Source organism: Harmonia axyridis, chromosome 6 (genome assembly GCF_914767665.1).
Source record: "Harmonia axyridis chromosome 6, icHarAxyr1.1, whole genome shotgun sequence".
Lineage (NCBI taxonomy): Eukaryota > Metazoa > Arthropoda > Insecta > Coleoptera > Coccinellidae > Harmonia > Harmonia axyridis.
Genome location: NC_059506.1, coordinates 33,272,262 through 34,425,694, shown reverse-complemented (window position 1 = coordinate 34,425,694; position 1,153,433 = coordinate 33,272,262). Strand labels below are relative to the sequence as shown.

The window sequence follows — 1,153,433 nt, the reverse complement described above, 5'->3', positions numbered from 1 at the left end:
CCACAATAGCGTGTACTATCAACGATCAATCCTTGATGAACGTAAGCAAATCAGAATGATACCAAACGTGTCACGAAATATATTAAATCAATATATCAATCACTTAAATTCGATTGCTTATCGATGTTCCATCCTATACATTCAAATTAGAATCGTTTCTTTTATCCAGAATGATATAACACATTATCACCTTGAATATAAGTTTCAGATTTCCCTCTTGTCGATAACCAAACTTCATACACGTGTATCATATCAGGAGATAATGGAAGCCATGGGTACTAGACGATCAAACAACGTCTGGTCGCGCTAGACAGCTTGACTGATCGCTGATAACGGGGATATTAATTCGATTCCCATCAAATAAAGTTGTTCAATTGGATCGGGGATCACTTTGGAAAGAGATAATCGTTGTTTAATAACCCTCCGTTGGAAAAGTTCCAAATTATCCTACTATTCACGTGGAGGTTTCGGTTTAACTCCAATAAATATATTCTTATATCCTGTATATTCTTTTTTTATGGCAATCACTTTAGAGCAATAAACATAGATAGAGGGAGCATATGTCGTTTTCATTAAGCAAATTTTGTCCCCAACATGAACTATCAAATTGGACATGAAGCGCGCGGAAAAGAAAACATATTAGTGATACTATATTTCATTCAATTCGCGAGTTTTTCCACAAAGAACGCACTTCTTATGGCCCATAGTGAATCCACGTTCATATTAACTCAAAATATTTTGAAATAAATACCTTAATATATCAGAAATTCAGAAATAATACTTCGGGCGCGCCAAACGACGTGAAACAACCGATGACACTAGGAGAGTAAAAGTTGCCAAACATTGCATATCTTTCATGTGGACGTCTGTATACAAGGGAACGTCGATCACAATGGTAGAGGCAGAATCTAGACTCATCTGTGAATAGAACTCTTTCCCAATCAGCCTCTTCCCAATGGATATGCGACACGAGGCCTCAAATCATATTCTCTGAGGCGATTTCTTATTGTCTGAGTGCTAATTTGCACCCCATGAGTTTGCTGAAGCTGATTTTGCAGGAGGCGAGCGGTTGCAAACCGTTGTGCCAACGAAGAAACTCTCAAGTAACGTTCTTGAATAGCAGTTGTTACCCGTAGTCTACCCTGTCCTGGTCTTCGGACATTCATATCTGTCTCCCTGAATCGCTGCAACATTCTGGACACACTTGTATGGGAAACTCCAAACCTTTCTGCAATTATTGTGTATGTCCACCCTTCATCTCGCAAAACTACTGCTTGGGCACATTCCTCTTGGGACAAATTGCGTGATTCGCGTTGCATAGCGATCGAGTGTAGAACATCAAACGAAAGAAAAACTATTGATCACTAGAATTGATCGAGAACAACTGATTTCAGAATGGAGCCAATACATTCAAAATCTGATAATCTCATCTTTTTTCATTCCTGCTGGGAAAAAACATCTGTATTGAAGAAAAACGTTGAAAGTGGATAACATATACATGCATAATTCTGATAAAAATAATTATCATTGAGAACACCTTCAGTTGTAGAATTAATTTGAGATTTCCATAATGTGCGTTAATTCTTTTGCGCAGTGTATATCATAATCCGACAACGTAATTTAACCATGTTGGGGACATATGTGTATACTCCCTCTATCTATATTTATTACTCTATGATCAATATCTATGTCAAATAGTGACGCCAAAGGTCTATGGTGTCTGATCGACGTTTCACCCAAGTTTGTGGTGAAAAACAATAAAGTGCGTTGATTTGTTGTGGTCCCAGCTATACCGCGATATCATTGGAGCATTTGATATCGTCCTATTCGATAAAACACAACACGTGCGTATCGCATTAAAACAAAATGAAAATAGAGTTGCTTGAATCGCAGTACCACGCGACGAACACTCTTAAAAAAAAGTCCAACTTCATTATACAATGTATTTTATTACACGCGGAACAAAACTATTGCCAGGTTCACACCACTCACTGTCGAAAAACAAAATCATGTTGCGGTAATGCGCTGATCGAAAAGGATTCGAAAATAATAGAGTCGTTAAAGCTCGAAAATACATTCTAGAAATAAAGTTCATTCCGTAAACTTTCACTTGCCCAGAATATTAACGACATGTGTCCCACACGTGGATTTGTGTAAACAACAAGGTTCCCTTTTCGAATCAAAAAATCTGTGGAACGTTGCCAACTGCTCCGCTGGCTTTATCAATATAATTTCGGTATGAAAACCAGTACGGGTATTTATAGATAAGGAGACTTCCTTGGTAGTGGGCAAGGAAATTGGAAAACTTCGATTTTTTTATGAAAAAACTTTTCATGACCATGTATAGTATGCTGTATTAATAATGAACTTGTCAAAATTTTCTTTAGAGGCAAAGAGTAATAGACATTGATAGAGAGTATACGCAATTTTTACATATCCCCAACATGATTAGATTACGTTGTCGGATTGTGATATATTTTCAAATTCACAATTTTACTATATTATTATGAATGTATATTATATTGAATGAAATATATTTATTTGAGTGATTCCCGATTGAATATGCAAATTTGAATATTTGGAATCCGATATTTTTCCTAATTGTCGAATTTATAATAAGCAGAATATTTATTATTTTCTGCATCTACCTGCTGAAATCCAAGGTTTGGCAACTTTTGCTCTCCTAGCGTTATCGGTTGTTTAACGTCGTTTTGCGCGCATGAAGATTGTTTTCTGAATTTCTGATATATTTAGGAACTTATTTCAATATATTTTGAGTTAATATGAAACGATGATTCACTATGGGACATAAGAAGTGCGTTCTTTGTGAAGAAACTCGCGAATTGAGTGAAATATCGTATCACTGATATGTTTTTCCGCGCGCTTCCTGTCAAATTTGATAGTTCATGTTGGGGACAAAATTTGCTTACTGAAAATGACATATGCGCCCTCTATCTATGTTTATTACTCTGAGTTAAGAGGGTATTATTTCAGTAGTTTTTCTTTTTATAACCTCCTTTTTGGGAACAACTTTTTGGAGGAAACGAAACAGCATGAAAAAGTAACGTCGAACCTATCGCCTAAAAAATCTAACATTACCGACATTTGAACGTGGTTATAAATTCGGAAAAACATTGTATGAATGAAGTTCGCAAAATATCTCAAAAACCTCTTCCAAAATATTTTCCTGACGGTGCGTTGGACTTCAGAAAATCACGAAAGCAATAAATGCAAGTTTTAGAATAGTTGGCACTGCGATACTATCAAAACGGTCTCAGTATCTTATAATAAACTTAAATGCATGTTATTATTCTATTTTCAACGCTTGTTATTACTGCAGTCCATGTCGTCCTTTTCAAAGTAAGGAATCTGGATAATACGCTTATAATAATACACATTTTTTGAATTTCATGGGGACAATTTTGTTCAGTGGAATTTTCATTCATGATTCAGGAGACTCGTTCAATCTCCTAGAATATCAGTTACACACCCCTCAAATAAAAACGTTTTTCGAATATCGAGTTATAATCTAAAACATGATGAGGTTTTCAGTTCGTATCTTGAGTCCAGAAGAAAAAGCAGCCGCGAGAAAATTATCTAATTTTTTTTCAAAATTTCAGTTGATAACCAATAATTTCTGAAATAATGTTTTAATCGCCCAAGAAAGGTTAAAGGTGTTTTTTCTAGAGCTATAGAACTTTAAATTGCAATAAAACAACGATGGATTATTCGATTGACATGAATTTTATTTATCCGCAAGATAATCTTGTGGCATTACATTTTAAATATGATTTCTGGCATATGGACGTCCAATTTTCGATGACTTTTTTCAACATTTGTAGCCGTATATCGGTAATAACACGGCGAATGTTGTCTTCCAAATGGTCCAGGGTTTGTGGCTTATCCGCATAGATCAATGACTCTACATTGCCCCACAGAAAGTAGTCTAGCGGTGTTGAATCACAAGATCTTGGAGGCCAATTCACAGGTCCAAAACGTGAAATTAGGCGGCCACCAAACGTGTCTTTCAATAAATCGATTGTGGCACGAGCTGTGTGACATGTTGCGTTCTGGCCGTCATCGTTTTTGAAGAAGTACGGACCAATGATTCCACCAGCCCTTAAAGCGCACCAAACAGTCAATTTTTCTGGATGAAACAATGTTTCGACATACACTTGAGGATTATCTTCACTCCAAATTCGGTAGTTTGGTTTGTTGACGTAGCCATTCAACCAGAAGTGCGCTTCATCGCTAAACAAAATAAAAAGGATGTAGTGCGCGATACGTATTTCGCACAGAACCATTATTTTCGAAATGAAATTGCACTATTTGCAAGCGTTGTTCAGGCGTGAGTCTATTCATGATGAATTGCCAAACCAAACAGAGAATAAATCACTTGACAGCTGTTAAATCGGTCACCATCTTGAACAGTAATGCCAACTTAAAGTTATATACTTCGAAAAAAAACACTCGTTATTTCTGAAATAATGTTTTGATCGCTCAACTTCAAGCATTTTCTTGATCTACGTAAAATTTACGATACCGAACAAACTTCATGTGAGGACATCTGTGTAAAATCATAAAAAATATCGAAATGAGAAATATCTTCGATATTACAATTCCCGGTACTCTCTCAACCAAATTTACCGAATAAAACGTTAAATTTTCGCTACCTTCATCTGTTTCGAATATTATACGACGCATTCCACGGAAATTCATAAATTTCCTCGTTTTATTTATCGAAATTGCTGATACGCTTTCAAATGGCATTCCAGAGACATTCTGGAGCTATATATGAGGCATAAATTTTTATGCGAAAAGCAAAACCATATTATAAATAAGCTGCTCAAATATTTCCCATTGTTTTAATTCATATCGAGCATTGGAAAAACAACCATAATTTTCGTTTGTCTTGATAGTACGAATATTGGATTCCAGTCCTGAATGACTATTTTGGGATGTAAACAATTTGACTGCTCAGTATAATAGGCTATTATTCCTTGGAATAGAAGGAATCTGTTGGGGCGTGAAAATACATTCAATTCTGTAATTGTAATTTGGAATAATCGGCTTTTATCGAGAAATATCGAGAGAAATTTAGGTATTGCGCGTTTGAACATTTTGAGAATTAGAATAGGAAATCCCTTCAGAGATGTTCAAATTGGGCTTCAGTGCTCTTTTGAATTTATCTCGGCACTACAGTTCATTTCATGTTGTTTTCGAAAAACTCAAGCTACCAAATCGTCAAATATGGTAGTTTATAGCACGAGTTTAATATTAACAATTACCTAGGCATAGTTAAGAACTGAACCTCGTGAAACAAAGGCAGGCAAAGCAATGAGTTGATAAGAGTTATTTAGAGTCTGTTAGATCAAAAACAATCGTTAAAAGTTTGCAGACTTTAAATTTCGCTTGCTGTGGTTGAAGCCTCATTTTTAAATGCAAAAGAAACACATTTTCTATCACCAAGACAATTCTACTTGTCACGAATTGATGGAAAACATGGTCAAATTGAACGAATGGAGTTTTCAACTGCTTAACCATGCATTTTTTTCTCCAGATCTGGTCTTCAGGGGAGCAGCTCATAGTAGATAATTCCCAGCCAATCTCACCAAACACACAGAAAAACCTTCCTGGCCGTCAATACTAGCTTGATCACCATTTCTGCCGTCTCACCGCGTTTCGACCATGGCCGTTTTCGCTTGACGTTGTCGTAAGTGATCCACTTTTCATCATCAGTGACCAAATAGTTCAAAAATGGGTCGATATTTTTGCTATTTAGCAGCGATTCGCGGATTGAAACTCGGTCCATGAGACTTTTTTGCGTTAGCTCGTGTGGTACCCATACATCGAGCTTCTTCTTGAGACCAGCCTTATGCAAATGGTTCCAAGCGGTTTTTTGTGCAATATTTAGCTCTTGGGCAATCGTAAGGTGCTTAAGATTTTATCGACATTTTCGACAATTGGCCTTCCAGTGCTTGGTGCATCTTTGACATCGAAATTACCGGAACGGAATCGATGAAACCAGAATTGCACATAATTGACTGTTGCAGTATCCGGACAATAAACACTAGTTAGATTTTCAGCCACTTGGCTTTCATTTTCGCCTTTATCGAAGAAAAACTGTAAAATATAGCGTATTTTCTCTGCTACTGTCCATCTTTGACAATCGCTCTTAGTAAACTGAGTAAACTAATCACAAAACTGTCAGAAAAGATTTTGTAGTACTTACTTTCTAACGCCGTCTAGTGTAACCTGATTGGACTAACAGGCCAATTGAAACGTCCCCGGTCCACCTCAGTAAAACACATTTATTTGGAAAAATTCGATTTTCTTATTCAACATAGTTGCCTTCGAGGGCGATATAGCGATCTTCCAAATTTCGGATACCATTTTTGTCTTTCGCTTCAAAATAGGCCTCAATCTCGGTTAATACTTCTTCATTGGCGCTAAATTTCTTTCCAGCAAGCATTCATTTGAGGTCTGAACAGGAAAAAGTCGCTGGGGGCCATATCTGGCGAATACGGTGGATGCAGAAGCAATTCGAAGCACAATTCATGCAATTGTTTTCATTGATTTGTGACACTGCTCATTGTCTTGATGAAACAGCACCTTTTTTTTCTTCAAATGGGGCAGTTTTTCAACGATTTCATACTTTAAACGATTCAATAACGCTTTATAATAATCGCTGTTGGTGGTCTGGCCTTTTTGGAAGTAATCAATGAATATTATACCTTGCGCATCCTAGAATACTGTTGCCATAACCTTGCCAGCTGATTGTTGTTGATTCATATGGATTTAATACTAGCACCGCCATCTGTACATCAGACCGTGGACTTCAATTGGCCTAATATGAACTGCCAGGCTCAGGAAAGTGCACGAAAACGGCCTAGTGTTAAAGTCAACATCTGACTAAGATTCTCTTTCATTCATAGCCCTCTTGTTTAATAGCTTGAAGCCTAGAAATTTCAAGCTCAACCAGGCACTTTCAAGCAAAGTTGTTCGAGGCGAAATACACCTCTAAGCGAATCTCCAAACGAATTTAATTCCTTCTCGTCGACATCAACGGCGGCGCTGACTTTATCACGAATTATTTCTTTTCTGATTAATGAATCCCCAAGATCCTCACGGCTGTTTTCATCCGAATTCAAACAATAGTTCCCATCCAACTTTGATTAATTCGGAAGTGAACCGAGTCGAGAGAATTTCAAAAGCTTCGAGACCTTAAGAAACCCCTCAAGTGTGATGTTGGATCTGGCGTCGAGGGAACAGACCCCCCTGGTTGGAATCCCTTGATGAGCAGACGTGGTTACAAATCGATTGGCATCACTGGCAGAGACGTATCTGAGTCATATGATGTAACGGACGTTCAATAAAGAACCCTATAAAATTTGCACTAGGCTGATAGCTGCACTGAGAGAAATCCATATTTTTTTATTAATAAAGCACTTATTTGGAGGTTATTTATTCACAACTATTACAGCAGATTTATATTTAATATATTCATTAATAGTTAAATTATGCATTCAAAAATGTTTATTAATAGAGAATAAAATATTTGTTTACAAGGTATTTGATAATATTTAATATATTATTTCGGTGATAAATGATTTATATGAACTTGAGTTATCTCCACAAATAACATAGATTCATTGTTAACAAATTTTCAATTGGTTGTTAACAAACATTTGCTACTTATAAATAAACTCTTACAAGACTTCAATAATTTATTCACTCAGAATATAGGATTTGTTAATAATTAACGAACTAACATAATTCTAGCGATCCAATCTGTGGAAAAGTTTAAAGACACATCCCTCAAAGAAAACCGCATCTCCTTGAAGGATCTGTCCTTGAACTTTTCCTTCGATTTGAATTTCTTTTTTGAACATAAAATCTGTGTTACTTTACTATGGGCTTATTCAACGCCGCTTAGCACATCTGTACTGAATTTTGGGTTTGGATCGTTTGTACTTGCTTAGTTATTAGTGATGTTAGCAGAACTGTGGTAAGAGTGAACAGATGCAATCAAGATGACTATGGTTCAAACCCGGATACCCTCAATATGAACTCTAAAGAATTACCAAGTTTGGCAAACGGTTCTTCTCAGACCCTAATAATCGGATAATAGAAACAACCAAAATAATTATCTAAGAAATACTTCAACCATTACTGAATTGAAATATTATTTTTATTCAGCATGGATACATATAACATGTAAATAAGGTTTATTAATTATTACTCAATGATATATTAACTTCAACTTTATTCATTTCCTTCAAATGGATATTTCTTCAGAATTATTAATAAAAGTTATGCGTGAATAAATGGAATGTAATTATAAATGATGATTATTGGTGGGATTTCAAATAAATAATTCATTTCCATGAAACTAATATTTCTTTGTCAATATATCCAATAAATGATTTATTAACTATAATGCATTTTCGATAATATCAAATAAACACTTCTCTCAGTGTGAGTTTTACTGCATTGACGAGCAATTTCATTACATAAACACATACTGCTTTGCAAAACTTATTGTTTCTTTGATCTTCTTTGGTCATTCATGATGTATAATTTTCCTTATATTCATTTACTTATATCAGGTATGGTAAGAAGAAATCCATAATTTTTTCAAAAAAATGGTTTTAGTTATCTATACATGTGACAATCGATAAAACATGGCTCCATCATTTCACTCCAGAGTCCAATCGTCAGTCAGCTGAGTGGACTGCACACGATGAACCGAATCCGAAGCGAGGAAAAACAACAGTCAGCTGGCCAGGTTATGGCAACAGTATTCTGGGATGCGCAAGGTATAATATTCATTGATAACCTCCAAAAGGACCAGACCATCAACAGCGATTATTATATAGCGTTATTGGATCGCCGCTTAGCACATCTGTACTGAATTTTGGGTTTGGAAAAACAACAGTCAGCTGGCCAGGTTATGGCAACAATATTCTGGGATGCGCAAGGTATAATATTCATTGATAACCTCCAAAAGGACCAGACCATCAACAGCGATTATTATATAGCGTTATTGGATCGTTTAAAGGATGAAATCTTCAAAAAACGGCCCCATTTGAAGAAAAAAAGGTGCTGTTTCATCAAGACAATGCGGCGTGTCACAAATCAATGAAAACAAATCGCATGAATTGGGCTTCGAATTGCTTCTGCATCTACCGTATACGCCAGATTTGGCCCCCAGCGACTTTTTCCTGATCTCAGACCTCAAAAGAATGCTCACTGGAAAGAAATTCAGCGTCAATGAAGAAGTTATCACTGAAACTGAGGCCTATTTTGAAGCGAAAGACAAATCGCACTACAAAAATGGTATCGAAAAGTTGGATGATCGCTATAATCGCTGTATCGCCCTCGAAGGCAACTATGTTGAATAATAAAATCGAATTTTGCGAAAAAAAAATGTGTTTCACTAAGGTAGACCGGGGACTTTTCAATTGGCCTGTTATTGCATGTTTTTCTACTCATAATTCGAATATCACAGATATAGTGACAGATCGATAAAACGATTTGTACGAAGACGAGAGCGCAAAAGTCATTTCTTGGATCGACGATGCATGTAACTTAATACTGCCATCTCGAAATTTGAATAGAGGTCGGAGTTCCCAAAGCGGAGAAAGCAGATTGAAACAACCTCATGAATCGATTAAAAAAGACGACACACTCACCTTCGGTATATTGTAGATGCAAATTCAAATAAATTATTAGAATATTCAAATCGCTGCTACTGGCTGTGTCTAGACGACATTGCGTTTGTTATTGCTACGTAGAATGCTCAGTGAAATTCTCGGAAAATCGCAGGAATTCTGCTTAGATACGAGCCAATATTTGCACGGTATTTGTTGTAGCAGATATCTCTTCATGGTCGACAATATTTGCTGATAATATTTGTTCTATCGGATGTCATTTTTATCTGAATAAACACGCGAGACTTCAGGTTGGGCGTTTGTGAAAATATGAGGAAATGCTAAATGAATAAAAGATAAGGGAGATTAAAATTGCCTGCAGATTAATATTTTTGTGGAGTTTGGTGTCTACAATGGGTGAAAATTAGTTTTGTTTCGATAGACGACCATATGTATGAGTGTAAGAGTAGCATAAGCTTAACTTTCGACCAATGAAGACGATTCTTATTATTACTATTATTATTATATCACCCTCAAATGAAATCGTTTTTATAGATCGAGCTTTGAACAAGAACATATGGAAGTTTTAAGTCCATATCTTGCCTCAAAGAAAGTTGGCAGAAAATTTCAATTCACAATATATAATTCCTGAAATGATGGACTTATCGCTCAACTGCAAGCAATAAACCATACAGAGAATATTGAGATTGTATAAAACGCTGCTCGACTTCTTCATAGATGAAGATGAGACAATATAATATTACATACTCTATGTCCGTAAAGTATGGAACATATTCATTTTTAGCTAAACAGACCATTTTAAGGAATAATCCTGAAACACGTCGATTTTTTATTTTAATTTACCGTATTTTAAAATAATAATCTAATATACAGGGTGAATTACTTTCGAGTAATGACGTCACCGTCATTTTTTCAAATGGAACACCTCATTTTGTCTCAATTTTCCGATTACTCTAGCTGAGCTGATTCCAAAAATGTATCACATGTTGATTCCAATTGGTACAGGGTGGACCAAAATACAATATTTTTGTGTGTGCTCATTAAGTGAAGCGTAACATTCTTCATCAGTTAAATTAACAATATTGTCAGAAATACATATTGTCTAGCGCAATTGGTTTGAATGTAACACTCTGTAGTTTGTTACATTCTTAGATTAATAAAAATTTATAAAAATAAGAAATGATTTCTTTCATATTATTTCTGCTAGACCACAAGTACCAAACATGTTTGGAAACAGCTTATTTTTATTAATCTAGAAATGTAACAAACTACAGGGTGTTATATTCGAATCAATTGCCGCTAGACAATAAGTATGTTCGATAATATTGTTAATTTAAATAATAAAGAATGTTACGCGTTACTTTTTGAGAACACACAAAACTATTGTATTTTTGTCCACCCTTTAACAATTGGAATCAACATGTGATACATTTTTGGAATCCGCTCAGCTAGAGTAATCGGAAAATTGAGACAAAATGGGGGTGTTCCATTTAAAAAAGAATGACGGTGACGTCATTATTCGAAAGTAATTCATCCTGTATATTCGATTATTATTTTAAAAAACGGTAAATTTAAATAAAAAATCGACGTGTTTCAGGATTATTTCTTAAAATGGTCGGTTCGGCTGAAAATGAATTTGTTCCATACTTTACGGACACAGTGTATAGAGTTGTAATAATAATTAATAACAACATTTTAATCCACAGAATCTTTATGAGCGTTAAGGTATCGTTTTATCTTCAGGAACTAAAAGTTACCAACTCGAATTTTCAGAAATATCTACCAAGGGGTCCCCAAACTAACCCCACTACTCAACTCATCAAATATCTAAATAACAATAAAAATTGAAAATTTTTCATTATAAAAATTCGTGTTTGTAGTTTAGTAGGACATAATATCTATCAGTTTCAAGAGCAGTTGGTCATGATATAGGCATTTTATCTTTTTATGCACACATTACAATCCAGAATCTTTAAGTGAGGCGAGCGCATAAGTTAATTCTGTATAATTTTCAACCTCACGATTTCGGGTATAATTTTGTACAATTTAAAAAATGAGGTACAAGCATTAAATGCAATCTCGTTTATTGATGCTGTAATTTACGAATCTTTCAGAAGCTGTCCCATCTCAGGGCAATCAAATCTAGGTAGGTACCTGTTTTCGGTATTATCATGGTAATTCCAGCAAATTAATGTTCAGAAAACACGCCATCTAGGTGAGAGTGATACGATTTTACTTTTATCACTTTTTATTCTTGTTAGCTCAGAGTAATAAACATATATAGAGGGAGCACATGTCGTTTTCACTAAGCAAATTTCGTCCCCACTATGAACTATCAAATTTGACATGAAGCGCGCGGAAACGAAAACATATCAGTGATACGATATTTCACTCAATTCGCGAGTTTCTCCTTGAAGAAAGCACTTCTAATGTCCCATAGTGAATCAAAGTCTCATATTAATAGGCGAGTAGATGCCAGGAACCTAGAAGCAGTAGGTTAGTTTTTGACTGTATATTAGCATCCAGTAAGAAACCCTAAAGAAAACAAAGAAAATATTTCATGAACAGTTGACGAAACTATGGACATAGGACTGCTTAAAAATTTTACAAACACATAATCAGGGAACAATGGAATTTATGAATCATTCTATAAAAAAAAATTAAGAATGCTAAGTATTCACGGGACTGCATTTTTGGGTTAATTCTCGGCTCAAACCAACAAAAGTCGTAAAAACAAGCACTCCAAACAAAAAACCAACCCAAGCACATTCAATAGATATCAATAATTCCTACGAATCCGAAGATATACCCACTCCAGAGTTTCAATCGACAAACCCTGTATATGGCGATAAACCAAAGTCGTAAAACTGAATTTCCCACTATATCAACGTCTCTCGGTAATAAAATCGAACATCAGAGATGACCGTCAAAACGGCCCAGATCCAGACAAAGGCGGGTCTGTTCCCTACCAACTTGAGAAAAAAAAAGATCGATTTGCTCGAAATGAAGCGAAAGCATAGAGCGAAACAACCACATGGTGTAAATCATACAAACCAGTTCAAAATTATATAATGCAGACCCACTATCTTGTTGATTCTCTGGTTTGGCCTTGGTGGAACAGCGTTGTGTTTGATCATCAGATGTTCTCAAGGGCAAACAAAAGACAATCAGGTTACTAAGCAAACTGCGAGGTCTCTAGCAGTTCTTCTTCGTTACAAGGGTCATCTAGGAAGGTTTTGGCTACCGGTACCTAATCTCGAAGTGAAGGTATTAGACAAACAGTTTTGGGGGAAAACTTCAAATAACGTAATTTCTTTGGTTACCTGGCTTTCGTTGAAGTGATGTTCAAGTTGTCTTTCTTTAATCGAAGTATTAAAGTTGATTTTTGAATTTTCAATAAAACGTTACTGCAGGAAGTAAGTAATAAAGTTCGATATATTATTCGTTCTAGGCAAAAAATCAAGATTTCCTCCAAAATAAGAACTATCATATCCAAAGTCGAATATCAAACGTCTGACAAATAAGGTACAATTTTTCAATTTGACTGATGATTTTGGTAATGAATCTTTAGAAATATTTAAGGTTCTTCAGTGGTTTATTTCGAATGTTGATTTCTGTTGATAAATTTCGAATGTCCATTTATCTTCTTCTGTTTCACTAGGTAACAGGCCAATTGAAAATTCCCTGGTCTACCATAGTGGAACACATATTTTTGGCAAAATTCGATTTTATTATTCAACAAAGTTACCTTCGAGGGCGATACAGCGATTATAGCGATCTTCAAACTTTTCGAGACCATTTTTGTAGAACGATTTGTTTCTCGCTTCATAATAGGCCTCATTTTTGTTGTACAATTTGTATTTCGCTTCAAAATAGGCCTCAGTTTCGGCGATTACTTCTTCATTGACGCTAAATTTCTTTCCAGCCAGCTTTCTTTTGAGGTCTGAGAACCGAAAAAAGTCGCTGGGGGCCAGATCTGGCGAATACGGTGAATGCAGAAGCAATTCGAAGCCCAATTCATGCAATTTTGCCCTTGTTTCCATTGGATTGTAACACGGAGCATTGTCTTGATGAAACAACACCTTTTTCTTCAAATGGGGTCGTTTTTTTACGATTTCATCCTTTAAACAATCCAATAACGCTATATAATAATCGCTGTTGATGGTCTGGCCCTTTTGGAGGAAATCAATGAATATTATACCTTGCGCATCCCAGAATAATGATGCCATAACCTCGCCAGCTGACTGATTTTCCTTGCTATGGTTTCAGTTCATCGTGTGCAGTCTACTCAGCTGACTGTCGATTGGACTTCGGAGTGAAATGATGGAGCCGTGTTTCATCCATTGTCACATATCGACGCAAAAATTCAGGTTTATTGCACTCGATTGTGAGCTAGCGCGACACCCATTTTGCACACAGATTTCTCATGTACAAATATTCGTGAGTGATATGTTGTACACATACAGATAATATCTTCACAATGTCTGCCATCTCGATCAACTTCACTTTACTATCATTCAAAATTATTTTGTGAACTTTTTTGATTTTTTCGTCAGTCTTCGGTGCTCATTCCATCACCACGTTTCAACATACCAATCAATGATGGTTGATTTTCCTGGTGCAAACCTCGGAAACTCTTCATCAAGCAAAGATTTTGCTTCTGTATTTTTTCCCTTCAAAGGGCAATATCAGCACACGAAATTCTTTTTTTTCATCTTTTTTCAAATAACAAAAGTAGCTACACTCACAACGCAAAATCACACAAACTAATGGTCGGAATTCACATGATGAAAATTGCAAATTGCAATATGTACGACAAATTTAAGAAGAAAAACTTGTGATGGGTAGGTGCTTTGGGAAAAGAACTAGAAAAAAAAATCGAACTTTAACACCTTGTACCTCGAAAACAAAGAATTTGTGGGCCCATGTTTGTAGGAATTTTGTTTCTTAAAATGATCTGAGGAATCAAATTCGTTTGCACCTCCAATTTAGAAACATAAGTATAAGCATAATTAAGTTTCAAAGAAATTAAATCAAAAATTCATAATAATTAAGAGTAATGATTTAGAATGTGGAACTGTATATCGATACCAGCTCTCAATAATGAAAACAACGAATGCAATCATCAAGAAACACACTTCAATCACAGCAAACAAGTTCCAAACGAGAATAATCTTCGTCTTTCCAACTTTTCTTGCACACCCTGTAGATAACGAGTATTCTTCATCGCCCACTACCTACTCACTCATTTGTATCTATGACGCACGCTAAAAAGTAATCTATCCATCTCAGAACCTATTAGCAACAATTCGCCGGACGATCTTTTCTGAGGTTAGATTTAACCATACTTTAATGCGTATAGTTCTAATGTGTCCCATTTTTTCTACAGCCGATTCTTAACAGTCATAAGTATGATTGTCCACGATGGACTTAATGATATCTAGTTCACGAAAATGGTCATGACCATGACTGTATCTGACTGGGTGCTCGTTCTTGTATCAACAGGTGAATGATGACTGTATGCAGTCAGGTAGAGACCTTGATGTAATCTTACGATCTGCTCCAAAAAATATATCAATCATTGCTGGAACGAAAAAAGAATCTATTGTTTTACTTTGGTCGATTATGTCCGATCAAGGTCTGTCCGGTGAAAAAGTTGTCATTCTGTTAAAAGTCTTGACCAATTGATTCTGATCTCGATAAGTTTTTTGCGCTTTGTTATTTCCTTATACTAAGTATAGGTTTATTATATACGTACCTCACAGTAATAAACATAGGTAGAGATAGCAGCATATGTCATTTTCAGTAATCAAATTTTGTCCTCAACAGGAACTATCAAATTTGACATGAAAAATGAAAATGACTTGAAATCAAGTCAAGCTAAAGCCAAGTAGTTTGAAAATCAAGCCAAGCCGTGAATCCCTAATAGGAGATAATCTTTTCTTCGTCATTTGAAATCGAGTTCAACTCAATTTCTGATCTAAGTAGTTGATTTCTCGATCTTTCGTCTTAGGTTAGCATTCTAATCAGATCTTCGACAGAGTTGTAGTCAATTAGTCTTTTTAGCTCGTCATTTGGATGTTGACTTGATATTTCAAAAACCTTCTCGGCCCTTCTGTGACAGTTTCCTATTCTAAGTCTTTGTTGGCTTTTTATGAACCACGGCATATCTATTGTACCTCTTAAATGATGTATAGCAGAGGTCCTAGAACTGAGCCTTGAGGCACTCCTGCTTTTACTTGTGTATTGAAAAAACCGACGTCGTCTATTTTGACGTGAAAATTCCTGTTTTTCAGATAGTTTCTCATTATTTTTCAGGTTTGGTAGAATAATCTACCATCCTCATCTTATAGGATCCTATAACTAGGTAGAAGGCCCTCTCAACAAATAGCACTAGTTTTGTGGTTTTTTGTTCTGAAATCCTTCAATAACATATTCGATAAGCCTCAGTGGGAATGTACATCTTCTGGATCTGAATTGCTCAGGTGGTATCAAATTGTGTGCTTCTAGTCTTCTTGAAATGCTCAACTAGTTTTTCAAGAACTAACAGTAGACTTATTAGAGACTTACCGAATTCAGAGAGTTCACTTACACTCAGTACATCCAGAATAGTCTTGTAACGCCCCAGTATAAAAGCACAAGAATGCTCATCCAAAATCCAAGATCGTTCCACCATAAGATTGAAAAAAAATGTTCTCAAGTACGATATCTCAAAAACTTTTTGCCACATCCTACTGAAATTCTGTGACAATATATAGGGCTTCGAATAAATCATCAAATTATATTTCCCTGAAAATTTACTTCAAGTTGTGGGTGTTAGTAATGAATGAATATCTCTCTTTTTCAATTAACGAATCTCTTCAGATATAACAAAATAGGTGTTCATAGATAGATATCCAAAGAAAGAACCATATTTTGTACAGACGTCAATATAAAGTCTAACTGTCTAACATATAAAAAAATGAAACCTCACTTTTTCAGGAAATTACACAATTTATAAGACTATCCTATTCTATAAATTCAAATTCAACTCGATCTCATATCAGCTTCATCTGAACCTTGTCCAGATCATATTATCTGACCCCTGCATCAGCCAAAATTGCCAAAGAGATGAAGCTTTGTCCGAAAATGACAAATGAACTAATATTATCTCTCGCTTCGTGATCATTCTGGGTTCCGTTCTTCTTACATCTGTACTCGAACAAAGACCGGTTGGGACAACAATAAAAATGGTGGTGCATGAGTCATAGAAGATACTTTCACTCGCGTCATTCTGTGGATCTCTCTTGCAACGATAAAAACGGTCGATTGCACGGTTATGGACTAATGATAGTTCACGATAAATTAATTCTGCGATTTCAAGCGAAATCACGGAAAAAAGCTTTATGAGTTGTATATACAGGATGTTCCGATTCGTGGAAGAGTGTCGGGTTAGATAGAAGATCAGAGTATGTGGTGTGTAACATGTAGGTTTTATCATTGTGTTAGTCAGTTTGGAGAATTTAGATATAATGGCGATGTGATATCATTTGAAATTCCCCTAATTTGCTTTTGAAATATGCTTTGCTGCTTTTTACTATGACTTGCAACTTTTCTATATGGGAAAATTTATACATTATCAATCATTAAATGGGAATTGTGAGTTCCTATTTAAATATTGGAAATTCAGAATTGAACTCAAAATACGTATTATTGTTATTATTGAGTTTTTTGTTTTTATCAAAGTATTATTTTCATTATTTTGAAAAACATGATGATTCTCCTCTGTTGTGGACCTTCTTCAACCAATACCTATTATTCTTCGCAAAAATGATAAAATTTGGTTCTTATTTGATTCATTATCGAATGAAATAAAACAGAACCCAAATTTCCACATATTTAAATAGAACAAAAGTTTTTTCGCCAACATAGTGGCTTCCTAAGATATTTTACATTTGAACTCATACAAAATAGAGGTTGTAGTCAATCTTATTAGGCCAATCGAAAAGTCCCCGGTCTGATGCACAGATGGTGGTGCTAGTATTAAATTCATATGATTTTTAGTTAGTACCAACCTTCAAACGATACGTGTCAAAATTTGACAACAGTCCAACCATTAGTTTGTGAGTTGTGAGTGTACCTACTTTTGTTATTTGAAAAAAGATGAAAAAAACAATTTCGTGTACTGCTAAAATATTGCTTTTTGAAGGAAAAAAATACAGTTGAAGCAAAATCTTTGCTTGATGAACAGTTTCCAGGGTCTGCACCAGGAAAATCAACCATTATTGATTGGTATGCTTAGTTTAAACTTAGTGAATGAGCACCGATGACTGTGAACCCAGAGGACTCCCAAAAGAGGCTGCCACCGATGAAAAAAAACAAAAAAGTTCACAAATTAATTTTGAATGACCGTAAAGTGAAGTTGATCGAGATAGCAGACATTGTGATGATATCATCTGAACGTATACATCATATCATTCACGAATATTTGTACATGAGAAAGCTGTGTGCAAAATGGGTGCCGCGCGAGCTCACAATCGATCAAAAGCAACAGCGTGTTAATGATTCTGAGCAGTGTTTGAAGCTGTTTAAGTGCAATATACCTGAATTTTTGTGTCGATATGTGACAATAGATGAAACATGGTTGCATAATTTCACTTCGGAGACCAATCGACAGTCAGCTGAGTGGACTGCATATGATGAACCAAATCCGAAGCGAGGAAAAAACACAACAGTCAAAGGCAAAGTTAAGGTATCAGTATTCTAGGATGCGCAAGGTATAATATTCATTGATTACCTCCAAAAGAGTCAGACTATCAACAGCGATTATTATGTAGCGTTATTGGATCGTTTAAAGGATTAAATCGTTATAAAACGGCCTCATTTGAAGAAAAAAAAAGGGGTGTTTCATCAAGACAATGCGCCGTGTCACAAATCAATGAAAACAATGGCAAAATTGCATGAATTGGGCTTCGAATTGCTTCTGCATCCAGCTTATTCGCCAGATCTGCCCCACAGCGACTTTTTCCTGTTCTCAAACCTCAAAAGAATGCTCGCTGGAAAGAAATTTAGCGCCAATGAAGAAGTTATTGCTGAAACTGAGTCCTATTTTGAAATGACAGCCAAATCGTACTACAAAAATGTTATCGAAAAGTTGGAAGATCGCTGTATCGCAACTATGTCGAATAATAAAATCGAATTTCTCCAAAAAAAAGTGGTTTTCTATGGTAGACCGGGGACTTTTTAATTGGCCTGTAACACGTTACAATACTGTAATTAGATCTACATAAATGTTAACGTTATTGCTATTCGTTACAGTTATTACTATTCGCTACATGATGATCGTTACGTCGCTATTTGTTAGACACTTGATGCTGGATAAATGCACACTAAGACCTCTCCCAACCCTTATAAGAAGTGTTCAAGTTCTTCACACGAACCCAAAACGCGACCTCAGTATTAATCCTAGTCAGTTACCAATTGGCCATAAATTCCCAGAGGTCCTTTCTCGCCGATATAAATCTTCGTACCACCTTTATATTAACAAGGGAAGCCTTGATAATTTACAGGCGAAAGACGCCCTTCTTACACCCTCTTTTTTTCCTCGCAGTGGTCCATCCTGTATAATGGATTGCTGGGTCTCTCGCTGGTCAAGACACGTGACGTTTGATAGATTTAGACCTGTTTCTTCGGGAAAGCGAAGTGGTATTATTAAATGCATGTAGTGGCGAGAGAGGGCAGGAGGGTAGTCTCCGACATTTCTTTATTGCTCCACGTGATTTATCTGCGATTATATGGGAGGTGCTCGAAGAAGATGGTAGGCAAAAGTGATGAGATCAATTTTTTAGCGATTGGTCACCGAACAGATCGCTCTAGAGTCTAGAGTTTCGTCTGTTCGAGAAAGAGCAAAACAAACTATTGTTAACTTCAATCAATGAAGAATATGTTGATAAATCTCAGTATTAGCAGAGGGCATGTAAACGGGGCTTCATACATTTCAACTTATGAAGCCACCATGAAATTTCTAAATTGGACAAGTATTCACCAAGTGGTCAATAGTTTTTTTCTACACCACACTCACATACTGGGCTTTCAAAAGAATCCCAGATAGAATCATTAGATTGGAGGAAAGTAAAGGGTGTTTTTTTTAGAGTTATAGAACTTTAAATTGCAATAAAACAACGATGGATTATTCGATTGACATGAATTTTATTTATACGCAAGATAATCTTGTGGCATTACATTTTAAATATGATTTCTGGCATATGACAGCCACGGCTGGCTCGGATGTAGTCCAATCTGGACGTCCAATTTTCGATGACTTTTTCCAACACTTGTGGCCGTATATCGGCAATAACACGGCAAATATTGTCTTCCAAATGGTCAAGGGTTTGTGGCTTATACGCATAGACCAATGACTTTACATAGCCCCACAGAAAGTAGTCTGGCGGTGTTAAATCACAAGATCTTGAAGGCCAATTCACAGGTCCAAAACGTGAAATTAGGCGGTCACCAAACGTGTCTTTCAATAAATCGATTGTGGCACGAGCTGTGTGACATGTTGCGCCGTCTTGTTGGAACCACAGCTCCTGGACATCATGGTTGTTCAATTCGGGAATGAAAAAGTTAGTAATCATGGCTCTATACCGATCACCATTGACTGTAACATTCTGGCCATCATCGTTTTTGAAGAAGTATGGACCAATGATTCCACCAGCTCATGAAGCGCACCAAACAGTCAGTTTTTTCTTGATGTAACGGTGTTTCGACATTCACTTGAGGATTAGCTTCACTTCAAATGCGGCAGTTTTGTTTGTTGATGTAGCCATTCAACCAGAAGTGCGCTTCATCGATAAACAAAATAAAATTTTGAAGAATATTTGTTCTGGCCTACAATTTTCCAAGTCGACCTTGAAATTCAAATAAGAATCAAGATATTCCGGAGTATAATTATGAACCAAGAATAAAATTATAATTATTCATAGTATTGCCATTATAACCTTTTGGAATTGTGTCATTTCTATTGAAAAACTCTTTAGAGGCTTGTCACTCTGCTTAATGAGATGATTGTACTCTACGAATTTGTAAATACAAGATGTCCCCCTCAAAATAAAAATTTACCAGTCTGGGCGTTTGCCGGAAAAACTCATTTTTATGGAAATATCCGGCCGGCCTGTTCGAAGTATGTATATTCGCCAAGACAATCAGGTTTTTGCGCTTGCCAATTCGTTTGGCAGGAACGGAAATACTAAAAGCGACGATGACATAACCATCATATCGTGGACTTTGTAAAATCTGATGAGAAACTAGCCGGTGTTGATTAATTGCTGATTGATGGTAATTCGCTGGATTGTATTCCGGAAAAAGAAAACCGGAAACAAGACTATAGCCCGTATTAATTCCTAAAAAAATCAACACGCAAGCCGGTAGCCAGGCCAGGTTCCGGTGTATGGCACGCAGGAGGTGTACAGGGTGAGGCTGTTATTGTTATTGATATTTCTTTGTCGAAACAAAAGCATGGTTCACGATTGGAAAATTCGAGAAAACGTAGTGACTTGGCAAGAATTTTAGAGCGCTTGTTCATTTATGCGTTCTCGTAGACCACAGAACTGTATAATGAGATGTATTAGGTGTACAACTTTTCTTCCGCCTATTTGCAATAAGGTGGCTGCAGCGGTAAGTGGTAGTGGAAATGAATAGAACGTAGATGTCATACAATAAGCTCAGGTATTTGTAAACATTACGTCATCGAAATATTAGTCGATTTTTGTCTGCATCATTAAATTAAACATTAGATTAAACATGTCAGCTTACGAGCCAAATTCTCGTCATTTGCGGGAGGTTTTAATTTTCTGTTTTGATATGAAGAAATCTGCGGCTAAGGCTCATCGAATGCTCTAAAATACCTATGGTGAGGCCGCTTTTAGTGAAAGAAGGTAACAAAGTGGTTGCAATGCTTCAAGAATGGTGATTTTGATGTCGAGAACAGCATGACGGTGGAAGAGAGAAGGTTTTCGAAGATGCAGAATTGGAGGCATTACTTGATCAAGACTCGTGTCAAACGCAACAAGAATTGGCAGGATCATTGGAAGTGACGCAACAAGTCATTTCAAAATGTCATGGGAATGATTCAGAAACAAGCAAACTGGGTGCCTTATGGGTTGAAGCCGAGAGATGTTGAACGGCGTTTGTTTGCTTGTGAACAGCAATGTGCAAGGCAAAGACGGAGGGGATTTCTGCATCGCATTGTGACTGGAGTCGAAAAATGGGTTCATTACGATAATCCTAGGCGCAGAAAATCTTTGAGATATCCCGGCCATTCTTCCACGTCGACAGCCAAACCGAATATTCACGGTTGTCATGCTCAGTATTTGGTGGGACCAGCTCGGCGTAGTGTATAATGAATTGCTAAAACCGAATGAAACAATCGTTATCGAACGCAATTAATGTGTTTGAGCCTAGCTTTGGAAGACAAACGGCCCCAATACAACGAGAAACATGATAAAGTGATTTTACAGCATGACAATGCTCACCCCATGCTGTGAAGGTGGTCAAGACATACTTGGAAATGTTGAAATAGGAAGTCCTACCTCACCCGCCAATTTCTCCAGACGTTGCTCCCTGGGACTATCACCTATTTCGATCAATGGCACACAGCCTGGCTGACCAACACTTCCGGTCTTATAAAGAATTAAAAATTGGATGAAGAATTAAAAAAAGATAGTAGAAAGTAGTGACCAGCGATGGACAATACTTTGAATCATAAATGTATTACCAGTTTCTTACAATAAAGCCTCGAATTTCGGAAAAAAACGGCGGAAGCAAAGTTGCACGCCTATGTCATTTATTTTGACGTAAGTTTATCTAGATGAATGGTCCTGAAATTCTGCATGGACATTCGAGAAAAAGTTACATAGGAATTTCTATAGAGATGATTTTTCACCACTTTCATATTTATTTATGGAACCTTTAACAATTGACGAGGACAATTTCTTCCCTGACGACTTCGTTAACAGGCAAAACTGCAGCATTTGCAGCTCGTAAAATCAAATAATAATTCTAGAGAAAGCGATGCAACCCAGACATGTCTTTACGAGGTGTGCAATTTGATCTGGACTTATCATTGTCCATTATTTACTTTATAACCCAATAAATTCCAAAATGATTCGTTGCAGAAAACCATGTTTTATTGTACCTTTCACCTATTATAGTTTTTATGTCATATCAGTTTGTTGTTTTCATTTTATTGTTTGGTTACCAACGTTATAATTGTGTATATTGTGTCCTTGGGCATAATGTCAACAGAGGAATATTTTCAAATCTATTTAGTAAGTTAATTAATATGAAATTGGCAATTCTGGAATGATCCCGTCAATGGCAGATTACTTGCAAGAAATACAGACTAATGTTTTATTGTCTGGTTATTTACTTTCTGTAAAGAAAAAAAAAGGAATTCCTGCAACCTGCAACAATTTTTGACACCTCATTTTTTGAAGATATATCAAGGCAATTGAGAAGTCCCCGTCCAAGTCTGATGTACTAGTATTATATTCATATGATTTTTAGTTAGTATCTACCAACCTTCAAAAGATACGTGTCAAAATTTGGCAGCAGTCCGACCATTATTTTGTGAGATATTGCGTTGTGAGTTTAGCTATTTTTGTTATTTGAGAAAAAATTGGGAAAAAAAAAGAATTTCGTGAGCTGATAAAATATTGCTTTTTGAAGGAAAAAATGCAGTTGAAGCAAAATCTTGGCTTGATGAAGAGTTTCCGGGGTCTGCACCAGGAAAATCAACCATCATTGAAGGTATGCTAAGTTTAAACGTGGTGAAATGAGCACCGAAGACGGCGAACGCAATGGACGGCCAAAAGAGGTTGTCACCGACGAAAAAAAGTTCACAAAATAATTTTGAGTGACCGTAAAGTGAAGTTGATCGAGATAGCAGACAATGTGAAGATATCATCTGAACGTGTACATCATGTCATTCACGAATTTTTGTACTAAATGGATGCCGCGCGAGATCACAATCGATCAAAAGCAAAAACGTGTTAATGATTCTGACCAGTGTTTGAAGCTGTTTAAGTGCAACAAACCTGAATTTTGCGTCGATATGTGACAATGGATGAAACGTAGCTCCATCATTTCACTCCGGAGTCCAATTGACAGTCAGCTGAGTGGACTGCACACGATGAACCGAATCCAAAGTGAGGAAAAATACAACAGTCAGCTGGCAAAGTTATGGCATAAGTATTCTGGGATGCGCATGGTATAATATTCATTGATTACCTCCAAAAGGGGCAGACCAGCAACAGCGATTATTGTATAGCGTTATTGGATCGTTTAAAGGATGAAACAGTTAAAAAACGGCCTCATTTGAAGAAAAAAAAAAGGTGCTCTTTCATCAAGACAATGCGTCGTGTCCCAAATCAATGAAAATGATGGCAAAACTGCACGAATTGGGCCTCGAATTGCTTCTGCATCGACCGTATTCGCCAGATCTGGCCCCCAGCGACTTTTTCCTGTTCTCAGACCTCGAAAGAATGCTCGCTGGAAAGAAATTTAGCGCCACTGAAGAAGTAATCGTTATAATCGCTAGAAGAAGATCGCTATAATCGCTGTATCGCCCTCGAAGGCAACTATGTTGAATAATGAAATCGAATTTTGCCAAAAAAATGTGTTTTTTTTAATAATAATAATTTTACTATGGTAGTCCGGGGACAACCTAGCTAAACCCTGTATACCCATAGAACCTCAACCAAATCTACACAGAATCTCACCACCGATCTACCTCTATGCGTCCGCCCGCATAGAAACAGCCCAAAACCGCGGTCAACCTTAGCGGCTATGCGGCATCTAGCAGGCGACACGCAGTCTGGCCAACCTGACACCTACACCCTCGTCAAGCCGATCGGACAGGGCCGGAACAGTAAAATGTCACGGTTGATGCAGACCGTTTTCATAATGCATGAACCTACGTCAAAGGTGGGTTTCTCGGAATGCCTATTTTTACCCACGGCGGGATAATTGCCATTGGAACTCGTTCAGATCGATCCTTAATCTCGGGCATCGTTCGATCTCGAGATGGGATGCTCTGCTGGCTTGAGGAAATGCCGGTGGTGGATGTTGCCAACCGAAAAGTTTTTGATGGATGTTGCTATTTGATTGGTTTCGAACAGATGTTGATGGGAAACAGAGGTTTGCGTGGGTGTATACTGAGTGGTGTTGGATTAGGCATGACTGGTAGCAGTTTAATCAGTTTTGGATGTTTAATGTTTCAGTCGATGAGTTCCGGAACTAACCGGTATAAGTAACAGGCCAATTTAAAAGTCCCCGGTCTACCATAGTAAAACACATCAACAAAACAAAACATCAATATCAAGACAACAATTAGTAAAACACAGTGTTTTGGCAAAATTCGATTTCATTATTCAACATAGTTGCCTTCGAGGGCGATACAGCAATTATAGCGATTGAACGAATGTATGCTTGATATATTTGAATTCGGCTTCGAAGGACCATGTGGTGTTTATGTTGATTGAATTACAAAATGATCTTCTGGCTCGAAGTATCATTAACGAATGTATGCTTGAAAGAAAATACCTATGATTTTTACTTGTTTAATATGTTAACACAAACACTGTATATGACTGTACTGTTATAATAGTAATAACTTGTGAATAACAAGTGATTGAATACTTGTTGAATACTTGAATGTGAACTGAATATTACTGGCTGGATACTGAATTCTTGAAAGCACTCTCTGGTGGTGGGACTATGGTGGGAGAAAGCATCGAGTAGAATCACAGGATTCTTCTTCTTTCTCTGTAAGCCTTAACAGCGATCTTACAACTATTCGATACCATTCGCTTCAAGAAAGGCCTCAGTTTCGGCGATTACTTCTTCATTGCCGCTGAATTTCTTTCCAGCGAGCATTCTTTTGAGATTTGAGAACAGGAAAAAGTCGCTGGGGAACAGATCTGGCGAATACGGTGGATGCAGAAGCATCCATCCAATTCCCAATTCATTCATTTTTGCCATTGTTTTCATTGGTTTGTGACTCGGCGCATTGTCTTGATGATACAATTCTATTGAAATGGGGCCGTTTCTTAACGATTTCAACCTTCAAACGATCCAATAACGCTATATTATAATCGCTGTTGATGGTCTGGCCCTTTTGGAGGTAATCAATGAATATTATAACTTGCGCATCCCGAATAATGATGCCATAACCTTGCCAGCTGACTGTTGTGTATTTCCTCGCTTTGGATTTGCTCCATTGTGTGCAGTCCACTCAGCTGACTGTCGATTGGACTCCGGAGTGAAATAATGGAGCTTCGTTTCATCCATTGTCACATATCGACGCAAAATTTAGGTTTGTTGCACTTAAACAGCTTCAAACACTGGTCAGAATCATTAACACGTTTTTGCTTCTGATCGATTGTGAGCTCGCGCGGCACCCATTTTGCACACAGCTTTCTCATGTACAAATATTCGTGAATGATATGATGTACACGTTCAGATGAAACCTTCACAATGTCTGCTATCTCGATCAACTTCACTTTACGGTCATTCATAATTATTTTGTGAACTTTTTTGATTTTTTCGTCGTTGACAGCCTCTTTTGGGCGTCCACTGCGTTCGCCGTCTTCGGTGCTCATTTCACCAAGTTTAGACTTAGCATACCAATCAATGATGGTTGATTTTCCTGGTGCAGACCCCGGAAACTCTTCATCAAGCCAAGACATTGCTTCGACTGTATTTTTCCCTTCAAAAAGCAATACTCTATCAGCACACTAAATTCCATCTTTTTAGATGGAATTGATGATATAAAAAAACGTAACTTTGGCATAATGAAAAATTGTCTGCTTATGACAAATCTTGCACTCTTATTGATTGTACACCCTTCACCTCAACAGACCATCTTCGTTAAGATGCCATCTGACACCATTCATGTGTTAATAATTCCCTCAAACATGGGTATCAAGTAGCCTTATTCCTCCGTTGCCTACGCAGAGACTAGTTTTTCCAATATTTGCCCCCAATTTACGAGTTGAATTCACACTGCAATCTCAGAACCAGTTTAGGCACCGTTGCCAGTTCAGTCACGTACAACGAACGTGTAAAATATAGGTACCTACTGCAGTATAACGCCAGGTATAATTAAGATTCAAAAACAAATTTGCTGGTAGATTGCATTAATTTGCTGGTAGATTGTCGTTGATAATGAGTGTCTACGACCATTGAATTTTAGTTCCACCAATAAAATGGTGAGTTGAAAGTTGCACACGGGTGTAGGGAAAGAGAGTCACGTGATCTCGACGTTAGAGATAGTTGATAGTACAGGCTTCGGTTCTCGTTGGGATACCTCGAAAAATTTATTCATTTCTGTAACCAACAGAAGAAGTCAAGTATTTCTTCATCTTCTTTATCGATTTCAAGTATTCACTTCGAATTATTCAAAGACGTTCACAATTCCGAAAACCAGAGAATTTAAAACCTTTATAACAGTCAATGGACGTCAGATAAGGTAGCAACTTAGACCCTCTAGAATAAGTCTGAAGAAGTATTAGTTGAATTCAGAACATGGATTATATTAAATATTATGATCGTGCATATCAGATTCACAAAAGAGGAATAGTAAGCCTGATAAAAAGCCTTTTCATGCAATGCATTCGATATTTTAACATTACTCTGTCCAATTCTCGAATAGAATGCTTCATTCTTGTGAATTTGTTATTTTACTCAACATTCAAACTCTTCAGAAAACTAACAGAGATTTGAACAGTCACGTGGCCAACTTAGTCCCACTAAAATAAGTCTTAAGAAGGTTTAGTTGAAGTTAGAACTTAAAATGGGGTAGATACGTGAGATCAATTGAATTATAATGAATATTATTATCGTATTGTCTATCAGATTCGCAGAAGAGGAATAGTAGTCCTGATGAATGTCTCTTCATGCAATGCGTTCGGTATTTTAACATTACTCTGTCCAATATTTGAATGGAATGGTTCTGGTTCATACTTGTGAATCTGTTATTTCTTCCTTACTATTCGATGACCCTTTAGAAATTTGTAATTCTCAACTGCCACAGCGAAAGATGTACAAAATATGGTACTTTTTGCAGTATATGGAATGAATGATTTCACTCAATATCCATATTCACATCGTAAAGCCAGCCGATATTATCAATACCTCTATATTGCAATTCTGTCCGATTTTGTCATTTATTTTTTCCCGAATTGAATATTTATATCATATTGAAGTGATGCAACATTAAAAATCGATTTATGAATCGCATAAAGCCTCACGCGAGGCCTCACGTCCAGAGTGATGGAATCAATGAATTGGCAACTGCCTTATATAACTCATATCAAACTACATATATGTCATCCCATAATTCCATCAATAACTATCATTATGTGAATTCTGCTGTCATTCATTTTGTTATTTTCGACCGCGCAAAAGCCTGTGATTAAATTACATATTAGGCCAATTGAAAAGTCCCCGATCTGATGCACAGATGGCGGAGCTAGTATTAAATCTATATGATTTTTAGTTAGCACCAACCTTCAAACGATACGTGTCAAAATTTGACAGCAGTCTGACCATTAGTTTGTGAGATATTGCGTTGTGAGTGTAGCTACTCTTGTTATTTGAAAAAAGATGGAAAAAAAATTCGTGTGTTGATGGAATATTGCTTTTTTAAGGGAAAAAATACAGTTGAAGCAAAATCTTGACTTGATGAAGAGTGTCCGGGGTCTACACCAGGAAAATCAACCATCATTGATTGGTATGCTAAGTTTAAACGTCACAAATCAATGAAAACAATGTCAAAATTGCATGAATTAGGCTTCGAATTGCTTCTGCATCCACTGTATTCGCCAGATCTGGCCCCCAGCGATTATTTCCTGTTCTCAAACCTCAAAAAAAAGCTCGCTGGAAAGAAATTTAGCGTCAATGAAGAAGTAATCGCTGAAACTGAGGCCTATTTTGAAGCGAAAGACAAATCGTACTACAAAAATGGTATCGAAAAGTTGAAAGGTGTATATAATCGATGTATCGCCCTCGAAGGCAACTATGTTGGATAATAAAATCGAATTTTGCCAACAAAATTTGTTTTACAATGGTAGACTCGGCAATTAAAAATCAACTAATCTTCCTGGATGTCAGCGATGACTGGAAAGGTTTAACTTTTCCAAAACTTCTCCACGGATCTGGAGTAACGAATGAAATGTAAAACCAAACTCGAATCTAATGGAAACCTCAAACTTCAAGGCTGGCTTATTCAAACTCCACCCCATCCGAAACCATGGATTCAAATTCCACTGGCCTGCTATTATCTCAATTAAAACTTCTGGGAACATCATCTGAATCTCATCAGCTACCATTAATCAAATCGTATAACCTTAAAATCATTCCCCAATTCTCTGTTTCCTTCTTCGAGTTTGCGTCATTCGTAAATCAGCATAATTGGGTGAAAATTTGATATAATTAACGAGTAATTAAAACAAGCCGTATACATATTCAATGAAGACAGAGTGTCGAATGAATGGAAGCCTATACCGTGTGTCCCAAGTTGAATATCGGCAATATCATTTCATTTTGTCATTTCAAAATTATAATCCTCAGAGTAATAAACATAGATTGAGGAAGCATATGTCATTTTCAGTGAGCAAATTTTGTCCCCAACATGAACTATCAAATTTGACAAAAAGCGCGGAAATGAAAACATATCAGTGATACGATATTTCATTCAATTCGCGAGTTTCTCCACAAATAACGCACTTCTTATGTCCCATAGTGAATCAACGTTTCATATTAACTCGAAATATATTGAAATTAATACCTAAATGAATCAGAAATTCAGAAAACAAACTTCAAGCGCACCAAACGACGTGAAACAACCGATGACACTAGGAGAGCAAAAGTTGCCAAACCTTGGATTTCAGCAGGTAGATACTGAAAATAATGAATATTCTGCTTATTATAAATTCGACACTTAGGAAAAATATAGGCTTCCAAATATTCAAATTTGCATATTTGATCGGGAATCACTCAAATAAATATATTTCATTCAATATAATATACATTCAAAACGAAATAGCAAAATTGTGGATTTGAAAATAACGGGTGTTTTTTTTCGACGTATATAACTTTAAGTTGGCATTACTGTTCGAAATGGCGACCGATTTAACAGCTGTCAAGTGATTTATTCTCAGTTAGGTTTGCAATTCATCATGGATAGACTCACGCCTGAACAACGCTTGCAAATAGTGCAATTTTATTTCGAAAATAATGGTTCTGTGCGGAATACGTATCGCGCACTACGTCCATTTTATTTTGTTTAGCGATGAAGCGCACTTCTGGGTGAATGGCTACGTCAATAAACAAAACTGCCGCATTTGGAGTGAAGCTAATCCTCAAGTGTATGTCGAAACACCGTTACATCCAGAAAAACTGACTGTTTGGTGCGCTTTATGGGCTGGTGAAATCATTGGTCCGAACTTCTTCAAAAACGATGTTGGCCAGAACGTTACAGTCAATGGTGATCGGTATAGAGCCATGATTACTAACTTTTTTATTCCTGAATTGAACAACCATGATGTCCAGGAGCTGTGGTTTCAACAAGACGGCGCAACATGTCTCACATCTCGTGCCACAATCGATTTACTGAAAGACACGTTTGGTGACCGCCTAATTTCACGTTTTGGACCTGTGAATTGGCCTCCAAGATCTTGTGATTTAACACCGCTTGGCTACTTTCTGTGAGGCTATGTAAAGTCATTGGTCTATGCGGATAAGCCACAAACCCTTGACCATTTGGAAGACAACATTCGCCTTGTTATTGCCGATATACGGCTACAAATGTTGGAAAAAGTCATCGAAAATTAGACGTCCAGATTGGACTACATCCGAGCCAGCCGTGGCGGTCATATGCCAGAAATCATATTTAAAATGTAATGCCACAAGATTATCTTGCGGATAAATAAAATTCATGTCAATCGAATAATCCATCGTTGTTTTATTGCAATTTAAAGTTCTATAGCTCTAAAAAAAACACCCTTTATATCACAATCCGACATTGTAATCTAACCATGTTGGGGACATGTAAAAATTGCGTATACTCCTTCTATCTATGTTTATTACTCTATGTTTCCACCCATGTGTCATTTCCTGCGTCAGTTCATAGAGAAACATCGATCTCTCGGCCAATAAGAGATGTGAGTAATATGCAGGAACTCGAACGACCAGACTTTTCCTGTTTTTGAAACCTGAATCGTTATCAGAGAATATTTACGTTTTTATCACCTCTCCGAGTTAGTTTTTCCTCGTGGTGTAGGCGTTAAGTAGTAATTTCTTTCGACATCACTGCAGTTGTTCCTTTTTGACGATTACGATATATCAGACCATAGAGGATGTAACGTTTGTTGGACTGCAACATTATTATTCATATTACTCACATTTTATCTTTTTGTTCGTTGTTGCATCATAGGAGGCATGTGTCGCCTTCGATTGTTATCGTAACGGCATCTTCAAAGAGAGGATGTGGCCGATGTGGTTTGACAGAGGACCTACAAGGATGTAATTTTTTTTTTCTAATCGTAAAATTGCAATTAATTACATCGTGAACAGCCTTCATTCTCTATGAATTAGCAGAAGTGATATCGTTTGATTGTGACTTATTATTCTCCAATATTGATAGGATTCAAAACGAAGCTATTTGAAGTACCGGGTTTCTCACCATAATTTGACCCCCCCTTTAACTTTGTCACTGAAAGAGATACAAAAAAATGTTTTCTACAAAAGTTTCACGAAATCGAGTGAAAATGATTTCACAAAACGAAATACATACAGAGTGCTCAACATATTGATTGCAACTTCATTTTTTCAAATGAAACACCTTGTATATTTTTCTATATTTGACTAACTCTGTTTCCCCTGACTTCGAATATATAACATATGTTTGGTTTATCTCTCTTATTCTGAGTACCACAGCGTTTCTAATTTTGAGAACCACCTGGCAAGCTAAGTAATCAGTTTTCAAGTGGAAGGCTGCGATAACTCAAAATGCCCTTTTTTGAGTTATCTCGTTGGCAACGATATGACATACGAATGAAACTATTCATCTAATATGCACTACACAGAAGCGGAAAAATTTGAAATATTTTCACTTTATGTGTGGAACAATAAAATTAAGAAAGCTACATGGAGAGAATATATGGAGTTGTATCCAAATCATCCAATTCCAATTCATAGTGGAAAACGTATGTCATATCGTTGCCAACGAGATAACTCAAAAAAGGACATTTTGAGTTATCCCAGCCTACCACTTGAAAACTGATTACTGAGCATGCCAGGTGGTTTTTAAAATTTGAAACTCTGTGGTACTCAGAATAAGAGAGATAGACCAAATATATGTTATATATTCGAAGTCAGGGAAAAAAGAGCTAGTCAAATATAGAAAAATATACAGGGTGTTCCATTTGAAAAAATGAAGTTGCAATCAATATGTTGCCCACTCTGTATATATTTCGTTTTGTGAAATCATTTCGAAAAATATTATTCGATTTTGTGAAACTTTTGTGGAAAACATTTTTTTGTACCTCTTTTAGTAACAAAGTTAAGGGGGGGGGGGTCAAATTATGGTGAAAAACCCGGTACATGTTGAAGAAGCTGTTGATTAGTTATTTGCAATGATTCTTCTTCAAATATGAAAATTGAACTGTCTACAAAATCATTGATAACATGGATGTATTTGAAAATATAGACTAAAACTGATAACCAACGTTCAAGAGGAAAAAGATCGAAATATAAATGATAAAAAAAGTTCAAGATAAGAATACAAAACTTGACTGGCATGCTTTTGGCTTCATTGACACATTGGTTATTTCATGATTTATATGAGATGTTCTACAAGCTATATGAAAGACTCTGACACATGATAGCTGCACTTATTCTGAACATTTTCTCCTAAACGAAAACGTTTAGATTGAGAACAACTATCATCTCTCAAAGTTGTTCATAGAGCTTCTAAAACAGCCTTTGTATATCAAACTCAACAACAACTGAGTTTACTGACAATATTTTTCAAAGGAATAAGTTAAAATCTCTTTATATGCCATCTCAGGTACTTTCTCATCAAAGATAGAAAAGGACAAGAAACTATTTATAGGATTCATAAATGGGGTTCTACAAGGCACTATTCAATGTCCCCCATTATACTAAACTATCCTAATCCTACAGATGCTCGCTAGAGCAAATACTTGAGTTGAATCTATCAAAAATCTCACATAATCTTCGATCTAGGAAAACTGAAATGATTTGAGAAAAATTACGAATACAATCTGTAAAATATCCCAGATGAAATAGAATGCTGATTCGTGAATAAGTTTCTCTCACTGAATTCGAACATTGAGGATAGTTAGTATCAATTTTCTTTCCCAAAAAAATAATCATTGGACATAACACATTAATCTTGCGTTAAAACCAATCCAGTAAAATATCCTTTTCGAAAGAAACAAAAGAAATGTTACGTGGACAATCAAAAAGTAATAACTCCCACATAATATCCCAAAACTTGATCCCTGTCCCAAGCATCTAGGTAGAATTGTTTTATTGTTCGTAGAGAAACTCATCTAGAAAATAAAAACGAGAAATACGATAGCTTCTTGAGGGTATCCAGAAGGAACCGCATGTGTTGAAGTATGAAACATGATACTGGACATGTGGATTCTTCATTTGACGTTTATAAACACACTCTGAACGTGCGAGGATGCTGCAAAGACAGCTGTTTCTGATGGCGAAATATCACCTTTATTGTGGAAGAATATACTTCAACCGAATAACATTTTCGGTCTTGAAAGTAATCACAAAACGTTTATGTTCTAGTTCGCGACACTTCCGCGTCCGTATATCCTTCATATATACCGTATATTGTCGAAATGATTAAACTTTGCACTTTTCGAATCATATTAGGTTGGGTGAGGTTATGTATCGATATGGGATTAAATTTGAAAAATATTTTCAGGGTTTTATGTCACTCTAGATGCAGAAAGGTTATAAATCAGTAATTAATTCGATTGTTAGAATACTTGTTCCTGTTTCCCTTCAATAAAAGTTTTCTCCGCTAATTCACAAAGTTGAGAATAGAATATTCCCAGAATCTAAGAGGAGATCCAAAGTCTTAGTCTGAAAGTATCTAGTCCTCGATTTTTATCCAACCTTTCACAGCAGGGGTGGGCACGAAATGATTTACTGTTGGACTTCCATATGTTCGAGGGTTGTTGAAAATAGTACCTAATATGTGGTGTTTAAGTGATTAATCAATGCCCCAACTTGTCAACCAGAGTATATGTGGGCCGATGACAGATAGCGTAATTAGTTGAAAACGTTCATAGAAAAAGATAAGAGTTGAAGCGGAAAAATAGTTCTTCTATTCTTATGTTACTTATGAAGCTTTTGAATAGTTGGAGAAGAAGGAATTTCAACTTCACTGTAACTAACTCACTGTCTATTTCTGAGATAAGATATTGGCTTTAATTAGATACGTTTTAGAACTTACTTCAATTGTTGTTAATTGTTTCCAATAATAACCGTTTGGAAATTTCCAAGGAGGCACTGTTGATCTATCACTACAATAATTGAACTATCAATTCATTGATCTTTCTTTATTAGCAGTCTCAGATAAAGTTAAGCTGCCAGAAATTCGGATATTGTTTTAGTGGCACCATTGATTTTAAAAAAAGAAGGATGTACTCATCACAAATTCATTTCCAATGAACTCATAATTATACAGGGTCCTGTTGCAACATTGGCCCCAACATGGTTAGTTTACGTTGACGAATTGTGATAGGTATATTTTCAAATTTACAATTTTACCATATCGTTACCAATGTATGTTATATTGAATTAAGTATATTTATTTGAGTGATTCCCGATTAAATATGCAAATTTGAATATTTGGAATCTGATATTTTTCCTAATTGTCGAATTCATAATAAGCAGAATATTTATTATTTTCTGTATCTACCAGCTGAAATCCAAGGATTGGCAACTTTTGCTCTCCTAGTGTCATCGGATGTTTCACGTCGTTTGGCGCGCTTGAAGGTTGTTTTCTGAATTTCTGATATATTTAGGTATTATTTCAATATATTTTGAGTTAATATGAAACGTTGATTCACTATGGGACATAAGAAGTGCGTTCTTTGTGGAGAAACTCGCGAATTGAGTGAAATATCGTATAAATTATATGTATTCATTTCTGCGAGCTTCATGTCAAATTTGATAGTTGGGGACAAAATTTGCTTGCTGAAAATGCTATATGCTCCCTCTTTTTATGTTTATTACTTTGAGAGTGCTAAGTAATAAAAATGATTTCAGTCATACAGAATGTTTAGTTTTCTTGGACGGATCCTAATTTTGTTTTTCAAAGAGAAACATTTTTCTCTTTATTGGTTTTTACATTTGAAGTGATGAAAAGATGATACATCGTGTTTATTTTGAAAATATAAAAATCCATTCACAAAATTTGCCATGCTGAAGACCCTGTATGTCCGAAAGTATTATTCAAGTAATAAGGCATCGCTATGAAAAGTAAGATTTTTAATTTTCCCCATATAGAGATATGTTGCATTTTAAAATGCATATTCTTATATCAAAATTATGCTTTCCACCTTCTTTCGAATGCAGAACAATCTTTGTAATTCCACACTTTTCTATGATCGGTATGGCTCTATTGAACTACTGCTTCATTGATCTGTCAAATTATTGATTTTAAGCAAAATAAATGTTTCATTCATATGCATTAAATACAATATTCAATGAAGCACTATAAACGAGATATTTCTTTAGAAAATTGCATTAAAAAATTGTACAAAATCAATGGTAGTTATTAATGCAAAGTAGTGCAAATAATTCAAAACTATTACGCATTTCTATGATCTGTCAGATAAGACATCCTTCAATTTTCTGACAGTTTTCCATAACCAATAAATATTTCGACGAATTCAACTCTATTTCCAAGTTTTAACGATCTTAATCACCTGATATATTTCCTGAGAACTCTAATTCAGAGCAACAAACAAATTAAGCGAAAATATATCCTGAGGGTGGTCGGAATTATCGAGTAGAAACAGAATAATACACATAATGACCTACCTATACCGTGTCTAAGCTCGTTTCTACACGTAAAGGACTGACAGCATGAAACTCGTTTAGTTTAATAATGCAGGGCCATACTAATGGATATAATATTCGAAATTAGTTTTCCCGCTTCATATTTCCTACAAATTACTCGGAAAGTTTCGACAAAAAGTGCTTGGAAGTTCGAGGAAATTCGTGATAGGATAATTTATTTAAGAGATGTTCATTTTCCCGACAAAATTCGATTATTTTGCAACGTTACAAATGGGTATCATCAAGTCTAATGCACAGGAATAATGGAGATGATACAATGTTGTTAGCCTTCTTCGGAAACCATGAAAAATTATGGGGACAATAATTGTGTCAGGTTTTTTTTTTCGGAAGAAAAATTGTACTAGAAAAAATTACACCTAATACAGGGGGATACACCTATTAGACGTTTATGGCAAACTAATCATAATTTTGAACTGAAAATTTGAATATTGTGGTTTGAGACAATGATCTTTCAGATCTCTACAACTTCCGGTTATACCGGAAACAAACTACTACTTCCTTATTTCAAATGGCACACCCAGTATATTATTGCCTCATCAGATAGCTTTTTTTGTGAAAATTTCGGTGAAACGCCATACCTTTGGTAAAAACTCAACGGTTTATGAGTTAATGAGATTCTCATGAAAAAATTGGTGGCGATGAGGACTCACATTTTCTTGAATTTTTCGGCAGAAAACGTTTTTTTCGAAAAAAATTGTTTCTTTTTCAATTCTACAAATACGTAGTATTATAAGACTGTTCGCGGTTTGGACAGAAAATGTACAGGGTGTTCATAAGAAGATTATGAACTAGGACAATTCAAATTCATCAAAACTCAAAATTTTTAAAGTGGAACCTATATTTTTTATTATTTCATGGGATTTTTTACGTTTTTTTGGTGAAAATTTCGTAATGTAATACCTTGGGTAAAAACGTTGTGTTTATACCCAAGGTATGGCATATTGCAGAAATTGCCATCAAAAGAGCTATCTAATGATGCAATAATATACTGGGTGTGCCATTTAAAATAAGGAAGTAGTTGTATGTTTCCGGTATAACCGGAACTTGTAGAGATCTGAAATTATTTTAGGGAGGAAGATCATTGTCTCAAACCCCAATATGCAAATTTTCAGCTCAAAATTATGATTAGTTTTCCATAAACTTCTAATAGGCTATTTCGGTGAATCACATTTGAAAAATCATAAACGAAAAAACAGTTCAACTTCTATTTTGAAGGGGCGAATCTCCATCATGAGTTGTTCTGAAAAAACGACCCCTATGGAGGAAGCCTTCTAGACAAAGAAAGAAATGAATCGATAGATACCAAGCCTTGAAAATATTCAAAACAAAGCTCATACGTTATTTCCAAACCATCTTCCATCATCTTACGTGACCCCTCTAAACAGATACTGAACAAACAACCCTCATATTGTACCTCAATTCAGGTTTTCAGGAAACGTCGTATTCGAATCTTTTTTTTTTACGATATTCGACACGATTCTCAAACGCTGAGCATAATTCAAACCAGGATCCGGACTTGCTTTATTTCCAGCAATTTATGAAGTTTACACAGGCAAACTTTGATAAACTGCTCCATAGGAGTTAAGGATATTGTATTAAATTGTTAAATATGCACGATTGTGAAATTTGGGCTAAAAGAAGGGGAGAATGATGAAAACAAAGCCATTGGAAGGTTGTAGGGTGGCTCAACTTAGGTTTTTGCAACAAAAACAACATAAAACGAGAATAATCTGGAGGATTTGAAGATCGTAAGTTCTATAAAAACGGGGCACCAAAAAATTACTTTTAAAAATTTTTCAGAGACAGTCATAGACACCCTGTATATCTGCAGGATGTGTGCTTGGCTAGAAGTGATACAACAAACAACAAAACTAAGTTAATTGAAATCCATTAAAATATAAATGCTATGTAGAAATAATGCAAATTTCGAACTGTAATATCTGTATTTGTATCTGTATTAATCAATAATCAATCAATCAATAAGAGAAATGACATCGAAGATTTGAATACCGCATATTGATATTGAATTGGAAACGTCTAAGATTAATAAAATTTTGCAGACCTGTAATCCTTAGAATTCGAAAAGTATTTTAGATACCTTAAAATATCTTATAAGATTTTGAAAAATCCTTTTTTTCGTTTTTATTATTGTATGCACTTGTTATTGAGCATCGTCCTGTTAGATGTCAATAAATAAGCAGTAATATCGAATCATTCGAATCAATTATTTTGTATAAGCTGATTTAGGGGCCACTCATTACCAAATTCTACGTTCTAATAAAGGGTATTTTTTTAGGGCTATAGAACTTTAAATTGCAATAAAACAACGATGGATTATTCGATTGACATGAATTTTATTTATCCGCAAAATAATCTTGTGTCATTACATTTTAAATATGATTTCTGGCTGTCTCGGATGTAGTCCAATCTAGACGTCCAATTTTCGATGACTTTTTCCAACATTTGTGGCCGTATATCGGCAATAACACGGCGAGTGTAGTCTTCCAAATGGTCAAGGGTTTGTGGCTTATCCGCATAGACCAATGACTTTACATAGCCCCACAGAAAGTAGTCTAGCGGTGTTAAATCACAAGATCTTGGAGGCCAATTCACAGGTCCAAAACGTGAAATTAGGCGGTCACCAAACGTGTCTTTCAATAAATCGATTGTAGCACAAGCTGTGTGACATGTTGCGCCGTCTTGTTGGAACCACAGTTCCTGGACATCATGGTTGTTCAATTCAGGAATGAAAAAGTTAGTAATCATAGCTCTATACCGATCACCATTGACTGTAACGTTCTGGCCATCATCGTTTTTGAAGAAATACGGACCAATGATTCCACCACCCCATAAAGCGCACCAAACAGTCAGTTTGGTGTTTACACTGGATGTAACGGTGTTTCAACATACACTTGAGGATTAGCTTCACTCCAAATGCGGCAGTTTTGTTTGTTGAAGTAGCCATTCAACCAGAAGTGCGCTTCATCGCTAAACAAAATAAAATGGACGTAGTTTGCCAAACCAAACCAAACCAAACCAAACCAAACCAAAACCAAACTGAGAATAAATCACTTGACAGCTGTTAAATCGGTCGACATCTTGAACAGTAATGCCAACTTAAAGTTATAGGTATACCTCGAAAAAAAAAACACCCTATACTACGAGTTACATAGTTCATTCCATCAGTACAATTTTAATTAGTTTTTCCAATAAACCTTCATATTAAAAGTTCATTTTCTCTCTTAAATAATAGATATCTCATTTGAATTAGGGCATCTCTAGATATAAAACAATTAAATGCAACAAAAATTGAAAATAATCATTATCCAAAGAGCTTCGAACCCGAGAAGCCCTACCTACCAACAAACACGAGCAAACAAATCGTGAAAATTCAACTCATCACCTTATACAAAGTTATCTCGAACCTAATGAAAATTTCCGGAACACACCTCTTTCCCATTGTGCCCCCACTATATTCATAAGAAACGCTGTCTATCGGGAGTAGAACAAAGATCTTTATGGCACTATAAAAAGCCGACCAGTAGCTCGGAGAGTGAAATCATTTGCATTCATCTATTAATTTATGGCAAAGTAGGCACCATTTCCCTTCAACTTTACAGCCCTATAAATTCAGAATAAATACAAGGGGTGAGAATTAAGTCCCCCCTCGCCCCACGTAGAAGCTACGTCCTTGTTCTTTGTTTAATTGTTATCTGTTGAAAGCGTATCACGTCAACTGAGCCACATAAAATGCCATGTTCCATGTTTAAATGTGTACAAAACCCTGCTCCTCAATTTAATAGATGGACGCAATCATAACAAAGAAGCAGTTTATTGGACGTATACCGAATATAAAACCTGGTCGTAAATATACTGTAAATATACAGCTCAGTTGTGCACATGGAGAGCCAGAGAGGAGAGGTATACGTATATATGTATAGGGATACAAAAGGTCTTTTTGGGACTGAAGGAGAATTATTATGGTTATTTGTTGGATCGAATGGAATAAAACGCTTTCTTGCAGCATATACACGTCCGCATAGTATACAGGGTGATAAAGTAACGGACCGATGAAAGGTTGAATTTGTTTTTGGAAGTATCGAAAAAAATTATGATGATTGAAACTTTTGTTGCATCCTCAGAGTAATAAACGTAGATGGAGGGAGCATACGTCATTTTCAGTAAGCAAATTTTGTCCCCAACATGAATTATCAAATTTGACATAAGGTGCGCGGACATGAAAACATATCAGTGATTCGATATTTCACTCAATTCGCGAGTTCCTCCACAAAGAACGCACTTCTGATGTCCCATAGTGAATCAACGTTTGATATTAACTCAAAATATATTGAAATAAATACCTAAATATATCAGAAATTCAAAAAAAAAACTTCAAGTGCGCCAAACGACGTGAAACAACCGATGAAACTAGGAGAGCTAAAGTTGCCAAACCTTGGGTTTCAGATGGTAAATACAGTAAATAATGAATATCCTGCTTATTATAAACTCGTCAATTAGGAAAAATATCGGATTCCAAATATTCAAATTTGCATTTTTAATCGGGAATCACTCAAATGAATATATTTTATTCAATATAATATACATTCATAATGATATAGTAAAATTGTGGATTTGAAAATATATCACAATCCGACAACGTAATCTAACCATGTTGGGGACATGTAAAAATTGCGTATACTTCCTCTATCTATGTTTATTACTCTATGGTTGCCTCATATATTTTTTTGTGGAATTTTATTGCTGTAGAACTGTGGAAAATATCCCAGTAAGCCCATAAAGCATTGGGGGAGAAATATTCCTTCATCTAGATCTCATTTAGTTAAAAAAATAAATGGAGGCCGTAGATATCTTTTGACTATATTCAAAAGCTTTCATTTTCTCATTTTTGCTTAAATTTGATACCTGCCTTGAAAACATTACAAACGTGCCATTATAAGAAATTTTTCTTTACACAACTAACAATTTGATTTCTATCCACAGTTCATCATTATGGAAAAACTCGGGCGAATTTTCTAGTATCTAGTTATTGAACTTTTATTTCATCTTTGGCAGCCATCCTACATACTCTCATTTTTATTTTCGGTCAGATTTTTCCAATCGAAATCAGAGAATCTTCCAAATATACGACAAAAGAAATTGGAAAAAATTGGACAGAAAATATTGAAATTACATGTTTCGAATATATTTGATTTTTCCATGAATTTCTCGTGAACTAGTATTAGGCCACAAAAATCTATACCCGCGATTTCAGCAAATGGTATTAAGAGGGTACACCACCATGTGGTTGCCCAATTCAAAACGAAATAAGAGATATTTCTTCTAACAAATCACCGATTTTTATGGGGTTTTCACATAATTTTCTTCAACAATGATCTAAATGGATGAAAGCAACTGAAAAAAATTATCTAGGTACCTTATTTTGTAATATCTAGTATCTGCCGATACCTTTGCAAAAAATTATCTTATCTTATATCTAGATACTCTTTGTACCTTTGACTGCTCTTCTAGCAGAAAACGCTAGATCCAGCTAGTCGGCCAATCTACTTTTTCCAAAGATTTACAAGGCAGGAGAAATATTTAGTCAGGTAGATGAACTGATCAACATCGTTTGTAATATATTCCTTCAATCCAATCATACCTACAAAGCTCTTTCAATCTGGATAATACTAGTATTAATTGCATAGAATTTGATGAGAAAAGGCACAAGGCAGTTTATATTGAGTACTGCTTGTATATATTATTGGTAAGTAATAGTAAATAGGAAAATATCCTTCTTCTTCACCGTGCAGTGGTTATCCACCCTTAGATGGTAGATTGGTATAAAGTCACTTAATATTATTAGTACTTCAGCTAATCATTGAATCTTATCTATTTGAGTACCATATAACGAAATTATCCATAGTATGGTAAAAAATAGCTATCTCGTAGATAATAATAAATTTTCGAAACCGTTGATTGTGTGTTGCAGCTTCCACAAATGATAAGGCGATCTACAGATGGCATCTTATGCTACTCATCCTTAGGATATCTTATCAGCGTTGAGTTTACAAAAACAGCTGATGCAATCTTCGTTTAAAATTCGCAGTGTTGTTCATCAATTTACAACCTTAAATATAACCTGCAAACAACTTCCGTAGGTAGAACTATTTTAAAATAAGAAAGAAATGAACATGAACATCTACTAATTTAGAGTGCACACTATAAATCCATAGTATTACCGACTAGTCAGACCACTAATATCGCTAGTGCGCAAGTCTAATTTGCGCAATGAGAGGTCAAACTTCCTCATCAATTTATTTATTTCATCAGCCGACAGTAGGATGTGATATAAATCAATTTTTTTTGTGTGAAGATTGCAGATCCTAATTTAAGTTCAAGGTGACGTCTCTAGAACTGTTGCAAGTTTTTTCTTATTGGTAACAGTAAACTTGCAGTTAGATAATGAGGAAATGAAGATTAATTGGTGCAGTTTGTGACAAATTAATAGGAAATGATTTAACATTTCAGGTTTCCTGCACTTTGACGTGTCGCATTGAAATACACGTTATTTTTAATGTTTTAAGGTTTTTTCATAATTGCAAATTATCTTGGTCGATTATTCACTTTTAATGGGAGGTTATTATTTGAATATGAGGAATATTGTAATGGGAGAGAGAAAGATATGTTTATAAAAAATCTTTTTTAATGATGATGATCACTGTAGAATAAGTAGTATTCAAGCATGAGACTTGTACAATCTGTACTATCACATCGAATTGCCATGGTACTACAACATTCTAAAATCTACAATTTATAAAAACTTATATAAAATATCCTTAAAATCTAAATGTTATAGCCTCTTAAATATTTTACATAATTTAAAAACATACATGTTTATTAAAATTTGTACGGTCATGCATGTTTTGTATCATTCTTTCACAAACACTAATCTATTATCACAAGAACAAAAAAAATTAAAAAAGCAAATTTCAACTTCTTAAATTATTCTCTACACAATACTTTTAAACAAATGTAAGTACAGGTACGATGTCATATCAACATATACATTATTATAATGTATAATTTTAAGGATGGCAAATATCACTCATGATCTTTAAACATTTCCAGAAACAATAATTCAAATCAAACAATTCTCACTTTCACTGATATAATATTCTCGCTTTAATATGAAACGAATCAACATCTTCAAACGAAGATAAATAGAAAATACTGTCAAAATATTTTTTAAAAACAACTAAACCTAACATCACGCATCGCTTATTAAATTTTTCAATATTTTTACATCTATAAAAATAGAAAACTTAATGTTAATCGACTTTTTCGTTTTACATTCAGTCAAATTCGTGGTTTAAGATGATTTGGGGCGATATAATTTCTTTTTAGTCAGTTCGTATTCGGTACTAATAACCACTGTTCCTCCTCCTGTTATTTTTCTGTAACAAAGAGAAGAAGAAATAAATAAAACTGATAGAAATCTATACCTTACGGTTGAGGCATGAAATTCTCTATGGTCTGACTGAACAGCTGATTGTCAAATCGAAAATTTACGTTCGATATGAGAATAACTTGTACTTACTTGAGGAACTGTGGCAAAAATCCCCAACCTCCGTTAGCTTGCTTGAAAGTAAGGTACAGCTCGAAGGTAGATGGTATCGTTGGATCTATTTTCAAAGTGCTGAGCCTCCTGCAATCCTCCTCACCCTCGAACAAAAGATACAGCGTACACCCCCTAATACCACACAACTCCGAATCGGCGATATTTAAAATATCTTCTGAGATCTTTTGAAGTAGTCCACAAGGTAACAGAACTTCCCCACATAATAGATGTGTCCGTTTAGCAGCGCGAATTTCATCTTCCAACTTTTTCGAAAGTATCATCACTGTATTTTCGTGTGTTAGTTCTTCTGACGTTGCACTGGGATTGTAATATCTGCCTGCAAAAGGAAATATGGAAATTAGTTTACTTTCACAACGGAAAATGCCGGTCTAGAAGTTGACCTGGCCAATTTTAGCACAGTAGACAAACTATAAATTGCTTCTAATAAGAATGATGAAATCTTGGTTCGAATTTGGCGAGACTCAGAATGAACTTTCTTTTAATGCCAAATTCAGCCTAGTTTTGACAGTTAGAACTTCCTTCTAACTCTCAAAACTTTATTTCGTGTTCGAACACGAATTGTCGATGAAAACAAACCGGAAAAATCGTGGAAACCTTTTCAGATACTTACTCTGATTCTGATATTCCAGATGTTGTTGACTGATGGGAAGAACTTCCATTTTTATAAAATATCGAAATAATCAACACTTAAATAATATCACATGCAAAAGCCGGCCGCCTTTCAATTGAAAGCTCGACACAATGCTACTATTCTCAAATAGATATCTAGTTGATAACTGAGTTGATCAAAGCAAGGACCTCGCTATTTATGCTTTCCTTCCCACCAGCAATCGTGCGGCTCCGCCACCAGTTCGGGTCTATTCGGCCCTCACGTATACCAAATTATACGTCCTACTTGACGTTTCTTTCGGCAAGAAGAGAAGTTTCTTTGTTTGTTAAACATGATTTTTTCCGTTATAAATTAATCCCTTTTGGATATTAGGGTTTTAATGAGTTTAATTTAGTAAATGTGAGTAATTCGGTGATTGGTTTTCGATATCTAGTGCACAATGTTGCGAGTTTTGGTGTTCCTGGTTGTGGATGATGCAATATTCACGAACTTTGACATGGTTACCGGCAGATGACAAGCTTTGGATCTTCTTTGTGCTTTTTGTTGAGAATTTTAAGTGTATTGTGAACTAATTATTTTGTAAGTAAGTTTTTTGATAAATTGAAATAAAGTTAATTTTGTCAAATTTGGATTTTAATTAAGCATTACTCCAGCAGAGTTTTACTTATTTTTCCTGAACAACTTGATCAATATATAAAAACAAGATTTATATGATAATTTTAATAATCTAATGGAATTGATATATCGATTCTATAGATGTGTTAGCTGTTCTGTGGATTTATTACTATGATAAATTATATCTACCGGCAAAGTGGATCTATCAGCTAAGTAGATCAGCTGGCTTACTAGTTTTTATATTCTTATAGGATTAAAATATTGGAGAACAGCTACTAGTAGAATGATAGTGTTTGTCAATTCAAGAGGAATATGATAATTTTTTTTAATTATCAAATAGGACAGAAATGAAGAAGAATATAATATATACCTAGTTCATTCGATAATGATTTTCAAGGATAATGATGAATTTGAAGTATTTGCTCGAGTATTTGCCAAACTTTGAACTTTTATAAATATTTAAGTACCATTCACAAGGATGATGTTATTTTCGGAGAAATATTCAATCTCGAAATTTTGTGAATGAAGATCTGGTTTCAATTGAAAAAATCCCGACAAACAGAGATTTATCTCGATTCTAATAAGGAACAATCGAATCATTGATTTGCGTCAGAGGATGAAGTGGATATGTTAAACTGAGAATGAAATTAGTGAATGATTAATAAATTGATGGAATTTTTTAACTCACCTACGAAATACTTAAATACAAAAAAATGGAGTTGAACTTGTTAGAATGAACTTCCAAGAATGGAATAAATCGATTAAACTAGAAATTCAGAACGGATAAAAGATGTACCAATTAAAAATAGGTTTCACATACATATATCTATTCCAAATCCTATTAACAAACCAGTAGTCAGATATTGAAACTGATTGCCTCAATTTTGTTGGAATCATTATTAGGATTCTTTGTTAGGATATTGACACCTGGCTAACAAAGAACTTACATCCTATTTTAATGGAATCAGTTACTGATATGGAACAGATTATCGTACAACTATTCCGAAGATTGTGAAAAATTGAATGTATACATTTTTAATCAATATTTCAAGCAATACACCAATTTATGAAGTTTGCAGAAAAAAATCTATGATTTCAGCGAGTTAATTTAATGTAAAACAGGTAAGTATAATTTCAAATGATCAAGCATTAAAGCTAAGTGTTCAAAATCAAAAAAATATCGAAATAAATGAACAACAGTTGTTAGAATTCAATAGCGATATTTTCAAAGTAAATAATAGCGCTAATTAATTATTGCAGCGACCTTGAAATCTTGAATTATTTTTTTGCGAAAATTAATGCAAAATTATGTTAACGAGATGGATCATATATTTGCGAATTTCGCATGAGTTTCTACTATAAGGAACTGAAAACATTGCATCATCCTCTATGTAGTGAAAACTGCTTAATAATTTAGCTACCTGTAATAAAATCAGTTATGAGTCATGCAAGAAGATGGAAATGTGTTTTCATTGTTCTACTCAAGGCTCGGACTTGATTTGGGTGATTCAATCGAAATATTTCAGCTCCAAAATTTACATAACGTTTTTGTTAGACTGATTTCCTGACGTTTAAATCGCTAACATGAATTTGCAAACCAGTTTGTTTTTAAGTTTATTATCTTTTATGATGAATTTACGTATGCAGTTCTTCCCTGTGGAGTTTTTCATTGAAATGATAATAAAATTATTATAATGGTTTTTCCCAGAAAAAATAATTGGAAAACATTGATATACAGAGGTTTACAAATGCGGATTTTTTTTCTTTAATAAAATTTGGTGCGCCACTGAGATAATTCCAGCTGATCATCATTCTTGAATTCCCCGTTCAATTTGTGACAAGAAAATCTGTAATGTCTTTTTAATATGGAGCGCTGTTTTTATGAAAAAAAAAAATAGAACATTTTAAGGCGTATTTCGTTTTTTATTTAATTTTGATAACAATTCAGACTGAATTATTTTAGGATCAACATGTGATTTAAAGACGGAAATCATGCATTTATCAACAAAACAATAAAATAAAATTATAATCATTATCAAAATACGGTTTCTTATCCTCAATGGAGACATCAAATAATCAAAGTCTTAATCAAAACCAAACAGTTAGAAGCACAGATCATTTGCTGGTTTGCGACTGTTTGTCCTCAAAAATTTATCTTATCTTCTCGGATGAATATAACAATGAAGAACAATAATACTTTTTTTATACCTCGATAAAAATAGCAGTTTTTTAATCCATACTTTGGTTAATGGTTTCCTAGTTATGAATTTTGCGAAATGAGTTCGATTTAAACAAGAAAAATTGATTATTTTGTTGGTAAAATTCGTACATGGACAATAATATATTTTTTCAATATTATAATACAAACAATGAAATTATTGGTACACATCAACATAAAAATTATGGTGTATCTTCATATTTAATTTGAAATAGTTGGAGAATTAGTGACTTCATTGCTATGAATGAAGTATTTGTAGAATATTTAGGTAGAAAGTATTGGAGAATAAAAAAATTGTGATAAAATTGTCCGATATAAATAACGAATTTAAAAATCCAACATTTCAGAGAGGAGAGGGGGCATAATTACCAAGGGGATTTGGGTTAAGTCCTCATATTTTATTATTTTGTGCTTAAGATTCTACTGTTACAATATTTGCAATTATATTATTATTAATATATCGAAAATTTTCTCGTTTTCGATTTTTAATTTTATGAAAAATGAAACTATTCTGGGGACGACAGTAAATATAAATAAATATAGATAATATATATATAATATAAATCAACTTTTGCATATTCATAAAGAAGAGGCATACACTTCTATCCTACGTGAAATTTGAAGACTTCTATCAAAATTTTTTGTCGGTTTATCTCAACTCCATCTCAAGTTGAAAGGATCATGTGACTGATCTGTTGCATCAGCGAAACCCCTGGTGACATTCTTCCCTGTAAACTAACCACCCCTCTGTGTTAGGATAATGGATAGTTTTAAGCGGTGACTCAGATTTGATGACTGTGAGACTTACCTGTTCTCTGATCTCCCAATGAGGTTAAAAATAGAGTCTTTATGCAGCATCCGTTCCATGTTCCAGAGCCCCAATTCAGACAGGTTTCGACAAGATTTGATCAGGTGTTTTCTACACGCATATAACGTTATTGATGCGATAATGATTTTATCAGATTGGACTAGGAGGCTATCGAATATTATTATCATCTGTTCACGATGTACGTATTGATGTAATGGATTTTTATCGGACGAATAAATTAGGTGAAATCGTGTTCAAGGGTTAGGTATTGAAAATTTTCGTGAAATTTTCCGAACAAAAAATTTTCAGGTGAGTACGAAATTCGGCTCATTGGGGATGGTTCATTCTAACATCGCTTACCGATTGTTCGTAGAGTGCACAGTTTATGAGAATTTTGAACTCGAAATTTGGAAAAAAATCGTAAAAATTGAATTTCCACACAAAAACCGTAATATCTCCTGAAATATTGGTCATAGCCCCCTGAAACACAAAAGTTTTTTATAGATCGAGATGTGATCTGAAACATATTGAGGTTTCAAGTCCGTATTTTGGCTCAAGGAGAATTAACAGCCTCCAGAATATTATTAAGTAAATTTTTTTCGAGAATTTATTCAATTGGTTTACAATTTTTCGTTTTTTTTTAACAGGCCAAATGAAAAGTTCCCGTTCTACCATAGTAAATAGTAATTTACGTAACAAGTCCGGAAAATAGGGTTTTTTTGGACGAATAGACAAAATTCCAGGACGAGCGTAAGCGAATCCTGGAAGTCTGGGAGTCCAAAAAAACCATTTTCGGGCGTGTTGCGTACAATATTTTTTCGGCAACCGTGTAGAATAACAAATCAATGAGACGACACATTCCTTTTATATACATTTGACAACTAATGTCATATGAACTGTCAGCCGTTTTCTCGGTTGCTATGGTAATGATCAACTGCATTTATTAAAAATAGACCTACAAAGATTTTCATATTCACAATGACACAAACGACGTTATTCTTTTTCGGCCTAGTCCGGGAAGTACGTACTTTCTGGACTAGGCCGGGAAATGCTACTTTCTCAGAGAAAAAGCGTCCGGGAAGTGAGCATTTCCGGACGGTTGACGAAAAACACATTTTTTGGCAGAATTCGATTTTATTATTCAACATAGTTGCCTTCGAGGGCGATACATCGATTATAGCGATCTTCCAACATTTCGATACCATTTTTTGTAGTACGATTTGTCTTTCGCTTCAAAACAGGTATCAGTTTCGGCGATTACTTCTTCATTGGCGCTAAATTTTCTTGATTTTTTCGTCGGTGACAGCCTCTTTTGGGCGTCCACTGCATTCGCCGTCTTCGGTGCTCATTTCAACACGTTTAAAACTTAGCATACCAATCAATGATGGTTGATTTTCATGATGTAGACCCTGAAAACTCTTGATCAAGCCAAGATTTTACTTTAACTGTATTTTTTTTCCTTCAAAAAGCAATATTTTATCAGCACACGAAATTCTTTATTCAACCTTCTAAAGTAGCTACACTCACAACGCAATATCTCACAAACTAATGGTCGGACTGCTGTCAAATTTTGACACGTTTCGTTTGAAGGTTGGTACTAATTAAAAAACATATGGATTTAATACTAGCACTACCATCTGTGCATCAGACCGGGGACTTTTCAATTGGTCTAAGATAGCGAAGTATTTGAAACAGTCATTTTTCAGAAACGCCCTGTAACTAAAGAACGAATCAAGATGTATATGATGTGCTTTCTGTTATTTCATTATTTCGAAAAAAGAAGTCAGGAATCCTTGAAGATTTTTTCTCTAAGTCTTATACGTCTCGAGATATTTCAGTGAGCATCGAATTTGGGACACCCCGTATATGAGCACCTTATATAACTCCCCTAAAATGCAAGATTCAAACTAAATACCCCTCATTTCCCTAAGATTATCACAACTAAATATTTGATTTCAATTTGGCATCTTCCACCCCCTCTCTACCGAACTCTTCATTATTATTCCAAAGAAATATAAATAAATGAGCATTCTCATCCCCGAGACGTCGACGCAAGACGCCGGGACGCTCTAAATGATATTCGAGCAAGTTTTCGTGAGGGTGCCATGAAGGGGATGAATGTAAATTGGGCCCTTCATTGTTACACTCGCTAAGGTAACATAAACAAGTGCGAAGCGAGTCGAAAGAGCCAGGCCTTCATTATTTTCCGTTGCACGATCAAATTTTGCATAATATCTTGGGCAGAAATTGCTGACTTGAGGGAATCGTAAAGATTAACTCTTCAATTAATGTTGGGGATGCAGGCAGAGACCTCTCACGGCCGAATTTCTTGAGTTGTCGCATGAATATTTTATCAGTTGTGAAATTTCAATCGGCCTTGTTGGGATGTAATGGTGTTGATTTTGTAATCGCGGAATGGCTTTAAGTTCCCCTTGCTTTGATTAATCATTGAAAGAAAGGGGTTTTCCTAAATTTGTTACTATAAGAATTATTCTGCCAGAAAAATATTGGGAATTAATCAAGAAGAAGAAATGGGCTCTTCCAAAATCATTACAATCAAGAAGCTAAAAAAATTCAACTGGGAAAGAAGGAACCATTCAATACAGGAACAAAAATTCTCAAAATGTCAATGATGGTCAAATGATGATGACAATTTGACATTTCAAGAATTTAAATGAATTACCTATTCGTAATTGAAAATTGTATTGGTTTATGGATTTCTCAACAATCCCAACGAAAAATTAATTATAATTCATGAAATGTGAAATTTAGTCATCCAAACATCGAATTTTAGTTTCTTTCTGTGTTTTCCGGAAGTCACAGACTACTCCACACAGTGAGGAATTGAGGTTTTTCCTCGATAACTCTTGAAGTATTTATTCATTTTAGGTATAGGGTTTGCTCAAGTAATCCCTACTGAAATGAAAAAAATATTGGTTATAATTTGAAAATCTTGAGTTTTGATGAATTTGAGTTGTCCAAGTTCATGATCTTTTATGAACACCCTGTACTTTTTTGGTCCCAACCGCAAATAGTCTTATAATACTACATATTTGCAGAATCGAAAATGAAAAAAATGTTTTCTAAAAAAGCTTTTTCTGCCGACAAATTCGAAAAAATGTGAGTTTCCTCCGCCACCATTTTTTTCATAAGAATCTCATCAACTTAGAAACCGTTGAGTTATGGCAAAGTGCCGAAATTGTCATAAAAAAACCTATCTAATGATGCAATAATTTACTGAGTATGCCATTTGAATTAAGGTAGTAGTAGTCTGTTTCCGGTATAACCGCAAGTTGTAGAGATCTGAAAATATTTTAGGTAGAAAGATCATTATCTCAAACCCCAATATGCAAATTTTCAGCTCAAAATTATGATTAGTTTTCTATGAACGTCTAATCGACCATCCCTTGAATCACCCTGTATATTTGCTAACTCTGCATGTTCAATTTAATTACTAACTTTCAAATAAAAACTACTGTTGATATAATTGTTCATCTTCTTCAAGTTATTCCAGAGCAAAATTTGGATAATAAACTACATTTATGGTGCTCTAATGGCTTTAGTCCTTGAATCAGTTGAATTTTGTAAAAGGTGTAAATCCAAATCTTTTCTTTGAATTCTCCATGTTGTTGTTTAAAAGTAATGTAATTATTGAGAATGACGTGGGATCGATAAAATTTAATTTTTCTTCACACATGCTGCAAATAAATCAATATTTTCTTATGTGCTTGCATTCATATGTCGTACTGGTATATATCGTGTAAAAAAAAATTCACTTTCAAATTTGTCTGTCCATTGAATGATTATTATCATCCATGAATTCTTCACTTTTCACACATGAGTTCTAATTTTGATAAAACAACTTTTGGAAGCCTTTATTATTTTCCTGAATATGTAATCTACGCTGCAATTCATTTTAGCATTGAATTCGTGAAAAAGGAAAAACAACAAACTAAGACAATGACAATTCGTAAAAGCTAATAGTTCATTTATTCTTCTATATAAAATGTATAATTTCAACTTTCTCAATAAAATTTACTTACAACTATTATATATATACAAAAAAAAAATCAAGCCAAGTTGGTCCAAAATATATCAACAATTTACTCAAAATAAACAAGCATAATTCCTGCTCTGATCCATTCACTATAAAAACCACAAACACTCAATCTGACTCAGCTCCAACTCCAGAATGCATCGAATTGCTCTGAGAGCTCTGCAGCAAGCACATGGTGTTCACCAACGTCGAGGTAATCTTAGCCTGCAGCCTCAACGAGGTCGGAGGTCCCATACTCCTCAACATAGACGCCACATATCTACCAAAATTATCATAAATGTCCTCTTCACGCAGTAACTGAACACCATTTTGCATATTTTGTGGAACACCATTAGTATCTTCTAGTGGAAGTACCAGAGGATCTTGCTGTTTTTTCCTTGATTTTTCTGGGACTTCTGGTGAGGACACGAAAGATCTTCTGCGTTTGATTGGAGATAGGGAAGTCTCTGTTTTTACTATAGACCCGCTTGGACTGCTTGGAACCTCTGTGGAGTCTTCAGAAGGACCTGGAGGTTGAATTGGAGATCTTGATCTCTCATCATTCGAGTCTTCGTTCGGGCATGATAATGACTGTAAACGGAAATAAGAATTATTATTATTATCGATGAATTGTTTGAGTGGTATGAGGATCAGTTTTCAGAAAAAATTATACTCTTTCAGCTAGTCAAATTGTCGTCTATTTTATTGCCATCATCAGGGCGATCTGATAAATTTAACTTAAATTAAATTTAAATTTAACCTAATAATCAACCATAAAATGACACCTATTTGCCATGTTTTTTACAAAGGCACTTATGGAAAATAAAGAAAAATAACCTAAAGTACACCAAATTTTCCTAGGAAGATTGAAACCTGGAACTTTCGTTGAAGGATCAACGATTAGACTTTTGTTGAAGACATTCCGAACGATATTCATCATGAGTAGATTGAAGGCAAGTATAAATTGATATGAGTTTACGTGACTTTAATCTGGAAGTTCTAGTATCTGGGAGGTAGGATACAATTGGAAATAAGTTTGGGTAGAAATGAAATTTATCACAAGATTTCTTTACTGCAACCTGTCTACGAATATTTGATAGCACTGGTCACCAATGTAAAGGTTTAGATCTAATAGTTCCACTGATAATTCTCATAGAAACGTTAAGCTGAGCATCAATTATTTTACGAACTTGAGGGTGAAAAGCTAAAGAATAGGTATAATAGTCTTCTGGAATATAAGATTTTCAGAAAACATGGTTACTCTATTTTTGAATTTCGATATTTTTCCTCCTATTGTGTACTAAATGTCGGACAAATTTTGTTATTCATTTGAAACTAATAGAATTTTAGAGCTGACTATAAAGTAATAGACATAGAGGAAGTATACGCAATTTTTACATGTCCCCAACATGGTAAGATTACGTTGTCGGATTGGGATATATTTTCAAATCCACAATTTTAGTATATCATTATGAATGTATATTTTATTGAATGAAATATATTTATTTGTGTGTTTCCCGATTAAAAATGCAAATTTGAAAATTTGGATCCGATATTTTTCCTAATTGTCGAATTCATAATAAGCAGAATATTTATTATTTTCTGTATCTATCTGCTGAAATCCAAGGTTTGGCAACTTTTGCTCTCCTAGTGCCATCGGTTGTTTCACGTCGTCGTTTGGCGTGCTTTAAGTTTGTTTTCTGAATTTTTGATAATTTAGCTATTTATTTCAATATATTTTGAGTTAATATGAAACGTTGATTCACTATGGGACATAAAAAGTGCGTTCTTTGTTGAGAAACTAGCGAATTGAGTGAAATATCGTATCACAGATATATTTTCATTTCCGCGCGCTTCATGTCAAATTCGATAGTTCATGTTGGCGACAAAATTTGCTTACTGAAAATGACATATGCTCCCTCTATCTATATTTATCACTATAACGAGCTCACCAAACCAATATACATACCGCACACGCCTGCGCAGCCCTGCTATTAACAAAAGGTCTAATGAACGAGTGCATCAAATCGAACCAGAAAACTTTCGGCGTGTGAACCATGCCTAACCGCTCAGCCTCAGCGATCTTCTTCAATTCCTGGCAATATGAACTCCGCAAGTTCTTGAACTTGTACATTATCTCTCTGGGACCGAAGCCTGGTATGTTGAGCTCCTTGGATATCCTCTCCGCAGCAGCCATCCTCAAGTCCCTGTTCTTGTAGTCCTCCAGGTTCATGTCGTAGAGCACACGCTCAGCGCGATACAGCTTTAGAAAACGATCAGTCTCGTAGTCGCGTAGTTTGACAACGCGTTCGAACGACATCCCCACTAGGTAGAGGCAAACTCACGACTGAGTATCGGCACGTTCGAGACGCGTGAGGAATGTGAGAATCCACGACGGTCGATCACGACAGGCGGCGTTGCCGCGTCTTCAAGGGAGTGGCGTGGAGTGGTTCGAGTTTTTTTTTCTTTATCGTTTATTTCAGACCACAAAACAGTTGATAGGGATTCATTATGCCGAGTAGGTTGACATTTTATCCAAATACTTGACTTGAAAATCAAACTCGTGAAAAATTACATACTTGAGTTTGATTTGACTTGATTTTAGATATTTATTGCTCGACTTGATATCAAGCTACTTGATATTGCTTGAGCTTGATATGCACGCGTTGCACGGCATATATTTCTGCAATCTCGTGCGCGCTTGGACTGAATAAGGGGATTCCTCGAGCGCCGAAAGACTGAAGCATTCGCCAGTGTGACTTTATTAGTGGTTATCTCACATTTCTATGAAATCTATTGGTAGATTTTGGTAGATTCAGAAATATCTGTCCAAACTTGGCCAAGTATTTTTTATCAACGCAAGCATTTTCAGCTCCTGTTGAAAGACAATTTTCCAGAGCTGCTCTTACGGTTACAAAAACCCGCAATAGGTTAGACGACAAATCTATAAGATGCTTCATGTGTCTTAGATCCTGGATGGTAAATTATAAAATCAAACAAAGCCTGGAGGTTTCTCAATATTAAGGAACTTTTATTATTTTTCATTTTGTTATGATATTTAGTGATTTAATTTATGTTTCTATTTCAAAAAAGTTGATATTTTCGGTTCAGTTATACTGCCACTTTCTTAATGTTTTTTTGCAAGGTTCCTCGTCATTTCATCATTTTTTTTATTGATGTGACATTACACAATAAAACTGCTGTAAATTAAGTAGCTTGATATAATTCAAGTACTTGATAAATAAATACTTGAATTGACTTGAGATTGAAAAACTACTACTTGACTTGACTTGAGATTGAAAAACTACTACTTGACTTAAAATCAAGTCAAGCTCAAACCAAGTAGCTTGAAAATCAAGCATGTGTGGATCTCTCAAAATACGTTTATGAAATGTGTACCATAAATGATAGGATTTTCTTTGAAGAACAAACAATTAATTCCAAACAGAAATTTTTAGGATTTATCCTAACTATGAATTTGAACGGAAAGAAATTACAACTTTCTCAGGATAGTCTTGAAGGTGGCAGTACGAAAAAAAAATCATGAAAAATATAAACATTGATGCAAACGATGATGAAATATGTGAATTTCACAACATTTCGCTAGCTTGCTATTGGTCCATAGAACGCTTGATAAGGTTCAAACATGTGATAAAATTAATCAAAACGTGCCAGCCAATATCTCCGAGATAAAGAATTTTTTCGGGGTAAAGAACTTGTAAACAAAGCTTACGTTACTTTTCAAGAAGTTACTACATCTGCTCTGACTGTTCTCGAATTCTTTGTTATTTGGCTCTGTTCACTACAATGCGTCAATCCAAGATGAACATGAATTAGATTCTACTACTCTAAGAAATACTCTTTATCCTATAAAATACTATAATAGTTATTTATAATACAAGTGCAGAAGGCATTGGTATTCTTCCACGAGTTCAAAATTCAAAAACGAGCCACGAAGTGGCGAGTTTTGGAATGAACGAGTGGTAGAATGAGCCTTCTGTACGAGTATTATACATTATTTTCTCTAATTCATTGCATTTTCATTGAAATTAATGAAATATTTCCATAAATATAATTTAGTGATTTTTGCATTGAAAAATGTTGGTTGGCAGAACTGATTTCTTTAAGGCAAATTGATGAATTGACAGATAAAGCCGTGGCGGAAAGTTCGGAGTACCAACATAGAATAATAAAATATAACCATGAAAACTGTGCGTTTCTGATATATTCTCGCACGATTTTGTTCTACAAGATGTGGAAGAATGAACGAAATAACCACAGAATTGGAGAAATTGTTTATTGGATTGAATAGACGAATAGTAATAAAATAATATTTACAGGCTGTTCGAGCTATAGGGTGTTTCTTGTAGCCTTCCATTTATGTGATGTTTACACCAGTTTATCGAATCTTTATTAGTCTTCACTAGAGATAGGATAAATTAGTAGCAAAACATATAATTAATTTAGTTATATCTGATTACTAACTGGATCTTTATAGTAATTTGGAGTTTCCTGAAGATTACTAGAGAAATGTTTGAAATTCTATTCTTGAAATCGGTAGCAGATAGGACAAACCTACAAGAAACCAAAATTTGTAGTATTGGACCAAAGTTTCTTTCTTCATTTTTCTAAACTACCGACCAGTGAACTTAAAAAAAAAGTGCTGGAGGAAAGAAGCGGGTACTGTTCCAGAAAAATATCATTTTGTCGATTTGTACCAAAATTGGCATATCAAATAATAGAATCTTTAAATTGGAATAAGTATCTATGCCAAATTTAAGTTGACCGTCTTGTGAAGGAAAGGTGCTAGGAGAAAAAAATCAAACTTCAATGCCCTATATATCGAAAATAAAGCGTTTGCTGACCCAATGTTTACACGCTGTATATTGTGGAAAGATTATATCTGTTCTGACATAAGTCCCTCACAAGACATATTTTCTGGAGTTGAATTATTACAAGAATGGTAGAACAAGCAGATTTTTTCCCTAGTAACAGTTCAAACACGAAAACGAACACAACCAAGAGACAGAACAATCCGAACTTCAGATTTCACAAACAGTTCAGATGTGTAATTTATACACGTCGAATGCTCTCCTCTAGCTTCTTTTCTAGGCATTAATATTCATCAATACAATGGTGTTTGTTGGATATGTTAATTTATGCCGGTAAAGAACGATGCAAGACTCGTGTACAAGTGTGTCATTCGACCTCGTATTATTTTGAATTAATCCTATTATCTCTTGCGTATCTATAAGAGAAAAACTGGTGGAAGCGGTTTTTGTTTAAGTTGAAACAATGGAAATGAAGCTGGGTTTGTTTGTTTTGAAGGGAAATGCATCACTGAATGGTTTCGGTTTAGTCTATTTAATACTCTAACAGAAAATGTCCCCGGTCTACCATAGTAAAACACATTTTTTTGGCAAAATTCTATTTTATTATTCCAATAGTTGCCTTCGAGGGCGATACAGCGATTATAGCGATCTTCCAACTTTTCTATACCATTTTTATAGTACGATTTGTCTTTCGCTTCGAAATATGCCTCAGTTTCGGCGATTACTTCTTCATTGGCGCTAAATTTCTTTCCAGCGAGCATTTTTATGAGGTCTGAGAACAGGAAAAAGTCGCTGGGGGCCAGATCTGGCGAATACGGTGGAATCAGAAGCAATTCGAAACTCTATTCATGCAATTTTGCTATTGTTTTTATTGATTTGTGACACAGCGCATTGTCTTGATGAAACATCACCCTTTTTATCTTCAAGTGTGGCCGTTTTTTAACTATCCAATAACGTTATATAATAATCGCTGTTGATGATCTGGCCGTTTTGGAGGTAATCAATGGATATTATACCTTGCACATCCCAGAATACTGCTACCAAAACCTTGCCAGCTGACTGTTGTGTTTTTCCTCGCTTTGGATTCGGTTGATCGTGTGCAGTCCACTCAGCTGACTTTCGATTGGACTCCAGAGTGAAATGATGGAGCCATGTTTCGTCCATTGTCACATATCGAAGCAAAAATTCAGGTTTATTGTATTTAAACAGCAACAAACACTGCTCAGAATCATTAACACATGTCACTTTTGATCGATTGTGAGCTCGCGCGGCACCCATTTTGCACACAGCTTACTCATTCACAAATATTCGTGAATGATATGTTGTACAGCTTCAGATGATACCTTCACAATGTTTGCTATCTCGATCAACTTTACGGTCATTGAAAATTATTTTGTGACCATTTTTTATTTTTTGGTGACAACCTCTTTTGGGCGTCCACTGCGTTCGCCGTCTTCGGTGCTGATTTCACCACGTTTAAACAAAGCAACTAACCAATGATGGTTGATTTTCCTGGTGCAGACCTCCGAAACTCTTCATCAAGCCAAGATTTTGCTTCAATTGTATTTTTCCCTTCAAAAAGCAATATTTTGTCAGCACACTAAATTCTTTTTTTTCCATCTTTTTTCAAATAACATAAGAAGCTACACTCACAACGCAATATCTCACAAACTAATGGTCAGACTGCTGTAAAATTTTAACACGTATCGTTTGAAGGTTGGTACTAACTAAAAATCATATGGATTCAATACTAGCACCGTCATCTGTGCATCAGACCTGGGTCTTTTCAATTGTCCTAATGGCTCTTTCAGTTTTTGAGTCAATCTCTGAAGAAACTGAGGGTTAAGTCAAGTTTAGTTAGGTTTGAAATCAGGTTCATGAATTTTGAAGACGTTAGATCTTTATCCCAATCGGTTTATCATTGAAAATAACCAACCAAAAGCAGCGATTATGTTTCATCTGATCATTTTTTTTTTGACGCTTTCTATAATACTTCTCGATTTCGGCTGATAGTCTATCTTCTTATTTGTTTCTGAAGTACCTACCAAATTGCATACTTTCCTCGTTCTGGAAGTTTTTGTTTTTTATCTATTTCACTATTTTCAGTTAGTAGGTTTTTGCTTTTTCACTTATCTTGTTTAATGACTTCATTTTTCTTCTGAATTTTGAGATTCATCAAGAATTTGAATAATCACTATATATATCTTCCCTTCGTGTTTACTTTGATGGCCTACGATGCATAACTTTTGTGCAAATATTTCCTTCAGTTTCTGAGTCAATAAGTGAATCAAGTTAAGTTGGGTTCGAAATCAGGTCCACGAATTTTGAACGGGTTAAAGTCTTATCTCGATCAGTTTATCTTCGAAAATAACAAACCAAAAGCAACAATTACGTTTGACCATATCGATATATCATTCGAATTGCAAAATGATTGATTATACCGAATGAAAATGCAAAATTGTTTTCATTGCCGATTCCCAAGAAGGAACGTTTGATTATACTTTTTCGTCAAATAGCTCTATTTGTGTTCAACACCCAGATTACAGGCATTTCGACTAATAACTATTCCTCCTGCCAACAATTTCTACTTCCAAATATTCATCCATGTCTCCAAAGCCTGTTATTATTGTAATTGTTATGGCAGTTGAATTAATAATACTTCTACGCCTTTCTATGGTTAGCAACCGGATGAGCTGTCCATCCAAGCTTTTTCAACTCGATGAAGCGGTATTCGGAAGATTAAAATTTCCATTTCGACTAATGGCAGAACCTGATACATTTGGAGCAACTATACAAACTGTTATAAAACATTGAAGGATTCACGAACACCAAAGGAATCACACTAGTGATAACATCTTCTCGTCATATGCAGATCATTTATCAGAAACCGGACATAATTACAATTCTAATTACAAAATACTCTATACTGAAAATAAAAGTCACCGTTTGAATCTACTAGAATCACTAGAGATTAACAGGTACAATTCGAGACACATTTTGCTAAATTCCCAACAGATGTAAATAATGAACCGAATCAAATGAATTTTTCTGCCAATCAGACACTGCGTAAGTCAAGCTGGCCTCGATATGTTGCGTCCAGAGGTGCGAAGCTCCATACCCAAAAATTTTCAATTCAAGTGGCAAGCCGTGTAATCTCATTAGGCCCAATATCGACCAGGCCTGAGGCAATTTGGGCCTTCAACACCCAGCCCTCTTAGCACACATCCTTGCCTTCCGAGAATATGTCACAAATTTCCAGCGATGGGCTGATGCAAGAGCTTCGTACACTTATGACAGGTTTGGGGCAGCCTCTAGCCACTCTGCTCAGCGTTGCCGTTGAGGTAAAATAGAATTTATCTGTAGGATGGCGAGTGAGAAACAATGCAACGCAAAATATTTTGATACGCGACTCAAAAGATATGACGGGTGTTTTTTTTCGAGGCATATAACTTTAAGTTGGCATTTCTGTTCAAGATGGCGACCGATTTAACAGCTGTCCAGTGATTTATTCTCAGTTTGGTTTGGCAATTCATCATGAATAGACTCACGCCTGAACAACGCTTACAAATAGTGCAGTTTTAATTCGAAAATAATGGTTCTGTGCGGAATACGTATCGCGCACTACGTCCATTTTATTTTGTTTATCGATGAAGCGCACTTCTGGTTGAATGGCTACGTCAACAAACAAAACTGCCGTATTTGGAGTGAATCCTCAAGTGTATGTCGAAACACCGTTACATCCAGAAAAACTGACCGTTTGGTGCGCTTTATGGGCTGCTGGAATCATTGGTCCGTACTTCTTCAAAAACGATGATGGCCAGAACGTTATATTCAATGGTGATCGGTATAGAGCCATAATTTCTTACTTTTTCATTCCTGAATTGAACAACCATGATGTCCAGGAGCTGTGGTTCCAACAAGACGGCGCAGCATGTCACACAGCTCGTGCCACAATCGATTTATTGAAAGACACGTTTGGTGACCGTCTAATTTCACGTTTTGGACCTTTGAATTGGCCTCCAAGATCTTGTGATTTGACACCGCTAGACTACTTTCTGTGGGGCTATGTAAAGTCATTGGTCTATGCGGATAAGCCACAAACTCTTGACCATTTGGAAGACAACATTCGCCGTGTTATTGCCGATTGTTGGACGTCCAGATTGAACTACATCCGAGCCAGCCGTGGCGGTCATATGCCGGAAATCATATTTAAAATATAATGCCACAAGATTATCTTGCAGATAAAAAAAATTCATGTCAATCGAATAATCCATCGTTGTTTTATTGCAATTTAAAGTTCTATAGCTCTAAAAAAAACACCCTTCATAAAATTATCAATAATAGTTCAGCCAATTTGTGCACACAAGGGCTCTTCACGGGAAAAAAGGAAAAGTATATGAGGACAGTATCTGAACAGTTATATTCCCAAAGAAACAAGCTACAATTCGAAAAAATAATTACTAAAATTCAACAAAAAATGAACTACAAACTTCGTTGGGATTTTGTTGTTTCCTCTAATTATCCAAGAAGATAAATTCGTTCTATTTTCAAATGTTCATCGTCACTTTCTATTCAAATATAACTCATAGTAGAACTAAAACAGGTTGATACAGCATTCAAGAGGATGTAACTTGAATCTGAAAATCTGTAGACGAATGCAAAATCGGTATATCTACCGAAAAACCTGTAAGAACGGCAACGTCGACTCCGTTCGCGTCCATACGATCCTGAAACGGGTTTTGGGTTAATTGGCTTCGAATGGGCCCCAAGTTGCAGGCAACGCTAATCGTTTTCGCCCAGTTGGAGGAGTCACGTAGCAAGGAGGCCTAGCCAGCTTGTCGACTGCTTGGAAATGAATTTTCGATTACGAGGAAAGTTTCCTCTGTGGTTGGAGAACGGGCCGGGTCAGAACATTTGTCTACCTATTTTCCTCCTATTGCACACGAAGAGAATATTCATTGGATGTGACTAATGTTTTTATGTACCTTTAGCACCTGATACATATAAATTGGCCGCCAGGCCCAAACTTTATTTGAAGTTAAGTTAGGCTTCGAGTCGCGAGGAGAAAATTCAAGAAAAGTAGCTGATGGATTTAGATATCTTCTGCACTTAACAGACAAAAATTGGCCGCCGGCTCGATATGTATTTGAAGATCTTTTAATCTTACTATCGCGAAGACGATATTCAAGAAAAGTGATTTATGTCTTACATATAAATTGGCCGCCAGATCAAATTTCATTTGAAGTTCACTCATGCTTCGAGTCACGACAAGAAAATTCAAGAAAAGTGGCTAATGGTCTCAGGTACCTTCAGCACTTAATATACATAAATTGGCCGCCAGCCTAAAGTTTATTTGACAATCACTTAGCCTTAGTGTCGCGAAGACGATATTCAAGAAAAGTGACTTCTGATTTTATGTACCTTTAGCACATGGTATGTATAAATTGGCCGTCGGCGTCGGCCCAAACTTTATTTGAATTTCGCTTCAAGGATTCGAGTCACGACAAGAAAATTTAAAAAGAGTGGCTAACGGTTTAAGTACCTTCAGCACTTAATAGACATAAATTGGCCGCCAGCCCGAACTTTATTCACCGATCACTCAGCTTTAGAGTCGCGAGGACAATATTCAAGAATAGTGACTAATGTCTTAATGTAACATTTTAGCACCTGGTACATATAAATTGGCCGCTGACTCAAACTTCAGTTGATTATCACTGAAGTGACGAGTCGTGAAGAGAAAATTCGGGAAAGAAAACTAAGTTTCTATATACCTTTAGCACCTGATGCATAAAAATTGGCCGTCGGCTCAATTTTTAGTTGATTTTCAGGTGAGGAATCGTAAAGAGAATATTGAAGAGAAATGATTAACGATTTTCTGATCGCGTAGCATTTGATCCATATAAAAAAAATATTTGATGTTCACTTAGGCTTCGATTCACGAAAAATAATAAAGGAAAGTGGCTAATGGTTTTGGGTAAATACAGCACTTAAGAGACATAAATTGGCCGCCAGTCCAAACTTTATTTGACGATCATTAAACCTTAGAGTTGTGAAGACGATTTTCAAGAAAAGTCACTGACATTTTATGTACCTTTAGCACCTGGTAGATATAAATTGGCCGCTGGCCCAAACTTTAGTTGATTATCACTTAATTGACGAGTCGTGAGGAGAAAGTTCGAGAAAGAGAACTAAGATTCTATATACCTTTAGAATCTGGTACATAAAAATTGGACGTCGCGTCGGATCAAATTTCAGTTGATTTTCAGGTGAAGTTGGCGAAAAGAACATTCAAGAAAAGTGTTTATGGATTTTATGTATGCGTAGCACAGATCCTTAAAAATTGGCCTCCGGCAAAACTTTGGTTGACAGAGCCTAGGTCAACCATAAAATCTTTGCCTCTTCTTGCAATTCTTTTCAATCTTTCAGCCGAACATTCGAGCGTCACCTGACGCTCCTTTTCCTTGTGGATCACCTAATTGAGTGTTTCACCATTCTATTCAATGTGAAACTAAAGTTTGAGCCCGTTGTAAATTGGTACGTGCTAAATGTACAATGGCTGTATACCTAGACAGAATTCTTAATGACAACCACATGGCATTCTGTTCTCCAATGGTGTCGTTTCCTACACCATTTCAAACATTGATGGTTGTTGTCAAATTAGTTAAAAGAAGCACTACTTTTTGTAGTATGAAGAGAGTCCAACTGCTCACAGTTGTGTTTGGTTGCAAGTCTTTTCTCCTTCTACAAACAGTGGTCAGCGTTTTGAAGCATAGTTACCTCGTAGAGCTAGTTGTCTTCGAATGTCTCCTGAGATATGCAAATATTTCGTAAAAAATGATTGTACAACTTACGTTCAATATTGTTCTTGGTCGATTCAACAGGAAAGAGAGGGCATCAAATGCAAACCAATGGCTTTTATAATTCTCAGCTGAAATCAGCATAGGGAATAACAGTTAGCAGTTCAATAGAGAATTGGGTTTGGTTGAATATTACCTTTTCTACTCGCGTTCCTCTGCTTGATCTTAACCTTCTCCCTTCGAAACCCTGACAGAAGAACTGTCATCTTACATTTACAATCGTTAGCAGGCAATCCCATAGCCTTACCGATGTCATTCCAAGCCTGCGTTTTCATGTGTCTGTTTCTATAATCAGGATCAGTTGGATTCCACAATGAAGGACGTTTTTGGTAGAGGTCGATAAGTTGCAAAACTTTTTCGTCTATCCACGACATCGCAAAATGTGGTTGCAAGACTCAAGAGTGGCACAAGCTGCTTGCACGCCTTCCTCAAACATACTGTTTTCTGCGCTCCCCTTCAAGTTCGGGCGATAACCGCCAAGGTTCGCGAACTGTTGCACGATAGGAGCGCTGTAACAACGCTTATGCACAGGGGCCTACCCAGGAGTGGACCAGGAGGCCTTCAACCTGAGGCGGCCAATTTTTTTATTGTCTTCTGTTCATCTTTGAATTGTAGGTTCTACATCAGTCACTGGCTTATGACTCAGGATAATGAACATAGAGAGAGCATATATCATTTTCAGTAAGAAAATTTTGTCCCCAACATGAACTATCAAATTTGACATCAAGCGCGCAAAAATGAAAATATATCAGTGATACAATATTTCACTCAATTCGCGAGTTCCTCCACAAAGAACGCACTTCTTATGTCCCATAGTGAATCAACGTTTCATATTGACTCAAAATATATTGAAATAAATACCTAAATATATCAGAAATTCAGAAAACAAACTTCAAGCGCGCCAAACGACGTGAAACAACCGATGACACTAGGAGAGCAAAAGTTGCGAAACCTTGAATTTCAGCAGGTTGATACAGAAAATAATAAATATTCTGCTAATTATAAATTCGACAATTAGGAAAAATATCGGATTCCAAATATTCAAATTTGCATATTTAATCGGGAATCACTCAAATAAATATATTTCATTCAATATAATATACATTCATAACGATATAGTAAAATTATGGATTTGAAAATATATCACAATCTGACAACATAATCTTACCATGTTGGGGACATGTGAAAATTGCGTAGATTCCCTTTACCTATGTTTATTACTCAATGCTTAATTCCCAAAAATCATTGACTCTTGAAGCATTGGAAGGCAATTTTGAGCCATCATTGACGCCATACGGCCAGATTTATTGGAAAAAATAGTGGAAATTGGACTGATCTAATATTTCTGTCTTGTATTATTCAAAGTTCTCAAGCTCTCAAAAAATTACTACCGAAATTAACTTATGTACTCAAATTCAACTTGAAACCTGTTTTCGAAAATCACTATTCACTATCTATGTCGTAAATTCCTGTTCTACGTCAATACTTCAAGATTATGATAAAGTTATTATTTTATTATTATGAATGCAATTGAGACAAGCACCCATAGAACTACCCATTACTTCTATATTTTTTGATAATTATCAAAATATACGATTTTATTGTGAAATTCTAAAGAAACTCATTAAATATTTAAAAAAGTTTACAGAATCTACTACAAGAGAAATTGGACAAATAGCGTCTGCAAACAGGCTATACATTTGTTTAATTTTTATTGAATATGGATTGGGATTGAAAATTTCCCATCCCTACTAATGTAGTCTTCAAGTTGAGGTTTATCGTCAATAATGACTGTTAAAAAAAATTGTTTTCCTTTGAACTGTCGAAAATATTAAACTTATCGTATTTGAAATGATACCTCCAATTATAAAGGATCCTAAATTGTGCCTGAGAACTTTTTCGTTATTGCCATCCATCCATATTCGTTACAATGGATTTGATTCATTCGTATCTCAAATATCCGACAGATAATCAAAAGAAAGAAATCGTTATGCAAAGCTGTCTGTAATTCGATTCTGTAATTAAAGACAGGCTTATGAATATAAGAATAGTCATCCCAAAGAGTATGAGAATCATCAATTTTCGTATATTATCGTAATAGAAGGTATTCATTTATAGATATTTGTAAATAAAGCAATTTGATTCGTTGAGATTGCAACATTGTACCTCGTAACTTATTTGTTATTTGTGTTTTTCTATGGATATATCAACTATCGACGTATATTCGATAAATTTCAATTTGAACTTTATTTGCCAATCATCTCACTACTGAAGAATATGTCATTTGGCGTCATATTGCATCAACTGCCAGTTATAAACGTTTTGTTTATTGATTTTGAAAACAGTACGGTGAAGATTTCATCATCAATATTTTCCCTTGTTTATATAGGATAAGTTATTGGTTCGACGTCTCATCCAATCTTGATATAGTTTATTAACTAGAAATATTCGAGAAAAATTGTGAAAAACACAATTTATCCCCATTGTAATTTTCTCTTGAACCTTTCATCAGATTTTAGCAATTATTTTTTTGAATTATAGCTTGAGTCCTTGGAAATATAAATCTTCAGATAATTTTTTTTTTGATTATACAGAGGTGACCAAAAAGAATGAAAAGTAAGATTTTATTCAGGACACCCTGTGAAGTGAATCGTTGACAGACAAGAATGTTTTCGAACACTCAGATATTGCATCACCTTTTCTGAGGAACTGTTCAAAAAAGATGAGGCAATATCTAAGGCTTCGTCAACATTCTCGTCTGTCAATGCATCTCTCCAGTGGGTGTCCTGAATCTAGCCTTACTTTTTGTTGTTCATCCCTGTATATAACAAAAAAGGGTAGTAAATGAGGACTGCATTCTAACAGTTATGTTTCCGAAAAATAGGGCTATATTTCCAAAAAGTAATTGTTACAATCGACCAAAGGGTTCAACTGAAAATGGAGTACGAACTTCGTTGAGATTTTGTCCTTTCCCCTGATTTTGCCAGTGTGCAATAGGCCAATTAAAAAGTCCCCGGTCTACCATAGTAAAACACTTTTTTTGGCAAAATTCGATTTTATTTTTCAACATAGTTGCCTTCGAGGGCGATACAGCGGTTATAGCGATCTTCCAACTTTTCGACACCATTTTTGTAGTACGATTTGTCTTTCGCTTCAAAATAGGCCTCAGTTTCGGCGATTACTTCTTCATTGGGCTAAATTTCTTTCCAGCGAGCATTCTTTTGAGGTTTGAGAACAAGAAAAAGTCGCTGGGGTCCAGATGTGGCGAATACGGTGGATGCAGAAGCAATTCGAAGCCCAATTCATGCAATTTTGCCATTGTTTTCATTGATTTGTGACACGGCACCTTGTCTTGATGAGAAATGGGGCCGTTTTTTAACGATTTCATCCTTTAAACGTTCTAATAACGCTATATAATAATCGCTGTTGATGGTCTGGCCCTTTTGGAGGTAAGTAATGAATATTAAACCTTGCTCATCCCAGAATACTAATGCCATAACCTTGCCAGCAGACTGTTGTGTTTTTCCTCACGTTGGATTCGGTTCATCGTGTGCAGTCCTCTTAGCTGACTGTCGATTGGACTCCGGATTGAAATGATGGAGCCATGTTTCATCCATTGTCACATATCGACGCAAAAATTCAGATTTATTGCACTTAAGCATCTTCAAACACTGCTCAGAATCATTAACACGTTGTTGCTTTGATCGATTGTGAGCTCGTGAGACCACCATTTTGAAGACAGCTTTCTCATGTAGAAATATTCGTGAATGATATAATGTACACGTTCAGATGATATCTTAACAATGTCTGCTTCTCGATCAACTTCACTTTTCGGTCATTCAAAATTGATTTGTGATCTAAATCACAAGTTTCCTCCAAGAAATCTAACGAACCTTTTCAAATTCCATCTTGATATCTCAAAAACTGAAAGGGATGTGAAGAAAAATTTTAAAAATTCGATGATGAATTTTGGATAATCCTGTATAAAAGCTACAGTATATTGAAAAAAAATTCTGGAGAGACGATTTATACTGAATTAAAGATTACCCATTTAATGTTTTATCAAGATGCACAAGTTCCTATATCAATTTATATTCTGGTAAAACTTCTAAGTTCTGACTAACCAGATATTAAGGACCTTGACCTAAAAATCAACAAAAAACCCAGGTAACTCCCAATACACGCACAACGTTCAAATCTGAAAATATTCCAGGCTGAAGTCATGCAAACATCTTATTAATTTTCCTACAAAATCGCTTTCACGATACCAACCATTGTCCAAAACTCTTTTTTTATCTCTACCAGCGAGTACGGTTATTTCTGGTCTGTAGATCGTCATCAATATACTCGGTTCCTTTTCCTTTGTTCTCTACGTGCCCGTTCCTTTATTACATACATGCCTTTCCCTTCTACCTGATGGTAGGGTGATAGTTCCAACCCCACATTGTCACATATCGACGCAAAAAGTCAGGTTTATTGCACTCAAACATCTTCAAATACTGCTCAGAATCATTAACACGTTGTTGTTTTTGATCGATTGTAAGCTTGCGCGTCACCCATTTTGCGCACAGCTTTCTCATGTACAAATATTCATGAATGATATGATTTAAACGTTCAGATGATATCTTCACAATGTCTGCTATTTCTATCAACTTCACTTGACGGTCATTCAAAATTGATTTGTGATCTAAATTACTAGTTTCCTCCAAGAAACCTAACGAACTTTTTCAAATTCTATCTTGATATCTCAAAAACTGAAAGGGCTATGAAGAAAAATTAAAAAAATCTCGATGCTGAATTTTGAACCATCCCGTATAAATGCTATGCTACTGTTTATTAAAAAAAAATTCTGGAAAGACGATTTTTACTCAATTTAGTATTACCCATTAAATTTTTCATCAACATGCTCACGTTTCTGTATCAATTTGTATTTCTGTAAAATTCTACCTTTCAGATATCAAGGACCTTGACCTAAAAATCAACAAAAAACCCAGGTAACTTCCAATACACGCACAACGTTCAAATCTGAAAATATTCCAGGCTGAAGTCATGCAAACATCTTATTAATTTTCCTACAAAATCGCTTTCACGATACCAACCATTGTCCAAAACTCTTTTTTTATCTCCACCCAGCGAGTACGGTTATTTCTGGTCTGTAGATCGTCATCAATATACTCAGTTCCTTTTCCTTTGTTCTCTACGTGCCCGTTGCTTTATTACATACATGCCTTTTCCTTCTACCTGATGGTAGGGTGATAGTTCCAACCAACCTAATCCTACGCGTTGTGCCCCAACAATAATTTGGAATTTAAATGACAGATATTACTGCTCACTTTTTTTTTTGGGCGTTTAATGCATCTAGGGAGAAGGGTGACTTAGGCAGGGGATAAGTTGCTGTGTGTGAAATCTGGCTAAATTCAGTTACACAGGCAAATTGCTACTCGTTTTAATGGCTTGTTTCCGTTTCCAAGCGATTCAGATCGATAAAATCTAGATTTTAGGAGATTATTGTAGTCAAGCGTTAGTATTTCGTAATTGGCGATTATTTATCGGTTATTTTAGAGAATTTGAGTTCAGTTTAGCGTTGGAGGAACGTTTTTGATGTAGATTTTAGTATGGAGTGGAATGCTATCCAGGATAAAAATATTTTTGAAAATATAGTCGCTATACAGTGTGGAAAAGCCAAATGGAATAAATTAATGATCTTGCTTGCTGTACACATTCATGTAAATCCCGAAAAACGTCAAATTTAAATTTCAAATTGTCATTCTTTCTCGAGAAAATGCAAAACCTGCCTTCAACCATAGTAAAGGGTATTTTTTTTAGAGCTATAGAACTTTAAATTGCAATAAAACAACGATGGATTATTCGATTGACATGAATTTTATTTATCCGCAAGATAATCTTGTGGCATTACATTTCAAATATGATTTCTGGCATATGACCGCCACGGCTGACTCGGATGTTGTCCAATCTGGACGTTCAATTTTCGATGACTTTTTCCAACATTTGTGGCCGTATATCGGCAATAACATGGCGAATGTTGCCTTCCAAATGGTCAGCGGTTTGTGGCTTATCCGCATAGACCAAACGTGTCTTTCAATAAATCGATTGTGGCACGAGCTGTGTGACATGTTGCGCTGTCTTGTTGGAACCACAGCTCCTGGACATCATGGTTGTTCAATTCAGGAATGAAAAAGTTAGTAATCATGGCTCTATACCGATCACCATTGACTGTAACGTTCTGGCCATCATCGTTTTTGAAGAAGTACGGACCAATGATTCCACCAGCCCATAAAGCGCACCAAACAGTCAGTTTTTCTGGATGTAACGGTGTTTCGACATACTCTTGAGGATTAGCTTCACTCAAAATTCGGCAGTTTTGTTTGTTGACGTAGCCATTCAACCAGAAGTGCGCTTCATCGCTAATCAAAATAAAATGGACGTAGTGCGCGATACGTATTCCACACAGACCCATTATTTTAGAAATAAAATTGCACTATTTGCAAGCGTTGTTCAGGCATGAGTCTATTCATGATGAATTGCCAAACCAAACTGAAAATAAATCACTTGACAGCTGTTAAATCGATCGCCATCTTGAACAGAAATGCCAACTTAAAGTTATATACCTCGAAGAAAAACACCCGTTACAACCTCAATTTTTTCAAATGTATACATTTGTGATACTAGAAACCATTTGTAATTCAAAATTGCGCGTTTATGATTGATGGAAATTAAGGCGAGGGAAATAGTTATGAAAGTATCACGTAATCCTTGGATTTATCGAATATTACTCTACCATAGAGTAATAAACATAGATAGAGGGAGCATACGCAATTTTTACATGTCCCCAACATGGTTAGATTACGTTGTCGGATTGTGATATATTTTCAAATCCCCAAGTATCCTTATGAATGTATATAACATTGAATGAAATATATTTATTTGAGTGATTCCCGATTAAATATGCTTTGAATATTTGGAATCCGATATTTTTCCTAATTGTCGAATTTATAGTATGCAGAATATTTATTATTTTCTGTATCTACCTTCTGAAATTCAAGGTTTGGCAACTTTTGCTTCCCTAGTGTCATCGGTAGTTTCACGTCGGTTGGCTCGCTTGAAGTTTGTTTTCTGAATTTCTGATATATTAGGTATTAATCTCAATATATTTTCAGTTGATATTTAACGTTGATTCACTATGGGATAAAATAAATACGTTTTTTGTGGAGAAACTCGCGAATTGAGTGAAATATCTTATCACTGATATGTTTTCATTTCCGCGCGCTTCATGTCAAATTTGATAGTTCAGGTTGAGGACAAAATTTGCTTACTGAAAATGACATATGCTTCCTCTATCCAAATTTATTACTCTGAGTACTCTACAGATTAATCGTATTATTGTACTTTATTGTTCACACGACATTGACAATAGAAAAAATTCACATAAATATGAATTTAAACAACCGCGCAACAGCTAATGTTTTAATTTTCAGATGCTCATCTTATTTCTTTCTTGAAAACAAACTTGCATTCACTCCGATGTAGAATTGCCTTGAATTTTCAAAGATAACACCAAATAATATCACGCGAGATGAATTTGAAATCTCGAAAGTACCCAAAAATTATCTACGATATACACTCGATGACTGAAATCATTCATGTGACATTCACTGTTATTGAATAACATTTTTATTTACTTGCAGTAAATATTTTCAAATTTGACCCGGATTAGACATCATTGTCCTATCAACTTTTAAAAATTCAATTCGATTGCCTTCATCTGTATGGATATTACATCATCTTTGCGTCCTTCAAAGCTGTCTGAAGGCCACCGTAGAAAAGCAGCAGAGGAAACAATAACCAGAGGATGGATGGACAAGAGCAGGTAAAGACTGAGAGAGAAAGGTTTTCAGTCTTCTAATAGAATAAATCAAGAATAGTGCCTATACGTGTTTATACAGATCTGTACAGGTTTATGGCTTCAACAATGGACTGAACCAACAAAGAAAGGAATTAATTCATGTCATCAACTTAAGACATCCTATTTTTTATACCGTGAAATATTGATTTGAAGAGATCTTTCTGGAATGATCCGACAAAACTGGTACATATGATACACAAGTTTTTTTTAATATTTTTTATTATTTTTTTTATATAAATGAATAGCTTTCAAATGAATCAGAATTTTTTTTATATTATTCTTTATTCGACATAATTTCGTTTGTTTGGTTTTTCTGATTGTTCATCTGAAATTGAGATAATTCATCATTATTATTATGTAATCGAATAAAGATTAATCTTCGAAATGTGATGTACCAGTAAAATATTTCATTAACAATTTTTAAAAATTTCATTTTGTTGAGAAGTTTGATTTCTCCTTAGTGAATAGTGGGATTAGTAAGTATAAAAAACTGAATTTATAATATCCATATCTGAAAGAGACTAGGTGGTATTAGTCATGAGTTTAAATGAAGTGCTGCAGCAAGATAAGATTAATATTGAAGTAAATAACTTACTATTGATCTCAATTTATTAATATAACGGTATCACTTGATTAGCTAGTAGGTGTAACTCGGAATATGTAAACACTTTTCAGTAATATGGTCTGATTTTTCCAACGAACAACAGATAGTATTGTTTCAGAGTTGAAAAAAAAAATTCAGAGATGTCTGGATTTAAAATAGAAATCATATAACGATCTTAAAAAAAAATTGGCCAATTTCAGGACAACAACTGGAGATCGATATGACTGCAATTTTCCTTGGAATTTTCCCGTAATTTCTTCGCATTATGCGTCTACAGGTTGGATTTTCCATCGCTGTAATTTGAACCAATTGAGTCATTTTAAATTGACCGTTATTTCAAGTCATACTTATCGTAAAAAGTTTCTGCATGCAAAGAAAAAACTCGAATTATGAAATTATATTTTCCAGTTGGTCTCTATGATCTTACGATTAGAAAACGCGGAGAAAAACTGTGTATAGATTTTTTTTACAATACTCGTTCTAATATCGAAAGTATGATTTTTTTTACAAAATGGAAAATATAGCAGTTCAAAATTTTGTTTTGCTGATAATTACAAAGCTACAGATCTGATCGAGAAGAAATTTTGCTTATAGATTCAGAAATATAACTCAAAGCTTCATGGAAAATTTCATTTAAATCGTGCTACCAGAACTATAGAAATTTCTGGACTAGAAGAAAAATTACTGAATTTTGCAATGGAAATTCATTCAAATCGAAATTAAATGACATTTTGAATAACTCAACTGAATAACTGAATAATCCCTAATCTTGATAAAATAACCGACAACAATGACATCTCGATAACTCATTTCCCTTATAATATTACTTCAACGATCTGTGGTCTCCAATAAGAGCAAGAATAAGCTCTCACTTGACACCAATTAAGTGCTTCTTTAGATTTTTTTTTATTACAATTCCGCAGATTTCGACTGGTAAACAAAATTCACGTTCATAGAAGAGGTCATCGATGATGATTGCCTTGCTTGTGTATCACTGGTTGGTATTGAATTTATGTACGTACTGTGGCTTCCAATCTTCCATAACGCATTTTATTTACATGATATTTTTCATACAATAATGATAAATTCAAATTTTCACTAATTTTGTGGAAATCTAGTTTATTATCTTTCTTTTTCAAAATGGGCTTCCACAATCATTAAGTGAGAATATATATACACTGTGTCCGTAAAGTATGGACAAATTCATTTTTAGCTTAACAGACCATTTTAAGAAATAATCCTGAAACACGTCGATTTTTGATTTTAATTTATTTTAAAATAATAATCTATTATACAGGGTGAATTACAGGGTGGACAAAAATAATAAATTAAATCCAAGCAATAATTAAAACATTCATGAATATCAAAAATATTGTAGTACTAAACTGTCATTGAACATCAATAAATTACAAAACAAATAATGACATTTCACAAAAAACAAGACGACTATGTTTTTTTTTTGAATTGATAAGAAATAATTTCTTTCATATTCTGTCTGCCAGACCACAAGTACCAGACATATTTGGAAACAGCTCATTTTTATTAATCTTAAAATATAACAAACTACAGGGTGTTACATTCAAACCAATTGCCGCTGGACAATAAGTATTTTTGATAATATTGTTAATTTAACTAATGAAGAATGTTACGCGTTACGTTATGAGCACACACAAAACTATTGTTTATTTATTTTTGTCAACCCTGTACCAATTAGAATCAACATGTGATACATTTTTGGAATCAGCTCAGCTAGGGTAATCGGAAAATTGATACAAAATGGGGGTATTTCATTTAAAAAAAATGACGGTGACGTCATTACTCGAAAGTAATTCACCCCGTATATTAGATAATTATTTTAAAATACGGTAAATTAAAATGAAAAAATCGACGTAATTCAGGATTATTTCGTGAAATGGTCTGTTTAGCGAAAAATGAATTTGTTCCGTACTTTACGGACACAGTGTATAAAGGAGAAACTGAGATACTTAACTCTGGAATAGTAATTCAGTTCCTCTAATTTTTGGTTTACTTGATGGAATATCTTATAAAACTTAGGTTTTTAAAGTTCAGTTAACACAAGACCTCAAGTAGGTCGGCCATCAGCAACGTCATATCTTTGTTGGGTCCTTAATATCAAAATACCTCAATAAAAAAATCAAATATTGTACTATAATGGTAAGGTTGATTCAGAAAGGAATACTTATTTCTGTACGTAATTCAGTTTTTCTATCAAAAAAATCTAAAAGCGAATTTCAATCCTCAATACAAAGCATTTCAAATTTTCGTACTCTTTTTATTAGTACCAATGACGACCGACTGACGGCGCTGAAAACAGTGATCATTATATTGTGAGGATTATAAAGGATTTCTATTCTGTAGATGTGTTTTGGGTCCACAATGTACAGAATCAAACGAATAATCTCGGGACACGATACTTCCAAATAAAGCAGTTTTTATTATTAATCCCATGAATATTTCTGCAGTCGTCTTTTCCCCATAGATAGTACATTTTATTACCAATATCTCTCGATTCTCCTATGAAGAATCGTCACAGTAATCTTCCAACGTATAAAATCAATTTTTATGGAGTAAAAATACACATTCCATATACCGTTTCTGACATTTATCCCAAAGATATAAATTTTTGCGGTTTTTCTGTGGCGATTTCATGCAGAATGACCTAGATTTCTTGAAATAAGTGGCGGTTTGTTCTCAAGGAGATCTATTTTTGAAATGAGAGATAAGATAAAAGTTATGGCTGAGACGAAAACATGCATTAATTTTTCCTCATTGCCCTAATCTCGTTTAAGAACATTATGTCTCGAGCCTGACAGACATTACGTCTAGAGTATTTCAAACATTACCGATGATGTGAAATTACGAGTTTTCAAGCGCTCGATCATACATGCGCCAGTTTCAATTTTGGAGACTACAAAAATGTAAAATATAAAATATGAATGTATGTGGTCTCCAAGTGTGCAATTGGAGTTATTGTTATTTTAAATATTCTGATTACATTTTTTATGGTTATCATTGCAAAATTATGAAAGCCAATTGAAATTGAAAAGCCCCTGGTCTACCATGGTAAAACACATTATTATGGCAAAATTCGATTTTATTATTCAACATAGTTGCCTTCGAGGGCGATACAGCGATTATAGCAATCTTCCAACTTTTCGATACCATTTTGTAGTACGATTTGTCTTTCGCTTCAAAATAGGCCTCAGTTTCGGCGATTAATTCTCTATTGGCGATAAATTTCTTTCCAGTGAGCATTATTTCGAGGTCTGAGAACAGGAAAAAGTCGCTGGTGGCCAGATCTGGCGAATACGGTGGATGCAGAAGCAATTCGAAGCCCAATTCATGCAATTTTGCCATTGTTTTCATTGATTTCTTGAAAATCATTTTCGAATTTCTCGTTCAATTGATGACAAAAAATCTCTCCTGCCTTCTTTTACAATTTTTTGAAATTAAATCCTGCCATTAATTCTTTACAATCTATTGATGATTTGATTTTTGTAGAACTAACTCAGAATAGATCGGGCCAATGCAGTATTGACATCGAATATCATTCAATATGCTCTCATAGTTTCAGTGAAAAGCATTTAAACCAATTTTTCCAATCATGTTTTAGTCTGTATACTGTTCAAAACGTCAGAAAAGTTTCTCCACTCCCAATTCCAACCGTTCTGTATCGAAAAATCAAACGAGAACGGAAATCCCATTTTTTATCAACAGGTATCGAATCAGGTATCAAGTTACTACCTATAATAGACCCGTGAATTTCGAAGAACGACCGAATTTACATAACGTACACCTCATCAGAAGACTTCTGGAAACTACTCCACGCGTCACAGATTCCTGCTGTTCCTGCTACTGACGAAACAACAGGACGATCGTTGTATAGGTCAAAAATATATTCCATTCAGCTTTTTGGCCGACGTGCCCGAAACGCTACTCGAAGACTTCACATATCGAGCCGAAGGTTTCCTGCTCTATTTTTATCAGCCTCTAGAAAATTCATCGACGTTTTTATTAAAGCTTGTTGTTCCTTGGAGCACTATGATGTGATGCAATTCCGAGATAAGTATGGCCACTCCAAAGAACGCGATATGACAGGAATCACGTATGCGTCTCAAAGAGAGGCAAGGATTGATATTAGGCCAATTGAAAAGTCCCCGGTCTGATGCATAGATGGCGGTGCTAGTATTGAATCCATATGATTTTTAGTTAGCACCAACTTTCAAACGATACGTGTCAAAATTTGACTGCAGTTCGACCATTAGTTTGTGAGATATTGCATTGTGAGTGTAGCTACTTTTGTTATTTGAAGAAAGATGGAAGAAAAGAATTTCGTGTGCTGATAAAATATTGATTTTTGAAGGGAAGAAATATAGCTGAAGCAAAATCTTGGCTTGATGAAGAGTTTCCAGGGTCTGCACCAGGAAAATCAACCATCATTGATTGGTATGCTAAGTTTAAACGTGGTGAAATGAGCATCGAAGACGGCGAACGCCCAAAAGAGGCTGTCACCGACGAAAAAATCAAAAAAGTTCACAAAATAATTTTGAATGACCGTAAAGTGAAGTTGATCGAGATAGAAGGCATTGTGACGATATCATCTGAACGTGTATATCATATCGATCACGAATATTAGTACATGCGAAAGCTGTGCGAAAAATGAGTGCCACGCGAGCTCACAATCGATCAAAAGCAACAACATGTAAATGATTCTGAGCAGTGTTTGAAACTGTTAAAGTGCAATAAACCTGAATTTTTGGTCGATTTGTGACAATGGATGAAACATTGCTCCATCATTCCACTCCGGAGTCCAATCGACAGTCAGCTGAGTGGACTGCACACGATGAATCGAATCAAAGCGAGGAAAACACAACAGTCAACTGAAAAGGTTATGGCATCAGTATTTTGGCATGCGCAAGGTATAATATTAATTGATCACCTCCAAAAGGGCCAGAACATCAACAGCGATCATTATATAGCGTTATTGGATCGTTTTTAAGGATGCAATCGTTAAAAAACAGCCCCATTTGAAGAAAAAAAGGTGCTGTTTCATCAAGACAATGTACCGTGTCATAAATCAATGAAAACAATGGCAAAATTGCATGAATTGGGCTTCGAATTGCTTCTACATCCACCGTATTCTCCAGATCTGGCCCCCAGCGACCTTTTCCTGTTCTCAAACCTCTAAAGAATGCTGGCTGGAAAGAAATTCAGCGCCAATGAAGAAGTAATCGCCGAAACGGAGGCCTATTTTGAAGCGAAAGACAAATCGCACTACTAAAATGGTATCAAAAAGTTGTAAGATCGCTATAATCGCTTTATCGCCCTCGAAAACAACTATGTTGAATAATAAAATCGAATTTTGCCAAAAAAATGTGTTTTACTATGATAGCCCGTGTACTTCTCGATTGGCCTGTTATTGAGGCTTGTTGTTCCTTGGAGCACGATGATGTGATGCAATTTCGTGATAAGTATAGCCACTCCAAAGACCGAGATATGACAGGGATCACGTATGCATCTCAAAGAGAGGCAAGGATTGATATATGGGGAGATTTCATTGGTCTGCGTGTAAAAGAATCGAGTACCAGTTTTGATAGGGAACAGGTGATGGTGTTTATGGTTTCCGAGAATACTGGATATTTCACAATGTTATTCGGAATTGTTGATTATTCGTCATCACGAGGGAGACATTTCCAATTTTGATATTGGGGTCAAGTGGTTTTATCTCATTAGATGGGCGTTTTTACTTCCGCGATTTTGTGGAGATGGCGACACTTCCTGGATAACCCTCTAGTGACATAATATGATAATATAGTTACTTTATAGTTCAAGGACTGAAAGTCCTACTTGTCTCACAGACAAATTGGCAACAAAAATTCGCTTCTTCGAAATCCCGATGAATAAGAGTTTCGAAGAGATTAGTCATTTTTTTTTGGCAATGATTCACCTACGACTTACGAGCACTAGGCTCTGAATATCTTCTATAATACGATCTTATTGAGGCTGTCAATAGCTCCTAAAGATCCTTAAAAAAATCATAACATGATACGAAGGTTTTACTTTGACACTTCAATGAATATTCTCCTATGAATATTTGTGTTTTTTTCGTTAGAAACTTCAACTCAAGAATATTACGTTGAGTAAGACTATTTCTTGTTCTAAACTGAACTGAAGATTGAATATGATCGTTGACTAAAATATTCTTCGTTACATAATATATTTTTTGGAACATAAGTTGCAGTAGACCTAAAGAAAACTAACATCTCTCTTGTAACAAAATAGTTCTGAAAAATATATCATATTTAAGGATGATACATATATGATACTTTCCATCGACAAGATGTTTTCTTGATCGTCCCCAACAAATCTTATATTCATGATAAAAATATGTTTTTATGGCTAAAAATATACTAATTGGTAATATTCCAACAAAAAAATATTCCTGAAGAATATTATCTCACTCCATAAAATATTCTTGGACAAAAAAGTATGAAAGAAGTGTTGTGGAACGGTACCTTCTGAAAATAATACCTTTCACCAACCAAGAGTTATGTAAAAATTGTTAGAAAGAAATCCTATTTCAATTGAAATCTCAGCATACTAAATATAATATAGGTGATGCTTTATGTCTAAATAACCGATATGGACATTATCGTGCTGATCTATTAATTTGATCGTGCTTTTCATCACTGTGTGACAAGGAGCATTGCCAATACACGAAACTGGTTTTTATCCATTTTTGAAGCGTTGTACTATGTATGATATTTCCCTGGACAAGATGTTTTCTTGATCGTTGATATAATGAAAAAATATTCCTGGGCAATAAAGCAATAAATATTCATGGGTTAATGTTCTACTGAAATAAATATTCCTGCCAATATCTACTATTCCAATGAAAAAATATTTCTGGATAGTATTGTTTTACGGCGAAAAATATTCGTAGACGAAAAAGTTTTGATAAAAGAGAAGTTGCGAAAAGATACCTTCAGTCTTGCAGAACATTTTGCCAAACATAATATGCTTTACCAGATATAGAATAACTTTTCGGGCTCGAATATAGACTATAGTAAAATATATTTTAACTGTTGAATAAAAGAACCTTTTCGTTAAAACTTGTTTTCTGGAAAAAATATTTTCCTGGACAAGACTATACGCTGAAAAGCATATTTTCCGATTTTAAAGTTGTACCGAATATGATGTTTTAGTAGAATATTATTTGTTTGGACTAAAATTCTTCTTGTGATCATAAAAATTCTCACTCGGTTAGAAGAAGTAAAATCTGTATCTAGAGAAAAACTTTTTTGACAAAAATGAGCATTCCTGGACAAGGAATATAGGTTTTTTTCCTAAATTTCTTCGATCAAAAAACGTTTCGTGATAGTGTAAGTTGAAAATACTCGAACTATTCCAATAAAATTTATAAATCCCCAGAAATCTTCCACTTCAAAAGTTCAAAGCGAATCACAAGAACAAAAATATACCCTGTATATATCTCCAGCTCTATTTCCAACGCTGTCAATTCATAAGAAGCGAGAGATAGGGCTGATATGATCCTGGCCAACTGAGACTAACCGACTGTCGGCACTTTTGATCAAATTCTGGAAACGCTATTTTTAGGGTTCCTGTAATACCCAGATAATGAGTTGGTGTTTTGGGCCTCCGCTCGTTTTTTTTTACATTTTATCGTTATTTACGAAGTTCTTCGCCCAAGTAGCGAAAGAGGGGGGAGATCATAATGGAGAAACAGTAGATTACCGGGCGATCGATAACGCTAGCGTGATTTACAGCACTATATTTTCTGACAGACACCTGTTTCATATTTGCCAGGCGTTGAACTCGATGGGTTTGCGCAATCTGATATAGAACCAGGATACAGCTATGGAATTTATTAGGAAACCCTGCAATCTGGAGGGTTTTCCGATGGGGACGAAGTGCCTTGGAAACGTCAAGTCACGGTGGCCATGTGTAAAATATCAGATTTTTGAAGTTAAGATTTTTTTTCTAATGCTCTTTCTCAAATGAAAATATACACTGCGCAAAAGAATTAACGCACATTATGGAAATCTCAAATTTATTCTACAACTGAAGGTGTTCTCAATGATAATTATTTTTATCAGAATTATGCATGCATATGTTATCCACTTTCAACGTTTTTCTTCAATACAGATGTTTTTTCCCAGCAGGAATAAAAAAGATGGGATTATCAGATTTTGAATGTATTGGCTCCATTCTGAAATCAGTTGTTCTCGATCAATTCTAGTGATCAATAGGTTTTCTTTCGTTTGATTTTCTACACTCGATCGCTATGCAACGCGAAACACGCAATTTGACCCAAGAGGAATGTGCCCAAGCGGTAGTTTTGCGAGAAGAAGGGTGGACATACACAAGAATTGCAGAAAGGTTTGGAGTTTCCCATACAAGTGTGTCCAGAATATTGCAGCGATTCAGGGAGAAAGGTATGAATGTCCGAAGACCAGGACAGGGTAGACCACGGGTAACAACTGCCATGCAAGAACGTTACTTGAGAGTTTCTTCGTTGAGACAACGGTTTGCAACCGCTCGCCTCCTTCAAAATCAGCTTGAGCAAACTCATTGGGTGCAAATTAGCACTCAGACAATAAGAAATCGCCTCAGAGAATATGATTTAAGGCCTCGTGTCGCGGCAAGAGGCCCAGCTCTTACCCCAGCCCATCGAAGGGTGCGTTTGGATTTTGCGAGAGAGCATATCCATTGGGAAGAGGCTTCACAGATGAGTCTAGATTCTGCCTCTACCATTGTGATCGACGTTCCCTTGTATACAGACGTCCACATGAAAGATATGCTCAGTGCAATTTCCTGAATACTACTGGTTTCGGGGGAGGATCGATTATGGTATGAGGTGGAATATCTTTGACTGCTCGCACAGACCTAGTGGTCATTGATAATGGAGCTTTGAATGCTGATAGGTATATAAGGAACATTCTTGAAGAGCATGTAGTGCCATTTGCCCCATACATTGGTGACAATTTCATTTTTATGGACGATAATGCCAGACCCCATCGTGCGCGCAACGTTCAGGAGTACCTTGAAGAGGTTGAAGTCTCTCGAATGGAATGGCCGGCAAGAAGTCCAGATCTCAATCCGATTGAGCAGGTTTGGGACAACCTCAATAGAAGGCTGAGAAGTTCAGAAAATCATCCAGCTACTCTTAATGACTTAGGAATCCAACTCAGAGAAATCTGGGAAGATTAGATCAGAACATTTTAAGATCACTCATTTTGAGTATGAACCGTCGTTGCCGATCTGTAATTAACGCAAGGGGTGGAAATACCAAGTATTAAATCACTTATCAGCATTCCAGTATTTTGAAAATTGTTTATTTCTCTTCTTTCACATAAGATTCGGTGAAATCCTGAATTTTTCTTCCATTTAATGTGTCTTGTTTCGTTCAAAACCTTCCCGAGAGAACATAAAAAATAAGTTATAAGGTCAATGTAGAGTTAACTTTCATTAAAATTGAGATTTTCAGAATGTGCGTTAATTTTTTTGCGCAGTGTATATCCAAAATATCTAGGAGTTAAACTTGATTTTTCTTCGGGTTTCAAGGTCCACTTGGAAAATTTGCGCATGGAATTGAAGTCGAGGAGTAATATTCTTAAAAAATTAGTTGGTTCTTCTTGGGGTGCTGATGCTGAATCCAGCACCCTTCGTATGGCAGCTAATACTATACCTCATTTTTTCAGTCCTTATGAAATAATACAATATATTCAATCAATTGAATACTTGGAGTAATTAGCTTTGAAGTCAATTGAAATAGTTTGGAAAAAAAGATACTTTGTATCAGCATATTATATAATATTTTCTTCTCGGATGATCTCAAATGTTCATCATTCTAAATAACAAAATCAATATGTATATGAAATAAACGAGATACTGCAATCTTCCATCACCCACATTAAGATAATTCCTACATCAACTTCTATGAATAATCGAGAACGAAAGCAATAATTCTTTCTATTGCATGTCATCACTTCCACAAAGTTTGAGCAGAGTTACTTATTATTGCATCAGACATCAGAAAACCAACGTTGGCCTTGAACGTGATATCGACCATGATATACAATTTAATTTCTGGTGAATAATTACAAGCAGAACTTTCACGTGATGGAAAATAAGGAGAACGATTTTCAACATGATGAAATCCCCATCGGAAACATATGATTCAGTGGGCATGACTACAAAACCAATCTAGGCGGTTTCAATTTTTTTTTTCGAATACAACTTCTCTTTCATTGAGGATAACAAGTGAAAATTCAACTGAATCCTCGTCAATTTACGGTAAAATTTGGATTGAAATGGATTTGAATTATTGTTTATACAGGGTGATTCAGCGTAGGAATTTACGGCTTGGCTTGATTTTCAAGCTATTTGGCTTGAGGAACTGGTCAAGTCAAGTAGCAGTTTTTCAATATCAAGTCAAGTATTTATTCATCAAGTACTTGAATCATATCAAGCTACTTGATTTTTAACAGTTTTATTGTGTAGTGTCAATAAAAAAGTGATGAAATAATAATAATAATAATAATGAACTTTATTTAGCACTCGGCTATTGAAAACAATACATCAAATGAGAAGGAACCTTGCAAAAAAACACTTTTATTTATTGAAATTCGTATAAAAGAACTGAAAATATCAACTTTTTTGAAATAGAAACATGAATTAATTCACTATAAATCGGTACAAAATAAAAAATAATGAAAAAATAAAGTTTCTTGATATTGAAAAACCTGCAGGCTTTGTTTGATTTCAATATTTTCCATCTAGGATCTAAAACACATGAGGCATCTTATAGATTTGTCGCCTAACCTATTACGGGTTTTTATAACTGTAAGAGCAGCTTTGGAAAATTGTCTTTTAACAGGAGCTGAAGAAGCTGTCGTTGATAAAAAAACCTTGGTCATTTTGGCCAAGTTTGGAAAGATATATCTGAAACCACCAAAATCTACCGATAGGTTTCATAGAAATGTAAGAAAACTACTAATAAAGTCACACTGGCGAATGCTTCAGTCTCTCAGCGCTCGTGGAATCCCCTTATTTAGTCTAAGCGCGCACGAGATTGCAGAAATATATACAGTGCGACGCGTGCATATCAAGCTCAAGTAATATCAAGTGGCTTAATATCAAGTCAAGCAATAAATATCTAAAATCAAGTCGAGTCAAGCTCAAGTATGTAATTTTTCTCGAGCTTGATTTCCAAGTCAAGTAGTTGGTTAGAATGTCAAGCTACTTGGCTTGATGAAACCCTAATTCAGCGTGATGGTCTATTAGATGTTTATGAAAAACTAATCATAATTTGAAAATCTTGAGTTTTGATAGATTTGAGTTGTCCAATTCATGATCTTCTCATAAGGAGAATATACATTTTTGATCCAAACCACAAACAGTCTACGTATTGGTAAAATCGAAAATGAGAAAGGTTTCATCGAAAAAAATTTTTTCTACAGAAATATTCGAAAAAATGTGAGTCCTAGTTGCAACCAATTTTTTCATAAGAATCTCATTAACGCATGAACCATTGAGTTCATACCACGTTATGGCGCATATTGCCGAAATTGTCATCAAATATGCTATCTAATGATGCAATAATATACTGGGTGTGCCATTTGAAATGAAAAAGTAGTGGTCTGTTTCTGGTATAACTGGAAGTTGTAGGGGTTTGAAAATATTTTATTTCAGAGAAATCATTGTCCTAACCCCAACAAACAAAAAAAACTTAATTTTAGATTTTCTCTCAAAATTCACCCATAATAAAAATAATCCTCAGATCGAATCCAAAATTGTATCAGCAGATGATTAACACATAAAAACGGTGATTAAAAATTATTTTCCATCTAATAAAAGACTATACGAGGTTCTTCTTCTCGTTCTAGACTTAATCCTCCATTATATCAATTACCTCCCCATGAAAATTATGCCTGCTTCAGTGTAGCCAGCGTAACAATGTTGAAATATTTATTGATACGTATAATGATGAACTAATTATGCTATGCCCAATTTCCACGGTTGCTTAATGATTTATATTACGTGTGGTCTGTGAACGAATTTGAATCGGCTTATTTTTTTCCCACATTTTGTGAAGAGAATAGGAATTCAATTTACTCCGACATAACTTACATTTATGAAGAACAAGAATACAATTAATAAATAGGTAAGCATAAAAATGAGGAGAATTATTTCAATTTTCTTGAGTTGTCAGTTTCGAGCAATCTTATTAATAATAGATGATAATTTTTAAAATACGATCGTCTTTAATTCAGTATGATAAGTTGATGTGAGTGATGTACACTTGCGATTTTTGGACTTTGACGTCTTATTAGGTGAACAACTTTGCTTCCACTGTTTTGTAATAGATGGCTGCAGCGGTGAGTGGTAGTCGAAATAAATAGATCGTAGATGTCATACAATGAGCTTAGATATTTGTAAACATAACGCCATCGAAATATTAGTCAAAATGTGTCTGCATCATAAAGGTATTCTCGATATCAATAATATAATAATACCAAGAAAATCATGGAGATATTCTGGTCACGCTTCCACGTCGACGGCCAAACCGAATATTCAAGGTTCCAAGGTCATGCTCAGTATTTGGTGGGACCAGCTCGGCGTTAGTGTATTATGAGTTGTTAAAACAATCACAGGCGATTGTTATCGAACGCAATTAATGCGTTTGAGCCGAACATTGAACAACAGACCTTATGTTGCGAAAGAGGTCAAGACATACTTGGAAACGTTGAAATGGGAAGTCCCATTTCACTCGTTGTATTCTCCGGACTATCAATTTTTAAGATCAATAGCACACGGCTTGGCTGACCAGTACTTTTTATGAAGAAGTAAAAAATTGTATCGATTCGTGGATCACTTGAAAATATGACCAGTTTTTTTAATCGCGGGATTCATACGCTGCCCGAAAGATGATAGAAAGTAGTGGCCAGCGATGGACAATACTTTGAATCATATATGTATAACAGGTTTGTTACAATAAAGCCTCGAGTTTCGGAAAAAAATGTCGGAAGCAAAGTTGTACGCCTATGTAGTGAAAGAGAATTATGTATTTTCCGATAGCTATCCTTCCTTAATTTTCTATGGTTCTGTTTGAGCGGTCAACAAAATAATTTGTAACCAATCTAGACATTATCATTCTCCATCCAAAAAAAAATTTCGAACGTATTAGGTGAAAAAGTATTAAAAATTTGTAGAACCTTAAGTTTTAAGATTACACAGAAATTGTGACGAAATGATGACAGCGATCTGTTCGGGGAACAACCGCTAAATTAACCCTTAATAACCCTGCATAATGGACTAGTTGTTGATGTTGATAATACTATATTTGACACGATAGAATTAAAATATAGAGCAAAACTGATAAATCAGTGAAAAAATTTTGAAAATCCATCGATAAATGACTGAGAAATAGATTATTTAAATTAACGTATTTTAGCGCGGAACGTCTTTGGTCTGTGACGTCACGGCACTTGCCTGTGATCGCTACACCATAAATTACGTTTAAATACTTAGCCGCGCCAAGGCTCTCGCGCCGTTTGTAGTTGTACAGTGTAGTTTTAACTCGAGTTTTGTTTTTATGTCACCATAATGGAAGAAGGCTTCGTGAAAAGACAAAGTGACAATTTGCCTAAAATAGATATATTCGCAGTGATGGAGTTTTTTTCTTCAAATCCATCTTATGTCAGTGCTGAAATAAAAGGAGTTAAACTTTTTAAGTAAGTATCTAGTTTTGAGTTTGCTTCAGCATGGTTCAATTTATAATGATGATTTATTTAAAAAACGTTTCATAAACAGTTTGTAGTTGAGTACTGGTTGTTGAAGTCTATCAATGACAAAATATATTTATGTGAGGAGTAAAAAGTAAGAGGAGAAAAAAGTAATTTATATGTATGTATATAGTAAGTTATTTCAGCCATCGTGTAACGAACAAAACACGACACGAATAGCACAAGAGATTGTACACCAATGAATTCGTAAGCACTCTGCGAATACCAGTCGTCTAGTGTGTGACGTCACGCCACTTACACGTACTAAGAAATTATTCTTCCAAGCGCAACTTCAAAGTCCCATAACTTTTTCATTTCTAGAGATATTTCAATGATTCTTCCACATTTTTGTTTCATTTTACTTAAATTTTTAGAATTAATCCTTAACAGAAAAATGAAAACTAGTCCATTGTGACGAAATGATGACAGCGATCTGTTCGGGGAACAACCGCTAAATTAACCCTTAATAACCCTGCATAATTGCATCAAAAGACGTCACTACCTATTATAAAATCCCTGCAGGCGAGATCTTGCGGCAGAACAAAAAAAAATCTACACGATTGATGACAGATCGAATAGAGGATAGAGTTGACCGCATTCAAGGTCTACTTCTCCTTTCTATCTGATGCAACATCGTTCTACACACATAAAAGAAATGGCGAGATGTATTGAATCACGTATAGTAGAATGTTTCCGGGAAAAAATCATTATTTTCGATTACGTTTCGACCGATATATCATTTCTCGGAAAGGTATTACAATTGGAAATGGACCAAATTAGTTTGGTCGTTAATTAGGCGATACTGGGAATATTGGAAAAGTACCAAATTCGAATTTTTCATGTTGTTATACGCATTTCCACTATTCTCTAATTAGTCAGGGAATTCTATGGAAATGTACAAAAAAAAAGTAACGTGACTGTTTATTACGATGAAATCAGCGAATAGTTAGCCTTGGCTGATTATGAAGTATACGGGGTGATTCTTGGGATTTTCAACATGAAATGCCATACATTATTTTGAAAATTTCATCCTTAAACACGTTACCAAATAAATCCTAGGAGAAACCAATAAGAAACATGAATGAATGAATTAAAATCTCGAAATGAATGAAAAAATATAAGGTATCCAATCAAAAAATGAAACCGAAAAACTCGATATCGTTTAAACAGGAGACATTTTTGAAAAATCGATAACGGGATGCTTTTCGACAAATCTGTTGTTGCTAAAAAACTGCGTTGAAAAATATAGGGTGTCCCATTTAAGAAACACCCTTTTTACTTTATATTTCTGAAAAGGTAATTAATTCCTATGATCTGTTATGAGTATCATACAAACCATAACAATTACTGAAAAAAACATTTTAGAATTTTTCGACTACGTAGAATAGAATCCAAGATAATGCGAAATATTTGAAACAGTCATTTTTCAGAAGCGCCCTGTCTCTTGAGAACGAATCAAGATATCTATGATCTGCTTTCTGATATCTTATTATTTCGAAAAAAGAAATTGGGTTCTTTTAAGATTTTTTTAACACTCCCCAACACGTCTCGGCATTGATGCAATAAGATGGTCTATTTTTTCTTGAGGGATACTTTAAGCTACGTATACTTCATGTCTCAGAGCCGCCAAAGTCCGTGAGGACTGGGGAAAAATTTCCAAGCCTTCTACCCATGATGTCCCAAACATGCTCTATGGGCGAAAGATCGGGGGATCTGGGCAAAAGATTCTCATGGGTCGCTTAGAAAAAGTTTAAACTATCTCTAGCAACATGAGGTCGGGCATTATCTTTCTGAAATATTGTATTCTCGAGCCGGTCAAGGTAAGGGAGAACATATGGCTCCACTATTTCTTTAAGGTAATGCAGCGCGATCATGTTACCTTGAATAAAGACTAAATGTGACCTACTTGCTTGTGTAATATCACCTCATACCATAACGCCTACTGTCCCGTGTACATGACGCTCATAATCAAACTGAGGTTCACGTCTTTCTCCCCGACGTCGTCTAACCCTTCTTCGGCCATCATGTGCACCCAAGGAGAATCGAGATTCATCAGAAAAGACGACCTGATGCCATTCCTCATTCCAATGTTCACGTTCTCTGCACCACTGTAATCATTACCGGCGATGCTCAACCGTCAGAGGTAACACAAGATGGGGTCGATAATTCTGCAGTCCAAAAGACCTTATCCGGCGGACAGTTACAGGATGGCCTTGTTCTCCCCACTCATCAGCCAAAGATCGAGTTGTTGCAAATCGGTCTCTAATGGCCATAAGTCTTAAATGTCGATCTTGAACTTCATTTGTGCCCCTTCGACGTCCGGTGCCTACTCATCTTCGATTTTGGGAATTATCAAACCACGCTTGACAACATATCATAACAGTAGTTGTATTTCTGTTCCTACGGTTAGCGATTTCTCGAAATGACAACCCCGTCTCCCGTAGACCAGTAATTCGACCTCTTTCAACTTCACTTAGCTGGCGATAAATTCCTCGTACACGTGCTCTAGGCATTTTAACAACAACTAAACATCGACTTTATATCTCCTCGAACAGCTGGTTTGTTGTAAAATTCAATAAACGACTACAATATTTAATTAACAAAAATTGTTTACATGAAAAAACCTTCACCGTTTTTTCTCCAAATTCGATCATTTACTCCTTGATATACTATCTACGTTCTACAAAAAAAAAAGAAAAAATTCAAATTTAAACAGCTCCTTCTGTTGTTGCAGTTTCTTCGTCCGTTAGTATGAATCATAAAATATTTGCCAAAGTATCTGAAAACACCCGATAAATTAGCTCAGGTATTAAGAAGAACTGAATCACTTGATTATTGCCTCCAAAACTAAAAAATATTACCTATTCGGAAACCCGTACATCGAAGCTAATTTGTATCCGATCGTAACGATTGTCGGTGTGGGTGTTTAGCTGATCCCACTAATCGCATAGTGTGCCGTGAAGTCAAGGCCTCTATCGGAAGCGACTAGAATCGAGCAGTATCGATAACTTATCGTTTATCGGTGCATTGGCTGAAGAAAGTACGAAATAGGTGAGAGGCGAATAACCGATTTCGACATTTGTTTGTTTGAAGGTTGCATTAGAATAAGTGTCGTGGACGATAAACATTTCATTAGTCACTGTCACTGTTGCAACACTTTCAGCTTGAACTCTGGCTGAAAGTTCGAATATTGTCCATAATTTTTTATTTGATGGATATTTCCTGAATGAAAAACACTATCGTGGTTTTCAGGGTATAGTCCTCTAACTCTTCAATGCCTTTTTCAGAGCCGCTGCTAGATATTTTAGTTTTACCTTATTTATATGAATTTTCGTTGAAGGAGCCTCTGTTGTTCTTCTCAGGAATCTTTCCATTTTCATATGAAATCGTATCTTTTTACTCAAAATCTCCTTGTCAAATTTATCGAACGACGTTTTGTCGATTTCATCAAAATACGTCCTGCATTAGTTAGAAGACGACGCTCTATTTATAAGTCTATACTAAAAATAAGACTTAGTTTTTAAAGGCGCAAAAAGTCTTGTTTTATTAACTGACTTTGCGTCCCTACAATTTGGCGCCCCGGCAAATAGTCCGGTATGCCGCTCCTGGCCTTTTTGCACGATAGACGACTTTAGTTAGTTACCACGTTTGTCGCTACATCGATAGATTATTTTTACTGGTTGCTTAGATGAATAGACCTTCTTGTCCATATAAATACTTCACTATTAAGTGTACAACTTTGCTTCCGCCGTTTTGCAATAGAAGGCTGTAGCGGTAAATGGTAGTCGAAATAAATAGATCGTAGATGTCATACAATAAGCTAAGGTAATTGTAAACATAACGACATCGAAATAACGGGTGTTTTCTCTCGAGGTATATAACTTTAAGTTGGCATTACTGTTCAAGATGGCGACCGATTTGACAGCTGTCAAGTGATTTATTCTCAGTTTGGTTTGGCAATTCATCACGAATAGACTCACGCCTGAACAACACTTGCAAAAAGTGCAATTTTATTTCGAAAATAATGGTTCTGTGCGGAATACGTCTCGCGCACTACGTCCATTTTATTTTGTTCAGCAATGAAGCGTACTTCTGGTTGAATGGCTACGTCAAATTAAAAAACTGCCGCATTTGGAGTGAATCTAATCCTCAAGTGTATATCGAAACACCGTTACATCCAGAAAAACTGACTGTTTGGTGCGCTTTATGGGCTGGTGGAATCATTGGTCCGTACTTCTTCAAAAACGATGATGGCCAGAACGTTACAGTCAATGGTGATCGGTATAGAGCCATGATTACTAACTTTTTCATTCCTGAATTGAACAACAATGATGTCCAGGAGCTGTGGTTCCAACAAGACGGCGCAACATGTCACACAGCTCGTGCCACAATCGATTTATTGAAAGACACGTTTGGTGACCGCCTAATTTCACGTTTTGGACCTGTGAATTGGCCTCCAAGATCTTGTGATTTAACACCGCTAGACTTCTTTCTGTGGGGCTATGTAAAGTCCTTGGTCTATGCGGATAAGCCACAAACCCTTGACCATTTGAAAGACAACATTCGCCGTGTTATTGCCGATATACGGCCACAAATGTTGGAAAAAGTCAACGAAAATCGGACGTCCAGATTGGACTACATGCGAGACAGCCGTGGCGGTCATATGCCAGAAATCATATTTCAAATGTAATGCCACAAGATTATCTTGCGGATAAATAAAATTCATATCAATCGAATAATCCATCGTTGTTTTATTGCAATTTAAAGTTCTATAGCTCTAAAAAAAACACCCTTTATTAGTCGATTTGTGTCTGCAACATAAAGTTATTCTTTATTAAATAAATTCACAGGGTAAACATTGAAAAATTGTGAATTTCATGGGTTATTGACTCTAACGAAGCTCAAACTGCATACGCATATTCCTTTTGATCTCATTCTCTCACGAATCTCACCATTTCATTGACCTAAATAGACAACACTTTTTCAAATATTAAAATAGGAACAGAACTATTTACATGATGAAGAGAGATGAAGTCGTTATATTTTTTTTTTGTCGTCTTAGAGATGCTATGTTGGTATAACTAGGCAATTAAACTCTGTTTGCTTGGAACCATATTGTTCACGCCATCTGTTCTAAGAGAACATATGTTTGAGTTTTTTTCCACTGCTGTAGGTCTGTATATATTATGTAGATGAGAATATGTGAGTTCTTGATTGGATAAATGCAACGAATGCAAGCTCTAGGTGTTTACGAGGCTAATAAGGGATATTCTAAAACGATAGATTATTGTTGTCCCTTCATTATAAGTTTTCAACTTCATAATAACATATACAGTTCCAAAGGAACAATTTGCTCCAATATTTTCCATTCCTCCAAGTCTTCAAAATGATTTGAATAAACTTAGGATCTTGCAAGTAAATAGGAACAAAAGATCGGAATCTACAGCATGTCCCGAAAGTCAACTGCTATTCGTTCACCATGACTGCAGAATCAAAAAATTACCTTCATTGTGTTTATGCACCGTAGGCCAAAAAGATTTCGTTTTAGTTTTACTGGGTGTAAACGTTCGTTTGAAAAACGAAAAAGATACAATAATCAAGTTCTAATAAGATTTAAAACAACAGTAGATAATGTTCACAAAAAATGCACAAAATGTCATCCATTACTTCTGATGCTCACTTCTGAGCTTCTAATTATCGAGAAATTGAAGTTGACTTGTTCTAAATTTTGTCTTATGGTAAGCTATGCCTCATCAGATCTCTCCATCAAAGTTTCTCTGTCATTAATCATGGTACAATAGTTGTTCCATGTAGGTACTTCCAAAGATAATAATCCAGACGTGACAGATCTGGTGAGCGAGGTGGCCATGGAATAGATTCATCTCATTATTCTCAATTTCTATTGTAACGTTTTTCTGTAATTGTGGTTTCAAACCTGTAGCAAATTAGAGCTGCTTATTAAAAAAAGCACCCAATGTTTTAGCAATTGAACATTAACACCCTGTATATCCGAAACGGAGCCTTCTTTGCCTATAGTTTATTAGAAAAACTAGGGTTATTGTTCGATTTTGAATCCATAATTATCGTCTGGTGTTTTACTTTCGGGATATCCTGTATAATAGCCATAATTTTTTGCTTGTATGACTGTACTATTTCCTAATAATTGATGGAAATGAATAGGAAAAGTATCAATATATCAATATACATGACCACCCTATATACTAACGTAGAGAAGTGATTTAATTAGATAATATCAAGAAAAACGTCTCATAAGCATTGAATTTTGAGTTTTTACAAATTTTATCTCAAGGCATATCGTTTTCTCAAGATATCCAGCTGAAATGTGGTGAAGATGTGACAATTCAATGTGTACATCATATTCTGATGAACATCTACAGGGTGATACATTTTTGCAATAATGTCTCCTATTCATCTACGAGAACTATTTTGTGATGCCACACTGGTAGTTTGAAAAATACCGAAAAGAACTTAAATTTCATTACAGAACTTTCTCGAGAAAAATAATGTAAATCAGTTCTCTCTAAGTAGTCTAAAAAATTTTCATGTAAATATACTACTGAGAACTATTTTGTGATGCCACACTGGTAGTTTGAAAAATACCGAAAAGAACTTAAATTTCATTACAGAACTTTCTCGAGAAAAATAATGTAAATCAGTTCTCTCTAAGTAGTCTAAAAAATTTTCATGTAAATATACTACTGACTGGCATATAATCCATTCAATTTGATCGAAATAGTTAAATCGTCAATTTCAATTTAATTCAATTACTGCAAATTGATAGCAAATTTTAACAAATCAAGAATTAAGAAACGATTCAAGTACTAATCTTACATTCTTATGCTACAAGGTCCTGTGGCGCAACGGATAACGCGTCTGACTACGGATCAGAAGATTCCAGGTTCGAATCCTGGCAGGATCGTAAATTTTTTGATGGGTTTTTTTTAAGATCAGCAAATTCCTCTACTGAACCGAACAAAATTCATAACACTTTAATTTTTCTTTGTGAAATTACGTTTTCTACAAGAAAAACCATACTTCGCATATAAAAATACATTGTGATCCGAAACAAACTTTCGGTGAATTCGCAACGCTTGTAGAAAGCACTTATATGTCACTTCCCAATGAGTACGGTCTCCTTTTTAATGTTCTTTGTGATATGTAGTTCCTCTCAGTCGTAAAACTTATTTCACATCCAGCATTCATGGAAAACTTGAAAAGAATAAGTGTTCCATACGTTAACGATGATATAAATCTCTCTTTCTCGACTTTTATAAATACCTTTTCAGGATCAGGACAAGAAGTGACTTAGGTCAAACGCTAGGGGTTTGTTTCTTAAGAAATTGTAAATCCGGAAACCATATAAAACATTCTGGGGTTACAAAAATTATTCTAACATTATGGGTTCTCTAGGATTTTCATTATTGGCTTATGTGCTTTTCAGTTGGCATAGACTGATCTCGAAAGTATTTTTAGCGATGTTTAAGACTTCCAGATCGTGGCCAGTGTGGAGATTGAGTGGAAGGATCAGATGTTACAGGGTGCGTCCAAAAAGTAAGTAGTTATCGCTTAAAATGTGAATATTTCCAGGTCATTGAAATATACATGAATATACATAGTTGTATATTTTCATATAATCTTAAAATGTACAGTTTTTTACAGAATTCTTGCTTTGTAAGTCTGAATTTTATTTTTAGTAAATTATTATCTGCAGGGTGATATTTTTTCTGGAACAGAGTGCAGGATTTTTGTGCAACACTGATGGTAGTTTAGAATAATATGAAAAGAAACTTTAAAACAGTAAGGCACTTTTTGGTACTTTGGTTAATTTATAGAATAAATGTAATGTTCATCTTTAACCTTCAGGCACTGAAGGTTATAAAAATGGTACAGAGTATTTTCATGAATTCAGATTCAAAAAAGATTATAGACAAACTAACAAGAATATAAACTTTTAATGAAAAAGGAGAAAACCTCAGGATTTCAGGTATTATTTAAACGCGTTGAATATTTTGGAAAAATATTCCATGAATGAACAAAGAACTATGGAATTTCAAAATATAATCAACCCGTACAAACAATACCTAAATCTTAGACATTTACATAACAGTCACAAATGATTTTTCCTTCTTTACCAAATTTTATAGTCCTTTTTTGCTTTGTTCATTACATTTTTTGTACCTTAACTGATATGAATACCTTATACCACTTGCAGAACTTTCAGTGTCTGAAGATAAACTTGAACTATGTCGAAACACACACAGTTACACAATACAATTTTCGTATATAATTTTATTGACAGTGAAAACATAAAAAGTACACAACTTGTTTTTATTATGAAATATATACTTAAATCAAACATTTAAACAAACAAAAACTTGTGTTTTTGTGAAGAATAATGAAATAATAATACACAATGTCTCCCTTCTGATTCAAAAATTACAATATCACAAAAAATAGCTCGGTACTGTTTTCTCCTAGATAGTTACGTAAATTTTTAATTAAAAATTAATTCAGTGTTTCACCGTATCGTTCTAAACTCTATGACGCAGCACTAGTGGCGATAAAGACCCTTCAAAAGCACAGTTCCTAGGTTCCTACTTACCTTTTACCTCCTTACTTTCGTACATTTCGCTTAAAACCAAACATCGTCGACAAAAAAAAACCAACTGGAAACGCTGTTGTTGAAGCTCCGACAGTTTCATTTCCATGCAAAAAACCATCCAAGAACCAAGAACCTGCCAGCATCTGAATTCTGAATAGCGTTATTTCCTTCTGAAGAATTTACCCTGAGCCCTCAACCGTGTATATAGTTCAGAGGGAAACTTTATTTTGTATTCATTACTTCATTCTCACCGCTAAGGGTGGGTTCATAGTGCTGGCCAACGTTATACCTAACCTTTTTACAACCCCCATAATACACAAGGTATAACAAGGGAAACTTCATTGATGAGGTCAAACTTCTGAGCAACGTGATTCTGTTATTCTGCAGCCATTTTCTGGCTCCGCGGGCTTGGAATAGCCCCATAAACTTCTTCCTTGTTTCTGATGGAATACATATACAAAATTGGATTATATGTTTGAAGTCAGCGGGGAGGTTTTAACAGGGTGAACGTGGCCTTAGGGGGGTAGCTGTAACAATAGAGGTATCTGTGGAATAGCTAATGGTTTCCGATATGACAGTGTTGTGAGCTATGAATTTTTGTAGGATGTTAGTTTGTTGATTCTTCAGAGAAAGTTTTAGGTTTCAATCTCCCCAGGAAAATTTGGTGTATTTTAAATTGACTTAGGACTGGTCGTGGTCGTTGCAATAGTATGCTCTTCAAATGGCATTCTATTGAAAGCACAATATGTGAGTGTGGTGTAGAAGAAACCTTTGACCACTTGGTGAATAATTGTCCAATTTTTAAATTTTATGGTGGTTTCCAAGCTATCTATTCAGTTTCAGATTCTTTTTTAGAATGGGTCGCTAACTTCAAATAAATATGATGGAAACTAACATTTATTATTTCTTTCTGGTTCTTTTCTTTTTTAATTTAAGATTTAATTATAAAGTCGTCAACCGTTGGTGAAAAGAAAATATGGAAAAGATTTTATTTGGATGAAGAGGAAGCCCTTCAATATAAATATGTCAGTTTATTCTGTGAACACACAAACCATCCACTGTACCTATATGGGGAAACAGAGTTTTTGCTGAGGTTTCTATTTGTACTCTTGTGTCATACGTTGAAATGTATGATGCCCCGTTTTCATTTACTCTGCTAATACTGATATTACACATGCTTTGTTGTCATCTTTTGACATTTGACAAGTAGAAGCTACGCCATTATTAAAAATGGAATAATACACGCATCAACAGCGCATTAAAATTGTTGAAATGCCCTATAAAAATGGTAAAATTCAAATTTTGCAAAACTGAAATACCTTAGTAAAGGGTGTTCTTAAATTGAAAGTTCAAACGTAAATGGCAGATTCAAAGGATCAATTCATTAAACAAAAGTCTTATAAACAATTCTTCGTTTTCAAGATACAGAGTCTTGAGGTTTGATTTATTTTTCAACTTTTGTTCTCATCACCTTCCTTTCACAAGATATTGAACTTAAATTTGGCGTAGATATTCCAATTTGAAATTTTCATCATGTGATATGCTAATTTTGAATGCAAATCTACAGGGTGATTTTTTTTGTGGAACAATTCCCGATTTTTTCCTCCAGAACTTGTTTTTGTTGGACCAATGGTAGTAAAGAAAAATGTAAAAAAAAACTTTGGGCCATTACTAAACTTTTTGGTTTCTTATAGTTTTGTCGTAACTGCTACTGATTTCGATGAAAAAATTCCAAAAAAATCTCTAGTAATCCTCAGCAAAATCCAAATTATTAAAAAGATTCAGTTATTAAAGCTGGGATGAATAAATTAATTATAAGTTTGGATAGTTATTTACACAATATGTAGCGAAGATTAATAAAGATTTGATAAACTGGTATAAGCATCACAAAAAAGGAAGATCACAATAAAACCCAGTATTTCGAAAACAAATCGTTCACAGCACCAAGTTTATAAGACTTTTCTCCTTTAAATGATCCAAGAAATCTCTCATTCGGCTCCAATTTAGCAACACCCTGTATGAGGTAAGAACAATCGAATCGGTTATTAAAAAAATTCAATTATTTCGAGTAATTTGGTTCGAACTTCGTTATCAAACTTCTTATTCTTACATTACAGGTATGAGTAAACGTTGTCGTCAATAATTTTTTTTTCGATTACTCCTCCAAAAAAAAAGATCAAGGCCCTTGTTTAAAAGACTCTTTTTTCTCAAAATTATCCAAGAAATTTCCAATTTTCTTTTGTACCTCCAATTCAGGAACACACTGCATAAAAAATATTCAATTGTAAGACCTGACCAGTTGACCTGCGTTAAAAAAAATCGTGTCGACACCCGTTAGCCATTCCACGAGCGTGTTCAAAGCAATTATATCGTGAGACGGATTAGCTGACGCCCTGTACATTAAATAACATTAATAAGCTCACCGTATATGAAATTCGATATAGCGGAAAGTTTTCACTCCGATCAATAAAACACGAGACTCGTTTGCGGTATCAAATTCAACACATCAAAAACTGTCACAGAAATGCGAACGCATAGAACGTAATGAATAATACGGAACTTCATTACGGCGAACGCACATTTGGACGCCACTGATTAATGGCTATTAATTATGCCAACGTCCTATTGCAGCTGATGTTGGGCAGGATGGAATATTAAAAAGTTTTTGATGGTAGGCAGCTGCTTGGTCCTCGATATGTGTGTCACATTGTAACATTTATATCAATTTTTGGGTTTTTGCAAAGGACCAGGCTGAAATCAAATGGAAAAGTTGTCACCTGTTAATTTGCCATATTTTGTAGAATATTAATTGAAATCAATTGAAAAGTATCCGGTCTGAGGCACAGATGGCGGTGCTAGTATTGAATCCATATGATTTTTAGTTAGTACCAACCTTCAAACGGTACGTGTCAAAATTTGACAGCAGACCATTAGTTTGTGAGATATTGCGTTGCGAGTGTAGCTACTTTTGTTATTTGAAAGAAGATGGAAAAAAAAAGAATTTCGTCTGTTGATAAAATATTGCTTGTTGAAAGGAAAAAATAGAGTTGAAGCAAATTCTTGGATTGATGAAGAGTTTCCGGGGTCTGCACCAGGAAAATCAACCATCATTGATTGGTATGCTAAGTTTAAACGTGGTGAAATGAGTACCGAAGATAGCGAACGCAGTGGACGCCTAAAAGAGGCTGTCACCAACGCAAACATCAAAATACGGTGGATGCAGAAGCAATTCGAAGCCCAGAATTGCTTTTGCATCCACCGTATTCGCCAGATCTGGCCCCCAGCGACTTTTCCCAGTTCTCAGATCTCAAAATAATGCTCGCTGGAAACAAATTTAGCGCCAATGAAGAAGTAATCGCCGAAACTAAGGCTTATTTTGAAGCGAAAGACAAATCGTCCTAGAAAAATGGTATCTAAAAGTTGGAAGATCGTTATAATCTCTGTATCGCCTTCGAAGGCAACTATGTTGTATAATAAAATCGAATTTTGGCAAAAAATGTGTTTTACTATGGTAGATCGGGGACTTTTCAATTGGCCTGTTATTGCTTACCCATAAGATCATTAATTATTTTAGACTGGTTTTTAATAAAAATTATTGTTAGATACGTGGCGAGTCAAACATTAGATATTCAAAATGAATTCGATTAATTCATAATTCATCCTGTAATTGAAAAAGTCGTCCGTGGAATTTTCCAATTCAACATTCAACAATATTATGTATGTATATTGTTCGATCGATTAAGGTTTTTGCGAAGATAATAAATATTGGACAAATTCACTGATATCAAGTCAAATACTCCAAAATTTTCACTCATCCGTTTACATTTAAAATTATCTTCGAAGATTTCATATTTCAACTGAATATTCACGAGAATTGCATCTTTTGCCAACGTCTTATTGCAGCTGATGTTGATCGCTGGAATATTAAAAAGTTTTTATGGATGCAGCTGCTTGGTCTTCAATGTGTGTGTCACATTGAAACATTTATATCAATTTTTGGCTTTTTACAAATAGTTCTTGGTATTGAAACGATCAGATGTGGTGAGGTGAAGCATAATTTTCGATCGATAATAACAACTGGAGAAATTCACTGTTGCCAAGTCAAGTATTGCAGAATTGTTCACCTGCCGATTTACATTTGATATCTTTTTCGAGAGTTTCATATATAAATTGAATATTAATGGTTTTTTCCCAATACATAAAATTTTATTCTCGGACCTGGCATACTGATGATATACCGTCAGTGCCATACCACTTTTTTTGGTTTGGACTATTGAATTCGGCAGTTGTTTCAGAAAGCATAAAAAAAGTCAATGAATTGTTTATCACTATTTTGCGTGTACCTAAGAAGTTTTTCTTGAAATTGGAGCTGTGCTTTCCTGTCGCTGATCGAAAGCTGCTGACAGCAGCTGTCAGCAGTTTTTTCCAGTCTACCCGCGGCAAAACTTGACAGCTATTGTCACCAAATATTACAATACCTTCGAGAACAAGTAATTATCGTCTCATGCAATAGTCTTGTCGAATACCATTCGGGCATCTAATTTTTCCTGTTAAAAAATCAGATCTCCTTATATTTACGAATGAACAAACAGAACTTGCTTCAACTTCAAATATTATGTCAAATTAAATCAAATCAGTCACATCTTCAAAACGTTACATGTATTGCCAACCAACACCACGTAAAATCAAACATTCACGATCCATCCAAAGCTGAACTTTTCGATTATAAAATTCTATAGCACCGATCAAAGCAATCCAACACAACGCTATTACTGTTAATTGGATATCGGCAAATCGAAACCAGCATTAGTCATCACTTATCTACATCTTCATAAAATACATGAAACCGCAAACAATAACAAAATTCAAGGTTGAAGTACGATGCCAGCAAGTCTAGCAAGTTGGAATGGAACGAAGCGGTCCGATTTACGCACCTAGCAACAGCTGGAACCTGCATTAAGTCCTACGCGACGTTGCCAAATCTAGAACTAGAAAAAAAATCGCTTCATCAGATGTCAAACCTATATTAATTCGAATATGCTTCTATGTCTATATTCGGTTCTATGTTCGGTAATTCCGATGACACATGTCAAAATGACGTCTTATTCATTCATAGAAAAAAACTCAGATTGTTATTCATTACATTAATTGTGACAGGAGCTCAGAGTAATAAACATAGATAGAGGTAGCATATGTCATTTTCAGTAATTAAATTTTGCCCCAACATGAACTATCAAATTTGACATGAAGCTCGCAGAAATGAAAACATATCAGTGATACGATCTTTCACTCAATTCGCGAGTTTCTCCACAAAGAACGCACTTCTTATGTCCCATAGTGAATCAACGTTTCATATCAACTCAAAATATATTGAAATAAATACCTAAATATATCAGAAATTCAGAAAACAAACTTCAAGCGCGCCAAACGACGTGAAACAACGGATGACACTAGAAGAGCAAAAGTTGCCAAACCTTGGATTTCAACAGGTAGATACAGAAAATAATAATATTCTGCTTATTATAAATTTGACAATTTGGAAAAATATTGGATTCCAAATATTCAAATTTGGATATTTAATCGGGAATCACTCAAATAAATATATTTCATTCAATAAAATATACATTCATAATGAAATAGTAAAATTGTGGATTTGAAAATATATCACAATCCGACAACGTAATCTTACCATGTTGAGGACATGTAAAAATTGCGTATACTCCCTCTTTCTATGTTCATTACTCCATGGCTGCTATTAACGTCTATGTTCGGTAATTTCGATGACACATGTCGAAGTGACGTCTCATTCGTTCATAGAAAAAACTCAGATTGTCTTTCATTGTATTAATTGTGACAGGAGTCAGAATTGCGGATTTATCGCGACATCTGGCAACGCCGATCCTACTTAAGGCCGGGTTCACGCTTGGCGGAATGGAGGTTGCTCCACATGGAGGAACTGGAGTAAGATAATACTACAAGGGCATAATTATTCAATTATGTAGAAAGCAAATCACCGAGCCCAACCATACAAAATCTTGATACAAATCGGTTCGGAGTATACAGCATGGTAATTAGATTTTCACGAGAAGACGTGTTGTTTTCGCACATCGAGAGCATAGAGAAAAGTTGCGTTGTTCTTTTCTTCCATATCGATAGGCTCGGTTTCGGTGATTATGTAATTCGAAATCTTATGTTGCAAACGCTTCATCTGGAACAGCTTAATTCAAAAAAATAATTTTTGAAAAGAGATATCTTCACCTAATAAAAATTCATTAAACTTCAAACAGATGGGTTATCATTCAATACATTACCAGTTTCCTGACGTAATATCAATTCAAATGAAGAATCAAAGGAATATACCGCTGATGATTCAATTAGGTCAGAAATCACTAGTTATCTGACACTAATTAGGACTGATTATAAATTCAACTTAAATGAGAGATTCCTGAGACAATTTCAAGAAAGAAGAGTCCTGTAAGCAAACGCATTATTTCGAGATACAGAATGTTTCTTTTGTCATATGTGTCATATATGTTTATCGAATCTTTATCAATCATTGCTAGACATTGAAAAAAATAGCATCAACACTGATAATTAATTAATTTATTCATCACAGTTCAATAACTAGATTTTTATGTTGATTTGAATATTCTTGAGGATTTCGAGAGAATTGTTTGAAAGTTTTTCTCGAAATGATAGCAGATACGACAAGCCTACGAGAAACCAAAAAGTTTACTTCTAGATGAAAGTTTTTCACATTTTTTCAAACTACCAGTGTTCCATCTGGAGGAAAAAAAGGACAGCCTGTATATTTGCAATGAAAATTGACATATTACGTGAAGTCAACTCTAATATATATGCCAAATTTCTGTTGAATATCTTGTGAAGTACAGATGCTATGAAAAAATAACAAACTTTAACACCCTGTATCTCGAGAACACAGCGTTTGCGAGTCCATGTTAATGAGACTTTTCTTGCTTGAAATTATATAAGGAATTTCCCATTTTCCTTTTTAGGTCCAATATAACCTGTTCAAGGATCGAAAATAGAGGCTCTCAATTCATTTCCTCAATGACTACAGGTCAAATATCAAAAATCTGGAATAATGTGATTAAACTTATAATGAATATCATGATTACAATATTATGTTTAATTATGATTCGCAATGTTTTATCAACTGGACCGTACTGGCAGATATTATGTGCTGTTATGATTCCTCATTATTTTTTTGGGAATGAATATTCAAATTAGGCTCTTAATGAATTTCTTCATTTCTTTAATTAATGATTATTTTCTTCATGTTCTGTCTTACTATAATGATTCAGCTGAGTATTATAATATGAATTTTACACACTTCTACATACACCTAAAATTCAATATAATTTCCATATTTTCATTAATTCTGCTAAACAAATCCCTCCTTTTTTGAATGGATTACATAACATATTCTTCTAAAAATAGTCTCCACGTAAACAACTAATAACTTGTATCAGCGCTGCCTTGTGTAAAAAAAAAACATTTATGACTTATTTCACCGTATCATTTCTCGAAAAATTCATCAATGAAATCCTAATGAGTCGAGCAATAAAGATTGTTAATTGATCAATTAAATTTAAAAATAGTTAAGTTCTGAATTCTTTAATCATTTATTCCTGAAGGTGTTGTTTACCGACTCGTTTCAGATAAAAGTGTTTTTGATATCATCGAGGCATAACATGAACACACCACATTATCATTTATTGTACTGGCACAATCTCACATTATGTTGTTGAATTAAGCACGGTCAAGAATGAGTCTTAATGTCCACTTAATACAGCTCTGGTTATACAATCTATTCGACCTATTGTAGAAAATACTTGATACTGGTTATAAGCGGTAAAATGAGATAACCCTCAAGTATATTTATTCTCCTCTTTATATGATTAATCGAAGATTGAATGGCTTGTTATTTCACGATAAGATACTTTGCACGTGGTGAGAATTCTTTATAGAACTCGGCGGTCAAAATTCAACACTATCGGGACGAAAATTCAAGTTTTCTCTTGGGAAAATCATATTGATATGATCTGGTTTCACAAGACCTTCATTGCCAAGATCAAATGATTTCTATTAAACTATTGTTAAATTCAGTACATTAGTGAATATACCAAAGAATTCAAACTGAAATATGTGAGAGGTTTTCCAATAAAAGGTTTCATTTTGTACACAATTTTGCTAAATTTTTTCCACCAATTTCACTATTGCTAGCCAAGAAGGTGCTTCACGACGACCCAAAAGTGCTTTAGTTTTGCAAACTTTGAAATTTTCACCAATTTTGTATTGAATTTCAACAATGTCAGTGCTTTGTTGAAGCTTGTATCTTCTAATTTCAGAAATGGTGTCGTTGTAACTTGTTTAATGTCAAAAAATCTTCAATGTTAAAAGAGCTTCAAAAGTGTCAGCTGCCCAGCAAGTTTAAAGTTTGAACAAGAGCGCAAAATCTCCAGACTTAACGTCGATGTACTTCTTATTAAAAATGCAGAATATCGACAATTCCCTTCAACTTCAGAGCCAACATTCTGATTACTCATAACCCTATAGATTAAAATGTTGCGGTCACCGGTTAAAGTGAAATGTTCCAAATGATTTTTTCACGTGTATAACGATGATTCAACATTACTTACACCTTGAAGCTCCGCTCTGCTAATCTGCAATATACCCATTGTCTTAATGACACGATATGTTAACAATTCTGAATATCATAAATGGTAAACGGTCAAAATATTTACTGTTTACTTCGTTAATGAAGCCTCATAAATGATATATATGAAGCATTATCATTTCACCTGACTGGATGAGTCACGCAAGCTGTTTGTGCGATGACCAAACAATTTTTTTCGGGATTTTTTAAATTTCCCCAGGATGACGGAAGGTTTGGAAGATTTGGTGTTTGAACGGTGAAAGATTATGATGCAATATTTAGTGAATATTGGAAAGACTCATTCTTAATAAGGATAGAGAAAGAGATCAAATTAATATTTGATGGAAGTATAGGTATGAGCTCAATTGGAGTTGGTTCATCGTGTGCTGTCCACTCAGCTGACTCTCGATTGGACTCCGGAGTGAAATGATGGAGCCATGTTTCATCCATTGTCACATTATCGACGAAAAAATTCAGGTCTATTGCACTTACACAGCTTCAAACACTACTCAGAATCATTAACACGTTGTTGATTTTGATCGATCGTGAGCTCGCGCGGCACACATTTCACACACAGCTTTTTCATGTACAAATATTCGTGAATGATATGATGTACACGTTCAGATGATATCTTTACAATGTCAGCTATCTCGATTAACTTCATTTTACGGTCATTCAAAATATTTAGTGAACTTTTTGGTTTTTTCGTCGGTGACAGCCTCTTTTGGGCGTCCACTGCGTTCGCCGTCTGCTCATTTCACCACGTTTAAAGTCCATACCAATCAATGATGGTTGATTTTCCTGGTGCAGACCTTGGAAACTCTTCATCATGCCTAGATTTTGCTTAGACTGTATTTTTTCCCTTCATATTTATCAGCACACGAAATTCTTCTTTTCCTCATCTTTTTTCAAATAACAAAAGCAGCTACACGCACAACGCAATATCTCACAAACTACTGGTCGGAAGGCTGTCAAACTTTGACAAGTATCGTTTGAAGGTTGGTACTAACTAAAAATCATATGGATTTAATACTAGCACCGCCATCTGTGCATCAGACCGGAGACTTTTCAATTCGCCTAGTACTACTGGTCTACTGGTACATTGATCTACCTAACCTATCCGTCTCCGGATCTAGTATCAAGGTATACTAAATCTGAATCATCAACGATTGAATGTTTGCCTTGTACGACAGTCACCTCCAGTGTGACATATGTCATATCCTTATGCCTTGCTCACCCTTTTGGACGCTCCCTCGCGTACGTATCTAACTGAGAGTCCTTTTCATTGGATTGAGTGTCTACGTGTATCAAACCACCACCCTACCTGAATATTGATCATACAATTTTCCACAAGCGGAATTCCCATGAATATTTTATTTTGTGACAGTTCATATTCCACAGATAGCAGCACGGAAACGTGTTTCATTCTATTGCTCGAGAGCCGCGAATTCGATTCCTGTTGAAACGGGAAAATTGCCGGTGATATTACACTTTTTTTTTTTGAAGTTCCGTCAGACGTTCGACATTTGAAAATTGCTTTTCTGTCGTTCTCGAGACACGATCAGGGTTTAAGGGCACTAGAAACTTTTCACTCGGTGTGATTGGATAATTTGGGAATGGAGATAGAGGGAAAGGTTGAATCGCTTTAACCTTAGTACTTTCGAGCTTTCATTCCTCTTACAGAGAGTTATACAGGATAATCTTAGTTTGGAGGTACAAACAAGAATGAAAGTATCTCCGGATCAATTCAAGAAAAAAAAGTCTTATAAACATGAGCCCGCAAATGCTTTGTTTTCGAGATACGGGGTGTAAAAATTTGTTTTTTTTCAGGTTTTTCCTCATAGCAGCAGCTTCCCTTCATAAGATATTTATTTTAAATTTGGCAAAGATATTCAAATTCAAAGATTTCATCATGTGCTATTATAATTTTGAATGCAAATCTACAGGGTGATATTTCCTCTGGAACAATGCCTGCTATTTTTTGGTGGACCACTGGTAACAGGCCAACTGCAAAGTCCCCACTCTACACATTTTTTTGGCAGAATTCGATTTAATTATTCAACATAGTTGCCTTCGAGGGCGATACAGCGATTATAGCGATCTTTCAACTTTTCGATACCATTTTTCTAGTACGATTTATCTTTCACTTCAAAATATGCGTCAGTTTCGGCGATTACTTCTTCATTGGCGCTTAATTTCTTTCCAGCGAGCATTCTTTTGAGTTCTGAGAACAGGAAAAAGTCGCTTGGAGCCAGATCTGGCGAATACGGTGGATGCGGAAGCAATTCGAAGCCCAATTCATGCAATTATGCCATTGTTTTCATTGATTTGTGACACGGCGCATGGTCTTGATCACACAGTACCTTTTTTCCTTCAAAGGGGGCCGTTTTTAACGATTTCATCCTTTAAACGATCCAATAACGATATACAATAATCCCTGTTGATGGTCCGACCCTTTTGAAGGTAATCAATGAATATTATACCTTGCGCATCCCAGGAATACTGTTGCCATAACCTTGCCAGCTGACTGATGTGTTTTTTCTCGCTTTCATCGTGTGCAGTCCACTCAGCTGAATCTCGATTGAACTCCGGAGTGAAATGATGGAGCCATGTTTCATCCATTGTCACATATCGACGCAAAAATTCAATTTTATTGCACTTAAACAGCTTCAAACACTGCTCAGAATCATTGACACGTTGTTGCTTTTGATCGATTTTGACTCGCGCGGCACCCATTTTGCACTCAGCTTTCTCATGTACAAATATTCGTGAGTGATATGATGTACACGTTCAGATGATATCTTCACAATGTCTGCTATCTCGATCAACTTCACTTTACGGTCCTTCAGAATATAAGTTTTGGTACCTATTTACCCAATCAGCAACTCATCACAAAAAAGTACGACTACAAGACACACCCTGTATCTTGAAAAAAAAAACCTTTTCGGGCTCATGTTTAAAGGACTTTTTTCCAAAAAAATCTCACATTTTTCTTCGAACCTCCAATTTAGGAAATAGTGGAAATTGTAGAAATTAAAATAACTTGTATTTAATACCAATAAAAAGGAAAGGAAACTAAAAGAAAATAATAGAGGTTGCCAACCATATTGACAAATTGATACAAAGCCAAAGCAGCGAAACGTACAACACGTTTCCTGTTCAATTTTCATTTAATCACAGTTATTTGTTCCTCACTGTAGAGTAGATAGCGATCTCCAACGCCTTCTAGTCCCCCTCCCTAGCGTTGAAAAATTCACTGCTTATCTCAGATCTGAAATTTAAGCAGAATTAAATGCACCCCCATTTAAGGGTAGGTTCGCTAGGTTCGGAATTTCGTGAACTAATTGGTTATGGGGTTAATCATGGAAGTTTTTTCCGATGCGGCAGAAATCCAGGGAGAAATTTGAATTTTTATGGCCTCTTTTATGAGGGGGTTTGGTTTGGGAGAGTTTTTCCAGGGGTGAAGAAGGGGTAAATTAATTCGATATGGATCTAATTGTGGGGTTGACGGTGATACCCTACAATTACGTAATTTCTCCAGGTGTTTGGACGTTTTGGTATTTGGAGTGGTTGATGCTAGCTTCATTTGGGTATTTTTTTGCGTTTTGTGAAACTCCTCATCTACCTTGATAACAAGTGTTTCGCTATACAGTAGACTCTTCAGAGTTTCTCGATATTATACAGAAACATTTATTATTTAAATAATTGAAAAAATGAAATATTTAAACTGTCATTTGATTTCAATTCAAATAACCTAGATCCAAAGGCCTATGTCACTAGGGAAATTATTGTAACATAGGTCAAATATTTGAATTGTAGATCATAGATTTACATTTCGAATTTGTATGCTAACTACTTTGTAAGTAGATCGAAGTATTAGTAGATCGATTGAATCAATAGTTTAATTGAACTGAAAGAGAATTTGGAAGTTACTTTGAGTATCTAGTAGGTCTTTCGGAGAACTTATCTTTTTATTTTTTAGATGTTCAATAAGACTCTCAGTTTGTTTATGAATTCAGTGATATTTCTCTAACTGCTATATGTGAAAGTTGTACTTCTTTCGTAATCTAAAATCTTATCTAAATCGTAAGATATTGTTAGCAGGTGGGTACAGTTTTATTTAAGGATGGAAGAAATTATAATGGATCTCAAAACTTATCTAAGCAGGACGGAATAGAATAATTTGAATGATATATCAAGTGAAGTGAAGGTGAGGAATAAAGTCAAATTTTCAACGAAAAATGTGTATTGAGTGAAGTTTTATAATTAAGAGAAATAATGAACAGGCTGGCGCCATCTATTTGAATATGTTCCAACCAAACATGAGTAATTTGGAATAAGTAATTTGAATTTTGATTAGGAATTTAGTGGACAATTGGATGCAAATTTCCCATGGAAGAAAGTAGATTTTGAACAATGGTTTATGATTTTTTCTTTATCTCCAAATAAAAAATCCGTATTTTTATTTTCTCGAATTTCAACTTGATTTCAAGCATTGATTCTGGTGCCAAATAAGAAGAAATAGCTTTTACACTTCCCAAAAAAAAAAAAACTTTGGATGTCGAAGCAACTTTTTTTTCTGTTCATTATTCCTCATAAAACGGTGTTTTTCCATTTAATTCCACGTCAATTAAAACCCAGTCTAATGAGAATTCGCTGCTCTTAAAAAATCACAAAAATCCACCACCGAAAGTAATGAACTACAAAAAAACAATAAACTAAAGGTCCCCATACACCCCCAAGATTTACCGCGCGAACCTCACCTTTAGCACCCCATTCCGAATTTCGACGTATAAATCAGCGGCGCGCGAAACCTGCACACCCCCGCGGGCCGACGTATAAAAATACCTAAAGGACGCCACACAGGCCCGCTCCTCTCGTTAACGGAGCTGTTCCCGACATCTGACTCTTATAATTAAATTGAAGCTGCACCCTCGTTAGGTCCCCTCTCACAGAACAAGAAGCTCTAATTCCCGCTTAATGGTTTGTCTCCCGGACGAGTTAGAAACCGAATTTAGACAGATCTGGCCCAATACGTCGCCTCTAAATGGGTAATTAATGATGTCCTCTCTTGCAACGATACGGAAGTTCTATGAAAGTGTCGTTTGGGATTAGGGCGCAGATTCGATGATGGTCCGACGTTGACGGGGGAATTGGGAGGGTATGGGTTACTTTGTGCAGGTCGATCTTCCCTCTGGACCGCAGAGGGATGCTGGGAGGGAGGTGAAAGGGAATTGATTAATGGTTTGACGAAGTTGTGAAATGTAGGTAGATATAGGTGTATTGATGAGAGTGTAAGATCTGTATTGCATACTGTTATGTTTTTCGGTTAATTAAATCGGTGCTTTTCATTAACACTCATTTATTTCAGATACACAACTATTTACAGCTGATTTATTTCAACTATTACACTAATTTATTTCCACTACTACATTAATTTATTTCCACAATTCATATCTACTTGAGTGAACAGCACTGACTGTCGTATATGTCGACACTGCCCTCTACTGCGGCTTCCATTGGTTATATCATAGTATAATAACGGGTGTCTTTTTTTTGAGGTATATAACTTTAAGTTGGCATTACTGTTCAAGATGTCGACCGATTTAACAGCTGTCAAGTGATTTATTTTCAGTTTGGTTTGGCAATTCATCATAAATAGACTCATGCCTGAACAACGCTTGCAAATAGTGCAATTTTATTTCGAAAATAATGGTTCTGTGCGGAATACGTATCGCGCACTACGTCCCTTTTATTTTGTTTAGCGATGAAGCGCACTTCTGATTGAATGGCTACGTCAACAGACAAAACTGCCGCATTTGGAGTGGAGCTAATCCTCAAGTGTATGTCGAAACACCGTTACATCCAGAAAACTGACTGTTTGGTGCGCTTTATGGGCTGGTGGAATCATCGGTCCGTCCTTTTTCAAAAACGATGATGGCCAGAACGTTACAGTCAATGGTGATCGGTATAGAGCCATGATTACTAACTTTTTCATTCCTGAATTGAACAACCATGATGTCCAGGAGCTGTGGTTCCAACAAGACGGCGCAACATGTCACACATCTCGTGCCACAATCGATTTATTGAAAGACACGTTTGGTGACCGCCTAATTTCACTCTTTGAACCTGTAAATTGGCCTCCAAGATCTTGTGATTTAATACCGCTAGACTACTTTCTGTCGGGCTATGAAAAGTCATTGGTCTATGCAGATGAGCCACAAACCCTTGACCATTTGGAAGACAACATTCGCCGTGTTATTGCCGGTATACGGCCACAAATGTTGGAAAAAGTCATCGAAAATTGGACGTCCAGATTGGACTACATCCGAGCCAGGCGTGGCGGTCATATGTCAATCGAATAATCCATCGTTGTTTTATTGCAATTTAAAGTTTTATAACTCTTAAAAAAACACCCTTCAGTTTCTACAAAAACACCATCAATAAGTGGAGATTATATATATGGGAGAAAGAAGTGGCCAGCGATGGACTATACTTTGAATCGTGAATGTATAAACAGTATTTCACAATAAAGCCTCGAATTTCAATATGTTCGATATGTTCAATAAGTTATTTTCATTATTCTTGGCTAGATTCTTTTGTCTTCAGAAATTCAGTAATGAATCTATTTAAGAAAAAATTGAACGGAATAGGTACTATGCAAATTTGTCACACCCCTTCTTCAATTGATTCAATTGATGATTCCGAATTCAAATAAACGTACTATAATAATCCTCAATATTCTTCCAGATGCCGCAAACCCATCAAATGACGAATAACTCAATTGCATCGGAAACAGCTGATCTAGTTCCACAGATGCAAGAAAGGCATCACATGTGTAAATGTAAATGGTCAAAAGTGAAAGGACTCCTTGCCTTTGAAAGGCTCCCTAACAATGCGTCAGACTGTAATTATGGCAGCCAAAAGGTGCCTCCAGATCTGTCTGTCTGAACAGTGTAATGAGACAAGAATTTATTTGTATTGTCAGAAACAGCCACATAGCCTTCAGGCATTCAGGAGCCCAAGGCTTTAGGGTAGAAGTCAGCTGCAGCTATAAAATATCCTTTGCAAACCTGGAGATCAGTATGACATGATTAGTTTGCAGGTGAGAAAAATATATAAAACAGAAAATAAGAGCAAAAATCTAATTAAACTATCAATGAAAAAGTAGGTTAAATTAAATTTATAATATTGGAATTAAAGAGAAATCAAAGTACTCAGACTGTGTTTGTCCAACTATTGGAAAAACTGGGATATATTCGAAAATATTTCGTAGGAAGAAATTCAAAATGCAATAGCCAAACTGGTGCCTGTTAATGATGAGGAAACAAGAATGCCTGAGTGGTTTTAGTTGTCGAAATTCCTGCTAAACAGAAACTACTCCTTAGATCGAAATAAACTCCAAAAAATCTTGGGAAAATATTAGAAAACTACGATTTTGATAAGAAAAACGATGATGATAATAAACAATATAGTGTGAAATTTTTATGGAGCACTTATGCACAGATGATTCCAGATATATTTCATAAAGATTATGATATTTACCATACTTTTTCAGCTTATAAAGGGTGTTTTTTTAGAGCTATAGAACTTTAAATTGCAATAAAACAACGATGGGTTTTTCGATTGACATGAATTTTATTTATCCGCAAGATAATCTTGTCACATTACATTTTAAATATGATTTCTGGCATATGACCGCCACGGATGGCTCGGATGTAGTCCAATCTGGACATCCAATTTTCGATGACTTTTTCCAACATTTGTTGCCGTATATCGGCAATAACACGGCGAATGTTGTCTTCCAAATGGTCAAGGGTTTGTGGCTTATCCGCATAGACCAATGACTTTACATAGCCCCACAGAAAGTAGTCTAGCGTTGTTAAATCACAAGATCTTGGAGGCCAATTCACAGGTCCAAAACGTGAAATTAGGCGATCACCAAACGTGTCTTTCAATAAATCGATTGTGGCACGTGCTGTGTGACATGTTGCGCCGTCTTGTTGGAACCACAGCTCCTGGACATCATGGTTGTTCAATTCAGGAATGAAAAAGTTAGTAATCATGGCTCTATACCGATCACCATTGACTGTAACGTTCTGGCCATCATCGTTTTTGAAGAAGTACGGACCAATGATTCCACCAGCCCATAAAGCCCACCAAACAGTCAGTTTTTCTGGATGTAACGGTGTTTCGACATTCACTTGAGGATTAGCTTCACTCCAAATGCGGCAGTTTTGTTTGTTGACGTAGCCATTCAACCAGAAGTGCGCTTCATCGCTAAACAAAATAAAATCGACGTAGTGCGCGATACGTATTCTGCACAGAACCATTATTTTCGAAATGAAATTGCACTATTTGCAAGCGTTGGTCAGGCGTGAGTCTATTCATGATAAATTGCCAAACCAAACTGAGAAAAAATCATTTGACAGCTGTTAAATCGGTCGTCATCTTGAACAGTAATGCCAACTTAAAGTTATATACCTCGAAAAAAAACACTCGTTAGATAGAGGTCTTTTTGCGAATTCTTTGAAATTCTATTGACTTTATCGCCAAAAGAAAGCTTCATACTTCAGTAGCTCATGACAACTATGCTGGATATGAACAGAATAGATTCTGATATCAATGATATGTAATATGATCAGAAATAACTTATTCAACAGAAATTTATGCATTTCAAAGACTGCAGCTCATCATTTCAACGCGTTGCTCTACCATCTAAATATTACTCGATGAAAATACACTTCACAGAACCCTCTCAGTTAGTTTTTTGCAGAATGCACTCACGAGATGATTGATACTAGTAGGAAAAATTGGGACTGCCAGATGTTGTAAATATGTTACGTATTAATTTTGGATAATGAACTCCTTGGCACTTTACCAACAAGAAATATTCGATGTCAAGTTCAAAGGATGACACCGGGGATATAACAGCCACAAGAAGCAAACAAAAAAGCGATAAATCAACTAGGGAGAGGAGAGATTTAGAAATTTTCTTTAATACCATCACAACCCAAATAAAATACTTGAAAGTGATTCAATTTTGAGGACAATGACTTCTTGTATTTTCGTCACACTGGCTTTGGTCTTTCGAGAGAGATTATTCTTTCTCCAGTTGTAAGGATATGATGCACTTTTTTTTTTTTTTTGAACAAAAATGAATTTCTCTGAGTCAGAATCTCCTGAAGACCAATTGCGTTAAAAAATAAGAAAATCTAATTAATTTTAAGGTTTCTGGTGAACATGGTTCCTTTATGTTTCATTTGTGATACATCTCTTTCATTCCCTTTATGTGATAGACGTCAAGTTGACATCTGGTTTAAATATGCATTTACGAAAGTTTTGATATGACCAGTCAAATAAATTCCTACTCATTCATTCACCATGAAAAGCCACATATTTATACATCATTTGGGCAAAATAACTTTGCTTTTACCGTTTTTTTCCGAAATTCAAGGCTTTATAGTGAAAAACTGGTTATAACGGGAGTTTTTTTTCGAGGTATATAACTTTAAGTTGGCATTACTGTTCAAGATGGCGACCCATTTAACAGCTGTCAAATGATTTATTCTCAGTTTGGTTTGGCAATTCATCATGAATAGACTCACGCCTGAACAACGCTTGCAAATAGTGCAATTTCATTTCGAAAATAATGATTCTGTGCGGAATGCGTATCGCGCACTACGTCCATTTTATTTTGTTGAGCGATGAAGCGCACTTCTGGTTGAATGGCTACGTCAACAAACAAAACTGCCGCATTTGGAGTGAAGCTAATCCTCAAGTGTATGTCGAAACACCGTTACATCCAGAAAAACTGACTGTTTGGTGCGCTTTATGGGCTGGTGGAATCATTGGTACTTCTCCAAAAACGATGATGGCCAGAACGTTACAGTCAATGGTGATCGGTTTAGAGCCATGATAATTAACTTTTTCATTCCTGAATTGAACAACCAGCTCGTGCCACAATCGAGTTATTGAAAGACAAGTTTGGTGACTGCCTAATTACACGTTTTGGACCTGTGAATTGGCCTCCAAGATCTTGTGTTTCAACACCGCTAGACTACTTTCTGTGGGGCTATGTAAAGTCATTGGTCTATGCGGATAATCCACAAACCCTTGACTATTTGGAAGACAACATTCGCCGTGTTATTGCCGATATACGGCCACAAATGTTGGAAAAAGTCATCAAAAATTGGACGTCCAGATTGGACTACATCCGAACCAGCCGTGGCGGTCATATGCCAGAAATCATATTTGAAATGTAATGCCACAAGATTATCCTGCGGATAAATAAAATTCATATCAATCGAATAATCGATCGTTGTTTTATTGCAATTTATAGTTCTATAGCTCTAAAAAAAAACACCCTTTAGATGAAAAATAACGATTTCAAGCTACGTGCAGGATTTCAATCTGATCACATCATCAAAATCAAAGGTTGTTCAAGAAGAATACTCAAAATGAAATACACAATATTTTCGTGACAAAAAATTCTATCTCTTTCGTGTTGAAAGCTTGATCAGGACCATAGAAAATTCAAGCATATTCAAGGGCATATTTCTAAACGTCCTGAGTAAACCTCAGTGGTTTTTTTTTTCATGAGATAGTCGAACTTTTGTAAAATTAGCAACGTTTCCTCTCAGATATAAAACGCCTATTAACCAAAATTCGCGACTCAAACCCCAAGCAAACCTAATTCCGTGGAAAGCGGTTGAAACAAGATTAAACCATGAATATTACATACATATCACGACTCGGTGACAACCTGTCTGCTAGTCTGCTTCAAGTTATCTCGCAACGTTGGATGTTGCCGTAGTTACATACATGAAAGAGTATAAAACGATATTTTCCTTGCAAACGTACGATATACGGAGATTATGATTAGTCGAATACTGCTTAGATAAACTGAAATAAAGCAAATATAGATAAATCTGTATCAATTTTGAATGAAGCATACACAATTATCGATTCCAACATTTCTAATAGGTATACAGGGTGATAGATTCACCGCAATGGCTTATTAGACGTTTATGGAAAACTAATCATTATTTTGTGCTGAAAATTTGCATGTTGGGGTTTGAGACAACTATCTTTCTCCCTAGAATATTTTCAGATCTCTACACTGAGAAAAGTGTTTATTTGATATTATCGAAAATGCATCATAGTTAATTAATAATTTATTGGATATATGGACAAACAGATATTAGTTTCATGGAAATAAATAATTCATTTGAAATCCCACCAATAATCATCATTTATTATTACACTTCATTTATTTACGCATAACTTATATCAATAATACTGAAGAAATATCCTTTGCAAGAAAATAAATATAGTTGAGGTTAATATATCATTGAGTAATAATTAATGAACCTTATTTATATGTAATATGTATCCATGCGAAATAAAAATTATATTTCAATTCAGTAATGGTTAACGTTTTTCTTAGATAATTAATTGTTTCTATCATCTGATTGCTAGGGTCTGAGAAGAACCGTTTGCCAAATTAGGTAATTTTTTAGAGTTCATATTGGGGGTATCCGGGTTTGAACCCTAGTCGTCTTGATCGCATCTGTTCCCTCTAACCACTGTTCTGCCAACATCACTAATAACTAAGCAGGTACAAACGATCTGAACCCAAAATTCAGTACAGATGTGCTAAGCGGCGTTCAATAAGCCCATAGTAACACAGATTTTATGTTTGAAAAGGAAATTCAAATCAAAGGAAAAGTTCAAGGACATATCCTTCAAGGAGATGCGCTTCTCTTTGAGGGATGTGTCCTTAAACTTTTCCACAGATTGGATCGTTAGAATTATGTTAGTTTGTTAATTATTGATAAATCCTATGTTCTGAGTGAATAAATTATTGAATTCTTGTAAGAGTTTATTAATAAATAGCAAATGTTCGTTAACTACCAGTTGAAAATTTGTTGATATAATGAATTTATGTTATTTGTGGAGATAACGTAAGTTCATATAAATTATTTATAAACGAAATATATTGAATATTATCAAATACAAATATTCTATTCTCTATAAATAAACTTTTTTGAATGCATAATTTAACTATTAATGAATATATTAAATATAAATCTGCTGTGATAGTTGTGAATAAATGACCTCTAAATAAGTGCTTTATTAATAAAAAAATATGGATTTCTCTCAGTGAATTGAGCACAAAGACTAAATTCAAATTAGTATATCAACCTACAAAATGCCCTCTGGCATATTAAAGGAAATGACAACAGAGTGGATGGTTTCCATTCCAATAATACGCTGCTACTAAATTAGTTCTCTGGTTAATGTTGCTGAAAATTGTGGAGCTTTTCCAATTATGTAGGTTACAAAATTGTAACGGCAAGCTTAAATGCTAGGGTATCTATTCAGAAGTCACGGTACAAGAATGGAGTATTATAAGTTGTACGTTTTCGAGGATTCCAATGATCAAACAGTTGAATTCCTCCACTCCATCAAAGTTTATTAGGTGGAAATACATCGGGAAAGCAGGAATTGGCCCATAGAATGGATCGCGATCTGAGTTTATCATTCTGTTAATTTGAGAACAAAGGGTAATCTCCATAAGTTCACAGTCGTATGGTTTTGTTCACCCTTCATCTAATAGTTTCGTATTCTGAGGAAATATTAGGTGTACAACTTTGCTTCCACCGTGTTGCAATAGATGGCTGTAGCGGTGAGTGGTAATCGAAATAAATAATTAGTAGATGTCATACAATAAGCTTAGGTATTTGTAAACATAACGCCATCGAAATATTTGTCGATTTGTGTTTGCATCATGAAGTTATTCTCGATTAAACATATCAGCTTACCAGCCAAATTCTTGTCATTTGCGGGAGGTTTTAATTTTTTTTATATGACTAAATCTGCGCTTGAGGCTCATCAAATGCTCTCAAATACCTATGGTGAGGCCGCTATTAGTGAGAGAACTTGCCGAGATTGGTTTCAACGCTTCAAGTACAGTGATTTTGTCGTCGAAGACCTTGGATCGTGAAAAGTCGGTTTGTCCGTCGACGTAGAAGATTGGCCGGTATATCCCCATGATTTTCTGTAAAGAATCATTATTTCATTATTTCCCTTTTTTTATTTCATGGTGGATTTATTAAAGTATCGAAGTAATTTCTTCCTTTTTCCATTACCCAATTTTTGAGTTTATTTTTTTGGGCCATAGGATTCTTGATGTTCTTTATGTTCATGGGAACCATGTCATATATACGAGAAGTCAAGTAGCTGAAACTTCTCTGACCTATTCGTTTTTCAGGTCTTGGTTTGAATGATTTATTTTCTATTCCTCTTGTCTCATATTTACATTCTGAAGATCTCATGTTTGATTGCGATTTCAATGTAATGGACATATGTACCTAGGAATATAAATCTAACTGATTGAGATCCGGTGCACGAGGAGGCCATGGCAATAATCCCCCTTAACCTATCTATCTCTTTTCCATTCTCTCAGGAAATTTGCATTCAACCAAGGAGCTACTTCTCTCCCTCTGTGTGGTGGTACACCATCGAGCTGATACCAAATATTTCCAAAAATGTTGAGCTCAAGATCACCAAAGCAGTCAAAAAGGTTGTGCTCCAAAAAAATGTTCACATAAATCTACAATTATCTTTTGGCATCAAAATCATTGTTGACCGTTGACACTAGAAAAATGTTGAAATATTCTTGGTCTAATGCATAAAGAAATAAAGATAGATAGAGATGTCCCCAACATGGTTAGATTACGTTGTCGGATCGTGATATATTTTCAAATCCACAATTTTACTATACCTTTATGGATGTATATTATATTGAACGAAATATATTTATTTGAGTGATTCCCTATTAAATATGCAAATTTGAATATTTGGAATCCGACATTATTCCTAATTGTCGAATTTATAATAAGCAGAATATTTATTATTTTCTGTATTTACCTGCTGAAATTGAAGGTTTGGCAACTTTTGCTCTCCTAGTATCATCGGTTGTTTCACGTCTTTTGGCGCGCTTGAAGTTTGTTTTCTGAACTTCTGATATATTTAGGTAATTTGTTTCAATATATTTTGAGTTAATATGAAACGTTGATTCACTATGGGACATAAGAAGTGCGTTCTTTGTGGAGAAACTCGCGAATTGAGTGAAATATCATATCACTGATATGTTTTCATTTCCGCGTGCTTCATGTAAAATTTGATAGTTCATGTTGGGGACAAAATTTGCCTACTGAAAATGATTTATATACTCTCTCTCTATGTATGTTTATTACTCTGATGAATAAACGCAATTATGATCTGTCAAAGTTTTTCATACATCTTGTAAAACACCTTGTTTAAGGATTATCCGAATGAAACTAGAAATGTAATAAAAATAGTAAAAAAAATAAGCCTATAGGCTTAAGAGATATTATGTTGAATAATGATATATTTTGGGGATCAAATTCTGTTTTTAATCTTTAGTAGGCTGAGAACTTTTGAAGAGATCCTATCCTGCTCCTCTCATTCTTGTGAAATTGCATCAAAGCTATAATTAAAACCTTCAGATTTGAAAGGTAGGTACATCGCCAAATAATAACACACTTGAATTGATGTTGAACTGGTAGTTTCCAACTCGTCTAGTTGAAAAACAGTTGTCAGTAATTGACGTTAATGTGCTATTTTCGACGTTTTTCAAACAAAGACTTTGCTTGGCAACCGATTCATCTCACGGACTGGCAGACAGCTTGGTTCCAAGATGTGCCTAGGCAGGTTACTGGCCTGTAGTTTCGTGGAAGAAACTATTATTATACTCCCATTTTCCATAAGTTCTCTATCAGAGGATTAGTCTCATAAGCGTGGTCTTAAAAAAAACTTAAATATTAAAAAGATCCAACATAAAAAACGTTCATAAAAGAATCTGCAAATGAATATAATGATGTGTTTTTTAAGGTATCCTCTTCATCCTTCTTTGTTGTTTTATACTCATTACTGTGTCCGTAAAGTATGGAACAAATTCATTTTTTGCTAAACAGACCATTTTAAGAAATAATCCTGAAACACGTCGATTTGTGATTTTAATTCACCGTATTTTAAAATAATAATCTTGACGTGACGTCACCGTCATTTTTTTCAAATGGAACACCCCCATTTTGTCTCAATTTTCCGATTACTCTAGCTGAGCTGATTCCAAAAATGTATCACATATAAATTAAAATAAAAAATCGACGTGTTTCAGGATTATTTCTTAAAATGGTCTGTTTAGCTAAAATTAATTTGTTCCATACTTTACGGACACAGTGTATAGTACTGTCATTATCACGCCTACGAGCTATTTTTGTAACCCAAATCTGATTTTATCGTAAAATCTATCCTCAATTTGAAAATATTAAACCTTATTGTTTGCTCATCCGCCACAAAAAAAAAAGAATTGATCAAGCCTTAGAAGCGTTGAACTATCCTTTCTGTTGATCCCTTCTTATTTCAATACAAGAATAATTTATATCGGAATTTTTTCTCCTGTTTCACATATATTACCATCCTATTCGAAGGAGATTCCTTGAACCCTACGATATCCAGGGATTCCACGATGGCATCAATATGGAACAGATATGAGAATTCAGAATGTTAAATTCATTTCTTTTATTATCATTATTCTCAGAATGTCGAAATGGTCATGAACTTGAAATTTGATATTCATATAGAAATACTGCGAATGGGACAAAAGAAGAATATGCCACTGGGGATATTATGAATTCTCGATATTCTCCAGAACTCATTTTAAGTTATTTTTTAGCGAAAACATTTTTTTCAAGGACTGTGGGTTTTTACGCGTCTCTCCATATACATTTGAGTTTTGAAAGTGTCATTTTCCTGCAATAGTACTCGCATTTGAGTTTTGAAAATGTCACTTTCCTGCAGTAGTGCTCGCATTTGAGTTTTGAAAGTGTCACTTTCCTGCAGCAGCACTTGCATTTGGGTTCTGGAAGTGTGCTTGTACTGCACTTGTGAACGCATTTGAGTTTTGAAAGTGTCACCCTCCCGCAATAGAACACTCATTTAAGTTTTGAAAGCAGTAGTTTTGTCGTTTGAGTTTTGAAAGTGTCACTTTCCTGCAGTAGCACTCGCATTCGAGTTCCGGAAGTGTCATTGTTTTGCACTTGTGAAATTGTCATTTTCCTCACTTTAGTTTTGAAAGTGTTACTTTCCTGCAAAGAACTTGAGTTTCGAAAGTGTCACTTTCCGAAACCTGTATTTGAGTTTTGAAAGGGTCATTTATTTCCTGCAAAGTATTTGAGTTTTGAAAGGGTCACTTATTTCCTGCAAAGTATTTGAATTTTGAAAATGTCACTTTTTCCTCACTAGTGTTCGCATTTGAGTTTTGAAAGTGTCATCTCCTGCAGAGTACTTGAGTTTAGAAAGTGCCACTCTCCTGCAAAGTACTTGAGTTTTGAAAGTGTCACTTTTCTGAAAATAATTTTAGTTTTGAAAGTGTCACTTTCCAACGATTGAGCCTGCATTGAGTTCTGAAAGTGTCATTTTCCTGCAGTTGAGCCTGCAATGAGTTTTGAAAGAGTCACTTCCCTGCAAAGTATTTGAGTTTTGAAAGTGTCATTTTCCTGCAAGGTATTTGAGTTTTGAAAGTGTCATTTTCCAGCAGTAGTACTCGGTTTGAATTTTATAAGAGTCACTTTCGTGTTTTGAAAGTGTCATTTTCTGCAATTGTGCACGTATTACAGTTTTGAAATGCTATGGTTGAGCGGTCACCCACTCAGATACTGACCCTTTCCAAAACTTCTTATCAGTAACTCTGAAAACCCATATTTCCCTAGGGAAAAAAGGCCGAATTCAAAATTCAAACGATTTGCCATGTTGAAAAATCGACCTTTCAACTGCCGTGCACCTAATATCCAACGAAAACGTGGAGAAAGAGGAGAATCGCCGTGGTTATTCAATTACGTAGAAATGTGACTTAATATTCGGCACACACTAAGAAGGAAAATATTATATAGATGCGAAAACACCATCCGAGTCGCCATTATGGCATAAGTGGAATATCATGACCGCCGCTACAATATATTTTTGTTAGGAGTTTGCAGTCGGATAGCTTTTTTATGACAGGGTGTGGAATAGAAAGATCGGGAAAGGAATACAAACACCAACATTATTCTGCGAGAGTGGAGAAATATTTTGTTCGCTGTATAAAGAATAAGGTTCCTTTCTAAAAAAAAGTGATTTACGTGGAAGGTCTAGGAAACGCGTTTTTTTTAGAGAAGGGGGAAATCCAGGAAGTATTTGTGGACTGAAATTCTGTATATTCATATAAAATAAGAATTTCAGGCTTCGTGCAAAATTTCGATTTATTCACATTATCAGAACCATAGAAAATATCGGAAAAATATAAGTAGATACGCAATACAAGGTGTTCTTGAATTGAAGGTACAAATGAATATGACAGATTCCTATGATCATTTTAAGAAGAAAAGTCTCATAAACATGGGCCCGCAAACGCTTTGTTTTCGAAATACTGGGAGTGAGAGTTTGAAATTGAAAATTTTTATATCGAAAACTTTCGTTCAAATTTTCCATACACAGGTTATACACAGGAAGTTTATACGATTTTTTCGATTGATTGGATAATGTAGATTACGAAAATACTTGCAGTTGAGCAATAAGCCCATTGTTTGAGAAATTATAAGTTGAAAACTGAAATTTTCAAAAAAATTTGATAATTTTCTCGAGACTGCCAAATCTCCTTGAGACACGATACAGACTTGAAACCTCAATATGTTTTAGATCTGAGCTCGATCTATAAAAACTCAAATTTCAATTTTTGGTCATTCGATGCTCAGACAGATAAAATAAACGAATGTGAAAATTTCTGGGGTTTAAAAATTCTCTTTGAAACAACTCCAAACGTTCATCATAAGAAACAATTCCCCCAAACACCAATAAAAGTACTGATTCGCTTTCCTAATACTCGAACCCACAAAAAAAAACCATCATCTGCTAGAATAGGCAAGTACCACCAATCAAAACTCGAAAAAAAATCCCATCAAAACCATACCTCAGGTCTTATTGTAAACGACAATTAAGTTCTACAGGACGTGACTCCCGAGAAAATTATTAAAATTGCCATTAGCATTGTATCGCCTACGGTGAAGTGTTAAAAAAAAAGTATAGACGACCACGCTTCTGTAGACGAACGAGCAGTTTTAACGGTTCTCGTGATATTCTTTCGGTTTGTCTTAGGAGTTGTTCTGGTTAATGATGTAAGTCATTGAGGTGTAGATCGCATGAACTTGATTGCTAGAAGTTCAGATATCGTAGTAGAAAGTTTTGAGCTTGATAGAGGAATATTACCCATTTTGTCGTGTTTGGTTTTCGGATGGTCAGACCGCTTTACGTCATTGATGACGAAACAAGTATTAGGTGTACAACTTAGATTCCGCGTTTTGCAAAAGATGGCTGTAACGGTAAGTGGTAGTCGAAATAAAAAAATCGTAGATATCTTACAATAAGCTTAGGTATTTGTTAACATAACGACATCAAAATATTAGTCGATTTGTGTTTGTATCATGAAGTTATTCTCGATTAAACATGTCAGCTTACGAGCCAAATTCTCGTCATTTGCAAGGGTTTTTAATTATCTGCTTTAACATGAAGAATTCTGCGGCTGAGGCTCATCGAATGCTCTCAAATATCTGCGTTGAGGATGCTTTTTGTGGAAAATCATGACGAAAGTGGTTTCTACGCTTCAACAACGGTGTTTTTGACGTCGGAGACAAGCATGGCGGTGGCAGAGAGAAAGTTTTCGAAGATGCAGGATTGGATGCATTTCTTGATCAAGACTCGTGTCAAACGCACCAAAAATTGGCAGGATTATTGGGAGTGACGAAACAAGCCATTTCAAAACGCCTGAAAGTCATAGGAATGATTCAGAAACAAGGAAGTTGGATGCTGTCAATACCTCCTAGTCTAGGAGGTATTGGTGCTGTACGAGTTGAAGCCGAGTAATGTTGAACAGCGTTTGTTTGCTTGTGAACAGCTGCTTGAAAGTTGAAGACGGATTGGATTTCAGCTTCGCATTTTGACGAAAAATGGGTTCATTACAAAGTACAGAAAATCATGGGGATATACCGGCCAATCTTCTACGTCGACGGCCAAACCGAATTTTCACGATTCCAAGGTCTTCGACGACAAAAACACATAATGAAAGTTACAGATAACTTTCATTATGAAAATTGTTACAACTGTATCCTATCGCTCTTTGATATATGATCAGCTTATGTATTCTGTCTAATGGACTACTCTTTTTAAATAGTTTCAGAAGATTTTGTTCGTTTAATTTTTTACTAATTACCTTTCATTTATTTACTTAAGGTGGCTACTGTAAAATTTCAGGAGTAATGCAATTGATCATGTACAGGCTCACGCCTCCGTGATAAATGTTTATGCCTGTAGCTATGCACAGAAATAAACTTTATTATTATAATTAATTAATACATTTCAAGATGAAGCCGAAGGTGGACATTTCGAACAACACATGACATTTGTTTTTGAATTCTTGCAATCTCCAAATGAAAACGAAACAGACCTATGTCCAAAGAATATTCCGAATGGGTGTAGCCATCATCTGTCAAACTTTGTCATAGAGATGGCAAAAACCCTGTATAAAACTTTGCACCATTTTTTTCCTTCTGAAACTCGACGTAATAGGCCTTCATAAATATTTCTCCCATTACAATGAAAGTGTCAGTTTGAAAAATATCGGGATAAACTGTAAGACAAATCGTGTAGGCCGGTGTTGGAAATAATGGACCAAAAGATGAGATTCGACTTTTTTCCCCCATAACAGGCAACAATACATCCCAGTTCAGATCAAATCAGACGTATTTTCATCAATTACAGCAGATGGAAACTGCAGGAACGAATTCATAATGGGAAGTTTGAAATATTATATAAATTGTTCGCTAAAAGCTAAAGCTTTCACATCACTTAACGTTCTAATCCTTTTCCTCTTACTGCCCTGCTCACCCTAATGGATTTCAACTTCATTTCACCCTGTCAAGGACTGTTTCTCAGCAGTTATTGATTTTCAGCATTCTCGCATTTCGTTTTGAAATGTTTTACTGCATCTCTCTTCGCTTCAGTATGCTGCTGTGGCGTTTTCATTTATGAATAATCTTGATTGGCTGCAGAAACTATAAATTTGTCGGAAGAAGGAAGGAAGTTGAATTTTTTTCTAGTTTACGAATGTTTCCTTGCAAATCTTTGTCAAGGAAGTAATGCATTAAATTGATATAATCCTTCAAAGTTTGTCATAGATATTTTAGAACATCCTGTAAAGGGTGGCCCCCATTAAACAGTGCAGCTATTAATTAGTTTCCACTGGTTTTTTCACTGTAGTGACATTGCATAGGGATTCACTAATTGGCTTGAGCTTGACTTGATTTCAAGTCAGGCTCAAGTCAAGTAGTGTCACATCAATAAAAAAGATGAAATGAGAAGGAACCTTGCAAAAAACACTTTCATTTATTGAACTCATTGTAAAGAAATCATATAAAAAAACACCCTTTTTAACTATTTTTGTACGGAAATTGAATTTTTACTGATTTTTCCCAAATTTTGAGTTGAAATTTTCATAAACTGTGAAAATTATATTGTATGTTGTAAACTAAAATTTTCACAAAAATGTTGATAAATTTCTCGAGGCTGCCAAATCTCCTGAGACACGATACAAACTTGAAATTTCAATATGTTTTAGATCAGAACTCGATCTATAATAAACGTTTTCATTTATGGGGTCTGTGACAAATATTTCAGAAGGTATAACTATTCTTGTATAGAGATTGAATTTTTACTGATTTTTCCCAAATTTCGAGTTCAATTTTCCATGAACTGTGAGGTCTACGAAGAATCGGTAAGCGGTGTGGGGATCAAAGATCCACGATTAACCGATTTTTAAACTTAACACCCCAGGCCACCGCAAAAAATGTTTCTAACTAAAGATTTGTTGGAGATGAACTGAATTCGTTAGAACATTGGAACTGGAAGCAATATGATAATGATGCTGTGTTGAGAACATGTTAAAATCACGGTGGAAAGGAACCCCTTAAGAGGGATTACCACCTCGCGGCTTTCTGCGTATCAGTCAAACATTTCTCTGACGCTCCTGTAATGTCCGAACTTAGTACGGTGTACGAAGTTTTACATTCACTTTATCTTCTTTCTCTTTCATATAAGTAGATGGCAGCACTATACGACGGTCGATTGATTTTTTCACAAAATTATAGTTTTATCTCTTTTGTAATATTTTAAAATATGTCAATGCTTTGTATATTAAACATATCATCAATTCTTTTGCAAAAAAAGAAAAGGAAAAATATATAATTTCGTTTTGAACTGAGCAGCCACATTTTGGTATTCCCTCTCAACATTGATCAGTAATACTTTCGAAGTTATAAAGTTTTGAATATTCAATTCGGACCAGTAGGTTCATAATATTATGTAAAAAAGGAGGAAATAATAAACTTGATGTTAGATATTCAGCGTTTTGAGAATTCGGTGCAGTGTGGAAGCAATAAAACATTTCCATTCATTTTCACGGCACTATCAGAGCAATCGTGGAGGTTCCGTTTCGAGTAGCGTTGCCAATTTAACGGCTCATAAACTGTTGAACAAAATGATTTTTTCATTGTCATCAAATTAGTACCGCGGATGTTTCAAAGTGATATTCATTCAAATTTCTCAATTCTCTTTGTATTCTTAATGGCACCGCTATTAAAACGTTTCGAAAAGGCAGTTTTTCTCCGGAAAACATAAAAATTAATTGTCCTCGAAGAAAGAGAACATCACAATCCCATCGCGCATAAAAAAATGCTAATTGACTCTATCTTTCACACGTTTGTTTACCAGTCCGTTCAGCGTAGGCTATGATTTTATATTTACGATGTATGATTCCTGCTTTATCGGCAATCAAGATCGGAAAGCATCTGTCATCTATTTGACACTTCTTCTTTTTCCTTTACAGGTTCCTTCTTGGATGAGAAGTTTGATTGTCAGGAGAGCAAGGATTAAGTCGGTTTGGAAAATAATCAAACAACCAAAATAATTTTCTTAACTACGAATAGACATAATTAGTGATGTCATTATTAATAAATCTATGTATATTCCCACAAGAAACAATCCACTTGCGTACGCTAGAAATAATCCTGTGTCGTTTTGGTGATTTAGCGAGACTTTCTTGAGCCAAATATCGTAGGTTCGCCCTCCCTCAAGGGATTTAGGTGTTTCGAGATCGCTAGTGGACTCATCAGTTGGGAAATTCAGTGATCTCTGCCCAAGACACCCTCCCACATAATCGCGGAGAGGTGACTCTGCACGAATTCCCACCGATGCCTCGTTAGAGAGTGACGCGAAGCCAGCCTCCCGGACATGCAGTGTTAGGGATTTATCAAGCCAAGTAACTTGACATTTCAACCAACTACTTGACTTGAAAATCAAGTTCGTGAAAAATTACATACTTGAGATTGACTAAATAAGACTGAAGCATTCGCCAGTGTGACTAGTTTTCTTACATTTCTATGAAATCTTTTGTTAGATTTTGGTAGTTTCAGAAAAATCTTTCCAAACTGGGCCAAGGATCAATTCAGGAATGAAAAAGTTAGTAATCATGGCTCTATACTGATCACTATTGACTGTAACGTACGGACCAATGATTCCACCAGCCCATAAAGCGCACCAAACAGTCAGTTTTTCTGGATGTAACGGTGTTTCGACATACACTTGAGGATTAGTTTCACTCCAAATGCGGCAGTTTTGTTTGTTGACGTAGCCATCCAACCAGAAGTGCGCTTCATCGCTAAACAAAATATGATGGACGTAGTGCGCGATACGTATTCCACACAGAACCATTTTTTTCGAAATGAAATTGCACTATTTGCAAGCGTTGTTCAGGCGTGAGTCTACCTATGATAAATTGCCAAACCAAACTGAGAATAAATCACTTGACAGCTGTTAAATCAGTCGCCATGTTGAACAGTAATGCCAACTTAAAGTTATATACCTCGAAAAAAAACACCCTATACATACCGTAAATGAGCCGAAATCGCTACTAGTACCCCCTTCGCAAATTCGAAACTTACCGAACTGTAATTTTCGACCAGAACGTGATGAATCAAATTGCAGTAATTCCCTTCGACATGGCTGCATTCCGGAATTTATGCATATTACGATTGATGCCGAATGAAATGTCCCTCTCCACGGGTCCGGTTCACACAAGAGGTTCCGTCGAAGATGGTAATTTTAGAGCCGGATAGACGGTTTGATGCTCGTTTACTGTGAATTGGGTCATTGTTGGTTTATTGATTGTGATAATAATGGTTCCGGAATGTGCACGGGAAGCGCTGCATATTTCACGGTATTATTTCACTTATCTAGTAGAATAATAATATATCTGGACAGTCAAACATCAACTCACAAAATGGAAATTAAAGGAAAACATTATTGACTGGAAGTCAAGAGCGTTTGAGCGGTTATTCATTCATTTATGCTCCAATTGCACAGAGTTAGAAACACAGAACTGTGTAAAGGTACGAGTATAAAATAGGCCAATTGAAAAGTACCCGGTCTACCATAGGAAAGCACAATTTTTTTTTTTGGCAGAATTCGATTTTATTATTCAACATAGTTGCCTTCGAGGGCGATACAGCGATTATAGCGATCTTCCAACTTTTCGATACCATTTTTGTAGTACGATTTGTCTTTCGCTTCAAAATAGGCCTCAGTTTCAGCGATTACTTCTTCATTGGCGCTGAATTTGTTTGCAGCGAATATTCTTTTGAGGTCTGAGAACAGGAAAAAGTCGCTAGGGACCAGATCTGGCGAATACGGTAGATGCAGAAGCAATTCGAAGCCTGATTCATGCAATTTTGCCATTGTTTTCATTGATTTGTGACACGACGCATTGTCTTGAATCAGCACCTTTTTAGTTCTTCAAATGGGACGTTTTTTAATGCTTTCATCCTTTAAACGATCCAATAACGCTAAATAATAATCGAAGTTGATGGTCTGGCCCTTTTGGACGTAATCAATAAAAATTAGAACTTGCGCATTCCAGAATACTGTTGTCATAACCTTGCCAGCTGATTGTTGTGTTTTTCCCCGCTTTGGATTCGGTTTTTGCACTTAAACAGCTTCAAACACTGCTCTGAATCATTAACACGTTGTTGTTTTTGATCGATTGTGAGCTCGCGCGGCACCCATTTTCCATACAGCTTCTTCATGTACAAATATTCGTGAATGATATGATGTACACGTTCAGATGATATCTTCATAATGTCTGCTATCCCGATCAACTTTACGGTAATTCAAAAATATTTTGTAAACTTTCTTAAATTTTTCGTCGGTGACAGCCTCTTTTGGGCGTCCACTGCGTTCGCCGTCTTCGGTGCTCATTTCATCACGTTTAAACTTAGCATACCAATCAATGATGGTTGATTTTGCTGGTGCAGACCCCGGAAACACTTCATCAAGTCAAGATTTTGCTTCAACTGTATTTTTTCCCTTCAAAAAGCAATACTTTTTCACCTCACGAAATTTTTTTTTCAAATAACAAAAGTAGCTACACTCACAACGCAATCTCTCAGAAACTAATGGTCGGACTGCCGTCAAATTTTGACACGTATCGTTTGAAGGTTCGTACTAACTAAAAATCATATGGATTTAGCACCGCCATCTGTGCATCCGACCGGGGCCTTTTCAATTGGCTCAATATGTAGTCTATAAGGGTGCATTTGGCACACTAATGTGGTGAAACTCAAAAACTCCCCTCAGTTATCCCCTCATTTTCGTTCATTAAAACCTTCATCCTCATAAAATTTCGTATTCCAAGACGTTGAAACCCGACGACTTGGCACACGAACAATCGAAAATGCCAATTTAAGATGTTTGCATCACGTCCTCCGTCTTGTAACATCCTCCAGATCAAGTTAGCATAACAAAGAGGGCGATCAAATCACGCTTTTTCCACGAATACACAAAGCACTCTTATTCCTCCCAGCCACCAGAAGTATAATTTAAGTGGCTGCTCCGAAGTGCAAATGATCCCAGAGAATTTCCGCATCAATAATTCATGAAAACACAACAGTCTCCGATGGATTTATGAAAACTGGGCAGCGGAATTAAATTCGGCAATTTTCGCTTCCATGCAAAAGTTCAATATTAACCTTGCCAGAGCCCGAGCGAAGGACGTTTGGTATGCCGGTGTCGAGCCGTTCTGTACGCGTATTCGATGAAATAATCCCCGGGATTCCGGTTGAAACAAAGAAGCGAGGCGATTTACAAAATAAACAAAGGGAAAGCGTAGTGAATGGATTTCCCGGAATGAAAACTGGTATAATTGCCCAAGTAGGAACTTTCTTGCGAGACGTGGAGATCCCTGTGCCTCAAGCGGTCTTATTCAAATGTATATTTTGCCCCCTCCTGATTCGAACACAAATGAGCCTGGATTGTGGAAGATTCGGATTTCGCCACTTAAATGTACATACTGGAGGAAAATTAGATGGAGAAGTAAACATCTACTTAAATTGAACATGTTAGCGGTACATTTCTCCACCTTTTTCCAAAGTATTAGGTGTACAACTTTGCTTCCTCCGTTTTGCAATGGATGAATGTAGCGGTAAGTGGTAGTCGAAATAAAAAGATCGTAGATGTCATACAATAAGCTCAGGTATTTGTAAACATAACGCCATCGAAATATTAGTCGATTTGTGTCTGCATCATGAAGTTATTCCCGATTAAACATGTCAGCTTACGAGCCAAATTCTCGTCATTTGCGGAAGGTTTCAAGTTTTTGCTTTAATATGAAAAAATCTGCGGCTGAGACTTATTGAATGCTCTCAAATACCTATGCTGAGGCCGTTATCAGTGAAAGAACGTGCCAAAAGTGATTTCAACGCTTCAAGAACGGTGATTTTGACGTCGAAGACCAGTGTGGCGGCTCATAAAGCTCCACATAGCAACAGTAAACACAGCAGTCGGTGGCCTAGAGGTTAAGAGTGTAGACTCTCTCACCGAGATGCGACAAGGTGCCGGATTCGAGTCCTGGCGGCTCGAGAGAGAAGGTTTTCGAAGATGCAGAATTGAAGGCAACACTTGATCAAGACTCGTATCAAACGCAACAAGAATTCGCAGGATCACTGGGAGTGACGCAACAAGCCATTTCAAAACGCCTGGAAGTCATGGGAATGATTCAGAAACAAGGAAATTGGGTGCCGTACGAGTTGAAGCCGAGAGATGTTGAACGGCGTTTGTTTGCTTGTGAACAGCTGCTTGCAAGGCAAAGACAAAAGGTATTTCTGCATCGCATTGTGATTGGCGACGAAAAATGAGTCCATTACGATGATCCCAAGCTCAGAAAATCATGAGGATATCCTGGCCATGCTTCCACGTCGACGGCCAAACCGAATATTCACGGTTCCAAAGTCATGCTCAGTATTTGGTGGGACCAGTTCGGCGTAGTGTATTATGAGTTGTTAAAACCGACTGAAACAAACACAGGCGATCGTTATCGAACGCAATTAATGCGGTTGAGCCAAGCACGACTGAAAGTAGTGGCCAGCGATGGACATAAATGTATAACCAGTTTTTTTACAATTAAGCCTCGAATTTCGGAAAAAGCGGTGGCAGCAAATGTTATATACCTAATGTATTTTTGAATAATATACTTTACATTTCTATTCGCCGATTAAAACCGTAAAAAATTTTTGGTCTCCCGTCAACAGCAGCCCTAGTTTTCCCCCCGGAATAACAAGGTTTTCCTCACCCGGAAAATGCAGGCATCAGAATTGCACAATGTCGTGTCCATTACTCACCCCCCTAGCGTACACGCAAGCTAGATTCCGTGAGTTAAAAAAAAGTATAAACGACAATTCAAACGTTGAAAAATTTCACCCGATGTGACTGTGCGGCATTTTCCGGTGTTCATTCCGCGTTTTTCCTCACGCGAAAAGGGATTTTCACCTATTAAAACGTCAAGCGACAGGATTTAATGGTGAGTTTTTCCCTGGTAAATTTTCCGAGAATGACTAATTGCCGTAATTTACGTGAGAATGTCCCAAAATAATTATTTTTCGGGGTTGATCGAGTCACGTGAGGCGATACTGCCGGTTTGGAAATTAATTAAGTTGGCCTTGACAACGACTGAAGGTCGATATGGTCGTTTGTCAAAATTGAACGCGTGGATATCAAGAAAAATTATTTCTTAAAATAAAGGGTGTTTTTTTTGGAGCTATAGAAATTTAAATTGCAATAAAACAACGATGGATAATTCGATTGACATGAATTTTATTTATCCGCGAGATAATCTTGTGGCATTATATTTTAAATATGATTTCTGGCATATAACCGCCACGGCTGGCTCGGATGTAGTCCAATCTGGACGTCCAATTTTCGATGACTTTTTCCAACATTTGTGGCCGTATATCGGCAATAACACAGCGAATGTTGTCTTCCAAATGGTGAAGGGTTTGTGGCTTATCCGCATAGACCAATGACTTTCCATAGCCCCACAGAAAGTAGTCTAGCGGTGTTAAATCACAAGATCTTGGAGGTCAATTCACAGGTCCAAAACGTGAAATTAGGCGGTCACCAAACGTGTCTTTCAATAAATCGATTGTGGCACGAGCTGTGTGACATGTTGCGCCGTCTTGTTGGAACCACAGCTCCTGGACATCATGGTTGTTCCATTCAGGAATGAAAAAGTTAGTAATCATGGCTCTATACCGATCACCATTGACTGTAACGTTCTGGCCAACATCGTTTTTGAAGAAGTACGGACCAATGATTTCACCAGCCCATAAAGCGCACCAAACAGTCAGTTTTTCCGGATGTAACGGTATTTCGACATACACTTGAGGATTAGCTCCACTCCAAATGCTGCAGTTTTTGTTTGTTGTTGAAGTAGCCATTCAACCAGAAGTGCGCTTCTTCGCTAAACAAAATGAAATGGACATAGTGCGCGATACGTATTCTGCACAAAACCATTATTTTCGAAATAAAATTGCATTATTTGCAAGCGTTGTTCAAGCGTGAGTCTATTCATGATGAATTATCAAACCAAACTGAGAATAAATCACTTGACAGCTGTTAAATCGGTCGCTTGTGTGGTTTTTTCATTTTCCGGCCTAATATTGCACAACTTAGATAAACTTTTAAGTGGGTTAATGTTAAAATTTTATCCCCAAATCATAATTCACAGCATAAAAAGCCATCCAATATAAACTTCGATCATTCCAAGTCATCCTTTCGATAACCAAACTTGCTCAAACAATTTTCTCCGGATCACCAGAAATTACCAAGCGAGATACGCAATTTTTTTTATAATGGAATCTGCGTACTACACCCTTCTAACGAATCCATTCAGACCGGAAGTGAGTTTGTTCCTTGTTTGGTAAATCGCCAAAGTAATCAAGCACTATTTGCATATTACTTGAGAGAGAGCTTTCCGGCAATCTCTTAGTATTCAGCACAGCATCCCGATGTAATTATTATATATTTCCTTCGGTCAAGGCCTCTCTCCGATCAAGGGCGTAGAAATGGGGGGGTACTGAGCCTAATTTCCCCCCTCAAGATTTCCAAAATTTAAAATTTTAGAAATCTCGCAAATACAAAGAACGAAAATTCCTTCATAAAATGAACCAATAATAATCATTTTACTTTCCTTTGAAATCGACACGTCAGTAAAAAATCGGACCCCTCTAAGGTTAATGAGGTTATTATCGCTTTCAAGATGAGTACTTTTATTGCACTACAAGCACGTCTATGTCCTAGGTTTATTATTTTCCTTTATCTATCCGCTTTCTCGGCATCGCCCCTTATTTGCCATATGTGATTTTTGCATTCGTCATCGGTATACACTCACCCGTTGTTTTCGGTTTTTTGTATCATTCTCGTCACAAAATTTCAATACTGTTGTTATAAAAGATTTGAACTGAGTAATTCGCATCGAAAAATTGTCTGGGCTGTGTTATACAATTTATTGTGTTTCATTCAAATTGAAATTTATTTGTGAAGACATCAGTTTTAAATTGACTATATCTACAGGGTGTTCATAAATTGGAGGTACAAATGAAAATGACAGATTGCTCGGATCTCTTCAAGAAAAGAAGTCCTATAACATGAGTCCGCAAATGCTTTGTTTTTGAGATACAGGTGTTATTTCAAGTTTTTCTCTCATAGCATCTCCCCTTCACAAGATATTCAACTTGAGTTGGCACAGATATTCTAATGTGAGGTTTTCATCATGTGATAACCTAATTTTGAATGAAAATCTATAGGCTAATTTTTTTCTGGCTTCTTTCCTCCAGAATAATTTTCTTATGAACCATTGGTAGTTTAGAAAAATTTAGAAAGAAACTCTGGTTCAGTACTACACTTTTTGGTTTGTCGTATCATGCTATAGATTTCGAGAAAAAAATTCAAATAGCTCTGTAGTAATCCTAAGGAAAATCCAAATTATTAAAAACAGTAGTAGTAAGCTCTGATGAATGAATTAATTATAAGTTTTGGTACTTATTTACCCATACTGTAGCGAAGATTAATAAAGATTCGATAAACTAATATAAACATCATTAAAAAGTACTACTATACAAGAAACACCCTATATCTCGAAAACAAAGCGTTTGCGGGCTCAAGTTTATGGGACTTTTTATTCTTAAAATTATCCAAGGAATCTCTAATTTTCATTCGTAACTCTATTTTAGGAAAACCCAGTATAAGGTAAGAAAAATCGAATTAGTAATAAAATAGTATATTGTGCAACAAGTGGGGAAAGTCCAACTTTTCTCGCGAGTGTGGAAGTTTGTGGCACGAGCCTGAAAGGCGAGTGCCGCAAACACACGAGCGAGAAAAGGACTTTCTCCACATGTTACACAATATACTTTTCCTACAACTGCACAAATTTGAATAATTCAAGTAATGGACTTCATTCAAATCAAAATGGCCTTCGTTGACAGTATGTGTTAATTTATTGCGTTTCCATAGAAACGACTCAAAAGCCCAATTTCATTGGTCTACCAAGCGAGGTGTGGGCAAAGTGCCGTGGGGAATAATATTTCCAACAGTATGAGCAATACATAGTTTTGAAATTGAGTAAGCTGTGAAGATTACGCTACTTTTCATAGCAGTTGTAGGAAAAAAATATTTTGAGTAGTTTGGTTCAAAGTTCGTTATTGAAACCTCTTTTTCTCACATTACAGATATAATAATAACAATGAGAAAGGGAAATTGAGGAAGCAAATATCAACTGAGTCGCGTCGCTTGAGCTCAGGCGCAGGCTCGTAGTATGGTAAAAATTTATGCGGAATTATTGCTTAATAAAGGTTGTAAAAACTTTTTTCGATTACCCTCCCAAGAAAAAAGAGATCTACGCCCTTGTCTCCGATTCGGTTCCTCGCGAACCATGGGTCTTTTTATTTTGACAAGGTGATGAATAGGGTTCCCCAGAAGACAATGAAGCAGCTTAGGCTGCAATTTGCGAGAGATATTAATCGACGCGAGCTGCAGATAAGATCTACATGAATTCGACTACGTTTACGGAGTAAATTTGGCATTCTTCAGCGACTCCAGCTATTGTTTTCAATTGGGGAAACGTCTTCAGGGTTGTAGTAAGAGGTGGAACGAGGAATTTTGAGATTTCAGGCTTGATTATTGCGTTCGAATCGAGATGGAGATGATTGGTTGAAAGGAAATTTTACACGAAAGTTCATCGTTACGTAATCATTCGAAAGAATGGGCGATTTTAGTCTTAAGTTACTGTTAGTTAGGTACGCTGTTTACTAACGAATGCCCAGTAAGAATTTGGTTCAGCCATATATTACTAAAAACGTCTTCGTAATAACAATTAAATCTCGGAAATATCATCAAAAATTTCGAAAAAGAAGTAGAAAACATATTGCCAAAAATATAACAAAGAGTACCAAAGCTGTGGATGATAGAACACTGTGTGGAATATTTTCATAAAACGGTATTACTCAGACACTTCACCTATTTCTCTGCAACAATTTCTCCAAGTTCTCTATGCTAAGTCCATGAAAATTTGGAACTCGAAATATGGAAAACACCGTAAAAATTGAATCTCAACCCAATAATCGTTATATCTTCTGAAATATTGGTCACAGCCCCATCAAATATAGCGTTTTTTATAGATCGAGTTGTGATCTGGAACATATTGAGGTTTCAATTCTGTATCGTATATCAAGGATATTTGGCAGCCTCAAGAAAATTATCAAAATTTTTTTGAAAATTTCAGTTTTCAACCTATAATTTCTGAAATAATGTACTGATTGCTCTACTGCAAGTATTTTCGTAATCTACATCATCGAATTAATCGAAATAATCGTATAAACTTCCCGTGTAGGAACTTTTAATTTTTCTAGTTAGAGTAGATCGAGTGGTTTCAAGTCCGTATCTTACCTCAAGAAGAATTGGCATATATATTATTATATTATTTTTCATGATATATTTTATTACATTATGTCCAAGGGTACAATGTACTCAAACATTTCATTAATACCTAAGCAATAAAATAAATAAAAATAACAAACTGGTATGACAAAAATTAATTTACCCACATCACACACTACACTACAAGCATCACGAACGTTAAGAATTTTCAGACACTCAGACAACAATCGTCTTCTATCGATAAATATGCTAATATTACTAATCGTTGTTCATACTCAATAGACAATTTCCTTTTTATTGAAGGAGTAATGAAGCTGAATTTTAAAATAACTAATTTTTTCAATACCATAAATATCAAACTAATATCGAGGATTCGAAGAAGAATATTTTCTAATCTCTTGATGATTTAATTGCTTTCTCATCACTCACAGCTCAAGTTCCACAAGATGGCTACTAGGTCTTCAAAAAAGAATCAACTTGGAAATAATAGCTTTCTACGTCTGAAACTACCTAGCTACTCTCAACTCAAGCAATCAAGGCTTGAATAGTTATTTATAATACAAGTGCAGAAGGCATTGATATTCTTCCACGAGTTCAAAATTCAAAACCGAGCCACGAAGTGGCGAGTTTTGGAATGAACGAGTGGTAGAATGAGCCTTCTGTACGAGTATTTTACATTATTTTCTCTAATTCATTGCATTTTCATTGAAATTAATGAAATATTTCCATAAATATATTTTAGTGATTTTTGCATTGAAAAATGTTGGTTGGCAGAACTGATTTATTTAAGGCAAATTGATGAATTGACAGATGAAGCCGTGGCGGAAAGTTCGGAGTACCAACATATAATAATAAAATATAACCATGAAAACTGTGCGTTTCTGATATATTCTCGCACGATTTTGTTCTACAAGATGTGGAAGAATGAACGGAATAACCACAGAATTAGAGAAAATATATTTCCCAACCTACAAGCACTGATGTAAACCATTCACATACACCACGTTTGTTCTTAAGATATATCTACGGTGATTTACAAGGCCATTACAATTAGAGCACGTGTTGAGAAACCCTAAGACCTATTCATTTGGAACTATGGCGATGATAGATGGCGCTAACACCGATGGGCTTTACGCGTTTTGTCAGACAAGGGTGTGTGATAAAATTATGTCAATTTGTATAACGCCTAAATTCGTCTACGCCAACTTTGCCTCCTGGTGGAATGTCGCAGGTTATGAGATCGTATCCTGCTTGTTTTGTTGCTAATTGAAACTAGTTTGTAATAACGCGACAAGTTGTTCGTTTAATTTCGTTCTTAACTAGGGGATGTTTGGGGTGAAGAGATGGTGTTGATAGATGACAGCGCTATCTATAAGGTGTAGTAAAAAAATTCATTATTTTTGCATGAAAAACAAGGCTGTGATTACCATGATCCGATTCAGGTCAAATACGCTCCGTTTTGTTCGATGAGTTGTTGCCATTTTAGAGGTTATAATGGGTGTTTTTTTTCGAGGTATATAACTTTAAGTTGGCAATACTGTTCGAGATAGCTACCGATTCAATAGCTGTCAAGTGATTTATTCTCAGTTTGGTTCGGCAATTCATCATGAATAGACTCACGCCTAAACAACGCTTGCAAATAGTGCAATTTTAATTTGAAAATAATGGTTCTGTGCGGAATACGTATCGCGCACTACGTCCATTTCATTTTGTTTAGCGATGAAGCGCACTTCTGGTTGAATGGCTACGTCAACAAACAAAACTGCCGCATTTGGAGTGAAGCTAATACTCAAGTGTATGTCGAAACACCGTTACATCCAGAAAAACTGACTGTTTGGTGCGCTTTATGGGATGGTGGAATCATTGGTCCGTACTTCTTCAAAAACGATGATGGCCAGAACGTTACAGTCAATGGTGATCGGTACAAAGCCATGATTACTAACTTTTTCATTCCTGAATCGAACTACCATGATGTCCAGGAGCAGTGGTTACAACAAGACGGCGCAACATGTCACACAGTCGTGCCACAATCGATTTATTGAAAGACACGTTTGGTGACCGCCTACTTTCACGTTTTGGACCTGTGAATTGGCCTCCAAGATCTTGTGATTTAACACCGCTAGACTACTCTCTGTGGGGCTATGTAAAGTCATTGATCTATGCGGATAAGCCACAAACCCTTGACCATTTGGAAGACAACATTCGCCGTGTTATTGCCGATATACGGCCACAAATGTTGGAAAAAGTCATCGAAAATTGGACGTCCAGATTGGACTTCATCCGAGCCAGCCGTGGCGGTCATATGCCAGATATCATATTTAAAATGTAGTGCCACAAGATAATCTTGAGGAAATGCATGTCAATCGAATAATCCCACCTGGTTTGATTACAATTTAAAGTTCTATAGCTCTAAAAAAAACATCCTTTATTTTTCTTTTTTTGAAATTCAGGTAATTTTCGTTAATCAGTTCAGTTGAGCAAAACGGCATCTCGAATTAAGAATTCAATTAAAATCAGTTACGTTCAAGTTGTACAACATGAAACAATCAACGGAGCTGAAATGTTAAATTTGTAATTATCTGGGTGGTTGAATTTTTCGTCGAAATATTCCAAACACTCATTATTACAAACCAACACCCTTTCCTTTTCATTCTTTCCTGCAGTCCATGCGTGAATTCTGAATATTTAGGAAGTGATTGGATGAAAATAATGAGACAAGAGAATTTGAGTTATGGTTATTGATCAACCCCTGAAATTAGTATACCTACCTAAATGTGTCACGCATGGGGCTAACAATTCCATTCCTGACATTCCTAAACTTTATGTCAACGCACGATTGCTCTGGAACAGAAATATGTGACCAAATATTTCAGGTATTTCTGTACGCTGAATATAGGAAAAATACTGAGAATTTTACGTTGGGATTTATTCTCAGAGTAATAAACATAGGTAGATGGAGCATATGTCATTTTCAGTAAGCAAATTTTGTCCCCAACATGAACTATCAAATTTGACATGGAGCGCGCGGAAATGAAAATATATCAGTGATACGATATTTCACTTAATTCACGAGTTTCTCCACACAGAAAGCACTTCTTAGGTCTCATGGTGAAACAACGTTTAATATTAACTCAAAATATATTGAAATACATACCTAAATGAAGGGTGTTTTTTTAGAGCTATAGAACTTTAAATTGCAATAAAACAACGATGGATTATTCGATTGACATGAATTTTATTTATCCGCAAGATAATCTTGTGGCATTACATTTTAACTATGATTTTTGGCATATGACCGCCACGGCTGGCTCGGATGTAGTCCAATCTGGACGTCCAATTTTCGATGACTTTTTCCAACATTTGTGGCCGTATATCGGCAATAACACGGCGAATGTTGTCTTCCAAATGGTCAAGGATTTGTGGCTTATCCGCATAGACCAATGACTTTACATAGCCCCACAGAAAGTAGTCTAGCGGTGTTAAATCACAAGATCTTGGAGGCCAATTCACAGGTCCAAAACGTGTAATTAGGCGGTCACCAAACTTGTCTTTCAATAACTCGATTGTGGCACGAGCTGGTTGTTCAATTCAGGAATGAAAAAGTTAGTAATCATGGCTCTAAACCGATCACCATTGACTGTAACGTTCTGGCCATCATCGTTTTTGGAGAAGTACCAATGATTCCACCAGCCCTTAAAGCGCACCAAACAGTCAGTTTTTCTGGATGTAACGGTGTTTCGACATACACTTGAGGATTAGCTCCACTCCAAATGTGGCAGTTTTGTTTGTTGTTGTAGCCATTCAACCAGAAGTGCGCTTCATCGCTAAACAAAATAAAATGGACGTAGTGCGCGATACGTATTTGCAAGCGTTGTTCAGGCGTGAGTCTATTCATGATGAATTGCCAAACCAAACTGAGAATAAATCACTTGACAGCTGCTAAATCGGTCACCATCTTGATCAGTAATGCCAACTTAAAGTTATATACCTCGAAAAAAAACACCTATTAGATAGAGGGAGCTTATGTCAATTTCAGTAAGCAAATTTTGTCCCCAACATTAACTATCAAATAAGGCATGAAGCGCGCGTAAATGAATACGATATTTCACTCAATTCGCGAGTTTCTCCACAAAGAACGCACTCCTTATGTCCCATAGTGAATCAACGTTTCATATTAACTCAATTATAATGAAATGAATACCTAAATATATCAGAAATTCAGAGAACAAACTTCAAGCGCGCCAAATGACGTGAAACAACCGATGACACTAGGAGAGCAAAAGTTGCCAAACCTTTCAGCAGGTAGGTACAGAAAATTATAAATATTCTGCTTATTATAAATTCGACAATTAGGAAAAATATCGGATTCCAAATAAACAAATTTGCATATTCAATCGGGAATCACTCAAATAAATATATTTCATTCAAAATAATATACATTCATAATGATATCGTAAAATTGTGGATTCGAAAATATATCACAATCCGACAACATAATCTAACCATGTTGGGGACATGTAAAAATTGCGTATAATCCCTCTATCTATGTTTATTACTCTATGGGTTTATTGTTTCCCATTGAATTCAATTCCTCAGCTCCAATTCAACATTTTTGAAAGGATTGTCATATTGTAAGATCCAAATAATAATTGAAAATAATTACAACTCTAAAAGTTGTGAACCTTTGCAATAAAAAAATATATTCACTATCATCATTACAATACATATTCAAAATTTCCAAGTTGTATGCATCAAGTACCAAGAAATGATTCTATTTGAAAGATTAATACCAATTCATTGTCGGAATTTTCGCAAACAAAACAATCCATTGACAAAATAAAACATATAAAACATGATCCCAAACGTTCACTAATTCATGAATTTATTTTCAATAATCAGCATATTTATATTTCGAAGAATACCTACCTAAGATGGAAATCTCGATGACCTACCGATTTGTTTGTTTTTAACTCTACAAATTTTTTTCACCATCGAGTTGAATAATTTTGACGAAGGAGTTTTCATAAAGGGGTCACGTAATTTTGGCAATATCTTCTTTCTATGATAACTTGTTCGGAAAACGCAGTATTCTAACCTCAGATTCCAAGTTTTGATAAGTAAATTTCATAATCGAAAGTTTTACTGCGTTGAATTTCGTTGAAATAATTATAATGTTTATTTGACGTCTGTTTGAAGAATTTGTGTATGATTTGTGGTGCTGTGAATGCAGTTTTTTGTTGAATTGATATTCGGTAAGTGTTTAAAGACTAATTATGCTTTTTTAGCCCATTTATTTATAGATTTCTACAAAGCATTTTGAAAAATTCGAAAGTAGATAGTCTTTGTGCTTTTATTGATCTGTTGTTTAATATTTCGGATATACCGCATAAAATTCAAGTCTATTAAGTTATTTAAGGTACTAAATTCATCTTAAACATTTTGTCTTCTTGTATAGGTATGAATTTGAAGTTTGAAATATCCCGTTCCATCCATGTTCTTAGTGAATAAACATAATTTCAAGTGAAATCGAGTTAAATGATACCTTTTTTAGAATTATCTGGTCTTTACTTTGATTGGTTTCATTTATTTCCTTTCAAACTTTAACAGCAAAAATCATTTTGACTTTGATATGATTCTTGTAACTTAGGATATCTAAATACATAGATACTATGAGAATTTCGATCAGGAAGTGCAGTTGAGTTTCAGAAACACTTGAGCTGATTCAACTGTCGAATTCAAGAGAAAAATTCTTCTGTGAGCATTCTAGAAGTTTATTGTTCGAAAAAATATAGCAAAAATCACATAAATATATAATATTATATACAAGAAATCTTCATATACGGTTGAGCTCTTATTGGACCAACTTCTGTAAACATAATATTAAAATTTCAGTCAGTTGATTCCTGAATTACGGGCTTTCAGGGTAAATACTATACAACAACTTTTTTGTACCTCAATATTTCTCAATTTTGAAACAACACTTACATAAAGGCAAATTTTCAAATCGATTTTTCCCAAAAACGTTGCATCTGATGGAAAGAAAAAGAGTGCTTCTAGAAGAAAGAATTTGAAAATATTTTTGGTGCGAAAAAAATGTTAGTGAAATTTACCCTAAAATCTTCTGTTCGATACGCACCTGACTGATTTTTTTGTTGTTTGTTCAGAGTAGTATTTCGAGCTCGTTAGAAGAACAAACATCATAAACAAATTTCATGCTCCTCGTTACGTTACTTCTGAACAGAATAAATTTAATCCATTTCAAGAGTGGTATCAATTTTCCGCAAAAAAAAAATTATTTAAGTTCAATCAATATCACGTTGGCGAATTATTGACCACCAATTTTGGTACAATCTTTAAACCCAAGAGAATGTCACAGTCTAAAAACGAAACGCTGTCTGAAATATTGTAAGGCTTTTTCATGTTTCCTGACGCTCCTCTTCCCATTCTTGAAAAAAATTTATTCAGAAAAATTGAGTCCTCCGAGTCCTCAAATTTCCATCATTCTTCATCAATCCTAAAAAAAAATTAGGCACGCATCACGCTAACCAATTTCAATCCAGAAATTCCAAACACTCCCCATCGTCGCAGGGGACAAAATTACATCCCTAAACATCCCAGATATTCCCGTAATCTGAATATAGGGAAAAAATTAAGGAATTCCTCCGGTTTCGGCCCAAGAAACCGTAACGATCACGTGCCTTCCCAAATTCGAGTGAAATGCGAACCTACGCTCAATCCAGGGGTGACATTCAAATCAGCGGGGGGTGGTGAGAATAGCGAGAATTCTTCTTCTTCCCACCCGATGGCCCCCGTGACGAGCGAATGTCAATCGCCCGGATTTTCTGGGAGACCGATTACCCTCGCATTTTGGGCCGTAGCTGTCACGCGTATGACGGTAAAAAGACACCGGGAAAAATGGCAGAATGAAATAGACGAGCGCCCTTTGTGAAATGAATATTTTTCGGGTGTTCGGGGTTTTATTTCTTCTCGATTTCGCCATCGATTCGTCGGATTTATGTTGGGGGATGAACTGGAACAGATTGGCGTCATTTGGAATAGAATTAGGTGGAATTCGGAACGTGATCGTAGTTCCCTTGGGTCGGTAGTTCCTTCTTTTGGGAATCTAGATCTCGTAAGAAAGAACTGGAGACCCTAGGGAACTACGAGATCTATATTGACAGAGGAACACGATCATAGTTCCCTTGGAGGATACTAGTTCCTTCTTTGTAGAATAGCTATTAGTACTAGCATCCCAAAACAATAAGGAACTACGAGAACTAAACTGACAGGGAAAACGATCGTAGTTCCCTTGGGTCGCTAGTTCCTTCTTTTGGGAACCTAGTACTCGTAGTTCTCCAAAGCAGGACCTAGAAACTCAGGAGAACTGCGAGACAGAGGAACATGATCGTAGTTCCCTTGGGGTACTAGTTCCTCCTTTGGAGAAATACGAGTACTAGGCTCTCAAAAAAAAAAAAAGAAGGAACTACGAGAACATGACTGACAGGGAAAACGATCGTAGTTCCCTTGAATCGACTATTCCTTCTTTGGAGAACTATTAGATATAAATTGTCTGGGGAACACGGTCGATCTAGTTGGTTCCAATTTTTCGCAAAGTTCTCCAATGAAAGAACTGAAGACCCAATGGAACTACTAGAATTGTGCTGACTGAGGAACACGAACGTAGTTCCCTTTGGGGGATACTAGTTGTTCCTTCTTCCCAAAACAAGAAGGAACTTCGAGAACTAGACTAATAGGAAACTATGTTCCCTTGAGGCATTAGTTCCTTCTTTGGAAAACTATGGGTATTAAGTTCTTAAAAAAAGAAGTAACTACGAGAACTACACTGGCAGGGAAAACGATAGTAGTTCCCTTGAGTCGTGTATTACTTCTTTGAGGAAGTACGAGAACAAAATTGACAGTAGCTCCCTTTGGTTCTTTGGTTCCTTCAGCTGACAAGTTCTTTCTTTAAGGAACTACATGACTACATTGATAGGAGACACGATCGAAGTAAAACCTTACAGATCTTGGTTCCTTCGGATAAAAATTTCATTCATTCAGGAACTACGAGAACTAGGAGGTATCCTGATTCCTACAAGTTGTAAGAGTTCTCAATTCACTTATTTCATTGTTCGTCATACAAAATGCAAAAGTATAAGCGATGAAAAACAACATAGGTTATTGTTTCTTTCAGTTTTTTATTGACGAAAAAACCTGTTGTTTCTTCTCGATTTTGCATATCACGCAGAAGAACTACGTGGCTTTTGAGAACGACTCAAGTTCGCTGAAATTGTTAGTTCTTACAGTCCTCTAAGCTCACCAACCTTCTAATGCCTGGAGTATGTAGGCTGATTTTTGAGATTTTGGTCGCTTCACCTCCTGATTTCCACTCAACTGACACTCTCTTTGTCTCAGGTGTGTAGTGATGAATCCATATTTAATCTTTTGTCAAACATCGATGTAAAAATCTTGCTCATTCCACTTAAATAGCTCCAAATCGAAGAAATTTAATATTATTATAATTCAACATGGAAAAATCACAATTTAATTTTAATTTATGTTAATCCCAGGCCGGAATTTCATAATACAATTGCTGTCGATTGAAAAAGACGAAAATAAAACAAAATACTGTGTTTTTAATACCCATTTATTTATGAGGTTCTTCCAAATAATCAGCATATTCATCACCTGAAGAATAAAATGTGAACTTGATGACCTGCCTATTTGTTTGTTTTCAAATTAAATTCATTACTTTGAAAATCTGCATAGGGTATCTATCGAAAGTGAAATTTTTCACTATCAAATTGTAGCAACTACTGAATTATGGAACAAAGAGATTTTCATAAAAAGGTTACTCAACTTTGAGGTCAACTACATGCACGTCAACAAATAAATATATAAGTAATTGAAAGTGAATCTGATTTTGAAAATGACTTTTTTTAATTTCAAATGTGATCGAATCTAAATCACTGGGTGAATAAGTATATTCAAATTATTTTCAGTTCTTCTCAACTTCACCAAAGGATAGTTTGAAGGAATTTGAAGAAATTCAGAATTTTTAATGTGCTAGTTTACGTACAGAAAAAAAAGCATAAGACTAGTCAAACTGAGGGTGCAATATCTACATTTGTATAAATTAGTTTATTCAAAAGAAAATGAATCAAATTTATTTATAGTTAATATATAATGTGACTTGTGAGTACTATACCTGTTATCTTTGAAAAGTATTTTACTTGTACCTATCCACAAATTGTAGACTTAGTAGCAGCGACATCTTTCTTAATACCAGAAATGAGTGTCATCATCGAACAAACCCAAATTCATATTTCCTGAAGGTTCTTATGTCTTTTTCTCTGAATCAAGTGAAAAATAGTGACCACCCAGCCTACTCTCTAGATGTGACTCCCATCGATTACCGCCTTTTTGTAGACATCAAAGGTATGCTCCAGAGAAACTGAGCTCACATATCATCGATTCTAAGATGGTATTGGAGTGCCAAAGAAAACCCAATGAAATAGGCTAGAATAAGAAGGTATTTTTATTAACCTCATGAAAATGGGTCTAGCAGAAAATGACTAGTGCAGACTCTGTGGGGAGGAGGAAGAAACTCTAGATCACCTGGTGACGGAATGCCTCGCCATCACTAACTCACGCAAAACCTGCATCAGACAAGAAACTTGTAGACGTGAGGAAGTAGCCTCCTTGAAGTCATCCTATATACTGGACTTCATTAGAACTCTGGAACTGGAAGGCTAGCTATAGATTATATTATAGAGAAAATAGCTCTGATGAGGGGCACAATAGACCATAAGGTCGCAGTGAAACGGAACCTCCTTACTTAAATCTTATGCTTCAGGAAAAGAAATTTGCCTCTAATGAAGAGGTAATTGGCAAGGTTGAAGCCAATTTCGAAAGCAAAGACGGATCTTGCTACAGGAAAGATATTCAAGAGTTAGAGTAAAGCTGAAATACATGTATCACTCTTAAAGATAACCATAACGATAAAAGCCAAATTTTTAAGGAAAAATGTTCGTTCCGGGACTTGCTAAAAGAAGAAAAAACTACAAATCAACTAATGAAAAGTTGCTCCAATTAACAAACACAGTGCACGAACGAAATGACACCAAACAATGAAAAATCCTGAAATTTAATTCCCAGAATTCTAAACCTTCCATTTGTCCCAAATTTTCCATAACCAAACCCCCTATTATGAAATATACGAAGCCAAAAAAACACGACGACGAAAAGTCCACTCGAGAAAAATCCAAATTAATCTCACCGAATTTAATCCCCGACTCGTTAATTAAGAACAAATAAGGCCGTGCACTCCAATCAAGTCACCGTACCTCATTCTCCACCCCCACCCCTCTCTATTCTCACCCCTTCCAACCACCGCGTCGGAAAAATATGGCGCATGAAAACTCCACTAATCGCATTCGCCGATACAAAATTAAAAGATCGCAGTTCCCACCGCTGCCGAGCAGAGCGCTCCTAAATCAAGTTGGGGCCCAGAAATGTAATTCCTCCTTTTACGAGTGCTAAATTGTTAATTTGGAAGTGGCCGACATGCCGAATTTGAAAATTTTATGTGTCGACAGCGTCCAAACAAAGCGTCCGAATCAACCGCCCCCGAGGTCCCAGGCGGTGAATTAATTTTTTTGTGGCTACATTAATTCCGGTTCCCAGCGTGGAACTGCGACTTTTGATGCCGCCTTTATCTGTGCAATAACTGGGAGGATGTTTCGGAATTTATGACGTCAGATATTAATGCTAGCAATTATGGCGCATCTGTCGGGGGTTGTATTTTTGTTTTGGGATGGCCGTGTGTTTTTGTGTTTCCCTCTTGGAGATGGTGATGGAATTTTTTTTCGTTGGTGTTATTTGGAAGACTTATTGCTGCGAGGAAGTGGTGTGGTCGATGGTTTTTGCGATGTTGGGGAAGATTAGGTTTTGTTGTAGGGGTTTTTGGGGTGTGGGAGTAAGGGGTGGATTTTATTTGATTTCGTTTGTTCACGATATCGGAATAAACTCGAAGAAAGTAGAATTTATCGGATATTTCTACCTCTTACTAGTTACAGGTTGAAAAGAAAGCCTATATTCTATTCCTAGATGAAGCTAGGTGTGCCACAGGTATCTGTTCTAGGTCCCACACTGTGTAATAAAGGCACCAAAAGTCTACTAAATAAAATCACCAACCTGATGACCATCTTAAGACTACAAAATTGCTGCAAGTCTTGATGCTTTCCACCAAAGAGCTGCTTAAAGAGAATACAGTGAGCTAAAGACAAATATAATCTGTAATCCCAAATGCACTGTTGAAATATTTTCTTTCCTTTGTAAAGAAGATGCGTGCAATAGTCACAAACTGATTCCTAAGGTTCTATCGGTTCAAACTTTTTCTGCGCTGTTTTAGCCTGTCGAGAAGTCTACAGGAGGTATCAACTGGCCAACAAGTCTTCCATTTGGTGAAAATATAGATCAAAATTAGAGTGAGGCATTGATATAAGGGTATATGGTAACAAAATGGGTCTATACTGGCCGCTGGGTGCGGGAAATCTCTGTTTTTCAGACAGAAACCTTAGCTGTACGTGTAAGTGCACAAGAATATCTCTAAGGAACCTTCAGAGGCGTATAGGCAGTTCCTGACAAGAAAGAACACCTTAAACGACAAGGTTTTACTTTTTTTCTTCGACAAACAGAAGAAGTTTCATTGGACAGAAGAAGAAAGTCATCCCCTAACTGTGCGAATCTTTCACTCTAGTGTCATATTCGTAGCGCAGACAACTCTCATTAGCAATTCATTACCATTTACTCTTTCGTGAGAGCCTTATGCAAAGTGAGAATTGTAAATCTAAAGGAAACGTATTCGCGTAAACAAAAATTAATATTATTAAATGACATTTGAAAATGCTGATGAAGTGGTTGGTCGATTTATTTTTGCTTATTCTGACCGAGGAACTTGAAATCACATAGCTAAAACACTTTGCTGACTTGATATTGCCGTTATAAATCATTTGGATAGATGTAACAAAATGTAATTAGGATTCGTACGCTGTTCGAAAGATGGAAGAAATCTTTGAATCATGAATGTATGACCAGTTTTTTATAATAAAACCTCGAATTTCGGAAAAATGGGGGAAGCAGAGTTCTACGACTATGTTTTCTACATAGGCGTACAATAGGTCCCACCATTGTCTAATATACTCTGACTTCAGTCTCAGTTGTCATATTCGTTCCTCCAAACTATGTCTCTAAGATATCCGGCAATTTTTGAGGCTTGCATTAGGGTTTCTTTGATGAGTAGTTATTTCTGCACCCAAATGACCTAACTTCGAATTTTGCTGCCAGTTAACATCTAAGTTCACATCTAATTAGCAATGTCAAAAAAGTATATAACCATTTTGAATTATATCATTCCTAACCGAATAAAAAGCCAAGAGTTTTACCAAGCCAGTATAACGACTCTCCAAAGCTGAAACACAGCACAGTTTAACGATGTATTTCCCCCTCTTTCTTGCAACATAATTCAGACTTATTATCGACAATAATAACCGGGAAAAAAATCCCAGAGCCGGTGTTGAATTTCGGAAAATCCTCTTTGAAAACCGGAGATAACGAACCCCCACCAAATCAGGACTTTTCGCTACGTACCCTATCTCCACGCAGCATCCAGTTTCATCCCTGGAAGGGCCTACATCAAAACGGCAATTCAATTAAAAATAAGGGCCTCTGATCCCCTGAATTACCAGCCTCATATGATACATTTTTCGGGGACACAACCCGGAGGATAAGCAGACGAAAGTGGATCCCGCCCCATTTATTCACTTACCCCCGCGCGCCTCTGGCGCTCCGGGATAATCCGGATCTGGATATCCGACAAACCGGATTAATCCCAAGAGCGTGTTTCCGCTAGAAGTGGACTCCTGGAAATTCCACGGATCACGCACTAGTCCTGGAATGTTCCCCGGAAAATTCTGGAGTTGCTATAGCTTGTTTTATAATTAATGGGGGCTGCGTTGGATATTTTGATATTTTGAGGTGGGGGAGAGGTTGGATAACTGACCCCTCAGGATTTGTTGAGATAGTGCAAAGTCGTTATTCCATTGAAATGCGATAGTTATTGCTGTTTTGATGGGAGTGGCTTTATTGCTCGCTTGTGGCCTTTTTGGGCAAGTTTCATCTTGATACCTTATCCACTAGGATGAAAACAAGAACGCTTGGACGTGAGGAAATGGAAAATATTGACTGGAATGGGTTGCGCCTTGAAATAACTATCTCCAGAACAATAACAATGATAGTTAACCTTAAACGAATCAATAACTCGTGTATCATGACAAAGAAGAATAAAATGATACAAATGAAACAAAGTTGTACGCTTATGTATAACTTTTTGACATTGCTATTCAGATGTAAGCCAATCGATCAAAGTTCGAAGTTCAGTTATTTGGGTGTAGACAAGAACTATTGACAGAGACCTTTTCAAAGAAACCCTAATGCAAGCTTACAAAGCCTCAAGAATTGCCACTGAGAGTGAAGTCAGAGTATATAAGAAAGTGGTGGGGCCAGTACTAACATATACTGTAGAAACAAAAGCAGAAATGGCTTAAACAAAAAGCATCATCCCATCAACTGAAATGAGAATCCTGAGATCCATTAAAACAATGACACTAAGAGATCAAATTAAGATCCATAAGGAAAGGACTACAAATACAAGAAGTTAGTGCGATTTGGCAGAATGAGAAGACGATGTTGGAGATACCACGTATATAGAATGAGTGAGAACAGCTGGACAAAATTGGCTGAAGACCAAAAACCCAACCCGAAGACCTCCTGGCAAGCCACCTAAAATATGGTCTGAAAGCTGGTCATGAACTTCACAACTAAGACTTAACACATAAACAAAACTCCAAAGCACTTATCAACAAGACTTTGTGTTCTAAAGAAGAGAAAGAAGAAGAAGACAATGCTCATGTAATTTGTATTCAGTTGGTTATTCCAGATAGAGCACATTTTCAATGTAGAAGTGCTAAGGCAAATGAAGAAGACTACAGAGATTGTATTCATCATCAACAGCAGAAACTTCAATCCTTTGGACACATAATAAGAAAGATCAAATACCAACTATAACAGTTAAACTTGCAAGGCAAAGCAATGAGTGGAAGAGGACCAGGCAGAAGGAGACATTCACACATTTTTTCAAAATTTTCAACAAACTTATTTCCAACTGTTTGTGATGCATATTCTATGCAATTGGTGCAATTTGCGCATGAATGAATGGGCGCTCAACAGCTCAACGTCAATGCTTTACTCATTTTTTTATATTATTTTTGAAGTTTTACGATTCTGATGAAATTATCAGATATATTAGGTTTTTTCGATATTTGCTTGAATTTCATATGATTTTGATGGCGCTATCAACAGAAAATTTTGCACGAAGCTTGATATGGTTATTCTATGCACAAGAGCGACCGGTTCCGAGAACAAGTGCTCAAAAAAAAGACGAAATCCGAACTTCTTCACATAAATATTCAAACACCTAGTAAGAATTCCTCGTCCGACAAATCAACATCAACCAATTGAGGAAGCTTTTACCTTCATCCATGGCGTATGCGTTGCTCCCATCAATTTCCATGGAAATTTCCTGTTAAATGTATTGGAACGTCTGTATATTCAAATGGCTTTTCGATCAGCTAACGAGAGAATACTTTCAACTTTGTATTTATGGCGAATGGAGCGAAAATCATAATGGATTAAGCTCGACAGAGCGGAAAATTATTTACATCCATAAAAACGCCCTGAGTTTCATTCCAATTTACAAGATTGAAGCGACCTTTCATACACAACTCTGTAACGCTGTTATGGGCATCTTTGCGATCGATAAAGCGCCCTCTATGCGACACAAAACATCTGATCATCTTACACTGATTCATCACTGGAAACTGATATTGATATTGTTATATTGGTATCAATGAATGTCTGTCAGTTGTGTCAAGTGTGACAGCTCTTGATAATTTGTTAGAACTGAAATAAACTGAGTGAAGTACTGATTTATTCCTCTAGCTTTCAATAGGAAGAAGATCAGGGGATCTAGTGGGCCAAGTCAACAAATCGCCAACAAAACATACACTCCACTGTTATTTAATGGGCAAAAATACTGTGCAAGCCTAGCAATTGCTTGATTAATTATACTAGCTGACAAAGGAACTGCAACACCCAGAAGGAGCTCTTTAAATTCAAATTTTTTTTTGGTAAAGCATAGATAGTATAGCAAGGAGGAAAAGAGGCCTTACAATGGTTTTTTGAAGATTCCAACCCCACGTCCAATGTGCAAATTTTGCGTAAAACCAAATCTCGGCGGCATAAATTCATTGGATAGAATAACAACCTCCGTTATTTGTTAGTTGAGGACACAAGATGCAGGAAATGGAGCCAAGCTGGTAGTATTTCAAACTCTACGAGCTGAATAATCAAATATCGCCATGCCAAGTCTCTTTTATGGCCTTTCTGAGCCCAGTTGGAGGGGGAGAAACTCATATATTATAGAGGTAATAGCATATGAAATCTTTCAGAGATAGCAGCAGGAAGAATATCCTACGTGGTCCATGCAGCCTGATAAATTGGATAGATATTGAATAACATTCCGAAAGATTGGTTGTTCAATCAACGGAAATCCATTTCTTTGGGGACTCAGGATTCTCCGATTTTTTTTTGGGGAGCAACGGTGAAAAAGGACAATGACGGATGTTGAACTATGTTTTAATGTATCGGTTTCCTGACCAAAAAAGTTTTTATGGTTTTTCTCACGCCGATATTTTTTATTTATTGGCAGCTGATGTTTATGTCATTGCATTTTATATGGATCTCACTTCGATTGAACGAATATGAAGTTTGTGACAAAAATTTACTTCCCATTGTGAATCAGTAACAAGAAAAAACTGTTTGAAGTTTATAATTATACAGGGAGTTCATAAATTGGATATACAAATGAGAATGAGAGATTCCTCGGATAATTTCTACTTTGCTTCCGCCGTTTGTTCTCGAAATTTGTGGTTTTATTGTGAAAATCTGGTTATACATTTCTGATTCAAAGTTTTGTCCATCGCTGACCACCGGAAGTGCTGGTCAGCCAAACCGTGTGCCATTGATCGAAACAAGTGATAGTCCAAGGAGGCAAAGTCTGGAGAATATGTTGGGCGGGTGAGGTAGGACTACCAATTTCAACGTTTCCAAGTATGTCTTGACTACTTTCGCAATTTCTTTTTTTCTGAATCATTCCCATGACTTTCAAGCGTTTTGAAATGGCTTGTTACGTCACTTCCAATGTTTCTGACAATTCGTGTTGCGTTTGATGACAATTCCTGTTGCGTTTGACACGAGTCTTCATCAAGTAATGCCTCCAATTCTGCATCTTCGAAAACCTTCCACATTTTCGACTCAAAATCACCGTTCTTTAAGCGTAGAAACCACTCTCGGCACGTTCTTTCACTAATAGCGGCCTCACCATAGGTATTTGAGAGCATTCGATGAGCCCCAGCCGCAGATTTCTTTATATTAAAGCAGAAACTTAAAACCTCCAGCAAATGACAAGAATTTTGCTCGTAAGCTGACATGTTTAATCGAGAATAACTTTATAATGCAGACACAAATCGACTAATATTTCAATTGAGCTATGTTTACAAATCCCTAAGCTTATTGTATGACATCTACGATCTATTTAGTATTTATTTCGATTACAACTTACCACTACAGCCTTCTATTGCAAAACGGCGGAAGCAAAGTTGTACACCTAATACATGGGCTCTTTTCGAGATACAGGGTGTTGAATTTTGATTTTTTTTTGAGATTTTTTCTTTTTTTATTAGCAGTTCAGAAGATATTTTTCAGAAATTTGACAGGGTTATATTTTTCTTGGACTTCCAGACTTTATATTCGGAAAGTTTGACAGGAATGACATTGATGATCAAATAAGAAAAATTGGAAGCTTCATCATAGAACTTCATTCATTTCCCCTCAAAACCGATAGTAACAGATGCTAATCTCCAATAGGTATCACACCATGAAATTAAACCATTCTCGACCATTTCTCCACTCGGCAGTCTTTCAAAAAAAAAGAGCGCGCTAACTCAATAAATGTTGCACCTTTTTGCACCTGTTCTCTGCCAACACGTCATTACGTAATCGTAGCATTCCATGGACGCAGCGAGGTAAATTATAGACTTGGGGGAAGGTAGAGAGAATTTCGGGAATATAGGCATGGTTCCATCCGAATTTTAAATCGTCACTTCCTGGGAATAGGTGAAATACGTCGACAGTCAGCTGTTCCTCGTCGTACGTTACATTTTGCCATCTTTTGTTGGAAACATGTGCATTCTTCCGTGTCTTCGTGGAATAGGTTACTAGATCCCGAATCAGCTGAGTGATTATCATTATGGGGCGGGGGACAACTGGGCAACGGTTGTTCGTGTGGGTTCTTTTCGGTTTTAGATGAGCTTCGTAATTTTAGATATTTTCTTGTTGTTAGCTCGTGTGGCTGCTTTTCAGTAGTTTAAAGAGAAAAGAAAGGAAAAGGATATTCAAGAATTGAAGCTACAGAGAAAAATTACATGTTCCTCGGATCAATTCAGGAAAAAAAATCCTATAAACATGTTGAAATACCCTCTATACAGGCTGTTCTTCTATCGGAGGTATAAAGAAATATGAAATATTCCTTGGATAGTTTCAAGAAACGAAAGTCTCATAAAACTGGCCCGTAAATGATTTGTTTTCGATATACAGGATATTAAAGATTGATTTTTTCCCAAGTTTTTTTTCATAGCTCTTTTTCTCCACAAGATATTTAACTTAAATTTGGCTTAGATATTCCAATATTAAGATTTCATAATGTCATATGCTAATTTTGGATGCAAATCTACAGGGTGATATTTTTTCAGGAACAGTGACCGCTTCTACCTTGTTCCAGTAGTACCTACATTTTTTGGTAACGAGTAGTTTTGTCGCATCTGCTACCGATTTCGACAAAAAATTCACTATTCTCCAGTAATCCTCTGGAAAATCCAAATTAAAATAAAGATCTATTAAGATAAATTAATAATAAGTTATGTTACCTACTTATTTATCCAATACATAGCGAGGATTAAGAAAGATTCGATAAATTGGTATAATCATCACGAAAACATAGGACTACAAGAAACACCCTGTATTTTATCTTTTTTAATTATCCAAGGAATCACTCATTTTCCTTTGTACCCCCAATTCAGGAACACCCTGTAAATGTCTGGTATATCGACATACAAAAGTCATAAACATCGAAATTCGGTAAAAGATTTTAACTGAAAATGAACATTATGTAATTTCTATCAAATCTAAAAATGAAATTGATATCAAATTTGTGATCATTAGGTTCATTCTTTTCATATTTTTCTGGATGAAGTTGTACCAACAAATCAAAAGTAGAATTTATAGCTAAACAATTTCTGTTGGAGTAACAAGTGATGACAAAAATAATGTTTAAGGTAATTTATTATTTTGAAGAAGAATAAGAAGTATTTTCGTTTCAAAGAGATTCCTCAACATAATTTGAAATAAGTTCATAATGAGCTTGAATATCAAAGTAACAAACATAGATAGAGTGAGCATAAGTCATTTCCAGTAAGCAAATTTTATCCTCAACATGATCTTTCAAATTTGACAAGAATCGCGCGAAAATGAAAACGTATCAGTGATACGATATTTCACTCAATTCTCGAGTTACTCCACAAAGAACGCACTTCTTATGTCCCATAGTGAATCAACGTTTCATATGAACTCAAAATATATTGAAATAAATATCTAAATATATCAGAAATTCAGAAAACAAACTTCAAACGCGCCTCACGACGTGAAACAACCGATGACACTTGGAGAGCAAATGTTGCCAAACCTTGGATTTCAGCAGGTAGATCCAGAAAATAATAAATATTCTGCTTATTATAAATTCGACAATTAGAAAAATATCGGATTCCAAATATTCAAATTTGCATATTTAATCGGGAATCACTCAAATGAATATATTTCATTCAATATAATATACATTCATAACGATATAGTAAAATTGTGGATTTGAAAATATATCACAAACCGACAACGTAATCTAACCATGTTCAGGACATATAAAAAATTGCGTATACTTCCTCTATATATGTTTATTACTGATGGTTTGAATGAATTTGACTCTTAATGTCAAAAAATGTGATAATAACGTGATGAAAAACAAGATTCTCTAAGAAGAGGGCACAGTTTTTCATATAATACACAGAGGAAAATAATACCAATAAGTCTAATGACGAATGAGTTCATTTTCAACACGAAATTCATTGAAATGAAATCATATAAGGTCTAATATGAGCCTGATGCATTCAGCTGCCCGTTGACCAGTTGGCCGTTTCCGTAATTACCGCCATCTCGTCTGCAGGTCTACCTGACCACAGTTCCTCCATAATGGAGTGGAAATTTCCACTCCTCACCCATTCGATTGTTGGAATACCTAGAGGGCATACGCTGTTTCATCTAATAGGTTTCTCGTAAACACAATCGCTCTGCTCAGATATATAATTATATGTAGATTGATCGCTGCTACTTTCTGCAATTATATATTTGCCACGTTTCATTTGGTGGATTTTAATTAATCGGGATAGGTATAAGAAACGATTAAGGTGATTTCAATGTGGGTAGATGATGACAAATTATTTTTGAGTGATTCTCGGTTCGAGGAATCATCAGAACTAAGGAATAGTGAAGTATCAATAGTCTATGTTCCACCGGTTGATAGGGGGACAACCTCAGAGTAATAAGCATAGATAGAAGGAGCATATGTCATTTTCAGTGAGCAAATTTTGTCCCCAAGATGAACTATCAAATATGACATGAAGCGCGCGGAAATGAAAACATATCACTGATACGATATATCACTTAATTCGGGAGTTTCTCCAGAAAGAACGCACTTCTTATGTCCCATAGTGAATCAACGTTTTATATTAACTCAAAATATATTGAAATAAATAGTTGAATATATAAGAAATTCAAAAAACAAACTTTAAGCGCGCCAAACGACGTGAAACAACGGATGACACTAGGAGAGCAATAGTTGCCAAACCTTGGATTTCAGCAGGTAGATACAGAAAATTATATATATTCTGCTTATTATAAATTCGACAATTAGGAAAAATATCGGATTCCAAATATTCAAATTTGCATATTTAATTGATCACTCAAAAAAATATATTTCATTCAATATAATATACATTCGTAACGATAAAGTAAAATTGTGGATTTGAAAATATATCACAAACCGACAACGTGCTCTAGCCATGTTGGGGACATTAAAAAATTGCGTATACTTCCCCTATCGATGTTTATTAATCTATGGGTTTTTTTAATTTAGACTCATGAAACGTCGATTTTGTAGTTTTGAAAAGTTCTTCTTTTCGTAATTAATTAAAAGAATGAATTTTTTTCGCAACTGTTGATGCAAAATGTATTTCACCATTCATTGCCAACAATTACAGAATAATAAGTTGAACTACCTCTTTATTGTCATTACATTTGATGCACTAGACCCATATTCTGATGATATATATATTCATTCAATTTTAACACGTGAATGAAAAGAAATATTTATAAATATCAATAAAACAATTCGATCAATTGGTGATTATTGACCCCAGCTGACACAATCTTTTGTTTTTAGCCTTAATTTTCGTATTTTCCATGTGATTTTCTCCAAGGATCTTTGTGGCAATCTTCTGTTTATTGATTATGGAAGCCACTACACAACCCTTAGCAACTGTATTAGATTTTCATCCTCTATGCTCTTTGATTCTCAGCAAATAAGGTCCAGAATGTGCAAAATAATTCGTCAGGTACATATACCGTCTAACAATTTTGAATACGTTGATTACGAATAAGAATGAAACTGATTCTGTGATGAATAACATTCAACATCCTTGTTAGTATTTCTATGCACTGAGTAAGGAAATATGAAATTTCTTCCAGGAACAAACACATTCTTCATTGTAAAGCGTGTTTTTTTTTAGAGCTATCGAACTTTAAATTGCAATAAAACAACGATGGATTATTCGATTGACATGAATTTTATTTATCCGCAAGATAATCTTGTGGCATTACATTTTAAATATTTCTGGCTCGAATGTAGTCCAATATGGACGTCCAATTTTCGATGACTTTTTCCAACATTTGTGGCCGTATATCGTCAATAACACGGCGAATGTTATCTTCCACATGGTCTAGGGTTTGTGGCTTATCCGCATAGACGAATGACTTTACATAGCTCCACAGAAAGTAATCTAGCGGTGTTAAATCACAAGATCTTGGAGGCCAATTCACAGGTCCAAAACGTGAAATTAGGCGGTCACCAAACGTGTCTTTCAATAAATCGATTGTGGCACGAGCTGTGTGACATGTTGCGCCGTCTTGTTGGAACCACAGCTCCTGAACATCATGGTTGTTCAATTCAGGAATGAAAAAGTTAGTAATCATGGCTCTATACCGATCACCATTGACTGTAACATTCTGGCCATCATCGTTTTTGAAGAAGTACGGACCAATGATTCCACCAGCCCATAAACCGCACCAAACAGTCAGTTTTTCTGGATGTAACGTTGTTTCGACATACACTTGAGGATTAGCTTCACTCCAAATGTGGCAGTCTTGTTAATTGACGTAGCCATTCCACCAGAAGTACGCTTCATCGCTAAACAAAATAAAATGGACGTAGTGCGCGATACGTATTCCGCACAGAACCATTATTTTCGAAATAAAATTGCATAGCGTTGTTCAGGCGTGAGTCTTATCATGATGAATTGCCAAACTGAACTGAACAGTAATGCCAACTTAAAGTTATATAACTCGAAAATAAAACACCCGTTACAAATTCAGCATGACATCAAAAACAGTGATTCCACAACCCCCTGACCTCGATACCAATTCGTAAAAACAACAAGATGATTCATTATTCATATTAGCGAAACAATTCACAGTAAATCACCGTGATTTACCCACCCTTAGCTCTTGGAAGCTCCATCTCTCTGGATGTAGAAAGACAGATGTTCGCCATTATATTTGTGAACAGGATACATAAAGCAATGGGCGAACTTAAAAATAGGATGCCATAAACAAAGAACCACAAATTTGTCAGGTAGAGAGAGAGATGACTTGTTCGGAAATTCAGCAGGAACGCCTAAGAACTCGAGCAATTCGTCTTGGACTGGACAAGGCATTCGTATTCTGCAAGAGAGGAAGGGGGAAGTTATGGCAATTAGGGCTTGAAATTTATTGCTTATCTGCTCAGAAATTGCTCTACCTGTCTAAATATTCCCCTTTGCGTTTGGCGCACCCCTTTTTGGTTCTAAGCCGAAAATGAATATTGCGGAAAGCTCGCAGCTGAAAAGTTTGTTTGCGATGAGGAATAATACAAACAACTGCCAAAAGATTGAAAAATGATGAACTCCTTGCTTGGGAAAGGGGAGCGTTGAAAGAAAACAGCAGCAATACTGGGTTGATAAAGAGAAGAACAGAAATATAACGGGTGTTTTTTTTCGAGGTATATAACTTTAAGTTGGCATTTCTGTTCAAGATGGCGACCGATTTGACAGCTGTCAAGTGATTTATTCTCAGTTTGGTTTGGCAATTCATCATGAATAGACACACGCCTGAACAACGCTTGCAAATAGTGCAATTTGATTTCGAAAATACTGGTTCTGTGCGGAATACGTATCGCGCACTACGTCCATTTTATTTTGTTTAGCGATGAAGCGCACTTCTGGTTGAATGGCTACGTCAACAAACAAAACGGCCGCATTTGGAGCTAATCCTCAAGTGTATGTCGAAACACCATTACATCCAGAAAAACTGACTGTTTGGTGCGCTTTATGAGCTGGTGCAATCATTGATCCGTACTTCTTCAAAAACGATGATTGCCAGAACGTTACAGCTACTTTTTCATTCCTGAATTGAACAACCATGATGTCCAGGAGCTGTGGTTCCAACAAGACGGCGCAACATGTCACACAGCTCGTGCCACAATATATTTATTGAAAGACACATTTGGTGACCGCCTAATTTCACGTTTTGGACCTGTGAATTGGCCTCCAAGCTCTTGTGATTTAACACCGCTAGACTTCTTTCTGTGCGGCTATGTAAAGTCATTGGTCTATGCGGATAAGCCACAAACCCTTGAACATTTGAAAGACAACATTCGCCGTGTTATTGTCGATATATGGCCACAAATGTTGGAAAAAGTCATCGAAAATTGGACGTCCAGATTGGACTTCATCCGAGCCAGCCGTGGCGGTCATATGCCAGAAATCATATTTAAAATGTAATGCCACAAGATTATCTTTGGATAAATAAAATTCATGTCAATCGTATAATCCATCGTTGTTTTATTGCAATTTAAAGTTCTATAGCTCTAAAAAAACACCCTTTACAAATTTCCTTGTTTCTGAATCATTCTCATGACTTTCAGGAGTTTTGAATTGGCTTGTTGCATCACTGCCTATAATCCTGCCAATTCTTGTTGCGTTTGCCACGAGTTTTGATCAAGTAATGTCTTCAATTCTGCATCTTCGAAAACCTTCTCTGATCAAATCGGTATAAAACACAAATCAAAATGTTATCATTGCTATATTTGACCCCTAAGACAACCATTGAGTGTAGATCTCAAACGTGTTAAGGAAAATTCAAGTTGCTAGCCAGTATATATTTTTTTCATCTAACAAGGCGATCTTTTCGATGTTTTCCATCGAAGCAGGCGATGTATTTGAATCCCGTGAAGCAGAAGTGATTGGAAGTGATACAAAAACAGCGTATATCTGGCCGAGGAAAAGGTTTATATCTCTTCTCATGAATTTTCCTTATTTACCAATTCAATATAAAGGGGGGTAACGTCTAAAGGCTGATTAATAGAACTGGCCTGATTGTAATTCAATTCGATCCTATATATATTGTGGTGGTGGTTGGGCTTGGCCTCGAGCATACTGCTGTTGACTGAGATAAATCAAAAATAACAGAAGAAATAGAGAGAAGCGAGACTCAGCCTGAATTTATTGAGGATGGAACATAGTGCGAATTTGCACATTGGTTTTTTTCAGTTGTATCATCGAGAAAATATACAATGATTCAGTTTTTCCTTCCTTTATCATAGATGGAGCAATGGCAGGCAAAATGAACTTGCTCGTGGTCTGGAGTTTGGAAGTGAAACTTCATCTAACGGGTGTTTTTTTTAACTTTAAGTTGGCATTACTGTTCAAGATGGCGACCGATTCAACAGCTGTCAAGTGATTTATTCTCAGTTTGGTTTGGCAATTCATCATGAATACACTCACGCCTGAACAACGCTTGCAAATAGTGCAATTTTATTTCGAAAATAATGGTTCTGTGCGGAATACGTATCGCGCACTACTTCCATTTTATTTTGTTTAGCGATGAAGCGCACTTCTGGTTGAATGGATACGTCAACAAACAAAACTGCTGCATTTGGAGTGAAGCTAATCCTCAAGTGTATGTCGGAACACCGTTACATCCAGAAAAACTGACTGTTTGGTGCGCTTTATGGACTGGTGGAATCATTGGTTCATACTTCTTCAAAAACGATGATGGCCAGAACGTTACAGTCAATGGTGATCGCTATAGAGCCATGATTACTAACTTTTTCATTCCTGAATTGAACAACCATGATGTCCAGGAGCTGTGGTTCCAAAAAGACGGCGCAACATGTCACACAGCTCGTGCCACAATCGATTTATTGAAAGACACGTTTGGTGACCGCCTAATTTCACGTTTTGGACCTGTGAATTGGCCTCCAAGATCTTGTGATTTAACACCGCTAGACTACTTTCTGTGGGGCTATGTAAAGTCATTGGTCTATGCGGATAGGCCACAAACCCTTGACCATTTGGAAGACAACATTCGCCGTGTTGTTGCCGATATACGGCCACAAATGTTGGAAAAAGTCATCGAAAATTGGACGTCCAGATTAGACTACATCCGAGCCAGCCATGGCGGTCATATGCCAGAAATCATACTTAAAATGTAATGCCACAAGATTATCTTGCGGATAAATAAAATTCATGTCAATCGAATAATCCATCGTTGTTTTATTGCAATTTAAAGTTCTCTAGCTCGAAAAAAACACCCTTTACCTTGGAAATCAAGCCAAGTCGTGAATCCCTTATACACAGGTTCAGGATATCTGTATTTTGCGCGTTAAATTTCATTGACCCATCCTGTAAAGTTTTGAGGGGAAATAAACAAGCAAGAGTAATTTTTCTGATTCAACTTCTCTAATAGAACGATCGCTCGAAAGCGTCGAACCCGAAGTCAGTCCAATTCCTTCATCCTGTATCATTCCCGATCACTTCCGCTTCGCAGCATTCAAATACATCGCCTCCTTCGATAGAAAACATCAAATAGATGGCCTTGTTAGCCGAGAAAAAATATCCTGGCAGTGACGCTAAAAGGTTTCAATATTTCCAACGCTTGCTTTGTCGAAGGTGGGGGGGAATCCGTGCCTTCCTTGTGTGTTCAGTTTTGTCAGCTCCGATGTACCTTTATAAGGATATGTGTAAAAATATTTTCGGTCGAGATGGTGCGTTGAAAGGAGGGTGACAAAAACTCATTTTATTTTCTGTTTATACGCCTACCGGTTCTGTTTGTGTTTTGAAGCGGGTCCATTCTGGTTGTTGTTGGGGAGGATGAGCTGAAAGGAAGAAGAGTTTTTTTGTTGGATGGGATGACCTTTCAAAGACGAAACTCACACGTGAATTTTTTTGTTCTTAGCAATGACATGAAGTCACCTAGTGAGATTCTGATTAGATTAAATTAAGGAGGTTACTTTTCACTGCGACCTAATGGTCTATTGTGCCCCCAATCAGAGCTATTCTCTCCATAACGTGATCTACAACTCGCCTTCCAGTTCCAGAGTTCTGATGAACTCCAATATCTGGGATGGCTTCAAGGAAGCTAATTCCTCACTTCTACAAGTTTCTTGTCCATAGCAGATTTTGCGTTGGCTAGTGATAGCGAGGCAATCAGTCACCAGGTCATTTGGAATTTCTTCCTTCTCCACACAGAATCTGCACTCATCATTTTCTGCTAAACCCATTCTCATGAGGTGTTTCCTAAGACGACAATGCCCTGTGAGGAATCCAGTGAGGTGGTGTAGTATATTCTTGCTAAGATCCAGATACTTCTTGGATCTCGCTGAGTCAAAGATTCGAAGGAACTTTTTGGGGTGATCCAAACCAAGAAGATTCCGCCAGAGTGTTAATCTTTCGGTTTTTTCCTTCTCCTGAAACTCTTCCTTGCAGGTACATTTGTCTGAGCCACTGAAAGGAGTTTGTGCTCCTTTTCTGACAAGTGTGTTGGCCTCTTCATTCCCTCTAGTTCCCGAGTGGATGGGAACCTAGACTAAAAAGACCTTGTTATTCTTGCTTATGTCATTGAGTTTCCTTCGGCACTCCAATATCAACTTAGAATCGATGATATGTGAGCCCAGTGCTTTGATTGCAGCCTGACTATCAGAATGTATCGCTATATCACATTTCTGATACTTTCTTGTTAGGTTAATTTTCACGCATCTTTCATTTGCAAGTATCTCTGACACAGAGACTTGCAATATAGTTCATCAAGCCAAGTAGCTTGACATTTTAACTAACTACTCTACTTGAATCATGCTCGTGAAAAATTACTTACTTGAGCTTGACTAGACTTGATTTCAGATATTTATTGCTTGACTTGAAATCGAGCTACTTGATATTACTTGAGCTTGATATGCTCGCATCGCATGGCATATATTTCTGCAATCTCGTGTGCGCTTAGACTACATAAGGGGATTCCTCAAGCGCCGAGAGACTGAAGCATTGGCCAGTGTGACTTTATTAGTAGTTTTCTCGCATTTCTATGATATCTATTGGTAGATTTTGGTATTTTCAGAAATATCTTCCTAAACTCGGCCAAAATGGCCAAGCATTTTTCATCAACGCCAGCATCTTCAGCTCCTGTTGGAAGACAACTTTCCAGAGCTGCTTTTACAGGTACAAAAACCCGCAATAGGTTAGGCGACAAATCTATAAGGTGACTCATGTGTCTTAGATCCTGAATGGAAAATTATGAAACCAAACAAAGCCTGGACCCTACCCGGGTCTTATAAAACGACATGTTGAAAACTCTCAGAAGCAACTCCATACACGTGGAAAATCAATAACCCATAGTTTCCCTAATCTCCAAGCGATATTCAAATCCTCCTCAAATTCCCAATTCGGTAGATGGGACGCACCTAACCAAAAACAGCCGGAGGGCCTACGCCACTGGCCAATCTGAATAATCAATGTGGATGCGGCAGTCGGGGTCCTAAAATATACAAACAGAGGTACAGAAGATCGCACAAAGCGGTCGAAATCCCACAGGACCATAATTTTACCGAAATAACAAATGCCTGTTGTAAAAGTGACCCCAACATCGGGCGAGTCGTAGCCAACTATCTGCTACGGCCCGAAGGCCTTGGCTACAGTTTAAACCGGGTTTATAATGTCATGTAGTGGCTCCCGAAAGCTGCCTTGTTTCCTTGCTGGTCCCCCTGCCTGGGGCAGTCGTCGAAAAGTTTCGTTTTTCATTGTGGTGGGATTTCGGAGATGAAAATGAAGAATTGGAGATGATTAATTATACATATCGAGCTGACTGGGGATGGTTCTTATATTGCGAGGAAAATCTAGAGAAAAAAATGTGAAAATCGTGTGGTCGCCCATCCAGATGTTGACTCTACCCATCTCTGCTATAGTACGGAAAAACTTTTGAGTGGTTTTTTGAATAATTCATTCACTGGATGCCCCATATGTTTGTACAAAAGGTTAAGTAGTACATAGGCCTACAACTTTGCTTCCGCCGTTTTTTTCCGAAATTCGAGGCTTTATTGTAAAATACTGGTAATACAATTATGATTCAAAGTATTGTCCATCGCTGGCCATCATCTTTTGAAGCGATCCACGAATCGATCCAATTTTTACTTCTTCATAAGACCGGAAGTGCTGGTCAGCCAGGCTGTGTGCCATTGATCGAAACAAGTAAGTCCGAGGGGAAACGTCTGAAAAATACGGCGAGTGGGGTAGGACTTCCCATTTCAACGTTTCCAAGTATGTCTTGACCACTTTCGCAACATGGAGTCGAGCATTGTCATGCTGTAAAATCACTTTATCATGTCTCTCGTTGTGGAGGGTGTTTTTTTTAGAGCTATAGAACTTTAAATTGGAATAAAACAACGATGGATTACTCGATTGACATGAATTTTATTTATCCGCAAGATAATTATGTGGCATTACATTTTAAATATTTCTGGCATGAGACCGCCACGGCTGGCTCGGATGTAGTCCAATCTGGACGTCCAATTTTCGATGACTTTTTCCAACATTTGTGGCCGTATATCGGCAATATCACGGCGAATGTTGTCTTCCAAATGATCAAGGGTTTCTGGTTTATCCCCATAGACCAATGACTTTACATAGTCCCTAGCAGTGTTAAATCACAAGTTCTTGGAGAACAATTCACAGGTCCGAAACGTGAAATTAGGAGGTCACCAAACGTGTCTTTCAATAAATCGATTGTGGCAGGAGCTGTGTGACATGTTGCGCCGTCTTGTTGGAACCACAGCTCCTGGACATCATGGTTTTTCAATTCAGGAATGAAAAAGTTAGTGGTCATGGCTCTATACCGATCACCATTAACTGTAACGTCTGGCCATCATCGTTTTTGAAGAAGTACGGACTAATGATTCCACCAGCCCATAAAGCGCACCGAACACAGTTTTTCTGGATGTAACGGTGTTTCGACATACACTTGAGGATTAGCTTCACTCCAAATGCGGGAATTTTATGTTGACGTAGCCATTCAACCAGAAGTGCGGTTCAGCGCTAAACAAAATAAAATGGACGTAGTGAGCGATACGTATTCCGCACAGAACCATTATTTTCGAAATAAAATTGCACTATTTGCAAGCGTTGTTCAGGCGTGAGTCTATTCATGATCACTTGACAGCTGTTACATCGGTCGCCATCTTGAACAGTAATGCAAACTCAAAGTTCGAATATACCTCGAAAAAATCACCCGTTACATACAGACCTACAATATAACAGACCCAAAAATATTGTGGATGGTCTGAAGTCCATTTTGCGAATTGAAACTTTGAAAAAAGAGACTAAAAATGTTTTCATCTTAACGGAATCACAATTCTTCCAGTACCTTTAGTAGACTCGGAAGTGAAAATCGATTCACCTTAATGCTTCGAATGAATCTGACTCATCCATCCATGCCTTGACAGCTCTTAATCAGATTAGGCTCCCTTTTCACAATTTAAGACATTCAAGCTGTAATCCTATTTAAGAATGAACATATTTTATTCGCTGGCCAACCTGTTGAACTTTGAACTCCGGATAGTATTTTTTTGTCGTTTGGAGGATAATGGAATACAGGGTGTATAACGTAGTTCTATCGGCAAAGTCATTTATCTCAAGAGCAATTATTGTTCGATCGGTTATTTAGTCAATGTAGTATTTTTCAGATAATAGTATATTTTCAAACAAGTTGCAGAATGGGCTCTTATTCCAACACGAATGCGAAATTCGAAAACGAGCGACGAGGGAGCGAGTTTTCGAACGCAAGAGTGTTGGAATTGCCTTCTGCAACGAGTATTAGACGATATTTTCTCTATTTCAGTCAAGCTTTGTGAGATATTGTCAAAATTCAATGAAAAATTCGAATTATACATCTTAGTGACTTTATTATTGTAACTTGGCAGTTGGTGTGACTGTTACGGAAATTGACAGATTACGGAATTTGAATTAGAATCGTACGTTTCGAATTTTTGAATAATTTGAAATAACGCATCAAATTCATGAATTACGTCTGACGAAATCGATTTAACACCACCAGAATTAAAAGAAAATGCGAATAAATCTACAAATCAGTTCACTATATCCACATTATACATTATATTGACAATTATTGACGTTTGTTGAAATTTGATAAGTTGGAAGGCAGTAGAGACAACCACAAAACGAAAAATATAACTGAAAACGATGCTGTAATGAGTTCATTACAGCACTGTTTTTAGAACTGTAATGAACTCATTACGATACTGAAATAGAGATATACGTTTATGATCTATAATTGATTATTGAAAATATTCATTTGCTTAGCTATCTTAGATTTGTGAAATGTCAGAATTTTATCACTGTGGAACGAACATCGCTATAGGAATCTTCTGAATGAAATTGTAAGGAGTAAAATAGTCAGAGATGAATAAATTACCTTCACCAAAACGTCTCAACCGAATCACCGAATCTGAATCTGTCCAAACCCTCATGCAAATGAAAAACATCCCCAATTCACGGCGTTTTTTCAACGTTTCAATTCAAACCCAGGCCAGCCCTTCCAAAACAGCCAGATAAGGAAATAAATCGTCCATCAGCTACCCGTAGACTGACAGGTACATAAATACCGACGTTTCGCGATATTTAAAAGGTCCGCGATATCCCTCAAGCCGCCCCGGTCCATATCCCGTAGGGAATTAATCAATCCAACGTCCTTGAAATCGGTTCCGCCGAAATTCGTAGCACAAAGCCACCCATAATTTAGGGGATGAACGTTAAACGACAAATCTCAAACGCAGCGGGCCCTGTTGCCATGCAATCAGGCCGAAGGGGCTGAAACCACCCCCTCCCCCTTTGGAGTGAAGGGGTGCACTGCACGATGTTGTTTCCGCGAATTTCATTATTATCAACTGTTCGGTCGAGGGGTGAACGCGATTATGAAGTGGATCAAGAGGGGGTAGGGGGTTGGTGTATGCTTATGTCGATGATTCCGTGGCATTAGGGCTTCCTGATGTTAACGGTGCTAATAAGGGTGGCTTTTAGGGGTGCATGGGTTCCCATGGGTTCGATTGGTGGATGTTGGAGTTGTTGGATATGGACGCTGGATAGGTGGAGAAAGTTTTTATAATTTTTTTTTATTAATAGAAATCCAAGAGCAACACGTACGTTCTAGTTTATACAGAGTGTACTAACAATCTTTATGACAAACTTTGACAAATGACTCCACTCACAGTGACTTAATAAACCACAGTGGCGACACGTGTGGTCTCGTTTTTGATTGGCTGCCGGTTTCTAAGCCTAAATATGGCGTCTTTCTGTTGATTTATTCGAAATGCAAGGCCTATTTTTAAGTCACTGTGGTATTCTTCAGTTGTATAAATTTGTTCTATAGACAAATCTATCAGGCCCAAATAATTTTAATTTTGACGAAGTGTCAGTTCAGTCAATCATCTTCTTCTATGGTTCTATGATTAAGCCCCGATCTATTCGCCAATGACATGCACAATTTGAACGTTTTGTCTACGTTTTATTAAGTCACTAGCTGCACTCATGATTTTTTTTTCTCATGAACAAGTTACATGACTTCGCAAAAACTCGTGTTCTTGTTGAAGTCAGAAAGAACTTTCAACTGCATGAGAAGTTTCTATGGTTGTTGTCTATGATTTTACAGATGAGAATGTCAAACTGTGTTGACATTTCTGTTCAGTGAGGTTTTTCAATTCATTATGAATCATTTAACGCTAAAACAATGCTTTCAAATTGTGGAAATTCACTTTGAAAAAAACAAATATCTTCGACAAGTTCCTTTAGCACATAATGGTCAATTAGGTTAGCGTCGTTCATGATGACTTCACGTCAGTGCTTTCCTCAATACAATATTATATCGTACTTACAAACAAAAAAAAACATTGAAGAAATGAAATAGTCACTTAACACTTCTAGATTATTTTCCTTGACATTCTCGGATGTTGTTTTAAACAGTCCTTTTCAAACTCCAGCTGTAATCTGTCATCATGTGCAAGTCCCATATTTCTTGGTAGCGGTCCTCCATAACTTTGATATCTTGGTGAAATCTTTTTCTTTTTTCTCACTCATATATCCTAAATTTTCTGGAAAACGTTCTAAGTGGCTGTGTAAACAGTGTATATTAATACTCATATTGCACCCTAAGGATTTGAAACTATTAAGCAATTAAACCATTTCAACATAGTTTTGAGCTTTATATTTGCCTAGAAAATTTTCTACAACTGCAACAAATGATGTCCGAGCTTCTCGTTCAACTTGATTCATTGAATTTATGAAGGCAAGATCCTTAATTGGTTGTCTTATTTGTGGGCTATCAAATATCCCTGCTTTTAGTTTTTCTCTGCTCAACTGATGCATTTTTACCCCTTTATATGCAAAACATGACCCATTCTTATCAAGAGCCTTTACCAATTGCTTCTTTAAGTCCAAATTTATATGTATCGGAGGAAGTATGATTTTTGCTCTTACTTACCCGAGTTAGGGGATTAAAAGGGTCAGTTCAGGTACCTGATAGGCAATGGTTCCACTGTTTATGGATTTATCTGAAATTTACTCACTTACAGACTGACAATAAAACCATTGGACCTACATTAATGAATATATAATAATTTTATAACTCTCATAAATGAATATACTGAATAAAACCCACATTGGTAGATAAGTTGATGTATCTAATCAAGTAGAGCTGATAGAGAAAAACGAGATTGCATTCACAGATTCAGCGTCCCAAATAGGTATAGTTGAAATCAGCTCTGAAAAAAAATTTTTTTTTGTTGACCAGTGTTATTTTTAAAGTTCTCAAACTCTTAAAAAAAACACCAATTATAATTGTAACAAAGAACTGTACTGCACTTCTGAAAACACCCTCCCTCTCGAAACAAAGTAAAATGTTGACTCAGTTAACCTCATTCTCTGTAATAACGGCTCATGTGGATGAACCTTCAGTACGCCCATAAAATCACTGATATCTGGGCGCATAGATAACGAAAGTTCAGCTCGACACGCGAATGAACTTATCTGGGCGTATAAAAGTGAATTTAGTAACCAGTTTTCATTACGGCATGACCCTGAGCAAAAAGCAGAAGATATTGGACTGGTAATCGGTGTATGGGAGCATATTCTTCTGCATCGATGACGATCCAGCGGCTTCACGGGAGAAAAACCATCAATTTTCGACAGATTTACGACAGTCTCCCTTTGCGATTTTCATATAGATTGGAGCGTTTGGTGTGAAGATCAATTTGTGTGTTTTCTATCGCTTTCAGGCAGCTTTAGCTAGTGGCTGGGTTTATGCATTGTACGTAAAAGTAGCGTAAAAGTATCTGCCTATAATTATGGAGGCAGGAAAATTTTGGCATTCACTGAATGCCGGATTTTTGAATAGAGTTGCAAAATTCCTTGGCTGACTTGAACAGATTCTTTTTTTCGTAGCAAGGTTGTAATTAGGACTTCCCATTTCAATGTGTCCAATTATGTCTTGACCACTTTCGCAACATGGGGTCGAGCATAGTCATGCTGTAAAATCACTTCATCATGTCTCTCGTTGTATTTCGGCCGTTTGTCTTTGGATGCTCGCCTCATACGCATTAATTGCGTTCGATAACGTTCGCCTGATTGTTTCAGTCGGTTTTAACAACTCATAATACACTACGCCGAGCTGGTCCCATCAAATACTGAGCATGACCTTGGAACCGTGAATATTCGGTTAGGCTGTCGACGTGGAAGCATGGCCGGGATATCCTCATGATTGAGATTATCGTAATGAACCTATTTTTCGTCTACAGTCACAATGCGATGCAGAAATTCCCTCCGTCTTTGCCTTGCATACAACTGTTCACAAGCAAACAAATGCCGTTTAACAACTCTCGGCTTCAACTCGTACGGCACCCAATTTCCTTGTTTCTGAATCATCCAATGACTTTCAATCGTTCCTATAGAAGTTTAAATTGCAATAAAACAACGATGGATTATTCGATTGATATGAATTTTATTTATCTGCAAGATAATCTTGTGGCATTACATTTTAAATATGATTTCTGGCATATGACCGCTACAGCTGGCTCGGATGTAGTCCAATCTGGACGGCCAATTTTCGATGACTCTTTCCAACATTTGTGGCCGTATATCGGCAATGACACGGCGAATGTTGGCTTCCAAATGGTCAAGGGTTTGTGGCTTATCCGCATAGACCAATGACTTTACATAGCCCCACAGAAAGTAGTCTAGCGGTGTTAAATCACAAGATCTTGGAGGCCAATTCACAGGTCCAAAACGTGAAATTAGGCGGTCACCAAACGTGTCTTTCAATAAATCGATTGTGGCACGAGCTGTGTGACATGTTGCGCCGTCTTGTTGGAACCACACCTCCTGGACATTATGGTTGTTCAATTCACAAATGAACACCGAATGAACCGATCACCATTGACTGTAACGTTCTGGTCATCATTGATTTTGAAGAAGTACGGACTAATGATTCCAACAACCCATAAAGCGCACCAAACAGTCAGTTTTTCAGGATATAACGGTATTTCGACATACACTGGAGGATTAGCTTCACTCCAAATGCGGCAGTTTTGTTTGTTGACGTAGCCATTCAACCAGAAGTGCGCTTCATAGCTAATGGACGTAGTGCGCGATACGTATTCCACACAGAACCAATATTTTCGAAATAAAATTGCACTATTTGCAAGCGTTGTTCAGTCGTGAGTCTATTCATGATGAATTGCCAAACCAAACTGAGAATGAATTACTTGACAGCTGTCAAATCGGTCGCCATCTTGATCAGTAATGCCAACTTAAAGTTATATACCCCGAAAAAAACACCTTATAATTATTTCGACTGTCACTTACCGATACAGTCATCTATTGCAAAACGGCTGAAGCAAAGTTGTACACATAATAAGGTAATTGTTAGGTGGAAAACTCTGAATACCATTACTGAATAATAAACCTACTGTTCAACCAAATAACAATCATCCGTTTTCACTTTCCCAAACTCTCTCATTCATTCAGAATCCTTTCATCCTGCAAACTGGAAACTAACGAGGTTGCCTCTCAGTTTTCCATATCAAATTGCCAATTAGCACAATTTTGAATTTTTCCGGGAAGCTGGAAAAGTTTTCCCATCCCCTATCATTTTGCGAAGCGTCTCCCAATTTTTCTTGCGGTTGAATTAACCCCTCGGATGGGAAGTTACGAGCCCCGGGGTAAGCTGAGTATACAGGGTGAGCGCCGCAACTCGAAGATTTAGGTTTTATGTAAGAAAATGGAAGACGATAGAGAAAATCTGAAAGAAGGTGGAATTGAGTGGTTTTTGAGCGCTTGATCAGATCAAATTCTGTCTGTCTATCCGTTTCTAAATGCAATAACTTCCGAAAGAAACTACCTAGAGACTTGAAATTTTCATGTTAGGTTCAGATCCCAAATGCTGCTGTTGAGTTCATAATGGGCTTAATCTGATTAGAGATTCTGTAAATATGACTGTTAGGAATTTTGTTTTTTTTTTTGTCAATTTCCAACTACGAATTCGATAAAGATGTCATTTTTAATTTATATGCAAAATGGGGAACAGAATTTTTTGTTGATCTCATTATCAGAATCAGAGAAGAACATTGTTACACTGTTAGGTTCATATTAATGATAAGTCCTTATTTGAATTTCTGGCAAGTTCTATAATTTCTTCAGTTCTTGCCTCAGAGTAATAAACATAGATGAAGGGAGCATATGTCATTTTCAGTACGCAAATTTTGTCCCCAACATGAACTATCGAATTTGACAAGAGCGCGGAACTGAAGACCTATTAGTGATACGATATTTTACTCAATTCGCGAGTTTCTCCACAAAGAACGCACTTCTTATGTCCCATAGTGAATCATCGTTTCATATCAACTCAAAATATATTGAAATGAATACTGAATATATCAGAAATTCAGAAAACAAACTTCAAGCGCGCCAAACAACGTGAAACAACCGATGACACTAGGAGAGCAAAAGTTGCCAAACCTTGGATTCCAGTAGGTAGATACAGAAAATAAAAAATATTCTCAATACTTTACATTCGACAATTTGGAAAAATGTCGGATTTCAAATATTCAAATTTGCATATTTGACTTAAAAATAGTGTATTTGAAAATATATCACAATCCGACAACGTAATTTAATCATTTTAGGGACATGTAAACAAAGTCAATTCAAACAGAATTTCGAAAATATTACTCAACGTTTCATTTTTCTTGGAAAATTAATTATCAGTGCTGGTAACAAAGCCGATAAGAACTAAATCTTAAACAACCAAAACTAATTCTTCAAGAAATAAATAGGCATACGTTTGACAACACAAACTTAAAAAATTATCAGGTTTTGTTCATTTTTAAGAAATGACTCAGAAGACGTCATCGATGACGTCATTGCTAACATAATTCTGATTTATTCTGATCATTCTGATGCTAAGTCAGTGCTTATTTTGAATTTTTTTAACTCCACTTATTCCGGAAATTCTATCGTTCAGACATCGAACTTAAACCACCCTGTACATCTAAAATGGGGATGTTCTCCGGAGCTGTAGGGCACGCTGTTGCTAGGCGGGCGTAACACGGGGATGAAGAAATATGGGATATCGAGAATAACATCCCTAAATAACGCATGACAATACAATATGCGAAGAAAAGTTTGATATCGATTCTGATGGGTAATGCGCGTGCAGATGTCAAATTTACGGGATGCTGGATGTGTAGCAGGGAAAGGGAGGTCGTCCTGTAGGAGAACCAGGTGTTTTTGCCATTCCCGGAAGTTGTGCAGGCCTCATATTTCTACCAGAACATCGATTGAAAGAAGTTGTGTTCTGGGAATAACTGCCAATTGTATATTTTTAAACTTGCAGTTTTGTTGTGGACGATAGGAAGGCTTCTTTTGTAGGGGTACACACCTGAAGAGCGTTTTGTAAGGAAATGAACGTAAAAATATGGACGAAGACTAAACGGCAATGTCAGTTCAATATCGTTTCTACCTACATTGAATGAAATGGGAATAAAATTGAAGTGATATTGTAAATTTTACGCGTTTCTTTCGATATAATTATTTCAAATCGAAACCCAATCATGACAAAAGGACATTTAGTTTTAAAATTGTCTATACACATACAAAATTTGAGAAATATCTGATAGATATAGTGAACCAAAAGTGTACATGGATTCAATGAAAAGTTGTTCATCATATTAATGAATATTCTTCATTGTTTCAATAAATAACTCCCATTTCATTAAACCAAAGAAATGTTAATTATTACAATGTTCACTTCGTTATTCGATTGGATGTATTTTCTATCAATTTATGTATTATTGCTGGTAGAAATTGTAGTTAATGTACAACTTTATATATCTAACAAACAGAGCTCTCCTATTCAATGAATATTTCATCGAAACAACCAAAATCCATACCAATGAATATACATCGAATTTCAATATATTGATGAACAAGAACATTGTATCGATGAAATCATGAGCTATAATCATAGAGTAATGAACATAGATAGAGGGAGTATACGCAATTTTTACATGTCCCCACCATGGTTAGATTACGTTGTCGGATTGTGATATATTTTCAAATCTACAATTTTACTATATCGTTATGAATGTATATTATATTGAATGAAATATATTTATTTGAGTGATTCCCGATTAAATATGCAAATTTGAATATTTGGAATCAGATATTTTTCCTAATTGTCGAATTTATAATGAGCAGAATATTTATTATTTTCTGTATCTGCCTACTGAAATCCAAGGTTTGGCAACTTTTGCTCTCCTAGTGTCATCGGTTGTTTCACGTCGTTTGACGCGCTTGAAGTTTGTTTTCTGAATTTCTGATATATTTAGGTGTTCATCTCAATATATTTTGAGTTAATATGAAACGTTGATTCACTATGGGACATAAGAAGTGCGTTCTTTAGGGAGACACTCGCGAATTAAGTGAAATATTTATCAGTGATATGTTTTCATTTCCGCGCGTTTCAAGTCAAAGTTGATAGTTCATGTTGGGGACAAAACTTGCTTACTGAAAATGACATATGCTAACTCTATCTAAGTTTATTACTCTGAGAGCTAATCTAATAATATGAACATTTTGAGTCCAATATTCCTGGAATAAATATTCGATTTTCATCACATTGTTCTCCTCGTACTTTTTCACCAACGTCATCGAAAAACGTAAACCAGTGCTACCAACCTTTCTGAATATCCCCGTTGGCGCCTAATTCAAACTATAAACCGAACAAACTTCACTATCATCGTTGTCAATTTCCTGTTATCCAATCCAAATAAAAGAAAAGTCCCCAAACGCAAACAAGTATTGAAAAAGTATCTGATATCTGCGATCTACCATAAGAAAACAACAAAAACGTCTCCCTCGGGATCGCTGTTTTCTTTCGGGAACCCCTCAGAGCATAGCTCAACTTCCAACATAGCAAAAGAAAAGGAATTTTCTAAAAGATTTCCTAATCGTGACATGATCCTCGCTCGAACGTTTAGTCTCAACGTCTCTATTGTTCGTTGCTTGGAATGAAAAATTCATAATACGTTGCGGGGATGTTGAAATCAATCTCTTAGTACGAGAATATCCCCTGAATGGGCCAGTGAATGAACAATGGACACCCCAATTTAGTAGATAGAAAAGAGGGAGAAAGCGGAAGTTGCTGTTTTTTCGATTAAATTGAATTGATATGTGATCTTTGTTCATAATTCACAATACGCGTTCTACCACATGTCATGTTATGTGGTATCGTTTATCAAACTCTTTTTTCACTGTTTAAGATGTTTGATTGTTTTGTCTTTGTTCGGTGAAAATTGGTCTTTGATTGATTGAAAGCAATATCAGTTCATTTCCGAAAAATTAAATCACCACCACAATTTTTTCGTCAAATAAGCAGGAAGTTCTTGAATCAAAGGTACCAAAGAAAATGTGAAATTCCTTGTGTAATTTTAATTTTAATTTAATTTTAGTTTGTAGGATATTGCATTGTGAGTGTAGCTGCTTTTGTTATTTAAAAAAAACTGAAAAAAAAATTTCGTGTGCTGATAAAATATTGTTTTTTGAAGGGAAAAAATACAGTCGAAGCAAAACTTGGCTTCATGAAGAGTTGATTGGTATGCTGAATTCAAACGTGATGAAATGGGCACCGAAGACGGCAAACGCATTGGACGCCCAAAAGAGGCTGTCACCGACAAAAAAACCAAAAAAGTTCACAAAATAATTTTGAATGATCGTAAAGTGAAGTTGATCGAGATAGTAGACATTGTGAAGAAATCATCTGAACGTGTATATCATATCATTCACGAATATTTGTACATGAGAAAGCTGTGTGCACTGCCGCGCGAGCTCACAATCTTTCAAAAGCAACAACGTGTTATTGATTCTGAGTAGTGTTTGAAGCTGTTTAAGTGCAATAAACCTGAATTTTTGCGTCGATATATGACAATGGATGAAACATGGCTCCATCATTTCACTCCGGAGTCCAATCGACAGTCAGCTGAGCAGACTGCACACAATGAACCGAATCCAAAGCGATGAAAAACACAGCAGTCAGCTGGCAAAGTTATGGCATCAATATTCTGGGATGTGCAAGGTATGATATTCATTGATTACCTCCAAAACGGCCAAACCATCAACAGCGATTATTATATAGCTTTATTGGATAATTTGAAGGATGTAATCGTTAAAAAAACGTCCCCATTTGAAGAAAAAAAAGTGCTGTCTCATCAAAACAATGCGCCGTGTCACAAATCAATAAAAACAATGCCAAAATTGCATGAATTGGACTCGAATTGCTTCTGCAACCACCGTATTTGCCAGATCTGGACCCCAGCGACTTTTTCCTGTTCTCAGACCTCAAAAGAATGCTCGCTGGAAAGGAATTTAGCGCCAATGAAGAAGTAATCGCCGAAACTGAGGCCTATTTTGAAACAAAAGACTACACAAATGGTATCGAAAAATTGGAAGATCGCTATTATCACTGTATCGTCCTAGAAGGCAACTATGTTGATCAATAAAATCGAATTTTGCCAAGAAAATGTGTTTTACTATGGAAGAAACCAAAAAGTGTAGTACTGGACCAAAGTTTTTCTTCACATTCTTTCAAACTACCTGGAACAGCCGACGCTGTTTCAGAAAAAATTTAACCCTGTAAATTCACATTCAAAATTAGCACATCACATGATGAAATCTTCAAATTGGTATATCTATGCCAAACTGAAGTTGAATATCTTTCGAAGGAAAAGAGCTATGAGAAAAAAATCAAACTTTAACACCATGTATTTCTAAAACAAAGAGTTTGGACTTTTTTTTTCTTGAAATGATCCGCGAAATCTTTCTTTGTCGTTTGTATCTCCAATTTAGGAACACCGGTATATCTGGACTTTTTTGTTGACTATGATTATTGAAATTCTAGTTCAAATTTCAAAATATACTCATTCATACTCACCAGAAGAAGTCCACATGTATTTAAATAACAAATTTTGCAGAATTAAATTCATTAAGTTCTCTGAGATCAATTCTGTTGTTCAGAGGATTATCAAATGAAGAAACTATATAATTTTTCCCCCTGTGAAAGCTACATAATTTTTTCTTATCAACATCCCAGAGCTTTTCTCAGAAACCATAAAAGCTAGACATAAAACTGAACAAAAAACTTGTTTACTCTATAGTTTTGCTCTAGTTTGATTGGGATCGATAACTTTCCTCAACTTTAATCATAGAAACCAATCTCCAAGCTAATAATGATAATCAACTTTTTAGAGCTTTTGTTTTTTCATATTTATCTATCTAGTGGTTTCCTCCATACAACATCAATAATATAATTTTTCATTAGTTATCAATAAATGGTATTAAATAATGGAAAAGAAATTCTCGGATGGTAAGGTAAAGATAATTCCAATATTACAAAATTACAAACTCAAAATATCATAACATCCCAAATATAAAAAATGATCTTTAATTCTAATTTTATCTCTAGCAGTGGATCAATTCGTTCACATCGTCTTCTTTTCAGGAAATGGAACAAGATCTCTAAATTTGTAATCTAAAAGCCAAGAAAGGTTTTCATTTGGCTGATCACTTCCAGAGTTACTAACTTCACTATCTTCGCTTTTACCATCTAAATTGCAATTTTGTCCATACATCTCAGCAACAATACTTGGTATTTTTTCTGAGGTGTCCCAGCAACCATTCAGTAGGCCAATTTGAAGCTGAAATTGAAAAAAAAATCATATTTAGTTAGAATAGATATCATATGGTAAATTTTTACAAAAACATTGAAAATGAGCATTCCTAGTATAAGCCATAGAAGTATGCTTTTTAGCTGCCTTTCACAGTCTGTATGTATAGCTTTTTTCATGTTTTTCTAACTTCATCCAATTTTATATTGAGTGTTTTATTGAATATACACTAACATGCGAAGTGGAATTTTTGATTGATTAAGATATAAGCATAAGAAAACCATAAAAATTAAAGAGGAAGGCAAAAACTGAATTGAAGTGAAGATGAAAAAAATAGTTGATAGAATTAGAAAGCACAATATTTATTCATAGTATGTTTTTGATGAAAGATATGGATAAAATTGATTAAAATAATAAAGCTCACTCCATCAACAATCTGCCCATTCTTCGTTTTTTTGATAGCTATCTGTGGAAGTGGATACGAATGCTTATTAGTTTTCTTAGCTTCTGAACTGCTGTATTCAGGAACTGACGTCTTGGGTAAATCGCATTTTACACTTTCATAAGTTGGAAAACTATTTCTTCTTATTATAACACCACTCATCACTACTTAATCTACGAAAAAGACGAATTTAAACAACCTAAGACGATAAGTTATTCAGAAATGTGTATGTCACTATTTCTACGTTTTGACTTATGTCAGATTTTCAATGGAGTCTTGAAGTTTTGAACTACCATTTGTGCAAATGTTTTTTTCACATTTATATGTGATGTTTGAAAACACTAGACCCAAGATAGAAATGATCGATTTTGTAACGTTTCGAAGTAGAATTTCTCATATAATGAAATGTGATATCCAATGTATGTCATCGAGAATTTATACTAAAAATTTCTATCTTCTATTATTTATTCAATTGATATATTTAAATAATTATCATATCAATTATTCGATTATTCAAAAATTATTCATTGAATTAAGTGTTCAATATCTTGTAGTGAAAGTTTTTTCGATAATTGCTTTGCACGAGAAAAAAATAATGAAGTTTTCTGCGTCTGATAATAATCTGATGCAGAAATATGCTCTGGGTCCGTAACTTATTTAGTGACATACTATCTACATGCAAAATCACATGACTTCGAATTTTTAGGTGAGTGTATCCCTAATTGTTTTTTTTTCTGAATAATTTCGACTACAATCAAACGGTAACTCTTTTTTAATGCGGTATTCGCACAAAAAATAGGTAGGTAGGTACTAAAACTCTATGACAACATCTCGTCAAAGAATAAAGGTATAATTTATACTCTAAATCGAATGAATTGGCCAATGCACCATAATGTTATATAATGATGCCTCACATTCAGAGGTGAATAACCGACGATTTCTTTCGTGAGTTGTAATGAGTTCAAAGCGAACCTGCGTATATATATATTGCATTATACGCAACGTGTTTAGCAATTCTCTGTCGGATTAGAATTTTATTCATGGTGCCTTGCAAGCTACTTACCTATTACAATGAATTATGAGGTGGTCGTTTTCCTGAAGGTTTCGCTATTTCTAGATTAATTTGCTTTGGAGAATTGTTTTCACGAAAATGATATTGCACACCGGTCGATGTACAGGGCGTTCCGTTGAGCTTGTCCATAATTTGAGACATTTACGGAGTGAGTATAATTGCTGAGCTGAGTAATATTTCATTTTGAACAGATAATTGGAAACACAATAATTTTTATTTATGCCTCAAATCAATTTACAATTGTCCTTACAGAAAATACACTAGAACAGAATCAAAAATAAATTGAGAGGAAGAAATAAGTAGGGATTCACGGCTTGATTTTCAAGCTATGGCTTGAGCTTGACTTGACTTCAAGTCAAGCTCAAGTCAAGTAGAAGTTTTTCAATCTCGAGTCAAGTCAATTATTAATTTATCAAGTACTTGAATCATATCAAGCTACTTGATTTTCAGCAGTTTTTTTGTGTAGTGTCACATCAATAAAAAAATGATGAAATGAAAAAAAACCTTGCAAAAACACTTTTATTTATTAAACTAATTTCATCAAACAACCGAGGATATCAACATATTGAGAAAGAAACATAAATTAAACCAATATAAATCATAACAAAATAAAAAATAATAAAAAAATTAAGTTTATTTATATTGAGAAACCTCCAGGGTTCGTTTGATTTCATAATTTTCCATCCAGGATCTAAGACTCATGAGGCATCTTATAGATTTGTCGCCTAACCTATTGCGGATTTTTGTAACTCTAAGAGCAGCTCTGAAAAATTGTCTTTGAACAGGAGCTGAAGATGCTGGCGTTGATAAAAAATCCTTGGCAATTTTGGCCAAGTTTGGAGAGATATTTCTGATACTACCAAAATATACCAATAGATTTCATAGAAATGTGAGAAAACTACTAATAAAATCACACTGGCGAACGCTCCAGTCTTTAGACGCTCGAGGAATCCCCTTGTTTAGTCTAAGCGCGCAAGAGATTGCAGAAATATATGCCGTGCGACGCGTGCATATCAAGCTCAAGCAATATCAAGTACCTTGATATCAAGTCAAGCAATAAATATCTAAAATCAAGTCAAGCCAAGCTCAAGTATCTAATTTTTCACGAGCTTGATTTTCAAGTCAAGTAGTTGATTAAAATGTCAAGCTACTTGGCTTGATGAATCCCTAGAAGTAAGGCTCAAAATTCTAAAATTGCAGACATTGTGATGAAATGACCTTTTTCAATAATCGATTTCAGTACTCTAAACTTGTAAAGACTGAAATCAGTTATTATTGATGATTTTTTCATTCAATTTGGCTGAGTTTTTGGCTAGGAATTACTAATCGGAAATCAAAATCATATTGAAGGAACTCAAATATAAAATATAGCTCAAATTTACAATATAAATAATTATATTCGTTATAAAACATCTAGATAATGTTAAATTCGAAAAATTTCGTCAGCAAACAACATTTGATGCATAATATGAGATAATCTCGTAACGAAGAAGCAAATTATTTTTTTAATTGGGATATTAGAATGTATTATTATACATTTATTAGTTGGAAGGTTGAAAGAAGATATAATCTATGAATGATTTTACATGTGAAAGAATTCATAATATATAATTTAATATTGAAAATGAAATTCGACATTTATTTCTATTTATCAGACCATAATTTAAATTTGGCAATTTCGATATTCAACAGATAATTAATATATTCGCGTGGTCGTTCTCATTAGGATTGTATTGGATTTTCCATTAATTTATTGACAAAACATGTTTTTGTTGTCAACTTGAAAATGGTCACAAAAACAACAATTAAACCAACAATGAAAACAAATATAGCTCTCGATTGTTTTTACTGCAGAATGACGTCACTGTCTCTACATTAAGTGGAATTTACCTTTGGTATAATTCTTGAGAGATATTTGAGAGTATTTGAAGAAAAAACTGTGGAATAGTATATGTATACCCAATATTCAGAGAAATACTCAAGTCAACACGATCATAAAATAATTCGTGCATGATCATCAATGTTCTTCAGATAATAAGGCAAGTTATACCATCCTGTTGAGAAGGAACTTCAATTCCGTGTCTATAGTGAAAAACACCAAAAATTAAGCAGAACTATTCTGGAAAAACCCTGCACATTTCACTCTATGATTTATTTTTTACTTACAACCAGAAATATCTCCACACTACAAGAAAAATATAAAGTTATCAATGTGAGAATTCCATTGAATATCCAAAATATTAAAAATTCATAACTCTGAAACTATATGCTCTAAGATCTTGCCGGAAAAATACTCTCTACAGTATCATTGTAGCAATAGATATTTCAAAGTTTTTCATTATTTGTGGTTGAGTTTCCGAGAAATATTTTTTTCATATTTTTTTTCATTATTTTCCACCTTTGAATTGCAAAGATAGTACTTTCGACCTGAGAGGATCAATGCGGAAGAGCAAATGATTTTTGTACCAAATTTCAAGCGAACAACTCTTTTTCCTGACCGATTCCAAAATTTATCATTTGAAAACAATAAACCAAAAACACCGTTTCATAAAAACATTTCCGAAACACCTCTATATCTCCACATCTAATTCATCACCGTACAATTCCCAACAGATCCAAAAAATAACAGTTATAAACGGCGATATCGAAGATAAATCACTACCCTAATTCATGCTGTCCGGAAATACATCAACCTGAGCCACCCTGTATCCCCGCAATATCTCCATAAATCTCTGAGTGGCTCATCCGATCCTCCGAAAGCCTAAAGAACGATACCGAATAGTTTTTTGCCTTCCAAAATCCAATTTCAATTCGAAGAAGAGCTTCATCGAACATTCAAACTTATTGCTCGAGACTTCCTCTGTTACAATTAGGCCGGAGTTTCATTAAGTTTGAAGTGGGGGAAGGGGTGGGGGGTGTCTATTTGAAGGGAACAGGGTGGCTGGGGGTTGTAGACATTCCTCCATTCCCCTATTTTTCTAATTACCCGTTTTGCAAGTTCCATCCGGAGAGAAAAAATAAATCCAGCATTTGGGCAGAATACAAAGTGTCTATTTTTGCAGGGCTGAAGTGGATTGGGGCTCTAAATATTGCTACGGGATTAGATTCTGCCCGTCAGCTAGTGGATGTGGAGTGGGGGGCCTCCGAATTAGGACACCCTGATGTGTTTTCGGAGTTGAAGAGGCTTGCTGATTGTTATCTTTGTTCTCTCTTGAGGAAGCTGGCGAAATGATGGTACGTCTGATGAAAATTGGGTTGGAAGTTGAAGGTCGTCCAAAAATGTCGTAGTCAGAGTGAGGAAGAATTCTGTTTCAAAGAACACTGCAAATTTAAGAACAGAATTACCTTTTATTGGGAAAAAAGCAGCTAATGTAATGAAAAAAAGTAACGGAGCACGGTGGATTTGAACCCAGGTTTCAGACGTCGAAATTCACTCTCACTACATCAAGTCAAAACTAATTCATTTACAGCTTGTGGTATATTTTTGTGCACACGTGAAACATTTTGTTCATATTATAGTTCCCACATTCACTATGATTTATTATTTATTGCAATACAAAATGTTATTTTCAAAAAATGGAGCATGTGTCGATGAATATCAGTATCAGCAGAGAAAATGTGAACGGGGTTTTCATATTTCAATGGATGACACAAGAGTACAGATGAAAACCTCAGCACAAACTCTATCTCCCCTTATAGGTGTAGTGATTAGTTTATGTATTTGTTCACAAAATTAGCTAACATATTCATATTGAAGGGTCTTTTTCCATCCAAAAAAAAATCTTTTTCATCCTTTCTTTCCAAGAAAAGTTGCAGACGATGCACGTATTATAATCATATCTGAAGACAAAAAAGAGAAGCACCAGAATGAAGTAATAAATGTTATAGTTTCTATTATATACCACATTAAATGATAATAATTGAAATCACCACAATAAATTGAAGGATAAGAAAGATTCATATCAAAAATTATAGGGAGAAAAAATTTCAAAATTTGCAATTATTAAAAAACTCCGTCAACTTCACCTTTCCGAACCAAGTCAATACCACTAACTAATGATTTTTCAACATAACAAGCAAGACCACAAACAGAACTCCGTAGGCAATCTATTAATACATAACCTGCTTAAAATCCTCTTTCACGGAGTTGTTCTTCAGTTGCCTTGTGGGTTTCTTGAAGAAGAATCACCAACGCGTCAATATCTATGGCCAATGTCGACAATATAAATCACTTCTGTCCTTGGAAATCTCTTCAATATTCGAGTAAATAATACTGAATTTGCTCCAAAAAGGGTTTCTTGAACCAGAACTGATTCTCCAAGTAATGATTTTTCGAATCCTCAGGTGTATCAAGATCGCTTCAGGCTCCTTATATTGGGGAATCATCTCTCATAGATTAATACTGTTTGTATTTCATTAAAATATAAAACTTTACAAAAATACAAAGAAAATATGATATATAAATAATAATAGATAAACCTGTAAAATAGCAGATTCAGCAAAATACAATGTATCTAAACAAAAAATAGAGAAAACCACGAATAATTTAATAAGGCAATTGATGCAATATTAAAATAGGAATTAGGAAATAAGTCGTATGATTAGAATAACGCCATATTACTTATATAGGAAGAATTTCATCGCGATCAAATCTGTTTGAAACCTATTTGGAATCTCCAATTCAGAGATTAGACCTTCTGAACGAATCACCCTATATACGCCGCAGTCAGACGTCGAAACAAACGTCAATTATAGGTCAAAGCCCAATCGTTCCACAAGAAAGTATCAAAACGTTGGGGGAAGCATTAGAAGCCAATCTATCGAAAGAGACAATTTTGATGGATAAAGTAGAGAGTTTGGTAGAAAAAAAATGTTCGGCAGAGAAGTTGGCTTCAGGAACTTATCGAGTGACGTAATGATACAGGGGGAGAGAGATGTTAATCTCCTCTCAAGGGTTCTACCGTCAAGGTAATATACCCCCGCCTCTGTAATTTCGATGAGCAGAGAAGTTGATGGTTTCGAGTGCAAACATTAACCTTCTGCCAAGTTGGGGATACGGTAAATAAATGATAGCTCGGTGATCCTTCAATCTCACGTCGCAGTAAATATCTTTCTGATAATCGAAATGTTGAGTTTTTCAATCGAACTGGTGTTCTGGATCCATTAACATTAGAACTGGTAGCGCTTTTCAACGTTTTACCAATGTAAGGTGAGCCTTTCTTGAATGCTTACTTGAATTTTTTAATTTTTATCTTTTTTTAGGTCTTGGGATGTCAATAGCTTGAAAAACAAGTAAAGTCTTCTTTTATGCCTAATGGAAATTTTTGTAACCCAATTCATAATGGTAAGTTGAGCAGCTCCTCTCTATGCCGACAGATGTTGAAATGAAAGCGAAATGCTCATTGAGCAGTTACCACAAAGTCACCTTATCATTTGTAAACAGGCGTTGCTCTACCGACCACTGCTCCATTGTGACTGAAAATCTCATAATCCGTAGATCTGAGAATGTTCATCCAAAAAATAAGACAATTCACAATGATTGAGTATTGCGTTATTTCAATGTTGTAAATATCAAAAGTTTAGGTGTGCATTAGCCCATTGTATATATGTTCTTTTGGAATAGACCAATACAAAAAATTATCAACTTCCAATAACAAAGCATGTGTAGATTTAATATTAGTGTTAGCAGACGAAAATTAAACCAGGCATCATACATTTCAACGTATGATACAAGAGCACAGATAAAAACCTCAGCAAAATCTGCCGTTATAGGTGCAGTGGCAGGTTTGTGTAATTGTTAACATAATAAGCTGACATATTTAACAATAAAACAAGAAGAAAAGAACCAGGAAGGAGTAATAAATGTTAGTTTCTATTCCTGTTTTGAAGTTAGCGAAGCATTCAAAAAAAGAATCTGAAACTGAATGGCTAGCTTGGAAACCACCATGAAAATTATAAATTGGACAAGTATTGACCAAGTGGTCAATGGTTTCTTCTACACCACACTCACATAATCGGCTGTCAATAGAATGCCATTTGAAGAGCATAATATTACAACGACCATGACCAGTCCTAAGTCGATTTGAAATACATCAAATTTTCCTAGGAAGATTGAAACCTAGAACTTTCTCTGATGAATCAACGATTAGACTTTTGTTGAAGACATTACAAGAACTCCATTCCGAACTCCAAATTTCCCTGTCATTTTCATCAGATTGAAGGAAAGTATTATTCCATAAAGGTTTGCGTGACTTTGATCTGGCAGTTCTAGAATCTGGGAGGTGAGATACAATAGGAAATAAGTTCGGGTAGAAATTAAATTTTTCCCAAGATTTCTTGACTGATAGCTGTCTACGAATGTGAGGCGGAAGTATATGAGATAGCACTGATAAGCAATGTAAAGGTGTAGATGTAATAGTTTCACTGATAATTTTCATAGGAACGTTAAGCTGTGCATCAATTTTATGAACATGAGCACTAACCAAACAGAACAAGAGTATTCAGAAGCAGAAAAAAACAAGGCCAAAGCTGCCGTATACGAAGAATGCTGGCATCAGCACCCCTTGAAGAACTAAGTAATTTTTGGAGGATATTATTCCTCGACTTCAATTTCAAACGTAAATTTCCCAAGTGGATCTTGAAATTCAAATAAGAATCAATTTTAACTCCAAGATATTTGAGAGTATAATTATGATTCAAGATGGAATTATTATATACCTGAGCAGAATCTGGAAAAATAGTATATGAAATAGATGTTTTCATTGATGATGAACAGCTAAATAGGTAGATATTCATTTCAGGAAAAATCCAACAGATGGCCACTTCAGCTCCCAACCAATCAATAAAACCCCAATGGAATCCTGTCTCCAAGCCTCCATCCCCGCCAAGAAAGAGCAAAAAACTCCAAAGCGGGGACATCTCACCATCAATCACCTCCTCAATTTTTCATGGGCCAAAATAACCATGAAGAGGACTGTACGCTCTCCCTATAAAAATTCAATGGCGACCGAATTGAATAAATAAAGATTCATTGCGTTAAAATAGATTGTCAACACAGAATTTCTGCCCTCGTACGAGACTAGAAAAAAAAATATGCTGGATTTTCCCCGGGAAATCGATGGTGGGCTAGGAAAAGCGATTCCATCATCGGTCTGTCTTTTGACGGAGGTCTCATCGGCCTGAGATGAATTTTAAGTTGGACCTCCCCGGGTTCATCTTGAGGATTCAATTTGGTTTTTCTTGCCGGTCTATTCATACGCAAGGTCGAAAGGGATGTTTACTGTGATAGTCCTGATTGACGGTGAAAGGGAGGATCCCATGTATCCCTTTTTAGGGCTCGATACGTTCATTGTGTGTGTGTCGAGGGTGGATCGAAGATATTCCAAGGGTTAGTAGGTGGGATTTGGTGGAAAAATGGGAGATTTGGATCGGGGAGAGGTTGAGGGATCATATACTGGAGTGAACTGGCAAAAAAACTACCCTTGAGAGAGCCAAATGCTAATTTTACGTCTCTATAGATCGTTCATACAGTTGCTGTATAGATTCATTTTCACAAATAAAACTCAACCAAACATCGTCTTAAGCCACAGTAAAAAGCGAAACTTCTCTTTCTTCCAGAGAAACAATTAAACTTAATGAGTCAAAATAATCCCACTGAATTATTCAAAGTTCAGCCTACCGGAGATGTTCGATGGAAAATCGGAGGCTGGTGACACGGTAAACAAGTGTCTTAGAAGGTTCATTATGAACGATCTGATCTCAGGCATTTGTCATCTCGTAATGCAATTAAACATCTTAATTAGTAGAACGTTCCGGGGAGATGCTGAGAGAGGGGTAGAGTAGAGACAAATCAGCTGAATATCTTATTGATTTGCGCGCTAGTGTGGAATTTTGGACGTTTTGATTCATTGTCTTTACTCTTAGGTTGGTTGTGCGGGAATAAGAATCCCAGAGAAACGCTGAGCTGAAGCCATTCACTGATTAAGTTAAAGAATACGATATATGTCAAACTGACATCTGATTTAAATTTACTTCTATGAATAACTATGTCATATTGACTTTCCTGAAAAAATATACGGACTGACGAAGAAACTGCAACATCCAGAAAGAGCTGTTTGAAATTTATTTTTTTTTTTTGGTGAAATTTGAAGAAAATAACGAAGGGTTTACAATTTTTTAAATAAATTGGCTAATAATGTGTTTGCCCACCGCGATTATCTATACAGTCCCCAACACGTCTCAGCATTGATGTTGTAAGATGTTCTATTTGTTCTTGAGGGATACTATCCCAAGCTGCCTTTACTTGTACCTGTATGGGCCAAAAATCATGGGATCCATAGCAAAAGATTCACATGTACGATTCAAAAATATAATATCAAGAGAGGCGAGCGATTCTACAAGATAAAAAATCTCCATCTCCAACAATATTTGTCCAGTTCGAGGATCGCATCGTACTCTCTCCCACTCTAGCTTAACTTAAGTAGGATCATGCGGAAGCTCCGCCTCTAGATATTACTCCGAGTCTGCGCGAAAGTGTTCGAGACTATCCAAACCTCCGTTGACACACTTCTACAGTATTTCACACTTGACTTTCTTTAGATAATCTTCCACTATCACTGAGGCTCAATGGTCTAGGGGTATGATTCTCGCTTTGGGTGCGAGAGGTCCCGGGTTCAAATCCCGGTTGAGCCCGATTTTTTTATCAATGAATAGTATAAATATTTTGCATCAATATTATAATTACCTAAGTACCTACATCCGATACGAATTTATTCATTAGTGTTTTGAATTTTTTTTCGAAGACGTTAGTAGATACAAAAAAACTGCAAGAGACAATTAGGTTGATTACTAAATCAAAGTTTTTTTTAAGTTTTTTCTAATTACAAATGATACACCAATAAAAAAGGAGCTGGAGGAAAAAAACCAGCACTTCCAGAAAAAAATATCAAAGCCACCAAATTTCAATTGGATATTTTATGAACTCCAGAAGCCATGAAAAAAAAAAAAAAAAATCAAACTTCAACACTGTTTGTTTAGGAAACCAAGCGTTATATATGTGAATTATGTATTATAAAGACTGCAAGTGTAGCATTCAGTTTCATTTGAGTTTTCTAATGGCCAAAAAATAGACTTGTTTTGGATGTAACACTCCTAAAGGCTACAAATGTGGCATTCAGCTTCAAATAATTTTTTCAATGTCCAAAAAATCGACTTGTTCTGCTTGTAACACTTCTAAAGACTCAGTAGAGCGTAGCATCCACCCTCATATAATTTTTTGTCTCGATCAATAGCCTCAGATGATCAGCTCTCAAAGCAAATCCTCCAAAAAAGATATTCTCATCCCATAGTAGACTGAGAGATGGTTCAGTGCAGAAGAGAACAGTGGCAGAATAACAATCATTCAAATCAATTTCAGACCCAGAATATTCCACCAATTCCTAAAATGTCACAGACAGAATTCCCTTGTAACGTTTCGCTTGTTGGAGGTATTCATTTTGGGGTATAAAAAGAAGAGTAACACGCTTGTTGAGGACAGGGAGAGTGAAATGCCCTTTTGTCTCGATCCTCTCTGGATCGGCTACAGAATAAGGATGAGTGTCGCCCTAAAAAGTCTTTCATTGCCTACAGATCCATGTAGGCCAGGAGTTTAGGGGTGGAATTTGAGATATTCTATGGATGGAAGTGGTTTCACTTTATTATTATTTCTTTCATTGAATTTTTGGAATAGTTGGGAACATTTGTAAATTCTTTCTGTTCACGTTTAGGTTTACGATGAGAAGATGTGTTATCTTTCTCTGCTGATGTATTTTCTTTGCCTGAGGAGAATACATTCGTCCTACTAAAGTTCAAAGCTGTCAACTTTATTAATATAGTGAGTTCAATGCCTTCTGATCTCTTCAACCTCACCCCAATGGGCACAGGTACGTTGATCTAACGTTGTGAAATGGGCACCGCTATCTTGCGCAACTTATAACGGGTGTTTTTTTTCGAGGTATATAACTTTAAGTTGGCATTACTGTTCAAGATGGCGATTGATTTAACAGCTGTCAAGTGATTTATTCTCAGTTTGGTTTGGCAATTTATCATGAATAGACTGAACGTCTGAACAACGCTTGCAAATGTTGCAATTTTATTTCGAAAATAATGGTTCTGTGCGGAATACGTATCGCGCACTACGTCCATTTCATTTTGTTTAGCGATGAAGCGCACTTCTGGTTGAAGGTTACATCAACAAACAAAACTGCCGCATTTGGAGTGAAGCTAATCCTTAAGTGGATGTCGAAACACCGTTACATCCAGAAAAACTGACTGTTTGGTGCGCTTTATGGGCTGGTGAAATCATTGGTCCGTACTTCTTCAAAAACGATGAAAACGTTACAGTCCATGGTGATCGGTATAGAGCCATGATTACTAACTTTTTCATTCCTGAATTGAACAACCATGATGTCCAGGAGCTGTGGTTCCAACAAGACGGCGCAACATGCCACACAGGTCGTGCCACAATCGATTTATTGAAAGACACGTTTGGTGACCGCCTTATTTCACGTTTTAGACCTGTGAATTGGCCTCCAAGATCTTGTGATTTAACACCGCTAGACTACTTTCTGTGGGGCTATGTAAAGTCATTGGTTTATGCGGATAAGCCACAAACCCTTGACCATTTGGAAGACAACATTCGCCGTGTTATTGCCGATATACGCCCACAAATGTTGGAAAAAGTCATCGAAAATTGGACGTCCAGATTGGACTACATCCGTGCCATCCAAAGCGGTCATATACCAGAAATCATATTTAAAATGTAATGCCACAAGATTATCTTGCGGATAAATAAAATTTATGTCAATCGAATAATCCATCGTTGTTTTATTGCAATTTAAAGTTCTATAGCTCTAAAAAAAACACCCTTTATTTACAATGGCTCAATACCATTTAGTGGACTTTTCTGATCTTTTCTGAAACAACTTCTGAATTCGGTCGACCAGAACGTTCAGCATTGTCGTTGTTCTTCAACCTTAAGTCCTTTTAACTGTTGTTATCGAGTCTGAATACCACTTCTCAAGCCATTGCTTTGCTTCCACAGTTTTTTTTCAGTGTTTTATCAATTTATCCATTCCTCAAACAACAACAAATCTAGCGTCACTCAACTTTCAACGTCTAGATCTAGACAGTTTACACGTATCTTTAGAAGCTTGGTACTAACGAGAAAAAAGTGGTATAACATTGTCAATGCTATGTGCGTCAAGCCTGAAACTTATTGAGTGGCACAAATAAAAGACCCACTCCGTATATATCAGTGTATATCCAACGGAATCAGCTTGTTTAGGTACCTACCTACCAAACTATTTGGCGTGGGTTAACAAATCAATATAACACATGCGTATACTGTGTGTATGTGTATCAAGAGACAATAAGACAGCAGAGTGTATTTGCCCTATAGTATAGAACCGTCATTAGGGGTTAAGCTTAGGCATGGGAAGACCCAACAAAACAATGAAACAATAATTTGACAGAACGGATTGAATTTGCAGGTTAATATTCCCATGTTTGTTTGCCATGTTATGTAAAGAGCTGGAACGGTATATATAAGGGGTGAATAAGCCTCTTGTTACTACGATTGAGGTAAAGCTGGGATAGGATTGAAGTGATTTTGGTGTATTACCTGAGCATATTACATTTGAAGTTTCTTCAAATTTGTCAATGCTTCTTAGAATTATATGCATAAGTTTTGGTGGTGATATTTTTAATATCATTCAAATCTCCAGCTTTTAAAAAACATCTGAATAAAGATGGAATGATCCACAACTGTAAATATTATTCTTGAATTTTCTCTGGTTCTAATCACATCAAATTTTGCACAAAGCCGAAAATTGTCGTATTAGGCCAATTGAAAAGTCCCCGGTCTGATGCACAGATGGCGGTGCTAGTGTTAAATCCATATGATTTTTAGTTAGTACCAACCTTCAAACGATAACTGTCAAAATTTGACAGCAGTCCGACCATTAGTTTGTGAGATATTGCGTTGTGTGTGTAGCTACATTTGTTATTTGAAAAAAGATGGAAAAAAGAATTTCGTGTGCTGATAAAATATTGCTTATTGAAGGGATCAAGTAAGTTGAAGGAAAATCTTAGCTTCATAAAGAGTTGATTGGTATGCTAAATTTAAACGTGGTGAAATGAGCACCGAAGACGGCAAACGCAGTGGACACCCAAAAGAGGCTGTCACCGACGAAAAAAACAAAAAAGTTCACAAAATAATTTTGAATTACCGTAAAGTGGAGTTGATCGAGATAGCAGACATTGTGAAGATATCATATGAACGTGTACATCATATCATTCACGAATATTTGTACAAGAGAAAGCTGTGTGCAAAATGGGTGCCGCGCGAGCTCAGAATCGATAAAAAGCAACAACGAGTTAATGATTCTGAGCAGTATTTGAAGCTGTTCAAGTGCAATAAACCTGAATTTTTGCGCCGATATGGAACAATGGATGAAACATGGCTCCATCATTTCACTCAAGAGTCCAATCGAAAGTCAGCTGAGTGGACTGCACACGATGAACCGAATCGAAAGCGAGGAAAAACACATCAGTCAGCTGGCAAGGTTATGGCAACAGTATTCCTGGGATGCACAAGGTATAATATTCATTGATTACCTCCAAAAAGGCCAGACTATCAACAGCGATTATTAAATAGTTATCGGATTGTTTAAGGGATTAAATCGTTAAAAAACGGCCCCATTTGAAAAAGAAAAAGGTACTGTTCCATCAAGACAATGCACCGTGTCACAAATCAATGAAAATAATGGCAAAATTGCATGAATTAGGCTTCGAATTGCTTCTGCAACCACCGTATTCGCCAGATCTGCCCCCAGCGATTTTTTTCTGTTCTCAGACCTCACAAGGATGCTCGATGGAAAGAAATTTAACGCCAATGAAGAAGTAATCACAGAAGCTGAGGCCTATTTTGAGGCGAAAGACAAATCGTACAACAAAAATGGTATGGAAAAGTTGTAAGATCGCTATAATCGCTGTTTCGCCCTCGAAGGCAACTATGTTGAATAATAAAATCGAATTTTGCCAAAAAAATATGTTTTACTATGGTAGACCAGGGACTTCTTAAGTGACCTGTTATTACATCAAAAATCAGAGGACAATTAATTAGTTACAAGAAAACTCCGCTAGACGGCGCCACCTCACACCCAACCCGTATTACAGTACCCTACTTTTCCACCCGTTCCAATGAATGAGGAACATCACCATTATTATTTCCTGCAGAACCATTAGCTCTCTCTGAGGGATTACTCCAGAAATGTCATTCTCGTTGAAGGCAAGATATCCTCCACATTCCGGAGTGTCTTAAAATTCCGAACAACAACGAAGATGAATGCCCGGACTTATATATCTTCGTCATTGCTCACGGGAATTGGGAAGGAGGGAGGAATATGAGGTGGTATTACCTTGGCAACACAATATTTACCGAGGAACATCCACCGAAGAATCAGGCCATAAGGGAGAAATTTAATTCGGCAACGTTCACTCAACGGAAAGATTCCATTCATATTAGCGAAAATTGGTAAGGGAGCGGTTGGTAGGACTGAGAGGAAATGGGGAATTTCATGATGGAGATGATTATCTTTCAAAGTGAAGTTTTTTATTGTGTCATGAAAAGGATCTCGAAGTAGAGTTTTGATGTTAGTAGTAAGTGATACATAGGTGTTAGATCGGGATAATTATAATATTAATATAATAATAATATAATATAATAATATTATAATAATTATAACATCTCGTAATGAATCCACATTGTCAACAACATTCATGTCAGTGTCTTCCACCAATAAAGGATCAAATGTCTACTGGACCAATTGCATATATTAATTATATTTTTAACCATTTGTCTTTTTGAACATTATTCTTCTACTTATTGTTCGATAAGTTTGTTTCAAAAAGTCTGATTGAATTTTGAGTTTTCTATTCATGGAACTGTCTTAACAAATACTACGCGAGCTAGGATCTAGCAGGATATTTTATTACCTCCGACAATTACCTTTGTTAGTTTCATTCTTGTTAGAGTGGGTGCTGTTTTGTCACCTACATGTAAAATAAATTCAGGAGTTCCTCAGGGCCCTGTCCTGGAGCCAGTTTTATTTCTTTGGTTCATCAATGATCTACTGAATTATTTTGATCCAGCTATCTTACCTGTAGTTGCTGATGACACGTAGATTTTTACTGTTTTTGGACGAAACATGATAAATATTGTAGATCTCCGTTTGACTTTCGTATTTCTTTCTAACACATTGTGTTACATCCCAAGATACCGACTTACCAGCTGGTTTTCTAGCATTGAGCTCACATATCATCAATTCTAATATGTATTGGAGTACTCAAATCCAACCAAAAAGGAAAAAATAAGAAGATCTTTTTAGTCAGGCTGCAATGAAAGCACTGCGCTCACATATCATCGATTCTAAGATGGTATTTGAGTGCCGAAGAAAATTCAATGGAATAGGCAAGAATAACAGCCTGTGTCCTCGGCCATTCAAGAATTAAAGGGAATGAAAAGGCCAACACATTTGCCAGAAAAGGATGACATATTCCTTTCATTGACCCGAAACCTTTCTGTAGTATTGTCAAATATACTAACAAGAAAGAGTTTGAGGAGAAGGAAAAAACAGAAAGAGAAACACTCTGGCGTAATCTTCCTAGGATGGATCATTCCAAAAAGTTTCTTCGAAACTTTGACACTGCGAGATCTAAGAAGTTTCTGGAGCAAGAATATATTCCACCTCCTCACTGGATTCCTAACAGGGCATTGTCGTCTTAGGAAACACCTCATAAGAATTGCTCTAGCAGGAAATGACGAGTGCAGATTCTCTGGGGAGGAGGAAGAAACTCCAAACGACCTGGTGACGGAATGCCTCACCATCACTAGCCAACGCAAAATCTGCTTAAGACAAGAAACTTGTAGAAGTGAAGAAGTAGCCTTCTTGAAGCCATCCCAGATATTGGAGGTCATTAGAACTCTAGAACTGAAAGGCGAGCTGTAGACCACGTAATGGCAAAATAAGCTCTGATGAGGGCACAATAGACCATTAGGTCACATTGCAATGGAGCCCCCTTAAATCTAAACCTAATATTAACTCCTCATTTCACCTTGTTCGACAAGTAGAGTGAGAATGGTGAGGAACAAATTTAAAATGAATATCACCAGTAATACCAATACTTCTATAAGAAAATGTATCAGTATAGATATCAATACGAAGAGTTAACATCCCTTCAACTAAATACAAACTCTAAAAACACAATTCAGTACAGACACACCACGCATGCAAAACTACAAAAGAAAAAAAACACCCTACCTCCCCTTTCCACATGACAAAAGAACGAAACATGCACACGTCCTTAAACAGTGTCATTTTTCATACCGTAACCTTTTTTTTTTGTTCATCGTGTCCCCAGCAAGGGGCTGCAATTCTGCGGGGGGCTCTCGGACCTCCTCACATTCATGGAATTGGCTCGGTCTCTGGAATATCCCCGCAATCGATATCAGCTGAGTCCCAGGGCTGGCGCATGCGCGCGCCGCGCGTCCTTGTCCTTCACTAACCCACCCCAAAGGTTCATAACCGGCATGCTTGATATCCTCCCTTTTAATCTCGGGGTAGGCGATGGGAAGAAAGAAAGTGAAAACAAATGCATCTAACATTCATCCTGGACAGCTTGATTCGATCGATCTGGCTCATCTGACGGTTAGAGGTCGGTTGAAGGGTGAAGTTTGGTGGGTAACGCGCGATTTGTCTGTAATGAAGGGTTGGAATTGATTTTAACTAGGGAATGTTCAGAAATAGGCTTTTAGACAGTTCAAAAAATAGTCTTTTTTGATTAACAGGACATCCTCATGAATTGCACTTGTAAAAAGCTATAAAAATTATTTAGAAGATTATGGAATCGATTGAGTGATTAAATCAAGAAGGAATGCCCTCAACTACTCAATAAACGAATTCTCTTCCGCCAACACAAAGGTTTTTGTCCCAAATCGATAAAAACTGGTTAAATTGAAAGAATTGCACTTTCAACTGCTTGACCACCCAGCTTATTCTCCAGATCTGACCGTGAATGATACTTGTCTTTTTGCAGACTTCAGGAAATGCACTCCAAGGAAGGAAATTAGGCACTTATGAAGAAGTAATTGCCGAGGTTGAAGCTTTCTTCGAAAGGAAGGACGAATCTTTCTGCCGAAAAGGTATTGAAAGTTTGAAAACTTCTTGTGGTGAAATTGTGTTGAAATTTAGTTGACGAGGTTTCGTTCCACTGCGACCTAATGGTCTATTGTGCCCCCATCAGAGCTATTCTCGACATAGCGTGATCTACAGCTCGCCTTCCAGTTCCAGAGTTCTAATGAACTCCAGTATCTGAGTTGGCTTCAAGAGAGGCTACTTCCTTACTTCTATAAGTTTCTTGTTCCGAGCAGATTTTGCGTTGGCTAGTGATGGCGAGGCATTCCGTCACCAGGGGATCCGGAGTTTCTTCCTCCTCCCCACTGTATCTGCACTCGTCATTTTCTGTTAGACCCATTCTTATGAGATGTTTCCTAAGGCGACAATGCTCTGTGAGGAATCCAATGAGAAGGTGTAGTATATTCTTGATGAGAAAAAATACAGTTGAAGCAAAATTTTGGCTTGATGAAGAATTTCCGAGGTCTGCACCAGGAAAATCAACCATCATCGTTTGGTATACTAAGTTTAAACATAGTGAAATGAGCACAGAAGACGGTGAACGCAGTGGACGCCCAAAAGAGGATATCACCGACGAAAGAATAAAAAAACTGCACAAAATAATTTTGAATGATCGTAAAGTGAAGTTGATGGAGATAGCAGACATTGTGAAAATATCATCTGATCGTGTACATCATATCATTCCCGAATATTTGTAATTGAGAAAGATGTGTGCAAAATGGGTGCCGCGCGAGCTCACAATCGACCAAAAGCAACAACTTGTTAATGATTCCGAGCAGTGTTTGAACCTGTTTAAGTACAATAAACCTGAATTTTTGCGTCGATATGTGACAATGGATGAAACATGGCTCCATCATTTCACTCCGGAGTCCAATCGACAGTCAGCTGAGTGGACAGAACAGGATGAACCGCATCCAAAGCGAGTAAAAATACAGTCAGCTGGCAAGGTTATGGCATCAGTATTCTGGGATGCGCAAGGTATAATATTCATTGATTACCTCCAAAAGGGCCAGACCATCAACAGCGATTATTACATAGCGTTATTGGATCGTATAAAGGATAAAATCGTTTGAAAACGGCCCCATTTGAAGAAAAAACAGGTGCCGTTTCATCAAGACAATGCGCCGTGTCACAAATCAATTAAAACAATGGCAAAATTGCATGAATTGGGCTTCGAATTGCTTCTGCATCCACTGTATTCGCCAGATCTGGTCCCCAGCGACTTTTTTCTGTTTTCAAACCTCACGAATGCTCGCTGGAAAGAAATTTAGCGCCAATGAAGAAGTAATCGCCGAAACTGAAGCCTATTTTGAAGCGAAAGACAAATCGTACTACAAAAAATGGTATCGAAAAGTTGGAAGATCGCTATAATCGCTGTACCCCCCTCGAAGGCAACTATGTTGAATAATAAAGACGAATTTTGCAAAAATATGTGTTTTACTATGGTAGACAGGGGACTGTTCAATTGGCCTTCAAGACTATTTTAAGGATAATACTTCATGCATAAATCATGAATCTTTCTTTCACAAGGCACTACACTTGAAATAAATTAATTCTGCTGACAAAAAACTAAAATCAACCTTTCCAATACCACCGACTATAAATTCTCCACCACATATAAATCGGTGCTTCCAATCGGCCACCACTCCAATCACGCAGCTCCCCAAACCCAATCTACGATCTCCCAAACCCCCTCCAAATCTAATTTTTCATTCGAATCTCGCTCCCAGCACGCAAAACCGCTCAATTTGACAACCGGAAAAAATCGTCGTTCCAACCTACCCCCACCCCTGTGGCGGGAATCAATCGGCGCTATAAAACGACGTTTCGATATACGGCATCCTCGCTGTCTCTAATCAAATCACCGGTCCATCCACAACAATTACGCTAACGCGGGAATAACCCAATCAATCGATGTGCGTCTTTGAATAATGCATGAACATGATTCGGGAACCGAGTTTTGGACGCCCCTCGTTCCGACGTCGTAATTGAACTTTGTTGCATGCAAGAGAGCACACTCCGGCGATCTTGCTCCTATATCTGATCGATTAGTGGAGAAATTGGTGTTAGATTAGGTTAGAGAGTACGAAAGGGTTAGGTTAGGTTAGGTTAGAAATGTTCTTGATGAGTTCACGTCAGTGTTTTCCTCGTTTTTAGTTTTTTCAAATCTACTGTTGGAATTTTGTATGATTATGTAGTCGCTTTAACATTTCACATTTTATCAGCGCCGGCGCGAGCAATTTTGGCGCCTGAAGCAAAGAATTTTTTGTCGCCCCTGCTGAAAAAGTATCATTGAACAACCCCCATTTTTTTCTAAAGTCGTTTCAACTGGGTTTTTTTTTTTCGAACATTTTTCCTGGATTTCTTCGACGCCCATGAACAATGCGTAAGTAATATATCTGATTCTCACATTCACAAGAAACTGCATACGATCGATGAAAGATTACCTATCACACCACAAGATACAAAGGGCGGTAAGGCATGCAAAGCTTCGTAAACTAAATGGGATCAAAAACATGTGTTCCGCTGAAAACATTTAGCATTTATCAGTAACTAGTTTCGAATGCAGAATCGTAGGAACTTTCCATATGTTGAATGTGTAAAGAACTTCCACGTAATTCGAAGTGTTGTTTTTCGTCCGTGTAAAATATATTCCATCCCTCATTCAATTAGGGTAATAGGCAATGCTGCTTATATTGGTTGGGTTGCCATGTGTTATTTATTGAACAGGCGGCTTAGTAAAGACGGTTTGAAGATTTTTATTGCAGTGAATGTTGATAAACGCAGCAAAGCGGAACAACCTCATGTTGTTTTTTAGAATCAATACATTTTTTCAGAAATATGAAAGGGCGGCCACAAATTGTGCTAAATTGCCGCCCCACGAAAAGAGGAGCCTGAAACAGTCGCTTCACTGTTTCACCCCAACACCGGCAACAATTGTTTTGCAACACTGTGGCTTCATCAGGCTACATTTCTGACCGATAAGAGTACAGAGCTTTTCGGAAACTTATAAAGGAACAAAAATCCGACATTGGCAGAAAAATATTTGATAGGATATCATAGTTATTATTTGAGAATTTTCTTTGCTTCAGGTGCCAAAATTGCTCGCGCCGGCCTTGCTAACAATTGAATAATCCAGTGAGAATTATTTTGTTCTATTTCATTTATTATTGGAATTAATAAAATACAGCAGTCAGCCAAAATTTGACGTGCTTGGCGATAAATTACAACCTAAAAATAACCTTCCATATGCGTTTAAGAAAAACCTATCGCATCTTATCTCACGCACCAACTACGCAGCAAATGCGTAACGTGTATGGAGCATAGAGGTGGATGACATAAATTTAATACCAGCACTAATTCCATCCCATTTATCACTTCTCAACATCCGATCTACCTGTGTCTGTGTATGTGTGTACCTAATGACATGTTATATGTTATCCAAGCTCCGATCAGCTTCATTGTCAGTGACAGCGTTACAGGAAACGTACAAATTACGAATAGAGCTCTAATGGCATCAACTCGATAATTACTAAAACTAACGATTACAATCTATATACTACTCCGAATGGAGATCTACACCGTCACGGTTCTCTTCTCGTTCAATTGTTTGTTGGTATCGGGATATGTATATACGAGTTCGTGCACCGTTTTGAATAGGACGCCTGGATTAACAAGTCTAGATACTTCGATACATTGTTTTGATTCATGACAACAGTGAAATTTTAACAGGTTTACAATTTCTACACATTTGAGGATGTCTATCGTCGATTACATCCTTAATCGATCTTGAATCGATTGTGGAGCATTGACATAGACCAAATCTTTGATTTGGACCCAAAAGAAAAAAAAATCTAAACGTGTTAAATCGTTAGATCTCATAGACCATCTGTGATCACCTTGTTCAAGAAATAACATTAAACTTCTTGCTGAATTGCAATTGTTTCATTGCTTGTGTTTTGCGATTCACGGCTTGGCTTGATTTTCAAGCTACTTGGCTTGAGCTTAAGTCAAGCTGAAGTCAAGTAGTAGTTTTTCAATCTCAAGTCAAGTATTTATTTATCAAGTACTTGAATCATATCGAGCTACTTGCTCTTTAGCAGTTTTATTGTGTAGTGTCACATCAATAAAAAAATGAGGAAATGAAAAAAAACCTTGCAAAATTCATTATTTTTCATTTTAATGGTAATGTTTGTAGTTCTTGACCGCTCGTTCCCCGAACAAAGCGTTATATAATTCCGATGATGGTCTGATGATAAAGCTTGTAATAAAAATGTTGTTCAGGTGGGCAAAGTGCTTTCTCCACATGCAAGAGATAATTCAATCTCTATTTGCATTTATGAAAGTAGAATTTTTTCGCACTCGTTAGTAAATTACCTATACACATTTCGAAATCTTCTAAACTGCCAACAGTAATCAACTAAAACCGTTTATTTGAAACCAACTCGCAGCTTTATCAAATAGACAAGTGATAAATTATGAGGTGTTCCTTGGTCTTATCAAAATGAAACCCTTTTTTGGAAACTCCCTCATTTTATAAACACTACGAAATAAAGGAACTTTTTTATTATTTCCATTAAAATTATACTTAACACCTCGTATATTTTATTATATTCATATCCTCAAATGATAGCCAGAATGAAGATTTATGGCACACTCCCTAAAATCACCAAGTCCATACTCAAAAGGGGTCCTGCACATCGCATGATCCTCTCTCATTTATTCACGCTCTGATTGTTCCCTGATTGGATTCTGTTCTAACAAAATCAACATGAAACCAGTGTCCGAATGGTGGGTAAAAGACCTTGGGAATTCCTGTTGATGAGTCGACGTTCAGTCTGATTTAATCGTTTGTTAATGATGTTAATTGAAATAATAATTGATAGTGTTTATGTGCGAAATGGATTTGGAACATCTGTGAATTAATTATTATCTACATTGGTTTGTTTTCTTTGATGGAATAAAGTGTTTTATAATACAAGGTTTCATTTCGACTTTAAAAAAAAGGATTTATTTAAGAGAAATCAATGAATGTTTATTTCATATCATAGTAAAGAGGAAGGTTTCTAACGATAAGCTGTCAACATTTTTGTAAAACTTTTTTTGGAGTTTGTTTCAATACCAAAGAATTTATCTTCAATTTGAAGTCGATGAAGTTCTTGGACAACGAACTTCAGCAAAATTTTAGGTGGCCGGGTTTTCTTTGCCATGTGAGTTTATAACGACTTCTGTCCAAAGTCTACCGTTATCTCCATCATTGGACCTAATTGAATTCCTCTCCATAAGATAGCACCAACTTCACAACTATTCAATTAATTATATAATTCTATTGGAACTGCAGAGAGAGGGGTCTGGTTCTAGCCGAGGCACACTTGGACAGGAAACAGATGACTGAGTTAATGAAACTGCGCATCGCAGAACCATGAATTACCTATGAATTCTTCGTCTCATTGATAAAGTTTTCGCATGCCTTTCTGCTGATTGAGTTCGGTTCATTCCGTTCTCAGAACTTCTCCCTCAGCAATTTCCCTTAATTTAGCAAGACCAAGGAACACCTCAAGATTTATCACTTGTCTATTTGATAAAGCTGCGAGTAGGTTTCAAATAAACGGTTTTAGTTGATTACTGTTGCCAGTTTAGAAGATTTCGAAATGTGTAGAGTTAATTGACTAACGAGTGCGCAAAATTCTTCTTTCCTACATGCAAATACAGATTGGATTAGCTCTTGCATGTGGAGAAAGCACTTTGGGCACCTGAACAACTTTTTTATTACAAGCTTTATCATCAGATCATCATCGAAATTATATAACTTTGTTCGGGAAACGAGCGGTCAAGAACTACAAACCTTACCATTAAAATGGAAAAAAATAATGAATTTTGCAAAGTTTTTTTTTGCAACGTTTCTTCTCATTTCATCATTTTTTTATTGATGTGACACTACACAATAAAACTGCTAAAAATCAAGAAGCCTGATATGATTCAAGTAAAGGGTGTTTTTTTTAGAGCTATAGAACTTTAAATTGCAATAAAACAACGATGGATTATTCGACTGACATGAATTTTATTTATCCGCAAGATAATAATAATAATAATAATAATTGACTTTATTCCCACAATACAAGATCAATACAAATAATTTTACAAAGAAAAAAAATAACCTCGAAAATGTGAGAATAGGCGGAGTCCAGTGATGCACCTAAGTACATCTTCTGTTCAACTCAACCTAGTCTTGTGGCATTACATTTTAAATATGATTTCTCTAATTCTGTGGTTATTCCGTTCATTCTTCCACATCTTGTAGAACAAAATCGTGCGAGAATATATCAGAAACGCACAGTTTTCATGGTTATATTTTATTATTATATGTTGGTACTCCGAACTTTCCGCCACGGATTTATCTGTCAATTCATTTGAAATTTGCCTTAAAGAAATCAGTTCTGCCAACCAACATTTTTCAATGTAAAAATCATTAAATGATATTTATGAAAATATTTCATTAATTTCAATAAAAATGCAATGGATTAGAGAAAATAATGTATAATACTCGTACAGAAGGCTCATTCTACCACTCGTTCATTCAAAAACTCGCCACTTCGTGGCTCGTTTTTGAATTTTGAACTCGTGGAAGAATATCAATGCCTTCTGCACTTGTATTATAAATAACTATTCTGGCATATGACCACCACGGCTGGCTCGGATGTAGTCCAATCTGGACCAATTTTCGATGACTTTTTCCAACATTTGTGGCCGTATATCGGCAATAACACGGCGAATGTTGTCTTCCAAATGGTCTAGAGTTTGTGGCTTATCCGCATAGATCAATGACTTTACAAAGCCCCACAGAAAGTAGTCTAGCGGTGTTAAATCACAAGATCTTGGAGGCCAATTCACAGGTCCAAAACGTGAAATTAGGCGTTCACCAAACGTGTCTTTCAATAAATCGATTGTGGCACGAGCTGTGTGACATGTTGCGCCGTCTTGTTGGAACCACAGCTCCTGGACATCATGGTTGTTCAATTTAGGAATGAAAAAGTTAGTAATCATGGCTCTATACCGATCACCATTGACTGTAACGTTCTCACCATCATCGTTTTTGAAGAAGTACGGACCAATGATTCCACCAGCCCATAAAGAGCACCTAACAGTCAGTTTTACTGGATGTAACGGTGTTTCGACATACACTTGAGGATTAGCTTCACTCCAAATGCGGCAGTTTTGTTTGTTGACGCAACCATTCAACCGGAAGTGCGCTTCATCGCTAATGGACGTAGTGCGCGATGCGTATTCCGCACAGAACCATTATTTTCGAAATAAAATTGCACTATTTTCAAGCGTTGTTCAGGCGTGAGTCTATTCATGATGAATTGCCAAACCAAACTGAGAATAAATCACTTGACAGCTTCTAAATCGGTCGCCATCTCGAACAGTAATGCCAACTTAAAGTTATATACCTCGAAAAAAAACACCCTATATATACAGTTCTGTAGTCTTCAAGTATCCAGTTGCCGAATTAATGTTGCTCTAAAGCTCCTAAATGACTTTCTTCATTTATCTCAAAGTTTATTCTATTCACACACACAGAATATTAATTTTTAATCGAAACCTTGTGCGCCCAAAAACAGTTAGCAGTTTTCTGCAGTAAAAACCCCTTCAGATCTAGATAAAGCTACCAACGATCTAAAGTATAGGGATGTTGAGCGTATAGAGTCGTAACCGGAAGCTATCGGCAGGATGCCCATAATATCGGCACGTGCAAATAATGCCTCCCCACTGAGTATTTTCGGCAGACCCTAAGCCGTTTATGGCGCTGAAGAAAAGGAGGTGTTTGGGAATAATCGACACATTCGAAAAGAAACCTCAGCAACAGAAGGGAAAAATTGCACAGTCGATGGTGATCTTGTACTAATGAACTGCAGATCCTGGGGTGGGTGGATAGCTTTAGCGAGTGGGGGGGTGGGCGATTAAGATCTTCTGTGAATGTATATTTGCTACTTTTGTCTTGAATTTGTTGCGTTAGCATATAAAACGGTTTCAATAAGGGAAGGGGGATTATTGTTGTGGATTTTGGGATTAGCTTCATCATGTCAGGGAATCATTTCGAATATGTGCAATATGAGTAACATACAGGGTGTTCCCAAATTGGAGGTACAAACGAAAATGGTAAATTCCTCAGATTATTTCAAGGGATAAGATATTTAGTTTAACTTTGGCATAGTTATTTCAATTGGGAATTTTTATCATGTGATTGGCTAATTTTGAATAAAAATCTACAGGATGATATTATCGAAGAGGTAATCACAATTGGCCATCTAGATCTCCTGATTTAGCATCTTCAGACTTTATATTTTGAGGCCACGTGAAAGAGAAGGTCTGTGCCTATGCTCCACAATCTTTTCATGTCCTTGAAGATGGAATTCGTGAATTTATCGGGGACATACAGTAACAAATGTGCAATTTTGTCTGTAGCGGTAGACGGTGGAGCCATTTGGCTGATATTGTTTTCCATCATCAATGGATTACCTTCTTCTTTACAATGAAAAAACATTCATCCACCTCTTCTATAATTCCTTTAGTTCTGGCCTCAGAGTAATAAGCATAGATAGAGGGAGCATATTATGCTATTTTCAGTAAGCAAATTTCGTACCCATTGGGTACGAAATTTGACATGAAGCGCGCGGAAATGAAGACATATCAGTGATACGATATTTCACTCAATTCGCGAGTTTATCCACAAAGAACGCACTTCTTATGTCCCATAGAGAATCAACGTTTCATATTAACTCAAAATATATTGAAATAAATACCTAAATATATCAAAAATTCAGAAAACAAACTTCAAGCGCGCAAAACGACGTAAAACAACCGATGACACAAGAAGAGCTAGAGTTGCCAAACCTTGGATTTCAGCTGGTAGATACAGAAAATAATGAATATTCTGCTTATTATAAATTCGGCAATTAGGAAAAATATCAGATTCCAAATATTCGAATTTGCATATTTAATCGGGAATCACTCAAATAAATATATTTCATTCAATATAACATGCATTCAAAACGATATAGTAAATTTGTGGATTTGAAAATATATCACAATCCGACAACGTAACCTAACCATGTTGGGGACATGTAAAAATTGCATATACTCCCTCTATCTATGTTTATTACTCCATGATTTCTTCTGAAAAAGATAATAGAAAAAATTGGTCATAGAATCATATTTGAATTATACGTTACTTTAGCTTCTAACACATGAAACATGACTATAAAAACCTGATAATTCAAAACAGTATGGTATTTTACAACCTTATCAGTAAAATTTATTCAACCATAACAACTAGACTCGTGTACCTATTGCTTTCTTGAAATATTATTTCAATAAACCTCATGAGTCACAATTCGAATCTAAGACATTCATCAGTGCCCCATAAAAGCTCTAAAGTACACCACAAACAGACATTTTATACATGCTACCCTACCGAATACGTAAACTGTGAAAAGTAAGGGTAGGACTTTTTTTCACGAAAGATTTATAACGCGAATAATAACCAGCAAGTATCATGAATCATAGTTTATGATCCAAGTTTTTGCGCACCGATCTAAACTCAGATACGCGACGTCATCTATTTTTCATTTATATAGGATCCTTGCAGCAGTATAAAAAAAAAGACATAGGACTCTATATAAATGTTTATGAAGGATTCGATAGAGAGTAATCAAATATTCCTGAACCGATATACGTGGAATTGGAAGCTTGTAGAAGAAGATCGATGTGAGTGGCATGCTAAATGATCTAATATTACATAGATGCTCCTTTGGGAGATCGTGAAATGGGGAGCATTGACTCCAACATTAAACAGAACAGGTTGAGACTCTGATCACGTGATCATGATGGAGGGAATGCAAAAGTTTGAATTTCAACCAATGTTAGAATAATGTTGATTAGTTCAATAGAGCCAATCAAACCTATCTTGAGGCTTTGGTCAGCTCATGGTAACATCATATCGATTCTTCTTTATCTCTATGTGCTATCTACATATTATTAGATCCTTGAACATACTGAACGTCACCAAGGGAATACTCTAGATTAAATTGATCCCTCTGCACTCTAGAAAATTTTTCGATAAACGTAATTTGAATGGTTATGGTGCAATATGCCTTCAATTTGAGGTAACAGTTGATTTGACATGAATTTTTTCGATTGGGTTTATGAAAAAGCTTTTGTGTTGAGAATAATAGGACTAGGTCAGTTCGACCGGGCAACAATAGTAGCCCTACATCAAGAAGTTTTGTTGAACCACCAGATTGCGCAACGTTTGAATATTCTACGGACTTCAGTAAGGCGCGTAGTGGTCCTTTTCCTGGAAACCAGCAGCGTTGCTCGGAGACCGTTGCCTGATCGACCCAGAGTAACATCTGCAAAGGAAGACCATTATATCGCAAATTTTACTCGAAGGAATCGAACAGTATCTGTTACAGCCCTTCGAAGTCATCTTTTGAGGACCAATAGACGGGTTGCCTCAACCAGTACCATAAGGAGACGGTTGCAGTCCTCAAGTTTAGGGTCAAGAAGACCTTCAAGATTACCTCGGCTATCACCTAGACATAGAGCTACCCGTCGGCAATGGGCAGAACACCACCAAGACTGGCTTTTACGACAATGGCGCAACTTACTTTTCTAGGACTAGTCATGATTCGGTTTACAAAGTGATAGTCGACGAGAAAGGGTTTGGAGAGGTCCAGATAGACTAGAGCGACTCAATTTCGCCCAAGAAGTTGTCTCTTTCAAGACGGATCAATAATGTGCTGGGGGTATAATGTTCGGTCGCCGTACTCCTCTTATTATCGTTGAACGAACAATAACCGCACACGAAGGGTTCAAAACAATCTTCAAGAGAATAATATCCAGAGAATGAACTGGCCAGCAAACTCACCAGACTTGAATCCAATTGGGCATCTATGGAATTATATAGGGAAAGCAATTTCCAATCGCCAAAACCCTTCTTCAACCTTTCAGGAATTGAGTTTAGCCCTTCAGGAAGAATGGAATGATATACCTGGAAATTTCTTCAATGACTTGATTCGTGGGATTCCTAGGCGTATTGGGCAGTTGATTGAATGAAGAGGTGGTAATACGGAGTATTGAATTCAGATTCAGTTGTGGAATAACTATTATTATTGATAAATTTAGATTTTTTCTCATTTTTCCTATTTTGTCTTATCCTGCATAAAGCAAAGAGTAACAAACAAAGATTTTCTATCAAATATATTGCAGTTGAAATAGAAGAAAATATTCATCTCATTTCCAGAACGTAGATTGTTTATTTCTTGAGAAACCTAGGGGGACCAAGACTTTTGACGATGTGTATATTTCTAGGCCTATTAAAATCGGGTATTGTTAAGATATCAAACGATAATATGAGTCATTGAAAGACGACTTCGTGTAGATATTGTGAACATAATTGTTGGTTCGAAATTTATGGCACCTAACCTTCAAATATAAGCCACCGTAATTTCTCTCCAGACCAGTTTAGTACGAGGAAAACTTTCCTGAATGTTCACTCAAGTCCATCCACGTTGAAACTGAAAATTTCATAACCCGTCCTCTGTGCTGCCAACTCCATAACACGAAAGAGACCCACTTACTCGGGAAATGTTCGAAGTTTTAATTTTTTCCATCAGGATCATACCGTGTCTGTCATCCCGGCGAGGCTGACATCACTGGCAGCGAATTTAATTTGAAATGTTTCGTCTTCCCTCGTAAAAAATTTAATAAAACAATCCTGCAACGATGGGGCTCTTCGCCTTATAATATTCTTCTCAGTAGTCGGGCCTTCGCTCTTGTAATTATTCGCCAGCAAAAGGAGGGTATCCGCCATCCCTTGTATTTTCCGGGAATGAGCAGCCAATTTCGGGAAGGTTTCGGATTAACAATTTCGGAATTTATTATATTCCTTGATGATGTTGAAGTCGGCAAAGAAAATGTAAATTAGTCTTGATCGTGGAAAATCTCCACTTCAGTTTATGATTTTCGATGCTTTCTGATGTTACAACAGTCGGCAAGCTTTTGGTTCGGCTTACGATCTTTACAATGTTCAAATATTGTAAGATAATGGAAATTTAACAGGTCGCGAGAGTTAAAAAAAATTGAGTAAATCGCTTGTATGGTGTTGGGAGCTTTTGGGCTCTTGTTCGTTCATGCGCCTATTGAAGATCACAGAATATAATATGAGATGTGATTCAACACTTCACTCAATGAGAAAAACCCATTTCTTCTTAAAAATTTTCAAAATAGTCATCTTCAAGAGTGATACGTGTACACCAATGCTCTTTCAACTTTTCAATACCTTTTTGTAGGAAAATTCATCCTTATTTTCGGAATATGGTTGTAACGGTAAGTAGTATTCGAAATAAATAGATCGTAAGTGTCATAAAATAAGTTTAGGTATTTGTAAACATAACGCCATCGAAATATTAGTCGAATTGAGTCTGCATCATGAAGTTATTCTCGATTAAACATGTCAGCTTACGAGCCAAATTTTCGTCATTGGCTGGAGGTTTTAATTATCTACTTTAAAATGAATAAATCTGCGGCCGAGGCTCATTGAATGCTCTTAAATACCTTTGTTGAGGCCGCTATTAGTAAAAAAATGATCGAGAGTAGTTTTAACGCTTCAAGAACGGTGATTTTGACGTCGAAGACCAGAGATGGAAGAGAGAAGGTTTTCGATGATGCAGAATTGGAGGCAATACTTTATCAAGACTCGTGTCAAACGCAACAAGAATTGGCAGGATCATTGTGAGTGACGCAACAAACCATTTCAAAACGATTTAGAGTCATGGGAATGATTCAAAAACAAGGAAATTGGATGTCGTACGAGTTGAAGTCGAGAAATGTTGAATGGCGTTTGTTTGCTTGTGAACAGCTGCTTGCAAGGCAAAGACGGAAGGGATTTCTGCATCGCATTGTGATTGAATACGAAGAATCGGTTCATTGCGATAATTCCAAACGCAGAAAATCATGGGGATATCCTGGCCATGCTTCCACGTCGACGACCAAACCGAATATTCACGGTTCCAAGTTCATGCTCTATATTTGGTGAGACCAGTTCTGCGTAGTGTATTATATGTTGTTAAAACCGACTGAAACAATCACAGACGATCGTTATCGAACGCAATTAATGCTTTTGAGCCGAGCATTGAAAGACAAACGGCCGCAATACAACGAAAGTCATGATGAAGTGATTTTACAGCATGACAATGCTCGACCCCATGTTGCAAAAGTGGTCAAGACATACTTGGAAACGTTGAAATGGGAAGTACTAGTCTACCCGCCGTATTCTCCAGACATTGCTCCCTAGGACTATCACTTGTTTCTATCAATGGCACACACTTGAATCATGAATGTATAACCAGTTATTCGAAAAAAAGCCTTGAATTTCGAAAAAAAAACGGCAGAAAAAAGTTGTACGCCTATGTAATATTTACGAATCCTGCATTCGGAATTTGGCTATTGATGAATTTGACCTAGATTTTCGGAACCCTGTACCTACCCTGAAAATTTCAAGAATTTAGCTGTTCTAGCTCATAGCATTCGAGTACACGATCATCAGCCCAGTGAACAGCATTTTTTATTTAGAATTCTTCATCAGTTAGTTTGGTACTACCCTCGGTACAGAAGTTGAAAATTACACTCAATTGAAGCCAATCAAAACAAGCCGTTCCCTTGAAACAAGCAAAAAAACACAAATTCAAATAAATTTAACAACCTTATTTAAAAAATTCAAGAAACGAACAAATAGAAGCAAATACAATAAAACAAAATAATTTCCCAAAATATTCCCACAAATATTCGTGAAAATTATATTTTTTTTCATTTTATTCTCTTTCCAAATCGTTCGTTTCGGTCAACAAAGGCTCGAATCCTCCAAATAAAAAAAAAATTGAAAAGCCGCCTCCCTGAAGCGAACGTTTAGCCCGGCAACAGCCGAACCAAAGGAGATAAGTGAGGCTTTACAGATAGTTCCACCTCCTTTGAACACTTCTCATCCAATCACTCTCCTATCAACAACAAACTTTTTCTCTATCGAAAAGAATTTTTTCCAAGAATTTTCGAACGCAAAGGAAGTAATCCCCCAAACTTCCAACCAGGCAACTTGAAACGAAGTTTAAAGGGGCGGAAGAAACATCCCTCAGATTCATTTCCTTTCTGCGTTTGCTGCCGAATCTCACCCTTGTTAGTAATAAGAAAGTTAAATTGGGAGGGACGCTGGAAAATGAGGCGACCGAGATGTTGATGACACAATTCTGTCCCTTTTCTTGCTCAGTCGATAAATTAGTTTATTTGGCGGTTTCGGAGTTTCGACATCTGCCGATTACTTATTAAGTTTGAAGACTTCATTATACCGGCATATTTTTCGGATCGCCCCTCTTTTTTGCAGTCATTTGGTGGGTTTAAGTGAGTAAGGAAGTTGTTAGTCACTCTGGTCGTTAGGGAGAGAGGGGAGAGATTGCGGAGGTTCATCCTGTGAACACTGATGGAATCATCAATATGGCAACACCGTGGTCCCTGCCGTATACACCTTCACCTGCATAGTGGAGCATAGTGTGTATCTCGAAATGAGATGAATGCTTTCAAATGAGGTTATCAAAACAATGGAACAATAGCAGTTTTAGCTCTTTTGCATTGTGCATTCGTAAATAAGAACCTCTCGTGATTTAAAAGTGCAACAAGACCGAAAATTTGTTTATTTTGTTGTCATTTCCAATGTTTAAGCTTAAGAATCATTCAAGGAAAAAAAATTACCATGACATATCAACCCTGTAGAGTGTAGATAAATCTCAGTATTAGCAGAGGAAGTGTGAACAAGGAATCATATCTTCCAACGTATGATACAAGAACAAAGACAAAAACCTCAGCAAAGCTTTGGCTCCCCTTATAGGTGTAGTGATTGATTCGTGTATTTGTGTACAGAATAAGATGACATACTTATATTGAAGGGCTTTTTCTTCTTCCAAACAAAATCTTTTCCAACCTTCCTTTTCACTAAAAGTGAACGAAGCATACATTATAATTAAATCTGACAACAAGAAAGAAAAGAACCAGAAAGGACTAATAAATGTTATAGTTTTCATTTATTAGATTCAAAGATAGCGACCTATTCTAGAAAAAGAATCTGAAACTGAATGAATAGCTTGAAAGCCACCATGAAATTTACAAATTGAACAACTATTCACCAAGTGGTCAATGGTTTCTTCTACGCCAAACTCACATAGTGGGCTTTCAATAGATTGCCATTTGAAGAGCATACTATTGCAACGACCATGACCAGTCATAAGTCGATTTAAAGTACACCAAATTTTCCTGGGAAGATTGAAACCTGAAACTTTCTCTGAAGGATCAAAGATTATACTTTTGGTGAGGACATTACAAGAATTCCATTCCAAATACTAAATTTCCTTGTCATTTTCATTAGATTGAAGGAATGTCATAATACCTAAAGGTTTACGTGCCTTTAATCTGGCAGTTCTAGTATCTGGGAGGGGAGGTACAATTGGAAATAAGTACGTATAGAAATGAAATTTATCCCAAGATTTATTTACTGCAACCTGTCTTCGACTATGAGGCGGAAGTATATGTGATAGCTAGTAACCAATGTAAAGGTGTGGAGCTATAGTTCTATTGATACGTCACACAGAAACGTTAAACTGTACATCAGGTTTTTGAACATGAACACTCTCAAACCAAACAGAACAATAGTATTCAGCAGCAGAAAAAACCAAGGCCAAAGCTGCCCTACAAAGATTGCTGACATCAGCATCACATGAAGAACCAACTACTTTTTGAAGAATATTATTCCTCGACTTCAATTTCATAAGCAATTTTCAATCATGATGAACTAACAATAGCCATAGATCAATATTGTTCTCATTGGCAGACTTTTGGTTGACTAATCGTTATGTAGAGTTCAGATGGTGCACTAAAGTCAATCAAATTAGATCATAAAACATTCAAAAAAAGATTATACATTAACACAAATCCCCAACAGCTACCAAAAATCGAGAATCAATAGATCCAACCTATATTATCCAGAACGTTATTCATTACACCATATAATCTTTCCATCAGCCAGAATTATATTCCGATTACATCCAATTTACCGGAATTTATGTAACGAATATAGAAAATTGAATACCGCTCCCTTATATGTGTGAAAATCGACTACTACCAACGGAAATCAATGGCGTGTGCTATAACATTAAATTTAGGGTGCCAAACCAATAACATAAAGGCGATGTATTGCTTTATTGATTTTATCTGTCACGTCAAACACTCCACTACAATAGATGGATAAGGATGGTCGCGTGAGGAAATAAAGAAACATGGAAGTATGAAGGGAGATGTTTTATGTGACATAGTCGCGAGTGCTCAGCAAATATGCCCCCAAAATGTTCGATGAATTGTGGCTGGTGGTTTTGTATTGACCAACGCGAAATAAATACTGTGCTCTTCTTAGGTTTTTTATGATACTGATGACGCTATCAGCAAGAAATTTCACAGGAGACTTGCAAGTTTGAAAGTGTTATACAGGGCATTACTAAAATGAATAAAAGTTTCCTCGGGTCATTTTTAAAAGAAAAGTCTCATAAACATGGACCCGCCAACGTTTGTTTTCAAAATAGAGGGTTTTGAAAATTTGGGTACGCACAACGCTAGATTCGCTCCCGAGAATATCTTCTTGGCGACTACATTCCCAGGAGTCAGGATAAATATATTTGATAGAAAATCTTTGTTACTCTTTGCTCGATGCATGATGAGACAAAATAGGAAAAATGAGAAAAAATCAGAATTTATCGATTATTTATTTTTGATTAATTATAGTTATTCCACAACTGAATCCAAATTCAATAGTCCGTATTACCACCTCTTCTTTCAATCAACTGCCCACTAGGCTGGGCATCCCACGAATCAAGTCACTAATGAAATTTTCAGGCATATCGTTCCATTCTTTCTAAAGGGCTAAACTCAATTCCTGAAAAGTTGAAGGTGGGTTTTGGCGATTGTATATTCCTCTCCCTAAGTAATCCCATACATACTCAATTGGATTCATGTCTGGTGAGTTTGCTGGCCAGTTCATTCTCTGGATATTGTTCTCTTGAGGAATGTTTTAAACCCTTCGTGTTCGGTGTGATGGGGCGTTAACATCCTGATAAATGAAATTATCCCCAAATTCGTTGCGCAAGTGAACAATTATTGGTTCAATGATGAAAAACACAATTTATCAACATCTTATGTCAACCTTTTCGTAATCAGGAGAAAAAAATTGCTGACTATGTCATCTAATTCTGCAATTAATCTCTTCCCTTTTATGCAAGATAATGAACGATCGTAGGTATTTATTTTCCACGAAAATCGAAAGGCCAGCCTGTATCCCACCAATTATTTATTGTTGCCTCAAAAAGCCACCCCATTTGCTTTATCTTCATAATTTATAGATCTCAAGGGGTGCAAGTAATTTACCTTCAAGGAATTACTTTCGCTATCTGCAATCAGGGTCCTATTCAACATTTCATAATTTATGAATGTTTCTCGGGCAGATAAATTTTCCTTCTTTGCATGCTGGAAGATTTCAACGAAATAAACTACTCACTACGAGCAACGTTATCTAGTACGTGGTCTACGAAATGTTGCTGCAAAATGATCATGCTATTTAGTCCCAGGACGAAAGAAAATATGGGACATTCCAGTTGGTCGAAGGCTGTTTCAAAATGAGAAAAGTATAGGGTGTTTTTTTAGAGCTATAGAACTTTAAATTGCAATAAAACAATGATGGATTATTCGATTGACATGAATTTCATTCATCCGCAAGATAATCTTGTGGCATTACATTTTAAATATGATTCCTGGCATATGACCGCCACGGCTGGCTCGGATGTAGTCCAATCTGGACGTCCTATTGTCGATGACTTTTTCCAACATTTGTGGCCGTATATAGGCAATAACACGGCGAATGTTGTCTTCCAATTGGTCAAGGGTTTGTGGCTTATCCGCATAGACCAATGACTTTACATAGCCCCACAGAAAGTAGTCTAGCGGTGTTAAATCACAAGATCTTGGAGGCCAATTCACAGGTCCAAAACGTGTCTTTCAATAAATCGATTGTGGCACGAGCTGCGTGACATTTTGCGCCGTCTTGTTGGAACCACAGCTCCTGGACATCATGGTTGTTCAATTCAGGAATGAAAAAGTTAGTAATCATGGTTCTATACCGATCACCATTGACTGTAACGTTTTGGCCATCATCGTTTTCGAAGAAGTACGGACCAATGATTCCACCAGCCCATAAAGCGCACCAAACAAACAGTTTTTCTGGATGTAACGGTGTTTCAACATACACTTGAGGATTAGCTTCACTCCAAATGCGGCAGTTTTGTTTGTTGACGTAGCCATTCAACCAGAAGTGCGCTTCATCGCTGATGGACGTAGGGCGCGATACGTATTCCGCACAGAACCATTATTTTCGAAATAAAATTGCACTATTTGCAGGCGTTGTTCAGGCGTGAGTCTATTCATGATGAATTGCCAAACCAAACTGAGAATAAATCACTTGACAGCTGTTAAATCGCTCAACATCTTGAACAGTAATGCAAACTTAAAGTTTTATACTTCGAAAAAAAAACACCCTATATAAAAGCATAAGGTCATAGAAACTTTTCTCCTCAAAATCCCTAAGGAGTCACACCCTTAAGGATCAGCATATGATTCTGAAACAACCTTTATAATGGCATGTATTGAAAGAGGAAAAATGGATCCTTCCTAACATGCATTTTTTATCTTTATATCCTTTTTCGTCTCCCTCAGAGTAGTAATAAATGACATTGCGTTGGAAGTAGCACGTCATTCTATGTTTTCACGGCTTACACAGTTTTGACTTCAGATGTGAATTGAAAAAAAATCCACATGGAAAACTTCGTGTAAAAATTGCCTGACCACTAATTTACACAAACGCGCAAAAAGTCATGATTAAAGTCGATGCATTTTTCATTTTTTTTTAAGTAGCGTAACTAAACCATAATTATCTAGATTCACTGCTCAAGATCCCTGGAGACATAGCGTTAAATTACTTCTTAACCAGCCTGGCGTCAATCTAAAAACGGTCCCAACCTAACCTACAGTGTTGCTCTAAAATTGGTGTGTTGTTTGTTATATTGGGGGTGTACTAACGTCTAGACTCTAGACGCTTATCATGGGACGCCAGTGCTTTTAACAGATGGTGAATTTGTTGGATCCATAGCCAATCGGAAATATTGGACCCAAAAACCGACATATCCAAAATAGAAAGTAATCGAGTTTTTTTAGAGCTCACCCTGTAGTTACAGGAAGTATCGTATTTATGGAACGTCCGGTTTATTGGAATAAAGGTATGGCAGAAAATTGAAATTAAGTGTAAATTTTTTTTTAAAATGAAGTTATAGTTGAAATAGTTGTCGTTCAACGAGTGATGAAGTGAAGTTTTTGGAAGCATAGAATCATAACTTTTCACAATTTGAGCATTAAAACTTTCTATAAGCATGGTTAGGTTTCTTAATTGAAATCAGCATGAAATTATTCGTTTTGAACAATGAATCACAATATTTGATTATAATAAATCATCGATAATAAAAACACGTCATTAAATAAGACATGCCACTTTTTTCTTTTTAGTAACAAGATTCAAAAGATTCCTGTAAAAATTTCGATACAAAGAGTAGAGTTTGAAACAAAATAACGAAGCTTAAGTGACGCTACATTTGTTGTTGTTGAAGAACAATTTCCAAAATAACACTTTTGCCTTCGAAAGTAAACATATTGAGAGCTTTGCATGAAAATTCAGGCTCTATATTTTCGTTTCTATTATAATCAAGAATGAAAACTTCAAAATTTGACTGAATTTTCTCAAGTTCATTTTGAATGGAATCGTTAAAAATAAATAAAAACCTACAACTATATTTGCATATTCGGATTCAGAATTGATTGATATTCAGGAAATATGGAAAAATATTTTTTTCTGATGTTAATTTGACATTTTGAGGGTTAAAGGAACTATTGTTAGTTTAATTAGTACATAATGTTATACAGATTGTAAGAAAGTTTTGTATGTGGGTCAAATAAACATTTCAATTATTATTATTATATTATGAAGCATATTTTGCAAGGAAAAATTTTCTGTTTTCTAGAAAATCGTTCAAAGTTCAAATGGAGAAACAATTGTTGAGAAATTGTCCTCAGACCTTCCTATTTTGAAAACCAGTCAAATATGCAAACAAAATTTTCTCGGAAAAATGGTTTTTCCTCAATAACTTACCATGCCTTGTTTCGATATATTTTCTGATAACAAATTAGGTCAATTGTAAAGTCCCTGGTCTAATGCACAGAGGGCGGTGCTAGTATTAAATTGATTTCATGATTTTTAGTCAGTACCAACCTTCAAACTATACGTGTCAAAATTGGACAGCAGTCCGACCATTAGTTTGTGAGATATAGCGTTTTGAGTGTAGCTACTTTTGTTAGAAAAAAAAAGAAAAAGAGAATTTCGTGTGCTGATAAAATATTGCTTTTTAAAGGGAAAAATACAGTTGAAGCAAAATCTTGGCTTGATGGAGAGTTTCCGGGGTCTGCAACAAGAAAATTAACCATCATTGATTGGTATGCTAAGTTTAAACGAGGTGAAATGATCACCAAAGTCGGCGAATGCAGTGGACGCCAAAAAGAGGCTGTCGCCGACGAAAAAATCAAAAAAGTTCACAAAATAATTTTGAATGACCGTAAAGTGAAATTGATCGAGATAGCAGACATTGTGAATTTATCATTTTAACGTGTACATCATATCATTCACGAATTTTTTTACATTAGAAAGCTGTGTGCAAAATGGGTGCCACGCGAGCTCACAATCGATAAAAAGCAACAACGTGTTAATGATTCTGAGCAGTGTTTGAAGCTGTTTAAGCAATAAACCTGAATTTTTGCGTCGATGGATGAAACATGGCTCCATCATTTCACTCCGGAGTCCAATCGACAGTCAACTGAAAAATATCATAATTGTGATGGGTCACTTTTCAATATTGCTACAAAATCAAGTGACCCATTTACGTCAAACACCCTGTATATGTATCACTTTTGAAGGTGACTTCATTGAAGAATAAAGTCGAATTTTTAACGACGCATTTAACTTGGCAGTAAACAAGAACTTCCATCTTGCCAACAACACATACCGTAAGTAATCCAGGGCGCTATATCGCGCAAAAAATCCATACAACACCTAACAATTTCCCGAGAAACTCGAAAGGAAGCAATTCGCTATCAGCATAATGAGAAAAGTATCCTCCCTCTCCCTTCAGTTCTCATCCCAATACTCCATACATTTCTCAGTAGGTGTTCCGCAGTCTTGAACAATACGCCCATCATGAAAAGAGAAATTGTTGGCGATAGAAACGAACGGCTCTTCGTATCTCGCCTTTTTTCATGGAAATAAGCATTAGGAAAAGTGCCTGCTCAACTTACAGCTGTTCTGTGTAAGCGAGGAAGATATGCCCATTGTTGGAGTGTCAGGAGAACTGACTCGTCTCGCGAATACGAGTATAATCGGTGTTATTTTCTGAAGTATAAATTAGCCACTCGGCATCAACGCAGTTGAGAAACGTTTCCAGTCTTTATGGACCTTTTTCGTGGAGCCATTCCCCTGGAAAATCTACTCCAGGGTATGTTCAACAGAAATATACTTAATTGTTAGTAGCTTTCAATAGTTCCATCTTGAATCATATTTATAAAGGATGTTTTTTTCCGAGGTATATAACTTTAAGTTGACATTACTGTTCAAGATGGCGACCGATTCAACAGCTGTCAAGTGATTTATTCTCAGTTTGGTTTGTCAGTTCATCATGAATAGACTCACGCCTGAACAACGCTTGGAAATAGTGCAATTTCATTTCGAAAATAATGGTTCTGTGCGAAATACGTATCGCGCACTACGTCCATTATCGATGAAGCACACTTCTTGTTGAATGGCTACGTGAACAAACAAAACTGCCGCATTTGGGGTGAAGCTAATCCTCAAGTGTATGTCGAAACACCGTTACATCCAGAAAAACTGACTGTTTGGTGCGCTTTATGGGCTGGTGGAATCATTGGTCCGTACTTTTTCAAAAACGATGATGGCCAGAACGTTGCAGTCAATGGTGATCGGTATAGAGCCACGATTACTAACTTTTTCATTCCTGAATTGAACAACTATGATGTCCAGGAGCTGTGGTTCCAACAAGACGGCGCAACATGTCACACAGCTCGTGCCACAATCGATTTATTGAAAGACACGTTTGGTGACCGCCTAATTTAACGTTTTGGACCTGTGAATTGGCCTCCAAGATCTTGTGATTTAACACCGCTAGACTACTTTCTGTGGGGCTATGTAAAGTCAATGCGGATAAGCCACAAACCCTTGACCATTTGGAATACAGCATTCGCCGTGTTATTGACGATATACGGCCACAAATGTTGGAAAAAGTCATCGAAAATTGGACGTCCAGATTGGACTACACCCGAGCCAGCCGTGGCGGTCATATGCCAGAAATCATATATAAAATGTAATGCCACAAGATTATCTTGCGGATAAATAAAATTCATTTCAATCGAATAATCCATCGTTGTTTCATTGCAATTTAAACTTCTATAGCTCTAAAAAAAACACCCTTTATAATGCTATATTCACATTTCCTCTGCTAATACTCAGATTTATCTACATATGCTTTATTGTTCGACGTTAATACTTTTTGGAACTGCTTTTAACAACTCAACATCGTTGAGAAACCTTTTCAGTCCTCATGGCCATTTTTCGAAGAGGGTAAGCTGGAAAATTCAGTATGTTCCCTTGGAAAATCTATTCCAGGGAGTGGTGTGTTCTATTTATATGGGATTGCGAGCAGGATCTAGATAACAATTGGTCCTGAAATATCTCCTGGCCATTTCAGGATATGTGTTTTCCTTTACGGAGATATCAGAATTGTTATTTTTGTTGCCTTGGAGGCTAGGGGGAGATTTGCAGCTCAGCTATGGGGAGTTTTCCCGCTATCTAAGAATTTTTCGGATGGAGGAATGTTGCATTTCGTACAGATTGAAAAGTTTCCGAATTCTCTTTATGTTTAGGTTAGTTCGGAATGGTATGAAGATATGTAAATATATTTCGGTGTGTTTCTTGGAGAATCTGCTAGAGGGACGTTTAAGGTTCTCATTTGATCTTGATGCAATTTTCTAGGATGGTTCCCTATGAATTTCAATCGTTTCAGGACGGCTGTATAGAGGATTTGAGGATTTTGTGTCTTGCTTGGAAGTTGGATTATTATTTTGAATTGGATTATATCAACCTGAATGAGAAGGAATGATATGAGACTGTATTTTTTGTCATACTTGGTTGGGTATGAATGTTGGAAATTATGTCAGTTAAAGCCATTTAATCTCTTAATATATTTATGGTGAATTGCATATTGGTTGTTGAAGTTTACACAAAAACTGAGGAGTTGAACGACTGCTTCCAAACGAAAACGTCTTCGTCCAAACAAAATCTTTTTCATCCTTCTTTTTCAACAAAAGTAGACAACGTATATCTCATAATTGAGCTTGACTTGATTTCAAGTTATAGTAGTTTTTCAATCTCAAGTCAAGTATTTATTTATCAAGTACTTGCACCATATCAAGCTATTTTTTTTAGCAGTTTCATTGTTTGGTGTCACATCAATAAAAAAATTAAGAAATGAGAAGGATCCTTGCAAAAAACACTTTTATTTATTGAACTTATTGTATAAAAGAACCAAAAATATCAATTTTTTTTCAAATAGAAACATAAATGAAATCACTATAAATTACAACAAAATAAAAATTTAAAAATTCTAAATATTGGGAAACCTCCAGGCTTTGTTTGATTTCATAATTTTACATCCAGGATTAAAGACACATGAGGCATCTTATAGATTTGTCGCCTAACCTATTGCGGGTTTTTGTAACTGTAAGAGCAGCTATGGAAAATTGTCTTTCAACAGGAGCTAAATATGATGGCGTTGATAAAAAATCCTTGGCCATTTTGACCAAGTTTGGAAAGATATTTCGAAAACTACCAAAATCTACCAATAGATTACATGGAAATGTTAGAAAACTACTAATAAAGTCACACTGGTGAAAGCTTCAGTCTCTCGGCGCTCGAGGAATCACCTTATTTAGTCTACGCGTGCACAAGTTTGCAGAAATATATGCCGTGCGACGCGTGCATATAAAATCAAGCAATAAATATCTAAATTCAAGTCAAGTCAAGCTTAAATATTTTTCACGAGCTTGATTTTCAAGTCAAGTAGTTGGTTAAAATGTCAAGCTACTTGGCTTGATGAATCCCTAATATGAAGAACACCAAATTTTCCTAGGAAGTTCGAAACCTGTAACTTTCTCTTTGGGGATTTCAAGCCATAACATAGGACAAAATAATCGTAACGTGAAACTCACGATGTTTTTCAAATTCCCTCGACAGAAACCCAAACTTCGCGAACATCGATTCCAATCAATAGAACCTATGCAAACCAACTTCGAACTTCATCGATGACTCAACTTAGCGACAGAGCAATCAATCAATAACACTTTACAACCCATAAAACCTTAATGTTGTTTATAGTGTTTATGCTATCCGAAAGCTCGAATCTCTCCGTTCGAACGGATTCAGGTTTCCTATTCAAATGAGTTGGACAGGCTGAAGAGACCTCCTCAAGACAAACATCAAGTTTATAAGGCGGAACAAACTCTCCTCTTTCCTTCCCAGTGGCGTAGCGAACGGGGAACGATTCAAGCAGTTGGTTCAGGGCCAAAACATCTGTTTTTAATGGTGTATTTCACAAGGAGTAGAGAAAATAGACTTTATCTACTCCTAGTGCATTATATATTCATTATTCAACTGCTTTTGAGCAATTAATAGTACCTATTAACAAACAGCGTGAGTTTATAGGTCACAACACACTTTATGAATTACTGCAAACTCAATCTGCGTGAGTTATGACATTACCGCTACATTACCGCTTGTTGAATGATATACTATTTTCCATGCATGCAATTGGTGTAATGAACAATATTTCTTATTATAAACACATCGTCAAAGGTCTTGGTCACTCCTATCAACTATCAACTTGATGAATAATAATGATAATAATAATAATGTTTATTTGAGAACGCTCTGTTACAAATAAACTTAATCACAGAGATAGATAATCTATCTGTGCGAATATAACATAACAATTTTTGTGTGTGAAATCTTGACTATCTTATCACTGAAATGAAAACAATAAACCAGCAAAAAATGTTTCTTGTTCGGGAGAATACAGGTGTTTTCGAAGTCAATAAGTTCTGAGCGAATAACGAGAGTTGTTATGTTGAGAATATTCCGTGAAAAATGCCAGGACATCCAATTTTTCAGTTTGACCGGGCAGAATAGTAGCCTTCAACAAGAAGCTTTATTGAACCACCAGATTGCGCAACGTTTGGATATTCTACGGACTTCAGTAAGGAGCATAGTGGACCCTTTCCCTGGAAACCGACAGCGTAGCCAGGAAGACTGGTGCCAGGTCGACCAAGAGTAACATCTGCAAAAGAAGACCAATTCATCGCAAATTTAACTCGAAGCAATCGAACGGTATCTCTAACAGCCTTTCGAAGTCATTTTTGAGAACCTATAGACGGGTAGTCTCAACCAGTAATATAAGGAGACAGTTGAATTCCTCAAATTTAAAGTTAAGAAGACCTTCAAGAGTACCTCGGCTATCACCTGGACATAGAGCTAACCGTCAGCAATGTGCAGAACACCACCAAGACTGGCTTTTATCAAAATGGCCAACGTACTTTTTTGGACGAGTCACGATTCGGTTTACAAAGTGATAGTCCACGAGAAAAGGTTTGGAGAGCTCCATGTAGACTAGAGCTACTCAATTTCACCCGGGAAGTTGTGCCCTTTCAAGGCGGATCAATAATGTGCTGGGGGTATAATATTCGGTCGACGTACCCCTCTTATTATCGTTGAACCAACAATGACTGCTGCCATCTACGTAGAAAACATCATTGAACCAATCATTGTTCCTCAGCGCAACGAATTTGGGGATAATTTCATTTATCAGGATGATAACGCCCCACCAAACCGCACACGAAGGGTTCAAAACATTCTTCAAGAGAACAATATCCAGGAAATGAACTGGCCAGCAAACTTACCAGACATGAATCCGATTGAGCACATATGGGATTACTTAGAGAAAGCAATATCCAATCGCCAAAACCCACCTTCAACCTTTCAGGAATTGAGTTTAGCCCTTCAGGAAGAATGAAACGATGCCTGAAAATTTCATTGATGACTTGGTTCGTGGAATAGTTATGCGTAACTTTTTTTTTTGGAAAATAGTACGAAGAGTATAGGTTGCGTCTTCCTCCTAAATTTAATTTATTGCTAAAATTGTGTTGATAGTATTAAAATTGACATTGCTATGAGCAATTCATAGAGTAATCGAAAGGAGGTGCAAAAATTGATTCACCTAAAGTGCGCTACAATTCCCTCTACGCCACTGCTTCCTTCCCCGTGTTTTCGTACGGTTTCGCTGCCTCTATCTGTTCTTGAATTCATCGGGCGAGATCTTACGTCAATCAGCAACGTCAGGGGGATGGCTATAACGCAATTAAAATTTTCAGAATTAGATCGCTTCACCGTTTTTGGCGTCGTCTTCTCTTTGTTGTACCAAGAAAAACGGGGTCTTTCTAGCGGGGTGGCCGTGAATGGGAAGATAACTTGATGTTATCTGTGGTTCACCTGTCAAGTCGTGTTTTTTTGTTCTGTGGGGTGGAAATTTTAGGTGTGGATCTGCCCTTTTATGAATGAGTTGTTTTATGGGGGAATATAGGCGGTGCGTGTTAATTTGATTGGTTGGTTTCGCATATGACAGGTGATGTGAACTGTCATATATTTGTTCATAATGATAGGTTATTGATTTCTGTTATCATGAGTATCAAATAAACCAGCGGTTCTCAAACTGTGAGGCGAATTCACATGATTGGGGGAGGCACAAGAGATTGAAAATAGAAAGATAAAGATAAAATGCTAAAGAGAGATTTGAAACGATATTTATTGAAATTTTTTTAACAATGACATAAAAACATTTTAAGGGCTAACTAATGGCAAGCATGAGCTTATTTAAAGGCGCACGATTTCTCTAAATTTGGTTCCATGTTAGAGATGGCTTGAAGTTTATTTCTGTATTTGATTTAGAAGGTAGGAAATGCTGAAAATTTGACCAAGGTTAAGACGTTGGAAAAGGCAAGAGAATCATAAGTGATTTGGCTGAGCTCAGTTCAAAAGTTTATTGAAGATTTATTAACAAAGTCGACTTTTATAAAGTACCCACTTAATAAAACATCTTTCAATCATTCTTCTTCTTGTAGTGATAGTCCAACAGGTCTCAAATGGAGTGTAATTGTGTAATTTGAATTCTCACGTCTACGAAAAGAGGGTTGCGAAGATCAAAAGTTCTCTGATATAGATATAAACCATAAAAATTACTGAAGAAAGTGTTTTGAATTTTCCGAATATCTCGAAGAGAAACCAAGTATTATCGACATATTCGAAACATCTTTCAGAAAAACCCTGTAACTCTAGAACTAGATTAGGTTAGATTTGATTAAGAAGGTTCCGATTCACTGCGACCTAATGGTCTTTTGTGCCCCCATCAGAGCTATTCTCTCCATAACATGATCTACAGCTAGCCTTCCAGTTCCAGGGTTTTTATGAACTCGAGTACCTGGGATGGCTTCAAGGAAGGTAATTCCTCACTTCCTCCTACAAGTTTCGTGTCCAAAGCAGATTTTGCGTTGGCTAGTGATGACGAGGCATTCCTTCACCAAGTGATCCGAAGTTTCTTCTTCCTCCCCACAGAATCTGCACTCGTCATTTTCTTTTAGACAAATTCTCATGAGGTGTTTCCTAAGGCGACAATGCCCTGTGAGGAATCCAGTGAGGAGGTGCAATATATTTTTGCCATGAACCAGGTACTTCTTGGATCATGCAGTGCCAAAGTTTAAATAAAACTTTTTGGAGTGATCCAAACCAGGAAGATTCCGTCAGAGTGTTTCTCTTTCGGTTTTTTTCTTCTCCTGAAACTCTTTCTTGTAGGTATATTTGTCTACGCCACAGAAAGGTTTCTAGCCAATGAAAGGAGTTTGTGCTGCTTTTCTGGCCTCTGGTGTGTTGGCCTCTTCATTCCCTCTATTTTCCAAGTTGCCGGGAACCCAGACTAAAAAGACCTTGTTATTCTTGCCTATGTCATTGGCACTCGAAAACTGGAAAAGCGTGGGAAAATTGAAAAGCGTGGGAAAATTGAAAAGCGTGGAAACCACGCCAAAAGCGTGGGGTCCTGCATACCCTACTCCAATCCGAAATTTTCCGCGAAAACGTCGAAAACACGCGGGTTCCTGAACCGAATGCAAGTCATGCACGATCAATTTCCACGGAATTTTCCGGGTATTTCGTCCGGACAAGCCTTTGGCGTGTATCGGAACGTTTAGCCCCAATAAATTATTTAAATGACTACGATTTGTGGTTATGTTAGCGCCTGTTTTTACGAATCAATCGGTTTTCCGTGCGCCCGGCCGCGTGGAAATGGTTGAAATTTTCCGGTAGGGTGAAGAGAGGGGGGCGGGGTGGTGGAAAATTATTATATCGAAGTCGATTGGTGCTCGTTTGGTGTTATTTTTGTCCCACGTCTTATTGAAGTCATTGTGGCTATTCTTTATCGAATATGAATTTTTTATGGTGGACAAGAGAGGGGGGGCGTAGCCTTGAGGTGAATGAGATAGGTTAGAATAATCGTTTAGGAACACGCAATGTCGTCTGCGAAACGATATTGCTCTAATATTAGGTAAAAAACGGAATGAACAAGCTGTTAGGGTTGTGACAACGAAAAAAAAAGCTAAAACGTGGTCAAAACGATAGGAGATTCTCATGAGTATACTTCTATATTATAAATACCGTGAAAGTACCATAACATTTTGAAGATCATCAGAAATCGAATCAAAAAGATAATGGAATATAATATCAGTACCACAAAGCTTCAGTATGAAATACAACGTGAAGCAGAATCTCCTCAACTTGAGCTATAACTCCAGACGCAATTTTGAGATTGAACTTTGAGCTTTATTTGGAGAATTTGGAGAAGCTAATCATATAACGGGTGGTTTCTTTCGAGGTATATAACTCTAAGTTGACATTACTGTTCAAGATGGCGACCGATTTAACAGCTGTCAAGTGATTTATTCTCAGTTTGTTTTAGCAATTCATCATGAATAGACTCACTCCTGAACAATGCTTGCAAATAGTGTAATTTTATTTCAAATATAATGTTTTTGCGGAATACGTATCGCGCACTACGTCCATTTCATTTTGTTCAGCGATGATGCGCACTTCTGGTTGAATGGCTACGTCAACAAACAAAATTGACGCATTTGGAGTGAAGCTAATCCTCAAGTGTAAGTCGAAACACCGTTACATCCAGAAAAACTGACTGTTTGGTGCGCTTTATGAGCTGGTGGAATCATTGGTCCGTACTTCTTCAAAAACGATGATGGCCAGTAAGTTACAGTCAATGGTGATCGGTATAGAGCCATGATTACTAACTGTTTCATTCCTGAATTGAACAACCATGATGTCCAGGAGCTGTGGTTTCAACAAGACGGCGCAACATGTCACACAGCTTGTGTCACAATCGATTTATTGAAAGACACGTTTGGTGACCGCCTAATTTCACGTTTTGAACCTGTGAATTGGCCTCCAAGATCTTGTGATTTAACACCGCTAGACTACTTTCTGTGGGGCTATGTAAAGTCATTGGTCTATGCGGATTAGCCACAAACCCTTGACCATTTGGAAGACAACATTCGCCATGTTATTGCCGATATACGGCCACAAATGTTGGAAAAAGTAATCGAAAATTGGACGTCCAGATTGGACTACATCCGAGCCAGCCGTGGCGGTCATATGCCAGAAATCATATTTAAAATGTAATGCCACAAGATTCTCTTGCGGATAAATGAAATTCATGTCAATCGAATAATCCATCGTTGTTTTATTGCAATTTAAAGTTCTATAGTTTTAAAAAAAACACCCTCTACAAAGGAAACTCTGACTTATAAAACTCAACTTCAAAAATAATGTCTACCATTTCTTCGAGCTCCATCATTTTATCCATTGCATATATTGATTAACTACCTCTTTTCCCTGTAAATTGGTACATAACATTACTCATTTATACTATTCCCGAGTAATAAAAAACTATTGTCAGATAAATATCCCCAAAACCTCCCTACAAACCCCAATTGGAAGAACATTCTCTCAATCCCAGCGATTTTTTCAATTCCAAAACTGTAACCCATACATTCACCAGACCCCCATTCCTATGGTAATAAGAAAATTGGATCCAACACTCCCGTTCAATAAATTTGGGGATCGCTAATAGAAATATCTGCCCTCCATAACCCCTCTGTATAGCAGCAGCAAGGATACAGAGAAATAAAAAGATCTGTGGCCTCATTTGCTTATATCGCGCACAATGGAGTCCCTCCAAGGCTTCCAGAAGAATGAAATTGGGCTGAGGCAGTATCCGGCGAAGTTTTCCTGTTGATCCCTTGAATCTAATCAAGCCATAAAGCCTCCGGGCAAAAAAACCCGGAATCGAATAGAGGATAGACATTTTATCTTTCCTCAACCTTCACTCTCCTTTGAAAAGTCCGTAAATTATCCAATTCCCACCCTGTCCCCGGATTACTTTTTTTTTTATTATGCCTCTAGAAGCCTATTCGCAAATATCGACTTCCTTTAATGGTTTTTTTAGAACAGTGGGCCTGGATTAGGGAGAAAGAGAAATGAAAGCTTTATTCGTTTGTAGTCACTCCGTAGATTTTCTTTTCACGAGGAGGAGTAAATTCTATTCTATCTAAGTGGAGTTCTCTTCAAGGGAGGTTTTACTGTTCTTTTGTATGTGGCTGATGAAGTGTAGTCTGGTAAAAACTGAATTGAGTCTTGTGTTCAACTAATCTTATACATTTTCTTTCAACCAAGATAATTATTAAGAGGAATTTGGTAGAAAATAAGTGAAGACACAAAAGAATAACAGGTATTAGTCTTTCATTCTTCAGCAGTTGGAATTAGATTAAATATAGGGGTCGATTTGGTAGAATGCAGACTTTCAGGAGTAACCACTAACCGACCAATTCGTTATTTTATTATTTTTTACTCGGCTTAACAATTCCCAAAGAGATCTTGAGATCTTGAATGTGTGCATCTTAAGCTGGCCACTTCTGGGATTTCCAGAATATGTGTATTTCCATATTCACAAATTTCATCTACCGACATACTCATGTGGAACATGAACTCATTGTAAAAACTAACAGTTATTATGAAGATAAAACATATCTGGATAGCATTTGGTATATATTTAATCTGGAAAGCTATTGGATTTCCATTTGGATTTGAATTGCATTTTGGAAAAATGCTACAACAAATGTTGTGTTATTCTCAAGAACGTTCTAAGAGACCACTAAGTTAAAGAATTGTCTACGATGACAAGCGACAACCTTGAGAATCCAATGATGAGTACTCTATTCCAAGCAACGACTCTGTTCAGAAAACCAGCCCAAGCATGTCCATTCCAATTAAAATCTATCAAAGTTCCCTTTTAATGCCGGAAAAATTCTTCACCACATCTCTGTAAAAGTCCCGAAACTGCACGAAAGCCATTTACACCCTCTATAATAACCATACTCTCCCCAACTTTAATACAAACCCTTGTTCTCCACGGACAATTAGAAAATAATATTTCCTGTCTCGGAATACGTCCACATATCTGCAACATTAAACGAAGATATACTGAGCCACCATGTCACGGTGTAAGTGACATAAGTTACCCAATACTCTGCTGCGACAATTTTCTTCAGTTTTCCCTCAACAATTTCCCAGCAGTCTGTATAATGAAACCTCCACACAAGAGCTCATTGTGAGAACTAACATTTGCTATGAAGTTGGCAAATATTTGGATGGAATTTGGTTTATTGTTTAATCTGGAAAGCTGTTGGAGCTCCAATTTGGTTTTAGATTGCATTTTGGAAAAATGCTACAACAAATGAGATGTTATTCTTATAAACATCCTAAGAGAGCACTAGGTAAAAGAACTGGCTACGATTACAAGCTACAACCTTGAGAATCTTATGATGAGTACTCTATTCCAAGCAATGAGTGCTCAGAAGACCAGCCCAGACCTGTTCATTTCAATTAAAATCTATCAAAGTTACCTTTTAATACCGGAAAAATTCTTCTACACATCTCTGTGAAAGTCTCGAAACTGCACGAAAGCCATTTACACCCTCTATCATAACCATACTCTCCCCAACTTTAATACAAACCCTTGTTCTCCACGGACAATTAGAAAATAATATTTCCTGTCTCGGAATACGTCCACATATCTGAAACATTAAACGAAGATATACTGAGCCACCATGTCACGGTGTAAGTGACATAAGTTACCCAATACTCTGCTGCGACAATTTTCTTCAGTTTTCCCTCAACAATTTCCCAGCAGTCTGTATAATGAAACCTCCACACAAGAGCTCATTGTGAGAACTAACAGTTGCTATGAAGTTGGCAAATTTATTTCAAGAGGCCACATATCTGTGTGGCATTTATTACGGTGTTTAATGTGGAAAGCTCTTAGACCGTAGAACTCCAGTGACCCTGTGGATGGGAGACCCTGGATATATTAATGTAGAAATTGGTTTTGTTTATGAGATGTGTGTGGCAGCTAGGGCAATAAGCGAGCTGGGGATCTGGGGCGAATACCATAACAGAGGAATTAGAGTTTCCTTTCAGCTGGCGTGTTCCATTCAAGCGTGAAACCAAAAAGTTAAGAGGAACTTTGTACATAAATTTGGGTATTGGTTTTATCGCGTATTATGAGGAAAATTTTTGCATTGGAGAAGGAATGGAATTATGTTATGGTTTTGAATATTGGATTGACTCGTAGTTTATTTGATGGAGATTCATTTTGAATTGAAATTAAATGACAGTTATTTCCACTTTTATATTTTCAATAACTGACATTTTTGTAATGAATCGCATTACAGAGTGTTCTCAAATTGGAGGTACAGTTTCCTCGTACCGTTTTAAGAAAAAAAAGTCCTATAAACATAGGCCCGCGAAAGCTTTGTTTTCGAGATACAGGGTGTTAAAGTTTAATTTTTTTTCTCATATCACTTTCACTTCACAAAATATTCAACTTCAACTTGGCATAGATAATCCAATTTATTGTTTTCATCATGTGATATGCTAATTTTGAATGCAAATTTACAGGGTGATATTTTTTTGGAACAGTGCCTGCTTCTTTCCTCCAAAATTTTTGTTGTTGGTGGACCACTGGTAGTTTTGAAAAATGGGAAAAGAGCCTTTGGTGTAGTACATCACTTTTTGGTTTCTTGTAGTTTTGTCGTATCTGTAACGGCTTTCCAGAAAAAATTTCAAACAATTCTCTATTAATTTTCGGGAAAATCCTGATTGCTATAAAAATCCAGTTAGTAAGATGTGATGAATAAATTAATTATAAGTTTTGGCACTCATTTACCCAATCTGTAGCGAAGATTAATAACTGGCGTAATCATCCCAACTCTTAGTGCACTTCAAATCTTCAGTTCTCTGAAAATTGTATCTTTGGATACACCGTTAGTCGTGATAGTTATCTCAATGACTTTCCAATTTTATTCTTTGCTTTTCGAATAACTGAATTGAACTCCAGTGAACGCCTGAAAGAGGTTGTCACCGACGAAAAAATTTAAAAACAGTTCACAAAATAATTTTGAATGACCGTAAAGTGAAGTTGATCGAGATAGCAGACATTGTGAAGTTATCATCTGAAGGTGTATATCATATAATTCACGAATATTTGTACATAAGAAAGCTGTGTGCTAAATAGGTGCCACGCGAGCTCACAATCGATCAAAAGCAACAACGTGTTAATGATTCTGAACAGTGTTTGAAGCTTTTGAAGTGCAATAAACCTGAATTTTTGCGTCGATATGTGACAATGGATGAAACATGGCTCCATCATTTCAATCCGGAGTCCAATCGACAGTCAGCTGAGTGGACTGCACACGATGAATCCAAAGCGAAACACAACAGTCAGCTGGCAAGGTATGGATTCTGGGATGCGCAAAGTATAATATTCATAGATTACCCCCAAAAGGGCCAGACCATCAACAGCGATCATTATGAAACGTTATTGGATCGTTTAAAGGATGAAAACGTTAAAAAACGGCCCCATTTGAAGAAAAAAAGGTGCTGTTTCATCAAGATAATGCGCCGTGTCACAAATCAATGAAAACAATGGCAAAACTCCATGAATTGGGCTTCGCATTGCTTCTGCATCCACTGTTTCCGCCAGATCTGGCCTCCAGCGACTTTTTCCTGTTCTCAGACCTCAAAAGAATGCTCGCTGGAACGAAATTTAGCGCCAATGAAGAAGTAATCGCCGAAACTGAGGCCTATTTCGAAGCGAAAGACAAATCGTACTACAAAAATGGTATCGAAAAGTTGGAAGGTCGCTATAATCGCTGTATCGCCCTCGAAGGCAACTATGTTGAATAATAAAATCGAATTTTGCCAAGAAACTATGTTTTACTATGGTAAACTAAATTATAAGCACTTTTTTCAAGCTCCAATTTATCGATTATTGTAAACTGAGCTGTCATCAAAATCTCGAATCAATGAGCAACTGTTCATTTTAAAGCCAACTCGACATTTTAAATTAAAAAAATTTTTTTCATGCAGTTAAAAGGTTGTGCCATTATTGAGTATTATTGCCGAGTATTTATCAAAATAAAGCCGTCATCCCACGTCTATATTCAAGACGGGACAAAATCGCATCGCGAGAAAAACAACCCAGTCAATAATTTGTCCTGTTTGGAGGAAAACCACGCGATCGTGAAAGCTATACGTGACTGGAAAAACAAGAAAATTCCGGTCTCGAGATAACATCTAAGCCAACGAACGAACGGAGAAGGAATTAGAGCAGATGAAATATCTACGTCATTGTTTTATTTGGAAAATTGGTTCTTTTGCGAGGGTGGCTGGGTGTTGTTCGGGGGACGAGATCGAGGCCTTTGTAGGAAACAGTTTTGATTAAGGTCTTTACAAAGGCGCTCGCGAAAAATTACTGCCTATTTCGATTCCTCTCCCGCTTTTCCTCCGGAGGAAAATCTCCGGAGCCACGCGAATGGTTTTCCCGGGTAATGGCTCCGGTATCGGAGGGAAAGTTCGGCTAGATCCCTTTCATCCCTTCGATCAAAAGCGGCATTAATTGAAACCTAAATGAAAACAACGTAACGGCAGGAATTTTTCCTCTCATATAGGGGAAAATGTGTGGTGCCGTGTGGTATTGATGTGAGGTTGGCAACCCTTAGGTTTTTTCGGTGATGTCTGAACTTACAATTTCAGGAATATCATCAGAAATTTTCTGAGAATGTTCGCTTTCGCGATCTTTTGCTAGTGAAACGGAAAATGAATGATCAAAAAGGAACGAAGTTACCCTTTGTGGATTAATTCTAATTCGAATTTGAAATGATGATAGGCGTTCCGAAATTTTTCGAAATTCGAGGCTTTATTGTAAAAAACTGGTTATACATTTTCTCAGGCGAGATCGAAATTCGGCTGATCAGAGATCGTCAATTCTGGCACCGCTCACCGATTCTTCGTAGCGCTCACTGTTTTGAGGAAATTTGAACTCGAAATTTGGGAAAAAATTGAATTTCCCTCTAAAAATCGTTATATCTCCTGAATGATTCGTCAAAGACCTCTCAAATAGAGCGTTTTTCAAACTTCAAGTTACGCTCTAAAACATAGTGAGGTTTCAAGTGCGTAGCCCACGTCCAGAAGAAGTGGCAGCTTCGGGAAAATTATCAATTTTTTTCTTTGAAAATTTCAGATTTTTGCCTATAATCGCTCACCGATTCATCGTAGAGTTCACGGTTTCTAGAAAATTTGAACTCGAAATTTGGGAAAAAATTGAATTTCCCACAAAAAATCGTTTTTCAAACATCATGTTCCGACCTAAAACATACTGAGGTTTCCAGGGCGTAGCTTATGTCCAGGAGAAGTTGCAGCATCGGGAATATTATCAATTTTTTTCTCGAGGAGGTGCTTATTCCGAAATTAAAAATTGCCTGACATTGCAATAACATATATGCTTTCAATTCAAATGTTAATTGACATTTTTTTTAATATTTTCATTATTACGCAGACGTAAGAAATAGCTGACAACTCAATTTTTCGGTATTCACTTCAGAACTTGTTATCTTTGGACTCATTCTGTATATCTTGTGTGTGTTCATGTATCATTTTTGTTCAGAGTGGACTTTAATCAGCTGTATGTACTTGGTTTATATATTCGAAAAAGTTTCTCGAAAATGGCCATTAGAATTTTTAGACAAGGTATTTTTAACATCATATTCAATCAAAAATTTCGCCAATTACCCTTTATGCATTGACTGGTACTTTTCAGTGTTTTTGAAATTTAGTTAGTAACCTGTAATTTTTGATAATGACAACATTATTGTCCAAACACCAACTAAAAAATCTCGTGGAAAAGACTGGCCTTACTTCAGCCTTCAAGTCAACACCTCTAACGATCAATACGATCTGAGCCAACACTCCTGTAAGCTTCTGCAAGTCATACATCAGACACTTTTCAATTGTGTCTATCCTGATTAATTATTACTTGCCCAGCTAGAGGCGTCCTCGATGGACTGGACGGCTATCGGACACCGACGCTTAGGCGTCGCTTCATCAGCGTCTTTTGTTCGTCGAATACCACTTAAAGGGGGTTTGGTTTTGTTTGTCGGCTGATCGAAGCCCCCCTCTGTTTGTTTACATTTTAATTTGTTTATTTTGCACCGCGCGAGCCATGTGCCCTGATATCTTTATTACGTGAACAGTGTTGACAGATTGTGTTGAGGAAAAAAGATGGGATTGTTGAAAAACCGGCAACGTAAAAAGGAGATTAGAGGGTAGGGGGTATGGTATTAATTGCAGCTGGTGGTGAATGAGGTGGTGTATTTGGGGGGGGCACGTATTTTATAATGCTGTCTATGGCAGGGAAGTGATAATGTGTTTATTGCTTATGAGAGAGTGAAAGGAATGAATAAAATTCGAAAAAATTGAGAAAATACAGATGTGGAGTCACCTTCTGAGAGATCGTTCATTCATACACCTATAAAGACTTCATTTTCTCGAAGAGGTGATCACAATTGGCCACCGAGATCTTGGCACTTAACATCTTTTCTTTGCACCGCGATCTATTCAAATCCTTAAAAATGGAATTCGTGTTATCGAAGACATAACAGGCCAATTGAAAAGTCCCCGGTAGTAAAATACTTTCTTTTGTCAAAATTCAATTTTATCATTCAACATAGTTGCCTTCGAGGGCGATACAGCGATTATAGCGATCTTCCAACTTTTTGATACCATTTTTGTAGTACGATTTGTCTTTCGCTTCAAAATAGGCCTCAGTTTCGGCGATTACTTCTTCATTGGCGCTGAATTTTTTTTCAGCGAGCATTCTTTTAAGGTCTGAGAACAGGAAAAAGTCGCTGGGAGCCAGATCTGGCGAATACGGTGGATGCAGAAGCAATTCGAAACCCAATTCATGCAATTTTGCCATTGTTTTCATTGATTCGTGACGCGGCGCTTTGTCTCAATGAAACAGCACCTTTTTTTCTTCAAATGGGACCGTTTGTTAATGATTTCATCCTTCAAACGATTCAATAACGCTATATAAATAATGGCTGTTGATGGTCTGGCTCTTTTAGAGGTAATTAATGAATATTATATCTTGTCTATCCCAGAATACTGATGCCATAACCTTGCCAGCTGACTGTTGTGTTTTTCTTCGCGTTGGATTCGGTTCATCGTGTGCAGTCTACTCAGCTGACTGTCGATTGGACTCCGGAATGGAATGATGGAGCCATTTTCCATCCATTGTCACAAAAATTCAGGTTTATTGCACTTAAACAGCTTCAAACACTGCTCAGAATCATTAACACGTTGTTGCTTTCGATCGATTGTGAGCTCGCGCGGCACTCATTTTGCACACAGCTTTCTCATGTAGAAATATTCGTGAATGATATGATGTACACGTCCAGATGATATCTTCACAAATTCTGCTACCTCGATCAACTTCACTTTACGATCATTCAAAATTATTTTGTGAACTTTTTTAATTTTTTCGTTGGTGACACCCTCACTGCGTTCCTGTCTTCGGTGCTCATTTTACCACGTTCAAACTTAGCAAACCAATCAATGATTTCGATTCAACTGTATATTTTTCCTTCAAAAAGCAATATTTTATCAGCACACGAAATTTTTTTTTTCATATTTTTTCAAATAACAAAATATAACACAATAATATAAAACTATTTAACAAAAAATCTAAAACATTCTGATACAGATCTATCCTGAAATTGTTGTCTTGTTTTGATGAGTCCTGGAATAAGTGTCATCGATGTGATGAATATTTTTCGGAACATAATAATGTTGATGAAAATTGTGGACGTGTAAATAATCTATTTCGTTTAACGTAAATACTAATTCCAGTGTTTCAATATATCGCACAGAGTTATCCAAAATGGACCTAATGTGCTTGAACTACACGTACATACATTCTCTTTTAATTATAACCAGCATCAGTTGGCAAAGCCATTAAATTCAGAAATAACTTTTCCATATTACATATCGAATTGGATTTTCCAGAGCATGCATAGTCCCAAAAATAGATTAATATGTACACAGTTCACATCTATACACATCTACCTGAAAAGAATTATAAACCTAGCAAGCTATATTGGGAGCTTGTTTGTGAAAATGTGAAGATAATTTTTGAACTCAATCATTTTCGAATAATAAAAACTTGAATGAATAATCTGTTGATATCTCAATGCAATCAGTTGATCAGTATTACTACTCATATTGACAACAAGTTTCATACTGATTTAATCTGAAAAAAAATATTCAAAACATAAAAATACTAGATTTTTTCTGAATATTTTATCTTTGTTCAGAATGAACTAAACGATTAACAAGATAACTAGACCATCTGATGTTATATTAGAAAATCCTGTAAAACCTGTTTTTGATTCGTGATTTCCCTAGAATTATCACCCGTGAATCTAGATAGAAGGAACTTTTTGAGACTGCCATATCCACAAGACTTTATCACGAAACTGAAATATATTTTCCTGGTGAAGTTCTTAGAAATTTTAGTTATCTTTCTGCCAACACAGAGAAAAACAATCTGATGAGAGATATATTTCAAGGTTTTTTTTCCAGTTTTAACTTCTTCATCCTCGATAATAAGTTTCAAAGCCGAATCTAGCATCCCAAAGAGAATCCAGACAACGGAACTCTGGGAGAAAAAAGTTATTTCGTTACAAGATAAATTGAGTTTCAACCATGAAAGTCAAACAGTGTCAGAATACTGGAAATATCTTCTGCTACAGTCCAGAACTTTTCAAGAGGGGAAAATGAATAATAAGAAACGAGCTCAAATATAGCTATTTAATAATTTGGGGACCAGTTTCAATTATATCAGTAAAGGGTTTTCTAATCTAATAAGGGGATATTGAAAAAATGAGGATATTCTAGGAAAAATCAATGGATGTTTATTTCATTGTAAAGAGGAAGGTATGCTATTAACCATGGAAAATGATGGTGCCGCGCAAACCTGAATTTTTGGGTCGATATGCGACAATGAATGAAACATGGCTCCATGATTTCAGTCCGCAGTCCAATCGACAGTCAGCTGAGTGGACTGCACACGAAGAACCGAATCCAAAGCGAGGAAAAACACAACAGTCAGCTGGCAAGGTTATGGCATCAGGATTCTGAGAAGCGCAACGTATAATATTCATTGGTTACCTCCAAAAGGGCCAGACTATCAACAGCGATTATTATATAGCTTTATTGGATCGTTTAAAGGATGAAATCGTTAAGAAACGGCCCCATTTGAAGAAAAAAAGGTGCTGTTTCATCAAGACAATGCGCCGTGTCACAAATCAATAAAAACAATGGCAAAATTGCATGAATTGGGCTTCGAATTGCTTCTGCATCCACCGTATTCGCCAGTTCTGGCCCCCAGCGACTTTTTTCTGTTCTCAGACCTCAAAGGAATGCTCGCTGGAAAGAAATTTAGCGCCAATGAAGAAATAATCGCTGGAACTGAGGCCTATTTCGAAGCGAAAGACAAATCGTACTACAAAAATGGTATCGAAAAGTTGGAAGATCGCTCTAATCACTGTATCGCCCTCGAAGGCAACTATGTTGAAAAGTGAAATCGAATTTTGCCAAAAATATGTGTTTTACTATGGTAGACCGGGGACTTTTCAATTGGCTTGTTAAAATCAAAACGCTCCACTGCGAATCTGATAAAAAATTGTTTGCCACCCCATTTCTCACTCCCACCATTCAAAAAACCAATGAAAACCCGATATGAAGAGGATATACGAAACCAGTCTTGCAGAGCATAATTTTTTATGGGAGATCTCCTGTCGAATACTTTTCATCCCTGAGGGATTTAACACCCCTGGATGTTGGATGAAGCTCCACCATCCGTATGTATTTCGGATGAGAAAAATTCTGGAGTTTTTCATCTGGCGAACATTTTCTTATTTCATTTCTTGTCATCTCCAATTCCAGCAGTTAAAATTTATGAAATCCCACTCTGCAAATTTACATATTGCTCCATTCTTTGTACAGATGAAAATTGGAGATAAAATTGTATATCTTCGTCTGTCATCTCCTGATAGTTTGAGAGAATTAAAGAATTGGATCGATGTTTATACAGGGTGTTCTTTCGAATATATAGGATATTCCTAAATTGGAAGTTACAAAGGAAAATGAGAGATCCTTGGATAATTTTAAGAAAACTATAAGCATGATCTCGCAAACGCTCTGTTTTTGAGATACAGGGTGTTTCTTGTAGTCCTTCTTTTTTGTGATCATTATGCTAGTTCATCTTCCCTACAGATTAGATAAATGAGTACCAAAACTAATTATTAATTTATTCATCACAGCGTACTAACTGGATCTTTATAATAATTGGATTTTCCTGAAGATAACTAAAGAATTGTTCCAATTTGTTTTATCGAAATCGGAAATTAAACTACAAGAAATCGAAAAGAGTAGTGCAGGACTGAAGTTTCTTCTCACATTTTTCTAATTTACCAGTGATCCACCACAAAAAAATTCTAGAAGAAAGAAAAGGGCACTGTTCCAGAAATAATATCACCCAGTGGATTTGCATTCGAAATAAGCATATCACATGATGGAAACTTCAATTTTCCAAATTAAAGTTGAAGATCTTATGAATTGAAAGTGCTATGAGAAAAAAACTTGAAAAAAATCAAACATCAACACCCCTTATCTCAAAAATAAAGCAACTTGGCGCTGTGGTACTTTTTGCCTCAAAATGATCCAAGAAATCTACCATTTTCATTTGTACCTCCAATTTAGGAACACCCTGTATATTTATTGTGATGAGATTGATATTGAGAAAATTTTAAAGACTCAATCTATTACACATTACAGAAAGGAATTTCATCCAGCCTATTGGATCAATCACCAGACCTAACACCGTTAGATTTTTTTTGTGGAAGTATTTAAAATCTAAAATTTAAGATGAATTACTGAAAAAATCTCTGTTTATAGACCGTTTCTTTCTCTTCCCAGTTTTATTTTTGCTGTTGGATATCTTCATCAAGAATTCGATCAGTCTGATATGTTTTGTTTTTCATAAGCAAATTCAATCCATCACATTTTTGACATACATATCAACAACAGCCGCAACTTCATATATTTCATACACTCTGTTTAATATTTCTGTTAGCTGAATCACGCTCTCTCTAAACAATCTTAGCTGGACCACTTCAATAATTTGTGATCTCATATGAGTGAGAGTATGCCTAAATCAACATTTCTGTAATATAAATGTTGAACATTAGCCATATATCAAATGTACATCTTTCAAACACACACTTGACTGTACCAGAATAGTGTGTCAGGTTCCAGGACTTTATAACCGATTCCAAGCAGAGGTTATGCTAGGGTAAAGGCCGCCATACACTAGAGGATCTCCCCTTCTAATTGAAATCCGATCGAGAATTTAATCTACGATTTTAAACTGCTACCAATCTAATTGAAAAAATTAATTTCTCTTCTAACTCATTTTGTCACACATGTTTGCTAATATCTAATCCATGTTTGATATTTGTTTTGCTTTGAGACTACGATGTTTTAAGTTTGGTTGTCAATTCATAATAATTAACTAGAACCTCTTTCTCAAAATAGTTTGAATTTTTTTTGTAACAAGAACATAAAATTTCATGCTAGACTTTGAATGATTTCAACAATAATCACACTGTTCAATTGTCACTTTTTTTTGGCTTAACAGCTACTGAAGTAGTAAGCACAAAATTGTAGTTTTGAGTTTGGCTCAATCTATAAACAGCTGTTCTAGAATACTTTCTGGAGATTTTACTTATAATAGAACAATAAATGATCCTTATGAATTTAAACAAGTAGAATTGGACATATATTCCTTCTTCTTTTAAATACTATCTTCAGTTTTTATATTCGATGAGATATGAAGAAATATTCAATTATATAAAATGTGGAGTGTTTTTGGATGATGTTCGATCTCAATCCGTAATAATTCACTACTTCTTAATATCAGATTCATCAGAAATCCACTTACTTTCTTTCAGGACCAAATATCAACGTACTGTGACCAACTAACAAGGAAAAAGAATCAAATATTTTTCTATGGTTCCACTTCTGTCAAAATTAACGTCAAATTGAAGTTGAATGTGAGAATATAATTCTATGGAAGCGTTTTTTTCTAAACCAGATGTAAAAGAAGAAAGATTGTGGTGTGTATGGATTTCTATAGTCTATTGCAGTTATCGAAAACACATGCAGTGAGTGCTACGCGTACAAGTCAGCTGATTATGTCTTTCCTCCCCCGCTGAGGGCCGTAAACGACGGCTAAACGAGTTCTGCCAGCTAAGATCTTTCTTCTTCCTTCTTTTCCTCTTTCTCTTCCATCAAGGTTACGTATGAACAGACAGTGGCGTAACGATTCGGAATTTTCGTTTCTATGGTTTGAACAGAGTTTCAACTCAATTCAGAATTTGCCTATGAAAATATGAAGTAATGAAATGATTCCTGAGATTTTTTATAGGAAACATAATATTTCTAAATTAGAGGTTAAAATGTAAATGGCATATTCCTTGAATGATTTGTTTTCAAGATACAGAATGCAGAACGTTAAAGTTTGATTTTTTTCAATTTTTTCCTCCTAGCACCTTTCCTTCACAATATATTCAACTTGAATATAGCATAGATATTCCAATTTGAAGTTTTCATCATGTGATATGATAATTTTGAATGCCAATCTTCAGAATTATATTTTTTCTGCAAGATTGTTCACTTCTTTCATCCAGAACACTTCTTTGATGGACCGCTGGTAGTTCAAAAAAAAACGTTAACAGAAATTTCGACTCAATAATACACTATTTTATTTCTTGTAATTTTGTCTATCTGCTTCCAATTTCGAGAAAAAATGTTCGAACAATTGTCTAGTAATATTCAGGAAAATCCATATCATTATAAAGTTTCAGTTAGTAAGCTGTGATGAATAAATTAATTATAAGTTTTGGTATTTATTTACCCAATCTGTAGCGAATATTAATGAAGATTCGATAAACTGGTATTATCATCTCAAAAATGTAAAACTACAAAGGAACACCCTGTATTTCGAAAACAAAGCTCTGGCGGGCCAATGTTTATAAGATTTTTTTTATTCAAATTATCCAAGGACTTTTTTCTGTACATCCATTTTTGTAAATACACTATCATTCCTATTTATGTATTCTCAAAAAGCCTTGTGTTACGCCACTGTATATCCAAATGAATATCGTGATATTCATATACAATCGTCTTATATGTTTTCTTCCCGGTGTTAAAGGAGGTAGCAAATGTGCCACATAGGGGAAAAAATCTCAACGGTAGAAATACTCACGAGGACATATACAGGCTGTCTGTTCAATTTCAACTCTATAGAGATATCGATCTAAAAGTCTCATTATGGTTTCGGATAACCATACGAATGAATTAGGTCTGCGTGGTACAAAAAATACATGCTGATGAGGGTAATATATCATGCTTATACGCAACGTGAGCAAACAACAAGATTGATCTATCTGTGCGTTGATGTTCAGTGAATTTAATATCAATGCAAATTTCAAAGTTTGTCCCATTATAATCTCATTCAAACAGGGGTTATTTACATAATTTTCCAGCGCTTGATAATAGTTGTGCCTTATTGTCATAGTGTCCTCCTTATTCACGATTAAAATGTCCAAAATTTTATGCTGAAGTTATTTTATTAACGAATAACGATATCATGCAGTTTTTCTTGTAGTCTTGCTTTCAGGATGGAGTAATTTTATCATGAAATATTAGGCCAGTTGATTTTTAGTTAATACCAACCTTCAAACGATACGTGTCAAAATTTGACAGCAGACCAACCATTATTTTGTGAGATATTGCGTTGACAGTGTAGCTACATTTGTTATTTGGAAAAATTATGGAGAAAAAACTTCGTGTGCTGATAAAATATTGCTTTCTGAAGGGAAAAATACGATGAAGCAAAATCTTGGCTTGATGAAGAGTTTTCGGTGTCTGCACCAGAAAAATCAACCATCATTGATTGGTATGCTAAGTTTAAACGTGGTGAAATGAGCACCGAAGACGGCGAAAAAGTGGGTGTCAACGACGAAGAATTTAAAAAAGTTCACAAATAATTTTGAATGACCATAAAGTGAAGTTGATCGAGGTAGCAGACATAGTGAAGATATCATCTGAACGTGTACATTTCTATGAAATCTAGTGGTAGATTTTGGTAGTTTGAGAAATATCTTTCCAAACTTGGCCAAAAGGGCCTAGGATTTTTATCAACGCCAGGAGCTGTGGCAACATGTCACACAGCTCGTGCCACAATCGATTTATTGAAAGACATGTTTGATGACCGCCTAATTTCACGTTTTGTACCTGTGAATTGGCCTCCAAGATCTTGTGATTAAACACCGCTAGAATACTTTCTGTGGGGCTATGTAAAGTCATTGGTCTATGCGGATAAGCCACAAACCCTTGACCATTTGGAAGACAACATTCGCCGTGTTATTGCCGATATACGGCCACAAATGATGGAAAAAATCATCGAAAATTGGACGTCCAGATTGGACTACATCCGAGCCAGCCGTTGCGGTCATATGCCAGAAATCATATTTAAAATGTAATGCCACAAGATTATCTTGCGGATAAATAATATTCATGTCAATCGAATAATCCATCGTTGTTTTATTGCAATTCAAAGTTCTATAGCTCTAAAAAAAACACCCTTTACTTGATAAATATAAATACTTGACTTGAGATTGAGAAACTACTACTTGACTTGACCTTGACTTGAAATGAAGTCAAGCTCAAGCCAAGTAGCTTGAAAATCAAGCCAAGCCGTGAATACCTACTCCATACTTTTCCTCTATAATTTAACATTCTTTCAATAATGTATTGGCAATTTAATAATTCTTCCACTAACAAATTGACAGAATTTAATCTAATTATAACAATATTTCGAACTCCTATTTTTAAACTGAGGACGTTTTTATCCATCACAAAAAATTAAATCAGAAACTATCATTCAAAAACTTATCAGTACCCATCTATGCGTAAAACTCGCACATAATCCACTCCAAACTAACAACGCTTCCACGTCTTTCAGTAGCCGTGCTACAGAGGTCACTCCGGGAATCATTCACTGCAGAACTTTTTGTCAACGAGAGGCATTCAACGCAACACGCTAAAGAGAAAAATCCCTTTGTGGGTGCTCCAGCCCAGCAAAGCAGGGGCAAAACGTCCCATTACTAGTGTTAAAATAATGATGAAAATAACTGCTTGCGGTTATAAGCACGGATTTCCTTTGAGGCGCTGAGTTTTCAATATTTCAATGTTTTCGAGCCGGAGTCAGGTGAAAATCAGGTGGATGTTTTAATTAGAGGCAACATTGGAAAAACTCGAGTTTCCGCTTGTAGCTGAAACAAGCGAAGGTCTAATTAGTGAATCCTTCAATGAAAAAAACCTGTGCAATTTGTTCCTAGGAGAGACGTCGACGTGGATTATCACGATTTCTGTAATTATCCTCGGGAGCATTGCGGAGATGCCTATTCGAGTCGGTTTGTAAGAGGGGCTTAATGGCCAGATGTCCGCTAATGAAATCCACAGCTCAGCGGGAAGTGATCTTGAGTTTGGTGCCGAAGGTTGGTTCTGGAGGAAAAACATTGCTGATTTTCTATGGCTTGCTGGGTAAATTCAATTTTGACAGGATTGGGAAATTCCGGAGTTTTCAGTAGTGGTCCAGTTGGTTTTTCACCTGACGGTTCGCCTACTGCTGTGGTGGGCATCTTCAGAAGTTCCATTTCGTAGATTGTAACGGGTGTTTTTTTTTAGAGGTATATAACTTTAAGTTGGCATTACTGTTCAAGATGGCGACCGATTTAACAGCTGTCAAGTGATTTATTCTCAGTTTAGTTTGGCAATTCATCATGAATAGACTCACGCCTGAACAACGCTTGGAAATAGTGCGATTTTATTTCGAAAATAATGGTTCTGTGCGGAATACGTATCGCGCACTACGTCCATTTTATTTTGTTTAGCGATGAAGCGCACTTCTGGTTGAATGGCTACGTCAACAAACAAAACTGCCGCATTTGGAGTGAAGCTAATCCTCAAGTGTATGTCGAAACACCGTTACATCCAGAAAAACTGACTGTTTGGTGCGCTTTATGAGCTGGTGGGATCATTGGTCCGTACTTCTTCAAAAACGATGATGGCCAGAACGTTACAGTCAATGGTGATCGGTATAGAGCCATGATTACTAACTTTTTCTTTCCTGAATTGAACAACCATGATGTCCAGGAGCTGTGGTTCCAACAAGACGGCGCAACATGTCACACAGCTCATGCCACAATCGATTTATTGAAAGACACGTTTGGTGACCGCCTAATTTCACGTTTTGGACCTGTGAATTGGTCTCCAAGACCTTGTGATTTAACAACGCTAGACTACTTTCTGTGGGGCTATGTGAAGTCATTGGTCTATGCGGATAAGCCACAAACCCTTGACCGTTTGGGAGACAACATTCGCCGTGTTATTGCCGATATACGGCCACAAATGTTAGAAAAAGTCATCGAAAATTGGACTTCCAGATTGGACTACATCCGAGCCAGCCGTGGCGGTCATATGCCAGAAATCTTATTCGAAATGTAATGCCACAAGATTATCTTGCGGAAAAATAAAATTCATGTCAATCGAATAATCCATCGTTGTTTTATTGCACTTTAAAGTTCTATAGCTCTAAAAAAAACACCCTTTATTTATTTTGACAACCACTTGCCGCTACATCCATCCATTGCAAAACGGCAGAAGCAAAGTTGTACACCTAATAATATCTCCTTTTATATTAATTTTCAACATATCATTTATATACTTATTCATGATTATGGTATCTTTGCTGAAAAACAACTTTTCAAGGATGATTTATTTACTAGGTGAAAGATTCAAACCAAGACTACAGATTAATTAACTGAAAGACTGGTTTTCTTCAGGTTTTGAACACGAAATTTCAATAAATCAAATTTAGTACCCTATATCTCGAAAACTAAACTAGGAATCTATCATTTCCATTTGTACCTCCAATTTAGGAACACCCTGTATATTTTCTGATAAAACTGCTCTAACTATCTCGATGCAAATCTAACGCAATCTCCCCATCAAACGATTCTATAACAACCAGCAGCTTATCTTCAACCTGCCTTGCGTTATCGCCAATATCGAAAAGACGGATTGATCAATCGATCAAGTTCAACGTCTTCTTCGTACGTAACCTGCGTTAGGTCATCCAATACCTTACGATTCGGCACTATTGTGAAATACCAAACGACAGAGATTAATTTTAGCAGAGTCCATATCCCCCAGAGATTTATTCATCACCCTAAAGTATAATCTGACTCATGCATCAGAATGGAAGGTTGTTCTCCTCATGTAATTTAGATGAATTCAAATCCTGGAGTTGAACATGCCACTCAACGTTTTCTGATTACATTGGGATCAATAATCGTATAAAATGTAGTGGATATGGTGGATTCATGAATATGTCGTTGTTCCCTTTGAATTGGTGCACCTTACCTTGCTAGAGAGGAGAATTGCTGAATGTGAGGAGAATTGACACAAAATCGCCTTTAGACTCTGTGAGACAAGACTAGAAGAAAATTTGTCTCTAGCTGGTTGAATTAATTCAAGACCACACAAGTGTAATACTAACACAATTTTTTAGGTCTTAAGACTTTTAAAGCTCAGTTAACACAAGAACTCCATCTAGCTGGTCAATCACTGGCAATGCATCAAATTGATCTAGATTTTCATCGAAAAATCATCTTCAGTGGTGAAGCCCATTTTCGCCAAGAATGCTTTGTTTATACTTAATTAAAGGGGGTTCTGTTCCACTGCAACCCAATGGTCTATTGTGTCCCTCATTAGAGCTATTCTCTCCATAAAGTGATCTAAAGCTCGCCTTCCAGTTCCAGAGTTCTAAGGAACTCCAGTATCTAGGATGGCTTCAAGGAAGCTAATTCCTCACTTCTACAATTTTCATGTCCAAAAAAAATTATGCGTTGTCTAGTGATGGCGAGGCTTTTTGTCAATAGGTGATCCGGAATTTTTCCCTCCTCACAGAATCTGCACTCGTCATTTTCTGCTATACTCATTCTCATAAGGTGTTTCCCAAGACGATAATGTCCTGTGAGGAATTCAGTGAGAAGGTGCAGTATATTTTTGCTGAGATCTAGTCTCTTTTTGGATCTCGCAGTGTCAAAGTTTCGAAGAAGCTTTTTGGAATGTTCCAAACCAGGAAGATGTCGCCAGAGTGTTTTTCTCTCGGTTTTTTCCTTCTCCTGAAACTCTTTCTTGTAGGTACATTTGCCAATAACAGAGAAAGGTTCCAGGTCGATGAAAGGAGTTTGTGTTCCTTTTCTGGCAAGTGTGTTGGCAGGAAATATTCATCGAAAAATCACCTTCAGTGATGAAGCCATTTTGTCTAGAATGCTTCGTTATTGAGAAGAATTGTCGCATTTAGGGTTCGGAAATCCAAGAATAATTGTTGAAAAGCCTCTCCATCCTCAACGTTTAACTTTTTGGAGGGATTTTTGGGCTGGTGGTGTGATTGGACCTTACTTTTTCGAAAATGAGGCTGGTGTAACTGTTCACTTGGTTTACCTCATTGAAATGTCTTCTACATAAGGGTCTTTCACCTCCCTCTACAGTTTTTCTGAGATTACCTGGTGGTTTTATGAAACATGCTGCTTGTGCAGTTTTGAAGATGTTGATTCGTCTACTTCACATGATGTTTAGTAGACTTCTGACGTACTTGGTTGTCTTCGTAGGCTAACTATTTGCCAATGAGCAAGTTCTATGATGTTCTGCATCTTTATTCTTCGGCATTGTTGTCCTCTCAATGATGCTCTTTGGATCGTCAATTTATTTTTGTCATCAAAGTTCTCATTTTGCGTTGCAGGTTTTTGGATAACTGGAATTATGCCAAAAGGGTATATTAGGATTGAACATGCATGTATTGATGGCTGTCGTCATGTTCTTGCGTTTGTATTTGATCCTCCTCATGATGAATACATCGGTTTTGTTTCATTTCAAGGTATATGTGAAGCTCTTCCGGATCCACTGCTTCTATCTCCTTTCCATTTGAACGAACAATCGTATTATTATTATAGGAAACAAGAAACCAAAGTGCAAATTCTCAATATTTTGTCTTGCAAATATAGAATTACCCACAAACTTCATTTCGGAAATACATATACCCTGAAAGCTTTCTTATGTCCCGGCAAAGTCCAATATAGGATTCAACGAAAAGTCGACAACAATATTTTCTCGAATTTCCAACATGTTTTCATTCGATCTCATTTCATATTCTCGATATCAGTTTCCCCATTTCATTCCATATCTCGAGATCCCACGTTTTTGGCAAGCCCCCCTTGGGAAGACAGTCCTAAGTAAAGTGTGAAAATCTTCAAGATCGCGGTTAAGCGAAACGAAATATTTATGTTGACCGGGAACTATGCAAATTAAATCTGCGGATCTAGGGTGCAATATTCCTGGAACTTCCGTATCACCCCCGCTTCGTAGGGCTGGGATATTTTATCGCGCGTGTTCATATTGTAAATATTTGTTCTACCTTTGCAATTTGAATATCAAACATGGGCGAATCCATCTGGCCTTCCGGAACGATGCACTGATTCCAGTCAAGAACGTTCTGATTATGGTTTGCCGCATTGAAATCAAAATAAACACAGGGGGATGAGGTTATGTTGTGGTTCTTTGATTAGTGGAAACGATATGAGGACGGGAGTTCAATTATGATGAGTTTTATGTGTACACAAAGTTCTAGAATATGCATTATTAGGGTGGGCCAGATTTGATGTCTATAACGATTGGGTTTTCGGAACTATTAGAACAGGAATGGACCCAGTACTGTGCCTTGAGGCACACCCATTATCTATTATAATACTATCTGATTGTTCGAAGACAATAGGCTGGAATCCAAGAACTAAAGGTCTTAGAGAATGTTGTATTGAATAGAATACATTTATTGAACAACTTTACCATTTACACAGTTGCTACAAAGTTTCAACACATATTTCACCCAACTCCCAGGGAAGTTGTTTTGTGACTGATTTGTGAAATTTTATTTTAAACAATTCATTTAAAAGCATTCAGGAAAAAATTGAATAAGGACAGGGTATTATGAATTTCTTTGGGTATCTGAAAATGGTTTTCATCTGAAAAATCAACCGTTTAAATTTCCTGAAGAAAAATCTGTAGTTTCGTAGGCAACGATAACGTCAAGAACATTCTGATTATGGTTGCCGCATTGAAATTGAAAGTCCTAGAATATGCAGTGTTAGGGTGGACTAGATTTGATGTCTATAACGATAGGGTTTTAAAAACTATTGGAACAGGAATGGACCCAGTACTGTACCTTGAGGTACACCCATTACACAACGCAACAACAGAATATTTTTTTTTGGTGCCTAGGATTTTAGAGCTTTCAATTCGAGTTTCTCTATCAGCTTTACTTTTTTAGATACATCAACTTATCTACCAATATGGGTTCCATTCAGTATATTCATTTATGAGAGTTCTAAAATTATTATATATTCATTAATGTAGATACCTTGGTTTTATTGTCAGTCTGTAATTTAGTAAATTCCAGGTTAATCTATAAATAGTGGAACCAATGCCCATCAGGTACTTGAACTGACCCTTTTAATCCCCTAACTCGGGTAAGTAAGAAAAAAAATCATACTTTCTCCGTTACATATAAAGTTGGGCTTAATGAAGCAATTTGTAAAGGCTCTTGATAAGAATGGGTCATGTTTTGCATGTATAGGGGTAAAAATATATCAGCTGAGCACAGAAAAACTCAAAGCAGGGATATTTGACGGCCCACAAATAAGACATTTAATTAAGGATCCTGCCTTCATAAATTCAATGAATCAAGTTGAACGAGAAGTTTGGACATCATTTGTTGCAGTTGTAGAAAATTTTCTAGGCAAACATAAAGCTCAAAACTATGTTGAAATGGTTAACAGGATGCTAAATAGTTTCAAATCTTTAGGGTGCAATATGAGTATTGAAATACATTATTTACACAGCCACCGTTTTCCAGAAAATTTAGGAGACATGAGTGAGGAACAAGGTAAAAGATTTCACCAAGATATTAAAGTTATGGAGTACTGCTACAAAGGAATATGGAACATGATGCACTTGATAGCAGATTACTGCTGGAGTTTAAAAAGGAACTGTTTAAAAAAACATTCAAGAATGTTGCGGAAAAGAAGCTTTCGAATTTTTGAGTGACTATTTGATTTTTTCAATATTGTTCGACATAATATTGTATTTTGTATAACTTAAATAAAAATTTTGTGTCTACTTTTGTTTACTACTCTTACGGATTTGAGTTAAAATAATTCTCTAAAATTATATATATATATTGAAAATTTGAGCACGTAGATGAAAATGAATACATTTTTTGAATTCAGGACATCAAATTGATATAGAATCATTTCTAAAAATCTCGACACCAAAACGGCTGTTCCCCTGTGATCGTTTATAATATTATCTGATTGTTCGAAGACAATAGGCTGGAATCCAAGAAGTTTGAGCTCCAAAATTCATATCCAGCCAGCATTTGATTCCATAAAAACATATTTAATTTTTGATTAATTTCTGAGTTTATAGGTTCAACCTAAACTCTCATTTGTATAATTAATAATAATTAACTGAAATACTGACTTAGAGACTGACTAAAAAACAATGCATCAATATATCTAATGGTAAAATGTGGAATGATCATAAACACCACCTTCAAAACAGCAGGTTGAGCAAAATACAATGTATCTGATCAAAGGATTGAGAGGATTCGCTGAAGTGGTCCATGGTTGTGTTAAAAGGATTCTAAAAATTTAGGTACTCTGTTTCAATTTATTCATTGATTCTATAATTTCCTCCATAAATTTTCACGCTGAAAAGTTCTGCACCCATTTCCTCTAATTCATTGCCAACATAACGCTCATACATTAACAAAGATAGCAGGAAGAACATTATAGAGACCGCGTTCATCTTCGGTTCAGAATTCAATTCCTGTTTCCTACACATCTCTATGCGGAATCGAATTAAATCATCCATTTTCAAGGAGTCGATGCTTCATTTAATGCACGAGTCCGTTCATTCAAACCATAGAAAGTTCATGCACGGGCCTTATTTCGCATACTATACACTTCTATATTTCGACAGCGCCACAAAGGACTTATGCAAATTTCTTATGAATATTAAGTTGCTGGTTTGCTCCGAGGAGCATTTGTGAAACGTATATTATTAGAATATTATAGCCTTTCATCTTCTCTCTTAAGCAGCAATTCGTATGCGCTTGAACTCATGAATATAATAACGAGTGAGTTGCGATTTGGTTAACGAATTTGTACGAATGATTTAGATAGGTGGAAGCTTGTATGTATGTGTAACGTTCTAGTTTTTGTTGGAAGGAGTTTTCTTCGCGTAACTTTTGATCTAGGCTTTTGGGACGGTTTCCTGTGAATGAAACTTATAAAGAGTGTTTTTTTAGAGCTATAGAACTTTAAATTGCAATAAAACAACAATGGATTATTCGATTGACATGAATTTTATTTATCCGCAAGATAATCTTGTGGCATTACATTTTAAATATGATTTCTGGCATATGACCGCCACGGCTGGCTCGGATGTAGTCCAATCTGGACGTCCAATTTTCGATGACTTTTTCCAACATTTGTGGCCGTATATCGGCAATAACACGGCGAATGTTGTCTTCCAAATGGTCAAGGGTTTGTGGCTTATCCGCATAGACCAATGACTTTACATGGCCCCACAGAAAGTAGTCTAGCGGTGTTAAATCACAAGATCTTGGAGGCCAATTCACAGGTTCAAAACGTGAAATTAGGCGGTCACCAAACGTGTCTTTCAATAAATCGATTGTGGGACGAGGTGTGTTACATGTTGCGCCGTCTTGTTGGGACCAAAGTTCCTGGACATCATAGTTGTTCAGTTCAGGAATGAAAAAGTTAGTAATCATGGCTCTATACCGATCACCATTGACTGTAATTTTCTTGCCATTATCGTTTTTGAAGAAAAAGCGCACCAAACAGTCAGTTTTTCTGGATATAACGGTGTTTCGACATACACTTGAGGATTAGCTTCACTCCAAATGCGGCAGTTTTGTTTGTTGACGTAGCCATTCAACCAGAAGTGCGCTTCATCGCTAAACAAAATAAAATGGACGTAGTGGGCGATACGTATTCCGCATAGAACCATTATTTTCGAAATAAAATTGCCAAACCAAACTGAGAATAAATCTCTTGACAGCTGTTAAATCGGTCGCCATCTTGAACAGTAATGCCAACTTAAAGTTATATTCTTCGAAAAAAAATACCCGTTACAAATGTCACTTCTAAGTGAGGTTGTAGCAATCAGACAGTGATTGGTGTAGTCGCTCCAAGGGGTAGAAAAAATCAAGTGACAAAGAAACTGCAACACACAGAAGGAGCTGTTTAAATTTTAAATATTTTTGGTAAAACATAGATAGCATAGCAAGGAGTAAATGATTGAATTTGGAGAAAATAATACTGAAGGTTTTTTTATGTAAACAATTTTTGTTGCTTAAATATTGTAGTCGTTTTTTGCAAGTTTATTGAATTTTACAACAAACTAGCTGTTTGAGGAGATCCAAAGTCGATGTTAAGTTGTTGTTAAAATGCCTAGAGCACGTGTACGCGGAAATTATCGACAGCTAAGTGAATTTGAAAGAGTTCGAATTATTGGTCTTCGGGAGGTAAGGTTGTCATTTCGACAAATCGCTAACCGTACGAACAGAAATTCAACTACTTCAATGAGATGTTGTCAAGCGTGGTTTGATAATGCCCAAAATAGAAGAAGAGTAGGCACCGGACGTCGAAGGGGCACAAATGAAGTTCAAGATCGACGTCTAAGAGTTATGGCCATTAGAGACCAATTTGCGAAAACTCGATCTTTGGCTGATGAATGGTTAGGAGAACAAAGCCATCCTGTAACTCTCCGAACGGTTTACCGCCGGATAAGGTCTTTTGGACGGCAGCATTATCGACCCCATCTTGTGTTACCTTTGACGGTTGAGCTTCGCCGGCAACGATTACACTGGTGCAGAGAACATTGGAATGTGGAATGGCATCAGGTCGTCTTATCTGATGAATCTCGATTCTCCTTGTGTGCACATGATGGTCAAAGAAGGGTTAGTCGAAGTCGAGGAGAAAGACGTGTACCTCAGTTTGATGTTGAGCGTCAAGTACATCGGACAGTAGGCGTTATGGTATGAGGTGCTATTCCACATGCAAGTAGGCCACCTCTAGTCTTTATTCGAGGTAACATGACAGCGCTGCGTCACCTTCAAGAAATAGTGGAGCCATATGTTCTCTCTTACCTTAACCGGCTCGAGAATCCAATATTTCAGCAAGATGAAGCCTGACGTCATGTTGCCAGAGTTAGTTTGAACGTTTTCGAAGCGACCCATGTGAATATTTTGCCTTGGTAGCCCAGATCTCCGATCTTTTGCCCATATAGCATGTTTGGGACATCATGGGTAGAAGACTTGGAAATTTACCCCAAGGACTTTGGTGGCTCTGAGACATGAAGTACACGCAGCTTGAGATAGTTTCCCATCATAAAGAAATAGACCATCTTATTGCATCAATGCCGAGACGTGTTGGGGAGTGTATAGATAATCGCGGTGGACAAACATTATCAACAAATTCATTAAAAAAAATTGTAAACCCTTCGTTTGTTTCTCCAAATTTCAATCATATACTCCTTGCTGTACTATCTATGTTTTACCAAAAAAATTTAAAATTTGAACAGCTCCTTCTGGGTTCTGCAGTTTCTGACTGTATCCATTGAAAGAGATCATAATTAAAAAGATAATAGAATTTGCAGTGTTTTCCTGTTGTCATATTTCATGTTGTAAATCGATTACGCCCATTATTAATTCAATAAATCAAACCTCACGACGCCGGTGGACAGATGGAGCCACCTGAAATGAAGTAGCGCCCATAATTATTAATGTCAAACTGTTCCGCTTTACGCTCCAACGGTTTGATCTCCTTCCAGGATATCCAGTAGAATTTCCGATGGGTTAATTACATGGGTCAGTCCCTACTCCCGAAGTCTAGCGTGAAATAACCTATTAGATTATGAGTTGGAAGCTCCATTAATCAACTAATTAGATAATTTAGCCCTTGCATCTCTTGGCGATGTCCACCGAAGATTTTGCACAAAATCATTATTTTCGACAGTGAGTATATTTCGAGTTTGGTTCATTATTTTCAATGATAAACCTTTTGGAATCGTTCGTTGAAAAGTCTTAGAATTGGTTTATACCACGTGACATTCTTGCAATCTGCCAAAGTTTAACTACTCATAGTTTAACTACTCATCTCCCCTCAGCATTTTGATATACCACCATTTTTCACGATGAGTGAAGCAGTCTCAAACTTCCTCTGATTTACTGGCCTTTTCTACCATATGCAAGAATTCAAATACGTTCTTAAGTAATTTTCAGCCTTTGACAAGATCTCCATGTTTTTTTCTTCTCCGCTCTAACACAGATGCTGGAGATCTTCTTGAGCCTTGTTCATTATAATCTCCTGGATTTTCTAGGTTCAGATATTCAGCAATTTGCTTTGTTATACCTCTGATTGTAAAGGGTGTTTTTTTTAGAGCTATAGAACTTTAAATTGCAATAAAACAACGATGGATTATTCGATTGACATGAATTTTATTTATCCACAAGATAATCTTGTGGCATTACATTTTAAATATGATTTCTGGCATATGACCACCATGGCTGACTCCGATGTAGTCCAATCTGGACGTCCAATTTTCGATGACTTTTTCCAACATTTGTGGCCGTATATCGGCAATAATACGGCGAATGTTGTCTTCCAAATGGTCAAGGGTTTGTGGCTTATCCGCATAGACCAATGACTTTACATAGCCCCACAGAAAGTAGTCTAGCGGTGTTAAATCACAAGATCTTGGAGGCCAATTCACAGGTCCAAAACGTGAAATTAGGCGGTCAGCAAACGTGTCTTTCAATAAATCGATTGTGGCACGAGCTGCGTGACATGTTGCGCCGTCTTGTTGGAATCACAGCTCCTGGACATCATGGTTGGTCAATTCAGGAATGAAAAAGTTAGTAATCAAGGCTCTATACCGATCTCCATTGACTGTAACGTTCTGGCCATCATCGTTTTTGAAGAAGTACGGACCAATGATTCCACCAGCCCATAAAGCGCACCAAACAGTCAGTTTTTCTGGATTTAACGGTGTTTCGACATACACTTGAGGATTAGTTTCACTCCAAATGCGGCAGTTTTGTTTGTTGACGTAGCCATTCAACCAGAAGTGCGCTTCATCGCTAAACAAAATAAATGGACGTAGTGCGCGATACGTATTCCGCACAGAACCATTATTTTCGAAATGAAATTGCACTATTTGCAAGCGTTGTTCAGGCGTGAGTCTATTCATGATGAATTGCCAAACCAAACTGAACATCTTGAACAGTATTGCCAACTTAAAGTTATATACCTCAAAAAAAAAAAACACCCGATATGACACTCTGCATGTTGGGCAAAACATCTACCATTACGACAGGCAATAAAGAATCTTTTACTATTTATGAATCATGTGTGTAGGTTTTAGATAATATATTTACGATACAAGTGCATAGATCAAAGGGAAATCCTTCCTTCTAATTGTGAAACTTCTTGATTTGTGAGTTGTGCCAACTAAAAGGAATACTATCAAAAACACGCATTATCTCACACGTCTCCCAAATTTAGACGAATCAAGTTATCTCTTCAACAGGCACCATATATGCCAAATATTAAAATTTCTTTACTTGATAACCTCTTTCTCGTCTGGTGCTTCAAGTATGAATTTGGCAATTTGGTTAGCAGTTAATACTTTAGACTTTTTTATGCATAATCAACATTTTTTCGTTCAAAAAAATGTAGTAATTTTTGGTAAATTATTAACATTTACATCTGCTTTTACTGCCAGAGAATCTTTCAACATTGAAAATTGACTACATAAAGTTGAAGCTTTCAAGGATTTGCTTCTTCCCGACAAATTACTTACATTTGAAACTCTCTTTTGGTGGCGCCAGTTGCAAAATAGAGGATACTGATTTTTATGGAAATTTTGTAATTTAAAATATTATCTTATTCTTCAACCTTATCAGTAATCAGTTATTTATCCAACTAGGTATTACTGAAAGATCGTATAAAACGTTTTGACAAGGCTTCACCGAATTTTTTTGCCAATTATGCAGCTGTTTTGATTCTTGCAGTCTGTTAACCGTGAACCGAAAATTTCAGAGGGTAATCATCCCTAAGACACAAAAAGAACGGTTTGTTCCTAACATAAAGTTTGGTAATTTTTCAATCGACCTTTACAATGACTAGCAGATTCAGAAATGGACGTTTTGACGGCAAAGATTGATATTGCCATGCTGCTGGATTAATCCTCTTTTGATCCCCCACCCTATTTTCCGCTCGAATGGAGGGGGGATGAACTAATCAGCGTGAAACTCTGTCCTCTACAGGCGCTATGAAAAAATCAAGCACCGAATAATGAAACTTTCGCGGAAAAGCTTAAATATTTTGACTCGATGCAGGAATTAGATTTAGATGGACAAATTTTATTGGAGAATTCCAAGTATTATTTTCTCGAAGTAGAAAATTTAACACAGTTGCGTTTTTTCAATTACAACAACAACAAATATTTTTGATCAGTCTCAACGGTTTTTCATTGGGAGGTTTCATTTTGATATTGAAAAAAAAGAGTATATTTTGAAAGAAATCAGTGCATGTTGATGTCATCGTAAAGAAGAAGGTATGCCATTAACGATGGAAAATGATTGCAGCCACATGGCCGCCAAGGCTACAGTTACAACACCATATACTTTTCAAGAAATTTTCCATTACAAATCCGCACATTTGTGGCTGTATGTCCTTGATAACTTCAGGAATTCCATCTTTTAGGTCTTGATACAATAGTGTAGCATTGACAGAGAAAAAAGTCTAAAGTGGTTAAATCACAAGATCTCGATGGCCAATTGTGAACACCTAGACCTATACCCCTAGTATAGGGTGGTTTTTTTCGAGGTATATAACTTTAAGTTGGCATTTCTGTTCAAGATGGTGACCGATTCAATAGCTGTCAAGTGATTTATTCTCAGTTTGGTTTGGCAATTCATAATGAATAGACTCACGCCTGAACAACGCTTGCGAATAGTGCAATTTTATTTCGAAAATAATGGTTCTGTGCGGAATACGTATCGCGCACTACGTCCATTTTATTTTGTTTAGCGATGAAGCGCACTTCTGGTTGAATGGCTACGTCAACAAACAAAACTGCCGCATTTGGAGTAAAGCTAATCCTCAAGTGTATGTCGAAACACCGTTACATCCAGGAGAACTGACTGTTTGGTGCGCTTTATGGGCTGGTGGAATCATTGGTCCGTACTTCTTCAAAAACGATGATGGCCAGAACGTTACAGTCAATGGTGATCGGTATAGAGCCATGATTACTAACTTTTTCATTCCTGAATTGAACAACCATGATCTCCAGGTGCTGTGGTTCCAACAAGACGGCGCAACATGTCACACAGCTCATGCCACAATCGATTTAGTGAAAGACACGTTTGGTGACCGCCTAATTTCACGTTTTGGACCTGTGAATTGGGCTCCAAGATCTTGTGATTTAACACCGCTAGACTACTTTCTGTGGGACTATGTAAAGTCATTGGTCTATGCGGATAAGCCACAAACCCTTGACCATTCGGAAGACAACATTCGCCGTGTTATTGCCGATATACGGCCACAAATTTTGGAAAAAGTCATCGAAAATTGGACGTCCAGATTGGACTACATCCGAGCCAGCCGAGGCGGTCATATGCCAGAAATCATATTTAAAATGTAATGCCACAAGATTATCTTGCGGATAAATAAAATTCATGTCAATCGAATAATCCATCGTTATTTTATTGCAATTTCAAGTTCTATAGCTCTAAAAAAAACACCCTTCACAATCTGAAAAATTGGCATGGTTCCTTCACTTTTCGCTCTCAGCCACAGAAAATAAAACTCTTCTTTTGTCTCCACTACAAGAAGAGTGCGATCCGCTCGATCTTCAAGTAATAATTTCTTGCCAACCTGAACCAGAATCAGCCTCCTATAAAAAGAAGAGACATTGGAACAATAGGCAATTTTCCACAAACCGGTCCTGGTCTTGAAAACAAGTACAGACACAGTTGCTCGCTCGTGAATTTTTAAATGAATGAGGTTGCAGGACTGTATTATATTCCGATGATGAAGTGGATAATTTAATATTTCATGTTCAGCGTCAGCGTATCCCCCCAAAAATCGATGGGTTTGTTGACCTTAAACAAAACGATCATAATGTAAAATCGAATTGCATCTCCTTTTAGTTAATGATGAAGGAGTCGATTTGGGAGAATCAACAACGGGAGGATGAGTCAGTGAACGATCTGTATTATAGGTTGAGGATAGTTCTTTGTTTTTTTATTCCTGCTTGAATTTTCTATGGTTCTGACAACGCTATCACATACGCGTACAACTCTGCTTCTGCCGTTTTTTTTCCCGAAATTCGAGCCTTTATTGTGAAATACTGGTTTTATTTTTATGATTCAAAGTATTGTCCATCGCTGGCCACTACTTTCTCCCATCTTTCGGGCAGCGTACGAATCCCGCGATGGAAAAACTGGTCATCTTTTGAAACGATCTACGAATCGATACAATTTTTTACTTCTTCATAAGACTGGAAGTGCTGGTCAGCCAGGCAGTGTGCCATTGATTGAAAGAAATGATAGTGCGAGAAAGCAACGTTTGGAGAATACGGCGAGTGGGGTAGGACTTTCCATTTCAACGTTTCCAAGTATCTCTTGATCACTTTCGCAACATGAGGTCGAGTATTGTCATGCTGTAAAATCACTTTATCATGTCTCTCGTTGTACTGCGGCCGTTTGTCTTTCAATGCTCGGCTCAAACGCATTAATAGCGTTCGATAACGATCTCTGTGATTTTTTCAGTCGGTTTCAACAAATCATAATACACTACACCGAGCTGGACCTTGGAATCGTGAATATTTACTTTGGTCGTCAACGTGGAAGCATGGCCTGGATATCTCCATCATTTTCTGGGCTTGGAATTACAGTAATGAACCCATTTTTCGTCTCCAGTCACAATGCGATGCAGAAATCCCTGCCGTCTCTGCCTTGCCAGCAGCTGTTCACAAGCAAACAAACGCCGCTCAACATCTCTCGGTTTCAACTCGTACGGCACCCAATTTCCTTGTTTCTGAATCATTCCCATGACTTCAAGGCGTTTTGAAATGGCTTGTTGCGTCATTCTCAATAATCCTGCCAATTCTTGTTGCGTTTGACACGAGTATTGATGAAGTAATGCCTCCAATTCTGCATCTTCGAAAACCTTCTTTCTTCCACCGTCATGCTGGTCTTCGACGTCAAAATCACCGTGCTTGAAGCTTTGAAACCACTCTCGCCACCTTCCTTCACTTAATAGCGGCTTCACCATATGTATTTGAGAGCATTCGATGAGCCTCAGCCGAAGATTTCTTCGAATTAAAGAGAAAATTAAAACCTTCCGCAAATGACGAGAATTTGGCTCGTATGCTGATATGTTTGATCGAGAATAACTTTATGACAGACACAAATCGAATAATATTTCGATGACGTTATGTTTACAATTATTAACCTTATTGAATGACATCTATGATCTATTCATTTTAACTACCATTTACCGCTACAGCCATCTATTGCAAAACAGCAAAGTTAAATAAAATTTTCAAAATGAATTGAAATAATGTAATATTGAACTTAACGTCAGAAGGTGATGTTAAACAGATAGTTGAACCGCCCGAACTGAAGAATCTAAGAGTTTTGAAGAATCCAAAAATAATTTTCAAGTTCTGTTTTAGTAAGAAAGCATTGTTCAGAAAACACTACCTGAAGGTGGCAACAACACCCAACATGTTTTGAATAAGAAGAAAATGTTGGATGTGGTTTAGTTCAACTAGGATGTTTAGAGAACAGAAATCTTTTCAACTTAAACAAATCCAAAATCTCTTTCCTATACACAAAAAAAAATAGATAGAAGAAGCATGTCATTTTCAGTAAGCAAATTTTGTCCCCATCATGAAAACATATCAGTCATACGACATTTCACTCAATTGGCGAGTTTCTCCACAAAGAACTCACTTCTTATGTCACATAGTGAATCAAAAATTCATATCAACTCAAAATATATTGTTATAAATATCCAAATATATCAGAAATTCAGAAAACAAACTTCAAGCGTGCCAAACGACGTGAAACAACCGATTACACTAGGAGAGCAAAAGTTGCCAAACCTTGGATTTCAGCAGGTAGATACAGAAAATAATAAATATTCTGCTTATTATAAATTCGACAATTAGGAAAAATATCGGATTACAAATATTCAAATTTGCATATTTAATCGGGAATCACTCAAATAAATATATTTCATTCAATATAATAATATACATTCATAACGATATAGTAAAATTGTGGATTTGAAAATATATCACAATCCGACAACGTAATCTAACCATGTTGGGGGCATGTAAAAATTACGTATACTTCCGTTATCTATGTTTATTACTCTATGGATATTACTTACGAAAATATACCTTAATACAAAGAACAAAACCGACCTTTGTGTTAAATTAGAAGTGTTTTCGAATTACACATTCCCCTGTGTATATTCGACGAATGCCCCAAATTTGTCGTCCCCGAAAGACTCTAAAGTTTTATTATTGAAAATAACACACCGTCCTTTCGAGCATAATTCCCAGCTTTACTGCCAATAAAAAAAATATAGAGCGGCAGTCACGAGGTTTATTCACATATTTAAATATACATATACAATTCCATACTATACCCGGAAAAATTCCCCATCAAAAAAAGTCTTCATCCCTCATTATTATCCTAACAAATGTCGAATATGCTTTTACTGCCTCGTAAAAAAAAGTATGTTTGGTGATGAGGAAAAATGGTATCGTTTAATTTTTTAGTGTGGTTCGATAATTGGTATGGTTTCTGGATTTACGACAGAATAAAGTCCTGGGGAAAGTTGGGCTGTTTGGACATCATCGACTAGGAGGGTACATAAAAATAAATTTACGACCCTTTCTGTCTGTAGAGAGAGGTGAACCGTTGACTTTTATCGTATCCTAAACTGTAATCAGTGCTGGTATTGATGGACCTGCAGTTTTGTACGGTGCACGTGTGGTTTCCTTTAGAATAGAGTGTGTCAGCACTCTATGGTTTGTTTTAAATATAGATAGAGGGAGTGTATGTCATTTTCAGTAGGCAAATGTGTCTCCAATATGAACTATCAAATTTGATATGAAGCGCGCAGGAATGAAAATATATCAGTGATACGTATTTCACTCAATTCGCGAGTTTCTCCACAAAGAACGCACTTCTTATGACCCATAGTGGATCAATGTTTCATATTATCTCGAAATATATTGAAATAAATACCTAAATACATCAGAAATTCAGAAAAAAACTTCAAGCGTGTCAAATGACACTAGGAGAGCAATAGTTGCCAAACCTTGGATTTCAGCAGGTAGCAGGTATTTCATTCAATATAATATAAAGGGTGTTTTTTTTCGAGGTATATAACTTTAAGTTGACATTACTGTTCAAGATGGCAACTGATTTAACAGCTGTCAAGTGATTTATTCTCAGTTTGGTTTGGCAATTTATCATGAATAGACTCACGCCTGAACAACGCTTGCAAACAGTGCAATTTCATTTCGAAAATAATGGTTCTGTGCGGAATACGTATCGCGATTTTCATAAGCGAATTTTGTTTAGCGATGAAGCGCACTTCTGGTTGAATGGCTACGTCAACAAATAAAACTGCCGCATTTGGATTGAAGCTAATCCTCAAGTGTATGCCGAAACACCGTTACATCTAGAAAAGCTGACTGTTTGGTGCGCTTTATGGGCTGATGGAATAATTGGTCCGTACTTCTTCAAAAACGATGATGGCCAGAACGTTACAGTCAATGGTGATCGGTATAGAGCCATGATTACTAACTTTTTCATTCCTGAATTGAACAACCATGATGTCCAGGAGCTGTGGTTCCAACAAGACGGCGCAACATGTCACACAGCTCGTGCCACAATCGATTTATTGAAAGACACGTTTGGTGACCGCCTAATTTCACGTTTTGGACCTGTGAACTGGCCACCAAGATCTTGTGATTTAACACCGCTAGACTACTTTCTGTGGGGCTATGTAAAGTCATTGGTCTATGCGGATAAGTCACAAACCCTTGACCATTTGGAAGACAACATTCGCCGTGTTATTGCCGATATACGGCCACAAATGTTGGAAAAAGTCATCGAAAATTGGACGTCCAGATTGGAAAGCATCCGAGCCAGCCGTGGCGGTCATATGCCAGAAATCATATTTAAAATGTAATGCCACAAGATTATCTTGCGGATAAATAAAATTCATGTCAATCGAATAATCCATTGTTGTTTTACTGCAATTTGAAGTTCTATAGCTCTAAAAAAACACCCTTTACATTCACAACGATATAGTAAAATTGTGGATTTGAGCATATATCACAATCCGACATGTTGGGGACATGTAAAAATTGCGTATACTTCCTGTCTATGTTTATTACTCTATGGTTAAAAGTTCATGTGTTTTTGATGTGTATAATATGAGAAAACTAAGCATCAATTTTGTTTTTGGCCACTTAGAACGCTGATTTTCATTGAACGATTCAACAATTTCTTAACGTTGTTGAATGTGAATATTTCCAATACAAACCATCAATCTTGTTCAGACTCTGCCTCTCTTTTTGAATTTCGTGAATGGAAAATTCACCAAGACAATACAGGTGGCATAATATCTAGGCTTAAAGAATCCCAATCAACCATTTGCTTTAGAAGTTCCTCTACAACAATTCTTTTAAAGAGTTTTCCAATAGAAGGTTTCATTTTGAATAGCCCGCTATCTGTGGCAGCGGTCGCTTTTAAAGCTGTCCTCTTTTGACATTTGACAAGTAAAACTACGTCATTACTTAAAATAGAACGATACACGCTTCAACAACGCAATGAAATACTTAGTTTAAATTCACTACAAATATGGTGAAAAATTTGTAGTCACAGTTCTCAAAACTAAAGCACTTCTGGATCGACGTGAAGCACCTTCTCGAGTGATAGTGAAACTGGTGAAAAAATTTAGGCATTAAGGCTTTTAAAGTTCAGTTAATACAAAAACTCAAGCCGTAACTTAATTCATTTGACATATAGATGACGTAAAGATGAAGTTCAAAGACCTGAAATTTCCTTCCTCTTCGAAAAGAAATGAGATAGTTATTCGAGACGAATTGATTGCTTCTTTGGGGTACCTCAGGGTTTTATTTTGAGCCCGGAAATTATAACGACGTATTCAAAGAATAATGAATTTTCGAGATATCTGAATTTATACTTAGTTGTAGGTGCCTTCAGATATAGATTAGGTATCTCTTTTGAGTAGTTTGCGAAAAACTAAATGCTTTTTCCAAAGTTCTTCAACTTATTTGGGGTGCCACAGGTTATGTTTCGGGGCCGGTAATTTCAACCTGTTTTCGTTATAGATTTGAAGAGATTATACCGTAATTAATTCTAGATGATGTAAAGATAAATGCAAGAGATGTTTTTCGAAGTCGAATGTTTACGAATCTCGTCTATAATTTAATCTCGTTCTAGCCATAACCGATTATCGATGACGTCGTTAATACGAGTTAAGGAAACGATCGAAGAGGCTCGCAAGACTTTTAAGAGCTCTCTTAAAACCGTTCAAGGAGAAATACAGACTGTTGAAGTAGTTCCAATGCACATCCACAGGGACACTTAGAGCTCAATCCCAAATATTGAAAGGGAGAAAAATTCGTTTGAGCTCGCCTTGCTGGACAGAAAAAACATCATTATCTCTCTATATCCCTTTCCAGTGGTGGGAGTATCTCGTTTTGTGTTATGAGAGGTACAAATCTTTGATGACAGGGAAGATTGTGGTAATTTATTGCAGCATCCGTCTTTGAGGGTTATCGTTCACGAAAAGAAAAGCTAAGGCACTTTTAACGAAGACTTTTCAAAGGGTATTTATTTGGATTTTTTTTCTACGAATGGAATTTTTGATCACTGGGAATCGGTTTCGGATAGAAACTAATTTTAACTGAATTCTTTGAGAAACGGCTTCATTATTAAGTACTCATTAAGGATTTTCCATAACAGGTTTCATTTTGATATTGAAAGAAAACGAGTATATGTTAGGAGAATTCAATGGATGTTCATTTAATTGTGAAAGTATGTCATTAAATTCACGAATTCCATCATTGAGGTCTAGAATCGATTGTGGAGCATTGGCATAGACCTAATCTTTCACGTAACCTCAAAGAAAAAAGTCTAAAGGTGTTAAATCACAAGACTCGGAGGCCAATTGTGATCACCTAATCAAGAAATAACATGACCAAGAAATTTTTTCTGCAAAATTACGTTTTTTTTCGTTACTTATGAGGCACGTAGCGCTGTCTTGTTGAAAATCTTCCACATCAATATCTTTCAATTTCTCCCATACAAAAATTGATAGAATTGAAATTTTACATTCATATGTAGAATATCAATTCCAAGGCTTGTGAAAAATTTCGAATTAACAGCAGTGTCAGAAAAAAATTGACAAATTAAGAATGACGTGAAAACAAGAGCTTTTGAGCACTCGTCATTCATTCGCCAACAGCAATTCTGCAATCGTTTTTATATTGAATTGTAGAATCTGCATTCAATGTATTTTCTGAATATCTTTTTATTATTTTAATTGTAGAATGTATTTTTTTAATATACTTACCACTTTCATCTAAGAATTCATCAGCGCCACCAAATAAACGGCAATGCAGAAACAAAGGTCCTTGAATTTCACAAATATTTTTTTTTTTCAATAAAAAAGTTAATGTTCAACTTTTCCACTTTTTCCTGAAATAAAATTCTCTCTCATCTCTCAATTTCGATGCCATGGGAAAAAACAAAACGCAACAAACTTGTAATCACATTTTTAATAAATTTTATCGACATATCTTTACATTCAATCTACAATAATAATAAATTTCTGAAAAGTACAAAATCTTAACCATACTATCACAAAAGTTTTTTTTGAAACGAAATTACAGTAATACTATAAATATATTATCCAAAATATTCACCGACTTTCAACCCTATCAATTCATTTGTCAGTTCTGATAGAGGTGACCCTAAATTCTGATTGAGAATATATCACATTACATCAGCTGAGTGAGCTTCGCAATCAGATAGCTTTTTGCTAAGCAAACCTTCTTACACGAATTACATACGCAGTTCCCTCTCTCAATGGAACAGAACTAAACTTACAAACTACTTAATCCTCAATAGGTTCAAAAGCATTGTTAACAAACAAACTAGTAATACTGAAAATTCACGTATTTCAAAATCTATAGAAAGCTTTCAGACGACAATGTCGGTCGAATAAACTTTTCGTGGAATTACAATAAAAATATATTAATAAATAATAAACTAAGAACATAAATTAATAAATAATAGATCGAAAAGCGATACAAATTCTCCCTGAACAACTCTAGAAAACACCAAATAAAATCCTTGGGGTTGTCAAAACCCCCAAGAACTTTATCCAGCACTTTCTACCTTTTTTTTTAATAAAAAAAAATAGGATTCAAATTCACAACAAACTTCTCTCAAATTCCAAAGTCTTAATTTAATATGTCTGGACTAGCTCGAGTAGGTATCTGTCATTCCATCCTATCTTTAATTTTGGTCCTCTGAATGACATCCCACCATAGAGCTATAGTTGAGAAACTTTCGTTGTGAACACCCTGTATATTATTGAACCCTTTTTTTACCCAAAACGAAGGCGATATCGATGCTCTGCACCTGATATCGACATAATTACTCAGTCAATAAACACTGCGTTTGAACTATATTGGTGTATTAGAATCCAGGTCCGTCTCAAGGACGCGTCACAGCTTGCGCGATGTTCCTTGAGAGGGCGCCAGCTAAGTTGAGGAGTCTTGGAGGATTGAACGATTTCTGTGACTCTAGACGATGTTTCAATTCTCCAAGACTCCTTTGGTACAATATCTAACAGTTACAAATATGACTTTTGGAAGACACCCGAAAAATGACATTCCTAATTTCGAGAAATAAATTCTCGACGATAAGATTTTTTATTTTAATTTTATTCTTTTTTTTTTCGAGTGTCTCCCAATCCTACTGTTACATAACATTCATAATATGATATAGGGAAATCTGATTCTACTGTTAATATCGAATATTTTATAATTCAGATGGTCAAACAAAGTTAACCGAAGGTTGAAATGTCCGATTTTCTTAGATTTCTATACGAAAAATAAAAACTATAGAAGACAAAATTGAAGTTTGTCGATGGAACAAATGGAAATAAAGTGAATATTGATGGATTCCATCGATTTTCAATATTTCTTCATTTCGTCGACCGAGTTCGACGTTGTCTTCGCTCCTCATTTTTCCTGATATTTAGGGAAAAATCTCGAAAATCGCAGATTTCAACGCATGAAAGACTACAGCTGAAGATCACATAAATTCACGCTCTACTAGTGGTGGGATTACATTTTAGCATCCCCTCAGTAATAAACAAGAACGTAAGGACACAGGGGTGACAAGACGTAGTTATACAGAAGAAAATACGATAAACGAGACGGCAAACGTTGATGCTTTATTTTCAGTCTTATCAGTCATCAGTTGGGTTCATCTTATTCAGTGCTTTGTGTTCTATATAATTTTTTCTTACTTATTGTGTAAGCTGGACTTACCACGATCGTTCCACCTCTGGTTAGGTTCCTGGAAAGAAAGATCGGTTTCAATTATCAGAATTCAACATTCGCGTATTTTTCTAAAAATTAAACTTAAAATTTGGATCATAAATGAACAAAAACTGGCTTTATTTGAACACTTCATCCAATTTTTCGCGTAGAAAATTAATAAACTGAAAAATTCGAATATATTTAGTAACAACCAACTGTTTGGAGTTGTTTGAGCGAAATAAACAGGATTTTTTGCGTCGATATGTGGCAGTGGATGAAACATGAATTCATCACTACGCTCCTGAGTAAAATAGAGGGGCAGCTGAGTGGAAAATAGTCCGAACTGACCAAAAAATCAAAGAACAGCTGGCAAGGTTATGGCATCCGTATTTGAGGACTTCCATGGTAAATTGCTAATTCACTATCTTGAGAAACGTAAAACCATCAACAGTGAATATCACTTAAAGTTATTTGATTGTTTGAGAGCAGAAATTAAGAAAAAGCTCATCAAATGCAAAAGAAAAAATTATTTTCAACCAAGACAATGCTCCTAGTCACAAAAAGATGAAAACCCCGGTAGAATTGACCCAATTGCTAAAAGATTGCTAGAGGGAAAAAAATTTGATTCTAATAAAGAATTGATTCCCAAGGTTGAAGCCTATTCCGGAAGTAAAAACAAATCATTTTACAGAAAATATATTGAAAAGTTAGGGAAACGTTGAAGCACATGTATCATTCTTGAAGTAGACTTTGTTGACAAATAAAGTCGAATTTTCATGAAACGTAAATTAAAAATGCTAGAACACTCACAAAGTATTACGAAATTTGAACCGAAAATTCCTAGAAAATCTCAACTCTTTCAAATGAATGTGTTCTCTTTCTAGGAGACAAAAATGAAGTTATAATGATTAAGCTTTCTTTCAAAGAATTCAGTTAAAATTAGTTTCTATCCGAAACCAATTCTCAGTGATGAAAAATTCCATTCGTAGAAAAAAAATTGCTAACAAATTCCCCTTGAAAAGTCTTCGTTAAAAGTGCCTAAGCTTTTTTTTCGTGGACGATAACCCTCAAAGACGGACGCTGCAATAAATTACCACAATCTTCCCTGATATCAAAGATTTGTACCTCTCATAACACAAAACGAGATACACCCACCACTGGAAAGGGATATAGAGAGATAATGATGTTTTTTCTGTCCAGCAAGGCGAGTTCAAACGAATTTTTCTCCCTTTCAGTATTTGGGATTGCGCTCTAAGTGTCCCTGTGGGTGTGCATTGGAACTACTTCAACAGTCTGTATTTCTCCTTGAACGGTTTTAAGAGAGCTCTTAAAAGTCGTGCGAGCATCTTCGATCGTTTCCTTAACTCGTTTTAACGACGTCATCGATAATCGGTTATGGCCAGAACGAGATTAAATTATCGATGAGATCCGTGAACATTCGACTTCGAAAAACATCACCGTCCTCTTATATTTATCTTTACATCATCTCGAATTAATTACGGTATAATCTCTTCAAATCTATAACGAAAACAGGCTAAAATATCCGGCCCCGAAACATAGCCTTGTGGTACCCCAAAAGAAGCTGGACAACTTTGGAAAAAGCATTTAGTTTTTCGCAAACAACTCAAAGGAGATAATCTATATCTGATGGTACCTACAATCAAGTATAAATTCAGATATCTTGAAAAATCATTATTCTTTAAATACGTCACTGAAATTTCCGGGCTCAAAATAAAACCCTGAGGTACCCCAAAGAAGCAATCAATTTGTCTCGAACAACTATCTTTTTTTTTCAACTGATCTTTTTGAGTAAACATAACAACAAACAGTCTAACATTTATAGGAAAATTATTCAAACCATTTTGATACTGAATTATATCCCAAAAATTCTGAGTTTTGAGCGAAGAACTAAATACTTTTTGTTCATCTCAAATTGTTCAACTTTAGCAATACTTTATGTGCTAATGAAACATTTCAACACAACTTTCTAGACGTCATTCCAAATACAATGAGCTATCGGAGAAGTTCCAAGGAATAACACTTGTTAGATAGGCTATACATTAAAGGCGAGGATGTGATTCACTAACTAACAAAATTTTTATATCTTGAAGACGTTCGCTAGAGGCTAGAGGACGCATTTCGAAATCCTCTTTTATAATGTACAAATATGTCTACTATTCCCTAAAAAACAACCTCATTTCGGCAATAAACTCAAGTTTTGAGGCAAATTATGCCACTTAAGCTATCTAATTTGAAAATGAAAACGCTCCATACTGTCTTGGCTTCCGACAAGAGATAGGGATATGTCATTGACATAGAATGTTTTACTACGTATTTCTATGGCATGGGTCACTTTTTAAAGTGACTAAGTTCTAACTAATGGTCTTAGACTCTTAGAGAATGATATATCGATCTCTAAGACCTCAATTCTCCAATAATACCATCTAGCCTATTATCGACATACGCGTACGAACAACAAAGGCCCACAAACCGAACCCTGCAACACCCCGACCCTTCGCAAACTCAACGGTTTCAAATTCAAACGTTCAACGATCACAATTCCGCTATGACTCACCTCAAAAATTGCGGCAAGAACGTCCACCTGGTGTTGTTCTGCTTGAGGGTGAGGTGCAGCTCGAATGTGCAAGCGGTGGAGGGGTCGCACCTCAGCATCCCCAGGCTCATGCAGCCCTCGACCCTCTCGAAGAAGAGGCGCAGGCCGCATCCCCTCAAGCCGCATGGTTCGTTCTCCGCCATCGACACGATGTCTGCAGCTATCCTCTGCAGGAGGCCGCAGGGCAGCAGGACCTCCCCGCAGGACAGGTGCGTCCTCTTCGCGCGTCTCAGTTCCGACTCCAACCTCTGGGTGATGGTCGCTATGATGGGGTGGTGGCCACCCTCCTCTGATATGGTGTAGGCTTCGTAGTTCCAATCTGGAAAGAAAAAGAAGGGATAGTTAAGTTGGAAATATTGATTTTGAGTTATAAAAAATTGAATTTTTCGTGTTATATTGAAATTAAAGTGCCTACAATAGCAACATTGTTGTCGAAACGACGTTAAATGTAGCTAAAGAATGCGTGGATTAGAGTGTAGTAGTTACATCAGTGGCGTAGCTTGACTTCGAATGAGCCTGTATTAAAAAATGTTGAGGATCCGAGGGAAGGTTGGAATTCTTCATAAAAAAAACTGATAATGCTCGATTTCGAACAAAATGTTGAATAATAATGTTCTCTATATCTACATGCCATAATTTCGGAGTTTTTTGAGTGCACTAAAACCATTTAAAGTGCTGTAAATCCTATCAAAATTAAGAGTGACAATTACTAAAGATAGGAGATGATCAGAAAAGATGAGGCAATATCTGAGAGTTGGTAAACATTCTATTTTGTCAACGATGCGCTCTACAGGGTAATAAACATAGATAGAGGAAGTATAAGCGAATTTTTACATGTCTCCAACATGGTTAGATTACGTTGTCGGATTGTGATATATTTTCAGATTCACAATTTTACTATATTGTTATGAATGTATATTATATTGAATGAAATATATTTATTTGAGTGATTCCCGATTAAATATGCAAATTTGAATATTTGGAATCCGATATTTTTCCTAATTGTCGAATTTATAATAAGAAGAATATTTATTGTTTTCAGTATCTACCTGCGGAAATCCAAGGTTTGGCAACTATTGCTCTCCTAGTGTCATCGGTTGTTTCACGTCGTTTGGCGCGCTTGAAGTTTGTTTTCTGAATTTCTGATATATTTAGTTATTTATTTCAATATATTTTGAGTTCATTTGAAACGTTGATTCACTATGGGACATAAGAAGTGCGTTCTTTGTGAAGAAACTCGAGAATTGAGTGAGATATCGTATTACTGATATGTTATCATTTCCGCGCGCTTCATGTCAGATTTGATAGGTCATGTTGGAGACACTGAAAATGACATATGCTCCCTCTATCTATGTTTATTACTCTGAGAGCTACAATCAAAAAATAATTGCTAAAATAGACCGTACGGTTCAAAAGAAAATAAACTACAAACTTCGTTGAAATTTCGTCCCCTAATTTTTCCAAAAATTGTGAGTTGTGTTCCAATCCCTTCGTACAGCAGGCCACTCGTTCGAAATGAAAAACTACAAAAGCACCGAACTGAGACAGCCATAATGCCAGATTAGTCAAGGAATCCGGACTCGAAGGATAATTGAATAAACTATCCCCCCTCTATCGTTTTCCCATTTCGCGTTAAGTTATAAGGATGTTTTTTTCCCCTCGTGCCCGCTTCTTCGGGCGCTATCAGAAATGACAGCGTCCGTCGCGGGATTACTCAGGGCAGCGTATCTGGACCCCGTCCCGTGAAACTTTGGACTTTGGGACCCTCGGGGCAATTTAGATAAAAGGATAAACAGGAAACGCCACGAGATGCGAGAGAGTCGATGACAGGATTATTTCGACCGGGCACGGGCATCTATGGACCATAGAAGTCGGGGAAAGTTTCGGACTTTTTCCGGATTTTCCTTTATTTGATGGGAAAGTTGGCGAGTGGATGATTTGGGCGCTTTCGGTGATTCCGGAAAGGAAAAAAAAGTATGAATGGAGTCTTTCAGGGGCTGTTCGTTCATACGCCAATTGGAACTCTTGGAGACCACACAACGGTATAAGGGGTATACCTAAATTAGAGGTTCAAGGGAAAATGCGAGATTCCTTGGTTAATTTTAGGAAAAAAAGTCACATAAACATGGGCCCGCAAACGTTTCGTTTCTGAGATACAGGGTGTTTCCTGCAGTACTACTTTTTTGCGATTATTATACAAGTTTATCGAATTTTCGTTAATCTTCGCTGCAGTTTGGGTAAATTAGTACCAAAACTTATAATGAATTTATTCACCACAGCTTACTAACTGGATCTTTATAATAATTTGGATTTTCCCTCAGAGTAATAAACATAGATAGAGGGAGCATATGTCGTTTTCAGTAAGCAAATTTTGTCCCCAACATGAACTATCAAATTTGACATGAAGCGCGCGGAAATGAAAACATATCAGTGATAGGATATTTCACTCAATTTGCAAGTTTCCCCACAAAGAACGCACTTCTTATGTCCCATAGTGAATCAACGTTTCATATTAACTCAAAATATGTTGAAATAAATACCTTAATATATCAGAAATTCAGAAAACAAACTTCAAGCTCGTCAAACGACGTGAAACAACCGATGACACTAGGAGAGCAAAAGTTGCCAAACCTTGGATTTCAGTAGGTAGATACAGAAAATAATAAATATTCTGCTTATTATAAATTCCGACAATTATGAAAAATAGCGGATTCCAAATATTCAAATTTGCATATTTAATCGGAAATTACTCAACTAAATATATTTCATTCAATATAATTAATATACATTCATAATGATATAGTAAAATTGTGGATTTGAAAATATATCACAATCCGACAACGTAATCTAACCATGTTGGGGACATGCAAAAATTGCGTATACTTCCTCTATCTACGTTTATTACTCTATGGATTATCCCAAAGATTACTAAAGAATTTTTTTGAATTTTTTTCTCGTAATCTGTAGCAGATACGACAAAACTACAAGAAACCAAAAAGTGTAGTAATGAACCAAAGTTTTTTTTTAACATTTTTCTAAATTACCAATGGTCCACCAAAAAAAAGTTCTGGAGGAAAGAAGCAGGCAAAGTTCCAAAAAAAATACCACCCTGTAGATTTGCATTCGAAATTAGCATATTAAATTGGAATATTTATGCCAAATTTTAGTTGGATATCTTATGAAGGGAAGGTGCTTAACGAAAAAAACTTCAAAAAAATCAAACTTCAACGCCCTGTATCTGGGAAACAAAGCGTTTGCAAGCCCATGTTCACAGGACTTTTTTTTCTCAAAATTATCCGACGAATGTGTCATTTTTGTTTGTACCTGTATACAGGATGTAATTGGTTGTGATACCATTGTTGACTGTAAGTTTTTTTGATGAGGGGTTGTGAAAATACGATCAACAACAGAAACAATTGAGATTTTATCTTCAACTTAGTCAGATCTGTTGAAATATTTGGTAATTGTTTTCGAAATTCTGCTCGAATACTCAATGGCTTTGGTAACGCGACCAAATTGTAATTTTACGTGAAGCTTACAATTGTTATTTTACATTGAAAATCAGAATTTCATCTGAATCGAATACGTAATTTCAAAATTGCCAGAAAAACAAAATTTCGAATCCCCAAATGGATTTTGACGTATTCACGTCTGGACCGGACGGACAGAATTGAATAATTTCATCGAGAATTAGTAATCAGTTAATAGAGCATATTGTTTTAGACCAATACTCTCTCAAAATCTCGAAATTTCAAAAAAAAAATTTCATAATTTCCTCGACAATTCCACACTTCTATAACCCAAACTAAGAATAACGAACATAAATAACGTTGCAATCAACCGACTACACGACAACCAGAACAACGAGAACGCGATATTCAAATCAAAAGTTGAAATATTAATTTGATTAACAAGATTGAGCTTCATTTGAATTTTCGGAATGAGCGTAAGTCAGATTAATGAATGAGATAATTACCTCGCTCATGGCCTATTTGCATTTTTTACTGCGGTATAACCGAAGGTTTTCCATTTCGAGCTCAATTAATTTTCATGTTTTTTCGAAATGGTCAAGTTGAGATACCTAGAAACGAAGTTTTTTTTCGGGATTGTATGAATTGATAACAGGAACGCTACATCGCGCGAGGTTTCGTCACTTCCTGAACGTGAAATCGTTAAAAACTGCAAATTTAAGACTCATTTTTATGTATTCTAGCTGCTTTCACTTCAAACCGATTTCAATGGAACAAAGCCTCATTATTTCTACAAGTTTATCTCAATCCTACTGTAAAAACCGCAATAGAATCCGTACAGTCGTTTCGGAGATTCACGAGTACAGACAGACAGATATTTGAGAAAAATAACCTCAAATTCGAATCACAGAACATTCATATTCGTTATAAGATTAAATTTTGTAATGTCAACGTAAATTGGAATAATTTAGACGAAATTTCATACAATTAATCAAATATTTCAAGAGAAAATATCAAAACTAAAATCTAAACAAACCAAAATTGATGGAACTGATTTTATTCGAAAGATCACGTTAATCGAAAATTTAAAAATTGCCAGTATTAAAAAATTAGAGTATTTTTCAGTAACGTCATTTTAATGGAATGATATGACGGTTTTTTGGGGTAACTCGGCAAGTTTATAAGAAAAAACTTCATTTAAATAATCTCAAATACTTACGTATCTATTTCTTCGAACTATCTCACGAAAAAACGTCAAGAAAGTTTAAAAACTGTCAATGGAATAAGTATTCAATCTTGACTGACCAACTGACCAATATAGGAATCTACCTATTAGTTAACTGTACTTCCGCTTAGAATTAATGAACGAAAATAAAAATTTAATGACAAGGATAACTCACAAGGATTTTCACATATTATTTCCGATAAAGAAACTTTTGAAATCGTTCTAGAAAAAACTTTCCAACCACCTCTAAAATCTGCAGAGTTTATGTTAAATTCGGAAATGATTGGTAATCGTCAAAAAGCTATTGCCTATTCGTAGATATTCTTTCGAATTATTACTAATTTTCAATATCGTTTCCTAAAAAAGTAACAAGAAAAATTGTAAACGACTTGACGTTATATCTCGACAAAAACCAACGAACAATACACAGGACAATCTGATAAGAAAACTTTAACAATACTCACTCGTTGCTAAAGGAATCGGACTATCGACCAAAACTGATTCGATTATTTCCGAAGACATCGGTTTATTAGAATTTCCAAAATCTTCGGCCCTCGGAAAGACTCCAGACAGTTTGCTGAAAACTGCCTGTAATTTGGAATCTTTCTGGACATTTTCTTCTTGGAAATTGGAGCGGAACATCTCGACATTCAATCTTTGAGCAGTGTCTGGTGGGTTCTATTCATAATTCGTGCGAGTTTTTGCCTAATGCTGAGGTTCTTTCGAACCGGCGAACCTAACCTTACTTCTGGCGGCTTCGACACCGGCTGTGGGCAAATAAGAACTCTGTTCCTACATCGGCTATCAGCTGATCGACCAGCGGTTTGCGCAACGTTGCCGCTACTCCCGAAATTTCGTCGACACTTGGAAACAAGGAAGTTAAAAATTTTTTTCCTCGATATCGATTACATTCCAGCTTGAATCACCTATTCAATATAATCAGGATTCCTTTTGGACGCTATTTGCATTACTAAATAAAATTACACACGAAGTTTATTTCTATAAAGTTTTGATGATAAATACCCAACATTATTCTTAGTGGAATCATGAATTATTTTTATTTGCTGCAGTAGATCTTATAGAATTAAGTAATTGCTCTCCTCAACACGAAACTGCCAGAAAAACTCTTCTGTCATCAGAGTAAAAACAAAAAATTCTGGAGGTCTCCCCCATTCTTGATTAAACATTTCCTGAAACATTCTTTCGGAAGTACGGCAGAATGTGAGTTCAATTTTCTGCTCAATAAAATAATTAGAAAAAGTCACGGAATTTTCTGGGTAATTTCCTACTGAACCCATTCAACGAATAAATAGAGTTGATTCACGATCCACCTGACAACGTCGCATTATACGCTCGTTTTCACTCAGCCAATAGGAAACTGTTCCACTCTTTATGATATTCTAGCCTGGCAACAGTCCGTCAAAGTCAGCTGTAATGATCGGTACGAATGAAGAACAGACATGATTGCGATTTTCCGTCTCTTTCCAACGCCGCATCTCTCGTAAACATTTTCCGACAAATTTGGAACATTAACTTTTCGAAATAATCGGTTATAAACACGGCCGGTAATCATTTCAACATTGCGGAGTACATTTCGGAGGTTTTGTTGGTATTTTAAGGTGTATTTGTTTATGTTTCCGAGGAAAATGCAAACATACACAAAGAAGAAATAAACCGGCAATTTACGAGGTCGTTTGTTGAACGTTTGTCTTGGATAAATCTATTTGTTCACACTGTTTCCTGTTTACGTTATTAGGTGTATGTCTTCTACTAGTTTTACCAGATAAGATCTTCTTGAGAGAGGAAACTTTGATTGTAATTTATTATCACCTACTGTCCTTCTAGATGTACCCTCAAAAGTTTGTGGAACAAAATACCGCTACAAAAAAAAATTGTCAAATTGTTATTAACAATTATTAATAATATATTCAGTGGCGACGCCAGCTTTCAAGAATTGGGGGGGGGGGAGTTAAAAGTCGAAAAAATTAAAGAATAAAGGAAAAATAGTATATACAAATGTTTCAGTAAAAAAGATGGCTGGTAACGAAAAAAAGGGAGTATTGGTTTATGTTTTCCTTATTCTTAACCAAATCGTATTTCTATTCACTATTTTGAATGCCTACAATTCTATATTTTGAAATCAAATAATTTTTTTCCAGGTCTATCTAGTTCACGTAAAATTCATTTTGTTTTTTACTCATTTGATATTTCAGGGGGTGTCAGCAAAAAGAGGGTGGCCTCCCCTCTATTGTCGCCGCTGATTGGATAATTATAATTATGGGTTTTAGAGATTTTCTTCGAAAATTTACTGGACATTTTGCTAGCCAGAATTGGTCCGCACACACTGAGTATTTACTCTGTAAATTTTAAGCGAAAAAAGATGGGACAACATAGGTACAATATTGCAAATATATAATGATAATGTCATGACACCATAGCCATAACAAGGGGAGATTATTGGGGACATAAACCCCCTTCCATTGATTAAAAGAGATAAAAAAGTTGTAAGAAACAATTTGAACAAACAATTTTTCATAAAAAAATTGAAAGATATGGCTTTTTCAAAGCGGGGGTAACCCCCGCCCCCCAAGAGTCAACTCTAGTTCGCCACTGCATGACATACAGTAGAATGAAATAAAAAACTTTCTTTTTTCATTGAGAGATTTACATTCTCTTTGCGTTTAGTTGGTCTTGAAATTGTACCTGAAATCGAGATGGGACACAGTAACAAAGCCTACATAGAACTGATTTTTCTAACTCGTACAAGCTATAAGCATTGTAATTGTATAAAGACTGACGAGGTCTCACAGAGTCCTAGGAGAATCGGAGTATGTAGAACATATTGGCCCTCGAACAGTCAATTTCGGAGTCCTAGCTCAAAAGTGAATCATATCCCTAACAAAACAAACAAAATTAAACAATAACCGTTTTTTGTAATGGATTCAAACATAATATACGTAAAATTCACTCGGTTACACAATTTTCAATGAATTGATACATTTTAGTCTATTTCTTTCAGATTTAACATTCATAAAAACAGCTAAAAATACTTCAAAAGGCTTTAGAAATTTTGTTCTTTCAATCCCTTCCAATAACAAATGATTATTATTGAAATCAATCTAAATTCTACAACAAACTATAATTCATTTCGTTTCTCATTCATTAACCTGGTACAGTGACCAGAGTTCTCATTATTTTTCATTAGAATTGAGTTATTCAGAGTAATTCAAAATCCTGAAGCACCAAGTTAGCGCCGGATCATCTTTGAATGCTGCAACACAAGAAACAAACAACTTTGCGCTGACATCTCTCGTGAAAACTTTGAATGTAAAAACTACAGAAATCTTCTTCGAATGGATGACAGAAACCTATTCCATATAATATTTAGTAACAAGATAATCCGCTAGATATCGCCACCGGCAACAGTGACCCATAAAATATAAAATAATTATTATTCTATATTCAAAGCAGTGACCTATATCGTAAATATCTACAACAATATCTTTAAACAAAATATGAAATGTACAAAATTTTCTCGTGGGTTCGGCTCAGGTAAAAAGTTTTAAGTACTTAATGAGTACTCAACGGCTTTTGCGAGAAAAACCTTTTTGTCTCGGATCTTTCTAGAAATTTGATGTCATGAAGAATTATCCATACCGAATCCCCTATTGAAATCATTTTTTCCCTACAAAACCCCAAAACCGAGATATTACGAGTTTTCTAAGAATAATTCGAGGGTGTTGTCTTGAGTCATTTGCACCAATAGATCTTAATCCATATCGTCAAGCCATAATAAATTGTACTCTAAATGCTTGGATAATTTTTTCTGCTAAAAATCGTTATCGGATTCGGTGTCTAGTATCCCAAAACCTTCTAGAAACATTCAAATATGCTTAAATTTGAACAGCCGATTCATTTCATAAAACCAAGACTATAACCTTTGAAAAATTTTGCGAGAAAAACCTTTTTGTCCCGGATCTTTCTGAAAATTTGATACCATGGAAAACTTTCCATACGGAATCCTGTATTTTAATCAGATCTTCCCTACAAGACCCCAAAACCGAGATATTACGAGTTTGTTATCTTGAGTCATTTGCACCAATAAACCTAAATCCACATCGTCAAACCAGAATAATTAATTGTCCTCTGAATGCTTGGATAATTTTTTGTGCTGAAAATCGTTATCGAATTCATAATTTAGGACCTCCAAAGCCTCCAATAAATATTAAAATATGCTCAAATTTGAACGGTCTATTGCTTTTGAGCAGGAATTTGGATAACATTGGATACATTAGGATGAAGGAAATTTGAACGTTCTGAATACGAATCTGCAATTATATCGCTTGTGAAAGTTTTCAATTTAGGATATTTGATTTAAAAAATTTATTGGATAGCTTTCAAGGAGTTTGAAAGGAGATTATTCGAACAAATGATTTTTAATCCTTAGGGTCTATAGAATATAAATCATCATATTGAAGAAGAGTATGCACTCAGGGCTGATACAGAACTCGTTACATTTCAATTATCTTAATTCATCTGAAAAAATTCATTAAAATATTTCATTGGCATCTTCACCATCTATACGCACATTACTCAACTAAAACTTGCAGCTGCCAACTTGGTGTAGAAACCTGTAACGGGGTCGTCACATCATTTGCACCCTCAGAACCATCTGTTTCTATGCTGTTCTCACACCACCGAGATAACACAGAACTTAAACATTATTATTTCTCTGAAATCGTAATTAATAATCTTCTAAAATATGAAATAAACATAATTCATTCGTGAACGATGTGAATTCATCGAGCATTTAAAAAACCTATGGAGAAAACATACCTATTTCACAGTAAAAAAACTATGAAGGATTCAAAAAAGAAGATAAAACGGGATTCTATGACAACTGATATGAAATTTAAATCGTTTCTTAATTGCTTTATACTTTGTTTTACTTTACATAAACAAATTTTGTATGGTGCGGTGTTACTTAGTGATTTGATTTTGAAATATTTGGAAGAATAAATATAGTGTTGAATTATGCCAATTGAGTGCCAAGGATCATTTTGAGTTTTGTTACCTATTGTTGGATTTTTTGATACGTAAGTTTCCTGTTTTTGTTATATATGAATATCTTTGGGATTAAATTAATTGAAACAAATTTGGGTATTCATCAAACTTTCGGTTCTGGTTTTTTTTTTGGAATATCTTTTTAATTTATCTTTTATTGTTTCAAGCTATAAGAGTTATATTTAAATGAAGAGTCAGTAGGAACAAGCTTTTTGTAGAGATTTGTTTTCGTTATGTGAAGAATACTTTTTTGCTTTATTTGCCCACATTTCAGCAAGATTTATTTTATTTTATTTTGAAAATAATACATCCAACAGGCCGTAAAGCCCAATTACAGGTGTACATAATTAAACTATCTCATAAAATTATACAATAATTATACTATCAAAACAAAAAGATGTAAGATGTAAGATCACAATTTTTTTTCCAGTTGACGTTGTTTTAATATTCAAATTTCGTGAATCAGAGAAGCCCTAATCAAAATGAGATAAGAGATTTTATCTCTGAACCCTAACAATACAAATACCTCATTTATAGTTTTACCTACCTCTGCGTTTCCGAGAAATCATTACCAAAGATAATACCTACCTAATATTCTTTTCTTCCCAGAAATCTATTCGTACAGACTACAAACAACTCTCTAACAAATATGTTTTCTATCTTGACTGCCTCTTGGAAGTTTTGGAGCTCAAAGAATTATCAAATAAAAATAGATTCAAGAAAGAATGTGTTACAACTCTGAAGTTCGGTTAGGAGCTTTTTAGCGCTCGTTCAAATTCATATTCATGTAAATAAGTACCAAAACTTATAATTGATTGATTTATTTTTTAATAGAAGAAATTTGAAAACCAGTGGCGTAATTAGAGTTCACTCAAATGGGAGTTACCCCCACTTTGAAAAAGCATATCATTCAATTTTTTATACTTTTTTTTAATTGTTACTCACAATTTTCCCCTATACCTTCCAGGAAAAAATTTTTACTAACAATTAAAAAAAATATAAAAAACTGAATTGCTTTTTCAAAGTGGGGGTAACCCCTATATGAATGAACTCTAGTTACGACACTGGTTTTCAAATTTCGCCTTTGTTGAAAACATTCGGAATCTGAACCGCACATGTTTTTATCTCTCTGATTTTTGTTTTTTATTCTTTATGTCGTTTGGTAGTTTTGTTGTTATTTGTTGTTTGTTTATGTAGATAACAGGGGAAAAGTAATGCCCTTTCCTTTGATATTTTCTTACATAATAAACATTGTTATTGTTTACATCTTTCAGATTTTCACTTACCATGATGAAGTCACAGTCTACTAAACCTTACGTCAAAATAATTGAACAACCAGCACCAGATCGTGCCCGTTTTCGTTACCAATCTGAAACTTTCAGCACACTAATGGGAGTTTCGTCAACAAAGAAGCAAAAGACCTACCCAACCATCCAGATATTCGGCTACAAAAAAAAAGCAGTAGTTTTAGTGTCTTGCGTTACCAAAGACAAACCATACAGGTGAGATTCTTATTTTCTGAGCATTTCCAATTGAAATTATACAGGGTGAGGCTTGGAGTTGTACGTTCGATTCAACTATAGATTACTCTCACACCTTTTCATTTACCATTTTTTTAAATTCGGCTCTGGCAAAAAGTTATAAGCATTTTTAATGGTTTCACAATGGGCTAATACCCTCCTGTTCTTTCAATGCTCACACCACTGAGATAACATTGGGAAAATAAAAGTTCTATGCATTATATTAATTATTCGAATGAACGTTGCCAGATCGACAAATAATGAGGTTGACTCATAGAGTAATAAACATAGATAGAGGGAGTATATGCAATATTTAGATGTCCCCAACATGGTTAGATTACGTTGTCGGATTGTGATATATTTTCAAATCCACAATTTTACTATATTGTTATGAATATATATTATATTAATAAAATTATTGAAATTATGTTTCACCAAGTGATAAGCGAGGAATCAATTTCGAGTATATTATATTAAATGAAATATATTTATATCAGTGATTCCCGATTATATATGCAAATTTGAATATTTGGAATCCGATATTTTCCCTAATTGTCGAATTTATAATAAGCTGAATATTTATTATTTTCTGTATCTACCTGCCGAAATCCAAGATTTGGCAACTTTTGCTCTCCTAGTGTCATAGGTTGTTTCACGTCGTTTGGCGCGCTTGAAGTTTGTTTTCTGAATTTCTGATATTTTTAGGTATTTATTTAAATATATTTTGAGTTAATACGAAACGTTGATTCACTAGGGGATATAAAAAGTACGTTTTTTTGTGGAGACACTCGCGAATTGAGTGAGAAATATCGTGTCACTGATATGTTTCCATTCCCGCGCGCTTCATGTCAAATTTGAAAGTTCATGTTCGGAACAAAATTTGCTTATCGAAAATGACATATGTTCTCTCTATATGTTTATTGCTCTGAGTGTGCCAGCCTCTATTTTATCGTTTGCCTCAAAGTAAAATAATTATAAATACATTAATTTTCATTAAGGGACCGCAAGAGAAACAGTTCAAAAATAAAAATGACGTTTCTGATGATCAAATTCCAATTTAGAATCGATTCTGTAGTAGTCTTCGAAAACACCTTATTTTGCATGCACCTCATTAGAAACTAAATTATCTGTGACTTTGATTATACAAAAAAAACCGTGGCAACATTGCATGAGCTATGTTCAAGGCATTTCCTGGAGCAGGGTTGGATTCATAATTATTGTGTAATTTGTAGAATTTGTCACTGATTTTCAATGGTGAATAAAACAAGTGTTTTCTTTTCGAGATGAATATATGGTTGAATTTAATGTACAACTTTAAATTCACACTATACATTCAGAGCAGATTTTGTTTTTGTTTTTCTTGGATTCAAAAATCACGAGTTTCACAAAACATTTCTGTGTTGGATTTCAATTCATTTCTGGATCAACCATAGAATTCAAATTGAAATCAGCGAGTTGTTCGATCGAAATGTTGTATATCTTTTTAAATTTTTAAATTTTCTCACTAAATTGAAACATTCCTACAGGCCACATCCTTTTATCATGGACGGCAAAGAAGGTTGCAAAAGCGGAGTCTACACCAGGACCATTCCCGAGGGTTTTGAAAAAATAGAGTTTTCGAATATCGGCATCAAATGTGTAAGGAAAAAAGACGTTGGCGATTCGCTGAAAGAAAGACGAAAGATCAACGTAGATCCATTCAACAGTAAGTACCACAAGATCTCCACTCTATGACACAATATACAGCGTAATAGTTGAAAATTAAATTCAAATAGAGATTCATCTTATCTAATGAAACACCTTTTCCATTAAACATTTTTGCAAATTCGGCTCTGGTAAAAAGTTATAAGCATTTAAGTGTTTCACATTGGGCCAATCCACTCCTTTCCTTTCTACCGAAAATAACACAGAATTCAATTATTTTTAACATAGAAGTTGGTATTAATTCTATTATTTATTTGGATGAACGTTGCCAGATCCACGGATAATCAGATTCATTGTAGTAGATAACATTTTGCATAATTTTTATAAACTTAGAGGGGAGTCACTGGATGAAACTCTATTTTATCGTTTGCCCCAAAGTAAAATAATGATGAATACATTAATTTTATTCAAGGAACAGTAAAAGGAACTATTGGAAAATGAAAATGACATTTCTGATCAAATTATGAGTGATGGTGTTTTTTTCCTCTATGTTAGAATTAGTACTTCTAAAAAATTATTTCAGATCAATTGATTTAATCAAATAAATGCATACTAAACGAAGTTTTATAATTAGTTATAGAAAATTTCTCACTAAAATTTATTTCATTGAAAAGCGTCGAGGTTTTAAGAGACATCCTGTATATGATGCATACTTATCAAAATTTCATTTTCAGCCGGTATAGACCTGAATGCAGCAAATTATGACTTAGGATCCGTGCGTTTGTGCTTCCAAGTCTTCATCAAGGGTGAAGATGGTAAATGTAGGGTGCCTCTAGATCCTGTGGTGAGCGAACCAATCTACGACAGAAAGCATTTACCAAATCTAGTCATCACCAGGATATCCACTTGTATTTGCGCAGTGGACGAAGAACCCGAAATTATAATACTATGTGGAAAGGTAATTTTGTACTCATCATGTTAGTTTCACTACCAACCGCCAGAGCGCTGCGATCTGTAGTCGAATCGACCATAGAAAATTCGCAACATGTCATTAGTAGTTATTTTACCTCAATCCTTGCATTTTAGATATTCGAAGACGATATTCAGGTGCGGTTTTACAAAGAACAGCTAGGTGTTTTAACTTGGGAGGAATATGGATCGCCTTCGGAAGTTCACAGAAATGTCGCTCTTGCTGTGAAGGTTCCGAAATATTGCAATTTGGAAATAGAGACCGAAGTTGAAGTAATGGTCCAGTTGAAGAGACCTTCCGACAATGCTTTCAGTGCTGCAATTCCGTTCCAGTACTTGCCTGCCAATGAAATGGGAAGAAAAAGAAAAAAACCGAGATTTGAAAATCTCATTGACATGAGACGTTATTTCGAAATTTGCGGTAGGTACACTCCACTTTTTTTGATATCTCCAATTTGGGATGCGAAATTTAAAGGTAGACATTCCATATCGATATCTTAGGGGACCATTTGTAATCCCACTTCGTTCTATGGTTGACAATCAAACTGTCAAACTGACGTCAACTGCGATTTGATATTGATAAGCTGTGGATTACCATAAACTTTTGAGTTTTACATAAAACAAGCCTTAATTTCCCTTCTTTTTTTTTATTTTAGGTCAAAATCCATTTCCGAGTAATATGAGGTTTGAAAAAAAAGGTGAGTTAACAGTTGTTTCTTGAAGATTTTATTTTATGCTTAATTTTTTTGTCTACTTACAGTTGCAATCCGTCGTCTTCCCCCTAAAACGCCAAATGTATTACCTCCTGATGAAGCATCGACTACATGTCAACCAAACCTACCGTCCACAAGTGGCTTAACCTACCAGATGAATATTCCAAATATACCTGAAACTGTTCAACCAGGACCTAATAGAACCTATTTTCAAAATATAACACCAATGTACCATCCCATGGGCAATACCAACAATACAAATTACCAACATTATCAAAACACAATGAGCCAACCAGCAACTAATTGGGGTTTTATGTACAACAATTTACCTTTGAATGATATTTCAAATGGATACAATCAGCGTTCAGAACTAGATTTCGATTATGATTGGTCAAGGCTAGCAAACGATACCATAAATAATATTTTTCAAATATAATTGGCGTTTTTTTGCCAATATGAAGATTCGAATCCTAAAAACATAAAAAATTATTACCTTTTATTTCAAGCTTTGTTACTTCTATCGAACTTATGATATATCATCCATTATATTCAAATCCAATGAAAAACGATCATATGTACACTGATAAAAAGAATTGTAAATAATGTACATTACATAATATATTTATAAATATAAATAATTTTTTTACTGATATAATAAAAACTATTCACAGCTTATGTTTATCATTTCATTATTTCATCTATTTCACCAATCTAATCAAGAACGACAATAGAATAACCATTCTTTGTAAATATTTGCACTGCTCTTAGTAGTTCAGTCGATCACTGCTAGAGGGCGCAGCAAACGAACCTCATTTCTAAACTCTTTCTGGCAAACTCTCATAGCATCGTATAATATTTGCAAAGAATTGTATATTCTATAGCTATTTTTTAGATTCCTATGGAATGATTGATTCAAAATTTATTGTGGCAACACTGACAGTAGTTCTTTTATCAACAAAGAAAAGACTACTCTGTGTTTAACGAATGTTCACAGAACATTGATTATTTTAAAATTTCGCGCCTTCTACCTCCAAGTCCAAGATAGGTTGGAATAGTGAAAACATTACAAATTACAAATTTTATACTGATTTCAATCAGTAAATTGGTAGCCAGAATAATATTCCATTTCTTATGCACTATATTGTGAACATTTGCTTATTCAGCTATGGACAGTGATGGAGAAAATACAATAAATGATTCTTTTGAAGGCCAGAGTTCTGATCAATACGAACCAAGTCGGGATACAAATCCTTTCAAAATATTGTTAGCGACAGATATACATCTAGGCTATAAAGAAAATGATTCTATCCGAGGTAACTTCAGTGTACACTAAGTAGCTGAATTTTTTGTATCACAAATGTATTTCAGGTGAAGATACTTTCAATTCATTTGAAGAAATTTTGAAAATTGGTGTTGCTTCTGAAGTCGACTTTATTCTCTTAGGAGGTGATCTTTTTCATGATACCAAGCCTAGTCCATCTTGTTTCAATAAGTGTATACGGCTACTCAGAAAGTAAGAAATATTTGTGGGATAATTCAAGAAAGCATGCCTGTAAAACTTGGTTGATCTTCATTTCAGTTATTGCTTAGGAGACAATCCAGTCAGAATAGAAATTTTGTCTGATCAGCAAATCAACTTTGATCACAATGTAAACAAAATAGTTAATTACGAGGATCCTAATTTGAATGTAGGAATACCTGTTTTCTCTATTCATGGAAATCATGATGACCCCACTGGAAAAAACCATGTCTCTGCAATGGATCTCTTGGCATCAACAGGTCTTGTAAATTATTTTGGAAGGTGGAATGACCTGGCTAAAGTTGAAATAAATCCAATTCTGATCAGAAAAGGAGATAGCTTGTTGGCTTTATATGGTTTATCACATATTTCTGATCAACGTTTGGGTAGACTATTTCTGGAGAAAAAGGTACTACATTTATTGATCATTTGTAAATATTTGATCAGAGAATATCATAAGAAAATTTAGGATTGAACGCAATCTTTGGCTTATAGGTTTCTATAGCTAAGCCTGACAATATTGGCGATGAAGAATTCTTCAATCTGTTAGTACTGCATCAAAATAGAGCAGCAAGAGGAACAAAAAATTTTATACCTCCCGATGCGATTCCAAATGACATTGATTTGGTAATGTGGGGTCATGAACACGATTGCAGAATTACCCCAGAAAAAGTTGGAGAAATATTTATAACACAGCCAGGTTCAACATATATATTATTGAATGGCAGCATTGAGTTCCAATTAACAAATATCATTTTTAGGCAGCTCAGTTGCTACCTCTCTATGTGCAGGTGAAGCAATAACTAAAAAAGTAGGCATTCTAAAAATTCACAAAAAAAAATTCAAAATCGATGAGATCGAATTGCGAACAGTTCGTCCATTCATATTTGAAGATCTTTTAATCGACTTTCCCGAAGTTCCGATGCAAGACCAATTAGACAAATCAAAAAAGGTCATAAAGATGAATGTGGAGACTATGATTGAGAAAGCAGGGCAGTTGAGTAAGGATAATCCTACGATTAGAGCACGGTTTGTTCTTAACCTATAATTGTTTTCAGATCGTCTCCCACAGGGTATTTTGCCTTTAATAAGATTGAGAGCGCATTACAGACATGAAGATCAACTTTTTAACGCCATAAAATTCAGTCAAGAATTTGTTGGAAGAGTGGCGAACCCTGAAGATATCTTGAAATTCATTAGTATATCCGGAGCCAAAAGGGAGAAAATCTTTTTTGATAAGGAACTCGGTGAAGGTGCGCTCAATAATGTAAGTTTGTTCATTGGAATATTATATTGAAAAAGCTTCGAATATGAAAAGTTTTTCGAATAATAGAAATTTAAAATTAAATGCTACAGCGATTGGAATGCCATAGATTTAGGTGCATAATGCCAGCTTTGGTGTCCTATCTTGCCATGTTCCGCGTTACCAAGTTTAAACAACACAAAACCAAGAAAGAATAATTGAAAATTCTGCTGTAAACTCACAAACTGCAACAGCAAAGATATATTCTGTGGTTATGCCAACTGACACCATTTAAAAGTCACATAATCCGGACTGTCAAAAAAAACTAAACCTAACCTAACATAACCCTCAAATTCACTTGCAGGAAAATATTAAAAGAGTTGAAGACATAATAATGAAATATCTTGATAAAAATAAAATGCTTGTTCTTTCGGCAAAGGGAGTTACGGATGGTGTAATGAAATACATCGATACCGATGATGATGAAGCTCCTATTCAAATAATCGAGTAAGTGATGATTGAATTTTAATAAAATTATCAAACAAAACAATAAAATATAGTTAGGTGTAGAGTATTCAGATGATACAATAATTTTTCCAGTCATCAATTCAAAAAAACTTTGGAAAAATTGATAGAACTTGATCCAGAAATAGACGAAGTTGATGACTGTTTGGAAAACTTGTGCAAGATGAGGACAAATCAGGATGAAGATGAGGAGGTAACTTGAGAAATTCAATGCTTTTTTCCTTCTAAATTCATAACTTTGTTTCAAATTTTGTAGGTGTTGAATATTCTAAGGAGAAAAAATGTTCAAAAAACTTCAATAATGGAAGATGATGATGTTCCTAGTGAAGTCATAGATATTGACGATGATGACGACAACACTAATACATCTAGAGTTTCTGTTGCACCTTCACGACCTGCGAGAGGTAGAGGCTCCAGAGGTGGTAGAGGTTCAAGAGGTCCAAGAGGTGGAAGGGGAAAAGCTAAAGAAAAATCATAAGAATTACTTGAATTTGTCTTTCTTCTTTCCATTCCCTAATGTTAACATTGTATTCGTTTCATTGTTGTTTACTATGTGCTTCTTTTTCTAGTTCTTTAGTGTTGCAAATTTTTTCTTGTTATTTATATTTAAGTAAAATATTTTATAATACTATTCGTGATATTTTTGGCATTTAAATAAATTTGTAATCTTGAATTCTTGTTTTTAATACCATAGATAGAAAAACACCTCACCAGTAGTCCTAAAAAAAAGACAAAAGTGTTAATTCAATTTTCTTTGGGAAATGAAAAAGCATATGAAAATAATGGATTATTCCGCTTATTCCGATTATTATAATTTTAAGGGGTTTTCAATAAGAGGTTTCATTTTTAAATAAATAAATATAGGTAATAAAAATGGTATATATGTTAAGGAAAATCAATGGATATTCTTTTCTTTAAATTTTCCATGACCAATTCGAACATTTGCAGCTGTATGTCCTCTATAACTTTGCGAATTTCATTTTTAAAGACTTGAATCGAGCCCCAAAGAAGAAAGTCCCACTATTTTTGTATGTTGAATGGAATAGTGAAAAATATAGGTTCAAATTTGAAAATCTTGCGTTTTGATGAATTTGAGTCGTCCAAATTCATGATATTTCTATAAACACCCTGTACATTATTAATCCATACTGCAAACAGTCTTTCAATTTGCGGAATCAAAAATGAAAAAGGTTTTTTCGAAACAATTTTTTTCTGCAGAAATATTCAAAAAAATGTGAGTCCCCGTCACAACCAATTTTTTTCATAAGAACCCCATTAACTCATGAACCATTGAGTTTTTATCCAAGGTATGGCATATTGCTGGGATTGTCATCAAATAAGCTATCTCATGATGTAATATTAATATACTAGGTGTGCCATTTGAAATGAGGAAGTAGTTGTATGTTTCCGATATAACCGGAAGTTGTAGAGATCTGAAAATATTTTAGAGAGAAAGATCATTGTCTCAAACCCCAGCATTCAAATTTTCAGCACAAAATTATGATCAGTTTTCCATAAACGTCTAATAGGCCATCGCGGTGAATCACCCTCTATATATATTTTTTGAACCAATGGCTTTAAGTCTGTACCTATACACTGTGTCCGTAAAGTATGGAACAAATTCATTTTTAGCTAAACAGACCATTTTAAGAAATAATCCTGAAACACGTTGAGTTTTTATTTTGATTTACCTTATTTTAAAATAATAATCTAATATACAGGGTGAATTACTTTCGAGTAATGACGTCACCGTCATTTTTTTTTTAATGGAACACCCCTATTTCGTCTCAATTTTACGATTACTCTAGCTGAGCTGATTCCAAAAATGTATCACATGTTGATTCCAATTGGTACAGGGTCGACAAAAATACAATAGTTTTGTGTGTGCTCATAAAGTAACGCGTAACATTCTTTATTAATTAAATTAACAATATTATCAAAAATACTTATTGTCTAGCGGCAATTGGTTTGATTGTAACACCCTGTAGTTTGTTACATTTTCAGATTAATAAAAATGTATAAAAATAAGAAATAATTTCTTTCATATTCTGTCTGCTAGACCACAAGTACCAAACATGTTTGGAAACAGCTCATTTTTATTAATCTAAAATGTAACAAACTACAGGGTGTTACATTCAAACCAATTGCCGCTAGACAATGAGTATTTTTGATAATATTGTTAATTTAACTGATAAAGAATGTTACGCGTTACTTAATGAGCATACACAAATCTATTGTATTTTTGTCCACCCTGTACAAATTGGAATCAGCATGTGATACATTTTTGGAATCAGCCAAATGTTCCATTTAAAAAAAATGACGGTTACGTCATTACTCGAAAGTAATTCACCCTGTAAATTAGATTATTATTTTAAAATACGGTAAATTAAAAAAAAAATCAACATTTATTAAAATGGTCTGTCTAGCTAAAAATGAATTTGTTCCATACTTTACAGACACAGTGTATAAACTCAAAATCATTTCCCTACCAATTTTCTCCTTGATTGATAAATGATTGAGCAAAATAGGATGGCTGATGAGTTAGTTCTGTGGGAAGATCAAACAGATTTGAAACATACAATTAATTCTTAACTCTGTAAAATGTTTAACCCACATTCGAAAATTTTCGATCGATTCGAATTGAGGTAGTCACATAGCCAAATATATGCAATTAAATGTCGGCTTTCTAGCTTGAAGCTATGGAGAAGCAGGTGAATGTAAAGACAGTTACTTCAGTCTTGTTCAAGCCTCCGTCTTGTAAGTGTTAAGCCAAGGAAGAAGTCGATGGTAATAGTATACGCGCGAAAATGTGGATGTCCGCGGTGTGAACTTGTGAATTCGAGATCGACAGAAAAAAATTTTTTTTTTAATTGTGATTTTGTTAGTGGAACCCACTAGGATATTTCCTGAAGATGCTGATGCCAAAGGAGTTTTTAAGGACGCTTGCGATATTTTTAGTTTTAACTGAAGGCTTGACAGGTAGATGTTTTTTCTTTTTTTTGCGGAAAATTTTATGCTATTTTAAGTTTATTTTAATTTTTTTTTTAATTCCTAGTTTTGTCGCTATGGAACTGGGAAAAAAGTATATTATGCATTATTACGTCAAAACTTCAGATTTGAGTTTGTTTTTTCAAAATATCATCTTTACAATTTCTTTATACTATATTTCGACTAATCAAAAATTGAAAGTTTTATTAGTTGTTTCTTTCAGTCAATCCACCCCAACAGTTAATCTGATATGTTGGTGAATTATGTATGAATTAATATTCAAAATTTCATAACTCCGAAACTATTAAGCGTAGAACTTCGAGGTTTGGATATTCTGATCAATATAATGACACCAAATTTTTTATATTTTGGTTCTGTGTGTGTCTGTTGAAGGGAGGATTATAATCTGATAGGTATACATACTTCGAATTTCGGTTTTTGAAAGCTACTAAAATTATGAATTCAAATCTCTGAGATTGAAATTCAAATACACCTAATTTTCACGGTTTTCAAAATAGCTTTGGACAGCCGAATTGGCAGATCTTATTCAGATTCAAACCTGTCAAAATGCCGCCAATTTTTTGAGCGGTCGTTCCCCGAGCAGATCGCTATATTATTTCGTCTCTAATTTTCAAATTTTGAGCCAAGAATTGTCTTAAACGCTAAGGTTCGACTCACTCACGTCGAATTCGTAGTAAAATTCAATTCTGTCCGTCCGTTCTCGAATGTTAAGTTTATTGATGTCCAAAATCCGACTAAAGTTCCGTAAATATGGTAATTTCAAAATTTTTTGCTTATTTTCAAACTGCAGATTCAATCGAAATGGGAATTTGTATTTTGATGTAGACTAATAATTTGAAGCCTCGTGCAAAATTTCATGTTAACCACGTCCCCAGAACCATAGAAAATTCGAGAAGAATATCTAAAAAAAAATGCCCAATATTTAAGTAAAATAAAACGAAGTAATTTCCACTATGTTACTTCGTTTTATTTTATTTATAATGAATTTCCGCCAAGTAAGGACCGAATCCATTAAATACAATATTTAAGTGACTACAAAACTGACGGAGTTAAGATTTTGGGTGTAGATATAAAATAACTATTTCATGATTCTTGCAAAATTTCAAGCTGCTCACATCATGAGAATCATAGAAAACTCAAGAAGAATATTGGCAAAGAAAACACAATATTTCTGTGACCGATTGGAAAATTTGCGTGCAGAAGTATATAAGCAATTTCATATCAGTAATTTCAAGCTCGATGCAACTTTTCACGTTGATTGCGTTATCAAAACCATAGAAAATATAAGTTATATAAAAATTCATCTTCATAGCACCCTTATGAGAGAAGAAGAAAAGAAAGTGTAATTCTGTGCCCAAGCATTGAATAATAAATAACTTGCCTTTTTGCTGCTTTGGCATAATAACATAAAAATTGGCATCCATAGATGTTCATAAAAGCTTGCATATTTAACTCAAAAGTCAATTTGACATCCAACTTGTAAATGAAGTGAACGCCACAATTAGAAGATAGAGTAACCACGTTTTCTTGAAATTCAGAAGTTTATCGTATTCTTCAACAAAATTAATGAAATTTATTCCACTTTTAGGTACCCATAACGAGTGCCTGAAAGTTTCAATGATATTCTAGGTTTTTTATTTATAAAGTGGTACCTAGTCCTTTAAGCTTTAAAAACTTCATTAGAAACTAGCTTCAATCAAGCATAGATTAACTCCAAAGGTAGAACAAGATATAGAGAGTACTTATCTTTACACTGAATGTAACCAACACCTTTCTACTCAAAAAAACATATTTTCTATTTGTTGGTTTTATCTCATATATTCAGATGGAGCGTGTAGATCATTATTATTTGGGTCAATTCATATGATTCGTAATGGTAAATGCTCCATTTGAACCGGACTTGTCTTTTCCCAGTGAAAGGTGAACAAAGTCGATAAAAACTTGCCTCATGATCATAAGTAATGCCACTTGTAATGAATCTTTGAATATCTGATCCCAATACTGCTGGTTATTTATCGATATGATGATTAAAAGCGTGAAATTGAGGAGATTCAGGAGAGCACTGAAGATCTGTTCTTATATTTACAATATTTTTCATTTATTCAACAAAAACTAGACCTCACAGCTTTGAGGAAATTCGAACTCGTTATATGTCCTAAATTATTCGTCACAGACCCCTCAAATACAAATACGTTTTTTGAACATCGGGGTCTGATCTGAAACATTGTAAGGTTTCAAAGGCATAGGTTACGTATAGGAGAAGTTGCAGCCTCGGTAATTTCATCCATTTTTTTTCCAAAATTTCAGATTTTTACCTATAATTTCTCAAATAATGTACTAATCGCCAAACTGCAAGCATTTTCGTGATCTACATAGTCGAATCAATCAATAAAATGGTACAATAGTCCCATGAAAGAATTTTTAATTTTTTTCAATTTTGTAAGGGTTAGTTAGGTATGGAAAATTTTACGAAAATTTTTCGACAAAAAATTTTTCAGGTATAAGATCGAAATTCGGCTAATCAGGAATCCATTTTTTTTAGAAAATTTCAGATTTTTATCTATAATTTGTGGAATAATGATAAAGATAATATCCACAAAGCTCTAAATTTATTTATGGTTGATCATTTCAATAATCTTGCGACTAAACTATATATTTAAAAGTTTTTCTATTCAATTATGACTTGAAAAGAGCGTCAATAAAACCACCCAACACACAAAATCCAGAAATTCGAATTGTTAACTTTAACACGAATAAAATACCCATCAATTAAAAATTCTGATGTAAATTCAGTCGCCTGCAGCTCTTTAAAATCGTCTGTGACCTTAGAAATGGCCCATCAAACGGTAAGGTCACCTACTACACTTCAATTTCAACTTAATTTCCATAAATTCGTCTTTTAGATATCCCAATGGTAAAATCTAATAAGAATCGATTATAAATAAATTTTACCGATTCTGTACGGAATGTAATGTCTTGGTAGCGGAACTGTTAAATAACGAAAGATTTATTTTATCTGACTTGCTTGAGCATTTAGTTCCAGTGTGCAAGATAACTGAACTGTGAAAATTTGAATAAAACTAGTTTACACCTCTTTACTTGCGTGGAACAAGACAAATAGTAACCGAAGTGTGGATTATGTCTATATTCGCAGAAGATTTAACACAGACAAAATTATAATTCATACCCCATTTGGTAATTATTTATGCACATTGACTTGTAATAGAAGAAAATTTAAAAATAGTGTCACTCTATGTTTTTCACTCCATTTGTGGTATATGTCAACTTGACATCTGATAAATACGTTTCTATGGGTATCTATGTTCACCAATTTCGATGTTTCCTGTCAAGGTGACAGTATTTGGTCATAGAACTTGAACGAATAATTTCAGATAAATCTTATTTTTCTTTCTGATAAAGACTCTTTAGCAACTCAGTTTCAACTGAATGGGAACTGGATATTTTCGAGTTGCTGAGGAGATCTTTTTTCGAAATATAACGAACTGATGCACCTACAATATAACAGACTAATTATATTGCGTTGAAAGGAAGAAAAGTATTAAATTATAACAAATCAACTACCTACGTTGCCCACTTTACTAGAAAAACCTGATAAGACGTTCATTCTTCAAGGTGAACCATGAACATACCATGAAAGAATGTTGGGTAAGACAAGGCAATTGTCCAACAGTCGTGAAAGTTCACAAGAATGCTTCGATAATTTATTAAATATTTTGTTTTCTTTTTCACGATTATGTTTACATAGTTGCCTTAATTCTTTAAAATTGCGTAAACAATCCTATGGCAAAGTTACCTACGAGTGCACAAGTTTTTAGATTTTGTTTTCTTGACAATAGGATAAAATAATCAGAACCTCTTATCTAGATAAAATAATCAACAACAATATAAATCACATAAATTTACATATACAGGGTTGAGGGTGACACAATAAGAATGTCCAATCAACGAATTGTAGATTTTAGATCTCAAAATTTGACGACTTTGTCCAACATGTCTTATACAAATATTACTAGTTTGCTAGTTACAGGGTGTCCCAAGATCAAAATTGAATTTTGATTTTCGATATTATTTTTTATGTTTTTAAAATTTCTATTTGAAAATTGATAATTTCATGTTTTTTTGGCATGAGGATTCCCAATTCAACTCTAATTTAGCATTGCTAATAGATGCTAGTTACACTTGGTTGTGTTTGGTAAATCAGGAGGACCTACCTCAGAGTAATAAACATAGATAGAGGGAGCAGATGTCATTTTCATTAAGCAAATTTTGTCCCCAACATTGTACTATAAAATTTGACATGAAGCGCGCGGAAATGAAAACATATCAGTGATACGATATTTCACTCAATTCGCGATTTTCTCCACAAAGAACGCACTTCTTATGTTCTATAGTGAATCAACGTTTCATATTAACTCGAAATATATTGAGAAAAATACCTAAATATATCAGAAATTCAGAAAACAAACTTCAAGCGCGCCAAACGACATGAAACAACCGATGACATTAGGAGAACAAAAGTTGCCAAACCTTGGATTTCAGCAGGTAGATACAGAAAATAATAAATATTCTGCTTATTATAAATACGACAATTAGAAAAAATATCGGATTCCAAATATTAAAATTCGCATATTTAATCGGGAATCACTCAAATAAATATATTTCATTCAATATAATATACATTCATAATGATATAGTAAAATTGTGGGTTTGAAAATATATCACAATCCAACAACGTAATCTCACCATGTTGGAGACATGTAAAAATTGTGTATACTCCCTCTATCTATGTTTATTACTCTATGGCACCTACATAATAGAGAAATATATTAAGAAGCAATAAATCCAACAAAAAAAGGTACTACTCAAGCCGAAAACGTAAATTTCCAATTTTCAATTAGAAAACGTAAAAAAACAAGAAATTATTGTGAGAACCCAAAACCATATTTAAACTTATAAACACCCGGTATATCGGAAACCACTAATATTTGTATAGGGCAGAATCATCATATTTTGACCTGAATTTCAAAATCAGAGATTAAACATTCTTAGCGAATCCCCCTGTATACCTACAGTTTATGGTGTTCTCTAAGGGCGCAACTGGCGAATGAACGAACGAGCACTCAAAAGCTCCTAATGCCAAATATCACTACATCTTAAGTTTTTTTTTATTGAAAAAATCTTTAATTTCTACATTAGTTTTTTTAATGAAATATGCCTGCATTCCACTCGGTGAGAATTCGCATAAAAACAGCTTTAACCATTCTCAATTTCCAACAATTCCACGCCAAAACAATCAATGAAACTAATCTTCCCAGCGATCCTCCTCAATGAATACATAATAAAATCACATAGTGAAGGAATGATGCCACAGAATCTGATTAGACGGTCTGATCCAAGTCCTATCGACTACTGACCCACATTCTATGGTCGAAATAAGGCTGGGTCACCACTGATTATCAACACAGAACGCGTCATGACTCATTGGACATACTGGTCCGGCTCAATAAACAGAACGCACTCTAGAGCCCGAGTGGAAGCAACTTCAGGACCTATTAGAAGCGCTCAATACAGAATTACTGTTAGATTGCTGCCTTCAGCTAAGGAAATACACTTGTCACGTTTTTTTTTAGAGTCTGATAATACTGCTCAATAACCTCGTTTGTGGTACAGTTCGATTGGTATGGAACTTGGTACGTGAAAAAATTTCAGGATGTAGATTAGATCCGCACATCGTGGATTCTTTCGTTTCCGGTGCGAAAAGATTCTAACCTAATTGTTCTAAATATAGCAGAACGATTTTAATGGATTTTGGCAACACGCCACACCTCTAATGAGCTAATGAGCAATCAAAATACATCGTATTTTGTCAGCTAATTAGTTAGCAAAGGGCTTCAATATACCCCATATTTAGCGTGGTGAAGGCTCTTCCAACTCTACCTTTATCTGTGGTCAATTTGTCGAAACACCGTTACATCTCGAAAAACTGACTGTTTGGTGCGCTTTATGGGCTGGTGGAATCATTGGTCCGTACTTCTTCAAAAACTATGATGGCCAGAAAGTTACAGTCAATGGTGATCGGTATAGTGCCATGATTACTAACCTTTTCATTCCTGAATTGAACAACCATGATGTCCAGGAGCTGTGGTTCCAACAAGACGGCGCAACATGTCACACAGCTCGTGCCACAATCGATTTATTGAAAGACACGTTTGGTGACCGCCTAATTTCACGTTTTGGACCTGTGAATTGGCCTCCAAGATCTTGTGGTTTAACACCGCTAGACTACTTTCTGTGGGGCTATGTAAAGTCATTGGTCTATGCGGATAAGCCACAAACCCTTGACCATTTGGAAGACAACTTTCGTCGTGTTTTTGCCGATATAAGTCCACAAATGTTGGAAAAAGTAATCGAAAATTGGACGTCCAGATTGGACTACATCCGAGCCAGCCGTGGCGGTCATATGCCAGAAATTATATTTAAAATGTAATGTCACAAGATTATCTTGCGGATAAATAAAATTCATGTCAATCGAATAATCCATCGTTGTTTTATTGCAATTTAAAGTTCTATAGCTCTAAAAAAACCCTTTATTATTTCTGTGTTCTTCTCCAGTGTTGCATGTGTCGAGTTTTTCACAAAATCCCATGATACCAAACATGATCGTGAAGATTCCACCTCTCCCATCAAACTATTAATAAGAAAGCAGGCATCCCAAACGTAGCCATATTACTCCCACACAAGTGTTCTCATACATAAACATAATTTCACTGCCAGAATGCGATTCCAAACAAAGCATAACATCTCTTTCATGCTTGATGAATCCGAGATGATAACTCCACATGAACTACGATGTAACGATGATGGTTTTTTTTTCTCGTTACTCCACTCTATTGAACCTGTTTCGCAAATGTCAAAAGGTCAACTCACTTTCGAATGAAGAGAGCTCAAGTGGAACTCTGTGGTTTATTAATATATTCGTCTTATCTAGTCGGAATATTAGACTGGTTTGAGGGGAATTTGTTTCAATTTGGTTTATTACAGGCAATGCAACTTTGAACTTTATGTTTATGTGTTACATTTGTAACATTTTATGGCTGAGGCCATTATGTCTTGGGTGGTTAAAGAAGAAGAAGAAGAAGTTATAGAATTAATGTGATTTTTAGTTTAGTTCTTATTTTTATGAATTGGCAACAGTAGTTAGTAATTTGATAAAACTAAGATGTCTAAATACTGGTGCATGCACTGTTTAGATTTTTTTTTGAATCATTCTTTTCCCTTTTCTTCCTTAATGTGGCTCTATACAAAGAATTGACCAATCAACGGCTTCATTTAAAAACTCTCATTTGTTCTGTCAAAAGTCATTTAGCTGATTTTCATTAACCTCGAAATGACATTGACAGAAATACGACGTGAGCGCCACCATAAGAAATGATGCGAAAATCAAGTGAAAAGAGACCAATACCATTAAAATCCAAGAAGGTTGGTCCCTCCAAAAGTTGCCACTTTAATCTTAAGGTTTTTCTGAAAGCTTTGCCTTCATTTTACTAAGAATGTCCGTGTTTGCTGAAATAAAATCTTTGTCATACAAATAACTATTTTAATAGATTCTGATGTAACTTCCAAAGGAGAAATGTCACGGTCATTGGAAAGATGAACATGATCAATTCCATTCATGTATAAGCTAACTCCAACATCAATTATATCTGCCGCATTGATTGTGATATAACCCTTGTGAAAGTTGTCGTAATGAAAATATAATTAGCCACCGAGAATTATAATTGAGTGTATTAATAATTTAGTCATACGTTGCTAGCGACTGTAGGGGACTGATAATTGAAATATTTAGTAGCTGCGTGAAATTTGTCCAATGGATTATATAGGGTTTCCTAGTAGGAATGATACAATTTAAAATGTATGGTTATAATGGCAACACTGTATTATTTTTGACATTTCTTATGTCATGTGAGTTCAGTAAGTTTATATAAAAAAATGATGAAATCAGAAGGAACCTTGCTAAAAGCACTTTCATTCATTTGAAAGAACGGAAAATATCAACTTTTTTGAAATAGAAACAAAAATTAAATCACTATAAATCATAATAAAATGAAAAATAATGAAAATTCAAAGTTTCTCAATATTGAGAAACCTCCAGGCTTTGTTTGATTTCATAATTTTCCATTCAGGATCTAAGACACATGAGGCATCTTGTCGCTTAACCTATTGCGGATTTTTGTAACTGTAAGAGCAGCTCTGGAAAATTGTCTTTCAACAGGAGCTGAAGAATCTGGCGTTGACAAAAATACTGGGCCATTTTGGCCAAGTTTGAAAAGATATTTCTGAAACTACCACAATCTACCAATAGATTTCATAGAAATGTGAGAAAACTACTAATAAAGTCACACAGGTGAATGCTTCAGTCTCTCGGCACTCGAGGAATCGCCTTATTTAGTCTAAGCGCGCACGGGCTTGCAGAAATATATGCCGTGCAACGAGTGCATATCAAGCTCAAGTAATATCGAGTAGCTTGATATCAAGTCAAGCAATAAATATCTAAAATCAAGTCAAGTCAAGCTCAAATATGTAATTATTCACGAGCTTGATTTTCAAGTCAAGTAGTTGGTTAAAATGTCGAGCTACTTGGCTTGATGAATCCCTAACTATGTAGTGTAATCTCCAATAGGTTCATAAATGAACAAGCGCTCAAAAGCTCCTAATTTTTTCATCTTTTCCCAACCCAGCCAGTTCTTCTCCTCGATGATTTCTAAAGGTCAAAAACGCATTCTAAATTATTCAATGATTCCAGATCCGCATATTATCCAGCCTAAGCACGTAGCACCACGTGACCCGCTGACTTAAACGAAGGAAGCCGGCGAAGATACTTTTAAGAAGTGAAACTCACCACATAAATTATGCAATTAGATTTCGAGGATGATCGCAATCAGATCACCCTGATCGTGATTTGCGAACGTGAATTCATCTCTGACGTACGTCCCTGTTTTTTTTATTTGCAAGCGAAACGAAGAAACGAATTTTTATGCAGGGTATGATCGGAATTCGTCCTGTTTCTCTTTCACTTTACTGTTTTCTTCAAAGGTCAATAGAAGGAAAACGCTTGAATCAATTAATTTATAGTCTAGTTGTTTCCACTGGCGTTTTGACAACTTCAGTCTTGTTGATGCTGCCACGTCACTCGATATTCGGAAGAATTGGTTTATGTGGGCCACCCTGTATACTGTTGAGTGTGAAAAATCATTTTTTTTCGTAAAAAAATTGGTTTAATTGATCTGGAAGAAAAACAGCGTTGGAAAGGGTCAATGTCTGGATAGATGAACGCTACGAATTTCGTATATTGCAGCATGAATCTTAGTATTAGCAGAGGAAATATGAACGGGGCATCATACATTTCAACGTATGATACAAAAGAACAGATAACACCTCTACAAAAACTCTGTCTCTCCGTATAGGTGTAGTGATTGGTTTATGTATTTGTTTACAAAATAAGCTGACATATTTATATTGAAGAGCTTCTTCTTATGTCCCAAAGTGAATCAACGTTTCATATTAACTCAAAATATATTGAAATAAATAAATAAATATATCAGAAATTCAGAAAACAAACTTCAAGCGCGCCAAACGACGTTAAACAACGGATGACACTAGAAGAGCAAAAGTTGGCAAACCTTGGATTTCAGCAGGTCGATACAGAAAATAATAAATATTCTGCTTATTATAAATTCGACAATTAGGAATCGTATTCCAATTTGCATATTTAATCAGGAATCACTCAAATGAATATATTTCATTCAATATAATATACTTTCATAACGATATAGTAAAATTGTGGATTTGGAAATATATCACTATCCGACAACGTGATCTAACCATGTTGGGGACATGTAAAAATTGCGTACACTCACTCCATCCATGTTTATTACTCTATGATCACGAGAAATGTCAAATCTAAACGATGTGTGCGCCATCTGAAACTTTAGTGATCTCTCAAAATCAATTAGGCATAAAGTCTAAACTAAATAGACACACCAGGGTTTCTAAGCATCTTAACTCTAACCTTCCTCAATCAAGATAGTAGCAATGATATTTCCTCAAAATCTCAAAAAACAAAACAAGGCTATTTGGAAACATTAAAGTACAGAACGCCTATAATGAAATTACTGTAAAATTTCACTCTGAGCAGTTTTGAATAATTGTCCTATTGCCGTGAAAATAATTACCTGCCTTCTCAATAATAAAGTAAGAACTGAATAATCATTACCTATTCAAATAAACCTTTTTATTATTGATACTTCATCTGCAGAACACAACTTGGAAATTTAATAACCACAGTGAAAGAATTGTGGCATCAATTTCCCACAAATAAAACTCACAAAATGAGGTTAATGGAAGAAAAAGAAGAAGAGTATCTTCTATCACTTCTTCACTCGAAGGTAAATAAAGAGAATGTTATGTTTAATTGTTGAGTTCAGATATACGAGCTTGTAAAGAAGATAATGCAGTATTCCATTTAGTGAATCAGCAAAGTCATCGGCCAAACCAGTGTCTTTTTCCGTTAATTCCATGTTTCAATAAGTCAATTGAGTTACCTTCGCCAGATGGTTTGAAAGTAGAGAAAATATTCTTGTACGTAATATATTGGTATCTCATACATTATGTGATTCATATCTAAGAACAATTTGTATTAAATACTACTACTTTTCGAGTCTCTTCGTTGTTCATCCTGTGAACCTACACATATTGCAAAACAATCACGTATTTATCAGATGAGTTTTGTTAGTTTCATTCGTCAATAAATAAATCAAAAAAATTGTAATTTTCAGCAGACTTGAAATTCAAGTTTTGTGGAATGATGTCATCTCCAGACTTTGCTTTTCTGAACAGAGGTTCTTCTAAATGTCAGGCCACCTACACCAGTGAACCTGTTCTTTGAGGTATCATGTTTCTACTTAATTCAAAAAACAAAATGAAATAAGTGGTTTCAGGACAACGAACTTCAATCTGGATCTAGCGATTTTTTGGATTACTGATAATATCTAACTGACCAAAAGAGGAATATTTCAAGAGAAGCTTTGACTTTAGAGGCTTCTGAGAGATCGTCATTCATGCGCCCTTGGACACCGCAGCTTCAAATTGTTACATATTATCTCAGAGTAATAAACAAAGATAGAGGGAGCATATGTTATTTTCAGTAAGCAAATTTTGTCCCCAACATGAACTATCAGATTTGACATTAAGCGCGCGGAAATGAAAACATATCAGTGATACGATATTTAACTCAATTCGCGAGTTTCTCCACAAAGAACGCACTTCTTATGTCCCATAGCGAATCAACGTTTCATATTAACTCGAAATATATTGAAATAAATACCTAAATATATAAGAAATTCAGAAAAAAAATTTCAAGCGCGCTAAACGACGTGAAACAACCGATGACACTAGGAGAGCAAAAGTTGCCAAACTTTGGATTTCAGCAGGTAGATACAGAAAATAATGCATATTCTGCTTACTATAAATTCGACAATTAGGAAAAATATCGGATTCCAAATATTCAAATTTACATATTTATGGTCTGAAGATTCATTTCCTTGTGAGGTCATATTGTACTTGATTTTCACAGGATTTTAGGAAAGTGGGTTATCCAAAAACTAAATCCAACTAATGCCAACGTTTCGCGGATATATTTCCACTTCTTCAGGGCAAAGTTGAAAATTATATTTTCCACATAAAAGATCTTAATATGAGCTTGTTGAGCAAATTGAAACAGAAATAAACATCAATTAGGAGAATTTTGTCGTGATCTTCCATGAAATCGATCGTCCTCTACAATACAAAATGTCACCATCAATGAGAGTTTGTAACTCTCATTGATGGTGACATTTTGTGATTTCATGGAAAATGCTTTTGATTTCCGAACTGTTACTGCAAAATTTTCACAATTTTGTAGTGAATTTTAGCAATTTCAATGCGTTTTTTGAGCGTGTATCGTTATTTGAAGTAATGGCGTAGTTTTAACTTGTCAAATGTCAAAGTATGACAGCTTCAAAAGTGACAGGTGTCCAGATAGCGGGCTATTCAAAATGAAATCTCTTATTGAAATACCATTCATGTTATGAACCATAAATTTGGTAATACATATAAATCTTCGTAAACATTACAATGCAATTTGGATTTTTCTGTAATAACTGGTTTGAATTGAAATTATATATTATAATAACAAACATCCACATTTAAGTTGTTTAAAATAGCCTTATATTACGTTGACAGGGAATAATCAATTTTTGTCACGTTATATCGACGAAATTAGAAAGTTTTAAACGATTATTATTATTTTAGCGGTAAAACGAAGAATGCAGGATATTTCCGTAATTTCACATAGTTTGGTTGAGTAATTGACGGTGATTAGCGTAGGAATGGTCTTGGCCTTGTATTATAAATTTCCCAAAGTCGATTTAAACTAGATAATTCCGTGGATTATGCATCAGTGAAATGGACCTATCAAAGTCGTAAGAGGATATTTTAATTGTTATGTCATTCATAGACGATGTTATGAAATTGATATTGAACGGGAATTCTTTAGATTTTATGTTTCTGTTCGCTTGTTTGGAGCTTGTTTTCCTATTGGGAAACCCTGTACAATCATAAGGGAAAAATATAACTTTCCAAATATGCATTTATTAGTCTGACATAATTTTTTGTTCCCTACAGAAAATAAATAAATAATAAATGACCTTGTTTTGAAAGTATATAAAGGTTGTTTTTTTGGAGCTATAGAACTTTAAATAGCAATAAAACAACGATGGATTATTAGATTGACATGAATTTGATTTATCCGCAAGATAATCTTGTGGCATTACATTTTAAATATGATTTCTGGCATATGACCGCCACGGCTGGCTCGGATGTAGTCCAATCTGGATGTCCAATTTTCGATGACTTTTCCAACATTTGTGGCCGTATATCGGCAATAACACGACGAATGTTGTCTTCCAAATGGTCAAGGGTTTGTGGCTTATCCGCATAGATCAATGACTTTACATAGCCCCACAGAAAGTACTCTAGCGGTGTTGAATCACAAGAGGCCAATTCACAGGTCCAAAACGTGAAATTAGGCGGTCACCAAACGTGTCTTTCAATAAATCGATTGTGGTACGAGCTGTGTGACATGTTGCGCCGTCTTGTCGGAACCACAGCTCCTGTACATCATGGTTGTTCAATTCAGGAATGAAAAAGTTAGTAATCATGGCTCTATACCGATCACCATGGACTGTAACGTTCTGGCCATCACCGTTTTTGAAGAAGTACGGACCAATGATTCCACCAGCCCATAAAGCGCACCAAACAGTCAGTTTTTCTGGATGTAACGGTGTTTCGACATACACTTGAGGATTAGCTTCACTCCAAATGCGGCAGTTTTGTTTCTTGACGTAGCCATTCAACCAGAAGTGCGCTTCATCGCTAATGGACGTAGTGCGCGATACGTATTCCGCACAGAACCATTATTTTCGAAATAAAATTGCACTATTTGCAAGCGTTGTTTAGGCGTGAGTCTATTCATGATGAATTGCCAAACCAAACTGAGAATAAATCACTTGACAGCTGTTAAATCAATCGCCATCTTGAACAGTAATGCCAACTTAAAGTTATATACCTCGAAAAAAAACACCCTATATATGACGCTATTTTATATTTCCAAGGGATGTCTGCACATATCAGTAAGTTTTGACTTTGATTTTTGGTCAGAAGACTGATTCAAATATAATGCGGATTTCGTGGAAGAAATGTTTTGAAACTAACGCTTCAGCAAGCGTGTTGACTTCATACATAATTTTTTTGTAGAAATCAGTTGAATCAAATATTTCCAATTACCATTTAATGCACAGTTTCAAGGTTTCAAATTGCGAATTTTCCTGTCAAGAATGCAGTTTATAATCCAGACAAGGTCAGTTTTACGTAATTGAACTCAATTTCTTGATGAGCAAAATAATTGAATTACGATTAAATTAAAATCGTACACTCTTATGTTGAATTGAGTGGGGTTGAGATTTAAATTGTTACAAGAGGATATACCTACTCCTTTATTTTTCCATCGTTGAATAGGTTCATACCTATGAGACATATTTCTAACGAGTATGACACTTATGTTGTACCAGTTATGTTTTTCTTGGTTTAATTGATTACGTATCTCAAGAACTCATTCGAAAAGTCATTTAAGCAAAGTTTGGAGGTATGCCACTTCTCAATTCTATGGTATTCTCACTTTTCTGTAAAAATATCAATGTGAGATTTTTACTCCTAATCAAGAGGAATAATCCTATAACAATCAACTACAACAAATTCAACTTTAAAAATCAATTAAAAAAAAATGTGCCAATTTTATACCTCAAAACTTAGTTTTCACTCAAATTCAAAGTATTAATTTTAGGTATAGGGTTTGCTCAATTAATCTCTACTATTTTCGTACGTAGAATCGACTGAAATAATAAAAATATAGGTTGTAATTTGAAAATCTTTGGTTTTGATGAATTTGAGTTGTCCAAGTTCTTGATCCTTTTATAAACATCCTGTACATTTTTGGTCCGAACCGGAAACAGTCTTATAATACTACGTATTTGCAGAATCGAAAAAGAAAAAAAAATTGTTTGAAAAAGGTTTTTCTGCCAAAATATTCAAAAAAAATGTGAGTCCTCATCGCCACCATTTTTTTTCATAAGAATCCCATTAACTCATCAACCATTGAGTCTTCACCCAAGGTATGGCATATTGCTGAAATAGTCATCAAAAAGCTATCTAATGATGCAATAATATACTGGGTGTGCCATTTGAAATAAGGAAGTAGTAGTCTGTTTCCGGTATAACCGGAAGTTTTAGAGATTTGAAAATATTTTAGGGAGAAAGATTATTGTCTCAAGCGCCAATACGCAAATTTTCATCTCAAAATTATGATTATTTTTCCATAAACGTCTAATAGGCCATCGCAGTGAATTAGCCGGTATATTGAGAAATAGGTACCTCATATTGACTGAATAAAATCTTTTTCAAGCGTTTGCGAGGTAAAATATCAACATTCTAGAGAAAAACCTTCACAATTCCAACGCAGCTTCAATTACTTCCGCCTAAATATGCCAACTTGTGCAATCTGCGTGCATATCCCAATGGATTATTCAAACTATAAGTATTATAACACAGATAATGAGCCTGGTCATGAATTATGGATTCAATTATCAACTTTGTTGTTTCAATATCCACTTGACGCGGTTAGGTAGTCCTGAGTAGGAAAAACGAGATAGCTATAATCATTTAGAAAGGACGCATTAGTGAAAGTAAGAATCCAATCGGCAAAATTTATCTGTGAACTTCGTGTCGAGATACCAAAGAAAGTTAGAGTCAGGCATCTTGGTATTCACGCTGCGGCAATAATGCTATATCAATCAAGAAGACTTCCTATTTCAGTTCATTGTGTTCTATGATATATTTGAAGAAGAAGAGTAGAGTCACCGCTCTATGGTTCATTAAGTTATATGGAACATCTTAGCTTCTTTCCCAAACTGATTAATGGACTAGTTTTCATTTTTTTGTTAAGGATTAATTCTAAAAAATTAAGTAAAATGAAACAAAAATGTGGAAAAATCATTGAAATATCTCTAGAAATGAAAAAGTTATGGGACTTTGAAGTTGCGCTTGGAAGAATAATTTCATAGTACGTGTATGGTGACATAAAAACAAAACTCGAGTTAAAACTACACTGTACAACTACAAACGGCGCGAGAGCCTTGGCGCGGCTAAGTATTTAAACGTAATTTATGGTGTAGCGATCACAGGCCAGTGCCGTGACGTCACAGACCAAAGCAATTCGCGCTAAAATACGTAAATTTAAATAATCTATTTCTCAGTCATTTATTGATGGATTTTCTAATTCTTTTCACTGATTTATCAGTTTTGCTCTATATTTTAATTCTATCGTGTCAAATAAAGTATTATCAACATCACTAAACTAGTCCATTATTTCACATATTGTAAAGGATACCTATGTAAGGTAACCTCTAGAATGTTATTGCCGAATTTCAACATCATAGCATGAACACCATTACCGGTGTCTTAATGACACATACTGTCATAAATGTCATATACATAGACGACCATCCAAATCAAATTATCACTTCTTCTTCTTTTGGTGTCGCTCACAACATGAATCATAATCTGAAACTCATTCAACATTGTTACTCCAACCAAAAGAGCAATCATTTGAGTCGCGTAATTTTCTTAAAGCCTTAATGACTACCATCTTAATGTTTACCTTATTAACGGTTCACTTCGTTCAACAATTAGATGATCATTTTGTACATAATTCGACCGAGCTCATTTCAATATAACTGTTGTAATATTTGAATAACATATACATACAATGTAAGTACGCTATTCTTTGTTACCCGCTAACTGTTCAACTTCTCTCCCTGGGATTTCTATGAGGATGAGATTCAAAACGAAGATGACGTCTTCGTTCTCATCTCTCTGGCTTGTATCATTGTCGGAAGACGTTTTTCCCAAGGTAGAGTAGATCGAAATGAGGGCTTTTCTCTTCGAGACTAGGTTATAGGTACACATAATATTCATGTGTGTTATAAAATAGTCCACTAGTTGTTATAATGAGCTCATTAATTCTTATTATTTGAGTGGATCTCAGTTTATGAGAGAATCCTCGAATTCTTTGAACGGTACTGTTGGAATTTGGGGAACACATTATTTGCGTTCGATAACGATCGCCTGCGATTGTTTCAGTCGTTTTTAACAACTCATAATACACTACGCCGAGCTGGTCTAGCAAATACTAAGCATGACCTTGGAACCGTGAATATTCGGTTTGGCCGTCGACGTGGAAACATGGCCGGGATATCTCAATGATTTTCTGCGCTTGGGATTATCTTAATAAACCCATTTTTCGTCTCCAGTCACAATACGATGCAGAAATCCCTTCCGTCTTTGGCTTGCAAACAGATGTCCACAAGCAAACGAACGCCGTTCAACAATTATATTTCGAAGATAATGGTTCTGTGCGGAATACGTATCGCGCACTACGTCCATTTTATTTTGTTTAGCGATGAAGTGCACCTCTGGTTGAATGGCTACATCAACAAACAAAACTGCCGCATTTGGAGTGAAGCTAATCCTCTAGTGTATGTCGAAACACCGTTACATCCAGAAAAACTGACTGTTTGGTGCGCTTTATGGGCTGGTGGAATCATTGGTCCGTACTTCTTCAAAAACGATGATAGCCAGAACGTTACAGTCAATGGTGGTCGGTATAGTGCCATGATTACTAACTTTTTCATTCCTGAATTGAACAACCATGATGTCCAGGAGCTGTGGTTCCAACAAGACGGCGCAACATGTCACACAGCTCGTACCACAATCGATTTATTGAAAGACACGTTTGGTGACCGCCTAATTTCACTTTTTGGACCTATGAATTGGCCTCCAAGATCTTGTGATTTAACACCACTAGACTACTTTCTGTGGGGCTATGTAAAGTCATTGGTCTATGCGGATAAGCCACAAACCCTTGACCATTTGGAAGACTACATTCGACGTGTTAATGCCGATATACGGCCACAAATGTTGGAAAAAGTCATCGAAAATTGGACGTCCAGATTGGACTACATCCGAGCCAGCCGTGGCGGTCATATGCCAGAAATCATGTTTAAAATGTAATGCCACAAGATTCTCTTGCGGATAAATAAAATTCATGTCAATCGAATTATCCATCGTTGTTTTATTGCCATTTAAAGTTCTATAGCTCTAAAAAAAAACACCCTTTATAACCTGGTGTTCTCTTTTTGATATCAGCATATTAACACCTTAATTAACATGTAAAATCTGAAAGGTAGTTACGAAATAAGCTATGCATGTCCAAGTATGTGATTAGTAAAATTTCTTGGTTGGCGTGTATCAAATTTTGACACAATAAGATACTGTTCCACACTTCCGTGGATTCTTCTTAAGGAACAATAGATTATGTACTGGCTTTATTGAAGAATAGTGAAAGGATGCGTGTTAAGTAACAATTGTGTGAAATTCTATAGATTCCTGGTCTTTGGTTCACTTTTCTGGTATATTTTCTATATGGAACAATGAGTGATTTCTTATTATGGTATTCTACTTTATATCAACACCTATCTCGAACAACCCAATTAAAATGTATGTTATCAACACGTAAGAAATGAAAATTCTCCGTTGAAAATGGAAATGATCTCGTTTCTTGAACAGATCGCTCTATCAGTTCGTATCAATCAAAAAAAATTAGTACTAACATGCCAATTGAAAAGTCCCCGATCTACCATAGTAAAACACATTTTTTTGGCAAAATTCGATTTTATTATTCAACATAGTTGCCTTCGAGGTCGATACAGCGATTATAGCGATCTTCCAACTTTTCGATACCATTTTTGTAGTACGATTTATCTTTCGTTTCAAAATAGGCCTCAGTTTCGGCGATTACTTGTTCATTGGCGCTGAATTTCTTTTCAGCGAGCATTCTTTTGAGGTCTGAAAATAGGAAAAAGTCTCTGGGGGCCAGATCTGGCGAATACGGGGGATGCAGAAGCAATTCGAAGCCCAATTCATGCAATTTTGCCATTGTTTTCATTGATTTGTGACAAGGCGCATTGTCTCGATGAAACAGCACCTTTTTTTCTTCAAATCGGACCGTTTTTTAAAGATTTCATCCTTTAAATAATCCAATAACGCTATATAATAATCGCTGTTAATGGTCTGGCCCTTTTGTAGGTAATCAATGAATATTATACCTTGCGCATCCCAGAATACTGATGCCATAATCTTGCCAGCTGACTGTTGTGTTTTTCCTCGCTTTGGATTCGGTTCATCGTGTACAGTCCACTCAGCTGATTGTCGATTGGACTCCGAAGTGAAATTATGGAGCCATGTTTCATCCATTGGCTATTCAGTGGCCCTCTGAATATCTCAAAAACTATAGCAGATAGAAATATGGTGACATTTGATAAAAACAGCGCAGTTAAAATCGGTTGTTAAATTTCCGGTCTCAATTCTGTTTTTACTAATGTTGGCCTGTGTTATTAACAAATTACTACTTCAATACGTTTTTAACTGAATACTTCGAAGGCCAAATCATAAATTAGTGTTCCACTTACAAATTCCCTGTACTTTTCTAAGTGGAAACATAGTAGGTACCACAGATTTTATAAGATATCCGTAATAACTTGTTATTACTCTGTGTTCAACAAATTGCTGAATAACCACTGAACTGAATTAATCCTTGGACTGAGAAGAAACCTCTAAATGAATCCACTGAATTTTCTCATCCATGTAAATCAGTTATGAGGAAGAGTTCAACCAAGGATACTAAGTACATTCCATAAGATAACTATTACATATTATAACGGATTGTTTATTTACAGATTATTCATCCATAAATATTGAAAAAATATTTTGTACAAGTTTTCGTTATCGGAAAAAACTTTTTGTGTTATTTAGTAGTATTTTATCGAATATGATTAACCAAAACAAATTGATTATTGTATAAAAAGTATAAAAACTTTTATCATATTGAAATATTTCTACATTCATGCAAATACTCATTATAAAAATAACTTATTCATTGAGACGATTTCGAAAATTATGGGAACCTTGGACAACTGCATTTGAGCAACGGTTTACCGAATTGTAGGTATTTTGGAAATGACAGTTACTCATAAGAAATTTAACGGTTTATTAATGTCAAGGTTATATTCATACGGCGATTGACAGAATATCCAAGTGTTTTCGTAATGAAATATGGAATTCTTGTTAATATACCTATTAATATTTCCATCGTGAAATGAAGCATTTGAGTTTTTTTACGCAACACCTTGAAAGGAGAAATTCAGAATCTATGTGTTCGAACGTTAAAAAAAAATGAGAAAAGTAAAATGAAATGTTGTACGAGGTTGAAATAAGCATTCTTTTTCCAAGTGCGAATTTTCATCTCGGTCGAATCTGCAGTTTTGAATTAAACAGCAAAACAAAATCATGGCCTGTCAAATAAGTAAAGGGTGTTTTTTTAGAGCTATAGAACTTTAAATTGCAATAAAACAACGATGGATTATTCGATTGACATGAATTTTTTTATCCGCAAGATAATCTTGTGGCATTACATTTTAAATATGATTTCTGGCATATGACCGCCACGGCTGGCTCGGATGTAGTCCAATCTGGACGTCCAATTTTCGATGACTTTTTCCAACATTTGTGGCCGTATTGAGGGCAATAACACGGCGAATGTTGTCTTCCAAATGGTCAAGGGTTTGTGGCTTATCCGCATAGACCAATGACTTTACATAGCCCCACAGAAAGTAGTCTAGCGGTGTTAAATCACAAGATCTTGGAGGCCAATTCACAGGTCTAAAACGTGAAATTAGGCGATCACCAAATGTGTCTTTCAATAAATCGATTGTGGCACGAGCTGTTTGACATGTTGCGCCGTCTTGTTGGAACAACAGCTCCTGGACATCATGGTTGTTCAATTCAGGAATGAAAAAATTTGTAATCATGGCTCTATACCGATCACCATTGACTGTAATGTTCTGGCCATCATCGTTTTTGAAAAAGTATGGACCAATGATTCCAGCAGCCCATAAAGCGCACCAAACAGTCAGTTTTTCTGGATGTAACGGTGTTTCGACATACTCTTGAGGATTAGCTTCACTCCAAATGCGGCAGTTTTGTTTGTTGACGTAGCCATTCAATCAGAAGTGCGCTTCATCGCTAAACAAAATAAAATGGACGTAGTGCGCGATACGTATTCCGCACAGAACAATTATTTTCGAAATAAAATTGCACTATTTGCAAGCGTTGTTCAGGCGTGAGTCTATTCATGAGGAATTGACAAACCGAACTGAGAATAAATCACTTGACAGCTGTTAAATCGGTCGCCATCTTGAATAGTAATGCCAACTTAAAGTTATATACCTCGAAAAAAAACACCTTATATATACATAATTGTATCATTCCTATTGGTATTTTCTTTATGCAGGTAATGCACCAAGCGCAATTATCACCTTGAAGACTTAAACGAAAGTTCAAGACGCAAACTCCAAATATCTTTCAATCGAAAAATAACCAGAAATCAGGAAGCCTGAGGCACAATTCAAGTTTCACCAAGACAGCCTTGCCTTCTTACGGTCACCTCGACCTGTCCAATTGGATCATTCGCGACTTGAATGATCTTAGAATAAAGGACATTGCGTAAGTTGGGTTCCACTTTAAGACCGGATACAGCTGGCCAATCTTGCGTGAGTTTACTTTCTTTGTGGATCGATCGAACGCAATCTGTTCCTTCTACTGCGTTTTCTGGTTTTTGACCGCCGTTTTTAGTTGTGAAGGTTTGAAAGTTTTCGATAAGAAACATGAAGAAAGCTCAGACGTGATGTTGGGAACTTTTGAATGCTAATTTTGATGTCGAATGTCAAAGTTTGCCATAATAACAGGTGTTTTTTTTCGAGGTATATAACTTTAAGTTGGCATTACTGTTCAAGATGGCGACTGATTTAACAGCTGTCAAGTGATTTATTCTCAGTTTGGTTTGGCAATTCATCATGAATAGACTCACGCTCGAACAACGCTTGCAAATAGTGCAATTTTATTTCGAAAATAATGGTTCTGTGCGGAATACGTATCGCGCACTACGTCCATTTCATTTTGTTTAGCGATGAAGCGCACTTCTGGTTGAATGGCTACGTCAACAAACGAAACAGCCGCGTTTGGAGTGAAGCTAATCCCTAACTGTATGTCGAAACACCGTTACATCCAGAAAAATTGACTGTTTGGTGCGCTTTATGGGCTGGTGGAATCATTGGTCCGTACTTCTTCAAAAACGATGATGGCCAGAACGTTACAGTCAATGGTGATCGGTATAGAGCCATGATTACTAACTTTTCCATTCCTGAATTGAAAGACCATGATGTCCAGGAGCTGTGGTTCCAACAAGACGGCGCAACATGTCACACAGCTCGTGCCACAATCGATTTATTGAAAGACACGTTTGGTGACCGCCTAATTTCACGTTTTGTACCTGTGAATTGGCCTCCAAGATCTTGTCATTTAACAGCGCCAGACTACTTTCTGTGGGGCTTTGTAAAGTCATTGGTCAATGCGGATAAGCCACAAACCCTCGACCATTTGGAAAACAACATTCGCCGTGTTATTGCCGATATACGGCCACAAATATTGGAAAAATTCATCGAGAATTGGACGTCCAGATTGGACTACATCCGAGCCAACCGTGGTGGTCATATACCAGAAATCATATTTAAAATGTAATGCCACAAGATTATCTTGCGGATAAATAAAATTCATGTCAATTGAATAATCCATCGTTGTTTTATTGCAATTTAAAGTTCTATAGCTCTAAAAAAACACACTTCATAACAAGAGAAGATGCAACAACTTTGTCCAAAGACGAGCCAAACCCACTCTCAACACCTTTTCATTGAAAACAACTTAAAAACAAATTGATTTCAGCTTCCCATTAGTTTCAGATCTACACCAAAGATACAACGTTGCTATAAGTGACGACCACAGAGAAAATCAATACGTTTCGCTTCTTCTCTCACAGATAAATCTTGAATGGATCGAAACAAAATTGCACAACTTAAACCGATTGTGGTTTCTTTCATTTTTTTCTCTCCGACTAACTCTTGTAGAAAAGTTGCGTGATGGCATTCCACGGTGTATAAAAGAATGATTCAACCAGAGTTGACAAACCCACGGTTAAGATGAGTTGGAATTCTCCACGCTGTGGAATTATATAAGTAATTTCTATTCCAGGCGATTTGAAACGTTTTCTACCATAACTCTAAATTAACGATAAATAGACGTCAATTCTTGCGATTCTTGGATCTTGCGTAAGATGCTGAGTAGTTCAAATGCACGATTGGTGTCTTCCAAAGATGGGCTTGTTTTTCTTGGAGATATCAAGTATTACGAAAAATTATCCTGATTTGATGCCATTGCAAGAGTTATTGAAATCATATCGAGTGATAAAAATTGAATTGAATAGAGTTAGTTAATGGGATAATATTATAGATACAAAAATGGATCCCTGTGGTGCCCCCATATGGTAAATTCAATATGAAACACTTGATTTTGAATCTATCAGGTAATTGTTATGATTCTAAGGTCTAAGCGTTCTAGAGACCATGTTTTTAAAAACTTATAATCCTCTGGTTTCTTCACGTAACATAAAACCATGTGAATTTGCAGCTAGCTGAAGATGGAAGGGGATTAGATAAGCATCAAACGGATTCTGAATCCAAGTCCTCTGAAACATGATTCTTTCGAGTAAAAGAGTAAAAAAAAGCGTCTATAAGTTTTTATTAGGAGTTTGTTAACAAGGTGTAATATTCTAAAATAACATTGGCCCAAAAATGAACCCCTGTGGTACCCCCATATAGTGAATTTAATTTGAAACACTTGATTTTGAATCTATCAGGTATAATTGTTATGATTCTGAGTGCTAAGCGTTCTAGATCATGTTCAAAAAAAATTATAATCCTCTGGTTTCTTCACGTAACATAAAACCATGTGAATTTGCAACTTGCTGAAGAAGCCAGAGGATTAGATAAGCATCAAACGAATTCTGAATCTACGTCCTCTGAAACATGATTCTTTCGAGTAAAAAAGTGAAAAAAGCGCCTATAACTTTTGCTTACAAGTTTGTTAGCACGGTATACTATTTTAAAATAGTATTGGCCCAAAAATGAACCCCTATGGTACCCCCAATTACTAGTAAATTCAATATAAAACCCTCGTTTTCGAATCTATGGGGTAATTGCAATGATTCTAAGGCTTGATCGTTGTAGACCATCTTTAAAAATCATCTAATCCTCTGGCTTCTTCAACTAGCAGCAAATTTACATGGTTTGCTGCTCGCCACACGATACAAGCGAATTAATCGAAAATTGCAGTGCGAGCACATGCCCTAACGGTTGTTTTTTTCGAGTGCAGTTGTCAGTCACTGAACTGAAGATTAGACTTCTGTTATAAATATAGGAAACAAAGAAGAAATATCAAATTACCGATATCATTACCATCTAATGTGAGGTCTGGCTATCTAATCACGAGTTCTGATAAATCGCTAACCTTAATATATGCGTTTTGGTGCCTCGTATAGCGTAACTTTTAATTTCGATCTGAATTAGGTGGTCATACTCATATTTCCATTAACTTCACGAATCAGTTGCTTCGGCACTTATTCAGACATCTGGCTTTGTGCAATTTCAAGAACTAACGAGCACACCTGTGTTATGTTGTTTTTTTTTTTGCAGAAGTGATGCACTGTTGCAGTTAATAAGTGTTGGGGATTGGATTTAGTTGAGGAGGAATTTTAGATTATATTTTCGAGCGTTTCATCATTAGATCCTATGAAGTATGAAGATATTTTTAGCATTATTTTGCTTGGAAAATTTGAACAATTGTTTCATTCAATTTTCGAATTATTATACCTGTTTGTACTTTCCATAGAGTAATAAACGTAGATAGAGGGAGTATACGCAATTTTTACATGTCCCCAACATGGTTAGATTACGTTGTCAGATTGTGATATATTTTCAAATCCACAATTTTACTATACAGGGTGTGGCGTAATTAATGGATAATCCTGTACTGGCGAATAGAGGAGGTCATGGCCGACCAGAAAATGTAAAGTTATGTTCAGTAAAAATATCATAGTTTTCGAGATATCGGACAATTTCATTTTTTTCTAAAAAGTGCACCTTTTTTCACTAAATTCATTGCTCTGATCACAAATCTTGTTATTTCTTTGTGCATTGTTTTTTATTTTACTCTCAAATAGCTGTACTATGAGATAAACTACCAAATTCCTACCATCCTGCTTAATTAAGAGAAAAAAAGTATGATAATCCTTGTTTGCACTTTTTAGAAAAAAATTAAATTGTCCGATATCTCGAAAACTATGATATTTTTACTGAACATAACTTTACATTTTCTGGTCGGCCATGACCTTCCCTATTCGCCAGTACAGGATTATCCATTAATTACGCCACACCCTGTATATTATGAATGTAAATTTTATTGAATGAAATATATTTATTTGAGTGATTCCCGATTAAATATGCAAATTTGAATATTTGGAATCCGATATTTCTCCTAATTGTCGAATTTATTAATGAGCAGAATATTTATTATTTTCTGTATCTACCTGCTGAAATCCAAGGTATGGCAAATTTTGCTCTTGTCATAGGTTGTTTCACGGCGTTTGGCGAGCTTGAAGTTTGTTTTCCGAATTTCTGATATATTGAGGTATTCATCTCAATATATTTTGAGTTGATATGAAACATCGATTCACAATGGGACATAAGAACTGCGTTTTTTCTGGAGAAACTCGCAAATTGAGTGAAATATCTTATCAGTGATATATTTTCATTTCCGCGCGCTTCATGTCAAAATTGATAGTTCATGTTGGGGACAAAATTTGCTTACTGAAAACGACATATGCTCCCTCTATCTGTGTTTATTACTCTGAGGTGAACAGCGAAACCGATTCTGACATCCTTAATTCTTCTTCTTCTCAATGTGTCCTTCATTGGCGACACTTCGTACTGTCTCTTCCAAGTATTCCTCTCTCTCCAAACTTCAATCCCTCGTTTAACTATCCCAAAACGTCACGACTCTTCTAAATACGGCCGTCAAACCGCCCGAAGGGCCTCAAATAACCTGTGGCTGTGGCATCTTTGTGGATGCCGCTCGTCACAACAAACTCTCACCGTGTAGAGATGTGTGTCAGTGGAATACCTGCCTCCGGAACGTCTCTTTACCATCCTGTCCCGATGCAACCGCATCAGGATACTCCTAGCCAGGTTGACCTACTCGCTGAGGTTAACGGTGCCAGTGGCCTTCGAAAAAAAAACTAGAAACGATCGATGGATCGGACGCAGCGTTCGTTCACGCGGCTCTATGGTTCGGTGGGAACGCGACACTCGATGCGTTAAATATAGGTGGTGGTTTTCTATGGTTCGTCGGTTGAAGGGGAGCTCAGAGTAATAAACATAGATAGAGCGAGCATATGTCATTTTCAGTGATCGAATTTTGTCCCCAATATGAACTATCAGATTTGACATGAAGCGCGCGGAAATGAAAATATATCAGTGATAAGATATTTCACTCAATTTGCGAGTTTCTCCAGAAAGAACGCACTTTTTATGTCCTATGGTGAATCAACGTTTCATATTAACTCAATATATATTGAAATAAGTACTTAAATATAGCAGAAATTCAGAAAACGAACTTCAAGCGCGCCAAACGACGTGAAACAACCGATGACACTAGGAGAGCAATAGTTGCCAAACCTTGGATTTCAGCAGGTAGATACAGAAAATAATAAACATTCGGCTTATTAATAAATTGAACAATTAGGAAAAATATCGGATTCCAAACATTCAAATTTGCATATTTAATCGGAATCACTGAAATAAATATACATTCATAACGATATAGTAAAATTGTGGATTTGAAAATATATCCCAATCCGACAACGTAATCTAACCATATTTGGGACATGTATAAATTGCGTATACTCCCTCTATCTATGTTAATAACTCTATGAACTGAACCTTTACCCCTGAAATGTCAAAAAGCAGGTCGGAAAATTCAAGAATGATTGTTGAAAAGCCGCCCCATCCTCAACTTGTCACTGTTTGATGCGGTTTTTGGGCTAATGGTATGATTGTACCTTACTCATTCGAAAATGAGGCTGGTGGAACTATTACAGCTATGATTGATGATTTTTTATGGTTGGAATTGAAAATTAAAAAAATATAGAGCTATTTATTCGATAAATGAGTAGTCAAAGAAAAAAAATAAAGTAATAAAGAATTAGAAACATACAGACGGGAAATTAAAATCTTGGGTGCTGCTTCAATTTGGTATTCGTGTAATATATTCTTGAAATTACTCAATTAACCTGCAAAGAACCTGCAAGAATTATCTGATACTTTCAACACAATATCATCTATTACATTTTCAATCAATTTTCTTAAGTAAGCTGAAAATCTCATCAGAATAACAATTTGAATTCAGATTTGTCTAATTCGGAAGATGTTTTGTGGTTTAAAGATTTATCAGATCAGAAAAACCCGATTATTTCTACCCTTGTGAATACTACATAACGTTCTTTTTCAATAACCTAATTTATCGATGAACTTTATATATGCACACAACATTTCAGTGCAATCTTGCCGATAAATTCTGACATTTCCAAAAAAAAAATTAATAATCGTCACAAATCCACTTCTGGTTACTTACCTCAGTTTCAAATGACACATACTCAATGCTCATGTTCTGCAGCAATACTTTCATTCTTGGGCAACGTTTGAAAAATATGTCATCGATCATTGTGCATCAAAATAATTGTTGATCTAATTAATTATATACTTCTCACGGAACGATGTTACCAATCTCGAAAATCATCACTATATCTGTGAGAAAAACACATCAATTCAAAATCTGGACAATTATACTCATTTCTCAACATTTCCCATCTTCCTATAAAATTTCACACAATTCATTTATTATCAGAATGAATGAACGATTTACTTACAATCTTTCAACATACTTATGTCACTGCGGCTTGCAATAAATGGGTAAATTAATAAAGAATTCATTTATTGTGGCCACAAAACCATTGCAGACATTTGCCACAAGTTTATAGGGCCATTGACACAGTGATCCCATTCTGTGTTCGATGAATTAATATTGATAACTTGGAATATAAGATACTAATACAAATTCTATGTTCTAAGATTGATATAATAATGTCAATACTCTATAACTCAAAACAGTCCATTTCCCATTAGATCATGTGTTGTGTCTTTCATGTGTTGTATGAACGAAAACTACGTAAGACATTTATTTTCATTTAATTGGATACAAAATTACATTGTCTGACACAATATAAAACCAATTCCTAAAATGACAAGATTAATGCAAAATAATTTGAAAGTACAATCCATTCAAATTTGTAAATTGAGTGAAATGTGGCTAGATTATTCTTTGAATACGCCAAGAACATTGTTTGTTTTTGAAATGTTCTCCAAGAGATGTTTTCAGGTAATATGAGTCTTTGTGAGTTATGTTTATGACTTGATATCTGTGAAATTTGAGTTGAATATCAATATATGTTCATCATAATGATAAAGAAATTCATAAAGTTTTCCAATAAGAGGATTTATTCGATTATTATGAAAACGAGTATATTTTGAGAGAAATCGATGCATTTTTGTTGTTTATAATTATTATTTATTCCATGTTCAAGGTCTTATATCTATTGTTGAGTATTGGCATAGTCTTTACTTGTCAAATATCAAAATATGACAGCTTCAAAAGGGACAACTGTCTAGATAGAGAACTATTCAATATTAAACCTCTTTTTGGAAAACTTTTGCAAAAAATTGTGAATATAATTGATAAGAAACCAAATAAAACCACTCTGGAAGACAAAAAAATAATAGCATTTGGAGAGATCTAGCGCAATATTCACTCATCTCAACAGAATCAATTTGGAAAATAGTGTTATGTGATTGGTCAATTTCAAAACGAGGGAGGAGAATACACTCTAGTGTGTTATGATGTCATCTGACAGTAATCTATTCAAACACAAATTTCATAGGTGCGATAATGAGTCATCGTAAAAGATCACCTTATATGTGTTCACCAAAGTTTCAATTTATCGGCTAGTCAATACAACACCCTGTAAACGTACATCGTCCTTACCGATTGTGAAGAAATTGACTGAATATCTGCGTTTTTGCAATATAAATCTAATTTATTTCTTTGTTGCAGGTAAACCACCTTGAACATAATTCAGACGAACAGTCTTGTATGGTAAGTCGTTGGTTCTTTCCCAACAGCATTTATCTGAGTTGCACAACGTTTCGAATGATTTGTTTTCTTGCAAATTGTTCCTACGTATGACTCTTATATGAAAGATTCAAATCATATGTGAGCGTCAATATCCGCGAAACAAATGCTGGTGTAACATATTCCGTCATAATATTCATGATGGATTTTGATTAGGCAATTCGAGATGTATTACTGTCCTTGCCTTTCTTTACAGCTCACTCATCATCATCATTAAACGTGATTCAGTTCCATATTTTTTCCTGATGTTGCCACACCTGATTTGGGAATCTTTGGAATGGTTGGTACTAGCCTCTTGTTGAATTAATTGAACTAATGATCGCTCGATCTTTCTATCTATTTTCTGTTTATAATTGATTATTAATATTTTCGTAAAGAACCAATCAGCATAATCAGCCTAATGGAAAAATTGAATTTTTCTTATGTTATAGACTATGTCACATTAGATCTATAAGAATATATTACACGTCCGTATATTTGTGGATACCTATATTATGTCAAACTTTCATTTTCCTACCTCGACTAACGATCAATACCAGATATTTCTATGACTTCCAAAAAAACGACTCCAATGCTCTTTCAATAGAATCTCATAAACTTTTTTTTTGTGTCGAATAGATATCCATCAATGGAACAATTGTACACCTACGATAACTCGATCTAGAGTGTTGGAATTCCGATTTCACTTTTACTCCCAAACTTTGTTGATATTTCCTCAGCATTCATTAAGATGAAAGTAATTTATCACTTTCCAGGTTGAGTGCGTGTCCAAATAACCATGGGTCATTAACTCCAATTATAAAATTAAATATTTGTTTTGTTGAGATTGCGGAAACATCGTCTTCACACGTTTATTTTTTATAGAAATCCTGATATCTCAGAAGATGTGCTTCTCTACGAAGATTTATTGTCAAATTAATGAATGATAGCCTTGCATTTCATTTGGTGGTCAGTTGAATTGGTGTTATAGGCAAGTCCTGATAACAATGAGAAAATTGAAAAAAAACAGTGACTTGTTAGGAGAACTTGAGTGCTCATACGCCTAATTAACAGGCCAATTGAAAAGTCCCTGGTCTACCATAGTAAAACACATTTTTTTGGCAATATTCGATTTTATTATTCAACATAGTTGCCTTCGGGGGCGATACAGCGATTATAGCAATCTTCCAACTTTTCGATACCATTTTTGTAGTACGATTTGCCTTTTGCTTCAAAATAGGCCTCAGTTTCGGCGATTACTTCTTCATTCGCGCTAAATTTCTTTTTAGCGAGTATTCTTTTGAGGTCTGAGAACAGGAAAAAGTCGCTGGGGGTCAGATCTGGCGAATACGGTGGATGCAGAAGCAATTCGAAGCCCAATTCATGCAATTTTGCCATGTTTTCATTGTTTTGTGACACGGCGCATTCTCTTAACGAAACTGTACCTTTTATTCTTCAAATGAGGCCGTTTTTTAACGATTTCATCCTCTAAACGATCCAATAACGCTATATAATAATCGCTTTTAATGGTCTGACCCTTTTGGAGGTAATCAATGAATATTATACTTCGCGCATCCCAGAATACTGATGCCATAACCTTGCCGGCTGTTGTGTTTTTCCTCGCTTCGGATTCGATTCATCGTGTGCAGTCCATTCAGCTGACTGTCGATTGGACTCCGAGTGAAATGATGGAGCCATGTTTCATCCATTGTCACATATCGACCCAAAAATTCAAGTTTATTGCACTTAAACAGCTTCAAACACTGTTCAGAATCATTAACACGTAGTTGCTTTTGATTGATTGTGAGCACAAGGTACGCCTTTAGCGGATTCTTACTTTGTTTACCATTGTTTCTCTGATGATAATTGTTATGAATATTGTGAGTAAAGGTATTATCACTATTATTCTTGAATTTTTTCTGTTTCTTATGATGTGATCGGCATAAAGATTTGTATTAAGCTTCCAATTCTTATTTCACATCTAACTGCAAAATAATAGCTTATGTTACAATCCTCCCATCAATTGATGGACCATAGAGACCTGTTGAACTGATCGATGGTAACCCAGGTCAGTCAGTAGTAATCTATGGTCGCACGTCTATCCCGCGTTTTCGCAGAATCGCAGCCATAGATAAATGTCATTTATCGGCGACAGAAGCACAGAGGAATCCTCTCTCTGTCCAAATGGGTTCTATCGTAATGGCGCTTACAGTTAAATGGCTTCCTGCTAATGATTATGTCCGTTAAAGCGCGAATTCTTCTCGTTGCCTGGAAACCTACATACCTTTCCGTGGATTTCGCATTGTGCGATCATGTTGGGACCGGATATTTTGCATTAATGAATATGGTTGAATATGGTTTCGTAATGAGCGTCGTGAAACACACAGGAAGATGGAAATGATATTGTTTTGCGTCTGTGGTTCGATTTCGACAAAGTGTATACACCGTCGTTTTAGATCTTGATTCGCGTTTTGTGTCAAGGAAGTTGGAAGCATTCTTTTTTTTTTTGGATAGTACGTGATGTGGGAATAAGATAATGGATTGTTCGTTGTACTTTAATGTTTCCAAATAGCCTTGTTTTGTTTTTTGAGATTTTGAGGAAATATTATTGCTACTATCTTGATCAACGAAGGTTAGAGTTAAGATGCATAGAAACCCTGGTGTGTCTATTTAGACTTTACACCCACTTGATTTTGAGAGATCACTTAAGTTTCAGATGGCGCATACATCGTTTATATTTGACATTTCCCGTGATCATAGAGTCATAAACATAGATGGAGGGAGTATACGCAATTTTTACATGTCCCCAACATGGTTAGATCGAGGGTTAGATTACGTTGTCGGATTGTGATATATTTTCAAATCCACAATTTTACTATATCGTTTTATGAATGTATATTATATTGAATGAAATATATTTATTTGAGTGATTTTCGACTGAATTTTCAAATTTGAATATTTCGAATTCGATATTTTTCCTAATTGTCGAATTTATAATAAGCAGGATAATTATTATCTTTATCTACCTGCTGAAATCCAAGGTTTGGCAACTTTTGCTTTCCTAGTGTCATCGGTTCTTTCACGTCGTTTGGCGCGCTTGAAATTTGTTTTCTGAATTTCTAATATATTTAGGTATTTATTTCAATATATTTTGAGTTGAAACGTTGATTCACTATGGGACATAAGAAGGGCGTTCTTTGTGGAGAAACTCGCGAATTGAGTGAAATATCTTATCACTGATATTTTTTCACTTCCGCGCGCTTCATGTCAAATTTGATAGTTCATGTTGGGGATAAAATTTGCTTACTGAGAATGACATATGCTCCCTCTATCTATGTTTATTACTCTGAGTTCTGGCTTTTCGTGACCTTTCATTAAAGAAATATAATATTTTAAATTCTATGCTAGTGACAACCTTCTATACTCTGAATAGCACAATTGTGATATGTCATATATTCCAATCATTTTATTATAAGTTCGATATTAATTGAATTGTAATTCGCAGATTTATTATTCAATTTTTAAACACCGAGAAACAGCGAAAATTCGAACAATTCTGAAGAGCGCCACCTCACAGGACTCTGGTAAGTTCTAGCCAAAGCATCAGGTGGACTGTCTCAAACAAGTCTGAAACAAAATCGAATCAGTGCACACACCAGGGTTTCTAAACATGTTAGTTAGAGTATCTTAGATTCTGTGCATCTGTTGGGTTAGATTTGTCTCTAAGCACTTGATATTCCTATTTGCTCTTAGGTATATTCTTGTGCTTATTCAGAACAGTTTATACACTTTTTAAGTAATGTTCTGAAGTTTCTCTTGATCATTATTATCAATACTTTTGACTTTTTGATGGTATAGCCTTCATTCTGAATCTTCAAATCAGAACGTTACAATATTAAATTCAAGAAAGAACTAATTATAAGATTTGGTACATATGTAGCGAAGATTGATAATAATAACCGTCTTTGATGATTCGATAAACTAGTATAATCATCACAAAAAAGTTGGACTACATGAAACACCCTCTATATCCAAAACAAAGCGTTTGCAGGCCCATGTTCATAGGCCTTTTCTTCTTAAAATTATCCCAAATATCTCCCATTTTCCTTGTACCTCCAATTTAGGAACACCTGTATATACAGCTGAAAACAACAATTGTTAATTGCTCTGGAAAATTCTCGATGCACAAGACACCCTATACAGACTCATAACAACCTACAATCCCCACCCAAACACAAAATGATATCATTCCAGACAAATCTAGATACACAAGTATGAGGAAACACGCGTTCATTGCATAACGAAAATATTTCCTAGAAAACAAAACGAGACCTTCGTGCCGGAGAGAAACACAGATGGAAATATTATGGAAAGTTGATCGTTGTTGAATTTCACGCTGCTGCGATACGAGCATCGAGTACGTAGCTTGGTTCGCATCGACACCGACAGAGACCACTCCCAACTACCTACACTTTCACCAGTACCTTTCATAGGCCGGCTATTTTGAATTCGTCTTGGCACGCCAAGATGCGGAAACGTACGCTAGATGGCTACGGATGACCTTCGAGACAACCTGACACGCCGAGTGTCTTTCAAGGTTGTCTTCTAGCAGTCGAGGCAATGGTGTAATTTGTTTTTTCGCGGATATGAGGTAGAGGCAGGGTCGGAAGTGACAAGGATGCCTTTGAATTAGATCGGAAGAGAGGTTAGGTTGATCGCTTGACAGATCATTGGGGTCTACAGGTTTTTGTATTGAAGTTTCTAGTGATTCATTCAATTTTAACGAAGGTATCGTCAATAATCATGATCCTTTTATGTTTCTATTTCATTAGGCTCAGTAAGCTAGCCTTCTGGGATCTGCTACCACATGGATCTTTTGTTCTTAACCCTATCTATTCATCCAAACCCAGGGAGGCAGTCGATACTGTTAACGGAACCAACGACATCCTTAGGAGCCTTGGCTGTTAACTCGTGAGTATCCAGGACTGACTTTCCCAAATGAGTGGTTCTTAGGCCAGTCAACCCCGGACATTTGCACAACATGTGTTCTGCTCTTCACAGAGCCTGCAAATCTCATTTGCTGACTTACCCATGCGGTACAAAAGATATTTGCCTCGAGAGTGGCCTGTCAACAGTCCCACCAAAACCGGAAGCTCAGTTCGTGGTAGCTTCAAAAGCTTCCTGGTGTAGGTCGGTGAAAGCACAACAAATTTCTATTTTTTTCAGACTTATGCGAAACATATTATTCAAGAAAATGGAAAAATTCCATTATAACCATTTCATAATACCTACCTTAGTCACGTATCAATGCAGATAATTTTTATTGGTAACATGAATTCCAATCTCTTGACAATTTTCAAAATTGAAGGTTGTTTCTTTGTTCTTCATTGCTAGGTATTCTTTCGCTTCATTGCTACTGATTTCGGATGGTTCAGCATCCAATCTGCCACTTATACTCTTCACCTGTTTCTGCACATTATTTAATGACTGAAACGGATCTTCTATATAATTGCTTTTTTCGTCACATTTTCTTCTGGATATCCCCTGGCAACTTTACTTGACTTTCATCTACCCAGCTCTTGCAGATCTAAGTCATCTCCAGCGTTGACAGAAAATATTCCTGACAATGCCAAGTTTACCTACAGTGTATGAAGAGGTCAATACACTTGCCAGGAAAGGAGCACAAACTCTTATCATCGGCCTAGAACCTTCAGGAGAAGGAAAAACCGAAAGAGAAACACTCTGGTGGAATATTCCTGGTTTGGATCATTCCAAAAAGTCTCTTCGAAATTTCGACACTGCGAGATCCAAGAAGTATGTAGATCTTAGCAAGAATATACTGCACCTCCTCACTGGCTTCCTCACAGGGCATTGTCGCCATAAGAACCACATCATGAGAATGGTTCTAGCAGAAAATGACGAGTGCAGATTCTGTGGGGAGGAGGAAGAAACTCCGAATCACCTGGTGACAGAATGTCTCGCCATAACTAGTCAACGCAAAATATGCTTGAAACAAGAAACTTCTAGAAGTAAAGAAGTAGCCTCCATGAAGCCATCCCGAATACTGGAGTTCATTAGAACTCTAGAACTGGAAGGCGAGCTGTAGATCACGTTATGGAAAGAATAGCTCTGATGGGGGGCACAATAGACCATAAGGTCGCAGTGAAAAGGAACCTTCTTAATTAAATCTAATCTCATCTACCTACAGTGTACAGCTTGGGTCTTTGAGATTAAATTATCTAGTAATTTTCTCAATTTTTTTAGAAAAGAAGTGAATACCTCATAGCTGAACTATGCCTTTACTTTTTCTGTAGAACTCAAAGTGTTCTGTGTGTATTAGAGATGGCTGCAAGGTAAAATATCTTTTGAATCATATCACAAGGAAGACAAACTTATTGAATTTAAGTGAAACGTAAATAACTCAAAAAAACGTTCTTTTTTTAATTCAGATTAATATTTTTTCATTTACTGTCTGCATACGTCGTTTCATAAACTGTCGATTAGCATCTTGAGATAATTTCATTTCTTGAAATAAACCGTTGATGATAAGTTCATTTATCTCTTAAAAATGAACAACTACACTTAAAGCCATGAACCAAAAAACAAAATGTTGAAAAGAAATGAATCTCGATGAAAATTGGTAATATGAAAAAAATTTGATCACGAAATTATTCCACAGGATGTTTCAAACATCTGATTAACCCTGTATAGTGACTTATAAGCCAGCACTTACCAAAAGATTGAATATGCAAGTTGGAATCAATAATTTGGAAAATTGAGCTCAAAATAAGAAAACTATGGGACAATAAATTTGACTCAATATCAACTAGTTTCGTTTTTTTTGCACCTGAGTGTATAAAGCGGTCTTTATAAAGCACTTTCTCGTCCGTCCATTCAACAATACAGATTCATTATTCAACGTTAATAATTTCGTAAATAAAGGATCTGAGCGCTTGTCTCTGAAATGATTAGCAAGTTATGGTGTATACCTACATGTTGGGCAAATGATAATGTATTGAGAAATTCTTCTTAAAGCTTTTGGCCTTTTAGAAAGCTGGACTAACGGAGAGAAATTGTACCAGGCGAAGATAGACAAACAACTTTCATTGATCGATTTGAAAATGCGAATCGAAAGTTTTCTTAATGAATGAACGTATTTTTTGGATCATCATTTTCTAAAATATAAAGTTCGAGCAGTGGCAGTTTCTCACGCATTGTTCATCATTTCATTTGAACGAGAATTTAGGAGGAATTTCAAACCCCTTGAAGGCCTTGAAATAAATAGTGATGAATAAAAAAAATCTACGACAAATACAGGTTGTTCCTGAATTGGTGGTACAAACGAAAATCACAGATTGCTCGGATCATTTTATAACGGGTGTTTTTTGCGTTAAAATATCCGAATTATTACGTGTTTTTTGGGTTAATTCAATAACGTGAATATTCACGTGAAAACAATATAAAGGGTGTTTTTTCTCGAGGTATATAACTTTAAGTTGGCATTTCTGTTCAAGATGGCGACCGATTTAACAGCTGTCAAGCAATTTATTCTCAGTTTGGTTTGGCAATTCATAATGAATAGACTAACGCCTGAACAACGCTTGCGAATAGTGCAATTTTGTTTCGAAAATAATGGTTCTGTGCGGAATACGTAACGCGCACTACGTCCATTTTATTTTGTTTAGCGATGAAGCGCACTTCTGGTTGAATGGCTACGTCAACAAACAAAACTGCCGCATTTGGAGTGAAGTTAATCCTCAAGTGTATGTCGAACCACCGTTACATCCAGAAAACCTGACTGTTTGGTGCGCTTTATGGGCTGGTGGAATCATTGGTCCGTACTTCTTCAAAAACGATGATGGCCAGAACTTTACAGTTAATGGTGATCGGTATAGAGCCATGATTACTATTTTTTTCATTTCTAAATTGAACAACCATGATGTCCAGGAGCTGTGGTTCCAACAAGACGGCGCAACATGTCACACAGCTCGTGCCACAATCGATTTATTGAAAGACACGTTTGGTGACCGCCTAATTTCACGTTTTGGACCTGTGAATTGGTCTCCAAGATCTTGTGATATAACACCGCTAGACTACTTTCTGTGGGGCTATATAAAGTCATTGATCTATGCGGATAAGCCACAAACCCTTGACCATTTGGAAGACAACATTCGCCGTGTTATTGATGATATACGGTCACAAATGTTGGAAAAAGTAATCGAAAATTGGACGTCCAGATTGGACTACATCCGAGCCAGCCGTGGCGGTCATAAGCCAGAAATCATATTCAAAATGTAATGCCACAAGATTATCTTGCGGATAAATAAAATTCATGTCAATCGAATAATCCATCGTTGTATTATTGCAATTTAAAGTACTATAGCTCTGAAAAAAACACCCTTTACATGTTATCCCAAGGCTGTACCTATTTCTGTTTTGTTGTAAATGTGAATTAAAAGTTCGGAATGAATTCTGGTGAAATTAGCATAACTTTGTGGACTATTAAAGTATATTGTTTGCAGTTTTTACACGTGAATATTCACGTAATTGAATTAACCCAAAAAACATTAGGATATTTTAACGCTAGCCGAAAAATTGTTGTTGCAAAATAGAGTCGATCAAACTCTGTGAGGCGTGAATGCAAATCAAGATAAGAATGTATTTATAAAACAAACATTTTATGCATGGCGAAATCTAGAAGTTCTTTTCAAGCCGTAGCACTTTCGATATCTAGATTGTTAAGCGCGATCAATCTGTTTTTTTTTTTCACTTTTGACCAGGAGGTGCGGCTCATAAAAAATTCAATATGTCATAGACTATTGATTCGATTAATTTAGCATGGCTATTCGAGAAGTTTTTAAACGATCAGGTTTCATGCAGATATTGTTGCACACGTGAATGTGGCGACTTGAATTCGACCTTTCATTATTCAACCAATATACAGGGTGTCCCATCTAAAATCTGCCATTTTGTACATTTACCATACAAGTATGACCTAAGAGTAATTAATATAGATAGAGGGAGCATATGTCATTTTTGTGAGCGAATTTTGTCCCCACGTTGAACTATCAAATTCGACATGAAGCGTGCGGAAATGAAAACATATCAGTGATACGATATTTCACTCAAATCACGAGTTTCTCCACAAAGAACGCACTTCTTATGTCCCATAGTGAATCAACGTTTCATATTAACTCAAAATATATTGAAATAAATACCTAAATATATCAGAAAATCAGAAAACAAACTTCAAGCGCGCCAAACGACGCGAAACAACCGCTGACACTAGGAGAGCAAAAGTTGCCAAATTTTAGATTTCAGCAGGTAGATACAGAAAATAAGAAATATTCTGTTTATTGAAAATTCGACAACTAGGAAAAATATCGGATTCCAAATATTCAAATTTGCATATTTAATCGGGAATCACTGAAATAAATATATTTCATTCAATATAATATACATTCATAACGATATAGTAAAATTGTGAATTGGAAAATATATCACAATCCGACAACGTAATCTAACCATGTTGGGGACATGTGAAACCTGCGTATACTTCCTCTATCTATATGTTTACTACTCTATGGGTTTATCAAAATTCTGTTTGCAATATTGCACATCTATGTTACTTCATAATGACAACTAACTGCGAAACATTTCTATCAATAATTTGTGGGATATTAATTTTTGTTAATGTGGGACTTTTAATCAATACTGTACTGGGTGTTTTCACGCGTTGTAGGGATCCAGGTAATTTTGTAAATCCCGATAAATAACGATTAATAGTTCTTTTTTTGTAGCTGAAGAACTGCATCCTAATATTACAAAAGAAGCCTTGGTACCCTGAGCCTCTTTCTATGCAGATCATTAGATTGGTTATTATTGATGATTGTTCAAGGAATGCCTAATCAAATAAAATATTTATTGATCTCAATTACAATCTAGTCAATTTTGAAACAAGCCAATTAAGTGGCAAAAAATTAAAGAAAAGACGATAAAAAGGGACTAAATTCAACAAAAATTAAAGAGAAGATGTTAACGAAAAAAAGTTAAAGATTTTTAAGTACAAAGAAATTCTTCTATACTTCAACTATAATTTGAAAAACACTGAACTAAAATCTACGTCAATCACCTCGAATGTAATACAGAAGCCCAAGAAGTTCAACTGACATTGGTTAGATAAGAATAATAACTTTCAATGAGGAAATAATAGACCTGATTTATTGAAACAAGGCCGAACCATTTTTATAGAAAAAACATCAGAATCGAACGTTTATCCATATAGTTTATTATTATTTATAACAGAAGGGCCTTCGGTTATCAATTTGATCAAATTAAATCTGACTACTTGTTCTACTTCATTTAGATAACCGGTCGATGAAATTCTAATCAGGACAAGACAAACTGGTAGTCTAGATTATCTGATATCAAAGCGTTTCTTGATTATAAATATAGATCTCTACTTAATTGCACTAGATGACCTTAGTTTTTCCATCTTTTTTCAACGTTGTGTTAGGTATTCTTGGAAAGTGACATTTGCAGAACAGGACAGACGAAAATTTGGTTTTTAATTATAGACTTTTCATACTTAACCAGTAAAAACACTTTTTTTTTTTTGAAAATTATTCTTTATTGGTCAATACTTTTTCTCCAGAAAGATTTGTCTTTGCTTTCATTATAGCCGATTTTTTTCCTTGAGGACTGCAAAAACCAGTAGTCAATCAAGCAGTTGAAAGCTCAATTCCTTCAATTTGATCATGGTTTTCATGACAAGGAGCATCGTCTTGGTGAAAGAGAATTTTTCTTTTGCATTTTAGGACGTTTTTCTCAAACTTTAACACCCTGTATCTTGAAACGAAGCTTGTTAGGATATATGTTTATATAAACTTTTTTTCATCAAAAAAAGTTGTTCTATCCGACGCCAACGTTATTGAACTAAAATCTGGACCACCCTTTATAACAAAAAAGGAGGAAAAGTGAAAAAGGGAATCCATAAAGTAATAAACATAGATGGAGGGAGTATACGCAATTTTTACATGTCCCCAACATGGTTAGATTACGTTGTCGGATTGTGATATATTTTCAAATCCACAATTTTACTATATCGTTATGACTGTTTATTATATTGTATGAAATATATTTATTTCAGTGATTCCCGATTAAATATGCAAATTTGAATATTTGGAATCCGATATTTTTCCTAATTGTAGAATTTGTAATAAGCGAAATATTTATTATTTTCTGTATCTACCTGCTGATTTCCAAGGTTTGGCAAATTTTGCTCTCCTAGTGTCATCGGTTGTTTCACGTCGTTTGGAGCACTTGAAGTTTGTTTTCTGAATTTCTGTTATATTTAGGTATTTATCATCAATATATTTTGGGTTAATATGAAACATTGATTCACTATGGGACATAAGAAGTGCGTTCTTTGTAGAGGAACTCGCGAATTGAGTGAAATATCGTATCACTGATATGTTTTCATTTCCGCGCGCTTCATGCCAAATTTGATATTTCATGTTGGGGATAAATTTTGCGCACTGAAAATGACATATGCTCCCTTTATCTATGTTTATTACTCTGAAGGTGAATCTTATGTTAGTTTTCTAAAGTGTATATTGAGTTGTTCAATACAAGAAAAAGTAGTTAAGGCAGGTTTTAACTTTAAACTGTTTTACAGGATTCTGCATCAAACACAGAAAATATACAAGGTCACCTGTTTTTCTTCTAATCTGAACTTAAAAATGTTATATTCAAATTTCTCTTCAACCTATCGAATTGTGCACAATCATCATTCTCTAATAACAGTTCTGTTTTCATCCCATCTCGGTAAAAGTTGGAATGCTGTGCGTGAACATCAACTATCAAGAATTTCACAAATGACCCGAACGAAACCATAGAAGTTGCAACGTATAATGTCTATCGAATCTTTCATCCTTGGATCGCAAACAAGTAATCCATCATCCTGCAATCGTAGAGTGCGAGTTATCTCATGAAATTTACACATAATCATAGAAAGTGATGGTTAGATGTTACGAAATCCATCTGTTGACCGTTTAGGTATCTCCGATCAGATCGAATTGATCTTCATACATCGGTAATAACAACATCTGTTCGATAAGTAGCTGTATTATGGAACGGTAACGGTTATACGCTTATCGGAAGTGCTCGCGGTTGGCAAGTTTTATATTATTGCATTTATATAATGAGTGACATTTTAATCAGAATGTCCAGTAATGTTTGGAATGGTAAAAATGAGAAAATCACTGACGTGAACTCAGAGTAATGAACATAGATAGAGGGAACATATGTCATTTTCAGTAAGTAAATTTTGTCCCCAGCATGAACTATCAAATTTGACATAAAGCGCGCGGAAATGAAAACATATCAGTGATGCGATATTGCACTCAATTCTTGAGTTTCTCCACAAATAACGCACTTTTTATGAATCAACGTTTCATATTAGCTCAAAATATATTGAAATAAATGCCCAAATATATCGGAAATTCAGAAAACAAACTTCAAGCGCGCCAAACGACGTAAAACAACCGATGACACAAGGAGAGCAAAAGTTGCCAAACCTTGGATTTCAGTAGATAGATACAGACAAAAATAAATATTCTGCTTATTATAAATTCGACAATTAGGAAAAATATCGGATTCCAAATATTCAAATTTGCATATTTAATCAGAAATCACTGAAATAAATATATTTCATTCAATATAATATACATTCATAACGATATAGTAAAATTGTGGATTTGAAAATATATCACAATCCGACAACGTAATCTAACCATTTTGGGGACATGTGAAAATTGCGTATGCTCCCTCTATACATATATGTTTATTACTCTATGGTCCCTTTTATCTTTTCTTCATTGAAGTGGCGCTATACAAAAATTGACCAATCAACAGCATCATTTCAAAATTTTCATTTGTTCTGTCAAAATTTGATCCACTTTTGATTTAACCTCAAAACGACATTGATAGAAAGACGATGTGAGCGCCACCATGAAAAATGAGGAGGAAATCAAGTGAAAAGGGACCAATACCATTAAAATCCAAGTAGGCTGGTCCCTTCAAGAGTCCCCACTTCAATCTTAAGGTTTTTCGAGAGTAAGTAAGTACACTAGTGTTTTAGACATCTAAGACATCTTAGCGATAAGCCATGTAAACAGAAAATTCTCAACAACTCAGTTGAGAAAACGCATTCCAAAATTATGGATGCAGGATTGGAATGTTCGATTTTTCATTTTTCTAATTATGTAACTATGCAGGTTGATTCTCTAAGTTGTACATCAAATTAAGATATATAGGCTGTATGTCCTCGATAAATTCACGAATTCCATCCTTAAGGTCTTGAAACGATTGTTCTTTTACGCAGTTTCAAATAAAAAGTCTAAAGGTGTTAGATCACAAGATCTCGGTGGCCAATTGTGATCACCTCTTCGGCAAGAAACCTTCGCAAAATTGCGATTTTTTCGTTGTTTGTGTTGAAAATGAACGCCCTCCACATTATATCATAAAAAAAACATTAATCAAAGCTCGGTAGCGCAATTCATTCACCGTAAAAGTGGCACCAGCCTCATTTTGGAATAAGTAAAGCCCAATCAAACTACCAGCTTAAAAACCGCACCAAACAGTGACACGTTGAGGATGGAGAGGATTTTCAACAATAATTCTTGGATTTTCTGAGCCCCAAATGCGACAATAGTTTGTAAATTGCAATTTTTTCTAATATTGAATAAACAAAATTCATATGGGTGTAATCTCAAAATCATTATGGGATGTTACCCATTAAAAAAAATTATCCGACTCATCAGAACCCTGGACTTAACCTTGAAATATCAAGTCTTCAACGCATCCTATTCAAGATTTATCGTATATACAACGACCGGACGGGCAGAATTGATTTTAATGTCGAATTCAGCCAAAAATACCGGCCCGCAGTCCCCTAGAAACAAGCAAAACACTACGAACCAAAAAAAAAATAATAAAATCTGCATTCATATGGTGAAAACTAACTAATCCTCAAACACATCGTAAATAACAGCGCTAATAACAACACCGAAAACAGCCGAAACTATAATTTGGATATCGATTAATCTTAGCTTTCTCTTTTTCGCGACCGAACTTGATCGTTTCTCTTCTCCTTCATATCCCCTGAACCGGTCCTGAGCTAATAGATTCACGGACCTGTTTCGTGATATCGTTATTTGATTCCTTCATATCCGCATGAGATCGATGATAGCCCCTGAGGGCCATTCTTCAGTTGGCCAGTATTGAAAGTAAAACGCGCCCATCTCTGCAAATACCTAGTAACACGAATACCGAAGAGATGTACGTCACTGTCCTCTTTCTCCGCATCTCATCGTATCGAAAAAAGCCTTGAATTTCACCAATTGGTTGTTTTCACACCTTCAAGTTATCCATGTCTTTAACTACGTCTTCTGATTTCAGAAAAACCACGTCCGGATTCAGTGCAATGATAACCCAATTACAGAAATCTGCAGAAATCGTTTAGGGGTGGAGCTAGCAGGTGGCGCTGGGTATTAATCATTACTCAGGGCTTCGGGCCCGATAAAAATTACTTTATTCAAAGTTTTATATGCTTCATTCTTATATTGTTATCTGTAATTGTTACACAGACGTTTTGTTTTCTCTTTCACTTTGTTTCTTCCATTTACAACATCAGAATAATCAAAACTGTGATCTTTTAGAACCATTATCCCCAAGTTACCATCGAAAGTGGCGATGAGAAGTCACTTTTTATACCTTCTCTCACATTAACTTCTTCGTGATAGCCAACAACTTAATGATTCTCGTTTTCTGTTTCAGGGTTAGATCAAATAAATTCATCACCGAGAAGACTACAGCAGAATCGTGAAGGTAAATCTTAAAGATAGTCTAAAGGTGAATGTAAATAATTAGCAGCTTTCAATTCAATTTGATTGGAAATTTTGTTGGGCGTTTCCGGTTTGTAACATTTTCTGGTTTTTCTCTTGCAAAATTGTTGGTTTGAATTGCATGTTTGGAATCTTTTCTTTTACTTTTGTAACATATTATTTATTTACATTTAGGGAATTCCAGTAGTGGTAACATTTTTATGTTTTCATTTTGTACATATAGATGTGGATCTTAATAGTTGATTAAAAATACTGATTAGAGCAACTGAAGGAATAAGAGTTGAAAAAACTGACAAAATGCAATAGAATTCCTTTGATATGTTGTTTCTTTCCCATATTATAAATAATGATATAACAGCTTTGTTTGAGAAAAGCTTTCTTCAGTTGTTGAATGTTTATCTTTGCCAACTAGAGCAATTTTCTTAACTTGATGCATTAAATTGTTAATTTCAAGCAGGTGGGAAGAAAATGAACTGAAAAAAAAACACAAAAACATAATACTAATTATAATATCAGTTCTTCAAATGCCTATCGGAAATATTGAAAGTTCTTCAGTTGAACTAACAATTATCATAGAGATATACTAACTTATTAACTGTTCAGTAAGCACCACGTTGAATGAATACGCAAATATATTTCAGTCCAAATTGTTAAATATTTAGTTTCAATTCTATTCTAATTTTATCGACTTAAAACTATTCAATTTTCCTCTCAACAAGATGAATTACATTAAAATTGGATGATAATTGCAGAAGTTGAAGCTGTTTAAGGATTTGCGGACACACAGACAGACAAAAACGATATCAAAACTCTTCAGAATGCTCCGACAATTTTTCTAATCGAAAACCAAACATTTTTATCATTCTTAAAATTATCACATCTTCTCCTGTCTTCGATAGACACGAAAGCAAAAGATCAAGGTCTCGTAAAAAGTGCTCTCAGAAGTAGTTTACAAAATCACATGTAATAGAATCAGCCTTGGTGCTTACTGAACTCTGTTGTACCATACTGATTTTTCCAATGTAAAATATTCTATTGTTTCGTACTATAGATGTAACCACTGTCTTGTTGGTGGACAATAATGGACGATCTCCTTATGGCCGCTTCCTCAACGTTAAGCCCGATGTGGGTCTCATTACCTCTACTGCACGGACATTCGTACAAGAAGGCGTGACCACTGAATACGCCACTCAGGTGGTCGGCACAACTTTAGATGACGGCAGACTTTACGCACACTTACTGACAAAAACGTCTAGGGTCATATACGACGGCGATGGTAAGCCACACGAACTCAACACCAAGAAGATCAGCATCGACCAAAACCGCTTTGGAAGCGACCACTTTGTCAAAAACACCGATTATATCTTCCCACATAACGTGGAGGTGCACTCAATCTTCGCCACGACTCAACCAAGTCAACACCAAGACATCAGGGAGGATGCCAGTGAAGCAGAAACCCTGAAAGAATCACCCTCTAATGATGTGAGAATTTCATCGCCTCAAAACAACAACAACAACCATAAAGTAGTTTACCCAGAGAAGATCCAAGTGTTCAAGGTAAACTCCCAGAATAAGGATGAAAGAGAGAATTTGATTTTCCATAGAGAAGACGAAAACTCCTTGGGTTACAACCCCTCAAAAGTAAAACAATGGGGTAACCTCCCTACATTCACAGTTCGAAATGAGTTCTCTCCAAGTGGGTTCTCTTACCTTGGAGACCTTCCTGAGTATGACCTCAAGCCAGAAAGGAATAAGCAAAGACCTCCGAATGACAGAAGAGCTAAGAACCTCTTCTTGGCTGGTTTGTTGAAGCCTAGCCCAAAAGAATTGAAGACTACTACTTACACCGGATTTGCTGACTTCACCACAACAGTTGGAGATACTGTTATAGTCTTCACTCCACACACTAGTCAAATTCCCAAAGTAAACTCAAAATCCGTGACTAAAGTTACTGTGGAACCAACTATCAAGCCTACAGCTACTTTTGTACGACCAGTCTTCGAGGCAAAGAGTGTTACTCCTTTAACTGAAGTTACCACCACAGTTCAACCTATCCTTGAAACGACTACCTCGAGAGAAACTGACAAAATAAAGAATGAACAGCCAACCCCTGAAATAAAGAGTGATTTAGCATTCACAGAACTAACAACGTCTCCATCTAGCACTGAATCTTCAACTCCTGAAGATGTATCAACCACCGAAACAGACGAAGAATCTGGAAACCACATTTCTTCCATGATTGTCGACAAGAATAATCGACAAAAATACGGTAAAAGTCAAAATATCGATGAATACCTCGATATGGAAGCCAAATCTGCTGTTCTAGCAAGAGAACAACAGAGCGATACAAGTGAAACCACCTTGCCAAATTCAGAAGTTATTGAACCGTCTGAGAGCCAAACACTGATGTTATCAACACCATCACATGAAGACATAGCTAAAATTTTCGCTTCACTCCGAGCTCAAGAAAGCAAAGCGACAGAACCTTTGAATACAGCTGCTACAATATTTTTCGACAGCAAAGAAGACCTAGAAGAAGAGAAACCTTCAGGAGGTGCAACAACGATTTTCTTCAATGATGATTTGCCAATTCAAAATACTGCGAGTGAAGTTACAACTTCATCAGCAACTGAAATTGTAACTTTACCTGAAACTACAACAAAGCAAACTTCAGAAACAACAACCGAAAACCAGGAAATAATATCTGAAAGACCTCTCACAAGCGCAGATGATCAGACCACTTCAACTATTGAAGAAATTCCAACAACTGAGAATGAAAATGTCTCTGACGAAGAAAACTTAATATTGGATGATAAAAAGACAACTGATGATGAGACAGTAGAATGTACTGAAGGTATCAAAATAATCCCATCAACGATTTATAAAACATTAACTTATTTAACAACTTTCTTTATACCTGATGGTGAGAGTACCTCAACCTCTATTAGATCCAATGAAGTTATCACTTCTGATGTGAAAAAAGAAACTGCTTCATGTTCAGCAAGCCAAGTTGCTGCAACCAAAGTACTGAGCGAAAACATCGAACCGTCTGCATCTGTAACAACAACTGAACAAGAAATCGAAACAACTGATCCTATAACAACTGAACATATCGAAACAACAGAGCCTGTAACAACTGTCGAAGAAGAACCAGAACTCCAAACTACTACTGAAGAACTTCAGTCAACTCCACAAGAAATAACAACGGAAAGACGTCATGTGACTGAATCTGAACCAATCACAACTGAGGAAACAACAGAGGAAGGAGAAGAAATAGAATTGATCTTCAAGACGTTGTATACAACTTATACCTACCTGACCACTTATTTCCAAGATACAACTTCGTCAGTTGCTAGTAGAATTGTTGTTACAACTAATGTTGTCACTTCAACACTAGATCCAGCAGGTCAGTCTTCAGAAGATGCAGTTTCAGGGCTATTCGCAAGTTTATCTGATGTAGATAATAGTTACAAATCAAGACAAGCTTCATTTGAAGACTTCGAGGAAATTTCTCCTTCTCAACTGGAGCCTAACCTTCCTTCTACTACTAATGATCAAAAAGAAAATACTGAAGCAACTCCTTCATTGGATGGTGACGATCTTGGTGTCAAAACTTACTACACTACCTATACTTATTTCACCACAATATTCGTAGATGATGAAACTGAGGTGTCTAGTAGAACTGAAGTTTATACCAACTACGTAACTCCCTCTATAAAGCCAACCAAAACTCGTAGTGTTTCAATACCAACACTAACATTCGATGATGAAGAAGAAGAAGATGATGAAAACGAAGATAGTTATGAAGAGAAATATGACACTACTATAATAAGAAATAACACCGCAACCACAGCACCCGAAGAAACGACTGAAATCCAAAATGTCCAGCAAACCTTAAAGAATGGCTATGTTACTTTGAGAAGAACTACAACAGAAGATGCTCCTATTGAAGATAATCTTCTGCATCCAATTAACGAAAGTATTTCTACTATGGTGAAGAGCACGACGTCTAACGGTGAAAGGAGACTACTCAATAACGTCGACAAACGAAATATACTGGATGATCAGATTGTTTCTGAGTCTAATAATGAATCAGAGATTATACCTTCACCAACCTTACTTCTACAAACAAGTTATACAACCTTTACTTATTTCACAACGATGTATCATGGTACTACAGGAAGTAATGTTGTCAGTCGTTTAGAAACTGTTACAAATATAGTCACTGAAACCTTAACACCTAGCCATACCCTTAGTTTGGATGACTTGAGTTTGCCAATAACTTACTTTACAACATTCACTTATTGGACCACTTTATACAAACAAGGTACCACCAAAGTCACAAGCAGAGAAGAAACGATTTCTAACGTTGTCACTCCTACATTATCTGCAGAAAATTCAGAGAGTAAAACAATTGAGTTCACTCCTACTGTAGAAATCGCACCTACAAGTTCTTCAGTGGCTCCAATCGAACCCACAACCGTTGATGATGACTTGTTGACAACGGTTTACACAACTTATACATACTACACAACATCTTACGTTGGTGGCGAAACTGTTATAAACAGCAGGTTGGAAACAGTTACTAGTACGTTGAACAAGTCGGAGAATATTGAGTCGAACCAAATAACTAACACATCAGAAGTAGTAACACCCAGTGAAGTCAAAACAGAAACAATAGAATCTTCTAGTCCTTCTCTGAAACCAACTGGTCTTCTATCTACGATCGTTAATACCGAAGAGAATTCGGGTACTACCACTATTTTCTCCACTGATGTATTCGGTACTTACATTGATGGTTTATATGCAAAGATTTTAGAAAGCACATCTTCTATATTAACTGAAACCGTTTCATCAACACCTGTAGTTGAAAATTTGAAGCCCACTGGCGTTGTTAGTATAAATAAGGGACAAATTGTTGATGCAGATGGTATAAGTACTCTGTTTTATACAACACAAGCTGTAGGAACGTATATCGACAACTTATATGCTCAAGTTATTGAGAGTACTAGTTCTCTAGAAGTAGACGAAGAGAAGAAACAACTCCAAACTGAAATACCTGTAGCGAAAAGAACAGGTCTAGTTCGATTGATCAAAGGATCTATCGTTCAAAATAGCACAACTACCCTTTACCAATCGAAAGTTATTGGAACTATCATAGACGGTCGATATGCTCAAGTAATCGAAAGTACCTCAAGTTTCTTGAAAGACAACTTCTCACCTTCATCGACAACAACTGAAGCTATATCCCCAACATCCACTTTACCTCCTGGTGAAGAAATCAAACCTACTAGTATCACAATTTCACCATCTTCAGCAGTAATCGAAGGTTCATTGTCTGAAACCTTGAAACCAGAGGATGATGTAAAGGAAGAAGACAGCTCAGAAAATACAAAATCCAAACCGAGTTTCCAACCAAAGAAGAAAACTTTCACTCCAGGTATACGACCATTCGTACAAAGACCAAAATCAAGTTACACTCCCAAAAGACGACTTCCTGGAGCTACCTCAGCCACAACAGTCACAAGAAACGATTTCACTCCTACTGTAACTGCAATTCCAGCTTCTAGAGGAAAATTCGGTAATAGAAGAAACTCGGCATCGATCAATCCTACAGCTTCAAACTCTAGGAAATTCTCGAGATCCAAAACGTCTAGTTTTGGTGGAAGAAGAAGCTCCTCTAGGATACAACCCAGCTCGACTGGTTTTGGATCGAGTTCTAGACGTGGATTCAGATCTTCCTCTCCTGGTGCCATCTTGAGATCCAGCGGTCTACCTGGTAATTCAGCAAGGTTCAGAATACGACCAACCGCCACCTCTCCTCTCTTCAAATCTTCTATTTATCCTGGCAATGCAGACTCAGCCGATAACGATAGTGAGAACAGTGTAACCACCCAAATAAGTGACGACGAAAATAACGAAAACGAGACAACCTTGCAAGCAAGCACAACAACTGAATCTAATAAAAGGCAGAACCCACTATTGAAACTACTTAGAACGCCATTATCTAGACCTCCAATCACTAAAGGAAGACCTTCTGGTGCAAATAACGGTAGAGCGAACTCCATTGGTAGAAATAATAAGAGGACAACAACCACCACGTTCAAACCTAAAACCACAAGATCTTCTGCATTCAGAGGTAGACCAAATGCTCTCTTCCCAAGAAGAAACCTATTCACTACCACCACTACAACAACTGAACCTCCGGAAGAAGAAGAGGAAGAGGGAGAGGAAGAAGATGTAGGAGACGATGAAACTCTGCTCGAAGAAGGCGAGGAAGAAGATGACAATGATTATGAAGGGTCTCAAAAAAGATCTGTGATAGCTAAACCACCTATAAGCAGTGCGAGTGGTGTTAAAATCAGACCATTCAAATTTGGAAAAAGGGCAAAAAGAGATACTTATTCGAGATTCAGGAGGCCTACCCCCAAATCTACAACAGCAGCACCAGAAGAAGACTATCCAGAATATGAAGCGCCTAAGCCCAAACCAAAGAACAATAGGTTTACTCCTAGGTCTAGGAAATTGAAAACCACTGCGTCAACTACCCAAACACCCACCACTGCATCACGGAAGGGAATATCCCCTAACAAAGTGAAACCTCAGTCGCGCACGCAGTTTACTCTTAGACCAGAAAAGGAGAAGAGCAGCTTCAGGAGACCAAGCAGTCAAAGATCAAGAACGACAACGTCTTCACCGCGTCCTAGACCGAAAAGTTCGTATAACAGTTACCAAAACGAACAGACCAATAACAGAAAAAATGCTGGAAGGTCTAACTCAAGAAACAGTAATAATAGACGTACTACCAGCAGATCAAGAGTACAACAGCAAGATTTGAATGACAATAATGTCTTACCTGCGTTTGATGGTACCATAACTGTCACCCATCAGATACCAACAGAAATAACGATTCCAATCTTGAATGGAAAAATCACAGAATACAAGAATATAATAACTGCTAAGTTGAGTACTGAAATTCTGGGTCCATCGCAGTACTCTACAACTGTTAACCCGTTGGGTAGAGAAGTGACTGTTTTACTTAGTGAATCAACCAATCTTGCTAATAATGGGGCTACTCTCGTAACACATTTCGTACTGAATGAAACACCAACCACCAGTGTTACTTTCACGCCAACTTATATAAGAAATAGAAAGACATCTTTCTCACATATAGTTCCTAGTACTATCTATGCGGTTGAGCAAGTTGTGAATACCATCCAACCAGCCTTAGCAGCTCAAGCTCCTCTTGCCAATATCCTTTTATCACAGCTCTTACTGGGTGGCTTACAGCCTCAAAACCCTTTGATAGGCCTTCAAAATCCAGGAGTCGCTCCAACTCCAACCACGGAGTTCAAGACAAGAACCACAACGTATGTAACCACTGTTACAAGTTCCTCGTCGACAGTGATACCTCTGACGTTCAGAGGTAAAGAAATTTTAACCACTATCATTGATAGCAGCGTGAACGTCATCACCGCAACAGAGTTTTTGACTGACACCATTGTTGTAACACCAACTGTTGGTTTTCCTGTGGCTTCTCCACAGCTGAACACTCTTCTGCTTCCTCTTCTACAGCAACAGTTGGCTCAACCACCAGCACCACAATTTGTGCCCAAAAACGCAAATTTAGAACTTTTCCAAGAAGCCACTTTGAACGAACCAGATGAATTCAATTTGGCATTAGAAGCTGAGGAGGTAGAAGAAGATCCCATTATTGAAACAAGGCCGAAATCGAAGAAGAGTGCCAAGAAACCAAAGAAGATCGCTCCAGTGGATCCACCGAAAGAAACAAGTGTTATCACTTTATATGTTTCTGGTAAAACTCCTGGAGAGTTTAGTACAGTATTGTCCACGATAATACAAGATCCAAGAGATAGGCAAAAAAGAGAATCTGGGGAAGAAATAAGACCTTCCAGGTTAATCCACGATTTGCTAATTAGTACTCAAGATTATCTGGATACTTATGTCCTTCCTGGCAGAAAAGAACTATCGAACATTAACCCAGAAGCCAACTCAGAAACTGAGAGCTTAGAGAGTATACTAGGAGATGTAAGCAAGCATTTGATCAACACGAGTAGGAGTAAATCAACAATTAAACCAACTAAAATCAACTATTCCACCGAATCTCAATTGGAGAATATCCATTCTTCCGACCAAAATATTCTGAATAATTTTTTAGCATAGTTGACCTTTCTGAGAAAGCCCCCCTCAAGCCAAAGGTCGAAACGTCAAACACCTCTAGGGGCGTGACATTATCAAAATCATCAGAAAATTACGTTTCGAAAATGAAAGGCAACCAAATTTTGTTTACGGATAATTTAGGATATAATATTAGAACTAAAAGAGACTTGACTAGTATTAATTATAACACTGTAATAAAAGGTAACAGAAGAGTTAGAAAAAAGTTGATTAAGAGAAAGCCAATTAGTGAAAACACCATCAGCTCCAATAACAATAACGACTTCAATTTGGAGAATACCACAAAGCATAAAAGAAGACGAAAATTAAAGATAAAAAAGAAGAAAGTTAAGCACATTATATTGCCAACAACAACGCTGGATGTTGAATTATCTAAAAATCCAATTAGACAGTCAAGAAGGAAGTTTGTTATCACTAGAAAGCGTTTATTGAAAGCTTCTCCGAGTACGTATAATCTAAACGCGGCTTCTATCACAAAACTAGAAGATAAATATGAACAAGAGAAGTTACCAACAACTATTAGCCTTGAACCAAGTGCAAATGTTTCCGAATTGAACACAGAAGCAAACAGTAATGAATTTGCTTCTTCTGAACCAGAAGACACTTCTGTGTATGATGATGAAGGAGAAGAAACAACTGGAAGTACAGAAGAAGAAGAAAATTCTTCGCTTGATGAAGAATCAGATATAGACTATGATACTTCCACCACTGCAGATGTAGATGAATCCAGTATAGAGAACGATGTTGAAGATGATTACGAGGAAGATTCTACTGAAGAATATGACGATAGCGAAGTTGATGAAAATGAAGGGAAAGAAGCAGAAGATGAAGAACAAGAAAATAGTGGAGGTGAAGAAGCAGAAGATGAAGAACAAAGTAAGAGTGAAGAGGAAGAAGTAGAAGATGAAGAACATGGAAAGAGTGAAGGAGAAGAAGCAGAAGATGAAGAACGTGGAAAAAGTGAAGTAGAAGAAGCAGAAGATGACGAAGAACAAGTAAAGAGTGAAGAAAATCATACTGAAAATCAAATTCAGCATGTACCTGACTACGAACCATTCTTTCCAGAGTTGTCGGAAACTTTCGAGGCGCCAATATTCCTCCTCAAAACAACTATTCTATCATCGATCGAATTACAAACAAAGACTATAGTTCAGAGTAGACTGAGAACTTACAAATCCTTGATTACAAAAGTTAGTGGTAGTGAACAGACTGTAATAAGTACAACCGAAGTTAAGCCTCACATAAAAACAACTACTGTAGTTGAATCCCTGACTAGACTTACAACTTTGACACTGTTGGACATCGACAGCACATCACCTACAATATCTCCTAACACCGAATCCTATCAACAACTCAACCACACAGAAGGTGAGTTCTCTCTTTTGTATTATATATTTCTCTTGGTTAGTATCTGAGTCTTGATTTCTTTAGAAAACATTTTCTCTTATATTACAGAATGAATACAAAAAGTGGCTAATATGATTTGAACCCAACAACATTATATGATGATAAATTTTCGAGATCTGAATTTCTTCAATGTTACTCCCTTCATTTTCAGCCGTTAAATATCGTGGATTTGGTTGTATTGAACTATTGAACAAAACGATCGATGAATTAACATAATTATATGAATATCTAATCAAGTTATCAACAAATATTCCCAAGAAAAGAAGTAAAAAAAAATCTTTCAATTAGAAAGAGAACTTGTGAAAACACAAAAAAAGTTAAATCTGAAATCAAGACTCAATACATAATTTTATTCCAATTGTATATATCTTATGACCTTTTTATAGATAATGTTGTCGAGAAAATCATCATTATCATTTAGTAAATATTGCTCAAAATTTCTTAATGCTAAATTTAACTGAATATTACAGAAGATATAAGTAATTTCAATCCTTATTATTTGAATACCTCAGCATTATTTGTTAATAAGCTGTGACTTATTGCATATTGAAAATAAAACTTGCATATCGAAATCAAAACTGTCTCTTTCAACTTTCAAACAACAAATTCTCCAAATAAATTTGTATCATCCTTGTATATTAACTCCTGAACAATCCTTGATAAAAAAAAGTCGAATCTGACAAATTAAATCTGTAAATATTTCTTCCTCATTACACTGCAACTTTTTTCAATAAATAACCCAATTACCACGTGTTATAGCCACCAGAATAAATGGAGAAAGAAAACATATGGAAGAAGGTAGGAACTACCTAGCTACTAGAGTAATGTCTAATGGTGTTGAAGTAATAGTAGCAGGAGACAAAAGCACAATACCAGGAGAACCTGACGTTAAAAGAGTTCTTCCTAGTACTATTTTCAAAGCTGTTACTCTGAGACCAAGCACCTTAAGTGAATACATGATGATGCTGATGCCATCTGATGCTTCAAAGGTAACTAACTCACCCAGAAAAAGATAGCAAGAACTCATCATGGTGTTTTAATTATTTTCAGTTAAAAAGCATCACATCTTCCTTAGTTCCCAACAACAAATTTGTAACTAAGACTTGTCTTACAACGTTCACTTACCTCACAACATACTTAGAAAGTGGCACCACAACAATATCTAGTCATGAACAAGTTGTGTCAAATATAGCAACAGAAGAGAGAAACACTGCAAAGATCCATCCAACACCTTCAATGGGCATTACTCTAACACAGGTAAGGTTTCCATAAAACCCTTGCTTCTAATTATTATTGATTTTAAATCTACATTTTCAGTACCCAAGTATGTCAGTTGGAGTGTTCCACACAACATACACATACTTGAATACTCTGGTGGATGGAGACCAGCCCCTAATAATCACTTCAAAACACACAGTGACCAATACTGTCACTGCTCCAGACGACTATCTATCTCTCATTCAACCATCTGAAGAAGTGGTACCTCAGAGAGACACCAACACCTACTACAGCACAATCATGCTTACGAAAACAATAAAAGATGGCAAAAAAACGAAGCTAGTCAGCAAAGAAGAAAAACTTACTCAAATTGTCATAACAGAATCAAAGCCACCAAAGGCAGCATCCATCATGACGTCTTATGTGGCTTTGGATGTTGAAGATCCAAAGAATGGTCTCAACGCTTCTACCACAGATATCGTGAAGACATACTATGTGACGTACACTTACTACAACACCCTTGTTGAAGATGGAAAAACTGTTGTTTACACTAATATCTCGACTTCAAAAGATGTATCTACGCAGAAGATTTACTTACAAGAAAACAATGAAGTGACTCCTGATAATGTAGTTATTATTGCTACGAAGACTTACCATACAACCTTCACCTATTTCACTACGTTGTTACAGGAGAATAATCCAGCAACTCCAACAGTGGTTAGTTCTCATTCCACAGTAGTGGAGAACGTAGCTACTGAAACCATACATCCCAAACAACTCAACGAAAACTACTGGAAGATGCTGAAGAATGAACTGAAAAATGTACAAGACGAAATTAAAGAAACAGTTCTTCTAAACGACGGACAACGCTTAGAGGTTACAGCGTATAAGAAACCAATAGAGCCTACTAAAGTTCTTCCAATTCAAATGACAAAACAACCTCAGCTACCTACATCTGAAAAACCAGAAGCTGAATCATCCAATCCAAATGTTATTACAGGTTCCACCATTGTTTTCTTTGACGATGACCCATTCTTACAAGCAGCAGCAACTCCGAATCTTAATGTACAAACTGCATCTAAGAACAAAGCAACCACAAGCTCAGAGGTCATCAAGAAAACCCAGATCCTCTCTAGCAGTAGTAAGATAAAGAAATCGAAGACACAAAATGTAAAGCCCTCTAAATCAGTGAGTCCTTCTAGACCCGTCAAAAAAGCGGAGAACTCAAAGAAGAAACAGTCCACCAAGTTGCCCAAACCGGAAGTGGTTGAAGCTGTTTCTAACAATGGAGATTTACTAGGTTTAGGATCGATCAATATTGAAAGCTTAAAAGCTTTGACGCCAGTTATAAACGCTATGGCGGGTCTAATCGAAACAAATTTAAAACCCAAAAAGAAGAATAACACGCAAGGTGGCGTCACTAATCCCAAAACCAACAAGAAGAATATACCTTCCTACCAAGATGACAACCAGAATCGATCACCAATATACATTCCGGTAGGAGACTTGGAAGTTTCAGAAAGCCAAAACATAGCAAGCTACCATCATCAAAATGTTGTCGAAGGGGGTAAAGTAAATTTCAAAAAACCAACACATGAGACTCCTTTAATAAGTGGTGGGATACCAATATCACCTGGAGAAGTTATAACTGCTAATTCCGACGTTATTGTTGGCAAACCTGGTAGAATACTTCCGAGAGTACCTCCGATACCAGTTAATGAAAAACACGTAACAGAAATAGCAGACTTGCATCCGCCTCCTACCACAAACTTCCGAGCCAACCGTGTGCCAATTCCTGTACCTCATGATGAAGTATCTTCTTCCAATGTGCGCCCCAAAGATGATTACATCGGGCCACCACCTCCGATTTCAGGTAAACCCTATGGAAGAGGAGAAAAACACAAGCATATCCCTTTGCATCACAATGAAGATCGCCATCATAACCGACCACATAACCACGTGAGCATCCCCATGTATCAAAACCACCACCACCAGTTCAACTACGGTTTGAAGAACAACGATAATGCTGAACAACCAAGTCTTCAAATCGAAATACAGAAGAAATACGAGGATGTGTCCCAAGATAACGTTCCGTTTTACACTCAACCCTCACCAGTACTCAACCACAACAAGAACTTTCAAGCTTCGGTGATCAAAGAGCCTATGGTACTTCCGGAGGTGATAGAAAGATCAACAGGTCAACCTCTACTAGTGAACATTCAGCCAAGCCAAGTAGCTTTTGTGAATATACCCCACAACCGTACTACAGCTTTAATTTATGGAGGATCCACTGAACCACACAGATATGGACAGTATTTCGACGACCCTTCACCTCACTCTGGCTCAGATAATGCTGTTAATGAGAATATGAACGTTATACAATATACTTCAGGGTATCCTTTGGATTCCAACCAAAAACAAGTAAAAGGTGTTATAACTGTTGGAACGCAGACTATCAAAGTCGAACCTGAGAACCCGAATAGTAGAATCGAGAATATACATACATCTAAACCTAAAGACTCGTACTTCAATGCTAACAATCAGGATATTAACGTACAGGTGCCACCAATCTCGTTTGGGATGTTCCAAAATGATAACGAATTCAACGCTCATGTTATCAATCATGGGAACGATTTGAAATTGCAAATCCCGCCTGTAGCTTATGAAGTGACTAAAGCTCATAACAAAAACGACAATTACAATTTGGCTAATAATTCTTACAAGTATACAATGCTCCAACCAGTTTATCAACAAACTAACCAGAAGAAAGACCAAGATAACCCGAAAGATATCAGAAACAAACACCCTAATATTAATGGAAATACATTCAACCAAAATCAACCAGCTTTATATTACATGAACCATTCTATCACTTCAAATAACAGGAGACCGAACAGAACTAAGACGAAAGTGCAGATAAAAAATCATGGCAGTAATCCACATACAAACTACCAAGGTGTCACTTTAGCAGACTACATGATACCTCCAACATTCAAACCCAAGCAATCTAAACCTATACCATTCCGCAAGCACACCAGTAGACCACCAATTCACAGACCACAATCGCAAGGACAAACATTCCAACAGAAATACATACCACACGGCGAATCTATACGTAGAAACAACTCTGTTTTCAACGGGTATGGATCTCCCAACCCTAACGATCTGTTAGCACCAGACTACGATCTTATCAGTGTGGATGGAGAGGTGATCCAAGAATCGAACAGTCATCCTCTCAGGGTGAAGACTACTCAAACACCTCTAAGAAACAACTATTCTACTCATCAGAACAACGGGTTCAAACAACCTCAAGAAAATGAAGTGCATGACTTCCAAGCACCAGTTATAGAAGATCCAAGACCTTTCATCAAGAATCCTGTAAACCAATTCAGCTACTTCGGTAATGACTTCAAGGTGAGCAGCTTCAATAGGAGTGATATCAAGAATTTACTGAAGGATGAGATAGTAAGGTACGAACCAAAAGTAGAAGCCAATAATTATAAACCAATAACTATCGATCAAACATCGTATCAGAATCAACAACAAAGCACACGTAAGCCTCCAACTGTAGCAAATAAAAGGAAAGTGAGTACCACCAAGGCTCCTGTCAGGAATAACAGACCTGTGGTGACGTCTCTTCCAATTGATCATGAAAGGGAGCGTACTGAAACACCTTTTTCGGTTGTGAACACCATGAAATCAACTCAAACTGAAAAACCTTTCAATGGGACACCTGTGCAGATCAGATTCGACGACAAAAATAGCATTAAGACAACAATAATCCATGGAGAAGAAAAATTTGCCATCAATAACTACTTGGACGCCAATAAAAGAGACCAAGTCAGGCCCAACGTTGATCAGCCCAGTTTAGAAGTTTTAAAACCACCCCCACTAGCACCAACACAAAATACCTTAATCAAAGTAACAACAACATCCAAACCAAAAGAAGTATCAAAGGCTCCTGATACAAATATACTTAGGATACCGGTGTACACAGCTGCAGTACCTCCACCTCAACCAATGGAAGAGATGAAACCACCTCCAGTAACAACGGTTGAGCGTGAGATTATTGGTATGAGTCCACCTCCTATAACTACATACAAGCCTTTGTTGAAACTGAAGATTCCAACGGTGAGACCTGTAATTCCCTCACAAGTGAACAATCTCAAAGAGCCTATCAGACAAGTGCAGCGCGTAACAACAACAACAGCCAGACCAACAATAAAGATTAGAACCAGAAGGCCTTATCTTCCTAGAAGAACTTTCAAACCAACACTTGGAACGACCTACAGACCGGTAACTGAAGGAATCCAACATCCAGTTTATGATTCATCCACTGAGACTAGATCGACCTTTGTTTCTTCGAGTAGTACCACTCAGGCTCCTCCAAGAATAACAACACCATCATCTACTACATCTGAAACGCGTAGACCAATACTGGATGATTCGGTGGATTCCAGAGAAGGGTATATTATGACTGGTCCATATCTTCGTAATATATCGCATCATGAAACCTCTACTTTTGGTCATGGTAACAACCATGAAGTTGTTGGTTTTGAATCAGATAAAAAAGAAACCGTAGTACCAGTTGAAGATAGTAGGGAAAGGATAAGAATTCCAGTTAAAACGAATGAAGATAGAATAAGAAACGATGGAGAACGAATAAGGATTCCGGTTAAAATTCATGATGATAAAATAAGAGTGGCTGAAACTTCTGAAATCAAACAGATCGTACCATCAAGGATCGAGAAAACAAGTTTGAGGATACTCCCAACAAAATTCATAACGCACACTCAGACTCTAACTGTGACCATCACCAAAACCACGGTACTGAAGACTCCAGGACTACCGCCAGTTACCTCAACGCTTTTGGTAACCAAAACTGAGAAGTCCACGATAGTGGATACTGTAACTGAGTTCCACACATTAGTCCAACCAACAAGTGTTGTTGAGACCATTACCACTACTGTCCAGCATGGAAGCCTTTATCCTCCAGATGTATATGGAAAACCTTACCCTTCTATCCAAATACAACCAACAGAGACCATCATCGGACAGATAGTGACACCAACAGCCAACGAAATTTCGAATGAAAGCTTGGAGGATTTCATTATCACAGACACAGATCCACCAAATACATCCAACGAGTCCCAAACGTCCATAGAAGACAACGACACGATATTGGTGGTGCTGACCGACAAGAAAAACGGTCCTCTTGTTAAAGTACCTCCAACTGAAGAGGTCCAGACTAGAGACGAGATGCTAAGCACTAACAAACTGAACGACGTGTTGATCGCTGGTGTGCTGTCTGCTAATCCACCTAGTATCGATACTGATGTGACTGACAGGTGTGAACCTGAATGCAAAGCATCTAGGAATGAGTTGTGTCAAAAGACCAATGGGCTGATGAGGTGCGTTTGCAGGCCTGGTTTCGCCAGAATGTTCCCTGATAGACCTTGCAATCGTAAGTGAAATTCAATTTTTCAGTTGCAACCATTGTGTTAACTGTTAACTTTCCAGCAACTTACACGTATTCTATGGAGATCGAACTCGACCACCAGGGAAAAAAGAAGTTGATCTATAACGAATATCTGGACAAAGCCAATAGTTCAGAGTATATAAAGTTGGCAGCTGCTACCCATGAAGCCCTGGACAGAATGGTGATGCAATCGGATCTAAGGGACATTTACCATGGTGTCCACTTAAAATCCTTCAAACCAGGAAAGACTGGGGTCGTCAACAACTTCTCCCTTCAGGTTGGTAGATAATAATCCAGATGGAGCACAAATAATACACCTTTACTTTTATTTTCTCTGTCTGACTCAATCTGACAATAATAATAGTTCAAGTTGATCTAGACTCCTCCTACAACATTCTCAATTTTGCAGCTCTCAGATAACACCGATGAGAAGCGACTAGAAGAAGTCTTCAAGAAATACCTCCGTAGTAACAATTTCAGCCTTGGAGGCACAGACCTTTATGCTTCGAAGACGAGTCAACAGAGCCTCAAGGCCTCTGACTTCGATGAGTGTCAGAGCCCCAAGTTCCACGATTGTTCCGAAAACTCGCAGTGCTTCAACCTCAAGGGAACCTACACCTGCAGTTGTAAAGAAGGCTACTCCGACCTTTCTGAGAATGTCATTTACCCCGGTAGAGTATGTTCTGCAGAACTGGTAGGCTGTGAGAGGTGTAACTACCACGGTACCTGTTATTCTCGTGGTGAAGATCAGATTATATGTGAATGCTTCCAGTGGTACAGTGGTGAAACGTGTTACATCAATCTTAAAGGTGAGGTTAGGTTTGTCTTTGATAGATCAGACAAAATATTTGGTTTGGTTGGTCCTAATTGAATCATCGTTTTTTTTAGTGCTCCTTATCGGACTGGTTTGTCTTGGTTTCATTCTGTTTGTTCTTCTGTTGATCTGTTGCATCGTAACTTGTTGCAAAAAGAAGCCCTCTCCAAAAATGAACACTGGTTTGAGTTTCTTCCCGCAAAGAGTGCCTCATCCGTCTGACAGAAGCACCTTAGATCGAAGGGCTATGATAAGGGACAGCAGCTCAGAGGATAGCAGATCTGAAACGAATAGTTTACCTTATATCACTAAGGTAAGTGAAGGAGAAGTTCTGATTAAATTCTTCTATGTCACCTAAGCTTTGTTAGGTCAGATAGATCTTAGAAAACTATGTAAACATCTCTTTGGTTTCCAGCAAAAGTCGAAAAGACCAAAGAACGCTATGAAAAAACCACCAGCACCGAGAAGAATGGACATGAACAACAAGCACTCTCATATCTCCAACGAACAGAAAGACAGATCGTTAACAGTAATGATCCCAAGAGCTAAATACCACGCTGCACCACCAGCTCCTAACATGAGCAGTTATACCATGTTCGATGCCTCCAAGTCCAGCGTCAGCAAACCACAGAACAACGAATCCAAACTCCTGAGTTATCTGGATGCCGGACCATCTCCACATAAGGTGAGCAAATAGTTGAAATGTTGAAAAGTGCATAATGCAGGTTCCTAAAAAATCGATAGATTAACATTTAGCAGATTGGTATCTCTGTGCGATCATTTAACCTAAAAATCAAACCATAGAGATATAAGAATTCTATGTTTTCAACACAGATATCTCTGACCATAGAAATGTTTTTAACCTTTTGCAACTGGTTGCAACAGGTGTACCAACTTGTCATAGAATCGAATTTTATGTCGTATTTTTCAAACTGAATTGTTGATTAGATGGCTACTCGACAGGCTGAGCCGCCCAAAAGAAAATACAGCAGCCAGGTGAGCGAATCTTTCATAGACGACGAGCCAATATCGCGCAAGACCTCTGGAGCTTTAGTATCTGCTGGCTTTGAGGTATCTGCAACTGTCATGAACAACATGGGCACCCTTGGAACCACATGTGGCACAGAAGCTGACAGGAGTGAGAACGCAACACTTATCCAGAAAATAAGCGCAGATTTGCTATCTTGCGCTGAGACCAGGTCACAAACTAACACGCTGAGAATTATTGAGTGAGTTTTCATGTGAATATGGCATTAGTCTTGCAACTTAAGAAGCATTATATAGAAAGATCACTGTGTTCTTAACATGAACTAGCTTTTGATACATTTATTCATACATTAAAAAATAAATCGAGCCCAAACACGGTACCTTGCGGCACACCGCATCTTAACTCTGCTGTCATTATTACTGGTTTTTGTTGGGAAACTTCTTAAGAATAAATAATATCCTTAACAATGTTACCCATTCACTAGCTTCGAACAGAAATCAATAAGACCCAAAACCTTGCCTTGTGGCACACCGTATCTTTTCGTAATTCCTCTTATTTTCAGAGATGAAGACCTCGATCCAATGTCTAACTGGATGGACATGGAACCAAGGGTTACGTAAGTAATCAAATAACGTTTCTTTTCCCTGTTGAGACATTCACAATTTTAGGACAATATCGGAAAGTCGATCTTATGAAGAAACGACGATTCCACCACCTATGAAGTCACTGAAGTATGATTACGATACCAAAGCCTCTTTACATTCAAACTCCCATTCTCATCATCATGATGTAAGTTCATTATTTACGCCAGTTTTAACATGTCTTACAATGGAAGGAAATGGAAGATAAACTTAACAACTTTTGAATTTTGTCAGGTTAAAATTGAAAGGGGTTTTGAAAAAATCTGTGACTTAACCTAACCTAACCTAACTAACGTTCCCTTACCTTTCTTAGGGCCATGAACAACCAAAAGAAACAATTTAATCAGAAGGTGTAAAAATATCTTCAGTTTTGCAATCTTTTAAACTCTTACAGTAGCCAACTTCAAACTTATGAACTCAAATCAGAGTCTGCTTATAGCTTCAGGAAAGTGAAAGGAAACCACAACGTTAGAAGCCATCACACTATACATAAGATACAATTCCAATTTTACATCACACAAATATTCCCAGAGAGGCATGTGGTAGCACTGTTATCTGCACAATCGTCATATATATATTTATTCAGGATAAGGGGATTTTTTATGTTGGTAACATTAATTGAACTAACTTCAAGCGAATATGCTAAAACGTTAATAAACATCCGAATGTTTTGAGTTATTAATTTCTTTTTTTCAATTCAACCCTATGAAGGAAGTAGCTGAAAGGGATCTAGGATCAACTTTCCTTTTGCCACACACTCATTTATATAAACCAGAAAGGGTGAGTTTACTCATTAGGGTAGTTAGGGTATTAACTTTTTAGGTGCAGCTATATTTTTTTCATCAAGTTACTAATTACAATTTTATTTTTTGTTTCAGGGAAGCGATATCTCTGGATTTGAATCCCTCTGACCCCAAAACAGTCACTGGGATGCGTAAGAAGGATGTCCTCTCGAAAATCAAAGAGCTCAGGCATACCAACTGAATTTTTGGCCATATTTCAAATGTACATATTTTGTATCTTTATCAAATTTTATATTAAATAATACTTGGTCTAGGTTTAGGGAGTGTATGTGATGTAAATATTTTTTTAAGTTAATATTTATGATAATTTAGCTTTTTTTATATTCAAGTTTAAGACTATAACAAACTGAAAATATATTTGTATATCTGTTTTTATATATGCATTTTGTAGTTATTGTATTATCTATAAACAAATATGCAAATTGTGCAATTGAGGTGAAGTGCCACGAGATTTCATTCCAAATTTCGATAATTTGTGTATATAATGAAGTTTTATAATGAATCAAGATTTATGTCTATATCTATGTTGACAATAAAGTGTATTGTAAAAAAAATCTCGTTTTCATTAAAAATCCTAACGTAAGTTGGTATGTTTGTCCCAAATCTGAACAGAACAGTAAATCGAAGTCACTTTCTTGAATTCAAAAAGTCAAGTCAACTATGTTTTCCACTTTTCATTTAAAAAAATATCTCATTCAAATTTGAATGAGGACAGTGCCGATAACCTAGCGGATGTATTAATCGCAATCGTATTGGTCAATGCTTAAGCGACCTTGAAAAGTAGATCAAAAAGTCGATAGGCATCGAACAGCAGTTAACCTATTAACCTCCATTCATCAATCTATAAAAACAAGGAATGGAATGAATGGATTCAATTCGACACATTTGTTATCTATGTTGAATAGATAATATATCAGTTTCCTACTCAAAAATGTTCAATATACATAATATAGGTTGATATGATATGATAAATGCTCAACCCCTTGAGGTTATGTGCGCTCCTATCCAAGAATTAATCTCTGATAAAAAATTGGAATTTTAGCATAATATAGTATTTTCATCAATTTTAATAATGGCAGGTGAAAGTCTAAGGAAAAATGAAATTAAACAAGTTTATATCTCATCATTTCTGGTCAGTATGAATATTTAAATTGTTGCATATTGAAAAAAATATGTATACTTTTAAGGCTGGAGGCTTTGCTGGATTTGCTGTAGATATGAGTTTATTTCCTTTGGATACTTTGAAAACTCGACTTCAGTCTCCACAAGGTTTCCTTAAAGCAGGTGGTTTCAGCAATGTTTACAAGGGTATAGGTCCACAAATGATTGGAAGTGTACCACAGGGTACGTAATGACTTAATTCACTTTTTCCTTGTCTGTGTGATAAAAAAAGAAATGAAAACATCTTTTTTGTAGGGGCTCTATTTTTCCTAACCTATGAAAGTATAAAATATTACCTGGATCCGTATGTAACAGATAAAACTAGACCTTTAGTTCATATGTTTGCCGCATCTACAGGTGAAGTGGTAAGTTTTATGAGGCAAATTTTCTGCTGGTTTACTATATACATATCTTTAAGGTAGCTTGTTTACTACGAGTACCAATGGAAGTAGTGAAACAGAGAAGACAAACGGCTGTGAATAAGAAACATACCTCATTGCACATAGCCATCAAAACTTATAAACGTGATGGATTTATGGTAAGAATGACCTCTTTTAATTTTATTTATCTCAACAATATCACTTAGTTGATTTTATGAGTTTGAATTGGATATTTTAAATTCCAGGGGTTTTACCAAGGTTTCAGATCAATGGTTTATAGGGAAATACCGTTTTCATTTATTCAGTTTCCGTTGTTAGAATATTTCAAGACTAGTTATCGAAAAAAAATCAAAAACAATATACCATTGGAACCTCACGAAGTGGCCTTATGTGGATGCTTAGCAGGTAAGCAAATATTCAATAAAAGTTCTAAGGAAGTTTGAGTTTGTGAATTAATTTTCAGGTGGTATAGCAGCTGCTGCGACAACTCCGTTAGATGTTGTAAAAACAAGAATAATGCTAGAAACTAAAAAAAAGGAAGGCAATAAATCACTTGACATCAAAAATGTATTTTTAACAGTTTTAAGGGAGAAAGGAATAAAAGGGTATGATTGTTTGACTTCTAATTTGAGTAAATTGAATAGGTTTTTATTGAAGTAACAGGGAATATGACATTTTTAATTTTTTTTCAGGTTATTTGCCGGGTTCGGACCAAGAGTTGCTTGGATCAGTTTGGGGGGTTATATATTTTTCGGTGTCTATGATTTTGGTAGAAGATTTAGCAACACACATATTCTTAATGTTGATCCAGATCCTCCCCTGTGATAATCCAAAATATGGATGACATTAGTAGTTTTTCAATAAATTGTTTTTTTTTATTTTGAAAAATTTTTTTCCCCATACCAAATTTTATCAAAATATATGGAAATCCTCAAAATTTCACATTCGGTCCCTAAATGGGACCGTCTTTATCCCAAACAGTGTACTAATACCAAAGTTCATTAAAATTTACTGGTGTAATTTTCAAAATCCCAATTTTTTTTCCTCGAAAAGTTTCGGAGAGACTAAGAAGCAAAATCAATGAAAATCAGTGGGAAGTTAAAAAAATTCATTTTTAAAAATGACTTTTATTAAAATTTCAGCAATATGTAACATACACATTGTATGCAAGGGATGAGATGTCAATATATTCTGTCACCAATATAAAAGGGAAATCGGTGAAATTCAATGCTGCATTTATCTTATGATTTAGTAATTATAGAAAAGCTTTTGTATATATTCAATATTTTCCAGAGAATTTTGAATCAAAGAATAAAACAAAAGCAAAAAGTTGATAGTTATAAATATATTCTGCTAACAAGCTCCAAAATGTTTGCATTTATTAAATCAACTTGTCCAATAGGCCGAATATTCGAAAATTGAAGGGATGAGAAACAACTAAAATATGTCACACACATAAGAATAATCAACTCACTTTAAGTATTTAAAATATTATTTAAATATTTCCCGATAGCAATTAAGAAAGCGATTCAACGATCGCTTAGTAGAGAAATCTACATCAATTCTCATTAAACATCTGCAAAAATATTTTTATTTGAAAGCTAAAACTCTTTTTTTAGCCGATTCTCTCTCAAATACTAAATCCCTCAAAATAACAAGTATTTTCTATCTACATTTACTTAAATTATATCATTTCTCGATAATAGTCTGTTTTAAACAGAGAAATTAGATAGGAAAGAAATAGGAACAACCAATTGATGAATTTCAACAAATACTCAATTCCAATTGGTTATTTCTCTGTGTAAACTAGGCTTGAGTATTTACCCCACTTGGGTAACGCCCCTTTTTCCTGATTGGAAGATAACCTATATTTGACGACATTCGTTAAATGTCAATATCACATAAATGTATGTGGATTATTGTAAATTTTATTCAAAAACTGTCTCGGTCATTTAATTAGCAATTGATAAATCAATGTTATGATTCATATAGAGAATTTATATTTCAAAAATAAAGCTAAAAGATTGTCCATTGAAAATGCAAGAATTCTTGTAAATCAAGGAGAAGCAACTATTCCATTATATGTGTGACCTGAATTTTTTGTTCCTCATAAAAAAATAAGCGACAAATTTTGTCGAATAATTTCTGAACAGAATCAAATCCATATAAAAGCAATTTCAGGAATTTGCGAAACATTCTTCAGACATCAAAATAAAATTCAATGTTTTCAAATATGTTCAGAAAATATAGGACAGACCTCTTTCTTAATAAAATATTGTTTATCGATAACATTGATGTAGTACCACACAATTTTGAAGTTGAAATTGATATCAAAATAAATAACTCAAATCAAAATATACAAAAAAAAAAAAAGAAAATGTAATTAATCTAAAATGAACCAATACACCATATAATTAATGATGAACATAATTTATCATATACTAAAAAGCTAATATATAATAGACAACAATTCGTTAATATTAACATCAGCTACAAGATGGCAGCACCAACCGTTTCAATAGGTTATCAAAAAGGTGGACAGAACAGTACCGTTTGATTACAGGATTATTGTGTGGTGTCCAGCTTTCCCAATTAACCTCGCATCGATGACATTCTGTCAGTTTTGAATAACTTTACAAACTAAACTATGAAAAGTTCTTATTCCACAAGTTTTAGGACTTTGCCGATGGCAATCGTTTTATCTGGAAGAAAATTTTTTATTGTTAGAGAATGAGTTGGATCTTAATTTTTTTCGACTACTCACTTTCATCTCTTAGCGTGAATCTGCCCATCTGAGGCATCGATTTGAAAGGTTCTAAGCAAATTACTCCAGCACATTCTATTCTCATAATCGCTACTTGGTCCTGTTTTACAAATCTGGGCCTAGTTTTACTTTTTTCACCTGTTTTCTTATCTACCAAACATATTAAGGCCTGAAATATATACATAATAAGCTTAGCCTCATATCTATTGTCTATAGATATATAAAACAAGTTAGGTTAGTTAGACCATTTACACAGAAAATACGTTTTTCAAAACTTCGGACTATTTCAGAAACCAGAGAATTTATTATCAACATGGCCCACCTGAATCCCCTAATATTTGACAGTAGACGTTAGAATAGTTTATTTTTCAGAGGTTATGGAGCTTTGACAATCGCTGTCAAGTTGTAGAATATAGGTTAAATGTCAGTTTGACGGTAATTCGTTTGCTGCTGATTATAGAACAGGGTAAGATTACAATTGATCCACTAAGTTTTTCTTTGAACGAAGTTTAAAATCATAATTTCGATATGAAATCATGGAATTTCGACATTCAAAGACTGAATTCAACAAAAATGTATCTAAATTAGTTGTGCAGCCAAACTTCAAGTCTGCTGCGACCACTACTTCATTCAATATAATCTGGTAGATCTAATGACTCGCAAGTCAACTAAATCTACACGTCATTGACTTCGTTTTTAGAATTCTCTTCAAGTTTTTTATTTTATGGTAATATACAGCTGTTGTACTGCGCTGTCTTAGAGATTGGGCACCATTTGTTATTCAACATGTTACCAATAACAAAATGAGTTATTATCTGCTTGAAATAAATTTTTAATAACAAAACAAGCTGTACTCACGTTAACGGTGACTTCTTCAGCTGCGCAATGAATATGCATGACAGCACTGTAACCAGCACAAATAATTGATTTGTGTTCGAGTATAACCAATTGAGCATCAAAAACTCTTCCAGTATGTATGGGATTGATGGCGTCGCACAGTACGAAACCGGGACTAACATCTTCTTCCTCTACACCTTTCACTTTGATTTTTACGTTCTCACCAGGTACTACGCGGTTCACCTCGTCATCGTCTGAGAGCAGCATATCGACAGTAACCGGTGTCTGCATAAAAAGTTGAATCAAATTAGGAGGGGCAATTTGAAACAAGACTTCTTAATTTCGATGATTTATCATTTAAAAACATAAAAAAATGTAAGAATATAAAAAAGAATGAAAAACATTATAACTCAACAATTTGATATTAATTTAGGTTATTCTTATGGGAATTGCAATAAAGAAAACTCACCCTGTTTGGCATAATAACCATACTTTGTCCTTTTCTACATTCTCCCGATTCAACCTTACCCATAAGGACTGTACCCATATCCTTATATTTATCTACAATTGGCATTATAAAAGGTCCATCATTTTTTCTGTTGAGTGAGGGTAAACTATCGATGAATGGAATAAATGCAGGACCCCTAAAAGAAATAGGGTGTTGACAGATGTTTCAAATCAAATAAAAAGTGAATACATAATGGGTATGGTCTGTATATCACCTTGGTTACTATGGTTAGTAAGTTGGTGGTCCGTATATGTCAAATCCGTCAAAAACCGGTGACCTTTCCCTCAAACTTCAGTGAGTTATCTGTCACCAGAGCAACCGTACTTTTATTCTGGTTAGGATCGGTAACCACGCCCACTCCGGTTGGCAGTTGTCATTTTAATTTTCAGATTATTGTTCATGAAGATTTTCCATGACATCCGACACTCAAAAACTTTATTATTTTAATTATGAAACAAATACCCTTCAGAGCCATTAAGAATTATTTGTTATGTACAAATTAAAAGAGATAAACCATTTATAACCTCCAAAATTCTGTCAATGAAAAATTTAGTTGACCATTGACAAGTGTCAAGCTGTCCGTAAATACGAAGCAGGTTACCTCAAACATTGAAAACCACTAGTAACTGCTTTGAAATTCTCGCAGATAAACGGACCATACCTATTTTCAAGTTAGGTAACGAAAAATCCCCAAGTTAGGTTATGTTTCTACTGTCAAAATAAATTTTTTCGTCCAAAACTCACCTATACCAAGGGCACAACTTCTCCTCTAGCTGTTCCTTCAGTCCCTGTCCAGTCTGTCCGGAACAGGGCAAGAAGAACAGATCCTTATTATGATTGAAGCCTAATTTTTTCAGGTAGGGTAATATCTTATCTTTGCATTCGTTGTATCTTAACTCGTCCCAGTTCACAGTCGGATCGTCCATTTTATTAACCAAAACTACTAAATATTTTACACCTGCCGTCTTGGCCAACATGGCGTGTTCTCTCGTCTGTCCCCCCCTGTCGAAACCTGTCTCGAATTCTCCCTTCCTAGCAGAAATGACCAGCACCGCAAGATCGGCTTGAGCTGCACCACCGATCATGTTCGGCACGAAACTCTTGTGGCCTGGGGCGTCCAAGATGGTAAAATGTTTTTTGTCAGTCTCAAAGAAAGCTCTCCCAACCTCTACGGTTTTGCCTTTGTCTCTTTCTGAAACGGAAAGGAGTCGAAAATGGAGAAAATTTGAAAATATTTCAAATATCATTTCATTGAATCATTTACATTTTAATTTTATTATTTTATATTTTCTATGTTTTTCATTATACTTTTCATTTCACTACTTACAATTAAATTAATTAACATTTATGAATTACAAGTTAAAGTTAAAGCTTTGAGTAGAAAATTTTTCATTTATTATTCTTTCAGTACACCATCCCAACATTGACAGAAATTTCAATATATTTCGTAGAAACTTGTTTGAAACATGTATTAGTAATCTAATTTTTTTTTATTTCAATTTTATCCATGTCTTTTTGATATGATTATGCCCTATATTGCGCTAGACCTTATTTTTTCTATTTGTCTATTTTTCAGCCCGACTGTCCATGAACATGCCTTTTTTTAAGTTTAAATCTCTATGAAATGTCAAATTGCAGGTTGACCAACACCATTCTGACATGACATGTCATTGACATGACATAACTCAAATTAAAAAGGACACTGTCTAAAATATTTAAAAGTTGTGCTTTTTGTAATTTTCAATTTTCTGTTGAAGGAGAATTCCCCAATCTCAAATAGAATAAAAATATTCTAGATACTTTCTACAAAGACCTCTGCACCAACTCACCTTCTTGGTTTGTGTCGAGTGCCCATGATAAGTACCAAGATTCCCTGCTCTTTTCCCTAGCTTCACGTTCGTATTTTTCAAGTGTCCTTTTATCAACCATCCCTGTCAGAGCCATAATTTGTCCACCGATTGTGGACTTGCCAGCGTCAACGTGTCCGATAAAGACAACATTTACATGTTCCTTCTTCTCTCCCAACACTTCTTGCTTGATTATTTTCTTCTTAGGAATCTGAAATTTTATATGAATGCCCAAATTCAATCTTCAAGCATTAGTTTTCTATAACTTAATCGGGGACAAACCCAAACAGAGGTAGGTACCTGAGAAGTTATAAAAGTTCATCTAGAATTTGTTTTTATTCTTTTTTTAGTACTTTTTAGAGTCAGTGTAAGGGTTTATGACATTATTATTATTACACTCAACAAAATTATGATTTTGTACATAAAAATAGTTTTGTAGTTCAATTTTTAATGGATTTCTTATTCTCAATTCAATTTATTAATAAAGCATATTTCAGATAATTTATGAATTCTTTGGAGTTCAAAGTGGACGAAATATTTTACTTAAGTTGGAATTACCACACTCTACTGTTGAAACGATTCGTTAAAAAAAATTGTGGTCGCTACAACTTCAGTTGAGATAATTACTAGAGTAGTTCGAATGATTAGTTCATTTGCAACTTTCTGCCACTTACTCGTTGGTTTTGAAACAATTATTATGGCCAAAATGGTTTCTAAACCAATCTAACTGAATCAGATAATCACCTTGATAGGAGCTTCTTCTGATGATGGTTCTTCTTCATCACCCTCCGGAGTGATGATGGGATCATCCTCTGCCACATCCTCCCAGGTACCGCCATCCCCTGGAGATGCATCACCATCAGCTGGTGGTATTACAGGTGGGTTTTTCACTTCCACTTGTTCGCTTGATTCAACATTAGTTCCTGAAACAAAGTGTATTTCTCAGAACCTGAATTATGCAACATTGTTTTTTTCAATATTTTTTTGAATTTCAAAACTCAGGTGAAGAAAATCATATCTATTAACTTCCCTTGCCTTTCATATTTGATCTACAGAGACAGACTGAGAATTTTGATCTACTTTAATAATTACTCAATCAAGAGTTGAATGGAATTGACTAGACTGCCTGTTCACTTTCATAAGATAAAAACCCAAAAACATTCAGTAAAATAAATGTGATACCAGAAAGATTATAAAAAATATGTGGTAATACATGTTCAAAACATGATCAATATGTGTCATTGCTAAGGATCCAAATCAAGTGATATCTGTGAAAAAGATCCTTGAACACATTCCTGTTTATCAATATCATGAATGTTCAAAATCTAAAATAATGATAGTGACATTAACCTCAAATGTAAAACAGTGGAACATATGTTATTTTCATCAATGAGAAGCAATGTTGAAGTTGTTAGACCAACAAAAACAAACATAATAACGAAAACTGAACAGATCTCAATTATTCTACCAGCATCATTTTGAATCAGAAAAATAACAGTTCTAGTATAAGTTGACATATGACTACAAAAACCAGTTATATCTAGTAAAAGACCAGTGAGGCAATTCTTGCCTGAAAAGGGGGTATATTCCGTATGATCAAGAAAAATACAACGGCAAATCAAAAAAATTAACGCGACTTATTGGCCATTTACAACGAATATACCAACTTAATTATCAAATGATCAATCATTGCTTGAATTAATAATAATAAAACAAACTGAACAGTTCTTGTGGAGAATTGCGAAATTTCAAAATAAGCACGTTCATTTCCAAGCAAACCATCAAATTCGTGGTACAATAATGTCCAAATATGATATAACCTTAAATAATATCGGCATTCCAATTAGAATATATACTTACCGTTGAGAATTCGGTGCTCAGGAGAAGCTTCAGAGACATCAGAAGAAGCAGATTCGTCCTGTTTATCAGCTGGAGATTTAGAAAAAGCAAACGAAGGCACAAATTCAACTGCATTAACGTTCAACGTGGAAAACTTTGGTGTCACATCTGCATCTTGACTTGGTGAATTATTAGCTGACATTGAATCTGCCTGCGTTTCCCAACTGTCCGGAGCTGCGTTAGTCGACATTTTCTGTTAAATTAAACTAAAACGAATTCAATAGTCACTCCACAAAATTAAAAAAGCCTTATAACTTTCAGCATATACGCGTGTAGCTCCTCTTACCACCGGAAACCAATGGCGAATGGCAATAATGGAATGAGAAATTGACAGTTCTGACAGGTAGGAATGTAAAATAAATAAAAAAATTCTTATGAGATCTATCGGGAACCCCTACAGTGGAATAAACCTGTAAAATTAACGTAAATAGAATGTTAATTGTGTGCCCGTTTATCGAAGAAGTTATTGCTCAACGTTAGCCGTTGAATGAATATTAGATGAGTTTGCGGAAGTCAGAAGTGGCGCGTCATTCAAATACTTGCAAGAAATGATACCAATAGATTTGATTTTAATATTTCTGTGGGAAACTTGAACTCTTGGCATCTAAGATCAAAAGAACATTTTACAATTTCCGTTTTTAAACTGCAAAAAATTACTATATTCAATTCATGATGAAATTCTCATTCATGTATTATGTTAAGGTATGAAGAAGTCTTACAGAAGTTTGGGAAAATCAAGATAAAATCCTTAAAAATAAAGGCTCTGATACATATTAAAATCATTCAAACCTTTGTGTTTTACAACAAGAGTTGGCAATGTTCATTTTCCATTCATTTTCGCAAATTTAGAGTCAAATTCTATGGTCACTACGAATAGTCTGTGAATCAAGTCAGATGTAAAAATATCAAATTTTTCATTAATTTAATTTCTATGAAGTACTTCAAAAACAGATAAAGAGGAATAGGCAATAATTCATTCACACTTACACATAGATAACTGTCGTGATTTAATGTTATTGAATAATAACAGGTCGGTAAAAACGTGGAGCCACTAGTTAAAAAAATCCTGAATGTTATTTTGTCATTCTGTAAACAAACCCAAAGTTGCTAATTGCCTTAATTTTTTTCTAGTTTTGGAAGTATCCGGCTACCCCAAGCTAAGAATATGGATGCTCCTAAGACATCTGATGTCGTCTTAGTGGCTGGAAATTCTCATCCAGAACTTGCTAATCTAATAGCTAAACGTTTGGGGGTAAAAACAGGAGGATGTGCCGTTTACCATAAGCAGAATCGAGAAACCATGGTACAAATTGGTGATTCAATAAGAGGGAAAGACATTTATATCATACAAACTGGAACCAAGTAAGAACATCTACAATTTTTTCTATAATATGTAACATGTGAGCACACTCTAAATAGGGTCTTTTATTGAAAAATTGTTCATTTATTCGAACAAGGGTGAAAAGTTAGGTATCATCTCATGTTTCCTTCTTTCAGTTCGTCAGAAATCAAGGAATTACAACATGTGACTTGCATGCTTGTGTTGCCGAACTATTTCAATGCTTATTCAGGGAAATTCAATATGACTCACATCCATTTGTTTCAGAGATGTAAACAACAATATCATGGAGCTACTGATAATGGCTTATGCCTGTCAAACATCGTCGGCAAAATCAGTTGTTGGTGTAATTCCATACCTACCTTACAGTAAACAATGTAAAATGCGTAAAAGGGGATGTATAGTGACAAAACTGCTTGCCCAGATGATGTGTAAATCAGGACTCACACATGTTATAACAATGGATTTGCACCAGAAGGAAATACAAGGTTTTTTCGACTGCCCAGTTGACAACTTGAGGGCTAGTCCATTTTTACTTCAGTACATTCAGGAGTGTGTAAGTTTTTATTCTTATTAGAAATCAATAAAATTTAAAGGTTTTTTTTTTATTAGATTCCAGATTATCGCAATTCTGTGATAGTTGCCCGTAATCCGGGGTCAGCAAAAAAGGCTACCTCTTACGCTGAACGTTTACGTCTGGGTATTGCGGTAATCCACGGAGAGCAGAAAGAATCGGAATCTGATGAAATCGATGGCAGGTATTCTCCACCAACTTTGCCTAGATCACGTACCATGGATGCCGGAGTTGGGGTGCCAATACACATTGCCAAAGAGAAACCGCCAATAAATGTGGTGGGAGACGTTGGAGGAAGAATTGCCATCATGGTGGTAAGTTTCATGTGATTAATTGATCAATGTAACTTCAAAAAGGTTCTATACCTTTAAAATTCATGTTTTGAGTATCGTTTCATTAAAACGAAAGCTATTTCGAATTAGGAAATCCAAGAATTTCATATCAAAATTGTAATTTTCACCATTTTTTTCAAATGCAGAACAACCTCTGTGGACCAATTATAGTACCTCTATGATTGACAGCTAATATGTCTGTCAAACTGACATTAACCTATATTCTGCAATTTTACATCAGTCTTATAACCTCTGAAGAATGATCTAATATTTTAAGTATTTCTGTTAACAGGACGACATGATTGACGATGTTCAATCATTTGTTGCTGCTGCTGAAGTTCTAAAAGAACGTGGAGCATATAAAATTTATGTCATGGCTACCCATGGACTTCTATCATCAGATGCACCAAGACTTATCGAAGATTCCCCAATCGATGAGGTGAATTAGATGTTTTTTGGATATTCACTGTACAACCCTTTAACAATGGTTTTTTTTTCAGGTTGTCGTGACAAATACTGTACCGCACGAGTTACAAAAGATGCAATGTCATAAGATTAAGACAGTTGATATTTCAATATTATTATCGGAAGCTATAAGAAGAATACATAACAAAGAATCCATGTCCTACTTATTTAAGAATGTTACTCTAGAGGATTAAGGTCTATGTCTTTAGTATGCAACTTTATGTAAAAATGCAGCGATAATGTAATTGAATCAATTCACTCTGTATTATAAATCTTGCTATCGTTTTATTTGTAATTCACCGATATCAGTATAATATATCAATATTTTATCAATTTTGTTTTATTCTCTTTTTATATGAAACTAATGCATGGTACTTTTGAATGACAAAATCCAATACTTTTGTACTAAGTTAAAACTTTCCCCTTTTTTCTCGAACAGAACAATCTACCCTCTTCTATGATCGGTATTCAACTTAACATCTGTCAAACTGACGTTAACCTAACCTATATTCAATTTGACATCGATTGTCAAAGATTATAACCTTCAAAAAATGACTTATCTTGACCCTTATGTCAAATAATCTATACTTTTTATTTCTTTAACGTATTTTTTTTTCAATGTTTAGTAATTTTTATTTTATTATTTGGGACAAAATGAATCCAACCATTCAAAGATCATAAAAATCGGTCCATCAATTCTTGAGTCATACAAGTATTAGAAACTCGTCTTTATTTCATAAAAACAGGTTGACAAATAAGGGAAGGATTATTGTATTGAAATAATTTATAATAAAATCTACATTAAATAGAAATTCTTTAATACTCACTGTATTGAAGTACAGAAAAAAATTAACACAAATTTTTAATTATAGGTCATGTATCTTGGAGTAGCTGAAAATTTAGCATAGGATTTGATAACCTTATTTACAGCCTCTAAGAAATCTTTCTCGGTAGCTACCTTCCTTCTGGCTCTGATTGCGAACATTCCAGCTTCAGTACAAACACTTCTGATTTCAGCACCCGTTGAATTGGGGCACAATCTTGCCAAAAGTTCAAAACGAATATCTCTTTCTACTGACATTGACCTAAGTAATAAAAAAAATTCTCAGTGAGTCAAAGTAACAATAATGGACATGTGACACATACCTAGCATGAATCTTGAAAATATGTGATCTTCCCTCCAAATCAGGTAGTCCAAATTCAACTTTCCTATCTAATCTTCCAGGTCTCATTAGAGCAGGATCTAAAGTATCTGGTCGATTCGTTGCCATAAGAACCTTTATGTTACCCCTTGGATCGAAACCGTCCAACTGATTAATCAATTCTAACATAGTACGTTGTACCTAGGACAAAATTTGATAAGAAATTTAGATCAGAAACGCTTTTTCATGATTGAAAAACAACATTAAGAATAACCTTAACCTAACTCTTTTTCAAGATACAGTATCAACCTAACCTAAAAATGATAATTATTTCTGACACCTTTAAGTTAGGTTAAAAAACTACATACTAAATATAAAAAGTTTCTACAAGTTAAATATTTTTTTAAAAATAATTTCTCAATAGTATTTTTAGTGGAAGAATATGAGATAACCTAGCTGTCAAATAACAAACATGCCAAATTACATATTTCAAGCAAATTTATGGTGATTTCAATGATTAAATCTTTGGAATTAATAATTATTAGCATTTTCCTACTTCCCTATCATGAAAAAGTAAAGTATCCTACCTCGTTATCACCACCTGCTCCATCATCGAATCTGGCCCCACCGATGGCATCAATTTCATCAAAGAAAATCAAACAGGCCTTTTTCGACCTGGCCATCTCGAATAGCTCTCTCACCATACGAGCTCCTTCACCTACGTATTTCTGTACCAGTTCAGATCCTATAACTCTGATGAAGCAAGCATCTGTCCGATTGGCGACAGCCCTTGCACAGAGAGTTTTACCAGTTCCAGGGGGCCCAAAGAGCAATACTCCTTTTGGTGGTTCAATTCCCAATGTTACGAATTTCTCTGGCTGTGGAATTCAGATTTTAATAAACATATTCTTTCGATAGCAAAGATTGTTACTCACATGTAACAAAGGAGTCTCCACAACTTCTCTCAATTTTTCGATTTGTTCTTTGCATCCACCTACATCACTGTATGTGACATCTGGTTTTTCTTCTACCTGCATCATGGTAACAGTTGGATCGATTTTTGGGGGAAGAGGTATGTGAATTTGATATTTATTGCGGTCAACACTACAAAAAAATTATTTATAGTTGGCCAGCCAATACAACTTTGAGATCTTATCTCACCCAACTCTCATCCCTTCTTCGATATCTGTAGGTGCCACAGAGTCAGCTAAGTCAACTACAAATTTGGCAAACTGTTTAACATTGATGATGTACTTTGGATCATCAGTATCAGCGTTGATGATCTTGGTACACCGTGCTACCTGCAACGGTTGCTCATTCTGTAATGTCTGTTTATCTGCAGCCAGATCCCAAAGAGCAGGGGGAGCAAGTCCTGTATCAGATTCTTTGATACCAGTCAATTCATTTACTCGTTTGATAATTGTTTGGATGTCTTCTTCAACAGTCTTGATAGTTTTAGTGTATTGTCCTTGGCCCTACATGAGAATTCAAATATATTAAATAAATCAGGACCTTGTTGAACCAAATTGCTTGAGAAGTAATAAATCAATAGCTTTAGATTTTACTACATTATGTTACTATAATAAGTGCGCTTTATAGAAACTCAGATGAACTTACATAAGTTTTGAGAAGTAAAATATCTCCTTCATCGAGAGCTGAAAATAAAAGAGTTAAAAACTATCATTTTAACTCATTGTATTTCTTACATTTGATTTCTTTTTCCTCAGGTTCCTTTTCGGAAGCTTTTACTTTCCTCATATCATCTCCTAAGTGGTCTGGCATTTTAGCTTCTTATTAACAACTTCTAATAAGTATTTTGAATTTATTTTATCTCAAAGAGTTTTCCTAGTTTCAGTTCTTGTTGAAAATTACAATTACAAGCAGAATTCAGAATTTTTGACAATTGAGTTTTTTGACAACTGACAATTCTGCATAGATGAAAAAATCAGAAAAACTCTAATAAAACAATTTTCAACTCATTAAAAAATACTTTTAGTATCAAATACAATTTTTGTTTCAAAAAAGATCAAAATGGGTATATTTTTAGTTAGTTTTTTTCATAGAATTAATATTATTATTTCAATGGTTTTTCTAATTAGAAATTTCTGTGGTCTAATCACATGTCAAAATTTATAAACAAATTGATAGGTTATATTATTTTACAAATTTCTATTTAGATTCTGATATATTTTATTCCAATAGACTATAAAAAATGTTATCTGTTAGTGAAGATCAAATAAGATCTATTGGCGAAGTCCTCAGTAATGATAAAAGACCTCTGAAAGAAAGATTCCGAGCTCTTTTTACTCTAAGAAACATAGGAGGTCCTCTTTCTATTGAACTAATCGGAAAATGCTTTAATGATCCATCTGTTTTACTTAAACATGAACTGGCATATTGCTTAGGACAAATGCAAGATGAGAAGGCCCTCGACATTTTAATATCTGTTTTAGATGATAAAAATCAAGAACCAATGGTCAGGCATGAAGCTGGTGAGTAAAACTGAATGTTCTTTATTTTCATGAATCTTTAATTTTTAATGTTTTACAGCCGAAGCTTTGGGTGCAATAGGATCAGACGAAGCTCTAGAATGTCTCCAAAAATATAAAGACGATAAAGTAATCGAAGTTGCAGAAACATGTCAATTGGCTTTGGAACGCATAAACTGGCTCAAAAATTCAGAAGAGGAAAATAAAGGTTTATCCCAGAGTTTGTACAATTCTGTGGATCCAGCTCCACCTTCTTCCATCACAAACATTGACGAATTGAAAAAGATACTTGTTGACGAAAAAGCCACTCTTTTCAACAGGTATCGAGCAATGTTTGCCCTACGTAATATTGGCACTGAACCTGCAATTGCAGCTTTAGGGGAAGCTCTGAACTATGGTAGCGCACTTTTCAAGCATGAAATTGCATTTGTTTTCGGCCAAATGCAGAAGGAATCAAGTATCTCTTACCTGAAACATTCCTTAGAGAACGATACAGAAAATGAAATGGTTAGGCATGAATGCGCTGAAGCACTAGGATCGATAGCAACAGACGAATGTACCGAAATATTGAATAAGTATTTGTCTGATGAAAAGAGGGTTGTGAAAGAAAGCTGTGTTATTGCATTGGATATGTGTGAATATGAAAATAGCCCTGAATTCCAATATGCCAATACCTTAACAAGTACATGAAATTTTTTAATGAATAAAATGTAAATAGTTCCATGTCTTTTTTTTTTTATCGTGAATATTCTAGGCCATTGAGAGACCTCTTAAGAGTTGGGAAAACCTGCTGTGTTGTTTTTGTTAATAATTCACATGAGAATTTATTAAAAAAAAATTTTGAGCATTTAACAAAGCTTTTCCCCAAAAAAAGAATTCAAAGTACTGATGGAATTATTTTCAAGTTGTTTTTTATATTCTTGTGAAATTTGGCTGGAAAATAATTTTTTTCTTCAACTAAATCCCCGTTGAAAAGGGTACAGAAAGAATAAGAAATAAAACAAAATTAAATCACTAAATTATATATTGCAAAAAGCATAAATAATAACAATAATAAAAATTCAATAGACAATAAATCAATGAATGATATTAAAAATTATAACATTCTATACAATAATGCAAAAGACGTGTATTTTAGTATGAAATAAATTATTATATATATATAATTTAATGAAAACTTGTCTAGCTATATTGTTGAATCGTTTTTTTACAAATCAATTTCAAATTATCCATCCACATAAATGTACATATGTACAAAATTAAAATGCATCATCAATTGCTTCGTACTTTCATCATACTGATTGTGAAGTCCTCTCAAAGTGAGAAATACACCTACATAAAAAATTTTATAATTTTCTTCAATCATTAATATCGTTCAACTACCTCGCATCGGGGTACCTTATTCATTAACATTTCTGGGGTCATAACAATCACGGTGTTATCAAAAGCTGACAACCTGGGAGAAGTTCAAATTTTAACAAAATATAAAAAGGGCATTTTTAACGAGAAACAAATTTTCATTAAAATTTCAGTGCATGTTTCACGATAGCTATGAAAAAACGCTTAAAATTATTCACTAGAAGTTCGATATTCAGCTTTGTCCAGAAAAGTCTCAAATATCCCTGATTTCATCCATTAGAAATAAATCACATCATTAGAATCGTACTTTGGAACATTTTATGTTTAAAATAATAATAGCTGCTGCAAAACTTATAAACTGGTATCAAAAAAGTAATACCATTCCCAAGATTCTGTCGCCAAAGAAAACATTTTTCTTAATCTACATTAAATCGGGAAAATTTATCGTTTTCTGGACAAACCGTAACTCATAAAATTGAATTCCATACAAAAAAAGGCTGTTGATAAAATTAAAGTACTGGTTAAGTTCGATTCGGCAACAAAAAAAAGTTTTTGAGAAGCTTGTGCGATTTAGGAGAACAAGTTATGTTCTGATTGAGTTTTAGTAGTGTCAATAAGTTAGTGAAAAGTTTATATTTTAATTGAAAAATATTTTTATTCACCACCATGTGAATTGGAGAAATATATTAGAAAAAATAGTTATAAATAAAATTTTGATTCAAGAGGAATTTTTTTCCGAATTGATATTTCACAAAGTCCCATTTAATAACAGTTTGTTGTGAAGCAACTCGTCCTTAGAAATGTAAATTAGTCAAAATACAAGCTATAGATAATCAAAAAACATCCATGGATTCTTTATTTTAGATTTTGTGGAATTATAGTGCTCGAAGAATGAATTACGAGTCCTTGAATATTTTTTGTAGAATGCATAAATATTTGATTTGATATAATACAATTATATATTTATATACATCTTATGTAGAATCCATTTCACAAATTTACTCGGACTTTATTAGAAAATACAATATCAACGTTTGACTTCCTACACAAGTCCTAAATTACATGTAGAAAAATATATAAATTAGTTTCTTCAATCAATAGAAACCTCTACATCCACCAATGTTTTACAAATCCCCCTAGATGAAAAAATGTGCAATGATATTGCAAATTCAGAATTTTCGGGTCAGAGTTCTTTTTTTTCAGGAACCGTCTTCTTCGAAAGAAGAACTTCAACAATATGAATACAATCTACAATTATTACCGAAAAAGATGTAAGAGAGTTAGGATCCCTTGCAGGTTTCATATCAAACGTTTTCTCTTATTGATTAATTCATATCACTTCAATTTTCATAAAAATTTTTTATTAAAGTAAAACTATTATTTTTCATAATCACCTCTAGCATCTCGTTGTCCCTTTTCTCCCTTTTGGGTGAAGTAATCTAAAAACGTAAATTATTATACCCAATCGTACACCACTACAAAAAAGGATAGTAGTTAAACGACTCGACCACTCACTTGGTTAAGAAAATACTTCAACACTCCTATGTTAAGATAAGAACGGGTTTGCAGGTTCGTTAGATTTCGTCCAAGGGGACTGAGTGTTTGTTGTGCTAGGCACAGGAGTCCAGGGATCTTGAACAATTGGATTTAGAGGATAGTTATTACTAGGACCAAATCCGTTACCTGAAAATTAAATTAAATTAAATTAAAAAAATTGAAAAATTAAAAAAAAATTTAAATTAAAACATACAATAGAGAAAATGAGAAAAGCACTAAAGTGAAGTGCTTGCGCTTTTTCAATTTCACGAAATTTCTCTTGTAGAACTTTACTTTAATATACTAAACAGGCCAATTGAAAAGTCCTCGGTCTACCATAGTAAAACACATTGTTTTTGGCAAAATTCGATTTTAGTATTCAACATAGTTGCCTTCGTGGGCGATACAGCGATCTTCCAACTTTTCTATAACATTTTTGTAGTACGATTTGTCTTTCGCTTCAAAATAGGCCTCAGCTTCGGCAATTACTTCATCAGGACTAAATTTATTTCCAGCGAGCATTCTTTTGAGGTCTGAGAACAGGAAAAAGTCGCTAGGGGCCAGATTTGGCGATTAAGGTGGATGCAGAAGCAATACAAAGCCCAATTAATAAAATTTTGCCATTGTTCTCATTGATTTATGACACGGCGCATTGTCTTGAAGAAACAACACCTTTTTTTCTTCGAATGGGGCCGTTTTTTAACGATTTCATCCTTTAAACGATCCAATAACGCTATATAATAATCGCTTTTGATGGTCTGGCCCTTTTGGAGGTATCAATGAATATTATACCTTGCGCATCCCAGAATACTGATGCCATAACCTTGCCAGTTGACTGTTGTGTTTTGGATTCGGTTCATGGTGTCCAATCTACTCAGCTGACTGTCGATTGGACTCCGGAGTGAAATGATGTAGCCATGTTTCATCCATTGTCACATATCGACGCAAAAATTCAGGTTTATTGCACTTAAGCAGCTTCAAACACTGCTCAGAATCATTAACACGTTGTTGCTTTTGATCGATTGTGAGCTCGCGCGGTATCCATTTTGCACACATCTTTCTCATGTACAAATATTAGTGATGTTTGCTGTCTTGATCAATTTCATTTTATGGTCATTCAAAATTATTTTGTGAACTTTTTGATTTTTTCGTCGGTGACAGCCTCTTTTGGGCGTCCACTGCGTTCGGTGCTCATTTCACCACGTTTAAACTTAGCATACCAATCAATGATGGTTGATTTTCCTGGTGCAGACCCTGGAAACTCTACATCAAGCCAAGATTTTACTTCAACTGTATTTTTTTCCTTCAAAAAGCAAAATTTCATAAGCACACGAAATTTTTTTTCCATCTTTTTTCAAATAACTAAAGTAGCTACACTTACAACGCAATAATATCTCACAAACTAATGATCGGACTGCCGTCAAATTTTGACATGTATCGTTTGAAGGTTGGTACTATCTAAAAATCATATGGATTTAATACTAGCACAGCCATCTGTGCATCAGACCGGGGACTTTTCAATTGGTCTAATAATAATATGGACAAAATATTATTAAGGGAAATCGGTTTTGTAAAATCAATTGATATCGTTCTTAAAACTCTTAATCGTAATAATTGATGAAGTTACTCACCCAAACTAGGTCCTAATGCATACTGGCCAGGTGCAGGTTGAAAAGCAGCAGCTGGGGGTGTAGTAAACGGTGCAAATGATGCTTGTTTGATCTCGTTCATAGATGGCTTGACTGGGGTAGTGTTGAAAACTGGTCTTGGCGGTTGATCTTGGAAAGGATTTGCCCCTTGTGGATTTAAAGGTTTGCCTTTAAAACGAAGAAAACAGTTAATAAAAAACTAATAAACACATTTTATATTCTAACATCGGCACCCCTTGAATACTTGTCATAAGTGTCATTTGCTCGTCGATTGGTTAATTTTTTACAATTGATGAAAATAATAATAAACAAGGTAAAAGATTTTAAAGAAATCCATGAAAGACATATAGAATGAACCAAAACCGACAATAGAGGCCATTGTTGTTGATTATATTCATACCGATTTTTGAAACGCCTTCGATAGAGTCAATTATAACTCATTGTTGAATAAAATTCACCTCACTGTTATTAGAAGTGGTGTTTACAGTTGGTTTCTTCTGTAGCCGTCGGTACTTGATGATTCAATAACCTTTCTTCAACGTTTCTTGCCGTTTCCGGAGTACCCCAGGGGAATAACTTGGGACCCATATTTTTTATATTGTGAATTGTTTTTACTGTTTGCTAGCGAAATGAAGATTTTCAATTCAATATTATTATGAGGAATTATTCATGTTCATGTTGAATAAATAAACAATCCACAAATGCCAACACAAGAATATAAAATATTCATTCAAAACAATAAACCTACAAAACTATTAACGTTAACTTACTCATCACAAGATTATCTAGGTTGACCAGGGAAGAATTTTCACCCAAAAACGATTGCGGTGTCTTCTTTATGACCCCTGTTGCAGATGACGTAGGTTGAACCTCAGGCAAGCCTTCACCGAGCAGACTCAACTCAAACGGATCACTGTTGTTATTACTGATTCCAACTGTAAAATAAAATAAAAATTAATACATGTCAAACACCCAAAAAAAAGGTTTCGTAAATTACCTGTAGGTTGCACCGTTTGGGGCGACTTATTCCTGTTCATGATGAGGTCGAACTCGTCCAAATCGGTAGAGGAGCTCTGGCTGGCAGGTGACCAGGGATCGTTCTTCGTTTCGGGTTCTTTGGGCTTTTGTGGAAGTAAAGAATCCAATAGGTTGGTAGCTGTGGGTGAAACCCAAGGTTCCGCTTTAGCCTGGGCTGTCACAGGCAGCCAGGGGTCTACGGAAGCTGCTCCAGCACCGATGTGGTTCGGAGAAGTTGTATCATGCCAAGGGGAAGATCTCTGTTAAAAAATATCGAATGAAGAAAGGTTTATTATTATAGGAAATACTAATATTGAAGAATAAAAGGGTAGATAGATCATGTAGCTATCACATGAGGATATTCAGTGAGAAATGAAATAATTTTTTCTGATAAAAACCAATAAAACCTGTTGAAGCAGGTGATAATTTGAATCATTTCAAAAATACTATATTAGTCCAATTGAAAAGTCCCCGGTCTGATGCACAGATGGCTGTGCTAGTACTAAATCCATATGATTTTTAGTTAGTACCAATCTGAAACGACAGGTGTCAAAATTTGACAGCGACAGCAGTACGACCATTAGTTTGCGAGATATTGCGTTGTGAGTGTAGCTACTTCAGTTATTTGGAAAAAGATGGAAAATAAAAGTGTGCTAATAAAATATTGCTTTTTGAAGGAAAAAAAATACAGTTGAAGCAAAATCTTTGCTTGATGAAGAGTTTCCGGAGTCTGCACCAGGAAAATCAACCATCATTGATTGGTATGCTGAGTTTAAACGTGGTGAAATGACCACCGAAGACGGCGAACGCAGTGGACGTCCAAAAGATGCTGTCACCGACGAAAAAATAAAAAAAGTTCACAAAATAATTTTGAATGACCGTAAAGTGAGGTTGATCGAGATAGCAGACATTGTGAAGATATCATCTGAACGTGTACATCATATCATTCACGAATATTTGTACATGAGAAAGCTGTGTGCAAAATGGGTGCCGCGCGAGCTCACAATCGATCAAAAGCAACAACGTGCTAATGAGTCTGAGCAGTGTTTGAAGCTGTGCAATAAAGTGCCAAAAAAATGTGTTTTACTAGGATAGACCTAGAACTTTTCAATTAGCCTGTTGCTTTGATACGATAATTCAAAAATTTACCTGTGGTTTCTCCTGTGAAGGCATACGCCAGGGGTCTAACGCTTCACTTAAATAGTCCAATGGTTCCGCACCTTCCGGCTTCTTGTCGTGAGTTCTGCAAATAAACGTACAATTGTCAATGATAAAACCCTATCTTATTTATTCTTCACTTACTTGAAGTCCTGCTGACTTTGACTCAGAGCCAACTGCAATCTAACGTCATCCGATTTTCTTTTCTGTTCTTCCTGCTCGGCCTCTTCTCTTGACATAGCCAGGGCCAGCTGTAACTGTAATTCTTCTTCGCCTGCAGTTTGTGGTCTGGCATTTTCGATCTCCCGAGGCAAGTCAACTGAAACAGAATCGGCTAGATGGATGATTAAGCATTAAGTTACTCGAGTTAATAAGTTTAAAAGATTCTTTAATTAATAATAATAATTTCTAGTAACAATTTTTTACCTGCATCTCTGCTACCGCTCCAGTCTCCTCTGAATGCAGGATATCTAGGACTTGTGGGGGTGTCTAAGCCCGTATCACTTCCAAAAGCGCTTGCACTTTGAGCGAAACGTTCTTTCGCTTTCAGTGCTCTGGCTCTTTCGCTCTTCAATTTTTCGTCATCTTTCAATAAATTCACCAATTGCTTGGCTTTTTCTCGTACATTTTGTCCCTGATCTTTACCTACAACAAATAAAGCATTTACTACTAATTCGAAAAAGTGCTAGTCGTTTAATGTTAGCATAAAATTCAGTCCGGTTAGTTACAGTATTCATAATTCATGACCTTTCAGTTGTTGGACTTGCCTCCGGCCGGAATAACAAAATATCAAAAAAATTAATGAAAAACCACAAAGAACCTACCCAAATCCAGTAATATTAATTGACAGTAGACGTCAGAATAGGAAATCTTTTAGAGGTTATGAGAATTTGACAATCGATGTCAAGTTGTAAATATAGGTTAACGTCAGTTTGACAGATGTTATGTTGGATGCTAATCATAGAGCGGGATAGGATTACAATTGGTCTACAAAAAGAGTTCATCTATCTACGTATTCTGCGTCCACTAATGAAATATAAAATATACCTTATGCAGTCAAATTCAATGTACGAACTAAATCAGTTATGTGACAGAAAAATTACAACAATCTCATCAAGCAGGCTTTCTGTACAAACAATTTCCAGTATCACACTAACCTAACTTATCCAAAAAATAATATTAACATTCTGGCACTCACCTTCTTCAAGATACTGAAAATCTCTGAGTGTCTGTATGGCGAATATGTTCTCTTTACATTGTTGCCCGACCTTTTCCGATCCAGTCTTAATCAAATATTCCAGCAGCACCAGTGCCTTATATACGTGTCTCCAATTCCTACCGTGATCGTTCAGTCTCTTCCACACCATCTGCATGATTTCGGAAAAGGCAACAACGTTATAGGTCAGATCGGCCACTTCTGCCATCAGGGTGCTGCTAGGGCCCCATGGGTCGTTCGAGGTGGCCTCGCGCACCTTCTTCTGCGCATCTGAATAGTTGTGTGCGAAGTTCTTCAGATTTCGTCTAAGACCAGCCACATTGACTTGCATATCGTGTGATCCTCGTCTCATCTGAAATTTGAGTAGAATTTATTTTTCGGGTTATGGTGTTATTCTTGAGATTTTCAAGATAGAGGCGCCTACTTATTTTGAAAGAGTTGTTTTTAGTATTTTCGAAACATTTATTGCAAGATATATTTATCAGGTAAACTTATACAATAATTAGATCATGCAAAGTTTGTTTAATAGGCGAGTACAGTTCAAATAACAATAAATAATTTACTGTTGAAAATATAGGTAAAGGTGGAAGAACCATTTTTTTAGATCAAAAAGATATCCAAGTGTCCAACTTAAAATTGATTGAAACCAAATTGAGGAAATTCTTTTTGAAATGATATTGCTAAAAGTAGAAGTCTAAAATTGATAAAAGGATCTTAACCAGATTGCTGAATATCATCGCTATCATTTCTCTTAATTGTTGGTCTCTTAATAATCTTCGCATTATCATTTTACAGATATTAATTAATTGGTAGATAGAAGGTATTTAACTAGGCGATATTCGAATTAAAAAATTTACATATAATGATGCTTCAAACTCTTTTTCTATGCTATGTTATCCATTCTCCAAGTATTCTTATTCTGGTAACTATCAGCGTCATATTGTTAAATATGATATGTTTATCAAATATCACACTTTACAATTTTCTCACTTAATTATCTTATCAAATAACAATGCCCAATTGATTATTTTATCACTGAATGGAGTAAGCAATATGTTTATTGGTGCCTTGAAATTAAGTAATTTGAGATATGACTCAATATTCTTTTCATTGCAGTATTGAATGGTGAAACTTGAAGATCTATTGCAGAATTGAAACAATAGGCATCTATATTTCATAGTATGACCATTTATAGACACTGTTAAATTCTTATCAAGTGCTAACTTTTCACCCAGACGTTATATTGAATGAATTTGTGCAAGATAAGGCAAAACTTTGGCAATGTACTTACTTTGGATGTATCTAGGTTGATTCCACAAAACTGAAGCTGCGAAAATAACACTGTTATAATAATTTCATTTCAAGTTAGATTCATGCGATTGTAGTGAGTTAACTTGTAAGATTTCCGTAAATTTAATAATGAATCCAATCAATATGATTTAGCTCATAGGCTTTTAGATATTTTGGTGTAATTCAGAAGTGACAGATTTCAATGGTTTGAAATAACCAAAATATTAAGTACAACTGGCATATCTAAAAATTATATGGATGCTTATTTTGTTCATTAAGTCTTTTATTATATTAAAAAAAAATTAAGATTTCCAAAGAAGATTAGCAAGAACACATTGCTACATTAATCTTCAAAACAAACTGCTTTTGCCAAATAATCACAAAAAAAATACTAAAACATTTTTTGGAAAATTCATTAGTGACTAATAGTAATAAGTCTTGAATGTAATGACAATAATTATATTGCATACAACACCAAGTAAACCTTGAATCAACTTTTTTTAGAGAATCTTAACAAATCATGATTAGAATTTGTCCATTTTATAAGTGTTCTATTAGGTTTTACTTGAATAATCATTAATTAAATTGAACTGCGATGAATGCATCAGAAATGAGCGTTATCTGTACTTGAAACTTAATTTAATATTAGCAAACAATGTTTAAAATAACTTTGTTGACATGGAATGACGAACCAAACATACAAGTCTGTCACTTTTGAACACGAAATATTGTTGTGTTAGGATATGCATCGTAATTAGTATTTCAGTCAGTCTTACAGCTTGATAATTTCAAAATGAGAATTAATTAATCAATAGGTCAACATACAAATATACTTCAAAAAGTTATCTGACAGCAAAGGTAAAGCAATTCTTTAAGAGTAAAAAAGACACGTTAAAAGCAACAAATAACAGAAATATAAACACAAATTACGAAAAAAACGATCATAAGACAGAAAATACTGAATATAACTTAACACTTATCTTTATTCTTAACTTACCAATTTTGACAAACAATAAATCCACCCAAATGATGAATATAAAACTTGCACAGAACAATGTCACGAAACGACCCCACTAACAACACCCAGTATTCACTATATTTTTCTCCAATAATTTTCAATGAAATTACAATAAACAATTAGAATAACAATCTCTTCAAATGATGACACCTCAGTTCTCCATTTTTTACTTCAAATTTCAATATGGCTGACAAGTGACAATTTTCTTGAAGGTTAACACATAAACACATAAATCACAGAATCTTGTCTCAGTTATCTGTGTACTCTACTAACGTCTTTATTTTGATGACCACCTCTTGGCTAATGTTTCCTAACATTATCGGTAACCTCTTCTTCTTTTCTTCGCCAGAGGGCACTAGGGCACAAAATCCTCTTACAATAGTTTCTAATTTATGCGCCAGAGGTCAGCACTAGTATTAATATTTGGTATAGTTTCTCATTTCGCCGACAGAGGGAACAGGTAGGCAAGGTCCTCTTCGACCATAGATTAAAACATTTTATCTATGGTTATATATCTATACCTTTGAGTAATAATATTCTATGATCCCCAGAGTATAGTTCTACGTTTCGCTACTAGGGGGCTAATGCAGAGAACATAAAATACCTTTTTTCTCTGTTCTAAATATAACCACTTTGTGTAGTTCAGACATTTACTCCCAGAGAGCGCATTCAAGTAGAACCACAGAAAAAGTTTCTTTCCTAAGAACATTTATTGTTTGTGTTCCTAACCTTCTGCATTTTTCTGTTGCTAAAATATAATTTTCAAATTTTATAATTATTTGACGGCGAGAACTAACTCAGTAGATGAAATATTACTATTACTCCTATTAGTTTGTTATTGTATGCATGCCGTTCTATTGAGAATTATATTCCTGGAATTTATCAAGAAAAATTAATATAAACATTTTCGCTTATAATTGTGGCTAATAGAGATGGAAACTGTGGATATACAAGCTGTTGAATCAAAATTGAGTGATGTAACAGTTACAGCAATTCCAATGAATATTGTTAAACAATCAACAACTACGTCTTCTAGTAAACCAGAACCTTCTACAGCAGTACCAGGTCAATCAAAATATACCGAACTTTTAGCAGTATTAGAAGAAATGGGAAGAGAAGTTCGACCAACTTACGCAGGCAGTAGAAGTTCTGCTGAACGACTCAAGCGTACCATAGTAAGTGCAAGATATTTAGTGAGGGAATGTTTGCTCGAAGCAAGTAAAGGCAAACAGTAGACTAGTCTTTCTTTATCAAGCATTCCAGATTATTTTTTAGTTAGTAGGTTCTAGATTTTTTATTTCAGAAGATTCAGTTAATTCCCTTTCTCGTCCTTTATTATTAACTATAGACGACTTGAACTCTCGTTCTTCAGTAAGATATTCTATTAACAGAAAAAACAAAGTTAATATTAATCATCAGAAACTTCATTGTATATAAACATTGTTACCTGTTACTACCTTCACACTTTATCAAATATTTGTGAGACACATCTTACAATAAGGTGCCTTTCAATACAGAATTAAGAGAAAAAGGTAGCTAGTTTCTGATAATTCGATAGTTTTGAAGAATATCGTTTTCAGATAAATTTTATATTATAATATTACAAATGATGAAATCAAGGGTGCTGCTACAATTTTCAAATTTTATGAATGAGAAATACAGATGAATTGATGAACCTGTGATAAAATTCCCACCTTACACTTACCATTTACGGTGTATGAAACCAAAATATAATTAAGTACAAATAAAATACCAATGTTAATATAATGAATATATATTGAAAAATTTGAATACATATATACAAATGTGTAACCATTTCACTGTAAGAATATTTGCTCAGGTTCATAAACTATTTTATAAATAAAGTTGTTTTTATACTGCAAAGACTTTGATTTGAAAGAACTCTAAAAAACAGAAAATAGTTTTGGCTTTTCAATTCAAAAATTCTGCAATTCATGGTATAAACATTAACTTCACTTTTTTAGTTCCACTATAAAATTTTATTCTATACTATCATTGACATTTATATGTTTTTCTCTTTATTTTTCATAAGTTTTTGTGAGGTGATTTTTCAAGGAAATGGGGTTATAGTAAAACGCCAATCGAAATTGAAAAACTTTTATATAAAAAAATGTATTCATTCCCAAATTATGTGCAGAACGATCAACTAAAAAAAAATTATATACAATTCACATATAAATAATAAGTAAATATTTCTATAAAAAGACTTCACAATAGTCTTCAGAGATTCAAAATTTTCACTGGTAGATCAACAATCGAAAAATAAGAATTGTAAAGATTCTTTTAAGACCACATAGTGGTTCATGTACAGATTTTCGAAAATAACCTACTTAAATTTCAGATTTTACAATAATAAATGTACAATTTCAAGATTTAAAAGTTCTATACTTATTGTATCCAATGTAATACATTGGATAGACCGATATAAAATATCGATTTTTCAACTTAAAAATAAAACACTGGCCAGCAGCTTCAAAATTTAAAAAAAAATTAAATCGCTACTTAACATTATTTCCTTGATTCAAAAGATCAAATCACAGTATGCGTTCGTGTAATATTATATATAGGTGTCCCATATAAGGGTCACAGATGAAAACCTGATGGCAAGCTGGGTTAAGCTATTTGCCTATGATAAGTCACTAAACCTTTTCTCTTTGAATATTTAAAAAATTGGAACCGTTCGCTCTTAAATTATTCCTCCTATTACCACTATTACTCTTCAGGAATATCATAGCGAATAGTAATAGAAGTGTGTCAGCCGTGATAAACATGAAAAAGCCAACATAAAGTGGATATGAAGACATAAACACTTGGAAGGTTTTTGTGGCAACAAGGGCACACATAAAGAATTCCATCGTGAACAAATTTGAAAGACCTCGGTGATACTTTTGAGGAAACCATTCTGATATATAAGTACTGGATATGCATCCTACCCCTAAACTGTAAAAAGTGACGAAGAGCGACATTACAAACAACGAAGTGTACTGCCATTTTTGGTTCACCTCAAAGTACAACACTAACACCTGACACACGAGCATGGCAGTACTGCTCAAGCTGGAATATATCAAAACGCGTTTTTTATTAAAATTGGGTGAATAGAAAACACCGTATACATTCGAAGTAAAAAATATTATTGCGTAAAGTACTGCGCAGTATTCTGGAAAGGGACATCCAGACTTGTCAAATATCAATTGACAGTATACGAAGGAAGTTGGTGCACCTGAGAACTGCTGAAGGAATACCAACAGAACGAATTTGATGAGCTTGATACGCAGTTTTTTGTCTTTTAATATTGGAATTAGGAAGGGCTCGTCTTTGGTTGAAAGTTTTCGGTGAATATCTTTTATTTCTTCAGTGTGGTCCGCCTTCCCTCTTAGATAATTGAGTAGTATCAAAGCATCGTCTATTCTGTTGGCTTTGATGAAATCTTTGGGAGTGCTGGGAAGGAAGAAAGTTACAAAAAGGATTACCGCTGATATTATCAGGGCTATCAGGGAAAATCCCCTGTAGTCCAGGAATAAGTTCATGGTGAAGGCTGCTATGGTACCGAAGAAGCCGTAAAAGTTGAGTTGCTTGAGTAGAATTGCGCTAAGATTTGGCTCGCACATGTCTCTAATGTAAGCCCTCACTTGGCCAAAACCATATCCCCCGCCAAGTCCTGCAGTATATCGGCTACCTAGCAGCCAGAAAATATTTGAAGAGTACCACATCAAGGTCCAACCCAATGTGAACAGCGCCATACCTAAAAATTTTCATTAATTAATATATTTATTTGTTTCTTCTAAAACTATTAGGTGTACGACTATGCTTCCGCCGTTTTGCAAAAGATAGCTGTAGCGGTAAGTGGTAGTCGAAATAAATAGATCGTTGATGGCTTACAATAAGCTTAGGTATTTCTAAACATAACGCCATCGAAATATTAGTCGATTTGTGTCTGCATCATAAAGTTATTCTCGATTAAACATGTCAGCTTACGAGGTTTTAATTTTCTTCTTCAATATAAAGAAATCTGCGACTGAGGCTCATCGAATGCTCTCAAATACCTATGGTGAGGCCGCTTATAGTGAAAGAACGTGTCGAGAGTGCTTTCAATGCTTCAAGAACGGTGATTTTGACGTCGAAGACCAGCATGGTCGTGGAAGAGAGAAGGTTTTCGAATATGCAGAAGTGGAGCTATTACTTGATCAAGACTCGCGTTAAACGCAACAAGAATTGGCAGGATCATTGGGAGTGACGCAACAAGCCATTTCAAAACGTCTGAAAGTCATGGAAATAATATAGAAACAAGGAAATTGGGTGCCGTACGAGTTGAAGCCGAGAGATCTTGAACGGTGTCTGTTTGCTTGTGAACAGCTGCCCGCAAGGCAAAGATGGAAGGAATTTCTATGTCGCATTGTGACAGGAGTTCATTATGACATGGGTTCATTATGATAACCCCCCAAAACAGAAACTCATGGGGTTATCCTGGCCATGCTTCCACCAAACCAAATATTCACAGTTTCAAGGTCATTCTCAGTATTTGGTGGGACCAGTTCGGCGTACTGTATTATGAGTTGTTAAAACCAACTGAAACAATCACACACGATCGTTATCGAATACAATTAATGCATTTGAGCCGAGCATTGAAAGACAAACGGCCACAATACATGATAAAGTGATTTTACAGTTTTTCAATGCGAGATTCATAAACTGCCCGAAAGATGGGAGAATAGTGGCCAGCGATGGACAATACTTTGAATCATAAATGTATAACAACTTTTTTACAATAAACCCTCGAATTTCGGAAAAAACGGCGGAAGCAAAGTTGTACGCCTATGTAATATTTTATCTGTACAGTGGTGACGCCAGCTTTCAAGAATGGGGGGGACAAGAAAGTCAAAGAAAATAAAGTGTTGGTACTTACTTATCCATATTCCATATTTTGGACCCATGTGATATTTTGTAGAAAAGGGCGTAGCGGTAGTGATTCCTAGCATGAAAAAACCAGCAATCATGGCACTTTGGCTTAAGGAAATAGGTATCACAGACGTTTCTTCGAGTAAGTAAGGGTAAGCCGCTGAAGGCCAACCCAACATAATGCCAAAGGGTATTGCCAGGAGAGAAGCTGAAAAAAAAAACAAAAATAATCAGACTAAACGAAAAAAAAAATACCAAAGAAAATAAAAAAAATAACAAAACATAAAAATTTTGTAAAAACAACAAGGGTAATAGGATGAACAAGTGAAATATCTAGGTACCAATAATTGCAAAATGTAAAGTACTTCGAAGAAAAAAAAAATTAAATAAAAAAAATTAAAACTAACCACAAACGGAGGGAAAAATTTGCCAGAACTTCTGCCTCCATTTCGATCTATGTTTCTGCTCCACACCCTGATGGTTCATCACGTGCAGTACGTGGACAAATTCCTCTATTCTCTCATCTACATCGGATTTTTCTCTAGATCCAGCCATATCGACCACGAATTTTTTTTTTTGTTCACATACAAAAATCACAGCCTTATTCGGTTATTTATTTTCTCGCAATAACAAAAATGTGTAATGTGGTCCCTGAGCACAGCATCAAATTGGTCTGGAGACGTCATAATATTTAAGTGTCGTTTTGATACCGATCTCAATTGAGCAGTTCGCGTATATCAATGAATTCATATTATTAAGATTGGAAACAATTAAAACCGCACATGTTCCGACGATTCTTTTCAATAACCTTCTAATTGGCTGACATCTCGTTCCAAATAGGGGAATACCACTTTTTTAAGGTCTTTTGAAGTTGCCGCCAAAGTCAGTCTTTTCTGAAATTAAAAATGGGTTGAGATGAGGTTTTACTCGATGAATCGATGAAAAATAGGTTGAAATGTGATTGTACTCGATGAATTTTTACAGATGTGTACCTAGTTCAGTTAGTATATGTCTAAAAATAATGCAAATTTTACACTAAAGTTTATTATATCCTGTAAAAAAAGAGGTAGCAAAGGTTCAAACGCTAACCCAGCCCTGTACTTCGTGATTATGTTAAAAATAATACATGGTGTTCCTAAATCGAAGTTACAGAGGAAAATGGGAGATACCTTGGCTAATTTCAAGAAAAAAGTCCTATAAACATGGACCCGCAAACGCTTTGTTTTCGAGATACAGGGTGTGTCTTGTAGTCCTACTTTTTTGTGATGATTGATGATTTTACCAATATATCGAAATTTTCGCTACAGATTGGGTAAATAAGTACCAACACATACAATTTATTTATTCATCACATATTACTAACTAGATCTCTACAATAATTTAGATTTTCCTGAGGATAACTAGAGAATAGTTTGAATTTTTTTTCTCTAAATTGTAGCAGATACGACAAAAGTACAAGAAACCAAAAAGTGTAATACTTGGCCAAAATTTCTTTTAACATTTTTTTTACTACCAGTGGTCTACCAAAAAAGAGTTCTAGAGGAAAGAAGTGAGCACTGTTCCAGAAAAAATATCACCCTGTAAATTTACATTCAAAATTAGCATTTCCCACGATGAAAACTTTAAATTGGAATATCTATGCCAAATTTAAGTTGAATATCCTGTGAATTGAAGGTATTATGAGAAAACAAACTTGAGAAAAATAAAACTTTAACACCCTGTATATCGAAATCAAAGCTTTTGCGGGCCCTTATCTATAGGACTTTATTTTCTTAAAATAATCCGAGCAATCTGTCATTTTCGTTTGTACCTCCAATCCAGGGACACCCTGTATATTAGAAAGAACCGAAACTATAAAGTGCTAGGACTTGGTATTAAAATATCATGTATCATCAGTATAATCGTAGCACAGTATAATCGTAGCAATGTTTTAAATTTTATTGTTACCTATTTTTTTTCTATTTTTTGCTTTAAAAATCAATGCATGCTTTTTTCGAGCTAAGAGGGTCAATGCGATATAGCAATCACTTTTTTGTTTTTAATTCCGTGCGAAATTCCAAGAAAAGCTTTGGTCAACGTACAGTTTTTTTCGATTTTCGGATTTTATACGTAAACTGTGAAAATTTCGGAGAGGATTTAAAATTCATTTTCCTCGAACGATAAACCAAAAGTGAAAAAATATGTATTACCTATGAACCAAATTCACACTATATCTCTTTGGAAAAGTATGTCCCTTTCGAAATAACAACATTTTTAATTGCATAATCAAGCATCGACATAAGTAGGTACTCACCGCAAATTATGTTTTATCTATAAAAAAAAATAATGAAACACTTTCAAGTCGAAGTTTCCACTGTCAACACTTCATTTTTCCACAAATTCAACAGTCATCCACAAGTTAGCTTCGAAGGTATGTATTTTCATAATCTGAAAGGATTTATTCCAAATTCAAGAAGTTGTAGGTTATTAAGTCCTAACTGACTTTTAAGTGTTTAGGTAACCACCCTCCTTTTAATAATAATAATAATAATTTATTCCTCCTTTAAGACATCATACAATGTATAGGAATAGTCAACAAGAAAAAAAGAAAATAACAAAATATTGAAAATATAAAGAGAACAATGTTGGCAAAAGTTAGTATTAAAAAAGTCTTAAGTGATAGAATTAGTAAAGAACTCTTGAATATTATAAAAGCAATTGTCAATCAACATTGATTTTACTTCTTTCTTAAATTGTTTTTCACCAAGTCTCTTATAATGTTTAGGCAAGTGATTATACAATTTAATTCCTGTGAAAGTAGGTGACGACTCATATTTTTTTAACTGTGCCCTGAAGATAACCTAGCAATCAAAACTGTATTCTCGAAAAACAAACTAACGTTCTATTTTTTCACAACAAAATAATTTACCTAAAATAGAAAAATTATTTACATCCTCATTTTCTTTAACGTCCTTCTATCGACTGATAACAAGTAACTGGAATTGCTAATTTGAGTTTGGAAAAAGTTATATTCTTTTTTCTTGAATAAACTTTCAATGTTTTTTTAAACTCTCTAATTCAAAAAAAAAAAAATAATAAACACAAATTTATCTATTGAATGAAATTGCTGACCACCAATAATTTAATTTCTAATGCACAACTTATTGGCTACTTCAACCAATAAAATAATATTTCAATTCGATTCTGTTTAGCAACTAAAAAAGTTATATTGAATTTATCTGAATTTCATTCGTGGGCTGAGAGGCTGGATGTGCCCCTGTAGTGTTTGAATGACGAACACAAATTCAAACAAGTCATAAATATGTTTGGGATGCAAGTCGCAGTCATTGTTTAGTTGATATTTTCGAGTCATAAAATTTGGGATCCATTTTGTGTTATCGAAATTTATTTTATCTATAATCCAATACCTATACTTAATAAAATTACAATATTTCAAGTACATCGTCAATTCAATTCAAATTGGGCATAACACAGATAAGGTTGTACCTTTGCCTTCAAGTCCAGCAGCATGATATGCATTTCTAGAATTTGGTTCATTATTTTCCGAAGAAAAAGTTTTTGGATATTTTAAACTCACTGAAATTTTCACTGTTACTCCATTCTGGAATTTGTGAAATGAAAAAAAAGCTGTATAAAGCTAGCCTCAAGAATTACAAAAGTTATTCAAGTGGCACAAATTAGTTATTAACCACATTGATACTACACAATACATGATATAATTCAATCTGAGAATGTAAAAGTCTAAAAATTAAGAATTTAAAAAATCATCATTTCTCAAGGACTACAAAAAATACAATAATAAAATTAAAGAATATATGAATGATAATTCTTGTAATAGTTACGTTTTTTTTTATTTCATCGAGACAAATATTTTCCTAGTGAATTACGTAATGATATCAACATTTGTTTTTTTTTCTGATGAGTTGAGTTATACTGTATTAATAATAAAAAATTGGAGCCTTGGTCAAAGTTTGTGCTTTTTTTATAATGAGGTGCGGTATTATGTGAAAGAGAAAAAAAATCAACCTTATTTCAAATAAAGAATCACTTCATCCGACACTTTTTATATAATGAGATCTCAAGTAAAAGGATAAAATATTTCACTTCATTATTACGCTACAAGTTAGGATAATTTGAAATAAGTATTACTTCTTAGAATAGCGTTGAATAATTATGGACATTAAAATGTCATCGTTGTTAAGAAATTTATGTTTCCAAGGTCTTTGAAAATAAGTATTCTAAATCAATTTTGACATGAAACACCTATTGTTCCTCTAAAGAAGTTGGTAAATATAAATATTTATAAGATTCAATAAAGTTTTCATTGGTCGTTTTACAATCACTAACAGTAGATAACAAATTACATTTTTACTACCTTTAACGCAATATTTTTCTATCTACTTCAAAACAATTTTAAGAACATTCTGCAACTGAAATGCTAAATTTATCACGTTCCTGATTTTCTTCAATACTCATTGATAACAAATTTCAATTGATTCATCAATACTTTGATTTTTAGCCTTTTCAAGCTAACGTTGTTGAAGCGTGTATCTTTCCATGATTAAATTCCATACTCTATACTGAACACCAATGACATAAGCAATGTCAAAAAAATAATAGTGTTGCCATTATAAGCATTTCAAATTAAAAAAATCCTATTTAATCTATTATAATATCAAGTTTCAAGCAGCTATCTCTTATAGTTTTCTACAGAAACTCTAAATAGTGGGAGGGACGATTTCTTATTCCAAAATTTAGACGAGTCTAGGCTTTTTAGGTTTCAATTTTCATCTCTCGAGCTGCTCCAAAGGTTCATTATTCAATAAACCCATAAATTAAATTAGAAAAACTGGTAGTTACATATCAGTCAAGTACAGCTGAATACTCTACTTCTAACGATGGCAAATCTGGTCAACATACGCAGAAACGCAATCAATGAAAAATCATAACTACACTTTCAAATTACATATAACTGTTTGCTAAAAATTGCATTTAGAAACCGCAATCATAAATAGAATAAGAAGCGCCAAAACTGTATAAAAATAGACCCAGATGAAAATCGAAATAAAGTTGCAGTGACCACTTGATAACAGAGGTGAAGGTGATTTTAAATTAAAGATTTTAAAGTTGCAAAAGAAATACCCTTTGTGATTTACAGGATTGAAGATATATTTTGCAAAAATGGAAGTTCTTTGCAGATTAGTAAGTTGAAGTGGTTAGTTAGTGTTTATATAATATTCAAATTTTGATAAGAACAGTAGAAAAAAGAGACTCAAAATAGAATATATTTAATATTCGAAAGACATTACAAATACATTAGACAATTTCTTGAAAATATTTTCTTAACCTCCTTGAAAAGTTCACAGTTGAAGTTTGTACGACATAGGTATATAATCTCAAAACAAGGCAAAATTTGCATTATATCACATTATTTCCTTTTTTATCACAGACTATAGCACATCTTGTAGGAATAAGAAAAATAAAATGCAAAATCATAAAATAATTATGAATATAAAAACTCCAGGATAAATATCTTGCATCGGGGTTTGAACCCTAGTGATTTATTTCACTAAAAATATCCGAAAATTTCAACTCCACAGCTGTAATAGATACATAACCCTGGGTTCGAACCTCACTGGTACTTTTTACCTATAATCTTTTTTATTGATATTTTTATATGATTTTTTTCTCAAATGTGTATTTTACCGCAAAAAGGAAGTATATTTATACTGTTTTTATCTCCGATTTTCAAATTTCAGAAAATAAAATTAAATATTTTATAGAGAGCTGGTTTTTGTTATGACTTAATAATATGAACTACTAATTTTCATAGCCAACGTTAAATTTTTATTAGCCCAACGGTATTCTCCAAATTCTAAATGACTTTGTAGATAGAAATAACTTAATGGATTTCTTAAATCAACTCACCAAATAGTACTTTGATTTATGTTTGTCAATTTACATTTACATACCCAAAACTCGTAATGAATTCCACACTCTCTTTAGTCTGAATCGGGGTTCAAAGCCAACGTAGTGTGTATACTAACGTAAGAGAAGAATTACTATACAGGTAGAAAGTAGAAGAGCAGTTTAGGTCAACCAACCACGTATATGTATGATGAATTATATCTTCAGCTGCTCTAATAGTAAAGGTATACCATATTGCCGGTAGCTTGAATCTTATTGCCAATACACCAATGCAAATTATGGAATAGATAAACAGAAATTGGTTTGGAAAGTGAAGTGGATAATTGTTATCTTTTGTGAATGGAACGTATCTGACAGTCTATCATTATTTTTTATTGGTACAATAAGTTGTTAAATATTCTGAAAGTGTTGAGAATCACTTCCGATAAATAGGTTGCATTTTAGAAAACACTGTCAACTGATGTGTCTTTGGAAAAGATGTATTAAATGATTTTGTTCAATAATATATTGATTTAATTTTTTTTATTTTGATCTATCGATTCTTGTATCGGATTTCCGAATTGAAAGGATCTACAGGTGTTCCTAAATTGGAGGTAAAAACGAAAATGGCAGATTTCTCGCAACATTTTAAGAAAAAAAATCCTAGACTCGCAAACGCTTTGTTTTCGAGTTAGAGGGTGTTGAAGTTCAATTTTTTTTTCTCACAGCACCTTCCCTTCACATGATATTCAACCCAAATTTGACATACATAATCCAATTTTAAGTTTTCTTCATGTGATATGTTTATTTTGAATGCAAATATACAGGGTGATATTTTTTCAGTGCCCACTTTTTTCTTTCAGAATTTTTTTTTGGTGGACCACTGGTAGTGTAGAAAAATGTAAAAAGAAACTAGCGATTTCGAGAAAAAAATTTCAAACAATTCTCTAAAATAATCGGGAAAATCCAAATTATAAAGATTCAGTTAGACATCTGTGATGAATAAATTATGTTTTAATTTGTAGCGAAAATTAATAAATATACAATATATTGGTATTATCCATCACAAAAAGTAGATCTATAAGAAACACCCTGTATGTCGAAAACAAAACGTTTGCAGGACCATATTTATAAGATTTTTTTAAGAAATTATTCATGGAATCTCTAATTTTCCTTTATTACCCCAATTTAAGAACATCCTGTATATCCTAATAATTGTGCTAATTTTCAGTGAATTAGCTAAGATATTTTTCGAAAAAATTCAGAAAAGCACTTTTGTCAAGTCAAAAGATTTTGCACTCAATCCATTCAGAAATCTAAAACTTGCATCAACTCCTATGAAAAAATTGTATGATAAATTTAACAGAGAGGTTCGAACCCAGGGTTATTTTATTTCCAAAAGCCAAATGAAATATTTAAAAATCTGAAATTCTAAGGGCTTGCACTGAGGTGAAGAGATTGTATTCAGTGTCATCTTAATTTAATGTTATTCTATTAAGTTTCCATAAAAATTTCTTTATTTCTTGATTTCAAGCCTTCAAACCTAATTGATCGCTTGCTCATGAGTATCAATGCAGTATAGCAATTATAAGGTTCTCTAATCTTAGAGATAACACTCAGAAATATACACGGTGTATTCGTGATTTTATTTTCCAAAATTAATAAAGAACGCTTATCAATTTGCACTAGCATAGCTTTAGAAAAATTCTCATATTTTTTCTAATTTATTTATCCTTGATAAATCTTTGAGTAAAAATTTCTATTTTGATTTTTTTAGTATTCAGTTTATAATGTAAGTTACCTGCCCCTTACCTAAGGGCTAAGATAAACATGTACTATTCCCATACGTAATCCCAAATAAACCTTAATTTATTTTTTATTATTTCTATGATATTCCATAAAAATTCTACAGCTAGTTTTAATTTGGAATATTTGAGCACAACATATTTTTAGCTTATTCTACTGGCTGCACCAGTGCAAATTAATTCGAGCTAATTATGTCATTTAGCTCTACAAAAATGCGAATTAATTCGCACTGGTGCAGCCAGTCAAATAGGCTATATGATTAATTAAATAATTCATGTTTGAATTTATGATTTTTTATACTTTTTGGCATAAAATAAGCAACACCAAGAAAGCGTTGGAATTTTTGGACCATACGTGGCAGAAATGTTTAACTAGTTAACGGTTTTAACTGATTAAAATTCCATTCAAAATAATGTAGTAGCCATTGAAAATTTGATATTTTACTTGTTACAATTGAAATTATCTGGAATATTTCTTGAAGGATAAAGTCATTTTCTCTATTGTTTTTGGATGTAATAAAAAATGTTATCTCATGTCAAGGAAGCAATATGGTATTTTCATTGATTTGTAATCTTACCACAATTCATATCTACCCATCTTTCAAGGTTATTATTGATTATGAAAGATTCTAAATCTTTCTACTACGATGATCGTATGATATAAACCATCCCAATGAAAAAATGCCTTTCCCTAATGATCTAAACCCATCACCCAACAAAGGTGTACTCAACAATTATCATAATTTACTTATTCTATGTATTGCAATCGTACCATTTTTCTCCAGTTCATGAATCTGTTCGTCTGTATAATTTAAATTTTTGAGAATACTCTCTGTATGTTCGCCAACTTGTGGTACTTTTTTATTTTTAGCAGATCCTGGGGTCCTACTGAGTCTTGGAGCAGGGGAAGGATAAAATTTTCCTTCTGATTCAAAGAATGCTTCTTGTGCTACATTGTGTGGATGTAACGGAGCCTCATCAATGGAAAGAACTGGAGCAACACAGGCATCCAAGTTTTCAAATATTTTCATCCATTCATCTAAATTTTTCTCTTTGAATATTTTAGTGAAAAGTTCCTTTACATTAGGATCATATTGTGGTGCATCTTCAGGCTCTAAATTTAAGCCTTTCAATAGAGCATCATAAAATTGAGACTCTAAAGATCCAACTGAGAGAAATTTTCCATCTTTTGTCTCATATACTTCATAAAAGTGATATCCAGTGTCTAATATATTTTCCCCTCTATTCCTGCCCCAAATTGGAAGGTTCTGTGACCTGTACAACCAACTTCCAAGATATGCAGCTCCACTAACCATATTATTATCAACTATTTGACCTTTTCCAGATTTACCCCTCTCCAACAGAGCTAATAGAATTCCAAAAGCACACATCAAGCCACCACCCCCAAAATCGGCCACAATATTGACAGGAAATGTGGGTTTTTCATCTTTGCGTCCAAATAAAGATAGTAAACCTGACAAAGCTATGTAATTGATATCATGACCCGCTTTATGACTGTGTGGACCAAACTGACCAAAACCAGTTAATCTTGCATATATTAGCTTCGGATTCTGCTTCATTAGAATTGAAGGGCCCAATCCAAGTGATTCCATTACACCTTTTCGGAAAGGTTCTAAAATCACATCATATGTCATGCACATTTTACGAACTATTTCTACTGCTTTTTTATCCTTTAAATTCAGTGCTATTGACTGCTTTCCATGTCCTAGACAATCTAAATCTGTGTTAGAAGTAACCTAAAATGTTATGTTGGTAATAAAGGACGAACCTTTACGAATTTATTTGAATATACCCTATCGATCCTCAAAACAGAAGCTCCGAAGTCGGATAAAATCATTCCACAGAATGGAGCTGGTGCTAGACCAGCTAGTTCTAGTACTTTGATACCCTTCAATGGCATTTTAAAATTGAAATTTTACTCTTTTCTAGTATTTTTCACTTAGAATCCCATAACCTATAAACGAGCAATTAAATATATTTTCTATGCTTACTAATGACAGAAAATAAGGAAATGAAAAGAAAATTTCAAGGCAACCAAAAGTTCAAATTTCAATATGCATGATAGAAGTACCACAAGTTAAAATTCCTGACAATATGTTTACAAAACGAAGAAATGAACGAAAAATGTGATCATCACAGAAGTTATGATTCCTACCTCTCATATTATACAAGTTCTATAACTTTTTAAATAGCAAACTGACCTTCACTTCAACGTTTCAACCAATACACGTGTAATATCTGCCAAATATTATCAATTCATTTCGCAACCCGGCATTCATTAATGAGTAAATCCTTTATGATATTTTAACGTTCAAAAATGAATGCCGACGCCGAGCGTGTGGTCAGGGTTTGTAGAAACGATAAGCCTCAACTCTATCGCTATTTTCTATGATATCATTCATAGATTATGATTATTAACTTAACCTTGCATATTTTGATTTTTGAATCTAAAAAAAGGCTATAATCATAATACTTTTATGGTACTTTTATTATACGTTTTGGCTGAACTCATGGAATAATGTTTTCTAATAATTTGATATCCAAAGCTTTTAATGTTGGAAGGTAAAAGAAGCTATATTTTCAATTATTTTATATTGATATATAGTTACCCCATGCTTTTATCATTTCAGATTATTTATTCCACACAACTTTTTTTATATTCCGTTAGCTGGGGTGAAAACTAAAGATGTTATTATTGATTTACCTGAAAAACCCAAAAAACCTGTGGGTCCGTTTTTCAGATTTATAAAAGATCATAAACCTATTCTTCTTAAGGATAATCCAGAATTGAAGATTACAGATGTTATAAAGAAATGCGCAGAAGATTGGAAAAATAGCAGTGTAGCAATTAGAGAAAAATATGACAATGAATATAAGAAAGAAATAGAAGATTTTAACAAAATATTCCTGGATTATTCTATGCGGTTGACTGAGGAACAGAGAGAATATTTAAAACAATTGAGTAGAGAAAAAACTGCCAGTAAGAAAAAAAGGAAATTGAAGCAGGTTAGTGGTGTACCAACTTTTTCGTTAAACTCTTATGATGCTTTCATTTTTTTCAATAATATATAACGATCATTATTGATATTGTAGAAACTTAAGGAATTGCATAAACCAAAGAAACCTGCGAATGCATTCTTTTTATATATTATGGATCAAGCGAGAACAAAAGGACATACTGCCGCAGAAGAAATGAAAAGTATAAAAGGGTCATGGTACCTCCTAGATGAATCTGAAAAAAAAACATATTATGATAAGGCAACACAACTTATGGATAAGTACAAGGAAGATCTGCTTAAGTGGGAGAAATCAATGATACAAGAAGGCCATATTGATGTAGTCCGTCGCAAATCTCTTGAAGAGAGAAGGCCTCTTACTGCCAAAAAGGCGAAAGCTCAGAAAAAGAAAACATCCCGTGAGAATAAAGATAAAAACGAATAGGAATTAAGTGTCTTTACCCATCAAGTGCCGCCAGAGGGTGAAGATAAACTGTTTCATATTGAAACTGGTTATTTGAATGGGAAAATTTCTACAGAAGTGAAAAAAAATATATGTTATGATACTCCAATAAGTTCAAATAATTTAGTTTCCTCGGATATAAAGGCGGATAGTACTTCAGAAAAATTGGAAGAACGAGGTAATCATGATTCTGAAAATGATAAACAAGGTTTCTTGAACAAGTTGAAATCAATATTTAAAAAATGAGGATACTAATTTTGCTTTGTCTTAAGATTTATGCTTTTTTTGATTTATGTTTTTTTTTTTATTTCAATAAACTATTTTATTTCCTGGAGTTTGAATTATGATTATTCGGTATTTATACAGATTATTTATTCCCCACTCTGGAAAAGATTAATACTTCTTGAATTCTGAAATCATATTTATTCAAACTCAACAACATGGATAAAATACAAATAAATAACAGATAAGAAATAAATAAATCAACAGAATATTTGGATTTCTATAATCTATTTATTTGAAACTTCAACTTTTATTTTGTCGTAACATTGTCAATTTAGCACCGATTCATCCTAAAACATCCGCTGCATTAAAATCAAACTAATCAAATAATATTCGTGGTGCTGAAGGTTTGTAACTTTCTTTACATTGCATTACAAATATTTTTTTTCTGAATTATCGATGACTATTTCAAATATTGGAGGTGTTTCACTGGAAATTTTGGAAGCCATTCGATGTTGCATTAAATATTTTCTTTTGGAATGTTCAGCGTTGGACATTTATTTTGGTCAATGGCAAAAGCGTAATTGACTTATTTTAATTAATGATTTAATATGTTTTATACACAGTTTCGCCCATTATTCGGAATGTTATGATCACCACAGTTTTTCTTATTTATAAACAATAAAATAGCAATAAGTTAAGAATTATACATAACTAACATGTTACCTTCTCCAAATTATTGCACTGGGACCATATAATTTTCGTCACTCTTTAAAAAGGCGTATGAAATTTTATAATTCTATTTACAATTTTCATTGAAATTTTTATTCCCTCCCCTATGACCCATTTTAAAACTATACAAATGTCCAATCAGCCTGGAATCTCGTTATTATGTACATACCGATTTTTGTTTAAATCTTTAGACCTGTATCCAAATTGAGTAACTGTTTACAAAGTTCATAAGTGGAAAAAGATACAGCGACCATTGGAATTGCCCTCACGTAGTTGATGGACATACCGCGATACAGTCCGTTTACAATTCCATTATTTCGATAGATCAACTTTAGTGTCAAAAACATGCTTTGCCCGAATTTCTCTGTCTGTGGATTCAGCATTGCCAATTGCATCCTTCTCCTAGTGACATCTAATGGATAACTCACACTCTGTGCTACAGCCCCTGCTAAACCTAAAATTTCATAGAAATAGAGTGACAGATGAAGATTAGGGTTAGGAACATAAAGGAAATTATTCTGATTGGTCTAAACATAAAGGGCAGTGTAGCCAACAAAAATATATTAATTAAATCCTTACCTCCACAAATCAATTTAGCGGGCACTGAAAGTACCAAACCTCCTGTGTTTTTTTGACAGGGATTGCAAGTTAGCCAAGGCAAATATTTCATACAACCATATTTGAAGTATTCGAAGCAGTAGAAAGACAGACCAGCGTATGGCACCATGCCCATCAATGTTGGGATGAAGCCACGGTACAATGCCCTTGTACCTCCTTCTTCTTTGAATATTGTAACAGCTGCATGTGTTATGCCATTGTATATGTGTTCACCTTTGATCTATACGAAGAATAGATGCTTAAATTATTACTATCTGTATAGATATTTGTATTTGTGGATAATATATGATGAATATTCAGGAAGTGTGTCAATACTAAAACTTCAAAGATATACAGATATGAACAACTGGTTTTTTCAACTCGTAGAAGCTCTAAGCTTCTTAGACGTCTCATAGGGTCTTAGTACTCCGAATGGAAAACATAGAAATTAATGAAATGCCTACATTTTTATTTCAATTATTTGGCCTTGAAATGAATTTGAATGATCTACTAAATTTTTGTTGCTAGTATTTCCATTTTCAGAGGTAATAATTTTTTGGACACGAAGCTAGCCAAAAAATTTAATATAGAAATATCAAGGATATTTGTGATTTTTTTTTAATGATCCTAAAGTTTTATTACGAGGAATAAAAAACAAGAAGCAAGTGAATAGTGAGAGGATTAAACGTTGGATGAATATGAGTATGCTAATTTTCTTGAAATCTAAAATTACTATTTGAACATAAGTTGAAAATCAAGTACCTGTGATAAACAGGTAATAGTTCCAATGAATTTTATTAACAATAAATATGAAACATTTCTTCAATATTATTAGGCACTTAGAACCTACACAAGAAATAAAGTGATTGAATGATTAATTTGACGAAACATTTTCATTTCATTTAAAATGAATATAAATATCAAATAAATACTTACTTGAAATGCCAATCGTGCTCTGATAGTATCCAATGGATAGGTTAACGTTACAGATGTTAATCCTGCAGCAGCTCCAGCTAAAAATTTGTCTATATGCGATTTGGGTCCAAAAACTCCACTTAAATGTGTTTTGTAAATTTCGAAAGAAGTGAACTGAGTTGCAGCATAAGGAAAAATTCTAACCATTTGGGCTCCATTGCCCTTATAAAGAGCTAAAAGCGATTCAGATTTGATTATATGTTTTATTCCGTTTACAACTCCATGAGAGGCGTGATGTTTATTATGTGCTTGCATCAAAATTTTCACTCTATCTAAAGGGGCCACTGTGGATTTAGATACCATACCAGCAATTCCTGAAAATAAAGAGATTCAATAATATTTTTATCAGAAAGTAATATTAGGATTCACATCACTTGATTTATGTAATTGAGGATGTTACAGCCTGATTCATTGTTTTCATAATTGTTTCAGGCAGTTGAACATAGTCTTTTGTTCGATTGTTGTATTATTGCGTTGCAAATATGACAATAACATGATTACAAGATGTGTTCTAAAAATATTTTATTTTAACACTGAATAGAAAAGGAAAGAAAAACTGATTATGGTAAAATATTAAAATATATTCTGAAGAAGCTGAAAATGTCTAAAATAATAAACATCCTAATGGTTTGTTTTGTTGCGTTAAATCTAATGATTATCTTACTTCCTAATTTCTCTATCAATTATTTATGAGCCACGGCAATTAACTACTACAATATAAGTTTCACAATACACTTGCTCATCATCCTTATTGATAACTGAATAATTATATTAGAAAGTTTTTATTATTTTAGGAATAGGAAAGCAAAACTTTAATCACCATGAGTTTGAATTTAGGAAAAATGTTATAGATCTTGAATTGAAAAATCTTAAAATTAAATAATTATAAAATTAGTTAAAGGGGTACAAAAATGCATAAAATTTGTTACCAAAATAACATATTACTCACCGCCAGCTAGTAAATTTTTTGAAACGAAGAGAACGTTTTTCTCCCTTTCAATCTCCATGATTCTTGATTTTTCACTAAGATGAAGTTGATTGAGGAACTTGATTAGATAGGTCAAACCTGCTACACTGCTTTCAAGAGATGAACCCAAACTTTCTCCACATGAATGTAAACAACATCCGATGATGTCTAGCTAACAACTGAAGAAAGTCGGCCTTCAGACATCCTTCCAAGATTTCACTTTCAACACAATGTGGTAGGTAATAGAGTATCTATCAAAAAATTGTTAGGTTACACCATCTAAAGTTATTGCATGCTGTAAGTTGTCAATCCCCTTAACAATAGTGTGCAAAGAAGAACGCATGTTATTATTTGAATTTCAGCGTGTCCGAATTTTTAAATGTGTTGAGATAAGTACGTTCTTAATTAATGTGAGCGGTATATTTCGCAACTATTAATGACTTAATGAGGTTAATTCAAGGATAAGTATGATATAAAATATCGTATAGTTTACATTTTCCAATCATGATGCAGATTTTGTGCAAAAATGTCCTGTTTCCGTTTACAAATTGCAACATGCAGTTTTGACCTTCTATTGGTTGATTAATATTTATGAGTTATTTGAAAACCAGTGGCGTTTCAAGCTGTTTTGCAAAATCACGAAATATATTTTATTTATGATTTGAAGGGAACATAATTGAAATAGAATAACTTTTTCTACCCTTCATAATAAATAATATTCGAGTTAATGGTAAGGCAGAAATACTCCTTTATAACACTTATGTTTAAGTTTTCATTTAAATGAGACCGTATGAGAAAAAATATTTTTTAAAAGGTTAGAGGTTAGGTCATCAGACGTAAATCAGTGTAGCCAACATTAATTTGGTATTTGAATTTCTTTTGAAAATAAAGTTCTGCAAATAATTTTAATTAAACATTATTATATTGGGAAATTATGAAAAAGAATGACAACCTCCTTGTTTATGTGAAGTCATTTGTCATCCTTTGTTTATATTTCTACAATCACTTGAGTGATTAACCTTGACTTATTTCCTACAATGGCTTATTTTCGGTCCTAGCGATAACAATAGGTCCGATAAACAATAATATGGTCGAACAAATACTGTGATTTCGTGTTATTTCTCATAAATACTATCATGAATCTAAGTCAAGTGTGTTTCATACTAGCTATATGCTTTTTAAGTACTTCAGCAGTTGAATCTGATATTGTTTGGTATCGGCCTGAGCAAATTCATATATCATTTGGCCAAAATACAAGTGATATAGTGATAACATGGTCAACATTCAATGATACTCAAGAGTCTATTGTGGAATATGGAATTGGAGGTTTAATTCTACAAAAATCTGGCAAGTCTGAGCTCTTCATCGATGGGGGAAGTCAACATCATTCCCAATATATTCATAAAGTAACTTTGAATAATTTGACACCAAATAGTAGGTATCTTTATCATTGTGGAAGTCACTTAAGTTGGTCTAACGAATTTTGGTTTAAAACTCCACCACTGCGAAAATCCTGGCAACCTCATATTGCAATTTATGGTGATATGGGTAATGAAAATGCTCAATCCTTAGCTAGGCTTCAACAAGAAACACAAAGAGGAATGTATGATGCTATTTTACACGTTGGTGACTTTGCCTATGATATGAATTCGGAGAATGCAAAGGTAGGAGATGAGTTTATGCGACAAATTGAATCAGTTGCTGCATACGTACCTTATATGACTTGTCCAGGAAACCACGAGGAAAGCTATAATTTCAGTAACTACAGGAAGAGATTCAACATGCCCAACTCTGATTTTCCAGCTTACAGTTTTAATTTGGGACCGTTACATATCATATCCATATCAACGGAGGTATATTATTTTTTGAATTATGGTTTAAAACCTTTAGTATTTCAATATCAGTGGTTGGAAGATGAACTTGCCAAAGCGAACTTACCGGAAAATAGGGAAAAACATCCTTGGCTTATTGTAATGGGTCACAGACCAATGTATTGCAGTAATACTGACAATGACGACTGTACAAGGAATGAAACTTTGACAAGGGTGGGATTGCCTTTTTTCAGATTTTTCGGTTTGGAGAAATTGTTTTATGATTATGGTGTCGATATAGAAATATGGGCCCATGAACACTCATATGAAAGACTTTGGCCTATTTTCGACCACAAAATTTATAACGGAAGCTACGATGAACCATATAAGAATCCCAAGGCACCAGTACATATTACGACAGGTTCTGCTGGTTGTAAAGAAGGAACAGATAGGTTTGTTGAACCTAGACCCGAATGGTCTGCCTTCACAAGCTCAGATTACGGTTATACAAGGATGAAGGCTTTTAATAAAACACATATATACTTCGAACAGGTTTCGGATGACAAGGAAGGTGCGATTATTGATTCCTTTTGGGTTATTAAGGAGACACATGGATTCTATCCAAATTCTACCATTAACTGGGCTAAAATTGATGGTGCTAGGTTGAAGAATTTTACTTGATCGATTATTTTTTGGCAATACCTATATTCTGACGAAATTGTATTGTAATTTTTATTAATGAAATAACTATTCATTTTTTACTCCTTATTTGAACAAATATTAATATATTATTTGTATGAGTTGAAGACTGGAATTATCTTATAAAAGAATGAGAAATATAAATTGTGGAATTTACTAGGAAAAACAAATATTGTGTGAAATAAAAAAAAATGTTTTAAATACAATAATAAACAAAGATTTAGTAGTTACTGTATAGTTTAAATAGAATAACTATTTGTATATCTTGACTATACTTCATTGAGATCCACCAACATATTCTGAGATGGTTGCTCAATATAAAATAATTTTTCTTCCAAGTTTTTACCAACACATGAATGAGTTTTTATATTTTTATTTAATTGTTGTTTTATAAAAGGTCATTGGAAAAAAGGGAAATGAAAATAATTTCCTACATTATTTTAATGTAAAACTAGCAGTTTAACACAAAAGCAAGGTAATTGTTGTTATAACAAAAATCAAACAATAAAAAAAGAACAATAAAGAAACCAACGGCATATTAGTAGCAAAAATAAACAGAGCTTTGAAAATAACCACTTCCAAAATCCAAAACAAGGGTAGAAAGCATGCAGATGTTAATGGAATAAGGGTTGCTTGGAAAATAGTCAATTTTGGTGGAATAAAAATAAAATTGACTATTTCTAGTATGTAAAGCATATAAGGAGGTGAAATGCTGGGACTACTATTGATAGAAATCCTATGAGTATATGAATGTATCAGATCTCAATGACTAGAACAGGTACGAAAAAATTTTATTCTTGAATCTTCCCTAACACATCTCTTCTAATGTTATAAACAATCACAGCTCTTAGTTTTTGCGCCATTGTTTCTTTTGTGTTCTACCTCCAATAGTATTGGCTGATACAATGGACTACTAGGATCAGTATCCCTGAAAAAAATAGAGAATTACATTTGTTCTACATATTCAAGCGATAATTTAATTTGTCTTCAGTGCACCAGAAACAGCTTTTTGAAGGAAATCCGAACCTATTTTTTTCAATGCGTCCTTGAGGGAGTCTGTGAAGGAAGAACCGCTGTTGCCCTTTGGTCTGTTTTGTCCGTTTTGGTTGTATCCGTAGTTATTATTGCCATATCCACCTGCAAAGAAAAATGAGATTGAGAAAAAAATAAGCTTTGTAACTCTGAAAACTAAATCATTAAAAAATTAGCGTTAATCCATATTCTGTGGTTCACTGGATATTCAACTTGATACCTCATCTTCAGAAAAATAAGAATGCAGTTATAACATATTCTATGACCTCTAACATTAATTTTTATCAGTGAACTCCATTGAACTTCTTTATCTTTATAGGTCAAGCTAGTATTCTATGATTCTCGGATTGCTCTGAATTGTTCTTTCATTATATTCTGGAGAAGGAGAGCACAGATATGGACCGTTTGGCAAAGAAAATCTGATGATTCGGATAGTCGAAGTATTTGGACGGAGTAAAGCGATTTTATGCATAAAGTTGATCTTTGTCTATGAATAATGATAATAATAATAATAATAATGCCTTTATTGAAGATAACAAAAAATATTACAATTCCAATTTCACCAGTATCTATGATATGAATCTATCATAGATCGACATCTCGTTTTGTAACTTGTATTAAATTGTTAATTTGTATTAAAAATATTCAATACCTATGAACTGAATTATACATCGCGTAGTTGTTAATCGTTTTGTGTTATATGTGGTTGGTTTAAGGTTTAAGGAAACAATTAAAAAGACTGATTCAAAATATTGAATCCTCTCAACGAAAGGGTAGTTATTCAAGATTGGAAATAATATCCAGAGTACCTTCAGCAATAGTCCTTGTTCAACCAGCAAAATTTTCTTTCGGGTAAGCGGCTATGAAAACCAGTTTTTTACTAACGAAATTTAAGCATACTCTATCTATATTTATTCAAACTTGTTTTAAACTTTATTTATGTATAAATAAGAATAAATTAGTAGCACAGTACAGCAGAAGCTCTGTACGGTTCGTTTAAGATAAATTTTCATGAATCTTTACGATCTTTGGTCACGTGCATGATAAAAAAATTCGTTCGCTCTCGTATAGCATTGACTAATGCACCTTATGTAGATACTACAATTCTTCATGCTTTATCTATCTACTTTTCAATTATACTATTTTTCACTCATATTAATTTTTTCAATAACAAATATGCCTAATTTTTTCTTTTGATATTAAAATTGTTTCATGAATTAGACGAAATATAGTTTCGTTTATTTTTACCTACCTCTTTATATGTTTCGAACTTCTGTTAGGTTTTCTACAAGATATATTTTTTTGAAAATTGAAACGGTTTCCATTCTTATAGTACCTTTTTGTTGTTTTTCACAAATAAAATACAGGGTGTTTCTAGTTTTTTCTTGTACTTTGGTATGAGATCAATTACAATATGGCAACATTAAAAGTAAAGGAAAGATAGCTGTGAAATACAGTGAATAGGGAATTTTTGGTAATCATTGAAGGAAATTTATGTAAAAAGGTAGGGAACATTGTTCACAACCTTCAATCTAGCAAAGAAAAAGTATGAGTATTCATGCTACGTCTTCCAACGAAAATAAATCAATGCAAATAGAATTTCGCATGCTTATAATAGTGTTTGCCATGCTTGATAGATTGAAATCTTCGATTCGCACCTTGAGAATATCCGTAACCATCGTTAGGGTATCTATTATTATTTGAGCCATAACCATAGTTTGGTGATGGCTGTTGGTAACCAGCTCCAGCAACATAGTATCCAGATGGCGCTGTAAGATCACATGAATATGCATTAATTTCAAACCTCATCGGGCATAGAAAACAATAACCAATTATTGCGTTCAGTTTTCAACATGCTCATTGTAAGTTTGAAATGGGTTTCTTCTATGGGCGATACTAATGATGAAAACTCTATGTCGAAATGCAACATAGAGTTGAATTATTCTTCTATTCGTTTATTTTTTACCTGCTGGTTGTTGCTGAGCTCTGTTATAACCTCCGTAACCACCGTTCTGTTGGACATATCCTCCTGCGGGCCTATTGTTGTAACCTGGGTAACCACCAGATGCTGGGTAACCGCCGTAGTTGTTTGACGGTTGTTGGTAACCACCATAGTTATTTGAGGGTTGTTGGTAACCACCATAATTACCCATGGGTCTTTGTACTCCTCCAGCAGGTTGTTGGTAACCAGGGTTATTGTAGCCGGTGTTATGGGTATTGCCATCTGGTCTTATGTTTGGATATAGAGAGCCTCCAGAGGCAGAAGGGGCGCTAGGATTGTAGTTCCCACTTGGGTGGGATTGTCCGTTTAGATTGCTCGTGTCGTAAAGTGGTACTTTTCCAACTGAAAAAAAGATATTACTAATATTTTAGACAACCTATTGAACACAAATAACATAATAAATGTCGAAAAATGCACATTTTTGCTATTATAACCCTTTCAACTTGCATCAGTTCAAGCAGAAAACCGTTCGGTAGATGGCGCCTTACGCTACACATAACTTATTAAATCATACCCATGTCAAAAGTAATGAACTCTTGGGTGAGTTCAGGAGAGATCTTTAAAAAAGACAGAGTAAAGGGAAAAACAATTATTTGAAAGATGGGAAGGGGTTGTTAACTTACTTTTACTGGAATCGTCGAAGCATTTTGGTATACCACCATCCATTTTGCAAACTTTTGAGGGTGGACATACGTAGTTGTCACAACTTTTGACTCCATTTCCAACTTTTTTACATGTGGGATATCTGTAAGAAAAACACCTCTTTGAAATCACTATAAAATAGACAATTTATTGGTGTAATGTGCAGCAGTAGCTCGGTACATTTTTTTTCCACTACGATGTGCTGAACTTTATGAACAAAATAATCCACTAGCAAAATTTCCAATAACAATATTTCTCATAGCCCCCCTTTAAAATTTTCGGAGGATGTTTTCGATGTAAACGTTAAAATCATTCTTCAGTAATATTTTACAGAAAAAAAATAAGCAGAAAGATGTGAAATTGTACCAACCGTAAGTGCAAAACTATTGAAAGGGGCAAAAATTCATTATTTTCAACAAAAAAAAATATCTCGAAAACGGTAAGACTTCTATAATGGGAATTTTGTCATAGCAGGTGGGTTATCCTTTGATCTACATTCTCCCTCGGTTTGACGTGGTCTTTATGGGACACCCTGTATACCTATGTCAGTTATTTTTTGATTTTTCATTCATAGAACAAGGATTATGTTATCGATAAAATAAAATAATAATACTTACTCTCCACACTCGTCCTTTCTGTCAAAATACGAACATGGCTTGCTAGCCATCACACATTCCTCGTTGGAGGCGCACCCTATATCGTCACATTTCCTACCAAACTCTGAAATTAAAATTGATATAATAAGAGTAGAGAGGGGGAAAATTCATTCTTGAAGAGACGCATCTGAAAAACCTACATATCTCCTACATTTCAATAATCCGTTTCAGCAATTTTGATCTAAATATGGGGAAAAACGTGAATTTTCAACTTACTGCTGTATGAATGCACACTCTCAAGCAAAGCGAAGATAAGGATGGCACATTGAAAGGCATTCATTTCTGCTCCACCTGGAAATTAATTGGAAAGTTAGGAAAAACGTGAGTGGCGATAGAATCGGGATGAGTATTCAGTTCAGACTGACGTTCTCGTGTAGGTTTGTAAACGTCGTTTTTCCATAATTGCGGTTTTTTTATTTATATTTGGGATGAGGAAATGATTAATTTCTTTTGATAATTTGTTCGCTGGGATGTGAGAGACCGCAAATAGTTTATTGAATCATCGATAGCGGAATAGTTCGAATGCTGTTCTGTTTATTTAACGTTTCACTCAATAAGTTACGGGCCCAACCAGTAAAAACGCTATTTTCTTGAAAATTCGACATAACTAGAGATCATATCTCGAAAACTATTCAATTTTTTGTTTATTGCATTCCCGAATATTTTTCAAGTCTGCTACAAATTCGCAGATTACTCTACAGGTAGTTCCTACAACACTTCAATTTTTGAAAAAAATTATTTTTCAGAAATGTCAATTGGCGGAAACGGTTCATCGAAATTACGTTTTTCACACACCTTTGTAAAAAGGCTTCCAAGATCTTCCAAATGAATTATCACTCAACTCTTCTTCCCTATTTAATTTTGAGGGGTCGAAGCGCCCCCTCTTAGAGGGTTGCTCGTTCAAGCCTCAAATATACGTCAAAAGATGTCCCCCAAACAAAATCATTCGACGAGTTTCGGGAAATTTTTCCAATAACAATGGGATGAGAAATATACTGGGTGGCTCATATACATAGGCGTATAACTTTGCTTCCGCCGTTGTTTTCCGAAATTCGAGGATATATTTTTATTTTGGACAGTGATAGCGACTTAGAAGTACTTAATCCTCCAGAAATGAGGGAGTTGGCAAAAAATATTGATTGTCAGAAAATGTCGAATATTTAATTCCCATTGAGAATAATCATTTTGATGCCTAGGCTGGAAAGTGGTTACTTTGCAGCCTAGTCAGGAAAGTGATACTCTACTGATTGATATGTGTCTGCAAAATTTGCTGTCAATCGGAGAAAAAAGCCTTTATAATAACACCAAAATTGTTTACTTGTAAATCTTGAAAGCAACAGGATTACGACTTTCTCGCGAAGAGACCTAACATCTACTGGCCCCCTTAATGTCAGAAAACGGAGGAAAATTATGATTCCACGAATAAAAGTCAAGATTATTATTCCCGCGTCTGAATTTCTCCCCCAAACTCCATAAACATATTGAAACATTTCGCTCTATCTCCGTGCGACATCAAATCTATCATATCTTATGGCTGTCGTATTCCGCATATGTTTATGTGAAAATATCAGATCGTTTCCACTTGGCCACTTTCGCGGAACCGGGGAAAATTATACTACGAGCAATATATCCCTATATTATCGTTCTTAAACGTGCCGCCATTAGCGAGATGTATAGGTGTAAAAAATTCCATACCTACATTTTATTTTTATGAGAGAGGAATATGTAGGGCATTGGAACTGGCATTGAATTCGGGGTTTTATAATGTTTATATATTAGATATAGAACTTGCTTTCACCGTTTTGCAATAGATGGCTGTAGCGGTAAGTGGTAGTCACAATAAATAGATCGTAGATGTCATACAATAATTTAAGGTATTTGTAAACATAACGCCATCGAAATATTAGTTGATTTGTGTCTGCATCATAAAGTTATTCTCGATTAAACATGTCAGCTTACGAGCCACATTCTCGTCATTTGCGGGAGGTTTTAATTTTCTGCTTAAATATGAAAAAATCTGTGGCTAGGGCTCATTAGATGCTCTATGGTGAAGCCGCTATTAGTGAGAGAACGTGCCGAGAGTGGTTTCAAAGCTTCAAGAACGGTGATTTTGACGTCGAAGACCAGCTTGGCGGTGGAAAAGAGCAGGTTTTCTAAGCTGGAGGCATTACTTGATCAAGACTCATGTCAAACGTAAAAGACGTAAAGGATTTCGGCATCGCATTGTGACTGGATACGAAGAATGGGTACATTACGATAATCCCAAGCTCAGAAAATCATGGGGATATTCCGGCCATCCTTCCACGTCGACGGCCAAATCGAATATTCACGATTCCAAGGTCATGCTCAGTATTTGGTGCGACCAGCTCAGCGTGGTGTATTATGAGTTGTTAAAACCGACTGAAACAATCAGAGGCGATCGTTATCGAACGCAATTAATGCGTTTGAGCCGGGCATTGAAAGACAAACGGCCACAGTACAATGAGAGACATGATAGAGCGTTTTTACAGCATGACAATGCTCGACTCCATGTTGCGAAAGTGGTCAAGACATACTTGGAAACGTTGAAATGGGAAGTCCTACCTCACTCGCCGTATTTTCCAGACGTTACTCTTTCTGATTTGTTTCGATCAATGGCTGACCAGCACTTCCGGTCTTATGAGGAAGATAAAAATTGGATCGATTCGTGGATCGCTTTAAAAGATGACCAGTTTTTTCAACGCGGGATTAGTACGCTGCCCGAAAGATGGGAGAAAGTATGGCCACCGATGGACAATACTTTGAATCATAAATGTATAACCAGTTTTTTACAATAAAGCCTAGAATTTCTGAAAAAAACGGCGGAAGCAAAGTTGTACGTCTTTGTAGATTAAAAATACCTTTGAGGACAAAGTAAGATTTTGTCGAAAGATGCATAGAATACTATACACCTAAACTTTGACGTTTCACAAAACATGGCGGATTTGTGTCAGCTGACTTAAACGACCATAGAATAAGAGTCGGTTTTTTGTAGGTGCCATCTTCGGTTGATATTTCAAGGCCTATTTTTCCTCGAACAACCAAACCCCCAATAAACTTTGGGATGTCCCATAACGTAAGGAATAAACCTGGATTCACCTGGTCCATGAAAACACTTGGATGTATACGCGACACATAAATCAAAGGAATTATTTTTCATTCGAAAGACGACAATAACCGAGCTACAACGAAACAGTTTGACATCACTAACTATGTACGCTGCTTTATTATCCGGGATGGGGGGAAGTCGTAATCCTTGCAGCTACCGGATGGGATTACGGGAGAGCCTTGGAAATACTGCCGGTCTGATATGAAGGAGACGTTGAGTCGTTAAAAAAGCCATTGTTATTTTCGACTTAATTCCGATGCCGGGGAGGAGAGTTACGATTCCTGAAAACGTTACTGCTTTTTTTTTAAGGGTTCTGACCCGTTGACATCGGGGCGTGCCTTTGAAAGTTATCTAGGATTTGGTCAGATGTTATCTTGTTGTTGGAAAATGATTTTCCGGAAACGTTGATTTCACAGCCCAGTAGTGGTTTTTTGTACAGGCAATTTTTTCCTCAAGATCACGGTCGGAGTTAAAATTGACATCTCTTAAATTTCATATACTTATCTAAAACAAATGTAAAAACCGATTAACTAAATAATGTCGTCCATGAATTCTTAAAATTCTCACAGAATTTCCCTTTCATAAAACAATTTTTAAACGTCGTTTCTTTTCCATGATTGAATAACATAACCTACTGAACACAAATGACATAAGAAATGTCAAAAAATAATAGACACTGTTGCCATTATAATCATTTCGAATTCTTAAGGGTGTTTTTTTTAGGGCTATAGAACTTTAAATTGCAATAAAACAACGATGTATTATTCGATTGACATGAATTTTATTTATCCGCAAGATAATCTTGTGGCATTACATTTTAAATATGATTTCTGGCATATGACCGCCACGGCTGGCTCGGATGTAGTCCAATCTGGACGTCCAATTTTCGATGACTTTTTCCAACATTTGTGGCCGTATATCGGCAATAACACGGCGAATGTTGTCTTCCAAATTGTTAAGGGTTTTTGGCTTATCCGCATAGCCCCACAGAAAGTAGTCTTGCGGTGTTAAATCACTAGATCTTGGAGGCCAATTCACAGATCCAAAACGTGAAATTAGGCGGTCACCAAACGTGTCTTTCAATAAATCGATTGTGGCACGAGCTGTGTGACATGTTGCGCCGTCTTGTTGGAACCACTGTCATCAAGGGTGAGTAGCGATAGACCTCTGGCGTCAATCACTCAAAGTTTCTCCCAAACTCAACAACTGAAAACCTTCGTAGAACCATATTCTCATAGTTTTCAATATTAATTTTACTGCGTCAATAATTATCAAGTTTTACTTTATCTTTGACAGTTGTTTGAACTTTTTGTGGCTCGCCTGGAATTGTCAAATATTCAGTTTCACCACAAAAGGATAATAATATTTTCCTACTAATGAAAAAAATACTAATATAATCAAAATGGCTTCAGCGAACGTAGAACATTATTATACTCAGAACATCATCATTAATTTGCATTAACGTTTATGGATATTGCGTTCTAAACCTAACCCACTCTGGGCATTAATATTCTGCACTTGAATTTGGTGAGATATTGAATAATTGTGTCATTAGTTTGTTTATAACATTGGATGACCTTGCATAGGGCCTCTTCAAGATGATTGTATCAACTTAATCTTGTATGCAGTGTTTATCATCTTCAAACAATTCAGAAGAAAGGTTGGAAATTTATAACTTGTCGCTACTAAGATTGAAAACAATTCTCCTGACTACGTTTAAGAGTTTATCAATTTCTAAGTTCTGCATAACATATATGCAATGTCCTTATTTTATTCGCTGAGTAAGGTTATTTTTCTATACAAGTATGTTGTTATGACGAATGAATCTTAAATGGATATACATAGTGAAATATAGTTGTTTCTTAATTTCCAGTTTCTCATATTGTTATGAATCAGTCGAGAAATAAATGATATTAACGATATTCTAGTAGAAAATATCCATAAACATTTCTTGGATTCCATCATGGTCAATGAACAAATAAGAATAGCGATTTAGTAATTATATACAATAAATCAAGGTTGATATGCAACTATTTTATCTGTTCAAATTGTTTCTTAATTATCAGTTCCAACAAAGTGAAACCATCGATATGAGCAACTGAAATATTTGAATAATTTCTAGGAACAAGAATTCCATTTGGCGTTCACTGTTGAGGTGAAATATGGATTGTAAATGTCAATCATTTCAATTTGAGGGATAAAATGATTGGAGTAACGTTGTCAGATAGAGTTTTAAGATATATATTCCAAACTGCGACTTTTCAAATATAGAATTTTGCACTATTCAGTTTCTAGTTGAAATGAACGTCCAGAAATAGCCTCTGAAGTGATATTTTAACTCATATTTTCTTGGGTTTACGTTACGATGTTTTCTAAAATTCAGAAACTGCTTTTACATCGACAACAAAACATACGTTATATATATATATTTATAGATACAATGAATAGTTATGCTTTAAACTTGTTTTATACGAGTTGGCCTCAACCACAATCCTAGAATCTGTCTACGCCAATGGATCTTAAGGTTATGATTCTCTGAGGAAGTAAACAACATCCGAACTAGACTACATCGAATCGATTATCCTTGGAGGAGTGCCAAAAAAGCAAAATCGGCAAAACGAACAAGAACTTCAACTGTTTGCATCAATGGAAACAAACCTTTGTAGTAGGTATCGACCACTCTACGTATCCTTAATTGAAGTGGTGTTTTTCCTACACTTCAAGCGGAAAATCCTTAACACTTGAGCACAAGAACACGAAATCCTTTTAACACTGAATCTAGAGATCCTCACTGTTCAAACTTCGAGTCCTAACTGAGGCGAGTTCTCCCATAATGTTGATTGAGATGACGTCATTGCCACACCATGTTGGTGACCTTCTGTCGAACTCTTTCAAAGTAATTATTATTGATATAATTGTCGAATTCTTTGGCTGGGGATACTACGAAACAGATGAAGGTATCTGTAGGCATAATCAGATCATAGTCATTGTGGGAATTGAGGGAAAGCAGAGGCGTAACATGGAGTTGGCGTTAGGTTTTTGTGAGGTTTAGGTTACTATTGGATTTGGACAGCTAGGTTCTACAGATGTGAAGGGTTTTCCAATAAGGTTTGATTTTGAATAGGCAGCTGTCACTTCTGAAGCTGTCATCTTTTGACATTTGACAATCAAGAACTACGTAATCACTAAAAATGGTACGATACACGCTTCAAAATTGAAATTGTTGAAATTCAATAAAAAAATAGTGAAAATTTTGCAGCTACAGTTAGCAAAACTACTCTTTCTCCTCAGGGTTTTTGAGATCCCACCACTTTGAGTGATGCAATCTCGAACGTTCCTCTGTTTTACCAAAGACTAGTAGTCTGTGGTTTTACCATCCTCTTCTACTACATGCAAAAATTACGTTTTTACGTCTTTATTCTTAATTTTAGATGAACCCTTTTTTCAGCCTTTGACAAGATAAATCTTGAAAAAAAATTTTTTCCTGGAAAGTTACCTCTATCATGCATATAAAGGGTGTTTTTTTTAGAGCTATAGAACTTTAAATTGCAATAAAACAACGATAGATTATTCGATTGACATGAATTTCATTTATCCGCAAGATAATCTTGTGGCATTACATTTTAAATATGATTTCTGGCATATGACCGCCACGGCTGGCTCGGACGTAGTCCAATCTGGACGTCCAATTTTCGATGACTTTTTCCAACATTTGTGGCCGTATATCGGCAATAACACGGCGAATGTTGTCTTCCAAATGGTCAAGGGTTTGTGGCTTATCCGCATAGACCAATGACTTTACATAGCCCCACAGAAAGTAGTCTAGCGGTGTTAAATCACAAGATCTTGGAGGCCAATTCACAGGTCTAAAACGTGAAATTAGGCGGTCACCAAACGTGTCTTTCAATGAATCGATTGTGGCACGAGCTGTGTGACATGTCACGCCGTCTTGTCACAGCTCTTGGACATGATGGTTGTTCAATTCAGGAATGAAAAAGTTAGTAATCATGGATCTATACCGTCACCATTGACTGTAACGTTCTGGCCATCATCGTTTTTGAAGAAGTACGGACCAATGATTCCACCAGCCCATAAAGCGCACCAAACAGTCAGTTTTTCTGGATGTAACGGTGTTTCGACATACACTTGAGGATTAGCTTCACTCCAAATGCGGCAGTTTTGTTTGTTGACGTAGCCATTCAACCAGAAGTGCGCTTCATCGCTAAACAAAATAAAATGGACGTAGTGCGCGATACGTATTCCGCACAGAACCATTATTTTCGAAATAAAATTGCACTATTTGCAAGCGTTGTTCAGGCGTGAGTCTATTCATGATGAATTGCCAAACCAAACTGACAATAAATCACTTGACAGCTGTCAAATCGGTTGCCATCTTGAACAGTAATGACAACTTAAAGTTATATACCTCGAAAAAAAACACTCGTTATTTATTCTCCAATAAAAAAGTCATCTAATATTTTTCTAATTCCAAAAAAAAATAATGAATAAGGACTTTCCGCAATGAAGAACACATTAAAAAAATAATAGTGAAAATCTCATATAAATCCATATTCTCTAGCGTAAAATAAATAGTATATTAATTTTTGAACTGACCGTTGAAACATTATAGACCCTTCTTTTTTCACTTCAAACTACACTACGTTCCATTCGACCACTCTAATCAAACAGGAAAGACTTTCCCTTATGTAAATAAGGGAAATGAAGACATTTGACCCAGAATTCCGGCTAAAACATCTCCAGATGATTATCTGTCCGTTTTTTCCCTTCAGAAAATTATTTCGCTCGTAAAATCCAAAATTCATGAGCCGCTCAAAGCAGCTAAGAAGGAATCGCTAAGGGCGGGGGTTGCGATCTTCACGCCTCAATTCTCAGGATAACTAAACAGGATACCGAAGCTCAAACGGCTAATTGATCACAAGAAAGATAAATATTCTGTGGTTGGAAACTAAGACCTAAAGGGGGAAACATGGTTGCCAATTTGTTGTTACAGTTATAAAGAATTATGGCAATGTTTAGGTAGCTCCATAGCTCGTAAATCTTCTTGTCGTCTTTTAATAATTCATAAAAGTTTGTATTACTCGTATTTGTACGTAAAATTCAACTGAAATATACGTAGAGCCTGGACACGTCGTTCATATACTGGAATCACTGCCAGTTTTGTGTTTTAATGAAATGAAAGTACTGATTTTCTAGACGACAAAGAAACTTTTTGCTGTGAAAACATTAGTACATTGTGTATCTTTAGAAGTAAAAGTGATACTTTGATAATGGGGATTAGCAGCGCTTGTACATAGGCGTAAAACTTTGCTTCCGCCGTTTTTTTTTCGAAATTCGAGGCTTCATTGTAAAAAACTGGTTATACATTTATGATTGAAAGTATTGTCCATTTTTCGGGCAGCGTACGATTCCCGCGTTGAAAAAACTGGTCATCTTTTGAAGTGCTGGCCAGCCAGGCCGTGTGTCATTGATCGAAACAAGTGATAGTCCGAGGGAGCAATGTCTGGAGAATACGGTGGGTGGGGTAGGACTTTAAATTTCAACGTTTCCAAGTATGTCTTGACCACTTTCACAACATGGGGTCGAGTACTGTCATGGTGTAAAATCATTGTATCATGTATCTCGTTGTATTGCGGCCGTTTGTCTATGAATGCTCGGCTCAACACTTTAATTGAGTTCTATAACGATCGCCTGTGATTGTTGCAGTCGGTTTGAACAACTCATAATACACTACGCCGAGCTGGACCTACAAAATACTGAGCATGACCTTGTAACCGTTAATATTCGGTTTGGCCTTTGATGTGGAAGCATCCGGATATCCCCATGATTTTTTGCGCTTTGGATTATCGTAATGAACCCATTTTTCGTCCCAGTCACAATCCGATGCAGAAATCCGTTCGGTCTTTGCCTCGCAAGCAGCTGTTCACAAGCAAACAAACACCGTTCAACATCTCTTGGCTTCAACCCGTACGGCACCCAATTTCTTTGTTTCTGAATCATTCCCAGTCGTTTTAAAATGGCTTGTTGCGTCACTCCCAATGATCCTGCCAATTTTGGTTGTGTTTGACACGAGTGCTGATCAAGTAATGCCTCCAATTCTGCATCTTGGAAAACCTTCTCTCACCACTGGTCTTCGAAGTCAAAATCACCGTTCTTGAAGCGTTGAAACCACTCTCGGCACGTTCTTTCACTAAAAGCCACCCCACCATAGGTATTTGAGAACATTCGATGAACCTCAGCCGCAGATTTCTTCATATTAAAGCAGAAAATTAAAACCTCCCTCAAATGACGAGAATTTAGCAGAATAATTTATATTTCACATGTATGTTATTTGATAGTTTACTTGTTTAAAATGACATCAATTAATAGGTGGGTAATGACAGTCATAACTGTCACGTTTTAGATAAACACTCAAAATCTCATGTTACCCGGCTCAAAATTCTAAAATTACAGAAATTGTGACTAGCTATTCGGCGACGAGCGCTCAGACACTATATTTTCATTTTTTGTCCACCAATTAACATTAAAATCTACGTAATTCCCTAATCTGATTCATCCTACCAAACTACTCTACAACAATTAATTTTCCAGCTGAAGAATTGTTTCCTGTTCCAATCCGGAAACGATGATAAACTAAAAACGGTAATAAACGGCAGTGAACTTCGGTATAATAATCCGAAAACTTACGGAACTGCAATATTATGATGTTATTTAAACCCTCCAGGTGCTAGGGAAAACCAAGTAGCCAATTCCAGGGCGCTGTTATCGAATATTTATTAAAGCTGCAGATTATTTCAACACCTGCAATTTGATGTTAGACGCTGCTGTTGCTTATGCTCTCATCAATTATGCTTTAACACCGTTCGTTGGGGCTTGTTTATGTCTAATTTAATATGAAACTGGGTATTCATTAGGAGCTGGGGGAGTTTCTTTGGGAAGAGCGGAGTCTTTCAACCTTGGTGGGGGATTGTTTTCTGACCCCGTTTGCTGGTGCTTCCTGCTGTGCGTAGGCGCGTTTTGGAAAAGGCTGGGATATTTTCGTTCATCACTAAAACGTTACTACATAAGTCCCAGGCGTTAAAATCAAGCTTCAAAAGATGCGTTTCAAATTTTCGAGTCTGGATCGAGATATTGGAGGTCTTTACCTTCAGGAAGATATCAGTCTAGTGCACTTTGTACTCTTCTCGTGCGATGGTGCCTAGAATTGTCATCATTAAAAATGAAATTGGCTCCAATTTCATGTCGAAGAGGATAAATAATGGGTTCAATAATGTTTCGAACATATCTATCCTCTGTATTAGTGTCTAGAATGGAAAGAAGCTGCATACGACGACCATACATGATGCCTCTCCAAGACATTACTGATTCTCCTAGGTATAAACCTACTTCTCTGGAAAAAGGTAACAAGCCAATTGAAAAGTCCCCGGTCTACCATAGTAAAACACATTTTTTTTTGGCAGAATTCGATTTTATTATTCAACATAGTTGCCTTCGAGGACTATACAGTGATTATAGCGATCTTCCAACTTTTCGATACCCTTTTTGTGGTACGATTTGTCTTTCGATTCAAAATAGGCCTCAGTTTCGGCGATTACTTCTTCATTGGCGCTGAATTTCTTTTCAGTGAGCATTCTTTTGAGGTCTGAGAACAGAAAGAAGTCGCTGGGGGCAAGATATGGTGAATGCGCTGGATGCAGAAACAATTCGAAGCCCGATTTATGCAATTTTGCTATTGTTTTCATTGATTTGTGACACGGCGCATTGTCTTGATGAAACAGCACCTTTTTTTCTTCAAATGGGGCCGTTTTTTAACGATTTCATCCTTTGAATGATCCAAAAACGCTATATAATAATCGCTGTTGATGGTCTGGCCCTTTTGGAGGTAATCAATGAATATTATACCTTGCGCATCCCAGAATACTGATGCCATAACCTTACCAGCTGACTGTTGTGTTTTTCCTCGTTTTGGATTCGGTTCTTCGTGTGCAGTCCACTAACCTGACTGTCGATTGCACTCCGGAGTGAATTGATGGAGTCATGTTTCATCTATTGTCACATATCGACGCAAAAATTCAAGTTTATTGCACTTAAACAGCTTCAAACACTGTTCAGAATCATTACCACGTTGTTGCTTTTGATCGATTGTGAGCTCGCGCGGCAACCATTTTGCACACAGCTTTCTCATGTACAAATATTCTTGAATCATATAATGTACATGTTGAGATGATATCTTTATAATGTGTGCTATCTCGATCAACTTTACTTTACAGTCATTCAAAATCATTTTGTGAACTTTTCTGATTTTTTCTTCGGTGACTGCCTCTTTTGCGCGTTCATTGAGTTCGCCGTCTTCGGTGCTCATTTCACCACGTTCAAACTTAGCATACCAATGATGGTTGATTTTCCTGGTGCAGACCCCGGAAACTCTTCATCAAGCCAAGATTTTGCTTCAACTGTATTTTTTCCCGTCAAAAAGCAATATTTTATCAGCACACGAAATTCTTTTTTTTCAAATAACAAAAGTAGCTTCACTCAACGCAATAACTCACAAACCAATGATCGGACTGCTTTCAAATTTTGACACGTATCGTTTAAAGGTTGGTACTAACTAAAAATTATATGGATTTAATACTAGCACCGCCATCTATGCATCAGACCGGGGAGTTGGCAGTTTGTGAAATTACCAAATATAATTCCAAACCAGGAAAGCTCGTTGCATAACTTCTGGATTAACGTTTTTTGTAGTCCGAACTTCTTCCAAGAAAGTAGGCAGTCTTGAACGATCTCAGAAAAACCCTCTTTTTCCTTATATTGTCGCCCCACATCGTGAAATGTTTACATCTTTGTGGGGCTGTAACTTATTCCCACCATCAAATCACCATACGAAATACCATACAGGACGATTTCGATTCGTATAGGAATAAGGATTTCCTCTGGCTACGGCTGCTCCAGCGCATCAGGGATGAGGCATGACATATGGAGAATAAATTTATGATGAAAATCTTTTTACGATGTAAGGAAATCCTGAGGCTTGCGACCGGAAAAGGAGAAACGAAGATGTCGCATAGGAATGAGGATGGGAAAGAGTGGACCTCGAAACTGGATCTGGCATCTGACATGTGGAATCTGAGTGACCACTCTGGCTGGATAGGAGGAAGTTTAGGAAGCTGGACGCGCTCTGTATTCATGGAAGATGACGTATTATTTTTGGGATGAATAATTTGGGGCGAGAATTCAGTATCGGATACCTTGAGATATTCATAGGGTTTTGGATTGGTCTGCTTTACGTTGGTGAGGTTTTATTTTGGGAGGTAATGGGTGTGCCAATAAGACTGCAAGAATATTTGGATAACTAGGATGAAAATAGAACTTATAATGGAATTTGTAAAATTTGATCTCTGTAAGAATCTTTATATCTCCTAAAATATTGGTCACAGTTCTCTCAAACACAAACGTTTGTTATAGATCGACCTGTAATCTAGAACATATTGAGGGTTCAAGTCCTCATCTTGCTTCAAGGAGAGTTGGCTGCTTCCTGAATATTATAAGGTGAGTGCGAAATTCGGCTAATTGGGGATCATTCATCCTAACACCGCTTACCGATTGTTCGTAGACCCCCCAGTTCATGAAAATTTTGAACTCGAAGTTTGGAAAAAAACCGTAAAAATTGGATTTCTACACAATAATCGTTATATCTTCTTAAATATTGGTCACAACCCCATCAAATAACAGCGTTTTTGATATCTCGAGCTGCGATCGAAAAGATATTGAGGTTTCGAGTCCGTATCACGCCGCAAAAAGAGTTAGCAACCTCGGGAATATTACCAAATTTTTTTCTGAAAATTTCGGTTTACACCTTATAATTTCTGAAATGTTGGAGTAAACGCTGAACTGCAAGCATTTTCGTCATCTACGTTAACGAATCAATCGATTTGATGGTATACTATTCCCATGTGGAAACTTTCAAGAAAAAAATTTTTTTTTAGGTATGGAAAATTTGAGGCAAATTTTTCGTTCAAAAAATTTTTAGGTTACGAGATTCGGCTAATTGGGGATCATTCATCCTAACACCACTTACCGATTGATCGTAGACCTCCCAGTTCATGACAATTTTGAACTCGAAATTTGGAAAAAAAAAACCGTAAAAATTGAATTTTTTCACAATAATCGTTATATCTTCTTCAATATCGGTCACAGCCCCATAAAATGAAAGCGTTTTTTATAGATCAAGCTGTGATCTAAAACATATTGAGGTTTCAAGTCCGTATCTCTTCGCAAGAAGAGTTGGAATATTATCAAAAAGTTTTTTTTTAATTTCAGTTTACACCCTATAATTTCTGAAATGATGGACTAAACCCTGAACTGCAAGAATTCTCGTAATCTATGTTATCGAATTAATCAAAAGAATGGTATAACATGTATCCGAATGCTCTGACAAATTATCAATATAAAAAAATTGCTTTATTATTCTGCACTTTGAATTTTTCACATGCGAATTTTTTATTCGTTAAGTAGAACGCCGGAATTGAATCAATAGTCAAACCTTCAACGGCTCATAATCCGAAAATTACAGACATTTTGACAAAATGATAGAGCAATAAGTTTGGAGAAAGAACGCCCAAAAAGATAACTAACCAAACCTCATAATTCATTAGAGAAATCTCAACTATCTTTTTCTCCTCAAACAATCAAAGTTTAAAGATGACAGATGCAAGTGTTGGTTTATTAATATAATGCGCTTAAAGGTCGAAGTTTCATGATAAATAACGATCCAAATATCTGGTTAACAATGAACATCCCTCATCTGACAAAGAAGACAGTTTCATGTTGAACCACGTCTCGCGTAGTATTACATATTATCCTCCCTTACGTATTTAGTAGGTTACGATAAGTTCTTAAGCTGGGAGTAAAATAGAGTTTGATAATTTTCAAACAATCTCATTGGAAGTTTTCCCCTCAAATTATCATTTCGAAATTTTAAATCTCGTGGGTCTCTTCTTTGAAATTCTTATTGCTCTTGAGATGGTCTCAGTGACATTGAATTTGAGACACCCTGTACATCGCCTAGAGAAAAAATGTTTGAGGAAAACCTAGATGAAATCTGAGACTGGCGCATACGCCATTTTGACACAGTTAACCTTATTCATTGAATTAGGTCATTTTGCATTATTATTCACGGCAAAACGTATTTTCTGATAAAAACGACATTCATTATTTTTTTAACGAATGCCAAGGAATTAGCTTTTATCGTTGCCGAGAAAGCTCCAGAAACGGTCTGAGCTCTTTCCTTTGAAATATATGTCAAATCATATCAAAGCTTTGATATTCATCTCCTTTCACATGCAAACTTAATGGTATACATATTTATATAACTGAAGTCAACGAACTCTTTCAGATAAAGTCGATAAAGTGTTTGACATATTACCATTCTTTATTATGAAATTGTGCTCCAGTTCATGTTAGAGTCGAATTGATCGACCCTTCAGTTGAATATATTTAAATTATTATTTTACTGCGAATTATATTCATGGAACTCAAATCCTATTCAAGTGTCAATTAAATATGCATGATGAATGAATGATTCGTCACTTTGATATCCAATATCAATAGTATATTGTGTATTTAGCTGTGAATGCGATGCTTTCCCGAACGACAATATAATTTGTAGTCATCCTAATCAACATCATTATATATTGAGTTTTTTTTGAATAAATAACAATTTCGGATTACAATCTCATTGTCTATGAAATAGTTACCTTGACAATCAATTCATTGATCGTTTTGACAAAAGTTAGATAACCATTACTTATCTTCCAAAAAAATTTGAATAGATGATGTTGTTCAGATGTGCTGGACACAGGAGTTGATAAATGCTTCAGAAAATGTCATCTTGAATTTGTTGTCGAATAAATCCAAGGAAAAATACAAATACGCTTCCAAACGTTTCATGGATCATAGACATTTATAGAAATACCTAGGCATACAACTTTGCTTCCGCTGTTTTTTCCGAAATTCCGAAATTGTAAAAAACTGGTTATACATTTATGATTCAAAGTATTGTCCATCGCTGGCTACTACTTTCTCCCATCTTTCGGGCAGCGTACGAATCCCGCGTTGAAAAAACTAGTCAACTTTTGAAGCGATCCACGAATCGATCCTATTTTTTACTTCTTCGTAAGACCGGAAGTGCTGTTGAATGAAACATGTGATAGTCCGACGGAGCAACGTCTGGAGAATACGGTGGCCGGGGTAGGACTTCCCATTTCAACGTTTCCAAGTAAGTCTTGACCACTTTCGCAACCTGTGGTCGAGCATTGTCATACTGTAAAATCACTTTATCATGTCTCTCGTTGCATTGCGACCGTTTGTCTTTCAACGCTCGGGCCAAACGCATTGATTGTGTTCGATAACGATCGCCTGTTATTGTTTCAGTCGGTTTTTACAACTCATAATACACTACGCCTAGCTGGACCCACCAAATACTGAGCTCGACCTTGGAACCGTGAATATTAGGTTTGGCCGTCGACGTGGAAGCTTGGCCGGGATATCCTCATGATTTTCAGCGCTTGGAATTATCGTAATGAACCTATTTCTCGTCTCCAGTCACAATATGATGCAGAAATCCCTTCCGTCTTTGCTAGGAAAGCAGCTGTTCACAGACAAACATCTATCGGCTTCAACTCGTACTGTACCCAATTTCCTTGTTTCTGAATCATTCTCATGACTTTCAGGCGTTTTGAAATGGTTTGTGCGTCACTTACAATGATCCTGCCAATTCTTGTTGTGGTTGACACGAGTCTTGATCGAGTAATGCCTCCAATTCTGCATCTTGGAAAATGTTCTCTCTTCCACCACATGCTGGTCTTAGACGTCAAAATCACCGTTCTTGAAGCGTTGAAACCACTCTCGGCACTTTCTTTTACTAAAAGCGGCCTCACCATAGGTATTTGAGAGCATTCGATGAGCCTAAGCCGCAGATTTCTTAATATCAAAGCAGAAAATTAAAACTTCCCGTAAATAACGAAAATTAAGCTCGTAAGCTGACATATTTAATCGAGAATAACTTTATGATGCAGACACAAATCGACTAATATTTCGAGTGCGTTATCTTTACAAATACCTAAGCTCATTGTATGACATCTACGCTCTATTTATTTCGACTACCACTTACCGCTACAGCCACTTTATCTGGAAAACATGTAGTTCAAAATTATCAAATTTATTCAATTGATGCTGATTGGGTGTCTCGCTAATTTTTAAGGGTAAACCTTCATAATTACAACTACTACTCTCACTATTCACATCCCCTAATGATAATTTTTCGTGTACTAATTGTCGAGTACAGAGTAAATTCCATTAGCTGATGATGCTAAACATTGAACGCTGAATATAGTGTAAATTCAAACATTTTGATACCTATAACGACAGAATTTCCTGTGTACTCTACCCCGTTGTCAGAAGTTTAAATACCTAGAATGGACAGTAAGTTACGAAAATTGCAATTATATACTACTGAATAATGTTTTTAGCGACGTAGTTCGAAATCAACCTAATGGAATAGTAATTAAAAACAAATAGTACACCTGGTTGAACAATATCTAGTTGATTCAATTCTGATATCGAATATTACACGTCGGGAGCAAAGCAATGAGTGTACATACGCAGGTATTGAGTGATATGTTTATCTCCTATAGATGGAAAATGCTGGAAATGGAACAATGATCATATTGTGTTTCACAGTGACCCTCAGATTCAATACTGCTTTGTTTGTTGTTGAAATATAACAAGTAATGGGCTGCCCAATAAGAGGTTTTATTTTGATATAAAAAAGAAGAGTATATTTTAAGAGAAATCAATGAATTCTTATTTCATTTTAATGAGGAAGATATGTCGGTAACAATGAAAAATGGCTGCCATGCTTACGGTTGCAGCATCATATTCTTTTCATGAAAAGTTCCACGTTCAATTCGAACATTTGTGGGCGTATGTCCTCCATAACTCCACGAATTCCTTCTTTAAGATTTTAAATCGATTGCGGAGCATTGTCATAGACTTTATCTTTCACGTGGCACCAAAGAAAAAAATGTTAATTGATAAGTTTTTGGTGAGCATTTGTCTCTTCGAGAAATAAGACGGCCAAAAAAGCTTTTCTTTCATAATAGCTACTGTTTTTTTTGCTCATGCGAAACATAGCACTGTCTTGTTGAGAATATACATCGCCCGCTTCAATACCTTTCAATTGCAAACATAAAATATTTTTATCATAGCTCATTCATTATTATTATTCACTGAATCTCAGTTGTTACGGCTCTGTTATCCTACCGGGAACTGCGACCAATTTGATCCTTTGTTCTTAACCCTACCTATTCATACAAACCCAGGGAAGCAGTCGATACGTTTAACAAAACCGACGACATCCTTAGGAGCCTTGGCTAATGCTCCGTCAGTATCCAGAACTGACTTTCCCATGTGAGTGGTTCTTAGGCCAGTCAGCCCTAGACATTTGCACACTATGTGTTTGCCTCTTTCTACCTCCTTCCCACAGAATCTGCAGATCTCATCTGCTAACTCACACATGCGGTACAAAATGTATTTGCAGCGACAGGGTCAGCAGTCCCACCATTACCCGAAGCTATGCTCGTGGTAGCTTCAGAAGCCTCCTGGTATAGGTCGGTGAAAGCACCACGAATTTCTTTGCTGGAGTGTTTCTCCAGAGGGTTTCCTATTGTCTCACTTCCATTGTTGGACCTCTGCCTTATATTGGTCTTTTTTAAGCCCAGAGAAGGGCTCAAGACCAACAGGTGTTAACCTTGATGCCCTTTTTGCAAGTGTTTTCATCATAGCTTGGTAGCGTAATCTATTCACCGTAACAGTTGCACCAGCCTCATTTTCGTATAAGTAAGGTCCAATCACACCATCAGTCCATAAACAGCACCAAACAGTGTCAAGTTGAGGATGGAGAAGCTTTTCAACAATAATTTTTTATTTTCCATGACCCAAATGCGATAATTCTTCTTATTCACGTAGATTCTTTAGTGAAAGTGAGCCGCTCTACTGAAGATTATTTTTCGATGACAATCTGAACCATTTTGATGCATTTCAAGGACTCAAGCATCGAAGATACGAAGTTCTGCAGATCGACAGGTTGTTTTCTTGTATCAACTTGAGAACCTACAAGGCTCAAAACCTAAGTTTTTTGCAAAATATGGTTTAATATCGTTTTTCAAAAGCCTAATTCCTAAGATTGACGAGGAATCTACAAACCTGGGTTCGGGAAATCCCTTGTTGAATTCTACAGTCCAACAGTTTTTCCAATCAAGTTCTAACGAAGATGTTAGTACAATAGGTGAAATAAAAAACTCTGAAACAATAGGAAATCCTTGTCGACTATCCTATTCTAAGATCTTCAACTCACCTTTGATGGTAGAGGGGGTCAACCTTAGGTGACAAAAACCTACTTACGCCAAAAAGCTCTTGAACCTGTCACGAGCCGAGCTTCGGGTGATGGTGGGACTGCTGACGGGGCACTGTCGGTACAAAAATCATTTGTACCGTATGGGAAAGTCAGCAGACGAGATTTGCAGACTCTGTGGATCGGAAGCAGAAACAGCCGAACACATGGTATACAAGTGTCCGGAGCTGGCTGGCCTAAGAACTATTCACATGGGTGAGCCTGCCCTGGATACCAGAGAGGTAACGGCCAAGGCCCCTAAGGAGGTTATCAGTTTTATTAACGTCATTGACGACCTCCTTGGGTTTCTATGAATGAGTAGGGTAGAGAACAAAAGATTTGCATGGTCGCAGTTCCCGGAATGCTTAACGACCCCAGTTCAAATAATAATAATAATAATAGGTGACAAAAAATCATCTTTCAGCGAGTTAATCAAGTTCAACAAAGATCCAGATAATGATTACTTGATTATTCAAGAACTTTAATCCCCTCAGTTTAGCAATAATGCTACAATAATGTTCTATCTCGGAGACTAGATGAATAATCATTCAAAAATCAAAAGAATAAGCAAAATTCTACAATATTGAATGCGCTCACTATTAAGAATAATCGTGGAAAAAATAATTACAAGGGTCACAAAACCGAACCTTGACGAACACCGACATACTACCCTCCAATCAGCACACCACGACACTCACCTCAACCCACGACCACAGACAACCAACACTTCTTCTTCTCCACACCAACTGACCGCATCTCCTCACTACACCATTGCTCTTTATCGATCTAGAAACGCCAAAATCCTCAACGTTACCCACGGTCAGGACCAACGCAACCCACTGAACGCAATATCGCGTGACAGATGATCTTCACCCCCTCCTCCCCTCACGTACTGTTTACGTGTACACCCCCCATCTCAACCCTTCCGATAAGGGAGCTCGTAATACCGAGATGTCTTGGAACTTCAAACAGCCGCGAGATCCTGATCCTTTGGCGACGCCGGCGCCTGCGTCTCCTTCCGGGGGATGCTTTCAGGGTGGCGTCCCGAATCGGTCGAGTCCTTGCTTCTCGTCAGTTTCAGGAGACAAACGCACCGAGTACGCCCGCCGGACGGAGATAGACCACGTGACTTACTGTTTACGACGTTTCGTGATTCGTTTACCGGTTCGGTTCGAGCAAAGTGCGCTGTGGTGTTGGTTTTGGTTTGGTTGGGGTCGTAAATGGTTGATCTGCTTGGTTTGGAGGTGAGGTTTTGTGCCGTTGGACGTTCTGGAGAAGGTGCTGGGAGATTTTTGGATGAGGTGAGATGATTTTGGGACTATTGTTGTTAATGGGTAGTTGGTAGTAGGAAAAAACGATTCTTAGGTCTTTGATGATTTCTTTTTTGATGACCTACAGTTGCTGGAGTTTCTCAGAGTTCTGGGGAAGTTTCAGGATGTTAAGAAGGTCCAGCAATTGTAGATGTTTCATTGAGGAATTAGGTTTTGTATGTTGGAATTTTTAAAGATGCTGAAAGATGTTTGGATGAAGTGAGATAGATTTAATTATGTTTGTTCTGGTAATTTTGTCAGCTGAGTCCTCAAATGGGTAGTTGACAGCTATCAAAAGCGGGGACAAGAACATCTTTATGTCTTAATATGTTGAGAGTAGAGCTACACTTGCTGGAGTTCCTCAGTGTTCTGGACAAATTTCAGAGTGTTGAGTAGTTTCAGCGTCTGTAGATTTTTCCTTAAAGGTTTATTTATTGTTGATTTTTTAGGAAATAGTTCTGTACATTAGATGCTGAGAGATGTTGAGATAATTTGGGGTTTTTGTTTAACTGCTTTTGTTAGCTGATACATGAAATGAGTAGTTGATGCCTTTCATGATCTATTGTGTATCATGTGTGGTATGTTTAGAGCAAAGCTACAGCTGCAAAAGTTCTTCAGAGTTTTGGACAAGTTTCAGAGTGTTGAGTAGGTCCAGCAGATGTAAATGTTTCATTAAGGGTTTCTTAATTGTACCTATACTTCGAGAATTTTGAATTATATGCTGAGAGACGTTTGTATGAGTTGAGATTATTTAGGGATTTTTGTTTTGCTGCTTTTGTCAGCTGATACCTGCAATGCGTTGTTGACAGCTAATGAAATTGAAAATAAGGGCATCCTTATGCCTTTAATGATCTATTGTGTATCGTTTCTTGATATGTTAATGAGAGAAGGGTTATAGCTGCTGGAGTTCCTAACAGTTCTGGAGAAGTTTGAGAGTGTTGAGTAGGTCCAGCAACTGTAGATGTTTCAGTAAGGGTTTATTTATTGTTAAATTCCTAGGGAATAGTTTCTAAACGGTGGAAGCAGATGCTGGGAGATATTTGTATGATTGTAAATGATTTACCAATAGGTATTTGTTTATCTTCTTTCGTCAGCTGAAACCTGAAATGAGTCGTTGACAGTATTTGAAATTGTGGACAGCTGCTGAATTCCTAAGAGCTCTAAATACGTTTCAGAGTCTTGAAAAGGTCCAGTAGCTGTATGCAGATGTTATGAAGATGTTAGATAATAGATAGTTTCTTCGAATAATAATTGGGATAATAAGGAGTTTCTTCGAATGTATTCAGGTTAAAATTATCATTTCCAGTTGAGATCTTTGGTATTCTTGGAGGTGAGCTTTATTTTGTTGGAAGATGTTTGGAAGAGGTGAGATGACTTAGGAAGATTTGATATGAGAGTTAGGGGCTCTCTCAAACTTCAATATCATGAAGGTCTTTACGTTTTCTCCCTTGAGATGTCCAGATTGAGTTATCGCTGAATTGCAGATTTCGACTAAAATTATTCAAATGAGAAAAGTGAAGTGTATATTCGATTCAATCGAAAAGCAATACTCATGAGGTAATCTACAGGACTAATAACTCATTGACGTCAATTTCAACTGATAATTGTCCAGGTTTCGATAAAACTTCCATCAGGATCGGTATCGACTGATTTGGTTTCATTCGGAAACAATAAAATTCTGTACATATGCTGGAAACTCCACAATTTCACATAGTTTCCTGGAAAACCCACTGGGAAACGAGTATCGAGAGGTTTTGTTCCTCTGCGGGTTTTTTGATCGTTCGATTAAAAAAAAAAGTTTTCGCACTTTTCCGAATTTTCAGCTGAATGCAGAATTTATAATGCCGGAAATTTCATATGTATTTTTGGAATTTATCTGAGGTTTAACGAAGAATGAATAACATCCAATAAAAAAATTTTGGGGTGGGGAATTGAAAATTATGGAGTTTATTTTTATTTGTGAACAAACTTTTTATTTTTGGACCAAATCTGTTCTGAAATATTTCAGCTCGAATTTTGTACTTTTCCAACAATAATGTGTTTGAATTTTATCGGTTAATTATTTTAATTCGAGTCAGATCTATTTTTTGAGTAATGCTATATTTACCATTTCTATTTTCAACTGGTGTATTTTGACGTTATAACTATAACTACTGTCAGTTTGAGAAAATACATGAATTTAATTATTCATTAAAGGATTTACCAGCTTATACTTATAATTCATTAAAAAGTTCACATAAACTAGTCCTTCATCATTTGAAAATTTCCTTTTATATAACTTCCCAGCATTTAGTTTAGTAGGGTAGTTCCGCTGATATATACAGCTATTGTCTAAAAAGTGATAGTACACAAACTACATATTTGTAGAGACGCATTTTATATCAAACTTCTGTTTACTTTCCATTCAGAAGCGTCAATATCTGATTATTAACTTTCTGTAAAAAATAACTGAGATTTAGAAGGTATTCCTGCAAGCATTCTTGAATCCAAATTTTCCGAAGAAATAATATCTTCTATATATCCTTCACCAACAGATGCATCCTTCCAACTACCATGACCTTTCAGTGTAGTCATACTGGCTCTAACTTGTGCCAGCATGGGAGATTTCCAAATGTGTTTTTTCAAACTGGCTGTATAGTATAACGTCTTTAGGTCATAAAATGAAATTGCCACCTCCTTTCTCTACATTCTCTAAACATCCCTCTGAAGCTGAATTAATCAAACTGAAACGCTCGTCAACTGCAAATCCCAAGCAACCAAATCAAGATGACAAAAAAAATCCTCCCTCCAAATCCACAGGGCTGTCACCCAATCGTCCAAGAAAAATAAGGACAATCCCTCACGAAATGATACGGCTATCGTCTAAAAAGCCGAGCGTACCGAAAATGCACATTTGTAGAGGCGCAGTTTCATATCAAACTCCTATTTACTCTCCCTTCAGAGGCGTCAACACCACGCCTCTCACCCGATCAATCAACCCTAAGCTGTGCTGACAAAGGGTGAAATTTTATTCGGCTTGACGTTCACGGAGCGTCATCTACAGCACAGCGGGAGAAAACTGAAAGGGCATCAATTATGGCTGTCGCCAAATGTTTCTCCAACACATAAACAACTTATCGGATTATACGCGGTGTGGGTTAGACGAAGAGTGGAAGAGCTAGTGCTGCTGGAAGATTTGCAATTTTAACATGGTTGAATTTTTCTTCTCCCAAGCTCCAAGTGAAGTCACATATCACACCATGAATATTAGAACAGAGTTTGTCACGTCTGAAAATTAAAAATTGAAGCACAGGATTTGTTATTTGGTAAGGGAACTTCAACTCAGTTTGGAGTTATTTGAATAAGCCCACCTGACTCCAAAATCTGTATCACCGTCCTCTTGCACCTTAGCCTCAGAGGCCACTGGCTAGCTCGGGAGAGATCTAAAAGGGCGCCATTGATTCATTTATAGCGACTACCTCAAGGTGTGAGCTAGGTGAACCGGAACCTGAAATCGTGGTGAAGAATGGTATGTAAGGGTGAATCTAAACCACTTTAACTCTCTGTTTCTCTCTCTGAAACTATGATTATCTAATGCACCAACAAATATACTAACTGACAAAGAAACTGCAACACCCAGAAGGGGCTGTTTAAATTTTACTTATTTTTTTCGGTAAAACATAGATAGTATAGCAAGAAATGAATGATTGAAATTTGGAGAAAAAAACGAAGGGTTTACCATTTTTTCCAATGAATTTGTTAGTAATGTGTTTGTGCACCGCGATTATCTATACACTCCCAACACGTCTCGGCATTGATGCAATAAGATGGTCTATTTATTCTTGAGGGAAACTATCCCAACCTACCTACTTCATGTCTCAGAGCCGCCAAAGACGGTGGGGGCTGGGGTAAAGTTCCAAGCCTTCTACTCATGATGTCCCAAACATGCTCTATGGGCTAAAGATCGGGGGATCTGGGCAGCCATGACAAAAGATTCACATGGGTCGCTTCGGAAAAGTTTAAATTAACTCTGGCAACATGAGGTCTGGCATTATCTTGATGAAATATTGGATTCTCGAGCCGGTTAAGGTGAGGGAGAACATATGGCTCCACTATTTCTTGAAGGTAACGCAGCGCTGTCATATTACCTCGAACAAAGACTAAAAGTGACCTACTTGCATGTGCAATAGCACCCCATACCATAACGCCTACTGTCCGGTGTACATGACGATCAACATCAAACTGAGGTTCACGTCTTTCTCCCCGACGTCGTCTAACTCCTCTGCGGCCATCATGTGCACCCAAGGAGAATCGAGATTCATCATAAAAGACGACCTCAGGCCATTCCACATTCTAATGTTGATGTTCTCTGCACCACTGTAATCGTTGCCGGCGATGCTCAACCGTCAGAGGTAACACAAGATGTGGACCATAATGCTGCAGTCCAAAAGACCTTATCCGGCGATAAACCGTTCGGACAGTTACAGGATGGCCTTGTTCTCCTAACCACTAATCAGCCAAAGATCGAGTTGTCGCAAATCGGTCTCTAATGGCCATAAGTCTAAGACGTCGATCTTGAACTTCATTTGTGCCCCTTCGACGTCCGGTGCCTACTCTTCTTCGATTTTGTGCATTATCAAACCACGCTTGACAACATCTCATAACAGTAGTTGGATTTCTGTTGGTAGAGTTAGCGATTTCTCGGAATGACAACCCCGCCTACCGTAGACCAATAATTCGACCTCTTTCAAATTCACTTAGCTGGCGATAAATTCCACGTACACGTGCTCTAGGCATTAGCTCATTATGAAAATATATAATGTCGAAATCTATTCATCTTGTCCGAATTGGAGAAAATGGTAAGGGAAAACAGCGTTCCTCTTGACCTCAAGAAACTACTGTTAAAATATATGTACAAGGCAAGATTCTTATTAACATTTATTGGATCCTGTAATACTGTAATACTGCCATCTAGCGTCTAAAATAGACCCACATCATTCCTGAGAATTTTTTTAAAATCTCTCGCCACTCAAGAACAAAATTAGGCAGATCGTGAGGTATCCCCGGAAAATTCCAACAAGCAATTTTCGCATCAGTGGCGAATCTCTCAGAATGGAAAATTAACCATAACTATAAGTTCTCCCCTTCAGGAACCTGAGACGTGCATATTTTATGGGACACGGAGAGGAGATCTGGGATGGCCGTGAACCCCGATTCCTTAACGTTCTTCACACATTCATCAACTGAATATTTTACAGCCACTTTGAAAAACTCGGTAGAAAGTTCCATTTTCGGCTCCATAACCGAGTTCTTGGAGGTTGAAGAATTTAGTCTGGTTAATCCAGTTTGAAAGTTTGAGGGGACTTGACGTCGATTCTTCCGGAAATTGGTTGGGGAAAAAATCACACGAAACTCGATGAGTTGCAGCTTCAATTTGAGTTAAAATCATCACTAAGCGTACCTACATCTCAGTGCCCACTGTTTTGAAACTGTTTTCTTCAATTAATTTCTTGATTGAGAAAACTACAGCAGTTTTGTTCTATGAGTCCTATTTTTTGAGATACAGGTTAATTGATGTTAGTTACTAGCAAAAACTAAAGAAATAAATATATACACATCATCAAAAGTCTTGGTTTCCCTAGGATTCTCAAGAACTAAACAATCTATGTTCTGGAGATGAGAAGAATATTTTCCTCTATTTCAACTGTGATATATTTGATAGAAAATCTTTGTTTGTTACTTTTTGATTTATGCAGGATGAGACAAAATAAGAAAAATCAGAAAAAATCTAAATTAATCGATTATTTATTTTCATTCACATTCGTGAGCAGGAGGGTGAGATGACATTTCATCAGGAAAAAATAACGGGTGTTTTTTTTTCGAGGTCTATAACTTTAAGTTGGCATTATTCTTCAAGATGGCGACCGATTTAACAGCTGTCAAGTGATTTATTCTCAGTTTGGTTTGGCAATTCATCATGAATAGAGCCAACAATGCTTGCAACTAGTGCAATTTTATTTCGAAAATAATGGTTCTGTGCGGAATACGTATCGCGCACTACGTCCATTAGCGATGAAGCGCACTTGGTTGAATGGCTACGTCAACAAACAAAACTGCCGCATTTGGAGTGAAGCTAATCCTCAAGTGTATGTCGAAACACCGTTACATCCAGAAAAACTGACTGTTTGGTGCGCTTTATGGGCTGGTGGAATCATTGGTCCGTACTACTTCAAAAACGATGATGGCCAGAACGTTACATGGTGATCGGTATAGAGCCATGATTACTAACTTTTTCAATCCTGAATTGAACAACCATGTTGTCCAGGAGCTGTGGTTCCAACAAGACGGCGCAACATGTCACACAGCTCGTGCCACAATCGATTTATTGAAAGACACGTTTGGTGACCGCCTAATTTCACGTTTTGGACCTGTAAATTGGCCTCCAAGATCTTGTGATTTAACATCGCTAGACTACTTTCTGTGGGGCTATGTAAAGTCATTGGTCTATGCGGATAAGCCACAAACCCTTGACCATTTGGAAGACAACATTCACCGTATTATTGCCGATATATGGCCACAAATGTTGGAAAAAGTCATCGAAAATTGGACGTCCAGATTGGACTACATCCGAGCCAGCCGTGGCGGTCATATGCCAGAATTCATATTTAAAATGTAATGCCACAATATTATCTTGCGGATAAATAAAATTCATGTCAATTGAATAATCCATCGCAATTTAAAGTTCTATAGTTCTAAAAAAACATCCTTTACTTACCATATCCAATCTATTGCCAACAAAACAAAATAAAGTCGCTTCGATAATTTCTTCAGAGTGTAACACCTCCACCAGATTCCTCAAGATGTTTACTGAGACGTGACGTCACGCGATTGTGTCGAGTCAACATGGTGACTCACATTTAATCCCGAGAACACTCGGTCCCATAACAAACATCAAATAAATGTATTTTTCAGATTTCTCTCCTCTCGTATTCGTCGGTCAGACGACTGGTAAAAAGACATCAAACTGCAACATTCTGAAATGGAATTTCGCTTAGTGTTGACATCATGACGGTTCGAGTGAAGGGTCGGAAACAAACGAGCATCGCTCTCGACTGGATCTTTGTTTCCAACTTTGAAAAGACAGGGAGAGGTGGTATGGGAGCAAAAACTTGGACACACAAGCGATGAGTGCTGAAACAACAATGTATTCACTTGATAATGAACGCTGCATTGCTTTTCATTCCTGGAATACAGAGGAAACAACTTTACTGAGGTTTCTCAAGGGCTGATCAGCAAGAGATCAACTAATAAGATGTTAAATGTATTGTTAACCAGACATTGAGTTGAAGGATTTAATATAAAGGGTGTTTTTTTGAGAGCTATAGAACTTTAAATTGCAATAAAACAACGATGGATTATTCGATTGACATGAATTTTATTCATCCGCAAGATAATCTTGTGGCATTACATTTTGTATATGATTTCTGGCATATGACCGCCACGGCTGGCTCGGATGTAGTTCAATCTGGACGTCCAATTTTCGATGACTTTTTCCAACATTTGTGGCCGTATATCGGCAATAACACGGCGAATCTTGTCTTCCAAATGGTCAAGGGTTTGTGGCTTATCCGCATAGACCAATGACTTTACATAGCCCCACAGAAAGTAGTCTAGCGGTGTTAAATCACAAGACCTTGAAGGCCAATTCACAGGTCTAAAACGTGAAATTAGGCGGTCACCAAACGTGTCTTTCAATAAATCGATTGTGGCACGAGCTGTGTGACATGATGCGCTGTCTTGTTGAAATCACAGCACCTGGACATCATGGTTGTTCAATTCAGGAATGAAAAAGTTAGTAATAATGGCTCTATATCGATCACCATTGAGTGTAACGTTCTGGCCATCATCGTTTTTGAAGAAGTACGGGCTAATGATTCCACCAGCCCATAAAGCGCACCAAACAGTCAGTTCTTCTGGATGTAACGGTGTTTCGACATACACTTGAGGATTAGCTTCACTCCAAATGCGGCAGTTTTGTTTGATGACGTAGTCATTCAACCAGAAGTGCGCTTTATCGCTAATCAAAATGAAATGGACGTAGTGCGCGATACGTATTCCGCACAGAACCATTATTTTTGAAATAAAATTGCACTATTTGCAAGATTTGTTCAGGCGTGAGTCTATTGATGATGAATTTCCAAACCAAACTGAGAATAAATCACTTGACATCTGTTAAATCGATCGCCATCTTGAACAGTAATGCCAACTCAAAGTTATATACCTCGAAAAAAAACACCCTATAGAATGTAATAATCGAACGATCTTTGGAACATATTCTTTTATTTCATTTCTTGTAGCTTTGGGTAATTTGCATAGGTACCATTAGGTCTTCTTAATTAAATCTAATCTAATCTACCTGTTCAAGTTTTATACTTTAATTACCCTTTAATTTATCTTGTTTTGTTCTCCTTCCACGTCAACACTCTCTAACATACCTTTTATCTTCTCCAATGTCTGTTAGCCAATTTTCCGACTCAGCAACGTAGACGATATCATCTGCATTTCTTGTATATTTATTTTCCGACCACCCCGACAATCCAACAACATCAATCATCGACTTAACGAAATCACCAATCCGCACACACCAATAAACCCTTCAGATTCACCCTGTGTCCTAATCAATTTTCCATCGGCGGGTTATATACTCCCATTCAATAGAGAAAATATAAAAACCCGTATCTCGATGGAATTCCATTCAGAAAAACGAATAAAAACCCCGATCCCGAAAACCCATCACTCTCAATAGAGATCAAAACGTGAATACCATCCCCAACAACAAAGTCCCCTCCCACTCCTCTACAGATCCATAAAGAACAGAGATCAGCCTGATTCCGAAAAAATATTAATTAATAGCAACGACAAGTACAACGCGTAATCCAGATATTCCAGGGTTATCCCGGTTCGGTTTTATTGCTTCCGACGATATGATCGTCGACATAAAAAAAAACGACATCGCTTTTCGATCCACTCGAAGCTCTTCGCAAATTGGTAAACACCGTGCGTTTTTTTTTTCGATAGAATTCTATGGGAGTCTTTACGGGAGTCCCTACAGCTTGAGTTGGTGTAAATATTACTGGAAGATATTGGGTGTACAACTTTGCTTCCACCGTTTAGCAATGGATGGCTGTAGCGGTAAATGGTAGTCGAAATAAATAGATCGTAGATGTCATACAATAAGCTTAGGTATTTGTTAACATAACGCCATCGAAATTTCAGTCGATTTGTGTCTGCATCATAAAGTTATTCTCGATCAAAAATGTCAGCTTACGAGCTAAATTCTCGTCATTTGAGGGAGGTTTAAATTTTCTGCTTCAATATGGAGAAATCTGCTGCTGAGGCTCGACGAATGCTCTCAAATACCTTAGATGAGAACGCTATTAGTGAAAAAACGTGCCGAAGTCGAATTTTTATCTGGTAAGGCTTAGGACTTGGACTCATTGAATGGAGTGTTATTTAAAATAGCCTAATTAACAACTGCTCAAATGCTTTTGTTATCAATTCAGTGCTTTTTTAGATTATTTTCAATGTGAGAACTAGCCACAGCGCATTCTTTACAGCATCAGTTATTCAAAAAGCAACCCTTTTTAACAGAAGATCTCGTAGATGCAACTCCACCTTCGAACAATTCCCATGAATGTTGAAACTTTGAAAAATTCAGGTTCAATCCAACCGTCTAACATTCACGTTACTTATTCTATATTTCCCAGACTTCTCTATAAACTCCTCGGACTCTGCCAACGTTTCATTACAGCAGCAGAAACTTCCCAGATCGAAATCGACGGGAAAGCTCCCCGTTTACCCAGAAGTGTTCGACAATCAGACCCAGAAAGGGTAGATATAAGAAATTCCGACAGCCATTACCAAGACTCGAAGACCTCGACTTCCTCCCAAAGATCGAGACGTTTATGTCTCCCAATTTACTCGAGTAACGAGGTCCCGTTAAAAATGCAAGGCCCTATCTCCTGAATATTTAACGGAATATGTCCTCCCCAATACATTAAGAGCGATATAATCTGGCTAAACCCCGGAAGGGGGCGCTCGCAATTGAAAATATTCGACCGAATTTTTAATCAGCGCCTGGCCCAACCGTGATCCGGATTGTCCGGAAGTTGGGTTTCATTGTGGAAGTTTCCCGGACTGACGCCCTCTGTGAAAGGCCATAGAAGTTTTGTGTTAACGAATTGCCGAATCGGTTCGAGTTTCTGTAACGTTGATCGCAGAAAAATTCTTATTTTCTATGGTCAGTTTGGTGATATATTCTGTGGTTGTCACAGAATATTGCCATAAAATTCGAAGTAATCAACTCTCAAACAATTTACAAGGCGGAATAGTTATGTATCTGCACCTCAGGGTAATTAACATAGTTAGAGGGAGCATATGTCATTTTCAGTAAGCAAATATTATCCCTAACATGAGCTAACAAGTTTGACATGAAGCGCGCGGAAATGAAAACATATCAGTGATACGATATTTCACTCAATTCGCGAGTTCCTCCACAAAGAACGCACTTCTTATGTCACATAATGAATCAACGTTTCATATTAACACAAAATATATTGAGATGAATACCTAAATAAATCAGAAATTCAGAAAACAAACTTAAAGCACGCCAAACGACGTGAAACAACCGATGATACTAGGAGAGCAAAAGTTGCCAAACCTTGGATTTGAGCAGGTAGATACAGAAAATAATAAATATTCTACTTATTATAAATTCGACATCAGGAAAAATATCGGATTCCAAATGTTCGAATTTGCATATTCAATCGAGACTCACTCAAATTAACATATTTCATTCAATATAATATACATTCATAACGATAAAGTAAAATTGTGTATTTGAAAATATATCACAATTCGACAACGTAATCTTACCATGTTGGGGACATGTAAAAATTGGGCATACTCCCTCTATCTATATTCATTACTCTATGGTTCAACTCAAATCCCATGCTTCAAACTGATAGAACACAACAAATGGAACTATTTATTTGTAGATAAGAATCTTTGTTTTTTCTTTATATTTTTTGTCCCAAAGTATGGAATTGAATGCTCCAATAAATTCTCAGCCCTTTGTCGTTCTTTCTCGAATCGCATATTTGCTATTGAAGAAGACTCACAGGTACTTTGTGCCTGTTGTAGTTCTCTGAAGATGTGCCCCCCATCAGAGCTATTCTCTCCATAACGTGATTTACAGCTCACCTTCCAGTTCCAGAGTTATGATGAACTGCAGTATCTGGATTGGCTTCAAGGAGGCTAATTCTTCACTTCTACAAGTTTCGTGTCCAAAGCAGGTTTTGCGTTGGCTAGCGATGGTGAGGCATTCTGTCACCAGGTGATCCGGAGTTTCTTCCTCCTCCCCACAGAATCTGCACTCACCATTTTCTGTTAGATTCATTCTCATGATATGTTTCCCAAGGCGAAAATGCCCTGTGGGGAATCCAGTGAGGAAGTGTAGCATATTCTTACTGAGATCCAGATACTTTTTGGATCTCGCAAAGTCAAAGCTTCGAAGAAACTATTTGATGTGATCCAAACTCTTGAAACTATTTCTTGTAGGTACATTTGTCTACTCCACATAAAGGTTCCGGGTTGATGAAAGGAGTTTGTGCTCCTTTTCTGGCAAGTGGCAAGTATATCAGTTAACTTGGAGCCAAAAACCACAGATAACGGTAGATCATCATCAACCTCTTCCTCATTCTTCTATCCTGAACTTCTCTCATCCACTTCTTCCTAACGTCGGTCGTGGTCGGTTATATTATCTACCCAACATCTCTGTGGTCTGCTTCTGCTCCGTTATTGTATTCTTGGTCTCCATTCTAACAGATGTTTAGTCCACTTATTTTCTTAATCTCTGGCTACATATCCTACCCAGCTCCACTTTAGTTTGGCAATCCCGAAAATGAAATCTTCGAGTTGTTTGGTCACTTTGCTATGTAACAGTATTTCCAAAGATATCGAAAAAAGTAGCATAAAAGGCATCAATGGTAGCATACGCTGAATCTGAACCCTTCTGGAGGTTTGGAAAAGAAACTAAAGGTCATCACTTGGGAGTTCAGCAATAACATACTTCTTTAGAGGCTTACAGCCAGACTCGTACAAGTGATAAATTCTTGAGATCTCCTCCATCCTTCTCTCAGAAGCTTCTACAGCTACCACAAGCTGAGCTTCAAATTTTTCTGGAGCTATCGCGATCTCTTTGGGAATTGTCGAATAATGCATATAACATAGTATCAAACTGTTTCTTTCGTAAATAAATGATCATCATGAGATCTATCATCGCATTCGCATCATCGAATATCCCACATCATTTTCATTTGATTTCCCACATGTTATTCAATTTCATTAATTAGAGATGTCGCCACACGTTAATCAAAACTCGTACCTACCCACCTGGCCTCCTACACCTCAAACCTGACAACACCCCCTTAGCGAATGATCTGAAGCAAATAAAACGCACCCCCGTGAACAATTCCCAGCATTCCAGCCTCCGAAAAGCGCCTACTACAGTCCCACACTTCTTTCCCGGCCTCCTCCACCCTTCACCGGCCTTTTCCTGGGGGCAATCCATTCTCGGAATCTCCGATTACATGACATCGTTTATGCAAATTCACAAAGAACTTTCCGATTACATCTGAAGGGATGAATTCCGCCTCGTCTCATTTCACTACCCCCACCCCTCCAAAAGCCCGCCGCCATCGGATCCGGGCCAGAGGAGCAGGAACTCGTTCAATGTTATCGCAAAACATCACATTAAACATGTTAGGAAATTCCCTTTGGGCTACACGTCGAAATTTATGTGTGTAAGCGATACTGGAACGTGTGCCGCCCTGTCGACGTATATTCGAAATTACTCTGACATTTTTTTTTATTTTGGTGCAAGGGGGGTTGGCAGTGTTTGTGTTTTGGAGTCGTGCGTGGAGAATGTTGACTTTAAGGGTGGAGGATTAGAGCGTGGGATCTTTTGGATGTAGCGGAGGATTGTGTGAGGGGTACCCCAAGAGGATGTTTTTGGTTCCATGTTTTTCTTCACTCAGCGGTTTGATTAGGTTGAATGAAGGAGACGACTGGTTAGAAAGCAAACTACGAAAAAAACGGTTTGATACTCTGTTAAATACTTTGTTCAACAATTCCCAAAGAGATCACGATCTTTCTTTAACTGAATGTCATAACCTACTGATGACAAATGACATACGAAATGTCATTAAGAAAACACAATGTCGCCACTAATTGAATCATTCCCATTGAAAAACTCGTTTCCTACTAATTTTGCAGCCTCCAACATTTCAATAAATAAACATAGAGCCCCACTGTATATATCGCAATTGCTGTAAGCCTAAATTAAATTGAAATGTATTACCTAATTAAACTTCATTATTTCAACACATCAGATATTTCATGGGTGATACACAGCGTATTCATGCCACAAGAATAAGATGAATAGGGAGAAGATTTCATATATACGAGTATGAGGAATGGATTTTGTACCTTTCAAGACTGTATCTGCCTACTAATGATGAGTTTGAATCGTTGCTAATGAGAACATGTTGTGTGGATAGAATGTTGAAAAACTGGAATATCAACTCAGTATTCAGGAATATTGAGGAGGGTATTATACTTGATGGAAATAATAAAAGATTTTCTTGGAGAAATTAGGTCAACATTAACATATATGTTTTTCATGAAAGTAGGTATGTTATTTTATGGTTCAAGTTCATAAGTGAAGCTTTGAAGCACTTGTAACTAGTTGCAAGCACTTAACAGGCCAATTAAAAAGTCCCCGGTCTACCATTGTAAAACACTTTTTTTTTGGTAAAATTCGATCTTATTATTCAACATAGTTGCCTTCGAGGACGATAGAGCGATTATAGCGATCTTCTAACTTTCCGATACCATTTTTGTAGTACGATTTGTCCTTCGATTCAAAATAGATCTCAGTTTCAGCGATTACTTCCTCATTGGCGCTGAATTTATTTCCAGCGAGTATTCTTTTGAGGTCTGAGAACAGGAAAAAGTCACTGGGGGCCAGGTTTGGCTAATACGGTGGATGCAGAAGCAATTCGAATCCCAATTCATGCAATTTTGCAATTGTTTTCATTAATTTGTGACACGGTGCATTGTCTTAGTGAAACAACATCATTTTTTCTTCAAATGGGGCCGTTTTTTTAACGATTTCATCCTTTTAACGATCCAATATCGCTCATCGATAGCTTAAGCCTAAAAACCAATGACCCAATTTCTTGGCAACAGATGCCATAAGTAATTTAGAGTCTTTTTCTTTCTTTTTGTATTATCTTCTTTCATCACCAAGTGCAGGTGTTAGCCAATTTAATGAGTTGAGTTATGCGGTACTGATGATCCCTAATAAGGGTGAAACCGGTATATCGCTACTCTCCCTTGATGACATGCATTCTCCTTGGTTTACTTTCGATTATGATTACTATGAAATAGCGTGGAAATCTTCTGTTTGACAATGGTTATGTTGATGAAAATTTTCTTGATACATAATAACAGATAGATAATTAATATCGAATGATATTACACACTTGGAAATCGTACTTCTTTTTGTATTTTCTTCATTCATTGCCAAGTGCAGGTGTTATTTATTAATCTAGAACCATTCAAAAACCAATTACTATCAGCTTTTCTAACTCCGTCTCTAGTTCCTATTAAATTTGACTGCTACTTCACAGATGCTCTAGATTATGTCACAAACGAACTTATAACTCAAGTAGTTTAACTTCATATAAAAATCCCATATTTTCTTAGGGTAGAAAATATTCCCAAGGAATGAACCAGCAAGTAATGATGAATAGTTTCAAATTTGGAGCACTTGAAAGAATGGGGGGGAAAATGTCATCTACAGAATTTAATATCCAAACCGTCTAGTGGAGCATATTCTGAAAAGCTGCCTTGATTACGAGCAGTGAAAGAGATAATGGAAAATAATGAAGTCGATGCAGAAGCAGGGTAAATGGATGGAAAAATTGAGTCTTATCACGAGAAAATTCCTCTCTTCTTTCTGAGGAAATATCGATAAAACGCTATTGGATGGAAATCTTGGGAACGCTGACATCAGAAACGAGGACGTAGATGACTTACAATCGGAATTTCATAACCGAGTGTGAAATTCTGGTCATCATAATCCTTGTTATATGAACTATTAGACCAATTGATATCTCCCCGGTCTGATGCACAGATGGCGGTGCTAGTATTAAGTCCATATGATTTTTAGTTAGTACCAACCTTCAAACGATACGTGTCAAAATTTGACAGCAGTCCGACCTTTAGTTTGTGAGATATTGCGTTGTGAGTGTAGCTACTTTTGTTATTTGAAAAAAGATGGAAAAAAGAATTTCGTGTTCTGATAAAATATTGCCTTTTGAAGGAAGAAAAAATACACCGACGAAAAAATCGAAAAAGGTCACAAAATAATTTTGAATGACGTAAAGTGATCGAGATAGCAGACATTGTGAAGATATCATCTGAATATCTGATAATTTCATTCATCATGCATGAATTGGACTTTGAACTGCTTCGGCATCCACGGTATTCACCAGATCTGGCCACCAGCGACTTTTTCCTGTTCTCAGACTTGAAAAGAATGCTCGCTGGAAAGAAATATAGCGCCAATGAATAAGTAATCGCCGAAACTGAGGCCCATTTTGAAGCGAAAGACAAATCGTACTACAAAAATGGCATCGAAAAGATGGAAGATCGCTATAATCGCTGTATCGCACTCGAAAGCAACTATGTTGAATAATAAAACAGAATTTGGCCAAATAAAATGTGTTTTACTATGGTAGACCGGGGACTTTTCAATTGGCCTATTATTGCTTTATATGAAAGTGTTTTTTCGTTTACTGAAGTTGCTAATCGTCTTAACTTTAACCAATCATCTAATGTATGGTGAATGGCGAGGTATTCTTTGAAGAGCTCTGAAGAGGCTCACTTTAAAATCTTGCCATGAGTACCCAAATCTCCAGACATTCCGCCTTTGGAATCTGTGTGTTATATAATGGATAGCAGACTGAAGCAATAAGCCCATCTTACACAAACACTAGAAACTTCTCGGCATGAATAAGATATTGCCTGAAATGCAATACCTCAGAAGTAAATCGATCACCTGGTGGAATCATGGTGAGAATTCATATAATAGGGGTGTTATAACAAATTATAAATGAAAAATTGTTTGATGTATTTGAAATTTTGTTCGATCACTATCTTTGACTTGTTGGAATGTTTTACCAAGTTTGGTTGAAAAACTTCAAACTTCTTAGTGTTGTAGTATTTCATATTACAGAGTATATTTATCAACAAATTCATTTAGAAATGGAAACGGACACTTAGAACAATTGTTTCGAAAGAAAATACAGGACAGACTTGAAATTTTCAGAGAATTAAAGAACAGAAGATAAAACTGTTGGTTATGTTAGTGAACTCCAGCTGATCTAAAAGTGTCACAACTTCCTGTTGCTTTCAAAAGGTTCATTATCGGAAATACAGTCTGAAGCTGTCTCCCATATTGTATAGATCGTGATGAAATCATAATGTTGCTTGAGCAAATTCTCGAAGAAGCGAGGAAGTTTTCCTATTCCTCCTTTCACACTGCACACTGCCAAATCTGATTATTGGTAATTTTCCTAAAGACCGGATATTGAGAGTGCTTCGAGCGCTAAATCTGAAGACGCAGGAAATTCTCTTAGGAACATTCGTCCTCAGTTTCTATATTTATTATGATGGAAGTCTGGAATATTCCTGTCGTGAACGCAAACAATGTTTTTAGAAGGTGGAAATATTTCAGACTTTAACCATTTCGTTTTTTTGGATATAAAATGTGACAGAGGAAGCCATGAAGCAATATTTGTTGATGGGGTTTTTGCTATTGTATATTTACAATTAAAACAAAGTTTTACAATGAGAGGTTTTATTTTGTTTTTTGAAGAAAGAATATATTTTGAGAGAAATCAACATTGTACAGAGGAAAGTATGTTACCTGGACATTGATATCGACTACGGGAAATTGATAATTCGGGGATATAAGGTGTAGTATTCAAGCTCTATAAGATCTATCTCATTTATTGTATCATCCTAGCTTTCCGTCATTATTGTGACCATCTTCAGGGAGCTGAAATATTATACATTTAGTAAGACAAAACAACAACAAACATGTCTCAAAACACTCAAAACAATCAGAGATGTTGAGTAGTTAAAAGTTAAAAATGCCTCAAGGAATTGATTATCAATTTGGAAAACACGATTTTTCATTCCGTATTAGCTCTTACTAGATACTTTGGGGTATCACATTTTCGTATGGTTATTAAAACAATGATGGACAACAGACGAAAACTTTATTGTGGTACAGCACTTGAAAACATCCTTGAACACTCTACTAACTCCACTGGTCATCACCTTACTCCACTGAACTTCTCCTCTTCTCAGATTCATTTTGAATTTCTTCTTCCTTTTCTTATTCTCTACGTTGTATACCTACGCAATGGTATCATGGTACCTGCATACTTATTAGGGTAGGGGAAATACATTCTCTATTGTATCTTTCTGAGTACCCTATGAATGAGAAAGTTGTTTGCACAAGTACCACGAAAAACCATTGTTACACTAATGCAGGTACATTTATATAAGATATTGTGACAACAATTTCGGCTAGACACAGGCATTAAGTCTAACTTACTCCACTGAACTCCCTTTTTCACAGTTTCTATACCTGAGTTACAAACATTAGATTATATTGTACCGGGTTTTTCACTATAATTTGACCCCCCTGTAACTTTGTTACTAAAAGAGGTACAAAAAAATGTTTTCTACAAAAGAAATCGACTAGTGTTTTTTAAAATGATTTCACAAAACGAAATATATACAGAGTGGCAACATATTGATAGCGACTTCATTTTTTCAAATAGAACATCCTGTATATTTCTCTATATTTATTTAGCTCTTTTTCCCCTGATTTCAAATATATAACATATGTTTGGCGTATCTCTCTCATTCTGAGTACCACAGAGTTTCAAATTTTAAGAACCACCTGGCTTGCTCAGTAATCAGTTTTCAAGTGGTAGGCTGCGATAACCCAAAATGCCGTTTTTTGAGTTGTCTCGTTGGCAACGATATGACATATAGTCAAATTGCCAACGAGATAACTCAAAAAAGGGCATTTTGAGTTATGGCAGCCTACCACTGATTACTGAGCAAGCCAGGTGGTTTTCAAAATGCCCTTTTTTGAGTTATCTCGTTGGCAATTTGACTATATGTCATATCGTTGCCAACGAGATAACTCAAAAAAGGACATTTTGAGTTATCGCAGCCTACCACTTGAAAACTGATTACTGAGCATGCCAGGTGGTTCTTGAAATTTGAAACTCTGTGGTACTCAGAATAAGAGAGATAGGCCATACATATGTTATATATTTGAAATCAGGGGAAAAAGAGCTGAATAAATATAGAGAAATATACAGGGTGTTCCATTTGAAAAAATGAAGTTGCTATCATTATGTTGCTCACTCTATATATATTTCGTTTTGTGAAATCATTTTAAAAAACACTAGTCGATTTCGTGAAACTTTTGTGGAAAACATTTTTTTGTACCACTTTTAGTAACAAAGTTACAGGGGGGGTCAAATTAAGGTGAAAAACCCGGTACATCCTGAATTTCTTCTTCCTTTTTTCATTTTGTTTCAGTTGTATGCCTGTGAAATGGTATCACACCAATCAGGGTAGGGGAAAGATATTTTCCATTGTGTCTTTCTGAAAAGTCTATGAATGAGACAGTTGTATGCACAAGTATCTGGAAAGATCATTGTTACACTAATACAGGTACATTTATATCAAGTATTGTGACGATAATTTCGGCTATACACAGGCTTCAAGTCTAACTTACTCCACCGAACTCTTCTTTTCACAGTTTTTATACCTGGGTTACAAACATAAAACCGAGCATAAAACCATAATGTACACCGTGAATTTCTTCCTCCTTTTCTTATTCTCTAAGTTGTATGCCTCGCAGTGGTAGTATAATGCCTGCACATTCATTAGGGTAAGGGAAAGATTTTTTCTATTGTGTCTTTCTGAGAACCCTATGAATAAGAAAGTAATATGCACAAGTACCACGGTCATCACCTCGTTACTTACTCCACTGAACACTCTTGTTCCCAGTTTGTATACCTGGGTTACAAACATAAAATCATATTATAGACCGTGAATTTCTTCTTCCTTTTCTTATTCTCTAAGGCTAGATACAGACATTATGTCTTATTGCTTTTTATCGCCACAATACAATTGGAAATGAGTTCAGGGAACCACGACTCAAAAATCAGACTCGACAAAGTATGAGGGAGATCTCCAACCAATGATTACATCCCAACATCCCCAATTTTCCATGTACAAAGCGTGTTCCCCGAAACATATTTTCCTGAAAATTTATCAGCGGTTTCAGAGCAATTTATCAGCCCGTATAAAACAATATCGAACTAGTAAAATCGTGTTCGAGGCTTCCTTTGGCAAACTGGCCCTGGGCCAAATTCCAGTTAATGCCCCATTACCCCTAAGAAATCGAGATTGGTCAGATGCGGACAAAATTAATGCTCCATTTTCATCCGTTCTCAGTAGCGACAACGGAAAGAGGGGACCCCTCGAATACACTCTTACATTATTGTTGTTGGACGGGAATTATTTTCTTTCAGATGTTATATTTCGTGAAAAGCTCTCATATGTGGTCTGGCACGTCATTAGTCAGCGGTATCGGATACCGTTTTTTGTGGTGCGTGGTATATGTGATTTTGGGTGATTTATTTCAGAGGGTAGTTATTTGAATGAGATGAATACAATTTTTTTTCTTTTCAACTCTTTATTTGGGTTTCTTTAAACTACGTACAAGTACAGGGAGTTCCAAATTGGATGCTCACTTAGAACATATCGAGAACTATAAGACAAAAAAATCTTCAAGGACAAGATTTGACTGTTTTAAATGTTTCGCTATAACTTGGTTTTTGTTAGAGATTTTCAAAAAATTCTGAAATGTTTTTGTTTGAATATACACATATGTTGTCAAACTGAGACACAATTCCTAATCATGAACTCATACACCTTAGCAGCATCCAAAACTATCTGTGAAATGTGCTCAACAAACGACAGCTCCGCATCAAACAAAACGCCCACATCCCTGAGAACAATAAGCCTTTCAAGTCTTTTACCATTGCATTCATTCAGTCATAATTTTGCATTTGTCGACGTTCAATCTCAATTTGTTCTGCTCACACCAATTCAACATAAAATATCAACTGGACCTGAGGGTTGACGCAATCGTCGAAGTTACTTATGATAGAAAACATTTGAAAGTCATCAGCATAACAGAGCCTTCCGCAAAGAATCAACTCTAGTAGATCATTAAAGAATAAAATGAATAAAAGCGGTCCAAGATTTGATCCCTGCGGTATACCGGAAGATGGAAAGTAACTGACAGAACTGTATCCATTATAACTGACAAAATGATCACGTTTGGACAAATATGAATCCAACAGTCTAGTTGCTTCTTCGTCCAATCCATAATTGCTCAACTTGTGCAACAAAACACCATGCTGAACTCTGTTGAAAGCTGTACAGTCAAGCCACGGTGTATAGAATTTATACCGTGGTCAAACATGACTATTAAATGCGGCGCCACTGTGCGCAACATGGCAGCCTGGAGAACCCCCCATCCTGTCTCAACAATAACACCCCTAGTAGCAGAGACTGAGAGAGCCCTTCGCTCTCTTTAGTCCCAACCGTCAAGTAATCAACACGTTCTCGTAAGTAACCACGGCCGCACACCACAGTTGTAAACCTTGTAACCAAGCAAAATATACACGTAAACCCGATACAGTCTATTTCTCGTTCCCGAAAGGGTGGTCCTTCATGCACGCAATATTCAAAAGCCTTAAGCCTTAGCAAAATCATTATAGATGATGTCAACCTGGCCGTTTTTATCCAATACCTCTGAAACGAACTGTGTAAAGGTGACAAGATTTGTAACCGTTTATCTCTTACGAATGAAACCATGTTGAAAGCTACTGAACTCAAGCGACGAGCCCATACTTCCAACTTCGACTGAAACAAAAACCGAAACGATACCAAATACGACACCTATAACGATCCTTAAAAAGGTGAAACTTCCTAAGCAAGATACCCTCCCTTAAAAAACGTAACATCCCTAAAAAAAAACCACCCCCAAACATGAAAAATCGAGTCGATCATATTGATGCAAGTACGTGATCCCGATCCGTGATAAATGACCTAATTTCCCACCTGCAATCCATCCTCCCACGCATCGTAAAAACCCCTATTTCCCCCCTGTACGTCGCTGGCCCCAAGTCAGAATCGCGTCATAAATCCAAATCTCAATATTCTGGCCGGCCGGCCCGTCAGTTGCGGCATCACAAATCAATCACGTGTGCCGCCCCAGGAAACGCCGCCAGAGGTCGCTGCCGCTGCACACGCACATATTTCCTTTGATTAGCGCCGATATTTCGCGATCTACGCTCGCGGGGAACCCCCGTATTTCAGGATAATTGCCCCGTGTTCCTGGGCGGTAATCATCGGGATGGCATCAATTTGGCGTTGCCCTCTTGCGCCCGACGACCGCGAATTTGTCGGTCAAAACGTTCCGATTGAAAGGAGAGGGGGTAGATTTATGCGGATGATGAGGATGTTGTAGTGGAATTTTAAGGGATTGGGGTTATTGGTGTCGGTTATGGGAATGTTGCTTCGATGGTTTGGGATGTTTTGGAGGTCATGGATTAGCTTGGTGTTGTTTCTGAAAGCAAAAAAAAAGCGTGAGGAATTTTTTTTGGTGGGGCGCCATAATGTCTGGTGGCAGCACTGCGAAGATGTTCAAAGGAGCAGAAGAAAACTTCAGAAACACTGAACATCTAGACAAAATAATGGGGGGAATTGCTCTTCTTCTTCCTATATTTCTGCCTATATTAGTCAGCCTCTGCCGACGTAGATGTCCAGCATTCTTTTCAACGTTTCGGTGGTCTTCCCTGGGTTCTTTTCCCCGTGGGTCTGTTCTGCCTCGATCCTTTTACCAGTCTGTTGTCAGGCATCCTCTCTATGTGCTTATTCCAATATTTTCTCTTCTGCCTCACAAACTTTCCCAAGTCTTGAATCTCACTTCGTTCCTTTAGTTCCTCGTTTCTCACCCTGTCCAGTAAAGTATTTCCATGTATTCTTCCTCATCTCTGTCGTTCTCATCATTCGTGTTGTCCTGGTCTTGTCTCCGCAGCATAAGTAATGATGGGTCGGATGGCTGTCTTATATATTCTTACTTTGCTGTCTATGTTGAGATATTTATTGCGCCATACAATATCCTGAAGACAACCTGATATCTTCGACGCTTTCATTGTCTGATTTCTTACTTCCCGCTTTAGGTCTCCGTCGCTAGTGATGTCTGCTCCTAAGTATGTGAACTCTCTCACCTGTTCCACCATCTTTCCATCAATCTCCAGTTTACATCTTACGGGTTCTTTAGATGTTACCATACACTTTGTTTTGGTTGTGTTTATGAGCATATTCAATGGTATTGGCAGTTTTTCTGTTATTCTGTTCTATTCAAAGAGTTCAAAGGCAAAAAAAGGATAAGAACACATCCCTCAAGGATGAGCGCTAACATAAGACATGTGTTTCGGGCATTCAACCCTCATCAGTATAGGAAAAAGGTGTTGGGATGGGCAACACTTGGTGGGAAACAACAAACAAATGGAGTCAACAACAGAAGCCAAACACTTGCGTTTTCCGTAGGCAGACCCAAAGGGTTTGCAGGCAACAATCAACTTCAACACGTAGACAACTATAGCTACCTGCGCTATATTTGAGTCCAAGAACAACAAATATGTATAAAGGATCATTCGAAAAACAAAGGAAATAATACCAAACATCTCTCAAGGAAAAGTGCTAAGCGTAGACACATCTTTCGGGATTTTGGTCCTCATCAGTAAGGTGAGAAAGTGAGCAACACTTGCTGGGAAACAGCAAACAAACGGAGTCAACAACAGAAGCTGGCAGCTCATTTGTGGTTTGGTAATCAAACCCCATGGGTTTCAAGGTAAGAACCAACGTCACCACGTAAGCAGCATAGCTATCTACGTGATTCCAAGTCCAAGAAGGAACATGTAGAGGAAATAATAAAGGAAATTGTCTAGAATGAAAAAAGTAGATTAGCTGAAATGGTAAGGATACGTATTTTGGGCCGTGCATGGTATTATTCGTTGACCATCTTACATCACATCATTTGATGAAATTAATGCAGAAATTAGGAAAAGAGTTCCTTAATGATAGAGAAAAAATTCTCTATCTCTCAGACTACCTATGCCTATTGTCACATCGATGGAAACCAAAATCAAATTGAACGAATTGCACTTTCATATACTTGACCACCCAGTATATTCTCCAGATCCGGCCCCATTGTTTTATGCAGACCTCTAAAGAATGTTCCAACGGAAAAATTTGGCTTTAACGAAGAACTGTTGAAATCAAAAACGAATTTTTCTACAGAAAATATATTAAAAAGTTGAGGGGAGCATTGGAGCACATTTATCACTCTTGAAAGTGACTGTGTTGACGGATATAGTCGAATTTCCAATAAAAAATGTGTTTGTTCTAGTTAGAACCAGGACTAATTGAGTGAACTGTTATAATTGTGAGGTACAGCATTTCATTTGCTAAAACCTGAAACATTTCCAACCTAAGAAACTCCTAATATACTTCACTGGAAGAAATAAAGTGGAAAGAGTATGTGGCTTATAAAGGGAACCACACCCGTAACGATAAATTCGTCGAAATGTCCATCCGAAATTCAATATCCACCTTTCCTCTACTTTATTCGACAAGAAAAGTGCAGACAGTCCCGGAATAATATTAATTTATGTTCTTAATCTCGCCCCAACTAACAACCGTAATATAGAATACCGAAAACTTCGGTCGGTACGCTGGATATTTGTTAAATACACTCAAAACTTTTTAATACAACTTTTTTATCACGTTGTTCATTTCTGTTAGGAGTTTTCTCTGTCGGAGATTTCTTGGCGCGGCCCGAAAATAAATAGATATTTATGTGACCGCCGTATATTCATTTTCATTTATAATATTTGCGCACCACCGCAAAAGGAAATGAAGTCTGGGATAGAACGGAAGTCGTTGGTGTTTGCTATTTTTCAAATTACTCGCCTTTCCTGTTTCCCGCAATGAGACCGGGAAGAGATGGGAATAAGATTGCTCCAGCGTTCTCTGGAGGAGTCTGTTGACAAGTTTTTCTGATTTATTATGTTCTAATGGAAATCGCGTACGGTCCTGTCGTCTTGTTTATAAGACAAAAAGTGGGTCGTTTTTTAACAAAATACAATGAATGAAAACATAATTCCGAGAGTAATTCGGAAATCTCGTACTATTTATCCTCTTTAGTCAAATAATCAAATATGAGGAAGATCATTTCTCTAACTTAAATGGTGCAAATTTTGTATTGAAACTTTTCAGCCGAGAATAGGGAAATGATCGCTACCTGAGTCCACCGAGCTCGACACAACAGTCGAAGCTGGATCGAGACTGAGAGTGTTTTTCTTATGTATCTCAGATACGAGATACATTTCAGCTAAGTTATTTGGGTTGAAACTTCATATTCTCTGCTCAAAAGGTGCTATAGTTGAAATATTTCCCATTTTTCAACAGGCCAATGGAAAAGTTCCCGGTCTACCATAGTAAAACACATTTTTTTTGTCGAAATTCGATTTTGTTATTCAACATAGTTGCCTTCGAGGGCGATACAGCGATTATAGCGATCTTCCAACTTTTCGATATCATTTTCGTAGTAAGATTTGACTCTCGCTTCAAAATGAGCCTGTTTCGGCGGTTACTTCTTCATTGGTGCTATATTTCTTTCCAGCGAACATTCTTTTGAGGTCTGAGAACAGGAAAAATCACTGGGGGCCAGATCTGGCGAATACGATGGATGCAGAAGCAATTTGAAACCCAATTCATGCAATTTTGCCATTGTTTTCATTGATTTGAGATACGGCGCATAGTCTTGATGTAACAGCATCTTTTTTTCTTCAAATGGGGTCGTTTTTTAACGATTTCATCCTTTAAACGATCCAATAACACTATAAAATAATTGCTTTTGAAGGTCTGACACTTTTGGTGGTACTCAATGAAAATTACACTTTGCGCATCCCAGAATACTGATGCCATAACCTTGCCAGCTGACTGTTGTGTTTTTCCTCGCTTTGGATTAGCTTCGTCGTGTGCAGTCTACTCATTTGACTGCCGATTGTACTCCGGAGTGAAATTATGGAGCCATGTTTCATCCATTGTCACATATCGACGCAAAAATTCAGGTTTATTGTACTTAAACAGCTTCAAACACTGCTCAGAATCATCAACACGTTGTTGCTTTTGATCGATTGTGAGCTCGCGCTGCACCCATTTTGCACTCAGCTTTCTCATGTACAAATATTCGTGAATGATATGATGTATACGTTCAGATGATATCTTCACAAAGTCTTCTATCTCGATCAACTCCACTTTACGGTCATTGAGAATTATTTTGGGAACTTTTTTGATTTTTTCGTCGCTGACAGCATTTTTTTGGCGTCCACTGCGTTCGCCGTCTTCGGTGCTCATTTCACCACGTTTAAAGTTAGCATACTAATCAATGATGGTTGATTTTCCTGGTGCAGATCCCGGAAACTTTTCATCAAGCTAAGATTTTGCTTCAACTGTATTTATTCCCTTCAAAAAGTAATATTTTATCAGCACACGAGATTCTTTTTTTTTCATCTTTTCTCACAAACTGAAGGTCGGACTGCTGTAAAATTTTAACACGTATCGTTTGAAGGTTGGTACTAACTAAAAATCATATGGATTTAATACTAGCACCGCTATCTGTGCATCAGGCCGGGGACTTTCAAATTGGCTTAATATGTACATCAAAATTGTCAAGGATCATTTTGACTTAACCCCACTTAACCCAAAAATCTTAGAATAGTTATTATAATGAAAAAGCCGCTCTGTTGTCGAAACAATTATCGAAAACATTAAAATATTTCTAGAAATCACTTTGATCTATTTTAAATGATTAAAATTTTATTTCTCTCCCTTGTGTAATCAGTGAAAGAAACGTCAGGGCTCTATTTCAATCAGATAAGTGATGAAAATCCATCGGCAATCAAGACAATCGTAAACAGCGAACGTTTGGATAGGACGATGAAGAAATTAATGTGTCCCTAAAACGCCAAATAAAGACCTCGAGGATTTTTTTCCAACCTGCGGCCCACAGATACGGATCCTATTTATTTTCGGTGCACCATTTGGGGCCCGACGCGGCCTGCGAAACGTATTTTAATGAGTTTATTCAAATTGTTTGTTGAAATTAATCGTTGCGGCCAGTCGTGAAATTGTTTATTTATGGTAATGTTTTTCTGCGCGAACGTTTCACAATTCTGCCGCAAGGATCGACGAGAGGACGCTGCGTAGGGATGTCTTCACGTGTGGTTGGCCGATTGGTGTCACGTGACGTCGGTTCTAAATTTCGATTTAAACGGTAGTTTTTGAGGTTATTTATGGAAATGTACCTACGGAATGGCTTGATGAGGAAGTGTCATCTGTTTTTGAGGTTTTTGTTGTTGGTAGCATTGCCTATTTGACAGATGTCAATGGACGTAAGAGGTTAAATGTCACGTTAATTTTTTTTTATTTAGTTATGCATAGTAAAAATGTGATACAATCAATATAAACTTATCTTAAATACTAGCTGGAGAGCAGGCCAGGTAACCTAAGCGCAAGTGGCTTGTTTACACCACCTTACCCTTCGACCTGGTTTTCTATCTAACGGGTGTTTTTTTCGAGATATATAACTTTGAGTTGGCATTACTGTTCAAGATGGCGACCGATTTAACAGCTGTCAAGTGATTTATTCTCAGTTTGGTTTGGCAATTCATCTTGATCAGACTCACGCCTGAACAACGCTTGCAAATAGTGCAATTTCATTTCGAAAATAATGGTTCTGTGCGGAATACGTATCGCGCACTACGTCCATTTTATTTTGTTTAGCGATGAAGCGCACTTCTGGTTGAATGGCTACGTCAACAAACAAAATTGCCGCATTTGGTGTGAAGCTAATCTTCAAGTGTACAACGTTACAGTCAATGGTGATCGGTATAGGGCCATGATTTCTAATTTTTTCATTCCTGAATCGAAAAACCATGACGTCCAGGAGCTGTGGTTCCAACAAGACGGCGCAACATGTCACACAGCTCGTGCCACAGTCGATTTATTGAAAGACACGTTTGGTGACCGCCTAATTTCACGTTTTGGACCTGTGAATTGGCCTTCAAGATCTTGTGATTTAACACCGCTAGACTACTTTCTGTGGGGCTATGAAAAGTCATTGGTCTATGCGGATAAGCCACAAACCCTTGACCATTTGGAAGACAACATTCGCCGTGTTATTGCCGATATACGGCCACAAAAATTGGAAAAAGTCATGGAAAATTGGACGTCCAGATTGGACTACATCTGAACCAGCCGTGGCGGTCATATGCCAGAAATCATATTTAAAATGTAATGCACAAGAATATCTTGCGGATAAATGAAATTCATGTCAATCGAAAAATTCATCGTTGTTTCATTGCAATTCAAAGTTCTATAGCTCTAAAAAAACACCCTTTACATATGTAATTCAAGAAATACAGTCCACTCTATCAAAGATTGATATATCGTGTGATTGCTTGGTTCAACAAACAGGTTTCGACCAAATCATCTCCGAAACGCCCGGATATTACTCTATATCCACGTTATCTTCACCCAACCCCCAAACTAATCAGTGAAAAACCCAATCTAAAAATAGGCGCCCTCTGAAGTTCTCCCAGCAATCTCCATACGAACTGAAACGACGATGAGCACTCTCGATAATGCAACTAACAAAAACATAACCCAATTAGTTGGCTGTAAACAAGCCGCAGCAGTCTTTGTCGGGGAATTTTCCAATCAAGGAGGGCTCATTTAAAGGCCAGATAGAATGATAAACACGTGTAAGGACAACGGCAGAAGGATGATTGATGATGCGCACCAGTGCCTCACAAGGGAATTACGAGTCAACCGTGTCACAATCAGGGGCATTCGGGGTTGCGGTGTTGGCGGAACTGCAGGGCGAGGCGCAGGCGGAAACTGAAGCCCGGTGGACCTGTCAGGATGATTGAACTTCTCTCTCGTCATTTTCAGGGCTCTTTTGAATGCCTGCTGACGGGGCTTCGCGATCTGGGGTGGCCTTTGGGGGGTGGATATTAATTTTTAGGGATTGGGGGTTGGTTTTGGTGTTGATGTAGGCTGGATAGATCGGCGTTTTTGAGCGCGAGTCTGCGAACAGATTACAGACGTTGTGACGAAATGATAGAGAATGATGAAACGATAGCTCAAAAAGGTATATTTTGTTAGGAGAAAATAGGTAATTTCCTATATTCTCTATTAATTTAGATATAAAGGGTTTTTTTTTTCGAGGTATATAACTATAAGTTGGCATTACTGTTCAAGATGGCGACCGATTTAACAGCTGTCAAGTGATTTATTCTCAGTTTGGCTTGGCAATTCATCATGAGTAGACTCACGCCTGAACAACGCTTGGAAATAGTGCAATTTTATTTCGAAAATAATGGTTCTGTGCGGAATACGTATCGCGTACTACGTCCATTAGCGATGAAGCGCAATTCTGGTTGAATGGCTACGTCAACAAACGAAACTGCCGCATTTGGAGTGAAGTTGATTCTCAAGTGTATGTCGAAACACCGTTTCATTCGGAAAAACTGATTGTTTGGTGCGCTTTATAGGCTGGTGGAATCATTGGTCCGTACTTGTTCAAAAACGATGATGGCCAGAACGTTACAGTCAATGGTGATCGGTATAGAGCCATGATTACTAACTTTTTCATTTCTGAATTGAACAACCATGATGTCCAGGAGCTGTGGTTCCAACAAGACGGCGCAACATGTCACACAGCTCGTGCCACAATCGATTTATTGAAAGACACGTCTGGTGACCGCCTAATTTCACGTTTTGGACCTGTAAATTGGCCTCCAAGATCTTGTGATTCAACATCCCTAGACAACTTTTGTGGGGCTATGCAAAGTCATTGGTCTATGCGGATAAGCCACAAACCCTTGACCATTTAGAAGACAGCATTCGCCGTGTTATTGCCGATATGAGGCCACAAATGTTGGAAAAAGTCATCGAAAATCGGACGTCCAGATTGGACTACATCCGAGCCAGCCGTGGCGGTCATATGCCAGAAAACATATTCAAACGTAATGCCGCAAGATTATCTTGCGGATGAATAAAATTCATGTCAATCGAATAATCCATCGTTGTTTTATTGCAATTCAAAGTTCTATAGCTCTAAAAAAACACCCTTTAGTTACTGATAAATGCTAAATGATTTCAGCGGAATATATGTTTTTGATCCCATGTAGATTTCGAAGCTTTGTATGCCTTACCACCGTTTGTATCTTGTGGTGTGATAGGTAATCTTTCATCGATCGTATGTGATCGATTGTGAATGTGAGAATCAGATATATTACTTACGCATAGTTCATCGGCGTCGAAGAAATCTAGGAATGTAGGTAAAAATGTCCAAAAAAAAAAGGAACCCAGTGGAAACGGCTCTAGAAAGGAAACAATTACCAAAATCGCTAGAGAAATAGAAATGGCGAATAATCATTGAGGCAGGTGATGTTTTTTGTTGGGGGGGGGGGGGTTGTTGATTGATACTTTTTCAGCAGAGGCACCAGAAAATTCTTTGCTTCAGGCGCCAAAATTGCTCGCGACAACCCTACCTAACATCAATTCAAAAATTGGTGAAATAAATTCATTTTTATGGGGTGTTTTTCCTTCCATGTCACTAAGTTCATTCTCTCTGCCATCAGAAAAAAATAGTATAGTTAAAAACGCACTGCATTTCATCATAAAACCCTTGTCGCCTAATCAATTCCACATTCGAACCACACAAAAAAAAACCCATATCAACACGTCCCGTTATAAACTTGTCACCCTTCCAGCTCACTTCCATGCTGCAGATGTAATTTTCTCCATTTTCTAAAACGAGCCCGGCTTTTCATCAATGCAAGCTGTTTATAATATGCAAAGCAGTCTCCACTCTTTCCATAGACGATGGAAAGAAAGAGAAAGCAACCAACGCGGCGGTGGAACACCCTTAAAGCCACAAGAACAGCCCGAACCAACCCAGTGTGTTTGAATTATAGACCTTATTTTTGCATCTCCAAGCCACCATACAAGATGGATGTTGTTCGAAATGAGTTTCACTGAGTATATACGTCGTCTGGTTGCTTTAGAGAGGGCCACAAATCACGATCAAAATCCGCACGCTCTGGCCCCTTGGAAAAACTACGTAGGAATGAACGAATGAGCGAGCCATTCGGATCTGAAATGGAAAATTTGGATTCTGGGCAACGTACTGGTTATTGTACGTGATGTAAGAGTGATGTGATGTGATGTGATGTAAGAGAGCTTCCCTGCTGGGTTTTTAGGAGGGTTGGAATTGGGAGGCAGGGTTTTCCTTAAAGTTAGATCAAAATGATTTTTTCAAATACACATTGAAGATAAAAATAATAATGATATATTAAATTGATCTCACGGCATTCAGACAATTTTTCAATTCTGGGAAAAGTACTTCCCTGAGCGGGACTTGACAGCTCAGAGGCGAGAATGTCGGAGTTGTAATTCGGAGGTTGCGGGTTCGAGTCCCGCTCGGGGAGGTACTTTTTTTCCAGAATTGAAGAATTGTCCGAATGCCGTGAGATTTATTCAATATGTTAATGTATACAGACGTTCAACCATTATTTAAATGATAATAATGTTATTTGTTCAAATGAAACAGAAGCGACGAAACAACCATCAATGAATGAATGAAGACTTAACGACCAAGTTCATTAAGAGGGTCAGATAACGGGTGTTTTTTTCGAGGTATATAACTTTAAGTTGGCATTACTGTTCAAGATGGCGACTGATTTAACAGCTGTCAAGTAATTTATTTCCAGTTTGGTTTGGCAATTCATCATGAATAGACTCACGCCTGAACAACGCTTGCAAATAGTGCAATTTTATTTCGAAAATAATGGTTCTGTGCGGAATACGTATCGCGCACTACGTCCATTTCATTTTGTTTAGCGATGAAGCGCACTTCTGGTTGAATGGCAACGTCAACAAATAAAACTGCCGCATTTGGAGTGAAGCTAATCCTCAAGTGTATGTCGAAACACCGTTATATCCAGAAAAACTGACTGTTTGGTGCGCTTTATGGGCTGGTGCAATCATTGGTCCGTACTTCTTCAAAAACGATGATGGCCAGAACGTTACAGTCAATGGTGATCGGTATAGAGCCATGATTACTAACTTTTCCATTCCCGAATTGAACAACCATGATGTCCAGGAGCTGTGGTTCCAACAAGACGGCGCAACATGCCACACAGCTCGTGCCACAATCGATTTATTGAAAGACACGTTTTGGACCTGTGAATTGGCCTCCAAGATCTTGTGATTTAACACCGCTAGACTACTTTCTGTGGGGCTATGTAAAGTCATTGGTCTATGCGAATAAGCCACAAACCCTTGACCATTTGGGAGACAACATTCGCCGTGTTGTTGCCGATATACGGCCACAAATGTTGGAAAAAGTAATCGAAAATTGGACGTCCAGATTGGACTACATCCGAGCCAGCAGTGGCGGTCATATGCCAGAAATCATATTCAAAATGTAATGCCACAAGATTATCTTGCGGATACATAAAATTCATGTCAAGCGAATAATCCATCGTTGTTTTATTGCAATTTAAAGTTTTATAGCTCTAAAAAAAAACACCCTTTACTAACGTATTCAGATAACTAACGGCTGAACTAATTCAATACTTGAGTTCTGTCTTTTTTTGGAGCGAAGCAGGAGAAATCATTGTGCCACTGGCAGAACTCTTTATAGATCGACTGTCCTAGACAGTCTCCTAAAGAAAACTCACTTCATCCATGAATATTCCACCGTCTCTAGGCCTTGGTCAGTTCCAACTGTCGACCTACTTCCAAACCAAGGCGTTTTTATCCATTTGTCATCTTCTGAACCGAAAAACTTCTTCGGATATCGGAATCGCAGATCTCACGATTTTTATTAGCCCGTAGGCCATTCCAGCTTCGACTCTCGGTCTCTATCCCATAAATGAACCTAGTGGGCTACTTTTATAGCGATAAACATTATCTGCAAGCCCGGTTCCAGTATTGAAAATAAATCTTCTCAGCTAAGTTTTCGCGGCAATTTATGAGATGAATATTTTCAGGGGAGAGAGGGGAGGGGGTTCGTTTCAGTTTCTTCTTTCCAGAAGTCCGCACGGGAAAATAATGGAGTTGGCGAACACGAGAATTGATGGCTTTTTGTGTTCTTTATATTTTTATGTCTTGACTTCATTAATTATTTCGAGATCAAGGGGACTTATTAAATTTTCGGGGTGGGGGAGGTTTTCCGTCTGCGCGATCGTATTGAAAAAAATGAAGAGAAAAGGACGTAGGGGAAGTGGAGAGGTTTATTTGCTTACAAGCATTCCGTTTTGTGTGTTCATTTTTCGCATCAAAAGGAATGAGATTGCGAAGTGAAAGTTTTTTATTGAAAATAATTAATATGATCGTTTTCCTATTTTCTCTTTTTAATTCCATAAATTACAATTTATTCTCTACACGGTAGCTTTTTCATTATTTGAATATTGAATAACTTGGAATGATAAAAAGATGTAAATAAAATAACTGTCATATTTGAAAGTTTTTATTCACCTACTGTACTGTATTGTATCCATCTAGCTGAAATAATTTAATATCTCATTTGAAAAAAATTAATAATGATGAGTATGAATTAATTTTGAATTCCTAGTGAGAAAAATTCATCTTTCGGGTAGAGTACAGATCCAGCGATGAAAAAACTGGTCATCTTTTGAAGCCATCCTGAATCGATCAAATTTTTTACTTCTTCATAAGACCGGAAGTGCTGGTCAGCCAGGCCTTGAGCCATCGATCGAAACAAGTGATAGTCCGAGGGAGCAACTTCTGGAAAAAACGGAGGGTGGGGTACGACTTCCCATTTCAACGTTTCGAAGCATGTCGTGACTACTTTCGCAACATGGGATTTAGCATTGTCATGCTGTAAAATCACTAAATCATGTTTCTTGTTGTATTGCGGTCGTTTGCCTTTCAATGCTCTGCTCAAAAGCATTAATTGCATTCGATAATGATGGCCTGTAATTGTTTCAGTCGGTTTTAACAAACCATAATACACTACGCCGAGCTGGACCCACCAAATATTGAGCATAACCTTGGAAACCGTGATAATTCGGTTTGACCGTCGTCGTGAAAGCATGTCCGGGATATCCCCATGATTTTCTACGCTTGGGCTTATCGTAATGAACCCATTTTTCGTCTCCGGTCACAATGCGATGCAGAAATCCCTTCCGTCTTTGCCTTGCAAGCAGCTGTTCACAAGCAAACAAATGTCCTTCGATATCTCTCGGCTTCGACTCGTACGGCACCCAATTTCCTTGTTTCTAAATCATTTCCATGACTTTTAGGCGTTGTGAAATGGTTTGTTGCGTTAATCCTAATGATCCTGCCAATTCTTGTTGCGTTTGACACGAGTCTTGATCAACTAATGTGTCCAATTCTGTATCTTCGAAAATCTTCTCTCTTCCACCGCCATGCTGCGTCTTCGACGTAAAAACCACCCTTCTTGAAGCGTTGCAACCACTCTTGGCACGTTCTTTCACTAATAGCGGCCTCACCATATGCATTTGAGAGCATTCGATTATCCTCAGCTGCAGCTGAGCAGATAATTAAAACCTCCCGCAAATGACGAGAATTTGGCTCGTAAGCTGACATGTTTAATCGAGAATAACTTTATGATACAGACACAAATTGATTTATATTTCGATGGCGAGATGTTTAAAAATATCTAATCTTACTGTATGACAACTACGATCTATCCATTTCGACTACCAGTTAACGCTACAGCCAACTATTGCAAAACGGCAGAAGCAACGTTGTACACCTATGAATTTATACTCAAAATCTTAACTAGATCGGATCTGTTCTGAACCACGCAAATATGTATTGGGGATTCTTGAATTTTCTATGGTTCTTTTGAAGTGATCGATTTGAAATTCTCATTTAGAATGAATACTCAAGATCTCGATTTTGAAAACACTTCCGTTCGAAAATTATCGTGTCTACTGACAGACGGACAGAATTGACGTTGAGGAAGGAATTATCATCAGTGACTCGAACCTCATCGGCTCAAAAGTCGAAAATTACAGACGAAACGAAACAGCGATCTTTTCAAAGGAATGCTCAAAAATAAAAAAAAAATAAAACTTCAAAACAAACGGAATATCCTCCTCTTGACACGAATCCAGACTCGGCCATCAATCAACGCATGCACAAGACACTCATGCGGAAAAATTTCAATTAAAAACCGTTGTTTCCGAACAATAATAACTGATATTACTGCTCCCCCCACTCAAAAAGAATCCGCTGTCACGCTACATCGAGCAATATTCCCTGCTCCATTTGTTTTCGCGCATTTTTATTGGTTCCGGCGGGGGGGGATTGAATAATCGAGAAATGGACCTATCGGTCTTTTCCGACTCTACGCTCCTGCTGTCTTGCCCCCAAAACCGAAACCTGAAAGCAAATTTGATTAACAACGCTACGCGCCGTTTCTGTCGGGAGATGCCTGGCTGGTCGTTTTGTCAAAATTCGTATAACGCTCGATTTGGTGCCATTTGTGCAGATTGTTCGGTGGGGTTTTGCAGAATTATTATTACAATGGCACGTGATAAGGAATATTTAGAATTTTCAAAGGAGCTGATAAAATATTGCTTTTTAAAGGGAAAAAATACAGTCGAAGCAAAATCATGGCTTGATGAAGAGTTTCCGGGGTCTGCACCAGAAAAATCATTCATCATTGATTGGTATGCTGAGTTTAAACGTGGTGAAATGAGCATCGAATCATCATGGTGGCATCATTGGTCCGTACTTCTTCAAAAACGATGATGGCCAGAACGTTACAGTCAATAGTGTTCGGTATAGAGCCATGATTACTAACTTTTTCATTCCTGAATTGAACAACCATGATGTCCAGGAGCTGTGGTTCCAACAAGACGGCGCAACATGTCACACAGCTCGTGCCACAATCGATTTATTGAAAGACACGTTTGGTGACCGCCTAATTTCACGTTTTGGACCTGTGAATTGGCCTCCAAGATCTTGTGATTTAACACCGCTAGACTACTTTCTGTGAGGCTATGTAAAGTCATTGGTCTATGCGGATAAGCCACAAACCCTTGACCATTTGGAAGACAACATTCGCCGTGTTATTGCCGATATACGGCCACAAATGTTGGAAAAAGTAATCGAAAATTGGACGTCCAGATTGGACTACATCCGAGCCAGCCGTGGCGGTCATATGCCAGAAATCATATTTAAAATGTAATGCCACAAGATTATCTTGCGGATAAATAAAATTCATGTCATTCGAATAATCCATCGTTGTTTTATTGCAATTTAAAGTTTTATAGCTCTAAAAAAAACACGCTTTACATATCCCAAACTTTCAACACACGTCTAGATGGCTGAGTGCATTATAATTCTCTCAAAACCCCCTCCACGCCGACCTGGGGTCCATCCTATCGCAGTTTCCACCTATTAACGCCAACCACTCGAACTATTTATAATTACAAGACGATAGTTTAGATAGTTCCCTATCTTCCCAACAGATCTGAGCGAGCTGACAAGGACGTCTGATCCCTTTTCGCTGACCGGCTGATGGTGTCGGCCCTCGAAGATTATGTGGGACCCTTTATCAGGACTCCTGGACGTAATTCCCGCTCCAGGCTCCCGAGATGGTCCTGCAGGATTAGAGGGAGGCGGTGATGAACGTCTCGACGTATTCTCCAGCATTCTCCGTTTGGGAATGGCTCCGGAGTATTGATCTAGCCATCAGGCCTTGTCGATTCTGTTTATACAGAATCCCTGGCATTGATTCCCTGTTTTCTGTGGGACTTGATGACGTTCACAGATTGAATCTTCCACTTTGACTTAGTGTCTTGCTTGTATTTACAGATGAAGTTACCGTGATCTTGCCAATGGAATTTCTTGACATAATGTTGTCATCTTTTTAGTCTTTGCATAACTTGCGAACTGAAGGACCTACCTAGGAAAGATGATTGCACTGGATGTCCCAACTTCGAAGATCACTAAAAGCATCTCGAGAACTATAACACTTAGAGAAGAAAATTTCAAGGACATCCTATCTCTCTTTTCTAAAAAATGAGATAACAGAAATCAGATCGTAAATATCTTGCTTCGTTCTCGAGTTACAGAATGTTTGTGAAAAACGACTGTTTCAAATATCAGGTACACAAATTTGTTGCACAACGTTTTGCAATATATGGCTGTAGCGATGAGTTGTAGTCGAAATAATTAGATCGTAGATGACATACAATAAGCTCAGGTATTTGTAAACATAACGCCATCGAAATATTAGTCGATTTGTGTCTTCATCATAAAGTTATTCTTGATTAAACATGTCAGCTTACGAGCCGAATTTTCGTCATTTGCGGGAGGTTTTAATTTTCTGCTTCAATATGAAAAATCTGCGGCTGAGGCTCATAGGATGCTCTCAAATAGCTATGGTGAGGTCGTTATTAGTGAAAAAACGTGCCCAGAGTGGTTCAAACGCTTCAAGAACAGTGATTTTGAAGTAGAAGACCAGCATGGCTTTGGAAGAGAGAAGGTTTTCGAAGATGCGGAATTAGAGACAACAAGAATTGGCAGGATCATTGGAAGTGACGCAACAAGCCATTTCAAAACGCCTTAAAGTCATGGGAAAGATTCAGAAACAAGGAAATTGTGTGGGGGACAAGTTGAAGGCGAGATATGTTGAACGGCGTTTGTTTGCTTGTCAACAGCTGCTTGCAAGGCAGAGACGGAAGGGCCAGAATGCATCGCATTCTGACTGGAGACGAAAAATGGGTTTATTACAATAATTCCAAGCGCAGAAAATCATGGGGATATCCCGGCCTAGCTTCTACGTCGATGGCTAAACTGAATATCTACGGTTCCAAGATCATGCTCAGTATTTGATGGGACAGCTCAGCGTAGTGTTTTCTAAGTTGTTAAAACCGACTGAAACAATCACAAGCGATCCTTATCGAAAGCAATTAATGCATTTGAGCCGAGAATTGAAAGACAAACAGCTACAATACAACGAGAAACATGCTAAAGCGATTTTACAGCATAACAATGCTCGACCCCATGTTACGAAAGTGGTCAAGACATACTTGGAAACGTTGAAATGGAAATTTTTACCCCACCCGTCGTATTCTCCTGACGTTGTTCCCTTGGTCTATCACTGGTTTCTATCAATGGTACACGGCCTGGCTGGTCAGCCAGCACTTCCGGATTTATGAAGAAGTGAAAAATTGTTTCGATTCGTGGATCGCTTCAAAAGATGACCAGTTTTTTCGACGCGGGATACGTACGCTGCCCGAAAGATGAAAGAAAGTAGTGGACAGCGATGGACAATACTTTGAATCATAAATGTATAACCAGTTTTTCAGAATGAAGCCTCAAATTTCGGAGAAAAGAACGCCGGAAGCGAAGTTGTACGCCTATGTATTTCGCTATATCCTGGTTTCCGTTTGAGATATTCGAAAATTTTTTAAACTATTGTAATAGTCCCAACTTCTACTGATCATTCAATCATTCTGGCAATACTGGGCATTATTTTTGCCCCTCCTCCTCTTGGCAAATATTGAAAGATCACTAAAACGTCTCGTGGTGCTGTTCCCTCTAAAGACTGAATGTTCAAACGAACAAGCGCGCAAAGTTCTAAACCCGACTTCAGCACTTCCCCCGAATTTTTTTCATAATTGAATTCGTGGAATCTCACTATATCATTGTCAGGGATCGTGAAATGAACGCGATTGCGGTCCCCGAGAAAAAGGCATCCCCGAATCCAAGATATTTCATCTGCCTTAGCGATTTATAGGGCTTCCGGAAAACCGTTCACACGTGAGCTATTCATATTTCAGCGTAAAAGACCACACTTCTGCCGGATTTGTAAAATCTCGACATAACAGCCATAATCGAAGTGAAATAAACCAGCCCTGAAAATGGAAAGGTCGGATTTAGCACAGCTTCTATTGGAAATTATATAATTCAGACTTTGAAAAACCGCACTGAACCTGAATCTCGTTCCCGCTTGATATTCGTTTACAATCATTTCCTTTCTATCCTTCCTAGAATTACATCTTTTTCCAGGCGTATACGAAGATATAGGCTTCCTTCCACTCTGGTATATTTGTAGATTTCATCGATAGAGTCCCCAAAAATAAAAATACTTTGCCAATTGGTTTTACACTATTTAGCAGCTATGTGGATGTGGTGTGAGAATATAGACGTTGTGCACCTGGTTGCTACATTCACACTGTCAGTTATATTTTAACTGGAGGTGAAAATAATTATATTATAAACAAACACCCTTCTCAGATTATTCTTTTTTTTAATTACATGATGAACATGCTATCACAAACTTTTGATTGGAAAAACGCAGCTGCATTTTCCGAAGATGTAGGTTTCTGCCTTCCTTCCACTCAGGTATATTTGTAGATTTCATCGATAAAGATGAAAATGCTTTGCCAATAGGTGTTACACTGTTTTTTTTGTCCTTAGCTTCTGAAAAATCATACACACAATAGATTTCATAGACTAAACTGTCATTAGAATGATAAATCATTGAATGATTGTTCTTTTCAAAGCCGACAATACATATTGAATTCTTAAAAATTTTTCATACAGTTGTATTGTGCAAAACTTTTGAGACGCGTCAATAGTCTGCTAAAACAAATTTCATCTGAACTTAGCAGCTATCAGCTGCGGTTGTAGTTAAGAATTTAGGCATTTTGCATTTAGTTGCTGCATTCACACTGTCAGTTATATTTTAACTGAAAATGAGAATCATTGTATTATAAACTAACAACCGAAAACCTTCTCAGATTATACAGGGGAACCACTATTTAGGTGTCGAGGTTTTTTGAGCAGATTCTATATCAATTTGTTGTCCCGAATTCAAATAAATTTTTACCTAGGAGCTAGGAGCTCAAACTTTTAAGATGTACAATTTCAGAGAAATATAAGTTACATTATTTTAAGTTAAATCCGTAAGTGTAGTAAACAAAAGTAGATACGAAGTTTTATTTTAGTTATACAAAATACAATATTATGTCGTACCTACAAACAAAAAAAAAACATTGACGAAATCAAATAGTCACTCAACACTTTGAAAGCTTCTTTTTTGCGACATTCTTGAATGTTTTTTTAAACAGTCCCTTTTTGAACTCTAGCAGTAATCTGCCATCATGTGCATGTCCCATCTTCCTTGATAGCGGTCCTCCATAACTTTAATATCTTGGTGAAATCTTTCACCTTGTTCTTCACTCATGTCTCCTAAATTTTATGGAAAAAGGTCTAAGTGGCTGTGTAAATAGTGTTTTTTTAATAATCATATTGCACCCTAACTATTTGAAACTATTAAGCATCTTGTTAACCATTTCAAAATAGTTTTGAACTTTATGTTTGCCTAGAAAATTTTCTACAACTGCAACAAATGATGTCCAAGCTTCTTGTTCAACTTGATTTATTGAATTTATGAAGGCAGAATCCTTAATTAATTGTCTTATTTGTGGGCCGTCAAATATACCTGCTTTGAGTTTGTCTGTGCTCAATTGATGCATTTTTACCCCTATATATGCAAAACATGACTCATTCTTATCAAGAGCCTTTACAAATTGCTTCATTAAGCCCAACTTTATATGTAACGGAGTATGATGAGTATGATTTTCTCTCTTACTTATCCGAGTTAGGGGATTAAATAGGTCAGTTCAGGTACCTCATAGGCAATGGTTCCACTATTTATAAATTTACATGGAATTTACTCAATTATCGACTGACAATAAAACCATTGTACCTACATTAATGAATATATAATAATTTAAGAACTTTCATAAAAGAATATATTTAATGAAACCCACATTGGTAAATAAGTTGATGTATCTAAAAAAGTAGAGCTGATAGAAAAAAAAGGATTGCATGTAGGTAGAGATTAAGCGTCCCAAATATAGTTAAAATCAGATCTAAAGTTCCAGGCCTGTGTATTCTTTTGTTTGATTTATGTGATCACGAACTTCTGATTGGAAAAACTCAACTGCATAAATAAGCAAAGTGAATTAAATTCATTACGTTGAAATATAATAATGCCGCTCGACAAATTTCAAAAGCCCCATCTCGTTCAGCGAGCTTAGCGTTCGCATATAAATTTTGAAATAGAATTGAAAGAACCAATGCCGAAGTTCATCCGTTATCATAATTCGAAATTGTTTATTTTGTGCGAATCAAATATTTGAAAATTTCCATCGGAATATAATTTTCAGCAGGAATGTAAACTAGATATGTTTATTCGTTCGAATTATATTTATACTTGCCAATTCATTTTCCACGGTTCTCGATCAGAAATGATCAATTTGCAATATGCCTGGCTTACTTGATTTGAATAATAAACAATTTTTTAATTTAGAATTTTTGAGCGCTCAGACCGGAAGTGGTCTGAAACGACAAGTTTCGAATCACTGTTGATGAATCCATTGATTTTTCTCAAAATATACACGTTTTCTGTTATTATCAAAACGAAATCTCTCATTGGAGAAGCCTATATGTGAATAGATGTATTCATCATGTTTCTAATATTTGAAAACTTCATATTTATCAGTTAATAATCATAAAACTCAGCTCTGGAATTCGAATTCAATGAACCAAAAGTAAAAGTTCCGGAATATAATTTGAGACATCATTCTGAACGGAGATACATCTCGACCATCATATAATTATGCACATACAATTAATTACTAATGCGTCTTCTATACACACTCCTCAGTTGATCAAAACTCCTAATTTGAATTTCATTCTACTCTTAGTCAACTATTTCTTCATCACTACCGAAAAAATTCTTTGCAAAACCGATGAATCTGTAACATAAGATATTTTTTTCTACATAAATAATTAAATATTTCTAGATCGAGTTCAGTTTCCGAACGTTCGAATATATTCAAATATTCTATGTATAATTGATGAGATGGTATGCTGAAGATGTGAAAAAAGTTATCAGACGATACAGTCCTCTCGTTTAGAGATTGCTTTATAAACGCCCAAAATTTCTAGATCATTGTCATTCAACCAACGTCAATCGACTAGAATAGATATGTCTAGTGTTCTGAAATTATTGGTGAGTTTAGTTATTTATATAGCAATGGATTTAATCTTCTTGTAAACCTATCAATATTTGTCGTCTTGTATTAATTTTATAGCAATCGAATCAATGACTATAAGTAATACCAGATAGAATTCCTCATTTTTTTTTTACATTTTATATCATATTACCCATCAGACGTTTTCATTGCAGAAATCGGCTTTCATTTCGGTTTTGCAATTTTATTAATCTTTCATGAAACAAGTAAAACGTCGAATATTCCACTGCTACTAGATTATTTTGATTGAAATTTCAATTAACCACAATTTTAAACTAGTTATTCATGTCTAACAAGTTTCGTTGAATATTTTAACGCTTTGGTGGTGTTGCATTTTCATGTCAGAGTATAGATAGATTTTACCACCAAGCGATCAATGAGAAATAACTTTCCACTTTTATATTGTTCCATTCCAAACGAGCGTTATATTCACAAACATACTTCCATTTATAGATTTGTGTGGGCTTGGTTTTGACCACAACCGCCTCAACCAAAGAAAGGAGAAAAAGGACCTTGGTAGATTTGGCTAATCCGCTCGCTGTACCATGGCAATACCAGAATAATTGGCAACTCAGACCCACGCCAAATGTTGGTGTTCCCCTCTATGATATATTGAGAGTAAACAACTATGAACAGAATGCAGGAGTTAACCCAAATGGCCAAGTACAGCAACTCAACATGTACTACAACGTAGAACAACCATCCACTCAAAATTTCATCCCAAACATTCAACAACAAGGCTATATTTATCCAGGAGAATATAGAACAATAAATGTTGATTCCTTATCGAACATACAAGAACGCCCAGTAGATTTACAGAGCCAGCAGAGCCAACCTGGAATAACTGGAGATTACAGGGGTATTCAGGATTATCAAAAGTTAGTAGGAAGCATCAACAGATATTCTGTTCTGTCAAGCTATCTCAACAGTCAGTCAAACCCTCAGATCCCAAATCAACCTATCAGTTCTCTCCAGGAAGGTAATTTGAACGAACAAAACATTTTAGGTTATAATCCATTGATTAAGAATGGTCAGGGTTTGATTGATGAAGGAAGGCTTTCACAGTTATCGAATGACTATAGATCTAAACAGATCCAACAAGGAAACATTCAACAAGGAAATATTCAACAAGGAAACATTCAACAAGGAAACATTCAACAAGGAGACATTGAATCGCAGTTGAGGAGCAATGCTGGACTTAATACTGATTTCGGAAGGTATACTCAAGTATCTGATGAAAGGCAGAAGAATATAATTCAGGGAGGACTCTTAGGAAACAGCAATGAAGGATTAAGCTCACAGTTGTTGAGGAGTGAGATTTCTAGGCAAGTTCTCCAAGGTAACAACCAACAGCAAGATGTTAACCAAAACGTGAAGCAGTTCATAATTAATGCAGAAGACATCTCTGATATTGGAAGCTCAAATCAAGTACTAAATGAAAGACAGAAGAATGGAATTCAGGTAAGACCTTCTGGACAAATCAGTAATAACCTCAATGCACAGCTGTTGAGTAATGAAAGGTCTAAGCAAGTTCTTCAAGGTAACATCCAACAAAGAGATGTCAACAACAATTTACAGCAATTTGGGTTTAATGCAGATTCAAATCTTGGTTTGAGATATAATAAGCAAGTGCCTACTGGAAGCCTAAGAAATGGTGGTTATCTTCAAGAAACAGCACAAGCTTCAAGACAGAGAATTATTGACCAGCTCAGGCAGAATGAGGTTCAACAAAACCAAGGCAAACTTTTAGGTGGACTTGCCCAACAACAATTGGGTTCTAACCAAGGGAAGATTTTGGGTGAACTTGCACAACAACAGTTGAGTTCTAATCAAGGAAAACTTTTGGGTGAACTCGCCCAACAACAGTTGAGTTCTAACCAAAGACAACTCCAGGGTGCACTTGCACAACAACAGTTGAGTTCTAACCAAGGAAAACTTTTGGGTGAACTTGCCCAACAACAGTTGAGTTCTAACCAAGGACAACTTCAGGGTGAACTTGCACAACAACAGTTGAGTTCTAACCAAGGAAAACTTTTGGGCGAACTTGCACAACAACAATTACGTTCTAACCAAGATAGGCAGCAAGCAATTCAGGCATCTCTTAAAGATACACAAGCAGATTCTGGAGCATCAGTGAACGCCAATCAACCTCAAGCTCAACCTCTCGGTCCAGGTCGTTACACTTACAGTGAATTGAGTGGTAAAATTATGAAAGTCCTACAATCCAACCCTTCAATGATGTCAAACTTTGGTGATCTCGTCGACCAATTGCTCAATGGTTCTGGAAACCCTCAGATAAAGCTTCTCAAGAATTTGTTGCAAGAAATTGGTAAATACACAGTAGGCGCTCAGGATACCAGGCAGTCTTCTCAACAACAAGGTGCCCAGAATCCACTGGTGAGGAATCTCATTGAGGTTATGAACAAAAGCGGAGTCAACCAAAACAATTTGCTTTCGAAAGGAGGTAGATGGAGGTATTGATTTAACATAGATCTCAAGAAATAAATTAACGCTTTGCGTTGAATTGTTGCTGTTATGATTCGGTTCGTTTGAATTTTATAAATTTTATTTTGTGATGTTTTTGTTTTTTAGTTGATTGTTTTTCGAAATAAAGAAGATTTTATTCAATGCTTGTATTTCACTCTTCCTTGAAGAAGTTTGCTGGTCTCGAAGATATGTCGATTTCAAAGTATAGGCTCTTTTTTAGTCATAAAATGTTAGTTAGTTATAATTATTTTCTTGGGGCCCCTAACCTACTGTTGCTTATTATTAAAACTGATCAAATCACGGATAAAATGAAACAGGAGTCTGTACGAAATGACGTGAAGCAATAAACCTTTGTTTCGAACATCCAGCGTCACTGTAAAACAAAACTCAATGAAGCATGAGAACCGTATGAAAGGTTCAAAATATTTTCCGCTTTCCCGTAAAATTCCAGCTAGTCATCGTTGCAATACGGTTCACGCGACGACCTACAAGACATGAAGGAAAGAGCTCTCAGAGAGAGATCTTGTGTGCTATTTCTGATAATAAAAGTAATAAGGCTTTTGAACTAAATGCGATTTAGTTCGGTAGACGTAAGAAGCCTGGTCTGGAATATGATTTATCTCCAGCTGCGATGTTGAAAGTGCATCTTGGCGATTGGTCTGCTCTCTTTCCTACCCAGGATTAACTCTAGGAATTATCGAATGAGCGGCTTTAGAGCCAAAGGTTTATTAGGGCTTATGTTTCGCGAATTTGCTGTTAAATTTGAAAGGTATGAGGCTTTATTTAACCGACGTTGGTTCTGTCAAAAGACGAGAAGCTTTCAGAGGTAATGGATTTTTAATTGGGTGTTTCATTTCTGAGAAAGATAGCTGGGATGGAGCTTAATCTTAATGTTAGTTGATCGATAATTTTGTCGCCACGTTTTCGTGAAGAATTATTTCAAGTGTTTGGGGTGCATATGTACATTTTGTCTAGAAATTACTGGTAATTTCTGGTTGTAAAGAAGACTGGCTTTTGAATTAGGCTCTTTTTCCACGTGTTTCTCATTTTAGTATGATATGTTGGTTTTTCGTCTTGAAGAGAAGATTAAAAATATGCACCAATACATCACAAAGGAGTGTCAGTTTAGATTGGCACATAGCCAAACCTCGTTGTTGACTTTGGAGGACGTAATACCACAAAATATGTGTTCGTATGGCCGGTAATTTTAGAAGCTGCTTTTTACCGATATCTTTTTTTGCTGGACTTGAAACAACTGTAGAATGTATCGAATGATTAATTACCTGCACGTTTTCTGTATTCAGGCTGGTTTTTGCTGCTTGTTGGGCTGTTCAGTAGCTCATTATGTTCTGTCCTACAGTAATACATAAAAATATTCTTATAACATGATCTGCCTGATTTCCAAACAACAATAGAATAGAACACAAATTAGGGTTCGTTTTATTTCGATGAAATACTTGTTTTTCCCTGTTGTTTCTTGTTTCTGAGTGAATGAGGTTATGAATTATTCTTCTAGTTTTTCATCATAATTATACACTCTTTCCTTGAAGAATGAGGTAAAACACCTGCTGATGCATTCTCCACCGGGCCAAGCTAACTTATTTTGAAATTGTTTTAGTGGACCTTTATCACAATTCAGACTTTTGTGTTCGAGAAATACAGAAACTTTTCTCGGGAAACTTTTCTCGGGAACCTTTTGGAGTTGTTTTATCTTAGTTTCTTTAGTATCCCTTCTCGATTTGAATTCAGTTTTGGTGAACGGATTAAAAGTAATACCATACTCCTTGATATACTTTGGCATCAGTACTTTTGCTGTCACCAGAAGGCTTATGGACGTCTCTTTGTACAAGGAGTATACTTTGGCCTTGCAAAAATCCATGAACTGTCGTCGTATATACTGTCTATTGGATTTTGTATTTTTTGGTTTATTTTCGCCATATTTTCTATATGGAGCATTAAAAAATACGCGATATATTTGGTAATCAATATGGCGGATAAAAAATCTTCGACACGCTTATGACAGTAACTCAGCTCGTTGAAACCCTCTTAATTAAAACCAAAACTCGAAAATTTCGCAATATTTGATTGTAGGGAGGAACCAAGTCAAATTGCGCATTCTGATCCGCTTTAACCAGATTTGTTCCATCGAGATTGCCCCTCGAGGAGAAGCAAGAGCCAACTTTTCTCGCTGCAGATATTCAAATGGCCGCGACGAAACTTTCTACAGTTTGCTACAATAAGGAAAGCTTTTAACCCCTAACAAATCTCGGTTGGCTGTTCCGTATTCCAGTTTTTCTACTTTGTAGCATCCCGAATGGACGCATCCAGTCGACAACGTATGTCCAATAAACGGATACATTGTTCAATTCTTCCGTTTCCGGGGACAATGCCGGTTGAAGGACGCTGACCGGAATTAAATGATGCTACAGATATACGATTGTTATACGAGTATCGTTGTTGCGACGTTTTGTGAGCGACTGATACAAAGCAGGGCTTGTCTCCTTCTGGGTGAACAACTTTTTGATATCGATTTGGTTTATTGTTTACTATGATATATTTATATTCTTTTGAGAAGGGCAACACAAAAAATTGTTGACTTCAAACAATAAAGCTTGTGTATAAAAATGTCAATATTAGCAAAGGAAATGTGAACGGGGCATCGTACATCTCAACTTAACAGGCAAATTGGAAAGTCCTCTGTCTACCATAGTAAAACACATTTTTTGGCAACATTCGATTTTATTATTCAACATAGTTGCTTTCGAGGGCTAAACAGCGATTATAGCGATCTTCCAACTTTTTGATACCATTTTTGTAGTACGATTTGTCTTTCGCTTCAAAATAGGCCTCAGTTTCGGCCTCAGATTGGATCACATCCGAGCCAGCCGTGGCGATCATATGCCAGAAATCATATTTAAAATGTAATGCCACAAGATTATCTTGCGGATAAATGAAATTCATGTCAATCGAATCGTTGTTTTATTGCAATTTAAAGTTCTATAGCTCTAAAAAAAACACACTTTACATCTTATATTCATCATCGAACAACAAAGTTTATACCACTTGAAACCACGTCACCTGCGGTTTTACACGATGCTGAGAAATCTAGCAAGGATGACCATTCAAATTCCACTCTAGTAAGTACTCATGCCTTCCGTTCTGTTCAATAAACACCCCTGCATCGTCCCAAACCCCCCCGGTCCGAACAGATCGCTCAGAACAAGCCAGCCGGTATGGAAATCTGCAAAAACAGGAATGAATCAGAATTTCCATATGTTTGTTTACATGTGGTATTCCACCCCATAATTTGGGCCCCGTGTTCATGTTGCGCATATCTGTACCGAGACATGGAGAGAGCACACTCGGAATTGAATAAAAACAATCGGCCAGGAAACCTACACGCTACAAAAAAAAAATCATCGAAACTTCGTGGAAATAGATGGCGTATGAAATATTTTACAGCGTTACGCTAAATATCTATTTGAAGTTCCCTTTGTTGGGTTGGGTTGTTCCGTGCTGCGGTGTAATCGGATTTGTGATTTGGCTATCGAAATGTTCTCAGCTAAAACACAAATGGGGATTGTTGTTCGAATATGTACTACTTTCGATATTAAAGCCGTACTAAAATTGGGTTCGATGGAGTCGTTCATAAAGCATAGCAAATTTCTGAATTCATTATGATATGTGCTATAGGATTTCCTATTCAATACCGTGATTTTAGAACAATGTTCAGCGAACACAGCAGTTGTAAAACAGTTGGAAGAATTTTCGCTGAACGAATATGATCAACATGTTTAGTGAGAGGACTCCTTTTTTCTGAGCGACTTTGAATTACTAAGCCAAAAACGTTATGAAAACTGTCAAAGCAGATATTTTAGTGTTAAGGTATCTTCTGAACCGTTCTGAAAACTACTCTCTCATCACTTTAGGATAACTACACCTATATAAGAGGAGAAACAGTTTTTGCTGAGGTTTTTATCTCTTCTTTTGTGCATATTAGGCCAATTGAAAAGTCCCCGGGCTGATGCATAGATGGCGGTGCTAGTATTAAATCCATATGATTTTTAGTTAGTACCAACCTTCAAACGATACGTGTCAAAATTTGACAGCAGTCCGACCATTACTTTGTGAGATATTGCGTTGTGAGTGTAGCTACTTTTTTCATCTGAAAAAAGAAGGAAAAAAAATAATTTCGTGTGCTGACTAAATATTGCTTCTTGAAGGAAAAAAATACAGTTGAACTTCTTGATCACCCAGTTTATTTACTAGATCTGCCCCCAGTGATAACTGGCTTTTTAAATACCCCAAAAAAATGACCCCAGAAACGAGTTTTGCTCTAATGCCTCTAATTAATAAGATATTGCTGAGGTTGAAACCTATTCCAACAAAAAATCTTCGGTAGATTGTCTTAGATCAGAATGCGTTCTGGATCTGTAACTACCTCGCACACACCATATTGCAAAAGCTTGTCACACATACAAACAAAATGTGGAGGATCAATTTCTTTCTTTAAACTTATTAAGGTATTATTAGCCTTTTAACACCAATATTTTTCCAGTTCACAGAAGTGAAAGCTGTATTTGAAATACTCCGTTGTTTGCGGAGAAAACTTCTAGTTTGTAAATGGAAACAAAATTATTATTGATGATCTCTACCTCTGGCTAATGTATTTTCAACAGCTTATGTCATATCATATTCACTTAGGGGCTAGATAAATAAGATGAATCAATAGTTGTAATATATTTTCTTCAAACACATAATTCATCGATGGAAACATAATGAACTAGCTCTGTGTCAGTTATTAACGTAGTATTTGACTTGTAAATCTCCAGAAATTATACAATTCATTCCAGCAACATCATGTCTACCTTCATACATTGAACATTGAAATCTATTCATAACAAAACTAATTAAATAACCAACACAAAATCAAAATAATCTCTAGGTGCCTATTTCTTAAGTGGAAAATGTTGACAAGACAAAACATACATTTTTTATTCATCTCCTATTGGTCAAAACACTAACTTATGCAGGACACAGTGTTAATATTTTATAACGAAAATTGTTTATTGAAAATATCAAATTAGTAGTTTTAATAGTTATTATTTTACATTTTCAAAGATGATCTGTTTTTAAGGAATCTTAATTAGAAAGTCTCAACATTATCGTCTAAATCACCACCAAGATTATTATTAGTATTTATACTTATGGGTACCAAACTACCACCACTGGTAAATGTATAAGAACCAGTGAATGAGCTGCTCTCGTAATGGGTGTTTGGTCCATATGGGTTTGGCATCTGTTTTGAGAATCTCTCCAGTTCTTGATCTGAAAAAAAATAGTGAATTAGTATTTGCTGGAATTTTTGTCTTGTTGGAACCACAGCTCCTGAATATCATTGTTGTTCAATTCAGGAATGAAGAAGTTAGAAATCATGGCTCTATACCGATCACCATTGACTGTAACGTTCTGGGCATCATCGTTTTTGAAGAAGTACGGACCAATGATTCCACCAGCCCATAAAGCGCACCAAACAGTCAGTTTTTCTGGATGTAAAGGTGTTTCGACATACACTTGAGGATTAGCTTCACTCCGAATGCGGCAGTTTTGTTTGTTGACGTAGCCATTCAACCAGAAGTGCGCTTCATCGCTAAACAAAATTCGCTTATGAAAATCGGGAACAACGGCACATTATTTTCGAAATAAAATTGCACTATTTGCAAGAGTTGTTCAGGCGTGAGTCTATTCATGATGAATTGCCGAACCAAACTGAGAATAAATCATTTGACAGCTGTTAAATCGGTCGCCATCTCGAACAGTAATGCCAACTTAAAGTTATATACATCGAAAAAAAAACACCCTATATATAAACTACCCGACAACTATGACATCATAATATCTTTCCTCATATCTACTAAGGTATAGGTATCTAGTTTTATGATAGTCTAGAACTCTCCCTTTTCTTTTACGTTTTTACACTTTGAATAAGTTATCATAGAATTATATAATTTGTTTTGAAAACTAACCTCGGATATCCATACATACGATGGTCTCTTCCATAATCTGCTTGTCATCAGTTGTTTTGGTTACTTTCTTACATCCTGTTGTTCTTGGTGGACAAGATTTGCCAAAACATGATGAAGTTTCATCTGAATCATTAGAAATAAATAAATAGATATGCATGGAGAGAACATAGATCATGATGTATTCTCATCTTGTAGTAATTCAAAAGTTCCTATAATATTTTTCAATTTCTTTGTCTATGATGAATCACTATAAAATGTTTCAACTATACCATTCAAACGTTATAAACTTTAGTATTGAAAGTTAAATGCTATGAATAATTATTCATTTTGATGAAAATGCACTAAAGAATACCTACTAAAATTTTATGTTTCATCAAATTGAGCGCCACCAACATATCATAGAATAGATATAATTATGATAAAATTTGTCATGAGTTTATCAATAATTTTGCAATAGCTGTATTGAAACATTGAATTCAGTTGTATGAATCGTTGGTAGTTCATTCAATTCATTAACATATGCTTGAACTTCTATGTAGAAATTCTGCTCACTCATAAGTCATATTAAATCATGAATGAAATTCAATAATAAAATTCTGAAATTTGAAGGCTACCAAATGAAAAATAACTTATTGAATAACATTACCTAACATTTGAGGTGCTGAAGCAATCAAACTGAAGAGCACACCGAAAATGGCAAGAAGTAAAATTTTTTTTAGGAACATTTTTTAAACCTTCACTAAAAGTCTTAACAGAGCAAAGTGTTGAATAACAACTGACCAGTTTGAATGAGTGATCTTGTCTGGACATTGACAAGTGATAACACTTTCTGTTTACATTCGATTAATCAAAGATATTCGTTATTTTCTTATTTGATGAATTCTGAGTATTAATTATACAATTACTCAGCTCGATCGTTATGTTTTATTTATTATTTATGATTATTTTTCCAGAAATGTTTTGAATATGGATAAGGGATTATAAACTGCAAGCTTCAAAAACGCTAGAATTTAATCATTTCATCACACGTTTTCACTGCATTCAATAATAAGAATAATAAAAAAATATGAATTCTAGAACAAATTTAAAATTGAATAATTGACATAAATAAAAACTGTAATTGTTTCATATAATATCACAATGCCCACAAACTGAAAATTGTGAATGACCAAGGAACGTTTTCAAGATGTGTTTCAATTATTGTTGTTTGCACTGACCAATTTGGGAACCATTTTCCCATCTTTCCATACAAAAGTAGCATCGATTTCAGTATCTTCCCAAAAGCGTCCGACAGGATTTGGAATTAGGCTTGTATGGTTTTCAAGTATTTCTGGAAAATAAAAAAAAGAAAAATCATATGCATAAAATTCTCCCAACTTTTGTGGGAAGTTATATTTTCATGTATACTCGATATCGCTAAACATCGCCAAGTATCAATTGACATTGTAGTGACTCTGTCTGCCCGAGAGGTGGCGTTATGGGCGTCGCGCCACACTCTACTACGGCCCCGGCGGGTTGCAGCAGAGTCACCTCTCCACGATGATGTGAGAGGTTCTCTTAGGTAGAGGTCGCTGGATTGCCTAACCAAAGAGTTTACCAGCAATCTCGGGACGAGAATTCATTTGGAATTCAAATTAAACTTCGAATAAAAAAAATCGATAATAACATAAATATTTTTGGGGAGATAATAAGTAGGTATGTATCGAACGGAAATATGTTATCTTATGTTCACCTTTGTTGCGCCAACAAAGAATTTCGATTTGCAAGGATTTATAATCATCTGTCGATATACGATGTTTCATACAGCCTGTAGTTGTTGGAGGACATTTTTGACCAAAGCAGAATGCATCCCCTGAAAACAAAATAATAATTACACTTGAAATATATAAAATTCGAAGGAAAATCAAGAAGAAGAATGAAATTGAAATTTTGATAAGAAATGAAATAGATAGATACACTAAAAACAAACAGAGCTAAGAAAAAACGATTTACATTCTGATCCTTGATGAAAGTAATTTGAAATACTTGAAATTCATATGAGACCCTTCGAAAAAATCGATATTCCAGAAAACTATAAAAAAATACCTGAAGGTGCAGTTACAACCAAACTTATCAGTGCAACTAAAACAACAAGTAGAAAACATTCTTTGTAGAACATTTTTATCAAACAAGATTTCTTGTCTTAGTAAAGTGAAGATCTGGAGAGCAACTAATGAAGAGTGGATTTACTTTAAAAATTAAATGATAACACTTTTTATTTCTATCAAAATAATCAGACATGGAGGTCATGTTGTCCAGTTCAATAATCTAATCAATAATGTGGTAGTTCATACTTGTTTATCTATTATTTATCATTCATTGAATTATACTAATTTGTTGTTTTTTGAGTAAACATATTTGTATGTGCAGAATTGTTGTATATGGTAAATTGCATCATCTCCTAATCAATTTTCTTCAGATATACTAGATAATCCATTCAAATAAGAATGTCGAAAATGAAAAGTAGTTGTATAACTGATATTTATTCTTTTGTAAAAAAAAATCAATTGCTCATCATACTGATAATAATATGTACCCATCAAAAAAAAAACACTAATTGTATAGAATTTTAGCATTTTTATTTTGATAATGAGTTATATATGGTTTGAGCTGGTTTCCTGCAATTTTTTTTTAGGGAGGAATAATTGGATTGTAAATTGTGATTTTTTGATGTTTTCTGAAAAATCTACCGAATTCAAGAGGACATATCGTTCAGCATGCTCGGTAGTCCATCATCAACCATATTTAAAATCAGATACCACTTTTAACCGTTGTTGTCTATCAAGAATACTCCGAATAACACTTATTGAACCATTGCTCTACTTGTACAGTATTTTTCGCATGAGAAAACAGTATTTGATCAATACACGAAACTCGTTTTTATACATTTTCCAAATAACAACAAATGTACCATCGCTCAATTTTCGATATCTCTTATCCAGACTTGATTATTTTTCGAATTTTTGTCATATATCTTTTGAAGCCTTGCACTAACTAGATATTGAATAATTCGAAAATTTCAAGTTTAATTTGTACAAACCAATGATAATAACATTGTGAAATATTTTGGCTATAATTTCTTCGAACAAATATAGGAGAAAATTCGTTTAATAATGCTTTTATTCCATCGTCCATAGCTTAAATACCACTAGATTATAAACTACAAAAATGTTGTCATAAATTTCTCATCGAATGCTCACAGAATATTGAGGTTGGTGCCCTCTTTCGGAGTATATGAGAAATATAATAGGTATTTGACATAAAATGTGGATTATTTTCAACAAAAAATTGAATTGGATACCAGGAATCTTCCATCATGTCATTTCTGTTTCAACTTCTATTAGGGTTTCAATTTTCCTCATATTTCTTTTTTTTTAGCAAGTTCCGTTTCTCCATCAGCAAAAGGAGTGTTGGAGGTATAAGGTTTTCGGTTCGAGTGTCTCTGCACTTCATCTGAAATGGAAAAGGAAAAAAAATTGATTTCAAAATTTAAATTTTTTCTTTTAAGAAAATTTTATTGTGAAATTAAAAAAGAGTCACCTTTTTTATTCCAACATATGACAGTTTCGTCAATGTATTTGAGATCATCTGTTGTTTGACGTGTTTTCGAACAGCCTGTAGTTGATTCTGGGCATACTTTATCGTAACAGGTGGTATAGCCTGTAAATAATAAACAGTAAATATTTGCATGCAAACCAAAATATTTGAAGGGGAGAGTCTAAAATTACAATAAATAGAGAATAAAAGAAACTAGAGGGAATATTTTGAGTTGAACATCACTGTAGAACCTGTTTGTGTGCAAAATTAATAACATTGTTTGATTCTTTCAAAATGCTCTTCAGAAATTTTCATCCATAGTTTTTCAGAGATGAATTATAAAAAATACCTGCTGTTGTAACTGCACTAAGAAGTACTCCAAGAATAATAGCAAAAAGTAAAATTTTCATATTGAACATTTTCCTCAAATGAGAATTCCAGTCGAAGTAAACTGGAGAGTTGAAATATAACTGGACAGTGATCAAAGTTGTGAAGTTGTTTGGGTTAATCCTTTTTGTGTTTATTAAAAGCCCAGGTCATACAGCCCAGTTCATTGGTTTCAGATTTAATTAGGCATACAAGTGATTATCTCTGTTATCTCTACTCATATTTGTCATTTGATGGTTTATAATGTTGTTCAATCATTTTTTGGATATGATCAGAGCTATCAGAGAAAAGGATTTTACCACGTCAACCAGTAAGTTCTGGACCTGACGTACAGATGGCTTCACCGCACTGGTATAATACTTTTGTTTCTCGTCAGTACCAATTTTCGAAATATGCGTTACAAAATGTTATTTGTTAATGAGAAAGCTTTTGTTCTTTCAACTTCCATCATCAAATTCTAGAACTTGCAAGTTATCAAATGAAAAATGAGTTATTCAAGTTAATCACGAAGAAGTAATTTTTTTTTTCGAACTGCACTCAAAGTCTTACAGAGCAAATTGTTGGAAAAGAACTGACCAGTGTGAAAAAGTGATCTTGTCTGAATAGTGAATAATAAATAATAACAGTTTTTGTTTACATTCGATCAATCAAGGATTCAAAGATAGTCTTCTTCATCTGATTTGATTAATTCTGTGTACTAATACAAGTACAGCTCGATCTTCATTTTTATTATTTACAATTATTTGCTCAGGAATGTTTTGGATATGGATAAGGAGTAATGAAATGCATTCAAAAACGCTTCAGAACATATTTATTCCAACACACGTTCTCACTGCATCCAATAATAAGAAAAATAAAAAAATATATATTCAAGAACAAATTTAAAATTCAATAATTCACACAAAATAAAAATTGTGATTGTTTTATATCATAACACATTGCTCACGAACTGAGAATTGGGAATAACTAGGGGTTGTTTTCAAGATGTGTTTCAATTACTGTTGTTATCACTGACCAATTTTGGAATCAATTTTCCGTCTTTTCCTATCGTGAAAGTAGCATCGGATTCGGTATCAGCCCAAAAGCTTTCAAAAGGATTTGGTATTAGGCTCGTATGGTTTTCAAGTATCTCTGGAAAATAAAAAAAACATATACATAAAATACCCTGAACTTTTATAAAAAGTTACACTTTTCTGCAGACTCGATATCGCTAATCATCACTAAACATCTATTGAAATATATAGAATTTTCCAACGATTTGAAATTGTCATACTGGCAACATAGTGTATAATTTTGAAAATTCCATTCAGGTGCGTCTCAAACTAGGGTATATTTCATAAGTACTGTTTCGAACCTCAATGTTATAAAAAAAACTCGAAAATATTTAAAATTCAAATGATCTTATGTTCACCTTTGTTGCGCCAACACAGAATTGTGACTTCCAAGGATTTCAAATCTTTTGTAGATTCACGATGTTTCATACATCCTGTAGTTGTTGGAGGACATCTTTGACCGAAACAAAATGCACCCCCTGAAAAAAAATAATGATAACACTCAGAATGAATTGAATTCAAAAGAAAATCCATAAGATAAGTAGAAGAATGAAATGAAAATTTCGATGAGAAAAAAAATAGATAGATAAAAATTACATCGGCATTATAGTAAAAACAAACACAACTCCAAAATAAACAAATATATAACTTATATGTATAAGACCCTTCGAAACAATCGATATTCGGGAAAATGATTGAAAAATACCTGAAGGTGCAGTAACAACCAAACTTATAAATGCAACCAAAACAACAAGAAATAAACATTTTTTGTCGAACATTTTTAACAAATAAATTTTCTCGTCCTAGTAAAGTGAAGAGTTGAACAATAACTGATGAAAAGTGACACTCTAAAAATTAAATGATAACATTTTTTATTTTTATTAAATGATCCGAGATCGAGGTCATGTTGTCCTGTTCACTGATTCAATAAATTATGGTTTATCTATTATTTATCATTTGTTGAATTTCACTCATTTGTTGTTTTGTACGATGAACGTGGTTTTATATGCATAATATTGTTGTATATGGAAAATTTAATCATATCTGCTGAACATTTTTCCTCCGAAATACTAATGATGATTCCAAACATGAATTCCGAAAATGAACAGTATAAAATTTGAGAGTTTCGAAAGAAAATAATCAATGGCTCATCAGTTATCACACTGATAATGAAAAATACTGATTTTATAGAAAAAACACCTAACTGTGTTGAATTTTAGCATTTTTTTTTTAATAATGACTAATATAGTTTGAGCTGCTTTTCTACTCTTTTCGGTGATAAAAATATGGATTGAATATTATGACTTTTGAAAAAGAAATGAAAGAATTCTAACATAACCACAATTTCAATTATGTACTTTGAGAAGTGATAATATTGTTGAATAATTTGGGTATAATTTCTTCAAATAAAGAGATTAAAAAATTCGATTAATAATTATATATATTTAGCTGAAATAACACTAAATTATGAACTGCGATCACAAATCAGATGCTCATAGAATATTGACGTGATGCAAAACACACAACGCCCTCTTTCAGAGTATATGAGAAATAGAAAAAGTATAACACATACATAATAATTAAACAATGTTCAACAGAATATTGAATTAGACACTAAAAACTTCAGAATGCTATTTCTTCCTCAATTGTATATCGTTGCGTTGACAAATTCGGGTATCCATATTCCTCCTTTTCCTATTTTAAATGAAGCAGACGTTTCAAAATCTTCAACAGGACCACCATAGGGATTCAGTATTCTGTCCGTATGTTTTTGAACTTCATCTGAAACGGAAAAAAGCTCAATGTCATAAAATATCTAAAGGTAACATATGAAGGACACTAAACATAAATTGCAAGAAGAAGAAGTTGGCCACTTCTCGAACGACATCTATTAGGTACTTATAGTTTTGTTGTATTGAGCCACATAAAGCTATAGTGAAAATGAAAATTGAATTTTAAATTTTAATCTTCAAATGAAATTGATGTAACGAATAACATACCATCAAGTTTGAAGGTTACGAATGTTTCAATGAAGTCGGTTCGAGTACTTCATTGAAACATTCGTAAACTTCATTTTGTTGATTAAAATAAGTCACCTTTTTTATGCCAACATATGACAATTGTGTCGAGGTATTTGTTATCATCTGTTGTTAGACGTTGTTTCGAACAGCCTGTAGTTGATGGTGGGCAAACTTTATCGTAACATGTTGGATATTCTGTAAAATAAAGAAAAGTAAATACCTATTCGCATTAAAACCAAAATACTTGAAGATGGAGAGTCTAATTTCAATAAATAGAGGATAACATAACCAAAAGGAAATATTTTAAGTTGGACATCACTGGAGAAACTATTTGTTAGCAAAATTAAATACTTTAGAATTGTTCGTCATTCATAGTTTTTTAGATATGAATTATGAAAAATACCTGAAGGTGCTGATGCAACTGAACTCAGAAGTACACCAAGAACAGCGAGAAGTAAAATTTTCATATTGAACATCTTCCCCAAACAAGAAATCTAGTTGTAGTGAACTGAAAAGTTGAAGGAAGAATAACCAACTAGATGGCCATAGAAGTCGTGAAGTTGTTTTTGCTGATCCTTTTTGTGTGTAACGAAGGTCGAGATTATATAGCTCAGTTCATTGATTTCAGATGCAATTAGGTTTAGAAGTGATAATCACCGTTATCTCAAACTAATGTTTGTCATTTAATGGATTATTATGTTTTTTAATTATTTTTAAATGTAATTAGAGCTATCAGAGAAAAAGGATTTCACCACGTCACCTGATAAGTTCAGGATCTGCCGTAGAGATGGCACCGTCAGGATCAAAATTTCGGAAAATAGAGTTAAGTCTGGAACTGAATATTGGAGGTTAAGTGATCGTTATTGGATCGACTGTATCCAGAAGCGAAGAAATCACGTCCTTAAAAGCAAAAGAAAAGAATACTTGTCACAAATTGATGAAAATCATGATCAAATAAGACGAATTGCTCTTCAAACTGCTTCATCACCCAGCTCATTCTCCAGATCTAGCTTCCAGTGATAACTGGATTTTTGAAGACCTCTAAAGAATGCTCCAATGAAAGAAATTCAGCCCTAACGTCATATTTTATGATTATTTCGAAGACGAAGACAAATCTTCCTTCAGAAAGGGTTTTGATACCAATATATTGTTGCTTAGTTTGAGATAAACTGTTAGCTTAGCGGGAACTGCGACCAAATTGATATTTTGTTCTTGACCCCACCTATGCATACAAACCCAAAGAGATCATCGATACTGTTGAGGACACCGACAACATCCTACTGGAAAGAGACTTGGCTATTACCTTGTGAGTATCCAGAACTGACCATATGAGTGATTTTTAGACCAGTCAGCTCCGGGTATTTCCGGGTATGTTCGGCTGTTTCTATCTGCTTTCCACAGAGCCTGCAGAACTCATCTATTGACTTACCCATGCGATACAAAAGGTATTTGCATCTACAGAGTCCTGTCAACTGTATAGGTTGGTGAAAACACCACAAATTTCTTTGTCTGAGCAAGACCCAGAGAGAAATTTGAAGGTTTTTATATTGTCCCACTCCCATTGTTGCACCACTGCCTTGTATTGGTATTTTCCAAGCTCACTAAAAGGCTCAGGAGCAACTGTGTCATCCTTGACGCCCTTTGTGCAAGTCCATCGGCTTTTTTATTTCCTTCAATACCACAATGGAGGTCAACTGCTTAGTGCATACGTTCATATTCGATGTGTCTAAGTAATTTTGGGAATTAATATATCAAAAGCTCTTTATTTTCTTTCATTGATTCTTGTGAAAAAAGAACTAACCTGTTGTCCACTTATACCTATGTAAGTCAAAAAGCTGGATCATGCAAAGCAGTATATTATCGAGTGTCTAAAAGGGTAACTAAACACCCAACGTCACTCCAGATACTCTTTCAGAAAGTAAGATGTTTTGAAACTCTTTGACATATCCGATAGCCCCCCTCCCCCTCAAGTGAGCAGACGCATTTACGTTAATGCCTAAGTATAAGTTTCTCTATAGAGGTCTATAAACTACAGAAAGAATTCTAACATAACCATAATTTTAATTATGTGAATTGAGAAGTGATAATATTGTTGAATATTTTGGGTTTAATTTCTTCAAATAAAGAGATTAAAAAATTCGATTAATAATGATATATATTTAGCTGAAATAACACTAAATTATAAACTGCGATCACAAATCAGATGCTCATGAAATATTGACGTGATGCAAAACACACAACGCCCTCTTTCAGTGTATATGAGAAATAGAATAAGTATTACACATACATAATAAGTAAACAATGTTCAACAATTGAATTAGACACTAAAATCTTCAGAATGCTATTTCTTCTTCAATTGTTTTCTGTTTCGCTGACAAGTTTGGGTACCAATTTTCCTCCTTTTGCTATATGAAATGAAGCAGACATTTGTCCATCTGCGAAAGGACCGCCGAAAGGATTCAGTATTCTGTCTGTATGTCTTTGCACTTCATCTGAAATGGAAAAAAGCTAAATGTCATAAAATAGCTGAAAATAACATATGAAGGACAGTTAACATAAATTGCAAGAAGAAGTGGTTGGCCATTCCTTGAACAACATCCATTAGGTACTTATAGTTTTGTTGTATTGAGCCACATAAAGCTATATTGAAAATGAAAATTGAATTTTCAATCTTCATCTTCAAATCAAATTAATGTAGCGAATAACATACCATCAAGTTTGAAGGTTACGAATGTTTCAATAATGTTCTCGAACCGATTTGATTCAAAGATTCGAATATTCCATTTTAGAAACTTTCTTATTGAAGGATTTTGTGAGAATGAAATAAGTCACCTTTAATATGCCAACATATGACAATAATGTCAAGGTATTTGTTATCATCTGTTGTTAGACGTTGTTTCGAACAGCTTGTAGTTGATGCTGGGCAAACTTTATCGTAACATGTTGCATATTCTGTAAAATAAAAAAAAAGTAAATATTCGCATTAAAACCAAAACATTTGAAAATGGAGAGTCTAATTGCAATAAGTAAAACATAACCAAAAGAAAATATTTTAAGTTGAACATCACTGGAGAAACTGTTTGTTTTTAGGTATGAATTATAAAAAATACCTGAAGGTGCTGTTGCAACTGAACTCAGAAGTACACCAAGAACAACGAGAAGTAAAATTTTTATGTTGATCATCCTCCCCAAACAAGAAAACTAGTAGTAGTGAACTGAACAGTTGAAGAATAACTAACTGGACGGCCATAGAAGATGTGAAGTTGTTTTTGTTGATCCTTTTTGTGTGTAACGAAGGTCGAGATAATATAGCTCAGTTCATTGATTTCAGATTCAATTAGGTTTACAAGTGATTATCTGCGTTATCTCAAACTAATGTTTGTCATTTGATAGATTATTATGTTTTTTAATCATTTTTGAATGTAATTAGAGCTTTCAGAGAAGAGGATTTTAGCACGCCACCTGATAAGTTCAGGATTTGGCGTAGAGATGGCACCGCCAGGGTCCAAATTTCGGAAAATAGAGTTAAGTCTGGAACTTAATATGAAGGTTAAGTGATCGTTTTAAGATCGACTGAATCCAAGAGTGAAGAAATCACGTCCTTAAAAGCAAAAGGAATAAATCCTTGTCACAAATCGATGAAAATCGTGATCAAATGAGACGAATTGCGCTTCTAACTGCTTTATCATACAGCTAATTCTACAGATCTGGCTCCCAATGATTACTGACTTTTTAAAAACCTCTAAAGAATGCTCCAATGAAAGAAGTTCAGCCCTAATGACAAAGATATTTTATGATTATTTCGAAGACGAAGACAAATCTTCCTTCAGAAAAGGTTTTGCTACCAATATATTGTTGCTTAGTTTGAGATGAACTGTTAGCCTACCAGGAACTGCGACCAAATCGATATTTTGTTCTTAATCCTACCTATGCATACAAACCCAAAGAGACCGTCGATACTGTTGAGGAAACCGACAACATCCTACTGGGAAGAGACTTGGCTATTACCTCGTGAGTATCCAGAACTGACCATATGAGTGATTTTTAGACCAGTCAGCTCCGGGTATTTGCCCACTATGTGTTCGGCTGTTTCTACCTGCTATCCACAGAGCCTGCAGAACTCATCTTTTGACTTACCCATGCGATACAAAAGGTATTTGCATCTACAGAGTCGTGTCAACAGTCCCACCATTATCCGAAGCTCAGCTCGTGGTAGCTTCAGGAGCTTTTAGGTATAGGTTGGTGAAAACACCACAAATTTCTTTGCCTGAGTAAGACCCAGAGTATTCCTTTGAAGGTTCTTCTATTGTCCCACTCCCATTGTTGCACCACTGCCTTGTATTGGTATTTTCCAAGCTCACTAAAAGGCTCAGGAGCAACTGGTGTCATCCTTGACACCCTTTGAGCAAGTCCATCGGCTTTTTCATTTCCTTCAATACCACAATGGAGGTCAACTGCTTAGTGCATACGTTCATATTCGATGTGTCTAAGTAATTTTGTGAATTATTATATCAAAAGCTCTTTATTTTCTTTCATTGATTCTTGTGAAACAAACCTAACCTGTTGGCCACTCATACCTATGTAAGTCAGAAAGCTGGATCATGCAAAGCAGTATATCATCGAGTGTCTAAAAGGGTAACTAAATACCCAAAGTCACTCCAGATACTCTTTCAGAAAGTAAGTTGTTTTGAAACTCTTTGTCATATTTGATAGCCTCCCCCTCATTGAGGAGACGCATTTACGTTAATGCCTAAGTATAAGTTTCACTATAGAGGTCTATAAACTACAGAACAGACCGAAATTCCCCCTTTGATTGAAGACGTAATGTGAATTGCCAAGAATCTAAAGTTCTCACCAGGGATTCCTTTCAATGAAAAGAACTGATGGCCAAATACAAATAAAACGTCTCCACCCACTACAATAGAGAGAGTGGGGCAGATCACAAAGTTTGCATAACTGGTGGGTCTATTACAGCCCTGAAACTGACATGTAAAACGGTTCCTCTAGCTGTCAGATCTATTCTCCACGCCATTATAATATGGAAGCTGAGACGACTACGTGTTTCCTGTACAGGCTCGGATTTACACATATCAAAGGATATTGAAATGTGAAATATTCTCTGGAATTCTGTATTCCGACTGCGTCTAACCAAAAACTTGAGAACTTCTCGACTTGGAATATATTAAAGGAATAGGATGCGTTTTTTTTGTCGTATTCACATATACTGAGGGAGTTCAGAAGTCGTACAGAAAGAAGGAATAATATATCTTCACTTCGAGTTTTTAGCAATAACAGAATGAAAATAAATATTCTATGACTGCTAATTATTTGTAAAATAGAGCTCTCAATCCAGAATTGAATTTTTGATATTCTACGGTATATATTGCAATTTTTCCCCCTTTTTCTTTCTTTATTCTTCTTCATGTGACCGTAATTTCTCATTTAAATAAAATAAAGGGTGTTTGTTTTAGAGCTATAGATTTTTAAATTGCAATAAAACAACGATGGATTATTCGATTGACATGAATTTCATTTATTCGCAAGATAATCTTGTGGCATTACATTTTAAATATGATTTCAAGGCATATGACCACCACGGCTGGCTCGGATGTAGTCCAATCTGGACGTCCAATTTTCGATGACTTTTTCCAACATTTGTGGCCGTATATCGGCAATAACACGGCGAATGTTGTCTTCCAAATGGTCAAGGGTTTGTGACTTATCCGCATAGACCAATGACTTCACATAGCCCCACAGAAAGTAGTCTAGCGGTGTGAGATCACAAGATCTTGGAGGCCAATTCACAGGTCCAAAGCGTGAAATTAGGTGGTCACCAAACGTGTCTTTCAATAAATCGATTGTGGGACGAGCTGTGTGACATGTTGCGCCGCCTTGTTGGAACCACAGCTCCTGGACATCATGGTTGTTCAATTCAGGAATGAAAAAGTTAGTAATCATAGCTCTATACCGATCACCATAGACTGTAACGTTCTGGCCATCATCGTTTTCGAAGAAGTACGGACCAATGATTCCACCAACCCATAAAGCGCACCAAACAGTCAGTTTTTCTGGATGTAACGGTGTTTCGACATACACTTGAAGATTAGCTTCACTCCAAATGCGGCAGTTTTGTTTGTTGAAGTAGCCATTCAACCAGAAGTGCGCTTCATCGCTAAACAAAATGAAATGGACGTCATGCGCGATACGTATTCTGCTCAGAACCATTATTTTCGAAATAAACTTGCACTATTTGCAAGCGTTGTTCTGGCGTGAGTCTATTCATGATAAATTGCCAAACCAAACTGAGAATAAATGTCGCGACAGCTGTTAAATCGATCGCCATCTTGAACAGTAATGCCAACTTAAAGTTATATACCTCGAAAAAAAACACCCTATATATTCAAACAAATAAATAAAATACATCTCCACATTACAATCTGCTTTTTCCACCCAAGTTTTATTATCATTAAGTATCAAGCTATTAGAGACCAAACTAAGATGTTGAACATCTATATTGTTGGACCTTATGTGAATCATTTTACTCATTAATCGTCTAGCGTAAATATGTTCGTTATTTAAATCTATGGCACCCTCAACGTTGAATTGATGACCTTCAGTGTTTACATGAATAGCAAGGGCCTGTTTTCTGTGTGTTGTTCAACCTTTTTGTACCCTTTATATGTTGCCTCATTCTTTCTCACAGTAGTTGTCTTGTTTGTAGCATTTTTCCAAATGGTCTAAACTCTTGTTCTATTGCATCAAAATAAAAGTTCCATCTTTCAGTTTTGTATGAAATTTCCCAGATTGGCCATGTTATAGTTGCTGCAAAACAGTTTTATTGAATCATATCAATTGTGTGTTTGCGACACTGTTATTGTCTGATTGGATTTTTTTTGTCTAATTTCAATCTACAGAGTCAGGTAATTGTCCGCTTTTAGGATTAGCGTAACATCCTTCATATTCACAGATGTTAATATATTCATGTCAAATGATGATGATACATTAATGAGCCACCCCAAAACACCATATGAATGTAGCTCCTACAGGGGTTCAGAAAGCAATTTGATCGAAACATAGATAAACCTGGCAACTAATCCTAGATTCCCGAACCAACAGTTCAACCGTGATGAATTGATGGCCATTCTCTAAACAATCTTATCTCCAAACTGGCAGCTATTGAATGTGAAATTGACTTATGTTCGACGTAGGTATCCAAACGATTGTCACTGGATACAGATCTGATCTTGATACTAGCAGATTCGACCTAATTTCGTCTTCTAGGGAAGGATTTTCGAAAATATTAAGGTGTACAGTACACATCTGTTATTTACTCTTCATCTATGTTTCTTTGAGTCGTTTACAATCAGAAAAAGCTTAGGATTTATTTTATTTTGAATCGAGGTCGTTGAGTAAGTCTTCCGGTAATTGCTACCAGATGAATCTTTGTTCTTAACCCTATCCAAACATACAAACTTAAAGAGACCGTGGATACTCTTAACGAAACCGACAATATCCTCAGGACACTTGGCTGTTACCTCTTGAGTATCTAGGATTGACTTTCCCATATAAGTGGTTCTTAGGCCAATCTAGATTCAGCTGTTCAACTTTCTCCATTCCACAGAGTCTGCAAATTTTATACTCTGACTTTCTAATGCGGTTAAAAAGCTATTTGTACTGACAGTGGCCTCTCAGCAGTCCCATCATCACCCGAAGCTCAGCTCGTGGGAGCTTCAAAAGCTTTATGTTATGAGTCGGTGAAAACACCTGTTTCTCCAGAGGGTTATTCTATCCAACTCTCATTGTTGGACCGCTGCGTTATATTGGTCTTTTCCAAGCTAACAAAAAGGCCCAGGGCCAACAGGTGTTAACCTTGATGCTCTTTTCGCAAGTTCTCTTTCATTTCCTTCGATACCACAAGGCCCTGGTACCTATAGAAGAGTTACTTTAATACCTCTCGCCAATTGCTTTATGGTATAACGACACTCTCAAGTCAGCAGGGATCCCTGGCAGCCTTGTCAGAGGGCTCACTTCCTAGAGCTCTAGAGATCCTCAGTTTAGGCCCATTTACCCCAATGCCTGTGCCTCCCTCTGATTTTGACATACTATATGAATTACTTTTTGTCCAGATGATTTACGAAATTTATTGTACTAAAAAGGTCTTCAACGACTGTTTCAAAGGGCTTTTCGAAATCAAAGATAGTTGGCATCACATCCGATCGCTTTGCCCAGAGGAAGTCAACTGTTTCTACATCCTCGCTTGGTAAGAAAGTGTTGATTCATGATAATTCTGTTATACAAGATGCGTCATAGTCAACTGCCACATTTAAAAAAATCATGGTGGGATAACTGAAGGTCCTAAAGTTAGTCTAAAGGTCATATTTTGGTGGAGAGGATGTCGTCATCATTACTATTGTGAGCTATTTTCTCTAGAACCTAATCCAGGGCTATGTGATTCATTTATACTGGCAGCTTCAGTGGCTTTCGATCTTTCCAAATTTGATCGTTGTGATTTTACCTGTCGAGTCACCTCAACAGTGGATAATTTGTTTAAGAAATGGCATGCCGTCATACCACTTGTTACTTCATGTTACTGCTTGAACTTGCTTGCCCAAATCTGGGGATACTTGCTCGTCTTGCTGTTACTATCAATTCACGATGTTGCCGACGTGTCATTCTGTTTCTCATTCAAATTGACGTCATTGACGTTGACAGCTGGAATGAGAGAAGTATATCAGTATCACAAAGCTTCTATTTACATCGAAACTTTCATTTAATATCTCTATTATTCATTACCATTATCTATAGTTATCTGATCGATGATATATGGGTTCTAGTGTTTATATTTTATGCATTACAACTAGTCAATGCAGAATTGACAATCAATGGCAAACTATTGGATTTGCTGTTGATCCATTAAGCTAAAAGCTGTGCTCTATTGAAAGACGAAACATCATGTACGCATATAATCCAGTAAAGTAAACTATTACAACTAGACGTATTAGCCCAGCCAATTTGCCTCGTGTTGATCAAGGAATAATACATATGGATTTATGTTTGCAATATTCATGAGAAAAGCATGACGTAAATTACGATGAATGAATGTATGAACGTATGCCTGCAAGGGGTGGTTTGGAGCTTACCAGATAATGGAGTGCAATTTTGATTTTTGCCATCACCTGTGCTCAATAAGTGAAGCCATCATGCGGTATCGATCGATATTCCTTATGTAATCTATATGGAAACATGAGACTTGTGTATGGAAAATTTTATGGAAATTTTTCAGATTTTTACCTATAATTTCTGAAATAATATACTGATCGCCCAACTCTAAGCATTTTCGTGTTCAACATAGTCGAATCAATCAATAAAATGATACATTAATGCCTACGGAAGAACTTTTATTTTCTTTCAATTTTCTAAGGGTTAGGTATGGAATATTTTAGGAAAATTTTTGCCAAAAAATTTAGGTGAGATCGGAATTTGGCCAATCAGAGATCGTTAATTCCGGCACTGCTCACTGATTCTTCGTAGAGCTCACGGTTTTGAGGGAATTTGAACTCGAAATTTGAGAAAAAATTGAATTTCCCTCCAAAAATCGTTATATCTCCTGAACTATTCGTCACACATCCCTCAAATGAAAACTTTTTCAAACATCAAGTTCCGATCTAAAACATACTGAGGTTTCAAGGGCGTAGCTTACGTCCAAAAGAAGTTGCAGCCTCGGGAATATTATCAATTTTTTTCTCGAAAATTTCAGATTTTTACCTATAATTTCTGAAATAATATACTGATCGCCCAACTGCAAGCATTCTCTTGATCAATTTAAAGATACTAAATTCCCAAGAAGGAACTTTTATTTTTTTTTTAATTCTCTAAGATCCTAAGGTATGGAAAATTCGACAAAATTTTTCGAAAATCCAAATTATTCTGAAGATCTAGTAAGTGAGCTCTGATGAATACATCCACTATAAGTTTTGTTAGTTATCCACTCAATCTGTAGCAAAGATTAATGAATATTCAATAAGCTGGTATAATCATCACAAAAAGCAGGACTACAAGAAAAAACCTTTATCTTTGAAAAAAGCATTCGCGGGCCCATGTTTTTGGAACTTTTTTTTTTATTATTCAAGAAATTTGTAATTTATTTTTGTATCTCCAATTCAGGAACACCTAGTAAACTCTAGCGCCAAATTCTCAATGGCAGTTCTAACAGAATATACGATTAGACAGATAAACAAGCGATGACAACCTCTTGACCCCTCCTCGAATCTTCACTCAAATTAAAAAAAAATACAATAAAGTCTTATTACTTCCAAACCTCATTTCTTTATAATAAACCACCCACGTGATGAAGTTTGCGCGCTCCTCTAACGTAAAGCTCTAATCCCACACAACGAAACTGCATCGCCGTAAACGCAGCCTTAGTACACTATTCATCCAAAACGCGGAGGTAATCCTGCCCCGGAAAAACGAAGAAAAACGGCTGGAACGACAGTCCAAAGGTCCTATTTCACGACGCTTTCCCCGGATTAATTTGTTGGCATCATAAAGGAATCCAGTGGCTCGGCCCTAAACCACAGTTTGCTCAAGACCTGGTCTAGACGAGCACAATAAGGAATCGTACAATAAACCATTCAGGCCGGCCTCGAAGACGGTCGGACCATTCAGAAGAGTTAAAATCTCGAACGTGACTCGACGCGATCCAGTAATTTTAAAATCCTTCGCCCAGGACTCAGACTGCCGACAAATTATCGATCACACAATGGTAGCTCGGAAGATACGAATGCATTCACGTCTTTTGAAAATCTATGTCGCACGTTTTCTGGAAGTTATTCCGCTCTTGAGGCGTCCCATCTCTAGCGCATCTGTTTGGAAGTGTCTGGTCGATTTTCCGGACGAACGCCACTGTGAATCGGGAAATTATCGATGGGTAATTCGGTTGAAATTGACAGTTACATGCTGGTAGTTGCGATACTGATTCCTGATCGCATTTAGAACTAGTTTCAGCAGTTTGGATGTCTATTTTTGGTTTTGCGCATCTAGCCAGAAATATCTCGCGGATTTTCGAACGAACGCCACTGTGAATCAGGAAATTATCGATGGTTACTTCAGTTAAAATAGACAGTAACAATCTAGTGGATGCTGTAGTTGTTTTATATCAATTCAGAACTAGTTTCAGTTGATTAGATGTCCATTTTTGGTTGTGCGCATCTCTTCAGAAATATCAGTCGATTTTTCGGACGAATGCCACTGTGATACAAAAAAATATCGATGGTTGCTTCTGCTGAAATGGATAGTAACAATCTGTAATCGCTGTAGTTGTTTTATATCAATTGGGAACTAGTATAATTAATTCAGAAATCCATATTTGTTTCTGCGCATTTCTTCAGAAATATTTGTGGATTTTCCAGACGAATGCCACTGGGGTTCAGGAAATTATGGATGGGTGCTTCAGTTGAAATAGATATTAACAATCTGGTAGTTGCTGTAGATGTTTAATTTATTTCAAAACAAATTTTTCCAGATTAAATGGTCCACGTTAGGTTCTGCGCATTTCTTCAGATATATCTGTCGATTTTCTGAACGAATGCCATGATGAATCAGAAAAGTATGGATTGGTGCTTCAGTTGAAATACACAGAAACAATCTGGTAGTTGCTGTTGTTGTTTTAAATCAATTTAAAACTAGTTTCAGAAGATGAGATGTCCGTCGCCGGGTTCGCGTCTCAAGGCTCAGACTGCCGACAAATTATCGATCACACAATGGTAGCTCGGAAGATACGGATGCATTCACGTCCGCTGAAAATCTATGTCGCACGTTTTCTGGAAGTTATTCCGCTCTTGTGGCGTCCCATCTCTAGCGCATCTGTCTGGTAGTGTCTGGTCGATTTTCCGGACGAACGCCACTGTGAATCGGGAAATTATCGATGGGTGTTCTGGTTGAAATTGACAGTTACAAGCTGGTTGTTGCGATACTGATTCCTGATCGAATATAGAACTAGTTTTGGTAGTTTGGATGTCCATTTTCGGTTTTGCGCATCTATTCAGAAATATCTTTATGGTTTTTCGAACGAACGCCACTGTGAATTAGGAAATTATCGATGGTTACTTCAGTTGAAATAAACAGTAGCAATCTAGTAGATGTTGTAGTTGTTTTATATCAATTCAGAACTAGTTTCAGTTGATTAGATGTCCATTTTTGGTTGTGCGCATCTCTTCAGAAATATCAGTCGATTTTTCGGACGAATGCCACTGTGATACAGAAAAATATCGATGGTTGCTTCTGCTGAAATATATAGTAACAATCTGTAATCGCTGTAGTTGTTTTATATCTATTGGGAACTAGTATAATTAATTCAGATATCCATATTTGTTTCTGCGCATTTCTTCAGAAATATTTGTGGATTTTCCGGACGAATGCCACTGGGGTTCAGGAAATTATAAATGGGTGCTTCAGTTGAAATAGATATTAACAATCTGGTAGTTGCTGTAGTTGTTTTACATTAATTCAAAACAAGTCTTACCAGATTTGATGTCCACGTTTGGTTCTGCGCATTTCTTCAGATATATCTGTCTATTTTCCGAACGAATGCCACGGTGAATCAGAAAAGTATGGATTGTTGCTCCAGTTGAACTATACAGTAACAACTTGCTAGTTGCTGTTGTTGTTTTAAATCAATTCAGAACTAGTTTCAGAAGATTAGATGTCCGTCGATCGGTTCGCGTCTCAAGGCTCAGACTTCCGACAAATTATCGATCACACAATGGTAGCCCGAAAGATACGGATGCATTCACGTCCGCTGAAAATCTATGTCGCACGTTTTCTGGAAGTTATTCCGCTCTTGAGGCGTCCCATCTCTAGCGCATCTGTTTGGAAGTGTCTGGTCGATTTTCCGGACGAACGCCACTGTGAATCGGGAAATTATCGATGGGTAATTCGGTTGAAATTGACAGTTACATGCTGGTAGTTGCGATACTGATTCCTGATCGAATTCAGAACTAGTTTTAGTAGTTTTTATGTCCATTTTCGGTTTTGCGCATCTATTCAGAAATATCTCGCGGTTTCTCGAACGAACGCCACTGTAAATCAGAAAATTATCGATGGTAACTTCAGTTGAAATAGAAAGTAACAATCTAGTAGATGCTGTAGTTGTTTTATATCAATTCAAAACTAGTTTTAGTTGATTAGATGTCCAATTTTGGTTGTGCGCATTTCTTCAGAAATATCTGTTGATTTTCCGGACGAATGCCACTGGGATTGAGGAAATTATGAATGGGTGCTTCAGTTGAAATAGATATTAACAATCTGGTAGTTGCTGTAGTTGTTTTAAATTAATTCAAAACAAGTCTTACCAGATTAGATGTCGACGTTTGGTTCTGCGCATTTCTTCAGATATATCTGTCGATTTTCAGAACGAATGCCACGGTGAATCAGAAAAGTATGGTTTGGTGCTTCAGTTGAAATATACAGTAACACCCTGGTAGTTGCTGTTGTTGTTTTAAATCAATTCAGAACTAGTTTCAGAAGATTAGATGTCCGTCGACCGATTCGCATCTCAAGGCTCAGACTGCCAACCAATTATCGATCACACAATGGTAGCTCCGAAGATACGAATGCATTCACGTCCGCTGAAATCTATGTCGCACGTTTTCTGGAAGTTATTCCGCTTTTGAGGCGTCCCATCTCTAGAGCATCAGTTTGGAAGTGTCTGGTCGATTTTCCGGACGGACGCCACTGTGAATCGGGAAATTATCGATGGGTGTTCTAGTTGAAATTGACAGTTACATGCTGGTAGTTGCGATACTGATTCCTGATCGAATTTAGAACTAGTTTTAGTAGTTTGGATGTCCATTTTCGGTTTTGCGCATCTATTAATAAATATCTTGTGGTTTTTCGAACGAACGCCACTGTGAATCAGGAAATTATCGATTGTTACTTCAGTTGAAATAGACAATAACAATCTTGTAGATGCTGTAGTTGTTTTATATCAATTAGAACTAGTTTTAGTTGATTAGATGTCCATTTTTGGTTGTGAGCATCTCTTCAGAAATATCTGTCGATTTTCTGGACGAATGCCACTGTGTTACAGGAAAATATCAATGGTTGCTTCTGTTGAAATAGATAGTAGCAATCTGGTAGTCGCTGTAGTTATTTTATATCTATTGGGAACTAGTATAATTAATTCAGATGTCCATATTTGTTTCTGCGCATTTCTTCAGAAATATTTGTGGTTTCCCGGACGAATGCCACTGGGATTCAGGAAATTATGGATGGGTGCTTCAGTTGAAATAGTTATTAACAATCTGCTAGTTACAGTAGTTGTTTTAAATTAATTCAAAACAAGTTTTACCAGATTAGGTGTCCACGTTAAGTTCTGCGCATTTCTTCAGATATATCTGTCGACTTTCTGAACGAATGCCACAGAGAATCAGAAAAGTATAGATTGGTGCTTCAGTTGAAATATACAGTAACAATCTGGAAGTTGCTGTTGTTGTTTCAAATCAATTCAGAACTATAATAGTTTTAGAAGATTAGATGTTCGTCGCCCGTTTCGCGTCTCAAGACTCAGACTGCCAATAAATTATCGATCACACAATGGTAGCTCGGAAGATACGGATGCATTCACGTCCGTTGAAAATCTATGTCGCACGTTTTCTGGAAGTTATTTCGCTCTTGAGGCGTCCCATCTCTAGCGCATCTGTTTGGAAGTGTCTGGTCAATTTTCCGGACGGACGCCACTGTGATTCGGGAAATTATCGATAGGTGTTCTAGTTGAAATTGACAGTTACAAGCTGGTAGTTACTATACTGATTCCTGATCAAATTTAGAACTAGTTTTAGCAGTTTGGATGTCCATTTTCGGTTTTGCGCATCTAGCCAGAAATATCTTGTGGTTTTTCGAACGAACGCCACTGTGAATCGAGAAATTATCGATTGTTACTTCAGTTGAAATAGACAGTAACAATGTAGTTGTTGCTGTAGCTGTTCTGTATCAATTCAACTAGTTTTAGTTGATTAGATGTCCATTTTTGGTTGTGCGCATCTCTTCAGAAATATCAGCCGATTTTCCGGACGAATGCCACTGTGATACAGGAAAATACCGATGGTTGCTTCAGTTGAAATAGACAGTAACAATCTGGTAGTCGCTGTAGTTGTTTTATATCTATTCAGACCTAATATAATTAGTTTTATGTCCATTTTTGTTTCTGCGCATTTCTTCAGAAATATCTGTGGATTTTCCGGACGAATGCCACTGGGAATCAGGAAATTATACATGAGTTCTCAATTGAAATAGATAATAACAATCTGGTGGTTGCTGTAGATGTTTTAATTCAATTCAAAACAAATTTTTTTCCACATAAGAGGTCTAAGTTTGGTTCTGCGCATTTTTTCAGATATATCTGTCGATTTTCCGAAAGAATGCCACGGTGAATCAGAAAAGTATGGATTGGTGCTCCAGTTGAAATATACAGTAACGATCTGGTAGTTGCTGTTGTTGTTATAAATCAATTCAGAACTAGTTTCAGAAGATTAGATGTCCGTCGCCCGGTTCGCGTCTAAAGGCTCAGACTTCCGACAAATTATCGATCACACAATGGCAGCCTGGAAGATACGGATGCATTCACGTCCGCTGAAAATCTATGTCGCACGTTTTCTGGAAGTTATTTCGCTCTTGTGGCGTCCCATCTCTAGCGCATCTGTTTGGAAGTGTCTGGTCGATTTTCCGGACGAACGCCACTGTGAATCGGGAAATTATCGATGGGTGTTCTAGTTGAAATTGACAGTTACAAGCTGGTAGTTGCGATACTGATTCCTGATCGAATCTGGAACTAGTTGCAGCAGTTTGGATGTCCTCTTTCGGTTTTGCGCATCTATTCAGAAATATCTCGCGGTTTATCGAACGAACGCCACTGTGAATCTGGAAATTATCGATGTGTGCTTCAGTTGAAATAGACAGTTACAATCTAGTAGATGCTGTAGTTGTTTCGAATCAATTCATAACTAGTTTTACCAGTTTAGATGTCCATTTTTGGTTCTGCGCATCTCTTCAGAAATATCTATCGATTTTCCGAATGAATGCCACTGTGATTTAAGAAATTTTTGATGGGTTCTTCTGTTGAAATTGACAGTTACAAGCTGGTAGTTGTGATACTGATTCCTGATCAAATTTAGAACTAGTTTCAACAGTTTGGATGTCCATTTTCGGTTTTGCGCATCTATTCAGAAATATCTCGCGGTTTTTCGAACGAACGACACTGAGAATCAGAAAATTACCGATGGGTGCTTCAGTTGAGATATACAGTACCAATTTGTCCGTCACTGTAGTTGTTTCAAGTCAATTCAGAAATATTTGTAGCAGGTATGGTGTATTTATATCAGTGACCCATGATTGCTTCTGCGTATTTTCCAGAAATATCGGAAAATGTATTCCCAACCCTGTAGATAGCAATGCATTAGCATCAACTTGAAAGGCATCACGGTTAATTCTGCATTGTATTCAACAGATCGAGCTCATGGAAATCTCATCCCTGATAGAAATATATCAATACTGAATAGAATTATACTCAGCACGAGCAGAAACTTAGTTTTATCAACAAAAAAAAAAAGATAAATTCTCACGCGTCTTTGATAGTTTATGCAAATGATAAAAATACACTTTCATTCCACCTTTTAAATCCAATAACTGTGCCAACTGAACATAGTTGCATAGACCCTTTGTACGTAACACATTTCCATTTCAAAAGTTCCCAAAAGCTGCCTTCAAAGTAGACAAAGGGTCCAGATACCATTTAGACTATTCTGTGCTCATGATAACTCCCCATATTTTCGATGTGACATAGCAAAGAGATATGAATATATGAGTTCATTTGATTGTAACTCGTAGCTTCATTGAAAGTTTCGCTGTTATAGCAACATTCGAAGAATTATGATAACAAAGCTTTGAAGATGGAGTTAATCAAGTTAATTGAAAAGATTCACCAGCATGAATGAAACATTTGTTTGCAAACTCGATATCGAACGAATTCTTTGAAACGAATATTATGAATTTATATGGAATTTCTACTCATCGGAAAATATGTATTTCGTTTCGAGGTATTTCATATGATGCTTTTACCTCTTTCTTTCTTTTATGCTTTACTGCAATGTTGCATATGAGATATAACTGACCTCTATGACATTAATTGAATATATAGTAAAAAGTTCTACTAGGAAAGATCAAAGTACTCTCATATACTAACTGACAAAGAAACTGCAACTTCCAGGAGGAGCTGTTTAAATTTGAATTTTTTTTTTGGTAAAACATAGTACGGCAAGGAGTTAATGATTGAATTTGGAAAAAAATTGTTTTTTCATGTGAACAATTTTTGTTACTTAAATATTGTAGTCGGTTTTTTCAAGTTTCTTCAATTTTACAACAAACCAGCTGTTCAAGGAGGAATTTATCACCAGCTAAGTGAATTTGAAAGAGGTCTATTATTGGTCGACGGGAGGCGGGGTTGTCATTTCGAGAAATCGCTAACTGTACGAACAAAAATCTAATTACTGTTATCAGATGTTGTCAAGCGTGGTTTGATAATGCCCTAAATCGAAAAAGAGTAGGCACCGGACGTCAAAGGGGCACAAATGAAGTTCAAGATCGACGTCTAAGACTTATTGCCATTAGAGACCGATTTGCGACAACTCGATCTTTTGCTGATGAGTGGTTAGAAGAACAAGGCCATCCTGTAACTGTCCGAACGGTTTACTCCCGGATAAGGTCTTTTGGACTGCAGCATTATCGTCCCCATCTTGTGTTTCCTCTGACGGTTGAGCATCGCCGGCAACGATTATAGTGCTGCAGAGAACGTCGAAATTGGAATGTGGAAAGGCATCAGGTCGTTTTTTCTGATGAACCTCGATTCTCCTTGGGTGTACCTGATGGCCGAAGAAGGGTTAGAGGAGGTCAGGGAGAAAGACTGGAACCTCAGTTTGATGTTGAGCGTCATATACACCGGATAGTAGGCGTTATGGTATGGGGTGCTATTGCTCTTGCAAGTAGGTTACCTTTAGTCTTTATTCGAGATAACATGACATCGCAGCGTTACCTTCAAGAAATAGTGGAGCCATATGTTCTCCCTCACCTTAACCGGCTCGAGAATTCAATATTTCACCAAGATAATGCCCGACCTCATGTTGCCAGAGATATTTAAAACTTTTTCGAAGCGACCCATGGCCGTCTATATCCACCGATCTTTCACCCATAGAGCATGTTAGGGATATCATGGGTGAATGACTTGGAAATTTACCCCAGCTCCCAAGGAATTTTGCGGCTCTGACACATGAAGTACAGGTTGCTTGGGATAGTATCCCTTAAGAAGAAATAAATCATCTTATTGCATCAACACCGAGACGTGTTGGGGAGTGTATAGATAATCGCGGTGGATAAACACATTATTAACAAATTTATTAAAAAGGAATGTAAACCCTCCGTTTTTTTCTCCAAATTTCAATCATCGACTCCTTGCTATACTATCTATGTTTCACCAAAAAAATAATAATATTTAAACAGCTCCTTCTGGGTGTTGCAGTTTCTTTGTCAGTTAGTATAATATCAATATGGGATTAGAACTACTTGTCCTTTGAAATTATGGTTATTTCACACTAGGGAATTTCCTTTTACGAATTTCACTATCTCAGGTACCCAGAAAAATCCATTTCCCTCTAAGAGTCAATCGAAGAAACTCCAAACGGCCTGCAGTTTCCATCTAATCTCACGACACTTCAAGAATTGCGAAAATTCTAGCCGGATCGTCTTTCTTCTTTGCATTCAAGTCGTCCACTGCAAATGAAAATCTATTATTGCTCTCCAATTTTATTCCCGGTAATGTGCCATCAGGGACTTCTATTATCCAACTTTATGAATCCTAATGTTACTACTGAGGTAATTTCGAATCCTTGGAAAATTGCGAGAATCAGATAGATAAGTGTGCAATTTTATCTGTTTCACTCTTTGCTGGAGAGTTTGTCCCTAGTATTTTGTCGAAATGATGAATCAAAGTATCGAATATCTTCCTCTCCATTGTTGCATGTTAGGATACCTTGATCTTGTTATGATGGGGTTGCCAATAGCGATGACACAATTTCGAAATGAAAAAAAGCATTGGGACTAGTTCTCATTTTTTTGTTAAGGATTAATTCTAAAAATTTAAGTGAAATGAAACCAAAATGTGGAAGAATCATTGAAATATCTCTAGAAATGAAAAAGTTATGGGACTTTGAAGTTGCGCTTGGAAGAATAATTTCATAGTACGTGTAAGTGGCGTGACGTCACACACTAGACGACTGGTATTCGCAGAGTGCTCACGAATTCATTGGTGTACAATCACTTGTGCCGTTCGTGTCGTGTTTTGTTCGTTACGATGGCTGAAATAACTTACTATATACATACATATAATTTACTTTTTTCTCTTCTTACTTTTTACTCCTCACATAAATATGTTTTGCCATTGATAGACAACAACCAGTACTCAACTACAAACTGTTTATGAAACGTTTTTTAAATAAATCATCGTTGAATCATGATGAAGCAAACTACAAACGGCGCGAGAGCCTTGGCGCGGCTAAGTATTTAAACGTAATTTATGGTGTAGCGATCACAGGCAAGAGCCGTGACGTCACAGACCAAAGACGTTCCGCGCTAAAATACGTAAATTTAAATAATCTATTTCTCAGTCATTTATTGATGGATTTTCAAAATTTTTTCACTGATTTATCAGTTTTGCTCTATATTTTAATTCTATCGTGTCAAATATAGTATTATCAACATCACTAAACTAGTCCATTCAGTGAGACACAATTTTTATTTTATTAGGTGTACAACTTTTCTTTCGCCGTTTGGCAATAGATGGCTGTAGCGGTAAGTGGTAATCGAAACAAATAGATCGTAGATGTCATACAATTAGTTCAGATATTTGTAAACAAAACGCCATCGAAATATAAATCGATTTGTGTCTGTATCATTAAGTTATTTTCGATTAAACATAGCCACATTCTCGACATTCACGGGAAGTTTTAATTTTCAGCATTATTATAGAGAAATCTGCGGCTGAGGCTCATCGATTGCTCTCAAATATCTATGGTTAGATCACTTTTAGTGAAAGAACGTGTCGAGAGCGGTTTCAACGCTTCAAGAACGGTGCTTTTGACGACGAAGAACAGCATGGCGGTGTATAAGAGTTAAGCTTTTCAAAGATGCAGAATTGGATGTATTACTTGATCAAGAGTCGTGTCAAATGCAACATGAATTGGCAGGATCATTGGGAGTGACGCAACAAGCCATTTCAAAACGCCTGAAAGTCATGGGAATGATTAAGAAACAAGGAAATTGGGTGCCGTACGAGTTGAAGCCGAGATATATTGAATGGTATTTGTTTTATTGTGAGCAGCTGCTTGCAAGGCAGAGACGGAAGGGATTTCTGCATCGCGTTGTGACTGGAGACGAAAAACGGGTTCATTTTGATCATTCCAAGCGCAAAAAATAATGGGGATATCCCGGTCATGCTTCCACGTTGAAGCCCAAACCGAATTTTCACGATTCCAAGGTCATGATCAGTATTTGGTGGGACCAGCTCGGCGTAGTGTATTATGAGTTGTTAAAACCGACTGGAACAATCACAGACGATCGTTATCTAACGCAATTTATGCGTTTGAGCCGAGCATTGAAAGATGAACGACCGCAATACAAAGAGACATGATAAAGTGATTTTACGGCATGACAATGCTCGATCCAATGTTGCGAAAGTAGTCAAGACATACTTGGAAACGTTGAAATGGGAAACCTACCCCACTCTCCGTATTCTCCAGACGTCGCTCCTTTGGACTATCACTTGTTTCGATCAATGGCACGCGGCCTGACTGACCAGCACTGCCGGTCTTTCAAAGAAGTAAAAAATTGGATTGATTCGTGGATCGCTTCAACAGATGACCAGTTTTGTCAACGCGAGATTCTTACGCTGCCCGAAAGATGAGAGAAAGTAGTGGTCAGCGATGAACAATACTTAGAATCATAAATGTATAACCAGTTTTTACAATAAAGCCTTGAATTTCGGAAAAAAATGGCGGAAGCAAAGTTGTACGCCTAAGTATTTGAAAGGTTATGCTATAAGGTATAGAAAATAACGTCATTTTTTTTATCACCACGACTTCACTGTAGGCATTGCATTCTGTTAACCCAATATTTCAGCACTTTTTCACATAAATGTTGTTGTATTTCCTAAAATGGCTCAAAATTCGTGGAAATATAATTAACTGCACAAACCTTGAACCTAAATTCTTTCATAATAGCTAATTTCAGAAATAACCAGCATCGATGTGAGTTCATATCCATTCCGTTGGTTGGTATTCCTGTTGTGAACAACCGCCATGAATTTCATGACATTTGCCTTGTTGATGGAATTACCTGAAATGATTACACACATTTATATTCGAATTGTAACGAACAATATTCAATTTATTTTCCGTTTCAGGTCTAACTCGACGAGTAACTGAGTAACCGAGCAAAATGAAAGCTACAACGGACTAATTCAGTCCACCCATCACCATCAGCCATGCAGTGGGACCAACCGGATAGAACGAAAACGAAAAAAATTTCGCGAAATTCGAATTTCGGCTTAAATGAATTCATTTCGAATTCACTCGACTCATAACTCTGTATTCGATCAATTGACTTAATAATTCCGATGGATTCGTTATTTTCCATTCAGCGCGGCAACGTCGCGCTTCATTTTAAACAGGACCAGATGAAATACAACGAAATACGGTGATCGAAAGAGTTCGGGAATGATATAAAAGATGAGAAGGGATATATCGAGAAGCAGTAACATCTCAATAGATGATGAGAACCTGAAAGTGCGTGCTCCTATTGAAGCGACGTTGTCGTTTTTGTGGGTGCTGACGCCGCTTGTGGCAACAGTGTCGGTGCTCGTGGTGTTTTTGAGCATGGTGACTAACCAATGGTTGCACACGGAAGAGAAGATGAACAATCCGGCCTACAATGGTACTGGGGAAAGAGAATATCTGTCCAAATTCACGATATCTGGATTGTGGACCTTCTGTTTTACAAACCGTGAGTAGAATATATTTGAAATAATTCAATTTTGAACTGTGAACTTCAATCTCTCTTGCAGTTAGGCTGTTAGCTTTTCACTGCTTAGTCTCAGTGTTGTTCACCTCTGGTGAGGTGTTGAGTTCTGCTCTAGTAGTTGGCAATATGCCAATAACAAGTATTTTTGTAATTACTAATTTTATATACAGGGTGGCCATTTGAAAACGAAACAGACGAGATTACAGACGAAATAAAGTTTTTGGATAGAAATGCTCGGACAGGTCGATTTCTGTTTCGAGGGGGACAACTTAAGATGTAGGTTACGGACGCATAGCGCTTCAACCCTTGCTGCTACAACCCCCACCCCCAATTTTTGAATAGGGAAGATGGGGTGAGTGATACCTCAATTTAAAGGTATTTTTATACTGATTTCAGCACAGTAATTGTTTTTTCATTTTATGCATTAGTTCTCGAAATATTCATGCGTTAGTTAGTTAGGAAGGAAGCCACAGTCATGGTTGTTTTGAAGCTCAAAATGTCGATTTTTCACAAAACACTACAAGTGTCATGAAAACACCACTTAATTTCAAATACTTAGTTAAGAATATTTCGAGAACTAATGCATGAAATGAAAAAACAATTACTGTGCTGAAATCAGTATAAAAATACCTTTCAAATGAGGTATCACTCACCCCATCTTCCCTATTCAAAATTTGGGGGTGAGGGTTGTAGTAGCAAGGGTTGAAGCGCTATGCGTTCGTAACCTACATCTTAAGTTGTCCCCCTCGAAACAGAAATCGACCTGTCCGAGAATTTCTATCGAAAAACTTTATTTCGTCTGTAATCTCGTCTGTTTCGTTTTCAAATGGCCACCCTGTATAATATCTGTCGCAGTTGATATTTGGCTTTTTCATCATAGTTGCAAGCCAAGAGTTTGCGTGATTTTTTGCTTTGTTGAAAGTCTTCACACTTAAACTGAATTGGTCGTCTAGGAATGATATTTGCAGATCTTCATATACCATGGTGCATTTACAGCTCGTCTGAGTATCGTATTCTGCACAGCTTGAAGTTTGTCCAGATGGAACTCTGCTACGTATCTCTACGTCAGTCATGACCAGATGAATAGTGGACTTGTAGAGAAGAAGCTTGTTGGAAAAGAGACCTTTTGGTGCTTCTGGAGTAGCGTTGCAACGATGTCTTTCCCTCGCTACAGCTGATGTGACGTGTTGTTTCCAAGTACGTCAATGTCAAGTGACAGATGTCGTGGTTGAAAGCTAAAGAAGCAGCCTAGACATTGAACAAACCAGAAATGACAGCCAAGAAGGTATTGCTGTGTGTTTGATGGGATTAGTAGGTAATACTCTGCTATGAGCTGATTCCCTATGGTCAAACGCTCAATTCTACCCTTTACTATGAACAATTCGTCTGTTTGAAGCTGGCGATGAACAGAAGCAGCCAGCATTGGTCAATAAGAGGGTAATCATGTTTTATCAGGAGAACACCAAGCCGCACACATCTTTGATGATGCACCAGAAGCTCCAGGAGCTCAAATGGGAAGATCTTTTGCATTCAATTTATAGTCCTGACCTGGCCCTAAGTGACTACCAATTGTTCCTATCTATGGCCAACGCGCTTGTGGGTGCAAATTTGGCCTCAATAGAGAATAGAGGGAATAGAGGTCTACATAAATTGGTTTTTCGAGTTTTTCGCCAATAGAAACAAGGACATATATATTTTACTAATTCAACTCCAAGTAAAATGAGACTATGAATCAAAATTCAAATATTTATCAGGAGCAATATTGGAGGTATTTAATAATAATAATAATAATGGAATAATTTATTTTTTATCTACCTAGTGAGATGTGAAAACTAGACGATGTAGCGGTGTGGCGGCAAACATATTTTTTATTTCTTTGGAAAAATTGTGGGAAGTTGAAATTATCATCATATTCAGAAGGGAGTTAGGAAAAAAGTGGGCAGTTGGACAAAAATAGTAGATGACAAAAAAAAAACTGTTATAACCCAAAAGAGTTGACTGTAGTCTCTTGTTGGCCTTAAAGTGTCTGACATTGGGACAGCTACGCCAGGCACAATAACCAACAAGATTCGCGCCAACGAACATATAATGAAAGTATGTTATTTATATGCTTTCTCTGGGATGTTTGTACTGAGTAAAAAGTTAGGATGAATATACGATAAAAAACTGATAGGGATTTTGATGGAATTTCAAAAGTTACCTCCAAATATTTCATTTCAATTTTTGTGTTATGTAAACTCTTGTTCGATTAAAATAGTACATTTGAGAATTGTCTTGTGAAAAGACATGAGGCAATAAATTATGTATGCAACAGACAAAACATTGTGATATCGGTATAGAATTTTGTTTTACATAGTTTCTTAGTATATAGTTTATTGGTAGTAGTTTACGCTTTCTAAATAACGTGTTTTTTTTGAAAAGCTTGAATAACAAATATAAACCGAAAAAATAACAAAATTTGTTAGATCAAGACAGGTACGTTTAGCATCTAAGAATTTTTAAGTTACCGAGATTGTATGTGTATTGTTATTATTATTTGTTTATTTTACTTTTGTATTATGGAGTTAATTCATCGGATTCTCAAGCCATTAGAATGAATGCAATATAGCTGATTAGCAGATTAATTCAAATGAATTTTATATTCAACAAAAAACTATCTACCTGTAAACTTAACTTTCTATTACTTTGAATAATTTCCAAGAATTTTAATCGCACCTAATGAACCACAAAGAATTCGAAAATCCTGCAATGAAAGTCAGCAAATCGTCATATGTGTTGCCTACTTGATTTGGTTTAATGTTTTCATTTATAACGGCTATTTTCCATCAAAATTATTTCGAATTATAACAACTCTTTTGAGAAATTGTTTTCAATTCGATCTTTTTTGTTTGATTCAATCTGAATATACTTAATTCGTTGTTTTACTATTTAGCTGAACATTTTCCACTGGAAATTCTTAGCGAGAGTATTACTCAATGGTTTCATCTGAATAATTGTTTATAAAGGACATACATGTGGAAATGAAATTGTTGGCACGGATCCTCTAGATGATGAAGACCGAAACCGCGGTTTACTCAGTGCCGTTCGTCGAGGGAAAGACCTTTGACGCTTTTACGAAATTGGGTATACCGTGTGTTTATCCGCGAAATCTAAGAGAAGCTTCTGTCAACACTTTTGGTAGATTAATTTTTTCAGAATAAATATATCGTTGATTTTTTGCCAACTATTTTGGCATATAAATTTTTTATAAAAGATATATCGTTGGTTTTTGGTTTGTTGTTTCTAATTATAGACTTTTGAGGAGTTTTTTGATGAAACAAATTTCATCGCCCTGGAATTTTGACAGTTTACGCTTTGAAATTCATAAATACAAAGCTTCTGAAAAAATAAAAAAACACACAGTATATAAAAATCTAATTGGTTGTCGTTGATTTGTGACAAAGATTATTGTTTCGGTGAAAGAGAATTATTTTCTTTAATATTTGAGAACTTTTTTAAATTTCTTATCGATCGAGTAACCAGAACCTCAGAAAATTTATTTATAAAAAATTCGAAAAAAACACTATGACACCATGAACACTAAATCGACTGAGTTGAGGTTTTGGATGAAGATATAAAATAACATTTTCAAGGTTGGTACAACATTTCGTGATGAATTGAAACTTCAAGCAGAACAAGAGACATATTAATTTTAAAATTTGACAGTGAAAAATCAAGATACAATTTAATTTGAAATATGTTGAAGAATGAAAAATGTCTGATACAAAATATTGTAAGCATCATTCTTTTAAATCGTTCCATATAATAATATAATTCTGCCCCCTCTTACAAAGGATAGTATATGTATATATCTCGAAGGGTAGAGGGGCTTTGAACAAAAAATTGTAAGAAATACCTTTCCTAAATCTCATCCACCTATCACCTCCTTAATTTTATTTCAGTCATTGGTTTCAGAAACACCCTATAGAAATAATGAATTTCAAAAATTGTTTCGCCCTTCATCCATGATATGATTTGTTTGTTGAGTTGCATACGCCACGTGATCTATCAGTTTTCTTCTTTAAAAAAATGTTATCAATTATTACTAATTCGAAAATAAATAAAAATTGAAATTTGCCTTCTATTAGTCATAATTTAAGTATCCCCCAAAAATTTTTGAATCAAGGGAAATCACAGAAAAAAGGGATAAATGCAAATACACAATACTAAGCAAAACATTCAACAAGAAGTATAAAAATAACATATTTAAAACAGTAAATCGGTTGGCACGAATCTGATCGATTATTATGTCTTCTGGCACGAGATACCGGGCAGATCGATGAGAGACTACAGTCAACTATTTTGCATTTCCATATTATATTTTTTTATCATCCTTATTTTGAATCAAAATGATCAAATTGATGCTGAAGATAAGCAATTACAAATGAATTCTTATTATTATCGACTGCTGAAAAAGGAGTCTTGTACGATATACAAATTAAGTATTCGGATATAAATATACAGGGTGTTGTCTAATTGTGAGGCAAAATTTCAGGAGATGATAGTACTCATCAAAATTTAAAGGAGTCCCTATAGACATATGTCTGAAAATGCTTCCTCTTCGAGTTTTAGCTATCAGAAGTCTTCATTTTAATGAAACATTTTCTGCGATAATGTTTCCATGGAAATTTTGTCAAATGCTAAACTTTCGACAGAAAATCCTATGCTGATTATATTTTCTCCACAAAAAATGTTTTAGAGGTAGTTTTCCCAACAAAATTCATGTGTTTTACATAAGAAACGCTTTCACTATTTTTTCTGACATCCGAGGAAAATGTCGATAGTTTCTTCTCAAAATCCGATCAATTTAATGTAAAAAATGTATGTTGTGTTTTTCCGATAGGATGAGCAGTTCTCTACATAAAGACTTCTGAAAAAGTCATGATATTTTTAGTTCACTATAGAAGTTAGTCAGAATTATCTTAGCAGGTAAATAACCATGATAGTCACTTCAACATAATAAATTCAGAAACCTAAATCTCAGGAATGGCTTATCCTATCGAAAAAACATAAGAAACATTTTCTAACCTACTTCTATTACTGATCATTTTAGGATATTTCGAAATTTTTTCAAACAAAGGAAGTTACAGAAAAATAAAATAAATACAAATACACAATACTCATGAAATCTTTCGATTCGAAGTATAAAAACAACATATTTACAACATAACATCAGTTGACACGAATCTAGTTGATTATTATGTCTTGAACGCAAGATACCGGGCTGATCGATTAGAAACTACAGTCAACCTTTTGCATTTTATTATATTTTTTTTAAACGTCCTTATTTTATATAATCAAAATGATCAATTTGATGTTTAAGATTAACAATCACTAATGAATTCTTATTATCATCTACTGCTGAAAAAGGAGTCTTGTACGATATTCAATCTATCCGGCTATAAATATACAGGGTGTTGTTTAATTGTAAGGCAAAACTTCCGGAGGTGATAGTACTCATCAAAATAAGAAAGAAAGTTCATAAACATATGTCCCTACTTGATTCCTCTTCGAATTGCAGCCTTCAGTTTAATCATACATTTTCTCTAATTCTGTGGTTATTCCGTTCATTCTTCCACATCTTGTAGAACATAATCGTGCGAGAATATATCAGAAACGCACAGTTTTCATGGTTATATTTTATTATTCTATGTTGGTACTCCGAACTTCCCGCCACGGCTTTATCTGTCAATTCATCAATTTGCCTTAAAGAAATCAGTTCTGCCAACCAACATTTTTCAATGCAAAAATCACTAACATATATTTATGGAAATATTTCATTAATTTCAATGAAAATGCAATGAATTAGAGAAAATAATGTATAATACTCGTACAGAAGGCCCATTCTACCACTCGTTCATTCCAAAGAATTCCAAGAATATCAATGCCTTCTGCACTTGTATTATAAATAACTATTCTGCGATAATGTATGTTTTGAATGAAGACTTCGAAAAGCTGTATTTCGACATTTTCGGACATATGTTTATAGAAACTTTTTTTCTTGGAAAAAAATCCTCAAAAACAAAAAAAAAACAATTCTTTATCACCAAAATAATGCTCGATGGAAATCATTATCAAATTGAACGAATTGCGCTTCCAAAGGCTTGACTACATAGCTTAAACTCCAAATCTGACCCTCAGTGATAACTGTAATTTTGCTTACCTCAAAAGAGTCCTCAAGGGAAAGAAATTTGACTCTAATGATTGGCTGAGGCTGGAGCATTTTTCGTGAAATAAAGTAAAGACGAATATTTCTACAGAAAAAGTCTTAAAAAGTCAGAGGAGTAATCAGAACATAACTTGGTATGAAAAGGACGGCAAGCAGTAGAGATATCTTCAGAAGAGAGGAGAATACTTCTGGTGACTTTTGTTCACCGGCAGCAGAAGACCTATAACCCTATAAAATCCATTAAAAAGACAAAAACTCTCTTCTTCATGCTCGAATTGAGATTGCTTCAGCAATGGTCGAATTATGTAGGTGTTTGAAACTTCACAATAAGCTGCCTGATCAGCTAAAGAAGTTGAAATTACTTTTTGTTACATTTGTCAACATCAGCAAGATGGTTTTTAGTGAACTGCCGATGCATTTATTATACTGATGAGCCATGTGATTATTTTGATAACGTCTTTGTTTATATGTTTATGGTTTTCTATCTCGACTCTCCAAGGCCTCAGTGAGATCTCCTAGAAGCTTACAGCTTAAAGCGAATCAGGAGAATAGGCTTTGGTTCTGTGTCAATATCAAAAACTATCACTCTAAAGGCCGATTTACAACGCTGAATGCAACCAGCCATCATTTATCTCCGATATCGTTCCACCCAACACCAGGCCAGCAGCAAATTTCAACTTTCAACCGTTCTAATGGAATCGTCAGTAATTAATTCACAATTTCTGCATGAATTCCGAATTTCTGAACGATATTGCAAACTCGTTATAACCCAGAATCCTTTATCTATTACAAACCTATGTAAATATGACCGTACACACAAATCGAGTTTGCGGCCAAGTTAGCAGCGAGCCTGGAATGCAGCAGCAATATGGCTGCTGCTGTGCCGTCACAGAGGAGCAGAGGCGGCGCCAGACGTAGGCGACCAGTGGCGGCCACGAGAAAATCTGTGGAAGGTATTGAAAATATTGTTATTCGAAAAAGATGAAGTGAAAAATATTGATGGAAATAATAAAATTGGATTGTTGGATCCTAGGTGTCGCATCAGTACATATAATACTGTTGCTGCTGTTGGCTTTCAAACAAATACTCTCAGTTCTGGTCGTTGGTTGAGCTCCCATTTTCAAGAATAACACAAGATGGGGAAGAATCATTAGAATAATTTAAGCAGAAGCAAGAGGGAATTGAGTTAGATTGACTCTTTATAACTTTATAGATATTGGAAGTCCGTCAGAACATGGTAGGAATATTTCTGTAGGACTGAATGCAATGAGCTCCTAAACAGACCAACGAGCAGCAAAAAAATGTTTAGATGAAACACTCTTTTGCAAAATCATCGGTAATTTTTAAGCTCTTGTGCAATTATAACCGATAATAGTATCAGGATGACATTTGACAGAAATCATAACTTGGTTTTTATAAATGAACAAAATTTTTCAACTGCATTTATGAGGGGTTGAAATCTCCAAACGTCTGCAGTATTTTCCCCAGAACTTGTCGATGGACTGAAATATTGCTAGAATATTAGCAGTCCACAACACATTTCATTTTGAATTTTTAGCTATCCTTCAATTTCATCCTTTGGATTTTTTCTGCTGCTGAATACTGTTGTTCTGTTTGGTTTAATAGTGCTTAATTTCATAAAATTGCTGCTTAGCTTTATGTTTCTATGGGAATCAGTGGAACTATTAGATCCACACTTCCACATTGATTACCCGTGCTATCACTATATTTCCGCCTCATTAATAGCCTTCAATCTAATGGAACTGACACGGAAATTTGGCATTCGAAATGGAGTTCTTGTAATGTCTTCAACAAAAGTCTAATCGTTGATCCTTCAGATAAAGTTCCAGGTTGCATTCTTCCTAGGAAATTTTGGTGTACTATAAATCTAATTAGGACTTGTCATAGTCGTGGCAATTATATGCTCTTCAATTGGCATTCCATTGAAAACCCACTATGTGAGAGTGGTGTAGAAGAAACCATTGACCACTTGGTGAATACTTGTCCAATTTATAAATTCCATGCTAGTTTCCAAGCTATCCATTCACTTTCAGATTCTTTTTTAGAATGGTTAGCTAACTTCAAATCAATATAATAGTTCTTCAATTTTTGGTCAAGAGGAAAGATGGAAAAGATTCTATTTCATTGAAGAAGAAGAAGCCCTTCAATATAAATATACAAGATTATTGTGAAACTGTGCTCTTGCATCAAACCCCCATCCACATTTCTTCTGCTAATACTGAGATTCATTAACACAAGCTTCATTTTTTGACAATTTTTTGTATTGCTTTTTCTCAAAAGTATACATCGATAGTTTTCGAGTAAATCAAAGCTGAACACTGCTGTAATAAACGAATTATATGAACTCTTTTCCTCATTTCAAACCACAGATTCCCTCAGGCTATAGCCTGTCCCTTTGTTCTGAGACCCGCTAACACTTTCACTTTGATGTCGCCGACGATCACTTTTGATCTAGTGCCGCCGCCACTGCGGGCAGAATTAGGAGGAACGAGGCCAGAAACATCGGTTAGCTCCACTTAAACCTGGTCTAATATCCCAACTAATGAATGTTAAAATACCCTGTGGGCCTGGATGAATTGCTAACTTGAGCCTTGTTCTGAACCGAGGTTCTTCTTGAAGATGCTGCTACCGCGTAGTTATCTGCCGCAGTTTTAGGCTGGGTGGGGGCAATTTTGGGGTGTGTCAACATTTGGGGGTTGTTAGGGAGGAAGGGGATTGGGGATAGACCGAAATATGGGATTATTTCGGGAATATGAATATGAGGATTTGGGAAAGGTGGCTATCGACAGGAAATATGAGGAGGTATTATTGGAGGGATTTTTGGGTTTATTATTTCCCAAAATAATCATTTATAATCGCCGGTAAACAAAATATGTAAACACACATTTTTCACAATTCTACATCGGAGGCTACGTTAAAAATGTGAATTGTCGTATTTTGGGCTCGGACAATTCAAGAATTATTGTTGAAAAGTCTTTTTATCCTCAACGTGTCAGTGTTTGGTGCAGTTTTAGGACTGGTGGTATGATTGGCCTTTTTTTATTGCTGGTGTAACTGTTACGGTGAATGGATAGCTTTATATGGCCGGAATTTGAAAATCTTGATATTTACGATGTTTATTTCCAACAAATATTTTTAAAAAGTTTTCCCCAAAAAAAATAGAAATTATTTATTAAAATTAATTATGGTCACAATATCGTTGAAATAACATGTAATTGACTATTTTCAACGTCATCATCTTTCTTAGAATATTCATTAGTAACAAACAATGCTGCAGTTGATAGAATTGCTCTCACCAATGTAGTAGTCATTAGATTAGATTAGATTAGATGGATCTTTATTTGCAATAAAAATTACAAATGGTGTCGACAGTAATAAATATAAAATATCACAGTGGTAACAATATACAAACAAACACAATAAACCATAAAACAATCACCAGGTATCACATTTTTTTCCTCAGCCCATGATAAAGATTTTATTAAATTTGTTAAAACCTGGGTAGGAGTTTTGTTGCCAAATAAGCCAAACCACCTCTAGAAATCAGTCATTAGACTTTCATGGGCAATTGTAACGTTACAATTTTCAACCTGTATCGGAAAAAATGTCCTTTTGACCTCAGAAATCATCTGTTGAAATATATGTCGAAGACTCACCATGTATACATTTATGTGGTTTTTACGATCTCTCAAAAGATCCTAAATTTGTGGTTTTTAATTTTTGGTTTATTATTTTCGAGATAAAAAAATTGTGATCGATCGAATAAGTATTCAATATCAAAATAAAACCCCTATATTACGTTCACTGAATGAAAATTGAGTTTATGCTGGTTTTTCTAATATAGTAGCCCTTTTCCAAAGTTGAAATGGTAAAATTTCCAAGTTAATATCAAAACAAAACCTTTCACTGGAAAACCCTCTACTTCCAAGTGGACGCTTTTTTGTACTTTCGACTGAATGCCTTTTTGGTTGTTACCTGTTTTTGTTCCATTTTTTCCAATAAATAAATACACTAACCTAATTGCTCCTCTTTCACGTGAAAACTAGTCGCAATCAATTTACAGCTAACCCTAGATATCCGATTCAATACCTTGGCCCAGCTGTTTTTTCGCAAATAAAACGTGATTCAGTTATGACACAATATCAACGCGCCAGTAGGACAGCTACATACACAAACATTTATCACCAAAACTGGCAGATGGACAAGCTGAATATTCATTAAAGTTAAACCGTGCCTGGCATATGTTACGACTAATGGTTCTGTATATTTATGTTCGAGTTCTGTTCGACGTTGTGTTCCATCCATGCCAATTGGTCCACCCCAAACATCTCTTTCCTTTAGAGGACATTCGAAAAGTAATATATGATAGGTGCATCGAAGTATCGTAGGTTGTAGATAATACCACAAGTTTGTAATGAGGGCTCTAATTGCTGAGAAGTGGTTACGATCCGAGATGTGTGAGCAAGAGGAAGAAACACTCCAAAAGAAGCTCTCCTTTAAGCCTATTTTGAAGTTTTTTCCAATAAGATATTTCATTTTGATATACAAAAAAAAATATTATTCTCAAAAGAAATCAATGGGTGTTTATTCCATTGTAAAGATTCCTCTTCACTAAAACTCCTACCCAGGTTTTAACAAATCTAATAAAATTAAAATATACAAAGATCGATCATTTTCACTCTAAACAAATAATATTGAAATAATCTTATTAGGAAGCTATATTACTAGAATTCCCATTCAGCAAAGTTGATGTAATAACGCCAGGTATTACGTGGGTATTCTCACAGTTTCTGTTGTTCCAATCCCAAGGGAGGTGCGAGAATCCCGACACAATTCTAGCCGATGAATCAAATTCTAAAACTCAAATTGAACTAGTAACGGCTGAAATATAAAACATGGTACAAATCTTTCCTGAAGTCTCGATAATTATCGAAAATCTTTCAGAAATTTCTCTCTGTTTCCTTCTCTAGATACGCGCATCCGCATCCCGAGCAATGGCATACGATAAATTGACAAATTACCGCGTCTTTGAAAATTCCAGTAGCGTAAATTACCTAAAAATTAGAGTCTATGGTGCATAGGAACCTGTACAAAGATTAATTGGATTCATTTTGGACATAACTACAGTTCAGATGTAGGTATAAATGATAGAACCAACTTGATAGCAAGTAGAGTCTAACTTATCCATTAATCTGTTGAATACATAGTCATAACATTCTTTTGATTCATACCCATATTTTCTTATTGATGGTTTCAGAAACTTTTCATTTAGTGAACGGAGTTTAGGGTTTTCCAATAAGAGGTTTCATTTTGATATTGAAAAAAGAAGAGCATTCAAATTTTTTTAGAAAACAGTAAGCTCAAAGATTATCATGTACGAATTGAAAATATCCACTTTGAATGTTATATGTGTGAATAATTCAAGAGGATTTGGAAAAATTCATCGAATAGCCTATTTTCTATTTCCATATTTCCCTTCATACGGTACTATACATCAAGTTTCGAACGCTTCTCAACAAGTTCGTCTCAATCAGACTCAATATCAGCCGTATATTCAATGACTGCCAATATCATATAACCTAATTTCAGCTCCACTCAGTTCAGCCCATTCTTCTTTGGGAAAAGCTCTCGAGAGCATGAAAATTGCAATATGTTTGACATTCATAAAGTTCATACAATTTGTATTTCATATTGCTTCAGTCGACCCAAATTTCATTTCGTGGAAGGTAGAAATATATTACCCTGGATAAGATAAAGTGGTTTTAGAATGAGTTGTTAATTTGAAAGTTGGTTAGTGTTTTCGATACAGGGTTAGATCTTTCTCTTTTTGGCTTTTCAGCAAAGATGAAAGGGAAATCTTACGTTAAGTTGGGAGTTTTTCAAACCGTTACTGGGGAAAATCTCACGATTAAACAAAAATAAAAATTGTTTTTTCCCTATATTATTCAGATCCTTGGCATCATATATCTTTTGAACCAATATGATAGTAATTCATCAGATTATGCAATAAGGAAAACTTTCATTCTGATATGAGATCATCATTTATTGTTGATTTAGAAACGATATCCCTCAAAAGTGCATTTTCAATTCTGATGTCAAGTGAGAGCTTTTCCAATTTTTTTCTGCTTGAATATTCTGTAATTCTGAAGAAATTTTGTATAAACTTCTGTTGTATTTACTTGTGTTGTGAACTTAATGGTTTTTAAGGTCACTGCGATAGTTATTGAATTTTTTTTGATATTGTGTTTGAATTTTTTATGATTTCATCAAGAAATTTTGCAAATTGTCCATCTGAATATAAAAAGCAGATGCACTACAAAACTCAAAGAGCATCAACCAAATTAGCAGTGTAAATAAAAAAAAGTGGCCCTAAAATTGACCCCTGTGGAACTCCACACCAAATAAGTACCGACCCAGACAAATAAGATTCAATTTGCGCAACGATGCTCGATTGTGTTAAAAGCCTTTTGAAAATCTAATAAAATTAAAAACTGAGATCAGTTTTTTATCCTAATTTATCAAGATGGAATCAGTTAAAGTAGCCAGAGCAGTTGAAGTACTGAAGGTCTTACGGAAACCAACCTGGTAGTCAGGTAGCAGATTATAATCAGAAAAAAAATGTATACATCTGGTCCGAAAGAACCTTCTGGAAAACTTTAGAAAAGACTGGTAGGAAAATTATATATGCAGATCGGAGTAATTTTCAACATTCTTCGTCTTAGGTAAAGGCCGACCAAGCTACAGGGAAAGCACCCTACATAATACATATATTCAACAAATGAACAATGTATATGGTGTGTATGGAATTATAATTACCATAATAATTAATTCAGGACTACGTCAGGCTTCTATTTCATGTTCATATTCCACCTTCTGCCTCACCATGGATATATCCCTTTCCAAAGGCCATATCGGTTTCATAAATGGCCTCTTGGGCTCTGAGGTTCTCAAGACAAAGCACATTCGATAGTTGCAACCAAAACCACATCAAAGTTTGTACCCATTCAGTTGAACATGAACTGGCTTATTGATTGATAAATTAATGCATTCCAATTGGAAACTAATGGAACATTTATTACATTATTACATACTCTGAGAGCAGCCGTATTAAATTTCTGCTCTAAACATAATTTTGATCCATTATTTCCATCGATGACCAATGACCTTTCGGAATGCTTGGACGAAAAAATCGGAATTTTGGCAGCTTTTGTTGTGGATAGAGTGATGGAATTTGATTATCGAATAACAAAATTTCGTGCGAATTGTTTATAATTGTATTTTTTTGCGGAATATGCCCACTGAGGTTATTATGCAGTGATTGCATTTCAATGTTGTTTTGTTATTTTTAATGGAAAATGTTTCAACCAGTCTGAAAATTATTCAGCTTATATTTCGGGTATTGTAGATCTGCAAATATCAGTTTGATTTAGGAGTTACTTGGACATCACATAATGTGTAAACCCTATTTGAAATAATCATTTGATGAATATTACGTTTATGGGTTTGCAACTTAGGGATTTCGATCTGGAATAACCAATTTTGATATCATAAGTCAGAGATATTGAAGATATAAACGCTAACTTCTGAGGAATGGCTCTTCTTAGATATTCAAAAATTCATAACCGCGAAAATACAAGAACTAGAATTTTGCGGTAAGGCATTAGATTTAGTATCATCGTATTTTTTATTAATTTTTTTTTATTTTTTCGTTGTTTTTTAAGGGTTAGGTATTGAAAATTTCTGCATAATTTGTCGACATAAAAATTTTCGGGTTAGTTCAGAATCAGGCTAAATAGGGATCGTAAATTCCAACACCGCTAACCGATTTTGCGTAAACCTCAAAGTTTAAGAAATTTTCAACTCGAAATTTTGGAAAAATCAGTAAAAATTTGAATTTCCATACAAGAATCGTTTTATCTCCTGAAATATTTGTCACAGACCCCTCAAATAAAAATGTTTTTTATTGATCGAGCTCTAATCTAAAAAAATGTGGCAACCTCAAGAAAATAAATAATTTTTTTTTTGAAAATTTCAGTTTACCTATAGCCCATAATTTCTGAAATAATGGACTTATCGGTCAACTTCAAGCATTTCCGTGATCTTCGTTATAGTATCAATCGATATAATACTATTCAAATTCCCATTTACGAATTTTTAATTTTTCTTTTTTTTAAGGGTTGTCGAAAATTTGAGCATATAATTTCAGTTTATAACCTATAATTTCTGAAATAATGGACTAATCGGCGAAAGTATCTTCGTTATCGAATCGATCGATTGAATACTATCAAATTTCTATGTGGGAATTTTCAATTTTTTCGTTTTTTTTTAGTATAATTTTTCGACATAAAAATGTTTGGGTTAGTTCAAAATCATTCTAACTAGGGATTCCAACACCGCTCACCGAAATTTTGTAGAAATCAATAATTTTTTTTTTAATTTCGGTTTATAACCTATAATTTCTGAAATAATGGACTAATCGGCGAAAGTATCTTCGTTATCGAATCGATCGATTGAATACTATCAAATTTCTATGTGGGAATTTTCAATTTTTTCGTTTTTTTTTAGTATAATTTTTCGACATAAAAATGTTTGGGTTAGTTCAAAATCATTCTAACTAGGGATTCCAACACCGCTCACCGAATTTTTGTAGAAATTAATAATTTCTTTTTTAATTTCAGTTTATAACCTATAATTTCTGAAATAATGGACTAATCGGCCAAAGTATCTTCGTTATCGAATCGATCGATAGAATACTTTCTATCAAATTTCTATGTAGGAATTTTCAATTTTTTCGTTTTTTTTGAGTATAATTTTTCGACATAAAAATTTTTGGGTTAGTTGAAACTGAGGCTATTTATTAAGCAATATTTATCGAACAAAAGTGTTTCATTCAAAATATTTCTTACGAGAAATTTTACTTTAAAGGAATGCTATTTTCAAATTTCAAAACCCTGTATCTCGAAAACTAGTGATAGGATTGAGTTGGACCCATAGACTTTTTTGTTCAGGAGGTCATATTTCACAAAATACGAAAAATTAACCGGTGAAAGTTTTCTATTAGGTTTTCTGCGTGCTCCTTTCCAAAGTAAAAATGCTAGGTATGCAAAAACTTCAGGGTGCAGGTTTCCAGGGGTGTCACGACTCATTATAAAAATTCAAAACGGCTGGACGAAAAAAACCGAATTTAAAAATTCTGGATAAAGACGTGACGGAATGATCCAGCAACGATGGCTCAAAAAACCTCCTGCACCAATCCAACCTGCGTCAACCACCGGACAAATGAGCCTTGCCGTCGACAAACAGCGACAAAGACGACGGAATTCACACCAATATTTCCCCTCGGAATTCACCTCCCTCAAAAGTTCACTTGAATAATAGACGTCTCTCGCGACGCGTCCAATTCCAACGAAAACCTTATCACAAAACCGTGTGAAATTGCTGAAGAAAGCGGAAAAGCTAATTCCAGCAACAACCGAAACGAATTGCTGCCTTATACACCCTCCACCCAGCCTAATATATCAACGACATTTTTCTAGCCCCGCAAGCGGCCTGCAGGCATAAATCATAAGTAAATTTTACGAAAGCATTATAATAAATAAAGCGTCAACAATGGCCGGAGTTTACCAAAGTTGAATCTATCACTCCGTCCGGCGGCCATTAATCTTGGGGATCCCCGGGCATTTTACAACCCCCGGGCCGTTCAACAAGTTCGCACTAGTATGCAAAGGCTATTAAATTTCCGGTCCAACAACAACATCGCATGCCTCCCCCGCCTTTTCGTCTTCTCCGGAGACCCGGACGCGCTCAACTTTTCACTTTCATCTTTCACGGTCTTCGTTCCGGCAGTCGTTATGTTCGCTACCAGTTTTCCTTGCGGTGGGTGGGGACCTTTATCACCCTTAATGACTCTCATCTAGGCGGACGATAGGAGAGTCTAGTAGGCTGTGATGGAGGTTGGGAATTCCTTAAATGTCAGTGTGATATATTCTGCGGTGTTGGGGCAAGGACGTATCTAGAAAAAATTTCCCTGTAAAGGTAAACTGGTAAATGTTGAAAAATGATCAAAATTTAAGTTTCAACCCCAACTCAACAAGAGTTTATAGGCAGAAAAACAATGGTTTGACTCTGCACTATACACGAAAATAGTTATTTATAATACAAGTGCAGAAGGCATTGATATTCTTCCACGAGTTCAAAATTCAAAAACGAGCCACGAAGTGGCGAGTTTTGGAATGAACGAGTGGTAGAATGAGCCTTCTGTACGAGTATTATACATTATTTTCTCTAATTCATTGCATTTTCATTGAAATTAATGAAATATTTCCATAAATATATTTAAGTGATTTTTGCATTGAAAAATGTTGGTTGGCAGAACTGATTTCTTTATGGCAAATTGATGAATTGACAGATAAAGCCGTGGCGGAAAGTTCGGAATACCAACATAGAATAATAAAATATAACCATGAAAACTGTGCGTTTCTGATATATTCTCGCACGATTTTGTTCTACAAGATGTGGAAGAATGAACGGAATAACCACAGAATTAGAGAATAGTTATTTATAATACAAGTGCAGTAGGCATTGATATTCTTCCACGAGTTCAAAATTCAAAAACGAGCCACGAAGTGGCGAGTTTTGGAATGAACGAGTGGTAGAATGAGCCTTCTGTACGAGTATTATACATTATTTTCTCTAATTCATTGCATTTTCATTGAAATTAATGAAATATTTCCATAAATATATTTAAGTGATTTTTGCATTGAAAAATGTTGGTTGGCAGAACTGATTTCTTTATGGCAAATTGATGAATTGACAGATAAAGCCGTGGCGGAAAGTTCGGAATACCAACATAGAATAATAAAATATTACCATGAAAACTGTGCGTTTCTGATATATTCTCGCACGATTTTGTTCTACAAGATGTGGAAGAATGAACGGAATAACCACAGAATTAGAGAAAATAATATTTGAATCAGAATATTTTTGCATTAACATAACAGGCCAATTGAAAGGTCCCCGGTCTACCATAGTAAAACACATTTTTTTGTCAAAATTCGATTTTATTTTTCAACATAGTTGCCTTCGAGGGCGATACAGCGATTATAGCGATCTTCCAACTTTTCGATACCATTTTTGTAGTACGATTTGTCTTTCGCTTCGAAATAGGCCTTAGTTTCGGCGATTATTTCTTCATTGCCGCTAAATTTCTTTCCAGCGAGCATTCTTTTGGGGTCTGAGAACAGGAAAAAGTCGCTGGGGACCAGATCTGGTGTATACGGTGGATGCAGAAGCAATTCGAAGACCAATTCATGAAATTTTACCATTGTTTTCATTGATTTGTGATACGGCGCATTGTCTTGATGAAACAGAACCTTTTTTTTCTTCAAATGTGACCGTTTTTTAACAATTTCATCCTTGGAACGATCCATTTACGCTATCTAATAATCGCTGTTGATGGTCTGGCACTTTTGGAGGTAATCAATGAATACTATACTTAGCGCATCCCAGAATACTGATGCCATAACCTTGCCAGCTGGCTATTGTGTTAATCGTGTGCAGTCCACTCAACTGACTGTCGATTGGACTCTGGAGTGAAATGATGGAGCCATGTTTCATTCATTTTCACAGATCGACGCAAAAATTCAGGTTTATTTCACTTAAACAGCTTCAAACACTCCTCGAATTCATTAACACGTTGTTGCTTTTGATCGATTGTGAGCTCGCGTGGCATCCATTTTGCACACAGCTTTCTCATGTACAAATATATGTGAATGATATAATGTACACGTTCAGATATCTCCACAATGTCTGCTATCTCGATCAACTTCACTTTACGGTCATTCAAAATTATTTTGTGAACTTTTTTGTTTTTTTCGTCGGTAACAGCCTCTTTTGGGTTTCCACTGCGTTCGCCGTCTTCGCTGCTCATTTCACCAAGTTTGAACTTAGCATATCAATCAATGATGGTTGATTTTCCTGTTGCAGACCCCATCAAGCCAACATTTTGCTTCAATTGCATTTTTTCCCTTCAAAAAGCTATATTTTATCACCACGCGATTTTTTTTTTCCATACTTCAAATAACAAAAGTAGCTACACTCACAAGGCAATATCTCACAAACCAATGGTCAGACTGCTGTCAAATTTTGACACGTATCGTTTTAAGGTTGGTACTAACTAAAAACCATATGGATTCAATACTACCACCACCATCTGTGTATCAGACCGGAGACTTTTCAATTGGCCTAATATCTTGATCCTTTAGAGAAAGTTCCAGGTTTCAATCTTCCCAGGAAAATTTGGTGTACTTCACCTGTGACCTTATATCGTACGTTAAAATGTATGATATCCCGTTCACATATCCTCTACTCATACTAAGATTTATCTATGTCCACATATTGGTCTTATTTTCTCAAAAAATATATATCTTGACCCTTCGAAAACTAGATAATTCAAAAGTTGGAAGGTTATTACGCTTCAATTTCAAATAGAGAATATTTCCTTATTGCTTAATAGATATAACATTCCTGGTGCAATGTGAAACAATATTTTCTTTCTGAATGTCAACAGCCAATAAAAACAACGTGAACTTAGCAACCAATTCCTTATTTCAAGACATTTATTAACGTTGTATAATTATCGAAGCTCATCCACCAAAAATTATTATTATATAAATTGGTGGATGCGAGACGAAAACAAGTTTTTCTGAACGATTTGCATGCAACTGAAACTTCATTCAGAGACTGAATTCTCAGTCGAGCACACAAATTATTTTGCTAATATTTTCAGACGATATACGTGATCCTATCGAAACGTGAACCTTGTCACTTCGTCAACGACAAGGTATAGCAACAACTTCACTCTTAATTAACGTGATTTACGGAGCTCCGCAACTATAAATGTGATCTTGCAGCGAGATTCAGAATTCCAGGCATATTTTGCGAAGTTTATCCGCTATCAAGCAGAGCGTTAACTAGTGCGCCAGAACTTTCGAAACTGCCGTTATTTGTTGCTGCTAGTTATGAGAGATTGTGCCAAGTTTTAATTCCGGGATGTTGGGAAGTCACACTTTCCAACTTTCGAAGATTTGGGATACAAAGCAGATACTGGAATTCTTCCACCGGATCTGAGTTTGCTTGATTCAGGTGGTTTCACAAGAAGATAATGTGGACCTATTCATAATGAATTAATTCTTTTTTCCACTTCAATCAAGCTGATTGACATAATATATAATATTTCTTATTCATAGATAGCTGCTGTGTATTTTGGGTTGCCTGCGGTCGTAGCAATATGACTATTTTGAATGTTTTTTTGTAGATATTGAAAAAAATGGGAATAATATCTGATAATTTGTTGAGAAAATACTGATTTCCGTGGATCATATTGATTTGAAATTTTAATTTGAGTTACAATTATAAATAATCATAAAAAATCATTTTTAACCATAACTTGAAAGTACACGCGTACTGTTCGTATATATACAACGTAAAATGTATTCTTATCGGTTAGCACGAAATCGTAGAGGAAAACAAATCAGATCAATTAATCAAGAATTAATTCAAACAAGAGACAGATAAAAGGTTGCTTCAAGCAGACAAAACAACCTCGCGATGCCTGTGGCCAACTTTTTGTAAAATTTTACAAGTACTGAATTTGAACCTTTCAGTATCGTCATTTATAAGCGAAATTAATTAAGATTTTCATTTTGAATGAAGAAAGGGAAGTTTACTTGAATTATTTCGAGATATTCCGAATTGAAAAAAAAATTTTGTTAAAAATTCATCTTACGCGAATTTTTTTTTTTAAATAATGTATTTTCACTTGGCTGCAATGGCTTCACCCGGTCTTGACGAAAAAAGTAAAAAATCTGCTATTTTATTTTGTAACTCATCAGCTATGGACAAACGCTTTTCAATTCAACAGCAATTTTGTGATTTTTTTACCTAATTAGTACTTTATTTTCATTGCTTTGTTTTTTACTTGATGAAATTTTTTCTCAACATTGATTATAAATAAAATAACCCTATTTCCACAAAATTCATTCAACAAAATAACTAATAATTAACAGGGTGGTAGAATCTCACTTTTTTGTTACATATTTCTAAATTCAAAGCTGAAGAAGTCATCGAGAGGAAACAATTATTATTCTTCACAAATTTCGCTGAGATGATGTTATTCAACTGTAATCGAAATCGAAATTTGATGTCCTGGCATTTTCCACAGAATATTATCAATATTACAACTCTCGTTATTAGCTGAAAACTGATTAACTTCAAATACACCTGTATTCTCCCGAACAAGAAACATTTTTTGCTGGTTTATTGTTTTCATGTAAGTGATAATTGTTATTACTTGGATTAACTTATTAATTTGAATAAGTTGATCCTTGTAATTCACTACTTTATATTTGTTCACACTGCAGGAAGGTAGAAAATCATCACGACGTTGCAGGTTGGAATTTTAATTTGAAACTGAACTAACATTCTATCGATGCACCACATGTGCGGTCAGATTAGTATTTTTCATAAAAAACATAATGAACTCCTAACAATAAGATAGTGAAGATTCCACATACGAAAAATTTTCATTCTACATTCAACAAGTTGCGAGGCCAAGACTTTTAACGATGTGTGGATAATCATTGACGAATTCGTCACAATCAGCCAGCCAGATCTTGTGATTTAACAGTAAACTATAAGAAGCATAACTTCTTGATGTTCACTCATTCCCATCATAGAATATCTTCAAACAGTTTTGAAATCTCAGAAGGCAATGTCCAATATGCTTACAAGTTATTTAGATCAACGTTGCCTTCATGAGTCTATGAAATCTTTTTTAAGATCAGTCGAAATGTAACCTGAAAAAGCTTTAGTCTTGGCGAAACAATTGTCGTAAACATTAGGATATTCGTGGAATTTATTTTATTTTAAATGAATTTCCATCAAGTAAGGATTTCATTTTAAAAAATGTTAGTTATACAGAGTGGCCACTTTTTCAATGGGATTATATTGGTAACTTTTAAACCATAAGAGTTAGAAGGTCGGTCAAATGGAGAAAAAGTTGCATTCATAGAAGCATTGTCAAGAAGTTCAAACAAATCGAGATTATCAGGGCCGGTTATTGAGATCCCAAAGAAAATTGGATAAGGGTCAAAATCACCTGAAAATCAACTTTGAATGACATTGTATGATATATCGTTGAATTCAGCGTTAAAAGTTATTTCGAAAAGTGTCATGAAATATACAGGTTCGTATTGAAAAAATGAGGTTGAGGGTGGCCCAGAGAGCACGAAACGTTGAATACGAAATCTGATTACGTCAAATTGAGACCAATTTACTGTCGAATAAAAAATTCTTGTAACATTTTTTGATAATATTTGAAATAAAGTGGGAAAAAAGAAAAATCAAAATGACAGAATTTACTTTTCTTATGATATCTCAATAACCGGCCATGATAATTTCGATTTGTTTGAACTGCTTGATAATACTTCTATGCATGCAACTTTTTCTCCATTTGACCGCCCTTTTAACTCTTATGGTTTAAAAGTTACCAATACAATCCCATTGAAAAAGTGGCCACCCTGTACATATACGTAGGTTTGTGGTTTCCACGTGAATGCTTTCCTAATTATTTCACATTTGATTAATCCCTAGCAACCTCTTGACAGAATGTGCAACTCGTTCAAACCGATGTACTGAAGGTTGAACAAAGTTTGGTATTATAAACTCCAGAAAGGGGGACATGATAGTTCATTAGTTCGGAAAGCAAAACAAAACCCTAATTCCCAACAAGCTACATCACCTGAAGGCTTCGCAACTAACCCTCAAACCATCTAATTCAAACTAATCTACACACTTCAAGTGCCTCACTTCTCCCACTACCAGAAAACGTGCGGAGCTCATCATAAAGGTCCTTTCAGACGATAATATCAGTTCAGTTTTATTTCAGTGTTCAGTCTGGTTTTCCGTTCTCCTCTATTCTTTTCAACAAGTCCAAGACTTGGCACACATTTCGTTAGTAACAAGCTTCAAAAGATGCGTGTCAAAATTTCAGAACATAGAGTTCAGTGTAGATCGATATATTGAAGGTTAGGTGATGCTACATTATTTGTTGTTCCGTTTATTCATTGAACGGTTATAAAGTTTTATGTCGAAGGTCGACGTGGAAGCATGGACATTAGTCAAAGAGTGCGTCAGTTTAGTGGAAAGCAGTTATAGATAATGGATTTTATGCATCCATAGCAACCAAGGTCTCAAACAGCATCTGGCAAGGTTATTGCATTAATATTTTGTGATGTCCATTGTTCATTGACTATCTTGACAAATGTAAAACCATCACAATTGAATTTTATATAAGGTTATTGGATATTGAAGAAATTGAGAAAAACCACCCTCAAATGCATAAGAAAACAATTTGATTCCTTCGAAAATATTCCGAGAACTGAAGAATTCGGTGTACAAACTTAGGATTATCAAAGCCACACCCCTAAGGGATCCGTAGAAAGGCTCTGCTAACGGTCGAATGGAAAACAGCCTGACTGCCCATAAAACTCGGCATTTCAGGGCGAAGAATTCAATTGAGTTCCAGTCTACAACTACAACATATGTGCAACACTTGCACCGACAACGAGAAGATAGATAGAACATTAAATTGCAATAAAACAACGATGGATTATTCGATAGACATGAATTTTATATCAGCAAGATTATCTTGTGGCATTACATTTTAAATATGATTTCTGGCATATGACCGCCACGGCTGGCTCGGATGTAGTCTAATCTGGACGTCCAATTTTCGATGACCTATAGACGGGTAGTCTCAACCAGTACCATAAGGAGACGTTTGCATGCCTCAAATATAAGGGCAAGAAGACCTTTAAGAGCACCTCGGCTATTACCTGGACATAGAGCTACCCGTCAGCAATGGGCAGAACAGCACCAAGACTGTCTTTTACTACAATGACGCAAAATACTCTTTTTGGACGAGTCACGATTCGGTTAACAAAGTGATAGTCGATAAGAAAGGGTTTGGAGAGGTCCAGGCAGACTAAAACGACTCAATTTCGCCCGGGAAGTTGTGCCCTTTCAAGGAGAATAAAAAATGTACTGGAGGGTATAATGTTCGGTCGCCGTACCCCTCTTAACATCGTTGAACGAAAATGTCTGATACCATCTACGTAGAAAACATCATTGAACTGAGCATTGTTCCTCTACGCAACGAATTTGGGGATAATTTCATTCATCAGGATGATAACGCCCAACCACACCACACACGAAGGATTCAGAATATTCTTCAAGATTACAATATCCAGAGAATGAACTGGCCAGCAAACTCACCAGACATGAATCCAATTGAGCTCGTATGGGATTACTTAGGGAGAGCAATGTCCAATCGCCAAAACCAACCTCCAACTTTTCAGGAATTGAATTTAGCCCTCCAGGAAGAATGGAACGATATGCCTGAAAATTTCATTAATGACTTGATTTGTGCGATGCCTAGGCGTATTAGGCAGTTGATTGAAAGAAGAGGTGATAATATGGACAATTGAATTTGGATTCAGTTGTGGAATAACTAAAGGGTGTTTTTTTAGAGCTATAGAACTTTAAATTGCAATAAAACAACGATGGATTATTCGATTGACATGAATTTTATTTATCCGTAAGATAATCTTGTGGCATTACATCTTAAATATGATTTCTGGCATATGACCGCCACGGCTGGCTCGGATGTAGTCCAATCTGGACGTCCAATTTTCGATGACTTTTTTCAACATTTGGGGTCGTATATCGGCGATAACACGGCGAATGTTGTCTTCCGAATGGTCAAGGGTTTGTGGCTTATGCGCATAGACCAATGACTTTACATAGCCCCACAGAAAGTAGTCTAGCGGTGTCAAATCACAAGATCTTGGAGGCCAATTCACAGGTCCAAAACGTGAAATTAGGTGGTCACCAAACGTATCTTTCAATAAATCGATTGTGGCACGAGCTGTGTGACATGTTGCGCCGTCTTGTTGGACCACAGCTCCTGGACGTCATGGTTGTTCAATTCAGGAATGAAAAAGTTAGTAATCATGGCTCTATACCGATCACCATTGACTGTAACGTTCTGGCCATCATCGTTTTTGAAGAAGTACGGACCAATGATTCCACCAGCCCATAAAGCGCACCAAACAGTCAGTTTTTTTGGATGTAACGGTGTTTCGACAAACACTTGAGGATTAGCTTCACTCCAAATGCGGCAGTTTTGTTTGTTGACGTAGCCATTCAACCGGAAGTGAGCTTCATCGCTAAACAAAATAAAATGGACGTAGTGCGCGATACGTATTCCGCACAGAATTATTATTTTCGAAATAAAATTGCACTATTTGCAAGCGTTGTTCAGGCGTCAGTCAATTCATGATGAATTGCCAAACGAAACTGAGAATAAATCACTTGACAGCTGTTAAATCGGTCGCCATCTTGAACAGTAATGCCAACTCAAAGTTAAATACCTCGAAAAAACCCGTTATAATTATTCAAAAATAAATAATCGATAAATATAGATTTTCTGTCATTTTTTCTATTTTGTTCCATCTTGAATAAAGCAAAGAGTAAGTAACAAACAAAGATTTTGTATCAAATATATTTCAGTTGAAATAGAGGAAAATATTCATTTCCAGAACATAGATTGTTTATTTCCTTGGGAAACCTAGGGGGAACAATACTTTTGCCGATATCTGTATTTTCCTGCATTAGGCAAGTATAAAGTTATTTACTCTGCGAATTTGAATAAATCCTTCGTGTTCTTTTCTTTTTCTTCCTCAAATCCGCCCAGTCATCGCATTACCTCCGTGGCAACCGGAATATCCATAACAAGCCAAGTTTTCCCATTGAGAGTAAACAGGAATATCCATAGCACCTCCTCACAAGAAAACATTATCCCGTTTTTCTCTTGCACAAAGAACTTTTCTCCTAATTAAGGAAATCCAGAGCGGGCAATCATTCAGTCGAAATGAAAAAAATAATGATTTTCCGCCTGGACTTAATTCTATTGTTTTACTTCGGGAAAACGAAGAGACAGAAAAGGAAGATAATTACAGAATTGCAAAGCCCTCTTTTATTTTACGAGATTGCAATGGCGAATTCGTGAATTCCTACCTTTTTCAGATAAGGAGGTAGGACAATATCAGATTTTCAAGGGTATTTCGAGGTATTTCCTTGCGATTCTGTTTTGTTCTGAATCTGAGGCACTCGACAAATATAAAATATAATTGAAAATCGGCTGAAAAAGTTGAAGGGGACCTAATTAGTGCTTCATATTTAGAAATGAGATCTTTGCTATGACGTATATAGTACTTTTATAGGTTAGGTTGACACAAAACAACATTAGTTGCATTCTTTCGAACTAATTTAAAATTTCAAGGTATTCTGTGATTAATTCAACTTATCTTACCCAAACTAATTAAACTCAACTACCTCTTGAGATAGGTTAGTTAGTATAAGAAAGATGAGCAGTTTGGAGAAGTTGAAACTGTGTGTATCGCTCAAGAACAACTGATAATATTGCCCTCCTGAAGGGCTAAACTCAATTGCTGAAAAGTAAGAGATGGGTTTTCACTATTGGATGTTGCTCTCCATAAGTAACCCCATACTTTTGCTCGATTGGGTTCATGTCAGGTGGGTTTGCTGGCCAGTTAATTCTCTGGATATTGTTTTCTTGAAGAATATTTTGAATCCTTCGGGTTATATATGCAAATTTGAATATTTGGAATCCGATATTGTTCCTAATTGTCGAATTTATAATGAGCAGAATATTTAGTAGTTTCTTTATCTACCTTCTGAATTCCAAGGTTTGGTAACTTTTGCTCTCCTAGTGTCATCTGTTGTTTCAAGTCGTTTGTTACGCTTGAAGTTTGTTTTCTGAATTTCTGATATATTCAGGTATTTAATATTTATTTCAATATAATTCGAGTTGATTCACATTGGGACATAAGAAGTGCGTTCTTTGTGGAGCAACTCGCGAATTGAATGATATATCGTATCACTGATCAAATTTAATAGTTCATGTTGGGGACAAAATTTGCTTACTGAAAATAACATATGAGGGTGCAACAAACCTTAGATTTTGTAGTTACTTCAGTTTTATTATTATTATTTAAACTGGGGTCGTTGTGGCTCGGTAAGCCTTCTGGAAACTGCGACCATGTAGATCTTTTGTTCTCTACCCTACTCATTTATGGAAATACAAGGAGGTTGTCAATGACGTTAATAAAACTGTCAACCTCCTTAGGGGCCTTAGCTCGGGTATCCAGGACCGGCTTCCCCATATAAATGGTTCTTAGGCCAGCCAGCTCTGGACACTTGCATACCATGTACTCAGCTGTTCCTGTTTCTGGCCCACAGAGCCTGCAAATCTCATCTGCTGACTTTCCCATACGGTACAAATGATGTTTGTACCGACAGTGCCCCATCAGCAGTCCCACCATCACCCCAAGCTCGGCTTGTGACAGCTTCGAAAGCTTTCTGGCTTAGGAAGGTGAAATCATCACGAATTTCTTGGTCTAAGTAAGTCCAGGAGTGTTTGTCCAGTGGGTTATCCTGTTATTCAACACATATTGCTGGACCGCTGTCTTATATTGGTCTTTTGCTAGCCCACAGAAATGCTCAGGTCCAGCAGGTGTTAACCTTGATGCACTTTTTGCAAGTTCATCGGCTTTTTCATTTCCTTCAACACCACAGTGCCCTTGTACCTATAGTAGATTCACTTTATTGCCTCTGGCCAGTTGCCTTATGGTGTTACGGCACTCCCAGGTCAACAGAGATCCCTGGCAGCACGATTCCAGGGATCTCAGCGTGGTCTGGCTGTCCGTGGTGATGTAGACATGCACCCCCTTTGGGTCATTTTAAGACAAACCTGAGCGCATATGTAAACAGCCATTATCTCGGTCTGTTAAATAGAGGGCTCAACCCTAAGGTTTAGAGATCCTCAGTTTAGGTCCATATACCCCTATGCCAGTACCTCTCTCTGATTTCGATCCATCGATGAATCATATGGATGACTTTTTGTCATCCATAACTTCAGTAACGCATATGTAGAGAACAGCGATATTTCACGAACTGTGATTTAATCACTGATATCAGAATGTCACAGGTAGTCACGGTTCCGAAAAACGAATACAGAGCGTGACGGGATCACAGTTTGAACATTTCACAGATCTTTTCAGGGCATATCATCGTCCGTTGCAATCGTAAATTATGAAGGCAGCCTGATGTTTTTATTGCTTCGGAACCTTTTTCGATTAACATAATTGCATATTTTTATGACAATCCCAGCATCGTAGGCAACTTCGCCTGCTTTAGGAAGTATTTTTGTAGGACTAGTTAAACAATGAATACTAAAAAAAAATAATAACTACTGAATTACTGCATAATTGGTGGTGACAATAAAATTCTAATTTTATGCTTATCTTCGATAAACAACCCCAAAGAAACTCTTTCTATATTGAAGTTGCCGAACGAAGCAACAAATAGGTGAAAGAATAATAACAGGCGAAAGACCAGCAATCTTTGGGCTTTCTTCACAAAAGTTGATGTAAATTATGCTACTAATTTATGCAAGTTGAAATTGTCTCTCAAATTACCTCTTCAAATTAGAGGAAACATTTGAAAAATCGATATCCTTCTGTTACGTTCCTAACTAGATCTGAAATAAGGAAAAGATTTGAAAATGTAAGAAAAATGGATGTTTTCATAATAATTTTTCATTAATTTTGCTTCAAATGATAAGAGTGACCAATTCGAGTTGCAAAGATAAACGAACTAAGGTTTGGGTGATTCATACAAATATGAATAACAAGCAACCTAAACAGTGATCACGTCACGCTTTAATTTCACTGATATCATAAAGTAACGTTCACGTATCACAACGTGATCTAGAAATCACTGTATCGCTCCTCTCTACGCATATGCCTGTCGGTAAATGAAATTTACCGACTTCTGGATGGTCAAACATTAAATTATAAACGAATTATTCCCCCCTCACGCTGTCTTCGATCTAGCCCTAACTGAATACAACGTGAAATGATGATTCACGTTCAACGCCATTATGCATAAATTTCCCCTTAAGCCAAGTCTAAACGCGCTACGGCCAAGTTTCACTACGCCGTCACAATTAACGCCCAACTTCATAGCGGGCCGGCTAAATTTCCGCAAAACTACCAGTCTTTCGAATTCATTAATGAACACGTAACCTAATATACTGCTCCGCAAATTTAATCACAACTTTCCTACTCAACTTAGATAAATTTCCATCAGCGTCCGTTCTGCCGGCTAGTATAACTAGGCGTAAGCAGTTCCAGCATCGTAAATCACGTGATGCAGGAGGTAAAACTAAACGAGGCGACGGGAACGTTACTCTACCTATTATGGCGGTAGGAATTGCCAGCCAGAAGGTGAATTTGCAGGAATTTATCCCATGGAAATTAGCGCGCTTTAGGAGGGGATGGCGATCGTAAAAAATTCGGCGGGAATAAGTTGGTAACGCTGCTCGACGTTCCTGGTTTGGTTTATGGGACGTTTGGACGTTCGTGTCAGTTAACTCTTCAATTTCCGTTTCAGTTTCATTTTTAGTTTCCGTTCAAGTTTCATTTCAGTTCCGGGGAAGGTTTGAATTGAGGCTGGTCTTCACAGCCATTCAGTTCTTTGAAGAACTAAACACATTTTTTCTTAAAAAATCGACTTTATTCGTCAACATAGAGAGTGCAACATGTGCTGCAACTTCTCTTACTTTTACAAACCTTTCCTGTGTAAAGATTCGTCTTTGCTTCCGAGATAGGCTTCAACCTCAACAATCACTTCTTCTATAGAGCTAAATAAAGGGTGTTTTTTTTCGAGGTATATAACCGATTCAACAGCTGTCAAGTGATTTATTCTCAGTTTCGTTTGGCAATTCCTCAAATTCAGACAAACGATCATTAAGTAAGGCGTAGATTCGTCGAATAGGCCCAAAATAAGATTGCCGTTGCTCCCGATTTTCATAAGCGAATTTTGTTTAGCGATGAAGCGCACTTCTGGTTGAATGGCTACGTCAACAAACAAAACTGCCGCATTTGAAGTGAAGTTAATCCTCAAGTGTATCTCGAAACACCGTTACATCCAGAAAAACTGACTGTTTGGTGCGCTTTATGGGCTGGTGGAATCATTGGTCCGTACTTCTTCAAAAACGATGATGGCCAGAACCTTACAGTCAATGGTGATCGGTATAGAGCCATGATTACTAACTTTTTCATTCCTGAATTGAGCAACCAGGAGCTGTGGTTCCAACAAGACGGAGAAACATGTCACACAGCTCGTGCGACAATCGATTTATTGAAAGACACGTTTGGTGACCGCCTAATTTCACGTTTTGGACCTGTGAATTGGCCTCCAAGATCTTGTGATTTAACACCGCTAGACTACTTTCTGTGGGGCTATGTAAAGTCATTGGTCTATGCGGATAAGCCACAAACCCTTGACCATTTGGAAGACAACATTCGCCGTGTTATTGCCGATATACGGCCACAAATGTTGGAAAAAGTCATCGAAAATTGGACGTCCAGATTGGACTACATCCGAGCCAGCCGTGGTCATATGCCAGAAATCATATTTAAAATGTAATGTCACAAGATTATCTTGCGGATAAATAAAATTCATGTCAATCGAATAATCCATCGTTGTTTTATTGCAATTTAAAGTTCTACAGCTCTAAAAAACTCTCTTCAGTTATAGTTGAATTTGGTTAAACTTATTAATTGATTTGGGTGATAAGACGAAAATGAAAACAATCAATATTTGCAATTATCATTTCGTTATTGAACCTCCACCAGAAAACAATGAAAAAAATATAAGTCGGTTGCTTTTATTTTGTCGTATTATTGTACATCGGAAAAAAAAGATTCTAGTCGGGATTCTAGCGATACAATCACATTATTTATCCAAAATACCCCCACCGCCAATAAACACTGTCGACGCTCCTAAGTCGAGAAGTTCGAACCTGCTAATAGCAATTCTAGACTCGTGCAAACGTGTACAAAGGTCCAGTTTAATACTGTATATATTCATTTGCATATCTGGGGACCCACTAATAGAGATTATGGCTCTTAGTTACACAGTTCGGGGATTGTACGATCGATATATCACCATTCCAAATTGTTAGTCTGAATAGAGTGGAAATTGCTAAGAGTTTTCCATGTATGGATATTGGAAATTTTCGATATTATTGAAGATACCTTCGGGACGTGAAAATTGGCTGAAATGGGAGTGCTGCGATTATTTCACTCGATTTTATAGCAATTGGGAATGGATATTGGTTGTAGTTTTGTCTTAATACTCGAGGGTGTTTCATTAAAAGCTAAATATTTGATTACGTTCTCTTTTGGGTGTCATAATAACATATTTATTATGTGATGACAGATGGAAAGATAACATATTGGAGAAGGAAGTGTGGTGAATCTTTGCTAGTTCGAGAGATGGCGCCCTACGCTTCGTAATTCTTGAAAGAACGGCACCATCTACTCAGAAGATCCTGTTTATTCCTCTTAAATAGCACCAAATAAACGAAATCGACTAATGATCAGCGGTAAAGAAGCGCATTTTCAGAGAAGCTTTCTCATGGACAAATGTTTAGGCAAAATAGTGAATACACTGGCTTCTAATATCTTTAACTGCATCGCTTTCTCACTCAACTTTAATTTACAAGCGCTAAAAGCCATTTCTCGAACTTTTTTTCGAAAAACCTACAGAATTCCGGCGTCCAGAGTGGTTAGCATTGCCAGTGGTTCTTCGATTAGGTTTAAAATGAGCATACTTACGGGTGTTTTTTTCGAGGTATATAACTTTAAGTTGGCATTACTGTTCGAGATGGCGACCGATTCAACAGCTGTCAAGTGACTTATTTTCAATTTGGTTTGGCAATTCATCATGAATAGACTCACACCTGAACAACGCTTGCAAATAGTGCAATTTTATTTCGAAAATAATGGTTCTGTGCGGAATACGTATCGCGCACTACTTCCATTTTATTTTGTTTAGCGATGAAGCGCACTTCCGGTTGAATGGCTATGTCAACAAACAAAACTGCCGCATTTGGAGTGAAGCTAATCCTCAAGTGTATGTCGAAACACCGTTACATCCAGAAAAACTGACTGTTTGGTGCGCTTTATGGGCTGGTGGAATCATTGGTCCGTACTTCTTCAAAAACGATGATGGCCAGAACGTTACAGTCAATGGTGATCGGTATAGAGCCATGATTACTAAATTTTTCATTCCTGAATTGAACAACCATGATGTCCAGGAGCTGTGGTTCCAACAAGACGTCGCAACATGTCACACAGCTCGTGCCACAATCGATTTATTGAAAGATACGTTTGGTGACAGCCTAATTTCACGTTTTGAACCTGTGAATTAGCCTCCAAAATCTTGTGATTTAACACCGCTAGACTACTTTCTGTGGGGCTATGTAAAGTCATTGGTCTATGCGGATAAGCCACAAACCCTTGGAAGACAACATTCGCCGTGTTATTGCCGATATATGGCCACAAATGTTGGAAAAAGTCATCGAAAATTGGACTTCATCCGAGCCAGCCGTGGCGGTCATATGCCAGAAATCATATTTAAAATGTAATGCCACAAGATTATCTTGCGGATAATTAAAATTCATGTCAATCGGATAATCCATCGTTGTTTTATTGCAAGTTAAAGTTCAATAGCTCTAAAAAGAACATCCTTCACCTTTTAATCATTGTATTCGATGGACCAGAGTCTGAAAACAATTATCAAGCCATTTCTGAAAAAAAACAAAAATTGAAATTTTCTATCGTTCTATCTCTTCATCAGAACTGGATCTGCAGTTCTCAAACACCAAGCTTCACTGACTCTTTGAAAAAACAAAAAATATGAATGAGTCCAATTCAGAACAATATTGTCACCATTTTCCAGGACATATTATAAGAATAATAATATAATAAGAAAAAATTATTCTATGTACAAATTGTAAACTTCCAGTCCTTTTCAGATTCATCATGCGAGCTCAAAACTTATCCTCTATACTCTCTGGTTTCATTAAGTTCCGTCACAGAAAAACAATGATAATTTCCCAACCATGTCAAGAATGAAAGTTTTAACGTCAAATTCGTTCTATTTCGCTTTATATTCAAGACTCCCCAAGTTTTCATTTCCGCAAATATTCTATGGTCGTGAAGATTACTCCTCTTTTTTATTACCTTTTATTTCTGGAGCATACCCAAGATACCAGGATTTGCCATCAGAAAGTTCTCAACTTTCTCTGGGATAAGGCGAAATTGATACTTATTTTATTGTATCTTTTCTCATATCGAGCAAGACTGCCTTTGGACTTTTCCTTGAATACCTCAAGGAAGCCGTTAAAAATATCCGTGTAGCAATCAAAAACTTTCATCATGTTTCGAATACCTTTGAAGTCAAACTTGCAGAATTCTTGGGAAAATAATGTTATGATAGGTTAGTTACGATCGGCTGATTTCTAGGAATGAGTTCTGAGAATGGGAGAAGCGGTGAGATTCTTCAAAGTCTATTATATAGGGGTTTCCAATTAGAGGTTTCATTTTGTGAAAAAACTTTCGCAACTTTCGCATGATGTAAAATCACTTTATCATGTCTCTTTGTATTGCTGCCGTTTGGCGTTCAATGATCGGCTCGAATGCATTAATTGCGTTCGATAACAATCGCCTGTGATTGTTTCAGTCGGTTTTAACAACTCATAATACACTACGCCGAGCTGGTCCCACCAAATACTGAGCATGAACTTGGAACCGTGAATATTCGGTTTGGCCGTCGACGTGGAAGCATGGCCGGAATATCCCCATGATTTTCTGCGCTTGGGATTATCGTAATGAACCCATCTTTTCTCTCCTGTCACAATGATATGCAGAAATCATTCCGTCTTTGCCTTGCAAGCAGCTGTTCACAAGCAAACAAACGCCGTTCAGCATCTCTTGTCTTCAACTTGTACGGCACCTAATTTTCTCGTTTCTGAATCATTTACATGACTTTCAGGCGTTTTGAAATGGTTTGTTGCGTCACTCTCAATGATCCTGCCAATAATAGTTGCATTTGATACGAGTCTTGATCAAGTAATGCCTCCAATTTTGCATCTTCGAAAATCTACTCACTTCCACCTCTGGTCTTCGACGTCAAAATCACCGTTCTTGAAGTTGTGCTCCTTTTGCACAAGTTTGGATTTGTTGTTTTTGTTTGATAGGTGAATGAATCTTCGTTCAGATTCATTCACCTGTCAATATGAAACATCCTAGTGAGTGTAATAAAAGTTTTAAAGGAAGTACGCATCCGCCAATTTGTATCAGTTATGTGCAAAATGGTGAATGCGCTAGTTTGAAATTTTGTGGCATTGGCATTTCTCATTTCCATATTCGGACTGAGACCGGACAATGCAAGAATAACGATATATAATCCTAGATATCGACTTGCACCGCTGGCCAGAAATCCCGACGAAAAAAAAAAAACCAAAGAAAAGATTCCTTAGCCAACAGTTTCGTGAAATAAAGGAATTAGTTTTCGTTCTTTCCCATTGGGCGCGATGAAAGCGGAAAGGATTTATGCTAGAGTCGTTAAATCCTCGGTTTGGCAAGAATTATGGCGAGATTCTCAACTATTCAATATCATCGGACGGTTCAAGATGGCCGGTGGATCTTTCATTTCCCGGTCTGTTATTCTTGCGGTAAGGGATTCTCACGTGAAGTTCGCCGAGGCGGCTTTGGAAGGTTCGTGAATGCATTAGAATTGAAATACTGCTCTATATCCTTCGGTCCATTTCGGTAATGTGAGGTTTTTGACGGAGGTGCGGGTTTTTTGCCCCTAGGTTCCCAAGGATTTATCGACAGAATCCTTCAACTGGCCTTCCAGGAGTTTTTCTACTTATCGAGAATTTTCAATAGTAACGGTAAATGTGATGACGTTTCTACCATGGCTGATGGAAATAATATCCTCCTCACATAATCTTGAAACGCTTAACGTAATGAGTGAAATGAAATAAAATTAATTCACAAAAATTTTTAATATTAGCAACAATTGTTTCTACAAATATAAAGAAAAATTAGCATCGAAAAAACATTCATTACGATACTGAGTAGAAAAGAGGATTGGGAAAAGGAGTCCACAATCCCAGTTCTCTTAAAGAATATCATCAAATGGTATACAGATGGTTCCAAAACCACGACGGGGACTGGCGCTTGAGTATTCGGGGCTGGTATCAAATGCTCAATATCGCTAGGCCACTGTCTAAGTGTCTTTCAGGCAGAGATACTTGCAATAGAAGGATGTGTAGAAATAAACCTAGCAAGAAACTATCGGAAATGTGACATAGCGATACATTCCGATAGTCAGGCTGCAATTAAAGCACTGAGCTCACATACCATACCATCGATTCTAAGATGGTATTGGAGTGCCGAAGAAAACTTAATGAAATGGGTAAGAATAACAGGGTCTTTTAGCCGGGGTTCCCGGCCACTCGGGAATCAGAGGGAATGAGGAAGCCAACACACTTGCCAGAAAAGGAACAAAAACTCCTTTCATCGGCCCGGAACCTTTCTGTGGTGTAGACAAATGCACCTACAAGAAAGTGTTTCAGGAAAAAGAGGTAACCGAAAGAGAAAAACTCTGGCGGAATATTCCTGGTCTGGATCACTTCAAGAGGTTTCTTCGAAACTTTGACTCTACAAGATCCAAGAAGTATCTGGATCTTAATAAGAATTTGCTACACCTCCTCACTGGACCTCATGAAAATGGGTCCAACAGAAAATGACGAGTGCAGATTCTGTGGGGAGGAGGAAAAAACTCCGATCACCTGGGGACGGAATGCCTCGCCATCCCTAAACAACACAAAATCTGCTTAGGACAAGAATCTTGTAGAAGTGAGGAATTAGCCTCCTTGAAGCCATCCCAGATATTGGAGTTCATCAGAACTCTGTAACTGGAAGGCGAGCTGTAGATCACGTTATGGAGAGAATAGCTCTGATGGGAGGCACAATAGACGCAGTGAAACGGAACCTCCTCAATTAAATCTACATCTGAATCTAATCCATTGATTTCTCTCAAAATTTATTTTATATTTTTTCATGTCAAAATAAAATCTCATATTGGAAAACCCTTTATGACTTGTTAGAACTCCGGTTAGCAAACGCAAGTTGAACAAAATCACAACCATTTACTACTCGTCACTATAAAATAATTGTACTGAAATGGGTGTTCAATGTCACGTGATCACCAGCTATAGCTCCGCGTAAAAAATCACCTGCAATCTGAAAAATCCCATTCAAGCACACCCAAACAAAATGATGAAAAATCCGAAAAATCCACCCTCCATCCAGCAAGCACCAAATATAGTCACCCCCCCCCCCTAAACCTACGCTCGATATATGTCCAGTCATTACAGTCACGTGGCACCTTCTATTTCCTGACACACAGGAACATATAGATGTTTGCAGGGCGCGAAGAGTGTGAAAGTAACTCAACGTTGATTTTATGGGTTTTTTTGCGCCAGACCCGGAGACAGGTGTATTTGGGTAAATAATAGATCGCAATATATCATAATACCTACACGCCAGGTTCCTCGTGTAAGATACGCCCTAGTCAATTTGAAAACCTTTGCCTTCACTTGGTCTCTCGCATAAATCTTCTTTAGGGCCTGACAAGCCCCGTGATATATAAGGAACATACCTCGCCAGCGATATTCCTTGTGACTTTTCGCATTATTTCATAAATGAAAAATAGGAAGAGCGCATTTCATGCCGGTGGATATGCCCTCGAATATTTCATTTCTTCAGAAAAATGGGATTTCAAATCAGTCAGGTTTTCTATCTCTGACGTGGAACCTTGCTGTAGAAGAAATGAAGAAGTTGAGTCAATAATTAAAGGTGTACAACTAAGTTCTTGCTGTTCTTTGAGGAAAAATGGTTACAAATGAATCATTCAACTAGCTTAAACTCTTCTCTTTTTTTCTGGTAGAGTTCGAATACCGTTACGGTAAAAGTGTTCATCTTTTGAGGCTAACCACGAATTAAGCCATTTTTTGATGTCTTCATATGAGTGGAACTGATGATGAGCTAGACCATGTACCATCGATCGATACAAGTAATAATCTGACGGTGCAATATCTGGAGAATACGATGGGTGGGGTAAGACATCCCATTTGAGCTTTAATGGACTTAGCAACGCTAGGCTGAGCATTCTCATGCTGTAGAATCACTTTTTCCTGTCTCTGCTCGTATTGTAGCCATTTTGCGCTCAGTTTTTAGCTCAATCGCATATTGAAGTTGATACCGTTGCCCAGTAATGGTTTTACTCGGTTTCAACAGCTCATAATACGTAACACCAAACTGGTCTCACCAAATACACACCATAAGCTTCGCAGCGTGAATATTCGGTTGAGGTGACCACGTAGAAGCATGACCGGACAGTTCCCATGGCTTTCTTTCCTTTAAATTGCTGTAATAGATCCATTTTTCATCTCCTGTCATGATGCGATGACAAAAACTCTTCCTCTTTTGCCTCTGATAACAGGCGAAAACGACGTTCAACGTTCCTTAGCTTCAATTCAAACAGCACTCAAGTTTTCTGTTTTTGAATCATGCATGGAGTCTCTTAGAAATGTCTTAGTTGATAACTCCTGACGCTGAAGAACGCTCTTCTTGCGTTTTTCCCAGATCAGACATATTCAAACAACCAAAAGTATATGAAAACAAAATCCCTAAGGTGCTTAAACAATATTTCCAGCTTGATATCATAGCATTATTATACATAGAAGATTCTCCATATCTTACAGAAAAGGTGAATGTACAGTTCAGCCTTGTGATATTGAGTTCCTCCCTATAATACCTGAGCAAATTGCTAGATATTTCAATATCAAAAATCCAAGCTTGTACATTGTACGAGAAGATGGTCAGCAACATTTCTTGTCAGCTCTCATATAGAGATCTTAGATCTCCAAGAACTGTTTGGATGGGAATCGAGTAAGGTGTTCAAAGAATATTTAGAAGAAAATCTGACTAAAAAACTGCAATTGCGCAGAAGATCCAGATGGAAGACCTTTGTATAAGTAATTTGCCAAACTGATGTGTTGAAAACAGATCCCATAATCTGCAGTATCACGTGAGATTGAAAGTGGCAGCTTAGAAGTGATGGGTGCTGAATCATCTGAAATCAGGGCCAATAAGTTCAGTAGATTCAAAAGAAATATTCATGTAAGAATGTAAATGTTTTGCCAACTGTATAGATGGTTTTACCATCATATTGAAACCACTTATTGAGAAAAATGTCTTCCAACTGGATCACCAAGAAACTCAGCATCCATAACGTTAAGATTTACCGAGCTCAGACAACAATGATTTCCTTTAGTGTTACTCACAATCAATGTGTCATTAGGAAATCCAAAACGGCACGTGATCAAATCTCCTACCCTTCATTCGCCTCTTAGTATCCAGAGACCCAACCATTGAAAGAGAGAAAGGAAACGTTTCGTTAGGGTTCCTCCTCAGGGACCCTCCGATTGCCGAGATTCGGGACATGGCATGGCGAAAACGACAAATCGGCCCCTGGTATCCGTAGTTATCGACAAGTTGGTAACGGTTCCGATTCCGATTCCCAAACGGTTACTGCAAGGGACGCTGACCTTCGATCCCTCCATCGATATAATTTAGGTCTGTTTCGATTAAGGACAACTCAACTGTCCCAACTTGTTTATTGGATGGCATTTCGCAGCTTTGTGCTCGACGAAAATACAGTGACAAGTTGGGCCGTGCTGAATTGAGTTTGCGAAAGTTGCTGAAGGAAAATGTTTATAACGAAAACGCTAAGGTTAGGGGGTTGTACGTGAGAATGTTTGGGGATGCTCGTTTTGACGTTGGAATTTCTTTCTTCGGCACATTGGAGGATGTTGGAAAATATGGTGAGTCCTTAGGAAGGTGCTATTTTTCATTTCCAAGTTTATCAATCATAATGAGTGGAGATTTGAGTGGCCTAATGATTCATTAATTTTTTAAACGTTATGTGTTAAGGCTTCTACAGGAAAAAAAAGAATTCCTCTGTGGTTCAACTCTATGCTTACTCACACCATGCTATCTCCTCTATCGAGTGCTTTTATAATATTATTACAATTCTATTCGATGTATGTGTTCTCTCGCTTAAAAAGTCAAATTAAACAAGTTAAAATCACTATTTCATTTTCCATCATCCACAATCAACATTATACAGTCCTTCGAACAAGAAGCAACAGTTTTTGTACATCGAGCCAAATAAAATCATACACTATCACTTCCCACAAATTCACGACAATATGCCAAGTAGTTACTACCAGTACAATGAGAAATCCTAAATCCAGATTGAATTTTCGCCAATAGGTGAATTTACTCAAAACATATCAAAAGATTTGCTTCTAACTAACAAGTTGTACGTTAATTGAGGTGGCAGATAGTACTCCCTAGTTGTATATTAATGCTAGGTGAAGTTTATCCACTCATAATTAGAGAATACTAGCGTTGCGTCACTTGAGTTCAAGCGCAAACCCAAACTATGGAGCAGGTAATAAGATATCTCAACACCACCAATCTCAAACTAATATAGATCTCAATATTTCTCATGAATGAACAAATATAATTATGAAGATGTTCGATTCGCAGCAAATTATACAGTGCTACATTATGAAAATCAATTCCGAATGAAATCAGCTGTTGTTGATTCAAAGTATGTTGGTTATTATTTTCAACTACTTCTCATTGCAGTGATGTCACAGTAATTTGGTGGATGCACGATATCGGAAATACTCTCAGAATAATAAACATAGATAAAGAGGGAGCATATGTCATTTTCAGTAAGCTAATTTTGTCCCCAACAGGAGCTATCAAATTTGACATGAAGCGCGCGGATATGAAAACATATCAGTGATACGATATTTCACTCAATTCGCGAGTTTCTCCACAAAGAACGTACCTCTTATGACCCATAGTGAATCAACGTTTCATATTTACTCGAAATATATTCAAATAAATACTTTAATATATCAGAAATTTAGAAAACAAACTTAAAGCGTGCCAAATAACGTGAAACAACCAATGACACTAGGAGAGCAAAAAAGTTGACAAACCTTAGATTTCAGCAGGTAGATACAGAAAATAGTAAATATTCTGCTTATTATAAATTCGACTATAAGGAAAAATATCGGATTCCAAATATTCAAATTTGCATAGTCAATTGAGAATTACTCAAATAAATATATTTCATTCAATATAATATACATTCATGACGATAAAGTTGAATTGTGGATTTGTAAATATTTCACAATCCGACAACATAATCTAAACATGTTGGGGACATGTAAAAATTGCATATACTTCCTTTATCTATGTTTATTACTTTAAGGTTGAGCGTAAACGAATGCCACGTAAGAAACTTGAACTGATTTTCTATCAATCAGCTAAATCAGCTGAAATATTGTTTCTACTAGCGGCTAGAAATATTACTATCTTTTTTTACTTTCGAGTAGAAACTGTAGAGAGTAGAAAGTAGAAACCCATATGGTTTTCAATATTATTCATATACATCAACATAATGACATCGAAACATGCTTCCAATCAAGAAAAAACAATCTTTTTAAAACTTATATTTGAGTATCCAAATGTACAAAATTCACCTCGCTATACCTCACCTTTGACGGTATAGCTGAAGGCCTTATGCTAGTCTTCACCTGCAACAGCCTCTCCGTCAAATTTTGATGCCCACTCTCAGTATCAGTCGAATCTCTTCTGGTATACCCCTCCTCATTCCTGAAATCCTGGACGGTTAAATCCGCCAACAAATCCGTTACTGTGTGGTGAGACTGCATGGTTAGAGGATGCTTGGCAGGATGCGTATGGAAGCCTTTTTTCTCGCAGCTCGTGATCGTTGGCAAGCCATGATCAGGCGTTAGGTTAAACACTACGCTTCTCATCTCTATTGGACTATACACGACTGCTACAGCTTCTGGAAGTACGTTTTGGAAGACTGCATGGTAGTGCATATCCGTGCTGGAGAGATATGGGATCTCCTTAGGATGAGAATGGATCCAACCGATAGTCATCAGGTCCTCATCTTCCAGGTAGTGGATTAAGGAAGTCGAGTCTGCAACCTTGAAGTAATCGGAGAACCCTAACTGTTTTGGAAGTAGCATATGCGTGACGATGAGCCTAGTAGGGTTCAGTTCTCTCCCTGCCAAGTACCCTACAGTCTCCAGGTTTTTCTTGGTGTTGGGCAAGGATAGGTAAGAGAATGCAGTTGTGATCCTGCTTGGTAACACTACCGTCCTGTGACCTCTAACAGTCCTTCGTTGCTTGTAGAGCTCATCGAACTCCTTAACCTGCTTGGTGGGAAAGATGGATTTCCTTTGGGCAGCCTCCATGTTCACGGATGAGGAACTTTTCGCTAAAGCTACATATAATGCTGAGGATGCTTTGCTATTCATTATTGACCTGCTTCTCGCTCTCATTTGTACAGTTGGATGGAGAGGAGTGACAAGAGAGTGGCGGGGAGTACTAATGAAGGTTCTGACGGTCGATATTGTTGGTCTCTGTTCTTGGTACCTGTGGATACAAACTATGCTTCAAGAATTGGAAGGAAAATTGTATTTATTTACTCCTATTGAATTATATATTCATTATTCAACTGCTTTTGAGCAATTAATAGTATGTATTAACAAACAGCGTGAGTTACAATAACTCACTATTATAACTCACTCTAATAAATTGGAAAATATGGATCTGTGCTTCTATACTTCTCTGCTTTTATTCGATTGGCCGAAATGGAACATTCCATTATTCTTATTGAGGGGAGGAATGTCCGAGGGAATGTCACTTTAATAATTTTGAGTTGTACCATTTGCCTAAACATTGATTAAAAATTTAAACGTTGATTACTCTATGATTTCTCAAGGAAAATCCGAAATTAATCAATGTTTAAATTTTAATCAATGTTTAGGCAAATGATGCAACTGGCCCTAATTATTGTGAATTTTTTGCTGAAAACGATTAATTCAGATAGTGAAGATGAAATATTATATAGGTATACATTTCCAAAAGACAAGCTAATGTTACCATACAGAATTACTTGCCCGAAAAAATATAAAGTAGTTTGAAAAAATTTTCAAGATTGGTGTAGCAGTAAGATCATTAAGTCATCGTTTACAGGGAATGTTTTTTGGTATATTTTAATGCATTCTTATAGGCAACTATTGAGGTTTTTCAATAAAGTTCTATGTCTGTACTCTGTACTGGATTCGAACTAGCCGAAGCTGGTTCGATTGTTATTGGTGACACTAAGTTTTCATCTCTCTTGTACTCGGGATCGAGCACATATGTTTATTTGCCGTTTCTTTTGTCCATATTCTAAGTCTATATTTTTTCTTAGTATTTATTGATATAGTCGTAGATAAAGTATAGTATTCAACTTGCGCTAATGGTCATAACTCACTTGATGAATTACAGCACTCGCCTGCGGCTCGTGCTGCAAACTTCATCTGCGTGAGTTATAACCTACATTACCGCTCGTTGAATAATATACTATTATACTTAGAAGTTTGTCAATATGGTAGAAGTTGCAGTTCTGAATGTCCTACATTCAATCAAGTTTCTTAGGCGTTGTAATTGGTTAACCTACCCCTCAAAATTGCTATGATCTATATGAAAATCAGCCATAACTAATAATTTCTTGTAACCTGCAAACACAAGTTCGGTCAAGATCTTCACGTGTTTCGCTACTTCCTTCAGTTTATAAGCGAACGAAGCACGTTTTCCCAATGGCAGATCCCTGTATCTCTCATGCGATCTCAATTTTTTTATCATTGTCTTATATCGAAGATAGTTTAGGAGTGATTCTTCGTAATCGTTCTTCTTCTGCAGTTTCTTAGCACAAAACAATATTTCGTTTGCTATATTCCAATATCTCTCAACTGATACGCCGTCATCGACATGTGTGTTTCTGGCTTTTTCATAAAGCATTTCGAGTCTCCTTTTTGGTGAGAGATCAGAGGTATTAAGCGCTGTCATACTCCAGTCTTCTATTATCATTTGGGAATTATCAGAAATGATCGAGTCAAAAATCAAATTGTACAAACACTTCAATTATAGGAAATAATAATGAAATTATTAAGATGACAACATGACGTCAAATTTCGATTCGAGAAGACGCAAACCATAGAGTGGCACAGACTACATCCTTTATACTATTGTCTTCTATGAGAATCCCGTCAACTGATACTCAGCGCCCACACATTTCAAAAAATATAACCAAAGTGAGTAGGAAATTTGAATATTATGATAGCCCTTACTTGAGTATTTTTGGAAAATCGGATCTAAGAAGTTCTCGTTAATTATAAGGTTCTGTGAAAACCTTTTATTGATCATTGAATGGAATATGTTGATAGTGAAACACAATAATTACTTTTGATACCTTATCTTCGGACAAAATGCCTTAATAACTCCTATTATGTTATCAACCAGTGGAGGTCCATTTCATCGTATAGATACTATATAAAGCCTTCGTTAAAATTCAAAAAATTTGAATTTGGTTGTTAAAACAACATTATAAAATGATGTATATCGTATTATTTTCGACTCTGTGTTTTCTAGCTAGTATTGAAGGTAAGTTGAAAAATGTTTATCAAATAGATGAAACGCAGATAGTTCAGTGCAAAGGACTATGCTGTTAAATGCTACTTCTCATGAAAAGTTTTGAAATATTGATGTATCAATTTTACAAGTTCACTACATTCAATTTTGAAAACACTCATACTAGGTATTGTATGATTCACATTTTTTTTTCTAGCACAAGAGAAAAAAAAAGTACAATGTCTTCAATGTGAATCAAGGAATAAAGATGAAGGATGCAAAGCTGGTGACTTCAGGGTTAAGGAATCTTGTTTTGGCAATAAGTGTTTCGCCTATCTCGATACAGGACGTAACGGAGATAAAAAAATTTGGAAAAGAGGTTGCACATCATCTAAAAATACCTGTAAAGGCAAAGAAAGAAAAGGCTGTATCTTATGCGAAGAGGATAAATGCAACAAAGTAGCACTTCCAGATAAATGAGTAATCTGAGCATTCAAAGAGTGTAATCCAAAAAGAAAATAAAGTTTTATCTTTGTGTTGAGTTTCTATTATTCTTGAACTTCTTTTCAGAGTTATAAATTCATATTAATCTGTGTGTTGATGGTGCAACGGATCCTTGCACACTTCTCAATGAATGAGTGTCCTGAACTACAGTTTCAGCATAAGAAATAAGAGCAAAAATGGGAATAAATATTCTTCCTTATGTATGGTAATTTTTATCAGTAAACCTTGTTGAATATATTTCGTTTTTACTGCAATGGATATAAGGTATACATTGTCATTCTCAAATCATAATTAGATCTTTCATGGTAACCTGCTCATAAGAAACACAAATAAAACAGAACAATAATCCCCTTATAACTTTATTCTCATCGACCAATATGTACGAAACTCACTTCACTCTTTCTTATCCTATGCCTTGCATCAGTAGACTGAGTATCCCTGAGCATCCTTTCAAACAGATTCGAAGTAATCGATGATTTAGGATTATCCATCTCACCTTGACCTCTCCTGCTATCCCTGAAATCTTTCACTATCAGATCCCCGTACAGATCAGTTATAGCATGCTGAGATACCATTGTGATTGGTGGATTGGTTGGATGTGTGTGGAAACCCTTCTTCCTACAGTTCAAGATGAACTTGAGACCGTGATTGGGCGTAAGATTGAATGTAGTACTGGTCATAAACTTTGGACTATACACTATAGCTATAGCTTCTGGGAGTACGCTTTGAAACACGCTGTGGTAGTGCATGTCGCTGCTGGATAGGTAGTTGCACTCCATTGGATGAGAGTGTATCCAACCTAAGACCAACAAGTCATGCATGTCTAGATACCTGATCAGTTCTAGCGAATCCCTGACCTTGAAATAATCAGAGTATCCTACCTGCTCAGGAAGTATCAAATGGGAAACCAAAAACTGAGTAGCATTCAGTTCACTACCTGCTAGATACCCTACAGTCTCAATGTTTTGCTTGGTGTTCCTGTAGGAGAGGTAGGAGAACTCAGTGGTTATTCTGCTGGGTACTATCACAGTTCTGTGGCTCCTCACTATCTTCCTCTGGGTGTGAATGACGTCAAACTCCTTTACTTGCTTAGTAGGGAATATGGAACGTCTGAGGCCGAGATTGACGTCCAAGTTAGAAGAAAAGGCTCGATATATCGGGACACTCATGGTAGAGTAAGAGTCGGCTATCATTTTTGATCTAGATCTGCTCATTGACCTGGTGGCACTTAGTGAAGGCTGGCTTGAGAATCTTACAGAATCTCCCTTGTAACCGCTGATGAATGTCTTTACAGTCGATAAGGTTGGTCTTTGTTCTTGATACCTGGAAATTCGAAATCTTATGTATACTGCTCCTCTTTCTTTCGGAAAATTCGCCTAATTTCTGAGTCCAATGGAATCATTGGAAACAGAATGGCTAGATGCAATTTCGGAGAATTCAAAAACGAAGAGATGAAACAAGACTTGCCAAGGAAAGTGTTGGAGTGGATACCTCAAGCGAAAAATCAAGACGAAGCTGGAGAGATCACCACGAAGAAGCCATGGGAGCAAAACACTTGAAGGGAGATATGAGTATTGATAGCAGGAGTTGGAATCTATTGAATTAGGATGTAACTTCAACACTGACACCTTTAGCAGAGTCAGTTTGCTTTCTCTAAGTCAGATGTTAGCAAAGCTGCAAAGATCCTTAATTTTGAGAAAACGTGACGAAATAGGCACGTGAGAAGTCATGGCAGACTGAATAAAGCAAGGATTTCCTTTCTCCATGCAAGGTGTACATTGTTAATTGACCCAATTATCAATTTCATCTCTTCATTTATAATTCTGACAACGATTATGAAGAAATCACATTACAACTCACCCTTCCAAATTTTGATCCTGTGTATCAAACCTGGATATCTGATATAACTTCTTGTATTCCTGTATGACAATCTCACTGATGGCTTTAACATTCTTCATGACATTCTTCAACTTATAATCGAACGCAGATCTGTCTCCAATCGGTATATCCTTGTACTTTTTGTGCGTCCTCAATTTCTTCACCAACGATTGATACCGAATGTAATTGATCAGTGCTGCTTCATGAGCTTGCTTGTTTTCAGAATTCTTCGCGGCAAAAAGTAAGGCATCTGCTATCTGGATGTATCTTTTTATAGGAATTTGATGGTCTATGTGCGTCGTTTTGCTTCTTTCAACCAAGTTCTCGTATCTTTTTTTTGGTTTTAGATCAGCTCTATTGAGGCTATTATCACTTATATTATAGCAATCCAAAAATTGATCGTTCATATTGCGAATTTAACTCTTCTAATAAATTGGGATTAACATCTATTCAATCCTTATAACGCTGCTTCTACCCCTGTATAATCTAAAGTTTAGAGGATCATACAAAAAAAAGTTGAATGGCAAAAAAAACGGTGACAGGAAGATGACATAACGTTCGTGAATTACATAGAGTGAGATGCATGAAGAATATTCAGGGTTCATATCCACAGATGGTGATTTGAATGTTGCCCATAGAGTAATAAACATAGATAGAGATTACGTTGTCGTATTGTGATATATCTTTAAATCCACAATTTTACTATATCATAATGAATGTATATTATATTGAATGAAATATATTTATTTGGATGATTTCCGATTAAATATGCAAATTTGAATATTTGGAATCCGATTGCCGAATTTAAAATATAAAAATATATAAATAATATTTATTATTTTCTGTATCTACCTGCTGAAATCCAAGGTTTGGTAACTTTTGCTCCCCTAGTGTTAATCTTTACTTTAACGCCCCCTTCCAATTTTGATAATATTTCGTATAGTGATTCGTTATGATGTTTTCATGCTATATTTCCAATAAAAGCACTGGCAAATAAATAGTTCCCGAGATAATCGATGAAGAAAATTGCTATTTCTAACACTTAATACGGGCCTGATAATTTCTTTTTATGTTTCTATGAATATCTATGTTCATATTTTTCTCCATCGAATTTAGAACATAATACACATTCTAATTTGATGAATTCAAACGGTTTCAACACATTTTCACAGGAGAATCACCTTTAAATTAACAATTATCTTTTAAGATATTTTTTTTTCTTGGACAGTTTCGGCTACTTTATCTTATCAATCGTGGTGAAAGACTTCGATGTTATTTCAAGAAATTCTCGAGTCTCGGTACATATCCTTCGTTGTTTTAGGGAATTCCTCAATCCGTTGTCCTGGATTGACGGATTGAGTATTGGCGCTTATGCAAACAAGTGCCCATTGTCCAAATTGCCTTCGGTTGAAAGGATCCTGCATATATCAATGGTGTCTTTCATGGGCGACACTTATATATCTCTTCATTGGATGTCCTTGAAATGTGATAGCAGATATGAAACCATGACTGTATGTCTTCTCACGTGATTTCAAAAAATTGGGATTTCAATTTCGGTTTGGCAACTTTTGCTCTCCTAGTGTCATCGGCTGTTTCTCGTCGTTTGGCTCGATTGAAGTTTTTTTTCTGAATGTCTGATATATTTAGGTATTTATTTCAATATATTTTCAGTAAATATGAAGCGTTGATTCACTATGGTACATAAGAAGTGCGTTCTTTGCGGAGAAACTGACGCTTCATGTCAAATTTGATAGTTCATGTTGGGGACAAAATTTGCTAACTGCAAATGATATATGCTCCTTCTATCTATGTTTATTACTCCAAAATTTGCACTCAATACAAAACTCAAAACGTAATGAAGTAAACAAAATTAATAATTGCATGATAATTACCGATTAAACCATAGCAGGTCACAGAGAACACGTTAGAAGCCGCCATTTTCAAGAGCACTGCATCTTGATTTCCTGGCAACGTACGTCGCTGAAGGAGTCTCATGGGTATCTAGATGTCGAGTCTGCTTTCGAAATTATAATCGTGTTTATTGGCCTCAGCGGTGTCCTTCGTGTTTAGAACGGGAAAACTCAGACGGAAATGAATAGGGAAAACGGAAAAATGTCGGCAGTTCGTGATTGTGTTGAATAATCCTGAGAAACATCGCTCCTTTGGGTAGGTCACAGAACATTGCTCTTGCAGGGTGTAATAGAGTAGTGCCATCAGCACTCTATGGTCCATAAGTTGATTGCGGGACAAATGAAGTGATTTCCCATTAGACTTTGTGTTAGGTATCTTCAATATTCATTATAAAGGGTTTTCCAATAAGAAGTTTCGTTTTGAATAGCCCTATATCTGGATAGCACTCACATTTGACATTTGACAAGTAAAAATTAGGTCATTACCTCAGAGTAATAAACATAGATAGAAGGAGCATATGCCAATTTCAGTAAGCAAATTTTGTCTCCAACATGAGCTATCAAATTTGACATGAAGCGCGGGGTAATGAAAACATATCAGTGATAAGAACGTTTCGTAGTAACTAAAACTATATTGAAATAAATACCTACATATATCCGAAATTCAGAAAACGAACTACAACCGCGCCAAACAACGTGAAACAACTGATGACACTAGGAGAGTCAAAGTTGCCAAACCTTGGATTTCAGCAGGTATATACAGAAAATAATAAATATTCAGCTAATTATAAAGTCGACAATTAGGAAAAATATCGGATTTCAAATATTCAAATTTGCATATTCAATCGGGAATCAAATAAATATATTTCATCAAAAATAATGCATTCCTAACGATTTAGTAAAATTGGGGATTTGTAAATATTAATCACAATCCGACAACGTAATCTAACCATGTTGGGGACATGTGAAAATTGCGTATACTCCCTCTATCTATGTTTATTACCCTATGGTCAATAAAGCAACTGGCCAGAGGAAATAAGGTGACTCTACTATGGGTACCAGGGCACTGTGGGGTTGAAGGAAATGAGAGAGCGGATGAGCTTGCAAAAAGTGCATCAAGGTTAAGACCTGCTGGACCTGAGCCTTTCTGTGGGATAGGAAAAGACCAATACAAAGCTGCGGTCCAGCTATGGGAGTTGAACAGTAGGACAATCCACTGGACTAACACTCCTAGACTTGCTCAGGCAAAGAAATTCGTGAAGATTTCACCTACTTATACCAGAAAGCTCTTGAAGCTGTCGCGAGCGGAGATTCGGATGATGGTGGGACTGCTGACGGCGCACTGTCGGTACAAACATCATTTGTACCGTATCGGTAAGTCAGCAGACGAGATTTGCAGGCTCTGTGGATCGGAAGTAGAAACGGCTGAACACTTGATATGCAAATGTCCAGAGCTGGCTGGCCTAAGAACCATTCACATGGGCAAGCCGGTCCTGAATACCAGAGAGGTAATGGCCAAGGCCCCTAGGCAGGTTGTCAATTTTATTAACGTCGTTGACGACCTCCCTGGCTTTCTATGAATGAGTAGGGTAGAGAACAAAAGATCTGCATGGTCGCAGTTCCCGGAAGGCTTACCGAAGCAAAACGACCCCAGTTCAAATAATAATAATAATAAATACCCTATGGTCATTACTAAAATAACTTCTCAGCAGGCAATGCTGAAACTGGTAGAAAAACTTGAGCTGTTTAGATCAGTTAGTGATGTGAAGAAGCGATATCGTGTGCATCCCTCAAGAACAATCGAGGAATTTTACCAGCTAAATTTTATCTCTAGAAGTACTAACGGGTGTTTTTTTTCGAGGTATATAACATAAGGTTGGCATTACTGTTCAAGATGGCAACCGATTTAACAGCTGTCAAGTGATTTATTCTCAGTTTGGTTTGGCAATTTATCGTGAATAGACTCACTCCTGAACAACGCTTGCAAATAGTGCAATTTTATTTCGAAAATAATGGTTCTGTGCGGAATACGTATCGCACACTACGTCCGTTTTATTTTGTTTAGCGATGAAGCGCTCTTCTGGTTGAATGACTCCGTCAACAAACAGAACTGCCGCATTTGGAGTGAAGCTAATCCTCAAGTGTATGTCGAAACACCGTTACATCCAGAAAAACTGACTGTTTGGCGCGCTTTATGGGCTGGTGGAATCATTGGTCCGTACTTCTTCAAAAACGATGATGACCAGAACGTTACAGTCATAGGTGATCGGTATAGAGCCATGATTACTAACTTTTTCATTCCTGAATTGAACAACCATGATGTCAAGGAGCTGTGGTTCCAACAAAACGGCGCAACATGTCACACAGCTCGTGTCACAATCGATTTATTGAAAGACACGTTTGGTGACCGCCTAATTTCACGTTTTGGACCTGTGAATTGGCCTCCAAGATCTTGTGATTTAACACCGCTAGACTACTTTCTGTGGGGCTATGTCATTGGTCTATGCGGATAAGCCACAAACCCTTGACCATTTGGAAGACAACATTCGCCGTGTTATTGCCGATATACGGCCACAAATGTTGGAAAAAGTAATAGAAAATTGGACGTCCAGATTGGACTACATCCGAGCCAGCCGTGGCGGTCATATGCCAGAAATCATATTTAAAATGTAATGCCACAAGATTATCTTGCGGATAAATAAAATTCATGTCAATCGAATAATCCATCGTTGTTTTATTGCAATTTAAAGTTCTATAGCTCTGAAAAATACACCCTTTACATATGAAAAATCCACCCTGTACGAATAAAATGATGCAGACGATAATAATTCAGGTCGTCCGTCGTTCAATGAATTTCCTGTTTTTATTCTATCCAGCTCTAATGCACGCTAATGTGCATTGATGGCATTTTAGCAGAATGAATTTTAGGGGGAAGGTTTTCATTTTTTAGCTTGGAGGTACGAAGTATGCTCCTCTAAGTGCTTCTAATTATATTTTACCGGTAGAGTTGTATCCATTGGGAAAAAACAAATTTCTCCAACTTCAGCAACTGATGTTTTTTTAATTAGGGTTGGAAGCATTGTTTCAATATAGGGATTATTCGAAAGTATCAAATATGAGCTCAGTTTATTGTTTTGATTGGAGGAGAGGTCTGCATTTTTGTGGCTTGACTGAATGTTTGACAATTTCAGTACATTCACAAAAAATGGCTTCTTCCCAAATAAAACATGTTATTTTTTCCGAGAACGGTATTCAAACTTGACTTGAAAGCATTTTGTTCCATAACTTGTCATTTTGAAGGTAATATCATTAGGTGTATTTCACAGAAGCCCTCATCTCTATTGGCAAAAATTTAGACTGTCGATTGTGACAAGCCTCTGTTAGAACGAATTTTTCACCAGAAAAATTGTTCGCCATAGACAGGAAAAATTGGCAATCACTTGGTGCCAGGTCACTATTGATGTGTGGCCTGATTAAACACAATTCTTCTCATATTGGCCAAAGCTGGCCGCTCCTGCGCGATTGCTTCCTTCAGACAGCCCAGTTTTTGACAGTACAGTTCCGAGTTAACAGTTGTGCCGTAGGGGAGCAGCTTACAGTATATAATTCCCTGCCAATCCCACCAAACACGCAGAAAAACCTTCTTGGCCGTCAATCCTAGCTTGGCCACCATTTCCGATTGCTCACCGCGTTTCGACCACGACCGTTTTCGCTTGACGTTGTCGTAAGTGATTCACTTTCATCACCAGCCTCAACTACTTCAAGATTAGGTCGATTTTGTTGCTATTCAGTAGAGATTCGCTGATGGAAATTCGGTCTATGAGGTTTTTTTGCGTTAATCAGTTTGGTACCCTTACATCGAGCTTTTTCTTGGGACCAGCCTTATACAAATGGTTCCGAACAGTTTTTTGTGCAATATTTAGCTTTTGGATAATTGAAACAGTATTTATATGACAGTCTGACTCAAAAATCTCCATGATTTTATCGACATTTTCGACAATTGGTCTTCCAACGCGTGGTGCATCTTTGACATCGAAATTACCGAAACGGAATCAACGAAACCAAAATTGCGCATGATTGGCTCTTAGAGTATCAGGACCATAAAAGCTATTCACATTTTCAGCCGCCTGGCTTGCATTCTCGCCCATATCGAAGAAAAACTGTGAAATATAGCGTATTTTTCCCTTTGCTAATGACCATTTTTGACGCGCGCTCAAACTAAACTGAGCCAACTTATCACAAAACTGTCAACGAAGTTTTTGTAGTACGAGATCTTATCTACACCTAATATAACATCAATACTCGCCAAGTCATCTACTTCAATCTCTTTTTGAGAGAGAATGATAAAACTGACAGTGGTTACTGAGGTAGCAATCTAACGAAAAAAAGTCATAGAATAATTCGCACTCTCTTCATTAATTCATTAATAAATATGTTCGGTGTATTTGGTGAATTCCAACGGCAAGAATTTCTGAATATGCTAGTTACTCAATAATGTCGTAAAATCGAAATAACAAACAGGAATGTTATAAAATAAGTAGATAACGTCTGATGGTGGTTCTAGAACCTAACTTTTAATACACATCCTAAAATCGAAAATCCTACGAAACTCATTCCCCTAAAACGCCATCAGTGCACATTAGCGTTCATTAGGGCCGGACAGTATAAAAAGAAGAGATCCCATTAATGGTTTCAGCTCAAACCTTCTCACATATATCTATGTTCGCGCCCATAACCCCTGAATTATCAAAACGCATAAAAATATTTCAATTCCCAGAGATGCGTAAAGACCTGATAAATACGCATTCATGATGAACACCCCATTTTGCGACATTCATCTGGCCGAAAACGTCGAGAGAAAGGGGCGACAGACAGTGGCGGCTCGTGAATGTTCATCATGAGTCGGAAGTTAGGTTAGGTTACGTTGTTACATAGAGTATTAAACATAGATAGAGGAATTGAACGCAATGAGATATATGATGAGATATATTGAAAATATTTCATAGTTTTTTCTTTTGTTTCAGGTAAGTTTCCAGTCGATTCAAGTTCATCTTTTAGGAAAATACAAAAATGTTGTACCTATATATCAGAGTCTCTGAAATTCTTCATGAAATTCCTGGTGGCAGCAAACTAAATAACCGATGACTTTGGAATTTCAAGGTAGTAGATATAGAGGTCAGATTTTTTATTCGAACGACTTTAAATAATTTTGACTTTGAGCAAGCAATTGATATGAACAATTTCCAGTTCTTTCTTTGCATCACTGAGGTACATTAGTATAAAAACATGAACATGACATCAAAAATGTTTATTCTAAAAGAAATTCTTTGAGGACAATACTTTAAATGAAAGATACATACAAATCAAAGCCGAAATATTAGGAAAAATAACCTCAAATATGTATAGAATTAATCTATACATTAGAATATCTAATATTGAGCAGTGCAATAGTAAACTTTTATATGAACTTTTTATGTGTAAGGAGTGAAAAGAACGAACAGTAGGTCTCTTCAAAATAGATCCTCAAAATGAATCCTCAAAACCATAGAGTAATAAACATAGATATGGGGAGTATACGCAATTTTTGCACGTCCCCAACATGGTTAGATTACGTTGTCGGATTGTGATATATTTTCAAATCCACAATTTTACTATATCGTTATGAATGTATATTATATTGAATGAAATATATTTATTTGAGTGATTTTCGATTAAATATGCAAATTTGAATATTTGGAATCCGATATTTTTCCTATTTGTCGAATTTACAATAAGCAGAATATTTATTATTTTCTGTATCAACCTGCTGAAATCCAAGGTTTGGCAATTTTTGCTCTCCTAGTGTCATCGGTTGTTTCACGTCGTTTGGCGCGCCTGAAGTTTGTTTTCAGAATTTCTGATATATTTAGGTGTTTATTTCAATATATTTTGAGTGAATATGAAACGTTGATTCACTATGGGACATAAGAAGTGCGTTCTTTGAGGAGAAACTTACGAATTGAGTGAAATATCGTATCACTGATATGTTTTCATTTCTGCGCGCTTCATGTCAAATTTGATAGTTCATTTTGGGGACAAAATTTGCTTAGTGAAAATGACATATGCTCCCCTCTATTTATGTTCATTACTCTGAAATCAGCACTCACTACTGAAGCCATCTAATGACAAACAGCGAGAACTTAGTTGCGCACCTAATAAAATTCATAAAACATAAGTACAGGGTGTTACCAAATAAGTTTTAGGTTTGAAATCTATTCCAAAAGTAAAGGTGGTCTTTTGTTTAAACAAAATCAGTGAAAAGTCAATGCTTTCAATTACTTTTTGTATTTTCAGATAAAGACATACATAATTTTTCGAAAAAATAATGCACAAACAAAGTGGGTAGAAATTCAAATAAATAATCGATTTCGATATATTGGATCGGAGTGGTTTCCCCGACGTGGCGCCACTGGCGAGGCGGTTCATAGCAGTGGATTTTTGGTTGTCACCGAGTAGAAGCTCGTGCGCCTGCTTTGATGAGGTAAAAGACGTAAAAGTGCATCGTAAAAAGGCACTTGTTTTACGACGGAGCTCTGGATTATGAGATGAAATAGAGCTTTTCATTATTATCTCAGTCCGTTTATTGAGTTTTTCACAGAGGAAATTGGTTAGATTCAGGCGACCTGCCGCTTTCAATTCAGAAGTGAATTGTTTCACTGAGTATTTACCTAACCTCAACTAACCTAGAATTATTCGATTGGTTTGGTCTTTACTCTGTGGAAATTCATTTCAAATGAAATTCGAAAGAGGTACTGAGTTGCAGTTTTCGCTGGCGTTCTCATGCTGAAACTTTTGTGGGAAACGAATAAAACAGAGATTGATTCTTTCAGTAATAGCAAGAAATGTTATTTTTGTAATTTTTGAATGAATTAAAGTAAAAAAATATTCATTCATTTTTCTATTTACGCTTCTAATGAATTATCAAAAATACTCGAACTCTCGGTGAAATTTTCCCCATCTCCTCATAACCACTCCTTGTAATTGATATAATTCTGATGACTCCAGCCAGATGGAAGCAGCAAAAGCAACTCTGATAACTTGCAGAAGCCTACACAACCGAACTTAATGGAATTACGACCTGCTGTAGAGCAGAGAGTAGGGGAAAATAAAGGGGGACAAAATATGAATTCTTCTGGGTTTTGACCCCTGCAAGTCTACTGAGCGTTTCAGGATACGCTGGAGCGTCGTAAATGATGTATAAAAATAAATATCCACATACGAGGATGGGGTAATGGCCATTATGAACGCTTCGAAGACTACGCAAAATGGAAAAAAACCACAGAGCGGCGATGTTTGCTTGAAGGAGATGTGTTTCGTCTAATGTAGGCTCACACTCGGAGATCGGATTATGCTCCAGGCGTCTTTTTATGGCCTGAGGTCATACGGAAGGTTGGTATGGACTTTGGTTGGTATTAAAGAAATTCAAGTTTTATGTACTTTAGATATAAGGTGTGTGAATAAGTCTTTCCCGTTTTTTGTAAGAGATGGCGCCACCAATACTGTGCGAGTATTTAATGGTTATATATGTCATAATCAAAGCTTATTCATCTGTCAACAATTCCACACTAACACATTAGTTGAAATTTTTTCGCATCATAAATTTTTGAAATCGTGAAAATGTCGAAATTTGAGCCGAGTCGACGTCATTTGCGGGAAGTTTCACTTTATTGGTTCAATTTGAAGAAATCTGCTGCCGAGGTGCATCGGTTGCTTCAGGAAGCTTATGGAGAAGGTTGTGTCGATGATTCAAGTGTTCGCGGATGGTTTCGACGCTTCAAAAGTGGCGATTTCGACGTGGAAGACAAGGAGCGTTCCGGGCGGCCGCAAATCTTTGAAGATCAAGAATTGGCGACTTTGCTTGATGAAGATTCGTGTCAAACGCAAGAAGAACTTGCTGAAGCATTGGGAGTTGACCGAACAACCATTTCCAAGCGTTTGAAAGCCATGGGAATGATCCAAAAGCAAGGAAATTGGGTGCCGGACGAACTGAAGCTGAGAGACGTCGAACGGCGTTTTTTCACTTGCGAACAGCTGCTTCAGCGACATAAAAGAAAGGGTTTTCTGCATCGTATCGTGACTGGCGATGAAAAGTAGATCCGTTACGATAATCAGAAGCGAAGAAAATCATGGGGACTACCCGGCCATGCATCATCATCGACGGCCAAGCCAAATATTCATGGCGCCAAGCTCATGCTCTGTATATGGTGGGACCAGCTAGGTGTGGTTTACTATGAGCTTCTGAAACCGAATGAAAGGATCACAGGCGAGGTCTATCGACGACAATTGATGCGTTTGAGCCGCGCACTGCGAGAAAAACGGCCACAATACTCCGACAGGCACGACAAAGTTATTTTGCAACATGACAATGCTCGCCCACATGTTGCACAGCCGGTGAAAACATACTTAGAAACGCTCAAATGGGAAGTCCTACCCCACCCGCCGTATAGTCCAGACATTGCTCCGTCTGATTACCATCTCTTCAGATCGATGACGCATGGCCTGGCTGACCAGCACTTCCATTCCTACGAGGAAGCCAAAAAATGGGTGGATGACTGGATAGAGGCCAAACCGGTCGAATTTTTTCGCAACGGGATTCGTATGTTGCCAGAAAGATGGGGAAAAGTTGTAGCTAGCGATGGCCAATACTTTCAATAATTCATTTGTAACCATTTTTTCACAATAAAGGCTCAAAATTTGAAAAAAAACGGGAAAGACTTATTCACACACCTTATAGGTTTTCATCAGTTCTCAAAATGATGGAGATATACTAACTTTGTACAACAACCATAAGGAGCTGTTTGAATTTTTTTGGTAAAACACTCTCAAACCATTCTTAGGTTCTTCTTGGCTTATCGAAATAAAAAGTGTACTACTCTTCAGCTTGTTGGCAAAATTACCTTATGATGGATTGTGAGTAAGATTTAGTTTGGATAATCCGAAATCGTATACGATTTTGTAGCCAATGAGGGAGGGAGACGAGAGGTCATGCTTAGAGTATGTTGAAGCAAATAAGATAGCGAAGATAATAGCTAATATGAAGGGAGAGCTACCTGCAGCATCTGTTACGGTTCGTGGAGTGGCCTGGACAAGATTCTTTATCATCAGTATCTGGTTGCCATCGATTTAGCGAAAATTTTGAGAATTGCAAATTATTGTTCCAATCAGAAAAAAGCAATATTACTGGGTGTCCTCTCTTCCTTCTCTCACTGAATATAATAAAAGTTATTTGAATCGCTCTAAACTCAGACTCATCTAACGCAGTATGCACAGGATCAGTTCCAGGCTATTCAGTGCACCTTAAAGGAATCAAATCTAGACCACAAATCGGCAACACAAGCATGCAATGCAGGTACAATGGAATTGAATAAGGGAACCCTGATTATGAGCGTCTTCAAGCTCCACAAGCCACGAATTAATTACTGTTGGTTGTTTCCCCAGGCTGCTAGTCTCCCTGAATTAGTTATTATCGAATTAGTTTCGTTCCAAAGGGAGCATTGGGGACTGCCTGTAATTAGGAAGGGGTTTATCAGCTAATGGAAAAATGGAAACTCATTTTCGAGCAAATGAGTATTATGTGTGGACCTGATGAACGGAGTGAAGCCAAGAGGGAGTTCAGTTCTGAGTGGAATGTCATGTATGCTGATACATTTGCTAACTTGTGTGGACGCGGTTGCATAACAGTTAGAAACTGAAATTTGAATCTGGAGAGAGATACAGCATATTAGCTTACCCATTGGCGGCTGGTGTCCAAGAGCTGCAGCTGCAGCATCATTTTGTAGATGAAAATGGGATAAAATTTTGAATACAACACGTTAGTTATAAACGTTTATTCATTCGGAAAAATATTTGAATTTATGATCTGGAATATCAAAAAAATTTCTCTAATCATAAAATATGATTTCTCCAATGGACTAGTTTTCATTTTTTTGTTTAGGATTAATTCTAAAAATTTAAGTAAAATGAAACCAAAATGTGGAAGAATCATTGAAATATCTCTAGAAATGAAAAAGTTATGGGACTTTGAAGTTGCGCTTGGAAGAATAATTTCATAGTACGTGTAAGTGTCATGACGTCACACACTAGACGACTGGTATTTGCAGAGTGCTTACGAATTCATTGGTGTGCAATCACTTGTGCCGTTCGTGTCGTGTTTTGTTCGTTTCACGATGGCTGAAATAACTTACTATATACATACATAGAAATTTCTCTTTTTACTTTTTACTCCTCACATAAATATGTTTTGCCATTGATAGACTTCAACAACCAGTACTCAACTACAAACTGTTTATGAAACGTTTTTTAAATAAATCATCGTTATAAGTTGAACCATGATGAAGCAAACTCAAAAGTAGATACTTACTTGAAAAGTTTAACTCCTTTTATTTCTGCACTGACATAAGATGGATTTGAAGAAAAAAACTCCATCACTGCGAATATATCTATTTTAGGCAAATTGTCACTTTGTCCTTTCACGAAGCCTTGTTCCATTATGGTGATATAAAAACAAAACTTGAGTTAAAATTACACTGTACAACTACAAACGGCGCGGCTAAGTTTTTAAACGTAATTTATGGTGTAGCGATCACAAGCAAGAGCCGTGACGTCACAGACCAAAGACGTTCCGCGCTAAAATACGTAAATTTAAATAATCTATTTCTCAGTCATTTATTGATGGATTTTCAAAATTTTTTCACTGATTTATCAGTTTTGCTCTATATTTTAATTCTACCGTGTCAAATATAGTATTATCAACATCACTAAACAAGTCCATTATCTGCTACGTCAGTGTGTTCTATTTTATTTCCAGAATAGTAAATACTCAATAATTAAATTATCATAATCATGTTTGATTAATACTATTGAATGATGTAATGAAAAAATTGTAAAACTTATGAAAAATCAAAAAATACAAGACATGAATGTGAAGACAAGGATGAAAAATGAACATGATTCTGGTTTTCTGTTTGAAAAGATTGAAATAAATGCTTCCTATCATAATATTCTACATTTGGCATCTAGAGAATCAGATTTTTCGGCAATAATCCTCATCTTTTTCACATGGTTCATCAATGCAATATTTGTAACGTTTTATACGAGGACAAAACTTTTCCAATTCCATATAATTCATATGTTTGGTGGGGTTGCTCTCTATGTGCAAAACCCTGAGTTTCCTCAAAATACTGTCACCAAAAATAGCATTAAAGCTCTTGAAATTGTTGTGCATTAACCTCAATATTTTCAGGTTGACCAAGGGTACCAACGTGCTACCTGTCAAATTTTTGAGGTTATTGCCTGTCATATCTAGCTCACTGAGCTTTTTCAGTCCATTGAAGGCATTCTCTTCGACAGTGTGGATTCCTGTGCAAATCAATGACAAAGTTGTTAGACTTCCGAATTTCTCGAAAGTATTGTTGGTTAAAACCAGCAAATCCTGTTTTTCTATATGGAGAAGTTCCACCGTTTTTGTCATACTTTCATCAAACCACGTGATACTGAAGTTTTCTATGTTGTTATTCTTCAATTTTAGTACTTTCAACGATACAAACTTGTTGAAGAGACTTATGGATGCATTTGAAAAGTTGCTATTTTCCATTGTAAGGCCCTTAATTTCTGGATAGTTGAAATAGGAATCATCAAACGCATCAGTCAAGTTAATGAGAGTTAAATATTCTATTGAAATTGGTTCGAAGTCATCTTGTTCTTCTGGTTGTTTGGGTGAAGTTTCTTCGTTTTGGACGCAGTGGAACCAGAAAACAATGAAGACCAAACATTTTATCCCGTTGATACACCTAGAAACACACAAAATTAGAGCTACAAAATGTAACTGGAGTAAAGGAAATAACATTGTTCGATAAAAGGCTAATAGAAGATGATAAAATTTCGTTAAAATTAATGATTCGATTTGACCCTGTAAAAATTTCATGTGATTTTCATAATGATTTCAACCTGTCGAAATTTTGTATTGATTGATTAGTACTTTACAATATATTCAAGCTGAATCTCGAAAATAAAACGTTACATTTCGGTGACAACAGATCCGACCAAGGTGAAATTTTGCTTATGGATATAAAGGGTTTTCCAATAAGAGGTTTAATTTATTTCAAGAAAACTAATTCATTTTGAGAGTAATCAATGGATATTCATTCCATTGTAAAGAGAAGGGTATGCCATTAACGATGAAAAACACATTTGGACCTATAGGTCCTCGATAACTTAAGGAATTCTATCGTTAAGGAATTGAACTGATTGTGAACAATTGGTCTAGACCTTATCATATACATGGCTTCAGAGATAAAACTCTAAAGATGTTAAATCACAAAATCTCAGTGGCCAAATATCATGAGTTCCTCTTCGAGAAATAATACGACCAGGAATCTTTTCTTGGAAAATTGCTATTATTTTGTTGCTTGATACCTAGAAAAAAGCCTTAAGACCTAAGACTATGCATAATACGGTGTAATGCGAAATTCCGAATTGACAAGAAATCGAGAAATCTGGTTTTTCGTTAACACTATGGGCTACAGCCACAATATACTCACTTATTCTTGAATGACGCACATAGTTTCGATTCTTCACATCATTAACTTGTCACAATAGCTCACATTTTTCCACCAGTTTCACTATTGCCTAGAAGATGCTTCACTATACCCAAAAGTGTTTTAGTTTTACGTTATGAATAGATTTTTATTAATAGCGTAGTTTTAATTGTCAAATTTCAAAAGATGATGAAGCTGACAGCTGCCCTAATAGCGGTCAGTTCAAAATGGAACTTCTCATTGGAACACCTTTTATTTGAGGACGACATTTTGAAATTGTATTAATTTCAACTCTTACCTCTAGAAATCATGATATTATGGAACGATTGTGTCAATTTCATTTCATTTCACTTTCATATAAATATGCTCAAAGGCTGCAGAATTCACTTACATCAAATTACGTAGCAGTACCTCAACTTCAAACTCACAGTTCAAACTAACAATCAGAAGGGTCAAGCTATCACATCGAAATATTTTTCAGATCAAATCATTCTATTATAAAACTGATTATTTAATAATATTCAAGATATCGAGTTTATTTATTTTCGATGGATAAAACATAACATTTATATTTTGAAATAATTAGAACCGATCAAATCGATCAAATATTAACATTACTTTTTCAATCATGACTTGTATTTATTTTTTAACTTCTTTAAAACTTAATATCACGTAGTTTTGGGCATTTTTTCTTGAGTTTTTCTATATTGAACTTGGAGACTTGGTTTCCTTCAATTTCGATTACTTCAAGCTCTGGTAGTTCAGGAAACTGTGCTTCTGTCAATTCTGTCAACTCATTATTGTTCAACATCAAACGTTTCAAATTCTTGAGAGGTTCCAACATTTCTCTGGATATTGTCTTCAACTTATTTTCACTCAAGTCCAAGATTTGCAAGTTGACAGTTTCACCAAACGCCCTGTTGTCAATCTGGTCGATTTCCATTGAGTTGAGGTGAAGTTCTTTCAGCCTGTCAAACCCTTCGAATGTTTTAGCATTTATATTGTCCATTTTTTGGTTTTTAATAGTGAGGATTTCGAGGTCATGTAATATGCGGAGATCCGATATTTTGAAATTTTCGATTTGATTGTTCTCTAGGACGAGTCTATTGACTGAAGGCATTGTTTTGAAGAATTCTTGGATTTCTCCCTTGAAGCTGCATTTCTCTATAGCGACGTGCAAAAGTTGTGGAAACTTTAGGTTTTCATGGGTTATAGTGATATCACTAGAAATAATGTGGACATGGTCTCCTGTTTCCAATTTATCAGCAGGAATGGGACCCTTGTAATCGTATACCAATGTAGCTCCTAAACATATACTATGTTCAGGCATTCCTGTTGAGATATGAGCAGCATAGCTGAAGCTCAAGAAACTGAAGAGAATACAAACCCTAAACCTGAAATGAAAAAGAATTTTCAATACATTTCTTAACCAATATTGATTACATTAAGTAAAAATCAATTCAATTTTGAATTTAGAAGCTTCAGATTTTGCAGATTCTTATTCAGAAGAAATACTCACATATTTTCTAACAGGAATCAGTCGATCTGTATTTGGTTTTTCAGGGAATATGTTGTATATTAGCAAAGATGTTTACTTTTATTCACTTGGAACTGATTCAGAGAGGTTAATGATTTCGATACGGTAATGAGATTGAATTTCGAATAACTTTTATATATTGAATTATCATCAATCTTTTTTTTATGGAAGGGGTTATCATTAGAGTCATCATGAGTCTATAAGTTCCTTAGTTTCCAATTCCAAAATAGCCTCACGCAATCCTCTTTGTTTCAAAGAATTTTCAGCATACTCTATGCTTTCCGCTTCTTCAGGATCCAAAACGCTAACAATTTAGGCAATAATTTAACAATATTGAGTGTAATAGCTTTCAACTTCAATTACGGTGCCCCATCTTGTAACAATGGGGAATATCGCCACCAGCAAGAACTTCAAATTTGGCAAAACCAGAAGGTGCTTTTCAAGATACTTTCTTGGCCGACATATACGATTTATTCATTTCTTTTTCAACACACAAAATATCACAAACAAAATTTTAATTTACTGTGCATCTTTGTTGTAAACTGCACCAGGAAAATCAACCGTGAAGTGAAGTTGATCGAGATAGCACACATTGTGAAGATATCATCTGAACGTGTACATTCATTCACGAATATTTGTACATGAGAAAGCTGTGTGCAAAATAGGTGCCGCGCGAGCTCACAATAGATCAAAAGCATCAACGTGTTAATGATTCTGAGCAGTGTTTGAATCTGTTTAAGTTCAATAAACTTGAATTTTTGCGTCGATATGTGACAATGGATGAAACAAGGCTCCATCATTTCACTCCGGAGTACAATCGACAGTCAGCTGAGTGGACTGCACACGATGAACCGAATTCCAAGCGAGGAAAAACACAATAGTCAGCTTGCAAGGTTATTGCATCAAGATACTGGGATGCACAAGGTATAATATTCATTGATATACTCCAAAAGGGCCAGACCATAAACAGTTCAAATGATGAAATCGTTAAAAAACGGCAACATTTTAAGAAAACAAAGGTGCTGTTTCATCAAGACAATGCGCCGTGTCACAAATCAATGGAAACAATGGCAAAATTGCATGAATTGGGCTTAGAATTGCTTCTGCATCCACCGTATTCGCCAGATCTGGCCCCCATCGATTTTTTCCTGTTCTCAGACCTCAAAAGAATGCTCGCAGGAAAGGAATTTATCGTCAATGAAGAAGTAATCGCCGAAACTGAGGCCTATTTTGAAGCGAAAGGCAAAACGTACTACAAAGATGGTATCGAAAAGTTGGAAGATCGCAATAATCGCTGTATCGCCCTCGAAGGCAACTATGTTGAATAATAAAATCGAATTTGAAAATAAACATATTTCACTATGGTAGACTGGGCACCTTCCAATTGTCCTGTTACTGGTTTGTAAATTCTGCGTCACTTTTAATAATTCTGTTGATGCTCCACTTACTTCACAGTATGTATTTACAAATCAGCTCACTGCCTTCAATTGTAAGCTTGCAGAATTCAAGACAAATTGGTTCAAATCTGCTCTAACTGATTGTTTTTTTTTAAGGCATTCTCGACACTAGAATGTTCGCTTTTTCAAATTGAACAATGAACGAACAAACTGATGGTTTAAAAAGAAATTTCTATTTTGGTAAACTATCTTTCTTATCAGAGGGATAAATCTTTCTTCAAGGGGTTGTATAGGTAATAGATAGGTCATAAAAGCTGTTTGGAATTCGCCAAATATATTTTCCAATACGATTTTATAAGATTTGTTTATGTTTAAAAACAAATTTCATCATGGAAATATTCGGATCAAACACAAAATGACTAAAATTCGCACAATATTCAAATATGAAGTTATGCAAATGTGTATTTATCCGACGTCTAGTCTAAATATTTGGTTCACTGATTCAAAGCTATAAGGCTGAACAACGTTGAACAAGCAGAGCAACATCCAATCTGGTATAAACCGCAGTATTTTGAAAATATCGACTTATTAATTTTATACAGTTACACAATGATAATCAAAATTCAATATTAACCATATTATATAAATTCCTATCAAAGTTAAATGTGAATAGAATGAGAGCAGGTAATTACTCATATAATTTCAAATGAAAACACTGAATTATCTACTGATGGAATGGAAGGGAAAAATATGGTAATTTTTTGTTGTTAAGCAGTTTTTTTGCCTTTTTTTCAAACTGTTTTTAAGGACTTTCATAAATGAATGGAAGATTCGGAATAAAACAAAATACTACTAATAGAATTCAATAAAAGATGTTTAATAGAATGCCTATGTATATCAATGAGGCCTTGAGAACAAAAAGGAATAGGAATCAAACAATTGAATCATTAATCCAGACATATATTTCAAACATTCTCAAGCTGCTCCAATGTTAACAACGTTCAATTTTGGAGCAACTTTGTGAAGTCCATCAGTATCAACCTCCTCAATGGGATTCACCTCAAGGCACACCTTAACCAATTCTGGAAGCTCTGGCACATTCGCTGGACCAAATTTAGTCAAACTGTTATGTTGCAGACACAACTCCTTCAGTTTCTTCAGTGGCTTCAGTGATTCCTTAGAAATTGTCTTAAGACTGTTATGGCTAAGGTTGAGTACTTCAAGATTTACGAGACCGTTGAAAGCTTGGTTCTGGATTTCGCTGATTTTGGCGGAGTTCAAGGTCAAGGTTTTGAGTTGGCTCAACTTATCCAAAGAGTTGTCCTTCAAGATTTTCAATTCAATGTCATCAACTTCAAGGGTTTCTAGAGATGGTATGGCATTGATATCTTCCAGTTTGAAATTGTCTAGGGTGCTTTTTTTGACCACTAAGGTCTTGAGGTTTGGAAGAGCTCCACTTATACCACCTAGGATGTCACCCAGGTGAGAGCCTTCGATGTTTAGTTTCTTCAATTTGGAGAAAACCAGGGAAGAAACAGCTTTGGCATCTCCATCGAAAGTTATCTTGCTATTCTTGATGACCACCTCCTCTGCGTTCAGTATCTTGTCTACTGGAAAGGGTCCATTATAGTCTGTTATACCACTGGTAGAAATGGTGGGAGCTGCAAATCCTGAAGATACAAGGAGAGCGAAACAGATAAATTTGGAGATCCTGAAACAGAAATGAGGTATACTAGAAAATATACTCGGTAATATTAGAACGTTACGTCCAGAAGATGATTCCTAATATAAAATTTTAGATATTATTTCTTCCATAAAAATAGCCAACAGATATATCTATTTTCTGAGATATATGTACTACATATACCATTTTGAACTTTAGCATATTTCATGTTATAGCTATAACTAATGCTGGTTAAAAAAACATATAGGTTAAAGTAGTAAATAGCAGAACCGAAAGGATATACAAAATGATTCGAAAGTAGGTACCTATGTGAGACTTCAATTATAATCCAGTTAGCGATATCTATGATAATGAAAAATGATGTGCCAAATTGACATAAACCATAAACATGAAACTATTTTAATCGAAATGTGAAACTGATGAAAGATTTTCAATTCATTTGAGATCAGAGAACATAGTGTTTTTCTATTCCTATCTCTGAGTCAAGAAGGATAACTAACTCAAAAGCTATATAATTCCAGAGAGGACTATTGGTTAGTTAATTCCGAAAGAATATGAAAAATAAGCATCAAACTGCTCATGATAAAATGTCAATGATAATTTTTGGATTAACTTACATGTTGTAACTGTTCGATGCCAACAGAACAATTGAAAAAATAAGACGCTCATCTTAATAAGACGAAATCTGAATTTAAGATAAATTGGAAAAACAGATCAGAGGTCAATCAATAACGTATAATTAACACTGATAAAAAATCCTGCATATTTTATGATTGCTTTGTTACAATTATGTTTTATTTATATTTGTTCGAAAAAATTATCGAAATATTGGATTGTTTTCAAATAATTATATTGACAAATGAAAACGTTCATGTTTGCTTGAAATTAACTTTGTTCACAGGGTCAGTAAAATTTGTTATCCAATTGAACGATGTTCCACGAACCCTCTTATCTAAAACAAGAAATCTTAGAGAAGATATTATATTCACATTAATTCGAACCTTATCAAACAATGATTTGATTTATGTAAAGAAAAGGTACCTTATGGTATAAGGTTGTACCTTATATTACCGATATACAATATGTAGACAAATAATGTGTATTGTGTTAACAATTTAAAACCTGGATTTTTGATATAATAGTATGATATAATATATTATTATGCGAAAAAATCAATATTTATTACATATGATGTGTTCAGATGTCTGCAAACTTTTTCAATATTTACAATATGAAATGATGGTATGAAAAGAGGTGTAGTTCAATTTGAAAAATTTCATCTGATCATATTGGCGATGAATATTGATGAGACTGTTGAGAATTGACTGAACATACAATTATTGTAAATGCTAATGTCTCTAATTCATCAAAAAACAATCCCTCTGAACCAAAACCTCTCTTAGAAGCCGGCAAATAGAGTTACACCTCCTAATCGATGGGAAGAGATATATTTGAGCCGAAATCGGCGATTATACGGTCCTGAACGAGCGTAAATCTCGGTTTAGACAAGATTTATTGTAATGCCCCTCACTTTTCCTTGATGTCGATATTGATTCAGAAGATATTTTTTTCTCTATCCGTTGAATACCTTCTGACCCTTATTTAATGGTAAGATCTTTTATTTCCATGAGGAATTCTTCAAGACACTGGAATTGCTTCATTTTTCAGTTGGAAATTCTTTCCATACCACATAAAGCTACAGCATAGCTATTTCTTTATGAAAAGTTCGATTTCTCGAAAATAATTCGCTTCATACGATAACTTGCCAACGTAAAGGGTATAGAAAAAATATAGTAGGTGTACAACTTTGCTTCTGCCGTTTTGCAATAGATGGCTGTACCGATAAGTGGTAGTCGAAAATAGATCATAGATGTGATACAATAAGCTCAGGTATTTGTAAACATAACGATATGGAAATATTAGTCGATTTGTGTCTGCATCATAAAGTAATTCTCGATTAAACATGTCAGCTCACAAGCCAAATTCTCGTAATTTGCGGGAGATTTTAATTTTCTGCTTTAATATGGAGGAATCTGTGGCTGAGGCTCATCGAATGTACTCAAATACGTATGGCGAGGCCGCTATTAGTGAAAGAACGTGCCGAAAGTGGTTTCAACGCTTCAAGAACGGTGATTTTGACGTCGAAGACCAGCATAGCGGTGGAAGAGACAAGACTTTCGAAGATACAGAATTGGAGGCATTACTTTATCAAGACTCGTGTCAAACGCAACAAGAATTGGCAGGATCATTGGGAGTGACGAAATAAGACATTTCAAAACGCATGAAAGTCTTGGGAATGATTCAGACACAATGAAATAGGGTGCCGTACGAGTTGAAGCCGACAGATGTTGAACAACGTTTGTTTGCTTGTAAACAGCTGCTTGCAAGGCAAAGACGAATCTGATTCACATTGTAACTGGAGATGAAAAATGGGTTCATTACGATAATCCCAAGCTCAGAAGATCATGGGGATACCCGCATTTGGAGTGAAGCTAATCCTCAAGTGTATGTCGAAACACCGTTACATCCAGAAAAACTGACTGTTTGGTGCGCTTTATGGGCTGGTGGAATCATTGGCCCGTACTTCTTCGAAAACGATGATGGCCAGAACGTTACAGTCGATGGTGATCGGTATAGAGCCATGATTACTAATTTTTTCACTCCTGAATTGAACAACCATGATGTCCAGGAGCTGTGGTTCCAACAAGACGGCGCAACATGTCACACAGCTCTTACCACAATCGATTTATAGTAAGACACGTTTGGTGACCGCCTAATTTCACGTTTTGGACCTGTGAATTGGCCTCCAAGATCTTGTGATTTAACACCGCTAGACTATTTTCTGTGGAGCTATGTAAAGTCATTTTTCTATGCGGATAAGCCACAAACCCTTGACCATTTGGAAGACAACATTCGCCGTGTTATTGCCGATATACGGCCACAAATGTTGGAAAAAGTAATCGAAAATTGGTCGTCCAGATTGGACTACATCCGAGCCAGCCGTGGCGGTCATATGCCAGAAATCATATTTAAAATGTAAGGCCACAAGATTATCTTGCGGATAAATAAAATTCATGTCAATCGAATAATCCATCGATGTTTTATTGCAATTTAAAGTTCTATAGCTCTAAAAAAATCACTCTTTAGTATTCTGCAACTCAGTGAAAGGTATTCAACGAATCATGAAGAACGAGCATAGAAACACTTCTCACTTAGCCAGTCAGCCACAAAGATTTGGATTTGGCATCCTTTATGAGATAGAAGGTAATAATGAATCATAAGGTAAAATTCACAATATTTTATTATGACATTCTACACGCTTCTATTCCTAAAAAACGATAGTTTTCTTGTATTGAAATCAAATCAAGTGTTTTCTTCTATTTCGCTTCCATTTCAATAACTGGATACATAGTAGGAAGAGGTTCAGTATTACAGCGTGTTTCATTACATACCACACAATTACTGAATTCTTCATTCTTGCAAGTCTTCTTTTTCTTGGTGCAGCCTCTCTTCCACCAATATTTTTTGAATGAACCTCCTGAAGCATCGCCAAATCTTTCATCGGTGGTGTAATAAAGACAATACTTTCCTATGCATGTATCGGATTCGGTTCCATTTCTACAGTCACTTTTTTCAAAGTCTGTTTCACACTGAATGCATTCGATCTCTTTGACTTCTTTGACTTCATCCTCATTTTCTTTGTCTTTCTTTTTCTTTTTCTTCTTTGCGTCCACTGTAATATGAATGGCAATTTTGTAGAATTTTGGTAGAGATCTCAACAATTTCTGATAATGAAACTTAGTAGATCAGGTGTCCTACATTCGACAATATTTGCAGAACTCTATAATGAATTTATTCTAGGAACCTATCAGAATTATTCAGAATAGACATTTGTTCATAATTAATGGTTATAAAAGCAAAAAAATACTATAATTTGACTATATTCTGGTCGAATAGGTATCTTATTCCAAATTTTATATTCTGAATTAAAATTTCTTACCATCGTGGCAGACCAATACACATATTATTACGAAAATAACTAGATACCTCATGTTTCTGAGGTACTGAGTTAAAAGATATTCCTTATGGAGGAATCATATAGTTTCTATCCCTGAACCATTTATATAATTCTGAAAATATCAATTTTACTAGAAATTACCGTAATAGATGCCATTAAGGCATTTTGCTTGGAGACAGTTTATTTATAATTGCTGCCGAATTGGTCAGACCTAACATTAAGTAAAAACTGTTCAATACTCAGAGATAAGTAGTAATCTATTTTGACGAGAAAGGAACTCAAAAGTTGGAAATTTTCAAGGTTTTTTTATTTAAAAGGATTTTCCAATTCATTTGCGAAGAACAAATAATATTCAACATCCCGAATTATAAAATCTATACAGTTATCTGAATAAAAATATCTAAATGTAAGTTCAGGATATATTGAAGAGAAACATGTAAATGTCCACGAAAAAAAAATATATATATCTCCATATCATGAATTGGATTAAAACATGCAGGCAATATTTTTAGACTTCAATACCTCCAATCAAACTTAAGTTAAGTTCATTGCCAAGGTATCTTTACTTTGCAAAGGTTTTATCAAAAGCACATAAAAACATTCATTTTTTTTTCTTGCGACTAGCTTGGCACGGGTCTCTTTTCTTCCTCGAGGTGGCGCTATATGTAGAGTTGACCAATCAACGGCATCAAATTTTAATTTGTTCTGTCAAAAGTTGATTGACTTTAGATTTAACCTCAAAACGACATTGACAGAAAAACGACTCAAAGAAGGCTGGTCCCTTCAAAAGTAGCTACTTTAATCTCAAGGGTTTTTCAAGAGTAAGTGGGCACACCATCTTAGATAGAAGTAACATGTCGAAAATAATGGTGTGTTCACTGATTCTGTTTTAGATAATTCTGGCAACTCGGAATGGGTCTTTTTCTTTTTACTTCCTCAAGGTGAAGGTATACAAATTAACCAATCAACGGCATTATTTCAGAATTTACATTTGTGCTGTCAATAGTAGTTTATTATTGATTTAACCTCAAAATGACATTGACAGGAGGACGAAGTGAGCACTGCCTATAGAGTAATAAGCATAGATGGAGGGAGTACATGCAATTTTCACATGTCCCCAGCATGGTTAGATTACGTTGTCGGATTGTGAGATATTTTCAAATCCACAATTTTTCTATATCGTTATGAATGTATATTATATTGAATGAAATATATTTATTTGAGCGATTTCCGATTAAATATGCAAATTTGAATATTTGGAATCCGATATTTGTCCCAATCGTCGAATTCATAATAAGCAGAATATTTATTATTTTTTGTATCTACCTGCTGAAATTCAAAGTTTGGCAACATTTGCTCTCCTAGTGTCATCGGTTGTTTCACTTCGTTTGACGCGCTTGAAGTTTGTTTTCTGAATTCTTGATATGAAGGGTGTTTTTTTTAGAGCTTTAGAACTTTAATTTGCAATAAAACAACGATGAATTATTCGATTGACATGAATTTTATTTATCCGCAAGATAATCTTGTGGCATTACATTTTAAATATGATTTCTGGCATATGACCGCCACGGATAGCTTGGATGTAGTCCAATCTGGACGTCCAATTTTCGATTACTTTTTCCAACATTTGTAGCCGTATATCGGCAATAACACGGCGAATGTTGTCTTCCAAATGGTCAAAGGTTTGTGGCTTATCCGCATAGACCAATGACTTTACATAGCCCCACAGAAAGTAGTCTAGCGGTGTTAAATCACAAGATCTTGGAGGCCAATTCACAGGTCCAAAACGTGAAATTAGGCGGTCACCAAACGTGTCTTTCAATAAATCGATTGTGGCACGAGCTGTGTGACATGTTGCGCCGTCTTGTTGGAACCACAGCTCCTGGACACCATGGTTGTTCAATTCAGGAATGAAAAAGTTGATAATCATGGCTCTATACCGATCACCATTGACTGTAACGTTCTGGCCGTCATCAATGATTCCACCAGCCCATAAAGCGCTCCAAACAGTCAGTTTTTCTGGAAGTAACGGTGTTTCGACATACACTTGAGGATTAGCTTCACTCCAAATGCGGCAGTTTTGTTTGTTAACGTAGCCATTCAACCAGAAGTGCGCTTCATCGCTAATGGACGTATTGCGCGATACGTATTCCGCACAGAACCATTATTTTCGAAATGAAATTGCACTATTTGCAAGCGTTGTTCAGGCGTGAGTCTATTCATGATAAATTGCCAAACCAAACTGATAATAAATCACTTGACAGCTGTTGAATCGGTCGCCATCTTGAACAGTAATGCCAATTTAAAGTTATATACCTCGAAAAAAACACCCTATATTTAGGAATTTATTTCAATATATTTTGTGTTGATTCACTATGTGATATAACAAGTGTGTTCTTCGTGGAGAGAAGCGCGAAATGAGTTAAACATCATATCACTGATATGTTTTCATTTCCGCGCGCTTCATGTTAAATTTGATAGTTCATGTTGGGGACAAAATTTGCTTATTGAAAATGACATATTCTTCCTCTACGAATACCTATCTATGTTTATTAATCTTAGGCACCGCCTAAGATTAAGAAATCAAGTAAGAAAGAACCCATACCATTGAAATCCATGAAAACTGTTCCCTTCAAAAGTCGACACTTTAATCTAAGGTTTTTCAATAATAAGAGAAGAGAACACATCAGTGTTTTAGACATCTTAGGTAGAAGGTATTGAATGAATCATAGAATTGAACTTGTAGTGTTTTATTATTACATTCTACACGCTTCGGTTCCTGAAAATCAAATCATCCAAAGTATTCTGCTGACAGAGGTGTAATCATTGTAGGAAGAAGTTCGTTGTTACATCGTGTCTCATTACATACTACACAATTACTAATTCCCTCTTTTCTGCAGATCTTCTTTTTCGTGGAGCAGCCTCTCATATACCAATACTTAAACAATGGAGCTCCACCAATAGCCTTCACAATTTCCTTGAACGTATAATAATAACAATACTTTCCTTTGCATGTACTGGATACAGTTCCATCTCTACAGCTACTATCTTCATTGGCCGTTTCACACTGAAGGCATTCGACTTCTTTATCCTTCTTTTTCTTTTTCTTCTTTGCGTTCACTGTAATATGAATGAACTAGTTTAGTGTTGTTGATAATACTATATTTGACACGATAGAATTAAAATATAGAGCAAAACTGATAAATCAGTGAAAAAATTTTGAAAATCCATTAATAAATGACTGAGAAATAGATTATTTAAATTTACGTATTTTAGCGCGGAACGTCTTTGGTCTGTGACGTCACGGCACTTGCCTGTGATCGCTACACCATAAATTACGTTTAAATACTTAGCCGCGCCAAGGCTCTCACGCCGTTTGTAGTTGTACAGTGTAGTTTTAACTCGAGTTTTGTTTTTATGTCACCATAATGGAAGAAGGCTTCGTGAAAGGACAAAGTGACAATTTGCCTAAAATAGATATATTCGCAGTGATGGAGTTTTTTTCTTCAAATCCATCTTATGTCAGTGCAGAAATGAAAGGAGTTAAACTTTTCAAGTAAGTATCTACTTTTGAGTTTGCTTCATCATGGTTAATGTGAGGAGTAAAAAGTAAAAAGAAAAAAAAGTAATTTATATGTATGTATATAGTAAGTTATTTCAGCCATCGTGTAACGAACAAAACACGACACGAACAGCATAAGTGATTGTACACCAATTAATTCGTAAGCACTCTGCGAATACCAGTCGTCTAGTGTGTGACGTCACGCCACTTACACGTACTATGAAATTATTCTTCCAAGCGCAACTTCAAAGTCCCATAACTTTTTCATTTCTAGAGATATTTCAATGATTCTTCCACATTTTTGTTTCATTTTACTTAAATTTTTAGAATTGATCCTTAACAAAAAAATGAAAACTAGTCCATTGCAATTTTATTGAGTGAGTCTTGTTAATTCCTGATTATGAAACGTAGTAGATTCTTTTTGAATTCACTACAACTGAAAACAATCTATTTGACAATATTAGCAAAATTGTATAATGAATTCTCTCGAAGAAGCTATTAAAATTGTTACCAGTTGATAATTATTAGGCCAAGTGCAAAGTCCCGCCTCTGATGCACAGAAGGCGGTGCTAGTATTGAATCCATATGATTTTTAGTTAGTACCAACCTTCAAACGATACATATCAAAATTTGACAGCAGTCCGACCATTAGTTTGTGAGATATTGCGTTGTGAGTGTAGCTACTTTTGTTATTTGAAGGAATAGATTTCGTGTACTGATGAAATATTGCTTTTTGAGGGGAAAAATACAGTTGAAGCAAAACCTGGGCTTGGTGAGGGGTTTTATGGGGTCTGCACTAGGAGAATCAACCATCATTGATTGGTATGCTAAGTTTAAACGTGGTGAAATGAGCATCGAAGACGGCGAACGCAGTGGACGCCCGAAAGAAGCTGTCACCGACGAAAAAATTAAAAAAGTTCACAAAACAATTTTGAATGACCGTAAAGTGAAGTTGATCGAAATAGCAGATATTGTGAAGATATCATCTGAACGTGTACATCATATCAATCACGAATATTTGTATATGAGAAAGCTGCGTGCATAATGGGTGCCGCGCGAGCTCACAATCGAAGGAAAGCAACAACGTGTTAATGATTCTGAGCAGTGTTTGAAGCTGTTCAAGTGCAATAAACCTGAATTTTTGCGTCGATAAGTGACAATGGATGAAACATGGCTCCATCATTTCACTCCGGAGTTCAATCAATATTCAGCTGAGCGGACTGCACATAATGAACCGAATCCAAAGCAAGGAAAAACAACAGTTGGCTGGCAAGATTATGGCATCAGTATTCTGGGATGCGCAAGGTATAATATTCACTGATTACCTCCAAAAGGGTCAGACTACAGCAATTATTATTAAACGTTATCGGATCGTTCAAAGGATGAAATCGTTAAAAAACAGCCCCATTTGAAGAAAAAAAGGTGCTGCTTCATCAAGACAATGCGCCGTGTCACAAATCAATGAAAACATTTGCAAAATTGCATGAATTGGGCTTCGAATTTCTTCTGCATCCACCGTATTCGCCAGATCTGGCCCCAGCGACTTTTTCCTGTTCTCAGACCTCGAAAGAATGCTTGCTGGAAAGAAATTTAGCGCCAATGAAGAATTAATCGCCGGAACTGAGGCCTATTTTGAAGCGAAATCAAATCTTACTACAAAAATGATATCGAAAAGTTTTAAGATCGGTATAATCGCTTTATCGTCCTCGAAGGCAACTATGTTGAATAATAAAATCCAATTTTGTCAAAAAAATGTGTTTTACTAGGCCGGGGACTTTTCACTTGGCCTGTTATCGTTGATGAAATTTACTAGTTCTATATAATATCAAATCAATATCACCATTGATTTTTGTTAAACTTTAACAAACAAGAAAAAACACAATTTGCCTATATTCTTCTCCTGGTCTAGAAGGAATTTTATTCAACGTTTCATTCTAACTTGAAAATTCTTACCGTCGTTGCAGATCAATACACATATTATCACAAAAATAACTAGATACCTCATGTTTCTGAGGTATGGAGCTAAAAACTGAAGCTTCTCATTCAGCCATTAAATAGTTCCTATCTCTGAAGCATTTATATAATTCGAAAAATATCATTTCTAGTAGAAATTATCATAATTCACGTCATTAAAAAATTTTGCTCGGAGTGAGGCCGGACATTAGAGAAAAACAGCCCAATACTAAGAGATAAGTAGTTATCTATTTTAATAAAGGTACTGGTGCACAGAAGGTTCTCATTCATTTTTGTTTTATTTGAAATTTTTATGGGACTAGGTACTGAATATGATATCACCAAATGTGAAATGTTTTAAATCTATATTTCATCCACTTCTAATTATTCATCTGAAAATACTTAATACATTGTTTCCGATAAGATATTCACGGCTTGAATTGATATTCAAACTACTTCACATGGCCTCAAGTCAAGTAGTAGTTTTTTAATGTAGAATCAAGTCAAGTATTTATTCAAAAAGTACTTGAAAAATTGAGTACATTCTATCAGGCTAGTACTTGATTTTCAGTAGTTGTATTGTGTAATGTGCACATCAATTAAAAAAAATTGAATGAGGTCGAAACTTGCAAAAAACAATTTTATTCATGAAACTGATTGTATATAAGAACCTAAAAATCCACTATTCTAAAATCTAAACACAAAAAACATCACTATAAGACCCAACAAAACTAAAGAAAAATCAAGTTTCCTAATATTGCGAAAACTCAAAGAGTGTTGGTTACATGATTTTCTATACAGAATATAAGACACATAGGGCATCTTATGGATTTGTCGAAAATTGACTAGCTCTGAAAAAATTGTCTTTCATCAGGAGCTGAAGATGCTAGCATTGATAAAAAATTTTTGTCCATTTTGGCCAAGTTTTGAAAAACATTTTCGTGCCATTTTATAATATCTTCAGAACTGTCAACACGTAGTTCTGAAAGGAATTTCATAACGCTACGCCAATTCATTCGCTAGACTCACAAGAAGTTTCTTGAATAAACTTAGAAGATGGATCAAACTCACTGTATTCATCCTTCGAAGTTTGAACTTCCTCGATAGCTCAAAGGCGAGAGCATCGGACTAGTAATGCGTAGGTTGCGGGTTCGAGTCCCGCTCGGGGAGTTAATTTTTTCAGAATTGAAAAAATTGTCTGAATGCCGTAAAATTAATTCAATATGTTAAAATACATACGTTAAAACCATTATTTATTTATATGACTTATGACTCGTGCGTATCAAGCTCAAGTAATATCAAGTAGCTTGATATCAAGTCAAGCAATGATCAAATCGAGTTAAGAGTCAAGTAATAATTTGTCACTAGCTCTTGACTTGATGAATCCCTATTTCTGATGTCGATTTGAAAACCAATACAATAATACAGTGACAATCATCAAAATTGAAACATAGATACCAAGTTTCCATTCAGCAACGTATCATGATAAGCGAGCATAAAAGAACTTCCCACTTAGTCAGAAACAGAGCTTTCGAATGGAGATTCTTTATGTGATGTAAGGTAACAATGAAACATAGTTTAAAATTTGCAGCATTTTATTATTATGACATTACACTTGCTTCTGCTTCTAAAAATCGAATCATATGAAGCTTTCTTTTAAGAGAGGTGTGATCAACGTAGGAAGAGGTTCAGTGTTACAGAGTGTTTCATTACAAATTTTACAATTTCGTACGCCTTGTTTCTGGCAGGTCTTCTTTTTCGTGGTGCAGCCTCTCATCCACCAATATTTAGTCCTCGTTTTTCCGAAAGCATTATTAAATTTTTCGTCATACGTATAATAAAAACAATACTTTCCTATGCACGTTTTGGATACGCCCCCTGTTCTACACGCATCAGATTCAGATGCTGTTTCACACTGTGAACATTCGACTTCTTTCCTTTTTTTCTTCTTGGCGCCCACTAGAATATAATTTGAAATTTTATAAAGTGAATCTTGATAGAGATTTCAACAATTTCTGATAATGAAACGTAGTGATATCTTTTTGAATTCTCACCAACTGAAAGCATCTGGCTTCATATATATGGCAATATATGAAAATATATAAAAATTAGTTTGTTCATTACGTGAATAAGTTTTCCTATTTTTTGAAATATTGGAAGAGTTAGAGAATGATTTACCATCAAATTTAATAAAAACCTGTTTTATTTACAGTAAAAGTGGGATAGGACCTTGAGTGAGTGTTTGTTATAAATTGTGACCTAACTTTTTTTAATTCATTTATATTATTTCATCAGTAGAGACAAAATGATTGACAATTTTCCCAATTTTTTATCCAAATAAAACATGATATTCACAATTAAATTCTTCATCATTAAAACTAAATGTAGCTAGTAATATAAGAAGTTAGAAAAATATATATACAAACTAAAGAATTAACAAAATATTTGAAAAAGTTCGAAGGGAATCTAAAGATTAGCTATCAAAAATTATATGAATCTAGAATCTTATCTGAAGAAGCAGAAGGGAGGTTTGCTACTTAAAAGAAAGGTATCCACAATTGAATTCTTCATCATTAAAACTAAATGTAGCTAGTAAGATAAGAAGTATGAAAAATATATTGAGGGCAAAATCCTGTTGAATTAGTGAACGAATCAAAAAGTACCCATATCAAATTTATTCAAGAAACAGACATCATAATTTGTTTTTCATATTTTATACGTTAGACAAGCGAGAAGAAAGTATAAAAGGCCTTCTTTTTGTTTCGGTCGAATAAGTATTTTATTCATCATTTCATTTTAAGTTAAAAATTCTCACCGTTGTTAAAGATTAATACACATATTATTACAGATATAACTAGATACCTCATTTTTTCGAGGTACTCTGCTGAAAATAGAACTTCTTCATAGAGGAGTTATATAGTTTCTATCTCTGAAGCATTTATGTAGTTCATTTTTCACTAGGTATTAAGGTAATAAGTGTCATTAAGAAATTTTGCTTGGAGATAGTTTTATCGAATATTCTTTTCAATAATTGCTACCGCATTGGTCAGGTCTGCCATTAAGGAAAAACAGTCGAACTCTCATAGATAAGTACTGATCAATTTTTCAGAGGTAGGAACAAGAAAACAAAAAATGTAGTAGGTACTGTATCAAAGTTTCTTTTTGCATTGTTTCAATTCACCAGTGATCCATCAAAAAAAGTTCTGGAGGAAATAAGCGGGCACTGTTCCAGAAAAACTATCAACCTGTACACTTGCATTCAAAATTAGCATATCACATGACGAAACCTTCAAATTGGAATATCTATACCAAATTTGAGTTGAATATCTTGGGAAGAGAGGGAGCTCTGAAAAAAACTCGAAAAAAAATAACTTTGACACCCTGTATCTCGAAAACAAAGCGTTTGCAGGCATATTGATAGGACTATTCCAGACTACTCCACACAGAAATCGCGGTTTTTCTTCATTTGAAGTTCTCAAACTCAAGAGGGAACAACACCACGTGATATTCTCGTGATCTGTCAATATTTTTCCAGAGGCGGAATGACAAAAATAATTTCCGGTGTTGCCAGTACAATTGAACGATCAGTATAAGTTAGGAATTTTACAATAATTCCAAATTCCGTCGAAAGGAATAACTTCACATGTCTTTTTATAAATTTTCAAAAAATTAGTGTTTTGCCTTTTTTGTAGGATTTTTTTACAAATAAACCCGTACTTTGTAGAAAGACCAAATTATCGAATCTTCTGCGAAAAACGAAAGGTTATCAAAATTATTATTTCCATTTTCATCCGCAAATTCGAAATAGTGAAATACTAAAATGTAGAAAATTGTTTGAAGAAATTATGTGAAAACCCCTTAAAAATAGGTGATTCCTGAAAAAATATCTCTAATTTGAATTGAGCAGTTACGTGGTGGTGTTCCCTCTTAAAGTTGCGTTGCTATACAAACATTTACACAGTGTTCAGTAAACTTTTTATGTATTATTCTTAATATTATTTGTCTTGTGCGCTTATCTTTTTTTTTTCAAGATTTCCTGATCGATTTGAAATTTGATGCAATAAATGCAGTGACCATCATCACCATTGAAACATAGATTAATAAATTTTTCATTCTGCAGCTTGGTCAGTAAAATGTAGTCAACGAATCATGATTAACGAACATAGAAAAATTTTTCACTCAGGCAGTCAGCTACAGAGCTTTCGATTGGATATCCTCAATGTGATATAAGGTAACAATGAAACATGGTTTCAAATTTGAAGCATTTTATTATTATGACATTTCACTTGCTTCTGCTTCTAAAAATCTAATTATATGAAGCCTTCGCTTGCAGCAGGTGTGATCAACGTAGGAAGAGGTTCAGTGTTACAGAGTGTTTCATTACAAATTACACAATTTCGTATGCCTTCTTTCTTGCAGGTCTTCTTTTTCGTGGTACAGCCTCTCATCCACCAATATTTAGTTCTCATACCTCCGAAAGCATTCTTATATTTTTCGTCATACGTATAATAAAAACAATACTTTCCTATGCAGGTTTTGGATACGCCCCCTTTTCTACACGCATCAGATGGAGATGTTGTTTCACACTGTGAACATTCGACTTTTTTCTTCTTGGCGCCCACTAGAATATGAATTGAAATTTTATAAAGTGAATCCTGTTAGAGATTTCAAAAATTTCTGATAATGAAACGTAGTGATTTCTTTTTGAATTCTCACCAACTGAAAGCATCTGGTTTCATATATATGGCAATATATGAAAATCTATAAGAACTGGTTTGTTCATTACGTGAATAAGTTTTCCTATTTTTTCAAATATTAGAAGAGTCAGAGAATGATTTACCAGCAAAATTACTAAAACCTGATTTATTCACAGTAAAAGTGAGATAGCACTTTGAGTGAGTGTTTGTTATAAATTGTGACCTAACTTTTTTTCAATTTTTTAATTCATTCATATTATTTCATCATTAGAGACTAAATGTTTGACAATTTCCCCCATTTTTATCCAAATAAAACATGATATTCTTCCATAATGGCATACGAACTATAGAATTAACAAAATATTTGAAAACGTTCAAAGAGAATCTAAACATAAGCTATCAAAAATTATATGAATCAAGTATCTCATCTGAAGAAGTAGAATGGAGGTTTGCCACTTAAAAGAAAGGTATCCACAATTAAATTCTTCATCATTAAAACTAAATGCAGCTAGTAATATAAGAAGTAAGAAAAATATATTGCGATAAAAATCCTGTTGAATTAGTGAATGAATCAAAAAGTACCCATATCAAATTTATTCAAGAAACTGACATCGAAATTGGTTTTTCATATTTTATACGTTTGACAAGCGAGAAGAAAGTATAAGTTTCGGCCGAATAAGTATTTTATTCATCATTCCATTTCAAGTTAAAAATTCTCACCGTTGTTGAAGATTAATACACATATTACAAATAGAACTAGATACCTCATTTTTTCGAGGTACTCTGCTGAAAACAGAAGTTCTTCATAGAGGAGTTATATAGTTTCTATCTCTGAAGCATTTATGTAGTTCAGTTTTCACTAGATATTAAGGTAATAAGTGTCATTAAGAAATTTTGCTTGGAGATAGTTTTATCAAATATTCTTTTCAATAATTGCTACCGAAATGGTCAGGTCTGTCATTAGGGAAAAACAGTCCAACTTTCATAGATAAGTACTGATCAATTTTTCAAAGATAGGAATCCAAAAATAAGTTTTTTCAGTGTATATTGTTCATGGATTATCTCGACAAAGCCGAAACCTTAACGTTATTGGATCGATTGAGTAAAGGAAAAAAATGTCTTCCACCAAAACAATGCTCCTCATCACAAATCGATTAAAACCAGGTCAAATTGAACGAATTGCGCTTCCAACTGCATATTCCACAAATCTGGCCCCCAGTCTGGCATTTTGCAGACCTGCCAAAAAATGATCCAGCGAAAGAAATCTCACTACAGAAAAGATATTGACAAGTTATAGGAGCTTTGGATTCGGTGTCTAGTGTCTCGCTACCTGCGATCACAAAATTTGTACGGTGTACGAAGTTGCATATTCACTTCATTTTATTTTTCATTTTAAAGTAAATGAGAAGTGAGCCTGTTATTTTTTTCACAAAATTATAGTTTTAAGTCTTTTGTAATGTTTTTTTTCTTGTACATTGTAGGTACATATCATCAATTCTTTTGCGAAAAACGAAAAGTTACCAATTTTTTTTTCATTCGAAAATTAAAAATATGGATTTTCTTCAATGTGGATTATTTATTGTTAAAATGAATGATGGGAACATAAATCATATTATCAAATGTGCGATGTTTTAGTATTACATTCCACTCGCTTCTAATTCAAAGGATCAAATTATACATGATATTCATCTGAATGTCCTGGATACGTAGTTTCTGAAATCAGTATGAAATTTGAGATAATAAATGCTGTGAAAATCTTCTCAATCGAAACATAATCAGCTACACGGTTTCCAATTCTAGATTCTTCATGAGATAAAAGGTAATATTAATGAATCATAGATTAAAATTCATTGTAGTTTTTTATTATCCAATCAATGCTATTTCTCAAAAATCAAATCATCTAAAATATTCATCTGAAAAAACTGGATACATTGTAGGAAGAGGTTCAGTGTTACAGCGTGTTTCATTACAAACTACACAATTTCGTACGCCTTCTTTCTTGCAGGTCTTCTTTTTCGTGGTGCAGCCTCTCATCCACCAATATTTAGTCCTCATACCTCCGAGAGCAAGCCTAATTCTTTCATCATACGTATAATAAAAACAATACTTTCCTTTGCATGTTTTGGATACAGTTCCATCTCTACAGCTACTATCTTCATCGGCCGTTTCACACTGTATGCATTCGACTTCTTTAACTTCTTTTTTCTCGTCTTTGTCTTTCTTTTTCTTCTTGGCGTCCACTGTAATGTGAATTACTTAATGTATCAAGGTAAATTTCTCGAAGAAATTTTTCAATTTAAATTTGAAAATTTAATTCGAATGAATTTAAGTCGATATCTTGTGAAAGGCAGTTGCTATGAAAAAAATTAAACCCGGGAATATTTATACGATATTTTTCTTAAAAAGTGTGGCCTGCATATTCAATAAATTTATGTTTTCTCAATGTGAGTTGGTTTTAAGCGTGGATTCTTCTACTATCCAAAGTGTAAGTATCTACATATATTAAAAATAGCAGTGAGTTAGTATTCTTGAACGGTTTCAGACAAAAATTATTTTATGTGTATATTGATTTCATTGTCAACTACTCGTATCTAAACTATATCTTCTATTGCAACACAATATTCTCACCTTCAGTACTGATCAATACACAGACAATCATAAACAGGATAAGGAACAAAACGAGATACCTCATTGTGCTTGCAGTTTTCTTGAGGTACTCAGCTTAAAACCATAGACCCCAGTGGAGAGTTCTATTAAGCATTCCGATCATTTATAGGAGCCCATTTTTCACAAGGAATTACTCTAATGGTGTTCATTAAGATATTCTGCTCGTAGATATTTTTATCAAGTGTTTTTTTATCAAAAATTGCTGTTAAATTATACATAACAACTACTCTGAATTGGAAAAGCCTGAAATTGGGGAGAAATTTCATAATACTCGAAGGAAAGTATTACCAAACTCCAGAACACCTGAAGCTATCGCTTTGCGACCTTCTGGTTTTTTCAAACAAATTTGATGTATTTCTGTTTTTGGTCAGAACCTAAAGACACAATTTGGTTTTTCGCAGAGCATCAGTTGAAGATTCTTTCGGCCATAACTCCACAACGCCTGAAACTATCGCTTTGCGACCTTCAGGTTTTTTCATGCAAATTTGATGGAACTTCTGTTTCTGTTGAGAAAATCCTATCATTACATTTGAAATTTCGGAAAGAAATGAACAAAATAATGAACTTCTGACTTAGGGCCTCCTATCGAAATCCAATCAACAAGATATTATCTCTTAGACGAGATCTAATTTGCTGAAAAATGTTGAGCCAAACTGAAGTTACAGGCATTTCAATCAGTCAGATTTCTTCTATTCCCTATCCTTATTTGATGTCGTAAAATAGAAAGTGACAATTCAAACAGATAGAGAATTTTCCAAGCATTAGAGTGATGATTTTTTTTCTTCAACTTTATATTAAACATTTTCGGTGAAATTCATTTTTCTACTCGACGATAGCTATGTTGTCCCCAAGCGGTAGAGGTAAGAACTTCAAAACAATTTCCAGTGTGTTTTCTTGTACACTTTAGTGGTAAAAATTTTTACCGCAAGTATCTACGATGAGTGGATCCTGAGATATAGCCGCTTACCTCGCTTATTTGCCCACCCTGTACATTTATAACTCTTGAAGATGACTTTGTTTACGAGTAAAGCTGAATTTTTAATGAAAAATATGGCAAATTAAAGATATGGATTTTCTTCAATGTGGATTATTTATTGTTTAAATAAATGATGGGAACATAAATCATATTATCAAATGCGCGATGTTTTAGTATTACATTCCACTCGCTTCTAATTCAAAGGATCAAATCATACATGAAATTCATCTGAATGTCCTGGATACGTAGTTTCTGAAGTCAGTTTGAAAATTAAGTTAATAAATACTGTGAAAATCTTCTCAATCGAAGCATAATCAGCTACAGGGTTTCCAATTCTAGATTCTTCATGAGATAAAAGGTAATATCAATGAATCATAGATTAAAATTCATAGTATTTTTTTATTATCCACCCACTTCTATTTCTCAAAAATCAAATCACTCAAAATATTAATCATAATAAACTGGATACATTGTAGGAAGAGGTTTAGTGTTACAGCGTGTTTCATTACAAACTAAACAATTTCGTACGCCTTCTTCCTTGCAGGTCTTCTTTGTCGTGGTGCAGCCTCTCATCCACCAATATTTAGTCCTCGTTTTTCCGAAAGCAGCCGCAAATCTTTCGTCATACGTGTAATAATAACAATACTTTCCTTTGCATGTATTGGATACGGTTCCATCTCTACAGCTACTATATTCAGTTTCCGTTTTACACTGTATGCATTCGACTTCTTTAACTTCTTTGACTTTCTTCTTCTTTTTCTTCTTTGCGTCCACTGTAATGTGAATTACTTAATGTATCAAGGTAAATTTCACGAAAAACTTTTTCATTTTAAATTTGAAAATTTAATTTGAATGAATTTAAGTTGAATATCTTGTGAAAGGCAGGTACTAAGAATAAAATGAAACCCGGGAATATTTATACGATATTTTTCTTAAAAAGACACCCTGTGGCCTGCATATTCAATAAATTTATGTTTTCTCAATGTGAGTTGGTTTTAAGCGTGGATTCTTCTAATATCCAAAGTGTAAGTACCTACATATATTAAAAATAGCAGTGATATAATTTGAGTTAGTATTCTTGAACGGTTTCAGACAAAAATTATTTTATGTGTATAATGATTTCATAGTCAACTACTCCTATCTAAACTATCTCTTCTATTGCAACACAATATTCTCACCTTCAGTACTGATCAATACACAGACAATCATAAACAGGATAAGGAACAAAACGAGATACCTCATTGTGCTTGCAGTTTTCTTGAGGTACTCAGCTTAGAACCATAGACCCCAGTGGAGAGTTCTATTAAGAATTTCGATCATTTAAAGGAGCCCATTTTTCACAAGGAATTACTCTAATGGGGTTCATTAAGATATTCTGCTCGTAGATAGTTTTATCAAGTGTTTTTTTCAAAAATTGCTGTTAAATTATACATAACAACTACTCTGAATTGGAAAAGCCTGAAATTAAGGAGAAATTTCATAATACTCGACGAAAAGTATGTTTCGGACAAAGCTTCAGGAAAGGAGCAAAGAAATTCACATTTTCAAAGCCATTATCTACGAAAAAATTATGAATTCTATGCGAACGAGAATATCGAAATGATTTATAGATTCATTTTGAATTACATTTAAAAGAAAATTGAAAAAATGGATAATAGACTTTGATAAAACAAAATTACATAAAATAATAAATCAGAGGTATTAATGTACACACGAATATGACAAAGAGAAATACAGAATATGACACACAAAAATCACTATTTCGACAGATATACTACAGGATTTTCGACAAATTTAATACAGGATTTCGACCATTATCTGGGATGAAGCACACGTTTGTTCCACTTAATTAGAAGATAATATATTTTGCGGTGTATGAAGATTAAATTTTATGTTCATTACTGTGCACAGTTTATATTTTTATAAAACTCTACAGTATTATAGAGTTTATTGAATGTATTTTCATGAATAAACTCTCTTATTATTATTATTATTAGGCCAATTGAAAAGTCCCCTGATGCACAGAGGGTGGTGCTAGCATTAAATCCATATTATCCATATGACGATACGTGTCAAAATTTGACAGCGTTGTGAGTGTAGCTACTTTTGTTATTTGAAAAAAGATGAAAAAAAAACGAATTTCATGTGCTGATGAAATATTTCTTTTTGAAGGAAAAAAATACAGTTGAAGCAGAATCTTGGCTTGATGAAGACTTCCTGGGGTCTGCACCAGGAAAATCAACCATCATTGATTGGTATGCTAAGTTTAAACGTGGTGAAATGAGCACCGAAGACGGCGAATGCAGTGGACGCCCTAAATAGTCTGTCACCGACGAAAAAATCAAAATAGGTTCACAAAATAATTTTGAATGACCGTAAAGTGAAGTTGATCGAGATAGCAGACATTGTGAAGATATCATCTGAACCTGTAGATCATATAATTCACGAATATTTGTACATAAAAAAGTTGTGTGCATAATGGGTGCAGCGTGTGCTAACAATCGATCAAAAGCAACAACGTGTTGATAATTCTGAGCAGTGTTTGAAGCTGTTTAAGTCCGATAAACCTGAATTTTTGCGTTAATATGTGACAACGGATGAAACATGGCTGTATTATTTCACTCCGGAGTCTAATCGACAGTCAGCTGAGTGGACTGCACACGATGAACTCAATTCAAAGCGAGGAAAAATACAACAGTCAGCTGGCAGAAGGTGCTGTTTCATCAAGACAATGCCCCGCGTCTCAAATCAATGGAAAAAATGTCAAAATTGCATGAATTGGGCTTCGAATTGCTTCTGCATCCACCGTATTTGCCAGATCTGGCTCCCAGTGACTTTTTTCTGTTCTCAGACCTCAAAAGAATGCTTGCTGGAAATAAATTTAGCGCCAATGAAGAAGTAATCGCCGAAACTGTGGCCTATTTTGAAGCGAAAGGCAAATCGTACTATACAAAAATGGTATCGAAAATTTGTAAGATCGCTATAATCGCTGTATCGCCCTCGAAGGCAACTATGTCGAATAACAAAATCGAAATTTTGCCAAAAAAATGTATTTTACTTGGTCTTTTCAATTGGCCTGTTAAGTAGATTATTTCCACTATAAAAATGTTGCGAGTGGTTGAGAAGTATATGAATTACTGGAATCAAAAATTTCTATTGGTTGCAAGAAACGTCAAAAAAAAAAAGAAAAAAATCTTCGAGTACAAGAGTCCTTATCCAAGGAAAGGTGCGCAGCCAATTCCGAACATCTCGAGAGAAACATAAAAATAATAAATATCGCCATTTCCCGTCTCAGTTCATCGCAGTGCCTGTCCGAGCTAAGGCTTCTGGCCAAATCCCAAATCAACTCGTGGAGAAGGACTGGATGCCGTTTCCTGTATCGCTAAACTGTTCACGTATGGTGGTCCTGAAAAATGCCAGGCACGTCCTCGGACACATGTTACCGTGAAAATCCAGCAGGCCAGGATGCCTGGAAGAAAAAGATACGAAATTTAATAAACGAGAACTAATTACCTGGTTGGACGGCGTGTTGTGACTAATTCCGATAGAACCAATTAGATGGAGTCTCGAGATGTATTTAGGAGTGGGAGAAGGGGTGGGGGGAGTAATTCCAGCCCTGTTTCTTGCCTCGTGTGTATTTGTTGGTTGTCTAGGGTTTTAGAAGATTTGATGCAATTCGGAGCTACTAAACTTGAATGCGGGATGATTCTAGTTCTTGTTGTGGATAAGCTTCAGCATTTCGTGCAACAAATCTCTAACAATTTACTCAATAAGTCCAGGATCTAACCTCTCAAAATTGAAAATTCAGCTTTATTCTTCATCAAAGTCATCTTCAAGAGTAGGGAATCATCAAGTCAAGTAGCTTGACATTTTAACCAACTACTTAACTTGAAAAACAAGCCCGTGAAAGATTGCATACTTGAACTTGACTTAATGTTTCTTGAGCTTGATATGTACGCGTCGCACGGCATATATTCCTGCAATCTCTTGTGCGCTTAGATTAAATAAGGCCTAGAGGCTGAAGCATTCGCCAGTGTGACTTTATTAGTTGTTTTCTTACATTTCTATTAAATCTATTTTTAGATTTCGGTAGTTTCAGAATTATCTTTCCAAACTTGGGCAAAATGACCAAGGATTTTTTATAAACGCCAGCATCTTCAGCTTCTGTCGAAAGACAATTTTCCAGAGCTGCTCTTACAGTTACAAAACCCGCAATGAGTTAGGGAACAAATCTATAAGATGCTCAATGTGTCTTAGATCCTGAATAAAAAATAATGAAATCATTCAAAGCCTGGAGGTTTCTCAATGTTAAGTAACTTTATTTTTTTATTTATTTTTTGTTATGATATATAGCGATTTGATTTATGTTTCTATTCCAAAAATTTTATATTTTCGGTTTTTTATACATTTTTTCATTTTAATACATAAAAAGTTTTTTTTGGAAGGTTCCTTCTAATTTCATCATTTATTTTATTGATGTGGCACTACACAATAAAACTGCTAGAAATCAAGTAGCTTGATATGATTCAAGTACTTGATAAATAAATACTTGACTTGAGCTTGACTTGAAATCAAGTCAAGCTCAAGCCAAGTAGCTTGAAAATCAAGCCAAGCCGTGAATCCCTAGTAATAAGCTACAGGGAGATATTTTTTTCAGGGGTCAAGCCCCGCTGCTTTTTTGTAGTACGCCCCTGGTGGATTCTAACATATGAATTGATTTCGTTTATAAATTGTTTTGTCTCTTGTAATGTTCACGCATCTGTGATCGTTTACGAGAAAAAAAACAAGTCATTTTTCGAATTTTCAGATTTTCGAATTGATAAATGTTGTTCTGAAATTGACCAAAGGTAAAATATAACGGTGTTTAATCTGGAAACCTTGTTGGCCACCGAATATTTCAGTTATCTGAAGTTCCCAGATTATCATAGATAGGCACTTGGTTGATTTGCCGTGTGAAGATGAAACTTTCGATGATTTTTATAGTTTGATAAAGGATTGATCAAGCAATAAAAAACAAATGATGACACCAATGCATTGTACTGAAACAAGTGCCTGTAGAATGTTCTTGTTTCATGTTTATAGCACCAATAATGAAGAAGTTATGGGAACTTTTCATGTCACGCCATTTTCCTTATAGCTTGAAAACAGTAGAATTCATAAGGTTGCGGTTTCCACCAAATCAATACAATTTAGAAAAATGTGAAAAGAAATTATTGTCCAGAAGGTTCTACACTTCATGGTTTCTTGTCGGTTCTTGTTAAATAATTCAGCAGTATTTGTCAGAAAAATCAAATTATTATAATTATTATTTTGTAGCTCAAAGGGTTTCTGAAATTCCTTTACTAGACAATTAATTTGGGACACCCGATAGATGTCGAATTCCATAAGGCGCAAGAGGCGCATGAATGAATACTTTTCGCCATGTTTTTTTTTATGGAGAATCCGACTAGTAATATAGGTTCAAATAAAGGTTGTCAAACTTTTCGAGAAAACTTCACCCCAAATCAACTTTCAATAAACTCTACTTACTCTTCGTTCAAGTAATTTTCGTAACCTCCATCCAGAAACGTAATGGTTTTTCCCATTACTTCTATGCTGGGGTTCTGTTTGTCTTGTGTGCTTAACTTTTCAATCTGAAACTCAATTTCTCACTCGTGAGCATTTTTCACTCAGTGTCAGTGCGGAAACTATGCCACAGAAATAAATGATTTATACATCGAAAAGTTGCCTGTTTTCGGCCTAATAAGAAACAGGCTATACATCACGAGACTCGACTTCAAGAACATCTGTTGTACCCCCAACAATGTTCGGTAGAATCGGTGGAGTTAGAATGGTTTTGTATTTGCGATGGGGTTTATTGATTTTCTCGAGTACTGACGACAATCGGTTAATGCGGGTATATACACAGTGTCCCTAGTTCAAGAGCCACCTCCAAATCATACTCGACAACATCAGGACGTCTTTAAAGTTTTCAGATCAAACTTGGCATCAGAAATGTTCAACCAAGACAGTCAAAGATAGTAATTGATGAAAAATGTTCTTCTTTTTTTTTCGCTTATGTTCTGTCACTTTCCGCTATTGCCTGTTTACTCTTTGTTGAGACGTAAAGACGTCCTACTTTCTCGCCATCTCTGATGGTTTTTCTGTTTTGGTTCAATTGGGTTATCGTTCAAGGCTCATGCGATCTACATGACCTCTCCAGCCTCTACTTCCTCTAACACATCTTACCACATCATGAAACCCTCACTCTGTCCAAAATTGTCATATCTTTTATCATTCTTAGTGTTTTAATTTCTGATTTTATTAACATTCTTTTAGTTTACAATGTTGCGACATCTGTCTCTGTGGTATAAGTAAGTATGACTTAATTTCAAGTCAAGCTTAAGTCAAGTAGTAGTTTTTCAATCTCAAGTCAAGTATTTATTTATCAAGTACTTGAATCATATCAAGCTTCAGGATTTTTAGCAGTTTTATTGTGTAGTGCCACATCAATAAAAAAAAGATGAAATTAGACGGAACCTTCCAAAAAACACATTTATTTATTAAAATGAAAAAATGTATAAAAGAACTGAAAATATCAACTTTTTTGAAACAGAAACATAAATTAAATCACTATATATCATATCAAAAAAAAAAAATAGAAAAATAAAGTTACTTAATATTGAGAAACTTCCAGGCTTTGTTTGATTGCGTAATTTTTCATACAGGATATAAGACACATGAGGCATTTCATAGATTTGTCGCCTAACCTATTGCGGGTTTTTGTAACTGTAAGAGCAGCTCTGGAAAGTTTTCTTTCAACAAGAGCTGAAGATTCTGGCGTTGACAAAAAAATCCTTGGCCATTTTGGCCAAGATTGAAAAGATATTTCTGAAACTACCAAAATCTACCAATAGATTTCATAGAAATGTGAGAAAACTACTCATAAGTGACACTGGCGAATGCTTCAGAGTGTCGGCGCTCAAGGAATCCCCTTATTTAGTCCAAGCGCACACGAGATTGCAGAAATATATGCCGTGCGACGCGTGCATATCAAACTCAAGTATTATCAAGTAGCTTGATATCAAGTCAAGCAATAAATATCTAAAATCAAGTCAGGCCAAGCTCAAGTATGTTCTTTTTCACGAGCTTGATTTTCAAGTCGAGTAGTAGGTTAAATGAATCCCTTCTTATTACAATCACTCAGCATACTGGATGATCTAAACCCTAAAACGTAACCTATATTTCAAATTTGATCTCAATAACTAAAATACTGAAAGAGCTATGAAGAAAAAACTAAAAAAAATCTTGAAACTTTAACGCTCTGTAGCTCGGTAACGAAGCGTTTACGGACACATGTTCATGGAAAAAAAAGTATTATTTCGACCTGAAAGATATGCCCCTGAAATATTAAACTATGAAAATTTGAAGGCTGGTTGATTTTCTCGAACTATTTACCCTAAAAAATATCAACCAAAATCCAAACATCAAGTCACCAGGTGTGCAGACTTACGAAACTGCTGTCCTCCATACGCCAAACGCCTTCGTCTCGAAACTAACACTAAAGGACGGGCCCCACTACAGTTCCTCAACTTCCAACTTCTATCTCGTGTTTATCCGAATAACTTTGTCACTTCCCATCATTGCCAGTTAAGCACAGTTAGTTCCAACTAGAAACCAACCGCGAATTCGGTTGCGTTGTTGAGCCCTCCATAAAAGGTTTAGCTAAAAGGTCCTTGTTCCGTGAGAGGTTCTGGAAATTAGTTGGAGAGTCCTCGGATGAGAATTAGGTTAGGGTGGATAATTGTTCCACTCGACTGAAAGCCCGTTGCTGTTCAAATTCGCGTTCACGTGCTGTTTTATCCAATAAATGGCTTTTTACTGGTGTTGTTCGGAGATGTTACACTTGATGACGTGACGCCCTTTGAGTCCATTCAAATCGCTATTGACTTCAAATTGATTAATCGCTTTGTGGCCTTTGTGCGAGCTGACTGCAATTTGGGGTTGGGGTGAAGTTTTTTTCGGGCAACAGGTTGAGTAGAATCGGTTGTGGCACGTTTGGCTAAAAAATGATCATTTCGCCACCATGCGATATAATGGTTTTAGCACCTAGAAGGAGATGTTTAAATTTTAATGTTCTTTGGTAAAGCATAGATAGTACCTATAGCAATCGTGAAGGTTTTTTCATGTAAACAATTTTTGTTACTTAAATATTGTAGTTGTTTATCGCAAGTTTTCCAAACCAGCTGTTCGAGGAGATCCAAAGTCGATGTTTAGGTAGTTGTTGTTGAAATGCCTAGAGCACGTGTACGCGTAATTTATCTGCAGTTAAGTGAATTTCAAAGAGGTCGAATTATTGGTGTTCGAGAGGCGGGGTTGCCATTTGGAGAATTCGCTAACCGTACGAACAGAAATCCAGGCGAGGTTTGATAATGCCCAAAATCGAAGAAGAGTAGGCACCGGACGTCGAAGGGGCACAAATGAAGTTCAAGATCGACGTCTAAGTCTTATGGCCATTAGAGACCGATTTGTGACAACTCGATCTTTGCCTGATGAGTGGTTAGGAGAACAAGGCCACCCTGTAACTGTCCTTCGGACTGCAGCATTATCGACCCCATCCTGTGTTACCTCTGACATTGGAATGTGGAATGGCATCAGGTCGTCTTTTCTGATGAATTTCGATTCTTCTTGGATCCACATGATGGCCGAAGAAGGGTTAGACGACGTCGGGGAGAAAGACGTGAACCTCATTTTGATGTTGAGCGTCATGTACACCGGATAGTCGGCGTTATGGTATGGGGTGCTATTGCACATGCAGATAGGTCACCTTTAGTCTTTATTCGAGGTAGCATGACAGCGCTGCGTTACCTTCCAGAAATAGTGGAGCCATATGTTCTTCCTTACCTTAGCCGGCTCGAGAATTCAATATTTCAGCAAGATAATGCACGACCTCATGTTGCCATAGTTAGTTTGAACTTTTTCGAAACGACCATTGTGAATCTTTCGCCATGGCCGCCCAGATCCCCCGATCTTTCACCCATTGAGAATGTTTGAGACATCATGGGTAGAAGGCATGGAAATTTACCTCAGCCCCCACAGACTTTGACGGCTCTGAAACATGAAGTACTGGTAACTTGGGATAGTATCCCTCAAGAAGAAATAGACCATCTTATTGCATCAATGCCGAGACGTGTTGGGGAGAGTATAGATAATAAAATAGTTGATAATAGTACTTATCACAAAACTGTCACAGAAGTTTTTGTAGTACGAATTCTCATCTCTCTAACGCCATATAGTGGAACCTGATCAGACTCATAAAACGTGAGATACAGATAGCTATAGGCATCTATTCGTAAATAACGGATTTCTTTTTACTACGTCTAATATAATCGATTAAATGAATTCATCCGCACAAGAAGAAATATGATACGTATGACTTGGGAAAAATTTTAAAGGAAAAATATATCTTAATTGACATCGAGGATCACCTACTGAATTTTCACCACATGTTTACCAAACTCTATTCATAAAACAAACATAATACTGTATGATGTTTACAATATTTTTCCATTCGACTGTACTTCAACACCATCTCATATTGAAATCAGAAACCTCTCTGTGATCTCCATCGAGTAACCAATAATCATCAACCTACCTAGCCACACCGGTGTTTGTCGCTGAAAGGGCATAATTAGACAGTCACCCTATTGAGTTCACACTGACCTTAATACGTCCTGATGGCTCTCAACTTGAAGCAGTAACTGGCATGAACTCTCAACAGTGGATTGCTAATGTATCGGAAGTGCACTTTGATTAGCATCAGGCTTCATTGCTTCGGCCGGTGGTTGTTTTTAGCCGAAGCGGGCTGCTGGTTATTAAGATTTCATTATTTTCTTGCCACCCCCTCCTTCCTAAACTATATAGGCGTGTTGTTGTTCCCTCTTTTCAGGTCAGCTTCTCATCTGGAATAATCTGTAGGTCTGATCGAACCCTGGATGGTGTGAAGGTTGTTTGAAGGTTAGGTTGGTGCATAGCAACAACGACCGTTAGGCATCACCTCAGAGTAATAAACATAGATAGAGGGAGGATATGTCATTTTCAGTGAGCAAATTTTGTCCCCAACATGAACTATCAAATTTGACATAAAGCGCGCGGAAATTAAACATATTGTTGATACGATATTTCACTCAATTCGCGAGTTTATCAACAAAGAACGCACTTCTTATGTCCCATAGTGAATCAAAGTTTTATATCAACTCGAAATATATTGTGATGGATACCTTAGTATATCAGAAATTAAGAAATCAAACTTCAAGCACGCCAAACGACGTGAAACAACGGATGACACTCGGAGAGCAATAGTTGCCAAACCTCGGATTTCAGCAGGTATATAGAGAAAATAATAAATATTCTGCATACTAACTCGACAATTAGGAAAACTATCGGATTCCTGCAAATCAGGGCCGGCGCGAGCAATTTTTGCGATTGGAGCAAAGAATTTTTTGGCGTCCCTGTTCAAAAAGTATCAATAACATGACCTTCTTCATTTCAGAAGTTTTCATTTTTGAATTTCTTTGAAATCACACCTTTCTGGATTCAATTCTAATAAAATCATCTATAATATCTTCAAAATCAATTTTGCTACTAATTCCGTGTTCAATAGAGATTATTTTCAGCCCTGAAAGTCACTCCTAGTGCATCGCAAAGCGCAAATAATTTTTTATAATTTTTAATTTTGAAAAAAAAACGTTCTCCGCCACTAGTTGCAGTTACCGGCATTGTGATTAGTATCGGAAGAACTATGTCAGAATAATTTTCAGATAAAATACCCGCCTCCAAATAATTCAGCAACTGGATAGGTGACATTTTGGATTCCAGCGAGCGGCTCAAAAGAAGACATTCCGTGCTGAGATTTCTGGGCTCAAAATCATTTCCTAATCGCTCGAAGAGTCCATTGCAATTTTGCATTATAAACTCTGAAGATTTTGTATAATGCATTTACGTCGTATATGAATGCAAATAATGAGCTATGTTCTTTCAATGGGAGAAAGCGTTCAAAGAATTAAAGCAAATGTCCAATAAATAATAGAAAACATCAATCTGATTTTTTGTTGAGGACGAGTTATGGGTATATCTCTTCCTTCATATTGAAAAAGGCAATAGAGAATATCTTCTCCCTACCCTAGTGTCCCATAATACCATTGCGCAGGTATACAACTTAGAGAATAAGAAAAGGAAGAAGAAATTCACGGTGTACGATATGATTTTATGTGTGTAACCCAGGTAACTGGGAGAAGGAGAGTTCAGAGAGTAAGTTGACCAGTAGAGTTACCCCAAAATAGTATACATCGGGATTTCTCTCAGTATGACCAAATACATACATCAATTAAACGGAGACAGAAAAAGACACAAAACATTCATAGTTTAAGGACTTGAAAATAAACAATAGTAATCGTAGAACCGGAGATACTCACCAAACCTCCATATTTTCCCATCTACCTCCCCTCCCCAACCGGAAACAGAATATTCATGGGGTAACACGAGGAAGAATATGCCGAAAAAATATCAGATCCAATGCCAAGTACTCGAGCATGCAAGAAAATATCGTCCGCCACAAAATTTTGCCCGACAAAAGTATCTGATTACGAAGCGATAGCCCTTTAAAACGAGCCAGGGGGATTATAGGGGATGAAATATCACACTGGCAACGTGGCATGGAGGGGGGGGTGAGTGGACAACCGCGTTGCGATGGGAAATAGACGTGAAAATGCTTGAACAAATGACTGGAGGCGTTCTGAGAGCCGTTCCATTATGGGGAAGGAAAATAGAGGCCAATCTAATATATTTCTCGAAGCAGACACACTCGATTCGAAAATACATAATATTTTCCGAGTTGTGCAAGACTTGAGTTTCCACAATTTCCATCTGGATGCAGAGAGGAAGTTGGCGATCGAGTGGTTGTAGGTTTTTGCGTTGTGGATTTGACTGTGTGTTGGGAGGTATAGGAAAAATTCGAAGTTGATTAGATCCTGGAGTATAGGTGGCTTTCGAAATGGGTTGGATGAATTTTGCATTAATTTCTCAATGTTTTTCTTGGAAATTAATACTAAGTTTGCGTCTCACCCATCAGTTCGACATATTGATCTGTAAGAAATTCAGAAAACACACTATAAATATGAAATGAACAGCTTCATTATCTCTAAAAATATTCTCCCTGAAGATAAAGACACTTCTCCAACAAGTTTCAACCAATTCTATACACAATTTTTTCATTCCGAATAAGGTAGCTCCAAAAAAATGCATTTTGAAGTCATCAACTGCCACTTCAGGTTTTGCAAAATGGTCATCACTAAATTTATTCTTTATGTGAGGAAAGAATATGAAGTCTTTGGGTGTTAGATTAGGACTAATCGGCGGATGGCCCAACAATTCTACGTTTTGACCAATCAGAAATTGACTTGTTCTAGCCGAACTGTTTAAGGTCACATAAGAGCTTTCGTCAGCGAATCGCTGCTGAATCTCAACAAAATCGACCCATTTTTGAAGCGTTTGGTGACTGGGTGTTTTTTTTCAAGGTATATAACTTTAAGTTGGCATTACTGTTCAAGATGGCGACCAATTTAACAGCTGTCAAGTGATTTTTCTTCAGTTTAGTTTGGCAATTCACCATGAATAGACTCACGCCTGAACAACGCTTGCAAATAGTGCAATTTCATTTCGAAAATTATGGTTCTGTGCGGAATACGTATCGCGCACTACTTCCATTTTATTTTGTTTAGCGATGAAGCGCACTTCTGGTTGAATGGCTACGTCAACAAACAAATCTGCCGCATTTGGAGTGAAGCTAATCCTCAAGTGTATGTCAAAACACCGTTACATCCAGAAAAACTGACTGTTTGGTGCGCTTTATGGGCTTGTGGAATCATTGGTCCGTACTTCTTCAAAAACGATGATGGCCAGAATGGTGATCGGTATGGAGCCATGGTTACTAACTTTTTCATTCCTGAATTGAACAACCATGATGTCCAGGAGCTGTGGTTCCAACAAGACAGCGCAACATGTCACACAGCTCGTGCCACAATCGATTTATTGAAAGACACGTTTGGTGACCGCCTAATTTCACGTTTTGGACCTGTGAATTGGCCTCCAAGATCTTGTGATTTAACACGGCTAGACTATTTTCTGTGGGGCTATGTTAAGTCATTGGTCTATGCGGATAAGCCACAAACCCTTGACCATTTGGAAGACAACATTCGCCGTATTATCGCTGATATACGGCCACAAATGTTGGAAAAAGTCATCGAAAATTCCAGATTGGACTACATCCGAGCCAGCCGTGGCGGTCATATGCCAGAAGTCATATTTAAAATATAATGCCACAAGATTATCTTGCGGATAAATAAAATCCATATCAATCTATAGCTCTAAAAAAAACTTCCTTTATATCTAAATTTGATTAAATTTGTAAAAACCTTGGAAGGAGTTTGTTGCCAAATAGGCCAAACCACCCCTAGAAATCAGTCTTTAGAGTCTCATGGGCAATTGTTTCGTTACAATATGTCGAATTACTTTCAAAAGTAAAAGAAAATTATTGGTTATTTATTAATCACTCTGGGATTCCGAATCGCCCAGCGAATTGCCAAGTTCAATCGTTTGTTATATCGCCCTCCCCAAACTTTGACGTTACTGTCAAAGAGAGATCGGCGAAACGACGAATTTCACTTATTCCAAGTTCTGGTCCTTCGAGGATGCCCTTCCTTTTATCACTATTAACGCCCGTGACCCCGGAGACAGGTAAAGAAGATTGATGACGCGATTTCCGTCCACGTGGTGTTTAATTTCTGCTGTATTATCGCCTGACCTATATTTCATTCGATGTTTAATCTTGATTACCAGGAAATGATGGGTTCAGTATAGGATGGGACAGTGAAAAATTATGTGGATCGATGTGTGGATTAACCGGGCGAAAACCTCGACATGTTTCTCTGGAAACCTTTTTTATTCTTCGAGAAATGAAATACAGGGTGTTCCCAAATTGTAGGTACAAAAAAAAATTAGTGATGCTTTGAATGATTCAACTAAAATGAGGGCCCGCAGACGCTTTGTTTTCAAGATATGTAGTTTCTTGTAGTCCTACTTTTTGTGATGATTATACCAGTTTATCGAATCTTTATTGATCTTCGCTACAGATTGGACAAATAAGTACCAAAACTTATGATAAATTCATTCAGCACAGCTAACTAACTGGATCTTAAAAATAATTTGGATTTTCCTGAGGATTACTGGAGAATTGTTTGAAATTTTTTCTCGAAATCGGTAGAAGATACGACAAAATTCCAGTGTAGTACTGGAAAAAGTTTCTCATTACACTTTTCTGAACTACCAGTGGTGTGTCAAAAAAAAATGTTGTGGAGGAAAGAAGGAAACAGATTCCTAGGGTCATTTTTAAAGGTCTCATGGAGATTGTCTCGCAATAGTCTTTTTTTCGAGATACAGGTTATTAAAATGTGATTTTTCCCAAAATTTTTTTCTCATAGCACCTTCCCTTCATGAGATATTCAATTGGAATTTGGCGACATAGATATTCCAATTTAAACTCTTCATCACTCATGCCCATTATTTTGGAGTTAAATCTACAGGGTGATATTAGTGCTCGCTTCTTTCCTCCAGAACTTTTTTTAGTCGACCACTGGAAGTTCAGAAGAATGTTAGAAGAAACTTTGGTTTCTGGTGGTTTTGTCGTATATGCTACCGTTTCCGAAAAAAAATTTCCATTTCAACTTTTCCAAGTATGTCTTAATCTTGATCACTTCATCATGTCTCTCGTTGTATTGCGGCCGAATCTCTTTCAATGATCGGCTCAAATGCTCTAACTTTCTAAAACTATCGCCTGTGATTGTTTCAGTCGGTTTTAACAACTTATAATACACTACGCCTGGTCCCGTCAAATACTGAGCATTACCGTGAATATTCAGCTTGGCCGTCGACGTGGAAGTATGGCCGGGATATCCCCATGATTTTCTGCGCTTAGCATTATTGTAATGAACCCATTTTTCGTCTCCAGTTACATTGCGATGCAGAAATCTATTCCGTCTTTGCCTTGCAAGCAGCTGTTCTCAAGCAAACAAACGCCGTTCAACATTTTTTGGCTTCAACTTGTACGGTACCCAATTTCCTTGTTTCTGAATAATTCCCATGACTTTCAGGCGTTTTAAAATCCGGCCAATTCTTGTTGAGTTTGATAAGAGTCTTAATGAAGTAATGCCTTCAATCCTGCATTTTCGAAAGCCTTCTCTCTTCCAACACCATGCTGGTCATCGAAGTCAAAATCACCGTTCTTGAAGCGTTGAAACTACTCTCGGCAAGTTCTCTCACTAATAGCGGCCTCAACATAAGTATTTGAGAGCATTCGATGAGCGTCAGCCGCAGATTTCTCCATTTTAAAGCAGAAAATTAAAACCTCCCGCAAATGACGAGAATTTGGCTCGTAAGCTGACATGTTTAATCGAGAATGACTTTATGATGCAGACACAAATCGACTAATATTTCGATGGCGTTATGTTTACAAATACCTCAGCTTATTGTATGACATCTACGATCTTTTTATTCCGAATACCACTTATCGCTACAGCCATTTATTGCAAAACGGCGGAAGCAAAGTTGTACACCTAATAGAAATATAATTTTCTTTTTAGTGTTTTAGTGGATTTCAATATGAAATGGTTTTTTCGTTTTTTGTTGCATTAACATTGGGTAATATTATGAATTATGAAAAAATTGTAAATTGGCTATGCCGTTTGTATTGAATAAATCAATAAATATAATAGGCATACAAATATCGCCTTGGATTAGAAAAACGTCGCTTCATTTTTCTAAAAACTGACGTTTTGTGAAATTTAAGAAACGTTTTACTGTCCACGAAGTATCTGAAATTCAGATATCTAGAGCAGATAGTTTTCTCAGTGTTTCGCGCCCAGTACAAAAACCGAAAACGGCTATACTCGCCCGCTGAAATATCCGAATCCAATTATCCGATTCTTGCGCAACCGAATAGTACGACCGATGGCGTTCGAATCCATTTTCCGAGACTCTTTCAGTTTTCACGATTGATTTAATACCAACGATGGTATCAAAATGCGATCAACGGACCGGCAGCGCCATCCAGCAAGTTGTGTACCGTTCCGTTCTTATCGTTTCTCGTTTTTTTCGGATAACTTAATCGAGTCCGATCCGGATACTGGCGCGCACACGCTCGTGTTTACCAGCTACTGGAGATAGGGGTCGTTTTGGAGTTTTCCGTGCGTTCGTTGATATGGGATTGATCGCAGGGGGCCTTTGTTATGGCTGTGATTCGGCGTATTTCAACTGGAATTTATTATTTTATTATTAGGCAGGTTGTGAGTGGCACGTGGCCCTTCGGGTTTTTTTGTGTTGAGATGGTTTCGTTGAAGGAATCGTTGGTTTCAAGAAGTTTGATCGAAATATCAACTATGTGATTGTACTTCTGAATCTAAGATCAGAATTCGGCTAGTTGAGGATCATCAATTCTGACACCGTTCACCGATTTTTCGTAGACTTCACACTTTTCAGGAAATTTGAACTCGAAATTTGTGAAAAAATTGAATTTCCCTCCAAAAATCGTTATATCTCCTGAATTATTCGTAACAGACTACTCAAATGAGAACGTTGTTCAAACTTCTAGTTCCGCTCTAAAACATAGTGAGGTTTCAAGTGCGTAGCCCACGTCCAAAAGAACTGGCAGCTTCGGGAAAATTATCAATTTTTTCTTTGAAAATTTCAGATTTTTGCCTACAATTTATGTAATAATGTACTGATCGCCCAACTGCAAGCATTTTTCTAATCCACTAGTCGAATCAATCAATAAAATGATACAATATTCCCATGAAGGAACTTCTATTTTCGAAAAATTTTCTAAGAGTTAGGTATAGAAAATTTTTGGACAAAAAATTTTTCAGGTGACATCGAAATTCGGCTAATCAGAGATCGTCAATTCTGGCACCGCTCACCGATTCTTCGTAGAGCTCCCGGTTTTGAGGAAATTTGAACTCGAAATTTGGGAAAAAATTGAATTTTCCTCTGAAAATCGTTATATCTCCTGAAATATTCGTCACAGCCTTCCAAATAAAAACGTTGTTCAAACTTCAAGTTCCGCTCTAAAACATAGTGAGGTTTCAAGAGCGTAGCTCAAGTCCAGAAGAAGTGGCAGCTTCGGGAAAATTATCCATTTTTTCTTTGAAAATTTCAGATTTTTGCCTATAATTTATGAAATAATGTACTGATCGCCCAACTGCAAGCATTTTCGTAATGTACATAGATGAATCAATCAATAAAATGATACAATATTCCCATGAAGCAAATTTTATCTTTCAAAAAATGTTCTAAGGGTTAGGTATAGAAAATTTAACGAAAATTTTTGGACAAAAAATTTTTCAGGTGAGATCGAAATTTGGCTAATCAGAGATCGTCAATTATGGCACCGCTCACCGATTCTTCGTTGAGCTCCCGGTTTTGAGGAAATTTGAACTCGAAATTTGAGAAAAAATTGAATTTGCCTCTAAAAATCGTTATATCTCCTGAATTATTCGTCACAGCCTTCCAAATAAAAACGTTTTTCAAACTTCAAGTTCCGCTCTAAAACATAGTGAGGTTTCAAGAGCGTAGCTCAAGTCCAGAAGAAGTGGCAGCTTCGGAAAAATAATCAATTTTTTCTTTGGAAATTTCAAATTTTTGCCTATAATTTATGAAATAATGTACTGATCGCCCAACTGCAAGCATTTTCGTAATCTACATAGTCGAATCAATCTATGAAATGAAACAATATTCCCATGAAAGAACTTTAATTTTCTTTCAATTTTCAAAGGGTTACCTATGGAAACTTTTACAAAAATTTTTCATGTAAGATCGGAATTCGGCTGATTAGGGATTATTCTGTCACTGTTCACCGATTTTTCGTAGACCTCATAGTTTTTAGGAAATTTGAACTCGAATTTTGGGAAAAATCAGTAAAAATTGAATATATATGCTAAAATCGTTTTATTTCCGAAAATATTTGTCACATACTCCTCAAATGAAAATGTTTTTCAACGATCGAGTTCTGATCTGAAATATAGTTAACATTTTTCGTGATTTCGTGTTTCTGATTGATCGAATGAAGTGAAAATATTGATGTGAATGAAATAGTTATTTGAAGTTCACCTTAGTCCTCTCCAAAAGATAAAATGTTTTCAGAAGCACAAAATCCCTACAGCAAATTGAATTTGCCAGTAATTTATCTTCGTCTTGTTATATCCCATTTATTGAAAAATATCCTACCCCTCGGCAACTCGAGGTTATTCCTCAGAAAAGATAAAATGAAAAGTAACAACACTGTCATCTGAGAAGTTTCTAGGATCGCTGTAGGAAAATCACAATCCAATTTTCCTAATATTATAAGGCTCCCCGAATCGAACTTCTGATTTGATTCAGTTTCCGTGAATTTTCCAGTTTTCATAACTGATTCAATTGTTTCCCTGAACCTTGGTTGTCCTAAAGGAACCTTATACCTTTATTTGACTTTATTCTTTATCTTTTCCCCCAAGTATTCTTGAGTATTGAATATAGTTCAGTAATGAAATTTCTTGATCCGACCATTAGTTTGTGAGTTTAAGTGCAATAAACCTGAATTTTTGCGTCGATATGTGACAATGGATGAAACATGGCTCCATCATTTCACTCCGGAGTCTAATCTACAGTCAGCTGAGTAGACTGCACACGATGAACCGAATCCAAAGCGAGGAAAATGACAACAGTGAGCTGGCAAAGATATAGCATCAGTATTCTAGGGATGCGCAAGCTAAAATATACATTGATTACCTCCAAAAGGGTCACATCATCAACAAAGATTATTACATAGCGTTATTGGATATTTTAAATGATGAAATCGTTAAAAAACGGCCTCATTTGAAGAAAAAGAGGTGCTGTTTCATTAAGACTATGCGCCGTGTCACAAATCAATGAAAACAATGGCAAAATGGCATGAATTGGGCTTCGAATTGCTTCTGCATCCACCGTATTTGCCAGATCTGGCCCCCAGTGACTTTTTCCTGTTGTCAGACCTCGAAAGAATCCTTGCTGGAAAGAAAATTAGCGCCAATGAAGGAGTAATCGCTGAAACTGAGGCCAATTTTGAAGCGAAAGACAAATCTTACTACAAAAATGGTATCGAAAAGTTGGAAGATAGCTATAATCGCTGTATCGCCCTCGAAGGCAACTATGTTGAATAATAAATTCGAATTTCGAAAAAAAAAGTGTTTTACAATGGTATACTGGGGACTTTTCAATTGGCCTGTTACATAAAAATTCCATAATTTCACCCAGCTACGGTTATTATTTCAGCATTTTCGATCCAAAGCAAGACTACCTGAAGTTCATTACTGCGTATTGTGGGTTGCGTAGACTCAAATGAAACAGGGAAAGAAGAACCAGAGGATCAACATTTCCAACTCTGTTGAATTTAAACTTTCAGCTCCATTGTTTTAATTTCTTAACACCCTGAATTGTTTCAAGGAAAGAAATTATTCACAAACTGGCAACAACTTTATGACAAAAAGTTGATAAAGTTTCTTTTAAAGAGGAGTGTGGAAAAGTACGCTTTATTTATGTCACTCATTGTCAATTTTTGTACTGATCAATCCTCTCAGATCTAATGGAGATAAGCCAAACTTCAAGTCATTTTGGCGCTCACATTGACTTTCAGTGTGGTTTTCATAGAGATTTGGACAATTTCTATGTGGCGCCATCAACGGGCGGAAAAAGAAGCTTCGCCAATCTTAAATTTGAACGTCTAAAATCTCTAGAACAGAATCTTATGATTGGACAAGCCAATATTGTCATCTTCATGATGTATCGTGAAAAATAAATCTTTGATTTCATTGAAATTAAACACCAGTACTTCTAATTTCCACTATTTTATTGGAAAAATAATTATTTCGCTACTCAATAGATTTTTCAGACTTCTTAAATTTTGTACAATTATTTAAATTGTAAGACATCTGAAGAATTTACTGTATATGGAAACAATTAGATATTATTTACATAAAAACTTTGTAGAAATTAGAATAACTCCTATTTAATATCAATCAAATCAATTTCCATCACGTCAGGACCAAGTCAATCAAAAACATTAACTAAGATTAATAAGATATATCGAATTGAGAATCACGACTACCTATATCCAATTTTTTTCATAGCAATTCAAATGGAGTCATTATCTAATAATAAGTTTGTGAAAACATTAAAGAAATCAGCTTCTGCTTAACTCAATCCTAAGCAATGACTTGTTAAATTCAATTATCAACAGTGAATGAATGATCAAGAAGCTTGATTAAGTCATCATCGAATCAATGCTTGAAATTAAATACTTACAATTAGTTCCCAAAATGGATTTTCCTGAACAATTACCCTAGACAATAAACTTTCATGAACTAACGAAAAGTCAAACCTCTTCCGTTAGATGTTAAATGATCGACTGTTACCTAGTTGAATTTCATGAAACACCTGTTGCAATGATCATAAAATTCTCAATTGTTATGAACTTGAGGAACGTTGAACGTATACAAAGAAACACATGTCATGATCACTACCAAATTTTATGCCAGATTGAAACAGTCGATTATCTTGAAGCGACAATAAAGAAATTTAATAGATGTTGCCCATCAATTTTAAGGTTAAGTACCTATTGTCGGATAATAATAGTAAACTCTCGCAGAAAAAGAGGATTTCTGAAGAATAATTCAACTGAACTAAATCGCTTTTCGATTTAGGAGAGGCTCATACCGGATATTTTTTAATACTTATTTTTGCTGTAAAGTAAATAGACTCATATTTTTCATTTTCCGATATGGTTACGTCATTTTGTTTTAATTTTAATTTCTAGTTTCACGATTCACGATTTGAATATGCATACTTGTAAAGGGTGTTTTTTTTAGAGCTATAGAACTTTAAATTGCAATGAAACAACGATGGATTATTCGATTGACATGAATTTTATTTATCCGCAAGATAATCTTGTGGCATTACATTTTAAATATGATTTCTGGCAAATATATATTTCTGGCTCCGATGTTGTCCAATCTGGACGTCCAATTTCTGATGACTTTTTCCAACATTTGTAGCCGTATATCGGCAATAACACGGCGAATGTTGTCTTCCAAATGGTCGAGGGTTTGTGGCTTATCCGCATAGTCCAATGACTTCACATAGCCCCACAGAAATCACAAGATCTTGGAGGCCAATTCACAGGTCCAAAACGTGAAATCAGGCGGTCACCAAACGTGTCTTTCAATAAATCGACTGTGGCACGAGCTGTGTGACATGTTGCGCCGTCTTGTTGGAACCACAGCTCCTGGACATCATGGTTGTTCAATTCAGGTATGAAGAAGTTAGTAATCATGGCTCTATACCGATCACCATTGACTGTAACGTTCTGGCCATCATCGTTTTTGAAGAAGTACGGACCAATGATTCCACCAGCCCATAAAGCGCACCAAACAGTCGGTTTTTCTGGATGTAACGGTGTTTCGACAAACACTTGAGGATTAGCTGCACTCCAAATGCGGCAGTTTTGTTTGTTGACGTAGCCATTCAACCAGAAGTGCGCTTTATCACTAAACAAAATGGAAATGGACGTAGTGCGCGATACGTATTCCGCACAGAACCATTATTTTCGAAATGAAATTCATTATTTGCAAGCGTTGTTCAGGCGTGAGTGTATTCATGATGAATTGCCAAACCAAACTGAGAATAAATCATTTGAGAGCTGTCAAATCGGTCGCCATCTTGAACAGTAATGCCAACTTAAAGTTATATACCTCGAAAAAAACACCCTTTAGTTAATGTTTTGCGCAGTGTGTTACAACATTCAGATGTTGGGTTTTCAGATAAAGAAATGAAGAACATGAATTCTTTCGTTTGCTATTTTTTTACTATTTATTGAATTCGGTAATATCTCGTATATCTTTTGCATTAAGTAAACAATCAAATCTATTGTTTCAAGATATCTCTCCAAGATATTACCGAATTCAATTCGTGGCTGACTAAATTATGAATTCATAGCCAATTTCGAGTTAGCACGTCTTTCGAAAAAACTAATCATCTCTGAATCTCGAATTTTTAATTTTGTTGTAGAAGCAAATTATACTCCAAATTGAACAAGCAGTTCGATATTGCTTCATTCATTCCTTCAAAAAACAGCGGTATACTTTTTTATTCGAAATATTTGAGATGTGACTGAATGGCACGCCACTGATATTCCCAGAAAATCGAAAATATCTTCATAAAATAGCTCTTAGGGACTAGGGTAGGCATGCAAAATTTCGTTTGAATACAAGCTTTTTTTATGGAAGCTATTGATTAAATTTATTTTTTCTTTTAAATTTGAACATCCTGTATATATCTTAGGGATCGAGATAGAGGTATACAATATACATTTTTCCGAATCAGAACAACGAGGAGAATATCCCATCAAATTTTTCACGATTAAAACTGATACACCCTGTATATCGAATCCAAACCCGAAAGCGATCCTAAGTCGACCCTCGGAATACGCGGGGGACACGAAAACCCCCATCCGTCATCCCAGTCAGTGGCGATTGTCGCAACAATTCACTCGAGCAATCCCCCGGAGACTAGAGAAGCACCAAGTGATACTTATTCCTGTTTTCGGTTCAACGACTCCATTTTTAATCTCAGTCCAGATACAGTTACAGTCCGAATTGATGGAGCGATGGTAGAATGCACCGCTACTTGGGAGAGAACTATATAGGATGCTAGCATTTCTCCAAGATTACACGCGGTTAAAAATTAAATGACCATCGTCCAATTAGAGGAGTTCACTCTCTGTGAATGGTACGATTGTACTCCTAGGTCGCGTTGAAATTCAACTGTCTTTGTGCATGTGGTCGACATTGTGGGTTTTGGATTTATTGGTCTATGAATGGAGAAAACAGCTGCTTTGTTTTTGTCCAAAAAAAACTACTGAAAATAGAGCAGAGTTTGCGGTGTATGGTCAGGGCCGGCGCGTGTGATTTTCTGATGACTGAAACAAAGAAGTTTTCAGTGCACTTTGTGCAGGGGCATCAATAACAACATGACCTTCGGTGATAATACAGAACTTTTTTTCGTACTTTTTTCGGACGAGTCACGATTCGGTTTACAAAGTGATAGTCAACGAAAAAGGGGTTTGGAGAAGTCCAGGCAGACCATAACGAAGAAATTTCGTCCAGGAAGTTGTGCCCTTTCAAGGCGGATCAATAATGTACTGGGCGAGTATGATGTTCGGTCGCCGTACCCTTCTTATTATCGTTTAACGAATGTTGACTGGTGCCATCTATATAACAGGTGTTTTTTTTCGAGGTATATAACTTTAAGTTGGCATCACTGATCAAGATGACGACCGATTTAACAGCTGTCAAGTGATTTATTCTCAGTTTGGTTTGGCAATTCATCATGAATAGACTCACGCCTGAACAACGCTTGCAAATAGTGCAATTTTATTTCGAAAATAATGGTTCTGTGCGGAATACGTATCGCGCACTACGTCCATTTTATTTTGTTTAGCGATGAAGCGCACTTCTGGTTGAATGGCTACGTCAACAAACGAAACTGCCGCATTTGGAGTGAAGCTAATCCTCAAGTGTATGTCGAAACACCGTTACATCCAGAAAAACTGACTGTTTGGTGCGCTTTATGGGCTGGTGGAATCATTGGTCCGTACTTCTTCAAAAACGATGATGGCCAGAACGTTACAGTCAATGGTCATGGCGTATAGAGCCATGATTACTAACTTTTTCATTCCTGAATTGAACAACCATGATGTCCAGGAGCTGTGGTTCCAACAAGACGGCCCAAAATGTCACACAGCTCGTTCCACAATCGATTTATTGAAAGACACGTTTGGTGACCGCCTAATTTCACGTTTTGGACCTGTGAATTGGCCTCCAAGATCTTGTGATTCAACACCGCTAGACTACTTTCTAGACCATTTGGAATACAACATTCGCCGTGTTATTGCCGATATACGGCTACAAATGTTGGAAAAAGTCATCGAAAATTGGACGTCCAGATTGGACTACATCCGAGCCAGCCGTGGTGGTCATATGCCAGAAATCATATTTTAAATGTAATGCCACAAGATTATCTTGCGGATAAATAAAATTCATGTCAATCGAATAATCCATCGTGGTTTTATTGCAATTTAATGTTCTATAGCTCTTAAAAAAACCACCCTTTAGAAAACATCATTGAACCAATCTTTTTTTCTCTGCGAAAGACTTGTGACGATGTGTGTATATGTAGTACGATTCGTGCGTATCAAGCTCAAGTAGTTTCAAGCAGCTTGATATCAAGTGAAGCAATAAATATCTCAAATCTAATCAAGATTCATATTTAATTAGGGAGGTTCCGTTTCACAGCGACCTAATGATCTATTGTGTCCCCATCAGAGCTCTTCTCTTCATAACGTGATCTACAGCTCGCCTTCCAATTCCAGAGTTCTAATGAACTCCAATATCTGGGATGGCTTCATGGAGGCTAATTCCCCACTTCTACAAGTTTCGTGTTCGAAGCAGTTTTTGCGTTGGCTAGTGATGGCAAGGCATTCCGTCACCAGGTGATCCGGAGTTTCTTCCTCCTCCCCACAGAATCTGCACTCTTCATTTTCTGTTAGACCCATTCTCTTGAGATGTTTCCTAAGGCGACAATGCCCTGTGAGGAATCCAGTGAGGAGGTGTAGTATATTTTTACTAAGATCCAGATACTACTTGGATTTCCAGAGTCAAAGTTTCTAAGAAACTTTTTGGAGTAATCCAAACAAGGAAGATTCCACCAGAGAAAAAATCTAGTCACGATTTTCAAGTCAAGCAGATGGTTGAAATATCAAGCAACTTGACTTGATGAATCCCTAAAGGACGAAAAACCATCGTAACAGAGCGGTAGTTCAAACGCTGCTTCATATACGGCCGCGTCAAAACATGACAGCTTGTTAAACATGGCGCCAACTCAATCCTAACCTCAAATTCGGGCGCCATTCTTCGCAAAGGCCGGCAGCGGCAATTTCCAGGTTTTTGCAGCCTCATCAATCTTCGACCTATACCGAAATGTTTACACTTTAATAACACAATAAGCTTTTCACATCGTCCAGTCGCTTATGCAACCCCGCATCATAATTTCATACCTAAAAAAATCTGGTCAAAATTTATATTTCGATTTGTTTAGGGCAATTCCATTTCATTGCGCCCTAATGATCTATTGTGCCCCCCATCAAAACTATTCTCTCCATAACGTGATCTACAGCTCGCCTTCCAGTTCCAGAGTTCTAATGAACTCCAATATCTGCGATGGCTTCAAGAAGGCTAATTTTTCACTTCTACAAGTTTCGTGTCCAAAGCAGGTTTTGCTTTGGCTAGCGATGGCCAGGCATTCCATCACCAGGTGATCAGGAGTTTCTTCCTCCTCCCCACAGAATCTGTACTCGTTATTTTCTGCTAGACCCATTCTCATGTAGTGTTTCCTAAGGCTACAATACCTTGTGAGAGGTCCAGTGAGGGGGTGTAGTATATTTTTACTAAGATCCAGATACTTCTTAGATTTCGCGGAGTCAAAGTTTCGAAGAAACTTTTTGGAGTGATCCAAACCAGGCAGATTCCGCCAGAGAAAAAATCTAGTCAAGAGTCAAGTATATAATTAGTCACGATTTTCAAGTCAAGCAGATGGTTGAAATATTAAGCTACTTGACTTGATGAATCCCTAGAGGTCGAAAAAGCATCGTAACACAGCGTTAGTTCAAACGCTGCTTCATATACGGCCGCGTCAAAACATGACACCTTGTTAAACATGGCGCCGACTCAATCTTAACCTCAAACTCGGGCGCCATTCTAGTCCGGCAGCAATCTCCCAAGTTTTTGCAGACTCATCAATCTTCGACCTATACCGAAATGTTTACACTTTAATAACACAATAAGCTTTTCACATCGTCCAGTCGCTTATGCAACCCCGCATCATAATTTCATGCCTAAACGGAAGCAATTCATCAGGACCGAACCTTCGTAATTATGTCGCGCCCAGCTTCCGCCCATTCAACCGAAGGCTTCGACCGGATCAACGGATCTCATGGACCGGTGCGCCCATTAACTGATTCAAATTTGACGGACGAATTTCTACGGAACAACGCCGAGATCGATTGGACGTTCATTAGCGACTTTATTCATAACAATTTCCCAGTGTATTGTGTTGTTGGGCGGCTTTGCCGTGATAGCTTTTATCAAGTGACGCTCGGCGCCGCAGCGCCCGCTTCTGTGAGAGCGTTATCGCGAATAGTACCTATAGGAAAATCGGTCCAATGATGAAGCTCAATATGATGCGAATTATGGAAGATAACCACTGGATTTTTGTTTGCGTTTGAAGGTGTGTCCTTAACTAGAACGTACGCCACTGCTAGTTGTAGGGATTCACGGCTTGGCTTGATATTCAAGCTACTTGGCTTGAGCTTGACTTGAAATCAAATCAAGTAATAGTTTCTCAATTTCAAGTCAAGAACTTCTAAAATAAATACTTTACTTGACATTGAAATTGTACTTATTGTATTGAATATTTGAATAAACTCATTTATTATTATTATTATTATTATTATTAAAAAGCTACTACTTAGCTTGAACTTGAGTTGATTTCAAGTCAAGCTCAAGCCAATTAACTTGAATATCAAGCAAAGTGGCTTGAAAATCAAGCCAAGCCGTGAATCCCTAGCTAGTTGCCATGTTTCAAAATTATGTTAACATGCTAATACGTCGTACTCAAATCCTAGATTTAGCCCACCGATGTCACCGCAAGTTCTATACAAATTGTTAGTACCTGGGATTGACGGCTTGGCTTGATTTTCAAGCTACTTCACTTAATATTCAAGCTACGTGGCTTGAGCTTGACTTGAAATCAACTCAAGTTCAAGTCAAATAATAGTTTCTGAATTTTAAGTCGAGAACTTAATGAATAAATACTTGACTTGATAGTGAAAAGCTACTTCTTGACTTGAACTTGAGTTGACTCCAAGTCAAGCTCAAGCCAATTAGCTTGAATATCAAGCCAAGCCGAGAATCCCTGCCTAATTGCCATGTTTCAAAATTATGTTAACACACTAATACGTCGTACTCAAGTTGTAGGTTTGGCGCACATATGTCACCGCAAGTTCTATACCACTTGTAAGTACTAGGGATTCACGGCTTGGCTTCAGCTTGACTTGAAATCAACTCAAGTTCAAGTCCATTTGCAGTTTTTCAATTTTTAGTCAAGAACTTAATGAATAAATACTTGATTCGACATTGAAAAGCTACTACTTGACTTGAGCTTTGGTTGATTTCAAGTAAAGCTCAAGCCAAGTAGCTTTAACTATCAAGCAAAGCCGTGAATCTCTAGCTAGTTGCGATGTTTCAAAATTATGATATGTTATGTATGTTATGTACTCTAATACGTCGTACTCAAGTCCTAAGTTTAGCGCACAGATGTCACCGCAAGTTCTATACAACTTGTTAGTACTAGGGATTCAGGGCTTGGCTTGTTTTCAAGCTACTTGGCTTGAGCTTGACTTGAAATCAACTCAAGTCCAAGTCAAGTAGTAGTTTCTCAATGTCAAGTCAAGTATTTGTTTATTAAGTACTTGCTCAACATTGAAAAACTACTACTTGACTTGAACTTGAGTAGATTTCAAGACAAGCTTGAGCTTGAGCCAAGTAGCTTGAATATCAAACCAAGCCGTGAATCCCTAATTAGTACCAAGCTTCAAAATATGTGTTTTAAAATTTCTGAACATAAAGTCAAGTCTGGAGCAAGATATTGAAGATTGAGTGAGGCTTTATTTGTTGTTACTTGAACAAACACTCAAGCAATGGCTCGATAAGTGTTATCAGGCTCTGTTTCATTGACAACAAATGTTAAAAAATGGTTGAAGAACCTCTCTGACCGCTCTGATGGTTGCCCAAATTTGACAGTTTTGCCTCAAAGAGGAAGGAATTGGTGAAATTTCTGCACTTTAATCGTCATCTGAAGCCTAAAAATATTCTCGATCCTGGGCCACTTAATTTTTTTTATTTCAACACTTAATCCCCTATGAGATTTTCTAAAGCCTTCTGCAATCTATACCTCGCAACAGAATCAAGACAAAAATAAAAATTGTCATTCTATAGTTATATTTGGACAATATCCACATTCATAGTGACTGCCGTTACAAATGAGGCATAACAAGAAAGGATGTCTTCAATATCAATGAGACATATTCCCTAAATCTCAGCTGGCAATCAAAAATGATGCAAAGCTGCCTGCAACAAATGAATGATGGACTTGGCTCACCACCCATATTTATTTTCACCATTATGGAAAGCATAACTGATTGACCATCTTGGCAAATGTAAACACCATCAACAGCGAATATTGCATAACCTTATTGGATCTGTCGAGGAAAGAAACTAAAAAAAAACTCCTCAAATGCAGAAGAACAAATTCTCCTTCACCAAGAGAATGCTCATTGTCACAACTCGATGAAAATCATGGTTAAATTGTACGAATTGATCTTCCAACAGCTTGACCATCCAGCTTGTTCTTATTCTCCAGATCTGACCCCCGGTGTTCACTGGCTTATTGCAGACCTCAAAAAAATGCCTCAGCAAAGAAATCTGGATAATAATGAAGAAGTGACCGCTGAGGTTGAAGCCTATTGAAAGCAAAGACGAATCTTTCTACAGAAGGATACTGTGTTCAAAAACGAATATGTTTTACTGGTGTTTGGGTGAAGTGTTCTGTTCGCATAAGCAATATTTTCTTCATAGGAAAAATAGAACAGGCGTATCATCAAAAAAATTGCTACCAACTAAATAAATAACAAGAAAGCCATGTATTGACAATAAGTCAATGTCCAGTTTCAACATCCCCCATTCAAAACCACAGACTAAGACCTACAGAACGTTGGAACTACCTCCATCAAACCATCCTTGTGCACCTCCCAGCTATATCAAAACGAATTACACGACAAAATCTCGTTTTCTTTCTGCCAAACGTACGTTGCGTGGTTTCATCCATGGCATCCTACGATGAATCTCCACGTCTGCGAGTGCACTCCGTTAGAAGTCGGAATCAAAATGTAAGAAGTTATGAAAGAGGCAGTTAACAACTACTGCATCTCGTCCGAACAATAAGAACAAGAGCAGCACTTCCTAGATCTGAAGAACCAACTGGTCGGCCAGTTCATAATTCTCGTAATGTGCAGCAGCTCACGGTGAAGGGAATCGAGATTTCATTCGTTCATTGAAATTGAAGCAGCTCATTTCCTCTTATAGATCTTATAGGGAACGAGAGTCGCTTGAAAGCCATGTATTATATCCTTATCGCTTTTGTTTTTGCCTTGGACGTCTTGATACGCAGTGGCGTAGCGAAATGCAATATTGATTGTGTTGTCGAATGGATATTAAATACTATTTTATTGTATAAAAACCCAATGTTTCGCTACTAAGTCGCAACTTCAGATTCCGAACATTTTGAATATTTCAGTTGTAGTGAAGAGAAATCCATTATTTTTCCAATAGATGGCTTCAGTTATCTGTATCTCGCGTTGTATAAGTCCGATCAGGTTCCACTTGATGGCGTTAGAAAGATGAGATTTTGTACTACAAAAACTTTTCTGACAGTCTTGTGATTTGTTGACTCAGTTTTGTTTTAACGCGTGTCAAAGATGGACTAAAGATAGATAAAGGCTAAAATGCAAGCCAGGCGGCGTAAAATATTGTTTATGATCCTGATACTGAAACCCCAATTCATGAGCAATTTTGGTTTCGTCCATCCAGTTCCGGTATATTCGATGTCAAAGATGCACCACGCATATGAAGGCCAATTGTCGAAAATGTCGATAAAATCATGGACATTGTCGAGTCCGAAAGTCATGTAAGCACTGTTTCGATTGCCCTAGAACTGAAGATTGCACAAAAAGCCGTTTGGAACCATTTGCATAAGGCTGATCTCAAGGAAAAGCTCGATGTATGGGTCCAAACGAGTTAACGCAAAAAACCTCATGGACCGAATTGCAATTTACAAATCGCTGCTGAATCACAACAAAATCGACCCATTTTTGAAGCGGTTGGTGACTGGATCGCCTACGACAACGTCAAGCGAAAACGGTCGTGGTTGAAACGCGGTGAGCTGGCAGAAACGGTAGCCAAGCTTGGACTGACGACCAGTAAGTTTTTACTGAGATTGACAGGGAATTTTCTACTATGGCACAACTACTAACTCGAAACTATACTGTCAACAATTGGACCGTCTGAAGGAAGGAATCACCTAGAAGCGGCCAGCTTTGGCCAATAGGAGACAAAATGTGTTCCATCAGGACAACTCCAAGCCAAACACATCGATAGTGACTCGCCAGGAGCTTGGTTGGAAGGTTCTTATACATCCACCTCATAGTCTTGACCTGGCACCAAGTGATAACCATCTGTTCCTGTCCATGGTAAACAATTTTGCTGTTGGGAAATTGGCTTTGACAGAGGCTTGTGAAAATCGACTGTCTCAATTTTTACCAATATGGACGAGAGAGGCATAATGCTATTATCTTCAAAATGGCAACTAGTTATCGTACAAAACGGCGCATATTTGACCTATTCTATGGTAATTAAAGCCTTGTTTTTCATGCAAAAATATTGTTTATTTTTACTACACCTTATGGAGCTTGTCCAAGAGTTTGTCATTGTCATCTACCGACCATATAGATCTGTTAACTCTGTAGATCTGTAGATTCAACAATTATATTTCATCTTGAAAACCCATATAACTTGAGGTGCTAATTGACCATATTCACCGTCGCCATATTGTTGTGCGACAATACCAACTACCCAGAAATATTGAGTTTACTAGGAAAATACCGCTAATATCAAAAATACTATCAGCCATAGAGATTATTCTTTCACTGACTTTTTCCAAAAATGGAGCGAAGCCTTCATTTATACACTCGGCCACAGTTAAATTGTTCATAAAACCACCTTTCACAAATGTTTTTATTTCCAAAAGGTGAAATTTTTGCGAAATATTGTCCCAAACAAGCCTATCTGGCGTAGCAGCCAGAAAAGGTACACATAAACTTCACTTATAAACTTTTTATTGTGGAATTTTTCTAATAAACTAAATATTTCTTCGTTGGGAACACTGGGTAGTTGATATTGTCGCACAACAATATGGCGACAGTGAATATGGTCAATTTAACCTCTATCGAAGATATCCATAACGTAATACTGCTAATTTTTTTTTCAATACAAATAATCACATCACATGAAGTTTTTACAGTACCTTCTGTGTCCCTGTCAGACCTCTTCTCGTTGATTTATTTCATCCACTGGTATTCAGGGGTTGTGTCATATTAAAACTGAAAAAATACCCAACCTCTAAGTCTCGGTGCATTCGTCTGCTACGTCAACATACCTTAAAAGTATATAATATGCTGAATAAGTAGTACTAAAACCCAGATCACGTCAGTGCGCGAATGTTGTACATATACAAACTTGATTTTATTCAATCAATTCACCTATTCCCGAAGAAATAATAAAATTTCCAACGCATTTCCGAAGATGGCAAGTATTCCTGCATCAGGATTTAATACCATATCATGTAATAACAGCGGTACTAAAATTGATAGCTCTATACCAAGAGGGGGCAGTGTCTTGTCATATTAATTTGTAGCACCAGTCATGTAACCATAGATTATTCGATTATTAATCATTTTTCCAACCGACTTGTTTTTATCAATACGAAAATTACTGCAGATTAGAAAATTCGCTGGGTGATTATTTACTTTGGAGGAGCGTATAATAATTTGCATAACCTACGTGATAGGATTATACGTTTGGTTTTAATAGATAACAGCAGGAAACTACATGGATACGATATGTAGAATTTTATTCGCGTGTTTGTGATTTATACTAACCACAGATAGGGACTATATGTCGATGTAATGTTAAAGTAGTCATTTCCGAAATGATAGAAATGTCATTGGCTGTCATTATTAAGAATTATGGTTTGACAATTCTTCTTCTTACGGTGTTCGTTCCATGAAAGTTTGATTATTACTCGAAAATATTGAAAAATGCCAAACTGTATGAATATACAAAAGGGGCACAGAATTTATCTTTAAAATGAAATTTCTACCTTTGTAACGGGTGTTTTTTTTCGAGGTATATAACTTTAAGTTGGCACTACTGTTCAAGATGGCGACCGATTTAACAGCTGTCAAGTGATTTATTGTCAGTTTGGTTTGACAATTCATTATGAATAGACTTACGCCTGAACAACGCTTGCAAATAGTGCAATTTTATTTCGCAAATAATGGTTCTGTGCGGAATACGTATCGCGCACTAAGTCCATTTTATTTTATTTAGCGATGAAGCGCACTTCTGGTTGAATGGCTACGTCAACAAACAAAACTGCCGCATTTGGAGTGAAGCTAATCCTCAAGTGTATGTCGAAACACCGTCACATCCAGAAAAACTGACTGTTTGGTGCGCTTTATGGGCTGGTGGAATCACTGGTCCGTACTTCCTCAAAAACGATGATGGCCACAACGTTACAGTCAATGGTGATCGGTATAGAGCCATGATTACTATCTTTTTCATTCCTGAATTGAACAACCATGATGTCCAGGAGCTGTGGTTTCAACAAGACGGCGCAACATGTCACACAGCTCATGCCACAATCGATTTATTGAAAGACACATTTGGTGACCGCCTAATTTTACGTTTTGGACCTGTGAATTGGCCTCCACAAGATCTTGTGATTTGACACCGCTAGACTACTTTCTGTGGGGCTATGTAAAGTCATTGGTCTATGCGGATAAGCCACAAAACCTTGACCGTTTGGAAGACAACATTCGCCGTGTTATTGCCGATATACGGCCACAAATGTTGGAAAAAGTCATCGACGTCCAGATTGGACTACATCCGAGCCAGCCGTGGCGGTCATATGCCAGAAATCATATTTTAAATGTAATGCCACAAGATTATCTTGCGGATAAATAAAATTCATGTCAATCGAATAATCCATCGTTGTTTTATTGCAATTTAAAGTTCTATAGCTCTAAAAAAGCACCCTTTATAAACAGATTCTCATGTAAGAAAGTGATAAATGACATTTTATTGGCATCCTCACGGAATTCTCTCATGTCCCTTTGCAAGCTAATTGAGTAAGTCAATTACATAAACTCATCCTGGTCATTAGAATTAAGAATATGCCAAAAAGTGAAAAATATGTAAAGTCTTCAACCGATAAATATTTCCCTGAAAGTTCTCTTCAGATCTGAAACACTGTGTTTACGATCTCGGCTTCTAGTCGTGCTCTAGACATTTATCTCCAATTTCTATATTCAATGCACAATTTAAAAAAATACCTAGATTCATCTATGCAGAAGCTACAACTTGATAATAGACATCTCGATTTATTAGTCCAAGCAATTTCTACCTTGGAAATATAATCAGAAAGCCTAATGCTTCTGTTCATACGGTATCAAAATGAAATTGCCTTCTTATAATTTGTATAATAGTTCGAAAATTACGTGTTTCCTGTATGCTACGTCCCAAGATCGAGAATTTAATACTTGTTCTTTTTAAATTATTGATATGATTACTATATTATGTTTATTATATTCAGATTTACAATCAATTATGTATCGAATGTAACATCAGACGCTACATGTAGTTCTATGTTCATCAACTCCAAAATGTCACCTTTCTATTTGACATAATAAACTGTCATTATGACAGTTGAAATGGTGCGCAATTTAAATAACGCAGTCCTATTTAGACAGCTTTTAGTAATTCTAGGGCCTCTAGGTATGTAAAAAAGTTGAACAAACTAATAAAAAGTTCGTAAGTAATTTTTTTTGTTCGGAAAACTATTTCAATTCATTAGAAACAATTCTCTATAAGAAAATCAAAGACATCATAGAATTTGATGACTAACAATGAAAAATCTGCATCTGTATTCAATGGAAGTTAAGTTGCACCTATTGTAATGCCCCCTATTAAAAAATCACTCATTTTAACGAGCATGTGCAAACAGTAAATTCAATTACATTTATAGTTTCTGCTCAAGAAATAAATTTCACACAAACTTCTCATTACATCAAATCTACGAAGTGATATCAACTACACGCAACTTTAACTACCTTGAACTAACGAGTTTTATTATAATAGATGTAAATTGCTACACATAAATTTAATGTTTCTCTGTATCGAATAAAGAACCAGAGATTGAACATTTTTCCAGTCGATGAACATGAGTGACTCTACGTTTATAAAAGTGGTAATTGTGGCTTTAAATGGTATAATTGCGATGGAATGGGCGGATATCGATAATTTTCTGAATATCTACTGCATTTATGTTTATTTGTATAGGGTAAGGTGGGAAATATATTCGATATAAAAATTCCTGGAACTTTCTGACCCCAGGTCAGAAGCTTTTGGACGCTAGTTCAATAATAGCTGAATAAATTTCTCTGATCAAAACAAAGAGAGCGTTTATCTGCTGAATTTTAATATTTCCGAGTAACTCTGTGGTTCCTCTGTGTTTTAATTTGTATGTTTTATATGTCAAAGTGACGCTATCAACAAATTAAGATTCTTGTTATTTATTATTTATGAGTTTTGTGGCATTATGTATCTATATATGTATATCTTTCATTATAGTTATGATCTATGGAAGCAATTCTTGTAATTGAAATACCAATAAAATATCTCCCTATTTCAAATATTTGAATTCATTCCAGTAAACGTTTCGTGTTTTGTTTCACGACTTTGCACGATCATACTCGGTTACACATCGCTTTTGATTGGTCAGTATCGGGTTTTAATCAATGTATACAATCAAAATCAACGGAAAAAGATCGAAATGACAAGTATGGCATTGCGGCGCCGCCACGAACTAAAACTAATATTTTCAATTTGGTCGAATGTCATTGCATTCAAAATTTGAGGAGTGCACACACCATGGTTGTAGACATCTTAGCTTAGGTATTCGGAAATATAACGCCATCGAAATATTAGTCGATTTGTCATCATGAAGTTATTCTCGATTAAACATGTCAGCTTACGAGCCAAATTCTCGTCGTTCGCGGAAAGTTTTAAACTTCTGCTTTAATATGCAGAAATCTGTGGCTGAGGCTCATCGAATGCTCTCAAATATCTATGGAGAGGCCGCTATTAGTCAGAGAACGTGCCGAGAGTGGTTTCAACACTTCAAGAACGGTGATTTTGACGTCGAAGACCAGCATGACGGTGGAAGAGAGAAGGTTTTCCAAGATGCAGAATTCGAGGCGTTACTTGATCAAGATTAGTGTCAAACGCAACAAGAATTGGCAGGATCATTAGCAGTGACGCAACAAGTCATTACAAATCGCCTGAAAGTCATGGAAATGATTCACAAATGGGGAAATTGGGTGCCGTACGAGTTGAAGCCAAGGGATGTTGAACGGCGTTTGTTTGCTTGTGTACAGCTGCTTGCAAGGCAAAGACGGAAGGAATTTCTGCATCGCATTGTGACTGGAGATGAAAAATGGGTTCATTACGATAATCCCAAGCGTAGAAAATCATGGAGATATCTCTGCATTTTCCACATCGACGGCCAAACCAAATATTCACGTTTCCAAGGTCATGCTCAGTATTTGGTGGAACCAGCTCGGCTTAGTGTATTATGAGTTGTTAAAACCTACTGAAGCAATCAAAGGCGATCGTTTTCGAACGCAATTGATGCGTTTGAGCCGAGCATTGAAAGACAAACGGCCGCAATACAACGAGAGACATGATAAAGTGATTTCACAGCATGACAATGCTCGACCTCATGTTAAGAAAGTGTTCAAGACATACTTGGAAACGTTAAAATGGGAAGTCCTACCCCCATTCTCCAAAAGTTGCTCCCTCGGACTATCACTTGTTTCAATCAATGGCAATCGGCCTGGCTGCCAGCACTTCCGGTCTTATGAAGAAGTGGATTGATTCTTGGATCGCTTCAAAAGATGACCAGTTTTTTCAACGCGGGAATCGTACGCTGCCAGAAAGATGGGAGAAAGTAGTGGCCAGCGATGAACAATACTTCGAATCATAAAAGTATAACCAGTTTTCCACAATAAAGCCTCGAATTTCGGAAAAAACGGCATAAGCAAAGTTGTACGCCTATGTATTTTTTGATTATTATCAACACCAACGACCAACAGGAAGACCCACAAAGGAAAACCTAGGTTCCCATGGGTAACTAATCATTCCCTACAAAAATCTAAGAAACGTTTCACCAGCAATCACTCATGTTCTTTTGTACCACTGTCAACAGTATTGTTGAAATGTTTAGAATTAACAATGATTTACCACCACAGTAATTAGTTATTAAGTTAACGGTATTTGGCGAATGCACTGCAGCATCCAGGTGTATGTTTCTTCGTTATACAACATGATTACCCGATATTGGAGACAAGAATCTAAACAAGTACCAGGGACTCTCTGAAGATTATTGTGTCTTCAATGAATTGAAATGCATTTGGAATGCATTCAGTACATAATGGAACTGTTGGCTACCTTAGTTACATCAGAAAGCATAGGCTTGTGCTGCATTATTTTCAATAATGATGGTTTTTCAGCCTGTTGACGAGATTATTGAGTTATAACTCGGAAGATGGAATCGACATCGAGCTTTCTATCATTTCAATGAGAGATAGGAAGATGTTGAAGGCCAGAGTGTACTTATTATATTAGTACGCATGGAAGCATGCTGGGCCCATAACCTGTAGTTATTATATTAGTAAGCAGTTTAAAGAGTGATGAACTGAACGCAATATTCTATTTTAACTGATACATAAAGTAACTAAAATAATCAATAGCAGTAGTGCATATCAACATTGTATTTATTGCAAGACAGACAGATCTGGAGAAAATGATCATTCTAAAAGGTAGGAGAGAAAGAGTGATATTTTACATATACGTGCATATTCGACAGAATCGAATTCCAAGATTAGTCATCAAGATTAAGTCAAACATCATCATTCGAGACAAATCCTGGCTCAAAATGAAAAAATTACATCCCATTACAATCCTTTCGAAGAATGGGCTCTCAAAAAAAGAACTGATGAAGTTATAATCTTACTTATAAATTCTAACGGAAACATTAATATACAGTTTGTTATCAATATTTCATAGTGAAGAAATTTCACGAAAAGGATGGTCGAAATGTTCTAGATTTATGAAGGCCTAGAGGCGCATCTAATAAAAAATGCTCTGCCCGCCCTGAGCTTTCGGAGATGCTTTACTCTCCTAGAACTTAATTATTATTGGGAAGTTTCATCCACTGTACTTTCTAGAACTTTTAATTAAGATATTGAGTGGTGTAAATCTACGATCAAAGTGTTGCTGGATGGAAATTCTTCAGAACCATGAATATTCGGTAAGAAGTTGGCGAGTAATTGGCAGTTTGTCAGCAATCTAATCGAATAAACCTTTCAATTGATAAATAAGGTACGAAATAAGTTGAAGTTTATGTTAGTTAGGGATATATAAAAGTTTGTGAATCTTGGGTTACTTACTCTCCCTCTATTTTATTCTGTACTTCTTTATGAATTTGTGACTCTGTGAATTTGTTAGGTTAGAAAAAGTTATGATATTGTGTGTGCTGAATATTGAACCGCAACCACAATTGTGTTGTAGTTTCGACCTATGAAGACTTTCAATCTTTCCCTACAATTTTTAACGCTTTTCGCCATAAAGGTATTGTTTCATTCTCGATCATTCATAACCTTACATCTTTAATCTTTAGATCTGCCCAACATGGAGATACGTCATCTTTTGGGATCTATCAAGTTCACTAATCGATTTATTTTATATTTAGACAATAGCCTCGTGGTGTGTATAGATCTATCAAGATTTTGATCTAGTAATTATTTGGCGTATGTTAAAAATGAACTATTCTGTAAAACCTGAATCATTATTTTTATGATGAGATATATTATAAATATTCCATACTTTTTTCTTTTGTTTCAGGTAAGTTTCCAGTCGATTCAAGATCATCTTTTAGGAAAATACAAAAGTGTTGTCCTATATATATACCAAAGTCTCTGAAATACTTCATGAAATTTCTAGTGGCAGCAAACTAAATAACAGATGACTCTGGAATTCCAAGGTAGTAGATATAGAGTTCAGTTTTCTAATACGAACTTTAAATAATTTTGACTTTGAGCAAGCAATTGATATAAACAATTTCCAGTTTTTTCTTTGCATCACTGAGGTAAACATGAACATGACATCAAAAATGTTTATTCTAGATGAAATTCTTTGAAGACAATACTTTAAATAATAATAATAAGAGAGTTTATTCATGAAGATACATTCAATAAACTCTATAATACTGTAGAGTTTCATAAAAATATAAACTGTGCACAGTAAATGAAAGATACATACAAAACAAAGCCAAAATATCAGGAAAAATAACCTCAAATTTGTATAGACTTAATCTTAATATTGAGCAGTGCAATAGTAAGCTTTTATATGAACTTTTTATATGTAAGAAGTAAAAAGAACGAACAGTAGGTCTCATCAAAATAGATCCCCAAAATGAATCCTCAAAACCATAGAGTAATAAACATAGATATGGGGAGTATACGCAACTTTTACACGTCCCCAACATGGTTAGATTACGTTGTCGGATTGTGATATATTTTCAAATCCACAATTTTACTATATCGTTATGAATGTATATTATATTGAATGAAATATATTTATTTGAGTGATTCCCGATTGAATATGCAAATTTAAATATTTGGAATCCGATATTCTTCCTAATAGTCGATATAATAGTGAGCAGAATATTTATTATTTTCTGTACCTACATGCTGAAATACAAGGTTTGGCAACTTTTGCTCTCCTAGTGTCATCAGTTCTTCTACGTTGTTTGACGCACTTGAAGTTTGTTTCCTGAAATTCTGATATATTTAGGTATTTATTTCAATATATTTTGAGTTAATATGAAACGTTGATTCACTATGGGACATAAGAAGTGCGTTCTTTGTGCAGAAACTCGCGAATTGAATGGAATATCGTATCACTGATATGTTTTCATTTCCGCGCGCTTCATGTCAAATTTGATAGTTCATGTTGGGGACAAAATTTGGTTACTGAAAATGACATATACTCCCTCTATCTATGTCCATTACTCTAAGCTTAAAACCAACCATCCAACAATAGAACCAAAACTCCAATCTATCGAAAAAGATCAACGAAAATACATCAAAGCAAGCCGTGAAATGAACTTCTATGATCCCTAACCTCTATTATTCGAGCATAAAGGTGATCCAGATCAGATACGTATCGCAAATGTATACCTGCAGTACGAAAACAACAAATATGGGGCCTCGATGAGGCCAAAGCTGCAGCTCGAATGGCAGATGGTGTCTTTCTTTGTTGTATACGTTTGTTGTTTTGTTGCATGTCGGCTTGGTTAGGACACCGGGGGAAGATGCAAAGATGCGTGGATTTCTCGGAAACGGCGCAAGCTGCAGCAATATCGGAACCCTTCTGTTGTTGCCAATATAAGGTCGACAAACTCGACACATCGCGCTTTTGGCTACCTGGAGGCCCGGTCTTACGGGGTTCCGGTCACAATGCGATATTTTCGATTGTGTTTCGGTTTGGCGAATCGATCGTGCGTTCCGATGCTTCGTTAGAGATGGCGGCACTGTTCAATGTTTACTCGTAGTAGCTCGATCTATAGGATATGTAGATTTGTCCGCTCTATAGATCCTCTACTTTTGCTGATAGCAGGCTATGTATTTTCATTATTTCTATTACATGGCCGTACAACTCTGCTTTCGCCGTTTGTTTCTCGAAATTCGAGGCTTTATTGTGAAAAACTGGTTATACATTTATGATTCAAAGTATTGTCCATCGCTGGCCACTACTTTCTCCCACCTTTCGGGCAGCGTACGAATCCCGCGTTGAAAAAACTGGTCATCTTTTGAAGGGATTCACGAATCGATCCAATTTTCTACTTCTTCATAACACTGGAAGTGCTGGTCGGCCAGGCCGTGTGGCATTGATAGAAACAAGTGATAGTCTGAGGGAACAACGTCTGGAGAATACAGCGGGTGGGGTAGAATTTCGCATTACATTTCCAAGTATATCTTGACCATTTTCGCAACATGGAGTCGAGTACCTATTGTCATGCTGTAAAATCACTATCATGTCTCTCGTAGTATTTCGGCCGTTTGACTTTCAATGCTCGGCTCAAACGCTTCATTTCCGTTCGATAACGATCGCCTTTGATTCCACCAAATACTGAGCATGACCTTGGAACCGCGAATATTCGGTTTGGCCGTCGACGTGGAAGCATGGCCGGAATATCTCCATGATTTTCTGCGCTTAGGATTATCGAAAGGAACCCATTTTTCGTCTCCAGTCACAATGCGATGCAGAAATCCCTTCCGTCTTTGCTTTGCAAGTAAATGTTCACAAACAAACAAACGCCGTTCAACATCTCTCGGCCTCAACTCGTACGTCACCCAATTTCCTTGTTTCTGAATTATTTCCATGACATTCAGGCGTTTTGAAATGGATTGTTGCGTCACTCCCAATAACCCTGCCATTTATTGTTGTGTTTGACACGAGTCTGGATCAAGTAATGGCTCCAATTGCGCATCTTCGAAAACCTTCTCTCTTCCACTGCCATGCAGGTCTTCGACGTCAAAATCGACGTTCTCGAAGCGTTGAAACCACTTTCGGCAATAGCAGTATCACCATAATAAAGTTTAAAGTTATAGGTATTTGAGAGCATTCGATGAGCCTCAGCAGCAGGTTTCTTCATATCAAAGCAGAAAATTAAAACCTCCCGCATATGACGAGATTTTGCTATTAAACTGACATGTTAAATCGAGAATAACTTTATGATGCAGACACAAATCGACTAATATTTCGATGGCGTTATGTTTACAAATACCTAAGCTTATTGTATGACATCAACGATCTATTTATTTCGACTACCACTTTCCGTGATATCCATCTATTGCAAAACGGCAGGAGCAAAGTTGGACACCCAATATTTTCTATCGAAATGAATTTCAACCTCGGCAATCACTTCTTTATCAGAGCCAAATTTCTTTCCCTGTGGCACCTTTCAATCATTGCTGTCGATGGACTAGAGTCTGAATAACACTTATCAAGCCGTTGCTTTGCTTGCAGATAATTTGTTCATCAATACAGAAAGCTTCATTTTTTCAAACAATAATAAATGTAGCGTCACTCAACCTTCAATATCTGAATAAGCTTATATTCAGAATACAGACTAAAAACTTGGTAATAATGAGAAAAAAAGCCAAAATGCCATATTTTCAATTGTGTTCAGGTTGGCGAATTGATCATTGATTCGTGAGAGATAGCAACACTAGACTCGTGGCATCTGCGTTGTTTTTTGCATAAAACAGAGCAATATATCAAAGCATCACTCTCCCATTTTTCATGTCTCGTTGGTAGATTAACAAGATCATCTCATATCTGACCATTTAAACGATTTTTACGTACTTTTACGCTCATGTTTTCCCAATTTTCAGTTGAATATTTATTAGTTTTCTGGAATTTTTATGTATCAGTTGTGTTGTGACGTCTTGTTCACCATTATTTTCCTCTTGAACCAACTAAAACAGTAGGAAAATGCTTCTCAATTCAATTCACCAGTCTCTAGATCTCTCAATTCCCAATATAAGGGAATTCATTGGACATTCTACGTTCCTCAAGAATACGTACTTAACCGGATCCCATCTAGAATATCTGGAAGATCCCTCTCCAAAATAAGTTGCAGAATGAGATTGTCGAAAACTTCATTATCCGCAGAAGAAGAACTTTTCATCGGATACAATATCAGGAAAAACTCCGAACTCGACTGGAAGACTATGGAAGCCAGATATTCTCCATCAGAATTGTTGTTTCAATTCCAATTCCGGAACGTGCCCGAAAAAGTAATTTCTATTAGGTGTGATACGCCAGAGACTTGTGTGTAAATATAACAAAGTTCTGGCGCATCCACAAAACTAGATATGAGAAAATTGTATTGTCACAAAGTTGGAAGGAACTTCAGATAATGTAGTTGTGCAGATATATCGTCGCGGTTCTGTGGCCCTGGAATAAATATCCAAAGTTCTTTAATATTATGTTGACGGATGTACAGTTTTTTCAATGTTTACAGTCCAATTCTTTTCGATTCTCTTCATGATTGTGTAAAAGTCAACTGTATGACTTGTATAAAGTTTAACTAATGTTAACTCCCCCAATTGAATCATACATGCACTGGTTTATCCTGAACATAGGGATTCACGGCTGGACTTGACTTCCAAGCTAATTGACTTGGGCTTGACTTGAAATCAACTCAAGTTCAAATTAAGTACTGGTATTTTGATGTCAAGTAAAGTACTTGATAAATAAATACTTTGCTGGGCATTGAAAAACTACTACTTGACTTGAACTTGAGTTGATTTAAAGTCAAGCCCAAGTCAATTCTCTTTGTAACTGTGTAAAAGTTAACTATGAAATCAGCTCAAGTTCAAGTCAACTAATAGTATTTCAATGTCAAGTCAAGGAATTGATAAATGAATACTTGGCTTGACATTGAACTACTACTTGACTTGAACTTGAGTTGATTTCAAATCAAACCCAAGTCAAGTATCTCCACCCATTGAATCCCTAATGCATTGTTTTATCCTGAACATAGGGATTCAAGGCTTGACTTGATATTTAAGCTACTTGACTTGGGCTTGACTTGGAATCAACTCAAGTTCAAGTCAAGTGGTAGTTTTTCAATCTCAAGTCAAGTATTTATTTATCAAGTACTTGACTCGACATTAAAAAACCACTACTTGAGTTGAACTTGAGTTGATTTCAAGTCAAGCCCGAGCCAAGTAACTTGAATATCAAGCCAAGCCTTGAATCCCTATGTTCAGGATAAAACAGCTCATAAGGAATTCAATGGGTGGAGATACTTGACTTGGATTTGACTTGAGATCAACTCAAGTTCAAGTAAAGTTGTAATATTTCAATGTCAAGTCAAGTACATGATAAATAAATACTTGACTTGACATTGAACTACTACTTGACTTGAACTTAAGTTGATTTCAAGTCAATTCCAAGTCAAGTAGCTTGAATGTCAATTCAATTAACTCGAATATCAAGCCAAACCGTGAATCCTTACCTGAACACGATCGAACGAAAAAGTGAGTCTAAGAAATCAAATTTCAAGTTTTTAAAGCCGACATTCTTTGACGTTTGTGGCAAATAGTTTTATAAATCATAATACATCGAGAAAAATTCCTTAGTTCCAGCAATCCATCAGTTGTGCCATTATAAACTTGGAATCGACAAAAATAATCGTTCCAATTGAAGAAATAATCTCCAATCAATGGATGTTCTCATGAATTTCCCAGTTAACATCAATAAAACCTCGTGCTTCTTCTTTCAAAATGATATAATGTCGCAGCGTCGTTTAAACCAAAAAAAAAACGGGAATACTTCTCTACAATATCTATCGCAGAGTTGAACGTAGTGAATTTATTATTGCAGATAATAAAATGTTTGTTCCACTGTTAATTGACTTACATGGCTATGTGCCTTTTTGTGATCTCCGCATTAAGTAATAATCAATAGGTTGCACTATAAATTAAACCTGCAAAAAGGATCGATCTATTATGGTCTCCATCTAGAAAGCTGCTTCCTGTATGCATTTAATAGTTGAGGATTCTTATCGATTAGGTTCGGTGATTATGTCTATCATACCCGATTAAATCTGAGTAATATTCAGTTAGTTTTTGTTTGTCGAAGGTAGAAACAGCACCTGGAGTTTATATACATATCGGTTTAATGCAGAATTGCCCACTTTTTCAGCTGTAATTGAGTAAGAAGTTGGTATCGACGTAGCAAATCGAAACCACAGCAAAATAAATTATCTCCATAGCTACCGGTCGGTCAAAACGGTATGTCATATAATGTCTAATTAATAACTATCTCGAAAAGGCAGCTACTGTTATATTTTCACGTCATTTCAACCTGCCTTCAAGATTACTGAAATTGATTCCGTACGAGAAATCGTTATGAACTTCTGGCTCAAAAGGTAGAGCTGTCATTTTATCATGACGTAAAAATTATTAGGAGTACTATTTGTTTCCGCCGTTTTGCAATAGATGGCTGCAGCGGTAAGTGGTTGTCGAAAAAAATAGATCGTAGATGTCATACAATAAGCTTAGGTATTTGTAATCATAACGCCATCGAAATATTAGTCGATTTGTGTCTGCATCATAGAGTTATTCTCGATTAAATATGTCAGCTTAACAGCCGAATTCTCGTCTTTTGCGGGTTGTTTTAATTTGCTGCTTTAATATGAAGGAATCTGCAGCTGAGGCCCATCGAATACTCTCAAATATCAAAGTGAGGCCGTTATTAGTGAAAGAACTTGCTGAGAGTGGTTTCAACGCTTTAGGAACGGTGATTTTGACGTCGAAGAACAACATGGCGGTGGAAGAGAGAAAGTTTTCGAAGATGCAGAACTGGAGGCATTACTCGTGTCAAACGCAACAAGAATACGAAGGATCATTGGGAATGATGCAACAAGCCGTTTCAAAACGCCTGAAAGTCATGGGAATTATTCAGAAACAAGGAAATTGGGTGCCGTACGAATTGAAGCCAAGAGATGTTGAACGCCGAATTCATCATAAAAAAAACCTGAGAAGAAGTTTCGTTGAAATTATTTGACACAAAAAGAATTCCACCATACCTGAAATACGTTTCTACAAGATGGATGACTCTAAAAAAATACTGTTTCAAGATTAATCAATGTCCTGTGAAATTATTAGTTGTTGAATGCAAATATTCATGTCAACACTTACCGAAAATCACGACACAATTCTCGCCGATAAATTGAATTCTAAATCTCAAAATAAAATACTAATGGCTGAAATCTAAAACAAGTTACGTACTTTTCCTGAAGTCTCGTTAATTATTGAAAATAATTCAGAAAATTCTCTCTGTTTCCTTCTCTAGATACGCGCATCCGCATCCCGACCAATAGCATACGATGAATTGACAAATTCCAGAAGCGTGCAAAATCGTTGCAAGATGGCTAGTTTTTTCAACGCGGGATTCGTACGCTGCCCAACAAATCATAAATGTATAACCAGTTCTTTACAATAAAGCCTCAAATATTGGAAAAAACGGCAGAAGCCTATGTACAGCCAAAATATTCGATCCAGAAATCGTAGAAACATTTCGAAAATCGAAACCTCAACAAAAAGTCCTTCGATTTAATCCTTATTGCCGTGGAATTCTATTAGATATAGAAAACAGGAAATGATAAACCGAGGTGTAAATTTTCCATCGTTCTTTTCGCCGTGACGTGCCAGCGAAGAAAATTCTTCCGACAAGACTGTCGAACCAGCAGGGTCTTCTCGCTTGAAAGATCACGGGACGTTGTAAACGATTTATAACCGAGTTTGAGGCATTAATATTTACGTGAGAATCGTTGAATTTCGATTCGTCGGTACTTGACAAATGGATCTATCGATAGGCAGGCCCGTATAATTCCCGATAGGTACCAAATCGCTGAGATTGGAGGTTCAGTAGGTAATGGCAAAAGAGCGATTATGTGCTTTGGAATCGATTATTCGTCCACGCGCTGCGGTGTTTTGAATACCAAATATCGGAGGGAATCGTATGCTAAGATTTGTACATATTTATTCCGTATTATTATCGGGAAAGATCAACGTACTTGTAGGTTATCAACACCTTGAAGGTTTTCTGGTCAAACTGTGCCCTTGGTTGGTATCGAAAGAGCCCGCTGAAGGTCAATGATTGACTGTAGGAAGCATTTTTGTGTTGAAACCGAGTAAAAATTTCATTAATCCCTCTACAGAAGCAACTGATCTATGCGAATCATAAGAAAAATAGTTAACAAGTGTCTAGTTGCAGCCAATGAAAGTCACCAAATCGGCATCCAAGTGGAACGTGGAATATTTTAGCCAATAGAAACAACCAAATCGGCACATCCTGGTTCCTTGTATAATCTAAATATTCTGGCTTCCTCCAACTGACTTTGGACATACTATACTCTTGTGAATAACTTGCAAATATGTCTACAATACTAATAGTGAGTTGATTAATGCCTTCTTTAAATTCTTCCCAAACAAAGTGTGAAGTTACTGGCCTCGTTTACAGACCGACAATAAAAAATATCAACACTACAGGCTACAGCAGCAATATCCTCACTTGTTTTTGGGCAAAGCACACGGTTATATACGATATTTCACAACATCAGCTTGTTCCAACAGCTCAAATTTTTTAACCAGTTTCACTTTTGCAGATCCAAAAGTTCTTAAGTTTTACGAACTGTGTCTGCAGAATTTTCCTCATTTTGTAGTAAATTTTAACAATTTCGATGCGGTGTTGAAACGTGTATAATTCTATTTCCAAAGAGTGTTTTTTTTTAGAGCTATAGAACTTCAAATTGCAATAAAACAACGATGGATTATTCGATTGACATGAATTTTATTTTTCCGCAAGATAATCTTGTGGCATTACATTTTAAATATGATTCCTGGCATATGACCGCCACGGCTGGCTCGGATGTAGTCCAATCTGGACGTCCAATTTTCGATGACTTTTTCCAACATTTGTGGCCGTATATCGGTATATCGGCGAACGTTGTCTTCCAAATGGTCAAGGGTTTGTGGCTTATCCGCATAGACCAATGACTCTACATAGCCCCACAGAAATCTTGGAGGCCAATTCACAGGTCCAAAACGTGAAATTAAGTGGTCACCAAACGTGCCTTTCAATAAATCGATTGTGGCACGAGCTGTGTGACATGTTGCGCCGTCTTGTTGGAGCCACAGCTTTTGGACATCATGATTGTTCAATTCAGGAATGAAAAAGTTAGTAATCATTGGCTCTATACCGATCACCATTGACTGAAACGTTCTGGCCATCATCGTTTTTGAAGAAGTACGGACCAATGATTCCACCAGCCCATAAAGAGCACCAAACAGTCAGTTTTTCTGGATGTAACGGTGTTTCGACATACAATTGAGGATAAGCTTCACTCCAAATGCGGCAGTTTTGTTTGTTGACGTAGCCATTCAACCAGAAGTGCGCTTCATCGCTAAACAAAATAAAATGGACGTAGTGCGCGATACGTATTCCGCAAAGAACCATTATTTTCGAAATAAAATTGCACTATTTGCAAGCATTGTTCAGGCGTGAGTCTATTCATGATGAATTGCCAAGCCAAACTGAGAATAAATCATTCGACAGCTGTGAAATCGGTCGCCATCTTGAACAGTAATACCAACTTAAAATTATATACCTCGACCTCGAAAAAAACACCAGTTATAATGGTGTAGTTTTCACTTGTCAAATGTTAATGGCAGCTTCAAAAGAGACAGCTGCCACTAAGGCCATTCAAAACGAAACCTCTCATTAGAAAACTCTCATAGATTCAAAGAAACTCATCTAAGGAATCTCGCCTTTAATAAGAATCAGCTTCTTGTTTCGAAACACCCTGTATATTCCAATTCTGCTGCCAAGCAGCTATTCTTCATATCCTTAGACCGTTATAGAAGAACCAATAGATCGAAAGCTTACTCAAAACGACGCCAGCGGATTTGCAAGCTTTACTCAAATAAGTCTACCGACCTAACACACTCTCGGAGAAGATCACTCTTATCGTTGCCTACTTCTCCATGAAGTAACAGCAAACTCTAAAACATAAAACCGCAGATTTAGAACTAAAATGCTCCTTTATGTACTCGTTTCCAACATACTTACATGGCTTTTCTCGAATATGTCAGTCTCTACTTTTACGTCTTCTCGGAATTTATGCTGAACATCATTCCTATTAACGTCCAGGTACCTGATTAATTCGTGAGTTTGTTCGTTTCCTGGTTGATACCTACGTTATTTTCGCTTCAAATCGAAGCGCCTTATTAGATGGAACTGGCGCAGCTTCTATGGTTCGGTTAAAAGTAGTTCAAATGACTCGGACACGATTTAGAGTAGGTAGAGTGATCTGGGAGTGTAATCTGAATAGGAATTGCATTTTTTGAAGGTATCTTCAAGTTCTTTGATTGTAGATGAACTAAAAATTAACATAAAGTTTATTCAACAAGGAATGTGAATACTGAAAATTCAAGTTTAGGTAGATAAACACAAATAAAATTATGTATGCAAAAATTTATTCAATCTGAGTTCAGGCATTGGCGATGGATTTCGATAGAACGTTTACTCCGCATCTAGGAAGTGCTTAGCAGTGTCCAGCCTTCATTGCAAGAACTCCATTTCACTTTTATGACTCAAAAATTGATTGAATATCGGCATATTGAATCAGCAACGGAAGAAAATTGTCCTTTCACCGAGTATAAACGATTGCAATATTGCATGAATTATACTTCTAATTGCTTCCGCATCCATAATATTCTCCAGATTTAGCCCCTAGCGACTATTACCCTATCCGAAAGCCTCAACCTAAAGCATATTTTTGAGAGTTAGAAACGCCTAAAAATGTTGGAACGTATACTGAAATGATTGAACTTATCACTCTAGGATATTAACTCCATCTCAAACTAGACCTTTTCATGTTAATTTGTGAGCCTGATGGTGCGTGCTTCGAATGCGCATGCCTTCAAGCCTATTTTCGACGCTGTAGTCAAGCATGCAGGTGGTCGACCAACACAATTTCTCTCTGTTTGACATGATATAACTCAAATTAGAATGGACAGAGTCTATAATATTTTTCGTTACAAAATACAAGACTACCAGTACCAAGTACTGAGCCATACTCGATACCAATTTCAATTGTTTTTTTGTTAATACGAAATCAATAATAAATTAATTTCTAAATGAAGTAATCTCCACAACATATGTGGAAATGATTTTGTTTTATTTGATCACATAATTGGCACAAATAAAATACAGCAGCAACCCCACATAGGCACCTGCACCTGGGACGATCCATTCGACCAAAGAACGGAAACTTACTAATTGAGAATCGGCCTTATCTTCATGAGGAAATTGATATCGTGGTAACGCAATGTAGGACGTTCTTGCTGATTCCATTCTTTTCGAGAAGAGCTGATAATATCGAGATCTACACCGGAGATATAATGACAGCTGTCAGACGTATCCTAACCACTTCATTAAGGTGGAGGTGTTCCAAGCAAGGAATCAAACAAAAAGTATATCCTTCATGAGGTAGATAGATTTACCTTCGGGTATATAGGTTGGAAGGAAATTTATAGATAGCGTCTTGTTATGAGAACAATCGAATTTATAGCGGCTGTTTCAGCGAAAAAAATTAGTCCTTATGAATTTTATTCATTTCCTGTTTCGTGCATATTCTCATGAGTATATCTGGGAGGATTTCGGAAGTCTGGCACTATGACAATATGCTTTTTCAACTCTTGTTAAAGGGCTAATTACTCAGCTGCAAAATTTTGCAGATTATTTTCAAGTTCAGTTCGTAAATATTTGAAAGATTAATATCCCATTTTCTGTATCATATAGTTTTCCACTAGGAATTATACAATTTAAAGAGATCAGTGTTCTAATTATTCCGAGCAATGAAAGTGACCAAATCGACACATACTATTATTTTGTGTTATCGCGTTTTCGTGGGGATTATTGAAACATTGATGGACGACAAATGAGAACTTTATTGTGGTACAGCCCTTGGAAACATCCTTGAACACTCTACTAACTCCACTGGTCATCACCTCGTAACTTACTCCACTGAACTCTCCTTTTCCCAGTTTTATCCTTGGTTACAAAAATAAAATCATATTGTACACCGTGAATTTCGTCTTCCTTTTCTTATTCTCTAAGTTGTATGCCTGCGTAATGGTATCATGGTACCCGCACACTAATTAAGGTAGGGGAAAGATATTCCCTAATGTATCTTCCTGAGAACCTTATGAATGAGACAGTTGTATGCATAAGTAGATTCATTCATATTTAGTATTGTGACGATAAACTCGGCTAGACACAGACATCATGTCTAATTACTTTTTGTCGTCAAAAAATCATAGATGTTTCTAGCTGTAGCCAATGAAAGTAACCAAATCGACACCCGGACGAAACGTGGAATATTTTAGCCAATAGAAGCAACCAAGTCGACACATCCTGGTTCCTCGTAAAATCTAAATATTCAGGCTTCTTACAACTGACTTTGAAGATACTATACTCTTGTAAATCAATTGCAATTTTTTCTACAATACGATGAATAGTGAGTCTATCAAATGAATAATGTCTTCTATGAATTATTTTCAAACAAAGAGTGCTGTTACTGGCCTCGTTTACAGAACGACAATAAAAGATATCAAACGCTCTGTCCTTGGAGCGAAGAAATTTCGGTAATACCTTTCCTCACAGCATCAAAGAGTGCAGTTACTGGCCCCGTTTATAGAACGATAATGAAGAATATCAAACTAATATAACAGGAAATGCCGATCAAGGTGTGGGCAATCGTGAATGTCAGGTACGTACCTAACAGTACCAGGGTCAAATGGAGCAGAGCTCTAAAAGGAATAAAATATCTATGGGCAGATAAGTTCATTGTTGTGACAATATGTATACATAAGAGTATATTCATATTCCGATGTACGGTAACAGTTATACTCCGATCTCTTGGATTACTACTTGCAAGCTATAAGTCCGATGGAAGGGAGAGACTCTCATGCTGGGAGACTATTAGCGCTTTCTGTATGACGTAACTCCTGAGATATTAGACAGCTGAATATGTGTAATAGTTTTGAACTATATGCAGTTGGGATGGGCGAGTGCAATTTGAATAATTCAAGAAGGATCAATAAAACTGGATTTCGCAAGCTGGGATATTACCCAGAACAGTCCCTGACCGCATGCAGGCAGTTGAGATTGGCGAGTTTTTATTTTGATTGTTGACTTGGAGTCCATTTCAATCTTCTCGGACAAATCCTCTATCGTAAAGGTATTATTGGAGTCATTATTTGTATCTATTCGAATAGCTGAAAAAATAGTGACAACTGCGTGGGGTAGATCTAACGACTGAGTAGGTCTAGTGATCTGTAGACCTACTGCTTGATGTTCCAGAATTGGTGGTAAATATATATTTATTCCTTTGGGAAAGAGCAACAGAAAACATTGTTAACTTCAAACAATAAAGCTTGTGTGGATGAATCTCAGCATAAGCAGAGGAAATGTGTACTGGGCATCATACCTTAACAAAAACTTTCTCCCCATGTAGATATAGTGATTGGTTTCTGTATTCGTTTACAGAATAACCTGATATATTCATATTGAAGAACTTGTTCTTTTTCCAAGAAAATCTTTATCATCCTTTCTTTTGAACGAAAGTTGACGACGCATATACTATAATTAAATATAATACACTGCGCAAAAAAATTAAGGCACATTATGGAAATCTCAAATTTATTCTAAAACTGAAGGTGTTCCCAATGATAATTATTTTATCAGAATTATGCATGCATATGTTATCCACTTTCAACGTTTTTCTTCAATACAGATGTTTTTCCTAGCAGGAATAAAAAAAAGATGAGATTATCAGATTTTGATTGTATTGGCTCCATTCTGAAATCAGTTGTTCTCGATCAATTCTAGTGATCAATAGTTTATCTTTCGTTTGATTTTCTACACTCGATCGCTATGCAACGCGAAACACGCAATTTGACCCAAGAGGAATGTGCCCAAGCGGTAGCAGAAAGGTTTGGAGTTTCCCATACAAGTGTGTCCAGAATGTTGCAGCGATTCAGGGAGACAGGTATGAATGTCCGAAGACCAGGACAGGGTAGACCACGGGTAACAACTGTCATTCAAGAACGTTACTTGAGAGTTTCTTCGTTAAGACAACAGTTTGCAACCGCTCGCCTCCTTCAAAATCAGCTTGAGCAAACTCATGGGGTGCGAATTAGCACTCAGACAATAAGAAATCGCCTCAGAGAATATGATTTAAGGCCTCGTGTCGCGGCAAGAGGCCCAGCTCTTACCCCACCCCATCGAAGGGCGCGTTTGCGCGCATCGTTCAGGAGTACCTTGAAGAGGTTGAAGTCTCTCGAATGGAATGGCCAGCAAGAAGTCCAGATCTCAATCCGATTGAGCAGGTTTGGAACAACCTCAACAGAAGGATGAGAAGTTCAGAAAATCATCCAGCTACTCTCAATGATTTAGGAATCCAACTGAGAGAAATCTGGGAAGGATTAGATCGGAACATTTTAAGATCACTTATTTTGAGTATGAACCGTCGTTGCCGAGCTGTAATTAATGCAAGGGGTGGAAATACCAAGTATTAAATCACTTATCAGCATTCCAGTATTTTGAAAATTGTTTATTTCTCTTCTTTCACATAAGATTCGGTGAAATCCTGAATTTTTCTTCCATTTAATGTATCTTGTTTCGTTCAAAACCTTCCCGAGAGAACATAAAAAATAAGTTATAAAGTAAATGTAGAGTTAACTTTCATTAAAATTGAGATTTTCAGAATGTGCGTTAATTTTTTTGCGCAGTGTAATATAAATAAAGAACAACAGCCCTTCAAAACTACAACTCTCAATATTCTCCCAAAGTCTGCATTGTCATTTTTCATGAAATTTCGTGTGATTAACAGCTTAAAATATTGATAAAGACCAGAAGGAAAGCCTTATATCTTATTATTGCTGCTTCAATATTTCCTCGTTAAACTTCTTTGAATTCCTCCCTGTCCTTCTCTGGTATAAATGCTAGCAACGTATATTGACACCTTTGAGAGCGTAGAAATTATCACGCCCAAAAGGAAAGAAGTAAGGTGGAAGCATATCAGACACAAGATCAAAAAAAAATTCCAACGACATCACAGGACGGAGAAAATGCTCCATATGATATTTTATACAGCATTCCTTGTCACCATATTCCCCATTTTCGTTCCTACTTCAGCATTCGGATCATTTTTATCACGTAACCTTATGAATGGAAACTGGGAGTTTGAAGTAAAGCCAAGATTGTTTTCTGAATTCGCAATGAGGTAGGCGGATACTTGTATAATATACCAGTATCTAGTATCGTGGAAAACAAAAAGGACCATTCTTCCTTTATTTTTCAAACAGGAAGAAGCTCGTTCCTAGCCAGAAGTTCTCTGTATGATGATAAGGGTGACTTATGACGTGATCTGCATATGACAGAGCCATTTATTTCATTACATCATCTCCTAACTTTTATTATAAATCTATGATAGAAATGAAAACACATACAATTGGTAGCGTTTTTTTATAGTGTGAAACTTCCTATACAGTCTTTTCCCCAGGAAGAGAGGCTTTTTTTTGAGTAGAGAGTACTTTTTTCCAATTGGAGGGCCTTTTTTTGAGAAGAGGGCCTTTTTTCATATCAAGGAATAACCTATAGATCAGATAAATGGCACCCAATTCAAATATTACGCTTCATGTTATGGCATATAGAGTAGCAGATGGTTCACCTTGATAGCATAATTATTTACTGGTACTGTTTCTCATTGAAATTCAGTTCTACAAAGCTGCAACTGGCTTGTTCGATACGTAAAAGTCTTTAATTCCACTTATAAATCGTGTATGCTATACTCTCGAACGTTTAGTGGTTGTTAATACAGTAATTCGATGGTTAAATTATAGTTGATTCAACAATCGAGAGATGTTTCTGCTCTCTCGGTAAATATCAAAGGAACTTCATAATGTGGCAGTTTGGTTTATTATTCATGGTTGATATTGGTTCATTATAAGCGCCATACGCCCTTCACTATATAAAGTTTTACTAGGAGAGAACTATGAGAACAGCCATTGTAGAATTATATTTTATTGGAAAATTTTAGAAATTTTAATGGCTTTGCAGAAATATCATGTTATTAAAACATTTTTAGCACAGTTCCTTATATGACTCATATGATCCGTGGATCTAGTGAGTATATTTCTGGTATTCTCTCGAAATGGAAAATGATCTGTCTAAGCGGAAATATTCTGCTAAACCATTTTATATGAACCAAACTGTGTATTTTAAATATTTTGTTTAATAACACCTTTTCTCAATTCGAGAGCCTTTTCTCGATCTGGGGGCCTTTTCTCAATTTGAGGGCCTTTTCTCAATTTGGGGGCCTTTTCTCAATTTGAGGGCCTTTTCTCAATTTGAGGGACTTTTCTTAATTTGAGGGCCTTTTCTCAATTTGAGGGCCTTTTCTCAACTTCGGGACCTTCACCTGTCTTCAATATGAGGGCCTTTTTTCATTAGGGGGCCTTTTATCTATTAAATACCTTTTTTCAAATTCTAAAATTTTACCTATCAATGGCCTCTTCATTTGTAATTGGGGGCTCTTTATCATGACGAGGACTTTTGCCATGCTCAGAGTGAATCACGAAAAGAATTATGTGTCATTTGATAAGCAGAAACATTCTGATATACCGTTTCATATAAGCCACCTTGTATATATCAAACCATTCGTTGAATAAGGCCAGAAGAATTAAGAGGAAGAGCACATAATAACAGCAGTGTAAAATCTGCATCGTATACACAGCCGCAAAATGTTTTTTCCCTCAAGTTCCCCCTTCCCTCAGAGACCAGACTAATCGAATATTCATACGCCCATTTCGGCATAATTGAACGACAATAAATAATTTATTGTTCGCAAATAGCAGGAACGAAACGTCAGGAAACAATTCAGAGACAAGGGCGAAAACACCAATTTACATTCTCATCCGTCGCGACGCTAGTTGCTATCGTTAGAGATGACTAATATGAATTCGAATTGGACCGATATCAATTTGGGGGTATTTACATTTCGATGGGCTCGAATCGGTGCCCCAATATTTATGATCTGTGTTGAACCGAAGGTCGGGAAACGCAGCGAGGTTTCAGTTCTCGAGGAAGTGTTCGATAGAACAAATAACCTTAGTCATCATGTCATACTTTAGAAAAGTATGTTTATAAGTTTGTGAAAATATAACAGTAGTATTACAACATTTTCAAACTAGTGTATCACGTGTCAGCTTGCAAGGCAAGATTAAAGCGTGAAAGCTTCATTTTCTTCGACTCTGAATCATTCATCAGGCCTAGAGGGCTTTTTCCCAGTTTGGGGGCCTTTTCTCAACTTTGGAACCTTTACCTATCAAGGGCATTTTTCAATTTGAGGGCCTTTTTACCAATCGAGAGACATTTCTCAACGGAGACCTTTTCACCTATTGAGGGCCTTTTTTCAAGTGAGGGCCTCTTGGCCTATCAAGGGCCTTTTCTCCAATGGGGGCTTTTTTCCAGATAATTGGGGATTTTTATTGAGACAAGGGCACTTTTCTTTATTAGGCCTTTTCTCTTGCTGAGAGTACTCTGGAGCCTAGAGGGCTTTTTCTCAATTTGGGGGCCTTTTCTCAACTTGGAAACCTTCACCTAACAAGGGAGTTTTTTCAACTTGAGAGCCTTTTTATCAATCAGGGGCATTTTCTTATCGGAGACCTTTTCACCTATTGAGGGCCTTTTTTCAAGTGAGGGTCTCTTGGCCTATCAAGAGCCTTTTCTCCAATAGGGGCTTTTTCCAGATAATTGGGGATTTTTATTGAGACAAGGGCACTTTTCCCTATTAGGGAGGCCTTTTTTCTTGCTGAGAGAACCCTGAAGCCTAGAGGGCTTTTTCTCAATTTGGGGGCCTTTTCTCAACTTGGAAACCTTTACCTAACAAGGGCCTTTTTTCAACTTGAGGGCATTTTTATCAATCAAGGACATTTTCTTGACGGAAACCTTTTCACCAATTGAGGGCCCTTTTTCAACTGAGGGCCCCTTGACCTATCAAGAGCCGTTTCTTCAATTGGGGCTTTTCTAAGATAATAAAGGGTTTTTTATTGATACGAAGGCCTGATAGGAGAGCCTTTTCCATCGCTTAGAGTTAATCTCAACAAAATGTGAAGCTCTACTTCTGATTTCAGTCAATAATTGAATCAGTTTAAGGTAATTCACTATCTCTACCTCAGTCCTATCGGCTAAATTTCCACGAATGTCATAGTTGAAGATTGAATCAATCACAAGTGAATACATACATACATTTTCACCTTAGCCAATCGCCTCGAACGTATCAAAAACGTGCCAACGGCAATTTGTAATTCAAACTCCTTCAATCCGAGAGATGAGCCGAGATAGAACGAAAAAATAAATTATTATCCTTGCTCACATTCCCAGAACTGGTAAAATATTTATTTTATTCGACGCTATAAAATAACATAAAGTGGACATCAACTGCTGTAAAGAACGGAACGGAACAGTTATTCATTTATGCATCGCGCTGCTATGTGGATGTTTATGTCCTCGTTAAATAATACAAATAACACGACTCTACAAAAAAATTTTCGTTCTCTGTCCTAAAGTTTATACTATTATTTTCCAGTTAGTTATGCACAAAAACGAAAAGAAAATACATTTTTTCGTTATAAAGTGTGCTTTTGTGATAGTTATAATAATAATACTCATTTTTCAATTTTTTTATAAATTTTAATTGATTTTAATATTTTTAAAAAGACCGCGCGGTGAGAGTGGGGTATTAACGTTTACACTGTGCCGCTAGATGGCACCCGAGTGATAAACAACCATCAGGTGTTATTTACAAGCCCAGAATAACTTAAAATGTCATCACGAAAGTGCAAATACGATGCTGATGCATTTTGTTTTATATGTGGTCAATTTATTAAAGTTCGAGACGTGAAATATGAACTAAAGACATCTCACGTTCTCTGTGAAGCCTATGAAGCATATTTTGACTGTCCTGTACGGAATCAAGATAAGCCATGGGCTCCACATGTTGCTTGTAGTTATTGTAAAAGGTGTTTGGAAGGTAAGCAATTTTTATTTAATTAAGCGATGAATCCAAAATAATAGACATATTAATTTTTATTTTTATATTTTTAGGTTGGTATCGAGGTGAGAAAAGGTCTATGAAATTTGCAATACCAAGGATTTGGCGAGAACCAAAAGACCATACTACTGACTGCTACTTTTGTATGGTGAATCCGAGTAAAAGACGTAGAGGTAAAAATGCAAAACCTATTGAATATCCTGACCTCGAATCTTCTTCTGCTCCAATTGCTCACGACCTGACACGACCAGTACCTGAGCCACCAAAAAAATTATCGCAGAAAAGTAGCTCATCTTTTAGTTCTTATAAAAGTAATTCCGATAAGGAGTTTTTGCCTACACCTGAACAACCAGAGCACTATCTCATTACTTCAGAAGATTTTAACGATCTAATTAGAGATTTAAATTTGCCAAAAAATAAAGCAGAGCTTCTAGGCTCTCGGTTAAAACAGTGGAATTTGCTTGATGATGTTAAGATCACGGATCAGCGGACTAGGCATGAAATGTTTGCAACGTTTTTCACGAAGGAAGATGGACTTTGTTTTTGTAATGACATTAAAGGTATGTTTGAAGCAATTGGCATACCCTGTGTCCCTAGCGAATGGCGTTTATTCATTGACAGCTCTACAAAAAGTTTAAAAGCAGTTCTATTGCACAACGGAAATAAATTTCCGTCTCTTCCAATTGCTCACTCAGTACATCTTAAAGAAAATTATGAGTGTGTCAAAATTTTGCTTGAATCTGTAAAGTATCGTGAGTATAACTGGGAGCTGATTGGAGATTTTAAAATGGTGGGATTTTTAATGGGGCTACAGGGTGGATATACAAAGTATCCGTGTTATTTGTGCTTGTGGGATAGCAGAGCGGATTCTAAACACTATATTCAACGGTCATGGCCTGTAAGAACAGAATTGTGTGTCGGAAAACAGAACGTCAAATTTGAGCCGATTGTTGAAGCGGAAAAAGTGTTAATGCCGCCTTTGCACATTAAGTTAGGGTTGATGAAACAATTTGTTAAAAAACTGGATGAAACTTCAGAAGCTTTTGGATACTTAAAAAAATTTTTTCCGAAGTTATCGGAAGCAAAGGTTAAAGCTGGGGTTTTTGTTGGTCCGCAAATAAGACAGATTTTCGCCGATGAAAAATTTCCAACGTTGCTGAATCGTACTCAAAAAGCAAGTTGGAACAGTTTTAAAGCAGTAGTTTCTGGATTTTTAGGAAATAATAAAGCTGAAAACTACGAAAAGTTGGTTGAGGATATGCTTACAAATTTTAAGGCCATGGGCTGCAGGATGTCATTAAAAGTACATATGCTGCATGCTCATTTGGATAAATTTAAAAACAATATGGGAGCCTATTCCGAAGAGCAAGGAGAACGTTTCCATCAGGACATCATGAATTTTGAACAACGCTATCAAGGCCAATACAATGAAAACATGATGGGCGACTATATTTGGGGTTTATTGAGAGAAAGTAGCTATGAACATAAAAGAAAAAGTAAAAGTGTGCACTTTTAAGTTATTTTCCACTTTTCTGTAAGCTAATTTGATAGTAAAACTTAATAAAAATAATAAACATTTTTATTTCAATAGTTTTATTTTCAATCAAAAATTAAAATCCGAGATTTTCAAAAATTTCGTTAAATCAGTCTTCTAAGCACAAAAGCAAAGTTTTTCATGCCATATATTTTTTTTCCGTCTTATTACGACCTTAACTACCGAAATTTAATGCTTTGCAATCAAAGTCAAATTTCATGTTGACCCGTGTAATCAACGAAACGTTTTCATACACACCGACTGCAGGCCGTGACTCCATTTTTTTCTCTATTTCTCATGTTTCGTGGTCATGGATACGAAGCTGGGAGCTGTGGAAAACGAGTTAGAAATTAGAGTGGGCGTTCACCCCAGAGGCATATCCACGATTCGGACAAAAAACATGGAAATTAATTCAAAGATACTTTGTAGTCAGCAAGGGAGGTACAATTTATTAATTATTATCCTCTCGAGGAGTCTCTGTTTCAACTCATAGGTCTAATTTACACATTTTTTCGAATAAGGGGCCTTTTTTAGGATAAAAGGGCCTTCTTTATTTCTTAGGAGGGCCTTTATCTTACTGAGGAGGGCCTTTTTTCCAGGTATTATCAATTTTCCCTGCTGAAAGGATATTTTCATTTGAGAGGGCCTTTTTCCCTTTTCAAGGGGCCTTTTTTCCTTCCTAGTTTCATGTAGTTAGGTCCTTTTTTCAAATTCAAAGTTTACGTTCAGCCTTCGCCACTAGAAATAAACGTTTCATTTTATGTATCCAAAATTGAAGGTTAGTACAGGAATGGTGAAGGTACCACAAGAATCTATTGGGCAATAAGTGTCTCATGCAGCATGTTAGTTGTCTTCAGCCTTTGATAAAGTATATGGGCGTACCAACATCATCATAACTGTACACATAGATAAACCAGAAGTAATTAAGTACTTCTCTCGCCATTTTCTATATCTATATTTTCTTCTCACAAAAATCCTTACCTAATTGCTGTTCTAGGATTTACCTACCAGTAATGGCGAACAGGATTGCAGGTGTCTACATTTCCTCATATTCTTCATAAGCTAGATTTCAATTAGTTAGTAATCCAGCGTGGTATATCAGCATTATCTTTGTCGTTGAGCAGTTCTTTAATCAACGATCAACGATTAAACGTCATATATATGCCATTAGTTCCACATTTCTGTGAACTCACTGTCGGTACATGAGAAAACAAGAGTCGAGCGTGCATAGTGACGTAATTCGATGAACCCATTCCCATAAACAAGTTGCAATTGAAGAAAGAGATGTACACTTACGTAACATTCTCTCGGAACTGTCGACGATTTGAGGAAAAAACGAGAAAAAGGCGAATATGCTCCATTTGAAACGGCAGAGAGGAAGAAATCCTTCAGTTTTCTAATTGCACTTGGACTGCAATGCCCCCGATAAATCTCTGAGGAGTTTTAATTGGTTAAAAATTGTTACGTCGCATTATATCTACATCATATAACATTCCTGAACATCCAGTAGCTATGGTAATTGAAGCAGAAACGAATAATTTCAGAGATTTCACGTGGAAACCATTAAATCATTCTCGGAATTGCAGGGTTGGCACCAATAATCCAGATCGATTTTCAGCAGCGATGCAGGCCAGGTGTTTCGCAGTTTATAATTAATATTTTTTTTTTCGTTCTCTGTTGGACGCCGTGTATTAGTGCTGAACTAATAGTAGCAAGGACTAATGAACTTTATCTACGACTATTATAATGTAATGTGCGTATTACTCTTGTGGTGTTTACACTTTAATGCCGTATTATGTTCCCTAAGGAATAAATTCCCACTTCTACTCAAATCAGAAAATTCTCCAGATTAATGCCATGGAAATTGTTTTGCTCTTCAGAATTGTCAGGAAGGTTTTAGAAGATGCATAAATGTTTCTGATCTTGGTCGTTGCATCAGGTTTCAATAATTAGTTGAAACTAGGAGCTACCTTCGTGGTGTTATATGCAGCTTATCATATAATGCTGAAAGATGGTTTGATTCATAAACTTCATAATCATTCGAATTATGGCAAAGTGATTCTTGATTGACAATATGTTATGTGACAAGAGTCTTCGTCTTTTTGTCATGACACAAGTTGTAGTTTAAAACGTTGAATAATGGACTTCTGCAGGGGTCGGTTTTGTCTCCCATAATTTTCAATTTATACTTGTGTAACATCCCTATTGCCTTATCTGAGAAAATCATCTATTTGTTATTCTGATTTCGGAATTGAAATTACTTCAAAAGATTTAAAAAAAATATTTTCTTGAGTGGAATTTATGCCCTAATCCAAACAAAACAGAAGTTTCCTGTTTTCATTTAGATAATCAGGGGGTGCTGATGCCAGCACCCTTCGTTCAGCAGCTTTGGCCTCGGTTTTTTCTGGTGCTGTATACTGTTGTTCTGTTTGGTTTAATAGTGCCCATGTTCATAAAATTGATGCTCAGTTTATATGGGACTTTTCTGTGGAACCATTAGATCTACACCTTCACATTGCCTACCAGTGCTATCACATATACTTCAGCCTCATATTGGTAGACATGAGGCAGCCAAGAAATCTTGGGATAAATTTCATTTCTACCCGAACTTATTTCCAATTGTATCTTACTTCCCAGATACTAGAATTGTCAGATTCAAGTCACGACAATCTTTATGGCTTAATACTTTTTTTGAATCTAATGAAAGTGACTAGGAAATTTGGCTTTCGGAATGGAATTCTTGTAATGTCTTCAGCAAAGGTCTAAGCGTTGATCCCTCAGAGAAAGTTCCAGGTTTCAATCTTCCTAGGAAAATTTGGTGTACTTTAAATCGACTTAAAACTGGGCATGGTCGTTGCTATGATATGCTCTTCAAATAGCATTCTTTTGAAAGTCCACTATATGAGTGTGACGTAGAAGAATCCATTGACCATTTGGTGAATAGTTGTTCAATCTATGAATTCCTTAGTGGTTCCGAAGCTATCCGTTCAGTTTCAGATTTTTTCTTAGAATGGGTCCCTGAAAAATCAAAATAATGGGAACTATAACATTTATTATTCCTTTCTGGTTTACTTTTGTGCTTTCAGATTTGATTTTAATATATGCGTCGTCAACTTCTGCGAAAAGGCTCATCATTACAACGGAAAACAATCAACAGCGTATCACAAATCAATGAAAATGATGGCAAAATCACATGAATTGGTCTTCAAGTTTTTTCCGCAGCCACCGTAATCTCCAGATCTGCCCCCCATCGACTTTTTCCTGTTCTCAGACATCAGGTTAATACTCGCTGGAGAGGTAATCGCCCACACTGAGGCTTATTTTTAGGCCAAAGGCAAATCGTACGTAAATGATTACATGAAACGTTTTGAAGGATTGTATGAAGAGAACAGACCCACAACATTTAAACAAAATCGGACAGCTGATTCCCAAGTTATACACAACATGTAAGTCCGTTTCCTAATGAAATAACCTGTATAAGAATGTTGAACTTTACACGAAAAATTAACTAAAATTAACTGAGAATAATTCCGTTTGACTGTAAACTTGGGCCATCCCGTATATGGCTCTGAGTGCATCGTCAACAAAATTTGAATCTGCCGAACGTTACCAGATAACAGTATGCGACTGTTCTGTTCCCACATCAATTCAAATCGTTTTTATCGATCGCTGAATTTTCCCACAAAACACAGTCTTCCAATTCAAGTTTGAACTCCCACTTAAATGCGAAGATCTTACCTGGACCACGCACACCATCTGGCCCCGGATGTCCAATATAAGTCTCTAATAACATCTCACCGATCTGCATCAGATTACATCCGGTCTGCCAGGTCCCGTACAAGAACTCGTTCTTGGGATGTCTCAAATTGCCAGAAATACACAATTTTTCCACGAGATTGTCGACTGTCTCTCTCTTGTCTTTAATTCGGGTTTTTCGCAACTGTTTTATTATCTGATTTATTATTTCCGATCTAGGATTTGTTAACGAAGCGATTAAAAGTGTTTAAATTGGGCAGATTAGAGACATTCCTGATCGCATTAAGATATATCAATGTGGACAAAAATTAATGAGACTTGTCGAAAACGGCACAGAGAAGAATAACAACTCTACATTAAAAAAACATTCAGTATCATCGAATAACAGTTGGGCCCAAAAGTTCGTAGGCTAACATACAATTTTCAAAGTATTTTTCATGTAATTTTAGTATTTCCAGGGCAGTACTCAGATTATTGAGTTTTTGAGACTTCGAAATCTATATTTTCATACGTTTTAGATTAATGTTGTTATTGTCATGAAAAAATACATACATTAGCTGAAATTTTGAATTTTATAGCTTTGTGTTCAACTCTTCTTCATTGTATAATCCTCAGTACCAAGAGAGTGTTGTAACACTCTGCGTAAAATATTGATTAGAAGTATGCATGATCAAGCTGTGAATTCTTTTGAAACTTGAAATGAAATTGAATCAAAATGACTTAATGATCTTGGAAAATGTGACCTGTGAGTCTATTTGCTTTACAGCAGAAATAAATAAATGAAAATTAAATCTTTGAGAAAATTTAAACCCATTTACATATTTCGATTCATGAAATGGTGGCCCTGTTGCAAGGCCACCAAGTTCACCGGATCTAGATTAGATTTAATTAAGGAGTTTCCGTTTCACTGTGACCTAATGGTCTATTGTGTCCCTCATCAGAGCTATTCTCTCCATAACATGAGCTACAGCTCGCCTTTCAGTTCCAGAGTTCAAATGAACTCCAGTATCTGGGATGGCTTCAAGGAGGCCAATTCCTCACTGCTACAAGTTTCTTGTTCAGAGCAGATTTTGCGTTGGCTAGTGATGTCGAGGCATTCTGTCACCAGGTGATCTGGAGTTTCTTCCTCCTCCCCACAGAAACTGCACTCGTCATTTTCTGTTAGACCCATTCTCATAAGGTGTTTCCTAAGGCGACAATGCCCTGTGAGGTATCCAGTGAGGAGTTGTAGTATATTCTTGCCATTGAAAACACTTCACGGGAGCAGTTTAGGCACAGGATAGAAGAAGATGGGCAGATGTATGGACAATCTCGATATGATTTAGAAGAGCAATCATTTTAAGTTAAAGAGAGCGTCAGCTGAGTGAAAAGCAGTCGGTCAAAGTTGCCCATAGCGAGCAAACTCATCAAATGGCAACCGTATCTTGATAAATGTAAAACCATCAACAGTGAATAATACATAACGTTATCACATAAGGAATATTTTTTGGAAAAGATTGAGTGCAGAAAATAAGATAAAACGTCCTCAAATCCACGAGAAAAAAATTTCTTCCACCAAGACAATGCTCCTTGTCACAAATTGATTAAAACCATGGTCAATTCGAGGGAATTGTCCTTCCAACTTTTTGACCATCTAGCTCATTCTCCAGATCTAGACTCCAATGTATACTGGCTCTTTTCAGACCTAAAAAAATTATCCAAGAAAAAAAATTGGCTTCAATGAAGAAGTTATTGCCGATGTTGAAGCCTATTACAAAAACAAAGACAAGTGTTTCAAAAAAATTGCAAAGTAAGAGAAGCATTGGAGTTTATCACTTTCGGAATCTCTGACAACACACTCCAACATTATTAACTGACGTTCTTTTGACATTTGCGTTAAAATCTTGTTTTCCTTTCTTATAAAATAAAAACGCAGATGAAGAGTTTGAAACAATAATTCCAATATCACGAAATCGAGAGATAGATAAACATCAAAAGCGTCGTCAATAGCGACCCACATGAGATCTGAATCTGCCCACCCTCCATTATATCTGCAATTTCTCATGTATCAGAGGTTAACAACCTTAATTATCGGAATAGCGGCATAATGGCAAAAAGGGACATATTGAAATCCAATATCTATTGTACGCTTCCATATAATATTTCCTTATATATTGAGCGGCAGACGGAGATCCCATTGCACGTTTCCTTGTTAGGCAGAGACACAAAACTTATGCCGATGCTAATTGGTCACTAATTAGTTATGCCGCCTAAAATAACCATTCCAATGTAGTAAATCGAGGTATTTATTGCATTTTACTCTTCATGGAATTATGCAGGTGAATACCGGAATAACAGTACAAATTAATGAAACTATTACGGATGCCAATTGAGATGTTACAAAATCGAAATTTAAAGGCGTTTTCAATTTCGTATAACGTTGGAACTTTGAGTGGTCGAGTTCAGAATTAAATTGAAACGTTTTTATCGGCTCGTTGGGTTGGGTATAGGCTTATTGGTATGAAATTCGATCGATAATGTTGATTATTATCATTGATATCATTAACTGAAAACACAAATTTGTAGTCTGAATGACTGAATAATTTTTCTTATTATTCTTTTTCTTCTTTCATTGGCTTCTCCTAATTGAGGTTAGCAACAGGCCCGGCGTTGACAAGCCAATTGAAAAGTCCCCGGTTTACTGAAGTAAAACACATTTTTTTGGCAAAATGCGATTTTATTATTCAACATAGGTGCCTTCGAGGGCGATACAGAGATTATAGCGATCTTCCAACTTCTAAATACCATTTCTGTAGTACGATTTGTCTTTCGCTTCAAAATAGGCCTCAGTTTCGGCGATTACTTCTTCGTTGGCTCTTAATTTCTTTCCAGCGAGCATTTTTTGATGACTGAGAACAGGAAAAAGTCGCTGGGGATCAGATCTGGCGAATACGGTGGATGCAGAAGCAATTCGAAGCCCAATTCATGCAATTTTGCCATTGTTTTCATTTATTTGTGACACGGCGCATTGTCTTGATGAAACAGCACCTCTGTTTTCTTCAAATGGAACCTTTTTTTAACGATTTGATCATTTAAACGATCCAATAACGCTATATAATAATCGCTGTTTATGGTCTGGCGTTTTGGAAGTAATCAATGAATATTATACCTTGCGCTTCCCAGAATACTGATGCCATAACCTTGCCAGCTGTCTGTTATGTTTTTCCTCGCTTTGGATTCGGTTCATCTTATGCAGTCCACTCAGCTGACTGTCGATTGGAATCCAGAGTGTGATAATGGAGCCATGTTTCATCCATTGACACATATCGACACAAAAATTAAGGTTTATTGCACTTAAACAGCTTCAAATACTGCTCAGAATCATTAACACGTTGTTGCTTTTGATCGATTGTGAGCTCGCGCGGCACCCATTTTGCACACAGCTTTCTCTTGTAACAAATTACAAATATTCGTAAATGATATGATGTACACGTTCAGATGATATCTACGTTCAGATGATATCTACACAATATCTGCTATCTCGATTAACTTCACTTTATGGTCATTCAAAATTATTTTATGAATTATTTAATTTTTTCTTCGGTGACAGCCTCTTTCGGGCGTCCACTGCATTCGCCGCTTTCAGTGCTCATTTCACCACGTTTAAACTTAGTATACCAATCAATGATGGTTAATTTTCCTGATACACACCTCGGAAACTCTGATCATCAAGCCAAGATCTTGCTTGAACTGTAGTTTTGCCCTTCAAAAAGCAATATTTTATCAGCACATGAAATTCTTTTCTTCCATCTTTTTTCAAATAACAAAAGTAGCTACACTCACAACGCAAAATCTGACAAACTAATGGTCGAACTGCTGTCAAATTGTGTCACGTATAGTTTGAAGGTTGGTACATACTAAAAATCATATCGATTTAATATTAGCAGCGCCATCTGTGCATCAGACCTGGGATTTTTCAATTGGCCTAATATGTGAAGGAAAATATCGAATTCTTAAAAAAAACTGGTTAATGCTTACTGATTAGACTTATTGAGGTGAAGTATTATATTATACCCAGGGCAGGCATTATGGGTGAAATAGTGAAGTGACCGTTTCAGGCGCTTCTATTTGTAGGGCGGGAATTCGGCCCAGTTTGCTGGCCACCTTTCCATATTTCATCCTTGATTCTTAAAAAAAATGTGTTGATTTGATTCATGCGTCAAAATGACTCACTCCAGCCCTGATTATACCCATAGAAGATCACAGAGATGATGCCTATGAATATGGATAGCTCAAATTTCATGCCAAATTAATATCTCATTGCATCGCTTAATCCGGTCAAAATACAGAAAATAGGTTATTTCCGTCTCTGCAATTTCGAATGAAAAAAATCTGCGGTTTCAATTCCATCGAAACCATCGAACACAACCTATAAATATCAACAATTCAGCATCGAATATTATTCGGCGTAATTTCCTGAATTTGGCATAGTCGACTCGATTTTTATCGATAGATATCATCAATTTAACCATAATCTGGATCATTGGTTTGTACATAATAATTTGGGCAAGTCCAGAAGTTAACACGGAGATCGTTGTTATTATTGTTGTTATCGTAGCTATCGGACATTTCAGTTGGATCGAATGATCAATCGGATATTATAATAATTCGAATGGCTGGTGTATATACTGGAAGCGACATAACAACCGTTATGCAGTAAATGTGAGCCGATACATCAGTTGAATTCATAAATATTATTAATATCTTTTCATCGTATTTTATTGCTGAAACCAGAACTGACGGTTGCGTTTTAAATGAATGAATCTTTTTATTCAGAATTATTTTTGGAGGATATATAATAGGTTATATAATGGTCTGGAAGAATACCAGAACTAATAGTCTGAGAGAATAATATATAGAGGTTTCAATATGATATTGAGGAAAAAACGAGTGGATGTTTATTTCAAATTTTTTTTGAGAATTTCATTTTAAAACCTACACTTCTAAAATAATGGAATAGTTGCTCAACTGCAAGTTTTTTCGAATTCTACATTATCGAATTGATTGAGAGAAAAATATTGAAAAAATACTATGTAAGAGAATAATTTTTCGAGATTAAATTTTTTGAGTTAGTTCCAAGTTCGACTTATTGAGAATCTTTGATTTTAACACCACTCGCAGATTTTTAGTAGACCTCACAGTTTGAGAACATTTCAACTCGGAATTCGGGAAAAATCAGTAAAAATTGATTCTTTACATGCCATAATCCCCATCCCGATCGAGCTCTGATATAGAACATAGTGAGGTCCCAAGTGCGTAGCTTTTGTCCAAGAGCAGTGGCAGCCTCGAGAAAATTATCAATTTTTTTTTGAAAAATCACAGAATATCGGCTATAATTCCTGAAATAATGCACTTATTGCCTGTTGGCATTTTAGTGATCTACGTAATCGGATTAATCGATAAAAATTTGATATATCTTTGAAGGAACTTTTAATTTTTTCAAATTTAATTTTCTAATTTTTGCAAAAATTTTTCGACAAAAACTTTTTGGTAGAGATCGGAATTCGGCTAATTAGGGATCGTCAATTCTCATATCGCTCACCGATTTCTCGTAGATCTCACAGTTTTAGAATATTTGAACTCGAAATTCGGGAAAAATCAGAAAAAATTTAATCTCTATGCAAAAATCGTTTTATCTCCTAAAATATTTGTCACAGGCCCCTCAAATGAAAATGTTTTTCGACGATTGAGCTCTGATATAGAACATAGTGAGGTCTCAAGTGCGTAGCTTGTGTCCAGAAGAGGTGGCAGCCTTGAGAAAATTATTATTTTTTTTTTTTAAATTACAGGTTATAGGCTATAATTTCTGGAATAAAGGACTAATCACTCAACTGTTAGCATTTTTTTTTTGATCTACGTAATCGAATCAATGACTGAAATGGTTCAATATTTCCATGAAGGAAATTTTAGTTTTTTTTTCAAATTTTCTCAAGCCAAGTAGCTTGAAAATCAAGCCAAGCCGTGAATCCCCAATTCTCCGAGTTTGCCCGGTGACTAAAACAGTTAATCGATCTCATCTAATCTCGATCGAATCTCAGTTTCGGTCGCGACCACTCCCCTCGGCTGAGATGCTGTAACATTCTTCCGGAAAAATGAGCTGTAATAGTCCAGTTAATCCGCGAAGATTCAAATCAATCTTCTGCAATGCTACTTGACCTTGCTCTGCGAACGAATTCACGAATAAATACGGCAAGAGGTTGAGTTCAACGATCTGGATGTGAGTTATAGCTTTCGTTCCAGCTTTGGTCAGGTTTCGTATTGGATCACCTTTTTTTTTTTTCTTCTTCGACTGTGTTAATTTTTTGCTGTCGTTGTGTTTTGTTGGTGTTGTGTTTTGTTGCTTTGTTATTTCGCACGTGAAGTCTCTAGACGGAAATTTTACCAGTTGGTGTTAATATTTTGGTCGATAGTTCATATTCGAGAACAAAGTGAATTATGTTCTCGAACTCGAAATTTTTTTTTGACGAATAATTGAAAGTTCATATATAGGAATTTTATACAATTCTTTCAATCTATTTGATGATGTAGAACTCGAAAAATGCTTGCCGTTGAGCGATTACTCCTTTATTTCAGAAATCAATGGTTGTTGACTGAAATTTTCAAAGAATTTTGGATCATTTTTTAGGGGCAAGATACGATCTTGAAACCTCAATATATTTCAGATCAAAGCACGATCTATGAAAAACGTTTTTAGTTGAGAGGGCTGTAACTAATATTTCAGGAGATTTAACGATTCTTGTAGTTATTAAATTTGTACTGATTTTTTTCAAATTTGGAGTTAAAAATTTTTAATACAGTGAGTTACACTTAAAATCGCTGAGCGGTGTCAGAATTGACGATCCCTAATTAGCCGAATTTCGGAAATTTTTCCGTTCAAAAATGTTTGTAGAATTGGCTTGTTTTTCAAGCTACTTGGCTTGTTGAGTTTGACTTGATTTCAAGTCAAGCTCAAGTCAAGTAGTAGTTTTTTAATCTCAAGTCAAGTTTCTATTTATCAAGTACTCGAATCATATCAAGCTACTTGATTTTTAGCAGTTTTATTGTGTAGTGTCGAATCAATAAAAAAGTGATATAATGAGAAGGAACCTTGCAGAAAACACTTTTATTTATTAAACTTATCGTATAAAAAACCGAAAATATGAACTTTTTTTAAAGAGAAACATAAATTAAATCACTATAAACTACAACAAAATAAAAATTAATAAAAAATAAAGTTTCTTAATATTGAGAAATCTCCTGGCTTTGTTTGATCTCATAATTTTCCATCCAGGATCTAAGAAACATGAGGCATCTTATAGATTTGTCGCCTAACCTATTGCGGATTTTTGTAACTGTAAGAGCAGCTCTGGAAAATTGTCTTTCAACAGGAGCTGAAGATGCTGGCGTTGATGAAAATCCTTGGCCATTCTGGCCAAGTTTGAAAAAATATTTCTGAAACTACCAAAATCTACCAATAGGTTTCATAGAAATGTGAGCAAACTACTAATAAAGTCACACTGGCGAATGCTTCAGTCTCTCGGCGCTCGAGGAATCCCCTTACTTATTCTAAGCGCGCACGAGATTGCAGAAATATATGCCATGCGACGCTTGCATATCAAGCTCAAGTAATATCAAGTAGCTCAATATCAAGTCAAGCAATAAATATCTGAAATCAAGTCAAGTCAAGCTCAAGTATATAATTTTTCACGAGCTTGAAAGTATGTCAATCATAAATGCTCTAGTATGAAATGATCGGGAACTTTTTTGATATTTTCTCAAACTGCCGAATTCAGGCTACCAGGGCGTTAAGCATCTTCAGTGGTCCTTCAAACACGTTTGAAGACAATCTTTCAACTACTGTTGTCGATGAATCCGAGTCTGATAAAACTCATAAAGCTTTTGCTTAGCTTGCACAGTACTTTTTTCCATTAAAGAAACAGTATTTCATCAATAAACGAATCTGGTTTTTATCCTTTCGAAGACACAAAATGTTTCAATAGTATTGTAACGATTTGAATGTAGCTTCGTGTAACTGAAACATAAAATTTTGATGGCCGACTACAAAATATAAATACCACGATCCACGTCCTACATATTTAGGATTTCTGTAGCGTGCTTGTTTCATCTGGTGATTCACTTCATCTCCAGATTGCGACAAGAACTGTCCAATTTCTAATGTTTACTTCAGAATCAAACACTGATCAGTATAGAACGTCTTATGTACCAAAATGCACACTGACAAGTAGGTTCATATACATAGTGCTGAATGCTATCACTACCGAATTGAGGCTAGCTGGTTTCTTGATTTGCTCTTGGACCTCGGCTTCAACGTCCACAGATCCCGATATTTGCATACCAAAATATTTTACTTTCATGACTCGTTCAATGGTTTCATCATCAACAACTAATTTTCTTATTGGAGTTTTTGTCGTTGTTATGCATTTTGTTTTAGTTGTTGATAACACCATATTGAGCTCTTTGGGGTTCTGATTGAAATTTTGTAGATCCTCTCTGTCGATCATCTTCTCTCTCTGCGACCAGGACTGCATCATCGGCGTATAAAAAAAAGATCTTGATCTCTCTATCCCTCATTCTGTATCCCTTCAGTTAACGTATATTTTTTATAACTACGCCCATGATGATATTGAAAAAAAGTGGGCTAGAAGTTTTTTAGCCATGGTCTAATTGATTTTTCAGCTGACGTTTCGCTTGCTGCTGTTGTCTGCATCCTCAGAGGTTTCTCGCAGCTAAAGATGCTTTCCACAATAGTAAGCGAAACGTCAGGTGGAAAACCACAGCTGAAAGGCCAAAAATTTCCAATTATCTCGAACAAGTTCATTATTTCCTGTATAGTTGACGTTCTACAAAAAAAAATTGAGTTTATGCGAACGTTCAAATGTGGTTGATCATTCGCAATAACTAAGTATTCAGTACGAATCCACGCGTAAGTATGCAAATGAATAATAAACTTCCCGTTTTACAACGCTAGCAACATAGACAACAAACTAGGAGGAAGAAAGGTCTGTAAACTTACGATTTAATAGTTTAGTGCGATTGTTAAACTCTTCGAACTGCCTCCTCGGCCGTAAAAATATCGAAGGTATTGAACAGTAGGAGTTGTACCACATTCCGTTGTATCGTGACTGTCAATCATAACTGATATTCGAGATTGATTCTGGCTTTAATTTTCGATTTGTTGGTTGGAATGTTCTTCGTTAAGCTTCACTCCCAATAGGTTCTATGAGTTTGTTCTTCTAATTCTGTGGCAAATTCGTTCATTCTGACATATCTTGTAGATTTCATGTTTATATTTCTTTCTAATATGTTGATACTCCTGGATTTATCTATTATCTGTTGAAGGACCATGCAGCAATGGAATGGAAAAATTGTCACCGGCTAATTTTTTGTAATATGACCTCCTGAACAAAAAAGTTCAGGGGTCCAACAATATCTTATGACTAGTTTTAGTGAAACAGGGTGTCGAGTTGGAAAATGACATTTATTTGAAGTAAAATTTCTCGTAGGAAAACATCTTGAATGAAACACTTTTGCGCGATGAATATTGCTTAGCCATAAAGTAATGATTTTAGACTGGCCTTTATTAGCAATTTTTGTTAGATACGGGGTGAGTCCAAACATTATTCAAAATGAAATTCACCCTGTAAACTTTACAATTCCTTGTCATAAAAATGACTTTCAAACATTTTGCTATATCTTTGATCCGTTATGAGTATCATATCCTAATGAAACAAAAAAATAACTGAAAAAACCAAGATATTCAAAAATATTTGAAACAATTATTTTTCAAAAAGAAGCATGGGCGGGATATCCCTATGATTTTCTGCGCTTGGGATTATTCGTCTCCAGTCACAATGCGATGCAGAAATCCCTTCCGTCTCTACCTTGCAAGCAACTGTTCAAAAGCAAACAAACGCCGTTCAACATATTTCGGCTTCAACTCGTACAGTACCCAATTTCTTTGTTTCTGAATCCTCCCTATGACTTTCAGGCAGTTTGAAATGGCTTGTTGCATCACTCCCAACGATCCTTCCAATTCTTGTTACGCCATGCTGGTCTTCGGCGTCAAAATCACCATTCTTGGAGAGTTGAAACCACCCTCGGTGCGTTCTTTCACTAATAGCGGCCTCGCCATAGGTATTTGAGAGCATTCGATGAGCCTCAGCCGCAAGTTTCTTCATATCAAATCAGAAAATTAAAACCTCCCGCAAATGACGAGAATTTGGCTCGTTAGCTGACAAGTTTAATCGAAATTAACTGTATGATGCAGACACAAATCGACTAGTATTTCGATGGCGTTTTGTTTACAAATACCTATGCTCATTGTATGTCATCCACGATCGATACAGCCATCTATTGCAAAACGGCGAAAGCAAAGTTGTACATCTATCACTTTGAAATGTAATATTTTCGTCATTACATTATGTACAAATCCTCTAATACGAGGAGATATAGTTCTTGCTGAGATTTTTATCTGCACTCTTGTATCATACGTTGAAATGTATGATGAGATTCATCTACAAATGCATAATTGTTTGAAATTAACAATTTGTATTGCTATTTCTTAAAAAAAAATATATGTATATATCGCACAATATAGCTCATGATTGAAAACGATCAAAATCCCTCCTCGTGTCTCATTTCATCCGCGATCTCACAGAGAGCAGAACCGCTGTATAAACGAGCGACACGCCCGGCAATTCTTCCCGTCGAGCCTCCAACAACGATAACATTTTCGCCAGACAGGATGATCGAGCTCCTTGCAGCGAGACCGTTCCATCCGCGTCTCTCGCAAATAATAAACATAATAACCACTTCTCATTACCGGGCGAATCCTAGCTATAGGATCGCCAACTATTCGACGTCACGCCTTATGCAAGAAGAAAAGTGGCATCGGCGATAGCGTATTTTGTCGATCGCGCCGAATTCCGCGGGAGAAAGGAATAGAAGTGACCTGCTGGAACGGTACCACCAAACGGCGAGATCACAAGCTGACTTCGGTGCTCGAGATCGCGACCTAACTGTTGTTTCTGTAGAGGCGCGTTTACCATTCTCGAAACACGGGAAAATCGCCGAGGTGATCCGAGGTGACGGACCATGGGCGACCTGGTCTGTCACGTGTGTACGAAAATGGGTATTTTATTGATATTTGGATACCGGATATTTCAGGCGCGATTAGGTTTATTATTTGTTTATGTTGAGGTACTTGACGTGATTTATGCAGCATCACGTTATGTATGATCTCGCAAAGAGAACTTCTCTCGGAATATTAGGTGTACAGGGTGGGCAAATTTCGATGTTTTAGTACTACAACTTTTAAACCAGAGGAGATAGACAAAATCTGATACCCAATTGTCGATCCCTTTCTCTGATATACTAACAAGGGTAGTATTCATTTTTGGCCACCTTCTTTTGTTTTCGAGTTATAAGCGAAAATTGGAAAAATGGCGATATCGAAAAAACATTTATATCTCCTCTAATACTGATGATAGAGCACTGAAATTAAAACATTATACAGGCACTTTTTTACGTAGTATCCAGTGGCGTGCTTGTCTTTTCAAAAGGGTCTTTAATTACGAAGCTATGACCCAAAGTTATGTTTTTTTAAATGGGAACACTAGATTTCTCTGCCATTTTTTGAAAGCTTAATTTTTCCTGATTTCAAAAATATATAACATCGTATGGTTTGTATTAAAATAAATAACAGAAAATGGTCAAAAACTTTTTTTTATCTAAGAGTCCCAATATTTCTATGGTTTCAACAAACTTTGGGTCATAGCTTCGTAATTAAAGACCCGTTTGAAAAGACAAGCACGCCACTGGATTCCACGTAAAAAAGTGCCTGTATAGTGTTTTAATTTCAGAGCTTTATCAACAGTATTAGAGGAGATATGAATGTTTTTCGATATCGCCATTTTTCCAATTTTCGCTTATAACTCGAAAACAGAAGAAGATGGCCAAGAATGAATACTTCCCTTGTTAGTTTCTCAGAAAAAGAGATCGAGAATGGGGTATCAGATTTTGTCTATCTCCTCTGGTTTAAAAGTTGTAGTACTAAAACATCGAAATTTGCCCACCCTGTACAATTTTTCTTCCGCCGTTTTGCAATAGATGGTTGTAGCAGTAAGTGGTAGTCGAAATATGTTGTAAATGTCATACAATAATCTGAGATATTTGTAAACATAACGCCATCGAAATATTAGTCGATTTGTGTCTGCATCATTAAGTTATTCTCGATTAAACATGTCAGCTTACGAGTCAAATTCTCGACGTTTGCTGGAGGTTTTAATTTTCTGATTCAATATGAAAAAATCTGCAGCTAAGGCTCATTGAATGCTCTCAAATACCTATAGTGAGGCCGCTATTAGTAAAAGAACGTGCCGAGAGAGGTTTCAACGCTTCAAGATCTGCGATTTTGACGTCGAAGACCAGCATGGCGGTGGAAGAGAGAAAATTTTCATAGATGCAGAATTGAAGGCATTAGTTGATCAAGCCTCGTGTCAAACTCAACAAGAATTGGCGGAATCATAGGGAGTGACGCAACAAGCCATTTCAATTCATGTGAATGATTCAGAAACAAGGAAATTGGGTGCCGTACGAATTGAAGCCGAGAGATGTTGAACGGCGTTTGTTTGCTTGTGAACAGCTGCTTGCAAGGAAAAGACGGAAGGGATTTCTGCATCACTTTGTGACTGGAGACGAAAAATGTGTTCAACTCAGCGTTGTGTATTAAAAACGACTAAAACAGTTACAGGCGATCGTTATCGAACGTAATTAATCCGTTTGAGCCGAGCATTGAAAAACAAACGGCCCCAATACTACAAGAAATATGATAAAGTTATTTACAGCATGACAATACTCGACCCCATGTTGCGAAAGTAGTCAAGACATGTTGAAATGGGTTCTACCCCACCCGCCTTATTCTCCAGACGTTGCTTCCTCGGACTATCACTTGCTTCGATCAATAGCATACTGCCTGGCTGACCAGCACATCCGGTTTTATGAAGAAGTAAAAAAATTAAATCGATTCGTGGATCGTTTCAAAAGATGACCAGTTTTTTCAACGCGGGAATCGTACGCTGCCCGAAACATGGGAGAAAGTAGTGACCAACGATTGACAATACTTTGAATCATGAATGTATAACCAGTTTCTTACAATAAAGCCTCGATTTTCGGAAAAAAAAACCGCGTAAGCAAAAAAAAAACCTATGTAGCAAAAAAAAGGATAATGTGAAAAAATAAAAATATACAAGTCACATCACTATAAGATTCTCCTTGATCATAAGACTCTAAACCTAAACAGTCTAAACTATCAACATTTCATATATTGCTGAGGTAATTTGGTAATCCATCTCAGTCATTATAAGGTCATGCTTAGGATATGTAGGTATTTGGACAACATTCTGATTGGAAAACATGCCGCATTCCAAATATCAGTTTTTAATTTCTATGTGCCCCTTCCATGTAATATTTTCATCCAATGACATTATCGAAAATTTTGTCATTCGTTCAAGACTGAAATCTGATCCGCCAATCTTTATCTCTTGTGGGATATTTAGTGTTTGATGTTGGGTTCTGAATACTCGTTTTTCCGGTATTTTCCGAACAGAACCAAGCACACATAACCTCACATAACCTGCAAAAGTTCCAAATTCCCGAATAAAACATGAAAAAAACTACTCCCAGAAATGAAATGGCATAAGAAGCGATACCGTAATCTGTATTTCAATTCGAAGAAACTCATTAATTTTTTTTTCGGTATACGGACGTTGAATTCCTGATCTTCGACTAATTGAAATGTCAGAATCAATCTGCAGGAATACGAAGACGGGGACGCATGCTGGTCGGATTTAAGATATTCCCGCATATAAAATCAGTGGTATTAATCTTGATGAACGTCTTCTTCTTTCACTGCTTGGTTTCTGTTTTCGAATATAACCGATGCCGTTTTTTGCAGAAATATGCTGTTTCATGCAAATTTTGTTGTTTGCATTGATTATAGGTTTGATCTGACTCGAACAAGATGAATTTTAAAGTAGGAGATAAATCTACTGTTAGCTGTGAAACTATCTGATGGAGAATAATTTCTCACACACCAGGAAGGCTGCAAATTTCACACATATACTGCAATATCGAAATATAAGAAGCTTTTTTATTGTTCACATCTGATACACAGGGTGTTTGGAGGTACAAAGGGAAATGAAAGATTCCTTGGATGATTTTGAGAAAAAAAAAGCCCTATAAACATGATACAGGATGTTTCTCGTAGTGCCTTTTTCACGTCAATTCAACCTGCCTTCAAGATTACTGAAATTGATTCCATACGAAAAATCGTTATGAACTAATGGTTCAAATGGTAGAGCTGTCATTCTGTCGACGTAAAAATTATTAGGTGTACAATTTTGCTTCCGCCGTTTTGCATTAGATGGCTATAGCGGTAAGTGGTAGTAGAATTAAATAGTCATACAATAAGCTGAGGTATTTGTAAACATAACGCCATCGAATTATAAGTCCATTTGTGTTTGCATCATAGACTTATTCTCGATTAAACATGTCAGCTGACGAGCCAAATTCTCATTATTTGCGGTAGGTTTTGATTTTCTGCTTTAATATGAAAAATCTGCAGCTAAGGCACATTGAATGCTCCCAAATACCTATGGTGAGGCCGCTATAAGCGAAAGAATGTGCCGAGGGTGGTTTCGACGCTTAAGAAGGATGATTTCGACATCGAAGACCAGCATGGTGGTGGAAGAGAGAATGTTTTTGAAGATGCAGTTTTGGAGGCATTACTTAATCAAGACTCATGTCAAACGCAACAAGAGTTAACAAGATCATTGGGAGTGACGCAACAAGCCATTTCAAAACGCCAGGACGGTCATGATTCAAAAACAAGGAAATTCACATATTGAATTGTAGCCGAGATATGTTGAACGGCGTTTGTTTGCTTGTGAACAGCTGCTTGCAAGACAAAGACGGAAGGGATTTCTGCATTGAATTGTGATTGGAGACGAAAAATGGGTTCATTACGATGATTTTAAGCGCAGAAAATCATGGGGATATCCCGGCCATGCTTGCACGTCGACGACCAAACCGACCATGACGGTTCCAAAGTCATGCTCAGTATTTGGTGGAACCTGCTCGGCGTAGTATATTATTAGTTGTTAAAACCGACTGAAACAATTAAAGGCAATCGTTATCGAACGCAATTAATGCGTTCGAGCCGAGCATTAAAAGACAAACGGCCGCAATACAACGAGACACATGATAAAGTCATTTTACAGCATGACGATGCTGGATCCCATGTTGCGAAAGTAGTCAAGACATACTTGGAAACGTTGAAATGGGAGGTCCTACCCTACCTGCCGTATTCTCCAGACGTTGCTTTTTCGGACTATGACTTGTTTCGATCAATGGCACACGGCCTGGCTGAACCAGCACTTCCGGTCTCATGAAGAAGTAAAAAATTGGTTCGATTTGTGGATCGCTTCAAAAGATGACCAGTTCTTTCAACGCAGGATTCGTTCAATACCCTAAAGATGGGAGAAACTAGTAGCCAGCGATGAACCATACTTTGAATCATTTATAACCATTTTTTTTACAATAAAGCCTCGAATTTCGGGAAAAAACGGCGGAAGCAAAGTTGTACACCTATGTCTTCTGTCGACTGACAATTGTCTCAAAGCCGTTATATAAATTTTGCGCCTCACTACTTGCTTGGAATGTAGATATGTATTTGTCAAATCATCACAAAATCTTCCATCTCCATAACTTCAAACTCTTCCCAGGAGTCAACAAATTTCACTGTCTCGATCTGCTATCAAAGTAATGCTCTATGATTCGAACTTGACAATATACGAGTACAAGCGAATGACGTATCGATTTCAATAACTACTGATCGAGGAAAAACAGAACAGTTAGAAAGGATAAGTAAACCACTATTTACGAGTTTGTATTCATACCTTGGTAGCTGTCAATTGAGCTCTCATTTTTGCCCAACATTCTTGAAGTTATTTATGCTGTACAATGTTGAATACCCATGATGCGAAGACCATAAATTCACATCATGCATTGAATTATTGTAATGTATCTATTTGACACATGTTGAGATACCGAGATGCAGTTCTGCATATCATGATAGATGGATTATGAAATACAAAGGGAGATTTGAGAAATTCTAGCATCTTGTCTTCGAAATGTAGCTAGCAAGAATAGTATTTCTCTAATTCTGTGGTTATTCCGTTCATTCTTCCACATGTTGTAAAACAAAATCGTGAGAGAATATATAGAAACGCACATTTTTCATGGTTATATTTTATTATTATATGTTGGTACTCCGAACTTTCCGCCACGGCTTTAGATGTCAATTCATCAATTTGCCTTAAAGAAATCAGTTCTGCCAACCAACATTTTTCAATGCAAAAATCACTAAATGATTTTTATGGAAATATTTCATTAATTTAAAAACAAATGCAATGAATTAGAGAAAATAATGTATAATACTCGTACAGAAGACTCATTCTACCACTCGTTCATTCAAAAACTCGCCACTTCATGGCTCGTTTTTGAATTTTGAACTCGTGGAAAAATATCAATGTCTTCTGCACTTCTATTATAAATAACTATTCTAATAGAGGATTTTCTGAGCCAACAGAAGTCGTTGAATGAGACTTAATAACTGTTCTGTGTATTCCTCAGAGTAATAAACATAGATAGAGGGAGCATATGTCATTTTCAGTAAGCAAATTTCGTCCCCAACATGAACTATCAAATTTGACATGAAGCGCGCTGAAATGAAAACATATCAGTGTTACGATATTTCACTCAATTCGCGAGTTTCTCCACAAAGAACGCACTTCTTATGTCCAATGGGAATCAATGTTTCATATTAACTCAAAACATATTAAAATAAATACCTAAATATATCAGAAATTCAGAAAACAAACTTCAAGCGGGCCAAACGACGTGAAACAACCGATGACACTAGGAGAGCAAAAGTTGTCAAACCATGGATTTCAGCAGGTAGATACAGAAAATGATAAATGTTCTGCTTATTATAAATTCGACAATCAGGGAAAAAAGCGGATTCCAAATATTCAAATTTGCATATTTAATCGGGAATCACTGAAATAAATATATTCCATTCAATATAATATACGTTTATAAAGATATAGTAAAATTGTGGATTTGAAAATATATCATAATCCGACAACATATTCTAACCATACTGGGGACATGTAAAAATTGCTTATACTCCCTCTATCTATCTTTATTACTCTATGGTGTATTGAAAATGAAAGTCTATTATATTTTGTGATTCGCAGTAACAAGAGGTTTAGAAGGTGTTACCAAAAAAAGGCTTAAGAAATGAAGAAATGGCATATTGTGATTATGTTTTATATCATGACAGATAGACTATCGAATATGTAAAGCAAAAAAATAAAATTATTAACCTCTATAATTGACGAAATTCAACAAAATAGAAAGTATAGAATAACAGTCACTTAATCGTTGTGAACTGATGATTTTTAAATTTATGGTGAGAACTTTTCACAAAAACAATTCAAAACCTATTACAGAGTTAAATCACTATGTTAATATTTCTTATCATTCATCAAAAAATTTGCAGCGCTTCTCTAATCAGAATAACCTTTAAAAATCGAATTTGAATATGAAAACAAACCAGTTACCCCATTGATATTCCTAGAGATAAAATTTTTCTGATCAAAATATACTTTCTTCCAAGTTTCAAACAGGTATTTTTTTGCGACAACCGTAACATCATGGAAAGGAATTGCTTATTCATATTGGAGGACATTTAAATCGATATCAGTGTTTTTTTACGTCATTGACATCACGGTATCTGAAACAGGCACTATTAAATCAAGATCAACTAATGGTTAGTTGATGAAGAAGCTAACGGTCTTTATAGTGAATGATTGAAAACTGCTCAGTTCATCTCATTAATCTTCAAGTTCAGCCAACGTTGACAACGGAATCAATGATAAAAGCAAGTTTTTCGGCAACTATTGGACGGTTATTTTGCTAATGAGAATCAGAACCAGTAAAAATAAGCGGAAAGTTTTTAATTAGGGAAAAATACCGCGAAACAACTTCTGCAGGCTTGAATTTATCTTTCTGTCAAAAGATGATAAAAATCAAGATTTTCCTGCAACTATTCCAGAAGCTGGTTGGATTCGAAATATGCAGATATTTCCAACCTCAAGAAACAGAGATCGATTTCAATTCAGATGAAATACTAGTAGCAGTTAAATATACAAAAGATCATCATGAATATCATTTGTGGATTCGTCAAACAAGATTTTCGATGTTTTTTTATTCCGTGATCACTTCTTCTCATATTGGTGACAAGTTACATTTAAGCAGTATCAAATAACAGATAGCATGTAACAAATATCCAAAATGTATGCAAATCAAAAAGCAATCAGGAATTAGAATGAACAACTTTTGAATAATGTCAGCCAAACGCGAGATCTTGAAAGGCTTTTTGCATTGTTTGGAATATTGATAGAAAAGAAAAATTTTCAAAAAATAATGTACTGCTAAGTTAGCTGCGAAATTATGTAGCACATTAAGAAAATCACGTTCAGGTGACAGCTTCTTTTTGTTATAATATGTTGAATGCTAAAAGTTATTTGACTGCATAAACACTGTCATTCAAACATACGACATTTAAATTATACTTATTGATTTTTACTCATTTGATGGTATATTTTTTAGATAAGAGCCTGCAAGAAAAAAATAACAACAGAACAAAATTGTATGATAAAATGTTGGAAATCGTGAATGTAGAGTTCAACTGTTAGCTAGCAGGCCGGGACAAGTGCAATTTTAGCTTAAATACAAACTTGCACAGGTCACGACCTAATCGCCACAGAAATTTGTGTTCTTCTTCTTCCATCTGTGCTCGAATCATAATGAACTATTTGGAGAAATTTTAATCAATATTCTCTCGATCTGAAAAGATTGTTATTCAACGTATGTAATGCTTTTCATTCTGTTTCAGGTAAGTTTCCAGTCAAAACCAGGTGACCAGGTAGGAATCAACAAAAATGTTGAAATAACCAAAAACATAATATAGATCGATTAAGCTTTGGTTAACTTATCTATCAACTAAAGAAGAAACATGTCGAATAGTATGTTTTACCATCTTAATCAATTAGAACTCTTACTATTAAGAACTTAAACTGAACGCTTCGTTCTTAGATAAATACAGAATGTTCCTAAAAAGAATATTCCCAAAAAAAATATTCCTGAAATTAATATTCCTAAAAAATATTCCTGAAATTAATATTCCTAAAAAATATTCATGAAAAGAATATTCCTAAAATGTAACCAGAGAAGAAACTGTTCGAGATGTTTGGAACATCAGGATGTTGAAAATTTTGAGTGAAAAAGCAATATCAAGGCTGTATTAGCTTCGAAAAAACATCCTCCCATTCGAAAACTATGGAGCTGCTTTTCCAGTGACATATATAGCGCTCTCCAATAGCAATGATTCAATTTAAAATGATACATATGACAACCCTTGTCTTCTTTTGTCATTTCTTACATCATTTATGTTTTCTGGGTTATGTCATCTAATCATGGAAAAATACAAGCTTCAACAACATTTATAAGTTGTTAAATTATGTCGAATAATGTCGTCCATGAACGTCTAGAATGTCATAAAATAATACAGTGTTGCCATTATCACTTTTTCAAATTGTATAATTCCTATTAGAAAACCCCTTTACTGTCATTTCAACGCCAAAGAATAAACGAAGGCGGTAGATCCATCTGGACGAGAAAGTAATAACGAATTCAACCAATATCTCGAGAAGAATACAAACTGACCCAAATGAAATCTTCTTCTTCTTAACGAAACCACCGAATATAGCCATCAAATGGTCCGTTGTTCAAGGGGCTGCAGTAGGAAAAGTAATAAAGACTGCGGAAACAATGGAAAGCAGCCGGTTAGGTTTGCTATTCGACTACGAGAGGAGTAAATAATAAAGTAAGGAAGCTGTGTTGATTTTGTATTTCATTATCCAAGCCGCGTCTGAAGCCACGGGGGGGGGCAGATAATCTATTGTCTTAGCGGATAGGGAGTTTATAAGCTCCAGTAACTGCTGGAATATACCCACCTCTCACGAGATTACGGTTTATGGCCTTTAATTGCTGATGTTCCGAGCTTCCGAAGAAATTTCCTGTTCCGGAGGGATTTTCCGCGAGATGTGGCAACAGTGCCGGTGGGGCATAATTTTTTTTTCTATGGTTTTCGGTTCGAAATCTTTCATTTTTGATATGAGGCTGTTTTCTACTGCGTACAGTCGACTTAAGAGTATTCTATCATCGGTCATAACGAAAAAGCGTTAGCTTTTAGCCCGTCGGAGAAACAATGTGTGCTGCAGATTGTGCAGAGCCACAAATCATAGATGTAACGGAAATTTGTCTCAGATGTGCACGTGAGGCGAGTCCACTCCCAAAGATTCCTAGCTAGGAATGATTGCAGCTTGTAATCAGTTGTTTGGTATTGCCTGAATCTTTCTCAAGATGGGTACAAGCCTAGACCATTAACTGTCATCGTAACATATACAACCCATCATCGCTAGCTAATGTTGGCAGATAACTATTTTATCCTCAGACATAATTCACATGTGTCATAAAAAGGCATAAGCTGGAGAAACAGACATATTTTGCTTTGTCAGATATACTCTGCAGCAGTTTAACAAATAGAGCAGTTGAAAAGTTTCAACCAGCTTTGTGGATCTCATGTCATTGATTCCGTTCATTGTTGGCATCAACAAGAGTGAAATCGATGATACCATAGATCCCAAACACTGTTCACCAGAGCATGAAGAACAGTTTTGTTCACAGCACGATTCAAATACCACACGTATAACAAATTGAGGATCTAGAAGAATCAACAAACCATGAAAACGACAGCTACCGGTAATAAATGATGTGAGGACCTGCATCCTTGTCATCAATATTGAGAGTTCTCAATTGTGACCGATCAAGAAGACAAGGCAAACTAGATTATTCAATATATATTGCTCAAATGCTACATGTAACAGATTATTAGCTCACTAAACTAGAGAAACTCAGACGATATATCAATATTGTCAAAGAAGGTGCACTAGGAAAGTAACACCAAGGTAGTTCTAAAAATAGTCAACATTTCATTTACTCTTGCGATTGACCATTTGATCTTCATCTTTATCTACCTTTTTCTGTATCATTCTCAGTTCAGTAGCCAATGTTAATTTGTATCAATTCTCAAAGTCGTTAACATGATGAATTTGCCTTCTTTTTATTATAATTTGATGCAAACAAACAATCGTTAGTGACACATCATTGTTAATACTTCCAAATGACGTCACTTTGCGTTCAATCACATTTTGGCAGCCTTTTCCTGTCTAGTAGCTCAATAAACATCACTAAATAATTAAAAAAAATCTGTCAAATAGCTTTTTCATCATTTCACTCCCTCCCCCTGTGTAATGTTGACGTGTGGCCATCAATTCACACCCCATTTACATCCCACAGCATATTTCCTGTTGCCGTTCACATAAAAACGTTGAAACGTCGTTCCCAAATGGGAATAATTGAAATCTAACGAGGCAACCTTTCGAATCACGGACCAAGGGATAAAACAGGCCAATAAACATCCGATCGTCAGTTTTTCTCCGATTGGAACTGCCATCAAGCAACCTGCGCTACGTGACACGTTTGTTCATCAGTGGCGTGCTCATACCGTGGAAGATAGGGAGGCGTAGCTTTCTCAACGAATTCGAAAAGTGCCGATGCTTTTAAAGAGAAAGTGAAAGATCTTGTGTACAGGGTATTATAAAAGATAAAACTTTTTGGTAAATACAAGAATTGAATATAAACTATGTTTGAATGAATGATAGGAATAGTGTGCTATCTTGACAAACATGAGGTATCTTTTGATGATCACCATAGAGTAATAAACATAGATAGAGGGAGTATACGCAATTTTTACATGTCCCCAACATGGTAAGATTACGTTGTCGGATTGTGATATATTTTCAAATCCACAATTTTACTATATCGTTATGAATGTATATTATATTGAATGAAATAGATTTATTTGATTGATTCCCGATTAAATATGCAAATTTGAATATTTGGAATCCGATATTTTTCCTAATTGTCTAATTTATATAAAGCAGAATATTTTTTATTTTCTGTATCTACCTGCTGAAATCCAATGTTTGGCAACTTTTGCTCTCCTAGTGTCATCCGTTGTTTCACGTCGTTTGGCGCGCTTGAAGTTTGTTTTCTGTATTTCTGATATATTTAGGTATTTATTTCAATATATTTTGGGTTTATAAGAGACGTTGATTCACTAAGAGACATAAGAAGTGCGTTCTTTGTGGAGAAACTCGCGAATTGAGTGAAATATCGTAGCACTGATATGTTTTCATTTCCGCGCGCTGCATGTCAAATTTGCTCACTGAAAATGGCATATGCTCCCTCTATCTATGTTCTTAATCTGAGGTGGTCACTCTCAATCTCAACAAACGAAAGAAATTATTCTAGAAGAGCTACTGAAACATTTTGTAGCAAAATATGACGAGACTTTTGGGCGCTCGTTCATTAATGCTACTACTGCGTCCTTGGAGATCACTGAATTAAGTGAGGCATGAGCTGTGGGTTTTTTTTCGTCATTCTATTTGAACTTCATCTGGTCTGATTAAAAGGTCAAAGAATCCTTGTTGAATTTGTCCCATAAACAGACTTTTTCCATTTGAAAGTTATTCTGTTATGTCTTATTCGTTTGAGAATCATCGTATTTACGTCCTAACTGGATCGATGGAATTCAATTTAACTACAGTGAATGAAACCTTATCGTTTGAACCCATCCCCGACTCAAAACTCAGTGAACCAACTCTCAAAAAAAAAAAAAAGTATGGAACACCTTCCCCAATTCCCAAATTGCACACACGCCACTGTCGACGCGTCCGTCCACTAATTGATAGCGCTCGTAAAACCACGATTTCTGTGCCAGGAACAAGCGTCGTGGCCGTCAGACGCGTTCTGGTCCTTCGGTCCGGATCATCTGATCCGGCCAGTTCTTTTGTTGGCAGCGCTCGGCGGTTGCACCGTTATTAACGATGTCAATCAACCGGTCTCTCATGGGCGATCGGTGGGAGTCGCCAGGATGTGGATATTGGTGATTCACCACGTCTTCGTCGGATAATGCATATATTGTTGTGTGTTGATTTCTGTTGTTGTTGTTCCGCAGTGTCGATTGTTGTCGGATAGGAACGAGGGGTGTGGCTAGGTCAGTTCCCCCTCGGTGACTCGTGCTAATTTCGACGTAATGTCACACTACTGTCATTGGAGTGGAGAGAACAACACATGTTTGGTAATTGCGTGCTGTATCATCGCTTGATTGCAATTGACTGCATTTTTCGCAACGTTGCAGTGTGAAAATCAGACAACATCTTGCCTGTTCTGGTTTAAATTCTCCTATAATCGTCAAAACAGCTTTGGTTAACTCTTAAACCAAACTCAGAGTACTACTTTTAGATTTCAATCTTGCCTCTCCCAGTATTCGCAATTTGTTTGGTGTTTTGTGTCAAGTAAACCTTCCACAATTTTGAAGAACCTGATCGATATATTTATCGTTGAAGTCAGATGCAAACTTTGGCATAAAACATCACAACAGAGACCTAGGAACCTGATTTTTTAAAGAAACTCCCATTTTCTTCAAAGCACAGAAGTACTCATACGTTACTTTTTATTTGTTCTTACTTCTTTCAGTTTTAGTTGAATTTGTGCTCTTGAAACACCTCAAGGAGACTCTAAGCAACCTCTTCATACATTACTGCGTTCTGGTCTAGCTTTTTGTCCGATGCCATTTTCATTTTGACTTGAAAGGGTTGATGAACCCAAATGGAACCTTGTCAACACATCGGCCTTTTGTTCTTTGGCTTGAAGGACAGTACTTTCTTGGTTCTCAATGAAGCAATTCTTTTACAACAACTCAAATAAACAAGCAATTTCAAAATATCCACCATCAAAGAAGAGAAGTTCCTGATCATCCACTAGTCTTCGTGAATTGTTCAAAACCACTGCTCAGGTTTAGAAGTGGTGTTTGGTTAGGACACAATTGTAGACTAGACAGCAACTCTTCAGCAAAGCTGATGATTCTCTTGGAGGGTCTCATTTTGACCTCTCAATAAACAACAGAATAATATTTCTCTAATTCTGTGGTTATTCCGTTCATTCTTCCACATCTTGTAGAACAAAATCGTGCGAGAATATATCAGAAACGCACAGTTTTCATGGTTATATTTTATTATTCTATGTTGGTACTCTGAACTTTCCGGCACGGCTTTATCTGTCAATTCATCAATTTGCCTTAAAGAAATCAGTTCTGCCAACCAACATTTTTCAATGCAAAAATCACTAAAATATATTTATGGAAATATTTCATTAATTTCAATGAAAATGCAATGAATTAGAGAAAATAATGTATAATACTCGTACAGAAGGCTCATTATACCACTCGTTCATTCCAAAACTCGCCACTTCGTGGCTCGTTTTTGAATTTTGAACTCGTGGAAGAATATCAATGCCTTCTGCACTTGTATTATAAATAACTATTCTGACCAACTTGTGTTGGAAAAACGTCGTTGTAGTCAACAACAATTCTTCATCTTCTTCACAACGACCAAGCTCTAGTGAGTTTCAACTTGATTGGAGGAGTTTGTTAGGTCTCAATTGAAGTGTTATGTATCGATCATCAAAAAGCATAAGAAATAATCTGCTTAGAGCTAGGATCCTAGGATGCTGCTCATGATACTCCTCCAATCGAATCATAAAACGAAATGTTCCAATCATCAACTTTCAATGACGTAGCGTCATCGACAGAATCGATCAAGACGATCAACAAAAAACTGCCTCCGGCGCTTTTTACACTTACATCGTAAACTCGAAGACACCGTTACCTTAGGTAAATTTAAATATTCTTTTTCACCCCATCTCCCTTTTGACTAATTGGCAATCTCCATCAAAACTCGTTAATGATGCTAGTTGTTGGACTTATTTGTAGTTAACTTGAACTCCACGTCCATTACCAAGGATCTATGGTAATTACTTTTATGTTACGGGTAATGGTCCTAAGAAATATTCTACATCTAATCGATTCTCATGCAATCCTTTCTATGGGCTGGAGATAATTTCGAGAGCTTTAAAAACTTGGGTAGTTTGGTGTTGTTTTCATTGCAGCTAAACTTCGAGCGGGATCTCGAATCTGAGTTCTCGTATGGCTACAGCATCTTCGAATGAGTAGTTTTCAGGGGTTGTTTTGATCAGAATTATGATTGTCAACATCCCAAATGAGTACAGAACTGAAGAATTGAAAGTGTTGAAAGTGACAAAACAATGTCCAAAGCGACATATAAACTCCTGGTTGTTGACAGCTAGTGAGTTCACAAGATGACAACGTATATAACCTTAATCTGGTCTGTATGCTCGGCCATAGAACTGCTCCTTTGTTGACAGCCGGTGAATTCGCAAGGTTGCCAACGTATACCCCCAAGTACGACCACAGATCGATGCGTTCGATCATAGAACTCCCGTGTTACCCTCTGACTCAGCAGTAACGACGTTAACATCCAACTCTCAGTGAACAATGATCAATAGAATATTAATTACCGGTCATAACGTTGTAATAATCAGATCGCGCTGTTTTCATCGCTCCAGCCAGACCTGGTCTTCTCAACGAATACCGCAACGTAACCATGTATCTTAAGCGAAGTGTTAAACTCCGATCTTGACCCAAGATTCATCGGATTTATGGCCAGAGTTACATTCCCCGAAGAGTGGATATTTGCTGGTTCGCTACTGCAAATTGCCTGCTGGTCCATCCCACTCACCTCACCTTTTACGCTCACAACTTCAGGTACTACACAGACGCAGCTTTAATGCTGTCGGGCTTAGATATCAACCGCGAGGTTTTGTTAATTGGAATTTTTTTTTCGCGGCTTCACGTACCGTTACTTTGAGGTTATCGACGGATCTATGGTCTCTCCGCACCTGGATTTCGTTTGGATTCTACTTGCCGTCCGGGTGATTTTAGTTCAAGGATTATCGTGTCGAAGGTCTGGATATGGCTGCAAATAAGGTATTCGACGATAAAAAAAAATATTGTCCTATTTAGTGAGATCCTCGTAGATCAGAGTTCTAAGAACAATCTGCGTTGATTGGCAGAAAATGTATGTTATAAAATATACAAAAAAAATATCGAAATAATTCACGAATAATTCATACTACCAAACCTAACCTAACACCTAATAACATGCTTCAAGAAATTTCGATGGAAGTTAAGTCTGGATCAAGATATTGAAGCTTAAGTGACGCTACACTTGCTCATCACTGATCAAAATCAACAAAGCATCTTCAGAATCCCGTTTGTCGATATATGACAATGGATGGAACATAAGCCTATTTAGAAAGCAAAGAGGAGTCATCATATAGAAAAGTCATTGAAAACTTAGGACATCGAAAACAACATTGAAATCTAGCATCAACAACAGATTGCTCTAATAATAATGCAATGAACCGAGGTGATCTTTACAATGAAATACTATTAAATGATAATGAGTTCACTTCTTTGATTGCTAGTTTTTTCATGAACATAACCTAACCTAACCCAACCTTCACAATGAAATACTATTTAATGATAATGAGTTCACTCCTTTGATTACTAGTTTTTTCATAAACCTAACGTAACCTAACCTACACAATTAAATACATACTATTGAAAAATAATGAGTCAACTCCTTTGTTGATTGCTAGTTTTTCCATAAACCTAACCTAACCTAAACTTCAGAATTAAATACTATTGAAAAATAATGAGTTCTCTACTTTGATTGCTAGTTTTTTCATAAATATTTTTGCGAATTGAGAATATTATTTGAAAATTTTGACAGGTTGAAAAGTTGTGAGAGAAAAATCAATGATATTTGTCGAATTTCGGTGGAAAATCCAAGAAGAAGAAGTTGTGATTGTACACTCCATAGGCCGGGACTAGTGCAATATTAGATTTCAAAATTCAAATATTGTCACGAATCACGGACTACAGAATATACAATAGAAAAACATCATCAGGGTCAGCAATTTCGTTCATAGAGATGAAAGTTCGGTTCCTCTTTCAACTTACCTCACAGTGGAAAATCGTACTCCTCACCAACTCACTCGTCAACTGCAAAAAAGAACAAAATTTCAGCTTTCATAGTTATGCAACTAGTTCGCAAATCGTTCAGAACCAGTTACACACGCTTTGTAACATATCAAGTATATATGGGTTTGAAACCCATTTCAGCTTAGTAAATCTAACGTGGGGAAGTCGTAAAGGTTCTAACTAGTTCGCGAAGCGTTCGGAACCAGTTCCGTTTCAAACGCTTCATAAATTATCAAGTAAATGAGAAGAATACGTTTGTAACCAATTTCAGCTTGGTAAATCTAACGTGGGGAAGTCGTAAAGGTTCTAACTAGTTCGCAAAGCGTTCGGAACCAGTTCCGTTTCAAACCAGTTACAAACGCTTCATAAATTATCAAGTAAATGAGAAGAATACGTTCGGAACCAATTTCAGCTCGGTAAATCTAACCTAGGAAGTCGTAAAGGTGATAAAACTGTCAACGAAACACTAGCCTATAGTTGAACCGCAAATTTCCCAGTGCAGGCTCAGTTCCTTAATCAAAAACCTAGACGGGATAATGGTTATAGCTGATCAAATTATCTCCAGCCGTATTTCAGCTATGATACAGAAGCCTTGCACTACCCATATTATTAGACGGCCATCCTATTCGGTAAGAGGATATTCAGAGAACGTCAGATAATAATTGTTCATTAACAGAGAGTTAATTTGGTAATTAGCTTCCTGATTAGCTTGTCCGAACATCAAACAATAGTAACGAATTCGAGGTAATTATCAATTTATCGCTGTACGCCGATCAATAGAAGACGAATTATTACGCAGAGTGGATTACTTGGGTTTTGTTTTGTTTCACGTCAAATTATGACACTTCATTCCGTGAGGAATCTTAACAGAGATAATGGGCAATAAAATGACGATGTCTCACGGTATTCTTCCTTATGGAGCCTACAGAATTAAACAACGTCAGTATGTGCATTATGGCAACATAACCTCACATAACCTAACAGCAACTATCAATTTGTAGAAGATTCGCATTGCACTAGGCGTGACAATGACTCAAATTAGAAAGACCAGACAATTTTAAATTTTGTTGATTGTATAACTGTATCAATACAGAATATATGATATTAACCTCTGAAATATTGATGACAAAACTCAAAAATTAGTTGAAGGTTTTACCTGAAGCAACAAAGTGAAGCGAAAAATCAACAAACAAAAAGGACACGAAAAATACCTAATGTAATACATAAATCCCATCTCTATCGATAATTAAAAGACTGACGAATACAAAAATACAGAAATGTCTTGAAGCCATCTAATATAGATTGTCGAATTTGAAGGTTACGTCAGCAGGTATCAACTATCGCTAAGAGAGCTTCATCTCCCCATCAAACTGGAGATTCTCAGATCGTTGTAAGCAAGCCGGTCAAGTTTAGTGAAACCCTCCAAATTGAACAGGATATACTGGAATCGGTGCATTGACCATCTAAGATCTCGATGACCCTAGTGCTAATGGTGCTTTAAGTATGGCAGTAACTTGAACCCCTTGATTTAGCTTGGATATAACACAATCGCCTGTTAGGGTCTAGATTCTAATCAGAAATTCGAATTAAAACATCTGTGAGTATAGTGCAAACAATAAAAGTTAGACGGATCGTCTTAAAAATTCTGAGTAAGTTCGACATCAATGAGAATCTGATCCATATATTTTAAATGCTAAAAATCAACAAATCATTGCTGACGACCATGTGATATCAAACGAGGAAATACAGAACACGAAAAGGCTCAATCCTAGTTCATTAAACATTTTCTCCCAATGTTATCAACGATGCATTCGATAAGTGCATATCTTCCTTGAATCTCTGAAAATCTCACACCGATCCAAGTAGGCGTGAATTGCAAAATTCGTAATTATAAATGAACAGTTCTTACTACAATATAATGAGATAGTTATAGTTGATTGCAGATACTGAATGTGCAATCTCAATGATTCGATTCAATTTTGTCGTCTAGTCGGAAAGAATAACTATAGTCATGCAATGAACTCTAATGAACTTCATTAACTTGTCTCATTTGTTAATTTACCACATTGTTATGCAGCTGATAGCAAAATTTCTAGGAGAGTAAATAGTTCAGGAATTAATGAAAAGGAAAACCGAAGAATAGAGGTTAGGTATATGAAACAACTTTCCAGCATTCTCTAGGAATTGTTAATTTAGGAAATACTTAGCAAAAATTAAAAAACGGGTAGCAATATAGAAATAAAAAGCTAAATAGCTATTAGATCACATAATGGGTACACAAAATATCTGGTAGTCTCGTAGAGCCGATAGTCCAACTGAACTGATAGATTCACAGATCTACCCAATTGGGAAATCCATAAAAGAGTTCAATTGAAAAGATTTGGTCAATTTTGATGTGCGCTTTATATGTTAAACCCAATCCCAATAAAAATACCTCCCCCGCAGACCAGTTATTTCAAAATCGAGATTAGTTTTTACGACCCCAATATCGAACTGAACCGAATGTCCCATCACAGCATCAAAATGCTGAACAAGTTACCTGAACATTGTAAAACCCCGTGTAAACTGCGCTTTAACTGCTCTCAAATTGCCCAAAAGCGTTCCATGACGATGGAAAAATCTATAAAGTTTATTATTACTGTAACGACATCCGAATAGTCTGTTGAAAATGTATTTATGACAGTTTCATATAATAACTGGCGCAGGAATTGACGCTACAGCCTTTCCATTACTTTTCTAGCGTTGAATTCCATCAGAAATAATATGAGTATATTGGTATTTCAATGTTACAGTTGATTGTATTTTTATACGATGGAAAATTTTAATTCTAGAATCTTTTAGTTAGGTTTAATCGACGACAGCATACCTTGTACGTGATTGTACACCTACAAGAATACTTGCATTCAACATTACTCAAGCTATTATTCAACATTCAACTGCTCATGTTTTCAAACAGAACCAGCGAGAAGAATGTTGAACAAGGTCTTATCTAACTAAAGATACCAGATAAGAAACAGATAGAGGAGTACGCTTTTAAATATAAAATATCAGATTGTCTGTTACTTCAGGGTTTTATATTGAATTTATTGAAGTCGTTTTAGTGCTTGAAACTTTTATATATTGTGGAATTATCAACTCTATCTGATTTATAGTTTCAAAAACAGAAGAGGAAAAGTTCAATATATTTTGATGGAAAAACTTAACGTAGAATCTTGTAGTTAAATATAATGTGTTATGCTGTTATGATACAAAAATGCAATAAAATTCACTGAACGTTCTAGCACCAATAGTTTTGAAGTTATCGAAGACTAAAAATATTCAAATAATAACAGAATTTTTACTAATATCACTGTATTCCTTGTACATATTAAATATTTTACTTTTTCTATTTGCAATGGATCTTTTCTTCGTCAATTTGTTGTTTACTTTTAAATATTTGAAAAAAAATTTTGAACTATTCCACTCACCGAAAAATTCGAAGAACCGAAGAGGTCCCCAGATGGAAAGTGTGTAAATCCAAGAAAAAAAATTGTACATTAAGCACAAGTCACACTCGCGTCACTGGCAAGAACTCACTACCTACACCACAGAGGTGGTTACATAGAACCCAACACTGCGAGGTTGGTGGAAGAACTGAGGATGGTACTGCAGAGAATGTACTATATAAGATCATCCACACAATAATCGTCAGGAGTGGGGGGTACTATTGTGCCCTCATGCCTGAATGGTTGCCTAAATTTGGAACCATGGTAGGTGCTCGAAAAGCTTTGGCATGTGACCGCCCCTACGAGGGTGCCCCTGGCCACCCGGTATATACAGGTGGACTTTATTTCGCTGCACAGCTTTCTCGGTTTTTCAATGCGAAACAATATATTATAGGATTTCGGGGTTGGTAATGTTTTGTTGAATAAGACGTGTCATGTGAACTTTACTTCCTTTTCAAATTGATACATCTGGCCGTATAGGATTTTTGTTTTTGGAGGTGGGATTTGAGGATCCTTGTTCGAAGGGTGACCAGGTGATGTGAAGAAAGTAACGCACGGTATTTCGTTTGTTTGGTTTTGCACCTACGTTTAGTATGTGCAAGTTTGCTTGGTGGTGATTTGAAAACGTTTGTATAAGAGTCCCTTGAATTTTATTCATTATTATTGAAATCATACTGGAGCTAATGTTTGGCCATTAAATTGAAGTTGAAATCGTGAAATAATGAAAAAAAATCATAAGTCAGCATTCGAAATAAATATAACAAAAAACGCGAAAACAATTCCCAAAGCTTTTTTAGTTTTCCAATAATGGAAATACTGCCAGTAGTTCTTATGTCAATTAGTTGAATAAATGTTGTGTTCTTTATATTTTTTAAATGAGTAATTGAAAATAACAATGTTTCGTTAATTTTTTTCAATAAAAAATATGATCCCAAGTACTACATTCTTTACCGCAAAGTCCTAGAACTTATAGTTTTCTAGTTATGAATTTCTGAAATATTTATTGAATTTCCTGAAAAAATAACAGCAGTTTTAAATTCTACCATTGAATATTTTAATTGAAATATGCCCATGTATAATATAATTCTCGAAATAATTTCTCCCCTCACTCATATTATCAACCTTATTCTCATTTAAAAAACCAAAGATCATATAACACTGATAATAAAAAAAATGAGGAAATCGCATTTGTACCCTTGAAGACCTCAGAACTATAAACATACGCATGATTGAACTAGAGCTCAAAAGCACATGACTTCTAGTCAGTACTTTTCACTCATATTTTTAGATATTATTCTCGAATTTTCTCTGAATTTCATTAAATTATTATTTATCACCTAAATGCACATTTTGGTTCCGTTCGAAGGGGTAGTCTTGAAAGGCCATTTTTACAAAATTCCTTGTGAGATTTTGTCTATGGACGAAATTAATCGCGAAATTAGAGATTCAAACCTAACCTGAAAATTTCAAGTTTTTAGATATTTTCATTCGAGAGATATCGTGTCTACAACCGGACGGACAGAATTGATTTCAAAGACGGATTCGTCATCAGTAAGTCGAACCTTATCGTTTAGTATGAGTCCCAGCTCAAAATTCGAAATTAACGTGACGAAATGATAAAGTTATCTATTCAGGGAACGAGCGCTCGAAGAAAATACTAATCAAATTCAAATATTATTTATCTAATGAATATTTCATTGCACATTTAAATCAAACCGAATATACCTAAGCGTGAATTATTCCCAAGAAGAGGTTCAGCCATAAAAAAACTTCTCTAAACTTGTTGCATGATTAGCACAATTCTGTGGTGGCAATCCTGAATTACCATAGTCTATGATTTATAGTGTCAGTTTTCACTCCGCTTTCGAATAAAAAATCGTAATAGCATGTTTCTCCCCTCTAGAGCATGAGCCTAATAGGGTAGAATATTACTATTCATAACATAAACTACTCACACAATTGTTTTGATTTATGATTTGTACTGGGGATCATCTTATTCTTTAAGATTTTTGCATAATTCTGAAATAAAGAATGTTGGTATCAGTTTGGAAGTGAAATCAATGAAAGCTTTTAGAATAATTGTCTTTTTGATGTATCACTTTTCAAACTCCAGATCGATTGATGTGTTCTCGAAAAAATAAGATCAATTTCAATGTTTTTTGTAAAAAAACATAAACAATACTTATGTCCAAAAAAACACGAGTCGGGAAAAATAGTTTCTCTAATTATGTGGTTATTCCGTTCATTCTTCCACATCTTGTAGAACAAAATCCTGCAAGAATATATCAGAAAAGCACATTTTTCATGGTTATATTTTGTTATTATATGTTGCTACTTCGAACTTTCCGCCACGGCTTTATCTGTCAATTCATCAATTTGCCATAAAGAAATCAGTTCTGCCAACCAACATTTTTCAATGCTAAAATCACTGAATGATATTTATGGAAATATTTCATTAATTTCAATAAAAATGCGATGAATTAGAGATAATAATGTATAATACTCGTACAGAAGGCTCATTCTACCACTCGTTCTTTCAAAAACTCGCCACTTCGTGACTCGTTTTTGAATTATGAACTCGTGGAAGAATATCAATGCCTTCTGCTTTTGTATTATAAATAACTATACCCAATCAGTAACGAAGATTAATAAATATTCTATAAACTGGTATGATTTGATCATCGCAAAAAAGTAGGACTACAAGAAACACCGTGTATCTCAAAAACAAAGCGTTTGCGGGCTCATATTTATCAAAGAAATCTCTCATTTTCGTTTATACCCCCAATTTAGGATCACCCTGTATGTCAGTATTATAAAAAAAAATATTTCCCAAACGAGATCATGAGATATTTCGATAATTCACAAATCGTGAGAAACCCCAGGAAGAATGTAGCATAATTTCAGCCCCCTTAACAACACGCAATACCGACCATCCTGTATAATCCATACGAGTCTATAGGGTCCGCACATATTACCTAAATGAAATATAAAAGAACCAGAGATTATTCCCTTCAGTTTCTTCCTCTTTTCTTTCATTTTTTCCCGATGCTTCAGGTAGTAAATCAATAGTTTACAAGAGGATGTGTTTGTGCAATAACAGCTGCGTATCTACAGGTAAAAATCATTCTATTTTCGATTATTTTCTGAATGAGGTAGACGGCAGCTGCTACACATTCTTTTGGAATGGGTGAAGAAGAAAGGTTCAGTTTTCTCTTGTTAAATTATTCCATTTCATAACAACCATTTCTTGTTATTCAGGTTATGAATATAATATGTGCTCTATATACCACCATGGGTACCCATGTTACCAAATAAGTATGAACTACAAGGTCTTTCCTTGAAAAGTTACATGCTTTCAACAACAAAAAATTTTTTTTCTCTTGGGATTGCTGAGGATTTGAGAGCATGAAATTTTGTGGACATGTTGCACCAATGAAGAGGCAACCTATAAATATTTTTTAATTTTGTTGTGATCTTTTAAAGAGGTGAAACATGCAACCCATATTGTATTTGCTACTAAAACTTTTCAAAGAAACGAAATTTCAAATTCAAAATATGTGTTGAAAACAATGATTCATTGAAAGGATTTTTCAACTCCTGTGTTATTGCAAATAAAATACAACATTGCACAGGAACAGATCTTCTCATAGGTAGAATATTTATAACTAAACCAGGTGAAAACCCTCATGATGTCTCATCCTATAGCCTTTGAGTATTTTGTCAATTCTGTCCAAAATACTGGAAAAGCTGATCTACAAAAGATTTATTGGAATTATGAAAGTGATACCTTCAAATCACCAGTTTGGGTTCCACCAGCACCACTCAACAAGTCAGTAATGCTAAAAGACAGTATCTAAACCAGATGAACAAATCGTTAATTGACAAAAATTACTCCACATTTACATTTTTGGATGTGAGCCAGGTATTCAATAAAGTTAGGTATAAAGTCCTTCTGCACGAAAATAAGGAAAAGCTTCCATCATACTCCAAACTGTTCAAACCTCATCTAAGCCATCAAACCTTCACAAATTTAATGGTGAAAATTTCAACCATAAAGCAATTCAGCAGTTTTGTCCCAGAAGAGTGTAGAGGTCTCTCTATAGGCCTCTTATACACTGCAGATCTGCTCACAACTTAACAGACCAACAAATCCCGATAGCTCAGTCATACTGATGAAGATCCTGGAGTAGCATCACTCATCCTACAAAATCACCTAAACACGCTGCAAAAATGGCTTGAAAGATCGAAAATAAAGGTAAACGGAACCAAAACAATTCCAAGTTAACATTCACATTGAGATAAGGAAAGTGTCTTGCAATCAAAACCAATAACAAACCTAGGCAGCAAAGTATCATCAGTACAATACTTGAGTAGATACCCAGACGAAAAACTAAATTGAAATCAACACCTAACGAATAATAAGGAAGCAACTTGATCTTGGATTCCGTAAACTATGCTGGCTTCTGGGAAGAAAATCTAAATTGACGCTACACAACAAAATATTATGACATTCAAGAGCTCAATCACAAATTCGCGCCATGACCCATGCACCTTGGTGTGCTACAAACTGAACACTGCACAATGGTTATAAAACGTTATTAAAATCTTCATATTATATGTGGTAAATACTACAAAAGAGTGGAGTAAAATCACACACAAAGACTCTAATCAAACCACTTCTAATAGAAGACTCAAGAGAGCCTGGTCAATTGACCTCAGATGAGAATGAAGAGGTCTCTTCATTGAAAGATTCCTCAGCATACTAAATTGGCAGTTTTGAAGCCTTCTGCTAATGAATTAGCTTTTAGAATACAATGTAGTTTGATTGCTAATAAACTTATAAAAAATCTATATTGTGTTACATCGCTTGACAAAGTTCTTCTGAAAACTCACCAAGATTATTATTATTAGCATATATTTCTTCTTATCTTCAAAATTAACTTCAAGAACTGCTAGTCCAAAATTGTTGAGTTCAGACGATTCGAAAAAACGATGCAAAAACAAACCTAATTGTGCTCTACTCGAGTCGGCAATGTTAGTGATAATATCTACCCACTCTGTTCTGTAAGTACGCAAGGAGGAAGACAAATCGAATGCTATCATAAAAATCGGTCTAACCAGATAGCCTCTATGAGATGCAATTCGAGATCAATAAATTTCCCAAAGGTTTATCAATGCAAATAAATTATTAGAACAAGATCGAGGCAAGCTGTAGACTTTCGAGCTCATGACTTCAGCTGGTTATCATGCAAATATGTCATCCTCCTTCCAATATACTTACAAACAAAATTTACAACTCGTGTTACAGAATAAAATTTATAGTGAATATAAAAGATGGTCTTTGCTGACTTGTGAATAGCTATCATGAAGTCTGGAATGTATGATGATACTAAATAGAATATCTATTTCGAAATAGGTAGTAATCCTGATGGTTTTGGAGCCATAAATATTTGGGTATTAATTCTTTTTGGGGGAGTTATAAATCTTTGAACCGTTTTTTCCTACCAGAGTTCAGGTTGAAGAAAACTGTAATCGGTGAAAGTCATTAAATTACAAATTTTGAATGTTGGTTTGATTGATGATGAGATGGAATTCGAGAAAACTTGCTAGAATTTATTGTTTCTGAAGTCGCTGATTTTTTGCACTATAAAATATCCATTAGTCTACCGATAATCAACTGAAAAAGTTTGAAAATATTTCGGGACCCATCGAAGATGTTAATGTCATTGACATTTGTTTATGTTTTATATCGAAAAATCAGGATCAGTCATTTAGTTCAAAGTTGAACTCAGAATCTGGTTTTTATTCATTATTTCTACCTTTAAAATCGACTGTTACTCCTTGTTATTATTTATAAGAAACTGAAATATTATTGATTTTATTTGTAAACCTCCATTTCTTTCCAATTTCAGCCAATTACCACTGGGGGCCAAATCTGGAAAATAAACTTGGTGGTCAAGAAGTTAGAACAGTGGTAGTCGAAATAAATAGATCGTAGATGTCATACGAGCTTACGAGCTAAATTCTAGTCATTTGCGGGAGGTTTTGAATTTTTTGCTTTAATATGAATAAATCTGCGGCTGAGGCTCATCAAATGCTCTCAAATACCTATGGTAAGGCCGTTATTAGGGAAAGAACTTGCCAAGAGTGGTTTCAACGCTTCAAGAACGGTGATTTTGACGTCGAAGATCAGCATGGCTGTGGAAGAGAGAAGGTTTTCGAAGATGCAGAATTGGAGGCATTACTTGATCAAGACTCTTGTCATTCGCAACAAGAATTGGCAGAATCATTGGGAGTAACGCAAAAAGCCATTACAAAACGCCTGAAAGTCTTGGCAATGATTCAGAAACAATGAAATTGGGTACCGTACGAGTAGAAGCTGATAGATGTTGAATGGAGTTTGTTTATTAGTGAACAGCAGCTTGCAAGGTGAAGAAAGACGGAATTTCTGCATCGCATTGTGACTGGAGACGAAAAATGGGTTCATTACGATAATCCCAAGCGCAGAAAATCATGGGGATATCCCGGCCATGTTTTCACGTCGACGGTCAAACCGAATATTTGCCGTTCCAAGGTCATGCTCAGTATTTGGTGGGACCAGCTCGGCGTAGTATATTAGCAAAGTATGTATTCCGTGAACTTTTTTCATGTTTTCTGAAACAACTGACAAATTTAGGCGACAAGAGTGTTCAGCATCATCGGTGGTGATTTCAACTGTTGTTGTCGATGGAGAAGAGTCCTGAATAAAACTTGTCACTCCATTGCTTTGCTTGCACACTATTTTTTTCCATCAAAAACTCGTTATTATCTATTTTCTGATAAACCTCTCGATTCAGATTCACCTCTAAGATTCGAAATTTTAACACGCATCTATTAAAAACTTGTAACTAACGAAAAAGAAGTGGTATGGCACTGACAATCCCATATGTGTGCCAGGGCCCGTAACTTATTAATTGGATAGTTGAGTACCACAACTAATTTCAATATAAACGACAAATAAAATTGTTCATAACAAATTTCAAATTTTTAGAGAATACTCATCGCGAATAGAGAAAATAATAGTAATCAGACTTTAATTTTCCATCTATAAACACCAATATACTTTTCGCACAACTATCAAGTTTCCCAGGCTTTTAATGCTTTTCGTATAGGTGTAGATAAAATGCAGATTTCTATTAGATAATTGCCGAAGACACTTCGTCGCGTTATCGCTTACCATTTTAAGCGATATTTTGATGAACGAGCATTTAATTATGAAAATGGTGTATGGAGTTTTATTGGCGTGCAGAACATGTTCAGCCGAGCTGGAAATACAGTAAGTGCTTGTTAAACGTTCGAAAGCCATCCTGAATTTCTAGAAAATTGTCGAACGCCCTGCTTGAAACATCTTCGTTTATCGTAATGAGGATTTTCATTAAGCGCAATTAATATTCTTCGAATTTGAGGTCTCTTAAGCGTCGAATTATATTATCGCAGACGTTTGTGTTTGAAGCGATTGCAATAGCGTTATCTTTAATGTCTGTTATATAACCGGGATTCCTTGTAAGGATGATGATTAAAATTCTCACTTACGCGCCTACAAAACGGGAAGAGGCTATTTAATTTTTTTTTCTCGGACTTGTAAGGATGTAACAGGCCAATTGAAAAGTCTTCGGTCTACCATAGTAAAACAAATTTTTTTGGCGAAATTCGATTTTATAAGTCAACATAGTTGCCTTCGAGGGCGATACAGCGATTATAGCGATCTTCCAACTTTTCGATACCATTTTTGAAGTACGATTTGTCTTTCGCTTCAAAAAAGGCCTCAGTTTCGGCGATTACTTCTTAATTGGCGCTAAATTTTTTTCCAGCTAGCATTCTTTTGAGGTCTGAGAACAGGAAAAAGTCACTGGGGGCCAGATCTGGCGAATACGGTGGATGCAGAAGCGATTCGAAGCCCAATTAATGCAATTTCGCCATTGTTTTCATTGATTTGTGACACGGCGCATTGTCTAGATGAAACAGTACCTTGTTTTTCTTCAAATGGGAACGTTTTTTAATGATTTCATCCTTTAAACGATCCAATAACGCTATTTAATAATCGCTCTTTATGGTCTGGCCCTTTTGGAGGTAATCAGTGAATATAATACCTCGTGCTTCCCAGAATACTGATGTCATAACCTTGCCAACTGACTGTTGTGTTTTTCCTCGCTTTGGATTCGGTTCATCGTGTGCAGTCCACTCAGCTGACTGTCGATTGGACTCCGGAGTGAAATGATGGAGCCATGTTTCATACATCGACACATATCTACGCAAAAAGTCAAGTTTATTGCACTTAAACAGCTTCAAACACTGATCAGAATCATTAACACGTTGTTGTTTTTGATCGATTGTTAACTCGCTCGGCTCCCATTTTGCACACAGCTTTCTCATATACAAATATTCGTGAATGATATGATGTAAACGTTCATATGATATCTTCAAAATGTCTGCTATCTCGATCAACGGTCACTCCAAATTATTTTGTGAACTTTTTTGGCTTTTCGTCGGTGACAGCCACTTTTGGGCGTCCACTGCGTTCGCCGTCTTCTGTGCTCATTTCACGACGTTTAAACTTAACATACCAATCAATGATAGTAGATTATCCTGGTGCAGACCCCGGAAACTCTTCATCAAGCCAAGATTTTGCTTCAACTGTATTTTTTCCCTTCAAAAAGCAATATTTTATCAGCACACGAATTTCTTTTTTTCCATTTTTTCTCAAAAAACAAAAATAGCTACACTCACAACGCAATATCTCACTAACTAATAGTCGGACTGCTTTCAAATTTTGACACGTATCGTTTGAAGGTTGGTACTCACTAAAAATCATATGGATTTAACGCTAGCATCGCCATCTGTGCATCAGACCGGGGACTTTTCAATTGGCCTTATATTTATATGAAGCTTCAAAATAAGAATAATTCAAAGACAATAGTGATGTTACAATCATTTATACAGACCCTATGTATCACTAGATTAATTAATAGTCAATGTGACGTCAGTGACATTAGATATAATTGCATTTTGGTGGCGTCTATGAATTTTACTGTTTTTAATTTCTGTTTTATAGATTTTTAATATAAATTTCACTGAATAAGCAAAAATTACTTGAAAAATCTGTCAAATAACTTATTCCCTTCAAGTAGGCTTTCCAAACGGTAAATTTCACTTCCTCACATAATGCATATCATCCTAAAAATTACTATAATATCCATTTTAAACCGGGATTCGAACACCAGAATTTCCTCTTGGAACCTACCAAATTTCCAGCATCGCAGCCTTGATTAACATTCAAGATTCATACCTCGAATTATTCAAATTGAAAAATGTGCAAATCGCGTTTACCGTTAAAGCGTTTTACCTTGCCCAAAATCGCTGTCAGAAGTGAGCGTAAATTCGTAATTTTCCTCATTTATAAAATTACATTATAATCCAGTCTGTGTGTACGTAGATCGCGCCAGCTGTCATTCCAACATGCGTTTCCGGTCGATCGACCAATGCCCAAAGACAGGTGGTAGTATCCTTCTGTTTTAGTCGAGTGTTTATTATTTCTTCCACTGAAGTATCGTGGCACCCTGTATAATTTATCGAAGTTATTAGCGTAAGGTGGACGGCTTACCATATGCCGAAGAGGTGGGGTGTATAGGAACAGCTGGAAGAACATACGACTTGCTTGAGGAGTTAAAAATTTCGTGCTCGTAGGTTGATTTTTTTTTGTTGGTCAGGGGGGTACAGGGTTGAATCAGTTAAACCCCTTCGGGAATCACTGAAATCGCTGCACCCCTGGAGCGAGAACGTCAATAATGAAAAAAAATCGAGGGGTGTTAGGTCGGTAAATCTAGGCGGCCAACTGATTTATCCAATTTTTTCGAGAAAATCGTTGGATTTGCAAATTCAATACTTAATTCTTCATTTTCAACTTATGATCATGATTGAGTGTTAAAGTTTATCTTAAATATTGAATATTTAATTATAGCTCTGAAATCTATCGAGATATTCAAATGAAATTTGGTAGATTTCAAGAGTTGACATTTTATACAACTACTTAACTTGAAAATCAAGCTCGTGAAAAATAATATACATGAGCTTGGCTTGACTTGATTTTAGATATTTATTGTTTGACTTGATATCAACCTACTTGATATTACTTGAGCTTGATATGCACGCGTCGCACAGCATACATTTCTGCAATCTCGTGAGCGCTTAGACTAAATAAGGATATTCCTCGAGCGCCGAGAGACTGGAGCATTCGCCAGTGTGACTTTATTAGTGTTTATCTCACATTTTTATGAAATCTACTTGTAGATTTTGGTAGTTTCAGATATATATTTCCAAATTTGGCCAAAATGGCCAAGGATTTTTCATCAACGCCAACATCTTCAGCACCTGTTGAAAGCCAATTTTCCAGAGCTGCTCTTACAGTTACAAAAACCCGACAAATCTATAGGATGCCTCATGTGTCTAGATCCTTGTTGGAAAATTATGAAGTCAAACAAAGCCTGGAGGTTTCTCAATATTAAAAAACTTTATTTTTTTGATTTTGTGATGATTAATAATGATTTAATTCATGTTTCTATTTTAAAAAAGTTGATATTTTCGGTTTTTTTATACAATAAGTTCAATAAATAAAAGTGTTTTTTGCAAGTTTCCTTCTCATTTCATCACTTCTTTATTGATTTGATACCACACTATAAAACTGCTAAAAATCAAGTAGCTTGATATGATTCAACTACTTGATAAATAAATACTAGACTTGAGATTGAAAAACTACTACTAGACTTGAGCCTGACTTGAAATCAAGTCAATGACGGAGACAAATCAATCAAAACAATTACCATCAAAATCGGTTTAGCAGTTCATAAGTTATACATAAATGAATTTTCACGAAAAAAACCTTTCAAAAATAACTTCTGGATTCAAAATTATCTACTTATAGTGTTCTCGAACGTGACAGATCAATGGTGGACCCTATCCAATGAAAGTTGCCAATATTTGGCAATATTATTTATGACTTTGGTCGTCCATAGGCCGCAACTGACATTTTCTTACTCAAAATGACTTTATTGCCAATTGACTTTTATTCATATCTAAATAAATAGTAGTTACCAAAGTCAAGATGCCTGCAATTCATGTACAGGTAGTTCGGCGCAAATCGCAAAAGGGAATTAGAAGAACTACCAGAACTTTTAGGTGTTGTACCATAAAATGTTTTTGAAGATGGCATAAGATCTGGTGGGTTGAACCACATCAGATGGTTGGATATAAATCCATAAAAATCTCTCTGGTTTATGTCATATTTATGATTGACATAAATGACAGCCTTATTTATGGACTCTGGCGCTCCATTATCAAGTCATGCTCAAAATTGAAAATACTCTCCCTTAATGCTGTTTTTGACCCTTTCAAAAACCGTTAAAAACTTCAACACTGCAACAATACAAATAATGAGAGATAGTATTATCTCATTGTTGAATATCTCAAGCATTTTGACAAGTTAAGGTTATGCCTGCTAGGTGTTACTTTTTTGTAATCTGTGGTTACAGCTTTGTAATCGAAAGCAAACTAAGGTAAATCTTGTGAAGGGTTGAACATTTAGCACCTATTCAAAATGTTCTGTGAATTTATCATTTCAAAGGCTGAAAACTATTGATACAAGATGTTGAAGTTTGATTGTTTTTCAAGTTTTTTCTCATAGCATGTTTTATCATGTGAGATACTAATTTTGAATGCTAATCTACTAATCAATATCTCTAATCTAATGCTGATCAATAATTTGAGATTTGAAAAAATTCATCATACATCCTATTCTGCTTTTCCAAATGATTTTATTACAAATTAGGGAATCATCAAGCCAAGTAGCTTGACATTTTAACCAACTACTTGACTTGAAAATAAAGCTCGTGAAAAATTACATACTTGAGCTTGACTTGACTTGATTTTATATATATATATTGCTTGAATTGATTCAAGCTACTTGATATTACTCGAGCTTGATATGCACGCGTCGCACGCATATATTTCTGTAATCTCGTGCGCGCTTAGACTGAATAAGGGGATTCCTCGAGCGCCGAGAGACTGAAGCATTCGCCAGTGTGACTTTATTAGTAGTTTTCTCACATTTCTATGAAATCTATTGGTAGATTTTGGTAGTTTTGGAAATATCTTTCCAAACTTGGTCAAAATGCCAAGGATTTTTTATCAACGCCAGCATCTTCAGCTCCTGTTGAAAGACTATTTTCCAGAGCTGCTCTTACAGTTACAAATGCCCGCAATAGGTTAGGCGACAAATCTATAAGATGGCTCATGTGTCTTAGATCCTGGATGAAAAATTATGAAATCAAACAAAGCCTGGAGGTTTCTCAATATTAAGAACCTTTATTTTCTTATTTTGTTATAATTTATAGTGATTTAATTTATGTTTCTATTTCAAAAGAGTTGATATTTTTGCTTCTTTATACAATAAGTTTAATAAATAAGTGTTTTCTGCAAGATTCTTTCTCATTTCATCATTTTTTTATTTATGTGACACTTCACAATAAAGCTTCTAAAGATCAAGTGCTTGATATGATTCAAGTATGTAGTTGATAAATAAATACTTGACTTAGCTCGAGATTGAAAAACTACTACTTGACTTGAACCTGAGTTGATTTCTAGTAAAGCTCAAGCCAAGTAGATTGAAAATCAAGCCAAGCCTTGAATCCCTATTACAAACAGTGCCGAATGAACTGATTCCTCTGCCTCTAACCATAAAATTACATTTGACAGCAGACTGTTCTCTGTTGTTCCAATAACAATAAAGCTCACCACACATCGTCATTCATCAAACTCACTGAATTCACCCCTGTGGTGGAGAAACAGCAGATGGCAATGACTTTTTGAATAGGGCCACATCATTTCGAAATCATTCTCATTCTAGTACGTGCCTGTCAAACGATTCCGAAGATTTTTAAGAAACGATACGATGATGATGGTGGTTTGGCGTGTGCCAAGAGAAAGGCCATCTGCTCTTAATACGCTCCAGGAAGAAAGCTGTTGGAATTTAATTGGTGGGCCATACAGCGAGTATGGCCAATGTGGTGTCTTCATTTGTAGCAACGTTATGATATTTCATTTTTATACACGTTTGTTTGATGGAATGAAAAAATTAATTCCTACAGACTAAATCAGATTGAAAGAGTTCTTCTGAAACACATCTGCTTATGGATTAAAAAATTATGACTCTGGCTTGGGTTCTATTCAGGGTGATTCATTAAGAATGTACATTCTTTGACTTGTAGATTATAGACTTCAAAAAATGATGATTCTGCCTAACATGCCTCATGCAAATATTGCTAACAAGAGTAACTTTTTATGTAGGATTTGCCGCTGTTTAATTTTATATTATTATTTTTCTCATAGTTCAGCCGAAAAAAAATTCTTTGATTTACGAAATACGACCAAGTTTAACTAGCGCCCCCTATTAGCAATACTAAAGTAAAGTCCAAAGTGGCAATTCTCATATCACAAAAATTCAATATTGCTTATTTTCAAATAAAAAGTGTGAAAACATAAAAAAATTATTGCGAATATCAAAATCCATATATAAAATTCAATCACCCGGTATCAAGCAAACCAGTAATCTTGTATGAGACATATACACTGTGTCCATTAAGTATGGAACAAATTCATTTTTAGCTTAACAGATCATTTCAAGAATTAATCCTGAAACACGTCGATTTTTTATTTTAATTTACCGTATTTTAAAATAATAATCCAATATACAGGGTGAATTACTTCCGAGTAATGACGTCACCGTCATTTTTTTTTAATGGCACACCCCCATTTTTTCTCAATTTACCGAATACTCTAGCTGAGCTGATTCCAAAAATGTATCACATGTTGATTCCAATTGGTACAGGGTGGACAAAAATACAAAAGTTTTGTGTATGCTCATAAAGTAACTCGTAACATTCTTTATCAGTTAAATTAACAATATTATCAAAAATACTTTTTGTCTAGCGGCAATTGGTTTGAATGTAACACCCTGTAGTTTGTTACATTTTTAGATTAATAAAAATGTATACAAATAAGAAATAATTTCTTTCATATTCTGTCCGGCAGGCCACGAGTACCAAACATGTTTGGAAACATCTCAATTTTATTAATTTAAAAATCTAACAAACTACAGGGTGTTACATTCGAACCAATTGCCGCTAGACAATAAGTATTTTTGATAATATTGTTAATTTAACTAATAAAGAATGTTACGCGTTACTTTATGAGCACACACAATTTTTTTGTATTTTTGTCCACCCTGTACCAATTGGAATCAACATGTAATACATTTTTGGAATCAGCTCAGCTAGAGTAATCGAAAAATTGAGACAAAATGGGGGTATTTCATTAAAAAAAAAGACGGTGATGTCATTACTCGAAAGTAATTTAGCCTTTATATTGGATTATTATTCTAAAATGCGGTAAATTAAAATAAAAAATCGACGTGTTTCAGGATTAATTCTTAAAATAGTCTGTTCAGCTAAAAATGAATTTGTTCCATACTTCACGGACACAGTGTATAGGTATAGTCATATTTTGAGGTCTAGAATCAACAATTCAGATATTGGACGTTCTTAACTTAATGTTAATGATTATAAGCGCTCTTGTCATTTCGGCAAACTTATTTCTCGAAAATTTCTGTGATATTTCTCTGACTCAAGTGTGTTGTTAGTTCCTATATTGAAAACAAAATTTATTGACCGACAAGTCATTATAAAGACATCTAGTTTCTCAATCATTCTAAACTTTCAAAATGTTCATTTATTGCTCCTTAGCAATGACAAAAACGATCAAATCATCCTTAAACTTCCTGCCGTCATCTGAATTTCTCAACTAAAAAGCATCCGCGTAAGTTTACGTGAAGAAAAATGATATAATTTATACATATATTGAAAAGGAGTAGTCCCAAATGAGAACCCTGAGGCGCTCCCTATTCATCCCTATAAACAAACGGAATAAGCATCATTTACAATGACGAATTGAAATCTATTCCAACATGACCGCTGAAATAGATCTTCTACGTATCTACCCATCTACAAGTTTCTGTCAACTTGATGTAACCAACCGGAACGCAAAGTACCTACCTCTCAGCATATCCTCATTGAATATCAATCATATCATTTGGTAGGGTGAACCCTCTCAAAGGTTCACACCTGAGTTCACTGGTTTTAATCGTTGGACAACCCTTCAACCTTGAACTTGCCTTTGTGCTTTACGTTTCTGGTTTGAGATTTAAGTGATCATAAATTGAATCCAAATTTCGGTTACTCTCTTGTTCGTTGGGCTTCTTCAATGTTCGTTGTGAAGAAAGAAAACCGGGCTCTTAAAAAAATATATATATATTTGGGGTGGTTGGATGTTTATTCCGTTTAGACCGTTGAATAAATTTGAACTCAATATAAGGAGAGCAGAAAAAACGGTTTGGTAAAAACCAGGTGTTTAGATGGGCAAGTTCGGTAAGACACCTAAACGAACTGTGGGTATTACAGTGTGTCCCAGCAATATTTCACCATATAACCAGTGTGGTTAAAAAAAAATGGAATAAAATTAACAGGTTTTGGTTCCCAGATATCAAAATGAATGGAGGTAAACCTAAGAGTAATAAACATAGATAGATGGAGCATATTTCATTTTCAGTAAGCAGATTTTGTCCCCAACATGAACTAACAAATTTGACATGAAGCGCGCGGAAATGAAAACATATCAGCGATACGATATTTCACTCAATTCGCGAATTTCTCCACAAAAAATGCACTTCTTATGTCCCATAGTGAATCAACATTTCATATTAACTCGAAATATATTGAAATAAATACCTAAATTTATCAGAAATTCAGAAAACAAACTTCAAGCGATCCAAACGACGTAAAACAACCGATGACACTAGGAGACCAAAAGTTGCCAAACCTTGGATTTCAGCAGGTGGATACAGAAAATAATAAATATTCTGCTTATTGTGAATACGACAATAAGGAAAAATATCGGATTACAAATATTTAAATTTGAATATTTAATCGGGAATCACTCAAATAAATATATTTCATTCAATTTAATATATATTCATAATTATATAGTCAAATTGTGGATTTAAAAATATATCACAATCCGACAACGTAATCTAACCATGTTGGGGACATGTAAAAATTGCGTATACTCCCTCTATCTGTGTTTATTACTCTATGAAGTAAACTAATATAATGATTATATATAGTGTGTTCCTAAATTGGAGGTACAAAGGAGAATGAGAGATTCCTTGGAGAATTTTGAGAAAAAAAGTGCTATAAACATGGGCCTACAAACGCTTTGTTGTCGAGATACAGGGTGGTTCTCGTAGTCCTACTTTTTTGTGATAATTATACCAGTTTATCAAATCTTTATTACTCTTCGCTACAGATTGGGTAAATAAGTACCAAAACTCATGATTAAATTATTCATCACAGCTTACTAACTGGATCTTTATAATAATTAGAATTTTCAAAAGCGCTCTGTAACTCGAGAACGAATAAAGATATCTAGTTATGATCTGCTTCTTGATATTTTTTTGAAATTTTAGATTTAAGATTATAGTTCTCAAGATGCTTTCAGTGAGCATAATATTTCGGACCCCCTCTACTGATTCTTATCAATAATAAACATGACATAACTGAGAGAAATTTTAAAAGATTTATTTTCCAAACACCCGAAACTCAAATCCGCCAGATTTTGAGCTTACGTCAATTACATTTTATGGCTTGACACCCGGAAGTATTGGTCATTTAAACACTTCAGTTGGTTTTGCCGCTTCGAGTCAAAATACCTTGTATATATATTGCAGGCATATTGACTTTGTTAACCACCCTTCATTCAAGTCTGAATAAAAGTCAATTGGCAATAAAGGCTCCCTCATTAGGATAATTTTTATTGTGACCGGCAAATAACCTAACCATAAACAATATTTGCAAAGAGTCGGTTACTTCCATTTCCTGCCTATTACACCCAGACCACTTTGAAATATACCGACCAAAGATTCACAGTAGAGATAACCACGCGACTCAAACACGCCGAACTATTTTCGAATTTCTATTGATAAAAACGAAATTCTTTTGGGTTGGCTCCGTCCAAAATGAAATGATGGTTGTCAATTTAGAGTAGGCTATGCCAAGAATCAATAATGACAGCTATTATACCCTAGCCGAAGGTATTAGTTAACAATTATTTTGCACTTGAGAAACAAAACATTTTTGAAAAATTTCGATGTTTCTAGTATCAAGGTAGATGTTCTCAAACAGTTTGACAATTTCCGGTTAATAAGTAGAATACTTTAGTTTACATTTATCTCGATACAAGTACTCTGACATTTGTCATTAACACTTTTCTGTCAGTTAGTTTATATTGTTTACTTGATATTATTATTCTGAGATAATTTGTGATTGGGAAAGAATAGAGAATAAGGGTTATTGATATATCTCCATTAACCCCTTAGGTATTGTCATATGACATATAAGTGCCAAAACAACACGTGTGAAATTAACATTTCACACGTGTGAACATTTCGATTTTTATAGATTTTGGTGTGAAGGGATCTTGTGATGTGGCTGTTGATCTAGTGGTATTCATATTGTTGTCAGATCTTTTCTTTTTACAGAACAATAATGAACTTTGTTATTTCAAATGGATCATCCTGTAAATTTTTCACCTTTTGACATACTTAAGAAATGAATGAATTTTCATATAATATTTGTTATACCTAAAAGCAATAATGCCCTATGAAACGAAAGCTTAAGAAATATTGACCTTTATAAGTTGACTCTTATCCCATTCCAAGGGCTGAGACAAAGACTGCGTAGAAGTTCAATGAAGATAAAGCAATTTTTTCTAATAATTTGGGATTTTCTTTCAAATAAGAGTAAACTTTTGAGATATTAACAGTGTTCATATGAGTTTAGATATTCTGCTACCAAATAAGATATAGCAAGAAATTGTAGAGCACCGTTCTCAATCTTCGAGAAGGAAATTCGGCCAAGAATGCAAAACCTAAAACGTTACAGACTTACAGTTGAAGAAATTATGTGAACCTCAATAAAATAGTAGCTTATGAAATATCGACCTTTAAAAGTTGAATCTCACCTCATTCAAAAAGCTGAGGCAAAAACTGCCTAGAAGTTCAATGAAGATGAAGCAACTTTCTCTAATAATTTGGGGGTATTCTATCAGATAAGATCAAAATTTTGAGATATTTGCAGTGTTCATATGAGTTCAGATATAATCTTATAACTTTATTTATTCACTTCTAACATATTAATACACACAGTACAAAAAAATTATATCTAAATATTGAAAAGATCAAACTCTTAGTCTACACATCCTGTTTTGCTTTGTAGGCTAGCATAGCTTCTTCATATAAACCTTTGAATTCCTTAGCCTTCGTCTCCCATTTAGATTTATCCTCCAATTCTCTCCATTGTCGTCCTCCTTCCTTAGTTATCTCTGTAACCTTCATATCTGGATTTTTGGACTTAATTTTATTCCTATTTTCGTTCAACCATAACATGAATGAAGTTTGAGGTCTTTTTGGTTTATCTTTATCTTGAACCTTCTTTCCCTTCTTCATTTTAAAATGTTATTTGATAAAACTTGGATGTACTGAATATCGTTGATAATAAGTGGTGTTAACAGATGCAGAGTACAAGGCTGCTATCGAAGAAGGTACAGCAAGAAATTATAGAGGACCGTTCTCTCTCTTCGAGAGAGAAATAAGGCTAACAATGCAAACCAAGCAACGTGACAGTGAAAGAAACCATGTACATCCAAATGAAACGTTAGCTTAAGAAATATCACCCTTTATAAGTTGACTCTCATTTCATTTCAAAGGCTGAGGCAAAAACTACGTAGAAGTTCAATGAAGATGAAGCAACTTTCTCTAATAATTTGGGATATTCTATCAGATAAGATCAAACTCTTGAGATATTTGCAGTGTTCATATGAGTTTAGATATAATCTCATAAGTTTATTTATTCACTTTCAACATTTTAATACACACAGTACAAAAAAATTATATCTAAATATTGAAAAGATCAAACTCTTAGTCTACACATCCTGTTTTGCTTTGTAGGCTAGCATAGCTTCTTCATATATCCCTTTGAATTCCTTAGCCTTCGTCTCCCATTTAGATTTATCCTCCAATTCTCTCCATTGTCGTCCTCCTTCCTTAGCTATCTCTGTAACCTTCATATCTGGATTTTTGGACTTAATTTTATTCCTATTTTCGTTCAACCATAACATGAATGAAGTTTGAGGTCTTTTTGGTTTATCTTTATCTTGAACCTTCTTTCCCTTCTTCATTTTAAAATGTTATTTGATAAAACTTGGATATACTGAATATCTTTGATAATAAGTGGTGTTAACAGATGCAGAGTACAAGGCTGCTACCGAATAAGGTACAGCAAGAAATTATAGAGGACTGTTCTCTCTCTTTGAGAAAGAATTAGGACAAGAATGCAATCCTAGCAACGTGACAGTGGAAACCATGTACATCCAAATGAAACGTTAGCTTGTGAAATATCACCCTTTCCAAGTTGACTCTCATTACATTCCAAAGGCTGAGACAAAAACTGCGTAGAAGTTCGAAGAAGATGAAGTAACTTTTTCTAATGAAATGAAATATCAGATAAGAGTAAACTTGTGGCTCGTTTAAAGTGTTGATATGAGTTTATATAATCTGCTACCCAGCAAGATCTAGGATGAGACTTAGTTGGTGTTTTTACTCTTGAAAAAAGATATTCGGCGAAGAATGCAACCCTAGCAACGCGCCAGTGAAAGAAACCATGTACACCCGAAGTGAAACCGTAGCCCAAGAAATCTCGACCTTTATAAGTCGGCCCTAACCTCATCCCCAAGGGTTCAGGCAAAAACAGCGTAAATAATTACGCGTCGTATTCACACAATAAAATGGTCGTGGCCTCCTCTTTCAAGGAAGGCAAAGGAACATATGTACAGGACCAGGTGCACGGGGAACAATGACAGAGTAGCTTCTTTTGTCCCATTCAAAAGCTCCGTCTTCGGCCGGATCCTGTTTCCTGCTACGCCCGGGGGTAATCTTTCGTTGAATACGAACCGGGATGAGATTACGTTCACACGTTGTTAAACTAGTTCAAGACGGTTAAATGCCCGGTAATAGGGAGGAATAGACCGATGTGGAGGATTCGACAACGTGGAAGTTGGAGGACGTCTTCGAGTAGTTGGAGCGAGAGGATGCGTCTAGCGTTTTGGGTGAATCTTGGTGAGGTGGTGAGATTCTGTGAGGTTTCGTTTCGGTAAAGCATTCGATTTTAGGGCTGGTTCTTACAATCGATCTTCTGGTGATCTTTTATAAAAAATTATTTGTCTTTTGAAATTCCAAAAGTTTACTCTTCTCTGATAGCATATTCCAAATCATTGGAGAAAGTTGCTTCAACTTCATTGAACTTCTACACAGTTTTTGTTTCAGCCTTTGGAATGAGGTGAGAGTCAACTTATAAAGGTCAATATTTCATTCAGGTTTCATTTGGGTGCACATGGTTTCTCCAACTGTCACGTTGCTAGGTTTGCATTCTTGGCCGAATTTCTTTCTCGAAGAGTGAGAACGGTGCTCTACAATTTCTTGTTGTATCTTATTTGGTAGCAGAATATCTAAACTCATATGAACACTGCAAATGACCCAAAAGTTTCCTTCTATCTGCTAAACTATCCAAAAGGGTTGCAGTCTTAACCGAATTCTTTTTTCGAAAAGTTGAAACACTCCCATAGTTTCTTCTTACGTCTCATTTGATAGCAGAATGTCTAAACTCATATGAACACTGCAAATATCTCAGAAATTCACTATTATCTGATAGAAAATCAATAGAGAAAGTTGCTTCATCTTAATTGAACTTCTACGCAGTTTTTGCCTCAGCTCTTGAGATGAGGTGAGAATCAAGTTATAAAGGTCAATATTTCTTTAGCTACCATTTCATTTGGTATGTTAATATGTGTAGAACAACCATTCAAAGCTTCCTGCAAAATATTCTCTACATTACGCACATTTCTTTGTCTTGATGACTGTATTGAATCGAGAAGAGTTATTTATATGAAAATGTAAACTGTTAAAATCTTAAGATGGCTACAGTCATCCTAATTTTTTTCTTGAACGATTATTTCTTATATATAACCTTTCCATTATAGTGACTTTATTGAAAATAGTGGCGATAATTCGTTCAAATTGAGCCTAAAAATGGGTACATAGAACCATAAAACAGGAATACAATTGACTAGACTGAACTGACACACGTCAAAATCAAAATCATTGCGCCTGATTATAACAAACATAGATAGATAGAGTATACGCAATTTTTACATGTCCCCAACATGGTTAGATAACGTTGTCGGATTGTGATATATTTTCAAATCCACAATTTTAGTATATCGTTATGAATGTATATTAAATTGAATGAAATATATTTATTGAATATGCGAATTTGAATATTTTGAATCCGATATTTTTTCTAATTGTCGAATTTATAATGAACAGAATATTTATTATTTTCTGTATCTACCTGCTGAAATCCAAGGTTTGGCAACTTTTGCTCTCCTAGTGTCATCGGTTGTTTCACGTCGTTTGGCGCGCTTGAAGTTTGTTTTCTAAATTTCTGATATATATTACCTATATATATATATCTCAAAAACTGGTCATAGCAAAGCTGATACTGTTATACATTATAATAGTGTACGCGAACTAAGAGTAATAACAAAAAATTGGAAAATTCCACGGACGACTTTTTCAATTACAGGGTGAATTATGAACTAAACGAATTTCATTTTGATTAATGTTTGGCTCACCCCGTATATAACAATTTTTTTTTTTTAAAAGCAGTCTAAAATTATAACTATATGGGTAAGCAACATTTGTCTCGCAAAAGTTTTTTATTCAAGATGTTTTCCTACGAGAAATGTTACTTTAAAGAAATGCCATTTACCAACTTCGACACCCTGTATCTCGAAAACTAGCCATATGATTGAGTTGGACCCTTAGACTTTCTTGTTCAGGAGATCATATTCTAAAAAATACGAAAAATTCAGGAAAATCAACCTGTGAATTTTTCCATCACGCTGTTGACTGGTCCTTCGAGCAAAGATTTTTGAGACGAACGTTATGTAGATCTACCAACATGGTAACGCGTTCGTATAATACGTTTCGTAAGATTTATCAACCGATTCTCTGAGCGTCCTCCATCAAATCTAAACGTAATCTAGATACGTTCGCAATCAAAAATTCATTCGACCGATTATATCGAAGGAGCCAGCGCACCAAACCTACAGGCATTCGCTGGGTGACAGCTGCCCATACTTATAGGATCCACACACATAAGAGGCCACAAGACAAGGTGGCCAGGAGCTTTTCTTTTGTTCGGGGCCGAAGCCTTCTGCTCCGTACAGCTGTCGGGCCAGGTGTGCCAATTGTACCAATTCCCCTTTTTTCCTTCACATCATCGTACACACATGCTTATATATAAAACGTAAATGCGATATCAAAGACTCATACCTATTTACTCAATCAATTGGATATAACATGAATTCGTGACTTCTGTTGTGCAACGATCTTGGTTAGGAGCTCTATTCGGTTTCGATCGTACGGAAAAGAAAAAGAAGTTTATGAGGAGAGCATAGAATCGAAGGTTGAATTGACGTTCGGTCGTTTTCTAAAGAGGTTATGTTGGGAATTTGGAATCGTTCTTGTGGAAAATGTCTCGTATCGATCTGATGCTACGTTTTGCGAGTTTAAGTTGCAGGTAAAGACTGGTGTAGACTTGAACTAATTCTGAACAAATATTTGATCTGTTCGGTCTTTACTTGATGGGAATTCATTTTGAAATGAGGATCTACCGACTACATGAATCTAACAGCAATATAGATCAGTTGGTTTTAAATTTGACTTGATCTATAACCCCCTTTCAATGTGTTTTGCGATTTTATTACTCAAAATATCTCCAATCAAATTCTGGTTGAAAACTGGACAAAAAGGCAAATCTCATCAAATCTTCCATATGACGACGAGCTACTTTTTTCTCTCTTTAAAATCGAAATTCAATCGATAAAATGAAGATTCTAACATGAAGTCAGCAGCTTTTGTGCGCTTGTTCAAATTTGTATCAATTTTTTCACGAAATTCCACATGAACTTAATAAAGGGTATTTTTTTTAAAGCTATAGAACTTTAAATTGCAATAAAACAACGATGGATTATTCGATTGACATGAATTTTAATTATCCGCAAGATAATCTTGTGGCATTACATTTAAAATATGATTTCTGGCATATGACCGCCACGGCTGGCTCGGATGTAGTCCAATCTGGACGTCCAATTTTCGATTACTTTTTCCAACATTTGTGGCCGTATATCGGCAATAACACGGCGAATGTTGTCTTCCAAATGGTCAAGGGTTTGTTTATTCCTTGGTAAACCTAGAGGGGCCAAGACTTTCAACGATGTGTGTATAAGTAAGGTTAGTATAGGTTAGGTTATCCAAAGAACCACCCATACAAACTAAACCAACAACACAAAATCTATCATTCCTTTCAAACCACCCCCAATCAAGTGGGAAAACGAAAAAAATCTCTCGCTTTTGCCAACTCCCTGGAAAAGCAGAACGAATCAACGGCTCGCAAATCAGTCCATAGAACTTCTCACGCTGCGCGCGGAAAGAAACAAACTCGAAGTTCACTTACTCGTAGCTCGTTCCATTCCCGAAATTAAATTAATCCAAACCTCACAGATATTGAGGGGCGCCCAGCAGGTCTCATTTTAATTAAAAATGAAGTCGGTAGTGCAGCTCAGCTCAAGAAAGAGTTCGATAGAGTGACGGTAAACTGCAACTGGCTTAAATTAGTTCAGAAACTATAAAGTTGCCCCGAATTTATTTTTGGCAACGGTGTTTGATGGAGAGAAGGCTATAGTTTGCTTTGTTGCCCTACGATATTCGATACGTTCTATGGAGCGCTGTAATGAGAAGTACAGTGACTTAATAAACCACAGTGGCAACAAGCGTGGTCCCGTTTTTGATTGGCTGAGCCTAAATATGGCGGCTTTTTGTATACATTCTCCGTTTTTGAGATTTATTCAAAATGTAAGGTCCACTCAATTAAGACACTGTAGTAATCTTCGGTTGAATAAATTTGTTCTATAAACAATCAAATACTACCAGGCCCTCAGAGTAATAAAGATAGATAGAGGGAGAATATGTCATTTTCAGTAAGCAAATTTTGTCCCCCAACATGAATTATCAAATTTGACATGAAGCGCGCGGAAATGAAAACATATCAGTGATACGATATTCAAGTTCATTCGCGAGTTTCTCCACAAAGAACGCACTTCTTATGTCCCATAGTGAATCAACGGTTCATATTAACTCAAAATATATTGAAAAAAATACCTTAATAATATTAAGAGATGCAACCGTTATTACAAATGTTGCCAAAAAGTTTTATACGATGGAAATTTCATACAAAGTATCAGTAAGAGAAACGTTGGCGTTTACTTATTGTTATTTTATCATTGTACAATGAAAGATATTGTACAGGGTGTCCCAAATTCGATGCTCACTTAGAGCATATCAAGAACTATAAGACTCAGAGAAAAAATCTTCAAAGACCCAAGATCCCTTTTTCGAAAAAAGAAGAAATCAGTAAGCAGATCATAGATATCTTGATTCGTTTTCGGATTACAGGGCGTTACTAAAAAACTACTGTATCAAATATTTCGTCATATCTTGGTTTCTGTTCGAGATTTTCGAAAAATTGCACAAAGTAATTTTTATGGTTCATATTTAAGAAATGTCAAGTCGGCTTTGGCAACAAGAATCATTTAATGATTTGTCATTATAATGAAAGTTAAGTTATCAGATCGATTGCTTTGTAAAATGGCTTATAAATTAGAGCTTAGAAAACATGTTTATAATTTAGTTGGTCAGACGTCTAAAGTTCAAATATTCCAATTTTTGAAAGATTAAAATGTTTCTCGAAGAATTATCACACAATAGCCGAAGTGAAGGAAGTATACCATGTCTAAATTTGCAAAAAAGTGGAAGATCTTACCATTAATTTTCTTCCCAACATTTTCGGAATAGACTTGAAGATAATATAAAAAAATATAAGAACTAATGGTCTTAGAAAATAATATTTCTTAGATTTTTCATTTTAAGCCTTCGAAGTTCATGGATCGAAAGCTACGAGAGTTTTTTTTCAATTTTTGTACGTGCTAAAAAAATTTTTAATTTTGACACTTTTATTATTTTTATGTAACTATCGAGTCATTTCAACTTTTACTCGATTATTGGACACAATAAATCAACTGAGGAGCCAAAAAAATTCTCCAATTGAACACAATGAAGAATATAAGTTTTTAGGTTGGCAGTAAAACTTGAAACCTACATGAGTTCTTATGTCTTCTGCATTGCTAACCTTCTTGAAAAAAAAAATATAGTCGAACTGGTAATCCCTTTTGTAGAAAGTACATTGTATGAAAGGTAGTCTAAAACCTTTAACAATTTGGGGTATTTTCTTTGTAACGAATTCTCATTTCACGGTTTTGATTTCAAAGAATACAAGAAATGAAGAAAAAATTCTTTCGTTAGCGAGAAAATTTACCTGGCTATTCGAGAAGTACTCTTTTCAGCTCGAATCTGGTATATTGTTGGATAAATGGTCGTAGAATAGCGAAGCAAGAATTTGGGATGGTGTATTTTGAACAGTGAAGATGTGGTTTAGTTTTTTCGTGTGAAACTTTTCGACCTATTTCAAAACTTCAGTGAAATATACCTATTAGGGGCTTTTCAGTGATTAGATAGTCATGTATCTATTATATTCAATGAAATATGTAAGATTAAAACAATTTTGAGGAGCATCAATTCAAAAACGAAAAAATTTAATACACATTATTAACTTTTTACTTTGAACAATATTTGAAAACTGTTTTCTCCGATCATATGGTTAAAACATTGTATTAATAACCCATCGAAAGAAGCAAATAAAGTTAATAATAATACAAAATAATAATAATCATCACTTCAATATTTATAAGCAAATTAAGTTGAAAAAATTGTTAACATTTTTAAATAACCTTGGCAACCTTTACTCAATCAGATTCTTTTTCTTCATTGGATGCAATGAAAATTGCAAAATTTTTCGATTCTTGGTATATTTTTGAAACAGTTCCATTGGTGAGTTGGGATAAAATCAATTAGACAATTGTTCATTGCTTAAGTATTCAAAACTGTCTAACTACTATAGCAGGAAAATATTAATTATCTCTGACTTGAGTATTGTTTACAAAATTCGTAAAAATTTCTTTGAAATACTATTTGAAGCTGAACCATAGAAAATTTATATGTTAAAATTTCAGCGGTGGGAGTTTTTTTTGGAATTTAAATATCGATATGCATGAATTACAAGACTTCAATTCAATAAGATTTATGTTCTAACACCTGAACACCTGAATCTAAACAAAAAAATTATTTAGCACCCCAAATTCCATAGTGAACTCCTGTAGTGAATTTCCTGTGTAATGAATTCCAAAAAGCTGGACTCAAGCAACTACCTTTTGTGACATTGTTAACAAAAGTCAATTGGCAATAAAGTCGCCACTAGAATGCTGTTGACGCTTTTACAGCTTTCCAATAAATCTTTTGTATGGTATCTGAGCAGCTGAATTCGCTGGTTAATATTGCAAACTAATGTATTTGCATAGTACCGAAGGTCGCATTTTGCAATAAGATGAAATGGACAGAGACTGGTTCAGTATTTTCGAAAACGAGCCTTGGGAATTGGTCAAGAAGAAAAAAAATTAATTTTCACAGTTTTTGAGTGGGTAAATTACGTCCCTCCGTTTTCCAAAACACTTCTTGAAAACAATGAGATAAATTCGTATGAAATCTAGTACAAAAATCAGTTGCTATACTACATTGACCCTTCTTGCTCGAGAAAAAAAAAGGCAAAAAATCAAAAAACCAAATTTTGAGAAATTCATATCTCTAAAAATCAACTATAGGTACAGAATTACGAAATTCAAATCATGAGTATCATCGAAATCAATCAATCAAAAAGAATTGAAAAGTTAGAAGGAGCGTTGAAGTAAATGTAACACTTTTGAAGGTGACTATAAATTGATTAATAAAATCGAATTTTTTATTGTAATTGGTTAGGAACAGGACTTATTGAATGCATTGTTATTTCTACATCATTCCTACAGGAGATGATTCCAATCATTTAGCCTAGAATCAATTTTTAAATATTTTTAGTTCAACACAAACACAGTATAAGAATAAATAACACAGGACAACAATTTTTTTTTGTGCCTGGAATTTCAGAGCTGATTTTAACTATATTCGGGACGCTCAATCTGTACATGCAATCCGTTTTTCTCTATCAGCACTACTTTTTTAGATACATCAACTAATCTACTACCAATGTGGGTTTCATTCAGTATATTCATTTATGAGAGTTCTAAAATTATCACATATTCATGTAGGTACAATGGTTTTATTGTCATTCTGTAATTGAGTAAATTCCAGGTAAATCTATAAATAGTGGAACCATTACCTATCAAGTACCTGAAATTATATTTTTAATACCCTAACTCGGGTAAGTATGAGAAAAAAATCATTCTTCCTCTGTTACATATGTAGGATTTCACGTATACCTACTTATGCGTTTCGTCCCTGGCACACACACCGGACTCATCAGTGTGACTTTGGTATAACTGTGTGTGCCGTGTCACAGACGCTTGGGGAATTTATTTTTACCGGGAGCCGCCGGGACCCGAACCCGGGACCTTTGTCGTATCTCGGTGCGTGAATCTACCTCTTAACGTCTAGGCTACCGAATGCTGTGTATATATTATTGCTATGTGGAGCTTTATGAGAAGCCGCCACACATATAAAGTTAGGCTTAATGAAGCAATTTGTAAAGGTTCTTGATAAGAATGGATCTTGCTTTGCATATATAGGGGTAAAAATGCATCAGTAGAGCACAGGAAAAACCCAAAGCAGGGATATTTGACGGCCCACAAATAAGACAATTAATTAGGGATTCTGCCTTCATAAATTCAATGAATCAAGTTGAACGAGAAGCTTGGACATCATTTGTTGCAGTTGTAGAAAATTTTCTAGGCAAACATAAAGCTCAAAATATGTTGAATTGATTAACAAGAATCAAGATGCTTTATAGTTTCAAATCCTCAGGGTGCAATATGAGTATTAAAATACACTTTATACACAGCCACTTAGACCGTTTTCCAGAAAATTTAGGAGACATGAGTAAGGAACAAGGTAAAAGATTTCACCAAGATATTAAAGTTATAGAGGACCGCTACCAAAGAAGATAGGACATGCACATGATGGCAGATTACTGCTGGAGTTTAAAAAGGGACTGTATAAAAAAACATTCAAGAATGTCGCGGAAAAGAAGCTTTGGAAGTGTTGAGTGACTATTTGATTACTTCAATGTTTTTTTTCGTTTGTAAGTACGACATAATATTGTATTTTGTATAACTATAATAAAATTTTCGTATCTACTTTTGTTCACTACACCTACGAATTTGGGTTAATATAATGTAATATATATTTCTCTAAATTGTATATCTTGAAAACTTGAGCTCCTAGGTAAAAATGAATACGTAATTTGAATTCAGGACATCAAATTGATATAAAATCAGCTCAAAAATCCTCGACACCAAAACAGCTGTATAATAAATCATAGTGTAAAATTTCAATTCCAAAATATTAAACCTACAGATGAAATCAATTACCCAGCCATTACAAAAAAAAAATTTAACATATCTCAATTAATCCACCATTCGAAAGCAACAGTTCTGACTCCGTTATCAAGAAAATCAACATAAATCTACAGGGTCTTTCACAGTTATTTCAACAGAACGTCTAATCATCATTTATCAAACATTTTATGCACGCCATAAAAAAATTCACCGAAAAGAAAGAAAGAGATTCCCATAATCCATCAGAAATTCCTACTGAACACATCGGATGTTGTCCAACTCACTGCCTACCACATTTGAAAATCAATGAGAGATACATTTCCGATAGATGTTGCGCAAATAAAAATTCTAATTCTCTGAAAAATCACTCTGGTACTTTTCGTGTAATTTATTCTTCACCTCTCTGTATAAAGAATCAGATGTTATCGTATTTATGGAAATTTCGAACATTTGACCCCATCAATAAGATGATCACGATTCCTCTATGGCATTCGTAATAAAACAACATTCCCAAATATGGCTGTATTCTCATGAGGCCCGAACTACTGTTAGATTTTCGAAATTAACTTCAGTTATGAAGCATCCACTCTCTCAAAGTTCAACGGTCAAGAATGACAGTGCGTTCCGTGTAGGCCTAATATGGCCACGCGAATCAATAATTGGATCGTTATATCCGAGATTTATTTGGATATAAATAGGGAATCAGAAGACAGGACCTGAAATTTAATAGGCATGTGTTTCTGACCTGGCAATTGAAAAGCCCCCGGTCTACCATAGTAAAACACATGTTTTTGGCAAAATTCTATTTTATTATTCAACAAAGTTGCCTTCGAGGGCGATACAGCGATTATATTTTCGATACCATTTTTGTAGTACGATTTGTCTTTCGCTTCAAAATAGGCCTCAGTTTCAGTGATTACTACTTCATTGACGCTAAATTTATTTCCAGAGAGCATTATTGAAGTCTGAGAACAAGAAAAAGTCGCTGGGGGCCAGGTCTGGCGCATATGGTGGATACAGAAGCAATTCGAAGCCCAATTCATGCAATTTTGCCATTGTTTTCATTGATTTGTGACACGGCGCATTGTCTTGATGAAACAGCACCTTTTTTTTCTTCAAATGAGGCGGTTTTTTAACGTTTTCATCCTTTAAACGATCCAATAACGCTATATAATAATCACTATTGATGGTCTGGTCTTTTGGAGTGAATCAATGGATATTATACATTACGCATCCCTGAATACTGATGCCATAAACTTGCCAGCTGACTGTTGTGTTTTTCCTCGCTTTGGATTCGGTTCATCGTGTGCAGTCCACTCAGCTGACTGTCGATTGGACTCCGGGGTGAAATAATGGGGCCATGTTTCATCCATTGTCACATATCGACGCAAATATTCAGGTTTATTGCACTTAAACAGCTTCAAGCACTGCTCAGAATCATTAACACGTTGTTGCTTTTGATCGATCGTGAGCTCACGTGGCACCCATTTTGCACACAGCTTTCTGATGTACAAATATTCGCGAATGATATGATGTACACGTTCAGATAAAATCTTCACAATGTCTGCTATCTCGATCAACTTCTTTTTACGGTCATTCAAAATTATTTTGCGAACTTTTTTGATTTTTTCGTCGGTGACAGCCTTTTTGGGCGTCTATTGCGTTCGCCGTCTTCGGTGCTCATTTCACCACGTTTAAACTTAGCATACCTATCAATGATGGTTGATTTTCCTGGTGCAGACCCCGGAAACTCCTCATCAAGCCAAGATTTTGCTTCAACTGTAATTTTTCCCTTCAAAAAGCAATATTTTATTAACACACGAAATTTTTTTTCATCTATTTTCAAATAACAAAAGTAGCTACACTCACAACGCAATATCTCACAAACTAATGGTCGGACTGCTGTCAAATTTTGACACATATCGTTTATAGGTTGGTACTAACTGAAAATTATATGGATTTAATACTAGCACCGCCATCTGTGCATCAGACCAGGGAATTTTCAATTGACCTAATATTCTCATGAGACCCGAACTACTGTTAGATTTTCAAAATCAACTTCAGTTATGAAGCATCCACTCTCTCAAAGTTCAACGGTCAAGAATGACAGTGCGTTCCGCGTAGGCCTAATATGGACACGCGAATCAATAATTGGATCGTTATATCCGAGATTTATTTGGATTTAAATAGGGAATCAAAAGACAGAACCTGAAATTTAATGGGCATGTGTTTGTGGCCTATAGGCAAGCAATCCGGTTATTAACAACGGAAATAAGAGATCTTTCGATCTTTTTTTTTTCGGGAGAGCAATGGTACAATCAACCTTGATGGATGGACTACCGTTCGGAATTTGTATGGGTCCAATCATCGATCATACGTTACATGGCTTCGTTAAGTAGCGTGTGATATCTGTAAAATACAAGATAGGAGCGCTTTTGGTCTAATGGTCTAATTTTCTGGATGATGAAGCCATTTGTATTTAATGGCCGGATCGTATTGAAACTCATGTATTATTATTTTCAATAATATGCATTTGGAAATCGTTCGAAGAATACTTAGGTATTTGTGAAACCAGTTGGAAATAACACTTTTTTGCCAAACACAATTTTTTTTTAGTTTTCAAAACTCATTGACGTTTTGAAACGTTTTACTTTTCGTAACAAGAAATGTATAATATTTAGCAACTGTTGGTGGATGGTATACATGGTGCTAGTCAGCTAGTGCATAAGTACAACAAACTTCAGGGAAGGATTCTGCATGAAAATCTAATACAAGTTTGCTATAAAAAGTGTTCCTTAATTCGAGGTACAAACAAAAATGGTAGATTCCTCGGATCATTTTAAGTGAAAAAAGTCCTATAAACTTGGGCCGCAAAAGATTTGTTTACGAGACACAGTTTTTATTCACAGTTTTTTCTCATTTGACCTTCTTTTCACAAGATATTCAATCTAAATTAGGCATAGATTTACCAATTCGAAGGTTTCATCATGTGATTTGCTAATTTTAAATGGAAATCTGCGGGTTGAAATTTTTTTAAAACAGTGTGCACTTCTTTCTCTCAGAACTTTTTTTTGGTGGACCACTAATATTTCAAAAAAAGGTAAAGGGATACTTTGGTCTAGTACTACACTTTTTGGTTTTCTGTAGATTTGTGATATCTGTTACCGATTTCGAGAAAAAAATTTCAAACAATTCTCTAGTAATCCTCAGGAAGATCCAAATGGTTATAAAGATCCAGTTAGTAAGCTATGATGAATAGAGTAAATATAAGTTTCAATACTTATTTACCGAATCTGCAACGAAAATTAAGAAAGATTCGATAAGTTGGTATAATCATCACAAAAAACTAGGACCACAAAGAACACTCTGCTTCTCGAAAACAAAGCGTTTGCGAGCGTTTTTTTCTAAGAATTATTCAATGAATTCCCCATTTTCCTTTGCACCACCAATCAAGGAACACCCTGTATAACTTTCATTCGTAAATGCTTTGTATTCCAAGATACGGAGTGTTCATTTATTGCTCACCTTTCTTTGAAACAGAACCATGCTACGCCACTGAGATATTTCAAACGAAATCGTTCCTAATTGCTCCTTCAGTTTGCAACTAAAAATCTCTCATAACAATTTTTCGTTTGATACTATCGTGTGATATTTTTTGCATAAAAACGGCGTATCAAACGAAAAAAAGGAGAAGAGCTTTTAGTAATAAATTCTTTTTTTCTTCACTGTTCACTGTAACAAAAACCCTAATTACATATATATTGAATTCTCACTATCAAAGATTTATTCAAAAACTCAATTCAATTTGTGCCAGTCAATCGAAGGGTTTATTACGATAATAATCATAACAAATGGTCTATTAATTGGCCTGTCGCTTCATTCAAACTATCACATTATGCATAAAACCTTATTCTATAGACCCATGATCGCTTAATCCTATGGTTCAATGTTGTCAAATCTCTCCACTATATTTCATCTACAATATCCATAGAAAATATGATGGAAAATTGATTATATTCAGTGCAAGAGCTTGTGGTGACCATAATTACTGTCAGTTTTATGTTGAAATGGATAACACCGGCGATAATTTCATTCTTCTTTTTTACAGTAATTTAGTGAAATGATAATTCAAAATAGTAAAGTTTGAGAATATTGAAATTCCTCTAGAAATCATAAAGGAAAGACTCTACCAATGGGTACTTCTTGACTCTTCAACCTCAAAAATTGTGTATTAACTATGTACCAACCTAGTAGAAGTAAGTAATACCAAATTTCATCAAAATCACTCTAGAGAGAAAGTGAAATTTTGATATCCAAGGAATTTCAAGGTTGCGAATGCGACACATATCTGGAGTTGCTCAAAATCCTCTGATGGTACCCATAAACTGATACAAATTTCATCAAAATTTCGCAGAACGCTAAATAATGAGGTCCTGCAATTTTACTAGTGCCGTATGAGCAGAGCGTACCGTATATTCGATAAAGGTTCAATAAAAAAAAATTAAGACACTATCTGAATATCTAAACCAAATTTCATCAAAATCAGACTATTAAAAAGTAATATGAAGGCGTGATACGAAAATAACGTGAATTTCACCTTTGCGAATGCCAGATATATCTGCAGGAGCTCAAAATCCTCTGATGGCACTCATAAACTGATACAAATTTCATCAAAAATTCGCTAAATAATGAGGTCCTGCAATTTAACGATTGCATCTGAGCAAGCATACCATGTATTCGAAAGAGATTAGACTCCCTAAAAAACGATTTCAAACACTATAGAGATATCCAAACCAAATTTCATCAACATCGGACTATTAATCATAAAATTAAAATAGAATGAAATGGAGGTATCGAAAATTTCACGTCTACCCTTGTTGCATTTGCATCCTTTCTTTAGAAAAAGTGAAATTTAGTAGGCTACCATCCAAAACCCAAACAGGATGCCTATACCAAATTTCATAAAAATCGGAGAGCAATTGTAGAAGTTGAAAATCCAATGACAGATAGATCGAATCAACCCAAATTTCAAGGATCGATTCCATAATTCCAACCCAAGGTTGTATAACTCAAAGTTGGCTACAACATGTCGTACGTCCGCGAAGAAATGGAAATATACAGGGTTTGAAATTTTCGAATTTTTTATCGGTAATCATATTTCAAACGTTGACAGCGTTATTGCCAAAGTTCTAGTTGGATTTATGTGCATTGTAGTCGAGCTTTTGTCGAAGGAACTGGGTATTCCACTAACGTCCTTTGTAGGAATTGACTTTTATTCATCTGAAAATAAGTGGTAGGTACCCTACTTGAACTGTTTCGTTTTTATGACTTAAAAATTTCAACTGAGGCAAGACGAATGCTAGAAATGTGGACAGTTCTATGTTTATAACGATATATTTATGGACGAGTTTTCGTAAAAGGCCCAGGTGTTTATTGAAGGACATAGTCTTAATTGTTGCGTGAATTGGGTTCAGCTAGCTTTCTCAATGTACAGGCTGCTTCGTCGAAACATTCTAGCGCTATATTTATGAAATAGATATCTATCTGGATATACACCACATTTTTTCGACTCTAGAACCTCTAAAGAAAACAATATTTTTGGACTAGTTTTCACAGAAAGACGAAAAAGGAAAGAAGCTTTCATTGAATATATAATATACAGGCTGTTTCATTCAAACGATAGAATGTTTTTGTAAGCCTTGAAAATTTTTGGATCGAGCTCTCGCTTTGTTTTCGTATTCCTTAAAAAGTGAATTAGTTTTAGCGATTTATTTTAGTTCCTATCAAAATTGACGGGAATAGTTCTCAAAGTTTTGGAGAAAAGTTCTACATTAAATGGTATTTGCCGGATTTATTTAAGAAACTGTACCTATGTCCGAAGATTTTTTTATTTGAAATAAGAAACGCTTCAAAATATTCACCTAGGTCTATGTTATTCCGAATAATTCCAAAAGCATCTCCCGAAATTTCATTTCTCTGCAGATAATGTTAAATACGCATTCAAAATTTAACATAAAGAAAATTATGAAAGCTATTTGCCTAATATTTGTTATATAAAAACTCCTTCAGAAATTTGGCTTTCGTTTTGATGTCATAATAGTTTTCGAAAATATGAAGAACATGTGTTCACCACAAATTTAATTCCAATTGTCTCCCATTATTACATTTGCATTTTGCAATTCCGAATTATGTTTTTATTTTTGTTAAAATATCAAACTTAGTTATCTTGAATTCTATTGCATCTTACTTTTGAATAATTAAATCTCAAAATTTCATATCAAATGTATGATTTTCACCTCCTTTCGAATGTATTACAACCATTTTGGACCAACTAGAATCCACTACAACGTTTTTCAAAGTCCCATAACCATTTAAAAGTCAGATAAGAAGACCTTTCAGATAATATTACAGAACATGGTGGTAAATTCTCTAGTTTCTGAACTTGTCAAAATCTCCGAAGAACTTTCTTATTTAATTATTTTTTTCATTGAAAACTAACATAGTTGTCTGCATCATTCAGATAAAGGTGGTAAATTTCTAAAAATATTCAAATTTATTAACACTTCACTCAGTAACTCTCGGATCTAACCAGTAAAAACATATTTTTCTTAGAAAATCGACTTTATTCCTGAACATATTCAGCTCCTCGAGTGATGCATGTATTACAACACTTCTCTAACTTCTCGTAAGATTTGCAGTAAAAGATTCCTCGTTTTCTTTCCCTGGACCATTCTTTAGGGGTATACACATAGCCAGTTATTAGTTGGAAGCAAAATTCATTGAATTTGATCATGGTTTTCATCGATTTAGGAGCATTGTCTCGATGAAAGAGAATATTTTCTTTCGAATTTGAGGGCGTTTTTTTGCCAGCTGATATTTAAGATTTTGGTCGCTTTGGACGGCTTTCAACAACTGATTTCCACTCAGCTGATGCTCTCTTTAGCTCAGGAGTGTAGTAACGAATTCACGTTTCATCCACTGTGACATATCGAGACAAATAATTATTTTTATTCAGCTTAAAACGCTCCAAACTGCTTTGCTAACACAAAATATCATCATAAAACGTCTCTTAACCTTCAATATCTCGATTAAGACTCAACTCTATGTACCAAAATTTAAATACACTTCTTTTGAAGCTTGGTATGATATGTCACTAGCGGAGCCATCTATGAGCCAGGCCCATAACCTATTGAATGAATACCATCAACCTGATTGAGTGAGAAGAATTGTCTCACGGAAATAATCAATGAGATAAATCACGTCAAAACAACCGATCCGAACGGCTTAAGAAGAAGAAGAAAACGAAAAGGTGGGCGGATCCAAGTTTTCAATTACACAATCGGCAAATACGGCGCTGCAAAGATTTCCAATTATAAAATAAGCCCCTTTGTGATCACCCTTTCCGATCTGCAGGCACTTCAATAATAGAAAATTAAACTTGATGAATATTCGATTGTACTTATTTGCCGGTCGAGTAATTGCCGAAAACGACCCCCCCCCTCCCTTCCAGCAGGAGCCCTGCGCAGGAATGCAGCTTTTTTTTCGGCCCCCCCGAACACCTGAACGTCGTCAAGCCGAACTTGTTGAATTGCCAGGTTCTTTTGTGTGCAAAACAAAAAAGGGGAAATAGCTGCATTTAGTGGAGGGGCCATAAGGTTGGCTTCGAGTGGGTTTTCATTCTTTTGGCGGCATATTTTGAGTTCCTGCGATGATTGTTTGTAACTAGATGGAGTGCCGATCGTATGTTACGCCTATGGTTTCAGTTCAAAATGATAAAGAGTACGATAAGATTTTACATGGATAAGCACCGAACTAAATTAGGTAAAACTCAAAATTGGCACAGATGGTCTATTGAGGGACAAGATATTTAGACGCCCTCAGCTTTTTATGCCAGCGTCATTATTTCCCAGGCTGGAAAATGTCTTAAACTTAGAATAGCCCAAGAATTTCAGTCGAAAAATAGGCCACACCTCAGGCCAATTCACGTTAGGCTTAAAATTGGGACAGATAAACTATCAAGTGACCTCAACAGCATGTATGAAGGCTCTGAGTTCCTAAGCCTGATTCATAGCCAGTGTCAGGCTGGAGAAGGTCTGAAACGTTGAAAAATCTAAAAAAAATGAGTCATAGAAGCAGTCAAACTTCGGACTTAATTATGAAAAACACAAAATCGGCACAAATGATCTATTAACAACATATTAAAAGTTTCAAAACTTCCTTTGCCGGCTACATTGTTTTCCAGGTAGCAGGAGGTCTGGAAGTACTCAATAAATTTAATTTAAAGAAATGGTCAAACCTCATACTCAATTCTGAAAAGCTGAAAATTAGGACAAGTAATCTATTGAGTATCCCTAACAACATATCAAAATTCCCAAAGCTTCCTATGTCATCTACATTTTTTCTAGACTGGAGAAGGTCTAGAAGTCTGAAGTAGCCCATAAATTTCAGTCAAAGGGTCTATCAAACCTCCGACTTACTTATAAAGAGCTGAAAAATGGCACAAGTGATCTATTGAGTCTTTTCAACAACCAGGCGCGGATCCACGGGGGGGGAACTGGGGGAACGTTCCCCCCCCAAATGACCCAGGCACCTCTTAAATTTTGCCGTCCCTCCTAGAATTTGACATACTTAGGCTCAAATAATTACAATATCAGCAAAAATTTCACCTTCAATACATTTTGGGAAGATCCATATCTATGAACGGCAAAAAAAATGACGTCCCAAAATGGCGAAAGTGTCTGGGGTCCACATTTTCAGTATTTTGAGTATCTAAAAGTTCCCCCCCCAAAAGTGGAGCCTGGATCCGCGCCTGTCAACAACATATAAAAAGCTCCAAAATTTCCTATGCCGGCCAAATTTTTTAAAGGCTGGTAAAGGTCTGGAATGCTCAAGTATTCAAGAGATTTCAGTCAAAGAAGCAGTCAGACCTCGTTCTCGAATCTGAAAAGCTGAAAGTTTTCACAAATAATCTATTGAGTATCCCTAACAACATATCAAAAGTCTCAAAGCTTTCCATGTCTTCTACAATGTTTTCCAGACTGAAGAAGGTTTGGAACTTAGAAGTAGCCTAGAAATTTCAGTCAAACCTCCGACTCAATTATAAAAAGCTGAAATTTGGCACAAGTGATTTATTGCGTCTTCTCAACAACATATAAAAAGCTCCAAGATTTTCCTATGCCAGCCACATTGTTTTCAAGCCTGGAAAAGGCCTGGAATGCTCAAGTAGTCAAGAGATTTCAGTTAAATAAGCAGTCAAACCTCTTACTCAATTCTGAAAAGCTGAAAGTTGGCACAAATAATTTATTGAATATCCCTAACAACATATCAAATGTCTCAAAGCTTCCCATGTCATCTACATTGTTTTCTAGGCTGGGGAAGGTCTGGAACTCTGAAGTAGCCCAGAAGCTTTAGCCAAAGGATCAGTCAAACCTCACACTTAATTATAAAAAGCTGAACATTGGCACAAGTAATCTATTGAGTCTTCTCAACAACAAATAAAAAGCTCGAAGATTTCCTATGCCGGCCACATTGTTTTCAAGACTGGAGAAGGTCTGGAAAGCTCAAATAGATAAGAGATTTCAGTCAAAGAAGCAGTCAGACCGCGTACTCAATTCTAAAAAGTGGAAAATTGGTACAAATAATCTATCGAGTATCCCTAACAAAACAACATATCCAAAGTCACAAAGATACCCATGTCATTAACATTGTTTTCTAGGCTGGAGAAGGTCTGGAACTCTGAAGTAGCCCAGAAATTTCAGTCAGAGAACCTGTCAAATCTTCGACTCAATTATGAAAAGCTGAAAATTGGCACAAGTGATTTATTGAGCCTTCCCAACAACAAAATTTTCTTGAACGCTCCAGTAGTCAAGAAATTTCAATCCAGGCGACAGTCAGACCTAGTACATAATGATATAAAGCTGAACATTGACACAGACGGTCTTTTGAGTGTCTTTAACAACATATCAAAAATACCAAAGCTTCCTATATCGGCTTCACTCCTTTCCAGACTGGAGAAGGTCTCAGAACCACTGAAATGCATATTACTACTAAACAATTCATCTGATTTCATTCGTTGAGGTACCAGACGAAAGAGGAATCAATATCATCAACTCTTTCTAAATACTTTTGAGTTCTTCACTGGCACTTCCAGCTGAAATTTCAGTTGAATATGAAATTTTTCGAGAAACAGTGGACATTCTACCAGAGTTGAAGTAACTCAAACAAAGGGTGTTTTTTTAGAGCTATAGAACTTTGAATTGCAATAAAACAACGATGGATTATTCGATTGACATGAATTTTATTTATCCGCAAGATAATCTTGTGGCATTACATTTTAAATATGATTTCTGGCATATGACCACCACGGCTGGCTCGGATGTAGTCCAAACTGGACGTCCAATTTGCGATGACTTTTTCCAACATTTGTGACCGTATATCGGCAATAACACGGCGAATGTTGTCTTCCAAATGGTCAAGGGTTTGTGGCTTATCCGCATAGACCAATTACTTTACATAGCCCCACAGAAAGTAGTCTAGCGGTGTTAAATCACAAGATCTTGGAGGCCAATTCACAGGTCCGAAACGTGAAATTAGGCGGTCACCAAACGTGTCTTTCAATAAATCGATTGTGGCACGAGCTGTGTGACATGTTGCGCCGTCTTGTTGGAACCACAGCTCCTGGACATCATGGTTGTTCAATTTAGGAATGAAAAAGTTAGTAATCATGGCTCTATACCGATCACCATTGACTGTAACGTTCTGGCCATCATCGTTTTTGAAGAAGTACGGACCAATGATTCCACCAGCCCATAAAGCGCACCAAACAGTCAGTTTTTCTGGATGTAACGGTATTTCGACATGCACTTGAGGATAAGCTTCACTCCAAATGCATCAGTTCTGTTTGTTGACGTAGCCATTCAACCAGAAGTGCACTTCATCGCTAATGGACGTAGTGCGCGATACGTATTCCGCACAGAACCATTATTTTCGAAATGAAATTGCACTATTTACAAGCGTTGTTCAGGCGTGAGTCTATTCATGATGAATTGCCAAACCAAACTGAGAATAAATCACTTGACAGCTGTTAAATCGGTCGCCATCTTGAACAGTAATGCCAACTTAAAGTTATATACTTCGAAAAAAAACACCCGTTACATCAATCAACGTTTCGACAACGATGTTATCATCACCAGCACCAAAATCATCGTCGAACCGACGTTAAACTAACGTAAATATTCTGTGTATACGTGGGTGTAGTTACTTTAACCAACGGCCCACATGGAGGTCATCTAGACTCGTCCCAACCTAACCACCCAATCTCTCTCAGGAAATTTCGACGCTTTCAATTTGTGACTTGAAACCAGCCTCTGCTTTTCCAATGATTAATTAATCTCCAGGGTAATGGATCGGTGTTGGCAATCACTTCATGTAATTACAAGGCATGGATCTCATGTCTGACCCTGCGATAGCTCCCCAAGTTTCGGCATGGCTTCTAACAGTGTGCAAATGAATGGCAGAGGCAGACAGACGGTCAGTGTTTCAATACCGAGGGCCTCAAACTCGACGCTAACTCCCTAACAGAATACGACTCTTGTTTGAAGTCTTGCAAACTGAATTAGGACATGTTGAGGCGAGTTTACACTGAAGGTAGACGTTCTGAAACCGTTTGCTGCCCTTGAAAGTGCGGAGTATTAACCGAGAGTGTGGAGCAGTTTGGGGAATATGTTTTTTGACGGTTGGTAACAATTATAGTTGTTGCGGTTCGTCCCTTCTATGACGTGGAGAGGCTTACGTGACGTAGAACCACAGAAGATAGTTTAACGGTTGATGTAAATGAAAGGGGTTTTAGCATAAGTGGACTTCCCTCTCAAAACCATCAATGTTTTTCCTCAAGATATTTTTCCTTTTCGAGATTTTTGAATGACTCAACTTGAAATATTCAAAAAGAAACCCATATTGGGCCAATTGAAAAGTCCCCGGTCTGATGCACAGTTGGCTGTGCTAGAATAAAATCCATATGAGTTTTAGTTAGTACCAACCTTCAAACGATACGTGTCAAAATTTGAGAGCAGTCCGACCATTGGTTTGTGAGATATTGCGTTGTGAGTGTGGCTACTTTTGTTATTTGAAAAAATATGGAAAAAAAAGAATTTCGTGTGCTGATAAAATATTGCTTTTTGAAGGGAAAAAATACAGTTGAAGCAAAATCTTGGCTTGATGAAAAGTTTCCGGAGTCTGTACCAGGAAAATCAACCATCATTGATTGGTATGCTAAGTTTAAACGTGGTGAATTGAGCACCGAAGACGGCGAACGCAGTGGGCGCCCAAAAGAGGCTGTCACCGACGAAAAAATCAAAAAAGTTCACAAAATAATTTTGAATGACCGTAAAGTGAAATTGTCGAGATAGCCGACATTGTGAAGATATCATCTGAACGTGTACATCATATCATTCGCGAATATTTGTACATGAGAAAGCTATGTGCAATATGGGTGCCGCGCGAGCTTACAATCGATCAAAAGCAACAAGGTGTTAATGATTCTGAGCAGTGTTTGAAGCTGTTTAAGTGCAATAAACCTGAATTTTTGCGTCGATATGTGACAATGGATGAAGCATGGCTCCATCATTTCACTCCGTAGTCTAATCGACAGTCAGATGAGTGGATTGCACACGATGAACCGAATCCAAAGCGAGGAAAAACACAACAGTCAGCTGGCAAGGTAATGGCATCAGTATTCTAGGATGCGTAAGGTATAATATTCATTGATTACCTCCAAAAGAGCCAGGCCATCAACAGCGATTATTTTATAGTGTTATTGGGATGAAATCGTAAAAAACAGCCCCGTTTGAGGAAAAAGAAGTGCTTTTTCATCAAGACAATGCTCTTTGTCACAAATCAATGAAAACAATGGCAAAATTGCATGAATTCGGCTTCGAATTGCTTCTGCATCCACCGTATTCGCCAGATCTGGCCCCAGCGACTTTTTCCTGTTCTCAGACCTCAAAAGAATGCTCTCTTGAAAGAAATTTAGCGCCAATGAAGAAGTAATCGCCGAAACTGAGGCCTATTTTGAAGCGAACGACAAATCGCACTACAAAAATGGTATCGAAAAGTTGGAAGATCGCTATAATCACTGTATAGCCCTCAAAGGCAACTATGTTGAATAATAAAATCGAATTTTGCCAAAAAATGTGTTTTACTATGGTAGACCGGAGACTTTTCAATTGGCCTGTTAATAACCTATAAAACCTGAACAAAAACATCTCGTAGTTACTTCAATAAAAAAAAATTTGGTAAACTGAACCCTGCACCTACTCTTTTACTCTACACAGAACGCAAAACCATCTTTCACAAGCTCCGAACATCTCTAAGCTTAAGATAATCATCAAAAAACACGGAAACATGAACGAACAAACACCGTAACATAACTTCCCAGCTAAGACACACAAAATATCATCCAGAATTTAATCTCAATTCGAGCTTCCATGTTCCATCTTCTTCATTTCCACTTCGCCAATTGGGATTCAAACTATTTCCACCTACCTCATCGTGTTTAACCCCCTTAAGCCCCAATCCCAGGGATCAAAAATGGCTGTCTTAACGCTAATGCAAATGTACATATTTGTCCGACGAATTGAAACGCTTTACCAGACTTTGGTTTATTTCGTTTTGGAATTGCGACGCAGAGCAATTTGAAGAGCCAGCTACTTCTCATACGTCGATACTCTGGGGAAAATTATAAAGTTTGAAACGTTCAGACCGCTGAGTTGGAGTGAAAAGTTGCCAAGGCGGAAAGTTTGCATTTTTGTTCGAAGCGTGGTGGCTCTTGGATTGCGGTGAAGACGAGTAGGCTGGGTGGAAATTTTTTAAATACCCTCCTGCATGGTAGAAATACGTCTGATAGATAATAAAAAAACTTATTTTGGCAATGAACGCATTCTGTGATGAGAATTGAGAATTCACCTGTATGTGAAGATTCTTTCTCTAATTCTGTGGTTATTCCGTTCATTCTTCCACATCTTGTAGAACAAAATCGTGCGAGAATATATCAGAAACGCACAGTTTTCATGGTTATATTTTAATATTCTATGTTGGTACTCCGAACTTTCCGCCACGGCTTTATCTGTCAATTCATCAATTTGCCTTAAAGAAATCAGTTCTGCCAACCAACATTTTTCAATGCAAAAATCACTAAAATATATTTATGGAAATAATTCATTAATTTCAATGAAAATGCAATGAATTAGAGAAAATAATGTATAATACTCGTACAGAAGGCTCATTCTACCACTCGTTCATTCCAAAACTCGCCACTTCGTGGCTCCTTTTTGAATTTTGAACTCGTGGAAGAATATCAATGCCTTCTGCACTTGTATTATAAATAACTATTCGAGCACTGTTCAGAATGTTGTGTTGATATTTTGGACAGAACCATAAAAAATTCAAGAAGAATATCGAAAAAAAATTACTCAATTTTTTCATTACCACTAAACAGGTTGAGATTTTGAGTACCTATATCAAATAACAATCTAAAGCTCCGTGCAATTAACCTAGCAAGAAACTATCAGAAATGTGATACAGCGAGACTTTCTGATAGTCAGGCTGCAGTCAAAGCACTGAGCTCACATATCATCGATTTTATGATGGTATTGGGCACTGTGATGTTGGAGGAAATGAAAAAGTCGATGAACTTGCAAAAAGTGCATCAAGGTTAACACCTGCTGGACCTGAGCCTTTCTGTGGGCTAGGAAAAGACCAATATAAAGCTGCGGTCCAGCTATGGGAGTTGAACAACAGGATAATCCACTGGACTAACACTCCTAGACTTGCTCAGGCAAAGAAATCCGTGACGATTTCACCTACCTACGCCAGAAAGCTCTTGAAGCTGTCACCGGCCGAGCTTCGGGTGATGGTGGGACTGCTGACGGGGCACTGTCGGTACAAACATCATTTTTGTACCGTATGAGAAAGTTAGCAGATAAGATTTGCAGGCTCTGTGGATCAGAAGCAGAAACAGCCGAACACATGATATGCAAGTGTCCAGAACTGGCTGGCCTAAGAACCATTCATATGGGGAAGCCGGTCCTAGATACCTGAGAGGTAACGGCCAAGGCCTCTAAGGAGGTTGTTAGTTTCATCAACGCCATTGACGACCTCCGTGGGTTTCCATGAATGAGTAGGGTAGAGAACTAAAGATCTACATGGTCACAGTTCTTACCGAGCCACAACGACCCCAGTCCAAATAATAATAGTGATGGTATTGGAGTTCCGAAGAAAACTGAATGAAATAAGCAAGAATATCAAGGTCTTTTTAGTCTGGATTCCCGGCCTCTTGGGAATTAGAGGGAATGAAGAGACCAACACACATTCGCCAGAAAAGGAGCACAAACTCCTTTCATCGGCCCGGAACCTTTCTGTGGTATGGCAAATGTACCCACAGGAAAGAGTTTCAGGAGAAAGAAAAAACTGAAAGAGAAACACTCTGGCGAAATCTTCCTGGTTTGGATCATTCCAAAAAGTTTCTGTGAAACTTTGACACTGCGAGACCCAAGAAGTATCTGGATCTTAGCAAGAATATACTACACCTCCTCAATGGATTCCTCTCAAGGCATTGTCGACTTAGAAAACACCTCATAGCAATGGATCTAGCAGAAAATGACGAGTGCAGATTCTGTGTGGAGGAGGAAGAAACTCCGGATCACCTGGTGACGGAATGCCTCGCCATCACTAGCCAACGCAAAATCTACTTTAGACAAAAAGCTTGTAGGAGTGAGAAATTAGCCTCCTTGAAGCCATCCCAGATACTGGAGTTCATTAGAACTCTGGAACTGAAAGGCGAGCTGTAGATCACGTTATGGAGAGAATAGCTCTGATGGGGGGCACAATAGACCATTAGGTCACAGTGAAACGGAACCTCCTTAATTAAATCTTAATCTTAAAGCTTCCTGCAGAATTTCAAGCTGATCATAATCAATGTCAATGCTTTCCTCGAACGTTTTGCCATATTCAATTTTGACGGAAATATAATATGTATGAAGCATCCGTAAGCTTAGCCATAATCTACTTATTCGTTGAATTCTTCCCAAAGACTGTTATTACAGTAAAGTTAAAGCTACAGCAACAAAAAAAAGAAGAAAAAATAAACAAAAACATAAAAGTATAAAATATCAACAACATAATTTAAGAGCATAGCCTTTATGTTTTGGAGATTAGTATCTATTTAGACCTCATCAATTATCTATCATCATTTTATTGAAAGGAGGTATACTCTTTGATCTCTCTTTGGATGCAAAAAGAAAATAGCACATTAGGTTGCATCTCCACGCAGCTCCTTCTCTGCACGCGCCACTGGAGTCCCAGACTCCAAACCTCCGGGTCGTTCCGGAAGCTACCGAGTCCATATTTCATATAATTTCATCAGTGCAATTAGACTTATCGCCACATCTTCGCTAATTTCCGCCATCCCTTTCTAGGAACAACTAACTAGGTAAAGAGTTCAAGGCGGTACACGTAGAACTTTGATTGTATCACGCCCGGCCCGGGGGTTCCGCTGCTTTGAATACTAATTGCCACTTTGCCACTCACCCCAGAGCTCATCGACATCGGAGTAAGAGATGTCGAAAACAAAAGGAACGGAAACTGTCTCTCCATGAGGCACAACGAGGGAAGATACGTCCTGATTCGAAAGTGCCACGCCACTCGGTTCTTAGTTGGCGAAACAAACGTAGAAGGCAGAAGAATACGGCGTCTTACACGATGATTCCACTTTCAATACGCACACTTTACAACTGCATTATTTTCCGACAATTTCAAATTAACACTCTGCCAAATTTCATCAAAAACTGACCACCAGACACCGAGATAATGAAATTCAAGGAATTTCGAGTTCATTAATGCGCAACATGAGCCAAAAAACCTTTGCAATCACTCAAAACCGAATATGAATATCATCAATCACTGAATTTCATCAAAATCGGATTAGTAGAACGCGAAATAATAGGGGACATGAGCACTGTATATCCTGAAGAGTGGAAATTACTCTGTAATCACTTAAACCCTATTCTGAAAATTCATACTGAATATCATCAAAATCGGAACAGTAAAACGCGAGATTTTGGAGCCTTGACAATTTCACGTATACACATGCTCAACTCACACAGAATTAGCATATTATTATTCCCCAAGAATTTTCAAGTAAGCCCAAGATAGAAGAAGATGAAATTTGAATATTCATACCAAATTTCATCAAAATCGGAACAAATGAAAGAGTAGCATGCAAGATATTGAGATTCTTGGAATTCAGTTTTTACACATTCGGTACTTACACAATCAACCCGAAAAAACTGAGCTTGTAGCTCCAAAACAGGATATCCAAGCCAAATTTCATCAAAATCTGATCAGAATTGTAGTAAAGACGGTTACAAAGGTGTAGTCAGTCAAACTGATATTAAATCAAAGTTTTTCAGAAGGGTCTGGAATGCTTTTTTCAAAAGGAAAGTTTTTACATCCCAAAAATGATAAGAAAGCTTTATCTACCTTCGATAAATAGCAATAACCACACTAAATTTCATCAAATTCGAACTTGTGAGAACGGGAGATATTTTATTACGGGAATCCCAAGTTAGATCATATAAAATGCCAGCAAAACATCCGAAAGTGCTGAAAATCATATGAAACCACTCAAAACCCAGTTTGAACACCAATACCAAATTTCATCAAAATTAACCAATAGATGCGAGATATTGAGTCTCGGGAAATTTCACAGTTGTGTGTCATACAGCGCATATTTGAGAAACCAAATTCCATCAAAATTAGACACTCGTCCAATTTTGATGAAGTTTACAATACTCATACTGCTAGGGTGTTACCTAATACAATTTTTCTTACGGAAATTTTGTGTTGTGACAATTTCAATGAAATATAAGAACCTCTTATTCGTTATCAGTACATCCGAAAAGATTTTAAAACCGTCCAGAAGCCCCACTGACATGTTTCCGCGTAACCAGCAGAATTATTTTCCTGTAAAGATAACCGGTAGAGAGAAGGAATGAAGCGTCATAATTTTCACTGTTTATTTTGCGAATATCAATGCCGACCTGATTCAATTTGAATTCGTTTTGCGCCCAGTGAACAGAATGGAACTGGGGTAGAGTCAACTGTTTATACAGTATATTTGCATACAAGAAACCTACAAAGAGAGACAGGTGAGCGTTGAAAGTCCGAATTTGATAACCTTCCGGGAATTTCAGAATGGGAGTCATGAAGAACAATTTGGGGAAAAACAACATAAAATTAGTATTTCAGTTAGTTCGTGGAAGGCTGGTTCAAATTTGATGAAATTATTTATTAATTCAACTTCGCCAGTACTAGGAAACAGTATTTCGACGAAATGTGTACAAAGAAATTGACGATTTTCGGTGGACTGGTATTGCTTGTGAATCTAACTCTCTAAGGTAAAGAAAGCTTTGTAACTTCCACAAATCTTATCCGATTTTGATGAAATTTGGTATGGGTATCCTGATGAGATCAAAGACGGTTCCAGACGAATATCAGTCTCATTGGTTGCGCGTTGAGCATACACAAACGTGAAATTTCCAGAATATCTATAGGTCTCTTTCTACGGGTTTGGTTTTGATGAAATTTGGCCCAGGTATTCGGGTAGTTCCTCAGATTTTCAAGCTTTTTCGAACATATGTTCGATCTTGCTTATATGCAACCGTGGAATGATCGAGACATCAATAATTAGCGTTCTATAGTTCTACTAGTTTGATGAAATTCTATATATGTAGCTGTTTGGGACGGATTATAATTGATGATTTCAAAAGAATATCAGTTCTTCTGGATGTACCAGAAGCACTGGTATTCCCGAGACTTCAATATTTCGCGTTCCACTTGTCCAATTTTGATGAAATTCTATACGGGTATCCGAGTTGGAACATAAATGGTGCCATAGGATCTTCAGCCTTCGATTTAGATAATTTTTATTTCTGAGTGAAGATAAAATGGAAAAGTTGTTGAAAAAGCATTTGTTAAAAAAATGTGATGTATCGTACATAAATTCTGTTCCTTATCTCCTATAACTAGATAAATAAGCATGTATTTGATTGATTCGGTCTTCACTTGATGGAAATTCATTTTAAATAAATAATAATACACTGCTGATTTCCACAAAATTTTGTGGAAATCAGCAGTGTATTATTATTTAGATAAATAAGCGTTTAAAAGCTCTGAATTCACGATGCAGTTTTTTTTCAAATACTATCTTGTTTGTTTCCTGGAGAATTTGGTAGCATAATAATAAAAAAAGCTTCTAATTCTTCACAGAAACTTATCATTTCCGCATAAATCCAACTAATGCCTCAAAACCATTAGCACTACGTTACTCCAATCAGGTTCAGTATCTAAATCTGGATCTGCAACCAATTGGAATCTACGAAATTTTGATTGAAATAGAAATCTCCTATTCTATCCTGGCTTGATTCGATTCAGAAGATTAGAGGTAGAAATAGCTGCTACTAATTAAAACTGACTAATTGATATGCCGAAGGGAATTTCTTGCAGGGAATTAAATGAGATTGACGCCAGTGTGTGAAGTGTCTAGCTTTGAGAACTCGGGCGTAAATTGAATCGCTTATTTTGCGAGATGTCTGGCAGATTTAATTCGTTCCTTGTTCTCTGGGCTCGTTCGACATTATTCGAATTCTTTGGATTAATTCGCTGCAATTTATTGGATCGGTTATGGTCTTTTTCTCGTCAATAGGATCAATCGCTAGACTCCGGTGCATAAATTACGCGAGAATCGAAGAGTGGCATCAGGTAATACGTATTTTTTCAAATTGATCTATCGACTCTGTTAGTCTATCAGTTGTTTCGATATACTTGTTGTGTGGACTTATTAGTTATATTGAACTATTGATTCAATTGAACTACAGATTCATTAGAACTACCGGTAGTTCATTGAATCGAACGAATGAATAGTTCGATTGAACCGCCGGTTGGATTGAACTAGTGGTTGAGTGAACTACCGATAAATTAACCTACTGATACAGCGAGTTTTCGGTGCATTGATCTACCGTCTGGCTAGTTTATGATAAAGGGTGATTTTTTAAGAGTTATAGAACTTTAAATTGCCATAAAACAACGATGGATTATTCGATTGACATGAATTTTATTTATCCGCAAGATAATCTTGTGGCATTACATTTTAAATATGATTTCTGGCATATGACCGCCACGGCTGGCTCGGATGTAGTCCAATCTGGACGTCCAAATTTTCGATGACTTTTTCCAACATTTGTGGCCGTATATCAGCAATAACACGGCGAATGTTGTCTTCCAAAAGGTCAAGGGTTTGTGGCTTATCCGCATAGACCAATGACTTTACATAGCCCCACAGAAAGTAGTCTAGCGGTGTTAAATCACAAGATCTTGGAGGCCAATTCACAGGTCCATAACGTGAAATTTGGAAGTCACCAAACGTGTTTTTCAATAAATCGATTGTGGCACGAGCTGTGTGACATGTTGCGCCGTCTTGTTGGAACCACAGCTCCTGGACATCATGGTTGTTCAATTCAGGAATGAAAAAGTTAGTAATCATGGCTCTATACCGATCACCATTGACTGTAACGTTCTGACCATCATCGTTTTTGAAGAAGTACGGACCAATGATTCCACCAGCCCATAAAGCGCACCAAACAGTCAGTTTTTCTGGATGTAACGGTGTTTCGACATACACTTGAGGATTAGCGTCACTCCGAATGCGGCAGTTTTGTTTGTTGACGTAGCCATTCAACCAGAAGTGCGCATCATCGCTAAACAAAATAAAATGGACGTAGTGCGCGATATGTATTCCGCACAGAACCATTATTTTCGAAATAAAATTGCACTATTTGCAAGCGTTGGTCAGGCGTGAGTCTATTCATGATGAATTGCCAAACCAAACTGAGAATAAATCACTTGACAGCTGTTAAATCGGTCCCCATCTCGAACAGTAATGCCAACTTAAAATTATATACCTAGAAAAAAAAAACAGCCTATACTTGTTGTGTGGACTTATTAGTTATATTGAACTATTGATTCAATTGAACTACTGATTCATTTGAACTATAGGTAGTTCGTTGAACCAGTAGTTCGAACGAATGCATAGTTCAATTGAACCGCGGGTTCGATTGAACTAGTGGTTGAGTGAACCTACCGATACAGCGATTTTCCGGTACATTGATCTACCGGCTGGCTAGTTTACGATATTATCATTATAAGTAACATTAAAATAACAACAATTATTGAGAGAAATATATATGGGTGAGTCAGTAACAAACTTTGTTTTTCTTTCAGCTGGAGAGATCCTTTACCAATGCAACCGAATAGACTATTTCTCAAAAGAAAGGTACAGTCCAGATCCAGGAGATTCCGCATTAGCTATACCATGTAAGTAACAAAATATTCTACCTAATTTGAAATTGTTTAAGGTGATATTTGGAAATGAAAAATTGAAACCATTCATTTCTGCAAAAACTTTCCTCAAATTAAATAGAGTTTTAGTCAACTTGCTTTGTGAAAAATAGATAGAATCTATCTCTTGGTTAGGCTGATTCAGATGAGGGGTAATTCACCATATATTTTTTGTTGTTGCAGATACTGTGACGAAAACTGTTATATTCTTCATGCTGGCCAGCCTGCTACTCGGCACTGCCTATGTGTTCAGCATAATGGGGCAATGTCTTAGGAATAGAACTGTCTACACTTTTATATCTGGAGTTATTTTCACCGTAGCTGGTATGTTGTTAATTTTTTTTTTTTTTAGATAAGCAAATTTTTACTAGTTCAATCTTCCTCAAAATCTCCTAGAATAGAACGTGTTCTACCTTTTAATAGATGTCAATAGCTCTATATCTGCATTGACTCAGTCTAGTACCCTCTCATTCTTGTCCATGAAATTTTGAGCCTTCTGTGAAAGACCCACATTCCAAATGCTTCGATTCACCTCAGAGTTGCCAACTTGAATGTCCAAACTTCCATCTCATGTATAGCTCTGACGAGCTCTGATGTCCAAGGATGCGTTTCTCAAAAGTTTCTTCATTCGCTCAAATGCTGATCTAGCATACTCTATTCTTGATCTTATTTCGATGTCTGGGTGTAGACTGTCCTTAACCAGCATCACGAAATGATTTATTTTGTTCATCCCAACACTACATTTGATCGAAAGCTTGTTCTATTATGTACCTATTGCACGATTAGAGACTACATAACTGAAACTAGCTATATACGTGGTCTCGAAGGGTGCAATTGGAGCATGAATGAAAAAGAGTTCAAAAGCTTCTGGTTTAGCGAAGCTTGATTTGGTTATTCTATACATGTGATTAACTCAAACAAATGACAGTTGTAATCACGTAAATATAAAGTATTTCTTTTGCTATATTCTAGCATCTGATCCAATGATCAGCTTGAAATTTTGCACGGACCTTTTTGGAAGGGTATTTCTAATAAAATTTACACTAGTTGAACATAGGCATAGAGAGATCTTATAGTTACAGATAACAATTCGACAGTACATTTTAACAGCCCGTTTCTTTTAGGCTTGGTGATGCTTCTAGGACTCATCATCTACATCTCAGTGTTCAAATCAGAAATCGGCAGTAAACTTCGTCCAAGAAGTCACTTCCAACCAGCTCCTTTTGTCTATTGGTACGGCTACAGCTTCCTCCTCTACATCATTGGACTGATCACTGCCCAAATATCAGGTGTAGCCTCCATATTCCTCTTCATCTACAAGATGCAGCTGGAATGGAGGTACGAGATATATAACGAGATGAAGAGGGGAAAGAAGAAAACTCAACGTCCCAACCACTTTGTAAACCACGAAAGATCCGTGTACTACCCCTGTAGAAGGCATCCAGAGGCCTACATCAACTCCAACAGTGCCATACACTTCCCACCCATACCACAGAAGCGGTACTTCTTCAGTAAGGAGCCCATCAGTGATTCACCGTGTAGTGTTCATAGAGTTCCGGTGCATTCGCGTAGCAATTCTGTGAAAGACCTATCGAGTTTCTATGACTATCCACCGCCACCTACGATAAGTTACCAGTTCGAGAACACCTTCAACCGTGATAGTTTCAGACGTTTACCGAGAGATGTCACAACTAACACAGTGTCCACGACGGCAGATGTTAATTGTGATATAATGAGCGAGCCGTTCGAAGATTTTCCGGCTATCGTTCAACACGAACACGAGTTTGTTACGTTCAACCTAGACCAACCGTTGCCTCTAAGATCGCAGTCCACAGTTTCGATCAATTCCAAGAGTGACACTCTGAGACGAACTACGCCCGTCTAATTTTGTGCGTTTTACGAGTTTCAACCTATAAGGCCCAGTTTCACCAAACAGCACTCGATCCCAGATTGATTAAACTCCGCTTGTTACTAAAGCAGGCTTAACAGTGTTTTCTGTTTCACCATGCATCAACCCGTCCGAAGATGATCGCGATTAACCAAATCGCGATTAAATAGTCAGACCATTGGCAACGTTGTGAACAAAGAGTTATAATAGTGTTCTGTATCGTATTAGCAGTGATGACCACCATTGGCGCTAGGTGTCAGGTGTCATTCATTCATAACTCATAACATTTCAAAACATTTGTCATCTCGTAAACAAAAAACAAAGTTAATTTTTGCCGAAAATGTCGAGTGATGTGCTTCGAAATGTCGGAAACTTGCAGAAGTTAAAAAGAAATTATCCCATTTCACAAAACCACACATTCTAGAAAAAAAACTATATAAGTAATTTTATTAACTTATTTATTTTTATTAACAAGTTTAACTGCTTCTTAAATAATATTTCAATCAAACATATCAATAAATTATTCTTTGCAATAAATTTCATAAAACACAAAAACAAAGTTTACGTGTATTTTAAATGGGAAATATTGAGCCTATACATATAGTCATATTTTGATAAAATTGACCCAAAAATTAGAAATTTCCGGAAAAATAATTACATAGACAAGAGTTCCATACTGATAAATAATTATTAATCTCAACTTGAAAGGTTATAATCCTCCAAAAATGGCCGATTAGTGCTAAATCGCGATTGGTCGATTAAATGGCGCTTTGGAGTGTGGTGAAACGCTACATTACATTAATCGTGATCTAATGCCTCACTTAAGAGCTAAGTCAAGATTAAAGCATTTGGTGAAACTGGGCCTTAATGAGATGAGGGAATTGAATGCAGCCGCTATGCACGACCTGTCTGATTATAGTTATTCGAGCTGTATGAACTAATCGAGAAGAAGAAGAACAATATACCAAAACCACTTGATTTGTTTAACCTTAAATGTCTAATTTTCTATGTTCCATGCATTTTCATGATCCTCGCAAACTTCTGACAGGTTGCTAAAGAGATTCACGGCTGTATTCACTTAACCCATAGAGTAATAATCATAGATAGAGGAAGTATACGCAATTTTTACATGTCCCTAACATGGTTAGATTACGTTGTCGGATTGTGATATATTTTCAAATCCACAATTTCACTATATCGTTATGAATGTGTATTATATTTAATGAAATATATTTTAGTGATTCCCGATTAAATATGCAGATTTGAATATTTGGAATCCGATATTTTTCCTAATTATCGAATTTATAATAAGCAGAATATTTATTATTTTCTGTATATACCTGCTGAAATCCAAGGTTTGGCAACTTTTGCTCTCCTAGTGTCATCGGTTGTTTGACTTCATTTGACGCGCCTTGAAGTTTGTTTTCTGCATTTCTGATATATTTAGGTATTTATTTCAATATATTTTGAGTTAATATGAAATGTTGATTCACTATGGGACATAAGAAGCGCGTTCTTTGTGGTGAAACTCGCGAATTGAGATAAATACCGTATCACTGATATGTTTTCATTTCCGCGCGCTTCATGTCAAATTTGATAGTTCATGTTAGGGACAAATTTACTTACTGAAAATGACATATGCTTCCTCTATCTCTGTTTATTACTCTGAGACTCAACCCAAGAAATGGAATTGTAATTTAAGTAGATATATGATTCAATTATTTGTACGTATTCACTGTTGCCAGAAATTATTTGATTATGTTATTATTTAAACCTCATTTCCAACGTCAAAAAGAGGCAGACTGAAAAACTGAGCTGACAATTAGCATCTAAATAATGACGAATTATGTAAGAAAATCCTAGATATCTTCTGAAAGTTCTTTGAGTTTGTGACATCTACTACTTTCCTATTATCTTTCTTTATGTTTTTTCTTTTCAAACTGACACTCATCCCTAATTCTGTTTTTGTACAAATGCGCATGTAAAAAAATGTTCTGAACGAGCTCTATCTTTTGGCGAATTTTTATTTCATTCCCTTAGAGAAATTTTGTATAATGTATGAGCCATGTGCATCATTTCTTAGATAGGCAAATTTTAGATAACAAATTTTTTTTTTTTTTAATGAATAGCATGAGCCCCTTCAGTACGCATCAAATTGCTGATGATAAAAGTTATATTCGACACGAATTCTAAAAACCATCGCAAAGAAACTATTGAATCAGCTCAAATATATTAAGAAAATTCTGAAAAAAAAACATGCCAATAAGAATTATAAAATATTTTAAATAAAATACGTTTTATAAGAATATTGTGAAAGAAGTGAAACACGAAAATGATTTTATTTGTTGACTATAATTGTTGAAGATATTTATAACGTGAGATATTTGAAAAACCATTAGTTATGAAATGTATCAACATATCTATATATTAAAATTATATTATGAGAATTTGTTCCTTTCAACTACCTTCCCAATCATTCTGCTTATACAGGGTGATTCACCGAGATGGTCTATTAGACGTTTATGGAAAACTAATCATAATTTTGTGCTGAAAATTGGCATATCGGGGTTTGAGACAATGACCTTTCTCCCTAAAATATTCTCAGATTTCTAATTTTTTCTTATTTCAATCGATTCTACGTACAAAAATAGTGGGGGTTACTTGACCTAAAATGAATACTTTGAGGGTTATCGAGAAAGAACTTTAAATGAGGAAAAACCGCAATTCCTGTGTTCAGAAGTCTGTGACACACAGAAAGAAATTAAAATTCGATGTTTGGATAACTAAATTTGACATTTCAAGAATTATAATGAATTATTCGTAATTGAAAATTGTAGTTATTTATGGATTTCTCAACAATTCCAACGAAAAATTAGTTATAATTCATGAAATGTTAAATTTAGTTAACCAAACATCGAATTTTAATTTCTTTCTGTGTGTTCCGGAAGTCACAAACTGCTTAAGTAACCCCCATTATTTTTATACATAGAATCGATTGAAATAATAAAAAATTAGGTTATAATTTGAAAATCTTGAATTTTGATGAGTTTGAGTTGTCCAAGTTCATGATCTTCTGATAAACACCCTGTACATTTTTCGTCCAAACCGCGAACAGGTTCATAATACTACGTATTTGCAGAATCAAAAATGATATAGATTCTTTCGAAAAAAAAAATTCTGCCGAAATATTCAAAAAATGTGAGTCCCCATCATAAGAATCCCAATAACTCATGAACCGTTGAGTTTTTACCCAAAATATGGCATATTGCCGAAATTGCCAACAAAAAAGCTATCTAATGATGCAATAATATACTGGGTGTGCTGTTTGAAATTAGGAAGTAGTACTACTACTTCCTAAGTAGTCTGTTTACGGTATAACCGGAAGTTGTAGAGATCTGAAAATATTCTAGGGAGAAAGATCATTGTCTCAAACCCCGATATGCAAATTTTCAGGTGAAAATTATGATTAGTTTTCCATAAACGTCTAATAGGCCATCTCGGCGGTGAATCACCCCTGTATGATTGGTTAAGATGTCTAAAAATTTTTTGATATTTTAGACAACTTTAGCTTTGGCTCATTTTCAGTTGAAGAAGGCACTTCACGAAAGCAGCTTGTAATTAATATCCAAGCATCAATATTCCATTTTAATGAAATGAAAGATTAAATAAGTAGGTATTCAATATAAAGTCGAATATACACTAAAATACAATCGAATATAAATCTCACCTACTAGATTTCCTTCTCGGCTAATGGCTAATCCAATTTTCTCAACGAATTCATGCATAAATTCCAAAATTTTCATTTCGCTACACCTTTTCTGGAACAAGCGAAACAAACAAAATGCCTAGTTTTTCTTTAAGTTCATCACTATATCTAAAATACAAATACATATCTGAAATTATGAATGCGTCCAAAAAGAAATATAATTTGAATATGACCCGAACTCACCCAAATTCCATATCCACTGCCTAGGATATAGATTCACAATTTTCAGCCCTCGAAATAGAAAGATCCTATCATGAAATTTCTATTTTTCAACCTAAATGGCTAGAATATAGAATACATTTTGAAAATCCTCCCTTCTCTTTTTTTTTCGATTTCTTTCAGAAGTCGTTTGAATTCCTCATGAACAATGTCTGTATGATAAAAAACTCGTGCATGTTTCTGATAATCAAACAAAAGAAAAAAGAACCCAATCTGCTAAATGACTTTTTTATGATCAAAACAACAAACATAACCTTCAATTTTGTCTCGGTTATCTGTGATTTTTGTAATGTTTGTGTATTTGTTCGGAACCGAATAATTTTAAAACCGAATTCTATTTGGGTTTTCGCACAGGATTTCAAGCCACAATACCTTTCAGCTCTTTATATAAGACCAAAATGGATAACCATTATGGAGATTTTCATGATCATAATCATAAAACTGTATTCGTATTGGATCATACTCCATATTTTGGAATTTCGTGTGAAAATCCGATTGAATTCGAGTTTTTAAAAGCTAGAGGTCCGGGTTGTCTTCCAATACCCCCATTCTCCAAATCATTATGGACTTGTAGTTTTGAATCCGCTCTTGAATATTGTAGAATAGTTTGGGATCTCTTTCCGATAAATAAATTAGTACGTATAGTTCCATGATGAACCAAACGAAACATTAATGATGTTATGACTTGCAGATTAGATTTGTTGCATCCGATCATATACCTCATTGTATAAACGAATGGCTTCCTGCACATCAAAACCTAGGACATGTAAGTGTTCTCTTGTAATTGGGAAAATGTCTCAATTAACAACTTATGCATTATTTAATGTTAATCTACTTTTACCCAATCAAATTGGGGTTTGATGGCTTTAGATACAGTGAATTATTGTGAGAGTTGATAAACCTTCCTAATATATTACTTATATAGCTTACCAGTACTATGTCGACGATCGGAGTTCCCCCCACCGTATTGCCTTCTAATACAAAGACAGAATTTACTGTACTCCACGGAATGAAAGTAGCATTAGAAGCCTTGAATGAACCAACTGAGGCGCAATTAGCAAGAATTAAATCGGATATACCAGGCAAATTGATTAATCGTGGTCGAGTCATCTGTATCACATCAACCAGGGATGACGAGAGTATGAACCGGTTGGAAGAAATATTTTTAAGTGGATTGATGCACCAGAATAAAGTTGCAACAAAATCTGACAGGTACTAGTCAATTTAGCAGTTCACATGGAAAAATTGGAATGAGTATGTTCCTTTTTTTACAGGCTTTTAGTGATTGATCATTGCCATTTGGTTATAATAAATACTTTCCCGGCTAATGTAGATAGCCAAGTGAGCAATCACACATTGAAAAGTGTAAGTAAAGAAGTGCAAAATACTTCGAATACATATAAGAGGAATATTTTCTTACAGCTATCTCCTATCTTATCAACTGAGGTACATTCGGTTAAGGCTAATCTAATTCCGAACAAGTTGTCTGCCTTAATATTAGAACATTACGACTTAACAAGTACAACAGTTACTGGGATCCCAATGAAAGAGGAGCAAAACGCAAGTTCATCTGCTAATTACGATGTAGAAATCTATCACCATAGCTCTGCCCATACTGCGATACTCAAAAGTAATGCTTCTGATTCCCTCGCTATTCAAACACAGAAAGAAAATCATGAATATTTAACGGTAAGTTCTGCATTACATTGTCTTATGGTTTAAAGTTGTGCAATCATTTGATTTATTAGATTATCTATGGTTTAAAATTGTGCAATCATTTGATTCATCAGATTATCCATGGTTTAAAATTGTTCATTCATTTAATTCATTATATTATCTATGGTTCAAAATTGTGCATAAGATTGTCTATGGTTTGAAATTGTGCCAGCGTTAAAGATTATTACAATGAATATTTCCAATAAGTGTATACTTTAGTAATAGGAAGGTATGGTTATTGTGTTGCTCTATTGTATTTGTGTTTAGCAAATCATACTTGTTTATAGAAAATCAAACTTCTTACATTTATTTTTTCACAAATCATTCCAGGTAACTTTGAAGTGGTGTACCCCAAGAGGTACCACTGGTTCTGAACTCCACAATTGTACCCGCATGCATAGGATAACACCTGTAGATGTTAATTCCAGGCCTTCGTTATGTCTCATCAACTTTTTACTTAATGGTCGATCCGTTATGTTGGAGATGCCTAGAAAATCTGGAGGTAAAATAACTAGTCACCTTTTAGCTGCGCATGGAGGAGAAATATACATACATACCCTGTGTACAGCAAGGTATACATTTTCATATTCACGATAAACAACAATTTGTTTTTTTTTTTTTAATTTGTGTTGCAGATCGGTGTTAGAGGATCCCCCATCAATTTCAGAAGGTTGCGGTGGCAGAGTGACCGATTATCGAATAACGGATTTTGGAATGCTGATGAAACAAAATGCTTTACTTCCAGTCAAATCTAATACTTCTGATAAAATTCCTATTAATGAAATGGTATCGAGGCTAAACCGTATGACTAGGTACTGGCCTTTGACAATCAGCTCCACCTTGATTTTCAACTTAAAAATGGTGAGTGTAAAACATAACCTTTGAAACTGTAACACATAGGGTATGGTCCGTACATCACCTTGGTTACTATGGTTAGTAAGTTGGTGGTCCGTATATTTCAAATTCCTCAAAAACCGGTGACTATTTCCTCAAACTTCGGTGAGTTATCTGACACCAGAGCAACCGTACTTTTATTCTGGTTAGGATCGGTAACCACGCCCACTTCGGTTGGCAGTTGTCATTTTAAATTTCAGATTATTGGTTATGAATATTTTCCATGACATCTGACACTCAAAAGCTTTATTATTTCAATTATGAAACAAATACCTTTCAGAGCCATTAAGAACTATTAGTTATTCACAAATTAAAAGAGATCAGCCATTTATAACCTCCAAAATTCTTTCAATGAAAAATTAAGCTGACCATTGACAAGTGTCAAGCGGTCTGTAAATACGAAGCAGGTTACCTCAAACATTGAAAACCACTAGTAACCGCTCTGAAATTCTCGGCGATATACGAGCCATAGCATCATTTCTCAAATAACTTTTGGATATTGCGCTTTTTATTTAGTCATATTGTGTTCAATTATGATCTATTCAAAAAATGTACGATCCTGTTTATTGTTGTTTTGTAGTATATCGATCCTCTACCATCTATTATAACAAAAGAGACCATAACCGAAGAGGAAGTGAACCAGTGTAAGCAAATAATAAGGAACCTTATAAGTCTGGAAAACAAGCACGAATCGCTACACCCTATGAATACTGGTCAGAGAGTCAAAGGTCAAAAGAGGGACGAACAGTACAAAACCATGTGGAATGAACTAGACATACTCATCAAAAATAATTTGCATTCAGAGCAACACAAGACCATTCATAAATGTTTATTGGAAAGCCATGCATTTAAGGATGAGAAGGTGGAGTTGGACGAAGCTTTAAGGGAATTAGATCAAATTGGTACGTGAAAATTGCATTATTAAAATAAATTTGTATCTATATGACGGGTTCAGCAAAACTTTGAGTAACCGATTAACTCATTGAAGTCATTGAAGTTTGATATTCACAAAACTTTAATCAACTAAAACCATAGAGTAATAACCATAGATAGAGGAAGTACCTAACCTAATCTAACCATAGATAGAGGAAGTATACGCAATTTTTACATGTCCCCAACATGGTTAGATTACGTTGTTGGATTGTGATATATTTTCAAATCCACAATTTTACTATATCATTTTGAATGTATATTATATTGAATGAAATATATTTATTTGAGTGATTCCCGATTAAATATGCAAATTTGAATATTTGGAATCTGATGATTTTCCTAATTGTCGAATTTAAAATAAGCAGAATATTTATTATTTTCTGTATCTACCCACTGAAATCCAAGGTTTGGCAACTTTTGCTCTCTTAGTGTCATCGGTTGTTACACGTCGTTTGGCGCGCTTGAAGTTTGTTTTCTGAATTTCTGATATATTTAGGTATTTGTTTCAAAATATTTTGAGTTAATATGAAACGTTGATTCACCATGGGACATAAGAAGTGCGTTCTTTGTGGAGAAACTCGCGAATTGAGTGAAATATCGTATCACTGATGTGTTTTCATTACCGCGCGCTTCATGTCAAATTTGATAGTTTATGTTGGGGACAAAATTTGCTTACTGAAAATGATATATGCTCCCTCTATCTATGTTTATTACTCTGTGACTGAAACTCATTGATTTTACTTTGAAATCTATGAACTACCATAGATTGATAAACTCATTGATTTTAGTTTGAAATCTATGATCCACCATAGATTTCAAACTCAATTTGATCACAAATTGACAACTTTGATTGATCCACCATAGATTTCAAGCACAATTCAATAGAATTTTATTGGTTGATCAAGTTTTATTAATTTTGTGATCCAATTGGGCTGATTTGAGTTTGAAATCTATGGTGGATCATGAATTTGAAACTACAAACTGATAGCCTTAACAACGTTTTGTAAGCATTCTATTAATTTCATATTTTGCTGTTCATTTCCAGGCCCTTCGAAGCCAGACCTTGACGCTCAAAGGGCCTCTGTGATTAGAGCCACTACAGATTCTCCAATGTCACCTCCTCCCCTTAGTAACATAGCTTCCGCATCAACATCAAGAGCTAGTGGTTCTTCATCGAATAAAAACCTTTATGACATGTTTCTTGCAATGAACAAGCCTAAGAGTAGACCGGAGTTTGCTGGCAGAATGGGAGATGGTCTTAAAGCAAAATTGTATCCGAATTTAAAAGCTGATAGAAATTCTAAACCAGAAGGAATGGATGTTGACTAATGAATTTTCAACAATTTTGATTTTTGATTTGGCTAATACCAGAACGAAGGCTATGTGTGATAAAATGATTACACTGAGAGAGTGGGAATAGAATTGTTAAATTCTGAAATGATATGTTGATCGAATGAAATTTTATATGTCATATGAGACATTCCCCTACTACAGTGCCTCAATCGATGATCTTTCAATATTTAACACTTCTTATTTACACAACGTATTTAGTTCATTTAATTTGGACCTCAATCTACCTGAAAGCAATTAAGCAATAATTATGTAATGCTGTACCCGTTGTTTTGTGATAATTGTCTTGTATATTCGATTTAATTGATCTAAATGAATTGTTTTATAATATTCTGCCTTATTTTTTATAACTGAATTCAATAAATAATTTTCACAATTTTTGAATTTATATGAAATGACTGTGGTAAGTGACACTTATGTAAATCAATAATAATTTGATATGAAGAATTCACCATACTGAATCCCCTATTGCAATGAGTTCTTCACTACAAGACCCCAAAACCGAGATATTACGAGTTTTCTGAGAATAATTCGATGGTGTTTAATTGAGTCATTTACACCATTAAACCTCAATCCACATCGTCAAGCCAGAATAATAAATTGTCCTCTAAATGCTTGGGTATTTTTTTCTGCTGAAAATTGTTATCGGATTCGGAAACTAGAACCCCAAAACCTTCTATGAACTTTAAAATATGCTCAAATTTGAACAGCCGATTTTTTTTCATGAAACGAACCTTGGAAAAAATTTAATTGAGTATTACATTTGCATCTTCGCCATCTATACGCACATTACTCAACTAAAACTTGAATCTGCCAACTCAGTGTAGAAACCTGTAACGAGGTCGTCACATCAGTTGCACCAATAAACTTTAATCCACATCATCAAGCTAGAATAATAAATTGTCCTCTAAATGCTTGTATAATTTATTCTACTGAAAATCGGATTCGGAAACTAGGATCTCAAAACCTCCCATAAACATTAAAATACGCTTAAATTTGAACAGCCGATTTTTTTCATGAAACCAAGACTATAACCTTGGAAAATTTTGCGAAAAATATCTTTTTGCTTTGGATCTTTCTGAAAATTTGGTATGATGAAGGATACTCCAAACAGATTCACCTATTGCAATCAGTTCTTCCCTACGAGACCCCAAAACCGAGATATTACGAGTTTTCTAAGAATATTTCGAGGGCGTTGTATTGAGTCATTTGCACCAATGAACCTTAATCCACATCGTAAAGCTAGAATAATGAATTGTCCTCTAATTGCTAAGATGATTTTTTCTGCTGAAAATCGTTATCGGATTCGGAAACTAGGACCTCAAAACCTACTATGAACTTTGTAATATGCTCAAATTTGAACAGCCGATTTTTTTCATGAAACCAAAAAAAAAATTTTGCGGAAAAAATCTTTTTTTCTTGGATCTTTCTGAAATTTCGATATGATGAAAAATACTCCATACTGAATCCCCTATTGCAATCAGTTCTTCAATACGAGACCCCAAAACCGAGATATTACGAGTTTTCTAAGAATATTTCGAGGGTGTTGTCTTGAGTCATTTGCACCAATAAACCTTAATCCTCATCGTAAAGTCAGAATAATAAATTGTCCTCTAAATGCTTGGATAATTTTTTCTGCTGAAAATTGTTATCGTATTCGGAAACTAGCACCTCAAACCTACTATGAACTTTATAATATGCTTAAATTTGAACAGCCGTTTTATTTCATGTAACCAACGTTGAAAAAATTCAATAAAGTGCATTAGCATCTTCGCCATCTATACGAACGTTATCCAACTAAAACTTGCATCTGCCAACTCAGTGTAGAAACCTGTAACAGGTCTTCACATCAGTTGCACCATTAATCCTAAATCTACGTGGTCAAGATAGATTAATTAATTGTCACCTAAATATGTCAATACATTTTTCTGCTGGAAAAAGTGATCGAATTCGGAAGCTAGGACCTGGAAGCCTCTTGTGAACTATAAAATTTTAAAGTACGAGGGAGGTATCAGATTCCGAATCCGATTTTCAGCAGAAAAAATAATCCAAGCATTCAGAGGATATATTTTATTATTTTGTCTTGACGATGTGGATTAAGGTTTATTGGTGTAAATGACTCAATACAACACCCGCGAAGTATTCTTAGCATTTCAGGCAATCAAAAATACTTCCCAATTCATCATTGGTTGAAATTACCGATTATAGATCTATCCACGATAATAGTGCCACCTCTGATTTATTCACCAAATTAACGATTGCTGTGTAACTCACGCTCAGCCATATATATATATGTGAAAATTTGAACTCTATTTCTGTTAAAATAACTTTCCTGTGTAGAAGATTCTAATTTATTTATTTCTTCAGAAAAAAAATGGTGGAGAATAGTATCATTATGTTGCACATTTTGGGGAAATGGGCAAATGCTCATTCTATGTTTATTAAAACAATTTCTTCGCCGTGAAAGATTTATATTTATGAAAATATCCTACAAAAACCTCAAACTCATTTCTACAACTGATATTTTTACAATACATTCTTGCATTGAGGGCGTTTTTTATAAAAAGAATTAAAAAGCGGTGAGGGTAAATAGCACTGAATAAACTAATAAAAAACACCCACAATGTGGTAAAAAATAACACCTTACTATATATTATATATCATAATATAAATTAACTTGCTAAATTTTTGTAAAAGTGTATGTATACATTCTACGGTATTATTCATAAAAAGGCAATCAGTTATTTGTTGTTTCTATATATAAATATTTGTATTTAAAATGTTTTAATTCGAACTTCGACATTATAAAATCGTTATAATAATTTTGTACTCCTTTCGAAAACGATTTTATAATACCGAAACGAACAAATTCTGGAGAAACGATTCAGTACACATCTGCTATTTTCATATTTTATCTGATTACATTTTACTTTATACACCAACCAAATTTAACTTCAAGGACATTTCGTTTCCTAACAGGGGGATACTCCTTATAAGAATAGAATTGGAATGTACATGTCGATAAGCAGCAAGTCATACAAAAGAAACTCCTAATCTATGAAAGGTTTCAAGTTTAAAAAAAAAAAAAAATAAATTACTTACACTAACAAGGTAAAGAATGTAAGCAACTGAAGACGACAATGTGCAATAAAAAACAATCATGTATTCTCAAATCAATAACTCGAAATCCAACAGAGTAATCAGGAAACTTTTCAGTTGTGCATTTAATGGAATTAGATAAGCGGGAGAAACCCTTTTTCAACTCGTTTCATCACTTCAACCTTATAAACGTTTCAGTATACTATATGCATTATTTCAACAACAGATTTAGAGACACATTTCACTTCAAAAGTATAAGAATTTTTTGCAATAATCGATTTCAGAAGAAATATTGAAATTTTCCGAAGAAAATTCAAGTTTCATTTCAAACCCTGTACAAAGTTGGTCCACTCAAAAGTTGTTTTTATCACCGTTCCCTTCAAGCGATCTAGCATTTTCAATCTATTTGGATTAAACGAAAATTTCAATATTTCTTCGGTTGAAACTATCGGTTTTCACATTTATCGGCATACTAAACAGTACGTCTTTTCCGGTAACTATTATTCATATAAAAATGTACAATTGGAGGAACAACTGAAAAATGTAACGAAAAATTTGTTCAAAGCGTCTATACACAATTTGTTAGTAGTTATCATTTCTGCAGCACTAAAATGTATTTCAGTCCATCTGTTACCCTAATATATTTACTATTGAAAAATATGGAATTACAAAATATACTATTTTAAAAACGAAACTGCAGTAGTGGAAAAATAAAAAACGTGTTCGGATTCGATAAATTTCACAAGGATTTAATGGAATATAAGTTAATTACGAAATCAAAACGTTCAAACACTTCTAAACCTTCATTGGAAAAAACTAGCGAAAAACCAAATCACCTCCGATAACTAGGTTTCCCGATAAGCATCTTTGAAAATTTCTTCCCAAACCTCAAACATTTCCACACATTCGCCATAAAAATACAAATCTCTATAAAATATCTTCAAATATAACTTTACCGAGGGAGAATTTCTCAAAGATCCATCGAGGAAAGATACGAGGCACCATACGTCCAGACTGAATCAAATATATCTTCTGTAGAAATCGTTATAGTTATATCATTTGCTTAAATTAAATTTTGTAGTATCTTTGTACCCACTATTGTCGTTCAGCTGCTACAAACGAAAACGTTCAACTAGAAAATAAATTCGTCCAAGAATATACTTTGGAATCAAAGACGTAATTAGGTTCGTCCAACTTAAGGCTTCGAAAGTGTTCAATAGTAGTCAAAAACCTAATCCTTACACTCATACATGTGAAAAAAATCAATGGTACGCCTCTATTTGTCACTTATCACCTGTGTCTTCTTTGATTTTTTTGCTAGACGGCTGATCGACCGAATTCGAATCTTCATCTAAGGGTCGTTTGTTGAATTCTACTGCAGACGAATCGTTTGTCGAATCTGAGATGGCAGATTCGTTGGTTTCTTCACTTTCTAAAGAAGGCGGACTGTTGTCCGTAAAGGAGGTAGTTGTGTCCTCGTCTATCACGTTTGTGGCTTTTCCGTTCAATGGTTCCTGATTGCTTTCGTCCGACACGCACGGATCCAAAGAGTCACCGTTTTGGCATATCGCTGGAGGTATGGAATTACCATTTTCGAAGTTTATACCTAGAAAAAAAATTCACACAATAAGAATCTACCTAGCCGAGAAATCTCCAAAAAAACTGAATAATCGTTGAAATAACACTTACTAGAGAGCAATTCTGGTTTGAATTCCGATACGATAAAGTGGGTCCAAAGGGCCAATTCTATCTTGTGTGGTGTCCATTCAGTAGCTTCTGGGCTCTCGTTGGCAACTTTGTTCAGACTGTCTGCTTTGGCTTGAATGTGTTTTGCGAAATTCAGGTACTCCCTTGCAGTATAATCAATGCCTTCGATTTCTGGTATAGCCATAAGACATTCGTCAGCCATGAAAGGTGCCATTTCAGGGCAAGCAGCAGCCAATAGAGCTAAAAAAATATTGTTAGTTTATCCAATGCGACAAGTAGAACAAATTTCTCTGATCTAACAAAATTCTAGCTTCAATTTGTCATTGATAATTACGGATAACCTACCTGAAGCCATGGTTGTACCAACTCCTTTGAGATTTGAAAGAGCGGCCAAGGCTTGCTCTAAGTTAGGAAGTTTCTTGAATGCTTTTTTCGTTTCCATCATAACAGCTCTGGGAGTGTTAACCTTAATCAAATATGAGAGTTGTGGGTAGAATTTTCCCCTTATCTGTTTCCATTTCATACATTGTACCAGTTCGTCATGCACCAAGTGTGCATCTTTGCCCCTGCTCTTAATCGTTTTTGGCAGTTCATTCTGATACCTGAAAATTAAACAATTTCACTTGCAAAAATGTAACTGAACTTTTAAAAATTTGGATTTTTCATTCAATAAATTACTCTGAATAATATCCATTGAAACACTAAACGAATTTAACAAAACGCCTTTTGAAAAACTACATAATTCAATGATAATCATATAATAATTAAATAAACATTTCAAAAAAACATAAATAAATAAGATTCAATGATCGATCATAGAACTTAGCTACGTGCGCCCCCAAAAAATTGTTGTTTGTTTATAACCTGCTTATTTTGACAGTTACCAGTTCCAGCTCTGAACAGTTTCTACATTTTTTTCAAGTGAATTTCACGATGGTAATCAACTCGAAGACAAATTCAACTTAAAGATATTAAATATCAACAAAAAGTTTGAAAGAATCGTAAATTGAATTAATTATCAATTTTTAATTAAAACTGGAGAAGAAAAAATGAATGGAAAGTCCAAATAAACGCTTTGGAAATTGGTGGTAATAATAATAAAACACGAAATATTACGCTCTTTGTATACCGCTATTGTGACAAGGTTGGGAATTTTCCACACTCAATATGTTGTTTTTTAACATCAAGCAATTCGAAAAATTCCGGGAAAGAAATCGATTCTGAAGTATGGATAAGAATTGAATAGACTAGACAAAAATTAAAAACAAATTTGATCCAAAAAGGCAAAGTAGATATAAGTATCCCCACTACTGCAGCGATAAAAGATAAATATATTCCATCAAGGAAAACTTACTGTTTTTGAATGCATTCCCAACGGCCACCGTTAGAAAAATTATTAAAGATCGAAAATAAACCGAGGATACGAAACAAAACGGTTTAAAAGAGAAAACAGACACCAGACAACATAAAAAGCTTTGTTTGAACAGGCACCATTTTGAAAGGTAGATAGCAATTGTGAAACCAACGTAAATTCAAGGAAAATCAGATGTATCGAAGGCTGAAATAATATAAAACAGTTATTAAAAATGATATTCCGAATAAATTCGTAAGGCAACAATCGCTAAATCGACAATAAATGAATAAATAATGAAATTAATATGTCGGCGTCTCAACGGGCGAACATGGCAAAGGTAAAATTTGTATTTAAGGCGCGATTTAAATGTGCACCGTGCACAATTGTCATCGATGGCCACGTGACGGACGTGATTTTAATGAGAGAGATCGCGGGGGTGCATAGATCAGTCGGCTTTTAGTAAAGAGCAAGAGAACACACACATTAGCGGAGTTCAATGACACAACGAATGGGTTTAGATCGACTTACCAGTTATCAAGCTTGATCAGTTCCTCTGGCCTCTTAGCCCTTCGGTCAGCCTTGAGTCGCAGGGCCTGTGGATATAGTTTAAGCACTTGTTCATATTGCGTACAGGTGCCGTGAGTGAAAAACGTAGCTGTACCATTCGCGGATGCCATTTCGTAGAGATTACGGCTGGCGTACTGTTCGCTAGTGCGCTGACTCCCAAAGCACGGCAATGTGGCCTCGATCGCACGATGTTTTCCCTAGCCTGGCCTAACAACGTCTGACATTCCCTCGGCGACGTTGCCACGTTCGACCGCCTACTAACGAGTTCCTTTTCTTTCCAATGGCCTGATCCGTGTACCTCAGTAACTTTACTTCGCTGAAAATTAACAATTTGAAAATTTACTGATACTGTCCTTCATTTCTGATGGTTTTGTTGAAGGCGGGCTGCATTCGCCATTTAGTATACGTGATAACGTTGGAGTTTGAGGAACGCGCCAGATGGAATTTTAATTGAATTTCGGAATTTATGCTTCGACCTTTACTCAAAATCAATTCTTGTGTTTTATTAATTTAGACGGCACGAAACGTTTCGTTTTATTCGATAATATACCAGACAATTTGAAACAAAAAACATTTCAATACTATAAAATTTATATCTGCCAAGAACAATAAATAATGAAGAAGAAGAAATGAAATTTATGTTCTATGGTAACTCGAACATAGAATACAAATTTTATTATATTAAAATATGTTTTTTCTGTGGAATTCATAGAAAACGTATTTGATTGAAGAATTCTTTAAATTTTCATTTGAAAAATGATGTTTTGGTAACAATTTTTTGAAGCGGTAAAATTTTATCTCTATTTCAGCATCGTAATGAGTTCATTACAGTTTTTAAAAACAATGCTGTAATGAGTTCATCACAGCATTGTTTTCAATTATATTTTTGGTTTTGTGGTTGTCTGCACTGACTTCCAATCCTATCAAATTTCAAGACATTTCAATTGTCCAAATTATATTATAAATAATATAATTTGGATATAGTCAAATGATTTGCAACTTTATTCGCAATTTCTCTTAATTCTTGTGTTGTTAAATCGATTTCGTCAAACATAATTCACGAATTTAATGCGTAATTATAAATTATTTCGAAATTCAAAACGTACGATTCAAATTCAATCTGTCAATTTTCGTAACATCACACCACAGATTACAGATAATAATAATAATCTGTGAGTCACACCAACTGCCAAGATACATTAGAAAAGTCACTAGGATGTATAATCTAAATGTTTCATTGAATATCGACAATATTTCACAAAACTTGACTGAAATAGAGAAAATATCGTCTAATACTCGTTGCAGAAGGCAATTCCAACACTTATGCGCATTCGTGTTGGAATAGCACCCCATTCTGCAATTTGTTTTAGAATGTACTGTTTCGATTAAAGTATTATAGAAATAAATAAAAGTCACACTATAAGACCACAGATGTGATTAGCGACGCTAATCTTTGATTTAGGTCATAGAGTAATTATTCTCTGAGATTTAGGTCAAATTCGGTAAGTCCTTAATGGACTTGAAACTTAGATTTTTGAAATGTGATACTCTCGTTCCTAATATACCAACGGAAACAATATCAAACTGATTTTCAATTAATTATAATCCGAAAATTAACATTTAAAATGCAATTCGACGCTAGTAACGTCATTTGTAAACAAACAATTAAGTGAAAATATTCGTTTTCAATATTTATCGAACCGTTTTTTTGTCAATAAAAAAATAATAAAACAAAGTAATTTTACTAATCTTTTAATGTTTGCGACAATTTTTTCGCCAACGCTGTGGACTCATCAGGTTACATATCGACTGAGTGGAAATTCCTTTGTTTTTTTTACTGTTAAGACCATTTTGGTATATTTAATGAACATTTTACTAACCAGTATTTCATGGTTATATTACTTAGATTTACTTATTGCTACCGCAACCTGTTTTTCTGAAGTTTACACCCTTTTTTGAATTAAAAAAATGAGTACTTTTCTGGAAAATCTAATGTATGAGGATGTCAAATAGCCTTTTCAAAAAAATTTTCACAAAAAAACTATCGCTATTAAATCAACTCGATTTTTATTAACGAGCAAAACAGTCTACGTGATCGCCTCGTAAATGAAGCAGTCAATCTTTTTAGCACGAGCCGGCAACGTCGCGGGCCTATTTCCTGTGCCTGATATCATATTTACAGCGAACTGCTTCGACAGCCGCCGCCCGTTCAAGCGGTTTCATCAGGCGAAAGAGAACGAAACGAAGTTTTTACCAGCGCTGCCAGCAGGCAGGCAAGGCAACGCCAGCTTGGCCAGGCTCTCTGCGATGTGGTGTAATCAACAAAATTATACTCCGTATCGAAGCTGGCTTCGGCTCTGTCCCTGTACGCGAAGCGCCGACCAAGCTAACCAGATTGCGTTCTGTTCGTCGTTTCCTTTCCGGAGGGCAGGATATTGCTTTTCGTCGATAGAAAACACAGAATTTGAACGTGTCAAATCCGTCCGATTGGACGCGCCCACAGAATTTAACATTCCGACCAATCGTAACCACAAAAAGTAGTCGATTAAGTCACGTCATAGATTTCGAATTATCGGAATCAAGGTCACGCATAGAATATGATAGGAAATTATCGAAACAAGCCGCATAATTGAAATGGAAAAACACCGATGTAAATTCATAAGTTTTTGAGCGCTTATTCGAATTGATATGGTTTTTTTCGAACATTCTTTCCTTGTCTGCTCTTTTATAAAGCATTGTCTGTTTTTCTCCTAAATGCATTTGGTGACTAACGATTATCAGATAAGAAAAACTTGATTATTTTTTCCTGTATGAAAGCTTTATATACGCAAATAATTAGATATATTCTGAGATATCCAAATTTCACAAAAAAAAATGTTTTCAATCGTGATTCTTCACGAAATTTCACATGAAAGTTCGTTCTTTTGCAACTGATTTCTGAATTTTAGTTCGATTTTGTTCGTATTTTTCCTGAAGTGTCTTTCACATTTCGTTCGAGAGTTATCGTGTACACGGTCGGGCAGAATTGGTGTTGACCTCGAATTCTTCGTCGAACCCAATTATATAAGTCCATTCTCGGATCAAAAATCACAAACATTCAGTTAAGAATTGAGTAACCCCGGTATAAGATCGTAAAAAGAATTCGATTACGTCAAGTCATCGTATCGGAATCAAGGTCATGCATAGAATATAAGCAAAAGTCACCGAAAGATCGCCGATATGTCAAATACATTTTTAGAATACCTAAATCAACAGGGTCACCTTCAACAAAACAGACCGGTCTTAGGTACATTTTCGGCACGCCCCTGTATAATATAACTGAAGATTCGAAAACTTCGGATTGGGTATGTAGAAGAAGGGAATAAGCTACCTGGGTGATATTGCCGAAACACGTTATGGCTTCGGAAGGTTCAAATTCCATAGGCGGGTAAAAATTTATCTTCCTAATGGGGAACACTAATGCATTCTGAATGTTAAAGATTTAGGCACTTAGAAAAATATGAATAACTTTTGGGAAAGATCTGGAAATATTTGAATTATGACTTGTTATGGGGCAATATGAATACAATATACGTTTGAAAGGTTAGAAACCAAGATAATTTTTAAAATTGTCAGTTTGGTGACAGATCACTCTGTCATTTCGTCCCAATGATTGTAATTTTCGAATTTTAAGACGGAACTGGTCGTCCTAAATGATAAGGTTTGAATGGTAAAGTATCAATTCTGTCCGGCCGTATACACAATAACATTCGAACGGAATGACCTAGAAACTTTGAATTTTCAGGGAAGTTTCGGATCTCAAATGCTCTTTTAATTTTGTTAGTGGGCAAAATTCGACTAGGGGTTCCGTAAATATAGCAGTTCGGAATTTTTTTCTCTTGTTTATTTCAAAACTGCGAATTAGATCGTGATGAAAATTTGCATTTAGAATGTAGAATGACAATTTAAAGTCTCGTTGACAAAAAAAAAGTTCATTTTCATCGCATAATCGAAACCATAGAAGAATATCGAAAAAAAAAATTACCCAATATTTCCTTGACCACAAATACAACGGAGTTGAGATTTTGGGTGTTTCTGTGGAATAACAATTTGAAGCTCCGTGCGAAATTTCAAGCTGATCACATAATCAGAACCATAGATAATTCTAGAGGAATATTGGAAAATAAATACTAAATATTTCTGTGATTACAGATTTGATCCGGTTGAGATTTTGCATGTTTATATATAATAACAATTTCTAGCTTCGGGCAAAATTTCGTGTAGATAACTTAACCAGAACCATAGAAAATTCAATAATATCGAAAAAAAGAAAATGAGAATCCAAGGGTACAATTGGCGCAGTGCTTTCCACATTGTTTCTAAATGCTGTCGGAAACGGATGAAATATGATCTCAAAAACTGAAAATGAATGAAAATCGGCTTATCCAAATTCGTGTCCACTTTTTGACGCACCCCGTATAAATTTGCGGGAACCAGCCAGTGCGGTATATTCCTCCTGCCATCGTGTAATCCAAGCTCCAACCGGGCTAGGTCGGCTTGCGTAGTGCTGGTCCAGATATGCCGCCTACTCTATATAAAATCAATACAGACAACGGAAGAGCACACAATTATTTTCAATACGGATCTGCATGTCACTTCAACCACTTCTTTGAACTTGCAATTATCAACGGCCAGCGAAGATTGGCGAAAAGAAAGTACCGTAAATGGATTTAAATAGTTCATTATTTATAGATGATCGGGATAGAATAATTGGATTTCTCGTGGGTGGAAATATTCCACTTTTTTTAGTTTATCAATCGATTATTTTTCGAACGTTCCCTGTATATCTTATCATATTCTGTGTGGTTACAGCTTATCAATGCTTTGATATGACGTTTACGACGGGAACAATTTATTTTATGAAACATCTGTGTTCCTACAAAACCCAAAGAAAGCTCAATGATTCCCAGAACACAGATGACTCAAACCGAAATTCTCCGTCGTCAGTTTGCAATTCGAGTAGAAAATATCTTCGAAGTACTAAACCTTTTCAACGCGCCTACTGGCCAAATTGAAGTGGACATACTTTGTGATTCATTCGCTTCTAGCGAAGCACAAGCGATTCGTTTATGACTAATTTCGAAGAGAAAGCAGGATCGTATTTAATTCTGTTATTCAACCCGGTGGAAAGATCATCGAGCGCTTGATACCAGCGGCGAAATCGATGCTCAAGTTCATTTCTGTGACGACACACGAAGGCTGCGAAACTGCACGAAGCCGCCCGAACTGTTCCGTTAATATCGAAATGTTCGACTTTCAACCCATTGGAATGCATGTATTATTTGTATTTGTACGGACTACGTACGTATGTGAATAGGAATTGTACTTATCTTTGTAGCTATCCACGTATGTTGGAAATAGCAGTGGCGCAGAAGGTACTTAGTTGAATCATGTCACCCAATGATGAATATCTTTATAATATTATGTAGTCATAAGCTGAATTTTTAATGAGATAGAACAATTCTAGAAGGTATATTAAGATTTTGCAGTTTGATACTGATAATTTGTTGTATTATCGAATTGACTCGAATATCAACAAATGTTAATGTTTTTTTTTCTATGAAATATTTATCTATGGTCTCTAATCATAGAGGCAGTACGCTTAATAATTATTCAATGGCATAGAAAATAATAAATCCACTTGTGTTGACATTTATCATAAAAGATTTTATGTTTTTCTGTATAAAATAAATTAACCTTGTATTGACATTGATCATTATCTCAGAGTAATAAACATGTTTATTACTCTATGATCATGATTGATTTTGTGTTTTTCTATCTAATATAAATCGAATTGCATTTTCATTTTTCACCTTTCGAAAGAGTGTTCTTCTTTACTATTACTTCAATTTGAAATATGGTTTGAATGGAAAATATTGAACAGAAATTGATTTAGTGCAAATATTTTAGCCATTCATGTGCGTATACGTTTGGTTGGCATATTCGCTGTAAAAATTATTGTATTCAATGATTTTTTTATCTTTAAGTTTTCGAGGAATGTTTTTTTTTAATTTAATATCCTTAATTTTAGCCCTCGAAATTCATGGATCAGGTTCTAAAACTAGAGGAATAAATGCCAACTATTGGGTGAATATATCCAAAAATGAGTCTTTGGAATCGTTCTAGGACAAAATTGTTTCGAATCAGCTGAAATTTTCACTGTTTACGTTTCAAAAAGTATACAATCAAAAAACAAACAAAAAATTCTGTCTTTTGATGAAAAATAATCATGAAATTGAGGAAATATATTGCTACGATTATTCTGAATATGTGTAATATTTTTCATCAAGTTTTAGCGCGCATAGTTTCAGAGTTATTGGTATTTGGAATTTTTTATACGGATTTCGGACAGAATTTCTAATAAATTGAATAATGAGATTAAATTCGACAATGATGAAACACAGTGGATAATCGCCTCTCACAAAATCATATAGTTAAGGCAATATTAGTTCAGTATCATCCTTATCTGTAAGACTGTTGATTCATTTTCAAGCATCAGTTTTATGTGCTTCCTTTCTAAAATTTCTAGCGAAAGCGAAGTACAGAATACAGATCTCTACGAATTATCAGATCAGTTAGATCAAATTATAAATAGCAGAGCATTCTATGGTTTCGTAGAAAACCACCGTTATCTAGTGTTTCTATGGCTTAACCACTTAAGTTGTGATCATAGAGTAATAAACATAGAATGTTTGTTACTGTGAGGTTGTGATCTATATCCATCAAACTAAACAAAATCCACGTCAATGGTCGATGGTTCAATATGACAACCTAAGCTACGCTCATGGTCGACGAAAATGACACCGATCATTTTTCCACAAACTCTGTTAATCCCACCGTTGCAGTACCGGATAAACAGCAGCGCGTTCGCAAATAACAGCTGAAAATTTCATTCGGCACCAAGCCGTGTGCCGTGCTGTAGGCAGGGAAAACCGTCAAGTTAGTCATAGAAATAAACCAAGGCCGGTCGAATACGCTGAAGTCCTCGTATCGATTCCATTGTAGTCGTAGGTATTCTCGTGTGTACCGTATTTATTAAGCCGCTTTGTCGGACGTACAGGGGTTGGGCGAAAAGTGAAATTCGCGCGTTGGTTCGCTCTATTCACATGCAAAGGGTATTCAAATGTTAGCCTGAGGGTTCCGTAATTGGATAGTCAGAAGTAGTACACTCAACTTGGGGTGATTAAAATGAGAGATAGCGTTTTGTTGAGCATTTTTTTGAGTTGTGAACCCTTGAAAAAGAACCCCTTTTTCTCGACCTGGAATTCATGATCAATTGGGTTTATTGTTGAGCATTTTATTGATAACTAGATCGTTTGACAAAATTTATTGACTTTCTATAGATGAGTAAAATTTCGAATTTGAAAACGCAAAACATATTGCCGCATTCATAATTTAAAAAGCTAAGAGGATTGTTGAAATTTTTGTTATGTAGGTGGCTGACACAACTATCATCTATACTCACGTCGAGTTTGGCATATTATTGTGTATTTTATTGATTGAAAACATTTTTTTCGACAACTATAGATGAAAAAAATTAATAACACAATGAAATGATGGTAGTTGATATGAAATTTCAAAATGCATTTTTTCAGACGATACAGAGATGTACATTTTTCCCTAGTAATTTCGAAAATGAATATACGATTATTTGAACCTTGTGAGAACTAATTTATTAAACTGAAACTAAAAATGTTTCAGAATTTAGGGGAAAATAATAAGTATGCATTGAGTATGCATTACATACATATTATTCAAAATGTATAATATGGCAATTCCATAATTAAATTCATGTTCTGCAAGCTGAAAAGAAATCTAAAAAAATTTGACCAATTTCCTTCGCTGCTCTCCTAATTTATGCATACGCAACATTTACCGTATATTCGAAAAATCTGAAATAACTGTCAAACCATTTATGTCCCAACCCAAACACCCGTACCAAATTTCATCAAAATCAGATAAGAATTGTAGAACAATATTTGCGGACACATAGACTGACAGACATCCAAGTTGTTCAGAATGTTGTCAAATTTCGCTAGCGAAAATTTCGAAATCCTATTACCTCAAAAAACTTTCATACCTTCAGCATATTCGAAATCCAACTTCGTAACCTACAACTAAAAAAAATTGAATCAAGAAACTCTCAGTGTCCTACTTTAAATTGTTCACAACGCATGAAATTTTAAATATTTATTCGATTGACGTAGAAATAACGAACTTTCGACTGGATTCATGAGTTTTTTTTTTGCTACGATGCTACACTTCTCATTGGGAAAATTCTCACACTCAATCGTCATCATAAATGCTTCTATTAACGTTGTAGTAGTGCTAACTCTTATGTCGGGTCCCCTTCCAAGCTTTACTCGAATAACGTGTGTTCTCCTTTAATTCCTGCATAACAATACAGCAGGTGGCGCTTAGCTGATACTCATCCAACTTTTATAAACCACCTGCAGAATTAACAAACACCTTTCGTTGATTAGGAGCAATATGCTTCTAGACGCGCAGACTATACATGGAAAATTTTCCTTTTATACTATAGTGCTCACCGAAGAAAACATGGTTGTTTGAAAATAGAAGATGTGAAATTGCAGAGAAATGCTCCAGAGCAGTATAAGAATAAGGAACAAGATTTTGCGCGCATATTCAGTGAATTCCACTGATTTCATGGTTTCAAGAAAACATAATTACTCTGTGTTAGATGTCAAATTGACATCTTAAATATATTTCTATGAATATCTATGCAATTTTGAGGTTACATGTCAAAGTGACGTTTCAGTATTTCATAGAAAAGGGCGAGATTGGCATAGAACTAGCACGAAAATTATGGAAAAATCTTATAAAGCATAATATGGCGAATCATTTCTGATAATTCGAACTTTTCGAAAAGAATGTAGAGTAGAATTCATATAGCAATAACTCGGGAAATAAATAAATACCAAAGTTTATGTAAACGGGAAGTTGGAGGTAATAAATATCTATAAGTACAAAAATTTGAAGTGGGTAGACTGAACAACAGATGGAAATGTCACGTGTTAAAAGACATAGGCAAACTTGACCTGGAATAAGATGATGACAGATGACCAAGAGAGTAGTTTGGTTTGGGCTCTTGGTAACAAAATAAGTCTTGAATGAATCATTTTTTCATCACTTATTTCTGATTTATTGATTTAAAAAGTATTTTAAAAATCTGTTCCGTGGAAAATTTTGCTTTCCTGATAATACCAAAACTTCTCTAATTCGATCGAAATAAAATTTTAGACTAGATGAGAAATAACGATCTCTAGCTTTATGCAAAAATTCTTGTTAATCACGTCCCCAGATCCAGAAAAATTCAGGGAAAATATCAGAAAAATATACTCAAGCCAAAAAACCGAAAAAATCCGACGAAGAAATTTTGTGTAAATATAAAGAGTAACTAACAAAGAACAATTTTGAACTTCATGAAATTTATGTTCTTCAGGTTATCCAATCGAAAATTTAAAAAGTGTAACAAACTACAGGGTGTTACATTCAAACCAATTGCCGCTAGACAATAAGTATTTTTGATAATATTGTTAATTCAACTAATAGAGAATGTTACGCGTTACTTTATGAGCACACACATAACTATTGTATTTTTGTCCACCCTGTACCAATTGGAATCAACATGTGATAAATTTTTGGAATCAGCTCAGCTAGAGTAATCGGAAAATTGGGACAAAATGGGGGTGTTCCATTAAAAAAAAAAAAAAGACGGTGACGTCATTACTCGAAAGTAATTCACCCTGTAGATTAGATCATTATTTTAAAATAGGGTAAAATAAAATCAAAAATCGACGTGTTTCAGGATTATTTCTTAAAAAGGTCTGCTTAGCTAAAAATGAATTTGTTCCATACTTTACGGACACAGTGTATAGAAGGAATCGAGAAAATCATGAACTTGGCGTCAGGATCGTCCGCTCATTGTTGCTTGTATCCCTGCGCCCTTGGAGATCACAGAACTGTGTAACTAAATTTAATTATAGGGGTTTCCAATGAGAATTATACTATTTAAAATGGCTGATGGCAACCTCAGACTGATAAATATAGATAGAGGGAGCATATGTCATTATTGTCATTTCAGTAAGCATATTTTGTCCCCAATATGAACTACCAAATTTGACATGAAGCGCGCGGAAATGAAAACATATCGGACGCAGTGTAGAACCAAGAATAAAGGGCGTCGGGGCAAGGCCGGCCCTGCATCCCAGAGGTCCGCTCTTAGCACATAGACCGGCAGGCCTTTTCAGAACGAAATCGGTTTGAAACTTCGTCAGCTGCAATTCAAAGCAGGGACCATATCGGGCCAAGGTTTTGGATCTTTCGCACAATGCATTCGACATAAAGTAAATCCATCACGTCTCACTAGGGGCTGCGTTAGGCCTGGTCGGGGTGCCAAAGCCCTCTAAGCTAGGGATGGGACAACGGTTTGTTACCATCGATGTGATCATCGAAAAGAATAGGGGATAAGTATAGTCTAAAAAATGAGGAGAGCGGTGACGTGAAGTTAGGATTTGAACGCGTATTCTTGCAGTTTTTCCAGGAAATTTTGTATGAACCATAGAGTAATAAACATAGATAGAGGGAGTATACGCAACTTTAACATGTCCTCAATATGTTTAGATTAAGTTGTCGGATTGTGATATATTTTCAAATCCACAATTTTACCATATCGTTATGAATGCATATTATATTGAATGAAATATATTTATTTGAGTGATTCCCGATTAAATATGCATATTTGACTATTTGTCATCCAATATTTTTCCTAATTGTCGAATTTATAATAAGCAGAATATTTATTATTTTCTGTATCTACCTGCTGAAATCCAAGGTATGGCAACTTTTGCTCTCCTAGTGTCATCGGTTGTTTCACGTCGTTTGGCGCGCTTGAAGTTTGTTTTCTGAATTTCTGATTTATTTAGGAATTTATATCAATATATTTTGAATTAATATGAAACGTTAATTCACTATGGAACATAAGAAGTGGGTTCTTTGTGGAGAAACTCTTGAATTGAGTGAAATATCGTATCACTGATATGTTTTCATTTCCGCGCGCTTCATGTCAAATTTTAAAGTTCATGTTGCGGACAAAATTTGACTGAAAATGACATATGCTGCCTCTATCTATGTTTATTACTCTGAGGCATGAACCTTTTACTTAATTCATTATTCTAAACACAAATCTATTAAGTAATTCATATGTAATGAAACAAAAAATTAGATGATACTTTCAGCACAACGTTATTCATCAATTTTGTCGAATCATTTTCTTTAGTAAACGAAAAACAGAAAAAATTAAACGCATGTTAGGATGGTTCGAGCTTTTCCCTCTCGGATGGAATATTATTCACAGTTCTTTTTATTAAATAAATGCTGCGTTTTCTTGCCATGAATTTGACACTCCACGAAAATTCCATCCATCATCTATTTTGACATTTAAAGATATTTTGTGGTTCACAGGGTTATCACATAAGAAAAACTAGATTATTTTTCGCATGTGAAAGCTACGTAGTCCACTATTTTGATAACTACTTTCGTCGATGAACTTTGTAAACATCTCAGAGTAATAAACATAGATAGAGGGAGCATATGTCATTTTCAGTAAACAAATTTTGTCCCCAATATGAACTATCAAATTTGACATGAAGCGCGCGGGAATCAAAACATATCAGTGATACGATATTTCACTCAATTCGCGAGTTTCTCCACAAAGAACTCACTTCTTATGTCCCATAGTGAATCAACGTTTCATATCAACTCAAAATATATTGAAATAAATACCTAAATATATCAGAAATTCAGAAAACAAACCGCAAGCGCGCCAAACGACGTGAAACAACCGATGACACTAGGAGAGCAAAAGTTGCCAAACCTTGGATTTGAGCAGATAGATACAGAAAATAATAAATATTCTGCTTATTATAAATTCGACAATTAGGAAAAATATCGGAATCCAAATATTCCAATTTGCATATTTAATCGGGGATCACTCAAATAAATATATTTCATTCAATATAATATACATTCATAACGATATAGTAAAATTGTGGATTTGAAAATATATCACAATCCGACAACGTAATCTAACCATGTTGGGAACATGTAAAAATTACGTATAGTCCCTATATCTATGTTTAGTACTCTTTGGTATATGCACAAGATTTCAGACAACAAAATTTCAATCTCCCAATGATACGGTTCTCGAGAAATTTCGTATTAACATTCATTTCACTATTTTTCAACAATTACAATTCAATCGAATATGTGTTTTTTTAATTATCAACAATTTCAAATTCCTAACACATTCCGTTCGAGAGTTATCGAGTACACGGCGGCCGGACAGAATTGATTTTGACCTCGAGTTCTTCACCAGTGAGAGTCGTTTAAAGCTTAAAATTCGAAAATTACACTTTACGGTATTGAAATCATAATTCGGAGAAATTTCCTCTATGAATCATGAAAGAACCATAGATATTATAAATTTCAAGTAGAAAAATTTTAAAAAATAAATAAAATGTAGGTGAATTGAATTTGTTGAAGCAATAAAGCGACCACCACACTAAAATGTGAAAAACATACCGAGACATACGTCAATGAAACATAAAATATGTATCAAATTATTGAAATGATTGACAATAAATATTCCATTTATCAATTTTATTGGATGTTACACTCTTCTTTGCTCCATCGATGTTATTTTTCTATGATAATATTCATAAACAATGATGAGAAAAACATCGATATCGATAGCTTAAAAAACGTCGATGGTCGGAAAACATCGATGATGATATCCCATCCCTGCTAAGGGTAGAAAAGACCTCACGATATGATTAGTTGAGGTCCCCTTTATTTGCTACCCCAAGTTCGACTAGGGAATACGAAAAAAAATCGGATATTGTTCCATTTGCTTTGAAGTTTCAAAAGAGGTACATAGATGGTCCTCCCTTCTCTCGGAAGGGTTCTCTAGAGAAGCTGTTTTTATGGTTTTGGCGGTAGTTATTCAGTTTTCGAATAAGCTAAAAGTTTCAGTTTCATTTTCCAACACTTTTTTTTCCTACGTTTTGGTAAGTATAGAAACCGAAAGTTGAATAAAAAATAATGCAAATTACCACAAGGAATTTAAATTTTTCAAAATTATATCGCTATTATCACGTAAAGCTATTTTTTCCGAATTTCAAATAAAATTTTCCAGAGACCTAAAAAATTCCAAAATTTTCAATATAGTCCTCAAAACCAGTAAGAATATAATTTTACACAATGTTTCCAGTTAAACGAACTATAGAATCCCTCACTGTTAACAAAAAAATGTATCGTATAATGAGTATAAAAACTATATTCAGTTGTATAACATATCTAATGGCTTGAATACTCATAAATATCCAATAATGTAGCTCATAAAGCTTTCGAAATATACTAAACTTCAAAGTATTCACCAAAACTAAATTATTTCACATTAAAGCTTTTAATTATTCCATTTATTAATTTGAAAATAATCCAGAATAAATAAAACTTTCCCCATTGAACCTTATGTCAAACGATATTTTCGATCGTTGAAGTCCTTTTCGGATAAAAACCCAATAAGAACAATTTTCGAAAAGAGATTTCAATAACAAAAAACAAACTTTCATATCGCGACACAGATACTCAAAACTAAATGAATAAGCACATACTTATCGCTGATGTTTTCCACTCATAGGCGTTACAAACACCAAAAAAAATACCAAAACCTCCCAAAAATATCCCCTAAATTTACACCTTTCAAATGGGAACATGGCCTCATTCAACAATTTTGAATAAAATTCACAGAAATCGCCATAATTTCACCTTCCAACAAGAATTGATTAGGTTTCACAATGGAATATGGCAGCAATATCATTGTGAAATTTGTATTTTGCGGGCCTCTATTCACTGTTGAGTAACTGACTGCCTTGCGCTTTACAATGTCAAACACGTGTGTGATAACAAAAACAAATGAATGCGGGTACTTACCAAAGATGCCTGTTCTAGGAAGAGTATGTTGACAATTGTATTCGGTCGATTTCGATCTTATCCCACAACCTTTTACTGTTTCACGGTTATAAAACTAGACAGCTTCGACTGCTTTGGATGCTGTTCGGTGCTGACCTCTGTTGCCGGTAACATTGAAGTAAATTCGCGATTCAATCACTATCTATAAGAAAATATGAGAATTAATTCACGATTTTCACAGCAAACTATAATCGTAAATTACAAAAAATATAATTGCTAATGCATCACATAGATGGCAGTTGGTCAGTAGCATCATCTATTAGTCAATTTCAGAACTAATAAACGACTTTTGACAGCAAACTATAATAGAAAATGTTTATTTACAGATTTCTACCTCAGATAACAGTTCTTCAGTAGCACCATCAATTAGGTAATTTGAGAACTAATCAGAGACTTTTGACAGCAAACTGTAGTAGTAGATCAAATAATATTCATTCTTCACACAGGTGGCAGTTACTGAAGACAACAAAAATATTTTACACATTTTATGTATGTACATTTTTCAAGAATGTATATCAAGGTGTAGGAATACTGCAATAAATAATATTTCGAATGATTAACAATTGATCAAGTAGAAGCTAGTGAAGCTAATGTGTATAAAGAAAATAACCCATTAGGAGCGTCTAAATTATCTGTGAGTTCTAAACTAAACTCAAAATGCCTAATCTAAGAAGTAAAAAAGTACTACAAGTTGAAAAGAAATCACCAAATACAAAGGATACACATTCTAACAATAAGAGGAAGTTAAAAGCCAGTGAAATCAAAATAGAACCAGACGTGTCAGAACAAAATAACGATTTAAAGAAGGTTAACGAGGCAGTATCAATCAAAAAAGAAATCGACATCCCTGTAATAAAGGTCGAAACACAGGATATTGAAGACCTTAAACCTTCACCAAGTTCAAAATCTAAAAGTGATTGCAAAATGCGAATACCAAAAATTCCTTTCAATTGGGAAGTAGTTTTAAAGAACTTGAGAGAAATGCGTAAGAATTTTGATGCCCCTGTTGATACTATGGGTTGTGATAAGTGTCATGACGATTCTGCTGATCCCAAAGTACAAAGATATCAACAATTACTTTCTTTAATGCTGAGCAGTCAAACTAAAGACCAAGTTACATTTGCAGCTATGGAAAGGTTGCGACAACATGGTTGTATTATAGATAAAATTTTGGAAACTTCAGATGAAGATTTGGGTAAACTGATATATCCAGTTGGATTTTGGAAAGTAAGTTTCCAATAAAGGAGAGTTTCTTGTGAAGTGTAATTGTTATTGTTTCAGAGTAAAGTTAAATATATCAAAAAAACTACCGCTAGGTTGAAAGAGAAATATAATGGAGACATACCGAATTCTGTTGAAGAACTATGTAAACTGCCTGGCGTAGGACCAAAAATGGCCCATATATGTATGAAAACAGCATGGGGAGAAGTTACAGGAATAGGTGAAAATTTTTTAACCAAGTTCAGACTTTATTTTAGTATATTGTACTGACAACAAGCAGTTAACCTAAAACTAACCAACAAAACAATACATACACTCGTGCTGCCATCTACTTTGGTAGACTTAAAAATAATTTTATCAATATATAAATTGAGTTTTCAGGTGTGGACACCCATGTGCACAGGATATCCAACAGACTGGGCTGGGTCGATACAAAGACTCCTGAAGAAACACGAAAAGCATTGGAAAACTGGTTACCTCGAGAGCTTTGGAGCGAAGTAAACCACTTGTTAGTAGGATTTGGACAGCAAATTTGTAAACCTGTGAAACCTCAATGTCCTACCTGCCTCAATTATATGTTATGTCCATTTGGGGCCAAGTATGTGGCAGATGAATTGAAAACTGAGAAGTCGCCCAAGAAAAAAATTAAGACATGAATTCTTTGATTTTTGGAAATATTTCCAATTTTTTTTTTGAAGAATTACATTTTTTAGTAATTTTGAGGTGTAATGCATAATATTGAAATAATTTAATCAGGTATTCATACAACATCATTGAAGACATTGAAGAAAAAGGAGATGTGATGAAGAAAAATTCTTTTGTTGTGAAAATTTTTTCCTTGTTTTTGTATATTTTGTCTATTTTGTTTTCATATAAACTTTTTGTTAATAAACTATTTTTTTATCAACATTATTATTATTATTATTAAATCAATGCCAAATTCTCTTTCGGAATATGTAGGGTGTTTTTTAAAATAATGAATAGCAATAATAATAAAATTTTTATTAGACAAAGTTAAAATTCATTACTTAGTAAAACAACAATAGAGGAGTATTTTCTTTTAAAATTTTATATCTGCAAAATAAGTCTTGAATACTTAAATTAGAGAGGAACAATTTCAAATAGAACAACACTGGGGTTCTGAATTAAGTCTGCGAAAAAATTTAAAATCGATTTACTCCTCATTTGAAAGGTCAACTAAAACTTTTTAAGAGAATGCATAACAATATTCCTTAATTTAGTCCTCATTTCATCGTTTCCATTGCATAAAACATGTGTGTTATTATCGTCTAACTGGATTATTGTATCAGCTTCCAACTAAAAAAAATAATTTCTGTAAAAACTTTCAAAAACCAAACTTCAGCATAAAAATTGTAATTTAATTCAGGATTTCACAGATTCAAAATTTTTATTACTTACCATGTGAATCATATAATTATTTGTTCCGAGGGTCTCCAGTTTAGCATCAGAAAAACCTTCTTGGTATAATTTCTGCATGAAATCTGTTATATTTATCGTTCCCCATTCGTATTTAACTTGATTTTGTGTCTTACCTAGACAAGAAGCACCGACATCCTTGAATAATAAAAAATTAATAGTTCATTCAAGAGCATCATAGATGTTTTACCTACCTGAACATTCACAACATTGTCCTTTACATTCAAATTTCCTGTTAGAGTAGATAAAAAAAGACCGTTTTTCACTTCTACTGGTTCTATCTTTTGAGCAATACTGTTATCTAAAAATACTTCCGCTAATTTTCTCTTCAGAGGTAGATTGACAACCTAAAGCAGAATCCTTAATCATCTACAAACAATATATTGCATTTTTTTCGAGTTAAAATAACTAATAATTGTAAGAACATATACTAAACACGACTCAAAAAGTGGGCTATTCGACCGAGTTTTAAAATTATTCAGTGATGGTATAGAAGAACTGGATATTTTCAATACGCATAAATATTTTTCAAAAAAATAGAAAAATAAAATTCAAATAAAACGAAAAGAGTGAAAAAAATACCATTGAAAAACAAAGTTGGGAACTGAAAACCGTATGTGACTAACAATATTTTTATTACTTAATGCTCAAGCAATAAAAACCTAATCAAAAATGATATTCCTCTCTCTTTCCCAACTAGATATTTGGAAGACTGTTGCAGGGCCCTATATAATACCAAATTTTTCTCAGTTTCGCACAGATTTCATGGTGATATTTCATTATTATATGTTGGTACTCAGAACTCTTGTGTCAAAGATTTATCTATTATCTGTCAAATTTGTTATACAGAAACAGTTCTGCCAACCAACATTTTTCAATGCAAATATTACTAAACGACATTTATGAAAATATTTTATTGGAGGTTAGATGCGAAACAAAGCGGGCGAAAAAATTTCCCTAAGTGTTTTACAACTAAATCCTCAGTGCTATCGTTGGTGGTGAGTGAAAACTAATATTTGATTGACTATATTTGAATAAATATATTGAATTTTTCTTATATTGACGGAAAAAAAGAGACATAATATCATAAAAAATGAGTATACAAGATCCGGGGATATTTCCCCGGATAATGAGATCAGTTACCCCTAAAACAGCCATAACAATTAATAACTTGAAAGACGAGAATAAATTCTCATTTGCAGACTTAACATTATTGAACAATGAAATTCAAATTTTAAAAAAACAAGCCACAGAAGAAGGAGATCACGAAATGCTATCACAAATTCAATCTCTTAGTCAAAACATAATAGCAACAAAAAGTGCGAATAAACAATCCTTTACATATGCGGTGTCCGATAAGGGACCTTATACAGTATTCATACAAAGTAAATCAAGCAATATTGGAAACCTCGATCCATTATCGTTGGGAAAGATGTTTTTCGATAACGATGATTTCAATTTTAATATAAAGAACATAGCTAGGAAGGGAAGAAATCGAATTGGTGTAGACTTTGCTAACCCACGCGAGGCAAATTTATTTGTGGAAAAAAATAATTTCGTAGATTACGATGTTTTCATACCTTCATATTTGTTAACAAGTATGGGGGTCATCTCAGATATCGGATTAAGCATCTCCGAGGAAGACATTATGAAATACGCGGATTCAACATCTGAAATCATAAAGGTACGACGCTTAAAAAGACGACAAATAATAGACGGTAAAACGACTTACGTAGACGCGAAGTCATGTGTGATTACATTCCGCGGAAAAAATTTACCAAATAACATCAAACTATTTCACAACATAATATATGTAGACCAATATATAAGCCCGGTAATTCAATGCTATAATTGTTTGCGATATGGACACACAGCAAAACAGTGTAGGGGTAAAAAAAGGTGTAGAAATTGTGGTTCACAGCACGAAGAGACAGAATGCGAAGCAAAAAAACCAATTTGTATTTACTGTAGTCAAAACCATTCTGCAGTAGATAGAATTTGTCCGGAATTCGATAGACAAAAAAGAATAAAAGAGGCGATGGCAGTTCATAAATACACTTACTTTGAAGCCAATATTATTTTGAAAAACAATAGTAGAAATTTATACGCGAATGACAAAGAATTTCCAAATCTAACAAAAAATAACAGAACTGATGAAAATATTTTACGAACACCAGCTACCATTAACAATCAATCGTACGCTCAGAAAGTTAAAGAAAGACAAACACAAACCGTCAACAACACACGTAGAGTCAGCACACCCATTCAAAGAAAAAGACCACCCCCACAAATACCGGGATATAATCATGAAGAACATAAAAAATGTTTAATAGATTCACAATGTAATGATAATATCCCCTACGATTGGGAAGAACTTAAAAATAATTCTAGAAAAGAAAATTTCGATATAATCGATAACGACTCAAACAACTCACAACCAAAAAAATCAGCGCAAGTAGATTATCTTCTCCCCCATTATTTTAAAAATTCACCTAATAGTAACAATAGAAAAATTCAACTACATCAAGATTATAAAATAATACAAGCTACAGCAATCGTTCATCAGACAACAGACGAATTTAAAAATGACGAAGAAGACGATATGGAAATCAATTTAGATAATTAAAATAATAAAAAAAAATCTAATGACAAACAAAATAAAAATTATACAATGGAATATTAGATCTATAAATTCGAATTATGAAAATATGATTAACATTGCAGAGAGCTTTAATCCAGATATAATTCTACTATCTGAAACCTTTCTTAAACCAATTCAAAAATTAACATTAAAACACTACAAAACGGTAAGGCAAGACAGAGATGACGGTAAAGGAGGTTTAGCAGCTTTAATAAGAAATACAATTGATTTTCAGAATTTTGAAATTAAAAATGACATATTACCAGAAAGAACTCAAGGAATGATCATTAAGATAACGAACCTCACCATAATACATATCTATAACCCACCCGATCTAAAACTTAATAATCATAAATTATCATCCTTTTTAAACCAAATTAACGGGGCTTTTATATTAACCGGAGATCTTAATTCACAAAGCCCGATGTGGGGCTCTGGTATAATAAATTATAACGGGAAAATCATGGAGAAAATATTAGAAGAAACTAACACGATTCTATTAAACGATGGAACTCCAACTAGATTCACAAAACCGGGCATCAACAAAAGCGCACCCGATATAACAATATGTTCGTCAAATTTGAGTAATAAATGCAACTGGGAGGTCATATATGACCCAGGAATGAGCGATCACTTTCCGATTAAAATTACTATAGGCATTGAAACAAAATTTTCTAATCTACATTTTAGATCAACAAGACAATACAAAACAAACAACATAAATTGGCAAAATTTCAGCGACAGCATAGACAGTTTCCTAGGAAATAATACAATAGAGTCAATAACAGAGTTTGAACATATGATGGAAACATGCGCCAAAGAAAATATCCCAATTGTTAAAATATCAGAAAATAATCGTTACCGGACGATTTGGTGGGATGACGAATTGACGGACCTGACAAAGAATAAAAGAGAAACATTCAGAAGATACACAGAGCATCCCTCACGGGAAAATTACATAAAAGCAAACGAGATCAGAGCTAAGGTAAAAAGAAAAATTAAAAAAAAGAAATTTGAGACATTTCAAAAATTTTGTGAAGAACTAACATTCAAGGATAGTAAAAGAACGTGGAGAATAATAAATAAATTCAAAAATAAATCAATAAGTACGGAAACAATAAAACAACCATCTCAAGAGGTCCTAATAAAGCTAATGGAAAAATTAGCTCCTACCAACAGAGTTAACATCCCTTCAACGCGAAACAATTTGTTAACACCATTATTTAGTAGAGAAGAATTAAATCTAGCCATCAATGCGAAAAAAGACACAGCGCCAGGTATGAACGGTTTAACATATCCCATATATAAAAATCTGCCCGATCAGGCAAAACATAGATTGGTTAATATTATAAATTCACTGTTAGATAAACCCGAAACACTACAAGAACATTTAAAAATACTTATAATTCCCTTCATAAAACCGGGAGGAAATATTAACGACGTTAACAGTATAAGACCGATAGCATTAGCACCGTGCTTTATTAAAATTATCGAAACACTCATAAAAAACCGCATTGAAAAAAAAATAGAGATGGCGATAGATACAGACACTTTAATGTACGGATTTAGGAGAGGTAGATCTATATACGATAGTTTAATATATATGGTCAGTCGTATTTACAATTCCTTCGCTAGAGGACAATTAACAATAGTAGTTTTTCTTGACATTAAATCAGCTTACGATAATATCGACGTAGGTTTATTATTAGAAGACTTATACGAAATAAATATACCAACAAAACTTATAGAAATAATAAAAATGTTACTATTAAATAGACAACTATTCATAAAAGACATTAAGGAAGGAAAAATCTTAGGACCGTGGATAACAAGCCAGGGCGTATTGCAAGGCTCAATAACTAGCGCATCATTCTTTAATTTATATGTCCGAAGAATGTCAGATTGTGCAGAATACGGAGTGGATATGGGACAGTATGCGGATGACACATATTTGATGATAACAGGCAACGATGTATCAGTAATGCGCGAAAAAATACAACAGACTCTAGATCAATTACAAATTTGGTTGAAAAAACGTAATCTTACACTATCCACTAATAAAAGTACAGCTATGATATTCACCAAAAAACATTCACCCATAATTCCATGTTTCAAAATAAATAATGAACCGATACAATGGAAACAAGAAATAAAATATTTAGGTGTTACATTGGACAAAAATCTATCGTGGACAAAACATACAGAAATAATGTGTTCAAAAGCCTTAAAGGGAGTAAATATTTTGAGGAGTCTATGTAGAACCTGGTGGGGTGCGCACCCAAAAACACTTTTAATAATTTACAAGTCACTTATCAGACCTTATCTTGATTTCGGGTCCATAATTTATGGTGGATGCTCCAGAAAAATTCTCAATAAATTAGATACAGTTCAACATCAAGCTCTAAGAGCGGTGGGTAGTTTTATGAAATCAACACCAATTAATATTTTGATGGCAGAATGCGGAGAAACATCATTGGAAACACGTAGAAAGTCATTGGCACAAAAATTTATATGTAAAAGCTTTAGATTCGAAAACAATACCGTACTGACAGAAATAGAAAATATAGCGTTTTTTAGAGGATATTGGAACAACAAGTATACACCAGCCTTTATTAAAGCTTATTATTTAGTAAAAACCAAATCTCGCTGGATATATGGATCATCACATCTGCCATTCTTTGAACTAAATTATATAGATCACGCACATAAAGTAAATTGTCACATCTCGGAAATACAAAAATATTCCAAGACAGCCCCAGCAGACTTCAATAATCTCAAAAATCAGGAATATATCGGATACGATCACATATACACAGATGCGTCAGTAAATTTGGAAACAAAATCAGTAGGTATAGGAATATATTCAGATTCTCTGAATATAGAATACTCCGCCAATCTCCCAGGTCATTGGTCAATATTTTCCGCAGAAATGATGGCAATATGCAAAGCAATAAACATAATAATAAAGAAAAAACGAAAATTCTGTGTAATATTTTCCGATTCATTAAGTGCCATAACATGTCTAAGGGAATGGAAAATGTCATCAAATACAAACATAATTTCTATTAACGTTAAAAAATATCTTCACAAAGCTGCATTATTAGATTTATACATCGTCTGTGTTTGGATACCAAGTCATTCGGGCATAATAGGGAACGAACGGGCAGATATTCTAGCAAAAAAAGGTGCTTCGGAAAAGAACAAAACTAGCAAATATAGGGGAGATCAAAACGATGTAAGGAATATATTGCAGAGAAGTTTAGAGAATCAGTGGATAAAAGAATGGAATGATGTGGGAGTTTCAAAGGGGAAGACGTACACACATATGAGAAACAGAGATAAAAAGTTCACGCCAATTCGAAAATGTTTTTTGTTTGACTCTGAATTTGACAAATACAGTGTATCAACGATGATGCGATTGCGTTCCAATCATTGCCTGTCTCCGGAACATTTATTTAGAATAAAAGTATACGATAGTCCTAATTGTCAATGTGCAGAATACGGAGATATAGTACATATACTGTTTAATTGTCAGCTGAACAGGGTAAACTGTGATATACTATACTATAAATTAACACAATTGGGAATGGAATGCCCAATTAGTGTGAACGATGTCGTTTTTAGCCAGTCGATTAAGATTATAGAGTGTTTAACTAGTTTTTTAAAAGCTTCAGGGTTGAAATTGTAGTCAATCGAATGTAAGTTTATGTGTAACTAACATTATGTATGTGATGTTCTAGCCCTGTGTACGTCAAATATCCTTTCCATCCTTGGGAACAAGGGGAGAAATAGTAATATAGTGACTGGGTACATGACCTCCGGTCGAGCCCAAATTGCCCTTCCAATAAGGGTAACCTTGAAAGAAGAAGAAGAAGAAAATATTTTATTATTTTCAATCAAAATTGATTAAATTAGAAAAATAATATGTAATACCTGTACAGAAGGCTCATTATAACAAATCTTTCATTTTGAACTTGTGGAACTTGTATCATAAATAGCTATTCTTGTCAAATTGAAGTTATCATTTTTTTGAATTCTAATCTAGAAGGATGTCTATAAATAGAACAATATTTTTGATTCGATCAAAAACCCTATTAGCAAAATATTTTTATTTTTATCACTTATATTGAAACTTGCCAGCAAGGCAATAGGAAGAACGCAAGCAATGGATTCTAGGCATCGGATAACGTCATTGCACGTTTTGAACCGATATATATATATATCTCTACTTACTTCTCCCCATTTATACGAAAGTAAATTTCTGTCAGGACTATTCTCAACCATATAATCAGGATGGTTTGGTGCACCGTTTGGAGGTTGAGTGTAACATTCTGGAACCACTAATGTAGAAGGTTTCAGATCTCGAATCAGTTTGTTCACTTGAATAAAATTCAAGGATGTATCAATCGCACAATGAGCCACCTTCATTTGAAGGGGCTGATAAGGAGCTAAAGCTTCGACATAGTCAAAGTCTGGTTCTGCAAAACAGGAAGAGGAAACATTAGACCTAATGTCGTCATAGAGTTACATTCTCCTACAGAACAATCAACTCACCTGTAAATACTATACAATTCCTAGGATTGTTTCCCCAGAGCTCAATGAATTGAACAACGTCACCGAATCTAAGGCTAGGATGCCCACAAAATACTACACAAGGCTAAAAAAGATAATAATAAAAAACATTACTTATTATTATAGTGGTATCATAGAAATGTGTCAATTACAAAGGTAGATCTGTGAGATGGTAGGTCTGTTGGTAAGTAAATCTGTGGGCTAGGTAGATCAGGCGCATTTAATTAATACTAAAGTATATTTGAAATGTACTCACTTCTTGAAACTCAGCACTAAATCCACTGGAATGTATATGTTTGAAATGTTTCAATCTTGAGTTTTTCACAAGCAAAGCATGATGGAAAGGCTCGTCCGGGACATAAACTTTATTTTGTTTGGTTGTTGAAAGCCATTCTGCTAGAATATTTGAATACGCTAATGATATATCGGCCACGGGTGAAACAAAGTACATTGGACATTGTGCAAGTCCCAATTCCTGCATTTTCATAGACAAACTTTCGAATATGTCATAAACTACTCCTGTAGGGTAACATGGAATGAGCATATTACCACCTCCTCTCAACGTTATACCTTCAATAAAGCTACAATTAATCAAAAATCAAAGGTGCAATATTAATAGTAATTCCAACGAAATTAAACATTACCAGCTACAAAACTCAAGGCTCCAAGCATCGAATCTGGGTTACTTATTGGTGTTTGTGTTAGATTAGTCATTATGAAAATATCAGCATTTTTCAATGCAATTTGATCCATCAGCTTTGGATGAATGGTTAAAGTGCTAGACGCACTCAAATAAACAATTTTTTCATGTTTTGTAGATATGACCCAATTCGAGGATCCTAAGCAATATCCAGAACTAACAGGTACCACTTGAAGGGCGCCAAAAACATCCTTAAAAAACAGGGTGAAATCATTTCAAAGACCACAAATCTATATTTCATTTACAGAAACCGTGTTCACAGATTTTAATATGGTGCAATTTTCTAAATGTCAGTGAGTATTTTTCTAAATTAGACAACTTACAATTTTTTCATTATATCCAACCATTTGAACTCTTGATAAACTTGCATTTACATTCTTCATGTTAAATATCTGTTTCCAAGACTTTGGTTTGAATGATTCATTCAAGGGAAATGGCAATTTATGTAAGTAGTTCTTCCATTGAGAAGCAATATTCACTTTAGGGCAGAGCTCAATGTAAGTCACTAGTTCTTCTAAAAGTAACCTGGAACCAATATATCCTTTGAAATTTGTTGTTTTAAAATTTTGTTTTCGTAAGAAATAGAAATTTACCTCCCCATTTGCAATGTAGGCTCTGTGGCATAAACTCTTCCTTTGAAATTTGTGCCCTCGGTAACAAATGGTAGTGCCATCATAGATAATTGATTGGATATGAGTATTACATCAATCTGAGCAAAATCTACTAATTTATCTAACGGAGGACAAAACTCTGGTGGGGAATCCACAAATATTCTTTCTCCATTCTCCTTGAGTTCCTAAAAAGTCAGAAATCAAATACAATTATCAATTTGAGGAACTTAGATAAATTGAAGTCCAGGCAGCTTCATTTACTTTAAAAACAAATTAGAAATACTAACTCCTTCTAATTCAGGATCCACATCATTTGGCATGTAAGTAGAAAGATTGGAAAGTCTACTCGGTACTATTGATAGAGGTAAAAAATTTAAAAGCGACTGCATTGATAATCCACAATCCAACATCATTGTGATTTCTCGGAACGTTAATATATGGCATGGCTTATTTGGATCATTACTTAAACAATACTGAAAGAAATGTATTATTTGTTTTTATTTACAAGAAACAACTTTCAACATACCAGCTTCATATTGAAAACTAAATTCAGTTATAGAGTGTATTTGAAGGATCTCGGTATACCAGAATATCTTTGCAAACTTTCAGTAACTAATGAATTGATAGTTCAACATTATTTTTCAATTTAAATATTATTTATTTATTTAGCAATATGAAGTTAGCCTATAGCATTCCGGTGCCAGAATTGCCGAAGATACCGAACGAGTGCCTGAGCTCAGTGACGTACATTGAAATTTTAACGTAGTAGAGATTGAAATTTATTATTGGAATTGAAAGTATTCATCAGTTGTGAAATAAATGCAAGAATTATAAATTGTTTTTCAATTTCTCCTATCGGAATAGATTGGAGCTGATTTAGCTTCATTATGGTTAGATATTGTCAGTAAAATTATGATAATTCAGGCCTGATAATTTGTTAATTAATATGAATTAAATAGGATGATTTATATTATAAGAATAAGAGATGTGATATATTCCTCTATGAGAAGTCCAATATAATTTGATATTGACCATTTGTACAACGACCAAATTGCTTAATTATTGATGAAAATATTTGATTTATGTAATTGTAGATATTGCCACAAATGCCTTATGATAATTATATAACTCAACTGTTTCGACCATAAGAATCTTTACTACCATTTGATTTCCTTATTAATAATGAAAATAAATTCCATTGTTATTATTATTAATAAATTTCAATCACTTGGCGGAAATTTCGATACACGCCACTGAGCCTAAAGATTCTATCGGCCCTTTTCGAAAGCGGAATCCTGACGGCTAAATTCACGTGGTTGTTATTCTTTAGAACTACTCGAAAATATTTCTCTGGAACTTTTTTTATTATTATAATTTATTTCCCTATTAGTATTATTTATATATTTTTTATCAATTCATTCCTTTATTTTATTCCTTTTTTTACTTGAAATATTAGTGTTCTGTGTTTAAAACCACAAAACCATCGAACTAATATTATTATTAGTTCTATGCACAAAACACCAATAATAACCTAAACAAGTAACGAAAACCACAGAACAGAAATCCTGAATCATAAAATCGCACATTGAAGAGAAATATTGTTATTTATTTTTGTCAACTTCTAATTTTTTCCAAGAAAAGTTATATATTCGGCGGTATAAAACAATGGTAATTTGTAAACATTTCCTACAGGGCGAGTGCAGGTTTGGAGACTCTTGTCGGTTTGAACATAAAGTGAATTCTGAAAATACTGGTAAGGTGCTATGTTTTGGTGTTCAAATATGAGTGAATCTGTGTATAAATTCCTCATTTCTATTCGATTATATTGTGTATATACTCCTTTCATTATCATCATCTTTAGGTGATGATTTTTATTTTTTAGGGAATCAGCAGTTTGGTAATACCAAGATTATTAATCCTAAAACAGGCCATGAAGTAGAATTGAGTGCTATCATCAATTCTGTTCAGAATGAAGCTATTGCATTAGATAAAGGTAAATTTTGGCCTCTGACTTACTACACACCTTTCAAAGATAAGGCATTATATCCTGGCTTTATTGATTTGAGTTTTGAAGAAGTTAGATTTGGTTATCTTGAAGCCCAAAAATCCAATACCTTGGAGCAATATGTAAGTATTGAAATAAACTTAGGGCAAAATTAATTATATCTAATTATTTTTTGTATTTCAGAATCGAAATTTGCAACAGACATTAATAGAAGCTAAAGCTAAATTTAAGGCATTAGAAAAGCCATCCAAAGAAATAATTCAATTGTTGAAAAATATATACACTAATGAATCCACATCTAATAATTTGGGTAGTCAAAACTTTCATTCAGATAATACAATAAATTTAGGAGCATCTACAAATAGAAGCATGTTTGGGCAGAAGTCACCATCGGTTTTTGGTCAACAAAATTCATTTGGAGGTGGTTCAAGTATATTTGGACAGCAAAATAATCCTACAAACAATGTTGGTTCATTTGCACAGCCTGGAGGAAGTATTTTTGGTAGGCCAAACGCTCCTTTAGCTACTGGTAGTGTTTTTGGTGAACAGAATGGAACAAGTATATTTCAACAGAAAAATGTCACTTCTAATGGTGGAGGTATATTTGCTCAGCCACAAAGTAAGAGTAGTATTTTTGCTCAGAAAAGCGCTGGCATATTTGGTTCACCAGCAAGTGGGGGCAGTGTTTTTGGTCAGCAGAATAATGGAGGTATTTTCAATCAACAAAATACCGCTTCTTCTAGCAGTATATTTGGAAAAACAAATGCACCCCAAGCTAGCGGAAGTATATTCGGTCAACAAAATAATGCTCAGGCCAGTGGCAATGTTTTTGGCCAACAAAATAATACTCAACCTGTTAGCAGCATTTTTGGCCAACAAAATAATGCTCAAACCGGTAGTAGCATTTTTGGCCATCAAAATAATGCTCGACCTGTTAGCAGCATTTTTGGTCATCAAAATAATGCTCAAACCAGTGGCAATGTTTTTGGTCAACAAAATAATACTCCAACCGGTAGCAGCATTTTTGGCCAACAAAATAATGCTCAAACCGGTAGTAGCATTTTTGGCCAACAAAATAATGCTCAAACCGGTAGCAGCATTTTTGGCCAACAAAATAATGCTCCAACCGGTAGCAGCATTTTTGGCCAACAAAATAATGCTCAAACCGGTAGCAACATTTTTGGTCAACAAAATAATGCTCAAACTGGCAGCAATATTTTTGGTCAACAAAATAATGCTCAAACTGGCAGCAATATTTTTGGTCAACAAAGTTCTACTCAAAACACTGGTAGTCCTTTTGGTAAACCAAATTCTAATAGTATATTCGGCAGGCAGAATACTAATAGTATATTTGGACAACAAAACCCAATGCAAAACAGTGGTAGTATTTTTGGACCACAGAATGGTTCTGAGAACAGCACTAACAGCTTCTTTGGCAACAGGAATAATGCCCAACAGCTCGGTTCACAAAAAACAAGTGGTATTTTCGGCCAGCAAAATGCAGTTCAAACTGGGGGAAATATATTTGCCCAACAAAATTCACTTCAGAATACTGGAAGTGTATTCTCTCAAAATACCGTTGTAAATGGCAGTGCTAGTATATTTGGTCAAAATAACGCTAATAGTGGAGTAATAGACTTGAAAACACAGACTGACAACAATCAACAGAATATAAATACTCCTCCGTCCTTCCAAAACAAGAATCTCTTCGCTACTCAACCTCAGAGTGGTTTCTTTGGACCGCAAGTTGGACAACAAGATGCAAATAATCAGACAACTTCAATATTTGGCAGGAAATCAGAACAAACTGGTTTCTTTGGGAATCAGAATTCAAATTCTCCACTTCAACCAGCAAATAATAATCCTTCGCTATCTATATTTGGATTACAACCTAGTAGCACACCTCCTGTAGGTGCTTCTAATCCTACACCTCATATGGAAAGAGAATTCTACTCCGATGCTTATTCCAAGTTAGAAGATTTAACAGAAGAAGAAATCAAATGGTTCAACAGTGATGTTTTTGATATAAATACCATTCCATTGAAGCCACCAACATTTGAGATGTGTTTTTAGATGAGATCCAGGAGAACTCTGGTATCGGAGTTTGATCATAAAATATGTGATAAATTGATATGTACTTTGTTTACATTTTTTTATATAATTTCTAATTTGTTTATTATATAATATCTAATTTGTTTTTTATATTTTTATTTATGTTTTTAAAATCGACTGAAAATTGTAAATATTTGAATTAATTCTGTGAATAATGTACAAAGTTGAAATATTAAAATTTCTCTGAATGGAGTAAGTTGAATTGCAAAATAAAATTCTCTTGAAAGATACTTGTTTTTTTTCTTCAAAGTTTTCGTTTAGACTGTTTGAGGATATTTAGTGCATTACAACCCACAACAAACCTTTTACAGTTTGGGTCAAAGGAAATATTTGTATGTATGTATGGTGCGTTTCTTGATACTCAACTTTAATTGGGTGTTTTAAGGATTCAGGTTCTTATTGAAGAATGAATGACAAAAACCCATAAATGTTTAGACAGTATCGTTGAATGTCGAACTAATGTCTTGGGAAGAAATGGATAAAGAATACCAAAAGTTAAATGGATAACAACTATTTGAGAAATTCTCAAATAGTTATCAGAAAAGTCATTTGCAGCAAATCTAAATAAGAATGATGCGTAATATCTGATACTTCAATTGTCACCATCTTTATTTCACTTTCATATGAAGGTCAAACAAAAAACATCACAACAAATATAATTTTTTATTTTTAACCCATATCAAATAATTTTCATTTAACATAATATGTATTTGAATTTAAGGCAATTGGTCTAGTAATAAAGACTCCATACACTCAATTAACAATGCTGTGCCTAAAGTAGTATAGGATGGTAAAAAAGCCTTCCCAGAAACGATATGAAAAGTTAAGATGAAAACAGCACGTTGAAGATAGAAAGAGTCAAAATAATTAGAATTATTTGTGGCTTAAGTATGATTGTATAAACATACATTATGGCAATGGTGCCATACTGTCATTATATTCTAATCTTACTTAATGGAATTTCATATTACAACAGGTATATTTTTAATTTCTGTATAGAGTTCATCATAACTTTCTTGATATTCTGGATGGGGTCTAATCAACACCATAAGACATCCTCTTTTCACTCCAATACTTCCTCCTAAATCTTTCCGGCTAGGGGTATAGACATAAGGTATATTCTTCTCCTCGCAAATTGCTGGTAGATGGCACATTATTTCAATAGGGGTAACATCACCAGCAAATAAGACAATACCTGTAAAAACAATACAAAAATTAAATGAGATTGCAAAAGTTTGTTCAGGATATAGAACTAGACAGAACAGTGCGTTTAGATGGGTGCAGTGGATCTCGTCCATTCTACATTTATATGTAATTATTAATATAACTGAGACCACTACCTTCACTTAAGAATTCAGTTATTTACCTGTTTCGCCCTTTCGTATCCTTGTTTGAACATCTTTCAATCCACATCTTAGATACGTTTTCTGTTTTGATGCTTTTTTCACCAATTTGTAACATTTTTTTGTTAATTTTTTTGAAGCCATCGGCTTAGCAATTATACTACAATTGGCAACTTTTTCTTCATATGTTAATTCGTCACCCTGGACCATACTTTCATCGGCAGTTTCGTCGTGTTTTGCCATTTTGACTTGCTTATTAGAAACAAAAATACTTAAGAGTGTTGAATTGAATCGAACCTCACTGTAAAAACGCGTTTTTAAATTGAAATAACCTAAAAAATATTAACCAATGATAGAAAATTAGCAAACCACAGAGATGTCTCAGAAATATGCTCTGAATTCTGATCATCTCAATAAAACCGAATTTAAGGTCTTATTAGATTATTAATAATAATTAATTATATTAGGATGATTATTTCATAAGCATGAAATTTGTAAGATACACATATATCTGTAGAAATTCCGAAAAATTAACGTGTTCAAGCCATTGAACTAATAATAATAATTTATTAATTCTATGGTTCAAGCATATAGTACAGAATTACTATTCTATGTCCTAAGCACAGAATACTAATAATAAGAAATGCAATCTCCCCTTAGATTATTTACATGTAAATAATCTAAGAATCTCCCTACTAATCTGTGGAAACAAAATAGCCGCCATCTTGATTAGGTCCGCACTAGCGACACCAACGGGCAAAGTGAGAAATAGGCTTTCTTCAGGGCGGGAAAATTTGAAATTACCGCAGGAAAGTTTGAAATGTAAGCGGCCTTTAATTCTACTAGTAAAAAAAACAAAAATTGATTTCACTCTATATTATTTGACTTCTATCTAATATTTCAATGGACACACTACATGGAACAAACAGAAATACAGTACATAATTTATAATATTGTTGGTTGATAATGACTGTACGATTGAATGAAATTAGCAGGTAAAGGTCAAAAATTAATCATGGAAATCCCATTTATTAGTTGCCGACCAGTTTCGTTATACCTTCAGGGCTCTGAAAGAAGGAATACAATATTAAATATAAACTTAAGTCTATGAAAGTGTAAAAAAATTATCTATTTTGATGTTCTCTGGTTTCAAAGCAATTGCAACCCCTTCGTATTTTGAAAAATGACGAGCTTTTTGTGAGAGGTCTGCGATATATGGGATTTTAAAGTATGTTGGCTTCACGTCGGCAACTAATAAATGGGTTTTCCATGATTAATTATTGACCTTTACCGGTCAAATTCATTCAATCATTTATAATTCTGTTAAAAATTGATGATATAGTAATCAAACAGCCATTTTAGGATGTACATAACCAATGGAGTCGTCCATCGAAGATTTGAGGCACTCATTTCAATCCTTAGACTAGACCAAAAGTTGTGCAGACCTGTAAACAGATATTAGAATGTCAACGAATTCATTCAACAATTTTATGATCAATAATAAGTTTTTTTTTTTTATAGGTGAAAAATCTTGCATCAACTGCACAAAACAAACACAATAAAGCTTTGTACAGCTGCCTGAGAGGATCCTTCCTCACAGGAGACACTGCAAGGGTCCGCACTCAAACAGTAGTGTCAGATTCTTACTGACTAAAAAACACCATCGGTAAAAAAACAAATCTCTAATAAATATATCACAAATAATAATTTTGGAATTGAAATTGAATTGAAATGTTGAGTTTTTTTAAATACCAAATTATGTTTGGTTTTTCAAACTAAAAACAAATAACATAATATAAGATCAAAAGATTTAAAAATTTTTTTTATTGAACAAATTGATTTTTTTTTAATACTCACAAAGATAAATAATAAAAATGTTGGTTTTTCAAACAAAAAATAAATTAACATGATATCTAATATCAGTCTTAACGGATAAAATTTTTTTTTTCAACGAATGTTGAATATTTTTCAATACTACTATCCGAAAATGTTTGGTTATAACTGCAACTGTCGAATGTCAATTTGGATTTTGGAACATTATCCTTCTTGTCATGAGCGACAGAGATAACCATACATCTTCTATCTCTTTCATTCTCTGTTAGGTAGGCGCATAGAATATTTGTTTCCAATTTAGTACTACGAGTTTCACCCCCCTGGTCCTAAGGCTTCAAGAAAAAATAACGTTTGCGCTGCGCGTGAGGCGTGAGCATATTTTTATATTTCCTTTTTAGAAGAGATTCGAACATGATTTCCAAGGATTATTATTGGATTTGGAAACTGGACTTGACTACTTAAAAAATAAAATCCAATATCACATTCTCTGCAACAGATTCACATTCAATAATTTTTTCAGAAGGAAGCATTTGCATTCGCTGAATATTATAACAAAATGTCATTGAATATCATGAAAAGTTCTAACTGCCTTGGTAGTACAGTGGACTGAAGAGTAGACTAAGATGCATCTTAGAGTAGACTGTGGTGCCGAAGGTACCGGGTTCGAAATCGGGCTAGGTCATGGATGTTGTACGTGTCTGGTGATGATTAGGTTAGAGGCTAATGACCGTAGTAGTCGATGCCTTCAACAATAAAAATAAATAAAATGAAAAGTCCTGGGAGATGATAATCAAATATCAACTAGGGTTAGAAAAATATATTTGATAGACATATATAATTTACAGAATAACATTTACACTTTAACAATTCAATCTTTCAACATTTTTTTGATTTAAATTTATCGCGTTTTATCAACACTTCTATATGATTTTCAATCTGCGTTACATAGTTTTTAAGAAATTCCAAACCTCTGGGACATTTGCTAACAAGATCCAAAACTTGTTTAGAATCAACTTCACCGATGGCAGCTCTGACTGTAACTGATTCTTTTGTTACACCTTCTAAATTAGATAAATCAACGGTGAAATCCCATTTGATAGCCAAATAAACGTTCAGTATGTCGAAGCTTGCCCTAAAAAATTATTTAAATTAATTTACAGAATGTCAATTCAAGCAATTTCATAGTTTGAATTAGAACATTTCATGACTAACGGTTTATATTTGTAGGACCTACTTATGATCATATGTTAACTTCAAGTCATTATATTTTTGAAGTTCCTTCAGATCGATATAGCATTTCCTGATTTTGTCCATTATCAACTGAATGTAATCAAGCAGTGAAAGAATGTTATAATGATGTCCTATGGCCTTATTTATGTGTAAGGGAGTTAATAACCTGAGTATTTCTTTCTGCATAATGTATGCTATTGGTTTGGCTTTCTCTGAAAATCACACAAATATTTATATACAATTTTTGAGTATCAATTCATAAAAAGTTATCGAATGAACACATTAAACCTTAAAACTTCACTTTTGAATCATCTCTACTCACCTGTTAAAAGAGATTTTGTTTCGATCTTACTAACTTCATAATCGTGAGGAGTATATTCTAGGTTAACTTCTAACTGTTGGAAAAAGGTTGTGAATTTGGCAACACCATCTGCTAATTCAATAAATTTCCAACTGTTGTCACACCTAACAAATGCGTAATGCAATTAATAATTGAACACATCAAAATTTTGTAACCTATATCTTCATTGCTGTAGTTCAGTTTACTTGAAGAAAAAACTTACATTTTAGACATCTCTTCGATTTTTTGAACGATTCCTCTTTTAGTAGGCAGAATGTCTTCCAATTCATCATTATCAACAGCTTCGTCTTCTTCGGTATTTTCTTCAGGTGAAAGAGGATTAATTTTACAAGTTTCAATTGTTTCCTTCAGTTGTTTTTTGAAAATTCCATATTGAATTGAAATGACCTCATCCAATTTGTCTGATTCTTTTATCAGCTCCTGAATACGATTCATAGCTTTGTTATATCTTTCATTTTCTGGTGGTTCAGGAAATTGCAGTTTCTTCAGTTCTTTTTGTAGATGTAATTTGTCTTTTTGTATCATAGCCATGATCTCAGAGGGAGAAATGTCTTTCTTTGAAGTTTTCTCATCTTGTACATCTTGGATCATACCCACATCTGAAGAAAAAAAATAAACATTTATTCATATACATAACCTAATATATTTTCACGGTTATAGTTCAGTGTAATTCTATCAAATTTCAAATATATGATATTGTTATAGAACATTGTTTTCTTAATTATAAATCATTCTTCAATAGAAAAAAAATATTGAACACAATCACCTTTTTCAATAATCTTGGTTTTTACGATAATATTTTCTCCTTCGGTCAAGTTGTGATGATCTTTAGTATCATTATCTGCCATAGTTTCATCAGTTGAGTTTTCTATCAATTCTATTGTGCTTCTGTCTATTAACTATAACAAAAAAGGGGATACCACATCGGTTACTTTTGTAGAAGATAGAAAAAAAGTTATAATTGCAAACTAAATATAAATTCTGATTGCTAATGAACTTATAAAAAAAAATACTTACGAAGTTAGGTTCATAAAATTCATTTCCACATTTGGTGAATATATCTGTATGTTCTTCGGTATGATCACCGCTGTTCGCCTGCTTATTTTCCTCGATTACATCAGATTTAGTTTCTCTCTTTTTGCTATTCTTCTCCGACTCATTCAAATTATGTACCTCATTTTCATTGGGGGCGGAATACATACTTTTTCTATCCACAAGATAAGTTTTATTCATCTGAGTTCCTGACGTGTTTTCTACGGAGTTATCAATTAATGTGGAAATCTTCATACGGCCGAGTTTCGAAGCATCTTTGAGTAGCTCCTGGGTATCGTCTACATTACAAAAACTGATAACCGATGAATCGCCAGTGCTTCTACACAGCGAATCTATCTTATTTGTTTGGATTTGCAGTATGGACTCCGAACACTCCATATGAGACATTTCTAGTTTATTCTTAGTTGGTGTTTTTGATATAGAACAATCTTCGACAACTATTTTAGGAATTGTTACATTTGTTAGGTTGAAGGAAGGCAGATCAATTTCTGGTATATTCTCATTCGGCAAAGATACATTCGGTATTTTTGATGTAGAAAAATCTTCGATTATTTTAGGAATTGTTATATTTGTTAAATTGAAAGAAGGCAAATCGACTGGTGGTCCATTGTCAACTGCAACTGACATATTCGCAAATGTTGACATAGCTGATTGATTTATACTTTGAATCAATGATACCCCTTTGGAAAAATCGAAACTTGAAAGTTCAGAAACAGTTTTATCAAGATAATTCCTTCTAGGAAATTCAGAAGGATATGATTCATCGGCTTCATTGAAAAGCTCCATTCTTGAGGATTTCCATGCGGTTGGAATGATCTTATCTTCTACAGTACCTGTAAAGACAGCATATTTGAAAATATTTTCCAATGAATAAGATGAGAATATTTCCCATTAAGAAATAAATACATTAAAAAACACTTACTTTTCTTAAGTGACGGAATTTTGGACTTGAAGTTAGACGATTCTGAAATTAAGTTATTCAATACAATATCACATTTGAAAACTTCAAATTGAATCTAACTCACTTGAGACAAGAGGTTGGTTTGTACATGAAATATCCATTGTTGCCGAAGTATCTAAAACGCTAGACTTGGGTATATCTGGAAATAAAGTAGAAAAAAAATTACAAAATGAAAATAATAAACGACTAAATTTTAAAGTTATTCCTTACTTACTTGAGACAGCAGGAGAGTTTGAAAATGTAAATTCCATTGTTCCTGAAGTATCCAAAACCTTTTGCTTGGAAGTATCTGAAAATAGAGTAATGTATAAATAAAATCAAAAACTAATTAAAAAAAAACCGAATATTTCATTTTGAAGTTACTTCACACTCACTTGATACAAGAGGTTGGTTTGCACATGTGAATTCCATTGTTGTGGAAGAATTTACAAGACTACGTTTGTGAGCATCTGAAATGGAAAGATTCACAAATGAAATTTCAAATCGATCAGAAAAATTGAAATTTAAAGTTATTTCCTACTCACTTGATACAAGAGGTTGGTTTCTACATGTAAATTCCATTGTTGCCGAAGTATCTAGAACGTTCGACTTGGTTGTACCTGAAAATGAAATATTAAGAAAAAAAATAGGTTTCAATTTTCAGGATATTTCCAACTCACTTGTTGCAAGATGAAGGTTTGAATGTGTGAAGTCCATAGTTGTCGAAGTATCTACAACATTTGAGGTGGAGATATCTGAAAATGGTGTAATAACCAAAATGAAATCACAAATTGAGCGGAAAAACAAAAAATTTTGTGTTGATTTCTACTTACTTGATAGAAGAGGTTGATTTGCACGTGTAAATTCCATCATTGTGGAAGAATTTACAAGATCCGGCTTGTAAGAACCTGAAATGAAATAATTTATGAATAAAATCACAAATCAAGCAGGAAGATCTAATTTTAAAGTTATTTCTTACTCACTTGATACAAGAGGAGGGTTTTTACATGTAAATTCCATTGTTGCCGACGTATCTACAATATTTGACTGTGAAATATCTGAAAATTGAGTAATAACACAAATAAAACCACAAGTCAAATAAAAAAACTCCTACCGGCTCAATTTTCAACTTATATCATAATTTCAAAATAATTTTTTACTCACTCGATACTAGAGGTCTGTTTCTACATGTAAATTCCATTGTAGCTGAAGTATCTAGAACATTTGGCTTAGAAGTGTCTGTAAATGGAGTGACACAATAGAATGTAGGTTCAATTTTCAAGTTATATCTTACTCACTTGAGAAAAGGAGATTTCCATGTGTAATTTCCTTTCTTGCATTAGTATCTAGAACGTTTGGCTTGGAATAATCTGAAAATATTAAAGGATAAAATCCCAAATCAAGTAGTAAAACACCAAAAGGTTCAATTTTCAAGTCTTTTTTTACTCACTTGAGAAAAGAGGTGGGTTAGCACATGTGAATTCCATTGTTGCGGAAGTATCTACAACATTTGGCTTAGAAGTGTCTGAAAATTATGTAATAATAGTAATCAAATCACAGATCAAGTGAAAAAGCAATCATAGGTTCAATTTTCAAATTATTTTTTACTCACTTGAGGCCAGAGTTGGATTAGCACAAGTAAATTCCATTGTTTCAGAAGAGTCAAGAAAATTTCGCCTGAGAGTGTCTGAAAATGATCCAAAATAGTAAAAAGACACAGATCAAGTAAAAACCAACTACAGGTTCAATTTCCTAATTATTTCTTACTTACTTGAAACAAGAGGTGGGTTTCTACATGTAAATTCCATTGTTGCCGAAGTATCTGCAATATTTGGCTTGGAAGTGTCTGAAAAAGTGAACTCTTGAATAGTAAAAAAAGTACAGGTCACGTTAAAACCAACTACAGGTTCAATATCCTAATTATTTCTTACTTACTTGAAACAAGAGGTGGGTTTCTACATGTAAATTCCATTGTTGCCGAAGTATCTGCAATATTTGGCTTGCAGGTGTCTGAAAAAGGGAAGTCTAGAATAGTAAAAAAAGTACAGGTCACGTTAAAACCAACTACAGTTTCAATTTCCTGATTATTTTTTACTCACTTGAAACAAGAGGTGGGTTTCTACATGTAAATTCCATTGTTGCCGAAGTATCTGCAATATTTGGCTTGCAGGTGTCTGAAAAAGGGAAGTCTAGAATAGTAAAAAAAGTACAGGTCACGTTAAAACCAACTACAGTTTCAATTTCCTGATTATTTTTTACTCACTTGAAACAAGAGGTGGGTTTCTACATGTAAATTCCATTGTTGCCGAAGTATCTGCAATATTTGGCTTGCAGGTGTCTGAAAAAGGGAAGTCTAGAATAGTAAAAAAGTACAGGTCACGTTAAAACCAACTACAGTTTCAATTTCCTGATTATTTTTTACTCACTTGAAACAAGAGGTGGGTTTCTACATGTAAATTCCATTGTTGCCGAAGTATCTGCAATATTTGGCTTGCAGGTGTCTGAAAAAGGGAAGTCTAGAATAGTAAAAAAAGTACAGGTCACGTTAAAACCAACTACAGTTTCAATTTCCTGATTATTTTTTACTCACTTGAAACAAGAGGTGGGTTTCTACATGTAAATTCCATTGTTGCCGAAGTATCTGCAATATTTGGCTTGCAGGTGTCTGAAAAAGGGAAGTCTAGAATAGTAAAAAAAGTACAGGTCACGTTAAAACCAACTACAGTTTCAATTTCCTGATTATTTTTTACTCACTTGAAACAAGAGGTGGGTTTCTACATGTAAATTCCATTGTTGCCGAAGTATCTGCAATATTTGGCTTGCAGGTGTCTGAAAAAGGGAAGTCTAGAATAGTAAAAAAAGTACAGGTCACGTTAAAACCAACTACAGTTTCAATTTCCTGATTATTTTTCACTCACTTGAAACAAGAGGTGGGTTTCTACATGTAAATTCCATTGTTGCCGAAGTATCTGCCATATTTGGCTTGGAATTGTCTAAAAATAGTGAAATGGTATGTAATTATACAGTAATAAAATCACAGGTCAAGTAAAATACATCTAGAAGTACAATCTTTTAGTTATTTCACTCACTTGACACAAGAGGTGGGTTCGCACATGTAAATTCCATTGTTGCCGAAGTATCTGCAATATTTGGCTTGGAAGCGTCTGAAAAAATGAAGTCTAGAATAGTAAGAAAAGTACTGGTCACGCTGAAACCAAATACAGGTTCAATTTGCTAATTATTTCTTACTCACTTGAGATAAGAGGTGGGTTTCTACATGTAAATTCCATTGTTGCCGAAGTATCTATAAAATTTGGCTTGAAATTTTCTGAAAATGGTGAAATGGTATGTAATTATACAGTAATAAAATCACAGGTCCAGTAAATATACATCTAGAAGCACAATCTTTTAGTTATTTCACTCACTTGACACAAGAGGTGGGTTCGCACATGTAAATTCCATTGTTGCCGAAGTATCTGCAATATTTGGCTTGGAAGTGTCTGAAAAAGTGAAGTCTAAAATAGTAAAAAAGCTACAGATCACATTAAAACAAACTAAAGGTTCAATTTCCTAATTATTTCCTACTCACTTGAGACAAGAGGTGGGTTTCTACATGTAAATTCCATCGTTGCCGAAGTATCTATAAAATTTGGCTTGAAATTTTCTGAAAATGGTGAATTGGTATGTAATTATACAGTAATGAAATCACAGGTCAAGTAAATATACATCTAGAAGTACAATCTTTCAGTTATTTCACTCACTTGACACAAGAGGTGGGTTCGCACATGTAAATTCCATTGTTGCCGAAGTATCTGCAATATTTGGCTTGGAAGTGTCTGAAAAAGTGAAGTCTAAGATAGTAAAGAAGGTACAGGTCACGTTAAAGCCAAATATATGTTCAATTTCCTAATTATTTCTCACTCACTTGAGATAAGAGGTGGATTTCTACATGTAAATTCCATTGTTGCCGAAGTATCTATAACATTTGACTTGGAATTTTCTGAAAATGGTGAAATGGTATGTAATTATACAGTAATGAAATCACAGGTCAAGTAAATATACATCTAGAAGTACAATCTTTTAGTTATTTCACTCACTTGACACAAGAGGTGGGTTCGCACATGTAAATTCCATTGTTGCCGAAGTATCTGCAATATTTGGCTTGCAGGTGTCTGAAAAAGGGAAGTCTAGAATAGTAAAAAAGTACAGGTCACGTTAAACCAAATATAGGTTCAATTTCCTAATTATTTCTTACTCACTTGAGATAAGAGGTGGATTTCTACATGTAAATTCCATTGTTGCCGAAGTATCTATAACATTTGACTTGGAATTTTCTGAAAATGGTGAAATGGTATGTAATTATACAGTAATGAAATCACAGGTCAAGTAAATATACATCTAGAAGTACAATCTTTTAGTTATTTCACTCACTTGACACAAGAGGTGGGTTCGCACATGTAAATTCCATTGTTGCCGAAGTATCTGCAATATTTGGCTTGCAGGTGTCTGAAAAAGGGAAGTCTAGAATAGTAAAAAAGTACAGGTCACGTTAAACCAAATATAGGTTCAATTTCCTAATTATTTCTTACTCACTTGAGATAAGAGGTGGATTTCTACATGTAAATTCCATTGTTGCCGAAGTATCTATAATATTTGGCTTGGAATTTTCTGAAAATGGTGAAATGGTATGTAATTATACAGTAATAAAATCACAGGTCAAGTAAATATACATCTAGAAGTACAATCTTTTAGTTATTTCACTCACTTGACACAAGAGGTGGGTTCGCACATGTAAATTCCATTGTTGCCGAAGTATCTGCAATATTTGGCTTGCAGGTGTCTGAAAAAGGGAAGTCTAGAATAGTAAAAAGTACAGGTCACGTTAAACCAAATATAGGTTCAATTTCCTAATTATTTCTTACTCACTTGAGATAAGAGGTGGATTTCTACATGTAAATTCCATTGTTGCCGAAGTATCTATAATATTTGGCTTGGAATTTTCTGAAAATGGTGAAATGGTATGTAATTATACAGTAATAAAATCACAGGTCAAGTAAATATACATCTAGAAGTACAATCTTTTAGTTATTTCACTCACTTGACACAAGAGGTGGGTTCGCACATGTAAATTCCATTGTTGCCGAAGTATCTGCAATATTTGGCTGGGAAGTGTTTGAAAAAGTGAAGTCTAAAATGGTAAAAAAGGTACAGATCACATTAAAACAAACTACAGGTTCAATTTCCTAATTATTTCCTACTTACTTGAGACAAGAGGTGGGTTTCTACATGTAAATTCCATTGTTGCTGAAGTATCTGCAATATTTGGCTTGCAGGTGTCTGAAAAAGTGAAGTCTAGAATAGTAAAAAAGGTACAGTTCAAGTTAAAACCAACTACAGGTTCAATTTTCTAATTATTTCTTACTCACTTGAGATAAGAGGTGGGTTTCTACATGTAAATTCCATTGTTGCCGAAGTATCTATAATATTTGGCTTGGAATTGTCTGAAAATAGTCTTAAATAGTGAAAAACGCACAGATCAAGTAAATAGCAACTACAGGTTCAATTTTTCAGTCATTTCTTACTCACATTTGACAAGTGGTGGGTTCGAACATGTGAATTCCATTGTTGCCGAAGTATCTGCAATATTTGGCCTGCAAGTGTCTGAAAATGGTATAAAATAGTAAATAAGGTACAAGTCAATTTTCAAATTATTCATTACTCACTTGTGGCAAGAGGTGGGTTTGCACATGTGAATTCCATTGTTTCCGAAGCATTTAGAAAATCTGACTTAGACATATCTGTAAATTGTGATATTCAAATATGTTACCTCAAATTAAGTAGAAAACACAACAGTTTCAATCTTCATTGCTTACTTACTTGAAATGAGAGGAGGGTTTGTACAAGTAAATTCCATTGTTGTAGAGCTATCTAGATTTGGCTTAAAAGAATCTGAAAATGGAATAAGTACAATTCAATTCGGCATATAAGAATATCAGTACATTAACAGATAGTGATCTGCGAGTTGAAGAAGCTTGACCCAAAAGTTTATGAAATTCAAAGATAAAATTTTGAAACAAGTGGAAAAATCAACAATACTTAATTCACTAACTTGAATTCAATGTTGGGTTTGAACACGTTAAATCCATCGAATCCAATGTATCCTGCATAAAGGTTGAATCAAAATCTGTGAAGAAAAACATCCATATGAAATCAGAATAGTTAAAGAGTTTCCTAAAATAATTAAATTGAATATTTCTTCACTTACCTACTACTTGAAAATTCTCTTTCTCATTTGATATAACATTTAATTTCTTAGAACCTATGATAGGGACTTTAATATATACATTTTCACTATCTACATCGTTGTCAACCATAGTATTTTGAATATCATGTAATCGAGGATCCTTCAAATGTTGTGAATTTGAAGATTCGGTTGCACTTATAGATTCTTCAACCGTTGAATCCCAAATGGTATTTTTGTCATCATCTGTTGTGAATGCTCTACAATAAACGAAACATTAAAATCATGTTCAATTATACTATTTTCAATTTGTTAACTCACTTAATAAAGTTACTGCTGAAGCTAACTCTTCTAGAAAGATGTATATTATTCGCTTCATTTTGCACTCTAGGCGTTTTAAGAATCTGAAATTTAAAAGTTGAATGTGCTTATGGTTTTTCAATTTGCTCAGTGTAAATACTGAAAATGATACTTCAGAGTTTTCCTCTATATACATTGATTTTAGATTCAACAAAACTGGGGAGATACTTGTATTTCCACCTAGTTAACCATTTATTGAAAAATCTGTTATAATACATATAGAACATGTAATATTGTTTTTTTTTTATTGAAATATCGGCATTGACTGCTTGGTCATATGTCACATATGTTATTACAGTTTTAGATATTTTTACCTCAGTCCAAGAAAATAAAATTACATATTATAAGCAGAATTAAAAGGATTTTCCAATAAGATGGGCATTTAATCCTAGCTTCACAATGAAATTGAAAAATCGGGTTAATCGAATATATTACGAACCGATGATCTTCTGCCAAGCGAAGATTTATCATTCAATTTCTGTGCGGGATGTTCTTCCCCAGAACTTTTTATTCTGACTTTCTTATCCATGTCTTTCAATCTCGAATAATACCAGTAATAATTAAATAATAAATATGACAACACAAACAACCGTCCTTCTTCAAAACAAAATTCAAATATAAACCAGTAAACCACAGAATAAGCAACAGTATGTAGAAAACTGACATTTATTACTCTCTTAGTATTCTATGGTCTGATCTTCCAAATTCAGGTAATTTTTCTGCGAGGCTATTTTCACTTGGAATTTTAAGTGACGTATTTAAAAATATGAGAGCAAAAGCACATCAAATTTTAGTTTCGTTTTCATAATATTTTACCCATCATCGGTGCCATCTCCGACTATTACCGTCGAATCCCAGAATATCCCCTAAAATTTTCATGAAGTATTTTCTTCAAAACGAAATTAAGGGCTTCTATTAGAAAGTTCTTTTTTGCTCAGAAAATGTATACTATTCGATAGTCGCCAATTTTCTTGTCAAAAATCCGTTGAACCGTCAGTAACTAAATCCATCTTTAATTTTTTTTTCATCATCCCAATGATTTTTATTTATATTTAACAACTGCTTTGAAATGAGTAAGTCTAAAATGATCTGAATTATAGTAGTGACTAATAATACTTCTATTTAGAATGCTATTCAGCTCGATATTGCACGGCAATTTTGCTTTCCCTTGGTCTTGCAATAGTATATGGACTCAAAGTGAATTACCATGTAGCAGTAGTGGCTATGGTGAACCATACTGCTTTAGCAATACTAGATGGAAAAAACGTTACTGAAGAAGAAAGCGGCGAAGTGAGTGTCATATCCCTCGTTTTATATTAATTTTTTGTAATACTCTGTAATAGACCTCATTGAGACTTCCCAAAATATCAGAGCTTGTGTTAGTTAGGATTGTCTTCTATGGTTTGTTTAAAATAGATAGACGTTAGCTATATAATTAGAACTTCTGCTTGGTATTGAACCTGGAAATACAACTCCACGATTCCGCAGTTATACAAAAAAATTCAACAAGGTTGGCGAAAAGACACAGCAATAAACCTACAGAAGTTCTGAACTTCTGAGAGAAGTGTAAGGCAATATGGAATGAGGTACCAAAACTTCATATTCTTCGATATACCGAAGACTAGTCTGAAAAATACACCTATTCAATTCTGTGTTCCATTATTAGTCCATTTTTAGATCCACCATAGATATAAAACCATGATCACCGAGTTGATCAGCCGATTGAAGTTTAAAAAACTGTTCTCTTATCTTGAATGTTTTAGGATGGCCCATTTGAATGGAGTCATTTCATTCAAGGAATCCAACTCAGCGCTTATTTCTGGGGTTACATGATATCAGAAATACCAGGAGGAAGAGTTGCTGAAGTCTACAGTGCCAAATGGACTATGTTCGTAGCAGTTGGCGTCAACGTAGTTTTCACTTTGCTAGTCCCTTTGCTGTCTTCAATATCTGCCTATGCTATTGTCGTAATGCGAGTAATGGTAGGCTTGGCTGGTGGAATATCTTTTCCTGGGACTCACGTACTCTTAGCTCGGTGGTCGCCTCCCAAAGAGAGGAGTCTAATGAGTTCAATCGCTTATTGCGGTACTGCCGCAGGCACTGTTGTGAGTAATTATCTTTTTACGAAACAAAATTCAATCACAGAATACTAAATGTACCAAAAAATGAAAACTAAGTAAACTGTATTCTGTGACCTTACATTTGTCTGCTCTATTTACTCTGTGGATTGTGATCTTTTAGAACTACAGATTCGATAATTTTGATTTTATCATATTGACTCATTTACAGATTTTCACCTTGATAAGCGGGCCTATAGCTAATGGACTGGGGTGGCAATTTATTTTTTATATTGAAGGGGGAATAAGTGCCTTGTGGCTCATAGTATGGTCTATTTTGGGAGCAGATTTTCCTGAAAAACAGAGATTTATGTCCGCTGAAGAGAAGGAATTTATGGTTAATGCATTCAAAGAGGAAGGAGGTGGAGGAGAGCATGGAGTGTGTATACTTTAGATTCGTCCTTAAAATTGTTTACAGTAGAAAAAGGCGATACTAAAAAGGTCAAATGTACCAGGTTAAATCTGATTGGTTACAGTTTGAAATAGTATTATCTCTAACCAATGCAAACCGTCCATGTCACTTACGTCACATATATGGAGAATTCTGATTTGTCCGCTCAATTTTCCAATTGGTCACTATCAATGATCTATTAAGATAATTGTAAATCATATTTTTATTTTTTAAATGAAAAAATATGTATAACCAAACCTGTTCTGTTTGTTTCCCAGCTTGGAAACATGATTAATGAAGTTTTAAAGGCAAAAAACCTAAGAATCAAATCTAATAAAAAATTATTACTCAGGAACTTGACATAAAATTATGAGTATTCAGTTATATTGAATAATATAACTTTTACTGCAAAGCTCTAGCCTGTATAACTTCTAAGTTATGAATACAACATGAATATTGAGATATGTTACGATAAAAGAAGAAATAATAACAAATAGCAGAAAATTTGCAATATTGCTCAAATTTCAGACTTTGAAAGTGCCATGGAAAGCTGTATTCAGTTCAGCTCCTTTCTGGGCAATCATTATTGCGCATCTCTGTTCAAATTGGGGATGGTACATGGTTCTGACAGAACTGCCAACTTACATGAAGAATGTACTAAATTTCAAGATCAAGGAGAATGCATTGCTCAGTGCCTTACCTTATTTTTGCATGTTCATTTTCAGGTAACTTCATTTGGTAACCCTATATTGTTGTAACTTGTAAGCTGTATTATTTTTACAAAATTCACTTCATCATCTACCAATACTTATTGTAAGCTTTTTTGGTTCATTAGACCATGTTACACTTTAGTAATTCAGTAAATATCAAATAAATTTCAAGAACCTATATCAGTTTTCTTCTCCAGCTTAACCCTTGGAAAATGTATCGATATTTTGAGAAGCAAAGAACTCATTTCAACGACAGTTGGTAGGAAAATAGCGACAGGTATAGCAAGCATTGTTCCTGGATTTTGTTTCGCTGCCCTTTGCTTTATAACGGAACCCATCGTAGCTGTTATATTGATGACAGTATCAATAACAGGTATTGGTGGCATGTACTGTGGTTTTCTATCAAACCACATTGACTTATCGCCAAATTTTGCTGGAACTCTGATGGCGATAACCAATACGATAGCTTCTATTCCAGGAATACTGGTCCCTTTATTTGTTGGATGGCTGTGCGAGGAAGATGTAAGTCTTTTTATTTGATGTAGATTGTTTTTTAGAACAAGCACCTTTTTGTTTCAGTCGAGTATTTCTTCATGGAGGATTGTATTTTATGTGACCATTGTCCTGTACATAATAGAAGTTATTGTTTATTTGATATTGGGTTCTGGTGATGAACAACCCTGGAATAGAGCAGCATAATAAAAAATTTTTAATCCAATAAAAATATTATTAAACTATCAAAGTAATTTTATTATTGTATAATGAGAGTTGAAAGCAGACTCCTCTTAGGAATATATTTTAGAAATTCATGAAATTATAGAACAATTTTGCCTTGGCATAAACTGAAATGGTTATCACAGTGTTATTAAGGTTATATAATAAGAATAACTGCAAATTTTTTGTGATATAACATTCAGAAAGTAATTACGCTATGGAATAATCATAAAACATGTTGTTAGTATTTCGTTTTTGTATGTCCCTTATCTCCATTATGTCAGTTTTTAATCTCAATTTCAAAATTTGCCTCCAAATAGCTTCTCTGTGTTGGACATCTGTTATACCCAGTCTAAGTAACGAGTTATCATTTATCCTCAAAAGTGTTCTACCTGTGACTTCGTGCTTCACAAAATCAGCAGCATAATTATTGTAGTATTCACCACAATGTCTTTCCAACCATTTTAAAACATCAGCAACACTCCAAGAGTATACAGCTTTTGGCCTGTTGGTTTTGACCTGAAAAAAATTAAATCAGCTTTTTACTATTTGTTGTTGTCTCGATCTTTTTTTCTTAGAAAATATTACTATTTATTTTCAATCAAAAATTTCAAGTGTTTTCTTCTCTACCTTTGGTTTGTTTGATGAAGTAAGCGTTTCTTCAACCATTTCACAATTAAATGTTTCTTTAGTGACACAATCAACACCATTCAATTACAGTGTTTATCCCATTGTCATAAACAGCTGTTTTTTATTGTCTACAAGCTTCTGTGGCAGTGTTTTCCATTGAACTGTCAATGTTTATTTTTGGTTAGGAGGATAGCGAGCTGTCAAAATATGTAACAAGGCGAGTATTAGCCACGTTGGAAGGTTTCAAATGAAATAAACTCCAAGTTACAATTCAAATAAGGATATCATTGTAGGTTTGCATGATATTTTTACCCATCTCCTTTAATCTTGTAACTCATTTTTCACTTTTCAGAAGTTACATGTTTAAATAAAAATTTCGGCTTTTTCACCATGAAAGTGAAAGATTTGGAAAGAACTGCCAATGTGGCATGGAGCCCAAAAAACTGCAGCCCTATTTATTTAGCTGCAGGAACTGCCGCGCAACAACTTGATGCCTCTTTTAATACAAACGCCGCCTTAGAAATATATTCTTTGAACTTGGCAGAGCCAGGTCTTGACTTAGAACAGAAATGCTCTATTCCTAGTGACCATAGATTTCACAAATTGATTTGGGGTGCCACTAGCTCAAATCAAGGTACAATAATTGGAGGTTGCGATAGTGGCATCATCAAAATTTTTGATGCTTCCAAGTTATTAAATAACGAGAATGGATTGATAATGCAACAAGAAAAACATAATGGGCCTGTACACTCTTTAGATTTTAATCCATTTCAGCATAATTTGTTCACAACGGGGGCTAGCGATTCTGAAATATTCATTTGGGATATGAATAATTTACAGAAACCCATGTCACCTGGTAAGCTCTTATGTGAATATAAAAATATTCAAAAACATATGCTTAAAATAAAAATAAGGAATTGCAATTTCCCAAATTTTATATAAATATAGCGTGTTTGACAAATTTATTCAATAATTATAACTCCTTTTCAAAGAACTGAATACGTTTTTTGAGTTAATATATGCATTTTCAGGAAGCAAACCTCAGCCGTTTGAAGATGTTTTGTCTTTATCATGGAACAGACAAGTTCAACATATTTTAGCTTCTACTTTTGCATCCAAGTGTGTAATCTGGGATCTAAGAAAAAACGAACCAATTATAAAACTCACAGATACAGTATCGAGAATAAGATGGAAAGTTGTAGCATGGCATCCAGAAGTAGCCACTCAACTCTGCTTGGCTTCAGGTGGGAATATTATCGTAAATTTAATGATATAACCTGTTTCTTCTAAAATCAGGATGAAATACAAGTTATCATTTTGCAATTTTCTTTTCCGATTTTAGAGGAAGATCATTCCCCTGTTGTTCAAATATGGGATTTGAGATTTGCCACATCTCCTCTGAAGACTTTGGAGAATCACGAAAGAGGTGTTCTTTCGGTGGCTTGGTGCACTGAGGACCCCGATCTTCTTATCAGTTGCGGAAAAGACAACAGAATATTATGTTGGAATCCTAGTTCAAGTCAACCTAACGGTGAAGTTTTAACCGAAATTGCTAAAACAAACCAGTGGAACTTCGATGTGGTTTGGTGTCCCAAAAATCCTGCCATTATTGCTTGTCCAAACTTTGATGGTCATGTGTCGATCTATTCTTTGTTGGGAGGTGAGTAGTTTCTCAATTGAAAACCCTTTCAACATCAAATCATCCAAAAAAGATGCTACGGAGGTGTTGAGGTGTATAAGGCAGGTACCATTGATTAGCCTCGATGAAGAGATTTGTTCAGTGCTCAGGGGATGAAACACTGTAATTCAATAGAGGGGGCGCCTTAAATATTGACTGAGAAGACTCCTGCTAAATTTTTTATCAAGATTCTAACGTAATGTAAGGCAGAATTAAGTGTGAATCCTTTAGAAACTCTAGGCCAAACGCTTAAACTTTTAGGTAACCCTTTACTTTCATTATAGGTAAAACTCAGCAATTCCAAACTTCCGATAAGATAGCTGATAGCTTCCCAGGTATGGATGGCTATGCAAAAGCCCCTCTTCAAGCACAGAATATAGCGCCGGAGAGTGTAGATTTGCCTAAACCGCCCAAATGGATGAGAAGACCTGTTGGAGCAAGTTTTGGTGTGAGTAAAATTGTAATCATATCAAACATCAAATAACATCAACAGAAGAGAAGAAATACCAATAGTTTGAAGCGCAAATATCTATATATATATCGTACAAATACCTAACCTGTCAAAAGTGGAGGGGATAAATCACAGCCTGTGTTTTGATCATAACTGTTGTGATATATTTTGCTATTTTGTTTTAGTTTGGTGGAAAACTGATTTCCTTCGAAAACGAAAAACCCTCGGCGCAAGTTCAGTCCAACCAAAACGGGAATTTATCTCCGATATCACGAACAGTCCGTATTAGCCAAATAGTCACCGAAGAGGAATTAGTTAAAGGTTCTGCTGAAATGGAGGAAGTATTGGAATTAGGAAATTTCGTAGGTCAGTAATACTCTTCAAATACAGAAAAAGCACTTTTTAGGGGTTTCTTCTGGTTGAAGTTACTCTAACATTTAATTTTCATTGCAGAATATTGTAAAGAAAGGGCTGACAAAGCTGAGGACCAACATAAAAAATACATCTGGCACTTTATCAGAGCTCAATTCGAAGAAAATCCAAGAGCGGAGATACTGAATTTGTTAGGTTATAGGATTGAAGATATAAATAACCAATTGAATGAGATCGTTGGCAAAAATACGAACAAAGAGAAAGAATTATGCGATGATTTTTCAAATATGAACAGAGTAAGATAAAACTTCCCGAGAAAATTCATTCAATAATTTTATTGTTTTTAGATCGACGATTTTGATGTTATAAATAACATTCAAGATGAGGCGAAACCTATCGCCCCTTTCAAAATCAATGTAGGAAATGGTAAGTTTGACTTCTTATCATTTTATGTTATGGATGTAAAGAATGATATACATGTCGAATCTTTTTTAAACAGGTTGAATCTGAATTAAATTATTTTTTTTATTTTATTTATGAATTTCCATCAGTAAGGATCGAATCTATTCAATTAAAGAAAGAGTAACTAGTTAACATATTATTTGATAATTTTATGCAGAAAAAAACTAGAATTTGTACATTCTAAATGTGATAATTTCAAATATTTAGATACAGAGGGTTTGATAACACAAGCTCTATTACTGGGAAATGTAGAAGCAGCAGTGGAATTGTGTCTACAAGCAAAACGATTCACTGATGCCATAATAATAGCTATGACAGGTGAGCAAAATAAACCTCAACAGTTTTTTCAGCCACAACTGTACAACGTTATTTCTATTTTAGGAGGTTCAGAGTTATTGGCACGAACACAACAGAAATATCTAGATCAAAGCGAAGGTTACATATCTTCCCTGATATCTGCGTTAGTTACAGATAACTGGAAATCTATTATCGATAATTGTGATATAACAAGCTGGAAAGAAGCACTATCCGCTGCTTTAACTCATGCTTCCGACGAGGATCTGCCTCATCTATGCGGTAAATAAACAATCGTTAGTTGTTCTGGCCAAACGTTGAAAAATATTTTTGTTCAACAGAAAAACTGGGATTCAGACTAGAAACGGAATCCCAAGATCGACAGGAGTTACTGAACAACGCGCATTTATGTTACATAAGTTCGGGAAATCTCGAGAAATTGGTCAGTTCATGGAACAAGAATGTGTATAGTTCGACAAAAGATCTCAGAGAGCTGGTGGAACTTATTGTTCTATTACAGAAAGCAATAGAAAGACAAGGCCGTCATGTTTCGGTATGTTATATCTCAAATACAATCTCTGGAGAAAGTATAGGGAATTGATAAATTGAAAAGCTTCTTTGAAAGAATTGTAGAAATTTATGGTGTTGCTAGTCATTTCGACATTATTCATTTCCCTATAGGAAATCATTGAAAACTAAAGGCATTTAAAACAACATTGGATTCTAACCTCAAACAGATTGCTAAAGTAGGAATGTATATATCAAAGTAATCTGTACAATGAAGTACTATTAAATAATAACATGTTTGTTTACATCAAAATGGTCTTCACAAAAAAAAAAAAATCAATGAATAATATGGGAGCTTTTGAAAAATTTATCAAATAGTCTAATGTAATATGGGTATGGTCCGTATATCACCTTGGTGACTATGGTTAGTAAGTTGGTGGTCCGTCTATGTCAAATTCCCTAAAAACCGGTGACTATTTTCTCAAACTTTGGTGAGTTATCTGACACCGTACTTTTATTCTGGTTAGGTTCGGTAACCACGCCCACTCCGGTTGGCAGTTGCCATTTTAATTTTCAGATTACTGTTTATGAATATTTTCCATGACATCTAACACTCAAAAACTTCATTATTTTAATTATGAAACAAATACCCTTCATAGTCATTAAGAACTATTAGTTATTTACAAATTAAAAGAGATCAACCATTTATAACCTCCAAAATTCTGTCAATGAAAAATTTAGATGACCATTGACAAGTGTCAAGCGGTCCGTAAATACGAAGCAGGTTACCTGAAACATTGAAAACCACTAGTAACCGCTTTGAAATTCTCGGCGATATACGGACCACACCCTATATTGTTTACTATCAACAGGCGTGTAAAAATGTCATTTCCATTAATTTTATCAACTTTGTTTGCAGATACAAGGACCTTTAAGCGATTTATTGTCGAACTACGCTTTGATTTTGGTTTCCCAAGGTTGTTCCAAAGAAGCCTTAACATACTTAGGTTCGTCTCAAAACGAAAAACTGAGTTCTTTGAGAGACAGGTTGTTGATTCATTTGGGACAGAAACCGGCTTACGGGCAGCCAGTTAGGCAACAAAGTCGTCACAGCATAGGAAGACAATCCTTCTCCAACTACCCTACTTACGGTTCCCCTAATCAGTTTGCTCAACCGAACAATCAATTTGGCAACGTGGTTCCTAACCAGTTTGGTACCACTGCGCCAAATCAATTCGGAGCGAAGGCACCAAATCAGTTCGGAGTACCAACACCAAACCAGTTTGGGGTTCCGGCTCCGAACCAGTTTGCTGTATCCCAACCAAATCAGTTCGGAGTTCCAACTTCCAATTATGCAGGTAATAAAATAATCAGTGAATGTCCTTTATAATAATATCATTGACAGTTGAGATCCTAAAGATTTCATATGATATTCAAAATTTAATTAAAAATTGAATACAAAATATTTAATATTAAAGTTTTTATGTATTAAATTGTGAAATAATTTTATAGATCTATATTTAAAAGAAAATTTCCATGCAGGTACGCAAACTCCACCGTTCAATGCAAGTCAAGGTTTTAACAATGACGCTCTCAACCCTCAACCGTGGCAAGTTCCAAGTGTGCCACAACCTTTACAACAAACAGTTACACCTCCTACAAAACCACCTAGTATTAAGAATAATAATATTAACGCAACTGGTAAGTTTTTTCATGTTTATCAGTAGAACAAAGCTACCAATCCTTCAATAATGAATTTTCCTCTTGACGTGTGCAAGGTGTTTGAATTCAATCTCTAAAATGTTTATTTTTCAGGTGCTGCTTCTGGTCTACCGCAAAGGAAATATATATTGGATCCGTCTGTAACTTCGAACCAATATAACAGTGCCTTGTCAAGGAATCAAAGTCTCCCAAATCAACCAATGGGAAATTATAACAATCCTCAACAATCTTTCAATAGTCCATCTATGTACACTCCTTCTTTGCCCATGTCACCAATCGCAACGCAAGGATTCAACTCTACACCATTAGTACCAGCGCCTTCTAGCGGATATGGAAGTAATTTCAATGCGCCATCTTCTTTTTCACCCAGTCAAACACCGATAGCTCAAGAAGCATTGGATCTAAATAATAGATCAGCATCTGTGGCACCTGGTTGGAATGATCCCCCAACTTTAATGAAAAGTTTGAAAAATCAGGTTAGTAATCAGTTTGTATTTGCAATATCTTCAGTAAAAGGTATAGGTTAGGATGATCAATGATTATTTTTATCGTTCTGTTACCTATTATGTGACTTTAAGTTGAAAAACTTCAAATGTGGTCTCATCTTAAGTTTTCTGGGTTGTTCCAAAAGTATAATAAAATCTAATTTTTTATTTTCTTGTCCGTAAGATAAACAAAGACATGTCTCCGAGACACTCGGGTACCAAGTTGTGGAGTAAAAAAAATGAGGTATTTCTTCAGTTTTTTTTTTGTGTGAAGTAGTGAGTTGTAATTCCCACCAATTGATTTAGTGCGGAGATTCTTAAAATAGTTGTGGAACTTGAGTTTGCTTCCTAATGTTTGTCGAAAGTATAATTTCAACTTGTGAGTGTTTTTCTTTGAATGTTTATTATTTCCATATTTGAATGATCTGACACTTTTTACTTGCGAACTAAAATAAGAGCTAATTTCGTGATATTGATGTATCAAAAAAAATTTCAAAGTGAAATCAAACGATCTGAAATTCATTTTAGTTATGATTTCATCGAGTATTTATGGAATAGAATAATTTATTTGGAAATAATAATCATTTGCAGCGTTTTCTGTTTATTGTGTGCTGTTTCATAATTTAGTTCCAATACTTCATAGCCAGATTATCTTGGTAATATATTTATTTAGTTTTAGTGTTTTCAATATTTGTATAACAGTATTGTGGAGATTTTCACTTCTTAAAACTCTATAAAAATTACTTTTTGATAATGCATATGCCTATAATTGTAGAAATGAGTTAGTGAAGTATATATTTTTTTATGAATGAAAATAATTGGATAATTTAGGAAACTGGAATAATAATTTCCTGTTTCCTGAATTAGGTATAGGTTTTCCAATAGGAATGATACAATTTAAAATGGTTGTAATAGCAACACTGTATTATTTTTTGACATAACTGCTCAAATGGAAAAGTTTTTCAGAGATCGAGTTCTGATCTAAAACACAGTGAAGTTTCAAGTGTGTAGATTGTGTCCAGGAGAGGTGGCAGCCTTGAGAATATTATCAATTTTTTTTCGAAAATTTCATATTAATACTTATAATTCATAAAATAGTGGACTTATCGCCCAACTGCAAGCATTTTCGTGATCTTCTTAATCGAATCAATCAATAAAAAGGTACAATATTCCTATGAAGGAAATTTAACTGCTTTCTGCTGAAAGTCCCCATATGTTGCCATTAAAACCCTTCAAATTGTAACATTACTACTATTGGAGAGTTAGATAAGCATCGCTTTCAACTGCAAATGAAAAAATTCGATGTTTCAGGTCAAACAAGAGGCCCCACAAAAAATGGAACCTATAACTCATCCATTCAATGAACCTATGAGTCAGCAAATACCACTTCAAGGTGGCTGGCAGGACAATGTCACCAATGCCCCCTATGCCCCCAATGTCAACGCTATGGAGCCTCCCAGAATGTTCCAACCTGCGCCCACTGACTTTGGAAGACCACCACCGGCCTTCAATGCAGAATTCAATAGGAACGCAGTCACCCCAAGTCTTCCCAACGATATGTCAGAAAACAGAAGAAACGAGACACCTGATCCTGTTATCAAACCACCCTTGCCAAACGCGCATTTACGCATACAGAAATCTCTGGATAAATTGAGAGACTGCTGTGCTACAGCCTGTTATCAACCGGTATGTGTCTTTTGTATGCATTTGTATTCTTGAAAAATATGTATTTATGTTTGTTTAGTAGGTTGGTGTGCATGAACAACTGTCAAAAATTCAATACATTTTCCTTGAAATTGTAGAATTTTCTATGACTCAAGTTGCAGATGTTATATTAATTTTGAATTTCAGCAAATGAAGAAGAAGATAGATGATATTGGAAGAAAATTAGAGATACTTTACGACATGATTCGTGAAGACAAGGTAAATTTATTCGTATTTGATCACCAGTTGAATATTTCATGTTGCATTTAATTTCAGCTTTCCCCTGATATATTAGGCTCGCTTCATCACCTGACGATGATGATCGAGCAAAGGGAATATACATCTGCTCTTGATGTTCACACGCAATTGGTGTCTGGACCGTATTTTGCACAGATAGCAAGTTTTATGCCAGGATTGAAACTTCTTGTATTATGTGCTATCCAGAATCAAGTGTATATTTAACCGAAATAGAATAGTCGTCATTTGAATGAAAAATTGAAGTAATCGTGAAGTGAAATATGAATATGAAATTCAACTAATTTTTATTGGTTAATGATTAGTTTGAGACCTGTATTTGTTCACAATAGTTTGAAAATTTTTTATTAAACCCAGATATGTGTTGAAATGATCCTTCTGTACTAATATTTTAAATATATATTTCGAGGTTTTCAATTGAATAGTTTGTAATAAATTAAGTTTATATTTTTTAATAAATGAAAATATATAGAAGACGTTATTTCTTTTATTTTTTCATTATTAACCAGTGAATTGACGGTATTCAATACTCGCTTTAAGCATTTTCCGAAAATATATGATGCAAGGGTAGTGGTCTGGTTTAATATTAAAAAGAAAATAATCTATGAATTATAGAATGTTCTCTGATTCGAAAATATTAAAGGTTAATATTTTTATTTTGAAATTGTAGGTTAAGAAATGTAAAATGACTTCTTATGTAAAATTACATGATAATTCTGAGGAAGACTTACCAAGAAATGTATCATTTAAGACTGTGTACAAATGGAAAACAGATTTTAATGCTGATTCTGTAGAATGGTGCCCTTGCGAAAATTTCCAAAATATTTTTGTTTGTGGAAATTATCAACTTTTATCAAAACCTGAAGGTGAAAACCATTTTTTCAATTTGTATAGTCTTTTCAAGTTCATTTTACACAAAAGAATTCAATTCCTATTCCAGGATCTGATAAAAAACGTATAGGACGTATACTTTTATTTTCTATCAACGAAGATACTGGTTTGAAATTAGAACAGGAATATGAAACTGCAGCTGTGCTTGATCAGAAATGGTGTCATCATAAGATTGATGATGACATATTATTGGGAGTTGTTAATGCAAAAGCCAAATTGAAAATATTCAAATTGGAAAAAGATAATAAAGATGGCCTAAAGTTGAGAAAAATTGATTCATTTAAATTTGCATTTGAAGATGATGAACTCTTGATTTTATCTTTAGACTGGTCGAGTAACAAATATTACTCAAATGAACCTGAGATTGTATGTAGCGATTCAAAGGGCAGTGTACATATTTTGAGATGGGTAGAAAATCATCTAACTCTAAAAACTTCTGTGGTTAAATTTCATGAGTTTGAGACTTGGATAGCGGGTTTTTATTATTGGGACAGTAATGTATACTTCTCAGGTAAGATATTCAATCAGAAATCAATCAGTGCTACTACTAATGCCAATTTTTTTGGCATTCAACAGGTGGAGATGATTGTATATTTTATAAATATGACCAAAGGGTTGGCACAGAAGCCATTGCAAAAAATAGATCACATGAAGCAGGAGTGACATCCTTACATTCAAATATTAGTAAAGAATATACTATAGCTAGCGGAAGGTAATATTCAGTCTTTATAAAATCAAAAAACTAATTAAGAATAATTTTCAGTTATGATGAAAATGTGAGAATATGGGATCTGAGAAATTTCAAATGTCCTAGAGCCGAAATCAAGATTCCAGGACCTGTTTGGCGAGTTAAATGGGACCCTTTCACACAAAATCATCTTTTGGTAGCAGGAATGTTAGGTGGAGCACATGTCATTTCTGAAAACTCATCGACTATAATAGATAGCTTTTACGAACATGAGAATCTTGTGTATGGTGTAGACTGGTGTTTTATGAATGAAAAATCAGTTGAAAAGTATCCTAATGAAGGAAATGTTATGGTAGCCAGTTGTTCGTTTTATGACAACTTATTGTGCGTAGCCAAGTTAAACTGTGGCATTTGATTAACGGCAATATACACATGTTATGTTCCAAAGTATTCTTGAAGACAGAAAAGGTTAGTATTATATTTGAAAAAACTGTATGAGTAATTGAAGAGCCTTCTTGTATGGATGTGAAATAAATCTTTGAGAAATCTTGAAATGCCAAAAATTGAGAGGGAATAATTAAGCAAATATTTCCAATAGCTTAATCTAGTTGCAGTGAAGTCAAACTAGTTAGAAGAATCTATTTAGACTTTAATTTGCTACTTGTAAGTACCACTGTAAAGTGAGCACACATTGTTCCTACATACCATTTGCCAACTAAACTGATTCGAAAGCTTACAAACGACTTCCTCATTCAAAACTATTGATATCGTGTATTCATTAGGGCAAATATCAATTCTATTCATTAATGAGCTGTGATATAATAGAGGTGTCTTATGTTTGAACTTATTCAGTTAGGTATGTCTTATTGTAACATTCCTTCAATAGTTTGATGTCGTTATGGCTTCGAAGTTTATAATTTGTAATACCGATTCAGTTTATGTGAAAATAATAAATCGTTGAGAAAAATGCTTTTTTTTTATTTAAATTATTTTCCCCATAGCTACAAAAATGGTCAACTTGGTTTTTTATTATCATGAAAAACCAGAATTATACAGACTGGGCCAGTTCGTAAGATGGAAAATAATATCAATTTGCTCTATAAGCTATATTCTTTATTTTCAAAGTTTGATAAGAAAATATTGAATCAAATTTTTCCCCCTTTCAAACTGGACAACCTATATACATTTCATACTAAATCTCTCCCTTTAAATAATCAAAAAACAGGAAAATCACCCATTCTAAAGCAATCTGGATTACCAATTGAAATTTATTCTAAATGGGCTAAATTTGATTTATATTGAAGATAAATAAGACAAATGTTAATAATTCGTGATTCATAATTATTTTTATAACAGATGATGAAATAATTGAGTATTTTGAAAGCTAGAATTACCTACTTATAGAAAATTAGGAAAATATAATAGCATGTGGGAGATTATATCCTGAATTTAGATATTCAGAAAATAGCATCGTTCTTATTTGATGTTTCCCCTGGAGAGGATGATAATTAGATTGCCTTAAAGATATAATTGATGTGAAAATATAATAAGGGAAAAATCAATAGCTCGTTTATAATAATGAAGTATTTTAGTTCTAGGTATTTTTCTGGTGGACAATTTTTGAGTTTTTTTTTTAAAAAAGCATTAAAATGAAAGACTAAGGATCACATATATTTCACTCAATATCATATATAAAATCAATATCTACACACGTACATATAAAAACACAGAAATATCTCCTTCCTTTTATTTCATAAAAAATAAATTAACTCAATATTTACAAATTGGCTGATAAATGAAGAAGAACTATGCTGAACATTGAAAAATACTTCAAATTTAATTCTAAACCTATCTAAAATTAATTACATAGATTGATATATAAAAAAAAATATATGTCTCTCAACAAAGGAAAAAATCAAAAACCATGAATTTTTATCGCTATTAAATCAATTGATTATTTTTTATACAAGATTTTGATTCTTCATAGAAACATTACCTCGAGGAAACAAGTTCTATTTTTGAAAATTACAATCCTACTCACAAATACATACCTAATTAGTGCTATTACTAGTTGTCAATCTATTGAATATATGGAATATGTTTGTGCCCCATGACTTTGAAACTGCTTTATTTCGATATTCAGATTTATTTTTAAATTTCAACTTAAATATTCATAATATTTAGTATTCATAATAACTCACCATCAATCTAGTAAGCAATTTCGAACAGAGAAATAATATTCATGATAATTCTAAAGCAATCTGGATAATCTATATCAACATGTGTTCATGTTTCCGCTCTACAATTATAACTTTAGATATCAACTCATTTACTTTATTGATTTCTATTACAATGGACCGATCATAAAAAAAAACGAATTGACAAGTACCCCTGCCTAATTCAATACTTAGAGAACCATCCTAATCTACCATAATTATTTTCAAACTATTCACTGACATCCACGGTTTTTTATTATATTTCCTTAATCACTTCGATTCGCAAAAACATACATCTTCTTCCAAATCCAACATATAAAAAACAAATTCAATTCGGGAGGTACAGATCTCTTAATACCTGTAAGATCTTAAACTCACACAGCCAATCAAAAGAAAGCTATCGTTTTTCTGGCGAGTTTTACATATCAGCAGGTGGAGGTGAGCCATTTACCGTTTTGATGTTTCTGTTTTTGCGTGCTGGAGTAGTTCCTATTGGAGAATATGGTTTGTTCATTGCGCTGAAAATAATTTCGAATTACAGAGGTTTTATAAGAACTGTTCGGCTTATCTAAATAGTATGTAAGGTTAGTTATAAATGATAATGAAGGGGTTATGTAGGAGAAATCGAAAAAACTGAAAAATGGGCAAATAAACCTTGAAAACTCTATAAGTTACTAATTATATGATGAGAAAAATCTGATGATTAAATATTAATTCAATTCAATTATTCGATGACTGTTTTTTGATGATAAGAAGCTTCAAAATTTTAAAAATTCATCGCAGATTTCTTTAGTTAGGTGACATTAATCAAAATTTATTTTTAGGATGTATTACCACAGATTACCAACAAATGTTTCACTTTATGTATTCGCTGCAGACGTTTTCGAGACCTTGAATCGAGCCTACTCGTTTTTATGAATGAATCTGGGGTGCTTTGGAGTGCGCCAATCAGATTGCAGGAACGATTCTTGTGACCAATAGCAGTGATAGTTCCATATGAACCGCGAATTTGGAGTTGGCATAGGTTATGTTATTATCAAGCCTAGTAGGCCTTCTTAGTTCATTGCGAAACTCAAGGTTAAAGAACATATTTTCTACTAACGGCGAAATAATTTGTTTTATTGGTCTGTGGTAATACTTCAACTGCTAATTGTGTATTGTCAGAAAGCAAAATTTAAAACTACGTTTGTAACCATGTCAAAACATCATTTTACCTACCTACTACCACTAAGTGTCAATGGAGACGCTCTTATACTTCTTCTTGATGTTACCAACTGCGGACTTGCCTGGCGATTTCTACTAGGACCAATACCATGCGTGACATCAATTAAGAAAATAACATTGAAGAATCATGCAATCAAGCAAATATCTTCACCATAGAGAAAACATTTCTAAACATTAATTAGACACTATCTTTATATCAGTAGCCTATTCAACTGTATACAAAATTTTGTAGTACTTATTGATATCCTTATAGATTAAACTCTCGAAAACGATTAGCTTAAAACCCAAATAATTCTAACCAATTATCACGACGCTATGAATTTGTATGTTTTCCAAAATATATTATATAAATATAATAAGTATGTTGGTTTTATAAGAGTTTGATCAGATTAATTTAACCTCTATCCACTCTTTATGTGCTCAATAAATATTATTAAATAATTTGAAAGGCATCGAAAAATTTGTCAAATGGCATCTTTGGGAAGTTGAAATCTATCTGTTTTCTAAAATATCAAAATAACCTTGCTGATTTAAAGAGCTTATTGCATCAACTCAAGGTTGTCAGGTAGAAATGTTAACTCTATAGTGCAGACATTTTCAGTGCTTAAAAAAAGTGCAAAAAAGCAGCAAAAATAAAAAGCTTATAAGTATCATTACAAACATTATTGACTTGATGAAAAAAACAAATTTCAAATAAATTAAGGTGTCTTAGTTATGAAAATTTGAAGAATTGACTTATAAAAAAAGTTTTGCAAAAATATTAAATTTACAAAAAAAAAGCAGAAGAGACTCAAGCATTTATTTGAATTGTCAAATTTACTAACCTTGGTCCAGCTGTAATAGCAGGTAATGATGAAGTGTGTGCCCCATAAGGATACTTTCTGTTAGAACCAACTATTCTACGAGCCTCAGAACGTACAGGTCTGGCTTTGGATTCCCATTCGTGATTGAATTCTTCTTTTTCATCATCATCTACATTGATCAGCTCCTCCCTTTCCTCTCTTTCTCCTGCAATTAAAAAAAAAATCTTATTTCACTGTCCACACTGTATAGAATTCACAATTCTACCTGTATGCATGTTTTGTTCCTTTTCAATGATGTGAGCCCTTTCACCAATGTGATGTCCTATTGCCATTTTTTTGGTACCAGTTATAGAATCTGTAACAGTTTGTTGAGTTTCTTTGATACCTCCTGGACCACAACGAGTACTGGAGGTTGCTTTATAAACTTGGGGACGACCATCGGGTCCTGAAGTCATGCTTACTATGGTACTACTGCTGCTACTGAATGCATTATTTACCATGTTGTCATTGAGAAGTCTGTTAAAATTAGGCATTATGGGCATCATTGAATTGAACATGTTTCTATGAGGACGTGGCGACATGAAGTTGCCAAATCCACCCATCATGTCTCCAAAGGGATCAGCTAATAAAGAATTCACCATAGAATTCATCTGTCTCATGGTACGCATGTGAGACCTGTAAGTAAAAATACATCAAATTTTGGCTCTAAATTTATATAGCAGTAAGATCAAAAGGTAGACTTTTGAAACAGAATATTACATCCTATACTATCAAAAATTTAATCCAAGAAAGAGCTAAAAGGCCAACAAAAAACTATAATTTTGTGGGAAGAACTAAAAAGTTATATTCCATATGACTTATTATTATCAATTATTCAAATAAACTATTGAGCAATATTTAGTGTGATAATTACAATTTCGCAAGCCAATTTACAAGGGTACTGCTGAGATTTAAAAAGCTCTTCAATTAATTATTAGAATATTATAGAAAGTATATGACATTTACAATTTTTATGAACCCATATTGTAGTCGGAGTTAAAAATGATTATATTGGTAAAATTATCATATTTAAATGGCATATTGAATAGTATTAATATCTCATCCTTCAATTCCAAGTTCATTGAAAAGATATAGGAATTTTTGCTAGAATAATTCGGTATATTAAATCGACTAAGAATTTCTAGAAACAGCATGGCGGAATATTTTCGAGAAAGAATTTCAACCTATAATATTTCTCTCTTTTTTGAAATGAGCCTGCTTACCCAAAGAAAGGATCGTTCTCCAACATATCGAAATCTCCGAATAGAGACATATTTCACAAATCTTTAATATGTCTTGCAGAATATAATAAATTACTATTTCAGATTCACTATCACTTATTAATCACTGTCAAGTCAGAAGAAAACAGTTAAGTGATCATAGAAACTTGGAAATTTTGATCGTAGAACATAAAGAAATATATTTTGACGTATGACATATAAATCATTCGAAAATATTTTTCGAATATAATTTGAAGATTTTGTACATCACTATTTTTATTCGTTCTACTATTTCGTATTCATATGTTCCTAATAGTATATTCAAAATATTTCAACTAATAATAAGTTAGTAGTAGTATTGTTCTATGTTAAAGGACTAGATACTAGATTTGTTAGATTGGCAACATTGACAAAACTGATTTTTGGGTGTAGTTGTCAAATTTCGATATGCATGAAATTAATCTAACTGATGGAAATTTGGAAATTTCACACTATAAACAAATACTAATGATAATGTGTGAACATATAAATAAATGATAATTATCAAAATGCTAAATAATGATAATTCAAAAATTTCAACGACATGTATTGAAATAATTAGAATAACCAATTTTATGATTCTATTGTTACTAAAACAGACTATTTGTAAGTAGAGAATTACAACTAGTTGTTAACTGTTTTCGTTGAATTATACCTTTAAAAAACTCGATATAATGTTTTGAGGTTATGACATAACAATGATTTTGTTCCAATTCATACAAATTATTTTTCATGTTTCCCACACACAGCTCATTTGACCCTATTCTCTATTAATAGAATACAAAAATGCTGTAGTTAATGTGTATGTTTTCGAAAATTCAAGGGAATTGTAGTATCCTTGGCTATTTATTTAGTTTGATTTCAGTTCCAATACTATTAAATAGTACAATAAAACATAAGTTTCAGATTTTATTAGGTTGTAGCATTATTTCACAAGCAATTGTTGTTTGTTGATTTTCTTACACTTTATGAATTCATGTTTTATTTTTTAGGAAATGAATGGAAATTCTTGAAATGACTTAACTGTATTAGAAATCAAAGAAATGACTTCCAGGCCTAGTTTCAGTACTAAATCAGGTACTCACAAAAGAATTGGTTCTGGTAGCCATAACAGAAATAGCTCTCTTGAATCTGTAAATAATCAGTCTGATTCAGCTCAAAGTGTGAATTCTGAATATGAAAATCAAAGAACTAGAAAATATGGACATCATAGGTCCAAGTCTAGTGTTCATGAAAGGGTAGATGAAAATGAATCCTGTAAGTTTGTATAAAATCACCCATAACTCTTCCTCTGTTTTTTCTTCCTTAGAGCTTTTAATTTATCTGTCATACTTAATTTGGGAATATCTTATCCCAGATAAATTCCAATTTTCTAACCACCCTTAAAGCTTTGTTATTGTAATGGTGGTTGCCTACTCATAAATTTTGAAAAATGGCAACAGTGCATTTGGATTTAAATTTATATTTCAAACTAATCTAATACTATTACTTTTTTATATTTATGTTAGTATTTTTATTGAAAATCACTGCTATTTAATCAGTATCTACTTGTTCTGAACTTTGAAATGGTAATAGAATACTAGATAATCATTGAGTTGAGGTTATGTTTTTCTAGTAACCAATCGGCAAGAATTCAGATCGACTCAAGGACTGCTAGAACAAGGCACTAAACCAGCTTTCTGCAACCGTCCAACAACCTTATTTCCTTTGAAACCTCATGAGAATGGAGTTCAGGGTGACTCACTACAACCTGAAAAGGAGCCTATCCAGTTCGAAGTCAATCTTGTGGGGGCACCACCTGAGGTGACACAGCTGGTCAATAACATCAAACAAGTGGCTGAACAATTCTTGTACCATTGGAAAACTTTTCCCATCGGTGAGATCCATAAGTGACATCTCATCTATTTTCTGGTTGTTCACCATGCCATTTAAGAAAAGTCATAGCTTGAACCATAGAATTTTACAACGCAATATCTTTTTATTTTGTTGCAGTTCTACCAAATCCCTTGTCTCAAATGGACTCTCTGCAAACTTCTCAATTATCTTCAGAGGGTTCTTTAGGAAGGTGCCGGACGAAGTGCCATCTTCGAGACCTCTTCATTGCTCCTTCTTTTGATGAATTGGACGCTGTAGCTGTTGACACGAAAGGGGAAAATAGGAAACTTACTGGCAAACAGCTGGAATACATCAGAGAGAAAGGGTAAGAGTGATATTACCTTAAATTATAAAAACATTTTTTTCTTAGCATAATAAATTGACTATACGCTATAATATTAGGCGAACTGTATTGTAAGGAAGGAATATTGAAGTCAAACCATAGAACAAAAGGAATAATTTTGTTTAGTATTGTTGGAAGTAGAAATATGATTCATTTTAAAATAATCGAAAATTTAATAGGTTAATATTGTTTTAAAGTATAGACAAAGGAAATAAATCAATCTATGCAAAAGGCGCTCTAGGATTTCAATTTCCATGATCACTAATCTCATCATACGTATATAGTACTTAGATAGGTTCTGTTAGGTTATGTCAATAGAGACGTGTTCAGAAATATGTGAATGTTGATATTTTGAAAAACTTCATGTAAAAGCCATTGTGGTCTATGCAACTCTTAGTTAATTTACAATTGTTTTGTGAAGCTTGCATAAGGATAAATTTGGAAAGCCCAAAAGGCTGAATCAACAACAGCTTGACTCTGTTAGGCGGGATGGGTATGTTTTTGTATATGCTGTGATCTGTCTTGTATATTTGTTCGATTATTCTTGTTGTGCATCAAAAATATCCCCTTCCGATCTCCATGGCAAAGGCAGTAATCTTTTGTGCTATCTTTTATTTTGAATAGTTTCATTTCAAGGCGAAAGTCATTAACCTCTATAGCATGTGATTAACTTTTTTTTTTTGTATATAATGTGAACATTGATAGAATCCTATCAGGTTTTTAATAAAACCAGCTGCTTGCTCAGTTCTTCTCCTTTTTTCTGTTGCAAATATCCTCCATTTCTCTATTTCATCTTCGAAAATAAAATATAATTCATGAGTGATGTTTCACTCAAGAAATGAATATCAATATGTAAAAACACATCAATTTTAAAGTAAAACTTAGTTGTTCAATATGATGAAATTATTAGAATTCCCCTAAATATGTTTCTTTATTGAGCGAAATTCGATAAATGTTTTTAATTCTGGGAAAAATGTTGATACACCATGTTATTTGATGTACATTATCTTTTTGTTTTTTATACAAGATTTGCTTGTGTTTTCAAAATTCCATTTTTATTTTGTAGCTTGATGTTCCAACAAAACGAAGCTCAAATTATTGGATTTTAATTTTTAAGCATTACATGTCTATGACATTGTTGATGCAAGCATGTATTTCAATTACACACCCTGTAAGATTTTGTGACTTGAATCCATATAAAAACACGTTATGAATGACATTATCGTATTTTTAGGCAGTTCTATGTAGAGTCTATCAATTTTCCTGGACAACAGCATTGTTGGAAATTATCCGATCTTCTACAAAAAGGTACAGAGAAAAGTCGAGAAAGTCTTCTGAACGATCTGGCCTTAGCTATGAAGTTTCTTGTTGTAATTGCCAGAGGAAGAATATTCGATTCGTATTTCAGCGTTGCACAATCTGTTAAAGCTCTCATAGCTGGACTTTTGAGAATTTTAGATCTCTTAATTGGATTACCTAGTTTACAGGCACATAATTTGGATAATAAAATAAAAGAGGAAAGGAACAAATATTTAGTTGCGGAACTAGTTTGTAGGGTAAGTTCTTATTCTGATTGCCGTTAGGTTTGTGCATTATTTATTCTCTCTATTGCAGCCCGAAAATGAAGAATCGTTGGAGATGTTATGCTCCTACATAAAAAAGCAGCTGCATCGTGCAATAACAGAAAAATTCGAGGTAGCTAGGGAGTGTTCGAACATTCCCGTTTCAGTTCCATATACGTTTTTAACGCCTTCTGCCGTTGAATTAGATTTGAGGTTATGGGATAAAAGTTTAATGAGAAAAGCCATCCCGATATTAGTGACAATATTAGAGAAAGAAACGAGAGGATGGTTTTTACACTTCAGGGAAAAGCTCATCGCTGAGTTGAGGGCCCAGAAGATGGCCGATTCGGATATCGAACAAGTTAGTATTGCATTATTTGTGTATTTCAGATATCCATGTTCCGTTTTAGGAGGTTAACGAAGCAGTGATGAAAGAATATTTGCAACGAGTGTACAGCAGTATATGCTCCAATTCCGAAATACAGGCTTTAGGAGATGGGGTTGCTCAACTTCTTATTCAACAAGCTCAAAGTGTTGTGTTGATGCATAAGTAAGCAACAATTTCAAATCGAAGATCGTAAATAATTTTTGTTGTTGTTGCAGAGCAACTGAGAATGTACAAAGGCGGCTTTCGAAAACCTTGGAAGAAATGAAAATTAAATTGAACAACATGCATCCCGTTTTATCTAGGATAGAGCCATGGCTTCAATTCAGGCTGAGCAACACGGAAACGAAATTCGTTCACGAAAATCAATGGAGTACCCACGAAGAAGCTCTGAATCTTTGCAATTCGCAAAAATTAGTACAAACAGTTTATTTTTTAAATAGGGATTTGACTTTTATGAAAGAGGTGAGAGATAGAGAAAAAAAAGGTGAAAATGGTGGATCAGTTTCTTGTTTTCAACAGAGAGAACCTGCCCTTCTGAGAGAATTGAGGAAGGTGAAGACACCTACACGCAGCTTCCTTTGGCCTACTCAGATTTGGCTACCGATGAACTGGGTGGTACGGAGGAATTTTCAAGGTCAATCTGAGGTTATTCCGACCGTATTGAGCAAGCAAGCTACAACAATAACAACTCCAAGATCTGATCCCAGTCAACCAGTAAGATTCATTTTGGGATAATACTTATTGTTTATAATTTTATTTTTTTTTATTATTAGCAATCAAAATACAACGTATTTGATAAAAAAATTTTAGACAGTAGATATAACCTCTAACCCGTAACCTAAAAAGAGCACTATTCTGTGTTCTATAGAGAACACAAACAGTGCTTCTTACCAGTTATATTTGGCCTCTAACTATTTATCCTCTTTTTAATTTCAGGTATTTTTGGTGGAAAAAGAAGTGGGACGTACGACTACAACTAGGTGGCCGATGTGGAGAATATTCAATTACTTTCATCGAACTTGGTGTTGGACTTGGAACGCGATGTTTCTCTTTGGTGTCATTCTGCCCTGGTGCAGCCCAGTAGGTCTTAGAGCTCTTTTAAATATCGAACCATTTATGCCCGATTTGGAATTGTCTCAAGTGAACGGGACACTTTTTCCTAGAAAAAGTAGCTTGACACCGACTCTCACATCGAGATTAATAAGCCTCTGGAGGCACATTTCGAAATCGAGAACCCATTTTGAAACAAAACCAGATACTGGTTTTATCGGGAAAGGTTTCACAAGGCATATCAACAGAATTTGGAATTATGTAATTAAAGGTAAATTCGTAATTTTTTTGTTTTCTTCTGTAGCAAGAATTGCTATTTTGTGGAAAGAAATGACTCCAATAATGTTGAGTATTTGTTTTACAGGTTTATTTGGAACGATGGCATTACTATTTGGGTTTCCGGTCTTTTGTATGGTGGTAATTATAGCCAGTCTGTTGATAGCGTTCACAGCTGTGCTATGGATGCCTGTTATAACACTTCTTGTTCAGGTTATGAACGCTTTAATATACGATGCGGATAGTCCTCTTCAAAACATTAACAGGTTTTTCATTTTCTTCGAAGTAATGATCATAAATATTGGAATCCTGGGTATACTCCAGCCAATTGCAGCTATTTTTGTAGGAGCTATAGTTTGTCCGTTAATTGCTCTTCTGGTAGCTTTAGGTGAGTATTGAATCTACAAATTTATGTTAACGCTCAATCAATCAATATTGTTTCTCTCATTAAATAGCCCAAAATTGAATGATTACAAGATTTGAATGATGCTAGTGCTGTAAGGTTGCTTTTTTAGGGGGCGTGGCTCGCTATTGGTTCCGCCTTCTTTGGGACGCAGCTATTTTTCATTCGCTCATCAAGAAACGTGGGCGTGTCCCTGCCTGCGACAGTTTCGTGGTGAAAAGGATTGCAGGGCCGGGTTTGGCATCAGATTACTATTTCCAAATAAGTACGGAGCAAGCTTTGGCAGCTTTCGAGGCTAAGATGGAATGGGACGAACTCATGGCTTTTCAAATGGTCATGGAGAATACCATAATGCAACCTCAGAAAGACTTTAGTCAGTTCGTCGACGCTTGTTTTGGCAGTTTTTCCACGCAGTTGGCCAAAAATGGCCCCTATAAAAATTTGGAGAAGGAAGCCAATGATTTTATTTTGGTTCTGCATGAGAAATTAGAAAAACGCAGGCGAGATCTACAGACCGGTTTGAACGTTTCTATCAGAAGTAAAGTTAAACTAACAACGAATGATCTGAAGGTAAGCTGAAGTAGTTGAAGGATTGAAGGACTTTATAAATATGTTCGTATTGTTTTAGGTTGCTATACAGCAGGGTGCTCTGATGCTTGAACGTTACTACCCTCATCGGATTATAACGAAACTTGGCTGTACGGAAGAACAGTTCTGGGACAGCAAGGCTCTGCTGCCGGGAGATTGGGCAGGCTTAGCTGCTCTTCTCTATTCGGAAATATTCAGTTTGGACATATTAACGCCTCTGGATCATACGGATACCAGTTTTCGTTTGGATCCACACCCTCAAGCTGATCTAGGTCGGTTTACCGAAATGGTTCAATGTGTTCAATTAGGTAAGTATGATTCCATGTGATTAAAGCCCAATGGACTAGTTTTCATTTTTTTGTTAAGGATTAATTCTAAAAATTTAAGTAAAATGAAACAAAAATGTGGAAGAATCATTGAAATATCTCTAGAAATGAAAAAGTTATGGGACTTTGAAGATGCGCTTGGAAGAATAATTTCATAGTACGTGCAAGTGTCGTGACGTCACACACTAGACGACAGGAATTCGCAGAGTGCTTACGAATTCATTGGTGTACAATCACTTGTGCCGTTCGTGTCGTGTTTTGTTCGTTACACGATGGCTAAAATAACTTACTATATACATACATATAAAATACTTTCTTCTCTTTTTACTTTTTACTCCTCACATAAATATGTTTTGCCATTGATAGACTTCAACAACCAGTACTCAACTATAAACTGTTTATGAAACGTTTTTTAAATAAATCATCGTTATAAGTTGAACCATGATGAAGCAAACTCAAAAGTAGATACTTACTTGAAAAGTTTAACTCCTTTTATTTCAGCACTGACACAAGATGGATTTGAAGAAAAAAACTCCATCACTGCAAATATATCTATTTTAGGCATATTGTCACTTTGTCCTTTCACGAAGCCTTCTTCCATTACGGTGACATAAAAACAAAACTCGAGTTAAAACTACACTGTACAACTACAAACGGCGCGAGAGCCTTAGCGCGGCTGAGTATTTAAACGTAATTTATGGTGTAGCGATCACAGGCAAGTGCCGTGACGTCACAGACCAAAGACGTTCCGCACTAAAATACGTAAATTTAAATAATCTATTTCTCAGTCATTTATTGATGGATTTTCAAAATTTTTTCACTGATTTATCAGTTTTGCTCTATATTTTAATTCTATCGTGTCAAATATAGTATTATCAACATCACTAAACTAGTCCATTGACGTTGCTTTGGAGGAAACTTTTTAAAACAATATCAGGTTATGGGTCCAGATAACGGAAAAATAGTTTTGAAAATATATTGCTAAAATTTTTCATGTTTATGATTTTTCACAATCTTTTTTTTAGGTGCTGGTGGTCCTGATTTGTTAGGAAATGTGTATACTCCTAGAGGAAACATTCAGGTTCATTCACCATTTTTAGATGTTTCTGCATTTAATCCTAGATCTAAGAAAACTGCCACGGGCCGAAAAACCGATAAAAAAACGTAAGTTTGCAGCACGATACATAGAAAAAAGGAAAAAATGTTTTATTCATCTAATTTTATTTCATCGATTCTAAAATTGGCCGAAGAAATATCTATAAGAGGAAGTTTTATTTACAATTAAAGCTGATAAACTTGAAACAACACCAAATTTTGGTAAATTTTTTTATCGCAACCAATAAATGTATATTTGCAGAGAATCCTCAGTAGGTCTATGTAAGGTGAAGATGATAACCAAAAACCATTTGTGGATGTCTTGGAAGAGGACCCACAAGACTAGAACTACGGAAAAAATGATCATTCCCTTACCTATACCGCATCCCGCTCACATAGCTGTTACTATTTATAATAGGGATTCTGATGATCCAATACCACTAGAATCTGACATCTGTCAAAACATACTGCAGGGAATAGAAGATAGTCATGCCGCAATCGATGAGACCGGTAAGTACATTTTTCTCGGTGCAAATGAGAAAGAATTGAGAGTGGAAAGCACCGATATGAAATTATACGCTTTTTCTAAGACGTATTCATCAAATCGAATCATTTGGGACCACTCTCTGCTCAAAATTCGATAAAATATGTGGCAAATAAGCGAGGTAAGCGGCTATATCTCAGGATCCACTCATCGTAGAGTCTTGCGGTAAAAAATTTTACTACTAAAGTGATAAAGAGGACACACTGGAAATTGTTTTGAAGTGTATACCTATACCGCTAGGGGGCGTAATAGCTACCGTCGAGTAGAAAAATGAATTTTACTCGAAAATGTTTCATATGAAGTTGAAGAAGAAATATCATCACTGTAATCCTTGGAAAATTCTCTTTCTTTTTGAATTGTCACTTTCGATTTTACGACATCAAATAAGAGTGGGTGAAAGGGAGAAGTCTGACTGATTAAAATGCCTGTAACTTCAGTTTGGCTCAACATTTTTGAGCAAATTAGATCTCGTCTGAAAGATAATATCTTGTTGATTGAGGACAAAATATAGTCATGATGAATTTGTTTTTGCTGCTTTCGGTAGGGGGCGCTAAGTCAGAAGTTCATTGTTTTGTTCATTTTACTCCGAAATTTCAAATGTAATGATAGGATTTCCTTAACAGAAACAGAAATTCCATCAAATTTGCATGAAAAAAGCTGAATATCGCAAAGCGATAATTTCAGGCGTTCTGAAGTTATGGCCGAAAGAAGATATTATTCAACTGATGCACTGCGAAAAACCAAATTGTGTCTTTATGTTCTATGAGAAACAGAAATCCCATCAAATTTGTATAAAAAAAACAAAAAATCGCAAAGCGATAGCTCCAGGCGTTCTGGAGTTATGGCCGAAAGAAGACACAATTTAGTTTTTCAGTGCATCAGTTGAAGAATATCTTTTTTCGTCCATAACTCCTGAACACCTAAAGCTATCGTTTTGCGACCTTTTGGTTTTTTCATACAAATTTGATGGGATTTCTGTTTCCCTCAGAACTTAAAGACACAATTTGGTTTTTCGCAGTGCATCAGTTGAAGAATATCTTCTTTCGGCCATAACTTTAGAACGCCTGAAATTATCGCTTTGCGACCTTCAGGTTTTTTCATGCAAATTTGATAAAATTTCTGTTTATGTTAAGGAAATCCTATCATTACATTTGAAATTTCGGAGTAAAATGAACAAAACAATGAAATCAGACTTAGCGCCCCCTACCGAAAGTAGCACAAACAAATTTATCATGACTATATTTTGTCCTCAATCAACAAGATATTATCTTTCAGACGAGATCTAATTTCTCAAAAATGTTGAGCCAAACTGATGTTACAGGCGTTTCAATTAGTCAGATTTGTCCCTTTCACCTACCCTTATTTGATGTCGAAAAATCGAAAGTGATAATTCAAAAAGAAAGAGAATTTTCCAAGGATTACAGTGATGATATTTCTTCTTCAACTTCATATGAAACATTTTCGAGTAAAATTCATGTTTCTACTCGACGGTAGCTATTACGCCCCCTAGCGGTATAAGTATACACTTCAAAACAATTTCCAGTGTGTCCTCTTTATCACTTTAGTAGTAAAATTTTTTACCGCAAGTCTCTACGATGAGTGGATCCTGAGATATAGCCGCTTACCTCGCTTATTTGCCCACCCTGTACAATGTTGTTTCCCGAAAGAGCCTTTCACAATATTTCGATTTCTCGTGCAGTTGGTAGGTTCCAAGGGGGCGCCAATTCTTACGAAACGACCACCACCTCCAGCTCAGAGTCCCTGGAAGATTCTCCCCCTCCGGATACGGAGACAGTCGAAGAAGTCCAAGAGAGCAGCGATCAGTATAATACGGAGACAGTGCACCATTGGACTTTGAGCAGTTGGAGTCAACGCAAAAGAAACAATTTGGGTAGTGTTAGGGTCGATCTAGCTAGTCCGGAAGACGTTACGTTGGATAGTGATAGTACACGGGTTGTGTTTAGCACGTACGGAACTACAGTCTGATGAATTTAGGTGTTTTTCTTTCCGGTTAATCTTACACGACTTCTCGAAATGAAAATGTTATTATTGTAGGTGAGAGGTATTCAAAATTGTGCTGAATATTGATGTCCCATCGGAGCATTTCACTTTGGCAGTATTATTTTATATTTTACGTCTTCTCACTCAGTATTATTCTAATTTTATTTTTTTGAGTACTAGCTGAGCATTTATGAGGTTGTATGAAATTGCCCAAAGATTTATATACTAAATTAAAGAGTAACTAACTTTTTCTGCCATTTCTTGAGTCTGACCATCTCGCAATAAACAAAATGTCAGTTTTAAGAAATAATATTAGACGATGTATGTATGTATAAGCTTTAAAATCCGCCCTGATGGTTGTTATTTATTTGAATGATATATTATTTTAATTTCTGTATAACTGTCGGAATGGGACATCGAAAGAAACAAGTTTAAAATAGATATCTCATTAGGACAAGATCATTAACGGGAGACTGAGTTTGGTATCTAACTTTCCTGAATGATATTATATTTAAGGGTTGTAATTATCAATTGAAACAAAGAATTATTCCCAATCCTTTTTTGCAAAATGAAAACTGAAATCAGAACTTCACAAATAACAATAACCTAAATATAACCTAACCTAACCTAACAAGTAACCTACCTAGATAACCTTAAAACTGAATTAGCTACCTAGATAATATTTATTACTAGTTCATTGAAAAAATTCCCTGTCATGCTACAAAAACTCAATCTGAACTCAGTTTCCTGCCTTCGATCTTCTCCTGTAGCTACTAAGACAAAATTTTCAACAAGTCTAATATTGCGTTCAGAAATCGAATTGATTTTTTTAAAATGCTTTTGTAAATTAGTACCTCGTTGGTTCCATTGATATTAATATACCAAAATACATTGTTCAGGTTCGTCGTATTGAGATTAAGTAAAAGAATTTAAAATTCAGTGTGAATAGAAAGAATTTTCTCAAGTGTTGCACCATCAAAGGATGTCAAAAAAATATCAATCGATTCGATGTTTTTCTATTCTTGAAGTTCATTGAAATATTGTGCGAATAGTTGTATTCTTTTGATATCCTGAGTTTTTATGGAGTGTCGATGCTTTAACAACTTTTTCAAGATCATATAATTGTGTATGACGTTCTGAATGAGTGATCTTGTATACACTAGTTATCTTTATTTTTATTACAAGAAAGCTAGGGTCCAATTTTATTTTTTACTAGTTATAATTTTCGTCACTGATCAAATTGAATCTATAATATTTATTAATTTTTTTTAATGGGTTTCATAACTATATTTATTTTCCCTTTTTTACCAGTGCAAAAAAATTAGATTATTTTTGAGCGTTTTTTATATTGACGATTTTACGTAAAACATCGATTTCAAGTTTTCTTTTGGCCAGTGTGTTTACATTTTGTTCACTGTACAACTGAGAGAAATAATCAATATTTTAAATACTGTTGATCGATTTGTTAGTCCTAATGAACCAAATTCAGATTTCTTTACAAAATGACTTAGTTCTTCCAAAATATTATAAATCTGTTGGACCTAACGAATGTATAAAATTAAATACAATATTTAAGTTTATGTAATTTTCTTTGATTTCATTTGTGTGATATTTTTTATAACGAAAAGCTTTAATATACTGTTTGTAGAGAGTGACTTGAAGATTAAATGTTTTTATAGATAGAAATAACCTATATTAATGCAGTTGCATTCTAAAATGTAAACAATTATTTAATTTTATGTAGCTATTGAATTATTCTTTTATTAGCAATATATGTATATGTATTTTTAATGATTTGGCTAATCGAAATCTCGAATAAACGTAAGTAGTTAGGGCTTGCAACAAATATCAAGACGTTGAATTTTTTTCAATGTCGTTACATCAATCAATTCTTGTTCAAGATAGATCCTAACAATCTCGAATCTCTATAGTGATAAAATATTTAATTTGTACATTCAATTAATAGGAATTTTTATCGTTTAAAAAATATATTCTGCTTCTTTAGAAAATATTAGATGGAGTTTTACTTGCAAAACAACTTCCCCATGTTTTTACTTTTGCACGTTTTTGCTTTCTATCAAAATGTAGTTTTCTTCCGTTACTTCCCAATTTGTCCGATAGATGGCACCCTGCGTTATATATGACTCTGCTTTCTTAACTGTTTGATTTTAAGTTGAATAGGATGGGTAAAATTCCTTGATCCTTCTGATAGTTCAGATGGGAGGTGATGATTGGGAATTTCAGGTTTCTACCTGAGGGCTGCAACCTTAATTGTTACGAATTTTGGCAGTCTTTACCCTTCTGATCCCATTTTAAGGATCACCAATTTTACACTAAATGAAAATTAAATTGATCAAATGATCGTTATGAGTACAGGTCAGTGGCGACGCCAACTTACAAATACAGGGGGGCTGGATTTTTTTTGGATTATTTTTTACCCTGAGTATTTCAAATTTTAGGGGGGCCTGGCCCCTCCCCCTTAGAGTCGCCACCGGTACAGGTACAGGGGTAACACTCGTTAACACTAACAGGCTCACTTTTTTTGCTAAAGACGAAGATATGAAATAGCTTTGTGACCCAGTATCTAGAATTGCTCTACACGATATTAGTTTTCTCTTTGAGCCAAAAATATTAATTTTAGCCGTTGGTAGTATTACCTAAGAACCTTTTGAAAATAGAGAATTTAGTCGGATTATTGTCTAGTACTGAAGTGCCTTGGGGAGGCCTATGTCCAGCAGTGGACGGTTTAGGGCTGAATGATGATGATGATGACTGAAGTGAAAGTCGAATTTGGTTGATGGGTTTTTGGATTATCATTTTCTTCTACCTGAGTAGGTACTGAATAATTACTAGAGACGTCAGTTTCAGTTACCGAGAAATTTGGACTTTTAGAATTGTTATGGAGTAACGTATGTGTGCCTTTTCTTACAAATTCGGCATTTAGAAAGTGATTTGCATTTTGATTGTGAGTGATTATCTCTTAAGCAATTAGTGCAAAGCTTGGTTCTTTTAACTTCTTCTAATCTTTCGTTTGTAGACATTTATGACATTTATAATTGAAATGGTTTTCTTTACAAAATGAACATGTTTGCTTTTGCGTTGCTAAATTTGAATGTATTTTGTTTTCTCGATAGGGATTAGTTGAAGATTTGCTTTTGTTTTCAATTGTTTCCAAAAGTTGACATCTTTTAGACAGGAAATCAGTCAACTCTGATATTGTGTGTAGTGTTTTATTATCTAAATTTTGATTTTTTTGATAATAAACCAAATTTTGATTATTTTTTTCCGATGTCCTTTGAATTTACAAACACTTCTTGAGATTGATTTACAATTCGAGTAGTTTGGAGCTTTTACTCAAAATCTTATTGATTTTTACCTGATTGTTCATTTTTATCATCAATTCGGCATTTATAGCCCGTAAGTACATGCCGACGATAGTCGGATCATAGATATTATTGGAATCGATATTACCAGAACAAATAGAACATTTCAATCAAACCTTTTTGATATAACCGCTGGTTGATGAATTCATTGATTAAATTTTTATACAATTAAATTATTGCGCGTTGTGACTTTTAATGGATATTCCTCCGGGGGGGGATAGATCCCCCTTATCTCTCCCATGGGTACGCCACTGCACATTTTCATATATAAAATAACCAATTATGTTCGCTGTTTTTTTATACCATGTTATAAGGTCATTCGACAATATTAGTGATGTAGGGCATAAGAAGAAGAAGAAGAATGAAGTTTTAGAAAATTCTATGTTGAAACACAGAACCCAGAGATATAGCTGAGATATTCCCTCCCGTCAAGATATTGTTCAGTAATCAGTTGGTGTTCAGCGATCATATTTGTTGCGTGTCGACAGCGAACGTTATACTTCAACAGTGAAGGGAATTTTGAATTCGTTCTAATAATACTTCAGGTGAGTTTAAGTTCATATTTTCTTCTTTCTATAAGCTATTTTTCATCATAAATACATTTTCATTTCGTTTAATATTTCTTTATGCATTTCAATAGTGGTTGTTTCATCTTCAGTTAGGTTTCCTGACGTTCATAACCGCCATTTTGTTTGATTAAGATTTGTATCAATTGTTTTGGTATGATTGAAAAACCAATTTTTTCATAGCTTCTCTCGTAAACTTATTCCATCAGTAAGTTTAGATTTCAACCGTATTTCTATCTAATAAGTATAAGAAGTTGCATTGTTTTGGATTACTTCTTATTTGGCGGGAAATTAATGTTTTATTTCTCTAGATCTTAAAATGGCTCGTACCAAGCAAACAGCTCGTAAATCCACTGGAGGTAAAGCGCCAAGGAAACAGTTGGCTACCAAGGCTGCGAGAAAATCGGCTCCTTCAACTGGAGGAGTGAAAAAACCCCACAGATATCGTCCAGGTACTGTCGCTCTTCGTGAAATCAGAAGATACCAAAAATCCACTGAATTGCTCATCAGAAAACTGCCATTCCAGCGTTTAGTGAGAGAAATCGCACAAGATTTCAAAACTGATCTCCGTTTCCAATCGGCAGCTATTGGCGCTCTTCAAGTAAGTACTGTTCTTTCGTGAATTTTATCATTCAACTTTGGAGAATGATGACCAGTGATTTTTTTTTTCAATTTTAGAAATGTTTATATTTGAAAAAAAAAAAAATTTTATTGAGTTCTCAAAACTAATACTAGTTGCAAAATATTACCTCCAAAGTTTGGGAAAAGAACAATGTTGAATGAAAGATATGCATTTAAAGTTTTTCATGCTCAAAAACATTAAAAAAATAAATTTATATCAATTCTATTTTTTTTTATTATAGGAAGCCAGCGAAGCCTACTTGGTAGGTTTGTTTGAAGACACTAATTTGTGTGCTATCCATGCCAAGCGTGTCACTATTATGCCCAAGGACATCCAACTGGCCCGTAGAATTCGTGGAGAAAGAGCCTAAGAAGTTGACTTATTTATACAATCATATTACTATGTTTTCTTACGATTTGAAATATCCTGTCAACCTTCACATTACAAAATTTATTTTGTAAACCAGAAAATGTTCATAATTTTCTTTGAATATAATAATTAAGATGAAAGGTGTTCACTTAAACGTAATATTTTTTTTTACTGACGGGATTATTGGATGAATGTTTTTAGTTAAGTTTTATAGGTTAATTTTGTGTATTTAGTGATGTAGAGCCATGTATTAATAAAAATTCTAAATATATTAAAATATTTCTATACTCTACCTCTATTTTTTTTTTCTGAATTTACTCAACGTGTGGTGAACAATTCAAATTATGATGAATTGAATAATGGCTAAGAATTATTGAAAATTTTTAGGTGTTCAAAGTTTGTGTATAAAATTCCAGAATTTAATTTTAAATTCTAGTTTCTCAATAAAGAAAGATTTATTTCATGTTTCTCAGCCTATGAATATCAACTGATTTCAAATAATATTCCAAGAGAACAGAATTTATTACTCATAAAATTTCATAGGCTGCAATTATAATAGACCTGAACTATGAAACAAAAACTTTCACTTCCGTATAATTTTGATCTACTTTTAACATTTTCAAAAGAAATTTTATGGATCTAAACCATAATATACACCTAAATATATTGAAAATCGAGTATCCTGATTTAAGATTTAAAAACGATAATAATGCAAATGCATAAACTAGAACCAAAACATCAATGTCCTTGAAAAGTAAAAAATTCTTGAGCTCTGCACAAATCACGTGAGGGCAGATATTCATTTTTATTGGCTCTTAGCGAGCGTGCCCTGCGCCGAAGATGTGCGCGTCAGTAAATACAAAATGCCGTCAGAGTCTAAGCCTTTGTTGACAGCTCAGACAGAAAAGCCAAATCATTATTCGTAAGTTACTTTTGAACACTCGAAACTATGTCATTCAGGTTTCTTGAAGAATAATCTTCATATTCATATGCAATACATGCTTCTGTATGTGATGTTTTCAGCTATTTGAAGGAATTTCGAGTAGAGCAATGTACGCTTTTCTTACAACACAAATGTACACAACACAGACCGTTCACCTGTTTTCATTGGCATTTTATGAATCAAAGAAGGCGACGTCCAGTCAGACGTAGAGATGGAACCTTTAATTATAGTGCGGACAATTATTGCACAAAATATGATGAAACTACTGGCATTTGTCCCGATGGAGACGAGTATGTAGAATTTTTTTCTGTTGATTGAATGTCAATTTCAACAGTTGTGGGTGTGACATTTTTATGGCGCACTTTTAAATGCAATTTAGTTTTTCCTCATTTCCTGTTATTCCTTTTCGCATTCTGAGTTTGACCTTTATCCAAATTATTTACTGAAAATGTGAAGTATCACAAAAGGAAATGAAGTTTGACAACTACTATTTTGTTTCTTATAACCTTAATCTGAGTAACATAAAATGTCAACACTGCCGTTTAGTGGATTTTCAACGATTATTGTAAAACATGTTTACAATATTCACTGCTTTTTAGATGTCCATTTCTACACCGGACAGCTGGTGATACAGAGCGTAGATATCATCTTAGGTATTATAAAACTTGTATGTGTGTACATGACACAGATTCCAGAGGTTATTGTGTAAAGAATGGTTTACATTGTGCATTTGCCCATGGAAGTCATGATCACCGACCTCCAGTATATGACATTAAAGAAATTTCAGCATTGGAAGCAGCAGAAGCTGAAGGAACTGGTTCTTCTAATGGCCCGAATGCTTTAGATAAAGAAAGAAATCTAATGAATGAAGATCCTAAATGGCAAGGTAGATATATATAAACAGATATGATACCTTAAGCATGAAATTTGATATGATTCTCTCGCCAATGAACGTTCCTAAACTAATCTTATTTGTCTATCCTCAATGTTGGTATTCTAGATACAAATTATGTATTGGCGAACTACAAAACTGAGCCATGTAAAAGGCCACCTAGGTTATGCAGGCAGGGATATGCTTGTCCCCAGTATCACAATAATAAAGATAAACGAAGAAGTCCTCGGAAATTCAAATATAGGTTGGTTTATTTATAATAAAAAACAAGTTCCTAATGAAAATTACCGAAGATTACGATTGGAACAGTTTTTTTATTCTTGTGAAATATTTACAGATCAACACCATGTCCTAATGTCAAACATGGTGAAGAATGGGGTGAACCCAGTAATTGTGAAGCGGGAGATTTATGTCCTTATTGTCACACTAGAACAGAACAACAATTTCATCCAGAGATTTATAAAAGTACCAAATGTAACGACGTACAACAGTCAGGATATTGTCCAAGAGGCGTCTTTTGCGCATTCGCTCATGTAGAACGTTAGTTTAATTGTCATTTGAACGCTAGTTCTTTTTTTACATAACTTTTCTTCCAGAAGAATTAGGAGTTCAAAGGGAAACGTCAGATCCAGGTACAAACTTTGCAGAAATACTTTCAAATGCTCTTCCTTCAAGTCTTGGAAATAAAGAGAAAAACAGTGATAGTTCGGTGAGTATTTAATTCAACTGGTGCGAACATTTTTTTTTTGTTAAATGAGGAACTTTGATTATTATAATTATAAAAATATATAAAAAAAAAATATTGATTATGTATTTCATTATTTGCCATTTTTTAATATTACCATTTGCTTTAACATCAATAAATTGTCAATAAGCAATAAACATTGACAGCTTTGTTTAGTGCTACAATTGAGATCATTTTATTCCAGAATGGTAGTAGTGAAGTAAGCGAATCAGCTTCCACTTCATCACTGGGTTCGAACAGCTCTCATAGCAAAGCACCTGGCGCCCAATTAGCACATAAATCTATACCTTTTCATAGGCATCCTTCGATGGGATTAGAATTGAATAACAAATTGGTAGCTCTAGAAAAAGATCATACTTTAGGTAAGTGGATTTCTTTTAATTGATTAATGAATTGGCCATTTGACAAGTTATATTGTCTCATTCATGGACATCTTCATAGATTAAACTTTTAAGATCGATATACCTACAAAGATGTTATTCAGTATACAAAAATAGGGCTAAAAACTCTAATAATTCCTATTTATTATCATAACAATGAGAAACGAACTGGAATGGACGTACTTACGATGACGTCAATTTGAAGTAAACACATCTATTATTTGCTTTTTCATTCATTTATTTGCTCTCAGTGTTTTGCACTTTTGACTTTTTCTACAATAAAATATGCTAGTTATTTCGAGAGTTGGAAGAGATTATTATTCCTTTTGGAAAAATTATTGAAACTTAGGGTGCTTAAAACTACATTGAATTCTAACCTAAAAAGAGGATTGTTATAGGAGGAATGTAATGATTCAAAGTAATCTTTATAATAAGTGTATTACTCACATGATATAATGAACTTACAATAATTAAAACAAAATTTTCTGTATATGACATTCAATTGTTTTGTGTATCCAAGTGTAACTGACCCTTTGTTGGGTAAAATTGCTTTTTGACAGCCTCATTGCAGATAACCTCCATTCAAATGACAGGAAACTGACAATAATCAGCAAACATTACTATCTCTTGCTGTTTGTTTAGTATAAATGACTATTTAATAATCAATAAGTGATGTTTGTTATCTGATGCTGCATAGTTGTCTTAGGGTCTTCTTTTCTGTTATCAATATTTTGAGTGATATCAATAATAATTTACATAAACACAGGTATTTTACATTATTTTTTTCAGAATATTTGACTTTTTGTATTTTCATTGAATGTGTCAGTTCATTTGGAGTGCTGGTGGTGAATTATCTGTTTGATATATAAATTTAATATATAGTCTTTATTTTCTGACCTTAAATCAGTACATCAACGGAAATATATACAATATTATACAGAAAATTCGAAATTAGTTTAAGAAAAAACCAAAAAAAGAAAGAGAATACTTTGAAAGAGTAAGAACTAAAACTAATCACAAATGTTCATTGATGCCAACACAAGGACATTGAATTAGATCAATTGACCTTGGAAGTTTTTGATACCTAGGCTTGTTTGTTTGAAATCGCTTGACTTTTCGTTTACCCTCTTTTAGATTCACTAGAAAGGGAACAGAGAAAATTATATTTCGCATATGGAGGTTTAGGAACAAATTTTTACAGCAACGATACAGTGGAGAGTGTTGTCGGTATGTTCTGAAATTAAAAAATTTAAAAATAAAAAAAATTAGCTTGTTTAATTTTCAACAGGAAACGCGTTAGACGATCTGAATTTAGAGGATTCCCTGAACTTATCCGGGGCCTTGGATAGGGACAACGATTCTCCATCAGTCTCGAATTCGTTATCAGTGGGACTTGCTTCGGCTGTTCTTGGTAGTTCGGCACCTGTGAATATACCTGGTGCCAATCGTTCTGGTTTAGGAAACTTCAGTCCCAATAGTAGCCCATTGCAACAATTGCAATCTAGTTTTCTTCCGAGCAGGTTTGCTCAGCAGGATCCAATAGATTTCTTGAATCATTCCGGAATGCAGTTGAGTAATAGTGCTTCTAAAATGAATTTTTCGAATTTTTTGGATTTTGGAGCTAGGAGCATTTCGCCAAACTCAAGAAACCATAACAATTTTAACATGTCGCCCAGTGTGAATAGTCATAACGTGTCAAGTTACGAAGTTAGCCGTTTAAGAGAAGAATTAGGCACTACTAGACTCCAATTGTCACAATGGGAAGAGAGGTTAGGCCAGGCAAGAACGGCTTGCGAAGCATGGCAGAGAGAAGCCGAGGAATCGTCTAGAAAATTGAAAGAGGCAATGAACGATTACAGTAATCTGAAGCAGGAATATGAGAGTCTACAAGGGGGCCCGCATCTGCGTAGCATAGCTAAGCTGTCCGAACTTAGCAAATTATCTTTGGGTGATTTGAAAAAGATACATGCTCAACTGAAGAATGATTTGGATGAAGTAGAAAAAGTATTATATAGAGAAACAGCATCTAAGTGTATGGTCTGTGAGGAAAGGAATAGAACTGTTACTTTAAATTGCAATCATTTTGTTTTATGTAGTGTTTGTGCGCTTACACAAAGCGAATGTCCATATTGTCAGACACCAATAGATCTGACGAGTAATATGTGAAGAGACTTTGATTAGGCTTACATATGGAAACATTCTGTCAAATCTATTATTAAATTATAACACATCAACTGGAATCGATTACTGAAAGTTCCAGTTGATTGTTTTAAATCGATTAAAAATTTGACAGCGTGATTTTTCATATGTAATTAACAAATTTGATTAAAAGTAATTGGATATATTATAAATATACTTATATATACATATTTAGGTTTACTAGGATTTTCATATTTCGTTACACCCAATTTTTTCCAAATTAATTTAATTACTCATGTAGTTTTTCATATAGCAAGCTTAAATTTCTTATACATCACCTGTGCCACTTTTTTTTTCAGACTGGAACCACTTGTATAAAAACATGTTATGATGCATCAAACAAAAACCCATATTGAAACTGTTTTTCCCTTTATGTCATTTTATTTTACTGTGTTTTGACGATTCTTTTTTTGAAATTGAGGATGATTTTTAATTGTATAGTTTTTCAAATATCGAAATGTCAGTAGAATAATATTCAAGAGAAATACGTATTTTGCTCTTTACAATAGACATACTAATCTTTATCGGAGATCAATGACTACTTAGGTCGATTTGTTTCAAGTTATTTGCTTACATGTTTTCTTAAAATATGACTCAAAATTTGGTATTTGATGTTGCAGTGAATCCATTAACCTAATTATCTGAGGTAATTTAAAACCAAATTTAATTAATTTATTATAGTATTATCCTGTACAAAAAATTCTGTTTATTTTGTTATTTTAAATATTGAGTATTATACAAGCAATATAATTTTTAATTATCACTGAAAGTAGGTTGTGATACAATGTGCGAGAACAAATTCAATTTATATTTGGCCTATTTCAGATTTTTTTTTTAATAATTGTTATCCAAAATATTTTTATTTTTATAGTGTTGAAATTTATCAAGTGAACTACCAAATTAATATTTACATTTAGGAATACCTTTTTTCGATTTGCATGGAGGTTCAAGGTGATAATTTTGCTTATAAAACCTGCCCTTGATTTTGATATGCTTTTTCATCCTTTATGCACCATCATTTAGATGTAAGACAAAAAAGTGAAATTGTCCTGAATGTTTTTCGTATTCATAAAAATATCTTCAGAAACCTCCATGTTATTATTGAACCACCCTCTATAAAATAATAATTACCGTTGAAGGACAGTTTCTAATATGGCAAAAAGATTAATTCAGAGCAAAGCACTTACATATCACTTCATTCGTGAAATCTTTAGTCCTAAATCGTGACTAAATTCAAGTACCAAAGGACACTAATATTTCCATATATGTATCAAAAAATCGACTGAGAATCTCCATATCCATATGAAAAGCATTTTTTAATCAGACTGAACTTTATGAAATTTTTAATTGAATTTTACCAAAACATTCAAATAAAGTGATAGGTTTATTGAATTGAAAAATTCGAATTTTCTACACAAATCACCATTCAATTAATGATATGAAATTAGGAATAATTTGTTTAGGAATAAAAATCATATGGATTTCATATTTTTGCAGAAATTTTTCTATAACGTCTGGTAAAAAGCCTCTCCTGAATTTTGCCATATCATTTTTCAAGTTAGTCTAGATTTATTTAATGATTTTTAAAAAGACTGAATGTGGATTTGAAATAATAATCGATGCAATATTTCTTCCAATTAACTTGACTTCTTCAATTTATTTGTGATAAGAATTTCATAATTGTGTGTTGTTGAAATATGTATCGGTATAATTACAACAAAAATAGTCCTGTTTAAATTAGATGTTATAATGATACAATTGTACATCTATTTTAAATTTCACGGCTCAAGCGAATTTTTAGTGTTCCATTCAAAAATGTGTGTGATCTTGATGATTATTATTTAAAGAACATAATCGCACAGTTCTTTTCTGCAATGTGTGGAGTGTTTCATTCAAGAACTTTAAAAAGGTTAATGGTTTCACTTGAAAAGATTTTGACACTAAATGAAATGAATTATATACTAAATAGATAGGAGATTTTATGAATTAAAGTAGCAGGCCTATAGTTATATATGTTGTAGAATTTAGACCATCAAAGAGCTGAAACAGTTATGACTCATGTCTTCATCAACAAATAAGCAAAAAACAAATCTTAACACTGTGCCAATTCTGACTACCAAAATCACATAACTTTTGGTGTTCTGTTTATTATTGAAAATTGTAACTTTTTCAGCTTATTATAAATGTGAAGTTGTCTCACTATCTACTTGTGGTTCATATAAAACTTGCATTGTATTTTTTTAAAGTTTGTTTTAATTTATGATTGTGACAAATGTGTATTTTGAAATTATAAAAATAGAAATTTCAATTCATTTAATTCTATTCATTAATGAATTATTTCAGAGATTATATTTCAGTTAAAGCATGTAGGAGGATGATTCACTCACATATATATATTACTTTATCATGTTTTTGAGAATCAATTTCATATACATTCCAAAAAATAATGAACTTCAATGAATCTATCTATATTCTGCTCTGAATAATTATATTGATAGTTCTAATATTCTAAGAGATCTACAACTGAAAAATTTCATTGATAGTACTTTCTGATTAATCCAGTGAAATTTTTTTGAGGATATGAAAGAAAAGTCCATATGGAAAATATTTTCGTATGAACAGTACAAAGAGAGATTTTGGTATTTTATAAAATACCGTGAATAACTATATAGAATTTTTATTAGCTTATGTCATGTATGAAATATTTCAATGTGATTGAATTTTAGAATAAAAATATAATTGCTTCAATACTATTTTTAATGAAAACACCATTTTTGTTATGCCAATCCTAATCTATTTGAACTCATAAAAAAGGAACAGAAATCAAGTGAAGATTTGCTTTCTATACTTATCTCAATATTGATATTTTTCTTAACAAGCAGATATATTAATAGCTTTTCTTCTTGTATAATTAAATTTTTCAAAGCATCACTTTCAGTAACTTGTGAGTGTGGAATTATTGAAAAAAGAACGATAATGGAATTATTTAGTTTTTACACGTAGGTAAAGATTTACATGTGATATTTTCTGGATTTTTTAAAATGTAAATTGATTTTCATTTAGTTTTTACAGACCTGCTAGACAAGAATGCAGGAATTGGAAAAATCTCCAATCTCAATATTTTCTTATACTTATTCTGGTAAGAGTTTTTCTCATTTAGAAGTGTATTATATGAATAGAAATCTCTCGAATTATAATGATAAATGCAGTATATTTATTTCAACACGTACCGGCAATGTATCATTTATAAAGTGTGTTTTGTTAGATGCACTATATTCAACAATCTTCCCAAAAAACCACAGGATTTTTTCAAAATTCATTAACATTCTGTGGTTGCGACAAATTCTCGGAAAACCACAGATTCGAATAGAGAGAAATATTCTGTGATTGAACTTACTCGATGCTTCGTCGGTAGAAGGGGAAAAAGCGGTCAAATTGAATATTTAATATCAATTTTTTATTTCGGTATTTCTGTAATTACTTTGTTCGTCGGATAATTTTCCGTTTATAATATTACGCATATTGCATATTCTAATTATGCATATTGGATTTTAATCACATTTTAATGTTTGTTTTCGATTTAAACTACATTAACTTTCTCGTAGTTGAATTTCCATTACAAATAAATTTCAATCAATTAGAAATAACAGTTTTAAAATGAATTCCTCATAGGGTCTTCTAGTATTCGAGTTTACCATATGGATTGAGCGTTTTTCTTTATTGAATGAAATTTGAAAAAAGAATAATTGCCAAATTTAGTACAATATTCAACGCATACTTGAGAATAATGGATATCGGCTTTAAAAAATTGTCAAAAGATCAAACTATCAACCACATTGTGAATATCTGGTCAGTCGAAGTTATATTTTACTTTTTGGAATTCATATGTGTTTTTACGGAATTCCATGTGGACATAAAAAATATATGGGGGAGAAGCGCTCTAGAATTGTTGTCCAATAAAAGTGAACATGGTGTTTGCAGTCCAAGGGATAAATTGGTGATGAAGCTCCTTTTAAAATATGGAGCAGATCCGTTACAACTTTGCCAGAGTGGAACAACAATTATCCAAAAAGTTGCAAAGTGTGAGGGTAAGTTTCTCTTAAGGATTCAAATGTTAGTTTATCATTTCAGCGTTTCTGAAGAACCAAAATGGAATTGTGAAAACTGATATATGACAAGGTATTGGCTCATGTTATTGGTAGTTTTTTAATTAATTTGGTTTTTCCAAAAATAATCAAATCGAATAGGATTTTCTACAAAGGTATTATTCAGAATATATGAACGACTATAGCACATTTTCAAATCATCAATATAAAAGGTTTTTCATAATTTTGAAAAAAATATAATTTTTTTTAACGTAATTTGGAGAGAAAACTATATGTTGAAAAAAGAAATAATTAACGAATACCTTAAGTTCCAAAAAGATAATTAAGGCGACGCGAACTCAGGATTGGCGGAACTTTATTTACCTTCCGTAGATGGCGCTATACATATAATTAAATGCATATTTTCATGGAAAGGAAAATTTGATGTTGGCGTTATAGATGATGATGCGGAAAGCAACTGAAGTATCGCTAATCATCTACACAAGAAGGATGATCACTAAAAAAGTTACCAACTTTGTTAATATTTAATATTCAAACCCATAAGGTTTTTTGTAATAGAAACAAAAACCGTATGTAGATGAGTATTAATTTGTTGTAAAAATTTATGGGTTTATTGAGAACACAGCTAATTCTAGTAAAGTTAAATGAACAGAAAACTATATTTGATATGATTCAACATTTTATGATTATAAAATCAAAAAGAATCTTCTCTCTTTTCAGATTCAAGTTTGTTCAAAACATTCCTGCACTATGTGAACATAAATTTTCCTTTGGACGTCTTGTTTCAAAGTACCGCACTTCATCTGGCAGTCCAGAAAGGTTGTAAAGACGTCCTCAACTATGTGTTGGGGAAAAAACCTGATGTCAATTCTAAAACCCTTCCTATGTTAACACCTCTACACTTGGCATCTTTGAGGGATGATGTAGAGGTAACTAGAATCCTTATAGAGCACGGAGCCAACTTAGAAGCAAGAGATGTAGGTGGAGAAACTGCGTTGTTCCATGCTGTGCGATTTGGCAAGATACAGCAAATGAGGAAACTGATTGAATATGGTGCCAATGTAAATTCCAGAAATTACTCGAGTGAAACTTTACTTCATGTTGTTTGTGCTTCTTGTTCGGATCACAACCATTTAGAGGTGTGTGGACTTTTGTTGAGTGCTGGATCTGATCCAAATGCCGTAGACGAAAGGGGTAGAACTCCTTTGCATTATCTAGCAACTGGTTATGATGCCTTCAATACTGTCAAGCTGGTAGAATTATTATTGAAATATGGTGCTTGTTTGAATGTTCAAGATAATGATGGTGATACTAAACTCCACCATATAGCTTATTACCTCATTCACCCTCCAGCTTTCATAATTTTTCTAATGAAAAGAGGGGCAGATCCCAATGTACGTAACAAAAGTGGCCAAACTTTTATGGGGATTTTACAGAACCATGGAGGAGTTGAGGCATTCACAATGTTGCAACACATTCTCATGAATTATACTGGCGGAAAATTGCAATTAAAAGAGCAGCAATTAACTTCTATTCTTTCGAATAGACAATTTGTTCTGTTCGAGGAGTCTTGTATGAAGGAATTGTTAGCCTTAATTGGCACGAAAGTTGCTCCTCACCTGTCTTGTTCTCTTTTATCTGTATTGATAGGAAGTGAGAGACAGATTGCGAAATTCTGCCGCAATAAGGAATTGAGAGTTTTGATGTCTGGTTTCGATACAACTCAGTTTCCTATTTACGGCCAGATGTTGAATTATATGTACAAACTGGGTTTGAGAAGGTATCAAGCAGAAGTTGTAGTTATTGAACATTTGATGCATATTTTTAGAGGCACTTTGGATCGTAGTTCTGTAGAAATGATCACAGATTTCATTTCAACCGATGATCTATTAGATACTTTGAAACCACCAAAACAAATCGAATGGATAAATGGTTATTATTGAATCTTGAAATTATTATGTGATCAAAATCTTGTTCCAAATTCCTGTTACTGTTGAGTTATACTTGTAATAATTATTTTTCCATGTAGAATTTATGAAATATATGTTGCATAAATATTGAGTACATATTTCTCCCTAAGCGTTTGGAGAAGAAGGTTTGGAAATAGCTTATTACTTGAAAGTCTGTTTGGTTCGTTTTTGATTCCAATAATGGGTTATGGATTCGGACTCTGTTAGATGATTTTATTCAATTGAAGTGAGAATATGCCAATTCTTGTATATCTTCTCTATTGTCTATCCATCACCCTCAATCCAAGGATATTAATTGAATGATATCTGCCCAAATGGACGCGAAAAAAAAATTCCATTTTGGTGTTTTTACTTAATAAAAACCATAGAATTAATGAAAATATTATTAGTTCAATGATAAAAACAGAAATCTGTGATAAAAACAAGCCATCTATGAACCATAGACCTATAATAATAATGTTATTATAAGTCTATGTATTGCAAATATTGTTAAACATAATATTGGGCTTATATATTCGTTGTAAATCAGAAAAAGCCAGTCGAATGTTTTCTTTAACATGAGCGTGTGAAAAATATCCAATTTTTTTAGTTTTTCTAAATAATTTAAGGTTCTATGAACTAGCGAATTTTTTTTCAGATGTCGCGGATTTTTTGACATAGAATTCGGTAGTGGAGTCGCATTGGCAACACTGACTTTTAGTCTTCAATTTTATCTGCCTATATATTTCAAAAAGAGCGCTTTTTCAATGTCATCGAATTTGAAGATTTCATATGGCTCGACCTAGACCTAGACGCCAATATATTTAGCTTGTAGTACTACGACAAAATATAACTATTATACATTTTATGGTTGAGATCACAAAATATTAGTAAAAGTGCTAACCACAGAACACTAACCAACCAGTGCCCTACTTATCTATGGTGCTATGTTTAGTATTCTGTGGTGCTAACCAAAGAGTATTCACCATTAGTATCATGTTTCATATGCGTCATGCCAGAATTTCTCTCTAAGGGCCTGTCCATTTGATATAAGGTTTATGGTACTCACCCAGTGCACAGTAGAGATAATACAAAACAATCATTTCTCGATTTGTACTTGTACATATTTATTTTCACAATTAAAAATTTACGAAGTGTTGAAGTCAGAAATGGAAACATACTCAAAAATTTTCCCAGATGAAACTAATCATCACAAAGTAAAGATGGAAATGGGAGTAGATGATGAAAGCTATGAAAAAGGAAATTCATTTGACTTGGGGTAAGTATTCATTATTTTTCTTGATACTCTAGGCCAAATTTTAACTTTTTTCACTTTCACTTTTTTCATTATAAAAAAAATAATTCTAGAAAGGACATGGCTTATTTTCTCTTCAGTTGAGCAGATGTGTTTTTGCCATTTTGAAAGTTCTAATTATTTCTACACTAAACTGTTTTGGTATTTGTTCTGTTTGTAGTTTTCATTCTATAATTTTCTCTTGTAAGTTTTTTAGCCTGATGAGGAGTCCATAGTAAGCTCGAAACTGTAGCAATATAGATCTTCAAAAAAGAGTCTGTTGTTTGCCTTTAATCCGATCAAATTCTATCAGTCCATAACCTTGGATATTTTTTGCCTAAAACAGTTTTGGTTTCGGATGGGCTTGAGAATTTGATATTATGAAGATTTTTTTATGCTTAATCCCTAATTGCAATCAGTTCCTCACTAGATGACCCCAAAACTGAGATATTTCGAATTTTTTGAGACAAATTATGGTTCAAATCTTTTTCTTGTCGGATAAGCTTCATAATTTGATGCCTTGAAGAATTTTTGATGTTGTTTGCCTTTAATACGATTGATTTCACATATCATGTTTACAAGGCAACTCCCTATTAGTCTCAATCTCTTTTGTGTTGAATAATATAAAATATTTAGTTACAATTCAATGGTAATTTTCTCTATTTTGAAATTGTGAAGATTTGATCCTTAAGATTTCAATAAATTCTATGAAATAAATTCTTATTGATTATTGTATTATGTGATATTGAAATTTCCCTTTCAAATTCTCTAACTAGGAAAATTAATGTAATCAAGCAACAATACTTTTTACAAAAATGTCACACTTTGTGCAATATTCCTTTGAAATATCTTTTTGAAAATTCGATTTTGTGAAAGAACACTTTTGAATGAACATTTTCAGTGTTTGTTGAAATTGTTTTCACTTCAAACCTCTTATAATTGAAAATCAAAATGTTACAATTATTTTTTGGTTCTAGATTTCAGTACACGACTGATGGGGGGCATATTGATGAAAAGACTGAAATCATGGATATTGCTCATCATTACACTGATGAGAATGGAATAAGATCGTCTATTAAATATGAAATAGGCGAGTTTGCTTTAAACCAGAAAAACAATCTCGAAGGGTATATAGAGGCTGTCCATTTGAATAAAAAAGAACATAAATGTCACTTATGTGAGTTTGCAGCCAATCAGAAATTTGAACTCAAACTTCATTTGGATTCGGTCCATTTGAATAAAAAAGAATTTCAATGTCCATTATGTGAGTATGCTGCAAGCATTAAAGAAACCCTCCAAAATCATATAGATGCTGTCCATTTGTATAAAAGAGAACATAAATGTCACTTATGTGATTATGCATCCAACTGGAAAGTTAGCCTCAAAATTCATATTGATTCTATCCATTTGAATAAAAAAGAACATAAATGTCACTTATGTGAGTTTGCAGCCAATCAGAAATTTCAACTCAAATATCATTTGGATTCTGTTCATTTTAATAAAAGAGAACATAAATGTCACTTATGTGATTATGCAGCCAACCTGAAAGTTCAACTCAAAATGCATTTGGATTCTGTCCATTTGAATAAAAGAGAACATAAATGTCACTTATGTGATTTTGCAGCCAACCGGAAAGCTACCATCAAAGAGCATTTGGATTCTGTCCATTTGAATAGAAAAGAACATAAATGTCACTTATGTGATTATGCAGCCAACCAGAAAGCTACCCTCAAAAAGCATTTGGATTCTGTCCATTTGAATAAAAAAGGACATAAATGTCACTTATGTGAGTTTGCAGCCAATCAGAAATTTCAACTCAAACATCATTTGGATTCTGTTCATTATAATAAAAGAGAACATAAATGTCACTTATGTGATTATGCAGCCAACCTGAAATTTCAACTCAAAAAGCATTTGGATTATGTTCATTTGAATAAAAGAGAACATAAATGTCACTTATGTGATTATGCAGCCAACCAGAAAGTTCAACTCAAAAATCATTTGGATTCTGTTCATTTTAATAAAAGAGAACATAAATGTCACTTATGTGATTATGCAGCTAACCAGAAAGTTCAACTCAAAAAGCATTTGGATTCTGTCCATTTGAATAAAAGAGAACATAAATGTCACTTATGTGATTATGCAGCCAACAAGAAAGCTTACCTCAAAAAGCATTTGGATTCTGTCCATTTGAACATAAAATAATTACCTGTGTGATTATGTAGCCAACTGGAAAGATTACCTCAAAATTAATATGGATTTGTCCATTTGAATAGAAAAAAATATAAATGTTACTTATGTGATTATGCAGCCAACCAGAAAGTTCAAAATTCATATGGATTCTGTCCATTTGAATAAAAAGAACATAAATGTCATTTATGTGATTATGCAGCCAACCGGAAAGTTTGTATTTTGTATGGTGGCAATGAACAGATAAATTTCTGTTTTAGGTTTCAGGTAAGGTAAGGTCAGGCAATCCATGAGAAAATAAATTTAGAACAAAATAAGACCGGGTTTTTCCTCATATTGTATTTCAATGCTCTAATATATCTGAGATCCTTACTTGTGATTATAATAATCCTTCAGAATCAACTATATTAAAGTTAAATTCTGTTCCTCGGCATTTACTGAAGTATCAAATTTATAATCATCAGCCCTATGATTGTAGAACTTCCCCAAATGTTTCTTGTATGGAAAATATTAATGATTCTAACAATAACCATCTAAGTGATCCAGAATTATCATATCAAATTAAAATGAATTGCCTACTAATTGATCGCTATTTATAATCTTTTTTTATTCATATCCACCTACAACCTCCAAATGAGCTGAAAATGAAGTAACAAAGAGGACCTGTGTTAATTAAAGTGAATTACGAAATGAGCACTGTAACGCAGGAAGATAGATTAAACCAACTGAAGATTTTTATCTTTCATGTATGTGTAGAAATTTGAATATTGCTTCATAAATGTATCAATTCAGTTGTTCATCAGATATAATTTCATAAAGTAGGTATAAATAGGTATTTTTTTTCAGTCAGGTATAGTGTAAATCTCCCAATATAATGTATATTATGTATTGATTTTTATAAATAATTATTATTTTAAGCAAATATGTAAATTTCCTTTGATAAATAAAACTTTTCGATGATATTTTTCTGTTTTAATTCGAAATTATAACAACATAACCTAAAATAAATACTAATAATATTCCAATGAATTGTCATACCTTCATATTCAAATTTTCCCGCCATATTACACTACATGATGGCGGACAAAATATCGGCCATATTGTTGCCTTGATTTAACACGGCGTTAGCACTTCTTATATATTTAGTATTCTGTGCAGAATACTAAATATATTCACCACTTGTATCATTTTTCATATGCGGCATGCCAGAATTTTTCTCTAAGGGCCTGTCCATTTGATATAAGGTTTATGGTACTCACACAGTGCACAGTAGAGATAATACAAAACAAACATTTCTCGATTTGTACTTGTACATATTTATTTTCACAATTAAAAATTTACGAAGTGTTGAAGTCAGAAATGGAAACATACTCAAAAATTTTCCCAGATGAAACTAATCATCACAAAGTAAAGATGGAAATGGGAGTAGATGATGAAAGCTATGAAAAAGGAAATTCATTTGACTTGGGGTAAGTATTCATTATTTTTCTTGATACTCTAGGCCAAATTTTAACTTTTTTCACTTTCACTTTTTTCATTATAAAAAAAACAATTCTAGAAAGGACATGGCTTATTGTCTCTTCAGTTGAGCAGATGTGTTTTTGCCATTTTGAAAGTTCTAATTATTTCTACACTAAACTGTTTTGGTATTTGTTCTGTTTGTAGTTTTCATTCTGTAATTTTCTCTTGTAAGTTTTTTAGCCTGATGAGGAGTTCATAGTAAGCTCGAAACTGTAGCAATATAGATCTTCAAAAAAGAGTCTGTTGTTTGCCTTTAATCCGATCAAATTCTATCAGTCCATAACCTTGGATATTTTTTGCCTAAAACAGTTTTGGTTTCGGATGGGCTTGAGAATTTGATATTATGAAGATTTTTTTATGCTTAATCCCTAATTGCAATCAGTTCCTCACTAGATGACCCAAAAACTGAGATATTTCGAATTTTTTGAGACAAATTATGGTTCAAATCTTTTTCTTGTCGGATAAGCTTCATAATTTGATGTCTTGAAGAATTTTCGATGTTGTTTGCCTTTAATACGATTGATTTCACATATCATGTTTACAAGGCAACTCCCTATTAGTCTTAATCTCTTTTGTGTTGAATAATATAAAATATTTAGTTACAATTTAATGATAATTTTCTATATTTTGAAATTGTGAAGATTTGATCCTTAAGATTTCAATAAATTCTATGAAATAAATTCTTATTGATTATTGTATTATGTGATATTGAAATTTCCCTTTCAAATTCTCTAACTAGGAAAATTAATGTAATCAAGCAACAATACTTTTTACAAAAATGTCACACTTTGTGAAATATTCCTTTGAAATATCTTTTTGAAAATTCGATTTTGTGAAAGAACACTTTTGAATGAACATTTTCAGTGTTTGTTGAAATTGTTTTCACTTCAAACCTCTTATAATTGAAAATCAAAATGTTACAATTATTTTTTGGTTCTAGATTTCAGTACACGACTGATGGGGGGCATATTGATGAAAAGACTGAAATCATGGATATTGCTCATCATTACACTGATGAGAATGGAATAAGATCGTCTATTAAATATGAAATAGGCGAGTTTGCTTTAAACCAGAAAAACAATCTCGAAGGGTATATAGAGGCTGTCCATTTGAATAAAAAAGAACATAAATGTCACTTATGTGAGTTTGCAGCCAATCAGAAATTTAAACTCAAACATCATTTCGATTCTGTCCATTTGAATAAAAAAGAATTTCAATGTTCATTATGTGAGTATGCTGCAAGCATGAAAGAAACCCTCCAAAATCATATAGATGCTGTCCATTTGAATAAAAGAAAACATAAATGTCACTTATGTGATTATGCATCCAACCGGAAAGTTAACCTCAAAATTCATATTGATTCTATCCATTTGAATAAAAAAGAACATAAATGTCACTTATGTGAGTTTGCAGCCAATCAGAAATTTAAACTCAAATATCATTTGGATTCTGTTCATTTTAATAAAAGAGAACATAAATGTCACTTATGTGATTATGCAGCCAACCGGAAAGCTACCATCAAAGAGCATTTGGATTCTGTCCATTTGAATAAAAGAAAACATAAATGTCACTTATGTGATTTTGCAGCCAACCAGAAAGATACCATCAAAGAGCATTTGGATTCTGTCCATTTGAATAAAAAAGAACATAAATGTCACTTATGTGATTATGCAGCCAACCAGAAAGCTACCATCAAAAAGCATTTGGATTCTGTCCATTTGAATAAAAAAGAACATAAATGTCACTTATGTAATTATGCAGCCAACCTGAAAGATTACCTCAAAAAGCATTTGGATTCTGTTCATTATAATAAAAGAGAACATAAATGTCACTTATGTGATTATGCAGCCAACCTGAAAGTTCAACTCAAAAAGCATTTGGATTGTGTTCATTTGAATAAAAGAGAACATAAATGTCACTTATGTGATTATGCAGCCAAACAGAAAGTTCAACTCAAAAATCATTTGGATTCTGTCCATTTGAATAAAAGAGAACATAAATGTCACTTATGTGATTTTGCAGCCAACCAGAAAGCTACCATCAAAGAGCATTTGGATTCTGTCCATTTGAATAAAAAAGAACATAAATGTCACTTATGTGATTATGCAGCCAACCAGAAAGCTACCATCAAAAAGCATTTGGATTCTGTCCATTTGAATAAAAAAGAACATAAATGTCACTTATGTAATTATGCAGCCAACCTGAAAGATTACCTCAAAAAGCATTTGGATTGTGTTCATTATAATAAAAGAGAACATAAATGTCACTTATGTGATTATGCAGCCAACCTGAAAGTTCAACTCAAAAAGCATTTGGATTCTGTCCATTTGAATAAAAGAGAACATAAATGTCACTTATGTGATTTTGCAGCCAACCGGAAAGCTACCATCAAAGAGCATTTGGATTCTGTCCATTTGAATAAAAAAGAACATAAATGTCACTTATGTGATTATGCAGCCAACCAGAAAGCTACCATCAAAAAGCATTTGGATTCTGTCCATTTGAAGAAAAAAGAACATAAATGTCACTTATGTAATTATGCAGCCAACCTGAAAGATTACCTCAAAAATCATTTGGATTCGGTCCATTTGAATAAAAGAGAACATAAATGTCACTTATGTGATTATGCAGCCAACCAGAAAGATTACCTCAAAAAGCATTTGGATTCTGGCCATTTGAACATAAAATAATTACCTGTGTGATTATGTAGCCAACTGGAAAGATTACCTCAAAATTAATATGGATTCTGTCCATCTGAATAAAAAAAAATATAAATGTTATTTATGTGATTATGCAGCCAACCAGGAAGTTCAACTCAAAAAGCATTTGGATTCTGTTCATTTGAACAAAAAAGAACATAAATGTCACTTATGTGGGTATGTTTCAAGCGTGAAAGAAACCCTTAAAAGATATATAAAACGTATCCATTTGAATGAAAAATCTCAGAGTAAAGGAAACATAGGGGTGGCCTTAAACGTAAATAGCGTTATATTGTAATCAATTGTAACAGTATTATGATAAAGTGAGGTAGGAAAACAACAAACCTGCAAAATTGACAACTAGAGGTGCAGTGAACATTCCAGTGGCGTGGTTAATTGTTCCTTAGTAAGGATTAATATTACAAAATTCGATATTTGACTTGAATACAGGATAAGTGAATTATTATATTTCAAAATGAAAACTATCAACAGAGCGGAGACCAAAGCCAAAAAGTCTACAACAAAGAGGATATTGCGAACAACTGAAATGAAGACCCTAGAAACAATAACAGGATACAAACTGGCAGACAGAATGGTAAAGGTCACCAGGGACTAAAAACCGTTCAGAAGAAGATCCATCTGACGACCACCAAAACAATGGTTAGATAGCTGGCAATCCACGTCACACATAACATAGTCCAGAGAAAACAGGCGATACACCCTTCTCAAGGAGAAGATGAAATTGAAAACTGCTAGTTTTATATCTACTATCTACTTGTGGTTCATATAAAACTTGCATTGTATTTTTTAAAAGGTTGTTTTAATTTATGATTGTGACAAATGTGTATTTTGAAATTATAAAAATAGAAATTTCAATTCATTTAATTCGATTCATTAATGAATTATTTCAGAGATTATATTTCAGTTAAAGCATGTAGGAGGATGATTCACTCACATATATATTACTTTATCATGTTTTTGAGAATCAATTTCATATACATTCCAAAAAATAATGAACTTCAATGAATCTATCTATATTCTGCTCTGAATAATTATATTGATAGTTCTAATATTCTAAGAGATCTACAACTGAAAAATTTCATTGATAGTACTTTCTGATTAATCCAGTGAAATTTTTTTGAGGATATGAAAGAAAAGTCCATATGGAAAATATTTTCGTATGAACAGTACAAAGAGAGATTTTGATATTTTATAAAATACCGTGAATAACTATATAGAATTTTTATTAGCTTATGTCATGTATGAAATATTTCAATGTGATTGGATTTTAGAATAAAAATATAATTGCTTCAGTACTATTTTTAATGAAAACACCATTTTAGTTATGCCAATCCTAATCTATTCGAACTGATAAAAAAGGAACAGAAATTAAGTGAAGATTTGCTTTCTATACTTATCTCAATATTGATATTTTTCTTAACAATCAGATATATATTAATAGTTTTTCTTCTTGTATGATTAAACTTTTCAAAGCATCACTTTCAGTAACTTGTGAGTGTTGAATTATTGAAAAAAACGATAATGAAATTATAAAGTTTTTACAAGTAAAGATTTACATGTGATATTTTCTTTATTGTTTTAAATGTAAATTGATTTTCATTTAGTTTTTACAGACCTGCTAGGTAAGGATGCAGGAATTGGAAAAATCTCCAATTTTAAGATTTTCTTATACCCATTCTGGTAAGAGTTTTTCTAATTTAAAATTGTATTATATGATTACAATTCTCTCGAATTAAAATGATAAATGCAGTTTATTTATTTCAACTCGTACTGGCAATGTATCATTTATAAAGTGTGTTTTGTTAGATGCACTATATTCAACAATCTTCCCAAAAAACCACTGGATTTTTTCAAAATTCATTAACATTCTGTGGTTGCGACAAATTATCGGAAAACCACAGATTCGAATAGAGAGAAATATTCTGTGTTTGAACTTACTCGATGCTTCGTCGGTAGAAGGGGAAAAAGCGGTCAAATTGAATATTTAATATAAATTTTTTTTTTCGGTATTTCTGTAATTACTTTGTTCGTCGGATAATTTTCCGTTTATAATATTACGCATATTGCATATTCTAATTATGCATATTGGATTTTAATCACATTTTAATGTTTGTTTTCGATTTAAACTACATCAACTTTCTCGTAGTTGAATTTCCATCACAAATAAATTTCAATCAATTAGAAATAACAGTTTTAAAATTAATTCCTCATAGGGTCTTCTAGTATTCGAGTTTACCATATGGATTGAGCGTTTTTCTTTTTTGAATGATATTTGAAAAATAATAATTGCCAAATCTAGTACAATATTGAACGCATACTTGAGAGTAATGGATATCGGCTTTAAAAAATTGTCAAAAGATCAAACTATTAACCACATTGTGAATATCTGGCCAGTCGAAGTTATATTTTACTTTTTGGAATTCATATGTTCATTTACGGAATTCCATGTGGACATAAAGAATATATGGGGAAGAACTGCTCTAGAATTGTTGTCCAATAAAAGTGAACATGGTGTTTGCAGTCCAAGGGATAAATTGGTGATGAAGCTCCTTTTAAAATATGGAGCAGATCCGTTACAACTTTGCCAGAGTGGAACAACAATTATCCAAAAAGTTGCAAAGAGTGAAGGTAAGAATTCAAATGTTAGTTTATCATTTCAGCGTTTCTGAAGAACCAAATGGAATTGTGAAAACTGATATATGACAAGGTATTGGCTCATGTTATTGGTAGTTTTTTAAGTAATTTGGTTTTTCCAAAAATAATCAAATCGAATAGGATTTTCTACAAAGGTATTATTCAGAATATATGAACGACTATATCACATTTTCAAGTCATCAATATAAAAGGTTTTTCATATTTTCTGAAAAAATATTATTTTTTTTAAACGTAATTTGGAGAGTAAACTATATGTTGAAAAAAGAAACATTTAACGGATACCTTAAGTTCCAAAAAGATAATTAAGGCGACGCGAACTCAGGATTGGCGGAACTTTATTTACCTTCCGTAGATGGCGCTATACATATAATTAAATGCATATTTTCATGGAAAGGAAAATGTGATGTTAGCGCTTTAGATGATGATGCGGAAAGCAACTGAAGTATCGCTAATCATCTACACAAAAAGGATGATCACTAAAAAAAGTTACCAACTTTGTTATTATTTAATATTTAAACCCATAAGGTTTTTTGTAATAGAAACAAAAACCGTATGTAGATGAGTATTAATTTGTTGTGAAAATTTATGGGTTTATTGAGAACACAGCCAATTCTAGTAAAGTTTAATGAACAGAAAACTATATTTGATATGATTCAACATTTTATGATTATAAAATCAAAAAAAATCTTCTCTCTTTCAGATTCAAGTTTGTTCAAAACATTCCTGCACTACGTGAACATAAATTTTCCTTTAGATGTCTTGTTTCAAAGTACCGCACTTCATCTGGCAGTCCAGAAAGGTTGTAAAGACGTCCTCAACTATGTGTTGGGGAGAAAACCTGATGTCAATTCTAAAACCCTTCCTATGTTAACACCTCTACACTTGGCATCTCTGAGGGATGATGTAGAGGTAACTAGAATCCTCATAGAGCACGGAGCCAACTTAGAAGCAAGAGATGTAGGTGGAGAAACTGCGTTGTTCCATGCTGTGCGATTTGGCAAGATACAGCAAATGAGGAAACTGATTCAATATGGTGCCAATGTAAATTCCAGAAATTACTCGAGTGAAACTTTACTTCATGTTGTTTGTGCTTCTTGTTCGGATCACAACCATTTAGAGGTGTGTGGACTTTTGTTGAGTGCTGGATCTGATCCAAATGCCGTAGACGAAAGGGGTAGAACTCCTTTGCATTATCTAGCAACTGGTTATGATGCCTTCAATACTGTCAAGCTGGTAGAATTATTATTGAAATATGGTGCTTGTTTGAATGTTCAAGATAATGATGGTGATACTAAACTCCACCATATAGCTTATTACCTCATTCACCCTCCAGCTTTCATAATTTTTCTAATGAAAAGAGGGGCAGATCCCAATGTACGTAACAAAAGTGGCCAAACTTTTATGGGGATTTTACAGAACCATGAAGGAGTTGAGGCATTCACAATGTTGCAACACATTCTCATGAATTATATTGGCGGAAAATTGCAATTAAAAGAGCAGCAATTAACTTCTATTCTTTCGAATAGACAATTTGTTCTGTTCAAGGAGTCTTGTATGAAGGAATTGTTAGCTTTAATTGGCACGAAAGTTGCTCCTCACCTGTCTTGTTCTCTTTTATCTGTATTGATAGGAAGTGAGAGACAGATTGCGAAATTCTGCCGCAATAAGGAATTGAGAGTTTTGATGTCTGGTTTTGATACAACTCAGTTTCCTATTTATGGCCAGATGTTGAATTATATGTACAAACTGGGTTTGAGAAGGTATCAAGCAGAAGTTGTAGTTATTGAACATTTGATGCATATTTTTAGAGGCACTTTGGATCGTTGTTCTGTAGAAATGATCACAGATTTCATTTCAACCAATGATCTATTAGATACTTTGAAACCACCAAAACAAATCGAATGGATAAATGGTTATTATTGAATCTTGAAATTATTATGTGATCAAAATCTTGTTCCAAATTCCTGTTATTGTTGAGTTATACTTGTAATAATTATTTTTCCATGTAAAATTTATGAAATATATGTTACATAAATATTGAGTACATATTTCTCCCTAAGCGTTTGGAGAAGAAGGTTTGGAAATATCTTATTACTTGAAAGTCTGTTTGGTTCGTTTTTGATTCCAATAATGGGTTATGGATTCGGACTCTGTTGATTTTATTCAATTGAAGTGAGAATATGCCAATTCTTGTATATCTTCTCTATTGTCTATCCATCACCCTCAATCCAAGGATATTAATTGAATGATATCTGCCCAAATGGACGGGAAAAAAATCCATTTTGGTGTTTTTTCCCTAATAAAAACCATAGATTTAATGAAATATTATTAGTTCAATGATAAAAACAGAAATCTGTGATAAAAACAAGCCATCTATGAACCATAGACCTATAATAATAATGTTATTATAGGTCTATGTATTGCAAATATAATATTGGGCTTATATATTCGTTGTAAATCAGAAAAAGCCAGTCGAATGTTTTCTTTAACATGAGCGTGTGAAAAATATCCAATTTTTTTAGTTTTTCTAAATAATTTAAGGTTCTATGAACTAGCAAATTTTTTTTCAGATTTTTTGACATAGAATTCGGTAGTGGAGTCGCATTGGCAACACTGACTTTTAGTCTTCAATTTTATCTGCCTATATATTTCAAAAAGAGCGCTTTTTCAATGTCATCGAATTTGAAGATTTCATATGGCTCGACCTAGACCTAGACGCCAATATATTTAGCTTGTAGTACTACGACAAAATATAACTATTATACATTCTATGGTTGAGATCACAAAATATTAGTAAAAGTGCTAACCACAGAACACTAACCATCAAGTGCCCTACTTATCTATGGTGCTATGTTTAGTATTCTGTGATGCTAACCAAAGAGTATTCACCACTAGTATCATGTTTCATATGCGGCATGCCAGAATTTCTCTCTAAGGGCCTGTCCATTTGATATAAGGTTTATGGTACTCACCCAGTGCACAGTAGAGATAATAAAAAACAAACATTTCTCGATTTGTACTTGTACATATTTATTTTCACAATTAAAAATTTACGAAGTGTTGAAGTCAGAAATGGAAACATACTCAAAAATTTTCCCAGATGAAACTAATCATCACAAAGTAAAGATGGAAATGGGAGTAGATGATGAAAGCTATGAAAAAGGAAATTCATTTGACTTGGGGTAAGTATTCATTATTTTTCTTGATACTCTAGGCCAAATTTTAACTTTTTTCACTTTCACTTTTTTCATTATAAAAAAAATAATTCTAGAAAGGACATGGCTTATTGTCTCTTCAGTTGAGCAGATGTGTTTTTGCCATTTTGAAAGTTCTAATTATTTCTACACTAAACTGTTTTGGTATTTGTTCTGTTTGTAGTTTTCATTCTGTAATTTTCTCTTGTAAGTTTTTTAGCCTGATGAGGAGTCCATAGTAAGCTCGAAACTGTAGCAATATAGATCTTCAAAAAAGAGTCTGTTGTTTGCCTTTTATCCGATCAAATTCTATCGGTCCATAACACTGGATATTTTTTGCCTAAAACAGTTTTGGTTTCGGATGGGCTTGAGAATTTGATATTATGAAGATTTTTTTATGCTTAATCCCTAATTGCAATCAGTTCCTCACTAGATGACCCAAAAACTGAGATATTTCGAATTTTTTGAGACAAATTATGGTTCAAATCTTTTTCTTGTCGGATAAGCTTCATAATTTGATGTCTTGAAGAATTTTCGATGTTGTTTGCCTTTAATACGATTGATTTCACATATCATGTTTACAAGGCAACTCCCTATTAGTCTTAATCTCTTTTGTGTTGAATAATATAAAATATTTAGTTACAATTTAATGATAATTTTCTCTATTTTGAAATTGTGAAGATTTGATCCTTAAGATTTCAATAAATTCTATGAAATAAATTCTTATTGATTATTGTATTATGTGATATTGAAATTTCCCTTTCAAATTCTCTAACTAGGAAAATTAATGTAATCAAGCAACAATACTTTTTACAAAAATGTCACACTTTGTGAAATATTCCTTTGAAATATCTTTTTGAAAATTCGATTTTGTGAAAGAACACTTTTGAATGAACATTTTCAGTGTTTGTTGAAATTGTTTTCACTTCAAACCTCTTATAATTGAAAATCAAAATGTTACAATTATTTTTTGGTTCTAGATTTCAGTACACGACTGATGGGGGGCATATTGATGAAAAGACTGAAATCATGGATATTGCTCATCATTACACTGATGAGAATGGAATAAGATCGTCTATTAAATATGAAATAGGCGAGTTTGCTTTAAACCAGAAAAACAATCTCGAAGGGTATATAGAGGCTGTCCATTTGAATAAAAAAGAACATAAATGTCACTTATGTGATTATGCAGCCAACCGGAAAGTTAACCTCAAAATTCATATTGATTCTATCCATTTGAATAAAAAGGAACATAAATGTCACTTATGTGAGTTTGCAGCCAATCAGAAATTTCAACTCAAATATCATTTGGATTCTGTTCATTTTAATAAAAGAGAACATAAATGTCACTTATGTGATTATGCAGCCAACCTGAAAGTTCAACTCAAAAAGCATTTGGATTCTGTTCATTATAATAAAAGAGAACATAAATGTCACTTATGTGATTATGCAGCCAACCTGAAAGTTCAACTCAAAAAGCATTTGGATTGTGTTCATTTGAATAAAAGAGAACATAAATGTCACTTATGTGATTATGCATCCAACCGGAAAGTTAACCTCAAAATTCATATTGATTCTATCCATTTGAATAAAAAGGAACATAAATGTCACTTATGTGAGTTTGCAGCCAATCAGAAATTTAAACTCAAACATCATTTGGATTCTGTCCATATGAATAAAAAAGAATTTCAATGTTCATTATGTGAGTATGCTGCAAGCATGAAAGAAACCCTCCAAAATCATATAGATGCTGTCCATTTGAATAAAAGAGAACATAAATGTCACTTATGTGATTTTGCAGCCAACCGGAAAGCTACCATAAAAGAGCATTTGGATTCTGTCCATTTGAATAAAAAAGAACATAAATGTCACTTATGTGATTATGCAGCCAACCAGAAAGCTACCATCAAAAAGCATTTGGATTCTGTCCATTTGAATAAAAAAGAACATAAATGTCACTTATGTAATTATGCAGCCAACCTGAAGGATTACCTCAAAAAGCATTTGGATTCTGTTCATTATAATAAAAGAGAACATAAATGTCACTTATGTGATTATGCAGCCAACCTGAAAGTTCAACTCAAAAAGCATTTGGATTGTGTTCATTTGAATAAAAGAGAACATAAATGTCACTTATGTGATTATGCAGCCAAACAGAAAGTTCAACTCAAAAATCATTTGGATTCGGTCCATTTGAATAAAAGAGAACATAAATGTCACTTATGTGATTATGCAGCCAACCAGAAAGATTACCTCAAAAAGCATTTGGATTCTGTCCATTTGAACATAAAATAATTACCTGTGTGATTATGTAGCCAACTGGAAAGATTACCTCAAAATTAATATGGATTTGTCCATTTGAATAGAAAAAAATATAAATGTTACTTATGTGATTATGCAGCCAACCAGAAAGTTCAAAATTCATATGGATTCTGTCCATTTGAACATAAAATAATTACCTGTGTGATTATGCAGCCAACCGGAAAGTTTACCTCAAAATTAATATGGATTCTGTCCATTTGAATAAAAAAAAATATAAATGTTATTTATGTGATTATGCAGCCAACCAGGAAGTTCACCTCAACAAGCATTTGGATTCTGTTCATTTGAACAAAAAAGAACATTAATGTCACTTATGTGGGTATGTTTCAAGTGTGAAAGAAACCCTTAAAAGATATATAAAACGTATCCATTTGAATGAAAAATCTCAGAGTAAAGGAAACATAGGGGTGGCCTTAAAAGTAAATAGCGTTATATTGTAATCAATTGTAACAGTATTATGATAAAGTGAGGTAGGAAAACAACAAACCTGCAAAATTGACAACTAGAGGTGCAGTGAACATTCCAGTGGCGTGGTTAATTGTTCCTTAGTAAGGATTAATATTACAAAATTCGATATCCGACTTGAATACAGGATAAGTGAATTATTATATTTCAAAATGAAAACTATCAACAGAGCGGAGATCAAAGCCAAAAAGTCTACAACAAAGAGGATATTGCGAACAACTGAAATGAAGACCCTAGAAACAATAACAGGATACAAACTGGCAGACAGAATGGTAAAGGTCACCAGGGACTAAAAACCCCTCAGAAGAAGATCCATCTGACGACCACCAAAACAATGGTTAGATAGCTGGCAATCCACGTCACACATAACATAGTCCAGAGAAAACAGGCGATACACCCTTCTCAAGGAGAAGATGAAATTGAAAACTTGCTAGTTTTATAATTTTTTTGAGAAATAATATCCATTTTATGAGTTATTTTAGTAGGTTTCGTTTGAAAACAATATACAGAAAATGAACTCTCTTATAATACAATGTTTTGTTTTAATTAGTAATAAATAAATATGGCATTGCATACCCGTTATTTCATATGTAGTTTCAATTTATTGAAGAATTTTCCAAAATGAATATTAACCTACGTTAAGATTCTTTCTAACACGACCCAAATTTGAGATATTTCGAATTTCGTGAAAATAAAGTGCTTTAAATGGTTTTAAAAATTTTTCCTCAGCGAAATCGATGCCTAATTTGGAGTTTACGACCGCAAAACCGTTAAAAAAACATAAAAATATGTTCAAATTCTATCGGTCCATTTTTTGCCTAAAACAGTTTTGGTTTCGGATGGGCTTGAGAATTTGATATTATGAAGAATTTTTTATGCTCAATACCTAATTGCAATCAGTTCCTTACTAGATGACCCCAAAACTGAGATATTTCGAATTTTTTGAGACAAATTATGGTTCAAATTTTTTTCTTGTCGGATAAGCTTCATAATTTGATATCTTGAAGAATTTTCGATGTTGAATACTAATCTGCTATCAGTTTCTTCCTAACACACCCTAAAATTGAGATATTCCACTATTGATTCACAAAATGAAAGCGGCTTGCGGAATGGCTTTAAGATGGAAATTATCGTTTTGTCTATTAATATCAAATAGCTTAGTGGTGTCGATTGAGTTGTGCTACATGATGATCATGGTTTTCACGAGTTCACATCCCAGCGCACTTTTTTCCTTTTATTGTCTTATTTTGCTGTCTTATATTAACAAAATATTGTCATTCATATAAATACAAAAAAATGGTTGTTTGGACAATCAAAAATAAATAAATTTTTTGTACTAGTGAAAGAAATAAATATTTCAAAATAAGTCGCTCATTTTCCACTTCAGGAAGAAAGGTGATATGAGCTTTGTTGTTGAGAATGTTATTACGAATCTTATCTCACCTTTAGCCGAAAAAGCATGCTGAAGAGGGCGCTGCCCAGCGTTGCCAGGTCGACAAGCCTGGCGTACCGCGTGTTTAAAATTATCGTATTTTAACGTATTTTTTGTACATATTATGGTATCCCACTGATTTTTATCGTACACATTCGAAATAAAGGAAATTTTTGCGAGAATATGACAATTTGTGGAAAAGGATGAAAAAACAAGCAATGTATCGAATAAGTAATACATTTTTTATTTAGACGAAACGGTTAATAAATAATTAATTAATTATCAGACAAGATTAGAAAACCTGTATTTTCCTATTCACTGATTGTCGGTATTTTCACTTTATTCAGAATACACCTTATTCTAATGTCTCTTATGGTTAAATTTTACTTCATGAATAGGATAGATAGTAGAGATGCGTACAGATTCGAAAATAAAACAAGAAATTTTTTAAGGAAATCGTGAAAGAATGGATCGAATTTTACTTATAACATTGTGAAAATTGTTTCTGTTATTTTTGTTTTTTGTTCAGAAATTACTCATTTCCATACAAGTTCTTTTCCCAAATAACTTAGAATATTGCAAAAAACATGCAATCGTCGACGAAGATGTAAAAGAAACCGAATAAAAAATACCCAAATACAAAATTCTTTAAATATGGGTGTTCGAGGTACTAGATACGTTTCGAAATTGAATCTGAAATACTAATGAAAAATACGTTTTTCTGAAATAATTCAAGGATCCTATTATTTAATGATACCTATACATATACTTAGGGTTGAAGTTTGAAAGTACGATTTCAAGTAACAAATTTATTTTGATAATTATATTTGACTTCAATAGTCTTTCTGAATTAAAATTAATGAATTTAATCAACATGCATTGTCATGTATTTCTTTTTCATATTAATTGAATTAAATATCTCTAGTGTGCTTTTTTGCAGATACTCCCTTTTCAATTGAAATGGCAGTATATTTTTGATGGTCTTTGTTATGTGCTTTCAACAATTGAACATTTGCTCCCATATCCACATATTATAAAATAATATGAATCTAAATATGTAATTGAATTGATTGGAAATACGAAGAAATATCTTCGTAAAAATTCTCTATATAATAAGGGTCATCAAAAAAACGATTTTGTTGTGTGAAATGAATATATTCAAATCTGAAATATTCAGCCACTCAAATATATCAATGAAATACCTGATACAACAATTTTGTTTCACTGAATAGAATACCAAATACCTATGAGATAATGGTATATTTTCAAATGAACACCATCTGTTTTTGATGAGGCACCTACCCTTCGGATATTCCATGATTCTTTGTATTTATTTTCAGCCGACAGCCACCAAAGAAGTTTTATGATTTTATTATGTTTAAGTAGGTTCGTTCTTCTATATCCACGTAGAACGTAGAACCCCAATGAACTATGAATTGATTCATCGGAACATTCTAAAGTCTAGACATTCCCAACTGTCTCGGTTAGATTTTTTAAAACTACTAAAATCTACCAAATGATTTCTTCCTACTAAAAACTTCATGAAAATGCGAAAAATCTACTGAAAAAGAAGATTCCTACTAAATCTGGCCATACTCAGTTTCATTATATTTTAAGTATCTATGGAAATTTCAACTCAAATGATAGGTACACTGAAATTATTGTACAAAACGCTATTATTATTATCGTACATGCGGTATCGTACAAAGTACCGAGCACAGAATACAAAATATGTACCGAGCAGCAAATAATCGTACAAAACGATAATTGTCGTACGAACGGCAACGCTGGCGCTGCCTACCCTTGAATCGGGAATTGAAAAAATCTGTGAAAATGAACGAAGCCATATTACAAAATGAAAAAGAAGAATTGACATAAGAAAATTTAGGTTAACGTCAAATATTCATGTTTTTCAAATCTCTGTTTTCTTTTTCATAAATATTTATCATAATATCTCAAAAATTGAGATATAACAACTCTTCAAACTTATGTTTCCGTATTGTCTAACACTTACCTACAGGAATGTAACATTGCCCCTTCTAAGAAATATTTACAAGACCTCCAGTTTTGATAATAATAAATCGAATTTCATCATGCCAAAAAATCCAAAACATTTGAAGGAAATTCAAAAACAACGATTGAAGAGTAAGGAAAAATCAACCAAATATGTTCCTGGTAAAGTAACATTACAAGTGCTAGGCACAGGTGCTAAAGGGGCACCTAGGAGTCTTTATATTTTCTCAGACCAGACAAGGTAAAAGAATCTAATCTACAACAAATTATAATATACTATTTTATATGATGAATAGAAAAGGAAATGCAGTCTACAGTAATTAATCTATGATTTCATCATTGTTATGACAGGTATCTATTTAATTGTGGTGAAGGCACGCAGAGATTAGCACATGAGTTAAAACTGAAACTATCTAAATTAGAACACATTTTTGTAACTCGTCCAGTATGGAAGAATATCGGTGGATTACCCGGAATTACCTTGACTATGCAGGATGTTGGTGTACCAAATGTCAGTATTCATGGACCACCCGGAATGGTGAGTGAAATTAGATGGAACATTTAGTTTTAGTTTTCGATTTATCAATTTTTTAGTTGAATGTCTTTTGATTATTTTTTTAAAAGAACAATAGAGTAATTTACACGAAAAATTTTGTTAGTATTGCAACTTCACTTCTTAATTTGTGACACTTTTATTATTCCTTATTTTTTTTTCTAGCTAGAAATGTTTGATGCTGCTAAGAAATTTGTTGTGTTGAAAAACTTGAAAATTTCAGTGAATGAATCTAAATCCATGGATACATTCGAAGATAATGTACTGAAAATAAAATACCTAGAAGTGCACAGAGATCCTGAAGTATCGACAAATGTAAATATTAGAAATGGACAGATAATTGAGGATAAAGAAATATCGGCAATTGATGAAAGTTTTAATGAAGTGAGTAGAAATATTAACATGGATGAAATGAAAGCTTCATGGGCACGAACTCATTCTTTTTTCTAGATCGACGATGGTAGCATTTGTAGACGAGAAAGAAGATCAAGAAGTATTAGTACTTCTTTGGAAGATGAGAATAGTAACTCTTCATCAGGTAAATCGAAAAGAAGGAGAAGACGTAGAAGAAGTAGAAAAAATAAATCCCGTTCCTTTAGCTTAGGTAACCTTTCCAATCCTTCCTGTAATATTCCTTAGATTTACAACACAATTACTCATCACAAAATTAATTCCATAATGTACCTATTCCCATCTGATTTCAACTAATGTGATGTTAATTAGATTCTTTTACTCCAGATAGCAGTATGAGCTCTACATCTGACAAGTATAAGAATTTAGGTGACGAAACTAGAGAAAAAGGCAGCGTTATGTGTTATATTTGCCGGTTACAAGAAAAACCGGGGGCCTTATCTTTGGAAAAATGTGTACAGCTCGGAGTACCTCCTGGGCCGCTTTTGGGAAAGTTGAAGGCGGGGGAAGAGGTGGTCCTTGAAAATGGAAGAGTAATCAAACCGGAAGAGGTTTGTGAACCCAACGATCTTGGACCTATATTTATCGGTGAGTAAAAGTTGCAAATTTTTAGGTCTGCATGAAATATATTCACATATGTTTAGTAAGCATTATTCTCAAGAGATTACATTTTTATTCATCGAATTTCATTGCTTGCTTTCAGTTGTCGACTGTCCATCAAAAGAATATATCACGTCTCTAGTCAATAATGAAGAGATGAAAAATTACCAAAAGTTCGCTAAAAATGATGACGAAGTGGCTTTTCTGGTGGTTCATTTCACTCCCAAAGAAATTATGGAAGATCCAAGGTAAAGATATTCATTTTTTTTGTAGAGGATTGGAAAAACCTTTCAAATAGCTTATTCATCAATATATTTGTTATTGAATCAGCCACAAATTTTGAGATTTGTTCAATAAAGTTAATGTTTAAAAATACAGGATGAGCCTTAAAGTTGTATCCAAAATACTTTTTTTCCTTAACGTTTTTCCAGATTTGGCTCAGGTGAAAAGATACAGACTGTTATAGTTCAAGAAAAGTATTTGTTTTTCCTTTGTACCTTTCACATGATTATTCAAAATAGAATTAATTTTAGTGAGAAATTTTCGCCAATTCCAGGAACGTTCATTAAAATTTAATGCCATCATTAATATTATAATCCTCCAGTAGGAGGGGCCTTTTGACTAATTGCACCGTTTAATTTTTTACCTGAGCCTAATATGAAATAATGGTTAATGAAAAAACTGTTTTATTTGATGAGATAGTTTAAGTTTAATTAACAATTTGAAGGCCCACTCTGTATAATCGGTTGTGATTTTCCTTTTTTTTTTTGTAGATACGAAGCCTGGATGAATATGTTCCTTCCAAGCACGAAACATTTGATAATCAATGAAACAAACACTTGTATGGGTAGTGCATCTGTACATAGAATACAACACAAACTGAATATGGTCCACAAAGATATATTTCCCTTACTAGGAGATGATGGAACAGAATCAGACGAGGTGAGTTATCTTCAGAATCAGTTGTCTCCAATAGCTAATTAGATTTCTCAACTCTGTTACACTCAGTATTAATCGTAATATTTTTATTACATAAAATTATGTTTTGACTCTTTTCATAGTTGGAATTCTTCAATTTATTATTATATTCTTTTTTTCCCAGCTTGAAATGGAATCAAATGTAAAAAATGGTGTAAATAAAATTTATAATAGGATTCAAGCCAATACTCTTACCGCAATACATTTACGACCCAGAAGAGGATTAGACAAGTAAGTGAAAACTTTACAAGCTTTTAAGTTGCAACGAGTATCAACACTTTGTCAGAATAAAAGAAAATAAAAAGTGACGTTCAATATTAATTGTTTTTTTAGATCGGAGGAATTGAAACTCAAACCCAAAGAATACAGAGAAGAAACCCTAGCTTTAGATGGTGTCCCAGCTGCTCTACAAGATTTGAACGTCAGAATACAATCTTGTCGAGACGATATAGTTCCTAAAGAATATCCTAGAGTATTGTTTTTAGGTACCGGTTCTTGTATACCTAACAAAACTAGAAATACAAGTGGAATTCTTTTGGAATCGGGGTGAGATATTACTTTTTATATCATTTGGACGTAAGAAATTATTATTATTTACTGATATTATTATTATTATTATATTTCGAAGATTATTTCAAAATACTTTTTACCAGCAAAAAATATTTTTCACTATCTGCAGGAAAGATCAAAATATACTGATGGATTGCGGTGAAGGCACATATGGACAATTGGTGAGATTTTACGGAAGATCGAAATGTGACGAGGTGCTTGCCAATATTGATGCAATTTATGTGTCTCACATACATGCCGATCATCACATCGGGATTATAGGGGTGCTCCAAGGTCGAAAAGCAGCTTTAAGAAATTTAAACAGAGAGCATAAGCCGTTGAAATTATTGGCTCCCGTACAGTTATATCCTTGGCTGTCATTTTATGACAGGTATTTTGAAGAAATCAAGACAGAATTCGAATTCATATCCAATTCTCAATTGGTACGTTAATTCAATGCTTACGAACAAATCAACAGACTTCTCAGATAAATGACAACTGACACTAATGACAGATCTTCACTGATACCAACATAAAATTGAAAAATACCCCACCAATTCAATTCTTACGGGTTATTGTGAACTAACAAAAGAAAATTATTTTATATTTTATTTTATAATTAGAGCATATTTGTTTTAGTTGCAAACAGGATATGAATTGAATAGAGATACTTACGATGAACTGATTGAAACTCTGAATTTAGAAAATATAAAGACGTGCATGGTAAAACACTGTCCTAATGCTTTTGGTGTAGCATTCACATTGGCAGATGGCTTCAAGCTGACATATTCTGGTGATACTATGCCTTGTGAAGAGCTCGTACTATTAGGTAATTACGAAAAAAAAAAAATTTTATGTAAAATACATGAATTTTTCAAACAAAGAAAAATATCGAAACTTCTATCAATATCAAACTATTAACTTATTAACAAATTAATCTATTAGGTTTAGGAAGTGATTTGCTAATTCATGAAGCCACAATGGAAGATGATCTAGAACATGAGGCTAAAATAAAGCAGCATTCTACAACAACACAAGCGATAATGGTAGGAAAAAGAATGGAAGCTAAAAATATCCTTCTCACACATTTTAGTCAACGTTATGCTAAATTACCAATTTTCAATGAAAACTTTGCAGAGAATGTTGGAATCGCATTTGATAATATGCAGGTGAGTGAATTCACAACATATTATGATGATTATTTCTGATGTATAATATTAGTTGAGTATAATTGTTACCTGTATGTGTATAATTCATTCAAATTATTTCAGGTGAAAATGGATGACCTTCGATTATTGCCATATTTTAACCCAGTTTTGAAAACAATGTTCCTTGAGCATTACGATGAGATGGAACTTAAAGCAGTGAAGCGACAATTGAGACTAGATAAAATGAATGAAATGTTGAACGACAAACGGAAGATAAGAAAGATACAATAAAAATATTTATTTCAAATGTTTTATTCTTTCATTTTCCTCACGCTTGAAATTAGTTATTATTATTATGATTATTTCATTCAAAAATTTCAAATAACAATCTTAATTTCTATGGTTGAATCAAGAATAATAAAATTGATGATTTCATAGAATCTTTTATTTATATTTTTTAATGTTAATGCAAATTTTTGTTAGTTTGCAGAAAATTATTCAAATGTATGTAGTGATGAATACATATTTTATCAATATCTAATGACATTTTTTTACTTTCTAAGTAGGCCTCAATTAAGTAGTTCATTCGTAATTCACATACATTTCTCTTTGACACCTTCGATTTTTGACATCCGTCCAATTGAAATTTGGGGGGTCTCGTGCTAGGTGCGTTTTGGTGCTATCGGTCTCATGACTTAAATTACCCGTTGGATTCGATTTGTGAAGTTGTGTACGAAACGAATTCGATATCAGATATGGTTTCGCTCTGAAGATATACTGTTCCGTTCGTGTCGGTGCTGAAGAATGCACTCTTTGTGGTTAACTGGTAGGTTACTTTCCCGTGCAGTTTGGAATGGAATCGCGAATATTTCAAGTGCCGCCGATCCAAATATCAACCGAAAATCAGAACCTTATCTAGTTTCCGCCGTTTGTGGCTTCTCGAAGGAGAGAAAGATTCAAAGACTGATCAAAGGGCAATTTGGTGATGATGCTTGGTTTACGACCAGATACAAATCTGCGGATGTTCTAGGTACGTTATTTTCTTTAATCCAGCCAATTTCCTTGAATTCCAAGGGCTTTTTCATTATATTTCACCAGTTGAACGATACTTGAAGAGCTCTTGCCATTGAAACTAAGAGCGTAAATGTTTTTGTATACGATTTTGACATTCATTATCTTCAAGAAAAATATAAATATTTAATATTTCACAATGTCAATTTTGTATTGACCTCATTTCTTTTCAATTATTATCTTGAATGTGTAATATTCATTCTATGACATTTTATTGTTTCAAAGCTCGTCGGTCGTCAGACTCACTCATTTCAGCAATACCAATAGTTATGCCTTAAAAGGAAATTATATTAGGTATTCGTTTGATATAGGATTAACTAGATTATTCAGGATATATCTGACTTCGTGCCTTCAATCCAATTAGCTTATAAAATGATACAATTAACGTACCTATACTCTTATGCTGTTTTGTTGTCATGTAGCCAAGAGTCAAAGAATTCATAGGCTCCACATACATGCAAAGTTCTCTTAAAGTTCCCATGGACTATAATAACATATCGAATTTCGTGAACTTAAAATTTACTAAAATCTCCAGTATATGTGAAATTTCATAATTGTCATTGACTTATTGAGAAAAAACATACATTTCACTTATCCTTAAGTACCTCATTAATCAAACTTCAGAACAATTGGATGTTTATTTTTAAAAGTTGTTAACTTTGTGAGTTTTTCACAATTTGTCAACAGAGTATAAAAGCTAGCAGGGGATATGTAAATGAGAAACTGGTTTCTATAATAGGCTAAATATGATCAGCTCTTATAGTTGTAAATAAATACAAACTCTCTGTCAATTCTACAGGATGTCCCAAATTCGATGCTCACTGAAAGCATCTCGAGGACTAGAAGATTTTTTTTCCTAAGTCTTATAGAGTCTCGAGATGTTTTCAATCAGTATCGAATTTTTGGGACACCATGTATATTAACATTGTACTATAAGATCATCTTGAGTTTTATTATTGTAAAAAAAACTTTGACAAATTCATTTTTCATTAAAGTATTTCGAAAAAGTGTATAATCTAAATTTGAAACAGATATTTCCATTCAAATTATTTTCAAGATGAGCATTTCTTAGATTTCAATCTGAAAACGTTTTTAATTCTTTGTTGAAACTAAGGACGATGATTTGATGAGGTCAATCAGACAATATTAAAGTGATGGTGATTTCAAAATGGAATAAATAAGATATTGTTTCATTTCGTTATGAAGTTTCTTGTTGACTATTAATAAATATTGTGTTTGCTTTGGAATTGCCTGATAGAAATAATGACGTATGAATTGATATTATAATCTAGTAATAATAAAAAGTAATTATATTTGATACAGACAAAATTCAAAAATCATCCTATAGGTCAATTTGTTCAATATTTAGATAATTTTTTGATACCTGATTATCTACGTTCAACTAATAATTTATCTATTATTCCATCATGAGATTAGCTAGTCAATCCATGTTTCTTTTATTTTCTCTATGTATTAAAAAGTTGTTACTGTGGTTGATATTGAGGTCAAAGTTAAGTTAGAATGTATCGCTTTCTCTGTTTTCATTGATTCATATAATGAACATGTCGTCGACTCTTTATTCAGTTTTACTTACAAATATTACGGTAAAAAAATACTTAGCCTAATTTATGTAACGGTTTTTCCAATAGGAATGACACAATTTAAAATGTCCATCAAAATTACTGTATATTATTTTTGACATTTCCCCATGTATTCATGGAAAGATACACGCTTCAACAACGTTCAGAAATTATTAAATTGCTTTATTGAAATCAGTGATCATTTGTGTGTACTGAGAGAAATTTGAGAACAATCCAAGAACAACATTATACATTTAACCTTCAGTTTTGAATTGACTATACAGGGTGTTCCTAAATTGGAGGTTCAATCGAAAATTACAGATTCCTCGGATCATTATAAGAAATAAAGTCCTATAACATGGGTCCGGAAACGATTTGTTTTCGAGATACAAATGTTAAAGTGCCATTTTTTTTCATAGCACCTTCCCTTCACAAGATATTTAACTTGAACTCCGTACCTCTAATTTAGGAACAATCAAATGGTATGAACAATCGAATCAAGAAAATGCTATTATTCTTTCCCATATTACACATTGTCTTAAAAAAAAGTTTTTCGATTACCCCCCAGAAAAACAATAGATCTACGCCCTTGTGAATAACAAAAAAAATATATTACATTTTTCTACATTGTATAAACTTCTGAAATGTGCGGTATTTGTAAACAAAATTGAACTCAAATTTATTTATATCTCATATTCGATTTGAACCGGTTACGTTGTTATCAGACGATATTTGCAAATATCAATTTGATCAATTTGTTATGTAATCAATGTTGTTATTCTACCTTTGATTTTCAAAATAGTACGATTTTTCTTATAATGAGGTCAAGCAAATATGCCATAATTCACTTCATGCAGATATTAATGCACCAATTTTGGGAAAACATAACAAGGAAGCTTTTGCTGAATGTGGTTGTTTTGATTCCTTGAAAACAAAATAAACCTTTGGATTGGTGCATTCGAGAAAAACAAATGAAAAAAAACTTATCGAATTATGATATTCGGAGTTTATTGTAAGACAGACGATTGGAAATGATTTTTTCTGTTTATTATGAAAGATGATGAATTCCCAACAAATATTCATCAACACTACCAAGTTCAAAGTCTATTGATTATTTTTTATTCGAGTTTTAGGTGTAAATGATCAACCTGCACGTTCAAACCTCTAATGAGCAATTTCAGCATAACCACTTACGAGATGTATTGTATTTAATTAATATTTTATTACGTAGAAGCATAGGCACATATTTTGCACCTTAGTACCTTAATTCCTGTAGGTTTTAAGTTTTTTTTTTCGAATTTTGAGCAGGGAATGGTATCAAACGATGACGAATCCTTGGTAAAATTCAATTCTGTCCGGTCCGGACACTAGGTAACTACCAATTGGAATGGAATGAAATGTCGAATTTAGATGTGAAATGAAAGTTTCGAGCTTCATGCTAAATTTCATATGAATTAATTTTTTTATTCGAGTTTTCTTGTCCTAGCATCTTCCCTTCACAAGATATTTAACTTGAATTTGGCATAGAGATTCCAATTTGAAGTTTTCATCATGTGATATGCTAATTTTCAATGCGAATCTGCAGGGTGTTACTTTTTCTGGAACAGTGCCCGCTTCTTTCCTCCAGAATTTTTTTTTGATACACCACTGGTATAGTTTGAAAATGTAAAAAGAAACTTTGGTCCAGTACTACACTTTTTGATTTCTTGTAGTTTTGTTGTATCTGCACCTGATTTTGAGAAAAAAATCTGACAATTTTCTAGTAATCCTCGGGAAAAACCAAATTATTATAACCGGTGTTTTTTTTTTAAGTTGGCATTACTGTTCAAGATGGCGGCCGATTTAACAGCTGTCAAGTGATTTATTCTCAGTTTGGTTTGGCAATTCATCATGAATAGACTCACGCCTGAACAACGCTTGCAAATAGTGCAATTTTATTTTGTTTAGCGATGAAGCGCACTTCTGGTTGAATGGCTACGTCAACAAACAAAACTGCCGCATTTGGAGTGTATGTCGAAACACCGCTACATCCAGAAAAAACTGACTGTTTGGTGCGCTTTATGGGCTGGTGGAATCATTGGTCCGTACTTCTTCAAAAACAATGATGGCCAGAACGTTACAGTCAATGGTGATCGGTATAGAGCCATGATTACTAACTTTTTCATTCCTGAATTGAACAACCATGATGTCCAGGAGCTGTGGTTCCAACAAGACGGCGCAACATGTCACACAGCTCGTGCCACAATCGATTTATTGAAAGACACGTTTGGTGACTGCCTAATTTCACGTTTTGGACCTGTGAATTGGCCTCCAAGATCTTTTGATTTAACACCGCTAGACTACTTTCTTTGGGGCTATGTGGAGTCATTGGTCTATGCGGATAAGCCACAAACCCTTGACCATTTGGAAGACAACATTCGCCGTGTTATTGCCGATATACGGCCACAAATGTTGGAAAAAGTCATCGGAAATTGGACGTCCAGATTGTACTACGTCCGAGCCAGCCGTGGCGGTCATATGCCAGAAATCGTATTTAAAATGTAATGCCACAAGATTATCTTGCGGATAAATAAAATTCAAGTCAATCGAATAATCCATCGTTTTTTTATTGCAATTTAAAGTTCTATAGCTCTAAAAAAAACACCCCTTTACAAATACTGTCAGTAAGCTGTGATGAATAAATTAATTATAAGTTATGGTACTTATTTACCCAATCTGTAGCGAAGATTAATAAAGATTCAATAAACTAGTATAATCATCACAAGAAAGTAGTAAGTACTACTACAAGAAACATCCTGTATCTCGAAAACAAAGCGTTTGCGGGCTCAGGTTTATGCATGTTTATCTTAAAATTATCCAAAGAATCTTTCATTTTCTCTTAGGAATAGGTATTTTGTATGTGCAAAAAAAAAATTATTTTTATTTTGTGTTGTTTTTTTCCTCTTAAATCAAAAATTGATCTTTTCAGGCGTAGCAGACGGGGTAGGAGGTTGGAGAGCCTATGGAATAGATCCTGGCGAGTTCTCCATGCACCTGATGAAAACTTGCGAAAGATTGATCAAATTGGGAAGATTCACCCCTTCAAACCCCTCGGAGCTACTGGCCCGAAGTTATTATGAACTATTACATCATAAAAAGTCGATTTTAGGTAGGTATATAATGCTATAATGCAATTATGATAAACCGACACGGGGAAACCCCCTCTTTGGTTCGTGTGATAATTCAAATTTACACAGGAAGTAAGTTTTATCTACAACTGTTCGATTTTCTTCCAAGAATAACCGTTATCTGTTATCTTGTATGCCAGTTTTTTAAGTGCAAACGCCAGTTCGTTTGTACTTGATACGCTATTTGTCATGAAAGGTACGTTTTTGAAGGTCATTGACTTGTCCCGCTACGTGAAGTACCTGTATTTTTCTGTGTTCACTCTTCTTGGGCCGAAAGTGCACAGAACGTTTCTTGAAACAGAAATTTTTATTTGTTCTTTATCTCCACTTGTTTGAATCGAAGCCACATTCGTTTTCCGTGCCAACGTAACACGTATTGGCGGCAAAGGAATATTATGAAAGTTTAAAATATTCACAAGTCATGTGAGAGACCACGTTGCACGTGACCAGCAGATAAATCGTCGAGTTGCTGCAGTTGCTTCTATTAATAAAATTCCCATTTTTCGCTTATTTTTAGTTTGTGCATTTGTTGAAATTAGGTATTGGTAGTTGTTTTTCTCCAGATTTTGGCATATATTCGATGTAAACAAATAAAAGTCCGACCGGGTTCAAATGTCCAATTATATTACAGATATTTTGGTAATTAGTCACGAGAGTTTGCATTTCTCGACCTAGTGAGTTTTTATCGCGAAATTCACTTGCCAAGCCAATCGATAAGTCTTGCATCGCATGAATTCTGTTTATCATGTCCAAATTACGTTATGAGCACCACGAAGTTGAAATGTTAATTTGGAACTTTTTTACAATAAAAACAATAACAAAAATTGTTGTTCGTTTCATTTTCACTTCTTGTTATATTTTTCTTCCTACAATTTACTTCATTCAGCCCGAAAAAGTTTATATGTTTTCAGAATTTGTTTTCGATATAGGTTAGGTAAACTTGACTCATAGAATATTCTTGAATGCAATCAAACAATGTAAATTTATTATACTTTGTGATTGATTTGGAGATTGAATATTTACATTTAAACAATAATGAACTTTGGAATATCCTAAAACCTGAAACTATCAAGTTGTTGATTGTATGACGAATTTTTTCATCGAAGTGCAACTTTGTTGAGAATATATAAATAATTTTAACTTTTTAATCATTTTCTAAATTTATGTATTGGTCTTTCGTTTTCAGGTAGTAGTACAGCTTGCGTCGTAGTTTTAAATCGTGAAAATAGTACCCTTTACACAGCCAACATAGGTGATAGTGGTTACATGGTGGTCAGAGGAGGCCGAGTCATACATAGGAGCGAAGAACAACAGCACTACTTCAACACACCCTTCCAACTTTCCCTACCACCTCCTGGTTACCAAGCCGATGTGCTCTCAGATCAACCAGACTCTGCCATCACAGAAAATTTCCCAGTGGAAGATGGTGATGTCATATTGGTTGCAACTGATGGGGTATTTGACAATTTACCTCAAAATCTACTGATCAATGAGTTAACCAAAGTAGGTTTCATAGTATTTCTCATATGCAATAGTAGCTAATTTCTTTTTGATTTTTCCAGGTTCAAGGAGAACGATGTGCTAGTCGTTTACAAACGGTCGCTAATTCAATTGCATGGATGGCAAGAAATTTGTCGTTTGATGAAACTTTTATATCTCCTTTTGCTGAAAGTGCTTTTGCCAATGGTATTAACACAATTGGTGAGTTTAATATATATTTCGATGTTTCTATCATTAATACTATTTCTGTTTTAGGTGGTAAACCAGATGACATAACAGTGATCCTAGCTACGGTTGCAATTTGAAATTTTAGTCAAATATAGCCTTCTTAATTAGTTGGATCATTCATAACGCTGAATAGATGTACCATACACACTATTCATTAAATTTTATTATCTGCAATTAACATAATAAAATTCGTGGAATATCTTTGCAGAATGATGACAGAAATGGTGACATTCTGGGTTCATTTTGCCGAGGTGATCTGGTAGACTGATAATTTAGAGAAATTCACAGTGCTGGATTCAAATCCATAAAAAAAAGTTTATGTTGCCTTTGGAAAACTTGAGTAAGCTTAAACTAGACTTTTCGAATGTTCAGCACTCAATAATATTTTGTGTTCTAAACATGTGTATATAGTATTCTACAAGTTAATTTTTTTTTTATTATATTAAGTTTAAAACTGTAAACACATGTTGGTTAGAGATCTGTGAAGGTTAAACGTCATACAATTAATTATTTATAAATGTGAATTGATATCGATGTTGCTTCCATAACAATTTTTTCATTTTCCGAAAATGCAGTTTATTTAAGATTAGCAATACAATTGTATACCGAGGAATAATTTCGAATCTTTTTCCCGATTTATGCAATCCTAAAGAGCATATAATTCGGTTTCGGGTTAAATGTTCTACAGTGCTGATTCTAAAATCAATCTTAAGGGAATACGACGGTTGTATTAGAAATATTGAGCCAAATTTCCGAAAGAATTAAGTTTTAGATGTCCGTTTTAAACTTGAAAATGGCCTTTCTTCAAAGATGTCGTATCAAAAAAATATGTATTAGTGAGATTTTTTTGTTACATTGAGAGTGAGAGTATGTACTATTTTGATGTATGTTTGGACTGTCGTATTTTAAGTTTTTTTTTTGCTTAGTGTTCATATATTTTGCTATGACACCTTTTTTTTTCTAAGTAAGATGGAAATGTTACATAATGATTTCAGAACTAACTTCAATGTGTTAATATTGTTTTAAATATTAATATTGTGATTTAGTTCTGAGATAGTGATTTTCTTCTATAAGGAAATAAATATTATATCAAATTACTGCGTTTTCTTGTATTTTATAATGGGGAACTAAATTCAGTACGAGAAATTATGGAATACCAAAGTTGTCGATGAGTTTTTGGTGTTTTAATTACTTCGGGATGATTAAATAATCCATTATTAATATTTGGAAAACTAATCTCAAACTCGTACTGACTTTTATAGATGATAGAATAAAGACTCGATTAATATTATAAAAATTTTTATTTACTTAATTAACAATATGTTCTAGTACTCCTTGTCTAATCAGTTCTTCAGCCTCAGACCTTGGAAGAAAATGCCTTGTATTTTTTTTCAATAACAATATATGACCATTGTTCAATTCTAGTCTTCCATAATCGGATAAACACCTTACTTCTACATATAAGGATTTAGGTGGCTTTAAATTAAGAGTTAAGTTAATACCTTCATCTCCAACTGATCTCATGTATTTTCCTAAATTGCTAGAGTATTTACTTATCCATTCAACTTCAAGATGACTCATATTCTCTTTGATATCTGAAGGAAGTAATCCCCCAAATTCCCATTTCATTTTACGTAGGCATCTAAGTCGATTATAATGATATGCAAGTAAACATCGGATATCTCTCCTTATTGCACTATGTCTACATTTTATTGTAGGAATTAGGGTACCAGATAATGTACCTGTAGCTCCCGATTCATCCAAACTCCTACAAATAAAGATATTAAAACTAGAAATAGCTGTGATAGAAAAAGAATTACTTACGCATCATCTTTATTACATTCTACTAAATGTTTTATTTCATTTTGAACTTCTGATACTAAATCATTCTAAAAAATGATGTGTTATTATTATAGAAAGAATTGAATATATTTTTTTTAAATACATTATATGGGGTAAGTGTACCAGAACATCTGTCGAGTTCTTTTATTAGTTCAATGGCTTTTTCTCCGAACATTTGAATATTATTTTGTTCAAGTTCATATATACAATTATATTTCTCTCAACAGTTACGAATTTTTAAGTTCAAACTTTCACACATAGATGAAAATCAAAACAATTCGTCAAATTTTCACAGGTGTGAAACCAAAGAATAATAGCAATTGACATTTTTTCATCAGGTTAACCAACGAAAGGTATTTAGTGAAAATACCCATATGACTTTTCTGATAGAAGGGACAAAGCCGATGTTGGCAGCATTTCTTGTCAAATTTGAGAACATTTGTCGATATTCAAATTACGAAAGTACGCCATTCAGTTCCAATAAAAAATTCCAAAAATTCAATTTAGTACAGAATTTGCTAGCTAGCCATCTATACTCTATTTACTGAACTCAACTTTGGATAGCCCACCAAGTGTAGAATCCTGTAATATGGACGGCTCTGTCAAAGTTTAGTTAGAGCTACTCATCTTAGATGTCACCATATTATCAAATCGAATTCATAGACAGAATCAAATTTTTATATGTCTATGATCGAATTCAAATATGTTTGATTACAAATTGTCAGTTTTACTCAAATCAAAACAAAGCATCTATCAAAGTTATGCCGTTTTCACGAGAATTATCTTCACTTCCCTTGACTCTTTCACAGCAAAAATGTCTTTCCGAGAAAGGTTTTCTGATGGTTAATGATATCAATAATTGCGACAGTGTGGAATTAAATATTGTGGAACTTACTAAAGCTCCAGCAACTAAAACTGCCTTCCAACTTTTTGAGGAGGAAAAGAAAATGAGAGAAATTTACAGCTTTTTAGAAAACCTTGATGACCTTTTAAAAGGTGTTTTACGACCTGGTTTAGTTACTGAATTTGTTGGACTTCCTGGATCAGGCAGAACCCAACTTAGGTAGATTATTTTGTTGATACCGAAAATAGTTTGATTCAAATATTATTTATATTCTAGTTTACATTTATCGATAAGTGCTCAAATAATAGAATATTCATTATCCGCAGAAACAATCTATATTTGTACAAATATGGACTTTTCAGTTTCAAGACTTAGAGGTGAATATTGATATATCCAGAAATTTTAATATTTTACATTGTGAAATTTTATTTCTAGAAATAATTCATAATTATAGGAACAAATGTATTCACTTCAAAGATTTCAACGAGGATGATATTATGAAGAATGTTAATTTCATCAACATTATGTCTATTAAAGAATTACTTGAATGTTTGGAATATCTTAATGAATTCATGAAGAATAAAAGTAATGTAAGTTATACATCAAATTCAGTGACTTCCATTGAAAAATAGAATAAACCTATTAATAATAAATTAGGTGAATGTTATTTTGACTGAATTATAATCTTGTGAATGCTCACATTAATTATTTTCAGGTTTCTTTGGTTATTATTGATAGTATTACTTATCCTCTACGTTTTTGTGAAAAAAGTGAGAAAACATCTTATATATCATCGATAGTAACTCAACTGAGATATCTTGGTGAACTTTATAATTTTGCAGTGAGTACAAACCATTATAATTGTTTAGGGTTATGAATATTTCGAATTTTTCATTACAAAATATTGCAAAGCAGAGCATTTGTTTTCAAATTCCAATTCTATAACTTCATTTCAGGTTCTACTTACCAATGATATGACAACAATCGTTGGACCAAATGGAAGTGAAGTGGTGCCTTCTTTGAGGGACACGTTTTACCACATTATAAATAATAGAATATTGCTGTCTCAAAAGAACAATAATTTTCAAGCAGAAATATTGAAGTGTTCAACAAAATTCCCAACAAAATGCAGTTTTAAATTTTTGGATGATTTAACATGAATAATTTATTACTAATAGTTGTATTACACTTGCAACTTTGGTTCGATTAATGGGAATCTTAAGGAAAAAGCTATATTGATCAACTTATAGCGTGGAATTCAGAAGTTTTCAAGTATGCAATGAAAAAGTTTCATTCTCATTCCTCTAGAGAGAAATAAGGTATTCTATATTTTAGGTTTTAAGAAAACTTTGAATGTTTTTTGTAGACGCACAATTCATTATTTAATAATAATTTATGAGATATTCGAATAAAACAACCATTTTAATTTTGTAGCAGCTAATCTTTATTTCTTTAACTGTTACCTTTTTTACAGATTTTGGTGATGTATTCTTGAAAGAATCATAAATAGCCTTGCTTATAAAAACACTTAGACCCTTCGATATTAATATATTTCTTTGTTTATACCTTGTTGGCCAACGTTCGGAATTAACTATAGCTATAAATGTACAATTACTTAAATAAATACAAAGGGCTAGTTGTATAAAAAATTCGTATGGTAATTCATCCAAAATATACAATCAAACCAATTTGCCCCTTTGCCTAATAAGAATAATTTGTTAGGTTATCTGTAAACTGACAGTTACTGTATCTCAGTGTTACCAATCTGAAAACTTATTTCGTGCATCAGTTGCAGTTCTGCCAATGCTAAGATAAATACAACCAGCCCTAACGGTTCCTTAATCTACATTGCTATTACTAGGTTCTACTTTAATTTCCGTCTTGATCTTAACCTCTTCGAAACCCATTTGATTTGATTCGTTACTCGATTCCGTCATTGCACCGTCATTAGTCTCATCCTGCTCATCATTCATAGAGTAATTCTTATCGGAATAATCTGAATCGTCTTCAATACCACAATTCTGAAGGGCATTCATGTGTCTTTGAAGAAGGCAGTGTTTCTCATAAGACCTCTTATGTTTGAATCTTCTCTGACACGGTTTACACTCGAACGGTTTCTCCTTGGAGTGCTTTTTCATATGAAAATTCAAGTATTGCTTGATGGTGAATTTCGCATGACAAATTTCACACTCGTGTTTTTTCTCGGCCTCGTGCAACGACTTATGAGCATATAATCTATGGTTGCTCTTAAATTTTTTATGACAAATATCGCAAGTGAAGTTTTTCACTTCTAAATGAGTGAATTTGTGATTTTTCAATGCGGTTTTGGTTCCGTAAGAATTGCCACATTGGTCACACTGGTAATTTCTTTCTTTGGTATGGACCACCAGATGAATTTGTAAGTTATACCTTGACCCAAAGATCTTATCGCAATAATCACATTTAAAGCTTTTGTCATGTATTTTTACATGGTTCCTCAACAAAGACGCATTTATGAATTCCTTCTCGCAAATAGTGCACTTGTTAACCTTACCGTTTGCTCTGTGTTGAAGTCTGATGTGTTCTGTCAAGTTCTTAGGTTTGTCGAAACTCTTGTTGCAATGTTGGCAGACTGTGGGTTCCTCAGTCTTGTGAAATTCTTTATTGTGTTTGGTGAATTCAGATCTATCGTAAAATACTTTCTTGCATTCGCAAACATTCGGAATGTGGGCTCGTCCAACATGTTTTTTCAACCGGTATAAAGTTGGGTAGATTCTTTGGCAAAATTCGCAGGGGAATTTCAATTCTGTGTGCACTTTCAGGTGGCAGGATAATAATTGTTCACTTTTGAAAGTTTTCTGACACAGTTGGCAACTAATTGCTTTTTTTTCTTTAGCATGAACAGTTTCCATATGTTTCTTAAGGTCTTCTGCTGTTTCACAGTACCTCGAACATACCTACAAGAAGAAATAGCTGTATGGAGATTTTTGGACTGATAGAAATATCAGGTAGAAAATACTAGAGCTGAGTCAAAAAGTAACTTACTTTACATGTTGTCAATAAAATATCTGTATGAGCCATTCTGATGTGACTTCTGAGTGTGCCATTATATCGGAATGCCTTATCACATTGATTACACTTATACCTTTTCTCATCCGTATGGATTCTTTTGTGAATTTTCAATTGAGTTGAGGAACTGTAAGACTTTCCACATTCATCACAAACACAAGGCTTAATACCAAAATGTGCATTCTGATGTACATCTAATTTTCCTAGAAACAGAATATATCTCAAACAATGTTTTTTTTTTTAAATTAAGAGAGGATTTGGGAATTTATTCCTTACCTATACTTTGACAAACCAATCCACACATAGCACAAGTCCTCTTTTCTTTATAATGTATTTTTTTATGTTCTCTCATTTCACGGAAAGTATCACTGAGGAATTCACAAATTCCACAACTATATTTGGTAGTATTCCCTTCTATCTTCACATGTTTTGAGTTAGTTGTTTGGGGCTCCTCACTAGAAGAATTAATATTCTCCTGAAGTGTATCCCATTCATTTTCTAGTTTAACTTTAATAGCATTTTCCTCAGAATTATTTGAAATTTCATGGTCTGATTTTGTTTCATCATCTTCAGAATCTGGGGGTTCAGTTTTGAAGCAGGTACTTATTTCATTAGCATTCATAGGTATACCAGGTAAATCTTGAGAATTATCAGTAAACGTCGGTTCTTTAGAATCGGTCATCCTAGATTACTTATTGTTCATCTCAAATAAAATCAATACTGCTTTCTTAAAACTTGAAGAAATGTCAGAAGTTCATGGAATACTATGTAAATTTGTGTTGTTTTGGTAGGAAAACATTTTTGTTACTGCAGTATTCTCGGAATACTAAATTTATCCAGAAACTTTGTATTCTCATCACAAATAATACAAAATAATATTAATAATTGTATTAATTAGATTTTCACAATCGACAATCGAGTACCCATCATAGAAAACTAATAAATAGAAAGTTAAAGGACGAATGACGTGAATTACAAGAATGACATGTAGAGTAGAGGAGCCAAACTACTCTTTATATTAAGATTTTTTTTCTCATTATTCAAATTTAAATGAGTTTTACGCTGAGCGTATACTCATTACTTTTTTTCAGTTATCGAAATGATAAAACATATTTGAATCTGAAAGAGGAAGAAAAACACTGACAGGATATTGTATCATTCGATGAACCCAAAACTTCTTTAGCTGCCAAAGTTTTGTTTTTAGGTTATAGAATAAATATCAAGTAATAAATAAAATTACATTATGGGGCGAAAAATACCTGGAAGGAAACATCATGGTGTAAGAGATCCTGAAAAGCAGAGAGCACTTCGTTTGTAAGCAAAATTATATATAAACCATTAATCATCATTTTAATTTTTCAACCCCTTTGCCAGATCAGATACGATAGTTCACCTGGTATCATATTCCGAGAAGAGATAAACAAACATATTTAAAAGAATAATTGTATTTTGGTATAGAGTATTTCATTTGAATTGTAAAATATACAACAATTTCATGTTATAGGCAGTTGCAGAGAGTTAACGAAGCTCCAACAAATGAAGATTCACAGCCAATTCCCAATAGTTTGAGGAGGATCGGAGAATTGATTGAAAAAGCTAAAAATGGTCCCAAAATTCAAAATAAAGCTATTAAAAAGGCAAAAAATGAAAAGAAGCCGAAAAAACTGATTGTTATTAAATCAAAAGTTGGAGAAAATGAAAAAACTGTTCCAAAATTCGAGCAGAAGAAGGGAGAATCAGATAAAGTATTTCTGAATAGATGTCATAAAATGTGTGAGAATGTTATAAGAGAGGTGAATTTCGAGAATAAATTTGGAGTTGAAGTTACAAGGAATTCTGAAACAGGAAAGGTACGAAACAACTTGAATATAATTATTAGATAGTTCCATATATTGAATAGTTAAATATTAAATATCTACTGTTGCAAAATGAATTACTATTTTTCTTTTAATCAATTATGATATATTTTCTAGATTGAGAACACTATAAATAAGAAAGTTGAAGACCCCCTCAAAAAAATGATAAAAGATGCAAAAAAAGAAGCAAAGAAGAAACCTAAGAAGAAGAAAAAAGACGATGGTATTGTGAAACTGACGAAGGCTGAGAAGAAAAAACTGAAGTTGAAGATGAAAAAGGAACAGAAAAAGGAGAAATCATTTCCAGATTTTCAGAGGGACACGGTGAAATTTGGAGATGTTTATCACGCACCTCCAGAGTTGCCCCTTCCTGCAAAAGTCGCGAAGAAAAATGAAGCAGCTAGGGTATGTTTTCATTGTGTTTCTTGCTTTTCCACTTATGGTATTTTGTTGGACATTGGAGTAATGCTGATATTTTTTTTGGTCGTTTCTCTAGCCCCACTGAGATTATCAACAATACCATTCATACAAAAAATAATTAACTTTAAGTTGAAATACCGTTTATGTCCTTGAATTATTTTTTTGTTTCTTCTACAGCCTGGCCAGAAAAATTTATTGCTCAAAGCCATAATTAACGGTGAAGAAGTACCAAATCAATTGAAGAAACCTGTTCAGAAAAGTTTGAATGCTACAAAGAAAGTGGGCCAAAAGAACATAAATAAAAAAGGAAAACGAAAAGACCTACCAGCTGGAGTTAGAAAGCAACTTGAGATGCAGCAAAAGGAAATAATCGAAGCATACAAAGCAGTCAAAGCGAACAAGCCTAAAAATCAACTCAGAAAGTGAACACAGATATGCAAAGTAAGTATCACTTTCTTTTATTTGAAATTCACATCATTCATTACATTTATTGTACAACAAATTGAATTGTATAACAAAATGAAAAAGTTAACTACTGTTTAAAAAAAAACTGTTTAAAATGAAAAAGCACTGATATGAAGTTAGGAGCTTTTGCATATTCGAAGTTATATTGATGAAATTTTGGTTTTTGCTCCAATTTTTTAATTTTCCTTGCAAAATTTTGTTTCACTATTTTGCAACTGTTTCACAAATTTCAGTAAGATCGTATGGTTATTTTTTTAATTATTGATGAATTAGAATTTCATACAACTGTATTCATCAAACGAAAACACAAATAGAAAAAAAAAAACCTTTATTCTGATATTTATGTGGTTACAAATGAATTAACAAATTATATTGTACGTAGTAAACTAGTTGAGTCAAAACTTGAACTAACAGCAACAGATAAAAAACTTACAATCTAAACGATATTCTTGTCAAAATTAGAGCACTTTTCCCTCGCTTGGAGACTACGATGAATATCATCTATTATGTCGCAGAAGATAATCGGATTGAGATTTTTTCCCAAATGATCCAAAATGAAAAAATCGCCGTAATTGATCTTCATAATCATCAATTTAACTTTGAAGCACCATACGTATTTGCTGTGACTGATTAGTATGTAAGAACGCAAGCTGGGGATGCATATAACGAAACATCTGTACAACATATAGACGATCGTTATAAAAGATAAAACGTGAAACCATATCCAAATGATCAGAAACAGCTTTTCGTTGAGAATGTTCAGGGGCAATATGCAGAGTGCGTCTCTACTTTCGATAGTACTTGAAGGTCCAAATCTGTAGTACATGCATTTTGCCAGTTTTGGGAATACCTTATCCATTGGGCTCAAATTGTTCACACTTGCGAACGTTATGCCGTACAAGGAGAATTGGCCGGCCAAGAACCAATCCATCAGTCTTATTTGAAGCACCTGAAGCAATTGAATTTATAAGTACATTTTATCTTGGAATGTTTTATTTAATATGACCTTATTGTTTTCATTATTGATTCAATCATTTTCTTTTTGGAGATCATTTTGATACAAGTCAATAATTTTAATTTTTAATATTATATCATTGTTAATATTACTTTAGAGATCGATGTACGTTCAAAAAAATAAATGTGTCATCCATTCTCATACAATGAGAAACGAATTGGATTGGCCGCACTTAGGATGACGTCAATTTGAAGTAAACACTTATGTCATGTGAAATTTCGTTTGTGTTTAGTGTTTTGCTGCAAATTTCAATACTTTCTTCATTAAAATTGTGAGCATTTAAATTGCTAGATATTTATCTAGCAATTTTAATGAAGAAAGTGTTGCAATTTGCAGCAAAACACTAAAATCAAAGGAAATTTCACATGACATAAGTGTTTACTTCAAATTGACGTCATCATAAGTGCGGCCAATCCAATTCGTTTCTCATTATAATAATAATAATAATAATAGTTTATTCTGAAAAATCAGTATAAACATTAATCGCTGAGGCGCAAGCCAGTATGCGATATACAAAATACAAAATATAATACTTTCATACAAAAACCAAAATAATATTATACTTATTCTAAACAAATCGAAAATGAATGTTCTATCGGCAAATGGACCATTACATCATGTAACCAATGAAAAAAAAATCCATAAAATATGAAAAACGGGTGTCCTATGGGTAGCTGGATTGTCACGCCAATGGAAAACGAGCTACTACATCCACACTGGGATTGCTTCGCAAATAAGAACTTTCATTAAGCAGTTCTATGGGTTAACAATCCTATAAAAATATTCCCTGCCTCTTTCCATAATCCAATGTCTCAGTTTTTTCTTAATAAGCCTTCGGCCATTCTTCAGATCATCAGGAATCATTGTATGAGAATAGATGACTCATTTATTTTTTTAAATTAACGTACATCGATTTTAAAAGACTATAAATGGCGTTATTTTCTTTAATACTCTCAAATAAAGTATTCCTGATTTGCAAGTGCCATTTTACAACACTTGAAATCTATGCAATCTTAACTTATAGTTAACGATGTCATCATCAAAAACTAAGTTACCGTAGTTCCTTTTAACTCCTAAAAGTGTAGCGATCCTAGTACCTTAGTAAAATACTGAGACCACTGTAAAATCAAAATGTTTCATATACTATTTTATAAAAAAGTAACTCACTATATTGACAAGGTTCAAAACTTCACAAAAACTGTAATGTAAAGCATACAATGTATGTCCATTGTTATTGTTCAAAAGATACTTCAGAAGTCTTTCTCTTGCCTCTGGATTCCATTTCGTGGGTACTAAAGGGCCACCTACGATAGCATTGATGTGATATGAATTTGTATTAATACTTCTGCTAAGAAAATGGCTGGAATATCATTCAAAAGATCGCATAGAGGGATTATCAAAATTATTTTTGTTATTAAGTTGATACTTCATTGATGCAAAGTTTAGTTATTTAGTTTGTTTACCGTGCTCCTTTTTACAAGTTCAACGAAGTATCTCGTAAATTTTGTGTTGCAAATTTTTTTTTTTGTGTCAAATCACTAAAAATATATTTTTAAGGTCACATGCTCAAATTTATCAAAAAAAAAACACTACATGCTTCATTGACCAGTATGATATGACACTAAATTGAGTAGTTGCATTTTTGTTTATAATTTTATCCCTAATTTCTATCTTTGGTTTTAGTTCTTGGAAAGTGAAGCTTCTAGTCTACCGAACTGAAAAAACAAGAGATTGAGGAGACAATACAATACATCAGTTGTGATGAAGAGAAAGCAGGTGGGTTCATTGAATTCAAGAATCCATTTAGAAATAAGTATAAGTGCTTATTTATACAAGATATTTCATTTAACTTTTTATTTTTCAAGTTAGAATTGTTACTCTCCGTTATGATTTCTTGGAATTTATAATTTTGTAATGTTTTTAGTTCGAATAAACTATTTTGTTGAAGTATTTACCTCGATTTTTTGAAAAATTTTTTGGTATAAAAATAATGAGCAGTAATTCTGCTTCAGATAATGATTTCTCCACTTCTTTTGGAGGGAATAAGTAAAATCTTTCATCTTTGGAAAAAAAAGAAAATATTAAGTGAAGCTATGTAAATCATCCAGATTTTTATGTTAAAATTGTGATTTAGTCTTACTCACACAAATCTTGAACTAACAATTCCATTCTACCTCCTTCCCAGTGTTTCCAAATATATCTGGGCAGATAAAAAAGTAAAGCTTGAAGTCCAAACATGATACAGACCCACTGATAATATTTTTGCCATATTATTTCATCATTTGGCTGAAGAGTTAGTTCGTCCATAATTTTTTTTGTATGATTTTTTATATCATTAATAGTTGAGTCGTACATATTAAATATTCCTGGGAGTATATCACCTGAAAAAGTTGATTAGTTTAATATTAAAGTGTACAAAACAATAATGAAACTTTCCATAGGTCACAATGAATTATTTAAATACCAGTGAGACAGTATTATACCAAGATCTTCAGGATGGAAGAAATATTAGGTAAAGTATTACTTCTCAAAGCTGATTTTCAGTCTTATTTAATATAAAGTGAATATTCATAATTGGTTATTTTGTACTTGAGGGGTTTATGTTCACCTTTACGCGCTTTATTGATAATATATGTTCCATGTATCCAGCAGAACATATCAATTAACTGTTTTCTATCTTGATCGTCAGTATCGCAGCTTATTGGATCCCCAAAATATTCCTTGCTAGTTAATAATGCAGAAAAAACCACCAGTAATACAACAGTGAATCTGTAATGCAATTTAAATACATTGTTATCAATGTTTACTTGTTCGTGTTTAATAAGGGACTTGAAAGAGTTTAAAACATCTATCATTTTAAGGATAATGTTTCAAAGACTAAATTCGAATTCCTGTTTAAGTTTATTATAATTCAATTCTCAGATTCACATTTAGAAAATCAGCTCGTTCAGAAATATTTCAACTGTTTTCAATTCGAAAAATTTCGAACGATACATAGATTATTTTTTTTTTGAATTTCAGTGAACTGTGTCCGAATTATGGTTCATATGAACTACTGAATATTGTTAAAATCAGTAGCGGTACGTTTGGTATGATACAAGGGTGAACATTTTGAAAATATATCGACTAAGCTGAAAATTTAAGGTTGAAGTATCCATATTCTTGTCCACGAAATTTGTATTTGCCTTCAAGGTAGTTTTTAGAACGAGTTGATACTTGTTCTTGCCCAAACGCAATTGAAAATATATATTTTTTTTAAGGTTGATGTTAGTGTAATACACAGTCCAGTGAGAACACGAAAATGATAATTCATTTAAAAACATTACGGAATTAATTAACCTTATCCGTAACATTTTCTGAAAAGTCGTATTCGAGATCTTTTAACTTTCATAAAAAAATTCAACAATAATGTTTTCATTCTGTTTTAAATGTTAATTGATTGATTTCAAAAATATCAATATATTGATATAGAAAGGCCGTAGGAAGGAATATATCTGAAATTAATATCAATAATTCAACGATTGTTCACTTCAGCAAATAAATTAATAAATATCATATTACTATCTGCGTGGGAAACTATTTCCAGTAACGCTTATTTTACAGCGTTGGTATCGCTGATACTGATTGATTAATAAAATTTGTATAACATTAATAAACAATAACAACTGTTAGGAATTTCTTCGTGCGTCTATTAAATTACTGATATATTCAACTGCAGTTCCTAAATGTTTACATTAATCGTTCAGTTAAACAATGATAAGAGTACGCCTATGAAAAATTATTGGACTTCAATTCGATCTACCATCATTTTTGTTCTTCCCATCTAGTACCAATAAGCATAGACATGCGTAGACCATAACATTCAAAAAACATTTCTTTTTTTTTTAGATTTATTCAGTTTTTTTTAATTGGGTTTGTTGTTTTGTGTTAAAAAGTAATCGAGAACTGAACGTTAACTTTGAATCTAATGTTAGGTAGTCGAAATGATTGATTTTATATATTCAGTTAAATCTTTGATCAAGATCGATCAAATTCATACCGATAATAATGTGTTCAAATTGCATTATAAATTCACCGTTATAATGTTAATAATATTTTCAATTTTGCTCACAAGCAAGCAATATTTTGGCGAACCGATAAGTTGTAACGTGGGTTCCACTGAATCTGGCATGAAAGAAATTATAGAACTTTTTTGTTGGATACATGGAACCTACATTGTAAGCTCAAGTTTAAGTGGTGAGTATTTTTCTTATTTCTGATTACGGTGTGATTACTTTTATATACATTAATTAAAGAAGAGCGCGATACATATAATAATTATAAATTGATTTATAAACCCTAACTGGTTTGTTGTGAAAAGCCTTTCATTAAAATTGTTTGCAGATACTCGACTGCCTGGAGTTTCAAACGAATATGACTATGCAAAATGGGGTAATCGTGTAAGTCGTTATGTAGGGGATTCCCTTCGTACGGACAGTTCTTCTCATGTTATTTGGCAAAAATATTACCAATGGGTTTGTATTATATTCTGCTTCCAAGCTCTCCTATTTTATATTCCACGGTATATATGGAAATCATGGGAAGGTGGTAGAGTTAAACTACTGGTTGATGATTTACGTAAGTGTATATACATCAATAGTCTTCCTCACATTTTTCTCCTTAAAAAACATTTTTTAGGAGGACCACTTGTTACACCTACTTGGAATTTGGAAGCTAAAAACAAATTGGTAAGGTACCTGTTGAATGGAAGAAATTCACATACTTTATATGCCTGTCGTTTTACCATTTGTGAAATAATTAATCTGGCAAATGTGGTAAGATGTTATTTTTATATTTGTTTTCTAATCTTCTCAAAAATTATATTTTTTCTAATGGAGTAACTAATATACATTTTTATTTTAGATATTTCAAATATACTTTATGGATTGGTTCCTCAACGGAAAATTTTCCATTTATGGCATAGCTATGAGTACGGTACACAACTTCAGCCCGATGGATGAAGTCTTTCCTAAGATCACAAAATGCAAATATTTCAATTACGGTCCTAGCGGTACTAAGCAGAACATTGACTCTTTATGTATCTTGCCTCTCAATGTACTGAACGAAAAATTATTCCTCATTTTATGGTTCTGGCTATACATTTTGACAGCACTTACGGTACTAGGTTTAATATATAGGTTATGTATAATTTGTTCACCTTGTATTCGTGCTTATCTTTTGTTGGGACACAGCCGATATTTGGGACGTAAGCAAACAATGGCTCTTATTAGAGAATTGTCCTATGGTGATTTCTTTGTTCTCCACAATGTTGGCAGCAATGTAAATCCTATTATATTTCATGAGTTGATCGAAGGTATTTTTGAGTATATGAAAAATAACAAGAGAATTTATAAAGCTCATACAGCAATTATAGACATGTAAGCAATAAAAAACGAATTAGTGCATTATTTAGGATATATTTTTTCGATTAATAAAAGTTGAGTTTATAAATTCATATTTCGAGTTAGTTCAGATAAAATTTCCGTTTTCACGTTTGACAATGTTTATTGATGTTATTTAAGTATTTATTTGAAGTTAGTTCTGTTTGATATATTTTTTGTATATTTATATATTTTAAGTTCGTTCAGTATTTTTACTGAAATCACTATTATTGAGTTACTTATTCTGTTTTTCAATTTTATTCACTATTTTATAGTGATGTAAATTAATGAAAGACTAAATCATCGATTCCTGTGATAGAGAATATAAGAATAATTTATATTTTTTAATATTATATTTGAATACCGTACTTTTTTATGAGTGTTACATCTTAAGTTGAAAATAAAACTGTTCATTGTATGAAAAAAGTTCATCGTTTATTATATTTAAATAAAACAATCTGATTACAAATTAACATGTGAATTTTTTATTAGTCAAGATATTTCATTTATTCATATTATGTACAAGTTTGAATGAAATTTCAAGCCTAATTTATTTTTATCCTGAAAATTATTCAATTATTCCATTTTCTTCAACAAAATTTTAGCACCTGCAATATTCATTTTACCAAGTTTTTTCTTGAATGATGAAAGTTTATTTTTTAGTTCATTTTGTACTTCCTCTGAGTTGTTTTCGAACACTGAGACCAAAAGGAAACAGCCTCTGTTGAGCTGTATCCACCTTTCAAGCTGAAAAATAAATTTTGAATTAAAATAACACAGTGCTTAAGTTCAAAACAAAATGAATAAAATTTATTCATGTTAAGCTTTAGTTTTATATCAGTTTCTGATGGAGAATTAAAAGAAAAACATGGTTTATTGAGAGTGCAAATATAAGGAACAATTTGATGGAAATATATACTTACAACATCATCTGTGAGTAATTTCAAGAGTGCACCTCCAAAAGTGGGTAGATCATTTTCAGTATTTATCTTATCGTGCTGGGCAATTTTTTTCAATACCATATGGAGACCTGCATGTTCAATCCCCTGGATTTCCTGTTCATTTTCTTTAATTTTCCAATCAGCATTAGTTATAACTTTAACTATACTTTCAAAGGTATGTTCAACTTCTTTTCCACAAGCTGAAAATATAATAAAAATGATAATAATCTTGAAGCATTTTGACGAAATGTAGTTTATAGACTATTCTGTGGTTGAACATAGATTATAACTTACCAGCCTTAACAATAGCCAGCATTTCATATGCTAATTTAGAATCTGACAACCAAGTTTCTGGCTCTGTGGTGATTAAATTTAATAATGTAGGGCTTGAATGAGATAATACTTCCTTTCTCCTAATATCATCAGGTTTTTTACTTGTGGAACTTTCTCTGCCATTTTTTAATTCCTTCACGAATTGAGGATGGAAATATAAAGAATCATCTGGAACTACGAGCCATAACAATACCTGAAATAAATTAGCATTAAAAAACATATAATTATTCATGATAATTTGTAAACAGTAAGTTATATTTTCAAGATGAAAACTAAAGTAAGTATTCAAGTTATTAATATTTTGAAGTGGAATAAAAATATACAGCTGTTATTATTTCATTACTCACTTTTCGTCCCCATTCATTATTTGATAACTCCTTTGCATTCTTGAGAATCTCACCAATAATAATTTTATTCAAAAGAACTGTATCATCAGCTGCATCTAAAATTGTTATAATTGTGCAATGGCCATGTTCGTGCTTGCATAGTTCTATTAGATGTTCTTTGAGCGACTTCATTATAACCTGTTCAAAAAATAGTCAAATCAGAAAAAAGTAAGGTACACAATTTATTGTGTAAATGACATCAATTTAAAAAATGTTCTTTACCTTTCTATCTTTATTTGTTCCATGCCATATACATTGCATAGCAGCTCTAGCTCCATCTTTACTGTTGCTTATAACAACAATATGTGGAGCTAATTGTGAAATCATTTCTGCTCTATCTTCTTCAGTACACTCTAGAAGGAACTGATAAATAACTGTCTGGACCAAACCAGAATCTAAAAGATCTTTGTTCAATATTCTAGACAAATTTGCTTTTGTTACACTCAACGCTGCAGTCTTCAAAGAAGGGTTTGATTCGAAAACATGTTTTAAACTAGTAATTTTATCTTCTTTGAAATCTTTGTACATATTTCCGTAGAATTCTTGAACTAGATGAAGTTTCTGTTGGGACGTGGCCCAAGTAGAATAAGCATATTCCAAACAGGCAGCACTAACAGCATGACTAGCCAATTTTACAGCATGTCCATATAAGCTTTTAATTATTGCTGCTCTCGTTTCAGTAGTTCCATATTTTAACAATCTTTTCACACAGAAAACACCATACTTAGATTGCATCATAACTGGAACTGATCCAACCAATTCCTAAAATCATTTCAAATCATCAATCCTAATAACTTTTATTGTACAATGTGATATCTTCAAAACTCAATAAACTTCACATATTCGCTAATTTAATTGAAATGAAAGAAAAGCTTTACATACCTTAAAAATTTCTTGTCTAATCAGTATCGAAGAATATTTCAATAGCCATTGTACAATTCGAGCCGTGTCATGAGCCAGTACAAACTTGGCATAATTTCCATCTTCTTTCAATAAACTATGTAGATCATTCACCAATTTGTTTCTTGCGACTTCACCGTCCTTTAATTGTTTTTTTCGCAGAATTTCTCCCATTTTTTTGGCTTGAATGACAACATCAAAATTTGTCTTTGCCTGTTTCCTTTTCAGTCTTAATTCTTTCTTCTGTTTCTTAAATACATTCCAATCTTCAGGTTTCTCTTCTGGGTTTGGTTTTTTATCACCCTTATTACCATTCATATGTTTAGTTTTATCTTTATCAGATTTAAAGGGCATTTTTTTTCCAGATTTATCTACGGCTTTGGATATATTTTTCTTTACTTTTCCTTGACTCACTTTCTCAACAGTTTTCTTAATTTTTGCATCATCCTTCGTCGGTTTTCCCTCATTTTCAGCATGCTTCTCTTTTTTTTGTGGAGACGTTGGATTAGAACTAGTCTTGAGCTTCTTAGATTTTTTCTCTAGTGATTTGTCTAAACTTTTACGTTTCACACCCATTTTATATCACTTTTGCAATAAATACTAATATGTTTTATGTTAAAAATGTTCTGTTCAAAACTGATTTTTCAACAACATACATATAGGTTATGATTTTCTGTGATCTTAACCTGTAATATTCCACCTTTCACCATAGAATTTCAACTCTTCAAACTACAGGTATGGTCATATGTTTATTTTTCTAATAGTTTTCAGAATTAACTGAAACTTTTTTCAGTTTGGATTAGATCAAAATTAAAGATCAGGGGACATAGGTGATATCATGTAATGAAATTCCAATCATTTTTGGCCTTTATATTAGCTTCAAACTATTATCCCACAATAATTGATAATATCATAGGCGTATCCAGGGGGAGGTTATGAGGTTCAAAACCCCCTCGAAATGTGGAGATTACACCATTTATTAAAATAAAAAGAGGAGATCTGGCGTGCATCTGTCGACCTAAGCTATAGTGGATAATCTGAATCTTGAAATCCCCCCGAAACTGAAACCTGGCTCCGCAGATGGATAATATACTACAATCAATATAATCTATCATATCAACATTTTTTTATAAGGAATGATAAGCTTTTTTGGAAAAATTAAATTGTTAAAAGAACTTCATTAAATAATTCCAAAAGTTCCGTAATTCAACTTATACGCAGAAAGGGGAAATCAATTTTTTATTAAAAACAGAATTTATAAAGATATGTTCAAATAAAACCAAATTTGTCTGTACTTCGATATTCAATTTAATATTACCAAGAGTGTATTTTAAAATTATTCACAATTTCCTGTTTAAAAAAATTATTATATATATATTTTCATACAAAAAATACTTCGGCATTAAGATTCTTCTTCATATAGTATATTCTTATATATATCACATAACACTTCATCTTATAATTAATATCTACAATAGTATATAGATCTTCAGTTAAATTTGTTTAATCATCGACAAGCACAGCTAAGTATAGTGCCTGTCAGTTAATCGTGCCAAGTCTTTGGTTTCTGGACCAAGGCTGTTCTCTAGCACTGGCAAATGCTATATAAAATAAGTTTGCTCCAATATTGATACCTGCGGCTAGATAAAATACAATTTGCCATTGTCCTAAAGTATCCTAAAAAAAAATTAAACATTTGAACACATTTTTTTAATTTTCACTTTACTTCATTTAATTTGTTATTAACTTTGTCTTACAACTACATCAGATAACTAACCAATATTTCACTCTCTGTATTAACAAAGGAAATCGTTGCAGACGTTTTTGTGACCTTGAATCGTGTCTACTTGTGTTTATGAATGCATCAAGGTGCGCCAATCACATTGCAGGATCGATTCTTGCGACCAATGATAGTCCAATATGAATCGTGGATTTGGAGAGGTTATGTTATTATTTAAATTGACATGAATAATAGAATTAATTTGAGGTTTCACTTCGTTTCTGCTTGATCTAATTAGATAGTTAAATGAAACAATGTTGTTCTATTGGTAATTTTAAAAGAATAGTTATTTTAGCTTTCAAGTGTCAAATCAACCTGACAATTTATATATATAGTTGTCTTGGTAGTTCGATGTGAATGTAAAATTCCTTAACCTCAATATAACCCTTTCTACTTATCTGATTTTGATGAAATTTGGTATAGTATTTCGGGTTGGAACATAAATGATTCCATAAGTATTTCAGCAAATTAGGACTTCTCAGAAGATATTAGCGTTACAAGACCAAAAATACAGCAGAGGGTTGATTTTTTTTAGGAAGAAAGGATGAGGAAGTAATTATTATACTCACTGGCAGAGTATTTTTCTGTCAGGATCTAATTTAAAAGCCAATATTCAACTTATAGGAAATAATATAATTAATTTCTTACCCGATCTTCTATAATCAAGCCAATGACATATGGGGCTAAGAAACCACACATATTGGCTGCAGCATTGGTAATCCCATACATCGTTCCAGCATATTTAGGACTGAGAGCGATGTGGTTCATTTGATTACCTGCATAATTCGCTCCAGCAAAAGCTCCTGGAATAGCTAGCAGAAGTTGTGTATAAATTCTGTCACATCCAACGTAAGCTACCCCTAAGAGCCCAAGGGATGGAATTATACTACCTAAAAGTCAAATTTGAAGGTTATTCGTAAAAAAAAAATTAAATAAGCCAATATGCAGATATTTTGAAAATGAAATTAATTTCACGGTATTCAGATAAATTTTCAATTCTGAAAAAATACCTCCTCGAGCGGGACTCGAACCCGCAACCTCCGAATAACTAATCCGACGCTTGATGGCTTAGTGGTTTGACTAGTTATTCGGATGTTGCGGGTTCGAGTCCCGCTCGAGGAGGTACTTTTTCCATAATTGAAAAATTGTCTGAAGGCCGTGAAATTAATTTATTTATTAATTGAAGGTATACATGGAAAGTGAGAAGTGCAAAAAAATGTGTTTGTGTTCCCTTTTTTTGGATATTGTCCAACAAATCACCTCTCTTCATTTGAACCACCAATTTAGGAATATCCTGCATATGAACATCGAAAAAAAAAAGGGACTCACCTATTGAATTGAATATTTTGTACGACATTGATAACGACAAATAACCTTTCCTCAATAACCAGTCAGCAAATATACTGGCCAAAATACCAAACCACCAACTGGTCAAGTATGGTATTGCTGACAATATTGCGTTCTGAAATATCATCATTATCCAAATTATTCAGGATTAGATCTGCGATACTCACCTGTTGTATGTCAAAATGTAAAATTTGGCTCATGTATTTCGGGAGCTCTGTGAGTTGGGTGTAAAAGGCCCAGGAATTCCCGCACATGGTGACCAAGATAGCCCATAAGGGCAAGGAAGTCAACATACTACACCAAGGTATGGGCGAATTGTCATCTTCATCCTGAATGGATTAAAAAATTAGCGTATTGGATGGGCCTTACAGGATAATATAGTACCTGTGGTCCTAAACTGGCTAAAATATATGTTTGTTCTTTCCTGTCTATCCTAGGATGTACAGTGGGAGTGTCGTAAATGAAGTACATCCAGAAAAATAACCAGACTACTCCTAATATACCAAATAGATAAAACGAAAGGGGCCAACCGCCCATATAATCTAAGGAACATAACCATCCGGACAGAGGTAGAGATATAATTGTGCCAAAGTTTGAACCTAAAACAGTTTTCCCAATGTAATGAAATATTTAAGCCACAGTAATAAACTAGAAGATAAAGCCATTCAAGAATGCCTACTTTCATTAAAAAGAAACCTTTAATTTATTATACCTGCATAAACGTAGGCAGCAAATCTACTTCTTTCCAATGGAGGGATCCACCTGGCTAACATTGCATGCATTGCAGGAAAAGTAACCCCCTTAAACAATGATCAATCAGTACAGTTCCAAGTATAAAGTTTGAACTACTAACCTCACCCATTCCTTCTAGAATTCTAACAAATATGAAAAGAGAGAAATTGATTCGTGCAGCTATGGGGCTAAGAATAGTGAATAATGAGGTAATCAACACCCCTATACCGTAAACAAATTTTCCTCCAAATACCTCAGCTAATCTTCCCCCTGGTATTTGTGTACAAACATAACCATAGAAGAATGAACCTAGAACTAAACCCTGTGTTTCCTCATTCCATATAAATTCCCCAGGTTTCTGGAATGATAGTTATGTCAGATGAATTTCATTCTTTTGCTGCGATCATTATAATTTGTACTCACATCTGGAATTGTGGAATTTGTAGTATTTGGTATTGGACAATGTTCAAATGTATTATTGTTAACTGGCTCTGGAAATGCTGTCTGATTAACCATAGCTACGATAGCTACAGACAAGTTTACCCTCATAGCATAAACATTTGCGAAACCTAGAAATCCTAGGATACCCAGGACATATCTAGCTTTGAAAGTTTCATTTGTATCCTCAACTGTAACAGTTCAAATAATGCAAATAAGTTAGCAATTTACGACTAACGTTGTTATATATCAGTTTTTGCTTTTTTAATTTATGTGTATCTAACAATTTTTATATACCTTGGGGTGGTATAATTTTAGTAAGCTCATCTTCATCCTCTTCCTCAGAGGTATCATCACTATTGCAGTTATAATCAATTGATTCATCTATTGCAGAAATCATTTTCGAAAAGTTTGTATTTATTGTATTTGAGTTTGGATGTAATTATAATGGGTGTCTTATTGAACAAACCAATTTGAATTGAAACCAATGTTATCATTCGTCATACCACCTCTCGAACAAGGGAACATAGATTCTTAGAATTCATCAGAAATCATAACAAAAGGTCTTTGACAGCGGTGTGAAGTAGCTAGCAGCATTACGTTGTCAGAATTGCCGAAGATACCCGAACGAGAGCAAGAGCTCAGTGGCGTGTTTTGAAGCATAGATTTGAATTAATTAATGGAATGGAATAAATGGTAATATCGGAGAATCTTGCATTTAAAACAGTGGAGTCACTCAACAACACTCTGAAAATGAAATTTTAACCTTTATGCCCTATAGTTAATTCTTACAAATATCCATGAAACTATTCATCATACGTCAATAGGAGAATTGACGGTTGAAATTTCAGGTTGAAACTGATTTTCTTCCATTAGTGTATGTGGTTTTTTCATTAAATACGATTTTCGAGTTTGATAACAACACACCAATATTTTTATGTGGACTCTTCTTTCAATAACCAATTCGCCTGAAAATTTACAATTTGGATTGTTGTAGGAACTATCTAAACTTTTTCAAGTTGTAAATTAATAGTTTTAAACATGGGAATTTCTAGTACCATCAAATTTAGAATTCCTATAATAAGCTGCATCAAAACTGTGATACACGCCACTGGGACCAGCACTCTTTCGGGTATCTTCGGTATTTCTGATAGCGGAATATGACAGTTAACTTCACACAGCTTACTGTGACAGATTTTGACAATCTTGTGAACTTGGTGAACTTGACAATTGACATTTATGGCATTTATGCTTTTATTCTGCCATTTCGCTGTTTGGAATGATTATCTGCTGATATTGAATGAATCGAATGCAAGATATTTATTACATTACAGATATTACATTTTAGAGTTAATGAATAATGAGCTCTTCTCTTCACATCTTTCATTAAGGTAAGTTGAATTCCTCACTCGATATTGTGAGTTTTTCATATATCCCTAGTGAATATACCTCTCACTTAATCTAATTTGTATATGAATCTTTACGAAAATATGAACTGAAAGTATCTTTACCTGTGAAAATAAATAGTTGGTACTGATACATAGTCTCAAATTTGACTTATTACGGTATTCCCGATCTAAAAGTGATATAGCGTTGAAAAAGTATAAATTGATGGGATTAATCTGAAGGTAAGTTCGGTTATAGTAAGTTCTGGTATGTCAGCTTAATTCCTTCTACAGGATTTGTCTCAACTTACATATCTAATGGTTTAATTGTAATTTCACAGGAATTGAAAGATATCTACGATTTGTGTGAAGTGATAGTGATACAGTGAAAATGGAGCCTGCTGCACCAGGAACAGAGGACGACCCAGTTTGTACTCAAGAATATCAAACCGAGTTCAAACCGACCAAAAAGGTAAACTACTTGTTTCAATCGTACTGTAGAAATTTTCTTATAATTTCTTGTAATTTCAAAGGTAAGTAATACTTGGTGTTACTGTTACCAATATGATTTTGATTATTATTTCATAGAGAATGTAACCTCTCTGAACTGTCACTAACCACTACTTTGATGTGTGTTAAACTTTGGCTAGTTATTCAGCTACTCTCATTTGGTGTTGTTCATTGTGATAAACTGAAAGAAGCCAAGTATACAATCCTCCGGTAACACCTAAATAAATGATAAAGATTTTTTTAAATCATATTTTTCCGAAGAAATCATCCAAATGAAGATTACTGAAAGGCATTTTGCTTCAGGTACACCAATAAAAAGAATCATCTGAAGGTTTCCAAACCTTTTTATTCAAATGTTGTATTATAGCTACACTTAACACATTTACTACAAAATACTCTTCCTGATATCGTAAACAAATTATTTCCTTGATTATAAATCTAGAACGGTGAAATTACACTTGAAAAGTTCAATGTCGGATCATTTTCAAATTATGTTATGAAACTTGTTCACAACATTCTTCGGGTGGTGTAAGTGAAATGTTTTGTGACAACTACAAAATAATGCAACCACAAAAAGAGGTTGTGCAATATCATATTTTTGATATTGTCTGAAATAGTGAGTTTAATTTCTTCTAATTGAAATACACAAAATGATTTGAGCCAAATTTGGTTCAACTCAGTCATTAGAGAATCCTAGATGGGAGGATATATGAAGCGAATTTCATTTTGAAAATAGCAAAGTATAATTATCAAAAGTTGGTTATTCTCCAACAGAAACTATAGTGAAATTATCTGAAATAATAATAATTTGAAGCGCTTGCTCATGGAATTTACTTCATTGTTTTATATGAAGTAGAATAGATTATTATCTCATTTGAAACACCCATTCGGACTTCATTATCGTATTAGGAAAATTCTAAAGACGAAATCGAATTCCACAAAACAAAATGAAACTATTGATCCGTTTCGTCTTCGTAGAATAAAAAAAATTTGTAGTCGATATTCAACTGATAATTCGCTTGATCTAGGACGCCGTAGAGGAACAAGCACTGTCGAAGAAGGCCTTTCTACCTAATGGAACCTACGGCAATATCTTCTTGCTGGAATATGTACAAGGAGCACCGCACTGGTTCTGTAGAGTATGCGAAAGGCCTGTTTTTGGGCAAGTTTTTAATCACGAACTTGGTAAAAGACACGTGTCGAGATTGAAACTTGGCAAAAACGATGACGACCACAGGGATAACGAAGGAAATGGAAAATCGGCCAAGGGTCCTGGAATTGAAGTTGTTATTGCCCCTGGCGAGCCTTTACCTCCAGGTTTTGAGGGGGAGGTTGAGCCATCGCAAACAATTATTCAGGTAATATATTCTAGACAAACGAGTCTTGAGGGTTATTCATAAATTTTGTATTTTAGGAACGTTTGGATAAATTCAATGCAGGACCTTTGGTTGGATTGGAATACTTGTTGGAGCTTATAGATTATGACCCTTCTAAGGAGCCTGCGTATATGTGCATCCTTTGCCATAAGAAGGGGGATCCCCGAACAATTTTGACACATCTGGCGAGTTATAATCATCAGTTGACTGTAAATAGACGATTTATGGTATATTTCTGGTTATTAATATCGATTTTATGTTTTAGTATTTGCAAAAACACTTTCCGACTGCGTATCGCCATATAGCACCGTATATGGTGAAGGGGTATAAGAGAAATTGGCAGAATGGACTTCTCAAGATTGTCGAGGCCATAGAAGCGACATTCGGACGTTTGAAACCCATACAAGTGGAAAACGCTAAATACAGCAAGGATCAAATGTACTATGTGGAGATGGTCGCCAAAGCAAAACATTTCAGCGAATTATCAGGCCAAACATTTGAGAATGTAGTTACAAAAGAGGAGCTGACCAGAGTTCACGAGAGTGAGTACATAATTAATCAATAATAATTAGTTTTTTCTGCAGTTATTTGAAATTTTCGAGTTTGAGAATAGTTGTTTCATAAAACATTTCTTTCAGTACCAAAAGGTATTGTAACAACAACAGCAGTTATAAGTAAACCAATGAAAAGGAAGAGTCCGTCCCCACCTGTTGTTGCCAAACCTATGAAGAAACCAAAAATGCCAGCTGAAAATAAATCGAAAAGAAGATCTCTTTCCCCTGTGTCTGATGTTTCTAGTAGTGATCTAGAAGACTTTGATGTCAAATCTCCTAAAAAACCGATCAAATACAATGAGATGTAAGTTTTTTTTTTTGTTAAGGACCAGTTTCATAATCCATGCGAAAGGCTTCTTTCAGTAAAGACCGCTTTATTAGAAAGTCATCTTTGAAGGAAGCTTAAAAGTTGCTGCGGTTTTCTCTAAATTTATTCTCTCAAAAATTGAGTCTGAAAAAAAAATTCAGAGATCCCCTCACTGGACAACAAAGTCCTTTTTCTGTAGATTAGCTTTTCGAGGATTTCCGACAGAATTGACAAGATTATAGGCTTAAAAGATGAGACATTGTGATTACTTCTGCTTGCTATTGGTATCATTACAATTTCGGCAGTTTTGAATTGCGATGTTTGAAAATGGCATTCAATAAGAATAGTTACATTAGTTTCAGGAGGCCCCCGGTCGAGAGAAGTCAATACACAAAAAGAGAAGGCAACATGCCTTGGCAAAAGTCGAGCTACCGGAAAGATAGGCCGCAACCTGTAATTGAGAGGACCAGGGATGAAAAGGTTGAGAAAATGGAGGAGTACAAAAGATTGGCCAAAGCCATAGATAATCAGATGGAGATAGTTCTGAAGAAGCACAAGGAGAATCCCGAGAAACATCCCAAGTATAATGACGAGTGGAAAAAATTCTGGAATGCCAGGTATGTATTCGATAGTTTAAAAAAAAACCTTTCCATCTATCGACATTGAAAATAATCCCAACTGCCGACATTTTTGATGATTTCATTTGAGATATTTCCGAACTCGTTCAGGTACAAGGAATTGCAGGCAGAGGGGAAGAATGCCTCTACACACGATTTCAAACCGGAATGGATCGAGTGTTGGAATAAACGAATGTTGGAATTGCATAAAGAAGAAATAGTATCCAGCAAAGCCGCCCTGAGAAAGAGATTAGGCCTTGGAGAAGAACCGGCTCCGATCTCGTTCAGGATTGGAGAGAGGCGAAAAGCCCAAGGTGCAAGCTATAAACCTACCCCTACGGCTGCCCAACCCGATAACGATCCCGAGGTAAATATATTTTAACAGGCCAATTGAAAAGTCCCCGGTCTAACATAGTAAAACACATTTTTTTGCCAAAATTCGATTATTCAACATAGTTGCCTTCGAGGGCGATATAGCGATCTTCTACCTTCTCGTTACCATTTTTGTGGTATGATTTACTTTTGACTTCGAAATAAGCCTCAGTTTCGGCGATTACTTCTTCATTGGCACCTTTTTATTCTTCAAATGAGGCTGTTATTTAACAATTTCATCCTTAAAACGAGCCAATAACGCTATATAATAATCGCTGTTGATGGTCTAGTCCTTTAAGTGGTAATAAATGAATATTATACCTTGCGCATCCCAGAATACTGATGCCATTACATTGCCAGCTGACTGTTGTGTTTTTCTTCGCTTTGGATTCGATTCATGTGTGTAGTCCACTCAGCTGACTGTCAATTGGACTCCGGAATGAAATGATGGAGCCATGTTTAATCCATTGTCACATATCGACGAAAAAATTCAGGTTTTTTGCACTTAAACAGCTTCAAACGATTCTCAGAATCATTAACACGTTGTTGCTTTTGATCGGTTGTGATCTCGCGCGGCACCCATTTTGCACACAGCTTTCTCCTGTACAAATATTCGTGAATGATAAGATATACACGTTTAGATGATATCTTCACAATGTCTGCTTCTCGATCAACTCCACTTTACGGCCATTCAAAATTATTTTATGAACTTTTTTGATTTTTTCGTCGTCCACTGCGTTCGCCGTCTTCGTTGCTCATTATACCACGTTTAAACTTAGCATACCAATCAATGATGGTTGATTTTCTTGGTACAGACGCCGGAAACTCTTCGTCAAGCCAAGATTTTGCTTCAACTGTATTTGTTCCCTTCAAAAAGCAATAAAAAAGCACACGAAATCCTTTTTTTTTCCATCTTTTTTCAAATAACAAAAGTAGCTACACTCACAACGCAATATTTCACAAACTAATGGTCGGACTGCTGTCAAATTTTGACACGTATCATTTGAAGGTTGGTACTAACTAAAAATCATATGGATTAAATACTAGCACCGCCATCTGTGCATCAGTCCGGGGACTTTTCAATTGGCCTAATACCATCTATTGCCGGTAATCTGGCGCTGAGGGACTATTTCATTTATTTATTTTTATTTATTTATTTATTAAACGGCAAGCCAATTTACAATTAAACAGAAAGATACAAAGTAAAATACATGTGCACACATTAATGTAATCATAGGATGAAAAAAAAAAAAAAAACATTGGTGTTTCTTCTCTTCTGTTATTTATTTTAAGACCTGTTGTCGACTTTATATTCACAAAAAGTCATCTTTACAGGTAATAGTGATCGATGATACCGAAGAAGATTTGGTCTTGAAGGGAAGAAACCGATCCAGATCACCGGTCAAGAAGAGAGATCACTCTCCCCAGTTCCGAAGGCGGTCGCCTGTCAGGAAACGCAGCCCCTCCCCTTCCCGCCAAAAGAATTCCCCCTCTCCGCCATCTTATCGTCGCAGGGAGCGTTCTCCACCCACTCGTCGTAGAGACTCTCCTCTATCTCGACGAAAGGAGTCCCTGGTCTCGTCCCGAAGGGAGTCGCCCCCATCGAGAAAGAAAGAATCTCCGAAGAGACAGCTGTCTCCGCTTTCACGAAGGAAAGGCTCGCCGTTTTATCACAAGGCCCCTTCGCCCCCTACTAGGCTCAGGGAGGATAAATTGTCCCCTCCGAGGGACAGGTTCGAGAGGACGAGGGAGAGGTCCGAGGAAAGATCGAGATCATCGAGGGGCAAGTCGAGAGAGATCAGTTGGGAAAGGGAAAGGTGAGTACACTGTTGAAATAGTGTCTAGAATTGGCGTGCCTTTTTTTTTGGTTATTTCTTATAGGGTATGGTGCGTATATCGCCGAGAATTTCAGAGCGGTTACTAGTGGTTTTCAATGTTAGAGGTAACCTGCTTCGTATTTACGAACCCTTTGACACTTGTCAATGATCAACTAAATTTCTCATTGACAGAATTTTGGAGGTTATTTTTTATTTATTTATTTACTTCTTTATTCTTGACCTCTAATACAGTACAAGTACTGGTGACAAGGCCTATTTAACAATATACAAAAAAATAATACTATATAATATTCAAAACAACAACAAAGTTAAACTGCACAAAATAAATGTTTCAGGTACAACTTGAGCTTAATATTAAAGTTTTTTTTAGTTCTTATATACTTTATTTCTGGTGGTATTTGGTTGAATGCTTCTATTGCTCGGTAAATTGGGGAGTCCTGGGCTTTCTTTGTAAACCTGAGTTCACTTCTGATGGTACCTCTATCTGTTATAACTATGCACATCCTGTACTAGTGTAAATCTATAATTTGACTTTATATAATTGTTCGTCACGCCATGAATCAGTTTAACTTGTTCCAATTTCTTTAGGTTATGAATGTCCAAAAGTTTAGTGTCCTTATATAATATTGATGTAGGTGTTAACATGCCATAGTTCAATAATATCTTTATAGTTCTATTTTGGAACACTTGTAGCCTTGTTAATAATGTATTTGATGCATTTCCCCAACAATTAATGAGGTATCTCAGTCTGGAGGAGATCAAGCTGTGGTAGATCATTTTTTTGTGTGTTATAAATGGTTTATCTCTTTTAATTTGTAAATAACTAATAGTTCTTAATGACTCTGAAGGGTATTTGTTTCATAATTTAAATGATAAAGTTTTTGAGTGTCAGATGTCATGGAAAATATTCATAAACAATAACCTGAAAATTAAAATGACAACTGCCAACCGGAGTGGGCGTGGTTACCGAACCTAACCAGAATAAAAGTACAGTTGCTCTGGTGACACATAACTCACCGAAATTTGAGGAAATAGTCACCGGTTTCTGAGGAATTTGACATATACGGACCGCCAACTTACCGACCATAGTAACCAAGGTGATATACGGAGCATACCATATGTGTAGATCAGTGTGAGAACAAAATACGATTTTTTCTAATCTGTTTTCAGAGAGAGACGTAGGGATTATGACGAAAAACACTGGGACAGACCGTACAGGGGTAGGGAGTATCCTTGGGAGCACGATCTTCACCCCGGTTTCAATTCGAATCCGTACGCTCCCCCAAAAATTCTGAGGGACGTAACAAGAAAACCCGTTTTGACTCCGGAACCTCCATCGTATTCAGAGATATCGGAACCAATCGAAGACGATGGTGACGTTAACATAGTTGCCGTTTTGAGACTACTGACAGCTTTAGAGGAGAAGTTAGGTTCTCTAGGACCCAAAGTCATCGACCTGCTTTCCCAAGCCTTGGCCATGGAGAAAAAGGTGCCGAACAGTTCCGAAGAACTGTTGGACAGCGAAATGAACTGCGTGCTGTTCGAAACTGTAAAGGAGAAGCTGAAAGGTAACTTTTGCGTTTTGATGAAGTTTACCAATTCTCGTTTACACTTTTCTATATTACAGGACAACTTCAGGCAGGTTTGGTGGATTGGATTCAGGAGAAGGCCTTTAAAACTGCCATTAGAAAAACGGCAAGTCTGATTCATGAAGCTGGAGAAAGGAAAAAGCAGAAGGAAGAAGAAATGCCGAAAAAACCGGTAGTCGTACCTGGTATTGGAAAAGTAGACAAGGGAAAAATAGCTAGACAGATAGCTAATGCTTTGATAGCTCAGGGAAAGACGGATGTTACTCAAAGTGAACTCGAAGAACTCATAAATGCAGTGGTAAGTAAAAAGGCTTAATATAGGGTTTTCCAATGAATTATGCCATTTAAGATGCTTATAATGGCAACACTGTGTAAGAAATGTCAAAAAATAATACAGTGTTGCCATTATGACCATATTAAATTGTATCATATTGAGAATTTATTTATCGATGTCCTCATCTTTCGAGAATGATATTCTTTAGTTTGATACCAAAATATTTTATTAAGGCCCAGTTTCACCAAATGCTTTAATCTAGACTTGGCTCTTAAGTGAGGCCTTAGATCACCATTAATGTAATGTAGCGTTTCACCACACTCCAAAGCGCCATTTAATCGACCAATCGCGATTTAGAACTAATCGGCCATTTTCGGAGGATTATAACCTTTCAAGTTGAGATTAATAATTATTTATCAGTGTGAAACTCTTGTCTATGTAATTATTTTTCCGGAAATTTCTAATTTTTGGGTAAATTTTATCAAAATTTGACTATATGTATAGGCTCAATATTTCCCATTTAACATACAAGTAAACTTTGTTTTTGTGTTTTATGAAATTTATTGCAAAGAATAATTTATTGATATGTTTGATTGAAATATTATTTAAGAAGCAGTTAAACTTGTTAATAAAAATAAATAAGTTAATAAAATTACTTATATAGTTTTTTTCCAGAATGTGTGGTTTTGTGAAATGGGATAATTTCTTTTTAACTTCTGCAAGTTTCCGACATTTCGAAGCACATCACTCGACATTTTCGGCAAAAATTAACTTTGTCTTTGTTTACAAGATGACAAATGATTTGAAATGTTATGAGTTATGAATGAATGACACCTGACACCTAGCGCCAATGGTGGTCATCACTGCTAATACGATACAGAACACTATATAACTTTTTGTTCACAACGTTGCCAAATGGTTTGACTATATAATCGCGATTTGGTTAATCGCGATCATCTTCGGACGGGTTGATGCATGGTGAAACAGAAAACACTGTTAAGCCTGCTTTAGTAACAAGCGGAGTTTAATCAATCTGGGATCAAGTGCTGTTTGGTGAAACTGGGCCTAACTGTGCGGAGAAAACTCTACAAGATTAAATAGCTAGTTCATACGTAATAAACGTATTAATTTTTAATTCAATTATTAATTTAACGTAATAAATAATGAAAAATTTTAGGTTGGTATAGCTGAGGCGCAAAAGAATAGCTCGGAGCCTTTGACAACGGCAAGTTTCTTAGAAAAATTAGCCGCCTCGCAACCAAAAGAGACTAAACCGACTATTGAACCGAAGGTGGAACCTGAACCAAAGGTGCAGCCTGAACCAAAAGAAGAAAAAGAAACCGTTCATAAACTTGAGGAGGACATAGAAGTTTCGAGTAGTTCCCAAGATAAAAGTACAATAAATATGGAAGGATTATCTGATTCTGATTTGGAGACACTATTGCAAAACTTCAAGGACCTCTCGAGTGATGAGCAGGTCGGTCTTATAAATTACTTGAAGAAACTCGAGGCAAGGGAACCAGAAAGAGTTGAGAAATTGAGAAAATTCGTGAATCTTTCCGAAAGCACTGATGACAAGGATAATACGGGAAAATACAGTCCATCTACGGCAAAGATAGAGGATTTTACCAACAAAGAAAGTAGTGAAAAGAGAAATGACGAAATTAAGGAAGATAAAAAGGATTTAAATAATTTGGAACTTATCAGTATAGACTCTGAAGATGAATATTCGTTTGACGATGTTGCGAAAGCTGTGTCACAAAAAGTGATAGAGAACGAGAAGGAACAGAAGAGATTGGAACATAAGAACTTGGAAAATAAAAACCTGGACGATGCAAAAGCTTTTATTACTTCCTTGATGAGTTCTTTGAACAAAACCGTTTCTCAATCATCAACAACAACAACAACAAATTCACCAGTTGTTTCTAGTGTCACAACCACCAACAAGGAAAAAATAAATTTGATTTCTAATATTCCCATCAGTTCAGTTGACGTTGCGAATTCTCTGAGTGGAATCACAATGAGCATGTCGAGTCTTGGTAAGTTTATTCGGATAGCACTATTAAAGGGTTTTCCAATAGGAATGAAATGATTCAAAATGGTTATAATGGCAACGTTGAGAATGATTTTTTGACATTTCTTATGTCATTTATAGGTTATGCCACTCAATCATAGAAAGATCCTCCCATTTCTATTGAAAAACTATATATAGATTCGTTTTCACAGCAACTTTAACAAGTTTATGGCAATTTGAATTTGCAATTCTTTCTGATCGATTTTGAACCTATATGTACAGACAGTAAATTTTTGGGTAAACCAAACCTAGAAATGTGCATGTTCGAACTTTAGAAAGTAGATAAATTATGTTCGGTGTTTTCCACAACATAAAATTCGAAAATAACCTCTGGGAAAAATTCAAACTGGAATTATTGAAAATTTCAGGAAATATACTTGGCAATGTTCAAAGCCTAACCAATAAGGCCCAGGCGGTTCAACAACAACAAGAACGTCAGCCGGAACTGAAGTTGAACATTCCGATACAACCTTTAAAACCAAGCATTGTCCCCTCGGCTCCTACAAACAGTTCGAGAAATCCTTACAATGACTTCGACATTGCGGGTCAGAGAGATCAAAAAAGTAAAACTGTGAAAGGTCAACCGAACAAGTCTTACGACGAGTTCAATATAGGTCCAATACCGCAAGATGTGAAAGATGATGTCAGACCTCAAGGACCTTCAAGTAGCAGACTGATGGATAAACCTCTAGGTAAGATTATTCTATGAAAAGAAAATTATCAATATCTGATGATGGGAACATGAACTGTTTAAGTTGGTGACACTGATATTTTCTTGTTAGTATTTTTTCTAACCAGCTCTATGACATAACATACTTAGTGACATTTGAGATGCATAGAAAACCTGGTGGGTCTACTTATACATGTATAACTTTCAGACAAAACAGGAGATTTTTCAGATTTATACCTACTTGATTTCGAAGGATCGTGTCTTTTCAGATGGCGCATACATCGTTTACATTTGACATTTCTCTCAATTCTCGACTCTTGTGAACCAAGGGCGTAGATCTTTTTTTTCTTTGGGGGGATAATCGAAAACCAAATTTTTGACGACAACTTTTACTCATATCTGTAATGTTAAAAAAAGAAGTTAGATAACGAAGTTTGAACCAAATTACTCAAAATATTTTTTTTATTACTAATTCGGTTGTTCTTATCTTATCCTGGGTGTTCTCAAATTAGAGTTACGAAGGAAAATGAGAAATTACTTGGATAATTTTGAGAAAAAAAAGTTTCATGAATATGAGCACCCAAACGCTTTGCTTTCAATATACAGGTTGTTTCTAGTGTGTCGTACTTTTTGTGATGCTTATATCAGTTTATCAAATATTTATTAATCTTCGCTACAGATTGGGTAAATAAATACCAAAACTTATAATTAATGCATTCATTAGAGCTTACTAGCTTGATCTTTATAATAATTTGGATTTTCCTGGGGATTACTAGAGATTTTTTCTCGAAATCGATAGCAGATACGACAAAACTATAACAAACCAAAAAGTGTAGTACTGGACCAGAGTTTTTTTCTACATTTTTCTAAACTAACAGCCATTCACCAAAATATAGTTTTGGAGGAAGGAAGCAGGCATTCTTCCAGAAAATATATCACCCTGTAGATTTGCATTCAAAATTAGCATATCACATAGTGAAAACTTTAAACTGGAATATCTATGGCCAATTCAAATTAAATATCTTGTGAAGGGAAGATTATACGAGAAAAAAACTTAAACTTTAACACATGTATATCAAAATTTGGGGACTCATATTATAGGACTTTTTTTTTTTAAATGATCTGGAAATCTGTCATTTTCATTTGTATATTCAATTTAGGAACACTGTGTAATTACCCCCAGAACAATAATATTTTATATTCTATGGTCTGTCATTATATTCCATTCATTTGAGTAAAAATTCGATATGAACTGAATTGTAATTTATTGTGAATGTTTGCAGTATCTAAAATCAGTATTTCCTCTTTAAACGGCACCTGGCAGATAACGGGAATTCGAAAATTTTTGAAGAGCGCCCCCTTACAGAACTCTGGTGAAGCAGAACACCAAAGCAACTGGTGGGTCTCTCAAAAAGTCTGAAATAAAATCGAATCAGTAAACACACCAGGTTTTCTATGCATCTTGGTGACATTAGAAGTGCTACACAAATGTCACTAGTGACATATATGACAAACATATACATAGTGCTCAAGCGCCGTAACTTTACAAAAAGTTAGATTTCTATCTCTTTCCAATCTACCTTTTTTTCTTTTATTCCTCGATTTTATTCTCATCCACTACTGTTCATTACTCTAAAGTCAATATAAGCTATCATAATTATGCGACGTTGCGTTTTTCCAGGTTATTCCGATTTACCTCGATCTTCAAATTCACCGTTTCCGGAAAGGATACCCCAATCAAATACAAATCTACCATTCACGAACTTGCAAAGGAATCCAATCAGAGGAACTGCCATTCAAGACAAACAGTTACCACTGTTCTCTAACAATCAGTTTCCTGCAAAGGGTGGCCCGTTCCCTGACAAATTCCGAACTGGGGGTAACAATTTCGAGTTGAGCGGTGGTAGCAGAGGTGATCTCGAGCCTAGGACTTCCGACTTTAGAGCGGGGACATCTGACGTTAGGGGCGGTGTGGGCAATTTCAGGACTTCTACAGATTACAGAGACGCTCCAAATAATTACAGAGACGCACCGAGCAGTTACAGAGATTCACCGAATAGTTACAGGGAGGCACCGAGTAGTTACAGAGACGCTCCGAATAGTTACAGAGAAGCACCGAATAGTTACAGAGATGCACCGAATAATTACAGAGATGCTCCGACTAGTTATAGAGATGCACCGAATGATTATAGAGATGATTCAAATGATTATAGAGACGCTCCAGATGATTATAGAGATGCTCTGAACGATTACAGTGATGCTCCGAATGATTACAGAGACTCCCCGAATGATTATAGAGGCGCTCCGAGCAATTACCGAGGTGGACCATCAAATATAAGGGGAAATGATTTCAGAGATGCTAGAGCTTCTCAAGGAAATAGTAAAAGCACCGTTGAGGACTCCAGAAATAAAACGAATGACTATAGAGGCGGTTTTGGAAATCCAAGAGGTGGTCAGGCTAATAAAATGGGGGGAAATGTTAATTATGGTAATCGGCAAAATAGCTTTCCACCTGCACCTAGATATCCTCAGCAGGGTAATAATTTTAATGCTTACAACAAGTGGTAATTGTTTGATGACAAGTTTATTACATCAATTATTAATTCGGATTTCACAGTTTAAAATTTGTTAACCATCGTTTTGCAAGTTTCTTCCATATCTTTCACATTTCTAGCTTAATTGGGGGAAAAACGTGGTTTGCCCAAATTTTTTTGTGGAATATGTTATGGTTGCAAAGTGATATTCGTACTGTTTTCTTTATTATAAATCTCGGAGAAGAAGAAATATTGAGTTCAATTTTAATGTTAATCTGGCTTACTTTTCTTTATTTCTCAGTCATATTGTAAAATACCTAGTAATGATGTGAATTTTTTTATATAAATTTTCTTTCAAACAATCTTCTGTTTGAGGAAGCTTGTTAAGAAAGGCATAAAAATATATTCAAAATAAAAAGCATCTTGTTGAGCTTTTTCTGTGATGTCCTGCAAAGTTAAAGCTATTTTTCACCCTTTCGAGATCAATGGAATTGGAAATTTGGGCTCCAAAGGGTTAATCAAACCCAATTGATTCTCATAATCAATTAATAATAGAAAATTAAGAATGAAGCTAGTCTTATTTTTTATTAATAATATTTATTTTTTTTAACCTTAATTGTATAATATTGTTATAAGAAGCGTATCATTCGAATATTTTCTTGGCTTATATACCAAAAATGAATGATTCATTAAATATTTTGAAATAGTATTGAATTCTTTTTTTTATTATTTTTCTTAGGTGAGGCCATAAAGTGAGTATAAAGTTCTGTGTTATCTATGCATTATGTCAAACTTATGACAGTTCTATGAACTGAAGGTTAGATAATTGTCTAATACAAAATAAAATTGAAAAAAATACTCAAAACCTAATTGTGTTTAAGGTGAAATAAAACACTAAAGAAATAAATTGGTTCTAATATATTCGAAATTTACAGGGACTAATTTTAAACAATTCATTATGTGGTTTGAAATACTACCTAGTATGGGTATAATTCTTAGCTTAATGGCTTTGCCCCATGGAGCACTTTATGTAATGAGCCAAGTAGTTCATGGAAATCATTTCCGGAGATCCCTCGACACACCAGAACTTTGTAGACAGTATCTTAGAGATGAACGGTTAACAGGATCTGCATATAAACTAAATGGTCTGGAAACTATTCCAGATGCTTAAATTTTCGAACAAAAACAAATTTTAATTGTTCATTATTAGATGAGAAGTTGTATGTAATATAGATTCGAAAAGCCGGCCCCTTGTATTATTTGAAAACATTTTTTAAATGATCGTCTCTTAGGTAGGTATTAAACCATATAAAATGAAACTTCATTAAAACTCAACAATCTGTATTGAATAGGAATTAAATTATTTAAGGTAAAAAGAACTAATAAATATTCACTAATTATTCTCCTTTTCCATCTAGAATAGATTATTTCATATGTAAATCCAAGGTTATTTAAGTTATTTACAATTTGGGTAGCAAAATGGATACTTTACTAGGTTAACCCAAAATTATTAATATTATTTACAATTTCAGTACCAAATTTGTTTGGATTTTTATTTTCCACACTACATTTCTGAGGCAGATGTAAATAATTTTATCAAAGATCAGGCCTCCATTTTACTGTGTACAATCTGTAATCCTGCAAACGATTTTCCTTCACCGTATCATCTAACCAATTAAATAAAACGTGTCTTGCACTAACAGGATAACTTCTGTTGACACTTTTGACAAATCTGTTCATATGTAAGACGTGGGTTGCCTTATGCATTTCATTTGGTTTCAACAACATTCCACCATATGAAGAAAAATTTTTGTTCCAATTTTCAAAAAGTGTTTTCGCCTCTTCTTCTATGTAAAGTTTCACACCTTCAAAGTAATGTATGCCATTTTCTTCATTCTTTACTTCCTGGAATAATTTTTTCGTCTTTTGTTTCTTTCTTACTTCAGGGCTATCATTATGTTTCCTTTTTTTTGTTGAATCTTTGGAACTGTTGTTACTTGTTGAACTTGAATCACAATCTGTATGATTATTTAAACTATCACTTGAGTTTTCTAATGGTGGAGATTCCTCAGAGTTAAGATTTTTGTCATTTTTTAAAAGAAGTGTAACATCAGTATGTTCTTTGGATTTTTCGTATAATTTCTTGAGTTCTTCGAGCGATGTAGCGGTTTTCCAATCCTTATCATCTCGTCGTTTTGTTATTCTTGGAAACCTGATCGATATACCATCTGCTGTATGAACCTCATGTTGAGTGAACTCAGCACCTGTTATTTCCCAGATTGGCTGATTCTTGGGATCTCTTGCTACAAAATCAGGTACCATAGTTCGGTTGCATATAAGCCACTCAGGAACTTTTAAAGGATTTGAACTTATTTTGATCATATCTAACTTATTCTGAAGATCATCTAAAGTTTTGTCGTCAAGACCAGTATGTACTTTAGTGACAGTGTAAAATTTTTTTCTTCTTTCATCATAGCAACCCATTAAGAATACTGACATTTTTCCACCTTTTTTTCCTGTTCCATACCAAGCCCCAAGAACGATTAAATCCGCTGTATCTGCCATAGCTCCGTCGAAAAGATAATCTTTCTTCACCTTCAACCAATGCCTTTTGCCAGGTTCATAAATGCTCTTCAAATCTTTCAGAACTAAACCTTCTAATCCTAGTTTGAAAACTTTGATCATCATTTCTTTTAGTTGGGATGGCTTGTGTACAACTTTACTTTCGGAAAACACAATATGATTTTTTACTTCAGTCATATTTTCTCTTAGTATTTTCTTTCTTAGTTCAATAGGTTTTTTTGTTAAATCCTCACCATTATAATAAAGACAATCAAAAACATATAAACAAACACTAGCGTTTTCATATTCGTCTCTTTTATGCTTGCCCAAACTACCAAATGGTAATGGTGCCTGTGTTTCTATATCAATCATTAATATCTCACTATCCAATATTAAATCATTCCCTGTCAAAAAAGCTTTTGGGATATAATCTTTCAAGTGAGCAATTTTATGTTGCATCACAGGCTTCAAACTTCTCGAGAAGTATTTAAATTCAGAACCTTTCTTATGAACTTGAACTCTTTCACCATCATATTTTATTTCAGAGTACATTCCATTAGGACATTTACTCATAGCCATTTCTACTGACTTGCAAGCTTCAGCTAGCATGGGCAGAACAGGTGTCATCACATTAATTTTAGCGGAAACCACTTTTGGTGCATTCAATGGCTTTCCTTCACCTGATAAACATTTCTCTAAAACTGTAGCCAAATCTCTTGATGACTGATAAGCAGTATATGCATCAGGATGCACACCATCTAAAATATGTTTCGCACCTGCATTCATCCTCAAATCATGTTTTATAAGTCTAATTATAATTTTGAGATCGTTTGAGGTGCAACTTTTTAAAATACTGAGAAAATGAGATATTTGTTCTTCCTCTTTCGTCAGTTTACTAAGTTCTTCTAAAAATTCATCTACTTCTTCCACAGTGAGGTTACTTTTCTTCACAGGTTGAACAACAGAACTTGATTCATAGAATTGCTGAATAGTTTCTCCAATATCACCTTGTTCTAAATGTTCAAGCATTTTACTTTGGTTAGTTTTAAAAATTTTACTGAATATTTTTACTAACTGTTTACTCTGCAAGTTGTAAATGCGTTTCACAACTCCAGGTAAAAGAAGTTTGCACCATAAATGGATATCTCCTTGAAATCCATCACCATCACTCCCTTTTTTGAATAAGTTACTAACTATTTCAGTTTTTTCCAAGTAACCATTTACGTTTGTAATTTGGGCAACTAATCTTCTAAAGTCCTTGAACGGATAAGGCTTCGATTTCTTAATAGGATTTGATGACGTTAGGTTAGCAGCTCCCACAGGAACCTTTGAGATTTCTACTTTAGGTTTCTTAGGAATGTCAACTTTTGATCCATATTTGTCTCTTATATCATTGTTAGATTTTTCAATTCTTTGCAACAAGAGTTCTTGTGAATCTGAAGACAACAAGTTGAAACCATCTATATCGTCTATCGACTCAATTCTCTTAGTTGTGGGTCTTTGCTTGAGAAATGTTTCGAACATACATTCTAAATGATGCCAACTCTTCATTTTTCCATCACCAAATGGATTATGTACTAATTTAGCAATTCTAATTTCATCTTTAAGGCATTTTTGTTTACATTTTTTACATGTTGCCCGACCTTGCTTTGCTATTTCCACACAAAACTCCTTTTCTTCAGTTGGTGCATCTTCTGATTGATCCATCAGTTAAGAAAATGTCCTGATAAAAAATAGGGCTTAAAACCATGAATGTTTACAAAGTGTTGAGGTTAGATCACTGAAAAGAATAAAAAAAAATTTTTAATGACAACTACACTCGCAAACAGCAGAATGACATTCATATGATTTTCTATGAACAAGTATTTTGAAATTGAAAAAAATTGGTTAATGAACTACTGAATTATTGAGAATATTATTATCAGGATAATAAATAAATGTAAATCTCATGACAATTATAATGAGTAGTAAACCAAATATTCAACTGACTCTTGCAATTCTAAAACCTCATTTAGTCAAAAATCCAATTGCATTAAGAGCTATTCGAAACAAAATATTAGAGTCCAATTTCAAAATTGTAAAGTCAAAACATCGCAGGTTAAATGAAATAGATGCTGAAAACTTCTATAAAGAACATATTAATAAATTTTTCTATAATAGGCTTGTAACATCAATGATAAGGTTTGTAAACACAATACTATACAGTTGAATTTTATCAGTAGAATAATTTTCAGCGGACCATCTGAAATGTATGTTTTAGCTAGAGAAAATGCTATAAAGCAATGGAGAGACTTAATGGGTCCTACCAAGGTGTATAAAGCACAGTTCGATCAGCCACATAGTATAAGAGGAGAATTTGGACTATCAGATACAAGAAATGCTACACATGGTTCAGGTAACAATGCAATCATAAATATATTTTGATATCTTCATATTCAATCTGTTTAACGGAGACAGTACATTTTATTTCTATATATTTAAATTTCAGATTCCCCAGAATCGGTGGAAAGAGAAATAAAAATTCTGTTTCCTGAATTTGACATCAATTTTTGGTTCAAAAATGATAGAAAATATTTTGAATGTAACAAAATCATTTTTGACAAAGAACACTTTATTCATCGAATAGTTTACTAGTTTTGTCACGTTCAAATATAGTCCTTTTCTGGGAAGGATAAATATCAGATACTCTTTTAAGAATATGGAAGAACTTTTTATTTCACGGCGATAAAGTAATTGCAAAAAATAGAATATTTTTTAAATCTAGTATTGTCAAGTATATCAGGTATTGAATTTCATTCAATTCTCATGTACTCAAATATAAAAAGTGAATAAATGCAATTAAAAGAATTCATCTTTGTGTATCATTTTATTCGCACTCGAAATAGGTGCACCAAATTAATCGAATAAATGACTAGAATTTTCAAAATAGGAATTACATGTCAAAACGGACAAAATGATTGCAGTTCTATAAAAAAATATCACTAAGGTAAAGATCACAGTCAATGTTCATGCGTTGATTTTAACAAAAACTTTAGGCCTCTGAAACACTTTGATGCCTTCATCAATTTTTTTCAATTCCTCTTCAATGTCCATTTTTCTCTTCTTCATTTTTAAAGTATCACTTCGTACAGGTAAGGAGTTAAGTTCTTGTACTCTATCGGCATAACCTGAAGAATATTTTAGAGATAAAGGTCACAATTCATAACATTTATATTTTTTAATAATAGTCAGTAATTTAAAACAAAATAGCAACTCACTCTGCCTTAAAACCCTTAAAGTTTCTTTACGTTCTTCTTCAGGCAATAAAATATGTCCTGGGGGACAATCTGGCTCAGCTTCCACAGCCTTCTCAAGTCCCCTCCTGTCTTTCAGATATTTCGGAACAACTCCTTTCTGATAGTTGGGAGGAGGTTGAGCAGGATTTCTTGCAGACTCATTCTTCACTGTCTTAGTCTTAATGTTAGATATATTTTGTTTCACAAAATTATGTTCATTTTTTTCATTCAAACCTGAAAATTGAAGAATTATTTCCTTATTCAAGTTTACAGACTCATTTGAAATGACATAAAGTTCTAGAAGTGAATTGGCTTTAATCTCTTAATTTACCAGTTACCAAAAAATTATTACTTGAGTAAATATTACTAGAGAAAATCCATGTATTCAACAACCTCAATTTGTAAGTGTTTGAGTATTATAAATAGTCTGATAATATTCTCATACCTAAATTGTCAGCAGCTTCATAAAGTTCATCAACAGTGGTATTATCTCCTTGCTCGGGATTGAATTTTTTCAGATCTTTTCTAGGAGATCTCCTTATACCTGCACTAGGATATTTAATAACACCAGTTTCATATAATTTGGTAACATCATCCAATCTTTCAGTCTGAATGCCACGACTTAAGAATCTCTGTTTTTCTACTTGAATTTTGCTTATTGTGTCTTTAGCCTTCGGATCTAATTTATTATTAGATATTGGTCTCTGTGGATCTGTCCCAATTCTTGAATGTATTTTGGTTCTGCCTTGGAGATTAGCATTGGAATGACCACTTGGTTTTGAAGGAACATTTTTGAATTTATCATCTTTTCTCTTCCTCTGAAGGTCTGGGTCAGATAAAGGAATTAAACCTTGCATTTGTTTAATACGGCTGACATTTTCTTTAATGAAGTTACGCCTGTAAGTAGGTTCTACAAAAATTATGAGACATATTTGTTCACCTTTTTCAGAATACTTACTCGGTTCCGGAAATACGCCTTTTAATGTCGATGTGATCATTTTTCATTTGCATTCAATTTCATTAACAACCGAAATTTTAAATTTAATTAGCTATTCCTCTACCTGGCAAATCAAACTGTCAACAATTTGATAATAGAAATTTGAAAATGTTTACATCATATTGCCAACTTTAAGAATTTTTGGAATCACAAAATTAAAAAAAGAAAATACCACTAAAATAAATAACAGCATTCAATGACTTGAAGCGGTTTTGAAACAATAAATGAGTCATCATCGCTATATTAAAAGTGAAAAAAATTGATTATTGGTTTCATTCTCAGTTATAATTATAATCATATTCTATGTTTATTACACTATGGCTATGCTCTATGGTTCAATTCAATTTTTATTCCTCTTTAGATAATATCACAGAATAGAGAGGTATTACAGAAGCGACACTCTTTGACATTTCCTTTGTTCTCGATGTAACCAATTTTGGTGACCTTGAAGAACTCTCAGAAGGCTGGTAGTTCTACATGACCACAGAATAGTAAATATTTATATTAAAACTTCTCAATTCTATGACATTGCGGTCCATTTGAAATTACATTTGTATGATTACTGTATGATATTTGGGACATGACTGCGTATTGAATGGAAGTAGAAATTCTATTTCAAAATATTTTTCAGCCTAAATTTGTATTTCATTTCAGAATTTGAATTAATGGTAAGTTTCCGACTTTTATTATTTTACTTGAATTTCCTGAAATACAATAAAATCGCTTTTATAGAATACATTAATAATAATAAATAATAATTTTATATATATATCGTACTTGTGTCAAACGGGCAATGAACTCGAACACCGAAACACGTGGAAAGATGTAAACATAACTACTGACAATATGGCGGTTGGGTACCATGAAAAAGGGAGAGTGTCGCTTCTGTAATACCTCTCTATTCTGTGATAATATTATTATTATCAAAACATAACCTTTAAGCAGAATGAGCAATAATTTCTCTAATTTTATTATCTAAGGACGTCTACTAGAATTTATTAAAGATGAATGAATCAAATGAAAGTATCAATCAAGAAGATTATGAAAGTGATGAATTTTTTGAAGATGATTATGAAATTGGTACGTTTCAATTATTCTATTTTGAATTGCGTTTCCCTAGTCAAATATCAGAAAGTATTTCATATAATCATTTACAGATAATGACTGTGACCCATCATCAAGTTCTCAAGAAAAAAAACCGGATAAGAAAGATCTAGGAAGTGTAAGAAATACTTCTAAACTCACCCCTCAATTGAAAGGTCTAATGGGAGAAGCTAATTTAAGATTTGCTAGAGGAGAAATTGAAACTGCTGAACAAATGTGCCTTGAGGTAAATATCTGCAATATCAGTGCATATTTTGAAAAACGCAATTGATCCATTCCATTATGAATGAATTTTAATTGATCTATTCTACTATAGGTTATTCGCCAACAACCTAAAGCATGGGAGCCTTATTTGACTCTATCACAAATTTATGAAACAAAAGACTTGTCTAAATGCAAAGGTTATTTAACAATTGCAACTTATTTAAATCCAGGCAATAATTCATCATGGTTCAGACTGGCAGAAATGACTATTGAGGAGGGAAATAAAAAAGAAGCTTTAGCTTTATTAACTAAGTGTTTGAGACATAATAAAAACAATTTGGAAGTTCACTATAAAAGACTTGAACTTGCACAGGAATTGGGTAAGATTTTAATCATTCAATATTAACATAACCACCGATCTATGTATCTGAAACTGCTGAATCACTTTTCTACTTTAAATTATAAACCTTCTTTTTTGAGGTGATCAAAATATGGTTATAAAATTTCAAGAACACTTAATAGCAAAACTTCCAGAAGATAGACATGAGGAAATCATTCAAATAGCTTCCAATATAGCCAAAGTTTATTATAATGATAAAAAGTATTTGAAAGCACTAAATGTTCTGCAAATACCATTCAAAAGGGTACCACAAAGTATTACTCTACACCATTTGAACATGATGTTGGAGTTATTACTTCTCACAGAAAAATATGCTCAGTGTTTGGATATTTTTGTTTATTTCTGCAGTTTCACCTTCGAAATAGACGTTCAAGAAGACGAATCTATTGTTATAAACGACTACACCATGCCAGATGATATTTCTATCGATTTAAAAACAAAATTTGTAATTTGTGCCATCAAACTTAAATGTATAGATGTAGCTAACAAAATTATAGATAAAATTGTTGCGGAAGAGGATGTAGAGATTGTTGGTGATTTATATTTGGATATTTGTGAAGCTCTTATAGCGGAAAATAGGCATGAAATGGCATTGAAACTTTTTATACCCTTGAAGAAGAGCAAAAACTACTCGTTAGCAGCGGTTTTGTTGAAATATTCAGAATGTTTGGCTGTTTGTGGTATGAAAGAGCAAGCTGTAGATGGATACTATGAAGTGATAAAACTAGCACCCCAACATATAGAAGTACTGTGTCCGCTTGCGGAACTGCTCCTCGATTTGAATAAAGAGAAAGAAGCTCTTGAAGTGATGTCTTACCAAGCGACGGATAGATTGAACGTTGGTGTGTTGATATTGCGCTTGAAAATCTTGAAACGCATAAGACATTTAGATGAATTTTGGAGCTGTTTGGAACTGCTTATGTCTCGACATTGCATAGTGTTCAGGCATATTTCGGAAATTAGAACAATTTTGACCGGAGGTAAGGCATTGGATAAATATCAAAGAGTTCAGAAAATAAGGGAATTCAGGAACGATACTGTCGAGGTAATTCCCAATAAAAATACCGTTTGTATTATGGAACCTGAAGTCGAAGTTGAAATTGCTCTAATTAAGGAACTTCTGCAGTTCGCTATGGACATTAAAGACTATGCAAATATGGAAAAGTTTGGGCTGATGGCACTTTCCTCAAGAAAATTTGAGAAATATTATGGTGAGTTTATTTCAATATATTACATTTTATTTGTTTCATTTTGTGGTGTATAAAGAGTAAATTTTATGTTCATTACTGTGCACAGTTTATATTTTTATAAAACTCTACAGTATTATAGAGTTTATTGAATGTATTTTCATGAATAAACTCTCTTATTATTATTATGATTATATGCAATGATATTAAAAAAAAAGTCATCACAGTATCTGAAATTTAGAAAGCTCTCTCAAATAGATTGTGTAATTTTTTTTTGGTGGAACAATTTTGCAAATGAAAATTTTTATCAAATCTTTTTAAGCTAGAAAAAAATTGAAGGTACATTTTTGGGTTTGATTTTTTTTGGTCAATAGATATCATTGAATTATTTGAAAATGTTGTCGAATTGCCTTTTGTTGTAAAAGTTTATAATAATATTGAAAATTTACACTGTTTTAAATTTTTCAGAGGAATTATCTCATATTACCCTACTCGCTTGCCTCTTCAATGGAGATTATCATCATGGTTATTACCTGGTCAGAGATTTTGTTATTAAGTATCCCAAGAATAACTATTTTTGGAACCTATTCAAAGCTCAAAACGATACAAGAATGCATAAGTTCATTTACCGATTTCAGCAGAAACCTCTAGAAAGTGAAGCCTGTGATATACTGGAAGCAAATGCGGATTTTTATTTTGGAAATGACAATTCGGCTTTGAAGTTTTTTATGGGAGAGTTCAGAGCAACAAAATCTCCGTATTTAAGCTTCATTTTAGGCATTATACTTTTACGTATGGGAACAACTAAGAAAAATACTTCGCAAGATTTAAAAATGCAACTTACAGAAATGACTACTTATCTTTTCTTGTTTTATAGAAATTGTCGAAGTAATATGGCCAAACAAGAGGTGTTTTACAATTTGGGAAGAATGTATAGTCAATTGGGAATTATGTATTTGGCTGTTGAATATTATAAGAAAGTATTAGGAGTTGAAAATGAACTTTTAAAAAAATATCCTGAGACTTTATGCTTGAGATATGAGGCTGCTTATAATCTACATTTAATTTATAAGAAAACGAATCCGAACGAAGCAAGAAACGTTTTGATAAAATATTTAACCATTTGAAAAAGGTCAAATTTGTGAAGAAAGTCTCATGCACAAGCTGATCTATTGTTCATACGTGTTTTTATGAATCTGTTATTTTTTTTGTTAAAACTGTAAATATATTTATTTTATTACCTATATGTGTTTTTCAATTTACCTCCAAAAATATGGGTTAATGAAACAGAAGACATGAATTATTCTTCAAAATATAAGTTCTTTGTCTTTCATTAAGTTTAATACCTGTTCATAAATCACATTAACCCTTAATCACAGTGAAAGATATTTCACTCATTATAAAAATGAAAAGTACAAAATTTAATCTCCAGAGTCCAAAAAGGCTCTTCAACAAGACAATTTGAGTCCAGTCCCACAGACCACTTTTTAATTACAGATTACTATGACGGTCGAGGGGCAATTGAAAAAATATAAGTCACTTGAGAACCTTTTCTAGGCATAGTAAGTAGCTTTGTCCCCAGACAAAGCCGAATTATAACTAATAGTTAAGAAATGGGAGAATGAAAATTATCTGTAAGAACAGGATTTGTGGATTATTGAGAAAAAAAAATCATTTTATTTTAAGACTTTTTTATTAGAAATTAACATCCTAAAACTTATTCGTCAGCAATAGTAACTTCAACATCTACACCAGGTTCAATAGAAATTGAGGTAATTTCCTTGACAACTTCGGAAGGCGAGTGTAAATCGATAACCCTTTTGTGAATTCTCATCTGGAATCTGTCCCAAGTTTTAGAACCTTCACCACAAGGAGTTTTACGGGTGGTAATACGGAGTGTTTTGGTTGGCATAGGTACAGGCCCCTTAACCTTTACGTTCTTCTTTTTGGCTTCATTGATCAAATCTTTACAGACTTTCTGCAGAGAACTGACGTTACGTGAGGACAAGGTGATCCTGATGCGGTGGACAGGGGTGGTTTCCTGTCCAATTTTCTCGGGATTTACTTCTTTAGTGGCCTGAAAGAGAGAAGAGTAAAGAACGGTTATACTCGTAAAATATTCAAGACTGCATGGAAGAAACAAAAAATAAGTAATCTGAGGGTCTTTCTGTTACAAGGTTGAGTTATTTTTGTATGATAACAGTGAAAAAACAGGTTGAATTGAAGAGTATACAAAGCTAACGAGAAAGCGTAACACGGGAAGATATATAAGGTGAAAAAATTTAACCACGTGTTAGTAATGGTGAAAATTTCTGAATTCCGATATTCTAAATATAAACAGAATAGACAAACTTACCATAATGAATATTTCCTTCTGGTCGAGTTAATCAGTTGATCAGCGCTGAACCAGAAAATCAAAGAAAAAATTCCTTAGTCTTTCACTATGAACGTTTCAAAAGAGCTTGGTATGGTGGTTAGATCTGGTAGACATTTTAGTCCATAGAAGTTGTTCTTCTTTAATTAAATCACAGGTTACCAAATAGTTCATTTTGATGGAAGGTTTATATTATTATATATATTATGGAATAAAATTTTAAAATAGAAGCTCCAATACTTGAAAATAAATAAAAAATAAATACTGAAACCAAAAGTTTTCTTTTTCATGGTTTGAAAGTTGATTAATTTTTAATTACACACAGAAACATTAATATTTCATAATGTCTACCACAGAGTGATATAAGCGTGATGTTATCGTGACAGATTGCAGTTTACATATTTTTGTGCAGTGTGTATTTTCGTATTATATTAATTTTTTAGGTTTGTATCTTTATTATAAGTCTATTATTGTATTGATTTTTCGTACCTGGCACACACAAGTCTTCCTGTTGTATCAATGTTTTTTTATTACATTCATTCTTTTTGAAATGACTCATGCATGGTTTATTATGACTTGTGACAGTTTTTCATAATTCAATCGTTTGATAACATCCTTTGTAGACATTGGCAGCTTCCAATTAATTTAAGATTAACAAGTTTTAATATCCAATAATGTATTGAGTAATCTATTACAGAATAAATTTGTGCAGCAATGGATCTGGACGACAAGACTTTCGAAAACAAAGATGATGAAATAAAATATTGGAAAGAAAAAGCTCAATCCCTAAATGAAGAGTAAGTTTTTATTCCTCAAATGTAATATGTTTTTTAATGTCATTTTTTCTTCAGGTTGCAAAATGTGATAAGAGAGAGTGAAGAATTCGAATCAGAATCCAAGCAGCTAGAGAAAGAATATGAACTTACCTTCAGTCAGAATGAGAAACTTATAAAGGATTTAAGTATTGCTAATAGCAAAGCTAATTTAGAGATCGAGTCATTAAGAGTAAGTTTTCGTTATTGTTGATTTACCAGTGGTTTACATTCAATTTTAATTTTCAGGCAAAACTCGATTCTAGTAATAAGGAAAATAATCGTTTGGAAACTGAAGTTGAGGAATTAACAAAACAAAAAACAGAACTTAATGAATATGTCCGAACTTTAGAACAAAAAAATGATGACTTGGAGAGGGCTCGAAGAATTGTTGAAGAAAGTATTCATGGCATAGAAATGTCTTTAAACACAGCAATTGAAAGAAATGCCATATTAGAATCTGAAATTGATGAGAAAGAAAATCTCAAAGAGAAGTTACAGAGACTTGTTGATGAAACAAGAGGTAATACACTGCTATGATTTAATATGGATTAGACAATTCACATATGCCTCGACACGATGAATATATTCTTGAACAATTTATTTATTTTCTTTAGATCTTAAACAGGAGCTTTTGGTTAAAGAACGTGAGAAACTACCAGACAATGACAGAAACATGAATGGTTTCAAGTCGGCTGTTGATATTAATAAACTGAGGGAAACAGAAACGCAAACTACACCTATTAAACGTAAGCTATCCAAGGCAATTAGATGTTTTGCAAGTTATTGTTCTCCAAGTAAATAATTAGTCCGTCCAAGACTCGATTGATATTAGGGAATTTTTTTTTTTACAATGAATAGATAGTATATATTTCTAAAGTTAAATCTTGATACTATCATAAAGTTAAGTGCACTTAAAATTTGAACAATTAGAGATATAGACTTTGTTAGACGAATGTAATTGAAAATATTTATTGAATTTTTTTTAATTATTTTATGATGAAAAAAGACTGAATTGTGTAATATTTTTAATTATTAGTGTATTCATCTCATTGTCTTTTGTCAAAACCAGTGTTGAATTGCAATTATCAGTATTAGAAAAATAGTTCCTATTTTTTATATTAACAAGACTCTATTAATTGTCAATTAATTTATGAAACGTTTGAGAATAATTCATGTTACTCAATAGTTGTGATTTTATGTTAATAAATATCAGTTATCAAAATTGTGTTTCAATTTCATTTTATTTTTTTGTTTATTCTGTTTGTATTTTCGTTAAGAGTCTTGTTTGAAATATTTTGCTATGAAATATTATTTTTATATTTTTGATTTAAAATTAAAGTGGAATGATTTTTATAGGGGATCCAAATACAAAATTAATATCACCACTGACCCCAGGATCTCGAGTTATGGCCATAAACTTGGTTGGTGACATTATTAGAAAAATAGGTGTAAGTAATCTTGAAAATTCTCAGTTATCAGGAGATGGAGGCTTCATTAATAATTTTGTTGTTGGACTAAAAGTGTTTAGCAAATGTTAATTTCAACCCCCATTTTAGTAATTCACTTTTAGAGCTTATTGTAGTTTGAATTGCCACTTAGATTATTTTTCTTTTATTGCATGTTTTTGTTGATTAATTGTTTGCAGCTATCGCGATACCTCTGCGTCCAGTGTGGAAGATATAAATGTACAGAGTGTTCAATACAACCCGACACTTAGAGACCAAGAACCTAGAGGTTGGTTCTAAAACATGACACATTAAGCTTTATCTACTAATACATGTTGAAATGCATTTCATGTTCATACTAAAATTGATTCATGATACAATACAATTTATCAATCAACGGGTTTCCTAGCCATAGCCTAATTAGCATTGCATCTACAACTGCGGTTAACATCTTCGTGGATTGTAACTTGTTACTATTTGTTCTTGTCCGGATATGGTATTTATACTTTCAGGTTAGGTGGCTTGACACTTGTCAACTAAATTTTTCATTGACAGAATTTTGGAGGTTATACATGGTTGATCTCTTTTAATTTGTGAATAACTGATAGTTCTCAATGGTTCTGAAGGGTATTTGTTTCATAATTAAAATAATAAAGTTTCTGAATGTCAGATGTCATGGAAAATATTCATAAACAATATTCTGAAAATTAAAGTGACAGCTGCAAACCGGAGTGGGCGTGGTTACCGATCCTAACCAGAATAAAAGTACGGTTGCTCTGGTGACAGATAACTCACCTAAGTATGGGGAAATAATCACCTGTTTTTAAGAAATTTGACATATACGGATCACCAACTTACTAACCATAATAACCAAGGACCATATCCTAGGTTATTCATCACAACTCAGGGATTTGAAGTGGAGATGATTTAAATTGGTTAAGGTGAAATAAATTAAGAAGAAGGTGAAATACAAAAATTGTATTCTCTAATTTTCATCGCTAGTCTGCATATTAATCTTTACAGTGCAATTCTCCTCTGGATACTGTAGATATTATAAAAAAGTAGTAATGTATTTTAAAATAGTAGATTTGAAAAGCTGATACAGACTTTGAATTTTACTGGTGTTCAATGAGTCTTTGTGAAATTCGTTGAAATGGCTTTATTTCTGCATGCCAACTTTCAATAGAAGTATTGATTTTTTTTAATATGGCCTCATTATTGGTGCATGCTCTAACTTATTCTTCCCCTGATAATTTTAAAGACCTTTTAACGTTTCAGGGTTTAGAACGTAGCATAGAACTCACCCGAAATGAATATATGGAAATGCATAAGTGAGTATTGCATTTATAGAGTGCCTTTTAGTCTTGGAATTTGTACTAACATAATTTATTTTTTTTTAAGGAAACGAGCAGCAACGTCAGCCAAAAGTAGTCCAGCACCTAGCCTACAACGTATATCTAAATGAAATGAACTGATTATAGAGAATATTTTAATTGCTTGTTCCTACAGTTCAACTTGATGTTGAGACATTATTAATTTCGGTTTGAAATTCCCTTTTCATTCATCTTCGATTCTTATGCATTCTTTTTACAAGATATAAGTTAAACCTTGTGTAAAAAATAATCAGAAATTCTGATCCTTTTGTAAATGTATGTATAATAAATTATCACGTCTCATTAAAATTATTTAATTAGGTTATTGAAAGAGTTATTAAAACTTGTACAGCCTGTTGAATGAAATTTGTCATTGCATGACAAAAATAACATTATTTGGGGGATTTCGTTATCTCTTAGTAGATATATTTCGAGGAAAGAGATGAAATTAAGATGTCGTCATCACATTGAAACGTTTATTAAGACAATTTATGTGAAGAATAAAAAGAACAAACTGTACAACTTGCAGATTTATGTAAAAGTCATGAATTTTTATAAATTTGAATTTCAAATAGATATATTTTTTGTATATATGAATATTTTCTGTATTAAAAATGTTTTTCATATATGGATTCATAATATAATTTAGTAATTTATTTAGTTCTATACATATTTGTTATTTTCATGAATAGCTCGTATAAATATATAAAAACAGATATTCTCTGAAGTAATTGTTACTTTGTACTAATAATTTATTCAGGAATAAAATAAATAACCATTGTATTTTTTTGTCATTCAAATAATACTGGAATTGTTCGCAGTAATTTTTTGTGATACTGGTTATATAAATTGTTCTTTTCCATTAAAAATGAGGAAATAAAACTTTGTATATCAATACCTCCAATTAGATAACAAATCCTCAAGTGAAAAGAATAAAAATTACAGATTTTCGATAAAATCCCATACTAGAGTAAATACATTTTTCTTAGCACACAAATAATCATTCAAAAAAAGTACTTCAGTATAACACAATTGAATTTACAGTAAAAATATGTATTTCTTGGACAAAGCTGCAACAAGGCGAAAAAAAAATAACTTGAATAAATAATGAAACATTGAACACCTATCTAATTATTTTGAACTTGTTATCTTCACTTTATGACCTATTTAAAAATGAAATTGATGATAATAAATCAAAGGTTAGTAGAATTAGCAAATTCACAAAAAGTGGATAGTTGCAAAAACACAAACAATTTGTTCACGCATAGAAGATAGACATAATTTTTAAATAAAAATCAAATACTGAACTAAAATAATCGACACCAACATCTCGCATTGGAGAAACCGAGTTTTGCTGAATAAAAATAACATGTTTTTGGTATTAGTTTGGTCTTGAAATGAACAATTATTTGAAAGATGGCACTTGTACAAACTGGCAATGGTAACATAAATTAAACTCTATAAAAAAAGCTGTAACAAGATATACAAATATTTCTTAAGAGGTAGTTAAAAAGAACCACTAACTGAAAAGTTCATCAAATCAATAGATTCAATCATCAAATAAGTACTCCTGTAAACAGGTTGTGTATAAGTGACCCCCATTTTAACCCATTGATAGGCTCTATAAAATCGGGGGTAAATGTACTTAAACTTGTACGATAAGGAAGAGACTTCATTTTCACAGTAATGCTTAAGTTATCCACATTCTCAAATTGCTTCAGTTCTAACTCTAAGTTTCCTGTAAGTTTATTCGTTTTTTATCCTTTTCTTTTTAGGATGAGCACGTAACTTACCCGCTAATGTAGAAGAATTCAAAATCCACAGAAGTGTTACATATATTGGAAGGCACCTTAGTAAATATCTCAGTCTGTATAATATTCCATTTATTATCAAAAAAACTAAACGCAACTGAAAAATATCTATTTCAGATTCAATTGGTCTTGAAATGGTTGTGATACAATGGAAATTGTTGTTCAAGATAATTTGACAAACGAAAAATTTCTTGTGGCTCTTAATAAAATAAAATTATTTCTGTATTATTTGGTCAATTCTTTAAATGAAGAAAAATCAGTAGGGAATATTGGAATGTTTAATGAATAATTCCAAACAAGTACGGAATATGATAATGGTACCTAGATGAAAGAGTAAAATGTTGAATTTTTACTTACTGTTGTAAAAACCACATAATACAAAGTAGTTGTAGGCAGTAAAAATAGAAGAATTGTGAAGCCCAGTGTACCAATGAAGAGTTGGTGTTGTGTATATTGACAAGAATCTACTCTTTCCCTTAATGGATTATACTTTCTCCCAATAAATAAACGCCATAAAGAGATTATACTCTTAATTTGTAACTGAAATAATCTGAAAAAAGTCTTATATAAATGGAGGAAGTTAAATTTTCATTACAACTTACTTAGCTGCATACACATAAATACAATACACATGAAAAGTTGTCAACGATAATATATCCGAAATTAAGGCTAATTGAAATGAAAATCCAAAGATACCAGATTTGATTAAATATTGTAAATAATTGAGAAGCATAGGATATAATTCTTGAATGAACAGTTTCCATAAATTAATATTGTAAAAAAAAAATAAGCCTAGAGCATTATTGAAGGCATGATTCAGCTTAAGTCCTATGGGAGAACCCATGAGATAATTTAACAACTCTTTCAATGTAACAATTGCAACCTGGAATTAATAAACGTAAATTTTTACATACTACTAGAACTCCATGAGCTCACCTCTCCAATATCTTCAATAAAAAATAAGACATCTTTTTTGTAGTAAACAAAATATTTAATTATGTACAAGCCGAGCATTAAATCGAATGCTATTGATACTAAAAGATTTATTATTTTAGGACCATTTTCTCTTCTGATAAGACTTGTCAGTAACCATTTTCCTAACATACAGCTTTCTCCAAAATAATTTATAGTGGAAGAATATTTTATTATTTTCTGATAACTAATTACCTGAAAAAATGGATAAATTACCTAATGACAAATCGTTATGACTACATGATTTTATTACTTTGAATATCACATCAAGAAATTTGATTATAAATAAAGCAATGAGTTCTATAAAGCCTTTGGTTCCATTTGTATGTGAAGTAACTCTTCTGTTTCGGAAATGATTAATAAGTTCTTGGAAATAAACACCCAAATCTATAGCATCGGGTTGTACTTTATAAATTCTTCCGAAAACATCCAACTCATAATAAACTTTTAATATCTTATTATGAGGTTTATCTGACAAAGTAACGGAAGAGTTTAGTGAATTTATATGCACCCATTGACCTCCATTAAGGTATTTTAAGTCTTTGGCATCTTTTTTACTTATATAACCTATGCATTTGGAAGAATCTTTTATAACTTTATTATTTGTAACAAAAAAGGCTTGACAGTCTTGAAACTCTTTGGAGAAGCCTTCTAAAAAACCAGATTTCCGTTCTTCTAAATTATTAGGAATAAAAATAATAATTCTTTTTTCAAATTTAGTCATCTTTCTACCCTAACCTAAAAACACTTGTTGACATTATATAATTTCGACTCTATGCTCTACATGACTCAGATTTTTCAAATAAAGGCTGGAAAATCCCCATTTATTGGATATTTGATTACAATAATATCACTTCCCTATGTTAAAAATTCACGATAACAAGATATATTGGTTAACCGAGATATTTAATAACCCAGATACTTCCTGTCCTCTTTATCACATCTTAAATTTGCTCGAATTACGAAATCTAGTCAATAAAAAATATGCTTAGTTTTCAGTGAAATGGATGAATTAGATGTAAATTTCACTGGATCAAATCAACAACAAAGAAACACAAATCCTCAAAGATTTACGGTAAGGCATTGCCATCTAATCAGGAAATTGATACTAAATGCGTTGTTTTTAGAACTTGCCTTCTGTTAATTCTATTGAAAATGTGGATGATAACTCAAATTGTCCTTCAGAACAATTGATAACATCTTCTGTTAGAAGAAGAGTGCAGGTCACCAAAGAAAAAATTGAAACAGGGTGTCTTAACATTTTATCAGCAAAATATGAGGTATGTCCTTGTTTACTTTCTCAAAACTGTTGTATGATATTAATTTTGCAGAGTTTGGACTATGATACATGCGAAAATTACCTATTTTTAGATGAGGAACGCAAAAAAGGATTTACGTTTGTGGCTCAAAAAAGTATATCCAGATGGTTTGTATTTTTATTAATAGGAATAATTACTGCTCTGATAGCATGTATAATTGATATTTCCATAGAGGAGTTGTCTACTAGAAAATATGCAGCACTAAGCGAATGTATCCTTTTTGAATTTTAAACATCAGTTCGACTTCAGCATTAAAATTTCCTTAAAATAAATTAGATGTTGATCGATATGTTACAGAGGGAAAACTGTACATTCCTTTCTTATTATGGGTGGCTTTTAATGTCCTTCCAGTGTTCATTGGATCCACCTTAGTTTCTTATGTGGAGCCAATTGCTGGTGGAAGTGGCATTCCTCAAGTAAAATGTTACTTGAATGGTGTAAAAATACCTAGAGTTGTTAGGATAAAGACATTGTTTGTAAAAAGTATAGGAGTTATTCTTTCTGTAGTAGGAGGACTAGCTGGTGGAAAGGTAAAATAATTGAACTGCTTCAATATTCGAAAGAATATTGAAGATGTATCTTCCTAACATAATTAATCTTTTAGGAAGGACCAATGATTCATTCTGGCGCAGTTGTAGCTGCCGGTATTTCACAGGGTAAAAGTAGTACGTTCAGGAAAGATTTGAATATATTCAAGTACTTCAGAGATGATCACGAAAAAAGAGATTTCGTATCTGGAGGTGCTGCAGCTGGTGTCTCAGCAGCCTTCGGTGCACCTGTTGGTAAGAGCTCAATTCTTACATTTGACCATCCTTAGTCGATTCTCAATTGGTTCAAAAACTTGCTTGAGTCCTTCTGCATTGAATTTTGAGTATAACAATAACAATAATATACTTACCATCAATTTTTACATGGTTTCCAACCATTAAATACAAATGATATTAGGAATTTAATTTCGTTATTTAGAATTATAAATAAAATATTCTCTTTCTGAAGTTCTTATAAGATTCTAATAATAGTTTTCTCATGAGAGCTGTGATGACCCTAGCAGATAAAACTCCTTTGCAGGTTTATACAATACATTAAAAACAAAAACGACAAAAAAAGAACTATTTAAATAAAAAAATTTCACCACGTAACAGTTTATTTCTGTGCATCTAAACGACAAGTAGATCTATGAACGCCAGTGGCGTCTCGGCCCATGCTCGAAGTTCCATAGGTGTGCAGTATATTATTGTTTAGTGTATTTAGGATGAGTCTTAAGACAATATATTTAAATTTCAGGGGGTGTGCTTTTTAGCCTGGAAGAGGGTACAAGTTTCTGGAATCAAGGTCTGACGTGGAGAACATTTTTTGCCTCTGTCGTTAGTACCTTCACCCTTAATGTTGTCCTTTCATTATATCACGGGGTTCCCGGAAATCTCAACTACCCTGGTTTACTCAACTTGGGAAAGTTTGAAACGTTTAAGTATCAACTGTATGAATTGCCAATTTTCGTACTGATGGGTATATTTGGTGGGTTTCTGGGGGCTTGCTGGAACCATATTAACTTTAAGTTGGCTGTGTTTCGTATGAGGTAATGTGTAAAATTTGAGTTTTCCGAAATTTTGTATTGTATTTTTTTAGGTATATAAAGAAGAGATATGCCAAAGTGATTGAAGCTTGTTTGGTGGCAGCAGTCAGCGCTGCTATAGGTTTCCTGATGATGTTTTTCATAAATGACTGTAAACCATTAGGACAAGATCCTACGAAATATCCAACACAGGTGAAAAAAATCATTCGACATAATTTGCAGACTTGACGATTAACATAGGTGGTATAATTCAATTGTAACTTTTTTTTTAGCTCTACTGTGACGATGGTCAATATAACGTTCTTGCCAGTATATGGTTTCAAACCCCAGAAGCATCGGTTAGATCTTTACTTCACGATCCGCCAAATACTCACAATGCTCTATCTTTAGCGTATTTTGTGATTGTATACTATTTCCTAGCATGTTGGACTTACGGACTCTCCACATCTATTGGTCTTTTCATTCCAACTCTTCTCACTGGAGCCGCCTGGGGTCGCTTGGTATCAGTTGGCTTGATCTACCTTTTTCCAAATAGTGTTAGTGAAAATATTGTTTTAAGTTATCGTAAAATTTTACCTTCAAAATTAACATCAAACATTCAATTGAAATTCTCCGATTTTCGAGTTATTGATAGGTTTACTGTCATTCTTTAAAAGAGGCAGTGTTGCCAAGTCCTTCTAATAATTAACCTTGAAAAGTGACAGCTTACCTATGAAAAATTTTGACAAATGAAACCAGTTTGCTTAATTCAATATTATTGTGAGTTGAAAGAAAAAAAAAATAATTTGAAGAAGAGACTTTGATTTTTTTCAGGCTATTGCTCAACCTGGAAAGTATGCCCTGATTGGGGCAGCTGCCCAATTAGGAGGTGTTGTAAGAATGACAATCAGCTTAACTGTGATAATAATGGAAACTACTGGTGATATATCGTTCGCTCTACCGCTTATCATTACTCTGATTGCAGCGAAATGGACTGGTGACTTCTTCAATGAAGTGAGTACCTTCCTGCAATAAAATTTTGAATATATTAACAATTCGTCGTTACCTAGGGTATTTACGACACCTATATTCAATTGAGTGGAGTGCCTTTGTTACCTTGGGAGCCACCACCGTTAGTCCATAACATCTATGCAAGTGAGGTTATGTCTCATCCGGCCATTACTCTGAAATGTGTCGAGAATGTGGGGCATATTGTAGAACTTTTACGTTTGACTTCTTACAATGGTTTTCCTGTAGTTGATACACCGGCATCTGATCAGGTAGTATAATAAGTAAAGTTTAGTAGACCGTAATTTGTGGTAACGTAATTTTTAGAGGGAAATTAGAACTTCTGGAAGAATCAGAGGCCTTATTTTAAGGGACCAGCTTATAATCATTTTATTGAAGAAGATTTTTAATGAAACTGCGGAATGTTGGGATGACGTCAATTTGGATCTGTTCAGGGATCATTATCCTAGATATCCAACTGTAAACGTAAGTGAAATAAATTTCTTTCATCAAGGGTATGGCGTATATCACCTTGGTTATTATGGTTAGTGAGTTGGTGGTCCATATATTCCAATTTCCTCAAAAACCGGTGACTATTTTCTCAAACTTCGGTGAGTTATCTGTCACCAGAGTAACCATACTTTTATTCTGGTTAGGTTCGGTAACCACGCCCACTCCGGTTCGCAGTTGTCATTTTAATTTTCAGATTATTGTTTATGAATATTTTCCATGACATCTGACACTCAAAAACAAATACCCTGCAGAGCCATTGAGTACTATTAGTTATTTACAAATTAAAAGAGATCAACCATGTATAACCTCCAAAATTCTGTCAATGAAAAATTTAGTTGACCATTGTGTCAAGCCACCTAACCTGAAAGTATAAATACCATATCTGGACAAGAACAACTAGTATCAAGTTACAATCCACGTCTCTGAAGATGCTAACCGCAGTTGTAGATGCGATGCTAATTAGGCTATGGCTAGAAAACCCGTTGATTGATAAATTGTATTGTATCATGAATCAATTTTAGTATGAACATGAAATGCATTTCAACATGTATTAGTAGATAAAGCTTAATGTGTCATATTTTAGAACCAACCTCTAGGTTCTTGGTCTCTAAGTGTCGGGTTGTATTGAACACTCTGTACATTTATATCTTCCACACTGGACGCAGAGGTATCGCGATAGCTGCAAACAATTAATCAACAACTCAAAAACTTTATTATTTTAATTATGAAACAAATACCCTTCAGAACCATTAAGAACTATTAGTTATTTACAAATTGCAAGAGATCAACCATTTATAACCTCCAAAATTCTGTTAATGGAAAATTTAGTTGACCATTGACAAGTGTCAATGTAAATACGAAGCAGGTTACCTGACACATTGAAAATCACTAGTAACCGCTCTGAAATTCTCGGCGATATACGGACCATACCCCAAATAAATATCTATTTTCTTCACCATAAAAAAAACACCAGCCGAATCTGGAAAAATGGTAAATGTGGCATTTGACAAGAGAAATCTATAGTTAAATTTAATATTCATATACTTTTTCTTTTCCTAAAGGAAATTCTTTCGAGTTGATGAAAGTCTCATTTTTTAATATTTGACTATTGACGGCTTTTACTTTTAGGATATTTTACTAAGCGAACAAGAGAAAACCTTTAGTGTCGATCTTAGACCTTTTATGAATCCATCTCCTTACACAGTGCTTCATGTAAGTAATGAAAAAATTTCTCAATGAAATTTTTACAGCGTTTTTTTTCAGTCTGCATCTTTACCAAGAATGTTCAGGTTATTTAGGGCACTTGGATTAAGACATTTGCCCATCGTCAATGATACTAATGAAGTAAGTCAGTAATTTTTCTTTGCGCATTTTATATTTGATTTTTTTAGGTGATAGGTATGGTCACAAGAAAAGATCTTGCGAGATACAGAGTGTGGCACCACCAAGGCAGAATAGGTGTAGAAGAATTGTTGATTTCTAAAGAGATTTAAGGATAAATTATATTATGTACCTGTATATTGAAAGATTTTATTTTTTGATTCGAATTTTATGATATAGATATTTATACAGCTTCTATCAATATATTATAAAAAAAAAATCTGTTTTAAATAGGGATTGGTGGAAAAAACAACCATTTAGCAGCTATTTTTATTTGTAAAAAAATATCATAACTTCTAAATTAGTTATTTGATTTCAAATGGTTAGTCCAACTATTAACAAAATTTTTCAAACAATTTCTACAGTTTTGAAATGAGTATAGGGTAAACACACTGGTAATATTAAAAATACCATCTATATATCACAACCGCTCCGAAATTTGTCGATAATAAGTGGTGAAAACGCTTCAAATTGGGAAAAAATGTAGTATAATCTTTCTAAGAAATAAGCAACAATTTCAAAAAGTACAACCAACTTTCAAAGAGCAACGGTAACACACAATAAAAATGTAGCAAACAAAAAAGCTGCCAAAACAAGTCGTCTCAACTAATAGAGTTAAAAAAAATAATTACAATACTGATTTTGATCTAATAAGTTAAAAGTTAAATAGAGTTGTTAAAAGAAATATCACTCGAGACATTAATACTTAAAATAAACTTCAAAATTTCAAATTCTGAAGATTTATTGCCGCTGAAATAATAAAAATTTCGTCAAGCTGCACCATAAAAAAAAACTTAAAAAATGCCTTCTATATATGGAAGATGTAAAAATACATGTATAAATTACTGTTCAGGAGAAAATCAAAATAAAAGATAATGTACAGATTAAATCACACTGGTTTCGATGAAAAAAAAAAAAATATATAAGAGAGCGAAAATTATCCGAATAAATAAGTGTAGAGTATTATGATTACGTAAACAATAATTTCACACAGTTCCAAAGAATTGGAATTTGATTATAATAAAAAATACAAACTTCAACCATATGTGAAATAAAGATTTCAATTAGAGTAAACCTTAATTATACTGAGTATTAGCAAAACAATTCACATTTAGAAAAATGTTAAGGTACTACTGGCTTTCTAACAAAACTTTTGGTTACATTTCTTATTATTCTGTATCGGTAAAAATAATGCATGGAAAATATCACATCTGTTACAAATATATAAGTAAAGCTTTTTTTTTCAATATAAAAAATAAGTTCTTCATCCATTTTTAAATTGTCATCGCTTATGTTGAAAAATACTAAAAACTGAAAATTCTGGCCTATAAATGCACATATCTACGCAAATTTGAAAACGCCAAGATGGAAAACATTCTTGCGTTATCAAATTCGAATAAACCACAGGCATATCTGAAATACTTCATACCATCTGAAAAACGTAAGTACTAATCCAAGAAATACTTTGGGGTTCCTGTTCAAATGATATAATACTATTATTCACCGGTTTTTGGGAGTGTTACGTTTGTATTAACCGGTTTAATTAATCTCATCAATACTAACAACAACCTGAAAACTTAACAAACTGGCAAAGAGTCACTGCGAGCTGCACTAGAGTATTCACTCACTGAAATCTCGCAAATTCATGAAATTCAATTTTTTCACCAATTATTGAGGGGAGGGGGGGTCCGTAAGGCTATAAATAAATATGTAGTTTGATTTTAAGTTAGAAGGAAAAAAATTGAACTTCACAGCAAGATAAACTTATCTTGGTATATAATACTTTTTTTTAAATACCAACTGGGATTTAAGTATTTTATATCACGTGGACAATATGGGGTTTATAATGTACAGTATGCTTAATGGGTTTCTGTTTCCGTCATCTGTGTCGATACCAAATTTAATGGTAAATCATCAGCCATGGTCTCTTCGTCTGTGTCCATTTCAGCAGTAGAACCACCTGGGGATTCACCTTTAGGCAAGAAATTTTGGAAATGTGGACCCTAGAAATTCATTGAGTCACCAGAGCCCCAATAAAAAAACAAGATTTTGGAAAAAACTTTGTCTTTTATTTAGTTACCTGAATCAGAGGAAAATTCGCTGTTTTATGGCCTTGAAGTGCCATCATAAGATGTGGTTGCAATTGTTTCCTCAGTGCAGATAGCATATCTTCAGTATCCTTCGATTCCATATTGTTGATATTCTTTTTAATGTTTATTGCTGAAAAAGTAGATCATCATTATGATCTCATAATAATAAGTAGAGAGAGAATATAATATAAAAGTGAGACGCATGATGCTTGCATCAGCTGATAAGAGGCACAACATTTTGATTGGTTCTACATATTGAACTAATCAATACTATTCTATCATTGGCTGAAATTCAAACTTCTGTGTTCTCTTCTTTATGGTTACGTGACAGAGTGTCAATCTTTCTCTCTTCAATGTTGGCGCATATATAATTACCTTTCTGTTTTTCCTTCTCGTGATCTTCGTTAGCCTTAGGCCTTCTACGTCTCGTATGTATTGTGTCTCTCCTCATAGTATGTGGCCTATCAACTCCGTGAAGTTTATAATACAACCCACAGGCGTTGCAGACCATTTCACCTTTGAGGTTACGCCGCCATATTGTCGTTGTTTGGGTACCACAATTCGTACAGGCAAGATCCACTCTTCTAGTCATGTTATTGGCACCAGCCTGTAAAAATAAATTATCAACAATTCATTCAAGTCACCCTATCGGATGAGCTTTGTAATTTTCAGAAAACAGTATTTATCTACACACTTGAATATCTAAGTATTCTCGAATTTAAAAACTACATGAATAATAGTTTTAGAAATAAATGTTTCTACTTGATTCTTAAATTTGTTATCTACAATTTTACTAGCTTTCAACACATCAGAATTGCCTTAGGCTATGATCACATCTGTTTTTTAACCTCAAATTTGAAAAGCAACTTAGATTGCGTATGATGGAATTCTTCGAGGAATAATAGTGCTATAAGACCCAAAATGATGTACTTTGAATGCATGATTTTTCGGATCGAATGATCAATTATAATTAAATACATCTATCGTCATAAAACACTTCAAATCATTCTAAAAAATAACTACATATTGAGCGTAACTATTCGCTTTTAAATAACTATTTTAATTTCATGAATTCATAAACTTACGAACCAATGTCACACGAACAATACGGTGTTCATCAAGAGCGCCCCTAAAGACATTTCAAATAAATGAATGAAGCTGAATAATTCCCTCACAGAAAATTTACAAAGCTACCAACCTTTCCTCCTTTGACAATGGATAACCCGACCCAAGGATTGCCACCAGGAAAATTCACATACTCTTCGTTATCCTCCCTCTGTGGGCTCGGTACAAACTTGCTCTCTTCCACGTTGGCTTTGGTAGGGTAACTTTGTTTCCTTCTGCCTGAGGTTTTGTTCATGCTGTAATCCAATGTTGTGCCATCCTTCATGACAGTCATGTTACCCCTTCCGTCTATTGTTGTACTGACATATTGATTAGGGCTTAGGGAAGGACTCGGAGTGATGCTCATCCCCAATTTCCTACAAGTGATAAGTTTCTTCAAGAGCTGACTTGCTTCGCCTGTTAGAGGTATAGAAGGGTTGTATCCGTTTTGAGACAGTGTCAACCAGAGGTTCCTGTCTTCCAGTTGTTTCTGTTGGTCACAGGGTTGGGGAGAAGGTGCGCTGTGTGTTGTTGAGTTGGAATTGTCTTCCGGCGCCTGTAAATGCCATGGTTGCTATTTAGGTTAAGTCAGGTTAGGTAATGGGCGATATTATTTTCCAATAGGAATGAAACAATTTAAAATGGCAACACTGTGGCATTATTTTTGACATTTCTTATATCATTTGTGTTCAGTAGGTTATGCCATTTGATCATAGAATGATACACGTTCGAACAACGTTTGTTAAATAGCTAATTTGTGAATACCGAGACAAATTTAGGAATAATTATGGATGACTATTCAGTCATATATACCTGGGACATGTCCACCTCCAGTCTCTCAGGATCTGAGCTATTACTACATTCCGAAACGTTGTCGTCATCCTTAATGTAGTCTATTTCAGGCATACATGTAACATTTTCCGCTTTTTTGGATAAATCGGCTGGTTGATCTTCTTGTTCCTGATTCCTGACGGTGCTGTTCCTGTAATCCAGTACCTCCCTTGATCCTATATTACAGAATCTGGTGTAGTTTTCGGCTTTGATCTGCTGGCACGATTCTTGGGGATTGCTCGACATGGTTTCCTTCTCTCTATTAGATCCAACCTCCGATGACGCGCTAGATTCGCTGTGATCTATCGTTTGATCTTCCCTAATACTGTTGGTTTCTGAACCGCTTTGAGCTGCTCTAAACGTCTGCACCATTGCTTCCAAGATGTTGTTTGACTCTTTCACTTTTTCCTGGAAAAAAAATTCAGTATCAATTCAATGTTTTTCTCGGCTGGTAATAGTAAAATTGGAGGGAAAAAGCTGTTGGCTCAAGTTAGTGTTGTGAATAATCGAAACCGTGTGCGCCGCCCAAGAACAACCGAAAATAATGTTGCTGTAGCCCGTACAGTTGAAGAAAAGCCCTACTTATTAGAAAATGAGGATAGTGTAACTGTTGGGATGAATGGATTGAGCTACCGAGTTATGATTAATTATTTTTATGGCCGATATTGATGTGGATTACGTTCATTTTCAACAAGACGGCGCTACGTGCCACATAACGAAACAATAGCAATTTTGCGAGAAAAGACCCATGGCCGTGTCATTTCTCGAAGTGGCAATCACAATTGGCCTCCGAGATCTTGTGATTTAAACCCCTTAGACTTTTGAAAAAGATATGGTGCTGTAACCGTGCTGTTGCGGCTATTTGGCTGATATCGTTTTCCATCGTTGAAGGCATATCTTTCTCATTACAATGAAATAAACATCTATTGATTCATCTTAAAATATACTAGTTTTTTTCAATATCTAAATGAAAGCTCTTATTGGATATTATTGATTGTTACCTGTTGTAGAGTAATAAACATAGAAAGAGGAAGTAAAAGCAATTTTTACATGTCCCCAACATGGTTAGATTACTTTGTCAGATTGTGATACATTTTCAAATCCACAATTTTACTATATCGTTATGAATGTATATTATATTGAATAAAATATATTTATTTGAATGATTCCCTATTAAATATGCAAATTTGGAATCCGATATTTTTCCTAATTGTCGAATTTATAATAAGCAGAATATTTATTTTTTTCTTATCTACCTGCTGAAAACCAAGGTTTGGCAACTTTTGCTCTCCTAGTGTCATCGGTTATTTCACGTCGTTTGGCGCGCTTGACGTTTGTTTTCTGAATTCCTGATATATTTAGGTATTTATTTCCATATATTTTGAGTTAAAATGAAACGTTGATTCACTATGGGACATAAGAAGTACCTTTTTTGTGGAGAAACTCGCGAATTTAGTGAAAGATCGTATCATTGATATGTTTTCATTTTCGCGCGCTTCATGTCAAATTTGATAGTTCATGTTGAAGTCGAATACATTTCTATTCCACAATATTATTCTCAAGTAAAGAATATTTGTATTCATTTAGAAAGCCCTTCATAAAAGGCAACTCCTGTAAAATGTTTTGTGCATGCCCGACAGATGGCACCTCGCGCTACCAAACATCAAACCTTCGTTATAATAAACGTATATAAGAATCCAAACGAAACAAGGCATATTTCCGTCAAAACACTCGAAGAAAACGACGAATCATCACCAAACTATACCTCCATCAAACATTCAATTATCGAAGTACATATACACGTCTCATTATACCCCATATATGTACCGAGCACAACAAGACCGTGGGAAGATCTTCAAACCGGCTCTCGTGTATGAGAAACGCGACAACTATGCGTAAAGAGCACATTGCGTACGTATTTTCCGAAAACGAAAATAAAACAAATCGCCGGAATACAAATCAGTCAGGTGGCTGTGTAACAATGGTTGGTATTAGTCATCTGGTACACTGATTCACAAAACGTACGTGTCGTATCGTTACAAACAAGAACTGACGATGAGAAGTCAACAGGTTTAATGGCTCCTTCGTAAGCAGAAACAAACAAATCGATCGTTTGCGGAAGGTTTTTGTTTCAGATTCCGATCAGTTTGTGAAGGAAAGTTCGAGAGATTTGAGCCTCTAAACGCTTTGTAAGCGAGCAGTCCGAGCCGAAAAGTCCTGCCTATAGTATTGATAAACGTGATCGGGAAGTTATAAAGTGGGGGATTACAACACTGCAGAGAAGGTGTTTTTGAAATTAGGACGGTTAAAGTTGTAAGTAGATAGTGAAATCATTAGTAGAAATTCAGGTTTCTTGATTATCTTCGAATGTCATACTATGCCTATTTCAAAACAGCTTATTGCAAAGGGTTTTCCAATGACATGACTCATTTCGAATAGCCCGCTATCTAGGCAGCTGTCACTTTTGCAACTGTCAACTTTTGACATTTGACAACTAAGAAGCATCTGTCACTTTTAAAACTGTCAAATTTTGACATTTGACAAACTACGTCATTACTTGAAATGAAAGATATACGCTTCAACAACGCGTTGAAATTGTTGAAATTCACTACAAGAACGGTGAAAATTTTGCAGTCACAGTTCGCAAAACTAAAGTACTTTTGGGTTGACGTGGAGCACCTTTTCGACCGGAAACAGTGAAACTGCTGGAAAAATTTGAGCTTTCGGGACAATTTATAGTGATGTGGAGAATAGGGAAGTAACTGCAAATGTAAATAATGGTGTTACAAGACTTTTTAGAACCGAAGGTTGTGCCAAACCCATCGATAGAGCCTTTAAGTTTCTTCTTATCGTATTTCAGAGTACTAATATAACAGTCACTCAATAAGTGCCAGACCTATCGCGTATAGATGGCACCACAAGTGCCATACCACTTTTTCTCGTTAGTATCAAGCTTCAAGAGATCCGTGTTAAAATTTTGAAACCTAGAATAAACCTTGGATATGGATATTGAGGGTTAAGTGATACTAAATTTGTTGTTGTTCGAAAATGGATGTAAACGAGTTTCGTGTATTGATAAAACACTGTTTTTCTATGGAAAAACTACTGTTCAAGCAAAGTAATGCTTGCTAAGTGTTATTCAGACTCTGCTCCAACCGTTGAAAGGTGGTATGCTGACTTTAACTTGTATTTTTTTAAATGTAAACCATACAAACTTCTGTTACAGATAAAATCGTTTAATTTTTCTTTTTTCAAAAATATATAACATGATTTATAAATCATAACTAAAAAAATCATCGAAAGTTTTCAATTCACACGGCAAATCAACCAATTGCCTATCTATAATAACTTCAGATAATTAAAATATTCGGTGGCCACCAAGGTCCCAGGATTTAACATCGTTAGATTTTTTCAACATTTCCAAATTAACGGTGTTAAATCCGGAGACCTTGGTGGAACCAAATATTTTGATTATCTGAAGTTTACAGATTATCATAGATAGGTACTTGGTTGATTTGCAGTGTGAAACTGAAAGTTTTGATGATTTCTATAGTTTGATAAGAAATTTTTATATCCTGTTATACATATATTTTCTTAAAATACAAGTTTCCATTATAACTTAAGAACTAATTGCAATAAAAAACAAATGATTGCACCATTGGCTTCTACTGAAAAAAGTGCCAGTAGAATGTTTTTGTTTCGCGTTTAGAGCACCAGTAATAAAGAAGTTATGAGAATTTTTCATTTCACGCCATTTTCCAATTATCTTTTCAAGAAAACTGTTAAATTTATGAGGTGACGTCGAAATTTTAAGAGAAAATGCGTTTTTATCGCTTAGGCCCGGAACTTATTCAGTGATGTGTTATAATAAATCCTCAATCAAAAGTATGCAAGCAAATTCGTATAATTTTCTCGATAACCACCAGTCAAACAAGTACAATGAAATCTCTTCCTCAACAAATATTTAAATAAGAAAACAAACAATGCACCATCGTCTATCATTAATTACCAATAAATTCTTCAAACAAACAAAAAAAAAGAGATACCAAATAATACCGAAACTATACGATTACACTATCTCATCCACAAGACTTTAACACGTACTTTCCCAACATCAACATTTCTTAAGTAACCAATCGAACACCAATCGGCTCAGATAAAAAAAAACAATTCAACCTGGGTAGTAACTGTTTGTTTTGTTGTTGACTCAAACATAGAGCATCGCACCTTTTCATTCCACCTTTTTTACAGCTCGATCATCGGGAAAAATAGAGCTTGGCAATGAGTGAAATTAACGTAATCATTAAGACAACAAGATAACACTATCAGAAAAGCATTAATCTGAACAATTGAGTAGAAGCAGAGAGATCAAAATGAGGCCCCAGCGAAACAACGGAGGAAGTACGTAAAAGGATTCGTGAATTTTTTTTATAGAAACTAATATCCAGGTGAAAATGGGTCAGAAGTGCAGGAAGGTCAGCGTGGTAAGTTGTATAATCAGTTTTTAATTAGAGGAAAAAATGTGAATTCCCGATAATATTTAATTAGTACGTGTTAGTCATCGATTATATTATGTTCACCTTATCGTTTTTTCTCGGTATTTCATAATAAACAGCAATAAGATGGCAGAAATCTTTTTTATACCGTGCGGATCTAAATTAATATCTATGACCCCAACTTTGAATGTAGAAATTCTACGGATTCTATGTTTATAAATTTCTTTCGATATTCTTGCCTTTTCTATGGTTCTGTTTATGCGATCAACACTCAGAGTAATAATCTATGTTTATTACTCTATGGATCAACATGAAACTTTGAACGAAGAAGGAAATTGTTATTCTTCAACCTAATACCAATTTTTATCTGGATCGAATCACCAGAAAATCTTAATTTGGAACGTCCTAATTTACGGAACCTCTGATCGGACCACCCATAAATTCAAATTTATTAGGCTCCAATCTGAACTACTATACCTTATAAGAACGATGTTGAAATTCTTATGTTAAACTATTTTGTTCATATTATCTTCTCCTCCTTACAGGTAATATTACTTTTTTTCATCATTTCCCAAATAAAATCTGACGAAAATCCAGATGGAAACTTCTCCAACTTCGAAACGTCAGTTAACGTATGCAACAAATGCAATTGCAAAACCTACGACAACGTCTACTTCCTCAACTGCAAAGACAGGGATATGCACCACACGTTGAGCAACTGGCCAGACCACCAGAACAAAACTTTAAGGGCGACATTCAGCTACAACAATATAACGACCTTGGAAAAATTTCCTACTACCAACTGCTCCGCTATGATCACCCTGTCTCACTGCGGTATCAAATATTTGGCACCAGGACTATTCGAGAACATGAAAAACGTCACCTACGTCGACCTGAGTTACAATCTCATAACTAGTAAGTTTCTGAAACCGTTAGAATCGATCCTAACCTAACTTAACCTAAAATATTGAAAACTGTCAAAACTGAAAGTACTCGAATCTAGGATGATCAGATGATTCAACAGCGTTTTGCTCCCAGATTTATGTAGTAGGCTTGCCTGGTCACTAGTTTGAGAGCCTTCTATGTTTATTATCCATGTGCATATTTTAAATAAAACTTCATTCAACAGCCGAAGAAATGTCAATGGAGAAATTCAAAGGCCCTTTCAACAAAAACGAAAACGAACCAATCGAGATCACGCACCTAAATTTGGCCTACAATCGAATACACTCCCTCAAGAAATCCCTATTCGAGCATATGCCTAGAATGAAACACCTAAACCTGGAAGGCAACGGCTTCAAAGTTCTAGACCTACCAACGCAGGCTGCCTTGACATCAGTACCACACCTAGAGGTGAGTGACAACCGCCCGAGACAACCAAACATAACCTCATTGTTCAGTATTTGAATTTAGGGAATAACGGTCTTAGAGAAATACCACCTGAGTTGTTTAAGGAATTGAGGAACCTATTGGAGATAAACCTGTTCAAGAATAGGTTTACTTTGGTTCCCGACGCTTTGGCCAACCTAGGGGCCTTGGAGGTGCTCATTCTGGACTCCAACCCCATCTATGAATTGACAGATGGAACGTTTGGCGGTAAGTTTAATTGAATTCTGATTCAAATAAAGAGTTTTCTGATAGGAATTATACAATTTAAAATTGTTATAATGGCAACACTGTGTTTTTTTTGTTCAGTAGGTTATGTCATTTAATTATGGAAAAGTGTATCTTTCTATGATCGAATGACATAACATAATGAACACAAATGACATAAGAAATGTCAAAAAATAATACGCAGTATTGCCATCATAACCCGTTTTATTGGAAACCCCTTCACAATCGCTCAACTTCAAAACTAAAACAGAACGTTTGAAAAACCGATAAATAAAACACACGTGGCTTGAGATAAAGTTGACTCACCGCTAGAATAATTTATAAAAACGAAACTGAGATCATCATTCATCAGAGCAAATTGTAGACAGAACGTTCGACGAAAATTTCAGGTCTGGACAACCTGGTGGAGCTGTCGCTGAACAACCTGACCAACGTGGTGGACGTTCACGCTAACACGTTTACAAATCTGAAGAAGCTGAGGAAGTTGTTCATGTCCGACAATAAGTATCTGGAGGTGTTCGAAAAGGATGCTTTCGGAAGAGGCAAAGATCTTTCGTTGAGAGAGGTGAGTGGTCATTACTAATGCGAATGGGAAAGTGGAAGAACATCTGTTAATGTATACAGGGTGGCCCAAAAAAGAGAAAAATTTTTTTACATATTTTTCTCGAAATTGCAGTTTGAATGTTTTACCAATGAAAAAGCTACGTATGAATATTTTCTTATACCTTTTACATCTTTCACCACAACTTTTTAACGAATCAAAAGTTTTCAATTTGAAAAAAATGAGTTGAAAATGACGATTCATAGAAAACATTTTTTAACACTTTTGTTGTGTTTCCCCAAAAGTAATAGTTTTCTGGTGAAAAAAATGAAATAGAACATTGTGCATGAATGAATTTTCTGAAAATGGAATCGAAAATATCTAGAAGATGGCTGTCACAGTTTTTCATTGGTAAAACAAGAATAAAATTAAAAAAAAAAACTCGTTTTTGGTAGCACATAACTTTGCAAGGAAAAACCTAAGAGCTTTTGGTAACACCCTTTAGAATTGAAAAACATAAAAAAACAGAAGACACTCGACTACTACTTTAAATTTAAGGTGTTAAAAATTAACTGTCTCAACATATTCCTAAAAAGTTATATTGAATGAAATATTCCACTGTTTTATGTGGGCTACCCTGTATGAAGAGTGATAAGTTGCGAATTTTGTGGGTATCATTAGGCTGAGGCTAGATTTCACCTTATAAGTCAATGTCACTGGTTTCGACGACGATGACCACTAGATTGATGTGTTTAAGTGCTCAGACTTGTTCTCACTCGAGAAAAGTGATGTTGGCAATTAGTTCTTTAATGTACTTCCGTCAAACATTCACAATTTGTGTAACGGAGAGGTGGGTAAGAACTGGGTCTTGTTTGATTTTAATCGCGTCTAAGAATATTAAAAAAAAATCTCAATTTATATCATTCGTGACGTCAAGAATATTATCTGTTGAAATTTCAAGATAAATATTTTTTTTTTAATATTTGTGATAATTGTAGAAGTGTTGTGTTGGCGAAATAATTATCGCAAACATTAAAAGATTAGTGTAAATCACTTTTTTATTATTTTATTTGATAATAATTATAACAAATTTGATTTCAGTAAAATCCCACAATTAGACTCTTATTTTTGAACAAATTCACATACCTAATGTTTATTTTCAGTTGAAATCTTATGAAAATTATTTTGATTTCTGAACGTGCAACTTTTGAAAATAAAAATCATATCGATATTTCGATTTTTACTTTATTTCGATTGCAGAACAACCTTTCTGGCCCATTTTATGTAATTCCATCCCGTTCTATGGTCGACAGCCAATATTATCATCTGTCAAACTGACGTCAATATTTTTCAGTTCGACATTTATTGCTAAAATCTCCTTATGTTTGAAAAATTGCCTATCCTAACGTCTTCTGTCAGATTATTTTGTTTTTGCAATTGCCCGTGTTTCCGGTAAGATGTCGCAAACACTAAAGTGCTTACTTACTCTTGAAAAACCTTGAGATTATTTTCTCTATTTCAGTATAGTAATGTGTTCATTACAGTTCTAAAAACAGTGCTGTAATGAACTCATTACAGCATTTTTCTCAGTTATATTTTTCGTTTTGTGGTTGTCTACACTGACTTCCGATTCTATCAAATTTCAACACAGGTCAATTGTCAATATAGGTAATATAATTTGGATATAGTGAAATGATTTGCAACATAATTCGCAATTTCTCTAAATTCTAATTTTTTAAAGTATTGGCTCCGTTTCACTTGATTTCCGCATCGTTTCTGATGGCGCTCACACAGTTTTTCTGTCAATTTCATGTTTTGAGGTTAAATCAACAAGATCAACATATTTTGACAGAACAAATGAATTAAAATAATACCGTTGATTATTTGTACAGCGCCACCTTAAGGGAGAAGAGGAAAAAGGGAACCATGCCGAGCCGAGTCGCCAGAATTACCTTAAACAAAATCTAATCAGTGAATACACCAGTATTTTAGACATCTTAGTTTCTGGAAACGAAACAAATTCCTCAAATGGAAGATTATTTAAAGTTCAGCGTTTCAAATATCTGATCTGATCTTCTACAACGTCTCAACCTAATATTTTTATGCCTTTTGATCCAGAAAAGTTGTAAAGACAACATAACAGCAAGTCTTCGAGTTTCATAATGACACATTGATTATGCCATTAGAGGCTCAGAGATAATCAATAAATAATTCATGAGAAAACGATTCCATTAAAAGTGACACTATTTATTGTGCTTTGTGGTCATTTAACCGTTGTTCTTACACTTCCAATAATTCCACCTTCGTAACGTTGTTTATTTTGTAGCTCTATTTGAACAACAACAATCTGATCGACATTCCATCGGTCCTGCTGGACTGGTCCAGTCTGCACACGTTCGAATTCAACGACAATCCACTCCTGTGCAGCTGCAACCTTTACAACATCTCCAGAAGACTCAACAAACGCATAACCAGGTTGAAGGCAGGGCCCTATTGCATCGAAGAAGAAGAAATCAGTGTTCAGGTGTTTTCTCTGGACGATCGCGTATGCAGAAGTAGCGTAAGTGTTGCCAACCGAAAATAGACCTAACCGTAGACTAAATAAGTAGGCTCTATGGTTCTAACCTCTGCTTTCCGGGCGTATTTTGTACCGGGTGGTTTAAATTCGATGACTTATAATGGAATCTGTGGAACTACAACAGAAACATCGATGACAGTTTTTCGAGATATAGGGTGTTTTTTTTCGAGATATATAACTTTAAGTTGGCATTACTGTTCAAGATGGCGTCCAATTCAACAGCTATCAAGTGATTTATTCTCAGTTTGGTTTGGCAATTCATCATGAATAGACTCACGCCTGAACAACGCTTGCAAATAGTGCAATTTTATTTCGAAAATAATGGTTCTGTGCGGAATACGTATCGCGCACTACGTCCATTAGCGATGAAGCGCACTTCTGGTTGAATGGCTACGTCAACAAACAAAACTGCCGCATTTGGAGTGAAGCTAATCCTCAAGAGTATGTCGAAGCACCGTTACATCCAAAAAAACTGACTGTTTGGTGCGCTTGATGATGGCCAGAACGTTACAGTCAATGGTGTTCGGCATAGAATTGAATTGAACAACCATGATGTGCAGGAGCTGTGGTTCCAACAAGACGGCGCAACATGTCACACAGCTCGTGCCACAATCGATTTATTGAAAGACACGTTTGGTGACCGCCTAATTTAACGTTTTGGACCTGTGAATTGGCCTCCGAGATCTTGTGATTTAACACCTCTAGACTACTTTCTGTGGGGCTATGTAAAGTTATTGGTCTATGCGGATAAGCGACAAACCCTTGACCATTTGGAAGACAACATTCGCCGTGTTATTGCCGATATACGGCCACAAATGTTGGAAAAAGTCATCGAAAATTGGACGTCCAGATTGGAATACATCCGAGCCAGCCGTGGCGGTCATATGCCAAAAATCATATTTAAAATGTAATGCCACAAGATTATCTTGCGGATAAATAAAATTCATGTCAATCGAATAATCCATCGTTGTTTTATTGCAATTTAAAGTTCTATAGCTCTAAAAAAAACACCCTTTAGAATACCGTATGACGATATTTTTTCAGTTACAATACTTCGAAAAAACATAATTTCATTACATATTAAAAGAGACCACTCACAGCCTAAAATTCGATAAATACAGACACTGTGACGTAATGATAGAGTGATCATCGAATTTGAGTCAGCCTGTGTACAACGATTATTATAATTTCATTTATTTTTTTTTTTTTTGGGTTGACCCCGTATAATGATTGTTATATTTCTGTTTTTTTTCTTCTTTCCAGTACGAAGCAAGTATATCCTTCAGCAACGAATTAAAACGAAAGTTCTCGGTCATCAGAGTGTCTTTGATCACGGTGAGTCTTGTCGCCTTGACAGCCACCTTTGTTGCGATTGTGGTCTGTTTTGCGAAGCAGAGGAAGTATGGCTTCCTGGGCCAGAACCAGTTCTCGAGGAGTACAACCATTATGTATAACCCCTTGAGTAGGCAGCAAAGTATGTGATTCATTTTGGACCACGTCGAAATAATTAATTTTTGGTCACCTTGAATATTGTGATGGAACAATATTGTTCTTAGTTTTACTCGTTATTTTCTTACTGTTTAATCAGTGTGAAGTGTCCTATTTTTTATGTGCCAATTAGCAAACGTGTTGTATACTTCGTATTGAATAATTATAACAAGTTACCTCTATATAAATTTGTTTTTTTTCATTAGTACCTCGTAGATCACACAAATTTTTATTGAAACATATTTCCGAATAGAATTTTTTTAAGACAAATGCTTCATTTTTCAAAGAGTTTCTTTTCTTCTTTGGAAAATTACGAATTAACCTATATGTATTTGTCATTGTCACAATGATGACTTTTTGTTTTCTATATTCTTCTATGATCATGGAACTATTCGATGCACGGTACTATTGATCATAGAAGATAATTAATCTTTCTGTGGAGTTTATAATTCGTAAGAACATAGTATGGAAATAATTGTTTTAGGCAAAGTTAGAAAAAATATATATCAATGATTTTAGTTGTTAAGTTGTTAGTCAGCATCATTTGAGGCTCACCTCTGAGGTCCCCGTCAGCTGTGTAGTGTATAGTAGAAATTTATTAAGCATATCCTCTGCCCTATGAGCATTTTCTCTAAACTGAAATAGAACCTCCACTTGCTTTATACACTGTAGACAAATTACATGAGGTAGAGAATCTCTGTCAGATACCTGAAATAAAAAAAAAATACAATTAGAACGGTAACCCTTAATTTCAGGTTTTTGTAAACGCCTTTTTCAGATCGATATTTCAACATCAATGTTTACGTATCTCTAGAAATGAAAATTCCTTCAATCTTTCACATCGATATTTGGTTTTCCCATGAAGTACTTACTCCATCGAAACGTCAAACAATCGAACATATGATGGGAAGTTGAAAGTTACATAAAAACGGGCTGTTACAGACATTCTTCTCTCTTCTGCATTTACATAATTACCTCTTCGATATTAATTCAAGTATCGCGTTACAAGAGCTGATCGAATGCACTTTCAAATCAATCTCGTTCTCTTTATTCTCAATTAAATTGTTACCTGCAGTTGTTATTAGTTATGATGCCACTATAACTGATCATTTTCTCCTTGAGCACGATGGAGAGATAGACAGCGGTGAACGTAGTAGATCTTTATGTGCGTTTTCGATTGTTTATTAGTTCAGATTAATGTTATGGCTGGTCATTTGGATTCTCATCTAAATGACATCTAGGTGACGTTTTTGTCATGCCGATCACAGAGTGTAATCATAATCATCGAAGAACTAAGCGAAGAGAAATCTTCAGATGATGAAAACTCTATGAATTCAAAACGGGGCGCATCGATCAATTGACATATTAAATATTCGATATTATTAGGAAATTTTCTATGATCACCCATTCCTTATTTAACATCAAATTAAATCGTTTGTTCTCTAGAGAATAGTACATTTTGTATATTTTGGGATTTCCTCGAAGTAATAAACATAGATAGAGGGAGCATATGTCATTTTCAGTAATCAAATTTTGTCCCCAACATGAACTATCAAATTTGAAATGAAGCGCGCGGAAATGAAAACATATCAGTGATACGATATTTCATTTAAATCGCGAGTTTCTCCTCATAGAAAGCACTTCTTATGTTCCATAGTGAATCAACGTTTCATATTAACTTAAAGTATATTGAAATAAATACCTAAATATATCAGAAATTCAGAAAACAAACACCAAGCGCGCCAAACGAAAGGAAACAACCGATGACACTAGGAGAGCAAAAGTTGCCAAACCTTGGATTTCAGCAGGTAGATTATATAAATTAGAGCACTTCGCATTCTTGAACGTTCCAGAAAAATTTAAAGTATCAAAAAATCAACGACCTTATGTATAGACTCAAAACGTGACTGTTTGACCAAACAACTAAGATAACAATTTAAAAGTTCGAAAACTAATTTATGAACTGTCAAATTGTCTGGTGTAAAGGCTGTTAGTTGTTTGAGTTCACACCGTGTAATTGGTGTCATAAATTGGCCATAAAAGGCTAGAAACTGGAGTTTCAATAATTTCGAATACATTTATGATTTCACAGAAGTGATAAGGTCGATATTTGAGGGATTGCAGAGTACGTGCAAGAAATATATAAATGCTGGTCTAGCAAGTCTCATGTGACAACTATAGAAAAATATGTATCTCAAATAAGATGTCTAAAAACCAGGTGTATGGACTGATTAGCTTTTGTTTTGCCAATTTTGAGAATATTAGTTAAGCTTCGTTATGTCAACTGTAGGTAGCGCTATCAACAAATTAAGATTCTTGTTGTTTATTATTTATGAGTTTTGTGCCATTATGTAGCGATATATGTATATCTTTCATTATAGTTATGATCTATGGAAGCAATTCTTGTAATTGAAATACCAATAAACTCTCTCTATTTCAAATATTTGAATTCATTCCAGTAAACGTTTCGTGTTTTGTTTCACGACTTTGCACGATCATACTCGGTTACACATCGCTTTTGATTGGTCAGTATCGGGTTTTAATTGATGTATCCAATCAAAATCAAAAGATCGAAATGACAAGTATGACATTGCGGCGCCGCCACGAACTACAACTAATATTTTCAATTTGGTCGAATGTCATTGCATTCACCATGGTTTTAGACATCTAAATCTCAAACTTTTCAGGAATTGTAAACACGATAATGTCAATGTGTCGAGCTACCGTTGTGTGCCAAAAACAAATCAGGAATTGCTCAATGATTTTCAAATTTTTAAAATAGGAGAAACACCTGCTACTATGACTAAAACCATTGTTCACAGCCATTCCAAGTTTACCTATAAATATCGAAAAACGATATTATAAATAAACCTGCTCTTGCAGGTATTTCTTTATGAATAAACGATGATCTTTGCTGCGTTTGTTGATACGCTCACGTAACTCGGCGTGATATATTTATTAAATGCAGAACAGACGGAGAAAGATACAGATATTGCCAAAGCGCTCGGTATGACAGATACAATTTACAGGAAATACTTTCTAAGTTCGACATCTGATGTATGTAATTCTCTCGTTTCAGATAGGAACATTTAAAATTTCCTCTCTAGCTAATTCGCGGCAGTATAATCAGTTCTATATTTCATTATGTTCCATTAACTGATTGCACTTCACTGGTACCATTACATGATCTCCTTTTATTGGTTAATATCTGCGAAGTACTCCCAGAGCTGTGGGAATATCACATTTTTATCTAGCAGGGAAATAGGCGGAACGTTCGAGCATAATCTGGTCTATTTTAACGTTTTTGAATCGAATACATAAAATTTTGTAATTTTTATTTATCTCATTGCGTGATTTGGTTTGTTCATTCTTTCAAATTGATCTTGTTCTATTTACATACCTTCCTTTTTGTGTTTATATTATCTATTTATGTTATTTGTCCTTTCTTCATTGATTGCATTCGAAAATGTCAATTTATCATTCATTTTTCAAATCTTTTGTCATGTAGAATTTACTTAATTGTTTGTATCACGTTTTCAAGTCATGTCTTTTGTGTATTACATTATTTATTCACTTTATATTTCTCAGTGCGATAAGAATGCAAATGAATTTGTCCATAAACATATTTTTATTATTATAAAATGAGGAGAGCACTAGCGTGACGAATTAAATTCAAAAATAATTTTTAGCTTTATATCCCAGTGGTGTAAAAAAAAAATGAAGAACATCAAATATCAATAAATTCGCAATGAGTACCTCCTGAATCCCACTTAATTTTTGGTTCAATATCTCGACTTGTTTCAGAGCAATTAATAAATACTACCTCAGAGCAATTAATAAACATATAGACTGTCTATACACGCAAAATTACAACCCGATCGAAAATATAATCACAGAAGTATTGAGTATTTCTTTTTCAATATTCTTCTTGAATTTTCTATGATTCTGGAAAGGCGTATAACATGAAATTTACCATAAATCTTGAAATTGTTATTTTATATACAGTTTCAGCAACGCCTTAATATTATAGTTTATATGCAGTTATTTAAACAATTCCTTCTCCAACGTCGCTTTGTTTATCTGAAACGATAGAGCGATCTGTTCGGTGGAGAGTGCTCAAAAATCACCTCAATTGCCAATTGGAATTTGTGAAGTCTTTTTCGCCAAACAGAATCCAATGAATATTTTATATTTCAAACTGATAGCTACACTGAAGGCGAAAATAAAATATCATTTGTTGAATATATATTTTCCATTGAATTCAATAAGAGTGCAATATTTATATTGCTCCATTTCAGCTGTCATAATGACACATTTAGTATGTGTATGACAGATCGATAGCTGTCACTTGAGAGTTGTAAATATGGAGTGTTACATGAAAAAATGATGCTATTGTCTATATGAATTTCCAGAAATATTTTTAAGATTAAAAGATAGGGTTTCCGCGCGGGAAAGATCAAAGAAATATAACAACCGAATACCATGCGCTTAGCTTAAATATTTCTAAGAAAAACATTCTGAAAAAATTCTTCAGGTAGACTCTTAAAACCCATCAGTCATACAGCATTATGACCTTGACTTTAACTGAGGTACTCTAGTGTACAAAACTAAAAACCGACAATAAGTCGGTTTGAAAAGTCAACATTTACTCATTTTATAACCTAAAGCTAAATGGCCAGTAAGAAATCACAAATATAGCCTGACAGCCTCCCAATCAAGCCACCATTGAAAAACCAAATAGGGCTGTAGCATCACACAACCGTAGGCAGGTTCATTAAATATTCCAGAAATTACAAGAAAAAACGGTGGATAATAAGCAAAAATAACGTCCAATTAAACAATTACCAGAGATGTGTCCAACCCAATAACGTAATCTCCACTTAAGGATAGGCTCGCCTTCTAGATATATCTAATATCACTAGAAGCGCTATGACTCACTTGAGCTATGAGCTGTATTGTATTTTAACAGTACGCGGAGTCAAGACGTTCGCATGAATTCATCATGGATTCATAGGATCAGCTAATTTGCATCTTTTGATAGCGAATGTTGAAATGTTTACATGTTCCGTTGATCGTTGATGGTTAGAAATCGTCTCTTATCCTGTTTGATAATGTGGGTACGTAAAGGTGACACCTACGTTTTTGAACGATTACGAATTGTTATAGGAGGATCTTGTGAAACCTTATAAGGAACAAACCTTTTACTTTTGGAATAGCACCGTTTCTGACGATCTTACGCAAATAAATCGATTAACACAAATTCGATCTGTGGTCAAGTCAAATGTCATCGATAGGATCATGGAAAAAAATATGATTCAACTCTTTGATTACGAAACTATTCGAAGATCCATAGAATTTGGTCTAACTGTCACCAAAATGGGATTTTCTAAAGGCACTTTGAAAAGAATGAATTATTTAAATCAAACCTTTTTCAAGCACAATATTCTCAAATATTATGTGCGAAGTTTCGATTAATCAGCCACTCATCACATTTCCCGGATGTATTTTTATTAGATATTCAGATTCTATGAACTGTGCATTTGAGGAGAAATCAAATTTTTCCGAAGTAGGCTAGTTCAACTTTTAGATAAAAGTACCTAATTGTCGATAGATAGAAAGAACGATATATGAATATTCAGATAAATCTCAGTATGCTAAATACCTGAATTTCAAGAATTCCATGAATACTTCAAGGTTATATGATGAATGAACCCTATTTATCACGTAAAAATCATAGAAATTAATTCAATAACTCCTTGAATTGGATACGAATAGAATTTTCGGAAATACATATTTCGAAATAAATTGTTGGAATGGAAAGAAACTTTTGGATGAATCATTAATTGGTATTCGAGAATAAGTGAAATAACGAATACCTACACATGACATCTATTATTAGAAGATAACAAAGTTCCGTATATTTTCAGATATAGCCGGAAAATTCAAGATGATGAAAGATATGCGATTTAGATCACGTATTTCCGAAGAATTTGTACCGAACACATATGATCCAGATAGAGTTGCCCAACGAAGATCACATGAACAGGCAGAGGAAGAATCTAAAATTAAACGATAGTTACATCCTGCAGAACTCTGATAAGGCAGCTGCTGGACCCAAGAAGCAAAAGTTTAGATCCCAACTGTTAGCAAACATTGTGAAATACTTCAACGTGAAGAGCAGATGTTCAATTCATAAATAATAATATGATTACCTACGCATTCTGCCGTGAAATGTCGAATAGATTGAAAAAAGTTATGATACATAAGAATATTAAACGTAAAAACCTATTTTTAATGCCGTAAACAAAGTATTTACTATTCATTATAAACGATATCAACATAATTATTGGATGGCAGTGAGAATTGTTTATATCATTCAAACTATCATTTTATCACCAAGTCCCAATGAAACCTTGATATCACTAAAAACTGTTATCGATAAACATTGAAAAAATTATTATTGAATCAATTGATGGAGTATGATGGATCATAAAGAGTTTTTTTAGTATTTTATTTATATTCAAACCACAACAATCTTGAAATGAAACTGTGCATGGAACCCATCCTTCCAGGCAATAATTTGAGGAATTTAATGGTATGACTCAACAGAAGATCTACATGAAAGACATTCAACTAATATTTACGAGGCGTTTCTTTTATCAGAAGGAAAAAAATGAAGTCGTTCTCCGAATATCAATTAAAAATCATGATACTTCGAATTCTGAGGAGAATAATCCAAGAAATCTTTGAAGAATCTTCCATAAAAGTTGAAATGACAATTAAAAGTAGCCTTAAGAGGTCGAAAAAACTAGTCTACCGCGTAGCAAACTGAACCCATTGAAATCGCGTAGTGTATTTTATTCAAAACAATTATTTGAATGGAAAAAACCTGTCGGTTTCAACGGTTCAAAGCACAAAGAAACTCTTATCAGAGTCTACACATCTCTTATCTCGCTCATCTTGCCAAACTTTCTCTAGCAAAGCACAATCGTCCAGGTAAACTCAGGTGGAAACCAAAAGAAGTGTATTATGAACGTATCTGGACTGCTGCAATCAAACACAATGCATCTATAGACCCACGCAGATGTACAAAAAAAAACATTTTTTTTCGTAACAGACGTGATGCTCAGAAATAGTCTTAAAATAACTTGAGATGCAGCTGTACGTTGTTATCAAAGTAGTCTGGAAGATTTGACAACCAAGAACAAAGATAAACGCGAGAATAAATGACACATTCCGATAGGTTAATCCGAAGTTTGGATCATTTACCTCGGGTTGTTTTCTTATAAGAAATTCAGCGACTTACCATTATTGAAAGACACGTCATGATTTTTCTGGGTACATTTCTTTCTGAGGCAGTGTTATCGAATAACGACTGAGCCTCGGCATCTTCTGATAAACAAAGACGACAGAGTTGATAGAACTTTGGCGGTACATTACACATATTCGAGACACTATCTAAACACATAAACGAAGACACATCTCAAACCACTTACTTCAACATTAATTTACGTATTTCACAGCCGAATTTTTATTGTTTCAGGATAGAGAATTGCTGATTTAAACGCGAACGTAGAGTTCATTTCTGAGAACGTACAATTTAAGGCACTGCCATGGCCAGTATTAAAAAGGTGCTTTGATTAGAGAGCACGGTGCCTCTCTTATCATACTGGTTAGTGAATCCGCCCACAGGTGACGCCACAGGATTATATGCTCTGCTGGTTTATGTCCCGAAAGATCACAATTTTCCTATCAAATACGACTAACAACGGTTGAAATATCAAGGTTATTGTGGTTCCCTTCGGCGAATTGGACCTGCTGTTATTCTCATACTGCTAGAATTCGCTCAATTCGAATTTGATTCCGATAATATAAATAGATAAGAGATCGCGTCTTTTGCGCAGAATCTGGCCCCGTTCATTCACTTGCTACAGAAATAAATCTTGTTCTTTTCCCTCTTATCACTTCTTTACTTCACGGTAGAGCGTTTTACGCAAAATCTAACTGATTAAATTATTATTTTCTCATTATTTCAGAATATAATCATAGGACCTTAAGAACAACATTCAAAAACGACCTAATAAACTGATATGTAGTTTTAAAACCGTTATAAGTCAAAGAACAACGATTTCTAGCCAACAAATTATCTCAAATTTTACGTAAATTTTCCCACTTGCAACGCAATTATCTGAGAAGAGAGCTAGATCCATATTCCTGTTTCAGTTGTTCACGATTGTACCAATAGGAATGTATAAAACACAAGTGACGTTTTTCCAATCTCAAAATATCAAGAACGACGATTCAAAAAAAGGATCCATATCGGGAATTTTCATATTCAGTTGTTCTATTCAATTTTATGTGAAATTATGCATTAAGGATAAGTATGAAGGTTTTAATGAATATAAAAATCAAAACCCTAAAAAATGAATTAATGGATAATTTCAATTTCATATTGCTCCTTATAATTTTCTTATATTTTATTTCTTTATATTTTTCTAGATATTCATTTCAAAATATTTTATTAATGAAAAATATCACAGATAACACATATATTGAATATCATGAATTTAAAATATTTTGATTAGGTGGAGGTATTTTTGAAATTCAATTTATTTCAATTATCAAAATCCGAACATTTTTCAAGTACCGATATGAGTAGATCAATCAGAATGAATCTTGCAGTGTGGTCCAAATATGGTGGATTTATGGTACCTAAGAACTAAGGACTAAGAACTATGAACTAAAAACTAAGAACTAAACCTAAGAATTCAGTGGCGTTTATGCACAGATTACTAGTTAGTCTGTGCTTCTATATTTTACCTGAGCTGTTGGACTGCTAGTTCTTATAGGAAAGGTGCATAAACGCCCTCATTGATTTGTTAGCGTTCAATTCTTAGGTCTTAGTTCTTAGGACTGGTGCATAAATCCACCAATACACATTTAATAAGATTATGCTATTTATTATTGAGTTACAAAACTGGGTAAACTAGGAAGGTAGGTATAATAATAATAAATTTATTTGTAATCTCTTTTTTATTCCAATTACCTTGTAATATAATTTATATCTGAAAGGAAAATGATATACCTATAAGTATGATGAAAGAACATTCTCATTTTTATAGGATACAAAAATAAATGAAAACATTGTTATTGAGAACGTGTTATTCAAAACTCCCGCCTAACCTTGAGAGAACCAATCAGAGAAAAGAAGAGATAGTTGGCCTTTGGCCATGTTGGCCTAAGGCCAATTACAAGAAAAAGAATTCTGAGAACGAGGAAATTTGCTATGATTCATGATTCATTCATATCTATCTGGAATTGTTAGTCTTATTAGTATTTTGTGTTGTTAGTATTGTTACTTTCTTAATTATTTAATATTACTTCAAAGTTCATATTCATAATATCCTTCGATTCTGATTTGGCTTGTCAGAAAAATTTCCTTGATTTGTGGAAAACAAAGGTAAGATCTCATATTAGTTAATCAATAAAACACCAATTTGACACACCTTTCTGTTATTGTTTCCTTCAGTTTGTTGATAACGTTTTTATCATGTCTCGATTATCTAATAATACTATTGTATTCAACGGGTTTTTGTTTGACATATAACAAAGGAATATAAGCTTTTACAATTCGACTTTTCCAGAACTGAAAATTTTAAAATCTTATAAGTAGCTCAGGGTCATTCAATTCGTTCGTTTAAGATGTTTCATTAAATTTTTTTTTTCAGGTTATATGGAACTGACTGATACCATTTATTACGTTCTTCTTGGATTGGTTGTACTTCCTGTACATTTATTCTTCTCATTGTGGTCTTGGCTTGGCTGGGAACTCTACGTGAACAATTGAAGATGAGTGGAAATTTCAACGAAAAAGATAATATTAACAACATGAAGAGAAACCTGACGCTTGACTTCAATAAGGTCAAAACATTAAATATGCCAGTTGGAAATTCTGGTTTACTATTATCACCTGATTTAACTATGTTGAAAGTAGACACTCCTGAATTAGAAAGCATGATACTTGGTAATCCTTCGGTTAATACACCAACACCGTCATTCTTCCCCAAATCAGTAACAATGGAACAAACATCTTTTGTGAATGGATTCGAAGAAGCATTGAGCAAATTACACAATTCAAACGGATCTGATAGTAACACAAGCACTATCTACAATGACACACCATTTCTACCAATTGTTAAAGAAGAACCACAAACTGTACCTAACACAAATTCTCCACCAATGTCTCCAGTAGATATGGAATATCAAGAAAGAATGAAGTTGGAACGAAAAAGACAAAGAAATCGACTCGCAGCTTCTAAGTGTAGATCTCGTAAGCTTGAAAGAATATCAAAGCTGGAAGATAAAGTTAAACAGCTCAAGTGTGAGAACACTGATTTGGCTACACATTTGGCACAGTTGAAAGAAACGGTGGGATTACTTAAATTAGAGGTTATGGAGCATGCCAATGCTGGATGTCCGATTATAGTATCTCAATTTTAGAAGATTTACTATCCTCGAGCATAAGATTATAGTAAGTTAATTTTGACATTCCCATACACTGAAAGGTAACAAATGGGATAAAGATTATATATATATAATTTTGACATTGACTTACTATCATCGAGCATATGATTATAGTAAGTTAATTTTAACATCGACTTACTATCATCGAGGATCCAGCATTTTCATTTTTCTTAGGAAAAAAGCGAAAGATATTTTGGATTTGTTATTTAATAAAAGTCAGAATTTATTATATTTAGAGTATAATTTTGTATCTTATGCCATATGGAGTATTTTGTATATACATATATATATATATAACAGTTGAATAAATAATTAATTTTTTTGTATGTTTGATTTTTTTCATATATAATATTCGTGAATTGTTGGCTTATCATGATATGATTATCTGAGAAACTGGTTGAATTATCAATATCATCAAGTGTTATTTTTCCTGAGGATAGAAATTTCTTGTTGAAAATTATTTATTTTTCTGAAAATTTTGTTTATTCAGGAGATACAATTTTTCCATATCGACTCTTAGTTCACTTTCAATGAATGTCTTTGAAAAGTAGAAGATTAATAAAAATGCAGATTATATTCATTTAGCAAGTTTATTGAGTTCAATTAAAAATTGAAAAAGATGTGGTGTAAAAATAGATGTAATTTTAAAAATTGGATACATAAATGACACAAGTACAATTAATAAATTAAGTTAAAATTACAATGATAATGATTCAAAACACTCAATTAAGATCGGGATTTTTACTGCACAAAAATTATTATTTCCACAAAACTAGAACATTGTGATCTCTTTCCAACTGATCTTCCAAACTTTGAGTATTTATGTTTGTCGAACAACAAATTTCGTCTAAACTGACAGCTCCTGATAAGGATTTTTGTAAATCGGAATTATCTCCTAAGTGGACAGGATATTTATGCACTCTCCTTATTAACCCTTCCAGTATGCCAAACTGTACTAATTTTCTTTCATTTATTCTCAAATTGGGAGGATCGAATCTCAAGCATAAGTCTTTCACAGTTGTGCCTCTTGTCATTGCGGCATATATTCTAAAGACATCTCTCAAATTTGGAAGAGAACGCTGACTGCAAGCTACGTATTTCAGACATCTTTCCTGAAATATAGTCAGATTGAATATGGTAAGTTTTGTTGTGAAACTATATTATTACCTGCAGATCATAGTTTTGAGCCAATAGCTTCAATTTTGGTGTTGTACTATATACATTTCCATATTGAAATAGAGGTACAAGTGCTACAACTCCATAATATATCAAATTTTGAACGCAAGCTTTAACTAGACTAGTGTCTACATTAGATAATGTTGCAATTCTTGATATATGGTTAAATCCATCGATATAGGATGTCACTTGCTGTGTAGTCAAATCCCATTGCTGTTCAGGTAATTCTTTTATCAATATTGGAACTTGATGATCCGCTACTGGTAGAGGATCATTACGAATACGTACAACTTTCAAATGTGTAGCTATAGGTCCCTGGCTTAAAGCGCATTCACCTAAAAATCAAGTTGGAATATTTTAAACTTCTTTAACCTCTTTCCTTACCCTTTGTATTCAGTTCTTCCAATACTTGTTTCAATATTGGCTTTAATTTTGAAGCACCATTCGAGAGGAAGCTACTTTCAATTTCCATAGCCGTAAGGTACTCTGCTAACTTTGTAACAACTGGTTCATAGTGTACTGTTCTAGAGTTACTATCACAAATAAAGCACAAATTGAAAAGAAATGCATTTCTAGGATACTTTTTATCGAATATTCCAACTGGAAAACCAAGGACTTTATGATCTGCAAGAGTTCTGAAATTGAAATAAAAAATTAAATGAAAATTTCATATTATTCCTTTACCCACACTGTTATTGTACTTCTTTGTAACTCTGCTTTAGTTATAATGTATACGCTTATGCTGTCGAACAGTTCCTTTGAAATATAATTATCTGGTTCCTAAATAGAAAATATGTAATATTTTTAAGGGTATTTCTTAAATGACAAACTTACTGCACACGAAATTATTGGGCCTGCTGTATCATGAAATTCGCAAAAAAATATACATCTTATAGGTCCCTCTTCACCGCAACCTTCAAATTTAGACTTAATTAATTCAGAAAAATCCATCGTTTTAATTTAATATTTTATCATTTTTCAATAAGATATTTGATCTAAAATCTATATACTTTTGAAATTGAAAACAACCTCAAACGTCACAAAAATAAATTCATATCTCTTTTTCTTATTTAATATTTAATTGATTGATGAGAATATAAAGCGAAATAGGCTTAAATTAAGTTTTGCTTATTGATATTCGAGTATTTGCTTTAAATGTGGAGTAATTAAGTTTTAATTTGATTATATATCAAAATTATATTCTGTGTTTGAATAAAATGATTTGGTCAAGGTTTGGTTAACAATTGACAGTTCATGATCCATCAATCCATTTCCCTTAGTGAATTCTTGCTCGTTTTATTCAATAAAAATTTCTTATAAAAATGGTTTTTGGTGATTATCCACTGGAATACGATCCAAAAAAACATGGACCTTATGATCCAGCAAGATATTATGGAAAGCGTAAGTTTTTCCTCGAGAAATATTTTGCTCAAACCTCCTTGTTACATAATTCCATTATTGATGAATTAAAAATTTTCAGAGGATATACCTTTGGCTCAAGTAAAATTGGGTGAATTGGGTTCATGGTTTGGTAGGCGAAACAAGTCACCTCAAGCCATGGCTTCTGCAATAGGCCGAGGTAAGCTGATTAATAGTATTTTTGACTTATATAATGAAATGTGTTTTCATAGCATACTGGAGATGGCAACATAAATATGTACAACCCAAACGTAGCGGAATTGCTCCATTTTTCCAAGTTGCTGTAGGTTGTTCAATTATCTTCTACCTTATGAACTACCAAAGAATCAGTAAGTACTCAGAATTATATAGAATGTTTAATTATAAATCGTATGTGCTTGTTAACATTCTATTTTTCTTTTGCAGCTTCCCACCGTTTCTACAAGTACCATTAAATTCTTGCATTTTTATGTAGTAATAATATAATATGTGGAGTGATTAGCATCTCTAATATAAACTTTTAAAATTGTAACTATTTCTTTTATTACTTCCATTATAGAAGTTACCCACTGAATAATATTAATAAAATTTCAATTGTATTGGAAAAGCTGTGTGAATTGGTGGATAAATAAGATAATGAGGAAATTAATATAAAAAATACTTTAATTAAAAAATATTTTTTCATTGGTAACAAGTTTACAACATACACTCCAAGAAATTACAGATTTACACTAAATAAATTCCAATCCTTCGTATTTATTGTCTGCAATAAATAAATCGTCTACGAGTACTTGACCGTGTATTGTGAAACTAGTGAAAAAGGTCCTTGTTTTGCCTTCTAGTTCTTCCGTTCTTAAGGCAACTATTACTTCGTCATTGGTGTTAGGCAGAAATTTGAAACTGGAGAATCCTCTGGTAATGTGTTCATTCGGAATCTGCAGAAAGTATATTTTAAATTTAATAAATTGTAATCTAATAATAAAGATCGCATAAATAGCTGAGTCAATGAAAGAACTTACTTTAACCATACGTATAACTGAGACGGTGGAATCTGCGTTGATTAATACTGAACAGCCTCTTCGTTCATCTGCAACTTCATCATAAGGATCTTTACTGCATCTTCTAGGTAAGAAGAACCACTTCTGATGAATATCAGACCATAATCCGCTCTCGTGAATCATATATCCCGGCCATTCTATTCCAAGTACTTTTCGCAAATTTTTATACGGGTCTACCCAATTGATATGACTAACCTGAAAATTTTCATGTTAGGAAAATTACTCCAAGATTATATGTCTTCGCAACAATGATATAGATTGCTTCATTGGAAAAATATGACATTTCGGGATTTGGTTTTAGTTTTTAAAACTTACAGCCCCATTTTTGTCCACAACTTTGACCCACATAGGGTTATAATTTTGGAATTCACCAGTGGCAGTGGTCCATTCTTTACCCATGGAACCAAGGTACAACTTTTCATCTTTTACAGCTGCCCATTCTGTCTTGAAACCCTTTGAATTTCTGAAAATTTCAAATATCAAAAGATATTTCTAAATATGGAAAGGTAACTTGTCATAAAGTTCACAATATAAAATATTTCTGACATAATCAAGTGATAAGCAAAATATTAAGTATTATGCAACTAGTTAGGTGAAAACTATAACTATAACGGAAATATGCTGTAGATTAACAATAAATATTTTCTAAAAAGATTGAGTAACTGCTTTAGAAGAGAAAAAAGAACAAAAATTACCAATGAAAGTAATATAAGTCTCTTTTGTTGCAACTTACTTTCCATCTCCATCCATCAATAAAACCCAAGGAATGATACTATTTCCAACAATCTCATAAACAATACCGGTTCTATCATCGAATGTTAATAATCTACCATCATATACTACAAGTTCAGAAAGTTCCATGCCTCTACCTTTGAGAGCATAGCTGTTCTTCAAAGTAATTGGTCCTGTTGAATCCCATGATATGACAATATTTTGTGTCTTAGTGTCATAACTTAAGTAGCCTTTCTTGAAGAGGGAATACCATGTATTTTTGTCTTTTTCATGCTTCGAATCAGTATCAAGATCAGCAATTATACCTAAAAATGAAGATTATTGATGCAAGAACTTTGTGTAATAAATAATAAAAATGAACTTACCGATTCTATATGTGTATACATCATTTGCCTGTACTGGGGCTGTCAAGGGATAAGTAATATTGTATGTACTAGAGCTTGAACGACCGATCCAGGTAGGAACATAATATACCACAAGTAAACCAATGAGGGAGAGTATTCCAAAGTATGACATCATTTTGTAAAAGTATTGCTTATTTCTGAAACCAAAGGTCCGATTTATTATTCTATATGCTGGAGGTTTCTTCAAAGCCTTCCTCCAGTCTCTTGGGGAACTCATTTGATCCGATTCGTGTATTAATATCCTATTCTCCATTTAGATAATTTTAATAATGATATCAGATAAGGTCACATTCTGTATGAGTGGACCTTGAGAAGAGGCTGTTTGTTGAGTATCATATCATTTTGAAATCATTTATCAGCATACGATGATTTAAACATTTTTGTTGATATAAGAAATAAGTATTCAATTTTCATTAACCTATTCGAATTGACACGTAGTAGTTGTGTTGTCTCTATGATCTTGGAACTATAATCTTTTTCTTGGATTTCAAATGATAATTTTTTCTAGAACGATAAAAAGATAATTATGCCAATCGTAATTCTAGATGATGTAAAAATGGTGTTATTTGATGAAAAATTTGTATGAATGGTTGAATTCACCTGATGTTTTTTCTATCTTCAAACTTGACTATTCATCGCAACTGCTAGTACATATATTAAAGTGATTTGAAGAAATTTAGAGGTCGTTCATCATTTGAATGATACATTAGATTCTAGATTGGTGCTATTATTCAGAATGAGTAGCGTGTTTGTATTCTGAGAAGGAACAGGTTTTTCGCAATGCCGCTAATTAAATATTTAATACGCACCTAGATTCAAAAAATCTATCAATTTTTGATGATTCATAGGATGATTATCAAAATTGTTTTATCACATTAGAAGTGAAAAGTTATATCACAATGAAGATAAATGATAAGATATGTGGTTAGTAACTGATAGTGTTACACGAGCATTTATTCTGGACAGTCATTGTTGGGAGGAGAGTTCAAACGATGATCGTTAAATTTTTCAATGAGGATAAACATTATGAATTACTCAGAAAGTACGAAAAGTTTTGAATATTCAAACAAGGAAGCCATAGGCGTCATTCTTATTTATAATATTTTGAATATTTTCACACCTCATAATTAAATACCTATATCACTTGAGAATAGTTGGAAGGAAGAAGAATATATCGAATATTAAAATATCGAACTGAAAGTTCTCAAAATAAATTAAGAAACGACTTAATATACCTTACATCTTTTCTTATAGTTGCATATGATCAATGAAGAGCAAAAATAATAGTTAGGTATATTAGGAGAATAAATTCTTCGAAATAGTTCAACGAATTGTATCAATAGCAGAAATAATTTGATCCAAGTATTTCAGAGTAAAAATGCCCAAATTTTCTGGGATAACATTTTGAAAATGTGATAGCAGGTGGACTTATCGAGCGCTGTCTATGAATAAGGGTGGACACTAATTCATATTTGGGATATCGATTAATAGATGACGCAAGTTATAATAAGTTATAGTTTTCTTCGTACTTTCAATGTAGAATACTACTAACTCTACACATTAGTAATTTACCTCCCGTATAGGTGGCGCAAGAAGTAGCAAGAAGTACACTGTGACAAGTAGTGCTGCCCTCTAAGGACAAATTCTTTAACTAATAATAGGTATGATAACTAGTTGATAGATGGCGCACCAAAAGAGATCTATAATATTTCTGAATCGATACTTAATGTGAAGATTCGTTCTAAGATGACGCCACTTATGTATTTTCAAATTTCAAAATTATTTTTAGGGTGGGGGTATAAAATTGTGGTTATTGTCACAATTATATCATCTTTGTTTCGAATTTCAGTTCTTTCCTAGACCTACCACATATCTCAAACTTAAATAGATAGGTCGGTCCAAGTTTTGTAAAAATTACTTCTCTGTTTATATCGTACCTATCTCAAGGCAGATCAGATACGTGAAGTTCCAATTAGATCTCAGGCATAATTTTGTCACGTCAATCATACACTGAAGCGTCATTTCTTTGAGCATCTTTCCTAGGGTTCCGAAGTATCTGAGATAATACCTACCTAGGTTTCTACTTTCTTCTGTAGAAATGTTATTCTGTTGAAAGAGGAAACATATTTTTTTCAATAAGAAAAACTTACCAATCATGATATAAACAGCGTACCTATATTCATTTCATTGCTTGTTTCCTAATATTCACTATAAATGAAAAATGATGTTCGATCTTCTTCCATCTGAATGTCACCACTTTGGATACGAAAAAATCAATAATTCTGTCTTGAAGTTTCACCCCTTGTTGTATGTCAGTTCTGACAATTTGCTTAAAAAACGAAATTCATGATTCGAAATTAGTATACTGATTTACTAAACAGTCCAACACATAAGCCCCAAAGTAAAAATTCTAGTATTCAATCTAAATTCTTAACAGTACATGAATTCAATATATTATTCGATTATTATAACCTGTCTTTCTGTTCAAAAAAGCACAAATTTGTATGTTTGAAGATGTTACAGTGATTTGGTTCTAGAACAAGTGATGGCATCAGGTAGTAGGGACCGCAATGGTGACAGTGAATGGCTTTTGGCGAAGGATGGCTTGAAATTGTTGATCAACAACAAAGGAAAAGAAGCCGAGGACTTGTTTCTTAAGTATCCTGAAAGCCTGGTTATGTTTTCTGGTTACTCATTCGCAGTTTTTATGGTAAGATTAGGAGTTGATGGTTCTAGATGAAAAAATGCTTTTAGGGCTTGAAGTCCCATTCCTTTTAAAAGCTGCAATATTAGGTGGAATTGTATTGTAGTTAAAGTTAACAAAATACTTTAAACTCTTTTGGTTAGCTACACTGCAAAATGATTAGTGGACTGAATCTTACATAACCTCATATTTCATCATCTTGATACATTATGCAACTCATAACACAAAGTCTTTTTTTGTAGTGAAGTAAGACTTTTCTTTTCATATATTCTCTTGATTCTTCTAGGATGCTCTTATGTCCTTCGAAGAGGAAAAACTCACAAAAGCAATCACCACCCTCAAGGAAGTAGAAAGAAGATGTAATACCAAGGGTTGGTTCAAGATAGTCAGGAATAAGATGTTTGGTAGCACCGAAGAAGAACCGTTGTTGACTGAAACTCTAGAAACTCAGATAATCTTAGCTGACTCTCAAGTTTGCTTGGCGATATTAGTGTTCCTTCAGCAGGATATTTCCGGTTATTTGAAGGCTGGCTGGGTGCTGAGGAAGGCCTGGAAGCTCTACCAGAGTACCTACAGTGACCTGCTGAACTTGTATACTGGAGAAATAGGACCCTTGAATTTTCCAGGTGAGTGGCATTGTCGATTATCCATTGGTAATGGAACAATGGTAGGTAGAGAGAGACCAAGAAGCTTCATTTGAAGATATCTGAGTAGAGTTTGGTTTAGCTTTTTTGAATAACAGCACCTGATCTGCACTCTTGGTTCAGCTCTCTATCCACCTTAACCTCCTAATTCCAAAAGAAGTAAAAACTTGAAGGTACAAGTTAGATAACTGAATTCGCATACTGATGACTCCTGGTGCATCTCTTCCAGATCCAACCCTGGCCTCCCGCAGCTCTGACAGCGTGGTGAGGAACGAACGTGCTATCCTATCCTCCAACGACACAGCCTTTGACCTGAAGCCCATCTCCAACGGGTACATCATCTCCAATCCTTTTCCCCATTCCCAATCCTTAGACCTTAACGGCATCTCCGTCACCCTCGGAGATGCTTCTCCCGGTTCCCCGAACCCGAAGTCCAGACTAGTCAAAAAGTCCCAATCCTACCACGACACCTTGTCCAGGACTGGTCCAGGCTGGACTTCAAGGTTCGGAGCGATGACAGGCTCCTTGAGCATCAACTATTTCACTTCTGCTTTCGGGTTTTTCGCGTCGCAAAAACTGTGAGTAGGCGGGGCAGGACGACGACAGGGGATTCCCCCAACTGGTTTATGTCTTCTCTAACCGCTATCTTTCTCAGGAAGACAAGCGACAGGCCCCTGAGTAAGAAGGTGATTATAAGGCTGATGAACGCTGTAACCTTCGGCTACGGTATGCTGCAGCTTGGAGTGTCGCTTTTGCCTCCGGCGTTGCTGAGGCTGACCAGTTTCCTGGGTTTGAGCGGGAGCAGGTCGCATGGACTGGCCTGCTTGATGTATTCGAGGCTTGGTGTCGACATGAGAGCGCCCTTAGCAACGTAAGTCGTAAGTTGATGTTTATCTGTCTCTTGGCCAGATCTATGACTCCAGTGGAGGGTTTTATGTTTTTTTATTTAGTGAAAAAGGGAAAATAGCTCTAGAATTCGGAGGAGAGTTGCTACAGGGTGTTCCTAAATTGGAGGTGAAGAGGAAAATGATAAATTTTTATCAGTTTATCAAATCTTTATTAATCTTCGCTACAGATTGGGTAAATAAGTACCAAAACTTATAATTTATTTATTGATCACAGCTTACTAACTGGATCTTCATAGTAATTTGGATTTGCCTTAGGATTTCTAGAGAATTGTTTGAATTTTTTTCTCAAAATTGGTAGCAGATACGACAAAACTACAAGAAACATAAAAAGTGTATTACTGGACCAAAGTTTTTCTTTACATTTTTCTAAACAACAAGTGGACCACCAAAAAAGGTTCTGGAGGAGAGAAGGGGCCACTGTTCCAGAAAAAATATAACCTTGTAGATTTTCATTCAAAATTAGCATATCACCTGATGAAAACTTTAAATTGGAATACCTATACTAAATTTAAGTTGAATATCTAGTGAAGGGAAGGTGCTATGGCAGAAAATCTGAACACCATGTTTCTCGAAAACAAAGCGTTTGGATAATTATAGAATTTTTTTCTTGGTCACCTAAAAAATCATCATAGAAGATACCAAGTCTTTCATAAATAATCTTCTAAGACCTTCATTTAGTAAGAAAAAAGTTTGGGAAAAATAAGTTTTTAAGTACAATAGAAATCGAACAATTATTTTGAAACTTTTCTATGTTTGCAGCCTGTCCTTATTGTGGTATCACTGCATAGTGCGACCATACTACGCCCTTGACGGCACCAACGTACAAGCTGGAGCTAGAGTTGCTGAAATGCTGATCCACGAATCACGTGAAGAATTCGGGGAATCAGCCCTTTTCCTCTTCTTCAGGGGAAGATTATGCAGACTCAACGTGAGTACGAAGAAAAACGCAACATCTCCAAAATCTCGCTCATCTCCCAAATTATCTTCCAGTCGGACATACCCTCTGCCTTGACTGCTTTCCAAGCCTCGGTCAAGAACTCCACCCAGAGAGAGATCAAGCTGTTATCCCTTCACGAGGTGGGGTGGTGCTACCTGATCCAACTGGATTTCCAAAACTCCGAGTCCAACTTCGCCTTCCTGGCCACTTGGAGCAGATGGTCCAGACCGTTCTACAGCTACATCGCCTGTATATGCAAAGGATCCAGGTCTGCATTAGGCGATTATTCTGTCCTGGAAGAGATGATAGTCAATATCAGGACGTCGGTCAAGGGTAACCAGCTGGACGAGTTCTTGACGAGGAGAGCGTTGTGTTTCCCAAGCAAGGAGGACTTTGCCACGTGTTCGCCCAGGTTCTGGAAGCTATTCGTTTACGAGATGCTTTACTTGTGGAATTCTCTGGCAAGTTGCACGAAGGAGAATCTTCTCAGGATTATTTCAGGTTGGTTTCTTAGTAGATGTAAGGTTTTTCTCGTACAAACTTGAAGGGATAGGCAAATATACTTGATTTGGCTGCTCTGCCTGCCATTGATGATAGGTTGTGTTTGATTTCTTCCTGAAATGGTTAGTATACCACCCTTAATAAAGAGTCAGATGTGTGGCAGGTGTCATTAAGTACGTGAGGTATTTTCAAAAGTTGATGCCAAGAGTTGTAGGCTCTAGAAGACTTCCAAATCTACCGATCGATGGTGAAGAACTGTCAACTCCTAAGAATAACTACAATGAAATATTGCCTATGTTGGCTATCAGAAGACAAATATGGTTTTCTACATCTGATCTACTCGAATGCTATTGATAGATTGATCAGGATTAGGGATTCACAGTGTGGGTTGTGGTCCTTATACTGTGACTAAAGTAGTTCACGGCCAAGTACAAAGGAAATAAAAGAATGGGATAAAAATGCTTATTCAATTTATTTCCAACCCACTAAAAATGTGTGAAGAAGATAATTATTTGTCTAATCGATTCTTAGGGTCGCTGGTCACTTGGGTCGTTGCAAGTATTTTTCGTCGGTCTCGGGAACATATGTCAAAATCTTTAATCTTCACGTTGTCGGTGCAAGTGTTGAACATATGTTGTAGTTGTAGACTGGTCTGAACTCAATTGAATTATTCGCCATGAATTGCCGAGTTTTATGGGCATTCAGGCTGTTTTCCAATCGACCGTTAGCAAAGCCTTTCTATGGATCCCTTAGGGTGTGGCATTGATAATCCTAAGTTTGTACACCGAATTCTTCAGTTATCGGACTTAAAATATTTTCGAAGTGATCGATAGATTCCATACAACAGCTTGTCTTGATATTCAAGCTACTTGGCTTGAGTTTGACTTGAAATCAACTTAAGTAGTAGTTTTTCTATGTCGAGTCAAGTAGTTATTTATTAAATACCTGACTTAACATTGAAAAACTACTACTTGACTTGAATTCGAGTTGATTTAAAGTCAAGCTCAAGTCAAGTAGCTTGAATATTGAGTCAAGTAGCTTAAATATCAAGTCAAACCGTGAATCCCTAATCAGGATCTGCTAATCTTATTGAATATACACAGGGTGCACCACAAATAGCTTCCAAGTTTCAAAGGGCTCTTGAAAAAAGTGTGAGAAATGCTAAATGTAGGACTGGAGCACTCCGTGTATCTCAAGACCACCAATTTTCCATGATTCATAGAGTTTAGCATCAGAACTTGAAGTATAAGAAAGAAGAACGAGTACCAAACTCAATTCAACAATATTATTCAATTGAAGTTTCTTGAAATTAAAATCTATTCTCCTTTTCTGACAATGGGTGAAATATGGCATAGCAAGCCTTGAATTTATTATATCTTGGTTCCTTTTTTTTCGAGTTTTTCAACTCATTAACGTACTCAATAGGTCTGTTAGTCATCACTCTTTTCCAGATTGTGATCTTGAATCACCCACTGAAGAACCCATGAAAGGTGTAGCTAAACTGATCCAAGGTGCCTGTTACCTCATCTTGGGTAGGACCTTGGAAGCCAGATCCATCTTGAGAGAATGCATAGAGAGCAGAAATGAAATCACTCAGAAAAGTCAACCTAGGGATGGCCACATTCTTGCATTCGCGCAATACGAGTTGGCTTCAATATTGGTTGAGACCCCTGAGGTAAAATTATCTGACATTCTGTAAACAGCAGTCAGAATTTGTTTTTTTTTCAGACCCAGGAAGAAGGTAGAAAACTTCTCCAACAGACTACAAATTTAAAAGACTACGATTTCGAAGACAGATTGACTGTGCGAGTGAGTTCACTGTTGAGACACGGTTAAATATACCAGAACCTTCAGGAAATGACAATATTTGGGAGTAATTTAACGGGATATTAGCTTACGATGACAATTGAAAATACAATCTTTATAATAAGAGAGCATCTAGATTTTACCTCAAAAAATATTTTACACAATTTATAACGATTGGAAAAAAAGAACACAAAAGTAACTATATGTAGATACCTATATTTTATATTTTTAATAAAATTTACTGTTCGATTTAAGTACTTGCTTCGAAGATTGTTTCGAATAATTTTCGTCGAAATACTGATATTCGAAAAGTTGTTGTTTCAAGCTTGTTCCTTAGATGAGAGAATTGCAATTTTAAAACGACACCGAATGAGGAAGTTCATTCAATACAGCTACCGCAAATTTGTTCGAGTTAGATGTTGGTACGCCTGCTCAAAATACTACTCTCAACGTTCAATTCTTCGTTAATTTGCTGTTTTCCAGTTGACATATTTGAATTGAACCACAATTCCGTCCATTATTTTTTTGCTGATGAATGAGTTCATCCATGATTTGTATTAAGAATTTATTGAAAAATAAAAGTATTTATATGTTATATTAGTCTTTCTACCACCTTATAATGACTCTAGGGTTCCATGGACTCGTAACCTGAAAAAAAAAATAAATTGATTATGAGACTCCACCCTATATCGAAAAGGTTACCAACCTGTAAACGCACGTGTAATCTGGTGAACCATGATTTGAATCAACGTGGAATTCAACAAACTCGAATGGCGTCTGGTTAGCTATTTTTATGGGGAATGTTTGGATGGGATGCGAGTCCAACTTGTATTGAAATCTGCCAAGAAGAACTTTGCTTTTGCTCGGATGCTCGAGTCCCTGAAAAAATTGCCAATGGTCATTCCAAGATGTTGAAGACAGTGAATAAAGGGTGTTTTTTTTTAGAGCTATAGAACTTTAAATTGCAATAAAACAAGGATGGATTATTCGATTGACATGAATTTTATTCATCCGCAAGATAATCTTGTGTTATTACATTTTGAATATGATTTCTGGCATATGACCGCCACGGCTGGCTCGGATGTAGTCCAATCTGGACGTCGAATTTTCGATGACTTTTTCCAACATTTGTGGCCGTATATCAGCAATAACACGGCGAATGTTGTCTTCTAAATGGTTAAGGGTTTGTGGCTTATCCGCATAGACCAATGATTTCACATAGCTCCACATAAAGTAATCTAGCGGTGTTAAATCACAAGATCTTGGAGGCCAATTCACAGGTCCAAAAAGTGAAATTAGGCAGTCACCAAACGTGTCTTTCAATAAATCTATTGTGGCACGAGCTGTGTGACATGTTGCGCCGTCTTGTTGGAACCACAGCTCCTGGACATCATGGTTGTTCAATTCAGGAATGAAAAAGTTAGTAATCATGGCTCTATACCGATCACCATTGACTGTAACGTTCTGGCCATCATAGTTTTTGAAGAAGTACGGACCAATGATTCCACCAGCCCATAAAGCGCACCAATCAGTTTTTCTGGATGTAACGGTGTTTCGACATACACTTGAGGATTAGTTTCACTCCAAATGCGGCAGTTTTGTTTGTTGAAGTAGCCATTCACCCAGAAGTGTGCTTCATCGCTAAACAAAATAAAATGGACGTAGTGCGCGATACGTATTCCGCACAGAACCATTATTTTCGAAATAAAATTACACTATTTGCAAGCGTTGTTCAGGCGTGAGTCTATTCATGATGAATTGCCAAACCAAACTGAGAATAAATCACTTGACAGCTGTTAAATCGGTCGCCATCTCAAACAGTAATGCCAACTTAAAGTTGTATACCTCGAAAAAAAACACCCGTTAGAAAACGCATGTGTCACTTACATAAACAGCAAAGTCTTTTGGTGCAGTATCAAGTCTTCCAGTAGGGGAAATTTTGCTTGAAATGTGCTCTAAACTCACAGCTGTAATCTTCACTTTGCCTAGGAGCTTTATCAGCACAGCCCCCTTGGATCCTTTGAATGCCCAACATTCTCCTGGAGCACTGTTCGCCTTAAAAAGTTAGTAGTTATTGTTTAAAACCTTGCAGTAGTGAATGAGGATTTTCTCTACCTGGATCATTGCTCTAGGACCGTTATTTCCTTCGCAAAGGGTTATACCAAATAGTCCAACGGTAGAACCGTAGTTTTCTGTGTTTATAACTTTGACAATTCTACCTCCAGCTGTCTCTAATGCGAAGTCGTTTCTTCCTATTTTATCTGAACCGAAGTTCTCCAGTTCCTCTTTTACCAAGCCTTTGATTGCGTTGCTGTATTCTCTTGGTAGTCGAACTGTTGGAAAACCAGAGGTTAATATACAAAACAGATACAAAACGCCATTCAATAAGTCCCCTAGCTTGGCGCACAGTAACAAGTTTCAAATGATGCGTCGATATGTGACAGTGGATCTAATGTACAATCATCACTACCATCCTGAGTCAAAGAGAGCATCAGCTGAGTGGATAGCAGATCAAAGTGAACAAAATTTCAAACATCAGATGTCAAGGTTATGATATATATGTATAGATAAGTATTCCAGGACATGCCAAGGAATATTGTTCATGGAATATCTTGACAAAGGTGAAACCATCAACTATGAATATTACATAACGTACTTGGATCGATTGAGTGCAGAAATCAAGAAAAAACGCCTTCAAAAGCAAAAAAAAAATTCTCTTCCACCAAGACAATGCTCTCTGTTACAAATCTTACAAAAACTTTGATAAAATTGAGCGCATTGTGCTTCCAAATGTTCAGCCATCCAGCTAATTCTCCAGAGGTGACTACCAATGTTTGCTGGAGTTGTGCAGACCTCAAAAAAATGCACCAGTGAAAGAAATTTGTCTCTAAAGATGAAGTATTGAAGCCTATTTCGAAAGCAAAGACGTTGAAGTATATGTAGCACTCTTGAAGATGACCATTAGGACAAATAAAGTCGAATTTTTAAGAAACAATGTGTTTTACTGGTATAAGGCCTGGGATTTACTGAAAGAAGTACTACAGATGCGGAAAAATCCAAACTCAAGATGCTTAAAGCCTCGAGTATTCGACTCAGGGGGATAGTTATCCAGTGGAGTAAATGATGCTACATTGCGTACCCAGCTTGACGAATTTTGTGTTGGTATCATGATATCAAGGCCCTGTGCATCTGTGCAAGAAATAATTAAGAAGATAATTACCAGTGCAACTTGAATCCTCTGTTTCAACGATCCCAACGTGTTTCTGAAAGAAAAAATTCAAATGTTGAAAGCTTCGAAAACCCGTTCGGTTCACATGTTTTCAGGAAAAAATTACCTAAAGGTATACTACCTTGATATCTTTCATTTCGTGGTGTATCGAACAGACGTCTGACCTTAGTCCACCTAAAATTTTGGCCAGTGGAATGACAATTATAATGATTGCACCTGAAATGAATAGATAAATGAATGAGAGAAAAGTAGTGACGAGAAATCAGGAGGTTTTGAGGCCTTGAGCTGATATTCTATTTGCGTGTGGTAGACCAAGCACTCAAAAGCTCAAAAGTTTAAAAGCAATAAAGTAATACCTCACTAATCAACTCTGAAACAGTTTACCTAAAGCAATGAGACAGGGCAAAAATCCACAGATTTTCTGTCTCTTATTGCAAGTATCTGTATAGCAGGACGGATCCATTCTTGAGTAGCTCTCACAGTTCATCAACTGATAAGCAGCAGCGTTACAATCGTCATGTTCCAACAATAAACTAGACCTCCTTTGAACTGCAAGAATTTTACTAGAACCTCGCACTATTGCCTCCTTTCTAACACAAAAATCACCAGAATCTGGTTCGTCCCTTTCACCACTAGAAGAAATTGATGATAACCTCCGCAGTATCGAAAATTTGGTCCTAGAATTTTTTTTAGGTGCTGTAGGAGCTTCCCCTTCTACTTCTCCTATGGAAGAAGAAGAGTTTCTTCTGTAGATCGAGAGTAACGAGCCCTTTTCTTCTGTTTCGAGTTTTGGGGACAGATGTCCACTTGAATTTGATGATCCTTCTCTTGCGTTGAAGGATGACATAGATCTTCTTACTGAAATGTGGCTACTTTCATCATATAAAATTGTTTGACTGTTCCAGTAACTTACCAGATAACCTTGTGTTGTAATTGTGACCTGCAGGTTCACCTAAAAATTTGAATGCTCAGTGGATGTAGCAGCATTTTAAAGGCAGACTCACCTACTTTAGAGGGTTCGTCAGTTAAAGAATTTGATCTCATTACTTATATGATGGGGTATTCAATTTCGTATTGACAGTACATACCACATTTCCTGACAAATCAAACTGACAACATCGTTTTTCCTATCTAGGTTGACATAGTGAACGAAAGAAAAGGAAATACTTTAAAAATTTAAGGTAGAACTCAGTTTTGAATGTCTCTATTTCTGAGCTAAACACAAAATTCAAACAGGAAACAAGAGGCAAATGAAACAGTAAGCATTTTCTACATTTATTTATCCAACCATAACATTCGAATACTTACAATATCAGTCACAACATACCAAAAGTATAAATAGGAAATAAAAAAACATCGAAATATCACTGGGTTCATTTTCAACATCCGGAGTAACAAAAAAAGTAATAGTTATAAATATGAAAACAACTTCTATCATTAATAACAAGGTAACCTCCACTAAACAAAAACTGTACATTATCAAAATGTGTGACATTTTCATGAAAATTAAAGAACATTCATATCGATAGATTGTATTCTCTGATACACTCGCGACTTGATAAAACAAAGCACAATGAATTGTTCTTTTAACATAATGAATAATATTCTACAACATTGCACTAATACTGATGGGAAATTGAAACTAAGTCTAAATAAATATGCCAGTTCTTAATCTTATCAATACAGAGTTGGTTCTTCTAGCTAGATCATTTCAGGTTCTCTTCAGATAATAATCATGCCGGCACATTCAGAAATAATCAACTATATTTGTACAGAGCCAACAAATATATAGAAAGAATCGATTTTTTCACAAATTATCGATTTTAAATGTGAATTATACATAAAATCATTATTTCAAATATCATATTATTACAATCAACTCTGTCTCTTAGTATTCAAAATTTTATCAAATTTTTCGAATTGGATATATAATGAGAGTTTCATTAATTCACTAGTTCTTATTACCTAAAATGCAAATTCATATTGATGAATTCACAATGAAAATTATGTTCCAACTTATTGCACATTCCCGACCATGTCAGTAATTTATCTACAATGAACATGACAGATCTTCTAAGATTTTGGAAGAATAAGAGATACACTAAGAACAGAACATTTGCACTTTTGACATTGAACAGAATCCTGGCAGAATTCGAAGGTATTTTGAAGAGGACTGTACCTATATATAATATCAAATCGATTTTGTAACAATTTTTAAGCTTTTATTCCTGTTTGAAACTTTTAGGTAATGGATAGATTCAACTAGTAAGATTTTTTTTTATCATTTCGACCTATATTTTACTCTATTTTCTTAAAATTTTGCGGGTTTAATATCTGTTTTGGTTTTTTAACGATTGTTTCCAAGACACTAAAATATCTCCCACAAAGCTCTATTAGGAGCAAATTCAAATTCTTTGTTCAGTCAAAATAATCAACAATTATTCATTAAATTTAAGGTGACACCCTGTCCATCAGTCGAAACTAGCGGTGTTAGATTATAAGTGGTGGATGTTAATTTGAAGCATAAGAACGCCTATTGCTATAATTGAATTTATAACCTAAAACCGTTAAATTCGACTGAAGAACTACGCATTTAAAGAATAAAAAAATAGAAATATTCTGATGGATGAGTAAAAATGCATCCTGTTCAACAACCGAAGAGGCAGGTAGATAAATATTCACTGCACTTACAAACAATGTGAGAGAACATTGTAAAATTATACACAATCAATAAACATAACTTTTTAGTATATCATAATAAGCGATTACAAAGATAACTTCTTCATTCATATATGAACATGAACACATTTCCTTAAATTTTATGTTCCCTTTCTTCACTTCTCGAAGGGTATCAAAGTCAAATTTATATAATAAACGATCTTATTTTATACTCACAGCTAATGTTTGTTCATATGGAAATCTTCAGGTTTATCTGAATGCCATTGCAGTTTTGGAGATTGCAAATTTCGATTAATACAAATTGCCAAAAAGGTAGGTAATACTTTTCTACAAGTACCTATGAGAGACTCGTGGAAAATCCATTACTTTTTTAAGTCTGGTTTAGTTCAGAACTAGTTACAAAGGCGTTCAGAATCTTTTCTGGACTTTTGTGGGGTTTTAGTATATTGAAATGGCGTTTTAAAGACACCATTTCACGTTAGGTATACTCAAATGTTTCCTTGAAGGCTCAAATTCATTTCTGACAATGAATGTTTTTCAAAATCGCTAATTCATAGAACGTTTTAGGTTGGTGTTTATGAAATGACGAATTCCCATCGAGATTCAGGTTAAAGAATTGTATTTTATAATTATTACTGACAAAGAATGGGTGATAAAGTTTGACATTGACATTGACACATTGACATTGACAGTAGACTACGCATTTCTGTGTTCTGGACAAGATACAAGCTGTCGGATGTGTTTTCAGCTCCTAACAACCTTTTCAGATAGGTCAAATTCGAAATTCCACATCTACCAACCCAAAATGGCCGCATTCTTCCTAAACCTGAAGATCTCCACTCGCAGATTCAAACGCATCCGCAATTTTTCCCTAAAAATCTTCCCTAAACCTCACACGGTACGGTAGGCAACTCAGCCAACGTCAATTTCACCACAGTACTGACGTCGTTCTGTCAAGCCGCAGTGGTACCACCCGCGTGGCAGGGTACCACCGGTACCGTCTGACACCCCATTGTTGCCATGCTGTTCGATACCAAGTTGGCAACACCGCACGCCTTGAGCTCGGTGAAGATTTCGGTGAAGTAGCCAGGCTCAGCGTTTATCCTGAGCATGCTGGTAGACAGTCTGTTGACGATGTCGAGGCATCTGTCCCAAAACCTCTCCTTGGAGTCTTCCACCAGGAAGGGTTTCAGGGGGTAGGAGATCTCATTGCCCATGTAGGAGTAGGAGAGGTAGAGGCAGGTTAGAACTACGGCTTGTAGGTCTTGTTCGCAGTCGATGTCTTCTTCTACTAGCTCTCTGACTAGCATGTACACGAATACGACGTTTGCTGGGTTGATGAAAGCCACATCCTGGAAAAAACAAAGTGGTTGTACGTTTGGTTTTACTCTATCAAAATAAAAGGTGTTTTTTTTTAGAGCTATAGAACTTTAAATTGCAATAAAACAACGATGGATTATTCGATTGACATGAATTTTATTAATCCGCAAGATAATCTTGTGGCATTACATTTTAAATATGATTTCTGGCATATGACCGCCACGGCTGGCTCGGATGTAGTCCAATCTGGTCGTCCAATTTTCGATGATTTTTTCCAACATTTGTGGCCGTATATCGGCAATAACACGGCGAATGTTGTCTTCCAAATGGTCAAGGGTTTGTGGCTTATCCGCATAGACCAATGACTTTACATAGCCTCACAGAAAGTAGTCTAGCGGTGTTAAATCACAAGATCTTGGAGGCCAATTCACAGGTCCAAAACGTGAAATTAGGCGGTCACCAAACGTGTCTTTCAATAAATCGATTGTGGCACGAGCTGTGTGACATGTTGCGCCGTCTTGTTGGGACCACAGCTCCTGGACATCATGGTTGTTCAATTCAGGAATGAAAAAGTTAGTAATCATGGCTCTATACCAAACATTGACTGTAATGTTCTGGCCATCATCGTTTTTGAAGAAGTACGGACCAATGATTCCACCAGCCCATAAAGCGCACCAAACAGTCAGTTTTTCTGGATGTAACGGTATTTCGACATACACTTGAGGATTAGATTCACTCCAAATGCAGCAGTTTTGTTTGTTGACGTAGCCATTCAACCAGAAGTGCGCTTCAATGCTAAACAAAATAAAATGGAAGTAGTGCGTGATACGTATTCCGCACAGAACCATTATTTAGGAAATAAAATTGCACTATTTGCAAGCGTTGTTCAGACGTGAGTCTATTCATGAAAAATTGCCAAACCAAACTGAGAATAATTCACTTGACAGCTGTTGAATCGGTCGTCATCTTGAACAGTAATGTCAACTTAAAGTTATATACCTCGAAAAAAAACACCCGTTACTTCATTCAAGGATGTGGAAGATTCTAAGGTTTCATAAAACGTGGTGTTCTTCATGGAGAAATAGGGATGCATCAGGGATCTAATGTAGGGTCTCTATTATACAGAATATTCTTTTTTGACACGACGCTTTATTACGATTGAGCGTTGAAATCTTTCTCCCTTTCATTCAGATTAAAACTCGAGTGAAATTACTTTAAAATCGCTTCTGAAACCTACATGGAACACTGTTCTGAAAGTAAACATACAAACATCAGAGAACCTGTAAACTATCGTGATATGCGTGACTACAGCCATCAACATTATCGGCTTTTTCAGAATAATTTTGATGGATGAATATAGGGTGATTTTTGTGAAAAACGTGTATATGCAAATGGTGCCATACAATTTTGGAACTGAAGGTGATTAAGAGAATGTTTTGATTTATTTTTTTCGTGAAATTGAGGTCACGTTTTGCTTTGTTGTATTGGATTGGCGAGACTAACATTATGTTTTGGCATAATCTATACTATATTAAACTCGTAAGCGCTCCTCCCACCGAAAATCGAACGATTTTGGACCGATTTTGCGGTCGAGTGTTCTCGGCTCTGGGAGAGATACGAGAAAAACTAAAAGTACGGAAAGAAAGAGAAAATGTCGAATTAACTAACGCGGATATTCCCGTTTCCCGATTTTTCGGGATTACCTGGGAATGAACGGATAAAGTTTGGGAAATTTCCCGACGAATTTCCAGATTCACGTCGACGTGAACGACCAATAGGAAAATACTACGATGTCCTTGGGTAGCAACGGGCCTAGCAACGTCCGCGGCAATTGACGTTTCTAGAATATTTCTAATTGTCGATCGAACCGGAAATAATGATCAATTCAGTTAATTATATCGATTCAATTACAGAAATTCCATATTTGACTAAAATATCGATACTAAATATGCCCCGATGGATGCTTTTCGAATTTTAGAAGCTGCAATAAGTCAATACTTGGACAGAAGACGACAAATGTCAAAATTTATTCATGCCGTGAAATGTTGAAATTTGGACGCATCGAGAAATATGCAAGAAAAGATGTTCAGATACGATTTATATCCCTTTTTCCATGTATATTTGATGATATTTTCGAATGAAATCGTTTTTAGTCCGTGGGAAGCTTGGTTTGCCAGAAGCCTCTACCAGGAGTCAGTTGGTTATTTGAGAAGTTTTTAACGAGAAATTTGAGGAAATAATAGAGTACAACTGCATGTACCGCCCTTTTATGATGGTATTTTTACGTTTTGTTGAGATTTTCATGGAAATTCGTCAAATTTTGAAGCATTCCGTTTCATGTGAATTGTCAAGGACATACGTAAATATATCATTTTGAACAAATATCAGCATTTTAAGGCAAGGAAATCGGTAGGTAGAGATATTTTAATTCGATTTCCTTTATATTTAACAATTTTTTAAACGAAATTCATGAAAATTCATCAACTTATAGAATCTCTGTCACCAGTTATTTTGACATTTTTCCTATAAGAAGCACAAATGCACCTAATGCAAAGGCGTTGTGGCCGGGTGGTTAGGGATACGGACCGTCGTGGAGTGGTGTCTATGCGCTGGAAGTTCAAATCTCAGCCGGTCGATATATTTTTTTTATTTTTCTTCCAGTTATTAATTCTTTTATTATTTGGCGGTGAATGCTTTGGAATAATGAAATGGATCAAAGTTTTTTTAGTCAACTGTGTGAATGATTTCTATTTAATAATCTATTCGAAATATTCTGACGTTTCAACCAATTCTGTGCTTATTCATAAAATCGTCGAAATCATTAATGAAACGTCAGATGATATTTTAATGGAAATGATGAAATTTGGACGAATCGAGAGGAAATATTCAAGAAAAGATAATTCAGATACGATTTCTATCCTTTTTTCCATGAATATTTGATGATATTTTCAAGAGGAATCGTTTTGTGTCAGTGGAAAGCTTGGTTTGACAGAAGTCTCTAGGTACAGGAGTCATTTGGATATTTGAGGAGTTTTAAACGAGATATTCAAGAGAATAATAGACTGGAACTGTATGTACCGCCCTTTTATGATGGTATTTTTCCGTTATACGTGCTAGATTAACGTTTATACAGAGTGTACTATTTCCGAGTACCAATTTCCGAGATGTCTCTGGAGAACTGAAAACTTTTCTTATAGTTGACATGTTAGCTCTATAGGTTATCATTTCATTGCATAATTCTTGAAGGTATACAGGTAGGGATTGACGATTATATACAGGGTGTATTATTTTCGAGTGGCAATTAGAAGTTCAGGTATTCTTTCTCATGGAGGAAATCATTGAGGAAATATTTGATAATTGATTAACAATTATACATTTATATATTTGTGAAAAATTAGACTCAATAAAATCTGAAAACTAGATTAATAGTTTCGTGTTAGTCGACTTTTAGATAATTCGTGAAGATATGCAGTACCCATATATTTAAAATTTTTACAGGGTGAGGAATTCAGTGGTCTTTTTAAAATAATAGGGATTCCCTCCTTCCCATCTTATACAGGGTGTACAATTTTCAAGCGCCAATTATACATTTCTGGAAAATCGAGACCTTATGAAATCTGAAAATTGGAATAAGAGCTTTAGATTTGTTTTCTCTTGCATAATTTGCGAAGATATACGTGCGATGAATATTTTTTATACAGAGTCCACAATTTTCGACCTCCAATTGGACGACTCTGGAGAAATGAAACCTGTTGAAATCTGATAGTTGAGATCTTAGATCCAGGATATTTTTTTTTTTGCATAATTGTTGAAGATATACAGTAAGCGACTGACGATCATATACAGGGTGTATTATTTTCGAGTACCAATTAGATTTTTATGCAGAAATGTGAAATATTGAACCATCGGATTATAAGCTTCAGGTTTTTTTTTCATTTATATACAGGATGTTTCATGTAAATATACAGTTTATAAAGGGTCGAGTTGATTGTCACTTGATAGGAATTATTCGATATTATTCCCATCCTCAAATTACATACAAGATGCGGGTTACTCACACGTATATTCATGAATCCTTAGTATCTCGCTTTATCTCAGTGCGATATCGATTTTACAGGAGATATGGAAGTATTTATGAATGAATTAAAATATGGATCTATGGGCTATATTGATCAACCTAAAAAGTAGATCTATGGGCTATGATGATCTACCTACAAGGTAGATCTATGGGCAACATTGATCTACCTACAAGGTAGATCTATGGACAACATTGATCTACCTACAAGGTAGATCTGTGGGCAACATTGATCTACCTACAAGGTAGATCTATGGACAACATTGATCTACCTATTAGGTAGATCTACAGGATATATTGATCTACCTACAAGGTAGATCTATGGGCGTACTAGTCTGATTGAAATCGACATTGAAATTATATCAAATGTAATATGAATACGTTACCATATATTTTATTATCCCAAAGCTCTAGATCTGAAAAATTCTAGCATTGTGGACTTCTCAACCTGATGCTTATCAAATTGTTAACAGTCATAACAAAGTAAGAAGCTTTTTTATTTAGGAAATCAGAGTATGTTGCAATTTCTGAATTTTTTCTCCACTCTAAGTAACGGGTGTTTTTTTTTCGAGGTATATAACTTTAAGATGGCATTACTGTTCAAGATGGCGACCGATTTAACAGCTGTCAAGTGATCTATTCTCAGTTTGGTTTGGCAATTCATCATATATAGACTCACGCCTGAACAACTCTTGCAAATAGTGCAATTTTAGTTCGAAAATAATGGTTCTGTGCGGAATACGTATCGCGCACTACGTCCATTTTATTTTGTTTAGCGATGAAGCGCACTTCTGGTTGAATGACTGCGTCAACAAACAAAACTGCCGCATTTGGAGTGAAGCTAATCCTCAAGTGTATGTCGAAACACCGTTACATCCAGAAAAACTGACTGTTTGGTGTGCTTTATGGGCTGGTGGAATCATTGGTCCGTACTTCTTCAAAAACGATGATGGCCAGAACGTTACAGTCAATGGTGATCGGTATAGATTACTAACTTTTTCATTCCTGAATTGAACAAACATGATGTCCAGGAGCTGTGGTTCCAACAAGTCGGCGCAACATCGGCTCGTGCCACAATCGATTTATTGAAAGACACGTTTGATGACCGCCTAATTTCACATTTTGGACCTGTGAATTGGCCTCCAATATCTTGTGATTTAACACCGCTAGACTACTTTCTGTCGAGCTATGTAAAGTCATTGGTCTATGCGGATAAGCCACAAACCCTTGACCATTTGGAAGACAACATTCGTCGTGTTATTGCCGATATACGGCCACAAATGTTGGGAAAAGTCATCGAAAATTGGACGTCCAGATTGGACTACATCCGAGCCAGCCGTGGCGGTCATATGCCAGAAATCATATTTAAAATGTAATACCACAAGATTAACTTGCGGATAAATGAAATTCATATCAATCGAATAATCCATCGTTGTTTAATTGCAATTTAAAGTTTTATAGCTCTAAAAAAAACACCTTTTACATACATATCATCAAGAAATAAATTGAAAAGTAAGAATTAGTCCCTACCTATCTTCGAAGAGCTTTTACTTTGAAAGAGAGGCAAATTAAAAAAAGAATAAAGGAGCAACAGAGCTTGACCTTTGGATACCTATATCTTTACCAAACTATTGATCGTTGATGAAGAATCATGTGACTATTATTTCACCAATACCTTATTCGTTATAAATATCTGTAAATTTTGACCCAATTTTTCTAAATGGTTGAGTATTCTAATACTGACTTTGTATAATATCTAATTGCTTTCTTAATGCTAAAATTTGGAAACCATGGGAGGTAGAGAAAAAACTATAATTGAAAAATGTCTCTTAGTTATAGAAAATTTCACAACTAAAACTAATTTCAATCTGAATGCTTATGTAGAAGCTACGAAGGAATAACAAATTTTATTTGGAACTTTAACATCCTGTATCTTTTTACCTGAGTCGAATCTGGAAAAGTATGAAATGAAGAAACTGTTTTATTCATTGAAAGAATTCTATATGGCTGAATTTAAAACCCCATTAAACGCGCTGTGAATCAAATAAAATCCTCCATTTTAAGTCCATCATATTTCCACAGAACTTCTTCATTACTCAACCAAGATTCACCCGTTCGAGATTCCTAGCAGTAAAATATGAGATATACGAGTTCTCCAACAATACTATGCAAATCAAGGGTGGCAAGGAACAGCGAAGCAGTAACTCATGTTGACTCATATTGAAAATCTCTCAGGGAAATTTATACTATGACCCTTTCGAGTTATGAGGGTAGGAGGATCATAAGGTTGAAATATGGTATTTGGCCAGGCCTTCAACTTCAGCCAGTGATGTAGAGGCGTCCTAAGCTCTCCAAATTACGTGAAGTGTACTCTATCTGCGAGCTCCATCAATTCTACAGAATTGGTTTTTTTTATATCTCGATACTGTGGACACACTTGATCCAATTTATTTTGGAGGTGCTATATTTGTCAGTGGGTCTTGAGTTTGCCTTGGATCGATTGGATTACCTGGCGAAAAACGGTTGGTGGTCTTCATTCACGCAAGATATTGATTAAACTTGTCGCTTGTACGTACGTCTTGTGCTGTTTCCGTCAACTATAATTCTCATTATTGATTTAACAAAAGGTGCGTGTTCAATATTCAGGAAACTGGATGGAACGGATATTTTTGTTTAAGAATTAAGAAAATATTTGCGTAGATTTTATCCTAACAGTATGAACGATTGAATTTCCTGTAAGAACTTAAAACATCTCCAACCAAAACTCGTAACAACTGTTAGATGAACATTAAAGTACTTTCTCATCTGATAACGAATTCAGGTCACTCTCATAAAACTGGATAAGGCGTATACTCTGGAAACTCAATAAAAGGTACACGTGGAGAAAGCTTTTATAGCAGTCTTTTTTCCTGGACACTATGAGAATTCTGGATGGGATAGAGGCTTTCAAATAAAGTTTTCTTTAATGTTTGAAGACAAGGTGGCCAATATGAGAACAATATACAGTACCTAATATCAATGTGTTAGAAAGAAATGCTGAAAGGAAAGTAACAAACTTTTTCCTTTCTTCAATTGAAGAAATATTAGTAAAAATATAATTTTTCTGTATTTTCATTTTTTAATATTGAATAACGTTTATAAAGAATCAAATTTCAATAATTTTATATTATAATATACCTACGTTTTTTAAATCACATATAATTCCACCAAAACTTGAATTCTTACTTCGTTTGAAGAGAACCGCTTTGATTTTTTTGTCTATGTTCGAGAGAGTCACAGAACACAAAATATTCACCGTATAAAAACAAACTACCAAATTTTAAAAGTACTTTATTTGGATATACTTATGGAATGTGTATTAAAACTTTCAAAGAATATATTCTGTTCTACTTTGTAAATTACTGTAAAATATAATCAATAATAATAAACTTCACCTGGAATTTCATATTAATTTTATATTTAAATATCCCGCCATTTTCGTCACTAGAATATGGCAGCCATTTCCTGTTGCCTCGATTTAGTACCTACTGTGATGGTACTTCTGACCTATTTTATATTCTGTGGCTAAGCCTCTACCTCTATTAGTAATTGTTGTGATTAAGTACTCATTTAGTATAGGTTAGTTGCCGACTTTGAGTCAACTACATTATTTGTGTTTAAATATCAGTTTATAAACTTAAGGTGCAGTGTTAGTGTTAATATTATGAACTTTATGAAAGAAATACGACAATTTTGAAGAGTATGTAAGTCTTTTTATTCATAGTTATTTGACCTTGTAAGATGTTTTCTTGAATGTTGTAGTTTTGAGAATTGTATTTTTTTGTTTTGGATGGTATAAGTACTAAGAATTGGTGAGTCAAAGAAAGAATATTAGAGTAGTAGTTCTGCCGCCTTAGGCGGCGGTTATGTTTAGTCACTATGGAAAACTTTTGCTGATTTGAAAAATAAATTCGAAATATTGTTAATGCTATTGTTATGAGCTTCATCACGGTCGATTATATTCTTCAAAAAGCAGATGAAAAATGTAATCATTTATAACGAGCTTAATCAAAAAAGATGTAGCAGCACCAATAGGACGTTTTCAATAACGTGGCGAAGAGATTTGAGCGAATTCGTTCTAATCGCGATTAGAAGGAACAAAAACAAAATAGACCTATCAATTTTGTCGCAATGTTCGATATTGAATAAATGAGAGTTTAAAGAAAATTGGAACACCTCATTCTAAATTCTCTGTTCAATATATCAACGAAGAATGTACACAGCTACCAGTAGACAAGTATATCTTTGGCATGTTTCCACGAAAAATAGAAACAATTGGCGTATTAAAAAGACATGGAGGATAGAAATCCTCCAGAGTGGCTAAAGAAAGTGTTTCATTTTTAATAAAATATCCGCAATTCAAATTTTTTCAATACTATATGTTTTTCGGTCTGATACCTATTCGTTCATTCATTTATGCAATGCTGGAAATCAGTTTATCTTGGGATGTAATCAGGGCCGTAGCTAGAAATGAATTTAAGGTAGGGCAATGAAGGTTACAGGTAGGGCAGAAGTAAAAAATTGTACTCGATGTGATCTGATGAATCAATTTTCATCGTACCTACTTTTGAGTGTATGGTAGTATGTATATATAAAAATATTTATTTCTTCAGTTTATATTATTTCTTTCAACATGTTGTGATTAATATAATGATGATAAAAAACTTCCTCAAAACAGCTGAATCCTTCGATTTGTCATATTATTAAATATGCGAAGGACTTCATTCAGATCAACAGACTGAGTCCTTCTCTTTTCAAAGGCCAGAAATACCATGCCTGCCATTCTTTCGTGACTCATTGACAGCCTCTGAGGTCTATTGATTGCAGTTAAGGTTGAAAAAGTAGATTCACAAACAGCAGTGCTACATCCTATGGTCGCCACAGATGCAAAGAGTTCATATGTATCTTTGAAAGCCTCTCGCTGTCTGTACAAAACTTGCACTATGTCTTCTGTTTTATCCTCACGACGACTCAAATAAGCTTTAACCACTGTAGCCTCTTCATTTGATGGAATTGTTATACCTGAAAAGTTAATTTAAATTGTGAATTGAATATGAATAAACAAGCGTAATATTTTAGAAGCAGCAACATCATTTTGTTAATTGCCTTACACTCACCTAAATTTTTCAAAGGTTCCATTTTGTTCACATCCAACTCATCGAGACTCGCTACAGAATTTAACAGATCATCGTTGTCTGAAAACCTTCTCTGTAATTCAGCAACTAGTATGTCCAATGTTTCGAAATACTCAGATTTAAATGGTTGATCTTCTTCATTTTGTTTCGTTGAGGAACAGGAAGAGTCAAACATCAAGTAGTCATCCATGCGATTAGATCTTCTGACTTGCCTTTTTTGGGTGTGAGTCCTATTTTCAGAATCAATGCTTGTCATAGATTTAGCTTCTTCCAAAATTTGATGATACATTTCATCTGTTCTCAATTTTGTGATTTCATTTTGGACGCAATTTATGATTATTAGGGCGTCTTTCAATCCTGCGCTTCGGGCTTGTAAACTTGCATCTGCAGGCTGAAGCATGGATAGTATTTTTTTGGCCACAACCATAGCCATTCGGAATTCCAAATTAAGCATAATTTTTTTGATGCCGACACTCTTGGCAACGTCGTCACCATTGAATCTGTCATTTTTCATTTTATCTAAAGTTAGCAAAATCTCTGAATAATTATCGTTTACAACTTTTGTAACCGCCAAGTGTCCTGACCAACGTTGTTCGAGTAATCTGCCAATTATTTTTCCACCATACATTGCAGCTATTTTTCCATGATGAAAGAACTCATGTAACATGATGCATTGATCAAAAAATAAACGGATGAAAGTCATTTCAGAGATAGTCCTGATAACTATTAAATGTAAGCGGTGGTTATAACAGTGGACATAAGGAATTTTTCGGCCCAATTGATTCTCTATTCTAGTCGCAACTCCTGAAACTTTTCCGCTCATAACACTTGCTCCATCATAGCATTGGCTTAGCATACGGGAGAGATCAATGCCATTTTTCGTAAGAGTGTTTAAAGTTAATTCGGTAAATGTTGCTGCATCAAGATGTTCAGTTGTTGTAACTGTCAGCAACGACTCATTGACGATTCCATCCTTAACGTAACGTATTGCTATAGCAATATTTTCACGATTATTCTTATCCCTCGTTCCATCTTCCATTAGAGTGAACCAATTCACGTCAGATTCCTTGATATCTTTGACAATGGAGTTCTGTACTACTTGAACCATTGCTTGAATTATTTGGTTTTGAATTTCCGGTGAATGATATGTCGCATTTTGTGGTATATGGCTGAAAGCCTCCTTCAAATTCGGATCTTTCATGCACGTGTATTCAAATAAATTCTGAAATAATCCTTGTTCTTTTTTTTCCTCCAAAACATAATTTCCTCGCAAAGCTAACTCGTTGACAACTAAAAATTGTATAACTTCAACAATTGATTTCATGTAATACCGGTTTTTTTCTAAAACTTCATGATTTATCAAAGTTTCGACACTGCTACCTGTAGATATTCTGCGTAGTTTGTCTTGCCACATCGCCATGGCTTGTGTATGAGGAATTGATTTCTCATGTTTTGGAAACCCAGTTCTTGTATCACTGGCATTTTTCCAGTTTCTGAATCCTGTGGAAGTATAAGAACTTTGTTTGCTTCCATGGGGTAAAAATTGTTGACAAGGATAGCAAAAAGCAGCATCTCTCTCGACCGAATACTGCAACCATTTATATCGCTTAAACCAATCCGCAACAAAGGCCCTATTATTTTCTTTGGGATATATATTTAAAATAATTTGTTTTATCGGTTCTCCGATTCGTGCAATATCCGAAGGAATACCATAGTTAATTCTATTTCTACCAACCTGTTTTGCCAAACTAGTTTCCATAGAACTAGGAGTGGGTTTTGAGCAATGGGGTTCATCGTGATGAATTCCCTCTTCAACTCTTCGTTTTTTGGTAAAGAAAGTCCTTATATCCATCGCTAAATGAGTCAATCAACACTTCACTTCACTTCAATAAACAAACAATTATTTCGCTAAACTCTATTTTGGGTTATATGGGGATCCCCCTACCAAGGGGCGTATATTCCAGTACAGGTCCCATACATACTTCAAATGCCATCTATGTGCGGAATCAAGAAAATAAGCACATGAGGTGCTTCTGAAAATACAGCGTGCTGTATATATACAATGACCACGGTGCACTCTATTGATGTAGTTCGCAATCTCTAACAACTCGTGATTAATTCAGAATTGATTTGCGAGTGATAATTTTTTCCTCACGTCACATAATGAAATTTCCTTTGAATATTATTTAAATTGTTACTATTTTTTAAGGTAGGGCATTGAAAATTAAAGGTAGGGCATTGCCCCATAATGCCCCCCCCTGGCTACGGCCCTGGATGTAATATCTCCGTTTTAGAAAGAAATGCATAAAGAATACCGAAAGTTAAAATGAGAGCGCCAACGTTTTCTCCCTCCCCTTCTAGAAACTGTGAAAGTCCAGTTAGAAAGATGAGGGTGGTACATCATTTCGAACACGCCCATCTCTAGCCCTTCGTCAAAGCGATGTTGGAGCAGTGGCAGATCCAGGATTTTTTCAAGGGGGTCTGGACGAATTCACATGAAAGTTATACAGAAGGAAGTATTTTTTCCATTTTCAATATGCATCATCGCTCAAGGTGGTCATTGAAGTATGAAATGATCTTTTTAATAGAAACATCACTTGAGAATTCCTTTTTTTTTAATTTATTTAAAAAGTTATTTTCCTGGCCACTTGGTATTTGAAGGGAATGAAAAGGCTAATCTACTTGTCAGAAAAGGAGCACAAACTCTTTTCATTGACCCGGAACCTTTTTTTGGTATAGGCAAATGAACCTATAAGAAAGAGTTTCAAGAAAAGGAAAATACCGATAGGGAAATACTCTGGCGGAATCATCCTGAGTTGGATCATTCCAATTGCGAGATCCAAGAAGTATCACTTTCTTAGCAAAAATATACTACACCTCCTCACTGGATTCCCCACAGGGCATTGTCGCCTTAGGAAACACCTCATGGGAATGGGTTTAGCAGAAAATGACGAGTGAAGGTTCTGTGGGGAGGAGGAAGAAACTTTGGATCACCTGGTGACGGAATGCCCCGCCATCACTAGCCTACGCAAATTCTGCTTTGGACAAGAAACTTGTAGAATTGAGGAATAACCTCCTTTAAGCCATCCTAAATACTGGAGTTCATTAGAACTCTGGAACTGGAAGGCGAGCTGTAGATCACACTATGGCTAGAATAGCTCTGATGAGGGGCACAATAGACCATTTGGTCGCAGTGCAACGTAATCTCCTTAATCAAATCTTAATATTAAGAAGCATTGAAATATAAAACCTATAATATATTATAACTGCAAGGACAGGTAAGTTTTATTGAATAAATTGAAATTTAATTAAAAAAATAATAAATATAATCTAATTATCAATAATTAATAAACTTTATATGGCTTGTTTTTGACCAGGAATACTGGTTATCTTAAATGATGCTCTCCACGCGCTCTCCGCCCTCTATCTCGAAAACTGTTCAACGTATAGAGAAACTTTCGAAATAAAAGTTGTAGGGAATTTAATGTTCTACAATATTGATAATGACAACAAATAGCGGAACACTTATAGAGAACGAGATATTTGCAAAAAATGTAAAAAAAAGCCGATTTTGTGACCTTTGACCTTAGATTTTAAAAGTCGTGGACATCCTACAATATGTAGGTTTTGAAACAACTTTAAGGGTGCCAAAATAGAACTTGATTCAAGTATCTAGCTGGTTATCTCAAATCCCGACGTTAACTACTGGACTAAAAGTAAACACCAACTGAAACGGAAGCTCCCTTTTGATCTTATACCATCCAAGAACGTTTTTTCCATCGACCAGTCCTTTTTTTCATTCCTCCCTGCGTTCTTTCCACAAGGGCTGTCTGTCCCCGTCGGGGGTTGCAAGTCGGAAAATGGTCTGGTCGGAAAATTGACCTGCTGTAGCTTCGACGTGCCCAGAACGACGTTCAGGCTGAAAACTCCATAGGGCCACGGCTAGCACCCCTAGTTATCGATCGATGGGGGTTGCACGCGCTCGTAGGGTCGTTACGCGGTTTCAGGAACTTCCGCTTCCGCTGGCGTAATCGGGATTACGTCCCCTGGACCGGGAAAAATGATGCATCGGTGGATTCCGATGCACCTCTTAGCTCCACGTCCAGGATTTCCGTTGGTAATCTGTGCCTTGAGTTTGAGGTTGAAGGGATTTGACGAGGTCGAGGTTTTTTCGTTTTTGTCGCTTTGGAATCGTTCGAGGAAAGAATTCAATTCCCCCCTCACGAAAGGTTTAGGCAGCATCCTGATGGAAAAATTACATAGGCGTATAACTTTGCTTCCGCCGAAAATCTTTATTCTTCTCGTTGTCGGTGCAACATATGCACATATATTGTAGTTCCTCGTAGACTGGTCTGAACTCATTTGAATTATTCGCCCTGAAATGCCGATTTTTATGGGCATTCAGGCCGTTTTCCATTCGACCGTTAGCATAGCCTTTTAACAGATCCCTTAGGGGTGTGGCTTTGATCATTCCAAGTTTTTACACCGTTTTTTTGCATTTTGGTTTGAAATTTAACTTAACTCGAATATCGAGGGATTCGATAGATTCCCTACACTATGATCACGGTATACTATATCCTTATACTGTGACATAACCATAATATAACCTGTAAAGGCTCTCATCCACTTATTAATGATGGTTTTATGCACCGTTCCTAATAACTGAGAATTGAACGCTAACAAATCAATAAGAGCGTTTATGAAACTTTCCTAAGAACTAAAACTACGACTACAAAGTTGACCCTCTCAACTAAGAACTACATAGGTATACAACTTTGCTTCCGCCTTTTTTTCCGCAATTCGAGGCTTTATTGTGGAAAACTGGTTATACGTTTATGATTAAAAGTATATTGTCCATCGCTGACCACTACTTTCTCCCATCTTTCGGGCAGCGTACGAATCCCGCGTTGAAAAAACTTGTCATCTTTCAAAGCGATCCACGAATCGATCCAATTTTTTACTTCTTCATAAAACTGGAAGTGTTGGTCGGCCTGGCCGTGTGCGATTGATCGAAACAAGTGATAGTCCGAGGGAGCAACGTCTGGAAAATAAGCCGGGTGGGATAGGATTTCCCATTTTAACGTTTCCAAGTATGTCTTGACCACTTTCGCAACGTGGGGTCGAGCATTGTCATGCTGTAAAATGACTTTATTATGTCTCTCGTTGTATTGTGGCCGTTTGTCTTCCAATGCTCAAACGCATTAATTGCGTTCGATAACGATCGCCTGTGATTGTGTCAGGAAACAATTTGGTTATTCGTTTCCGATGTCTTTTGAATTTACATATACTTGAGATTTATTTTCACCTGTCGAAGTGTAAGCTGTTATTTTCAAACGCAAAAAACTTTCGCCGGCATTAATTTTCCTTCTTTTGAAGAAGTTTCCTATAATGTTTGTTAAAAAGTTTGCTTACTCATAATAAGATTGTGGTATATAACGTTGTGACTCATACTGGATATTCTTCTTGGGCGGGATATATCCCCCTCATCACCCCATTGGGTACGCCACTGGAGTAACGGTAAGAGACACGTTGGTGTTTACTTATTGTTATTTTATCATTTTATAATGAAATACATTGTACAGATTACCCTAAATTCTATGATCACTCAAGAACTATAGGAAGTATATGATAGATATCTTGATTCGTTTCCGAGTTACAGGGCGTTTCTTGGAAAATGACTTTCAAAGATTTTATTTTATTTTAATATCTATGAGCTGTTATGAGTATCATATCATATGGATCATAAAAATTACTGAAAAAACCTTATCGAGAAGATCATTGAAAAACACAATTGGTCGATGACCCACAAAATTTCAGAAAAAAAACTGGATAATAAATTACTTTCAATAAAGACCTCATTTGCATTGTCTATCTAATGACTAGAGCTATCGATAGTGGTTTATTAAGTGTCAATAACTGTAATTATACCTATTATTATCGGTACTTCTTGTAAAGTTCATGATTCTTATAGTGTTAAGTGTTAATTGCACGATCCTATTATTCTTCCATTGATTTGAATGAATTGATTTCCGCATAATTACTGAAAAGTCAAAAGTGATATTTTTGCAGAATACATTAGTTTCATTGAATACCGACCGATTTTACGAATATATGGGGCAATGGGGCATAACTAAAATATACATAAACAAAATTTGGTCGTCTTTTAGATGAAGCTTCCTTTTGTTCGTAACTTCTAACTTTCCTAGGATTCCTAAAAACTAGTGAATTATTACTTCTAACGGAAAAGGAAACTGGTACTAGTTACCAGTTTCCTTTTCCGTTAGAAGTAATAATTCACTAGTTTTTAGGAATCCTAGAAAAGTTGACAGTTACGAACATAAGGAAGCTTTATCTAAAAGACGACCAAATTTTGTTTATGAAACCAATAAATCAGATTTAGTACAAATACTTTCTAAAAATACTGTCAATTAAACCTATGTATTTTTTTTTTTAATCGGCTGTATTATTATGGAGATGTAACTAAGAAATTTTTGAGTTGGTAAACCTCTTTACTGACATCTTTGGTCCAGTAACTGGTATAGACAAGACCTCTATCTTTTTGGCAACAGATAAAGTAAATCATCCTGAAAGCTGGTTTGAGCAAAAAAGTATTTGAGTTACTTTTTCCTCTCGATTACATCAGAAGGAGTCCGATCTGATGATTCATCTGATTCTATTTTCTGAGAATTTTGTTTGGCAGCAGATTTATGATTATGTTCTTCAAGATTCTGAACAAGTTTCAAATGATGTTCTGCATCTAGTTGTAGATATGGTTTTTAGGGAGTGTCAAGTATTTTTGATTAACTCATTTTTTGGCCACTGCTGAAATGTCAGGTGCTTTATAGAATGGATCTATTTTCATTCCAATATTTTTTGCAGAAGTTGTTGCTCATTTTGGTATTGAGCCAAATTCCTCCCAATATGGATGTTCAATCAAAAAAGTATATTATTTCTCAAATTTAGATTTTTCGATCTTTTTCCCATGATTTTAAGGTATGAGCGAACAGAATATGAATCATCATTCACTTTATTTTTCATTAACCACTTACTATGCGACAAATCTCTAGAACCACCTTGGGAAGTTTTGAAGAAATTCTCTAGAAGATCCTACTCTTTTTGGAAGTGATAAATTGAGCTCCTCCTTTCCATGCCAAGCCAAAATTTAGGAACATATATGGAAAACATTTTTTGCAAGCCATTTGGCTTATCTTCATTATAACATTTGACTATTCTCAAAAACTTTTCGGTCGAAAGAACTTGATTTCCTTTTTTTTTTCTATAAGTTTGCAGCTTTTTGTGTTTGAATCCAGAACTATAAATGAGATTATTCAATAATAAAGGGTTGTAACTATCATATTCCCTGAGAGTTCTAGAATGATCTGTGCAGTGTGTTTCATAAAGATTCTTTATTACCTTCTTCATATTGAAAGCATAGTCTTCTTATATTTCTGGAGTTGTTCTGGAGTTCTCAACCTAAGGACTTGTTTCTGTACAGCATGAATTCCCAGAACTGATTCCAAAGAGACGTTCTTGTTTTCGTGGTATTGAAATGTACCACTTAAGAAATTTCATTCTGAATATCTTTCCAGGACATATTTCTGAATCTACCCCCTTCTTGGTGGCTCATTTTTCGAATTAATAAACAACAAATATATTTATGATGCGATCTACAATTGAATATTTGATAAACAGTTATCTTGAATTTGGGAAATATCAAAATTTCATCAACCAACTTGTTGGTTTTGTCTGCTTGCATGTTTTATCGCTGAGAAACGAGTATAGCTATGGAAACCTTTTCATTAAAAATAGAAGAAGTGGAAAAGTCACTAAAAAGTTTTGATAGTACACCTCTCCACCTCTTCATAACATTATTTTCTTCCGAAAGTTCTGCCTCAAAAACAATAAACCAAAACCAAGGTGTCCAGGCAACCATTCAAATGCAAATTTACTACATTTACAACCCACCCCAGACAAGTGACTCCATTATTCAAGCCTTCCCCCTTTACAAAGTGCGCAGTATCATAAATTTGTCAACAAAACAAACAGTAAACACCATTTTGTTATATTTACGACCACGAAAAAAACAGGTAAAGGAAGAGATCTCACGTGGGAAACCTCTACAACCATCCCTTATCTAATAAAAAATTCACCAACCTGCCATCCTTGCAGAAGGAGGCTCCTATCTACTGTCCTGAGCCACATTACAGCATCCCCAGCTTGGAAGTCCCTCAATTTGAAACATTTGGCTTGGAGGAACAAACCCAGGCATTTCAATAATTCAGAGGTTGAGGCTTGGATGACCGTTTTCCTAGGTGCAGCTACTGGTACAACTTGGTTCTGATTATTTAGAGAATGTTGGCTGAGTATACTCTGCTTATTAGACAACTTATCACAGTTCACGTTGTTGTTAGTGTTGTTGTTCTGGTTGTTCACTCTGACGATATCCAGGGCAATGGTTGATGATGATTTTGAGGTGGAATAGTACGAACCCTGTTTCTGCTGCTGTATGTTCTTGTTCTTGTCGATGACCGGATGTATGTTGTCAACTATTGGTTGCTTGTACACCGTCACGTTCTTGTTCTTGTTATCCAGCTTCTTCTTGTTGTTATACTCGGTGGAGAACCTCTTCCAGGACAGCATGTTTATGAAGAGACTGTGCTTCTTCAGGTTTTTTTCCAGCGCGTTCTTTTCCGAGATGATCCTAGCGTTGTCATTGTTGCAGTTGTTGATGTTATTGCAGTTCAAGTTGTGGTTGTTGGAGTTGGTCAAGTTGACGTTCTGCTTGTTCTCCCGGTTCTTCACATTGTTGAGCTGCTCGTACGAGAAGTTGTTCAGGGTGAAGTCGGCGTTCGAACTGGTCGTGTATACAGGGCGTCTCTCGCGCGGAGAGAAACTTAGCACGGTACCCATTTCGACCACTGGACTTCCGTGGGTTAGAAGCACATATTCCGCGATAACAAAACACTTCTCGGGGTGTCTTCTGCGATGCAGTGCATGCCCAGGGGTCGATCGCAGAGGGGTGGAGGCGCAGGCGCCACGGCGTCACCTAGCAACCCCCGTGATGTCATAAGGAATCAATATTACTACACCCTCTACGGGAGAAGATGGACTTGCAGGGGTGGATTCTGCTGGAGGGGTGAGGGATGGCTGGTTTTAGGGGTTGGGAAGCTGTTGTTTGATGTTTTAATTTGTGCCAAATCGGAGACGGAGACTTTGAGGGCGTTATTGCGACGCTGTTAATCTTAGGAAGAGGTGATTTGTTGTGGTGATGAGGTTGTTGGGAGATGCGTTTGTCTTCGTATTTTTGGTTCATCTGGGTTCTCGTGTTCTGATGGTGAAGCTTTTGAATCGTTCAAAATTGAGCTAATGTCCTTTTGGAAATTTTGGTTTTTGATTTAGAAATCTGACAAAAAAGTTGGTCTGTCTTCTGTCCAGAGATTTTTTTGGAAACTATCAATACTATCTTTATAAAATTTGCTGTTGTTGTACTTCATTGATCTTCCTATTTCGAGAACTCGGTCCATGAATTTTGAAGGGTAAAATTTCATAGAATTGAATATCGAAAATCCAAATCAACTTCACGATTTGACAAGATACATGACTACAAAGCTCATTCAATATTAAATACTAGTCCTAATAAAGGGTTTGAAATAAGAATAAGAAAATGATTATTCACAGATAAATTTGTTTGAATAAATAAATGAAATTAATAAGCTTTATTTAGCACTCGGCTGTTGAAAACAATATAAATGTAATACACTAACTCAACTCAATTCTTCATAAATATAACTCATAAAACACTTTTCAAATTCTTTATAATTATTGCAATATTTAATATTTTCAGGTAGTTTATTGAAGAGAACCAATCTCCTGCTAAATGTGGATGTATTCATTTATGTAGTATCAACTTTGTTTATGTGCAATTCATCTCGATGTCGTGTATTATAATTATGTATCTCATTAGCAAATTTTAAATGTTCACTCAAATATTCAGGTAACATTTCATATCTGGCTTTGAATATTAAATGTCGTATAAATAATTCTCTGATTGACACCCATCATTGTTGAAACGTGTATCGTTCCATTTTTAGTGATGGCGTAGTTTTTACCTGCCAAATGTCAAAAGATGACAGCTGTCTCGATAGCGGGCCATTCAAACTGAAATCTCTTATTGGAAAATCCTACAATTTATATGTAGGATGTGTTATCGGCGATTTTCTTGGACAAAAATAACATTAATAATGAGATTAAATTTACTGGGTAGTCCATATTCAATGCAAGGAGAAGTTGAATTAAATATTTGAAGATAACTAATAAAATTTTCCATTCAAGCAATAATTATTTTTTTATGTTGTCATAATGTAAATATCTATTGGGGCCATTGAACCCTTAATTCCTTAACATTCAACTACTCTTGTTCGAAAACAACAAAGCCACCCCCTATTCCGTACAGAGGCACACGAACCGTTTTATTCATCAGAATTACAGGATCGTATTCAGATTCTGACGCAGAAAGAAGAGAATTTAATGCTTTCGCTGAAAATATTATCCTATACGTAACAAGTATTGTGGAGTCGAAATATCTCAAAAGAGTCCTGTTGCATATTCTGATTTGAGTTTAAGAAGAGAATCTTGTGCATGTATTCCAAACGTTGGAAATTATGGAATCAATTTAAAACAAAAGTAATCTGAAAATCTATAAAAACCAAATTAAGTATAAAAACTCTTAACGTGCCTGTGAGATGGCGCCACATGGAAGAGGAGGGGGTAATACAGTCCTACAGTGCTTAACCAATAGAAAATCGACACCCCCTGTGACGCCGATGTGAGTAAAAGGTTTTTGACAACGTGGTCGCAACAATTGTCTTAGAAATTAGTTTGTTACTTTGTTTTTTTTTATTTAGAATGAATTTTTGTAAGGAACGAACTCATTGAAAAAAGTTTTTTGTTCGTATTGTGGTTTTGTCAGTGAAATTAAGTTAAAAGTAAAGTGAAATGCTTTTTAAGGCTGGACTACGGTCGATGGTATCCTGGACTTCTGCAGAGAACGGAAGATAAGATTTATGCAACGTTCCTAAGAAAATATTACTAAGAATAAAGAACATAGAACTCTGTGGTGTTCATGTACTCTCTTTTTGGACCTTAGGGAAGACATACTTGGAAACGTTGAAATGGGAAATCCTATCCCACCCGGCGTATTCTCCAGACGTTGCTCCCTCGGACCATCACTTGTGTCGATCAAAGGCACACGGCATGGCTGACTAGCACTTCCGCCCTCATGAAGAAGTAAAAAATTGGATCGATTCGTGGATCGCTTCGAAAGATGACCAATTTTATGAACGCGGGATTCGTACGCTGCCCGAAAGATGGGAGAAAGTAGTGGCCAGCGATGGACAATAATTCGAATCATAAATGTATAACCAGTTTTTCACAATAAAGCCTCGAATTTTGGAGAAAACGGCGGAAGCAAAGTTGTATACCTATGTAGTTCTTAGTTGAGAGGATCAACTTTCTAGTCGTAGTTTTAGTTCTTAGGAACGTTTCATAAAAGCTCTTATTGATTTGTTAGCGTTCAATTCTCAGTTGTTAGGAACGGTGCATAAAACCATCATTAATAAGTGGATGAGAGCCGTTACTGGTTATATAATGGTTATGTCACACTATAAGGATATACTATACCGTGATCATAGTGTAGGGAGTCTATCGATTCCCTCGATATTCGAGTTAAGTTAAATTACGAACCAAAATGCTGAAAACGGTGTAAAAACTTGGAATGATCAAAGCCACACCCCTATGGGATCTGTAGAAAGGCTTCGCTAACGGTCGAATGAAAAACGGCCTGAATGCCCATAAAAATCGGCATTTCAGGGCGAATAATTCAATTGAGTTCAGACCAGTCTACGAGAAACTACAACATATGTGCAACACTTGCACCGACAACGAGAAGAGTAAAGATTTTCACATCTGTTCCCGATACCGGTTGGAAATAAATTGAATAAGTGTTTTTATCCCGTTCTTTTATTTCCATAATTTGTCCTTGGCTGTGAACTATTTCAGTGTCTTCAGTCACAGTATAAGGACCACAACCCACAATAAGAATACTAACAAGCACACGAAAATCCCTAGAACTGTGCAGTTTATACTTCAAAAGTTGCCTTATTACAGTCCTGTGCAAGAGACGATCACCCTACAAGCACCCCTAAATTGCAGCATGAGTAAGGGCATTCCCCATTTGCTATTTTGACTGCACCATAGTCCCTAGCGACTGTAGGCATGTAGACACCACCCTCCCCTAAAGGACCTCAAATAATTATACGGTGAAATAGACAAGCGGGGGTTGAAACCGAAGGGTTGAATGTACAGACGAGGGGTCTGGACGACAGGTAGATCTCGTATTGATAGTTACCGGATAAAGGAAATCAGTGTTTGCCCATTCGAACAGTTCAAATATTTGGTGGATTTCGTGGAAATGGGGTTCTATTGAAATATTCGATTGTATTTTGGAAATGGAGGTACAGACTTTTGAAAGAAATCGGGGGCGCGCCAAATGAAATTCATTTAATTGATATTAAATAGCTGTTATTCGAATTTCCACATTTTTATTATGTAAATAACAATTGTTTCACTACACAGTAGCACGAGTAGCTTCTTCAGATTTCTTACACTTTGAATAACAGTTATTACACTTTGAATAACAGTTATTACACTTTGAATAACAGTTATTATATTTTGAATAACTGTTATCACATTTTGAATTACAGTTATTACAATTTGAATAACAGTTATTACCTTCTGAATACTGAATACATTTAGTTGTGAAACAACTACTTTGCAAGTTTTTTACGCTTTTCACTTCGCAAGTGAGTTGAAAGTGCTTACTGCTTATAGTGAATATTCGTATATCGAAATGGAATAGATTATGAAATGACAATTTCAAACTTTGTGCAAAATATAGTGTTGATCGCGCAATCAAAACAGAAAATTCAATATTTAATTGATATTAAACACCTGTTATTCGAATTTCCACTATTTTAGTATGTAAATAAAAATTGTTTCACTACACAGTAGCACGAGTTGCTTCTTCAGATTTCTTACACTTTGAATAACAGTTATTACACTTTGAATAACAGTTATTACATTCTGAATAACTGTTATTACATTTTGAATAACTGTTATCACATTTCGAATTACAGTTATTACAATTTGAATAACAGTTATTACCTTCTGAATACTGAATACATTTAGTTGTGAAACAACTACTTTGCAAGTTTTTTACGCTTTTCACTTCGCAAGTGAGTTGAAAGTGCTTACTGCTTATAGTGAAAACTCGTATATCGAAATGGAATAGATTATGAAATGACAATTTCAAACTTTGTGCAAAATATAGTGTTGATCGCGTAATCAAAACAGAAAATTCAATATTTCAGTGAGAACAGATCAAACCAAATTGAAAATTTGCGAGTATTGATTTATGAGTAATAACCATTTCTAGCTTTATCCAAAAATTCATTTTGACCGCATTACCAGAACCATAGACGTTCAATTCTCAATATTTGCATGTATACAATCCCAAATAGCCTAAATCTATTTTGCATCTATCTAATATCCAGAACTTGTTTACTTTATAATAAATTTTCGGATCATCATTGCTTTCATAAACCAACTTGATTTTCAACATACATTTTCATGATTTATTGAGATTGTTCTTGCTGTTATTCATACCTCATTTTATGTTCATTAGCAGAGAACATACCAAATACATGAATATCTATTCTTGAAAACGTTTTTATGCCCAATCTGCCTAAATTTTAGATATTCTATAATTTATATTGGACATCATTCGTTGAATCAAAATTAAGTTCGTCAGGTACACATTGATTATTTTGTCAAACTGGAACTGCAATTTTAAAATTGCGTGACAAAGCGCATAGACAAAGTAAAATATAACGGAAGTAGACGTGCTCGTAGAAGTAATACTCTTGAAAACGATAATAAACTCATTAAGAGTAAAAGGGTCTGATTTTATACTGCCGTGCCGATTTCAAAGAATGATGAAATGACCATTTTCGAGAATTTTGAAATCATGGGGATTTAGTTGTAATTACTTTCACTATTTACGCACTATAATAATTCTATATATAATTCTATGCTCTGTATATAACTCAGTTGAAACAATTTCATTTCCTGATGTATTTCAGAGAAGGAACATCACTTTTATTTGATATTTTGGCTAGTTTGAGTAAAATGAAAATTCATCAGTCAAGGGAATGAAGACTTCACAAGTTGTTGTCTAATATTGAGTTGGATAGTCTCATTCATTAATTTTTATTGGTGAGTGAATTTTATAATTAATATTTTATGGTTTCTCGTATTTTTTTGTTGACACAATAATCAAAATTTTTGAGAAACTAAGTGCATGTATGTATTTGTTACTTTGGGGCAAATTTGCAATTTTTTGAAATAATTTATTGATCTTTCTCTGAAACGACACTCAACTTATTGTTGCATCTGCATCCAAATTTTGCTCTTCAATACTTTGCTGTGTGTGTGCACCTTAATATTTTGACTGAGAAATCCATCAGCTTCATGAAGGTTAGAAATAAATATAAACAAATGTTTAAAGATTTTACTTACATTATCATAATCATACATCGATTAACTTATTTGCCTGGACATTCACAGCGAAACTTAAAAACACAATAAAACCTACTATAATCGTAGTCCAGGTCACTCTACTCATTGCAGTTTTTTTTTTATAAATTACATACGTCGACAAATCGAAATCAAACCCGGAAATGTCATATAGAGCGAACAGAATGCGAAGAAATGCTTCAATGTTGTGGAATAAATTTATAATTTTTTTTTGGTAACGAATGAATATAAAAGAAAAAGTAGAGACAAATCAGTTCAACGATACCCTGAAATCTCTGGTAATTCTGTGGAATAAAATATTTACAACTACAAAGTCGCAAGAGTAGTATAAAAATATTCGTTGTTTTTCTTGAATATTCCAAAGAATTTATATTTTATTTTGTGATAACGAAAAGAAATGAACAAAACAAGGGAGAAGAGTAGAAAATTGTATTTATTTCAAACAGAAAATAATTAGAGAATTTATCCAAAAATAAAAACAATAACAGGAATAATTTAATAGCAAAAGTATCATTGACAATTTGTCTGAACTGAACATATTTAAACTTCATAAAAGTGTGAATGATTGTAGTATTAAAACAGATGAGAAAAATTATAACATTGGAAAATAAAAAGGTTATCTAATGAACACTTTGTAGTATGCGAAAGTTAAAATTCTCATAAGAAACAATGCTAAAACTAAGACGTCACCACATTTACTTACACTCTTTGACATTCTATAAATCGCATGAATCATTTAAAAAGATTCGAAAAATTCTATAATAAGATACAATTAACAGAAAATTTTACTACAAAAAGATCTAAAATTATTATTCGAATAAATCTCACCGAACAAAACACTCGAATTGTCTTCGTTCATAGAAATAAATTACAGAGCAACTGGCACTTACAACATAATATTTACAAAAATAAGTCTAATTTTCTTACATTCAACATGTTGGTGATGCCTGCGACTTCTTTATCTTTACAAACTTCATTGGGCCTTAATTTTACTTAAATTTAAAACAGTGTTCAATTCACACAATCAGAGGTGATTAGCAAATTATAGAAGAAATATCGATACAACATTCTGCTCATGAATGGATGAAATAATTCTAATAATTTTACTTCCCCCTGAGAAATGATGCTTTAAATGAATCCAATAATTTTCAAATTGGAGACAAAGTATCTGGGTTTGGGTAAAATTTGAAGAAAACAAAAAATAAATAATAAAATAAAATATATAACAAAATAATTAAAACTCAACACTTTATCATGAGGTAATCAACTCTCTATTTGAAATGCAATCATGGAAGATTTTACCATCCTAGACATGTAGTGGAAGACGTATTCATTGAAATATGTTTAATTGCTTTCATGAGTATGAAATGTTGTAAGACAATTCTTCCTATTCGAAATTTTGAAATTAGTATATGAGAGCGCAAGATTCATCTGATATTTCAATTTCGCTACAATCCAAAAAAAATATTACAAAGCTATATTCATCAGGAAGATGTGCCAAGTAATACAATTATGTATAAATATGAAGACTGAGAAAGGGTTTTACAATTATTTACAACTTATGGCATTGTTTCTTCTCGATTTCTCATTTTACAGCAGAATGACGAATAAATTGAGATCGAATAAATGACAAGATGCTCTGAAAATTTTGGAAGCTTCCTCATCTGAATCGAAGCGACCACATTCCAATCAAAAACATCCTGAACACGTTTTGATGTTTCTTCAACAACAACCATATTCAAATGGTGACATTTTTAAAGTCAAGGATGATAACTTTTAAATATTCTAATATTAGGTAGGACGTTGCAAAAGAGAACAGTTCCATTGGAAAGTGAGAGCTGTATGAATTGCTACCAACCTTCAAATAATAATATAATTTGTTCCTACCAATTTACAAATAATTAACGACGTCTGAATGTTTTCGATTCAGGAAGGTATCAATTGATTTCAGTCTCCTTTTTTTTTTGGAAGTTCTTGAAAAGCTTGTAAAATAAATTCTCCATCCGTTTTTTTTTTGGTTCCGAAAACTTAACAGGATTATCACACAGTCACAAAAAGCTGAAGAATTGTCTCTTCCTACTCACTTTTGGCTTGTTCGGGCAATTTAACAGTTTAGGGATAAAAATAAAGTTCGTGGAGATTCTTTGAACGTCAGAACTGATCACAGATTGTTGAAAGAAATCACTAAGTGGGAAAATTCGAAAAGAAAGTCCGAGTCCTCATATGACATAAAAAGGTTTCTGCGCAAATGTCCATGGATCTGCAGATGTACATACTTAAGTTATTTTTTCGATCTATAACCTTTTTTTTCGCTACATCGAATATTTTTTGGTAATTTCAACCTGACACCCAGTACAGCGCCAGTATTCCTTTTGTTCGTTCACGGTCACACAACACTGAAGTATTTTTATGATATTATCTTCTGTCTCTGTACAATAGGTAAGTCTGTAAGGCTTGGGGAAGCTGCAAGCTCATCACTTTATCCTCTAGACGCTGCTTGCCAAGACGTTGCCTAATGACCCGTCTGCACAAGTCCATTAATGGAAGAGGTTCAGCTGAAAAAGTTAGAAAAATGTAAGTAAATAAATCATGAAGTAGAGAAGATAGAAATAGACATCTAGCTTCTGATTATCATACAAACTTCATAAAAAAAAGGTAAAACGTTTGCTTACAAAAAAAGAAAGTGATACAATAGAAGAAAAAATACTCACGATCTAATCCACCGATGTACTTCATGGTTATCTCACAGTGGCCCCAAACTGCGCTCACGATAGGGTACAACTTTCTGCCTTTCAGACCTCTGAAGGCTATACCGAGATACTGGCCATCAACAACGAAACTAAGGGTTCCTTCGTCCATATCTAATACTACTAAAAATTTATCGGGCACTATAAAGGTTTCATCTGGTTTCAGAAGTGCTGGATATGTTTGTCCAGGGGCGTTTTTCGAGTCGTGGTACAATTTATTTCGTCCTGCAAACATAAATCAGTCAATATTAAATATAGTTTCCATTATGGGGTAGAAAACAGTAGAATAACATACGAAATAACACCATTACATCACTCAACCCTTTTTACGTCATGTTTTTCTATGGTTATGAATGTTTCTAGGTTATTTTCGTGTGTTATTCTCTGTTCAAACCCACAGATCTTTCAGTGTCTTAGGAGCATAGAACAACAACTCACCTAAATCCCATCCCCAAGACGTGTCTGTGCTCCCGACTAGGCTCTGATAGCCCACAGAATGTAGTGGCGATTCTTTCGTCGCCACGCCCACCACTGCGTGGGTTCCTCTCTCGCGTGTGGACCAATTCACTTCCCAGCAGTGCAGGCCCTTCGTGAAACCAACCTTGCCCCTGATGCAGTCTGTGCTCTGGGCCACCGGATGTCTGTGGAACGTTAACTTGTCATCTTCCTTAACGAATATGTTCAGTGATCTGTCGTCCTGGTTCCAACTGTGCTTCAATTGCGTGTCTCTGTGTGCTGGTGGCATGTCGAGTAACATGTCCAATCTGGGTGGCCGGGCAAAATCCTGCAAATCAGACGAAATTCTTCACATTTCTTCAATTTGACAGCAGGAGCATATATTGCTTTGAGGTTATGTTTTTAATGAAGAAGAAAGTTTCGAGAGTAAAAAAAAGAGGGTGAGATAATTGTGTACACCGTACATAACTGTAATCCTGCTGTTCCCCGAGTATAACAGGAATTCCTGTTGTCTTTTGCTTTAAAAGGGAAATTTCTAATCTCACCATAATCCTATTGACCGCGAGTTCAGCAGGAATCTATTCCTGCTGTACAGGTATACATTCCTGCTGTACTTCGTAAGGAACGTCAATTTTTCAATTTCTCATCAGGTCACTGTCTTTCTGCGAGATCAGCAGGAATGTATTCTTAATGTTTGGATACTCAGCAGGAATATATTCCTGCTGTATTTCGAACGAACGAATAATTTCTCACTAGGTCAGTTAAATTCTGATGATTGCGAATACATCAGGAATTAATTCTTACAGTTTTGGTGTCCAGCAGGAATGTATTCCTGCTGTATTTCAGAGAGAAAGCCAAATCTGCGGGGCTTGAAAAATATTTCATGTTGTATCTTGATAACATTATATGTTTTCAATTTCATCATTTAGTCCTTATATAGTTTTTTTGAGAAAAATATTTTGAAAATTGATTACTTGGTCAAAGGACTGAAGATATATTTTCAGATATCTACCGTTATTTATTGTTTAACGTTAATTATCAAACTTTATCTCGAAAGATAAATCCAGATGTTTATTTATTTGATTTTCGAGGATAACTTGATTTTCAAGATTTGTTTACCAATGAGATTTATTAGTATAGAAAGAACTGAATTGGTTAATTCTGAGCGTTTGAAAGTACGATCTTATGAATGTAATTGAACTAAAATTAGTTTTCTCCAGAAATGTTTTGAAAAAACAAGAGGAAATCTAACTGTCAGTGTCATAAGTGGCATTAAAGTGAGGTTACCTAATGTACTTGAAAATAATCTCACCGGATCCTTAGACTTCCTAATTCTCCATTTAACTACAAAATTGTGCTTTTTCCTGACACGTCTTCTGGCCATAACACAGCATACGTCCGACAACAATGTAAGCAAAGTGGAACAGTCGAACAAGTCCATGAAAAACGTATAGACGGTAGTTTTTTTTTTTAAATCCGACAAGTCATCTTGGTCGACGCACAATAAAAATTCAACATTTCCGAAGGCACGTGTAAGGGTTGGAAATTCGGGAATTCGATCTCAGGGGGCTTATTCACAAAAGGTCCTTGCGGAGACCTGGGATGCCTTCAATTTAAATTTCGATTAGGTTAGAATCGCGAAAACTGCCCAACACAGACTGGTTTCGATAAAATTTCAATTAGGAAAGAGGGGGACAGGTATTGCTTCATTTCGATTGGTAATCGATCAACGATCAGACCTACCTCAACGTTAAACAAGTCATAGAACATTTGATATTATTCATCGACAAGCAAGCGCGATATTGGAATGGAATACTACAGAATGCAGATTAATTTTTTTTAACTATATTCGAATGGAACAAGTGAAACAACGCATGTTGATAAACATATTTGTTACAGGTAATATGTCAGAAGTGTGCTGAATGTACACAGTTACGTTTTTGAAAACGGTTAAAATTATATTAATTCTTGACAGAATATATTTTCTAATCTTATAGCAATAATCTTCTATTGAAAGCGTACATTTAATTTTATAAACTTGTACTTATTTTGTCTGTTTCTATTTAGTTATTTAGCAGAAACACTTCGGAGTTTTCGTTTTTTTTCGGCCATAATTTTAGGCTAATTATTACTCTATTGAAAAATGTTTACTCTTAGATCGCGTGTTCTGCTAGCTTAACATTAAGCCAGTAGAAAGCTAATTGATTTTTTATGAACAATCTGATAACACATATTCAGGCTAATTTATTATCCCATAATGACATATTTTGCTCTTAGTTGCTTAGTTGAACGAGGGGACTGTTAATTGAAAAAAAAAGCATCATTTATTTCATTTAATACCTATATACCGTATATACCCAATAAGGTTAAGTTTCGAATTATCAACAAATATTTTTGTGATGATAATAAAGAGAAAAAACATAACTATAACATGCCTACAAACGAATGACTTGAAAACCATTGATGTGTACCCGGAATGGATTCTAGGGAAAAGTATCTAAGAGTTTTACAATATATTCCATTATAGCTAAGACATAGTTTATGCCGGAAAATTCAATAAGTAGCACAGAAAATGATATGATCTAAATATATATGTCTGAAATTTCCTACCGCGTCACCGTTTGCAAACCCAACATGATCAAATTCCTGCTGGCATATCAGGCTCAGCAGGACCAAATTCCTGCTGGGCGAACGTCAACTTTCGAATATCTCACATAACTATCTTTCGCTTTCGAGCAGAAGGAAAATTTTTAATATCTCACCCCGTCACCACAATCCTGCTGTTCGTCAATCCAGCAGGAATATATTCCTGCTGTATGTTCGAGTGAACGCCATATTTATAATTTCTCATCACGTCACCGTTTGCGAATCCGACAAGAATGAATTCATACTGTTCGGACATACAGCAGGAATACATTCCTGCTGCATGTCGGAGTGACCGCCGACGGTTCAATTTCTCACCACGTCGCCGTTTTCGAAAGCAGCAGGATCAAATTCCTGCTGCAAAATGACGCAGCAGGAATATATTCCTGCTGTGTGAAGGTCAATTTTTCGGAATATCTCACCTGTGCCAACTCCCTGGGTATGACCGGTTTGTAGGGTGTCGCTGCGTCCCGATTGACGGCCTTGACTCCTCCTGAGACCTTCTGGCCCATGCTCATGCCCCGGGCCCTGCGACGGGCCGTCTTGCACGGCACGCCGGCCGATTTGTACGCCCGCCTCACTTCGCACAACCTGGAGCCGCTCGGGCTTCCGCCACCGCCGCCGACGTTGTTGATGCTCGCCGAGTTGCCGGTTCTTACGACGTTTCGAAGGGTTCTGTACCTGGGACTGAAAAAAAAAAAAATAATGTCAATAATGCGTCTACTTCGCACTACACTGAGAGAAGTGTTCATTTGATATTATCGAAAATGCATTATAGTTAATAAATCATTTATTGGATATATGGACAAACAAATATTGGTTTCATGGAAATAAATAATTTATTTGAAATCCCACGAATAATCATCATTTATTATTACACTTCATTTATTTACGCATAACTTATATTAATAATGCTGAAGAAATATCCATTTGCAGGAAATAAATATAGTTGAGGTTAATATATTATTGAGTAATAATTAATAAACGTTATTTATATGTAATATGTATCCAGGCTAAATAAAAAAAAATAGTTCAATTCAGTAATGGTTAACGTATTTCTTAGATAATTATTTTGGTTGTTTCTATTATCCGATTGTTAGGGTCTGAGAAGAACCGTTTGCCAAACTAGGTAATTTTTTAGAGTTCATAATGAGGGTATTCGGGTTTGAACCCTAGTCATCTTGATTGCATCTGTTCCCTCTAACCACTGTTCTGCCAACATCACTAATAACTAAGCAGGTACAAACGATCTGAACCCAAAATTCAGTACAGATGTGCTAAGCGGCGTTCAATAAGCCCATAGTAACATAGATTTTATGTTTAAAAAGGAAATTCAAATCAAGGGAAAAGTTCAAGGACAGATCCTTCAAGGAGATGCGCTTCTCTTTGAGGGATGTGTCCTTAAACTTTCCCACAGATTAGATCGCTAGAATTATGTTAGTTTGTTAATTATTAATAAATCCTATATTTTGAGTGAATAAATTACTGAATTTATGTAAGAGTTTATTCATAAATAGCAAATGTTCGTTAACTATCATTTGAAAATTTGTTAACAATGAATTTATGTTATTTGTGGAGATAACGTAAGTTTCTATAAATTATTTATCGCCGAAATATATTGAATATTTTCAAATACCTTGTAAACAAATATTTTATTATCTATTAATAAACTTTTTTGAATGCATAATTTAACTATTCATGAATATAGCAAATATAAATTTGCTGTGATAGTTGTGAATAAATAACCTCCAAATAAGTGCTTCATTAATAGAAAAATATGGATTTCTCTCAGTGAACCAAAACATCATACACTAACGCAACCAAATCCACACCGACCATGAATTTCCCAAAAAAAGAGCAAGCCCTCGTACTAAATGCAATTGGAGATCTCTGAAATTCCGACTACATAAAAGCCATTGGTAGTTTAATAGGACCAAAATGTATCTACTTAGTAACGAGTTTCTTCGATTTTTTTGAGGAATTAAATGCCCTTATGATATTACTTACGAGAATTTCGCAAAAGATGAAATTTAAATAATGCAATAGTTGGGATGATTCAGAATAATAGTATAATATATCAAATGATAAAAAATATAAACTTGTTTTTGAAATATTCTGAAGCTCAACTGTTCAGAGTAGCAAGAAGCTTATTTGAAAATAGGTCAATGGCTACATACCTAGAACGTAATATTAAAATTCACAAAAAAAAAACATGATTCGAATACATCTTGCTCTACAAAAAACTTTCTTCATACTGTGAAATTTCAGATTATCTAGAACGTTATTGACGATCTTCACGACATTTAGATGATAGTGGTAATTACTAAGTACCTATAGTTCAATCACTTGTCCGAAACGATACTTCCATTCAGATTCTTATTACTATTTAGTTGTTGCATTTTTATTTCAATCATTTCAAACGATCAGGAGTGAATTAAGTTGAGTATGCTAGCTATACGATTATGACGGATTTCTGTTATGTTATTTAGGGAATTATTGGAAACGAAAATCGATAAAATATTGTGAAATAATACGAGTTTCTACTTTCATGCCATACCATTGAAAGTTACCAACGAGGAAATGTAAAAAAACCTCTGTATGCTGTTAATTGAATGGATTTTGGTTGTATAGACCTACAGTTTTCGAAAAATGTATTTTAACAACCTAGTTGAGGTCCTTCTAAAGTCACTTGATCAATACTTGATCAATATTCGATTTAAAGGGTCATTATAAATGATTAAAACATCGCTAACATCTTTGAATTACATCTTATTTTGCTGCTTTATAAAAATATTGTTTCTTCTTTGATTCAAGTCAAATAATTGATATGCAGGGTCTTTATAAATTATTGTTCTATCGCAGTTATCTTTGAATTATTCTTATTTTGCTGCTTTATAAAAATATTATTTCTTCTTTGATGCAAAACAAAGAATTTATATGCAGGGTCTTTATAAATGATTGCATATAAACATCGCACTTGTCTTTGAATTATTGTTATGCTTCATATAAATACTGCTTTTTCTTCGATTCAAGCCATAGAATTGATATAGAATGGGACTGACTGTGCAATTATCATGGCTAGGGATTTACGGCTTGGCTTGATATTCAAGCTACTTGGCTTGAGCTTGACTTGATATCAACTCAAGTTCAAGTCAAGTATAGAAGTTTTTCAATGTCAACTCAAGTATTTATTTATTAAGTACTTCTTTACATTGAAAAACAATTACTTAACTTGAAATTGAGTTGATTTCAAGTCAAGCTCAAGCTAAGTAGCTTGAATATCAAGTCAAGTAGCTTGAATATCAAGCAATATCGGACTTTTAGTCAGTGGCGGAAAAAAAAAAACAGAGGCAACTGAGATGTTACAATCATTCATAAAGTCCCTGTAAAATGTCTTTTTTCTTCCAAAATTGGACAGTGTTGCCAAATGCGATTGTTATCGATGCAAAAACGAGCAATAGGCATTTCAAGCGTACATTTCAGTTGAGTAATCCCCGATGAAAAATATTATAATTGAAACATTACCAAGAATGAAGACTGGAGTAGATGGGCGTAACATCGCCTTCAGCTTGATGTACGAGCTTGCAAACAATGAAAGAACGCTCACAAAGATGATAGTAACGAGCAAGTGTTACAACATTCAAGATCTTGACCTTGACAGATGATCTAATCTCTCCACGCTCTACGGAGGAGAATCCGAAATCGCAGCTTACTTCGATCTCGGCCGAGAGGAGCCAGCCCACGGGCGACGTTGTCAAATCGGGCGGATTTTTACCCGTTTTTAGGGAAAGATAGGAAAAGTGCTTGGATGCAACAGATATCGAATATTTGAAAGTAAAATCGGCGTATTTATGTTCGAATTAACAGTATTTACCTCTCGTCCTCAATTAGACCGAACAAAATCGTGATTCTTTCACAAAGTACGAATTATTTGTTATGGCAATATCTGTCTTGCTCAATCTGTTGTGAAATCAGTGCAGCGTTATTGTAAACCATCATGTACTAGATTTTTCATCTTCTACTTTCGAAACACTTTAAAGTTGCTGTATCTCTTTTGGTCCAGATTCGTTTGCGATGGAAATTTGGAGATAACGTAAACTATTTAATGTAAATAATGAAATTTACCGGCGATAATGATATTTAGAAAATAGGCAGTTTAAAAATTTGAATGACCAATTGAATTATTAGTTATTTCGATTTATGCTACCTTCTGTCTCGTCTTTCAGATATTTTCTTCACTCAACATATAAATAAGCATTTTCATTGATAACACCATAATGAGTGAATGAAATAGAAGTTTCTGAATACAATGTTTTATACAGCACAAATATAATTTATTTTCAAATTGTTACTGTTTGATCTTATCGACCTTTTGAATCTGATTCTGTAATACAAATATTTCCTAAGATTTCCCAAAAAAAAGTCATCTGCGAAATTTTTAGATAATGACGTTGTCCCATCAATTCTAGATTATCTTCCAATTTTCATTGACAAAAAGAAGAGAGAGCTCTCTCTTTCTCTCTGATAAAAGTTCGATTCCTGGTGAAATTTGAAAGTAAACCAGAACCGCTGTAACATTCAGGAAGCGATTGGTGTTGCTCTTAAATCAAGAGAAATGTTTTTTAATTGTTTCACACATTTTTCAACTTTCATTCGATATTATTAGGTTGGTACTATAACCGCTGTTCAGCCACTCTCTTGGCCAACACCTACCTCTATAGGTCAATTGCTACGCAACACGCATTTTAACATCATAGAGGACTTTCAAATCGCATTGGAAGAACAATAGCGAAAATTGCCATTTCACTTGTTACAGAAATCCACGCTTACTATGATGTAATTACGATTGTACTTGTATTGGCGCTCTTGCAACGTTACTGTCACTTTTACCAATTCGAATGATGAATCTTCTAATTTCGGTCCGAGTTAAGAATGAGGGGTCTATCAAGGGCGTAGAAATAGGGGGGTACTGGGGGTAATTACCTCCCCCAAGGTTTTCAAAATACAAAATTTCGAAAATCTCGCAAAGACGAAGACAGAAAATTTCACACACATTCAAAAGTCGTACAAGAGAAAAAATTCAAGAAAAAAATCATAGAAAGACTGTTTCAGACTCGGTTTCAAAGAACATTTCAGGATTCTTGGAATTTTGATAAGAGAAGGGCGATAAGAAAATATTTTCTATGGTTATAATATTGTTGAAAGAATTAATTCACATTTCATTCGGTCATTATTATTTTATACAATGAAAGTATAATGAAAACAATCAGAAATGAATTAACTTTCAATGAAGGCGATTTATCATTAATACATACGTCGATATTCTTCTTCTTCTTCTGTAGATCTACAACTCTGGGTGATTTTGGCTGACCGGACTATAGCCTTCTATGATTGACGGTCGTTGACATCATATAAACTGTTCATTATTCAAAATAACCATCGATCGAAGTTCATCAGCCTTATGGGCAATTTCAAAGTCTTCAATGAATCACCATATAATATCAAAACCATCAATTACAAGCAGTTTGAAACAAAAACCAAGAAATTGTTATTAGAGCTAGAGCCATATTGTTTGGGAGATTATTTGGGTAAAACTTGATTGTATTTTGTATTTAGGACACTGTTTTTTCTGTGTTTTTTTTTATGAAAACTATCATTTGAAATGAAGATAGTTATCTATCTATTATCATTATTATTAGTGTTTGCGATATCTACAAGCTACAAGTAAAGTGATCATAAATCTGTTTACAAAGTTGGTTTCTCAACTATAAACTCAGTATATTCTTAGATCGACAATGACAGAAAATCGGAATAATATCGAGAATAGAAATAAAATTTTATAGAGATAGGATCCTTGAATGCTTTTCGTAATAGCTTTCAAAAAAATTTTTCCGTAAAGCCTTTGGGAGAACCGAAAAAAAACAGACTTGAGATAAAATAAATAGTTCCCTAAATGTCCCGTAAAACTGACACACTTGAATAAATCTGACATCACCGCCAAGGCTTCGAAGGATAAAGAATTGTTGAAGTGATTTATCGAAGAAAAATGGATCACTTAACAGCAGGGGAGAAATAGGGGTAGAAAAAGAAGGGTGCTTAATTGTCATGAGGGTTGAATCAGAAAGGTTTCGTCCTGATAAGAGTTCATCAGGATCGTTCAAGATTTTCATTCTGTAATCTGCAAGTAATAAAAAAACGTAAAAACCGCTTTTAAAAAGAAATCAGCAGGAAATCATTGAGGAAACACAGAAAGCATATTCGCAAACGTAATGGAGAAATTCAAGTTCGTTCAAATGAGAGATATTCCTATATTTCTTCAATTATTCGTAATTATTTGTTATTCAATTGCGATGAAATTCTTGTTGTTGCAGCATATAGGTTATTCTGGTTCCCATTCAGTTATTTTCATTAATTGGGAAATATCAGGATGTAAATTTTAAGAATAGTTATTTTTTTTTTACAGTCAGATATTTATTTTCCTAATTTGTTGGTGCATTCTTTCTAGCGAACTTAATTGGTAGAGAGTAGTAGAGTTTTGAAATTTTTCGCGCGTTTAGGTAATTTTTTCTGATGAATATGATTTATTATCTGCTCGTTGCTGAAGACATCTAATTTCTTTGCTTTATACAACAAAATTCTTCCTTTCGAAAATTGTGATATCCTTTGGGGAAATGGCTATGTTTACTTTTTTTTCTTCATAATATAATAAATTCATGTCAATCGAATAATCCATCGTTGTTTTATTGCAATTTAAAGTTCTATAGCTCTAAAAAAACACCCTTTAGTTCGTTTTCAACAAATGCAAATCATTTAAAAGAAATAAATCTATACATTTTGTTAATTGAAAAATACGTTAGGTGGTCCTAAGATCTGTTTTATTCATGTTTCATAAACCATGCCAAAAATATAACGAGAAAATGTCTTATTTTCGAAAATTTTTTTCAACATCATAGATAATAGATTTCTACAGATACAAAACGAATAACCTTGAGATTTCTGCATTTCACAAGATAGTAAACTGAAATTGATGTCGAGTTGTTGTTAGTTTTTGACACCATTAACGATGGCGCTTTCATAATGGAAAACTTGGATACAATCCTAAACTGTTTGTTAATCGACCTTGTACTAGAAACTTATATAGTACCAGCAAATATAAATTTTAAAACGTTACTTATGACAACGGACGAAATCAAGAAAGCATTGCGGATGGAAGATAAGACCTTCCTGAATACATTAACAATACATATTAACAACTATCGTGTAATGCTAAATTGGTTTTTGACACCGAAAAAATATGGGGACAGATACAATCTTAGTTGATGTAAGAAATAATTTTCATTGTTATTGTTGCTTCTATTGAAAATTCAATGTTAAGGACTAAGAATGCCGATTAGAAAATCTTTTAAACTCAAATCATTCATTTTTATTGAATTTAACTCATAAAAATGAATTTTGGATTAAGGTAATTCGAATAAAATAATAAAGACTTTTTACGAATGAAGGTATTCATATATAAAATGATTTTACTGATTTTTGTCTGAAATCATGGATATTCAAGATAGAAGAGAATATTTATTAGAACAAATTTATCTAATATTATGTGTAGATTATGAAAACTATTCACATATAAAAAAAAATAACAATTGAAATGCAAATAAGACAGATTATAACAATTCCTCAAAATCTGAATCATCGAAGAATCCATACAAAGATTTCAATTATTATTAATTATTATCACATGTGGAATATAGTATTATCCAGCATCCACAGTATTGACAAGAATCAACAGAGATAGTGTTAAGAATTGTCACATCACTCAACAGCCGATAATTTCGTCTGGTGGTTCTGGGATTAGGAAACACCGTAAATCCCTAAAGCCTGGTTTACATCTGGTATTATTCGTACTTTTTGTAGAATTCATTAGCATTCTTTTTTCGAAATACTCCACTTTATCATTTTTATAGAGTAACTGTATTCACTTTTGCTAGAGATTTGAACAGATAATAGGCTGAAGTCAAAATGCAGCTAGAAAGGCACATTTACCCCTGTTTAAACTAAACTTCTGTTTGGTCTGTTTGGTTTAGTCAATAAACAAACCAATAGAGTAGAGTAAGATTGCGAAGAAGAGGGAGGTTGTAAACCAGGCTCTAAAGTGGGCGCGCCAATAACAACCCGCCAAAACTTCAATTCAACAATTTGTCGACAGTGTTGCCAGGTTGTACAAAAAGTATTGGATTCGGGAATAATGACTCGAATATCGAAAGAGCTCTCGCTCATTTTCTAACGTCCACACACAAGTCAAAACCTCCTTTTACGGCCTCGTCCGTTTCCACATACTGGAAAGTGACTAGAGACTCTCGTTTCGCCATTGGTAACGAACGAAAAGTTGGGAAACGACACTTGGCGTTCGTTCCGTTGAGAAAGATCTTCCTACAACATTAGAGCGTTTCAAAACTACACGTCGTTTCGGTAATTTGGCTCAAAGGTAGAAACAATGGAAGAGCGTAATCGACGTGTGCACGTAGGTAGTTTCGTTTTGCGTCAAACTCCCCGATTGTCGGTTTGTTGTTTCTCATGGTAGAGATATAGTCGCAAGGAGAACACAATTCGCATTGTGAAGATCCAGGAAAAATGATGTTGCTCAAAGTTTGCTCTTTTTTTTTTCATTGATTAGTATTGAATTTCACAAATGCCTACACTTATTCTTTGGAACTGTAACGTAATAATCGGTTATTATGGCAACACTGTGTATTAGTTTTCGACATTTCTAATGTCATTTGTGTTCAATAGGTTATGCCATTGAATTCTGGAAAAATACAACTTTCAACAACGTTTAGAAATTGTTAAATCGAAATCAGAGCTCCTTCTTGAATGCTGGGAGAAATTTAAGAACAATTCAGAAGAAATAACTTTACGCTATATAAGAATATCAGTACCAAGTATTGCACGACTTTCAAATTTGTCTACAAAACGATGAATAGTTGTCTACGAAATCTTCGAGAATTTCTCAAAGTATTCAGAAAAGAGCACTCATTTTGATAAAACAATTCAACAATTTCTAAACGTTGTTAAAGCGTCTATCCTTTCATAATCAGATGCCATAACCTACTAACACAAATGACATGAGAAATGTCAAACAATAATACACAGTGTTGCCATTACTGCCCTTCAAAATCATCATTCCTATCAGAAAACCAAATGAAAAAGTAACACATGGAATTTAACCTCGTATTTCAAATTTTATCATATTGCGACTTGAGTGGGTATTTCTTTTATGGTGATTAATTGTTCGTGTAACAGCAATTTATTCGTAAAATTTATAATTTTAAATCTGTAATTATGCAATTGAAATTATATGTCTACGTTATATTTTGTATTTTATGACTAATTGTAGGTATAATGTAACAACACTAATGGTATTTGCAGTTGAATGGCATACATTATTCCTTCAGGGGTTAATGGATAGAGATAATCATTTCTTCATTGAAAATCTCGAATTGATAAATTAGTCGTAGCTAAAGTGGAGTATACTACTCAAAATAATGGCTATTATTACCTCGAAATATAACTCCCTTGCCTCTTAACTGGATTGTAATTATTCCCCAGGAATAATGCCATTATTGGCGTGTGGCATACTCTACTATAATAATAATAATTACTATTGTTGAATAAGTGATGGGATTTCAAATATTTCAATCAATTTTCGGGAATTTTGTTTATTAGGGTATATTGACTGACAAAATAGTAATTTACAATGGTCATTTAACGGGTGTTTTTTTTTCAAGGTATATAACTTTAAGTTGGCATTACTGTTCAAGATGGCTACCGATTTAACAGCTCTCAAAGGATTTATTCTCAGTTTGGTTTGGCAATTCATCATGAATAGACTCACGCCTGAACAACGATTGCAAATAGTGCAATTTCATTTCGAAAATAATTGTTCTGTGCAGAATACGTATCGCGCACTACGTCCATTTTATCGTCGAATTTTATTTAGATTTGAAGCGCACTTCTGGTTGAAAGGCTATGTCAACAAACAAAACTGCCGCATTTGGAGTGAAGCTCATCCTCAAGTGTATGTCGAAACACCGTTACATCCAGAAAAACTGACTGTTTGGTGCGCTTTATGGGCTGGTGGAATCATTGGTCCGTACTTCTTCAAAAACGATGATGGCCAGAACGTTACAGTCAATGGTGATCGGTATAGAGCCATGATCACTAACTTTTTCATTCCTGAATTGAACAACCATGATGTCCAGGAGCTGTGGTTCCAACAAGACGGCGCAACATATCACACAGCTTGTGCCACAATCTATTTATTGAAAGACACTTTTGGTGACCGCCTAATTTCACGTTTTGGACCTGTGAATTGGCCTCTAAGATCTTGTGATTTAACACCGCTAGACTACTTTCTGTGGGGCCATGTAAAGTCATTGGTCTATGCGGATAAGCCACAAACCCTTGACCATTTGGAAGACAACATTCGTCGTGTTATTGCCGAAATACGGCCACAAATGTTGGAAAAGGTCATCGAAAATTGGACGTCCAGATTGGACTACATCCGAGCCAGCTGTGGCGGTCATTTGCCAGAAACCATATTTAAAATGTAATGCCACAAGATTATCTTGCGGATAAATAAAATTCATGTCAATCGAATAATCCATCGTTGTTTTATTGCAATTTGTAGTTCTATAGCTCTAAAAAAACACCCTTTAGAACGTTACAGTTTAGTTTACTGAATCGATACCTTTTTAGAAAACGACAATACGAAAACAACAAAAATACCCATAGAAAAGCAACGACACTCCCCGCTGTTACAATTTTCTACCAATCGTTCCATTTTATTATCTTGTTCTATTTGTAGACCAGCGACACAGAAACCTTATCGGAGATTCATTGAACAAAGAAGATCGAACAAACACAGCCGTCAAATTTAATGCTGTTCCTAGCCTCCTGCGATCGGACCGCCAGTCGTTAAATTGATAAGCACCCCCTGTATAGCCAGGCTTCGTAGGGCCGCTTGGAATTAGAGCGTATCTCTCTTCCTTTTTTCCCCTCAACCCCCTTTGGATTCGGTTCTTGGGATATTGCCTTCCTTTCAGCCAGACCGTAAGGCGCGCCAGATATCATTGAGGAGGCACAAATGGGAAGAAACGGGCGAACGTTTGGACTCCATTGAGATAGGATCGTACGATGCCGTTTTCTAGTTCTTTCGGGAAGAGTTATTGAGCGTAATCTGTGCTTTTTATTCAGGAAGTATACAGGGTTTTCTCGCTCTAGGGATTTACATCCGGGATTGGCAATGGTGTAGCTAGACCAGAATGTAGACTAGTATAGAGTCGTTTTTTGATGAGGAAAAACAGAAGACGGCATAGTTTGAAATTTCATTGCTGTAATGTAAAAATGAAGATGTTTATTCGTAGGCTTATCAATGATTTGTTTAAAAATATTTAGGTCATTAAATACTCGAATAATGAAGGAAATGAAGAGGCCAAGTCACTTGCCAGAAAAGGTGCACAAACTCCTAGCATTGGCTTGGAACCTTTCTGTGGTAAAGACAAATGTACCTATAAGAAAAAGTTTCAGGAGAAGGATAAAACCGAAAGAGAAACACTCTGGTGGAATCTTCCTGGGTTGGGTCATTCCAAAAAGTTTCATTGAAACTTTGACACTGTGAGATCCAAGAAGTATCTGGATCTTAGCAAGAGTATACTACAGCTCCTCACCGGATTCCTCACAGGGCATTGTCGCCTCAGAAAGCCCCTCATGAGAATGGGTCCAGCAGAAAATGATGAGTGCAGATTCTGTGGGGAGGAGGAAGAAACTCCGGATCACCTGGTGTCGGAATGCCTCGCCATCATTAGCCAACGCAAAATCTGTTTTCGACAAGAAACTTGTAGAAGTGAGGAAGTAGCCTCCTTGAAGCCATCCCAGATATTAGAGTTATTAGAAGGAGAGCTGTAGATCACGTTAAGGCAAGAAAAGCTCTGATGGGGGGCACAATAGACCATTAGGTCTCAGTGCAATGGAACCCCCTTAAATTAGAACAGAAGCCTTAACTCAAATAATAATATTGCCAACAGGAAAAAAAGCACACTCAAAAAGGTGAAGACAAGGTGGGTAATTGACTTCAGGTAATCCATTTTGGGAATGATCAATGATTGAAGAACTAATTGAAGGCATCTTCCATAGCCAGCTTTGTCCGAAATTCAATCTAGCAAAACCCAAAACCACTTCCGATAAACCGTCAACATATTATGTTCCCTCCCATCGTTAAAACTCATTACATCCCACAGTCCCACCTTGAAACGCCGCCACGAGCAAGAAAAACATCGTCAAAGTTCATTCGCCCATACCGTAAGCACTTAATATTCCTTCCTACAACCGGCATACGTAACCTCAAACCGGAAATGATAAAACGAAATAAAACGGCATTCCCATCAGAGCACCGAAATCAAGAGTGTATAGCGCCGATAAGACGAAAAATATCAACATGAGAATCGACGATGTAGCAGACAATCGAAGGATACACGCCAGGGAGGATATACGTGAAAACGGAAACGATAACCGTGTCACAGGATACAGGACGGTTCTGGGAAGCCGCGGAAGACGAGAAGGGTATTCCGTCGGCCCACGAACCTAACGTTGCGTAACACCTTCGCCTGTGAACTTGGTTTTTTAATGGAAAATAGTAAGTTGTTGTCTATGTAGATGATTTCAATACTATTTGTTGCTGAGGAAATTTTATAACTCTGTTAATTCTATATAAGAGATGTTTTTATATTAAATGACCTTCGTTAATTATTTTTGTCTTTATTATCTTGGTTGAGCAATTCAATCGAAAAGACGTCTTAACAAAGTTTGCATGCAACCTTAACGATTCCATTGTATTGCCATTTTCCTAGGAAATAAATATCAATTAAGGTTGTATGATCAAGGAACTAATATGTTTTATGAACTTTTGGCTAAAGTTTCGAGAATAACTCGTAGATGACAACTTGCAAAGTGCTGTGGATAATCGAAAATTTAATCAGGAGAAAAGAGGTTAAGAGAGCACTTATTTGAACGAAATAGTGGCCTCTGATTGTTCCATTTTACAACGGCAGAAATTATTACTTTTAGGAGGTAAAAGACTGGATAAAACGTCAAAATCAAATTATTTGCGTATATTGCGATATGATGTACAAAACAAATAATAATCCATTACGAAAGGTAAAGATAGAAGTAAAGGAGATGTAGATGATGAGAGAATAAAACTAAAAAATAAATCTTAGTGAGTTATTAACCCTAGGAAATCACGAATATGAATGTTTTATGATCAACAGTTCTCTTTGAAGGCAAAATAGAGCATTATCCGATAAATTCGAGCAAGTAAGAACATTCGTCAATAACTTTCGATGGGATAAAACAAACCATACGATCAGATCGTCTTACGTTACGATCGTGAGCCTCTAGATTTCAACGAACTCATTAAGAGAGCACGATCGTAATTAACTCTGATTAAAATAATTCATATTTCCTTCAGTCGAGCGACTCGATGACGCAACCGTTTTCCGTGAATCCATCAGGCCAGAATTCCTCTCGATTCTCAAGACCTGGATGTTGGTAAACGTGACTCATTGGATAACTAACTATACGCTATACGATTCGATGAAAAGGCATTCCGCGAAATATGTTTCCGTTTCACATGTCAACGAGTCGCATGAGAATTATTAAGGAAAAATGCGCCAATTGTCATGGGAAAAATTTTTCTTGCATTTCCTGGGGGACCCCCCGAAAAGGTTTTTGAATATCTAGCAGATAAATTGCATCAGGAATTACACAGTTTGACACTGTTTCTTAATGCTAAAGAAATTTTACATTGCAGTATTCTTGCAGTATTTGCAGTATTCTTGCAGTATTTGCACTTTTCATTGTTTTGTTTAGATTTTATTCATTCATCCTATTAGAGGTTTGAGAGAATTCTTATCGACGCCAGAGAAATAGCGAAAGTATCAGCAGTCCCACAAATTGTACGTCAAAGAAGACCAAACAGTTTTATTACGAAAGCAGTGAACTATCAATGAACGTGTTCTTCTCCCATACCAGAAATAACCTTATCATTCCACCATGAAAGAGTTGGAGCAATTTAATAATATTGTTGGGATTAATTTCTCAAATGTTCAGCTTAACTGAAGACGAATTGAGAAAACCGTGAGAAAATTTAGTTCAATAAAACGTATGAAATGCCTATTGCAAGCGTACGATGATATAACAGCTCAATCAGTTATCGAAAACATTTTCAAGAATGACTAATTTCACATTCTGCAATAGCAATACGATACCCTTCCTTCTGATTTGATTATAGATTTGGTGAAATCTAAAACCACCAATAAAAAGACAAGAAAACAGAGTTCTGTATTCATATTTCATTTTGTCCTTCTTTCAGTTATTGTAAAGAATTTTAGTTTTGTTCTGTGACTTTTGGATTATTGTTTTATTTTTGTATCTCGTTTGTTGTGGCAGTTGGTTAATTTATGAAATGCATATACAGAGCGAGTTAAAAGTATAGACGCCATCTAGACATCTGAATATTTGAACTCCGGCGAATACATCGTATATACAGCTATAACTCTGAAATGACGGCATTCAGATACCTACATATAGGGAGCATTACATGGAAAGTATTCAGAATTTCTGAAGGAGTTCAAAAGGCCAAAAATGTACAGGGTGATCCTTCTGAAATACCTAACATCTGACAAAAATGTAAATACCACCATAATATCTATTCATCACAGGATTCCTACACAACCAAATCTATGAACATAGTTCTATTCGTTTCCGAGATAAATGAGGCGTACCATACTTAAAACTCACTCTGCATAAAAAGCAATTATAAGTAGCTTTTCGCGTCGTGCGAATGTATATCACAATTTAGCACTTAGGCCTTTACTTTTGGCCGTTATAAAGTGCTCAGGCAATCGATAAGCCTCTCAGCCGATAGAAAACCAAGTTGTTTTCCCAATTGGCGCACCAATTTTTCCGTTTTTCCAAAGCACTTACGGTTTCAAGTTTCCACTACTACCACCACCGTTGGGTATAGGGGTAGCATACAAAATACGTCGCGTAGACCTCATTCCTTTGTCTAGCTAGGGGTGCCTGGAAGCCCAAGTGAATAGACGGACGAAGCGTTGCTATAACAACAGAGTTACGTACAAACCCCAATCTCACCCTTCAAGAAGGGGATTCCCGTTCCCATTGTCATCATCGATTCGTTGGCAAGCTCGAAAGAGCCTCGAGGACGAAGATACCACTTCACATCTTTTTCGACAGCGATGATTTCGAAACCGAAACAACCTAGACCGAGTTGGGACACTTATTTGGCAAGGCGGAGTGTTTCGCGTATTTCGCAAACGGGGTATTGCGCTCACGTCCGAATTAGAAAGTGCGGGTGACACCTGTCAAAGCGTCCGGGACTCACCTCCTCAGCACCACGGCCTTCATAGTTCGGTAATCCAAAAGGCCACACGGTGTATCCAAGCTAGAAAGACGGGGTCTACGTCCTCTCACAACAAACACAAGACGGTAGCAGCTGTGCGCACCAAAACACGTGCAGAAAGAGGCACAACGCGACACATGTGTGAACCGTTCTTCACGGCCAACTGCCGCGCACTCTCTTGTACACTCTCACAAACACGACGCACAACCACAGGCCTGAACTTCCACTAGTCGACTGAATACTGATCACTGACAGAGAGAGGAGGGTTCGCTCGGCGATTCAACCGTGGGGCGATCAAAATGGTAGGAACTCGTTCTGCACCGTACAGAACGTCGGGACTGTAGCGTGGCCGGCCTAGGACTGATGCGATTTCACACGTTTCACTTTCTATCAGCGCCGCCGATTGAGAAATTTCATTGTGAAGTAGTTTTTGCTTCTTGGCCGAACGTCAATGTTACGTCCCGCGTGACGTAATGGTGAGTCGAAACGTAACCGGCATCTGGAGGATCGACGGTTTGACCCAAGGAGGGCGCAGATGGGACTTTTTATTTTTTTTCGGCCTCGGCGGGTTATGAGATTCGCGATAGAGAGGTTCGGAGGTCTAGGCGAATGAGATCTGGTGGTGTTGTAGCAAACGCCGTGGCCGAGCACTTACTAGGACGTCGGGTTGGTATGAATTAGGTACCTGAAGTAGGTAGATAGTCCAATGAGCATGCTTATAACGCATGGTCATTGGTTACAACCTCCCTTCCCACTGGCAGGATGGTCAGAAAGACACAAATCGGTAGAAGGGTTCAAGCTTTTGTTCCAAAATATCATAAAAGCCTTGCAACTTATAATATGCGGGCTCATTTTATATTTCATTTGTTTGTTTTATTTTTTAAAAGATAATGCAGAGTATATTTTCAATAAATTGCAATTAGTAATTGAGCTGTGGGTAGAAAATCTCAGAAAGGATAAGCAGAAGGACCTATCCGATCATTAATGTATCGTTACATTTGATGACTGTTTCAATTTTCTTCGATTCAAATTACCGAAGTAATGAATGCTTTTGAAGCTATGTTTTGCATCCAAAAAGACTTGAATCAATCAATTACCGCTTGAGATAGGAATGACGAAGTTGCTACAGAAATCAAAAGATGCTACGGCGAACCGAAAAAAACCAAAATATATCTAGTGTTGCATTTAAAATATTGAAAATAAGTCGTAAAATATCATTGCCTGAATTAAATAAAAGTGATACCTATCTGAGTTTTGTACTAGATAAATACAAATTTATTGGTGCCCCACTTGGGGTGCCAATTTGAAAAAACGGGAATGAGTTTGGCTAATCTTGGAAAAGTTGAAATGTTAATAATAGTTAATTGACTCTACAATCATTCATTTCGAGAATATGAAATTAAGTTTGAAAAACTTTAGTATGAAAATATTAGTTGACATTTAACCCTATATAATATCTCTACAGAATAACATATTCAAGTATATTCAATGCAGTTTAATTTAGAGAATGATCTCTCAGCCATCTGAGCATTCGAACATAAACCGTTTAGACAAATATGATTCGATGTTGTAGAGCTAAAGCGGCCATACACGACAAGATAAAAAAACGGAAAACGAAAACCTTCAAGCGAAGTTGCCGAGCAAAATCTGCGTAATTTACCCGGCAAATCGAATCGGCAAATACGCGATTTAAAATAGCCGAATTCCGCCAGTCGTTCCATCTTCCAAAAAGCGACAAGATCCGAGAACGCGGCAAATACCTTCGCCCCTTACGAAGGGTAATCACGGGCGGCAGGAGGGTGGTGGTAGAGGAAGCAGCCGCCGTTTTTCCGGCAGTCCTCTCGCCATCCCAGCCAAATTATTAATTCAGCGAGCGAAAACACAGCTAGACTGCGAGCCTCGCAAATTGCATTTCCTTCCACGCGACGACCGAAAGAAAAAAAAAACGCAATTCGATCCGCGCTCAGACGGTGGAAAAAGCGTTAGGTTGGCGACACTGCCGGACCAAAGACGCCGCCGGCGGAAGAAGAACGGAGCAGTTGACGTTTGTAGCGTTTCCTGTCTTATCGACAGAGCGCTCCCATTATGCCATGTTGCATAATTGTCGTTATCGGCCGATATTTTCAGTCTTTATTCATTTCCCCTATATTGCCAATTTTAACGATATTATTGTATTGGTCTTATTCGGGTCCATTGAATGAACGCTAAAATTATTAAATCTAAATCTGAATTAAATCTATTAAATCTTCTATTATAAACCACAAGAATGCCCATTTACTAACATAAATGAATGATAATCCATACGAAATCAGCTGAGATTCATCTGTAAAGACTTTGTTTTCGAATTCATTGAATAATGTGGCAATATATTCATGTGTCTTCTATGTTTTTTTTTTTTTTTTTGGAAAGCTGATCTTCGAAAATGTCAAAAATTTATTTGCTACCCTAAAGAGCGCTGCTTATTTCCACTTGAAAATCCCGAAGCACCAACCTCTGCACATAAATTATGAATCAGAATTTCGACGAAACCGATGAATTATTCTGAGAACAAAGAATATTTCCCAGCCGTTGCTCTTAATAAATCTCATATAGACAGATGAATTCATCGAATCGAATTTGTATCATCGTAATGGGTAATAGTTCCAGCCTATCTATAGAATGTCCTTTCTATTGAGACCTTGAAAGGTTCAGTTACTCGGAACAGGATCCTAATTGAGATTCGTCGTTTCAGCTCATCAAATATAAGTTGTCTGAATCGGATTGAATCGAGCTTGTTTTGTAAAGCTCCTTCTGACGGGGCTTTTTCCTTGTTTCACTAATGGTACGTGCCTCACAATATTATTCGATATGAAGGAATTCTATGGTCTTTGTTCTAAACATCGAAACGAACGTACAATGATTAATTGAAGTTGTAAAATGTCGATACAATAATAGAACTAAATTGAGTTTGAAAGGTTTTCGATCTTTTTCTAATGGAAAAAAATATTTCTTACCGTTCCTCAAATTCTCAAACTGATATATCTAACTACTATGGTAACTATCCTACTGTTGAAGCTTTGGTCTACACTACACAAATTAGGTTTCCGGGCATCAACTCACCTGTAAAAAAAAGAAAGAATTAGTATTTGGATTTTCAATCGAAAATATTGATGAAAGTACACAAATCAAAATGTCCTGGCTTTTGACATGCCGTAGAAATATGGAATGACCTGATACAAGACAATTTATGACTTTTTTGGAACAAATTGCTTTGGGAAACGAATAAGGAGATATGAAGCAGATTGTCTATAATATTGAAATCCCATCACATCAACAAATACAACAGATTTTGGGATACACTAATAAAATGAGAAACGGCCAAAATCTGGTCGAGTAAAGTAATATACAGTTCGTCGATATGGGCCTTAGAGTAATAAACATAGATAGATGGAGCATATGTCATTTTCAGTAAGCAAATTTTGTCCCCAACATGAACTTTCAAATTTGACATGAAGCGCGCGGAAATGAAAACATATCAGTGATACGAGATTTCACTCAATTCGTGAGTTTCTTCACAAAGAACGCACTTCTTATGGCCATAGTGAATCAACGTTTCATATTAACTCAAAATATATTGAAATAAATACCTAAATACATCAGAAATTCAGAAAACAAACTTTAAGTGCGCCAAAGGATGTGAAACAACCGATTACACTAGAAGAGCAAAAGTTGCCAAACCTTGGATTTCAGTAGGTGGATACAGAAAACAATAAATATTCTGCTCATTTTTAATTCGACAATTAGGAAAAATATCGGATTCAAAATATTCAAAGTAGCCAATTCAATCATGAATCACTCAAATAAATATATTTCATTCAATATATACATTCATAACGATATAGACAAATTGTGGATTTGAAAATATATCACAATCTGACAACGTAATCTAACCATGTTGGGGACATGTAAAAATTGCGTATACTTCCTCTATCTCTGTTCATTACTCTATGGTTCAAGCCGAAGGTGGATAAATCGAACAATTTTTATTTTTGAGCAAATAAAACATTTGCTGCATTTACGAAAAAATTTTGTTGCTCATTCTTGTAAGTTCTGAACGAAAACGAATAGGATCTAATAGCTCATTGGAATATTTATTTATAATACAAGTGCAGAAGGCATTGATATCCTTCCACGAGTTCAGAATTCAAAAATGAGCCACGAAGTGGCGAGTTTTTGAATGAACGAGTGGTAGAATGAGCCTTCTGTACGGGTGTTATAAATTATTTTCTCTAATTCATTGCATTTTTATTGAAATTAATGAAATATTTCCATAAATATCATTTAGTGATTTTTGCATTGAAAAATGTTGGTTGGCAGAACTGATTTTTTGAGGCAAATTGATGAATTGACAGATAAAGCCGTGGCGGAAAGTTCGGAGTACCAACATATAATAATAAAATATAACCATGGAAACTGTGCGTTTCTGATATATTCTCGCACGATTTTGTTCTACCAGATGTGGAAGAATGAACGGAATAACCACAGAATTAGAGAAAAAAATATTCAGAATGAGTTCAGCTATCATCTCTCGACGTTCGTCATAAAGCTGGTAGAACACCCTGTATACCTCGAAAACGTCTAATCAAAAATAAACAGCCGAAATAAACAAATACATAAATCGTAACAAAGACAAAATTAAACGGATACACCGCATTCACCGAACTCCACAAAACCCAGACAACAAAGAAAAACCTAGCATATCTAGCCTCTAATACCCCCGGAGGTGTGTACACCAGACCATCAGGCAACGTCGACCGACATTCATATCAATTCCGAGAAAACGAAGTTTATCCACCCCCGGAGGACCAGCCACGGGGTCTTGGACCAACTCGGAGTCTCGAGTTGGCCGCGCAGAGATACCATCATCGGGACATCGTCTGGAACACTTTGTATACACCAGACACATGAATCATAGCTCGCGGTCTGGGCCGGAGTGGGGAGGGGTAGAGAGGGGAGCCTTCTGTGTGTGTGTTCAACCCCCCGGTTCATCAACAACGGGACTGGAAAGAACTTAGAGGGTGGGCGGTATATTGACCCCCATTATGTGCGTTCACTGTGCCGAGTTTGGCCGGACAGAGCCGAATTTAGACGAATGCACAAATGTAGATCGAACACGCAAGTGGGGATCCCCAAGGTGGTGTCCTAGGCCCGTTAGTTTTTAATATGTATTTATTTGACGTTTAAGATAGAGTGGAGATTGAAGGGAATTAAGGAAGGAATTGATTCCTGTTGAAAATATGCTTTGGTTAACAAAATGGTGGCATTTATGGCTGATCTTCATTCCTCAAATGAATGTTAGTGGATTGACAAAAAGAAAAATATTGTCCTCATCAACTAGACTTTCAAGAACAATATGTATTTAATTTGAGAAGAAATTTTATTCAGGCTGCTAGAAGCTCAAAAACTCCAAACATTTTCTTTTCAATGCACTTATTTCTACATAAATATATGCTAGTTATTCTGAGAGAATGAATTTATTCATTTTCCTTATAGAAAGGTCAACTTAGAACATTCAAATCAATATTATGTTTCAACCAGAACAGATTGCTATACTTTAGTAAAAACATAATGACTAAAAGTTATCTTTACAATGAAATAGAATATAATGAAGTAATTTTTATGTCAAATTGAGTAAATGAAGGAATAAATAAATAAAATGAATGAATAAGTTTACCTTTTACATCAAAATAGTATTTACGAAAGATGACAATAATGAAAATATAAGCTTTTTCGTATAATAGATTTAATTGTTTATATCAGAGAACTTCACTTAGTACCTAATAACGCATTTTAGTAGCCTCTTTAAGTTTTACTTTACTGGATTTTGAAACATATTTATCCGAATTGAAAATATACACTTTTTGTGTGCTCAATATAATCATTGAATTATTCAGGAAGATTTGAAGAATTAAGAAAAAGAGTAACATTTCAATAAAACTGAAGGACTGAATTCTTTTGCTTTACGATATAGATTTATTAAAATGAATGTGAAGAATCTTTGAAAAATAAAGTGTTACCGCAACTGTTTTTTATAATTCATTTCTTTTCTGTTATTTCCCAAAACTGTTCATATATAAAATAACTACGAAGTGGATGCCTTAATTGATTAGACTTTATCACTTTTATCTCTTAAAATTGATGAGTTTTATATAGCCAAAGTCTTAAAATCGGCTACCTGTGAATACCTTCATCGAACATTTAAAGATAAGAGCGAGTAATAAAATATAAAATCTACATATTTAAAGTTCATAAAACTGAACAATAAAATAACATTTCTTCAAAATATATTACGTAACAGATGATCTGTTCAAGTTCACGCGGAAGCTTAATATATATTTCGTATATTTATTTCAACCGAAAGTTTTTTTTTTATTTATTTTAATCTTAAAATAATGGGATATTACAGCGAATATCACATGGCTTCAGCTAATGCATCAGTCATTAAAAGTTCAAACACAATCAATAAAAGAAACAATAGTTTCTAAGTTGATACAGCTTTTAAGGTTCCCAAATTTATTTAAGACAACTACAAGCATCTTTGTGTTCCATTCTAAAACGTCATTGGTCGTCAACAAAGTCGATAACTTCGAAACTATCAACAAACCCGAAAACATAGCACAGAAAGTAGGTACAAAATTACAAGACAAACCCATACCACTCTTCCGTCCTTAATACCCCTCTGGCAGACCAACCACCTACAAAATAAGAACCCCTCTATCGAACAGCTGACTATGACAGAAGCGGGAACAACCATCAACGCATATACATAGAGAGGACAATGACCCACAAAACAGGCCTACTAGAGGGTTCCTTCTAATGGAGGATCCTTAAATTTTTGGTCTATTGACAAATGCGGGGTGTCGAGGGGAGGGGAACCGGTGGAATTTTTTCGAAAGAAGATGGATAGTGGTCCTTTCTACCTGATGGGCGTGGTATGAGGGATGCAGGAAGATGGTTGGCTCAGATTTCGATCTCCGTTGGGGCATCGCTTAGCATTGATGGATGGGTACAAGACCATTGGTAAGTGGACTAATGGGACTTTAAGGGTTTCTTAGAAATACGATGCCTAATAGCCTGACAATAGCTTGAAAATAACTGTTTGTGCGACAAGTGTTTGCTGCGAAAACATTGGAGGAAGTTTGGCAATGTGGAATTTTGATCAAATGATGATACTTCTTTCTATACCCAGTAAAACCCAAGTCAAAACATGTGGTACAATTCTCCTCTAACTTTTCAATACATTTAATGCAAAAGTATTTGTCTTTGCCTGCAAAACAGGCTTCACTTCTCGACAATCACTTCTTCATTAGAGCCTAATTTCTTTCTATGGATCATTCTTCTGAGGTCTGTAAAAATCACTGGGGCCAGATTTGGAGAGTAAGCTAATTAGTCGTTGGAGTGCGTATTCTAATAAAGGTCTACAGATTGTTTTATATATTATTGATGTACTTTTGATGTTAATGCCTTGCTTTCTGTAAACTAATTTGGAAAAATATTTGGCTCTTGATATTGTTTTTCTCTTCATCAACTCGGTGTGTAGGTTGAAGTTCAATTTACTATCAATGTTCATTCCAAGGTATTTGATTGCAGGTACAGGTTTTATGCTTTTTCCATTAATCTTTAAAGTTGGTGATGAAGGAGAGATTTTGTGGTCGAAAATTATAAACTGCGACTTGTCTGGATTAATCTTCATTCTCCATTTCCGGAACCAGTTGGAGAGTTCATCAAGGAAATCTTGAAGCTTCTGTGTGCAAGTTCTTAATGTTTTTGCATGGGATACCAGAGTTGTGTCGTCTGCAAATTGCAAAATGTAAAGGGAGTTCATTTGTTCTATTTGACTATGGTTGATGGTTTTCAACGATTTGTCACGAAGAACATTATTTCGTTGAAAGATAATTTTTGGAATCGATGATGCTTAGTTGCTTTTGATATCTACAAAATATCGTTAGAAATTCAGTTACCTAATTTTTCGATTGAAGAACTGGCTGCTATCTGAAGAGCTCCAGGTGAATAAAAAACCTTCAGGTACACAATATTTACCCCAAAATGATTCCCCAGCCTCGATTATCAACGTCCCCCAGATGTTTCGCGTTATCAAAGGTTCTTTTAGGCCAGCTGAAATACATTAACTAAAAAAATTATTGTTAAATAAGCCCCATTGTTCTTCATCTATATATTCGTTGTTAACCTAACCTAACCTAACCATTAAGAGGGAGACAGGTAATGTTATTTTTGTTATATCAAAGCGAGGACAGTCAGGTAGTAGAGTGTCACAGGAGAAATATGCTTTTCTCTTCGAAAATAGCAATTAAGGCGCATTTTCAGGTAAAATATCTTCAGGGGTAGGAAAGCTGAGGCAGATCAACCCCAACACTTTTGAAGCACTTGGGGATGGTCAAAAAGGAGATGTTTTGTCAATTCAAATACATAGGAGGGAACTTGTACCTGAGCAAATCCAATTTGAAGGCAAAGGCCCAATACTGAACCATGAGGATATCCTTTTGGTAACTAAAAACGGAGATAACCTATCATGGGAATATTCTTTGTAATTTTGTATTCGAAATATTGCATACGATGTTACAATTATCGATTATTTCGAATTCAATGAATTTCATTTTTCCATTAGCGGGATAAAGATAAAAAATTCATGTGCGCGTGGTGCAAACTTCGAATGTTTTCTTTGGAGAATGGAGCGAGATCTCATCTGAATCCGTATCAAAAGATAACATAGTTTTTCCATACGTGTTTCGCCAGTTTTTTCACGTGATGGGAAATGGAAACATCGAACGAAAAAGGATTAAAATTTAAAAAGGATTAAGATTACCGGGGTGCTATTTGAATTTTCAACTTCACTGTTCGGATGGATGATAAATCCAAATGGAGCAGATTGCCATGGATTCTGTTTGATGTGTAGTACGTTTCAAGGAATATTCAGTGGTGATTCAATTGGTCAATTTGACCCCTCAACTTATTGTAAGTTGAGTAAACTATGAAAAATAGAATCTTGATGTGAAAAGAGAGAGTTACAATACTTTAAAATCAGTTTTGATCGAAGAAAAATAAAATAAATCATTATTAATGAAGAAATAGACGAAAGAACGAAACATAGCACCAAGAATTAATTGTTGATAATGTCATAGATTATCACAACATACATAGGTATATCATTAAAGGATATCTTCAAAACATTTTAGTATGAAAATAATCTTATAGATATCAGTGAATAGTTGCCGAATCTTCTAAAGTAGATGAAGGACTATGCTATACAAACTATTATATAGGATATTTATTTTAGAATTGAGGTGATGAAGCAATATTCAGATTTCTAATCTAGCCTAACCTTTTTTTAATTTTCATTCTTTAGTTGAGATAGGTGCTAATTAAAAAAAAAAGATATTTTCTCATAAATTTGTCAGATATAAATAAGTTGAATAAAATTTGTCAGATTTCGATTGAACATACCGAAAGGATCTCACGAAAAAAAACCACTTGGTCTTTGGCCATTCAGAAAGCAGTCTACGAAGAGTATTGAAAATTTGTTCAGACCACAAGCTGCCTGAGAACGAGTTTCATAACCTATTCATCTAACGGCGTTGCTTTCGAAATAGGAGAAAAAAATCTAATGTCTGTTGAAGGCAGAGAAGGAGAAAGCTCTCTAGTCCTTGTTCAAGGTCAATTATGAGTCAGTGGCTTTTCATTATAATAAGATACAGTCCCCCCAAGTGAAAGTCTGATGATATATGGCGCAGATGTTGAAAAGGGCCTATAGTTTTTCACATGGATCGTTGAGTTATTGAAGAGTTCCTCTGTTGAGAGTTGGTTGCATGATACATCTCCGAAAGGATCTTCTTTGGTGAATTCTTGGTTGATTGAAAATGCTGTTGCATCCTATGTTCACCTATATTCAGTCCAATCTGACTCTTAGGTGTCTTCTTATTTCACGATCAAATCATTTCTGTGCATAATTTAAATTTATTTTTGGATCCACCAAAGATTGCAAACTACCATCAGACAATCAAAGTTTCGTAGAACTCTTGCATGGCTAAATTCTAAATTTCAACTCAACCTAGGTTAGCTCCTGATACTTATTTCAAGTCTAAAGGATATTTTTATTTGAAAACGTTAGACCAGGTAGAACATTTTGACGAAATAAGAGTCGGTTGGTCCACTGCACTGGAACATGCGCCTTACAACTAAAGTTTCTAGAACATTCAGGTTTTTATGTTTATGCTTTCTACGCCGACTCTCCTAAGCCTGTGTGAGCCTCAGCGTTGCCGTTCGTACGATAATTATCGTTTTGTACGATAATTTGCTGCTCGGTACTATGTACGATACCGCATGTACGATAATAGCGTTTTGTACGATAATTTCAGTGTACCACTGAGCCTTCTCCGAAGCCTAGAGCTTGTAATCCTTAGAATAACCTTTGGTGATCTGAGTAGGCTTTGGTGCTGTGCCTACTCACCAATTTAGACAAGCATTGCTAATTAATTACCCCACAGCGAATGGTTGGTTTATGATAGCAATTTTTTTTAATCGATTCAGAGAATTCAGAATTCTTTAACGTGAAAAAGAGCTAACAAGGCTGTAATAAATGACATCATGGTTTTCTCTAGATTTCCTCGAAAAAGGCACATGTGACTTTTTCTACATTTCCTCAGAAGGCTAGTGAGAAACTTCATGGAAATTAAGCTCATTAGAGTTCATCATTTGAAAATGGCAGAAGAAAGTCACTGCGAATCCGAGGTTTTTTCCGAACAGGGGTTCGAACTACCGACCTACGGATAAGTAGGAACGTAGCCTTGACTACTAGGCCAAGCTCCCTATATATAAATAGCTGACAAACAGTAGATTATGTACCTAAAATATTGTAGTTTATACATCGAACAAAATTAGTTTCTGAGATAGGTAATTCTTAACGTAAATGATGCTTTGCATGATACTCTGGACTTCTACGTATTTGAGAAATAATTCTTATGGTTTCATTAATCATTTTTAATTTTAATCCTTTAGTTGAGATAGGTGCTAAGTTGAAAAAAAAATTTTTCTCACAAATTGAATGAGGAATTCAAAATTATCATTTATATTCAAAAAGAGCAGTAGTGTAACAATTTTTTCCCCAGAAATACCTAGTCAAACCTATTACAAATGCTATTAGTAGAAACTTGCTACCACGCTAAAAATTGAGGCCTAGAAAATTTCTCCAGCTGTTTGGCAAAAATTATTTATTTTGATTTTTCTGATAAAACTACGTCAACAAAGTATTTCCCGAATATAATGCAATGAGCAAATTTATATTATTCTTAAATTGTAAAGGTTTGAAAATTCTATACTTGAAGAAGGCAATTTAATATAATTATCAAAATTATTTTTAGTTTATCGTCTCTTTAATAACTATCGAAAAAAATTAGCAATATATTAGGTTCAACAAATTCTACAAAAATTCTAATAAAGACTACATTAAATCGGTGCAAACATAAAAGACTTTGAAAAAAATCAAACGGTTCCTAGCTAAGATTCAAGGACAAAACTTACTCTTCATTATTCTCATCTACTTCCTTAACTTCCTTTATTTCCTCAACTCCCTTAATTTCCTCAACTTCCTTAGTCTGGCTACTAGACGAGCCCAAAATATCATCAAGGTCGATTTCCATCATCTTGTTAAATACGCTCAGCACATAAATACCACTATGAATATAGTTATTCAAATACAAGAAACGCCAATACCAATCTGCATACGCAAAAAAGTCCTCTTCCATAACGTTCTACAATCCCATTACACTAATATCAGGCGAAGGCGGCACTCGCGCGGTACACGCAGAACGAAAACGTTAAAAACTCCAACGTACTCAGATCCGTCGATCGGGCGGGTCAGTGCTCGTTACCTTCTTGTGTGCAGCGTACGAGCCGCCGGTACTGTTCTGAGCTTTCTCCGTCTGTGGCGTTTTCGAATATCGTCGATTTCGAGCAGGCAAAGAAACCTTTTTTGTACGTTTCTGTGTGAGTGAATACGTATGGCAGGCAGACGGTGCAGGTCAGATTCGAGTAGGTAGGTAGAGGCGAGCTTTGAAGACGGTCGCGCGATTTGGTACCCTAGTGGGGCCTTGGGAATGTCTGAACAGACTTCCTGCACGAAAATATCAACGACAGGGAACGTCAGGTCGATTTTCTGTTGTGTGGCTCGCGTATTAAACTTCAAACTTCGACTACTTCGACGAGGATGCATCCTCTATCAGGTAATCCAGCTGCAAACTAGGGGTATTTTTGTCGATTCTAGATGATATACAGGGCGTTCTACTGCTTCAGGAGCGAGAGCGACCGTTGTGTGGAAGAGACCATGAAAAAAATTCGGGATGAGCTCCAAGTCAATAGCTATTCCACAAGAAAGTCTCGTATTTTATTTATTTATTTATTTACTTCTTTGTTCTTGACCTCTAATACAGTACAAGTACTGGTGACAAGGCCTATTTAACAATATACAACAAAATAATAGTATATAATATTCAAAACAACAACAAAGTTAAACTAAACAAAATAAATCTTTCAGGTACAACTTAAGCTTAATATTAAAGTTTTTTTTAGTTCTTATATACTTTATTTCTGGTGGTATTTGGTTAAATGCTTCTATTGCTCGGTAAATTGGGGAGTCCTGGGCTTTCCTTGTAAACCAGAGTTCACTTCTGATGGTACTTCTATCTCGGGTGTTATGACTATGCACATCCTGTACTAGTGTAAATCTATAATTTGACTTTATATAATTGTTCGTCATGCCATGAATCAGCTTAACTTGTTCCAATTTCTTTAGGTTATGAATGTCCAAAAGTTTAGTGTCCTTATATAATATTGATGTAGCTGTTAACATGCCATAGTTCAATAATATCTTTATAGTTCTATTTTGGAACACTTGTAGTCTTGTTAATAATGTATTTGATGCATTTCCCCAACAATTAATGAGGTACCTCAGTCTGGAGGAGATCAAGCTGTGGTAGATCATTTTTTTGTGTTGTGTACTGAACATAAATGAGCATCTTCTAAGTGAATCCACCACAGGAGATAACCTACGTATCATGTGTTCTATGTCTTTTTCCCAATTCAATCTTTCATCAATATAGGTACAACCCTAGATATTTGTGCTGTTTCACACGATCAAGTGAAATATCATCAAACTTGACTTGTATTTCATGGAATGGCTTGTTCTTCTGCCTTATACACATATATACAGTCTTGTCTACATTTATGCTCAGTCTGTTTTAACGCAGCCAGTCAGAATAATAAAGCAGATCAGCATTGATAGTCGATTCCAGTTCCTCCAAAGATCTTCCTGAGTACATCAGGACAGTATCATCCGCAAAAGAGAAATATCTTGATCTCGAACCCATCAGATGTACATAGAGCAAATACAGCTTAACATGCTTAACATATACAGATACCGAAATAAGAATTGTCTTTGTGAATTTGTGAACAACATTTCTGAGATTCAAGAACGAACTGATAAGTTTCAGTTATTATATTATTGAATTATTATTCAATAATATAGTTTCTCTATTTCAGTAGATATCGTAACGAGTTCATTACAGTTCTGAAAACAGTGCTGTAATGAACTCATTACAGCATTGTTTTCAGTTATATTTTTCGTTTTGTGGTTGTCTACATGTCTATGTAGACAATCCAATCCAATCCTATCAAAATTAAACACATGTCAATTGTCAATGTGATATAATTTGGATTTAGTGAAATGATTTGCGACATTATTCGCAATTCTTTTTAATTCTTTAGATGTTAAATCGATTTCGTCAGACATAATTCACGAATTTAATGCGTAATTATAAATTATTCTAAAATTCGAAACGTACGATTCAAATTGAAATTCCGTAATCTGTCAATTTTCGTAACAGTCACACCAACTGCCAAGATAAAATATAAATGTCACTAGTATATATAATCTGATTTTTTCATTGAATTTCGACAATATTTCACAAAACTTGACTGAAACAGAGAAAATATCGTCTAATACTCGTTGCAGAAGGCAATTCCAACACTCATGCGTTCGAAAACTCGCTCCTTCGTCGCTCGTTTTCGAATTTCGCATTCCTGTTGGAATAGCAGCACATTCTGCAACTTGTTTCAGAATATACTATTATATTTCAACAACCACATGCTGATTAATTGAGTATTATTACTCAGTACTCAGAGAAACCAAATTCATTTGAAGAAATCACGATGTAGTTGGCGAAAACGTTATTATGAATAAATTTGACAGAAATAGAGTTATACCTCTTTAAATCTATATGAAAATTTGAACATGTTTTCTAGGATGACTCTCTCAGACCTTTGTGAGTAATTTCAGAAATCTAGTGCTTTTATGAGTAAGGGCAATATTGTTTATCTAAATTTTCTTGAACTTTAAATTGAATTTCCAATCTCTAGAGTCTAAAGCATAAAAACACAAAAAAATTCTCATACATCAGCAATAAAGTTTATATTTCGTCAACTATATGATGATTATTTGATTATGCTTACTCAATACTCAAAGAAATTAATTAATTCGTAGAAATCATGTTGAATAAATTTTGCAGAAATAAAGTTATTCCGCTTTAAATCTAAATGCAAATTTAATGTAAAGAACTTGAATAAAATCAGAAAAAATGAATATAGTTTATCTAAGTTTTCTCTAGGTACTCAGTATGCATAAAAACTATATGCAATTGATGAAGTCAACATGCAGTTGACGAAAAAATTATAAAAATTTAAATATTAAAAAATTAATTATGTTATTTCATTTTACATAAAACCCTTTTCAATATAACTTCTTTTATAGTACCTAATGTAATGAGAAATTAGTTTATTTAATTAATTTTTAAATAGTTAATTATAATAGTTCTACAATTGTACAGAAAACAATTAAAGAGTTAGAGAAAAAATTCGTGGAATGTTGAATATTTTCTACCTTTGTTGTTGCGTTAAAAGCATTCCTTTCCATTCCATTCCAGTTAGGTTTTGTTAAGTATCTTCCTCTCATCTAGTACCGTCTACAGTAATATTTCTTCTTTCCCTTATACCTGATGCACAATACATAGGGAACAAGGTGAAAAGACCGTTGGTAAATATAATCAAAATAACTAAAAAATATAAGAGAGCAAACTGATCCAACACAGTCAGATAAAACGAAAGCTATACGGACGGTAGGTACCTACATGACAAAATTAAATTTAAATATAAATTTAGCAAGGATGTGAGAAAATTGTCGAAAATAAAGTAGGGTAATCTCATTTATATTCTGTCAGAAATCTGTCCCCTTGAAATTATAGAATGGCATTCCAGACATATTCCCATCTAACAATAACGATGATTTCAAATATAACCGCTTGCATCTCGTCATTCAATTTTATATTCTGAGAATATATGTTGAGGCTGAATTCAGATATTTCTAGTTAGTTCGCAATACCAAAATATTTTCGACCTGTCTCTCCAAACAGGTTCTATAAATCGAAAATTCCGAGTGAAACTAGTAGTAAACAATTTGGGATCAACATTGGATGAATGGAATCGAATCTGCTGATATTTTAACACCAGAAAAATAAATATAGCCCAGAATGACGCAGTTAATGGAACTGAATTTAATTTCTTGCGTTTTGGAATGCTTCCAGGCCACTTCATCTAGTAATTTGGTGGGATCTAACGGCGTTTTCTGAATCAACAGAAGTGATAGTTCGTAAGGATGGGAATAATTTTCTTGTTTTTTTCAGACGCGAGAAACAAGTGATTCACCTTTCGGTGAAATCGGGAATTAGACACGTTTCTAGGAATAGGCTTGAAAACATACTTATAATTACGTCATTTTATCAACATTGCCTAATGTGAATACACAGCAAATTCTACTCCATGGTTTATTAATCTTAAATTATAGAAAATGCGGTTAAAAATGGAAAAAAAATCTGATATCGGAAGATTCGAACCCAGGTCAAAAGAATCGAAAGTACGAGTCTAATCTCTAAGGCTAATGGTAAGTGCGAATAAGTAAGGTTTCATAGGCATAAGTACCTAATATATTTGAATAAAATCAATTTTTTATATGATTAATGACATTATTCCTTGAATGTGTTGTCAAAGAAACAGTTTTAATCCACAAGGTCTTGAATTGGGGACTTTTGAAGTCACCCTCACTTTCGTTGAAAAACCCGACCCTGACAGTTTTTTCAACTCTTTTTCTTTCTGAAAAACCAATCAATTTTTACCATAGACAAAAAAACGAAGGTCTGAGAGGCGTGAGACAAATCCATAGTTTTCCGCTTGATACACACCGATGTTTTTAAGATCATTGTCCAATCTTAATAAAAAAAAAAATCAGTTCTCTACGCCTGACCACCTAACTGTAACCATTGTTGCCAGGCCGATGTTGATAAAACGGGCAACAAAGCTAGTTTGAAAGGTTGAATAGGCCGTATTAGTTAGATTAGAATCAATCAGGTAACGAAATTAAATATGGTACAAAAAAGTGTAAAAGATCAAACATTTTTTTTCTTATGGACTTTTCAGATTGCAATGATTGCATGGAATAAATGAACCCAAATTTGTTTGAAGTTCTTTATGATCAAAACGATAATTTACATCATTATTCATTTTATATTGATCTAATTAATCGTTTGAGATCTTTTGTGGTATTTACTCTGGTTGTGCGAAAAATATAAACAATTAATGATTTTTCAAACGGATTCCAATGTTTCAAAAGTGTTTTGCATACCACCTAGTGTCATTTGAAATTTCATTGTTCCTCATTACCATTTTATACTAATTTTTTCCATCGAAATTGTATGAATCCTTTAATACACTTTATCTGCCGATACTCTTCTATTTCAAAGAAATACGACCATTGTCGGAAGACTACACTCCTCAAAGAGTCTTTGTCCTTTAACGATTTTATTGGTTGTTGGTTACACAGCAAATCACCATTGCATTGTTATCAGGTACAACCAATAGTATCAGTACTCGAACCGAAAAAACCTTCTTGGAAAAACGGAAGTAGGTGTTACTCTTAGTGGATACTATAGATTGAGGTTTGACCAAGTGATTAACACCTCTTCTTGCCTCTTGACAATTTTATGAGGCGGGGACACTTAAAGAGGAGGGATAAGTACTTTATGAGCGTAAAAAAAAACAGTTTTTCATATTTATCATTTAGTAGTCAGTTATATGTTCATTATATCTATTCGATTAACAATGTTTTGACAGAGCTACTGTTAGTGAAGTAACAAAGGGTTTCAAATAAATCAGAATAAAAAAAAAATTGATTCATTATTATTTTCAATAAAACTGTTAGGGGATAACATTTAACCCTCTACTGAAAGTTTTACAGTTTACATTTCGGAAACTATTAGAGCTTTTTCTATGAAATTTTCTACAAAAATTAATTGATTGTTAATTCCCGAAAATGCGATACATAAATTTTATTGTAAGGAATGAAATATCGACTTTGTAACTGAACAAAAGGAATTGTGTATAGGTTAGAAAGTCACTTAAGAATCTCAGTTATGTTCTTTATTAAATTTAGCCAAGCTTTTGATCATTAGGCTAAATTAAATGAAGAAATTAACTCAGATTCTAAGTTAGTAACTTAAGAATCTAAGTTGAGTTGTTTATTGAATTTAGCCAAGCTTTCGATCATTAGGCTGAATTTAATAAAGAAGTTAACTAAGATTCCTAAGTGACTTTCTGCCCGATACATAATTCCTATTGTTAGTTGTAGTTGAGTTCTTTATTAAATTTAGCCAAGCTTTCGACCACTAGGATAAATTTAATGAAGAACTTAACTAAAATTCTCAGTTAGTAATTTAAGAATCTAAGTTCTTAATTAAATTTAGCCAAGCTTTCGACCATTCGTCTTAACTTAATACAGTACTCAACTAAGATTCCTAAGTGACTTTCTGCCCGTTACATAATTACTACAGTACGATACATTTAAATTCAAAACAAATAATCAAGGAAACAAAATTAACAAAAACAATATCTCGAAAACTCAACAGCACGTAATGAGAAAGTTTTTACACAATTTTTTGGTTAAGGGGGAATAATTTTTTTTTAATTTTGATTCATTATTTTCAGTAAAATCTTTAGGGGGGAACAATTAACTCTCTCCTGATAGTCCTATTTTGCGATCTATAGTGTAGAAGTGTTTTTAGGCGCATAAGAAATGCAACCTCACTATCATGCGGTCTTCTCGGCCCCCCCAATCGACGTGCACAATTTATCATCGACTGAACTTCACCCACAGACCCGAAAAAGGTCCGACGTTGGCCAACGACGCGAGGGAGCGATCGCAATCGCTCTCTCGAATCCAGGTCAGATGCGATTTTTTTCTCCCTCTCTCGCTCCCGCGCGCGGTTTTGAAGTTCAGCGTCGTAAATCGGCGAGGCGAGCAGTCGCGTTTACACAATTGTCGAGAATTATGAAACGGTCAACCTTACGCTCTCGCCTTGGCCCGTAAACACGCGAATCTGTCGTAAGAACGGGCCGTTGCGGCAGCGCGATGGGCCCGATAGCCGCCTGCTGGTCGAAAACCGTCTTTGGCGAAGGAAAAACTCGGTTTCTACACGTCGATACGCCTTTTAAGGGTACCTTGGCGACAAAAACGGATTTTCCAATAATCCGAATTTTCCAATACACTTTTTTCATTTGGAAAATGTATTTAAATAAAAATACTTTTCTCCATAGTCACACCTATTTTAATTAAAGATTAAAGTTCATTAGTACAGAGCAAACACTTTTGTCATGAAAATACTTTTTTTAAATTGATTATTTATCATAACACTTCCCTTAAGATCAATACGAAGCTTTCTAATGTACCATTGTATCGAGAAAATACTTTTATCCATTGTAACACTTATTTCAATCGTAGAATCCCAAGTTTCCTTGTGACGACAAAACACCTATCTTATGTTGACACTTTTGCCATATTTAGAAAAATTTTCATGAAAAACACATTTTCGAAGCGACCCTTTTCATGGCCATACTTTCTTCTTTCGTAAAACGCATAAAAACTCTTGTCCTGATTGTAACACTTATTTCAATCGAAGAATTCTTGTAAAGTTCATCAGCATAGAGAAACCTACTACTTTTTCCAAGTGTCTCCTTCTCATGACAACATTTAATTCAAATGTACCCTTGGTTTGAAATAAATCTTTTCCATAATAACACTTATTTCACTCGTAAAATCTAAAATTACTACGTGGAAAGAAAAAACACTTTTTTTATGGTGATACTGTTTTCATTTTTACAACAGTTTTCTACGAACCAATTATTTTGAGTTTTTCATGAAACAGTTATTTCGAAGCAACACTTTTTTTATGTGAAAATGCAAATGTAGCACTTTTTCCATGGGAGAATGAAATTTCTTTGTAAAGAGATGAAATACACTTTCTTCTTAGGTTATAGCGTGAAAAGATACTTTTTCAAAAAGCAAAAGGCTAAATGGACATCGCATTGGCAGAATCTGTCAGTTGCGCAAACTACACGATACAAAAAAAACCATATTCGGCGAAACATTCCCAACAAACACACTTCTGGGAGCTTTTAAAGAAGTCTACCAAAACACTAATGTTGGCCCCATGAGGGTAAGTTTGGAACTCCCCGAGTTCTTCATCATTGAACATAATAGCAAATAAACATGGCTCTGTCATACGAGGATGCCATACTTTTGGGAGCTTTTAAAGAAATGCAGTCTACCAAGACATTAACGAGGAGAAGTTTGGAACTCCCCGAGTTCTTCCTCACTGGAATAATGACAAATAATGCTTGGTCTACTGGGATTGAACTCAAATCTGCTGGAACCGAATGGGAAGCTGCAGCTCGAGATAATCCACAATGCAGACGAATTGATCATCGGGCTGTAACCATCAACACAAATCTAATAACGAAAAAACAGTCTAAAAACCCGAGAAAATTCTTAGACCGTGGCGAGTTTTTTCCAGAGACCGTTGTGGCCAAAGAAAATGGAACGGCCGGCGTAAAAACGACAGATTCATACTTGAAACCATTTGCACAAGATAATTACACCATCCTCGTTTATTTTCCGAACAAACACCAATTAATTACTGGGTAAACACAAGCAGGCATTCGTTTTCCGTTTTTGGTCTCGACGGACAAAGAGGAACGCTATTGTGTTGGAAGAAATGTCGAAAGAAACAATTACGTTTTTACGCCTAGTTTTTCTCAATGCCGACAGAGGCGCTCGCGTCGGGCGGCGCTGATTTAACAGGTCGGAATGTCGTCGCGACAGACGCAGTTAGCCATCTGGAGTTTTTTTGCTTTCTTCGTGTTGCAGCGCTGCAGTCCTACAATGGGGGAATTAGATTTTCTCTAGCAATTAGAAGGGATTCTGAAAGTGAAGTTTTGGATGGAAAGATCTCATCACAAATCATTCCGAAATAGGAAAGCTCGTTTTTCATCAATTAGCAGGCAGAAAATATCAACTGGAACCTCCAGAAAGTTTTGAGTAAATGCCTTAGATACGAGGAGGATGCTGTTGAGGTCGACGACTCAGATGTAGGACTACAACGACTCCTCAACCCTGTTCACCGGGCTTGTGAGGAGTTTGGTATGAAAATATAGAGAAAAGACCAAATTGATGGCCATGGTGATATCCAACCCCCATTAATGGAGAAGGCACCTTAAGAAGAATAAATCCCATCAGGGTCAGCTACCAAATCATCAGTCCAGATAGCAGCTTTCTGATGATATTTTCTGGCATAAGATTCAATCAAGCTACGCACATTTATGAGACACGAACAACTCACAAACACTAAAGACAGGAGTACCCAGGAGTCTATTTTAGAACCTCTACATTATTATGAGGACCTATACTTTCGAAGACATTTCTAATAATCGAATTCATATATGTTACATCTTCAGCGATCATGAGATTTTTGGCATAAACCATGAAATAACTTAAGACGTTAAAGTTTAAGGCTGTGAATTTTCAAGAGAGTGGTTTTTGCCACTAAATTAGTCTGAATAAGTAATGTAGCAAATGGCGCAATTTTGTTGAAACCACTTGCTGTCGAGAACAATACCTTACAATAGAAACACATAAAAACTACCGTTTCTGCATTAACTGGGTTGTTTTCGAAGAATCATTTCTCCAAACAACACCAAACAGTGTACAATTTGGATCATTGTGAATCATTCGTGATTGCATGAAATGAGGTAGATTTGCATAATAACGAAGCCATCGAAGTGAAAATGAGACTCATTTAAGTCTTCATTTTCTCACATTCTGATGCGAGAAAATGAAGACTTGAATGAGTCAGATACACATATACTAATATACTCTGGTATATCAGTATATTTACTGATATACTTTGGTATATTAGTATATATCAAAACCAATACGCAACCTTTTGGCGTCCACCCACCTCAACTTCAAATGTGTGTTTATCGGCCAAGTTCACGCAAGTCGTACGACAAATCCGATCGGTTCGCCAGCTCGAGGCCTTCCTCGCGAAAATGTCGAGTTTCCTCGTCCGACAATAAATAAAGGAGAGCCAGATTTCACTCTCGGCGTGGGCGGCAAAATATGCAAATCGCGTTATTTACAGTCAGCCGCAACAGCGGCCTCTACCGGCGAATAATCCGACTCTAATTGGACGCCTGGCTTTCATCATCGAGGAGGATTTTTCTTTTTTTTTGTACGATTAAGCGGCCCGCGTTCATCTTCAATAATTAGTAATCCCGTCGCAGCGGAAAAAAAAAACTTGAACCGAAACGCTGATCCGCTAAAGCCCCAAGCGGTCAATTAGTCGGTCGAGATTCTTCTCCAGAAGTTGATGAGTTGCTGCAGGATGGGCATTAGATGCTCCAGATCTTGCACAACAAAGGGAGGCTGATTATTATTAGTGCCTTGATACTGGAATCGATGATGATAGATATATTGTTTGGTTAGGGGAAACTTGTGATTTTTGCGGAGAGACTGTCTGTTCGACGAATTCAATCGAGCAACAAGAAGTGATTAATTCTTTACGATGTTTACATACATCATTGGATTTTGAACTGTTTTTAAGTGATGTTTCAATTTCTTGTGAATGCAATTGTATATTCGTAAGTTGTCATTTATGTTACCATTACTATGAGTAAACGCTCCTTGTACAGCACTCAATTTCAAATAAGTGAGTTCCAATCACACTCTCACTCACCTCACAGTTGAATCTAAATCTAAAAATTGAATCTCTACACAATAATCATTATATCTCCTAAAATATTGGTCACAGCCCTTTCAAATACAAACGTTTTTTCATAGATCGAGCTGTGAACTGAAACATATTGAGGTTTCAAGTCCGTATCTTGCCTCTAGAAGAAATGGCAGCCTTGAGAATATTATCAGAACTTTTCTTGAAAAATTCAGTTTACAAGCTATAATTTCTGAAATAATGGTCTAGTCGCTGAACATTTTCGTCATTTACGTTAACGAATCAATTGATATGATGGTTTGAAACTTCTAGGTGGGAAATTAAAAAGAAGAAATTTTTCGAGGGTGGAAACTTAAAATAAATTGTTTTTTTGGGAAAACCCATTGCAGTAGGGATGTTTCTAAAACACGAAATGTATATATTTAAAACGAAATGTATATATACATTTCGTTTCAAATATATACATTACGTCTTTCAAAAAACGTCCCTACAACAAAAGGTTTTCCAATAAGACGTTTCTAGACAACAGTTACTTTTGAAGCTGTCATCTTCTTCCAACTCAATCTGCCAATGACAACCAATCAAGAAATGGACGTCTGCAACATTTACTTGCACACAGTTCCTTGCCAAACCATCATAACGATATATACACATTTCGTATAGCCAACAAACATTCTGGAGTCCGTCCTCCAACGTCTCGATCGCATTACGCCTCTAATTCCAGCAGATCGATTTGAATCCCTGCAAATCCTCCACGTCGCCTCCAAGTCCCCGCCTTTGTTTGTACCGGAAACGTCAGAATTCCAAATGTAATCACGTCGGCGGCGCCAACTTCCCGGACAGCGTCGTCGCAAATATATATTAATTTTTCAAACTTATTTCAAGTTTTAATGAAGGAACTGCTCGGTAATTAGAAGTGGTGGTCCGTCTACGACTCGAGTTTCTTCGCGTAACTAATTGGGAGATAAACGTCAGGAAGGGTCCTCGATAACTGCGAAGTTTATACGGCAGTAGAAGAAGAAGAAGGAGAAGCGTCTAGCTGCGACATTTTCAGCGACCGCCAGCTACGCCCGGGAAGGAGAGAAGTTTGACAGTTTTTTATCTCGGTGAGTTATGGGAGTCGAGTACCGTGTAAACTGTTAACCCTTTTGGGGGTTGGACTTTTTGGGTTCGTTTTTTTTTTTTAACCTGGACTTAGTTGATATTTATGCGACTGTGTGGCGTCCCTGGAGAGGCTGGGTTTGGTGCATAAATTCTTGCTGAGATTTTATCTGCGAAACTTGGATGCTGGAATGAATTAGGGTAGGGATTCATTAAGCCAAGTAGCTTGACATTTTAACCAAAATCAAACTCGTGAAATATTACATACTTGAGCTTGACTTGCTTTTAGATATTTATTGCTTGACTTGATATCAAGCCACTTGATATTACTTGAGCTTGATATGCTCGCGTCGCACGGCATATATTTCTGCAATCTCGTGCGCGCTGAGACTAAATAAGGGGATTCCTCGAGCACCGAGAGACTGAAGCATTTCTACGAAATATATTGGTAGATTTTGATAGTTTCAGAAATATTTTCCCAAACTTTGCCAAAATGACTTCTTCAGCTCCTGTTGAAAAACAATTTTCCAGAGCTGGTCTTACTGTTACAGAAACACGTAATAGGTTAGGCGACACATCTATAAGATGCCTTATGTGTCTTAGATCCTGGATGGAAAATTATGAAATCAAGCAAAGCCTAGAGGTTTCTCAATATATATACTTAATTTTTTTATTATTTTGTATTTTGGTATGATTCATAGTGATTTAATTTATGTGTTTTGAAAATTTCCGTTTGCAAGCATTTTCGTCATCTATGTTAACGAATCAATTGATATGAAGGTATTAAATTTCCATGATGGAACTTTCAAAAAAATTTTTTTTTCAAGGGGTAGGTATGGAAAATTTGAGACAAATTTTACGACCTAAAAATTTTCGGGCAAGTGCGAAATTCGGCTAATTAGGGATCGTTTATACCAACCCTGCTACCGATTGTTTGTAGACCTCACAGTTTGTAAACATGTTGAACTCGAAATTTGGAAAAAACCGTAAAAATTGAATCACTACACAATAATAGTTATATCTCCTGAAATATTGGACAAAGCCCCCTCAAACAAACGTTTTCTATAGATCGAGCTGTGATTTGAAACATACTGAGGTTTCAAGTGCGTATCTTGCCTCAAGAAGACATGGCAGCCTCGAGAATATTATCAAAAATTCTTTTAATTCTCCTTTTTCAATATAAAAATGGAACTACTTAATGAAAACCCTGTAGACGAAGCATTTACTTGTCTCGTTTGGCGTATTTTGGGACGTAGATTGACAACACAAATGACAACTTACGGTTGCATTTACAAGAAATCTAAACATCCCTTGAAAATAGTTCAAAATTCAAAGAGTCAAGTGTGTTAAAAAATAATTATATAGCTAATTTACACATTATTTTAGGTTTTTTCTCTTAACGAGAATTTTCGGCTAAAAGCTTACCGTAATGTTAGAGGATCATGAGAGGAGTGCGGTAAGTACCTGAAAAAGAGAAGAAATAATGAGTGAAATTCATACTGAAAATGGTATCATAAAAAAAACAAAATACAGAAAGAAAAGAGCAAAAAAAAATCTTATAGGAATAATATCTTCCTGCTTCATTTCAACAGCCCTAGCACATGTCTGCTATGAAATAAAGAAGGGAAATCAGATGAACGTTTGTCCACTAATCATATTTTTACAGTAGAATCCCATAAAGAAATAATATACCAACTAAAAAATACCTGACGATCTGAAAAATTAGTTTGAACCACCCAGACGAGAATACCTTATAACGTTACATGTCAATATCAAAGCCCATCATATCTGTATAGTTTCTGGGAAAACCAGCTGCGGCATTAATACAGGTAGACAGACAGACATCATTCCTTTGTACCTGTTCGATGTGAAACACCAAATGTATCCACAGGTAAACGAAACATTCCGTTCAAATGTATTTTATCGAGCTACACGTAGGTCGGAATAAAATGTAGGTACCTACATATTTGAGACTGAATAACGCGGCTGGCTGGCTTGCTATGGGCCAGATACGTGGGCAGTATTCAGAACTGTTTCTACGTTCTGAAATGGACGTAGAAAATATATCAACTGACAGAGAAACTGCAACACCCAGAAGGAGCTGTTTAAATTTCAATTTTTTGTTGGTAAAATATGGATAGTATCGCAAGGAGTAAATGATTGAATCAGGAGAAAAAAACCGTAAAGGTTTTTTCATGTAAGCAATTTTTGTTACTTAAATATTGTACTCGTTTTTTGCAAGTCTTTGGAATTTTACAACAAACCAGCTGTATCGAAGAGATCCAAAGTAGATGTTTAGTTGTTGTTAAAATGCCTAGAGCACGTCTACGCGGAATTTATCGCCAGCTAAGTGAATTTGAAAGAGGTCGAATTATTGGTCTACGAGAGGCGGGGTTGTCATTTTGAGAAATCGATAACCGTACGAACAGAAATCCAACTACTGTTATGAGATGTTATCAAGCGTGGTTCGATAATGCCCAAAACCGAAGAAGAGTAGGCACTGAACGTCGAAGGAACACAAATGAAGTTCAAGATCGACGTCTAAGACTTATGGCCATTAGAGACTGATTTGTGACAACTCGATCTTTGGCTGATGAGTGGTTAGGAGAACAAGGCCATCTTGTAACTATCCGAACGGTTTCCCGCTGGATAAGGTCTTTTGGATTGCAGCATTATAGATCCCATCTTGTGTTACCGCTGACAGTTCAGCATCACCGGCAACGATTACAGTGGTGCAGAGAACAACAACATTCGAATGTGGAATGGCATCAGATCGTCTTTTCTGATGAATCTCGATTCTCCTTAGATGCACATGATGGCCGAAGAAGACGATGTCTGGCAGAAAAACGTGAACCTCAGTTTGATGTTGAGCGTCATGTACATCGGACAGTAGGCGTTATGGTATGAGGTGCTATTGTACATGCTAATAGGTCACCTTTAGTCTTTCTTCGAGGTAACATGATAGCGTTGTGATACCTTCAAGAAATAGTGGAGCCATATGTTCTCCCTTACCTTAACCGGCTCGAGAATCTAATATTTCAGCAAGCTAATGCCCGACCTCATGTTGCCAGAGTTAGTTTAAACTTTTCTTAAGCGACCCATGTGAATCTCTTGCCATGGCCGCCCAGATCCCCCGATCTTTCGTCCATAGAGCATCATTTGGGACATCAAGGGTAGAAGGCTTGGAAATTTACCTCAGCCCCCATGGACTTTGGCGGCTCTAAGACATGAAGTAGCTTGGGATAGTATCCCTCAAGAAGAAATAGACCATCTTATTGCATCAATGCCGAGAAGTGTTGGCCAGTGTATAGATAATCGCGGTGGACAAACACATTATTAACAAATTCATTGAAAAAAAATTGTGAAACCCGTTTGCTCCTCCAAATTTCGATCATTTACTGATTGCTATACTATCTATATTTTACCAAAAAAAATTTAAAATTTGAACAGATCTTTCTGGGTGTTGCAGTTTCTATGTCAGTATATAATGAAATCGACACTTCCGTTGGTAATCGTGGACATTGTTATTACTCTGTTTTTGTAGATTTCACATCGTAAGTACGTTGTGACAGCAATTTTTAACCCTGCCCTCAATAGCTGGTGTACCGAGACCATCTTTATTCTTATTTTGATTGTAGACATTGACCCAGGTGGAGGTTATGGATTATTATTTTATTTATCGAGGTGAATTGCAATTGAGTTATGCGAAAAGAACCGGTATTTATATCTAGATTTAACGCAATTTCTTCTTGAGGCGTTCAAAAAATCGTTGCAAATGCAATAAAAAGGTTTATTATTTCCTGCAAAAAAAATTTACGTTTGGTGAAACACTGGTACTGAAGTTGGGTTTGAGGTCGACTTTATTTTGTGAAAGTATGTTTTGTTTTTTAAGCACGATTTCTGAGTAATATGAAGAGAAAATGAAAAAATTAGGCAAGGAATCTCAAACATTGAGTGTTTGTACAATCAGCAATAAGCAGAATACCAATTACCCTACTCTACCAAGTATGCAATAGTAGATTTTTAAGAAAGACATGCTTTCGACTAACTTACAATTGAGAAGACAGTTCCAGTCCTTAAAACATTCAGAATGTGAATGAAACTCAACAGAGATCATTGGATCATAAGGTCACTTCATTCAATAAGTCTTGGGCCCAAACAGTAAAACCACGTTTTTTCTTGAAAATTCGACTTCAACTTCAAAAGTAATTTTAGTTTACAAGCAATAATTTCTGAAATAATGGTTAAATCGCTGAACTGCAAGCATTTTCGTCCTCTGAGTTAACGAATCAAACGATATGATGGTATAAAATTCCCATGTGGGAACTTTCAGAAAAATCATTTTTTTCAAGGGGACCAATCATCCCAAAACCGCTCATCAATTGTTCGTAGACCTCATAGTTTGTAAAAATTTCGAACTCGAAATTGGGAAAAAAAAACCATAAAAATTGAATTTCTACACAATAATCGTTATATCTCCTAAAATATTGGTCACAGCCCCCTAAAATAAAAACGTTTTTTATAGATCGAGATGTGATCTAGAACATATTGACGTTTCAAGTCATTATCTTGCCTCAAGGAACGTTGGCAGCCTCGAGAATATTATCAAAAATTTTGTTGTTAATTTTAGTTTACAAGCTATACTTTCTAAAATAATGGATTAATTGCTGAACTGCAAGCATTTTCGTCCCCTTCTTCAACGAATCAATTGATATGATAGTATAATTGGGGATCATTTATCCCAAATACCTCTCAACGATTGTTCGTAGACCTCATAGTTTGTAAAAATTTCGAACTCGAAATTGGGAAAAAACAGTAAAAATTGAATCTCTATACAATAATCGTTAAATCTCCTGAAATATTGGTCACAGGATGCCCCACATGAGCAAGACCAATTCTCCTGTATATCTTTAAAACGATAATTGATTTCTATGATTTGTTAAGAGTATCATATAAAACATTAAAATTGCTGACAAAAAGGTTCTAGAATTTTTCGATTATCCCTAACACAAACCACAATTATTTTTTTAGAAACACCCTGAGACTTGAGAACGAATCGGAATATCTATGATCTGCCTTCTAATATCTTTTTAATTCGAAAAAAAAAATGAAGAACCTTGAAGACATTTTCTCTAAGTCTTATATAGTTCGCGAAATGCTTTCAGTGAGCCTCTAATACGAATTTAAGCACGAATTCGTCATCAGTAAGTACAACCCCATCGTTTGCGACCATTCCCTACTCAAAATAAAAAAAAAAAGATAAAACGACAAAACGATAGAGTTATCGTTTCGAAGACTACACCACCCAAAAAAAAGCGTCGTAAAAGTTGAACCAAACTCAGATCATCATCCCTCGAACTCCATCATTCCCGCTACATCGAAATCCCAGTTATTACATCGAAGACCATCACGGAATACCACCATCCCCGCAAGAAAAACGCTCGTGCTTTTTTCCGAAAAAAAAAAAGAGGAAAAAACTCATTCTCGAGGACGTGAAATATGGACCACCATCTCAGCAACTTCGGCACGAACTCTCTCTCTCCGTTATATTCTCGAACAGTCAGCGATATCATCCCCTAGCCCTCCTACCCTTACGCGAGAGACACCCTCGTGCCGAGTATTGATTGAAAAACTTCGTTGGGAAACTCCGCGCGCCACAGGCCCCTCTCACAGCTGTGCCTGCCGCCCCCGCGTCGGCCGTACCCCCTCTCCACCCCCTTCAACCCCCGAGGGGTAGGGGGTGGATTCCTCGGCGGCAAAAATGGGCCATTATCCTATCGATTTTTCTCCATCTGGCCGAGGGAGTACTATGGGGGTAGAAAACGGGAATAAGAAAAAAAAAGTACGCGAGCGTTATTATATTGTACTTGCTTATCTTTTTATTGTTGCGGTGGTGGTGGAAGGGGTCCCGAGGGGGGCCGCTGAAGGGGGGAAATTAAGATATACTAAATGCCAGATGACTCGTTTTTCCCTTCTTTGTGCGCCATTTCGCGGAGTTCGTTCGGTTGAAATACTGGAGTTTCAGGTTTGAATTGCGAACTTTCTCAGACTGCGATAAGTTTGATAGCGGAGGAACAATTTGTTTTCGGAACTACCCTGCGGTCGTATTGTGCAAACAGTGGCGGAACCGTTTATATGAAAATTCTCGTATGACAAAAGTAAAATATAAATATACATATTCGTACAACTTTGTTTTCGCCGTTCTTTTTTTCCTAAATTCGAGGTTTTATTGTGAAAAACTGGTTATACGTTTATGATTGAAAGTATTGTCCATCGCTGGCCACTACTTTCTCCTATCTTTCGGGCAGCGTACGAATCCCGCATTGAAAAAACTGGTCATCTTTCGAAGCGATCCACGAATCGATACAATTTTTTACTTCTTCGCAAGACTGGGAGTGCTAATTAGTCGGGCCGTGTGCCATTGATCGAAATAAGTGATAGTCTGAGGAAGCAACGTCTGATGCATACGGCGACAACATGGAGTCGAGCATTGTCATGCTGTAAAGTCCCTTTATCATGTCTCTCGTTGTATTACGTTGTATTGTCTTTCAATGCTCGGCTTAAACGCATTATTTGCGTTCGATAACGATCACGTGTGATTCTCTCAGCCGGTTTTAACGACTCATAATACACTACGTTGAGCTGGTTCCATCAAATACTTGAGCATAACCTTGGAACCATGAATATACGGTTTGGTCGTCGACGTGGAAGCATGACCGGGACATCCCTATGATTTTCTGCGCTTGGGATTATCGTAATGAACTTATTTTTTGTCTCCAGTCAGAATGCGATGCAGAAATCCCTTCCGTCTTTGCCTTACGAGCAGCTGTTCACAACCAAACAAATGATGTTCAACATCTCTCGGCTTCAACTCGTAGAGCACCCAATTTCCTTGTTTCTGAATCATTCCCATGACTTTCAAGCGTTTTCAAATGGCTTTTTGCATCACTTCCAATGATACTGCCAATTCTTGTTGCGTTTGACACGAGTCTGGATCAGGTAATGCCTCCAATTCTACATCTTCGAAAACCTTCTTTCTTCTACTGCCATGTTGGTCTTCGAGATCAAAATCACCGTTATTTAAGCATTGAAACCACTCTTTCGGCACGTTCTTTCACTGATAGCGGCTTTACCATAAAAATTTGAGAGCATTCGATGAGCCTCAGCCGCAGATTTCTTCATATTAAAGCAGAAAACTAAAAACTGCCGCAAATGATGAGAATTTGGCTGACATATTTAATCGAGAATAACTTTATGATGCAGACACAAATTGACTAATATTTCAAGAATCAAGATGGCGTTATATTTATACATACCTAAGTTTATTGTATGACATCTACTACCACTTACTGCTATAGCCATCAATTGCAAAACGGCGGAAGCAAAATTGTACACCTAATAGATAAGATGTGATTTTAACCTGATAGAAAAGCTAATTCATATTTCCTCATTAATAAAAATCTATCGGATTGAGATCCGGTAAACGAGGAGGCCATGACATTAGTCCCTCTCATCTTTCAAGTTATTTGGGAAATTTTCATTTAACCAATTAGTTACTTGTCTCCCTTTGAGTGGTGCTGCATCATTATGCTGATACCACATATTTCCAACAATGTTGAGCCCTAGATCATCAATCAATTTAAAAACTTATTGGACCTATTTTCATAGAAAAAAATGTTCTGAATTAAAAAAAATTATCTTTTGTCAAAATTTGTCGAAGAGCTGGTAGAACACCCTGTTTATTAAAAATATTTCGATTCTGATGAAAGAGTCCGTCACTCGACAATTTTTGAGTAATATGATTTTGACTTTTGGAGCGCAGTTCCTCTGGCAGAAATGAGACTTATTCTATCGATTTCCCTTCATCTGGCGAAGGAAGTCGAGAACGCAAAAATAAAGCACGATAGCGTTATTATATTGTACCCGCTTATCTATTAATTGTTGTGACGGGAAAGCACCCGAGAGAGGCTTTTGGGGGAAATTAAGATATACTAAATGCCAGATGACTCGTTTTTTCTCTGTTTCTGCCATTTCCGGAGTTCATTCAGTTGAAATACTGGAGTTAAGGCTTGAATTGCGAACTTTCCGACAACGTAGAGCTTGATAGTAGGAACAATTTGTTTTCGAAACGTCATCGTGAGTTTATTTGAAATTGTACGAATGTCATTCTGTACATTTGTACTTGGAAATGTATAAAAGCAGATGTTGATGTATTAAGTATTTCCTATAGGTGAGGTGAATTGGAGGTACAAATGAAAATGGGAAATGTCTTGGACAATTTTAGGGAAGAATGTCCTATAAACATCGGTACACAAGCGCTTTGTTTCCGAGATACAGGGTGTTTCTTGTAGGCTTTTCATTATAAGTTATTGCTACAGATGAGCAAAATAAACCCCGAAACTAATAATTAATTAATTCATCACAAATTACTTACCTACTGGATTTTATGATAATTTGGATTTGGATTTCGAGATAAGTGTTTAAATTTTTTCTCGGAATTAGTAGCAAATCAGTGAAAAGTTTAGTATCGAACCAAAGTTTCCTTATAGACATCTTTAAACAACCAGTGACCCACCAAAAAGAAGTTCTAGAGGGAAAAAAGGGCACTGTTCCGGAAAAAATATCACCCTGTAGATTTGCATTGGAAATTGGCATATTACGTGACGAAAACTTCAATACGCAGTATCTATATGCCAAATTTTAAGGAATCATAAGTGCAGATGTTATCAGAAAAAAAAAACAACCTTTAAATTTAACACCCTGTTTTTCGAAAACAAAGCAGCTGTGGGTCGAAGCTTACAAGGACTTTTTTCTTGGAATTATCGGAGGAATCTCTCATTAACTTTCATACCCTCAGTTTACGAGCATTTTATATAATAAGAAAATTTAATTCTTACAAAAAATCCAAAATTCTTCTTCTAAACATTTTTCACTATATTAAGTGTCCATATATCAATATTGAGTTTATGTAGAACACCTCTTCCCTAATTTTCTCGATTTTTTTGTATCGTCCTTTACTGCTGCTTGCAGCCTTCGAAAACTGACATGTTGCGTCTTCAATCTCTATAAGGATCAGTTTTTGTGTTACTTTTAACCCAATTTATTGGGAGTAAGCTAACAGATTCGATAGAATAACATTGGAAAATGATGACATCCTATATTTTCAGTTGTTTACACGAATTAAACTGACGTAAACAATGCAACTACGTTTGGTCGAAGCAGAAAAAATGTTTTTATCCGAATGCCTCGATAATTTGAGTCAATGCAAACTATTCAAACATCACAAACTATCAGAGTTTCTTACAATTTGAAGCATCACATGAAGAAAGTCATAATTTTGACTTTGAGAAGAACCGCTGACTTCTTTGCGCATAATGAAGCTGCAGTTTGAAATCTTACTAATAAGAATAAACCATTATCAGAAATTCTTAGGATTCGAAGCATCAGATGAAAAGAAGTCATAAATCCTCAGATTCACATTTTGAGGACAGCTGACTCCTATCCGCATAAGGAAGCTGCAGCTTCAAACCAAAACAACCAAAAAACCCCAAAGCCAACGTTAGTTAGAATTCTCCCAAATTCATAGCATTACCCAACCAACCATAGACGAACAAGCGACCACAAAACTTCACCGCTTAACCGCCAAACTCCGCCGAATTCCCCACCTCCAAGACACACCCGGGCTAACCTAATCATTCCCAGCTGATCGCTAATTCCGCCCCATAATCTAAACGAGCTCCAAACTTTTCACAAACGCTCCCAAACATTGCCCCCGCAAGGCCCTGCTGCTAAGTAACGAGGGTCTCGAAGGCAAGGGGGGGCACCTCGAGAGAGTCGCAGCCAGGTACCGAGCCGTAACGAGCCTTTCCAAAGGCCACTCCGTGGAAAACGTCAACCGTTAGCTCTTCCCAGGCGAGTCTCGCTACCTCTGAACCGGTTCAAGCCAAAGCTTTTTCGTAAGGATCGTTCTCCGAGCTGTGTTGGATTATAGGAAGCTTCTTTACCGACCGTCTGGGCTCGTTGTTTTCTATGTGTGGAATGTACGCGTGTTTGCGTTGCAGGTAGACGTTTTCTCGGGTTGATAGTGTTCTTGATGCGACCGGGCTGAAAAAAAAGGTCCTAGACGGCCGACCGCGAGAATTAAATCGGATTCGAAAGTTTGCCCGCTTGACGTTTCGTAAAGTCTCTTCTGGTTATTAGTCCACCAGAAGGTTCTGTCTGCTACTTGGTGTACAGAAAAATCTGTAAATTTCCCTATATTTATGGTTGGTGGGGTCACCCAGGGTGCTGTTCTTGGTCCCACAATTTTATTATTTTAGTATAAAAGGTGTATTTCTACCATGAATCGAACTCGTAACTTGGTGGAGAATGATTCTAAAATCAATTATTGAATATATTACACAGGCTGGCTTACATAACACAGTTCAGACGGATTTTATACGGGTATGAGTTTGTGCGTAAAACGCTGGAAGAGAGAGGCAACTTCCTTAACAGGCTCAAATAGCAAAAGGAATCGGGTGCCACAGAAGTTCTAAGATTTCAATTCGAAAAGTAATGTGTGAGGAGATTCTTCTACAATAAATTTGTATCAACAATACATATTGTGCATTTTATTGGCCAATTTTCAATAGGTAGAGTAATATTTTCAATATAAAAATTCACAAAAATGTCCACTGCTTACATTTCAAGGATTTTCTTCACTGGTGGTGTTACCAAAGGTGCCTTTTTGGACTCTTAATTGAATTGTAACAGCATAAGTGACCTTAAGTTTCAGCAATATTTTGTGATGATCGTTCGTTTGATACCAAACAAGGCAACAGCCAACAACCATTAAATGTTGAGTTAACTATTTAAAAATCTTAATACCTTCTCACCAAAACTCATAGTAACTTTCCAAATACTTTCCAGGTTGAGTTTTGGAATTGAAGAATTGGAAAAAAATAATAACATCATTGTAGCCATAGATTACAGTACTTCACTTCTTCAGCTTTGATTTAATCGAAAACTACCGCTTTTGGAACGAAAAAGAAACAGATAAAAAATTCTAAATTGAAATGACAATTGTATTGGTGTTGAAATTGTTCAAATATTTATAACACATATTATAATATTTGGGTACCAAAACTGTAGTTGAGAACAAAACTGAAGATTTGCATAATTCCACAATTTCTGAGTTAATCAATTTCAAAACCCAGTATTAATAATTCATATTTCAACGAGGAAATAAATTTCACGATTCAATGAAAAAACATTATTTTACCCTTGATTTAAACTACAAGAAGATAAGAAGTAATTATTTCCAACACCGAATATAATTACCTGACAGATGTTTCTAAAACGCCAATGTTTTTATTAGAAGGGAAATAAATTAGACCCAGCTATTTTTCAATCAATTAGACGTCTTATAAATCCTTCTGGCCGAGAGAATTAATTAAAAAATACAGCTGTTCATTACCAACGTAATAAAACTGTAGGTACAACGATACAGCACACCATACTTACATTACATTGAATATAATTAGAATTTACGAAATTGGTACACTACATAAATTAGATTGCTGAGTTGTGAAAAAAAAAAAATACGAAGAGAAATTATTGCAGACTTTTTTTAAAAGTTTATTAGTTCGACTAGAGGACTGTACCTCATATATATTAGGAATATTGTTTTCGTAGAATTAGACAGAATTTTGTGCACAGTTGAAATAATTTTTCAGAATCTCTCTTGACAAAGATACCCAATCACCCAATGTACTAAAACTGAAAGGTTATTGATTATGACTTTTCATTTTGAATAGTCCGCTATTTGGGCAGAGGTTTTTGGTCTCCTTATTCAAAAATGAGGCTGGTGCAACTGTTACGATGAATGGATTGCGGTACCAAGATATAATGTATGAATTTCTACGTCCAGAATTGAAGGATATTGATGTAGACTAGTTTTTTGATTTTTTTTTATTGATGTGACACTACACAATAAAACTGATAAAACTCAAGTAGCTGGATATGATTCAAGTACTTGATAAATAAATCTTGACTTGAGTTTGAAAAACTACGACTTGACTTGAGTTTGATTTGAAATCAAGTCAAGTTCAAGCCAAGTAGCTTGAAAATCAAGCCAAGCCGTGACTCCCTAGCCAGGAAGAGTTTCAATATGACGATATTAGCATCAAGTTCAATTTGGGTATTTCAGCTGAGACGAATCTTGTGGAGTCATTGAACCTTCCCCAAAAAGAAGAAATATGGACTTTTCTGGCACGTTCTTCAATATTCCCCAGATCTAAGCGGTGAAACGAATTGAAATAATAAATCTTCTCCCAGAATTTCCAGAGTATTCACACGGTGCTCAATCAAAACGGAAGCTTTCATGTGAATAACCAGATCCAGATATATACGTTCGATTCGCGATTCAGAAATGACAAATTTCAGGAAGCAATCAAACTTCCTCCACGTCGGGGAAAACTGCTGAAATTAGACGTGCATCCATTTCCGTGTGTTATCATTTTCTCGACGCGGCTGACATTAAGGATGATCGATGGAAAATTACTTCGAAACCCGAGTCCTTTCTGCCCGCTTGACGTACCCCCAGATCATTATTCATGGGGGTGAGTTTGACGAGCCTTCTGGATACACCAGAAACTTCATTACCCGGTATACCTATCTATATATACACTGTGTCCGTAAAGCATGGAACAAATTCATTTTTTAGCTAAACTTATCTCTATCTTCCTCTACCTATATTGAATACTCTATGATGATAACATACGTAAGAAACTTTTAGTTATTGCACATCGTACGTTTTCTGCAGTTATAAACGTCTAACATTCCATAAAAAAGTGACGCTGCGGACAGGATTCGAACCTGTGCGGGTAGAACCCAATGGATTTCAAGTCCATCTCCTTAACCACTCGGACACCGCAGCTGTGTGGAAAAGTGAGAATTTTAGTGCTTCTGTTCACAGGCTATGTGAAGTTATCACTGCTATCAGTAAGAAAGGAATGTCTTATTCCTACGTTTACCCAACAATGAGGTACCTTTTATTTGATTTTTTATCATGAAATATCTCAATTTCGAATGAGAAAAGCATGTAATATCAGTAAAAAAATTGAAAATTCAAGGAAACTGAAGTAATAAGAAGAATTTCAATGAAGTTTTTCAACTTGATATCATGGATAATCTTAATCTTCTCTCTACATACACTGTGTCCGTAAAGTATGGAACAAATTCATTTTTAGCTAAACAGACCATTTTGAGGAATAATCCTGAAACACGTCGATATTTTATTATAATTTACCGTATTTTAAAATAATAATCTAATATGCAGAGTGAATTACTTTCGAGTAATGACGTCACCGTCATTTTTTTTTAATGGAACACCCCCATTCTGTCTCATTTTTTCGATTGCTCTAGCTGAGCTGATTCCAAAAATGTATCACATGTTGATTCCAATTGGTACAGTGTGGACAAAAATACAATAGTTCTGTGTGTGTTCATAAAGTAACGCGTAACATTCTTTATTAGTTAAATTAACAATATTATCAAAAATACTTATTGTCTAGCGGCAATTGGTTTGAATGTAATACCCTGTAGTTTGTTACATTCATTACATGTTTTTAAATTGATAAGAAATAATTAATTATAATAATAGTGGAGTTTATTTCGGTAAATAAACGAAATACATCACTGAGGTATAAAATATTATTACCTGTATGTGATATCAAATACAATATAAATTCTTGAATCTGTTCCATTATCAGACATCTAGAGATCCTTGTTTTAGGCCCTTATACCCAAATACATGTGCCTTTTTCTTATTTTTATCCATCGTTATACCATATGGAGGACTTTTTGTCCAATCGATTTACTAAGTTTATTGCACTGAGACGGTCTTCAATGATCATTCCAAAGAATGCTTCGAATTCGAAGATAGGTTGCCAAGCCAACTTCTAAGGGTTTTGCCAGGAGTTTTGAGTCTTATTCAATATCTCCACGTGTCCAATCCAGGGTATTCCTAAATTGGTGGTGCAAAAGAAAGAGATTCCTCTGACAATTTCAAGAAAAAAAGTCCTATAAACATGAGAACGCAAATGCTTTGTTTTAGAGATATAGGGTGTTTCTTGTAGTGGTACTTTTTGTGATGGTTTTACCAGTGTATCGAATATTTATTATTCTTCGCTACGGATTGCGTAAATAAGTACCAAATATTATAATTAATTTATTCATCACAGCTCTTTATGATAATTTGGATTTTCCTGAGGATTACTACATAATTTTTTTTCCGGAAATCGGCAGCAGATACGATAGAGGACAAAAGTTGCTTTTTACATTTTCTAAACTACCAGTGATCCACTGCAAAAAAGTTCTGGAGGAAAAAAGCAACACAGCCTGTATAATATCTAATACGTGTACCCACATCATGGGTACGTATTCTTCATTGAACTATTAGTTGTAATAGGATATTCCACTGTCATTAGAACAGCTGAATAAAACACACGTTCACTAGAAAAGTTTCCCATGAACAAGTGGGTAAAGAATAACAAGTTGCGTCCTGAAGTGGCTTCCAACCTCCTGCAGGTTTTCAGTACAGCTGCTCGATTTTTTCTACGACAGATGAAAAAATAGAATGAATAGAGCCATTATTCGTTCATTGACGTTCGATTGCATTGAAAACAATGCAAGGATTCAATGTTAACCGTCAAAGATATGACAATTAAGTAACAATTAGAATGAACCGACTTGTCCAGTTGATGCATCGCCTCTTTCACTGATTACGTTTATTGGAGAGGAGTCGGCCAACTGGTCATGACATTGACATGCGTTCTCAACCAACTGGTCTAATGTTTTTCTTCTTCTTTTTCAGCGGGTCGACTCTGACATGGTTTTGATTCGGATCTGCGTCTTTTTTCTACCCTTGGTTCACAATCGAACAAAACACACGCTACGCTACAACTTTAAAGAATGGAGGCGACGATGGATCAAAACGTTTCAGCGTGCGCTCCATCATTCGAAAGTCTTTTGTTTCGCGCGTACGCATTTCCCGTTTTCTGCAACCCAAAGAGGATGGAAAATGAACTCTGACATTAAGCAAGAAGGGCGTGATTCTCTATCCGCACTAGCATCTAGGGAACAAACGGAAGAAACGGCAAAGTTCAAGGTTGGAGCAGAGAAAAAAGTTGAATCGATATTTCGTCGAAGCCAATTTTCTCGGATATTGGGGTATGTTTATTGCTTTATGTCAGTTTCGCTGAATATATGGCGACATTTTGGTTCATGGAAGAACAAAAAGAAATGTATTTATGTGATTGGATATACGGGGGCGTATAGACAATTTTGGTTTGAACTTTGGGGTTTAAAATATGGACACGAGATAGCTATACGGATTCATAGAAGAATGGGACTAACAGTGTTACGTTAAGCACTTGACCTAATATTTACAATTTAAGTTATTTTTTTAACTGATATATTCATAAAAATGTAATACTACATTTTGCGGTTACTAATTTTGTGGATGTCATGGCGAAAAAAAAATCGACAATATAATTAACAGGATCATTTAAAGCCTAACACTGCCCAACATTTTGTCGAATTTATTTATTTAGTGGATGAATAGAATAGAAAATGTTTATTTCATCGGAAAATATATTGAATTTGTGCGATGCAATTTAAAATAATTGTATTTATACCATGGATGGATAATGTATCGTTTGAAGTTTTGGAGTTCAATTGATTTCTCTGATTTCACATATGTATATCATTTTCACACAAAAAATAACGCCGGGGGTAAAAGTGACACCAATCTAGCTATGATTGATGATTTTTTATGGTTGGAATTGGAAGATATTGATGTGGACGACGTTAATTTTCTACAAGACTGCGCTACGTGCCACACAAGCAACGATACAATTGCAATTTCACAAGGGAAGTTTTCTGGCCGTGTTAAGAGGTGATTACGGATTCACGGCTTGGCTTGATTTTCAGGCTACTTGAAATCAAGTCGAGCTCAAGTTAAGTAGTAGTTTTTCAATCTCAAGTCAAGTATTTATTTATTAAGTACTTGAATCATATCAAGCTACTTGATTTTGTGTAGTATCTCATCAATAAAAAAATGATGAAATGAAAAGGAACCTTTAAAAAAACACTTTTGTTTATTAAACTTATTGTATAAAATAACCGAAAATATCAACTTTTTTGAAATAGAAACATAAATTAAATCAATATAAATCATAACAAAATGAAAAATAATGAAAAAATTAAGTTTCCTAATATTGAGAAACCTCCAGGATTTGTTTGATCGTATAATTTTCCATCAAGGATCTAAGAAACATGAGGCATCTTATATATTTATCGCCTAACCTATTGCGGGTTTTTGTATCTGTAACAACAGCTCTGGAAAATTGTCTTTCAACAGGAGCTGAAGATGCTGGCGTTGATAAAAAATCCTTGGCCAAGTTAGGAAAAATATTTCTGAAACAACCAAAATCTAGATTCTATACGAGACGAGAGCTTATCAAACTCAAGTAATATCAAGTATCTTGATATGAAGTCAAGCAATAACTATCTAAAATTAAGTCAAGCTCAAGTATGTAATTTTTCACGAGCTTGATTTTCAAATCAAGTATAGTTGGTTAAAATGTCAAGTTACTCGGCTTGAGTAACTTGATCACCTAGAGGTGATCACAATTGGCCTCCGAGATCTTGTGATTTACCGCCCTTTTTTTTTTGAGGCTACGTGACAGATAAAGTTTCTGCCAATGCTCCACAATAGATTCATGATCTTGAAGATGGAAAGAGGAGAATTTATCGAGGACATACAGGCGCATTTCATTGGTCATGAAAAATTTCATGTAAAGAATATAGCGCTGCAATCGTAGACGTGGCGGCAATTTCGCTGATATCGTTTTGCATCGTTAATGGCATAACTTCGTCTTTACAATGAAATAAACATAAATGAATTTCTCTCAAAATATACTCGACGCTTTTTACTATAAAAATGAAACCACCTATTCGAAAACCCAACAAAGCGGTCACCCATTCAGATACCGACCCAACCCAACGCCGCTTCCAGGTAGAAAAAAGCGCATTTTTTCAGTACACGGAACAGCTATCCATCTATCAGCCGGGAATCAGAGCACTAAAATTTTCCCATTAAGGCCGTAGCCGGGAAAACCCGTCGCGCAAAAAACTTATCATCCATGACGCTCGCGGACATAATTCACGTCTTCATGAATGCGCGATGGCATGAATATTTATGGCCAGGCCAGGTACGCCATTTCGGCACGCCGCCATCTGACGGAATCCGGGCGAACGCCGGTCGCGCGAGATGGCGGCCGGCGAAATTGGTTTTTGGTCCTTCGACTCGGATCATCCGAAAATTTTTATAGGAGCGGGGGGCAGTTTCGGCGGCGGTAACGTCGTTGCGGGAACGGGAAAAGAGGACGGTCATTCAATTTTGCGAACGTTCGTTTAGAATTGCCGCTAAAAGCGGCGAATGCGAGGCGCGTTATTATTTTTCACTTGTTCCATCGAGATAATGGGCCTCGCCGCGTTTACCGACACGCCACTGGTTTAATCAACATGGGAAATTACATCTTCCTCCATTGTTTTGGGAATAATGGATGCGGGACCATTGAAAGTGCTGCAAGGTTGACGGTTGATTTTTTTAACTGTATGAATTTCTCGTAACGTGCGCCATCTAGGTGTCGTTGCGCCTAACGGATGTTTTTCATTGGAATTATTCTCCAAAGATCAAGCTCCTTGAATTTGAAGGTTTTCATCGTAGAGTAATAAACATATATAGAGGGAGTATACGCAATTTTTACATGCCCCCAACATGGTTAGATTACGTTGTCGGATTGTGTTATATTTTCAAATCCAAAATTTTACTATATTGTTATGAATGTATATTATATTGAATGAAATATAGCAAAATCTCTTACTCTTCTGTGATATGAGTAGGCAAATCAACATTCACAATTGAAATAACAATTCTATAGAAATTCAATGTTATCTTCTGGTTGATTTTGAATGTAATCAAATTTGAATTAATGATTTTGAGATGAAAAAAGAGAAATAATAAGAAAACCTACAATTCTCGTTACAATTTGGCGAATGCGCTAATTAAAAGTTTGTAATATTCATAGGGTAACAAACATAGATAGAGGGAGTATACGCAATTTTACATGTCCACAACATGGTTAGATTACGTTGTCGGATTGTGATATATTTTCAAATCCAACATTTCACCGTTATAGATGTATATTATATTGAATGAAATATATTTATTTAATTGATTCGCGATTAAATATGCAAATTTGAGTATTTGGAATTCGATATTTTCCCTAATTGTCGAATTTATAATAAGCAGAATATTTATTATTTTCTGTATCTACCTGCTGAAATCCAAGGTTTGGCAACTTTTGCTGTCCTAGTGTCATCGGTTGTTTCACGTCGTTTGGCTCGCTTGAAGTTTGTTTTCTGAATTTCTGATATATTTAGGTATTTATTTCAACATATTTTGAGTTAATATGAAAAGTTGATTCAATATTGGATATAAGAAGTTCGTTCTTCGTGGAGAAACTCGCAAATTGAGTGGAATATCGTATCACTGATATGTTTTCACTTCCGCGCGTTTCATGTCAAATTTGATAGTTCATGTTGGGGACAAAATTTGCTTACTAAAAATGACATATGCTCCCTCTATCAATGTTTATTACTCTGAGGTTTTCACCTATCAATTTCAGCTCTGGTATATATTCACTCATCCTGTCAAAAATCATCATTAAGGCAAGTCAACAGAATTTGAAAATACATTCATAGATTTGTCAGATTTGGGATATTTCCAGTCCATGGTTTTGTCAGATTCGCAATATTTCCAGTCGATGGGTTTGTCAGATTCGCCATAACACCAGTCTAAGATGTCCAAAACTCTGGTGTGCACACTTGTTCGTGAAAAACCTTAAGATTGAATTGGCGACTTTCGAAGCGACCAGCCTTCTTGGATTTCAATGGTAATGGTTCCTTCTCACTTGATTTCCTCATCGTTTCTTATGGCGCTCACGTCGTCGTTCTGTAAATGTCGTGTTTTGAGGTTAAATCAACAATAATAACAAGATCTTTTGACCGTCTTTTGACAGACCAAATGAATATTTCAAGATGATGCCGTTGATTGGTCAATTCTTTGTATAGCGCCCCCTTATGGAAGAAGGAGGAAAAGGGACTCATGCCGAGCCGAGTCGCAAGAATTGTCTCAAACAAAATCCAATCAGTGAATACACCCAGTATTTCAGACATCTTATCCCAGTCGATGGTTGATAAGTTTATAAGGTTTATGCATGTCTATGGAATTATCGAGAGCTTTATGTTGAAGTTTAAAGCGCCCTCTGCTTTAGAAACCAGCTCCAAATGTTGGGCGTATGCCCCAGAAAACCAATAAACTCCTAGTTTCAACCATTCAGTCTTCAACTTCGACAAACAAGACTCCACAATATCTGGGTCATGGGAGCGTCGAATATTGTAGGCAGCTTCTTTAGTGGTTCACTCAACAATTGTTCAATTGAATGTCAAGAGATTATTGTTGTATATATCGAAGGTGGATACGGTTTTGTTGGTGGCATTCTACTTACCACAAAGACAACTCGTTTGGTGTATATCGACAGTTGAATGAGGATTACCTAGAAAGAAAAGAGAAAATCAATTAGGACTTCCAAAGATACTATACATGTAACTTCAGATGAAGTTATTTATAACTATTGTTCTTATTTTTGTTAATTTCTTGACAATTGAGTGTATATTTCGGACTAAGGGGTATCATCACCATAGAGAACTGTGTGGCAAACTTTAAAAGACGCCATTAGACGTCAGTTCATATTGTTGTAGTTTGATTTCACAATTGTCACCACAGAATTTCAACAGAGAAAGTAGGTATTGGTTGAATTTCATTTCATTTTCATATTGACCATAGAAAAATCAAAATCATTTTAGGTTTTTAGTTAGTTTTTACTGGTTATGTGTTTGAATTCCATTTGCGGAAAAAAAAATTGCTCGTATGGAACATTCAGTATAGGGATTCACGGCTTGGCTTGATTTTCACACTACTTGTCTTGATCTTGACTTGATATCAAGTCAAGAACTTATTGTGTAAAATAACCAAAAATATCATTTTTTTTTTAGATAGAAACATATATTAAATCTCTATGAATCATAATAAAATAAAAATAATAAAAAAATAAAGTTTCTTAATATTGAAAAACCTCCAGGCTTCGTTTTCCATCCAGGATCTAAGACACATGAGGCATCTGATAAATTTGTCGCCTAACCTATTGCGGGTTTTTGTAACTGTAAGAGCAGCTATGGAAAATTGTCTTTCAACAGGAGCTGAAGATGCTGGCGTTGACAAGAAATCCTTGGTCATTTTGGCCGAGTTTGGGAAGATATTTCTGAAACTACCAGAATCTACCAATAGATTTCATAGAAATGTGGGAAAACTACTGATAAAGTCACACTGGCTAATGCTTCATTCTCTCGGCTCTCGAAGAATTTCTTTATTTAGTCTAAGCGCACACGCGATTGCAGAAATATATGCTGAGCTACGCGTGCATATCAAGCTCAAGTAATATCAAGTAGCTTGATATCAAGCTAAGCAATAATTATCTAAGATTAAGTCAAGTCAAGCATATAATTTTTCACGAGCTTGATTTTCAAGTCAAGTAGTTGTCAAGCTACTTGGCTTGATGAATCTCTAATTCAGTTTAGTGACAAAAGTCACCATTTTACTCCGGATGAAACAATAAACCTACTATTCTACAACCGAAAAAAAATTCAAAAGATGATTTAGGCCAAATCCAAAGGAAAACCCAATCTCCCGTCGTTGCAGCTGTCGACACCGCGAAACGCCATTGGAGGGACCTCCGACCCCCCCGATTTGAACCCGTTACACCGTTTCGGCAACGTCCATTGAATAATTCAACTTTCCAGTCTGCCGGATCGCGTCCGAAAGTCAACAGAGTCGCAACATCTGTCTCCCGTTTTTTTCGGCGATTAAAATCTTCGTCCCATTGTTCCTCATTGCCGCGGAAGGCAGTGGCGCGCGTACCGGATTTTCTACCAACATGTGTCGGGCGAAATTTCCCTCTTATCTTCGTTGTCATCTGCCCCCTTTTTTTTTGTTTTGTTTAGTCGGGCGCGCGTTCATAAGCGGGACCTTTAGGGTTGGAGAGGGAGCTACGAAGTCTTTATTGCTCATTATTGCATCGTCACGCGTTGCTCAGATGCATATATCTGCGAGGAACAACGGATCTAACAGACAAACGTGAAATTAACATAACGTTAATTGATGGACATGAATGTGTGATGCACTTTTTTCTTCAACTCGTCGCTTGTTCTCGTGTCTCTGTATGGTAATAGAGCAGTGTCGGCATTCTATGGTCTATGAGTTAGGTAGATGGGGAGATAAACCTATTTTACGTTAGACTATGTGTTGAGTATCATATCATATGAGAATAACATCGCATGAAGACTATGTATTCATAATCGTGTTTATTCATGATGATTTTCATTGTAAATTAATTATGTAAATGCATACGAACTGTTGTGAACGCTAATTTCCAAATGATATAAATAGTTCACACTGCAAATCAAATGATCTGAGTAACGTTCTTTGAAACCTACAGAATTTTGTGAAAATCAGATCAGGCTTTGTCTATCTTTACTTTATAATTATTATTTTTTGTAATTGTTTATATTTGTTGGTTTTTATATTTCACCTTATATGCTGATTTTTTCTGGATTTATTAAAAATCACTACAGTCTCGGGCTTCACCAGTAAAATCTCACTTTTTCTCAAAAAATTGATTTTTTTTAAGAATGATACATGTACTATAACGCTCCTCTTACTGCAAAATGTATTGACAAAATTTAATAACTGACTTAGAATCTGCAACACCTAGAAGGATCTGTTTGAATTTTAAGTTTTTTTTTTGGTGAAACATAGATAGTATAGCAAGGAGTAAATGATTGAATTTGGAGAGAAAATCGTGAATATTTGTCATTGAAGGTTGTCATTTCGAGAAATCGCTAACCGTACGAAAAGAAATCCAACTACTGTTATGAGATGTTCTCAAGCGTGGTATGATAATGCCCAAAATCGAAAAAGACTAGGTACCGGACGTCGAAGAGGCACAAATGAAGTTCAAGATCGACGACTAAGACTAAGGCCATTAGAGACCGATTTGCGACAACTCGATCTTTGGCTGATGAGTGGTTAGGAGAACAAGGCCATCCTGTAACTGTCAGAACGGTTTACCGCCGGTTTAGGTCTTTTGAACTGCATGCAGCATTATCGACCCTATCTTGTGTTACCTCTGACGGTTGAGCATCCCCGGCAACGATTACAATGGTGCACAGAACGTCAACATTGGAATGTGGAATGGCATCAGGCCGTCTTTTCTGATGAATCATAACTCTCCTTGGGTGCACATGATGGCCGAAGAAGGGTTAGACGACGTCGGAGAGAAAGACGTGAACCTCAGTTTGATGTTGAGCGTCATGTACCACAAACAGTAAGCGTTATGATATGGGATGCAATTGCACATGCAAATAGGGAAGTAACATGACATCGGTGCGTTATCTTCAAGAAATAGTGGATCCATATGTTCTCCCTTACCTTAACTGGCTCGAGAATCCAATATTTCAGCAAGATAATGCCCGACCTCATGTTGCCAGAGTTAGTTGAAACTTTTTCGAAGCAACCCATGTGAATATTTTACCCATAGAGAATGTTTGGGACATCATGAGTAGAAGGCTTGGAAATTTACCTCAGCCCCCACGGACTTAGGCGGTTCTGAGACAGGTAGCTTGGAATAGTTTCCCTCAAGAAGAAATAGACCAAGTATAGACCCTTGGGGTACACCAGACCTGATGTTTTTTTGAAAATTCCTTCTCGTTGAAAGCTAACAAATGTGACAACTCTCGAAGGCATATTTCAACAGATTCTTTTCAATTATGTTCTGAAACAAGTCATCTGCTTTGACAGTTAGTTGAATTTGAATCTAAGTGATAACAGAGTTATTTAACACACTGTGAGCTTTCTCTTCATTGTGATTTCAGCCATATTTAGCACCCGATTCTAGATAATTCAGAAATATGGTTCACCGTATCAAGCTTGATAAACCTTTAAATTGAACGTTGGGGAAACTCCTAAATTTCCCCGCGACGTTCCAAACATCGATTTTCCATCTTCCCGCACCTGCCATAGATAATCAACGCATTCATTTACCAACCAAACGGCTTGGATCGCGAATAGCAAGGTCGATTACGACGACGGCGACGAAGGTAAAAAAAAAAATTACAACGTGGCGAACGCCTCTATCCCTTATCTCCTCATTAATTCCGGGCATTTTCCGGGCATTCCGGAAAACCTGGAGAATTCCAATTCGCGCTTCACCGTCGACTTTTCCCCCATTCATTTCCCGCTATGAATATGCACGGAGGTATTCTTCGCGGCTCCAATAAATTTTCCACGGCAAAGGCGGAAAGTTGCATGTGTGCCCGGGGCCTTAGCGTGCGCCGGGATTAATTGCCGGTTTTTGCCACGCTTTATATCGGGCCGAATGGCCTTATCGCTGGGATACAAGGCCAGCTAGTAATGACGTCAGATATAAGCGACGTGTTCGGAGGATTTTCATCGCTTTTTTAGTTTAGGTCTCGGAGATTCTGGGGTTTTAGTTGTTTGCTTGAATTCTAGTAGGCTTTGATGTATCCTGAGAGGCTTTGGGTAATTTCTTCAGTATATTTGGGAGAGGGAGTCCACAATCCTAGTTTAAAAAAAAATCATTAAATGGTTTCAAAACCACGATGCAGACTGTCGCTGGACTATTCGGGACTGGCACCAAATGCTCAGTAACCTTAGGCCGCTGTCTGAGTGTCTATTAGTCAGAGATACTTACAATAGAAAGATGTGTAGAACTTAACGTAGCAAGAAACTATCACCAATGTGATCCAGCTAAACATTCTGATAGTCAGGCTGCAATCAAAGCTCTGAGCTCACACATCATTGATTCTAAAATGGTATTGTAGTCTGAAGAAAACTCAACGAAATAAGCAAGAATACCAACGTATTTTTGGTCTGGACTCCCAGTCATTGAAGGGAATTAAGAGGCCAACACACTTGCCAGAAAAGGAGCACAAACTCCTTCCATTGGCCCGGAACCTTTCTTTGGTATAGGCAAATGTACCTACTAAAAAGAGTTTCTGGAGAAGGAAGAAACACTCTGACAGAATCTTCCTGGGTTGGATCATTCCAAAAAAATTCTTAGAAACTTTGACACTTCGAGATCCAAGAAGTATTTGGATCTTAGCAAGAGGATACTACAACTCCTTACTGGATTCCTTACAGGGCATTGGTACCTCAGGAAACATCTCATGGAAATGGGTCTAGCAGAAAATGACGAGTGCAGATTCTGTAGGGAGGAGGAAGAAACTCTGGATCACCTGGTAACGGAATGCCTCGCCATCACTAGCCAACGCAAAATCTGCTTTGGACAAGAAACTCGTTGGAGGTGAAGAATTAGCCTCCTTGAAGCCATCTAGATACTGGAGTTCATTATAACTCTGGAAGGCGAGCTGTAGATCATGTATTGGCGAGAATTGCTCTGATGGGACACATTAGACCATTAGGTCACAGTCCAATGGAACCTCCTCAAATCTCAAATCTATATGTTAATACTCTTCTCTTGGACTTTGGAGGTTTCGTTAGATTCCTCATCTTGTGATATCTGTTTCTATTTATTTCCCATCTCAATTTGAATATCATCGAATCATATTCTTTGTTGGTCCTCCCCCACTACTTTTTTTCTGTAGAACTTCAAATTTTAAGGATCAATTGTTCCTCTGATGCACCCTGATCCAGATTCTAGATAGTAATTTTAAAATTGCAACACTCTGTTTTATATTCATGACATTCTTCCTTTACCGGATTCCTTCTCTTGTTATTCTATTACTGAGATTTATGGCAATGTAAAGAGCAAAGGAGAACGTCCATGTATTATTCATAAGAGAGCTAAGTATCAAAGCGGTGTTATTGTGGGTCGGAAGAAACTTTGGAACGTTTTTTTTTTCATAGAAGAAGCCATGCAGAGATTCAACTGTTTTGATTCTTCAGTTGGAAGATATTACTCTCGATTATAAATGACCTGGCTCTTCACCTAGATTTGCACTAGTGGTGCAATTTGACATCATAAGATATTTAATTATGTAGGTGACATGCATTCTTTGAAGCAAGTTACCTAATAACGAAAAAAATTGATATGGCACTGGTAGTGTCATTTGTGAGTGAAACACTAGTTTTCTATTGTGTATGGAAAAACAAAAGCGTTATATTTTTGTTGAAATTTTTTCCTTGTTTTTCATGGGTCTTTCCCAAAAATGAACCTCTCAGTTATGTATAACTTTTGGCTATCCTTAACGATTATCAGAATTGAAAAATTTGGACGATGAGAGAATTCTCGAACAACAGAGAAAAACTTTCTACGAAATACATTTTATTGATTGGATCAATCATCTATGAGAACGGTCCCCCCGGACCTCTCAAAGGAAAAGCTTCCTTTAATCTTTTAACGGAACATAGGAGATGAAAGGAAAAATACATCTATATGGATATTTTACTTTAATAAAAACCATATTTCAAATTAGAAAATCTTCGAATCAATCATAGCATTCTTAGGATGTCTTAACATCTTGAAGGCGAATATATGATTTATAGAATGATTTGTTCGACTGCTCAAACAAATTTTATGTTTTGTAAAATGACTCACAATTAACCTTCAGTCGCAAATGTAAGGAGAGACTCATCGATATGCCGGTAGGTAACACTTCCTCAATTGACATAAAGGTAGATATGGAATAACGTTAAAAAATGGATTCTCTTCGTCTCGTGAAACGTTTTAAGGGTGCAATGACAAGAAAATTTGACGTTCTGAATACAATACCTACTTGAAATGCCTTCAACAAAAGTCCTAATCGTTGATCCTTCATTTTTTGAATCTTTCGTATTGCTCTGTCTCAAAAGAATAAATAAAGGGTGTTTTTTTAAAGCTATAGAACTTAAAATTGCAATTAAACAACGATGGATTATTCGATTGACATGAATTTTATTTATCCGCAAGATAATCTTGTGGCATTACATTTCAAATATGATTTCTGGCATATGACGGCCACGGCTGGCTCTGATGTAGTCCAATCTGGACGTCCAATTTTCGATGACTTTTTCCAACAGTTGTGGATGTATATCGGCAATAACACGGCGAAGATTGTCTTCCAAATGGTCAAGGGTTGGTGGCTCATCCGCATAGACCAATGACTTTACATAGCCTCACAGAAAGTAGTCTAGCGGTGTTAAATCACAAGATCTTGCAGGCCAATTCACAGGTCCAAAACGTGAAATTAGGCGGTCACCAAACGTGTCTTTCAATAAATCGATTGAGGCACGAGCTGTGTGACATGTTGCGCCGTCTTGTTGGAACCACCTAGCTCCTGGACATTATAGTTGTTCAATTCAGGAATGAAAAAGTTAGTAATCATGGCTCTATACCGATCACCATTGACTGTAACGTTCTGGCCATCATCGTTTTTGAAAAAGTACGGACCAATGATTCCACCAGCCCATAAAGCGCACCAAACAGTCAGTTTTTCTGGATGTAACGTTGATTCGACATACACTTGAGGATTAGCTTCACTCCAAATGCGGCAGTTTTGGTGACGTAGCCATTCAACCAGAAGTGCGCTTCATCGCTAATCAAAATAAAAAGGACGTAGTGCGCGATACGTATTCCGTACAGAACCATTATTTTCGAAATGAAATTGCACTATTTGCAAGCGTTGTTCAGGCGTGAGTCTATTCATGATGAATTGCCAAACCAAACTGAGAATAAATCACTTGACAGCTGTTAAATCGGTCGCCATCTTGAACAGTAATGCCAACTTAAAGTTATATACCTCGAAAAAATAACACCCGTCATATAGGGTGTATATTTTCAGATTAACTCGTTCTAGTGGACTATACCGCCGAGCTTGCAAAACATCAACCTTCACCCCTGTTGACAGATCCAGACGAACAGCTGAGACCGTCGACGGGCCAGACGGCTCTACAAATCCAGATGGACGCAAAAACGGCCGTCGAAGGAGACATCAATGACCGAGCTGAAGCATCCATGAATAACACGCCATACGAATGGCTCATAAATATGCAGAAATAGCGCAAGAACTGGTTCTGCCTACAGTGAAACGGCTCCCTCGGATTTCAGACTACGACAACAAACGGTACTTTTTTGTGCACGCGATCGCAAAAACGACAACAAGTGTTTCGCGCGATGACATCCCAACAGTCTGCTGTCAATACGGTCGGCATATGGCTGACGAAGAGGGAGGAGATTCCCTGTGTGCCAAAGGTTGTAATTGGGTTAAACTGTTGAAATCGGTACTTCGGATGACACATGTTTGTAGTTAGTAAGAACTACAGTGATTACAAGTCGCTATACGTTTTTTTATGGGAAAAATGAGGGTTCATTTTGTTAATTGGAAATAGCTACCTAGTTATTTTTATGAAAGGGTATTGTCGCCTCAGGAAGTACCTTATGGGTATGGATCAAGCAAAATACGAAAATCAAAGCACTTATCTCACACATCATTGATTCTAAGATGATACTGGAGTGCCTAAGAAAACTCAATGAAATAGGCAAGAATAACAAGGTCTTTTTAGTCTAGGTTCCCGGTCACTCAGTAATTGAAGGGAAGATGCCAACACACTTGCCAGAAGAGGAGCACAAACTCCTTTCATTGGTTCAAAACCTTCTCATGGTAAAGACAAATGTACCTACTAGAAAAAAGGTTTTAGAAGGAAAAAACAGAAAATTCCAAAAAATTCCTTAGAAACTTTGACACTTCGAGATTCGAGAAGTATTTGGATCATAGCAAGAGTCTATTACACCTCCTCATTGGATTCCTGACAGGGCATTGTCGTCTCAGGAAACAACTCATGGGAATGGGTCGAGCAGATTCTGTGGAGAGGAGGAAGAAACTCCGGAGCACCTGATGTCGGAATACCTTGCCATCACCATCCAACCCAAAATATGCTTTGGACATGAAATTTGTAGGAGTGAAGAAGTAGCCTATCTGAAGTCAAACCAGATACTGTAGTTCAAGAGAACTCTGGAACTGAAAGGCAAGCTGTAAATCACGTAAAGGCTAGAAAAGCTCTTTTGGGAGGCACAATGGACCATTTGGTCACAGTGCAGTGGAACCCCCTTGAATCTAACCTAATCTATTTCCATTGAAAGCAAGAATTAACGACATGACCTAAACGGGAATCTGGTAGCTACTACTTTTTTGCCTAGGCTACAGTAGATGTTGAGGCTGATTCAGAAAAAAGTAGAAGCCTAAATGAGGAAAGCGTCAGTTGATGCTTGGATAATATGGCCATAAGATAGTCTGCTTCGAAGGGCTATGCCATTTGGCAAAAATTAAAATACAATCTTCCCTTCGTCTGTTCCTCAAGACGTCCTAAGATGAAGCTTGCCTGCATCCGAACATCAACTGAATAGACTCTTCTCCTCATGTCGCCGAAGTGAGCATCTCTTCATTCAGTTCAATGTAAACCTAACGGATGCAAAACATATCAACGCCTGGAGTATCGGTTGAGTGCATATCGAATAGGTCATGACAAATCAAGAGATGACATATGGGAGTGCAACTAAGTGGTATATAATTTTTATTTCAATCACAATATATACAAACACATCTTTTAGAATTGATTATGAGAGATCATTACCATCAAGCAGAACAGATCCAACATTCTTCAAGATGTCCAGTCAACAAGTTCCTGGAAACTGTGTGAATGTATACAATTTCCACATGAGATTCAAGAGATTACGATTGATTTCAGCTGGAAATTAGCCTTAGTCGAACTCACCTCGAACTTTTTCTGATTCCCTTTTGGTTTTTCAAACTGTAGAGTTGTTTGTCATCAATCTACTCAGTTGTGATCAATAATTCAAAAGAAATCAAGTCTTCTGGAGACAAAAGCTGTGATATATTTTGCGTAATGTATTATACAGAAGTATCACTGGTTCCTAAGGACTCACATCAGTAACTTCGGGTGAATGTTGTTGGGTTTCTCAAGAGAAAATTTTTTTTCACGAGCGTCAACCATAAATTGATCAGGCTGACACAAGAAGACAGAAAACGTTCTTCTGAAGAATATATCAGCTGAGTGCATATCGAATAGGTCATGACAAATCAAGAGATGACATATGGGAGTGCAACTAAGTGGTATATAATTTTTATTTCAATCAGAATAGGCAAGCACATCATTCAGGAATGATTATGAGATCATTACCATCAAGGAGAACAGATCCAACATTCTTCAAGATGTCCAGTCAACACGTTCCTGGAACTGTGCAAATGTATACAAGTTCCGCATGGAAATTAAAAGATTACGAATGATTCCAGCTGAAAATTAGCCTTAGGCAAATTCGCCTCGAACTTTATTTGATTCTCTTTTGGTGTATCAAACTGTAGAGTTGTTTGTCATCAATCTACTCAGCTGTGAACAATAATTCAAAAGAAATCAATTCTTCTGGAGACAAAATCTGTGCTTAATGTATTCAGCAGAAGGATCCCTGGTTCCTAAAGACTCTCATCAATAACTCCGGCAGAATTTTGTCGGATTTCTCAGTGTACCTAACGTGAACGAATACCAAACACCTAACCATGAACGACCGGCAATTTTTTCGCATAAAAAACGAAGAGACCAGTGCGAAGGTGAGAAGTTTCGAAATCCTCATCGCTTCAATCGGAAAAATTGTAGGATAAATCACTTATACTGATTGCGTTAATTGCGATGATAGAAACCGTCGACAATCTACACATCAACCTATCCTAGCACGGCTCGACACCTTGGCCGATAGTTGGTAGTTTCGCAAGGCGACCTTCCAATCATCATCGTTCATACGCAAACACATTATCGCAGTTTATTGAGCACTAATGGCTTCACCTTTGGCTATTGCATCGGCGTAGGAACCTAATTTCTGCCGTTCGCATCATCGCATGGTATCGTATTTTGGTATGCGAAGAGCGGTGTGTATTTTGACGAAATGCAAATCGATCCATTGTTTCGATGGAGGTTGACGTGCCGAGCGGTAGTTTTGGGAATAGCGGCAGGAAAAACCTTGGGTCCTAACAAGGAGGCCCACGGTGTGTCAGTGGGAAAAGCGCCAAGGTTGTTGATTGGTTCTGCGATAGGGAAATGTGATGATGGAGGGCCACAGGTTTGACTTCTTGGAACATATTTTTTTCAGTAGTTATATTTCTAGGACATTGATAATAATAGACGAGATAATTTTATGACAATCGAAAGCTTGTTACTTGAGAGATTGAGGAATTTATCATAAAATTATGAGGCATTTGTCAATGGCCGAGGAATATTCGGCGGAAAATTTTTTGAAAGAATAATTTATGACTCTATTTAAATTTAACTAAATATTATATTCCTTGCTGTTCTCTACTATTATAGATGATCTGTTATAGTATATCCAAAGCCACTTGAACTAGTCCATAAAAACGCATGGCCATACATGTCCCTTTGAAGTGGATACCGCGTTCCGCTAAATTATGGGGTTTATTTGAAAGTATTGTTAGGCAATAATTTCACTGGCCTCAAAGGAATTTCTGGGATCTTGGACAACCCTTGTATGATCGAAATATTCTGGCTTCCTTCAAGTGACTTTGGATATAGTATACCATTGCTTTGTGGGCATCTCGGGCAGATTTAAATACTATATTGTTTGCTCGGGACTCATGGCTTGGCTTGAGCTTGACTTAATTTCAAGTCAAGCTCAAGTCGAGTAATAGTTTTTCAATCTCAAGTCAAGTCAAGTATTTATTTAAAAAATAATGAAAAAATGAAGTTTCTTAATATTGGGAAACTTCCAGCCTTTGTTTGATTTCATAACTTTCCATCAAGGATCTAAGACACATGAGCCATCGTATCTTATAGATTTGTCGCTTAACCTATTGCGTGTTTTTGTTACTGTAAGAGCAGCTCTGGAAAATTGTCTTTCAACAGAAGCTGAAGATGCTGGCGTTGATAAAAAAAACCTTGGCCATGTTGTCCAAGTTTGGAAAGATATTTCTGGAACCACCAAAATCTACCAATAGATTTCATAGAAATATGAGAAAACTACTAATAAAATCACACTGGCGAATCCTTCAGTGTCTCGGCGCTCTAGGAAACCCCTTATTCAGTCTAAGCGCGCACGAGATTGCAGAAATATATGCCGTGCGAAGCGTGCGTATCAAGCTCAAGTAATATCAAGCAGCTTGATATCAAGTCGAGCAATAAATATCTGAAATCAAGTTTAGTCAAGCTCAAGTATGTAATTTTTCACGAGCTTGATTAACAGGTCAAGTAGTTGGTTAAAATGTCAAGCCTACTTGGCTTGATGAATCCCAAACTCACAGTCGTCCATTGAAATGTGGGGGCGTCGAAATCCCAAACGCGTCCCGGCGCTACCGCCGGACAAACCGCGAAAAAGCTCTACAACGCCATCGCAAAACAAACACAATTAATTCTAATAACGGATTCCGCTCGTAGCGTCGAAAAACGACAGGCCCAGACCAGGGGCGGCGGGACTAGGGGGGTCGGTCGTAAATCGGCGTGATTCGACGCGTGAATTTTTCATCTCGTTATTTATCGACGCCCGGCTCGGCGGGAGAAATCGGGGGATGTACAGCCGGAGGCGTGGGAGATCGACCGGTCGAATTTTGCGGCTCGTGGAGAGGTCTGTCGGTTAGGCACGTACGGGTCGTATATTCGAAGGAGGCCTTGATGAGGAAATTTAAGGGTTTTCTACCTCGTACATCACTTAGACAGAGCCGTTCGGCGATCTATCAACGTCTAATCAACTGCGTGATTTACAGAAGGTTCCGGAGGTAGTAACTTTTTGTACATAAGTTTCTCATTGCGGAGAATCTACAGCTTCGTCGGCAGCTTAGTGGTTTGAGCGTCGGACTAGTTAATCGGAGGTTGCGGGTTCGAGTCCCGCTCGAGGAGGTACTTTTTCAGAATTGAAAAATTGTCTGAATGCCGTGAAATTACTTCTATTATATACATAGGCGTACAATTCTGCTTCCGCCGGCAGTGTTGGTCAGTGAGACTTGTGAAGTCAATGCTGTATCCTCCAGATTTTCAGTCTTATTAATGCATTTTTTATACAAAGGCGTACAACTTTGCTTCAGCCGTTTTTCTTCCGAATTTCGAAGCTTTATTGTAAAAAACTGGTTAAACATTTATGATTCGAAGTGTTGTCTAACTCTTGCCACTACTTTCTCCCGTCTTTTGGGTAGCTTACGAATCCCGTGTTGAAAAAACTGGTCATCTTATGAAGCGATCCACAAATCGATCATAAGCAAACTAACGCCGTTCAACATCTCTTGGCTTCAACTCGTACGGCATCCAATTTCCTTGTTTCTGAATCATTCCCATGACTTTCAGGCATTTTGAAATGGCTTGTTGAGTCATTCCCAACGATCCTGCCAATTCTTATTGCGTTTGATACGAGTCTTGATTGAGTTATGCCTCCAATTATGTATACTCGAAAACCTTCTCTCTTCGACGTGGAGAAGGTAGACATTAGGGAAGATACTTATAAGGACTATGTCCCATTAGTAATCCAATAATAACTCAAAGGATAGCTCTTGGATTTAGCTTCTTGGTGTATCGAACAAAATTCCAAGGATTTTTTACTTGACCAAGTCCTTGTGTATTCCTTCAGAGGTTTCTATTATTCCTGAGGTTTCATTGCCATGTGATGTCTGTGTAAGGACACTGAAGGGTTCAGGTCCAGCCAGTCTTACCCTTAATACCCTTCTTGCAAGTTTATCTTGACATAATTTTTCAACAGAACTTCTTCAAGTCTGTTTGTCACCTACAATCCTAGTAGACATCCTCGTAGATACCTAGGTGGCGAATTGCAAAACCCAACACAGCACCTAGACCTAGAAACCTCCGAAGATGTTCTGATCATTTCAATCTTCGACCTTCCAAAATCACCGATCTACCTCTAATTTTCCCCCAGATTTCTCACGCGTACCATACGAACGCACCTCTTTCCGGTGACTATCTGTGTTTCCACCTAGAACCACCAAGGACGACACCATCGCACCTTTGTCGTCTCCTTCCTCTTCGACGTTCCACGCCGTCGGGCATTGTTCCCTCTATCAGTCACATCACAAAGCGCCTGGCTAGGCGGCATAAAGCTCGGCGATATTTCAATAAACGACGATGAACTAGCAGAGAGAAGAATAAACTTTCAATGGCGCACCGCGAACGTAAGTGCGGGCACACCGTGGAAGACGTTGTTGGAGTAGAGCCAAGGGCGTAGATATGGAAGGTACTGATGTAATTTATTACCCCCCCCCCTCCTCCAAGACTTCCAAAATATAAAATTCCAGAATTCTCGCTGGGACGAAAAACGAAAATTTTTACATAAAAATGAACCCATAACCATTGTAAGTGAGGCGAGCTCTGGAACGAATTTTGCAACATTGAAGAGATTGAAAACTTGGCTCAGATTAACAAAGGTTCAGGAAAGATTGGCAGGTTTGACCTTATTATACAACCACAGGGAAATTGAACTCGATATTGATTCTGTGAAAGGTTTGCTAGTATGAAGAAGGAGATTCTTTTGATTAGTAATAGGGATTCACGGCTTGGCTTGATATTCAAGCTATACTTGGCTTGAGCTCGACTTGATATCAACTAAATTCCAAGTCAAGTAGAAGGTTTTCAATGTTAAGTCAAGTACTTAATAAATAAATACTTGACTTGACATTGAAAAACTACTACTACTTGGCTTGAACTTGAGTTCAGTTGAGCTCAAGCCAAGCAGCTTGAATACCAAGCCAAGCCAAGCCGTGTATCCCTAATTAGTAGTATAAAAAACATAAAGGACAAATCACATTACGAGTACATTATTTTATTTCCCTTTCACAACAATTGTTTTTGAGTTTTGTAGGCTTGTTTAATTTATGTTTTCTTTCTCTGTTTATTATGATCACAAATATATTAGTAGTTGTTTGTTGTTGTTTTTGAAATGTTTCTTGTATTATAAGTATTTATTTTCTATAAAATAATTGATGTGTAGGTACCCGACGAAATTTTTGTTTTCGATTACCCCTTTCCCCCCAAGGAAAAAAAACGATCTACGCCCTTGAGCCGAGCATCGATCGCTCGGGATGCGGGCGAGGATTATTGCCCTCTTGTTCTAGAAGAGCGCGCGGTTTACGAATTGCGGGCTTTGTTTCGTTTCGACGTAGAGCGAGATCGTTTCTGCGGAATGTGCATTTAGAGGAGGAGGAGATGTTTGGAGGTGGTGGAAATTCAGCACCGTTGCGCGCTTTTGAAGCTGAATTAGGTTGGCGAATGAATATCGGAACGGTTTTCGAAAAATCATAAATCGTCTATTTATACACTGAAAAGGTATTGCTCGCAGATTCCGGTTGGTCTCTCACATAAAGTGCTCAACATAGATGGAGGAAGTATACGCAATTTTTACATGTCCCCAACATGATTAGATTACGTTGTCGGATTGTGATATATTTTCAAATCCACAATTTTACTATAACGTTATGAGTGTATGTTATATTGAATGAAATATATTTATTTGAGTGATTCCCGATTAAATATGCGAATTTGAATATTTGGAATCCGATATTTTTCCTAATTGTCGAATTTATAATAAGCAGAATATTCATTATTTTCTGTATCTACCTGCTGAAATCCAAAGTTTGGCAACTTTTGCTCTCCTAGTGTCATTGATTGTTTCACATCGTTTGGCGCGCTTGAAGTTTGTTTTCTAAATTTCTGATATTTTTAGGTATTTATTTCAATATATTTTGATTTGATATGAAATCTCATGGTCCATCCGACCCGGATAGACAGATAGTCGACTCCACCCCCCCTCTTCTTTCACACCGGCACACTCAGCGCGCGCGAAAAGCAATTATACAACACGCGTGACAGTCCTATCGTCCACCACCCCCCACCCCTTAGAACCGGAAACCGGTACGGTTTGTTGGTATCCGCCGTTGCGAGAGGTACATAGCGGTCCCCCCCCTCCGCTCCGCCAACCCCCTTAGGGCTATTATTTATGGGCTAATTTTTCACCTTTATCAATGGCCGCGCGCGCGATACAGATAGCGCCGATAAAAGTGACAAATTCATTTGGCCGGTGAGGGGGTGGGGGGTAAAAGCCGACGCGTATTTGTTACGTTGGTGGTACGCCTGTGTTCGAGGTCCGTTGGTGGGACGTTTCTGTGGGAACGTCGACTATGATTTAGCATTTCTACTTTATTTAGTTTCGTTTATCTTGGGGATCGTCTCGAAAAATTGTTGGAAAAAACGCAACGCCATTTATGTGAAATACTGTATTCTATGAATTATTTTTGTTCTAACAAAATAAAACGCCTGATATTTGGATATAATTGATGAAAATAAAAATGAGTATAATATTTAGTACAATTTCCAAACGAGTAATATCATCATATGATATTAATTATTCATCTGGTTAATGTATCAGCAATAGGAAACTGCCATCAACCTAACCATTGTCAGACAGAAGGTCTCCACGCCATTACGTAGGAATCATAATCGAAAGTAACCCAAGGAGAATGCATGTCATCAAGGGATGATAGCTATATACCGGTTTCACCCTTATTAGGGATCATCAGTACCGCAAAACCCTACCCAAGGTTCTGTTCTTCTTCTTCGACTCTCATTTCTCCCGACATATCGAGGACAACGAATCTTTCCATCTCTTTGGAGGTCTTCTTAGAGGCGTCGTTTCTGTGGTACACCTTTTCTAGCGGTTTTAACTAGTCTTCCTGCCCACGTGATCATTCCTTGCACTTCTATGTTAACGTCCCCACCTGATAATATCTTCCACCTTGCTCCTTCGCGCCTTGTGTCTTTTGTGTTTCTTTTTCTGTTTCTTAATGTGTACCCTGAGATGTTTCCGAGTATTTTCATTTCCGTTGTGCGAAGATATTTTTCGTTCTTTTGTTGTCAGCTCTTGTTTCTATAGCGTATGTCAATACCGGTCAAACACAGGTTTTGTATATTTCAACTTTTGAGCTTTTATTCATATTGGTGTTATTCCAGATGATGTCACGAAGTGAGCCTTATATTCGGCTGGCTTTATTGGCTTGTTCCTTCACTTCATTCGTTCTATTTCGACTTGTGGTAATTTGTATGCCTAGGTAGTCGTGTGACGTAACTTGTTCTATAGTTTTATTTTCCAGAGAGAGTTTACATCCGACTGGTTCTTTGAAAACGACGAGGGTTTCGGTTTTTTGCTTGTTCAAGTATTTAGCTTTTTCATAGAATGCTTATAGAAGCCGTTGCAAATTGTCATTGTTCTCTGCTATAATTAGGGAGTTCTGTTCGAATGGCATAACCATTTTGAATTGTTTGATATAGCAAAATTACAAGGATCAACTTATTCAAATTAATAAGTTAACTTAAGTAATAACACGAACTATTATTGCAAAAATGTGCTACTATACCTGAATGAAATAGTTCAACAAAGTAATCACAATATTCCATGACGAAATCAGTGAAGAATATCAAACATTCATCAAATGTTGGCAAATATATTAAGTTAGGATCTTATTCGAAAAAAAGCAGCTATACTAACAAAAGATCAAAGATATTCACAAAGTAACAAAAGAAATCAGACAAAAACTTAAAGATCAAATTCATCGCGTCTGAATCTGATTGCATTTCCTAATGAGCGAAATTCTGATAACACTGATATTGCAAAATAAGGAAGTAAGACACCAAGGGTAAAATTGTTGCCCATCTATTTCAACTCTGCCACGAGATTCTATAGAATTAGGGTTTATATTCGGTACAACCGAAGATAATTGATAATTATCTTCGTATACTTTCGCTGTTGAATTTCTGTCAGATATTTTTCTACATTTGCATAAAAAATTTCTTTCTCGACCGCTCCTAAAGATCCATAACTGAAACTAATGAACCAAAAAAGCACCAAACCATCATCGACTCCTTTCATAGCCAATCGGTAATTCACACCTTCCTAATTACACGGATCAACAACAACCTAACCGCAAAATCCCCCCCACTCTTCTCCCGACCGAAGCGACACTCCAAGAAACTCCGGCTCCCGGGTTCATTATACCCCAAGTGTCCCACGACCAGAACCACGTGGTACACCCATCCTCCTCAAAACGGCCATAAATAACGTATCGATTAATTTCAACACGTAACGTATGCTTGTGGACCTGCTGTGTGTGTGTTTGTGACGTTTTCCACATCAGGCCCTACTTCGTACGAAACTGAAGACCTCTAGAGGGGACAGGAGGAGGTGTCGTCTGCCTGGCAACAAACTCGAAATATGCCGGGGAATGCCTCATCTACATCCGGCAATAATTCTGTGGCCAAGTAGCGGTGTGAACGCACTCGAAAGTCGAAACTAACGCCTTCAAGGTCGTTGAGTTTTATGGTAACGAAAAGGAGCGTTTAGTTTAGATGGTTCTCCGGCAGAGCGAGACGAACCCATAGATTTTGAAGAATCCAGTGTCAGTGATTTATCTCGCGATGGTTGTGATCTGCAGGCATCTGATGATGGGTGCTTTTTAAGATTTCTAAAACACTGGTGAAAAATATTAAGATTGAAGTGACGACTTTTGAAGAAACCAGCCATCTTGGAAATTATAAGGGTCCCTTTTCACTTGATTTCCACATCTTTTTTTATGGCGCTCACGTCGTGAGTGTCTTGTTTTGAAGTTAAATCAAGAATAATTACAAAATCATCAACTTTTGACAGAACAAATGAAAATTTTGAAATGATGCCGTTGATTGGTCGATCCAAAAAAGGAAAAAAGGAACCATGCCGAGCTGAGTCGCCAGAATTATCATAAATAGAATCTTATAAGTGAAAACACTAGTATTTTAGAGTTTAGACTCTTAGTGCTTTTTTGAGAGCTTGATAACTTGAATTTCTTCTTCCTTTTCTTATTCTCTAAGTTGTATGCCTGTGCTATGGTATCATGGTACCTGCATACTAATTAGGGTAGCGGAAATATCTATTTTATCTTTCTGAGAACCCTATGAATGAGGAAGTTGTATGAACAAGTACCACGAAAGACCATTGTTACACTAATGCAGGTACATTTATATCAAGTATTGTGACGCCAATTTCGGCTAGACACAGACATTATGTCTAATTGCTTTTTGTCGCCACATATCTCAAGATTGTCGATCCGATTCTGAGAGCACCACATGGTGGTCCCTTTTATTAACCATCTGTGGATCTGTCAAAATTTAAAAATTCCTCGATTTCGATCTATCAATTGAAGTATAAGAGCTAAATTGTGCAGAATAACTAAATTAGGCGAATTCAGCAGCGTTGCTATACATGAATGAAGCCTGCAACAGAAAAGTTTCCATCTCGAAATCCTCCACCCACTAGTTCCAAACTTCCATCAGCTCAACTGACGCGGAAGTAACACCATTGCACCAAATTCACAGCCGACAAAGACCAACGCCAACTATATCCCCATATCGTGCATTTAAACTTAGCGCCCAACTTCGAACAAGCAAGGTGAAAAGGTTTCCATTTCATATTCTAGCCGAAACTGCGACGAGAGCCGAAACACAATGATAAACGATACCGAGAAATGTTCCGGTAGTTGGCAACACTTAATCGGGTACGAAAGTGCGGAGCTCGCGTGCAAAGTTGAGTAATTCTCGACTCTCTCGAGCACCGCTCTAGATGTAATTTAACAAGACAATGTACAACTCTTCAGCCGCCTCGTGTACAGAACTGTACCGACACACAATGAACCGACATCCGAACTTCTTACTCGATTTGTTGTTCTTCGGATGTGGGTCATGTCAATCCGTTCGACTCCGAGGGTTCTCTCTAGAGGGCGCGCATCGCTAACTAGCTCGCCTGTGTTTCGGAGACCAGATAATGGAAGATAATCAGGCCCTTTTGTCCTCGAACTAATAAACCTTGCGGCGTTTCCAGCGACGGAGCCGAATACTCCGAACGAACTCATTAGGGGGAAACTTTCGGGAATTCAGACTCCCAATAAATCTCATCGGGAAAGGATATTTCCGTCATTTGAACGGGAATTCAGATTCCCAATAAATCGCCTCAGAAAAGGATGTTTCCGCCATTTAAACGACAATACTTGAACTGGCAGTTCAAATTCATCGGTAGTTCAATTGATCCAGTAGTTCAACTGACCTGGTAGTTCAAGTGAACCATAGGTGAAATGTGATTAGAATCGCTTTTGTAGCAGTAGTTCAAATGATCTGGTAGTTCAATTGAGTCAGTAGTTCAAATGTACCAATATCCAAAATGAAGAGGTGGCGAGTTCTCAACCTGAAGATTCTCGTCTCTACATCTCATCCGTCTCGGAAACCGCTAAATTGGCCAATAATCGATTCTAAATGTCGACATTCCGCATTGTAGCACATGCCGACTTTCCGTTTCGCGAAGCCGGGGGTCCGGGCCGCAAAAAATGACCTTTGCGAAAATCCATCTGCGAAAAAAAAGTGATAGAGACCGGCCTAACCACCTGTCACTCTCGTATACAGCTCAACGACCACGATCACCTGTTTTATGATCTAATCTTTTCAGATCGCGTCGGTGATTGAGCCGAGCGCGCGAGTATGGTTCAAGGTTTTTTTCCTCGGAGCAACAATGAATAGTTTATGCGAACCTTGATATTTGCTTCCTCCATTTCGAAACCGGCGGTAGGTTGGTTTGTGGCAAAGATGAAGATAATTAGCCGAAACTAATTCGCTGATTTTCAATATGTATATAATGAGGAACTTATTAGTAGCAATATGGGTAAGGTTTGCGTTTAATATTCTAGCTTTGGCATTTGGTCGATCATTAAACAATAATCGTCGATCGACGTTTTTCATAATTTATATTCTTTCGTGTTATATAATATGAATTTTTTTTTTGAGAATATGTTTTATTTAAATCATTTTCATGACTTTTATTTTCATGAATTTCATGGGTGAGTGTTCTGCCAAATACAATTTCGAAATATATTTGTAATTCAACAGTGAAATAAGGATATAAAAGATTCGAACATTTCTAAGATAATGTTAAAATATGATTAAGGATTCATCAAGCCAAGTAGCTTGTCATTTTAACCGACTACTTGACTTCAAAATCAAGCTCCTGATAAATTACATACTTGAGCTTGACTTGATATCAAGTTACTTGAGATTGATATGCACGCGTCGCACGGCATATATTTCTGCAATCTCGTGCGCGCTAAGACTGAATGAGGGGATTCCTCGAGCGCCGAGAGACTGAAGCATTCGCCAGTGTGACTTTATTAGTAGTTTTCTCACATTTCTATGAAATCTATTGGTAGATTTTGGTAGTTTCAGAAATATCTCTCCGAACTTGGCCAAAATGGCCGAGGATTTTTTATCAACGCCAGCATCTTCAGCTCCTGTTGAAAGACAATTTTCCAGAGCTACTCTTACAGTTACAGAAACCCGCATAGGTTGGGCGACAAATCTATAAGATGTCTCATGTGTCTTAGATCCTGGATGGACAATTATGAAATCAAACAAGGCCTGGAGGTTTCTCAATATTAAGAAACTTTATTTCTTATTTTGTTAAGATTTATAGTGATTCAATTTATGTTTCTATTCGAAAAAAGTTGATATTTTCGGTCCTTTTATACGATAAGTGTTTTTTACAAGGTACCTTCCCATTTAATCATTTTTTTTATTGATGCAACACTACGCAATAAAATTGCTAAAAATCGAGTAGCATTATATGATTCAAGTACTTGACTTGAGATTGAAAAACTATTACTTATTTTGAGCTTGGCTTGATTTCAAGTCAAGTAGCTTGAAAATCAAGCCAAGCCGTACATGTCTCGAGAATTCTCCTGAGCAGTATATTCCACATCCTCTCATATTTTTGCTATTTGCAAATGTGTTCAAACAAAACATTCAAATATTGTATTTAGTCAAAGTTAGGTTGGGCTATATTTTCACACGGTCCGACGTTAATGTTTGAAGTTCCTTTTAAAACTCAATTATTAAATAATACAAGAGGAAGGCTTAAATTAAGGTAACGAGCAACATGACCACATTTCGTATAAACTATCTATAGAATGAAAAACCATAGAGGAAACGACGGTCATTTCAGTCCACTTCTACGTTCAAATAATCAAGGCATCAAAGTACCTCCAGTTATTCATTAAAAATGGTCATGTGTTGTCGGCTACCAACCTTGAGTTTTTCCATTGTGCTCTTGTGGGTGAAGAGGATAATTTTTTCTAGATTACAATCTCTTTTTCCTTCCAAGATTTCAATGATCATTGTTGGAGCTGATGTGATGTATCATTATGCAACTATACTTAAAAACGGTGTGAATATTTTAAAACCGCTTTTATGATTCATAATGAATCGTACTGGAATAATAGTTGTTTGTTTCTTTATTTGTATGTGAGTAATTTCGTCCATTAAGGTATCTCTTTGGAATCATTAAGATGAGGAACAATGCTATTACGGTTCCATACAATGTCATTCATTTTCCTTTCACTATAGTCTAAAGGAAAATCGCATAAATTACTCATTTATTATTTGAGATGTCGAAAGGAAACTCAATGCCTTGATGCCACTCTGAGTTGACTTTAATGAGGTTTCCGTATTTGACATTGAATAGAGTAATAAACATAGATAGAGGGAGCATATGTCATTTTCAGTAAGCAAATTTTCTCCCCAACATGAACTATCAAATTTGACATGAAGCGCACGGAAATGAAATCATATCAGTGATATAATATTTCAATCAATTTGCGAGTTTCTCCACAAAGAACGCACTTCTTATGTCCCATAGTGAATCAACGTTTCATATTAACAAAGAATTTATTGAAATTAATACCTAAATATATCAGAAATTCAGAAACCAAACTTCAAGCGCGCCAAACGACGTGAAACAACCGATGACACTAGGAGAGCAAAAGTTGCCAAACCTTGGATTTCAGCAGGTAGATAAAGAAAATAATAAATATTCTGCTTATTATAGATTGGACAATTAGGAAAAATATCGGATTCCAAATATTCAAATAGGCATATTGAATCGAGAATCAATCAAATAAATATATTTAATTCAATATAATATACATTCATAACGATATAGTCGAATTGTGGATTTGAAAATATATCACAATCCGATAACGTAATCTAACCATGTTGGGGACTTGTAAAAATTGCGTATACTTCCTCTATTTATGTTTATTACTCTGAGACATTGAATAATACACAACAAACACAAATATGTATCGTATCGATTTGCTTCTGATATACCTATTCATGTGTAAAATTTATGGTGGAAAAATAGGACAATGGAGAAGCTGATTAATAATTAGTTGGGTATTCTTTATACACAATGAACTAATTGTTTGTATGTTTTTTGTGTGTATTAAAATAGGTCAGCTTATGAAATTCAAATGAGTCATTATCGACATAACGTGTAACTTTTATGATTAGGAAGATATCTTTGTGATCAAACTCAGATTCAATATAACATCTTTAGGTTTAAAGTGGAGTTAGGGCCTAGCTCCACACCGATAAGTGTGATCAGTTTTTTGGACAATAAGGCACTGATGAGGAAAATTCATTTACTCGATTTATTAACTAATTTCACGAAATTTAATTTCAGGCATTTATTTGATGATAATTCCCGTCAGTAAGAAGATGAATAAATATGTATATCCCAAAAGATAACTCAATTAGAAATTTCAAGAAAATTTCTGTTAGATTTTCGAAATTGCAAGGATTTACATCTTCAATGCAAAAAGCATCTGGTATATTGGAAATTCCCTGTTAGATTATTTTACCTCATTCTTGTGGAGTAGAACATTTATTATTTTAATCATTGAATCAAACACGGTGCAATGTTATTGTGCATTCTTGTGGTCAGAATTCCAAACAACTTTTTGTTGTTGACATATTTTAAGTATGCGGTTACTCAATAAACGATATGAGATATAGTAATGGGTTTTCCAATATATTACAATTTACAAATTGAAAAAAATTATGAATTATTTAGTGAGACACAATTTTGTTATTAATTGAAAGGTTACATTATGCCATTATGTATGTAAAATAAAATCACCATGTTGCATTCTGCATAAATTTGCCTGTATTTAGTCAAAAGTAGGTACATGGTGATTTTTGATTGCTCAATAATTATTGGATTATCAGCATAAACTTGTGACTTGACATATCCACAATTATAGAAAATGTGTTGAATCATATGACCTGAGAAGATAATTAATTGGATAATCTCTTGAAAAAAAAATCCTGACCAGATATTGTTTTCAATAAATCGATTATTGAGTTGGCTATGTGGCAGTGTTTTGTTGAATCTACGTATCTCTTATGGGGATTCACGGATTGACTTGATATTCAAGCCACTTGACTTGAGTTTGACTCGAAACAAACTCAATTTAAAGTCAAGCAGTAGTCTTTGAATGTTAAGTCAAGTAATTGACTTGACAACTTGAGTTGATTTCAAGTCGAACCTAAGTGAAGTAGTTTGAATATCAAGTCAAGTAGCTTGAATATCAAGTCAAGCCGTGAATTCCTAATCTTTCAGATCATTCTCAATATTAAAAGGAAAAAAATTAATGGATAATATCGAATAATAACCTAACCTAACCTATTGAAAACAAATGGCATAAGAAATAATGAACACTTTTGCCATTAAAACCATTTCTTATTCTACAATTCCTATTGAAGAATAAATAATAATAGAATATATAAAAACTTAAGTAATTATCTAAATTTCCCCAAATATCATCGAGTTCTTGATATTTCTGCGTCCTCAAGTACTGCGCATCCACCATAATTAAAATATTTAGTTGTTGGTATGTTAAAAATGTGACTCAATACTTTTCTATTCAAGGTCGAGGTTTCAAAGCAAACCACGAAACTTTCTAGCAGGCCAAAATTCAAAATTTCAACCTCGAAAACGTCACTAAAACGTGCACTTTCATTCAGGACAAAAACAAACCATAACGTCACGTCTAAGCCGCCTTATCCATTTATCGTTGGCCGTGCACCAAGAATCCAATCCTCGCCGTCACAACAAGGGGTCCACGACTGCAGAATCTTGAAGGACAGCGTTGCCGACGGTGTTATTGCTCGGGTTCGCGAAACGAAAAAAAAAAAAATCGAAGAATGCGATATCGTAAGGCGATTGTTATTAGCGCAGGCCAGAACCGGTCAGTCCAAAATGGAGGCCCCCTTTGTCCGGACTTTCCAGGGACTGCAACGGAGATCATAATCGCAGGGACTTTTTCTGATTCCTCGGTATGGCAGGAATGCCGATGCGGTGTTGCCGAACAAGAGGCATTGCCGTTCTTGGGATTCCTGTGCGGATTGAGAAGGTAACTCGTTTCGCTCTTAAGGACAGCTAAGGTCGCAGCCGGTGACTCAAGTGGATCGACGTAAAAAATAGCATCTGGTTTTCCCAAAGTGGATAGTAGATTGATACGGGTTGGTCTGGTGTATAAGCCGAGTCTTAAGAGGCTGAAACGCCAATTTGACGATGGGGATCTTGTTGTGGATGATCTTCTTTAGCCTGACTATAGGTAGACCGCTTTGTCGCCAGTGTTTATCCTTTACGTAGGTATGCAACCCAAAATACTTCAATGAACTCAATGAGTCAGAGATCACTTGGCTACCTAAATGTATAAAAAATGATTAGGTTAGGTTAGACTCCTGAATGTATGAAATGTATGGTTACCAGTCAATTTCAAATGTTAGTATTGTTTTTGGTAGACCTTTATGCCCGTAATAAGATGAACTGATTATCAGAAGACTCTGGTCAACGCTAGTTCTTAAGTTATAGGGTGTTCAAAGTAGACATAAAGCTACAAATGAAATATCATCATAACTTCAGAACCAGGAAACAAATTTGAATAGTTTTTCGTTACTTTGCTGCGTAAATGTCCATTCTTCATTGATCGTTAAGTTTTTAATTCTTTTAAGGGTGCTTATCGTCTTTACTCAGAACTGCTAGCAATTTTCATTGCAATATTGAAGGCTGAAGAATATAGTAACAGCATACTTGAAAGGCACACTACAATGACTACAATGTAGATATGAGAAACTTTGTTCCTTTTTGATCATTTATTATTACCATCAACTTGAAGGTTTCTGGGATAAGCGTCTAATCAACTGAATACGAAATATCGTAGCACAGCTTTACTGGAAAATGTTCAAGACCTTTGAGTTGACGCAATTATAAATGATCAGAAAGGTACAATGTCACTCATATCAACTTTGTAGCTGAAGAAACTGGCTGAATTCCGCTTCAGAGCTGAGAGACTTGCTCGATAGAGTACCATTAGAGAATGCAGTTATTATATTATTTTGCCTTTTCGCCGTTTTGCAATAGATGGCTGTACGGTAAGTGATAGTCGAAATAAATAGATCGTAGACTTCATACCATGTTTTGATTTTTTGCTTTAATCTGGAGAAATCTGCGGCTGAGGCTCATCGAATGCTCTTAAATATCTATGGCGAGGACGCTATTGATGAGAGAACGCGCCGTGAGTGATTTGAACGCTTCAAGAACGGTGATTTCGACGTCGAAGTCCAAGTGGAAGAGTGAAAGTTTTCGAATATGTAGAATTGGAGGCATTACTTGATCAAGACTCGTGTCAAACGCAACAAGAATTGGCAGGATCATTGGGAGTGACGCAACAAGCCATTTCAAAACGCTTGTAAGTCATGGGGATGCTTCCACGTCGACGGCCAAAATATTCACGGTTCCAAGTCCATGCTCAGTATTTGGTGGGACCAGCTCGGCGTAGTGTGTTATGAGTTGTTAAAATCAACTGAAACAACCACAGGCGATTCTTATCGAACTCAACTTTGACCATAGTCATTCTAAGATCAATCTCAAGTGTTCTCGCGAAAAATCTCGAAATCCACCCCTGCTGTTTGGAGTACGACCCTGCACGTCGGAATCTCAACGAGGGTAAACGCAACCCGATACGAAAACACGGAAAATGGCAACTAGAACTAATGGCCTAGGTCGCTCCCATCGCAGGAGACGGCATAATTGAAAAGCTCGCGCCGCCAACCTCCTCTCTGCCCCCCAAAAGGAAACCTCATTTCGCCCACCCCGTAAAGTACGGCAACGCCGCTGATTAGCGCCATTTTTCAGGCTCGAATTACGACGCATCTAAGAAGTTCCCAAGTTGCCATCTCCGACGGTCTCTCCATGTCTCTCTCTCTCTTTTTCTGTGCTGAAAGCGCCTAATGAACATCGGATAACAGATATATAATGGGCTTTGAAGGGAGAAGTGGAGAGATATGCTGATTTTAATGGTGCACCTTGTCGGTTCTGGCGCTTTTCGAACATTCGTTGAGAGTGCCTCGGTTTGTCACATGATTGAATTTTCGTCCTGGTAACTACCGTGTTCGACGGTCTAGCTTCAGAGGTGATAATTGAGTTGATATACCTATTTCCCTCTTGGTCGAGTTGCTTCCAATCTCATTTTGCAGATTTCTTTCATTTCCAATTCTTTTTTGAATGAAGGATCTTTTGATATTAACTTTTCGTTTATAAGAAGCCATGGAATTAGCTAGCGAATCATTTAAAAATATCGAAAGCTTTCGAGTTACTTTTCTAGGCACTTTTACTGAGTCAATTTTTTATATTAGCCGGTGGAATAAAATGGTACTTTACCAAGAAAATCGAAAGTGTACCTTTAGAGATGAAAATGATGTAGATCTACTGATTTCATTTCATTTCATTTGCTTTTAATCTCTTTTTCTAGATGACTTTCATTCCCAATTATTTTTTGGATGAAGGATCTTGCGATATAAACTTTTCATTGATGATAAGCCATGGAATAAGCTATCGAATCATCCAAAAATAGCGCACAGCTTTTGGAAAATGCCATTGAAGTTGCTTCACTGAGCATTTTTACTGAGTCAATATTTTTATATTAGCTGGTGTAATGAACTAGTCCTTTAATAACACAATCGATAGTGGACCTTTAGAATGGATAACGAAGTAGTTCATATTTTCCTTGTGTCTAGTTGCTTTTAATCTCTTTTCCTAGGTTACTTTTATTTTCAAACCTTATTTAGTTGAAGGACCTTTCAATATTAACTTATCTTTTATAAAAAACCATAGAATTAGCTATCGAATAATTCAAACCTAGTGGATATCTTTTGGTCAATGACTTTATACTACTCGGTGGAATGGAGTAGTACTGTCATTACACAATCGATAGTCCACCTATAGCGTAATAATTAAGTATCTATACATTTTTCCCTTAGGTCCAATTTCCTTTAAGCGATCCAATAACGCTATATAATAATCGCTGTTGATGGTCTGGCACTTTTGGAGGTAATCAATGAATATTATACCTTCCGCATCCCAAAACACTGATAACATAACCTTGCCAGCTGACTGTTGTGTTTTTCCTCGCTTTGGATTCGGTTCATCGTGTACGGTCCACTCAGCTGACTGTCGATTGGACTCCGGAGTGAAATGATGGAGCCATGTTTCATCCATTGTCACATATCGATGCAAAAATTCAGGTTTATTGCACTTAAACAGCTTCAAACACTGCTCAGAATCATTAACACGTTGTTGCCTTCGATCGATTGTGAGCTCGCGCGGCTCCCATTTTGCTCACAACTTTCTCATGTATAAATCTTCGTGAATGAATATGATGATATCTTCACAATATCTGGTATCTCGTTGAACTTCACTTTACGGTCATTCACAATTATTATGTGAACTTTTTTAATTTTTCCGTCGGCGACAGCCTCTTTTGGGCGTCCACTGCGTTCGCCGTCTTCGGTGCTCATTTCGGCACGTTTAAACTCAGCAAACCAATCAATGAAGGTTGATTTTCCTGGTGCAAACCCCGGAAACTCTTTATCAAGCCAAGATTTTGCTTTAACTGTATTTTTCCCTTCAAAAAGCAATATTTCAACAGCACACGAAATTCTTTTTTTTTTTCAATCTTTTTTCAAATAACAAAGTAGCTACACTCACAACGCAATATCTCACAAACCAATGGTCGGATTACTGTCAAATTTCGACACGTATCGTATGAAGGTTGGTACTAACTTAAAATCATATGGATTTAATACTAGCACCGCCATATGTGCATCAGACCGAGGACTTTTCAATTGTTGGTCCTTCGAGCCGGATTCATGGTATTCTATGCGCGTTTTCCAGGAGACGCTCGATACCCGGCCGTCATTAGATCACGTCGCCTCTGTCTCTGCTATCTGGCGTGATTGATTTAATAACAGATAATAACGTTGTATCTGCTACTATCGAAACTGATTGGCCAAGTGGCGGGGCTCCAATCGGGCTAATTACCATTTATATATCCAATTATGTATTAGCATCCTATTACGAGGATGAGGAGTGAATATTCATACCCCGTTGGGAGAGAGAGGTTTCATCTCTGCGATTAACGAGACTGGGGCTTTGCGGAAGGGGCTGTTTGCTGGAGATTCAGATGTCATCTTCGACGAGACGCCGGATATTCGGTTATGCCAGGGATGGGACTCTTGATTGCTCGATTTATCGTGTTATGGTGATATCGATAGGGCCAGGCTAATGAGTTGGTTTGGGTTGTGGCTTATCGATGTGGATATCGAGGCAGGCAGCTTCTCTCTCGAATTTCTACTTTGAAGGAGGTCGAAGTGTAATGTAAGGGTTAGGTTTTAAGTATGGGATTTTGGGAAAATGATCCTTTTGTACTGGTATTATACATTATTTTCTCTAATTCTGTGGTTATTCCCTTCATTCTTCCACATCTTGTAGAACAAAATCGTGCGAGAATATATCAGAAACGCACAGTTTTCATGGTTATATTTTATTATTCTATGTTGGTACTCCGAACTTTCCGCCACGGCTTTATCTGTCAATTCATCAATTTGCCTTAAAGAAATCAGTTCTGACAACCAACATTTTTCAATGCAAAAATCACTAAAATATATTTATGGAAATATTTCATTAATTTCAATGAAAATGCAATGAATTAGAGAAAATAATGTATAATACTCGTACAGAAGGCTCATTCTACCACTCGTTCATTCCAAAACTCGCAACTTCGTGGCTCGTTTTTGAATTTTGAACTCGTGGAAGAATACCAATGCCTTCTGCACTTGTATAATAAATAAATATTCTCTAATTCACTGATTTCTTCAACGAAATTAATGGAATATTTCCATAAATATAATTTTTGCAATGAAGAATGCTGGTAAGCAAAACTGTTTTCTGTATAAGGTAGGAGTGTTTGGAGTACCAACATGTAATAATGAAATATTACCATAAAATCTGTGCGAAACTACGATACTCCCGAATCATTTTTTTCCTACAAAGTATGACAGAATAAATGTAAGCCTTCACATCAGTGACACTTATGTCGTTAGGAATTTCGGATGATGTTTTATTTTGACATCTCTCCTAGTAGGAGGGTTCTTTACTGGGCGTAGGAGGCTTTGTTACTGCGTGAAATTGTTACTTCACATAAGGAATTCACGGATTGGCTTGATTTTCAAGCTAGTTGGCTTGAGCTTGACTTGATTTCAAATCAAGTTCTAGTCAAGTGGTAGTTTTTCAATCTCAAGTCAAGTCAGTATATATTTATCAAGTACTAGAATCATATTAAGCGACTTGATTTTTAGCAGTTTAATTGTGTAGTGTCACATCAATGAAAAAATGATGAAATTAGAAGGAACTTTGCAAAAAACGCTTTTGTGTATTAAACTTATTGTATGAAAGAACCAAAAATATCAACTTTTATGAAATAGAGACATAAATTAAATCACTATAAATCATAACAAAATAAAAAATAATGAAATATTAAGTTTCTGAATATTGAGAAACCTCCAGGCTTTGTTTGATTTCATAATTTTTCATCCAGGATCTAAGATACATTAGGAATGTTATAGATTTGTCACCTCACCTATTGCGGGTTTGTGAAACTGCAAGAGCAGCTCTAGAAAATTGTCTTTCAATAGGAGCTGAAGATGGTGGCGTTGATAAAAATCCTTTGGGCCAAATTTGGAAAGATAATTCTGAAACTACCAAAATCTACCAATAGATTTCATAGAAATGTGAGAAAACTACTTATAAAGCAACACTAATGAATGCTACAGTGTCTCGATGCTCGAGGAATCCCCTCATTTTTTCTAATCGCGGACGAGATTGCAGAAACATATGCTGTGCGAAACTTGCATATCAAATTCAAGTAATATAAAATAACTTGATATCAAGTCAAGCAATAAATATCTAAAATCAAGTCAAGTCAATTTTTCACGAGCTTGATTTTCAAGTCAAGTAGTTGGTTGAAATGCCAAGCTACTTGGCTTGATGAATCCTTAAGCTGGACCTACATCGAATCATATGACATATCCGATATACGACGTTTTCAGAATTGATCGTTTCTATCATGCCCAAATTTCCCCCTCTCTCGCAATCTACTGAAGAACCCAATCCCACCGCTATCACCAGTTATTCAGAGCAAGGCCCTTCGTTAGAACGCACATCCCAACGACCATTGAACGCGGATTTGCTCCTGCGATATTGAAGTATACCCAACCGTGAAGGGGAAATCGGGGATTCACCGAGCCGGAAAATACCAACTCGGCAAGACGCCCGATTGGATCTGCGACAATGTCTGGCCCGTCTGGCGGAAGTACAACGCACATACACTATACGGCCGTTTGAAGCTCTCGCAGAGACGTAATATATAAGAGACTCGGAGGAGTATGCAACGAATTTGCCCGTAAACTTGGAAGCGACTGCACGGAAAGCCACAATTCAATCATTCCCTCCCGTTTAGCGACATTCGGAGGGATTTTATTCGCCGTAGAGGAATGATACTTCCGGCGAATTGGAGGGAATAAACGAACCCCGGAAACGGAGATATAAGTTGGTTATATATCGGTCGACGGAAACGACGCAACTCGGGAAATATATAAGATATACTTACTGCAATAAGTTTGATAAAACAGATATCCACCCACAGATGGTCTGAGAAGATGTTGAGAAACTTCTGGGGAATTCTGAACTAGATGAACCAGAGTTTCAATGAAATCTCTAGGTAATCCAGAAAATTTCCAAAGGAATCCATTGAATACCTGAGTTATTTTCGGAATTATATACTCTATAGCATTCCCAAGAGATTCATGAAGTTCCTAAGTAAGTTGACCCGGCAAAAGTGCTCAGTAAATCGACTTCAAAGTAATTTCCCAAAAGCTAACTCCATTGGAAGCAATTGAACCAAAAATATTTCATTATTGTACTAAAGGCTCACTATCGATTTTATTATGAAAGTACCACCTCATTCCATCAAGTAATACCTCAAAATTGACTCAGTGAAAGTGTTCAGTAAATATACTTCGAAGTCATTTTCCAAAAGCTGTCTCCATTATTTTTGAACAATTCGATAGTTAATTGCATGGCTTCTTATTCTTAGATCACTCAAAATTATCATGAATGGACTAGTTTTCATTTTTTTGTTAAGAATTAATTCTAAAAATTAAAGTAAAATGAAACAAAAATGTGGAAGAATCATTGAAATATCTCTAGAAATGAAAAAGTTATGGGACTTTGAATTTGCGCTTGGAAGAATAATTTCATAGTACGTGTAAGTGCCGTGACGTCACACACTAGACGACTGGTATTCTCAGAGTGCTTACGAATTCATTGGTGTACAATCACTTGTGCCGTTCGTGTCGAGTTTTGTTAGTTACACGATGGCTGAAATAACTTACTATATACATACATATAAATTACTTTTTTCTCTTTTTACTTTTTACTCCTCACATAAATATGTTTTGACATTGATAGACTTTAACAACCAGTACTCAACTACAAACTGTTTATGAAACGTTTTTTAAATAAATTATCGTTATAAATTGAACCATGATGAAGCAAACTCAAAAGTAGATACAAAACTCGAGTTAAAACTACACTGTACAACTACAAACGGCGCGAGAGCCTTGGCGCGGCTAAGTATTTAAACGTAATTTATGGTGTAGCGATCACAGGCAAGAGCCGTGACGTCACAGACCAAAGACGTTCCGCACTAAAATACGTAAATTTAAATAATCTATTTCTCAGTCATTTATTGATGGATTTTCAAAATTTTTTCACTTATTTATCAGTTTTGTTCTATATTTTAATTCTATCGTGTCAAATATAGTATTATCAACATCACTAAACTAGTCCATTCTGCAGAATTTCAGAGTAACTCATGAAATGCGTCCAGTTAAAAAAGGGTTGTGTCTTAACGTCGTGATTTATAAAAGATTGCCCATTTGAAGACGTACGGCCGAGTCAGTGAGGTTTCGGCGTACGAATTTTCCCAGAGATCTCCAAACTGATTGCATGGAAAGCCACAATTCAATCCTTCCCTTTCAGTTAGCGGTAATTGGAAGGATCGGATTTTATCCACTGGAGGGATATTTCTGGAGGAACCGATTCCATCCAATTGGAGGAAGTAAACGAACCTCGGAAAGGATGGTCTGAGTGAGTTATATAAACCTTTCCGTTAATGGCACAAGGCAGGATGGACCACACAAAAGTTTTTCCTCCGAAATGATTCAACAGAAAACACCGTTGGATATTTTACAGGATTCTTTGTTCAGGGTGATGTGAAATTGAAAAAATTCATAGTAAATCGAGTTCGTTATCATTGTTAGCCTTAAAGTTGGTGATTCGATTGGCCCTTCATATTGGATTAGTCTTAGTAGCTCAGCTCTTCTTCCTTAGTATGATTATTGAATGAAAGAAAGCGAACAACTTAAAATATCTTGATTCCTCATTCCACTAAGTAATATCACATAAATGACTCAGTAAAAGTGTTCGACAAAACTAATGCAAAGTCATTTCCCAAAAGCTGTATATCTATTTCATTATCACCTACCTCTGAAGGAATATATTTCCCAAGATATTCACTAATTTACCAGAATTGACTCAGTAAAAGCGCTCAGTAAAATTACTTGGGAGTAATGTCCCAAAAACTTTTCACTATTTTTGAATTATTCGATATCTAATTCAATGTCTTCCTATGAATGACACGTTAATATTGAAGAGTCCTCGATCTGAATAAGAATTGAAAATGAAAGTAATCGAAAAAAAAGATGGAAAAATTTGCGTTATTGGATCGCTTAAGCGATGAAATCCTTCAAAAACGGCCCCATTTGAAGAAAAAAAGGTACTGTTTCATCAAGACAATGCGCCGTGTCACAACTCAATGAAAACAATGTCAAAATTGCATGAATTTGGCTTCGAATTGCTTCTGCACCCACCGTATTCGCCAGATCTGCCCCCCGGCGAATTTTTCCTGTTCTCATACCTCAAAAGAATCCCCGCTGGAAAGAAATTCAGCGCCAATGAAGAAGAAATCGACGAAACTGAGGCCTATTTTGAAGTGAAAGACAAATCGTACTACAAAAATGGTACCGCAAAGTTGGAAGATCGCTATAATCGCTGTATCGCCCTCGAAGCCAACTATGTTGAATAATAAAATCGAATTCTGCTGCAAAAAATGCGTTTTACTACGGTAGACCGGGGACTTTTCAATTGGCCTGTTAGAATACCGGGCATCCGGCTCGAAGGACCAACGCACGCCCCTGACGGGCCGACGGGGGTATGAAGGGCGTTTTTATGCGTTCGGCGCGGTTGGACGAGATCCGTAACTCGTAAAACGTCGGGGTGACCGAAGGTCGCAACATCCCGACCATAGAGGTCCATTTTGTTTACGTCGTAAAACAACAAAGTTTAGTGCCGCGGTTACGTCTCGATGATGGTTGTTGACGGTGCGTGGGCAAATGGCTAGAGTTATTGGTCGGTACGTCGTTTTCGGTGGCTTGTTACGACGCGTATGTCGCCGAAGAGCGTTGGGAATGTCGACAGATGGTTTCGCGATGCCGTTTTTCTTTTTGATGGAGGCGATATTGGAAGCAAATATTCAGAGAGGCTTGAGATCTCGGTCTATCTTCGATAAATGCAGGGTTCATTCTCTTTTTGAGTTCCTCTATTCGTCCCTATTTGAGGGAAAAGTTGATTTTTAGGCGTGATGTTCATGTTGCCTCTATTAGTGATGACATCATACATAGAGATGAGCGATTTCGTGATTTCTAGATCACGTTGTGAAACGTGAACGTTACTTTGTGATATCAGTGAAATAAAAGCGTGACTTGATCACTGTTTAGGTTGCTTGTTATTAATATTTGTATGAATCACCCAAACCTTAGCTCGTTTATCTTTGCAACTCGAGTTGGTCACTATTATCATTCAAAGCAAAGCAAAATGAATGAAATTTTTTTTTGAAAACATCAATTTTCCTTACATTTTCAACTCTTTTCCTCGTTTCAACTTTAGTTAGGAACGTAACAGAAGGATGTCGATTTTTCAATGTTTCCTAAAATTTGAAGAGGTGGTTTTGAAAGATTAAATTATATTGCAATTAGGTATATCAGTCGAAAAAGGTTCCGAAGCAATAAAAACATTAGGCTGTCTTCATAATTTACGATTGCAACGGACGATGAAATGCCCTGAAAGGATCTGTGAAATGTTCAAACTGTGATCCCGTCACGCTATGTATTCGTTTTTCGGAACTGTGACTACCTGTGACATTCTGATATCAGTGATCAAATCACAGTTCGTGAAATATCGCTCATCTCTAGTCACACACCGAAATTTTAGTTCTCCTGTCAGTGTTCGGAATCCAAACAAACAAATTGTCATTCAAATTAGTACGTTGTCGTTGACGAAATTGGCTGATTTTGATAAATAAGATTATTTAAGGAACGATTTTACTATTAATTGATAGACAGAAGGCACGAGATTGATGCCCAGTAAGTTCGAACTTGAAGTTCAACTAATAAACACGGCTTTTTACGAAAACTGGGGAATGATACAGGATTTAAACTTACTGGTATTAACCTCGTTCCTTCTGATACTAGATACTTAAATCCATACGTTTCTCTTATTGTATACTAAAATTTCTGTGTTTAACTTTTTAAACTGCTAATAGTTGAAAATAAACAATTCTGATTCGGTCATATCTCGAAAATTTCATTCGATAGACAAAATCGGAAAGCCATTTCGAATCTTGCAGCCAAAAATTGACCTAGAACAAAATGTCTGTTGGCCTGTATAACAAAAGAACCGTATCCAATCGGAAACAAAAGCCCTTCAAGAATATTCGCCACGCTTTCAGAAACGACCATTAAGGCTAGACACGATTCCAGAACGTATTCAATAGCCCTACCACTAAAGAATGGACTAACTCCGGCCAACTTCGGAACCGCACGCCCTCTAGCCGTATTTATCGCGTTATAAACGCCATAAACTCTAATACTCCGAACTCGAATTGCGTGAAAACGCTCGAATTATAACTTTCCATCGTCTGGAAGTATTAGAACGCCTTCCGGTGAATATACCGATCCGGTGGTAAAGTTGGCACACAAAGAAGATTTTCACGTTCGCCCGTCCGGGGGACGACGTCTGCTGGTTGTTGAGATCGGACAAAGGAAACGGGGAATCTGGGCTGGACCAGACGGCGAGTCATCGTCATCGTCTGGTAGGAGACGTGGAGAACTCGCAGCACTGCTGCTGGTCCGGCTGGGACGAGAGTGCAGCTTCCAAAACGGCACTTCTGTCTGGGAAAGATAGGATGCGGGTACGACAGTGGGGTACTAGGTGGGTTTTGTGGATTAACATTATCAGATTCCAAAACAGAAGGTCTTATTTACTGGTTAATACGTCTAAGCCTCAGAGTGATTAACATAGATAGAGAGAGCATATGTCATTTTCAGTAAACAAATTTTGTCCCCAACATGAACTAACAAATTTGACATGAAACGCGCAGAAATAAAAACATATCAGTGATACGATATTTCGCTCAATTCGCGAGTTTCTCCACGAAGAACGCACTTCTTATGTCCCATAGTCAATCAACGTTTCATATTAACTCAAAATATATTGAAATAAATACCTAAATATATCAGACATTCAGAAAACAAACTTCGAGCTCGCCAAACGACGTGAAACAACTGATGACACTAGGAGAGCAAAAGTTGCCAAACCTTGGATTTCAGCAGGTAGATACAGAAAATAATAAATATTCGGCTGATTATAAATTCGACAATAAGAAGAAATATCGGATTCCAAATATCCAAATTTGGGATTCACGGCTTGCCTTGATATTCAAGCAACTGGACTTGATATTCGAGCTACTTGGCTTTAGCTTTACTCGAAATCAACTCAAGTCAAGTAGAAAATTTTTGTTAAATTGTTAAGTCAAGTACTCAATAAATAAATACTTGACATTGAAAAACTACTACTTGACTTGAACTTGAGTTGATTTCAAGTCAAGCTCAAGCCAAGTAGCTCGAATATCAAGCCAAGCCGTAAACCTTCATTCATGATTCCCAAGAAAGTTTTATACTACTAGGGATTCACCGATTGTCTTGATATTTTTGAATCTACACCAATTGACCTTTATGTTCTTCTTATTTGATATTGTTCAAATCTGGTGCAATTATGTCTTACTCCTCCTTCATGGCAATACAATGACCAGTAGGAATTGACAAATACATATTTTGAACTGTCAATAAAAAGGCGCCAGTCACCTGGAGTCAATTGTGTCAAATCCATTTTTGATAAGAGTTCTTATATATAGAGTACCAGGCTATTTTGATTGAGATATAATTTCAGGTATATATGTACATTATTTGGCTAATTAGATTCTAATTATGAGTAAACCAATTTTATTTTGAGCCTTAAAGAAAGATTTAAATCTTTAGTTTGACTACTATTAGAACTAATTCTATCAACTAACTTTTATCTTAAAAACTAGTGGCGTCATTGATATCATCACAATAAATACAATTCAAATCAGTTGTTGGATTTTGCCCCAAGAAAATTGTAGGTTAATTCAGAAATTATATTCTATCATTTGTTGTATTATATAATATTTCTTGAAAATAATCTTAACACATGAATAAACGCTAAAAACTTTCCAACTGCACCACAGTTCTTCTACAAACATTTCAAGAAAGAAAAAAGAAGCAGGAAATTCTATAACTATATCAAGAAAGAAAAAGCAGGAAACAAGAATGTTACTTACGACTTCCGTCCAAAATGAAAACTACACGATGCTCACCTGAAACAAAAAGAAAAGTCAATAATCAGCAGCGATCGCATCGACAGGAGTTCATCCAATTTTCCAGCGACAAAAACCAATAACGAAACATTTCCCAGAACTGGAAATTGCGGGATACATTCCTCACCGGAAACCTTTTCCCTCGGATTGTATCCAATCAGCAAGTTTTCATTCGATGAGTTTTCCGACACGTGTTTTCCGGCGGAGGGACTGCGGACGTCAGGAAAGCCGAGAGATGGAAAAGAAAATTCGTCTTTTTTCCCATGGCGGATACCGAGGAAATTATCTCAGTGGAAATAAAGAGAAAACGTGAAACTGGATCTATTGTTGGTCGACAAAAGTAACGCCCCGCCGAGAAATGAATTTCCTTGAAAAACTGCACGTTTTTCCATTCTTCAGTTTTTGCGCGGAGGATGACGTGGAAAATTGAATTGGATCAATTTTCTTCGGAATTCCCACAAAGGTTGATTTTCTTTTCAGAATCGAATGGAGTCGCGTTGAATTGCATGGCTTTTCATTACGTGATTTGTCAACACAGGTGTCAGGTTTCACTAAACAGCAACAGGTGATTTTCTGTTAATTTCAGAAGAAGGGAGAGAACTTGAGATTATCTTTCAATTGAAATGATTGGTTCTCAAATGCATTCACCATCGTACAGCTTAATTTCTAAAACATCTATCTTGGATTTTTTTTTACAATGAGTTGAATAAATAAAAGTGAATTTTGCAAGGTTCCTTCTCATTCCATCATTTTTTTATTGATGTGACACTACACAATAAAACTCCTAAAAATCAAGTGGCTTGATATGATTGAAGTACTCGTTAAATAAATACTTGACTTGAGATTGAAAAACTACTACTTGACTTGAGCTTGACTTGAAATTAAGTCAAGCTCAAGTAGCTTGAAAATCAAGCCAAGCCGCTAATCCCTAATAAGCATAGCATAGTTTGAGTTCAAGATATCTGCTGTAAGCCATGAAGCATCAGGCCAAAGGAAATAACTTGCAAAAAACACATCGCTGAGCAACCTTCTTGTGGACTTGGAAAAGAACACTACAGATCAGCAGTTCAGCAATAGAAGCTCAGAAAGAACAGATTAATATACTGGAACTGAACGTAAAGATTCACAGAATTTTCGCCATCCTACGCCATGAAGCTGTCACAAGCTGAGCTTCGAGTTGTAAAGCGAATGCTGCCGTCAAAGGAATAAATCTTGATAAACCAAATCCTCCAGAGTGAAAATCCACGCTGCTAACGATGTTGTCGTGTTTGTCAATATGGTAGAAAATCTTCCTGAGACTGATTGAGTAGGGTATTAGGCAAAATATCAACTTGATAGCGTTTCTAAGAGGCTAAACTCTAGTCGACCAACCCGAATCTTAATATGATCTAAGGAAGCGTGCAATTGTGCAATATTCGAAAAGCCAACTCCTCAACTGGCGGCAAGTTTGGAGTGAGTTGGAAGGCTCGAAACATCTAATCTGTCTGCAGGTGGTTTCTTGACGCAAGCTGAAGCTGATTGCTCTTTCTGTTGGATATAATTATAATTTTTTATTCGACGTTGAGCATTAGTGGCGTTCACACTATTCAATTGTTGGAATCGATTGTCTAGTAACTGTAGCATTTTAGAAATGTGACCAGATTGGTTTTTTGTGGTATGTCTTATATCGCAATCCCTAGTTCAACCATATTGGAAAATCAGACAACTTCTATTGGAGCTTTGAATATAACTTCTTGGCGATGCAGATCTGGCTTATGCCGAAGTGTGTGTGGCGACAAAAAGCAATCAGACATAAGTGTCTGTGTCTAGCCGAATTTGTCATCACAATATTTAATATAATTGTACCTGCATTAGCGTAACAATTGTCTTTCGTGGTACTTGTGCATACAAATTCCTCGTTCATAAGGTTCTTAAAAAGATACAATAGAGAATATCTTTCCCCTACCCTAATTATTGTGCAGGCACCATTGCGCAGGCATAAAACTTAGAGAATAAGAAAAGGAAGAAGAAACTCACGGTGTAAATATGTTTGCAACCCAGGTATAAAACTGGGAAGAGGAGAAGTTCAGTGGAGTAAGTTACGAGGTGATGACCAGTTGAGTTAGCAGAGTTTTCAAGGATGTTTCCAAGTGCCGTACCACAATAAAGTTCTGGTCTGTCGTTCGTCAGTATTTTAATAATCCCCACGAAAACCCAAGTGTGGTTTTCTGGCAGGCCAGTTCCAGATATTGCACTGTATGTGTTCAGCTGCTCCCATGTCAAATTCACAGAAGCAGATGAACACATGAGGTACAGAAGATAGACTGTGCTAATGCGAAGGTTAGCTTGTGTTATCTGTCTGAGTTTCTTGTTGTACGACTGCAAAAATTGTATATCATTTATGATTAATGAATAATTGGAACGATATCGGGTATTTTTTTCCATATTTTCGATTCTTTCACTTAGGTAGGAATCTTTACTAACATTTCCAACATTTACAACAACCAAGAGGGAAGTCAACCTGACATAACACTATTTAAGACAAACCAGAGACTTCAATCTCCTTTGGGAACCTCAAAATCATCAATCGTGTCCACAATAAAGCGTTCCACACACGCAACGACTTGAAATCATCCAGATTGAATTTTTTTCATGGAACGATCTCCAAGCAAGGCGAACAAGTCGACGACTCAAAGTCCAATTCCCTCAATTGACACGCAGCAATCTCAATCGGCCTCCAACTTAGATAAACGGGATGTGGTCGTCGTCGCTGATATAAACAACGAGTCGCTGTAAGATTATTCACTTCTGGGGATCTCTCTTACGGCTCGATCAGAGCCGTGTGTCATCATCATAGCGGGAGGGGAAATATTGTGCGAGCGAATAGACAATGCGGTACACATAAATAGCCTTTGTTGCGTACCGCGAACAAAGCCCTTTCTCCTTCATTGTTAACTAGCTAATTTCGTAATCGTTCTCGGTATCTTCGCCTGACAACAAGAGCATCATAGTTGGTGTTTTGCGTGTTTGGCGTACGGAATGAGACAAATTTGGGTCTGTCGTGAATGTGTAATGAGATTTGGCGATCGATTTGGTCGTTGAAATAGAAAAAAGAGACTTTCTAGGTTGTTAGGGATTCATCAAGCCAAGTAGCTTGAGTTTTTAACCAACTACTTGAGTTTTTAACCAACTACTTACTCAAGCTCGAGAAAAATAACATACTTGAGCTTGACTTGACTCGATTTTAGATATTTATTGCCCGGCTTGATATCAAGCTACTAGATATTACTTGAGCTTGATATGCACGCGTCGCACGGCATATAATTCTGCAATCTTGTGCGCGCTTAGACTAAATAAGGGGATTCTTCAAGTGCCGAGAGACTGAAGCATTCGCCAGTGTGTCTTTATTAGTAGTTTTCTCACATTTCTGTGAAATCTATTGGTAGGTTTTGGTAGTTTCAGAATGATTTTTCCAAACTTGGCCAAAATGGGTGAGGATTTTTTATCAACGCCAGCATCTTCAGCTTCTGTTGAAAGACAATTTCTCAAAGTTGCTATTACAGTTACAAAAACCCGCAGTAGGTTAGGCGACAAATCTATAAGATGCCTCATGTGTCTTAGATCCTGGATGGAGAATTATGAAATCAAACAAAAGCCTGGAGGTTTCTCAATAGAAGAAAACTTAATTTTTCTTATTATTTTTTATTTTGTTATGATTTATAGTGATTTAATTCATGTTTCTATTTCAAAAAAGTAGATACTTTCGATTCTTTTATACAATATGTTTAATTAACAAAAGGGTTTTTAGCAAGGTTCTCTCATTTCATCATTTTTATTGATGTGACACTACACAATAATAGTGCTAAAAATCAAGCAGCTTGAAATGATTCAAGTACATGATGAATAAATACTTGGCTTGAGATTGAAAAACTACTAATTGACCTGAGCTTGATTCGATTTCAAGTATTGCTGTTGTATCCTGTATCTTATCATTGCATTAGATCTTAATGTTTGTTTTCAACAAGATGGCGCTAAGATCCACACAAGCAGCGAAACAATCGTAATTTTGTATTTGCATTGAGAAGTTCCTGACCGTTTTATTTTCTCTTCTGTATATTCAACTGTTATTTTCATTCTTTCTGTAGTTTTAACTTTACATGTAATTACTATCTACATGGTGTTTGTAAGGGATTCAATAAATAAAATAGATACATTTTCGAAGAGGTGATCATAATTGGTCTCAGATACTTGAGGACTAACACCTTTGGGGCCATTAGAACGATAACGTCCATTCCAATGCTCCACAATCGATTCAAGACAAGAGCTATCGAGGATACACTGCAACATATTTGCGAATTGGTATTGAAGAATTATATGGAAAAGATGAGGGGCTACAACTGTAGCACCCTTTAGGCTGATATCGTTCACCATCGTTAATGGCACGCCTTTCTTTTGACAATGAAACAAACATCCATAGATTTCTCATGTTTTTTTTCATAGCGAAACGAAACTCAGCGAAAAACCCTGTATTTAGATGAACATTTAACTTCTTTCACTTGAAGACTCGAGGGAAGGGACTGCTTAAAGTTTTTCAGCCTTTTCTTCATTCGTGTAACTAAGGTGTACAGGAATCTTGAGCACTTAACTTCGAATTTTGTATTATCCACATTATTTTTAATTTTTACAGACTTTGCGTCCTTTCTTCTCGCAATTAGGAGGAACTCCTTGATCTATGTGATTTCTCTTGGCAGAAGAGAGAACACTTAAGAGTCTCTAAAATCACGTCAGAGTTTTCATAATTTTCCAATCTGTCATCATAGAGATGAAACCTTTTTGTTCAATTATGTAGTTGGATATGCTATGAGATACAGGAAATCGAAGTGGAAAATTTTCAGGTATCATCCACTCATCCTCACAATCTTCCATCCATACTGCTACGTTTTCTCTACCCAACCAACAACGCAGCAAAAACCCAATCCACCCGTACCTCACGATACCTACAACATCCATCGACTCGAGCTCTCTCAAAAAGGTACACGACCAAAAACCCGACGTCCTCGACTACGCAGACAAAGACCGCGGTAAGTACTCGTGCATGAAGTAAAAGCAAGTCTGAAGAGTAGGAAAAAAACGAGGTCGACAGACCCCATCAACACACACACACACAGAAACGTACGCACACACAAAGCCACAGAGAGAGAGAACACGTGTAGGCAACGAAAATACCATCTCGCTGCAAGAGACCAATGCACCAGAAATCTTCGGAGAATGCCGTTTTGAAATTAACTCTGTAAATTGTCCGCCTCAGGCATCCCGGCAACGTAGACTATTTTTGTACGCGATTACGACGCGTAGCAGGCTGTTTAATTGTGACATCTGGCGCGATTCCTCCTCGACAAAGGGTTATTAAAAACGAATTAATGAATAACGACAACTGCGTATCTATCTGGGTGCCACGTGGGTGTGAACGAACTTGAAAAGTTTTACGTTCGACGTTTCGTAACGCTGGGTTTAGTTTGAGGGAAATTGTTGAGTACGCCTTCACATCGGTGACACTTATGTCGTTAGGAATTTTGGAAGATGTGTTTATTTTATCGCCTCTCCCAGTAGGAGGCTTCTTTACTGGGTGTAGGTGGCTTCGTCTCTGCGTGAAATTGTTGCTTCACATAGAGAACTCTTTTTATCAACGAACCGATTACATACATTTTAGATTTACTCTCAGCAAAATCGTTCCATAAGCCTTCAGATAATTTTGAAACATATGTTAATCCGGTATCCTCTCTAATCCTTCTAGAGGAATATTTTTTACTGTGCCAAATTGTCACTTAATTATGAACGACCTGAACATACAGATTAGGTCTACTTCGATCAAAATCACTCTATACACCTTCACATAATTGACACTTATGTCGTTCAGAGTCTCGAAACTTTAGTTAGTGTATACTTATTAATGAATTGTTGATCACAACATTTCCTTTCGGGTTTGTAGCTCGAACTTCAAATTACAAAGATTGAGGAAAATCGCTCCAAAATTCTTCACATTTTTGAACCTTACGTCGTTCAAAATTTTGAAACATGTTAATCCGGTATCCTCTCTCTAGGAGGCCTTTTAACTGTGCCAAGTTGTCACTTAGTTATAAACAACCCGAACATACAGATAAGGTAAACTTTGATCAAAATCACTCTATACGCCTTTACATCATTGACACTTATGTCGTTCAGAATTTCAAAATAAATGTTAATTTGTTATTGCTACCTTGAAGGCTTCATCAATGTGTGAAATGGTTACTTTAGTTGGATAACTGATTACTTATTAAAGAAGTGTTGACCAGAACATTTCCTTTCGGGTTTGTGGCTCGTAGTGAATCTCTGTTATTGCGTTTATCCTGTTGGGGTTCCAGTCATGTAAATAAATAAAAATGAAATTACACAGATTGAGAAAAATCGCTCCATAAGTCTTCACATCATCGACTCCTATGTAGTTCAAAATTTTGGAAGATATGTTTATCTTTTCGTCGCTTCTAGTATAGGCTTCGTTACTGTGTCAAATTGTTGCTTCACATAAAAGATGGTCAGTTATCAACGGATTGATGACATACATACGAATATTAGATCCAATTTGAGAAAAATCGATCCATAGGCCTTCACATCATTTACACTTATGTTGTTCAAAGTTTTGAAATATTTTGAAATATATGTTTATTTGTTATCCTCTACCTAGGAGGCTTCTTCACTATGCCAAATTGTCACTTAGTTATCAACGATCAGAAAATTTTAATTAGAGCTTGTGGCTCGAACAACCACTCATACAGATTAAGTAAACTTTGATCAAAATAGTTCCATACGCCTTCACATCATTGACACTTATGTCGTTCAGAATTTTGAAAGATGGGTTTTTTATCCTGGTAAAACAAGACTGGTTGATTAAAAGCATTCATCCCTCATATCCAAACAACCTTTGTGACTAACAGACAACAAGTTCGCAAATATTCCAATTTCTACTACTTCAGGTGAATTTCCCACTCCAATCTTCCTCAAAACGAAGGCAGATGTTCCGAAATGAATATTCCCACAATATCTATCCGTTCGATCTATCGAACGAGACCTTCGATTCGAAAAGTTCTTTGACCCTGGTAACATTATCCACCACAAAGCGACGTGCAATCGGGAGTTTCGTGAGCGCAAGTTCCCATGTGAAGCCTTAAAAACGTCCTAGGAAGTTCACACTTGGGGTATCGCGTGGAAGCGGAAGGCTAGTGTTACCGTGACGATTACAAAATATCTACGCACAACAACAAAGAGTATTCCTATTCTCCACAACGATGGAAATGTTTTGCATTTGAAAGAACTACAGAAAATTTCATTGTTTCAAACCTCGTTCAGAACCGGCATTATGTAGGGATGTAACTCTCTTGATTGTGTTTCTCAGGGATTCAACAATGCCAAGTAACTTGCCGTTTTGTCCAACTACTTGACTTGAAAATCAAGCTCGTGAAAACTTACATACTTGAGCTTGACATGACTTGATTTTAGATATTTATTGATTGACTTGATATCAAGATACTTGATATTACTTGAGCTTGATATGTACGCGTCGCACGGTATATACTTCTGCAATCTCGTGCGCAATTAGACTAAATAAGGGGATTTCTCGAGCGTCGAGAGACTGAAGCATTCTCCAGTGTGACTTTATTAGTAGTTTTCTCACCTTTCTATTGAATCTATTGGTAGATTTTGGTAGTTTCAGAAATATCTTTCCAAACTTGGCCAAAATGGTTAAGGATTTTTATCAACACCAGCATCTTCAGCTCACGTTGAAAGACAATTTACGCGCGCTCTTAGAGTAACAAAAACCCGCAATAGGTTAGGCGACAAATCTAGAAGATGTCTCATGTGTTATAGATCATGGATGGAAAATTATGAAATCAAACAAAGCCTGGAGGTTTCTCAATTCATTTCATACAATTTACTCATCCATATGAGCAAAATTATTAAGGAACTTTATTTTGTTTATTATTGTCTATTTTGTTATGATTTAGAGTGATTTAATTTATGTTTCTATTTTAAAAGAGTTGATATTTTAGATTCTTTTATATAATAAGTTTAATAAATAAGAGTATTTTTGCAAGGTTCCTTCTCATTTCATCATTTTTTTATTGATGTGAAACTACACAATAAAACTGCTAAAAATCAAGTAGCTCGATATGATTCAAGTACTTGATAAATAAATACTGGACTTGAGATTGAAGAACTACTACTTGACTTGAAATCAAGTCAAGCTCAAGCCAAGTAGCTTGGAAATGAAGCCAAACCGTCAGCCCCTATTCACAATTCAATATCAACATTTCAGGGACGTATTTTTCAGGTCAAAATAAGACTTTTTTCCATAAACATGTGTCTGAAAAAACTTCTTTACAATAGAACATTAATGTTTCAAGATTTTTTACTTCATAGTTCTTTAAGTTTTTCAGATATTGAGATCAAATATAGGTTCGCTGGGTTTCTAATTTTTTAAAGGAAACTTGTAATTCAGATCACACACCAAATACGTAGAGTTTTTTGTATCGAAGCGTTAGCTTACTTATGCTTATGGAAAAAAGTTTTACAATGTCTGTATAATGATCTCTAGAAGACATCTTTCGAGGGTTTTGGAATACAGTTTTTATTGGCCGCAAAGTAGGTCGCCAAAATATGAATCACAACATAAACCTCCTCGCGCAACCCACACTTCCCTATTTTCCCCCGAAATAAACGCCAATAATACGGCTTGGCCCGTGCGTCACCGTCGCGGAAACTCCTCGGAAGTCCTTCCACGCCCTCCTCCCTCGCATGTCGAGGCCGAGAAAGTGAAAACGCGAGGCAGACACCGACCGCCACCGCCGGCCGAAAACAATGGGCGATACTCCTTTGTCTGGCGCTCCCAGGGTCAATAATTCCGCTCGCTCGACACCGCGAGGGGAGCAGCGACCACGCCGTGAGTGACGCCCGGCTACGAAAGAACCCGTTCCAACGACGGTAAGAACGACGCTGCGAAAGTCTTGTCTGTGCTGGAGACGGTCGGGTCTGGCCGGTTCTGACAGACGGAATCGTCAGGAGAAATTGTCTTCCACCACGAAGAAATAGGTCTCATTAACGTGGTGGCCCTATTTTGGGTAATTATTAGTGTGAGTACTTATAAGGCCGGAGGATGGCGCCACACGCTGCCAAATACTCCGCAGAACGGCACCTCTTAGAATATCAATCTTACTTACTCTGTCAATGTCACCACAGGCCACGCCGCGATGTGAACCTTTGTAGATTTATAAGGCTGGGTTCATCGAATTCAACATTATAGAAAAGGCATTTGATAAAATGTAGCATCAAAGTCTGATATACAAAATGAAGTTGATGAAATTTCCAACCAAACTTATGTGTTTAGTACAATCGTACCTGTCGAATAGAACATTTAGAATGAATATCGATGACGATTAGATAAATTATAGCCGGAGTACCCCAAGGATCGGTGATAGGACCGCTGCTGTTCAACTTATACATGGCAGACATACCAAAAATGAATAGATGCAAGATATCCCAGTTTGCAGATGACACCGCTATTTACTATCAAAGTAGAATGCGGAAAACAAGTAGTTAGAGCAGTTAGAGATAGACCTAGATGAACTAAGGGAATACTTCAAGAAATAGAGGTTCAAAGTGAATACATGAAAAACAGTTGCAATCTACTTCGGAGGAACAACGGTAGAGAAAGAGAAAGCAGCAAACGTCAAAAGAGAAAATCTGACTATAGAATGGAAAAAGGGAGCAAAATGTCTGGGATTTTTTCAGCTGAAAGAATGAACTTTAACAAACAGATAGAAGAAAACCGAAAAAAGGCAAGGTAATTGCACGGGAGACTGTACCAGCAGCTCAATCGAAAAAGAAAACTTTCCTTAAAAAACAGCCTGAAGATAATAAAAATATGCATTACTAATGCAGGAGGAATCTGGTATAATACAAAAGACAACAAGAAAGATCAGTTATAAAGTACACTAAATACGGTAATCAGAACAACGGTTGTCGCCCCATGGTATATAGCCAACCAACAAATAAGGGAAGAATTGAAAATTGAAACTATTGGGGGAATAGTTAAACACAGAAAAAAGACAATAATTCTCTATCTTGATTTGAAGTAAGCGACCCATTCTGAAAAAGAATCTGAAACTGAATGGACAGCTTGTAAACCACCTGAAATTTATAAATTGGACAACTATTCACCAAGTGCTCAATGATTTCTTCTACACCACACTCACATAGTAGTAGGCCATCAATGAAATTCCATTTGAAGAGCTTACTATTACGACCATGGCCAGTCCCAAGTCGATTTGAAAAGCAACAAATTTTCCTAGGACGATTGCAACCTAGAACTTTCTCTGAGGGTCAATGATAAACTTTTGTTGAATACATTACAAGAACAGTACGAACGTCAAATTACCTTGTCACTATCATTAGATTGAAGGAAAGTATTAATCCATAAAGGTTTGCATGACTTTAAACTGGCAGTTCTAGTATCTACGAGGTAAGATACAATTGGAAATAAGTTCGCATAGAAATAAAATTTATCCCAAGATTTCTTGACTGCAACCTGTCTACAAATACAAGGCGGAAGTAAATGTGATAGCACTGGCAACCAATGTAAAGGTGTAAATCTAATAGTTCCACTGATAATTCTCATAGAAACGTTAAGCTGTGCATCAATTTCATGAACATGAGCACCATTGAACCAAACAGAACAACAGTATTCATCAGCAGAAAAAACCAAGGCCAAGGCTGTCGTACGAAGAGTGCTGGCATCAGCACCCCATGAAGAACCAGAATTATAGATAACTGTTTTGGCGTTCAAGTAACTTCTTCTTGAATGATATTCCTGCTTGTCGAATGTAAACCGCAGAGGGCAACCATTGCAAATCAAGTAATTTAGTTATATTTGTTTTGTACAAATATTGATGTCCAAGTAGGAAGTTGTTTATTGAATAAAATAATTGTGGCCATTTTAGAAGATAATAATTTTGTTTGAGATTAATGTTGAGCTATTGTAATAATCCCTGTACTTTTCTAATGATTGACGAATCTAGTTGAGAGTTCAGTGGGACTGGTCTGATGATGCTCGGACGTTTTTGAGCGAAACTAGTAACCAAATAAATGAACTAGGAAGTAACAGTCCTTCTTTTATTGAATATTTCTTTTGATAAAAAAGTTCCACCAAGGAAGGACCGAATCCATCGAAAAAAAAATGCCCTAAAAAATTATGCAGGCCCCTACTTCCTCTAAACCAAATATTTAGGCGCCACTTTAAACCTCTCATAAAAAGTAGCAAAATCCCCGCCGGCGGTCTGTTTTTGATCGCTTCTCTCCCCTACTAACCATCTCGTAGAAAATTTCCTCCTCATCCCAAATTCACAAAGTTCCGATCCTATAATTATCCGACACTTCGATTCATGAACTCGGGTTCGGTACGCGTTGAATATTTCATCGACGTCGCTGGCATCGCTTGATCCTTCGGGTCACGGTATCCTACGACCTGGCTCGTTTTCGACTATGAGAGTTCACGAATAATTTAACAGGATGACGCGCATCGCATCTTCGGCATCAGCTGCCGCCGCGGAAGACAATCGCGCGAATTCCAATTTCCTCGAGATGTAATTAAGGCGGCTGGTACACGTTTCGACGGTGGCGGTACTCATGTCGAGAAGTTTTCGAGCGCTCGTTCCCGTAGGGTAGTGAAGCAGGGGTGGGTGAGGTCGGTATCTGGATGGGTGACCGTTCCATTATAAGGCTATCTGTTTACTTCAAACAATAAAGCATATGTAGATCAATCTTGGTACATTTCCTGTGCTCATCTTCTTCTTCTTCATCCGGCACCAGCTATCCACTCCCGAACATAGACCTCTCCAAGTTCTCTCCATCTGTCACAGTTTCTTTCCTCCATATACTAATCAACTCCATTTTTAGAAATAGAGAACTTCGTCTATGTTCAGGAGTGGATAGCTGATGGCTGACGAAGAAGAAGATTAGCAAAGGAAATGTGATCTTACATTTCAACGTATGTTACAAGAGTACAGATAAAAACCTCAGCATAAACTCTGTCTCCCCATACAGGTATAGTGCGATTGTTTTGTTTATTTGTTTCCAAAATATGCTGACATATTTATATTGAAGGGGTTCTATTTCATCCAAACATAATCTTCTCCATCTTTCCTGTTCACCAAAAGTTGATGACGCAATTTACAAATTGGACAAATATTCACCAAGTGGTCAATGGTTTCTTCTACACCACACTCACATAGTGGGCTTTCAATAGAATGCCATTTGAAGAGTATACTATTACAACTACCATGACTAATCCTAATAGATTTGAAATACACCAAAATTTCCTAGGAAGATTGAAACCTAGAACTTTCTCTGAAGGATCAACGATTAGACTTTTGTTGAAGACATCACTAGAACTCCATTCCGAACGCCAAATTTCCTTGTCACTGATAAGATATATTTGCGAAGGAACTCAAGACTTTCATCGACTGATCAACTCGTTGATCGTAGTATCATTATTACACAGGGTTGATATTACTCGAGCTCCGAGAGACTGAAGCATACGCCAGTGTGACTTTATTGGTAGTTTTCTCACATTTCTATGGAATCTTTTGGTAGATTTTGGTAGTTTCGGAAATATCTTATCAAACTTGGCTAAAATGGCCTAACAGGATTTTTTATCAACGCCAGCATCTTCAGCTCCTGTTGAAAGACAATTTTCCAGAGATGCTTTTACAGTTACGAAAACCCGCGATACTGTAATCATTTTCGGATTTGCTAACGTTAGTCTCGAAAGTTTTGGCACAAATTTTAACTGTATAAAAAATTCAAATAATTACAAATGTCGAGTCAGCTTTGAGAACAGTAGTCATTTCATCGACCGACTTTTATGAATCAAAAACCTTTTTATTTGAGGAATGCTAACATTACAAACACACATACATAAACTACGTATTTCGCAAAAGCACAGCTTGCAGCGCCATCTACACCGACACCAATCCCCAAATCGCCTCAGAAATTAAGCCCTTTATTGGCCGCAAATCGATAATAGCCCGTGTATACATACAAGAAGGCCAATTACAGATCGAAGGCATCCGATTCTACCGAATCGCGCCAGCACAGGCCGATATTCATATGCGCGCATTATTCAATCCTCCGTATGGTCCAGACCGCGCCCTCTACAGATGGCGCTGCACGCGACGGTCGTCTACGCGCCCGTATCTCGTGTCGCTGGGGTGTTGTCATCTGTCACTATTAGGTCTTAATCTGAAAATACGACATGTAGCGCTATGACGCCCATATACGGGCGTCGGGGACGTGGGCGGTAGTCCCGGCTCCTGGGCACGATATATGAAGGTGTTCGGGAGAAGTTTATTATGGCGGAATTAATGTTTTAGTATCGCGCGTCGTCATCGCGTGCATCTGTTGTGCGGAGTTGTTATGTTGGTATCATTTAAACGAATTGGGAGTATGGCGTGTTTTTCCTGTCTTCTGTTGCTTTGATGCGAATACAGAGAGTTTTGTACGTCTTACTGAATGATTAAGTTTCTTACGATTTCATGAAACGCAACATAATTCATTCAATTCAATTCAACTGAATTTATCATCGGATTTATGTACATAGGCGTACAACTTTGTTTCCGGCATTTTTTTTTCAAAATTCGAGGCATTATTGTAAAAAACTTGTTCAACATTTATGATTCTAAGTATTGTCCATCGCTTGACACTACTTTCTCACATCAAAAACTGGTCATCTTTTGGAGTGATCAAATTTTTTACTTCTTCATAAGAACGGAAGTGCTGGTCAGTCAGGCTGTGTGTCATTTTTAGAAGTGATAGTCCGAGGAGAATACGGCGGGTGGGGTAGAACTTCCCATTCCAACGTTTCCAAGTATGTTTCGACCACTTTCGCAACATGGGGTCGAGCATTGTCATGCTGTAAAATCACTTATCATGTCTCTCGTTGTATTGCGACCATTTGTCTTTCGATGCTCGGCTCAAACGCAGTTATTGCGTTCGATAAAAATCACCTGTGGTTGTTTCAGTCGGTTTTAACAATTCATAATACACTACGCCGAGCTGGTCCCACCAAATACCGGCAAAAAATATTGATTGTCAGAGAATGTCGAATGTTTGATTCGCATTGAGAATAATCACTCTGCTGCCTAGGCAGGAAAAGTAATACTTTGCTGATTGATATGAGTCAGCAAAATCAATATTTGCTGTCAATCGGAGAAAAACATATTATCGGCTCTATTGATCTGTGGGCAATTCAGTTCCTAAACCATTTAGGCCATTTCAAAAGATAGGTATATCAATGAAAGTGCAAGATTTAATTAAATCGAAAAATTTATACTCGACAGAAAAAACTGCCGAGTTCAAACAATCGTGGCTCGCGAATAACGAGAAACGGCGCAATACCAATTAGCAACCCTCTAGTCTACGCGAACAATGGAAACAGTTGCAAAAATCGAGGATTACACTCTTGGTACGAGACGCAGAAACTCGCCGAGTAAATAAAACACGATCGCAGCAGGATCGCGTAAATACGCGAAAAACAACAGCAGAAACGAAAATACGGCAAGTTACGGCGTACGCGAATATTTCGGCAAATAAAACCGCCACAACGATGGCCGGAGGGTAACATCGCTAAAACAATTCCGATGTACGCAGACGGAGGGAGGAATCCAGATATAGGTACACAGGCGGAATATTAGCAGAATAAACAGCGCGTATACGGCCATGACTCGGGCTGTAAATTGATTTAACGTCAATTTCTTGTCTGGCAGACAGGCCGGCATCGGGTTTAGACAGCCCATTATCAATTCATATTCGAAATCGCAAATATCAAACTGGCGCGTCGGATACATTCGTTCTATGTGCGCGCGTTTTGCAGCTTCGCTATGGACACAACTAATTACAATTCCCCCAGCTAGTTGCACGCCGGTTGACGGACAGTTTTACGCCGAATGATGGGTTTATGTTAGGAGAAGAGCTGGAAACGTATAATCAATGGCATCAGTGTTATATATACACAGGGAATAATTTCTCTAAGTCGATTAGTTAGATATATACAGTTATATACAGTAGGAATAATTTCTCTCAGTCGACTAGTTGACGTCCGAATGATGGGTTTAGGTTAGGAGAGAGCTAGCAATGCATAATCAATGAAATCAGTGTTATATATACAGAGGGAATAATTTCTCTAAGTCGATTAGTTAGATATATACAGTTATATACAGTAGGAATAACTTCTCTCAGTCGACTAGTTGACGTCCGAATGATGGGTTTAGGTTAGGAGAGAGCTGGCAATGCATAATCAATGGAGTCAGTGTTATATATACAGAAGGAATAATTTTTCTAAGTGGATTATTTGTGTGAAGGTTTTTTTTTCATACATTTTTCGTCAGGGTTTGAGTGGAAGAGCAGGGGTGTTTTGCTTCATCACCATCTGAACTCCGCCCTGTTATTGATTCTTTTCTGATGTTTTTCCTTGGAATTGTAATATTTTTTCTTTTCAATAAAGGCATTAATATTATTTTTATTATTAGTTAGTTATATACAGTTATATACAGAAGGAATAATTTCTCTTAGTCGATTAGTTGGTTATATGAAGTTATATACAGAAGGAATAATTTCTCTCAGTCGATTAGTTGGCGTCCGAATGATGGATTTCGGTTAGGACAGTTATATACAGAAGGAATAATTTCACTTAGTCGATTGTTGGCGTCCGAATGAAGTGTTTAGGCTAAAAGAAGAGTTGGCAACGTATAATCAATGACGTCAGTGTTATATATACAAAAGGAATAATTTCTCTTAGTTTCTCTTCGACCAAGAATAGAAGAAGGAATAATTTCTCTCAGTAGATTAGTTGGCATCCGAATGATGGGTTTAGGTTAGGAGGAAGCTGGCAACGCATAATCCATGGCGTCAGTGTCATATATACAGAAATAATAATTTCTCTTTGTCGATTAGTTGGTTATATACAGAAGGAATAATTTCACTTAGTCGATTAGTTGGCGTCCGAATGGAACATATTGATAGCTTGAAGTGTTAGAGCTTCAGTTTCGACTTTCTTTGTGGATATTTCGAATCTTAACATCGAGAAATCATGAAAATGTGAATGTGTTTTTTTTTTCATCTAGATATTACCTCCTTATTTGAAGATTCATGGAATTTGGGCTATTTTGAGAGAAATCAATAGATATTTATTTCATTGTGAAAAGGAGAGTATGCCTCAACGATAGAAAACGGCTGAATGGCTGCCATGGCTACGGTTGCAGCAAGATATCCTCTTTATGAAAATTTCCATGGCCAATTCGCACATTTACGACTGTATGCTTTCGACAACTTCACGACTTCCATCTTGAATCAATTGTGGAGAATAAGCGTAGGCCTTACCTCTCAAGAGTCCCCAAAGAAAAAGTCTAAAGGTGTTAAATCACAAGATCTCGGTATCTTCGAGCTCGAAACCTGCCTAAAAATCTCTTCCAATAAATTTCCCAGTATCTACATTGTACGCCGCTGAAATCCTTTGACTACCACCCTGGCCAGCTCGATTGATTCATACAACAAAGACCCTTATTATTATTAATACCATTATAGTGGAGGTACGGGAAATGAAATGACGGGGAAATAATGCAGTTCCATGAAAAATTTGCGGTGTTTCCCGAACGCGATATATACCGAATGAATTTTCCTACCGATGTAAAACCAAATGGTCATTGCATTGCGGTTTTCACAATTTGCATACTGGACACAGAGATGAATAGGGCGAGTTCCGAACAATTCATTTCGGATTCAAATGTTAACTATGAGGGTAGATTCGAAAATCTCATTATTCCTGTGGGAAATTTTCCGACGGACGTGTTATTGCATAGGGGCTTTCAGAAGTACGTTATGGGATTTCGTCAAACTATACACTCTCTCTACATGATGAAACGCAAGATTGAAGAATAGACTACAGTGTCAACGTTTCTGATTGATGTAAATTTCATAAGATATACGTTATGGACGTTGTGAAGTCCAGCTGTTCGAGATTTCGGTTGTAGCAGAAAAAAGTTTTTACTCATATATGTGTGCTATTTCCACTCTGAGTTTGTTGTAGAATCCTTAAGAATTTTCTCGATGATGAGATCTTGAATTGCTTTGTTTCTTGGTCAAAAAATGTTAGCATTGCCTTATAGGCTACTAATTATTTTCACAATCGATTTAAATGGAGATAGTCGAAAGAATCAAATAAAATATAGTTATATGGCTATGAAACCTCTTATTGGAAAACCCATAGAGGATTAATCATAGATAGAGGAAGTATACTCATCTATTTAAGTATATACATGTCCCCAACATGGATATATTACGTTGTCGGATTGTGATATATTTTCAAATCCACAATTTTACTAAATCGTTATGAATGTATATTATATTGAATGAAATATATTTATTCAAGTGATTCCCGATTAATATGCAAATTTGAATATTTGGAAACCGATATTTGTCCTAATTGACGAATTTATAATAAGCAGAATATTTATTATTTTCTGTATCTACCTGCTGAAATTCAAGGTTTGACAACTTTTGCTCTCCTAATGTCATCAGTTGTTTCACGTCGTTTGGCGTGCTTGAAGTTTGTTTTCTGAATTTCTGATATATTTAGATATTTATATAAATATATTATGAGTTAATATGAAACATTGATTCACTATGGGACCTAAGAAGAGCGTTCTTTGTGGAGACACTCGCGAATTGAGTGATATATCGTATCACTGATATATTTTCATTTCCGCGCGCTTTATGTCAAATTTGATAGTTCATGTTGGGGACAAAATTTGCTAACTGAAAATGACGTATGCTCCCTATAAACAGAGAATTTAAGTAAGTAGAAGTAATTTCAAGAGCTTAAACTAGTTCAGAATTAATTTTTTTTTTGTCGAGAAAGTGAATAACAAAAATCTTATATCGAATTCGCAATTTTCTTCCTAAATTTGTTGACACTCATCCAGTGGCGGACGATTCAAACCGAACTCGAAGCAGGTACTCAATTTTGAACATCTAAAACTGATGAAAAGTTTCGAATGATATTAGATCCAACATTTTCATACGGCATTTCGGGAAATAAACGACAGTTCAAAAGTGGAGACTGATTCATCATTCTGGCACTTGTTCAGATTGCAACCCATTCGTCTGGCAGCTATCCTCTTTGATTTATATAGCCAGTATGCTGAATTTTGCAAACTCCATTTCTGAGATGTTCATTTCGGAGAGAGACCGTTGATACGAGTAGCTATTAAAAGTTTTTTTATGGAGTATAAAGTTTGATACGTTCCCAGGGCAGCATATTTTGACAAAAATTAAGCGGATATGGAGAATGATTAGCAAAAAAATAATGAATCTGTGTCGTTTTAAATTAAGATTGATCGCGAACCAGAAAGAAAAAAATATGAAATTTGACTACATTATATTTTCGTTGAACTTTCGTTTGTGTCTTGGCAGACAGAAATTTCAGGGAAAAACATTCAGGGATTGATAGTTTACTTTTTTCGACTAATTTTTTCGATGAGAAATAGAGCTGTTTTTACTACTTAATTATGATTCCATACGATTTCGAATAATCTAAATAGAAAACTTTTCCATTTTCCATCTGATTGTCCGGTTGGAGAAAAGGATATTTTCCAAACATTATTCATACGAAATGAATTATGTGAGATAAATACGTGCACAAAGGAATCTTGAGCTTATTTCAATCAAAGGATATCCATTTCAGTTTCAGCGTTTTGTGCAATTGGAAGGGAATCTGCTCCTTTGTTATCGTTCTCCTTTATTCAGATTAGGAGTAAATACCAAATAATATTCAATGGGAAAATATTTGAAGCGATTTAAATTTGGAAGAATTATACCCTTTGCGAGAGTTTTATTCTGTTTGTGAGTAGGATGAGTACCACTAGCAAAAACGGATCATTAGATTGTTTCATTTGGCGACAAGCTGCTTAAGATACACAAAGAAATGGTCGCTAATTGTTGTCTCTTTTATATCCCTATTTTATTTTCAGAATGAAGAGATTTGTCACCACTTCATAAAATCATTGTAATATGTTATTCTCGTAGATATTCCTTTCGATTCAATAATGCCTAATGAAAAGAAGATAATAAGGTTTCAACTGATACGATTTTTATATTGTGTCTAGAGGATTTTGTTTCATATTAATCTTTGACAATGAGAAATCACAAGCGAAAAGAATTCATGAGGGATTCGCTATATCTTAGTAACATCTTCCATAAGACTAACAAAGTATCCATGGCCAAAGAAAAATCGACATATACCCTGTTTATATCGTGAAGAGTTGAGTGGTCCACTGAAATATAGCGATTCTATTCTGAACGAAGACTCAACTCCAAAATTTGCATTAATTCCGACTACCTGAATGATGAAACGTATTCTTTTCGATTGAATTGGAAAGAAAATGATTCGGTTCCTGAAAATAGTTCTGACTTGTTCAACTTGAGCTATTGACTAGAAAATATGAAAAAAAGCCTTGATTTTAACCAATTTTTCATCTTTATTCACTCTTTTTGTTTGTTGGAATCTGAAGAAATTTCGACTGATTCTGAAAGTTCTATATTATTCAAATCTTTGACAATAGGAGCGAAAGGTATGCATTAGTGACTTGCTACATCTTGGAGGTCTTCATAAGACCTCCAAAGTGTCCTCCACAGCCAAAGCGAAACTCCATTTCTATATTAAAGGGTTTGAATGTAGGCTAAAATCGAGGCTAAAGCATAGCGAAAATATTCTACATGAATGCAAAAAGGGTGACCAAATCACCAGAAAGACGTTAATTCAACTGCAATCATAAGATCTGAACTACGTACTCTAGTTAAAAGGGAATATTGCATTAATTCTGAAAAACTGAATGAAAAAATCAGGTTTGTCACCACTTCTATACTCATTGCTATATGCCAATCTAGTATCTCTTCGATTCAATTCAGCCCATCAAAAAGAATCTAAGTAGATTTCTGGTGGTTCTGAATTTTGCATTTCAATTTTCACTGCCTGGTTGCTTGAATCTGGAGAATTGTTTACTGTTTCTGAGGGCATTGTTTCAATCAAATATATGACGATGAGAAACCATTGACAAGAAGGCATTCATTAGGGACTTACTCCCCATCGCAACACCCTTCATAATTGTTTCAATAGTAAAGGGTTTGGCTGAAATATAGCGAAACTTTTCATGACAAATCCATAAGGTATTGCCCAAACAAAAAGCTCTTGTGCAACTCTAATTATAGGATTGGAGTTATGTTCTGTTGCTACAAGAGAACATCGCATTAATATTATGATATTTTCTAAATTGACTGCTATTATGTTATTTTCGTAGATATTCTTTTCTGTTCAATTCAGTCTATTGGAAAGTAAATTTTTAGATTTCTTGAAATGGTCGTGACTTTTTCAAGTTGAGCTATTAACCAAAACATATGGAATATGTTATTCTCCTAGATATTGTTTTCTATTCAATTCAGCCTATTGAAAAGAAAATAGTCAAGTTTCTTGAAATGATCTTGACTTGTTCATGTTGAGCTATAAACCAAACATATGGAAAATAGTTTTGACTTCATGAGGTATCGCCCAAAGACTCTAATTATAAGATTGAAGTTATGTTCTGTTGCTACTCGGGAATATGGCATCAATATTATTACCCTTCCTAAATTCATTGTTATATGTTATTCTTGTAGATATTTTTTTCTATTCAATTCAGCTTATTGAAAAGAAAATTTTCATGTTTCTTGAAATGATCCTGACTTGTTCAAGTTGAGCTAACCAAAGTTGAGTTAACCAAAACATATGGAAAATAGCTTTGACTTCACCGAATATTGCATATCAATTTTCAATGCCTTTTTGCTAGAATATGGAGAAATTTCAACCGTTTCTGAGAGATTTCCTTTCCATAGCAACACCCTTCATAATTGTTTCAATAGTGAAGAGGTTTGGTTGAAATATAGCGAAACTTTTCCTAACGAATACATAAGTTGTTCAACTCTAATTATAAGATTGAAGTTAGTTTCTTTTGCTACAAGAGAATATCGCATTAATATTATGACACTTCCTAAATTCATTGCTTTATATACTATTCTTGTAGATATTCCTTTCTATTCAATTCAGCCTATTGAATTTGAGCTATTAACCAAAACATATGGAAAATAGCTTTTTTTCATTTCACCACTTCAGATCTTATGGAAAATAGCTTTGACTGTTGACGAATTTCCTATTTCAATTTTAAATGCCAGTTTGCTGAAACGTGAAGGAATGATTACTGTTTCTTATAGTTTTGTTTCATTCAAATCTTTTCGTATTCATTAGAGACCTGCTTCCTCTCGGCAACACCCCAAAGAAACATCCCTACATAAACCATCCAGAACCAAATTTCCAGCTCAACATCACACCAAAACAATAATAATCTTCCAGAAAACGCCCACCCTACTGAATCATACACAAGTTACTCAAAATCGACATGTACCTTGTTTCCATAGTAAAGGGTTGGGTGGTCGGCTGAAATATAGCGAAACTATTCCAAACTCCGACATACGGAGTGGTGTACGTTTGCGTCTGTCCTATCGTCAAAAAACACTGCTGATTCCACACCAAACGACCGAAGTACTTGGCCGCAGCAGATGACGCGTTCACGCTCACGTTAGACACGACGCCCGGCCTTTGGTGAAGCTGCTGCTGCTGCTGGTGGTGGTTCACACCCCCGCCGCCGTTGTGTATACCGAGAACACTTGTATTAGGCAACCAACAGAGTCCGTAACGGGGAGAGGAAGCTATCATGTCCGCTGCTCGACAGCACTGACTGTGTACGGCGGAGCGGACGTTCGGCCGACTTCGATCGCCCTCGCGAGCAACGCGCCTATCCGGCTCGGAGGACCAATGGCGGTAAGGCGCGAATTTCGAACGGTCGGGCCGGTGCGATCGGGGGCAGAGAGACGCGCCGGCAGGGGTTCCTCGCGAACGGATGTTTATAAACACACGGTCGGGTTATTTATAGATGTATCGCTTGTCTGGAAATATGTCGGTAAACTGTGTGTATGTGTGTGTGTGCACAAGTGCAACTGTAACTTCTTGACGTTTTTCGTCGGTCGGTGCAACCCGGGGGGCGGCGGAGAGGGGGTTGGCGCCCGCCTATTTTTTCAGAGTTTACGACGACTTGGCGCGCTGTGGTATGGTCGGGTCGGTGCGAGCGTGGATGGGATGATGAAATTGAGGAAACGATAGGGTTTCTGTTCTTGAATTACTTGTCGATCAAAAACGAAATAGAGACTTTGGGGTGGATTAGAGAAAGAAGTGCTTCGAACACTAGAAAATAACTTAATTAAAATGCCACTTCGTTTTTACAATCACTTATAATGACCCTCCATTTGAGCCTTCATGAGCAGACCAAATGTAAAGGCTCATCATCATTGAAACAAAGTGGCTATTTTCAAAAAAAAAATAACTGATTTTTCAACAACTTCTGGATAACATCGACCACTAACGAATTCTGCATTTCATTATTTGAACCTAATTCGATGAAATGAGCTTTGACAGTTTCCTGATATAACTCTTTCCTCTAGGATTCCAATAATCATCTGATGGAAATATTACACAAAAAGAACATAGGCGTACAACTTTGCTTCCGCCGTTTTTATCCGAAATTCGAGGCTTTATTGTAAGAAACTGGTTATGCATGATTCAAAGTATTATCCATCGCTGGCCACTACTTTCTCCCATCTTTCGGGCAGCGTACGAATCCCGCGTTGAAAAAACTAGTATTCTCTTGAAGCGATCTACGCATCGATCCAATTTGTTACTTCTTCTTAAAGACCGGAAGTGCTGGTCAGCCAGGTCGTGTGCCATTGATCGTCACAAGTGATAGTCCGAGGATGCAACGTCTGGAGAATACGGCGGGTGGAGTAGGACTTCTTATTTCAACGTTTCCAAATATTTCCATTGTTATGCTGTGAAATCACTTTCTCATTTCTCTTATTGCATTGCGGCTGTTTGCTTCAATGCTCAGTTCAAACGCACTAATTGCGTTCGATAACGATCGTCTGTGATCATTTCAGTCGGTTTTAACAACTCGCAATATACTACGCCAAGCTGGTCCAACCAAATACTGAGCATGACCTTGGAACCGTGAATATTCGGTTTGACCGTCGACGTAGCCGGGATATCCCCATGATTTTCTGCGCTTGAGATTATCGTAATAAACCCATTTTTCGTCTCCAGTCAATCCAGCAATCCCTTCCGTCTTTGCCTTGCAAGCAGCTGTTCACAAGCAAACAAACGCCTTTCAACAATTCTCGGCTTCAATTCGTACGGAACCCAATTTCCTTGTTTCTGACTAATTCACATAACATTCAGGCGTTTTGAAATGGCTTGCTGCGTCACTCCCAATGATCCTACCAATTCTTGTTGCGTTTAACAAGTAATCAAGTATTGGTTCCAATTCTGCATCTTCCAAAACCTTCACCGCCATGCTGATCTTCGATATCAAAATCGCCATTCTTGAAGCGTCGAAACCACTCTCGGCACGTTTTTCCACCAATAGCGGCCTCACCATAGGTATTTGAGAATATTCGATGAACCTGTGCCGTAGATTTTTCATATAAAAGCAGTAAATTAAAACCTCCCGCAAATAACGAGAATTTGGCTCTCAAGCTGACATGTTTGATCAAGAATAACTTTATGAAGCAAACACAAATCGACTAATATTTCGATGGTGTTATGTTTACAAATACCTTAGCTTATTGTATGATATCTACGATCTATTTATTTCGACTACCATTCATCGCTGCGGCGGAAGCAAAGTTGTAAACCTAATATATGAATTACAAATTGTGAAAATGCAAGGAATGAAAGAAATATGAAAGCTTTCCTCAATGGGACCAGCTCAAAAAGCGATAATCTTCACACTCCACAATACCAGATGATATAACGCAAATTAAAGGCTTTCACTGTCGGATTGTTCAACAGAATTGAAAAATGATCAACGCAGAGTAGTAAGTGGTGAAATCCGACCATCTGGCTTGAAAACTAGGAATTTTTCAATATTTACTAAAGGTAGTAAGTTACGATTTAAATTACTTTTTACTTCGCAGAAAAAAGGCAACCTTTATGCAATGCAGATAGATATTTTTCTATAGAGATCTGACTTAGAGACTAGAGGGGTTCATATGATAAATCATAAAATCTGCACTGAAGCAACATCGAATAAAAGATACAACTAAACAAACAATTATCATGAAGTGTCTTTTTCATCTCGATTTAAGCCTGAGACATGTGAGTCCAGCTTCAATCATCGGCTGACGTAGATACTCTGGAGTCTCTCCATACTTTTGGGGTCACCTTGTGCCTGGAATCACGTGTAGGGATATTTTTGTTATTCTACCTGCGTCCATTCTGCTGACGTTATCGTTCTAATAACGTCGCTGTTTTCTTCCCCATCTGAAAATGTTCTGCATAAGACAGACATTCATCTCGGACAGCTGCGTTCCTCTTCATATCTCTAAACAGATATTGTTTCCAGTATTCTAATTCCATACTTCTTAGGATGGAAGTGTCAATTGCGAAAATATTACTCAATTGAAATTAAAGGAAATTAACTTCATTATAAGAACTTATAAACTCTTCAAGCTGGAGGCGCTTTTTGAAAGATCTCTGTTTACTATTTGATGCTGCCCACTAAATGAGAAACTGGAATCTCTGTGGCGGACCTTCGGAACATCTATATTGAAAAGGAAACATACGATAAAGTGACTAAGTATGCAATTTCACAAGAGTTGACGTTTCATTACCGGATGCGAGCATAAAGATAATATTTTCTGACGTGTGAATGGCTTTTATTATTGATCGTTTCATCAGGAAATGGCTGAAGATTGGAGGTCGCGTGGAGTATTTTAAGTAAGGAAGTTAGTGCCAGGTCGTGCTAGTGTATGATCGATGAGTTCAAAGCCTGTTGAGGTTTTATGAGAATGCTTTAGGTCTACTACGCTTTCTGTCAGATTTTTCATCAACGAATTATTTAATGCTCAGTGTTTTCAAATCAGAATCTCCTAGACCTCTTCAAGAAATCTCAGATCTCAGGTGAAGTTCCAATATCAATGTCAGTTATAATATCTCCAAAAGACATGTGAACTATATTTGTCAAAAATAATGATGTATATAAGCAGATATCTTCTGCATAAGTTCAGACAGAGGGTTTGAAGTCTTTATTGTATCTCGCGTTAGTGTTGTACATTCTGTGAGTAACCTCCTTTGAAACTCTCATGAGGATGTGTATTAATTCCAGAAAAAGAGCCTTTCATTGGCCCGGAACCCTTCTGTGGTGGTCTTGTGGTGAATCTACAATAAAGAGTTTCAGGCGAAGGACAAAACCGGAAGAGGAAGACTCTGGCTGAATCATCCCGGATTGGATCATTCCAAAAAGTTTCTTCGAAACTTTTACACTGCGAGATCAAAGAAGTATCCGAATTTGAGCAAGATTATACTACACCTCCTCACTGGATTCCTTACAGGGCATAGCTACCTCAGGAAGCACCTCATGAAAATACGTCTAGCACAAAACGACTAGTGTAGATTCTGTGGGGAGGAGGAAGAAACTCCGGATCACGTGGTGACGGAATCCTCGCCATCACTAGCCAACGCAAAATCTACTTTGAACAAGAAACTTGTAAAGTGAGGAAGTAGCCTCCTTGAAGCCATCCCAGATACTGGAGTTCATTAGATCTCTGGAACTGGAAGGCGAGCTGTAGATCACGTTATGGGTAGAATAGCTCTGATGGGGGGCACAATAGACCATTAGGTCGTAGTAGAACGAAACCTCCTCAAATTAAATTTTAATCTTAATGTGCATGAGACTAGAATCTGGGTAGTACATCGACAGGCGATCCTGCCAGCTACGTTACAGCAGCACTGTTACTTCTCTACCCAACAGAGGATGGTTGGAGGATACCCAGAATTAAAAAATGTCTGTACCGATCCGGGACTCGAACTCTTGACCTTCGTCTTAGAAGTAATGAGTCCTAACCACTGAAGCAAACGACCCAACGAACATAAAATTCATTTGTGACAAGCTACTGCAATTTAAAAAGGAGCTTCAACCTTCCGAACATAAAAAGCAAAGTCTTATCGTCGAATCAACGGAAACTACAAAGGCAGTCTGTACATCGTCGAAAAAAAAAGGCCTGAGCGACACTAATAGGTACCATTTACACGGGTCGTTTCTCTCCCCCTCTCCCAACTGTCCATCTTCCTTTGTGCCGGCGAAATTACATTTTTGCGATGACGGCACGTGCGCCCCCTTTGGAATTCCGGGCGAACTTCCCCCCCCCGCCTTTGATCTGCACTTCCTCGTCCTCCGGACGGCCCTACCCACGCAAGAGAGCCTCAGGAATAGTTCTTAAATTTCGGTAAACGTTCCAGCGAAGTTGGTTAAGTGCCATCGTAAAGTGGAAACGGGGCTTTAGTCACGGAAAATGGGGGAAGTTGGGCCGTTCGTCTTGGATGTCGCGAGAAAATTTCGGGCAATTGGCGACGTTGCCGGTTGTATGTGGGACGGAGCCGGATGTTATCCTAGGTTTTGACGTTATCTGGGTCTTGGGGAAGTTTCAATGGAGAGGTTAGGATTAGCCGTGGAACTTTGTGATTAAGTGCCGAACAATAGTTGTGGATAGTAAACCGGATAACTATATGTTTGGCGAGGAAAGTTTATTTTCTGAAGGATAATAATAATAGTAGTAGCAGGGAATTTTTTTTAGCTATTACAGCTACAGAGTCAACGAAATGAACACTCTATATGAAAAGTCAAATGGAGATATTTAATTTGTTCAGTATTTATCCCTTACAACGCAACATTAATGATTAGTCTCTTAAATTCATCAAAAACATCGCTGATAAGGGTAACTATTTGGTTATAAATGCTCAACCTGATATGAAAGTGATCTTAAGGGTTTTTCAGTAAGAGGTTTCAGTAGATTTTGCGTCACCAGGTTATCCAGAGTTTCTTCCTCCTCCCCACAGAATCTACACTCGTCATTTTCTGCTAGACCCATTCTCATGAGGGATTCTTGAGGCGTGAGGAATCCAGTGACGAGGTGTAGTATATTTTTGCTAAGATCCAGATATTTCTCAGATTTCGCAGTGTCAAAGTTTCGAAGAAACTTTTTGGAATGATCCAGATGAAGATTCCGCCAGAGTCTTTCTCTTTCGGTTTTGTCCTTCTCCTGAAACTCTTTATTGTAGATTCATTTGCCTATAACGTTATCTACAGCTCGTCTCCCAGTTCTAGAGTTCTAATGAACTCCAGTATCTGGGATGGCTTCAAGAAGGCTAATTCCTTACTTCTACAAGTTTCTTATCCAAAGCAGATTTTGCGTTGGCTAGTGATGACGAGGCATTCCATCACCAGGTGATCTGGAGTTTCTTCCTCCTCCCCACAAAATCTGCACCCTTTACTTTCTGATAGACCCATTTTCATTATGTGTTTCCTAAGGCTCTAAGTTCCGACAAAACTTGTAAACAAGCCTAAAAATATTGTGGCGACGTTCATTTCTAAAGCAAAACGCGATGAAATGTTGTCAGCAGTTAAAGTAAAGCGCAATCAATTGGAAAGAAAAGATGGTTTCAGATTGGATGGACTATCGAATAAGTTTTATGTTAATGAACACCTCACTATCAGGAGCAAAATTGTTTTCAGGGCAGCTCGGGTAATGGCTAGAGAGAAAGGATTCAAATTCGTTTGGACTCAGAACGGTAATGTTTTATTGAGGAAGAATGATACATCTAGAATCCTACATATTCAGAGCGAGGCTGATTTGGCAAAATTGTCCTAGTCACCGTATCCCTTTATCACAACATAATGAGCATAAATGGTTTATATCTCAAAAATGGCTTTACACGTTCTATATCAGAATGTGCGTGGACTGCGCACCAAACTGTCAAATTTTAAAATCAATTTTTTATGTGGTGCTTTTGATTTGATTATGGTAACAGAATCGTGGCTGAACAAGGATATATGTGATCGTGAATTGGTGGACAATAATTACAACGTTTTTAGGAGAGATAGAGATCTGACTAATTCTTCAAAAAAAGACGGTGGTGGAGTGCTTGTGATTGTGCGCAATGAACTAAATGCAAGTATAGTTCCGGATTTCAATAGTGAGGCAGAGGATATTTGGATAGTGATTAAAGTTAACAAACGTAGAATATATATTTGTTGTGTATATATTGCACCTGGTAACGATATGGCTTATTTATCGTTTGCGAGGAAACTGGAATCAAATAGGAACAAAATGGGAGTACAGGATTTAATTCTGATCTGTGGTGATTTCAACTGCCCATCTGTAAAATGGGTAAATCAATCATTTTCAATCGTGCTTAATCCTACTGAAGTGGAAAATAAATTTGCAAGTATTGTCGATACCTTCAATTTTCTAGAGTTTAAGCAGTTTAATAATATTTTGAATAAAAACAACAGAATATTGGACTTAATTTTATGTAGTAAAAATAGAGTGAATAACATAAGTCGTTGTGATACTCCACTAGTGAATGAGGATGACCACCATCCAGCTGTTGAGTTTTTATTTGATGTTAATAATTATGAGTATTTAAAGGATCATCCAAGGTATCATTTTAATTTTAGAATGGGCAATTATGATGCCATAAACTTAGAGCTGTCAAGAATAAATTGGGAAGTGGTTTTGGGGGGTTCTGATGTTGATACCAGTGTACATGTTCTTTACGATATCCTGGATAGATTAATTGTTGAGTATGTACCCAAAACAAAAATAAATAAAAAATTTCCTTCATTTTATTCGAAAGAGACAATAAAAGTTATTAATCGAAAAAATAAAGTTCATAAAAAATACAAAATTTATAATGATAAATATGATTACGACCGTTTCAAGCATTTTAGAACTCTTTCAAAAAAACTTATTTCAAGGGATTTTTATCGGTATTTAGACACTGTTGAACAAGAACTTTCAAATAACTCAAAAGAATTTTTCAAATTTATTTCGCATAAAAAACGTCATAGTAATCTTCCCTCAGTTATGAAAAATGGTGACGTTGAAGCCTCATCATCACAGGATATTTCAGATCTATTTGCGGATTTTTTTAGTTCCGTTTTTGAACCATTTTCAGACAGTGATGGAAACCTGGATGTTGAGGGGGGCGTCTGCACTAATAATTATTTGTCGAGTGTTTCACTCTCTAAAGCGAATATAGAAGAAGCCCTGAAGTCTTTAAATTGTAGTAAAGGTCCGGGCCCTGATGGTATTCCGCCTGTGTTTCTGAATCGGTGCCGTGAGTCTATTTCGTTGCCGTTGACTCTTGTTTTCAATAATTCGCTCAGAAGTGGTGTTTTTCCTACTCGTTGGAAACTCTCAAAGACTATTCCGATACACAAAGGTGGCCAAAAGGATTTTGTTCAGAATTACCGACCCATAACTATTTTATCGACAATTCCTAAAATGTTTGAGTCTTTAGTTTATAAATTCATCGCTTATCATGTTAAAAACTTGATAATAGAGAATCAACATGGCTTTATTAAAGGTCGTAGTCTGGAGACCAATCTTATAAGCTTTCTTGATGACCTCTATGAGGGGATTGAATGCCGAAGTCAAATCGACGTAGTATATACTGATTTCAAAAAGGCGTTTGACAAGGTGAATCATTCAGTATTGTTGCGTCGCCTGGCTGAGGTAGGTGTATGCGGTAGCTTGTTCAGATGGGCGAAATCCTACATATTAAAAAGATCCCAATTTGTGTGCATAAATGGTCAAAAATCTAGACAATTTTTTAGTACATCTGGTGTGCCCCAAGGTTCTCACCTTGGGCCCCTCTTTTTCATTATATATCTAAACAATATGTCATCCTGTTTTCGTTACACTCAATTTTTAGTATATGCAGATGATTTGAAAATATTTCTGAGAATTAATAGTGTTGAGGACTGTATTCGGTTTCAGGAGGATCTGGATAGACTGTGTGAATTTTGTAAGAAAAATTTTCTCTTTTTAAATTTAGATAAATGTTTCAAAATAACTTTCACACGGAATAGAAACATCATAAATTTCTTTTATTCTATCGATCAAAATCAGCTGCAGCAAGTTAGTAGTATCCGAGATTTGGGGGTAACGCTGGATAGCAAATTAAATTTTATTGAGCACATAGAAAACATCATCTCGTCATCGAATAGAATGCTGGGATTTGTCCTTCGACACGGTAGATCATTTAGGAGAAATAGATCAGTTTTAACCTTATATCATGCCTTTGTGGTGAGTAAGCTCAATTTCGCATCTCCAATCTGGAACCCTCATTACAAATATTATATAAAGAGATTAGAAAGCGTGCAGCATAAATTTTTGAAACACCTTGCTTTCCGTAATTACTTTCAAATTGATAACCATGATTATGCAGAAGCTCAACAGAGGTTTAATTTGATCAGCTTGGAAGATCGTAGGAAATTAAATGATTTATGTTTGTTGTACAAAATATCGAATGGTGTCCTCTCTGTCCCGAGCCTCCTTCAGCAGGTAACATTTCGGGTTCCTGAGAAGAAGTTAAGATCTAAAGAATTGTTTGCTATACCTTTTCGTAGATTAAATGTTACACAGAATTCGCCACTATGTAGATTTATGTCAACTTTCAATTCATTGTCTCTTGATGTCGATATTTTCAATATTTCTCTTGTTCAACTGAAAAATTGTTTGAAGAATAAGTTCATGATGTGTACCTATTAGTTTATTATTATATTGTGTTTCTCTGCATTTTTTTTTTTTTTTTTTTTTTTCTCTCTGGAGTGCAGGGGAACTGTTTTGTTTTCTTTTCGCGTTTCTAGGTTAAGTATTAAAATAAGTATATGTACAATGGGTTAGGTTTATATAATGCTGAGATTGTATGATGATAAAGTTTTTTGTTTTTTTGAATTGTGAATACTGTATTGGGTTGGAATACCTGTTTGTGTTCTTCTTTCTAATAAATAAATAAATAAATAAATAAAAGGCGACAATGCCCTGTGAGGAATCCAGTGAGGAAGTGTAGTATATTTTTGCTAAGATCCAGATACTTCTTGGATCTCGCAGTGTCAAAGTTCTGAAAAAACATTTTGGAATGATCTAAACCGTTAGAGTGTAACTCTTTCGTTTTTTCCTTCTCCTGGAACTCTTTCTTGTAGTTACATTTTTTAATGCCACAGAAAGGATCTACAATGATTAGACACATAAAAAACTCTACTCCACGACGTGGATCATACAGTTAATTAAGAAGACGACCAGAACAATCCTTAAGGGACTCAGTCACTGATGGTGAAGATAACAGCCAATTATACAAACTCAAACAACTATCTGAATAGAGCCCAAGATGATAATATGAAATTGGTGTCGCTCGAAAAAAAAAATTAATAAAGTGAAAGAGTCTTCGATTGGCCGATACCGCTCCGGCAAATTCATAACCGACCCTAAACGCGAGGGGGGGGGCGAAGTTTTCCACCTTTAATAATCCCTCGGGAAGAATCGATTCTACCGTCTCATCCGCGGACCAGAATTTTGTTCAGGAGGCGTAATACGAACTCGATCATCGTGCATAATCTAGTCGGCGGCGCCAGGCGGAAGGAAGTGGGCTAATTCCTCACGGGTCCGACGGATTTTTCGCGTTTCCGCCCGCTCGGGGCGCTGCGCGCGTATCGGTTTCAATCTATCGCGTGACTAAAAACCCTTTACGCGACCCATAAATTTCCCCTTGCTCGGCAATTTTTTGTTTTTTGTTCCGTTCGCTTTTTCCACCTTGAAAACGCGCGGAGCGGGGTTTGGCACGGCGTTGAAGGTGGCGGGATACGAAACTGCAAGGCCCCCTCGAGCTATCAATAGCGATCACCTTCAGGTATCGATTCTCTTGCAAAGGTTTCGAAGGTACACTGTTCGCATTTTGGTTGAGAACTTTGCAGTTATGAGGTGAGAAGTTTACGAGGTATTAGGGTAATGAGAATTAGGGTTGAGTACATGCGGCCGTAGAAGTGACGGGAGCTTGTATGAGGCGTATATATGGGTGTTGTCAATTGGGCGTCTTCTTGATTTTTTATTTTCATCAATTTTTTTTTTATATAATCGTAGTATGAGTTCTGGAAAGAAAGAGTCTAGTAATGAAGATGAAATTGTAGGCCCCCGAGCTAACGATAGCGATAGGTATCGATTCCTCTGCAAGATTTTGGAAGGTACGCAGTTCACGTTTCGGTACGAGGACTTTGAAGTTATTGAGTGATGAATTTACGAGGTACGAGGGTAATGAGAATCAGGGTTGAATACATGCGGACCTAGTAGAGAATGAAGCTTGTATAAGGCGTATATATGGGTGTTGTCAATTTAGCGTCTTCTTGGTTCATCATCTTCAAAAAAATTAAATTATTCTGCTGATTTTCAACAATATTTCATTTATCGTAGGATAAGATCTGTATACAAAACTGTAGGCCCCTCGAGCAATCACCTTCAGGTATTGATTCTCTTGCAAGAGTTTGAAAGGTGCACAGTTCGCGTTTTGGTTAGTTGAGTCGCTTGGGTTCAAGAACTTTGCAGATACGAAGTGAGAAATTACCGATGTTCGAGGGTAATGAGAATAAAGGTTGAGTACATGCGGACGTTGTAGTGAATGAAGCTTATATAACGCGTATATATGGGTGTTGCCAATTGAACGTCTTCTTGGTGTATCATCTTCACTGATAATAATTCCAATATAAATATTCAAACTTTTTTTGGATATTATCGTAGTATAAGTTCTGGGAAGTAAGAGTCTAGTAATGAAGATAAAATTGTGGGTATCAATGAATTTCCTTGCAAGGGTTTGAAAGGTACTATTGGAGTTAAGCAAAACTTCAGGCTGCCCGAGATATCGATAGCGATCACCTTCAGGTATTGATTCCCTTACAAGATTTTGAAAGGTACATAGATCGCTTTTGGTTCGAAAGGATTTTAAAGGAACGGTTGAAGGTTTACAAAACTGTAGGTTTCCCGTAAAAGAGTTTCTGGGGGATGATCTCATTGTTGATTTTAGTTTGTTTATTTTGACATTCCTATGAACCATGATGGATCTTTTAGGATCAATAAATATTGTTATCGTTATCATACTACAACTGATGAGTCGGAGATCAAAAATATGAATTGCGCTTAATTCCGCCTGTCAGAACGAAGCATTGACTATGCCATGACAGATCGATAGGCGACATATGAGAATTAATAAACATGGAGCATCACAAGACGAAACAATACCATCAAATCACGTTCATTGAGAATTTTTCAGTGGCGTCAACCTACATTTTTACAATCAAAACCACGACAGAAGGGGAAACAGCAACAGCGGCGAATAACCCAATAATAAACAACAATAAAACGTAACAATACGTGTGGAAATTTTTCGGGAGGGCGCCTACAAACGCCCACAGTGTCGACTGCGATTCGGAACAAGGCAAACATCCCTTAATAAGGGACAAATTAGATCACGGAGTATCGTGGGCGAATAACGTAATTGTCGAATTTGCATGTTTTCCTTGTAAACCGCCCCGATATAACTTCGTCCCGTAGGGGCTCTATGTTGACGTCGTTCAAACCGTGACGTTTACATCTTTACGGTCGAGTTTCGGCCGTAGCGCCCGGGCGTGGGGATAAAAAATTCATGCGAGAAGGGTATCCTGCACGTTCCCCGAATGGGCCGTATCTCATTTCGGTGGATCGGTCGCAGTGGGTCAAACGGGGGCAGTGTTGCCATTCTTGCGTTTTGTCGGGAAAACCGGTATTTTCAATCAGATGATAATTTTCATAGTAGAGTATTCCTTGCCAATGCCACGAAATACACAGCAACACCTTCTTGATCAGTAATTTTGGCTTGGTCACGGTCTGGGCTGCTTCGCTGGCTTTCGACCACGATCTCTGTCGTAAGTGATTTTTTTTTTTCATCTCCAGTCACCATTCGCTTCAGAAATGGGTCGAATCTGCTGCGATTTGAATGAGGTTTTCTAACCCTACCCATTCATACAAACCCAGGGAGGCTGTCGATGCTGTTAATAAATCCGACGACATCCTTGAGAGCATTGGCTTTTACTTCGTGAGTATCCAAAACTGACTTTCCCATGTGAGTGGTTCTTAGGCCAGTCAGCCAGGGACATTTGCACATTATGAATTTGGCTGTTTCTACCTTCTTTCCACAGAGCCTGCAGATCTCATCTGCTGACTTACCCATGCGGTGCAAAGGGTATTTGCACCGACAGTGTCCAGTCAGTAGTCCCTTCATTGCCCGAAGCTCAGACCGTACTAACCTCAAGAGATTCCTGGTAAGGGTCAGTAAAAGCACCACAAATTTCTCTACCTGAGCAACACTCAGAGTGTTCCTCCTCAGGCAGAATTGAGTGTTTGACCATAGGAAAGCAGCTCCTAGTAGATAATTCCCTGCCAATCTCACCAAACACACAGCAAAACCTTTCTGATCATCAATCCTGGCTAGGTTCGATTTTGTTGCAATTCGCAGATGAAAATTCGGTCCATGATGTTTCTTAACCCTACCCTAAAAACCCAGGGGGGGTTTACTTAGAACAACCGACCGTTTGAATAGGACTATCTTATACATTTTTGATAACCCGACAGTAGCTACTACCAACTGACTACCACCTGTTTCTGTCTTTGGCCAAGAAGCTTGTGGTCTCAATAGAGACTTGTGGAAATTGGCTGTCTGAGATTTTTGCGAATAGAGGCTTCTACAAGAGGAAGGATTCTCGTTTTCAACAATTCATTGAATAGAACGGCTTGAATTGAATGTTTATTTTTTTTCTTTAAGTATCGAAATGAAGCGAAAAAAACCCAAACTGATATATCGGTTATGTTCATATTTCACATCTTCAAGTTTTGTAGAAAGTGTAGATCTCAATTCTATATACACCATCACCTCTATTGACCTGTGGTCTTCGTAGTTGGCCAACTAGTGAACAACTAAATGCCCTGAATTTCTCCTACCCTCACATCCAGTCGGACTCAACTGACCAACCGAGGGACGGCCGAAGCAAAACTGGCGGAAACTCGTCCAACTTATTAGGCCAATTTCGAACCGCCCTTACGGGCGCTGCCGGAACCCCCAGACCGCACCGAGCTTCCGGGAACTGGGTTGGGTTGGGTTCCAACCGGCACTTCTCGTTTGCGTAATTCGGCCAAACGTGATTTGTACGAGTCTGGAAGTAGGTACTTTCGAACGATAGGATTAATCCTGTTTGTTGAGCGCGAGCCGACGCCACTGCTGCTACGTCGATTTAAATGAGTTTTATAATACTGGATGCGGTTGGTATTCCTGGAGGTGAAGCGAGGCGTTCCTCCGCTCGCGTTTCGAACGGGAATTATTTTGAGCGCTGATGGTTGACGTTGTTGTTTGTAGAACGGTTGGATGTTCGAGTGTTCCTATACCGTTGATTTGATTTGTATTGGGGCGTCCGTTGATTGAGGACCGATTTGGTGGATCAGCCTACTGGATTTATTGCGAATTTACGCGTGACACTGGGCTCGACGATGGGACAGAATAATTTGACGTGCATATTTCATCAATAGGTTTTTTTTTTTGTAGAGTTTCGACTAGAACACTACTGAATAGAATATGAAATATAGGGTTTCCAATTGGATCCAACGTAAAAAGGTTATAATTGCAACAGTGTGTTCCATTTTTGACATTTAGGAACGTTACAATTGCCTACGGGAGATGCTTCAATAAAATGAACAACAGTATCAGAATATGTTAATTTGAATCTACAACTACTTTTCAGATAAATAAACCTGAGTTTTGCTGAAATTATTTGACACAAAAAGAATTCTACCAAACCTGAAATACGTTTCCACAAGATGGATGACTACTGTTTCAAAATTAATCAATTCGTCCTGGTGAGATTATAACTTGTTGAATGCAAATATTCATGTCAATACTGTCAATGTCAATACCGAGAATCCCGACACATTTCTCGCCGATAAATTTAATTCCAAATCTCAAATTAAACTAGTAATGGCTAAAATCGAAAACAAAGTACGTATCTTTCCTGAAGTCTCGATAATTATTGAAAATCTTTCAGAAAATTCTCTCTGTTTCTTTCTCTAGATACGCGAATCCGTTGGCGCTTCATCGGCGACCAATCACACACGACGAATCGACAAATCTTTGAAAATTCCAGTAGCATAACATGAGTTGAAGCGTGCAAAATCGTTGCAATTTCTTATATCATTTGTATTCAGTAGGTTATATTTATTTTCTCGAGATAGAGCAATACGAAAAATTATTATCATACATTTCAACGTATGATACAAAAGTATCAAACGTTCACGTCAACGTGACTGACAGTTTTAGTATCTGGGTGGTAAGATACAATTGGATATAAGTTCGGATACAAATGAAATTTTTCCCAAGATTTCTTGACTGATACATGTCTACGAATATGAGGCAGAAGTATATCTAATAGTACTGGTAACCAATGTAAAGGTGTGGATCTGATAGTTCCACTAATATTGAATAATATTCAACAATTAAATTCAATTTGATAATTCAATGTGCAGATATACGTTTTCTTTAGTCGATTTGACGAAAATATCAATTTGCATATTTACTTCATTGAAGAATATAACACATAATCTATGTTTCTTTCCTGTCACGGGTTAGCCCTCAGATTCAAGTCAACGTAGGTGGTATGTTTGTAAATTTCTGCATTGGCGGAACAAACTTGTGAGCTCAATAAGGTTCTTAGGGCAGTCAGCCACAGAAATTTGCATACTATGTGTTCGGCTGTTGCTACTTCCTTTCCACAGAGCTTGCAGATCAGCTGATCTGCTAACTTACCCATGTGGTACAAAAAGTATCTTTACCGACAGTGTCCAGTCCGCAGACCAACCATTACCAGAAGTTCAGCTCGTGTAGCTTCAGGAGCTTCCTGGTATAGGTCAGAGAAAGCACCACAAATTTCTTTGCCTGAGCAAGACCCGAAGTGTACCTCCAGAAGGTTTTTCTAGTGTCCCACTCTCATTGTTGAACCACTGCCTTATTTTGTTTTTTTCCAAGCCTACAGAAGAGCACAGGACCAACAGTAGTTAACCTCTATGCCCTTTCTGCAAGTTCATCTACTCATTTACAATCCACACTATGAATTGAAATATAGTAATATCCACAAATATTTGAATGTTAACTACTCACTGTTTCGACTAATACTTCACATTAAAATACAATTAAATTGATTTGAAAAAATACATTGAAATATTTAAGATGATTACCTTGTTTCATTTTATATGATTATGAATTTCCCGCAAGTAAGGACTGAGTGCATTAAATAACATCCACCCTAAATAGTTCTCTGCATGTTGCCTTAAGAAGGCATACAAGCATAGTTTAATGAACTTTATTTGAATCTTGCACTCTTATTAGCACACTCCTCATCAATGAGAAACAAGGTTTGCGGGATCATACCTCATCAAAAGTTTCCACCCGCTTACTACTTCCTCAAGTGAGCTCATAGCTCCAACTTTCAGACTTAGATGAAAGACCTCGACGCTGTTTGTTGTTCTTTCGAAGAAACTTTTCGTGCCGAACTTGGGCCACCCCTTATTCTCACGATTATCTAAGATGTCCGCGTCACATTATTCATGGAAGCGCACGAGGATTCCCTACTACGCTTTCAAGTTCTCAAGAATCGGGCATCTGTCAACAGAAATCCTATGCGAAGTCCCAAATAAACATGGGAAAACTGTCCACTTCCACTGGCATCCCATGTGTCCGAATAGCTCTGGACCGTTCTTCAACAGACTACATATTTGATGAGGACTGCCGTGCGGTGTTGTCGGAGTTATGCTGCTGGTCACTGGTCAGAGAAGACGAGGCTCATCTCACAGAAATTTTATGTTTGCTTGCTATACATGTTAGTTCTACTTACCAAACTAATAAACTGATATTTTCAATTGCTGGAATCCATTTTAAAATCTTCCAATCCAATTATTTCAAACACCTCATTTTTCAACACCTCTATGAATAGAATCCAACCTAGTCCACAGATCTACACAGTTTAGAGATCTAAAGGACTAAGCTGAGATCTCAAAGAGACTTTCTGTCCTGTCCATGATTTCTTTAGTTCTGCTTGAAAAAGTCGATATTTTTTCCTTACAACTTAGTCAAATCTCTTTGATGTTCGTTAAATCTAGTTTTGAATGAATATCCTGTCTGTCATATGTATTTCATATCATATCGCAAGTTGAACATGTTAACATCGTTGATATTTTATTTATTGTTTTGATTGAAGTCAATATTTAGGTTAAGTTTGGAATAATATATTCTAAAACAAATTGCAGAATGGCCTCCTATTCCAACACGAATGCGAAATTCAAAAACGAGCGACGAAGGAGTGAGTTTTCAAACGCATGAGTGTTGGAATTGCCTTCTGCAACGAATATTAGACGATATTTTCTCTATTTCAGTCGAGTTTCGTGAAATATTGTCGAAATTCAATGAAAAATTCAGATTATACATCCTGGTGACATTCGTATAGTATCTTGGCAGTTGGTGTGACTGCTACGAAAATTGACAGATTACGGAATTTGAATTTGAATCGTACGTTTCGAATTTTGAAATAATTTATAATTACGCATTAAATTCGTGAATTATGTCTGACAAAATCGATTTTACACCATTAGAATTGAGAGAAATTGCGAATGATGTTGCAAATCATTTCACTATATCCAAATTATATCATATTGACAATATGACGTGCGTTGAAATTTGATAGGATCGGAAGTCAGTGTAGACAACCACAAAACGAAAAACATAACTGAGAACAATGCTGTAATGAGTTCATTACAGCACTGTTTTTAGAACTGTAATGAACTCATTACGATACTAAAATATAGAAAGATTATCAGCTACTTCACTTTCTCATTTATATCAGCGAAGTTTGGGAAACAATGAAATTTTTTGTATATTTGGTTTATAGCTATTCGTGATATTTTCTGTTTAACTAAATTTTGTGAATTCTATTCGAACCTATTGTTTGCAGCTATTGTTTCTATAGTTGTTCTGTTACAATATCGCGGTTTACTTTTGATAATGCTAAGGTGAGAACACTGTGAATTATTGATAAAAATGCTGTCCGACATTTTGTGTCAATATGGTTGATTTGAGTTTGTTCATATATTCGTGGATCTAGGTTTTCTAAATACTATATTTTGCTTAGAATAATCTTCGAAATATTATAACGAACATGCCGAAACATATAACATAATTATATTCAATTAACTTCTGCTATTCTGGTATCCTCAAATTTATTGTGCTATTATGTTATTTTGCTATTTTCAAATTGTGCTATTCTGTTATTTCGTGATTCTCGAATTGCGTTATTTCGTTATTTTGGACTGTTTCAATACTGGCATTCATAAAATTGCGAAAATTTCTACTTGAAATGGAATTTCGCGACAACCCGAATATTTCCTTCACGAAAAGCGACGTCGGGCGTCCTTTGCAAGCCGTCTTCGACGCTCGGCGCGCAATATTTGCAGAAGGATAGTAGGTTCGGCGGATTCCCCGTTACGAAATTCCCATTGGGCGGGAAAGCGCCCTTACCGACCGGGGCGTTAAGGGCGAGTTTCGGTCGGGCCGTCGCGACGCTCTCCGTCGCAGGATCAATACGGGCGCGCGAACAGGGAAGGGCTCGACGTTTTTACGAGGCCGTTTCGAGAGCGTCTTCTACAACGGAGGAGGAAGTCGGATTTTTATCGTTTTCTTATAGGGAAAACGTCCTTGGATCGTCGACAAAGGAGGAATGAAGTCGGGTTGACCGGAAGTGAGTTCGATATTCGGCCGGTTGGTCAGGGTGTCCCATGTTTCGTGGCAGTCCCAGACATGCATCCAATTGTTAGTGAAAAAGTTTCATAAAATTTTTTAGAAAGGGTCGAAATCAGCTGACCAGTCAATAAATGATTTTCACATTTTGCTAATAGATAAGTACTAAATAGAATTTTAGGGCCTTTCGTTTTTCCTAACACTGCTGAGGAATTATTCAACGACCTCACAGTTCATGAAAATTTTGAACTCGAAATTTGAAAAAAAAAAACAGAAGAATTGAATTTCTACACAATAATCGTTATATCTCCTGAAATATTGATCAAAGCCCCCTCGAATAAAAACGTTTGTTATTGATGGAGCTATGATCTAAAACATATTGAGGTTTCATGTCCGTCCGTATCTTGCCTCAAGTAGAGTTGGCAGCCTCGAGAATATTATCGATTTTTTTTTCAAAATTTCAGTTTACAACGTATAATTCCTCAAATAACAGACTAATCGCTGAACTGCAAGCATTTTCATAATCTATTTTATCGAATCAGTTGATAGAATTGTATGAAATTCCTAGGTGGGAACTTTTGTAAAAAAAATTTTTTCAAGGGTATGGGAAATTTGAGACAAATATTTCTATCTAAAAATTTTCGGATGAAAGTGGAATTTGGCTTTTTGGGGATGGTTTATCCTAACACAGCTGAGGAATTGTTCGTAAATATGCTTTCTCAGAAGCTCTCGTCCCTATAGGCCAAAACTGAGACAGTCGATTTTCACAAGCCTCTGTTGAAGCGATTTTTTCACCAGCAAAATTGTTCGCCACGGACAGGAACAGATAGTAATCACTTGGAGCCAAATCCAGACTACAAGGTGGATGCATAAGAACCTCCCAACCAAGCTCCCGGAGTTTCTAACGTGTGATTATCGATGTGTGTGGCCTGGTATTATCCTGATGGAACACAACTCCTCTTCTATTGACCAAAGCAGGCCGCTTTTTGGCGACTGCTTCCTTCAGACGGTCCAATTGTATACAGTACAGTTCCGAGTTAACAGTTGTGTCGTAGGGGAGAAGCTCATAGTAGATAATTCCTTGCCAATAACACCAAACACAAAGCAAAACCTTCCTGGCCGTCAATCCTAGCTTGGCCACCGTTTCCGTCGGCTCAGCGCGTTTCTACCACGACCGTTTTCGCTTGACGTTGTCGTAAGTCATCGTTTTCATCACCAGTCACCAACAGACGGTTTTTTGTGTAATCTTCAGCTCTTGGGCAATCGAAACATTGCTAACATGACGATAATATCCATATTTTAATCGACATTTTCGACAATTTGCCTTCCGGAGCGAGGTGCATCTTTGACATTGAAATTACCGGAACGGAATCGTCGAAAACAAAATTGCGCGTGATTGGCTATATCAGTATCAGGACCATAAACACTATATACATTTCCAGCCGCCAGGCATGGATTTTCTCCTTCATCGAGAGAAAAGTGTAAAATATACTGTATTTTCCCTTTGCTAGTGTCCACCTTTGACGCGAGCACAAACTAAACTGAGTCAACTAATCACAAAACTGTCAGGAAAGTTTTTGTAGTATGAAACCTCATCTTCTTAACGCCGATCGGACTGTATTGGAAAAATAACTGATATCTTTCAACCTAACACATGAAACAAAAGCGACGACAACCGCCACCAACGCGGAAGACGGCAAGCGTCGTCCGCAAACGAAACCCGATCCAGGCGTCGAAACGCTGCAAGACGCGATGATTGATGATCGCGCCTTCGAAAATTAATCATCGTAATCCGAAGCGAACGGTTATTAGCGTGGGTCGCCTCGTTATCTCCCGATCCGCCCGTAAAAGGTGTTCTTCCCGAATCGGTCTGGCCCGGCGGGGGGGTTGTTCGAACCCCGTCGGAGCACGCGACACCCTATCTGGCCGATTGATCGGTCCGTTTTTAGCATTCTCGGCCGGTAATTACCGGCGTGGTAACCTTTATTATCACCGGGCGGTGGTAATTGCGATTCGAGACTGAGATGGACCGACGCGGTATTTTGATTGGGGAATTAGGAGCTCGTTTTGATTAGGCGGAGGAGAGTAGACTTGGTTGAGTTGGAGAGTTTTCGGTTTACGGCGAACACTGGCGGGTTGTTTTACGTATTTTATAGTGTTGAGGTGAGCAGGGGTCCATTTTGGTAGGATATGCTGGATTCATTAACGCTTTCAAGTTGTTCATTAAGATGTTCCTTTCACTTAAGTTTTTGTCAGTATATATTTCCAGCAGTTTGGTGAATTACTCTAAATTGTCATTACCTACCTTTTCACCACACACAGTTGAACGTGATAATAATGTCATTTTTGTTTTTTCCCTGTTTAATACAAGATTGTTTGCTTCAAACCACCTTTGACCTTTTTATTTTTATCTTGAGATTAAAATATTATGTTCTGAAAACATCCTATCTATTACCAATCAATATATGTTGTCTACATAATTGAGCGGCACTACATAGCCGAACAACTTTGCTTCTGCCGTTTTTTCCGAAATTCGAGGCTTTATTGTAAAAAAAAAACTAGTTTTTCATGATTCGAAGTATTGTCCATCTTTGGAAACTACTTCCTCCCATCTTTCGGACAGCGTACGAATTCCGCGTTGAAAAAACTGGTCATCTTTTGAAACGATTCACAAATCGATCTAAATTTTAACTTCTTCATAAGATCGGAAGTTTTGGTAAGCCAGGCCAAGGAACGAAACAAGTGGTAGTACGAGGAAGCAACGTCTGGAGAATACGGCGGGAGGGGTAGGACTTTCCATTTCAACGTTTCCAAGTACCACATTCGCAACATAGGGTCGAGCATTGTCATGGTGTAAAATCACTTTATCATTTCTCTCGTTGTATTGCGGCCGTTTGTCTTTCAATTCCCGATTCAAAGGAATTAATTGCGTTCGATTACGATCACCTGTGATTGTTTCGGCCGGTTTCAACCACTCATAATCCCCTACGCCGTGCTGATCTCACCAGATACTGAGCATTACCTTGGATTCGTGAATATTCGGTTTGGCCGTCGAAAGGGATATCCCCATGATTTTCTGCGCTTGTATTATAGTAATGAACCCATCCCTTCGATAAGATTATTTATATTCTGTCATCAGGATAGTAAACTCATCGGGAAAATCAATTAATTCATCAAAATACAAATTTTATTCCGGTTTCGGAAAATTAAGGATCTATTTCACTCAAATTTTGCCTTTTCTATTTATTACGTTTTTCACCATTTGGTCGACGATATGGTCACAATAAAAACAAAACGGCTGTGAAATAATGAACAGTGGAACAACAAAGCCGTACAACAACCCCACCAAAGAAGTACAACAAGAACCGAACGAATTTCAATTCAACAGCTTCCATTCGCCGGAAACACACATCGCGCGACCGCATACCCTCCGGCGGATACGCGTTAATCGAACGAAAATTGCTCTTTTTTTTCCGGGCGACTCATCAAATCACCCCCTCCTCCCCTCTCACAACCGTGGCCATCCGGAATCCGGGACGTCCCGTGCCTTAATCAAGCGAAAAACGGGAAAAGCGTGGTCGGCAATGACAACGCCGGTACAACAACCGCGTAGACGCGATAATTTTAGTGGCGGTATTTTTGCGCCATGTAATCGCGTCGCCGAATCGAGTAGGCGAGTCGTTCGGCTGGTGGGTAACTGCCGGTTTTTCCGGGTTGAAATTAGGGCGAAAAGTTCGGCGAGGGCTTGATCGGAATTTGGAAAATTTCAGGGAGAATCATCGGGATGGCAGTTAAGCGTTTTGCGGTTAGCCGCAGAGCGGAGACTTTTCGTTCTGCTGAGAGTGAAGTTAAGTTTAGGTAACTTGTCATGAGCTTGATATCGAAGTCAAGTAGTTGGTCAAAATATCAAACTACTTGCCTTGATAAATCTCTAATTATATCAGCTTGTTCAAGCAAAGTTGGCAGACTTGAATGCACGTTTAGCAGTCTTAAAACGCAGTCCTTATTGCGGCTAGCCGTAACCGCAATTGCATACTTCTGTGGTCTGCATAGAGTAACATAGTCGGTTCAAGCCAAGTTGGTTGACTTGCATGCGTGTGTAAAAGGCTTAAAACGCAGAATCGATTGCAGCTGGCTGTAACCGCAAGCTTCTGTGGTCGGCATAGAGTATACTGTGTCATGGAAGCATCGAATATTCGATGTGGTAGACTCACCAATTGTAAAATTGAATGTCAAGAGATTATTGTTGTGTATCGAAGCTGAATACGGTTTTGTTGGTGGCATTCTACTTACCACAAAGACAATTCATTTGGTGTATATTGAAAGATGAATGAGGCTTACCTAGAAAGAAAAGAGAAAATCAATTAGGTTTTCCTAAAATAGGGGCAACTTGTTAAAGATCAATTTATTGTTCGTTTGTGTTCCCTAAAATCACTGTATCGGAAAGCTTTCATCAAGGATTCGTTTACATTTGGCTTGTTAACTGGTAGAACGTACTGTAGGCCACTAAACTTGACATGTATGAATTATAAAAAGGTGCAGTTTGTACTCGTCGACAATCTGTAAACGTTTATTCACGAAACAACGATCAGGTTTAGTGATCTCAAATAAATTCCTTCATTAAGCTTACTAAACGTGAATGTAGCACGGAATGTCGAGCAATATTGGCGTATGCAATAATTCTACGTCGTTTCAGACTATACCGCGATCAAACTCGAGATTGTCAAAACTTCCCATTAATTCCTTCGAAGGCGCTATGTATAAGAAAATGACAGCAAAATTCAATACGTGTACGCCTTCAGAATCGATGTGGAATTAACTGGAGTTAACACTGGAGTTTAAAATTTTCAAAATGGCATTAGGATCAGTATTGACGAACATTTAAGCATGTAAAAATAAAACTGTTATTTTAAGGGAAAACAACATTGTAACTTCTATGTTCTATGCCTAAGATTCTAACCTCAAACTACCTCATGTTATATTTAGTCAGCTGCAAGAAGGGTGAATTGAGAAACCCGAAGAAATAACATTGTTTTTTATTTCTCTCAGGTTAGTAAGCTATTTCCTTTTATTTTAGTTTTTTTTATTTTTTTCTATGATATTATATTTCTTTTTGTAAGTTATGATATTATGGTATATTTTAAACTAAAGAAATAAATTCTTTCAGAATCAAAACATCAAATCGTCTATTTTTTTCGATTATAGAACTAATAATTGATAACATTCTTATAAGCATATCAGTATTCAAAGGAATTCCTGCTTCAATTCTTTTCAATCTTTCTCTCCCAATTGAAAAAGTATGACCATGTCCACTTATTTGAGAGCAAATTTGAAATTCTTTCCCAAAAGTTCATCTCGAATCATCCTCAATGCCTTCGCCAACAAAACACCCATTATTCAACATCAAAATTAACCTGTCCACCTCCAAAACTCGGCCAAATTATGATGGAAGATGGCAGCTGCCGGAATATAATAATTTACCAGCAATTCATCGCGGGTTATTTTGCGATATTTCGTAACAAAGCGTGAAGTAACTATCTGCTCATCTACTGGAACAGAAACCTCGATTAAAATAATTCGCATTTCTTGGAACACTGAAATTCTGACGAGAAATTGTCCGAGAGCATAAATTCAATTCGATCTGAACGTAATTGGAATCAAAGGATGGATGAAAATTATCAAATAGACTCAACTCAGTGAATGAAGCATGTGTAGATAAATCTCAGTATTAGTAGAGGAAATGTGAAATGGGAACGGGGCATCATACATCTCAACATATGATAGAAGAGCACTGATAAAAACCTCAGCAAAAACTCTGTCTCCCCGTGCAGTGACTAGTTTGTGTATTAGTTCACAGAGTAATAATAATAATAATATTTAAATTTAAGGTATTTCAAGGCATTCTCCTCATTCAAACAAAATCTTCTCGATCATTTCTCTTCACCAACTATTGAAGATTTCATAATTAAATCTAAAAACAAAAAAAAGAACCAGAAAGGAGTGATAAATGTTAGTTTCCCTAATATTGATTTGAAGTAAGCGATCCATTCTATAAAAAAAATCTGTAGCTGAATGGATAGCATGGAAACAACCGTGAAATTTATAAATTGGACAAGTATTCACCAAGTGGTCAATGGTTTCTTCTACGCCACACTCACATACTGGGCTTTCAATAAAATGCCATTTGAAGAGCATACTACTGCAACGACCATGACTAGTCCTGAGTCGATTTGAAATACACCAAAGTTTCCTAGGAAATTTAAACCTAGAACAAGAACTCCATACCGAACGCCAAATTTTCTTGTCATTTTTTTTTAGATTGAAAGAAGGTAGATATTAATCTCGCAGTTTTAGTATCTGGAAGGTAAGATACAATTGGAAATAAGGTAGAAATGAAATTTACCCCAAGATTTCTTGACTGAGACCTGTCGACGAATATTAGGGGAAGTATATGTGATAGCACTGGTAAGCAATGTGAAGGTGTAGATCTAATAGTTCCACTGATAATTCTCATAGAAACGTGTGCATCAATTTTATAAACATGAGAATTGAATCAAACAGAACAACAGTATTCAGCACCCTAAGAAAACCAACGCCACGCCTGACGTATGAAGAGTGCTGGCATCAGCACCACATGAAGCAACAGCTACTTCTTGAAGAATATTTTTTCTCGACTTTAATTTATGCCCAAATTTTTCAAGAAGACTTTGAAATTCAAAGAATAATAATAATAGTGGGTAAGGTAACTAGTGTTAACGAGTACCTATGCGATAGTGTTTTGCATGTTTAATTTTGGTTTTATTTTTTCTCCATTGTGAAACAATTATTTTTCATTATTCTCATATTCTTGCATGTATTGTATTAATTATTTGATTTTTTTGTTTTTTTTTTGACGTGCCCATACATATTTATATGTCGAAAGGGATGGAATAAATTATCAATATTATTATACTGAGTGTTATTATTGAGAGCAAGCGACGAAGAAGCAAAGTGCCATAACTACCGGCAGAGTTTCTTTTTCAGCATTTGTATAGTGATCTAACACCCACAGGTACTTCCAAACGTCAGCTCCATCCTCGTCGAAACATCTATTACGAACAACCGGAAATTGATCCAGAGCACCGATTTCCGCAGACCCAATACCCCTATTCCAACGAATTTCCCGGTTTTTCATCCTCGATTCCTCCTCCACCCGTTCGATATAATAAATTCTCCCCCTTCTCGCGCAAAAATTACATTTTCCACACGAATTTACATGCAACGTACGCCACGTCGTCGATTCTTACGTGAGACGTAGAAACGCCAGAGTATGTTACATAAATTTCCACGTTTTTCCACGTCGCCGAACGAAAAGTCGACCAAAACTAATTCCGCTCTTCGCCATGTAGAATAATCAGGCGAATTACTCCATTTTTGCGCCACCAGAACGTTAATTTCCTTTGAGATGAAAAAGCAAGAACATTTTCATCCGCACGAAAGTCGCTGGTACGTTCATTAACATGAAGGAAGTAAATTGGAACGTGGGGAGTTTTCTTTCCGTTTCCGCCAAGATATTTTCCGTGTAGGATGTCGGATGAGGAACTGCTGAGGGTATAATGCTGTTAGGGCGACGTGGCAGCGAAAATACTTTACTGTGAGAGGAGAATCCGTTTTCTCAAGGTTGCCACATCGGAGCTGTGTTGGCTTATTTGCCAGTTTTCATCAGGGAAAATTGTGGGTCAACACGGAGCGTTTCGTGAATGGCATTCTCCATTGTTAAGTTGGCAAGTGTGGCTGTTGGACAGGCTCGTACTGACTCTACAAGGTTTGCGATGAAAAAAGGCTCGAGATTCTTCGATCTATTGAAACTGACAAGGAAATTTGGCATTCGAAATGAAATTTTTCTGATGTCTTCAATTAAAGTTTGATCGTTGATCCATTCGAGAAAGTTTAGGGTTTCAATTTTTCTAGGAACATTTGGTGTACTTTAAATCGACTCAGAACTGGTCATGGTCGTTGCAATAGTATGCTCTTCAAATGGCATTCTATTGAAAGCCCAGTATGTTAGTGTAGCGTAGGAAACCATTGACCACTTGGTCAATAGTTGTCCAATTTATAAATTTTGTGGTGGTTTCCAAGTCATCCATTCAGTTCCAGATTCTTTTTTAGAAGGGGTCGCTAACTTTAAATCAGTATAATGGTTTTCATGAGGTGCTAATGCCAGAACTCCTCGTAGGGCAGCTTTGGCCTTTTCTGCTGCTGAATATTGTTGTTCTGTTTGTTTCAATAGTGCTCATGTTCATAAAATTGATGCACAGCTTATCGTTGCTATGAAGATTATCAGTGAAACTATTAGATCTACACCTTAACATTGTTTACCAGTGCTATCGCATTTACTTCTGCTGCATAGTCGTAGACAGGTCTCAGTCAAGAAATCTTGGAAAAAATTTAATTTCTACCCGAATTTATTTCAAATTGTATCTTACCTCCCAGATACTAGAACTGACAGATTAAAGTCACGTAAACCTTCATGGATTTAAACCTTCCTTCAATCTGATGAAAGTGACAAGAAAATGGAGCTCTTGTTGTGTCTTAAATAACAGTTTTATAGTTGATCCTTCAGATAAATTTCTAGGTTTTAATCTTCCTAGGAAATTTGGTGTACTTGAAATAGACTTAGGACTGGTCATAGTCGTTGCAAAAGAATGCTCTTCAACTGACATTCTAATGAAAGCCCAAAAAGTGAGTGTTGCGTAGAAGGAACACTTGACCATTTGGAGACTACTTGTCTCATTTGTAAATTTCATGGTGGTTTCCAAGCTATCCATTCAGTTTTAGTTTCTCTTTTAGAATGGATCGCCAAGTTTGGATCAATATAATGGAAACTGTAATGTGAAAGCTTTTCTTTGGATGAAGAATTTAAATATGTCAGATAATGACAGAGTTTTCTGCTGAGGGTTTTGTCAGTACTCTTTTATCATACGTTGAAATGTTATTGCCTTGTTCCTCTGCTAATACTAAGATTCATCTACACATGCTACATTGGTTGAAGTTAACAGTTTTTGAAATGTTATGAAACCTATAATAATCAAGTGCAAGCTTGCATTTGCAGTTATAATCCAAATTGAGGAGAATTTTTCATTACAAGGATTCATTTCTATTATGCAAAATCCATCTCGAATAGAAGAAGTACCTTGTGAGAGAGGAAGGAGCAGAAAAAAATAGGAAGGGAAAGAGATAGAGATGGAGAGAACGAGAGAGAGAGAGAGAGAGAGAGGGGGGTTATTTTTCCTGATGCTGTATATTTTTTAATTAAACTAAAAACTCTCTCGATTCAGTACCTTTATTTCATTGAATTTGGTTGAATTTTTATCGAGTTGATAATAATAACGGCATCAAGGCTCTTCTGCACGACCAACGTTGCTCCAACATCCCCCAAACCGCCCAACCGAACACGTGGACCCGAAATTCATAATACGCGAGCAAATTAATGATTGCCAAAAGGGTATCCACCCCCAGCTGGTCCCATCCTTACGGCTAAGCCCAAATCATCCCGGCATCAACCACAGAGCGGCTAAACCAGGGAAGGGACCATAGAACGCGACGGGCGCGTGGCCCGGATAAAGGACCGGCCCCACCGAAGGGTCGGGAATTATACAAATTGACTTAATTCGAACGTACAGCGGCGTAGGAGGGGTCGGGCCGGCGGGTTACGAGGCACGAAGGTCGGCGGTGGCGGTATCGCGTATTGTTTCGCATACAGAGGTGGCGTTTAACGATCCCGCCGCCCCCGGGGTCGGCGGGCGGACGTGAGGGACGAAATATGGGGCGGCCGGGCGCGACCCGAATGGGAGCCCGGGCGGAAAACGTGGAAAATGCGGTAAACGGCGGTTTTACTAGCTGACGGATGCATGTAGGACGCAGGAGGCGGTTTCGTTACGTTTCGCGAATTGGAAAAAAAATAGACGGGATTGTGGTTGGTGGGCGGTATAAGCGTGGGATGCTGCTTATGAAATTACCCCAGGGAGAATTGGTGGAGGAATTGTGGCGAATCGCTGACGTGAAATGGAAAGTATTCTCGAAATTTAATCGCATAAACGATGCCGGGTTCTACAAAGCAGTTAATCATCTCTTGCCAAGCTGCGTAACTCACACACATCGTCAAAAGTCTTAGCCTTCCCTATAAACTCTCAACTTGTTGAATGTAACATGACAATTTTTTGTGTGTGGAATCTTCACTACCTTATCACTTAAATGCAAACAATGAACCAGCAAAAAATGTTTCTTGTTCTGGAGAGAACAGGTGTACTCGAAGTTCAGTTCTCAGCGAATAACAAGAGTTGTAATATTGGGAATATTCCCTGGAAAATGCCAGGACATCCAATTTCTGAGTTTGACCGGGCAAGTATTGTAACCCTACATTAAGAAGCTTTGTCGAACCACCAGATTGCGCAACGTTTGAATATTCAACAAACTTCAGTAAGGTGCATAGTGGCTCTTTTCCTGGGAACCGGCAGCGTTGCCTGGAGACCAGTACCTGGTTGACCCAGAGTAAAATCTGCAAGGGAAGACCATCATATCGCAAATTTTACTCGAAGGAATCGAGCGGTATCTGTAACAGCCCTTCGAGTAATTTTTTAAGGACCTATAGACTGGTAGTCTCAACCAGAACCTATAGGAAACTATTGCATTTCTCAAATTAAAGGTCAAGAAGACCTTTAAGAGTACCTCGGCTATCACCTGGACATAGATCTACCGTCGGCAATATTGGCAGAACACCACCAAGAATGGCTTTTACCACAATGGCGCAAAGTATTTTTTTCGGACGAGTCACCATTCGGTTCACAAAGTGATAGTCGACGAGAATAGATTTGAAGAGGTCCAGGCAGCCTAGAGCGACTCATTTTTGCCCGAGAAGTTCTGCCCTTTCAAGGAGGATCATTAATGAGCTGGGGGAATATTTTTCGGTCGCCGTACCCCTCTTATTATCGTTGAACGAACAATAACTGGTGCCATCTACGTAGAACACATCATTGAACCAATCATTGTTCCTCTGCGTAACGAATATGAGCATAATTTCATTCATCAGGATGATAACGCATCACTTTTCGTGTGCGGTGTACACGAAAAGTTCTAAACAATCTTCAAGAGAACAATATCCAGAGAATGAACTGGCCAGCAAACTCACCAGACATGAATCCAATTGAGCACGTATGGGATTACTTAGGGACAGCAATATCTAATCGCCAAAACCCACCTTTAACTTTCAGGAGTTGAGTTTAGCCCTTCAGGAAGAATAAAACGATATGCCTGAAAATTTCATTAATGACTTGATTCGTGGGATACCGTGGCGTATTGGGCTGTTGATTGGAAGGAGATGTGGTAATACGGACTATTGAATTTGGATTCAGTTGTGGAATAACTTCAATTATTCAGAAATAAATAATCGATAATTTTTTTTTCCTATTTTGTCTCATCCTTCATGAAGCAAAGACTAGCAAACAAAGATTTTCTATCAAGTATATTGCAGTTGAAATAGAGGAAAATATTCATTTCATTTCCAGAACAAAGATCGTTTATTTCTTGGGAAACCTAGTTGGTCCAAGACTTTTGACGATATGTGTAGGTATATTAAAATTGAATCATCTTCACGTAAAACATTCCGTTTTGTGATTAATCCATACACATCGAATTTCATTGAAATAACACATAATGAGTCCAGGGTGTAATTATTAAAAACACATTTTTACTAACTTATTGAAGGTGATATGGTACTAGGGGTGGCAAATTTGTAAATTTCAGGCTATTTAGCCATGATCCAGTCGGTTTTTCACCTGATGTAGATTACCACTAAAATTGCGCCATTATTGCATACAATCCGGTCGTATAAGCTTTTAGCAAAAAATGTTATATTATAAGGAAAGTGTATGTGTGAATCTTGAAAGCATGCCTCTTCAACATTTAGTACATAACTTTTCAGCGCAGTGTCAAGAGATAAATTCGTATAAAGGATGCTTGATTACAATCGGACTTAAATCCATAGAATAACCTACGGAAATGAATGATTTACAATCTGTAGAAATCTCCTAGGTCAAAATTACATTAGCAATATCAGGAGACATCAAAAGAGAAATTGTAAAAGAGGTATATTCGAACGCAAAATATGTCAAAAAGACTACCCAACTGATTATTCATCGCATATTTTGAACCAATCAACCAACTTTTCGCCAGTTCAGTCATTCCGTCAGCTCGACAAAAAATCCTTCCTAAAGCGCACCACACACGATCGGACCAAACCGCGGAATTCGAACCTTAGTCGTTATTTTCGAGCCGACAACTCATTCGCGACGCTACAACCACCGCCGGGACGTCCATCGATCGGCGGCGACGCTGTCAATCGCCGGCGCCGTCAAATTTTCGAGTTTCATCGCATTAAGCACACCTCCATTACGTTTAATTGGTAACCGGAAATCTGGTCGCTAGGTGCGAGGGGAGTCAGGGGCGCGCGGAGGGTGGACTCTCACCACCCCTGTGGCCGCGGGCCCGTGAAGAGGGTTGCGCTAATATATGTGGGTTAATATCCGAATTTACTGTGGGGTTCAATGACCGCGGCGCTCCTCTATGTAGAGACTATAGAGTTGTAAAAATTCTTCCACCCCTAGGCGACGAGCGCCCGGCCATCCCCCCTCGGGTTTCTAGCAGGGGTTGAGAAGGATTAATGACTTTGGGGAAGGGTTGTAAATTGGAAATATTCGATTTTTACGACCGACGTGTTGTTCTCCCTTTCGGGGCAGGGTTACGTTGTGTTTTAGTAGAGATATATCGACTGAGAGTGTTGTATATTCTTGTGGGGTGAGTTACGGGGTGCGGCAACAAGAATTATTTGTTTCAAGATGAGGCGGCGAACCTATTGCGTTTATCAGTTTCGGAACTGGAATTATTTATTGGTGAAACGATGGTTGAAACATCATTCGCGATCAGGAATTCGAGGCTTGACTTGATATTCACCCTATGTACTTGACTTGGGCCTGAAATGAACTCAAGTTCAATTCAAGTAGTAGTTTTTCAATGTAAAGTCAAGTATTTATACTACTGCTTAACTTGAACTTGAAAAACTTGGATCAAGCTCAAGTAGCTTGAGCTTGAATTTAAATCAACTCAAGTTCAAGTGAAGTAATAGTTTTTTAATTAAGTATTTAATAAATAATGAACTGACTTGACATTGAAAAACTATTACTTGACTTAAGTTGATTTCAAGTCATGCTCAACCTACTTGAGCTTGAACCAAGTTGATTGAATATCAAGCCAAACCGTGAAACCTTAGCTAGGTAACACTTTTTTTCCCTCCAGCGGACGGAAAAGTAATTCATCGTCAACATAGCAACACTTTTCCTTGCGGCGGAGTAAATGTAGAACTATTCGATGATCTTGTCAGTCGAATTATGACGTTTTTATTGTAGAAGGTAAATAGTTCCTTGGCGTGCAGACAAAATTCGAATTGTGGAAAAAGTACCTCCTAGAACGAGACTCGAACCCGCAATCTCCGAATCACTAGTCCAGCGCTCTAACAACTAAGCCACCGAGGAACCTGAAAATTCCAATCGCATACGAGGAATACCTTCTCCCAGAATCCATCGATAAGAACCATAGTTAAATTGAAAGAATTTCTGGTTGACAACCTAGTTAATTCACCGGATCTGCCCCCAGTTATTAGTTATTACAGGCTTTCTGTAGACCTCAAAGAATGCTCCTAGAAAAGCAATTTCATTTGGCTCTAATGAAGTAGTGCTTGCCGATGTTGCAGCCCATTTCGAGATTAAAGACAAATCTCCAGAGAAAAGGTATTAAGAAGTGAGATAAGCTTTGGCGTACATGTGGTACTCTTGAAGATGACTATGTTGACGACTAAAGTAGATTTTTAAAGAAAAAAATTTGTTCTCACTGCCTGGGCCCGTAACTTATTGAGTGATGTATTGGGTGAAGAGCCGCAATAGGCAATTCTGCCGACACACCGCTGCGTTCTAAACGCAATACCACCGCGCCCTCTCTAATCCCGTCACATTAACCGTAAACACACATACGTACACACACACTATAAAATTAACGACGGCCGCGCAAACCATCAAATTCGACATTTACACAAATTCCATAAATTACGGGCCCATTCTCGTTAATCGACCGCCATTATACGCTGTCGACGGCAATTTTCGGCGATTTCGCGGAATAAATGCGTGCAAATTTTATACCTGCCCGCCGAAAATTCGGTCTCGGACCCGCAGAACCAACCCGCACCCCCCCCCCCCCCAACGTTTCGTTTTCCGGCAAACAACGAGGCCCGACTTTCGACCGCGCGCGCGATGAACGCGTGAATATTAATCGCGGCCCCATAAATTAGTCCTCCGACTCGGGTTTCGCGAGCGTTTTCGAAACTTCGAAACGGTCGGAGCCCGGCGGCGAAGACCTTCGGGTCGAAACCGGCCAATTATCGGCCCCCGGAATAATTTATCTCGCTGCAGAAACGTCCGGAAGCGGTTTTACCCTCGTTCGATACCGGCGGAAGCGTATACGTCGCGAAATAGGTGAGGGTTCAAAATTCCGGCAACTTGAAATCGTTAAAGAACAATTCAAAATGTATAATTGAGAGTCGAAGTAGATGACGCAGTACTATCAATAATAGTACAAGTAGAAGCAGGAATGACACAAGGCTCAGTTCCAGGACCTTTTCTCTACAACATAATATATAGATATGTATTCTTTTGAGAAAGAGCAATACAAATTATTAATTTCAAACAATCAAGCATTTGTGTCGATGAATCTCAGTATTAGCAGAGGAAATGTAACGGGGCATCATACATTTCAACGTATGACACAAGAGAACAGATAAAAACCTCAGCAAAAACTCTGTCTCCCCGTACCGGTGTAGTGACTGGTTTGTGTAAACGTTTACAGAATGAGCTGACATAATTTATATTGAAGGACTTTCTCTTCAACCAAAACAAAATTTTCTTCATCGGTTGACGACTCTATAATTTCCAATTGGATCCTAAAAAAAAAAAAAAAAGCAGAAAGGAGTACTAAATATTAGTTTTCATTATATCGATTCGAAGTTAACTATCCATTCTTAAAAAGGATCTGAAACTGAATGGATAGCTTGGAAACCATCATGAAATTTATAAATCGGACAATCATTCACCAAGTGGTCAATGGTCTTTTCTACACCACACTCACATAGTGGGCTATCAATAGAATGCCATTTGAAGAGGGTACTATTACAACGACCATGACCAGTTCTAAGTCTATTTAAAATACACCAAATTTTTCCTAGGAAGATTGAAACCCTAAGAAATCTATGTGCAGATGATAAGGGAATCAATTCTGCGGTGCCAGTATTGACACCGTTCACCGATTTTGCGTAGAGCTCCCGGTTTTGAGGAAATTTGAACTCTAAATTTGAGAAAAAATTGAATTTGCATCTAAAAACCGTTATATCTCCTAAATTATTCGTCAGAGACCCCTCAAATAAAAACGTTTTTTGAACATCAAGTTCTGATCTGAAACATACTGAGGTTTCAAGGACGTAGCTTACGTTCAGGCGAAGTTGCAGCCTCGGGAATTTCATCCATTTTTTTTTCGAAAAATTCAGATTTTCACCTATAATTTCTGAAATAATGTACTAATCGCCAAACTGCAAGCATTTTCGTGAATTATTCGTCACAGACCAAAACGTTTTTTTCTGATCTGAAACATAGTGAGGTGGATCAGGTTCTTCTAACGCAAAGTCTCACACTGTTCGACTATTCATAAGTTATAGTTCGTCCATGAGATTTCCCCTGCTTAGTAAAAAGATTCCAAATATAGCAAACGGGAAATTCAGAGAAAGAAAGAAACGAGGGCGCCACAAGGAATATTAAATCAGGTGTACCCCAAGGATTTGTAATAGGTCCCTACTGTTTAATATTTTCGTTTCAGATACGAGTATCCCGAAACGTGGAGCAGCTAGATATGCTAGTTGGCAAACGTGACGAGAGAGCTACAAAAGAACGTATGCGAAGTTGTGAATTATTCTGAATGATGGAGAATAAAGATGAATTCATAGAGACCAGCAGTGATCTATTTTGGTACAAAGGAAAAATGAAAATGAAATAATAAAAAATGAAATTGTCCAATGTAAAGGGTGTTTTTTTTAGAGCTATAGGACTTTAAATTGCAATAAAACAACGATGAATTTTATTTATCCGCAAGATAATCTTGTGGCATTACATTTTAAATATGATTTCTGGCATATGACCGCCACGGCTGGCTCAGATGTAGTCCAATCTGGACGTCCAATTTTCGATGACTTTTTCCAACATTTGTGGCCGTATATCGGCAATAACACGGCGAATGTTGTCTTCCAAATGGTCAAGGGTTTATGGCTTATCCGCATAGACCAATGACTTTACATAGCCCCACAGAAAGTAGTCTAGCTGTGTTAAATCACAAGATCTTGGAGGCCAATTCACAGGTCCAAAACGTGAAATTAGGCGGTCACCAAACGTGTCTTTCAATAAATCGATTGTAGCACGAGCTGTGTGACATGTTGCGCCGTCTTGTTGGAACCACAGCTCCTGAACATCATGGTTGTTCCATTCAGGAATGAAAAAGTATGTAATCATGGCTCTATACCGATCACCATTGACTTCTGGCCATCATCGTTTTTGAAGAAGTACGGACCAATGATTCCACCAGCCCATAAAGCGCACCAAACAGTCAGTTTTTCTGAAAGTAACGGTGTTTCGACATACACTTGAGGATTAGCTTCACTCAAAATGCGGCAGTTTTGTTTGTTGACGTAGTCATTCAACCAGAAGTGCGCTCCATCGCTAAACAAAATTCGCTTATGAAAATCGCGATACGTATTCCGCACAGAACCATTATTTTCGAAATAAAATTGCACTATTTGCAAGCGTTGTTCAGGCATGAGTCTATTCATGATGAATTGCCAAACCAAACTGAGAATAAATCACTTGAAAGCTGTTAAATCGGTCGCCATCTTGAACAGTTGAAGAAGTGAAAAAAATTAGACAAGGAGAGTAAAGGACTCAGGAGGCTACTGGCAGTGAATCGTCCAGTTAGTGTTACTCTTTATGTCCTTTTTACAAGTGTATCATTTTCGTCGTTGCCATGTTAACTTATTGGTTGATAGTCCAAGAAAATGATCAATGAAATACGAATTTTGAGGTTAAAACTTGAATTTTCGATATAAGTTACTTTGAAGCATCTAAAAACGAACTGTGAAAGGTTTTTTTGAATTCACCCCCGAGAAGGGGTGAAAAAAAATAAAAAAAGTGTTTTTTTTTGAAATTTTGGGGAAATGGTAAGTGTTAGAAAAAAAAGTTTCGAATAAAAGTTGTAGAGCGTAAAATTTTACATAAAAATGTTCTCATAACTGTTTTTCCTAAAATTGAAATTAACTGAGATAGGATAGCTAGAAGCTAGGGGATGATAACAGGAACTTTAAAAAATCATAAGTTGTTGAAAAATTGAAAAAACTCATAATTTTTTTTCAAATTACTTATATGATTATAAACTTTAATTCTAGAGAAATTTTTTTTTTTAATTGTTTATAAAAAAGTTATAACAATTTAAAATTTTTATTTTCAAATTAAATCAACTTTAACTGATGAAAATATATATATTTTTTTTTAATAGATTAATATTTTAAGAAATTGACCATACGCGTTGAAATTTAATTCTTACCTGTTCTTTTCAAGCAGGTATAAAATAATTTACCTGGTGAAAGATATTGTGTGGCGGCGACTTTGCTTTTACTACCGACTTCGGTACCTCATGCATGGAAAATACTGTATTACATCAAATTTTGGAGTCGATCTGAATCAAAAAAAAGCTTTTTTTTGGTGGTATAAATCTGAAATTTTTAATATGGATATGCTTGCCCCAAAACCATTTTTGAGTTGCTCCCAACGAGACCTTTCATTCGAGTACCATATCAGACTTTTAAATTTTTTTTTGAAATCCCAAAAAACTGCTATAACTCGAGAACCGTTGATCCCAAAACGAAAGTTAGACCATTTTTGAGTTCCTCCCAACGAGACCTTTCATTTGAGTACCATATCAGACTTTTTTTGTGGGTGTTTTCTTGAAACAGCTATAACTCGAAAACCGTTGATCCCAGATCGAAAGTGAGACCATTTTTGAGTTCCTCCCAACGAGACCTTTCATTTGAGTACCATGTCAGACTTTTAAATTTTTTTTGAAATCCCAAAAAACTGCTATAACTCGAGAACCGTTGATCCCAGATCGGAAGTTAGACCATTTTTGAGTTCCTCCCAACGAGACCTTTCATTTGAGTACCATGTCAGACTTTTAAATTTTTTTTGAAATCCCAAAAAACTGCTATAACTCAAGAACCGTTGATCCCAGATCGAAAGTTAGACCATTTTTGAGTTCCTCCCAACGAGGCCTTTCATTTGAGTACCATATCAGACTTTTTTTGTGGGTGCTTTCTTGAAAAAAAAATGGCGGCGGATCACGTTCAAAATTTGGTTACATGCAGAATTTTCGATTCTGAATATACATCTACCATCGGTTTCTTCCTAGCACTTCCCAGAGGT

The 1,153,433-nt window shown here is 35.5% G+C and overlaps 84 protein-coding genes, 9 long non-coding RNA genes and 3 other non-coding genes across 199 annotated transcripts; 48 read left to right on the top strand and 48 right to left on the bottom strand.

Annotated features, from left to right (window-relative positions):
* Positions 1 to 42,537: 42,537 nt before the first annotated feature.
* On the bottom strand, positions 42,538 to 44,272 carry LOC123682450 (protein scylla-like). Of its 2 annotated transcripts, none has more exons than XM_045621059.1 (3): positions 44,102 to 44,272; positions 43,446 to 43,807; positions 42,538 to 43,306 (listed from the first exon to the last, which is right to left on the bottom strand). In XM_045621059.1, exons 1-2 carry the CDS (start codon positions 44,148 to 44,150, stop codon positions 43,446 to 43,448), a joined length of 411 nt encoding a protein of 136 aa, XP_045477015.1. In that variant the 5' UTR covers positions 44,151 to 44,272; the 3' UTR covers positions 42,538 to 43,306. The 2 variants fall into 2 exon arrangements, with proteins under 2 accessions (XP_045477015.1, XP_045477014.1); XM_045621058.1 differs by having other exon boundaries at positions 43,450 to 43,807; positions 44,102 to 44,270.
* A 7,431-nt stretch (positions 44,273 to 51,703) lies between these two features.
* LOC123682057 lies at positions 51,704 to 54,204 on the bottom strand. Its single transcript, XM_045620447.1, has 2 exons — positions 53,748 to 54,204; positions 51,704 to 52,369 (listed from the first exon to the last, which is right to left on the bottom strand). The coding sequence occupies exons 1-2, from the start codon at positions 54,096 to 54,098 to the stop codon at positions 51,908 to 51,910; spliced, it is 813 nt and encodes a 270-aa protein (XP_045476403.1). The 5' UTR covers positions 54,099 to 54,204; the 3' UTR covers positions 51,704 to 51,907.
* Positions 54,205 to 92,691: 38,487 nt separating this feature from the next.
* On the top strand, positions 92,692 to 92,764 carry Trnar-acg. The gene has a single exon. It is a non-coding gene; the product is annotated as a tRNA-Arg (tRNA).
* An 82,526-nt stretch (positions 92,765 to 175,290) lies between these two features.
* Positions 175,291 to 176,414, bottom strand: LOC123682243. Its single transcript, XM_045620777.1, has 2 exons — positions 176,135 to 176,414; positions 175,291 to 175,740 (listed from the first exon to the last, which is right to left on the bottom strand). The coding sequence occupies exons 1-2, from the start codon at positions 176,312 to 176,314 to the stop codon at positions 175,525 to 175,527; spliced, it is 396 nt and encodes a 131-aa protein (XP_045476733.1). The 5' UTR covers positions 176,315 to 176,414; the 3' UTR covers positions 175,291 to 175,524.
* Positions 176,415 to 185,843: 9,429 nt separating this feature from the next.
* Positions 185,844 to 185,915, top strand: Trnap-ugg. Its single transcript has one exon. It is a non-coding gene; the product is annotated as a tRNA-Pro (tRNA).
* A 74,574-nt stretch (positions 185,916 to 260,489) lies between these two features.
* LOC123682242 (protein charybde-like) lies at positions 260,490 to 270,378 on the bottom strand. Its single transcript, XM_045620776.1, has 3 exons — positions 270,054 to 270,378; positions 264,856 to 265,213; positions 260,490 to 262,317 (listed from the first exon to the last, which is right to left on the bottom strand). Exons 1-3 carry the CDS (start codon positions 270,229 to 270,231, stop codon positions 262,230 to 262,232), a joined length of 624 nt encoding a protein of 207 aa, XP_045476732.1. The 5' UTR covers positions 270,232 to 270,378; the 3' UTR covers positions 260,490 to 262,229.
* A 4,153-nt stretch (positions 270,379 to 274,531) lies between these two features.
* LOC123682241 (embryonic polarity protein dorsal-like) lies at positions 274,532 to 280,172 on the top strand. 3 transcript variants are annotated; one of them, XM_045620775.1, is made up of 7 exons: positions 274,532 to 274,685; positions 275,928 to 276,155; positions 277,700 to 277,878; positions 278,552 to 278,775; positions 278,904 to 279,207; positions 279,443 to 279,484; positions 279,547 to 280,172. In XM_045620775.1, the coding sequence occupies exons 2-7, from the start codon at positions 275,941 to 275,943 to the stop codon at positions 279,933 to 279,935; spliced, it is 1,353 nt and encodes a 450-aa protein (XP_045476731.1). In that variant the 5' UTR covers positions 274,532 to 274,685; positions 275,928 to 275,940; the 3' UTR covers positions 279,936 to 280,172. The 3 variants fall into 3 exon arrangements, with proteins under 3 accessions (XP_045476731.1, XP_045476730.1, XP_045476729.1); XM_045620774.1 differs by lacking the exon at positions 274,532 to 274,685 and adding an exon at positions 275,759 to 275,864; XM_045620773.1 differs by lacking the exon at positions 274,532 to 274,685 and having other exon boundaries at positions 275,848 to 276,155.
* A 321-nt stretch (positions 280,173 to 280,493) lies between these two features.
* Positions 280,494 to 283,459, top strand: LOC123682240 (double-strand break repair protein MRE11). The gene is made up of 9 exons (XM_045620772.1): positions 280,494 to 280,812; positions 280,868 to 281,012; positions 281,079 to 281,427; positions 281,514 to 281,718; positions 281,780 to 282,019; positions 282,077 to 282,285; positions 282,626 to 282,768; positions 282,862 to 282,979; positions 283,043 to 283,459. The coding sequence occupies exons 1-9, from the start codon at positions 280,665 to 280,667 to the stop codon at positions 283,262 to 283,264; spliced, it is 1,779 nt and encodes a 592-aa protein (XP_045476728.1). The 5' UTR covers positions 280,494 to 280,664; the 3' UTR covers positions 283,265 to 283,459.
* Positions 283,460 to 285,511: 2,052 nt separating this feature from the next.
* On the top strand, positions 285,512 to 337,844 carry LOC123682235 (mucin-3A-like). Its single transcript, XM_045620765.1, has 3 exons — positions 285,512 to 285,765; positions 329,593 to 329,643; positions 330,712 to 337,844. Exons 1-3 carry the CDS (start codon positions 285,699 to 285,701, stop codon positions 337,842 to 337,844), a joined length of 7,251 nt encoding a protein of 2,416 aa, XP_045476721.1. The 5' UTR covers positions 285,512 to 285,698.
* LOC123682239 lies at positions 324,350 to 324,688 on the top strand. Its single transcript, XR_006747799.1, has 2 exons — positions 324,350 to 324,504; positions 324,555 to 324,688. It is a non-coding gene; the product is annotated as an uncharacterized LOC123682239 (long non-coding RNA).
* A 101-nt stretch (positions 337,845 to 337,945) lies between the features above and the next one.
* LOC123682234 lies at positions 337,946 to 349,592 on the top strand. Of its 2 annotated transcripts, none has more exons than XM_045620764.1 (13): positions 337,946 to 339,227; positions 340,026 to 340,255; positions 340,317 to 340,523; positions 340,584 to 345,948; positions 346,005 to 346,240; positions 346,373 to 346,772; positions 346,852 to 347,090; positions 347,193 to 347,462; positions 347,741 to 348,006; positions 348,328 to 348,381; positions 348,434 to 348,554; positions 349,118 to 349,186; positions 349,285 to 349,592. In XM_045620764.1, the coding sequence occupies exons 1-13, from the start codon at positions 337,946 to 337,948 to the stop codon at positions 349,315 to 349,317; spliced, it is 8,772 nt and encodes a 2,923-aa protein (XP_045476720.1). In that variant the 3' UTR covers positions 349,318 to 349,592. The 2 variants fall into 2 exon arrangements, with proteins under 2 accessions (XP_045476720.1, XP_045476719.1); XM_045620763.1 differs by having other exon boundaries at positions 347,726 to 348,006.
* A 273-nt stretch (positions 349,593 to 349,865) lies between these two features.
* Positions 349,866 to 351,628, top strand: LOC123682238 (S-adenosylmethionine mitochondrial carrier protein). The gene is made up of 7 exons (XM_045620771.1): positions 349,866 to 350,341; positions 350,397 to 350,553; positions 350,626 to 350,735; positions 350,789 to 350,908; positions 350,996 to 351,155; positions 351,214 to 351,355; positions 351,443 to 351,628. Exons 1-7 carry the CDS (start codon positions 350,282 to 350,284, stop codon positions 351,573 to 351,575), a joined length of 882 nt encoding a protein of 293 aa, XP_045476727.1. The 5' UTR covers positions 349,866 to 350,281; the 3' UTR covers positions 351,576 to 351,628.
* A 233-nt stretch (positions 351,629 to 351,861) lies between these two features.
* Positions 351,862 to 359,034, bottom strand: LOC123682236 (eukaryotic peptide chain release factor GTP-binding subunit ERF3A). 2 transcript variants are annotated; one of them, XM_045620766.1, is made up of 8 exons: positions 358,567 to 359,034; positions 357,451 to 357,629; positions 356,689 to 356,917; positions 355,604 to 356,051; positions 354,821 to 354,995; positions 354,373 to 354,636; positions 353,515 to 353,683; positions 351,862 to 353,452 (listed from the first exon to the last, which is right to left on the bottom strand). In XM_045620766.1, exons 1-8 carry the CDS (start codon positions 358,793 to 358,795, stop codon positions 353,409 to 353,411), a joined length of 1,737 nt encoding a protein of 578 aa, XP_045476722.1. In that variant the 5' UTR covers positions 358,796 to 359,034; the 3' UTR covers positions 351,862 to 353,408. The 2 variants fall into 2 exon arrangements, with proteins under 2 accessions (XP_045476722.1, XP_045476723.1); XM_045620767.1 differs by lacking the exon at positions 358,567 to 359,034 and adding an exon at positions 357,742 to 357,891.
* Positions 358,928 to 361,648, top strand: LOC123682237 (phosphoribosyl pyrophosphate synthase-associated protein 2). Of its 2 annotated transcripts, none has more exons than XM_045620769.1 (6): positions 358,928 to 358,948; positions 359,737 to 359,967; positions 360,212 to 360,500; positions 360,557 to 360,832; positions 361,143 to 361,289; positions 361,351 to 361,648. In XM_045620769.1, the coding sequence occupies exons 2-6, from the start codon at positions 359,771 to 359,773 to the stop codon at positions 361,507 to 361,509; spliced, it is 1,068 nt and encodes a 355-aa protein (XP_045476725.1). In that variant the 5' UTR covers positions 358,928 to 358,948; positions 359,737 to 359,770; the 3' UTR covers positions 361,510 to 361,648. The 2 variants fall into 2 exon arrangements, with proteins under 2 accessions (XP_045476725.1, XP_045476724.1); XM_045620768.1 differs by lacking the exon at positions 358,928 to 358,948 and adding an exon at positions 359,475 to 359,635.
* Positions 361,649 to 362,112: 464 nt separating this feature from the next.
* On the bottom strand, positions 362,113 to 364,373 carry LOC123682233 (26S proteasome regulatory subunit 7). The gene is made up of 7 exons (XM_045620762.1): positions 364,164 to 364,373; positions 364,075 to 364,112; positions 363,619 to 363,932; positions 363,393 to 363,561; positions 363,045 to 363,335; positions 362,462 to 362,658; positions 362,113 to 362,400 (listed from the first exon to the last, which is right to left on the bottom strand). The coding sequence occupies exons 1-7, from the start codon at positions 364,237 to 364,239 to the stop codon at positions 362,178 to 362,180; spliced, it is 1,308 nt and encodes a 435-aa protein (XP_045476718.1). The 5' UTR covers positions 364,240 to 364,373; the 3' UTR covers positions 362,113 to 362,177.
* A 241-nt stretch (positions 364,374 to 364,614) lies between these two features.
* LOC123682232 (deoxyhypusine hydroxylase) lies at positions 364,615 to 365,666 on the top strand. Its single transcript, XM_045620760.1, has 2 exons — positions 364,615 to 364,949; positions 365,008 to 365,666. The coding sequence occupies exons 1-2, from the start codon at positions 364,670 to 364,672 to the stop codon at positions 365,634 to 365,636; spliced, it is 909 nt and encodes a 302-aa protein (XP_045476716.1). The 5' UTR covers positions 364,615 to 364,669; the 3' UTR covers positions 365,637 to 365,666.
* A 347-nt stretch (positions 365,667 to 366,013) lies between these two features.
* Positions 366,014 to 375,396, bottom strand: LOC123682231 (epsin-2). Of its 4 annotated transcripts, XR_006747798.1 has the most exons (12): positions 375,169 to 375,396; positions 374,173 to 374,208; positions 372,864 to 373,233; positions 372,092 to 372,310; positions 371,810 to 371,999; positions 371,657 to 371,750; positions 370,488 to 370,767; positions 370,261 to 370,425; positions 369,473 to 369,658; positions 367,821 to 367,988; positions 367,700 to 367,744; positions 366,014 to 366,278 (listed from the first exon to the last, which is right to left on the bottom strand). XR_006747798.1 is itself a non-coding variant. In XM_045620757.1 (11 exons), the coding sequence occupies exons 3-10, from the start codon at positions 373,231 to 373,233 to the stop codon at positions 367,852 to 367,854; spliced, it is 1,641 nt and encodes a 546-aa protein (XP_045476713.1). In that variant the 5' UTR covers positions 374,173 to 374,208; positions 375,169 to 375,395; the 3' UTR covers positions 366,691 to 367,744; positions 367,821 to 367,851. The 4 variants fall into 4 exon arrangements, 3 of the variants coding, with proteins under 3 accessions (XP_045476713.1, XP_045476715.1, XP_045476714.1); XM_045620757.1 differs by lacking the exon at positions 366,014 to 366,278 and having other exon boundaries at positions 366,691 to 367,744; positions 375,169 to 375,395; XM_045620759.1 differs by lacking the exon at positions 366,014 to 366,278 and having other exon boundaries at positions 366,691 to 367,744; positions 371,810 to 371,984; positions 375,169 to 375,395.
* Positions 375,397 to 376,121: 725 nt separating this feature from the next.
* On the top strand, positions 376,122 to 376,424 carry LOC123683149 (cyclin-dependent kinase 2-associated protein 2). The gene has a single exon (XM_045622049.1). The coding sequence runs from the start codon at positions 376,122 to 376,124 to the stop codon at positions 376,422 to 376,424; it is 303 nt and encodes a 100-aa protein (XP_045478005.1).
* Positions 376,425 to 377,298: 874 nt separating this feature from the next.
* On the bottom strand, positions 377,299 to 386,214 carry LOC123682223 (sugar transporter ERD6-like 9). Of its 4 annotated transcripts, none has more exons than XM_045620742.1 (5): positions 384,133 to 384,515; positions 382,400 to 382,533; positions 380,514 to 380,999; positions 380,114 to 380,314; positions 377,299 to 378,952 (listed from the first exon to the last, which is right to left on the bottom strand). In XM_045620742.1, exons 3-5 carry the CDS (start codon positions 380,659 to 380,661, stop codon positions 377,850 to 377,852), a joined length of 1,452 nt encoding a protein of 483 aa, XP_045476698.1. In that variant the 5' UTR covers positions 380,662 to 380,999; positions 382,400 to 382,533; positions 384,133 to 384,515; the 3' UTR covers positions 377,299 to 377,849. The 4 variants fall into 4 exon arrangements, with proteins under 4 accessions (XP_045476698.1, XP_045476700.1, XP_045476701.1 ...); XM_045620744.1 differs by lacking the exon at positions 384,133 to 384,515 and adding an exon at positions 386,079 to 386,198 and having other exon boundaries at positions 377,301 to 378,952; XM_045620745.1 differs by lacking the exons at positions 382,400 to 382,533; positions 384,133 to 384,515 and adding an exon at positions 386,079 to 386,214 and having other exon boundaries at positions 377,301 to 378,952.
* On the top strand, positions 385,123 to 388,825 carry LOC123682230. The gene is made up of 3 exons (XR_006747797.1): positions 385,123 to 385,201; positions 385,265 to 385,308; positions 388,690 to 388,825. It is a non-coding gene; the product is annotated as an uncharacterized LOC123682230 (long non-coding RNA).
* Positions 385,379 to 390,185, bottom strand: LOC123682224 (alpha-methylacyl-CoA racemase). 2 transcript variants are annotated; one of them, XM_045620747.1, is made up of 3 exons: positions 390,041 to 390,185; positions 389,632 to 389,793; positions 385,379 to 389,575 (listed from the first exon to the last, which is right to left on the bottom strand). In XM_045620747.1, exons 2-3 carry the CDS (start codon positions 389,737 to 389,739, stop codon positions 388,556 to 388,558), a joined length of 1,128 nt encoding a protein of 375 aa, XP_045476703.1. In that variant the 5' UTR covers positions 389,740 to 389,793; positions 390,041 to 390,185; the 3' UTR covers positions 385,379 to 388,555. The 2 variants fall into 2 exon arrangements, with proteins under 2 accessions (XP_045476703.1, XP_045476702.1); XM_045620746.1 differs by having other exon boundaries at positions 389,995 to 390,137.
* A 2-nt stretch (positions 390,186 to 390,187) lies between these two features.
* Positions 390,188 to 391,632, top strand: LOC123682229 (transcription factor A, mitochondrial). Its single transcript, XM_045620756.1, has 3 exons — positions 390,188 to 390,401; positions 390,470 to 390,845; positions 390,933 to 391,632. The coding sequence occupies exons 1-3, from the start codon at positions 390,358 to 390,360 to the stop codon at positions 391,278 to 391,280; spliced, it is 768 nt and encodes a 255-aa protein (XP_045476712.1). The 5' UTR covers positions 390,188 to 390,357; the 3' UTR covers positions 391,281 to 391,632.
* A 74-nt stretch (positions 391,633 to 391,706) lies between these two features.
* On the bottom strand, positions 391,707 to 395,401 carry LOC123682226 (graves disease carrier protein homolog). Of its 2 annotated transcripts, XM_045620749.1 has the most exons (5): positions 395,285 to 395,401; positions 394,774 to 395,042; positions 393,786 to 394,138; positions 392,832 to 393,090; positions 391,707 to 392,706 (listed from the first exon to the last, which is right to left on the bottom strand). In XM_045620749.1, the coding sequence occupies exons 2-5, from the start codon at positions 394,829 to 394,831 to the stop codon at positions 392,432 to 392,434; spliced, it is 945 nt and encodes a 314-aa protein (XP_045476705.1). In that variant the 5' UTR covers positions 394,832 to 395,042; positions 395,285 to 395,401; the 3' UTR covers positions 391,707 to 392,431. The 2 variants fall into 2 exon arrangements, with proteins under 2 accessions (XP_045476705.1, XP_045476706.1); XM_045620750.1 differs by lacking the exons at positions 394,774 to 395,042; positions 395,285 to 395,401 and adding an exon at positions 394,199 to 394,350.
* Positions 395,402 to 395,764: 363 nt separating this feature from the next.
* On the top strand, positions 395,765 to 397,531 carry LOC123682225 (acid phosphatase type 7). Its single transcript, XM_045620748.1, has one exon. It carries the CDS (start codon positions 395,928 to 395,930, stop codon positions 397,281 to 397,283), a length of 1,356 nt encoding a protein of 451 aa, XP_045476704.1. The 5' UTR covers positions 395,765 to 395,927; the 3' UTR covers positions 397,284 to 397,531.
* Positions 397,532 to 397,724: 193 nt separating this feature from the next.
* On the bottom strand, positions 397,725 to 407,718 carry LOC123682228 (prisilkin-39-like). 4 transcript variants are annotated; one of them, XM_045620752.1, is made up of 8 exons: positions 407,419 to 407,627; positions 401,850 to 401,924; positions 401,595 to 401,697; positions 400,959 to 401,080; positions 400,300 to 400,677; positions 399,992 to 400,102; positions 398,328 to 398,438; positions 397,725 to 398,229 (listed from the first exon to the last, which is right to left on the bottom strand). In XM_045620752.1, exons 2-8 carry the CDS (start codon positions 401,911 to 401,913, stop codon positions 398,180 to 398,182), a joined length of 939 nt encoding a protein of 312 aa, XP_045476708.1. In that variant the 5' UTR covers positions 401,914 to 401,924; positions 407,419 to 407,627; the 3' UTR covers positions 397,725 to 398,179. The 4 variants fall into 4 exon arrangements, with proteins under 4 accessions (XP_045476708.1, XP_045476707.1, XP_045476711.1 ...); XM_045620751.1 differs by having other exon boundaries at positions 397,725 to 398,438; positions 407,419 to 407,626; XM_045620755.1 differs by lacking the exon at positions 399,992 to 400,102 and having other exon boundaries at positions 407,419 to 407,620.
* Positions 407,719 to 421,326: 13,608 nt separating this feature from the next.
* Positions 421,327 to 729,212, top strand: LOC123682208. The gene is made up of 6 exons (XM_045620723.1): positions 421,327 to 421,530; positions 500,068 to 500,666; positions 726,020 to 726,112; positions 726,320 to 726,460; positions 727,261 to 728,051; positions 728,891 to 729,212. The coding sequence occupies exons 2-5, from the start codon at positions 500,393 to 500,395 to the stop codon at positions 728,019 to 728,021; spliced, it is 1,269 nt and encodes a 422-aa protein (XP_045476679.1). The 5' UTR covers positions 421,327 to 421,530; positions 500,068 to 500,392; the 3' UTR covers positions 728,022 to 728,051; positions 728,891 to 729,212.
* LOC123683148 lies at positions 462,968 to 465,589 on the top strand. The gene is made up of 3 exons (XM_045622048.1): positions 462,968 to 462,991; positions 463,467 to 464,831; positions 464,928 to 465,589. Exons 1-3 carry the CDS (start codon positions 462,968 to 462,970, stop codon positions 465,492 to 465,494), a joined length of 1,956 nt encoding a protein of 651 aa, XP_045478004.1. The 3' UTR covers positions 465,495 to 465,589.
* Positions 470,226 to 472,345, bottom strand: LOC123682213. The gene is made up of 3 exons (XM_045620735.1): positions 472,173 to 472,345; positions 471,527 to 471,649; positions 470,226 to 470,828 (listed from the first exon to the last, which is right to left on the bottom strand). Exons 1-3 carry the CDS (start codon positions 472,249 to 472,251, stop codon positions 470,647 to 470,649), a joined length of 384 nt encoding a protein of 127 aa, XP_045476691.1. The 5' UTR covers positions 472,252 to 472,345; the 3' UTR covers positions 470,226 to 470,646.
* On the bottom strand, positions 476,284 to 477,516 carry LOC123682216. Its single transcript, XM_045620738.1, has 3 exons — positions 477,248 to 477,516; positions 476,901 to 477,020; positions 476,284 to 476,620 (listed from the first exon to the last, which is right to left on the bottom strand). Exons 1-3 carry the CDS (start codon positions 477,318 to 477,320, stop codon positions 476,481 to 476,483), a joined length of 333 nt encoding a protein of 110 aa, XP_045476694.1. The 5' UTR covers positions 477,321 to 477,516; the 3' UTR covers positions 476,284 to 476,480.
* On the bottom strand, positions 477,965 to 479,160 carry LOC123682215. Its single transcript, XM_045620737.1, has 3 exons — positions 478,966 to 479,160; positions 478,638 to 478,757; positions 477,965 to 478,323 (listed from the first exon to the last, which is right to left on the bottom strand). The coding sequence occupies exons 1-3, from the start codon at positions 479,036 to 479,038 to the stop codon at positions 478,184 to 478,186; spliced, it is 333 nt and encodes a 110-aa protein (XP_045476693.1). The 5' UTR covers positions 479,039 to 479,160; the 3' UTR covers positions 477,965 to 478,183.
* On the bottom strand, positions 480,700 to 481,806 carry LOC123682217. The gene is made up of 3 exons (XM_045620739.1): positions 481,673 to 481,806; positions 481,395 to 481,514; positions 480,700 to 481,054 (listed from the first exon to the last, which is right to left on the bottom strand). Exons 1-3 carry the CDS (start codon positions 481,743 to 481,745, stop codon positions 480,915 to 480,917), a joined length of 333 nt encoding a protein of 110 aa, XP_045476695.1. The 5' UTR covers positions 481,746 to 481,806; the 3' UTR covers positions 480,700 to 480,914.
* LOC123682207 (STAM-binding protein-like) lies at positions 540,563 to 543,105 on the bottom strand. The gene is made up of 2 exons (XM_045620722.1): positions 542,605 to 543,105; positions 540,563 to 541,532 (listed from the first exon to the last, which is right to left on the bottom strand). Exons 1-2 carry the CDS (start codon positions 543,012 to 543,014, stop codon positions 540,575 to 540,577), a joined length of 1,368 nt encoding a protein of 455 aa, XP_045476678.1. The 5' UTR covers positions 543,015 to 543,105; the 3' UTR covers positions 540,563 to 540,574.
* LOC123682219 lies at positions 543,428 to 544,089 on the top strand. The gene is made up of 2 exons (XM_045620740.1): positions 543,428 to 543,587; positions 543,772 to 544,089. The coding sequence occupies exons 1-2, from the start codon at positions 543,536 to 543,538 to the stop codon at positions 544,032 to 544,034; spliced, it is 315 nt and encodes a 104-aa protein (XP_045476696.1). The 5' UTR covers positions 543,428 to 543,535; the 3' UTR covers positions 544,035 to 544,089.
* LOC123682206 (STAM-binding protein-like) lies at positions 544,402 to 546,589 on the bottom strand. Its single transcript, XM_045620721.1, has 2 exons — positions 545,919 to 546,589; positions 544,402 to 545,381 (listed from the first exon to the last, which is right to left on the bottom strand). Exons 1-2 carry the CDS (start codon positions 546,341 to 546,343, stop codon positions 544,424 to 544,426), a joined length of 1,383 nt encoding a protein of 460 aa, XP_045476677.1. The 5' UTR covers positions 546,344 to 546,589; the 3' UTR covers positions 544,402 to 544,423.
* LOC123682209 (leucine-rich repeat transmembrane neuronal protein 2-like) lies at positions 558,659 to 562,086 on the bottom strand. 2 transcript variants are annotated; one of them, XM_045620724.1, is made up of 3 exons: positions 561,941 to 562,086; positions 560,813 to 561,815; positions 558,659 to 559,674 (listed from the first exon to the last, which is right to left on the bottom strand). In XM_045620724.1, coding segments are annotated over exons 2-3 (768 nt in total). In that variant the 5' UTR covers positions 560,815 to 561,815; positions 561,941 to 562,086; the 3' UTR covers positions 558,659 to 558,908. The 2 variants fall into 2 exon arrangements, with proteins under 2 accessions (XP_045476680.1, XP_045476681.1); XM_045620725.1 differs by lacking the exon at positions 558,659 to 559,674 and having other exon boundaries at positions 560,942 to 561,815.
* On the bottom strand, positions 564,300 to 565,812 carry LOC123682210 (leucine-rich repeat-containing protein 70-like). The gene is made up of 2 exons (XM_045620726.1): positions 565,657 to 565,812; positions 564,300 to 565,066 (listed from the first exon to the last, which is right to left on the bottom strand). Coding segments are annotated over exons 1-2 (738 nt in total). The 5' UTR covers positions 565,659 to 565,812; the 3' UTR covers positions 564,300 to 564,330.
* Positions 568,323 to 584,246, bottom strand: LOC123682212. Of its 7 annotated transcripts, none has more exons than XM_045620727.1 (2): positions 581,898 to 582,045; positions 568,323 to 568,772 (listed from the first exon to the last, which is right to left on the bottom strand). In XM_045620727.1, exons 1-2 carry the CDS (start codon positions 581,959 to 581,961, stop codon positions 568,417 to 568,419), a joined length of 420 nt encoding a protein of 139 aa, XP_045476683.1. In that variant the 5' UTR covers positions 581,962 to 582,045; the 3' UTR covers positions 568,323 to 568,416. The 7 variants fall into 7 exon arrangements, with proteins under 7 accessions (XP_045476683.1, XP_045476686.1, XP_045476685.1 ...); XM_045620730.1 differs by lacking the exon at positions 581,898 to 582,045 and adding an exon at positions 574,573 to 574,693; XM_045620729.1 differs by lacking the exon at positions 581,898 to 582,045 and adding an exon at positions 569,040 to 569,170.
* Positions 576,150 to 577,622, bottom strand: LOC123682220. Its single transcript, XR_006747794.1, has 2 exons — positions 577,388 to 577,622; positions 576,150 to 576,531 (listed from the first exon to the last, which is right to left on the bottom strand). It is a non-coding gene; the product is annotated as an uncharacterized LOC123682220 (long non-coding RNA).
* On the bottom strand, positions 578,821 to 580,139 carry LOC123682214. The gene is made up of 2 exons (XM_045620736.1): positions 579,990 to 580,139; positions 578,821 to 579,193 (listed from the first exon to the last, which is right to left on the bottom strand). The coding sequence occupies exons 1-2, from the start codon at positions 580,036 to 580,038 to the stop codon at positions 578,883 to 578,885; spliced, it is 360 nt and encodes a 119-aa protein (XP_045476692.1). The 5' UTR covers positions 580,039 to 580,139; the 3' UTR covers positions 578,821 to 578,882.
* LOC123682222 lies at positions 585,918 to 614,864 on the bottom strand. The gene is made up of 3 exons (XR_006747796.1): positions 614,395 to 614,864; positions 614,263 to 614,338; positions 585,918 to 586,381 (listed from the first exon to the last, which is right to left on the bottom strand). It is a non-coding gene; the product is annotated as an uncharacterized LOC123682222 (long non-coding RNA).
* On the bottom strand, positions 725,663 to 732,121 carry LOC123682221. The gene is made up of 3 exons (XR_006747795.1): positions 731,974 to 732,121; positions 731,752 to 731,898; positions 725,663 to 725,700 (listed from the first exon to the last, which is right to left on the bottom strand). It is a non-coding gene; the product is annotated as an uncharacterized LOC123682221 (long non-coding RNA).
* A 238-nt stretch (positions 732,122 to 732,359) lies between these two features.
* Positions 732,360 to 737,278, top strand: LOC123682205 (integrator complex subunit 13). Its single transcript, XM_045620720.1, has 9 exons — positions 732,360 to 732,644; positions 732,701 to 732,775; positions 732,935 to 733,221; positions 733,284 to 733,374; positions 733,432 to 733,698; positions 734,056 to 734,297; positions 734,361 to 734,586; positions 735,200 to 735,521; positions 736,598 to 737,278. The coding sequence occupies exons 1-9, from the start codon at positions 732,408 to 732,410 to the stop codon at positions 736,879 to 736,881; spliced, it is 2,031 nt and encodes a 676-aa protein (XP_045476676.1). The 5' UTR covers positions 732,360 to 732,407; the 3' UTR covers positions 736,882 to 737,278.
* Positions 737,279 to 739,352: 2,074 nt separating this feature from the next.
* LOC123682204 lies at positions 739,353 to 757,835 on the bottom strand. 2 transcript variants are annotated; one of them, XM_045620717.1, is made up of 5 exons: positions 757,682 to 757,835; positions 743,591 to 743,945; positions 742,054 to 742,310; positions 741,691 to 741,948; positions 739,353 to 741,607 (listed from the first exon to the last, which is right to left on the bottom strand). In XM_045620717.1, exons 2-5 carry the CDS (start codon positions 743,737 to 743,739, stop codon positions 741,285 to 741,287), a joined length of 987 nt encoding a protein of 328 aa, XP_045476673.1. In that variant the 5' UTR covers positions 743,740 to 743,945; positions 757,682 to 757,835; the 3' UTR covers positions 739,353 to 741,284. The 2 variants fall into 2 exon arrangements, with proteins under 2 accessions (XP_045476673.1, XP_045476674.1); XM_045620718.1 differs by lacking the exon at positions 757,682 to 757,835 and adding an exon at positions 757,363 to 757,572.
* Positions 757,836 to 758,171: 336 nt separating this feature from the next.
* On the top strand, positions 758,172 to 759,729 carry LOC123682202 (endonuclease III-like protein 1). 2 transcript variants are annotated; one of them, XM_045620716.1, is made up of 4 exons: positions 758,199 to 758,947; positions 759,002 to 759,161; positions 759,323 to 759,612; positions 759,698 to 759,729. In XM_045620716.1, exons 1-3 carry the CDS (start codon positions 758,378 to 758,380, stop codon positions 759,595 to 759,597), a joined length of 1,005 nt encoding a protein of 334 aa, XP_045476672.1. In that variant the 5' UTR covers positions 758,199 to 758,377; the 3' UTR covers positions 759,598 to 759,612; positions 759,698 to 759,729. The 2 variants fall into 2 exon arrangements, with proteins under 2 accessions (XP_045476671.1, XP_045476672.1); XM_045620715.1 differs by having other exon boundaries at positions 758,172 to 758,947; positions 759,323 to 759,729.
* Positions 759,730 to 759,928: 199 nt separating this feature from the next.
* Positions 759,929 to 769,599, bottom strand: LOC123682201 (integrator complex subunit 9). 2 transcript variants are annotated; one of them, XM_045620713.1, is made up of 11 exons: positions 769,429 to 769,591; positions 769,190 to 769,375; positions 768,885 to 769,087; positions 768,615 to 768,816; positions 768,236 to 768,482; positions 767,848 to 768,161; positions 767,574 to 767,676; positions 767,253 to 767,497; positions 760,573 to 760,725; positions 760,361 to 760,516; positions 759,929 to 760,258 (listed from the first exon to the last, which is right to left on the bottom strand). In XM_045620713.1, exons 1-11 carry the CDS (start codon positions 769,435 to 769,437, stop codon positions 760,139 to 760,141), a joined length of 1,938 nt encoding a protein of 645 aa, XP_045476669.1. In that variant the 5' UTR covers positions 769,438 to 769,591; the 3' UTR covers positions 759,929 to 760,138. The 2 variants fall into 2 exon arrangements, with proteins under 2 accessions (XP_045476669.1, XP_045476670.1); XM_045620714.1 differs by lacking the exons at positions 759,929 to 760,258; positions 760,361 to 760,516 and having other exon boundaries at positions 760,654 to 760,747; positions 769,429 to 769,599.
* On the top strand, positions 761,296 to 766,902 carry LOC123682203. The gene is made up of 2 exons (XR_006747793.1): positions 761,296 to 761,376; positions 766,760 to 766,902. It is a non-coding gene; the product is annotated as an uncharacterized LOC123682203 (long non-coding RNA).
* LOC123682200 (nucleoporin-like protein amo1) lies at positions 768,599 to 773,249 on the top strand. Of its 3 annotated transcripts, XM_045620712.1 has the most exons (5): positions 768,599 to 768,736; positions 770,595 to 770,655; positions 770,764 to 771,029; positions 771,091 to 771,709; positions 771,866 to 773,249. In XM_045620712.1, exons 1-5 carry the CDS (start codon positions 768,707 to 768,709, stop codon positions 772,978 to 772,980), a joined length of 2,091 nt encoding a protein of 696 aa, XP_045476668.1. In that variant the 5' UTR covers positions 768,599 to 768,706; the 3' UTR covers positions 772,981 to 773,249. The 3 variants fall into 3 exon arrangements, with proteins under 3 accessions (XP_045476668.1, XP_045476666.1, XP_045476665.1); XM_045620710.1 differs by having other exon boundaries at positions 770,785 to 771,029; positions 771,091 to 773,249; XM_045620709.1 differs by having other exon boundaries at positions 771,091 to 773,249.
* Positions 773,250 to 773,668: 419 nt separating this feature from the next.
* Positions 773,669 to 774,701, bottom strand: LOC123682199 (H/ACA ribonucleoprotein complex subunit 2-like protein). The gene is made up of 2 exons (XM_045620708.1): positions 774,386 to 774,701; positions 773,669 to 774,214 (listed from the first exon to the last, which is right to left on the bottom strand). Exons 1-2 carry the CDS (start codon positions 774,603 to 774,605, stop codon positions 773,982 to 773,984), a joined length of 453 nt encoding a protein of 150 aa, XP_045476664.1. The 5' UTR covers positions 774,606 to 774,701; the 3' UTR covers positions 773,669 to 773,981.
* Positions 774,702 to 775,047: 346 nt separating this feature from the next.
* LOC123682198 lies at positions 775,048 to 776,004 on the top strand. The gene is made up of 2 exons (XR_006747792.1): positions 775,048 to 775,184; positions 775,884 to 776,004. It is a non-coding gene; the product is annotated as an uncharacterized LOC123682198 (long non-coding RNA).
* On the bottom strand, positions 775,224 to 776,515 carry LOC123682196. Its single transcript, XR_006747791.1, has 2 exons — positions 776,220 to 776,515; positions 775,224 to 775,807 (listed from the first exon to the last, which is right to left on the bottom strand). It is a non-coding gene; the product is annotated as an uncharacterized LOC123682196 (long non-coding RNA).
* Positions 776,516 to 776,997: 482 nt separating this feature from the next.
* On the bottom strand, positions 776,998 to 787,011 carry LOC123682189. 50 transcript variants are annotated; one of them, XM_045620650.1, is made up of 48 exons: positions 786,820 to 787,011; positions 786,342 to 786,424; positions 786,045 to 786,280; positions 785,889 to 785,963; positions 785,657 to 785,728; positions 785,503 to 785,577; positions 785,366 to 785,440; positions 785,206 to 785,280; positions 785,042 to 785,116; positions 784,878 to 784,967; positions 784,706 to 784,780; positions 784,545 to 784,619; positions 784,373 to 784,447; positions 784,211 to 784,285; positions 784,039 to 784,113; positions 783,877 to 783,951; positions 783,705 to 783,779; positions 783,541 to 783,630; positions 783,369 to 783,443; positions 783,205 to 783,294; positions 783,033 to 783,107; positions 782,869 to 782,958; positions 782,698 to 782,772; positions 782,534 to 782,623; positions 782,370 to 782,459; positions 782,206 to 782,295; positions 782,043 to 782,132; positions 781,879 to 781,968; positions 781,715 to 781,804; positions 781,551 to 781,640; positions 781,392 to 781,466; positions 781,230 to 781,304; positions 781,078 to 781,149; positions 780,944 to 781,018; positions 780,763 to 780,837; positions 780,613 to 780,687; positions 780,460 to 780,534; positions 780,325 to 780,399; positions 780,175 to 780,249; positions 780,015 to 780,089; positions 779,865 to 779,939; positions 779,762 to 779,803; positions 778,804 to 779,672; positions 778,553 to 778,685; positions 777,989 to 778,385; positions 777,748 to 777,890; positions 777,430 to 777,637; positions 776,998 to 777,327 (listed from the first exon to the last, which is right to left on the bottom strand). In XM_045620650.1, the coding sequence occupies exons 1-48, from the start codon at positions 786,907 to 786,909 to the stop codon at positions 777,072 to 777,074; spliced, it is 5,466 nt and encodes a 1,821-aa protein (XP_045476606.1). In that variant the 5' UTR covers positions 786,910 to 787,011; the 3' UTR covers positions 776,998 to 777,071. The 50 variants fall into 50 exon arrangements, with proteins under 50 accessions (XP_045476606.1, XP_045476619.1, XP_045476611.1 ...); XM_045620663.1 differs by having other exon boundaries at positions 780,763 to 780,813; XM_045620655.1 differs by having other exon boundaries at positions 781,551 to 781,625.
* Positions 787,012 to 787,165: 154 nt separating this feature from the next.
* Positions 787,166 to 790,335, top strand: LOC123682194 (putative inorganic phosphate cotransporter). The gene is made up of 7 exons (XM_045620706.1): positions 787,166 to 787,453; positions 787,507 to 787,670; positions 788,144 to 788,485; positions 788,670 to 788,876; positions 789,417 to 789,613; positions 789,796 to 790,120; positions 790,178 to 790,335. Exons 1-7 carry the CDS (start codon positions 787,450 to 787,452, stop codon positions 790,295 to 790,297), a joined length of 1,359 nt encoding a protein of 452 aa, XP_045476662.1. The 5' UTR covers positions 787,166 to 787,449; the 3' UTR covers positions 790,298 to 790,335.
* On the bottom strand, positions 790,328 to 791,106 carry LOC123682195 (protein aveugle). The gene is made up of 2 exons (XM_045620707.1): positions 790,943 to 791,106; positions 790,328 to 790,831 (listed from the first exon to the last, which is right to left on the bottom strand). Exons 1-2 carry the CDS (start codon positions 790,979 to 790,981, stop codon positions 790,523 to 790,525), a joined length of 348 nt encoding a protein of 115 aa, XP_045476663.1. The 5' UTR covers positions 790,982 to 791,106; the 3' UTR covers positions 790,328 to 790,522.
* Positions 791,091 to 799,348, top strand: LOC123682193 (protein transport protein Sec31A). Of its 2 annotated transcripts, XM_045620704.1 has the most exons (18): positions 791,091 to 791,231; positions 791,295 to 791,798; positions 791,974 to 792,186; positions 792,285 to 792,602; positions 792,905 to 793,068; positions 793,257 to 793,437; positions 793,525 to 793,739; positions 793,791 to 793,869; positions 794,113 to 794,223; positions 794,287 to 794,481; positions 794,541 to 794,752; positions 795,626 to 796,064; positions 796,249 to 796,407; positions 796,522 to 796,904; positions 797,098 to 797,157; positions 798,225 to 798,599; positions 798,765 to 798,836; positions 798,894 to 799,348. In XM_045620704.1, the coding sequence occupies exons 2-18, from the start codon at positions 791,333 to 791,335 to the stop codon at positions 799,077 to 799,079; spliced, it is 3,828 nt and encodes a 1,275-aa protein (XP_045476660.1). In that variant the 5' UTR covers positions 791,091 to 791,231; positions 791,295 to 791,332; the 3' UTR covers positions 799,080 to 799,348. The 2 variants fall into 2 exon arrangements, with proteins under 2 accessions (XP_045476660.1, XP_045476661.1); XM_045620705.1 differs by lacking the exon at positions 797,098 to 797,157.
* Positions 799,349 to 799,528: 180 nt separating this feature from the next.
* LOC123682187 (diphthine methyltransferase) lies at positions 799,529 to 801,420 on the top strand. The gene is made up of 4 exons (XM_045620646.1): positions 799,529 to 799,738; positions 799,813 to 800,274; positions 800,340 to 800,475; positions 800,527 to 801,420. Exons 1-4 carry the CDS (start codon positions 799,558 to 799,560, stop codon positions 800,864 to 800,866), a joined length of 1,119 nt encoding a protein of 372 aa, XP_045476602.1. The 5' UTR covers positions 799,529 to 799,557; the 3' UTR covers positions 800,867 to 801,420.
* Positions 801,421 to 802,101: 681 nt separating this feature from the next.
* On the bottom strand, positions 802,102 to 806,110 carry LOC123682188 (myeloid leukemia factor). 3 transcript variants are annotated; one of them, XM_045620647.1, is made up of 5 exons: positions 805,957 to 806,110; positions 804,960 to 805,369; positions 804,716 to 804,899; positions 803,886 to 803,966; positions 802,102 to 803,185 (listed from the first exon to the last, which is right to left on the bottom strand). In XM_045620647.1, the coding sequence occupies exons 1-5, from the start codon at positions 806,004 to 806,006 to the stop codon at positions 803,086 to 803,088; spliced, it is 825 nt and encodes a 274-aa protein (XP_045476603.1). In that variant the 5' UTR covers positions 806,007 to 806,110; the 3' UTR covers positions 802,102 to 803,085. The 3 variants fall into 3 exon arrangements, with proteins under 3 accessions (XP_045476603.1, XP_045476604.1, XP_045476605.1); XM_045620648.1 differs by having other exon boundaries at positions 803,886 to 803,963; XM_045620649.1 differs by lacking the exon at positions 803,886 to 803,966.
* Positions 806,111 to 806,380: 270 nt separating this feature from the next.
* Positions 806,381 to 818,454, top strand: LOC123682186. The gene is made up of 16 exons (XM_045620645.1): positions 806,381 to 806,598; positions 806,985 to 807,249; positions 807,608 to 807,868; positions 807,985 to 808,192; positions 809,445 to 809,766; positions 809,825 to 810,133; positions 810,183 to 810,322; positions 810,376 to 810,622; positions 810,680 to 810,874; positions 811,097 to 811,481; positions 811,575 to 811,874; positions 812,002 to 812,459; positions 812,518 to 812,785; positions 813,829 to 813,967; positions 814,161 to 814,408; positions 816,142 to 818,454. Exons 2-16 carry the CDS (start codon positions 807,036 to 807,038, stop codon positions 816,426 to 816,428), a joined length of 3,981 nt encoding a protein of 1,326 aa, XP_045476601.1. The 5' UTR covers positions 806,381 to 806,598; positions 806,985 to 807,035; the 3' UTR covers positions 816,429 to 818,454.
* Positions 818,455 to 820,211: 1,757 nt separating this feature from the next.
* LOC123682185 (histone H3.3A) lies at positions 820,212 to 821,675 on the top strand. Its single transcript, XM_045620644.1, has 3 exons — positions 820,212 to 820,371; positions 820,704 to 820,993; positions 821,256 to 821,675. The coding sequence occupies exons 2-3, from the start codon at positions 820,712 to 820,714 to the stop codon at positions 821,382 to 821,384; spliced, it is 411 nt and encodes a 136-aa protein (XP_045476600.1). The 5' UTR covers positions 820,212 to 820,371; positions 820,704 to 820,711; the 3' UTR covers positions 821,385 to 821,675.
* A 479-nt stretch (positions 821,676 to 822,154) lies between these two features.
* LOC123682182 (RING finger protein unkempt) lies at positions 822,155 to 829,290 on the top strand. 7 transcript variants are annotated; one of them, XM_045620640.1, is made up of 9 exons: positions 822,155 to 822,305; positions 822,407 to 822,616; positions 822,926 to 823,212; positions 823,327 to 823,462; positions 823,556 to 823,758; positions 823,818 to 823,927; positions 824,148 to 824,325; positions 825,478 to 825,570; positions 825,632 to 829,290. In XM_045620640.1, the coding sequence occupies exons 1-9, from the start codon at positions 822,247 to 822,249 to the stop codon at positions 826,507 to 826,509; spliced, it is 2,154 nt and encodes a 717-aa protein (XP_045476596.1). In that variant the 5' UTR covers positions 822,155 to 822,246; the 3' UTR covers positions 826,510 to 829,290. The 7 variants fall into 7 exon arrangements, with proteins under 7 accessions (XP_045476596.1, XP_045476595.1, XP_045476592.1 ...); XM_045620639.1 differs by having other exon boundaries at positions 823,815 to 823,927; XM_045620636.1 differs by having other exon boundaries at positions 823,815 to 823,927; positions 824,133 to 824,325.
* Positions 829,291 to 830,210: 920 nt separating this feature from the next.
* LOC123682184 (ankyrin-1-like) lies at positions 830,211 to 832,666 on the top strand. 2 transcript variants are annotated; one of them, XM_045620642.1, is made up of 3 exons: positions 830,211 to 830,630; positions 831,369 to 832,329; positions 832,368 to 832,591. In XM_045620642.1, the coding sequence occupies exons 1-3, from the start codon at positions 830,267 to 830,269 to the stop codon at positions 832,453 to 832,455; spliced, it is 1,413 nt and encodes a 470-aa protein (XP_045476598.1). In that variant the 5' UTR covers positions 830,211 to 830,266; the 3' UTR covers positions 832,456 to 832,591. The 2 variants fall into 2 exon arrangements, with proteins under 2 accessions (XP_045476598.1, XP_045476597.1); XM_045620641.1 differs by having other exon boundaries at positions 830,215 to 830,630; positions 831,369 to 832,666.
* A 917-nt stretch (positions 832,667 to 833,583) lies between these two features.
* Positions 833,584 to 837,037, top strand: LOC123682180 (zinc finger protein 64-like). The gene is made up of 2 exons (XM_045620632.1): positions 833,584 to 833,876; positions 834,869 to 837,037. The coding sequence occupies exons 1-2, from the start codon at positions 833,656 to 833,658 to the stop codon at positions 836,094 to 836,096; spliced, it is 1,449 nt and encodes a 482-aa protein (XP_045476588.1). The 5' UTR covers positions 833,584 to 833,655; the 3' UTR covers positions 836,097 to 837,037.
* Positions 837,038 to 842,545: 5,508 nt separating this feature from the next.
* Positions 842,546 to 844,900, top strand: LOC123682181 (poly [ADP-ribose] polymerase tankyrase-2-like). The gene is made up of 3 exons (XM_045620633.1): positions 842,546 to 842,950; positions 843,678 to 844,638; positions 844,677 to 844,900. The coding sequence occupies exons 1-3, from the start codon at positions 842,650 to 842,652 to the stop codon at positions 844,762 to 844,764; spliced, it is 1,350 nt and encodes a 449-aa protein (XP_045476589.1). The 5' UTR covers positions 842,546 to 842,649; the 3' UTR covers positions 844,765 to 844,900.
* Positions 844,901 to 845,836: 936 nt separating this feature from the next.
* On the top strand, positions 845,837 to 849,251 carry LOC123683147. Its single transcript, XM_045622046.1, has 3 exons — positions 845,837 to 846,159; positions 847,152 to 847,438; positions 849,043 to 849,251. Exons 1-3 carry the CDS (start codon positions 845,939 to 845,941, stop codon positions 849,249 to 849,251), a joined length of 717 nt encoding a protein of 238 aa, XP_045478002.1. The 5' UTR covers positions 845,837 to 845,938.
* A 3,012-nt stretch (positions 849,252 to 852,263) lies between these two features.
* LOC123682178 (ribonuclease Z, mitochondrial) lies at positions 852,264 to 856,949 on the top strand. Of its 2 annotated transcripts, none has more exons than XM_045620628.1 (13): positions 852,264 to 852,644; positions 852,755 to 852,941; positions 853,122 to 853,340; positions 853,407 to 853,560; positions 853,695 to 853,955; positions 854,071 to 854,215; positions 854,741 to 854,909; positions 855,070 to 855,176; positions 855,279 to 855,491; positions 855,625 to 855,937; positions 856,134 to 856,323; positions 856,440 to 856,663; positions 856,766 to 856,949. In XM_045620628.1, exons 1-13 carry the CDS (start codon positions 852,379 to 852,381, stop codon positions 856,931 to 856,933), a joined length of 2,616 nt encoding a protein of 871 aa, XP_045476584.1. In that variant the 5' UTR covers positions 852,264 to 852,378; the 3' UTR covers positions 856,934 to 856,949. The 2 variants fall into 2 exon arrangements, with proteins under 2 accessions (XP_045476584.1, XP_045476586.1); XM_045620630.1 differs by having other exon boundaries at positions 852,265 to 852,644; positions 853,407 to 853,494.
* A 323-nt stretch (positions 856,950 to 857,272) lies between these two features.
* Positions 857,273 to 865,282, top strand: LOC123682179 (protein phosphatase PTC7 homolog). The gene is made up of 5 exons (XM_045620631.1): positions 857,273 to 857,672; positions 862,262 to 862,441; positions 863,647 to 863,963; positions 864,023 to 864,161; positions 864,216 to 865,282. The coding sequence occupies exons 1-5, from the start codon at positions 857,447 to 857,449 to the stop codon at positions 864,263 to 864,265; spliced, it is 912 nt and encodes a 303-aa protein (XP_045476587.1). The 5' UTR covers positions 857,273 to 857,446; the 3' UTR covers positions 864,266 to 865,282.
* A 190-nt stretch (positions 865,283 to 865,472) lies between these two features.
* LOC123682177 (DNA replication complex GINS protein PSF1-like) lies at positions 865,473 to 866,347 on the bottom strand. The gene is made up of 3 exons (XM_045620627.1): positions 866,134 to 866,347; positions 866,013 to 866,077; positions 865,473 to 865,956 (listed from the first exon to the last, which is right to left on the bottom strand). The coding sequence occupies exons 1-3, from the start codon at positions 866,203 to 866,205 to the stop codon at positions 865,497 to 865,499; spliced, it is 597 nt and encodes a 198-aa protein (XP_045476583.1). The 5' UTR covers positions 866,206 to 866,347; the 3' UTR covers positions 865,473 to 865,496.
* Positions 866,348 to 866,729: 382 nt separating this feature from the next.
* On the top strand, positions 866,730 to 868,307 carry LOC123682176 (DNA repair protein RAD51 homolog 3-like). The gene is made up of 5 exons (XM_045620626.1): positions 866,730 to 867,093; positions 867,151 to 867,251; positions 867,310 to 867,464; positions 867,590 to 867,715; positions 867,831 to 868,307. Exons 1-5 carry the CDS (start codon positions 866,792 to 866,794, stop codon positions 868,032 to 868,034), a joined length of 888 nt encoding a protein of 295 aa, XP_045476582.1. The 5' UTR covers positions 866,730 to 866,791; the 3' UTR covers positions 868,035 to 868,307.
* Positions 868,295 to 870,878, bottom strand: LOC123682172 (zinc finger protein 708-like). Its single transcript, XM_045620623.1, has 3 exons — positions 870,199 to 870,878; positions 869,899 to 870,125; positions 868,295 to 869,810 (listed from the first exon to the last, which is right to left on the bottom strand). Exons 1-3 carry the CDS (start codon positions 870,602 to 870,604, stop codon positions 868,713 to 868,715), a joined length of 1,731 nt encoding a protein of 576 aa, XP_045476579.1. The 5' UTR covers positions 870,605 to 870,878; the 3' UTR covers positions 868,295 to 868,712.
* Positions 870,879 to 871,052: 174 nt separating this feature from the next.
* On the top strand, positions 871,053 to 875,628 carry LOC123682174 (coiled-coil domain-containing protein 137). Its single transcript, XM_045620625.1, has 5 exons — positions 871,053 to 871,236; positions 871,427 to 871,772; positions 871,896 to 872,183; positions 872,376 to 872,639; positions 875,362 to 875,628. The coding sequence occupies exons 1-4, from the start codon at positions 871,166 to 871,168 to the stop codon at positions 872,622 to 872,624; spliced, it is 954 nt and encodes a 317-aa protein (XP_045476581.1). The 5' UTR covers positions 871,053 to 871,165; the 3' UTR covers positions 872,625 to 872,639; positions 875,362 to 875,628.
* LOC123682173 (innexin inx2-like) lies at positions 872,969 to 876,625 on the bottom strand. Its single transcript, XM_045620624.1, has 4 exons — positions 876,287 to 876,625; positions 875,823 to 876,059; positions 874,846 to 874,982; positions 872,969 to 873,612 (listed from the first exon to the last, which is right to left on the bottom strand). Exons 1-4 carry the CDS (start codon positions 876,531 to 876,533, stop codon positions 873,100 to 873,102), a joined length of 1,134 nt encoding a protein of 377 aa, XP_045476580.1. The 5' UTR covers positions 876,534 to 876,625; the 3' UTR covers positions 872,969 to 873,099.
* A 915-nt stretch (positions 876,626 to 877,540) lies between these two features.
* On the top strand, positions 877,541 to 879,509 carry LOC123682171 (innexin inx2-like). The gene is made up of 4 exons (XM_045620622.1): positions 877,541 to 877,914; positions 878,062 to 878,295; positions 878,356 to 878,492; positions 878,581 to 879,509. Exons 1-4 carry the CDS (start codon positions 877,662 to 877,664, stop codon positions 879,097 to 879,099), a joined length of 1,143 nt encoding a protein of 380 aa, XP_045476578.1. The 5' UTR covers positions 877,541 to 877,661; the 3' UTR covers positions 879,100 to 879,509.
* Positions 879,510 to 879,560: 51 nt separating this feature from the next.
* On the bottom strand, positions 879,561 to 882,339 carry LOC123682169 (protein penguin). The gene is made up of 6 exons (XM_045620620.1): positions 881,641 to 882,339; positions 880,981 to 881,520; positions 880,720 to 880,896; positions 880,334 to 880,565; positions 880,022 to 880,239; positions 879,561 to 879,845 (listed from the first exon to the last, which is right to left on the bottom strand). The coding sequence occupies exons 1-6, from the start codon at positions 882,232 to 882,234 to the stop codon at positions 879,675 to 879,677; spliced, it is 1,932 nt and encodes a 643-aa protein (XP_045476576.1). The 5' UTR covers positions 882,235 to 882,339; the 3' UTR covers positions 879,561 to 879,674.
* A 607-nt stretch (positions 882,340 to 882,946) lies between these two features.
* LOC123682170 (putative inorganic phosphate cotransporter) lies at positions 882,947 to 886,489 on the bottom strand. The gene is made up of 9 exons (XM_045620621.1): positions 886,253 to 886,489; positions 885,941 to 886,146; positions 885,639 to 885,875; positions 885,498 to 885,585; positions 885,170 to 885,384; positions 884,953 to 885,114; positions 884,768 to 884,900; positions 884,087 to 884,328; positions 882,947 to 883,335 (listed from the first exon to the last, which is right to left on the bottom strand). The coding sequence occupies exons 1-9, from the start codon at positions 886,353 to 886,355 to the stop codon at positions 883,198 to 883,200; spliced, it is 1,524 nt and encodes a 507-aa protein (XP_045476577.1). The 5' UTR covers positions 886,356 to 886,489; the 3' UTR covers positions 882,947 to 883,197.
* A 703-nt stretch (positions 886,490 to 887,192) lies between these two features.
* On the top strand, positions 887,193 to 901,300 carry LOC123682164 (uncharacterized protein CG7065-like). Of its 2 annotated transcripts, XM_045620612.1 has the most exons (15): positions 887,193 to 887,346; positions 887,682 to 887,812; positions 888,879 to 889,208; positions 889,265 to 889,435; positions 889,492 to 889,768; positions 889,865 to 890,084; positions 890,444 to 890,704; positions 890,816 to 891,071; positions 892,412 to 892,893; positions 894,085 to 894,482; positions 894,542 to 894,801; positions 895,955 to 896,816; positions 897,220 to 897,543; positions 899,203 to 900,936; positions 900,991 to 901,300. In XM_045620612.1, exons 2-14 carry the CDS (start codon positions 887,732 to 887,734, stop codon positions 900,087 to 900,089), a joined length of 4,809 nt encoding a protein of 1,602 aa, XP_045476568.1. In that variant the 5' UTR covers positions 887,193 to 887,346; positions 887,682 to 887,731; the 3' UTR covers positions 900,090 to 900,936; positions 900,991 to 901,300. The 2 variants fall into 2 exon arrangements, with proteins under 2 accessions (XP_045476568.1, XP_045476569.1); XM_045620613.1 differs by lacking the exon at positions 887,682 to 887,812 and having other exon boundaries at positions 887,194 to 887,346.
* A 79-nt stretch (positions 901,301 to 901,379) lies between these two features.
* LOC123682165 (DNA ligase 3) lies at positions 901,380 to 904,408 on the bottom strand. Its single transcript, XM_045620615.1, has one exon. It carries the CDS (start codon positions 904,322 to 904,324, stop codon positions 901,652 to 901,654), a length of 2,673 nt encoding a protein of 890 aa, XP_045476571.1. The 5' UTR covers positions 904,325 to 904,408; the 3' UTR covers positions 901,380 to 901,651.
* A 67-nt stretch (positions 904,409 to 904,475) lies between these two features.
* Positions 904,476 to 905,468, top strand: LOC123682168 (nucleoside diphosphate kinase 6). Its single transcript, XM_045620619.1, has 3 exons — positions 904,476 to 904,798; positions 904,852 to 905,012; positions 905,106 to 905,468. Exons 1-3 carry the CDS (start codon positions 904,566 to 904,568, stop codon positions 905,249 to 905,251), a joined length of 540 nt encoding a protein of 179 aa, XP_045476575.1. The 5' UTR covers positions 904,476 to 904,565; the 3' UTR covers positions 905,252 to 905,468.
* On the bottom strand, positions 905,469 to 907,055 carry LOC123682167. 2 transcript variants are annotated; one of them, XM_045620618.1, is made up of 4 exons: positions 906,851 to 907,055; positions 906,338 to 906,718; positions 905,875 to 906,126; positions 905,469 to 905,784 (listed from the first exon to the last, which is right to left on the bottom strand). In XM_045620618.1, exons 1-4 carry the CDS (start codon positions 906,888 to 906,890, stop codon positions 905,624 to 905,626), a joined length of 834 nt encoding a protein of 277 aa, XP_045476574.1. In that variant the 5' UTR covers positions 906,891 to 907,055; the 3' UTR covers positions 905,469 to 905,623. The 2 variants fall into 2 exon arrangements, with proteins under 2 accessions (XP_045476574.1, XP_045476573.1); XM_045620617.1 differs by having other exon boundaries at positions 906,338 to 906,802; positions 906,851 to 907,040.
* A 742-nt stretch (positions 907,056 to 907,797) lies between these two features.
* On the top strand, positions 907,798 to 911,024 carry LOC123682166 (general transcription factor 3C polypeptide 3). The gene is made up of 5 exons (XM_045620616.1): positions 907,798 to 907,969; positions 908,047 to 908,219; positions 908,310 to 908,577; positions 908,678 to 909,808; positions 910,253 to 911,024. Exons 1-5 carry the CDS (start codon positions 907,894 to 907,896, stop codon positions 910,909 to 910,911), a joined length of 2,307 nt encoding a protein of 768 aa, XP_045476572.1. The 5' UTR covers positions 907,798 to 907,893; the 3' UTR covers positions 910,912 to 911,024.
* Positions 911,025 to 911,458: 434 nt separating this feature from the next.
* Positions 911,459 to 912,302, bottom strand: LOC123682163 (40S ribosomal protein S20-like). The gene is made up of 2 exons (XM_045620611.1): positions 912,141 to 912,302; positions 911,459 to 911,861 (listed from the first exon to the last, which is right to left on the bottom strand). The coding sequence occupies exons 1-2, from the start codon at positions 912,141 to 912,143 to the stop codon at positions 911,502 to 911,504; spliced, it is 363 nt and encodes a 120-aa protein (XP_045476567.1). The 5' UTR covers positions 912,144 to 912,302; the 3' UTR covers positions 911,459 to 911,501.
* Positions 912,303 to 912,503: 201 nt separating this feature from the next.
* LOC123682159 (nuclear distribution protein nudE homolog 1) lies at positions 912,504 to 916,421 on the top strand. 3 transcript variants are annotated; one of them, XR_006747788.1, is made up of 9 exons: positions 912,510 to 912,601; positions 912,856 to 912,955; positions 913,010 to 913,163; positions 913,220 to 913,493; positions 913,588 to 913,719; positions 914,330 to 914,421; positions 914,619 to 914,707; positions 915,697 to 915,749; positions 915,820 to 916,421. XR_006747788.1 is itself a non-coding variant. In XM_045620607.1 (8 exons), exons 2-8 carry the CDS (start codon positions 912,873 to 912,875, stop codon positions 915,881 to 915,883), a joined length of 852 nt encoding a protein of 283 aa, XP_045476563.1. In that variant the 5' UTR covers positions 912,504 to 912,601; positions 912,871 to 912,872; the 3' UTR covers positions 915,884 to 916,421. The 3 variants fall into 3 exon arrangements, 2 of the variants coding, with proteins under 2 accessions (XP_045476563.1, XP_045476562.1); XM_045620607.1 differs by lacking the exon at positions 914,619 to 914,707 and having other exon boundaries at positions 912,504 to 912,601; positions 912,871 to 912,955; XM_045620606.1 differs by lacking the exon at positions 914,619 to 914,707.
* On the bottom strand, positions 916,254 to 919,312 carry LOC123682157 (phosphatidylinositol N-acetylglucosaminyltransferase subunit Q). Its single transcript, XM_045620604.1, has 6 exons — positions 918,828 to 919,312; positions 918,539 to 918,769; positions 918,205 to 918,485; positions 917,960 to 918,152; positions 917,585 to 917,699; positions 916,254 to 917,529 (listed from the first exon to the last, which is right to left on the bottom strand). The coding sequence occupies exons 1-6, from the start codon at positions 919,296 to 919,298 to the stop codon at positions 917,348 to 917,350; spliced, it is 1,473 nt and encodes a 490-aa protein (XP_045476560.1). The 5' UTR covers positions 919,299 to 919,312; the 3' UTR covers positions 916,254 to 917,347.
* A 49-nt stretch (positions 919,313 to 919,361) lies between these two features.
* LOC123682155 (H(+)/Cl(-) exchange transporter 7) lies at positions 919,362 to 924,913 on the top strand. Its single transcript, XM_045620599.1, has 14 exons — positions 919,362 to 919,649; positions 919,702 to 919,854; positions 919,906 to 920,104; positions 920,170 to 920,423; positions 920,498 to 920,675; positions 921,178 to 921,469; positions 921,520 to 921,658; positions 921,739 to 922,002; positions 922,280 to 922,459; positions 922,516 to 922,725; positions 922,781 to 922,939; positions 924,095 to 924,178; positions 924,230 to 924,310; positions 924,358 to 924,913. The coding sequence occupies exons 1-14, from the start codon at positions 919,578 to 919,580 to the stop codon at positions 924,457 to 924,459; spliced, it is 2,367 nt and encodes a 788-aa protein (XP_045476555.1). The 5' UTR covers positions 919,362 to 919,577; the 3' UTR covers positions 924,460 to 924,913.
* On the bottom strand, positions 924,603 to 946,942 carry LOC123682156 (GATA-type transcription factor sreA). Of its 3 annotated transcripts, none has more exons than XM_045620600.1 (7): positions 946,395 to 946,942; positions 939,644 to 939,796; positions 928,354 to 928,779; positions 927,635 to 928,096; positions 926,812 to 927,043; positions 926,427 to 926,566; positions 924,603 to 926,349 (listed from the first exon to the last, which is right to left on the bottom strand). In XM_045620600.1, exons 1-7 carry the CDS (start codon positions 946,554 to 946,556, stop codon positions 926,206 to 926,208), a joined length of 1,719 nt encoding a protein of 572 aa, XP_045476556.1. In that variant the 5' UTR covers positions 946,557 to 946,942; the 3' UTR covers positions 924,603 to 926,205. The 3 variants fall into 3 exon arrangements, with proteins under 3 accessions (XP_045476556.1, XP_045476557.1, XP_045476558.1); XM_045620601.1 differs by lacking the exon at positions 946,395 to 946,942 and adding an exon at positions 940,158 to 940,315; XM_045620602.1 differs by lacking the exon at positions 946,395 to 946,942 and adding an exon at positions 939,961 to 940,106.
* Positions 930,465 to 939,272, top strand: LOC123682158 (leucine-rich repeat-containing protein 15-like). Its single transcript, XM_045620605.1, has 8 exons — positions 930,465 to 930,684; positions 932,623 to 932,855; positions 933,413 to 933,782; positions 933,997 to 934,220; positions 934,268 to 934,463; positions 934,871 to 935,046; positions 937,349 to 937,582; positions 938,864 to 939,272. The coding sequence occupies exons 2-8, from the start codon at positions 932,826 to 932,828 to the stop codon at positions 939,080 to 939,082; spliced, it is 1,449 nt and encodes a 482-aa protein (XP_045476561.1). The 5' UTR covers positions 930,465 to 930,684; positions 932,623 to 932,825; the 3' UTR covers positions 939,083 to 939,272.
* Positions 943,266 to 945,392, top strand: LOC123682161. Its single transcript, XR_006747789.1, has 2 exons — positions 943,266 to 944,205; positions 945,016 to 945,392. It is a non-coding gene; the product is annotated as an uncharacterized LOC123682161 (long non-coding RNA).
* A 1,418-nt stretch (positions 946,943 to 948,360) lies between the features above and the next one.
* LOC123682153 (transcription factor AP-1) lies at positions 948,361 to 949,938 on the top strand. 2 transcript variants are annotated; one of them, XM_045620597.1, is made up of 3 exons: positions 948,361 to 948,548; positions 948,817 to 949,635; positions 949,694 to 949,938. In XM_045620597.1, exon 2 carries the CDS (start codon positions 948,938 to 948,940, stop codon positions 949,586 to 949,588), a length of 651 nt encoding a protein of 216 aa, XP_045476553.1. In that variant the 5' UTR covers positions 948,361 to 948,548; positions 948,817 to 948,937; the 3' UTR covers positions 949,589 to 949,635; positions 949,694 to 949,938. The 2 variants fall into 2 exon arrangements, with proteins under 2 accessions (XP_045476553.1, XP_045476552.1); XM_045620596.1 differs by having other exon boundaries at positions 948,362 to 948,548; positions 948,817 to 949,938.
* A 296-nt stretch (positions 949,939 to 950,234) lies between these two features.
* On the bottom strand, positions 950,235 to 951,825 carry LOC123682151 (GATOR complex protein NPRL2). Its single transcript, XM_045620593.1, has 5 exons — positions 951,623 to 951,825; positions 951,477 to 951,568; positions 951,173 to 951,423; positions 950,780 to 951,123; positions 950,235 to 950,724 (listed from the first exon to the last, which is right to left on the bottom strand). The coding sequence occupies exons 1-5, from the start codon at positions 951,737 to 951,739 to the stop codon at positions 950,371 to 950,373; spliced, it is 1,158 nt and encodes a 385-aa protein (XP_045476549.1). The 5' UTR covers positions 951,740 to 951,825; the 3' UTR covers positions 950,235 to 950,370.
* Positions 951,826 to 952,021: 196 nt separating this feature from the next.
* On the top strand, positions 952,022 to 952,718 carry LOC123682154 (putative ATP synthase subunit f, mitochondrial). The gene is made up of 4 exons (XM_045620598.1): positions 952,022 to 952,189; positions 952,269 to 952,367; positions 952,420 to 952,536; positions 952,613 to 952,718. The coding sequence occupies exons 1-4, from the start codon at positions 952,111 to 952,113 to the stop codon at positions 952,639 to 952,641; spliced, it is 324 nt and encodes a 107-aa protein (XP_045476554.1). The 5' UTR covers positions 952,022 to 952,110; the 3' UTR covers positions 952,642 to 952,718.
* A 113-nt stretch (positions 952,719 to 952,831) lies between these two features.
* LOC123682150 (soluble calcium-activated nucleotidase 1) lies at positions 952,832 to 955,122 on the bottom strand. 2 transcript variants are annotated; one of them, XM_045620592.1, is made up of 6 exons: positions 954,981 to 955,122; positions 954,342 to 954,517; positions 953,978 to 954,281; positions 953,560 to 953,707; positions 953,206 to 953,439; positions 952,832 to 953,121 (listed from the first exon to the last, which is right to left on the bottom strand). In XM_045620592.1, the coding sequence occupies exons 2-6, from the start codon at positions 954,493 to 954,495 to the stop codon at positions 952,918 to 952,920; spliced, it is 1,044 nt and encodes a 347-aa protein (XP_045476548.1). In that variant the 5' UTR covers positions 954,496 to 954,517; positions 954,981 to 955,122; the 3' UTR covers positions 952,832 to 952,917. The 2 variants fall into 2 exon arrangements, with proteins under 2 accessions (XP_045476548.1, XP_045476547.1); XM_045620591.1 differs by lacking the exon at positions 954,981 to 955,122 and having other exon boundaries at positions 954,342 to 954,823.
* A 1,554-nt stretch (positions 955,123 to 956,676) lies between these two features.
* Positions 956,677 to 962,134, top strand: LOC123682148 (tetratricopeptide repeat protein 39C-like). The gene is made up of 8 exons (XM_045620584.1): positions 956,677 to 957,090; positions 957,371 to 957,710; positions 957,958 to 958,060; positions 958,384 to 958,599; positions 959,396 to 959,564; positions 959,627 to 960,074; positions 961,526 to 961,749; positions 961,803 to 962,134. The coding sequence occupies exons 1-8, from the start codon at positions 956,926 to 956,928 to the stop codon at positions 961,908 to 961,910; spliced, it is 1,773 nt and encodes a 590-aa protein (XP_045476540.1). The 5' UTR covers positions 956,677 to 956,925; the 3' UTR covers positions 961,911 to 962,134.
* Positions 962,135 to 962,431: 297 nt separating this feature from the next.
* On the bottom strand, positions 962,432 to 966,226 carry LOC123682149 (SUN domain-containing protein 3-like). 5 transcript variants are annotated; one of them, XM_045620587.1, is made up of 10 exons: positions 966,114 to 966,226; positions 966,023 to 966,061; positions 965,716 to 965,967; positions 965,494 to 965,658; positions 965,231 to 965,325; positions 965,101 to 965,143; positions 963,996 to 964,213; positions 963,768 to 963,935; positions 962,587 to 962,759; positions 962,432 to 962,528 (listed from the first exon to the last, which is right to left on the bottom strand). In XM_045620587.1, exons 1-10 carry the CDS (start codon positions 966,151 to 966,153, stop codon positions 962,495 to 962,497), a joined length of 1,227 nt encoding a protein of 408 aa, XP_045476543.1. In that variant the 5' UTR covers positions 966,154 to 966,226; the 3' UTR covers positions 962,432 to 962,494. The 5 variants fall into 5 exon arrangements, with proteins under 5 accessions (XP_045476543.1, XP_045476542.1, XP_045476545.1 ...); XM_045620586.1 differs by having other exon boundaries at positions 965,494 to 965,967; positions 966,114 to 966,225; XM_045620589.1 differs by having other exon boundaries at positions 965,494 to 965,978; positions 966,118 to 966,223.
* A 146-nt stretch (positions 966,227 to 966,372) lies between these two features.
* Positions 966,373 to 987,368, bottom strand: LOC123682152 (cyclin-dependent kinase 5 activator 1). Its single transcript, XM_045620595.1, has 2 exons — positions 986,512 to 987,368; positions 966,373 to 969,140 (listed from the first exon to the last, which is right to left on the bottom strand). Exons 1-2 carry the CDS (start codon positions 987,265 to 987,267, stop codon positions 968,742 to 968,744), a joined length of 1,155 nt encoding a protein of 384 aa, XP_045476551.1. The 5' UTR covers positions 987,268 to 987,368; the 3' UTR covers positions 966,373 to 968,741.
* On the bottom strand, positions 977,809 to 980,625 carry LOC123682147 (zinc finger MYM-type protein 1-like). Its single transcript, XM_045620583.1, has 2 exons — positions 978,340 to 980,625; positions 977,809 to 978,244 (listed from the first exon to the last, which is right to left on the bottom strand). Exons 1-2 carry the CDS (start codon positions 980,207 to 980,209, stop codon positions 977,892 to 977,894), a joined length of 2,223 nt encoding a protein of 740 aa, XP_045476539.1. The 5' UTR covers positions 980,210 to 980,625; the 3' UTR covers positions 977,809 to 977,891.
* A 5,601-nt stretch (positions 987,369 to 992,969) lies between the features above and the next one.
* On the bottom strand, positions 992,970 to 1,116,887 carry LOC123682145 (protein gustavus). 3 transcript variants are annotated; one of them, XM_045620580.1, is made up of 5 exons: positions 1,116,500 to 1,116,887; positions 999,278 to 999,542; positions 996,195 to 996,540; positions 995,721 to 995,981; positions 992,970 to 995,564 (listed from the first exon to the last, which is right to left on the bottom strand). In XM_045620580.1, the coding sequence occupies exons 1-5, from the start codon at positions 1,116,808 to 1,116,810 to the stop codon at positions 995,425 to 995,427; spliced, it is 1,323 nt and encodes a 440-aa protein (XP_045476536.1). In that variant the 5' UTR covers positions 1,116,811 to 1,116,887; the 3' UTR covers positions 992,970 to 995,424. The 3 variants fall into 3 exon arrangements, with proteins under 3 accessions (XP_045476536.1, XP_045476538.1, XP_045476537.1); XM_045620582.1 differs by lacking the exon at positions 1,116,500 to 1,116,887 and adding an exon at positions 1,014,316 to 1,014,696; XM_045620581.1 differs by lacking the exon at positions 1,116,500 to 1,116,887 and adding an exon at positions 1,013,898 to 1,013,986.
* Trnas-uga lies at positions 1,050,486 to 1,050,567 on the bottom strand. Its single transcript has one exon. It is a non-coding gene; the product is annotated as a tRNA-Ser (tRNA).
* A 5,636-nt stretch (positions 1,116,888 to 1,122,523) lies between the features above and the next one.
* On the top strand, positions 1,122,524 to 1,150,887 carry LOC123683146. The gene is made up of 3 exons (XM_045622045.1): positions 1,122,524 to 1,124,322; positions 1,143,455 to 1,143,561; positions 1,150,789 to 1,150,887. The coding sequence occupies exons 1-3, from the start codon at positions 1,122,906 to 1,122,908 to the stop codon at positions 1,150,885 to 1,150,887; spliced, it is 1,623 nt and encodes a 540-aa protein (XP_045478001.1). The 5' UTR covers positions 1,122,524 to 1,122,905.
* Positions 1,150,888 to 1,153,433: the final 2,546 nt, after the last annotated feature.

Excerpts from the sequence above, each read along its gene's own strand:
- LOC123682169 (XM_045620620.1), bottom strand. The coding sequence starts at position 882,234 with ATGGGTGTGAAACGTAAAAGTTTAGACAAATCACTAGAGAAAAAATCT. Across the intron at positions 881,521-881,640 it reads TTAGACAAGAAATTTTTAAG|GAATTGGTTGGATCAGTTCC; the intron begins GTATGTAAAGCT and ends AAATGATTTTAG. Across the intron at positions 880,240-880,333 it reads GCTGGCTATTGTTAAGGCTG|CTTGTGGAAAAGAAGTTGAA; the intron begins GTAAGTTATAAT and ends TTATATTTTCAG.
- LOC123682173 (XM_045620624.1), bottom strand. The coding sequence starts at position 876,533 with ATGATAGATGTTTTAAACTCTTTCAAGTCCCTTATTAAACACGAACAA. Across the intron at positions 876,060-876,286 it reads TATCAATAAAGCGCGTAAAG|GTGATATACTCCCAGGAATA; the intron begins GTGAACATAAAC and ends CAACTTTTTCAG. Across the intron at positions 873,613-874,845 it reads TTTTGAACCTTGTCAATATA|GTGCTTCAAATAAGACTGAT; the intron begins GTGAGTTACTTT and ends CAATTGCTTCAG.
- LOC123682174 (XM_045620625.1), top strand. The coding sequence starts at position 871,166 with ATGGGGCGAAAAATACCTGGAAGGAAACATCATGGTGTAAGAGATCCT. Across the intron at positions 871,237-871,426 it reads AAGCAGAGAGCACTTCGTTT|GCAGTTGCAGAGAGTTAACG; the intron begins GTAAGCAAAATT and ends TTCATGTTATAG. Across the intron at positions 872,184-872,375 it reads AGAAAAATGAAGCAGCTAGG|CCTGGCCAGAAAAATTTATT; the intron begins GTATGTTTTCAT and ends TTTCTTCTACAG.
- LOC123682206 (XM_045620721.1), bottom strand. The coding sequence starts at position 546,343 with ATGAACGATCAATTTTTGGATTGCTATAATATAAGTGATAATAGCCTC. Across the intron at positions 545,382-545,918 it reads CAGGATCAAAATTTGGAAGG|GTATCAAGAACAAAGACCAA; the intron begins GTGAGTTGTAAT and ends TCGAATTTCCAG.
- LOC123682235 (XM_045620765.1), top strand. The coding sequence starts at position 285,699 with ATGCTGATGCCAAAGGAGTTTTTAAGGACGCTTGCGATATTTTTAGTT. Across the intron at positions 285,766-329,592 it reads TTTAACTGAAGGCTTGACAG|GGTTAGATCAAATAAATTCA; the intron begins GTAGATGTTTTT and ends TTTCTGTTTCAG. Across the intron at positions 329,644-330,711 it reads ACTACAGCAGAATCGTGAAG|ATGTAACCACTGTCTTGTTG; the intron begins GTAAATCTTAAA and ends TTCGTACTATAG.
- LOC123682057 (XM_045620447.1), bottom strand. The coding sequence starts at position 54,098 with ATGTCGTTCGAACGCGTTGTCAAACTACGCGACTACGAGACTGATCGT. Across the intron at positions 52,370-53,747 it reads GGGCTGCGCAGGCGTGTGCG|TCATTATCATGCCCGAACGA; the intron begins GTATGTATATTG and ends TTCCGTTTACAG.
- LOC123682188 (XM_045620647.1), bottom strand. The coding sequence starts at position 806,006 with ATGTCTCTATTCGGAGATTTCGATATGTTGGAGAACGATCCTTTCTTT. Across the intron at positions 804,900-804,959 it reads GGAACAAAACATGCATACAG|GAGAAAGAGAGGAAAGGGAG; the intron begins GTAGAATTGTGA and ends TTTTAATTGCAG. Across the intron at positions 803,967-804,715 it reads GCTATTACAGCTGGACCAAG|TAGAAATCGCCAGGCAAGTC; the intron begins GTTAGTAAATTT and ends TATTGGTCCTAG.
- LOC123682155 (XM_045620599.1), top strand. The coding sequence starts at position 919,578 with ATGGATGAATTAGATGTAAATTTCACTGGATCAAATCAACAACAAAGA. Across the intron at positions 922,726-922,780 it reads ATACACCGGCATCTGATCAG|AGGGAAATTAGAACTTCTGG; the intron begins GTAGTATAATAA and ends CGTAATTTTTAG. Across the intron at positions 922,940-924,094 it reads CTAGATATCCAACTGTAAAC|GATATTTTACTAAGCGAACA; the intron begins GTAAGTGAAATA and ends TTTTACTTTTAG.
- LOC123682172 (XM_045620623.1), bottom strand. The coding sequence starts at position 870,604 with ATGACCGATTCTAAAGAACCGACGTTTACTGATAATTCTCAAGATTTA. Across the intron at positions 870,126-870,198 it reads ATTGGTTTGTCAAAGTATAG|GAAAATTAGATGTACATCAG; the intron begins GTAAGGAATAAA and ends TTCTGTTTCTAG. Across the intron at positions 869,811-869,898 it reads TTTTATTGACAACATGTAAA|GTATGTTCGAGGTACTGTGA; the intron begins GTAAGTTACTTT and ends TTCTTCTTGTAG.
- LOC123682240 (XM_045620772.1), top strand. The coding sequence starts at position 280,665 with ATGGACAGTGATGGAGAAAATACAATAAATGATTCTTTTGAAGGCCAG. Across the intron at positions 280,813-280,867 it reads AGAAAATGATTCTATCCGAG|GTGAAGATACTTTCAATTCA; the intron begins GTAACTTCAGTG and ends AATGTATTTCAG. Across the intron at positions 282,769-282,861 it reads GCTCCTATTCAAATAATCGA|TCATCAATTCAAAAAAACTT; the intron begins GTAAGTGATGAT and ends TAATTTTTCCAG.
- LOC123682154 (XM_045620598.1), top strand. The coding sequence starts at position 952,111 with ATGGTTTTTGGTGATTATCCACTGGAATACGATCCAAAAAAACATGGA. Across the intron at positions 952,190-952,268 it reads AGCAAGATATTATGGAAAGC|AGGATATACCTTTGGCTCAA; the intron begins GTAAGTTTTTCC and ends AAAAATTTTCAG. Across the intron at positions 952,368-952,419 it reads GGCTTCTGCAATAGGCCGAG|CATACTGGAGATGGCAACAT; the intron begins GTAAGCTGATTA and ends GTGTTTTCATAG.
- LOC123682199 (XM_045620708.1), bottom strand. The coding sequence starts at position 774,605 with ATGGCAAAACACGACGAAACTGCCGATGAAAGTATGGTCCAGGGTGAC. Across the intron at positions 774,215-774,385 it reads GATACGAAAGGGCGAAACAG|GTATTGTCTTATTTGCTGGT; the intron begins GTAAATAACTGA and ends TTGTTTTTACAG.
- LOC123683147 (XM_045622046.1), top strand. The coding sequence starts at position 845,939 with ATGGTACTCACCCAGTGCACAGTAGAGATAATAAAAAACAAACATTTC. Across the intron at positions 846,160-847,151 it reads GGAAATTCATTTGACTTGGG|ATTTCAGTACACGACTGATG; the intron begins GTAAGTATTCAT and ends TTTTGGTTCTAG. Across the intron at positions 847,439-849,042 it reads GGAACATAAATGTCACTTAT|TAAGGATTAATATTACAAAA; the intron begins GTGAGTTTGCAG and ends ATTGTTCCTTAG.
- LOC123682178 (XM_045620628.1), top strand. The coding sequence starts at position 852,379 with ATGTTTCCGTATTGTCTAACACTTACCTACAGGAATGTAACATTGCCC. Across the intron at positions 855,492-855,624 it reads GGAATTCTTTTGGAATCGGG|GAAAGATCAAAATATACTGA; the intron begins GTGAGATATTAC and ends CACTATCTGCAG. Across the intron at positions 855,938-856,133 it reads TCATATCCAATTCTCAATTG|TTGCAAACAGGATATGAATT; the intron begins GTACGTTAATTC and ends TATTTGTTTTAG.
- LOC123683146 (XM_045622045.1), top strand. The coding sequence starts at position 1,122,906 with ATGGCTTTACACGTTCTATATCAGAATGTGCGTGGACTGCGCACCAAA. Across the intron at positions 1,124,323-1,143,454 it reads TGTGTTTCTGAATCGGTGCC|GTTTTAATCTTCCTAGGAAA; the intron begins GTGAGTCTATTT and ends ATAAATTTCTAG. Across the intron at positions 1,143,562-1,150,788 it reads TTCTAATGAAAGCCCAAAAA|ATACGAGTATCCCGAAACGT; the intron begins GTGAGTGTTGCG and ends TTTTCGTTTCAG.
- LOC123682184 (XM_045620641.1), top strand. The coding sequence starts at position 830,267 with ATGAAATTTGAAAAAAGAATAATTGCCAAATTTAGTACAATATTCAAC. Across the intron at positions 830,631-831,368 it reads AAAAGTTGCAAAGTGTGAGG|ATTCAAGTTTGTTCAAAACA; the intron begins GTAAGTTTCTCT and ends CTCTCTTTTCAG.
- LOC123682237 (XM_045620768.1), top strand. The coding sequence starts at position 359,616 with ATGTTATTGAATAATAACAG. Across the intron at positions 359,968-360,211 it reads ATCATACAAACTGGAACCAA|AGATGTAAACAACAATATCA; the intron begins GTAAGAACATCT and ends CATTTGTTTCAG. Across the intron at positions 360,833-361,142 it reads GAAGAATTGCCATCATGGTG|GACGACATGATTGACGATGT; the intron begins GTAAGTTTCATG and ends TTCTGTTAACAG.
- LOC123683148 (XM_045622048.1), top strand. The coding sequence starts at position 462,968 with ATGTCTAGTGTTCTGAAATTATTG. Across the intron at positions 462,992-463,466 it reads CTAGTGTTCTGAAATTATTG|ATTTGTGTGGGCTTGGTTTT; the intron begins GTGAGTTTAGTT and ends TTCCATTTATAG. Across the intron at positions 464,832-464,927 it reads GTGAACTTGCACAACAACAG|TTGAGTTCTAACCAAGGAAA; the intron begins TTGAGTTCTAAT and ends GCACAACAACAG.
- LOC123682195 (XM_045620707.1), bottom strand. The coding sequence starts at position 790,981 with ATGGTTGAAGAAACGCTTACTTCATCAAACAAACCAAAG. Across the intron at positions 790,832-790,942 it reads CTTCATCAAACAAACCAAAG|GTCAAAACCAACAGGCCAAA; the intron begins GTAGAGAAGAAA and ends AATTTTTTTCAG.
- LOC123682214 (XM_045620736.1), bottom strand. The coding sequence starts at position 580,038 with ATGAGGTATCTAGTTCTATTTGTAATATGTGTATTAATCTTCAACAAC. Across the intron at positions 579,194-579,989 it reads TGTATTAATCTTCAACAACG|TGGGCGCCAAGAAGAAAAAA; the intron begins GTGAGAATTTTT and ends TTCATATTCTAG.
- LOC123682238 (XM_045620771.1), top strand. The coding sequence starts at position 350,282 with ATGGCAGGTGAAAGTCTAAGGAAAAATGAAATTAAACAAGTTTATATC. Across the intron at positions 350,554-350,625 it reads GATTGGAAGTGTACCACAGG|GGGCTCTATTTTTCCTAACC; the intron begins GTACGTAATGAC and ends TCTTTTTTGTAG. Across the intron at positions 351,156-351,213 it reads CTTATGTGGATGCTTAGCAG|GTGGTATAGCAGCTGCTGCG; the intron begins GTAAGCAAATAT and ends ATTAATTTTCAG.
- LOC123682208 (XM_045620723.1), top strand. The coding sequence starts at position 500,393 with ATGAGAAGGGATATATCGAGAAGCAGTAACATCTCAATAGATGATGAG. Across the intron at positions 500,667-726,019 it reads GACCTTCTGTTTTACAAACC|CTGGAGAGATCCTTTACCAA; the intron begins GTGAGTAGAATA and ends TTTTTCTTTCAG. Across the intron at positions 726,113-726,319 it reads TTCCGCATTAGCTATACCAT|ATACTGTGACGAAAACTGTT; the intron begins GTAAGTAACAAA and ends TTGTTGTTGCAG.
- LOC123682202 (XM_045620715.1), top strand. The coding sequence starts at position 758,378 with ATGCCTAATCTAAGAAGTAAAAAAGTACTACAAGTTGAAAAGAAATCA. Across the intron at positions 758,948-759,001 it reads ATCCAGTTGGATTTTGGAAA|AGTAAAGTTAAATATATCAA; the intron begins GTAAGTTTCCAA and ends TTATTGTTTCAG. Across the intron at positions 759,162-759,322 it reads GGGAGAAGTTACAGGAATAG|GTGTGGACACCCATGTGCAC; the intron begins GTGAAAATTTTT and ends TTGAGTTTTCAG.
- LOC123682216 (XM_045620738.1), bottom strand. The coding sequence starts at position 477,320 with ATGTTCGACAAAAAATGTTTATTTCTTGTTGTTTTGGTTGCATTTATA. Across the intron at positions 477,021-477,247 it reads GGTTGTTACTGCACCTTCAG|GGGGTGCATTTTGTTTCGGT; the intron begins GTATTTTTCAAT and ends ATTTTTTTTCAG. Across the intron at positions 476,621-476,900 it reads TCTGTGTTGGCGCAACAAAG|AGATACTTGAAAACCATACG; the intron begins GTGAACATAAGA and ends TTTATTTTCCAG.
- LOC123682187 (XM_045620646.1), top strand. The coding sequence starts at position 799,558 with ATGACTTCTTATGTAAAATTACATGATAATTCTGAGGAAGACTTACCA. Across the intron at positions 799,739-799,812 it reads ACTTTTATCAAAACCTGAAG|GATCTGATAAAAAACGTATA; the intron begins GTGAAAACCATT and ends TTCCTATTCCAG. Across the intron at positions 800,476-800,526 it reads TATACTATAGCTAGCGGAAG|TTATGATGAAAATGTGAGAA; the intron begins GTAATATTCAGT and ends AATAATTTTCAG.
- LOC123682157 (XM_045620604.1), bottom strand. The coding sequence starts at position 919,298 with ATGACTAAATTTGAAAAAAGAATTATTATTTTTATTCCTAATAATTTA. Across the intron at positions 918,153-918,204 it reads ATTTATGTGTATGCAGCTAA|ATTATTTCAGTTACAAATTA; the intron begins GTAAGTTGTAAT and ends GACTTTTTTCAG. Across the intron at positions 917,530-917,584 it reads GAATTCTTCTACATTAGCGG|GAAACTTAGAGTTAGAACTG; the intron begins GTAAGTTACGTG and ends ATAAACTTACAG.
- LOC123682164 (XM_045620612.1), top strand. The coding sequence starts at position 887,732 with ATGGAGCCTGCTGCACCAGGAACAGAGGACGACCCAGTTTGTACTCAA. Across the intron at positions 887,813-888,878 it reads AGTTCAAACCGACCAAAAAG|GACGCCGTAGAGGAACAAGC; the intron begins GTAAACTACTTG and ends CGCTTGATCTAG. Across the intron at positions 894,802-895,954 it reads AAGAACTCATAAATGCAGTG|GTTGGTATAGCTGAGGCGCA; the intron begins GTAAGTAAAAAG and ends GAAAAATTTTAG.
- LOC123682153 (XM_045620597.1), top strand. The coding sequence starts at position 948,938 with ATGAGTGGAAATTTCAACGAAAAAGATAATATTAACAACATGAAGAGA.
- LOC123682179 (XM_045620631.1), top strand. The coding sequence starts at position 857,447 with ATGCACTCTTTGTGGTTAACTGGTAGGTTACTTTCCCGTGCAGTTTGG. Across the intron at positions 862,442-863,646 it reads TCATAAAAAGTCGATTTTAG|GTAGTAGTACAGCTTGCGTC; the intron begins GTAGGTATATAA and ends TTTCGTTTTCAG. Across the intron at positions 863,964-864,022 it reads TGATCAATGAGTTAACCAAA|GTTCAAGGAGAACGATGTGC; the intron begins GTAGGTTTCATA and ends TGATTTTTCCAG.
- LOC123682228 (XM_045620752.1), bottom strand. The coding sequence starts at position 401,913 with ATGAATGCCTTTCAATGTGCCATCCTTATCTTCGCTTTGCTTGAGAGT. Across the intron at positions 398,439-399,991 it reads TGGTTACGGATATTCTCAAG|GTGGATATGGCAATAATAAC; the intron begins GTGCGAATCGAA and ends TTTTCTTTGCAG. Across the intron at positions 398,230-398,327 it reads GGACGCATTGAAAAAAATAG|GGATACTGATCCTAGTAGTC; the intron begins GTTCGGATTTCC and ends TATTTTTTTCAG.
- LOC123682147 (XM_045620583.1), bottom strand. The coding sequence starts at position 980,209 with ATGGATATAAGGACTTTCTTTACCAAAAAACGAAGAGTTGAAGAGGGA. Across the intron at positions 978,245-978,339 it reads GGAACCTTTGAAAAATTTAG|GTATAACAATTCCATCAAAT; the intron begins GTGAGTGTAAGG and ends TTAACTTTTCAG.
- LOC123682148 (XM_045620584.1), top strand. The coding sequence starts at position 956,926 with ATGGCATCAGGTAGTAGGGACCGCAATGGTGACAGTGAATGGCTTTTG. Across the intron at positions 958,061-958,383 it reads CTGAAGCCCATCTCCAACGG|GAAGACAAGCGACAGGCCCC; the intron begins GTACATCATCTC and ends TATCTTTCTCAG. Across the intron at positions 960,075-961,525 it reads TCTTCTCAGGATTATTTCAG|ATTGTGATCTTGAATCACCC; the intron begins GTTGGTTTCTTA and ends ACTCTTTTCCAG.
- LOC123682223 (XM_045620745.1), bottom strand. The coding sequence starts at position 380,661 with ATGGCTGGATCTAGAGAAAAATCCGATGTAGATGAGAGAATAGAGGAA. Across the intron at positions 380,315-380,513 it reads AATTTTTCCCTCCGTTTGTG|CTTCTCTCCTGGCAATACCC; the intron begins GTTAGTTTTAAT and ends TTTTTTTTTCAG. Across the intron at positions 378,953-380,113 it reads AAAATATGGAATATGGATAA|GTATGGCGCTGTTCACATTG; the intron begins GTAAGTACCAAC and ends GAAAATTTTTAG.
- LOC123682182 (XM_045620634.1), top strand. The coding sequence starts at position 822,247 with ATGCCGTCAGAGTCTAAGCCTTTGTTGACAGCTCAGACAGAAAAGCCA. Across the intron at positions 822,306-822,406 it reads GAAAAGCCAAATCATTATTC|CTATTTGAAGGAATTTCGAG; the intron begins GTAAGTTACTTT and ends TGATGTTTTCAG. Across the intron at positions 825,571-825,631 it reads TACAGTGGAGAGTGTTGTCG|GAAACGCGTTAGACGATCTG; the intron begins GTATGTTCTGAA and ends AATTTTCAACAG.
- LOC123682167 (XM_045620617.1), bottom strand. The coding sequence starts at position 906,890 with ATGATCACATCGACATTAAAAGGCGTATTTCCGGAACCGA. Across the intron at positions 906,803-906,850 it reads AGGCGTATTTCCGGAACCGA|AACCTACTTACAGGCGTAAC; the intron begins GTAAGTATTCTG and ends TAATTTTTGTAG. Across the intron at positions 906,127-906,337 it reads TGAAGCTGCTGACAATTTAG|GTTTGAATGAAAAAAATGAA; the intron begins GTATGAGAATAT and ends TTCAATTTTCAG.
- LOC123682233 (XM_045620762.1), bottom strand. The coding sequence starts at position 364,239 with ATGCCAGACCACTTAGGAGATGATATGAGGAAAGTAAAAGCTTCCGAA. Across the intron at positions 363,933-364,074 it reads TTTTACTTCTCAAAACTTAT|GGCCAAGGACAATACACTAA; the intron begins GTAAGTTCATCT and ends ATTCTCATGTAG. Across the intron at positions 363,562-363,618 it reads GAAGAAGGGATGAGAGTTGG|TGTTGACCGCAATAAATATC; the intron begins GTGAGATAAGAT and ends ATTTTTTTGTAG.
- LOC123682150 (XM_045620591.1), bottom strand. The coding sequence starts at position 954,633 with ATGGAGAATAGGATATTAATACACGAATCGGATCAAATGAGTTCCCCA. Across the intron at positions 953,708-953,977 it reads TTGATGGATGGAGATGGAAA|AAATTCAAAGGGTTTCAAGA; the intron begins GTAAGTTGCAAC and ends TGAAATTTTCAG. Across the intron at positions 953,122-953,205 it reads CAGTTATACGTATGGTTAAA|ATTCCGAATGAACACATTAC; the intron begins GTAAGTTCTTTC and ends TACTTTCTGCAG.
- LOC123682194 (XM_045620706.1), top strand. Across the intron at positions 787,671-788,143 it reads CTGAAGAAGAAAGCGGCGAA|GATGGCCCATTTGAATGGAG; the intron begins GTGAGTGTCATA and ends TGAATGTTTTAG. Across the intron at positions 788,877-789,416 it reads GAGGTGGAGGAGAGCATGGA|ACTTTGAAAGTGCCATGGAA; the intron begins GTGTGTATACTT and ends CTCAAATTTCAG.
- LOC123682212 (XM_045620727.1), bottom strand. The coding sequence starts at position 581,961 with ATGAGGTATCTCGTTTTGTTCCTTATCCTGTTTATGATTGTCTGTGTA. Across the intron at positions 568,773-581,897 it reads TGTATTGATCAGTACTGAAG|TGGACGCAAAGAAGAAAAAG; the intron begins GTGAGAATATTG and ends TTCATATTACAG.
- LOC123682180 (XM_045620632.1), top strand. The coding sequence starts at position 833,656 with ATGGTACTCACCCAGTGCACAGTAGAGATAATACAAAACAATCATTTC. Across the intron at positions 833,877-834,868 it reads GGAAATTCATTTGACTTGGG|ATTTCAGTACACGACTGATG; the intron begins GTAAGTATTCAT and ends TTTTGGTTCTAG.
- LOC123682450 (XM_045621058.1), bottom strand. The coding sequence starts at position 44,150 with ATGGAAGTTCTTCCCATCAGTCAACAACATCTGGAATATCAGAATCAG. Across the intron at positions 43,808-44,101 it reads TCTGGAATATCAGAATCAGA|GCAGATATTACAATCCCAGT; the intron begins GTAAGTATCTGA and ends TTCCTTTTGCAG. Across the intron at positions 43,307-43,449 it reads TTTTTGCCACAGTTCCTCAA|AAAAATAACAGGAGGAGGAA; the intron begins GTAAGTACAAGT and ends TCTTTGTTACAG.
- LOC123682159 (XM_045620607.1), top strand. The coding sequence starts at position 912,873 with ATGGATCTGGACGACAAGACTTTCGAAAACAAAGATGATGAAATAAAA. Across the intron at positions 913,720-914,329 it reads GCAAACTACACCTATTAAAC|GGGATCCAAATACAAAATTA; the intron begins GTAAGCTATCCA and ends TGATTTTTATAG. Across the intron at positions 914,422-915,696 it reads ACATTATTAGAAAAATAGGT|GGTTTAGAACGTAGCATAGA; the intron begins GTAAGTAATCTT and ends TTAACGTTTCAG.
- LOC123682166 (XM_045620616.1), top strand. The coding sequence starts at position 907,894 with ATGAATGAATCAAATGAAAGTATCAATCAAGAAGATTATGAAAGTGAT. Across the intron at positions 908,578-908,677 it reads TGAACTTGCACAGGAATTGG|GTGATCAAAATATGGTTATA; the intron begins GTAAGATTTTAA and ends TTCTTTTTTGAG. Across the intron at positions 909,809-910,252 it reads AAAATTTGAGAAATATTATG|AGGAATTATCTCATATTACC; the intron begins GTGAGTTTATTT and ends TAAATTTTTCAG.
- LOC123682234 (XM_045620763.1), top strand. The coding sequence starts at position 337,946 with ATGAAAGGCAACCAAATTTTGTTTACGGATAATTTAGGATATAATATT. Across the intron at positions 346,241-346,372 it reads TCAACAACTTCTCCCTTCAG|CTCTCAGATAACACCGATGA; the intron begins GTTGGTAGATAA and ends TCAATTTTGCAG. Across the intron at positions 348,382-348,433 it reads GACATGGAACCAAGGGTTAC|GACAATATCGGAAAGTCGAT; the intron begins GTAAGTAATCAA and ends TCACAATTTTAG.
- LOC123682207 (XM_045620722.1), bottom strand. The coding sequence starts at position 543,014 with ATGATAATAGAAGACTGGAGTATGACAGCGCTTAATACCTCTGATCTC. Across the intron at positions 541,533-542,604 it reads GATCATAGCAATTTTGAGGG|GTACCAAGAACAGAGACCAA; the intron begins GTAGGTTAACCA and ends TTGTATCCACAG.
- LOC123682205 (XM_045620720.1), top strand. The coding sequence starts at position 732,408 with ATGGATAACCATTATGGAGATTTTCATGATCATAATCATAAAACTGTA. Across the intron at positions 732,645-732,700 it reads TCTTTCCGATAAATAAATTA|ATTAGATTTGTTGCATCCGA; the intron begins GTACGTATAGTT and ends TATGACTTGCAG. Across the intron at positions 734,298-734,360 it reads CATACCCTGTGTACAGCAAG|ATCGGTGTTAGAGGATCCCC; the intron begins GTATACATTTTC and ends TTTGTGTTGCAG.
- LOC123682200 (XM_045620709.1), top strand. The coding sequence starts at position 768,707 with ATGATTCATTCAAGGGAAATGGCAATTTAT. Across the intron at positions 770,656-770,763 it reads AGTGAATTCTGAAAATACTG|GTGATGATTTTTATTTTTTA; the intron begins GTAAGGTGCTAT and ends CATCATCTTTAG. Across the intron at positions 771,030-771,090 it reads CCAATACCTTGGAGCAATAT|AATCGAAATTTGCAACAGAC; the intron begins GTAAGTATTGAA and ends TTTGTATTTCAG.
- LOC123682241 (XM_045620775.1), top strand. The coding sequence starts at position 275,941 with ATGATGAAGTCACAGTCTACTAAACCTTACGTCAAAATAATTGAACAA. Across the intron at positions 277,879-278,551 it reads CAACGTAGATCCATTCAACA|CCGGTATAGACCTGAATGCA; the intron begins GTAAGTACCACA and ends TTTCATTTTCAG. Across the intron at positions 278,776-278,903 it reads TTATAATACTATGTGGAAAG|ATATTCGAAGACGATATTCA; the intron begins GTAATTTTGTAC and ends CTTGCATTTTAG.
- LOC123682201 (XM_045620713.1), bottom strand. Across the intron at positions 767,677-767,847 it reads TTAGTGCTGAGTTTCAAGAA|CCTTGTGTAGTATTTTGTGG; the intron begins GTGAGTACATTT and ends TATCTTTTTTAG. Across the intron at positions 760,259-760,360 it reads ATAATTATATGATTCACATG|TTGGAAGCTGATACAATAAT; the intron begins GTAAGTAATAAA and ends TATTTTTTTTAG.
- LOC123682193 (XM_045620704.1), top strand. The coding sequence starts at position 791,333 with ATGAAAGTGAAAGATTTGGAAAGAACTGCCAATGTGGCATGGAGCCCA. Across the intron at positions 793,870-794,112 it reads CAAAATCAATGTAGGAAATG|ATACAGAGGGTTTGATAACA; the intron begins GTAAGTTTGACT and ends TCAAATATTTAG. Across the intron at positions 794,224-794,286 it reads CATAATAATAGCTATGACAG|GAGGTTCAGAGTTATTGGCA; the intron begins GTGAGCAAAATA and ends TTTCTATTTTAG.
- LOC123682168 (XM_045620619.1), top strand. The coding sequence starts at position 904,566 with ATGACAATTATAATGAGTAGTAAACCAAATATTCAACTGACTCTTGCA. Across the intron at positions 904,799-904,851 it reads CTTGTAACATCAATGATAAG|CGGACCATCTGAAATGTATG; the intron begins GTTTGTAAACAC and ends AATAATTTTCAG. Across the intron at positions 905,013-905,105 it reads AAATGCTACACATGGTTCAG|ATTCCCCAGAATCGGTGGAA; the intron begins GTAACAATGCAA and ends TTTAAATTTCAG.
- LOC123682185 (XM_045620644.1), top strand. The coding sequence starts at position 820,712 with ATGGCTCGTACCAAGCAAACAGCTCGTAAATCCACTGGAGGTAAAGCG. Across the intron at positions 820,994-821,255 it reads CAGCTATTGGCGCTCTTCAA|GAAGCCAGCGAAGCCTACTT; the intron begins GTAAGTACTGTT and ends TTTTTATTATAG.
- LOC123682236 (XM_045620766.1), bottom strand. The coding sequence starts at position 358,795 with ATGTCGACTAACGCAGCTCCGGACAGTTGGGAAACGCAGGCAGATTCA. Across the intron at positions 354,637-354,820 it reads TGGTTATTATGCCAAACAGG|ACACCGGTTACTGTCGATAT; the intron begins GTGAGTTTTCTT and ends CTTTTTATGCAG. Across the intron at positions 353,684-354,372 it reads CTGAAGAAGTCACCGTTAAC|GCCTTAATATGTTTGGTAGA; the intron begins GTGAGTACAGCT and ends TATATATTTCAG.
- LOC123682232 (XM_045620760.1), top strand. The coding sequence starts at position 364,670 with ATGTTATCTGTTAGTGAAGATCAAATAAGATCTATTGGCGAAGTCCTC. Across the intron at positions 364,950-365,007 it reads AATGGTCAGGCATGAAGCTG|CCGAAGCTTTGGGTGCAATA; the intron begins GTGAGTAAAACT and ends AATGTTTTACAG.
- LOC123682170 (XM_045620621.1), bottom strand. The coding sequence starts at position 886,355 with ATGATTTCTGCAATAGATGAATCAATTGATTATAACTGCAATAGTGAT. Across the intron at positions 885,586-885,638 it reads TTCTAGAAGGAATGGGTGAG|GGGGTTACTTTTCCTGCAAT; the intron begins GTTAGTAGTTCA and ends TCATTGTTTAAG. Across the intron at positions 885,385-885,497 it reads TGCTGCCTACGTTTATGCAG|GTTCAAACTTTGGCACAATT; the intron begins GTATAATAAATT and ends AAACTGTTTTAG.
- LOC123682151 (XM_045620593.1), bottom strand. The coding sequence starts at position 951,739 with ATGGATTTTTCTGAATTAATTAAGTCTAAATTTGAAGGTTGCGGTGAA. Across the intron at positions 951,124-951,172 it reads GGAAGAACTGAATACAAAGG|GTGAATGCGCTTTAAGCCAG; the intron begins GTAAGGAAAGAG and ends CTTGATTTTTAG. Across the intron at positions 950,725-950,779 it reads CTCAAAACTATGATCTGCAG|GAAAGATGTCTGAAATACGT; the intron begins GTAATAATATAG and ends ACTATATTTCAG.
- LOC123682156 (XM_045620600.1), bottom strand. The coding sequence starts at position 946,556 with ATGTGTTTAGATAGTGTCTCGAATATGTGTAATGTACCGCCAAAGTTC. Across the intron at positions 939,797-946,394 it reads TGACGTGTCTTTCAATAATG|GTATCTGACAGAGATTCTCT; the intron begins GTAAGTCGCTGA and ends TTTTTATTTCAG. Across the intron at positions 926,350-926,426 it reads CGAATTTTCCTCTGATTCAG|GGTCCACATTTCCAAAATTT; the intron begins GTAACTAAATAA and ends ATGAATTTCTAG.
- LOC123682224 (XM_045620747.1), bottom strand. The coding sequence starts at position 389,739 with ATGCCATTGAAGGGTATCAAAGTACTAGAACTAGCTGGTCTAGCACCA. Across the intron at positions 389,576-389,631 it reads CTGTTTTGAGGATCGATAGG|GTTACTTCTAACACAGATTT; the intron begins GTATATTCAAAT and ends ATAACATTTTAG.
- LOC123682225 (XM_045620748.1), top strand. The coding sequence starts at position 395,928 with ATGAATCTAAGTCAAGTGTGTTTCATACTAGCTATATGCTTTTTAAGT.
- LOC123682171 (XM_045620622.1), top strand. The coding sequence starts at position 877,662 with ATGATTGATTTTATATATTCAGTTAAATCTTTGATCAAGATCGATCAA. Across the intron at positions 878,296-878,355 it reads ACTACTGGTTGATGATTTAC|GAGGACCACTTGTTACACCT; the intron begins GTAAGTGTATAT and ends AACATTTTTTAG. Across the intron at positions 878,493-878,580 it reads TAATTAATCTGGCAAATGTG|ATATTTCAAATATACTTTAT; the intron begins GTAAGATGTTAT and ends TTTTTATTTTAG.
- LOC123682217 (XM_045620739.1), bottom strand. The coding sequence starts at position 481,745 with ATGATCAACATAAAAATTTTACTTCTCGTTGTTCTTGGTGTACTTCTG. Across the intron at positions 481,515-481,672 it reads AGTTGCAACAGCACCTTCAG|AATATGCAACATGTTACGAT; the intron begins GTATTTTTTATA and ends TTTATTTTACAG. Across the intron at positions 481,055-481,394 it reads CATATGTTGGCATATTAAAG|ATGAAGTGCAAAGACATACA; the intron begins GTGACTTATTTC and ends TTTCCATTTCAG.
- LOC123682204 (XM_045620717.1), bottom strand. The coding sequence starts at position 743,739 with ATGGCATCCGCGAATGGTACAGCTACGTTTTTCACTCACGGCACCTGT. Across the intron at positions 742,311-743,590 it reads CTGATCAAGCTTGATAACTG|GTATCAGAATGAACTGCCAA; the intron begins GTAAGTCGATCT and ends TTTAATTTTCAG. Across the intron at positions 741,608-741,690 it reads CAAACCAGAATTGCTCTCTA|GTATAAACTTCGAAAATGGT; the intron begins GTAAGTGTTATT and ends TTTTTTTTCTAG.
- LOC123682189 (XM_045620650.1), bottom strand. The coding sequence starts at position 786,909 with ATGGATAAGAAAGTCAGAATAAAAAGTTCTGGGGAAGAACATCCCGCA. Across the intron at positions 783,295-783,368 it reads AAACCCACCTCTTGTCTCAA|ACTTCACTTTTTCAGACACT; the intron begins GTGAGTAGGAAA and ends TTACTATTTTAG. Across the intron at positions 778,686-778,803 it reads AATTTTATGAACCTAACTTC|TTAATAGACAGAAGCACAAT; the intron begins GTAAGTATTTTT and ends TTTTTGTTATAG.
- LOC123682226 (XM_045620749.1), bottom strand. The coding sequence starts at position 394,831 with ATGGAGATTGAAAGGGAGAAAAACGTTCTCTTCGTTTCAAAAAATTTA. Across the intron at positions 394,139-394,773 it reads AAAAAATTTACTAGCTGGCG|GAATTGCTGGTATGGTATCT; the intron begins GTGAGTAATATG and ends CTTTATTTTCAG. Across the intron at positions 393,091-393,785 it reads GAGCACGATTGGCATTTCAA|ATCAAAGGTGAACACATATA; the intron begins GTAAGTATTTAT and ends TTCTTCGTATAG.
- LOC123683149 (XM_045622049.1), top strand. The coding sequence starts at position 376,122 with ATGGAAACTGTGGATATACAAGCTGTTGAATCAAAATTGAGTGATGTA.
- LOC123682215 (XM_045620737.1), bottom strand. The coding sequence starts at position 479,038 with ATGTTCAATATGAAAATTTTACTTCTCGCTGTTCTTGGTGTACTTCTG. Across the intron at positions 478,758-478,965 it reads AGTTGCATCAGCACCTTCAG|AATATCCAACATGTTACGAT; the intron begins GTATTTTTCATA and ends TTTATTTTACAG. Across the intron at positions 478,324-478,637 it reads CATATGTTGGCATAAAAAAG|ATGAAGTTCAAAAACATACG; the intron begins GTGACTTATTTT and ends TTTCCGTTTCAG.
- LOC123682186 (XM_045620645.1), top strand. The coding sequence starts at position 807,036 with ATGACTTCCAGGCCTAGTTTCAGTACTAAATCAGGTACTCACAAAAGA. Across the intron at positions 810,134-810,182 it reads CCGATTCGGATATCGAACAA|GAGGTTAACGAAGCAGTGAT; the intron begins GTTAGTATTGCA and ends GTTCCGTTTTAG. Across the intron at positions 813,968-814,160 it reads CGAAAAACCGATAAAAAAAC|AGAATCCTCAGTAGGTCTAT; the intron begins GTAAGTTTGCAG and ends GTATATTTGCAG.
- LOC123682243 (XM_045620777.1), bottom strand. The coding sequence starts at position 176,314 with ATGAGTGGTGTTATAATAAGAAGAAATAGTTTTCCAACTTATGAAAGT. Across the intron at positions 175,741-176,134 it reads ATGGGCAGATTGTTGATGGA|CTTCAAATTGGCCTACTGAA; the intron begins GTGAGCTTTATT and ends TTTCAATTTCAG.
- LOC123682176 (XM_045620626.1), top strand. The coding sequence starts at position 866,792 with ATGCCGTTTTCACGAGAATTATCTTCACTTCCCTTGACTCTTTCACAG. Across the intron at positions 867,252-867,309 it reads TTCAGTTTCAAGACTTAGAG|AAATAATTCATAATTATAGG; the intron begins GTGAATATTGAT and ends TTTTATTTCTAG. Across the intron at positions 867,716-867,830 it reads GTGAACTTTATAATTTTGCA|GTTCTACTTACCAATGATAT; the intron begins GTGAGTACAAAC and ends ACTTCATTTCAG.
- LOC123682229 (XM_045620756.1), top strand. The coding sequence starts at position 390,358 with ATGTTTTCTAATAATTTGATATCCAAAGCTTTTAATGTTGGAAG. Across the intron at positions 390,402-390,469 it reads AAAGCTTTTAATGTTGGAAG|ATTATTTATTCCACACAACT; the intron begins GTAAAAGAAGCT and ends TTATCATTTCAG. Across the intron at positions 390,846-390,932 it reads AAAAAAGGAAATTGAAGCAG|AAACTTAAGGAATTGCATAA; the intron begins GTTAGTGGTGTA and ends TTGATATTGTAG.
- LOC123682213 (XM_045620735.1), bottom strand. The coding sequence starts at position 472,251 with ATGTTCCTAAAAAAAATTTTACTTCTTGCCATTTTCGGTGTGCTCTTC. Across the intron at positions 471,650-472,172 it reads TTCAGCACCTCAAATGTTAG|ATGAAACTTCATCATGTTTT; the intron begins GTAATGTTATTC and ends CTAATGATTCAG. Across the intron at positions 470,829-471,526 it reads CGTATGTATGGATATCCGAG|ATCAAGAACTGGAGAGATTC; the intron begins GTTAGTTTTCAA and ends ATTTTTTTTCAG.
- LOC123682181 (XM_045620633.1), top strand. The coding sequence starts at position 842,650 with ATGGATATCGGCTTTAAAAAATTGTCAAAAGATCAAACTATTAACCAC. Across the intron at positions 842,951-843,677 it reads AAAAGTTGCAAAGAGTGAAG|ATTCAAGTTTGTTCAAAACA; the intron begins GTAAGAATTCAA and ends TCTCTCTTTCAG. Across the intron at positions 844,639-844,676 it reads CAGATTGCGAAATTCTGCCG|CAACTCAGTTTCCTATTTAT; the intron begins CAATAAGGAATT and ends CTGGTTTTGATA.
- LOC123682177 (XM_045620627.1), bottom strand. The coding sequence starts at position 866,205 with ATGTTCGGAGAAAAAGCCATTGAACTAATAAAAGAACTCGACAGATGT. Across the intron at positions 866,078-866,133 it reads GTACACTTACCCCATATAAT|AATGATTTAGTATCAGAAGT; the intron begins GTATTTAAAAAA and ends ATCATTTTTTAG. Across the intron at positions 865,957-866,012 it reads GAATGTAATAAAGATGATGC|GAGTTTGGATGAATCGGGAG; the intron begins GTAAGTAATTCT and ends CTTTATTTGTAG.
- LOC123682149 (XM_045620586.1), bottom strand. The coding sequence starts at position 966,153 with ATGAGATCAAATTCTTTAACTGACGAACCCTCTAAAGTAG. Across the intron at positions 965,326-965,493 it reads GCCCTGTCTCATTGCTTTAG|GTGCAATCATTATAATTGTC; the intron begins GTAAACTGTTTC and ends TATTCATTTCAG. Across the intron at positions 962,760-963,767 it reads CAAAAGACTTTGCTGTTTAT|GGACTCGAGCATCCGAGCAA; the intron begins GTAAGTGACACA and ends CAATTTTTTCAG.
- LOC123682165 (XM_045620615.1), bottom strand. The coding sequence starts at position 904,324 with ATGGATCAATCAGAAGATGCACCAACTGAAGAAAAGGAGTTTTGTGTG.
- LOC123682145 (XM_045620580.1), bottom strand. The coding sequence starts at position 1,116,810 with ATGATAGCTTCCTCTCCCCGTTACGGACTCTGTTGGTTGCCTAATACA. Across the intron at positions 999,543-1,116,499 it reads CCCTTTACTATGGAAACAAG|TCCCAGGTACAGAACCCTTC; the intron begins GTACATGTCGAT and ends TTTTTTTTTCAG. Across the intron at positions 995,565-995,720 it reads GTACATCGGTGGATTAGATC|CTGAACCTCTTCCATTAATG; the intron begins GTGAGTATTTTT and ends TAACTTTTTCAG.
- LOC123682231 (XM_045620758.1), bottom strand. The coding sequence starts at position 373,233 with ATGAGACGAGGATCACACGATATGCAAGTCAATGTGGCTGGTCTTAGA. Across the intron at positions 371,751-371,809 it reads CAAAGTCAGCAGGACTTCAA|AACTCACGACAAGAAGCCGG; the intron begins GTAAGTGAAGAA and ends GTTTATTTGCAG. Across the intron at positions 370,768-371,656 it reads CTTCACAGGAGAAACCACAG|AGATCTTCCCCTTGGCATGA; the intron begins GTAAATTTTTGA and ends ATTTTTTAACAG.
- LOC123682219 (XM_045620740.1), top strand. The coding sequence starts at position 543,536 with ATGATGTATATCGTATTATTTTCGACTCTGTGTTTTCTAGCTAGTATT. Across the intron at positions 543,588-543,771 it reads TTTTCTAGCTAGTATTGAAG|CACAAGAGAAAAAAAAAGTA; the intron begins GTAAGTTGAAAA and ends TTTTTTTTCTAG.
- LOC123682158 (XM_045620605.1), top strand. The coding sequence starts at position 932,826 with ATGGGTCAGAAGTGCAGGAAGGTCAGCGTG. Across the intron at positions 932,856-933,412 it reads AGTGCAGGAAGGTCAGCGTG|GTAATATTACTTTTTTTCAT; the intron begins GTAAGTTGTATA and ends TCCTCCTTACAG. Across the intron at positions 933,783-933,996 it reads GAGTTACAATCTCATAACTA|CCGAAGAAATGTCAATGGAG; the intron begins GTAAGTTTCTGA and ends TTCATTCAACAG.
- LOC123682152 (XM_045620595.1), bottom strand. The coding sequence starts at position 987,267 with ATGGGTACCGTGCTAAGTTTCTCTCCGCGCGAGAGACGCCCTGTATAC. Across the intron at positions 969,141-986,511 it reads TCCTTCTGCAAGGATGGCAG|GATGTGGCTTTCATCAACCC; the intron begins GTTGGTGAATTT and ends TGTTTTTTCCAG.
- LOC123682242 (XM_045620776.1), bottom strand. The coding sequence starts at position 270,231 with ATGTTCCGCTCCAATTTCCAAGAAGAAAATGTCCAGAAAGATTCCAAA. Across the intron at positions 265,214-270,053 it reads TCCGATTCCTTTAGCAACGA|ATTGGAACTACGAAGCCTAC; the intron begins GTGAGTATTGTT and ends TTTTCTTTCCAG. Across the intron at positions 262,318-264,855 it reads TTCTTGCCGCAATTTTTGAG|GAACCTAACCAGAGGTGGAA; the intron begins GTGAGTCATAGC and ends CTTTCTTTCCAG.